The 1,132,201-nt window shown below is 40.0% G+C and overlaps 8 protein-coding genes, 1 non-coding gene and 1 pseudogene across 24 annotated transcripts; 4 read left to right on the top strand and 6 right to left on the bottom strand.

The window, feature by feature from the left end:
- Positions 1 to 3,511: 3,511 nt before the first annotated feature.
- PCNX4 (pecanex 4) lies at positions 3,512 to 43,693 on the bottom strand. 4 transcript variants are annotated; one of them, XM_069596744.1, is made up of 13 exons: positions 43,125 to 43,524; positions 35,201 to 35,480; positions 32,968 to 33,080; positions 30,777 to 31,520; positions 24,752 to 24,931; positions 24,140 to 24,654; positions 23,804 to 23,904; positions 23,566 to 23,688; positions 20,868 to 21,228; positions 16,918 to 17,021; positions 12,926 to 13,962; positions 12,405 to 12,591; positions 3,512 to 4,248 (listed from the first exon to the last, which is right to left on the bottom strand). In XM_069596744.1, exons 4-13 carry the CDS (start codon positions 31,463 to 31,465, stop codon positions 3,997 to 3,999), a joined length of 3,549 nt encoding a protein of 1,182 aa, XP_069452845.1. In that variant the 5' UTR covers positions 31,466 to 31,520; positions 32,968 to 33,080; positions 35,201 to 35,480; positions 43,125 to 43,524; the 3' UTR covers positions 3,512 to 3,996. The 4 variants fall into 4 exon arrangements, with proteins under 4 accessions (XP_069452845.1, XP_069452843.1, XP_069452846.1 ...); XM_069596742.1 differs by lacking the exon at positions 35,201 to 35,480 and having other exon boundaries at positions 43,125 to 43,607; XM_069596745.1 differs by lacking the exons at positions 32,968 to 33,080; positions 35,201 to 35,480 and having other exon boundaries at positions 43,125 to 43,693.
- Positions 43,694 to 79,676: 35,983 nt separating this feature from the next.
- Positions 79,677 to 208,278, bottom strand: LRRC9 (leucine rich repeat containing 9). Its single transcript, XM_069596741.1, has 33 exons — positions 207,976 to 208,278; positions 198,253 to 198,333; positions 197,782 to 198,000; positions 195,882 to 196,022; positions 194,537 to 194,600; positions 194,175 to 194,245; positions 189,236 to 189,418; positions 176,156 to 176,311; positions 173,092 to 173,288; positions 171,969 to 172,100; positions 160,619 to 160,795; positions 160,169 to 160,286; positions 157,687 to 157,819; positions 156,377 to 156,499; positions 155,661 to 155,776; positions 149,320 to 149,532; positions 145,718 to 145,837; positions 132,618 to 132,809; positions 131,316 to 131,441; positions 128,993 to 129,127; positions 126,583 to 126,760; positions 123,154 to 123,374; positions 121,228 to 121,350; positions 112,939 to 113,069; positions 109,785 to 109,893; positions 106,865 to 107,004; positions 103,033 to 103,169; positions 96,130 to 96,347; positions 93,926 to 93,994; positions 88,995 to 89,135; positions 84,141 to 84,285; positions 82,014 to 82,182; positions 79,677 to 80,922 (listed from the first exon to the last, which is right to left on the bottom strand). Exons 2-33 carry the CDS (start codon positions 198,298 to 198,300, stop codon positions 80,883 to 80,885), a joined length of 4,485 nt encoding a protein of 1,494 aa, XP_069452842.1. The 5' UTR covers positions 198,301 to 198,333; positions 207,976 to 208,278; the 3' UTR covers positions 79,677 to 80,882.
- A 42,385-nt stretch (positions 208,279 to 250,663) lies between these two features.
- Positions 250,664 to 497,523, top strand: RTN1 (reticulon 1). Of its 2 annotated transcripts, XM_069596728.1 has the most exons (9): positions 250,664 to 251,107; positions 372,965 to 373,738; positions 383,773 to 384,522; positions 480,948 to 481,155; positions 483,658 to 483,796; positions 485,206 to 485,275; positions 486,008 to 486,054; positions 486,139 to 486,197; positions 496,719 to 497,523. In XM_069596728.1, the coding sequence occupies exons 1-9, from the start codon at positions 250,867 to 250,869 to the stop codon at positions 496,759 to 496,761; spliced, it is 2,331 nt and encodes a 776-aa protein (XP_069452829.1). In that variant the 5' UTR covers positions 250,664 to 250,866; the 3' UTR covers positions 496,762 to 497,523. The 2 variants fall into 2 exon arrangements, with proteins under 2 accessions (XP_069452829.1, XP_069452830.1); XM_069596729.1 differs by lacking the exons at positions 250,664 to 251,107; positions 372,965 to 373,738; positions 383,773 to 384,522 and adding an exon at positions 464,825 to 465,235.
- LOC138444023 (GTP-binding nuclear protein Ran-like) lies at positions 390,605 to 391,368 on the bottom strand (annotated as a pseudogene).
- A 10,524-nt stretch (positions 497,524 to 508,047) lies between the features above and the next one.
- CCDC175 (coiled-coil domain containing 175) lies at positions 508,048 to 586,537 on the top strand. Its single transcript, XM_069597518.1, has 21 exons — positions 508,048 to 508,064; positions 508,927 to 508,996; positions 511,091 to 511,202; positions 515,754 to 515,889; positions 519,438 to 519,666; positions 533,324 to 533,446; positions 536,983 to 537,092; positions 541,633 to 541,714; positions 548,976 to 549,112; positions 551,504 to 551,614; positions 552,776 to 552,847; positions 553,879 to 554,014; positions 554,546 to 554,677; positions 559,840 to 559,978; positions 563,061 to 563,140; positions 568,672 to 568,824; positions 571,636 to 571,738; positions 574,848 to 574,891; positions 576,779 to 576,941; positions 585,505 to 585,625; positions 586,400 to 586,537. Exons 1-20 carry the CDS (start codon positions 508,048 to 508,050, stop codon positions 585,588 to 585,590), a joined length of 2,235 nt encoding a protein of 744 aa, XP_069453619.1. The 3' UTR covers positions 585,591 to 585,625; positions 586,400 to 586,537.
- Positions 586,244 to 605,784, bottom strand: JKAMP (JNK1/MAPK8 associated membrane protein). 4 transcript variants are annotated; one of them, XM_069596737.1, is made up of 7 exons: positions 604,978 to 605,784; positions 602,543 to 602,634; positions 601,850 to 602,004; positions 595,549 to 595,755; positions 593,308 to 593,489; positions 588,207 to 588,283; positions 586,244 to 587,255 (listed from the first exon to the last, which is right to left on the bottom strand). In XM_069596737.1, the coding sequence occupies exons 1-7, from the start codon at positions 604,979 to 604,981 to the stop codon at positions 587,037 to 587,039; spliced, it is 936 nt and encodes a 311-aa protein (XP_069452838.1). In that variant the 5' UTR covers positions 604,982 to 605,784; the 3' UTR covers positions 586,244 to 587,036. The 4 variants fall into 4 exon arrangements, with proteins under 4 accessions (XP_069452838.1, XP_069452839.1, XP_069452841.1 ...); XM_069596738.1 differs by having other exon boundaries at positions 602,543 to 602,616; positions 604,978 to 605,262; XM_069596740.1 differs by having other exon boundaries at positions 602,543 to 602,616; positions 604,830 to 605,059.
- L3HYPDH (trans-L-3-hydroxyproline dehydratase) lies at positions 605,111 to 750,178 on the top strand. 6 transcript variants are annotated; one of them, XM_069596733.1, is made up of 7 exons: positions 605,111 to 605,768; positions 609,471 to 609,640; positions 612,113 to 612,235; positions 612,322 to 612,459; positions 616,385 to 616,448; positions 744,453 to 744,579; positions 748,008 to 750,178. In XM_069596733.1, exons 1-6 carry the CDS (start codon positions 605,261 to 605,263, stop codon positions 744,494 to 744,496), a joined length of 1,047 nt encoding a protein of 348 aa, XP_069452834.1. In that variant the 5' UTR covers positions 605,111 to 605,260; the 3' UTR covers positions 744,497 to 744,579; positions 748,008 to 750,178. The 6 variants fall into 6 exon arrangements, with proteins under 6 accessions (XP_069452834.1, XP_069452832.1, XP_069452835.1 ...); XM_069596731.1 differs by lacking the exons at positions 744,453 to 744,579; positions 748,008 to 750,178 and adding an exon at positions 713,155 to 713,439; XM_069596734.1 differs by lacking the exons at positions 744,453 to 744,579; positions 748,008 to 750,178 and adding an exon at positions 711,362 to 713,439.
- Positions 622,837 to 625,801, top strand: GPR135 (G protein-coupled receptor 135). Its single transcript, XM_069596730.1, has one exon. It carries the CDS (start codon positions 622,925 to 622,927, stop codon positions 624,413 to 624,415), a length of 1,491 nt encoding a protein of 496 aa, XP_069452831.1. The 5' UTR covers positions 622,837 to 622,924; the 3' UTR covers positions 624,416 to 625,801.
- On the bottom strand, positions 695,448 to 695,552 carry LOC138444450 (U6 spliceosomal RNA). The gene has a single exon (XR_011258476.1). It is a non-coding gene; the product is annotated as a U6 spliceosomal RNA (small nuclear RNA).
- On the bottom strand, positions 699,922 to 881,978 carry DAAM1 (dishevelled associated activator of morphogenesis 1). Of its 4 annotated transcripts, none has more exons than XM_069596723.1 (25): positions 881,693 to 881,978; positions 806,112 to 806,330; positions 783,633 to 783,722; positions 757,168 to 757,239; positions 751,513 to 751,607; positions 749,274 to 749,607; positions 748,183 to 748,293; positions 747,962 to 748,065; positions 746,743 to 746,809; positions 746,404 to 746,521; positions 745,658 to 745,796; positions 745,313 to 745,371; positions 742,086 to 742,273; positions 741,309 to 741,608; positions 740,894 to 741,001; positions 733,496 to 733,602; positions 726,185 to 726,269; positions 720,941 to 721,047; positions 719,051 to 719,139; positions 715,054 to 715,222; positions 711,708 to 711,815; positions 709,737 to 709,797; positions 706,800 to 706,931; positions 704,131 to 704,301; positions 699,922 to 702,644 (listed from the first exon to the last, which is right to left on the bottom strand). In XM_069596723.1, exons 2-25 carry the CDS (start codon positions 806,292 to 806,294, stop codon positions 702,435 to 702,437), a joined length of 3,207 nt encoding a protein of 1,068 aa, XP_069452824.1. In that variant the 5' UTR covers positions 806,295 to 806,330; positions 881,693 to 881,978; the 3' UTR covers positions 699,922 to 702,434. The 4 variants fall into 4 exon arrangements, with proteins under 4 accessions (XP_069452824.1, XP_069452825.1, XP_069452827.1 ...); XM_069596724.1 differs by having other exon boundaries at positions 881,546 to 881,769; XM_069596726.1 differs by lacking the exon at positions 881,693 to 881,978 and adding an exon at positions 830,680 to 830,836.
- Positions 881,979 to 1,132,201: the final 250,223 nt, after the last annotated feature.

The following is a 1,132,201-nucleotide window of genomic DNA, read 5'->3' as shown; positions in this document are numbered from 1 at the left end:
AAGGTCAGTTTTCATTCCAGTCCCAAAGGAAGGCAATGCCAAAGAATGCTCAAACTATCGCACAATTGCACTCATCTCACACGCTAGTAAAGTACTGCTCAAAATTCTCCAAGCCAGGCTTCAGCAATACGTGAACCGTGAACTCCCTGATGTTCAAGCTGGTTTTAGAAAAGGCAGAGGAACCAGAGATCAAATTGCCAACATCCGCTGGATCATGGAAAAAGCAAGAGAGTTCCAGAAGAACATCTATTTCTGCTTTATTGACTGTGCCAAAGCCTTTGACTGTGTGGATCACAATAAACAGTGGAAAATTCTGAAAGAGATGGGAATACCAGACCACCTGACCTGCCTCTTGAGAAATCTGTATGCAGGCCAGGAAGCAGCAGTTAGAACTGGACATGGAACAACAGACTGGTTCCAAATAGGAAAAGGAGTACGTCAAGGCTGTACATCATGAGAAATGTTGGACTGGAAGAAACACAAGCTGGAATTAAGATTGCCGGGAGAAATATCAATAACCTCAGATATGCAGATGACACTACCCTTATGGCAGAAAGTGAAGAGGAACTAAAAAGCCTCTTGATGAAAGTGAAAGTGGAGAGTGAAAAAGTTGGCCTAAAGTTCAATATTCATAAAACGAAGATCATGGCATCTGGTCCCATCACTTCATGGGAAATAGATGGGAAACAGTAGAAACAGTGTCAGACTTTATTTTGGGGGGGGGCTCCAAAATCACTGCAGATGGTGATTGCAGCCATGAAATTAAAAGATGCTTACTCCTTGGAAGAAAAGTTATGACCAACCTAGACAGCATATTCAAAAGCAGAGACAATACTTTGCCGACTAAGGTCCGTCTAGTCAAGGCTATGGTTTTTCCAGTGGTCATGTATGGATGTGAGAGTTGGACTGTGAAGAAGGCTGAGTGCTGAAGAATTGATGCTCTTGAACTGTGGTGTTGGAGAAGACTCTTGAGAGTCCCTTGGACTGTAAGGAGATCCAATCTGTCCATTCTGAAGGAGATCAGCCCTTGGATTTCTTTGGAAGGAATGATGCTAAAGCTGAAACTCCAATACTTTGGCCACCTCATGCGAAAAGTTGACTCATTGGAAAAGACTCTGATGCTGGGAGGCATTGGGGGCAGGAGGAGAAGGGGACAACAGAGGATGAGATGGCTGGATGGCATCACTGACTCAATGGACGTGAGTCTGAGTGAACTCTGGGAGTTGGTGATGGACAGGGAGGCCTGGCGGGCTGCGATTCATGGGGTCGCAAAGAGTCGGACACGACTGAGTAACTGAACTGAACTCTAGATGAAAATAATAAAGGACAGAATAAAGGTAGAATAAAGGCACAACAAAGGACAGAAATGGTATGGACCTAACAGAAGCAGAAGATACTAAGAAAAGGTGGCAAGAATACACAGACGAACTAGGCCAAAGATATCTTGATGACCCAGATAACCATGATGGTGTGATCACTCACCTAGAGACAGACATTCTGGAATGCGAAGTCAAGTGGGCCTTAGGAAGCATCACTACAAACAAAGCTAGTAGAGGTGATGGAATTCCAGCTGAGCTATTTATAATCCTAAAAGATTTGTAGCACTGTGAAAGTGCTACACTGAATACACCAGCAAATTTGGAAAACTCAGCAACAGCCACAGGACTGGAAAAGGTCAGTTTTCATTCCAATTCCAAAGAAAGGCAATGCCAAAGAATGTTTAAACTCCTGCACAATTGCAGTCATTTCACACACTAGTAAAGTAATGCTCAAAATTCTCCAACCTAGGCTTCAACAGTATGTGAACCAAGAACTTCCTGATATTCAAGCTGGATTTAGAAAAGGCAGAGGAACCAGAGATCAAATTGCCACATCCAATGGATTATAGAAAAAGCAAGAGAATTTCAGGAAAACATTTGCATCTTTGATTATGCTAAAGCCTCTGACTGTGTGGATCTCAACAAACTGTGGAAAATTCTTAAAGAGATGGGAATACCAGACTGCCTTACTTGCATCCTGAGAAATCTGTATGCAGGTCAAGAAGCAACAGCTAGAACCAGACATGGAACAATGGAATGGTTCTAAATTGGGAAAGGAATAGGTCAAGGCTGTATATTGTCACCCTGCTTATTTAACTTACATGCAGAGTACATCATACAAAATGCTGGGCTGGATGAAGCACAGCTGGAATCAAGATTGCCAGGAGAAATATCAATAACCTCAGAACTGCAGATGACACCACTCTTATGGCAGAAAGTGAAGAGGAACTAAAGAGCCTCTTGATGAGGTGAAAAAGGACAGTGAAAAAGTTGGCTTAAAATTCAACATTCAGAAAACTAAGATTATGGCATCTGGTCCTTTCAGTTCATGGCAAATAGATGGGGAAACAACTGAAATAGTGAGAGACTTTATTTCCTTGGGCTCAAAAATCACTGCAGATGGTGACTGCAGCCATGAAATTAAAAAACGCTTGCTCCTTGGAAGAAAAGCTATGATCACCATATTAAAAATATGACAGCATATTCAAAAGCAGAGATATTACTTTGTCAACAAAGGTCCATATAGTTAAAGCTATGGTTTTTCCAGAGTTGGACCATAAAGAAGGCTGAGTGCCAAAGAATTGATGTTTTTGAACTGTGGTGTTGGAGAAGACTCTTGAGAGTCCCTTGGACTGCAAGAAGATCCAACCAGTCCATCCTAAAGGAAATCAGTCCTGAATATTCATTGGAAGGACTGATGCTGAAGCTGGAGCACCAATACTTTGGCCACCTGATGTGAAGAGCCGACTCGTGAGAAAAGACCCTGATGCTGGGAAAGACTGAAGGCAGGAGAAGGGGATGACAAAGAGTAGATGGTTGGATGGCATCACCAACTCAATGGACATGCGCTTGAGCAAGCTCTGTGAGTTTGTAAAGGACAGGGAAGCCTGGTATGCTGCAGTCCATGGGGTCACAAAGAGTTGGATGTGACTGAGAGACTGAACAACAACAACATAGAGGAAAATAAAGGTGTAGAGAAAATTCATCTCAAATGATGCAGATTCATTATTTATCCTTATAATTTCCTGTAAAAAGTTCCTAAGCAGCAAAAGAATGAAAATAAAACCCTGATCACATTATGAAAATTTTTCTCCTACCTGTTTTTGGCTTGAGTTCAAACAACTTAAGACAATAGTAACTGGTAGTCCTATTGGGCAAGTCATTCTTCAGAATCAGTATATTCAGTGGAAAAGAAATGCACAATGAGCCAGATCTACAGAATGGCCTCTAACAGTCATAATCAGATTACCTTAATGTTGCTAATTCTGCTGAGTATTCACTTGATGAATGGGATGAACCCTTTTCCTTTTAAATATATCAAAAGGATATTTGGGAAAGAAATTTTAAAAATTTTTGGAAGAGATTTTATTCAAAGTTTTCAAGGTTTCTGAATTGAAGTATATGAAAAGAAACTGAATAGATTATATGAAAACATTAAGAGCATGTTAAATGTTAAAATAAATAGCACAAAGTTTGAAAATACTATAAAATTTAATATATTTCAAATAAATATATTTACATTTTGTAACCTTCAGTAGGATCCATTATTATTATGTAAAAAACAATGATATGTATATCTTTTAAGCATGTAAAAATTACATAGTTGTTGACTACACTAAGGCAAGTCACTTATCACACATTAAAGAAAGCATTAAAAAATTCATTTTATAATCTTATACAAATGTTTTATATTTACCAAAGCATACCACAATCCATAGGGCACAAATATTGGCCAACTAATTCTAACTTTTATGTTATACATAAACTTGTTGTTTTATACCACTAAGATATCTTAGAAAATCAACTTTATAGAGCTTAGCTTTTCTCAGGCACCTGACTTGTGCGAGGAGAGAGGGAAGTCCAGTGAAGTTACAAGGAATCACAATGTTAACTTTTCCAGAATGAAAAAATAAACACATCTCATTTGCTCACAATAAATTTACAAGTCAAATGGCCTCTAAACCAAATGTATATGGAGAGGTTTTGAAGAATAAATTGGATATCCCAGGGGAGGATCAGCTGCTTGTACTGTAAGGTTTCTTAAAAGTAGTGGATGAGCTTGTATACTATAACGTTCCTCATCATCGTTTGTGGCATAAAGCAATTCCCATGAAAGATTGGCCCACTGACCTCTAACAGCTTCAGCATTTAACTTCCCAACATGGATCAATAATTCTTGAAGGGTAAGTACTCTCCCAGTGTAAACTCCCTATAAAGAAGAAAGGAGGTTGAAGGGAAAGAAAAAGAAGAGAGATTATATTCAGGCCTTTATTTATAAACTTAGAGAAAAACTCCATTGTAGTTAAGCAAACTTAAACAGAAAGCAGTATATCAAAATGTACACAAGTTGCTTGTCTTCAAAATCAAGAATCACTTCTATCTGGTTGCTCTCCAACTAAGCGTGAAACAAAAAAATTTCCTGACAGACACTGTACTCACTTTTCACTTTCTTCTCTATTCCCTCACTCCATGTGGCCTCAGCAAAACGTAAGTTATAAATATTAGTCAGTGAACAGTCATCCAATTATTGAGATATAATTCATATTCCAAATAATTTAATGACTTTTTAGTTATTCAGGTATGTATAACTATCTCCACAATTTCTGGATATTTTTATGACCTCAAAAAGAAACTCGGTACTTTTTAGCTATCACCCTCCTATCCCTAATTCTCCCAGTCACAGGCAACCACTAATGGTTGATTAGTATTTACGTGTGTGTGTGTGTACATCTTTATCCATTCAGCTGTCAGTGGATATTTAGGTTGCTTCCATATCTTGGCTATTGGTAAAGAGTGCTGCTATGAACACTAGGGTGCATGGATCTTGATTAGAGTTTTTGTCTTCTTTCAGATATTTGTCCAGGACTGGGATTACTGGATCATATGGTAACTATTTTTAGCTCTTTAAGGAACTTTTGTATTGCTTTCCATAATGGCTGTACCTATTTACCTCCCCACCAACAGTATAAGAGGATTCCTTGAACTCTCCACACTCTCTCCAGCATTTATTGTTTGTGGATTTTTTTGATATTAGCTATTTGACTGGTCTGAGGTGATACTCATTGAAGTTTTGATTTGTGTTTCTCTAAGAAACACAAATCAGTATCGACTGAACATACTGTTCAGTATCAGTGTTGATACTGAACATTTTTCATGTTCCTTGATACCATGAGTATGATGTTAGCTGTGGGTGTCATATGTGGCCTTTATTATGTTGAGGTATGTTCCCTCTATACCCCTACCTTCTGGAAAGTATTTATCATAAATGGGTGGTGAATTTTGTCAAAACCCTTTTCTGCATTTATTGAGATTATCATATATTTTAATTTGTTAATGTAGTGTATCACATTTATTTTTTTGTGGATATTAAAGAATCCTTGCATTCCTCAGAAAAATCCCACTTGGTCATGGTATATGATCTTCTAAATGTATTGTTGGGATAAGTGGGCTAGTATTTCAATGAAAATTTTTACATCTATATTCATCATTGATACTGGCCTGTTTTATTTTTTTGGAGGCTAATTACTTTACAACACTGTGGTGGTTTTTGCCATACACTGACATGAATCAGCCATGGGTGTACATGTGTTCCCCATCCTGACCCTCCCTCCCTCCCACTTCCCTTCCCATCCCATCCCTCAGGGTCATCCCAGTGTACCAACCCCGAGCACCCTGCCTCGTGCATCAAACCTGGACTGGTGATCTATTTCATATATGATAATATCCATGTTTCAATGCTTTTCTCTCAAATCATCCCACCCTCACCTTCTCCTACAGAGTCCAACAGTCTGTTCCTTACATCTGTGTCTCGCATATAGGGTCATCGTTACCACCTTTCTAAATTCCATATATATGAGTTAATATTCTGTTTTGGTGCTTTTCTTTCTGACTTACTTCACACTGTATAATAGGTTCCAGTTACATCCACCTTATTAGAACTGATTCAAATGCATTCTTTTTAACAGTTGAGTAATATTCTATTGTGTATATGTACCACAGCTTTCTTTTCTTTTGGTACTACAACTTTCTTATCCATTCATCTGCTGATGGACATTTAGGTTGCTTCCATGTCCTGGCTATTGTAAACAGAACTGCGATAAACACTGGGGTACATGTGTCTCTTTCAATTCTGGTTTCCTTGGTTTGTATGCCCAGCAGTGGGATTGGTGGGTCGTATGGCAGTTCTATTTCCAGTTTTTTAAGGAATCTCCACACTGTTCTCCATAGTGGCTGTACTAGTCTGCATTCCCACCAACAGTGTAAGAGGGTTCTTTTTCTCTGCACCTTCTCCAGCATTTATTGTTTATAGACTTTTTGATAGCTGCCATGCTGTCCGGTGTGAGATGGTACCTCATTGTGGTTTTGATTTGCATTTCTCTGATAATGAGTGATGTTGAGCATCTTCTTTTTATGTGTTTGTTAGCCATTTGTGTCTCTTCTTTGGAGAAATGTCTGTTTAGTTCTTTGGCCCATTTTTGGATTGGGTCACTTATTTTTCTGGAATTGAGCTACAGGAGTTGCTTTTACATTTTTGAGATTAATTCTTTGTCAGTTGCTTCATTTGCTATTATTTTCTCCCAATCTGAAGGCTGTCTTTTCACCTTGCTTATAATTTCCTTTGTTGTGCAAAAGCATTTAAGTTTAATTAGGTCCCGTTTGTTTATTTTTGCTTTTATTTCCATTACTCTGGGAGGTGAGTCATAGAGAATCCTGCTATGATTTATGTCAGAGTGTTTTGCCTATGTTTTCCTCTAGGAGTTTTATAGTTTCTGGTCTTACGTTTAGATCTTTAATCCATTTTGAGTTTATTTTTGTGTATGCTGTTAGAAAGTGTTCTATTTTCATTCTTTTACAAGTGGTTGACCAGTTTTCCCAGCACCACTTGTTAAAAAGATTGTCTTTTCTCCACTGTATATTCTTGCCTCCTTTGTCAAAGATAAGGTGTCCACAGGTGTGGGATTTATCTCTGGGCTTTCTATTTTGTTCCATTGATCTATGTTTGTCTTTGTGCTAGTACCATACTGTCTTGATGACTGCTGCTTTGTAGAATAGCCTGAGGTCAGGCAGATTGATTCCTCCACTTCCATTCTTCTTTCTCAAGATTGCTTTGGCTATTTGAGGTTTTTTGCAATTCCATAGAAATTGTGAAACTATTTGTTCTAATTCTCTGAAAAATCCCATTGGTAGCTTGATAGGGATTGCACTGAATCTATATATTGCTTTGGGTAGTATGCTCATTTTCACTATATTGATTCTTTTGATTCATGAACATGGTATATTTCTCCATCTATTTGTGTCATCTTTGATTTCTTTCAACAGTGTTTTATAGTTTTCTATAGATACATCTTTTGTTTCTTTAGGTAGATTTATTCCTAAGTATTTTATTCTTTTCATTGCAATGGTGAACAGAACTGTTTCCTTAATTTCTCTGTTTTCTCATTGTTAGTGTATAGGAATGCAAGGGATTTCTCTGTGTTAATTTTATATCCTGCAACTTTACTGTATTCATTGATTAGTTCTAGCACTCTTCTGGTGGAGTCTTTAGGGTTTTCTATGTAGAGGATCATGTCATCTGCAAACAGAGTTTTAATTCTTCTTTTCCAATCTGGATTCCTTTTATTTCTTTTTCTGCTCTGATTGCTGTGGCCAAAACTTCCAAAACTATATTGAATAGTAGTGGTGAGAGTGGGCATCCTTGTCTTGTCTCTTACTTTAGGGAAATGTTTGCTGCAGTATCATATATATGGCTTTTATATGTTGAGGTATGTTCCTTCTATGCCTGCTTTCTGGAGTGTTTTTATCAATGGATGTTGAATTTTGTCAAAGGCTTTCTCTGCATCTATTGAGATAATCATATGGTTTTTATCTTTTGTTAATGTGGTGTATCACATTGATTGATTTGTGAATATTGAAGAATCCTTGCATCCCTGGGATAAAGCCCACTTGGTTCATGATGTATGATCTTTTTATTATGTTGTTCGACTCTGTTTGCTAGAATTTTGTTAAGGATTTTTGCATCTATGTTCATCGGTGATATTGGCCTGTAGTTTTCTTTTTTTGTGGCATCTTTGTCTGGTTTTGGTATTAGGGTGATGGTGGCCTCACAGAGTGAGTTTGGAAGTTTACCTTCCTCTGCAATTTTCTGGAAGAGTTTGAGTAGGATAGGTGTTAGCTCTTCTCTAAATTTTTGGTAGGATTCAGCTGTGAAGCCGTGTGGACCTGGACTTTTGTTTGTTGGAAGATTTCTGATTACTGTTTCAATTTCTGTCCTCGTGATGGGTCTGTTAAGATTTTCTATTTCTTCCTGGTTCAGTTTTGAAAAGTTATAGTTTTCTAAGAATTTGTCCATTTCTTGCAAGTTGTCCATTTTATTGGCATATAGTTGCTGACAGTAGTCTCTTATGATCCTTTGTATTTCTGTATTGTTGTGATTTCTCCATTTTCATTTCTAATTTTGTTGATTTGATTCTTCTCCCTTTGTTTCTTGATGAGTCTGGCTAATGGTTTGTCCATTTTATTTATCTTCTCAAAAAACCAGCTTTTAGTTTTGTTGATTTTTGCTATGGTCTCTTTTGTTTCTTTTGCATTTATTTCCGCCCTAATTTTCGTGATTTCTTTCCTTCTACTAACCCTGGGGTTCTTAATTTCTTCCTTTTCTAGTGCTTTAGGTGTAGAGTTAGGTTATTTGTTTTCTCTCCTATACCTTGAGGTAGGCTTGTATTGCTATGTATCTTCCCCTTAGCACTGCTTTTACTGAATCCCACAGGTTTTGGGTTTTTGTGTTTTCATTTTCATTCATTTCTATGCATATTTTGATTTTTTGATTTCTTCTGTGATTTGTTGGTTATTCAGAAGTGTGCTGTTTAGCCTCCATATGTTTGTATTTTTAATAGTTTCTTTCCTGTCAGTCAGTCAGTCAGTCAGTGCAGTCACTCAGTTGTGTCCGACTCTTTGCAACCCCATGAATCACAGAACACCAGGCCTCCCTGTCCATCACCAACTCCCGGAGTTCACTCAAACTCACATCCATAGAGTCAGTGATGCCATCCAGCCATCTCATCCTCTGTCGTCCCCTTCTCCTCCTGCCCCCAATGCCTCCCAATATCAGAGTCTTTTCCAATGAGTCAACTCTTTGTAAGAGGTGGCCAATGTACTAGAGTTTCAGCTTTAACATCATTCCTTCCAAAGAAATCCCAGGGCTGATCTTCTTCAGAATGGACTGGTTGGATCTCCTTACAGTCCAAGGGACTCTCAAGAGTCTTCTCCAACACCACAGTTAAAAAGCATCAATTCTTCGGTGCTCAGCCTTCTTCACAGTCCAACTCTCACATCCATACATGACCACAGGAAAAACCACAGCCTTGACTAGACGGACCTTAGTCAGCAAAGTAATGTCTCTGCTTTTGAATATGCTATCTAGGTTGGTCATAACTTTTCTTCCAAGGAGTAAGCGTCTTTTAATTTCATGGCTGCAGTCACCATCTGCAGTGATTTTTGAGCCCCCCAAAATAAAGTCTGACACTGTTTCCACTGTTTCCCCATCTATTTCCCATGAAGTGATGGGACCGGATGCCATGATCTTCGTTTTCTGAATGTTGAGCTTTTTTCCTGTAGTTGACATCTAATCTTACTGCATTATGATCAGAAAAGATGTTTGAGATGATTTCAATTGTTTTGAATTTACCAAGGCTAGATTTATGGCCCAGGATGTGATCTATCCTGGAGAAGGTTCCGTGTGCACTTGAGAAAAAAGTGAAATTCATTTTTTTGGGGTGATATGTCTTAAGGATATCAATTAGGTCTAACTGGTCCATTGTATCATTTAAAGTTTGTGTTTCCTTGCTAATTTTCTGTTTAGTTGATCTATCCATAGGTGTGAGTGGGGTATTAAAGTCTCCCACTATTATTGTTTTACTGTTAATTTTCCCTTTCATATTTGTTAGCATTTGCCTTACACATTGTGGTGCTCCTATGCTGGGTGCATATATATTTATAATTGTTGTATCTTCTTGGATTGATCCTTAGATCACTATGTAGTGTCCTTCTTTGTCTCTTTTCACAGCCTTTGTTTTAAAGTCTATTTTATCTGATATGAGTATTGCTACTCCTGCTTTCTTTTGGTCTCCATTTGCATGAAATATCTTTTTCTAGCCCTTCACTTTCAGTCTGTATATGTCCCTAGGTTTGAGGTAGGTCTCTTGTAGACAGCATATATAAGGGTCTTGTTTTTGTATTCATTCAGCTAGTCTTTGTCATTTGGTTGGGGCATTCAACCCATTTACATTTAAGGTAATTACTGATAAGTATGATCCTATTGTCATTTACTTTGTTGTTTTGGGTTCCAGTTTATAAACCTTTTCTGTGTTTCCTGTCTAGAGAAGATCCTTTAGCATTTGTTGAAGAGCTGGTTTGGTGGTGATGAATTCTCTGAGTTTTTGCTTGTCTGTAAAGCTTTTGATTTCTCCTTCATATATGAATGAGATCCTTGCTGGGTACAGTAATCTGGGTTGTAAGTTTTTCTCTTTCATCACTTTAAGTATGTCCTGCCATTCCCTTCTGGCTTGAAGAGTTTCTATTGAAAGATCAGCGTTATCCTTATGGGGATCCCCTTGTGGGTTATTTGTTGTTTTTCCCTTGCTGCTTTTAATATTTGTTGTGTTTGATCTTCGTTAACTTGATTAATATGTGTCTTGGGGTGTTTTGCCTTGGGTTTATCCTCTTTGGGACTCTGCGTTTCTTGGACTTGGCTATTTCCTTCCCCACTTTAGGGAAGTTTTCAACTATTATCTCCTCAAGTATTTTCTCATGGCCTTTCTTTTTGTCGTCTTCTTCTGGGACTCCTATGATTCGAATGTTGGGGCATTTAACATTGTGCCAGAGGTCTCTGAGGTTGTCCTTATTTCTTTTAATTCTTTTTCCCTCTCTGCTTCATTTATTTCCACCATTCTATCTCTCACCTCACTTATCCTATCTTCTGCCTCAGTTATTCTACTGTTGGTTCCCTCCAGAGTGCTTTCGATCTCAGTTATTGCATTATTCATTATTGACTATTTTTTATTTCTTCTTCTTCTGCTGCTGCTAAGTCACTTCAGTCGTGTCCAACTCTGTGTGACTCCATAGACGGCAGCCTACCAGGCTCCCCCATCCCTGGGATTCTCCAGGCAAGAACACTGGAGTGGGTTGCCATTTCCTTCTCCAATGCATGAAAGTGAAAAGTGAAACTGAAGTCACTCAGTCGTGTCTGACTCTTTGCAACCCCATGGACTGCAGCCTACCAGGCTCCTCTGCCCATGGGATTTTCCAGGCAAGAGTACTGGAGTGGGGTGCCATTGCCGTCTCCATTATTTCTTCTAAGTCCTTGTTAAACTTTTCTTGCATCTTCTCAATCCTTGTCTCCAGACTATTTATCTGTAAGTCCATTTTGTTTTCAAAATTTTGCATCATTTTTACTATCATTATTCTGAATTCTTTTTCAGTTAGACTCCCTATCTCCTCTTTTGTTTGGTTTGGTGGGATTTGATCATGTTCCTTTACCTGCTGAACATTTCTCTGTCTTTTCATCTTATTTAGGTTGCTGTGTTTGGGGTGGCCTTTCTGTATGCTTTCTGTATGTGGTTCTTCTTTACTGTGGAGGTTCATCCTTGTTAAGGTGTCCCAGTCATTAACCACCGGAAGAGGGAGAATCTTGTTAAAGACACTTGTAGTTTTGAGGTGAGGTCCCGGAGGTTCTGCAGAGATTCCAGCCCTCTCCTTATGGAGTCAGGGTGCCTTATCCTTCCAGTGCATTGATGAGGTCACCAACCAGGAATCTACAGTTTTTATTCTGGCCTTTTTTTTATGGTATCTTTGTCTGGTTTGGGTATCCGGTGGTGACCTCACAGAATTAGCTTAGCCGTGCTCCTTCCTCTGCAATTTTCTGGAAGAGTTTCAGATGGATAGGTGTGACCTCTAAATGTTTGACAGAATTTACCTGTGAAGCTATCCGGTCTTAGACTTTTGTTTCTTGGGCATTTTAAAATCACAGTTTCAATCTCAGTTCATAGTTTGTACTTCTGGTTCAGTCTTGGGAGATTGTACCTTTCTAAGAATCTACCCTTTCTTCTAGGCTGTTGATTTTTATTCTTTTAATTTTTGGCTGTACTGTGTGGCATGTGGGATTTAAGTTCTCAAACCAGAGTCGAACCTGTGCTGCCTGCATTGGGAGCATGGAGTCTCAACCACTTGACCACCAGGGAAGTCCCAATATAATTGATATATTTATACCCAGAATGTTATCTCCATCACTGAGGTTAAATACTTTATAACTGATTTCTATTCTTTAAGGTTTATATACAAAAATGTTTAAGAACACATTTTTAACCTTACCATATTAGGATCATATCCCACAGAAAACAAGTATGGTTTTTCTTGTAAAACTGCTTCCTTCCACTTTTCATCAGACACCAAACCAATGTACCAGTCACTTTCATATTTTTCAAGGCAGTTAATCAACTCTTTAAAGTCTTCTATTGGACCCAGACTTGCTTTATCGATCATTAGTTTCAGAGTGTACCTTAAAAAATGGAGACACAAAGAATTTTAAGTTTGATCAATATTTTTAAGATATTAAATCACAATCATACATACTTCAGAGAAAGAGAGACATGATAAGAGTTAAAGCAAAAACATCCAGAAAGCCATACAAAACATAGATACTCCATATTAAAAAAAGAAGTACATATTTAAGTGTATAATCATAGTACATACCAAGCATTTTTTTTTCATTTTTAGGAAAGTGATCATTTTTTTAAATTAAAAATGGAAGAGCATCTCCTTCTAAGTTATTTATTTTTAAATCAACATTTTCCCACCAATATTAAAACTCGTATGTAATCAAAATAAATTACCTGAAAGCTTTCAGGGCTAGTTGAAACAGGTCTGGTTTTTCTATGAGCCAATCCAAGGCAAGAGACCAAGGCAAAACACCACTGTAAACTCTCAATATATGACCAGGACTAGGAATCATACTGTCTCCCCCCCAAAAACTAAAGTAACAAGTCATTGCTGCACGAACATAAAAGTCTTTTAGAACTCTGTCCTTTGCAATTTCTTCCACTACATTTGAGGCATTTTCTTTTGAAGGAAAACATTTCAACTGCCTTAAAATAAATTGGTACCAGTCTTCTGGAAATAATGAACTCATCTCCTTCATTTTGGAATTAGGCAAACAGTTAGACATCCACTCTTCAGGTAAGCTTAATAAGTGAGAATGAGAACAACTGAATTCCATGAGAGGGATATATGCCATGGTTTCTTGTTTTCCTTTGTCAATGGCAGGGTATCCAAGTGCAACTGCTTGGTAAAGACTCTTTTCGGTAACTGTGTTTGTAGAATGACTATCAACGTTCTGTGATTCTACTGATCCAGGAATAGGCAAATTTATACCTGGCAATACTTTCAACTGATCTTTTTCATCTTTTCCTTTTTTGATAGTTGGCTCTTCACCAAAAACATCATCAGACCAGTCATCCAAATTTTCTGAATTTAAACTATCTGTATCTTCTGGAGATTCAGTTTGTGGTTCAGTATTCAAAGCAGGCAGGATTATTAGAGATGCTTTCCCTTTACTTTCAGTTTTGTGAACATTCTCTAGCATGCTAGACCTTCTAGAACAGTACTGAACAAGTATCCACACAAGTACTTTAACAAGGTCACCTTTAAATTCCTTTAAGTTATCATGAGAATCAATTATGCCAGACAGGACATTCCTGGCATCAGAATAGAGTTTCACAGGCAAAACAGTACAGGGTGTCAAAACATTTCCAAAGTGTTCATTAATGGAACATAGTTTTACATATTCTTCTTGTTCAAAGGCACTTTCAAAAACTTCATCAACTGTTCGAGCTTCAGCAGTGTGACAAGATGTCTCTTGCAATTCTAACCCCTAAAGAGGAAATTAAAAAGTACTTGAGCTTATGATCACTTCTTACAAAAAGAAAAGTAACCAGTTTTGTAACTGTTCATGGATTGCATTCTCATAATAAAAATATGTAAAATGAAAAAAAATTAACTTGATAGCTACATCTTAATTCAAACTTAATGACACATTTTATGTTGGATATGGAAATGAAAAATAATGCTGCATTTTTAAAGACATTATAGAAATTCCAATAGAAATTGGCAAAACAACTTTAATGAGTATGACCATAATTTTAAGACTGTAGCTCAAGACTGAATCACACTTATTAAAAACTTTTTTAAATTATAAAAATTTGGGAAGGAACAAAACTGGAAATATACAGTATGCACATAATTTTGTATCCTTTCCATTCTACTTTATAAAGAGCATTATTCTACTATATAGATAAATCATAATTTATTTAGCCAGTACCCTGTTCAAGTTTTTAAAAATTATAACATAAAAATAATAATATAGATTTATGTATTTGATTATTTTCTATCTCCTCCAACTACAATATAAACTCCATGTATCAGCTCTCTTTTGGTTATTCCTAATTCCTCAGTGCCTAAAGCAGTGTCTGGCACACAGTAGGTATGCAACAAATATATACTGAAAGAATGAATACTTTGAATACATTCCTATATAAATTTTAAACACATTTTGATTACCTCCCTAAAATGAATCACCTGAAGAGGATACATCAGGTCACTGTTTATTATTATTATTATTGTAATTATTGCTTACTTATTTATACATTTTCTCAAAACTACCTGTGTTTTTAATAAAAGGCAATGCTGGTAGTTTGTACTGTGATTCAGGGAAAGAACATGGAATGTGACATTAGAAACTACTTTTAAATAATGGCTCTCTCAGATGCTAGTACACAATCCTGAGTAGGTCACTAACCTTTTGAGATTCCTTTTGCTTTTCTTTCAAAGAAAAATAGCCCTGGCATATAAGACTGTGAAGATTAAATTAAGTAATGAAAGTGCTTTGTCAAATTTTTAAAGTGTTACATGGAGCACAAAAGATTATAAAAGGACCTGCATAATTAGGTATTTTAAAACCATTTAAAAAATAGAACTAAATTAAGCAATGAAAATATCCTCCATATTTTGCATGATTTTTTGCCTTCTCTTACTTGTACGTGTTAGACTAGAACACTAGTTCTCAGACTTTAGGTGAGTCAGAAACACTGGGAGGCTTGTTAAAACAGACTGCTGGGCACTGACTCAGAATTTCTGATTCAGTAGGTCTGGGTTGAGGCCTCAAAATTTCATTTCTAATAAGTTCCAAGGAGATATTAAAATCACTAATCTGAAGAACTGGATTTTGAGAACCACTGGACTAAAGGAACAGCTTTCTAATCACAGAAATTTTATCCAATCTGCGCTAAGACAAAAAAATTCATTCATTCACTATTCATTCAACAAATACTTAGTAAGGGCCTACTATGCGCCAGGCACTCTTCCAGGGGCTTAGGATATAGTCTCCAAATAAAAACAAATATCCTTGCTCTTGTGACTTTTATGTTAGAAAAGTGAGGGGACACAGGTAATCAACAATAAAATTAATAAGTAAATTACACAGTTTGTTAGAAGGTACAAGAGCTATAAAAACAGAGAAAAAGTAAAGCAAGCCAGGAGGATTGGAAGTGCAGTCAGGATGGGAGTGGGTATGCAATTTTAAACAGAATAGTTATAGTAGACCTTACTGAGGTGACATTTGAGCAAAGCCTTGAAGCTGATGAGAGAATTAGCTGTGTGGCTACCTGAAAGAAGGGTGTTCCAGGCAGAAGGAACAGCCAGTATGCTGGAGTGGAGTGAGACAGTTAAAGCAGCAGATGAGACAAAATAGAAAACAGGGAGCTTAACCATTTAGAGCCTTCGCTTTTACTCTGAACAAAAGAAGAAATCCTCTGTAGAATTTTGAGTAGAGAGGTGGCATGATCTGACTTAGATTTTAAAGATCATTCTGGGTGGTAATAGCTAGTTGTGGGACCAGAAGTAGAAGCAGAGACCAATTAGGAAGCAATTGCAGTCACCCATGAAAAGGATGAAAGGGGCTGAGGGCAGGGTGGTGAGAAGTGGTGGGATACAGGATGACAAAGGTGGAGCCAATAAGATTTCTTACTGGATTGGATGTGGGGTATAGAAGTAAACAAGGAATCATATATCACTAGACTAAAGCCCAAATGCATTTGAGCTGAGCTACCAGAAGGATGGAATTGTCAGCAAGAACTGGGCCAGTCTGATATTAAGAAGTCAAGGAAGAGGGAAGGAACCATCAGAGGAGACTGTTAAGGATTAATCTGTGAAACAAGTGAAGAGATCACTTCACTTGACAAATGCTTCACTGTGTCAAGTGCTTCTGACAGGTCAAATAAGACCAGGTGTAAGAATTGATCACTGGATTAAGCAATCGTCAGTCATTGGAGACCCTGATATTAGTGGTTTTTCAGTAGCATAATTGAAAGGGTTAAAAACTAGGGTAATTGAAGAGAAAATGGGAGAAATGAAAATTGGAGATATGATGATAAGCAATTCTAATAAAGCATTTTGCTCTGAAAGGAGAAAAACAGAGTGTTAGCAGGCAAGGGAAGTGGGGTCAAAAGAAGGTTTTTATTAAGTTGAGAATGCTTATATGATACAGGAGTGAAGAAAATATTACTCAGTCACCTTTTCGAGATGCTCAATCAGATAAGGATAAAAAGAGTAAGACTGGATAAAAAAAGGGGCAAGTGTACTTTGTTATTATGCTCTATCATATAGTCAACACTAGTCTATCAATATGTACAAACTGAAATATACTTTAAAAATCCTAGGTGTTTCACAAGTAATTAAAAGACACTGTCTTTCAAAGTGAGCTATTAAGTCTCTGATGTGTGTGTAACAAAAATTTTAACTTGTAAAAGAGAGATTTCAAATGCATAATGACCTTAATGTTAACACAGCAATAAGTATAGCCACATTCTAGAATCATTATCCATATTAAACGATCCTGAAAACGGCCCAAGTAATGAGACCCAGGTAAGAGGAGACCTAAAACAAATTAGAAAAAAAAGTAAGTAATTGTTCAAGCTTGTTTTATTTTGCCATGTGAATCTTTAAAAAAATCAATAAAACACTTGGAACTAATTCATAACTCTTTCTACCCTCTTTTTATGTCAAAAATACAAATGACTATCCATTGCCTATCAGGAGAAATTAAGCTTTTTACAGGAACAGCTGGAAGAAAAAACTATAGGTGATAATTAATAAGAATTTAAGAATATATTTTCCATAAAACAACAAATGAGAACCTCTTACATAAAATTCTAAATACATGCTAAATATATTAGGAAAACAAATATATTTTGGACATTTTTATACATGCCTATAAAAATGATTTTTGCTGTTAAAAACTTACATAAAATGCTACCTACCAGGCTATAATACAAATACTCTTAAAACTTAGTTTTTCTCTTAAGTCTCTGAGATATTTTATTGACTACAAAGCTCATTCACTGTAACCGCACTGAGAATTCACTGTATGAATGTAGCTAAATTTAAATATTCATTTTTTGTTAATAAACATTTCATGTTTTCTAATTTTTCCCCATTATAAATAATGCTGTACAAATTACTTTGTACAAATCTGTTTGTATTGCTATCAAATAAAAGGTCTGCTTACAAAGTTGGCCCTGGAAACTTGTATTTCACTACCCTAACTGATAAACAGTCTCTCTTTGGGCCTAAACTGTGCAAAGAATACAGGTTATACTGAATACTTGCTTTCCTTTTGGGAGGCTGGAATTTTGGCATGTGGTAGGCAGAGGAGCCTACACGACCAGCCTTCAATATAAGGTTTAGGCACTGAGTCTCAAATAAGCTTCCCCAGTAGTCAACATATCACACATACTGTCACAACAAGTTGCTGGGAAATTATAACACGTTCTGTGTAACCCTACTGGGAGAGGATCCCTGGAAGCTTTCACCCTGTCTTCTCACCCCACGTGATTTTCCTTTGCTGTATTTGTTTTGCATCCTTTTGCTATATTAAATCTTAGCTATGAGCACAACTGAATGCTGAGTCCTATGTGTCCTAGAAAATCATCAAACCTGGGACCCCCAAAACACATGTGCAAGAGTGTCTCTAGAACTGGAATCACTGGATCATAAAATCTAAAACTGAAATCCTTAGGTCATGAGATATGTACATCATTATTACAGACTATTAAATTTACTCATCAAGGTAGCTGTATGAATTTACATTTTTACATTTTGCCAATCAGATGTGTGTGAAATGTTACCTCACTGTTGTTTGTTTGCTTTTTCTCCAGGAAATACTTAAAACACACTTACTGGATGAATATAATTGATTTGATAATAAATATAAGGTATTTATTATTTTAGATGTGAGTTTAACCTTCAGTTCAGATAAGTTCAATTCAGTTGCTCAGTTGTGTCCGACTCGGAGACCCCATGAGCTACAGCATGCCAGGCCTCCCTGTCCATCACCAACTCCCAGAGTTCACTCAAACTCACATCCATCAAGTTGGTGATGCCATTCAGCTATCTCATCCTCTGTTGTCCCCTTCTCCTCCTGCCCCTAATCCCTCGCAGCACCAAAGTCTTTTCCAATGAGTCAACTCTTCGCATGAGGTGGCCAAAGTACTGGAGTTTCAGCTTTAGCATCAGTCCTTCAAAAGAACACCCAGGACTGATCTCCTTTAGAATGGACTGGTTGGATCTCCTTGCAGTCCAAGGGACTCTCAAGAGTCTTCTCTAACACCACAGTTCAAAAGCATCAATTCTTCGGTGCTCAGCTTTCTTCACAGTCCAACTCTTACATCCATACATGACTACTGGAAAAACCATAGCCTTGACTAAACGGACCTTTGTTGGCAAAGTAATGTCTCTGTTTTCAATATGCTATCTAGGTTAGTCACAACCCTCCTTCAAAGGAGTAAGCATCTTTTAATTTCATGGCTGCAATCACTACCTGCTGTGATTTTGGAGCCCCAAAAAATAAAGTCTGACACTGTTTCCACTGTTTCTCCATCGATTTCCCATGAAGTATGGGACCGGATGCCATGATCTTCGTTCTCTGAATGTTGAGCTTTAAGCCAACTTTTTCACTCTCCTCTTTCACTTGCATCAAGAGGCTTTTTAGTGCCTCTTCACTTTCTGCCATAAGGGTGGTGTCATCTGCATATCTGAGGTTATTGATATTTCTCCCAGCAATCTTGATTCCAGCTTGTGCTTCTTCCAGTCCAGCATTTCTCATGATGTACTCTGCATAGAAGTTAAATAAGCAGGGTGACAATATACAGCCTTGACGTATTCCTTTTCCTATTTGGAACCAGTCTGTTGTTCCATGTCCAGTTCTAACTGCTGCTTCCTGACCTGCATACAGATTTCTCAAGAGGCAGATCAGGTGGTCTGGTATTCCCATCTCTTTCAGAATTTTCCACAGTTTATTGTGATCCACACAGTCAAAGGCTTTGGCATACTCAATAAAGCACAAATAGATATTTTTCTGGAACTCTCTTGCTTTTTAGATGATCCAGCGGATGTTGGCAATTTGATCTCTGGTTCCTCTGCTTTTCTAAAACCAGCTTGAACGTCAGGGAGTTCATGGTTCATGTATTGCTGAAGCCTGGCTTGGAGAATTTTGAGCATTACTTTACTAGCGTGTGAGATGAGTGCAATTGTGCGGTAGTTTGAGCATTTTTTTGCATTGCCTTTCTTTGGAATTGGAATGAAAACTGACCTTTTCCAGTCCTGTGGCCACTGCTGAGTTTTCCAAATTTGCTGGCATAATGAGTGCAGCACTTTCACAGCATCATCTTTCAGGATTTGAAATAGCTCAACTTATAGGTATTTTAAAAAGTGGCACTGCACTAAATAATAAAATAAATTGGAACTGGATAAAGTATTAAAAGTGTGGAATATTTCCTATAAGAAAGGAAAATGACTATTCATGAAAAATTTGTATTACAAAATGTTTTTACTAAATTATTTCACTTAATAGATAATTTTAAAAACTCAACCCAAGGAAACATTAAAATTCCAATTTTAAATTGCTATTCTCTGCCAGCAGAGTCAGTGTGCTAGGAAGTCACTGGCCATATTTAAACCAAGTATGGGGCCAAAGTATATGGCAGGAGACAACGAACTGTTGTCATCTGTTTGTACCTTCTCTAAAGCCAACCTTGAGAAATAGAAAATAGTTGAATTTACATAGTATATGATGAATTTAGAAAGCTATCACAAAATTATGATTATGATACTAGCCCATTCTCATCAAAAATCTTCCTAATATTCATACAGCACTTCATTTTGGAAGGCTATGCATCATAGACCAAAGCTTTTATGTTACCTTGCCTCTAGCCTTGTCAGACTGCTGAAGTTGGTAGATAGTAACTAAGACACAGCACACTTCTTTAAGTTCTTCAATTTGATATGTAATACTGGTTATAGTAACTAGTAAGACACAAGCACACTTTTCTAAGTTCTTCAATTTGGTATATAAACTGGTTTTCACTCTGTGGGCTTAAGCTGTTACTTCTAACTGACATGAACTCATCATAAATTCATGAAAATTTTGGAAAATAAGGTGTTTTCATGCTTCATGGTGGGACTATAACCTGATTTGAGTCAAGAAAATGTTTCTTAAAAATTGTCAAAATTAAGGTGTTAATGAAATTTTCACTCCATATTTTTATGACTTTATTTACCTCAAAACAAGAAGATATACTTCTTCATATTTAGTCTGTCTGCCTGCAAATCAAAGTATTAGAATCTGTATAACAGTTGGATCAAAACACTGTTTTTCTGTGTGTTCATTTTCCTATACTTCAAAAAAATTACTGAGGATGTCGTAAGCACAACCCATTCACTTACCCAAACTCCCAGCTGCCATTGCAGACTGCAGCGCAGTGGTTAAACCTGGGACCATCTGGTAATAGTACACTGTATCTGCACACACACAGGCTGTGGTGCCCACCACTCCTGGCCAACTCTGAATAGGTCGAGGAAACCCCACCAAGAACAAAGGAAGGGTAAAGAGTGGAACTAAGGGAGAAGAGAGTACTGTAGATAAAACTATGAAGACCAACACGAATGGAGAGAAGACAATGTTGAGTACACCCAAAGTGGTGGCTGATTTTCTACGTTTTTTCTCTGTCCATGATGCCACAAGCACAGTCACAGCAAACTGCAATTTAGCGATGAACTGAATCAGGCGATCACGCATGATACCAACCTGGAGAGACATAAAAACAACTTTTTTATTCTTAAATACTTTTCATGAATTTTCAAGATCATATAAGAAAAACAATATAATTTTATCATTGCCCCAAGATTTTTGAGGAGATTGCCCTTATGTAAGATTCTCTGTTATAATTTTCTCGATTCCCACAATTAGCAAATGAGACTATATTTTTAAAAGTTTAGACTCTCTTAAAAAAAGTAGTACTAAAGAGAAATGACAGAGTGCTACATCTGTCTTATGGTTGATTAAGCTCTGTGTTACATGCTTGTTAAGTCATAAGAACTAGAAGTAGTAAATAGCTAAGCAACTATACTTGATTTATCCTTATTTTAGAGAACACAGATTAAGAAATCTTAATTATACTTCATGCCATAAGACAAATCTCAACTGACTGAAATCATACTAAATATATTTATACAATCATAACAGTATGTTCTTCAATCAAAATGGAATTAAATCAACAACAGAATGAAATGTGGAAATTAAAAGATTATTCCTAAATAACCAACAGGTCAAAGAAGAAACCACAAGATAAAAAAGAAAACATTTCCAGATGAATGAAACACAAATCAAAACTTGTGACATAGCAAAAACAATCCTCAGAGGGAAATTTATAGTTACAACTGTATATATTAAAAGAACAGAAGTATCTTAAACCAGTAACCTGATCTTCCATGTTAGGAAACTACAGAACAAAGAGCAACTAAATCTCAAGTAAGCAGAAGTAGAGAAATAATAAAGACTAGAGTAGAAATTAATAAAATAGAGGATAGAAATATAATAGATAAAATCAATGAAATCAAAAGCTAGTATTTTTTTTGTTTTTGAGGAGATCAACAAAACTGACAAACTTTTAGCCAGACTGACCAAGAAAAATACACAGAAGATGTAAATTACTAAAATCAGGAATGAAACAGATAACATTACCAGCAACCTCACAGAAAAAAACATAAGAGAATATTATGAAAAACCATATGCCAACAAATTAGGTAACTTAGACGAAACTGACAACTTCTAAGAAAAAGACATAAATTACCAAACTGATTCATAAAGTACCAAAACTAATTCAAGAAAAAACAGAAAATCTGAATACACATATAACAAGTAGAGAAACTGAATTAGTAATTTAAAAGCTTCCCAAGAGAAAAGCTGATAGCTTCAATACTACAAAATACTACATAGTACAAAATAAGATACATACTGAATACTATGAACATTTAAGAATTATTAATATAGTCAAATAATCTTGGAAAAAAATAACAAAGTCATAAGATTCACACTTCCCAATTTTAAAACTACTACAAAGCTAGTATTGTAATCAAGACAGTGTTGTACTAGCATGAGGACAGATATATAGACGAATGGAAAAGAGAATGGGTGTCCAGAAATGAACCCTTATTTTTGTTGCTTGACTTTCGACAAGGTGCCAAGAAAAGTCACTGAGGGAAAAATAATAATTTTTTGAATAAATGATACTGAAACCACTGTACATCCATATATAAAAGAATGGATTTGGAAATTTACCTCATAACATGTACAAAAATTAATTCCAAGTAGATCACAGAATCAAGTGTAAGAACTAGAAGACATAGTAAATCTTTATGATCTTGAAAGCAGTGTTTATTAGATATGACACCAAAAAATACAAGCAACAAAAGAAATAAATAGAACTTCATAAAAATTAAAACTTTCTTGCTTCAAAGGACATTATCAAGTAAGCTAAAGAAAACCCACAGAATGGGAGAAAATTTTTCCTGATCATATATTTGTCAAGGAACTTATGCAGAATCTATGAAGAACTCTTATTACACTTAACAGTAAAAAGGCAAATGACCTGGGTAAAACTGGGCAAAGAATTTGAATAGACATTTCCTTCAAAAACATACCCAAATGACCAATAAATATACATATAGATGAACCATTAGCATTCAGAGAAATGCACTATTAAAATCACAAAAAGAGAGTTCACATTCATGAAAATCCTATAGTGAAAAAGTAAGACAACTGTTGGTGTCTTTCGCCAAATGCAAAAGACAACATACTAGATAATTTCGATCATGTGAAATGTCCAGAACTGGAAAGTCCCTGGAGACAGAAAGCAGATTAATAGTTGCTGGGGCTGGAGTAGTAGAATGGATGGAGAGTGGAATGGAAATGACTATTAATGTATAAAAGATTTCTTTCTGGGATGTTGAATATTATCTAAAATTAGATTGTGGTGATGGCTGCAAAGTTCTGAATACATACCACAGAACTTCAGACTTTAAGTGAATGATTTTACGGTACATGAAATACATCTCTTTAAAGATGTTAAAAAGACATATTCACCAGTAAGAGTTTGATTCCTGTATCCAGGCTTCTGCTCCACCACAGGTCTGTATTGGAGATCAGCAAGTGCACTGCTGATACAACGACTGTTTCCAATAAGGCATTTTCTGTATTTTGCCATACCTGCAGTACACAAATTAACCATTTTACTAGGCAGAATTTGATAATTTAAGTAAACTGCTGAACAAAATCTTAATTTGGGAACAGGTACATACTATTAAGTGCATATTAGTATTACCATTCTAAAAGCTCTTGTGAATCCAATGGAGACAGATACAGAGTGAAGCCTTTGTAAGGAACTGTCCAATGAAAGAAATGCTATCATAGCCAAAGGTGACACTAAGACAAAAATGAGACAAATTTAATGAAGGCAAAATAATCTTTTACCATATTTAATTTTGGCCTGTATTTTTATGAGCACATTCAAGCAATTAATTAAAAAAGAATAAGCAAACAAACCAAAACATAAAATAATATCTATATGCAACATAACATTCTACAAATACAGGAATTCTGTAATATTTTGGTATACTTCCTAGATATAATGCAAGTTTATTATGTTTTATCTGCCTACCTAGATTTATTAAAATCCGTCTGACAACACCAATCTTCATGAGCTTTGTCTGCTTCTCTAGGAATAAAGTCACAGTTTGCACATCCTTTGGATAGAAAGGGTTCCGGAAAATTCCAAAGATATAGATACTTTGAATTTCTTTAAGTATCCACAGTATTATAAATAATATCATCAAAGTATAGCCAACAACAGCCTGAGGGCTGTTTTTGGAAATCTGTGAGAAACTAGCAAAGTGATGCAACAAACCAGTTTCTAAGAGGGCCAAGACTAATACAACGCTGTAGAAAAGGTATTCCCTCCAAGTAAACCGGATTTCTGAACCACTGGATAAAGCATTAGATTTGGTTCCAACTCTGTGTCTGGTCACACTGTGTTTGACGACAAGAACCATCTCACTTAGGTTAAGACTCAGCAAGAACCCAAGTCCAGTCATGAAAAGAACCACACCAACAGTGCTGGGAATGAAATAAGATGCTACAGCTGTTCCAGCAGAAATGATGAACATTATTAACAACCTGCAGAGGGGGAAAAAAAAAAAGATCTGCTTGAAAAGAAAAAAAAATGTTCCTTGAGAATAAATTACACTATTGCTTTAATACTGAAAATAATTACCGTAGGTGAGTTGACATAGATGAGCCTCCAAGGCCGAACTCTAAAACCTGCTCCATTGCCCATAAGAAAAGTGCATCAGGTGGGGGTAGGGTCCCGAGTGCCCAAAAAAAGGGTAAAAATATAAACAAGATGTGTAAAATCTGATTCATCTGTTCTAGAGCTGGTATATTTACCATAAACCTACAATAAAAAGAAAGTATTTAAATCATACAAAACAACAAACAGAAGATCTTTCCAGGAAAAACAAAATATATACATTTCCTTCTACACCCTACCTCTGCCCTGAAACAAGAAATACATTTACAAAGAGGTCTAGTACCAAACTGCAAAAGATCAAAAACACAAATTGTGATCACTGTTCTTCTCCTATACCAGCAAGTAGTCAATTGTATACAAGTGTAGTACTTAGAAAATATATGTATTCAAATGTGAAAAGAAGGACTAAGTAATTAACTAAATAAAACTCAGTTTAGGGATTTGTAAAACTAAACTGAGCCCATGGCAAAAATACTTCTCCCTTAAATGTGTAAACATGGCTCCAATTACATTGGCTACAATTCCACTAAGAGTCTTTAGAGTTTAAAATTTTTTAATTTAAAATTGCAGGCAACTCTAGAAAAGCCAAAGACTTCCTAGGGTTCATAAATTAGCAGCTAACAAAGAGGGAAAGCTCTTCTTTTCCTCCTACTCTCTCCTGTACTGACTTGCTCCCAGGTCCTAGAATTTCAAGTCAGTACATTCAGTATCAGAGGTCAGAACCTGAGGTTATGAACACATCTCTGTGGTTTAGCCTGGGAACTTAACCAGCACATACTATTTCTATTTTGAATAAACAGTGGTACAGATTTGGGAACAGAAACTTGTACAGCACAATCTCATTAATAAGTAAAGTCTATCTTAAGTGGAGAAACTGGTTTTTGGTACAGCACTTACCATCAAATTGCTTCAAATAATTTGATAAAATCTTTAAAGCACAGAAGAATAAACATTATCTATATGTTGTTAAGTTTTCTGGAATAAGGTTAACCAAACACCTTGCCTGGAAACCAACAATGCTGTAGTACTTACAGAGTTCCAAAGACAATTTTCAGAAGAGAAAACTAAATCTCAAAACTTATAGCATAGTAATTATACTTGAATATCTGAGCTGCTAGGGATTAAAGTTAAGCAGAAAGGCAACTTCAGTAATTATCCACTTTAGTGTAAATTAACAGCCCAGAAACAAATGCATAGCAACTACAATTATAATAATGGTATAAATGTGCTTCCTCACACAAATACCAGGATGATGCAAGCTAATGTACTCTGCTTCATACTGTATGTCCTTCAAATTTTTATAAGCAGAGAGAATTAATGAACACAATTAATTAACAATGTGATGCTACATTAGAGGATAATACTTGCTGTAGTGTAGTTTTAAAATAAAATTCATTTCATTCTGAGATGAAAACACTCCAGTAACAAAAAAGAAAATCAAACCACACACAATATGCCGTAGGAAAACGTGTAGATTTGTACAGCTATTTTTGTTCTTTTTTAAAAAATACAACAGTTCCCTTGCTAACATATTCAAAGAAAGGATAATTTGTGTAAAAATAATGTATACTCAGGAAATATTTACCCAAGTACTATTCCTGCCCCTCCAATCTGTTTTTGTCCTTAAAGTAAACAAGAAATAGTACAGAAGGTATAAATATATCACAAATAAATAAGAACACATAATTGAAGTAACCAAACATTGTGATTACTTTCCTATGTGTATGATTCAGGATAATCAAACAGATGATTAATGTGGTTCTTTTATACAGAAAAATGTTTAAATCTTAACGTTTCTGATAACGTAACAGGAATTTTCTAGAGCAAAAAAGAAAAAAAAAAAAATCCAAGCCTGCAAGAAAAAAACCTGTTTTTTGTACACTCACTCACAATCCACGAACCTAGAAAAAGATGTTCTTAATACACAGTGAATAAAATGATATAAATATGCATCATTCATTCAAACAGTTCCTGACAGTCTATGAATTAAGAACTGTAGGTTTAACATTTGTCTTTAATAAAAATGTACAGAAAAAATCATTTAGAAATTATTAATATACAACTATGCTAGGTAGAATAAAGGATGAAGAAAGAAATTTACTACACTGTATGGCTTATCTCTTAAACTTCTTCTTTGAAAGGAAATTAAGATACAACTTGACATATCTGACAACTCTCCAAATTTGAATACACATTTCATATAGTATTTATCTGCAGTTATCTCATCTACAGTGAGATAGTAACTCAATAATTTACATTCTGAAAATAATAATCTTATAAACTTAAATCTTTCAAAAAGGGTCAAATGTGTAAATATACATTTAAACTTGATTTTGTTAACTTCCCAAAATCAAGCAATTAACATATTTTATAGTTAGAAATTCTAGTGGTACTAAGAAATCAATTTTAACAGAATTTCCATAAAGTCTCTTTACATATCTGATTAGCTGAATAACTATAAAGCTGTTATAGTGTCCTCTGGTCCATAAATGTAGCACAATTAGAAAAGATTAAGAGCTAAGGAACATCAGACATCTTAAGAATCAGTCAGTTTCAGTACACAAACTGGCTACACATTTTTAAATGCCTTGTTTTCTTTTAGGCTACCATAACAAAGTAGGATAGACTAGATGGCTCAAACACTAGAAACTTATTTCTCACAGTTCTGGTACATAACAAAGTATGCTAAGACAGGTAGCTCAAACAACAGAAATTTATTTCTCACAGTCTGAGATCAGAATGCCATTATGATTGGATTCTAATGAGAACTCTCTTCTGGCATCAGGAAGCCAATTTCTCACTGCATCTTCATGTGGTGGAAAGAGATGAAACTCTCTAGTGTCTCCACAGGGGCACCAATTCCATGAAGGACTAGGACTACCCCAACTAATTACCTCCCAAAGACCCTCAGAAAATATCCCGACACTGGGGGGTTAGGGCTTCAACATACGAGTTTTGAAGAGACATACAGTCAGTCCATAACATTCCACCCCAGTCTCCCAAATTCACGTTCTTCTTATCTGAAAAATACATTCATTCCTTCTCAACAGCCACAAAATTCTTAACTCATTCCAGCATCAACTCTAAAGTCCAAGGTGAGGTGAGGTGAAGTGGCTCAGTCGTGTGTGACTCTTTGCGAACCCGTGGACTGTAACCTACTAGGCTTCTTCGTCCATGGGATTCTCCAGGCAAGAATACTGGAGTGGATTGCCATTTCCTTCTCCAGGGGATCTTCCTGACCCAGGGATCGAACCCAGGTCTCCTGCATTGGAGGCAGACGCTTTAACCTCTGAGCCACCAGGGAAGTCTAAAGTTATATTAAATATCATCTAAATCATATACAGGTAAGACTTGAGGTATGACTTATCCTGAGGCAAAATCCTCTCCAGTGTGAATCTATGAAACCAGACAAGTGATGTTCTTCCAAAACCCAGTGGTGGGACAGGCAAAAGATGGACATTCCCATTCCCAAAGGGAGAAACAGGAAAGGAAAAAAGGGGTGTTTGGCCCTAAAGAAGTCCAACATCTGGCAAGGCAAATTTCATTAGATTTAAAAGTTGGAGAATAATCCTCCTTGGTTTCATACTCTGCTGTCCAGGTCCCGAGTGGCATGTGACCGAAAGAGCTCTAGGTGTGGGTCCTACACACCATAGCTCTACAGAGCAGTACCAGACCCAACGCTTCCAGCAGAAACCTTCTAGCTGAAACCTGATAATCTCAGAATCACTTTTGAGGTCACTTTTCTCTCTTCTTAAAGAAAAACACATGTTCACAGTCAAATAACTCTAATATCCCTGTCCTGTCAAATTTAAGAAGCTGAACAGCCTTCATTCATTATATCTTTATTTCAAACTCGAAGTGTTTCTACTCATATAATCCCAGAAACTCATTAAATTCAATGAGTGACAGTCTGGCCACACCTTTGGTGTTCCCTTCAGAATATGCTTTCTCATTTTTTTACAATATGGACAGGCTGACAGTTTCCTAAACCTTCAACCTCTGGTTCCATTTTGCTTAGCAATTCCTACTTCAGTTCATCTGTCTCCTTTATATTTTACTATAAGCAGTCAGGAGAAATCAAGCTGTTCATTCAACAGTTTGGTTAGAAATCTCCTCAGCTATATGTCCTAATTTATTACTCTCAAGTTCTACCTTTCACAAAACTTCAGAAAATGGTTCAGCTAAGTTCTTTACCACTTTATAAGTTCTTTGCGACTTTCTAACAAGGATTGCTCTTTCCTCTAGTTTCCAATAACCTGTTCTCACTGCTGTCTTAAGAGCTCACCAGAATTGCCTTTAATGTCCATATTTCTAGCACTCACTTCAAAACTCTTCCAGCCTCTACCCATTATCCAGTTCCAAAGCTGCTTCTATACTTCTAGGTATTTGTTATGGGAGTACCCCATCTTCTAAAAGAATCTTTGGTGGCTCAAATGGTAAAGAAACTGCCCACATTCCAGGAAACCCGGGTTCAATCCCTGGGTCAGAAAGGTCGCTGGAGAAGGAAATGACAATTCACTCCAGTATTCTTGCCTGGAGAATTCCACGGACAGAGGAGTCTGTCAGCCTACAGTCCATGAGATCACAGAGTCAGACATGACTGAGCAACTAACACTTGCACTTTCACCCCAGCTTCCTGGTATCAAAATCTTAGCTAGCTCCTAAAGAAATACTATAGTCTGAATGGTTTAAACAACGGAAATTTATTTCTCACAGATCTGAAAGTCTGAGATCAGAATGCCACCATGATTAAGGCACGGTGAGAACTCTTTCTGGCTTGCAGGCAGCTGCCTTCTCCCTTTACCTTCATATGTTAAAGGGAGAAATCAGACTCTCTGGTGTCTCTTCCTATAAGGGTGCTAATCCCATCCCACTAGGGCCCCACCCTTATTGTCCTATCAGCTCCCCAAAACTCCATCTCCAAATACCACCACAATGCAGGTTAGGGATTTAACATAGGAATGTGCGTCACTACTCAGTCACTCAGTAGTGTCCACCTCTTTGCGACCCCATGAACTGTAGCCCACAAGGCTCCTCTGTCCACGGCATTTTCCAGACAAGAATACTGGAGTCAGTTGCCATTTCCTTCTCCAACATATGAATGGAGGGGCACAAACATTCAGTGGTGCTGTAAGTGGCGCCTCTACATTTCTATTGGTGAAAGAGAAAATTGCAAACTATTGAAAGAAATGTCAGATTTAGAAAAGGCAAGCAAAAGAGGTCAAATACTTGTGTTTAAAATTGCTATTTTCTCTTTTTCTTCCACAGTAAATTGATTTTAAAAGATCAGTTATTTTCTATAGTTGCTGCTAAGTCACTTCAGTTGTGTCCAACTCTGTGCAACCCCATAGATGGCAGCCCACCAGGCTCCTCCGTCCCTGGGATTCTCCAGGCAAGAACACTGGAGTGGGTTGCCATTTCTTTCTCCAATGCATGAAAGTGAAAAGTGAAAGTGAAGTCACTCAGTCATGTCCAACTCTTTGCGACCCCATGGACTGCAGTCCACCAGGCTCCTCTGTCCATGGGATTTTCCAGGCAAGAGTACTGGAGTGGGGTGCCATTGCCTTCTCCAATTTTCTATAGTTACTACAACAAAATTAAGTAAGTTATTCAATCCATTTAAAATCCATTCAATCTATGTATAACAATTATCAGTATCAATTTTAAATTTGTTTTCCCCTCCCAGGAAACTTCTGTCTCTTTTCACAGGTTTTAGCCAGGCTATGTTACAGATTCATGGCTCCTTATTTAAAGTAAAATACAGGAATGAAATTTTACTTATAAAAGATTTTCTTTTTATTCTTCAATAAGATCTAACTACTGCTTTAGAATGAATGTTTAACAAGATTAGTCCTAAGAGATTAATTATCAAAACAATTTATCACTCAATGGTTTGGTGACTTAATTCTTAGATTCTTTTTTTTTCTTTAAATACTAAGGATATTGCTTAAAAATAAAGAAAGTTATAAAGTATTTGACAGTTTATTACCTGTGTACAAGATCTACAGAAACGAAGAAAAAAATATAAACAAGTCTCATAAGAGGAGTGATTTCATATGCATCCTGGGTCTGGAAAGCTGCAGACTCTGTAGGTGTGTTTACAATTAATGAATATTCTCCTATACACAGCGTCATCCATCCAAAGACAAAGAGTAGAACAGTGACTCCTGCACTGCCATACAGAAGGGTTATTCTATGTGGGAGCAAATACCATGTTCCAAGGCCACACAGTAATCCAGCAAGAACAGAATGAAAAACTGTGTTGGCTGTATGTTTTTTGCCAGGAATTAGAAATTTGATGGTCTCAGCACCAGCACAACCTGTAAACTCATGCTCATCTTCCTCTGCTAAGATGTCTGTGGTCAGCATTCTCTCCACTGTTACTGATTTGTTTCTGGCATATAAACTTGTGAACTGGATGACAAATGCAGTGAAAAGCATCAGTCCACCTGAAAGTGCTGCTGTGTAATAGTCTTCCAGGATGCCTAATTGGTACAAAAGTGTTCCTATTCCACCTAAAACCCATGGCATCAAAAAAAGGACAATCTGATTAACATATATGTAAGGAGGGGCACAATAGCCCAGTTTGAGTCGAGGGCCTCCAAGAACAGTCTGTGGAAAGCGCTTCAGGAAGAAGTCTTGTTTGTAATTGTTCAGCAGAGGCACATCTGGACTCATCCTTCTCACTCAGATTATTCTGAAAGTCACTTTCTTTTCTGTAACACAGCAGTCACTAAGAAAAAGAAAAAAATCACTATTTGAAAACCTCATACTTAAAACATAAGGGAGAAAAAAATCCACATTTCCATCAGTTAGTTCCTTAGGGCAGGATTTATATCTTCACTTCTCTAGCTCCCTTCCATTGCCTGACACATACTTGGCACAAAACAAATAGTTGCTAAGTGCTTTTTAAGTGAATATGAAAAAAAAATATCCACTATTAATTTACACAGAACTTAGATAAACTTAGAATTTCTTAACTCACATTTTCAGATTCTAAGGTCAAAGGCAAGTTCAAAAAGCCAGTACTCTCAACGCAAATCTGCTAGTGGTTTAACTGATTATTTCCCTGAGTGTTTCTGTTGTTTGTTCTTTTAAACTTTTCTATTACAAGGGTGAGCAAAGTTCTTCTATAAAGGGTCAAATAGTAAATATTTTAGGCTTTGTGGACCTTATGGTCTCTGTTTCAGTGACTCAACCCAGCTGTTGTTGCAGAAAAGCAACCATAGATAATATCTACATAAGTGGATATTAGTAGTCACATTTCAACATAACTTTACAGTCTTTACCCAAACAGGCTGTGGGCCAGATGAGCCTATGGGCCACAGTTTGCCAACCTCTACTATAAGATAAGGATATTCTCTGTAATTCCCTTGAACTGAAATGGAAATAGAGGTGGAAATTAGAGATACTAAGTGTTACTAGTCGCATCTCTTAACAATTATAGTAACTTCAGGTTTTCTGCTAATTTAAAAAGTCAAATTCTGTTAAAATAGTAGCGTTTCAATAAAAAGCCATTGGCAACTCAACATGTAGTAGGAAGAACAACCATAAACCAAAGACTCTAAGGGTCACTTTACATGCTTATTATTAACTAGGTTACCACACGCAAACCACTTCATGACTCAATTCATGCACAACAATGTGACTGTACAAAGTACCACTGAACTGTACACTTAGAAATGGTAAAGATGGTAAATTTTATGTTCTATCTATTTTACCACACACAAAAAACTTAAAGCCATCTTAAAGTAACTTTTCTTCCCATCAGTTTACGACAGTCTTTCTGAAAGTTACTCCTACCCAACCAGTATCAGCCCTGGAGAGAGCTTTTGGGTCACCATTAAGAATTACCACCTTACAGCACATCTTGGGAAGTTGGGAAGTCCTTTATCCTGTAAAAACTTATCGTCTTGTATCTTCCAGCTACTGGTCTTAGTTCTGCACAGAAAGTCATAGCTTTTAATCACATCACAGCCCTGCAAGTACTCACAAAAAAAACAGAACCAGAGGGCCAGATGGAACCTTATTTGCTGATAGTTTAACCTCAGGAAATGCAGACTGCCTCCTCGCTCTCCAAATAAGCGTATCTCCTGCATACTGATGTCAGTGTACTGTGTTCTGATAAGCTTGTTCAGCAGAGCCATGGGTAGGTGGGCAAAGATTCTAATTTCAATTACCTGTGGATGATGCTCTCAGACAGGAAAACGAGCTTGGTTGACCAGCTTAGGCATTTAAAAGCTGACACCTCTTTCTCCACTAAGGCAAGTCAGGAACAATGTGAGATGACTTGCTGGGAAAGGAAGCCAGAAATTGAAAATACCTTATAAACTAGATTATCTAGCTGTTACTGCCCATATTCAATTACCTTTTAGTACTTTTGAGTCTTCTGTAAATATTCTGTGATTATATTCCAAAGAGTGGAATAGTCTAAAGATCTATTGTTGATTTGGAAACTTGAAAAGATGCCTACAATATATTGCAAAGTAAAATAAACACATTGATGATCCCATTTGTATTAGAAAAAAAAAAGTATGCACACTTTCAGGTATACATGGTTATTCCACGTGTGTAAGTGTACAAACACTAGGCTTCGTTTGTATTTCACATATAACATTTTGACACCTCTTCAAATTAGCAAATATCCTATAGGACTCTCAACCCATGCCCTGCAAAAACATCCTGTGGCCTCTAAGTGGCCATGCTCATACCCTCTCCTTTGCGCAGGTTATCTTCCCCTTTCTTTCATAGTAATCTTAGTCAACTTTCAAGATTCAGTCTAATCCTTTCTGAAATTTTGCTGAGCACTTAGACCAAATGGTGTCTCTCTCCTCTGTATACTCAAAACATGGCTTATTTGTAATATACTCATCTTGTAACATGTATCAACTGGGGGCATTTCTTATATTAGTTACCTCTTTACATGGTATCTTTTCAAAATTTTTTTTCTCTACCAATAAATTATTTGTGGGTAAGGGCCAAATCTTGAGATACTTCTGATTCTCTATAATATTTAGTAAAATACCCTGGCACAGAAAGGCATTTAGTACATTAATGGCATAGCTTAACTAAGATTAAAGTTGAAGAAAATTAAATATTGCTCTTTGAAAGGGAAGTTGGATGTTGTTTATTGTTTCTGAAAATTTCTTCCAGCATATCCTGCCCCATTCAAAATAGTAAACCCATAAACTCTTTATTTCCGGTTTTTAAATGTTTGCAAAGTATCTTCATTTACTTCTCTTAGGGACTAAATAATGGCATCTAATGATAGTACTACCAGCTCAGAGAAGATTTTGCCTAGAGCAGTATAGTATCCCAGTAATACTGGAGCAGAATGAGCCTGAAGGAGAAATATGGCTGGGTTTCTTCCATGGAGAAGGGAATGGCCAGAGAATTTTAACATGTCAGAAGTCTAATTTTAATTCGCTACATGTTTAATGATATACTTTAATCTCCTTCATTATCAGGAAAGAGGAGTTAGTTCTTACTGGGAGAGAAAAGTGGAGGAAGAACAGCAGGCACAAGGGACAAAACAAGGCAGGAGTGATGCTGGAGTGAGGACAGACTAAAAAGTCTGAAGAGCACAAGTTCCCTCAAGAGGCCTTAGAAGCATGGGGAGGACACGGGGATGGCGATTTATTTTAAAAGCATATAAAAAGAAAGGCTGAAAGATACAGGGCTGTTTGCCCTACAGAATGTTTCTTAAACAGATATCTATGGTTAAAGAAGTTTGAGAAACTACTATACCAGACTGTCATCTTGAAAAGTCACAATGGATATCAGCAGACCAAAGATTCTGAGACATTTTCAAGTTAAAAACAAAACAAAACACCATTTCAAATCTGCTTAAAATATATCATTTAAGTTTTCTACACTTATTTGACCTTGGAACCTATTTTCCCCTTGATATCTAATAACGGATCATGTGTGCAGTGTTTTGTGGAAATTGCTTTCAGAAATATTGGCCTGGGCTTCAGTTGGAACCTTAAATATTTAGCCAGGTGGAGTTAAAAAAGATATACCATTTAAAGAAGAATGTCATGAATGAAGGTACACAAGAAAAAATAAATAAATAGAAATTTCATAGGCAGCATGTACATCAGGTTGTTTTTTTCTCATACCGTAAGGATAAAAGAGGATTACATGACAAATGCTATAAATTCATTTAGGCAAAAATTATGATAAATTAGTACTGTTTGGCTTTTACTTTATTACAGATCCTGGAATACTTTAAAAACATCTTCTTTGTATGAAAGGACAGTTACATTTATATAGACAGATTTTCTAAATCCTAATCTGGATTACTAGCATGAAAAATAAAATCAGATTAAAACTAACTCCCTAAATGAAAATTCCGCACACTCTGAGAGACTGCTAAAGACAGACTGATGTATTTATATGGCTGCTACTTACAACATGTTGAAATGAAGAATAGCTCAAGGTTTTGGGGGAAAAAATGTAAAAGCTGTGAAAAGAGAAGTTAAGGGATAAAGATGGTTTCCACAGCAATGATTTAAGCCGTATGCTTTCTTCATGGAGAAGGAAATGGCAACCCACTCCAGTGTTCTTGCCTGGAGAATCCCAGGGACGGGGGAGCCTGGTGGGCTGCCGTCTATGGGGTCGCACAGAGTCGGACACGACTGAAGTGACTTAGCAGCAGCAGCAGCAGCAGCAGCTTTCTTCATATGCTACTCTGAAAGCAGGCCAATAAAACAGTCGTAAATAGGCTGCTTTATTTGGAATCCGAGTCGCATTTTTTACCTGTTATCCAATAGGAAACAGAGATCAATTTGGCAGTGATACAGATGGGAGTACTTAGTTACCAAAATCTTAACTTTGGTAATCATGCAAGATATTAGCCTGAAAATCCCTTAAAACAAAGAAAGAGATAAGAAACAGTGGCACTTTGGGGGGATTATTCTGAATTCATAGTTCTCTATATTTGGCAAAAAGAATTCCTAGAAATAGATTTAGCAATTGCCTGATTTGGTTAGCAAACATTACTTAAAAAAAAAAAATCTAGCATACTATTTTTATTGTTGGTTTCATTCACTGAATCCACACATTTATTTTCTATTAGATTAGAATTTTTTTTTTAATGAAAAAGATACTAATGTAAGATCTAACCTCTTAGATTTTTAAGTGTACAATGCAGCATTGTTAACTGGCAAGGTAATGTTTTACAGTAAGTCTCTAGAATTTATTCAGCTTGGGTAACTAAAACTTGCTAAATAGTAACTTTCCATTTATTCTTCCCCCAAGTGCCTGGCACATCATTCTACTCCCTGTTTCTAGGACTTTGACGATTTTAGATACCTATGTAAGTGGAATCATGTAGTATTTGCCTTTCTGTGACTTGCTTATTTAATTTATCATGTCTTCCAGGCTCATCCATGTTGTCACATCTGGCAGGGTTTCTTTTTTAGGCCTTATTAATATTCCACTTTATGTACATACCACATGCTCTCTATCCATTCATCAGATGATGGACACTTGGTTTGCCTCCACTTTTTGGCTATTATGAATAATGCTTCTGCTTATTTAACTTTTATGCAGAGTACATCATGAGAAACGCTGGACTGGAAGAAACACAAGCTAGAACCAAGATTGCCGGGAGAAATATCAATAACCTCAGATATGCAGATGATACCACCCTTATGGCAGAAAGTGAAGAGGAGCTAAAAAGCCTCTTGATGAAAGTGAAAGAGGAGAGTGAAAAAGTTGGCTTAAAGCTCAACATTGAGAAAACGAAGATCATGGCATCTGGTCCCATCACTTCATGGGAAATAGATGGGGAAACAGTAGAAACAGTGTCAGACTTTATTTTTTGGGCTCCAAAATCACTGCAGATGGTGACTGCAGCCATGAAATTAAAAGAAGCTTACTCCTTGGAAGAAAAGTTATGACCAACCTAGATAGTATATTCAAAAACAGAGATTACTTTGCCAACTAAGGTCCGTCTAGTCAAGGCTATGGTTTTTCCTGTGGTCATGTATGGATGTGAGAGTTGGACTGTGAAGAAGGCTGAGAGCCGAAGAATTGATGCGTTTGAACTGTGGTGTTGGAGAAGACTCCTGAGAGTCCCCTGGACTGCAAGGATATCCAACCAGTCCATTCTGAAGGAGATCAACCCTGGGATTTCTTTGGAAGGAATGAAGCTAAAGCTGAAACTCCAGTACTTTGGACACCTCATGTGAAGAGTTGACTCATTGGAAAAGACTCTGATGCTGGGAGGGGTTGGGGGCAGGAGGAGAAGGGGATGACCCAGGATGAGATGGCTGGATGGCATCACGGACTCGATGGACGTGAGTCTGAGTGAACTCCGGGAGATGGTGATGGACAGGGAGGCCTGGCATGCTGCGATTCATGGGGTCGCAAAGAGTCGGACACAACTGAGCGACTGAACTGAACTGAACTGAACTGAAACATGAAAGTGCAAATATATTGAAAGACTCTCCTTTCAATTAATTTGGATAAATACCCAGAAATAAAATTACTGGATCACATGGCAGTTCCATTTTTAATTTTTTGAGGACTCTTCATAATGTTTCCAGTAGCACTGTACTACTTTTGTGCAATGTGCCATTTTGTATTCCCACTAACAGTGGGAAGGTTCCAATTTCTCCACATCCTCCCCAACACTTGTAATCTTTTTTTTTTAACAGCTATCCTAACAGGTATGAGGTGATATCCAAGGAGCACTTGTGCACTGTACCTCTACTAAAGTTTTGTTGTACTTTGAGGAACATCAAGTTTCAGTAAATATTTGCTCTCCCTATTTTTAACTTCTAAAAGCACTTTTTCATCCCTAAATATTGCTTTTTACAGAATACTATTATTATTTTATGAATATGCTCTATCTCTCTGAGAATATTCATTACATATATGTATATGTGTTGTGTGTGTAGATAAATGTCACGTATTTTTTGTAATTGCCTCATGTCCTTGGCCTCTTTTCTACTGAAGTATTCACTTTTCTTATTTTAAAAAACTTTTTATATATGAAGGATATCAATTGTGACTTACGTTACAACCCTTTCCCCCCACTATGTTAACTTGCTCTTGAAGCACTGTTAGAAGATGCTGGCAAGGATTAACCATTACACTTTAATAGTTGTTAAAACAGACTAAATTCTTCCTTTCACAGAGAAACAGCTAAATGATAAATTAGTACTTTCCACGAATGTAAACATTGGAATAACTTTTGATGATCTACAACGTGTTAGGTGATAGTACAAAGACTGCTGTCTGACTCAAAGGAGTTTATAACCAAGTAGAAGAGAGATAATTTTCCTCCCAAATAATTGTTACTGTTAAAAGCAACTTTGGAATTATTTTAATCTTCATTATCAAGAACACAGAGTAAGCAAGGAACAGAAAGTTAGTTTATAAGTTAAAAATATTAAAAAAAATTAAATTTGACAAGAAGAAATTTTCGCTATATTTAAAAATGCCAACACAAACTTTGTCAATAATGAATAGAATGTGCTCATCCATGTTCCAAAAAAGTATTTTTTTTGAAATTTGAAAGGAGGGGCTTCCCTGGTGCCTCAGTGGTGAAGAATCCACCTGCCAGTGAAGGAGACACAGGTTTAACCCCTGGTCTGGAAAGATCCCATATGCTGCGAAGCAACTAAAGCTGTATGCCTCAACCATTCAGTCTGTGCTCCAGAGTCCAGAAGCCACAACTACTAAGCCCATATGTAGCAACTACTAAAACCTGGGCACCCTAGAGCTTGCACTCCACAACAAGCGAAGTCACTGCATGAGAAGCCTGTGCACCACAACTTGAGAGTTGCCCCAGCTCTCTGCAACTAGAGAAAAGCCTGCGCAGCAAGAAAGACCCAGCACAGCCAAAATAAATAAATTATTTTTAAAATATGAAAGGAAATATACAAAAGTTCTACTTTGCTAAGCATAATCACCTTTACTAATTTGGAAAACCAAAAACTTCATGTTAGGAAAAAGAACTGTACACAGAAAATTATAAGACACTAATGAAAAAAATGAAAGAAAACATAAACAGATGGAGAGGTATTTCACGTTCCTAGGTACGAAGAATCAATTTTGTGAAAACGACTATACTACCAAACACAATCTACTGATTCAATGTGATCCCTACCAAATTACCAATGGCATTTTTCACAGAACTAGAACAAAAAATTTCACAATTCACGTGGAAACACAAAAGACCCTGGATAGCCAAAGAAGTCTTGAGAAAGAAGAATGCAGCTGGAGGAATCCACCTTCCTGACTTCAGATTATACTACAAAGCTACAGTCATCAAGACAGTACGGTACTGGCACAAAAACAGAAATATAGACCAATGGAACAAGATAGAAAGCCCAGAAATAAACCCATGCACCTATAGGTACCTTATTTTTGACAAAGGAGGCAAGAAGATACAATGGGGCAGACAGCCTCTTAAATAAATGGTGCTGGGAAAACTGGACAGCTACATGTAAAAGAATGAAATTAAAACACTTCCTAACACCATACACAAAGATAACTCGAAATGGATTAATGACCTAAAGGTAAGGGCAGAAACTATAAAACTCCTAGAGGAAAACATAGGCAGAACACTTGATGACATAAATCAAAGCAAGATCCTCTATAACCCACCTCCTAGAGTAATGGAAATAAAAACAAAAGTAAACAAGTGGGACCTGATTAAACATTAAAAGCTTTTGCACAGTAAAGGAAACTATAAGCAAGGTGAAAAGACAACCCTTGGAATGGGAGACAATAACAGCAAATGAAACAACTGACAAAGGATTAATTTCCAAAATATACAAGCAGCTCATACAACTCAATGCCAGAAAAACAAACAACCCAATCAAAAAGTGAGAAAAAGACCTAAACAGACATTTCTCCAAAGGAGACATACAGATGGCTAACAAACACAGGAAAAGATGCTCAGCACTGCTCATTATTAGAGAAATGCAAATCAAAACCACAATGAGATATCACCTCAAACTGGTCATAATGGCCATCACCAAAAAGTCTACAAACAATAAATGCTGGAGAGGGTGTGGAGAAAAGGGAACACTCTTGCACTGTTGGTTGAAATGTAAACTGATACAGCCACTATGGAAGACGGTATGGAGATTCCTTAAAAACTAGGAATAAAATCACCATATGACCCAGCAATCCCACTCCTAGGCATATACCCTGAGGAAACCAGGATTAAAAAAGACACATGTATCCCATTGTTCACTACAGCACTATTTACAATAGCTAGAATATGGAAGCAACCTAGATGCCCATTGATAGATGAATGAAGAAGTTGTGGTACATATACACAATGGAATATTACTCAGCCATAAAAAGGAATGCATTTGAGTCAGTTCTGATGAGGTGGATGAACCTAGAACCTATTATACAGAGTGAAGTGAGTCAGAAAGAGAAAGATAAATATTGTATTCTAACGCACATATACAGAATCTAGAAAAATGGTTCTGAAGAATTTATTTTCAGGACAGCAATGGAGAAACAGAGAATAGGCTTATGGACATGAGGAGAGAGGAGAGGGTGAGATGTATGGAAAGAATAAGATGGAAACTTACATTACCATATGTAAAACAGATAGCCAACGGGAATTTGCTATATGGCTCAGGAAACTCAAACAGAGGCTCAGGGGCTCTGTATCAACCTAGAGGGGTGAGATGGGGAGGCAGATGGGAGGGAGGTTGAAAAGGGAGGGGATATATGTATACCTATGGCTGATTCATGTTGAGATTTGAATTCTGTAAAGCAATTATCCTTCAATTAAAAAAACAAACAAACTTCATGTTAGGAAAAGAAACAAAATGACCTACATTGAAGAGTTTTTCAATCACACCAAGCTACTGACATATGAAATGGAAGTTCTGGGGGGTTTTTGTGTGTGAATTGAGAAACAGAAGGATAAATTTGGAAAAGGGGTTTTCAGAGAAGGGTGGGCCTGAGAGAAATCTACAAATGTCAATATAGGAAGCTTTTGTTACCTAAGCCAGCATGGCAATGGCAGGTAGGACTACTTGATAAGACAAACACACATAAGAGGGGAAAGTGTCTAAAAGAAAATGTTCTCTCCATCAAGAAAGTGAAAACAAGGCAGGGGTGGGGGCAGGATGAATTGGGAGACTGGGATTCATCTATATACACTACTATATATAAAATAGATAACAAATGAGAACCTACTGTATGGCCCAGGGAACTCTGCTCTGTGCTCTATGGTGACCTAAATAGGAAGGAAATCCAAAAAAGAGGAGACATATGTATATGTATGGATGATGCACTATGCTATACAGCAGAAACTGACACAGCAGTATAAACCAACTATAACCCAATTTAAAAAAAGTAAAATAAAATAAAAAGTAAAAGGTAATGGAAAAAATGCAAAAATCATTCACAGAATGGGAGAAAATTTCTGCAAATTATATATTCGTTATGGGACTTGTAATGACAATCTAGAAAAATGTCTTACAACTTAATGAAAATACAAATAATTTAAAACTGGCCAAAAGATCTGAATAGACATTTCTCCATAGATAATACACAAATGGCCAACATAAGCATATGAAATGATGTTCAACAACACTACTCATTGGAGAAGTGCAAACCAAAACCACAATATCTTCAAATCCACTTGACTGGCTATATAAAAGAGAAACAATAACAAGTACTGCCAAAGTTATAGAGAAATCAGAACACTCAAATGATAATGTAAAATGGTCCAGCTGCTTTGGAAACAGTCTGGCAGTTCCTTAAAAGGCTAAACAGAGTTATCATATTCCACTCCAGTATTCTTGCCTGGAGAATTCCATGGACAGAGAAGCCTGGCAGGCCACAGTCCATGGGGTCTCACGGAGTTGGACACAACTGCGTGACACACACACACACACACACACACACACCCGCACCGCCCCCCCCCCATATAACCTAGCAGTTTCATTCCTAGGTACTTACCCATGAGAAAAGAAAACATTAGCCTATACAAGTATTTGTACATGAACATTCATAGAAGAAATATTATTAATAGCCCCAAATGGAAACAACATAAATGGCCATCAACAGATGAAATAAAACATGATATATCCATAGGTGCATGCCCAGTTGCTTCAGTTGTATCCGACTCCTTGCGACCCCATGGACTGCAGCCTGCCAAGCTCCTCTGTCCATGGGATTCTCCAGGCAAGAACATTGGAGTGGGTTGCCATTTCCTTCTCCAGATATAGCCATACATTGGAATATTAACAAGACTACAAACAACAGTGAAATACTGATGCACGCTATTAATACAACATGAATGAACCCTGAAAACAGAATGCTAAGTGGAAGAAGCCAATCACAAAAGGCCACATACTGTACAATTCCATTTATCTGAAACGTCCAGAGCAAATCTATAAGGACAGAAAACAGATTAGGGTTTGCCTAGGGCTGGTGGGGACAGTGAAGACTGGAGGGCACGGAGAATGGCTGCTAAAGGGTACAGAGCTTTTTGGGGGCGTGATGAAAATGTTTTAAATTTGAATTGTATGGAATGTGAATTTTAATCTCAATAAAGTTCTTACAAAAGAAAAAGAAACAGAAAAGGTCACACCCCCCTCCCCTACTTTCTGCGGCAGCTAATAACTAGTAGCTGCGGCAGCTAATAACTAGTAGGCAGTTCTTTAAGTCGGAAATTAAATAAAGTGATGGTCAGGTGTCCAAACAATTAAACGACTAAAATGGCAACATCTTAACTGGCTTTGGAGGCTATGATAAAGATGTGGAGATTTGGCATGGGTGATGATAGACATCCAATAATATAAAGGATGGGCTCTGCCCTAATTGCGGGAATGAGAAAAAAATCCACCTAAGATTATACAGCTGAATAAGAGAAAAAAATAATTCAGAGGCCTGATAAGTAACTTCTGGTGGAGTAGACTTCACGGAAGTCAATGTTGGTCCTTGATAAACACAGGACTGTGGAGAGACAGTGCAGATCGGTGGGGAAAGAGTTGTTCCTGTTCAGGAGTCCGTGATTTGACTGATTTAGGGCAAAAGTGGAGAAAAGGAGAAAATTAATACAGTAGCAAGGGCCATAGTTCGTAATCTTTATTTGGATAACAAGCCCATTCCTAAACCAAGACTGAAAGGGCCATTTTCCATTTCACAAGTGTCTCTCAGAAATAAAATACTAAAATTCAACAGTCTAAAGAAGCCTTACGAAAGAAAGTTAAAAGCACACCAGATTGATGAACTCGAGACAGAGCTCATCTCACGTCTTAAAAAATGCAATCATCACTCTGCACAGGCTTGGAAATTAAGGCGGCCAAGAACTGCCCAGGTGGGTATCAGGGATCTAACGTACCTGGAGTCACCTGAGGGAAGAGGCGAAGCGAAGGCATTCGGTGACGGCACTTTTGCAGGTATACCCGGGCTGCGCGCTCCCGCCGGAAGGCTGCCTGCGGTCCGAACGCCGAGGCAGAGGAACTGTGGCGGCCACGGCAACCGGCTCACCGCGGTGGCGTGGCGACCGGCACCTCGTTTCCATGGCTAACGTCAACTCCTGCAGGCGCCCCCGGGCGCGGAACGGACCTCGGGGGCGGGCCGCGCGCTCGGCTCGTCCCGCCCCTCGGCCTGCGGTTACATCTGGGCCTCAGCCCGACCAGGCAAGGCCGAGTGCGGGGAGAGGCGCGCTCGGATCGTTCCAGCTCTGGGCCAACGCTCGCCTGACCCGGGACTGTGGGACTTGCGTGGGCTCGGGCCTCGCCTAGGGCCCAGAAGCGGCAGTGGGGGATCGTCACTCTAGCTCTGAACTTTCACCCGCGCCGCGCTTCCACGCAAGAGCGTCGTTGCCCTGGTGACGCAACGTTCCTCCGGAAAGTAGAGCGCTGGGGCTGATAGAGAGATTTTAAGAGCCGGCGCCATTTTGAGAGCGTGTAGCACTCAGTGGTCTGACTGACGAGTCTGGGTGTAGTGAGCCTCTAGCCGCTCAGGTTCCCGCGACCTACGTTAACCACAGCCGCACTTTGGCCGTCGCCACCCAATACATTGACGGTAATAAATGCGTTTAAGTGATACTTCATACATATACGTGTTCGCTGTCGCCCCTTTATTGCATTTTTCGCCCAGGAGTGGATTTGTGACTGCATTTTAAATACTATGAACCAAAATACCCATAAGTGAAACATGCCGCCAAGGTGTTTATTAATAAAGTCAGCCAGAGTTACCGTCTTCCATCTTTTTAAAAAAGCTATTTTTTAAATAATGGCGGACTATTATTAGTGGTAGTAATTTTTGGTCTGGGAGTCTTTACAGGGTGGCCTTGAAGTCCCCAGTTTTGGTAGTTTGAAAGTTAAAACATGCCCATATCGACTGCCTACATATTCCACCAAGTTTCATTGCTTCCCTAAGTTTTGGACACCTCCCAAGATGCAAGAGCTCTTTAAATTGGTCTCTTAAGGATTTAGAGGTGAACTTAAAGCCAATTTGTAGGTATCTAGATAGCCTTGTCTCCTTCCTCCCCCGCCCGCATTGATCATCAGTTTTGCATACACAGAGACTTGATTGGCTTAAGGACTGTCTGTTTGGATCTCCTTATCTCAGAACTATGAATGCATCCTTTTTAGTTTCTTTCTTGGTTTTACTGAAAGTAATGGCTTAGTTCTTAAGTACTTAGGATTTCCGACCATAATGGGGGAAACCTTTTGGTGTTAATTTAAAGAAAGCAACCTGACTCATTGGAAAACACCCTGATGCTGGGAAAGATTGATTGAAGGCAAGAGGAGGAGAGGACAGAAGACGAGATGTTTGGATGGCATCACCAACTCCATGGACATGAGTTTGAACAAGCTCGGGAGTTGGTGATGGATGGGAAAGCCTGGTGTGCCTGCAGTCCATGGAGTGGCAAAGTCGGACAGACTGAGCGACTGAACTGAAAAGAAAGCCAAGGCTAATAAAAAAGAAGATACAAATCTATCCAGAGGAATAGTGTAGTTTATTGAAACCATGTGGAAGAAAACCCTTTGCACCATCCATGGCGATAATGAGGTAGAAATTACTAGGCAGTCAGTGTAGAACTCTGAGACCTCTGGACTTTTTTTCAGTAAACGTCTTGCTACATTGTCCTGAATTTCTGGAATGTGTCTTTGGTCTGATCAATTATCAGCACCCAGATCCAGGGAAAGTGAAAGTAAAAGTCACTCAGTTGTGTTGGACTCTGCAACCCCATGGACTATACCATCCATGGAATTCTCCAGGCCAGAATACTAGAGTGGGTAGCCAGTTTCCTTCTCCAGGGAACCTTCCCAACCCAGGGATCGGAAACCAGGTCTCCCACATTGCAGGCAGATTCTTTAGTAGCTGAGTCACAAGGGAGCGCAGTAATTAGCTTCTGTTCCATATGTCTGAGGCAAAAACAACTGGTGATCCTTATCTTAAACCCATACATCTGGCCCATTGCAAAATGGCCAGGGGGCGTGAAAAAGAGAGGTGACTTAATCCAAGGATCAGTTAAGTTGCTCAGTCCTGTATGACTCTTCGCCACTCCATGGATTGCAGCGCAACAGGCTTCCTGGTCTCTCACAAACTTCCAGAGCTTGCCCAAACTCATGTCTGTTGACTCGGTGATGTCGTCCAACCATCTCATCCTCTGTTTTATCTTTCTCATCCTGCCTTAAATCTTTCCCAGCATTAGGGTCTTTTCCAGTGAGTCAGTTGTTCTCATCAGGTAGCCAAAGTATTGGAGTTTCAGCTTCAGCATCAGTGCTTCCAATGATTATTCAGGACTGATTTCCATTAGGACTAACTGGTTGGATCTCCTTGCAGTCCAAGCAACTCTCAGGAGTCTTCTCCAGCACCACAGCTCAAAAACATCAATTCTTTGGTACTCAGCTTTCTTTATGGTACAACTCTTAACATCCATACATGACTACTGGAAAAACCATAGCTTTGACTATAGGACCTTTGTAAATAAAGTAATATCTCTGCTTTTTAATATGCTGCCTAGGTTGGTCACAGCTTTTCTTCCAAGGAGTAAGTGTCTTTTAATTTCATGGCTGCAGTCATCATCTGCAGTGATTTTGGAGCCCACACCCCCACCCCCCCAAAAAAAAATCTGTCACTGTTTCCATTGTTTCCCCATTGGAGGATAAAGAGAAGTCACAAACTTGTTAAGTATCTTGACCTTTAACTTGATTGGTTAGAAATAACATGATTTAAGGAAGGATATAAAAACTACTGTAAGTCTGGCCTTGTGGGGAACTCTTTACCCCCTCTCAATGTCTATGCTGAGAGCTTTGTACTTTCTTTCTCTTTAAAAAATCCTATTCACTTGCTACTGTGAGTGTTTGTGGATTTCCTTCTTCGGATCTGAGGGCAAGAACTCAGTTCCCATTTGAATAACATACATACATACTTGCTTTCAAGGATATAATTTGAAAATAGAACATTTCCTAGTTTGTTGTGAAGAGGAAGCGTGTATTTGTTTCATCCCTAATCTTTTCCAGTCTTCTGGGAAGATATAACTTCAGTCATCATGGGTCATGGTACCACATTAAGCATCTTTGAAGCATATCAGCTACTCCTAGGAAGTCAGTATAGAGTGGTAAAGAGTAGATGCTCTGTGATCCAGAAACCTGAGTTAAAACTACTTGGACCTTGGGCAAGCCACCTCAAAATATGCCTCAATAATAATATTGATTATTTTGAATTAAAGTTACTAAAGGAATGGTGGGTGCCAGAGGGACCTTTGAAGCTCCTCTCAGTGTCCCTGAAACCAGGAACTAAAGGTCCCATGTGAAAGGTACCCTACCTGTACTAGAAAGTAGAAAGACATCCTTATCACTAAAGACAGGCAGAGAAATCTATATAAACAAAACTTGTTATTTAACTTACTACCTACCTTGAACCCAGAGCTGACTGTGGCTCAGATCATGAACTCCTTATGCCAAATTCAGACTTAAATTGAAGAAAGTAGGGAAAACCACTAGACCATTCAGGTATGACCTAAATCAAATCCCTTATGATTATACAGTGGAAGTGACAAATAGATTCAAGGGATTAGATCTGATAGAGTGCCTGAAGAACTATGGATACAATTCGTGACATTGTACAGAAGGCAGTGATTGAGACCATCCCCCAAGAAAAAGAAATGCAAAAACAGAAAATGGTTGTCTGAGGAGACTTACAAATAGCTGAGAAAAGAAGAGAAGGGAAAGGCAAAGGAGAAAGGGAAAGATACACTTCATGCAAAGATGGGCTTGATAAAACACAGATATGGTATGGACCTAACAGAAGCAGAAGATATTAAGAAGAGGCAAGAATACATGGAAGAACTGTACAAAAAAGATCTTCACAACCAAGATAATCACGATGGTATAATCACTCACCGAGAGCCAGACATCCTGGAATGTGAAGTCAAGTGGGCCTTAGAAAGCATCACTACGAACAAAGCTAGTGGAGGTGATGGAATTCCAGTCGAGCTGTTTCAAATCCTGAAAGATGATGCTGTGAAAGTGCTGCACTCAATATGCCAGCAAATTTGGAAAACTCAGCAGTGGACACAGGACTGGAAAAGGTCAGTTTTCATTCCAATCCCAAAGAAAGGCAATGTCAAAGAATGCTCAAACTGCCACACAATTGCACTCATCTCACATGGCTAGTAAAGTAATGCTCAAAATTCTCCAAGCCAGGCTTTGCAATACGTGAACCATGAACTCCCTGATGTTCAAGCTGGTTTTAGAAAAGGCAGAGGAACCAGAGATCAAATTGCCAATATCCGCTGGATCATGGAAAAAGCAAGAGAGTTCCAGAAAAACATCTATTTGTGCTTTATTGACTATGCCAAAGACTTTGACTGTGTGGATCACAATAAAGTGTGGAAAATTCTGAAAGAGATGGGAATACCAGACCACCTAACCTGCCTCTTGAGAAATCTGAATGCAGGTCAAGAAGCAACAGTTAGAACTGGACATGGAACAACAGACTGGTTCCAAATAGGAGGAGGAGTACATCAAGGCTGTATATTGTCACCCTGTTTATTTAACTTATATGCAGAGTACATCATGAGAAACGCTGGACTGGAAGAAACACAAGCTGGAATCAAGATTGCCAGAAATATCAATAACCTCAGATATACAGATGACACCACCCTTATGGCAGAAAGTGAAGAGGAGCTAAAAAGCCTCTTGATGAAAGTGAAAGAAGAGAATGAAAAAGTTGGCTTAAAACTCAACATTCAGAAAATGAAGATCATGGCTTCCGGTCCCATCACTTCATGGCAAATAGATGGTAAGAGACTTTATTTTGGGGGGCTCCACAATTACTGCAGATGGTAACTGGAGCCATGAAATTAAAAGACACTTGCTCCCTAGAAGAAAAGCTATGACCACCCTAGACAGCATCTTAAAAAGCAGAGACATTACTTTGCCGACTAAGGTCCATCTAGTCAAGGCTATGGATTTTCCTGTGGTCATGTATGGATGTGAGAGTTGGACTGTGAAGAAGGCTGAGCGCCGAAGAATTGATGCTTTTGAACTGTGGTGTTGGAGAAGACTCTTGAGAGTCCCTTGGACTGCAAGGAGATCCAACCAGTCCATTCTGAAGGAGATCAGCCCTGGGATTTCTTTGGAAGGAATGATGCTGAAGCTCCAGTACTTTGGCCACCTCATGCGAAGAGTTGACTCATTGGAAAAGACTCTGATGCTGGGAGGGATTGGGGGCAGGAGGAGAAGGGGACAACAGAGGATGAGATGGCTGGATGGCATCACGGACTCGATGGACGTGAGTCTGAGTGAACTCCTGGAGATTGTGATGGACAGGGAGGCCTGGCGTGCTGCGATTCATGGGGTCGCAAAGAGTCTGACACGACTGAGTGACTGAACTGAACTGAACTGAACTGACCGAAACTTCCTTTGTTATAGAAAAAAATCTCAGACCACATAAGTATAAGTAGAATCATCAAATAGTATGTATTCATAGCTTTGCCATTAATTGGTTTTATACTTTGTTATAAAAGACAATGCATTTTAAATTATAGTTCTGAAAACCTTACAGTAATTCCTGTGAGAAATGTAGAGTGAATAGATAGTTTCTCAGGTTTTGATTTTGATGAAGAATTTTGAATTTTATTATGCAGTTTTTAAATTTAATTATTTCAATCAGTAACTTCAGCTTAGATTTTTAAAATTTTAGAACTTTTCAATTAATATTATTTTTAAAAGTTATCACCACTGGAACTTACTTTCAGTTCAGTTCAGTCGCTCAGTCGTGTCGAACTCTCTGCAACCCCATGAACCGCAGCATGCCAGGCCTCCCTGTCCATCACCAACTCCCAGAATTCACTCAGACTCACATCCATTGAGTCAGTGATGCCATCCAGCCATCTCATCCTCTATTGTCCCCTTCTCCTCCTGCCCCCAATCCCTCCCAGCATCAAAGTCTTTTCCAATGAGTCAACTCTTCCCATGAGGTGGCCAAAGTACTGGAGTTTCAGCTTTAACATCATTCCTTCCAAAGAAATCCCAGGGTTGATCTCCTTCAGAATGGACTGTTTGGATCTCCTTGCAGTCCAAGGGACTCTGAGAAGTCTTCTCCAACACCACAGTTCAAAAGCATCAATTCTTCAGTGCTCAGCTTTTTTCACAGTCCATTTCTCACATCCATACCTGACCACAGGAAAAACCATAGCCTTGACTAGATGGACCTTTGTTGGCAAAGTAGTGTCTCTGCTTTTCAACATGCTATCTAGGTTGGTTGTAACTTTTCTTCCAAGGAGTAAGTGTCTTTTAATTTCATGGCTGCAGTCACCATCTGCAGTGACTTTGGAGACCCAAAAATAAAGTCTGACACTGTTTCCCCTGTTTCCCCATCTATTTCCCATGAAGTGATGGGACCAGATGGCATGATCTTCGTTTTCTCAATGTTGAGCTTTAAGCCAACTTTTTCATTCTCCACTTTCACTTTCATCAAGAGGCTTTTTCACCATCTGCTATAAGGGTGGTGTCATCTGCATATCTGAGGTTATTGATATTTCTCCCAGCAATCTTGATGCCAGCTTATGCTTCTTCCTGCCCAGCGTTTCTCATGATGTACTCTGCATATAAGTTAAATAAGCAGGATGACAATATACAGCCTTGACATACTCCTTTTCCTATTTGGAACCAGTCTGTTGTTCCATGTCCAGTTCTAACTGTTGCTTCCTGACCTGCACACAGATTTCTCAAGAGGCAGGTCAGGTGGTCTGGTATTCCCATCTCTTTCAGAATTTTCCACACTTTATTGTGATCCACACAGTCAAAGGCTTTGGCCTACTCAATAAAGCAGAAATAGATGTTTTTCTGGAACTCTCTTGCTTTTTAGATGATCCAGTAGGTGTTGGCAATTTGATCTCTGGTTCCTCTGCCTTTTCTAAAACCAGCTTGAACATCAGGAAGTTCACGGTTCACGTATTGCTGAAGCCTGGCTTGGAGAATTTTGAGCAGTACTTTACTAGCGTGTGAGATGAGTGCAGTAGTTTGAGCATTCTTTGGTATTGCCTTTCTTTGGGATTGGAATGAAAACTGACCTTTTCCAGTCCTGTGTCCACTGCTGAGTTTTCCAAATTTGCTGGCATATTGAGGGCAGCACTTTCACAGCATCATCTTTCAGAATTTGAAATAGCTCACCTGGTACCTTAGAGTCATTTAAAAAGAGAATAATTTTTGGTAGCCTGAAAAGTCACTAAATTGAAGTATATAAAAGTGTTTTCAAGTTGTTAGTTTTTGTAAAAGTTTGTGAATATAACTTCACTGAAAGATCAAATTTTAAGAGTAACCAAACTCTGTTTAAATATTGATGGGCATATTTATGATTTTACTCTTTATGAAAATTAAATTACATGTCACATGAATTAATAATGATTTTCCTTCAGTTTGACATATATAATTAAGAGTTGACTGTGCAGATTTCAAAATCTTTAGCCCTGGTCTCCTGTATTAAATTTGGAATGTTAACATACTGTTGACAGTTTTACCAGCAATTACAGTGTCTTATTAGTAATATTAATATCTAAAGCTAGAACTGAAGTTGGTAGCCTTGAACAGTGTCCTTTTCCTGGGATTTGCCTGCTAACTTTTTTGCTTATAAGTGAACCAATTGCTTAGAATTTTGTCAACATTATTTTCAGTTTCCTAGAATGAATATTGGAGAAGGCAATGGCACCCCACTCCAGTACTCTTGCCTGGAAAATCCCATGGATGGAGGAGCCTGGTGGGCTGCAGTCCATGGGGTCGCTAAGAGTCGGACACGGCTGAGCGACTTCACTTTCACTTTTCACTTTTACGCATTGGAGAAGGAAATGGCAACCCACTCGTGTTCTTGCCTGGAGAATCCCAGCGATGGGGGAGCCTGGTGGGCTGCTGTCTATGGGTCGCATAGAGTTGGACACGACTGAAGCAACTTAGCAGCAGCAGCAGCAGCAGAATGAATATAGTATAAGGAAATGCAGTAAATAAATTCTCTGATAAAATTTCCATTTGAAGTTGTAATTAAGTAAGAATGTGACAGTGGGGGAGAGTTGGGTATAATTTGTGTAAAGGTAATATACTCTGTCATAGTGTCTCCAGACTCATGATACTATTGCTGTTGAATGGAAATGTCCACTGGTTAGAATTACTTCCTAGAGCTTGCATTGTGATGCCCTCTTCAGGTTTAAAATATGCCCTCTTAATATTTAAAACATGAAAATTGGAGGTTACTCACAGATAAATAATTAAGGGGAAGTAATATCAGCAATAATCAACTTTGGTGGGATGGCATTTAGAGGTACATATGAGACTTTGCTCTATCAAGCAAAATTTTAAATGCAATTCCCTTTGATAGAAGTTTTATCTATAGAAATATCTTACAGATATCTTCCTTTACAGACATCTCACCTAAGTATGTAATGATATTTGTACAAAGATATCCTTAGAACATTTGCAATAGCAAAATGCAAAACATTCTTAAGTAGGAGATAATTTTAAATAAATTTAAAAGAATGTACATTTTTGGCATGTCCAACTTCTACTAAGTAAAAATTTTTTAAATTATTGTGATCTTATATAAAAACTAAATGTATGCATGAGCATGCTTTGTATATACTTACCTTTAATAGACACATTAGGAAACTGATAGAATTCAACCTCTAAAGAGGCTAACTGGTGTTTGATAGGAAAGGGACTTTTACTTTTTACCATTACTCTTGTGCTGGTAATATATTTTTTATCAATATGTATAGCTTTGATAATCTTAATAGCCAGCAAACAAAAATAAATTGACAATCAAAAATACCCACTCTACCCTCCCTCAAACCCATCAACCTGCTATATAACTAGAAAACTGGCACAGTGGATTTTTGTTTTTATAATAACACTTTTATCCAGATAATAATTTAAAAATATAGTTACTAGTTTCTGTGAATAAATTACAACAATGATGCTTTCATAGGGAGAAAAGCTATGTTAGTTTTTAGTGTTATATTACAGTTAAAAGTTACAATAAGTCATTTGGTATACTGGTAAATTTTGAGATCTGATAACCAGAGACAGCCTAGAATATTGACCATTTTGGTGTTATATCAATAGGAATCCTTAGTTAGTTCATTTTATGCTAAATGAGAACATTTACTGAATTTAGGATACATGCTCAAGATTATTAGGATTTCTTTCTAATGTTAGATATAAAATCCTGATTTTAGTATATATATGAAATATACACATATTAATTAGTGTATACATACAGATATATATAAAATACTTATATATCAAAAATATATGTTGTATATAACTTATAAAATAAAATACATGGAAATCCTATTTTATTGAACCAGCAATGACTAGGTATTAATGGAAGAAACTTTCATATGGGTTGTCTTTAGCAATATTATTTTAAACATAACAATTTTTAATAAAATTTATGCTAATCATTAATATATTTTTCAATCTGCTTTTTAGGTTGTTGGTTTAAATGAAAACCAAGTGTATAGAAATGAATATCAAAACAATTATTAAAAAATTCTGCCTATAATTCTCAAGCCAAATACTAGATTCATGTTTTTACATAGAAATTTTTCTCCTAAAAGACTTGGTAATTAGTGAGAAATGTCTACATTAGTAAAGAGCAGCATGCAAGAAAGAGATGCATTTACTTGTGGAAATAACCATTTATTAAGGAACAATCATTTTTATTTGTGGTTTTTATATAAAGCTAGATCATGGATTTTTTTCCTTATAAATTTTTCTCCAGGCAACAATAATGAATAAAATTTTAGAGATAAGCTTTCTTTTAAATGCATATATGGGCTTCCCTGGTGGCTCAGAGGTTAAAGTGTCTGCCTCCAATGCGGGAGACCCGGGTTCGATCCCTGGGTCGGGAAGATTCCCTGGAGAAGGAAATGGCAACCCACTCCAGTATTCTTGCCTGGAGAATCCCATGGACGGAGAAGCCTAGTAGGTTACAGTCCACAGGGTCGCAGAGTCGGACACAACTGAGCAACTTCACCTTCACCTTCACCTTCACCATGCCCTTCTTAACACATGTAGTAAAACCAAGCAAATACTCATACTCTCTATTAAAAAAAATTAAATGAAACTTTTTTTTCCCCTAAATGGCCCAGTTAGTGTAGAGGCATCCACTCTGAATTCCACAATCCAGGATCCCTTGGCCACTTGTTTCTGTATGTTGATATGCCCAAAGTTACATTTACTCTATAAAGACTTCCTTTGTTCATATATGTCTCTTTTCTCCAGTATACATTTTCTTTAAAATTATAGTACATACAAAATACAAACCTGAAGGTAATATGGATTCTTTCAGAAGGAGAATTTATTCCTGTTTCTCCTGATGCATGCAGTGAATAGGTTTGCCTTATTAGACTGAACAGTCTTTAAGAACAATGAGGAGGGTCTTAAGCTGGTTTTCTCCTCCTTTCAATTATAGCACCAATATTCCATCCATTACTGCCTACTACCAGAGTATGACTCCTATTCAGAAATAAAAGCAGCTCTACCTGACAACATTCTGAAATATTTTGCCCTCTTCATAACCTCCATTTACTAAAGCAATATTTTCCTTGCTCCTTACCAAAGCATGAACTCAATATCTGCTTTCTTCTTCCATGTTGGATAAATGGATGTGGGAACTGTATTACAGATTAAAATAGTGGAAAATTAAAAAAACAGTGCTCTTAGTGTGAAGGGCAAGGCCAGTGATTTTCATGAACTATAGAAAGCATATTTAATCAGAAATAATGAGATCTGAATTATAATTCACTCTCTGCGAGAAACTCAATAACTTGACATTGAACAAGTCATATAAACTCTCCAGACTTCACTTTCTTCCTTTTAAGAGATTGGGCTGCATCTCTTAAATTTCCATTTAATTCTGTATTTCTGCTTTTGTGTTATTTATGTGTTAAAAGTCTCATGGTATGGGTGGAAATAAAGACAGGCGATCATAATTTTGTGTGTGCATTTTGTTTTAAGCTATATGAGTTTTGTAGGTAACAATACTTTAACAAAAGAGCAAGTTTTATTTATTGTTAAGCAGACCTAAGCAAACATAGTTATCATTGGAAAACTAAACTAAATTATCATTGGAAAACTTCATTATTGACCACTTTTCCTAAAAGAGAGATTTCTGTCAATGTTAACATCGGGTAACATGTCACCTTTATCAGAGTTCATTAAGTGCCAACAATTTACTTTCTGAGGAATATCTCTTTAAGGTCAATTAAATAAAAATGTGAAAGCCAGTGTTGTTAGGATTTTTGCCACATAATAGTCCAATTATTTTATGTTTAGCCTCTTTGATTAAAAGCAGTGGTCAAAAGATTTGAAATCCTCAGAGGTGATTGTCAAGAAGGAGAAGTGCTGGAGCTACCCAGGCAGCAATCAGAAACAATTAGGAAAAATTTACCAAATGTTTCATTCTTTCTCTAGGTTGTATTGCAAATTACATTAAATATTTCAGGCTTATTGCATTTAAAAATAAAGTCTCCAACTAAGCAATTTTCAAGATAGTCAAAAGATATTGCTTAACATTTTCTTATTGCTATAGAAATGAAAAGGGTGATTGTCTATGTTGATTAGCTTGATGATTGCTTTAGGAAGAATTTGACAGTTCTAGTAACATTCCCATTATAATTTACAGTCTATGAAGAAGAATTGAATACTACCTTGAGCGTCAGGAGAGTTTAAAGCTTCCTTTTCATCTGATAATTTTATTCTACTACTTTAACATAAAGAGGGGATCTTTGTCATGTATTTTTTAATGCATATATAATTTATTTTTATCTTGATTCTTTTAAACTATTCTCAGTTAGATCAAGTAGAAAATATATAGCATAATAAATATACCAGAATATTTATTGATACTTACTATGTGCAGATCCTTTTTTGCTCTAGTCAGTTTTGCAAATAGAAAGATAGAAAGAAGCATCATTTAATGTCAAAGGACTCAACCGTTTACTCAATAGAAAATTCACAAGGCAAAAGAACAAACAAAACTTAGAGCCAGTTACATTTCGGTCATGATAAGTTGAGTGTGGCTGATACTATTTCATTTTCTTATACATAAATGCTGAAATAGAATCTATTTCTACCTAACACCATAAACTGTGGGAAGTTAGGAAAGTGGTCCCACAATAATATTTTATGTTTAGAAAAGAAAGGTTATAATTGAGTGGAATTATATTACATTTAGAAATGTATAGGAAAATGTTTAAATACCAAGAAGACTTACATATTGGAAATGCATAGAAAAATGTTTAAATGCCAAGAAGGCCTACATATTGTCATTTTTTTTATGGACCTCCTGACTTGAAGGCCGAATTTTTAATTGTGTTGCTGCTGCTGCTGCTGCTAAGTCGCTTCAGTCGTGTCCGACTCTGTGCGACCTCACAGACAGCAGCCCACCAGGCTCCCCCGTCCCTGGGATTCTCCAGGCAAGAACACCGGAGTGGGTTGCCATTTCCCTCTCCAATGCATGAAAGTGAAAAGTGAAAGTGAAGTCACTGAATCGTGTCCAACTCTCAGCGACCCCATGGACTGTAGCCTACCAGGCTCCTCCGTCCATGGGATTATCCAGGCAAGAGTACTGGAGTGGGGTGCCATTGTTAAAATAGTTTAAACCAGTCCAAAATGTACTAGTGTAAAGTGAAAGTCGCTCAATCGTGTCCAACTCTTTGCGAGCCCATGGACTATATAGTCCATGGAATTCTCCAGGCCAAAATACTGGAATGGGTAGCCTTTCCCTTCTCCAGGGGATCTTCCCAACCCAGGGAGGGAACCCAGGTTTCCCACATTGCAGGCAGATTCTTTTTTTTTTTTTTTAATATTTTATTTTATTTTATTTATTTATTTTTTTTTTTAGTTTTTTATTTTTTAAATTTTAAAATCTTTAATTCTTACATGCATTCCCAAACATGAACCCCCCTCCCACCTCCCTCCCCATAACATCTTTCTGGGTCATCCCCATGCACCAGCCCCAAGCATGCTGCATCCTGCAGGCAGATTCTTTGCCAGCTGAGCCACAAGGGGTTTCTCTTAAATTACCAAACAACATAAGATTCAGTGATAGGATTCAATTAAATGGCATTCTCATTTATTTATTCATGAAAGCCATTAGTAAACATGTATTATGTGTTTATAAGGTGATAAATCTTAGAGAATTAATGATACAAAGAAGGATAACAATACCACCCATCACAGCTCCTTCTGTTGAGAGTGCTGGTGTAATGAAAAAGTATATAATCCCCTTGTAAAAAAATAATTAGTGATATTTATCAACACTTCTATAAAAAGTACATAACTTTTAGCTGATTAATACCTTCCTATGGAAAATATTCCAGAGAAGGCAATGGCACCCCACTCCAGTACTCTTGCCTGGAAAATCCCATGGACGGGGAGCCTGGTGGGGTCGCACAGAGTCGGACACGACTGAGCGACTTCTCTTTCACTTTTCACCTTCATGTATTGGAGAAGGCAATGGCAACCCACTCCAGTGTTCTTGCCTGGAGAATCCCAGGGATGGGGGAGCCTGGTGGTCTGCCATCTATGGGGTCGCACAGAGTTGGACATGACTGAAGCGACTTAGCAGCAGCAGCAGCATGGAAAATATTCAACAGAAGAAAAAGGATTTATATCTGTATGTGTTTATTGCATATTTCTTGTGATACAAAATTGGAAACAATTTGAATATTCAAAGGTATGATTAACAAAATATTTCTCTTTAGTTTAATATAATTCAAACATTAAAATGCTAATTGTGCTCTAAAATGGAAAATGCTTAGATTTATAATGTGAAAACAAAAGTTATGTAAAGTGTAATTCTGTACAAATATACAAGTGAGAAAACACTTAGATTTTAAAAATGATAGTTATATTAGCATGGTGGTGTTTTAGATGATCATTTCAATGTTTGTTTTGGAAGCACTGTATATTATTTTAAAAATAATTAATATTTTAATGTATAAAAGTATTCCCAAGCTGGAGCCCTTGTGCATTGATGATTGGAATATAAAACGGTGCAGCTGCTGTGAAAAACAATGTGGTGGTTCCTCAGAAAAATTAAATTTGGAATTACCATATGATTCAGAAATTCTGTTTCTGGGTATAGTCCCAAAATAATTGGAGACAGGGACTTGAACAGATACTTTTACAATAGTGTTCATAACAGCATTATTTCACAATAGCCAGAAGGTAGAAACAAACCAAATGTCCATCAATAGATGAATGGATAGGCAAAATATGTTCTATAAGTAAAATGGAATATTATTACAATGGAATATCAGTTTTGCAAGGTGAAAAGAGTTCTAGATGGATGGTTGTGCAACAGTGTAAGTGTACTTAATGCCACTGGCACTGTACAATTAAATATGGTTCAGATGGTAAATTTTATGTATTTTTCACCACAATTAAAAAATTAAAATGGTTAAAATGGTAAATTTCATGTTGTATATTTTACTACAATGAAAACTTTTTAAAAAGTGGTCCCAAGTTATGAATGGATTCCTAGATATGTATCTGAAGTTGAAAAGAGAGTTAGTTTGTAGAGTTAGTAGATTTAAGACTACATGACAATAAAAAAATGAAGTGCATAATGTAGTTGGAAAAATAATTTTTAAAATGAACATCACCAAATTCTACTCAGTATTATTCTCAAATTAATGATTTGAAATCTATCCTGCTTATTTGTCATACTTTTCTAAGTGCATGTATGTTGGTAGTTTACAAAAATGTAATTGTGAGACCAAAATGAGCTTTGAATGCTCAGTCACAATTTTAGAGGTGAAAGAGATGCTTGTGTTAGAGGTGAAAAACCAGGGGTACAGAGAACTTAAGATCCTGTAGATAGATAATGGCTGACATGACTAGAATGGATGCCTTTACTTTTTGTGCTGTGCTAAGTCACTTCAGTTGCGTCTGATTCTTTACTTTTATGACAGTGTTACTTAAACTTTATACTATGTCAAGCAAGCCAGATTCTAATCTTTTTTAAAAAAGTTAATTTTATGAAACATTCAGTTATTTATTTTCTACTAGGAAATTCTTATATCAAACATGAATTTCCTATGTGCTGTGTGCTAAGTCGCTCCAGTCATGTTTGACGCTTTGCAACTCTATGGACTGTAACCCACCAGGCTCCTCTGTCCATGGGATTCTCTAGGCAAGAATACTGGAATGGATTGCCATGCCGTCCTCCAGTGGATCTTCCCAACCCAGGGATTGAACCTGAGTCCCTTTTGTCTCCTGCACTGGCAGGTGGGTTCTTTACCACTAGTGCCACATGGGAGGCCCAGGAAATTCTTATATCAGACATGAATTTCCTATGGTATAGCTTAAATCTAAGTCTTTACTTCTGCTTTTGACTTATTCAAGCAATTGTTAACTTCACAATTTTTCGCAAGCCTAGTTCCTTTGATGCTTAGAGAAGATGCATTTCCTTTACTTTTAAAACTAATCTACTTTTTGAACTTTTTTTTAGTGCTTCATATTTTATGAATTGATGCCCAAATATCCTTTCTACTTCCCTGCTAGGAAGAGAGGGAATTACGTTTTTCCAAATTACTCTTTCTTTGTAGGACTCAAAATAGAGACAGTATTATCTTCTAGATCTTTTGTACTATGCTTGGGACACTTCTGGTTGCAATGAGAGAAACTGAACCCCTAAAAGGATTTATTGGACTTCCCTGATGGTTTAGAAGGTAAAGAATCTGACTTCAATGCAGGGGACCCAGGTTTGATCCCTGGCTTGGGAAGATCCCCTGGAGAAGAGAATGGCTACCCACTCCAGTATTCTTGCCTGGAGAATTCCATGGTGAGAGGAGCCTGGTGGACTGCGGTCCATGGAGTCACAAAGAATCATACATAACTGAATGACTTTCACTTTCACTTACTCACTTTCAAAAAGATTTATTGGCTTATATAATTGAGAAGTCCCAGGGTAGATCTTAAGGAAAGACTGCCACCAGAGACTCAAATACCACTGTCAAGACTTTATCCATCTCTTGGTTTGCTTAATTTTATTCTTCAAATAGATTTTCTCCTAGTGGCAAACAAATACCGAAATCAGAGGCTTCAGACTCACATCCTCGTGGTTAAGCAATTGATGTTGGAGGAAATAAAGAGCTCTCTCTTATTGTCTGTATCTCAATTTCAGGTCCTATGTTCCCACCCCTATGATCAGCAGCCCCAGTAGTAACAGATAGAGTCAAGGAGCAGTTCCCAAAGGAATCTGAAGAAAGGGGTGGGGGGAAGTAATTACCTGGGTAGACAAAAGGAATAATGCTCATAGTCTACTATACCCACTTTAAAGTATGTTCAGTTAGTTCAGTTGCTCATTCATGTCCTACTCTTTGCAACCCATGGATTGAAGCACGCCAGGCTTCCCTGTCCATCACCAACTCCCAGAGCTTGCTCAAAATCATGTCTATCCAACCATCTCATTCTCCGTCGCTCCCTTCTTCTCCTGCCTTCAATCTTTCGCAGCATCAGGGTCTTTTCCAGTGAGTAAGTTCTTCACATCAGGTGGCCAAATTATTGGAGCTTCAGCTTCAGCATCAGTCCTTCCAAAGAATGTTCAGAACTGATTTCCTTTAAGGTTGACTGGTTTGATCTCCTTGCAGTCCAAGGGACTCTCAAGAGTCTTCTCCAACACCACAGTTCAAAAGCATCAATTCTTCAATTCTTCGGTGCTCAGCTTTCTTTATGGTCCACCTCTCATATCCATACATAGGCTGTGCTTAGTTGCTCCGCCATGTCAGACTCTTTGTAACCCCCTGGACTGTAGAGAATTTAAAGTGGTGAATTTAAGTATGGTTCCTTTTTCATCTTAATGTATTTAATAGATTGAAATTCTAGAGATTATTCTTCTATGCTCTCTCCTCCGTTATACTGATACTAAAGGACTTTGCAGTGACCTTCTAATATAACTCATTCAAAATCAGTTCCTGCCTTCATTTTTTATCCTCCATTTTATGCTATTCCCTAAGATCTACATTTCTTCTTTGCTTTCTTTCTCAATTATCACTGAGTCATATTTGTCTGCTAAAATTTGAATATAAAAGTCCTTCGCATCTCTTTTCTGGTAATGTTCCTGAATCAGTTAGGAATAGGTTGAACTTCATATAACAGATAAATCATAATGACAATTGTTTAATAAGGTATAAATTTATTTCTCTGCCATATAGAATAGATCTGGGTTTAGGTGTTCCAGGATTAGTATGGCAGACATTACTTTGCCGACAAATGTCTGTCTAGTCAAAGCTATGGTTTTTCCAGTAGAAATGTGTGGATGTGAAAGTTGGACCATAAAGAAAGCTGAATGCTGAAGAATTGGTGCTTTTGAACTGTGGTGTTGGGAGAAGACCCTTGAAAATCCTCTGGATAGCAAGGAGATCATACCAGTCAATCCTAAAGGAAATCAGTCCTGAATATTCATTGGAAGGACTGATGCTGAAGCTGAAGCTCCAATACTTTGGCCACTTGATGCAAAGACCTGACTCATTGGAAAAGACCCTGATGCTGGGAAAGATTGAAGCGGGGAGGAAAAGGGGATGACAGAGGATGAGAAGGTTGGATGACATTACTGACTCAATGGACATGGTTTTGAGCAAGTTCTGGGAGTTGGTGATGGACAGGGAAGCCTGGTGTGGTGCAATCCATGGGGTCACAGAGTCAGACATGGCTGAGCAATTGAACTGAGCTGCACTGAACATGGGCTGGTGGGTCCATCCATTTTATTATGCCATCCTCCCTATAGTCTTCTCTCTCCTTATCCAACTAGAGCTCTTCCATCATATTCTTATTATATACCACAGGATGGATGAAAGGGATATTGTTTTCCTTTTTAAGGAGACTTTCAGGAAATTTTGATACAATGCTAGCCCATGTATGTCACTGGCCAAAACAAGTGGTCACACTTAACTGCAGGGGAAGCACTATGCCTATCTAATAATGAGTTCTTCTACTAAAGAAGAATGACAGAACAGATGCTGGGTGGTAACTAGCTGTCTCCTCCACAATTACCACTTCTTCTAAGCTATGTCACTAACTAATTTCTCATCTTTGTAGCTAAGACATAGTTTGGTTTTTGTTCTAGTACTACTTTGTACATTTTTAGTTCAATTAATTAGTAGAGTAAAACCTTGAAACAAAAAAACCCCAAAATAGTGCTTCTTTTGTAATAAAAAATTTTTTTTAGTAATTAGAAAGGTTTTAATTGCATAATTATATTTATTTCAGTTCCCTGAATAGAGTGGTTAAATTTCCTTATCAAAAATTGCTAATCAATTTTTTTCAAAATATCATGACTTCATGAGTTAAGTTTTCATGAAAGGAAGGCATATTTTAAAATAAACTGTATTACTTCTTGATTCTGATATGAAAATAAAATTCAGAAGATCCCTAAGACCTTCCTGAACCCCCAAATTCATGAAGAATGTGTGAAATACAGTGGTAATTTGGCTTAATTATAGTTTTACTCCTACACATAAGCATCAATAAAATGATAATTAAGCATTAGTAACATTGTCCAAAATTTACATTTCAAATTTCTAATTATTTTTTTAAGGAATAATTTTAAAAATACAGTAAAGTTGCAGAAATAATGTACTTATTTTCATTCAGCTTCCCCTAATGTTAACATTTTACATAACATTTTATACAACAGAATAATTGAAACTGAGCAGTCAATAATGATACTGTTAACTAACCTACAGACTTTATCAGATTTCACCAGTTTTCCCATTAACGTCATTTTTCTCGTTCAACACCCAATCCAGAACCCACATATTACACTTAGTTGTGTCTCCTTAGTTTCCTTCAATCTGTGACAGTTCTCCAGTTTTTGTCATTCCACACCCTTGACCTTTTTGAAGTTATTGATATAGACTGTTTCTTAGTTTGGGTTTTTCTGATATTTTCTCATGATCAGGTTATGTATTTTTAGCAAGAATATCACAGAACTGATGTACCCTTATTAGTGTACCATATCAGGATACTGACATATCTTATTATTGGTGATGTTAACTCTGACCACTTAAAGTGGTGTTTACGAGGTTTTTCTACAATAAAGGTTCTATTTTTCTATTTGTAATGAAAAAGTATCTTGTGGGGAAATTTAGAGACCATTCAAATATACAAATTTGTTCTGCTATCTACTAATTTTAGTATCCATAGATGATTTTTACCTAGAATAATTATTACTGTGGTATTTGGATAGTCTTCAGTATTCTTCACACGTTTCAATATGTTTTTTTTCCCCATACCACCAAGCATTTCTGTCTGGAGACCCTGACTAGATGTCCTACAAATTGAAATCAATTCTGACACTATCTCTCTGGAGATAGTATCAGGTGCCACAGGGTAAGGGCTCAGTCTCACAAGACTGGCCCCACTTTAAACACCAATTGTTATTTCAGGTTGTTACCTGTGCTTCTGACCCACTGCCTATAAACTGGAGGTTCCTACAACCCTCTTGTCAGGCCTGATCAATTTCCGAGAGTGGCTCACAAAACTCAGAAACATTTATGTTTGCCTGTTTATTATGAGAGACATTATAAAGGATACAGATGAAGAGGTACATGGAGTGGGGTCCAGAAGTGTCCCAAACACAGGAGATTCTGTCCCATGGATCTGGGTGGCATCACCCTCCCACCACATGGAAGAGTTTACTAACCTGGAAGCTCATCAAACCCTCATTGTTAAAGCATTCTTGTAGATCTTTAATCTCCAACCCTCACTTCTCTTTCTCTCCCAGAAGTTGGAGATGGGGTTGAAAGTTCCAACTCTAACTAATTACTTGGTCTTTCTGGTGACCAGTTCCTAGGTCATCACCTTAAGTTATCTCATTAGCATAAACTATCTAGGACTCAGCCCCAAGTAATCTTTTAGTATAAACTCTGGTGTGCTCTAAAGGGGCTCTTTATAAATGACAAAAGACACTCCTATCACTCAGGAAGTTCCAAAGGTTTTAGGAGCTTTATAACAGGAACCAGAGAGAAAGACTAAATATATTTCTTATTATGTCACACAGTCTTTTGAATGCAGGGGAAAATTATATACTCTGATTAGAAACAAACATCTGTAAATATGAACCTGATTGGAAATTCTTTTCATCAGTAGGTTCAAAAAATGATTGAGATGCTTGTTTCTCAAGATACAGGAAAAATTGTGTGCAAATGTTAAATTGTGGCATTTTCTACTTCAGCTGAGAAAAAACAGATATATGATTCAGTTATCTCTATCTGGGGAGTCAGTATGATTCTTGATGGGAGCCAGGGACTTCTGTGTTGACTCTTAGTTCTAATCTCACTTTTCTTTTTGTGCAGAATAAAACTTCTTGGTCCATAGCAATGTAAGAAACAAGGAATTAGAATTCCTTGAATTTCCATATCTTTTTTTCCATCCGTCTGTTGATGGGTACTTAGGTTGTGAAAGCATATTAGCTATTATATGCTAATTAGCTATTTATAATAATAATAATTAGCTATTTGTAATAGCTAATTAGAACATATTAGGTATTATAAATAATGCTGCCTTGAACATTGGGGTGAATATATCCTTTCAAATTAATATTTTTGTTTTCTTCAGATAAATACCCGGTAGTGAAGCTTCTATTTTTAATTCTTTGAGGAAACTCCATACCATTTTCCATAGTGAGTACAATTTACAGTCCCAACAACTGTGTACTAGGGTTTCATTTTCTCCATGTCCTCATCTCATTTTTTATTTGTAGACTTCCTGATAATAGCCATTTTGACAGGTATGAGGTGATATCTTACTGTGATTTTGATCACAAAGAGTCAGACATGACTGAGCGACTGAAGTGAACTGATGATTAGTGATACTGAACATTTTTTCATATGTCTTTGTTGGCCATCCATATATCTTCTTTGGAAAAATGTCTACCTAGGTCTTTGGCCATATTTTAATTATGTTATCATTATTTTTTTAATATTGGAGCTGTTCATGTATTTTGTACATTAACCCCTTATTGGTCATATCATTTGCAAATTCTTTCTCTAATTTCACAAATTTTTAATTTTGTTGTTTCCTGTGCTGTGCAAATCTTTAATTAGGTCCCATTTGTTTATTTTTACCTTTATTTCTTTTGCATTAGGAAACAGTCAAAAAATATTGCTACAATATACATCAGAGTGTTCCACCTTTATTCTCTTCTAGGAGTTTTATGTTTTCACGTCTTACATTTATGTCTCTAATCAATTTTGAGTTTTTTTTTTTTTAATGTGAGGAAATGCCCTAATTTCATTGTTTTACATGTAGCTGTCCAATTGTCCCTGGGCTTCCATCATAGCTTAGTTGGTAAAGAATCTGCCTGCAGTACAGGAGACCTGGGTTTGATCCCTGGGTTGGGAAGATCCCCTGGAAAAGGAAATGGCAACCCACCCAAGTATTCTTGCCTGGAGAATCCCATGATAGAGGAGCCTGGTCAGCTATAGTCCATGGGGTTGCAAGAGTCAGACATGACTTAGCAACTAAAGAGAGTCCAGTTGTCCCAGCACCTTTTACTGAAAAGACTGTCTTTTCTCCATTGTATATTCTTACCTCTTTTGTTGAAGATTAGTAGACCATTGTGTGGGGGTTTATTTCTGGGCTTCTTGTTCTGTTCCACTGATTTATGTGTCTGTCTTTATGTCAGTACCATACTGTTTTGATTACTATAGCTTTGTAGCATAGTGTGATCATCTGAAAATTTGATAAGAGATTGTATGTAACTGATTGGTTTCCAAAATGATGATGTGTCCATCTTTTATAAATATAAAAGAATAATAAAACTATGCTGTTATGAAATAGAAGTCATCCAATGTAGTCAGACAGTTTTTTAATTTATATCATTTTTTTCCTTAGTGTATATCCTCTATTCTCTGCTATAACATTACTCATGTGTTTAATTCTTTAATACATAGGCCATTTAGCTATAGTAAGCTCAATCACATACCCAAACATATAAGTGGATTTTTGGGTTGGCCAGAAAATTAGCTTTTTTATGTAAGATGGCTCTAGTAGTGCTTAGCTGTATAATTCATTCAAAATAATTTTGTTACATTGTACTGTGATAACTGTCATATCATTGTGCATTTAAAAAGGATCTTATCAAAAATTGGTGAATTTTTGTGTAACTATTTTATTATTGAAGATAGAAGAAAAAACTAATTTTTTTGGCCTATTATGCTTCATTATTTCACAAAAGGTAAAAACACAATTGAAACCCTAAAAAAGATTTGTGCAGTGTATGGAGAAAGTACTCTGACTGATCAAATGTGTCAAAAACAAACTTTCATGCCAGAGATTTCTCAGTGGATGATGCTTCATGGTCAGGTAGAACAGCTGAAGTTGATAGTTATCAAGTCAAGATATTGAGAACAGTCAATGTTATACAACTCGGGAGATAGCCAACACACTCAAAATAGCCAAAGCAAGCACTGAAAATCATTTGTGCCAGGTTGGTTATGGGTTTGGGTTTGATGTTTGGGTTCCACATCAGTTCAGTTCAGTTCAGTCGCTCAGTCGTGTCCGACTCTTTGCAACCCCATGAATCGCAACACGCCAGGCCTCCCTGTCCATCACCACTCCCGGAGTTCATTCAGACTCAATTCCATCGAGTCAGTGATGCCATCCAGCCATCTCATCCTCCGTCGTCCCCTTCTCCTCCTGCCCCCAATCTCTCCCAGTATCAGAGTCTTTTCCAATGAGTCAACTCTTCACATGAGGTGGCCAAAGTACTGGAGTTTCAGCTTTAGCTTCATTCCTTCCAAAGAAATCCCAGGGTTGATCTCCTTCAGAATGGACTGGTTGGATCTCCTTGCAGTCCAAGGGACTCTCAAGAGTCTTCTCCAACACCACAGTTCAAAAGCATCAGTTCTTTGGCGCTCAGCCTTCTTTACAGTCCAACTCTCACATCCATACATGACCACAGGAAAAACCATAGCCTTGACTAGACGGACCTTAGTCGGCAAAGTAATGTCTCTGCTTTTGAATATGCTATCTAGGTTGGTCATACTTTTCTTCCAAGGAGTAAGTGTCTTTTAATTTCCTGGCTGCAATCACCATCTGCAGTGATTTTGGAGCCCCCCAAAATAAAGTCTGACACTGTTTCCACTGTCTCGCCATCTATTTCCCATGAAGTGATGGGACCAGATGCCATGATCTTCATTTTCTGAATGTTGAGCTTTAAGCCAACTTTTTCACTCTCCTCTTTTACTTTCATCAAGAGGCTTTTTAGTCCCTCTTCACTTTCTGCCATAAGGGTGGTGTCATCTGCATATCTGAGGTTATTGATATTTCTCTCGGCAATCTTGATTCCAGCTTGTGTTTCTTCCAGTCCAGCGTTTCTCATGATGTACTCTGCATATAAGTTAAATAAGCAGGGTGACAATATACAGCCTTGACGTACTCCTTCTCCTATTTGGAACCGGTCTGTTGTTCCATGTCCAGTTCTAACTGTTGCTTCCTGGCCTGCATACAGATTTCTCAAGAGGCAGGTCAGGTGGTCTGGTATTCCCATCTCTTTCAGAATTTTCCACACTTTATTGTGATCCACATAGTCAAAGGCTTTGGCATAGTCAATAAAGCAGAAATAGATGTTTTTCTGGAACTCTCTTGCTTTTTCCATGATCCAGCAGATGTTGGCAATTTGATCTCTGGTTCCTCTGCCTTTTCTAAAACCAGCTTGAACATCAGGAAGTTCACGGTTCACGTATTGCTGAAGCCTGGCTTGGAGAATTTTGAGCATTACTTTACTAGCATGTGAGATGAGTGCAATTGTGTGGCAGTTTGAGCATTCTTTGGCATTGCCTTTCTTTGGGACTGGAATGAAAACTGACATTTTCCAGTCCTGTGTCCACTGCAGAGTTTTCCAAATTGCTGGCATATTGAGGGCAGCACTTTCACAGCATCTTCTTTCAGGATTAAATAGCTCTACTGGAATTCCATCACCTCCACTAGCTTTGTTTGTAGTGATGCTTTCTAAGGCACACTGACTTCACATTCCAGGATGTCTGGCTCTAGATGAGTGATCACACCATCGTGATTATCCGGGTCGTGAAGATCCTTTTTGTACAGTTCTGTGTATTCTTGCCATCTCTTCTTGATATCTTCTGCTTCTGTTAGGTCCATACCATCTCTGTCCTTTATCGAGCCCAACTTTGCATGAAATATTCCCTTGTTATCTCTAATTTTCTTGAAGAGATCTCTAGTCTTTCCCATTCTGTTCTTTTCCTCTATTTCTTTGCATTGATCGCTGAAGAAGGCTTTCTTATCTCTTCTTGCTATTCTTTGAAACTCTGCATTCAGATGCTTATATCTTTCCTTTTCTCCTTGGCTCCTGAAAGATGATGCTGTGAAAGTGCTGCCCTCAATATGCCAGCAAATTTGGAAAACTCAGCAGTGGACACAGGACTGGAAAAAGTCAGTTTTCATTCCAATCCCAAAGAAAGGCAATGCCAAAGAATGCTCAAACTACCGCACAATTGCACTCATCTCACATGCTAGTAAAGTAATGCTCAAAGTTCTCCAAGCCAGGCTTCAGCAATACATGAACCGTGAACTTCCTGATGTTCAAGCTGGTTTTAGAAAAGGCAGAGGAACCAGAGATCAAATTGCCAACATCCGCTGGATCATGGAAAAATCAAGAGAGTTCCAGAAAAACATCTATTTCTGCTTTATTGAGTATGCCAAAGCCTTTGACTGTGTGGATCACAATAAAGTGTGGAAAATTCTGAAAGAGATGGGAATACCAGACCACCTGACCTGCCTCTTGAGAAACCTATGTGGAGTTCCAGAAGCAACAGTTAGAACTGGACATGGAACAACAGACTGGTTCCAAATAGGAAAAGGAGTACGTCAAGGGTGTATATTGTCACGCTGCTTATTTAATTTATATGCAGAGTACATCATGAGAAATGCTGGGCTGGATGAAGCGCAAGCTGGAATCAAGATTGCTGGGAGAAATTTCAATAACCTTAGATATGCAGGTGACACCACCTTTATGGCAGAAAGTGAAGAAGAACTAAAGAGCGTCTTGATGAAAGTGAAAGAGGAGAGTGAAAAAGTTGGCTTAAAGCTCAACATTCAGAAAATGAAGATCATGGCATCTGGTCCCATCACTTCATGGGAAGTACATGGGGAAACAGTGGAAACAGTGGCTGACTTTATTTTTTTGGGCTCCAAAATCACTGCAGATGGTGATTGCAGCCATGAAATTTAATGACGCTTACTCCTTGGAAGGAAAGTTATGACCAAGCTAGACATCATGCTAAAAGCAGAGACATTACTTTGTCAACAAAGGTCTGTCTAATCAAGTTATGGTTTTTCCAGTGGTCATGTATGGGTGTGAGAGTTGAACTATAAAGAAAGCTGAGTGCCAAAGAATTGAAGCTTTTGAACTGTGGTGTTGGAGAAGACTCTTGAGAGTCCCTTGGACTGCAAGGAGATCCAACCAGTCCAGCCTAAAGGAAATGAGTCCTGGGTGTTCATAAGAAGGACTGATATTGAAGCTGAAACTCCAATACTTTGACCACCTGATGGGAAGAGCTGACTCATTTGAAAAGACCCTGATATTGGGAAAGATTGAAGGCAGGAGGAGAAGGTGACGACAGAGGATGAGATGGTTAGATGGCATCACTGACTCAATGGACATGAGTTTGGGTAAACTCTGGGAGTTGGTGATGGACAGGGAGGCCTGGCATGCTGTGGTTCATTGGGTCGCAAAGAGTCAGACACGACTGAGTGACTGAACTGAACTATACAATTCTCTTGGCTATATTTCTCTAAAATTGTAAATCATGTATAACTATCACCTCAGACACTATAAATCATTGAAAATAAAACTTTTCATTTACTCTGATCACTAAAACAGGAAAGTATGTCAATACATTTAATAATAGTTTTCTCAAAATATAGAAAACAAATCTGATTGTCCTCCAGCTAACTAAAAAAATATATTCCCAAGTATATCCTATGAGTTGTATGTTATCTAGATTAGCTTTCTTTTTCAAGTTTTTGTAATTGTACACTTGCACCTTTGCCACTAACTTTAAGTTCAGTTGAGTTCAGTCGCTCAGTCGTGTCCGACTCTTCGCGACCCCATGAATCACAGCATGCCAGGCCTCCCTGTCCATCACCATCTCCCGGAGTTCACTCAGACTCACGTCTATCGAGTCCGTGATGCCATCCAGCCATCTCATCCTCTGTCGTCCCCCTCTCCTCCTTCCCCAAATCCCTCCCAGCATCAGAGTCTTTTCCAATGAGTCAACTCTTCGCATGAGGTGGCCAAAGTACTGGAGTTTCAGCTTTAGCTTCATTCCTTCCAAAGAAATCCCAGGGTTGATCTCCTTCAGAATGGATTGGTTGGATCTCCTTGCAGTCCAAGGGACTCTGAGGAGTCTTCTCCAACACCACAGTTCAAAAGCATCAATTCTTCAGTGCTCAGCTTTTTTCACAGTCCATTTCTTACATCCATACATGACCACAGGAAAAACCATAGCCTTGACTAGATGGACCTAGTCGGCAAAGTAATGTCTCTGCTTTTGAATATACTATCTAGGTTGGTCATAACTTTTCTTCCAAGGAGTAAGCGTCTTTTAATTTCATGGCTGCAGTCACCATCTGCAGTGATTTTGGAGCCCCCCAAAATAGGCTTTTTGTTTTTGGAGGATAGGAAGTTTGACATAGATAGTGTCCTGAATGCTACAGACCACAGTATTAAATTGCTACAATTATATGAGACCTATATGTTGTAGTTTTACTTGTATATATCTGTGTACGTTTATCTGGTGTTGGGGCCATCCCAAAATATGCTTCAGTGGCATATATACTATTTTGAATTAAAGTTACTTAAAAAAAATGAGCCATGCAAGAGGGACACATTTACCTCTCCTCTGTTTCTCTGAAGGTAGGAAATAAATTTCCCATGTTAAATGTGCCCTCCCTGTACCAGAAGGTAGAAATACAGGGAGTTCAGGGCCTAGAGCTTTTATAAAGAAGCCTTGTTACTTCTTTACTAACTTACTACCCAAGTCTAAACTTTGCTTAAATTCCTTACTAATTAAGAACCTAAGCCTGAGTTTGTCCTGTCAAATCCTCACAAATTTTCTTCATGTAAAAGACATACAAAAACTACCTGCTTTTGGTTACTCTGAGCATCATTTTATGATCTGTGTGCATGAAATTAAGTTGCTTTTTCTACTGTTATCTGTCGTGTGTAAATTTTATTATTAGTCCAGCCATAAGAACTCAGGAGGCGTAGTAGGGGAAATTTTGCCCTTGTCCCCAAAGACAGTTGTATGTATACATTAAATTCACAGATGTACACTATGCTGTTGCTTAAAACACCAGTGTTGGCAATTTAAAGACTATTTTGTTACTAATAATGGCTTAATATCTAAAACTGAACAGAGTTTGTCACAAGGTAAATTAACCAGGGAAATATGCCAATTTTGACTTCATTTCCATCCTATTGAATGACTGCATTCATTCTCTTTAGATTTCAAGCTCTTCATTCTACTGTTCCTCAACACTCTTTATAGAATTCCAGCTTGCTTTCTACCTATCTTTTAACAGTTTAACATAGATGGCTGGATCAAGTCCATTGTTCCAATTGTATGTAGCTTAAAAAGCTCTGCAGTATTTACTCTTTCCATTGTATCTGGCTTCCCTGAGTGCTCTGCTCACTGCATTTTACTCCTGTTCTCTCTGTTTTCTAAACCCATTTATGCCTATTCTTTCTGAAGACATTTGTTCGTCTGGGCACTCAAACTGACTTCTCCCCATTTTGTTTTCTTAACTAAAAATGTACCATTAAGGTTGATTGAAATCATTTAAGGAACTTCATAAAAAAGTGAAAGGCCATAGGAAAGTAGGCTACCAGTGTTTGTAAATATGTTTTCAGCCACACTGATAGGATGAAATAATAAATAATTGGAAACTTTAAAATGTTATTGATATTTTTTACAGATTAGTTTTTTTTTTGGTTATTCTTTGAGAAACATATTTGTAAAACATTTGAGGGCAGGGACGGAATGGGGGGCATTATGTTATAATTAAAGATAAGACAAATAGTAGAGCCAAACTACTAAAATTATTTAAAACATTTTAATGTTTTACAGTAAGCTAGATGTAAAACATACAGGTCCATAATTAAAATCCATAGTTTTAAACCACATGATCTTAATTATTTTCTATTTAAAGGACAGATATTGTTATTTTAAAATAAATGTAACCATAATGGTTTGCAAATCTATAATCTATAAATGATTCATTTAAGATCATCACTGACCTCTTTTCCTATTTGCAACGTTCAAAAATGGAACTCTGTTGGTAAGACGTACTTTAAACATTTGGAAATTCATTAGAATCATAAAATTAAAAACTGGAAGAAAATGTACAATATTATTTGTGAAAAATACTTCACATCCATTTTCATTTTGTTTGATCAAAATGAAATTAATCTTTGAAAATTATCAAAATGTCATTCCAATGGATTTTTATTCAGAGCATTTTAGAAATAAATACTCTTATTTTTAGTGATACAATATAGGGAAAATTATTCTAATTTTAAAATTAGCATTTCAGAATCACTAGCATTTTATATGGAAATGATGCAGATGATTTGCTTTTGTTTTTGAATTTGCTTTTTTATTTACCTAATAATAGATTACATGTGAATAATAAATAATTTGATTTCAGGCAATTAACACTTTCAAAGCGACTTTTAATCTCCTTTGAATGTATTATTCTATTTTTAGGTTACAGGATCTTATGTTTTTGCTATAAAATCATTTATTTTACTTTAAGGAAAAATCATCACTAAAACAAAATTTTGAGTTAAAAAATGCACAAATTGGGCCAGAGAAATATCTTTTCTGTAGTTAACAAAATAATTTTATCCATAAATCAAAGAAAAAGAGGAATAATATAATATTTAAATTCATATTTTTATAAGATTAAAAACTTCAGAAATAAAATAGTAATAAAATAACTATGTACTTTTGCTGCCCTAGTTCCAAAAGGCAACTGAAAACTAAAACTGCAATTTGGTATAGTTTTTTTCTTTAAAATACTTCAATAATGTGGGTGTATCTAGAGGGTATTATGCTAAGTGAAATAAGTCAGGTAGAAACAGAAAAATACCATATAATCTCATTTATATGTAGAATCTAAAAAAAACCAAAATGAAAACAGATTCATATATACAAATAATGGGTAGTTGCTAGAGGGGGAGGCAGATGGGAGAAAAGGGTGAAAAAGGTGAAATAGATTTAAAGGTACAAGCTTCTAGCTGTAAATTAAATAAGCCAAGTGATGTAATATACAGCATAAGGAATATGGTCAATAATATTGTTAATAATTTTGTATGGGACAAATGGTCACAAATCTTATAGTGGCAAACATTTCATAGTGTATGTCAATGTCAGATTGCTATGTAGTACACCCAAAACTAAACATAATATTGTACATCACCTATATTTCAATTTTCTAAAAAAGAAACAAACTTTCAACAATAGAGTAAAGTATAGAGAGATGATGGCTTCCCTTATAGCTCAGTTGGTAAAGAATCTGCCTGCAATGCAGGAGACGCCAGTTCAATTCCTGGGTCAGAAAGATTCACTGGGGAAGGGATAGACTACCTGAGAGGGTAACAAGCAGAAATCCTGGGTCAGAAAGATCCCTGGAGAAGGGGTAGGCAACAGGCAGGAAGGCCAGGCTATAGTTTTTCCTGTGGTCAGCTATGGATGTGAGAGATGGACTGTGAAGAAGGCTGAGCGCCAAAGAATTGATGCTTTTGAACTGTGGTGTTGGAGAAGATTCTTGAGAGTCCCTTGGACTGCAAGGAGATCCAACCAGTCCATTCTGAAGGAGATCAGTCCTGGGATTTCTTTGGAAGGAATGATGCTAAAGCTGAAACTCCAGTACTTTGGACACCTCCTGTGAAGAGTTGACTCATTGGAAAAGACGTTGATGCTGGGAGAGATTGGGGGCAGGAGGAGAAGGGGACGACAGAGGATGAGATGGCTGGATGACATCACTGACTCGATGGATGTGAGTCTGAGTGAATTCTGGGAGTTGGTGATGGACAAGGAGGCCTGGCGTGCTGCGATTCATGGGGTCGCAAAGAGTCGGACACGACTGAGTGACTGAATTGAACTGAATTGATACAAAATTAAAAGGTTTCTCTTAAAATTCTGTGTTGCCATGATGACACTTGAACTTAACTTTTCTCAAACCTTGCGCTAACCAATGCGTTTTTCTTATGGAAATGTTTATCTTAAGCTATGTTAATGAAACTATATATTTGCTTTAGAACTTGCCTTTCTTCAAAATGGTTCCACCTAAGACTAACTTTTTTCTTTTCTCAAACCTTGGGCTGATAATAGTTCAACAAACCAGTATTCATATCAATTGTTTTATGGCTGGGGGATGACACACCTCTTGCCATCCTATCTGAAAAATGCATATTGTGGGAGAGGGGACTGGTGAAACTCCCTCAGCCTTGAGGTGTCCCTCTTATCTGATTAATAGCTTTCTAACAGACACAACAGCCGTGAAATTAAAAGATGCATACTCCTTAGAAGGAAAATTATGACCAAACTAGACAGGATATTAAAAAGCAGACATTACTTTGTCAACAAAGGTCCGTTTAGTCAAGTCTAGTCAAGTTTTTCCAGTAGTCATGTATGGATGTGAAAGTTGGACTATAAAGAAAGCTGAGCGCTGAAGAATTGATGCTTTTGAACTGTGGTGTTGGAGAAGACTCTTGAGAGTCCCTTGGACTGCAAGGAGATCCAACCAGTCCATCCCAAAGGGGATCAGTCCTGAGTGTTCATTGAAAGGACTGATGTTGAAGCTGAAACTCCAATACTTTGGCCACCTGATGGGAAGAGCTGACTCATTGGAAAAGACCCTGATGCTGGGAGAGACTGAGGGCAGGAGGAGAAGGGGATGACAGAGGATGAGATGGCTGGATGGCATCATCGACTTGATGGACATGAGTGTGGGTAAACTCCAGGAGTTGGTGATGGACAGGGAGGCATGGCATGCTGTGGTCCATGGGGTCGCAAAGAGTCAGAAATGACTGAGTGACTGAACTGAACTCAACAGACATAAAACATCTTGTTAAAGAGTAGCAGGGGGGCACCCTTTCTGCCCCCTTCTGATGTCTATGTCAGAAGCTTTGTCTATCTTTTTTATACTTTATTAAAACTTTATTACACAAAAGCTCTGAGTGATCAAGCCTCGTCACTGGCCCCGGATTGAAATCCTCCACTTTGGAGGCCAAGAATCCTGGCGTCTTTCATGGCTCAGCAACAACTTTTCATACCCACTCCATTTATTCTTGGGCTTCCCTTGTGGCTCAGCTGGTAAAGAATCCTGCCTGCAATGTGGAAGACCTGGGTTTGATCCCTGGGTCGGGAAGATCCCCTGAAGAAGGGAAAGGCTACCCACTCCAGTATTCGGGCCTGGAGAATTCCATGGACTGTATAGTCCATGGGGCTGCAAAGAGTTGGATGCAACTGAGCGACTTTCACTTTCACTTCACAGAGATGAACAAGAAAAATAGTTAAAAGGAGGTCATCCAAAAGTCTAAGTTTTATAGCAGAGTAATTTTTAAAAGTCAGCCAGTTTCTATACCAAAACAAACCAATATTAAATTCATTGACTAATTAAGAGAACTCAGACACAAGTGCTTGCTTCTACTCTTATAAAATTATAACTTACTTCTTTTTATGTAACATTTAATTGGAGCTAAGAGCCTACAGCATGACTAAATAGTAAGAGCTAATGTTTTAAAACATTAAACACTTCTCATAGTGTATGATAGCTTATGAGTAAATAGTGAAATGACATGTTACTTAAATATAATGACTATTTTAAAACTAGTCATGCATGCCTGCAAACACACACACACAGAGCCACACTAAATATTCTATGCAAGGGTATGTTCACAACCATAGTTAATTTTGTGTAAGCAGTAGAAAATAAAGTAAATAATAAAGTTCTAATTAACATTTACAGTCAATCTTCATAAAAGTCAGAAGATTACTTCATAAAAATCAGATCACTTCGACATCTATATACTGTTCAGCAATGCAGGTTCCTTGCCTATAGTTAAAAGGCCCTAATTTTTTGCTTTTCAGATTGTTTGTAGAATTGTCCTTTAATGTAAAATGAATAATATAATTATGCATTTGACTGCACTCAAACTTATCAAGACATTTGCTAGGGGGTAAAGAACTAATTTTGGAGTAGCCATCATGGTCAACAAAACAGTCCAAAATGCAATACTTGGATGCAGTCTCAAAAATGACAGAATGATCTCTGTTCTTTTCCAAGGCAAACCATTCAGTATCACAGTAATCCAAGTCTATGCCCCAACCAGTAATGCTGAAGAAGCTGAAGTTGAGTGGTTCTATGAAGACCTACAAGACCTTTTAGAACTAACACCCAAAAAAGATGTCCTTTTCATTATAGGGGACTGGAATGCAAAAGTAGGAAGTCAAGAAACACCTGGAGTAACAGGCAAATTTGGCCTTGGAATGCAGAATGAAGCAGGGCAAAGACTAATAGAGTTTTGCCAAGAAAATGCACTGGTCATAGTAAACACCCTCTTCCAACAACACAAGAGAAGACTCTACACATGGACATCACCAGATGGTCAACACCGAAATCAGATTAATTATATTCTTTGCAGCCAAAGATGGTGAAGCTTTATACAGTCTACAAAAACAAGACCTGGAGCTGACTGTGGCTCAGATCATGAACTCCTTACTACCAAATTCAGACTTACAGTGAAGAAAGTAGGGAAAACCACTAGACCATTGAGGTATGACCTAAATCAAATCCCTTATGATTACACAGTGGAAGTGAGGAATAGATTTAAGGGGCTAGATCTGATAGATAGAGTACCTGATGAACTATGGATTGAAGTTCGTGACATTGTACAGGAGACAGGGATCAAGACCATCCCCATGGAAAAGAAATGCAAAAAAGCAAAATGGCTGTCTGGGGAGGCCTTACAAATAGCTGTGAAAAGAAGAGAAAAGCAAAGGAGAAAAGGAAAGATATGAGCATCTTAATTCAGAGTTCCAAAGAATAGCAAGAAGAGATAAGAAAGCCTTCTTCAGCGATCAGTGCAAAGAAATAGAGGAAAACAACAGAATGGGAAAGACTAGAGATCTCTTCAAGAAAGTTAGAGATACCAAGGGAATATTTCATGCAAAGATGTGCTCGATAAAGGACAGAAATGGTATGGACCTAACAGAAACAGAAGATATTAAGAAGAGGTGGCAAGAATACACAGAAGAACTGTACAAAAAAGATCTTCATGATCCATATAATCACGATGGTGGGATCACTCATCTAGAGCTAGACATCCTGGAATGTGAAGTCAAGTGGGCCTTAGAAAGCATCAATACGAACAAAGCTAGTGGAGGTGATGAATTCCAGTCGAGCTGTTTCAAATCCTGAAAGATGATGCTGTGAAAGTGCTGCCCTCAATATGCCAGCAAATTTGGAAAACTCAGCAGTGGACACAGGACTGGAAAAGGTCAGTTTTCATTTCAATCCCAAAGAAAGGCAATGTCAAAGAATGCTCAAACTGCCACACAATTGCACTCATCTCACATGCTAGTAAAGTAATGCTCAAAATTCTCCAAGCCAGGCTTCAGCAATACATGAACTGTGAACTTCCTGATGTTCAAGCTGGTTTTAGAAAAGGCAGAGGAACCAGAGATCAAATTGCCAACATCTGCTGGATCATGGAAAAAGCAAGAGAGTTCCAGAAAAACATCTATTTCTGCTTTATTGACTATGCCAAAGCCTTTGACTGTGTGGATCACAATAAACTGTGGAAAATTCTTCAAAAGATGAGAATACCAAACCACCTAACCTGCCTCTTGAGAAATCTGTATGCAAGTTATGAAGCAACAGTTAGAACTGGACATGGTACAACAGACTGGTTCCAAATAGGAAAAGGAGTATGTCAAGGCTGTATATTGTCACCCTGCATATTTAACTTCTATGCAGAGTACATCATGAGAAACGCTGTACTAGAAGAAACACAAGCTGGAATCAAGATTTCCAGGAGAAATATCAATAACCTCAGATATGCAGATGACACCACCCTTATGGCAGAAAGTGAAGAGGAGCTAAAAAGCCTCTTGATGAAAGTGAAAGTGGAGAGTGAGAAAGTTGGCTTAAAGTTCAACATTCAGAAAACAAAGATCATGGCATCTGGTCCCATCACTTCATGGCAAATAGATGGGGAGACAGTGGAAACAGTGTCAGACTTTATTTTGGGGGGCTCCAAAATCACTGCAGATGGTGATTGCAGCCATGAAATTAAAAGACGCTTACTCCTTGGAAGAAAAGTTATGACCAGCCTAGATAGCATATTCAAAAGCAGAGACAACGCTTTGCCGACTAAGGTCCGTCTAGTCAAGGCTATGGTTTTTCCTGTGGTCATGTATGGATGTGAGAGTTGGACTGTGAAGAAAGCTGAGCGCCAAAGAATTGATGCTTTTGAACTGTGGTGTTGGAGAAGACTCTTGAGAGTCCCTTGGACTGCAAGGAGATCCAACCAGTCCATTCTGAAGGAGATCAGCCCTGGGATTTCTTTGGAAGGAATGATGCTAAAGCTGAAACTCCAGTACTTGCGCCACCTCATGTGAAGAGCTGAATCATTGAAAAAGACTTTGATGCTGGGAGGGATTGGGTGCAGGAGGAGAAGGGGATGACAGAGGATGAGATGGCTGGATGGCATCACGGACTCGATGGACATGAGTCTGAGTGAACTCCGGGAGTTGGTGATGGACAGGGAGGCCTGGCGTGCTGCAATTCATGGGGTCGCAGAGTCAGATATGACTGAGCGACTGAACTGAACTCAACTACAAGAACTAATTATACTGTAGAATTTAAACATTTTCCCTAAGCTACATACACTGAAAGAAAATGAATAGTTTTCAGTTTCTACACACATTAGGGCTCAACAACAGCTGATTAAACAGCACATTAGGAATGGTTACATGTCAATTCATCTGCAATAATTGAAAAAGCAATGAATTTAGAGTTGAAAGAATATAGAATTTGGTGTGATATCTTTTCCTGTTAAGGCCATGTTTTTAAAAAATCTATGAATGTAGACAGTGCATGTTGTATCTACTTCATAAGCTATTAGGATTGTTGTTATTTGTTGTTTAGTCACTAAACTGCTTTGCAACCCCATGGATTATATAGTCCACCAGGCTCCTTTGTCCATGGGATTTCCTAGGCAAGAATACTGGAGTGGGTTGACATTTCCTTCTCCAGGGGATGTTCCCAACCCAGGGATCAAACCTGAGTCTCCTGCATTGGCAGACAGATTCTTTATCACTGAGCCACTAGGGAAGCCAAAGATATGGACTAATGGTTTATAAAAATAAGTACTACTTGCTTGTTTTAATTGGTGGTGAAGTGTATTATGAATAATGTAAAATTTCACAGTTGATTTACTTAAAAAACATCATTAGAGCAGATCTAAAGCAGATCTGTAAAAACATCTCTCATGTTCAATCATATTTTCATTTTTTTTTGTTGAATAGGAAGGGGATGAAGTTATAAATATTGCTTTAAGAACTTCACATAGCCAACAACTTAACCTGTCTGGGCAATCCTAGGGGAGTATTTTGTATCATCATCTCCTTTCATGGTAGAATAATCTTCAGAACTACTATGCCAATTATCTTAGTAATCATCCCCTCATTGCTTTCATATGAAATTATTTATTTATATTAAAATGTTCTTAAGGTTGAGTCAGTGTCTATTTCTGTACAGCACCCAGAAATGCCTAAATATGTTTGTTATTATTCTCAGTGTTTGTTACTACTAAATTATTACAAATTTACTTTCAGGAAGAAATTCAGATTTAATTAAAATGTTATAATAAAAATATCTCAATTGAACAGTGTGTTCATAAAAAATCAAATGGTAGATCTCAATATATTAGAAATGCATAGAAAAAGTGGCTAAGAAAAAAAAATTTCAAACATTAAGTGGATGCTGAATAAGATATGTTTTTCCTGCTTTATACTTTTCTACTCTTCTAAATTTTTCTCCAGTGAAAACCTGTTTTTCCCATTCAGTTTATTTACAAAGACACTTTTTACTATAAAAGTAGAATATACTGAGCATTTCACTTACACATAATCATGAGAGGAAGAAAAAGCAAATGATGTCAAGTTAGTAGCAAATAGTAATGAGCAGATGCTTATCACAACACTAGTGAAAGCAGTTTTCAAAACCAAAGGGTGACAAAGACATCTTCTGGACATCTTAAGAACTGCATAGTTCCTTTCTAAACAAAGGATCTTATTTGTACCTTAGAGTAATAGTTTAAACACCATGCATTAAGAAGGGTAAAATCAATCTGTATTAGGTTTGAAATTTTAAATATTACATGATTAAGTTACAAACATACAGCATTTAAAGAAGACACAAAATTATTGCATGCACATTGGAATTTCCAAAATATCCTTACAACTATTTCCAGATAGATTATAAAATACAAATATTTCAGTAAAAGTACTTTATTTTCATGTAAGGAACACATAAAATAATAAGAAAATTATATGCAATGTTGAACTGCTACCTGAAAAATTTAAACAGAATACTTCATGAATCATGGAACCTTTTGATATAAAAATATGATTGGCAATTTAATCATTAAAAGAACTGTGTTTAATAAATTCAAAACCACATTTGATTGAGTTGAGATTTGTCCTAGTAGTCTGCAATATAATTATTTTAGAAAAATTATTTCCAGTGAAATATGAGTCCAAATTTTAAATGTGTCCACTCATTTTGAACATCTGTTTACTTAGCCTACAACTTATTTGTAAAATTATATCACTATGGGCACATTTAATGAATTTTATATATGAAATAGTATTCTTTTATTCCTGTAGCATGAGTTGCACTCATAGTTAGCCATCTTCAGGAAGTATTATTGATGCTTATGATTTATATCTCTAAAATAATTCTTAGGACAAACCCCATTTAATGCTATTTAAAAAAATATATAGTCCTAAAAAAACTAATCTGTAGTTCAACTAACAAAACTCAACCTGATTTAAGAATAGTTGTGTTTGGTAAGAAATGTATGCTTTAGTTTTAGATAAGCCTAAATGGATAGATATTCTACAAATGAAAACATACTTATTTCCTAAAATTACCTTTGCTTAGTATCTGTATATATCAAGTCAAAATGAGATTTTACAACTAAATGCTTCCAATAACAGGACTAAATATTTGATTCTTTGGATTTCATTTTATGTCCCTTGTATCTTTTCAAATTGTTGTATATTTCATGATTTTTCTAACATAGAAAATCAAATGAATAAGGTAACTGTAAAGAAAGTTTAAGAGAGGTGATATTAAAGAAAAGTCACCAAGGATGATAGAGATTGTCTTCATATGGAACTGAACTGCTTCAGTAACATAAGTAATGTGATTATCTTATATATATATTTTTTATCACCAACACTGTCTGCTAGTTTTTGCACAACTTCTAAGCGGAAATAGGTTTCTTGGTGTATATTCAGTTCTCTAGGCAGTTACATTCGATTTGATCTTGGAAAGTGGCTGCCAGGAATTCTGTCAGAAACAAAATATTTATGAGTTAAGCAGTGGTGACAATTTCTTAATGGATCAGCTAACTTAAGGTAATTCTGAAGTAAATAATTTTTGTATTTTATATGAGTACAATTACAAAAAGACACCACAAGAGAGAAAAAATATCATGTTTTTGACTAACTGTAAGGTTATCGTGGGGATAACCCATTGATATAAAAATATGATATCAACATAAAGTGAAGTGCAAGTCGCTGTCATGTCCAACTCTTTGCAACCCCATGGACTGTAGCCTGCCAGGCTCCTCTGTACATGGAATTCTTCAGGCCAGAATACTGGAGTGAATTGCCATTCCCTTCTCCAGGGGATCTTCCCAACCAGGAATTGAACTGGGGACTCCTGCACTGCAGATTATCAGCTGAGCTACCAGGGAAGCCCGTGATATCAACATAGTATACTCAGTAAATATATACTTAGTGGGACATGCCTGATTATAGCAGGGAAGTCAGTACAGCAAGAGCCAGGCTTAATAGGTGTTCCAGAGATTGGCTACAAAGAAGCTAGAGGGCAAATATTAACTGGAAATCTGGGTGGATAGGTTTTGAGCAGCAGAGTGAAATCTTAATAAGAATATCAGGTTCTTAGGCCTTCAGCTGGCCTCTAAGGACTAGGATCCAAACTGGAGGAGGGGCAAGTGGGAATTACAAGAAGTCTGAAGAATTTACATAATTCTCAGCCTTTGTGATTTCAGAGTTGAATTTATCTGTTGTTCAAAATATAAGTGAACTGCTTTGCATATTCAGTAAGTAGAAATGACTTGGGAGATAATACCATTGAAAGTGGTTCCCGTAGTTGTTTCAATGTTCCCTCACATAAGTACAAGGCGAGCACTATTCTACCTTGAAAGCCATTTCTGTTTGAATTATGATGTATATGCTGGATTTTGAGAAAGATTCGGTGAATGTGAGAGAATAAGCCTTATGCTGACAGTCTTCCCCCAGCTCACAGAGTAAATACATAATAGTATATAACAATATTTCCTATTTCTATACATGATTAGCAAATTTGGGAGGTTTTATGATGAGAAGTGATATTAAAACACAGAATAGCTTTACCTTCCCTCGTCCTGGTTGCTCTGGTACATCTGTGCACTTGGAGATGCCATATTCTGATGCGATAAAAGAGATGGAGAGAGATTTATCCCTCTGAGTTGCCGAAAAGCTATTTCTGCATGGATGCTCCGAGGATTATTTGTTAGAATCCCTGCATTCTTGTTTTTTTTGTCTGTAATTAGGAATTATGAAACAATTATGAAACAACATTAATAAAATAAATTAATAAGCTATGGTTGTCCTTCAATTGACTGTATGCTATACACATTTCATAGCATGAATTAAAAATTTTAAATAAAAGTTAAAATTGGAATATATTTCTAGTACTTAAATGCTATTTAAAATTTTCTGAGTTAGTGAATCAATTTGATACTTTCTTGGTAATTCTAAAAAATATAAATATCCAGAGCTGTGTGCTGTAAATAAATATATAGATAAAGTGACCATACTTCTCAAGCAAAAATTGGGGTAATATACTCAGAAAAGAGGAAAAAAATAGGACTTTTCCAGAAAATCCTAAAAAGTAGTTGCACAATGAATCTTAAAGATACCTCAGGAAAAAATTATGGAAATGAATCCAGGGTTGAACTAATCCCCAACCTCCCCCCCAAAAAAGAAGATATTGAAGACATTCCTGAGGATGATAGTGATGAAACTGTACTCTTAAGGAGGCTAATAACAATTTGTTATATCCAGTTTTACTGATAGTTATGTCTTCTGGACAAAAGCATTAAAATTCTCACTATGATTAAATCTTAAAGCTATAAGGAAGTAGAAGTATAAAGAATAAGTTAAAAAATAACATCTTAGACTAAATTATATTGGATTTTTAAAAATTGAATTTCTTTTAAGAATAACTCCATAGAGAGATCTACTATTCTTAGTAGGTTTTTAGATCATTTTATCATTATTGTGATACTCAGTTTTAGAATTTTATTGTCTAACAGTAGTCTGAGGCAAAGTGGGATATTAAAAAGAATGGAAGAGGTGAGCCCTCAGGGACTGCAGCACACCAGGTCTCCCTGTGCCTCCTTATCTCCGGGAGTTTCCCCAAGTTCGTGTCCATTGAGTCGGTGATGCTATTTAACCATCTCATCCTCTGCTGACCTCTTCTTTTGCCTTCAGTCTTTCCCAGCATGAGGGTCTTTTCCAATGAGTCAGCTCTTTGCAATCAGGTGGCCAAAGTATTGGAGCTTCAGCTTCACCATCAGTCCTTCCAATGAGTATTCAGGGTTGATTTCCTTTAGGAATGACTGGTTTGATCTCCTTGCAGTCCAAGGGACTCTCAAGAGTCTTCTCCAACATCATAGTTTGAAAGCATCAATTCTTCGGTGCTCAGCCTCCTTTACGGTCCAACTCTCATGTCCATACATGACTACTGTAAAGACCATAACTTTGACTATACAGACCTTTGTTGGCAAAGTGATATCTCTGCTTTTTAATACACTATCTAGTTTTGTCATAGCTTTCCTTCCAAGAAGCAAGATCTAGCTACCCCCAATTTCATAAAAATGATAGCCAGCCAACATCTGGAATTAGGCAAAAGGCTTCATCTAGGCCTGAATGCAAATGTAATAATAGAATGAACCATTTCCATGCCTTGACCTTTTAATATACTCCCTTCCTTTACAGAGCTACCTCTTGAAACACTTCCCTACTACTAGCTTCATGAATATATAAAATAATATTGTGGTGTCAAGGATGAAGTTTGACCTCTTTGTAAGACACACTTTAAGCACCAAGAGTCTGTTATTATGAATATTTTTAAACCTCTACTTTTAGCAGAATGCACTATAGGTTTTAGTAGTCATTTGCTATGAAATACACAAAATAGAATAATAGCTTTGAAAGGAAATCCCAAGAAAAATCCAGTAAGTATCACAAAGTTCAAATTGCAAGCAAATCTTTAACTACAACATATTAGTAGTTGAGTAGAACCAAAAAATACTACAGATTCTTTGAAATCAGAATGATCACATGAAACTTGAACACAAATTCACTTTTAGGAAGTGTAAATCTGTAAATTCAAAATATACAATTTTAAGTAGTATTAGAAATCAAAGTGAGATTTTTGTATCAAATGGAGTATTTTTTTTTTTTTTAACATTCATTCAGAACCTCTCAAAATACCTTCAACTTCAGGAGTTAAAGTGAAGTCAGATCCCAAGTAATGGCTAAATCCACCAGGCAGAATTACATTTGTTATCTTTATGGGAGGAGCTTTCAGTTGGCTAAACGATGCACCATCCACAGGAGAGCTGGTAACAGGAATAAACTACATGATAAAAATAAAAGTTAAGAACACCTTGCCTCTAAAACTCAGATCAATAGGCTTTAGCCTTACCACAAGCCCCATTTGAAATTCAACTTAAAATTTTTTAGGTCAGAAATTGAATGGTTGCCTAAACTCAGAGTTGGTAGAGAGGCAAAAAAGGTGAAACAGACAGACTTTGAGGTCCTTAACCCCCCATCAGAACCTTATTATTTCTTTCAGACTGCACTGTACACATCACTACAATTTAATGTGATGGCGCCTCCCCATTCCAAAGGGTCCTAACATGGTAAGTGTAAAATTAGAAAACTGAGAATTAAGCCTTTCCTCTTTTGTAGTATCTTTTTTCTGAACAGGAGTTTCTGGATGGTAAGAGTTGTATCTTCTACATCTTTGTGCTCCTCACACTACCTCTTCAATTGTCTTGCAGTTAATTAGTTTTTCAAAAACAATTAAATAAAGTGGGGACTAAGAAAAGCATTTGGCCTCCCAGGCGGTGCAGTGGTAAAGAACCTGCCTGTCAATGCAAGAGACATAAGATGTGCGGGTTCGATCCCTGAGTTGGTAAGATCCCCTGGAGGAGGGCATGGCAACCCACTAGGAGTCTTGTCTGAAGAATCCCATGGACCTAGAGGAGCCTGGTGGGCTATAGTCCATGGGGTTGAAAAGAGTCGGACACGAATGAAACGACTTAACACAAGAAAAGCATCTTACAACAATCACTTTTAGTGAGTGCACTAACCCTCTAAACAGTGTTTACATTTTGTTAATTGAGAATTAAAGTGAAAGTGAAAGTGTTAGTTGTTCAGTACAACTCTGCGACTCCATGGACTATAGCCCACCAGCCTCCTCTGCACACCGGATTTCCGAATTAAGAGGTTTGTAAAAGAGCTTCAGGAATCAACAAATGGAAGAGAGGGGTATTATAAACTGGACACTATTGGTTTCCCTAGAAATGTATGCCTACTATGTCTTTAGTAAGACTTACCTTGTTTATACTTTAAAAAAATATGAATTCTGAAATATGATTCAATTTATTTAGAGATATAGGCTTATGCATTTGTGTAAAATTACACATTTCCCTTATATTTCAGTGAAAGTGAAAAGTGAAAGTGAAGTCGCTCAGTCATGTCCGACTCTTTGCAGCCCCATAGACTGTAGCCTACCAGGCTCCTCTGTCCATGGGATTTTCCAGGCAATAGTACTGGAGTGGATTGCCATTTCCTTCTCCAGGGGATCTTCCCAACCCAGGGCTCGAACCCAGGTCTCCTGCATTGTAGACAGACGCTTTACCATCTGAGCCACCATATTTCAGTAAATGTAACCAAAATGCAGCTTTGTAATGAGCACTAAGGTATCAAGCCTTTAGTAAAGCAGATCCCAAATTCCCTAACTAATTCTTTCATTGGAATTTCTTCCCATCACTAATCTAGAAAGCTGTCAAATTTCTTCTGAAACCAAAGCACCAAAATGTTATGGTTTAACGGGCAACTTTACATTTTATTTATTCCCTCTTTATTTGCTGTTAAAAAAAAAGAACAGCAGCAACTAAAACAAAGGAAAATACATTAGAATGAGCTGATAAACTTGAAAAATATTCTATTCTTGTGTCTTCTGAACAGCTAAATGAAATAATAACTCAATTTTGTTCTGGATAGGAAAATAAAAATTATTATTGCATCTTAAAAAATAGATTTATCTGAAATAAAGACTTCAAATGCTCCCTTTATTTTACTAATCATATATAAATGAATATTAAAAAACCTAACTTTTAAATAAAATATATATATAGGATAAATGGAAAGATATTTTTTCCATTCTTACATATGGCACTAATTCAAATAGCAAGAACAGGTATCTAGAATCACTGAAAACAAATCATAGTATGCTGCTGCTGCTAAGTCGCTTCAGTTGTGTCTGAATCTGTGCGACCCCATAGATGGCAGCCCACCAGGCTCCCCCGTCCCTGGGACTCTACAGGCAAGAACACTGGAGTGGGGTGCCACTGCCTTCTTCAATGCATGAAAGTGCAAAGTGAAAGTGAAGTTGCTCAGTTGTGTCCGACTCTTAGCGACCCCATGGACTGCAGCCTACCAGGCTCCTCCACCCATGGGATTTTCCAGGCAAGAGTACTGGAGTGGGGTGCCATTGCCTTCTCCAAAATCATCGTATACACTGGGGGAAATGTTAGTTCACTATATGATAAATAGAAAAGAAGCAAACAAGAAAAACTTTTAGTGAAATACACATCCATCAATGACTAAAATTTGAGTTTATGTCTTTTTTTGCTATATTAAACCAATTACAAATATATATGAAAACTGATATCTTTGAAGTTGCTCTGAGTGATTTCTTCATAAGGAACTTAGTATTTAGGAAGTTATATGGAATTTTTAAAATGTAGCCAGCATTACCTTAAAATAGAATTTATAAAATTTAATGTTACAATTCATATAGATCTCTCACTAGAGGCCTCACATATGTGGTATGGTAGATAGCATAATGCTACCCCCACCAAGATGTCCACATCCCAATCTCCAAAACTTGTGAATGCTTTTTGTGGCATAATGGACTGTACAGATATAATTAAATTAAGGATTTTGAGATGGGGAGATTATGCCGTATTAACTAGGTAGGCCCATTACAATCACAAACATCCTTATAACAATGGAGAGAAGATGTTACAATGGAAACTGAGGCCAAAGTTATGCTATTTGTTGGAAGAGGGCCACGAGCCAAGGGATGCAGATAGCCTCTAGAAGGCTGAAAGGCAAAGACCAAATTCTCTTGAGCTTCCAGAAGATATTGCAGCCCTGCCAATACTTGTGCTTTTAGCTCTACAGGACTAATTTTTGGACTTAGAACCTCTAGAATTTTAAGGTAATAAATTTGTGTTGTCTGAAGATACTAAAATTGAGGTAATTTGTTATAACAGGAAACTAAAGTTTTGTTTAGTTTTTTACTTCTGGAAGCAAGAAGTGACTTGCTTATGGAATATAAAAGAAAGGGAAAGGAAGCTTAAATCTTTGGACTAAATTTTCTTTGTTCTCTTTTTAAAGATTAGAGACTGTGACAATAATTTTGGTAGATGGCATTTAGATGGTGCTCTCAATTGTATCATATAGATTAGTAGCTAACACTGTTTTTCACAAAGCATACTTCATAGAAAAACTTTTGTAGATATAACCTGTATATGAACCAATTTCCTTTGCCTAATATAGATAATCTTTATTAACATTGTACAACGGTAAGTTTCACAGGTCTCTACAGTTATTTCGATCTGTAATAGAATCCCCTTGGTTAATAAAAAAAAGTCCAGGAAATAATAAGAATTAGATCTGTAATCTTTTTATAATCCTTTAAAAGATTTTAAAACATAAAGTACATGTGCCCACCCATCTTTGGATGAAGGGCCAAGGCCTTTTCTGTAAGGAAGTATCCTTTGACTGGTATTTTGTCTGACTGATAAAGCCACAACAATTTCCAGTTTGGTTTCATTAAAGTAACAAGAATTCAACAACATATGGAGAAAATTTGAATACAAGAAACTGCCTAGATTTTTAAAAATTTCCCCACATATTTTATCTGACTTGTTATAATTCTCTCCCTTATTCTGCAGTTTTTTTTTCCTCCCAACCTAATTTGATATTATTTGTGTATGTGTATAGTTCATCTTTATCCAGATTCTGCAGAGGATCTCATTTGGTTTTCAAAGAAACATGGAAATAATAATTTAAAATTTGTACTTGTATATCTATTTATTTAAAATAAAAGATTGGCATAAGTTTTGAAAAAACATAGCCAACTTTTAATAAATCTGATTCTGTTGCTGAAGGCATAGTTAGTTAGAGAGGAGCCTACTAGTATTAAGTGCTAGGAATTGGTTAGTTTGTTTTATAGAGGGAATGGAGAGTATGGGGTAAGCCAGTGAGATAAGTGAAAGCATCTACAGTAGTCTTATCTCTTTCCTCTTCAATTAACTTTTAAAAGTAATCTTTGTTCACTGACTAATGCCCTTGCTCTCTGGCTTTCACTTACATTAGAGGTTTACTTACATTTCATTGACCCACCCTAGTCCAGGTCCTCATAATTTCTCTCTTGGATTATCCTAAAAACCTCTTAGTTGATTTCTCTGCCTCTAGGCTCTTCTTCCTTAAACTTTGCAAAGGCACAGCTCTAATAATATTACTTCTTTGCTCAAAAACCTTAGCTTTTCTGTGTTAAATTTAGTCTTTTAAAGATGGCTATGAAAAATCCTGGTGGTCAATGATAGAATTGCCAAATGATATGCTTCTGTGGCTTCTTTCCTCTCTAACCTCTTCCCTATCAAAAGTCAGATATCCAAACTTTTTCCATTTAGGAGATAGAAAGGGAAAGAGTTTTATTGTTAGTCACAGTTTATAAGAATGCTTTGTTATAGTTTCTTAACTTCTAGCAGCACCTGACATATGGAGCAAGAGGCACACAGTTTTAAATAACTCGCTCTACATTAAAGTATGCTTTTAGAATAAGGAGCTTTCCTAGTTTCTATGTGTGTGTATGTGCTCTATTCACCAAATCAAGCTGCTTTTGATAATAATCATTAAATACATGCTAAAATAGTCTACAGAAGCATCATACACTAGATTTAAACTTTAAGTAAAAATCATGACATAATGTTCATCTACTATTAATTTATATATTTTAAAAGGAAAAGTGTAAATAATTATTACCGAATTTTTCTTTGCTTGTAGTTCAGAGAAGTGAAATTCAGCTTTTGCCCTATCATCTGAATTCACAGGAATTCCATCTAACATCTGTAAGTTAGGCAGTCGAAATATAAGCACGTGGCGATGTAGCATTTTTCTACAAATCTGAATAAAGTTAAAAAATGACAATTCATTCCTTAAAAAAGCTCTTTATTTCAAAGATTAACCTTTATAGAGAAGGATATTTAGCATAGACAGCAAAGATGACAGGTAACAGCTAATATATAGTATTAAATGATACAAACTCCCTTTTTTAAAAATTTCTCAATTTTCTGTTATGCTAAATGAAGATAAGAGCTTTTTTTTTTTTTTAAAAACCAAAGCTACCATGTGGAGGTTTAGTTTCTTTGAAGAGTATATGATATTGTTCATTAACTACAGGCAACCCCAGCTCATGAATGGGATTATATTATAAAAGTTTACTTATAAGTAATTAGTTTGAAACTTAAAATTTCCCATAGGTACTATTCAATTTAATTCAATGCATATCTGTTGAACTGTATGAATCATCACTTCATAGTGTTAACCTACTCTAAAATTACTTGCATATATGCATGAGAAAGTATGTAAAAGAGTTAACATAGTTGGTTTGAGGCTGTTAACTTTAGAAGGATCTGTTTGCAAGGGTAAGTTTTAACAAGTGTTTGGTACTTGCATTTTGGAAGATTTCCCACCATTCCTTAAGTGATAAAGGTAATTCATTATACCTACACTACTTTTACAAACAGTAGGATTCTTGTTCAACCTGCTTTCCTTCTGAGGTCCTGGAATTTTTATATGTGATAGGCAGAGGGTAACTATGTGACAAGCCTCCAAAAACATCCTTGAAATCCATTAAATCTAATGGGATTTCTTGGTCAGAAAATAACATATTTGTTATTGGGTGAAGAGTGTACACTGTGACTCCCTCACGTGAGGAAAAAAGCATAAGGAACCTTGCACATGGATTCCTTGACTCTGCTTATGTTTTTTTTTCTTCATCACCTGGCTTTGTATCCTCATTATGTCACAGTAATAAACCTTTAGCCATGAGTACAACTATATGCTAAGTCCTATGACTTTTAGCAAATCTTCTAGCAAATCTCTGAATATGGATATGATCTGGGGGACTGACAACACAGAAGATGTATGCGGCACTGTTTGTGATTGAAAGGAAGGAAGAAAGAAACATTATCAAAAGGGAATAAATAATCTATTTTTTTAATGTAGTAGATACATATATATTAATGAAGAGTGATGTCTAAGTCATAAACTGAGTTTAAAAAATAACCACATTCTAGGCCACAAAGCAAGTTTCATAAAACCAAAGAATGTATAAACTGTCTCTTCTGATTAAAATATAGCAACACTAGAAATAAATGACAAAGAGATAACTAAAAATATATAATAGGTTTGAAATTATCATACTTCAATAATTCACAGTTAAAAAAAGAAATCTTTTGTAAAGTAGATTCTAAGAAATTATAGGAAAAACACTACATATCAAAACTTTTAGGCTGTTGCTAAAGCAGTATTTTGTATCCCCAAATTTATTAATTTAGAAGAAATATTAAAAGTTAATGAGTAGGCATTCTACTACTTCAGATTTTTTTTAAAAAGTAATTCCAAGAAACTAAAGATAGAGGATAGAAATTAATGAACTAAAAAAAGAAAAATTATACTTAATAAAGCCAAAAAATGGTTATTTGAAGAGATTAGTATGATAGTAAGACTCATCAAATATAAGAGAGAAAAACCAAAAAAAATTTAGCTATAAAATAGGTGACAAAACACAGATATAATCAAGATTTTAAAAATTTATGAAAGTATTATGATGGAAGTACATCTAAAGTTAGATAAAAGGACAATTTTATTGAAAAATTTAAGTTCTCAATATTGAACTTAGTATCTGTTCTTAGTGGAGAAGGAAATGGCAACCCACTCCAGTATTCTTGTCTAGAGAATCCTGTGGATGGAGGGGCCTGGTGGGCTGCTGTCCATAGGGTCACATAGAGTCGGACATGACTGCAGCGACTTAGCATGCATGCATGCATTGGAGAAGGAAATGGAAACCCACTCCAGTATTCTTACCTAGAGAATCCCAGGGACAGAGTAGCTTGGTGGGCTGCTGTCTATCGGGTTGCACAGAGTTGGACACGACTGAAGTGACTTAGCAGCAGCAGCAGTGTATGTTCTTAAGTATATTGTAATATATGTTCTTATCAGTTTAATAGAAAATGACTAGATATACATCCAATTCAGTTAAGTCTCTCAGTCATGTCAGAGAATTTGAATAAGTTGTTCCAAGTCTAACTTCAAGAAAAAATTAAGTTCAGATGGTTTTAGAGATAAGATCTAATTATCCTTCAAGGAACACACAAGTCTTCTTTTATATAAATTAATTCATAGACTAGAAAAAGAGAGGAAGTGGAAGTGAAAGTCATTCAGTCATGTCCGACTCTTTGCGACCCCATGGCCTATATAGTCCATGGAATTCTCCAGGCCAGAATACTGAAGTGGGTAGCCAGTTCCCTTCTCCAAGGGATCTTCCCAACCCAGGGATCAAACCAAGGTCTCCTGCATTGCAGGCAGATTCTTTACTAGCCAAGCCACCATGGAAGCCCAAGAATACTGGAGTGGGTAGCCTATCCCTTTTCCAGGGGATCTTCCCAACCCAGCAATCGACCCAGGGTCTCCTAAATTGCAGGCAGATTCTTTACTAGCCAAGCCACCATGGAAGCCCAAGAATACTGGAGTGGGTAGCCTATCCCTTTTCCAGGGGATCTTCCCAACCCAGCAATCGACCCAGGGTCTCCTACATTGCAGGCAGATTCTTTACCAACTGAACTACCAGGGAAGTTCAACATGTCTCTGTAGAAGTAGAGATAAGTAAAATTATTATGATTTTGTTCTCTTATGCTATTCTTTTCAAGTTGATCAATGCTGTTTTGCCTCATAAAATTAATTGGAGAGTTCTCTCTAGCTCAGCTGGTAAAGAATCTGCCTGGAATGGCAGGAGACCCCAGTTTGATTCCTGGGTCAGGAAGATTCCCCTGGAGAAGGGATAGGCTACCCACTCCAGTATTCTTGGACTTCCCTGGTGGCTCAGCTGGTAAAGAATCTGCCTGCAATGTGGGAGACCTGGGTTCAATCCCTGGGTTGGGAAGATCCCCTGGAGAAGGGAAAGGCTACCCATTCCAGTATTCTGGCCTGGAGAATTCCATGGACTGTATAGTCCCTGGGGTCACAAATATGTTACATGAAATTTTAACAACTTGAATCCAGTAAAGTATAAAAGATGACCAAGTAATATTCATCCCAGGAATTTAAGGATGGTTTAGCACTATATTCTATTAATTTAATTTGTATATTAACAGATTAAAGATAAATACTATATTACCAATTAGTTAAAATCCAGTGTCCATTCCTCATAAGAACAAGTAGCAAACTGGAATTAGAAAGGGACTGCCTTAAAATGCTGAAGGTTATCTACCCATGACCTACAGCAAACATCATATTTAATACTGACAATTTAGAAGTATTCTTTCAAGAATACTCAGTAACTATGAGTGTGTTTATTCAATACTGTACTAGACATCCTAGTCAGTACACTGAGAGATGTAAAGGAAATAAAACCATATGGATTGGAAAGAAAGATTAGAGTCATTGTTTGCAAATATTATGATTGTCTCCAGAGAAAATCCAACAAAATTTACAATCCATTAGAATTTAAGAGAGAGTTCAGAAGCTATTTGGATAAAGAGTAATATGCAAAAAAATCAGAATTTCTATACTCTAGCAGCAAACAACTAGAAAAATATAAAAAAGATATTGTTTAAAACAGCTATTAAAATAACAGAAATGAAAAAAAAAACTAAAACAGGAGGATGATTAAACCAAAGATGACTAAAACTTTTAGGAGAAAATCACAGACCTTTATTGAAGGACATAAAATAAACACAGGGATATTTATGTTTGTGAATGAGAGGATGAAAGCTAAAAATATTGGGGGAGACTGCTTACTGTGTTTCTTTCTTGGCGGAAGTAACTCTGTGATGTGGCACTACTGGCTCTCTCAGTCCCTTCACTCCTCTACTTGGGGGAGCAGTGACTTAACTGATAAATCTGGGAAGATTAAACTGGTCATGTTTAGTTCCTGTCTTTTCTCTTCAGAAATTGCTTATTGCTTTTGCTCCTGCAGGAGAAGGTATATATCCTTCCATCTGAGTCATCAGGATGAATTCTGGCAACTGTTGGCAGGACCATTTAGCTTTGTCAAAATTCTAAACTAAGCAAAACATTCTCACTTCTCTGTCCACCACTGTCATATTTCTCAATTTGTTCAAATGTTAGGTGAGCAAGGGTAGTTGCCTATTTTATCCCTTCAAAGACTCCAACAGTAAAAGTGGCAAATTTTCCGCAAAATTAATTTATAAATACAATGCAATTCCAATTTCCAATTAAATTATCAACAAGATTCTCATATAACTTGAGAAGCTCTTTCCTGAAACTCACATGAAGTGTAAAGGGCCAAGGATAGCTAAGACAGTGAAGAAAAGAGAGAAGGAGGAAGAGGGAAAATTAGAGGTTCCTACTCTACCGGATATCAAGACTTACTATAAAACTTTAGTAATTAACATAGACTGATATTGTTATAGGGACTGACAAATAGGCCAATGAATACAAAGTAGAACCAAGAAGTAGACCCTGTTGTATACGACAATGGCAATTTATATTGTAATCAGTTGGAAGAAGACACTAGTCAATAAATTGTACTTGTCAATAATAAATTGAGTAACTTGCATGTGGAAACAGGTAAAATTAAATATCTTATCACAGTATATAAAATAAATTATATACAACTATAGATTACATTTTAAGTAAATTAACTGATAAATTAGAAAAATAACACTCACCGGATTGCCATAAACTGTAAGTTCTCTGAGGGAAGAGATACCATCAAGTTTTTCCAGTTCTGCCATATCCTATTAAAAATTAAGCAGTAAATTATTATTTGGTTATCCAACATCTTCAAATATATGCTTATCTGAAGTTATTATATGTAGGTGTTGTATTGTAACGAGTTGAATCTTCTGAAATGAGCTTGAGTGACAATATTCTGTATTGTTGATTAAAGATAGATCTGTTTCCTATTGATTTCAAATACATGACTGGGTAAAGATGATGTGCCAACACGGAAAACAGGCCATACAGCAGCCCTTGTTAGGAAAGACCATATTTTTTTCAGAAGAGTTATGATCTATTCTAAAACTCAGATTGTATTTGGTTAATTCCTAAGAGGACTAACCTAGATGTGTGGAAAAGGAGGTGAATCTAGTCTAAACAATTTCAAAGGTATATATCAAGCACAACATTAACCAGGAAGGAGCATGTCATGTTGAATGGACTGAATACTAACATATTTGCTGAGAATATATATGGTTGAAAAACTGTTTCTCTAGTTAAATGAGTTGCTTTTGCTACTGAATGGGATTATTTATCATTATTTAACTTTGGTGAAAGTTTGCAAATACATTTTAGTTTTTGCAAAATTATTTTTTAAATGCTACTGCTGACAAAATTTAGGCAACACAATTAGCTTAAGGTGGTTGCTGCTGCTGCTGCTGCTGTCACTTCAGTAGTGTCCAACTCTGTGCGACCCCATAGATGGCAGCCCACCAGGCTCCCCTGTCCCTGGGATTCTCCAGGCAAGAACACTGGAGTGGGGTGCCATTGCCTTCTCCAATGCATGAAAGTGAAAAGTGAAAGTGAAGTCGCTCAGTCGTGTCCGACCCTCAGCCACCCCATGGACTGCAGCCTTCCAGGCTCCTCTGTCCATGGGATTTTCCAAGCAAGGGTACTGGAGTGGGGTGCCATAGTCTTCTCCGTAAGGTGGTTGCTAGTTCACAGTAATGAAACGGTTCTTGATATGCTCCTACTCTTAACTGGAATGCCAAGTGGGTTTAGCCAATTCATTGAGTAACTATAAAAAAATTTTAGACCTATTTTGGGTCACTTGGAAGTAGAATTTGAGAAGCCACAGGAAGGCCCCAAACCATGTGTATCCTTGAAATTATTAGTAAAGCTTGATACTGGGTAAAGTCTCAGATTCATATAAGTCTGATTTGACAAATCCTTTGTGTTAGCTCAATTTTTATCACTGGAAAGAGTTCCTATAGGAAGCAATTTTCCCAATTTAGATTTCTTCTAGATAAAGCTTTGAAAGAATCATTGCCAGCTTTGGCATTCATCTTCTCAGATGAATGTTGTTTGAACCTTGATATATTAATTGGATGGTATTTTCTCTGTATATATATTTCGTAGTTGCTAGGTAGAAAAGGGTACTGCTCAGGCTTTTATATCACTCCAGAAAATCTTCCTGAACTTCAGCAAGTAGAGCCACAAACGAATATTAATCATGTATCTACTAAGTACCAGGCACAATGCTATATACTAAAACAAATTTGGGCAAGAAAGACTTGGTCCCTGCCCTTGCAGGGCAGTACACAGTTCAGTTTGTCTTCAAGGTTTTCTTAGTGGTATGGGCAGAAATAACAAAATTGGTACAAGGAGGGCTAACCAATCATCAGCAAAATACTAAGAGAAATGTTAGGATTGTGTATGATTATGTGTATACCTCTTATCTGCATACTATCTCAGAAGACAGCTTGGGCAGGGCTGGTTGGGACAGTGGCCTAATGGAAATAGGCTGAATTATGATCAGGTGAAACAAAGGCAGGAAGCCTTTAGTGGGGAAAGATGGAATATTAAAGCCAAGCCAAAGTTCATTATCAGGAGTTGATTCAAATGTCAGGTAGACCAAGTACAAATGTTAAGTTTAAAGGTCCAGAGGCAGTCTGGGGTTGAGATGCACAAACAGCTCGGACCAAGAGCAGTCAGGAACTAAAAAGATCTCTTAGAGGATATCCAGGTGGATGCATATGGCTTGATCAGGTTTATAAGTCTAGAAGTAGGGTGAGCATTTCTGCATCCCAGAGTATTTACATGTCATATAAATGATAAGTAGCTCACTAGCAAAATATTCATTGGTGTGTGTGACAGCTTTCTGTTTAGAGGGGTTAAGTCTTAGAAATCTTATAACAAAACAAAATAATGTTACCTGGATTTTATTATATCCTAGGAAGAGTTTCTCTAGTTTTACCAAAGGTTGTAATTTGCTCAGCTCTCGTAGTCTGTTCTCCTCCAGGTGAAGTGCCAACAGAGAACTTGGTTTGGCAAAGGCACTATCATTAAACGCTCTGATGCGGTTATGGTCCACTACCAATTCTTGAAGGACTTCTAAGTTGTCAAGTCCTTCAATTTGACTAATTTCATTTCCTGAAAAAAGGTAACTCATGATATGTCAAGTGAGCCCAAACTGAATAAGTTAACTAGTTTTGTTTAAATATTTTTATCAAATGATTTTTTAAAAGTGAAGTATTAAAAGAACATGTTTCCAAGGAGAAAAACATTAATTTATAGGAAGGTAGCATCATCATCAAATAATACTAGGTGAATTTCTCCTTTATGTGTGAAAGATCAAGATATGATGTAGGAAATGTAGTGAATTGACCCATTCTGTCTCTTCAACAGTTAAGTGCTAAAATATTTGATACTGATAAAAGTAGATGTGTAAAAGTGCTGCAAAAGATATGCTTCCTAGCTCATACAACTCAATAACAAGAAAAACAAGCAACCCAATTAAAAAATGGGCAGAAAACCTAAATAGACATTTCTCCAAAGAAGAAATACAGATGGCCAAGAGGCACATGAAAAAGATGCTCAATATCACTCATTATTACAGAAAATTCAATTCATACTACAATGAAGTGCCACCTCACACTGATCAGAATGGCCATCATGAAAAAGTCCACAAATAGCAAATTCTGGAGAGGGTGTGGAGAAAAGGAAACCCTCTGTACTACTGTGGGAATATAAATTGGTGCTGCCAATTTAAAAAACTAAAAATAGAGTTGCCATATGATTCACCAACCCCACTCCTAGGAATTTATCTGGAGAAAACAATAAACCAAAAAGATACTTCCACTCCAGTGTTCACTGCAGCACTATTTACAAGAGCCATTTCCATTTACAAGACACGGAAACAACGTAAATGTCCATCAACAGATGAATGGATAAAGATGTACATGTATACAATGGAATATTACTCAGCCATAAAAAAGAGTGAAATAATTTCATTTGCAACCACATGAATGGACCTAGAGATTATCAGGGCTAAGTGAAATAAGTCAAAAAGAGAAAGACAAATACCATATATCACTTATATGAGGAATCCAAAGTGAAAGTGAAAGTCACTCAGTTGTGTCCAACTCTTTGTGACCCCATGGACTATAGAGTCCATGGAATTCTCCAGGCCAGAATACTGGAGTGGATAGTCTATCCCTTCTCCAGGGGATCTTCCCAACCCAGGAATCGAACCAGGGTCTCCTGCATTGCAGGTGGATTCTTTAACAACTGAGCTATGAGAGAAACTCTGCCGAATCTAAAACATGACACAAATGAATCTATATACAAAACAGAAATGACTTGGAGACATATAGAGAACAGACTTGTTGTTGCCAAGGGGGTAGGGGGTGGAGGAAGGATGGATTGGGAGTTTGGGACTAGCATGTGCAAACTATTATATATGGAATGGATAAACAACAAGGACCTACTATACAGTACAGGAAACTATATTTAATATCCTATGCTAAACCATATTGGAAAAGAATATGAAAAAGAATATATATGCATATAAATATATGTATCTATATATATATATATAACTGAATCACTTTGCTGTAAACCAGAAAATAACACAACACTGCAAATCAACTATACTTAAATAAAATGAAAACCAAAAAAACAAACAAAAAAGACCAAAATGTACCAGGAAGTAGTTAAAAAAGAAAAAAAAAAAGATGTGCTTCCTGAGTATACTGGATTATTCTAATAAGTATTCAAATAGATATATTAATTATTTATTTAAATAAACTAATTTGTTGCATTGCTAATTATGCTGTATTATTAATAAAGTAATTTGCTGTATGTTAGTTATACCTTAATCATGCTGTTAATTCCTTCTCAACATATTTTTGAACTGCAATTACATTAAAAAATTAAGAATATATTACATTTTTTAGAACCTCATTATTTCATTACAACCTATGATTTCTCTCTACTGTAGCAATCAATAGTTGTAAGTATAAATAAGAAGAGGAATTTATATAAGAAGAGGAAACTTGAGTTGACCAAATGGTTTCATTTCTATTAGATTCTCAAATTAGGACAGGGAAAATACTATTTTTTACTCATCAGAAAACTGAGGGTCAGAGAAATTGTCTTGCTGAATGACATAAAGACAGCAACACTAGGCCTAACCTGGACCTTTTACAGTGCTGCTACTACTGTGCCATTAGTCTTTCACCCACTATTTATCCTCCTTGTTTATTATGGGACTGAATTGTGTCTCTTCGTATTTATATGTTGAAGTCCTAATCCCTAGTCCCTCAGAATGTGACTGTATTTGGGTCTTTAAAGAGGTAACTAATGTTAAATAAATGAGGTCATTCAATTCAGTTCAGTTCAGGCGCTCAGTCATGTCCGACTCTTTGTGTCCCCATGAATCACAGCACGCCAGGCCTCCCTGTCCATCACCATCTCCTGGAGTTCACTCAGACTCACGTCCATCGAGTCAGTGATGCCATCCAGCCATCTCATCCTCTGTCGTCCCCTTCTCCTGACCCCAATCCCTACCGGCATTAGAGTCTTTTCCAATGAGTCAGTTCTTCGCATGAGGTGGCCAAAGTACTGGAGTTTCAGCTTCAGCATCATTCCTTCCAAAGAAATCCCAGAGCTGATCTCCTTTAGAATGGACTGGTTGGATCTCCTTGCAGTCCAAGGAACTCTCAAGAGTCTTCTCCAACACCACAGTTCAAAAGCATCAATTCTTCGGCGCTCAGCCTTCTTCACAGTCCAACTCTCACATCCATACATGACCACAGGAAAATCCATAGCCTTGACTAGACGGACCTTAATAGGCAATGTAATAATGTCTCTGCTTTTCAATATGCTATGTAAGTTGGTCATACTTTTCTTCCAAGAAGTAAGCGTCTTTTAATTTCATGGCTGCAATCACGATCTGCAGTGATTTTGGAGCCCCCCAAAATAAAGTCTGACACTATTCCCCCATCTATTTCCCATGAAGTGATGGGACCAGATGCCATGATCTTCGTTTTCTGAATGTTGAGCTTTAAGCCAACTTTTTCACTCTCCTCTTTCACTTTAATCAAGAGGCTTTTTAGTTCCTCTTCACTTTCTGCCATAAGGGTGGTGTCATCTGCATATCTGAGGTTATTGATATTTCTACCAGCAGTCTTGATTCCAGCTTGTACTTCTTCCAGCCCAGTATTTCTCATGATGTACTCTGTATATAAGTTAAATAAGCAGGGTGACAATAGACAGCCTTGACGTACTCCTATTCCTGTTTGGAACCAGTCTGTTGTTTCATGTCCAGTTCTAACTGTTGCTTCCTGACCTGCATATAGGTTTCTCAAGAGGCAGGTTAGGTGGTTTGGTATTCCCATCTCTTTCAGAATTTTCCACAGTTTATTGTGATCCACACAGTCAAAGGCTTTGGCATAGTCAATAGTGAGCACTAATTCAGTATCACTGGTGTCTATATGAAGAGGAGATTAGGACATAGACACAAAGGGGAAGACCATGCGAAGATACAGAGTACAATTACAAGTACAGAAGAGAGGCTGCAGAAGAGACCAACCCTGCTGACATCTTAATCTTGGACTCTGGTCAAGAACTGTGAGGAAATAAATTTTTGTTGTTTAAGTCATCCAGTCTGTGGTACTTTGTTATGGCAGTCCTAGAAAACTAATAAATTACTGAATATGTGATCCCACTTTCTTGGAATTCTTCTCTTTGTAATTTAACATATTTCATAGAATTTAAGATGCCAACAATTGTTAAGATACGTCAATATTTTGTGTATACTAAGAAAGGGAAAAAAAGCTCAGCTAGATAAACTATGCCATCAATTAAGGTACCACCTGATTTCAAGATGTTAAAATATTAAAGGGGGTGTTTCAGAATGGATGAAATATGGGAAATTTATCTTATTTTTATTCTTTAGAGAAATTGATAACATCATAACCTTCAATAAAATTGAAAAGAATTAAATCATACAATTAAATTGAAACATTACCAGTGCCTTACTTATAAATGAAAAGAAGTCTATTAAGTCAGATTAAGAAAAATGATTCAGTTGTGTATCACTTTCAAAATATTATGTATTTGAACTGTCACTTTTAATATTTTATATCCAGTGGTATAAAAATGACATGAGATAGCTTAAGTGTTGAATAATATCTATGGTAGCATGTTTTTGGCCATTATTCACTTCAGAGTGCTCATTAAACATATTTAAGAAAGAGAACTCTAAAACAACAATGCTAAATGAGATCAAATTGCCAACATCTGCTGGATCATGGAAAAAGCAAGAGAGTTCCAGAAAAACATCTATTTCTGCTTTATTGACTATGCCAAAGCCTTTGACTGTGTGGATCACAATAAACTGTGGAAAATTCTGAAAGAGATGGGAATACTAGACCACCTGACCTGCCTCTTGAGAAATCTGTATGCAGGCCAGGAAGCAACAGTTAGAACTGGACATGGAACAACAGACTGGTTCCAAATAGGAAAAGGAGTACATCAAGGCTGTATATTGTCACCCTGCTTATTTAACTTATATACAGAGTACATCATGAGAAACGCTGGACTGGAAGAAACACAAGCTGGAATCAAGATTTCCAGGAGAAATATCAATAACCTCAGATATGCAGATGACACTACCCTTATGGCAGAAAGTGAAGAGGAACTAAAAAGCCTCTTGATGAAAGTGAAAGAGGACAGTGAAAAAGTTGGCTTAAAGCTCAACATTCAGAAAACGAAGATCATGGCATCTGGTCCCATCATTTCATGGGAAATCGATGGGGAAACAGTGGAAACAGTGTCAGACTTTATTTTTGGGGGCTCCAAAATCACTGCAGATGGTGACTGCAGCCATGAAATTAAAAGATGCTTACTCCTTGGAAGAAAAGTTATGACCAATCTAGATAGCATATTCAAAAGCAGAGACGTTACTTTGCCCACTAAGGTCCATCTAGTCAAGGCTATGGTTTTTCCTGTGGTCATGTATGGATGTGAGAGTTGGACTGTGAAGAAGGCTGAGTGCCGAAGAATTGATGCTTTTGAACTGTGGTGTTGGAGAAGACTCTTGAGAGTCCCTTGGACTGCAAGGAGATCCAACCAGTCCATTCTAAAGGAGATCAGCTCTGGGATTTCTTTGGAAGGAATGATGCTGAAGCTGAAACTCCAGTACTTTGGCCACCTCATGCGAAGAGTTGACTCATTGGAAAAGACTCTGATGCTGGGAGGGATTGGGGGCAGGAGGAGAAGGGGACGACAGAGGATGAGATGGCTGGATGGCATCACTGACTCGATGGACGTGAGTCTGAGTGAACTCCAAGAGATGGTGATGGACAGGGAGGCCTGGTGTGCTGTGATTCATGGGGTCGCAGAGTCGGACACGACTGAGTGACTGAACTGAACTGAAATGTGATTTCAGGGAACTTAAATTTCTATGACTAACAGAATTTGCCACTCTTTGAAAATTCCCACTTATTTAACTAGATAGTTACATTTTAGATAAATTTGTCTCTTAATCCTTAAGAATCTAACTTGCTTCCCTACAGCCCCACCCTGCTCTTTCCCTAAAGACTTTTCTACCATTTTAGCAAATTTAATCCAGCAGATGAAATGTAGGTTCATTAACTCTGATATATCCTGGCATTACCTTATCTTATTACTGCCCACATTTCTGTACTTTCTACAGCTTTTGCCCTCTTTTCCCTTTAAACTGACCTTAAAATTTTCTGTCTCCTCCTGTTCTGTATCTTTAACCTAACTGACCTCTTTACAAACCTTCAAATATGATCATAATTTCACTAGGTACCATCCCTTACCTATTTTTCAAGGACAAGTTCCTGGAACATGCAGCCTCTAACCTCTATTGTTTTTCCTGCCTATCCAATAATTTTCCACACTTCCAAATCTGATACTCTGAAGGTTACCAGGGGTTTCCTTTTTGTTGAATCCAATTGTCTACATCCAATATTCTTTTCACAGGTCTCATTCTTTTCATCATTTGACTCTGGTCAATCACCCTTTTTTTCCTGACATCGAGAGTTTGTATGTCTTGGTTTTCTTTCAAAATTTCTTGAATGACTCCTCTGCTGGTTCTTCTTTTCCCAGCTTTATTAATGCTGGGAATGGGGTGTGGGAGGGAATTATTGAGAGGTAGTGGGGAGAGTTGTGTCTCTACATGTCTTTTTGGCTTTTCATTCTTTCTCTCTTATCATTATTTTTAAATAAGCATATACACTATGACTTGACCTATCACCTCTACTGGGATAATTCTAAACTATACATCTCCAGTTCTGATCTGTGGTCCAGTACCACTACTTGAAAAAGTTTCCATTTTTATGTCTCAGAGTGGTCACAACACTATCCTCTCCCTAGCTTTAGAAATTTGTTTGCCAATGTCTTAATGAAAGCATGAAAACATCCTGAACTATTTTTCTCTCCTTGTATATTTAGTCACTAAGTCCTAATATTTACGTCTTTTAAACAACCTTTTGGACTCCCCCTTTATTCACCCTTTCCACTGACACCATGACACCATTGTAGTCCCAGCCCTTATTTATGTCATTCATACTGAATAAAAAATGCATGTGCTTTGGTGAGCTAGAATGCAATCTTCTATAGCCCTAGAACATTGCATTTACATTATTTATATAAATAACTCAAGATAAGCCCATTTGTGAATACTCAAATATTTTTGTCAATGAATCTGTTCTAATATTGATGCTTATATCTGCTTTCAAATAGGATGATAATTAAGTCAGTTTTTAATTATAAAGACTTACACATTAACAGTGTTGCTACTCACCCTGAAGAAAAAGGAATTTTAAGTTTCTTAGTCTGTTAAGTTGTAGCTGAATCAAATTACAAATTCCATTGTAGCCCAAATGAAGAACTTCTAAACTGTTCATTATTGGAGGCAAATTTTCACTGCTCATTGTATCTCTGAAACACAAATGTCAGTTTGGCCCATAAACTTAATTTCAAATTAGCTGTTTGTATAAACATAAAAAGGCAGTTTACTATGCTGCTGCTAAGTCGCTTCAGTTGTGTCCAACTCTGTGTGACCCCATAGATGGCAGCCAACCAGGCTCCCGTCCCTGGGATTCTCCAGGCAAGAATACTGGAGTGGGTTGCCATTTCTTTCTCCAGTGCATGAAAGTGAAAAGTGGAAGTGAAGTTGCTCAGTTGTGTCCGACTCTTTGCAACCCCATGGACTGTAGCCTACCAGGCTCCTCCATCCATGGGATTTTCCAGGCAAGAGTAGTGGAGTGGGTTGCCATTGCCTTCTCCGAGTTTATTATGTACTTACTATAAACTGAAAAAAAAAGAATGAATTTACTAATAGAGCAAATTAAGCTATAACATTCTGCCTTTATAATTCATATAATAATCACTTTTTCTTCTTTAAAATCAGTTTTATATGATAAAAACAAAGAAATACAGAGTTACTCAGAATTAAAAGCAACAGCTGGTACAATCAGGCAAGAAAAAGAAAAAAATAGTGACAGACTTTATTTTCTTGGGCTCCAAAATCACTAGAGATGGTGACTGCAGCCATGAAATTAAAAGACACTTGCTCCTTGGAAGAAAAGCTATGACAAACCTTGACAGTGTATTAAAAAGTACAGACATTACTCTGTCAACAAAGGTCCATCTAGTCAAAGCTATGGTTTTTCCAGTACTCATGTACAGATGTAAGAGTTGGACCAGAAAGAAGGACAAGTGCTGAAGAATTGATGCTTTTTGAACTGTAGTGTTAGGAAAGACTCTTGAGAGTCCCTTGGAAAGCAAGGAGATCAACCTGTCAATCCTAAAGGAAATCACTCCTGAATATTCATTGGAAGGGCTGATGCTGAAGCTGAACCTCCAATACTTTGGCCACCTAATGTGAAGAGCCGACTCATTAGAAAAGACCCTGATGCTGGGAAGGATTGAAGGCAGGAGGAGAAGGGGATAACAGAGGATGAGATGGTTGGATGGCATCACTGACTCAATGGATATGAGTTTAAGCAAGCTCTGGTAGATGATGAAGGACAAGGAAGCCTGGTGTGCTGCAGTCTATGGGGCTGCAAAGAGTCTGACATGACTGAGCAACTGAACAGCAACAAATCTAGACTGGAAAGGAATTGGTAAAACTGTCTTTATTCTCAGATGACATGATCATGTATTTAGAAAATCTGAAGGAATACACCAAAAACAAAACAAAACTATCATTGCACCAATAAATTAATTCATGAAGATACAGGGTAAAAGATTAATATACAAAAATCAATTGAATATCTATACATCTGTAATAACTGAGAATGAAATTAAGACTTTGTTCACAATATTATGTAAAATGATAAAATACTTCAGAAAAAATTAACAAAAGGAATGCAAAATGTATACACAGAAGACTACAAAACATTGCTGAGATAAATTAAAGATATAAATGAATAGCGAAAAATCTCATGTTCACACAGGAGAAGACTATTACTTCTACTTCAGTTCAGTAGCTCAGTCCTGTCTGACTCTTTGTGACCCCATGAATCGCAGCACGTCAGGCCTCCCTGTCCATCACCAACTCCCAGAGTGCACCCAAACTCATGTCCATCGAGTCAGTGATGCCATCTAGCCATTTTGTCCTTGGTCGTCCCCTTCTCCTTCTGTCCCCAATCCCTCCCAGCATCAGAGTCTTTTCCAGTGAGTCAACTCTTCACATGAGGTGGCCAAAGTACTGGAGTTTCAGCTTTAGCATCATTCCTTCCAAAGAAATCCCAGAGCTGATCTCCTTTAGAATGGACTGGTTGGATCTCCTTGCAGTCCAAGGGACTCTCAAGAGTCTTCTCCAACACCACAGTTCAAAAGCATCAATTCTTTGGCGCTCAGCCTTCTTCACAGTCCAACTCTCACATCCATACATGACCACAGGAAAAACCATAGCCTTGACTAGACGGACCTTTGTTGGCAAAGTAATGTCTCTGCTTTTGAATATGCTATCTAGATTGGTCATAACTTTCCTTCCAAGGAGTAAGCGTTTTTTTAATTTCATGGCTGCAATCACCATCTGCAGTGATTCTGGAGCCCCCACAAATAAAGTCTGACACTGTTTTCACTGTTTCCCCATCTATTTCCCATGAAGTGATGGGACCAGATGCCATGTTCGTTTTCTGAATGTTGAGCTTTAAGCCAACTTTTCACTCTCCTCTTTCACTTTCATCAAGAGGCTTTTTAGTTCCTCTTCACTTTCTGCCATAAGGGTAGTGTCATCTGCATATCTGAGGTGATTGATATTTCTCCCGGCAATCTTGATTCCAGCAGTAGTTCTCCCAAAATTGATTAATAGAATCAATTCAATCTCTATCATAGTCTAGCAGGTTTTCTCCCTTTTCTTTCTCTCCAAAAAATAACCATCTCATCATAGCATTTATGAGGAAATGCAAACAACCCAGAATATCTAAAATGATCTTTGAAAAGAATAAGGTTGGAGGACTTACATTTCCTGATTTCAAAACTTATAAAGCTGCAATAATCAAACCAAAAAAAAAAAAAAAATCAAACCAGTCTGGAACTTGCAAAAGGACAGACTCACAGATCAATGGAATAGAATTAAGAGTCAGAAATAAACTCAAAATAAACTCAAAATGGATTTAGAGTCCTAAATGTAAGAGAAAAAAAATTTCTTGAAGAAATCATAAGAAAATCTTTGTAACCTTAGGTTAGGCAAAGAGTTCTTAGGTACAACAACATCCTAATCTGTAAGAGAAAAAGTTGATATATTGGACTTTATCAAAATTAAAATTCTTTTAAAAGATATCATTCAAGAAAACATAAAGACAAGCCACACGTTTAGAGAAAAATACTTGTAAATCATTTATTTGATAAAGGTGTTGTCCAGAATATTTGATGAATTTAATAATAAAAACCCAAGCAGCATAACTGAAAAATAAGCAATATATTTAAACAGGCAGTCACCAAATAAGATAAAATAATGGCTAATAAGCATATTAAAAGCTGCTCAACATTAGTCATAAGGGAAATGCAAATTAAAACCACAGTAAGATACTTCTTTAACTCCATTAGGATGGCTGTAATAATAAATGTAGACAAATGTTGGTGAGGATACAGGGAAATTAGAACCCTCAAAACTTTTTTTGGTAATGGAATTTGGTACAACCACTTTGGAAAAGAGTGTGGCAGTTTCTTAAGAAGTTGACTCAGGAATTTCACACTTAGATGTCTACATTTTTTATTACAGCCATTCTAATGGAGTTAAAGAAGTATCATATTGTGGTTTTTATTTGAATTTCCTCATCACTAATGTTGAATTGTACACAAAGGGTAAGTGTTATGGTATGTGAATTGTATCTCAAAAGAAAAAAACAAAAACAACAACAACAACCCACAGTTCTTAAACATACAAGGATTTTTCTTTTACTTCTTCCATTTTTTTACAATATGAGTATGAAATGGAAGCAGCAGGGAAAAACAATAACAAAGGAGTAATTTGGTATCTTTTTATTTACAAAGTTTATTTTTTGCTAGGCAGCTATTAAGTATTAAATAAGCTAAATGTATGTTACTACTGGCATTGGTATGACTAAGTGCTTTTAAAATTCCCACCAAAATTATTTATAGTTGTAAAAAAAGAATAATACCTGTTTATTTTTGAAGTTCCTTGCTGCCCATAGCCACTTGAAGGCACTTTCTGGTAGAGCAGTTGTCTACTGGTCAAGTGAGTCTGAGGTTTTAGTCGGGGTATGATTGATTCAATATGGTTATAGTTTAGGCATAACACCTACAGAAAGAATCCATGATTACTCACCTATTAAAATATGAATGGTGCTGTATATATATCTTTGGTTTGAGGTTATCATCATCATCCTAAAAACTATTAAGATGCTATGGATAAAACTTGGACTATACAACATACTTAATATATTAGTGTTAACAATGACAAATTTTTATGTCCCAAATTGTCTGCATTTGACTTTGAAAGTGTTTTTATTATCTGACATGCTGAGAAATGACACCATTTCTGACAAAGTAATGGAGACCCTAGAAAGCTGCTCAACTTTCTCAATCTGTACTCCTGACTTCTCCAAGCTTTATTTAGATGAAATAACTCTTTAGTTGGACAGATTGTTATTTGCCTAAGTTTAAGAGGCCTCAGGAAATGTCTCAAATCTATAAGACAGGAGGCAATGAGGCTGCTTTGAGAACCACAGTGCCCTCCAACTTCACACATGACAGAGGCAGCTTTCCATCCCATCTCCTATTAGAGAGGAAGATTCACTGCTTATAAGATACTCACATAAAATTGAGGTTATTTGAAATCACTTTGGGAAGTAATACTTTTTTTCTTGCTGAAAAAATGCTTTAGGAAAAATAATTTCTTTTCTTTAATGACATAAATAACATTTTCAGTTCAGTTCAGTCGCTCTGTTGTGTCAGACTCTTAGAGACGCCATGAATTGCAGCAGGCCAGGCCTCCCTGTCCATCACCAGCTCCCAGACTGCACTCAAACTCACATCCATTGAGTCGGTGATGCCATCCAACCATCTCATCCTCTGTCGTACCCTTCTCCTCCTGGCCCCAACCCCTCCTAGCATCAGAGTCTTTTCCAAACTCAACTCTTCGCATGAGGTGGCCAAAATATTGGAGTTTCAGCTTTAGCATCATTCCTTCCAAAGAACACCCAGGACCGATTTCCATTAGTAAGGACTGGTTGGATCTCCTTGCAGTCCAAGGGACCCTCAGGAGTCTTCTCCAACACCACAGTTCAAAAGCATCAGTTCTTCGGTGCTCAGCTTTCTTCAGAGTCCAACTCTCACATCCATACATGATCACTGGAAAAACCATAGCCTTGACTAGACAGACCTTTGTTGGCAAAGTAATGTCTCTGCTTTTGAATATGCTATCTAGGTTTGTCATAACTTTCCTTCCAAGGAGTAAGCGTCTTTTTAATTTCATGGCTGCAATCACCACCTGCAGTGATTTTGGAGCCCCCAAAAATGGTCTGACAATGTTTCCACTGTTTCCCCATCTATTTCCCATGAAGTGATGGGACCAGATGCCATGATCTTCGTTTTCTGAATATTGAGCTTTAAGCCAACTTTCTCACTCTCCTCTCACTTTCATCAAGAGGCTTTTTAGCTCCTCTTCACTTTCTGCCATAAGAATGGTGTTATCTGCCTATCTGAGGTTATTGATATTTCACCCAGCAATCTTGATTCCAGCTTGTGTTTCTTCCGGCCAGCATTTCTCATGATGTACTCTGCATATAAGTTAAATAAGCAGGATGACAATATACAGCCTTGACATACTCCTTTTCCCATTTGGAACCAGTCTGTTGTTCCAGGTCCAGTTCTAACTGTTGCTTCCTGACCTCCACATAGGTTTCTCAAGAGGCAGGTCGGGTGGTCTGGTATTCCCATCTCTTTCAGAATTTTCCACAGTTTATTGTGATCCACACAGTCAAAGGCTTTGGCATAGTCAATAAAGCAGAAATAGATATTTTTCTGGAACTCTCTTGCTTTTTAGATGATCCAGCAGGTGTTGGCAATTTAATCTCTCATTCCTCTGCCTTTTCTAAAACTGGCTTGAACATCTGGAAGTTCATGGTTCACATATTGCTGAAGCCTGGCTTGGAGAATTTTGAGCATTACTTTACTAGTGTGTGAGATGAGTGCAATTGTGTGGTAGTCTGAGCATTCTTTGGCATTGCCTTTCTTTGGGATTGGAATGAAAACTGACCTTTTCCAGTCCTGTGGCCACTGCTGAGTTTTCCAAATTTGCTAGCATATTGAGTGCAGCACTTTCACAGCATCATCTTTCAGGATTTGACATAGCTCAACTGGAATTCCATCACCTCCACTAGCTTTGTTCGTAGTGATGCTTTCTAAGGCCCACTTGACTTCACATTCCAGGATGTCTGGCTCTTGATGAGTGATTATACCATCGTGATTATCTTGGTTGTGAAGATCTTTTTTGTACAGTTCTTCTGTGTATTCTTGCCACCTCTTCTTGATATCTTCTGCTTCTGTTAGGTCCATACCATTTCTGTCCTTTATCGAGCCCATCTTTGCATGAAACTTTCCCTTGGTATCTCTTAATTTTCTTGAAGAGATCTCTAGTCTTTCCCATTCTGTTGTTTTCCTCTATTTCTTTGCATTGATTGCTGAGGAAGGCTTTCTTTATCTCTTCTTGCTATTCTTTGGAACTCTGCATTTGGATGCCTATATCTTTCCTTTTCTCCTTTGCTTTTCACTTCTCTTCTTTTCACAGCTATTTGTAAGGCCTCCCCAGACAGCCATTTTGCTTTTTTGCATTTCTTTTCCATGGGGATGGTCTTGATCCCTGTCTCCTGTACAATGTCAGGAACCTCATTCCATAGTTCATCAGGCACTCTATCTATCAGATCTAGCGCCTTAAATCTATTTCTCACTTCTGCTGTATAATCATAAATTTAATCATATTTAAATGTAATAAAATATACATTTTAGTCCAAAGTAAAGAAGATTACAACCTGCACTGAAAATTTTAAAAGAAAAAAAGAAAATTTGTGAGTGACTCACCTTCACATTAGGCAGATAGATTAATCCACTGAATGAGGTAAGATTATTGTTCTGTAGATTCACATTACACACATTTCTAAATTGGTCAACTGGAATCAAATCCACAGTTCTGAATTGAGACAGAGTAAATACAGTTATAACTTTAATGGGCATATTATATTGGTGAAATCTCTCACATGTAACACCAGAGCCATTTTGAAAAATTTATCTGACAAATTCTATGAAAAATAATTGCCATAATATAAAATGTATGGATCAAATGATCAGATAAATACATTCTTTGTGTAAGAAAAACGACATAGAATTTCATTGACTTGAGAAATATGTCTATTACCACATAAACAGCACTATCATAAAAGAAACATCCAATTTCTTTATAAATTCACATATGTGCTCATGAAAGCATAGTGAAGTTGATACGGTAATCCAAAAGATTTTCAGTTGTAAACTGTAGAGGATATATATGAAAGAGGTTATTTCTGAAATGCCAGGAAGAGGTTTGGGATGGGAAAGAAAAGGAGAAAGGTAAGGTCTTTGAAAACAGTTTCCTGTGTAATCTCCTGAAAACTTTTATGGCATTCCACCTTATAAGGATGGTTGGGTAATTTGTCAGAATGCTTGATTCCTAGTTGATAGCTTTAAAACTGTTTTATGTTCATTTGAGCTGTGAAGAGCATAAAGCTAAATCACCTTGCTCTGATCCCTTCTTTTTAAGACATACCAATTTATTTCATTTATTTCTTTTTTAAATTGAGGTATAGTTGATGTACAAATTTATATAAATTTCAGATGTACAATATAGTGATTCACAATTTTTAAAGATTATACTCCATTCACAGTTATTATAAAATATTGGCTATATTCCCTTTGCTGTATAATATATTCTTGTAGCTTATTTTATACAGACTATATGTAGCTTAGTCTCCTACCGTATCTTGTTCCCCCCTTCCCTTTCCCCAATAACCACAGGTTTATTCTCTGTATCTGCGAGTCTTTTTTGTTGTTGTTGTTTTATTCACTAGTGTTATTTTTTAGATCACGTACAAGTGATATCATACAGTATTTGTCTTTCTCTGTCTGACTTATTTCACTTAGCATGATACCCTCCACCTGTGTTGCTGCAAATGGCACAATTCTGTTATCTTTTGTGGCTGAGTACTATTCCATTGTACAAATATATACTACATCTTATGTATAATCTATTTACGGCCTTTTAGGCTGCTTGCATATCTTGGCAATTGTAAATAATGCTGCTATGAACATAGGGGCACATGTATTTTTTTAATTAGTATTTTTCATTTTTTTTTCCCAGATGAATGCCTGGGAATAGAATTGCTGGGTCATATGTTAGTTCTGTAAAAATGTCAACTCAGATCTTCTGCCCATGTTTAATCAGGGTTTTTTTTTTTTACATAGAATTGTATGAACTGTTTATATATTCTGGATATTAACTCCTTGTTGGTCATATAATTTACAAATAATTTTATGCATTCAGTAGGTTGTCTTTTCATTTTGTTGATGGTTTCCTTTGCTGCACCAAACCCTAACCACATCTTTAAATCCTCAACTCTTAAGTTATAATTATAACATACTTTATCCATTAGTAAGTTGCTTATTCTTTCAACATGTTTTCATTAGTTATTTTCTAAGTGCAGACAATGTATTTAGAAAGTCTACAAATATGAAAGACACTGTCCATGCACTGTCCATGCACTCAAGAAATGGGATACAGAAAAACTATAATAAAAAAAGGAAAACTGCCATAATACGATTAGGCATAACTGCATTTTAGGGAAAGAAAAACCTATTTGGGGAAGTCAGAAATGACTTCACTGGGGAGAAAGATCTTAAAATGAGACTTGGAGAATTTGGGGCATCTGTCAGACAAGAAAGAGTTCCTGGCAGTGAAACAGCTACAAGCAAAGGCAGAAACATGAAACAGCATTTTGTGACTGAGATTAAGGAACAGAATATTTTAGAATTTCTGGAGTATAAAGAGTTATGGTGCAGTAAAGGTAATGATTACAAGAGATAAAAATGGACTAGTAATGAAAGGGCCTCCCATGTCATATAAAGAGATTTAAAATTTTATTCTCTCTACAGTGGAAAGCCACTGAAAGATGTTGAGAAGGCAAGTGATCTAATAAAACTTACATTGTAGTAGGCAGTATGGATAATAGATGGACTTGCAGGTAAGGTTATATGAGACAAAAAGCAATCGTTTCTAAAATAGGTAATTCTCCAGTCTAGGACAATGGCAATGACTATGAAAAGAAGGTAGAGGGAACTATGTATGACACATGCTTAAGACACAGACTCTGGAGAATGTAGTGATTAATTAAAAATGGAGGACAAAGGAGAGAGACGTGGACCCTGGATTTTTGGCTTGGGCAACAACAGGAGAATGTCGTTTCCTAGATGCTATCTAGGGAGCAAATATTCAAATGAGGAGCCCAGGTAAGGCTAAATTAGGGGTTGATCATAAAACTACAGCTAAAGATATCTGCCTATGAAGAGTACAGAATAGAAAAAAGAAGAGAGAAGGATTTATTAACCATTATCATTATCTAACAATGATAACATTCATGAGAACAGCATCAGAGGAATGCTAACAGTGAAAGCCAGATAATGCTGGATTAGAGTGATACAATGTGAGGAGCAAAGATAGTATGTTCCCATTTAAAAAACTTGGTTATAAAATAGAAATATAAAGTCTTAGAAAGAGCTCAATGACATTTTTAATCATAATGTGTGATAATAAAATTTACTAATGCACTTCAAAGACGGTAAAGTTAATATGAGATTGTGAAGTAGGGTAGTTGATTTTCTGAATTACTGGCTATATTTGGATAAGATGTATAAATTATAAACCTTACAAAAATAATAATGACTACACATTTAATTATAATACCAAATTGCTATTGTTTAGTCATGTCTAAAACTTGCAACCTCATTGTCCTTGTGACTGCCAGGCTCCTCTGTGCATGGGACTTCCCAGGCAAGAATACTGGAGTGGGTTGCCATTTCCTACTCCAGGGGATATCCCCGACTCATGGATTGAACCTACATCTCCTGCTTGGCTAATGGATTCTTTACGACTGAGCTGCCAGGGAAGCCCTCACATATCAAATAGCATATAATAAAATGATTGTACCTGATGGATGATGAAGTCCAATTTAGTTCTTGCATTTGGGTGAAGTTTGGGTGTCCTTGTCGTTCAGCAATCATGTCAGAAGTAAGTCTGCCACCAAACAAATCTTTTGCACACTCAGTCTCTGGTGGTTCCTGTATATGAGGATATTTAGAAAGTGATGTCCTCTCTTATGGATGATTGTGCTGTGCTTAGTCACTCAGTTGTGTCCAACTCTTTGTGACCCCCCAGGACTGCAGCCCGTCAGGCTCCTCTGCCCATGCAGTGCTCCAGGCAAGGATGCTGGAGAGGGTTGCCATGCTGTCCTCCAGGTGTACAGAGCACGCACTGGCTTTCTAACTGGAGCCCTGTCTCACTCAGCGAAACTAAGCCACACCCGTGGGGCAACCCAAGACAGGTGGACATGTTGGAATGGTCTGACAGAATGTGGTCCACTGGAGAAGGGAATGGCAAACCACTTCAGTATTCTTGCCTTGAGAACCCCGTGAACAGTATGAAAAGGCAAAATGATAGGATACTGAAAGAGGAACTCCCCAGGTCAGTAGGTGCCCAATATGCTACTGGAGATCAGTGGAGAAATAACTCCAGAAAGAATAAAGGGATGGAGCCAAAGCAAAAACAGTACCCAGTTGTGGATGTGACTGGTGATAGAAGCAAAGTCTGATGCTGTAAAGAGCAATATTGCATAGGAACCTGGAATGTCAGGTCCATGAATCAAGGCAAATTGGAAGTGGTCAAACAGGAGATGGTAAGAGTGAACGTAGACATTCTAGGAATCAGCGAACCAAAATGGACTGGAATGGGTGAATTTAACTCAGATGACCATTATATCTACTACTGCATTTAACTCAGATGACCATTATATCTACTACTGTGGGCAGGAATCCCTTAGAAGAAATGGAGTAGCATCATGGTCAACAAAAGAGTCCAAAAGGCAGTACTTGGATGAAATCTCAAGAACGACAGAATGATCTCTGTTCGTTTCCAAAGCAAACCATTCAATATCACAGTAATCCAAGTCTATGCCCCAACCAGTAATGCTGAAGAAGCTGAAGTTGAACGGTTCTATGAAGACCTACAAGACCTTTTAGAATTAACACCCAAAAGAGATGTCCTTTTCATTATAGGAGACTGGAATGCAAAAGTAGGAAGTCAAGAAACACCTGAAGTAACAGGCAACTTGGCCCTGGAGTACAGAATGAAGCAGGGCAAAGGCTAATAGAGTTTTGCCAAGAAAATGCCCTGGTCATAGCAAACACTCTTCCAACAACACAAAAGAAGATTCTACACATGGACATCACCAGATGGTCAACACCGAAATCAAACTGATTATATTCTTTGCAGCCAAAGATGGAGAAGCTCTATAGAGTCAACAAAAACAAGACCGGGACCTGACTGTGGCTCAGGTCATGAACTCCTTATTGCCAAATTCAGATTTAAATTGAAGAAAGTGGGGAAAACCACTAAACCATTCAGGTATGACCTAATTCAAATCCCTTATGATTGTACAGTGGAAGTGAGAAATAGAAATAGATTTAAGGGCCTAGATCTGATAGATAGAGTGCCTGATGAACTATGGACAGAGGTTCGTGACATTGTACAGGAGATCAGGACCATCCCCATAGAAAAGAGATACAAAAAAGCAAAATGGCTGTCTGAGGAGGCCTTACAAGTAGCTGTGAAGAGAAGCAAAAAGCAAAGGAGAAAGGAAAGATATAAGCATTTGAATGCAGAGTTCCAAAGAATAGCCAGAAGAGATAAGAAAACCTTCTTTAGCGATCAATGCAAAGAAATAGAGGAAAACAACAGAATAGGAAAGACCAGAGATCTCTTCAAGAAAATTAGAGATACCAAGGGAAAGTTTCATGCAAAGATGGGCTCGATAAAGGACAGAAATGGTATGGACCTAACAGAAGCAGAAGATATTAAGAAGAGGTGGCAAGAATACACAGAAGAACTGTACAAAAAAGATCTTCACGACCCGAATAATCACGATGGTATGATCACTCACCTAGAGCTGGACATCCTGGAATGTGAAGTCAAGTGGGCCTTAGAAAGCATCACTATGAACAAAGCTAGTGGAGGTGATGGAATTCCAGTTGAGCTATGTCAAATCCTGAAAGATGATGCTGTGAAAGTGCTGCACTCAATATGCCAGCAAATTTGGAAAACTCAGCAGTGGCCACAGGACTAGAAAATGTAAGTGTTCATTCCAATCCCAAAGAAAGGCAATGCAAAGAATGCTCAGACTACCACACAATTGCACTCATCTCATACACTAGTAAAGTAATGCTCAAAATTCTCCAAGCCAGGCTTCAGCAATACGTGAACCATGAACTTACAGATGTTCAAGCTGGTTTTTGAAAAGGAAGAGGAACCAGAGATCAAATTACCAACATCCACTGGATCATCAAAAAAGCAAGAGAGTTCCAGAAAAACATCTATTTCTGCTTTATTGACTATGCCAAAGCCTTTGACTGTGTGGATCACAATAAACTGTGGAAAATTCTGAAAGAGATGGGAATACCAGACCAGCTGACCTGCCTCTTGAGAAACCTATGTGGAGGTCAGGAAGCAACAGTTAGAACTGGACCTGGAACAACAGACTGGTTCCAAATGGGAAAAGGAGTATGTCAAGGCTATATATTGTCATCCTGCTTATTTAACTTATATGCAGAGTACATCATGAGAAAGGCTGGGCTGAAAGAAGCACAAGCTGGAATCATGACTGCCGGGAGAAATATCAATAACCTCAGATATGCAGATGACACCGCTCTTATGGCAGAAAGTGAAGAGGAGCTAAAAGGCCTCTTGATGAAAGTGAAAGAGGAGAGTGAAATGTTGGCTTAAAGCTCAACATTCATAAAACTAAGATCATGGCATCTGGTCCCATCACTTCATGGGAAATAGATGGGGAAACAGGGGAAACGGTGTCAGACTTTATTTTGGGGGGCTCCAAATTCACTGCAGATGGTGATTGCAGCCATGAAATTAAAAGACACTTACTCCTTGGAAGGAAAGTTTTGACCAACCTAGAGAGCATATTGAAAAGCAGAGACATTACTTTGCCAACAAAGGTCCGTCTAGTCAAGGCTATGGTTTTTCCTGTGGTCATGTATGGATGTGAGAGTTGGGCTGTGAAGAAAGGTGAGCGCCAAAGTATTGATGCTTTTGAACTGTGGTGTTGGAGAAGCCTCTTGAGAGTCCCTTGGACTGCAAGGAGATCCAACCAGTCCTTTCGAAAGGAGATTAGTCCTGAGTGTTCACTGGAAGGACTGATGCTGAAGCTGAAACTCCAATACTTTGGCCACCTCATGCAAAGAGTTGACTCATTGGAAAAGACTCTGATGCTGGGAGGGGTTGGGAGCAGGAGGAGAAGGGGACGACAGAGGATGAGATGGCTGGATGGCATCACCGACTTGATGGACATGAGTTTTAGTGAGCTCCGGGAGATGGTGATGGACAGGGAGGCCTGGCGTGCTGTGATTCATGGGGTTGCAGAGTCAGACAAGACTGAGCGACTGAACTGAACTGAACTGAAATGTCTTTAATTCTTTGCTTCCAGGTCAAAATGGAGTGGACTCATTTTTCCCTATTTCATACTAAGTACAGCCAAACCCTCTGGATATTACATATACAATACACATAGGAGACTGAAAGGTTCAGAGAAGAAGGCAGACCAGCTAGGAACCTTGGGACCTGAGGAATAACACTGTGGTGAGTTCTCTGGTGTTTACTCTGATAAGAATAAGAAACCTTCATCTACTGTTCCTGCTTGGCCATATGGTCAGGCAGGGGAACAATGAAAACCTGACCTGTTAAAATGATGTCCATATGGGGCACAGCCCTATGGAAATTGATGGGTATATATAAAGTAGGGCACATTGATGCCCATCTGAACTTGCTGTCGATTTTGGAAGGTGATTGAAATTGACAAGCAGATAGGCCCATATGTTCACTTAAGGTGGCCACCTGGGTCTATAAAATAGGTGGACATTGGGGGTCTACAGCAGTGCAGAGATAGGATGAATCTAGACATATTCCTCTTGCACCCTCTTAGGTTCAAAATGCCAATAAGCACTGTTCCATCTGCCAGCAAAAGAGAGAGACTGCAGATGGCTGTGTGGCAGATTTCCCTGTGGGAAGGCCCTGAACACAGCTGGCAAGTCAGACTGAGGCTGGTAGCCCTAGGGAGCTACAAATATGTCCTGACAGGAATAGATACTGACCCTGGACTGGGATTTGCTTACCCAGTGTAAATGCAAATGTATACAGTGCTATAAAAGAGCTGGAACTGAAGATATGACACCAATTTAGACAGTTGATGGTTATTTCTTCAGACCAAGGAACACGCTTTACAGCCCATACTGTGCAACAATGGGCAGGAAACTATCCTTTTCAGAGTAATAGTTTGATAGAGCATTGGAGTAGGCATTGGTTGTCCAAAACAGGGGGGGATAGAATCATGACAGTCTGTGACCTGGCTTACACGTCTCTCTGAGTGTGCTCACACTCAGTGAACATGAATGGAGCTAAAAGAGCGTCCCTGATGGATAGACGTCTGTTTTTCTGGTGGATCTGGGGGACAGGGGAAGGATGCTGATATGACCATGCACTTCTTACTAAGGCAGGATGATGCTGGTAAAATCATTATACTTTTTCTTTCCTTCTTCCTCACATCACCTCAACCTTTTTTTTCCTACCTGATGCACTGGTTACAGAACCACACCTGCAATTGTAAGTGCTAGAAACAGGGATCATTTTTAAGCAAGGAACTATGCTTTTAAACATTTTGTCAGAATTCCTAAAGGCCTGATAGGGGTAAATTTTACCTTCACTCCATCTGGCAAAATTGGAATTAACAATGAATGTATCTGTATGTCCTGGTAGCAAAAACAGCCCACTAGTTTTGCACCTATTACCACCTCGCCCTATTTTAAGCGAGGTGGGCTGAGAGGAGGTATGTGGTAGACTAGTATCACTGTCTGCAATCTAGACCAGCACAGTGGCCAAACCTAATGTCCCTTCCAGAGGTGGAAAAATATGGGTATAAATGGAAAGGATGGGGAAGGGAAGCTGTGGGTAAAGCAATTAATGAATACATAATGTAATGAGGGAAATCCAGTATTATTTATATTACCTCAAAAGAGGCTAGAGCAAGAGCTGATATTGTTTCAGTTCAATTATAACAGATGCTTGAAAGGGTGAAGCTATGTTTTCTGAGACTACTCCTGTTTTAGGAAACTGACAAAAGTCTCCAATGGAAAGCTGTAAATCTGAGTAGCCTCACACTGGGAGGCATTTCCATGATTATGGACTGTATAATAACTGAATGGGATTATAGCAATATTCCAAAATCTTTTGAATTTATGATCATTTTGCTGTAAAAAGACAAGGGCATGAGTTATGATATTGTGATTTATAACAAGAAACATACATTTGGTCTTTGTCTACTGTTCCTGGCACATAGCTCCTAAAACCCTTGTAATTTCCTGTATTAGAGCCATGTTGTTGTTCAGCCACTCAGTCATGTCTGGCTCTTTGCAACCCCGTGGACTGCAGCATGCCAGGCTTCCCTGTCCTTCATCATCTTCTGGAGCTTGCTCTAACTCATGTCCATTGACTTAGTGATGCCATCCAACCATCTCATCCTCTCATTTCCTTCTTCTCCTGCCTTCAATCTTTCCCAGCATCAGGGTCTTTTCCAATGAGTCAGTTCTTTGCATCATGTGGCCAAAGCATTGAAGCTTTAGCTTCAGCATCAATCTTTCCATGAATATTCAGGATTGATTTCCTAAAGGATTGACTGGTTTGATCTCCCTTGCTGTCCAAGGGACTCTCAGGAGTCTTCTACAATACCATAGTTCAAAAGCATCAATTCTTTGGTTCTCAACCTTCTTTATGTTCCAACTCTCACATCTGGGAATCTTTTATTATAATATTGTGGTTTTTGTATTCGATTCCTGAAATAGCTCCAGAACCACCAGGTGAAAGGAGCGTGCTGCCATTCCTAACAAGCCTTTCAACCACACCTGAGTTTATTTTAACAAGATGGCTTTTGGAAAGTCCCTGAGAATGGGGACTGGTTGCCAGGAAAATCAACCATGATTAGAAAGTTGGAACTTCCAGTAACATTACCTTACATCCTGGTATGATTATATATCCATGAGCCCTGGAGACAGAGTGAGACTTAGCTGTCCATGCTTTGCCATTAAAAAGTCATGTCACTTGGAATAAGGCATTTAAATTCTCTGGAGTTCTTTGTGTTCATTCACAAAATAAAGCCTTTGGACTATGTTATTTCTAAAGCCAATGTCTATTTACCTTTCAAACACTCTAGAATCATGTTGCTTTCTACCTCCTGCTACATCTACTTTTGGTGGCTTCTTTTCCTTTTTACATTTACTAAATGAAGTTATTAAAAGGCTCACTTAGATTTACTTTCTCTACTCTCTTTCCTTAGTCAATGGTATATGCTTTTGGTTTTAACTAGGCAACTTTCTTTAAATTCCAAATTCCAAATCTAAACAAATGTAAATTAAATGTCCATATCTGAAGTTAGTCCTGTGTTTTCAATCGCCTGTTTGCCATCTCCAATCAGATGATCCACTATCGTATAAAACTTAGTGAGTCCAACACTAATCATCTTATTCCTGAAACTACTTTTCTTCCTATAGTATTTCTGTTATGATATCTCTTACTGGCATGGACTCAAGCCTTGTAGACCTCTTTTATTCTTTCCTTTCCTCATCTTTCAAATGTAATTGGTTGCCAAGTTCTGTCAATTCTTCCTAGTATTTCTACCTTTCAACTCTCCATTTATAATACTATTTCCCCTTGGTTCATTTCAGTTTCTCAGTACTTCATATCTAGATTAAGCTAATAGTCTCCTATTGTTTTTTTTTGTCTATTGCTCTAAACACTGCTGTTAAATTTCCTAATATATAATTTTGAATTATGTTATTCTCCTACTCAAAAACTTCAATGCCTTCCCATTACCTCTCAATTAAAGTCTAGATTATTCAGACTAATCTTCATGTCCCATTATCAATTCATATATTCTCCCTCATCCTACAAAAATTTTGTGGACCTTCCAGGAGGAACACATAATCAAATAGTAAAATGTAAACAATAGCGGAGATTGAGAATGATGTAAGTTAGAAGAGATCAAGTGTTGGGATAGGGAGAGAGACCACAAGTCCTACAGGGTTTCTGTTACTGAACCACAAATTTGGCTCTGAGCTTTAAGGTAGTCAAAGTGAAAAGGAAAATAGTTAAATAATACTCATTGTCAGTGAGGAGAGCATAACTTTCTTCAGGGGGAAATGTTTTTCCTACTCTCACTTCCAAAAGCACTTTCCAAGGTGGCCTTCAGCTGAGGGCACAGAGAGATGGGAAGGATAATATTCTCAACAACACCCTGGCGCACATGCAGTACTAGTTTCATAGGCCTGTTTTAAAAACAACCCTCAGTGAAAACCAACACCTAAACAAAACCCAGTATGCAACATTCTAGAGAACTGTTCATGTTTGGGGGAGAATATTTTTGATTCTTCATTCTGAGGAGGGTCCTGAAAAAAGCAAGGTTAGAATTAGTAATCTTATCAGAGTACCTCAAAGTCCCAAATAATCATAAACTATCTCTCAATTTTCTAGAAACTTGAAGAGTCTTATTGTCTGACAGGTGCTAGGCAATGTTACACGGGGAACTTTCTATTCTCCACACATTTGTTGTGCGTGTATCCTATTACACGGAAATCAGAAGGCTTGAATGAACCTGCTTGTTACAGAATTCAAGTTTCCAAATATTGCTTTCATAGTCAATCCTATGTTCTGTGTTATTTTTTAACACAGTACAAAAAGTTATTTTTACTAGTACAGCTTCCTAGTAATGTTGACATACCATTTGTTGGTTCAAATATGTTTTTCTTAAATCTTAACTGTATTTTTCCAGGTAACAGGAAGCAGTTTTTAGGCCCAAGAAGATGGTAGGGCTCCTGGGCAGTTTTTCTATCCTGTCTCATAAAATTGTGCTCTTTATTTGTTAGGCATTGGATTCAGTGGGTATAAATGTAAGCACCCTTCTGTGCCACCTCATTTAGACAATTAAAAACTGGTCAAAGGAGAAAAAATTAAAACCCACATCTAAAATGTGCTTTGGGGGATCCAGATTTTAATAAGCATAGTAAGTTTACATACTAGTGATAAAGCAACATTCAAAATGACTATGATCTATGGATATATATTAATATGCAGTTTGGACCAAATGCTATGCATCAACAAAAAACTTACAATTGAGATTCCATCCAAAGCTTTCAGTTCTGGAAGATGAAATATTACAAACAACCGGTAGTTTTCTTGATTCCACACAATAATGTTTCCATACATGTCTAGAATAACCAGGTTGCATAAACCCTGCATAATAAAAATACATACATTTAATGTGATATACATACATATTCACTCTAACCAGTTTTTTCCCCTTAAGAGTTTAATCATCCATGAATTTTAATATTTGAATTACTCTATCATTCCATAGTGATTTCAGATCTTTGGAGTGTATTATTTATAGTACACTTTCATACTATTAAAGTATAAGTTTGTGCAGTATTTCAGTGGTCTATACTGTATGATAAGAATCACTTTTTGGATACTGGTGCTAAATGTTATTACCCATGATAAAGACTTGTAAAGAACTTAGCAAAGTTTAAAACATGCTATGTTTATGGAATAACAGTCTATTAAATAGTATGTGGCTATTATGTAGTATATGACTTCCCTGGTGGCTCAGATGGTAAAGTGTCTTGCTTACAATGAGGGAGACCTGGGTTCGATCCCTAGGTCAGGAAGATCCTCTGAAGAAGGAAATGACAACCCACTCCAGTACTCTTGCCTGGAAAAATCCCATGGATGGAGGAGCCTGGTAGGCTACAGTCCACGGGGTCACAAAGAGTCGGATACGACTGAGCAACTTCACTTACTTACTTACTACATAGTACACAAATATGGGCTTCCCAGGTGGCTCAGTGGTAAAAGAATCCACCTGCCAATACAGGAGGCACAGGAGATGCCAGTTCGATCCCTGGGCGGGAAAGATCCCCGGAGGAGGAAATGACAACCCACTCTGGTATTCTTGCTTGGAAAATCCCATGGACAGAGGAGTCTGGTGTGCTACAGTCCATGGGGTCTCAAAGAACTGGACATGACTGAGCACATATGTAAGCACATATACAAATATAATAGTGAAATGAAGCCATGAAAAAAACAGTCTTCTGATGAGGGTTAAAACTGAAGTGCTTCTGCCTGGTAAGGGAGTAGCAGACTTCAATGTGCTTCCTTATTAGATAAGATATTTTGATGCGCCTTTGTTGTGAAGGAAGGGCTCTGACATGAGGGGGTAAAACTACTTACTCTGTGTCGATAATGTAAAATGTTTATTATGTATCTATTGTTTATTAGGTTGACTCTACAGCTCTAGAAGTAGTTGTATTGGGGGAATATGATGAGGATAAGTTTGCAAGCAAGAAAAGATAGGAAATGGATGTAAGTTTTTGGTAGGAGATAAAGCCCTAGCAATGTAGGAGAGAGGCCATTGGGAGTCTCAGTGGTAGGAAATGACCTTTGAACTTTAGAAACTATGAAGTCCCACATTACATTTGAAGTAAATCTCTATTCTTTGTTGCAGTAAACTTCCATTTTATTAAAACCTCCAGTAAAACCTGTCATACAGTAGCCTCAATATAAGAGGTTTACTGGGGAGAATTAAAGAAAGCAAAGCTGGGCAAAGCTGACCAGAGACGGTAGAAGCCATGAGAAAGAACCAGAAAGTAGTGAAAGACAATCAAGAACTGCTCTGAGAAGAGGAATTGTTAATGAATCTTATCCCCCAATCAGGTTAGGTGATCCTTGGAAATACTTAGGGAAGGCACAGTTAGAAGGAATGGAAATTGGGTTATTTTATTTGAGGACTAAAATATATTTCTGTGAAGCTATCAACTTGGGGACACTATCAACTATGGTTACACACTCACATGTTTGTATGTGTACACAAATCGAATGCAGATACATTTTAACAAACCTGTTTTTCCTGATTTTTATTTTCTTCTTTACATTTTTCTGTATTTTCCAAATTCTATATAGTGAGCATGTATTACTTTCATAGTATAAATAAATAAAACTTTTAGAAAAATAAAAGCATTAGTGCCCCCAGATAGTCACCTTTAAATTGTAGATCTCCTGATTGAGAGCAATATAGTTATTGCTTACGTATAATTCAATTAGTGTAAAAGCTTTTTGTAAACCACTCAGTGAAGTGATTCTGTTGTTCTCAAGAGAAAGGGAATGCAGATGAAGCATGTTATCAAAAGTATGCTTTTCCAAACCAGTGAGGAGATTATTATTTATGCTGAGGCGGGTTAATTTAGTCAGCTTGGAAATGCCTAGAAAAATAAGCAAATTCAAAAAAAGATTCAGATAGCACAGAAAGGTTAATTTAAAAAATAAGCTGCTGGTTGTTTTGCTGTTTCTCTTTTTCTAGGTTCAAGTTACTTGACAGATTTTATAGTATTGATCATCACTGTTTTTCCTTTTGTTAAAGAAGAATATAATGTGCATTATGTCCCAACTAATATATTAAATTCTAATTTTGGATTTCTAAGTAGACTCATTTTTCTTAGATGTTAAGGGAAAGCACTGTATAGGAATATTGAATTAAGCTTTCAAATAACCTTTTAATGATGTAATTAATTAAGGTTTTCATCATCACAATATATAAAGCTCTACACAAAGCTTCAAGTATTCACCAATCCGTACTATAAAACATTTAGGATAAGGAACTAGAATACAATGCTCTGGAAAGTATTCCTTACTGTGGCATCATTTGTAATTAAAAAAAAAAAAGAACTCTAATTCTACCTTTCTATGTTTAGAAGTACTTTAAGACAGAAATGTTGCCTCTCATTACAATCTAATCCCTATGTATTAATACAGTATGTACTGTAGATACTTTGTGACTGTGGATAGGATGATGCAGTTGAAAGACAAGAACTCTGGAGTCAGAGTTGATTTCAAATGTAACACTACTAGATTTAGGACCATAGGTAAATTATGTAGAATTATGTAAATTCTGAGCCTAATTTTCCTCATCCATGAAATGAATATACCTAAATCTACTTCTAAGGGCAATGGAAGTAAATAGAGTGATATTTGAAAAGTATCAGTTATAGCTATTGGCATATAAATAATGAATATTCAATAAATTTTATTCATGTTCCTCTCTCACATCAGCCTTTATCATGGGACTATGAAATGCTGAAAGTAAATCAATCTGGGGCCAGTTAGGATGTACTGTCAAAGCAAAAATCCTTAAATTGGATATCAGGTCTATCTGCGTTTGAAAAAAAAAAAATCTGTTAAAGTTTAGTAGGGTAGCTACCTTTGAAAAGTGGGTATAGGGAAAAGACAGGTTGAAGAATTCTTCCTTTCAATGAGCATATGGAGGGGAATAAAAAGGAAATGGGTTCTCCGTTGTATATACAAAGCAAAACTCGCACCCTATTGTATGGGAGTGGAAGACTAGTGATGGTTCTAAATGCAGATGCCTGAGCTAAATCTCTCTACCTACCCTCTTACTCAGCTGAAATCTATAGAAGAGAGGCCTGTGAATCTGTACATATATTTGATTAGTGGTGACTGCAGCCATGAAATTAAAAGACGCTTACTCCTTGGAAGGAAAGTTATGACCAACCTAGATAGCATATTCAATAATATGTAATAGCAGAGACATTACTTTGCCAACAAAGGTCTGTCTAGTCAAGGCTATGGTTTTTCCAGTAGTCATGTATGGATGTGAAAGTTGGACTGTGAAGAAAGCTGAGCACCAAAGTATTGATGCTTTTGAACTGTGGTATTGGAGGAGACTCTTGAGAGTCCCTTGGACTGCAAGGAGATCCAACAAGTCCATTCTAAAGGAGATCAGTCCTGGGTGTTCTTTGGAAGGAACGATGCTAAAGCTGAAACTCCAGTACTTTGGCCACCTCATGCGAAGGGTTGACTCATTGGAAAAGACTCTGATGCTGGGAGGGATTGAGGGCAGGAGGAGAAGGGGATGACAGAGGATGAGATGGCTGGATGGCATCACTGACTCGATGGACATGAGTTTGGGTGAACTCCAGGAGTTGGTGATGGACAGGGAGGCCTGGTGTGCTGCAATTCAGGGGGTTGCAAAGAGTCGGACACAACTCAACGACTGAACTGAACTAAGTGATTCCTATGATCAAGCACTTTTTTATAAACTATTGTTAATCACCATTAAAACAAAGTATAACGAATGTTAAACATTCTGTTTTTAAAGATAATTAACACTTGTTTTGCATATGTAATTTTTTAAAGTAAAAATTTCTATTTTATGAAAAAGGTAGTACAGTTCAGTTGAGTTCAGTTCAGTCGCTCAGTTGTGTCAGACTCTTTGCGACCCTATGAATTGCAGTACTCCAGGCCTCCCTGTCCATCACCAACTCCCGGAGTTCACTCAAACTCACGTCCATCAAGCCGATGATGCCATCCAGCCATCTCATCCTCTGTCATCCCCTTCTCCTCCTGCCCCCAATCCCTCCCAGCATCAGAGTCTTTTCCAATGATTCAGCTCTTCGCATGAGGTGGCCAAAGTACTGGGATTTCAGCTTTAGCATCGTTCCTTCCAAAGAACACCCAGGACTGGTCTCCTTTAGAATGAACTGGTTGGATCTCCTTAAAGTCCAAGGCACTCTCAAGAGTCTTCTCCAACACCACAGTTCAAAAGCATCAATTCTTTGGCGCTCAGCTTTCTTCACAGTCCAAATCTCACATCCATACATGACTACTGGAAAAACCATAGCCTTGAAAAAGGTAGTACACACACATGCTAAAAACAATTCAAAAGCAAATCAATTAAGTCTCTTTCCCAGGCTTTGGTTTTCAATTTTTACCTTCTTTCAATGACAACCCTGTTACCAAAATGCACATCTAGAAATATTCTATACCTAGATAAGTATGCTGATGTGTGTGTTTGTGTGTTTGTGTATGGCTACTTATCTTTTTCAAAAGTATACCTCATTCATTCATTCATTTATTAATATATACTCAATAGTATAGATCTTGACTACTGCCTAGTTTGTTACATAAGTTTGGTAAGAAATGGTAAACACTAGTTCGGAGATGGGAGGGAAGGCATAGGAAATGAAAGTCAGCTAGTTGGGCTCATTATATATAGTAACCAACCACAGATTCCACTAAGAGGTGTTTAGAATACTCTGGGCTTAACAGGTAGCACTAGTGGTAAAGAACTTGCCTGCCAATGCAGGAGACATTAAGAGATACAGGTTCTAGCCTTGGGTCAGGAGAATCCCCTGGAGGAGGGAAGGCATGACAACCCACTCCGGTATTCTTGCCTGGAGAATCCCATGGACAGAGGAGCCTGTCGGGCTACAGTTCATAGGGTCACAAAAGTTGGACACGGCTGAAGTGACTTAGAATATACTACTCCAAACCTTCTTGGGACTTCTTGGAAGATCTTCCTCTTCAGAAATTCCTTCATTAGTGTTACTCACTTTTGACTCTTCTTAATTAGACATTCATATTTTAAGACTCTAGGATTATCTAACATCTTACCTTCTATCTTTGAGATGCAGTTTCCATCTAATGTGAGCTCTTCCAAGTTAACACAAGATTCCAAGCCTTCCATTTTAGTGAGATTATTGTTGCTGAATGAAGCCCATTTCAAATTTTCCAATTTTTCTAAATTTGTGATTTCAAAAAGATGTTGCCCATCTAAATTTAAGGCAGTTATCTGTAGAATGATTCACTTTATATGTTATTTCTGAATCATATCAAAATTCACTGTTATAAGATAAAAAGGCTAATGAAATAATTCAAATGTAGTAAAATTAAAAAAAAAATTCCTTTAGGAACTAAAGACATGGCAAAGCTCTTAATTTACCGAAAAGTAAAATTTTGATTATTTTTTGAGATTATAACTCAAAGAGGGACTTATATGGTTTTGTAGAAACTGAGCTGTGCCAGTCAGCTTCCCAGTAGTGAAGGACTTGTCTCAGCTGCTGGGAGTGCTATTGGCAGAAAGCCTTCAACTGTCAGTCCCCTCAGGGACAGCATCAGCTGCAGAGAGCAGCCTTGCTCAAGGTCATGCCCCTTCCCAGGTTGGCACCTACCCAATGATGAAGGGAAAGAAGGGCCTGGCCTCAGCCCAACTTAGGACAGGTTTAAAGGGCCATTGTAATTCCAGAACTGCCCACAGGGTCAGCTAAGACTATAACTGAGCCAGCATCACAGCTAAATATCTCTGTATCCTGTAATAAAAACAATGGCACTAATATCTTCCATTTTCAAGGGTCAGATTCTCTTAACTCAGTTTTCTACCTTTGGCAAGAGGTTACATGCTGCTTTATGAAGCAAGAAGCTGCGGTGTTCCATAACATTTTTCCTTAGCTTTGGGTGAATTCTGACTAGTTCCCCTATTCCCTTGCCAGGATTCCTGATTCTTTTTACCTTACCATGCAAACTTTTGTCTTGGTCTCTGGCTCTGAGCTTTAAAGTCCTCTTGTTTATTTTGATATATTATCAGAATCTACCCATTGGTTTTGTAGTGTACCTTTATCCTAAATTCCTGTGCTACAGTGACCACTGTTGAGGTCTCAGTTCAGTTCAGTTCAGTCACTCAGTCGTGTCCGACTTTTTGTGACCCCACGGACTGCAGCACGCCAGGCTTCCCTGTCCATCATCAACTCCCAGAGCTTGCTCAAACTCATGTCCATCATGTCGGTGATGCCATCTAACCATCTCACCCTCTGTTATCCCCTTCTTCTCCTGCCTTCAATCTTTCCCAGCTTCAGGGTCTTTTCTAACGAGTCAGTTCTTTGCATTAAGTGGCCAAAGTATTGGAGTTTCAGCTTCAGTATCAGTCCTTCCAATGAATATTCAGGACTGATTTCCTTTAGGACTGACTGGTTGGATCTCCCTGCAGTCCAAGGGACTCTCAAGAGTCTTCTCCAACACCACACTTCAAAAGCATCAATTCTTTGGTGTTCAGCTTTCTTTACAGTCCAACTCTCACATCCATACATGACTACTGGAAAAACCATAGTTTGACTAGATGGACCTTTGTCGGCAGTGATTTCTCTGTTATTTAATATGCTTTCTAGGTTGGTCATAGCTTTTCTTCCAAGGAACAAGTGTCTCTTAATTTCATGGCTGCAATCACCAACTGCAGTGATTTTGGAGCCCCCCAAAATAAAGTCTGACACTGTTTCCACTGTTTCCCCATCTATTTGCCATGAAGTGATGGGACCAGATGCCATGATCTTAGTTTTTATAAGCCATCTTTTTCACTCTCCTCTTTCTCTTTGATCAAGAGGTTCTTTAGTTCCTTCCTCTTTGCTTTCTGCCATAAGGGTGGTGTCATCTACATATCTGAGGTTACTGATATTTCTCCTGGCAATCTTGATTCCAACTTTTTCTTCATTCAGCCCAGCATTTCACATGATGCACTCTGCACACAAGTTAAATTACAGCCTTGACGTACTCCTTTCCCAATTTGGAATCAGTCGGTTGTTCCATATCCAGTTCTAACTGTTGCTTCTTGACCTGCATACGGATTTCTCAGGAGGCAGGTCAGGTGGTCTGGTATTCCCATCTCTTTAAGAATTTTTCACAGTTTGTTGTGATCTACACAGTCAAAGGCTTTGGCATAGTCAATAAAGCAAAAGTAGATGTTTTCCTTGGACTCTGTAGCTTTTTCTATGACCCAATGGATGTTGGCAATTCGATCTCTGGTTCCTCTGCCTTTTCCAAATTCAGTTGAATATCTGGAACATTGAGGTCTAGCCCCGATGTTTAGCCCTGTGACACAGCTAGTCACAACTTGACTTCTCTTTCAATTTTAATTTGTCTCTCCCAGTTTTCTGCCCATTACCTATCTGTACCCTCTTTATGACATAAAGGGCAAAGCTTATTAAAATCAACTGAACTTAAGATTTTACATTAAGTTTAATAGAATTGCTTTTACCTTCAAGTACCAATTTCCACTCATATGTGAATGTGGTCCTAACTTTGAAGTCTGTGTCAGAATTTTGGCAGAAGGCCATATGCTGAGAATCCGTGGTCTCTCTTCTTTAGTACTAGAATGCCGTAAGAGAGAGAACTAATAAAACAAAAAAAACACATGATGAATAAGGAAATATTATGGAAAGGTCCATTTATATATAGTTAAAAGAACTGTCTCTTAGATGGCTGGCCCAATGAATAATTTTAAAATATGACATTTTTTATGTCTTAAAGTGTTTTCAGTAACTTGATATACTTTAAATCATATATCTCATTCATTTTTTATCAGTCATTTAACCATAATAAAATAATATTTATAAAACTGTGAAAGGATTATTATAATACAAATACCGTGTAATTCATCCATGAAACCAGTTTAAGAGCTAGAATATTTCTACTACCCTAGAAGCTCCCTATGTGTCCCATCCTAATCTTTTTTCTCTGCTGCTCAGAAGCCATCACTCATCTCAGGTGAATCAATCAATCCTCTTAAGAAGCAATCAAATAATCTCAAAATCTGTATCTACCATTACTTGTTTTCTTTATAGACCTATGTTTATATCCATAAATAAAATATTAGTTAGTATTACACATATTTGAACTTTGTGAAAATTGAATAATGTTTGTATTCTTCTGTAACTTGCTTTTTTGCTCAACATTGTATCTATGAGATTCATCTACACTTCTGCCTGTAGCTGTACTTTATTCACATGTCATTGTTATATAGTATTTCATTATCAAAGTCAATGAACACTGAGCTGATATCAGGGTTTTTTGCTATTATAAACACTGCTGTTACGAATATTCTTGTGCATGACTCTTGGTACATATATCCAAGAGTATCTTTGGAGTATATAACTTGCTGGGTTTAGGGTATGTATATATTCAGCTTTACTAGATAGGGTCAATTTGTTTTCCAAAGTGGTTACACCAATTGTAATAACTTTTACTTCAAATCTTTGCTAAAACTTGGTATTGTCAAGAGTTTTTCAATAGTGGCCATAAATTGGTAGATTACAGTTTTAATGTTTATTTTCTTGAGTATTAATGTGGTAGACCATCTTTTCCTAAGTTGTTTGGCTGTTCTGATTTCCCCTCCAGTGAAGTGTCTGTTTAAATGTTTTGCTCTTTTTTCTGTTTGATTGGTTGTCTTTTTCCTAATATATTTTGGATATATAAAGAATTTTGTCTAATTTTGTCTAATTTTATCTACTTTTGTCAATTAGATATGTTGCAAATTTCTTTCCCCAGTATATAGCTTGTCTTTTGACTTTCTACCCTTTGAGGATTAGATGTATTAATTTTAAGATAGACAAATCCAATCTTTTATAGTTCATGCTCTTTATTTCTTACATAATAAATTCTTCCCTAATTCAAGGTTATAATGATAATTTCTGATCTTTTCTTGTAAAATATTTTGGTTTTGCTTTTTGCAGTGAAACCTTAATGCACTTATCCCAGTACCTTTTATTGACTAGACTCCCTAATCTATACTGTCAGCTCTGTGATTTATCACTTTTCCATGTAGGTGTGGGTCTACACTGGGTCTTTATATTCTGTTGTGTTGGTCTATTTGTCTAACTCTGCCAAATCCACACTGTCTTACAGGATTTTAGCAAGTTTTGATTTCTGGTAGGGTCAATCCCCAAGTCTTCTTTTAGGAGTCAATGATACTTTGATGAACAAAAAAGTTTCTTTCCTTCACTTTAAACAGATGCAAAATTAAACATTACATTAAGGAATTAACATTCAAATATTCTACAGAAAGTAAATACCTAGATAACTAGAGTGGAGATATTAAGGATATTGAAGCAACTTTAGTTAAAGTAGCATTCTTAATCTGGATAATATAGGTATTTCCCCTTCCCCAAGTTAATAGGTTTTGTTTTTTCAGCCAGACACATATAATATCAATACTAGGTAATAATAAGTCACTAAATGCTTTCTCAAGGTCTCTAGGCTTACCTTATCCACAGAAAGTTGCTTATTTTCATGTAGGCTCTAGAAAGGACTCTGGTGAATTCAAGTTGACTAGGAAAAAAACAGTTACCCTAGAGGCATTTTTGAGGTAGTGTCCAGGGATGAGAATCCATAAAACCACTTGGTATTTAAATAGGATACATTTAAACAGAAAAAAAATTTTCAAGTGATATGATTGTTACAGCTGAACTTTTTTATTAGCATGCTAAAGGAGAATACAAAATCTCAATAGTGAAATAAGAGTATAGGAAATATTATTTGTATATTCCAAATAGAAAAAGAAATATTAAACAGTGAAAGCCAACCTGAGTAATCTTTGTTCCAGAAATAAATTTCATAGCCGCTGTTGCTTCTTCTTCAGAAATGAGGACTCCATCTAAATGAGTAAGAGTCTTTAATCTGCCAATAACACTCAGCCTTAATGTGGCTGGCTTGGGAAAAATAATAAAAGTTAATTTTTACAAAATATTACATAGTGTTATGACATGGAAAGGAGTTTTTCTTCATTCCTTCTCACATAATTCAAATTATGCACCTCCTACTTTATTATATATGTCTAAAAATAAAGGCTTAACTTAATTCTTTAAATAATAGTTGATATTAAATTATATTTAAGAATTAATCTGTTTTGTTTGAAGCTGGATACTTCTACTGTTGTGAAGGGAGGAAATCCCACTAGCTATTGACAAGTGAGAGTGATGAAAAGTGTTCAAAGAACTGCAGTGCCTCCTGTTTATCTAGATCAGCAGTTAGCTACTCAGCCAATTGGGTGAGCCAATACAGCTCTTCAGCTCCTGTCATTTAATTTGGCAGCATGGTTATAGCTCTACTATGATCAATCAGGAAGTCTGATTTGGCAAAAGAAAAATATGCTTCAATTTTATGGAGTGAAAAAGGAGAAATACAACAATATAAACATAGTAACATGGCCAATGTAATAGAAACAATCATGCTTTAGTCCCTTTTTAAAATGTTGAACACGGTCTATATACATTTTTGAAAAGCAAGAAAAGATGCATTCTTGAAATCACAAACTTGGGGCTTATTTTAAATACTTAGAGATACTCTTCAATATAATCATTGAATATTGATATTTCTTAGCACAATATGCTTGTGATGAGAAAAAACAGTGCTCAAATTTCCTTTTATAACAGAACATAAATAAGACTTTATAATTTAGGTTTATTGGAGAATGTGACAAACTTGTTCCCCCTTTATTAGTATGTTTCTCTCACAGTATAGTATTCTATTATTCTTGGTTCCTATGCCTCACTACAGTAGGATTCTAGCACACTGAGCTATATATACTACATTATAAAATTTCTCTAAAGGTTTTCAAATGGCAATGACATCTGATACTCTTAAGACCACAATACTCTCAAACTATTAGAGGCTGCAAAAAAATCTGATGTGAAACTAAAAACTTTTCTATATTAACATTTGATTCACTTGATAGATACATTATATTCAACTTACAAAATACTTCAAGGAATTCTACTGAGACAAAGACAGTTTGCCTGTTTCTGGGTATTACTGAATAATAGTGAGAAAACAGCTTTGAAATAAAAATGATTGTTTGCTTTTTTATAAACATGTCTGTTACCTACCTTTTGCCATGGATTATGTCGAATATCAAGAGTGAGAAGGCTTGTGGTATGCTTGCATAACATATTTATTTCATCGCCAGATTTTTTCAATTGATTCCAGCTCAAGTCTAAGTGCTTAAGTTTCATCAGACCTCTAAATCCTTCAAGGGTTATCACATGGTTATGACTTGCATCCAAATATTCAAGGTTATACTGCAACACATACAGATAGAAGTGATGCTAGAAGGATCATGGTTTGTATTTACACAGTTCTTTTTTTCTCTCTCTGGTTCTTTAAGTACTTTACATGCTTTTTGGTAATCCTTACAGAAAACCTAAACAGTAGCCTATACTGCAGTAATGGCATCAAAGTACCTATTTTCCTATTAATAAACAGCTACATTATATTTTATTTTAGTAATTTTCTCTTAATTCTCTCTTCACCCTTGTAACATAGAGTGGCAGTATGTGTTTTTACAGATGAGACAGAAAAGAAAAACTAACAAGAAAATTTGTCCCTAACGAAGAATTACACTTCTTATACCCAGGCTTCTGGTTTAAACTCATGGCCTAGTTTAAAAGTGTTCATCTTCAGAAGCAGAAACTACACCTGTTACATTCTATAATTTCCTTTTTTAAAAGGACAGGATTTTTCAATAATTAATTTTTTAAAAAATATTAAAGTAACACATTCTTGTTGGAGGTCTGGGAAATACAGTAAATAAATTTTTAAAAAAGAAAGCATATATAATTCTGTTGCTCAGAAAGAACCACTGAAAACATTTTTTATTATATGCTCATATATATTTTTCTTATATGAAACAAATGTATTGCTCTATTATATAGAATTTTATTCCCTTCTAACATGTTCACACCTTATTAAATATTATTCAAAATGATTTTTCATGATTGCATAGTATTCTAATATGTAAGTTATTAGACTTTTAAAAACATTTTGCTATGGACATTTATGTGACTTCCAATTGTTGGCAACACTGCAACAAATGTCCATGTTCATAATACTTTAACCGAGAATATTTTCTCAGGAACGGTTTTTAGAAATAAGATTAATGGTTTTTAAAGATTTCTATATTGTTAAGACTTGATAAATATTGCCAAATAGTTTTAAGGAAGTTTGTATCAGTTTTTTCTTCCAACAGTAGGATCTGAGAATGCTCATTCCTTAAATATCCACCAACCTACCTGCCTTATTTTAATTTACATTATTACCACTGAAGTTGCACACCTTTTCCATGTTTGATATCCCATGGACTGTAGCCCAACAGGCTCCTCTGTCCATGGGATTTCCGAGGCAACAATACTGGAATGGGTGCCATTTCCTTCTCCAGGGGATTTTCCTGACCCAGGAATTGAACCTGGGTCTCTCACATTGCAGGCAGACGCTTTACTGTATGAGCCACCAGGGAAGCCTGTATCTGTACTAGCTATATTTTTGCTTGTTGTCTTTCTCATCTTTGGCCATTTATATATTTAGATCTTTATTTTACTTAACTCATAAGAAATCTTTAAAACAATTTGCTACTTCTACTCAGTGCAAACAAAATTTTCTTTTAAAGTATATACTAACTCAGAACCAGAACCAGAAAGTGATAAAGAAAACATGAAGAAAATATTTTGCAACATATTTATTAAAATAAAATACTATTATTATAAATTAAAAATAAATTTGATTTCTTTATAACTTAATTATTTGAATTCACCATAGAATTAGTTACTGCTATATAATGCATAGCTCATATTGTTGTAATAGCACCTATTACAATGACTCAGGTTTCAAGAGTTGAGTGTTCAGATCATTAAAATCTAAAAAGTTTCTGGAAATTAAATGACTCTTATTGTAAGTAAGCATAGTAAAAAATATCCTATAATTTACTATCATTATAATTTCTTGAACAAAAGGATATTTGGCAGTAGAAAGTATTAAGCATATAATCTTAGAACACTTTTTTTTTTAACTTTATTTTACTTTACAATACTGTATTGGTTTTGCCATACATTGACATGAATCCACCATGGGTGTACATGAGTTCCCAATCATGAACCCCCCCTCCCACCTCCCACCCCATATCATCTCTCTGGATCATCCCCGTGCACGAGCCACAAGCATCCTGTATCCTGTATCGAACATAGACTGGCAATTCGTTTCTTACATGATAGTATACATGTTTCAATGCCATTCTCCCAAATCATCCCACCCTCTCCCTCTCCCTCAGAGTCCAAAAGTCCATTCTACACATCTGTGTTTCTTTTGCTATCTTGCACACAGGGTCATCATTACCATCTTTCTAAATTCCACATATATGTGTTAGTATACTGTATTGGTGTTTTTCTTTCTGGCTGCGATCCAAAAGTCTGCAAGCAATAAATGCTGGAAAGAGTGTGGAGAAAAGGGAACCCTCTTACACTGTTGGTCGGAATGCAAACTAGTACAGCCACTACGGAGAACAGTGTGGAGATTCCTTAAAAAATTGCAAATAGAACTGCCTTATGACACAGCAATCCCACTGCTGGGCATACACACTGAGGAAACTGGAATTGAAAGAGACACGTGTACCCCAATGTTCACTGCAGCACTGTTTATAATAGCCAGGACATGGAAACAACCTAGATGTCCATCAGCAGATGAATGGATAAGAAAGCTGTGGTACATATACACAATGGAGTATTACTCAGCCATTAAAAATAATACATTTGAATCAGTTCTAATAAGATGGATGAAACTGGAGCTGATTAAACAGAGTGAAGTAAGCCAGAAAGAACAGTCTTCTTTTAAATTAAATAAATTTAGATTTATAAAATTTTACTACATGGTCCACCTTTTGCCATTTTTCATCAAAAAATGGTTAAAAACTTGTCCCAAATTCTGACACTTCCATGCTGATTAGCATTTGGGAACAATTCATTATATAAAGATAGCTGTCTTCTTTTCTTGAAAACAGGGGTAGGATCTTTACTTTTTTATATTCCCAGAATATAAAAGAGACTCCATACACTCCATGAATATTCAAGGCATAATATTTTCAGTTTTGCAGGAGAATTTGGCATTTTAGTATTTCTTGCATTTTGGTTTAAATCTTTTGTAAGTTATGGTTCAATTCAGCCCAAATTACAAAGATTAAAACTGACAAGACCTCTTTAAAATATTTTAGGGATAATAGTTCAATCTCTAAATGTAGATTAGCTGTCTTAAGAGGCATTAGAAATATTTTAACACTTAATCTGTCATTGGAAAAGGTAAGACAGAAGTATTATTTCTATAATCTATAAAGTTGCAAATAGCCATACATATTTGTTTCTCTCTCCTTGGCCAACTCTGACTATGGTATAGTTATTTTCAGAAAAAACAAAAAAATCTGTTCCTATTTCTTTGGCTTGGATACTCTCCTTTCCTGATAGTTCAAGTGAATGAATGACAGACATACAGCTTTTGATATTTCAATTTTACCTTATGTGGACATCTTGCTTAGATTTTTAAAAAATCTATAAAAATTATATAATGTATCTCCACCATTTATGAAGCCCAGGTCTTTCATTATATAAACAGTCATAGATTGGAAATCCTGATTCACAAGGCAAAGACAGGGTAATGAACACATAGTAACCATCCGTTTACTTTCTGCAACCTAGTAGAACCTAATGCCTAGCATACAATAAAGTATAGAAACTCTCCATGTTAGAGACATAGTTAAGGAAAATGATAGTAAAAATGAGATAAATAAAAGCGAAAAGTGAAAGTGAAAGTCTCTCAGTCATGTCCAGTTCTTTGCGACCCCATGGACTGTAGTCTTCCAGGCTCCTCTGATCATGGAATTCTCCAGGCCTGAATACTGGAGTGGGTAGCCATTTCCTTCTCTAGGGGATCTTTCCAATCTAGAGATTGAACCCAGGTCTCCTGCATTGCAGGCAGATTCTCTACCGTCTGAGCCCCTCGTGGCTCAGCTGGTAAAAAAAGTGAAGTGAAGTGGCTCAGTTGTGTCCGACTCTTTGCGACCCCACGGACTGTAGCCCACCAGGCTTCTCAGTCCATGGGATTTTCCAGGCATGAATACTGCATGAATACTGGAGTGGGTTACCATTTCCTTCTCCAGGGGATCTTCCCAACCCAGGGATCGAATCCAGGTCTCCTGCACTGTAGGCAGACGCTTTACGGTCTGAGCTACTGATAGAAATAACAGGTGAGTGATTAAATTAGGGCATAGCCTTTTGTGACACAGAGATAAATGATAAATATAATTAATATTAAACACACATACAAAGTTGATTATTGGAAAATACATAGGCAGAGGCAGCACAGGTATTCAATCTCTCTGAATCCCCACATAAAAAGCAAGTAAAAATAAGACCAAAATTCCATGGACAACATTTATAATAAAGCTACATAACAAGGTAGCCCCATAAGTCCCAAAAGAAGTTGGTGGGGATAAACCACCAATAACCACAAGACTACATGGCGTCCATGTCGATGTGAGAGGAAGAAGGAAGCGTCAGGGCATCATCTGACATCTGAGAATAAGAGTGCCCCCAAATAGCCAACCAATATTCAGTGGAATGTCTGAAGGCACACTGAGTGCAGCTGAAAGTGGGAGTTTTGCCTTCTCTGATACGAGATAAGTGCATGAGATCCATAGTAAAACGGTCTGAAGGGGCTGGAACAGTCTAGCACCTATGAATTTTCAAACTGCCCCACCAGGCTCCAGTGAGAACTCAATCCTTCTTGGAGAAGTAACTGCTGGGCTAAGTCAAAATTAAACAGGATAAGGACAAAGGAGGCAAATAAAAGAGAAAGTTCAGACTGAAGTGGAAGCAGGAATAGAGGCAGGAAATCTCAGAAAATAAGTGCTACAACTGTTAACAGTACATATAAACAGCAGAAGAGGGAGATCTGTGAAACTACAAAAGCTTCCCCAACACCCACTTTCATTTTAAAAGGTAAGAAGTAATTTCACTGAAAAATGAGCAGCAGAAAAGTATTGAGGTAAAATCCCAGACAAAGCTAAACAAACTATGCATGCATGAGAGAGACAGACATATTGCTGCCAGCAATGAAAGTGTATCAGAAAGACATGCCCAAGAAACATACCATAACCATAAACCTACTATTTCAAAACAAGCAAAAAGATGTTAAGAGTGATACAAGATACAAAATAACAACAGAAATCTGGATTAGAAAAACTCAGAAGTGAAGTGAAAGGACCCAGAAAAGAATCTAAAATAAAATAATAAAATAATTTCAGAAGTGAATACTAAACTAGTCAAAGACAAAAGAAGTAAACAACAGACAACACCTTAAGAGAAGCAGAAAGTGAAAAAGAAATTTTAAAAAATCGTATCAATTTAAAAATCTAAATGGAGATATAAAAAGGACTCAAGAGAAAGTGACAAATAGTGAAGAAAAGTTTCAACATATGGATAATGTGAGTTCCTAAAGAAGAAAACCAAAGCAAGGAAACAAAAATTGCTAAAAACTTTCAGCTAAAAAAAGTGATTTTAATATTTATTTTGGAAGAGCATACTGTGAATTTGAAATCTTGACCCAGAACAATCAATGTAAGACATACTCTTATAATAAAATTACTAGACTTTAATGAAAACTAAAAAACTTCCTTTGGACATCTAGAAGAAAAAAGCCTGTGACTTATAAGAGAAAAAATTATACATCCTCATCAGACTTTTCTACAGCAACACTTTATGCCACAAGAAAATTAAATAACACTTAAGATGCTCAAGAAACAAAATTGTGAGCCAAAGATTTTATACCTAACAAAACTGCCTTTCAAGTATAAAGGACATAGATAAACTATTCCTGCACTAGAGAACGGAGAAGGCAATGGCACCCCACTCCAGTCCTCTTGCCTGGAAAATCCCATGGACGGAGGAGCCTGGTGGGCTGCAGTCCATGGAGTCGCTAAGAGTCGGACACGACTGAGTGACTTTACTTTCACTTTTTACTTTCATGCATTGGAGAAGGAAATGGCAACCCACTCCAGTGTTCTTGCCTGGAGAATCCCAGGGACGGGGGAGCCTGGTGGGCTGCCATCTATGGGGTCGCACAGAGTCGGACACGACTGAAGCGACTTAGCAGCAGCAGCAGTAACTTAAGGGATATTGTTCCTATAAGCCCTTCTTGAGGAATCTATAATAGAATATTTTTCTGACAATTAAGATGTTTGATACCAATCTAAGGACTGGTGATGAGAATTAAATATACAATTACCAATGAACTAAAAGGTAGAGTGTACAGAGTGTAAGGGCTACATGCTCAAAGTAGATATAGTATGATAATTTTAACTTTTTTAAAATAAGGAAGACTGGAAAGAGCATACACAAAATTAAAAAAAATAGTTATGGTAACATGCTGATGAGGGTATTAGCGCTATCATTCCAAGACTGTTGTGTGTGTAACGGGATAAAACAAATAAATGATTATTAAATATCCTAATTCTCACCTTGTAACCTTGAAAATAAGGATTATTGGTGATGAAAAAAAGATATATAGATGTATGTAACAGAGAAAACTCAATATCCCCTCAAAAGAAGATCATGGCATCCAGTCCCATCACTCCATGGCAAGTAGATGGGGAAAAAATGGAAACAGTGGCAGATTTTATTTTCTTGGGCTCCAAAAGCACTGTGGACAGTGACTGCAATCAGAAATTAAATGACACTTCCTACTTGGAAGAGAAGCTATGACAAATTTAGACACCATATTAAAAAGCAGAAACATCACTTTGCTGACAAAGGTCCATATAGTCAAAGCTGTGGTTTTTCCCGTAGTCATGTAATGGATGTGAGAGGTGGACCATAAAGAAGGTTGAGCATCAAAGAATTGATGCTTTTGAACTGTGTGCTGGTGAAGATTCTTGAGAGTCCCTGGACAAAAAGAAGATCAAACCAGTCAATCCTAAAGGAAATCAACCCTGAATATTCATTGGAAAGACTGATGCTGAAGCTAAAGCTGGCCACCTAATGGGAAGATCCAACTCTTTGGAAAAGATCCTGATGCTGGGCATGATTGAGGGCAGGAGGAGAAGGGGATGACAGAGGATAAGATGGTTGGATGGCATCACCAACTCAATGGACATGAGTTTTAGCAAACTCTGGGAGATAGTGAAGGATAGGGAAGCCTGGTGTCCTGCATTTTATGGGGTTGCAAAGAGTCCGACATGACTTAGCAACTGAACAAAACAACAACAGAATAAAGGTTAAGCTAAATGATTTGCAGTCTTGAATTGGAAATATCAATATAAATTCATAAGGTTAATTTTAGTTACACATATGCACATATACGAGCCCCCCTCCCACACACACCTCCCTCACAAGTCCTGTCCAATGGAAAGACTTATAAACAGTGACTAACCCAGGTTGTGGTCCTGAAATACCACTTCTCTAAAAGAAACCAGGGCTTCTTGAAGAAATAGCTGACTCTGTCTGCAGTAGAAAAACACACAAAATGTGTATGGAAAATCATTCATGCTAGGTGGCAAAGAAGCTGTCACAGACTACTAGAGTCATGGCTAAAGGAGATAACTTTATGATGCTTCCACTGGCTAAGTATGAGAAAATCTGAGCTTCGTCATGACAATAATTGCAATAAATTGAATATCATCAAATATGTTTAAGTCCCTGCATTCCTAATGATATTAAAACAGAAAAAGAATTGCTCATCTTTGGGAAATCATAAGGAACTAATTCATTATCTTCAAAGTTGGTAAATAAGGGCAAATAATCAAATATCTTTTCTGTATTTTCTATATGAATGGTTCTACTAGGTATCCAAATAATAGACAAGGGGAAATGTCTCTATGTAAAATATTCCAATTAATAAATGAAAAAGAAATGAGAATAAGAATATTGCTATTTCATAATTTTCAATAAATTAATGAATATTTAATACTGGGTTGGATGAATCACAAGCTGAAGTCAAGATTGCCAGGAGAAATATCAATAACCTCAGATATGTAGATGACACCAACCTTATGGCAGAAAGCAAAGAGGAACTAAAGAGCTTCTTGATGAAGGTGAGAGAGAAGACTGAAAAACGGGCTTAAAACTCAACATTCAAAAAACTAAGATCATGGCATCCATCCCATCACTTCATGGCATATAGATGGGGAAACAATGGAAACAGTAAAAGACTTTATTTTCTTGGGCTCCAAAATCACTGCAGATGGTGACTGCAGCCATGAACTTAAAAGACACTTGTTCCTTGGAAGAAAAGCTATGCCCAGATAGTGTATTAAAAAGCAGAGACATTACTCTGTTGACAAAGGTCTGTCCAGTCAAAGCTATGGTTTTTCCAGTAGTCTTATTGTACAGAGGTAAAAGCTGGACCATAAAGAAGGCTGAGTGCCAAATAATTGATGCTTTTGAACTGTGGTGTTTTGAGAGTCCCTTGGACTGCAAGGAGAACAAAGGAATCAAACCTGAATATTCATTGGAAGGACTGATGCTGAAGCTGAAGCTCTAATACTTTGGCCACCTGATGGGAGGAGCTGACTCATTGGAAGAGACTGATTCTGGGAAAGAATGAAGGCAGGAGGAGAAGGGGACAACAGAGGACAAGATGGTTGGATAGCATCACTGACTCAATGGAGTTGAGTTTGAGCAAGCTCTGGGAAATGGTGAAGGACAGGGAAGCATGGGGTGCTGTAGCCCATGGGCTGGCAAAGAGTCAAACGACTGAGCAACTGAACAACAATGGATATAGGCTCCTTGAATCAGAAAAGTGACAACTAGACATTATGTGTCTCTTACAGTCTTGCCAGAGGAATGGAATCTGAGTCTGATCCAATCTCTGGATCCAGTTGCCAATTTGGAAAAAAAAACTGGTGGGTGGAGGGCATGTAGGGTTGTATCATAGGTAATATATTGGCAGGGTCTAGACTGTGGGACAGAGAAGGCGATGGCACCCCACCCCAGTACTCTTGCCTGGAAAATCCCATGAACGGAGGAGCCTGGTGCACTGCAGTCCATGGGGTGGCACAGAATCGGACACAACTTTAGCGACTTAGTAGCAGCAGCAGCAGACTGTGGGAAACTCTTTGGGTTGGAAGGTGCAAGTTTTTCTACAACTGTTTTACGACACTGCAACTTCAAGGACTGCAGCCCACTAGACTGCTCTGACCATGGGATTTTCCAGGCAAGAAAACTGGAATGGGTTGCCATTTCCTTCTCTAACAAATAAACAGTGGGGAGTGAAAGGGAATAGAAGGGAAACTTACAAGAGACTTAAAAAAATACAGTACATTAAAAAAATGGGGGAAACCAAACTGCTGTGCTAGGGATGAACATTTGGGTGTTGGAACTATGGGGGGGAACAGCAGGGAGAGGATAACTATAGAAGTTAGGATAATGATTTCTTGAAGGAATGGGGCATATATAAGGATTTATGCTCTGGGTGGCAGAGTTTTATTTCTTGACCTGGATGATACTTACAAGCATGTTCACCTTATAATAATTTATTAAACCACATATTTGTAGTATGTGGTTTTCAGGATCTGTGTTTTATTCTACATATACAGTATCTCCTCTCTTTGAACACCTGAAGATCCTTATAGTCATTTTTAGAGACTTATTTATATATCAGATTCCTGATGTTTGAGGAATTTCTACCTAGTTCTAAAATTAAAAAATAACACTTGGGCATAAAATTTGTCCAGTTCCCTTACATGTAAAATGACCATGGTAATAGTTATTCAATAAGTAGGCTGTGTGGCTGTGGTGATGAAAAGAACAATATAACCACACTGCAAAATACACACTGGGCAGCTGGCTAAACTCATCCTGTGTGACTTAAGAGTTTACTCTTTATATTTGTGCCTTAGCAAAATTATAGTGCTTGTTACAACCTTTGGAACTGCTAGAAAATCATTAGAAAAAAACTAAACCAAAAATGCCACCAATTAATATATATAGTCCTGGGACCTCTATTAAACTATGTTCTTTTCTCAGTTGCATACCAAACCCTACAGGGAATTCTGTTAAAAAGGACTTTGGCCTTACATGTGCCTATCCAGTTTCCTAATACCATTAAAATTCCTAGAAGAAATAAAGGCAGAATGCTCTTTGACATGAGTCTTAGCAATGTGTTTCTAGATATGACTCCTCAAGCAATGTGGACAAAAGCAAAAATAAAGAAATGGGACTACAACAAACTAAAAAGCTCTGCATGGCAAAGGAAACCATCAGCAAAATGAAAAAACATACCAAGCTGGAGAAGATATTTGCAAATCATACATCTGATAAGAGGCTGATATAAAATATATATTAAAAACTCATAAAACTCAACAACAAAAAACCAGACAACCCAATTTAAAAAATAGGCAGAGGAGCTAAATGGTCATTTTCCCAAAGTTATTTTCAGATGGACAACAGGTACATGAAAAGATGTTCATCACTAATTATTAGGGAAATGCAAATCAAAACCACAATGATTTGTTATCAAAAAGGCAAGAAATAACAAGAGAGGATGTAGAGAAAAGTGAACCCTCATGCACTGTTTGTGGGAATGTAAACTGGTGCAGCCAATTTACAGTATGGAAAACAGTATGGAGAGTTCTGTTTTATATTAAGACTAGAACCACCATCTGATCTAGCTATTCAACTTCTGGGTATTTATCCAAAGAATATAAAAACATAAATTCAAAACATTGTACCCCTGAGTTCATAGCTGAATTTACAACTGCCAAGATACGGAAGCAACCTAAGTGCTCATCAATGGATGAATGTATAAAGGAGATGTGGTATATATATATACTATGAAATACTACTGAGACATAAAAGAGATGAAATCTTGCCATTTGCAACAACATGGATGGAGGGTATTATTCTAAGAGAAATAAGTCAAAGAAAGACAAAATACTGTATCATATCACATATGTGGAATTAAAAAAAAACAAAGGAATAAGTCAAACCAAATAAAGATAAACACATAGATAAAAGGAACAGAGTAGTGATTACCAGTGGGGAAGTAGGGTGGAGGGAGGGCAAAATGGGTAAAGGTGGTCAACTGCTTGGTGATGGATAGAAACTAAACTTTTGGTGGTGAGCATGCTGTAGTGTATACGGAAGTTGAAATATAATAATATTGTACACATGAAACTCATGTAGTGTCATAAGCCAATGTTACCCCAATTTAATAAAAAAGACTCTGGTTTACTAAAAGAAAAAAGGAAGGGAGTTTAAATACTAAAATCTAACCTCAGATATGCAGATGACACCACCCTTATGGCAGAAAGTGAAAAGGAACTAAAAAGCATCTTGATGAAAGTGAAAGTGGGGAGTGAAAAAGTTGCCTTAAAGCTCAACATTCAGAAAACAAAGATCATGGCATCTGGTCCCATCAATTCATGGCAAATAGATGGGGAAACAGTGGAAACAGTGTCAGACTTTACTTGGGGGGGCTCCAAAATCACTGCAGATGGTGATTGCAGCCATGAAATTAAAAGACGTTTACTCCTTGGAAGAAAATTTATGACCAACCCAGATAGCATATTGAAAAGCAGAGACATTACTTTGCCAACAAAGGTCCATCTAGTCAAGGCTATGGTTTTTCCAGTGGTCATGTATGGATGTGAGAATTGGACTGTGAAGAAGGCTGAACGCCAAAGAATTGATGCTTTTGAACTGTGGTGATGGAGAAGACTCCTGAGAGTCCCTTGGACAGCAAGGAGATCCAACCAGTCCATTCTAAAGGAGATCAGTTCTGGGTGTTCTTTGGAAGGAATGATGCTGAAGCTGAAACTCCAATACTTTGGCCACCTCATGCGAAGAGCTGACTCATTGGAAAAGACTCTGATGCTGGGAGGGATTGGGGGCAGGAGGAGAAGGGGACGACAGAGGATGAGATGGCTGGATGCCATCACCGACTCGATGGACGTGAGTTTGAATGAACTCTGGGAGTTGGTAATGGACAGGGAGGCCTGGCATGCTGCAATTCATGGGGTTGCAGAGAGTAGGACACCACCAAGCTGAATGAACTGAACTTACTGAAGGCCAATAAACAAAGTAGCAAACTCTCACCACAGTGGGAGAAGTAATGGTGCAAGAGCCTTGAAATGGTTATGAGGAGGTAGAAAACGGGCAAGAGCTGAGATGTATTTTGAATATATCTGATTGGATATATTTGAAAAGGTATGTCGATTACCTGAGACCTATGGAAACAAAGATGCTGGACTGCACTTCTGGAACCCATATGTAATTATTGTTGTTGCTGCTGCTGCTGCTAAGTTGCTTCAGTAGTGTCCGACTCTGTGTGACCCCACAGACAGCAGCCCACCAGGCTCCCCCGTCCCTGGGATTCTCCAGGCAAGAACACTGGAGTGGGTTGCCATTTCCTTCTCCAATGCATGAAAGGGAAAAGTGAAAGTGAAGTCACTCAGTTGTGTCCAACTCTTAGCGACCCCATGGACTGCAGCCCACCAGGCTCCTCCGTCCATGGGATTTTCCAGGCAAGAGTACTGGAGTGGGGTGCCATTGCCTTTTCCAATGTAATTATTGTTATATGACATAAAACAGGGAAAAATATCCAGATAAGATCTGTACCTATGTGTACATGTGTATTACTATATTTGTCCTTTTATTTATAAGAAGGCAAACACAAGTCAAACAAGATCGATATATTTGAAGTTTTGGTAGAAAGGACGAGGCAGAGAGAAAGAGAAATAACCATAAGGATAATGCACAGATGGGAAGAACTGACAACATTAGCTGTGAAGTGGTAAACCAAAAAGTGAAGAAGAAATAAGGACTCACAAGAAGGAAGAAAAAGAGACTGAGAAAAAATAGCAGAAGAAATTGGAAATGACAGTTTATCAATGACATTTAAAAAACAAGTCTGGAGTAGTTTTACTTTTATTTTCAAGTAGCTAGAACTCAGATATGATCACAGGTGTATATGTGGTTTGTAAACAGAATCTAAATCTAAGACCTATTTTAGAAAAAATAACATACTATAACAAACTATAGTTTTATGTATGCTTTGTTCCTGATTTGCGCTATATATCTTTAATATGGTATAGAAGAGGTCATTATTACAAAAATAATTTATCCATTAAACTAATGATTTTATTTTACTTACATAATTTCAAAAAAGTTCTTACCAGGTGGTATACATCATCTAAACAAGTAAATTCATTAAAGCTGATATTAAGTTTTCGAAGTCCTGTTAATTTGGAGAGATCTCTCAACTTACTCAAGCTGTTTCCATGTAGATTCAGACTCTGAAGTAAGATAAAATGTAAATAAAAAGTAAGACAAATTATATTCTAATTATAGCTATTAAATAACAGTAAGAGAGAGCCAATGAGAAAAAAATCTAATTTTAAAAGTATAGTCTGTTTTTATAATCTGATTTTACAAGATGAAGTTTATAATAGCAGCCTTGGACCTGGTACTTGATTAATTTGATTTTCCACTTGCTCTAAGTTTACTAATAATTGGCATGAAATTCTTTTTAGAAGATGATTAAATATTTTGTTGTTATATTCATTAGGGCAGTTCTATTTCTCAGGCTAGCTGGTGAACAATGTAGGCCCTAAAGATTTTGGGTATTGGCTAGGTTGCCTCACAGGAGAGAGGATGGTGAGGATATAACCTGATTACAGGGAACCAAACGAGGGCCTTGGCCTAAGGAAGAAAGGCTGAGGGTGTTAAAGTGGGAGGATACAATGTCAAAGATGATACAATGTCAAAGAAGGAGTTGAGAGACTGTCTAAGTCTCTGCACCACAAATTGACCCAGATTTTCCCTGCCCATTTGATCCTAGGCTATATGAAAATGAATGTTACTATATTTTTATATTTAGGGGAGACTCTGATATCTGCATGGGCTTCCCAGGTGGTACTAGTGGTAAAGAACCCACCTGCCAATGCAGGAGACATAAGAGACGTGAGTTTGATTGCTGGGTGGGGAAGATCCCGTGGAGGAGGGCATGGCAACCCAATCCAGTATTGCCTGGAGAATTCCTTGGACAGAGTAGCCTGGCAGGCTAGTCCATAGGGTCGCAAAGAGTCTTAATGTGGCTATAACCTCTCATTCTTCAGTCACAGTCTCATGTGTCTTTGTATTCTAACCTACACCTATATTCCCACCATCACACACCCTAGATAAGACACTTGGTCTTTCAAAACCATGTGCTTACAGATAAAGTATGCCTCTGCATGGAAGACAAAAGCAATGAAATCTTCCATATCCTTCAGAAATTCACACAAACCCACCTCTTTCTGTGGATCTCTCCCAGCAGCTCTAAATGTCTTGTATTTGTTTGTGTATCTGTCTCCTTCACTAAAATAATATCCTTGGAGCAGGGAAGAAAACTTATTCATTGAACACCTAATACTTGCTTCAATGGCTAAAATATAGCAAATTCTCAGTAAATGCTAGATGAATAAATCAGTGCAAAAGCCAGACTTATAACTAACAACTCTACTTTTTAGTATTTAATTGTGCTATAAGAGAATATAAAATTATATTACTCTGGGCTTTTCATTTCTATATATTTAATTTATTTTTATGGATGTCTTCATAAAACTCAATCTAGTGGGGATAACTGAAAAGAAAATAATACACACACACCTTCACTTTCTCTTACAGTAATGGCACAAATAAAGGAGAATAAAGGATGTGATGTCTAAATATCCTTCTTCTAATATCTAGAATTCTTACTGGAAACTGTAGAAAATTTTCTGGCTTTTATAGACAAATTTAAGATGAATTCTTAAATTCTTATGTTATGAGTATTGACCAAATTAATAGTCAGGTGGAGGTCACACTGGCCAAGATATTCCAAAGTCTTAAATTCTTCTCCTTTCTGGTTCTTATCTTACAAATCAAAGATAATAAAAAAGACCTACCTTCTGGTGCTATTTTTTTACTTTAATTTAATCTCTTTAAATCTATAGGAATACATGTTTCGGAAGCTCAATCCTATCAGAACACTGATTTATTAAACCTTTCTAATTGAGGTTTTATTATAAAAAATGTATTACTCAAATATGAAATCTTGACATTATAGTTCAGAAACAATTTCTCCAAACTGTCAGCTGGAAGATTGTTCCTATATTAAGTATATTGCATATTTATGATAAAGATGGTGATATTGCTATCATGCTATAAAGTTTTACTTCATCTCTAATAATAATTCTCTAAAGTAGACTTAGTCTAGACTTGAAGATTTGGTGGATGATGCTAATACAGTTTTACCATAGCAATTTCATAAACTATCTTAAAAAGATGTTTTGAATATTTTTAGAAGCAGGCTGAAAACTGTATTATTTTAAAATATATGTTTTGCATTCTCTTTCTGCTTCACATAATCATTTGGAAAAAAACTGTCATCATAAACAATGGATTTAAAAATGTCAAAATGGAGCCAAGTAATTGACTTTCAAGATAAAAATAATTTCTGAATTTTTATCTGTACCTCAGTTTTCAGTAAATGCATAGAAAAATATGTCAAGTAAGAATACCTTGTCTTAAGTATTGTAATCATTTATCAATTAATATCAATTGGTTTACTACTTCTTTAGGTTCAAGCAGACAACTCACTTTTTCTGTGAGAACCACTCAGACATTCTGTTTTAGAACAAATACCCAATGAGTATCTCATATGTGCTAAGTATTGTGCTAGATAATGGCAAAGTTGATGCTGGCCCACACAGTATTTATAAGTAAATCATAAAAAGGCATCCTTACCTCAAGACACCTTTATTTCCAGCTTTTAGAAAATTGTCACAATAGACTGATTTTGTTAGTAAAAGAAATTCCACCACCAGTCATCAGAAAGTTGTTGTAGTAAATATACTACTGTATATTTAAAAGTTGCCCCTTAGATGTGGCCCTTCTGTGCAATGCACACTGCACAGTCTTACACTGTTACCCTCATGCTGGGAATATAAATGACTAAGAACAGCCATAGCCTCTGTCCCTGTGGAATTTATAGTTTAGGAAGGATACAGACACATGACAAAGGACTCTTACTTAGATTCTTAATTAGACCTAGAGGTAAGAGAAGGACTAAATGCTTAAGTATAGATCTAAAATGTGTGGGAGCTAAGTAGGAGAAACAGGGTCATGTGAAAGCATTCTGTGCAGATGAAGTAGCTAGTGTGGAGACTCTGTGCGCCTGCAAGGATACATTTAGGAAACAAAAAGGAGGCTGACTACAGATTGCTACAGGGAGGGTAATATGAGAAGAGTCTGAAAAGACAGGCCTGGGACCAGGTCATCTAAAACCTTACAGGCCATATTAAGGACTTTGGTTTTATTTTTAAAAGAATGAAAAGCATCTGTGCATTTCATATAGGAGTGGTAAGGGATGACAAATCAGATTTGCACTTGAAAAGACTACTCTGGCTTCAGTATGGAGAATGGGTTGTGGCCTTGAAGCGGAAGTAGGACAAAGCTGTTGCATAGCTCTAGTAGGCATGCACCCCTACCCCAACACACACACACACACACACACGCACACACCCCTTGCATTGAGTTATACTTAGCTATATACTGAATGGCATGCAAAGAGCACATTAATAGAATATCATGTGCATGGTGCCTTCTGAAATTGTGTTAACAGCCCCGTGGAAGTATCTAGGTTGGCGATAAAGGGAGTCTGGATAGAATGGTAGCAGATTTGAAATGGACAGACTGAGAGTCAAGATATAGAAGGAAGCTTAATATCTCAATAGAATTTCCTCGTAATACTCACCACAATATGACCATAAACACTAGTCTTGGCAAGGGAAAGTATTGTTTTATCATCCAGACTAATAAGTTTTGGTCTGGGCTTGATCCTGGGATCCATTTTTATAACTTCATCATCAAATTTCAAATCCTGAGACAATACTGATCCTTCTGAATTTTTTTTGCTTTCTTCTAGAATAACATTGTTGAATGAAGAAAATAAAGAGTGAGCCTTGACCTAAAAAATTTATTAAAAACATTGAAAATTTGGTTGCTGTATTTATCATTTTGAAAAATAAGCTATGTAGGAAAGATGAATTAAAACTTTTTCCATTATATAGTAATATCTATGATGATCTGTATCACATTAGGAAATCTATGAGAATAGATTAAAATTGTGGACTAAGAATGGGTGTGTTCATCCCCTCCTCCTGAAAATTCCTTAAAAGACATTTTTAAAATATTTTATAACAGTGGAGAGGGCACCAACAAAAGACTTAAAAGTTGTGAGATACAAATTAGAAGGGACTGAACTGACAAATAAGAAGCAGAAATGTAACCTGCAGCCAAAATATATGCAGGAGATGACCACTTCAAAGAGCAGATTCCAAGAAACTTGATGTTTAGAGTGAACAAGTAAAGCAGCAGGAGGAAGCTCTAGGTAATTATTAGGCGATTAAGTTATCATAAGAATTGTGGATGACTGGGCAAAAACAACGTGAACAAACAGAAATGGCTCTACAAAAAACCAAAATGGTCCATAAGAGAATTCTTTTTAAAATCTAGGAGAGCAAAACATCTATAAGAGAATAGACGGCTATAGAAAAAATAGGGTAAATGCTTCAAAGTCACCATAAAAACAATTAGCGAAGTATGAAATATTCAATAAATGTCCTGAGAAACCAAATGGATACTACAGCAAATCAAATTAACACTGTGGAAGCTAATATAGAGAGCATCTTTCACAAGAATTTAAAGACGGAAATGTAAAATACAGAGAAAAAAAATTAAAATACATTGCGGGGGGGAACAGTTCAGAATGTTCAATATTTACCAAATAGGAGTTCGAGAGGGCTTAACAGAGAACAGAAGTAACGATAAAGGAATTAAGAAAAGGAAACTTCCCAGAGTTAAAGCAAACATTTGATCTTCAGATTAAAACAGCTGATAAAGGGGCAAGCAGGATGATGGAGCTCTTGTCTTTGCTGACATCACTTTGTAGTGAAGTCAGCCACAATAGCAGGGACTTGGCCTCTCCACTTCTTGTTATTTCAGTTATTTTGTTTTCTGTTTGTTTGGGTTTCTGTGTCTTTTGCTGAGAGTATATTTGACTGATAGAATACTCTTCATAACAACATAAAATATAAATGCCCAGAACTATACAAGAAATATAAAAAGAAATGTTTAAGACCCATATAAAGGAAAATATGGGAGAGGACTTGAGTAAATGGAATAATGTATCATGTTCCTGGATGAGAGGCCCAATACTACAAAGAAGTCAGTTCACCCCAAATTAAATTTAAATTCAATACACTTACAATCAAATCCTAGTAACAAGCTGTTTGAAAATTTAATTTGAAAGTGAAAATATTCAAGAATGTGTGCGTGCATGCTAAGTCACTTCAGTCATGTCTGACTCTGCAACCCAATGGACCATAGCCCGCCAGGCTCCTCTGTCCATGGGATTTTGCAAGCAAGAATACTGCAGTGGGTTTCCATGCCCTCCTCATGTTCAAGAATAGCCAAGAAATTTTTAAAAAAGTAAGTGGAAGAGAATTTGCCTTGTCACATATCCAAACATATCATCCAGTTGTAATAACCAAAACAAGATGGTAGGGGTCCAAGATTAGACCAAGAGATCAATGGAACAGAATATAAGGATCTATATATATTAAAATAATTTTAATAATAAAGATAATATTTCAAAAGAGTAAAAAAGATTGAAAGCAAACCCACAAAGCTATTAACAGTGGATGCCTTAATGAAAGGGAATGGGATAGGATTGAGGTGAGAGCAGATTTTCATGTGTATTCTATATTCTGCAATAAGTTTGAATCTTTTCTAGTGAGACTACAGCTATATACTACTCATGTAATATATTTTCAAAATAAAAAATTTAGGTGTCATAATGATTTTCTTTGAAAATTATATCCCTCACAGAATAATCATTTTACATTTATATATAGGCAGACCTCATTTTGTTGCATTTTGCTTTATTGGGTTTCTAACAAATTGAAGGCATCAATCAAGTCTATTGGTGCTATTTTCCAACAGCATTTGCTCACTTCATGTCTCTGTCACATCTGGTAATCCTCATAATATTTCAAAGTTTTTCACTAAGATTATATTTGTTATGGTGATCTGTGATGTTACTATTGTAATGGTTTTGGGTTGCCACAAACCATGCTCATATAAGACAGTGAACTGTGTTTGGACTACTCCATTGACCAGCCATTTCCCTGCCTCTCTTCCTCTCTTCGGGCCTCCCTATTCCCTGAGATAGAACAATCTTAAAATTTAGGCAATTAATAACCTTAGAATGGCTTCTCACTGTTCAAGTGAAAGGAAAAGTCACATACCTCTCACTTTAAATCAAAAGCTAGAATGACTGAGTTTAGTGAAGAAGGCATGTTGAACACTGAGACAGGCTGAAAGCTATGCCTCTTGCTCCAGTCAAGTTTTGAATGCCAAGGAGAAGTTTTGAAGAAAATTAAAAGTACTACTCCAGTGAACATATGAGTGTAAAAAAACTGAAACAGTCTTATTACTGATATGGAAAATGATTTTGTGCTCTGGATGGAAGATCAAATCAGTCACAATATTCCCTTAAGTCAAAGCCTAAACCACAGAAAAGTCCTAACTCGCTTCAATTCTATGAAGGCTGAGAGAGGTGGGAAAGTTGCAGAAGAAAAGTTTGAAGCTAGCTGAGCCTGGTTCATGAAGTTTAAGGAAAGAAGAGATCTCCATAACATAGAAGAGCAAAGTGAATCAGCAAGTGCTGATGTAGAAGCTGCAGCAAGATATCCAGAATATCTAGCTAAGGTCACTAATGATGGTAACTACACTAATACATAGATTTTTCAATATAGATTAAACAGCACTCTATTAGAAGATACCATCTAGGATTTTCTATTAAAAGAAGATGCCATCTAGGATTTTCATAGCACTGAAGTCAGTGCTCAGCTTTAGAGATTCAAAGGTGAAGCTGACTCTTGTTAGGGGCTCTTTTAGTTGAAGCTAACGCTCATTTACCATTCTGGACACCCTACGGCACTTAAGAATTACGCTAAATCTACTCTACCTGTGATCTATAAATGGGACCAAAAAAGCCTGGATGACAGCACATTTGTTTACAACATGGTTTGCTGAATATTTTAAGACCCCTGTCTAGACCTACTGCTCAGAGGAAAAAAAAAAAAAGGATTTCTTTTAAAATACTACTGCCTATTGACAATGAACCTCACCCCACTCCAGTACTCTTGCCTGGAAAATCCCATGGACGGAGGAGCCTGGTAGGCTGCAGTCCATGGGGTCGCTACAAGTTGGACATGACTGAGTGACTTCACTTTCACTTTTCACTTTCATGCATTGGAGAAGGAAATGGCAACCCACTCCAGTGTTCTTGCCTTGAAAATCCCAGGGACGGGGGAGCCTGGTGGGCTGCTGTCTATGGGGTCGCACAGAGTCAGACATGACTGAAGCGACCAGCAGCAGCATTGACAATGAACCCGGTTACCCAAGAGCTCTGATGGAGATGTGCAATGAGATTTACATTGCTTTCATGCTTACTAACATAACATTCCTTCTGCAGCCCATGGATCAAGGACTAATTTCTACTTTCAAGTCTTATTATTTAAGAAATGCATTCCATAAGGCTATAGTTGCCAGTTTTTCATTCCAATCCCAAAGAAGGGCAGTGCCAAAGAATGTACAAACTACTGCACAACTGCACTCATTTCACTTGCTAGCAAAGTAATGCTCAATATTCTTCAAGCTAGGCTTCAACAGTACGTGAACTGAGAACTTCCACATGTTCAAATGGACTTAGAAAAGGCAGAGGAACCAGAGATCAAATTCCCAGTATCTACTGGATCATAGAAAAATCAAGAGGATTCCAGAAAAACATCTACTTCTGCTTCATTGACTATGCTAAAGACTTTGACTGTGTGGGTCACAACAAAATGTGGAAAATTCTTCAAGAGATGGGAATTTCAGGCCACCTGACCTGCCTCCTATGATACCTGTATGCAGGTCAAGAAGCAACAGTTAGAACCAGGCACAGAACAACAGACTGGTTCTAAATTGAGTACGTCAAGGCTATATACTGTCACCCTGCTTATTTAACTTATATGAAGAGTGCATCATGAGAAATGCCAGGCTGGATAAAGCACAAGCTGGAATCAAGAGTGCCAGGAGAAATATCAATAACCTCAAATATGCAGATGAAACCACCCTTATGGCAGAAAGCAAAGAGGAACTAAAGAGCCTCTTGATGAAGGTGAAAGAGGACAGTGAAAAAAGCCGGCTTAAAACAACATTCAAAAAACTCATGACATCTGGTCCCATCACTTCATGGCAAAGAGATGTGGAAACAGTGACAGACTTTATTTTTTTGGGCTCCAAAATCACTGCAGATGGTGACTGCAGCCATGAAATTGAAAGATGCTTGCTCCTTGAAAGAAAAGCTATGACAAACCCAGACAGTGTATTAAAAACCAGAGACATCACTTTGATTACAAAGGTCCATCTAATCAAAGCTATGGTTTTCCAATAGTCATGTATGGATGTGAGAGCTGGACTATAAAGAAAGCTGAGCACAGAAGAATTGATGCTTTTGAACTGTGGTGTTGGAGAGTTCCTTGGACTGCAAGACAATCAAACTAGTCTATCCTAAAGGAAATCAGTCCTGAATATTCACTGGAAGGACTGATGCTGAAGCTGAAACTCCAATACTTTGGCCACCTAATGTGAAGAGCTGATTCATTAGAAAAGACCCTGATGCTGAGAAAGATTGAAGGCAGGAGGAGAAGGGGACGACAGAGGACAAGATGGTTGGATGGCTTCACTGACTCAATGGACATGAGGTTGAGCAAGCTCCAGGAGATGGTGAAGGACAGGGAAGCCTGGCACACTACAGTCCATGGAGTTGCAAGAATCGGACACGACTGAACGACTGAACAAAAACAATAGCTGCCATAGATACAGATTTTCCTGAGGTTATCTGAGCAAAGGAAATTGAAAACTTTTTTGAAAGGATTTACCATTCTGTATGTCATTAAGAACATACATGATTCATAGAATGAGTTCAAAATATCAACATTAACAGGAATTTGAAAGAAGTTAAGACTTCCCTGGTGGCTCAGATGGTAAAACATCTGCCTACAATGTGGGAGACCTGGGTTCGATCCCCGGGTCAGGAAGATCCCCTGGAGAAGGAAATAGCAACCCACTCCTGTACTCTTGCCTGGAAAATCCCATGGACGGAGGAGCCTGGTAGGCTATATAGTCCATGGGGTTGCAAAGAGTCAGACACGACTGAGAGACTTCACTTTCTTTCTTTCAAGACGTCAGTGGAGGAAGCATTTGCAGTTATAGTGGAAACAGCAACAGAACTAGACATAGAGCCCAAAGATGTGACTGAAATCCTACAGTCTCACAATAAAACCTTACAGATGAGGAGCTTCTTCTTACAGATGAGCAAAGAAAATGGTTTCCACTCCTGGTGAAGATGCTGTGAAGATTGTTGAAGTGACAACAAAGGATTTAGGATACTTCATAAACTTAGTTGATAAAGCAGTGGAAGGATTTGAGAGGACTGACTCCAATTCTGAAAAAAGTTCTGTGGGTAAAATGCTATCAAACAGCACTGCAATGCTACAGATAGGTCATTCATGAAAGGAAAAGACAATACATGCAGCAAACTTCATTGATACCTTATTTTAAGAAATTGTCATAGCCACCAGTTATCTTCAGCAACTACCACCTGATCAGTCAGCAGCCATCAACATGGAGCCAAGATCCTCTACCAGCTAAAAGGTTATGACTCACTGGGCTCAGATGATGATTCACATTTTTTAGCAATAAAGTCTACTGTTTTATGAAGGTATGTATATTTTTTAGACATTTCATACTTTATAGACTATAGTCAGTATAAAGATAAGTTTTACATGCACTGGGAAACCAAAAATTAGTGTGACTAATTTTATTGCAATATTCACTTTATTGCAGGGTCTGAAACTGAACCCATAATATATGAGGTATGCCTGTACATATAATATAGCATAAACTCGACATAATATTATTAGGCTTCAAATTACTGTTCTGTTCTCATTTAAGGAATTCCAGTTTTAAAAAATGCATTCATACCACTGTAATATACTCAAATTCCACGATGTATTCAGGCAAAACAAGGTCATGATCGAAGACAAACCACTTGCACTGCCGAACACTGCAATCACAGTTTCTTTGTCCCATGATAGAATCTAGGATAAAATAAAAATAAAAACAAGCAAAATAAATAAACACTCTTCAAAGTGAAACATAACATACACTTTTCACCCTTACACAGGTTAATAAACAACTCAAAATATCATGTTATTGAGGTTTTTTTCTATCTTCCTACCATCCTCGATAATTTCTTAATTATATCAAGACTAGTCACCCTTTCACTACACAGACTAGTAGGGTTTAGTTTTATTCATATCCTTTTCTTTTTCTTACTTTTTCACTTTTCTAATCAGAATTTGACCATATAGTTTTTGATAAATATATTACTCTAAAACCTTTGTTGTTAAAAGTTGGGTGGGTTCTATCTTTTGAAATACATACAATATATTACACATATGTGTGTGTATAAAATATAAAAGAAACTTTTACAAAATAAAATATCTATGCACAGAAATATATAACTATCATTGAAGTAGGGAACAGAAATACAGAAGCTCATTAGTGGCTAGGAACATGGTTTTATAGAGAAGCTAATAAACTTTGTTAGACAGAGGTTAAATTATAAGCATCTTTATTAAATGAAAATATTCTATAGTCAGAAAGATGAAAAAAGATTTATTTCATGGCAGACATACTTAGTAAATATTTTCGAGGAATGAACACTGAATTAATCATTGGGTAGTTGGCTTGACTGATGGAGTCCTGATCACGAGCTTGAACACTCTGGCCAAGGAAAACCTTTGTAATCATGAGGATGCCTAGTATGAAAAAACAAAACATTTTAACACGAATTCATCTTAACAATTTTACAATTTTACCTTCCTTACTGGCCCCAGACTTGACTGTATATTCTGTAAAGGTAGGGATCCTAGCTATCCATATACACATAGCACACTGCTTGATCCAAAATAGAGGAGCTCAATAAATATTTGTTGAATAAATAAAATAGTTATAAAAGAGGATTCCTCTGACTATATCAAGCAAAGCTTCACAGACAAGAAAGAAGGAAATAAGGCAATATTTAACAATATTTTCATGAAGTAATTTAAGAAATTTGTTGTTCTTGTTAACTGGGTAAAAATTCATCTCGGTATCATCAGTGTCTAGCACATAGCACTCTACTGAATGGTGAACATTTCTTTTCCCTTAAGTTATTAAGGAACCTTGAAATTCACCAACTTCTAGGAATCTCTAGGAGTCACTGAATCCTGTGAAGTAACTTGTAATTACTATGCATAAAGTATTCACATACTTCTTAAAACTATGTACAAGCTATGAAATGCAAATCAGGAGAACCTAACTGTTCTGTCCCTTGAACTGCAAGATCAAACGAGTCAGTCCTAAAAGAAATCAACTGTGAATACTCATTGGAAGGACTGAAAAGCTGAAGCTCCAATACTTTGGCCACTTGATTGGAAATAAGACCCTGAGACTGGGAAAAGTTCTTTTGCCAATTTTAGATTTACAACCAGGTTTTCTTACCATCTTATATTTTGTTAATTAAGGGCAAATAAGACCTGACTTCCTGAGTGCTTTATATGGTGATTACATAAATGGGTAGAGTTCTCTTTTCTCTTTCCAGTGAATTTGGGGTTTGTATGGTGAGTGTGTATAACATATAGATATTTTTAGGACACATCTTAATGAACAAAAGCAGATTGTGAGAAGTGTTTATTTCATATAAGAGAAATTAAATATGAGTAACAAATGAATCTCATCCTATTGATGTTGCTGATAATAATCATTCAGTAAATATTTGTTGACAGACTGACTCAAGTAGTAGATCAGAAAGTCATGTATTACCTCACTGGTAGACACTAAACAAAGGGGGTTTCAGAAAACTTCCCAGGTTGATCAAACCAAGCATCAAAAATGTTATGAAAGTAATTAATGAATTTGAAGGCTTAGAGCTTAAAAGTTCAGAAACTCTGGATATCTATAATACCATGTCTGAAGAGCTCATGCTCAAGAGAGTTTTTCTTCTCATCCTTGTACTTTTGCTGTAGTAATTCAAGTCTGGGACACTCACATATACTTAGGCTATTAGCAAGAATGACAGCTTCTTTTCTGAGAGGCAGCTATAAAGAAAAAGCAAACTCTGAGAATTTTTATAAAACTGACAATACTTTAACTTTACTACAGATGGTTTATCATTTTATGTTCACGTGCCTGGGCAAGGAACCTTCAGGTCACTCACTGAAAAGAAGTAGATAATCTTCAGGACAACTTCATTCCATGAAACCGTTCATGTGATGTATTTTAAATGTATATGCAAATAGATCTATGAAATGTAATATTCAGTGGATATCACACTGATTATTCTTATTTAAATAAACAGTCTAATAATTGGTCTAATAGTCTACATTATTTTCCAGATATATCTGATTGTACTAATGTATGGAAATTTTAGCTTGCATTGTGACTAGAGTTATTTCTTTAAAAGTATTTTATCAGGAATATTCATATTACTTGCTGTGAAAGCAGCTCTTAAAAAATAGAAACAAAAATCTGTTTTTATCAGTTAAAAACAACTAGAGCTAAGAGAGATTATATAATCTATCTAAGACTGAAGCAGAAATTGTAAAGTCATGAGGTCTGCTCCTCCTTGTCACTATCTCGGAGTTTTGAAATTACTGTTGCTAAGTCACTTCAGTCGTGTCCAACTCTGTGCGACCCCACAGACAGCAGCCCACCAGACTCTGCCATCCTTGGGATTCTCCAGGCAAGAATACTGGAGTGGGTTGCCATTTCCTTCTCCAATGCATGAAAGTGAACAGTGAAAGTGAAGTCACTCAGTCTGACTCTTAGCAACCCCATGGACTGCAGCCTACCAGGCTCCTTCATCCATGGGATTTTCCAGGCAAGAGTACTGGAGTGGGTTGCCATTGCCTTCTCCATTGAAATTACTGGGTTGGCCAAAAAGTTTGTTTGGGTTTTTCTATACTATCTTTATTTTACTGAGGTTAAAAAAAATAAGGTAAAAGCTACCATTTTTAAGTGTACAATTCATTGGCATTAGTACACTCACAATGTTGTACAACTATCACCACTACCTATTTCCAGAATTTCATTCCAAACTAAAGCTGTATACTCATTAAACAATAACTCGCCATCCCTCTATCCTCCCCAACTCCTGGAAACATCTACTTTCTGTCTCTACCAATTTGTCTATTCTAGATATTTTATGTAAGCAGGATCAGACAATATTTGTCCCATAGTGGCTTGTTTCTTTTCCTTAATATAATATTTGCAAGGTTCATCCATGCTATAGCATGTATCAGAATTTCATTTCTTATGACTGAATAATATTCTGTTGTATGTATATACCACATTTTATTTATCCATACAGCCATTAATGGAGATTTGAGTTCTTTCTACTTTTTGGCTATTGTGACTAACGATGCTATGAATAAGTATCCAAGAACTTTATCGTGTATATCTTACTAAATCCTCACCACTCTGTGAAGGATTACCCTCATTTGCCAGAATGGATCAAATGAGCACAGAGAGGTGAAGTCGCCCAGCTGGTGAGTAGGAAAGACAGGATTCAAATGCAGCAATATTTTCAGGTTATGTGTGCCATGATGAGAAAAGGATTAGGAAATACTGCTCTATACCTGTGTACTACAGCTAGCTGTCTCATCAAGTGGGTGGAGGACTGAGAAAAGTTGATTGGATGTTTTGGAGCTCATGAGTGATCAAAGATAAAACAGTATCAAGGTGGGGAAGATGAAATAGAGAATAAAGAAATGGTGGTAGTAAAAGTAAAGAGAAAAACAGAATGACAGAAAGCACAGCAGCATTAAGTGAATGAATTTTTTCAAGATGGAGAAGATCTTGGAGTGTTTAAAACAGATTAAAGAAGTGGATTTCAAGATCATTCACAAAAGGATCACAATATAAAATGTAAGATGCCTAGAAAGATTAAATAGGCAATCATAAAGGTAAAATAATTCATGATTCAACCAACTGTAGATTGAAAATACTTGGGAAAAAAAAAAAAAGAATTTCAGAAAGTTCCAAAAAGCAAAACTTGAGTTTGCCCTGCTTCCACAATTATTTACACAGAATTTATATTGTATTTACAATCCTTTACATAGCATTTATATTATATTAGGTATTATAAGTAATCTAGAGATGATTTAAAATATACAGAAGGAAGTACATAGGCTATGTGCCAACAGAATGCCATTTCATATAAGGGACTTGAGCATCCTTGGATTTCAGTATTTGTGGGAGGTCCTGGAACCAATCCCTCTTGAGTACTGAGGGACTGTACTTTTCAGGATAGCACTAACTTTTTTGTGAAACAGTAGAAGTTTGCTATAAATATAAATGAAAGGATTGAGAATCAAACTATGCTTAATCAGTGGCAGAGCTTTATTCATTAGGAAGAAAGCATTATTTTGAATAACATTTTATGCTACCTTGCTTGTTTCACTGTCTTTGAATCCTTTTTCAAGTATTTGTAGCAGATGCTTTTTCTTCACTGTAATTTCAGGATCAAAAACATAAAAAAGGCATTCCAGCATCTTTCGATAGCTCCTTAAGAATAATTAAGACAAAAAAAGTTTTAGAATTGATTTCAAAAAAGCCTAGCCACGCGTAGGATGACCATATGCCCTAGCCAGGATATTTCCCATTTACGCTGGATGTTCCAGTGTCATTCTTAAATTTCCACTCCTCCTCAGTCTCAAAAAGAGCTTCAGTGTGGATAAACCATGAGGTCATCCGGTCAGGAAGATGCATTAAAGGAACTATTTACTAACAAAGATATTTTCAATACTGTAAACTTTTAGCCAGAAAGACTTTTTGTTGTTGTTACAAAATAAAAGCAGGCTGTTGTAAAATGTTTCTTATGGAAGTTAGTTTCTTACTCTGAATCATGTATATGTTCATTGTCCAAAAACTTTTGGAATTTCTCTTCAAATTTTAGCCTCAGAATACGGTTATTAACCTTGATGACACGTTTTACTTTCACTCCTGTAATACCATATGTTCTGAAGTCCCACGTACAAAAACGTGATAGAATTAATTCATAGCAGGAATTAAACCTATATGGGAATACAGAATATATACAAAGAAAATAACAGACTTTCCTTAAAATGTTGAGAACACAAAGTTACATATGAAAAAAGTAATAGCCCATATTTGACGTTTCTGCTAAAGATACATGCTATTTTGTTTCCTATATAATCAATAAAGGAACTGCTAAACTCTGAAAGTGTTACTCACTCAGTCATGTCAGACTCTGTGAGACACCATGGACTGTTGCCCACCAGCCTCTGTCTGTGGAATTCTCCAGGCAAGAATACTGGAGTGGGTTGCCATTCCCTTCTCCAGAGGCTGCCATTCCCAACCCAGGGATCAAACCCAGGTTTCCTGTACTGCCTGGATTCTTTACCATCTGAGCCACTAGGGAAGAATAACAGCTCTTTTATTAATAATAATATATTTGTTCTGACTAAAAGATATGGAGCAATCCTCCAGTATTGTAATAGTTTCTTTTGGGGACGTCAGTGAAACTACACACTTCTGGCTTGCATCTTATTGGCTACTCTTTCATGATTTTATTTGCAGCTTCTTTTTCCTCTGACAGACTTCTAAATGTTGGATTGCCCCAGAAATCAGTCTCTGGCTCCCCTCTTGTTTCCATAAACCCTATTAATAGGTGATTTCACTTGGTCCTTTGGCAATATATGTTTTAAATATATATGTATATACACACACATACATATACACCTATATTTATTATACTAGTAAACTCCAACATTAAATTTTCAGGCTTTACCTTAACTCCACTTAACTGGATATACCCACACTTGAATATCTAACTACCTGCTTGCTATGTTCACTGGAACACGTAATAGGCCTCTCAAATTTAACTCACCCAACACACCTGCCTTTAAACCTGCCCCTCTTGTTTTCCACCTCAGTGTACGGCACCACCATCTAACTAGTGGCTTAGGTTAAAATCCCAGGAATAAATCATGCCTCCACTCTTCCTTACCAATATCCAACTCTTCAGCAAGTCTGTTTGGCTCTATATCTAAAATATATCCTGATATATGATAAATAGAATATGATTCTATTTAATCACCACTGCTATTATCCTAGTTAAAATCACCATCACCTCTCAGTTGGACTATTGCCATAGCTTCATAACTAGGGATACAGAAGTGAAAAAGGCAGGAATCCTGCTCTCATTGACCCTATAATTCCAAGGGAGTTGGACACAAAAATAAACAATACAAAATAAAATATATAAACTGACAAGTGCTCTGAATAAAGAAAGGTTTGGGGTAAGGAATGGAACATGGGATACTTAAGAGAGGTCTTGCATAAGGCCTTTGGAGAAGATATTTAAGCTAAGAATTGAAGGAGAAGTAGGGGTCTGCTATGTGAAGATCTCAGAAAAAAGTAACTAAGGGCTCATGTGCTCTCTGCTGCCCTTACCTGGTCGTGCTCAAAGTAATTCTGGCCCTGTCTTACAGTAGCACAGGATTTAGATTAATTTGAAATTTAAGATAAGGAGGATCAACTGTATGGTGACTCCAGTGGTAAAAAATCTCCAATGCAGGAGATGCAGGTTTGATCCCTGGGTCAGGAAGGTCTCCCGGAGTAGGAAATGGCAGCCCACTCCAGTATTCCTGCCTGGAAAATTCCATGGACAGAAGGGCTTGGTCAGCTACAGTGCAAGAGGTCACAAAGTCAGATATGACTGAATGACTGAGCATGCGCCTAACAGTATGGTGACAGATGGAAACTACATTTTTGGTGGTGAGCACGCTATAATGTATACAAAAGTAGAAGTATACTGTTGTACACATGAAACATATTATAAGTCAATGTTACTTTAATGAAAAAGAATTAAAAAAAATTTTTTTTTTTTCCCAAAGAGAAACAAAGACAAATCTCAACATCCCAAACACTGGAACACTGGCACCAATGGTGCACACTCCCAGAAAGATCCATCTGACGAAGCAGATGAAAGCCGTCACTGCCTTTTCCCACAACATTGTGGAATGGACATTGACAGTGGGAACTGTTGAGGGAAAGAGCCATTCTGACTCCATGATGGATCTCTTTCTTTGACTTTAACCTTTGTTTTTTTTATTGTTTGCATGTTTGATGAATGGACAATTACTCACTTCTACTCTGGTCTTCCAGGAATGCAAGAACCAGAAATGGCACAGGAAACTCTAAGTAGTATGATCCTTTCATAGAGCTTTTCTTTGTCTGGGAATTAATCAGTTGATCCCTTCTTTATATGAAATTCCTAGAGCCTTGGAGATAGAGAACCCTGGTACTAAGAGGACAAGGGCTCTGCTCTCTGGGGTCACAGAAGTAAAGCAATTCATTCAATCACCTGGCCACACTGTGTGCATGGGGAAACATCATTCCAGCTGGAATACTGCTGGAGGGAGGAGGGAGAACAGAGCTATACTGACAGATTAATGAGACTTACAATATCATCAATACCTCATGGAGGATGGTAACTTCTCACAGCTGAATATATGCTACCTGCACTGGGGAGCATGTCTTCACTGCTTTGAGGTATCTGCATTTTAGTCTGAACCTGAAATCCTGAAATAAAGACTCTCTAGGGCTTTGTATAAAATAATATTGAAATCTGCCACACCTTTGCTTCAAAGAGTCCCATAGATTTAAGGACAAAATTCAAACTACCCAGCCTAGCCTGTAAGACCATTAATGATCAGGCCCTTGTCATGTGAAACTACTGAGTTCTCTAGATATATTATACTACTTACATACCCTTTCACATGCTGCTGTTGCCTCTGCCTGCAAAGTCCTTCCTCTAATTCTTTGTGTAGTTAACGTCTATCTGTCCTTCAAAATTCAGATCAAAGCATCTCCCTTCCTCAAGTGCCCTACTTACCACTAGCACATAGTATAGAAGGTGACTTACGGTAGAAGCTTAATGGATGACTGCTGAGCAAGTGAACAAAATAGAAAAGACTCAAAGATTAAAAAGATACAGTCTCTATATTCACTGAGTTTATAAACCAACAAAGTGAAAAAGTAATAGGTCAAGTATAAGCAAAATTATAGAGTATAAGAGAGATACAACTCAGTGCTATGAAGATTCAAAAAGAAGAAACAATAACAGTGACTACAGCTGATGGGATTGACAAGAAAATCCCTCACAAAGGGCTGGGGATGTAAGGCATTCTGGGGGAAGGAAGCAAAACAAAGAAAACCATCTGTGTGATGGTGTACCAGGTATACTCCAAAAGCAGTGAGGCATGCATAGTTTAGCTGACTCTGAAGCAGTTTGAAAAAGGTTTAAGGTAATTTGGAGACAATACAGTGAAGGACACTGAAAGTCGGTGAAGAGTTAGAATGTAATTTGGAAGATAACAAGTTGGTACAAGAGGCTTTTGTTGTTTTTAACAGAGTGGTTGGCGTAGGAAGGGAGCATATGGGAAAACTAGGTGTCTTCACTGACTGCCTGGTGAATACCGAGTGCCCACTACAGACAGACACTGTACTAGATGTTGCAATAGTCTGAAGTGAAAATGTTAGTCACTCAGTTGTGTCCGACTCTTTGTGATCTCATGGACTAAAGCCTGCCAGGCTCCTCTGTCCATGAAATTTGCAAGGCTAGAATACTGCAATAGTCTTAAGTGGAAGGTTGTAAGGCAGGTGATTTTGTTACAAAGGAGAGAATGAATTCAAGAGACATTATGGAGAGAACCTGAGGGTCTTGCTTAGACTGATTAGATATGAATATTGAGGAAGTGGCTTCAGTGCTTATGGTGCCTCCACGACGAAGACAATGGTAGTACTACAAACAGGAATGGAGGAGGCAGAAGAAAAGGATGGTTTGTAGGCAGGATGAGGAAAACAAAAGCAAAAAGATTAAGGACTAAAGATTTTCACATTAACTTGTCTAATCCTAGCGGTCGCCTTTTGTGATAGACTTTTTCTTACTTTACAGATAACGTTCAGATGGATTAAATGACTGCTTTAAGACTATGCAGATAGAGTGTGAACATAGGCTTTCTGATTTTAACTCCACTTAATATTTTATTACTTTATGGCTGAGTTCCCTTTTAAATGTGTGGAGTTTTCCTTGCTAGTTGGACATTGGGATAGATTCAAGACTGGTGTAAAGGAGAAAAAATTAAGTAATTTTGACAGTGCAGGTGTAGAAGAAATTATCAAGGGAGAGTGTAAAAAGAAAGTAGGAAGTGTCTAAGTACAAAAAACAACTAGAGAAGTGAAGTTATAAGAAAGGAATTGCTAAAGGCATCAAAATCTGCACGGATTAGAAGACTGAAGGCCCCTCATTTCACTGGGTGCCCTCACTCATTCAATGAGACCTGAATGTGTGAGCATCCATAGTGGTGATATGCACATAAACTAAGGTATTCAGTTACACAGAGAGATGCCTACAAATGTTCATTAATACACAAATGATATGCTTGTCTAGCATATGTAGAATATGCATATTTTAAATGACTGAAGCTTAATGAAATATATTAAAATGTACTTCAAAATCCTAAACAAGCATTTAATAAATACTGTTAAATTACTTGCTGATTTACACCATATCAAAAACAAATATAAAACAGTATAAAGCAAAAAGTCTAAGTTTCTGTAGCTGCCTAAAACAGGGCAGCATGAAATGTTTACAAAATAAAAGGATTAATTACTAAGTTATTTTATAGACAAAAGTGGACCTGTTAAGTATCTATAAATTGATACGGAGACTTCAATTAGTAGTTATTGATTGAATTATGAATTCAGCAGCGGCTATGCTTTGCTGGAGCAGCCGTGAAGAGATACCCCCATGTCCAAGGTAAGAGAAACCCAAGTAAGATGGTAGGTGTTGCAAGAGGGCATCAGAGGGCAGACACACTGAAACCATACTCATAGAAAACTAGTCAATCTAATCACACTAGGACCACAGCCTTGTCTAACTCAATGAAACCAAGCCATGCCAGCGGGGCAACCCAAGACGGGTGGGTCAGGTGGACAGGTCTGACAGAATGTGGTCCACTGGAGAAGGGAATGGCAAGCCACTTCAGTATTCTTGCCTTGAGAACCCCATGAACAGTATGAAAAGGCAAAATGATAGGATACCAAAAGAGGAACTCCCCAGGTCATTAGGTGCTCCATATGCTACTGGAGATCAGAGGAGAAATAACTACAGAAAGAACAAAGGGATGGAGCCAAAGCAAAAACAATACCCAGTTGTGGATGTGACTGGTGATAGAAGCAAGATCCGATGCTGTAAAGAGCAATATTGCATAGGAACCTGGAATGTCAGGTTCATGAATCAAGGCAAATTGGAAGTGGTCAAACAAGAGATGGCAAGGGTGAACGTCGACATTCTAGGAATCAGCGAACTAAAACGGACTGGAATGGGTGAATTTAACTCAGATGACCATTATATCTATTACTGCGGGCAGGATTCCCTCAGAAGAAATGGAGTAGCCATCATGGTCAACAAAAGAGTCCAAAATGCAGTACCTGGATGCAATCTCAAAAATAACAGAATGATCTCTGTTCGTCTCCAAGGCAAACCATTCAATATCACAGTTATCCAAGTCTATGCCCCAACCAGTAATGCTGAAGAAGCTGAAGTTGAATGGTGCTATGAAGACCTACAAGACCTTTTAGAACTAACACCCAAAAAAGATGTCCTTTTCATTATAGGGGACTGGAAAGCAAAAGTAGGGAGTCAAGAAACACCTGGAGTAACAGGCAAATTTGGCCTTGGAATGTGGAATGAAGCAGGGCAAATTTTGCCAGGAAAATGCCTGGTCATAGTAAACACCCTCTTCCAACAACACAAGAGAAGACTCTACCCATGGACATCACCAGATGGTCAACACCAAAATCAGATTGATTATAGTCTTTGCAGCCAAAGATGGAGAAGCTCTATACAGTCAACAAAAACAAGACCAGGAGCTGACTGTGGCTCAGATCATGAACTCCTTACTACCAAATTCAGACTTAAATTGAAGAAAGTAGGGAAAACCGCTAGACCATTCAGGTATGACCTAAATCAAATCCCTTATGATTATACAGTGGAACTGAGAAACAGATTTAAGGGCCTAGATCTGATAGATAGAGTACCTGATGAACTATGGATGTAGGTTCGTGACATTATACAGGAGACAGGGATCAAGACCATCCCCATGGAAAAGAAATGCAAAAAAGCAAAATGGCTGTCTTGGGAGGCCTTACAAATAGCTGTGAAGAGAAGAGAGGCGAAAAGCCAAGGAGAAAAGGAAAGATATAGGCATCTAAATGCAGAGTTCCAAAGAATAGCAAGAAGAGATAAGAAAGCCTTCTTCAGCGATCAGTGCAAAGAAATAGAATAAAAGAACAGAATGGGAAAGACTAGAGATCTCTTCAAGAAAATTAGAGATAACAAGGGAACATTTCATGCAAAGATGGGCTCGATAAAGGACAGAAATGGTATGGACCTAACAGAAGCAGAAGATATTAAGAAGAGGTGGCAAGAATACACAGAAGAACTGTACAAAAAAGATCTTTACAACCCAGATAGTAATGATGATGTGATCACTAGTCTAGAACCAGACATCTTGGAATGTGAAGTCAAGTGGGCCTTAGATAGCATCACTACGAACAAAGCTAATGGAGGTGATGGAATTCCAATTGAGCTGTTTCAAATCCTGAAAGATGATGCTGTGAAAGTGCTGCCCTCAATATGCCAGCAAATTTGGAAAACTCAGCAGTGGCCACAGGACTAGAAAAGGTCAGTTTTCATTCCAATCCCAAAGAAAGGCAATGCCAAAGAATGCTGAAACTACCACACAATTGCACTCATCTCACATGCTAGTAAAGTAATGCTCAAAATTCTCCAAGCCAGGCTTCAGCAATATGTGAACCGTGAACTCCCTGATGTTCAAGCTGGATTTAGAAAAGGCAGAGGAACCAGAGATCAAATTGCCAACATCCGCTGGGTCATGGAAAAATCAAGAGAGTTCCAGAAAAACATCTATTTCTCTTTATTGATGATGCCAAAGCCTTTGACTGTGTGGATCACAATAAACTGTGGAAAATTCTGAAAGAGATGGGAATACTAGACCACCTGACCTGCTTCTTGAGAAATCTGTATGCAGGTCAGGAAGCAACAGTTAGAACTGGACATGGAACAACAGACTGGTTCCAAACAGGAAAAGGAGTATGTCAAGGCTGTATATTGTCACCCTGCATATTTAACTTCTATGCAGAGTACATCATGAGAAACGCTGTACTGGAAGAAACACAAGCTGGAATCAAGATTTCCAGGAGAAATATCAATAACCTCAGATATGCAGATGACACCACCCTTATGGCAGAAAGTGAAGAGGAGCTAAAGAGCCTCTTGATGAAAGTGAAAGAGGAGAGCGAAAAAGTTGGCCTAAAGCTCAACATTCAGAAAACGAAGATTATGGCATCCGGTCCCATCACTTCATGGGAAATAGATGGGGAAACAGTGGAAACGGTGTCAGACTTTATTTTTTTGGGCTCCAGAATCACTGCAGATGGTGACTGCAGCCATGAAATTAAAAGACGCTTACTCCTTGGAAGAAAATTTATGACCAACCTAGATAGCATATTCAAAAGCAGAGACATTACTCTGCTGACTAAGGTCCGTCTAGTCAAGGCTATGGTTTTTCCAGGGGTCATGTATGGATGTGAGAGTTGGACTGTGAAGAAGGCTGAGCGCCGAAGAATTGATGCTTTTGAACTGTGATGTTGGAGAAGACTCTTGAGAGTCCCTTGGACTGCAAGGAGATCCAGCCAGTCCATTCTGAAGATCAGCCCTGGGATTTCTTTGGAAGGAATGATGCTAAAGCTGAAACTCCAGTACTTTGGCCACCTCATGCGAAGAGTTGACTCATTGGAAAAGACTCTGATGCTGGGAGGGATTGGGGGCAGGAGAAGGGGACAACCGAGGATGAGATGGCTGGATGGCATCAAGGACTCGATGGACACGAGTCTGAGTGAACTCCAGGAGATGGTGATGAACAGGGAGGCCTGGCGTGCTGTGATTCATGGGGTCACAAAGAGCCGGACATGACTGAGCGACTGAACTGAACTGAACTGATACTAGATGATTTATAAGGCAAGTTCTGTCTGTCCCCAGGGAGCTCACAGAGTCACATATTTTCTTCTATGGTACTTGGAAGTGATTGCTTTACATTGTAATGGCCCTGTATCTACAACTAGATTAAAAGCTTCTCAACTACAAGGACAGTATCTTTGATGCTTTGGAGTCCCCATTTGATAAATGTTGTCTGATGTCAATAGATAACTAAATTGGCAATGCATAGGTAAATAATATGATCTGCAATGAAAATGCCATAGTGGCAACAGTCTACTTTACAGGCAAGTCTCTGTAAAGCTGGGACTTTTTAAAACTGAATAATAAAGCCCTTTAATTTTATAAAAGAAATGAAGCTAAGAAATATTCAGTGATACACAATTAGAAATCTGCAATGCTCTTCTATTATAAAGAAAGGTTTTTTTGGTATAACACTTTATATTTTCTAGTTTATATTTATATTTACATATACATATTAAATATATGTTTATATTAAATATACATATATATTTATATAAACTTTATATTTGTAGTTCTAGCTCTATTCCAGTACTTATTTAAATGGTAAATATTTCTATTTATATTTGCATATACATATTAAATATACATATATATTTATGTATACTTTATGTTTATATGTTTATATTAAATATACATATATATTTATATAAACTTTATATTTATAGTTCTAGCTCTATTCCAGTACTTTTTATTTAAATGGTAAATCATTGGCTTTAAAAATATTACTAATGATAAGTGTTTAAATAAAGTAACTAGTTATGTGCCACACAGAGTAATTTAAAGCATTTGAACAGCAGTTTCTTAATATACTTAAAAGATCAGGGCTAAGGTAGTCGTCAAGCTTGTAGTATGGTAAAAGTAACCAACAGTCCTTAAAATTCTGCCAACATGTATCTGATGGTCTCCTTAAAATGGATCCAGGTTATTCTTATTAAAACCAAGCAAACAATTATTAATGCTTATTAAAAATCCAAAAAGCTATCTAAATTACTATCAGGCTGACACAGTTACCTAAATGGCTTTTTAGTTATCTTGTTTTACATATTTTTGTAAAAGCTAATCTACTTATTTTGTAAAGAGCTTACTTTGTGTTAAGTTAAAAAGAAAGAATGAAAAAACAATTCATGTAGGTTGACTGAATACAAATGAATGACTGAAGAATGATGCATACATCCTGCAAGAGACACTATTCATTTCTTATCCTTGAAAAATCAAGGCCTCCGTGTGTTTACATGGAAAGTGGGGTGAGTAACTTTTATATGAAAAGGTACTTTTTATCTGAAAAGTGAAAGTGATAGTTGCTCAGTCTTGTCTGACTCTTTGTGACCCAAGGACTATAGCCTGTCAGGCTCCTCTGTCCATGGGGTTCTCCAGGCAAGAATACTGGAGTGGGTTGCCTTCCCTTCTCTAGGGGCTCTTCTCCTACCCAGGCATCCAACCCAGGTCTCCTGCATTGTAGGCAGATTCTTTACCATCTGAGCCACCAGGGAAGCCCACCTTTTATGTTTGTACATAAAAAACAAATTATGTGGTTAAACAAACAGTGATAATCACTGGGCAAGTGAGTGTACTGATACAAAAGAAAATATTTTAAAATATTCCCTTTCCCTTGGGCAGAATGTCTTATACTTTTCCACCAGAAGTTCCCCAGGAACTTTAGCTTTTATTCACAGAAGTGAGTTAGAGCCTCATCTAATAAAATCAGGGGGCTTGGCTTAAAGCGCGTGCATGCTTGCTGCAGTGCTAAGTCACTTCAGTTGTGTCCAACTCTTTGCAAAGCTGTGGACTGTAGCCTGCCAGGCTCCTCTGTCTGTGAAATTCTCCAGGCAAGAATACTGGATTCAAGGGGATCTTTCTCACCCAGGGATCGAAACCGTGTCTCCCTGCAGCTGCTGCATTGCAGGCAGATACTTTCACACATGTTTCTTTCTAAAAGTTACTGAAGTTTTGCATTTTAGTCCACGAAAATCGGTGTTTGTTTCAACACTGACTGTGAGTAAAACCATCCTTGGGGGTGAAATACCAAGATCATTCTGTAGCTGTAAACGTTTCCTGGTTTCTCTCCACAATCCAAGTTTGCAGTATGCTTCTAGAGTTTGAGGGAAATCTTCAGCTCATTCATAGGCTTCTTGATTTTGAGAAGACGATTGCAGAAATGTTAAAGTTGTAATTATGACATTTTTGTGCCAAGGTTCTTCTTTAGGATCATTTTTGAGGGTTGTACCCTCTAGTTGGGCTTCCCCAATGGCTCAGCAGGAGACACAGTTTCAATCCCAGGGTCGGGGAAATCCCCTGGAGTAGGAAATGGCAACCCACTCCAGTATTTTTGCCTGGGAAATGCCATGGACAGAGAAACCTGGTGGACTACAGTCTATGGGGTTGCAAAGAGTTGGACCTGACCAAGTGACTGTGCAAACACACACACACATACACACACTCTCTAGCTGAAGCAACACAACCACTTCCTTGTGTCTACCAGTAGGACTTGATTCTGAAGTGTAGATGCCTGCTTCCGGCTTCCGTTTTGGGTGGCTATTCTGTTTTTGTCCAGATACACTTTCCACCTGAATTTTTAGTTTTTAAGTATCTGCCTTATTTTAAAACTCATAAAGTCTATGTGCACCCTGACTCTAGCTAGTTCTAGGCAACTAGTTTGACTCTGGGAACTCCCAGGAAATACGCTGGGCAGCATCCTCCAGTGTTTTTACAACCTGCTGCTGCCAATCCTGCTTTGCCATTCTTTATCTGCTCTAACTTCTCCTCCAGTAGTCAGAAACCAGGGCTATATTCAGTCCATAAATAAGCAGTATAGACATACATAAAATGAATTCTTGACCATAAACTTTTCTAAATTATATTCTGCTCTTGGGCTAAGGGAAATTGAGTAAAAAGTAAAGAATTACTATTAGGATGTTTTCAAGTTAGCTCATGGCAATTGTGTAAACAGAGAAATGTATAGATGTAAAGTAAGTGCCAATTTTCAGTTGGTGAATACTGTATAGAGAAAGTGTGTTGAAATGGGACAATTTAAGATGTTTGTAAGTTGATATTTTGGTCGATGATCCTAAGTACTTAAGATTAGTTTTAAAGCTATAACTAAATTTCAAAAGATTTACCAGTCATCAGATCGAGTGCCTTCTTCAAAGTGGATATTTCCCACCGTCTCCAATTCAATTAACAAAAATGGGATTAATAAACTATGACTTTTCTTCTTTCGCTTTACTTCAATACGATAAATTGCTTCAATTCTATTTAAGAAAAAAACAAACATTAAAATTATCTAAAAATCACAACATTAAAATTCATGATAGCTTCTTCTAAGTTGATGTCAAAATATAAGGCTTTCATCAGTGGATAAAGAAAGCCTGGTGTTAACAGTTACACCAAGTAAAAGACATTCTATTTTTGGCAATTATAATCACCTCAAATTTTGTTAACCTCAGAATAAGTGAAGGTTAGAAGACTCTCCTGGCTTTACCATTTATGATTCTCAGATTTTAGACAAATTGCAACATTTTTCTACTGCAATTTCTCAGAAAATAACATTACTGATAGTACTTATACCGAATAGGTCTTTTTGAGGATTATATGCAAAATATATGTAAAGCTCTTAGAAAAGAATTTGGCACCGAGGAAGAATTCAGTAAGCATTACTTATTATTCTGTTATAAATATTTTTAATAACAAATATAAATAACAAAATATAATATATAAAATATATAATATATAAGCATATAATATAAATAACAAAATAATAACTAACTTATCCACTTAGTGCCCTCTTAAGTAAAAGGAAACTCACAGTACTTACTAAGTCTTCTTGATTTCTGTTTCTAGTTGATGCTCAACCTGAGTTTGTTTCTATATATTTCCAGACAACTTTGTATGTACTTTGCCCAGTCTCATCTATGTTGTGAGTTTCTGCACCAGTAGCAGCTAATGTTAAAAAAAAACTAATTTTTTTAGTTTGCAGATTAATGTTTTTAGGTGTGACAAGAAGCCACTCAAAGGAAATGCACTGTTTCTGGTAAAGTATTGCCTCTGTAAAAAACTAAATCTAGCTTTAAACCAGAGATGCCCATCTCTCCTAAGAACTGGACTGGAAACACATTTTGTGTGGTACTTCATACTGTAATTCTTTCCATTCCTGAAGGAGAGAATTGGGCTCAACTCATGACGTAGAACTTTCTTTTTCTTCATGTTTCAAATTTTAACAACTAGATAATTCATTAAACATACTCATCTAGTTTTTTGTTCCAGAATGTTACCCTTTCATTCAAGGCATTTAGTTTGATCACTATTTTCTGTTGAAGACTTGGTTCTTCTGTGACAGTTTCACAGATTTTTGATTTTTCAAGCTCAGTTACTTTATTGTTATTGGATCTATCATTGTGTCCTTTCCCAGATCCTTTGAGTTCAGTCAGTTCCCGTTCCAACTGTTGAAATCAATGTGCCAGAGAGCAAAATCATTAGTGGAATCTATTAGATATTTAGTTAACTTAAATTAATAAAGTAGAAACCTAGATATAAATTAGTCAAACTTCATAAAACCATGGCAAACACATGATTATAACTTTAGTTCAAGTTCAGTCACCCAGTTTCTCTTGCCCAAATGAAAGACAATATTAACTACTTCAAACATAGCAGTTCTCTCAATTGAAAATAAGAAAAGCAAAGAAGTAAATTTTAAAATATTATTGATGAGTTAGCTTCTATTAAAGTAAAATGATAAGAAATGCTGGTTTTGATACAAAGCAAATATCTAAACTAGAAATAATGTGACTTTTACCACTCCTGCTGCTGCTAAGTCGCTTCAGTTGTGTCCGACTCTGTGCGACCCCATAGATGGCAGCCCACCAGGCTGCCCCGTCCCTGGGATTCTCCAGGCAAGAACACTGGAGTGGGTTGCCATTTCCTTCTCCAATGCATGAAACGGAAAAGTGAAAGTGAAGTCGCTCAGTCGTGTCTGACTCTTAGCGACCCCATGGACTGCAGCCTACCAGGCTCCTCCGTCCATGGGATTTTCCAGGCAAGAGTACTGGAGTGGCTTGCCATTAACCACTCCTACTTTTCAATTTTTCAACTACTTTGGTATTCTGGGAAAATTAACATAAAAATACATAAAAGCATGGGTATAGCAGTGCACATTTTTCTCTTTGCCTCAGTCTCCTATATGACTCTGAACAATAGTTATCAACATAACTATTGAAACTTGGGATTTTTTTTTTGTTCATAAAGGACTTTTTTGCATTCATTGGTATTTTAAAAATGTATTATATTAAAGTATAAGATTTATCTTGATTATGGAGGTTTTGGACCTTCCCTTAAATTTTGAGCCCAGAGTGAGTGCCTCACTGACCTTACCCTAACCTGTCTTGTAAGATGGATTTCAAGATAAATTGTACTGTACACAGAGAGGTGTATACAAATAGACTAATTTGTTAAGTTTCTCTACTCCCTTCTCTGTAATGGCTATATATAGTTGTTAAAAAACTAAGTAAGAACATTTTATAAAACTGTCTGTAGTTTATATAACCTATAGCTATTATTTTTCACATATTAATATACCCATTTGCACATGAAAATGGCAGCTAAAGAGTGATTTCCATATACTGGTTCTCCTGTGATTTTTTTATTCAAATAAATAATTTAAATTATGTTAATGTTTTAACTTCAAGAATATTTTTTTGACTATAATTGAATTTAAACTTGTTCATTTCAGAAAGAGTATTAAATGTATTTAAAAACTTGGTTTTTAATGGCTACATACCATTCTATCTTAAGAATCTTTTTAAATTTAAACATTTAGGTAGTTTCCAGTTTTTATTATTATTAATAGCACAGTGATGAATATTCTTATATATAAGTATTTATCCAAATCTAGTAGTAGATTTACTGGGTCAAAGGCTATGAGCATTTTTAGACTGTTAGTAATATATATGACCCAATTACACTCTCATCAGTGGTGCAATAGTGTCACACCCATCTTCACCAGGTGGGCTTCCCAGGTGGCCCAGAAGTAAAGAATCTGCCTGCCAGTGCAGGAGATGCAGGAGACTCGAGTTCAATCCTTGGGTTGTGAAGAACCCCTGGAGTAGGAAATGACAACCCATTCCAGTATTCTTGCCTGAAAAAATTCCACGGACAGAGGAGCCTAGTGGGCTACAGTCCATGGGGTTGCAAAGAGCCAGAAGCGACCGAGCATGCACACACGCGTCTTCACCAGGCACACTATGACAAATTTATAGGTGAAAATGGTTGCTTGTTGTCTTATTTCATTCCCAGGAATTAACAGTCAGACTGAGGTCTTCTTTCAAATGTTTATTAGTCAGTTTTTACTTCTTCTATTGTAAAATGAAAGTTCATGGAATTTGTTCAATTTTTCTATCTGGATATTTCCTTTTTGTTTTGTTTATGAGTAACTTTATCCTAAACAAAATTTTTCAGATTGTCATTTATTATTTATTTTCATTAATGATGCTTTTTAGTACAAAAGCATTTTTTAAAAATCAAATCTTAATTCTGGTCTTCATGATTTTTAGTGTTTTTCTAGAGTTTATAGTATTTTTCTTATTTGGCAGAGTGAGACCAGTCAAATATATTACTGCTTTTTTATGATTTTATTTTTACATTTAATTCTTTTTCCCCATTATATTAGCTTTTGGTAAAGTATTAAGTAAGGACTCAATCCTCCTACTCCCAAGTAGTGTGACTGTTTTCGTAACACTACTGTTTAAATAAACCATTATTTTCCTATACTTTTTATATACAATAAATTCTGATACATACAAAATTCTGTTTTGAGGTAATTCTTCATTTTTCAGAGTCCACTTTTAGTAAAGGAAATTCAGTTTATTCTAAATAAAAAAGGAACATACAACTGCTAAAGTATAGCTTGTTATAAAGCTCCCACCATGTTGTATACCTCAATAGTGTTAGTGAAGGAATATTTTAGCTCTTTAGACAAAAAATGAATTTTGAGCACAGCCTGCTGGTGTCTAATAAAATTTCAGTGAAATAAGTCTCACAGATCTCTATAACTCAGTGAATCATATTGAATTACCCAGCATTTTAAAAATTTTGTAAATTAATAAGCCTATACCCTTTTTAAATTGCAGACTTCTAAGCACAGAATGAAGCCAATTTAAGTACCCAGAATCAAAACATTTTCAGGGCAAACTTACTTGAAACTTGGTACAAATGTATATGTATAATTCTATATATACATATAAAATTTAAAAGATAATGCCATCTGCCAGTTTTCTTAAGACATGGCTATTGAAATTTTATGATATTATCTTACATTTTTTTTCAAAAAGTTGAATAATTTTATTCGTTCTTCTGGCAACTTCTGTAATTTACATTTTCGATCATTCAGTTTTTCAAGATCTTCATTAAGATGCCTCTGAACAGTTTTTATACGCATATTGTAATACATTATTTTTTTCATTGCTGTGGTCTAAAAGTGAGAAAAAAATCCAGAAGGTTAGCTGAAACACAATATTATAGGTAATTATTAGTGGCATTATATGAGTGTGGTATGTTTATATAACAATTTAAAGTTTTACATGCTCAGTTACTAATAATATTAGTTGAAATGATAATGGTTATACAGAATTCTCTACTCAAATTTAATAAGCAACATATAAAATTTCAAAGATTTTCTCTGTGGGTAATATTTAAAGCGTGGGGCATATTTACATTTACTTTCAGGATGACAACATAAAGAGAATATAGATAGAACTCAATTTACAAATAGTATCATTTAGGTAATGCAGCAGTACTACTAAAGCTAATGTATTATTCCTATTAATTGAAAAAAATAAATTTAAGAGAATAAAACATTATTCATTTTTAAAAATCATGGTTAAGAAATAGCATTTCATGTTTTTTTTTCAAATTTGTAAAATGATGCTCTAAATGAATTTGTTTTAGATTGAGCAAGTCACTAAATTGTCAATCTAATTCAGTTATCTTGAATTTCTCAATATCAATGGATCATGTAGTTATCAATGCTTATCATGATAAACTGATTAAATCCACCAGTAAGAAATACACCAGGTGCCAGGAGCTTTGCAGGCATGACTAGCTTCTCCCCATTTTATGGACTGGAAAGTGGAGGCTCGAGAAGTCTTAGAAAGCACTTCAGGTTTCTTAAGAGAACAGTGGCCAGCCTGCCTCAGAAACTCCTGTTCTTTCCATGGCACCTGGGAGTTTCCTTGACCTTGAGCTTCTTCCTGTTTGGATTTCTCGATGTAGGTGTGGTGGATTCTTTACGAGCTGAGCCACTGGGAGTTATATCACATTTGAATAAGACATCATAGTGGTGAACCAGACACGTTCCCAGTACTGCACGGGATTTACAGTTTAGTGGGAGGATATAGATCAAGACCTGAGCCTTTGGACTGGGAGCACTGACTCCAAGATCCTAGAATACCAGAGAACTAACTCTCAGGTCAGTTCAGTTCAGTCACTCAGTTGTGTCCAACTCTTTGTGACCCCATGGACTGCAGCAGGCCAGGCTTCCCTGTCCATCACCAACTCCTGGAGCTTACTCAAACTCATGTCTATTGAGTAGGTGATGACATCCAACCATCTCATTCTCTGTCGTCCCCTTCTCCTCCTGCCTTCAATCTTTACCAGCATCAGGGTCTTTTCAAATGAGTCAGCTCTTCACATCAGGTGGCCAAACTACTGGAGTTTCAGCTTCAGCATCAGTCCTTCCAATGAATATTCAAGACTGATTTCCTTTAGGATGGACTGGTTGGATCTCCTTGTGGTCCAAGGGACTCTCAAGAGTCTTCTCCAACACCACATTTCAAAAGCATCAATTCTTCAGCACTCAGCTTTCTTTATAGTCCAACTCTCACATCCATACATGACTACTGGAAATACTAAAGCTTTGACTAGACAGACCTTTGTTGCCAAAGTAATGTCTCTGATTCTAATATGCTGTCTAGGTTAGTCATAACTTTTCTTCCAAGGAGCAAGCATCTTTTAATTTCATGGCTGCAATCACCATCTGCAGTGATTTTGGAGCTCCCCAAAATAGTCTGTCACTATTTCCATTGTTTCCCCATCTATTTGCCATGAAGTGGATGGGACCAGATGCCATGATCTTAAGTTTTCTGAATGTTGAGTTTTAAGCCAACTTTTTCACTCTCCTCTTTCACTTTCATCAAGAGGCTCTTCAGTTCTTCTTCACTTTCTGCCATAAGTGTGGTACCATCTACATATCTGACACTATTGATATTTCTCCTGGCAATCTTGATTCCAGCTTGTGCTTCATCCAGTCCAGCATTTCTCATGAAGTACTCTGCACACAAGTTAAATAAACAGGTGACAATATACAGCCTTAACGTACTCCTTTCCCTATTTGGAACCAGTCTATTTTTCCATGTTCAGAATTTTCCACAGTTTGCTGTGATCCACACAGTCAAAGGCTTTGGCATAGTCAATAAAGCAGAAGTAGATGTTTTTCTGGAACTCTCTCACTTTTTCAATGATCCAACAGATGTTGGCAATTTGATTTCTGGTTCCTCTGCCTTTTCTAAATCCAGCTTGAATCTGGAAGTTCATAGTTCGTGTACTATTGAAGCCCGGCTTGGAGAATTTTGAGCATTACTTTGCTAGCGGAACTAACCCTAGGGAGTATCAAATAGTTAGAACTCACACAAAGGAAACCACTTGAATACAAGACCCGGCATCACCCAACCACCAGTAGCACGCTGTGCAGGACACCTCATCTAAACAACAAACAAAACAAAAATACAAATGCAATCATCAGCATTTTATCAGTAGTCATGTATGGATATGAGAGTTGGACTATAAAGAAAGCTGAGCACCAAAGAATTGATGCTTTTGAACTGAGGTGTTAGAGAAGACTCTTGAGAGTCCCTTGGACTGCAAGGAGATCCAACCAGTCCATCCTAAAAGAAATCAGTCCTGAATACTCATTGGAAGGACTGATGCTGAAGCTGAAATTTCAATACTTTGGCCACTTGATGCAAAGAACTGACTCACTAGAAAACACCCTAATGCTGGAAAAGACTGAAGGCAGAAGGAGAAGGGGCTGACAGGATGAGATTGTTGGATGGCATCACTGACTTGATGGACATGAGTTTGAGTAAGCTCCAGGAGTTGGTGATGGACAGGGAGGCCTGGCGTGCTACAGTCCATGGAGTCACAAAGAGTCAGACATGACTGAGCAGCTGAACTGAACTGAATTGAATCCTCAGCAGACAGGATTACCACCTCACTCAGCCTTGCCCAGCAGAGGAAAAACAAACAAACAAAAACTCAGCACAAATCTCACCCTATATGAAGCTTACACAAACCACTGGACCAAGCTTAGGAGGGCAAAAACCAAAAGGAAGAAAGAATTCAACCTTGAAGCCTAGGAAAAGGAGACCTCAAACACAATAAGTTAAAAAAAATAATGAAAAGGCAGAGAAAGACTACACAAATGAAGCAACAAACTAGAAACACAGAAGTCCAAATAAATGAAGAGGAAATAGGCAAACTACCTGAAAAAGAACTCAGAATAATGATAGTGTAGATGATAAAAACCTTGAAAACAGAATGGAGAAAATGCAGGAATCAATTAACAAAGACCTAGAAGAATTAAAGAATAAACATACAGAGACAACACAATCACTGAAATTAAAAATACCCTAGAAGGAATCAATAGCAGAATATCTGAAGCAGAAGAAAGAATCACTGAGCTGGAAGATAAAATGGTGGAAATAACTTCTGAAGAGCAGAAAGTAAGAAGAATGCAAAGAACTGAGGATAGTCTCAGAGATCTCTGGGACAATATAAACACACCAACATTCTAATTATAGGAGTCCCAGAAGAAGAGAAAAAGAAAGGGTATGAGAACATTTTTGAGAAATTATACTTGAAAATTTCCCCAACTTGGAAAAGGAAATAGTCAATCAAGTCCAAGAGGCACAAAGAATTCCATACAGGATAAACCCAAGGAGAAACACGCCAAGACACATACTAATGAAACTAACAAAGACTAAACACAAAGAAAGAATATTAAAAGCAGCAAGGAAAAGCAACAGATAACATACAAGGGAAACCCCATATGCTTAACAGCTGATCTTTCAGCAGAAACTCTGCTAGCCAGAAGGAAATGGCAGGATATATTTAAAGTACTGAAAGGGAAAAATCTACAACCAAGATTACTGTACCTGGCAAGGATCTCATTCAAAATTGATGGAGAAATAAAAAGCTTTTCAGACAAGCAAAAGTTAAGAGAATTCAGTACCACCAAACCAGCTTTACAACAAATGTTAAAGGGATTTATATAGTCAAGAAATACAAGAGAAGAAAAAATATCTACAAAATCATCCCCAAACAATTAAGAAAATGGCAATAGGAACATATATATAAATAATTACTTTAAATGTAAATGAGTTAAATGCTCCGAACAAAAGACACAGACTGGCTGAATGGATACAAAAACAAGACCCAAATATATGCTGTCTACAAGAAACCTACTTCAGACCTAAAGATACATATAGACTGAAAGTGAGAAGATGGAAATATATATTCCATGCATAGGGGAAGCAAAAGAAAGCTGGAGTAGCAATCCTCTTATCAGACAAAATAGACCTTAAAATAAAGATTACAGAGATAAGGAAGGACACTACATAATGATAAGGAATCAACCTAAGAGAAAGACATAATTGTAAATATCTATGCACCCAACATAGGAATACCTCAATACATAAGACAAACACTAACAGACATAAAGGAGAAATTGACAGTAACACAATAATAGTAGGAGACTTTAACACCCCACTCACACCAATGGACAGATCATCAAAACAGAAAATTAATAACAAAATACAAGTCTTAAATAATACATTACATGAAATGGATCTCACTGATATCTTCAGGACATTCCATCCAAATGCAGAAGAATACACCTTCTTCTCAAGTGCACATGGAACATTCTCCAGGATAGACCACATCTTGGGTCACAAATCAAACCTCAGTAAATTCAAGAAAACTGAAATCATATCAAGCATCTTCTCTGACCACAATGCTATGAGACTAGATATCAATTACAAGAAAAAAACAGTAAGAAACACAAACACATGGAGATTAAACAACACATTTCTAAATAACCAACAGGTTACTGAAGAAATCAAAAGGGAAATCAGAATTTCTAGAAACAAATGACAATGAAAAGACAACAATTCAAAACCTATCAGTTCAGTTCAGTTCAGTCACTCAGTCATGTCCAGCTCTTTCTGACCCCATGGACTGCAGCAGGCCAGGCCTCCCTGTTCATCACCAACTCCCAGAGTTTACTCAAACTCAGGTCCATTGGGTCAGTGATGCCAATCAACCATCTCAGTCTCTGTTGTTCCCTTCTCCTCCCGCCTTCAGTCATTACCAGCATCAGGGTCTTTTCTAGTGAGTCAGTTCTTTGCATCAACTGGCCAAAGTATTGGAGTTTCAGCTTCAGAATCAGTCCTTCCAATGAATATTTAGGACTGATTTCCTTTAGGATGGACTGGTTGGATCTCCTTGCTGCCGAAGGGACTCTCAAGAGTCTTCTCCAACACCACAGTTCAAAACCATCAATTATTTGGCACTCAGCTGTATTTATAGTCCAATTCTCACATCCATACATGACTACTGGAAAAACCATAGTTTGACTAGATGGAACTTTGCTGGCAAAGTAATGTCTCTGCTTTTTAATATGCTGTCTAGGTTGGTCATAACTTTTCTTCCAAGGAGCAAGTGTCTTTTAATTTCATGGCTGCAATCACCATCTGCTGTGATTTTGGAGCCCCAAAATAAAGTCAGCCACTGTTTCCCCATCTATTTGCCATGAAGTGATGGGACCAGATGCCATGATCTTAGTTTTCTGAATGTTGAGCTTTAGGCCAACTTTTTTACTCTCCTCTATCCCTTTCATCAAGACGCTCTTTAGTTCTTCACTTTCTGCCATAAGGGTGGTGTCATCTGCATATCTGAGATGATTGATATTTCTCCCGGCAATCTTGATTCCAGCTTGTACTTCTTCCAGCCCAGCGTTTCTCATGATGTACTCTGCATATAAGTTAAATAAGCAGGGTGACAATATACAGCCTTGACATTCTCCTTTCCCAATTTGGAACCAGTCTGTTGTTCCATGTCCAGTTCTAACTGTTGCTTCCTGACCTGCATACAGATTTCTCAAAAGGCAGGTCAAAACCTATGGGATGCAGTAAAAGCAGTTCTAAGAAGGAAGTTTAGAGCAATACCTCAAGAAACAAGGAAAACATCGAATAGACAACCTAACCTTTACACCTAAAACAACTGGAAAAAGAAGGGAAAAAAAAACCAAAAATTAGTAGAAGGAAAGAAACATGAAGATCTGAGCAGAAATAAATGAAAAAGAAATGAAAGAAACAATAGTAAAGATTAATAAAACTAAAAGCTGGTTCTTTGAGAAGATAACCAAAATTCACAAATCTTTAGCCAGACTCATCAAGAAAAGAAGAGAGAAGAGTCAAATCAACAAAATTAGAAATGAAAAAGGAGATGTTACAATAGAAAATGCAGAAATACAAAGGATTATAAGAGACTATTAAGAACAACTATATGGCAATAAAATGGATAACCTGGAAGAAATGGACAGATTCTTAGAAAAGTTCAATCTTCCAAGAGTGAACCAGGAAGAAACAGAAATTATGAACAACCCAATTACAAGCACTGAAATTGAAGCTGTGATCAAAAATCTCCCAAAACACAAAATCCCAGGACCAGATGGCTTCACAGGAGAACTTTGTAAAACATTTAGAGAAGAGCTAATACCTATCCTTCTAAAGTGAAAGTTGCTCAGTTGTGTCTAACTCTTGGAAGAGTCAGATGGAATTCTCCAGTCCATGGAATTCTCCAGGCCAGAATACTGGAGTCGGTAGCTTTTCCCTTCTCCAGGGGACCTTCCCAAGCCAGGGATCGAACCCAGATCTCCCATATTGCAGGCAGATTCTTTACTAGTTGAGCCACAAGGGAAGCCCAAAGTTAATACCACCAATTATCATGTCCAACTCTTTGTGAGCCCATGGACATCCATGGAATTCTCTACGCCAGAATACTGAAGTGGCTAGCCTTTCCCTTCTTCAGGGACCTTCCCAATCCAGGGATCGAACCCAAGCCTCCTGCATTGCAGGTGGAGTCTTTACCAGTTGAGCCACAAGGTAAAACTCTTCCAACATTTTTCAAAAAAAAAAAAAAAACCTCTTTAAAAAAATTGCAGAGGAAGGAACAATTTTAAACTCATTCCACGAGGCTATCATCACCCTGATACCAAAACCAGACAAAGACAACACAAAAAAAGAAAACTACAGGCCAATATCAGTGATAAACACAAATGCAAAAATCCTCAACAAAATCTTAGCAAACAGAATTCAGCAACACATCAAAAAGCTCATACACCATGATCAAGTTGGGTTTATTCCAGGATGCAAGGATTCTTCAATATATGCAAATCAATGTGATATACCACATTAACAAATTGAAAGATAAAACCCATATGATCATCTCAATAGATGCAGAAAAAGCCTTTGACAAAATTCAGCATCCATTTATGATTAAAACTGTTCAAAAAATGTGCATAGAAGAAACCTACCTCAACATAGTAAAGGCCATATACGATAAGCCTACAGCAAACATTATTCTCAATGGTGAAAAACTGAAAGCATTCCCCCTAAGATCAAGAAGACGACAAAGGTGTCCACTTTCACCACTATTATTCAACATAGTTCTGGAAGTCCTAGCTATAGCAATCAGAGAAGAAAAAGAAATAAAAGGAATTCAGATCAGAAAAGAAGAAGTAAAGCTCTCAGTGCTTGCAGATGACGTGATACTGTACACAGAAAACCCTAAAGATAGTGTCAGAAAATTACTAGAGTTAATCAGTGAATTTAGCAAAGTTGCAGGATACAAAATCAATATGCAGAAATCACTTGCATTTCTATATACTAACAATGAAAAATCAAAAAGAGAAATTAAGGAATCAATCCCATTCACCACTGCAACAAAAAGAAATAAATATCTAGGAATAAATTTACCTAAGGAGAGAAAACAACTGAACACAGAAAATTTTAAGACATTGATGAAAGAAATCAAAGATGACATAAACAGATGGGCATGATATTCCATGTTCCTGTAAGAATCAATATTGTGAAAATGACTATACTACCAAATGCAATCTACAGATTCAATGCAATCCCTATCAAATTACCAATGGCATTTTTCACAGAACTACATTAAAAATTTTCAAAATTCATATGGAAACACAAAAGACCCCGAGTAGCCAAAGAAGTCTTGGGAAAGAAGAATGCAGCTGGAGGAATCCACCTTCCTGACTTCAGATTATACTACAAAGCTACAGTCATCAAGACAGTATGGTACTGGCACAAAAACAGAAATATAGACCAATGGAACAGATAGAAAGCCCAGAAATAAACCCATGCACCTATGCGTACCTTATTTTTGACAAAGGAGGCAAGAATATACAATGGGGCAAAGACAGCCTCTTCAATAAATGGTGCCGGGAAAACTGGACAGCTACATGTAAAACGATGAAATTAGAACACTTCCTAACACCATACACAAAGATAAAATCAAAATGGATTAATGATCTAAAGGTAAGGCCAGAAACTATAAAACTCTTAGAGGAAAACATAGGTAGAACACTCAATGACCTAAATCAAAGCAAGATCTTCCATGACCCACCTCCTAGAATAATGGAAATAAAAACAAAAGTAAACAAGTGATTAAATGTAAAAGCTTTTGCACAGCAAAGGAAACTATAAGCAAGACAACCCTCAGAATGGGAGAAAATGACAGCAAATAAAACAACTGACAAAGGATCAATTTCTGAAATATACAGGCAGCTCATACAACTCAATACCGAAAAACAAACAACCCAATCAAAAAGTGGGAAAAAGACCTAAACAACAGACATTTCTCCAAAGAAGACATACAGATGGCTAACAAATACATGAAAAGATAGGTGCTCAACATCGCTGATTTTTAAAGAAATGCAATTCAAAACTAGTGAGATATCGCCTCAAACAGGTCAGAACAGCCATCATCAAAAATTCTACAAACAATAAATCCTGAAGAAGGTGTGGAGAAAAGGGAACACTCTTGCCCTGTTGGTGGGAATGTAAACTGATATAGCCACTATGGAAGACAGTATGGAGATTCCTTTAAAAACTAGGAATAAAAACCACCATATGACTCAGCAATCTCACTCCTAGGCATATACCCTGAGGAAACCAAAACTGAAAAAGACACATGTATCCCATTGTTCATTGCAGCACTATTTACAATAGTTAAGAGATGGAAGCAACCTAGATGTCTGTTGACAGATGAATGGATAAAGAAGTTGTGGTACATATACACAATGGAATATTCAGTTCAGTTCAGTTCAGTTGCTCAGTCGTGTCCGACTCTGTGACCCCGTGAACTGCAGCACGCCAGGCCTCCCTGTCCATCACCAACTCCCGGAGGAGCTCAATGAATATTACTCAGCCATAAAAAGGAACACGTTTGAGTCAGTTCTGATGAGGTGGATGAACATAGAACCTATTGTACAGAATGAAGTGAGTCAGAAAAAGAAAGATAAATATAGTATTCTAACACGTATATACAGAATCTAGAATGGTACTGAAGAACTTATTTACAGGGCAGCAATCGGCAAACAGATAGAAAATAGACTTATGGACATAGGGAGAGGGGAGGAGAGGGTGAGATGAATGGAAAGAGTAATATGGAAACTTACATTACCATATGTAAAATAGATAGCCAATGGGAATTTGCTATATGGCTCAGGAAAGTCTAACAGGGGCTCTGTATCAACCTAGAGGGGTGGGATGGAGAGGGAGATAGGAGGGAGGTTCAGAAAGGAAGGGATATATATATATATCTATGGCTGATTCATGTTGAGATTTGACATAAAACAACAAAATTCTATAAAGCAATTGCCCTTCAATTAAAAATAAATTAAAAAAGAAAAAAATTAAAAATACAAAAAATAAATACACAAAGTAAATGGTGCTTATGAGTTATACTAGTAAAAAGAACTAGCTGAGAAGAAAATAAACAAATCAGGTCATATTATTAATATAATATGACCTGGTTTTAACTGTTTACCTGAAATAATGAAGAGATTTCTTTTTATCAGGAAATCTGTACTCAAATAAGTTGGAAGGCTTGTATACTGTTATCTGATTTACTTAGTAGAGAGCGGATAGTCAAGATCCCAACAGAATTATTTGGCACAAAAGATGGAATGGAAACAAATATATGCATGCTGAAAAAGCAAAATAATTCCTTTTCCCACACATGCTATGAAATTATGAAACTGAAATCATTAAATTCTTGTGCAAAAAATAAGGCATTCATAAAACTGGAGAGTTTAAGAGTGGGGAAAGCTGTTTTGGGTGATGATTAGCAGATAAAAATTCCTGACCAAGAAGAGCTGTTTCTTGGGTGCCACTGAGGAAAAAAAAATCATTAACTAAGGAAATGGCAAATGGTGCTTTTTTTTTTTTTGCCTACAAGTAGCAAGTAAAGTCAGGACCTACCTACCCAAGTGACACACTTCCCCATCGACACCATGCCCTCGGTGATTTATCCAGTCCTCAGCTTGGTACTATCCTTCTGCTTTCAATTCTCATATTTATATCTCCAACCTGGGCGACTCTATTAAATAGACTCATATCTATCTCAGATGTTCAAAAGATTATTCAAACCTTCTGTGCTTAAAATTAAACTGTGATTCTTCCTTCTAAATGTACTCCTCCCATACTCTTCCTTATCTCATCAAATAGCAGCTCCTTTTCCTTCAGTTGCTTGGGCCAGTTGCTTGGAATTATTCTCTACTTTGTTCTTCTACACTTCAAATTCAATCTATCAGCAAATCCAGATGGGTTCCACCTTCTAACTACTACCACAATTTGATTAATTTTTACTACCTTCTCTATAGTGTCCTGTATCAAACCATCAACATCTCTCATCCAAGTTTCTGGAACCTAACTGGTCTCTCTGCTTTCACCTTTTCCCTCGAATCTTCTATTCTTAATTCATTATCCAAAAAAAGATCGCTTTGCTTCTCTGGTGGCTCAGTAAAGAATCTGTAAAGAATCTGTCTGTAGTGTGGGAGACCAGGGTTTGATCCCTGGGTCGGGATGATCCCCTGGAGAAAGGAATGGCTACCCACTCCAGTATTCTTGCCTGGAGAATTTCATGGCGGCCTACAGTCCATGAGGTCACAGAGTCAGACATGACTGAGTGACTAACACTTTAAAACATAAGGCATCGTATTTTACTTCCTCTCAAAATTTTCCAGTGGCCTCATATCACTGAAAGTAAAAGCCAAAGTTCTTACACCATTCTTCAGTCTCACATGGTTTGCCCCCCACCCCCCACCCCGCCACTCCTGTATTCATCTCTTTCTCTCCTCTTCATTTGCTCAGCTCCGGCCAGACTAGCCTCCTTGTTGTTCTTAAAATATGAGAGGCATGCTCCTGCTTAAGGTCTTTGTTCTTGCTGATCCCTGAAGAGCTTGCCCCCTTACTTCCTCAGTTCTCTGCTCAAATGTTGCCTAAAATAAATCATTTCCCAACAATTCTATATAAAAGAGCCAATAGCCCTTCCTCTGCGCCTACCAACAATTTTGTTCCCTTCACCCTGTTGTTCTCCATAGCATTTATCACCATCTGACATACTAGTTTTTTACTCACTTAGTCCTTATTATGGGTGTCTTCTCTCACTAGAATGTAAACTCCATATGGAGGCAGGGGTTTTATCTATTTTGGTAATTTTATTTCTAGTACCTTGAACTGTGTCTCAATGTCTAATAGGCGTTAAATATTTGTTAGATTAATCAGACAAGTAGTTTAGTGAAGCGCATTCACCCTGCTCACCTTTTAGAAAATGTGTAATTAAAAAACACAGAGATGATAATGGAAATTTCAAAAATACGGTGTCACTGCTAAGTTTTGTAATTATTTTTGACTTAACACTGTTAAAGAAGACATTCCTACCTGACCCACCAATGACTCTGAACCTCTGCTGCTGCTGCTGCTGCTGCTAAGTCGCTTCAGTTGTGTCGGACTCTGTGCGACCCCATAGACGGCAGCCCATCAGGCTCTGCCATCCCTGGGATTCTCCAGGCAAGAGTACTGGAGTGGGTTGCCATTTCCTTCTCCAGTGCATGAAAGTGAAAAGTGAAAGTGAAGTCGCTCAGTCGTGTCCGACTCTTCGAAACCCCATGGACTGCAGCCTACCAGGCTCCTCCATCCATGGGGTTTTCCAGGCAAGAGTACTGGAGTGGGTTGCCATTGCCTTCTCCAGAACCTCTGCTAGTAGACAATAACTCTGTAGCCTTTTGCTCAATATTACAAGACAGCTCACTTCTTAGATTGGGATGGGAGAGAGGATAATCTCAGTTTTGAAAAGAAGAGAGGAAAGAAGAGAACTTGACAATAAATCCTCAGGCTAACAAAAGAAGAGAAACAAGATAAATGGGTAAAGACATTCTTCATCTGTGTTGAGATAATGGATGAACCACAAGGAAAGGATGGAAGGGCTTTATGTGGGGGCATCCACATGCTTGGCACATTCTAGATACTCATAAACTGTTTATTGAATGGTTAACTAAGTGAACAAATGGGACTCAATGGACTGGAAAGAGAAGTAGAAATATAATGTGGAAAGAATATTAAGAAACATGGTAAATTCCTATGAACTCTATTCTCAAATTACAAAGCCTTTAGTACCATGTCAAAGTAGCCCCTTTATTGGGAGAGTCACCATCAGTGACAGCCCAGGAAAAGCTCTCTTCTAGATTTCAGTTATCTTCAAATTTTGGACATCTTCAAGATTTTGGCAGTGTGGGTGGATCCACTTATATTTACAGAGAGCCCCAAACCATCTTTAATTAGATTAAAATCTACCTAATCCTGGCATACTACCATTAACCATGGGTATTTTCTAATTTTGATATATAACATTCCAAATGAGAGGAAGTTACTTGTTTCATTTCTACTTTGTCTAGGTTTTATTAATTTTTGTATATTCTTAGCACTGATGATAATTTTTCAGATTTTCTTCTTTAAGCTTTATATGTTATAAATGCTTTTCTATTATTTTACCTTCCAGTATTGTCATCAAAATTGAGGTTCTAGTACTAATATTATTATTATTTATATGCATTTATGTGAAATATCCAGCTCACTGGGCAAAAGTAGAATTGGTGACAACACTGACAAAATAATACTACCTACCACGCACTGACATAGCCAGAAAGAAGCAGTTAATTAAACTTAAGTCACAGATACCTGATTAGGGATACACTTACATCTGCCAGTTCCTTGATCTGCTTTGGTGACACATCAAACGTATCAAGTCTTTGAAGGCAAGGCAAATGATATAACACATGTGTGGAATAATTACACAGCAGACAAACTGGATTGGTTTTATACTGAGGATCATTCAGACATAAATCCTTTAAATGACGTAGCCTGGTTAAGTTAGTAAGGTCCTAGAACAGTAACAAATCAATTAATTTCAACTGTCCATTTCTAAAAAAGGCATTTGAATTCTTAAGATCACCCATAATTTACTTAATGCATTTTAATTATGTACCTTAATAAGTGGAAGTGATTTAGGTGAATAAATGTTATTCTCTAGTGAAAAAGATGCTAAATGCTTGAAAAATGGATCAATAATTAAATAGCAGACTTTGTTTCCATGCATTTTAAATGTAAAAGGCCAAAGAGTATTTACTAAATCACGTATTCCACATGAAATCTTGGAGCCCATCTATTTCTTCAGACTCCATTCCCTCTCTGCACACAGCCCCTTTGCCAACAAATGCCCAGCAGTAACAAGGGTGCAGGTCTCCTACAAGCTTCATCAACTTGCCCACACCGACGACCATTCACTCTTTTCCTCAGCCTCCTCCAGGTCTGCAATTATCACCAAAGACTATGGCACCTCTGTTCTATCATAATTACCACTGAGATCCTGAGTTTTAGGTTTTCTTTTGGTTTGAGGTTTTTTGTTTCTATAAATTCCATTTCTGCCTATTAAGGGCAACTGAAATCTAGCTTTCTCCCAAGGCCCTCATTTTCCTCACAGACTCTGGAAGGGTAGGGGTTGGTAATGTAATTACATCTTTTACCTTGAACTTAAAATCATATGGAATACATGATTTAGTAAATACTCTTTGGCCTTTTACATTTAAAATGCATGGGAACAGAGTCTGTTGTTTAATTATTGATCCATTTTTCAAGTATTTAGCATCTTTTTCACTAGAGAATAACATTTATTCATCTAAATCACTTCAACATATCACTTTCCACCAATCTCAAAGACATCCTCACATCTTTCTCAATAATAATATTACTAGGGGGTCTGGGGTAGGAGGGTATGATGGTAGAGCTCGACTTGATGGAATGCAATGCTAGTCAGGAGACTCAGAATCGGAATTAAAGGAAATCCAAGGCAAGAATCAGGAGTTTCTAATTTAGAAGATAAAGCACAAATGGAATCAGGAAACAAGTATTCAGGCTGCCAGAATCAACAGTAAGGAGGAGGTGGACAATGTGTGTCCCAGCCATCTATGGACAAGTAAGAACTTGGCTCCCTGGCTGGACCTGAGGCTATGGCTGGGCCCATAGCCCAGGAGTGGCACTAAGCAGTGTTTCTCTAGAAAGGAGACTGCTGGATAGACTTGTGCAGAGAATTACTTGGCCAAATTCTGCAGGGCAAGGAAGGTAAACCATTGATAGTTCTGAAGTATGAAGATACTGTTTTCTGCGTGGCTGGATTGCATCTGACCATTAGTCTGAGCTATGGTGGGTGTGAACTTGGAAGTCTTACACAGGAATCCTCCGCCTACACTCTACAGTTAGATGACACTGGAGTCTATGAAAGCACAACATCTCACTGATAATTAGTGGTATGGTGCCTGGTACAGATGGAAAATGCACACAAACTTTTTCGTCACCACAAAGATAGTATCTTTTTAGGGTGACTGGAAAGGTTAGACATAAAAATTCAGAATAGTTGTATTTCAGGAACATTCCTAGTATGAGAATAGTAAAAGTTGCTGTGAGTTATGCTCAATGTTTTTTTTGAGAAGTAGCCGCCATTATGGTAGACAGCCTTTTTAATTTTATGCCATACAGTGAATCTTCACAATAGTCCTATTTAATCCAATTCTTTTGGTGAGGAGACTGAAATAGGTTACCATTACAACAGTGAGAATAATAATAAAAGGGCCTCTCTATTGAGTGATGTTCAGTCTTTATTTTAAGAACCTTATATTGTCACTTCAGCATCACGTTACCATTGTATTGCGCTGCCCCTGGTTTGTGGCACGGCTAGAAATGACAGGTCTTCCTGGCTGTGCAGCCTCTGCTCCTCGCCACAAGGCTGCCATGGCAGGCCAAGGTGAGATAAGCTTCCATATAGCTTCTTGGCAGGGTGATACCTCATCCTCCCAGCATTCTGCACTTATCTTCTTCAACCCCAACTCATACTCTCTCCCTTGCTCTGCTCCAGACAGAGGATTTCTAGTTTTTTTAATTTGCCACTGTCTTTCCACCACCTAGGTCCTGCACACCTTTGCTTGGAATGCTCTTTCCTTAGGTAACTCCTATTCATGTCTCATTTGTTAGCTTAAATACTACCTACAGAGCAAAACATTGAGCATAACTCACAGCAACTTTTACTATTCCCATACTAGGAATGTTCCTGAAATACTACTATTCTGAGTTTTTATGTCTAGCCTTTCCAGTCACCCTTAAAAGATACTATCTTGGTGGTGACGAAAAAATTTGTGTGCCCTTTTCCATCTGTACCAGGTACCATACCACTAATTTTCAGTGAGATGTTGTGCTTTCGTAGACTCCAGAGTCATCTAACATTAGGTAATATTTAAGGTAACAAATCAGTGTAGGTAATATTTAAGTGTAGATAATATTTAAGTGTATACATATATACATTTTGAATATATGTTTCATAGCTCCCTCTTCTGTTGCTGCTGTTACTACAAACAAACCCCTTGATTTCCTACCTCCACTTCTTTCTGCAAATGGTTCTTCTCATCTTTGGAATGCCTACTTCCAACTATGTTGTAGAAGATCCTCCCTACATTGCCTGTTGAAATTCTGTCAGCCCTTCAATGTTCACATCAAATATTTCCTCTTTAATTTTACCAATAAAATTAAATTTTATTTAAATTTCTTTTAAGGTGCTTATAACATTCTGCCTCACGGTAAAGAATCTGCCTGCATTGCAGGAGACCTGGGTTCAATCCCTGGGTTGGGAAGATCCCCTGGAGAAGAGCATGGCAACCCACTCCAGTATTCTTGCCTGGAGAATTCCATGGACAGAACCTTGTGGGCTATAGTCCATGCAGTGGTAAAGAGTCAGACACAACTGAGCAACTTTCACTTCAAACATTCTGCCTCATTCTATAGCTTTTTGGTGTTCTATAATCTTTTTGGAGGAAAAGAATGCCTACGTTAACACTGATCAATTCAGAATTATTTAAATAGTAAATCTGCCCACCTTTCTTCAGCATTACCTAGAGAAAGTGTTTGAATATGTACTTCATTCTGACACTGTCAAAATTATGAATGCTATATAATTTTACCCACACTATATGCCATAAAGATTGTCTTCTTATTTGTTTTTTTCTCTCTCATTTATGTGCCTCACAAATGTTTATTGAGGCTTATTATAAGTCAAATACTGCTTTAAGTATTGTGGATATAGCAGTGAATAAAACAGGTGAATTCCTGTACTCATGGAGCTTGTATTCTAGTAAGCTTTCTGGATAAGTTCCAATAGGAAAAATAGAACAGGGGAAAAATGATGGGAATGCTTCCAGTTGGGAGAGGGTAGTAGGGGATTGTTGCTATTTTATTTAAATTAGGCAAGAAAGGCATAGCTAAGCACATAACATTCGAATAAAGTCTGGAAAGAAATGAGATGAGCTATGAAGATATATGTGAGCACACTGTGTGCTTAGTCGCTCAATCGTGTCCAACTCTTGTGACCCGATATATGGTAGCCTGCCAGGCTCCTCTGTCCATGGGATTCTCCAGGCAAGAATATCAGAGTGGGTTGCCATTTCCTTCTCCAGGGGATCTTCCCAACCCAGGGATTGAACCCAGGTCTCTTGCATGGCAGTCAGACTTTTTACCAACTGAGCTATGAGGGAAGCCCATGAAGATATATGGGGGAAGAATATGCCAGCAAGTGCAAAGGCTCTAAGGTAACTGTCTTAGATATATTTAAGGAACAGTGAAGAGACCAGAGAGGCTAGAATGATGTAAACAAAGGGGAGAGTGATAGAAGCTGTAGCCAGAGACACAGTGGGGAAACTAGATTATATAGAATCTGATGGGCCATTGTAAGAATTGGCTTTTACTATGAAAGAGATGAGAAACCAAGGACGGGTTTTTGAGCAGAAGTGATTTGAGCTGACATATATTTAAAGGGGCAGGATGCTATGTAAAGAACAGACTGAGTATAGGGAAGGGTAAACAGAGGGAGAACTGTTAGGAGGGGTTTTTTTTTCAGTATGCAAGAAAGAGAAGATGGTGTCTTGAATCAGGCTAACAGTGATACAGGAGGTAAAAAATGGTCAGACTCTGGACATATTCTGAAGGTAGAGCCAACAGAATTTGCTGATGGACTGGATATGGGGCATGGAATGACTCTAAGGATTTTGGCTTGAGTTATCAGAAGAATAGAGATGCCTTTTAGAGAAATGGAGAAGGCTGCAGGAGATGAAGCTTTGGTGAAGGGGAAATCAGTTTGAGTTAGGATAGATGTCTACCATTTTTTTAGGCAAAACAGAGATACCAATTTAGGAGTAATTAGTGAATAAAGGTATTTAAAGTTGTAAGATGATTAGAGTGATTAGAGAATGAATGCAGACAGAAATGAGAAAAGATCTTGGACTAACTTGGGACAATCCATTTTGTAGATGCTAGAAGAGAATGAAAATCCAGAAAACTGAAGAGGTATACCCAGAAAGATGGGAGATAAACAGAGAAAGTAGTGTCCTAAAAACCAACTGAATAGTTATTTTTTTGGTTTTAATAGTGTCAGACCATTAGGGCCAATTTATCAGCTCATGTGAAAATTCATGGAAGCATTCGGTAGCCCAAAACAATTAAATTATTCTTTAAGAGGGGAATATTTAGTCCATTTACTGCAATAAGATGGCTCATGATTCAGACTGATAAATAAAAATAAATTATTCCACTTAAACATACCTTGAAAGAACATATTTGGTTACCAGAAAGGTTTAATCTTTCTAGTTGCTCATTGGGATCAAGACATCGACCTTTAATTTAAAAAAACAAGATGAGAAAAAAATTAAATTTCTCATTTTACCTCATTTGTATCTTGTCATGTTTCTGAGTTGTATATGATCATCTTTTCCTAACAGTAATGTTGCACAATTAGTAACCACTGATCAATGGGTAGTATTTCCATATCCTTTAACTATAGATTTAGAAACACTTTGTAAAGATATCATACAAAAAGTCTAAAAGAAAGAAATCTAAGACTGTACTTTTTATAATAACAAAAAATTATTGTAACATTATCATATTTCAAATGAAACTATACATACCAATGCTGCTTATTAGATTCCCAGCAAGGTTGAGATCACTTAAATTCTTCAAAGTTTGCAAGCCCTAAAAATTTAGGCAACATAGAATTTAGAAGAAATCATTAAAATCTATGTTTATAAGTCACCTGAGCAAGCTGGTTAGCTCTCCTGGTGTTTCAAGCACCGGATGCTGTTTACTTTAAAAGCTTAGAACTCAGTGCAGCCTACCTTGTTCTCTGGAAGCTGGAGAGAATTACTGACGGAGAAGGGAACAGGGAGCTGAGTAGAGAGGAAAAGAAGAGGAGGAGGAAAAAGAATACATAGACAGCAAGTTATATATAAAACTTCTGCAAACCTTTTTATTTTTAAACTTCAAAGAAGAATTAACATCTTGCCTCCCAGACATGGTGTAAGGAATAAAGAAAATTATGCATATGAGGTTCTCTGTATGTTATAATATGCTATATATGCATTAGTTCTCAACAATAATTAAATGAGTCATTAATATTTCTTGGACACTGGTTAAGCTCTACAGGAGTCAGTCAGTCACTCAGTTGAGTTGCTCAGTCGTATCCGACTCTTTGCGACCCCATGAATTACAGCACGCCAGGCCTCCCTGTCCATCACCAACTCCCACAGTTCACTCAAACTTATGTCCATCAAGTCAGTGATGCCATCCAGCCATCTCATCCTCAGTCGTCCCCTTCTCCTCCTGCCCCTAATCCCTCCCAGCATCAGGGTCTTTTCCAATGCGTAAACTCTTCGCATGAGGTGTCCAAATTACTGGAGTTTCAGCTTTAGCATCAGTCCTTCCAGTCAACACTCAAGACTGATCTCCTTTAGAATGGACTGGTTGGACCTCCTTGCAGTCCAAGGGACTCTCAAGAATCTTCTCCAACACCACAGTTCAAAAGCATCAATTCTTTAGCGCTCAGCTTTCTTCACAGTCCAACTCTCACATCCATACATGACCCCTGGAAAAACCATAGCCTTGACTAGACAGACCTTTGTTGACAAAGTAATGTCTCTGCTTTTTAATATGCCATCTAGGTTGGTCATAACTTTTCTTCCAAGGAGTAAGCATCTTTTAATTTCATGGCTGCAGTCACCATCTGCAGTGATTTTGGAGCCCAAAAAGATAAAGTCTGACACTGTTTCCACTGTTTCCCCATCTATTTGCCATGAAGTGATGGGACCAGATGCCATGATCTTAGTTTTCTGAATGTTGAGCTTTAAACCAACTTTTTCACTCTCCTCTTTCACTTTCATCACGAGGCCTTTTAGTTCTTCTTCACTTTCTGCCATAAGGGTGGTGTCATCTGCATATCTGACAGACTTTAAACATAAATCACTGAAATTATCTTACCTCAATATATTTAATTGCATTGTGGTTCAGCCAAAGAACCGCCAATCTGGATAATTTCTCTAAGTTTTCTATTTTAGAAATTTTATTATAATATAAGTACAGCTTTTCTAAACTTCTGCATTCTTGAAGACCTCCAATTTTCTGTAAAAAAAAAAAAGAGGAGACTGAATATTTATGTTTTATTCTTTGGGGCTCCAAAATCACTGCAGATGGTGATTGCAGCCATGAAATTAAAAGATGCTTACTCCTTGGAAGAAAAGTTATGACCAACCTAGACAGCATATTCAAAAGCAGAGACATTACTTTGCCGACTAAGGTCTGTCTAGTCAAGGCTATGGTTTTTCCAGTAGTCATGTATGGATGTGAGAGTTGAACTGTGAAGAAGGCTTAGTGCCGAAGAATTGATGCTTTTGAACTGTGGTGTTGGAGAAGACTCTTGAGAGTCCCTTGGACTGCAAGGAGATCCAAGCAGTCCATTCTGAAGGAGATCAACCCTGGGATTTCTTTGGAAGAAATGAAGCTAAGGCTGAAACTCCAATATTTTGGCCACCTCATGCGAAGAGCTGACTCATTGGAAAAGACTTTGATGCTGGGAGGGATTGGGGGCAGGAGGAGAAGGGGACGACAGAGGATGAGATGGCTGGATGGCATCACTGACTCGATGAACGCGAGTCTGAGTGAACTCCGGGAGTTGGTGATGGACAGGGAGGCCTGGCGTGCTGTGATTCATGGGGTCGCAAAGAGTCAGACACGACTGAGCAACTGAACTGAACTGAACTGAATCCTTTCAATAAGGTACATTTTTAAGTACATTTTCCTTTAAAAATCACATTTTCAGAATAGACTGCAAAATCAATACCCAGCAAAATGAACTGAAATTAAAAAATCATATTAATTACTTTACTTAAATACAACTATTTTCAATTTTCATATTCTCTGAACTTTTATCAATTTGATACCTATTTTATATGGTTATAATCATAACACACAATTTTGTGGGATTTTTAAAACTTAAAGCCATCTAAAAAATGTTTTTATAATCTTTCAAATTACAGTATTTACAAAATATTTCATGTTTATAACAATTTTCTTAGAAATAAACTTGTATGATTATTTGTTTCAAAATTCTAACTACTATAAATAATATTACAACAAATAATTTTATGTATAGAGTGTTCTGCTTCTAATTACTTCTCTAGGATAAAATCTTAGAATAGGGATTTCTGAGTCAAAAGGTATATACCTATCTCTGGCTCTTGATTTATTTTGCAATATGGCTTTTCAATACAGATGTTATAATTTTCACACAACCAACAGTGTTAAACCAGTTTTGCTACTGCTGCTGCTGCTAAGTCGCTTCAGTCGTGTCCGACTCAGTGTGACCCCACAGACGGCAGCCCACCAGGCTCCCCCGTCCCTGGGATTCTCCAGGCAAGAACACTGGAGGGGGTTGCCATTTCCTTCTCCAGTGCATAAAAGTGAAAAGTGAAAGTGAAATCGCTCAGTCGTGTCCAACTCTTTGGGACCCCATGGATTGCAGCCCACCAGGCTCCTCCATCCATTGGATTTTCCAGGCAAGCGTACTGGAGTGGGGTGCCATCTCCTTCTCCGAAACCAGTTTTACTATGAAGCAATACTGGGTATTACTTGATCTGATTTGATTATTAAAAAGTAGAATGTGTCTATTTTTCAGTTATTTCTATTTTCTCTTTTGTGTACATCTATTTTTATATTTTGCCCATTTAAATGTTTCTTTTGTTTTACTGGATAAAGGGTTTAATTCATCAAATATGAATTTATCTGTTTTGATCTATGCCTCAAGCATATACTTCAATGAATTATTTACCAAAGCCAAATAATTTAGTACAAATACTTCACATAAGGTTATATTTAGACTTACCTCTATGCAGCATTCGGCAATCCAAAGTTCTTTAAGCTGTAAACAAGTTTCTAGTCCTGAAATTTCTTTTATATCTTGAGCAACAATTGTGAGACTTGTTAAGTTAGGAAATAATGACAATCCAACTATACGAGGATATCCTGAGAAAAACATTTCCAGTTTTGAAGTATCTGATCCTTCTTGTCCAATCATCTCATAAGACAAACCATTGCATAAACACTATTTTCAAAAAAGAAACTGGGTTATTACCTTTTTAAGATAATAAATTATTTTTGATATTAGAAATTATAAACTGTGTTTTACTGATGACATTTTGACTCACAAGGAGAAAAGCTGTACCACATATATGGTTTTTCTCTACTTCCAAAGATCATAGAAGAAATCTTTAGATAAACTCCGGAGAGAAGTGTAAAAACGTTTCATTTAGTATTCTTACAAATATAGTTGAAAAGAAACCTGGTTTTGACTCACCAGTTCTTTAATTATGTCGTGTTGGTCTATGTTTTCACATTCAATCATCTTCCATTAAAAATAAAGGTTATAGTAATATATCTGTTAAGAAAAAAGAAAAGTTGAAGTAAGTACCAGAGTCATGCCATATCATGTAAAGGGACCTTAACATTACTTAGGTGGACTTACTCACCTGTGCTTTAACATTTTCCAACAGTACATTACCAAGAATGTCTGGACCCCAAGACAGTCCATTCCATCTCTGAAATTTTCTCTTGGAAAGTTATTTTTTTATTCTGAATTTAATTCTGTCTCTCCATAACTCCCCCCCCCCCCATTCACTGTCATTTTACCTCCTGCATTCAAATAAAACAAGCATAATTTTTCTTCCACATTTTGAGCCTTTAATACTTGAAGAACATAATCAGCTCTCATCTATACCTTTATCTTGCCCCAAGTTCATGACTTTTAGTTCTCTTACTAGAAAGATTCTTGTTTTTCTTCCTTGAATCAGTTCCAGTTCATTCTTTCTATTATGCTGTGATGTCCCAAACTGAATCCAGTTTTCTAAGTATAGTTAGCAAAGAAAAAGAATCCTCAGGACTTAGTAACATACCATAGGCATGGCAATAAATGTTTATTAAAATGAACTAGTCAACTTCTTAATGGTATGAAATACTAAATAACTATATAGCTTCAATAAAATGTAGGCTACTATTTCATTAATTTTTAATATATTCATTATATTGTTCCAGATATATACTATTTAGAAAAATATAGGAATCCTGGTCTTAATATGTTGTTGTTCAGCCACTCAGATTTGTTTGACTCTTTGCGACCCCATGGACTGCAGGACACCAGGCTTCCCTGTCCTTCACTATCACCCGGAGTTTGCTCAAACTTACGTCCATTGAGTCGGTGATACCATACAACCTCTCATCCTCTGTTGCTTCCTTCTCCTCATGCCCTCAGTATTTCCCAGCATCAGGGTCTTTTCCAATGAGTCGGCTCTTTGCATCAGGTGGCCAAAGTATTGGAGTTTCAGCTTCAGCATCAGTCCTTCCAATGAATATTCAGGACTGATATCCTTTAGGTTTGACTGGTTTGATCTCCTTGCTGTCTAAGGGACTCTCAAGAGTCTTCTCCAGCACCACAGTTCAAAAGCATCAATTCTTTGGTGCTTAGCTTTCTTAATGGTCTAACTCTCACATCCATACATGACCACTGGAAAAACCATAGCTTTGACTAGATGGATCTTTGTCGGCAAAGTGCTGTCTCTGCCTTTTAATACACTGTCTAGGTTTGTCATAGCTTTTTTTCCAAGGAGCAAGCATCTTTTAATTTCATGGCTGCAGTCACCGTCCACAGTGATTTTGGAGCCCAAGAAAAAGTCCACAGTGATTTTGGAGCCCAAGAAAATAAAATCTGTCACTGTTTCCATTGTTTCCCCCATCTGTTTGCCATGAAGTGATGGGACCAGATGCCATGATCTTAGTTTTCTGATTGTTGAGATTTAAGCCAGCTGTTTCACTCTCCTCTTTCATCTTCATCAAGAAGTTCTTTAGTTCCTCTTCACTTTCTGACATTAGGGTGGTGTCATCTGTATTTCTGAGGTTATTGATATTTCTCCCGGCAGTCTTGATTCCAGCTTGAATTTCATCCAACCTGGCATTTCTCATGATGTACTCTGCATATAAGTTAAATAAGCAGAGTGACAATATACAACCTTGACGCACTCCTTTCCTAATTTTGAATCAATTCATTGTTCCATGTCCGGTTCTCACTGTTGCCTCTTGACTTGCATACAGGTTTCTCAGGAGGCAGGTAAGGTAGTCTAGTAATCCCATCTCTTGAAGAATTTTCCAGTTTGTTGTGATCCACACAGTCAAAGACTTCAATGTAGCCAATGAAGCAGAAATAGATTTTTTTGGAATTCCTTGCTTTCTGTGTGATCTAATGGATGTTGGCAATTTGATTTCTGGTTCCTTTGCCCTTTTAAAATCCAGCTTGTTCATCTGGAAGTTCTCAGTTCATGTATTGTTAAATCCTAGCTTGAAGGATTTTGAGCATTACCTTGCTAGCATGTGGAAAACTGGTAGGATGTGAAATCAGAGAAGTACTGTGGGGTGGATTTCTTTTTGAATAAGATGTAAAGCTATATGAGGATTTTGAATGAAAGAATAACACAAGCTGTCTTGGGTTTTGAAAAGGATTGCCCTAGCTACTGTGTTGAAAATAGACCGCAGGGGTTGATGGGAGAAGCAAGGAGATCAGTCAAGGAGCAGTTGTAATAAGGTGAGAAAGGGTGGCAGCTGGAACTGGGTGGTAGTAGTGAAGATGGTGAGCAGTGGTTAGATGATAGATCTATACTGAAAATAATACTGATCATTCCTTCCCTGCTTCCAATTGGCAGCTGTCTCTTTACACTATTCTTGGACTATCCCCAAATATTACACCATAAGAGTGGCCAGACAAGGCAGCATGCAGCAAAGACTACCTGAAGGAGTTTAGATATTCCATCAGAGGCCCACATAGAGATGCAGACTAGTCTTGCCTCCTAGGTTTACTTGGATGGCATCCCAAGTAAAGGAGGGCCCCTACATTCTGGTTTAATGTCTGTGAGCACCAAAGGAAAAGCCTGTCTGCCCACCACCACACAAGGAACAAAGCTTGCCTTTAGCACCCCAGAGTCACCAAACAGTGACTGTTTTCTAGCCTATGGTCTATGCCCAAGATATCTATTAGAGAAGATATTAACTGCTCCCTTCATTATTCACTAAATTATCATATGTAGCTGAGTCTAATTTTGGACTTTCTAATCTGTGCTTTCCGTTAGCTCTATTTATTCCTACAGTATTACCCTGTATTAATAACTGTGATTTATATTGTAAATTTCTACCTCATTTCTTTTTTAAAAAATTTCCTGTTATTCTTTCATATTTATTTTTCCAAATAACATTTATAATTATTTTGCATTTAGTTTCAAAAATTCACTTGGGACTCTGACTGAGATTAGATTGTAAAAATTAATTTAGGGAGAATTTCACCTTTCCAGTATTGAATCTTCCTTTAGAACAAGATATAATTCTCCATTTATTCAAGAAGGCTATTTTTTCTTTCTTTTTTCAAACTTTTTATTTTATGTTGAAGTATAGTTGATTACCAATGTTGTGATAGTTTCAGTTGTACTGCAAAGCGATTCAGTTATACATATATACGAATCTATTCTTTTTCAAAGACTACTTTTTCTTCAGAGAGAAATATGCATATTTGTGATATCAACCTTTCTTTCACTTCACCTTAACTTCTCTTCTCCAGTGCCCTCACTTAGGAAAAACCTTGTTGTAATTCAATAGTTAATTAGTGAAACAAAATTTAACTTAAAACCCTCAAATTATATAATTTTTATAACTACATCTGAATTATGTGATTATACATAATTAATAATACATAATTATGGACCTTCCTGGCATTTACAAACCTCCTATCTTTTCTCCAAACTCAAGTGGTCCCAAGGCTTCCAATTTCTGATTCTATCTAGAGGTGAGTGTCCTGATGGCCAGCTTGTACTCACTCTCCTGCAACTGGGAAAGCTCTTTTTAGGACCTGTCCATCTAAGAAACTGCAGGTCTTCTCCAGTTTCTCCAGGGAGCCAGGAGCCACCAGGAGCATCTATAGCTTTCATCCTTCAAATCTCAAATCTTGGATTGATCCAGTCACCTCTGATCTCTGCTCTGGAGTGCTGCTGAAAGATTTCACTTGACTGGTTGGTCATGTGAGTTGAAATCACTACGAATGCACAGTCTCTAACCTGAGTTGAATCCAAAACCAGATATTTTATATTCAACTTCCTCTCCTAAGGAGTAGGACCAGAGATACAGACCTGAGATTCACAACATCTGGAATATTTTAAACTTTCACCACTCACCTCAAGTTCTCTCTCTCCCTCAGTAGATGATCTTGTTCCTATTTTCACAGAGAACAATGATGGCATGATGCCACGAGATAGACACTTCTTAAATTCCCATACCTCTTAAAATACATAGCTGACCCTTGAGTAACACAGGTTTGAACTGCACAGGCCCACTTATATGCAGATATTTTCCCATAGTAAATACTACAGTACTACATGGTTCATCATGTGAAATGCCAGACTGGATGAAGCACAAGCTGGAATCAAGACTGCAGGGAGAAATATCAATAACCTCAGATATGCAAATGACACCACCGTTATGGCAGAAAGTTAAAAGGAACTAAGAGCCTCTTGATGAAAGGGAAAGAGGAGGGTGAAAAAGCTGGCTTAAAACTCAACATTTAGAAAACTAGGATCATGGCATCTGGTCCCATCACTTCATGGCAAACAGATAGAGAAACAATGGAAACAGTGACAGACTTTATTTTCTTGGGCTCCAAAAATCACTGCAGATGGTGACTGCAGACATGAAATTAAAAGATGCTTGCTCCCTGGAAGAAAAGCTATGAGAAATCTAAACAGTATATTAAAAAGCAGAGACATTACTGACAAAGGTCCATCTAGTCAAAGGTATGGCTTTTCGAGTAGTCATGTATGCTTATGAGAGTTGGACCATTAGAAAAGCTAAGTGCTGAGGAACTCTGATGCTTTTGAACTGTGGTGTTGGAGAAGACACTTGAGAGTCCCTTGGACTGCAAGGAGATCCAACCAGTCCATCCAAAAGGAAGTCAGTCCTGGGTGTTCATTGAAAGGACTGATGTTGAAGCTGAAACTCCAATATTTTGGCCACCTGATGTGAAGAGCTAACTCATTGGAAAAGACCCTGATGCTGGGAAAGACTGAAGGCAAGAGGAAAAGGGGATGACAGAGGGTGAGACGGTTGGATGGCATCACCGACTCAATGGACATGAATTTGAGCAAGCTCCAGGAGTTAGTGATGGACAGGGAAGCCTGGTGCACTGCAGCCCATGGGGTCACAAAGAGTCGGACACAACTGAGCAACTGAAATGACTGACTGACACGGTCCATGCCTTCCTGAATTTGAGGATAAGGAGAAAAGAAGGATAAGCTGGCTGACTATGAGTTACATGTGGATTGTTCAAGAGTCAGCTGTGTTTATTTCATTTTCTGACTCCTCTTAGAAAAAGCATTCTTTCTCCTGTCCCAAGTGAATCCCTTTTCCTGTGTACTTATCCCATTCTCTTCAGACTCTTCAGAACATTGATCTGCCAAATTTTCCTTCTTTTCATTTACTCACATCTTTCCTTCTCTAGGGTCTCTTTTCTCTTGATACACAAATATTAGGTCATTACTATCTTAAAAAATTTTTTTCCTATCCTGTATTCAATGATTAGCTGATTTTAGACCCCTTTACCAAAAAAACTTTTAGATATAAGTCATTAGCACCATATTAGAGCATTAGCAAACATAGGGAGTAATTAGCAACACTTCAGCACCTCTATTCAGTTCTCAATTTACTGCTGTCTCAGTGGGGATACCTCAGGCAAATGCATCTTCTTTTTCCAGGTCAACACTGGTTTAATGCCAAAGATGATGGACAAGTTTTAACTTTTAACTTAATTTGACTCTGAGATGAAATCTGACAATGCTGATGACTCTAAGTTTTCTTCTTTAGTTTGACTTTTTCTCCTTGACTTTTCTCTACTTGTTATTTAATGCCTAATTTTCTGATTAATAGTTTCCTTCTTGGTGAAAAACTACTAATTTTTATCTTGCTTTTTTTCTGTGCAATAACCCAACTAACCACATGGAAAGCTCCATCAGAATGTGTCTCAAACTCAGTATGTTCAAAACTGAATCATTATATTTTCCAGCCAAACTGCTTAGCCATTTACCGAGAGAAAATGCATATTTTCTCTCGGTAAATGATATCATTGTTTTAATTATTCAAGTAAGAAGCCTGGAACTGATGTTCAATCACTCTTTCATTCTTTCCCCCACCTTTGCTCACTCATTAAATCATTCTGCATATATGTATGCCTGAAATATACCTGCTAAATGTCTGTCAAGTTTTTTTTTTCCTCCCCTCTATCCAATTGCTTCTGCTTTGATTCAGGTTTTCATTACTTCAACTTAACTGAAATTTTCCCTATAGTCTCACTTCCTGCCAATCAATCCTCCACACTTCCATGACGCCAATTACTCAGTCATGTCTGACTCTTTGTGACTCCATGGACTGTAGCCTGCCAGGCTCCCCTGTCCATGGGATTCTCCAGGCAAGAATACTGGAGTGGGTTGCCATTATTCTTCTCCAGGTGATCTTCGCGACCCAGAAATAGAACCCACATCTCCTGTGTCTCCTGCATTGCACGCAGATTCTTTACCACTGAGTCACCTGGAAAGCCAGCAACCTCCCAAAAGGGAAATTCGCTCACACTACTCCCCTTGCTCTACACATGGACATCACCAGATGGTCGACACTGAAATCAGATTGATTTCAGCCAAAGATGGAGAAGCTCTATACAGTCAGCAAAAACAAGACCGAGAGCTGACTGTGGCTCGGATCAACTCGGATGAACTCCTTATGACAATTCAGACTGAAATTGAAGACAGTGGAGAAAACCACTAGACAATTCAGGTATGACCTAAATCAAATCCCTTATGATTATACAGTGGAAGTGAGAAATAGATTTAAGGGACTAGATCTGATAGACAGAGTACCTGATGAACTGTGGATGGAGGTTTGTGACATTCTATAGGAAACAGGAATCAAGACCATCCCCAAGAAAAAGAAATGCAAAAAAGCAAAATGGCTGTCTGAGGAGGGCTTACAGATAGCTGTAGAAAGAAGGGAAGTGAAAAGCAAAGGAGAAAAGGAAATATATACCCATTTGAATGCAGAGTTCCAAAAATTAGCAAGGAGAGAAAAGAAAGCCTTCCTTAGCAATCAATGCAAAGAAATAGAGGAAAACAATAGAATGGGAAAGACTAGAGATCTCTTCAAGAAAATTAGAGATGCAAAAGGAACATTTCATGCAAAGATGGGCTCAATAAAGGACAGAAATGGTAGGGACCTAACAGAAGCAGAAGATATTAAGAAGAGGTGGCAAGAGTACACAGAAGAACTGTACAAAAAAGATCTTCATGACCCAGATAATCACGATGGTGTGATCACTCACCTAGAGACAGACATCCTGGAATGTGAAGTCAAGTGGGTCTTAGGAAGCATCACTACGAACAAAGCTAGTGGAGGTGATAGAATTCCAGTTGAGCTATTTCAAATCCTGAAAGATGATGCTGTGAAAGTGCTGCATTCAATATGCCAGCAAATTTGGAAAACTCAGCAGTGGCCACAGGACTGGAAAAGGTGAGTTTTCATTCCAATCCCAAAGAAAGGCAATGCCAAAGAATGCTCAGACTACACCACAGTTGCACTCATCTCACACGCTAGTAAAGTAATGCTTAAAATTCTCCAAGCCAGGCTTCAGCAATACATGAACTGTGAACTTCCTGATGTTCAAGCTGGTTTTAGAAAAGGCAGAAGAACAAGAGATTAAATTGCCAACATCTGATGGATCTTTGAAAAAGCAAGAGAGTTCCAGAAAAACATCTATTTCTGCTTTATTGACTATGCCAAAGCCTTTGACTAAGTGGATCACAACAAACTATGGAAAATTCTGAAAGAGATGTGAATACCAGACCACCTGACCTGCCTCTTGAGAAACCTATATGCAGGTCAGGAAACAACAGTTAGAACTGGACATGGAACAACAGACTGGTTCCAAATAGGAAAAGGAGTACACCAAGGCTGTATATTGTCACCCTGCTTATTTAACTTATATGCAGAGTACCTCATGAGAAATGCTGGATTGAATGAAGCACAAGCTGGAATCAAGATTGCCGGGAGAAATATCAATAACCTCAGACATGCATATGACGCCACCCTTATGGCAGAAAGTGAAAAAGAACTAAAGAGCCTCTTGATGAAAGTGAAAGAGGAGAGTGAAAAAGTTGGCTTAAAGTTCAACATTCAGAAAACTAAGATCATGGCATCTGGTCCCATCACTTCATGGCAAATAGATGGGGAAACAGTGGAAACAGTGGCTGACTTTATTTTTCTGGGCTCCAAAATCACTGCAGATGGTGATTGCAGCAATGAAATTAAAAGATGCTTACTCCTTGGAAGGAAAATTATGACCAACCTACCAGACAGCATATTAAAAAGCAGAGACGTTACTTTGCCAACAAAGGTCCATCTAGTCAAGGATATGGTTTTTCCTGTGGTCATGTATGAATGTGAGAGTTGGACTATAAAGAAAGGTGAGCACAGAAGAATTGATGCTTTTGAACTGTGATGTTGGAAAAGACTCTTGAGAGTCCCTTGGACTGCAAGGAGATCCAGCCAGTCCATTCTAAAGGAGATCAGTCCTGGGTGTTCTATGGAAGGACTGATGTTGAAGCTGAAACTCCAATACTTTGGCCACCTGATGCAAACAGCTGACTCATTTGAAAAGATCCTGATACTGGGAAAGATTGAGGGCAGGAAAAGAAGGGGATGACAGAGGATGAGATGGTTGGATGGCATCACCGACTCGATGGACGTGGGTTTGAGTGGACTCCAGGAGTTGGTGATGGAAAGGAAGGCCTGGTATGCTGTGGTTCATGGGGTCGCAGAGTCAGACACAACTGAGCGATTGAACTGAACTGAACTCCCCTTGGAAGGTATTCATGGTGTCTAAACTCTAACTCCTGCCTACTTTTCAAGCTCATCAACTACAAATTCCTGAGAGCATCCCAGGCTCTGGCCACAACTATAGTTCTCTGAATGGCATGGGATATTTCTGTACTTTGGCATATGCTGTTTCCCCTCCCTAACTTTCCCTTGACTTTATGGCATACTCCATATGCCCTTAAAAATTTAAATCAAGGGTCTTCTGTGTGAAGACTTTAATTCTGTCAGTATTATAATCATTCTCCTGCTCATAGTTCCAATAAAGGCCAGAATATGGCACATATACAACACCTGTCCTACTGTACTGTGATACTTCCAGGTCTTTGTTCCTTACCTGGTTACAACATCACTGAAGGCAGGGACAATTACCCTATCACAGTGCCTGACACATGCTTGGTATTTGATAACAATTTATTGGATGGTTTGAATTAGTTGTCACGCCACAGGGTCCTATATGCTATAAATATTGGGTTGGCTAAAACGTTCATTTGGGTTTTCCACAAGATGATACCAAAAGCATCTGGCCAACCCAATACCTTAAGTTTTACATGACTGGTCAGAGTAGAACAATAATTAGAGTTCAAAGGACCATGTTCCTGTCTGTCATGAGAGCTGGGGAAAGTGTCATTGTGAAAAAATCAAATTTCTTTTCTATAAACTAGAAGACTTGTATGGTCAAATTGTTTCCTGCCTTGGGTATAAAAGGATCAGAATCCATCTATTATTACTGATGCGCCAAACAAGTGCCCTTCCAGTTCTAGATGAGCGGTATCAAGTGTGTCCAAGGAGCACTTCGTTCTCTCAGTAAAGGCTGCACAGATAGCTGTGTACCACCCTCCCTCTCCTTTTCCTCTTCAGCTTTGCTCTGGTAAACCTGACGGCCTCACATAAAGGCACGTCACTGTCTCTCATTATTATCATCTCCACTGCACCATTACAAGGGTCTTTTGACCTCAACGTTGCTTTTCTCTTGTCTTCCTCCGGGTGTGGCCAGAGAGAGAGGAGAGGGGAGCAAAGACTCCTGGGGCTTGCCTAGAGGTGAGGTACTCCCAAAGGCCACCAGGTTATACTCACTCACCTTATTCCAGAGACAGGATGGATTCCGGGGCAATCGGAGACAGAGCAGAGTCCACTCCCGCCTCTTAATCCTGGTCTTGCAGCAGCAGGCTGGACACCCTCCCTTTCCCGGGGCCTGGTGTGTACACAACTGCCCGCTGCGGTTACCTAGGAAACCTGCTCTCCGCCTCCCGCGACCTCCGGGTGGGGAGGGGGTGAGAGGGGCGGGGAAAGTGGTGGCCGACTCGTTTCTGGATCACGTGGCGGCAAGCTACAACCAATCAGCAGAGGTAGGGGTCCATCCGGAAGACCCCGCTGGTGCTCCTGGGAAATGGTGGGGAGGAGCGCCCGTCTCCGCGGGTCTTTTAGACTCTGCATGTGTCTTTTCACCTGCCTTCGCCAGATCAGAGGCCCGGATGGGAAGCAACGACTTACAGCGGGGACCTAGTCGTTGCCTCTTTCAGTCCCGGCTGTTTCCCACTGAAAATCTTTGATCTCCGGGGTTTGGAAGCCCGGAGCCTCACTGAACTTGAACCCCAAAGCATGATGCTGTGATGTCACAAGGCGGCCAGACACCCGTATCAGGCCCTAATATCCCCACGCGCCCCTCGGTCCAAACGCCGGCGACCGCCGCTCTCCAGGAATGTATCTGACCGCAGCCGGAAGCCGCTGAGCACAGAGCGAGCCTAATCGAAGGACAGCGCAGGCCAACCTGACGCCTTAGTGACCTCCAGAGAAGACCTGGACCCTCCAACGGTCTTCTTGTCGTTCGCCGACAGGCTTTTGAGGGTCGTTTAAGCACTCCAAAGTATACTGGTGGCCAAACTTTTACAAAATAAATATTTAAAGAGGGAATGGGAGGAACAGAGGGCTGAGAAATGAATTGTTAGGCGATCAAAGTAACTGCTGATCTCATTTCATTCTCTAGATAAGTGCTGTTCCACATGTTAGCCATTTAGCTACAGCCGCGTGAAAGGTGGGTTGTCTGAACTGAGATGTGCTATGAAACACACATTGTGTTTTGAAGACCTAGCATGAAAAATATATGTATTGATCACATGTTGAAATGATATGTAGTTTTCATATATTGATTTACATGAAAGTACTTTATTAAATCTACTGGTTTGTTTTTTTTTACATTTTAAAAGCGGCAATTAGAAAATTTAAATTACCTATGTTATTTCTGTTATGTTTCTGTTGGACGGCGCTATTATGTTTTTTTGAGGTTATTTGTGTAGAATATTTATGACGTTCAGTTCATGCAAAATAGTGTTTGTAAGTTCTGTTTTCTGTCACCAGGTGGCTGCCTCATTCAATAGACTATATTTTAAAACTGCTTTCTCATGAAAAATATGAGTGCAGATATTTTACTATATTTTCATTTCAAGTATTTTACTGTAATATTGACCGTTTGTAAACATACATAAACATAGAAAAAGAGAAATTTTACTTGCATGGTTTTTATTCCTCAGAAATTTCAGTTTGTCATTAATTAACTAAAATAGATTTGAAGTTTAGGAGTTTTTAAAAAGCATCAGAAAAATCTGGTTCATATTATCATCACTGAAAATCTAATTGAGCAAGATGACCTGACTATAGAGTGCAAAGACTAGATAACAATAGTTTTAATATCTAAAATTTTAGATTAAGAAATTGTATCAGAAATCAATTAGATGAATTCAGTTCCGTTCAATTCAGTCACTCAGTCCTATCCTACTCTTTGTGACCCATAGAATGCAGCATGCCAGCCTTCCCTGTCCATCACCAACTCCCGGAGCCTACTCAGACTCATGTCCATTGAGTCAGTGATGCCATCCAACCATCTCATCCTCTGTCGTCCCCTTCTCCTCCTGCCCTCAATCTTACCCAGCATCAGGGTCTTTTCCAATGACTTGGTTCTTCACATCAGATGGCCAAGTATTGGACCTTCAGCTTTAGCATCAGTCCTTCCAATGAATATTCAGGACTGATTTCCTTTAGGATGAACTGGTTGGTTCTCCTTGCAGTCCAAAAGACTCTCAAGAGTCTTCCCCAGCACGACAGTTTGAAAGCATCAATTCTTTGGCACTCAGCTTTATTTATAGTCCAACTCTCACATCCATACATGACTACTGGAAAAACCATAGCTTTGACTAGACAGACCTTTGTTGATAAAGTATTGTCCCTGGTTTTTAATATGCTGTCTAGGTTGGTCATAGCTTTTCTACCAAGGATCAAGCGTCTTTTAATTTTATGTCTGCAGTCACCATCTGCAGTGATTTTGGAGCCCAAAAAAATAAAGTCAGCCAGTGTTTCCACTGTTTCCCCATCTATTTGCCATGAAGTTCAGTGGCTTACTTTATTTTTTTGGACTCCAAAATCACTGCAGATGGTGATTGCAGCCATGAAATTAAAAGACGCTTACTCCTTGGAAGCAAAGTTATTACCAACCTAGACAGTATATTAAAAAGCAGAGACATTACTTTGTCAACAAAGTTCCATCTAGTCAAGGCTATGGTTTTTCCAGTGGTCATGTATGGATGTGAGAGTTGGACTATAAAGAAAGCTGAATGCCAAAGAATTGATGCTTTTGAACTGTGGTGTTGGAGAAGACTCTTGAGAGTCCCTTGGACTGCAAGGAGATCCAACCAGTCCATCCAAAAGGAAGTCAGTCCTGGGTGTTCATTGAAAGGACTGATGTTGAAGCTGAAACTCCAATATTTTGGCCACCTGATGTGAAGAGCTAACTCATTGGAAAAGACCCTGATGTTGGGAAAGACTGAAGGCAGGAGGAGAAGGGGACAACAGGAGGAGATGGTTGGATGGCATCACTGACTCAATGGACATGAGTTTGGATAAACCCCAGGAGTTGGTGATGGACAGGGAGGCCTGGTATGCTGTGGTTCATGGGGTTGACTGACCTGAACTGAACTGAACTGATGGGACCAGATGTCATGATCTTAGTTTTCTGAATGTTGACTTTTAAGCCTATTTCTTTCCCTCTCCTCTTTCCCTTTCATCAAGAGGCTCTTTAGTTCTTCTTTGCTTTCTGTCATAAGGGTGGTATCATCTGCATATCTAGGTTATTGATATTTCTCCTGGCAATCTTGATTCCAGCTTGTGTTTCATCCACCCAGCATTTCTCTTGATGTACTCTGCATATGAGTTAGATAAGCAGAGTGACAGTATACAGCCTTGATGTACTCCTTTCCTGAATTGGATCCAGTCTCTTGTTCCATGTCCAGTTCTAACTGTTTCTTCTTGACCTGCATACAGATTTCTCAGGAAGCAGGTTGGGTGGTCTGGTATTCCCATTGCTTTAAGAATTTTCCACAGTTTGTTATGATCCACACAGTCAAATGCTTTGGCATAGTCAATAAAGTAGAAATAGATGTTTTTCTGGAACTCTCTTGCTTTTTTGATGATCCAGCAGATGTTGGCAATTTGATCTCTGGTTCCTCTGCCTTTTCTAAATCCAACTTGAACATCTGGGAGTTCACAGTTCATGGACTGTTGTGCCTGGCTGGGAGAATTTTGAACATTACTCTCCAGTGTTCTTGCCTTGAGAATCCCAGGGACGAGGGAGCCTGGTGGGCTGCCGTCTACGGGGTTGTGCAGAGTCGGACACAACTGAAGTGACTTAGCAGTAACAGTTGCTAGCATGAGATATGAGTGCAATTGTGCAGGAGTTTGAACATTTTTTGGCATTGCCTTTCTTTGGGATTGGAATGAAAAATGACCTTTTCCAGTCCTGGGACCACTGCTGAGTTTTCCAGATTTGCTGGCTACTGAGTACAGCACTTTCACAGCAACATCTTTTAGGATTTAAAATAGCTCAACTGGAATTCTATCACCTCCACTAGCTTTGTTCCTAGTGATGCTTTCTAAGGCCCACTTAACTTTGCATTACAGGATGACTGGCTCTAGGTGAGTGATCATACCATCATGGTCATCTGGGTCATGAAGATCTTTTTTGTATAGTTCTTCTGTGTGTTCTTACCACCTCTTCTTTGTATCTTCTGCTTCTGTTAGGTCCATACTATTTCTGTCCTTTATTGTGCTCATAAATGTTCCCTTGGTATCTCCAATTTTCTTGAAGAGATCTCTAGTCTTTCCCATTCTATTGTTTTCCTCTATTTCTTTGCACTGATCACTGAGAAAGGCTTTCTTATCTCTCCTTGCTATTCTTTGGAACTCTGCATTCAGATGAGTTTATCTTTCTTTTCTCCTTTGCCTTTAGCTTCTCTTCTTTTCTCAGCTAAATGTAAGGCCTCCTCAGACAACCGTTTTGCCTTTTTGCATTTCTTTTTCTTGGGGATGGTCTTGATCACTGCCTCCTGTACAATGTCACTAACCTCTGTCCATATTTCTTCAGGCACTCTGTCTATCAGATCTAATGCCTGGAATCTATTTGTCACTTCTACTGTATAACCATAAGAGGTTTTTATTTAGGTCATACCTGAATGGTCTAGTGGTTTTCCCTACTTTCTTCAATTTAAGTCTGAATTTGGGAATAAGGAGTTCATGATCTGAGCCACAGACACCTCCTGGTCTTGTTTTTGCTGACTATGTAGAGTTTCTTCATCTTTGGCTGCAAAGAATATAATCGGTATGATTTCAGTGTTGACCATCTGGTTATGTCCATGTGTAGAGTCTTCTCTTGTGTTGTTGGGAGAGGGTGTTCACTATGACCAATGCATTCTCTTGGCAAAACTCTGTAAGCCTTTGACCTGCTTCGTTTCGTACTCCAAGGCCAAATTTGCCTGTTACTTCATGTATCTCTTGACTTCCTACTTTTGCATTCCAGTCCCCTATAGTGAAGAGGACATCTTTTTTGGGTGTTAGTTCTAGAAGGTCTTGTAGGCCTTCATAGAACAGTTCAACTTCAGCTTCAGCTTCTTCAGGTGAATTATGTACATCAAACTTCTCGTTTTGGGAGATACAACTCTTTTGCATAACATAGGGGTTATCTACTTTGGATTGTTAGAAATCTGTGTAGTTTATCTAACCAGTAAAAGATTGGGAGAGAGCTAACAGTTTTCTTTATATTATATAGATGAGTAATTTTAAGAATGTTATTTCTAGGTGAAGGTCAAGGCTTTGGTCAGCAGTTGAGTCAGAGTTTACCATATGGCTGTAGACAGGTAACCACTGATAAGTTGCCAAGCTAAAGCCTTTGTCCTGAGCAATTCTTAAAGGAAGAATTGCCTGTTGTTAGCATTTTCTCGATGGTATTTGGAGCAAAAGGTGATTACGGTTAAAACCAGAAGAATGCAGAATCAGTAACCATTCTTGTTAATCACCTTTTGTCATTTTAAAGCTTCTTTATGATACAGTTTCATGTGTCTGTACAAGAAACAATAGAAATTGAAGCCATTAAAAGTCAAAATATTCTTCAGTCTGTTCATAACCCTAGACAAGGGCCAAAACATATACGTTTACATCTGTTTATGGATAAAGGAATCTTGAACCTGAAAACAATTGAGAAGATGTAGTACCACTGATTATGGCACACTTATCATGCCACCATTTGAATTAATGAAGAATCATTTAAACAAAATAAAGATGACTTTATAGACCTAAATAGGAAAAGCTTTCTTAACTAAAATCTTTTGAATTGATGGTCAGATTGATCTTCTCCAAAGCCCTATTCTTACTGGTAATAGTGGAGATATCTAATTACAATCTGGCTTTGTAATATCTTCAAGTTTAATGCCAGAAAACAAAAAATCTGGAGATTTCAAATGCTAATTTAATTGTTATATTCTTGTTGACATTTGATCCTTATGCAAATGAGTACTTTACAGTTAATGATTTTTCAGATTATCTGTGAAAATTCGCTGTCACATGTTTGAGCTTGATATATCATGAAAACATGAAGGTAGCACAATTTAAGATTTACTTTAGCAGTGGAAAAGATGATTATGTGGCAACATAAAGTCATCGGTTGGGGCCCTCTTATTACCAATGTCTGGTAATGAATATATATGATTTAATTAAAAGGTAAGAGTTGTCCTGAAATAAAATTTTAATTAGATCAACATAATGCTGTTTCTGATGAGTCTATCTAAAAAAGTCATATAATCTCTGTCCATGATTTGTTGACATATAATTAATGCACAAGCTTTTCTTAAAAGGCAGCTAGAATGGAATTGTAAAAAGGCACTTACTCTGCTTCTGACAACATAACCTCCTTATTTTACCTTCCTTGTTCTGTTTGTATTTAGATTTATGGTAGCAAATTGAAGGAGAGTGAATTTAAGAAGGGACGGTCATCTTAATTCATTAGAAAGCTGATCAGTTCTTTGTGTAGGAGAATTCTTTCCTCTGCCTTCTTTCTTGTGTGTCTTTTACTATACTTCAGGCTCAGAACAGACACGACTGGGTACACACAGGCTCAGAAAGTTGATTGTATTCTTAGCTCACAGCACAGTATTATCATTTGTCCATATAAGGTTCTTATTTAATTTTATATACAGTTCCACCCCCATTCCAATAACAGGCATTAGTTTGACATTTCTTTTAAACCTTGAGTTGTGCTTCTGTCTTCGAAAAACAGGCGGTACTATTTTGTGTGTCTGTATTTTTTACGTGAAAGTTAGTGTGCTATAAATTGTATTTTGTTTCTGTTTCCTTGGTGCTATTTTAAGATTGATCCTTATTTCTGTATATCCATGTAGTTTGTTGCTTCTGTATTACATTATCCCATTATATACATCTACCATGTTTTATCTTTTATTTGCTTCCCTAGTGATGGGCATCTAGGTTGACTGTAGTGAGCAGTATGATATTGAACATCCTTGTAATTGTTTTCTGAAGGACATTTTTTCTGGGATATATGCCAGGAATAGAATTATTGTTTTGCCTTTTGCTTCCAATAATTCTAAATTATTGGACTTCACTAAATACCATCTGAGAACTTTCTAGAATGGCTGGCCTAGATTTCCCTTCCACCAATAGTGCTTGAGAATTCTCATTCTCCTTTATGGGGAAACACAATTAAACCTCAAATTTCTTGGCAGCTCAGAAAACCTCTCCACAGTGGTAGAAAGCAAAGAAAACAGTTTTAATACTAAATAAACATTAAACCAGAATATGATTTGTATCACAGGAAATCCCCTGGAAAGATGGCAGATGGAAATAAACCTAATCCTTTTATATTGCCAGGCAGATACAACCCGCCCCCTACATGCTCTCAAATGATTAACGAGGCCTCCAACAAAAGGACGTGACAGCACCATTTGCCAGTGTTCATCCTACATTCACCTGGTGATTGGAATGACCATCTGTGTTAGCCAGTAGGCTTTATCCAAAGAGGAAAAACTCATGTCTTTATGGAGCAAGGCATCTGCTGGCGTTAGCTCTTACTCTCCCACAGAAACTGGGAGATAGGAGTGCTATGAAGAAAGACTCCGTCTTTAATCAAACTTTAGTAAGACTGCCCTGAATCCTCTCTGAAGAGGCCTCACACTTGAGCTCTGTTCTTGGCCCTGTAAGACCAATTTTAGTAAGAATCCTGCTGGGTCATCCTAGTGGAAAATCTTCTAACCATGATATCTGATTAAATTCCTCCTTCTACCCCACCCCTCCCCCATCCTCAATACCTTACCATCCTGGTCTGCCTTCCTTAATAATTCCATAAAATCTTTTTAGCCAGAAAACCCCTTATCTGTGATGTTTCCTTTAAGTAATTTTTTTAATCCACAAACCCCTCTTCACCTTGCTCCTTGGCTGTAAGTCCCCACTGACCCTTGTTGTATGCAGAATGGAACTCTGTACTCAGGTCTCCCTTCCCCTGTTCCAATAGTTCTGCATAAAATATACCTTCAGCACTTTAACTTCTGTCTGGCTCTTGTTTCCTTTCACACTGTATTCCTTGATTCCATTTCAAAAAGGTGGATCTCAGGTCCTTGAGAAAGATATTCCTGGGTTATAAAGTTGGCAAAAGGCTTAGGTTTTTAAGAGAAACAAAGAATTTGCAATTACAAGTATTCTAAAGAAATGCACTAAAAGAAAAGGCACAGAGAAGAAGCTCTTTACCATTTTTATAATAGGGAAAATTAAAATTTTCTTCTTTCTGGATTTCTATTTACCCTTACATGCATATCTTTGCTGAATGTTTAATGTCTGCCTCCACCACTACACTTTGAGCTCTGTGAGGGCAAGAATCACATCTCTCTCATTTCCCGTTGTGTCCACACCATCTAGCTTAGTGGCTGTCACACAGTGAGTGCCCAAGAAAGATTTGTAGAATGTATGAATACTAAGTAATGTGCCAAGAGCTTTATATAAATAATCACTTATTTTTATCATTTTGGTTTATTAGGCCTAAAATACCCATAGCATCCTATATCTCCTACACTTGGGGAAAATAAGAAGTTAATAATTTTGGTTTTGTCCACAAACTTACAGGAAATTCCAAGTTTCCTCCACTTTAAGCAAACTAAATGCTGTATGAACACTATAAAATCCAAATTTATAATAATAGTTTACTCTAAATGTCTAACTCCTTTCTCTGGAATTGTCCCTCCAAAATTCAAGTCCATGTGGAACTTCACAACGTGAACCTATTTGGATTTAGATTCTTCATAGATGTAATTAAGATGATGTTATACTGGATTTGAGTAACACCTAAATCTGATGACTGTGTTCTTGTAAGGATGTCATGTGAAGACACAGACACACAGAGAGAAAATCATGTGAGACAGAAGCAGAGATTAGAGTTATGTAGCTGCAAGCCAAGGAAAGTATCTTGCCTAAAATTACAAATACAGGAAGGGTTCCAGAACAGGACTTGACCCAAGATCCAGAAATAATATTAGAGTTGAGGGCAGAGCCAAGTTTGAGTCAGACAGAGACAAGAAGGTATAACTGCCTCCATCTCTTGTTTGAAGCAGGTTAAATCATACTAAAGCCCTCTACACACTAGGACCATCTTGTCTTTCCTAATTCCTACCCCAGTTGGTCCAGCTCATTTCCTTCTATCTCTACCACCACTGTCTTAGTTCAAGGTGTAGTTTTGTTTTGTTTTTACTAATAGCCTCTAAATTGTTTTCCAGCCACTCGTTTTTGTCTGGGCTTCACTGGTAGCTCAGTGGTGAAGAATCCACCTGCCAATGCAGGAGGTGTGTGTTCCATCCCTGGTGTAGGAAGATTACCTGGAGTAGGAAATAGCAACCCACTCCAGTATTCTTGCCTGGGAAATCCCATGAACAGAGGAGTCTCACTGGCTACAATCCACAGGATTGCAGAGTCGGATACGACTGAGCAACTGAGCGTGAACAAGCACGAATCTTTGTCCACTAGCCTATCTTCCTCATCCAGGTTTATGGACTTAAAAACAGATCTGATAAAATCATGCTTTAATAGATCTCCCACACATCATCCTTTACACATCTTTTCATTTGTACATTCAAATATTTATTGAACTCTCCTGTGAGTTAAGCACTCTTCTAGACACTGCTGCTGCTGCTAAGTCTCCTCAGTCATGTCTGACTCTGTGTGACCCCATAGATGGCAGCCCACCAGGTTTCCCCATCCTTGGGATTCTCCAGGCAAGAGTATTGGAGTGGGGTGCCATTGCTGTCTCCAAAGCATGAAAATAAAAAGTGAAAGTGAAGTCGCTCAGTCATGTCCGACTCTTAGCGACCCCATGGACGGCAGCACACCAGGCTCCTACGATGGGGATTTTCCAGACAAGAGTACTGGAGTGGGGTGCCATTGCCTTCTCTGCTTCTAGACACTAGAGACACAGTAAACAAAATAAGTTAAAATATCTATCTTTATGTGACTTGCATTCTAATGGAGAAATGACAAATAAAATATATAGCAAGTTAGCTAGAGATAAGTGCTAAGAAGAAAAGTAAAGAAGAGAAAGGAGGTAAGATATGTGTGTGTATGTAATCTCAAATTGGATGTCCAGGGAAGGCCATTATCAGTGGATGATATTTGAGTAATGACTAGAAGGAGGTGAGGCATGAGTCATGATGTCTGGGATACAGTGTTGAAGGTAGGGTTTAAAAGAGGATGATTCTGAGGCTTTGATCTGAGTAATTATAGAAAATACATGGCATTTTATGAAATGAGAAAGTGCAAATGAAACAGGTTTTAAGCGTGGGGTGATATTAAAGCATAGACTTGGATATTTTAGGTTTGAGATTCCTATAAGAAATGCAAGTAGAGAAGCTAACTAGAAAGTTGGGCTTGAGTCTGGAGTTCAGGAGAGAGGTCCAGGCTGGAAATAGAAATATGGGTGTTATCAGCCTAAAGATGGTATTTAGAGTCATTAGACTGAATTAAATTTCCAGAAGAGTAGATATGGGTAGAAAAGATAAGAAGCTGAAGGCCTAAGCTGTGGGACGCTTGAATATTGAAGTTAAAGGAGATGAGAAAGAACCACCAAAGACTAAGAATCTTAGCCAAAAAGTGGGAAGAAATAGATCCGAATGACAGAAACAGTAATGGCAGATCAAGGAAGGGGAAGTCCAAGAATTGAGGTCACTGATGCTACCAAAAAGGACAGTTTCTGCAGAGTGGGTTCAAGGAGAATGGAAGGAAAGAAGTTGGAGATCATCCATATCACAGAAAATTTTTTCAAGGAGTTTTGCTATAAAAGGAAGAAGAGAAATGGGGCATAAGCTAGAGGAAGAGTAGGGTAAATAAAGATTTTTTCAAGATGGGAGAATAACAGCATACTTTTATGCTAATGAGAGTGATACAATGGGAACCAAAAAGTATCCAGAAGATAGAGGGAGATGTTGCAGCAATATCTTTGAGGAGTTGAGAGAAGGTGGGTATGGAGGTAACAGGGTTAGTCCTGGCTAAGAGCCTGGATAGATCGGGTAAAGTGAATTGGTACAGCAGCTGGTAGGTATGTACATATGGTAGAGGAGGTGTGTAGAAGCCCTCTTCTCATGGTTTCAGTCTTCTCAGTGAAGAGAAAGAAGGTCATCTGAGAGTAAGAACTTGGAAAGGTGTTGAGGTTTGATGAAAGGGGAAAAAGTATGATATAACGATCCAGGTGAGTGAGTGGACGAGGACAATGGCATGTGATTGCCTAACAGCATTAGTTTTCATGAGTTTAGTGATCAGCAATGTAAGTGACTTGTCAGTGTGGTTGTGTTTTTCTCCATCCATGGTCAGCTGTGTGTGTGCTAGCACGGAAGATAAGAGTTGAATTTGGCTAAAGGAAAGTGGGCAGATACCTTGAGAGTGTATTCACTGGAAGGTTGATAGTGATTAATCTTGGAATTTAAGCTGGGTGTGGAAGAAAGTGACTTCATGAGGAAGGTAAAGGGACAAACGTGATAGGATCTATGGATTATGTAAACCAGTGGGGTCACACAAGAAAACCCCAAATTTTTAGCACTTCATATAATACAGGTTCAAATTACCTCTTATTTCCTCATCCCCAAACCATATTTGGAAGCAATTTTCCATCTGTATCAAACTTATCATTTCCAGGATGCTGCATGGCCTTGTACCACATTAACCTTCTGTATCCACTAGTTCCTAGGCCTCAAATTTTTTCCCCCTTTCTGCTTGCCTATCTTACAGATCTATTTCAGCACCTTCACTCAATACCCCAGGAGAGTAAGCTGTTCTTTCTTCCCCAACTTGCACCCAGATCTTGGTTAGTGCTTTTATTACAGATGTAGCCCATTTATTTATGGTGAATCTCTTCAACCAGACTGTGATCTTTATGAATCAGAGCTATGTCTCATTTATCCTTGCTTTCCTCTGGACAGGTTTAACAAAGTAGAAACAATGCCTGAATGGATAAATAAGTGAATGTATACCAGCAAAGTAAAGAACTACCACCTCAGTTGAAACCAAAATAGACTGCAAACTTTATTGTTTGCAAACCTGTTTATTACAATCTCTCATAGAATGTTTTTAAGATTCTAAGCATTTATCCCAGAGAATACCATTCAGTAGATTTAGACTGAGATTTACAAGTTTATGTTTTAAAAAGTTCTCCAGATGCTGTTAGTAATTAGTCATGTGAGATGTTGTTGTTTTATTTTTTTTTTATTTTTTTATTTTTTTTTTTTTAGTTTTTTATTTTTTACATTTTAAAATCTTTAATTCTTATCTTTCTTTTTTTTTTTTTTTTTTTTTAGTTTTTTATTTTTTACATTTTAAAATCTTTAATTCTTAGATGTTGTTGTTTTAGTTGCTAAGTCAGGTCTGACTCTTTTGAGACCCCATGGACTGTGTAGCCCACCAGGCTCCTTTGTCCATGGAATTTCCCAGACAAAAATTCTGGAGTGGATTGCCATTTCCTTCTCCAAGGGATCTCCCCAACCTAGGGATTGAACCCACGTCTCCTGCATTGGCAGGCAAATTCATTACCACTGAGCCACTAGGGAAGCACCATGTTGAGATACCTTAGCTAACCACCAAGATCTAAGCAGAAGCTGATTTGATGATGAAGAAACTAGCTTCTTATCTCTTTATTTTCCTTAGAAAGAAAAAAATACAGGAATCCTTGATAAAAATGTCCATCGTCCCCCTTTCTACCCCTCAGATCAGTTCAGTTGCTCAGTCAAGTCCGACTATTTGCAACCCCATAAATCGCAGCACACCAGGCCTTCCTGTCCATCACCAACTCCCAGCGTTCACTCAAACTCATGTCCATCGAGTCAGTGATGCCATCCAGTCATCTCATCCTCTGTCGTCCGCTTCTCCTCCTGCCCCCAATCCCTCCCAGCATCAGAGTCTTTTCCAATGAGTCAACTCTTCGCCTGAGGTGGCCAAAGCATTGGAGTTTCAGCTTCAGCATCATTCCTTCCAAAGAACACCCAGGACTGATCTCCTTTAGAATGGACTGGTTGGATCTCCTTGCAGTCCAAGGGACTCTCAGGAGTCTTCTCCAACACCACAGTTCAAAAGCATCAATTCTTCGGCACTCAGCTTTCTTTACAGTCCAAGTCTCACATCCATACATGACCACAGGAAAAACCATAGCCTTGACTAGACCTTTGTTGGCAAAGTAAGGTCCCTGCTTTTGAATATGCTATCTAGGTTGGTCATAACTTTTCTTCCAAGGAGTAAGCGTCTTTAAATTTCATGGCTACAGTCACCATCTGCAGTGATTTTGGAGCCTCCCAAAATAAAGTCAGCCACTGTTTCCACGGTTTTCCCATCTAAAAACTTAACACTAAGATGATAGTTAATACTAAGAATTGATAGGATAACACTTCTCCCAGGAAAAAATTCTTCTTGTGGCACAATTTTAGGTTTCTGAAAAAATATATATTTTGACAAGAGAGTTTATTAACCTGGAATCTTTTTCATGTTAAATGAAGAAAACCTAATTCAAACCTTTAAGAAAACTAAAAAAAATTGTTGACCTTCACAAGCAACAGGTCAAATGTCCAGGGGTAAGAATAGGTTTAGGCAAAGCTACATGTACAGAATTCATTCAAATGAATATGTGGGCTCAATTTCTCCATCAATCTAATCTATTTTAATCAGCTTCATTTTTGGAGAGGAGCATCTCCACACAGCACCATCTGCCAGCTTATGGACCCTAATAGAAAGATGGTGCCTTTTTCCTACCTGTTTCAACACAAGTTCTGATATTCAAGCTGATTGGTCTGACTTGGATCCCCTGCTCAACTACAGTGCTCTGATTGGCCTGAGCTGAGGGGTGGGGTCAGGTCCTTCAGAATCTCAGGTATGCTATAGGAAGAGTGTTGATATTTTGAAGGAAAATTGAGGTGTTCATACCAGAATGTTGAATGCTGGGAAGGCGAAAACAGATATGCACTGAAGAGAGGGTGGCTGTCCTCACAACCTTTATATCACTACATGTAGATAAATATTACCCCAGATACCCCAAACCGGGTCTCCTTTGACTTTGTCTAGATTTATCCTCATTTCCTGAAAGATGATGCTGTGAAAGTGCTGCCCTCAATATGCCAGCAAATTTGGAAAACTCAGCAGTGGCCACAGGACAGGAAAAGGTGTTTTCATTCCAATTCCAAAGAAAGGCAATGCCAAAGAATGCTCAAACTACTGCACAATTGCACTCATCTCACATGCCAGTAAAGTAATGCTCAAAATTCTCCAAGCCAGCTTCAGCAATACGTGAACTCTGAACTTCCTGATGTTCAAGCTGGTTTCAGAAAAGGCAGAGGAACAAGAGATCAAATTGTCAACATCCGCTGGATCATGGAAAAAGCAAGAGAGTTCCAGAAAAACATCTATTTCTGCTTTATTGACTATGCCAAAGCCTTTGACTGTGTGAATCACAATAAACTGTGGAAAATTCTGAAAGAGATGGGAATACCAGACCACCCGACCTGCCTCTTAAGAAATCTGTATGCAGGTTCGGAAACAACAGTTAGAACTGGACATGGAACAGACTGGTTCCAAATAGGAAAAGGAGTACGTCAAGGTTGTATATTGTCACCCTGCTTATTTAACTTCTATGCAGAGTACATCATGAGAAATGCTGGACTGGAAGAAACACAAGCTGGAATCAAGATTGCTGGGAGAAATATCAATAACCTCAGATATGCAGATGACACCACCCTTATGGCAGAAAGTGAAGAGGAACTAAAAAGCCTCTTGATGAAAGTGAAAGAGGAGAGCGAAAAAGTTGGCTTAAAGCTCAACGTTCAGAAAACAAAGATCATGGCATCCGGTCCCATCACTTCATGGGAAATAGATGGGGAAACAGTGGAAACAGTGTCAGACTTTATTTTTTTAGGCTCCAAAATCACTGCAGATGGTGATTGCAGCCATGAAATTAAAAGACGCTTACTCCTTGGAAGAAAATTTATGACCAACCTAGATAGCATATTCAAAAGCAGAGACGTTACTTTGCCGATTAAGGTCCGTCTAGTCAAGGCTATGGTTTTTCCTGTGGTCATGTATGGATGTGAGAGTTGGACTGTGAAGAAGGCTGAGTGCTGAAGAATTGATGCTTTTGAACTGTGGTGTTGGAGAAGACTCCTGAGAGTCCCTTGGACTGCAAGGAGATCCAACCAGTCCATCCTAAAGGAGATCAGTCCTGGGATTTCTTTGGAAGGAATGATGCTAAAGCTGAAACTCCAGTACTTTGGCCACCTCATGCGAAGAGTTGACTCATTGGAAAAGACTCTGATGCTGGGAGGGATTGGGGGCAGGAGGAGAAGGGGACGACCGAAGATGAGATGGCTGGATGGCATCACTGACTCGATGGACGTGAGTCTGAGTGAACTCCAGGAGATGGTGATGAACAGGGGGGCCTGGAGTGCTGCGATTCATGGGGTCACAAAGAGTCGAACACGACTGAGCGACTGAACTGAACTGAACTGATCCTCATTTCTATTTGAGAAGCTATCCTCTTAACTATTTGAGAAGTTAAGAGAAGAAATGTGAGAATCCACCCCGCTACCTCACTCCCAGTCTCCTGCAGGAGATTTGCTCTGGATTTCATCCATTTGTGCCCCAGACTAGAGGGAGGCAGCAAATTTGCCTAAGTGAATTTCCTGAATAGACTCAAATTTTCCCTTGGGTGGGATCTAGCAAGATCTGTTGGGAACAGGGGATATACAGATAGACAACCATTCTCCTAGTGACTTTCCAGTATTAAAGCTGATATTTTAATCTCCAATTATCTCATGCCTATTTCCCAATTGGTTTCAAGCTTTGGAAGGAAAGAAAGACTTATTATTTATTTCTTTTTTAAAGCATGATTCTGTGGTTTGGGTTAAGTGTTCAGTTCAGTTCAGTTGCTCAGTCATGTCTGACTCTTTGCGGCACCATGAACTGCAGCACGCCAGGCCTCCCTGTCCATCACCAACTCCTGGAGTTCACCCAAACCCCTGTGTCGGTGACGCCATCCAATCATCTCATCCTCCATTGTCCCCTTATCCTCCTGCCCTCAATCTTTCCTAGCATCAAGGTCTTTCCCAATGAGTCAGCTCTTCACATCAGGTGGCCAAAGTATTAGAGTTTCAGCTTCAACTTCAGTCCTTTCAATGAAAACCCAGGACTGATTTCCATCAGGATGGACTGGTTGGATCTCCTTGCAGTCCAAGGGACTCTGAAGAGTCTTCTCCATACTACAGTTCAAAAGCATCATTTCTTCTGCGCTCAGCTTTCTTTATAGTCCAACTCTCACATCCATACATGACCACAGGAAAAACCATAGCCTTGACTAAGCAGATCTTTGTTGACAAAGTAATGCCTCTGCTTTTGAATTGCTGTCTAGGTTGGTCATAACTTTCCTTCCAAGGAGTAAGTGTCTTTTAATTTCATGGCTACAATCACCATCTGCAGTGATTTTGGAGCCCAGAAAAATAAAGTCAGCCACTGTTTCCACTGTTTCCCCATCTATTTCCCATGAAGTGATGGGACCAGATGCCATGATCTTAGTTTTCTGAATGTTGAGCTGTAAGCCAGCTTTTTCATCACCTCTTTCACTTTCATTAAGAGGCTCTTTAGTTCTTCTTCACTTTCTGCCATAACGGTGGTGTCATCTTCATGTCTGAGGTTATTGATATTTCTCCTGGCAATCTTGATTCTAGCTTGTGCTTCATCTAGTCCAGTGTTTCCCATGATGTACTCTGCATAGAAGTTAAATAAGCAGGGTGACAATATACAGCTTTGATGTACTCCTTTTCCTATTTGGAACCAGTCTCTTGTTCCATGTCCAGTTCCAACTGTTGCTTCCTGACCTGCATACAGGCTTCTCAAGAGGCAGGTCAGGTGGTCTGGTATTCCCATCTCTTTAAGAATTTTCCACAGTTTATTGTGATCCACACAGTTAAAGGCATGGCATAGTCAATAAAGCAGAAAGAGATGTTTTTCTGGAACTCTCTTGCTTTTTCCATAATCCAGCGGATGTTGGCAATTTGATCTCTGGTTCCTCTGCCTTTTTTAAAACCATCTTGAACATATGGAAGTTCATGGTTCACATATTGCTGAAGCCTGGCTTGGAGAATTTTAAGCATTACTTTACTAGCATGTGAGATGAGTGCAATTGTGTGGTTGTTTGAGCATTCTTTGGCATTGCCTTTCTTTGGGATTGGAATGAACACTGACCTTTTCCAGTCCTGTGGCCACTACTGAGTTTTCCAAATTTACTGACATAAATAGTGCAGCACTTTCATAGCCTCATCTTTCAGGATTTGAAATAGCTCCACTGGAATTCCATCACCTCCACTAGCTTTGTTCATAGTGATGCTTCCTAAGGCCCACTTGACCTCACATTCCAGGATGTCCGTTTCTAGGTGAGTGTGAGGGATCACACCTTCATGATTATTTGGTCATGAAGATCTTTTTAGTACAGATCTTCCGTGTATTCTTGCCCCCTCTTCCTAATATCTTCTGCTTCTGTTAGGTCCATACCATTTTTGTCCTTTATCGAGCCCATCTTTGCATGAAATGTTCCCTTGTTATCTCTAATTTTCTTACGTACTTTTGTCTAATCCAAATACTGGAAATTTAAAATGAATACTAACAAACACTGATAAAAACAGAGTATTCCATTAGTCAGAATAGAAGATCTTTTTCTTATTATTATTTTGGGAAGGTGTAAGTGCACTGTATTGTTACTACAGGCTTACGTCTTAGCCACATGTACACAAAGATGACAGTATCTATAGAAATTAGGGCCAGGCTATATAGAACTCTTGATTTGCTTCACAAACCATGACTAATGTGCACGTTCGTGCAGACAAAAGGTCTTGGAAAGAGATGTAGCACTGCTATTAAATACAGAGAACTCTAAGGCAATTACTGGTTGTGGCCAGCACCACTTTGCAGACTATGCCAGAATGATCATTATATAAGCCAACCTGCAAACACAACACCTGATAGAAGCAGAATTTCAATCATACAAACACAAGATAAACACCAAGCTGAACATTACGTTGTAATTAACTTTAAATGACCCTCCACCCAGATCTAGGACCTCAAAAATAAACCATTCATGTTCTTGAGAACACTAGTAATATGCAGTAAAAGCTAATAAATATATAATGTTAATGTCTCACATGAGTTTTCATTTGTGTAAGCCTCCTGGTGGCTCAGCGACATAGAATCTGCCTGTCAATGCAAGAGGCAAGGGTTCGATCCCTGGGTTGGGAAGATCTGAAGAAAGAAATGGCAACTCACTCCAGTATTCTTGCTCGGAAAGTCCCATGGACAGAGAAGCCTGGCAGGCTATTGTCCGTGGGGTTGTAAAAGAGTTGGGCACAATTTGGTGACTAAACAACAACATTTATACATATATTGAGGAATTTTACCTAAGATAGTGGATTTTGTATCAGAGTTGTTAAAATTTTTGTGCTTATGAGAACTTGGCCATTTAGCTCACCTTTTATCTTAAAACAGAGTCACGTTAAAACCATCCCAGGGACTTTCCAGGAAGTCTAGTGGTTAAGCCTCTGTACTTCCACTGTAGGAGGCACAGGTTTGAGTCCTGGTCAGGGAACTAGGATCCCACATACTGATGCCAATCCTGCATGCTGTGTGGCATGGCCAAAAAAAAAAAAAAAGTAAAAATAAAAATCATCCTAGATACTTTTTATTTAAAAGATATGCTAGCAATCTTCCAGAACCCCATTTACCCCCAAACCTGGCCTAAATCTAAAATGCTATAAACTCTACCTTTTTTTTGGCCTTTTTTTCAATCTTCAGTGAATATAGCTACTGAACCCTATGTTTAAAAGTTTATATTTTATTATAGATCAATTCTGTTTATTAGAAATAAAATGTGGGTCATATATGTAATTTATTTTTAAAGTTTTTATTTATTTTATTATTAAAATAAAGTTGATTTACAATATTATATTAGTTTCAGTTGTACAACATAGTGACTCAACATTTTTATAGATTATACTCCATTTAAAGTTATTACAAAATAATGACTCTGTTTCCATGTGTTGTACAATATATCCTTGTTGCTTACCTAATTTATAGACAGTTCTTTGTATCTCTTAGTCTCATATGCATATATTTAATTTTAAATGTTCTATTAGCCATAGCAAAAAAGTAAAAAGAAATGGGTAAAATAACATTTACTAAATCAAGTTTATTATCATCAGAAAAATATTTTTTTAATTGAAATATAATTGGCATACAACATTTTATTAGTTTCAGATGTACAATGTAATGATCTGATATTTGTATGTATTATGAAATGATCACCACAGGAAGTCTAGTTGATATCCATCATCATACTTAGCTACAGAATATTTTTCTTTTGATGAAAGCTTTTAAGATTTACCCTCTTAGCCACTTTTAAATGTACAATGCAGCATTATTTACTACAGTTGCCATGCAATGCATTACTTCCTCATTACTTATTTATTTCATAACTAGAAGTTTGTACTTTAGACTCCATTTACCCTTTCACTGTACCTCCCCCCATCCTCCACCTTTGGCAACCACCAATCTGTTCTCTATATCTTTGCTTAGCATGATGCTTGAAGGTTCAATCCATGTCGTTGCAGATGGCAAGACTTTATTCTTTTTCACGGCTCAAAATTTTATGTGTGTGTGTGTGTGTGTGTGTGTGTGTGTGTGTATACTTCCCTGGTGGCTCAGCAGTAAAGAATCTACCTGCCAATGCAGGAGACACAGGTTTGATACCTGAGTCTGGAACATGGATTGACCTTAGAAAATTGAAAATTCTTAGTAAGAATCTACTATATGTGTTGAAAATGATCACCACTTAGTAGATTCTTACTACTATAGAAGAAAAGGAAATGGATAATAAGGAAACTAATAGTCTTTATTTCAAGATCTACTGACATTTAATGTTTCAGAAGATAGAGATGCAAATGGGTTATGTGACCCTAGAATTATAACAGTATGGAGTACTGGAACTATGGTTGTGTAACACTAAGAGAGGCTTCTGCCACAGTAGAAAGGTCCCCTCAATCTAGGCTTATAACCAGATCACTTGACGTGACTTTTCTTATTCCAGTTTCCCAATCTCATATTCTTATGTGCACATATTTAAATGCCTAGTTATTACATTTGAGTTGTCGTGTGTTCAAGAAATGTATTAAATCCAAAATTTCTCTTAATGTGGCCAAATTTCTAGATTTAAAATGGGCTAAATGGAGGGAGAACTCTATTTCTCCTTTTTTGGCTAGTCTACTTTTTTGCCATTTAATCATTTTGTCTTCCTAAATATCTATAAACATCCAGAAGGAAAGGACCTATGTTTTATTGCTTTTATGTTTGCCAGACACAAATTTAGTAGAGTATTTGAATAAGCAGATGTTTGATATTTTAACTAAAATGCACTGCTACTCTAAGGCTATGAAATCTAAGGCAAATATCCAAGGATCAAGATTACAGAAATACAAAATCTTAAAGCCATACTCTTCCTGCTTTTCTTCAAAAAAATTTACCTACTTTCTCAAGATACTTTCTAACAGTTGAAATAAAAATTTTCTCATCCTCCCTCCCACAATCATAGCCTTAACTTCTGTTCCAACAAAAAGCATTGCTGTTTCTAGAAAATTCTTTAAATTGTGTGGAGACTTGAAGCCTGATGATAAGTAAATGGGTTTCCAGTTGAGGTTTTATAGCACCTTGGAGTGACTTCAATAATCTAAACAGTTACAGCAAAATTCTCAAAATGAATTTACTTTAATTTAATAAATGAATGCATTAGTAGACAGTTTAGGTTTGTCTAAGAAAGGGAAGGAGAGAGGTACCAGCCAGGGGAAATAAAATGTCAAGCAATCAAATAAATGGGGAGGAAACACCATGTCAGCCGGAGTCCTACTGTAGTTTTGTCCACTAGACTGGTGGCTCTAAGGGGACAGGGTCTCTCTCAGTCTTCTCCTGCCTTCAGGTCTCAGGAGCACACTTGCCACACAGTGATTATTCAACACGTGTGCTGTGAAATGAAGAACAGTTAAGACTCCTTCTTATTACAGCAGCCCCTGGAAATAATTCCTGAAATGCTGCCAATATTCTTTTACTAACCAAACTGGCTTAGTTAAAATGATATCTGAATAAAAATGATGACTTTAAAGGAATCATAGTTGCTTTTCCCACATCAAACTTTTTAGCCAGCGTAATCATGGTTGCAATTCTCATTTAGAACTATTTCAGCAGCCGCTGGATCAGATTCAATGAGAAAATACATGAGAAAAGATTTCAGCCCCTTATGAAGCTGTAGGCCAGCAAATGGAGAAGAGAGGATAAATGAAATGACTGCAGATGATACCTTCAGTTGTATGCATTGCTCCTTGCCCTTGTTCAGTCACTCAGTCGTGTCCGACTCTTTGTGACACCATGGATTACAGCGTGCCAGGGTTCCCTGTCCTTCACTATCTCCCAGCACTTGCTCAAACTCATGTCCATTGAGTCAATGATGCCTTCCAACCATCTCATCCTCTGTTTCCCCCTTCTCCTTCTGCCTTCCGTGTTTCCTAGCATCAGGGTCTTTTCCAATGACTCTGCTCTTCGCATCAGGTGGCCAAAGTACTGGAGCTTGAGCTTCAGCCTCAGTCCTTCCAAAATCTTTACTTTTTCACTTTTGCTTCTTCCATATTCAGCTGAAGTGATTATTGAGTTTATCTGCCAAATCTTGTTTTGAATACCTCATTTCTTTCAGTTGCCATAAAGAATTTTCCTACTGGATATTCCATTTAAAGAAAAAAGGCTTATTTTTTTTAAGGCTTTAAAAATATTCTCAGATTTTGTTACTAATTTTCTTCCTTTGGGTTTTATTTCTTATTTCAATTTAAATGAGTTGCTAATCAATATGAATGTTACTAGAGCCATAAATGTGGGCATGTGGGCCAAAGTCACTTCAGTTGTGTCCTATTCTTTGTGACCCTAGGGACTGTAGCCCACCAGGCTCCTCCATCCATGGAATTCTCCAGGCGAGAATACTGGAGTATGTTGCCATGCCTTCCTCCAGGGGAATCTTCCTGACCCAGGGATTGAACCCATGCCTCCTTTGTCTTTTATATTGCTGGCAGATTGGTAATGCTGAGCCACCAGGGAAGCCCCAGAGCCATAGAAACAGAGGCTCCCATGAGAGCGAGGCTGGACATTGATGAGCACTCTTAATGAGACAGTTATTTCAAATCACAAGTTTACTGTGTTTCTCTTTTTTTCTGTAATAATAATACACCAGATTAATTTGTAGAATATCCCTAACTTTCCCTGTTTTCTAGAATTTCAAAGCATGTTTACTAGAGAGAGATTTTAATTTAGAACTTTACCACAAAAATATCCTAATTAGAACAGCTATACTCAAACATTTTTGTCTCCTTTATACTGTTAAAAATTATTGAGGACCCCAAAGAACTTTGGACTTCCCTAGTGGCTCAGATAGTAAAGAATCTGCCTGCAATGCAGGAGACCTGGGTTTGATCCCTGGGTTGGGAAGATCCCCTGGAGAAGGAAATGGCAACCCATTCCAGTATTCCTGCCTGGGAAATCCCATGAACAGAGGAGACTGATGGGCTACAGTCTGATGGGACACAACTGGGTGACTAACACACTTTCCAAAGAACTTTTGTTTATGCGCATTATATCAGTTTAATAATTATCGTTTAATTCAAAATTACAGCTCAGAAATTTAAAGCATGTTTATTAAACACAGATCATGGTAACATAAACATACATTTATGAAATATAATGGTATTTTCTGAAAAAAGCTTTAGTGAGAAACAGCATTGTTTTACATTTTTAAAAAACTATTCAGTGTCTGACATAAAGGAAGATATTTGGATTCTCATATCTGCTTTTGCAGTTAGTCTGTTACAGAATCTCAGATCATGTAGCTTCTCATTCTCCACAAGGGAATGAGAATGAAACAATTGAATATTTTATCATTTCAGTTTTGACCTCATAAACCCCAAGCATTACTGGCTACACACTGAGAACCACTGGTTTAGAACAATATTTAGCCCATGAATAGAAAAGGTATAATATCCATGGTTGAAAGTAAATAAACGTACAATTCTAAACCTAGATGCTACTCCATTAGTTATTGGGAAACAAGCTTAAAATACATTTTAAAATAATTTCTTTGCTATTGAAGTTGCAGAGTTAGAAATTAGTTTTATTTATTTTATATTAGTTGTTAGATTATAGTGTTCATTTATTTATCAGTTGTTATCAGGAGAGGTAAGGGATAGACTCTAGACACCAGTCTTAGAACATGGATGAGATAATTTCTTTGCTACTCCATTCTCTCTCTCCTTTGAGTGAGTGAGTGAAAGTTACTCAGTCATTTTGCCAATTCTTTTTGACCCCATAGATTATACAGTTCATGAAATTCTCCAGGCCAGAATACTGGAGTGGGTAGCCACTCCCTTCTCCAGGGGATCTTCCCAACCCAAGGATCGAACCCAGGTCTCCCTCATTGCAGGCCGATTCTTGTCCAGCTGAGCCACCAAGGAAGCCCATTGTTTTAGAATGATAATAAATCAGGTTTCTGGGGATTTTAGATGGCATTTCTGTCATACTGTTTTCTTTCTTTTCTTTTCTCCTGAGTTTGCAAAACTAAAATTGTTACTACTATAAGATGTTATAAAGGAGTGTGGTTTTTTTTTGATGGTTGCTGCTGCTGCTGCTAAGTCACTTCAGTCGTGTCCGACTCTGTGCAACCCCACAGACGGCAGCCAACCAGGCTCCCCCGTCCCAGGGATTCTCCAGGCAAGAACACTGGAGTGGGTTGCCATTTCCTTCTCCAATGCATGAAAGTGAAAAGTGAAAGTGAAGTCGCTCAGTCGTGTCCGACTCTTAGCAACCCCATGGACTGCAGCCCCCCAGGCTCCTCCGTCCATGGGATTTTCCAGGCAAGAGTACTGGAGTGGGGTGCTTAAATTCTGAAAAATTCCACGTAAGTGTTTAACATTGTTGAGTGCCAATAATAAAAGGATAGATATACACATTGAGCAGAACTTTAAAAAATAGTCTTCAGAAGTTGCCGTTTGTGATATTACAACCAGTTTGTGATATTTCAACCAGTTACCACCGTCATATTGCCTAATGGAGTCAGCTTAAAATTTTGAATTCTAACTTCAGAATTGACTTGGTGAGTTTGGGCCAGTTACTTCACTCCTCTAGGTCTAAAGCCTTAGTGTCCTCATTTGTGAAACGGAAATAATAGTGCCTGCACTGTGTGTGTCTAAGTGTGTGTGAAGTCAGAGAGCTTACAGCTGTGACTATAAGGATTAATCTCCTATCTCACAGTTTGGGACTGATTTTGATGGACAGCCATGTTGAATTTCATGTGATAACAGATGGGGCCAGTGGTAAACTGCCTGAGTTGGGAGGCTTTGGTAAACCTTAGCTGCAGATGAACTGCAAAGACTCTCTTGAAAGAACATCAAACCAAATGCAAGCAAGATGCAACAATCACATAAGAGAAGTATGCAAATCAGTTACAAAGACAGAAGCCAGAAAGCAGGGTGAATCTAAGGAAGAGAGCAACAGAGTAAGCTGCCACATCATCAGACAGAAGTCAGATCAAGGCCAGGAACTATGAACAAGTAAGGATCTAGAGAGGGTGCAAATAATCTTGAGAGATAAATGTCAGGTCCTGATAGAGATTAGTGAGGGATGAAACCCTTTCAGGTGATGGCCTGGGCCAGTCTCACAGCCCTAGTTTGATCTGAAAGACAAACTGCCTCACTGTTGCCATAGAGAAGAGGGGCAGATGGGGGCTTTTATCATGCTTTGAACTAGGTACCAAGTGGACCAGGCCTGGGTGAAGCCTCTCTTCCCCCTTCATTTTATAACAGAAGTGCTCTTTCATGTGGAGAACTCATTCCATATAGAAAAAAGGCTGATTCCACCTAGGGTGATCAGTCTTCCAGGTTTGCCTGAAAGTGAGGGGCTTCCCTCGAGCACAAACCCTCAGCTTTAAAACTGGAAGGACTCCAGGCAAACTGGGACAAGTTGGTCATGCTGTCCTGCGTTATAACCAACTTTCTTTCTAAAGGGCTTCCCTTGTGGCTCAGCTGGTAAAGAATCTGCCTGCAATGCGGGAGACCTGGGTTTGATCCCTGGGTTGGGAAGATTCCCTGGAGAAGGGAAAAGCTACCCACTTCAGTATTCTGGCTTGGAGAGTTCCATGGCCTATATAGTCCTTGGGGTCACAAGGAGTCAGACACGACTGAGTGACTTTCACTTTCACTTTCATCCTAAAGGACCTCACTTATCACCCCGAGTCTAGGTAATGGAAGTCCTCTTCAGGGCATTCTCCTCAGAACTATCAGCAAAGAAGGTTCTATTGCTCCTGGCTGAACTGAATAGTCTAGTGGGATGGATATTATGTCCTGCCAATGGTCATTTCACCCACTACAGGGAGAATTTCTGTCTAAGTGATAAAAATGAATCCTGATCCCTGACTGTCACCTCCATCCAGTCAGCCTGAACTTACAAATTCTCTCTTCTGCACCAGGAGAGACTTAGAACCAGTGAATGGATCTTTGTCTTAATTTTTGGACAACCGGATGTTGTTCTTGGTTGGAATAACCTGGTTTTATCCTTATTGGAAACATGGCCCTCTTCCAAATAATACTTTCAGGATTTCTGTCCTTTGGTTGTTAAGGGCTTCCTGTCCCATTTCATGTAACTTTGGGTGGTTGGAAGGGCAAAGGATGGGAGTGGTAAATTTGTGGAATAAATTTTGTGAAAATGCTGAGTCAGGACTGAGTTAGGAAAGATGGTTCTATAGCTGTAATTTTCAAGTTTTAGTGAATATAAGGATAATTTGAGCTGCTTATTTAAATTGCATATTCCTGAGCCTATTTTCAGTGAATCAAACTCAGTAGGTCTGGGGTAGGACCCAGGAGTAAGCCTATTAAGCAATAATGTCAAGTGATTATGATATAGCTGGTATCTAGAACATACTTTGAGAATTATTCTTCCATGGTATATTCAGAACAATATGCTTGAGGTCAGGGGAAGGACCTTGATATTCTGGGTGTACTAGAATAGATGCAAGGTGGACCATCTTTGTGGTTTGTAAATGTCTTTTGGGCCTTTAATGATGCTTGGCTTATTTTTCTTAAGCAGTTCGGTAAGCTTGGAAGTCAGGATGAAGAAATATGGCAGGAAGTATATTTATATATCCCTCCCACGTCTCTCCTGTAATATTCCGCAAACCCCAAAAGTACTACTGACTGTTGGAGCTTGGTGGCCTGCCCCCTGTCATGGAATGTTTTAAGGGAAGATGATTCCGGAGAACTGACATTTATAGTCTCATATTTGGGTTGATTCAGCTCATCAAAGAGCCAGTGTTGCTAGCAGCAATTCCGTGTCATATGAGAGAATGGGCCAGAACTCCCTGGAGTTGTGAAAAAAAATCATCCAGAATATGATTACACTTCAATTCAGCATGTAAAGAGTGATGTTCCTCAGTTGGAGCACTGCCACAGACTGGTTGGGAGGAAGTCTCAGAATACCTGAATTTGTATTCTCAGAGAGATGAACACTCCCATAAGAAGTGGGGCTCCCAGAACCAGTGGTAGCTTCCATGGTACTCTAAGTGTACTGGAACTTCTGATACTTCCTGCATATCTCAGGAACATTTTCCTTGGCTGCTGGCTTTTGGACAGAGTCCAGAAAAACCGCAGACCTTTTTAAGGAAGCAAAATGCCAGCTATGAGGCAGACCACAAATTATGAGACCGAAAGGAAAAAAATGGGATATATATTACACTCAGGTTTATGGTCTTTTAGAGAAACAGAGTACTTATCATGAGTAGATAGTTCTCAAGGTTGGCCTCTTGTAGTTTCAATTCCAGTGGGGGTGTTGAAGTCTGCTGCAGTGTTTGGTTCCTGGGAATGCCATTCTCACAGAATGCAGTGGGCATGGAACTCCAGGGAATGCTTTAAGTATGGGGAAACATTGGGTAGAAGTAGATGTGGTCCTTAGTTATCAAAGTGTATAGTTCCAAAAGCTTCTTAGGTTGGTAGAAGTTGTTGAATTGTAGAATGCTCAAGGCAGGTTCTAGGATTGCTCCCTGATGAAATCAGTCCTTTGTTAGGGGCTCATTGCATGAAGGCTGGATTTTTCCATTCCCTTCCTCCAGTGCTCCGTATGCCTCGTCACTCAGTCATGTCCAGCTCTTCGCTACCCCATGGACTATAGCCCGCCAGGCTCCTCTGTCCATGGGGATTCTCCAAGCAAGAATACTGGAGTGGGTTGCCATGCCCTTCTCCACATTTCTCCAGTGGGAGCTCGTACATGGCATAGTGATTTGTCTGCCCAAATTCAAAGAGGAAGAAAAAGGCTAGAGTCAGTTTAGCCTAAGTGCATCAGTTTAAGATGGTGCCTGAGAAGGCCACCAAGTTTGAGAAAAATTATAGTCACACCTGAGCTGGTATTTAAGGGGCACTGAATCAGCTTCAGTCAGCAGGCACAGTAATCTGGACAGAATCACAACTATATCCTATTAGGTAGCGCAGAAGGACCAACTATTCAGACATTCCTTAAACGCATTATCTAGAGTGGCTTTATTCTAATCCAGACCGACTGAGCTAACTGAAATGAGTAACACAATATATAGGAAGAAGTTCATTATTACAGGACCAAAATAACTGTTAGTCAAATGTATCAGTCTTTACAATGTACTTTCATAGGAGAACTCCTGGCAGTGGGTCCAACTGGTCTACCCACCACTACTGTTTCTTAGCATTTTTGTAACCAAGCAGAGGGGCATCATTGCCTCTGGCTCTGCATCCATTGCTTTTTATAGTGTTTCTTCAGTTTGCAATTATTTCACTTTTTTCTTCATGTCAGAGCTCCTACTTAAAATCTTGCTCTGTTTGTGCTATGTATATGTCCTTCTCAAGAGCAGTGTTAAATATACTTCATTTCTGGATAATTTAGTTTTCAGCAACTCAACTTTCTACAACTGTGTGAAAATGTATCCCATTAGTGGTAGCTGGAACGTGTGTATTGTCAACTAGGCTTTAGGTAAACCACTATTTATAAAGGAATCAAAGTAGTGTTGGGGTTTCACAGGTGGCGCTAGTGGCAAAGAAAGTGAAAAGTGAACGTGAAAGTGGTAAAGAACCGCCTTCTAATGCAGGTTAGACATAAGAGACACAGGTTTGATCACTTGGTTGGGAAGATCCCCTGCAGAAGGGCATGGCAGCCCACTCGAGTATTCTTGCCTGGAGAATGCCATGGACAGAGGAGTCTGACAGGCTACAGTCCACAGGGTCACACAGAGTTGGACATGACTGAAGTGACTTAGCACGCACGCAAAATAGTCTTAAAGAGACACTAAAAGCTTTCCCTTTAGAATAATTTAGAACAATTTATTGAGTGCTGACAATACAATATCAGGCATTGTGTTGAATACCAAACAATAGTATTTATTTTAAAAGTCATTATGCATTAGACACTATGCTAAGCCCTTTATATTTCTTAAGAATTATTTATGGCCGCTCTGGGTCTTTGTTGCTTTGTGAGGGCTTTCCTCTAGTTGCAGCGAGCAGGGGCTCCTCTTCCTTGCCGTGGGCGGGCTTCTCATTGCAGTGGCTTCTTTTGCTGCCGAGCACAGGCTCTAGGCGGTTGGGCTTCAGTGGGCTTCACTTGGGCTCAGTAGGTGTAGCTCATAGGCTCTAGAGCATGGGCTTCGTTGCCCCGTGGCATGTGGAATCTTCCCAGACCTGGGATTGAACCCATGTCGCCTGCACTGGCAGGCAGATTCTTATCCGCTGGGCCACCAGAGAATCCCCTAAGTCCTTTCAATCTTTACAACAGTCCTGTGGAAGACATACTATCTTTCTGATTTTCCAGATGAGGAACCTGAGGCATAGAGAGTAGCTTACCCAAGCTCTCAGAATTAGCCCATGATAGAGCTGGTATCCAAACAGCATGACACAGAGCTCATGTTGTTAGCCCTACATGTATGACCCACCTCATGCAACCTTCACCGTAGTCTTATGTGTCTACATGATGAGTCCGCTTGTATTAGTATCACAGATAACAGAAACTGAGGCTTTGGGGAGTTATTTCCCTGAGTTGAATAGGTCAGAGAGTCAATTTGGACCCAGGAAGTCTGATAGCACAATGCCCTTCTGCTCTTTCTTGCTATGCTGTACTGTTGGTAAGTGATGCAATAGATAATCAAATTCTGCCTGACTTCAGAATCCCTAACCAATCCAATCTGGAAAGTCAGTCTCACGTGGTTTTCTTTGTTTGCTTATCTGTTTGTTTTGGATAGATGTGTACTAAGTGGCATGACTATTGTGGACATTTAACATTTACTCCACTGGAGTTATTGAAGAACTTTTAGAAACAGAACACCTTAAAACACTTTGATGAAAATTCAAGTTGATTATTCATTTGACAATATTGCCTTCCAAAGAGAGAGCATATTAGAATGCCTTTGATAAAGAGCAGTCAGAAAGCTCTTTGATAATTTTGTAATTCTCCATTTGAAGAATCAGAGTCTAGCAGAGCTGAGAAAAATGTACTATAAAATTATTGAGTTGGCCAGAAAGTACATTCTCCTTTTTCCATAATATCTTACAGGAAAATCAGAATGAATTTTTTGCCAGCCCAGTATAATAGCAGTCAATTAGAAAAAGCAATGCAAATTATAAATATTAAGCTTATAAGCAATCTTTCTTCTGAAATCTTACTGTTGCCACCGTCATACTTTGCAGATGACTGCCTTACGCTTAACCATCTGACATGAATCTCCCTCATCTCTAGTTCGAACTTTTCTTCATCTCCCTTGTAGTCTCTTTTTTTCTATCTCTGAAAAAGAATTAGGTTTTCTACATTCTAAGTTTAATCCTTACCCTCAAGGGCCTGTACCTAGTCCTATGGAGGTCCTATGGAGAGACTAGGTTGGGTAGGATTTTTTTCTAGGCTAGATGAAAGCTGACAAAAGTCTAGAAGTGAGTGTGAGTTGTGGACAAAGAGGGAGGCCAATGTATCAGAGGTAAGTATCAAGCATCTGCTGCAAGGAGAGCTTTCCAGGATCCAGAGCAGCAGTCAGGATCCAAGGAAGGCAGGAACAGATCAGAAAGTAATGTTGTTGTGTGTCCAGATAAAATGAATTAGTATTAATACATAGGCAAAGACAAAGAGAGGGGTAGTTGGTTCTTTGGGGCAATAGGTATAGGGGGCAAGGAGAACCAGGTGCTGATTCTGTCTTCATCCACTGGCTTCATCAATTATTTCCTGTCCTTCTTGAATCTACAGTGCCCCCCACCCTCCATTGCATTCTCCCCCTTAGCCTATATGTTTCTCCTGTCTTTTTTCTAAAAGCCCACACTTTCCTTTAATCCCTTTATTTCTTTAAACAAGTATCACCTTTCTTCCCTATCCCTCCTAGTGGCCAAATTCAATAACCAATTTAGTCTCATTATCATCATGCTTTTCGTGGGACTAAACATTGTTGAAAGTGCCCACATTTGAAATTACTCCCTTGAGTGTGCTCCCTCCCTCTGTCTTCTTTCTTCTTCTTTGAACTCAAATAAATATTTCTTAAGGATGCGCTCTTGGCCAGCTTCTCATATCTCTATATACTGTCTCCCCCGTCTCCTGGCAGATTCATCCAATCTTATAACTTGGATCATTCCCCCTACCTAGATGACTCCTAACTTTCAATCATCAACTTTGGTTTTGACCTCCTTTCCTTCTTTAACCTCCTTTTCGTATTCTAGTAGTCAGCTAGATACCTTCACCTAAGCGTCTCATCTATACTTTAGGTTCTGCTTGGCCAAACATTAACTAGCTATTCTTCTACAGCCAGCTTTTCTTCCTGTGTTTAAAAATGTCCATTAATGACATTTATGAATGATCTGTCCCCAAATTCTTTGGATCAATTTTTACTCTTCCTGCATTCAGTCAGGTACCGAGTTCAGTTGACTGAAATATTTCTAGTATTTGTCCCCCCATTTATATTATTATTTCCTCTTTCTCAGTGCCCTGCATCAAAACAACTTTAATAGCCTGCTAGTTGGCCTCCTTACCATTAGTTTTCTTCCTCTCATATCCATTTTAATTGCTGCTGTCTTTTCCTGAATGACATCTATTTATGTCTCATTAAAACTCTTAAAAAAAAAATCCAAAGACAAACCTGGCATCTAGGTCCTTCACAACCTGAGCCCAACCAATTTTTCTATTTTTAATTCCCACTTTACCTACATTTAGCTCTAGAAAAATGTACCTAGTCACTCATCTCTGTAAGTGCTCTATAATTGTACTCTTCCATGCCCTGGCTATTTCTTAGATCAGAATGATCTCTATTCATCAGTCCCCTACATATAAATCCTAGTTTCCAAAGCCTTGCTCAAATACCTTGCTTCCCATGAAGTTTTTTTAAAATATAAATTTATTTATTTTAATTGAAAGTTAATTACTTTACAATATTGTGTTGGTTTTGCCATACATCAACATGAATCCGCCACAGGTATACACGTGTTCCCCATCCTGAACCTCCCACCCTCCTCTCTCCCCGTACCATCCCTCTGGGTCGTCTCAGTGCACCAGCCCCAAGCATCCAGTATCATGCCTCAAACCTGGACTGGCGATTCATTTCATATATGATATTATACATGTTTCAATGCCATTCTCCCAAATCATCCCACCCTCGCCCTCTCCCACAGAGTCCAAAAGACTGTTCTATACATCTGTGTCTCTTTTGCTGTCTCACATACAGTGTTATCGTTACCATCTTTCTAAATTCCATATATATGCATTAGTATACTGTATTGGTGTTTTTCTTTCTGGCTTACTTCAGTCTGTATAATCGGCTCCAGTTTCATCCACTTCATTAGAACTAATTCAAATGTATTCTTTTTAATGGCTGAGTAATACTCCATTGTGTATATGTACCACAGCTTTCTTATCCATTCATCTGCTGATGGACATCTAGGTTGCTTTCATGTCCTGGCTATTATAAACAGTGCTGCAATGAACATTGGGGTACATGTGTCTCTTTCAATCCTGCTTTCCTTGGTGTGTATGCCCAGCAGTAGAATTGCTGGGTCACAAGGCAGTTTTATTTCCAGTTTTTTAAGGAATCTCCACACTGTTCTCCATAGTGGCTGTACTAGTTTGCATTCCCACCAACAGTGTAGGAGGGTTCCCTTTTCTCCACACCCTCTCCAGCATTTATTGCTTACAGACTTTTGGATCGCAGCCATTCTGACTGGTGTGAAATGGCACCTCATTGTGGTTTTGATTTGCATTTCTCTAATAATGAGTGATGTTGAACATCTTTTCATGTGTTTGATAGCCATCTGTATGTCTTTTTGGAGAAATGTCTATTTAGTTCTTTGACCCATTTTTTGATTGGGTTGTTTATTTTTCTGGAATTGAGCTGCAGGAGTTGCTTGTATATTTTTGAGATTAGTTGTTTGTCAGTTGCTTCATTTGCCATTATTTTCTCCCATTCTGAAGGCTGTCTTTTCACCTTGCTTATAGTTTCCTTTGTTGTGCAGAAGCTTTTTATTTTAATTAGGTCCCATTAGTTTATTTTTGCTTTTATTTCCAATATTCTGGGAGGTGGGTCATAGAAGATCCTGCTGTGATGCATGTTAGAGAGTGTTTTGCTTATGTTCTCCTCGAGAAGTTTTATAGTTTCTGGTCTTACATTTAGATCTTTCATCCATTTTGAGTTTATTTTTGTGTATGTTGTTAGAAAGTGTTCTACTTTCATTCTTTTACAAGTGGTTGACCGGTTTTCCCAGCACCACTTGTTAAAGAAATTGTCTTTAATCCATTGTATATTCTTGCCCCCTTTGTCAAAGATAAGGTGTCCATAGGTGCGTGGATTTATCTCTGGATTTATTTTTCTATTTTGTTCCATTGACCTATATGTCTGTCTTTGTGCCAGTACCATACTGCCCTGATGACTGTGGCTTTGTAGTAGAGCCTGAAGTCAGGCAGGTTGATTCCTCCAGTTCCACTCTTCTTTCTCAAGATTACTTTGGCTATTTGAGGTTTTAGGGAAGCCCTTGATATCTGCGCTTGGCAGTAACTTGCCACATCACTGTATCTGAGCCTTTTTCCTCATGCTTATAATCTTCTACCTCAGATTTTGATTTTTCTTGGACACATTTTATTATCGCCATGATCTGATTATAAACATCTTGAAAAATTGATTCATCTTTATATTCTCAAAGTGCCTGAAGTGAATATTTGAACAGTTTGTTAAGACTTACCAAATATCCCCTCTTTATATTTCCCAGTATCCTCTAGACTTGGGGCATATAACCTGTTCTGACCAATATTCTGTAAGAAGTTATATGTGAAACGTTCATTATGAGGTATTTTGGAACAGATGGGAATTTTACACTCTTTCTTCCCTTTTCCCCCTCTATGACAATCTACAGAGCTGTGTGTTCCAAATGGTTTAGTGGTAAGTTGATGGACCATTATAAACATTTTCACAATTGCAGAGATAGTTTCTGCTACACTGTCACGGTTTGCAAGGCTTGTTGAGCATGCCCATAATTTGCTGAACTATATTCAGCCCTGGTAAAGTTGAGAATCTTCCTTTGACTCCAAAGGGGCTGCAGTTGCAATCCTGTGGACTGTTCTCCCTGGGAAGCATGAAGTGCTGGCTCTTCTCTTCCTCTTATCAAAATCTAAGCTTAACTTAGTAGAGCTGTCTGATAACTCACTATAAGATAGTAATACTGTGAATACTGAGTTACCTTTTTGGGGGGATACTACCATTTACTGCAGTCTTGACCTTCCAAATGTATAAAATAAGAACGCTGAATTTCCAACACCAATGACAAATTAGAGTAGGAGCAACATTTGTCTGCAAGATATTTCTAGTCTCCAAAGTAAAGTTGTATAGGAAACCTTGATTCTGTTGAAGAATAACATTATTTCACAGTATCATCTAGATGTTTCTGCAGAGTAATTGATTCTCTATATAAGACAGTTGGCCTATTGTTTTTAAAACAGAGCTAACCCCTTGACTGATATTCTAGGATGTTAGCCTGTTTCAAAGACACAGAGCCCAGTGTTCTCCCTTTTGCTTATTTATTCAAGTAAGTGTTTCTTTTTACTGACTGTGTGTAGGTATCATAAACCATCTCCACGCTAGGGACATCTGTCTGGAACCTTCTACTATCATCAGGAACTTCACTTAGGTTATTTTCCCAGTTATGATAGGCTTATCTTGATTTATCACTCTCTTATATCTGTAACAAAATATGGCTCAGTGATATAGATGATCAACAATAGGACAGTTCATAAAGCATACAAGCCACAGAGTTGGCATGGTCCTTTCTGCTCTGTGACAATAGTGGTCAAGCTATTATAGCATGGTGTATATGGAATTGTAAGTATAGCCTGGCTCTGACCCTTTTGCCTCAATATTCCCCTTAACCCCCTTGGCACTTTCATGTAAACGTAAGCTTCTTGGCAAGTACTATTTCAGGCTCCCACTTAGAGTGAATTTCTTGACTAGTCCCTAAATTTGATGAATAAACTTTTTTATGGATAAAGAGCTTCAAGAAAGAAAAGAAAGAAAACATTTTCTCCTCAGACCAGGATAACCCCCATAGAATCCCCAGGACTGGGATTTCCTAACATATCTTTCGGGCCCAAAGATGAAGGCGTGTCATCTGACAAGACTACAGACCCTTGGAAGATGGGTGATGAAAGATGGTATAACCCTCTTCCCCAAGAGAGGTTGGGGCACATGAGTAAAGCCAGAGCCTCTTAAATTGGAACTAATCCAATAAAGTATGAGTCAACAACTAATCTGGGGTTGCAGTGTTTACAGTCTAAAGTTAGAAGAAAACGAGTTTTTGGCTAATGCTCATATTGAGCTGTCCAGGGTTCTGACTTTGGCACAGGACATTCCAACCCTTGGGCCTGACGCTGGTGATTTTGCTTTAAATTCTGAATACTTTGGATGTAGTTTCTTACCACTAATCTTGACTATCTCTCTAGTTTGCCTTGAGCTATATTGATCTAGGCTATTGTTAATAACATATTGCATTATTGTTGTTAGTCACTAAGTTGTGTCTGATTCTTTTGCAACCTCATGGCATGCAGCCCACCAGGCTCCTCTGTCCATTGGATTTCCCAGGCAAGAATAGTGAAGTGGGTTGCCATTTCCTTCTCCAGAGGGTCTTACCAACCCAGGGATGGAACTCGCATATCCTGTACTGGCAGTCAAATTCTTTTCCACTGAGCCACCAGGGAAGCCCCGCAAACTGAAAACCTGATTATGCTTTGTCAGGACTTTTAAGCTGGAGAGCATGAGTTATAGAATGAAAAGACTTAGACTTTAATAACAACTGCATTAGCCCTGTGATTGTGAAGAAGCCTCTGAAGATTTTTCAGAACCTTGGTATTCTCATCATCCCTGAACAATAAAGTATGAAAAATATCTACAACATGAATGACAAAAATACAATGCAAAGAGCATTTTAAAATAGCTGGGAAAAATTACCTGACTGGAAAAGAAAACATGGGACACAAAAGGCAATTTACAAAATAAGAAAGTCAAATTATCCACTAGATATGTAAAAAATTAACTCAAAGTGGACCAAAGACCAGATTATAAGACCTGGAACTATAAAACACTTAGAAAAATACATAGCTGTAAAGCTTTTGACCTTGGTTTAGGCAATTGTTTCTTAGATATGACATCAAAATCACAAGTGACAAAAGATAACATAGATGAATTGCACTTCATAAACAGTTTTGTCCTGCAAAGTAAAAAATATAATCCATAGAATGAAAGAAAAATATTTGCAAATCATATATCTAATAAAGGACTTTTATCCAGATATTTAAATAAGGTTTACAACTCAATATTAAAAGAAAAATAACCCAATTTTTAAATGGGCACAGGATCTGAATAGACATTTCTCCAAAGAACATATACAAGTGGCTGATAATTACATAAGAAGATGCTGAATACCATTAGCTAGCAGGGAAATGCAAACTAAAGCCACAATGCGCTACTACTTACTTCACACCCACTAGGATGGCTGTAATAAAAAAGATAACAATTGCTGGCAAGGATGTGGAGAAACTGAAGCACTCAAACACTGATGATGAGATTTTTAAATGGGCAGTTCATTTGGAAAACATTATGACAGTTCCTCAAGTAATTAAACACAGAGTTCCCATAAGACCCAGCAATTCTAATGCTAGGTATATACCCAAGATAAAAGAAAGCATACCCACAAAAACTTGTACACAAATATTTATAGAAGAATTATTTATAATAATCAAAAAGTAGAAACAACCTAAATGTCTACCAACTGATGGATGGATGAACAAATTGTGTTATATCCATACAGTGGAGCATTATTCATCAATAAAAAGGAATGGAGTGGAGACTTCCCTGGTGGTGTAGTGGCTGAGACACCATGCTCTCAATGCAGGGGACCTGGGTTTGATCCTTGGTCAGGGAACTAGATCCCACATCCCACTAAGAGTTCCCATGCAGTAACTAAGACTCAGTACAGTCAAAATAAATAAATAAAATATTTTGAAAAAAGAATGAGGTATTGATATATGTTATAACATGGATGGACTTTGAAAATCTTATGCTAAGGGAAGGAAGCCAGTCACAAAAGGGTATTATTCCATTTATATGAAGTGTCCTGAATAGGTGAACTTATGGAGTCAGAAAATAGATGAGTGATTGCCAAGGACTGAACACGAGGTGATGGGGGTAAAGAGTGACTGCTAATGGGTGTGAGGGATTTTTTTTAGAGTGATGAAACTGTTTTAAAGTTGATTGTGGTGATGATTGCATAAGCATATGAAGATACCTAAAATCATTGAAATATATACTTTAAATTGTGTTGTATGCAAATTATATCTACAAAAATCTGTTATTTTAAAAAATACAAATTATCCAGAAAAGCACATGAAAAAACTTTAAATTCACTGGTCATCAAATTAAAAAATCAATTAGGAGATATATATCTTATCAAATTTTGTAAATTAAAAGCATGTATGTGTTAAATGAGCTCTGTAAGCTTCAAAGAAACTATTCAAACAAAATTTACCTTTATCATGTATATATTTGCTTCTCAAGCTCAGAATGTTTAAAAGATGCTTTGTGAGTCCAAAGTATAGAGATTTCTAGTTACATATCTCCCAGTTCATGTTTTTGCCCAAAGATGTTAAAGTCTTTGCAGTTTTACTCAGATGTGCAAATTAAATAAGAAAAAGGAAACTGGGTTCAGTGACAAGTAATCAACTCTCTTTTTCCCACCCCTACTGGAGAACATTAGAAGCATCTATATTTTATCCCTTTGGATACAGATTAAGTAACAGCAGCCACTTCCCTTGGACAGAAGGAGCCTGGTGTGTTCCCAATGTGCTGTGTGACATTTGTGAATGCTATAGTGGTCTTCTGGCGAAAACACAGCTGTCTCGGGCACTAGCCTGTAGCCTCTATAAATTAGTTTCAATATAAACATTCTTTCATCACAGTAGGAATTGGAGAACTCTTCCTTATCAAATTCAAGAGCTTTTAGACATTGTGGAAGAGTGAAAACCATGTTGCAAATGAATGGAATGCTCCACAGACTAATTAATAAGCCCTGAACCAACCCCAGACATCATGATTTCAGAAAAATATGAGGCTCTCAATGGCACCCCACTCCAGTACTCTTGCCTGGAAAATCCCATGGACGGAGGAGCCTGGTAGGCTGCAGTCCGTGGGGTCCCGAAGAGTCAGACATGACTGAGCGACTTCACTTCCACTTTTCATTTTCATGCATTGGAGAAGGAATGGCAACTCACTCCAGTGTTCTTGCCTGGAGAACCCCAGGGATGGGAGAGCCTGGTGGGGTGCTGTTTATGGGGTTGCACAGAGTCGGACGCGACTGAAGCGACTTAGCAGCAGCAGCAGCACTTCAAGTCTCATCTTGAGCCAAACACTTCTCTTACTAAGTCGATGGGAGTGTTTCCACAGTTGCATTCTTCTCTCCTAAAAAGATTCAAAAGTAGAGACTTGGCTTGGGTGCTAACAGCTTTAAAATCAATCAGAGAAGGCAAATACTTGGCATATGTTGCCATGCTGCCTTCACTTGCCTGAGTGTGACTATTGCTGACTTTTCTAGACACTATTTTACCGACTGTGAATGTGATCTAAGAATCTTTCTCAACACAGTGCAGCAAGCATTCATTACTAATCTATCAATGAGTTCTACTTGCCATTCCTGATGTAGAAAGGGCAAATTGAAATATGTGTACATGCCTACATGTGTGTGTTTTACACAACTACTTAGAAGAACCTTTGAAGTATATTTATCTTCATGTAAGATTTGCCTTTCAGAATATAGAAACTACTAGTAGAAAGAGATCAATAGTCATTCAATATCATTCTTTTTCTAATTTGCTTTGAATGCCTGAAGTGGTTACTGTTGACTCTCTGGTCTTTACAAATATAAATACTCAGGCAGAGCTCTAACCATTATAAGCCATTTTCTTTTTTTTTTTTTTTTTAATTTTTAGTTTTTTATTTTTTAAATTTTAAAATCTTTAATTCTTACATGCATTCCCAAACATGAACCCCCCTCCCACCTCCCTCCCCAGAACATCTTTCTGGGTCATCCCCATGCACCAGCCCCAAGCATGCTGCATCCTGCGTCAGACATAGACTGGCGATTCAATTCACATGATAGTATACATGTTAGAATGTCATTCTCCCAAATCATCCCACCCTCTCCCTCTCCCTCTGAGTCCAAAAGTCCATTATACACATCTGTGTCTCTTTCCCTGTCTTGCATACAGGGTCATCATTGCCATCTTCCTAAATTCCATATATATGTGTTAGTATACTGTATTGGTGTTTTTCTTTCTGGCTTACTTCACTCTGTATAATCGGCTCCAGTTTCATCCATCTCATCAGAACTGATTCAAATGAATTCTTTTTAACGGCTGAGTAATACTCCATTGTGTATATGTACCACAGCTTTCTTATCCATTCATCTGCTGATGGACATCTAGGTTGTTTCCATGTCCTGGCTATTATAAACCGCACACAAAAATAAACTCAAAATGGATTAAAGATCTAAATGTAAGATCAGAAACTATAAAACTCCTAGAGGAGAACATAGGCAAAACACTCTCAGACATAAATCACAGCAGGATCCTCTATGATCCACCTCCCAGAATTCTGGAAATAAAAGCAAAAATAAACAAATGGGATCTAATTAAAATTAAAAGCTTCTGCACAACAAAGGAAAATATAAGCAAGGTGAAAAGACAGCCATCTGAATGGGAGAAAATAATAGCAAATGAAGCAACTGACAAACAACTAATCTCAAAAATATACAAGCAACTTCTGCAGCTCAACTCCAGAAAAATAAACGACCCAATCAAAAAATGGGCCAAAGAACTAAATAGACATTTCTCCAAAGAAGACATATGGATGGCTAACAAACACATGAAAAGATGCTCAACATCACTCATTATTAGAGAAATGCAAATCAAAACCACAATGAGGTACCACTTCACACCAGTCAGAATGGCTGCGATCCAAAAATCTGCAAGCAATAAATGCTGGAGAGGGTGTGGAGAAAAGGGAACCCTCCTACACTGTTGGTGGGAATGCAAACTAGTACAGCCACTATGGAGAACAGTGTGGAGATTCCTTAAAAAATTGCAAATAGAACTACCTTATGACCCAGCAATCCCACTTCTGGGCATACACACCGAGGAAACCAGAATTGAAAGAGACACATGTACCCCAATGTTCATCGCAGCACTGTTTATATAAGCCATTTTCTAAAAATAATTTGGCATATGCAATTATATCTTAATAACATGCATTACCTATGTCTACTCATTTAGTGCTCCCCCAAACCCTTTGTGGACTTCCCTCATGGCTCAGACGGTAAAGTGTCTGCCTACAATGCGGGAGACCTGGGTTCAATCCCTGGGTTGGGAAGATCCCCTAGAGAAGGAAATGGCAACCCACTCCAGTATTCTTGCCTGGAAAATCCCATGGACGGAGGAGCTTAGTAGACTGCAGTCTCAGTCTGTGGGGTCGCAAAGAGTCGGACACAACAGAGCGACTTCACTTTCACACCCTTTGTAGAAGGTGCTATTAAAATATCCAGATTATCGTTGAGGAAACTTAGGCACAGAACAACTAAATTTCATTTTGAGGCTGGAAAGGACTTCATTTGGTTAAAGTGTTACTTGTGATGCTATTTCTGCATGTCCCCACACTCCTTTCCCCATAATATAAGCTTTGGTCTAAGTTAAGAAGCTAGTGTTAAGTGCTCTTCACCAGATTCCTTCTTTTGAAACAGTGAACAAAACTTCTCTTCCAAAAAACAATAGCTTAAGACAAAACCTGACAGTTCTTTTGTCTCAACTCTCCTTGCTCTGAATCCTTTAAAAGTGCCAACTCTGTCTTTCTTTGTCTCAAAAGCATTTTGGAAAAACTCATAACTTAGAGCAACTCTGCAAGCCCTGGAATCCCATTGTTACCTAGGTATTATGTCCATACATCTTCAAATGAGTCAAGCTTTGTTAGTTCACAGGGGTGCAAATGTAAAATAAATGAAACTGAGAGACACTGGTAATTTCAAATCATAGCATAAACCTGAAAATTTCTTCACCCAAATAGATAATTATTTGTCCACATCCAGAGGTAGAATGTAATGAATAAAGACAGTTGTGAAAATTGCTAAAACTAAGCATTGTGAACACCTCTTTTCAGCAGAGCAAAACAGAATAATTTATCAAAGCAGAATTTCAATTAAATGGTAAATGGAAATGAAATTTTTCAATCAAAATGGAACATTTCAATTTTCTCTAACAATTAGAATCTGAATATACTTTAACTGGCTATTTCTTCCACACATTCTCAATTAGAGTATTGATCAGTATCTGATGAAATATGAAAAAGATTTGGAATCATATCCCCAAACTCCTTATCAATTTAGTTATAAGGAAGTTTTGAGGCTTGCATAATTTCTTCAGTTTTTCTAAGTGCTGACTTTCACTAATGTTTGTCAGAGAAACAAAATAACATTCTCCATATAATTCTGTATGTAATTCACTTACCATAAAATTCTCAAATATTCAGTACTCATTGATAACCACTTGATATTAAATCATTAGTTTTCTGTATTTTTGGCATGTTGTCAATAATGAAATTGTGAGAAATTTCCATCTGGTATTTCTGATGTTCTAAATAATAGATTTGAAAAAAAACTCACAAATGCCTCCTGATATGTGAAAGGATTAATCTTCATGGAAAGAGAGCAGTGTAATAGCTTTTCACCTTAAAGATTTCTTAAACAGGCTCATTTTTTTCCCCATGAAAAGATTTGGAAAACCCTGATGTTTCAGGATAACCAATTTTTGTTTGTTATTGTTGAAGGGGGTAACTTTAAAAAATAGCTTTATTGAGGTAAAATTGACAAACACTGAATCACACATATTTATAGTAAATGAACTTAGGAATTTCAACATATGTACACATCTGTGAAGCTATCACCACAATTGAGCCAATGGACACGTCTATCATAAGTTTTGAAGATACCAACAATGTAAAATATTGATGATCATCACATTCCCAGGGGTATCTGGCCCTAGGAGGCCAAGTATATTCTCTATTGAGTGAACACATTTTCTCTTAATTAGTCACTGAATAGAACAAAGGGTTGGGCAGAATTCAGGCTTTTAACTTTCAGCCTTTTTGAGGAGTATCTGCATGGTGCTGAAGTTGGCCTTGGAATACATGAAAATTGACATATACGAAATCCTCAGCATGTCTATAGTGGCTTAGCAGTTCCACAAGCCTCAAGGAAGCTTGCCCCGGGCCCCACCTTTTCTAGAGAAGGAGCAGTGCATGGGCTTAGTCCTCCACCCTGTGTGTTATTATTTTTTCCAACCACATCATTTCATAGACAGTTTAGGAACCAATAAAGCACAAGTCTTGTTTGAAAAGATATATCTAAACATAGGAATAATAGATTATAAGCCAAGTCACTTCCTTTCTCTGAGTTTCTGTTTATCTGTCAGGTATCTTCCATCTTATCAGAGAGCTGTAAAGGAAAATGGGGGCGAGGGAAGCAGCAGCAAGCTTCCCGGAATGTCCAGCTTCTCAAAGAAAGCAGGCTGCACAGACAGCTTATAATCTGTATGGCTTTGGCTCAAGGTTTCTGCAAGGAAACATAAGTTGTTTTTGTCCTGCCCATTGCTGTCTTATTCGCCCTCAGTGCTGGTAGTAGTGAAGTCTGGTAAGCTTTTTTTCGGAGGCTATCCTGATAGCTCTTTCCTGTACTCCACTATTTTTGGTTGTCTTGGAAATAGTTTAAGGATGCAAATTTAACCCCAGGGTTGCAGATTCTCTCGTCTCCCATCTGTCAACCCCCACTTCCACCCCTCCCCGCCAAGACCAGTCCCCATCCACAGATGATACTGGTCACCCTCAGAACTGTGGCCTTGATGGCTCCAGTTTCCGTTCTTTGACTCGGGTCCCAGGACACCAGTCCAGGTTTAACTTTATGAGTTGGGTGGCCAGCTTGCCTAATCAGTCACGTTTCAGCTAGGGGCTGCTTCTACCTGCTCATCCTCTGGTTCCTCCCCACCTGAGAGGAAGATTCAAGTGGATTTGGCACAGCTCCTAAATCGAGGCCTGCCATTAGCAGGCCGGGGGCTGACGTGTGCAAAGGAAGACTCGGACCGAGCAGGCCTTTTTCACCTGCGTAATAACAGGCTTGGGAGTAGCGAGGCGGCCGCGGCGGCGGCGCCAGGAGGAGGAGGAGGAGCGCGGGCAGAGGCCGCCGCGGGGCCGGGAGGAAGAGGGGGAGGAGGAGGAGGAGCTGAAGCGCCGAGAGCGATAGGCAGCAGCTCGGCCGGAGTTGCAGCGGCGGCGGCGGCGCTCACACCGCAGCCTCCCCAAGCCCCGAGTCCCGGCGGGGGCAGCAGCAGCGAGCGCCCGCCCGCCCACCCAGTCTCTGCACCTCGGCCCCGCCAAGCCGCTGTCGCCGCGCCCGGGGAACTGCCAGCCATGGCCGCGCCGCCGGATCCCCGAGACGAGCTGCTGCCGCTGGCCGGCCCCGGGTCCCAGTGGTTCGGGGGCCGGGGGGAGGGGGAGGACGAAGCGGTGACGCCGAAAGGAGCCAAGCCCGAGACGCTGGCGGGGGAGCCGGGACCCGGGCTGGGCGCCGGGGTCGCCGAAGCTGCGCCGCGGGAACTGGGCTCGGGCCCCGCCCGGCCGCCGCCCGTTGCCATGGAAACTGCATCCACAGGTAAGGCGGGCGGCGCCGCTGCCCCGCAAATGGCGCCTGGGACTCTGGTCCCCTAGCCGGCCCCCTTCTCTTCAACTCACCTATGCACCTACTTTGCGTTCTCTATCTTCAGGACCAACCTTAATCCGTCCCCGCCCCCACTCCCTTCGCCACAGGCGCCTGTAAATATTAAATGACTGGTAGGAACAGAAATTTTATTTTAGTTTCCAAAGGCTCAGAAGAAAACAAAATACTATTGATCCTTTTATTTCGTTATGGTTATTTTTCTGGCTTTCGAAGTTGTCCTCAGAGACAAACCGCAGCATCCTAGCTGCTGGCGCGCCTGTGTACAAGTTTCTTCCTTGGGACTGGGGGCTGTAGGGCCCGCTTGGCCAGTTGGGACGATTTGGTCGGGGGGCGTGTTTGCTTGCAGGGCTCGCTCCCGCGACAGGGGAAGCTGACGACAAAGCGACCGGCAGGCCCGCTGCCCCTAGACCCGGCTCGATCTAGGGCAGAGATGTGACTTTAACTCTCCCTTTCCTTAACCTCCGAGAGTCGCCACACCCTACTTCCTCCCATTTCCCTTCCCCTCCTCTAGCTCACCGCACACTAAACTGAAACGCCGAGGTGTGTTTAATTCCGGAGGGACTGCGAAGCCAGAAGGTTGGGAGCTGTGCCGGTCCCCCGCCCAGAATCCTTCATTTTCAGCTCCCCAATGCTCCCACCTCGAAGGGAGCTTTGGAACTTGGAACCCTAATTTAGAGCGGCCGCTGGCTGCGGTGCTAGAGATTGTTGAGTCGCGGTGGGTGTAGCTAGGAGGCACAGTTTGCCAGCAGTCTGAACCAGCGAGGGCGTTACGAAATTGCCCTGGGTTTGTCCGCCCTCCACCTTCACCTTCTGAACTGGATCCCAGCGGAGACCTGAGATCTTGAAGCATCCTGCCCAAAGGATGCCTGAAACGAGCTTTGGGGTGGGACTGCCGACTCAGGGAACTCCGTGTTTCCAAGGAGCGGGGAGGGGAGGGTGCTGTGTTGTGTAGTTCTCCGAGAAAGCTTTGCCGGGTGGAATGAGAGTTGTGTAGTTTTGGAGATGTAGCTTTTGAAGGCCGGGTGCTAGGTGATCCTGGGGGAACGGAATGGGGGCGGGACTGGCATTCTTGTTCTTGGCAGCTGATTTAGGGGAACCCTTTTCTTAAGCCACTGCCTCTCTTAAGGGTCACATGGAGTGCTTTAGGTAGTCTTGATTATGCCCTAGTATAAAAGATTTGAGCTGAGGAAAGGAGATTGAGGGAATGTTTTGAATAAAACATTCTGAAGGGAAAAGAAAAAGACCATATACAAACAAAAAAGAAAAAAGACAGACTCAAAAGCAGACAACCCCGTTTGTCCAGTATTAGTTATTATATGGGGGAAGGGAGGATTTCCGACTAAGATCTCAACTTAATCTAAATGAAAAAGAAGATGGCAAACCTAATAGAAAAAGGAAGGTACTTTTTTGGTTGATTTACCATCAGCATTCTTCGTTGAGAGTAGCTCCTAGTACAGAACCTTTATCCACCATCATCAAAATAAATCATTTATAAACATTGCCCACCTCTCATTGGTGTGATCAGGGTCAGGTGAACTAAGGAGGGGAAGCTTAGCTTCCTCTCAATAACATACTATCCACTAAAATAGTTGATCTATATAAAATGCTTTTAACAATTGTGACAAAGTAGGCATTTGCAATATTTAACATTATTACTATTATTATAGAAATAGTTTGTTAAATATATTAGGGATTTCCTATCCTAGGCAACAAATATATTAGTAAAATTAAACATAATGCTGAGTTTGGATGGGAAAAGAATGAAGGAAGGGGGACAAAGCATAAGTTTGCAATTTATACAGAAAATTTAAAGTTTATTTATTGCTGCTTGAAGGAATTTGTCATATATTTATTGATTATTTAGTGTTTTCAGTTTGCATTCAGTATTCAGTATGGGCTGTTATAAGAGGCCTAGATGCCAGAAATGATATCTAAATAAATTACTAGATCTTGAAAAAAAATTAAATAAAATCTGGGCCAGCTTCCTTATCTGTTATTTTAACAGTTCTATTGCAATTAAGTAAAGTTAGCAGGTGTATCCTCAACTTAATCAGGGACAAAATCCAGAGGAAGCCTATTAAGCTCATAATTTTGCTTTTTTAAAAGAATGATGCTCTTTGGGACTCAAACTAAGAAGTAACTTAGAGGTTGAGTGTGATACACTGTAAACAAATTATGTTTCTTTTTCAAATGGAATTCTAAAATGTAAGGCAGATATTGATGTTTTAAAACTTTTTTTTCCCCTGAAAAACACCACTAATCATGCCATCTGGACAGAAATTCTGTGATTCATTTTTATACATTGATGGTAATTAAAGTTTTTGAAGAAACATTTCTAAAAATATTTCTCTGTGATGTCCTGGAATGAATATATGTTTAAATATCATTAGCATTGCACGATAAAACTCCATCAGTACTGTATTTCCAGGTATTCTCATTGCTTCTGTCTCTTTAGTGGGATGAAAATGTTCTCAACAAAAAGTAACGCTTTATTCTAAGGCTACAATTTTTAATGTCAAATTGATAATGGGCGTATGATATGTCTGTTTCCAAGGGAACCTTTAATGCACCATGTGTAGGCTACAACATGTTAGGCTGTTAATCATGAATCAGTGCCATCATCTAGTAACATTATACAAAGGGTGTTAAGAGCAACTGTTTTGTTTTTTCATGATCAGTTATTTTATTCCTGAAAACTATTCAAAAGGAGCATACAATAACACAAGGATAGAAGAATGGCCCTTTGTTTAAAGGAAGAATTTAAAATAGAACATTTGAACAAAATGCAATGGTAAGATGTTAATTCATTGGCCACTTTAGAAATTAACTCATTGACTGATTCATGCATGGAAGGCAAAATGAATAAGAGAATTGAGAATGGCCTGGAGAAATTAGCCCAGTGTGATGATTTGCTTTAGTGATATTGACCTATAGACAATTTACCTTTAATTTCTAGATGATTGCTGAGTTAGGGGTGACAGGGAGAGAGAAAGAAGGGAGGAAGAGGGACAGAGAAAGAGAAATTTTCCTAATTTACTTGGACCACAGTACTCATAATTTTCAAATGCTGAATATGATACTCCATTGGAAAAACTGTTCTTAATCTATCATGATTTAAATACTTTTCAGAAATGTTTATATATGCTGTGTTTATTCTGTTTAATATCATAAATTGTACCACACATATTACCAATCATATTTTAAAATTCACATAGAGGCTAGATTGACGCTTTTCTTGTGGATATGTTTGATAGATGTGTAAGTATTTTTTATTTGGAGTCATTTCCAGCAATCCTCTTCAGAAGGTATAGATTTTAATCTTCTGTTTTCTTTCATCTTTTAAGAAAACTGCAATTCTGTTGAAATGGGAAGGAACACTACACTTACTTTTACAGTATTTTACAGAACCTTTAAGAAAATAAGAGTTTCTAATGCAATTTACTTCTCTGGGCATAGACTCTGGATATAATCAATGACATTTCTGACAGTAACTACTGTGCATATCTTTCATATTGGGAATTCAAATTGGTTAAATTAAAATGTAGAAACACATATGCTAAAAATACATTGATAAATAAACTTTATCAAAGCTTTCAGCATAACTTCCTCTTCATGAACTCACTGTTCCAGAAACCCCATCCTTATCATTGTCCACAAATACAGCATAAACCTTCCTGCTCCCATCTCTTTTTTTAGGCTGTTCATCTACTTCTAACTTTGAGGATTTGGAAAAGAGTAGATTATTTTGTTCACTATACTGTCTATCTTGCATAGCCAGGATTATGGAAAGTGTTTATTATCTATAAAATGAGAGACCATTGTGATTCAACTCAATTTAGTAAACATTTTCTGAATGCCTCCTTTGTGTAAGGATCTGTACGGAACACAAGTTGTGGTTTCCTAGAATGTGTGCATCTTTCTGTTTCACATTAGTATTTAGTTAAATAAGTTTTTTTTTTTTCATTTTCCTTATTCCCAAGTCACTGCTGGAAGCTTGTTTAGAAGGGTATTATAACAATCTAACCACATTAGCACACAGGCGTGAGTTACTTTTCTGAGGTCAACACTGAATAAATAAATACAAGCATAGGTTGCCGAAAGTGCACAGCTGGGGGAAAATAAAATCCATCAACCTACCTATCTAGCTAATTCTATCTTTATGGAAATAGCTGGCTGAATAGTACTCAAAGATCCTTGTATTAGTTAGTTGTGCTTTTATTTTAAAGTTAAAGGAAATTATTTCAGTGGTGACTAAGGAAGATTTGGAAAAGGCACTATAAAATATAGACAGCAGTGAAAATAAAAGACCTATTTCAAGAGACTAATATATCACATAGGAATGCTCTCTGTGAAAGAACATAGTCGAAAGATGTAAGACAACCGATTTTTATTTGTTTAAGTAATATTTGGGGCAAAAAGAACAATGAGAAGAACATGAACTGGAGAGGCTCACTGCTTGGGGAAGATGTTCTTGTGAGAGTAATGAAAAAAGGAGAGGGAAGAGTTTCTCAATTCATATTTAACCTATGTTATTTAAAATGGATAGTGATCATTTTGAACTGTATACAAATATTGAACAACTATGTTATGTAACAGGAACCAACATAGTGTTGTAGGTCAGTTATACTTCGAAAACAAACAAACCCATAGAAAAAGAGATCAGATTTGCAGTTGTCAGAGGCTTGGTGGGTGGAGGGAGAACTGGATGAAGGCACTCAAAAGGTACACACTTCCAGATGAGATAACTAAGTACTCAGGATATAATGTTCAACATGACAGGTATAATTAACAGTGCTGTATGTTATATATGAAAGTTGTTAAGAGAGTTAATCCTTTAATCTTATATCTGTATGAGATAATGGAAGTTCACTATAAGTTATTGTGGTGATCATTTAAAAATAAATAATTAAACTGGGTGTGAGTGAGTGAAAGTCACTCAGTCATGTCCGACTCTTTGCGACCCCATGAATCGCAGCACGCCAGGCCTCCCTGTCCGTCACCAACTCCCGGAGTTCACCCAAACTCATGTCCATCAAGTCGGTGATGCCATCCAGCCATCTCATCCTCTGTCGTCTTTACAGCATCAAACCTTGCTTCTATCACCAGTCACATCCACAACTGGATATTGTTTTTGCTTTGGCTCCATCCCTTCATTCTTTGTGGAGTTATTTCTCCACTGATCTCCAGTAGTATATTGGGCACCTACTGACCTGGGGAGTTCCTCTTTCAATATCCTATCATTTTGCCTTTTCATACTGTTCATGGGGTTCTCAAGGCAAGAATACTGAAGTGGTTTGCCATTCCCTTCTCCAGTGGACCACAGTCTGTCAGTCAGTATTACTCAGCCACAAAAATGACTAAAATTGGATCATTTGTAGAGACCTGGATGTAGAGACTGTCTTACAGAGTGAAGTAAGTCAGAAAGAGAAAAAACAAATGTCATATATTAATGCATATATATGGAATCTAGAAAAATGGTATAGATGGTCTTACCTGCAAAACAGAAATAGAGACACAGAGGCAGAGAACAAACATGGACACCAAGAGGGAAAAGGAGGGGAGTGGGATGAACTGAGAGATTAGGATTGACATATGTACACTATTGATACTATATATAAAAGATAACTAATGAGAACCTACTGTATAGCTCAGAGAACTCTATTCAGTGCTCTGTAATGACCTAAATGGAAAGGAAATCCAAAAAAGAGGGATATGTGTATACGTATAGCTGATTCACTTTGCTGTACAGTAGAAACTAACACACCATTGTAAAACAACTATACTCCAGTAAAAATTAGTTGAAAAGAAAGAAAGCATGCTGTTTAAATTTGCAAATGGCACAAAGTTTCAAAAGATTGTTGATATGGTAGAGAATATCACTGCTATTTAAAAATCTTGATTTTCATGTTAACCCAAAAGTGGATTCTTTTTACTAAAATAATTTTCTACTCTAATTTAAAAAATTCCTTTTTGGAATAGGAAGCATATGCATGTGATATTATATTTTAACTGAGTGAAGTAAGACAGAAAAGGAGAAATAGTGTATGGCATCCCTTACATGTGAAATCTAAAAAGAAGTGATATGAATGAACTTACAAGACAGAGACTCACAGACTTAGAGAATGGACTTATGGTTGCTGAGGGGGTGGGGAAGGATGGGGGAAGGAAGAGTTAGGGAGTTTGGGATGGACATGTACATACTGCTATATTTAAAATGGATAACCAGCAAGTACTGTATAGAACATGGAACTCTGCTCAATGTCATGTGGAAGCCTGGACAGGAGGGGCGTTTGGGGGAGAATGGATACATGTATATGTTGGCTGAATCCCTTTGCTGTTCACTTGAAACTATCACAACATAGTTTGTTAATTGTCTCTACTCCAATACAAAATAAAAAGGTTTTAAAAAAATAAAATTTAAAAGGTACAAAAAGGTATACAGAGAAAAGGAAGTCTTCTTCACATTCAGTCTTTCAACCAGCCTTTGTTCCTCTTCAGCAGCAACCATTTTTATCAAATTCAGCAAGGGAGCACTGTTTAATTCATTCATTATTACACTATTATTGATTGAACTTCCGCTATATTCCAGGCATCGTTCTAAGCACTAAGTATATGGTACAGAAAGGGAAAAATGAAAGTCTATTTCCAGTAAATTATATATCTTTGTGTGTGTGTGTGTGTGTGTGTGTGTGTGTGTGTAAAAGGAAAGGAGAGAAGAGGGAAGGGAAACAGAGAATAAAAAATATATGTCAAGGTATGGTAAGTCCTGTGTGTGTGTGTGTGTGTGTGCGCACGCACGCTCAGTCAGTTGTGTCCGATTCTTTGCCACTCCATGGACTGGAGCTTGCTAAGCTTCTCTGTCCATGGACTTTTCCAGGCAAGAATACTGGAGTGGGTTGCCATTCCCTTCTCCAGTGGATCTTCCCGACCCAGAGGTTGAACCCTGGTCTCCCGCATTGCAGGCAGATTCTTTACCATCTGAGCCAGTGATGTAGAGGGAGAATTAAATAAGGTGGAAGTGAAGTTAGCAGATGCATTCAAGCCAATGAGATTACTGATTGATCTTGGAATCTGGGGAGGAGGAATGAGGACAGAAGGCGATGAAGCACAGAGAAAAGATGATATGAGCAGCATGTTATTTGATATGGAGATTAAGGAGGGGGTACAGTTATTGAGGAGATTGGAAGACTGGGATGGAGTAGAGGACAAGGTCATCAGAAGATTGAGGTCCAGAAGAATGGCAGGCTGGGAGTGGAATGATCACCTACGTGATTACTGAGATTGCAGAGAACTGTGGCGGAGATTGAAGAGTACAGTGAACCAGTGCTGTTGTGTTTAGGAAAGAACATAGTGTCTTGGGCTTCAAAGTTACAGAATTATAGAGACAAGGGAAGAAGAGTAGCCTGTAAAATCATAAATATAAATTTCTGACTATGGGTTCTGCAAATTCTGTTTAATTTGTTCCGAGTATATGAGATGCAACTTAAAATAGTTCATTGTGAAGGATGGGAACTTTGAGGACTATAATTAACTAAATATGAGCTAGTGGTATGGTGAAATTACTAAAATATCTTCTGTAATTTTAGGTAATATTAATAGAAAGTCTTGGGTACACATTATATGAGGTAGCAGTTCTGGATTCTGTTCTAGGCAGGCCAAATATGTAGTGTTATACTGAGTGACAGGTGCCATGGTTTATAGAAACTGTAGTATGGCAAGAGAAAGGTGACTAAATTGGTGTGGCTTCTGGGGAAAAAAACTGCTGTTTGAGAAATGATTGAAAAAATTAAGAATTTTTAGCCCGAATAAAAGAATGAAAGGAGATATGAGTATTATATTCAAATACTAGAAGAAATCTTATGAAGCAAATAAAGACTTGACTGAGGTGATACTACCAAGCAGAATTGGGACTAGCAGGTAAATCAGAGAAACACATTTCAACTTAATGAAGGAGAAAGTTCTGATAATTAGAATTGCTCAGAAAAAGAGATGGATTACCTCTCAGTTACTGATATTTAAGAACAAATGAGATTGCTGTTTACTGGAGGAGACTTAGAATGGAAAGTGTTATACCAAGATCTTTATTCCTTCATAAGAGAAAGCAATACCCCTGACCTTACCTGTGATTGTTAAAGAAGGCATATTGCTTAAGAGTGAATAGCATACAAATGAAATCAGAAATAGTGCTGATTACAAAAACCACAGCTAACTTCAAATTGACTTCCTAAAAAATGTACTCTCCATGGAAGGCCACTCTGTGTGGCCTTTACAGGGAATCTAGAAAAATGGTACTGATAAACCTATTTGTAAGGCAGGAATGGAGACACAGACATAGAGAACCGACTTGTGGACACAGTAGGGGAAGGAGAGGGTGTGACAAATTGAGAGAGTGGTATTGCCATACATGCGCTGCTGCTGCTAAGTCACTGCAGTCGTGTCCAACTCTGTGCGACCCCATAGATGGCAGCCCACCAGGCTCCCTCGTCCCTGGGATTCTCCAGGCAAGAGCACTGGAGTGGGTTGCCATTTCCTTCTCCAATGCATGAAAGTGAAAAGTGAAAGTGAAGTCACTCAGTCATATCTGACTCTTAGCAACCCCATGGACTGCAGCCAACCAGGCTCCTCCATCCATAGGATTTTCCAGGCAAGAGTACTGGAGTAGGGTGCCATTGCCTTCTCTACCATGTATAAATTAGATAGCTGGTGGAAAGCTGCTCTGTAACACAGGAAGCTCAGCTTGGTGCTCTGTGATGACCTAGAGGAATGGGATGAAGGGGTGGAAGGTAAACTCAAGAGGGAGGGGAAACATGTATACTCATGGCTGATTCATGTTGTCATACAGTAGAAACTAACACAGCATTGTAAAGCAATTATCCTCCAATTTAAAAAAGAATTCTATAAAAAAATTCTTCTTTAATTCTCCGTTGTTGAGACAAGCTCCGTAATGTAACATACTTACTTCTTGAAAACTACGCAGTTTTATATAATTGAGTTATTACCTTAAATGCAAAACATGCTATCTGCAAGCATCTGTTTTATTCTTTTTTACTGAACTATACTTTTCATTTTTTACTACAGACTCAAATTCCATAAATATTTAATATATTCTAAAATATTTGGGGAATTCATTAACTAATGTCTTATCGCAAAAAGCATCATATGATTCTGTCCTTAGTCCTCTGTCTCCCTACTGTACATTTATGCCAGATTATTCACTGTAAAACCATGTTTGCTAAGCTGCCTAATGATTTACATTTTTAGCTGGAACATTTTAGTTTAGTTCTGCATTCTAACTTCCATGTCCAATCCCCAAGTGAAATTTTTAACTCATCTACTACATGAGATAAAACCAGCTATAGAACAAATTCTTGCTTCCTGAATATGGGGAATTTGTTGAATATCTCACATTCTTAAAAGTAGCTAGAATTTTGTTTTATGCATAGCAAGTCTTCATTTTTTTATAAACAAGTCTTGGGCAACAGAAAATGTGTATTCAAATGATTGCTGATCTAGTTGTCATGCCTAAGAGTAAACAGCAATGTCCTATCTCCCTTTTGGCATGGATTGTTCAATGAATCCCGAAAAATCAGTGCTTCTTAAAATGTGGTTTGTAGACTTCCTGCTTTCAAAATAACACGAAGTGATTCACAGACTTCACCGTGGGGAAACAAGCCTGCCAAATGCGTGTCAAAACTTTAAGAAACACTGGTACATTGACTCTCCCCTCCTCCTGACTTACTGGCTCAGCATTTTGCTAGGAGCTGTGGGGAATGGAGGAACATGAGCTATGTCCTCTCTATTCCTCCCAGCTTACTATCTAGATGGGAAATGTGACTAATCCACACGAAACAGAGGTAAACAACTCAAGCGAGAGTCAAGTCTGGTCCTTGGATGGATGCTACAAGCTATAAGCGCTGCAGGAATTTCATAATTTTATGAGTTACAGGGGACCTGGTGTCTTGAAAAAGGTAGAGTGTACCATATGCCTAAAGGATGGATAGAATAGAATAAGCAGAAGTGGCAGAAAGGCAGTTTTAGGTGAGGAGAGAGACATGGGTGGTGACATAGAGGTGAGCAATGACTAGGGTATCTTAACCTGTCTGTTTGGGTGCGGGGAGACAGATTCTGGAGGGGAGATGTTATTCAGGACTTCGGACTCCTTTTATATGGATTCTGGGGCATTTGAAGGTTTATATTTGGGTGAGGTAATACATTCAGCCTTCTGCATCCTTTGGTTTCAGAAGGGCCGACTGTACTATACCATATTATATAAGGGACTTGAGCATCCATGGATGTTGATATCTGCACAGGGTCCTGGAACCAATTCCCAGTGAATACTGAGGAATGACTGTAGAAAGCTATGTTAGGAAGATTAAATGTTATGCATAGATGATGAACTCAATGGGGGTGATCTAAAACCTGCACTTTTGCTGAAAGAAGGTTGACCAACAACATCAGTTTCGGAGCCTCGAATAAATAACCATGAGAATAAAGAGGAAGGTACCTGGAAAGAAAGAGGAGGAAAGTTGAGCACTTCATCAGAATATTCAACAGGACTTTGTGACTGACAGGACAAGGAGGATGAAGGGGGCAATGAATCAACTCTTAAGGTTCTGTGCCTATGGCTGGGAGAATGACGGTGCTAAAGAGGGGTGGGAGGGGGAACTGGTCAGAGAGTTGAGGATAATACATTCATTTTTGTCATATGGGGCTCAAAATGAAGAAAAGCCATTTGAATGGAAGTCTGCACTTGGTAATGTATATTAAAGAATGGATTTTGAAGATGATAATAGGATTGTAGATACAGGTTTAGAAAATTGGAAGAGAAGCCATAGAATAATTTTGTTTTTTGAAAGAGATTTTGTAGTATGAGGGCTTCCCTGGTCATTCAGCTGGTAAAGATCCCATCTGCAATGCAGGAGACCTGGGTTTGATTCCTAGTCAAGAAGATTCCCTGGAGAAGGAAATGGCAACCCCCTCCAGGATCCTCACCTGGACAGTCCCATGGACAGAGAAGCCTGGTGGGCTACAGTCCGTGGGGTTGCAAAGAGGCGAACACGCCTGAGCGACTAAAGAACAAAGGGCCAGGAAGAGAGCGTGTGCTCCTTGTCTCATACTAGCTGAGTGGTGTTAAGGCTGCCTCAGCCTCAGGTTCTGTGTGTGTGCTCCTAGGTCTTGGAGAGTGCTTGGCAGTCAGGTGGTAATTACCCTCATTATCATAGTATCAAAGAAGCCGAGATGGATGGTTCAGAACAAGCCTTGACTGAGAAGACACATTTGCCTTGGCTTTGGCCTCTACTGTCGTGTCAGTGTGGGCAAACCTGCTTTATGTCTCAGTTCCTTCTATATAAAGTGGACTTGATACCATTGTCCTGGCTACCTTGTGGTTGTGAAGATAACATGAGATAACCTTAGGAAATACCTGCAAATTGCAAATTACTGTACATCTGAGGGGCTTCCCAGGTGGTGCTAAAGAACCCATCTGCCAATGCAGGAGGCATAGAGATGCAGATTCGATCCCTGGGTCAGGAAGATCCCCTGGAGGAGGAAACGGCAACCCACTCCAGTATTCTTGCCTGGAGAATCCCATGGACAGAGGAGCATGGCAGGCTACAGCCCATAGGGTCGCGAAGAGCTGGACACGACTAAAGTGACTAAGCACGCAGGCATATATCTGTAAGGAAGTACTAACAGGAAGCCTGATCAGTGCTGTCAGATGCAGGAGAGCAGTCTAGGAGAATAAAGATTGAGAAAAAATCCTGTCACCTCAGCCCTAGGCGTTTCAATAGAAAATACCACTGCACGTAGCTGAACCTCAGCCAAGTCTCAGTGGGGAATGGCAGGAGAGCGAGGAAGAACGGTGCTGGCCAGAAGCAGGTTCTGGCATCCACATTGGAAAACATTTTGGCTACAAAGAGTGCACTTGGAGTGGCGGCCCACCCCATTCTTCACGTCCTAAAGAGTGAACTGTGCCTCGAGCAGGGCTGAGAAGTGCTCGTGGGGGCCAGCTGAGTGGAGGATGGAAGCCGGGTCTATTCTGAATCTCCAGCTCAGCGGAAGGGTAGTGAATGCAGGGAGCTACCCCAGGTATGCCTGGGGGCCTGGAAGGTTGCTTCTCTCACAGAGAGGCTATCACAGTGAAAGCCAGCCCCTGTACCTCACCCTCACCTCAGCCCCTGATGTTAAATTAATCAGCCCTGTGGCCAAGTGAAGGTACTTGCAGGCTAATTTACAGCTCTATAGGTTTAAAAGTCTTCCATAAATAGATGAACACTTCTGGAAAGATAGAGTAGACAGTTTTTCCTTATCCCTCTTGCAAAGTACAGCCAAAAACTCTGGACATTATATATGTAGGATAAATATAAAAAGACTCTGTAGTGAAAGTTGCGTTCTTGTAAGACATTAACCTAGATGAAAACCTATCTGTACTAGAGCAAGAGAGAGAAGCTGGGTAAGGGGGATGGTAGCTAAAACTTGCAATGACAGAACTTGGGAATGCAGAGGACCCTCAGCTAAAATAAACACTTAAAAAGTGGAAATTTGACAGGGATAATTATAAAATCTTGTAGTAGGATTCTTTATATGAATAGAATAGGAGGGTCATGGTGAAATTGCAACATATAAATAAAAAATAGAGGAGCTTTATTTAACCATAAGTTAACTCTCAGTTAGCGGGGCAAGCCAGCTTCCCCCCAGGTGAAGAACTGTTAGTCTTGTTAACTCACGGTTTACCCAGAGCCAGGAGCTGAGAGGTGACCATACCTGGGGCTGGGCAGAGTCCTGAATGTACTGAGAGCTCCAGAGCAGAGATGGTGGCAGAAACCTGGACTCTGGTTGAAAGAACTGAGGATTTGCAGTCTGCACAAGAGAAGATAGGGTGGGTTACGATAGCTGTCTAAAAATACATAAAGAGCTGTCAAATGGCATAGGGACTGGGTGTGTCCTATATGATTCTGGAAGATGGAGCTGTGGTCAACCAGAAGTTAGGTGTGAAAAATGAAAATAGCCTGGATTGCCTCATATGGTGGTGAGTTTCCTATCCCTGGAGGTGTGTAAGCAAAGTTGGGCTGGTCATTTATATAGCAGAGGAGGTATAGTAGACAGTATACATTAGATTATTAATTTAATATCTTTTCAGAATCACAGATCCCTGTTGGAGAATCTGATAAAAACTTTGGAATCTCTGCTCAGGAAAGTGCATTTACAAATACCGTTTGGGGCACAAATTCTGGGATTTTCTGGAGACCTTTTATGGATGGAGGAATTAAATAACTTCCTACTCTTAAAAAATCAGTAGTTCCAGATACTCTCATGTAGATCACTGTTTATACAGCAGCAGTAGTTTTATGGTTTAATAAAATCTCATTTAATCATCCATTTATTTATTCAACAAATATTTATTAAGCATTTACTATGTATGTGTGTGTTTGGATACACATACACACACAAAGTATGTAGCTGAATGAAAGTGAAAGTGTTAGTTGCTCAGTTGTGTCCCACTCTTTGAGACCTTATTGACCAGAGCCCTCCAGGCTCCTCTGTGCATGGAATACTCCAGGCAAGAATACTGGAGTGGGTAGCCATTTCTTTCTCTAGGAGATCTTCTCAACCCAGGGATCAAACCCTGGTCTCCTGCTTTGCGGGCAGATTCTTTACCAGCTGAGCCACCAGGAAAGCCCGTGTAGTTGAATAGTGATACCTATGTACGTACCCAGAATATAAAATTAATGCAATAATTACAGCACAGTCTATTATGAAGAGTCTAAAGTAAGAAGTCTGCATTCCATAAACTCTGTTTTGTTAGTTTCAGAAATGTGCTGTAACGGAATTTGTGACTCTCAAAGGGTTACTGAGCCATGCTCTTTCCAGCTGGGCCTGGTGAAGTTGGAAAGAGTGTGGACTTGGAGACACCAAGCTGGATACCCATCTCAGCTCTTCCAATGGCCTATGATAGCTAGTCTCAACCTCTATGGGCAGGGCTAAGCGGTGGGTCTATATGATTCTACAGCATCCAAATAGTGATGTATCATTTGTCTGTTCACTGTTTCTATGTACATGGTACACATCTGTGTATACTTTAGTCATTACTAAAGTTTTTAGAACCAGCTGTTACTTTAGATAACATTCCTTTACTGATTATAGGAGATCCTTGGGGTTGGGGTGGAGAAAGGTGTGAATTCTCTCTCTGATAATCGCCATCAGCCATCTAAATAAACAAACAAACAACACTTTCTCAACTTGATATAAAATGTACATACGTATTTTTAAAAATCTACTGCTGTTGTTATTTACAAATGAACACATCATCAAAGTAAAAACAAGGTGCTCCCTGTACAACTGGAGCTTCAAAACACTGTCAACTAACTTCTACTCCAGCCAGATTATAGCCCCTAAGCATCATCATATATAGAAATTTTGGAGATACTACTATCGATCACACTATTAATTTGTTTAGCAAACCTTTTATTGTAGATAATACAAGGTAAATTGCAACCCAGCAGGTTTACATTATCAGCATTGAATTTGAGTGTTTATTTTTTAAAAAATTGAATCCATGCCCTTAAGAGATGTGTTCCTGTTTTCTTTTTTACCATAAATATGAGAAAGGATAAACACCTAGTATTGTTTCCTAGAAGTTGTATAACATTTTAAAGGTCAAGCAGTTCCTGTTTATAATTTGTATGTTTGCATATCAGAAGTCTCAGAAGTAAGAATTGGTTTCATTTCTATGAATAGTGTAGAGCAGTTTATTTTATTTTATTTTTTTTTGTAGAGCAGTTTAAAAATATTTTATTTAAAGAGAGGTAATGTACCTGTCTTGAAAGTAAACATATATTGAGTAGGGATGATTACCAGTGGCCTGTTAAGGCCATCTGTGTTACTTTTGCTTTTTTTTTTTTTTTTAAGTGTAGTAATCTTCTCTGTGCTCAGCAGTTATCTAACCATTCTAATAACTCTCAAGAACATTGGTTCCTGAAAGGAATTTTTGTCAATCTGTTAAAAACAAAAAAGCTCCTCCATCCTGCCAGATGGGGGGCATCAAGATCAACCTTTAACTGTATCACTTAACACATAATTAACTTAATTAACTGTGATGGTTCATGTGAAGATATCTTTTGGATATTGGATTTAAGTTGACATGCTGCACTGTATAATCACATTATTATGAATCTTTAAAACATAATTTTTAGTTCATAAAAGGCAGGGTTGGTATATCAGTTGATTACAAGAGCCTAGAACTTCTTTTTCTATGAAGGTCTCTGTCTTTCAAGGAAAAAATATAAGTAAAATGGGACCTAATTTAGTTGATTTTCTTAGTTAAATGGGATGGTCAACTCTATAGCCTTGTTTTAAAATTGTAAAAACAATAATAAAACAATGTTTGCAGGAGAAAACATTTATTCCTGATCTCACTTTCTCTCTCTTTTTAAAAAATCTCACCCTCTCTGTACAACTCTTAGTGCCAATTTCATATGGTGGTTTGAGGATTAAATAAGCTAATACTTGTAGTTCTTGACATACAGTAGTGACTATATAAATGTTTGTGGTTCTTATTATTGGTATTAATTCCCTATCGATTTTATGTATTTGTATAATAATCAGCACCCTCCCTTAAGTACTTTAGAATGGATGGAACCCTGATGTTCTTTATGGAGTGACCCTCACTTTATGAACTGGATTCTGAGCAGGGCCAGAGCTGCATCTCTGGCTCCCAAGCCTCATGCTCTCTCTCCTGCTGCCAAGTCGCTTCAGTTGTGTCTGACTCTGTGCAACCCCGTAGACGGCTGCCCACCAGGCGCCCCCGTCCCTGGGACTCTCCAGGCAAGAACATGGGAGTGGGTTGCCATTTCCTTCTCCAGTGCATGAAAGTGAAAAGTGAAAGTGAAGTCTCTCTACTGTACCAAATTTCCTTTCTGCCTTTGAAATATAACTTAAAAAACACTGTTTTACAAGACAGCAAAGCCAGGACATGGAATTCAGCTGTATCTGCAGGGAGAGAAGAAAATAAATAGGAGTCTCAGCTGGATAAACTGAAGAGACAGGAGGAGAGATGGAGGTGGAGAAGAAAGGGGGCATTGGGGTCTGAGGAGGGATGGTGATGGAGGGAGGAAGCTTGACCCCTGGAATGGACACAAATAGACAAAGGGGAGAAGTGCTGAGAAGACATGGAAAGGGAGAGAGGTAACGAACAGAGAAATACATAGAGGGAGGAAGCAAAAAATATATCTATATTTCTATTTCTACCTCTATCTCTTTATAAAGGAATGGATTTGTAAAAAAGGAAAAGAGAAGTGGTAAGAATAGCTTTCCTAAAATCTGGAGTCTGGAGTGAGACCAGGTTCTTGGCTTTACTTCCATTTGAAGTTGTAATTTGCATTTGTAAGATTACTTAGTTTCTTAAACCTCCAGTCAGTTTTTTAACTGGGGTGACCCTGGCAGGCCTCTGTGGCTCGGGGGTGGGAGTTGTTCTCAAGGTGTTCTGTACGGGGCTGCCCAGAGCTTTCTCACCCCAGGCTGGACGAAATCAGGCAGTGGCCTGAGTCAGGCCTGTGGGCCAAATGTTCCTTTCTCTGTCTGGGGATTTTCCACAGGATTCACATTAACTTTATCTAAATGGAGAAGAATTTAGCTCAGGGCTTTCCCTTAGATGAAAGAGATTATTTATAAACTTTTCCACCATCCCCCCACGCTATCATCCCTAGCAAAGGGTCAAGTACATCAGTGTCCGAATTTCATTGTTTGATAGTTTATTTTATTTTTTTCTTTGATTACATAAAATGGGCTTGAGATCATAGTACTGTATTGGGATCATAGCACATTTTCTATAAGCTTTCAGAATTCACAGAATCAATGACTATTCTTAGACATTAGGATATGAATGTCTTAGACATTAGGATATGAAGTAGGATATGAATCTTTTGGGTATAAAAAGATTCATGTGAGTAATATTAAATCAATTACAGTGTAAATTCTTGCTCCTATCTCTATGAGTTATAAGAATAATCAGCAAAAAAATTGTCATATGTTGTTCCATTTTTAATTTCTCTTAAAAACTCTAGGGTGCTAACTTAAAAAATAAAAACAATTCTTGACAGTTATGATTAAAACTATCCGATGATAAATGAATTCTGTTGACATTAAAAAATTAATTGGATGGATGTCCTTGATCAGGTGTCCAGTTATCCTGAGAATTTACATAATAAAATGCAGCAGTTTGCCTTGAGATTAGTTTGACACAATTGCCATTAACAGCTCCTCCTCCTTAGCACCTGGCAACTCACCTGGCATCTCTGGCCCCAAGAAGGGGATGATACACTGAGGGGCAGACCATTACAAGCTGGGTCTTCATTTTTTATTAGTACTAAGAATAATAGTGGCGGATTAATTTTTTATTAGTTTGTGGAGAGCAAGACATTACAGTCTTTCCAGTTCAACTCTAGTCTCTTAAAGTCTGAGCAGTTACTACAGATGAAAGAGGCTCCAGTGAAATGGAACTTAAAAGCAGGTTTGGGCCTGGTGAAAAATTTATTTCAGGAGCTCCCGGTGAAGATGGCCTGGCTAAAAGTCTTCATATGGGATTTGTAAATGAGTTCAGGCACTGAGCCCACTTCCTGACTGCTGGGCTGGATAATCTGTGCCAGCTTCCTCCATCTCTACTCGAACCTGCATGTGTGTGCTTCTGTCTCTTTATATGGCAGGAAAAGTCTGGGTTCAGGAGTTAGAACTCAAAGGGAGTATAGCATGAAGTAGGGTTTTTTCCATCCCTGGGGTTTCAAGAAGAGACTGCGTAATCACTTATCAGAGATGTTTAAAAGTAGGCTTATTTTCAATAAGTGAAAAGTTGAATTATACTACTTCCAATAATATTCTTTGTATTCCTTTTGTCTCAGGATTCCATGGTTTTACAATAAAGTCAGGTAAGTGTTATGTACCAAGTCCTATGAAAGACTTTGTAAGGACATCTATATTTTGAATATTGGGGATCTAGACCTTTAGCTAAAATTTGTATGAGCCCCTATAAGCAAACCAAAACTCTGACAGTCTAAATTAGCAAGTAAATGTAACACAAAAATACTTTTGGCTTATTATTTTTATGGCATACTCAGGTAAAATATCATTAGTTAATAAAATAGAAACATTGATTAATCATTATGTTCTATAAAATACTATTGGCTGGCAAAAATATTTTATAATGTAGTGCTCATGAGTGACAACCCCAAAGAGATAGGAGCTAATTATTCATTATTATACACTTACATGCCAGGTATTATGCTAAGTGCTGTGGGTAGACCATTAAAAAATCTATTTCCTCAAGAAACTTGTAGTCTAATGAAAGAGCTAAACAAAGCATCAATTATATTTTATTGTGAAATATGGTAGAAGGATGTACATGTTGTTTTGCTAAGCATCTTAGATTTTTAGTGGAAGTGGTTCTGGAACTGAGATTTAAAAGATAAATTAGCAAGATGAGGCATGGGGAAGACTATTCAGAGAGAACAACTCTGCTTAAAGCTATGTTTCTCTCTTCTTGCTTTTTCAAAGAGGAATCTTTTGTGCGTGGGTTTTTTTTTTTTTTTTGCCTCTCAGATTCTAGATTTCTAGAACAATGATGAAGGTGTGCAGAGCTGTTTGTTTTTATTAGCATTTGTCTTTAAACCTCTAGATGATTCCTGATTCATAAGCAAAATCAGTCTGTGCAAAGTGGCTGCTTCTCTGAGAGTTCATATGGCTCTCAGAACTGGACAGACTATGCATCTCAAGCAGGTATGCAGACACTTGGCTAAGGGTCAAGGGCACTTAGAGCCAGACTAGACAAAATCAATTTTCTCCAGTGGTAAGCCTTTTAAAACACTGTTTTTTATTAAAAAATAAATGGATGCATTGAGGAGTAAATTCACATGCCATTTTCAAAATTGAGGCTTTAAATAAACTCCCTGCATCATATTCCTAGGCTTTATCAGCAGGCCCTTGGCAGGCACACTTGCTCTTCTTTGTCAGTTGTGCTTACAGTTGGAAATATTTGAGAACTAGTAGGTAGAAAGGTGTCTGGGTAGGTGCTCTGGGGTGAGTACTGAGAACCTCAGAAGCAAGGTAGCAGATGAGTGTTACACGTGTGGGTGTATGTGCGTTTGTGTTGACGTGTGTGTGTGCATGCAATGACTCATCCATATGGGTGCTGAGATGAGAGGAATGCTGTGATAAAGACTGCTGGGACTGGTGAGTGATGTCTGCTGTAGGTGAAAAGTGGGAAGGAAGAGAAGCAAATTTGGGCCAGAATTTAGGCTTTTCGTTTCTCCTTCCTCACAAAAGCACCAGTGAGCTTGGAAGGTTAGGGGGAATGTCATAGTCCTGGTCCTGGTTCTTTCTTTGCACCATCCTTATTATGCACTATCACTGAGCTTCTGTTATGTCCCAGTCTGGCCCATTGTCACCCACCCCAGGGCTGTTACTACAGAGTTCTGTAGATTTTTTCTTTTTTTGCACTTGTTCCAAGATCAGAGTTTTTAATGGATAGCCTTTGTTAATGGTATGTTTATAGTTCCAGCTGCTGTTCCTAATCTCCTATAGTGGAGGTATGTATGATGCTGGAATTTAAAAGATGTTTTTTTCTCCTCCCTTATGTCCTCTTTAGAATTATCCACAGCAGCTGCCTGAACTAGCTTCTTTTTTTTCTGGATCTTGAAGGATGTCATGTACTGGAAAATTGTGCGGGGCGGGGGCTGGTGGGGAGAAGACCCCCCCAGGGAGGAGGTCCAAGGAGTACAAAAGAATAGAGTTGTAAAGCTGTCTTGATGGGTTAATGACAAGTGGTTCCAGGTGTGCCTAGACCCTCTTCGGGAAGGGAAGGGAGAATGGAATGGAGGGTAGGACTGGACTCTGAGAAGCTTGAAGCTATTGGATGGCATACTAAGAACTGTAGACTTTTTTCTCTTGACAGTAGAGTCACTTGAGGTTTTTTCAGTGAGGTAGGAGCTCTCTTAGATCGATGTTGTGAAAACACTCTGGCAATGTGGAAGGTTGGAACGGGAACAGGTGAAGGGTGGGAGGTGAATTGAGAGGCTTCACAGCAGTCCGATGAGACGTGGTGAGGCAGAAACTGGCAGTGGAGAGCAAGAGGGGTTGGGATGGAGAGACTTTATTTGAAGTACAGATAGGACTTAGAGAATTGTTTCTGTTTCTGGCTTGGACATGTCGGTGCATGGTGGTACTGTTAAGTGAAATGTGGATGCAGGAAGAGAAAATCAATGTAAAACAGTTTCAAAGATAATAGCACTCCATTGTAAATGTAATATATTAATATTAAAATCATATATCAATTAAGGTATCACATTAGGAATCACAAAGCAAGTGGTTTTATAAACACTATAAAACTGCAAAGTATGAACACTTAGAATTTTTGATTTCTAATTGATGCAGGGAATCTACAATGTCAAGTTCATGTTTAAGGTGATTACATTTCACTTTGGCTATAGCTTTTACTTTATTAGGGCTTTAAGATGTGGAGAAACATTGACTAGTTTTACTGATTGAATGTAACTGAATTCACAGTTCTTTCTTATAATCTCATTATCTAGTATCCATAAAAAGTAACTGAAACTGCTAAGTCTTAATTAGAGAACAAATTAAAGTTTGACAAGCTCTAATAAGATGCAAAAAGAAAGAGCCTTGATTATATCTTAACCCATTTGATAATTATTAAAACATCAGAAGAGGATTCATTATTTAATTTCCCCCTGTTATTATCATTTTAAAAATATTATTTCCAATTGTGATAAAATGCACATAGTATTTACATCTTGGCCATTTTTAAGTGTACAGTTCAGTGGTATAAGCACATTCACACTGCTGTGCAGCCATCACTACCATCTCTCCCCAGAGCTCACTGTATGCATTAAACACTAACTCCCTATTCCTTCCTACCCCAGTCCCTGGCAACCACCATTTTACTTTCTGTCTCTATAAATTTGACTATTCTAGGAGGACTGATTACTTTTTGAGCAAGAGAAAATAGTTTTTCTATAACCTGTTCTTGGTTGCCTGGGTTGATTCATGATCAGAATAACCTTTGAGAGGTTTTACAACATCACAGTGCATTGGGCTTGGTAAGAAAGTAGCACACTGGTGATCTTTGGACAATGCTGCCCAGTCTCTGTCAGAATTAGCAGTCCCCTGCCAGGTAGGGAGCATATGCCAGACGTTATGCCAGTCTGAGAGCACAGTGTCTGGAATAGCTTCGCGCAAGTTTAAATCCTGGTCTGCCATTTTCTAATTGTTGGACAAGTTGATTGAACCCAGGGAGTCTCAGTTTCCTCATCTATAAATCAGCAAAACATGCCTTATAGTGTTGTTGTGAGGTTTCAGTGAGTTGTTATATATAAAAGCATTTAGGATGGCTAACAAACACATGAAAAGATGCTCAACATCACTCATTATTAGAGAAATGCAAATCAAAACCACAATGAGGTACCACTTCACACCAGTCAGAATGGCTGCGACCCAAAAATCTGCAAGCAATAAATGCTGGAGAGGGTGTGGAGAAAAGGGAACCCTCCTACACTGTTGGTGGGAATGCAAACTAGTACAGCCACTATGGAGAACAGTGTGGAGATTCCTTAAAAAATTGCAAATAGAACTACCTTATGACCCAGCAATCCCACTTCTGGGCATACACACCGAGGAAACCAGAATTGAAAGAGACACATGTACCCCAATGTTCATCGCAGCACTGTTTATAATAGCCAGGACATGGAAACAACCTAGATGTCCATCAGCAGATGAATGGATAAGAAAGCTGTGGTACATATACACAATGGAGTATTACTCAGCCGTTAAAAAGAATTCATTTGAATCAGTTCTGATGAGATGGATGAAACTGGAGCCGATTATACAGAGTGAAGTAAGCCAGAAAGAAAAACACCAATACAGTATACTAACACATATATATGGAATTTAGGAAGATGGCAATGACGACCCTGTATGCAAGACAGGGAAAGAGACACAGATGTGTATAACGGACTTTTGGACTCAGAGGGAGAGGGAGAGGGTGGGATGATTTGGGAGAATGACATTCTAACATGTATACTATCATGTGAATTGAATCGCCAGTCTATGTCTGACGCAGGATGCAGCATGCTTGGGGCTGGTGCATGGGGATGACCCAGAAAGATGTTATGGGGAGGGAGGTGGGAGGGGGGTTCATGTTTGGGAATGAATGTAAGAATTAAAGATTTTAAAATTAAAAAAAATAATAATAAAATAAAAATAAAAATTAAAAAAAAAAATAAAAGCATTTAGAACAGAGCCTGGCACACTGTAAGCATTTAATCAATGTCAACTACTGTAATTTCTCAGGTGAGCTTTTACTCCAAATACCTGTGTTGTCCATCTGAGCTGACCAAGGACATGATTGAACCGTCATCATGGAATATTTCAAAACCTGCAGAATTTCCCTGGTGTTCTAGTACTTAAGACTCTGTGGTTCTAATGCAGGGGTCATGGGTTCCATCCTTGGCTGGGCAACTAAGATCTCAGGTACCCTATGGCCAAAAAGAAAAAAGACCTTACCATGGTGTTTTTAAAATCAGCTACAGCTGGCATGTGAAATAAAGTCATGGTTGGTAAAATTTCTGGGGTTCAACTTTGGGCCCAATGTATGTCTCCAGTGTTGACAATAGAAATATGAAGTGTGAACATAGTGACTCACAATGCTGAATATGCTGTGTATTATTCAAAAAGATTGTAAATCAAAGCTTTGCATACTAGAAGGATCGCTCGGGCTCCTCCATGTCACAACAGAAACTGAGCAGGAGATAGGATTTCCTGTGTAAGGATTTCCTCCTTTACATTAGCTGGAATTGACTGCTCTAGTTGAAAAATCAAGAGTTCCCCATCCCCTCTTCCCACTGCAGCGTGACAGCTTCTTTTTCATTCCACATTCTCAAATGAAAACAGGGTTATTCTTTCCTCAAGAATAGAGGTTTTGACATTTACTTACTCCCAATGTTTCCTGACAGACTTGAGGGAAGCGGGGATTGTATCAGCAGCTCTGTGTTCAGAAACCTGGGCATGACAACTCACTTACAAGTATCTGGTTTATTTTTCATGTGTGGAAACTTTATGTTCCCTGAAATCTCACTGTTACATCTCCATGGACTAGAACAATACTTGGCATATAAGAGTTTTCAAAACATGTATATTGAATGGAAGATTGAATACATGAATGAATGGCTAGATTTCTCTGGTGAAGCCCTGGGGAGGTTACCGGGAGACATCTAGAAGCAAAAGAAGTCTAAGCCCTGAAACTTGCAGGCGCTCCATTTAGTTCTTCCCTGTTGAGAAAGTGTCATGTGCTGCTTCACGGCACCTTGCTTATTTTGCTTTTGTATTTTTCTGCTTTAAAGCATATTTTTCTACATAATAATCACAAACTCTTCTGTGGCTCAGACAGTAAAGAATTTGCCTGCAATGCAGGAGACCCAGGATCAGTCCCTGGGCCAGGAAGATCCCCTGGAGAAGGGCATGACCACCCACTCCAGTATTCTTGCCTGGAGAATCCCATGGACAGAGGAGCCCGGTGGGCTACAGCCCATGGAGTTGCAGAGTCAGACATGACTGAGTGGCTAACACTTTCACTTTTTTTTTTTTTCCAGTAAGAGCACTATTACAATCTCATTTATATTCCCTTTCATTTTGAAAGCTGTTTTTATGAGACCTGTGTAATTGTACCTGTGAGAACACCCACAAGCTTTCCTTGTTCTTCTGCCCAGACAGGACTCTCTCCTCCATTGCTGAACCAGTCTGTGTTCTTGCAGAGGCAGGGAGCAAGGGTATCCCAGGAGGATGCTGGGATTCTCAGAGCAGCTTTTTTCATGGAGCAAATTAAGGACAAACACAAATCATTTTGGGATTTCGACCTAAATCTTAACCCATTTATTTTCTTAAAATAAATCTCTTTTTTTTTCTCCTAGCGCCTTTAAAATATTTGCAAAAAATCACTATTCTCTAATTGTTACTTTTCAAATTGAAGACTTTGAGAATAAATGACACTAGTAGAGAAACTCCAATGGCCATGTAATATATAAACATTTTATGAGGTTTATCTGACCAGTCATAGGGCATAGATTCTACAAGTTTTGTATTATTTCTGTTGTCTTACTTTAGTGAAGTTAAAGTGTTAGTTGCTCAGTCGTGTCTGACTCTTTGCAGCCCTGTGGACTGAAGCCCTCTGGGCTCCTCTGTCCATGGAATTCTCCAGGCAAGAATACTGGAGTTGATTGCCATGCCCTTCTCCAAGTATCTTCCTGACCCAGGAATCGAACCCAGGTCTCCTGCATTGCAGGCAGATTCTTTACTGTCTGAGTTACTGGGAAGTTGCACTCAAAATTTCCTTTCTTTTTTCAATTTGTTTTAGCTTCTCTTTCAAAAGGTATACAGTTACACTTGCTTAGCAGATATTATTAACAGGTATTTAAGTTAAAATAACAATAATAGCTATAGTTTATGAAACATCATCCATGAGTCAGGCTGATTCTGTGATTTAACTTGATACCATTTAATCTTTCAAAAATACTGAGATGTGATTTACATATAGAAAAGCAAACAGATGTTATTTGTACAGTTTGGTGTATGCACATTCATGTAACCATCACCCAAATCAAGAAAGAATATTTCCATCATTCAGGAAGGCTCTTTCATGCCACTTCCCTCAGTCAATCCCCCCATTCTCAGAGGCAGCTATTATTCTGGTTTCTATTACCACAGAATAGTTTTGCCTGTCTTTGAATATTTATTAAGGAAATAATTCTCTGTTGGCCTTTTTTTGCTTAGTAAGACCCCACTCCGGTACTCTTGCCTGGCAAATCCCACGGATGGAGGAGCCTGGTAGGCTGCAGTCCATGGGGTCGCTAAGAGTCAGACACGACTGAGCGACTTCCCTTTCACTTTTCACTTTCATGCATTGGAGAAGGAAATGGCAACCCACTCCAGTGTTCTTGCCTGGAGAATCCCAGGGACGGGGCAGCCTGGTGGGCTGCCATCTATAGGGTCACACAGAGTCGGACATGACTGAAGTGACTTAGCAGCAGCAGCAGCATGCTTTTGAGATTCATCCATGTTATTTTCTGTGTGGAGAGTAATTTTTTTGTATCACTGTGCAACAGCCTGTAATATGAATGTGTTACATTTTTTTACCACTCACTTGTCCATGGTCTTTTGGGTTCTCCCGTTAGTTTTTGGCTACTATGAATAAAGCTGCTGTGAACATTCTTGAAACATCATTTTATGAATCTATGGAAACATTTCTCCTGAGTATGTACCTAGGAGTGCATCCTACCAGGCCTGTGTGCCTCTGTTTAAGTTTTATTAGAAATTCCTAAACAGTTTTCCAAGATAGGTATATCATTTGCATTCCTACTACCAATACATGAAAGTTTCAGTTATTCCGCATCCTCACCACTGCTTGTTATCATCAGATTCTTTAATTTCAGACATTCTAGTGAATGTGTAATGGAATCTCACTGTGGGTTTTTTCCCAGCTGAAATGTATCAAGATATAATTTACATATAAAATGCACTCATTTTAAGTGTATAGCTTGATGAGTATTAAAAAAGTAAGTAAATTGAAAGTGGAGAAGAGAGAGTGTGTTTTACAGCTCTTCTGGACTCTATTTCACGTAAACCTCACAACAACTTCTTGAAGTCAGTAAATACAATTATTATTTTAATGATGGAAAAATGTAGACAGTGGTTAGGTGAGCTCAGCAACATTCAATATTGCTGGCAATAAAGGTCTACTGGGGTCCACGTCTCCTGGTGATAAGGATGGATCCATCCTAAAGTAGAGTCGGAAGGAGCAACCATATCAAATGAGGTGCAATGCAGGTGGAGGGTTCCAAGGCTAAAAGTGGAAGAGTTTGGAAATGATTCTGGATAACTGTCTTGAATAGTTTGAGAGAGAGAAAAAAAAGATGGAAAGAAAGAATAATTACAGAATACTAGGAATTCAGATAATTTTAGAACAGAAAGGAAAGGTTAAGTTTACAAGGCAGGAAAAAGCCAATTAATTTTTTCTGTATGTTTAACAAGAAAAACAGATTCTCAGTTATTCTTTGTAGGAATGAAAATTCTACAAAGGAAATTCATTGCCTAAAATAGAGAGTCCCTTGGGCTGCAAGATCAAACCAGTCAGTGCTAAAGGAAATTGGCCCTCAATATTCATTGGAGGGACTGATGCTGAAGCTGAAGCTCCAATGCTTTGGCCACCTGATGCGAAGAGCTCATTAGTAAAGACCCTAATACTGGGAAAGATTGAGGGCAAAAGGAGAAGAGGGTAGCAGAGGATGAGATGGTTAGATAGCATCACTGAATCAATAGACATGAGTTTGGGCAAACTCCAGGACATAGTGAAGAACAGGGAAGCCTGGCATGCTGCAGTCAATGGGGTCACAAAGAGTTAGCAACCGAACAACAATGTATTAGAAAAAAAGCTGAGTTTTCCCTGTAGGTTAAACTTAATTTGTTAAACTTTTCCACCTTAATTTATGTGTCAGAATTATAAAGGTTGAGTCACTTTGGATATATTTGCGCTGATTTTCTTAAAAGTATATGAAAGTGAAAGTTGCTCAGTCATCTCCAACTCTTTTTGAGCCCATGGACTGTATAGTCCATGAAATTCTCCAGGCCAGAATGTTGGAGTGGGTAGCCTTTCCCTTTTCCAGGGGATCTTCCCAACCCAGGGATTGAACCCAGGTCTCCCACATTGCAGGCGGATTCTTTACCAGCTGAGCCACAACGGAAGCTCATATAAGTAAGTATGTAGAATAATACTTTGGAAAACCACAATACATTTTGCTAACTGTCTGAATGTTTGCTTTTTTTTTTTTATGACTGTAAGACCAAAGTAAAACAATGTTTTAGAAAGTGCCAAAAGATTACAGCCAGTTAATCTGTTTTCCTTAGGAGAGTTGGATATACGTGGAGGGAGGAAGATTATCAACTCTGTGTAGTTCTCTTGGTTGTTTGACAGGTTATAAAAAGTAAGCCGGCCTTACTTTGAAATAGCAATAATTACAGCAAGAGTGAAAGGAACTCATAATGTATTTTATGACCTGGAGCTAAAGACAAACTAATATGTGTTTTAAACATTCTTAGAGGAAGAACAGGTTCCTATAATGAAAGTGTTTTTGTAGTAGTAAATACATAGAGTGGTGATATTTAGTATAAACCTAGTTACATCTGCTTGTATTTGTTAGGAACATGAAAAAAATGATCAAAAGCAAAAAAATATTATCTATTCAAATGAATTCACTTGATAATCTAGTTCTATTGATCATTTTCAGTCTTTCTTTTTGATTCATAATGTGGAATTTCAATGAGAAATCTGGAAGATTTTGCCAGTAAAAAATAGAAGACTTCTCTTAATTTTTTATGTTATCAGATGCTGTTTTCTTATTAAGCTTTAATAATATGTGCTACTGCTTTTAGTCACTAAGTCCTAGCAGACTGCCCTTGGTAATGTAAACTACACTGCAAGTCAGTGGAAAGGGCTAAATAAACAAAACTGGACCACTGGAGAAGGAAATGGCAGTGTTTGAGATAAGCAGAGAGAGATTTATAGGAGATTTTCTAGGTCAGAAGCACAGCTGTACTTTAATGATCTCAATATCCTCAATCATACATGTCTATGATGGCCAAAATACTACATGTGATTTTTTTTTTCCCCTGTGTATGGATCCAGAATGGCTATAAGCATATTGGTTGTTAAGCTTGTGATGGCATTGCTGACGGAGTGCTGTAGCTCACTGTCCTGCCCAGCATCACTAGAGAGGACTGCACATCACTAGCCTGGGAAAAGATCACAATTCAAAATTTTGAAGTATAGTTTCTACTGAATGCATAATGCTTTTGTGTCAGTGTTAGGTCAAAAAATCATAAGTTGAACCATTCTAAATTAGGGACCACTTACACATACAAAAAAAAGTCTGAAAAATTTTGATTGAAATGAGCATCTCTCTATTCAAGTGTCTCTGACGGTTTTTCAGAGGAACTTGACAACTTTCCTTCTTCTGTATGTTCTGTATACTTCTATATATCTCCACTTTTTGCTTCTCTCTTTCCCATTTAGTATACATTTGGGTTAACTTGCCTAATGTTCCCCTATGGTTGTGTCATGCTGGTTTTCTTGTTTCTATGGCCCACCTTTACCCAAGTCCAAATCCTTATCCTCTTCCAAGCCAGCTTCTGCCCCCTCCTTTCCAATTGTATCACCTCCTTCTCCCCAGCACACCCCTCTTGCTCTGGATGTCCTGGACTCCTTGTCTTTCCGCAATGAGGAATTTAACTTTCCTCCCTCCACCCCTTTGTTCATACACTGTTCTGTCTGGGCCCAACTGTTTCCTGCCTTAGGCCCTCCAGGTTTCCCAGGTAACTTCACTCTTGTTCTGTGCTCTGCCCAGAAGTTGAGCATTGGGAGGCACCTGGAAATCCCAAGTCTGGAAAGTGAGGCCTCAGGGAGGAGCTTGATTCTGTGAATCTGGTCTGGTTCAGAGAGGCCTGGCTTCTACCTAGCTGCTACATTTTCTTGCCTTCCTTCAGACTTACAGGCTTCCCTGATAGCTCAGTTGGTAAAGAATCGACCTGCAATGCAGGAGACCCTGGTTTGACTCCTGGGTGGGGAAGATCTACTGGAGAAGGGATAGGCTATCCACTCCAGTATTGTTGGGCTTCCCTTGTGGCCCAGCTGGCACCTGCAATGCAGGTGGAGATCTGGGTTCGATATCTGGGTTGGGAAGATCCCCTGGAGAAGGGGAAGGCTACCCACTCCAGTATTCCGGCCTGGAGAATTCCACACACTGTACAGTCCATAGGGTTGCAAAGAGTCGGACATGACTGAGCGACTTCTACTTCAGGCTTGCAAGGGGCTCAGGAAGGGATGCTCCTTAGATCTAGCTCTTGGGGCTGAGAGAGATTTCGGGCTAGGAGGGAGTACAGCTGGACCTCTTGTTTTTATGTGTTAAACCTGTGCTGTGAACCTCTATTTGCACTCTTGCCCCTGGCTCTGCAGATGTTAGAGAAGGACCTGCTCCTGACTCCAGCAGTTCCTGACCTTGAGCAACTAATTTTATTTATAAAAATGGAGATAATATTTTTTAGAGAGAACAACAGAAGGGATTTTTGTCTACAGGTAACCATTAAACAATGTGAGACATTAAGGGAGCCAAGCCTCTGAGCAGTCATATATCCACGTATAATTTATAAGGGTTCCTCTGAATCGTGGATTACTCCCTGTCCATTATTCCTTAGCAATGGATTCAGCCCACCTCGGATCCATCTAGTACTGTGGTATTTACTATTGAAAAAATCCATCCATAAGTAGACTCTGGTAGTTCAAACCTGTGTTGCTCAAGGGTCAACTGTGGCTTATTACTATTGTATCCTATACTATAATGGGCTTCCCTAATAGCTCACTTGGTAAAGAATCAGCCTGCAATGCAGGAGACCTGGGTTTGATCCCTGGGTTGGGAAGATCCCCTGGAGAGGGGAAAGGCTTCCCACTCCAGTATTCTGGCCTGGAGAATTCCATGGACTGTCTAGTCCATGGGGTTGCAAGAGTTGGACATGACTAAGCGACTTTCACTTTCACTTTCATACTTATAATTGTGCCTGTTACAGAGTAGATGCTCAATAAATATTGAATGAAAGAATAACATTTTTTCTTTTAAAAATAGTTGTGTTGAGGAATAATTGAAATATAATAAACTCTACATCAGCTCAGTTCAGTTGTGTCCGACTCTTTGCGACTCCATGAACTGCAGCACATCAGACCTTCCTGTCCATCACCAGCTTCCGGAGTTTACCCAAACTCATGTCCATTGAGTCGGTGATGCCATCTAACTACCTCATCCTCTGTCGTCCCCTTCTCCTCCTGCCTTCAATCCTTCCCAACATCAGGGTCTTTTCAAATGAGTCAGCTCTTCGCATCAGGTGGCCAAAATATTGGAGTTTCAGCTTCACCATCAGTCCTTCCAATAAACACCCAGGACTGATTTCCTTTAGGATGGACTGGTTTGATCTCCTTGCAGTCCAAGGGACTCTCAAGAGACTTCTCCAGCACCACAGTCAAAAGCATCAATTCTTCTGCACTCAGCTTTCTTCACAGTCCAACTTTCACATCCATACATGACTACTGGAAAAACCATAGCCTTCACTGGATGGACCTTTGTTGACAAAGTAATGTCTGCTTTTTAATATGCTGTCTAGGTTGGTCATAACTTTCCTTCCAAGGAGTAAGCATCTTTTAATTTCATGGCTGCAATCGCCATCTGCAGTGATTTTGGAGCCCCCCAAAATAAAGTCAGCCACTGTTTCCCCATCTATTTGCCGTGAAGTGATGGGACCAAAGGTTTAATGAGTTTGACATATTCATAAGCCTGTATAACCATCAGTACCATCAAAGTAATGAACATTCCCACACCCAAAAGTTTCCTGGGACTTCTTTGTAATCTATGCTTTCTACTCCCACACCTGCTTTCTGTTAGTATACTGTGTCCTATTTCCTAGAACTTTCTATAAATGCAGTCTTATAGAATGTACTTTTTTTGGTAGCTTCTTTCACTTAAAGTAGTTTTAAAATTCGTTCATATTGTTTGTATAAATATTTCATTCCTTTCGACTGCTGAGTCCATGTATGGATGCACAATTTGTTTATCCATTTACTTTTTGGTAGCCTTTTGAATTGTTTCCAGTTTTTGGCTGCTATAAATAAAACTGCTGTGAACATTATGAATAGGTCTTCATATGGATGTAGTAGTAGTAGTGTTAGTCGCTCAGTCGTGTCCCACTCTTTGTGACCCCACGGACTGTGGCCTGCCAGGCTCCTCTGTCAGTGGGATTCTCCAGGCAAGAATACTGGAGTGGATTGCCATTCCTTTCTCTAGAGTATCTTCCCAACCCAGGGACAGAACCTGGCTCTCCTGCACTGCAAGCAGATTCTTTGCTGTTTGAGCTACAAGGAAGATCATATGGATGTAAGCTTTCATTTCTTTTGGGTAAATGCCTGAGAGTAGACTGGCTGACTCATAAAGTAGGTACAGTTTTTAAAGTTTCTGATAAACTGAGAAACTTGTTTTTCCAAGGTGACTGCACTATTTTGCATTCCCACCACACATATATGAGAGTTCCAGTTCCTTCATGTCCTCACTAACACATGGTAGTGTCAGTCTTTTTAATTCTGGCCATTCTAACAGGTATTTCATTATGCTTTTAACATGAATTTTCCAAATGACTCATGATATTGAACATCTTTTCTGTGCTTATTTGCCATCTTTATATCTTCTTTGGTGAAGTACTCAGGGCTTTGCTCAAGTTGTTATTAGATTTCCCCCCTTGTTATTGAGTGTACTTTATATATTCTGTACACAGTTTCTATATCAGATATGGTTTGGTTCTCTCAGTCTGTGGCTTTTTTTTTTTTCATTAACAGTCTTTTTAAAGAGCAGACGTATTTATTTTTATCAACTCTAACTTATCAGTTTGCTCTTTTATGGGTTACTATCTTTTATGGATCTTGTTGTATATAGAAATATTTGCTTAATCCCAGGTGACAAAAGTTTTCTTCTATGTTATCTTCTGGAAGTTTATATAATTTCATGTTTTACCTATAGGTTTGTGATTGATTTTGAGTTCGTTTTTGTATATGGTATAAAGTATAGATAGAGGACTTTCCTCTTTTTTGCACGTGGATATCCAATCTTTCTGGCAATATTTGTTAAAAGACTCTTTTTCTCTGCTGAATTGCTTTTATTGAAAATAAGCTGTTCATATGTGTGTAGAATCTGCTTCTGGGCTCTCTATTCTATGCCATTGACCTGTTTTTCTATCTTTAAGTTAATACTGCAATCTCTTGATTATTATAGATTAATAATGTCTTGAAATTCGCTAGTGTTTGTCCTCCAAGTTGGTTTGTCTTAATGAAATCATTTTTAAAACAATGGAAAATTCTGAAGTATTGTCTAAAAGAATCTTGCAGTGTTTCAGAGCTAGCATTTGCTTTGGAGATAAACGTGTCTGCATGACCTTTCATATTATCTGTGCACTGAATAAATGGAAGTTACCATATTATTTTCCAGCATGCATGTTCTCCAAAACTAATGTATAAATCATGTCATTAAACTTTTCACTATTATTTAATGCATTCCTATAATTAAATTTTTTATAGCACCAATTTAAATATTTGTTAATCACCATGAGATAGTCAATATTTATTATATTTTCTTCATTCTTTCTGTCCCTCTTAGACTCATATTTCCTATATGAATCTATGTGGATATGAATGTCTCATTTTCAGCTAAATCTCAGAGTTATGAGCCGTTTCTGTAGGTTTGTAGATTCTGCTTCTTGGAAAATATTTGTTCAAGCTTCAGTTTGGCAGTTACCCAGATGCGTCTTATCATTCATTCTTCTCCTGAGGCCCTTTGTCATATTCTCCAGAAATGCCCTGTGTGCCTCGACTATGGAGACTCTCCTAGTGTGCCGTCTTTGTAGAGCACATTCTCATTGGCTCTGCATAGTTCCTCTCTCGACTCCCTGTGCTCTAAGAGGAGTGCGAGGAAAAGTGAAGAAGTGCAGTCAATGACCAGGTCTTGACCCTAGGAATTCACAGATAAAAAATGAGAAGAAAGATAAATAAACCATGTATACCTTATTAGAGGTACTTACAAATAATTCATAAATTATTCATAAACCTAAAATTATTCATAAATAAATTGAAGAGTAACTATAATTATCCTTATATAAGCTATCAACCTTTTAAATCTTTATGAAAATATAAATTTAATTATTTATATTTGTGAATAAATATAATGACTTTTCAGATCCTTACAACTCTAATTTCGCATTGTAATTTTCCCATCTCTGCTCTTCAGATGCTTGGCATATACTGTGACTAGAAGCTTGTGGTCTTGAGCTAAGTCAGATTTACCAGGGTATACAGGGATCATCAGTGTTAACATGGGGGAAATACTGCCTCAAAAAGCCTCAACTTAGAGAGGCATCTTCTGTCGGGTCAGGGGTGAATAAGTCAGAGTGTTGGTTAGGTTAAGTTGGTGTGGCCCTTCTTTCAAGTGTAGGGAAAGAAAACTGGATTTTTTCTATTATCAAGAGGGTAGCCAAAATTTGACATTTTTTTCTTTTGATTTATAACCCATACTTTTAGCTTTAAACTGATACTCATTGGGAAATTGATCTAAATATACTTGTATTGTGTGTGTGTGTGTGTGTGTGTGTGTGTGTGTGTGTGTGTGAATTGGTCCAGGACACAGAGCTGAGAGCTCTCAGGGTTGTTTCTATGTCTTCCATTTTTATTAATAATAATAATAACAGATAACAATTATTTAGCCCTTACTACATAGCAGCCTCTGTTCTAAGGGCCTTATATATATGTTAACTCATTTGTTCATTGCAACCATGCTATGAGCTATGGCCATTACTATCTTTATTTTATAGAAAACTGAGATACAGAAAGATTAAGCACTTGCTGAGGTCATGCGGCTAGTTAGGGACAGAGCTGCTGTTCAAACACCAGTGACCTGGCTCTGAATTAGGAAGGCACTCAGAGATGATCTGGCGCAGCCCTCTGACCTTAAAGACACAGAACAGGAGACCGGAGGAGGGTGATTTGCTCAGAGGCACAGGCTCTCCAGCAGGCAGCGCTAGGTTTGTCCTCGGGTTCCTGCCACCCTCTCCTGGGTTCTTTCCCACGATGCTGCCCCTGCTCCCCTCTGTCATCCGGCTATAGTCACTGTCTTTTGGGCTCTGCGAGCCACACTCAGCATTTTACCTTATTGCTGCCTGGGCCAGAGAACTCCCTGAGTTCCTTGGTTCCATGAGCAGACTCCGGGGGTAAAGGAATTGGGTTAGTCTCCTTGCTGCTTACCGTTTGATCCTTTCCTTACAGTATACACCCAGAGAGTCAGCACAAATCATCTTTAATGTTGGCACTAAAGATGTTGGGCCACTTTAAAATTCAGACTCAGATCTGATGTAGCCAGAATTGCTTTCCAGCCTGCATTATCCACATTGATCCAGATTCTCTCTAATGACTTCAGGAAGGCATCGTAACAGCAGAGTGCTTCTGGCAGGCAGACAGCTGAGCCAGCAGAGAGGGCCTCACACTTGCTCATTCTGTGGCTGACCAGATTGGGTGGCTGCATTCCAGTTAAATTCCTTCTAGAATTTACTCTGTTGTTACAAGAAAAATCACACTTAGGGCATGTGCCAAAAATACCTGGGATTATCTGACATAGAAAACTCCTCAAAAACTAATGCCCAGTGATACAGTTTATGTTCTTGGGGACAGAAGTCATTCTTGCTATTTGCCAAATAGTTTTGGTTTTCCTCTGGGCACATCCTTGTCCCCTGGAAGCTAGATGTGGCTGTGTGATTTGTTTTGGTCAATGAAGCAAAAGTGCTGTGTGCCTCTTCAGGGTGGAAATTTTAAGAGCCAAGATGTACTTCACCACATGTTATTCAGGTTATTCATCCTGCTTCCTGGAGGCACAGAGCTGGAGCCTCCCTCTGCCTGTTGGTGGATGAGACTGCAGAGTACAGCCAACCTGCCCAAACAAGCAGCATGAGCAGGGAAAGAAATGTATTGTTCTGTACCCCGCATTCACATGTCTGTTTATCTGCTCTTTTCATATTGCAGTAACTGTAGATTTATGGGCTTCCCTGGTGGCTCAGACATCTGTCACAGTGTAGGAGACCTGGGTTTGATCCCTGAGTCGGGAAGATCCCCTGAAGAAGGGAATGGCTACCCACTCCAGAAGTCTTGCCTGGAGAAGTCCATGGACAGAGGAGCCTGGCGGGCTCCGCAAAGAGTCAGACATGACTGAGCAACTAACACTTTCACCTTCATAGATTTATAGGAAGTTACAAGAACAGTACCAAGAGTTTCCTTGTACCCTTCCCTCAGTTTTCCCTGATGGTTCTATCTTAATGTAACCATGAAGTGTTGCTTTAAGTCACTGAGATTTTATGGTTACATCATCATTGTCTAATCTCATTCAGAGTTTTCTTTCTAATCTCATTAGATAGTTTTCTTTACCTTTTTTTTAAAAAATGCACACCTTAATTGCAAGGACATAAAGATCTTCTCACATCACATTTTGATTTCTTCTCTTTTACCAAATAGAATGTTTTGTTGTGTATTGTAGTTACTCATGTATATTTTTATTCTCCTTCTGCCAGATCACAAGATCTCTAAGAGAACACATCTAATTTATTTTTGAACCCCTCCCAAACAGCACTGTGTCTTTACAAGGCACTCAGATGTTCATTAGTGATTGAATGAGGGATTGCTGTGTGGTTGCTAGCTTCTTGAATAGAAAGAATGGGAAATAAGAAGCTCATTTTAGGGCCAAAAAAAGACCAAATATCCTGAAGTTCATCATTAACTGGCTATGTCAGTACAGAGCTATAAGTTCAAACAGAGATATGGTGAAAGGCAGAGAGGCTGAAAAATATAATATTTGGTAGAAGTGGAGTAAGCAGACATAAGGCATTTACCATCCAGCTTTACTTCATTAACATAGGATTCTGTATTGTACCTTTTATATGCTGTCTTGCTTCCTTATTACTTATAGATGTTCAGTGCTTCAGAAAATTGATTTGTGACTCTACGTCTCTTTAGAGCCAAGATTTTCATACTGAAATAATAATACTTTGCTCTCCTCCACTGTTAGATTTTTATAACCATCTACCTTTGGGCCATGGGGGTGAAAAATCACCTGTCAGTTGCAAGCAGCACTGCATTTACTCTTGTGGTGTAGCAACAAGCAGCTGTCCAGGTGTTTTATGATGAGGACCCTTCTGTAGCTGCATCTGTAGTAAGTCATTGCCTGAGATCTAAACTGGGAGATCATTAGACCACTGACATCTGGTTTTAAGGCAGTTTGCAGTTACTCTGCTGCTGGTATGTAAATGGATATTCTGCAGCCTTCCTTCCAGGCCACATAATAGCTGCTCTTCTTCACCAAACTCTTTCAGGCCTTTATTATCATCTCCCCTCTCTGCTCCCCTTGTCCAGTGCCTGCCACAAGGTGGGCTTTGTCCAGTCCAGAAATCAGCACTTCGGGGAAAGTCAGAACACAACCCTTGCCTTCTGCTTAGGTATTACAGCCAGTCTCTCTCTTCTCATGATACACTTAACCCAGTACTTCAGTATTGAAAAAATGATTAGGTCTTTGGATAAACTTGATCATGTATGTTTAATTCCAGCTACCCACACCAGTATTCTGGCCTGGAGAATTCCATGGACAGAGGAGCCTGAATTGCAAAGAATGGGACACGACTGAGCGACTTTCACTCTTACTTTCTTCTTTCTTTATTTTTATGTGGACCATTTTTAAGGTCTTTATTGAGTTTTTACAGCATTGCTTCTGTTTTATGGTGTTTTCGTGGTGGGTGGTTGGGGGGGGGCGGTGGGGGGCGGTGGGGGGCGGTGGTGGTGGGGGGCGCGGTGGTGGGTGTTTGCCCCAAAGCGTGTGAGATCTTAGCTCCCTGATCAGGGATCAAACCTGCATCCCTTGCATTGGGAACATGGAGTCTTAATCACTGGATCTCCAGGGAAGTCCCTAGCTTTCCTTTTAGAATAAAAACCAGGGGCAAATATTTGAAGATCTTCAGGAAGTGATGGCAGAGATGCATGGGAAGAATTCCCATGTCAGGAGAAATGATTCTGAATTGTTAAAGATGTAAGATTGTATTTGCCAAGCTACATCCCAATGTGAGGCAAGCAAAAGTAAGCAAGTCTTCCCTGAACTCATTTCCTGGGAGGGAAGTGGGGTGGCAGCTTATTTTGGTCCAACATGGCTCATTAAACACAGAAGTCTCCTGTTAATTTGCTTGTATGGGGGAACTTGAATTATATATCACAGATGAGTGGAAGCAACCCGTACATAGGGCGCAACTTCTGGGAATGTGTCTTATATAAAATTCTGAAATGAGAAGACTTGTCTGAAATGCAGATATATTCAGAGTGAAAGTACAGGGAAGTTTAAGTACAGAGGGGTAGAAAAGAACACCATGTGGCATCAGACAGGGCTGTTCTGGGTCACTTGGTTGGCTGATCAGAGCCTTTTGTTGAAAGCAAGGTAGAGGCTGGTTTGAGAAGCCGAGCTTATTATTTTTGAAGGAGGGGCAATGACGGAGGATTTCTCCTGGGACAAGGCTGCCTGATTTATTTTCAGTTACAGCTGAATAGTCCTTGGAGCTGATGTAAAGAGTTATGGAGTCTATTGTTTTCTCAGTAATGTTTCCATGACTAGTTGCTAGGATTGAGTGTGTGCCAAGTGTGGGCTGATGAGTGACTTGGTGGGCAAAATAAAATGGTCTGCCTAGGTTGCTATGGCAGCCAACAGGAGGGCAAGTCCAGTCGAAAATGAACTCAAGTGATGCAAAGGAGAAAACTGCAGTAAGAACCACACACATACATGTTCTTGTTGGCTGTAAACCCACTTATTGCCTCCAAGCCTTTGCTTGGCCGGATGCTTCTTATCAGCCAGGTGCTAGCTGTACCACTACTTCCTCAGAGGGCCCTTCCTGACCACCCACCGTAAATACCACGCCCCACTTCCCAACCCTCCCTGTCAGTCAAGTCCGTTGTATTTTCTCCTTTGGACTCATCGCTAGCTGCTCTTGTGTTTTTGCTTATTTGTTTATTGTCGTTAGTCACTGTGAAACCAGGGGCCTGTCCTTCCCCCATGGTATCCTCAGAGCCAGGCATGGACCCCAGCACAGAGCAGGAGCTCAGTAAACATTTGTTAGATAAAAAACTGCTGCTTGTGTGGAAGCCTTACATTTTATTCATCTCTGTGTTTTGAATTTCTGGCTTAGAAGCATTTCTTGAGCAAGTGTGGGCCACTATAGAGAGATTATCCCTGGACCTTTGTCTTCTTTGTCACTTGTCTCCAGGAGTCGTTAGCCAATGCAAAGTCTGGAAGGGGCTTCCAGTGAGCAGCTCAGAATTACGGTTACATGGCTGGACTGGGATCGGAAACATGGAGGTGAAAAAGACACAGTTTGCTAGAAAACAGAACAAGAATTGCTGACAGTTATGAAATGATTACTGTGTGCCAGCCACTGTGCTCTATATTTTGTATGCATTTAATCTTTTAATCCCACAACTATATAGAGAGGTAGGTTCTATTATTATACCCATTTTACAGGTAAGGAAGCTGAGGCACAGAGAACCTAAGTAACTTACCAAAGGTCACTGGTTGTTTAGTGGTGGAGTCAATATTCAAATGTACATCATAGGATCATGTTGAGAACCTACTGAGACAATTAGTTAAAAGTGTTTCATTTGTGCTCATAAATGTGTGTTCTTTCCTTTTCCACTCTCCTCTCTTCTTTTTGGTGCTTTTCTGATCTCCTGATATTATGGTTTAGTGCTTTTTTTAATCAACTTATTTTTTTTTAAATCTACCTGGTGGGGAAATATAGTAAGTGTACTATGATATGTTTAATAGTATAAAACATACAAATACAAAGAGCAAATCCAGTACTAAACAATGAAATGTATGAACTACGATATTGGAAATGGGCACCATAAACTGTTCCACCATGCCTGGAATGAGTAGCATGTGATGAGATTTATAGGCTTCTGGTCTGAATTCAGTTGCTGAATAGCTTTATGACAGTGGGCATGCTATTTAGCCTCTGCAGACCTCTGGTTTATCTTCTGTAGAACTGAGGGTGAGATGGGGCACAGAGGCAGTAAAACTCTAAAATTCTCTTTACTTTTAAGAGCACATGATAACACTGTTTCAAGGCCTTTTGAGCTTTGTATACACTCCTGGTTTGATGACTGCTGGCCTGAGCTGTGGTGAGCTGTGCTCTTGGAGGCCAGAAGCCCGGATGTGCCATGGCTCTGTTTTTCTCACACTGTGGGCTGCATAGCAGGCAGTGAAATGTTGAAAAATCAGAGAACACATTTTAAACTAATTCATTATTATTTTACAACAACTTTCTCTGTGTTAGAGCATCTTTCTGGATACTCCAGGTTTTTAATAGTAAGGAAAGCTAGGAGGTGTTAGAGCAGTGTTTGTCTAAAATGTATTAGAGCTGGCAAGCAAGGGTCACAGATCAGAGAGCCAGAGGTCGTTTAAGAGGGTTAGCTAACATCCTCAACAGGAGATGTGGGAGCAGTGTTCTCCTCAGGGAGCATTTGGCAATGTCTGGAGACATTTGTTTATTGGAATATAATTGCTTCACAATGTTGTGCCACCCACTGGTCCACAGCAGAGTGAACCAGCCGTGCCATATGTCCCCTCCATCCTGAGCCTCCTTCCCACCCCTCTTCTTGCCACCCATCAGGTCATCACAGAGCACCCAGCTGAGCTCCCTGCACTGTACAGCAGCCTCCCACCAGCATCTATTTTACACGTAGATGTATATGTATGTGTATGTTACATATATGTATGTATGTATGTATGTCAGTGCTCTTCCTTCAGTTTGTTCCAACTTCTCCTACCCTTGCTGTGTCTGTGAGTCTGTTCTCTGTGTCTTTTATTACTGCCCTGCAAATTAGGTTCTTCAGTACCATTTTTCTAGATTCCGTATATATATATGTGTGTTAATATATGAGATTTGTTTTTCTATTTCTGACTTACTTTGTATGACAGACTCTAGGTTCATCCACATCATTACAAATGACCCAATTTCATTCCTTTATATGGCTGAGTAATATTCCATTGTATGTATATACAACATCTTCTTTATCCATTCATCTGTTGATGGACTTAGGAGACATTTTCTATTGACATGACCCAGGGAAGCTTTGGAATCTGGTGGTAGAGACTGGGGATGTTGCTCACCCTTCTATAGTGACACAGGATGGCCCTTCACAACGGAGAATTATCCAGCCCAAAATGTCAATATTGCTGAGATTAAGAAACCCTAAACTAAGACAGAATAGCAGACAAAGAGCACATCTACAAAATCTAAGATCAGATATGAGGATCCAGGCAAGCAAACTGAACAACAGCGGGGCACGCAGCTCAAGGCAGGAGGTCTGGGCCACAAAGTTTTGGGAACCTGGCTAAGGGTTAGGATTTTGGACAGACATCTGGAAATAGGCACAGGGCACCAGCAGAATGAAACTACTAATGTGCCATCTGCTTTCTGAAACAGAAACCTCTTTTAATTATTGTAAGGAACTTCCTGATACTGGCTTCCTTCAGTTCAGTTCAGTCGCTCAGTTGTGTCCGACTCTTTGTGACCCCATGAATCGCAGCACGCCAGGCCTCCCTGTCCATCACCAACTCCCGGAGTTCACTCAGACTCACATCCATCGAGTCAGTGATGCCATCCAGCCATCTCATCCTCTGTTGCACCCTTCTACTCCTGACCCCCAATCCCTCCCAGTATCAGAGTCTTTTCCAATGAGTCAACTCTTCGCATGAGGTGGCCAAAGTACTGGAATTTCAGCTTTAGCATCATTCCTTCCAAAGAAATCCCAGGGATGATCTCCTTCAGAATGGACTGGTTGGATCTCCTTGCAGTGCAAGGGACTCTCAAGAGTCTTCTCCAACACCACAGTTCAAAAGCATCGATTCTTCAGCGCTCAGCCTTCTTCACAGTCCAACTCTCACATCCATACATGACTACTGGAAAAACGATAGCCTTGACTAGACGGACCTAGTTGGCAAAGTAATGTCTCTGCTTTTGAATATGCTATCTAGGTTGGTCATAACTTTTCTTCCAAGGAGTAAGCGTCTTTTAATTTCATGGCTGCAGTCACCATCTGCAGTGATTTTGGAGCCCAAAAAATTAAAGTCTGACACTGTTTCCACTGTTTCCCCATCTATTTCCCATGAAGTGATGGGATCGGATGCCATGATCTTCGTTTTCTGAATGTTGAGCTTTAAGCCAACTTTTTCACTCTCCTCTTTCACTTTCATCAAGAGGCTTTTTAGCTGCTCTTCACTTTCTGCCATAAGGGTGGTATCATCTGCATATCTGAGGTTATTGATATTTCTCCCTGTATTACCAGTAAGTAAATGACAGAGTCTTTAGACTTCAAATCTGGTACTTGTTTGACTGAGGAGGGCAGAGGTCAAAGTTGAATCACGTGGCTGGAGCAGGGAGGCAGAAAGTTAGTTGTGGGTAGTTTTAAGCCCTTCCCCATCTAAGCTGATAGATGGGAAGGAAATGCTCTTAGAAAGACTTGTGTGGCTTAGGCTCAGATTTTAGCACATAGGAATTTTGTCACCTTTTATTGAACAAGTCTCATTAGTGAAATCAGGAATTTTATACATTATGATAATTCTAATAATGCCTTCACTTTGGGGATCTACACTTCTCAGTTGGTGAGTAAAAAAATTAAAGAGTAAAATACAATACAGTTGCTTTTTCAGCGAGTTGCTTGCCAGAACTTCTTATTACTGCAGTTTCTAAAACTGTATTTTGAAAAAAAAAAAAAAAGTCAGCTACTTCAGGTTAAAGGGAAGGACTTCAGCAAGGGAGCTGTCACTGCATCTTTGTGAAGGGGTGTATTTCCCCAATAACAGATTTCAAGAGTCACCACAAATACAGACATCTGCATGGTGAATACTATACAACATCTTACTTTTCTAGAAAATCACATTCTGGGCAATTTTAAGAAGTGGTTTTGAAGTAAGGGGTGAACTCTTCTCCTGCTATAAACTTTTAATTTTTATTGGGATATAGTTGATTTACAATGTTGTGTTAGTTTCAGGTGTACAGCAAAGTGGATCAGTTATATATATATCCTGTCTTTTTAAGATTCCTTTCCTCTATAGGCCATTACAGAGTATTGAGTAAAGTTCCCTGTGTTATCTATACAGTTCAATTCAGTCGCTCAATTGTGTCCAACTCTTTGCGACCCCATGAATTGCAGCACGCCAGGCCTCCCTGTCCATCACCAACTCCCGGAGTTCACTCAGACTCACATCCATCGAGTCAGTGATGCCATCCAGCAATCTCATCCTCTGTTGTCCCCTTCTCCTCCTGCCCCCCAATCCCTCCCAGCATCAGAGTCTTTTCCAATGAGTTAACTCTTCGCATGAGATGGCCAAAGTACTGGAGTTTCAGCCTTAGCATCATTCCTTCCAAAGAAATCCCAGGGCTGATCTCCTTCAGAATGGACTGGTTGGATCTCCTTGCAGTCCAAGGGACTCTCAAGAGTCTTCTCCAACACTGCAGTTCAAAAGCATCAATTTTTTGGCTCTCAGCCTTCTTCACAGTCCAACTCTCACATCCATACATGACTACTGGATCTAGTCTAGCCTTGACTAGATGGACCTTAGTCGGCAAAGCAATGTCTCTGCTTTTGAATATACTATCTAGGTTGGTCATAACTTTTCTTCCAAGGAGTAAGCGTCTTTTAATTTCATGGCTGCAATCATCATCTGCAGTGATTTTGGAGCCCCCCAAAATAAAGTCTGACATTGTTTCTACTTTTTCCCCATCTATTTCCCATGAAGTGATGGAACCAGATGCCATGATCTTCGTTTGCTGAATGTTGAACTTTAAGCCAACTTTTTCACTCTCCACTTTCACTTGCATCAAGAGGCTTTTTAGTGCCTCTTCACTTTCTGCCATAAGGGTGGTGTCATCTGCATATCTGAGGTTATTGATATTTATCCCGGCAATCTTGATTCTAGTTTGTGTTTCTTCCAGTCCAGCGTTTCTCATGATGTACTCTGCATAGAAGTTAAATAAGCAGGGTGACAATATACAGCCTTGACGTATTCCTTTTCCTATTTGGTACCAGTCTGTTGTTCCATGTCCAGTTCTAACTGTTGCTTCCTGACCTGCATACAGATTTCTCAAGAGGCAGGTCAGGTGGTCTGGTATTCCCATCTCTTTCAGAATTTTCCACAGTTTATTGTGATCCACACAGTCAAAGGCTTTGGCATCATCAATAAAGCAGAAATAGATGTTTCTCTGGAACTCTCTTGCTTTTTCCATGATCCAGCGGATATTGGCAATTTGATCTCTGGTTCTTCTGCCTCTTCTAAAAGCAGCTTGAACATCAGGAAGTTCCCAGTTCACATATTGCTGAAGCCTGGCTTGGAGAATTTTGAGCATTACTTTAGTAGCATGTGAGATGAGTGCAATTTTGCGGTAGTTTGAGCATTCTTTGGCATTGCCTTTCTTTGGGATTGGAATGAACACTGACCTTTTCCAGTCCTGTGGCCACTGCTGAGTTTTCCAAATTTGCTGGCATATTGAGTGCAGCACTTTCACAGCATCATCTTTCAAGATTTGAGATAGCTCAGCTGAAATTCCATCACCTCCACTAGCTTTGTTCATAGTGATGCTTCTAAGGCCCACTTGACTTCACATTCCAGGATGTCTGGCTCTAACCCCCCTATAAACTGAAACCATCAATATTGGGGTCACAGAATCCAGAAAATAAAGCTGAAATATCAATAGAAGTCCATGGACCCTCCCTTGAAATGTGTTTATTTTACAAAGGCTTCTCCATTTCCTTCTCCAGGGGGTCTTCCTGATCCAGTGATGGAACCCATGTCTCCCACATTGCAGGCAGATTTGTTCCTCTCTGAGCCACCAGGGAAGTCCCCTCTGTATAAGAAGAACAAGCAAAATTAAGACAATAAAGAAAATCTTAGAATGAAAGAAAATATTTTCAATCATTTTGCCAAGGTTGATGTTTATTACCTCAAACATAATGTGAGTACTCATGAATCTAAAAGAACTAAATTGATAATGAATAAATAAGCATAGTAGTTATCATCTGTTAAATGTTTATTACATCCCAGATATTGGGTTTAGCATTTTAAGAACATTATTTCACTTGATTCTTAAGCAACACTACAGAGATGAGTATTGTCATTATGCCTGTTTGGCATGTATGGAACATTAAGCTTAGAGAAAGTAAATAATTATTCAAAATGACATAAAAGAAAAAGCCCAGCAAACCGTTTTTTGAAAACTGTTTAACTCCCAGTAAAGAGACAGAAATTAGGCACTAGTTTGCATCTATTCAACTTGCAGAAATAGAGGAGATGTTGAAATGTGCTGCTGACAAAGCTATGGGTAGTTAGGTACACACTCCTGCATCAGCATTGGGGGATGAAGCATGGAAATGCTTCTACTATTAAACCAATAGTTCCGCTCTTCAGAAATTTAGAAAAACAAATCAAAGGGAGAATAACCTTGCAGATAGACAGATGTTTTACTGTTAGCAATCATCGATTAATACGGAAGTGGTTGAGGGCATTGAGGCATACTTATTGAGAGGGCAGCATGACTGTCTTTACAAACAATAAACAAGATCGTCTTCTTTAGGGCTCCGCCTTTGTCAGGACCAGGGAATGCACGTCTATTTTGACAGATAGTTGGAGGAGAATATAGGACAACTTGATTTTTTATGTAATTGATCCAAGTACACCTTTTTCCTGCCTTAAAACAAATGGAACCTCTCCCCACCTTGAAGCATCATCTTGGTTAGGTCATCCTGCATATAGTTTCATGATACCTTTTAGTTTTTTCTTCAGAGTTCTTATCACCATGTGCAATTATGTTTTCATTTTTCTTACTACTTGTTTGTTAATGTTTATTTCACTAAACATTAAGTAGAGGTCCTGTGAGGACAGGGACTAACTATCACTTTTGTAACCCCTACTCTTGGCTGAGTGCCTGTCACATATAGGCACTTACTAACAATTTCTTAATTAAGTGGGTACTTATATATTAGGATTTGAGCTCTATGTTTGACTATTGCCTTCAAAGCAGAAACATTTCTTATGATGCCCCCTCCTGTTTTCTAGTAAATTTACCACATATATATATATATATTTTTATCATACTGAGATCTGCCATTAAAACATACATAAAACAACCCTTATTGGGCTTCCCTGGTGGCTCAAATGGAAAAGAATCTGTCTGCAATGCAGAAGGCAGTCCAGGGCGTTGCAAAGAGTTGGACTTGACTGAGTGACTAACACTTTCACTGCTGGTACTGAGTATTTTATAACTTAATCGTTCACAATATCTTTATTATATGACTTCCCTTCCCCCTCCGCTAGATCTTAATCTTATCCTGGGTATTAGTCAAAACCTAGTTTGAATATTCCATCTCAAAGCTCATTTCTGTATGCAGTAAATATTTATTAAGCCCTTAATTTGTCTCAAGCACTATGTGAGATGCTGGAGACAGAGAGCTAAAGATGATTTCATCCTGATTTCCTAGAAGTTCCTTGGGGATTGGCAAGGCAGACAGTGAGCGGCATTACTGTGTGGTCAGCTCTGTAGCAATAGAGAAGTGGACGAGATGCTATTGGAGATGGGTGAGGATGCACAGCAACTTCCTGGGGAACGGCTATTTTGTTCTTTGCAAAAAGTCTGAAACAGCATTAATTAATCATTTGAGAACCTGTTGTATTTACATGCATATTTAGGTGCCTGTGTATTTGCACTCCTTTCTCTAAAATGATCCACATAGCATTAAAGATAATCATGAAAGAAATAGGAGACAAGGATCATACATCAAGCATCAGGGAGAAATTGGGCTTCTGATTTGGGGAGATTGGGTAAAATAAGTGATGTGAGGATTAATCAGGGAAGTACATGGAGGGACTTCATATCTGTCTAAGGACAGGTGGCATAAGTGACTGCACAGTGGTAGGAACAGGGACACTACTCACCTAAGTAGTGCCCCGAGGAGAGGCATGAAGGTGGGAATTGTTAAACAACAGAGAAAATTTAGAACAGGTTACCTGGGTGGCTAGAGAAGGATACAGGTAGACAAAGGTCCTAGGGTCCTTCCATGCCTGAGCATCAGCATTAAGGAAATGAGGAAGAAATGGGGACTCTAAGGAGGAGGTAGGGTACTGAACAATTTGACTGCAGGATGCAGGCCAGGAAAGGAGGAGTATATGAAATCAGTATGGATGGGAGAAGGGCTGAGTGGTGGAGAACTTTGCGAGGAAGGAGAGCCACCACGAAGCACCTTTGTATTCTCTGGAGGACATAGAGATGCTAAGTGTTCATAGGTACCTTCTGCAGAAGTCCTGGCTCAGTAGGCATTGGTTGGTGGACCAGGAGCTAGTGGAGAGAGTGAGACTCAAGGGTGATGACAGTACAGATTCCCATCTAAGAATCTTGGCCTGAAGAGAATGAGATAGAGAGGCCTTGGCAACTTCAGGGATTTGTAAGGTTCAGGAGGGGGTTTTTGAAGTCAGGCAAGAGATTTAAACGTGAGAGGGAGAAGGGATGTGCAATGCAGTGCCGTCCCCAAGGGAGAAGCAAGGACAGCTCCTGTGGAATGGAGGGAGACTTTCACTTGCATTGGGGGACCCCAAGGACTCTTCTTTAGTTATCCCAGAGCTATTGCACTCAGAAAGCAAGATCCAAGAGAGAAAATTCTGTTTCAGTTTGTGGAATGGAACTTTACCCATTGCAGGGTAGAGAATAAATATTTTTAAGAGGAGCATCGGTGCCTGTGACAGTGACCTTAAAGAAAAAAGCTCTCTGAGAAGAAATCATTTTTCAGAGTCAATATGAACTGTCTTGCTTTAAGTGGTTGCATCTCAGCAGTAATTTATTACATGCCCTGTGTGGAGTAAATGAAAAATACACAAGACTTTTGAGCCTTGAGCGATATAAAACAGCTTGGACATCCTATTGTGAGAGATATACAATCTTGGCCTTAAATGTTACTATTTTAACAAAGTAGCTGATTCTGACTATTGCAGAGAAAAAATTTCAAAAGTACTGTATGTGAGAAAATCACACAGAAGATAAATCAGGATAACTTATCTTCTTCAGGATAAAAATCATCCCAGAGAGAACTTGGCTGCCATTCTAAACTGTGGACTTTCTATATTTATTTTGTTGTTTGGGTTGCTTGTTGTTAGCCTAAAATCATTGAGTTTGCTTTACATGGGTAAATGAATAAGACTCTTCAGAGAATAATTTTTTAGCATTTCCAATCAGGGTTTTCCCAAAGAATACTTTGAAGTAGGGCCCAATCTATCTTGCTAGATTGTAACTCCATAGATGCACTGATGTACTATTGTTTGAAAAAATGAGTTAATGGGTCTAAAAGTATGAGATGGAGTGGACTTGTGAGAAGTTCATTTAGCTAGCCCTTTCCGTAGTCTTTCTCTACATTGAACTGATGGCTCTTTCCAGAGAAGTGCTGACTTTATGTCTTTATAGCCCATGCTTTCAGATGTGGGGCAGGTGCCAGGCTGCTGCACAGCGAGGACCCCATGAACACCTGCCCTGGCTCCAGTAGGACAAGGCTTACTCTGGCCCCTCACTGCCAATGTTCAATCAGCTAGAGATCAGGCTTTGTGTTTGCTTCTCTACAGTGGCTCTTGTTGATGCCCAGCTTTTGGGCTCTGGGTCTATTATCTGCCATGATGTGTATATATGTACACGTGTGTGTGTGTGTGTATAATACAGTAAAAGCCTTAATTGACCTCTCTGGATTTTTTCCCCTTAGGTGCCTAGCCCTGGGTTATCTGTGGAGGGCTTCAGCTAATGTGCCTGTTCTGTCTTTTTCCCTTCACTTTTCCCCCTTCATCCTGCCTGGAATGTGGACATGATATCTAAGGGCATAGCAGCTATTATGTGTGCATGAGGGAGAGTCCACATTTTAAAGAGACTTTATAGAAGGAGTCTGGACCTTTTATGAGTCCCAACCTGGGACTGTCCTACACCTAGGGTTCTTTTAAGAAAATTAAACCCAGAAGTAGGATTTCTGATAACTTGCAGTTGAATACGTATAGTTGAATATACATGTAGTTGAATGCTCAGCTGTTTAGTGTCCTCATCAACTCTAGCAGTGGTCTTCAAACCTTTTTTGATTGTGACATCTATCAATAAAATTTTTCAACATGTATATATATATATTTGTATTTTTATTTATTTATAAACTATCTACACGTACTTATATGTTAGACATAGAGAAAAATGGAGATGTTAAAGACAAAATACATGTTTTAAAAATAATTTTGTATTTTATTTTTATTAATGATACTTTTTTTTCACTTTTGATACTGAACAACATGATTGCAATTTAATATGCTTTCAGAGTTTCTGAAAATCTTAGTCTAACACCTTCTGATGGAATGATCTGAAGATCTGTCTTCAAGGCTATTTTAGTTGCATGCTTGGTTTTATTAACTCTCAAGTCTGAAAAAGATACTTTACAAAGGCATGCATATTCTAAAGGAATAAGTAGATCATTGGTTGAACTCAACCAGATACTCAATTTTCAGTTCCATCCCTCAATAATGCAAAGGTTTTTTTTAATATTGAATTCGGCCAATAAACCTCCATCTTTGATAATGGCTTTCCCTGCAAAACTAATTAGAAGTGATGCTATGTGTACTTTTCACAGTTGGCTTCAAAACCTATTGACAGAAAGTCTTCAGGTGGAAGATTTTTAGATGGATTGGAAAATTCAGTTTCCAATTTAATGTGTGCAGGTATGAGAGTTTTTATATATGACACACATCATTTTCAGCAAAAATTACCTGATAATGGAATCATTTCCAATTATTCATTCTCAGTATGCTCCCTTCAGAGGCTGTCTCTTTTGAAAAGCCATTATTTCCTCCCTTGTGGTTAAAATGCCACCTTTATGATGAAGGGAGAGTTTGTGTGTCTACTTAGTACCACATTGCAGAAGGCTTTTGTCATATCAGGAGATGTCAGCAAATTTAGAGACTTGTCTTTTTTGTGAGATAAAAATGGATAACTAAAAGTTCAATAAATCTTTTTTTCTTTTTTTTTTTACAGTGAGATAACGTGCAAACCTTGATGAGATGTAAAAGGTTTTCTTGGTCACCATCCATCTCATTGCAGATTATTGAAAGATTGTGTTGTATTTCATTGCATTGCTTTTGTAATTTTAAGTAGTCAGTTCTGCTATAAAGCTTATATGAAAATGTGAGTTTGTTCCAATGCAATGGATATATTTGGGATTACTTTGAGCATAACAAAGCTTTGTGTTTGCCTATGCACAGTTTCATCCACAAGAAATACTGTGTGAATATGGGTGAATACAGAAAATCGCTGAATCAGGACACACGTACACACATCTACTCTCAAATGTTTATTAGCTGCTTCAGTTTACTGTGTTGTGTGTTATGAGATGAGTCATACCTGTTCACATCTGGTGTTATAACTTTCTATCCAATTTCAGATAACCCTCCTTCACCACTACACAATGACCCACAAGCTGCAACAGAAACCTTCAGGCCTTTTTCAAGGGTCTTAGCCATTTAAGACATGTAAAACTGTGTTTCTGATTTTATTAAAATTTTATCTCCTTTAAAAAAAAAAGGCTCAGTTGGTAAAGAATCCACCTACAATGCAGGAGACCCTGGTTCAATTCCTGGGTCAGAAAGATTTGCTGAAGAACGGATAGGCTACCCACTCCAGTATTCTTGGGCTTCCCTTGTGGCTCAGCTGGTGAAGAATCTGCCTGCAATGCGGGAGACCTGAGTTTGCTCCCTGGGTTGGGAAGATCCCCTGGAGACGGGAGAGGCTGCCCACTCCAGTATTCTGGCCTGGAGAGTTCCATGGACTGTATACTCCATGGCGTTGCAAAGAGTTAGACATGACTGAGCAACTTTCACTTTAACTTAAAAAAAAAAACAACAACTGGTACTGGCCAAGTTTTTAAGCGCTTTGCTTTCCCTCCATTGTTTTCATAAGCCCTATGATTTTTGTTAACAATTTTGCATAGTGTGGTGCTTTGATTTTGAAGATTGCATGTCATTTTATAACAGAACTGACTATACACTGATGAGCTCTAGTAGCAATTTGTGCAATCCTGGTTTTAACTTTTTTGTAGCAATAGTTTGTTTTTGAATGATTCAGGAATGGGTTTCACAGTGAGATGCTATCACTGCAACCTTCCTTCCTTTCCCCTTTCCTAACAAAAGAAGTATTTATAGTGACTCCAATTTAGTAGGTCTAGGATGGTACCTGGCCTTGGGCAGGATTAAAAAAAACACCCAGTTAATTCTATTGAGAGGTTTGAGTTGAGAATCACTGCTTCATACATCACCAAAAGCAACTTTATGTATTTTATCCTTGAAACAGATACTAGTAAATACCATAAGCTTAGACATGTTGAAACCCCAGTACTTTCATCCAACTGTGTAACAAACCTCCCACATTGAGTAATTTGTACTAATACACATCTCTTCAAATATACAGCAATTTCTAAAAATTGCATTTCTTTCTTTTTGTCACATCATAGTTTGTGGGATCTTAGTTCCCAACCAGGGATCACACCCAGGCCCTTGGCAGTGAAAGCCCAAAATACCAACCATTGGACCACCAGGGAAATACCACAGCAATATTTTTAATGCATCTTGCAACAACATTTTCTGAGTTGAAGCACATATAACATTAAGTAACACTGAAAAGACTGAAATGGTTACCTCCATGTTTAGAATGCTCAGATTTTAAAATGTCTTGGGAATTGTGGTGACTTGACACCAGCATTACCTATTATCTCAAGAATTATTACTTATAATGAGGTTCATCTTTACTGATGGTGGATATTGATCCATATTTCAATTAATAAGCAAATGAATTCTTGTGGTTATATCTGATTAAATTGTCATTGATTTTAGCTTATAATGTGGCTGGTTTGTCAGACTACTTTCAGGGCACTTGTTTGTGTATTTGCACCATTGCTGATTACCGTCAGTCTGTGGTTTCTTTGCTGAAACCCTTTCTGGCCAGTTTTCCATACTGTACGTGCATGCTCCGTCGCTTCTGTTGTGTCTGACTCTGTGTGACCCTATGGACTGTAGCCTGCCAGGCTTCTCTGTCTGTGGGACTCTCTAAGGCTAGAATCCTCGAGTGGGTTGCTATGCCCTCCTCCAGCGGATCTTCCCGACCCGAGGATTGAGCCCGCGGCGTCTCCTGTGTCTTCTGCCCCACAAGCAGATTCTTTCCTGCTGAGCCGCTTGGGAAGCCCGTCCGTATTGTGTTAGCTCAATAAAACAAGGTAGCGTAATCTACACATGGTCTTAACCAAGTACTCACAGATTGTAATGTTATAACATTCTAAAAGCCACCAGTGATTGAGGAGCTTAGCCCTCTTCCCTTGGGAATCTCTGTGTTCTGTGTGACATGGAATCACCAAAACTATAGATCAAGTGACGGAGGCAGTGTCAGTCCATATATTATATATTAATGAAGTTAAATTATATTTTCAATAAAGCTTACATGTTTGTATATTCTAATATATTTTTTTGGTGTCACAATGGATTGCCTTGTGCGCCCCTCTTTGTCTCTTGTAGTGGCAGGTGGATTCTTTACCCCTAGTGCCACCAGGGAAGCCCCAGGCAGTTCCTCTCTTTGGAAACCACCGAGTACAACCAAAATTTAGGCTCCTGTAGAGAAATATGGGCTTCCCAGGTGGCGCTAGTAGTAAAGAATCTGTCTGCCAGTGTAGGCGGTGCAAGAGATGGAGGTTTGATCCCTGGGTCAGGAAGATCCCCTGGAGTAGGAAATGGCAACCCACTCCAGTATTCTTGCCTGGAAAAATCCCATGCACAGAGGAGCCTGATGGGGCTACAGTCATGGGATTGCAAAGAGTTGGACATGGCTGAGCACACAGCACACATTTTGAGTTTTGGAGAAATATAAGGGTCTGTCTTCAGGACTCTGCCAGCCGTTCCAGCTGTAGTTTGGATCAATGCCAGGTTCACACTTGACCCTTCAGCATCAGTAAAGTGTTGATTTCTCTATACACACCACGTTTGGCTGCCATGGAAACCTCTCTTGACTCTTCCTCCCCACTGATTTTGCAAAGGGCCCATAAATATATGTCTAATACTCCAGGGAGACGTTTTAAAATATTTTTTTCTACTTCTCCCAGAAACTTGGAGCTCCTTGATGTGAGGAACTGAACGTGGAGAACTGTGAGGAGTTGGAGATTCTATCCTGCTTGCCACCTAACACTCCTGGGTCAGGGACAGAGGACAGAATTACTCACCGTGTTGCAGGCACCATGAGCTTCATGTTTGTGTCAGTTCCTTGCCCGCAAATCCCGAATCCCACTGGAGTGATGCAGAGCAGCCCGGGTGGGTGCTGCACACATGGGGGGCTTGTCACAGTCCAGGAACTCTAGCTTAGGAAATCTTCCAATCTCCTAAGGCAGCAATCCCCAACTTTTTGGCACCAGGAATCAGTTCTATGGAAGACAGTTTTTCCATGGACCAGGGTTAGGGGGGAGGGTATAGTTTCAGGATGATTCAAACACATTACATTTATTGTACACTTTATTTCTATTATTATTATTACATCAGCTGCACCTCAGATCTTTAGGCATTGTTGGGGACCCCTGTTCTAAGGGCCTATCAGCAAACCTGCTCCACAAAAGTCTCCCAAGGGAGACTTCTTCATGTCCTGGATGGGAAACAGACCTGCCCCTACCTGGGAGGGAGACTCTCCCTATTTTCCAAGGCTCTTTGCTACAGACATTCTTGAAAGGATAGTCAAGACCTCATTATAAGACACACGGAATTACAAAGGGACTCATGGAGAATTATCTCCCAATATAAATCTTCTTTTTTCTGGCAGCTAACACAGGGTTGGGAGCATAGTAGGTACTCAATAAATGCTTGTTGTTGAAGAATGAGTGAAAGCAGCTGGAAATTTTTAAACAGTCTTTGAGAGGAAATGAAAAAGCTCCTGTTTGAGAAAGATTCTTTCTAAAATCCTTGGACAGGGACCAATTTCTTTTAAAATTTCAAAAAAAAAAAAAAGGGGGGGGCATGAAAATTAGCCTGAAACACTCTTACTACCTTATGAGGAGCCTCTGGGTCCTCTGCTATGCCCTCTACACTGAGGCAGTCCTCAGCCCTCATTCAGCTACTCTGTGGGGTGGACCCAAAGTAGGGAGGCCTTCATAGGAAAACCTCCAATCCAGCTGCCAGGCAGCTCGAGAAGTTCTGTTCTTTCCTGTCCACTGGATATGTTAGAACTAAGTACTGAATACTGATGCTCACAATAAGGAAAGACAGTTAGCAGATTCATTAGTGAGGCTCCTGTTTACCCTTCTACCCACTAATGTATAATTATCGCCTTTTGCTTTGACTTAGTGATATTGGAATAAGAAAGTGTTTCCTAAACCTGACTCCCTGGTATAAAATGTTGGGACATTCCAACATGCTTATCAAGAGTGAAAACAAACTTTTACTTATTGCACGTAAGAATAATTAATAATGTATTTCAGGGTACATTGAAGTGGCAGGGCTCATAGGCTTCAAATACAACCTTTATTCTTCTTCCTTACCCTTTTCCAATCTGCTTTGTGGGGCTGGTTCTTCCTTGCTGTTTTGGATGAATGCTAGGGTGATTCCATAACTTTTCTGGTCACTCTGGGAAAACAGAATGTCCTCAGCTACCTCAAGTGGCAAAAGCATAGTCACATATTGCCATCAAAATGTCATATGCTTATAAACTTCTTCCTAGTTCATTTAAAGTTAAAACTTTTCTCTACCACAAGGCTATATAGTCAATAGTCAAGGCTATTCTGTGTGGGAGCCTGTAGTGGAAGAGAGGGGGCCAGTTAGCTTTTTTGTTAATTCAGTCAGGTCCAGGCACAGCTCGTGACCTTCCAGGGTAAAAGTGTGGCTGCAGAGAGGAAGGGTCAGGACAGATTTTGCTTGAAGGGCAATGATGTAAAAGCCAGTTGACTTCCTCTGTGTGTGGCAGGCGTTTAAAGCTTTTATGGAGCATTGTGGATGCTTTGTGTAGTCACCCCCATCCCCAAAGATCTCTTATCTGCAGCTCCTTTGCATCTCTAGTGAATTTCCACATCCTAAGGACCAACTCTGGCCTCTTTTTGCCGAAGTCTCCTAGCAGCTCTAGGCTGACCTCTGGGGCTGGATCCAAGACAGCCTTGTGTTAACTTTCCTTTGGCCATAGTAGAAGACTGCATTTACTCCCCAAATTTAGCTCTGCACTCTGCAGACATGTACCTGCTTACTGGCCACCAACCCACAGTGCTTCAGTCACTAGAACATGTATTAAACTTGGATATGTTCTCCAGGAAGACCATCTTATTTGACTTGAGATCACACCTTCAATGAAATATTCCTTCCAGCTGCTAACTCTTTTAGCCTCTCCAGCTTTAACACTTTGTCATGTTGCATGAGTTAGGGACAAAGAGTTACAAAGCTAGTTTTCTCATTTCCTTTGTAATATGGAAGTACTAGCTACCTATTTTGTTCTCAGCCTTTTGGAGCCTCAGCTGAATCTGAGATAAAAAATCCAGTTTAAAAATTTAGTTTTAGAAGAACTTATTTATAGGGCAGCAATGGAAAAACAGGCATAGAGAATAGACTTACGGACATGGGGAGAGGGGAGGAAAGGGTGAGATGTATGGAAAGAGTAACATGGAAACTTGTATAACCATATGTTAAATAGATAGCCAATGGGAATTTGCTGTATGGCTCAGGAAACTCTTTAACAGGGGCTCTGTTTCAACCTAGAGGGGTGGGATGGGGAGGAAGACGGGAGGGAGGTTCAAAAGGGAGGAAAAATAAATAAATTAGACCCTGAAAAAACTATTTAACTTTGAAAGGTAAAATATAAGAATTTACTGCAATTTATGTTAACTCAAGTTTTTTCCTGTTGGATTATAGTCAAATAATAAAATAAAAATGATATCTCCACAGAGCAACTTTGAGGAAAAAATGTTTGATAATGAGAAGAGAAAGAAATGTAATTTTATGGACTATGATTCATAATTCTATTAAATGAAACATATATTTTTTTGTCATTCATATCATCCGTAGAAAACATCCTCTGATATCCATTTTATGAAACCCACTCAAATAAGATTCAGTTCAGTCAGCAAAATGAAAGATGTTATGCATTCTTTATCTTTATTTTGTGCTCTTTTCTTTCAGGGTGTTCTTTCATGTCATTGGGAAGTATCTGATAATGTAGAATTCATAATGTCTCCTTTAATTTTAAAAATTTGGAGGTATCATCTTGCTAATCTAACTGATAAAGAATAAAGACTTTCACAGAAGAAACTTTCTGGACAATATATTTAGGTCAAAATTTTGTTTTGTTGTAATTAAGGTTTATAACACTGTGTAGGCCCTCTAGGAAAAGACTCATTTATAGATGTGATTAATCTGAGCATTCAGTGTTTAGTTCTTAGCTAAAGTAATGATCCTAAGGTTTCATCCTTTGCTGTAAATCAGGGCCTTGTGGTGGAGCAGGTGGGTGGCCACAGTTTAAGCCCAATCAGAATGTTTAGTGAGAGACCTGGTCACTCATAGTGAGGTTCTTAGGTGGTTCTCGCTGCGGACCTCCCTGTTCCCTTCCCTTGCTGAAGCCTGTGAGCTTGTATGCCAGAAACTGTTTTGGAATTTGGGGATAGAGCAGTGAGGAATAAAAATCCTTGCTGTTACGGAGTTTACATTCTAGTGGGGATGGGATAGTACAATAAACGAACAGTATCAGAGTGTGTAAGTATCAGAAAGGAAAATGACCAGAGTAAGGAGATAGAAACTAGGACTTGGGGGTGCTGTTTCAGATGGAGTGATCAAGAAAGGTGTTCCTGTGGAAGGGATCTTTGAATAAATGAGACTATACATGAAGAGATATAGCATGTTTGAAGATAGATCATGACAGATATCTAAAATGCAGATATATAAATATATCTAATATGTGTACTTAGATATTAGACAAAATTCTGTTATCAGTAATTCATGAGTAACACATGAAAAAGTCTCTCATAATTTAATATATTTGAAGTTAGTGTTTAGCAAACTTCTGAGGTATTAACATGCTGTTCTGTCTTATGTAGCATTTCCCAGGTGTATTTGAGTATGGAAACATTTCACAACTCTCTTGTGTTCTAAAGAAATCAATCTGGGAAATGGTGTCTGTACATAATGCATCATGAACAACTGAAGTTTTTGAAGTAACTGGTAATGTTACTAATGTTGAATGAAATCTGAAAAGAAAGGGGGGTATTTTTTCTCTTTGGTCCCATGTATTTACTGGAAATATCAATAACCTCAGATATGCAGATGACACCACCCTTATGGCAGAAAGTGAAGAGAAACAGAAGAACCTCTTGATGAAAGTGAAGGAGGAGAGTGAAAAAGCTGGGTTAAAACTCAACATTCAAAACACTAAGATCATGGCGTCTGGTCCTATCACTTCATGACAAATAGATGGGGAAACAATGGAAACAGTGACAGACTTTATTTTCTTGGACTCTAAAATCACTGCAGATGGTGACTGCAGCCATGAAATTAAAAGACACTTGCTCCTTGGAAGAAAAGCTATGATCAACCTACACAGCATATTAAAATAGAGACATTACTTTGCTGACAAAGGTCCGTCTAGTCAAAGCTATGATTTTTCCAGTAGTCGTGTATGGATGTGGGTTTGATCCCTGGGTTAGGAAGATCCCCTGGAGGAGGGCATGGCAACCTACTCCAGTATTCTTGCCTGCAGAATCCCCATAGACAGAGGAGCCTGGTGGGCTATAGTCCATGCGGTTGCAAAGAGTCAGACATGACTGAGAGACTAAACACAGCACATGTATGGATGTGAGAGTTGGACCATAAAGAAAGTTGAGTGCTGAAGAATTGATGCTTTTGAACTGTGGTGTTGGAGAAGACTCTCGAGAGTCCCTTGGACTGCAAGGAGATCAAACCATTCAATTCTAAAGGAAATCAGCCCTGAATATTCATTGGAAGAACTGATGCTGAAGCTGAAACTCCAATACTTTGGCCACCTGATGCAAAGAACTGACTCACTGGAAAAGACCCTGATGCTGAGAAAGATAGAAGGCGGGAAGAGAAGGGGATGATAGAGGATGATATGGTTGGATGGCATCACCGACTCGATGGACAAGAGTTTGAGTAAACTCTGGGAGTTGGTGATGGACAGGGAAGGCTGGTGTGCTACAGTCCATGGGGTTGCAAAGAGTCGGACCTAACTGAGCGACTGAGCTGAACAGCAAAGAAGGAGACTTCTGGATTTACCTAAGAATTTTCACCACTGGGGGCACTTAACAGGTTTTGCTCTCCCAGCATCTGACCATAAGCTAAACCAAAATCTCACTTGCTAAAATGACAGCTAATTTAAGTTGTATTACCAAATCTTTTTTCTTTGTCCAGAATGATGTCGCCATCTCGCTAAGATAGATTACTTTTGCAAAGAGGAGAAGTGGAGTTGGGAAATTACAGGTGACATTTAATTCTCTCAGCTTTCACTGCTGGAAAAAAAAAAAAAAAAAAGAATCTACACAGCCACCCACCATCCTCTTGTTGAAACTGATAAAGATAACATGCCATTTACTCCGGGATAAACACACAGGCCAGCCAGAAAATAGCTGTCTATCTAAGTGAAATCACAAGGACAGGATGCTCCTATTCTCACTTGACTAAAAACAGCTGGACAGAGGACACCTGTAATCAGAGTCCCCGGGAGCTGTGACTCTGGCAGTTTGCCTGCTGCCCATTGAAGGGAGAGGGAGGTCAGTTCCGTCCAGTTTCTCTGTGCTGTGTGTGACTTGCCTGTACCCTAAAGGATGTTACCAGGGGGTGAACCCCTTTACAAGCTCATAATTCAATCCAGATGGGAAAAGTTTCCAGACCTTTCTGTAAGTTTTCATCCTCTAGGAAGGGAATGTGTATCTCAGGGAATGAATGGCCTATTTCCCTCAAAGGCCAGGTCTCCACAGTCAAAGCAAAGAATTAGGGCAACTATCCAGATAATTCAGGCCACCCAAATCTACTCTGGCCTGAATCATTCAAGTTAAAAAGCAACTTTCTTTGCAGAGGCTGGCCCCTCACATAATTCAGAGGGCTCAAGAGCCCACAGCATTTTCTGCCCTGGGAAATCAGCAACATTGACTTCCTCAGACAAGCAAGAAGTACGAGTATTAATGTGACCCACTTCTGTCTCCTGGTTCTTTCTGCCTGGATACATTATATTTTGCTTTCCATTCTAAATAGCACTTTTCCTTTCCTGAGCTGTACTACCTGTGACCTGAGGGAGAAATAATAGTAAATAACAGGTGAGTTAGTAAGCAGGCAGGTGGTTTGAGCCTCTTGACTTGGAGACTCAGAAATCTGAGGCTCCAGGATTCTATGTTTTGGATATGTCTGTATTGGATAGAGACTGCCATTTTTACACTGACAGTTTTATATATTTATTTATGTATGATTACTCATTTTGTTGTTGTTTAGTTGTAGAGTCACGTCTGTCTCTTTGCAACTCCATGGACTATAGCCCACCAGGCTCCTCTGTCCATGGGATTTCCCAGGCAAGAATACTGGAGTATGTTGCCATTTCCTTCTCCGTGGGATCTTCCTGACCCAGGGATCAAACCTCCATCTCCTGCATTGGAGGGTGGATTCTTAACCTCTGAGCCACTAGGGAAGGCCGATTATTCATTTATTTAAACAATGTTTTGGTGTCACAGAAAGGTGGTCTCACAGGATTCAGATTCCTCTCTCTGTGGGTAACTTATCTTGTGCTTACTGTGGTCATATAGTGCCAAAGAGTATTTTCTCAGTTTTCCTGCTTCACTCTCAGCTTGCAGCAGGCTCTGTGCATCTACTCCATAGAAGGAATCTCGCTTTGCTTTTCCATCTCCCCCACCAATAGACTTTTTTTTTTTCTTATTAATGGAGCAAAGCTTGTAGTAGTACAGGTGGGAATTTTCCTTGTGCAGCTCTAGTTTTAAGCAGGCCCTCTGTGCTTAAAATAAGGCTTTCTTGGTGTTCTTATTTCTGTCCCTCTTCAGCTGTCAAACTCTGCCTCGTATCTCTGGCAGTTCCTGAGAAGAATACAGTCCTCTCCCTCAGCCACCCCTGCCCATGACAGCTGACCTCTGCTTTGTCTTGGTATAGGATTCTGGTCCCCAGTGGTCTTCCTGCCCTTCTAACCAGGGGCAGAGGGCTCTTATTTCTACCCTCCTCCAGAGGCAATAGAGTTTTGCTTGCATCCTGGCAGTGGGAAACCTTCCTGTCCCCTTCCCCAGTGAGGAAAGGTATTTGTTTGTAGGAAAGAAGAATCTGCTGAAGTGGCTGCGTTTCATGTCCGCCCCACACTGGCAGGCAGTCACCATCTGCAAATCTGTGCCACCAACTGAGGCTTCCATGGTTTCCTGCCCTGTTCAAGTCTTTCTTCTGAGCACTCAGTGGAGATCTATGGAGAAGACTGTTAAGCCCCTCCATGTCTGAAGCTCCTAGTTATTGAAAACTTATGCACTAACCTACATTCAGCCTCCACAAATTTGCTAAAACTCTAGCTTATTTATTCTCTTATAGTGTCCATCTCTTCTTCCCATGCTCTGTCAAAAGTAAAAGAGTTCGTGTGTCCTATATCTCCCGGGGAGGACTTGACCCTCTTGAAATTCAATGCAGTTCATTGACTTATAACCTGTGCTTTCTGATGGCCTTGAGAAAATTGATGACTTTGTGAAAGTGAAGTCAGTCATGTCAGACTCTTTGTGACCCCCATGGACTGTAGCCTACCAGGCTCCTCTGTCCATGGGATTTTCCAGGCAATAGTACTGGAGTGGATTGCCATTTCCTTCTCCAGGGGATCTTCCCAAACCAGGGATTGAACCCTGGTCTCCCACATTGTAGACAGACGCTTTACCGTCTGAGCCACCAGGGAAGTCCTGTCAAAATGTCTCAGTGTTAGAATGGTAGGGATGCTCTCCTGAAGCTTTCTTCCTAAGAAGAAGCAGCATTTGCTTCTTGATGATTATTGTGAGTGACATTTGATGAGTCTGGCTCACCAACTTAGTCTCATTCCATAGGCATTTTGTTTTTGTTCAGACTGAATGTGCTGTCCTTGGCCTCTTTCATGAGTGCTATTATGAGAGAACTTTTAATTCTTCTGTGTCATCTCAGATTGTGAAGTAATACCCCAAGTTGCATAAAGCAGATTATGTGTTTAGAGTAATAGTACACTTGTTTATGCTGTCAAGTCATGATTCAGTTGACCTCATTGGAAAGAATTATTACATTTTTAGAAAATTCTGATACACCAGTAGCCTAAAATGTTTGGGAACCGTTTTTCAAGTGATCTTGGCAAATCATTGGCTGTTATTGGGGAGCTAAGAATGCTTTGCTGTTGTCATTTTGAGACACTTTTTAAGCCCTCAGTATTTGAAATGCTTTATCTGTACAGTTATTAATTTCAACGTTGTTGAAGACAGAATAATGACCCCCTCCTTCAAAGCTGTCTATGTCCTAATTCCTAAAATCTGTAAATATGTAGCTCGTATCCCTTGTAGCTCAGTTGGTAAAGAATCTGCCTGCAATGCCGGAGACCTGGGTTCAATTCCGGGGTCAGAAAGATCCCCTGGAGAAGGAAATGGCAACCCACTCCAGTATTCTCATCTGGGAAATCCCATGGACAGAGGAGCCTGGTGGGCTACAGTCCATGGGTTTGCAAGAGTTGGACATGACTTAGTGACTAAACTACCACCTTCAAAGTTGTCTATGTCCTAATTTCTAAAACCTGTAAACATGTTACCTTATATAACAAAAGGGACTTTCAGATGTAATTACGTTAAGGACATTAAAATGGGGAGATTATCCAGGTGGGCCCAGTGTAATCACAAAAGTCCTGGTAAGAGAGAGGCAAGAGGATCAGAGTCAAAGAAGGAGATGTGATGATGGAAACAGGGTCATAATCAGAGAGAGAGATGGAAGATGCTGCCCACTATGAAGACGGAGTATGGGGCCATAGGCTGAGGAAAGTAGGCAGCCCCCTCCTGAAGGCAGAAAAGACGAGGAAGCTGGTTCTTTCCTAGAGCCTCAAGAGAGAACTTTTCCCTGCCAGTATCTTGATTTAGAGACTTTGACCTGCATAACTGTAAGGTAATAAATTCATGTTGTTTAAGCCACTAAGTTTGCAGTAATTTGTTATAGCAGTAATAGAAAGTTCATATACATTTTGAAAAGCTAACATCCAATTTCCCTTCATAGCATGAGAAAAGAAATTACCAGTGGGTGTGACTTCTTTTTTTGGCTATGCCATGCAGCGTGTGGGATCTTAGTTCCCTGACCAGAGATTGATTGAACCCAGGCTCCTTGCAGTGGCTGTGTGGAGCTGTAACCCCTGGACTGCCAGGGAATTCCCCTGGATGTGACCATTTTAAAGACTATTCAGTCAAGTGAACATTTAGCTGGTAATCTTGAAATGGGTCCTTTATAATATCACTTAAAAAGTTGCAATGAATTTTGTTGTATGATTTTAGCAGCTATAAATTACTGATAAATGATCCATTTTAAGGAGGAGAGTCATTTTAAGAGTCATTATTTTTAGTGGCCTCTCCTGGGAAGGTGGATACTAAACCCTTTATGCCAGAGATTTACTATGATGCCCTGTCTTATAATGGATAATAAAAGATGACATCCTGTTTTTACAGTGGAGAACATATTTTTTTTTTTCTGGCTTAATATTTAATACACTGTCTCTTCACTTTAGATGTGATGGCCATGATGAGTTATGTCCTCCCTCAAAGCTGAGTCATTATTATTTGTAGTAGCAACAATAACAACAGCAGCAGCAACAACAATAATGATAATAATAATAGGTTTCCATTTATTATGAGCCATATACTCTGTTAGGCACTTACATTTATCTCATATAATCTTTATAACTTTAACAGGAAGTTTTCTTGTCCCTATTTTACAGGTAATTGAAGCTCAGGAGCCTGATGTAACTTGTCCAATGTCATACTGGATAGTGGAAGAGCTAGATTTGAATTAAAGGATATGTGCTTCCTGAGTCTCATCACTATAAAACCCTGCTCCTCAACAGTGTTATCAGGGATAGCACTGGGCAAAAATACTGAAAAGGCAGAATGTTATCTTTAATAAGGAGTGTCTAATGTCTTAAAGCAAAGAAATGGCTCAGTCATTGGCAGATAGTTGGCAGCATTCAGACCTTATCTCTATGGTTATGCCACATAGGTAGCCACCAGTTTTGCTATGCCGAGAAGTATCCCGGGTTATTCTTCTCACGAAATAGTAGGTTCTGGTTACTGGCTGCACAATGGACTTTTGAATAGCTAAAAAGAAAGGTCTCTTTACAGCTTCATAAGAGGGAAGACTACTGGATGTTGCACAACCTTATCTGAATCAGAACCCACTGGTTCCCACTGTAATGCCTTGCAGTGTTGATGTTTAAATGGCACAGCAGGCTGCATTACCCGTACAAATAGTCCTTTTGAATTAGGGAACCCAAGGTGATTGTTAGGCAAGGGGATTTTCCCCATCGTAGTATATCACTGTCATATATTCTCCGTGCTTGTAGAAGTTGTTCAGAAAATGGTGCAGAGGAGTGGTGATGAAGATTTATTTTATGTTTAGCAATAATTTGTTACACGGAATAAAAATTTCAAATGGTTTGTCCATAATCACTAACTCTTCTGAATAGTTCTTTGTGGAAGCCAAAAGCCAAAAATTATTCCAAAAAATGATGGGCAGGGGGAGATGTTCAAAGAAGTCAAGCAACTGCCTTAGAATGGGAAGGAGTTCTTCATGGATTACAATGATTTTCATTAAGTTCATTTACAAATTTAACACATCTGAAACTTTACTCTTTCATTCAGATGTTATCTTGGACAAGGCACTGTTCTAGTCATAGAAGATATGAGGATGGACAGGATAAAGTCACTGCCCCCCAGGAGCCCACATTCTAGTGCATGAAGGAGGTCAGTAACTTGACAGTGAGAAATAATGTGATGGATGCGACCAGAGAATGATTTCTTCAGAGAGAACTAGGAGTAACTAGTAGTGTTTAAAGATGCTGGGGAAAAATTTCTTTGTAAGGGAGGTAACACCTAAGCTGATTGTTGAAGAATGAGTAGTTAAACAGTGAGACCAGCCTGAGGTGGGGATTTCTATAAAGACATGAAACAGCATAAGATGTTCCCGTGGCTATGAGAACTGATGTAAGGTTAGGGTATAAGGTGATACAGGGACGTGCCAAGTTAGCGAGAGACAGGACATTATTAAACTCCCGTGTGTTTTGCCAAGAAGTATGGGTATTTCCTGTAAGCACTGGGGACACTGAAGATTTAAACAACAATAAAAAAATGACATGAGCAGTGCGTTATTGATCCATAGTATTGCCTATAATATCCAACTGAACACGTCACAGGGTTGTAGGTGTCTTGTCTCATTCTTCTTTATCTGTCCCTCACATAGTATTTGGGACATAGTTTGTGATTCATACATGATTTTTGGATTGATATGGATTATGTAACAATTATATTTATTCAGTTCAGTCACTCAGTCATGTTAGACTCTTTGTGACCCCATGGGCTGTAGCACACCAGGCTTCCCTGTCCAACACCAACTCCTGGAGCCTGCTCAAACTCATGTCCATTGAGTCGGTGAAGCCATCCAACTATCGCATCCTCTGTCATCCCCTTCTCCTTCCACCTTCAATCTTTCCCAGGATCAGGATCTTTTCCAATGAGTCAGTTCTTCGCATAACGTGGCCAAAGTATTGGAGTTTCAGCTTCATCAGCATCAGTCCTTCCAATGAATATTCAGGACTGATTTCCTTTAGGATAGACTGGTTGGATCTCCTTGCAGTCCAAGGGATCTCGAGAGTCTTCTCCAACACCACAGTTCAAAAGCTTCAATTCTTTGGCGCTCAGCTTTCTTTATAGTCCAACTCTCACATCCAAACATGACTACTGGAAAAACCATAGCTTTGACTAAACGGACTTTTGTTGGCCCAGTGATGTCTCTGCTTTTTAATATGTTCTCTAGGTTGTCATAGCTTTTCTTCCAAGGACCAAGTATCTTTTAATTTCATGGCTGCTGTCAACATCTGCAGTGATTTTGGAGCCCCAAAAATAAAGTCTCTCACTATTACATTATTTCCCCATCTATTTGCCATGAAGTGATGAGACCGGATGTCATGATCTTAGTTTTCTGAATGTTGACTTTTAAGCCTACTTTTTCACTCTCCTCTTTCCTTTCATCAAGAGGCTCTTTAGTACTTCTTCAATTTCTGCCATAAGGGTGGTGTCATCTGCAAATCTGAGTTTATTGATATTTCTCTTGGCAATCTTCATTCCAGCTAGTGCTTCATCCAGCCTGGTATTTTGCATGATGTACTCTGCATATAAGTTAAATAAGCAGGGTGACAATATACAGCCTTGACGTACTCCTTTCCTAATTTGGAACCAGTCTGTTGTTCTATGTCCAGTTCTAACTGTTTCTTGATGTGCATACCGATTTCTCAGGATGCAGGTCACATGGTCTGGTCATTCCCATTTCTTTAACAATTTTCCATAGTTTGTTGTGATCCACATAGTCAAAGGCGTTGGTGTAGTCAATAAAGTAGAAGTAGATTTTTTTTGGAACTCTCATGCTTTTTTGATGATCCAGCGGATGTTGGCAATTTGATCTCTGGTTCCTCTGACTTTTCTAAATCCAGCTTGAACATCTGGAAGTTCACGGTTCACGTATTGCTGAAGCCTGGCTTGGAGAATTTTGAGCATTACTTTGCTAGTCTGTGAGATGAGTGCGATTGTGCTGTAGTTTGAACATTCTTTGGCATTGCCTTTCTTATGGATTGAAATGAAAACTGGCTTTTTCTAGTCCTGTGGCCATTGCTGAGTTTTCCAAATTTGCTGGCATATTGAGTGCAGCATCATCTTTGAGGATTTGAAATAGCTCAATTGGAATTCCATCATCTCCACTAGCTTTGTTCATAGTGATGCTTCCTAAGGCCCACTTGACTTCGCATTCCAGGATGTCTGGCTCTAGGTGAGTGATCACACCATCATGGTTATCTGGGTCGTGAAGATCTTTTTTGTATACTTCTGTATATTCTTGGCACCTCCTCTTAATATCTTCTGCTTCTGTTAGGTCCATATCATTTTTGTCCTTAATTGTGCCCATCTTTACATGAAATATTCCCTTGGTATCTCTAATTTTCCTGAAGAGATCTCTAGTCTTTTCCATTCTGTTGTTTTCCTCTATTTCTTTGCATTGATCCCTGAGGGAGGCTTTCTTATCTCTCCTTGCTATTCTTTGGACTCAGCATTCAAATGGGTATATCTTTCCTTTTCTCTTTTGCCTTTCACTTTTCTTTTCTTAGCTGTTTGTAAGGCCTCCTCAGACAACCATCTTGCCTTTTTGCATTTCTTTTTCTTGGGGATGGTCTTGATCACTCCCTCCTGTACAATGTCATGAACCTCTGTCCATGGTTCATCAGGCACTCTGTCTTTCAGATCTAATCCCTTGAATCTATTTCTCACTTCTACTGTATAATCATAAGAGATTTGATTTAGGTTATAGCTGGTCTAGTGGTTTCCCCTACTTTCTTCAATTTCAGTCTGAATTTGGCAATAAGGAGTTTATGATCCGAGCCACAATCACCTCCTGGTCTTGTTTTTGCTGACTGAATAGAGCTTCTCCATGTTTGGCTGCAAAGAATATAATCAATCTGATTTCAGTATTGAACCTCTGGTGATGTCCATGTGTAGAGTCTTCTGTTGTGTTGTTGGAAGAGGGTGTTTGCTATGACCAGTGTGTTCTCTTGGCAAAACTCTGTTAGCCTTTGACCTGTTTCATTTTGTACTCCAAGGCCAAATTTGCCTGTTATTCCAGGTATCTCTTGACTTCCTATTTTTGCATTCTGGTCCCCTATAATGAAAAGGATATCTTTTGGGGGTGTTAGTTCTAGAAGGTCTTGTAGGTCTTCATAGAACCGTTCAACTTCAGCTTCTTCAGCATTACTGGTTGGGGCATAGACTTGGATTACTGTAATATTGAATGGTTTGCCTTGGAATTGAACAGAGATCATTCAATTTTTTTTGAGATTGCATCCAAGTACTGTATTTCAGACTCTTTTGTTGATTATGATGGCTACTCCATTTCTTCTAAGGGATTCTTGCCCATAGTAGTAGATATAATGATCATCTGAGTTAAATTCACCCATTCTAGTCCATTCTAGTTCACTGATTCCTAAAATGTTGATGTTCACTCTTACCATCTCCTGTTTGACCACTTCCAATTTGCCTAAATTCATGGACCTAACATTCCAGGTTCCTATGCAATATTGTTCTTTATATCATCAGACTTTACTTCCATCACCAGTCACATCCACAGCTTGGTGTTGTTTTTGCTTTGGCTCTGTCTCTTCATTCTTTCTGGAGTTATTTCTCCACTGATCTCCAGTAGCATATTGGATACCTACCAACATGGGAAGTTCATCTTCAAATGTCCTATCTGTTTGCCTTTTCATACTGTTCATGGGTTCTTAAGGCAAGAATACTGAAGTGGTTTGCCATTCCCTTCTCCAGTGGACCACATTTTGTCAGAACTCTCCACCATGACCCATCTGTCTTGGGTGGCCCCACACGGCATGGCTCATAGTTCCACTGAGTCAGACCAAGGTTGTGGTCCGTATGGTCTTTTCTTTTTCCCAAGTATATATTACATTCCTGAGTAGAACTCCTACTGGGGCATTGGAATGAAAACAAACACATCTTCAGTAACATTAATTAGCAACAATTACATGTACATGCAACTAAATCTTTCATCCAGGTAAACTATGTGCTGTATATATACCACCAAATATCAGTGTCCTGGTTTGGGCCTTTATCTTTTAGGGAACACTCTAATGAGATGTTTGTTTCAAAACTCTGCAAGTGAGTGCACCTTCTTAAGCATTGGGAAGTTATTCACAGTAGACTGCGTAGATGAACACTTACAGATAATGCAAACAGACAGATTTTATATACTGGAACAAGTTCAGAATTCTGGCTAAGTTTACCATTGTCTATAACAGGGGTCCTCAACCTTTGGGCCATGGACCAGAACCTCCTATTCGATCAGTGGTGGCGTTAGGTTAGAATAAAGTATACAATAAACGTAATGTACTTGAATCATCCTGAAACCAACCCCCCCCCCACCCCCTGGTCCATGAGAAAAATTGTCTGCCATGAAATTGATCCCTAGCGCCAAAAAGGTTAGGGACCACTGATCTATAACATATATTTCTGAATCTGGTTATTTCTAAACAGTTTAAAAAGCAGATCATTCCCTCATTAATTGGACTTAGTATAAACCCCCCACACTGGCTATGCTATGACTTAAAAAAAAAAATTAAATGTTGTTAAATGAAAACAATTTAGTCTAATTCCAGTTTGTCCAATCAAAAATTAAAATTAGTCACTGAATGTTGGAATTAGCCAGAGTTTGAACTTTAGTTGGTATGCACACAAACATATACACAATATGGAATTATTTTCATGTAGAACTCAGCAGATGGGATTGAGGCTGTTAGACTGGGGTCAGTTTAAATGAACAAATAGAAATGATTTCGTAGATCATAGAAGACTGATTATTTTACCCATAGGGACAAACCGTGGTAAAGGTCAGAATGAAAAACTGCTAGGTTTCCCTCAGTAGTCATTCTTTTCTCCCCTTGTAGTGGAAGACATTTTAGCTGGACATATGGCTGCCCAGACAAAGACTACATATCTCAGTCTTTGTTGTGGCTAAATGTGACTGTACAGCCCTCTTCTGGTCAATAGAATGTGACTATGAGTGGTATTTGCTACAGCTACTGACACCCTTGAATCAATTCCTATCAAGAGTCGTTCCCAGCAATAGAAAAAGACAGATCATTTCAGAAGCAAAGGAAAGCTTTGTTCTTTGGTCAAAGAGTAGAGAGGTGGGAGCTGTGCTCTGGAGTCCATGCTCTCACAACAGGCTGCGGATGGGGCCACTTTATAGGGTTCTTGTCAGCAGAAGGGGAATGGAGTTCTTACAGGGGGGCTACAGCTACACTGCTCAAGTTCCAGATTGCCGTGCTGGGCACAGCGTCTCCACAGGAGCTGGAGCTCGTGTCCTGGAGTTAAGGTGTAAGCACAGTCATGTTGCACCAGGAACTCTGGTCTGAAGAACTGGGGGCCCATGGCATCCTGTGAGCAAGGAAAACTAAATGAAGCACAAGGAAAAGAAAATTGAAAAGGTCAGACTTTATTTTATTACTCAGATTCTATTTTTTTTTTCCTAGGACTTGTTAATAGACTTTGCCAGTGGGACTATCTCTGAATTGTGCCCTTAAAAATATTCCCCTTTTTTCCTCTTTATCTCCCTTGCTCATCCTTCATCTAGGAACATGGACTTGGTGGTAAGTCACCTTCACCACACAGATGACACCACATCCAAGGTGGGCTGGGCAACAAGATTAAAAAACCTGGGTCCCAACACCATGGAGCTGCTATATTGATCCTGGACTAAGCCATTGTTATTTTGAATTTTTTTATAACAACCAAAACTTTGTACTAATACATCTGTGAAGCAGTAGGAACATTTATCACTCAAGTGCCTTTGTGTTGCAGATAACAAAGTCAATCTAGACTGTCAGAACAGTAAGGAAGTCTTTTGACTGATGAAACTGGAAGCTAGAGGTAGGCAGGCTTCAGTTCAGTTCAGTTGCTCAGTCATGTCTGACTCTTTGTGATCCCATGGACTGCAGCACACCAGGCTTCCCTGTCCATCACCAACTCCCGGAGCTTGCTCAGACTCATGCCCATCGAGTCGGTGATGCCATCCAAGCATCTCATCCTCTGTCGTCCCCTTTTCCTCCTGCCTTCAATCTTTCCCAGCATCAGAGTCTTTTCCAATGAGTCAGTTCTTTGCATCAGGTGGGCTAAGTACTGGAGTTTCAGCTTCAGCATCAGTCCTTCCAATTCAGTGGTGATTTAATACCATGGCTTATGATACTTTCAGGGCTGTGATGCTTTTGTCCATAATTTTTTCCATCTGTCTTCTTCTGTAAGTCAACAAGATATTGCTAGTGGTTCTTAGGGCTACCTGTATTTGTTAACATCCAAAAGTGGAATGGAATGCAGTGGGATGAGGAGAGCTTCTTGTTACTCCATCATTGAACAAAGAAATGGAGTTTCATTTTGACTGGAAAAGTTTTAGGTTACATGTCTAGACCTGAATCAGTCAGTGTGGCCATGATAATTCTATATACCTATTGACTTGTCTTTGAGTTATCAAGAACTGTGGTATACCATTCTGGGTAGCTTTAGTCCTTGAGCATCCGTGAGCCTGGAGGAAGGGTCAGTCTAACTCAGGGCTCTGGTTGCTGGTCAGTGCTGTTCTGGGGAGGCATCTAGACAATATCCGCTACTAAAGGTGGGCAGACCTAAGGAGAGAGAGCGGGACTTATGTGGCTTGGAGTGGGTGCAAACCTTGTGGTGGTGGTCCGTCACTGAGTCATTTCTGACTCTTTTCAACCCCATGAACTGCAACATGCCATGCCTCCTTGTCCTTCATTATCTTCTGGTGTTTGCTCAAACTCCTGTCCACTGAGTCAGTGATGCCATTCAACTATCTCATCCTCTGTTGCCCCCTTGCCCACTTGTCTTCAATCTTTCCCAGCATCAGAGTCTTTTCCAAGGGTCTTTGCATCAAAGTACTGGAGCTTCAGCTTCAGTGTCATCCTTCCAGTGAATATTCAGGGTTGATTTCCTTTAGGATTGACTGGTTGTATAAAGTTGGGTGGGGCTCCTACAGAATGTGTTTGCAACTTATGATCAGGATTTTGTTTATAACATGGGCATTTGGGCTGAGTCTAAAGCAGGGCTCAAAGAAGGTGATTTTTGAGTGTAGCACACCAGCAGGTGTAAATCAATATAATGACCCCTGAGAAATTCTAAGTGAATGAATGTCTGGATAGATTTTTTATCTTATTACTCTGTGTGGTGTTTGTATAATCCTGAGAAAGTAGTGGTGTTTTTGTGAATTCCCTGTTAAAAGGTCCTGGGCACAGGGAATAAAACTTATGTGATTAAAAACACACCCACACACTTACATACAGTAATCAGTCTACTAGATTTCTAAGGTTAGAAATTGATTTTTGTTGTTGATGTTGCTCTTGCTTTGATTTTGGCCTAAATTATCCAGATAGTTGACACAACCATCTACTTTTTCTTGGCTGAATAGACCTGAAATGGAGCCTGTTGCTTCTGTACTTAAGGAAAAAGGGTTGCATTTATAGTTTAACCCACCTTTGATTCTAAGAGCAGGTGAAAGTAAAGGCAGAGAGATAATTTACATGTCCTGAACCTGTCACTTGGCAGGGTGAGTAAAACTGAGAAGTCAGGTTTCTGTAGGGAAAGAGATCTAGTTTTGTCTAGAACAAGGTAAAATACTACATATTTGTTTTAAAAAATTTGTGTTCTGGGCAAATACTACATTTTGTTTCTCAGTAGAATTACTATGATATGTGTTCTTAAGATGTTGCCAGTTTCAGTAATTTCTCTCAAGCATTGTCATGGTCTGACCTTGGGACCAAAGTGGATCAATTGCTTAAAACAGTATGTTTAGAGCCTTAAAAAAAAATCAGGCTGAAATTGTCACATGATTTCAGGGAGGTGTTATTGTCTTATTACCTTGTTGTTGGCACATGAAGTAATATAGATCCAGCATGACACAGAATGAAAAGGAAACTTTATTATTCATCCTAGAGGCCATAGGAAAAAAAATCTCCTTTTAACAATTCTCCTTACTCATAGAAATGTATTTACTAGAATTCCAAAGAAATCTGGACACTATTATTGACCATTTCATGCTTCCTACTTGTACTTTCTAAAGGATCTTGCCTTTAAATTCTATTTTTTGAGGTCATAATATTCACCCTTAAGTTGGGATTATGTTAGAAATATGTTGACAACACCTTGGAATTTTTGATGAAATCAGAATGACAGTAAATATAAAGAAAGCATGAAATGGGGGATTTTGATTCCTCTTTTCAGAAATGAACCGTAAAGAGTGTTGTTGATTCTAGTTTAAATTTCCTGGTGAAACTAAGGCAGTTGTTATCTTGTCTTCTTTTGTAAATACCTGCATCTTCCCTAATTAAATATGTTCAGTTCTCCATTTGGTTTTCATGTTTACTTACACTGGTACACACATACATGCAAATATATATATGTGTGTGTGTGATATATAGATATGTATAGATAGATGGATCTTACTTCAGAGATCTTTTTTCTCCTCAGGTTTAACTGATAGTCTTTTATGTTTTCACTGTTGAAGAGTAAAACTTACTTAGGGTTAGAACTTGGAGAGGAGAGTCTCCGATCCATATAGCCTTAACTCTACTTCCAGGAGAATATGGTGGAGTGAAGTCAGTCACAAAATCTCCCTCTCCCAAAAGCCAGTGGCATTCAAAAAGATCAAATACAATTAAAAATCAGCGAAAGGTATGACCCCATTGACCATAGCCTGCTAGGCTCCTTCATCCATGGAATTCTCCAGGTAAACATGTTATCCAGTTGCTAAATCATGTCCAACTATTTGAAACCCCATGAGCTGCAGTACACCAGGCTTCCCTGTCCTTCACCATCTCCTGGAGTTTGCTCAGACTCATGCCCATTGGGTCTGATGCCATCCAACCATCTCATCCTCTGTCGTCCCCATCTCCTCCTGCCCTCAGTCTTTCCCAGCATCAGGGTCTTTTCCAAAGAGTCAGCTCTTCATTTCTGGTGGCCAAAGTATTGGAGCTTCAACTTCAGCATTAATTCTTCCATTAATATTCAGGGTTGATTTCCTTTAGGATTGACTGGTTTGATACTGGAGTGGGTAGCCATTCCCTTCTCCAGGGGAGTGAATCCGGGTCTCCTACATTGGCAGGCAGATTCTTTACCCTCTGAGCCACCAGGAAGCCCCCAAAATATGCTGTCTGCCATCATATGAAGGCAGAGGTACAGCTCCCTATGGGGCTTCCCTGATGGCTCAGTGGTAAAGAACACACCTGCCCAATGCAAGAGACACAAGAGATGCGGGCTCAATCCCTGGGTAGGGAAGATTCCCTGGAGAAGGAAATGGCAACCCACTCCAGTATTCTTTCCCAGGAAATCCTATGGACGGGGGACCCTGGCTAGAGTCCATGGGGTCACAAAAGAGTCTGAAACGACTTAGCAACTAAAACAGCTTCCTACAGTGTAACAGCTAGGGAAAAAAAGAAGCGCAAGACTCCAGGAAACTTCATGTCTCTGAATTTCATTCCTTTACTTCCCATTCCCCTTGAGGGAATAGAATGTGAATGGACTAAGTCCTAAGAAGTCTCTCTAATACTCTTCAGTTTACTTAGAAGCCCTGAGAGAAAATTTGAAAAGCCCTCTCTATGCTGTCAGTGTCTCACCAAAGAGAGAAAAAACATCAAGACTAACCTTTATGAAGCCGATCAGGTGGAAGAAAAGCTGAGAGGGAATGAGGAGTGACTGTAATTACCCTGAGCAAATTATCTCCAGTATTAACAGTGATTTAGCCAACTGGAGGATGAAGGGTAAAGTAAATACAGAAAACAGAGGAACAGGTATAGGGAGGGTCCTATGGTAAGACCACAGGAGATATTAATGTGGTCAGAATGCTTTTCTTTGGCCTCTGTTAGCTGGGAAGAGAGTGGGATCCAATACTGGGAAAAAGAAGGTGATGCTGAGCAGGTAGATACTGGGTCTAAATGAAGTTTCCTTGGCTCTGCCTTTTTGGTAAACTGGGAAAAAGTACAATGTCCCTTGGCATAGGGTGAATTAGAAAGTGTACCCCCAGAGGCTAGTTCTTTATTTATTCTGAGCAGAGATTTGAAAGCAGCAGGCAGGTCAACTAGCCAAACTTCCGATATATCCCAGCTGAACTCACTCCTGGATAGAAACTGAACTTCATAACTCTCTGACTGAAAATAAAAGGAGAAGATGAAGAGGAGTCAGATAATATGGAGGAGAGCCAAGATGCAATTATACTTTCTTGACAGAGGAGCGTTCAGGTTCAACAAGAGCAAGGTGAAAGCACATGCAAGGAAACTAGGCAAGGGAAAAGAAGCAGAAAACAAAGGAGAGTTGGATAGAATACCAACATGAGGAGGAGAATTTGTTCTGGAAATACACTAGCTGTGAAATGGAAACGTGATCTAAATGTTGCTTTTTTGTATAAAGAACTTCTAAAAGCTTGAATTCAACAAAAAGGGAAACAGAGACAAGTTGATACAGCTACAGAATGAGATAAGGAAATGTAGAGTCAAAAGGAAATTGAGGGGCTGAAACCTTGCTGTTATCCCAGTGACAAATAATTTAGAAAACAGTTGACAGAAGACAGTCATGGATAAAACCTGCAATAATGACATAGAGGGAAGGTTTGAAATAGTTAGTAGTTGTAAAGGGAAAGATAAAGATTTAAATATTGGTAGGATGATTTAAACACCAAGGAAAATTGATAAACCAAGTTAGAAATAGTACAAAAGGGACAGAAAAAAATACTAAAAGAAATTACCACTTTCCCAATTCTGAAATAACTGGTTCTCTAGATCAAAAGAACATACTGTGTTCCAGTAAAAATTGATACAGAAACAACAATGCCATTACATACATTCTCTGATTAAACTTTGAAGCTAGAGAATGAATTCTGCAAGCGTTTTCTTCATGCATAAAAACAAACCACCTAAAAGTAGGGAAAATCAGACTCATCTCATAATTCTCCAAGGCAGCAATCAAAGCCAAGGGAAAGTGGAGCAAAGTGTACCAAGTTTTGAAGAAAAAGAGTGATTTGAGAATTTAATGTAATTATTAGTTTAAAATTTAATTATAAAAAAGCAAAAAGAAAATCTATTGTAGCCCCTCAGAAATAACTACTTTTCTATTACTATTACTTTCTTATTACTTTTTCACATTCCTATTACTTTTTCCTAAATGTGTATGTATATCAGACAGAATGAATGACTATGTTGTTATAATTTAAAATAATATAACTGGTAAGTTAAATGTTCCAAGATGCATGTCTAAGTTTAGTCTGTGTATCATCCCAGTTTCAGTTTTATAATTTGTGTGTACCTATAAAAACCATACAACCTTTTTGTATTTTCTTTAATGTATATAAATAGTATCACTCTGTATGCATCATTTTCAACTTGATTCATTTTTTAACAATTTTAGATCCATCTTCATTGACACTGTTAATGTTCCTTATTCTTTTTAACTTAATATTTTCTTATATTGTTATAGATACTTAAATTGTTTCTAATTATGTTAGTTTAACAAATAGAGTGGCATTAGACATCCTTAGGTGTCTGTGCACAAATGTGACCGTTTCACTAGAGTAAATATTAGAATATCTGAGTTGGCAGGTTTGGTATATTTTTAGTGTGTTCCAAGCATGTTACCCAGCCAAATTGTTGTTGAAGTATAAGGCCAACAGGGTATTTTCAAACATGCAAGAACTCCAGCATATACTTTCTAGAGAAACATCCATTTCAGCCAGGATATCAAACTTACTTGCATAAAAGTTTCCAAAGTATTCTCTTATAATTCACTTTGTTTTCCTTGGTTAAGTTTTCTTAAAGGATAAAAAGCATATGGTCTTTTAACATATGCCAATATGTACTTGATACAATTCAATTCTTTAAAAAAATGAACAAGCAACTTATAGCAAAATAAGAATAAATAACCATTTTCTTAACATTGGTTTTAAAAAAGGCATACAGCCTTAAAAATTTTTTCTCATTAAAATCACGAACAGATTCTATTTATCCTTATTCCTTAGCATTTCCCTGCTTTAACAAATACATTTAGACCAAAGAAAGAAATAGGGAAAATACTGTATAGCAAGAAAACCAGAGAGAATCAAGCTAAGAAACTCCAAATATTATCAGAATATGGTAAGCTCACTCATTACATAATTTTTAAAGACATAAGTAATAGAAAATATAAAGGATGAAAAGATGCTATTATAATAATGAAATTATAAAAAATACATAGGAAAAATTTAACAATATTACATAATATGCAAAAGCCTGGTATAAAATTAACATCAAAAACCTACCAGAGGACATATGAGAAGACTTATGTAAATTTGTACCTTATTCTTGAACAGGAAAACTCTAAAAGATGCTAATTTTCCTTAAATCTCTAAATAAATACTAGGTATCAAGATATCTATTTTGGAATTTGACAAAATCATAATCAAGTCCACCTGGAAAAATAAATCTGTAAGAAGCCAGATTACAGGCAGAGGGGAATGACAACCAGTCAAAATCAGATGGAGCTCTAATAACCAAAACTCTTTCGAGCTGAAAAATAGAGAAGTGGAAATGTATACAAATTCTAGACATAAACTCAAATTCATATTAACATTTGGTATTAAAAAATGAAGTATTTGAAATTAATATAATAAAATATATTATAAATGGCCAATTTGCTTAGCTAACAAAGAGAAAAAAGGAAACTTTTTCTTTTTTTAAATAGGGAACTAGGGGACTTCCCTGGTGGTCCAGCGGTTGGGACTTTGCCTTCCAAAGCAGGGGGTGCAAGTTCCATCTCTGGTTGGGGAGCTAAAATCCCACATGCCTCCAGCCAGAGAGTAAAACATAAAACAAAAGCAATATTGTGACAAATTCAACAAAGACTTTAAAAATAGTCCACATCAAAAAAAGTATTTTAAAAAACAGAGAACTGGACAAAGAATATAAACAGGAATTTCATAGAAAAATAAATGTGAATGGCAAACAAACATGAAAAGCAAATGCTGTAATTATATCCTTCATAATAAAAATGAGATGCTACTTTTCATGCAATTAATGGCATGCTTTTGGCATTTGCTAACCCTCAGTGTTGGCCAGGGTGAGTGGAAGCAAGAAGTCTTAGGCTGTGGGTAGGTATGCAGGTTAGTGCATTATTTTTAAGGAAATAATTGGCAATATTCTTAACAGAAAAAAAAGTTGCATATACCTTTCACTTTAGCAGCCCCATTGCTAGTAATTTACCCTCTGGATAAATTTGCAAAAATATATGTTTATGTGTACATGGATGTTTATTGAGCATTTATTATCCTTCAATAATATTGAAATGTTGTTACTATAAAATGCTGAGAAAAAATTAAATATTCACTGATAGGGGTCAGGTTAAGAAAATTAGAGTATATTCATTCAGTGGAATACTTGTACATCATTGTAGAGAATGAGGCAGGTCTATAATCACACATGCGAAACAGCTCTGAGATGAATTATTTGATGAAAAAAGGAAGCAGTGGGAAAGATCACATGCAGCATAATCCTTCTGTGCAAATAAAGAGTAAGAGGTTTTGAAACAGGTATAGGGATAGGAAAAGAAATAGAGGTTGTTTAAGCTAATCGAGGTGTATAAGAATTTCCTGAGGGGCACACAAGAATGTACAATGATGGAGTATCAAAAGGGGAGGAAGCGTTTTCTTTCCATCTGATGTCTTTGTCCTGTTTGCATTTTTAACTATGGTCTGGGCTCCCATAGATTAAAGGGTTAAACAAATTACAGGGCCTGCACCTACTCCTCTTCTCCCCGTGAGGGGAGTACATGTCTATGTCTATGACATTCATGGCCTTTTCTTTAGTTCTGACTTCAGTGGCAGGTGAGAGCTGCATAGAAGAAAGAGAGATCAGGCTTTCCTTCTGTTCCTAACGCTCGTGGTTACTGACATTTACTGATTGCTGATTGTTTTGAGCACTTCCCAGACACAGTCTTCAGTTCCTGCACGCATGGACCCATGAGACTGGTACTATCTTCCTGTCCATTTGACAAAAGAATTCTACCATTTAGGACCTCGTGGATGGACCTGGAAGGCATTATGCTGAGTGAAGGAAGTCAGAGGACAAATACCATACAATTTCTCTTATATGAGGCATCTGAGATAGTCAAAGGTGTAGAAGGAGACAATGGAATGATGGTTACCAGGGGTAAGGGGAGGGAGATATGGGGAGTTGTTGTTCAATGGGTATAAAGTTACAATTGTACAAGAAGAGTAAGTTCCAGAGCTCTGCTGTATAAAACAGTTAATGATATGATATTGTGGACTTAAAAATTTGTTAGGAGGATGTGTGCTAAGTCACTTCAGTTGTGTCCTACTCTTTGTAACCCCATGAACTGCGTAGCCTATCAGGCTTCTCTGTCCATAGGATTCTCCAGGCAAGAATACTAGAGTGGGTTGCCATGCCCTCCTCCAGGGGATCTTCCCAACCCATTGACAGGCAGATTCTTTATTACTAGTGTTATGAGGGTAGAGTTCACATTAACTGTTTTTACTGCAAAAACAAAAGCGAATGAAAAAGGAGCACAGGAAACTTGTGGAGGTGACAGATATATTTATTACTTGGATTGTGGTGATGATAATACAAGTATATACATTTGTCCAAACTCTGCAAGTTGTAAACATTAATTATGTACAATGTTTCTTTACAATTATATATAAATAAAGCTGGGGTCCGATTATATATATATAAAGCTGGGGTAGGGGGTGAAAGACAAACCTTAGTCTTCTGAGGATTACAGACATGTAGTTACTTGCCCAGGTGTTCACCTGCCTGACAAACTCAGGTCAAAGGTTCAAACCCTGATGTGCTTAACCTCAGCTAGAGCTTTCGACATTATTACCCTTCCTCTGTTGCGCTCTTCAGAGGACGGCTCAGCTCCAGGGTGAGTCAAACAGAGTTCCCTGGCCCCAGGAAAACCACCATTTATGACTTCTTTTTCTTGATGGGGATGTTTTTCAGGTTCCAAATACTGACTCAGACGGACTTTGGGAAATGCAGACTCAGATGGACTTTGGGAAATGCAGACTCAGATGGACTTTGGGAAATGCAGCTCCTTTATAAGCAGAGGACCATCTGCACTCAATGCTCTTTGCAATAATATATGTACAGCGGGATTTTCTTAGGTGCTTTTCTGTCCCTTGTTTGTTGTCAGGACCATTTTTGGCTCTTCAAATCTATATTTTTGGAATTACTTGTTTTGCTTTAGTTCAGTTACTGAGTTCTGATATAACTCTTGGAGCTAAACACAGTCCCAGGCAAGTTGCTGTTTTTCTCTCACAATGGCTGTGTTGCTCAGACAGCAAAGGTGAAATAATTGGCCAGAGGTTTGTGCTGATGATAGAGTTTTAGCTTACACAGTCATCAAACTCTTTGAACAGAAATTAAAGGGGAATTTTTTACAGGTTATACATTTTTGCCTTGTTGTGTTCTTGCCTCTTCTTTATCTTACAGTCTTACCCTTTCTCATAATTCTTTTCTGCCCTTCCCTAAAATCTAGATGCTGAAAGGGATCTTGACACGACCAGTTGTAATCTTCCCTGTAAATAGTTATAGTGATGATGATGGTGATAATGATAAGAATAATTCCATCTGGGTGCTCATTATGGATCACGCATTGTTGCAAGTAATTTATATCTAGTATCATTTATTTCTGCATAAAAGATAGAGAAGCAGAGGCCTATTCTTCTGCTGCTATAATCCTGATTGTAACTGCCATTTACTGACTACTGTGAGGTGGGTCTATTCACTCCACTTTATAGATAAGTAAAAGCTCTAAAACGTTGTACCCAAAGTCACATAATAGTAAGTAGTGTCACTGGAATTCAAACCTAGGCCTCTCTGAGTATAAACCCTTTTTTCTTTCCATGGACTTCTGTTCAAGATACGATTTCATTTAGACACATGAATTGGTTTCAGGAAAGTCTAGCAGGATGCCGGTCCTTTTCTCTGTTGCCTATGATCCTCATTGGGCCATTGACCTCGGTGAATTATTGATGGAATCTTGCCCCTTCTAGGGGCTTCCCTGATATCTCAGTTGGTTAAGAATCTGCCTGCAATGCAGGAGACTCCATTTCGATTCCCGGGTCAGGAAGATCCGCTGGAGAATGGATAGGCTACCCACTCCAGGACTCTTGGGTTTCCCTTGTGGCTCAGCTGGTAAAGAATCTGCCTGCAGTGCAGGAGACCTGGGTACAATCTCTGGATTGGAAAGATCCTGTGGAGAAGGGAAAGGCTACCCACTCCAGTATTCTGGCTTGGAGAATTCCATGGCCTGTATAGTCCATGGGGTCGCAAAGAATGAGACAGGACAGAGCGACTTTCACTTTCACTGCTCCTCCTAGATAATGAGGCAAAGGGCTTCTTTCTTCATCTTCCTTTTCACGGATTAGAGGGAAAATTTTGGACTTTTATGGCCAATGAAAGAACATTCAGGAAAGATTTTTGAAAGAAAGGTGAAAGGACTGCTTCCGTGGGTGATCCAATGTTGCCCGTACCTGATGGATCTTAAGAACTCACTCTCATGCATGCTTTCCTAAAAGACACCATTAAGAGCTCCTACCTTGGAGTCAAACAACATCAGACTGACCTTCATAGATGAGTGGAAGGGTTGAAGTGTCATGTATTGGAAAAAATACAGGGTGTAAAGACAAGGCCAGTTCAAATTCCAGTTTTACCACTTGAGAACTGTCTGACTTTAAGCAAATTACTTAACTTTTTCTGATTTAGTTTCTTTGTTTGTGTACTGTGAATAGTAATAATTATAGCATAGAGTGTGTGATGGCAACTAAGTAATAAAGTATGCAAAGTTTTCTTCAAATGAAGATATTTGTCATTTGATACGGAAGCCAGATTAATTCTGAGAGACATGTTGATTTACTTAAATAAGTTTCCAAACAGATGGGAGAGAAACAAATGTACTTAGGTAGAGACAAAGCACCAGATGACAAAAATTTATCTTGGCACTTAGATTTTATGTGTTTTACTTTTGTTATAATTTTTCATATGGGTTTTAGCAATGCACTGTGTCATTAGGTACTAAAATAAACTCCTATAATGCAAGATGAGACTGTTTTAAGAAGAAAACTGAATTTAGTTTTGCAGGAAGAATTAAGTGAAACAGCTTGAGCACTGATCAGTTTTATTGATTAGATTAATATAATGGAAAGCACATAATCTATAATGGAAAAGGTGTTCAAGGCAGTACCTGCGGCATTAAGGCTGGTAAAAACTCAGACATCTAGAATATGAGCCAACATATTTTCAATTGTAAGACACAGAAACCTTTCTGTTTGAAGCAGTTACTGCAAGTAAGGTTAACTCTGGATCAAGGTTTCCAGGGTCATTGGATCAGTGAAAATAGGTAAAATTGGAAACAAAAAGTGACAGTCAGTAACCAGAAATATATTTTTTATATTTATTTTCAGTTGGAGGAAAATTACAATATTCTGATGGCTTTTGCAATATAACAGCATAAATTGACGTTAGGTATACATGTGGCCCCTCCCTCTTGAATCCCCCTCCCACCCCTCTCCACATCCCACTCCTCTAGGTTGTCACAGAGCACTGGGCTTTGGGTTCCCTGCGTGATACATTGTATATCGAGCTCCTACTGGCTGTCTAGTTTACATACGGTGATGTTTCTGTTTCAATGCTGTTCTCTCAGATCATCCCACCCTCTCCTTCCCCCATGTGTCCAAAATGTCTGTGTCTCCTTTGGTGGCCTGCAAGTAGGATCATCAATACTATGTTTCTAAATTACATATATGCATTAATTAACAGTATTTGTCTTTCTCTTTCTGACTCACTTTACTCTGTATAATAGGCTCCAGGTTCATCCACTTCATTAGAACTGACTCAAATGCATTTCTTTTTATAGCTGAGTAATATGATTGAGACTCTTCCTGAAACTAAGACTTTCTTTTACTAAATGTATCCATTAAAATAGAATCATAAGTCCAAGAAGTTTACCAGTTCCCATTCCAATTCTGTCCTGTTTTTCTTACATTATATGCCCTAGTGGTTACAGGATCAAAAGTATCACTAATTACTTACTCTTCAGCCACTAAGAGTCACTTAACTACCCCAGAAATATGAATTTGCATTTTGTATACAGTTCTTTTTATGAAAACAAATGAAAAAAGAAGGAATAACATGTTTCACTTCAGTTCGGTCTCTCAGTCGTGTCCGACTCTTTGCAACCCCATGAACTGCAGCACGCTAGGCTTCTCTGTCCATCATCAACTCCCAGAGTTTACCCAAACTCATATCCACTGAGTTGGTGATGCCATCCATCCATCTCATCCTCTGTCGTCACCGTCTCCTCCTGCCCTCAATCTTTCCCAGCATCGAGGTCTTTTCAAATGAGTCAGCTCTTCGTATCAGGTGGCCAAAGTATTGGAGTTTCAGCTTCAATATCAGTCCTTCCAGTGAACATTCAGGACTGATATCCTTTAGGATGGACTGACTGGATCTCCTTGCAGTCCAAGGGACTCTCAAGAGTCTTCTCCAACACCACAGTTCAAAAGCATCAATTCTTTGGTGGTCAGCTTTCTTTATAGTCCAACTCTCACATCCATACATGACTACTGGAAAAACCATAGCCTTGACTAGACAGACTTTTGACAAAGTAATGTCTCTCCTTTTTAATATGCTGTCTAGGTTGATCATAATTTTCCTTCCAAGGAATAAGCATCTTTTAATTTCATGGCTGCAATCACCATCTGCAGAAATTTTGGAGCCCAAACTGTTTCCCCATCTATTTGCCATGAAGTGATGGGACCAAATGCCATGATCTTAGTTTTCTAAATGTTGAGCTTTAAGCCAACTTTTTCACTCTCCTCTTTCACTTTCATCAAGAGGCTCTTTAGTTCTTCTCTTTCTACCATAAGGGTGGTGTCATCTGCATATATAAGGTTATTGATATTTCTCCCAGCAATCTTGATTCCAGCCTGTGCTTCTTCCAGCCCAGCGTTTCTCATGATGTACTCTGCATATAAATTAAATAAGCAAGGTGACAATATACAGCCTTGACGTACTCCTTTTCCTATTTGGAACCAGTCTGTTGAACTGAACCATGTCCAGTTCTAACTGTTGCTTCCTGACCTGCATACAGGTTTCTCAAGAGGCCAGGTCAGATGGTCTGGTATGCCCATCTCTTTCAGAATTTTCCACAGTTTATTGTGATCCACACAGTCAAAGGCTTTGGCATAGTCAATAAAGCAGAAATAGATGTTTTTCTGGAACTCTCTTGCTTTTTTGATGATCCAGCAGATGTTGGCAATTTGATCTCTGGTTCTTCTGCCTTTTCTAAAACCAGCTTGAACATCTGGAAGTTCACGGTTCACGTATTGCTGAAGCCTGGCTTGGAGAATTTTGAGCATTACTTTACTAGCATGTGAGATGAGTGCAATTGTTTCACAAAAGGGAATTTTCAGTATGGAAAAGAGACACTGCTAAAGTGCCTTTCCAAAAGGCTTGAGCAAAGTGTACTTCCAAAATAAATCCTAGTAATATTTTCCCCGCAATACACAAAACCCAAAAGATGTAACAACAAAGATTCACAGGTTTGACCACATGTAAGCTAAAATTTCTGTACAGCCAAAGATACCATAATTAAAATTGAAAACAGTGAGAATGGAGATTTTTGAAACTATATATATAAAAATGAAATCACTAATCAAAACATTAAGAGTGTCAACACAGTAATATAAAAAAGATGAATGATCTAATAAAAATATACAAAGGATATGAAGAGTTATTGCACAGAGGAAGAAATGACAAATAGCCAACAAACATTTGTAAAGATCCATACCTTTGTTGGAAACCAGGAAAATGCACACTCAAACCTTGGAATATATATTTTTTTGGCTACCAGATTGGAAAATTTTAACATTATAGGATTTTATTTTGTTCATTTTTCCATTTATTTGTCTATACCACACTGTGTTTATTGCTGGAGATTTATAATACATTTTGCTAGCTGGTGAGGAAAATGCCCCTTTATAATCTCTTCCCTTGTGTGTTCCTCAAAGGAAGGAACAATATCCTTGGTCGTGGCCCTCAGCAATACTCCTGTGTTATCAGGTGTCACTGGCCACACTCTCTCCCCTCCTTTGTTACAGGGAAAGCAGAAGGTTTTGCCTCATGTTTCCATTGCATCTGTGATTTTGACTCTGGAGACTGTTCCTTCACTGTTCTCAAGAAGAAACCCCAGTGTCCAAACCATTTTCTCAGTTATGTTTTTTTGTTGAAAATTAGCAGGGTGTGAGAGAGGAAGCGAAGCATATCTGACATCACACAGCTTTGACCACCTCACCTCCTGCTCCTTTCTTCCCCCTTTCCACACCGCCAGTTATCTCTCCCTCCACCCCTTGGAAGAGTCAGGCATTAGCATTCCTCAGCACACCCAGCCTCCTGGGGAATGTAATCCAGGCATCACTCTAGCTGCTTCTCCTGTGGGATGTGGCCCCACAGGGTCAGTTTCTTGCCTGATTCCCTCTCTGTGCCCCACTTCATCCAGAATTTCAGTGAGTATATTTGTCTCCATCTTATTGCACATGCAGTGGAAATTTGGACACATATGTGACTGACAGAAACACATTTACATAGGCATGTAGGGTTGGCAACAAAACATAGGGAGCAAGAGATAGATCTGGATTAGAAATTTAACTATTGTGTATTCTTCAACAGTGTTCCTCACCTCTCTCTGTCTTGCTTTCTTCATCTATACAATCAGATGGACAGAGCTTTCCTTATGTGGTTGTTGAGGGGCATAATACAATGGTATATGCAAAGTGTGTCAAATGCTTAGCACAGCACAAGGGGTGATGGTAATTGGGGCCACTGTAGCCATCACTGAACCGTCACTTAACATAGCCCACAGGTAGACTTGGCTCTAACCATCCCCACCTCCCCTTTGTGGATGATGCTCAAACACCCATTCTCCTCAGCAAAAGAGGGAAGCTCACAGATGAGTCAGGAAAGAGAAAAACTGTACCGACAAATAACTTGCAATTTGACAACATTCCATAGCAGCCACTTGAAAAAGGTGTTGGTGAAGTGCATGCCTCTTCTTGCAGTAAAAGGGCAGCTATAAATGAAGGCCTCAGCCTGAAAAACAGACCATTATAGCCTCTTAGGAAATCAGAATTACATATTATTCTGCCTCATCCATTCGGTTGCATTTTGCATCTTAATAATTAATTTAGGTAAGAGATTTGGGATAAAAGGCTGACAATGCCTTTCCATTTCTGCAGTAATGTGCAGTGAAGTTTTATTGGTGCTTTAAGATGGCTCTTGCTCTTTTAACCCAGGGGGGAAATTGCACTCTTTAAACTAACAGAGCTATTTAATCTTTTCAACTTTAATTCTTGCTCCTGGCTACTATTCATTATAAAAGAAGAGTCTAAAACCAGGGGATTATAACACAAATATGCTTTCTCCTTCCCATACATAGATTTATTTGATAGTACTGCTGGGTAACTGTCTTCCAAAAACAGTACCTGTATGACCCACCTTTCTGCACTGAGAATCTATATACACTTATCGTATCTTTCCAAAATGTCTATCTTTACAGAGATATTTCAGAAACTGTCTGTTCTTTTTTGAAGTAATTCTTATGATGAAGGTGAAAGAGGAGAGTGAAAAAGTTGGCTTAAAGCTCAACATTCAGAAAACTAAGATCATGGCATCTGGTCCCATCACTTCATGGCAAATAGATAGGGAAACAGTGGACACAGTGTTAGACTTTATTTTGGGGGGCTCAAAAATCACTTCAGATGGTGACTGCAGCCATGAAATTAAAAGATGCTTGCTCCTTGGAAGGCAAGTTATCACCAACCTAGATAGCATATTAAAAAGCAGAGACATTACTTTGTCAAAAAAGGTCCATCTAGTCAAGGCTATGGTTTTTCCAGTAGTCATATATGGATGTGAGAGTTGAACTGTAAAGAAAGCTGAGCACTGAAGACTCAAGAGAGAGTCCCTTGGGCTGCAAGGAGATTCAACCAGTCCATCCTAAAGGACTGAATATTCATTGTAAGGGCTGATGTTGAAGCTGAAACTCCAGTACTTTGGCCACCTGATGCAAAGAGCTGACTCATTTGAAAAGACCCTGAAGCTGGGAAAGATTGAGGGCAGGAGGAGAAGGGGATGACAGAGGATGAGGTGGTTGGATGGCATCACCACCTCAGTGGACATGAGTTTGGGTAAACTCTGGGAGTTGGTGATAGACAGGGAGGCCTGGCGTGCTGCAGTCCATGGGGTCGCAGAGAGTCAGACATGACTGAGTAACTGAACTGAACTATCTAACCTAATCACTTCAATGTTTTTATAGTTTTAATCAAGTCAGGCATCCAAGGAACTCAATGAAGAAAAAAAAGTAAATTTTAAATGATAGCACATTATAAATTCTTATAATTTGTAAATACCTTAACAGCAACTAATTAAAACAGGAATTTGGGGAAAAGGTACATGAAAAGTATCCATGGTTATTTGGAAGGAAACCAAATAGTGATCAGAATGGAATATTTCGTTCACAACAAGTGATGTGAGCCATGTCAGAAGATGGGCCTGAATTTTGAAATAACATTCAGTAGGAAAAGCAGAGGCTCAAAATTATATCCTGATTATAACTAAGTAAAACCAGCATATATAGTAACAACAATTGGAACATAAGCAGTAACAGGAACATAAACAGTAACAGGAACATAAGCAGTTGATGACTGAAATACTGGAGATTTTTGTTTTGTAAAGATATTAAAGAATACCATCAAGTGATTAAAAAGGAAATAAAATAGTCCAAGAGGTCTATTCTGACTTTTGTCCTGGTCTACTCTGAAAAAGTAGTAAGGAGATGTCTGAGTGATGAAGAACTTGGGCTCTGGTGTCAGTGAGACCCGGATTCCAATGCCCTAAATTGTCCATGTGACCTTGGTCCTAATATTTCCATTTTCCTATCTGCATAGGGAGGATGAGACACCAGTTCCACAGGGTTGTTGTGGGACTGAATGAAATGACAGAAGTAAAAGGAGCTTTGTACATTCTGCTCATTATGATGATGTACTTTGTACTTACTGTATATTATTCTATTAATTCTGCTTCCTTGTACATGCCATGCCTGAGAGTAGCATCCAATAATAGTGCTATAAGGAAAAGGGTACATGAAACCAGAATCTGTGAGGCTTTCATTCTACTTCTGAGTCAAATGCTTCCATCTCTAACACTGTATCTATTGCTGTTACAAGTTGCAAGTAAAGTGAATAAATATTTGTGGAACTGCTGGTTTTGCGACACCTTCCTGTATTTACCTTGCTCTCTATGGTATCATTGGATTTCACTGCTGCCAAAATGAGTTTATGTTGTGTTGATTCACAGTCTCTTCTGTCCTTTACTTGCTAGAAGCAGTGAGAAGAAGCAAATAGAAATGAAAATGCCTTTAAATAGTTAAAAGGGAGTAGGAGAAAAGAAAATCTGGTGCAGAGTATGTGCGGTAGACCTTGGTTCTCTACTTTCCATAGCTTCTTTCCTCAGTTGAAATGGGTTGTGTCCAAATTTTCTCTCAAGTTTGGTAACCACCAGCTTTGATGACCTTCTGGGGGTTGGCACCATTAGGTAACAGTTGCTTCTGTTATGATTTTTCTTCCCCCAGACTTGCTTTTGATTTCATGACATTTGGATATAAATCTAAGATGACATGCAGTTTTATTTGTAGGCGCTTCCTTGGGGGCTCAGACAGTAAAGAATCTACCTGCAGTGCAGGAGACTCAGGTTCAGTCTCTGGATTGGAGAGATCCCCTGGAGAAGGGAATGGTTACCCACTCCAGTATTCTTGCCTGGACAATTCCATTAACAGAGGAGCCTGGCAGGCTGTAGTCCATGGCGTCGCAAAGACTCTCTTCATTAGTAAACTCTCTTAATTTATTGAATTTATTTGTTTTTATGGCTATGTACATGCTAAGGAAGCTAGGTTTCGGGACAGGCATTGCATCTCCTCTCCAGACCTGAGGACAAAATCTGGCACCCCTTGTCCACCATTGATGGCACCTGCAAAGACTTCTTTCACAGCACAAATCACAGTCTCTTCTGTCAATTGGTTCAGCCTCCAGTAGTGTGGAAGCTCCCTGAGGACAAGCTTCACGTGTTTTTACCTTCTATCCCTAGTACTTACACAGTGCATGGCAAAAGACTGGTGAATGAAGGACCAAGGCCAGAATGTACAAGACATACCAATTAGTGCAGGGTTATCCACAAATTCTTTTCTCTCAGACCCTGCCCTGCTATTAACTAGTGATGTAATCCTTGCTGAATCATTTAACATCTTTGCCTTAGTGTCCTCTGAGATTTCAGGGTGGAGGTAGAGGGAAGAAGAAAAACAATGAGGTTGTGAGCAGTCATTAAAGAAGTTGGCATTATATAGACAAGTTAAATATTCATGCACAGAGCTAGACTGGGTTCTCTGAAAGAGGTCAGGAAAATTCTCAGAATCACTAAGCAGGCGGGTAAGAATTTGCCAAGACACCATGAAAATGCCCCCAGGGGAACCTGTCAGGAGGAGGCTCTGATTTTCCTTACATGGTGGAAACCTTTTTCTTTTCTCTGTTGTTCAGAATAAAATTGTGCGGAACTAGTATCTTTTGCTGGCTCCTGTTCTTCAGTCTACACCAGAAATGTAGGTTTGGTTCCTTGGGATTCTGTCTTCCCTCTCTGCAGCCTTCTGTATGACCTCAATCACGACCATGACTCCACCTGGTAATATTAAGTTTTCCTGTATTCATTTCTCTAGCCTAGTGGGCAGCTACACTGAGATGTTTTTCAGGCAATTTAAACTCAGTAGGCCCCAGTAGAATTTAATTTCTGTCTTCCCAAGCCTCTTTCTACCCTTCGTATGTGGGAAAGTTGTAATATAGTCCATCCAATCAGCCACACCCAAAACTCAAGGATCACTCCCAATTCTTCTTAGCTTGCGAACCCAATACATTTCAGATAACTGTTGATTTCTCTTCCTTTAACATCTCCTACCCTCTATTCACACTGCTACTGCCCTAATTCTAGTATTTATTACCACTGACCTGGGCTGCTGCTGTATCTTTTATTCTTTTCCTCCAGTTACCATACTCACCTGTTATTCATCCGTCCGCTTTCTCCACTTCCAGAGTAATTTCCTGAAATCTGGTCAGATCTCTTTTGCTTAAGACCCTTCAGTGACTCCCTATAGCTACAGCATAGTCTCTGAGGTACTTTAAGGCATATGAGGGCCTCCCTAACTTGACCCTGCCCACTCACTCCAATCTCATAACCTGTGTTGCTATACTTCCAATCTGTTGGTGGTGTCTCTGGAGGCCTGCCTCTTATTATCTTTGTGCGTTGCTTCTGGGACTCCCTCCACCCTGATGCCCTTATTACTAGTCTTTTTCGTGAAGAAGTGAAAGTTCCTCTGTTGTGTCTGACTCTTTGTGACCCCATGGACTATATAGTCCATGGAGTTCTCCAGGCCAGAATACTGGAGTTGGTTGCCATTTCCTTCTCCAGGGGATCTTCCCAAGCCAGGGATCGAATCCAGGTCTCCCGCATTGCTGGCTGATTCTTTACCAGCTGAGCCACAAGGGAAGCCCAGGAATACTGGAGTGGGTAGCCTATCCCTTCTCCAGTGAATTTTCCTGACCCAGGAAGTGAACTGGGGTCTCCTGCATTGCAGGCGGATTCTTCACCAACTGAACCATCAAGGAAGTCTTTTTGGTAAGCACATGCTAATATTTCAAGATGCACTGCTCTTCTGATAGAACTGACCATCCTCCTTTGTGTATGCCTGCTGTATGCTGGACAAACAAACCTGTGTAATATTTTATTTGACTTATTTGTTTACAAACTTCCTTGCTCAAATAGACTAGGAGCTCCTGAAAGAATTGTGATATATTTGTTATTTTATTCCACTGTTTGGCACAGAGCAAAGCAGACAGTGGGCAGTCCATAAATACTGAATAAATGCATGAAAAAGTATGGCCTCAGGCTCTCCTAACTTACTGTAACTTGGAAAAATCATTTAGTCCAGCAAACAGTGCTTCTTTATCTTAAAAAAAATTGTGTTTAAAATATCGGTAGCACAAGATTTTCTGATAACATTTTTTTAAAGGCTGCTCATTCATTAATACATGGCTTGAACAACCATCATGAGCAGAAACATACATAGTCCCTGCTGTCATAGAGCATATGATCTAGTTAGAAAATAAAATAATCATAAAAATAAATGCAAAATTACAACTGTGATCAGTGCTTCAAAACAGCCTCGTGGGGATGGAGAGTCTGTGATAAAAAGACTGACCTGGTCAGAGAAATCAGGGAAGACTTCCTGGAGGAAGTGATGAGTTTGCAGAAATCTGGATGAGGAGGAGCTTTCAGGTAAAGAGGGAGGAAAATTTTCCAGGCAGAGAACATTAAAGCATAGCATGTCTGAGGGACTGAAAGGAAGTTGGTGTTTCTGGGATGCAGAGAGTAAGGGGTGAACGTGGAGTGAGAAACAGGCAAGTGGAGGCTGTTGGGCACAAAAACGTTGATTGTCCTAGTCTTGACTTTCTTTCATCTTTGGTTTCTAAAGACTGGGGAAAAAACTGAAGGAAAAAGATCATTCTCTTTTGCTGAAGATATAGTATCAATCTCATTAGACACCCGCGTGTTCCCCATGAAAGGGAGGACATCCTTTTGTCCCTAAGGGTACTCCTGAAAAAGGGCACAAGTCTCTGAGATTCAGAGTCCAGAATTAAAGCATCCTTCAGCAAAAAACGCCATTATTGTCTTTAATCTGAAAAGTGATAGTTAAGTGCCACCAAGTTAATGGCCAAAGGGAAGAAAGAGCCAGTGGTAGGTACCAGTCACAACAGAAGGGCATTTAGATGACAAAGCCACTGGATTGGCACTAACCTAAAAATGACTGAAGTGGGATATGGTCTCATTCTTACAGCTTTAACAAGCTTTCTTTCCAACTAATAAGTAACTAGTGTTAGGAAAACAGGAAACACTGAGGGTAAAAAAACCGGTGGACATGATCAAAGACTAACAAACAGAAAAAGCAAGCTGCCTCCCCATGATTTTAGAGTGTGCCTCCAAACCAGGGGAAGATGCCTGACGCATCATGGTCTCAACGATGATATATAGCGTCTGCTCTCCTCAGATGACGTGGCACCAGACAGAGGGGCTACCAGCTGGAGAGTCCACGTGCTTCCCTATGGCATGGGCAGAATTCTGACACCAAGGTTTCTTTGCTCAGGGACCACATTTGCTGACACCTTCAGTCTTCTTAGATGAAGGGCGTTCCACCCCGAGATGAATGCTGTCAGCCATGGCAGGTGCATTATTTTTAGTTTGGAAGCTATAACTCAGTAAATAATTTAGGATATCTGTGGGAGTTTCTGAGTGCCGATTAATCTCTCTCATTCCCCTGAGTTTTGAACCAATCCAGTCAGATTTGAGCCTACATGGTTACCTTATTTCTGAAAAACCTGGCTTGGAGGGCACAGCCTGGATCTGTGATGATAAAATGGGTTTCTTATCCCTTCGTCCTCTTGAAGTGAATTTTGTATCCAGTCCCCAGCTGAAGTTCCTCCTGGATGGAGGAGAGGAGTCACATGCAGCTCCAAAGGAGTATCAGAGAGGGTGAGAGGCAGGCCCAGGGTCAGCTCTGGATTGAAGATCCCTGGCTCCATGTTGCAGAGGAAGGGTCAGCCTCTTTTCTTGGGCAGGGCAAATGAGGCAGAGAGATGGGTTTTAGGGGGTGTATCTCTCTCCCTCAAACCCCAAACCCCAAACTTCCAAAATGAAGGAAGTCCCAATTTTATGGACATGTCTTGAAATGACAAGAAAGGAAAAACAATGGCTTAGCAATGTTTTTCTTTCAAGTGTTGGTGCAAAGTATTTATTCTTCAAGATACAGTAGCTTTTGACTGCAAACTAAAAAGGAAGGTGACAGAAATGAGCCAAATTTGATGATAATGTGGTATCTTATTGAAACAAATTTTATCTAATTTTTAAATTATTAAATAGTATTTATATTAACTGATCTCTGCAACTTCCAGTTTAAATATTCTTGTCTCTGGTTGTGAGAGGAACATTTTAGACTTCAAATAGCTTCTCTTCTCTATTTCAGTTATTAGAGACAACTTACTGTTCAATGAATGCATGATCTTTTTAATAAACGAGGCTACCAATCCACCATTTTTATTGCCTACTTGTGGGATGTATAAAAATATACACTGATATTTTTCACATAAAATATAGAACACAAAGTGCTTTATTGCTGGTCTGGAGATGCAGCATCTGGTATTTCAGTTCATTTTCTGTTGCAGTGTGTTCTTAACCTCACTGTAAGGCAGAGGAACCAGAGATCAAATTGCCAACATCCGCTGGATCATGGAAAAAGCAAGAGAGTTCCAGAAAAACATCTATATGCTTTATTGACTATGCCAAAGCCTTTGACTGTGTGGATCACAATAAAGTGTGGAAAATTCTGAAAGAGATGGGAATAGCAGACCACCTAACCTGCCTCTTGAGAAATCTGTATGCAGGTCAGGAAGCAACAGTTAGAACTGGACATGGAACAACAGACTGGTTCCAAATAGGAAAAGGAGTACATCAAGGCTGTATATTGTCACCCTGCTTATTTAACTTCTATGCAGAGTACATCATGAGAAATGCTGGACTGGAAGAAACACAAGCTGGAATCAAGACTGCTGGGAGAAATATCAATAACCTTGGATATGCAGATGACACTACCCTTATGGCAGAAAGTGAAGAGGAGCTAAAAAGCCTCTTGATGAAAGTGAAAGAGGAGAGTGAAAAAGTTGGCTTAAAGTTCAACATTCAGAAAACGAAGATCATGGCATCTGTTCCCATCACTTCATGGGAAATAGATGGGGAAACAGTAGAAACAGTATCAGACTCTATTTTTTTGGGCTCCAAAATGACTTCAGATGGTGACTGCAGCCATGAAATTAAAAGACGCTTACTCCTTGGAAGAAAAGTTATGACCAACCTAGATAGCATATTCAAAAGCAGAGACATTACTTTGCCGACTAAGGTCTGTCTAGTCAAGGCTACGGTTTTTCCTGTGGTCGTGTATGGATGTGAGAGTTGGACTGTGAAGACGGCTGAACGCCGAAGAATTGATGCTTTTGAACTGTGGTGTTGGAGAAGACTCTTGAGAGTCCCTTGGACTGCAAGGAGATCCAACCAGTCCATTCTGAAGGAGATTTCTTTGGAAGGAATGATGCTAAAGCTGAAACTCCAGTACTTTGGCCACCTCATGCGAAGAGTTGACTCATTGGAAAAGACTCTGATGCTGGGAGGGATTGGGGGCAGGAGGAGAAGGGGACGACCAGGATGAGATGGCTGGATGGCATCATGGACTCGATGCACGTGAGTCTGAGTGAACTCCAGGAGTTGGTGATGGACAGGGAGGCCTGGCGTGCTGTGATTCATGGGGTCGCAAAGAGTCGGACAAGACTGAGCGACTGAACTGAACTGAACTGAACTGAAAATGGGACTAATGAATAATACCTACCTCTGCTGCTGCTGCTGCTAAGTCGCTTCAGTCGTGTCCGACTCTGTGCGACTCCATAGACGGCAGCCCACCAGGCTCCCCTGTCCCTGGAATTCTCCAGGCAAGAACACTGGAGTGGGTTGCCATTTCCTTCTCCAATGCATGAAAGTGAAAAGTGAAAGTGAAGTCACTCAGTTGTGTCTGACTCTTCGTGACCCCATGGACTGCAGCCTACCAGGCCCCTCCATCCATGGGATTTTCCAGGCAAGAGTCTGGAGTGGGGTGCCATTGCCTTCTCCATACCTACTTCATGGGGTTAATATAATAACGAACAGAAACCTCCTTCAGAGCTACAGCAACAATGGCTGCCTGTCCACCTGCTCATGCTTCCCGTCCACACTGTACAGGTGTTGCTGGGATGTAGTTTCCCAGCCAAGGACTACATTTCCCAGCTCCCTTCCTAGGTGGGACAATATTCTACTTATTTGCGGCTGATCATTGTCCCACCGAGGAAGGGAGCTGGGAAATGTAGTCCCTGGCTGGGCAACTACATCCCAGCAACACCTGTACAGTGTGGACGGGAAGCATGAGCAGGTGGACAGGCAGCCACTGTTGCTGTAGCTCTGAAGGAGGTTTGTATTCGTTATCGCAACATTTCCACCTGAAATGTTCTTTTAGTAAAGTAATAGAGAAGTGGTTACTTGGCCATCCTTTCCTCTTCAAATAATGAGGAAAAGGTAGTGCTTTAATTATCAAGAATACTTTTGGAGAAGTGACTTCCACTCATGTGGTCTCTGTGGGGATGTGAGCTGGGTCTTGGTGGTGGTGAAACATTGTGACCAGATTTATGCACATCAGTTGTAGTTTGTTCATGAAGGGAACATTAAATATATATATGTATTCGGAGAAGGCAATGGCACCCCACTCCAGTACTCTTGCCTAGAAACTCCCATGGACAGAGGAGCCTGGTAGGCTGCAGTCCATGGGGTCGCACAGAGTCGGACGCGACTGAGCAACTGAGCAATTCCAAATGAAAATTACTTGAATGTCATTGACTCTACATGTCTTCATTTGAGGTCTTTGTAGGGAAAAAAGACAAAGTAAAGAATTGGACTAGTTCATAATAGTCCAATTTTGATCAGTGTAGAGAGAGACTGCCAAATAGCTTTTCTCTCAGTCAAATTTTTGGCTTGAATTATGTGTCTAATTACTTCGGCTCTCAAGTTTGCCCATGTTGACACAGCTAAAACAGTAGGTGACATAACTAAAACTGCAGATATTGAAGGAAACCAACCCTTCAGAACCAAATTATAATTATGTGTACAGTGTTTTGTAGGTTATAAATCACTTTCACACTTTATTGAGTTGATTCCACATTCTACCAAGTGGGATGCAGAACGCTTTGGGGGAAAATTCAGCAATTTTTAAAGTCAATTTAGTAAGAAACTCACATTTTTTGTCATAGAACAGTAAAGCGCTGTGCTGTCATTAACTTGGTGGTTGCATTATATTTTAATTCTGCTACTTAAGGCATATAAGCTTTCATATAAGTTTACCTGACAGTTCACTAAAGGTACTCTTACCAATAGTGTAGACACTAGCTCAAGATTCGTAAGTCTGATATTCTAGTTAGCAAAAATGCAGGTTTATCCCAATGTTTTAATAATAAATGAGTAGTTTTCCTTTATTAACACAAAAGAAAGGCATAGGTAGATAAAACCTTCAGATAATCTTAAATCCTTATTTTAGTCACCATGTTCCATCATCCTATTAATGGTTTTTCTTTTTTTTTCTGAAAGTGTCAGGAATGAAGTATTAGAGGATGAACTGAATATTTATGTCTTTTCCTATCTCTTGTCCTTTTCTGTCATTTTCTCTTGGCTAAGATAATGAGGTGGTCTAAGCAGGGTAGAAGGAACAAGAAAGACCTTTAATGAAAAGCCAAGATAAATCAGCCCCTGAATACCTGAGAAATGACAGTGCTCCCACCTACTTTTAACTTTGTGGGTTTGTCTCATTTTGTCTTAGGTACAGAGATAAGAGTTGGCAACTCAGGAGGGGACCCTGCAGTGTCTTCAGGTTACTCTCCACTGAATGGAAAACCTACTTCTGATAGTCTATTATTGAAAAAAAAAATCTTTCATGAGATTTGTATTCAAAGTCTTAATCCAAAATGAGAATATTTCTATCTGTGGTGGTGATGATGGTTTAGTTGCTAAGTCACGTCCAACTCTTGAGACCCTATGGCCTGTAGTCTGCCAGGCACCTCTGTCTATGGAATTTTCCAGGCAAGAATACTGGAGTGGGTAGCCATTTCCTTCTCCAGGAGATATTTCCAACCCATAGATCAAACCCAGGTCTCCTGCATTGCAGGTGGATTCTTTACCAACTGAGCCACCAGGGAAGTCCTATTTTATATCTGTAAATGAATATTATTAGTGGTTTAAAGTGAGTTCTCATTCATTTGTTAGAAATTAACTTTTCACATCAGAAGATGCATAATAGTTATATGATGATTCCTTATTTATTGGAACAACTACAGTAAATTGAAGAAAGTAGGGAAAACCACTAGACCATTCAGGTATGACCTAAATCAAATCCCTTATGATTATACAGTAGAAGTGAGAAATAGATTTAAGGGACTAGATCTGATAGATAGAGTGCCTGATGAACTATGGACAGAGGTTCGTGACATTGTACAGGAGACAGGGATCAAGACCATACCCAAGAAAAAGAAATGCAAAAAAGCAAAATGGCTGTCTGAGGAGGCCTTACTAATAGCTGAGAAAAGAAGGGAAGTGAAAAGCAAAGGAGAAAAGGAAAGATATAAGCATCTGAATGCAAAGTTCCAAAGAATAGCAAGGAGAGATAAAAAAAAAAAGCCTTCCTCAGTGATCAATGCAAAGAAATAGAGGAAAACAATAGAATGGGAAAGACTAGAGATCTCTTCAAGAAAATTAGAGATACCAAGGGAACATTTCATGCAAAGATGGGCTCAATAAAGGACAGAAATGGTCTGGACCTAACAGAAGCAGAAGATATTAAGAAGAGGTAGCAAGAATACACAGAAGAACTGTACAAAAAAGATCTTCATGACCCAGATAATCTCAATGGTGTGATCACTCATCTAGAGCCAGACATCCTGGAATGTGAAGTCAAGTGGGCCTTAGGAAGCATCACTATGAACAAAGCTAGTGGAGGTGATGGAATTCCAGTTGAGCTATTTCAAATCCTGAAAGATGATGCTGTGAAAGTGCTGCACTCAATATGCCAGCAAATTTGGAAAACTCAGCAGTGGCCACAGGACTGGAAAAGGTCAGTTTTCATTCCAATCCCAAAGAAAGGCAATGCCAAAGAATGCTCAAACTACTACTGCACAATTGCGCTCATCTCACAGGCTAGTAAAGTAATGCTCAAAATTCTCCAAGCCAGGCTTCAGCAATACGTGAACTGTGAACTTCCAGATGTTCAAGCTGGTTTTAGAAAAGGCAGAGGAACCAGAGATCAAATTCCAACATCCACTGGATCATGGAAAAAGCAAGAGAGTTCCAGAAAAACATCTATGTCTGCTTTATTGACTATGCCAAAGCCTTTGACTGTGTGGATCACAATAAACTGTGGAAAATTCTGAAAGAGATGGGAATACAGACCACCTGACCTGCCTCTTGAGAAATCTGTATGCAGGTCAGGAAGCAACAGTTAGAACTGGACATGGAACAACAGACTGGTTCCAAACAGGAAAACGAGTACATCAAGGCTGTGTATTGTCACTCTGCTTATTTAAGTTCTATGCAGAGTACATCATGAGAAATGCTGGATTGAATGAAGCACAAGCTGGAATCAAGATTGCCGGGAGAAATATCAATAACCACAGATATGCAGATGACACCACCCTTATGGCAGAAAGTGAAAAGGAACTAAAAGCCTCTTGTTGAAAGTGAAAGAGGAGAGTGAAAAAGTTGGCTTAAAGCTCAACATTCAGAAAACGAAGATCATGGTATCTGGTCCTATCACTTCATGGGAAATAGATGGGGAAACAGTGGAAGCAGTGTCAGACTTTATCTTTTTTTGGGCTCCAAAATCACTTCAGATGGTGACTGCAGCCATGAAATTAAAAGACGCTTACTCCTTGGAGGGGCTTCCCTGGTGGCTCCTCCTTGGAGGGCTTCCCTGGTGGCTCAGAAGTTAAAAGCATCTGCCTGCAATGCGGGAGACCTGGGTTTGATCCTTGGGTAGGGAAGATCCCCTGGAGAAGGAAATGCAACCCATTCCAGTATTCTTGCCTGGAGAATCCCATGGACTGAGGAGCCTGGTGGGCTACAGTCCACGGGGTTGCAAAGAGTCGGATAGGACTGAGCGACTTCACTTTCACTTACTCCTTGGAAGCAAAGTTAACACCAACCTAGATAGCATATTAAAAAGCAGAGATATTACTTAACCAACAAAGGTCCATCTAGTCAAGGCTGTAGTTTTTCCAGTGGTCATGTATGGATGTGAGAGTTGGACTGTGAAGAAAGCTGAGCACCAAACAATTGATGCTTTTGAACTGTGGTGTTGGAGAAGACTCTTGAGAGTCCCTTGGACTGCAAGGAGATCCAACCAGTCCATCCTAAAGGAGATCAGTCCTGGGTGTTCATTGGAAGGACTGATGCTAAAGCTGAAACTCCAATAGTTTTGCCACCTCATGCGAAGAGTTGAACCATTGGAAAGGACCCTGATGCTGGGAGGGATTGGGGGCAGGAGGAGAAGGGGACGACAGGATGAGATGGCTGGATGGCATCACTGACTCAATGGACGTGAGTTTGAGTGAACTCCGGGAGATGGTGATGGACAGGGAGGCCTGGTGTGCTGCAATTCATGGGGTCGCAAAGAGTCGGACATGACTGAGCGACTAAACTGACTGACTGACAGTAAATTACATGATATAGACTATATTTAGTTTTTTCTGAATTATATTTAATAAGATTGTTTTTACTATTACAAGAAATAAATAATGAGAATTTTCTTCTGGTATAACTAGGTATTTTAACAGTTTATAACTAATAATATAGAATACCCATATGTCTCATAGATTTATACTTTATTGTTTTGAGAGTTCTTACCTAAGGAGCCACTTATAATACTTAAGGAAACAATAATGTACTTAAAGCCTAATTTATGAATTCCTGAAAGGTAAGAAATTAATTAACAAATTTGCTATATAGTAATTTACAGCCAACCGTCTGAAATGCATTGCTTTGAAATTTTACAGTAACATAATTCATTAGATACAGAATGCAGTATGAGTTCATCATAATTTGAGCCTTCTCAAAGTGAAAGAAAGTGAAAGGCACTCAGTCATGTCCAACTCTTTGTGACCCCATGGACTATATAGTCCATGGAATTCTCCAGCCCAGAATACTGGATATGGGTAACCTTTCCCTTCTCCAGGGGTTCTTCCTAAGCCAGGGATCAAATCCAGGTCTCCCACATTGCAGGCGGATTTTTTACCAGCCAAGCCACAAGGGAAGCCGAAGAATACTGGAGTGGGTAGCCTATCCCTTCTCCAATGGATTTCCCGACCCAGGAATCAAACTGGGGTCTCCTGCATTGCAGGCGGATTCTACCAGCTGAGCTGTCAGGGAAGCCTAATGAGCCTCCTCTAAGGGAGTGCAATTGCTGATTCACTGAAGAGCTCCATTTATCTAGAGTTTATTCACAGGGGTCCCAGAGACATAACCACAGCATTTCATAATACATCTTTTTGTTTTTTTCTAAGCCCTAAATTTTCCATCTCTAAGATGCCAAAAATCTCCCTTATTGACTAATAAGAATATTATTAGTACGTTATCCAGATTCTTTGAGAACTTGAGATGTTCAGTAATGAATGATAGGCCTGTGTCTCAGTCTCGCTCATCTTGGGGGATGAGTCACAGTCTGGGAGCTTCCTAGAGCAGAAAATTATAACTTAAAAGGTGCACAGTCACAGTTGCGTGATTTAGCATCATATTCTAAGGAATCAGCCAGCAGCAAAGATTTCCTCTTGGTGTACTATTTTTTCCCCTTAAATTTTGGAGAAGAACAGGAAGGAATTAAGACTGTCATGGAACTTAGTTTGGAGAGACATAAATTGTTATTTTGACCTTCTTTTGCTTCTTTGGTAGCACTCAAATTACCTAATAAAGCAATGAGAACATTGAAGGCAGTTATATGTACTTGTTAGTAAGTTGAACAATGGAATTGGCATATAATGAACAAGTTTGTAAATGAAAGTAACTAAAGAGTCAAAGAAAAATCTATGAGTTATAACAACTCATGCAGATTTTAAAACATCTCAGGATTATTCAGGGCTTCCCAGATGGCTCAGTGGTAAAGAATTTGTCTGCTAAGCAGGAGACATGGGTTCAATCCCTGGACTGGAAGATCCCTTGGAGAAAGGAATGGCAACCCACTCCAGTATTTTTCCCTGGGAAACCCCATGGGTGGAGGAACCTGGCAGGCTACAGTCCATGGGCTTGCAGAGTTGGACACTCAGAGAGACTGAGCATGCGTGCATATATGATATAAAACCCAACAGATTTGTTAAATGTCCTGTAGACAAAGCATTAGTTGACCGACTAAAAATTTTATTTTTTTAGCATTCATGTTCTCATCCTCCACATATAAAAAGTAATTTCAGTACTATTGTCTTCAAATATTATATTCATATTTTATGAATTTTTTCAGTCTGTATATTCTCAGAAGTAATTACAAATGGCAATAACAATAAATAATGTGTAGCACACTCTACCCTGAAATAAAATGGTTCTTCAACAATTTAAATGTAGATATTTCTTCTCATTGTGTGTTTTTATTGTCTCGTAATTTTAAAAAGCACAGTGCAAAAATGACATGAATTCACCCATGTATGAGTAATTCTCTGATAATGTCTTGTCATATCCACAAGAAGCATAATTGGAATTGCATATGATCCTTTTTATTTACTGATAAGGATAATTGAACAAGTATTTCAGTGAACATTTCACCAGATGGGAGAAGTTACCCCATTCCACTGCTTATTTGAAATTTACAGTGAGAATATTCACAGTAAAAGAATAATCTTTATAACCTCCAGCAACAGCTTGGCATTTTATTATGAAATATTCTCATGGCTGAATATACAGCATTCTGTTGCTAAAGTGCCTTGCACACTGCCATTTGTATGCAGCATGTGGGTGTTTAATAAATACTAGTTGATGATAAGACTTAATTTAGGCATGACATTTTATGAATACGTATGATTCACATACCTCTGTGGTGCTCACAGATGCACTTGGATTTTAATTGTATAAAAGTTAAGGAGCCACTGGTACCTTAAAAAGCAATGCCTGCACTTCTCGCACAGCTAAGATTGATGGGTTTACCAACAACTCTTACTTATTATTAGTCCACCTGCTGAAGACTCCTATAGATGCCTGTGGGTTTTTTGACTACAGCTGGTTCCCTGCTTCTACCCAACCATTCCTCAAATAATGTACCAAAATATCAGCTGGAGAATAAGAATGTAAATGGGTTGTCACTTGCATCGGCTATTAGAGAAATAATTCACAATATAGATACTGTGATGATGGATGATTTCAGTATAGGAAGGAATTCACGTCACTACACAATGCTTAAAATATTCAAGCCTACAAGCCTTTTGGGAAATAAACCTGATCTGAAATTTTAAATATTTATTTTCATTTCTGAATACCTGCTAATCACTATTAATTTCCATGAATTTCTGATTTATGAAAATAAAGATATATATACACATACAGCTTGACCATAGCATTAATATTTTAGTTGATAAATTCTGGGAAAGAACCATAAAAATGAGTAGAGTTCTGAAACTATTGAACTGGCCTTAATGCAAACTTGATGTTTTTCTGGATCCCAACTATCTAAATAAAAGGAAATCATGCATTAATCATTGAAATTCCAAGTCCTGTGTTGTTTCTGGTTTTTGGTTTATGTGTTCTATTATATTCCCCATATGTGGCATGTACTCCACATGACAATCTTTTTCTGAATACTCAGACTTTCCCATGGCTTTGCTTATTCTGTGTTCTCTGCCTGAGGGTGGGACTGCTATCTCCTCCTGTGGCCATCCTATCCATCCACCTAAACACCAACTCCTCTGGAACACTCCTCCATATTCCCCAAGTCAGAAAGGACCGCTTTGTCCTCTGTGTTCCCACGGCACATTGCCCTTCCTATATCTTTTGGTCATTACCTTTCATCACAGCTGTTTCCAATATACTGTACCAGGCTATGTCTTACCTTGTATCATGAGACCTGCTTACTGATGCAATGTCCTTTGCAAATGGGATTCCAGCGACCACATGACGAATCAAAGCAGAATCTTTTCCCCCCACAAACCAGCTAAGAGGTGCTTAGGCCTTTGATGTTGTCAGAGATTGTGTAGATGGTTATGTGATAAAGCCAAAGAGAAGTAATACTTTTTATTTTAATTCTGTTTATTTTTAATCTTAAGCAAAACAAAATCTGCATGGCCTCTCTATAAGACTGCATCTCAGCATTCTACTTTCTCAGCTTATTGCACAATGGGACAGATTCTGCATGGAGCAGGGCTTGCTCCTTCTGGGTTCCCAGAACAGTTCTCATCAATTATTCTGGAATTCTAGTGGCAAAACAGTCATTGCTGGGGAAAGTAGCCATGAAATTCTTTTTTTCATTTATAATGAGGTTTAGTGGTGAATCTTTTCATATTCATATTCATAAAGAACCTCAGAAACACTGTGTATTGATAACTGACTTTATTTCAGGTGCCAAATCAAAAAGCATCTTTCTTAAAGTGTGTATGTTAATAGTGTCTTGAAAAACACCCTACTGGAAATTGAAGTGCAGAATAACATGATGTCATGTAAAAGACTTTCCGGCTATTACTGTTTCCATTTATCATTTGATAAATACCCATGACTTCCATGGTGGCTCAGTGGTAAAGAATCTGCCTGCCAATGCAGGAGATGTGGGTTCGATCCCTGGGTTGGGAAGATCCCCTGGAGAAGGAAATGGTAACCCACTACAGTATTCTTGCCTGGGAAATCCCATGGACAGAGGAGCCTGGCAGGCTACAGTCCCTGAGGCCACAAGAGAGTTGGACATGGCTTAGTGACTAAACAACAACAACAAAGAGTCTACAGGGAACTTTATTCTTTTTAGTAGTTGTCTGCTGCTGCTGCTGCTGCTGCTAAGACGCTTCAGTGGTGTCTGACTCTGTGCAACCCCATAGACAGCAGCCCACCAGGCTCCCCCGTCCCTGGAATTCTCCAGGCAAGAACACTGGAGTGGGTTGCCATTTCCTTCTCCAATGCATGAAAGTGAAAAGTGAAAGTGAAGTCGCTCAGTCGTGTCTGACCCTCAGCGACCCTATGGACTGCAGCCTACCAGGCTCCTCTGTCCATGGGATTTTCCAGGCAAGAGTACTGGAGTGGGGTGCCATTGCCTTCTCCTATATCAGCTCACACTGCTATAACAAAATACCGCAACATGGGCAGCTTATAAACAACAGAAATTTATTTCTCCCATTTCTGAAGCCTGGAAGTCTAAGACCAGGATGGCAGCTCTGGTGAGGGCTCTCTCCTGGGCTGTAGAATTCCTGCTGGGTTGCCACATGGTGGAGAGCAGAGAGCAGCAAGCAGCAAGCCCTCTGATGACTCTTGCAAGGGCACTGATCCCATTCCTGAGGGCTTCACTCTTATGACCTTGTTTAATCCTAGTTACCTCCCCAAAGCTCTGCTCCCTCATACCATCACATTGAGGGGTAGAATTTCAACGTATAAATTTGGGAGGACATCGTCTATAACAGTAATGAGTACTTACCAAAAAAATTTGAACCACCTAAGTTCCAATAGTGCCTGCCCCACAGGGTTGTTAAAAAGTTAATATATGTCAAGCTATTAGCACAGTGCTTAGCACACAGGAATGTTAAATAAATCCAGCTATCATCATCCTTATGATTAGCTAATATAATGTCTTTGAAACAATGAGACACAGAATTAAATCAGAGGAGGTGAAGAGAACCATATTAACATGTTACTGAAAAAGCTCAAGGCCTTGATACAGTCATTTCACAGGTAAGACTCCCCTGCCTCATCCCTGAGCTGTTGAGTAGAAGTCTGGGTGGGTGATGAGGGTGAGGAGATGTGTAGCCCTCTAAACACAGTCCAGGCCTATGGGCAAAGATGGCAGAAATAGACCAGGTCGATGGCAATGATGCATCCATCATTCTAAGGTAGAGCTGCTGCTGCTAAGTCACTTCAGTTGTGTCCGACTCTGTGCGACCCCATAGACAGCAGCCCACCAGGCTCCCCAGTCCCTGGGATTCTCCAGGCAAGAACACTGGAGTGGGTTGCCATTTCCTTCTCCAATGCATGAAAGTGAAAAGTGAAAGTGAAGTCGCTCAGTCGTGTCCGACTCTTAGCGACCCCATGGACTGCAGCCTACCAGGCTCCTCTGCCCATGAGATTTTCCAGGCAAGAGTACTGGAGTGAGGTGCCATTACCTTCTCCTACACATCAGTTACCTCTAGTGGTCCAGCCTTATGAGGGCAGGACAGGTGATCTAAATCCTGATTGTAGTCATTGGACCATGACCACATTTTTGAAGAGCTATATTAAAAGATAGAGTTGTTTTGAGGCCCTGTTTTTGTGTTGCCAAAGGAAAGATTTCTTTGTTAACCTCATCATTGAGTAAGAGTTACTGAACTCTAACTACTGTGCTAAGGATGCAGAGACAGAAGGACCATTCTTGTCTTCAAATATCTCACAGTCTAGTGTGACTGTAAGTTGGCAGACAGTCATTTGATACAGTTTGTCACTGGCTGGTTTACTGATGTATGTGGCTTTTCACATGAACTTGACAACCATGGCACATCCAGAGAGATCAGGTACTCTGGTAATGGACTTATCCTAGGGTTTTATGCAAGTGTATAGTAGTTGCACATTGGCAAATGTAGTATTAGCCCATGGGCAGGAGTAAGAAGAACAAAGCAGTTGAAATATAGAGAGGACAAATTCAAGGATTCCCTATGTTTCAACAAAAGAAGACAAAAAAATTCATATTGCTTCTTCTCATTCTGTAGGTCTTAGCCTAAATGTCACCGTCTAAGAGTGACCTGAACATCTTTTCTAAAGTCACTTATCCTTCCCCACTGATAACCTTTTATTTTTTCTCTTATCCAGTTGTTTGTTTCCTTCAGAGCACTTATTATAACAGTTATTTTGCTGTCTGCTGTATTAGTTAGGGTATAGGCTGAGTTTCTATAACAAAGAGATACAAAAACAGAGTAACTCAAACAAATTCAAAGTTTATTTCTCTCTTATTTGACAGTCCAGAGGCAGGTGAACAGTCAGGTGAGGGTCTGTTCCAGGGCTCCCAATTCCTTCTGTCTCCTTGCCTATCTTCTCCACATGTGTTGTCTTCATCACTGTTAAAGTCAGCCCAAAGAGACCTTGTTCATGGACTGGGCATGAGAAGGGCAAAGAAAGTGAAGGGCAACCAGCTTTTTTTTAAATTTTTTTGGCTGAGTCAGGTCTTAGTTGAGGCACTCAGGATCTTTCCTTGCTGAGCACAGGCTTCTATCTAGTTGCAATGTGTGGGCTCAGTAGTGTGGCTCCTGGGCTTAGTCGCCCTGCAGCGCATGAGATCTTAGTTCCCTGATGAGGGGTGGAAGTCACATCCCCTGCACTGGAAAGCATATTCTTAACCACTGGACCGCCAGGGAAGTCCCAACCAGCTCCATCTTGAAGCAATCTAGAGACACACACCTCACTTCTGTTCACTTTGTGGTCGACACCTAGTGGGAGGTTGGAAAGTTAGTCTTTAGCTAGGTGGCCATATGCTAAAATTGCTTGAGGGAGTCTATTGCAAAGAGGAGAGGGACAGAATAAACACTGGGGGTCAATTAAAAGTCTTTGCCACTCCAGCATAATTGTGTTGCTTGTTGTTTGTTTCTGTCCCCTGTGGAGCCAGAGACTATATATCTGTCTTATTCACTATTATTTCCCCAGAAACTGGAATAAGTGCCTAGCATATAGTAGGCACTCAGTATATATTGAATGAATGTAGTGAAACAACTAAACACTGAAAAACATCATTTATTATATCATAATTGGGTTTGGTTTTTCATAATTCTCATAGTACTACTAAATAGTGATTTTAGAATGTTCGTGTGGTTATTGATTGGCATGCTCTAACATGGTGACTGGCAGGCATATAACAAGTATTCAACAAATGCTATTTTCTTCCATTATTTTCAGTTAAGAAGAAAGGATTCATGTTGAGAGGACAAATATATTTCAAGAAATAACATTGAAATAATCTTGACATTCAGAGAAGAAATATGAAACATTAAATAATCAACCTTAAAGGATATCTTTTTCAAAAATTAGGTCTCTCTAGGGTTATCTGACAAACAATGACCAACAGCCCACCAGCAATTGGCTAGCCATGTTTTAACTATTGGTTTCTTCTCAAAATGTAAGTGAATCTTATTGGCATCTGACTTATCAACTTCCAGGTAAATAAAAAATATGTTGAATAAAATAATTGAATTTGGAGCAAAAATAATAAAACAAAGATAGACTAGGGGGTATATTGACTCTGGCCTATTCCTATACACCGAGGAAAAGGAAAGCTTGATTCTGTGTTTTCTTTCCAGTAGCTTTTTTCAAGAACCATTTATTTTGAAAACAGCTTTGTATTAAGGGACAGATTAAAATTTCAGCTGATTGTTAATCAAACTAAAAAAATAATTAAATGAGATTGATTTTTGTTTGTGGCCCCATCTGTTAATTTAATCCTTAAATAGAACAAAGTACAGTTCTTAGGAGTCATGATTAGAAGGCTTCAAACAGCAAATGTAGGAGATAATGTCCTGCAGGTTATTTTTAGGAGTTTTTTAAAAACCATGAAAATTTAATGCTCATATTGAATTATTGACATAGTAATTGGCCGCTGGTTCCTCTTCCAGGATACATTTGGTTTTGGCTTATGCTCTCATTTTATGAAATCTTATAGAAAAAAGAAATGTAAGCAGGCTCTGCAAGCTCTTATTTATTTATGATTTTATCCAGACTATTTTAACTGTTCACATACTAGCTTGGTTAGGGAGTCTATTTTTTGGTCCTCAAACCTGACAGATTCATTTCAGACTACTCAGAAAAGATAAATGTAACATAGTGTCCACTGCTACATATTCCAGAATATGTAGAAATTCAAATAGCTATCTGAATATATTTGACTGAACATCGAAGCATCAAAGCTTCTGTCCTTGGAAATATATTACCTATACTTTAGCCTATGCAAATCCCCCACATCCTTCAAGACTGAGCTTAAATCCCTTCATTTCTGTGAAACTTCCCTAGCCAGGCACTTCTGTATTAAAGGACTTTCTTTTGAACTGCACCTTCTCTGGTCTCTTTGAGAGCTGTGTTATCTTGAGCCTAGAACTCCAGGCTATACTTAAATTCTTCTAGTCCTAGTGAATGTTCACTATTTTTTCTTGGCATCTGCTGAAACCACTCTGTCTCTCTCTCTCTCAGTGTTTGTATAATTCTATATTTAAAAAATGTTGTGATCATGTAATATTGCTTTTATAATTTTTTAAAAAATCACAAATTCATTGACATGACTCCCAAACCTGTATGCTGCCGTCGTGGAAGCTATTACTGGACTAATTGTTCTAAAACAATCACTGGATCCTTGTTTCCTACCATCACTATGAAGCCCTCACACTGGCTTCATAATCCTAGCCACCCCTTCTGGCCTGAGTTCCCACCGCTTCCCAAGTGCTCCTGTTGGAGTTGGGATTCTTTCCTACTCATTACTTAATCTTTGCCTTTGCTAGTATTTTTTGCTCCCCAAATAACTTCCTATTGCTTTTCTCTGCCTTTCTAAAATCATATGTGTTTTCAAATCCCCAGTGTAAGTTTCACTTTCCTCACAATAGCCATCCTTCTTCAGATTCCCAAAGCACAGTGCATTTTTGTTGACCATCATGGACGTAGCTTATACTAGAGAAGTATGATATTTTAGTTATCCCCTTCAAAGGTGCAGTTGATTGAAATGTTGCACTGATGTCAGAAATTATGTGTTTTAGAATTATTATTATTTATTGTTCTTTTGCTTCTTGGAGATAGAAAATGGGAAGAAAAGAAATCTTGATGTAATTTTCTGACTGAGCATTCACACCACCTGGATCAATACTCCCAAACTCTGGCACATCAATGGCTGAGTTACTGTCTTGCTTTAAACACAGTTTACTTTGACCCATAGATCGATAGTTCAGAGGAGCAAAATGAATGCTATTGTTGATGAAGGACACTAATCTTTCTTTTCTTTCTCCCTGATTAGTACAGCTACCTCTGGGCTCCATTTTCTGTACACCATAATAGAATAAATGTTCTACATACGTTTTGATTGCGACTGCCTATGAGTGTGTTTGTGAGTGTGTTCAAGTCCAATAATTTGTCTTTAAGTCTGCCAGTTGATACAGCCCGAATTTCAGGTTTATGTTAGTCTCCACACGTCATCACTCCAGTACTCTTGCCTGGAGAATCCCATGGATGGAGGAGCCTGGTGGGTGGCAGTCCATGGGGTCACTAAGAGTCGGACAAGACTGAAGTGACTTAGCAGCAGCAGCAGCAGCCACATGTCATTTACCTGTTTCTATCCTTATAACCTGCTTTCCATATGAGATTATGTTTAAAATTAGGGACGCAAAACCCCAAATTAAATTTCAGATATTCCAGAACATAGGAGCTAGATTTGGAAAACTTGAGGAAGAAGGCATACTGTATAAACACAGAGTGGTAGCTAATGATAATCATGTTATCAGGTCTGACCCCAAAAAAGGTCCTCCTAACCAGTGTTGCTCACGCCAACAGAACAAGACTTGAGTTTTCATTTAGGAAGCTAAGGAAAGCTTTATTTGATAAAGGATGGAGGGATGGGAGCTCCTGCTCTCCTTAACAGGCTATGGGCAGGGCTCTTTTTTATGGCTCTTAACAGCGGGCGAGGGAAAGCGCTGGAGTTCTCACAGCTGGGACGCGCCCAGCATCTCTGCTCGCCCGCTGCCGCCATCTTGAATTACGTGATGTGCGCAGGGCTTCTGCACATCGCACACCTACCTGAGGTGCTGGCACAGACCTGTCGCACTGGGACCTTTGATATGAAGGTCCAGTGTTTAGGCCTCTGCCTGTGGCGCCAATGAGCGAATGAAACTAGACTAAGCATAAAGGTAAAGAAAAAAAGGTTAGACTTTATTACCCAGATTCTATTTTTATTTCCTAGGAATTGTTAGTGGGCTTTGTTGGTGACAAAACCATTCAGTCTCCTTTAATCCTCACATTCTTGTCTGGAGAATCCCATGGACAGAGGAGCCTGGCGGGCTACTGTCCATGCGGTCGCAAAGAGCCTGACACAACTGAGCGTGTACACACACACACACACACACACACAAACAAGCATGCAATTTGAATATTAGTTTTTGTTATCTTCCTTTTGCAAATGGAGAAAGAGGTTTCCTGAGAATTTAATGACTTATTAAAGGTCAGCAACTTGATGGAGATGGAACACCTCTCACACCTGTGAGTTTTCAGTCATAGAATGCCACACTGAAAGCACCCTCACCCAACACACCACACCATATCATGCTCCCCCCAATACAGCCTGCTCTGCCATGTCAGGCCACAATACAGCACAGAGCAGCCTGTGTCGTGCCACACCAGGGCAGGCTGTGCCACACTTCAAAGACACCATGTCATGTCCTGTCCCATGTCGTCTTTCTAACAGAATCATCCATCAGTCATCCTATTTTGTCCTTCCGTATGTGCCTTCCAAGGCATATCACTTTACATAACTTTGTTTTATCTTTTTTATTTTTTTGTGGTTTCTTGGTTTTGTTTTTATTTATATTTTTGTTTTTAATTTTTGTTGGAATATAGTTGATCTTAAATGTTGTGTTAGTTTCAGATAGACAGCAAAGTGAATCATTTATGTATATACATATATCAATTCTTTTTGATTCTTTTCCCATATAGGCTATTACAGAGTATTGAGTAGAGTTCCCTGTACTTTACAGCAGGTCCTTACTAGTTATCTACTTTATACAGTCGTGTGTATATGTGAGGAGGGAATGTCAACATACTCCAGTATTCTTGCCTGGAAAATCCCATGGGCACAGAAGCCTAGTGGGCTACAGTCCGTGGGGTCACAAAGAGTTGGACATGACTGAAGTGACAGAGCATGCATGCATGCGATGTGTATATGTACATGACACTGTTTTAGATTCCAGTGACCTGTGTTCAGTTCTCAACACTGGCACGAAATCCAAGACTTTCAGCAGAGAATGCATGTCTCAGGCATAGGTCTACGTCTACCAGATGAAGGACATCTGTTGTGTTTTTTTAGTCAAGACACAGTATGGTCTGATGGTACCCTTACAAGGTTGTTTGGACATAGATTCCCCTTTATAAAACACATTCTAATGAGATACCCTAATTCTAGCTTTATCTTGATCTTATGGATTATTCCAGACTGAGGTAAATTTGTTTCCTAGTAGCCTCTTCAGTCTGTTTTAAACGCTGGAAGCAGGTCATAGGCAATTATGAAAATTCTTTGCATCTGACTTTAATGTCAGTCAAACTTATGGGATACACTCAGTGCTGTGGCTAAAAGTACAATTTGAAATTATGCATTATTAAAAAAAATTTATATACCCATATGTTTTAATTGGCTACAAATGCTACATGAATAGTACAGGGCAGGAAATGTAAAATTTTGAGAATAAAAATAGAAAGTTTAAGTCAAGAGAATCAAAACTGTGAAGGGAGATTGTCTCTTGTAGTCAGATCTGGGTCAGATTTTTAGAGGGATGGTGACAAACTATTGTTCATCCCCTGGTTGTAACCAGTATGATGAATCTGGAAACATATGCATTGATGTATTCCATAAGTATTTACCAAACAAAACCTATGTGCCAGAAAGTGTGCTTAGCATGAGAGAAACAGTGAGGCACAAGGTACAGTTCATGTCTCTTAGGAGCTTCCAGGGTGAGGAAAACAAAACACGTGAAAGGGGGAATGAAGAAGATTCTGCCCTGAGCCATGAGAACTAAACAGGGGACACATCTGCTTCACATCTGGATGTCTGTCCTGTGGAAGAAGGAAGCTGGGTTGGGGGTTCACATCACAGTTGTGCAACACCACTACCTATCTTCCCACATTGTGTTCTTTTTCTTCATTTTTAAATGAAATTGAAATTTTAAAGAGTAATACATTCATTTGGTTGGAAGAAGAAAATAAATTTTTAAAAGAAGTACATGACTGTTTATAATAGCCAGGACATGGAAGCAACCTAGATGTCCATTAGTAGACAAATGGATAAGAAAGCTGTGTGGTACATATACACAATGGAGTATTACTCAGCCATGAAAGAGAATACATTTGAATTAGTTCTAATGAGGTGGATGAAACTGGAGCCTATTATACAGAGTGAAGTAAGCCAGAAAGGAAAACACCAATACAGTATACTAACACATATATATGGAATTTAGAAAGATGGTAGCGATAACCCTGTATCAGTTCAGTTCAGTCACTCTGATTCTTTTTTTCAGTTCATGTCTGACTCTTTGTGACCCTATGAATTGCAGCACGCCAGGCCTCCCTGTCCATCACCAACTCCCGGAGTTCACTCAAACTCACGTCCATCAAGTTGGTGATGCCATCCATCTCATCCTCTGTCGTCCCTTTTTCCTCATGCCCCCAATCCCTCCCAGCATCAGAGTCTTTTCCAATGAGTCAACTCTTCACATGAGGTGGCCAAAGTACTGGAGTTTCAGCTTTAGCATCATGCAAGACAGCAAAAGAGACACAGATGTGTAGAACAGTCTTATAGACTCTGTGGGAGAGGGCAAGGGTGGGATGATTTGGGAGAATGGCATTGAAACATGTATAATATCATATGTGAAACGAATCACCAGTCCAAGTTCAATGCATGATACAGGATGCTCGGGGGCTGGTGCACTGGGATGACCCAGAGGGATGGTATGGGGAGGGATGTGAGAGGGAGGTTCAGGATGGGGAACATGTGTACACCTGTGGTGGATTTATGTTGACGTATGGCAAAACCAATACAATATTGTAAAGTAATTAGCCTCCAATTAAAATAAATAAATTTATATTAAAAAAAGAAGTGCATGATGAAAAATCTTCCTTCCACTCTGTTACTCTCTATTCTATCCCACTTCCATGGCTAATAATTAGTTTCTTGAGTATTTGCCCAGTGTTTCTTTATGAAGATACAAACAAATACAAACATATGTTCTTGCTTCCCCCATTGCTTACATGAAAGTTAGCATTTTATATGTCTGTGTCCATATAGCTGTATCTATAACACATAGTCTGTATCTTACTTTTTCTCTTAATCATTTTTATCTGAAAATATTTCTATATCAGAACATGGAGATAATTTTCATTCTTTTGTGCAACCACTCAGTATATGTGTTAAAATATATAGTTTGTTTAACCAGGCCATGATAGTGAATATTTGAGCTGATTCTAACTTTTGTTATTTCACGCTATAATGAATAACTATGTTCATATTCATTTTATGCATGTGTAGGTATGTCTACAGAATAATTTCTGTAAGTTAGATTGCCGGTTCAAAGAGTAAATGCATTTGTACTTTGGACAGGCATTGCCAAATTGCCATCTGTAGGGATTATATCATATTCAACTCCTATCAGACTCCTCTCAGTGAGTGAGTGAGTGTTTTCCTTCAGCCCTACCAAATGTGTATTGCCAAACGTTTTTGAATTTTTCCCTATCTGATAAGGGAGAAATGTCATTTTAGGATTGTTTTAATTTGTACTTTTATGCTCCAGGATCATTTGTATTGCTCTTTCTATGCAAAGCGTTTATTTTTACCTTTTGTTCACTGTCTGAACAAATGAACTGATAGTCTTATTCTTCTTGATTTCTAGGAACTGTTTATAGATTAGGAAGGTTATGTGTTGTATTATTTTCTGACTATTTGAGTTGTCTGTTCCCATTAATAGATTCTGAAGACAAACCTTGGACTAAAGGCTGGAAGCAGCAGTGGAGAATAAAGTTCGATTCTAAAAATAATACTGAGCCCTTAATGTGTATCAAGCATGATTCTTAGTGCTTTGATTCCACTGTCTTACTTAGTTTTCACAACAATTCTATGAGGTGATATTATTAACAGATGAGATGGAAGCACAAAGGCATTAGGAAATCTGCCACACAGCTAGTAAATGTTGGGAGTCTGTATTAAAAGTCAGGCATGTGACCCTGGACCTAGGCTCTTAACTAAAAACACTAATTAATAATTTGGTTTTCATAGCAAACAGTGAAACTAAAGTTGGAAGATGGCCAATCCTGAATCTCGTGGATGAGATCCTGGGATTGGGAGGGGATTTACTTTGATAACTTCAAAGAACCCTTCCAAGTCTTCTTTTCTGAAAGTGTCATACCTGACCAGAAAGATGAATCAGGATATATGACATGCCAGGGCTCCATATAGGACCTTCCTCTTCCAATTATTATCATCCATCAGACACTCACTCCCCAGTGTTGCTGCCACAAGCAGCAAGGGGGCCCCAAACTTCCAGTTACAAACAATGTCTTCATAGTGAATTTTTGTGGCACTAGGTTTCTAAGCCTATGTATATAGGGAAATGTCCTCCACTTTGTTCTTTGCATATGGTAAGTGTTCCACAGATTTTTTAAATTGAATTAATGCATGATTGATGGTAAAGCTTATTCCAAAACTCTTGAATGTGACTCAATCCAATAGTAATATGGAGGTAGTCATACCTTCAGTGATTACTGAGCACATACTATGTGCAAAGCACAGTGCTAAGGGACTCAAAGTCGTGAAGAAGTATAAGACATGGGTCTGAACCAGTATAGAGACACCTTTGTCTCTGGTGACAAAGGCAAGAAAGCTGGTGAATCCCAAACAAATGATCATGGCTTTGGAGTGGAGAGGAAGGAGAAAGCACTGGGGAGTGGCGTGGTAGGAGGAAATTGCCTACAGGAGGTTTGGAATCACCAGAAGCTTTATTTGGATTTAAGGAAGAGTGAAGGAGGCTTCCAGTTGAGGAAGGGGGCTTGCACAGAAGCATAGAAGTTGAGTATCTTACTCAACTTCTGGGCTTGAACAGGTGTGTTACTTGAGCAGACTCAGAAATAAAACCACAAAGGCAGACTCACTGATGATGATCCTGAATTCTAAGCCAAAGGATGGGCAAAGAGCTCACCAAAGGCTTTGGAATAGAGACGTGACATGGCGAAAGTGATGTTTTAGGGAGGTGAATGTGTCAGCTGTGTGCAAGGTTGCACAAGGAAGAGGCGGGGCTGGAAGCTGTAGAACACTGAGGAAGCATCACACCGATTCAAGTAGAAGGTGTTAAGGGTCCAGCTGGGAAGGTAGCCATGGATGGGAAGTAAAGGAGAAAGGTCGTGTAGGATCAATTATCAGGATTAACTAGATGAGTCTGTGTTGGTGGGGAGGGAGCAAAAGAACTCACCATTAAAGTGTAAACAGAAATTTATAGTACACATTTTTTTCTTTCACTACTGTCAATATACACATAGTGTTAAGGAAATGTGACCAAGAACAGTTATTTTTCTATTTGGAAATCAGAGAGCACAATTCTTCAACAAATAATATAAAGGTTGGGATAACTCTTTTTTTGTTGTTCCAAAGGTAATTCTTTGCACGGTGAAGTAACTCAGAGCTTTTCCTGTGTTGAAAACATTAAAAGTGGAATATATCTAAATTAGGTGGGTGGATTAGATAATGGTGATGGTTGTATAATTCTGTGGATATACAAAAATTGCTGAGTTGTATATTTTAAGAGTGAATTTTATGGTTTGTGAAGTATAAATCTATTTTTTTTTTAAGGCAATGGGAAGTCTAGGAAGTGTTTTAAGGACTTTTTCTTAAGATCTAGGTAAATTATAAATAAATGTTTCTTCCTTCCCCAGAAAAGATTGTCCCCACCCAAGAAGGCCACAGAATCACATTTACACCTTTGAACACAAAAATGTTCAAAGCAAAAAAAAATGTCCCCATACTTTGAAGCTCATCAGAACTTGCGCTCCATTGCATCTCAGGACTTGGCAGCGTTATGCTGTCTAAGACCCTGCAGAGAACTCAGAGAAACTTAGGCAGTGGTTTGCTGCTGGGCTAGTTTTTTTTCCTCTTTCAGAATTTTCTGCTAAAGGGATAACTCTGCAAGGCAGTGCAAGCCCTGGCTCTTCATAGTGGAGGAAAAACCCAAAACTTGCTGAATCATTTTTTTTATTAAACATTAATTTTGCAGTTCCGACAGCTAAATCTGTTATTCTGGCAGGCAAGCTTTAAATAAGGCAGTGAGTTGGGGAAAGGAAGAGTAGTTACTCATATTCTTAAAATCCAAGCTTGTCATCAGCATTGACTTTGTGTCTTTTGCTAGGGAATGCAAGTTCATGTTCTCCTTTTTACTTGATTAACTAATCACATAGATACATTTTTAAAGAATGGATGTCCCTGAGTTTCTCAGCACCCATTTGTCATGTTAAATCACAGGGTACTTCATTTTAGAAGGAGAATGCTTTCTAGGTGACAGAGGCTCCTGGTGCCTCCTCGGCATATCCACCCCTCAGAGGTGACTCTCTTGTCAGGTGTGTCACAGCCTCCGTCTGGGGGCCTGCTGATTTCGTAGCATTTAGAAAAGATGAATGGGAGTTTCAGGGAAAAAGCCTTACTGCCTGTGCTCTATGCGGGCTACCGCCATCCATCACATGGGCAGTCTAAGGGCAAATGATTCTTGGAAAAGTGAATGCAGATTCACCCTAGGTCACTTGTTTCTGGTCTGTAATTTTTGAATTTTAACATGCATGTCACCCTACTCCCACTGTCACTCCAGGTTTTCATATACCCCCCCCCCAAATATTTCTCAAAGTAATGGGACTGTATACCTATACCTCTTAGTGTTGGCTCTATTTAAACAATAATTAGTGTTTTTGTTTTGTTTTTATTTTTAAAAGATGTTTCTCTAATGGAGCACATCTACCTCTGTGCTCAGAAAACCTTTTCATATAAACTATTCTTTGTTTCTGGCATTGTCTATATTTCCATTTCAGAGCAGTAAGAGGGTCTTTATGAGTTACAGGAGAATCATCTTAAACCACTGTCGACTTGTCTCTACCCTGAGGAATAAGAATGAGCTCAGTCTACAAGAGAGAAACCTCATCTGTAGGCATGGAACATTCTCCCGCTTTTTCCATGTCTGTAAATTTCAGCATTTCATACTTGTTAGGCATTACCAGGCATTACCAGTTCCTCACAGGATCCATCAGTTGCATCACTAGAAAATACTTAACACCCAATCACCTGCTTATGGAGCTCTGCAGACAGCCCTGACCTTGCACTCTTGGGACTTCAGGATCTAAGGCAGACCCCAGAGGGCCACATGAGTGTGGACTGGCTATATTTAACTCATTCTGGCCCAAAAGACCCTGATCACATGTCAATAGATAGGATAAAGTACCAAATGGATGGATGGCATATGTTGCAAATTCTGGTGTCCTTCCTGCAAAACAGAGGTAATTATAAAACCCACAGCTCTCATTTACTGTGTGTACTATGTGCCAGGAAAGGAGCTAAGTGCATTATCTCATTTAATCCCTGTAACAGCCCAGTAACTTTGAAACTATCTGTGCCCCATTTTAAAACGGAATAAACAAGGCTCCATGGAATTCTCCAGGCCAGAATACTGGAGTGTGTAGCTGGTCCCGTCTCCAGGAGATTTTTCCCAAACCTAGGGATCGAACCCAGGTCTCCCGCATTGCAGGCGGATTCTTTACCAGCTGAGTCACCAGGGAAGCCCAAAACAAGGCTTAGAGAGGCTACCTTGCCCAGAGTCTCACAACTGATACTAGTAAAGTCAGAAAACAAACCTAAGCTGTAGGCTAGCAATTGAATGAGCTTGATTCCGTGAGAGTGAGTCAGTCAGGAATGAAGATTTGTGGATAGAAAGTTTCCTCGAGAAAAGTCAAATACTAAATCATTATCCCTTAGTATTGCTAGAGAAATTTTAAAAATAAAATAAAACACCCACCATTTAGGAGACTACTGAATTTATCTAGCTCATGATTCGTGTTTCTGATCTAGGACATCAGTGTATTCAAAAGCCTGATTTTATCAGCACATAACGATTTCATGGCAGCTAATTTAGCTTATTTTCATGCTTTCTTCCACTTAGCTTTTGACTAGAGATAGTGACTTGGGATCCTTCAACTTTTATTATAAGTACTTTCCTTAAAAAATTACTTGTAAGGTGGAAATTTGAAAATCAATCCCGTTTTAAATTTGCTGTGCCCTGCTGTCCACTTCCTGAAGGGGCATGTGTATGTCTACACATTAACTATATGTGCATCTTCCTTCATGCAAATCTGATTTCTTGATGGCCAAGGAAACAGCCAGAGGATGAGGAAGTCAGATGTTCCCAGGAATCCTTGGTTATATAAAGAAAGTAGTAATTTCTAGTCTAGACAAGGAAAGCCTTTTTATTTAGCGGATTTGTATCTAACAATGTAACAATATTGGTTCCTGCCTGGGGCAACTGGCTGATGTGCTCTGCCTCAGTCCACACAGCTGCCAGCTCTGTAGGAAGCGCTGACAAGGATTAACTGGCTTTCCTGAGCCTTGAGGCTCAGCTCTGCTTTCCAGCTCCAAGGCTCCCTCAGGACTCTGCTCTCACATAATTTATTGTCTAGAGGGACTTTCTATTTTCGAGAGTTCTATCTAATAGGCCCTATGTAATGTATGCTGCTAAGCTGCTAAGTCGCTTCAGTTGTGTCCGACTCTGTGTGACTCCATAGACGGCAGCCCACCAGGCTCGCCCGTCCCTGGGATTCTCCAGGCAAGAACACTGGAGTGGGTTGCCATTTCCTTCTCCAGTGCATGAAAGAGAAAAGTGAAAGTGAAGTCGCTCAGTCTTCACGAGCCCATGGACTGCAGCCCACCAGGCTCCTACGTCCATGGGATTTTCCAGGCAAGAGTAATGGAGTGGGGTGCCATCGCCTTCTCCATGTAATATATATACATTTTCAAATTCTTTGAACCTTGAGAATCTTTCAGGATATTTAGCTCAATTTAAATAGGACAAGAGGTAGGACATGACCACATTCAAAGTATTTAGATTATTTGTTGATTTTATGAGGGTTTTGACATGGTCCCATTTAAAATGTATGATTTACACAAGTGATTTTGTCCCTCTTCCTCTATTTGGTAGTATTTGTGACATCCTTTCAGTTTTATGCTGGGTTTTCTGGGCAAGAGGAAGCTAGTAAGATGAGGATTTCGGGAGTGGGAGTTCTTCCCAATTATTGATTCTATCTATAGTCTCTCTAGTAATGTTGATGTGATCCACAGTTTATCCCCTCAATTATTACTATATAGCTGGGAAGCCCCTATTCTCTATGGCATCACCTTCAGGAAAATTATATTGATTCTGCTATACAGGTAAAGAAGAAATAAAGGAAGTTGTGTCCCACTATGGTGAAGCCAATTGCTATAAAAATCATAGACAGTTGGCAGAGTCTTCTGCTGTTGTCCTATCTAACTTTCCATCAAATGCTGGTTCCTGCCTAGATGGAAGCTGGGCCTCTTTCCATCTGCCTGCCACTGGGATCATAATAGTCTTGTTCCTGAGATGCAGCTCCCACCCATTGTTGGATAACTTGAATTCTAGACAGTACTTCCATATAAGAGTTTAAAAACATCCTCTTTGTAACTTCTCATCAATTAGTCTTAGTTTGTTCTGAGTAGTTGCACAGAATGTCTACTCATTGATTGATTGATTGATTGATTGGGCTATTCATTCATTTATTCATTTTGGGGGGTGCCAACTATGTACAATATATTGTCCAAGAACATGAGTCTCAGACTCTAGGAGCTGACAGGTTAGCAGGCGATAACATAGACATATCAAAGTCATGTATTGTACATGTGACACAAGCAGTATAATTAATGGGAAAGGAAGGGGAGAACAATATGAAGGGGTCAGGTCTTGACAGATGTGGTCAGCAGACTCATTTTGGTGATGGTTTAGTAGCTAAGTCATGTTTGACTCTTGCAACCCCGTGCACCTCTATCCATGGGATTTCCCAGACAAGAATACTGGAGTGGGTAGCCATTCCCTTCTCCAGGGGATATTCCTTCCCCAGGGATTGAACCTGGGTCTCCTGCATTGCAGGCGGATTCTTTACTGACTGAGACACCAAGGAAGCGCATGGCTTGAAGTTAAAAGGTGGAGATTTGGATGTGGAGATTGTAAGTATTAGGTGTTGGAGAAGTCGTGGGCGGTTTGTATTGACCAGAGCTCAGTGTTTGAATTGGAGAGTGTAAGACAGGCCTAAAAGGGGTGGTGGAAAGAGTGTGAGATAGTGAAGGGCTTGGTGTGCCTAGAGTGGAGGGTAAGAACAGTGGAGACAGAGCTGTGAGGCCAGGCGGCATTCATATCGTCTCAAATGACAGGCTGCAGGGTTTAAGGATTATCCAGTGAGGCAAAGCAGAGCCCTGGGGCCAGTTGCGAAGCAGGTGACAGTTGTGTTTAGTGTGATGACTGGTGGCAGAAGGCAGTGGGCTGGAGGGTTATGTGACGTGCCAGATACGGGTGATAAGGGCCAGAAGCCATGTGGTGGCCCCTGCAATAGAAGTTCTGACTGAGAGTTGAATGATGACTTTGACAGCCCTGGAAGCTATCTACCGTGTCTTCCCCTGGACAGCATCTTCTCCCCGCTTCCCCACACATCCAGACTCATTTACATCTAGCAGCAAACCCCTCCTTACTTGAACAATTGCTTATTAACACATGAAATCTTTCCAGGTAATTGTGGTAGAGAATCTCAGGATACAAATGTCTGTTGTGAAATAGCTGAGAATTGATTTCCCTGCCTCTAATGTGGTCTACATTATCAGTTCAGTTCAGTTCAGTTCAGTCGCTCAGTTATGTCTGACTCTTTGCAACCACATGGACTGCAGCATGCTAGGCCTCCCAGTCCATCACCAACTCCCGGAGCTTTCTTAAACTCATGTCCATCGAGTTGGTGATGCCATCCAACCATCTCAACCTCTGTCATCCCCTTCTCCTCCTGCCCTCAATCTTTCCCAGCATCAGGGTCTTTTCCAGTGAGTCAGTTCTTTGCATCAGGTGGCCAAAGTATTGGAGTTTCAGCTTCAGCATCAGTGCTTCCAATGAATATTCAGGACTGATTTCCTTTAGGATTGACTGGTTTGACCTCCTTGCAGTCCAAAGGACTCTCAAGAGTCTTCTCCAACACTACAATTCAAAAGCATCAATTCTTCGGCACTCAGCTTTCTTTATGGTCCAACGCTCACATTCATACATGACTACTGGAAAAACCATAGCTTTGACTATATATGGACAGAGTTCTGACAATACTTGGTCCACTGGAGAAGGGAATGGCAAACCACTTCCCCATCTTACCTTCTCAAGGCAAAAATGCTGACGTGTTTTGCCATTCCCTTCTCTAGTAGACCACGTTTTGTCAGAACTCTCCACCATGACCTGTCTGTCTTGGGTGGCCCTACACAGCAGGGCTCATCGTTTCACTGAGTTAGACAATGCTGTGATCCAAGTCTACATATAGGCTAAGCCCATATCACAAAAGAAGCTTTAAATATCCTTTAGGATAAAGGTGTGTGTGTACACACATCGATTTAAATTTAATAGCTTTTTCTTTAGTGTTCTATGTGTGTGGTAGGGAATAAGACCTGTCATTATTACCATTCCTTTTGTAATTGAGTTTGTTTTTATCTAACTGAAAAGCAGGGGTGCCATATATGAGGGAAGTGTATCTAGAAGACTCTCTGAAATGAACAGATTTAAATTGGTCTGTTGCTCACAAAATTAGGCTACTTGTTGAATAAAGTGAATGTTGTTAGCAATTTAGGGAAATGTTCCCATGTGTCTTCTTACACATTCTGTTATTTATGCTTTGTTCTAAACTTTAAAGTTACTTCCTTTAATTTTTCAAATATTTATTAAGTACCGACTATGTGCCAGGACCTGTTCTAGATTTTGGGCTACATTAGTGAACAAAATAGTCAAAGATTCCTGCCCTCCTGGAATATACCTAGCAAAGGAGGGGGGACAATCATTAAATAAGTAATGAATAAATAAGTTAATTATATGATTTATTAGGAGGAGACAAGTGTTAAGGAAAAATAAAGAGAAAAGTAGGGAGGGACAGGGTTGCTAGGGTGTGTAGGGGAGTTGCAACCTGAGACAGAGTGGTCAAATTTGCCTTCCTTAAGAAGGTGACATTTGAGTGAAGACTCGGCAGTGAAGGGTTTAGATACATAGGTATCTAGAGAATTCCAAGGAAAGAAAGCTGCTCTTGCAATGCTATTGAGGCAGGAGAGTGCTGGAAGCGAATAGGCTCTGTGCTTTTCCATTTCCCTTAGACTAACCATGCTCATACAACCAAGAAGATAGCTTGGAAAAGAAAATTGCTAAGTGTATTTGTAATAGAACTGATTCAAAATTACTTAAAAAAGAAAAACTTCACAAACGTTTAAGGAAGTACAAAGGGGACTAGGGGCGCTTTTCTGACTTCTAGACTGCTTGGGTTTGAACCCTGGCTCTGCCACTTCCTGCCTTTGTGGTCTTTGGTGTGTCATTCAGCCCTTCTGTTCCTCAGTTTCCTCATCTGTAAAATGAGGCTAATTATAGTACCTATCCTCTAGGATTGCTTTGATGACTAAAGGAGTCAATATTAATGAAAGCTTGGCACTATGTCTGACACATAGCAAGCAGTCAAGCATTAGCTAGTAATATTACTGTTACTACTAATAGTTACCGTTACTACTTTCATGAGTTGGTGCCCTAATCTGTAATGTTCTTTAAATGTGTCTTAAGGGCTGAGTGCCAAAGAATTGATGCTTTTGAACTGTGGTGTTGGAGAAGACTCTTGAGAGTCCCTTGGACTGCAAGGAGATCCAACCAGTCCATTCTGAAGGAGATCAGCCCTGGGATTTCTTTGGAAGGAATGATGCTGAAGCTGAAACTCTAGTACTTTGGCCACCTCATGTGAAGCATTGACTCATTGGAAAAGACTCTGATGCTGGGAGGGATTGGGGGCAGGAGAAGAAGGGGATGACAGAGGATGAGATGGCTGGATGGCATCACTGACTTGATGGATGTGAGTCTGAGTGAACTCCGGAAGTTGGTGATGGACAGGGAGGCCTGGCGTGCTGCGATTCATGGGGTCGCAAAGAGTCGGACACAGCTGAGCAACTGAACTGAACTGAAGGGTTGAATGTGTGTGTATGTGTGATCTCTGGAGAGTGTGGAGCTTAATTTAGAACATTAAAGAATCAGGTAAAATCCTACTTAGGAGCAAGTGACAAGGTCTCAGTAAATGTTAGTTTCTTCCCTTCTGACAGTATTTTACAGCATAGAAAAATAATAAAGGTTTTCTTTCTTCTCCTTGCTATTAATGAATATTTTGGCTGGTTTATAAATAAAATGAAGGCCAGGTGAAAAAATTCTGTAGACTCAACCTTGGAAACTTGCTTTGCCCTTGGCACCACCAGTCATACCAAGAAATTCTCAGTGGGTCATTTTTTAATATACTGGAAGGCAAATAACCTCAGTTATTGGTGGGTAACTGAGGAGAAAAACAAAATGAGGGGAAAACCAGAGAAGAAGCAAAGCACTCTTTAAGGTGATACCACTTTGGGAAGAGGCCACCAGAAAACTAGGGGTTTCTTTCTCTGAGTACCTTTAACAAGAGAAGAGATGGCATCAGTCCAGGTAGAGCAGGAGTCCCTAAATGAAAGGACTGGACCAGAGAGTTCGTGAGCCTTCTCCAAGCTCACTGAGCAGCCCTTCTCCCCAGTGGACTATCCTATTGTTGTATTTACAAACCTGAATTAACTTATATTTCCACATCTGTTTAAAGGTTCACTGTACTCTTGCCTGGAAAATCCCATGGACGGAGGAGCCTGGTAGGCTGCAGTCCATGGGGTCACTGAGGGTCGGACATGACTGAGTGACTTCAGTTTCACTTTTCACTTTCATGCATTGGAGAAGGAAATGGCAACCCACTCCAGTGTTCTTGTCTGGAGAATCCCAGGGACAGGGGAGCCTGGTGGGCTGCCACCTATGGGGTTGCACAGAGTTGAACACGACTGAAGTGACTTAGCAGCAGCAGCAGTGCCTTAGATACAAAGAAGTGTTCTGTTGACTAATACCAAGTAAGAACCAATCACTGCATATTAAAGTAGTAGATTTTGAGAATCAACTTTCTAGTTATCTGGGGTCTGTCTGCAACTTCTCTGGATGTGGCAGCTCACGCAGTCTGCTGCCAGAAACATACCGGTGCTGGGGGCTATGCTGGAGACAAGGAAAAACAACATGAGAGTGGTCTTAGGGAACTCTGAGGTCTTGAGGAGAAAGGATGCTGTGCCTGCACAGGCCCGGGGTGGGTGGTGGGTTAGACAGGTGGAGAAATGAAGCCAGGCTCCCCCTCACTCTCTACTGCTGTTTTGATTTATAGGTGCATCGGATGTCTCCAGGGCCATGGATCATACCTTTTCAACAGTGGCAAAGGATGGGGAAGGAGTGTGTTATACGTCTCTGATTTCTGACATCTATTACCCACCTCGGGAGGATGCTACATATTTCACTGGAATTCTTCAGAAAGAAAACGGCCACATCACTGCTTCAGAGAGCCCTGAGGAGTTGCGTCCCCCTGGATCCTCCTTACCAGATGTGCCTGGGATGGAGCCTCGTGGCTTATTTAGTTCTGATTCTGGAATAGAAATGACTCCGGCAGAGTCCGCTGAAGTGAACAAGATCTTAGCAGACCCCCTGGACCAGATGAAAGCAGAAGCCTATAAATACATTGACATAACTAGGCCAGAGGAGGTGAAATATCAGGAGCAATGTCACCCCAAGTTGGAAGAGAAAGACTTGGACTTTAAGAATAAGGACACTGAGATCTCACTAAGGTCTGAAGAGACCTGTGAGGCTGAGAAACCAATTCCTGTGGAGGGGAAAATCCTCAAGGACCATTTATTTGAAGAATCAACCTTTGCGCCATATGTAGACAATATCTCTGAAGAACAGCGCAGTGCCCCTCTGATTGCAGCCCCTGTCAAGATCACGCTGACTGAGATCGAGCCTTCTATTGAAACCGCTACCCCAGAGAAGACCCCCGAGAAGCAAGATATCTGCCTGAAACCGAGTCCTGACACCGTCCCCACGGTCACCGTCTCAGAGCCTGAAGATGATAGCCCAGGATCCGTCACTCCTCCATCTTCTGGAACAGGTGAGTGGAAATCTGAACTTTAAGGACTGAAGATTTGCATTCAAAATACTTCCATCTCAATTTAACTGATTTAATTAACGTGTAACTTTTTCAGTCGTGTGCCCATTGTACAATGGTTGACATCTGGGGGTTTTAAAAAAGTCCTATCAGATTTGCTTTGTAAAATATTTCTTTCTTTCTTTGAGGGGAGAAGTAAAAATGACACACTGGCGACATTAAAACTCTCCTGCAGTTCTGCTGTTCAGGGTAGAGAGGGAGGTGCTGCCAGGCTCTAGGGTAGCTCTTTTCCCTACTCCCTGGGCATCTTAGCTGCTCTCTTCAGACCAATTGGACCACCTTGGACAGGGCATTTTGCATCCTTGGCTCCAGCTCCAAGTCTGCACAATGAAGGGTGATAGGGTGCACCTTAGGGTCTGGGGGGGATGGGCAGTGAGAGGAAACCTAAACAAAGGGTACTCCTCCCTTCCCCCTTCAATCTCAACACTGTCCTTTTCATCTTTTCAGTTGATTGAAGTTCTGCTTCCGACTTCATTTTTTAATCCAACAATTCTATCTGGTTAGAAGTTTTAATAGTTCAGAATTCACTAGGCTGTGATCGTTTTCAGCTTGAACCTTCTACTCTGACTCAAGGCAGAGTGTTGTTAGACCACATCAGTACATCTTCTCAAGCACCAAGGGGACCTCTCAGACCTGAGTGAAAGTCCAGAGTGGTAGCCAGAGTTTCCCCACCCCATCTCATGCCACCCCTTCGCAGGAGGTGGGAGCAGGGCCTTTACGTCTCTTCTGCTCTCGAATGTTCGGGGGCATTAGGATGAAGACAGCGAGAGATCTTGAATCTCCCCCTACCTCAGTTGGCTGGGATTCTGACCCTACCCCACAGTAATTTACAAACCTCTTTTATTTACCAAAAGTAACCTTCAGAACCTCAGGTAAAAGAGCTTGTACTGAATTCTTAAAACAGATCTAAACCCTTCTGATTAAAGAGTGATTGCTCTAAATCCTGATGAAGCAGTCAGTCCAAGTGTTAGAACAGAGCGGGTATTTAGCGGAGGTCCCTCCTGTCTTGTTTCCCTAAAGCTTTTGGAATCCATTCCTCCCTTCCCCTGACCTTACCTCAGACTCATTCAACTGTAAACTCTTAAAAGCTTCACTGCACCCAGTTCCTGATTTTCAAATTCATTCATTTGCTTAACACACACTTTCTACACACTTTCTTTTAGTCAGGCACTTGAATAAGCACGGGTGATGTTGGAGTTGAAAAGCAAACAAAAATCAGTCTCTGCCTTCCAGTGGGACAGATGACCAGGGAAATAGTCACATTCCAGTGTGACCTATCCCAGCTGAAAACAGGAGGTAGGGACACAACTGAGTCTCAAAGCCTCCTCATGATCCTTCTGGCCACGCAGGTAAAACCCTTCTATTAATATTATCCCGTGACGTAAAGATACTGACACTCTGAAGATAACTACACTATCAGCTGTGTTTCAGAGCTCTGGGGTTGTCTGGTGATGAGTACAGAAGAACTTTAGCCAGTCTTTGGGAAGGGTGAAGTGCCCCTGCTCCTTCAGGTCTATTTACATGGCCACATGCCTTATGTGAAAATTACAGTTTACAAAGCTGGTGAGAAAGACTTGATGTGTGCATGTGTGCATGCGAAGTCGCTTAAGTCGTGTCCAACTCTGTGCTGTAGCCCACCAAGCTCCTCTGTCCATGGGATTCTCCAGGCAAGAATACTGGAGTGAGTTGCCATGCCCTCCTCCAGGGAATCTTCCCAACCCAGGGACTGAACCAGTGTCTCTTACATCCCCTGCAATGGCAGGTGGATTCATCACTACTGAACCACCTAGGAAGTCCAAAGACTTGATATAGGGTTCATTAATTATGAGGGATTTTTTTTCTTTGGTTGTCATGACTCAGGTTCTGGAGCATCTTGAAGAGAAGACAAAATCAGATATGGCTCTCATGATCTTGGGGTTTTATGATCTATTGGTGCCCATTTGACAGCATGGGATAGGACAGTGGTTTTCTCTGCAGTTACTCCAAGTAAACATTCTAAGTAAGGTTTATTCCAGAAAGAGAAAGTCCCTTGTCCCATTACACAATTGTCTCTGATGGTCAGCTCCCCTCTCCACACATCCACTACACCATAACCCCCGAGTCATAAGATGACACATAAGAATAAAATTAACAAAAGAGATAGGAGGAGTCCACTTGTCTTTGAGGCTTTTCTTATTCTTTTTATCCCAAAGTGAAAATGAAAGTCTCTCAGTCATGTCTGACTCTTTGCAACTCCCTGGACTATACAGTCCGTGGAATTCTCCAGGCCAGAATACTGGAGTGGGTAGCCTTTGACTTCTCCAGGGGATCTTCCCACCCATGGATTGAACCCAGGTCTCCCGCATTGCAAGCGGATTCTTTACCAGCTGAGCCAAGAGGTTACCTTAACCCCCTTCTCATTTTGTGAGCCCCTGGTACTATGAGACCCTATGCCCATAGACACTGGAGGATTTGGGCTTCATTTCATCTCTTGGGTCTCGATTCTCTCTGCCATTTCCAGTGCTAACTGGTAAGACAAACACCAAGAATTACATATAACCCTACATAGAAACTGAGGAAAAGGCAATCATCCTAAACAAAAGGAATTTAGTTTATCACTGTTTAATAAATATGGAAATTGTCAACTAACTCTGGGGAATAATTCTAATTATGTGAATCATGAATCAGGAGAAGTTATAATTTAGAAAAGTTTTAGCTACAGACCCTAAATCTTAATCAAGGAGTCTAATATACTTTCTTCAATCCAATACATTATTCCATTGTGCAGTTTTCTCCAATGTACTTAATTATTTTCATCATATTAAATAACATACCCGGAGGTATGGAGGTAAAAATTCTTACAACTCAAATATTGGAAGTGTCTTCTAAGTAAAGATCAGTCATGAATACAAGCGAAATGTTTTAGGAAAATACAGTAAGTGCCCTGAGGCACCAGAACATTGATCTGTAGCATGCTATTTCTGACACACATACCTAGAAGTATATTATGGTGGTCATGGATGTTCTCTGAGGTGTTATCTTAAGAAAAGATAATCAACAATCAAGAGGCTGTGATAAAACCACCCATGTCCCTTAAGAAGAAATAGCAATACAAAGTAAATCAATTCAAACTCTTTGAAAACTACTGTTGCTGTTTATTTCCTTGCATCGATGAGGTCTGTGATTCTCCTACCCACTTTGCAAATTTATTCTTTTATTCAGAATGCTTATTGAGTGACTTCTATATGTCAGACATTTGCTAGACACCAGACACATTGCAGTAAACAAGGTGAATAAAGTCCCTGCCCTCGTGGAGCTTACTGCTAGTGAGAGACGTCAGTAAAAGGAAGCACATAAATAAACAGTGTAATTTCATGGAGTGTGAACACTAAACAGTGATAGAATGTTGGGTGTGAGAAGGTCAAGGATGGCGTCTGTGACCTGAGATCTGTAATCTATGATCTGAAATCTGAATGAGAAGAAGACCACAGTTCAAAGAAAAGGATTAACAGGGACCCAAGGTTTAGAGGTCAACTAATGCACAGGCCTCAAGGCTCAATAGAGCCTTGGGAACTGAAAGATGATACAAAGGAGCAAGGGAGAAGTATGAGACATAACAGAATTGGAGAAGTAGACAGGGCCTAGAGCATTCAAGGCTTCACATGCAAGAGCAAAAAACTTGAATTTTGTTCCAAATGCATTGGGAAACCATTGGATAATTTTAATCTGGGAAAGAATGCCATTCATTCATTGTTTCACTTAACAAACATGTAATGACCATTTACTCCATGTCAAGTATTGTTTCATCGCTGCTGTGGATATAGTGGTGAAACATAAGATTCCTCCATGTATGGAGTTTGCATTTTAATTGACAAGACTTACATACAAATAGGGCTTCCCTGGTGGCTCAGAGGTTAAAGCGTCTGCTTGCAATGCGGAAGACCTGGGTTCATACAAATAAATAAATGGTATACTATCAGGTTGTTATAATGGTTATGAAGAATGATAAAGCAAGGTAGAGTGTAAGAGAGTGATGGGGGCAGTCATGAGGAAATGCTTTTCCTTGCCAGTGGTTTTCGGCAGAGACCTGAGTGGGGTGAAGGAACAAGCCTTGTAGACACAAGGAAGAGGTGCCAGGCTGAGCTGGCAGCCAGTGCAGAGGCCCAGAGAACGTTCTGAGTGCTCTAGGAGCAGCTGGAAAGTCAGTGTGGCCGCAGTGGGGAGAAGGAAGGGAAGAGTGGCAGGATCAGATTTGTGTTTCTAAAAGATCCTTCTGGATGACAAGTGGAGAATGAGCTGGGAACAAAGGGGAGGGCTGAATGTCACCACTGCTCACGGTTGGACACTGGCATCTGTGACTTGATAGACTGGCCCATATTCACCTTCCTTTTTTTTTCCGTCTAAATTAAAGCATCATAATTAGTAGCAGCAGCAAACATAATCTTCCCATGCTGGATGGTTCTAACTTTCACAGTTTCTATATTCTATTTGATCATCAATGACTCTCTAGCTTTGCTGTGTCAGTCTTGTGCTGTGCTAATTTGTGTCCGGCCCACATTCACTTTCCTTTTTTCCTTCTGAATGAAAGACGGTAAAGTGTCTTGCTTACAATGCGGGAGACCTGGGTTCGATCCATGGGTCGGGAAGATCCTCTGGAGAAGGAAATGGCAACCCACTCCAGTACTCTTGCCTGGAAAATCCCATGGACAGAGGAGCATGGTGGGCTAAGGTCTACGGGGTCGCAAAGAGTCGGACACGACTGAGCGACTTCACTTTAAATTAGCAGCAGCAGCAAACATACCTTCCCATGCTAGGTGGTTCTAACCTTCAGTTTCTATATTCTGTTTAATTATCAATGACTCTCTAGCTTTGCTGTGTCAGTCTTGTGCTGTGCTAAGTTGTGTCTGACTTTTTCCAATCCAATGGGCTGTAGCCCACCAGGCTCCTCTGTCCATGGGATTCTCCAGGCAAGAATACTGGAGTGGGTTGCCATGGCCTCCTCTAGGGAATTTCCCTGACCCAGGGATCGAACCCACATCTCTTAAATCTCTGTGTGTAGCAGGCAGTTCTTTACTACTAGTGCCACCTGGGAAGCCCAGTGTCAGTCTTGACATAAACCCATAAGTTTTTAACAAGGGTAGGAAAACCTCTGTTTTGTTCTAAAATTTCCCCTGATTTCTCCTAGCACTTTGTTAAACTTTTAGTTCACTTTTAGAATGGAGGGTAATGTCTACAATATCTACTCAGTCCCATTTCACTCATAAGAAAGATGATTTTTTTTGAAAGTAGTATTTACTTGCCCAACATGAAACTTACCAGACCTTTTCCTCCCACACGCCACTGGTAACATCCATGTGTGTTAGTGGCTCAGTTGTGTCCAAATCTTTGCGACCCCATGGGCTGTAGCCCTGCCAGGCTCATCTGTTCATGGAATTCTCCAGGTAAGAATCCTGGAGTGGGTAGCCATTCCCCTCTCCAGGGAATCTTCCTGACCCGGGGATCAAAACCGGGTCTCCTGCATTGCAGGCAATTCTTTACTGTCTGAGCCATTAGGGAAGCCCCTACCATTGTTACCTTTGAGTAAATAAACCACATCCTCAAGCCTTATTTTCTGAATGCTCTAACATAGTGGTTTTCAGCTGGAGATAGGGTTGCCAGATAAAAACATCAATATTTCCTAGAACATCAAACAGTCCTAGTTAACTAAGTATCCTGTATCTTTACTTGCTAAATCTGTCAACCCTAACTGGATGTGATCTTTAGAATCACCTTTGGAGTTACAAAACGCTGATGCCTGGGCCCCATCAAGACTTAACTTCTACCAAGTCGAAGTTTCTGAGGGCAGTTTTGAGCCACACACCACTCAGAATCAGTGAGGAGAAGGAAGGGAAGAGCGGCGGGATCAGATTTATGTTTACACAACTCAGAAACAGTTTCACCACTGTTCTGAGACTTCCCCAGCCGTCCAGTAGTTAAAAATCTGCCTTCCAATTCAGGGGATGTGTGTTCAATCCCTAGTCTGGGAACTAAGATCCCACATGCCGTGAGGCTACTAAGCCCATACACTCTACTACTGAGCCTGGATGCTGCAACTAAGACCCGATGCGGTCAAATAAATTAATCAATTAAAAAAACATAAACAAAGCAAGACCAAAGGACCAAAAGTCACCCTTAGAAAAAAAAGAACCATTGTTTTAATGATTTGAGGTCATTCTCACATGAGCTCTGTTTGTTGAGTACATCCTGTGTGCCAGGCACTGTACCTGGTACTGGGGATATGATATGGGTTGTTTCACTTTTTTGACTGTTACAGATAATGCTGTTATGAACACAGTGTATAAGTTTTTGTGTGGACATAGGTTTTCAATTCTCTACTTATGAGTGGAATTTCTGATTTAAATGGAAACTCTAAATAGTTGAGAAACTGCCAGACTAGTTTCCAAAGCAACTGGATCATTTCACATTCACACCAGCAGTGGCTGAGTGTTCCGGTTTCTCCAGATCCTTTTCAACACTTAGCTTCTCTCTGACTTTTTGATTCTAGGAATCCTAGTGGGTACGAAGTAGTAACTCATTGGTTTAGATTTTACTTCTCTGGTGAATTATGATGTTGAGCATATTTCCGTATGTTTTTCTGTCATGTGTAAATACTCCTTGGAGAAATGTCTATTCAAATTATTTGCCTATTTTTAACTGGGTTGTCTTTTTATAATTGAATTGTAATAATTTTTAATAGATTCTAGATATAAGTCCCTTATAAGGTATATGATTTGTAACCCATTCTATGGATTGTCTTTCTACTTTCTTGATGTTTTCCTCTAAAGCACAAAAATGTCTAATATTGATGAATTCCAATTTGTATATTTTTATTTTGTTGCTTGTGTTTTTGATGTCATGTCTAATAATCCACTATCTAATCGAAGGTCATGAAGATTCACTTCTATGTTTTCTTCTAAAGTTTCTGATTTTAGTTCTTACATTTAGACTGAATCCATGTAGAGTTAACTTTTAATATGACATGAGGTAGGGGTTCAGCTTCATTCTTTTGCATGTGGTTATCTAGCTCATTTATCCTCTTCTCATTTTCTGAAATATAATTTGTCCTATCTTAGACCCCCACCCACTTTTTGAACAGATGTGGCCTGATATAGTGAGAGATGCATGAAACATAAAGACCTGAGTTCAAATTTAAGCCAAGTCATTTCTAACCATGTGGCTGTATCATTCAGGGCCCTACAGGAAACAAAAGTGACACACTCAAAAGTTGTAACTGAAGAGGGTTAAAAGAAATGGCTATTTACGAATGTAAAGACATTTAAAGACAGTTAAAAAAAAACAACAAAAAATGGTAAAGCACCCAAGGACTGGCAACATTAAGGATCTGTTAGTACCTTGGACCCAAAGCAGGAAGGGGAAGGAACAGCATTCCCAAAGCCTGGAGCTTCAGAAACAGCAAGAGGTATAAATACCCCAACATCTGCCTCCTTCCACCTCTTCTGTGATTGCTATTGGCTGAAAACAACCAGAAATCAGGGAGGAAGGAATTCCAAGTAATACCTTCTATGTAGGTCAGCCTCTCAGAACAGAGAACAGGGCAAAAAAAGATGGGAATAAGTCCAAGGAGGCAAAGATAGAAAAACCAGTACAGTGATCTTGGACAAGTCACTTTACCTATTGCCACTAGACTCTAAGCCCCATGTATGAAGTGCCTGTAACCCAGAAAATGCTCAACAAGTGGAGCTGTGATGCTGCTGCTAGTGATAGTGCTCTGGAGGTACAGGCTGTTCCTTCATTCACACTGGCCTCTACTTCCTATCTTCTTCCTCCTTCTTCTACCCTATCATTGCAAATTAATGTAACTTTTACACTTTTATGCTGTTTGAAATCACATGTGCACAACTTACTAAGGAACTAACTTCTATAAAAATAGAGTTAAGGATCATGCAGTACATCTTTTTACACATAAACTGTGCTTGAGATAATGAGGTTCTTGTTTTAAGTTATTGAAAAAAACCCAACAACATAAATCATATAACTTCTCTACTCAAAATCCTCCAATGGCTTCTCATTTCACTCAGAATAAAAGCCTGATGAGATCCTACATGATGACCCCACTTCCCTGAATGCATTTTACCTCTTTTCCTATTTACCTGTTTTCCTACCCCCTTACTCACTTTGCCCCAGACATGACTGCCTCCTTTTGATACCTAGATCATTGCAGGTCCCACCTCCAGACCTTTGTACTGTCTGTTCCCTCTGCTTGGCATGCTTTTCCTCTGGGTATCTTCATGAATCACTTGCTCACCTTCTCAAGTGTTGAATATAGATAACCTTCTCAGTGAAACCTATCTTGACTACCCTATTTAAAATGACAAACTCATCCCCGTCCTGTCACAGTCCTCCTGATCCCTTTACTCTACTTTTTTTCCATAGCACTTAACATCTTCTAACACACCATGTACTTTTTTACTACATGCATTATTTGTGTATTGTATTCTTCTCCCACTACAATATAAGCAGAGATTTTGATTCCTGTTTCATTCACTAATACATCCTAAGCGCCTTTAAGGGAGCCTAACACATAGAAGGCTGTCAGTAAATAATAGATGAATGAATGATACATGGATAAAGACTAAAATCATTTTAGCTTTTAGAGAATCAGACAAAGCTAAACTCTTTTATCCACTGGGGTTCACCCATAGTCCTAAAGTGACAAATTACTTAGCCATTGATAGCCTACCCTTTACCCTCCCAGTGACCTCAAAGCTTTGGAGAAATGACAAGTAGTTCTTGCTTACAAAAGGGCCAGAAATCGCTGTCTAGGATATTCTGACATAAGGCCCTGTTGTATTGGCAAGGGGAAAACGAAGCTCTTGAAAACTGTTGTTATGGCCATCCCAAGTAATTTCAGCTAAGAGAGAAATATCAGTAAGATTGCCCATGAGGTTTGGGAGCCATCTGAATATACATCAGACAGAAGGCAGGCACTTACCCAAAAGATGTGACTATTGGGTTTTGTTCTCAAGAGGAGGTGAAGAGATGAAAAAAGAATGACAGCGGACTCTACCATTAGAAGCCCTATGGGATTGTGCAGTATGGTGGTCTGCACAGCCTGCTTAGTGGAACTGGCAAAAAATTATTCCTTATATTGCTCCACTTTGTTACACTTTTCACTAAAACAGAATAAATGTGTTGATTCTTATGGAAAATGTGAAGGTCGGAAAGCATGTTGTACATAAGGATCCAAATTAGCTTTCTTTGTCTTACTGAAGCAGGGAACATGGACAGGAGTTCATGGACAAGGAGCTATTACAGATTTGTTGACACTGGTGGGCCAAATTAGAGAGTTATATATATCAGATTGGGGCATCCCAGGTGGTGCTAGTGGCAAAGAACAGGCCTACCAACTGCAGGAGACATAAGAGATGTGGGCTTGATCCCTGGGTCGGGAAGATCCCCGAAGGAGGGCCTGGCAACCCTCTGCAGTATTCTTGCCTGGAGAATCCCATGGACAGAGGAGCCTGGCAGGTAGGTGACAGTCCATAGGGTCACAAAGACTGGACACGACTGAAGCGACTTAGCACACAAGCATACATTGGATTATCTGGTGAAATCTGTGATACTGGAAAACTTCCCTGAGAGGCGGATTAGAAATTAAAACCATGACTTCTAGAATCTGTCCCATATTGAAACAGAAAAATCAGCCAGGTTCTACTGCTAAGAAATTGCTGCGTTATTTTTAAAAATAGCTAAATTAAGATATAGGTATATGAAACACTGATTAATTGGGCCATAACAGTAATTAGCCTTTTAGTTCAGGTGGCCTTTCTAGCATAGCCCTGGAAACAGACTATTTTGGGGGCTAATAAGATATGTGTTTTTTAAGCAAGGAGAAAATATCTCCCTTAATGGAGTTTTGTTTTATTTCTTCTCTCCCTGTCCATCTGTCTGTCCTTTTGTGTGCTTCTTTGGCGCTTCTTCGTTCTGTGGGACGACAGAACCATCTGCTGCAGAATCCCAGGGGAAATGCGGCATCTCCGAGGATGAGCTGATCACTGCCATTAAGGAAGCAAAGGGGTTATCCTACGAGACAACGGAGAGCCCACGGCCAGCGGGCCAGAGGGCCGAGAGGCCCGAGGCCAAGGCCAGGTCTGGGCTGCCCACCATCCCCAGTCCCCTGGACCACGAGGCCAGCAGCGCGGAGTCGGGGGACTCGGAGATCGAGCTGGTGTCCGAGGACCCGCTGGCCGCTGAGGATGCGCTGCCCTCGGGTTACGTGACCTTTGGTCACGTGGGCGGCCCGCCGCCGTCGCCAGCCTCGCCGTCGATCCAGTACAGCCTCCTGAGAGAGGAGCGTGAGGCCGAGCTGGACAGCGAGCTCATCATCGAGTCGTGCGACGCCTCCTCCGCCTCAGAGGAGAGCCCCAAACGGGAGCAGGACTCACCACCGATGAAGCCAGGTGTCCTAGACGCCATCCGGGAGGAGCCGCGCGCCCGGGCCGAGGAGCGCACCCCCAGCCGGCGGGGCCTGGCAGAGCAGGAGCCCTTCCTCAGTTTCCCCTCGGCTGCCCGGCGAGCCAGCCCGGAGCTGCCCTCCGAAGACCCTGCCCCCGCCCCCGAGGGGCCCACCGCGCCACAGACACCCGTAGAAGCAGCGAGTTCCGACCAAAGCTCCCAGGGCACGAAGGCCCCCGGGCTTTGGGGCCCTGGCGTCATGCCCCCTCTGCTGTTTATCAGTAAGCAAAAAGGTAAAGTGACAGCGTTCTTGATTCAAGTAGGTTGTCTGCTTACAGTTCTCCCCCTGGGTGCGCCAAGATACTCAACAGAGGGGCGTTGGTCTGGCTCAGCCCTGTAGTCAGGTCCTGATTGGTCAAACAGTTGGCCAAGAACAATTCCAAAGAGGGTGGGGAGAAGAGAGGATTCTGATTCTTAGCTGGGACTTCCACGGCAAAACCCTGTGCTGTGAGCTACGCCTGGCTGGCTGAACCCTAGCATCTCCAATAGTAAACAGTTTTGTGGACACTCCAGGATCTCCTGAATGAGTGAATGTGTCCCCCCTTTCCTTCCAGAACTGGAATTCCTCACTTGGGATGGGATGGGGTTTGTTATTGTCTAAGGCTCATTTCCTGCTTCCCACTGCCTCAGTGATGGAGTGGGCTTACAGTCCCTCTAGGTGCTGAAACCCACCATTAGCACTTCCATTTTGCCAACCAAACGTGCTTCTTAAACGGACCAAGAGGATCTCAGTGCCATCCTTTCTCTAACCAAAAACAAAGCAACCACAACAATAGAGTTTCTCTTGTCCCTCGGTGAGACCTAAGGTGACTAATTTTAAAGTCAGCTTTTACTTAGAATGATTTTAATCTGGCCATTATATTTTCCCTATGAGAGATCTTAAGTTGAATGAAGTCTTCAAATTCAGAAAAAATGGAAGTCATTACTTTGTCTTTGGGGCTTTCTTACCCCCAAGTCATCCTCCACGCTGGATTGCAGCTGTGTTATGGAATTCAGGAAGGGAATTAAAGTCAGGTGAACAGTAATAAATTAGGCATTGCACAGTCTAGTTAATGGGGCTACATTGAAGGTATACAATCTCTCTCCAGATCCTGGGGAGAACTTGAAAACAAACCCTGAAAGCACAGCTCTGTTCAAGGTCCTCTTTCCCCCGACTCCTCTGCTTTGTGTGTGTGTGTGTGGTTTTTTTTTAGAAGTATTTTTCTTTTTAGGGATAAATGATTCTGAGGGTGACACCCTCCTTCCTGTTTATATGCTAACTTCAATGTTAGTAGCAATTAAAGTGCCTCATATAAAAATAGAGGACAAAATCTTTCTCATTATAGATTGGAAGCTCGCTTCTAAATTCTTTCAAATGAACACATTGCAAAGGGGGAAACAGGAGGAATGTAATGAAAAGATAACCCTGCTGCGTGGTTACTGGTGGCCTAGACACGTGGCATCACGTGGGGGCTGACATAATTGACTCCTGATATCCCAAATAACTCATCCCTGAGAGTTTAAAGTATATTTAGTGTGTGCAATAGGGAGGCTCTTCTGTGACAGACTTAGCAGTGGAAATGTGTATTTGTTGCATGAATATTAGAACTAATTTGGATTCTTCTGACACCACTCTGACTGTGGTGGGACAGGGCCCTGCAACTTTCAGGGAGCTTGAAGCAGGAGCGCTTGAGTCATTCAGAGTATGGGTTCATATCACTGCACTGTAACAGGCATGTATTTCTATTTTATCCCCTGATTAGCATCCCCATAGTGAAATGGTCACATGTGCACAGCACTGCTCAAATATGTTTATCCTCAAAAGTAAGGAAATCTGAAGTCTAATAAAGAGAGGATGGTATTGTGCAGGCCCATTCCCCTCACTAGTGTATTTGAGAGATAAGTACCGCAGCAGGACTGACTGAGCAACCAAACTCCAATAAAGAGCTAAGGTGATGGAAAAGTACCGCTGTGAATGCAAAGGCTTCAGAGCATATTTTACGGCTGATTCTGGTACCATTCTAATCTCTGTGCAAGTTGCCCCATATGGCATGGACCCTCTGCTGCCACGTTAGACATTAGAAAGGAGAAAGTGGCAGTCTTTTCAAATGATTAAGGCATACCACGGTGAATAGTCTCTGCTCTCCTCCGCACTGAGGGATCCTTTGAAATCCAGTCTCCCACTGAAACTCGGCGCTCTCAGCCTCATTATCTATGAAGAGAGTCTGAAAGGTTGTTCTGAGGCAGCCGAGCGCTGGCGGTGCTGCGCAGATGACTCGGTGCTGCCAGCAGGTTATTGGAGCCCTGGGGTTCTTCTGGTCTCACCTGCTCCACCTCAGCGGGTGGGAGGAGCAGCCTCCCCCAGGCTGTTCTTAATCACTGTCTGTGGACAGGAGGGTTGCACTCAAGTCAAGTGCAGCTCCCCGCAGCAGTGGGGTCAGGTCAGCTTTTGTGGTTTCCTCAAGCCTCTGGCAGTGTAAATGCATTCAAGTTCATATATACACAAGTACTCTCTTCTCCCTGGCTTTGAAGTTATCCTGCTAATGCTGGTGCTGGGCTAAGTTTTGGGAAGGTCCAGAAATATTTAGAATGAGGTTTGGCAAATATCTGACATCATAGCACATACTGTCAAGGAACATTGGGCTTTATTTACTGGCATGTGCTTGTCCTGACAAGGTCTATTTATGGAGCTTCTTACCTTTCGGAGATGTCCGCTGCTGTTGCACTGAAGACCAGATGTGCTCCATCATATTCCAGTTTCCCTTCTCTGTGCACCCCCTGAGCTCCTGCTCTCCTGTTATTTTGTTTCCCCACACCCTCAAGGATGGCCTCTCAAGAACATGACAGGGTAGATAAATTTTCACTGTTGCAAGGTTGACCCTTTTAGGAATGTCTTAGTTGAAAACAAATGAAAAATTCTCAATAAAACACTAATACCCAGTGTGACTCATTAGAGTGGGAGTGCAGTATATTTCCACCTATTTGATTGCAGAATCTTTTATTAAAGTGCAGTGTAGGGTTCATCGTCTACAGAGCATTCTTTGAGAAGTAGTGGTCTCTGGGTACTCACCTCCATTCCCAGCATTCTGATTACTTTTCCTTGTAGTTCAAAAGCATAGTGTTAGACCAGCCACCAGGACATCACATGGGAGCCTGTTAGAAATGTCAAGCTCCTTCCCAGACCTACATACTGATTAGAATCTGCATTTTACCAAGGTGTCCAAGTGATTCCTATTCATGCTAAGGCTTGAGAAGCAATGCTTTAGACCATGGAAGTCAGTATTAACATTCTGACCTGAAACTGTTCCGAAGAAGGTCACCAACAACAACCAAAAGAACTCTTTTCAGTCTCATCTTTCTTGTTTTCCTGGGTACTTCAGTGTTGTACTGCCGAACAGTCCTTGAAACATTAGTGAGAAAATGATATATGTTCAAAATAAATAAATGTAACATAATAAAATGGTGCAAAATAAAAAGTTTAAGTTCTCCTGACCCAACCTTACATTTCTAAGTCTTAGAGATAATTGCAGGCTTCTGTTTTTGTTGTTCTTACTTGCTTTCAGAAAATTTCTGTGTGTATTTTGGTATACACGGGTTTTTATTGAACAAGTGATATCATATTGGACAGACTATTTTAACTTAACTTCTTTTAGCAGTAAAATCAGGGACACCACCAGCTCACATGGAGACTGTTCTCATCTCAAAACTGTCTTCCTTTATCTCCCTGATGTTTCTCCTTCTTGGTTATCCCCTCAGTCTCTGACCTTTCCCCCAGTCTCTTTTGCTACCTTCCTTCCAATTCCTTTGTGTGATCTGAGTCCTTTCCCTGTCTTCCTTCTTCCCTCATTTTCTTGCTCTCATCCACACAGATTTTCAGCCACTGCCTCATGTGTGGCACCTCCTAGGCTTTGGAGAAGTCTTTCATTCTGGGCTCCAAGTCCATTTCCTCACTCTTTAGTGAACATTGTATAAACTACCCCCCTCCACCTCCCATTTAGTACATTGATGTCCTTTGTCAAAATCTGCTCCTTTCCTTCTACTCCCTTCCTGAGTGGATGAAGGGATATCATTCAGGCTTCGCTCTGGTATGGATGTTCGGATCAGGTCTGGATCTGAGTAAAGGCTGAGTAAAGACTCAGTGGCCTGAGACCAAATTAGAAGTAGAACCTGATTGTAAAACTTCATTGGAAGTGTTGCAGGAGTATTTGGCTATACAATTATCCACATTATTCAGGATGCTCTTAATATTTGAAAAGTTATCAAAAACAAAGTGCAAAATGTAAAAAAATAACTATTTGGAACTTTCAATAGGGCATCCAGTGATCCCAGTTTGAGAAATACTGGTTTAAGCCAGTGGTTCGCAAAGCATCTCAAAGCCTCAGCATGGGGTACGTCATAGTCTCCTGGAGTGCTGACTGAAAATGCAGATTCCTGTTCGGCCCCTGCCCTAGAACTGCAACATCAGGATGAGCATAAGCTTGCACTTTTAATAAGCATGCTAAAGAGAATTTTGTCTGTAAGCAGATGAGCTAAGCAGCCCAACCTGTAGTGAAAAACACCTTGGTGAGCATGCCCTGGGCATATGGTGTTTTTTAATGAGAGAGAGTGAGGGGCACTCGGCTGTTTCCATCCCTTCCTGTGCCCTGGGAGGCAGGCCTCTGCATCTTCTCTCTGCAGGCACCAGCTGCAGCAGCTGGAGCTTTCAGGGCTTAGTCCTCTGTAGCAGGGAAAAGCTTATCTCCTTAGGGGAGTGATTTGCAAGAAGACTCCCAGATGGAGGTCTTCTCAAAAAGACCTAGCATTTATGATGTTTATTATTACTTTTCATTATTATTAATATACTAGATATTGCTTCTGTCCTAAAATATTTTGGAGAGAACCAGAATAAGTGTGACCCATTTACTTTTCTTCCTGTAATTCTTTTTAAAAAAAAGTTAGTATACTTTAGTCCCATATTTATTTGCTTCCATGAAACTGAATTAGTAAAATATGCCATAAAGATTCTTGGACAGGATCTTTCTTTCACAATGCAGGTTTCATAATTGGCCCAAGACTTATGTCCCTAATATTACAGCCACTTCCCCCATGCCAGCTTTCAACAAGATGGACCAGAAACTGCTGGATAAAGTGTGGCTTCTGTGAGGATGTATGCAGTGTAAATATTTAGATGGAGACATTGAACCTTCCATTTTAGGAAGGACTATTCAAAGCTATTAAGTTACTTTTATGAGATGCTGCCCAGTGATAGAAGGTATTCTCCTGGTTTAGCAGCACACAGTGAGGCTGCCAATAGGCAGTTCACGTTATTGGGTTTTCCTTCTGAAACAGTCACAAGGTTAGCATTGTCCCAGATTGCATATTGGTCTGCTTTTTAAATAGTGACTTCAGGACCCTGGTAAGGTTTCCTTCTCAACCCTGAAGAGATTTGCTCCAAATCTTGGTGACCCAGCACTTAAACTATTTCTAGGGACAGATACTTTTGACACTTCACCTATAGGATGTATATGTAGATCCAAAATTGTTGTTGTAATATTTTGATGCCAAGTCCTTTGGGCACAATGAACCCAACTCCCTAGTAAATTTTGCCTGGGTACAGAGTGGGGCATCATTTCAGTTCAGTCGCTCAGTCATGTCCAACTCTTTGTGACCCCATGGACTGCAGCACACCAGGCCTCCCTGTCCATCATGAACTCCCGGAGTTTACGCAGACCCATGTTCATTGAGTTGGTGATGCCATCCAACCATCTCATCCTCTGTCATCCCCTTCTCCTCCTGCCTTCAGTCTTTCCCAGCATCAGAGTCTGTTCAAATGAGTCAGTTCTTTGCATCAGGTGGCCAAAGTATTGGAGCTTCAGCTTCAGCATCAGTCCTTCCAATGAAGATTCAGGACTGATTTCCAACCAGGATGGACTGGTTGGATCTCCTTGCAGTCCAAGGGACTCTCAAGAGTTTTCTCTAACACCAGAGTTCAAAAGCATCAATTCTTCGATGCTCAGCTTTCTTTATAGTCCAACTCACATCCATACATGACAACTAGAAAAACCACAACTTTGACTAGAGGGACCTTTGTTGGCAAAATAATGTCTCGCTTTTTTTTAGATATTTGAAATACAGCTTTATTCTGATTCTAAACGAAAAGGAATGGGAATGACAGTAACAAACAAGATCCCACCTCTCATTATTGTCATGTGACTGTAGCAGTCTTATATTTGAAACTCAAGGAGGAAACAACTGTGTCCCAAACCACCTAAATATGCAGGTCCAAAATATGAAAGTAATTTTTTTAAACTGCCACATTCACTCCAAACCCCATCCATCTCCTTCAGCACCCAAAGATTAAGCGCATGCCCTGCTTAGCTGTATAATAAAGTGACAAACACGCTGCCCCACTGACATCACAGGACAGTTGCCTATAAAACTAGACTTCTGACGCTGGGCCCCAGCTTCACTTTCACACAGGTCATCATCTTCATCTGGAAGAGCAATTGTCTGAGCAACCTCTAAATCGTGCTCATACGGTGCTGCCAAGGCTGGGTCCATGACCACCTCTGGCGGGGCAAGAGCAGGCATGGCGACAAACTCCAAGTTAGGGTCTCCAATCAGCTTTCTAGCAAGCCAGAGGAAGGACTTTTCAAAGCTGTAGTTACTTTTGGCAGAAATGTCATATTCTGAAGATTCTTCTTTTGATGGAAGACAGTTGACTTTGCCTTAACCTTTCTGTCCTTAATATCCACTTTGTTGCCACACAACACAATTGGGATGTTCTCACACACTCGTACCAGTTCCCTATGCCAGTTAGGCACATTCTTGTAAGTAACTCTCAATGTTACGTCAAAAATAATAGCACACCGAGCTTGTATATAATAGCCATCTCTCAGTCCACCAAATTTCTCCTGACCAGCTGTATCCCATACATTGAACTTAATAGGTCCTCTGTTGGTATGGAACACAAGAGGATGGACCTCAACACCCAAAGTTACTACATACTTCTCAAATTCACCAGTCAGATGACGCTTCACCAGTCAGATCATTTTTCCAACACCACCATCACCAACCAAAAAAAGTTTGAACTGGACTTGGGGTTCTCCATGGGCAGCCATCGCGATGTTACTTCCAGAAGCATCTCGGAGCCCGTCTGACTGAGCCGTCTCTGCTTTTTAATATGCTGTCTAGGTTGGTCTCAACTTTTCTTCCAAAGAGCAAGTGTCTTTCATTTCATGGCTGCAGTCACCATTTGCAGTGATTTTGGAGCCCCCAAAAATAAAGTCTGTCACTGAGTGGGGCATAGATAAGCCCTTAAGATGGATCCAAGTCCAACTTGCCTGTAGAGATAAGAGTTCACAGATGGCATATGTTCTGGTGCCTCTGAGAAATAATGACCCTATTTAGATGGTGATCCTGATTCTCTATCTAGTCCCTTTACCTTTCACATAAATCATCTTTGCTTACCGATGCAGTCATGGAGATTGGAGGCTACAATCCATGTACCTCTAATTCTCAGCATCAAGACTCCAGAGGATTCTCCACTCCTTTCAAATGCTAACTTCACTTTCCTCTAAATCTGGGTGGGGCACTCACAGCTACGGTCTCTGCTTCTGGATCCTATCTTTGTAACCCCACAAAACACTACTGTAATACAGATAACATAAATTTTACCCAAGGTTCTGCCAGCGCCACCAAAGGAAGACCTTATCAATTCAATTCATTCTTCATTCCTTTGCTTCAGTCAGTATGGTGTACTGCCTGTCTGACCCAGGCAATACAGTGATGGCCAAGGCAGGTATGACTCCACCAATTGGCAGGGCTTCATTTGGGTGGGTGAGGGGTGACGTTAAATAGAAATCAACAGAATGATGTGTTCTCATGAGAGAGTACTTGGTGGTAGTGGAACTTGGTTCAGAAGGTCCGAGAGGAGGAAACTAAGGAATCAACTATGGCAAGACATCATTTTAAAACATTCTGGACAATAGACAATGCAAAAGCTACAGGCAAGAAAGTTCTGGGAGCATTCTAGAAACTGAAAAAAAATGTCCCCGTAGTTAGAGTTGTTTTGTTGTTGTTGGTTTCCCTGGTGGCTCAGTGGTAAAGAATCTGCCTGCAGTGCGGCAATATAGGTTCAGTCCCTAGGTTGGCAAGGTCGGTGGAGAAGGAGATGGCAACCCACTCCGGTATTCTTGCCTAGGAAATCCAGTGAACAAAGGAGCCTGGAGGATATAGCCCAGGGGGTCTCAAAAGAGTTGGACATGATTTAGTGACTAAACAACAGCAACAAGATTGGCAGTGCCATTTCATGCCCAGACTGCAGTGCAGAGTTTGGTCTTTATCACGATATGACAGGGAGAGGGAGGTAGCAATGAAAATGAAGAGGAATGGCTGAATTTGAAGTTTATTTTGAAGATTGGCTTAATTGGACTTACTGATACAGTGGGTTGGTATTTGGGGTGACTTTATTCCCACATCTCTCAAGTTATATTTCAGTTTTTGTCACCATAATGATTATAAATAGATGCAAAAATATTTATAATGGGAAAAATACCCCAAACCTCAATGCGGTTTCTTTACTCACTGAAGCCAATTTTGTTATGTCTACTATGGGAAAATCATCCATTTGGGTAATGCTGGCTCTGAAATATTCTCTCCCAGGTTGAGTTGTATATCTAGTATATTTTTATGGCCAAGCATTGGGGGGTATAATAGTTATTAACGTGTTTTGCTGACAGTGATGTTTGAGTGGCTGAGACCAGAGCTGGAATAAGGGTCAAATATGGTACCTATGGAAGTTAAATAGGACATAGAGTGAGGTAGGCAGGGATGGGGGACAGCAAGTTGGTTCTTTAAAAAGAGTTAGGTATAATTTTGGCGAGGGCCAGAACTCACAAAAGCTTCAGAAAGTCTAATGTGAAATTACAAATATGGATCAAAATTATACTAACAAGCAAAGATGGTAGCCTGCCAGAGAGCAGAGGATAAAGTCAGAGAAAAGGTAGTTTAAGGCAAACACTCAAACTGGGATCTGAAGTGGGAACAAGTATATCACTGGCCCTAGTTAACTTCAGCTCAAGCCTGCAGTTGATTATTGTTATTTGTGATTACTCGGTGCTTCCTGAGTCAGCCTTATCTCTTTAATGGTCCTTTGGGGTTTTAAATGACCTAGGGGTCCTCTTCTGCTAGGGAAAGCCTTGATCCAGCACTCTTTCTCTCTTCTCGTGGAAACTGAGGGCATGTGGCAGGGAGAGTGGATTAGGGACTCAGTGCAGACATTTGTTTTTCTAGACAGTGTTTCTCAAAGTGCAGTTGGGGACCGTTGATATCATAAACTGTTTGATAAAATACAGATTCCTAGGCTCACCTCCAGGATCTCCTAAGAATGGGCTGAGGAATCTGCTTCATTAAGTGGCTCCCCAGTAAATCCTAGGCACACTAGAATTTGAGAACTATTGTTCCAGGGACTATGTTGAGGCTGATCTCTCAAAGCCCTCAGAGTTATCTTTGTTAGGTTTTTTTCTCTAAGTGTCCCATCTTTTTCAGGGCCTGGGCCAGAATCCTGCCAGGCAGGTTTTCTGATTGAGCTTGCTGCTGCTGCTGCTGCTGCTGCTGCTGCTGCTGCTGCTGCTGCTGCTGCTGCTGCTGCTGCTGCTGCTAAGTCGCTTCAGTTGTGTCCAACTCTGTGCGACTCCATAGACGGCACCCCACCAGGCTCCCCCATCCCTGAGATTCTCCAGGCAAGAAGACTGGAATGGGTTGCCATTTCCTTCTCCAGTGCATGAAAGTGAAAAGTGAAAGTGAAGTCGCTCAGTCGTGTCCGACTCTTTGCGACCCCATGAACTGCAGCCTACCAGGCTCCTCCATCCATGGGATTTTCCAGGCAAGAGTACTGGAGTGGGGTGCCATTGCCTTCCCCTGATTGAGCTTAGGTGTTTCTAAATGGTTTATATGTGGGATTTAGAATGAAATTTGTACTGTCAACTCTGAGATTTCCACCTCCTTATAGGAGAAGTGGAAGGGGGATAGTCTGAGCACAACCTGGACTTACAGGCTTATTCTGGAGGTGCTACTGCTATCTCCCCACCCCACAGAAACTCCAGAACAAAGACCTGCAAAGGGTGGGTAGGGACACAGCTAGCTAACCATTCATGTTCCCAGTAGTTTGGGGCCTTCTGGAGATTTTGGAGGGAGAGCAATGAGCAGTCCTGAGAAGAGATCTTAGTTCCCTCCCCAGGAATTAAACCTGGGTGGCCTGGATGAAAACCAACAGTCCTAACCACTAGACCACGAGGGACCAGAGGCTAGAAGCAAAGTGGCCCTGGCTCTTGCCACCATTTGAAAACAAGAATGTTTCAAGGAGGCAAACACTAAACGCAGGTACAACATTTATTATTAGAGACACAGCACAATGTATGAAAGAGCACACAGGAAAACAGTTTATCCAGCTCAGAAGCAGGGCAGAGATACACACCCAGAGAGAAAGAGTACAGACACTGAGGAGCTCAGGAAGTCAGACACTAGGCAGAGACCCACACCTGGAGAGGAGTGTGGGTGTCCTGAGTGAGGAGAACCGCAATACCGAGGGACTTATACAGGAAAGCCCTTCCGCGTCTTTGTTTCCCTTTGGCCCATTATCTTGTTTCTTTCTTCACACTGGTGGCCCATGGACCCTCCCCAAGATGCGTGTGCAACTTTTTGCTAAGATGGATCCCACTGCAGAGGCCTATAAGTGCATGTCCACGTTTATTATGGGGTGGGGTCCCCTCCCTTTTCGACCCCCAAGAAGCCTTCTGCACTTGTGCAGACAGGGAAGTCTTCCTTGACCTCAGGAGTGGGTACGTTTTCTCTTTGCTTTAGCAGAGTTCGGCTTTTACCACTAGCTTTGTCCTTGGAGAGTCTGGGTGAGAACAAAGCTTGAATTTTACTCCACTTGACAGATACCAGGTGTCCAGCCCAGAGGCCCACTGTCTCCCACCTCACTGGGCTAGAGGAGTCCTCCAAATGGCCTCTGTCCATAGCTTAGAAAATTCATGGGAGAGGGAGAAAGCCTGAGGCTGCGGTTGAACTGTATGCTTCCAGTGACAAATGAAGTAGCAAGCTTAATCTTCTTATCCAAGATCAAAAATTTCACTACCACTGATAAATAATTCAGCTCAAACCTGCATACTCTGGTAAATACAGCATTCTGATTTAACTCTTCCCTTCTGGCTGGTATCTCTTTTACAACTCAGCTGAACACTGAAATCATGGGAGATTTCTCTAAATGCAAAGCACTTACAAAAGCAGAATATGTGTTCCAAAGCTATCTTTTTTTATTTTTATTTTTGCTTTCAAATTCACTTTTGTTTACCTCCCCCTAACATCTGTAGGAAATTCGATGCTATATCTAAAAACACAGAAAAAAAAAAAAGTAAAGCAGAGAAGAGTGGCTTTCATATTTTCTCCACTCTCTGTTAATGTCTGTTGCCATCCAGTGGTTGTGATGAAAATATCCAGCCTCTACTTTTTAACCTCATCTGAAGCCACTAGGATTTGAAATTACACATTTCAAATTTACCAAGTTACTGGGTTAGGATGTAAGAAAATGTATCTTTCAGTGATTTTACAGTGTCCATGTGACTGCACCGTTTGTGTAGGGATTGATCATTTAAATTGTCATCCATATTTTCCTTGAAATAAGCACGAGGACAGAGGTCCAAAAAAATTTCTAAAAGGTTTGTACCAGAATTAATTTTAAGTTAGCCATTTTGCCTGTGCCAAAAAATATAATATCACGTAGGATTCATGAATCAAAGTTTCATACTAACTGGAGTTTTTTGATCAACACCCTCCTTTTATATTGAAGTCAGGATTTGAGGTACAATCAGTTGTTCTCGGTGATATTGCAGGGGTAAAAGAACCAAAATTTGAGATAAGGTCTCCTGAGTCTGATCCAGTGCCCTTTTCCAACTAAATTGATTTCTAGGTAGTTGACTTGTTTGTAAGTAAACCTAAATGTGAGGTTTACCACCTTCTCTATGTAGGTGGCTTTATAATTTGGAGATTAAGATTTAATATCTTAAACAGATACTGCTGTAACTAGTTTTATAATGGTGCATGAAGCACAGTTAGATCAAGTGGTAGTGTGTCAATGATGTGGAAATTCAGTCCAATCACCTGGAGAGGATTTAATTTTTTTTTAAATTTTTAAATTTGAGGTTAGCCAAGTGACGGTCAAATCACTTTATATAGAGTCACAGTTTTCTCAAATGTTAGACATAAATAAAATCATAAATAACTTGGTTCTAGATAATTCTGATATAAGTAGAATGGCCTCATTGTTGATATTTCCTTTTTATTTTCTCTCTCTTCCCTTTGTTGGGGTCCACATTTTAAAGCTCTTTCTTATTCTGAAACCAGAATCTTGAAATTTTGAGTAGATTTTATTTATCCCACAAATCTATGCTCTACTTACAAAGCCAGAAATCCTGGCTTCCATTTTGACTTCTAAACCCCTAGTTCCTGTGTAGACCACTTCTTTCCCTCAGACCCTGTTCAGTCCAGTTCAGTTCAGTCGCTCAGTCCTGTCTGACTCTTTGCAACCCCATGAACTGCAGCACGCGAGGCTTCCCTGTCCATCACCATCTCCCAGAGTTTACTCAAACTCATATCCATTGAGTCGGTGATGCCATCCAACCATCTCATCCTCTGTCATCCCCTTCTCCTCACGCCTTCAATCTTTCCCAGCATCAGGGTCTTTTCCAATGAGTTAATTCTTCACATCAGGTGGCCAAAGTATTGGAGTTTCAGCTTCAGCATCAGTACAGCAGAGACTAATGCCCTGGAGACTGATGGCAAAGTCCTCTTTGAAAAAGATACTTTCAGATTTCAGCTATACTATTCATCTGTCAAATCTGGACTGATTTGCCTCTAAGATGAGGCATAAGATTGTTCACTTGAACTGTAAGTTTTATTTCCCTTTTGTATATTTGTTCTTGTGATGTATATAACGCTCATTTTGTAACGGGTAGAGATAGATCACTTTCCACCAAATTGATATTTCCTCTTCAATAGTTTGCTTTCCTGGAGGCTCAGCTGATAAAGAATCCACTTACAACGCAGGAGACACTGGTTCCATTCCTGGGTTGGGACGATCCCCTGAAGAAGGGAACAACCACCCGCTCCAGTGTTCTGGCTTGGAAAATTTCATGGACTGTCCATGGGGTCTCAAGAGTCAGACCCGACTAAGTGACTTTCACTTTCACTTCACTTCCATAGTGTAGCGTCATTGCTGGGTAAGACTGTTTAGTCAGCCACTGCATTTTCTAGCCCTCTTTGCATGTAGATGAAGCTAAACACCTGATTGTTATCAGTGGAATGTAAGTGGAAGTGATGTGGGTCACATCTGGGGCAAGGTGGCCAAGATGTAGTTGTGCCTTTTCTTCCTTCAGGCTGTGAGGAATAACAAAAGGGAAGGAGCCTGGGCCTCTGAATGACTGCTTGGAGGGAAGCTGCCTGCTAACGAACACCATATTGCTCTATTAAGTTAGCCCCAAAACAGATTTCTGCCATGGTAAGGGTTATTTGTTACCAGAGCCCGCCTCATCTTGACTAGTATGGTAACTCATGATGTGAAGGTGAGGTTAAGAAAGAAGATCTACAGTTAGAATGTATGTTGGACCATATGTTCCACAGTTGCATAATTTTTACGTTTTGCCTCTCCTCTCTACCCTTCTCCTTTGTGCTCTCCTTTGCTGATGCTAATGGATCCGACTGTTAGAAATACTGGTAAGGTAACTCTGAGCAAATTAGAAAATGACACTCTTGTCGTCAAGATTTTCTGTTGCTACTTATCTAAATATTGTCATAAAAACTGAACAAATCTTTAATAACCACAAGGTGAATAGTTCATGTTCTCTGGAGTTCTGAAAAGCAAGAAGCAGCCCTGCTGGTGACCCTCAGGTCCACTAGAACCGAAGCATAGAGAGTTTCTGTGAGACAGAACACTGGGAGAACTGAAGAAGTCCCACTGGCAGGACTAGCCCAAGGCAGGATCTTGGGGCCCTCTACCTCCCACATCCGGTGTATGCCTGACCTGCGGCTGCTCAAGACCCCCACTTTGGAACCCAGTGCTCCTGACATCACCTGCTTCCCTTTCAAACATGCATTTTCTGTGTCCTATTTCCCTGGGGTCCCTGATACTCTCCATTTCCTAGAGTGCACTATATAGAGGTAATTTAACAAACCAATTCTTTTTTGTGCGTGTGTTAGCGAGCTACTGTGTGATCCCTTCTATGTAACAGATCTGAAGGAGTGAACCACCCGAGGGTAGAGCTGGTCCACTCCAGAGAGTAGTTTTCTCAGTCCAAGACTCCATTCTCAGTTTACTAAGTGTTCTGAAACACAAATGTATCTGAATCTGATATAAACCGGAATGCCCATTTCCCGTTTACCTGGAGATCAGGAGAATTCCACCCCAATGTGGAGATAAGCTCATTGTTGCCTGGTGAGCATAGAATTGGAGCAAGAAGAGTAGATTGTTTCATTGAAAATTTCCACCATACTTTGGCAGCCTGTGAACTGTTCTGTTCTCTAAGCACCTGGGTCCTTAACTAGAATCAGAGCAACTATTCCCTGAGCCCATGCCTAAAGTGTTTCCCGTCTGGTGGCCCCTTATCTAGAGTACCTTTCTCCAAACTCTGTATTGTTTTGACTGCATATCATGAACCAGCTGGATTTGGATCCTAGTTCTACCATTTGTTACTAGCTGTGTGATTTTCGGCAGTTACCCTGTCTGCACTTAGATTTTTTCACTTGTTCTAGGCGGAGAACAGTACCATCATCACAGGATTCTTGTGATAATTAATTTAGATGATTTAAGTTATTACCCTCTCATTTTATTACTATTTAAATATTTATGTTAATAATAACCATACAGTGAGTGGAGCTTTGGAAGAATCTAGTCCAGCTACTCATTTAGCACAAAAATTCTTTCATAATATTTCAAATATCTTACAGGTTATCTCTATATGCTGCAGTTTGATTGGCTGTTTTCCAATGATTAATATGAAGTTGACTTGATCTCACGAATAAGCTCGTTCCTAAGCATATGGTTGGGTGGGTTGCCCATAGGGAGGTTTCTTAAAGCCAACAGACCCAATTGATCATCTTTTTGAGTAGTTTTTTTTTTTTTCCCAAGATACATATGCTTAGGCCCGACTCTAAATATCCCAGAGTATAATCTTTGAGTGTTACATACGTAGATGAGTACTTTCAATATCCCTTGGGTGATGTAAGATGTCTATCCAGGGTTCACTGCCACTGAGTTAACTCTATCCATGGTGTATGGGCTCCCAGTAGTCTGATTTGTTGTCTCTCCCTAGGCTCCAGTGTTCTCGACTTAGTTTGTTTGAGTTAGACCATACTTCAGTAAGGAACCCTCAAATCTCAATGGCTTATCGCAACAGATGTTTATTTCTAGCTCATATAAAATCTTATGCTCATTGATGGGAGCTCTTTTTTTTATCCGATTACAAAGGGATCCAAGCTGCCTCCCTCCCATGCCACTGAATATCAACATATAGTTTCCCAGGTTTCCACGCCAGGGGAAGAGAGAGCTGGAGGGGCACATTAGCTCTTCAAAGCTTCCTCCTGGAAATGAAACATGTCACTTTTGCTTATGGTCCATTGGCCAGAATTAGTAATGTGACTCTCCCCTGATGCATGGGACACTGTGGAAATTGGATGAGCATCAAGTCTTTATCACAGACCTCTTGTGTAATTATCTCTTACTATAGATCTTCATAGTACTTATCATTACCCAGTATATTAAATATACATTTTTATTGTTTATTTCTTGTTCTTACCAGATAGATCTTAAGCTCTTTGAGATTATATACTTTCTTTCAGTGCTCTATTTCCAGTGCCTACAATGGCACCTGATAAGTTTGTAGAGACTCAATAAACATTTGGTGACTAAATGAGCCGTGACTTTAGACACACAGATGAAGCCCCAGAAGTATATTATGGGATTTTATTGTATGTCAGTGTGTTTTATAGATTGTGCTCTTTTCTAAGAGCTCATTTAAATGTTGTTGAATCCAGTGAAAGATTAAAAAATAATAGGCTAATTAAGAAGAGAACATTGCTTGTGAATCCCCACTGTTACTCATGAAGGGCATCTACCTCTTGGCTGCACTCTCCTAGAGTGATCAGTCCAGGAAAGGGCAAATGGAGTCAGCAAAGAAAGACGCTTTCTGAGGTTCCGCTGACAAAGCCAATAATAGATTTGAGTTGACAAAGCAGAAGGTGACATCACTGTAGGCCACTGTTCAGCTTTTCTTTGCTGAGCCTATGGAATTTGTGCAAGACTAGTCTGTTGAAACTTTATAACCCTCATAAAATAGAAAAACTTTCTGCAGTAAATGCTTCTTGTTGTTTTGAATACAGCACAACCCAATTAAAAATAAGGTTTGTTATTAAAGTTGTATTACATAGTGATTAAAGCATGAGCTCTGGAATCAGACAGCTTTGGGTTTGAACCCTAGTCTACCGCTTGCTGGCTTAAAACTTCTGAGGCTTCATCTGTAAAATATGGCTAGTAATTCCTACTCTCTTGAATTGTAATGAAATGTAAATTGAATACATTTGAAACTGTTTTTAAGGAGCTTAGGCTAGTAGAAGACCTGGCACATTGTAAATGGAAGCAATTATTATCACATTTCATGATTCGATCACGTTTTCTGTACAGGCAGGCTGCCATCGTAATGGTGGTTATGAAGGGTAAGGCAGCACAGATGGGCTCCCCTTGGTAGATCACCCCTGGCCTTCCGAGGCTGGCTGTATGGCAGGCCTCCAGATCATAGCCACAGTAGCCTGGCCATGCACCTGAGCTCCATCAGCATCTTGCCCTCCTTCTGTGCACTCAGCATTTCTGTTATCCAGAACGGGGAAGATCCAAGAGGACTGCTTCATCACCATTCAATGCTCTCCTGTCACACCTCACCTTGTCAGTATTTAGCTTAAGCTCCCAACTCTGGTCCAGTCAGATTTCTCTCAACACAGAATGACCAGGGCAGTAGTAGCTTAAACAGAAATAACCATTAAGACTATTTTCCATTATAGGGCTTCCCTATAGCTCAAATGGTAAAGAATCTGTCTGCAATGCAAGAGACCAGGGTTCAATCCCTGGGTTGGGAAGTTCCTCTGGAGAAAGGAATGGCAATCCACTCCAGTATTCTTGCCTGGAGAATTCCATGGACAGAAAAGCCTGACAGGTTGTAGTCCGTGGGGTTGCAGAGTCAGACACGACTGAGCAAGTAGCACACGCACACATGAACACACATACACTTTCCTTTAAAAGGGACTGAATTCATGGCAGACTTGAAATGCTGCAGATGCCTCTTCCTCATTTCTCAAAGCATTACTCTAAAGGTTCACCCCTCTGATTTGTTTTTATGGGAAACTACCTTCTGAACAATCAGATTCTTTAGGAATATTTGAAGTAACATTGGGGGCAAGGTTTAGCCACCTTCTCACAATTATAAATATGAAATCTCCCCTTTAGAGTTAGACAGACACATCGTTGAGGGTTTCTTATATAAAATGCTCCAGATGATGGCCATTTGTCTCAAAAATCACTTCCATTTTTTTGTTACATGCTTTCAGTTATCCTCAGTGGGGAGGAAACTTTGACATTCTTTGACTCCAGGGCAGTCTTTTGTCTGCCTGGTCCCCTAGAAGCAGGCAGACTGGCATCAGGCAGGGGCAGGATTTGTGCAGTATTTCTGTCCCAATCTAGTGAGGTTTCTTACAATATCTTGCTTACTTGGTAAATTTTGCTTCATCTTCTTTGTCCAACATTTTCATGCTTTCAAAAATAATTGTTCATTAGCCCACTCCAGAAATCCACACGGAGTATATCACAATAATATTTAAGCACTGACAAAGTGTTTAAAGTAGTATGTGTTTTAATCATTCTTTAAAGGAGACAAGATTAGGGTTGACCCTTCAAATACTTAATTCTTACCTATGATTTGAATGAGGACTCATGCTTCTATTTTTTTCAAGATATTTAAAATAGATTATTATAGAAAATTTCATAGATACATTGGAGAGAATAGTATAATGAATTTCCAAATATAGAGCTACAAAATTTAACTACCATTTTTATCATGTTTCACATAATTTTGGGGGGAGCATTTGGAAATTAAGTCACAGCCATCAATAAGTTTCCTCTCCTAAATACTTCAGTGTACTCTCTAAAACTAGGAACGTTTCTTATGTAACCACAGGACCATTGTTACATCTAATACCCAGTTCATATTTAAATTTCTTTTAAAATGCTCTACATTTTTTCAGTTGGTCACTTTTAATTAGCCAATGAACAAATATCCCTCTTCTATTTTTCAACTATACTAACTGTAATAAGAACATGAAACAGTGGAAACTTCCCTTGGTTAGTGTTTTATATGATGATTAGATATATTTTCTTTTTTCCCAATATTTAATATGAAAATTTTCAAGCATACAGACTAATAATACAGAACAGTTGAAAGAATTCTTCAGCGCATACCTGTTTACATGGTCCTATTTTAAATTCTTTGCCTACCTTTTTATTGGGACTTGATAGTCTTTATACCTCAGATTCAGTGAGAAAGTGAGTATCCTATGGCTCCTTTTTAGGTGGAAGCCTTACATAATATTTGTAAAGCAGATGGATAATATGCTGATTACTTTGCATGGTTTATAAATCTTGAGGGTATCTTCTTCTCCAACTGGGTAGCCCGTGCCAATCTATAAATATTCTTAAGCCTGGCTTTCAGTTGGCAGTATTTTTCTGGGGCATCCCCAGAGAGCCAGGTGCTGTGCTGTTTACAGTGGCATCGCCATTGTGGGTTAAGTGAGAAAAGAACAAGCCACCCCATCTAATAAAGAAGCAATTGGAACAGGCAGTGTGTTTACACCTTATGCAGTGTCAGTTGTACTTCAACAGTATCCAAAAATATCACGGAAAGGTACTTAGAAAAGAGGAAAACAAATCTGGTTTTTAAAATGTCTATCTTGAGGGTTGCTGCGGTTGCTATGGAGATCAGAGAAGCAGATTTTCACGGCTTTACCACACTGAGCTTGCTTTTGAACAGATTCATGAGACTTGTGAGCTTTTTTTTCCTCCTATTCTAGGTGGTTTTGTTAGACATAACCTTGCCTGAATAATATTAACATACCGCTTGTGTGAAAGCACATTAGATGCTAATGCTTGGAGTTGTTTTTAGCAGAACAGTTTAACAATACCAGATTCATCTTTCATCTGCATGTTTTTAAATAGACTCATTCTCCTAATCAGCGTTAACATAGAGCTCAGCTTGGAGCATAAGGAAATGTTAGTTTAATATTTTAGTGCCATCTGCTGTAAGTTTCATGGCATTCTACCCCATCTGGTTTATTTGCAGCTATTCGTCCCCTCCTTTTTTTTAGTCTTAGTAGAATACAGCAAATCTTTTCCCAAATCTTTTGTAATATTTGGCCCTGTTCCTTCCTACTGATCACTGGCTGAGGCTTTCGTCAGAGGAATATGTTCCCTTGGCTCTGGGTGTTCATTTCCTGAAGACTTCAGTTTCGATTTAGTGGGATATGTGCATGCATGCTTTCATATATGTGTGATAATTATCAAGCAGTTAACATATTCCTAGACCTCTTTGCTTTATCTCAAATGATAGTCTGTTGATGAGTGAATATTTGTAAATTCAGCAGCATCACTAGGTAAATAATTATTGAAAGCCTATTAACATGCCAGGCTTTTTCCTAGGCACCGTGGGGGTCAGGGGGAGCGTGGCAAACAAAGCAGGTGCCCTGCTCCCGTAGAGGTCAGTTAGTGGAGGAGTCTAACAATATACAAGGAAACACGTATTATGGTACCACATATTATAGTATAGTGGCAAGTGCTGTGAATTAAAAAATAAAGCAGGCTAAGGGGAGCTGCTTCAAATAGGATGGTCAAAGATAGATGATAGAATTAAAATATTGCAATGAACACCTCTGATCTTAAGGTCACTAACAAGGACAACAAATGTGCCCTTCAACCCTGTGCCTTGAGGCTGTTGTTAAAGTCAACTTATTGTTAATCAGTTATCTTTTAACATTAAGCAGAAACATTACACAGATGAAAAATCTGTCCTTTAAGAGCTGTCATACAGTTTGTGCTGTTGCTCTGGAACTTGGTGGACCTAGGATTTGATTTGGGTGAGCTGTAATTCAGCATGTGATTAGAGCTCCCATATGTGTCTAATTCTCTGCAAGGTTCTGTGGGGCCACCTGAGGACTGTAAGTCAGAACCTACTCTCCAGAAGTTGCTTTTAAGTGAATATTCCACTAACCCTCAACCCATCCAGGGGTTAGAATAAATACAAATGGAAATGTAAATAATAGCACCAGGTACCATTATGATTAATCCTCACTACAGATGCTGTCAGTTTTAAGTTCAATCATATTGGGTGTCAGAGGAGGGAAAAGTGTGAAGATGTCCAGTGCATTTCTCTGTACGTACCCTCTTTAAAGATCAGTTTGCACCAAAACATTGAGCACATGGAGATTGCTAATATTCCTGTCATCAGAAACAAAGGGTTTTCTGAATTATGTAATTAGAGCTATGAACAAGCACTGTGGATTCCAGTGTATGTATTCTATGTGTTTGGTCACACATGTTAATCTACTAACACGTTCAAGTGCACATTCATTCATTCAAGAATCAAATCTCTGGCACCTACTGCATGGTTGCGATGAGGCTATGTCTGGAGAAAGACAATAAGATAACAGTCTTTGCCCATGAGGCATTTGTAAGGACAGACAAACACACAAATTAATGCAGCAGTGTTATAGGAGTAATAAAAGCCATACCTTTCCTAGCTCACTCTATGTTACTGATGTACATTGCCATGATTGAGATGTTGTATGAGTACTCTGACCTTACTGGCCTGATTTTGCAATATCTTAAAAAATCTGGGGCACAGAAAAGTATTAGTAGAATAATGATTCCTATCCCTTTCTTACCTTGAGGAGAAAGACTGAATCGTCCCGAAGTGATGACACATTTGTTTTGGCTTACTGTGAAATGAGCCACATAAATAGAGTCATTGATTCAATAGCTTGAATACCATCACTAGATGCTGTAGTGATAGTATACCAGTGGGAGTTGAACAAATGGTAAAAATGTATTTTCTCTCTGTTTTTCTGTTTATACAGTGTACTTGAAGTCACTGGATAACTTCAGAGACTCATTAGCCTTCTGTATAATTAGATAAAAATGCTTACCTCAGTAGAGGCTGATCCCAGGGTAGCTGCAAAGTGAGGTGGGTTGGTGCTGTGTTCATTCCTAAGGATGCACAGCTCCTCTGCCCTATGCCTGGGAGCTTGTGGTAGGCTGCATGAAAGCAAAAGTAAAATTGATTTTGGGAACAGGGGGAAGCTGTTGAATGTCTAATTTATCCTCCACTCTTTGGGATGCTTTTAATAAGCTTTTTTCTGTGTATAAAGGAGAATTTAGAGTCCATTCTGTTACCCTTACTGTATATAAAATTTTCATCCAGTTGAGTACTACTTTTCAAAGCCAAGAAAGTGTTTGTTGGGCTAACTGAAAACTATAAATGCTGCTTTTTTGCTAAGTGTTTATATTGATGGTCCAGCTTTCTGATTACTCACTTCTCCTCCCCTCCCCCAATCCAATATGCTCAGTTGGCATCAAAATGGTATTTTTATGGTCTTTGGTGCAACCTTTGTGAGAGGTGGATTTTCCTCCTGATCTTTGTGTCAGGGAAAGTCAGTAGCAGCAGCAGCTGCAGAAGGTCAAACTCCAGGAATAACACTGGCTCTTTCCAGATGCTTTTCTCTTCTTTCTTCCTTCTCACTAACTGGCAGCTTGATTTTTTCTATAATTTCCTTTTAGCTTCCCAGGTGGTATGGTGATAAAGAATTTGCCTGTTAATGCTGAAGATGTGGAGACCCAGGCTCAATCCCTGGGTCTAGAAGATTCGCTGGAGTAGGAAATGGCAACCCTCTCCTGTATTCTTGCCTGGAAAATTCCATGGGGTTGCAAAAAGTAGCACACAACTCAGCACGCACACATAACTTCCTTTACTTTTGTGCTGTCTACACAGGACAATTCTGAATTCAAAAAAGAAAAACCTGGCCATCACTTTATTCTGTTGTAGGGCCATCGTGTCAATGCAAACAGGACTAGTATGTAGGTGCTATTGACTCGAGGCCTTTGGAGTTCTAAAAGCTGACTTTTAGGTGCCAGCAGGTTTTCAAAGGTCTGACTATTTCTTCCCCTGATGGCAGACCATATTGTGCCCACTGCTTTTTCATTCCATCTTCACAAAGGCATAAGGAGTAGTTTGCTGAGTGGGAACATTGTTAAATATTGGATGGGATTTTTGAGCAATGTTGTTTAATCTCAATAGATCTCTGAACCTCACAGAAATTTGACTGTTCGAGGGTTGTTCATAAAAGGATTAGAATTCTTGAATTTTTATGATGGGACCATGATAAGGTCTGAATATTTGTGTTCCTCTCCAAAATAAATTCTTATGTTGAAATACTAATTCCCAAAGATTATGAGGTGAAGTTTTTGAGAAATGCTTAAGAAACCATTGCCTATCCAAAGTCATGAAGATTTACTCTTGTGTTTTCTTCTAAGAGTTTTATATTTTTGGCTCTTACATTTAAGTCTTTGATGCATTTTGAGTTAATTTTTCATTTAGTGTGAGATAGGCATCTGACTTCATTCTTTTGTATGTGGATATCCAGTGGAGGTGATGAAATTCCAACTGAACTATTTCAAATCCTAAAAGATTATGTGTGAAAGTATTTCAGTCAATATGCAAGCAAATTTGGAAAACTCAGCAGTGGCCACAGAACTGGAGAAGGTCAGATTTTGTTCCAATCCCAAAGAGAGGCCAAAGAATGTTCAAACTGCCATACAGTTGTGCTCATTTCACATGCTAGCAAGGTCATGCTCAAAATCCTTCAAGCTAGACTTAATAGTACATGAACCAAAAACTTCCAGATATACAAGCTAGATTTAGAAAAGGCAGAGGAACCAGAGATCAAATTGCCAACATTCACTGAAGCACAGAAAAAACAAGGGAATTTAAAAAAAATCTACTTTTGCTTCATTGACTATACTAAAGCCTTTTACTATGTGGATCACAGCAAACTGTGGAAAATTCTTCAAGAGATGGGAATACCAGACCACGTTACCTGCCTCCTGAGAAACCTATATACAGGACAAGAAGCAACAGAACTGGACATAGAACAACAGGCTGGTTCAAGATAGGGAAAGGAGTACGTCAAGGCTGTACTGTATATTGTCACCCTGCTTATTTAACTTGTATGCAAAGTACATGCGAAATGCTGGGCTAGATGACTCAGAAGCTGGAATCAAGGTTGCTGGGAGAAATATTAACAACCTCAGATATGCAGGTGATACCACTCTAATGGCAGAAAGTGAAGAAAAACTAAAGAGCCTCTTGATGATGGTGAAAGAGGAGAGTGAAAAAGCTGTCTTAAAGCTCAACATTTAAAAAACGAAAATCATGTCATCCGGTCCCATTACTTCATGACAAATAGATGGGGGAAAAGTGGAAACAGTGATAGATTTTCTTTTAGGGGGCTCCAAAATCACTGTGGATGGTGACTGCAGCCATGATATTAAAAGACACTTGCTCCTTGTAAGAAAAGCTATGACCAACCTAGACAGCATATTAAAAAGCAGAGACATTACTTTGCTGACAAAGATCCTTCTAGTCAAAGCTATGGTTTTTCCAGTAGTCATGTAGTGTTGTGAGAGTTGGACCATAAAGAAGGCTGAGTGCCGAAGAATTGATGTTTTCAAATTGTGCTGGAGAAGACTCTTGAGAGTCCTTTGGACAGCAAGGAGATCAAACTAGTCAATCTTAAAGGAAATCAACTCAATATTCATTGGAAGGACTGATGCTGAAGTGAAAGCTACAATACTTTGGCCACCTGATGCAGAGAGCCAACTCATTGGAAAAGACCCTAATGCTGGGAAAGATTGAGGACAGGAGGAGAAGGGGGCAGCAGAGGATTAAAAAGTTGGGTAGCATCACTGACTTAATCAATAGACATGAGTTTGTGCAAACTCTGGGATAGTGAAAGACAGGGAAGCCTGGCTTGCTACTGTCCATAGGGTTGCAAAGAGTCGGACACAACTTACTGGCTGAACAACAGCATCCAGTTGTTCAGGAATCATTTGTTAAAAAGATAGTTTTCCTTTGAAACATCTTCTTATCCTTGTCAGGAAACAATTGAAAACTTCCCTGGTGGTACAGTGGGTAAGAATCTGCCTGCCAATGCAGAGGACATGGGTTCAATTCCTGGGCCAGGAAACCTGCGTATGCCACGGAGCAACTAAGCCCCTGCACCGCAACCACTGAGGCTGCATGCTGGAACTACTGAAGACCATGTACCTAGGGCTTGGGCTCCGCAGCAAGAGAGGCCACTGCAGTGAGACGCCCAAGCACCGCAACTAAGACTAGCCCCTACTCACCTCGCTAGGTAAAGCCTGCTCACAGCAACAAAGGTCCAGTGCAGCAACGAAGATCCAGCGCAACTAAAAATAAATTTAAAAATTACTTAAAAAGAACAGATGACCATAAATGTGGGATTTTTATTTCTAGATTATCAGTTATATCCCATTGATCTATATTTCTAGCCTTATGCTAGTACCATTACTATTTTGATTAATGTAGCTCCGTATAGGGCTTCCCTGGTGGCTCAGATGGTAAAAAATCTGCCTGCAAAGTAGGAGACCTGGATTTGATCCCTGGGTTGGGAAGATCTCTGGGAGGAGAGCATGGCAACCGACTCCAGTATTCTTGCCCGGAGAATCCCCATGAACAGAGGAGCCTGGTGTGCTACAGTCCATGGGGTCTCAAAGAGTCGGATATGACTGAGCCACAAAGCGTTGCACAGCTCTGTATAAGTGAAATCTAGAGGTGTAAGCCCTCTAACCTTTTCTTTTTCAATATTGGTTTAGCTGTTCTGGGTCCTTTGCATTTCCATACGAGTTTTAGAGTCGACTGAAAAGCAGAAATTTGATAAAGGTTGCTTGGATTTTGATAGGGATCCCTTGATAGGGATTGTGTTGAATTTGTAGTTTGGGGAATATTGCCATGTTAACAGTATTAAGACTTTTAATTCATGAACATGGGCTATCTTTCCATTTTTTTATAATGGAAAATAATTGTTAACAATTTAAGAATTTAATTTCAATAATTGTCAATAATTTAACAATTTAGTTTCAACAATTAAATTCTTTTGTAATTACCTTTGCATTAATCTTGCCCTTATTTTATTAACTTTATCCCTAATTACTTTATTCTTTTGATGCTTAGTATAGCACCACTCATTAGTTTTTAAATATGATTTTATTGAAGCACAGCATACTGAATTGCTTACATATTGTCTTTGGCTTTTTTGCTACAAGGGCAGAGAGGAGAGGTTGCCACTGAGACCATGTGACCCACAAAGTCTAAAGTATGTACTCTTTGGTCCTTTACAGAAGAAGCTTGCTAATCTTTGTCTTAGAATATAATTCAGTTTGGAAAATGCCACTTCTCTTCTTTTTCTCCCTCAGAGATGCTATGTGGTAAAATGGAAGAAAACTCAGAGTTATTTTATTTAATGTTGTGTGTGTGTGCGTGTGCTCAGTCACTCATACAAATTATATTATATGGGATGAGCTGTGGAGTTAGTGAGAGCTGGGTCCAGTACTGAGCCATCTCTTTCTATTTGGTTTCTCTGAAATTCTGTCTCTCCTTGAAATTTTAGTATGCTTTTCTTAAGAGGGCAGAAAGTGACTTACTGATGTCATATGTTATAGCATATGTCAAGCACTGGGCCCAGAACCCTATAAACTGCTACCCTTTTGTCCATTTTCATTTCCAGTGATTGGAAGTTAAATTCTTGTGTGTGTGTCTGTGTGTGTACTCAGTCGCTCAGTTGTGTCCGATTCTTTGCAATTCCATGAACTGTAGCCTGCCAGGCTCCTGTGTCCACAGGATTATCCAGGCAAGTATACTGGGAGAGGTTGCCATTTCCTCCTCCAAGCAATCTTCCCAACGCTGGAATCGAACCTGCCTCTCTTGCATCTCCTGCATTGGCAGGCGGATTCTTTACCACTGTGCCACCCAGGAAGCCCATTAAATTCTTACCAGGAGATATAAACTAAAAGTTGCTTTCTCCTTTTTTCCCTCACTAAATTCTTAATATCAACTTGCTGGATGCACCTTTATTACTTATTAAACCATTTTCTTCTTTTTCATAAAAACTTAAGTGCAGAAAAATATGCTGCTTACTCAATATTTAGGTGATTTTGGAACAAGTTTTGTTTTCCACTTAAGAAAAAGATATTACCTCCATTTCTTAGGTAATGACATTCTAACCTGGTTCATACACATGTAGAACACTTTTATATTAGCCATGATGAGATTGAAAACATAGTTCTTTCAGACGTATCGCCTGTGGTGTCTATTTTGTTGATATCAATGACAACAGGCTTCCAGCTGGAAATGATTCAAATGGGTTATCACTTGCTCCTTTATTTGAATCTACTCTAGAAAAACACTGACTGTACCAAAACGGATAAAAATATTACTCAGCAACTCTGGTTGTACAGGTATTAATAAAATAGACTACCACTCACCACTAAAAGTTTCAGAATACTCTAGAAGCAAGGTTATCTGCAAACAATGTTTATCTGAGAAACACATCTTAAATCTAGTGCTTACAGAAAGATAGAGGACTTTCTCGGTCACAATATATTTTTAGCTTGATTCTTAATGCTTTACAAAAAGTAGGTGTTGTAATCTATAAATAAAATGACAGACTGTTATGACTACTCATTCTTTCAGTGGGATGTAATACTAGAAATTATCACTGTTGAGATGACTTTATCTTTTTCTGGAACCTCCATTTTTTTAAATTCAAATGATCAAAGATCTCAGAATCAAAGAATTTCTGGGTTGGAGGGAATCTAAAAGTTTATGATTCTTAGTGACAAGAAACTCACTGCTTCCAAGCTTACTTTCCATCTTTAGTCAGTTCTTATTAATATATTTATCTCATATGTTGATGATATTTATTGTGGTTGGAACTTTGGGTAGAAGTACTAGACCTTGCATTTTATTCCTGCTTAACATGATCTTGTTAGGTTAACCGCATTTTTTCAGTCTGTCAAGATTTGAGAATATTGTTTCACTCAGTGCCGAAGAATTGATGCTTTTGAACTGTGGTGTTGGAGAAGACTCTTGAGAGTCCCTTGGACTGCAAGGAGATCCAACCAGTCCATCCTAAAGGAAATCAGTCCTGAATATTCATTGGGGGGACTGATGCTGGAGCTGAAACTCCAGTGCTTTGGCCACATGATGCGAAGAACTGTCTCATTGGAAAAGACCCTGATGCTGGAAAAGATTGAAGGTGAGAGAAGGGGGATGACAGAACTAGATGGTTGGATGGCATCACCGACTCAATGGACATGAGTTTGAATAAACTCCAGGAGTTGGTGACAGACAGGGAGCCTGGCAAGCTGCAGTCCATGGGGTCACAAACAGTAAGACATGACTGAGCGACTGAACTGAACTGAACTGAGCTTTCGCTCAGTGCATCTGCCATCTCTGCCAATTTTTACATTATCTGTAGGGATGATCCCTTGCTTCCTACTTAACATGGATGGAAGGTTTGGGAGCCCAAATTCTATGATGGGCTATTAGAATATTTTTCAGATTTAAGTTCAATTCTGCAGGCATTTATTCAGCATTTGCTTGGTAATAAACAGTGCTCTCAGTTGAGAACTCAATGATAAGCAACATAGGATGGTGCATGCCTGTGTACTCTGGCACTCAGTCATGTCCGACTCTTTGTGACCCAGTCGACTGCAGCCCACCAGGCTCTTTTGTCCATGGAAATTTCCAGGCAAGAATGCTGGAATGGGCTGCCATTTCCTTCTCCAGGAAATCTTCCCAATCCAGGGATCAAATTCACGTCTCCTGCATTGGCAGGCAGATTCTTTACCACTGAGCCACCTGGGAAGCATGATAGGATGGTAGTTTCAAGAAAATCATCACTCTGTACAGAGGGAAAGACATCTATACAGATAACCACAGTGTACAGTTATGAATAGAATAACAAAGATATGAACATGGAACACAGAGGAGAAGCCAGTAATTACATGGGGAAATTAATGACGTGTACCAAGATGAGATGATATTTGAGCCAGTCTTGAAAGAGGATGAGGTGTTTTTGAGAGGAAGAAAGGAGTAGAGTCTGATTGCTGTTCATTAGTTAGCATTTATTCACAGCAAAACAAAATGTTGTTTTTCTGAGAACTCTTCCCCTGGGGAACAAATAGAGCAGAAAAAATGAGACTCTACCACGTAACCTAACGTAACCAACGTAACCTAAACTCGAGATTATCCAGTGGTTACTTCACAGCATTACAGCAGTCATATTCTTTGAGAATAAGCAGTTTCATTTAAAAAGTTTCTAGGTCATGTATTTCCTGCTCTTTGCCTATTGAGGTTGAAGAAGGTCTTACTGATGTAATGTTTCTTAGACTTAGGATCTAGGAGCCTGGAATAGGAAATCCTGAAAAATTGTTTCTTCATCATCTATCCTTATTGATCTGAATCTCTGCTTTGTGACAGACCCATCCCTCTTGGAGGAACGACTCTTGTCTAGATTGCATCCTTTGACTGTTAGGTTATAGTAGCTTCCAGCTTCTTCAGTGAGTATTTAGGACCCCTGAGAATCACAGGGGGGATTTCATACCTTTGTAGAAATCCAGAAATTTGTTGCTGAGAGCATGTGAATTTGTCAGTAGGCCTTCTGGCCCTGATCCCAGGATCAGTTCATGTAGTTGTAGTCAACTGCATTTTCCATTAATTCAGCAAGAGATTTTCTCCTTTAAAAAAATGAAACAGAATTACAATAGCCTTTCTTCTTTCACAATAAGACCTAAGAATACACACACACACACACACACATATACAACTTGTCCTTTGATTAAGTTATGCTATTGACCTTTTAAGTGATATCTTGGCCCTGGGAATGAGCCATCTGAAGACACCACGGTAATTCTGCTGTGGGCCAAGTCATTCATTTATTTGGAAGTGACTATGCATTTAGCAATGCTCCTGAAGCTTTAAAAGCAAAGTCATTCTACCTGTGGCCTCAGCATAAAGGCACATGACCTTGTCCTCTGCCAGGCAGGTTAATGCAGTTATTAAATTGCTGTTGACAGTGGAAAAGTCTCGAAGTTTAAAACTTAGCTAAATTGTTGGAAACTTCGCTGAATACCTGCTCTGACATCAACTTCACCGGCTAAATCTGCCTACACCTCCAGGGAAACCAAGAATAAAATGAGAGCCCTAAGAAGTAAAAATTTTAAACCACATTAAATTTCTAGTAGCTTGCTATTCTTTGTAGATTTTATCATCATTTTAAATTGCAGATTTATTCCTGTATTCATTCATTAATGAGTATATCCCTGATAGAGTGAGTGTAAGCTCTCGAAGGGCTTAAACAATGCTTTGTCTGTCATCGTTTATATGTTTTCCACCTAGTACAGTGTCTTCCTTGACCTGAAGGAACTTGAGATCCAGTAGAAGAAAAGTCACAGTACCTAGTTGCTTCTTCTGCCTTTGCCTTCTGAATCCATAGTCTGGCATCCTTGTTGGTTCCGCATACATCAGCCTGGAGCTGAATGTTCCTGGAGAGTAGTACCCCTAGTGAAGGTTGTTAAGACAAAGTGAAAGCTGAGAAGACTCCTCCTTGGTGATCCCTTTCCTCCTTGTCATCTCCTACTCAAAGGCAAAAGGGAAAGCAGCATTTATAGACAACATGTCTAGGATGAGAAACAGTGGACGTAACTCGCATGTATTTTCTATCAAACTCTTCTTTGTCAGTTAAACAATTAATAGGGAATTGCACTATGCATACAATCATTCTTTTTACTCATTCAATAAACATTATTAAATGTCTATTATTTACAAGCCTTGTACTAGGTTCCAAATGAAAATAATGAGTAAATAAAATTATGAAAAACATATTATCATTTCCTTTCGGGGGTTCCTTCCTAGGCTGGGGGATAGTGTATTGGTGGCTATCAAACTGGAAGGTTGACCAGGGCGCCTCAAAGAATTTACCTGCTTGAAGGAAGTGTAAATGGTAGCAACTGAGAGTGCCTCTGGGTTCCGTTTCACCACTATTTGGTCACCCTTTGGTTCTTCCACATAAAGAAAGCTTAAGATTACCACTCCCCTGCCCTACCACCCCCATGTCATCATTCTAATGTGTGGTCAATACATATAAGATTTTGGGCCAAGTCAACATATCATTTGAATATTTTTATAGACTCAATCTGTAAAGTGCTAGAATTTTTCTGTTATTGATAGGTTAGATTCTATACAGTTAAATAGAACCTGTGCTGAAATAATGAAATGTAGGAATCAATAAAGTCAGAAAAGTAAAAGATTATTCTTAATTTATGCGGACAAAGCAGATGGTAAATTCTTTTGTCACTCCCTAAATACATGAATTCTCTAACTTCCTCTAGTTTATAACAAATAAATCCCAGAGCTCAGTGGTTTACAACAAGAAATAGTTTTTCTTCTGCATGTTATATCACAATTTGGCTCTGCTTCAAAGCTATGGTTTCTCCAGTAGTCATGTATGGATGTGAGAGTTGGACTATATAGAAAGCTGAGTGCCGAAGAATTGATGCTTTTAAATTGTGATGTTGAGAAGACTCTTGAGAGTCCCTTGGACTGTAAGGAGATCCAGCCAGTCCATCCTAAAAGAGATCAGTCCTGGGTGTTCATTGGAAGGACTGATGTTGAAGCTGAAACTCAAATACTCTGGCCACCTGATGCGAAGAGCTGACTCATTTGAAAAGACCCTGATGCTGGGAAAGATTGAGGGCAGGAGGAGAAGGGGATGACAGAGGATGAGATGGGTAGATGGCAACACCGACTCAGTGAACATGGGTTTGGGTGAACTCCGGGAGTTGGTGATGGACAGGAAGGCCTGGTGTGCTGCGGTTCTTGGGGTCACAAAGAGTCGGACACGACTGAGTGACTGAACTGAACTGAACTGAACTGAAACTTTGGTGGGCTCAGCTCCATGTGCTTTTCCATTTTGGAACCCAAGTTAAAGGAGACATGCTGTTCTCCTGGTGCAAGGATAAATGAAGCAAGAGGGCCCCAGCCCAGCCACACTTCACATGAAGTTTCTGCTCAGATGTGGAAGATGAATGTTCTCTCATACACCATTAGCTGAAGTATGCCATATTACCAAGTCTGAAGTCAATGGTTGGATAAGCAAGATGAAAGAAAGGAGAAACAAATAAGGTACCGAACAAATAATTACTGATTACTATGAATCAGCATTAAAACTGTAGTCAGACTCCTTGGACTTTCTGGCATTCAGCTACATTGCTATAAAAAATAATGTTCTGTTTTGAAAATAACTGAAATTAAAAACCTTTTAGTTCAATGTATACTGGGAGATTTGTGAGGCTTTAACTTATATATAGTGCTAAACATGAAACCTTAAAAGAAACAACATTACTGTATCAGATCCTTTTGATGCACATGGCAAAACTTTTGGGTTAAGTTCTTTCATAGTTACTAGGACTGATAATTTTGTAACAAAGCAGAACCCTTCTGATGGGCCTTTGGAGAAAAACTAGGATGACCACCAAAGAACCCTCCCAAGATATAACATGCAATTTAAGTAGATACATAAGCTGGATAGTGTCGCTGTTGCCCTAAATGAGTAAAAATGGAAGGATCTAAGAAACCATTTGTGTTTTGAGCATTATATGAATAATGTTAACGTCAGTGACCATTGTTGACATTAGAAAAAAATACTTTCTTAAAATGTATAATTAAGGAATGTAATAAGTTTAAGTCAACATTAATCGAATTTCTGACTATGATGAATATTATCTAGAAAATGCAGAAATGTCCCATTTCAAACTAAACATTACAGAGAAGTCATCTGTAGGTCATTTCAACCAATGCAGCAATATTAATAATACAGTCATTTCAAATGAAGGATTTAATTCAAGGTCTAAGAAAATATATTGCTTCTAATAGTCTAATTAGACTATTCCATATTATTTAAGGTATTTTTAATATACTATTGCTGTGTCAGAGTGACCAAATTAATCTGATCAGGTCTGAAGACATAAGATACTTTCAAATAAACAATGATAATGTTGACTGAGCCTACGACTTTCAAAGAGCATACAAATGGATTTAATATGTCTGTGAGAGTGAACAAGCTAAATCTTTTTTTACTCTGGAAACCTCAGTTTCTGCTTAGGCACATAAAATGATTGGCTATTGGTATATTGCAGTGGTTTTCTATTCATGATAAATGTAGGGAACGCACTCCTCAAATGCAGAAATGCAGATTAATCATGTTCTTTAATATGATTATATGGATACTTATCAATCAATCAATCAAAACACCTCTCTGATTTTGTGTTATTTGATTTTACCTCTTCTTTCTGCTGACTCACTCCCATTCCCTTGTCCTTCTCATCATCCATTCTAGAGGGACTAATAGATATCCTTGGGCTTGTGTGTATAAACTAGATGTTTGGTATAAGTGTTTTGAAATTTTAAAAGTGATGCTGTGCCACAATTCTCATTTTGTTTCTTATATATTCTATTTTAACTGTGTTACATGTGCAACGAGTTAATTTCTTGCATCTATTGCATCATATCTCATTGTGTACTTCTGTCAGAGTTCACTTCTGCATTCATTCCTTGCTCCCTGATGATGGACCCCTAGATGGCTTCCAATCCCCCACTGCCATTCATACACAACACTAATGTAAGTATCCCACATGTGTCTTCTTGTAAACCTATGGCAGAATTTCTGTAGTCTATACATACTATGAAGGGATTGCTACTTCATTAGGTATTTGCATATCTCAGTTCATACTGTTCATGGGGTTCTCAAGGCAAGAATACTGAAATGATTTGCCATTCCCTTCTACAGAAGAACTAAAGAAGCCTCTTGGTGAAAGTGCAAGAGGAGAGTCAAAAAGTTGGCTTAAAACTCAACATTCAAAAAACTAAGATCATGGCATCCAGTCCCATCACTTCATGGCAAATAGATGGGGAAACAGTGCAAACAGTGACAGGCTATTTTCCTTGTGCTCCAAAACCACTGCAGATGATTGCAGCCATGAAATTCAGCTCAGTTGAGGTATCATTGAACTGAAACTCATTGAATTTCACTGAATTCATTCAATTGAATTCCTTGAATTCATTCAGTTGAATTTAATGAGTATCACTGAACTGAAATTCAATTCAGTTCAGATATCAGCCATGATACCTCAGTTCAGTTCAATTCAGTTCAGTCACTCAGTCACGTCCAACTCTTTGTGACCCAATGGATTGCAGCACGCCAGGCTTCCCTGTCCATCACCAACTCCCAGAGCTTGTTCAAACTCATGTCCATTGAGTCAGTGACGCCATCCAACCATCTCATCCTCTGTTGTCCTCTTCTCCTCCTGCCTTCAATCTTTCCCAGCATCAGGGTCTTTTCAAATGAGTTGGCTATCACTTCAGGTGGCCAAAGTATTGGAGCTTCAGCTTCAGCACCAGTCCTTCCAGATGTTCAGGACTCATTTTCTTTAGGATGGACTGGTTTGATCTCCTTGCAGTCCAAGGGACTCTTAAGAGTCTTCTCCAACACCGCAATTCAAAAGCATCAATTGTTTGGCACTCAGTTTTTTTTATGGTCCAATTCTCACATCCATACATGACTACTGGAAAACCATATCTTTGACTACTCAGGCATGGAAAGATTTTATTTCCTCTTCATCTCCCCTCTTCTTGCTAACATTTGGTATTATCTGAATTTCTAATTCTGATGAATCTGGCAGAAATAAAAGGCTCTTTCTTTTTCTTAATTACAGGTGTCCAGGCTTCCTTATATGTGAATTGGCTAGTTATATTTGATTTTCCATCTTTTTCTTATTTATTCTCTTATTGGTTTAGACCTTCCTCTAGTTTATCACCTATTTGTTAACTCTATTGTGTAGTTTGTTGAGCAAAAGTTCTTATTTTAATGTAGTCAAATTTTCAGATTTTTCACCTTGTGATTTCTGCTTTTTGGTTAAAACACATTTTCAAGGCACAGAGTTATTTTATTGCATTATCTTTTACTATCTAGATTTACATTTAATTACTTAATCCGTTTGTAGTTTACCTTTGAATATAGTGTGAGTTAAGAATCTAGCATTCTGTACTTCATGTGTAATGAGTTGATTTTCTCAGCAGAATTTATTGGACAGTTTATCCTGTTCCTCAGAACCCATGCTACTACCTTTATCATATACCAGGTTTAAATCTGTGGTTTTGTTTGTGAGCTCTTGATTCTCTTCCATTGGCTTAATTTTCCATTCTTGTGTCAAAGCATTTGTTTTATGGCTATTATAGTTGACTTAGTTTTGATGGTTCTTTATTCTTACATATAAGTTTTATAATAAATTTTTTAGGTTGTTCTAAAATCATACTGGAATTTTTATTAGAATTGAATTGAACTCATGTATTCAACTAGGAGAAAATTGACACTTTATAATCTTAAGTTTTTCATTCATGCACAGAATATGTACCTCCACTTACTTGAGTCTTTTATTTATTGGATTCTCAATGGAATCTAAAATTTTTCTACATAATTATCTTGTACCTTTTAGGCTAATTCCAGTATTTTCCATTGCTGTCGTAAATTAAACAGTGTATTTTTTGTTGGCTGTTGTTGGTATAGAGGAATGCTCTGTGTGTATACCCGTGTGTGTGTGTGTGTGTGTGTGCATGTGTGCATGTGTGTTGGTTACTCAGTCATGTCCGACTCTTTGCCACCCCATGGACAGCCCACCTGGCTCCTCTGTCCTTGGCGTTCTTCAGGTAAGAATACTGGAGTGGGTTGCCATATATACATATATATTTTATGTCTGACACATTTGCCAAACTCACATGCTAGTTCCATATCATGTCTGTTGAATCTTTTGGAATTTCTATATAGATGATCAAAATTGTCTTATGCTTAATCATACAAGGACTGCATTTAAACTTTCTCCATTAAGTATGATATCTGTAATTTGATTTCTACATACAATTATAATCAAGGAAATTTCCTTTGATTCCTACTTCTTCAATATTTTTTAGTCATAAATAGGAATTTAACTTTAAATTTTTTATCCACATCTACTAAGATAGTCATGTGATTTTTCTCTTTCGGTCAATTAATGTAGTACATTTAAATTGATAGATTTTCTAAAGTTAAACAGTCTTACATTCCTAAAATAAACTCTGGTTTGATTACTGTTTTATATAGCATTTTAATATTTGTTGGTTAGCTAATATTTATAAATTTGATATTCATGTCAATATTAGCAATTGCTAACACTTGCAGGGGTCCCCAATCTCCAGGCTGTGGACTGGTACCTCCTATAAGATCAGTGGTGGCATTAGATTAGAAATAAAATACACTATAAATGCCATGTCATTGAATCATCCTGAAAACGCTGTCCCCACACACTTCCATGGTCCACGGAAAACTCCTCTTCCTTGAAACCAGTTCCTAGTGCCAAAAACGTTGGGGATCTCTGACTTATAGAATATTTACTTTAGGATATTTATAGGATATTTACTTATAGGATTTTTATAGGATATTTATTATATATAGGATATTTACTTATTTATAGTATATTTCATACCAGGCACTGACCAAGGACTTTGACACACTCACAGCTTACGACATATATACTAATTCTCATCATTCTCATTTTACTGATGAAGAGACTAAGACATGAGCAAGTCAAGTAACATTCCCAAGGCCACACAGCTAGTCAGTGGTGAAGCTGCAGTTGGAACTCAGAGAGCCTGACCCTGGAATCCCTGTACCTCCATGCGGTGCTTTACTGCCTCTCATAAATGACTGGAGCCTGCAGTCATTGTTCTTGTACTGCCCTCACTCATCCTATTTTGGAATCAAGATTATACTTGCAACGTAAAATTGTGTGGATAGTTTTCCCTCTTTGTTTCTGGAACAACTTGCATGAAATAAGCATCATCTAATCTTTGAAAGTATGATAGAAATGAAATGTAAAGCCACCTGGAATCTATGAGTTTCTTTTATGGAGGAAGTCTTTGATTACTATTTCAGTTTCTTTGAAGACTATTGTTTAGTGTGAAATTTTGTCTCCTTTTTGTACTAATTTTTACTGTATTTCCCCCAAATATATGCATTTCATTCTAGTTTCCATATAACTGATACATAGTTGCCCGTAGTATTATTTTGTAATCTCTGTTTGTAGCTATTTCTTCTTTGTCATGTTACATTTTATTTATTTTCTTCTTCTTTCTCCTTTTCTTGATCAATCCAGTTTGTCTTACTAATCTTTTCAAATAAGCAGATTTTGGTTTTTCATCTTTTCCATTTTTGTTATTTTCTTCTCTGTTTATTGATTTATTTTCATATTGTTTCCTTCTCACTTATTTCTTTGGATTTCTTTCTATTGCTCTTCTAACACTTGAGTTGAAAAATACAACTCATTTATTTTTAGTGTCTTATTTTCTGACTAATATATTTAAAACTCTCACAAATTTTGACATGTGTTTTTCACTGTCATTCAGATATAATTTTTTATAGTTTCCCTATGATTTTTAATTTTATTACATTTTGGTTAATCTTGAATGTCTATAATGTTGATTCTTTGAGATTTATTAAGGTTTTCATTGTGCCCTGGCAAGTAGTTTATTTTTGCAAATGTTTTATGTATGCTTAAAGAAAACAAAATATCTATTCTGTGTCGCATATAAGTTTGAGCTAAATTGTGATATTTAAATCTTATAAAATTTTGTTAATATTTTGTGTGCTTGATCTATGACCTTCTGTTCAGGGTTCATTATTCTATGCAGCTTTGATTTTCAATTAATCGTTTTACCCCATAGTTTGATCAGTTATGTTTTATTTATTTGGAGATTCTAGCTTGGGCCCCTCATAGTAAGCCTAGAGAGTGGCAAAGAGTGTCCTTCAGAGTAGAAGGTCTCTGCTGTTATGGTCTAGGCTTGATGTTCCCTCCTGCCCCACCAGCTCACCACTGACCGCCTCTACCCATCATTCAACCAAAGCACCCCCAAATGCCTTTCTGGGAGCCTCTCTGTCTCTTCACCCTAGAGGATGGGGGAATGCTCCAGTGCCACCCTGAGAGTGGGTATTGCTGTTTTTCTGCCACCAGTGATCTACCCCAGGGCAGTAAGGGGAGAAGAAAACGAGGATGCTCCATTCCAGTCTTTCCCCTGTGGTTGCCTATCCTCTCACTCTGGACTATTATCTGCTGTGCACACTGGAACCCAAACACTACTCTCCTTGAAAGGATTTCTCAGTCTGTATATGAGTTTCCAAGATCCGTTACTCCTGTTTCTTTCTGTGGCATCTCCAGCATTGGGTTTGGGAGAGAGAAAAGGAGCTAGTATAAGTTCACAGTCTTATTAGGCTTTGTGTTGTGTAACCAGTAATTTGCATATCTAACTATAATTTGGTTCATAATGTTGAGAACTTGGCAGTGAATACTGAATATTGTAGAAGGTAGAAGAATATAACAGATTTTTCTTTTCAACCTGAAGTTTTGAGATTCTAAGTCACCATATGGCAAATTCTCAGTTTTGTAATTGATGTACTTTAATATTTTGCACCATGCAAACCTTCAGAATTATTTTCAGAAGCTTGCAGATAATGTTTCTTGAAAAAGATATTTAGTTATCCTTTGTCATATGAAGTATCTTGTGATTCAATTCCAACTCTCAAGTGTGCTGTATATAAGTTAGTACACACACAGTCACAAATGTTATTTTTCCTTCCGTTCTTATGATGTTTGCTAATCTTTTATGTTCACTGAGAGTGATTTTTCCCACCTTCCCACTTGAGCTATGGCTCTCCATTTCCAGATAGGTAATTTAATTGCCATTCTAGCATTACCTTTGTTGAGAGTTGACTATGATCGATAATTTATTGAAATAAAAAATGAATCCTGATTTAAAAAACAAAATAGTGACTGGCCAAGTGAGGAATAAGAGCTGAATAACAAAACACCTGAATGAAGAATGCAAATGCAGGTGAAGGCCCTATGCTGAAAGATGGTATTTAGAATGAAAGTAACATTTCGTAACCAAATGGACCATTTGCTTTGAGATGCATCTCCTTTAAACCAAACTGAGATATGCACAAAAGTGAAGGAACTAAAAAGTCAGTCTGGTTCTGAGCATCTTCTGAATGCATCCAAAATCATCTTTGGGTGTGTATTGTGAAGCAAACTGATTTCTTCTTTTCGCAGAACTTGCCTATTGTAGTAGACTAGCCTATTGTAGACTAGCCTTGCCTTGGATTCACAGGGATTCTTTTATTCCATGCATTTTTCTATAGTAGCATTGTCTGAATGCATTATAAGCAAAAGTAAGGCACAAGGAGAAAACAGCTTTGGGCAGCAGCATCTGTATCAAATTGGGCTTAGTTAGTTAGTTAGTTAAGTCACTCTGTCGTGTCCGATTCTTTGCAACCCCATGGACTATAGCCCACCAGGCTCCTCCATCCATGGGATTCTCCAAGCAAGAATACTGGAGTGGGTTGCCATTTCCTTCTCCATCAAATTGGGCTACCAGAGTTAAAGCATACTTTGTGCAAAAAGAGTTAAAACCAGGATCCACAGTCAATTAAAAGAACATAGAAATGTGCATTAATAGTCTAGTAAATGGGTATTGCACTAACTGTTCTCTTTACCTAGCATTTTCCTCTGTTCCTGATTTTTCTATGACTGTTTCTATCTTTTTATTCTGTTCTCAGCCTATATGACATCTCCTCGGAGAGGACTTCTGTGACCATTAAATCTAAAGTAGCCACTGGGTTAGTTGCTTGTACATTATTCTATTTTACTTCTTCCTCTAAAGTAGATATACTAAACTCTGGGGAAGCCAGAGTGTCCTAGTTATATAATACATGAAGGTCCTGCCTCTCTTCATTAAAAAAGGTATTTTACACAGGACACACTGATTTTCAGATAGTGGCAGAATCCTAGTCTAAAGACAATTTTATAATCCTTAAATATTAATGATGGGAAGAAATTTAGAAAATCCCTATTAGCCCTCTTCTATTTAAAAATGAGGAGAACCAATACAAAGATGTTAAGTGAGTTTCCAAATAACTCCAACTGAGTTATAGCAAAGGCAGGAACAGTTATGTATTAATAAAACACTGGTTACATTTTCTGAGAAAAGTTTGGTGATGGGGTTAAACTTTTACCAGGCTTTAGAAAACATCCCGGAGAAGGCAATGGCACCCCACTCCAGTACTCTTGCCTGGCAAATCCCAAGGACAGAGGAGCCTGGTAGGCTGCAGTCCATGGGGTCGCTAAGAGTCTGACATGACTGAGCGACTTCACTTTCACTTTTCACTTTCATGCCTTGGAGAAGGAAATGGCAACCCACTCCAGTGTTCTTGCCTGGAGAATCTCAGGGACGGGAGAGCTTGGCGATCTGCCGTCTCTGGGGTCGTATAGAGTTGGACATGACTGAAGCAACTTAGCAGCAGCAGTGGAAGACATCCAGAATGATTTGAGGGACTCTCAGTCTAAGACAACAGAGCAAGCAATTGTGTCCACCTTCTTCCCATTTTTCCACTGAGATGACAGAAAATATTTTTAAAATTATACATTTATATAAGCATTGGAAAATATGAACTAGTAAACTCAGTGGACAAGAAGTTTTGAAGAATTTCTGAAAAACAGAGAGCAGATCAGATTGGATTGGCAAAGAAATTGCAGAGGAAACCATAATCCAGACACCAGCTCTTGGTGCAGTTCATCCCAAGAAAACCCAGAAAAGCCCCCAGCTTAACAGATACTGCAGCGATGGGGGCTGGGGAACCTTTCCGGGTGTGTAAGCATGAGTGAGACAGCAGGGCTCCCAACTGTAGGAGGGCTTGAGACCTTTGGCTAAAGCTAGAGAACACTTTCTGATTTTTTATTGGGAGAATGGCATTAAAATTAATTTATTTCTTTTAATTGGAGGGTAATTACTTTACAATATCGTGGTGGTTTTGGCCATACATTTTCTAAGGAAAGCACTCCTTCCTGCTAGGGAAGGCACCTTAAAAGAGAACTCTGGTTTCCGGGAGAAGAAACTCCAGACCTCCACAAAAGATATAGAGGCAGAAGAAAAGAGGATTGGCATTTCTTTCCAGAAACACTAAACACTTCCTTTCCCAAACGGTAGCCCTCTTGCTCTGGTAATTGAGAGCTCTGGGTGTATGAGCTTGTTTTCCTGCACACATACCTAACAGCAGTGCTTCTTAACCAGACTGCACATTAAAATATCTGAGGAGTTTAAAAAAAATACTAATGCCTAAGCCCCACTGCTAATTTAATTGGCCTGAGACAGGGCCTGGATATCTGCATTGTTAAAAATATCTTTTATGATGCTAAGATGTACTTAAGGTTGAGAATTATTTCCTTACTGGAGAATCTTACTTATTATCAATGGGAAAACATGTCTATCAATAGTGTATAAGTTATCTTATCAATTGTGTCCTTCATTCATAGGTAAGAATCACAATCAAGATCACCAGATTTTGGTGAATTTAAAATTACACCTGTTACACCTCAATAAAGCTGTTTTTAAAAAGATAAAAAGGAAAAGAAGTCACTAGTGAGAGTGTTCAGGACACACCACCCTAACATATGGTATCATGGCATGCTGAATATTTCAAACTGAAAGGATTTGAGAAATGGTGTGTATAGAAAGGACTTTCTGACTTTCCCCTGAAGCCAGTCATAAGACCCTAATGTGAGAGGTACCTTATCCATACCTAGAGGTGAGGAGCATCTTCATCTTCAAAGACAAAGGGACACAGAGAGAAATCTGAATGAACAGGCCTTGCTAAGTGACCCTCAGTTTATACTTACTTCATACTCTTCCCTATCATATCTTTCCATGACTTTCCACTCTTTATCAAACCTAATATAAAAATACTCAGGTTTAACCTTTCTTTGAGTCTTCATTTCCTTATGAAGACTTCCTGTAATGTAAAACTTAGATTAAATAAGTTTGTATGCTTTTCTCCTGTCTTTGTCTGTTTAATTTTCAAGCCCAGCCAGATACTTTAAGAAGGTTGAAGAAATCTTTTTCCTCTCCTCCACCAGAATTTGAGAAAAACCAACAACATGAAAGGAAACCAAGAGGGGAAACAAATTTTAAAAAGACAGTTACTCATTTTAAAAAGACAAATGAGTAACTGGCCAAAAGGAAATAGAGATAAATCAAAGAAAATGGGTGGAAGGGGTGAAAGACTCTTTTAAAAACTCTAATTAGTATCCTTACAGTGATTAGAGAAAAGTACTTTAACCACAAAATGAAAATAATCTCTGTGAGTGAAGGACAAAGGAGAATGTGTTCCTTGAAATTATGAATATGATGTTTAAAAATCCAGTGGATTAACTTGAACAGTAGAATGATAGATAAGGCTAAAGACCCACTTGATGATCTGAATTTGATATCAAAGAACTCTCCCAGAGAGTAAAACGTAACGCTTAAAATCACCAACAATGTAAAAGACCTGGAGCCTACGTAAGGAAGCGCATCATCTAATCAGAGTTTCAGAACAATGGAAAGGAGGAAGTAATAATACCCAAAATACTAATAACAACAGAAAAAGAACATTTCCTTGAGCTTTAGAAAGATATGAATCTTCAAGCTGAAAATCTCTACCTAGTATGGGGAGAATGGAAGGAGAGGCATAGCTAGACATAATCTGATGAAATTTTAGAACTGTAAGATACCTTTTAATATTCCAGAGTGGGGAGTTGAAGGAAGAATAGAGAATGAAGAATAAAGAATGAAGGAATGAAAATCAGTCGGATATTCTGTTTCTCAGCGGCAGCACTGTACACGAGAAGACAGAGGAACGGGAATTTCAGATTTGTGTGGGGGAATGATATGGAGTCTAGACTTCTACACTCACTCACCCAAACTATTATTCATGTAAAACAGCAAAATCAAGATATTTTCTGACTTGCAGACTTTGAAAGTTTTTCCGTTCAAATAACTCAGGTGACCATTATATCTACTACTGTGGGCAAGAATCCCTTAGAGGAAATGGAGTAGCCATCATAGTTAAACAAAAGAGTCGGAAATGCACACTTGGATGTGATCTCAAAAGAGACACAGATGTATAGAACAGTCTTTTGGACCCTGTGGGAAAAGGCGAGGGTGGGATGATTTGAGAGAATAGCATTGAAACGTGTATATTATCATATGTGAAACAGATCGCCAGTTCAGGTTCGATGCATGAGACAGGGTGCTCAGGGCTGGTGCACTGGGATGACCCAGAGGGATGGGATGGGCAGGTAAGTGGGAGAGGGGTTCAGGATGGGGAACACATGTACATCCATGGCTGATTCCTATCAATGTACAGCAAAAACACTACAATATTATAAAGTAATTAGCCTCCAATTAAAATTAAAAAAAATTTTAAAAAAGGAGTGATCTCTTTTTGTTTCCAAGACAAACCATTCAATATCACAGTAATCCAGTCTGTGCCCTGATCAGTAATGCTGAAAAAGCTGAAGTTGAATGGTTCTATGAAGACCTACAAGACCTTCTAGAACTAGCACTCAAAAAAGATGTCCTTTTCATTATAGGGGACTGGAAAGCAAAAGTAGAAAGTCAAGAGATACCTGGAGTAACAGGCAAATTTGGCCTTGGAATACAGAATGAAGCAGGGCAAAGGCTAACAGAGTTTTGCCAAGAGAATGCACTGGTCATAGCAAACACCCTCTTCCAACAACACAAGAGAAGACTACAAATGAACATCACCAGATGGTCAACACCGAAATCAGATTGATTATATTCTTTGCAGCAAAACATGGAGAAGCTCTATAGAGTTAGCAAAAACAAGAGCAGGAGCTAACTGTGGCTCAGATCATGAACTCCTTATTGCCAAATTCAGACTGAAATTGAAAAAAGTAGGGAAAACCACTAGACCATTCAGGTATCACCTAAATGAAATCCCTTACAACTATACAGTGGAAGTGACAACTGGATTCAAGGGATTATATCTGATAGACAGAGTGCCTGAAGAACTATGGATGGAGGTTTGTGACACTGTATAGAAGGCAGTGATCAAGACCATCCCCTAGAAAAAGAAATGCAAAAGGCAACATGGTTGTCTGAGGAGGCCTTACAAGTAGCTGAGAAAAGAAGAGAACAAAAGGAAAAGGAGAACAGAAAAGATATACCCATTTGAATGCAGAGTTCCAAAAAACAGCAAGGTGGGATAAGAAAGCCTTCCTCAGTGATCACTGCAAAGAAATAGAGGAAAACAATAGAATGGGAAAAACTAGAAATCTCTTCAAGAAAATTAGAGATACCAAGGGAACTTTCCATGCAAATATGGCACAATAAAGGACAGAAATGGTATGATTTAACAGAAGCAGAAGATATTAAGAAGAGGTGGCAAGAATACACAGAAGAACTATATTAAAAAGATCTTCACGACCCAGATAATCATGATGGTGTGATCACTCAACCTAGAGCCAGACATCCTGGAATGTGAAGTCAAGTGGGCCTTAGGAAGCATCACAATGAACAAAACTAGTGGAGGTGATGGAATCCCAGTTGAGCTATTTCAAATCCTCAAAGAGGATGCTGTGAAAGTGCTGCACTCAATATGTCAGCAAATTTGGAACACTCAGCAGTGGCCACAGAACTGGAAAAGGTCAGTTTTCATTCCAATCCCAAAGAAAGGCAATGCCAAAGAATGCTCAAACTGCCACACAATTGCAGTCATCTCACACGCTAGCAAAGTAATGCTCAAAGTTCTTCAAGCCAGGCTTCAACAGTACATGAACTGTGAACTTCCAAATGTTCAAGCTGGATTTAGAAAGGACAGAGTAATCAGAGATCAAATTGCCAATATCCACTGAATCATTGAAAAAGCAAGAGTTCCAGAAAAGCATCTACTGCTTTATTGACTGTGCCAAAGCCTTTGACTGTGTGAATCACAACAAACTATGAAAAATTCTTCAAGAGATGGCAATACCAGACCACCTGACCTGCCTTCTGAGAAATCTATATGCAGGTCAAGAAGCAATATTTGGAACTGGACATGGAACAACAGACTGGTTCCAAGTCAGGTAAGGAGTACATCAAGGCTATATATTGTCACCCTGCTTATTTAACATATATGCAGAGTACCTCATGAGAAATGCTGGACTGAATGAAGAACAAGCTGGAATCAAGATTGCTGGGAGAAATATCAATAACCTCAGATATGCAGATGACACCACCCTTATGGCAGAAAGCGAAGAACTAAAGAGCCTCTTGATGAAAGTAAAAGAGAGTGAAGAAGCTGGCTTAAGACTCAACATTCAGAAAACTAAGATCATGGCATCTAGTTCCATCATTTCATGGCAAATACATGGGGAAACAGTGGAAACAGTTACTTTATTTTTGGGGGCTCCAAAATCACTGCAGATGGTGACTGTAACCATGAAATTAAAAGATGCTTGCTCCTAGGAAGAAAAGTTATGACCAACCTAGACAGCATATTAAAAACCAGGGACATTACTTTGCCAACAAAGGTCCATCTAGTCAAAGTTATGGTTTTTCCAGTAGTCATGTATGGATGTGAGAAATAAAGAAAGCCAAACGCTTGAAGAATTGATGCTTTTGAATTGTGGTGTTGGAGAAGACTCTTGAGAGTCTCTTGGACTACAAGGAGATCCAATCAGTCCATCCTAAAGGAGATCAGTCCTGAATATTCACTGGAAGGACTGATGCTGAAGCTGAAACTCCAATACTTTGGCCACCTGGTGCGAAGAACTGACTCATTTGAAAAGACCCTGATGCTGGGAAATATTGAAGGCAGGAGGAGAAGGGGATGACAGAGAATGAGATGGTTGGATAGCATCACTGACTCAATGAACATGCTGCTGCTGCTGCTAAGTCGCTTCAGTCGTTGTCCAACCCTGTGCAACCCCATAGCAGCCCACCAGGCTCTACCATCCCTGGGATTCTCCAGGCAAGAACACTGAAGTGGGTTGCCGTTTCCTTTTCCAATGCATGAAATGAGAAGTGAAATTGAAAATGCTTAGTCATGCCCGACTCTTAGCGACCCCACGGACCGCAGCCTCTGTCCATGGGATTTTCCAGGCAAGATTACTGGAGTGGGTTGCCATTGCCTTCTCACCAGTGGACATGAGTCTGAGTAAATTCCAGGAGTTGGTAGTGTGCAGGGAGGCCTGGTGTCCTGCAGTCCATGCAGTCACAAAGAGTCGGACAGGACTGAGAGACTGAACTGAACTGATCTGAACTGAACCCCATGTTAAAAAAACATTCTCAAAGAGAAAACCTTGACAAAGTAAAAGTAAATTCAAGGAAGTGGATGGTGCAAAATATAGGGAAGAGTGGTAGCTGAATATGAACTATAAAAGCAAAGAAAGTTGAAAAGTTAGTAGAAAATGTACTGAATTCTTACAATTGAAGCTTTTTCCTGTTGAGCAGTGGGAGGTTTCGTGACATGGATCACATGCCCTTTCTTTGAATCTAAATACATCACTTATTTCTATATAAATATTATTTAAATTGTTGTAAAACAATAACTCTATATATATATACCATAAATTTTGTTATCTACTCCATGGATAAGGCAGAGAACTTCCTATTTATAGCTCTTTAAAAGAATGTACATTTTCTAAACCTTGGTATCTGAAATAAGTGAAAAAATCTGTAGCTGGAAAGGAAATGAGTAATAATGAAAGTACATCAAGTTTTTAAATTTTTTGTAACAGATATTTATTTAATTAATAAATCAAGAAATAGTTGCAAAAAATTCATTTAAATAAATCATGGTAATGACTATAAGTAAAAATACCAGAAACTAAGTAAGAAGAACTGGTTGGAATGAGGAAGACTTTAAATTGTTAAAAAAAAAATAAAGCTTTGTTCTAATTAAAACTCAAAGTCTTTCTCAGTTGTATGATTATACAATTACAAACTAAATATTCATGCTATATATCTTAGTTGATTCATTACAAAGCTTTAAATTCAGAAGTTTTGTGAAGGTCAATTACTAAAATTATTACTTTTGAGAAACTAGCTCAAAGCACAGCACTCGATAATAAGGATTACACAAAGGCTATCAAAGCACTAGGGTACTATTCATAGTAAAAGAGTTGGCTCTGAGAAGAATTGAAAATCAAAAAAGAACAAATTAGATGGGTCATCTGTTCTCTTTCATGGTATACAAAAGCCAAAAACACTTTTCTTACTATTAAGGTCAACTACCTGAAACCAAAGAGATTAAGGAAATAAAGAATAATTCTAAAGCAAGAGAAAGGAGCCCTTCAAGGAACCAGTTATTGAGCTAGAGTATCTAATCTTTCAGGAAGTAGAAATGAACAAACAGATTTGAAACTTGGCTCACCTGGTTTGAGGAACAAAAGAAGTTTTCACAAGTTGTGGTTAGACCCATCATTTGCAACATTCAGTCCTACAGTGAATGGGTCTTAGGAGAATTTATCAGTACATCATAGTGTTTGGGACCTGACCAAAGACATCCTCCAACCATGCTTCTTTCAATTTCCAAAAGAAAGTTAAGAAAGAGGGAGAGAAGTCCTAGTCTTAAATGCTTAATAAATTAACAGATAAAGATTTATATTGAATCTGAAAAAAAAAGTGTTAGTCACTCAGTCATGTTTGACTCTGTGACGCCGGACTGTAGCCTGTCAGTTTCCTCTGTCCATGGAATTCTCCAGGCAAGAACACTAGAATGAGTAGCCATTGCCTTCTCCAGGGAAACTTCCCCACCCAAGGATCAAACCCAGGTCTCCTGCACTGCAGGCAGATTCTTTACCATCTGAGCCATCAAGGAAGCCCTATATTGAATCTACATAATTTGAAATCTGAAAGATATATTTTCTATCTCAACCATATTATAAATGTGCAGTTTTTCACTTCCCCTATCCAAGGATAATTTGGAAACACTTTGATTAAAAAAAGTTATAGTGTTAACTTATGAAAATTAATACCATCTTGTACATTTTAAAACTGATTAATGTATTTATTCAGTGAAAGAAAGCAAAAGATGGATGCCAATTAGCAATTTTTAATAGAAATAGAACATAGGATTGAGTTTGGAATAAGCCTCAGTGTAAAACCCAGAGAATGCCTTTGTAAGAGAGAATGGAGTTGACAGATTCATACATCAACCACAGAGTGAATGTCAGATATTTTGTTTGACTTTTTAAATATTAATCAAGAACCAAAATGTTGCTTCTCTAGCTATAAAGCTATAAATCAAATTTCTACTCTTTTCTCTTGCCTGTATCTCTAAACGCTGAATAAAACCACAAGATTTCTATCAGGCAAATTAGTGCAGCATGGATTATAAATCACAGTTTCTAGAAGTGGACTTCAGTGGGACTGAATGTGCCCTCCTATGTCACTTTAATTATGGACTATGAACTCAGAATTATCCACTCATATCTCAAAGCATCTTTAAAGACTCTTGAGCTGTGTACTGTCTGAATGCAGTTGACTTTGCTCTGTGGAAACATAGAGTTGTGTTTTTCTCTAATGTAGAGTATCAAGCACTACTCATTGGAAACTATGAGTTACTTTAACAATTGTAAAATTTCATCATTCAAAACACTGTAGTCAAAACACTGCTATTTCAGTTGGTTTGAAAGTGAAAGTGAAAAGTGAAGTCACTCAGTTGTGTCTGACTCTTTGCGACCCAGGGACTGTAACCCACCAAGCTCCTCCATCCATGGGATTCTCCAGGCAAGGATACTGGAGTGGGTTGCCATTATACACACTTACTAAGTACTACCTTTGCCAAGTTCTGAGAATACAAAGATGATTATGATCCATTCCATACCATCCAGCAGTTCAGGGCAGAGGAGGTACAAATAAGCAAAGCGGTAAAAATGTTGGGAGTCCCTCTATAGAAATATCTATACATGTCTGTACATCAGCAACAGAACAGTGAATGGCATACTATTGGATGCATAGTAGATTTTGGTTGAATAAATAAAATATCATGAGAATATACAAAGAAATTGTGATGCCTCAGAAGAAGGGAAACAAGAAGCACTGAACCGTAAGCTAAGTTTTGGAAAATGTGTAACTTGCATAGAGATGAAATAGATGAAAGGATCCTAGTTGAAAAGAAGGGTATGTGGAAAGTCCCAAAGGGAGGAAATAGCATGTGGGTTCAAAGAACCAGATTAGCAGTTTTGCTGGATTGCTGGATGTCAGTGGTGAAGGCATGAGAGATGAAGTTGGGCAGGTGGGAAGGTGCCTGAAAAGGCAGGGCATGCTAAGCAGACTTCTGTCTTCTTAAAGAGAAATGCCATGATCCAATTTACATTTTAGAAAGATTTCTCCATGAGGATAGATTGGTAACCAAGAGCAGAGTTAGATCATAACAAAAATCCCAGAGGGATGAGGGTTTAAAACAAGCGGATGGACTTGAGGGATTTGGAAAGTAGAAATAAAGGCGTGAGAGTGGACACAAAGAGGAAAAGAACAAGGAATCTGAGGCGATCCTTGTGTTCTGATTTGACTGATTGTGTGAACAGGAGTGCTGGTTACCAGAACACAGTCTGAGGAGAAGGTGATACAGGGAGGATGGGTTCATAGATGCTTATGAGACCTTCATATGTACAAATTAAGAATTGTTCCTTGCCCATAGTTAGTATTTGACGAATGGGTACATGTAGAATTCAGCAAAGTGATTCATGTGTGTGTGTGTGTTCTTTTTCAGATTCTTTTCCATTATAAGTTATTACAAGATACTGAATATAGTTCGCTGTGTTATATAGTAGGTCCTTATTATTTATCTGTTGTATGCTGAGTAGTGTTTATCTGTTAATCCCAGACTTCTAATTTATCCTTTATTGTCCCTTTTCTTGGGCTTCCTTTGTGGCTCAGATGGTGAAGAAACTGCTTGCAATGCAGGAGACAAGTTCTATCCCTGGGTATGGAAGATCCCTGGAGAAGGGAATGGCAACCCACTCCAGTATTGTTGCCTGGAGAATTCCATGGACTGAGAAGCCTGGCAGGCTACAATCCATGAGGTCACAAAGAATCAGACACAACTGAGCTACTAACACAACAACAATATCCCTTTTCTCAACCTTTATGCAAAAGAATCTTAAAATGCAGTTCAAAGCACAAAACAGTCTGTATGTTTTGCTTGGTCTTGAAGCTTGGAAATGTTTCTCTAAATGAAAAAAAAGAAAGAAATGTTTCTTTAACTCGTATGGAGGGGTAGAGGGTTTATTTTTATGAAATTAATAAGTGTTTAGCAAGAGTTAATTTGTTTTAGAGGGGTTTAGGGCTTCTTTTGAAAAAGAGAAAAAAACAAAATGGAAAGTCTCCCATTTATTTATTCAGGAGCAAAGCTTTTAGGATGCAGTAGCCAAAAGCTATATTACTAACTTGATTGTTCCAAGAGGAGTGCTGCTCAGCTGCCATGGTGATAGGTACCATGGAAATAGACACACTTTGTCAGATGTATTGTAAATGCTTTGGGGTATGAGGGCAGCGGTTGCAGCAAACATGTTATTGTGTTACATTTTGGAGGTTGTACAATGTAAGAGGCTTATGTAGAGTCTGCTGGTAAGTGTGACCTGGATTTAAAAGAAGCATTCTTTAAAAAAAAAAATGAACAAAAACAAATTGCAACCTATTAGACCTAAAATGAAATGAGAGCAATTTGCAAGGCTCACAGCCATCTTTTATGAGTAAAACCAGGTCGGTGTGGAAGCTTCAGAAAATTATATGATATTCCAAAGAGCTGTAAACTTTGAAGTGTCTGTGGCAGTAGGTGATAGGCAGCATGTGGATAATGTAAATCCATAAATATTCCTCAGACTTTAGCTAAGCAGTTCAGCTTTTCCTCATTGGCCAGTGCAACATTAGTTTTCATTAACAATAATGTGACGTTATTAACAGTGATTACTAGTATTAATATCCATTTTGTGTCCTGCTTTTTTTTTTTTTTTTTTTTTTGCTTTTCAGCCTCCTTTAACAATCCTAAAGGTACAAGTGACTGGTACCATAAGCACATCCATTCCATAATGGGGGAAATTAAGGCATAGAGAAGAAATAAAGACTTCCTAGTCTCAAGTGACAGAGTTGGAGTTTAAACTGAGGAAAGCTAGAGTCCCAACCATCAACTTATTTACAAACATCTCAAGAGTGGTAAACAAAACCTAAGTCAAAGGGTGTATGGGCTATCATCATGGCCATTTAATAGGTAATGTGTCTTAGCAGCGAGCACTGTACTGCTGTTTCATTTTGGAGCAGCTACACAACCCTCACACTTAAGAGGGAAATCCAGGATACTTCCCCGATTCATACCCAGGCCACACTTACAATTATACTAGCTTGTGTTACTCAATACACAAGTGACTGAGGGATGCTGTTGGCCTTTTTCTACTAGGTTCTTCCCTGTCCTCAGTCCTTCCCAAATACATTATAACTCACAATCCAGTCTCTCACTTTCCAAATCCTAGGACACAGGATCCAAATGCTGTTCTTTACTTTTCAAACGCATTATTAGACTCAAGAACAAATAGATTTAGAAATTAAAACTTTAGATCCATGGTTATGGTTCTTAAACCTATACTTTCAGAAGAAGAACCTGGGGAGCATGTTAAAAAAAAGTGCAGATTCCCTGACCCCCATTCTGACTCAGGAGGCCATATTTTAATAAGCATTTTGTGATGCTTCTGAAGCAGGTGGTTTGCATATTGCCCTTTGAGACACCAAGAAGCAGCTTGTCAGTCTGGTAGAGCCTCATCCATACCTGTGGTCCTAAGCCTAATGGAAGCAGTGGGGAGGTTATGGAGGTGGCGGTAGTGAGAAGGGAGTTCTGGGCCTCTGCACCTGGGAGCCCAGCAAGGAGTCTTCTGCCCTTGAGGTCCCAGCATACACAGTGGCCCAGACTAGATTCATCTACGTGTGAGAAAAAAAACAACAAACTTTGGGTCTTCACAGAGGAAGAAGCATGGGAAAGAAAAACAGACGCCACATGGTGATCTATAATCTGAGTAATTGGTTCCTGAGTCGGTGAGAGGATAAGAGTTGAAATCAATTTTCTTCTCTCAGATATTGAACACCCGAAGATAAATTAAACAAAGACCAGGCCCCAGCCTTTTAGAGAAATGAAACGTTTTTTAACGTGTTGATGCTTCTTTGTTATTGTTAGGAAGGCCTGGCCAGGGTAGCTGAAATAATGGAGCTGGGCAACTTGAACATTAGAATGCAGTCCTTGAATAAAACTTTGGAGAAAAGACCCCTTTTCTCATCCGCTGTGTACCCCCACCACAGTCCTTAAGCTTTGGCAGCCTTTCAAATCCTCTCCCAGCCCACAGCAGGACTTGTAGCCTTGGCTTGTTTTCTGGGACTTATATGATACCCTTGTTTTCTACTTGGGAATTCAAGCAAAGCTCTCTGTCTCTGGCTGAAGCAGTGGTAGTCGTTGTAAATAGCTTGGACTAATTTATCTTTCTAAAATGCTTAGAATAGCATTCAGATGCCAAGATATGTGGAGTGGGGAAAAGAATGTTATTTTTATAAGAAATACTATTTTAGGGAATTGTTCTAACATTAAAAGACAGAAATGGGCCATATGGTTTGTCAGGAAATATCCTTGCAAAGCTAAAATCCGTGTTACTGCCCACATGAGTAGGGTAGTTAGCCATTTTCCCACTTTCTCTTAAATCAGATCATGATTCCTGAGTTATAGCCATCTCTCAAAACTAGAAGGATGCATGAACCTGGCCAAGTGCTTTGAACTGAGTCAAGGGCCTCATTTGTTTCCATCTACCTGTGGAAGCCAGGTCTATATCTTCCTTGGGCTGAGTAATTATGACCATTTGTATCTCCTTCCACAGGGCCAGATTGTTTGATAGTTTCATTTTAGTGATTAAAAACTCCAGAGATAATGTCAGCCAGTTGTTTCATTTTCTTTCACATCATGCTCTAGCCACTTAATGAAGTATTTGACCCCTTGAGCTACATTTCAAACTATAAATCTCTCCTCATGCCTCCTAAAAAAAATAATGAGTTTTTTTAGTTTCTTTATTTACTGTTTTTATCCCCAAATGATAACCACCATTTCCTCCATGACCAGAGTGATGTACTATCAACCCTGGAAAAAGATATCTTGAATAACCTTCAAGGAAAATCAAATGAAGAGAGCCTTTGGCTCCTTAGATGTTCAAAATATGAGAAAAATCAACCTGATGTTTTTTAAATTCAGAAACGTGGCAACTATGAGTACGTCAAATCAGCATAACTTAAATATTGGCATCTCTAGGTGTGTTCTTTATAGAAGGACTCAAAAGACTGGGACTCTGGGGAAAGGGGCCAAGAAGCACAATAGAAGAAAGAAAGACCAAGACCTAAAGACAAGCTGGAGGTATCAGCCAGCCCCTCCCCTCAGAGACACACGCATGAGGGCAGTGGGGTGAGGACCATGTGACAACCTGGAGGTAACAGCCAGCCCCTCCCCTCAGAGACACACGGATGAGGGCAGTGGGGTGAGGAACATGTGTAGATTGGTGGGGTCTGCCTTCCTAAATAAGGTTCGATGAATATGGTGAGTCTGTTCCTGTCATCTGAATTCATAATGCCTTTTCAATGCTCATCTTACTTCTTAGAGAATAAGCATTTCTGAATTGCATTGCTTTTTAGCCTATGTTTCATGCATTTAAGAGCTTGCAGTCCACTGGGTATTTTTAGTGCTTAAAAATGATCTGAGAAACCTGTTAAAATGCAAATTTGTGGGTTACATCCCTATCAGTTCTGATTTGGTTAATCAGGGATGGATCTAGAAATTTTCAATTTTAGTGAATATACTAGTTGATTTTAAAGCTAGTCAACAGGGCTACACTGCCATACCATTTGCTACTTTTTATCTTCCTCTTTCACAGTCCTGCCTCCTTTCTTATGTTCTTCCAACACACACCATACTTGTGCATGTGTCCTTTGCCCTCAGAATTATTTTTCAGTCATCGATTATCTAGATACCCACTTAAGCTTCAGCTTCTCTCGGGTTTCTCACAGAATCTCATTGTTTCTTTGCATCAAACTGTGACTTCTTTCTCAGGCCATAAAACTGCTGATAATTGATTGAAGTTGTTTCCTTATTGCTGCCACTGCATTATAAATGACGATGATATTCTCAAGGTCATTTATATACCACAAAAAATAAACAGTGTTTGCTTTATGCACAGAATTTTCTGAGGACCTGGTGTATAATGCATTGACTCATTAATCTGTACAGTCCATGTGCAAAAACTAGATAGAACTGCTCCTTCCACTTTACAGTTGAAGGCAACAGGTCAGAAGTACACATTCCAGTGTCAATTTTTTCTATTAATCTTGACTTAGAAAATTCATGTAGTGGATATTTATAGACTACCATACATCAAGCATTATGCTAGGTGCTAATGATACAGTGATGATCCTGCCCTCATGAATCTTACAGTCTAGTTGAGAAGCAGAGAGGAAGACAAAGGGAATTATGAGCACATATATGGTGGCACCTAATGCAGTATTAAGGGCTTCCCAGAAGAAGGCGATGGCACCCCACTCCAGTGTTCTTGCCTGGAGAATCCCAGGGATGGGGGAGCCTGGTAGGCTGCTGTCTCTGGGGACGCACAGAGTCGGACACAACTGAAGCGATTCAGCAGCAGCAGCAGGTGGTGCTAGTGGTACAGAACCCACTTGCCTGTGCAGGAGATGTAAGACACACAGGTTCAATCCCTGAATCAGGAAGATATCCTGGAGAGGGGCTTGGCAACCCAGGTGTGTGTATCTGGAGAATCCTACGGACAGAGGAGCCTGGAGGGCTACAAGTCCATAGGGTCACAAAGAGTAGGACATGACTGAAGCAACTTAGTATGGATGCATGGAACCCAATATTGAATAGAGGGGCAGGGCTATCAAGGAGACTAGAAGTTAAACTGGACTAAAGGTTGAATATGTTGACACTAGATCATGTCCTTGATGGTTGGTTTCATTTAAAACAAAATTCTAAAATTTATTTTCCTATGGTTTTATCTTAATTATAAAATTTCAGTAGAAAATAGGTTATAAAAATAAACCAGGATGTTGGAATTGGACCCTTCTGACTTTAAATCTGAGCTCCACCCCTTATATGTTATATGACTCTGGACAAATTAGTTTATCTTTTCAAATCTTAGAGTTCTAATTATGAAGTAGAATTAATGATCCCTAAACCACACGCTAGCAAAGTAATGCTCAAAATTCTCCAAGGCAGGCTTCAACAATACATGAACCAAGAACTTCCAGATGTTCAAGCTGGATTTAGAAAGGGCAGAGGAACCAGAGATCAAATTGCCAACATCCATTGAACCATAGAAACAGCAAGAGAGTTCTGGCAAAACATCTACTTCTGCTTTATTGACTATGCCAAAGCCTTTGACTATGTGGATCACAACAAACTGTGGAAAATTCTTAAAGAGATGGGAATACCAGAGCACCTGACCTGCCTCCTGAGAAATCTGAATGCAGGTCAAGAAGCAACAGTTACAACTGGACATGGAACAGCAGACTGGTTCCAAATAGGAAAAGGAGTATGTCAAGGCTGTATTTTATCACCCTGCTTATTTAACTTCTATGCAGAGTACATCATGCAAAATGCCTGGCTGGATGAAGCACAAGCTGGAATCAGGATTGCCGGGAGAAGTATCAATAACCTCAGATATGCAGATGACACCACCCTCATGGAAGAAAGTGAAGAAGAACTAAAGAGCCTCTTGATGAAAGTGAACGAGGAGAGTGAAAGAGTTGGCTTAAAACTCAACATTCAGAAAACTAAGATCATGGCATCTGGTTCCATCACTTCATGGCAAATAGATGGGGAAACAATGGAAACAGTGACAGACTTTATTTTGGGGGGCTCCAAAATCACTGCAGATGGTCACTGCAGCCATGAAATTAAAAGACACTTGCTCCTTGGAAGAAAAGCTATGACCAACCTAGACAGCATATTAAAAAGCAGAGATATTACTTTGCTAACAAAGGTCCATCTAGTCAAAGTTATGGTTTTTCCAGGAGTCATATATGGATGTGAGAGTTGGACTATAAAGAAAGCTGACCACTGAAGAACTGATGCTTTTGAAGTGTGATGTTGGAGAAAACTCTTGAGAGTCCCTTGAACTGCAGGGAGATCAAACCAGTCAATCCTAAATGAAATCAGTCCTGAATGTTCATTGGAAGGACTGATGCTGAAGCTGAAACTCCAATACTTTGGCCACCTGATGTGAAGAACTGACTCATTTGAAAAGACCCTGATGCTGGAAAGGATTGAAGGCAGGAGAAGAAGGGTACAACAGAGGATGAAATGGCTGGATGGTATTACTGATTCAATGAACATGAGTTTCAGCAAGCTCTAGGAGTTCGTTATGGACAGGGAAACCTGGTATGCTGCAGTCCATGGGGTCACAAAGAGTTAGACATGACTGAGCAACTGAACTGAACTGAACTGATAGACTTCTTTCAGCATGGAAAGAACTTTTTTCTGTATGAAAGATGAAAATCTTTCAATATGTTGAATACTACACAAACATATGTACATACTCTCACACACTCCCTATATGCTTGGGTTTTCTTTGATGTGGTTTGTTAAATCATTTGGTAGTAATCCCCCTGTAAAAAGAATTTTTTAGGGACTGGCAATTTTTAGCTGTCATTAAAGTATCTCTTCATCTCTCCTGGTCTATGCTCCTTAGTCTATAACTAGAAACCAACCATTTGAAAGAAACTGTGATCTCACCTGCATTGCAGTTACTTCATTACATTTCCGTCTTCTAAGTTTTGATGACCCATCTGTGCCTTACTCGTCGTCATTTTCCAGCACTTATATGTGACTGGAACACTGAGCACTCAAAATCTATGGCTCAGACAGTAAAGAATCTGCCTGCAATGCAGGAGATCTGGGTTTGATCCCTGGTTCAGGTAGATCCCCTAGAGAAGCAAATGGCTACTCACTTCAGTATTCTTGCCTGGAGAATTCCTTGGACAGAGGAGCCTGGTGGGCTACAGTCCATGGGGTCACAAAGAGTGAGACATAACTGAGCGAGTAACTCTTTCACTTTGGCTTTGAACTTCCTGGTTGGGCAAAAAGGTCAAAGCAAAAATATACTCTTTGTATTAATTCATTCAGCAAATTATCTGTTAGATAATTATCACTACCTAATATAATATAGTTTATTGGAGAAGTATTACACACACCATGATATTAATTTGGAAAATAATTTGTCACATAGTGTGTCCTCTTTGTGGATTATATGAAGCTCAAAACATCATAGCAGGAAGAAAATAATTCTTGGAGTACAGCAGTGTTTTAAAGTAACATCCTTTAAGGTCCTGCACTTGCTTTATTCAAGCCAAGGCAACTTGTTAGCACTTTGCTTTCCTCTAAGGAATGACTTTGTGTTGAGGTGCTCTGAAAGTGAAAGTGTTAGTTGCTCAGTCATGTCCAACTCTTTGCGACCCCATGGACTCAGGGGTTCTAATTTCACCCTCTTCCGAATTCCCCCTATCTGCTGGCAGTTGACCACCATAGGCACTGGCCTATTTACATATGTGTGGCAAGGAGTGGTATCCTCCTTCTGCTGATGAAGCTGAGCTCAGGAAAGTCAAACAGGCTGAAGTAGTCAGACTAGTAAATGGCAGAGACAGAACTCTTTCCACTGCCATTGCTGCATCTTGACCAGAGTAGATTCATATCCTGAAGCCCAGAGAGAAAATGAGCCTGACTTTAGAGACTGTGAAAGTCGGTCAGTCGTGTTCTACTCTTCATGACCCCACGGAGTATACAGTCCATGAAATTCTCCAGGCCAATGTTCTGGAATGGGTAGCCTTTCCCTTCTCCAGGGGGTCTTCCCAACCCAGGGATCAAACCCAGGTCTCCCGCGTTGCAAGTGGATTCTTTACCAGCTGAGCCACAAAATTAGAGATTGCCAAGATTCATGCCTCCAGCTAATCCCTGCAGCATCAGGCTGTGTGGTATCCACTTCAGGAAGGAGAAAGGCAGGAGCTAGATGTCAATATCTGAGCTTTCTTGGTTTCATTTTGTGGGCAGAACAAAATGTTAAACACATATTATCCTCCCCTTTCACTGAATTCTGAGCCAAAGTCCAGCTCCAGACACACTGGGGAAGCTCAAAACTGCCCCTTACCTTGAGATTGGCCTTTTCAACTTCAGAACTTTAGACCCATTGTTTTGCCCAGCCCCTGGCCTCTCCGGTGCAGACAGTATGTGGCTGTTAGGAAATGTCAGTATGTAGTACAATATCCTGAATCACAGCTGGCATTTTGAAGCCAGGCAGACCTGGGTGTGTACCTGACTGCTGTGTATGGCTTCTGGGGATGGAGTCAAGTTCCCTAATCTGAGTCATACTTCCCCTCTGGTGGAATGGATGTATGAGCAGCCCTTCTTCATAAATCTGTGGTGAGGGTTAAATGAGACAATCCGTGTGAAACACTTAGCCCAGTGTCTGTCACTTGTATATATTAATAAATGTGTGCTCTGGTATGGCTTTTATTCCTGTAAGTGTGCAGTGTTTTTCTCTACTCTTTGATTCATGTCTGAGTCACATATAATCTTCGTTCCATGTTATCTGACAATTGCAAATGAAGGAATAAGGAGGACTTTTTTCATAAATTCCTGGTGGTTTATCTTAAACTAATGGAATTTTGAAATGGGAAGTTAAGAATCCTTCTCCACAAATCTGGTAAAACTATATGAAGAAGGATGTTTAAATAGGGAAGACTTTGACATTTTCTCCTTTCCTTCTCACAAGTTTGATTCTACGACATGTATCTTTGCAAGACAAACATTTCTTTAAAAACTTAAATAACAACCTTCCCTCCCTCCTATGTACTCTTCTGTCAACTCCCAGCCATCGTACACTTCTGTAGAGTCCACCACCTTGAAGACAATAGGATGGAGTGGTGTGTGCTCATTGTCATAGTAATGAAGGCACTGCTATTCACTCTGTGTTGTGGTCTGGGTTAGAAAGTACTCAAGGAATGGTGTGCAAGCATAACCTGCTCAGTTTGTCTTTATTTTCATGATAATTGCTTAAGAAGACTTGATTAATAATCTCATTAATAGGAACATTCTAAGGAAACCACTACTTGATTATATAGCAAAACATCTTCTGAAATGTCTTAAAATACACATGCAAAATGTGCTAGACACTTATGATAATGGGATGTTGTTTACCTTTTCTTGTGTATGATAGCTTAGTATGTAAACACTTGTTTAGGAATATTGTTACTGTTTAGTCGCTAGATTGTGTCTAAGTCTTTTGTGACCCCATGGACTGTAGGCTCCTCTGACCATAGGATTTTCGAGGCTAGAATACTGGAGTGGGTTGCTATTTCCTCCTCCAGGGGATCTTCCTGACCCAGGGATCAAACCCACATCTCCTTCATTGGCAGGTGAGCCACCCAGGAAGCATATACTAGCACATATCTTTTTTATCTTCTAGCAAATGAACAGGCTGAAAGATGGCTGTACGCCTACTCTTACGGAGGTATTGAAACACATTGCTGAAGGAGATTGGGCCAAACACGCCAGAGTTCTTTTCACTTCAAGTTTAACATCAGATGTCAGTTTTGCTGAATTATCTTTAAGTAACTGTCTCTAACCTTTAAGACTTTTAAAAACCATCCATACCTGGAACACCAGAGTAAAAGAAAAATAAGAATATAATTTGAGCACAGCTCTATCATTATTTTATACCCAAAGAGTAAGTCTGTGCTAAGAACACTGAAGTTGAATCAAGAAGTGGCCCTAACTCTGTTGCTGAGACCAGGAGTCCTGTGAGCAGACACATCTGTCTAGATCTCCAGTTAACCAACTTCAAAAGCATTCCTACAGGGTCAATGGACAACAATGAGTCGTTCTAAGTGTCTTTTAATACTCACCTCACATGAGTTTTTAGCCTGGGACTTGCTATCACCACTATTATGAAGGAATGAATGTCTTTCTGGTCTCTGAGACTTCTAGAGTCACTATAACACAGACAATATCTTACACATTAAGAAAAAAAAAGAGATTACTTTCTCCATTTGTCCTACCCGCTCCTTCCCTCACCTGTCTGTTCTCTACTGTCTGCATCTCCACCACTGCCCTCTCACTACCATCATAACCAGGAATGTTCTAATTCATTCTCTTTATTGTGCATGATAAGTTGCTTCCGTTATGTCCAACTCTTTGTGACCTTATGTACTGTAGCCCGCCAGGCTCCTCTGTCTACAGGATTCTCCAGGCAAGAATCCTGGAGTAGGTTGCCATGTCCTCTTCCAGGGGATCTTCTCAACTCAGGGATCAAACCCTTGTATCTACATCTCCTGCATTGCCAGGCAGGTTCTTTACCACTAGCACCGCCTGGGAAGCCCTTTCTCTTTATTCCTGTTGACTAATTCAATACAGGCTGGTGCTGAGGTTTAGTTTGGGCATGTAGAATTTGAATCTGTGCTGAGACGTGAACTGGCAATCTTACATACACAGGGAAAGAAATGGCTGAGGTGAAAGATCTAACATAACAACATCTTTGCTTTATTTTGTTTTTGTAAAGGAACATTCTGATTTTTCCAGGCACATACTGATGCCCAAATTTACTCTAAGGAAACTGTCAAGGCCTGAAAGGGAAATCTGGAGCATGCTAGATGAGGTTGTGACAGAGAAGAGTGCACGTGCTGACCACTCTAAAATGTGGTTGGCCCGCTGTGGTAGATGCCAGTCATTTTAAACTCTCTTGTCTCATATTCTCCTACTACTATGAAGCCTATAAAAACACCTAGTGACATATAGCTATATGACATGCACATATACTCTTTCCAGAATGCCTTGCACATAGAGGAAAATACACAAGCTGTTTGAATGCCTGGCTCTTTTTTCTTTTCTTTTTTTTTTGGTCAATATAGCTATTACTACCTTCCTGCTATTTTATCTCCCCCTCTTAGACTTCATAGCATGAACTAAATGCAGTTGATTTCACAAAGCAATTGAAGGGGTGAAGAGAAATGTACCAGACATGGGGTGGGAGGGAGGTTCAAGGGTGGAGGACCTGTGTGTACCTATGGCTGATTCATGTTGATGTATGGCAGAAGGCAACACAATATTGTAAAGCAATTATCCTTTAATTAAAAATAAATTTTAAAAAGAAGTTAATTACTAAGTTAGCTAAGAGTGGAGAGGTGTTCATATTCTAAGAAGCATATTCTTCCAGTCTCAGTGTTTTTATTCCTTTGAGTTCCTATGGTTGTGTCCTTAGAATTTTGCTGTTTCTGTCCTAACACATTTCTCCACAAGAACTGACTATTCTTCTCCTTTGTGTGCTTACTTTTTTCCTAATACAAGGCCTCCTCTGAAATTCCAAACCTAAATAGTGAGACCGGTTTTGTGAATTCAGTTTGCTTCTTGCTGAGGAAAAAAATTTAGTGCTGCTTCAGCAGCTTCCTTCAATACACTTTCAGATTAGTATTTTTTTTTAAATTTTTTTCTAGGTATGTTAGGAGTGGTTTACAAAATTGCAACCGTTTGCACAAATGTAGTCCTGTGCTGTAAATGTTTAATGAGATCATTATTTTAAATCCAATTTCTGGTCCTTGTTCATTGTTGCATGTTCAGCAGAGGAATTTTTTTTTTTTTTTTGGTCAGTGGTGGGGACTTTGGGCTTTCCTGGTGGCTTAGTGCAAAAGAATCTACCTGCAATGCAGGAGACACAGGAGAGCTGGGTTTGATCCCTGGGTCAGGAAGCTCCCCCAAAGAAGGAAATGGCAACCCACTCCAGTATTCTGGCTTGGAAAATCCCATGGACAGAGAGCCTAATGGGCTATATTCAATAGGGTCGCAAAGAGTCAAACATGACTGAGCATGCACGGGGGACTTTATGTTGCTCCTGCTACTGCTGCTAAGTCACTTCAGTCGTGTCCGACTCTGTGCCACCCCATAGACGGCAGCCCACCAGGGCTCCCCCATCACTGGGATTCTCCAGGCAAGAACACTGGAGTGGGTTGCTATTTACTTCTCCAGTGCATGACAGTGAAAAGTGAAAGTGAAATCGCTCAGTTGTCCAACTCTTTGTGACCCCATGGACTGCAGCCTACCAGGCTCCTCTGCCCATGGGATTTTCCAGGCAAGGGTACTGGAGTGGGGTGCCATTGCCGTCTCTGGGACTTTATGTTAGTAAGGCACTATTGCAGAATCATCAATAGGTCCCTTTTGTGATGATTTATTGAGAATGTTTCTTTTTACCTTGAATGTATAAGGCAGATTTTTGCAATACCAAACCATTCATTTAGTTATTCTATTTGCTGTGGCTTTCTGTCAAAGTGGTCAAAGAAAATGACCTTCAAAGAAAATATCTAAGTCATTAATGGTGAGAGGAATAAGCAGAAAATGGAAACATAATGTAGTGTTGCTCTTCACTGATACAAAGAATCTGTAAAATGAAGAAGGGAGCCAGGAAAAAGTACAACAGCGCTAACCCTGTCAGTGAGTGTACCCATAGGAATGCTTTGGGCTGCAGTGACAGAAAATCCACCTAGCATCAGTGTGAACTGTAAGGACATTGACTGCTTACTTAATAGAAAGTTTAGAGGTAGGAGATTCCAGAGACACAAGTGGCTCAACGGCCTACAATGTCAGGGCACCGGGCTCACTACAGTTATCGTGGCCTTCTCATGACCTCAGGATGGCTTCAGTAGTTCCAAGCTTCATGGCCTCACAGTAAGTGGGGGCAGTCAGAGTGACAAAAGAGTTTACTCTGCTTTTCATCAAGGGAAAAAACCTTTCACAGAAGCTCTCCAGTAGACTTCTCTTTATATCTCATTGGCTAAAACCTGACTACATTGCCACCCCTATGGGCAAGGCAGTCTGGAAAGAGTATATGTGCATGTCATATAGCTATATGCCACTAGATGTTTTTATAGGCTCCATAGTAATGGGAGAACATGAGAGACGAGGGTTTAAAATGACTAAGGCATCTACCAGGGTGGGCCAACCACATTTTAGAGTGGTCAGTACGTGCACTCTTCTCTGTCACAACCTCATCTAGCATGCTCCAGCTTTCCCTATCAGGCCTTGTTCGTTTCCTTAGAGTAAATTTGGGCATCAGAATTTGCCTGGAAAAATCAAAATGTTCCTTTACAAAAACAAAATAAAGGAAAGATGCTATTATATTAGATCCTCAGCCATTTCTTTCACTGTATTTGCAAGATTACCAGTTCATGTCGCAGCACAGATTCAAAGTCCACAGGCCAAAACTAAACCTCAGCACCAGCCTGTATTGATTAATCAGCAGAATAAAAGGGAATAGGCTTCCCAGGTGGTGCTAGTGGTAAAGAACCCACCTGGCAGTGCAGGAGATATAGAAACTAGGATTTAGTCCCTAAGTAGAGAGGATCCCCTGGAAGAGGACATGGCAACCTACTCCAGGATTCTTGCCTAGAGAATCCCATAGACAGAGGAGCCTGGTGGTCTACAGTCCATAAGGTTGCAAAGATTAGGACATGACTGAAGCAACTTGAAGAGATCTCTAGTCTTTCCCATTCTGTTCTTTTCCTCTATTTCTTTGCATTGATCGCTGAAGAAGGCTTTCTTATCTCTTTTTGCTATTCGCTGGAACTCTGCATTCAGATGCTTATATCTTTCCTTTTCTCCTTTGCTTTTCGCCTCTCTTCTTTTCACAGCTATTTGTAAGGCCTCCACAGACAGCCATTTTGCTTTTTTGCATTTCTTTTCCATGGGGATGGTCTTGATCCCTGTCTCCTATACAGTGTCATGAACCTCATTCCATAGTTCATGAGGCACTCTATCTATCAGATCTAGGCCCTTAAATCTATTTCTCACTTCCACTATATAATCACAAGGGATTTGGTTTTTCTTCAAGAAAATTAGAGATACCAAGGGAACATTTCATGTAAAGATGGGCTTGATAAAGGACAGAAATGGTATGGACATAACAGAAGCAGAAGATATTAAGAAGAGGTGGCAAGAATACACAGAAGAACTGTACAAAAAAGATCTTCATAACCCAGATAACCATGATGGTGTGATCACTAATCTAGAGCCAGACATCCTGGAATGTGAAGTCAAGTGGGCCTTGGAAAGCATCGCTACGAACAAAGCTAGTGGAGGTGATGGAATTCCAGTTGAGCTGTTTCAAATCCTGAAAGATGATGCTGTGAAAGTGCTGCCCTCAATATGCCAGCAAATTTGGAAAACTCAGCAGTGGCCGCAGGACTGGAAAAGGTCAGTTTTCATTCCAATCCCAAAGAAAGGCAATGCCAAAGAATGCTCAAACTACCACACAATTGCACTCATCTCAAATGCTAGTAAAGTAATGCTCAAAATTCTCCAAGCCAGGCTTCAGCAATACATGAACTGTGAACTCCCTGATGTTCAAGCTGGTTTTAGAAAAGGAAGAGGAACCAGAAATCAAATTGCCAACATCCGCTGGATCATGGAAAAAGCAAGAGAGTTCCAGAGAAACATCTATTTCTGCTTTATTGACTATGCCAAAGCCTTTGACTGTGTGGATCACAATAAACTGTGGAAAATTCTGAAAGAGATGGGAATACCAGACCACCTGACCTGTTCTTGAGAAATCTGCATGCAGGTCAGGAAGCAACAGTTAGAACTGGACATGGAACAACAGACTGTCCAAATAGGAAAAGGAGTACATCAAGGCTGTATATTGTCACCCTATTTATTTAACTTCTATGCAGAGTACAGCATGAGAAATGCTGGACTGGAAGAAACACAAGCTGGAATCAAGATTGCCGCAAGAAATATCAATCACCTCAGATATGCAGATGACACCACCATTATGGCAGAAAGTGAAGAGGAGCTGAAAAGCCTCTTGATGAAAGTGAAAGAGGAGAGTGAAAAAGTCGGCTTAAAGCTCAACAATCAGAAAACGAAGATCATGGCATCCAGTCCCATCACTTCATGGGAAACAGATGGGGAAACAGTGGAAACAGTGTCAGACTTTATTTTGGGGGGCTCCAAAATCACTGCAGATGGTGATTGCAGCCATGAAATTAAAAGACTCTTACTCCTTGGAAGGAAAGTTATGACCTACCTAGATAGTATATTCAAAAGCAGAGATATTACTTTGCCGACTAAGTCCATCTAGTCAAGGCTATGGTTTTTCCTGTGGTCATGTATGGATGTAAGAGTTGGACTGTGAAGAAGGCAGAGTGCCAAAAAATTGATGCTTTCAAACTGTGGTGTTGGAGAAGACTCTTGAGAGTCCCTTGGACTGCAAGGAGTTCCAACCAGTCCATTCTGAAGGAAATCAGCCCTGGGATTTCTTTGGAAGGAATGATGCTAAAGCTGAAACTGCAGTACTTTGGCCACCTCATGCAAAGAGTTGACTCATTGGAAAAGACTCTGATGCTGGGAGGGATTGGGGGCAGCAGGAGAAGGGGACGACCGAGGATGAGATGGCTGGATGGCATCACGGATTCGATGGACGTGAGTCTGAGTGAACTCTGGGAATTGGTGATGGACAGGGAGGCCTGGCATACTGTGATTCATGGGGTCGCAAAGAGTTGGACACGACTGAGTGACTGAACTGAACTGAAGCAACTTATCATGCACAATAAAGAGAATAAATTAGGACACTCCTGGTTATGATGGTAGTGAGAAGAAGAAGGTTGTGGAAGACCCTAATATCTGTGATTGGCAGTTTTATTTAAAAAATAATTAATGGAACTTCTGGCATAGATCTGTTTCTGCCCACTCACTTCCTCTAAGCACAATTAAAAACACTGGAAATAATGCAAGAGACCACCAAAGAAGAATTCTAAAGGGTGGTAAGGGGGCAAGCTAGTTTGGAACCCTAGGACTGGAAGAACAGTACAGAGGCAGAGCATCTTATATTCCCCCCTTAACAGAAGACCATGCATACCTAGTGTTATCTGATCCTCAACTTGGCAATAGAAGGAAGCTCAGGTAGGTTCATTTCTCCCTCAGGTCCAGCGGGACTTTTTCTGAAAACACCAGGCTAGTCTAGCAAAGCTTGCACAGTAAGGTCAATCAGGAGCTCTGCCAATAATAAGCATCTAGGGGAAACACTCTCCTTCCCTTCCAAGCCAGAAGCTCCCCATCTCTACCAAGAGAAACTGAGGCAGGTAGGCAGAGCCGGCAAGAGGTGTCCAACTGCAGCAAGTGGCCTAGTTCTTGAAGCCTCATTGCAGTGTGGGATTGAGATTTTTCTCCCATGCCAGCAGATACCAGGGCAGCTGGGAGGCACCATTTGGGGGATCCCATCAGACCACTTCCCTACTGAGAGACACTGGTTTGCACAGTCTGGTAAAACCTCCTCTGCTGTCTTTGGCAGGACCAGCAGATACCAGTGGGAGCCCCAGCGGCAGCAGAAAAACAAAATAGACCAAAACAGTCTGCACAGGTTCTAAAAGTTAAACTGCCTTTAGAGCTATAGTTAACAAAACTTGATCAAGGCTCAAGACCCATATGCTAAACCTAAATAAGAGTACCTGCCTACTAAAATAAAAGACTTAAATAGGAAACAAAGTCTCCTGACATAAATATACCAAATGCTTGGGATACAATAGAATATCATCCATCATACCAAGAATGAAGATAATCACAGTTTAAGAAAAAACAAGTAACTGATGCCAATGCCAATATAAATCATATGCTGGAATTGTCTGGAAAGGATTTTAAAGCAAACATCATAAAAATGCTTCAACAATCAATTACAAATGCTCTTGAAACAAAACAAAAATAGAAAATCTTAGCAAAGAAATAGAATTCATAAAATAACCAAATAGAAGTGCTAGTACTAAAAAAATTATAGAAAATTTTCAGAAATTACTGGATAGCTCAATGCTAGAATGGAGATGACCTCGAATAGAATCAGTGACTCTGAAGACAGAACAATTAGAGTTCACCTTGTCTGAACAATAAAAAGAAAATATACTAGAAAAAATCATATGAACAGAAACTTAGGGACCAGTTGAGAAATAACAAAAGATCCATGGTTTGTATTATCAGAGTCCCAAAAAGAGAGGAAAAGGAGGGAGGCTGAAAGAACATTTGAAAAACTCATGGCTGAAAACTAACCGTACTTAAAATACCAGCCTCGAGATTCAAGAAGCTGAGCAATCTTCCAAAAGGATAAACCCTCCAAATCTATGTCAACACATCATAATTAAACTTTTGAAAACTGAATACAAAATCTTGAAAACAATTAGAGCGAAATGGCATATCAATATGGGAACAGCAATTCAAAAGACAGCAAATTTCTCACCTGAAATTGTGGAAGTCATAAGAAGTGGTACAATATTTTATTTTAAACTGCTGCAAGAAAATTGTCAACTATAAATTCTGTATCCAGTTAAACTATGCTTCAGAAATAAAGGGAAAATAAAGACATTCCACCCTGGAGAAGGGAATGGCAACTGACTCTAATATTCTTGCATGGAGAATTCCTTGGACAGAGGAGCCTGGCAGGCTGTGTGGTCCATGGGGTCACAAAGAGTCTGACACAACTGACCAACTAACACACACACACACACACACACACACACACACACACACACACGCATTCCAGATAAAGAAGAAGGCCCTAAATCCTCTGTGCTCTGCAGATTCATCTCTCTTACCTCACCCCTGGCAACCACATTGTCTCCATGGTTTCGCTTTTTCCGGAATGTCATCGGTGTGCAGGCATGCTAAGTCATTTCAGTTGTGTCTGACTCCTTGCAACCCTATGGATTGTAGCCCACCAGGCTGCCCTGTTCATGGGGATTCTCCAGGCAAGAATACTGGAGTGGGTTGCCATGCCCTTCTCCAGGGGATCTTCCTGATCCAGGGATCAAACCCGCATCTCTTATGTCTCCTACTTTGGCAGGCAGGTTCTTTACCATTAGCGCCACTTGGGAAGTCCAGAATGTCATATACTTGGACTCATATAGCACGTAGCCTTTTCAGATCACCTTCTTTCCCTTAGTGGTGTGCATTCAAGTCTCCCCTTCATCTTTTTGTGCCTTGATAGCTTTTTAGTACTGAATAATATTTTGTTTTCTGAACGTACCACAGTTTATATTTATCCATTCACCTACTGAAGGTCATCTTGGTTACTTTCAAGTTTTGGCAACTTGCTACAAACATCTGTGTGCTGGTTTTTGTATGGAGACAAGTTTTAAATTCCTTTGGGTAAATACCAAGAAGCACCATTGCTGTATCATATGGAAAGAATGTGTTTCATTTTGTAAGAAACTGCCAAACTGTCTTAAAAGTAGCTGCAGCATTTTGTATTCCCACTAGCATTGAACAAGAGTTCCATGGTTTCACATCCTTCCCAGCATTTGATATTGTCATTGTTCTGGATTTTGGCTATTCTATTAGGTATACAGTGATGACATAAAAGTTTGATATTCTATGTTACTGGTTTCTTAATCAGGTTATTATTTCTCAAGTTACAATCAACATAAAAGTGAATGTCAGTCTCCTCAGCTGCATTTAATTTTATTGTTGGGGGTTGATTTTGTGACTTTCATGTGTTTGTTATTTAAAAACGTCCCTCTTTCAAATTACGTGTGTTCTTTCACTGATGCTTTCTTCTAGTTTGTGGCTTTTCTTTTTGCTTTGTTTACATGTGGATTAGGTGTCTTGTTTTGCTCTAAGCATAAAATGTTTTATATGTGCTAAGAAAAAATAAAACTGAGAATCATGCTAATTCTTGTGAGTCAGCCATTGACTGACCTTCATCTTTGGCAAATTTGTTCAGTTTCATAATTGGTTTTGGGAAGGATAATTTGCCAGCTTCTTTACTCCACAGTTGCCAGAAATTATGTGGTATATATCCTTTTTCAATTTGCATTTTTTAACTCAGTATTCTATTTTCAGAGTTATGTGTGCTAATTCATGAAATCCTCATTCATTACTTTTAACTGCTATATAGGCTTCTGTTGTATGAATAAAGCACAGTTCATACAGCGAAATTCAGTCAGTTGCACCGCTAGTATTACAGGCATCACTGTAGTAAACAACTTTTTTCATATCTTCCTGTGCACAAGTTTGAGATTTTTTTCCCAGAGTAGGCACCTGGAAGTGGAATTGTTAGATCATAAGGAATGGATATCAACTTTGCTAAAAGTAGCCAAATTGTTCTAATGATCTAGCATTATGTGTGTTGCTTCTTCCACATCTTTACCAACACTTAGTAAGATCAAACATTTGGGTTTTTTTTAGTATCATAAATGTAAATATTTCACAGGGGTCTTTATTTTTAGTTCCCTAATTAGTAGAAATCCACACTCGTACTGTGTTTGTTGAGTCAAAAGTATTTCCAGTTATACAAATTGCTTATTGTACTTTTTCCTATCTTCCTGTTAAATTTCTCTTAGGATGAATTTGGAGAAGTTCTTTCACTGATGCCTTCTTCTAGCTTGTGGCTTTTCTTTTCGCTTTGTTTATATTTTCAACTGCCGTACTTGAGTGCTTTAAAGGTGATCACAGTTTTCCTTTTAAATTTGTAACATTTCTACCTTATGCTGATTTGGTAAAGCTATATTCTTTTTATTTTTTCTTAAAAATATTTTCAAAATAAGTCTTTAAATCATGTTTTTTAAATATATAGTGAGTTAGGAATTTCATTTTGTCTTTTTCCAGATGGCTAGCCAATTAGTCCACTACCTTTTATTGAATAACTATTCCTTTACCCCTGAATTAAATCACCATATAAAATGAATTAATATCTATAAAGTACTGAAAAAAATTTCAAACTATTTTATAGGTAGCAGTGACAATAGTAGTAATACTTATACTGCTCTATCAAAATTTTACATATAATGGGTACATGTCTAGGTTTTCTAGTTAGTTCCATGGGTCTGTTTAACTATTGCTTGCCAATATTTTTAATTATAATATTTATACAAGTCTTGATACCTAGAAGAGGATAATTTTTTTTCCTTTTTGTCTTCTTTCTCTTCCCCTTTTTCCTTTCTCCTTTTCTCTTCAAAATTGTGCTGTTTCAGGCCTTTCCTTCTTCCACATGCATTTTAGGATTTGTTTGTTCAGCACTATGAAAAAATTTATTGGAGTTTTGATTGAAATTGTTTTGAATTTACAAAATCATTTTAAGAAGTTCTATCTCTGCAACAGTGGGTCTTCCTAACATGGAATATCTTTGTATTTAAGATTCCTTTATATCCTTAAAAGTTTTTTTCTAATATTTTTCTTTTTATGTTTCTATAGAACTATATGTATACCTAATAACCTTTTACATTTGTTACTTTTATGATAGGTAACCTAAATATGTAATTTTCCAAGTGACTGCTATTTTATAGGGACACAATTTTTGTATATTGAACTTTTGTTCAGCAGTACACTATGACAGCTCATTTCCTGATTGAAATGATGTGGTAAACCTAGCTTCTTAAAAAGACGATAATGCCTTTTTATGGGAAAGCAACATCAGCTGTCAGTCTTTATGGTTCGTGTGTACACAGTATCCATTATACTATAAAAAATTGCTAGACATGTAAGACGGAGAAGGCAATGGCACCCCACTCCAGTACTCTTGCCTGGAAAATCCATGGACGGAGGAGCCTGGTAGGCTGCAGTCCATGGGGTCGCTAGGAGTTGGACACGACTGAGCGACTTCACTTTCACTTTTCTCTTTCATACATTGGAGAAGGAAATGGCAACCCACTCCAGTATTCTTGCCTGGAGAATCCCAGAGACGGCGGAGCCTGGTGGGCTGCTGTCTTTGGGGTCACACAGAGTTGGACACGACTGAAGCGACTTAGCAGCAGCAGCAGCAGCAGCAGCAGACATGTAAGAACTAAGAATATGTAACTGATAATCAAACAAAAAAGAAGATAATAGAAGCAGACCCCCTGGTGATCTGGATATCGGAGTTAAAGTTTTTAATGACTATTATGAATATATGAAACAAGATGAAGACTTTAAATAGAGAAATGGAATTTATAAAAACAAAACCAAGTAAATTTCCTAGAACTGGAAATTAAAATTCTGAAATTAAAACTTAATTGGCTACATTTTATAGGTCTTTGGACGTAGAAGAAGACAATTAGTGAACTCGGAGAGCTCAATAAGAAATAGTCAAAATGTATCACAACAAACTGTGGAAAATTCTTCAAGAGACGGGAATACCAGACCACCTGACCTGCCTCTTGAGAAATCAGTATGCATGTCAAGAAGCAACAGTTAGAACTGGACATGGAACAACAGACTGATTACAAATCAGGAAAGGAGTACGTCAAGGCTCCATATTGTCACCCTGTTTATTTAACTTATATGCAGAGTACATCATGCGAAATGCCAGGCTGGATGAAGCACAACCTGAAATCAAGATTGCCAGGAGAAATATCAGTAACCTCAGACATGCAGATGACACCACCCTTATGGTAGAAAGTGAAGAAGAGCCTCTTGATGAAAGTGAAAGAGAAGAGTGAAAAAGCTGACTTAAAACTCAGCATTCAGAAAACTAAGATCATAGCATCTGGTCCCATCACTTCATGGCAATTAAATGGGGAAACAATGGAAAGAGTGAGAAACTTTATTTTGGGAGGCTCCAAAATCACTGCATATGATGACTGCAGCCATGAAATTGAAAAGATGCTTGCTCCTTGGTAGAAAAGCTGTGACTAATCTAGACAACATATTAATAAGCAGAGGCATTGCTGACAAAGGTCCATCTAGTCAAAGCTATGGTTTTTCCATTAGTCATGTGTGGATGTAAGAGTTGGAGCATAAAAAAAGTTGAGCGCTGAAGAATTGATGCTTTTGAAGTGTGGTGTTGGAGAAAACTCTAGAGAGTCCCTTGGACTGCAAGATCAAATCAGTCAATCCTAAAGGAAATCAGTCCTGAATGTTCATTTGAAGCTGAAACTGAAACTCCAGTACTTTGGCCACCTGATGCAAAGAACTAACTCATTGGCAAAGACTCTAATGCTGGGAAAGATTAAAAGCAAGAGGAGAAGGGGTCGACAGAGGATAAGATGGTTGGATGGCAGCACTGACTTGATGGACCTGAGTTTGAGCAAGCTCCAGGAGTTAGTGATGGACAGGGAATCCTGGTGTGCTGCCGTCCATGGGGTTGCAGAGTTGGACACGACTGAGTGACTGAACTGAACTGAACACAACTACCAGTGTGAAAATAAACAATAAGGATATTTAGAACAATCCTCAAAATCCTCAAAATTACAATAATTACAATCAGTGGACCAAAGAAAAAAAACTCTCAGTCCCAATTGGAAAACATTTTGAACAATAATATTGACATAATGTATCAAAAGTTGCAGGATGCAACTGTAGTGTTTAGAGGGTATTTAATACTTTTCAATGAAGTATTAGAAAAGAAGAAAGACTGACAATAATCTAAGCTTTCATTTTTTTTAAATTTTTTTTATTTTTTAAATTTTAATATCTTTAATTCTTACATGCGTTCCCAAACATGAACCCCCCCTCCCACCTCCCTCCCCATAACATCTCTCTGGGTCATCCCCATGCACCAGCCCCAAGCATGCTGCATCCTGCGTCAGACATAGACTGGCGATTCAATTTTCATTTTAAGGAGCTAATAAAGGAAGTCAAAGTCAAAGGAAGTCAAAGTCAAAGGAAGTCAAAGCTGTGGTTTTTCCAGTAGTCACACACAGATGTAGGGGTTGAACCATAAAGAAGACTGAGTGCCAAAGAATGCTTTCAAACTCTGGTCTGAAGAAGACTCTTGAGAGTCCCTTAGACAGCAAAGAGATCAAACCAGTCAATCCTAAAGGAAATCAACCCTGAATATTCATCAGAAGGACTGATGCTGAAGCTGAGGATACAATCCTTTGGCCACCTGATGAGGAGAACCAGCTCATTGGAAAAGACCCTGTTGTTGGAAAAGATTGAAAGCAAAAGGAGAAGGAGATGACAGAGGATTAGATGGTTGGATGGAATTACTGACTTGGTGGACATGAGTTGAGCAAACTCCAGGAGATAGTAAAGGACCAGGATGCTTGGCATGTTGCAGTCCATGGGGTTGGTCACAAAGTTGGACATAGTTTAATGAATGAACAACAATAAAGAAGAGCAAATGAAAGTAAAGTAAGATAATGATTATAATAAGAGAATAAGAGAGAGAGTATATATACAACAGAGAAAAGGCAATAGAGTAAAATTTTATTCTTTAAAACTAATTCATTATATTGAAAAATCTCCAACAAAATGATCAAGAAAGAGAGAAAAAGCTTAAAATATCATAAATGAGAAAGGAAACATGACTCTGACTCCTCCAGATTATTAAAAAATTTAAAAATGATATTATGAGCAACATGCCAATAAATTTGACAATATATTTTAAATGGATAAATTAATCTGGAAAAAACTGACCAAAATTGTTATAAGCAGAAATTTAAAAATCAGAATAATCCTACACTATTAAAGAAATCTGTAATTAAAGATCATCTCACAAATAAAACTCCAGGTCCAAATGGGTTCCCTGGTGAATTCTTACAAACATTCCGAAATGAAATAATGCCATCTTACATAAACTCCTTTGGAAAATATTAGAGGGATTAACACTTTCCAACTCTTTCATGTCACCAGTTTAACCCTGATGCAAAAACTTAAGAAAATATTATAAGAGAAGAAAGAAGAGGATAATATCCCTCATGAATATAGATAATAAAATTCTGCACAAAATATTAACAAATTGAATCCAAATTAGAGCAACAATATATAAAAAGAATGTCACATCAGGGCTACATGAAGTTTATTCTAGGAATGCAAGTTTGCTCTAACACTCAAAATTCAATCCATGTACTGTATATATTAATAAAATTAAGGGAAAGCCCATGTGATCATCTCACTAGGCTCAGTAAAAGCATTTGATAAAATTCAGTATCTATTCATGACAAAAATTCTCAGAAAATTGGTACCAGAGGGAATTTTCTTATTCTAATAATGGATAGCTAAAAAGTTCACAGCTTGCATCATGCTTAATGGTGGAATTTTGAGCACATTTTCCCCCTTAATTCAAAAAAAAGGACAGGATAGTCCCTGTTAACCACCTCTACCAAACATTATACTAGAAGTCCTAGCCAATGCAGTAAGTTAAGGTAAAGAAATGAAATATAAAGATTGGAAAGGAAGAGATAAAGCCATCTTTATTCAGAGAAGATATTCTTATGTATGGATAAAATTCAAAAGAATCTACAAATAAAATTAATAAGTAAATCTAGCACAGTCACTATTATAAAAGTTAATTAATCTGGTATAGCTTTTCTTCTTTCTACTTAGAACATTTCTGTGTCAGTATGTTTTAGGACTTTTTTTTTGAAAACATCCTTTGCTAGATCTTTTTCATCCATCATGAGAACTTTCATCTTTTTTTAGTTGGCATTATTTAGATATATTTAGAAGCATTTTAATACTTTATTTTGTGCTCTCAATTTACTAGTTATTTTCTTTGCTTCTCATTTTTCCTTTGCCTAATTTCTGTTTGATTGTATTAATTACCTTGCTTGTAAAATTTATTCTTGTAGATGTATTCTAATTATTTTCTTTTAGTGGAGACCATTAAATATTTAGCATATAAATATGACATTTTCATAGTCTAAATATCTCTATCCTCCTCCGGAACAATACTAGGATCTTAGAATGCACTTGCTCTTATCACTGCTTTCTACCTATGTTCTATTTTGTCTACTGTTTTACTTTCATCTTTCATTTATAACCCTTTCATTAAGTTAGCCATTCCTGATCTTTATGCTCAGCATTCTTTCATGCATGTCACTTTTACCTTTTAACTGAATTTAGATTCAGTTTTATTCTTTCTGGAGTACTGTTTTTGGTATATTTTTCTGCAGAGTCTGCCATTAGGAAATTCTCTCATTTTTTATTTTTTTGAAAATATCTGTATTAGTCTTTCTGTGTATATAATTCTAGATGATGGTTATTCTCCTTCACCACTTTGAGAATATTATTTCATTGTCTTCTAGCTTATATTAATGAAAAGATTGCTGTTCATCTCATTTGTCTGTTATTTATATCTGCTTTTAAAATTTCTCCTTTGTTTTGATGCCCTGCAATTTCACTGTGATGTGAGTCAAGGTATGGATTTCTTACTTGTCTTGCTTAGGGCTAGAATTTATGTCTTTTGTCAATTCTGGATAACTGGATAACCATGAGGGTGTGGCCACTCATCTAGAGCCAGACCTCCTGGACTGTGAAGTCAAGTGGGCCTTAGGAAACACTACTACGAACAAAGCTAGTGGAGGTGATGGAATTCCAGCTGAGCTATTTCAGATCCCAAAACATGATGCTGTTAAAGTGCTGCACTCAATGTGCCAGCAAATTTGGAAAACTCAGTAAGTAGCCAAAGGACTGGAAAAGGTCAGTTTTCATTCCAATCCCAAAGAAGGACAATGCCAAAGAATGTTCTAACTACCACACAATTGTGGTAATTTCATATGCTAGCTAGATTATCAGAGAGGGCAATGTCAACCCACTCTAATATTCCTGCATGGCAAATCCCTTGGACGGAGGAGCCTGGTAGGCTGCAGTCCATGGGTCGCGAAGAGTCAGATATGACTGAGCAACTTCCCTGTCACTTTTCACTTTCATGCATTGGAGAAGGAAATGGCAACCCACTTCAGTATTCTTGCCTGGAGAATCCCAGGGACAGGGGAGCCTGGTGGGCTGCTGTCTGTGGGGTTGCACAGAGTCGGACATGACTGAAGCAACTTAGCAGCAGCAAGATTTTACTAAAAATCCTTCAAGCTAGGCTTCAGCAATATGTGAACCAAGAACTTCCAGATGTACAAGCTAGATTTAGAAAAGGAAGAGGAACCATAGATCAAATTGCCAACATCCATTGGATCATAGAAAAAGCAAGAGAATTCCAGAAAAACATCTGCTTCGATGACTATGCTAAAGCCTTTGACTGTGTGAATCAACAAACTATGGACAAAAGAGATGGGAATAACAGGTCACTTTACCTGCCTCCTGAGAAACCTGTATGCAGGTCAAGAAGCAACAGAACTGGACATGGAACAATGGACTGGTTCAAAATTGGGAAAGGAGTATGACAAGGCTATATATTGTCACCCTGCTTATTAAACTGCTGTACAGAGTACATCTTGTGAAATGCCAGACTGGATGAATCACAAGCTGAAATCAAGATTGCTGAAAGAAATATCAACAACCTCAGATATGCAGATGATACCACCCTAATGGCAGAGGTGAAAAGGAACTTAAGAGCCTCTTAAAGAGAGTGAAAGAAGAGAGTGAGAAGTCTGGCTTGAAAATCAACATTCAAAAAACTAAGATCATGGCATCTGGTCCCATCACTTCATGGCAAATAGAACAGGAAAAAGTGGAAACAGTGACAGACTATTTTCTTGGGCTCCAAAATCACTGCAGACAGTGACTGCAGCCATTAAATTAAAAGACACTTGCTCCTTGGAAGGAAAGCTATGACAAACCTGAGCAGGATATTTAAACGCAAAGACATCACATTGCCAACAAAGGTCCATATAGTCAAAGGTATGATTTTTCCAGTAGTCATGTATGGATGTGAGAATTGGACCATAAAAAAAGTTGAGTGCCAAACAATTGATGCTTTTGAATTGTAGTGTTGGAGACTCTTGAGAGTCCCTTGGACCACAAGGAGATCAAACCAATTCTAAAGGAAACCAACCCTGAATACCCTAAATATTCACTGGAAGGACTGATGCTGACATTAAAGCTCCAGTATGTTGGCCACCTAATGAGAAGGGCTGACTCATTGGAAAAGACCTTGATGCTGGAAATGATTGAAGGCAAAAGGAACAGGAGGCAACAGAGGATAAGATAGTTAGATAGCATCACTGATTCAATGGACATGAATTTGAGCAAACTCCAGGAGATAGTAAAGGACAAGAAGTCTAGTGTGCTGCAGTTCATGATGTTGCAAAGAGTCAGACATGACTTAATGACTGCACAGCAACAGTCGATTCTGGAAACTTGTCAGCCAAATTTGGATAAATTATGCCACTTCCCATGTTACTCCTCTGCTTAAAATCCTGCTGGGTCTCCCTCATCTATTGACAGTATTACTACTCAGGGCTGTCACAGTCTGGCCTCTACACATTTCTGAAATTAAGTTTCCACTTCTGTCTTCCAGGAAAGCCCATCACTCAAACTGCTGATACATTTCTTACTCATAACTTAGCTTAATTGTCACCTATTCTCTGAAGCCTTTCCTGAAACCTCTGCCCCTAAGAACTCTTGTGTACCCCTGGTTTCCTGTTCACACAATCCACTGATTGCATTTATCTATTTATATGTAAATTTTCCCCCAATAAACTCAAGTCCCAGTGGGTAGTTCCCTTTGTATTTACAGAGACAGGCACTTAGTGTGGGCTCGATAAACAGTTGTAGATTGAATGAATGAATGAATAAAGAAAATGAAAGTAAATACTGTCTACCTCATAGGGATCTTGTAGCAACTAAATATCAGTGCATACCACAAGATAAAGCACCTGGAAAATAACAACTGCTAATCTCTTGTTTGAATTGAAGACAATTCATGCAGTGTTTTGGTACAGTGGGTTATGTACCAAATTGGTTTTTCCTTTAAATTTCTTTATTCCATATGGCATAGAACAGAGTTCTTAGTGTTCTTTGATTATAATGAAGTATTTTTTTCATTTTGTGCCTTTTCTTCCAATTGCTGTACTTCTGAGCCTAAAAAAACCAGAGAGTTCTATGAGAATGCTTGATATAGTTTACTAGCTGTTACATTCTGTTCTGAAAATTGAGTTCATCTGTGAATACTCTTCTCCCATACAGGTTAGTGGCTTTCTCCTTTCTTCCGTTAGGTGTCTTACTCTAATTTTACCACGAGTTAGGCCTTCACAGACTCTCATTATAAAATAGCAAATGTCCACCCACATCCTTTTCTATCCTCTTTTACCTGCTTTATTTTCCCCAGTACACTCCTCCACAAGTGAAATATATACAGTATTTACCTCTTTTATTATTTTCTGCTCCTCCCATACACCCTGGCATGTAACTTCTTAAGGGCAGGAACTTTGCTTTATGCTTAGAGCAGTATCTGGAATATAGTAGGTGCTTGGTATGTATTCCTTAAATAAGTGTATCAATGCAGGTGCCATTGAGTCTCATCAGGATTTATACTGTTTATAGTAGACAAACACCATACGACCACTCTGGACATGGTAGCCTTCAACATTCATCTAGATCTGGGATGAGATTACAAAACTTGGCTCCTTTGCTTTTCCATATAACAGACTAATGCACGATTTCATCCTGAAAACTAAAGAAATCACTTCCCTTCCTGGCAGTACCTAAAGCGAGCTCTAAGCTGGCTGCATACAAAGCCCGTCTGTTCTCTCCTGGTTTAAAGACAGAGGCAGTTCCTGCCCACTTTCAGCAAGCTTTATTTTGCTTTCTGTTTTCTTTCACTGCTAAAGGACAATTTACATATCTTTTCTACCCATTCTATCGTTTTGACCTTGCCAAGAGCTTTCAATTAATACTTTGTGTGCACTTGTGCAAAGAAAGCACCCATTTGCAATGTCTATGGGAAACAAATTCTTATTACTTCATAGAAACAAACGTCTAAATGTGTAATTCATGTGTATATTATGAGAAAGGTTCAGAGATGATACATGACTGGTTGAAAGCCACAGAACTAAAGTTTGTAACACAAGTAGATCCAACACCCACATCCCTTGTCAAGTTTGTGCTCTTCTGCCTGATTTTCCTTTAATATGATCATTTATGCTTCTCCTAAGCACCTGGGCATTAATAGAAAACCCTCAATTCTTACTAGTGTGTATCTCTTTCTGTGACATCAGACATCTTACCTCCTCAATCTTCAGCTGTCAAACTGTTGTATTGATTTTTCAGGTGCCATCAAGCTTCTCTTTCCAGATTTAGCATGACTGAAAAGAATGTGGTCTTTCAGCTAAGCTGACATTCCAAGGTCAGCTTTGTGGCCAGTGAAAACTCATGGCCTAAGGATTCTGACACAGCTACCCGACACCTGAGGGAGAGCTTGCCTCTGCCTACTCGTCCTTGCTAGGGACATATTGCCCCCACCTTGCTGCTCAGTACTGACTGTCAGAGCCCACACTGGCTCCAGTAATATGACTGTGAACACTCACCGCTCAAGATACCTGGGGCACCTTTTGTGTTAAGGCTAATGCCTGGGACTATCATTGGACAGGCAGTGCCTCCTAGCGGCCAAGGCTCCAAAGGTTTCCAGCTGAAAAGTGGCCAGGACACCCACCTGGTGACCCTTTCTCTCTCCTTCTGAGTCTTGTCCCTACCTTTTTGCAGTGTGTCCATCTCCACATCATGCAATGAGAATTCATCATCAGGTCCCAGTCTTTTCAGTATTTTGCTGACTGAATTCCCAATCATGACCATGATGATGAAAACATTGTGGGAGGACAGTAGGAAGTATAAATATAACAAAGTCACTAACACCTCCAGAGCAAGTCAGTTTGAAAAGTGCTTTGTAATCATGTGGTCACTGTTCCTCCTTCTCATCAGCCAAATGGGAGCTCTGACAGCCCCACTCTTATAGGAGACTTATGATGCCCAGAAGTGCCAAATCATCCTGCTGAAGTCATTCTTCTTAAACTTCCTTAAGAATAATTCCAGATGTGTTACAGAGATATGCAGAGGCTTAGCTGGTTTCTCTGGAAGCTTTTATTCTAAAAGGAACATGCATGATTCTAAGGATCATATTTTAAAGTGTATATGCTTCATAAAATGAAAGGTAAATCATTTCCAGAAGCGTAACCTTGAGATTAGGTCCTTAGGCTCTTGCTGGCACAGCATGTACAAATGCATATTTGGGTCTGGGAAGGAATGTATCTGGAAGCTGCAGAGGAATTATGGAGGCTCCACTTCTCCATGAGGGAGAGAAATTCCATACAATGGATAAGGCCATGCTATAACAAATGGAAGTGGGAACTCTTCCTTCTATAAACCCCTTTGGTCTCCAAAGCATCTTTGTCCTCATGCTATGTCTTGTCTCCTCGAGGGTCCCTTCTACCAAGACTTTCCCCAGAAAATGCCTAAATTCCAGTCATTTCTCTGTGCTATTTCTACCTTTTCCTTATCAAAACATACCTATCCCCTGTCCATTCTCTCAACTGCCTTGGAAAGTAACCTGATAAAGCATTTCATGCTAAAATTTGAATAGTAGGTCACCACCCATTGCTGACAAAAGTCTGTATGGTCAAAGCTATGGGTTTTCCAGTATTCATGTACAGATGTGAGAGTTGGACCATGAAGAAGGCTGAGCAAAAACAATTGATGCTTTTGAACTGTGGAGTTGGAGAAGACTCATGAGAGTCTCTTGGACAGCAAGAAGATCAAAGCAGTCAATCCTAAAGGAAATCAGTCCTGAATATTCATTGGAAGGACTGGTGCTGAAGCTGAAGCTTGACTACTTTGGCCACCTGATGCAAAGAGCTGACTCACTGGAAAAGACCCTGATGCTGGTAAAGACTGAAGGCAGGAGGAGAAGGGGGTAACAGAAGATGAGATCGTGGAATGGCATCACTGATTCATTGGCCATAAGTTTGAGCAAACACTGGGAGATAGTGAAGGACAGGGAAGCCTGGTGTGCAGCAGTCCATGGGGTCACAAAGAGTCAGACAAAACTGAGTGACTGAACAACAACACATTGTTCTGCTCCTCCCACTGACATTCACATTGTAAGTGGGGACACCTGAAGCCCTTGAATCACTGGGCTTGGAAATCAACTTTATCTCCTGAATTAAACACACCACTCACATCCATCATCCCCTAACATTCAATCCCAAATATGATGTTGTTGAGGAACAGGCCCTTTGCCTCCTGAGCTCTCTTTGGATGTCCCCACAACTGACCACTCTTGGTGTGTCTCTATAGTGACTACTCCGTGTGCCAGAGTCCAGAGGCTTTGATCCCGACCTACTGGCACCACATTCAGATACTGTCGAAAATTCATTCAACCCACAAACAGAGCTGAGAAGAGACACTACACCTTCAGGGTTTCTTTGCAATGATTGCGGCTTGCCAGGGAAAGTTTCGGAGAGCCATGGGCTGTTCCAAAAGAGGGAAAGACTCTGGCAATTGTCTGGAAGATGTCAAGCAATTAGTGTGGCCAGAATGTAAAGAACTGGAGGCTGGGTGGGGGGAGGTGAATGAGCGTTGGACACTAAGGGGATATGATGCTGAAAGCCTGAGGTTTGTACTGCCATCATCAAGTTCTTGGGTTTCTAAGACATTTCTAGAAAATGCACCATGCCAGTAAGACCCAAAAACAGCCCGCGTGTTCTGCTGTCATTCCTACCCTTGGCTCTTTCTCCTCCTTCTCTCAAACCTCCCACCCCTGGTCAGCTTTTCCGCCTCCCGGGTGCGACTGGTTTTAAACATCTCCAGGGCAGCGAGCCTCTGCTCTGAAGTCTAGCGGCACCCGCATCATCCGCATCACCGGGCGCGCAGGCTGATCCGCACCGGGCGCGCAGGCTGATCCGCACCGCGCGGCGCTGATTCGCTGCCGCGGAGACTGCGGCGCCCGCGACGCGCCCGCCCCTCGCGGTGCACGCCGGCTGGTGCAGCCTCAGTCTGTCTGCAGCCGCGGCCACCGGGAGCAGCGCTGCAGCCGGGGCACCGACGCCTGATTGCCCGCTCAGCGCCCCCGAGGATAGCAACGGCGAGCCCTCAAAGCGCGCACGATGCAGGCCACCGCCGATTCCACCAAGATGGATTGTGTTTGGAGCAACTGGAAAAGTCAGGGTATTCTCTTTATTTCAGTAGTGCATGCCTGCGGCGCTCACGGGAACCCGGGACCCGGAATCAGCCATTGTGCATCATTTCACCTGTGGGACCTATGCATGCTTTATACCCAAGAGCTTTCTGTTGGGGGGAGTAAACTTGTTATGTCAAAAATCAGAGTGGACGGTGTTTGGTTTTTTGTTTTTGTTTTTTTTACCTTTCCCATCTTAAAAAAAAAAAAAAAGAATCCCCCACCCCCACCCCTTTGTTTTCTTGTTGTCAGGCTACTGTTTTAAATGCATCTTTTGCCTCCTCCTGGAGCTCTTTTGGGTTCCGCTCAACGTCAAGTACTTGTTTAAGCTCTTCTTATTCCCGGAGTTAAAATGCTTTCTTATTGTTCCATGTATCCCAGTGCATTTAATTTGTGCCTGAAGATTGAAATCTAGTAGAACCGTTAACTGAGTGGGTTCTAGTGCATCCTTTTAAGAGGGACACACCCATTTTAGGGTTATTATTTGTGGTCACACAAAGGGAACTGGAAATGCAGAATAGCTCTCAGAATCCTGAAAATATGATGGCGTAGACACATATTAGGATGATTCACTTTGAAATATTTCGGGTTTTTTGTCTGTCATTGGGGTAACTTGTAACTACTGTTCATTAATAATGGGTATATCTGGAACAAATGGAGGGAAATTAAAAAACAGTGCCAGTTGCTCTCTGATATAACAGATTTATTTTGAAACAGTCCATATTAGCACTGGGTGTGGCCACCCTCCAGCCTCGCTTGGATTGCTTTTCAGCCATTTTTATTCAGCCTCATACTTCACACATCTCCATCTCGCCTTTGTTACATTAAGATTCTCTCCTTCACCTTGCTCAGTTTGAGATTACTAGGAGAAAGGGAGACTTTGCAAGGATGAATTATGTGTTGCAAACTTGGATGTTTGTTATATGAAGTGTCTTTTAATGTTTAACAAATGGTTCTGAAGAAGGTGCGTCTGACTTAACCTGCAGGGTTGTAGCGTCCCTCAGGGGACCAAGAATACTCTGGAGCAGAAACTGATTTTTTTTTTTTTAAAGGCACCTTTCTCTTGTAATATTGTATCACAAAAAGAATGGGATGTCTTAATACCCCATAGAGTTTTTCTTTGGTAAATTTTTTAAGCAAAGAAAAAGTAAACCGGAACCTCAGAATTAAGAGCATAGTTTCTCTGCCTCTTATTTGTTAGTTGGGTGGCAGAGACATAAAATGCAATAGTCTAGTTCAAATTATTTGGATCTATTGGAAATACAACTGTCAAAAGTGAATAAATGGACCTAATAAATTTAAAAGCCAGGAAATAAATGTATGGCCATCCAGGGGCATCATTTTAGAGAATGATGATAACTACGTGGCCTAGCATATGTTTTATACAGAAGACAGCTGTGAAAATTCTTGGTAACATTTCATTCTTGCTACATGTTTAGACTCATCCAGTTTATTCCAAATACACACTCAATGGATATCTATGGCTTGATAGATTACCAAGTTTAGGTGGATATAAAGTTGGTTTTTAAGATTATTCTTACAGATTTCCTCTATTCTTATCAAAAGTAGGTAGCAGAAGTGTCAAATTTTCTAATATGTGTAAGATCTAAGACACTGTTTCATCATAATCCTATGTGTTTGCCTCTGTTGACATTTTCACTGGGGGGTTAAAAATATGGACATTTATAATCAGAAAACAACACAAAATGCTTTACTTTGTCCATTAAAGACTGTCATTTTCATTTGCAGTGTACAGCTGTTTATGAAGATTAATGCAGGATCGTTGAGGGTCTTTTATACTCTGTGACCTTTGGTAATCTTCAGTACCATTGATTTCCTTTTGTCAGATAGAACAAAGCCATTATCCTGAAAATTGACTGATAACTGGGTGGGTGGGTTTATAGGCATAAAGGAGAAATTATAAGTAAATTATTCCTGTTTCTCCCCACTAGGAGAACTTTCATCTAAATTAAAATCTACAATAAGATTCTTGTTTAGTATTTTAAGTGTATCTTTTAGTTCTCTTAATTATAAAAAAAAAAAGCTGTTCTTAACACTGGCTGCATGTTAATATCACCTGGGAAGCTTTAGAAAACACAAAAGATGCCTGTGCCCCACCCCTAAAGGTTCCGATTCCATTGAGCCAAGCATCAGTATTTTTCAAAAGCTCTCAAATGAGTTTAACACATAATCGGGGTTGAAACCACTCAGGTGCAATAATTCGTAGCCCAATCCATAGCCCAGCAGAACAAGGTCTAGTATACAAATGATGAAATGGGTTTGATACAAGAGCAGCTATGAATGTAGTTAAAAGAAGTCAGTATAACATTGGGGATAATGTCCTCCAGAAATAGTGAGAAGTGAAGGTTTTGCTTGGAAAAGGGAATAAAGGGAGCCCCCAGACTTCCTCCATATTATTAAACAATTCCACAGAGAAATTGTAGTTCCTTAGGTATGTCAGAAAGACTCTACTGAAACTAATATAATGTGTCCTAAAAACTATAGTATACATGCAAAAGGAAGCTTATATTTATTTTATTAATATATATGATTTTAGCTGTAGACAAGAATATTTAAAGAGAGACTAAAGTCCACATTATACTACATTACACAGATTCTGCTTCCATTAAAAAAATGATACTCATACCCAATTTGTTGATAAACCAAAGCCCAATCTGCTCAGTGAAGATGAAATAAGAAAATAACCTAATAAAACTTGGCAATATACCTGGGATTCTTCAGATTACTAGTTATTACTGTTAAATATTAACATTTACTGGGCACTTTTACTACTTTACTTGTATCATTGCAGTTAATCTTCATGAATCCTATGATGTGTGAGTTTTATTATTATCCCATTTTAGAAGTGATGAACTGAGGCTTCTTGCCAACGCACACAGCTGGTAATGCCAGAGGCCAGATTCAAGCCGAGGCTGTCTGACTCCAAAGCCCTTTGATTCTTCTACTCTACCATCTGCCTCCAAAGTAGATGGCTTCTTCCTCAATGGTTTTTCTAAAAATGTTAAGAATTATCTAGGTAGTAGGGGGGTGTTAAAAACCCCTCCCATTTATATACCTTTCATTTTGCCAAACGTCTTCTCATTTGAGCTTTTCAGTTTACTCTTGAACAACATGAGGCTCAAAGAGGTTATGTGACTTGCCCAAAGTTTTTCATTAAGTGGCAAGTGGGGTAGTGAAAAGGTGACTGTAGCCGAAAATCCTGAACTCTTCCCATCTCACATACTGCCTCTTTCACTAATGCTGAGTTTCAGAAAGTAAACTCTCCTTTACCCCTTCCAAGATATTTTCACACAGCTTATCTCTTTAAAGACAAAGCAATATTGAGCAGTTGAGTCAGTGATTTTGATCAATTTACACCATTGTTGTCATCATCATCGTCATGAGCTCATCATTAAAAATTCTCCATCATTATTATCCATGTGTTGGTCATTGTCCTAAACTCTTGTTACAGATCTTAATCTCATATCTTTCTGAGATTATTGTTTTACTCTCACTTCCCTGGTGGCTCAAACAGTAAAGAATCTGCCTGCAATGCAGAAAACCCGGGTTTGATCCCTGGGTCGGGAAGATCCTCTAGAGAAAGGAATGGCTACCCACTCCAGTATTCTTGCCTGGAGAATTCCATGGACAAAAGAGCCTGGCAGGCTACAGTCCGTGGGGTCGCAGAGTCGGACACGACTGAGCAACTAACGCAACAACATTTTATAGAGGAGGAAATGGGATTTTAAGGTTGAAATGGCTAGTAATTTGTCCTAGGACTTAATGAGTCCCAAATGCAGAGCAGTCTGCTCTTTGACCACTCTACTATACTACCTGAATCCAAATGTTACTGTGGCGGGGGACCACTCATTCATATCATTTCACTTGTACTCTAAAGATTGCTTTTTTTTTGTTTCCCAAGTATCACTGCTTTTGACAGTTTCATGGGCAGGACACTTGGCAATGTGGGAAGTTGAGACTAATAGCTCCCACTTACTGTATGTAGCAGCATTTTGTACTTACAGATCCCCCTAAAATATTGTAAAATATTGAAGGGTGAAATACCTTCCAGAGAATATAATCTCACATATTTCTCATTTTGTTAGACAATAAAGTATTTTGAAAACTGTATGCTGACCTATAGTTCTCTGTGAAAACAGTGTTGAGGGTAGTCTGTTCTCAAAGGTGCTACTTCAGAATGACCACGCCTCCCCAAATACAGAAGAAATGTCTGTTTTAGCCATAGGAATTGAATTGTATGTTTGTATTTTGAAAATGGCATTTAATAAAGCCAATTTTACATACAGACATAAAGATAGACCAGTCCCGTCATTCAGCATTTTATTTAGGTTCGGTATTATTAGAACACTTGTGCAAACCTTACAGCATAAATAATTTCATCTACAAACTCCCTCTCTCAGATTCTAAAGAGATCTAATGGGAAAACTTTCTTAGCTGATGATCTAGGGATTTGTTTTTAATGAAAGAAAACTCATTATACAGGTAATATACCAAACATAGGTAGTTATTACTTCACTGAAAAATAAAATTCTCCTTTTTCACAATGTATTATCATTTTCAAGAGAATTTTTTAAAGGACTATTTCAAAATTTGGGGAGAAAATAGTGGCTTTTTTGGTTTTCTAAAAATAATACATGTGCATTATGAAAATTTCCATTTCAACAAAGAGAGTTTCAAATGAAAGCCACAAATCACCCAAAGTCCTTCCATCTAGAGTTGATTGATGTTAATATTTGTTGAATATCTTCCAATATCTGTGTACTATATAAAATGAATCTAGAGATAGAGAACAAAAGCAGTTTTTAGTAAACAAGATTATACATATCTTAAAAGAATCTGAAATAATTTAATGGAAGAAACCGACATGAAAGAATTGCTCAACTTCAAATACATGTTTCTTTGTGTTATGAGCTATTCCTTACTAAAATTAAGAAAAAAACTATGATAAGCATCAATGGGGTAGACTCATTTTTTAATTACATGTTTGGGCTTTAGACTGTATAGATGGACTCTGCAGTGATTTTTTTTTTAAAGGAAGATCCACCATGGGTAAGAAAGGTTGACAAAAATTCCAGTCTAAATCTACATCTTCAAATCTATGGTTTTTCTCATATTTCCATGAATTGATATTTCTTTCATTAAAAAATAATAATATTCCTGATACTTCATCACTAAAGCATTATGATTAGTATACATCAATAGGGGTTGTTGATGAAATCTTCTGTCATAATCAGCAGGCCCTTCCTTCATTTTTAAAAAGTTTCTCTCCTTGCCTCCTTCTCTCCTACTTTTTTCTTATAGTATTTGAAATGATGCTCTTTACTCAGTTCTTTTTCATCTTTAGAAAAATTATTACATTCAGGAACAGAAATCTGTGAAGTAATTGACCTATTTTAAGTTCACTTAAAATATAATTCTAAAATCCACAGAAAGCTAATTAAATTTGCATCACCACTAAGTTTCCCATCCTTCTCAACCTGTTCCCTAAGTTGTGTGCATACTTGACCATGTGTTAATATTTACATTAAGCTCACAATTTGAAAACTAAGAACTTGACATTAATAATTTTTAAAAACCCATCTTTTGCCTATATTCTGGATAATAATAATAACTATATTAAAACATGAAATTATAATTGTATTCTAACTTCATAGAATATATTTCAAATAAAATAAGATTGTTAGGAGTTTTAGAACATAGAAGTATAGAGTTCTATTTCCCCCAAATGTTTGAGCTATGAAGTTAAATCTGAGCAATTATCTTACTGTTTCACAAGAGAAAATCCTCAAGTTCTTTCTTATTTCTTATATTGACAAAGGCAGAAAATAATTCAAGCCCTACTTACAGGTTCTTTGACCAAACTGGTGTTTAATATTTAGAATGTATTACATGCATGTTTCGTTGTTCAGTCGTATCCAGCTCTGCTTCCCTGTGGACTGTAGGCTGCTAGGGTGCTCTGCCCATGGAATTTCCAGGCAAGAATAGTAGAATGAGTTACCATTTCTCCCTCCAGGAGATCTTCCCAACCCAGGGACTGAACCCAGGTCTCCTGCGTGTCCTACAGTGGCAGGTGGATTCTTTACCACTGAGCCACCTGGGAAGCCCCAGAATTTATTACAGTTAAACCCATTTCACAGTGGGCATAGTTCAAATGTAGTCATGTCTTAAGTTCAGCCTTCAGAATCATGTCACCAAACTGCAGACCAAATCTAGTGGTAATGGGGGTCAGGAACACATAATGTTTTATTGAATAGAACAAAAGTACAGTGAGAGATTATTCCTTTCCCTTGTCGTATCTTTTCAGTTCAAGAAGTATTTTAGCCATTATAGTCTTTGTCAAGTTTTTAAAATATATTCTTTTTTAAAAAAAAAGAACCAACAGCAGTCTTCCTCCATGGTTCTCTTCTATTCTGATACAATGATGGATTTTAATAAAGGTATGGCTCAGACTAAAGATTTTGTGACTAATTATGACTGATGACAAACCAACCAATGAACCGTTTTGTATTTTGATCAAGTCAGGAAGCTTATTAAAGAAAGAAAAAGCACACAAAGACATTCCTTATTCAATCTCCTGAGAATTTTTCTGTGTGCCTCCCTCTACCACCATGTCCCCAAGGCCTATCGTTCTCTCCACCTGACCATAAATCTTCCTTTCATCCCAAATGAGCCCATTTGCTGGAGGTTTAGCATGAGGGGCTTACCCCCTCATCTTAAATACTGAGCCCTCCTGTTTCGTTTCCTGGCCAGGCCTGCTCTACCAGGGTGGCAATGGCCTAAGCAGCACTGTGTTAACTTCACAGCGTGGAATGCAACCCTCGTGGCTAGAACTTGCAAACAGGAGCCACATTCAGCTGCTAAGTCCAGGGAAATGATAAATCTTACATGAACATCAAAGTAGTTTACATTATCAGTCTAATCTGAAGGGTAGTTGTTAGAAGAATGTGTTTGCTTTTGTGTCACATAGAAGAAACATCCCAGAGATTGTTGCTAGCTGTGCCTTGGCAGTAAAATCCTTCACTTCCCATTGTTCTGCCAAAGCTGATTAGAGTAGGTCACCCATGTGGGTTAAATGCTGTGCTCTTTTACTGTCTGTATGGAGCACCAGGCTTAATGTATCTTTCCTTTCAAAACATCCACTGAATTACTTAACTGTCTACAGATAATGTTGGCATTTTTCTCTTGACAGTCATTTTAACTGCATTTAAAAGATGTGAAGGAAGGACCTAGACAATGAAATCACTGCAGGAATCTTATCTGCAAAAATCTTTTAGCAATTTCCCCTCTGAATGCAGGGCTCCTGCATTACCTTTTTAAATTTTACCTTATGTAGAAGACTGTTTCATGGCAAATGAAACTAATAGATTAGCTGACCAGACAGTGTCATCTTTGAGCCTCTCTGTGTATGTTTAAAGTATTTTCTTCCATCTATTTCCATTATGTTTCTCTAGTTTAATGGCAAAATTAGGGAATAAAGTAGGAAAAGTTACTAATGTTTCTTCTTGTTAACTTAACAAAAATCAGAGTAATGGGCTTTTTTAAAGATATTTTTATTATTATCATTAGGTTTTTTTTTGGTCACTTCATATGACCTTCAGGATCTTAGTTCCCCAACAAAGGTTCAAACATCATGCCCGCTGCAGTGCATGTGTGGAGTCCCAACCACAGGACCACCAAGGAAGTCCCATAATCACTGCTTTAGACACTGAGTTATAAAGAACTGAGACTTTTTTTAGCCTTGTAATCCTTTCTACAAGGTAGTCAATTATTGGAAGCGTGCTAAAAAGTAAATATAAAAGTCAGGTGAAAGTGAAAGTTAGTCGCATAGTTGTATCCAACTCTGTGATCCAGTGGACTGTAGCCTGCCCAGCTCCTCTGTCAATGGGATTCTCCAGGCAAGAGTACTGGAGTGGGTTGCCATTGCCTTCTTGGGGGGATCTTCCTGACCCAGGGATCGAACCTGGGTCTCCTGCATTGCAGGCAGATTCTTTACCAACTGAGCCACTATATCATTTTTCAACAGTTCTTTTCTTGAAATGCTGATGTCATTTGTGAACAGGAATCTCACACATTTTCTGACCTTGCCTTTTAAAAAGTAGCACTAACTTGTTACATAGCAAGTGGTACAGTGCTACCTGAAATCTTTTCTAGACCAAGATGAAATATAAATAAATACATTTGAGAATATGGTACAATAATACAGATAATTGTGCACAATTTATTGCCATTTATATTATCTACATTTTGCCTTATAAATAGAATATGAATAGCTGCACCACTGTCTTTTCAGTTCATACATTTTTAATATACTTTCTGAATACTGGCATCACTATTAGATCATTTAATTTTACATTTAAATGTTTTACATTTAAAATAAGGTACCAATCCAAAAAACTTAGGACTGCTGCAAAAAGGCTTTCTCCCTAGAAATTTGACATTGAATTTTATTTCCATTTAGCTATTAATTCAAACCTTGGCTCACTTCTGTTTTATTGTTCTTTTCTTGCCCAGATTATGGAAATGAAGGTAGCACTGATTTCAGCATTTGAGATTAGGATTCTTCAAATCCTCCAGTCTACCCCTGACTGAATTAGTTCTAAGTCAGCTTCAGGCAGGCTGCAGTGTGAGCTCCCACCTGTGGTTTGGGGACCAAGATGAATTCACTGAGCCCTGTCTGTTTATTAGATTGATAGAAGGCACTGATCTCCCATTTCCTTTCATTGCTCCTAGGTATTTAGCAAAGTGATTTTTATAATTGGCAAAGCAGTACAATAATTTACCTGTCTTAGTGAATGTACACTTAGCTATTTAAACTCTCACCTAGCCTTCCTGTATTAGGAGGATATTGAAGAAAGAGACAAACTATTTATTACGGTATCCAAAGGCTACGTGTGATCATTTGCTGCAATTACAGAGATGCTTATTTTTTTTCTTACTTGGACTCTAAGGAAACTTTATTCAAATACTGATTTTTCTGGACCAGGTACTATAAAGCTTCCTACACAAGTTTGCATAACTCTAAGCAAAATTAAAATGTGAAAAATTGGCATTTATACAGCAACTTTGGAACACAAAAATTCTCTTCTGTGATCACACTTCATCACTTCCTACCCTTCCCACTGAATCCTCAGAACTTCAGAAGTTCTGGCTTTCCCAGCACACACAGCCCTTGTTGCTCTCCCAGCCCATAAGTTCCCAAAGATCTTCACTGCTCGTCATTCCCAGCCTGAGCCCAAGGTGGTTCATTTCACTTCTGTCCTCTTGGATCTTCGACTCCTCCAGCCATGCCCCTGTGCCAGCTCACAAATCTGGTCCAGCCCCATCATCCACAGATCAGAGTGCTCAGCCTCTAACCCTGTTGACTGGATCTACAGAGATCCTTTACTCTAACCAAACCCTCTTACTTCCTGGAAGTTCTTTATTAATTTGTTTTTGAGTCCTCACTGTATTTTTCTAGGTCAGTTCTGTCCGATAGAAATATAATGTGAGCCACACATGTTGTTAAAAATTTTCTAGTAGTCACATTAAAAAGCAAAAAGGAACAGGAAAAATCAATTTTGATAATACACTGTATTTAATCCGGCATACCTAGAGGATAAACTTTTCAACAACAGAAGATCACTATAAAAATGATTAATGAGATATTTTTATGTCTCTTTTTATACTGTCTGAAACCTGACATGCACTTCACACTTGCAATGTATCTGAATTGAGACTAGCCACATTTCAAGTATTCAGTAACTACTACGGCTCATCAATTCTGTATTGAACAGTGCAGGTCTGGACCTCTCCCAATCGCTTTAAGCCCTGCTTCTATCCTCCTCAGCCTCAAGAGGACCTCAGGACTCATTTTCCAGAGAAGAGTTGAGTAAATCTACCTTGAGCCACTTGATGATGTTCTCTTTCCTCCTCAGTATATCTGTAGCCACGCCCATCCTTCAACAAAATGTTCCTCCATCTTTATCCAGCCTTTCATGCTTCTTCCTTCTTTGAGAAAAAAATGCTGTGACAGAGCCCATCCTTTCCCTGCCTTTTCTTTCGCTTTGCTCAAACAAATATCTCCTCATTCCAGGATCTCATCTCTCCCCTTTCCGCTAACATTCCCAAGTTTACTTAACCTTGAAATTTGCTTATTGCTGCTCCCTGAACTACCATTCTCTTCACCATCTTCTTTACTACTTTGAACTTCCCTCCACTGACTCAACCCTTTGTGACAGAGCTTCCATCCTCACTCTGTGCCAGTTATGGGTGACTTCCTAGTCTCTAAAACCAGGGGTCCTTTCTCATTTCCTTCATTGCATCTATAACGTCCCACACTGTAGCCTACCCCTTTCTTCTGGGAGTTTCCTTGTTCTTGACTGCCATAACCAACACTCTTGAGGGACCCTTTCTAATACCTAGACAGGACTTCTTTTACAGCTTTATTCAATCCTTTGAGTAAAGAATGAAGTATAGGTCATCCTCTATTGTACCCCTTAGTCTCTCCTCTCTTGGAGGTTTCCTCTACTCTCATGGCTTGAGTCATCATTTCCACTCAGAATACATCCAAATGTAAATATTCAGCCTTCTTATCTAAGAAGGACTTCCCTGGGGGCTCAGACAGCAAAGCGTCTGCCTACAACACAGGAGACCCAGGTTCGAGCACTGGGTCGGGGAGATCCCCTGGAGAAGAAAATGGCACCCCACTCCAGTACTCTTGCCTGGAAAATCCCATGCACAGAGGAGCCTGGCAGACTACAGTCCATGGAGTCACAGAGTCGGACATGACTGAGCAACTTCACTTTCTTTCTTCTTTCTTATCTAAATGTCAGCGCAGCACTTCCACTTGTCTGCTCTGCATATCCATCTGAATATCACATGGATATTAATGTCCATTTTAGCTCAGGGCTACTGTGACAAACCTATAAAAAGAAATCATTTAATTTCCAAGCCTCTAAAAAATTACCGTGTTGTGTGTAATTGTCAGCATCATCTCATTTGTGATCCCTGTCCCATCTCTGCCCCAGGCTGTGCCAAAATGCCCTGCTTGATGTCATCACAGTGGAACCTGGAGATAAAAAAACAAGTGTCAGCTTTTTGCCAAACCAGTTTTCCCTAAGATTTCCTATTTTTGTCACTGATACTAATCATACTATCACCCAGCTTTGAAATGTTGCTTTCCCCCTTAATTAGTTCTGCCTCCTTTCTCCCACAGCTAGTCAGTCACCATTCCTGTCAACTAATCCTTCATAATATTTCCCTTTATTCACCCCATCTCCTTAACAAACTGTTCACCACATTCCCAAACTATCCCCCATCCTCTTTCATCAATCCCAGTACTGTCCCTTTCTTGAACTCGGCTTTTGCCACTGCTGACATCACAGGATATATTGGCACTGATGCAGCATTTTTAAAAAACGTTCCGTCTTCCCAGCTAGATCTTAAGTTCCTTAAAAGCAGGAACAGAATGTTATGATCTCTTCATGCCTGTGCTTACTAAATAACAGATGGCCAGTGACTGCGTACTGTTGACAATGACTTTATTTCCCTTAAAGAGAAAAATCACTATAAATATCTAGTTCTGGAAGCAGATTTAAATGTAATCAAGTGCTCTCAAATTAATTTAGCATACTTTGGGGGACAGTTAACTTCCAACCACATAACAGAACAGAGGCAACTGTTCTGAGAAACACATCGAACTTAGGGTTTGATCTTGCTTCTCCTATTAACTAGTTAGTATGTTGTTGCTGTTTAGTTCTAAGTCGTGTCCTATTCTTTGTGACTCAGTGGACTGTAATCTGCCAGGTCCCTCTGTCCAGGCAAGAATACTGGTGTGAGTTGCTATTTCCTTCCCCAGGAGATTTTCACCACTCAGGGACTGAACCTGAGTCTCCTGTACCAGCAGGCAGACTCTACTGCTGAGACACCAGGGAAGCCCCAGCTAGTCAGTATATGAGTTTCTTCAGTTCCCTCACCTGTTGTACGCCTGTTTAATGGAGTTTATCGTGAGGTTTAAATGAAGTAATATGTGAAAGTGCTTTGAATATTTCAGAATCTGTGTAAATAGAGAATCATGTCACAAAGTACCCAGAATCAACTTCCCACAGATGTTTTAAGAGAAACTTTTGTTAACCTCCCAGTTAGAAACCTCCAGCAATTCTAAAAGTTGGTTGAAGGACCTGTTGTGTAATTACCCTACACCAAACTAATGTTACTTCATGCTAAGTCACTTCAGTAGTGTCCGACTCTGCGACCCTATGGACTGTAGCCTGCTGGGCTCCTCTGTCCATGGGATTCTCCAAGCAAGAATACTGAAATGGGTTGCCATTTATTCCTACAGGGGATCTTCCCCACTCAGGGATCGAACTGGGTCTCTTATGTCTCCTGCACTGGCCCGCGGATTCTTTATCCATAGCACCACCTGGGAAGCCCAGTTATTTAGTTAACAGTTAGTGTTCTCTGCCACGGCTGCTTCTAGTACGTCCCTACCTGGTGCCTGCCATTCTCAGGCTGTTTGAACAGGGGTCCAGAGAATTGGAAGGCTTTTCTAGAGGCCACCATCATTTTTAGCAGGTGTTATGCAATTCATTAAGTGGAAATTCACTTGAAAAAGCAAATTCTATCTCCTCTTTGCCCAAAACTACCTGCAGGGTCCCCAGTGCCCCTTTACATCATCTCAGGTGATGAGCCTACCACCCCTAGCACTGTGTGCTCCCATAGCACAGATCATGCTGTCTTATAATGTGTTTGCCTCTAAATCTGTCTGTCATGGAAATCGGTGGGCATCGTAAACAGATTACCATTTATTTATTTACACGTAAGTTTTCTTTTTCAAAACAGTTTATTTATTTTGATACCCCTGCACCTAGCACAAAGCATGGCACTTAGTTCTTAATAAATACTGAATAAATGAACAAACGTGGAAGTGGTAACACTGCTGGTAATGGTGATGTGTTAGTCTCCTTTTTGGTCTCCTTCCCCTTTCCTGAACTTAGCATGTAAACAATAGGAGCTCCTAGCTCCCTGGGGGCTAGACTTAGACTCCTAGGCTTATCTCAGCCACTCAAACAGGGGGAGCTGGGCTTCTTTGGAGATTTCCTTCTCCCATTTTTGTCATCTACCCTCAGGGGTGCAGGGGTTTCTTGTGTCATAGCTTCAAAAAGATCCTTCTTCTCTGCCCAAAAAGGATTATTATTTCGGTGTCTGTTCTCAACAGCTGTTCTGAAATGAAAATCATTTAGTGAACTCATTCAGATTTTTTTGTTAATGACATATCCCCTTCTAGATCTTTGTATTAAAAAAAAAAAGAAGACAACAAATACTTTGAAGATTAAAAGGATTACTCCAAATAAATGAATTTCTAATAGTGAAATGTCAGTGTCAATGTGACTGGGGCTGGGGATTGGGGCTGGGGAAAAAGAGACTTTGGAGCAGCAGTGCTTTCACTTTGTCCAAGAAAATGATCTGTAGAGCCGGCACCACTCAAAATAGAGGGGGAAATAATCTTTGTTTCACCCCAAAACATGCTTGTGATCTTCTTTCCTTCCTACACTGCAGAAGTGTTCTAGGTGGAAGGGAACATATTTTTTCCCTAACAAAATGGCTGACTATTGTAATCTTTGTGAGTTAATGTCATTGGTAGACCAAGCAGTGGTGAGTGGGGGATAGATAGGGGTGAGTGACAGATCGGTTCAGAAGTAAATTCTCTCTCCAGCTTCAGACTGCTGGAGTGTCCTCAGCCTGTTATAAAAGATCCCCCCTCCCACTTTAAGCCCTTGATCTGATGTGCTCTCCATCCAGCCTGAGTTAGTCTGGTGCAAGGGTTGATACTTTGCAGCTTTCCTTGTATCCTCTCCACAGCATGGGGTTGTCACTAGGCTGTGTGACCTTTCCAGTACTGTCTCTCAGCTAGCTATGTACCGGAGTATGATGGGAGCAGTTCCCTGCTTCCTTCAATCTAGTCACCTTCGTTTTCCATTGAGCTGATGACTAGTGCCTTAGACCTGGTGCCTCAAACCTGGTGCCTCCACTTACGCTGCAAATGAAGCTGGTAGTGTAAGCAATGGCCACTTTCATTTGGTTGTAAGATGGGAATTTCATGTCTTATTTTCTTTTTCTGAGAATTTGTGTGATATTCTATAAAAACCATTTTTGTGTGTGTGTGACAACACAGAGAGACCTTGAGGGCCTTATGCTAAAAGAGATAAGTCACACAAAGACAAACACTGCAGGGTCCCACTTACATGCGGAATCTGAAGAAGCTGCATTCATAGAAACTGAATAGAATGGTGGTTACTGGAGTTAGGGGGAAGGGGAATTAGGGAGATGTTGACCAAAGGGTATAAACCTGCAACTAGTAGATACAGGAGTCTGATGGATCTAATGCACAGAAAAGTAAATATAGTCAACAATACTGCATTACATACTTCAAAGATGCTGGGTCTTACATGTTCTTACCAGAAGAAAAGAAATAACTATGTGATGTGACAGAGGTGTTAACTGATGCTATGTCGTTGTTGTTCAGTTGCTCAGTGACTTTGCTACCTCGTGGACTGTCGCACGCCAGGCTTCCCTATCCTTCACTATCTCTCAGAGTTTGCTCAAACTCATGTTCATTGAGTCAATGATGCCATCCAACCATCTCATCCTCTGTTGCCCCCTTCTCCTCCTGCCTTCAGTTGCTATACTGCAATATATAAATATATCCAATAAGCATGTTGTACACCTTAAACTCACACAATGTTATGTCAATTGTATCTCCCCAAAAAAAGAAACCGTATGTTACTTGCCTAATTAGAGGACAAATTTGCATACATTCTTGAGCAAGTCTTCTATGCTTTTTTCATATTCTAGTGACTGAAATATTCAAAATATTTCCATTTTGCATCATATTTGAAGCACCATGGCTTTATTCTTTTGAATTAATTTTTTGTTTCTAAGTTGAAAGAGAGAAATAACTGAATGATAGGTACAATGTAGATTTTAAAATTTATATTCCAGGTTTGTAAGTCACAAGAATGTCATGAACAAATCATACGAAACAAAACCGTTTGACCCAAATGTCAGCTCCAGGGATTCTTGAGATAGCTACTAACTACTAATGTTTAGTTTTACTCATTTTAGAGGTAGACCATATCTCTATTCAGAAGCCTTTGGCATTGCCTGCAGTCTCCCAGACCAGCTGACAGGCTTCTGAGGCTCCACTTCTGTTTTCATTCTTAGCGCCCCTTCTCAGCAGCAGGGACATGTCTATGACTGATGTGCTCATCTCCGGGCCACTATTGAGACACTGAGTTGTAAGCAGGGCATCAAGATGCATGCCATCGATGCCATCCAAAGAAAGAGAACAGATACTTCAGAGTGCTCTGAATTTTCAGTCTTGTTTCAAAGGCACATAACTGATGCCCACAGTTGCAACCCACTGAGATTTGCTCATGGAGATACTGTCACTGGAGGTGCAACAGCCTTTTCTCATCTGTGAATTTACTAATTGACCTCAGGGATGGAAAGATGCTTCCAAAGCCAAACAGGAGGATGGGAAGTGCCCTAGGAGTGATGCTCTGTGTGCTCACCTGTGTTTAGGAATCCAAGAGCTGGGGAGAACCTGTAGCGACCGCGGCTCTGTGGAACGAGCCGGGCAGCTCCCTGAAGGCGCTGCCGATGTTGGGTGCTCTGTGTGAATGTGCGTGTCTCCTCCCACAGCTATTGACCTGCTGTACTGGAGGGACATCAAGCAGACGGGGATAGTGTTTGGGAGCTTCCTGCTGCTGCTCTTCTCCCTGACGCAGTTCAGCGTTGTGAGCGTCGTGGCCTACCTGGCCCTCGCTGCGCTCTCAGCCACCATCAGTTTCCGCATCTACAAGTCTGTTTTACAAGCTGTGCAGAAAACCGACGAGGGTCACCCTTTCAAGTGAGTGCCCAACCCGACCAGCCCTTGCCCCACCTCTCACGTGGCTCTTTCCTCGGCCTCTGTTTCACCGCCTGTGCACTTTGGGTCCTGCTTCTTTTGACCTTTAACAGGCCTCTTAGAATCTCCTTTAACGCTGTCTTTTAATATCAAATATTTCTGTTAAATTTCTAAAGCAGACTCATCCCTAGTCTAATGCTTACTGCTTTATTGAGCTTTTTAAAACTTTAATCACTTCTAATTAAATGTTAAATATTATCTTTAATATACATTTCTATAATTTATATAATATAAATCCTTGTGGGTGAATTTATGAAATGTGAAAACATTTAATTTATATTTGATATTATTTTTGTATTTAATTACTTCTCATAGTAATCATAATTCACTTATATGCAAACAGTGTTTTATGATTTAAAGTGTTTCAACAATTATTCTCCTAACTCTGTGATGAAGGCAGAACATTATAATCCCTTTTCACAGATGGGAAAAACAGAGGTTCTAAGAAGTAAAGTGACTTGCTTAAAGTAAATAGCACAGAACCAGGACCAAGGTGTTTGGATTTTTATTTCTGTGCTCTTTTCGGAAGTTTAATGTCAAAGGGCCAAGTTCTGTGGGATGTAAAGTTCATTCCTCAGAATCTGTATAGTATTATGTACTCACAATTGAATAGTATTATGTACCCTCTTCTGTATTTTAATACAGGGGAAATCTGACTCGAATGAGCACTGAGGAGGAGGATTTGTTTAAGGCAGTGTATTAACAGGCTATATGAAATGTGGCAGAGGGAGATATTAGCACTGCCGGCTGCATGCTCCCCAACTCCACCCCAGTATACTCGAGATTCTAGCTTGTAAGCCCTGGGCATTTTAGCACTGACCGTCAGAGTCATACCATCACCTGCTGCAGGCCCCGCACCTCCTATAAGCGAGGGATATTTCTGCATCCTGGATGAGACCTATAGATACTGTTGCATAATGGCTTCTGAGCCAACCTCAGTGATTCCCTGGGGATGCCTCTGAATCCTCCCTGGCTCAGCCTCATCAGCCAGCTGAATCAAGGTCTCAGGGCACCAGGCTCTTAAAAGAAGGAAAAGATGCCAGGGCCTTGTCGACAAAAGGCAAAATGCCGTGTTTCACACGTCACTTTCTAGCCTCGGGTCCTGTGCTCATTGTCAAACAGAGTTACAGTCTGATCATCCTCACCCTTGGGATGTATTTGGCCTTCTTCTAATGGGTTAGAAGAGTTAATGGGTCTCTGAGCTATAACTTGGTTGCCTTCCCAAAGGAGGGAAGAATAGAGAAGTGGAGCGTCATCTTAACCAGGGTGAATACTATGCCTACTTCAGTGACCCTCGCCTGTGACCAGTATCCACACCTTTAGAGTCCTGTCCTGCTCCAGCCTCTGCCCTTAGCCATACAAGAGAGGTTGGCTTCTCCCACCTTCTTAGATCCAGGACTGTCAAGTTACACTGGGGATTTACCTCTCACTTGACTTATTTCTTCTGTAACTACCCAGTCGTAGGACCAAGAGTCAAACTGTTATTAGCTCAACTACTTTATCTTCCATTAGGAGACACATTTAAAGCCTTTGGCTTAGTTGTTTCTATCAATAAAAGGAATATGTAACTCAGAGTACATTTTGAATCAAAACATATCAGCTAGACAAATCCACTTTTCTGATTATTTTTCTAAAAAGCCAAACATAAAAATTCTCAATCCTCAGAGTTAGGTGAGCACTGTTAGAACTCTAGAAGTAGACAACATGACAGAGAGAAGGAAGGAAGAGAGGATAGGTCTCGTTGGTGGCCGGGGGTGGGGGAGCAGGTCGGGAGCATGATGGGTATGGTCAAAGCAGGAGGATCAATCGATTTTTATAGATTTGTAGAGCCTGGTTTATCTACCCAAGAGTTCAAAGTAACCCTTTGAACAAATGGAAAATGCAGTTACTAAAAATACCACTCTTACTAGAACCAGTGAGCATTTTAATATGTCCCAGGTCACTTGTGTTCTCAGAGCTCTCTAGAATAAAACCTAAAAGTACTTTCCAGAATCTAAATATGAAATCTTAGAGATCTGATGAGAGATAATAATTGGCAGCTAAGATTTTGAGATCTCTCAATTATTTAAAAAGACAATTCATCTTCATGCAGCCGAGAAGAAATAAGAACTTTTCATAATTGCCCAGTGAGCCAGATATACCGAGAATTCAGCAAGTGAACTGATTTGGGACTGACTTTTCTCTGCTCCTAGGCTCTGAATTATCAGCTCACACTATCGTGTTGCCTACGAGAGACAGAAACAGCCACATTGCCCCACTGGGTGCCGTGATTCCTGTGTTCCCCAGTGTACTAACTGTGGGTGTGTGTGTGGTGCCCTGCAGCCTTCTGACTGGCGTAAATCCTTCAGGATGACCTGAATGTGGTCCTCAGGGTTGGAGAAGGGAAACTTAGCTGTTTCAAGATTCCCTCTGATGGAGTTCTCTGTGGGGATGCTCTGTTGACAGGGCCTACTTGGAGCTCGAGATCACCCTGTCTCAGGAGCAGATTCAGAAGTACACAGACTGCCTGCAGTTCTACGTGAACAACACACTCAAAGAACTGAGGAGGCTCTTCCTTGTCCAGGACCTGGTGGATTCCTTAAAAGTATGAGTGCTTAAGCCATTTCATTTGACAGTCTTGATTTTTGTTTTCCCTAAAGGTACACATAATGTTATAAACTTCCACATGACGGAGAATAAAATAAGTGCTAATTATATTTTAGGGAATGTCCAGCTGTACAGTACCATGGAGCTCATCCAGTTTAATGTCCTCATTTTACAGATGCTGAAACTGGTTCAAAGAGGTTAAGACACTTGCCTGAGGTTGCCCAGTGAGTCACTGACAGAGCTGAGATCAAACCCAGGTTACATAGCTTCTGGTTTTGTACTACTTACAGTACCCCAGGCTGCTTCTTGTTCCCATTTTCAATTCCTCAATTTCCTACAATTATTTTAAAAATAAACATCTAGTTTAGGGAATGTGAAAAATACACATGCTTTTTCTTAGAAAGAAACACTGTGCTTTGCTAATAATAAGACCTGTGGACTGTGAGAATGAGCCCCTGAAGTGTAGGGGAGGGGCACCTGGGTGTTATTCCTGGTTCCATCATTGAACTCACTGGGCTTCTTGGAACAAACTGCTAGGACCACCACATGGCTTATAGGGAAAACCAAAGTCAATCAGTCATGACTCAACAGGGCCATGAGCAGAGGGGTGGGAGCCCAGGCAAGGATTCTGTCAGTTCTCCATTCTCCCAGAGCACCGGGAGGGATCTGTACCATGGGCTGCTCCTTAATGAGGAAGAAAGAGCAGAAGGAAGGTGAGTCCTTAATGCTCAAGGTGCTTTACTGGAATAACATCTTGGCAAATAATGACTAAAAAAAGAGAGCAGGGAGATTAAAATTACTTAACCTTAGCGGTTTTAAGGTAACGTGTCTACTTAAATTTGTAATGTGAAAGCTGTGGGCTAGAATAGGGATCAGCAAACCTTATCTATTATATAAAAGAGCCACGTGGTAAATATTTTAGGCTTTGTGGGCTACAGTCTTTGTTGTAGCTACTCAACTTTGTCACTATAGCAGAAGAGCAGCCGAAGACAATACATAAATGAATAACTGTGGCTGTGGGCTAACATTGTTTATGAACACTGAATTTCGTATCATTTTCACGTTATACAAAATGTTATTTTTGTTTTAACTTTATTCAACCATGCGAAATTCATTCTTAACTTGTGGGCCTATACGAAAACAGGTCAAGGCCAGTTTGCTGACCCCTGCCCTAGTTTATTATTTCACTGAGTCCCTCAAATCTTACAAGGAGATCCACAGGGTTCTGAGACAAGTAAAGCCTGGATCCTCTTTCAGTAATTCTGTGGCAAACTTTAAATGCTCTTATACTTCCTATTGAAACCATGATGTCCTTTGCCTCAAATTTTAATGTAAACAAATCAATGAAATGAGACTCTTTTCTGTCATAATGGGTTTAGAAGCTCTGATCATCATTTCATTTGTTAGTTTGCAGTCCTGATGTGGCTCCTGACTTACGTTGGCGCTCTCTTCAATGGCCTGACCCTGCTGCTCATGGGTAAGGGCAGACAAGTGTATTCTGTCTCCCTTCACATACTCCGTGTGAGCATCTCCCTAGGCTGTGAGCTTGCTTAGATGGGTTCCTAGCAACAAATTCCAGATTTTCTGAGTGCAGAGCATTTCCCTGACCATCATAGTTCAATTATAGAGCACAATATATCAATATATTACACAGTAAAAATGAATTTCTTAAAGTTTTTTCTTTTTCTTCAACCACAACTGGTTTTATCTGGCTTCAAATATATATCTGCTTCAATGGTGTTATGTATAGAAGATCATTTTTATCTTAGGAGGTCATTCTCTCTTTCCAGAATTAATGACTTAATATTTGTGGAGGTCTCAGCATTTTTTGGTTTTCCTTATGAACTAGCCCTGCAGTCTTTTAGCTAGAATGCTGGCTACTGCAAATAATGTCATTATATCGCATAAAGTGAAAGTGAAGTCGCTCAGTCGTGTCCGGCTCTTTGCGACCCTGTGGACTGTAACCCACCAGGCTCCTCTGTCCATGGGATTCTGCAGGCAAGAATACTGGAGTGGGTTGCCATTTCCTTCTCCAGGGGATCTTCCCAACCCAGGGATCGAACCCAGGTCTCCTGCATTGCAGGCAGACGCTTTAACCTCTGAGCCACCAGGGCAGCATTATATCACATAACTATATAAAAAATGTATCTATGAGATTGTTCCTACTTATAACTCTCAATTTTAATACTATATTTGTTTTTCATCCCAGCTGTGGTTTCAATGTTTACTCTACCTGTAGTGTATGTTAAGCACCAGGTAAGTTCTATGTGATGTCAAACATTCATGTTAAGTTTTGACCTTGTGAACTGTGGATGTGCTCATGATTTCTTCTCTTTGTAGGCACAGATTGACCAATATCTGGGACTTGTGAGGACTCACATAAATGCTGTTGTGGCAAAGTAAGTTACATAGTGCAATTTATAAAAAGGAGAGACTGCCTTAGGTAGGCATTTGACTGGATTAGATAGGAGTAACAAAAGGATAATAAAGTAATAGACTGATTTTTGATCATTCACTTCTTTGAGTCATGTATTCTTACCCCTACCAAATATATTATTTCAGAAATAAAGTATAAATTTTAAAATTTCCAGTTAAATAAAACTTTCAGTGGTTTATTTCAGGTATCATGAAATGAATTTTAATAAATGGATGATATTAATGTCTGTCTGGAGACTGGCTTATGTCCAAGAATAAGATGGATTGGAGGAAGGAAAGAAGCCTGATTCAGAAAAGTAAAATTAAATGTTAGTAGATTAATCAAAATAAAAGTGTTAGCATTTTCAGTTTTTAAATAATAAATATCACTAAGTTTTAAACCATTGAAATTATTTTTAAAACAAAACACTTTTTAATCTTGAGAACTTTTATTACCTTTTAGATTACACCATTTAAATTCAATAAGTATGTGTGTTTGCCTATTTTATTAATACCATTGCTTTTTAAACCTGAGTCTTAAATAGACTCTACTTTATGGCTACTTTATATATTAGGAGATAATGATTCCAGTTATAAAAGTATTTACAGTTAATATAGTCATTAACTTAGTAGTTTTCCCTAATTCTTAAATTAGTGTTTTTAGATATATCTTCATCTAAAATGAAGTTTTTCTGTTGTTATTATTACTCAAGATTTTGTTTTAATCAAAAGCTGACCTCAGCTTTGACTACAAATACACATCCGAAAAATACTAGAGTTTCTTTCCAGGAATCCTAGAATCATGTGGCTAGACCTAGATGATAGTAAGAATTAAATGCAAGTATTTTAGATAGTCAAAGATATACAGAGCAAAACAAATTTTAAAAAGGCAAACACTTTAAAGTTCCTCTGCTATTTGATTTGTATGTCATCAGTTACAGTTCTCTCCTGAAGTTTATAAAGATTTTTGTTTTTCTTATGTATGTTTATATTCTTCCTCTTCAATTTGTGGTGAATTTGGATTCAGACATTTCAAAATGCCTGAAATTATCAGCTTAACACATATGCAATGAATACCTAGTGAAAATCAGCATATTGAAGACAAATATTTATTACTTTCTATTAGGAAATGACAGCATGGTATAACATGAGATTTGGTATTTGCAAGCCTGGGAAACCTGTTAAAAATATGAATTCCCAAATCTACAAGAAACTTATGGAAATAAAATTCCTGGGATAAGGGACCCATAATCTATATTTTAATGAACTTCCTAGGTGTATTTAACTTCTGGTAGTTAGAACTATGTTCAGGAATGACAGCAAAGAACACCAGAATAGGAGCTTGGAAACTGGAAGACAGAAGTTCTAGGCCTCAGCTGTTCAGCACTTAGTTTGAGGATCTTGAACAAATCACATCTCTTAATTTTTTATTGATTAGTTGCTTGCTTAAAAAAGACATTATTTTCCAGGCATTTCATTAACAGGTACAGAGAGTATAAAGATGAATAAGATGATCCCACATAGCAGAGCTCTTAGCCTATGGGTACAGACAAAACTGTAAAGAAATAACCATAAGACAATATAAGAATAACAGTAGAATTGTGTAAAATATTAAGGTGAGAGAGATACGGAAACTACTGTTCTTACCTGGGGGATAATGGAAAGCCACTAAAAAAAAGAGCCCTTGCTAGCATGGCTGGGTTCTGTGGAGGACTTCTATCTGTGTCCTCACATGGCAGAAGTAGATGGAAACTCTCTGGGTTCTCTTTTATAGGGCACTAATCCCCATGAACGCTCCATTCTCATGACCTAATCACCTTCCAAAAGCCCCGCCTCCTAATACTAACATATTGGGGGTTAGGTTTCAGTATATAAATTTGGTGGTGTCGGGTGATGGGGTGCAGCAGGACATAAACATTCAGTCTATAGCAGCCCTGAAGGATGGTAAACTCTCATCAGGGGGATGCTGAGGGGAAAAACACTGCAAAAAGAAATAACACGGCTAGAGGCAGAAGCATGAAAAGGTAGGTCAGGGTCAGGGAGCAGTGAGTCAACCAGTGTGTCTAAAGCTTAAATGAATGAAAAGATGAGCTAGAAAGGGCCTAGAAAGAGAAGCTAGGGCCAAGTATACAATGCTCTAAGGAGTTAGGACTCAACAGGACATAGCATGCCCTTGATGTTCCTATGCAGGAGATTTGTATTTTGCACAGATTACTATGGCAGTCTAGTGGGAGGAGAATTGGAAAGTGAGATGTGGTAATTAGCAAGGAAGCTATTTGAATTCAAACAAAAGTGGTAGAGATGTAAGCCTGTTAAAATAGAAGCGAAGGAGAGATGGCAGAAACTAAAATGTATGAACATATGTATACAATATGGTTGGCTAAATTAAAATTGGAAATCAGTGCTCTGAACAGGAATAGAAAGGAAGCTAAGGACAAAAAGAGAAACTGAGTGGGGCTTCCCTGGTGGTCCAGTAGCTAAGGCTTCATGCTTGCAATGCAGGGATCTAGGTTCAATTCCTGGTCAGGGAACTAGATCCCACATGCTACAGCTAAAGATCCCCTGTGCTATAATGAAGATTGAAGATCATGCATGCCACAACCAAGACCTAGTGTAGCCAAATAAATAAATAGGAATAAAATATTTTAAAAAAATTAAAAAAGAGAGAAACTGGATAAGTTACGTAGTTAAACAGCAGTTCTCCAACAGAATCTGTTTGGCCTGACACTAAATTTTGAAGAATATTTCTTAGTGGAGTCTTACGTCTAAGATTTCTTCAACCTCTGAAATTCTGACTACGTGTTAGAATAATTCCACCAAAAGAACTCACACCATTTTAGTGAAACTGTTAAAAACAGGAACTTTGGAATCAGATAGACTAGCTTGAGTCCATTTCTGGCATTTTTTAGCTATATGAATTCATTATAAATGTTATTTGACTCCCTGAGTTTGTTTCTTTATCTATGCATTGGAAAGATAATGTCTGTAAAGTATTCGTACTTGGACATAGGGAGGACTCAATAAATATTCAGCGATCATAATCATGATCATCCTACTCCCACTGCTTAGAGATCAGTTCATGGTGAGTGTGGAGGACAGTCCCAGACTAGGCAGGAAACCTTGGTGCCCCTCCCATGCCTATACTGAATGAATGATACCAGGTCATTTAACCTCCCTGTGTCTCAGTTTTCCAGCTCTAAAATGGGGGTGCGTGCATGCTAAGTCACTTCATTCGTGCCCAATTCCTTGCAACCCCATGGACTGTATAGCCCACCAGGCTCCTTTGTCCATGGGATTCTCTTGGCAACAATACTGGAATGGATTGCCGTGACCTCCTCCAGGGGATCTTCCTGACCCAGGGATCAAACCCAAGTCTCTTACATCTCCTGCATTGGCAAGTGGGTTCTTTACCACTAGTGCCACCTGGGGAGCCCCTAACTGGGGATAATAACACCTAACAACACTTAGTATTTCATTGAGGTACTTGAAAAGTCTTCCTGGTGTCCTTGAGGAGAAAGTGGAGATGTACAGTCCAGATTATAGCACAATTGGTAGAGTTCCAGAATGTTGAAATAGTAGACCCTATGGATGTCCACCGAAAATCCATCCAGGGCGAGGTGCAGTAATGTGACACAGGGCTCTGCCCTTGACTCCATGACTTTCCATACCAGTGCTTCACATGACTATGTGAAGACAAATCAGATATGCTCATCAGAGTTCTAGGTGACACATAGCTTGGAGAAAAAGCACATTCAGAAGACAGCAAGCTCAAGATTCAGAATGAATTAAGTGACCTTGAGTAATGTAGAATGCGGAACTGAAGTTAATAAAATCAAATTGACAGGGAAAGCAAAGTCTTATATTTAGATTTTTTTGAAGTCAACTTTTGCAAATATCGAATGGGAAGAGGGGCAGATGTGATAGAGTACAACAGTTCAGTTCAGTTCAGTCGCTCAGTCGTGTCCGACTCTTTGCGACCCCATGAATCGCAGCACGACAGGCCTCCCTGTCCATCACGATCTCTCGGAGTTCACTCAGACTCACGTCCATCGAATCCATGATGCCATCCAGCCATCTCATCCTTGGTCGTCCCCTTCTTCTCCTGCCCCCAATCCCTCCCAGCGTCAGAGTCTTTTCCAACGAGTCAACTCTTCGCATGAGGTGGCCAAAGTACTGGAGTTTCAGCTTTAGCATCATTCCTTCCAAAGAAATCCCAGGGTTGATCTCCTTCAGAATGGACTGGTTGGAACTCCTTGCAGTCCAAGGGACCCTCAAGAGTCTTCTCCAACACCACAGTTCGAAAGCATCAATTCTTCGGCACTCAGCCTTCTTCACAGTCCAACTCTCACATCCATACATGACCACAGGAGAAACCATAACCTTGACTAGACAGACCTTAGTCGGCTAAGTAATGTCTCTGCTTTTGAATATACTGTCTAGGTTGGTCATAACTTTTCTTCCAAGGAGTAAGCGTCTTTTAATTTCGTGGCTGCAGTCACCATCTGCAGTGATTTTGGAGCCCCAAAAAATGAAGTCTGACACTGTTTCCACTGTTTCCCCATCTATTTCCTTTGAAGTGATGGGACAAAATGCCATGATTTTCGTGTTCTGAATGTTGAGCTTTAAGCCAACTTTTTCACTATCATCTTTCACTTTCATCAAGAGGCTTTTTAGGTCCTCTTCACTTTCTGCCATAAGGGTGGTGTCATCTGCATATCTGAGGTGACTGATATTTCTCCCGGCAATCTTGATTCCAGCTTGTGCTTCTTTCAGTCCAGCGTTTCTCATGATGTACTCTGCATATAAGTTAAATAAGCAGGGTGACAATATACAGCCTTGACGTACTCCTTTTCCCATTTGGAACCAGTCTGTTGTTCCATGTCCAGTTCTAACTGTTGCTTCCTGACCTGCATACAGATTTCTCAAGAGGCAGGTCAGGTGCTCTGGTATTCCCATCTCTTTCAGAATTTTCCACAGTTTATTGTGATCCACACAGTCAAAGGCTTTGGCATAGTCAATAAAGCAGAAATAGATGTTTTTCTGGAACTCTCTTGCTTTTTCCATGATCCAGTGGATGTTGGCAATTTGATCTCTGGTTCCTCTGCCTTTTCTAAAACCAGCTTGAACATCAGGAAGTTCACAGTTCACGTATTGCTGAAGCCTGGCTTGGAGAATTTTAAGCATTACTTTACTGGCATGTGAGATGAGTGCAATTGTGCGGTAGTTTCAGCATTCTTTGGCATTGCCTTTCTTTGGAATTGGAATGAACACTGACCTTATCCAGTCCTGTGGCCACTGCTGAGTTTTCCAAATTTGCTGGCATATTGAGTGCAGCACTGTCACAGCATCATCTTTCAGGATTTGAAACAGCTCAACTGGAATTCCATCACCTCCACTAGCTTTGTTTGTAGTGATGGTTTCTAAGGCCCATTGACTTCACTTTCCAAGATGTCTGGCTCTAGATTAGTGATCACATCATCATGATTATCTGGGTCTTGAAGATGTTTTTTGTACAGTTCTTCTGTGTTTTCTTGCCACCTCTTCTTAATATCTTCTGCTTCTGTTAGGTCCATACCATTTCTGTCCTTTATCGAGCCCATCTTTGCATGAAACATTCCCTTGGTATCTCTAATTTTCTTGAAGAGATCTCTAGTCTTTCCAATTCTGTTGTTTTCCTCTATTTCTTTGCATTGATCGCTGAAGAAGGCTTTCTTATCTCTTCTTGCTATTCTTTGGAACTCTGCATTCAGATGCTTATATCTTTCCTTTTCTCCTTTGCTTTTCACCTCTCGTCTTTTCACAGCTCAGTAGTGTGTGTAAAAAATCCCTGGGGGGGTGAGTGATAAATAGATTAATTGATCATAGGAAAATGTGAATCAGTAATGTACTTAGGCATATTTTTTTAAGTCTATGCAAGTTTAGATGTTATTAATAGAAGTATATGTCAAAATCAAAAGAGACTATAGTTGTTTCATATCCCATATTGTCGTTCCATAGATGTGTTAAATTTCAGAGTTGAACGCTTTAAGAGCTGCAATTATACACTGAAGTCATGTCCGAAAGATGGCTGGGTATTGAAGTATTGGAAATATGACAGTAATGTGAGTGACAACCAAACTTTACTGGAGATGATTATTCTGGAAAAGAGATGACTTTAAAAGAACACACTGGAGGTCTAACATTGCGAGAGAAGTAATCATTCTCTTTTTCTCTAAAGAGCTATGAATGGAAAGGCCAGAAGTTCTGAGATTTGAATGAAACATGAGAGGAAACAGTAGCAATTAGAGTTGTTCAACAATGAAGCCATTTGCCCTGTGAAACAGTAAGCTCACTGACACCCATTCAAGTATTCACATAAAAAAAGTTAGTTGACCACTGTCACAGATATGGTTTAAAGGACTTCTGCAATGGGAGAAAAGTAGAATTAGTTAACACTTAGTCTACTGTGATATTCTAAAAACATTTCAAAACAAATACATATATGTTATACTTTGGAGAAGACCAGACCTAAGGTGTCTCTATTGAAATGTTTCACATTCTCTGCTGCGTTATCAGTTTCTGCCTCTTCTGGCTCGTTTCCACAATCATAATCTCTCCAGTCTTTCTGTCCTTGCTGTCTCTATTGCTTCTCTCCCCACCTCACTGCAGTCAGGCCTGCACCCTGAGCACTTAAGTTGCTCTTAGTCAGGGTCCTAGTGACCTTCATATTGCTAAATCCTACAGTCATCACTCCATCCTCAACCTTCTCAACCTCTCAGACACTCTTTATGATTACTGCCATCTTTGTTGAGCACTCTCCTTGACTCTTGGCACTGCTTGAGTCTCAGCTGCTTTCTCGAAGTGTCTTCTCTTGGCTCTTCCTTCTCTGGTTCACCCTTCATCCCTAGTGGCCTCAAAGATAATCTCTATGTCAAGGACTCCAAAATGTGTGTCTCCACAAGCTTAGGCTTTTAAAAATTCCACTTTACAAATATAGAATATGAGGAGGAGGAGGAGTTAGAGATGAGATAGGATACAACAGTAGTATGTATAAAAAATACTTGGAGGTTTTCATAGGTTAATTTGTCACAGCCAAATATGAGTCAGTTATGTGCTTGAGACATTTTTAAAAAAAATCGATGCAAGTCTCAGTCAGTTCAGTTGCTCAGTTGTGTCCGACTATTTGCAACCCCATGAACCGCAGCATGCCAGGCCTCCCTGTCCATCACCAACTACCAGAATCTACCCAAACCCATGTCCATCGAGTCAGTGATGCCATGCAACCATCTCATCCTCTATCATCCCCTTCTCCTCCTGCCCTCAATCTTTCCCAGCATCAGGGTCTTTTCAAATGAGTCAGCTCTTCGTATCAGGTGGCCAAAGTATTGGAGTTTCAGCTTCAGCATCAGTCCTTCCAATAAATATTAAGGACTGATTTCCTTTAGGATGGACTGGTTGGATCTCCTTGAAATCCAAGGAACTCTCAAGAGTCTTCAACACCACAGTTCAAAAGTATCAATTCCTCAGTGCTCAGCCTTTATGGTCCCAACTCTCACATCCATACATGACTACTGGAAAAACCATAGCTTTGAGTAGATGGACCTTTGTTGGCAAAATAATATCTCTGCTTTTTAATATGCTGTCTAGGTTTGTCATAGCTTTTCTTCCAAGGAGCAAGCGTCTTTTAATTCCATGGCTGCAGTCACCATCTACAGTGATTTTGGAGCCCCCAAAAATAAAGTCTGTCACTCTTTCTATTGTTTCCCCATCTATTTGCCATGAAGTGATGGGACCAGATGCCATAATCTTAGTTTTCTGAATGTTGAGCTTTAAGCCAGCTTTTTCACTCTCCTCTTTCACATTTATCAAGATGCTCCTTAGTTCCTCTTTTCATTCTGTCATAAGGTGGTGAGGTTATTGATATTTCTCCTGACAATCTTGATTCCAGTTTGTGCTTCATCCAGCCTGGCATTTTGCATGATATACTCTGCATATAAGTTAAATAAACAGGGTGACAATATACAGCCTTGACGTACACCTTTCCCAATTTGGAACCAGTCCATTGTTCCATGTCCAGTTCTAATTGTTGCTTCTTGACCTGCATACAGATTTCTCAGGAGGCAGGTCGGTGGTCTGGTATTCCCATCTCATGAAGAATTTTCCACAGTTTGTTGTGATCCACATAGTCAAAGGCTTTGGTATAGTCAATAACGCAGATGGAGATGTTTTTCTGGAACTCTCTTGCTTTTTCAATGATCCAGAGAATGTTGGCAATTTGATCTCTGGTTCCTCTGCACTTTCTAAATCCAGCTTGAACATTTGGAAGTTCTTGATTCACGTACCGTTAAAGCCTTACTTGGAGAATTTTGAGCATTACTTTGCTAATGTGTGAGATAAGTGTAATTGTACAGTAGTTTGAACATTCTTTGGCATTGCCTTTGGGATTGAAATGAAAACTGACCTTTTCCAGTCGTGTGGCCACTGCTGAGTTTTCCAAATTTGCTGGCTGATTGAGGGCAGCATTTTAACTGCATCATCTTTTAGGATTTGAAATAACTCAACTAGAATTCCATCACCTCCACTAGCTTTGTTCATAGTTATGCTTCCTAAGGCCCAGTTAACTTCACATTCATCTGCTTCCCTGAAGTTATCTCTCGAATGTCCCATAGGCATTTCGGACTCAGCATGGCCAAACAGATCTTGCAGTTTCAGCCTAGAATTTATTTTTACTTCAGTTGTCATACCATCTTTGTGAATGGCATTATTATTCACCTGGTTGCTCAGGCCCCAAACCAAAGCATCTTCCTTAATTACTGTCAGTCTTTCCCCTGCCCACACATTCAACCCATCAGCTTGGCAGGTGGGTCCTGTCTGCCCCATCCCCTCACTGGATACCCAGAGTGTGCACTTTACTCCACTGGCAAGGCTTCATTCCATATAACCCAGGCCATTGCCATTCAGCCCCTAGATTGCTACAGTTGTCCTCCATCCATTATTGCTCTGTTTCCCCACTTTTTTCACATAACCACCATCATGATCTTCTTTGATCACATCATTCCTTTGCCTACAATTCATCAGTGGCTTCCCAGCCACAGAATAGAATCTAAATGCCTTTTACCACCTGCAAGTTTCAACACCATCTGGTTACCTCCTGCCTCTCAGACCTTCCCGCCTCACCCCCCAAGCACACTGGTCTCATCCTTGCCTCCTAAGCCTGTCCTCACTTTTTGGCCTCTGTACTCTGTACTGCTTCCTCTTCCTGCAACACTTCAACCCAGTGGCCCCTTCTTATCCTGCAGACATCTGTTTCTCACATCAGGGGACTTGAAGTAAGCGTCTCCCACCTAATGGAAATCAACCCTGAATATTCATTGGAAGGACTGATGCTGAAGCTGAAGCTCCAGTAGTCTGGCCATCTGACGTGAAGAACCGACTCATTGGAAGAGACCCCGATGCTGGGAAAGATTGAAGGCAGCCGGAGAAGGGGGCAACAGAGGATGAGATGGTTGGATGGCATCACCAACTCAATGGTCATGAGTTTAAGCAAACTCTGGGAGATGGTGAAACAGAGGGAAGCCTGGTGTCCTGCAGTCCATGGGGTTGCAAAGAGTCAGACATGACTGAGTGACTGAACAACATCTCTCAGCTATCACCACTGCCCCCTCATTGCCTATCATTCCATCTTGTTTGGTTTTTTTAAATAGCATTTGTCACAATATGTACTTCTCTTGTTTGTCTACTTGTTTATTTCTGGGTCCTCAACCCCTAGGAGAATGAAAGCTCCATGAGAGCAGGGCCTTCTCCCTTCTGTTCACTGAATTCCAGCATCTGGAAGGGTGCCTGGCACACAGGAAGGTCTCAGTCAAACTCTGCATGGGGAGTTCATTAAGCTTTGATTTAATGATACAAAATGATTCCAGTATAAACCTACCTAAAATAATACTGCCATTCTGCGAGATTCACAGAATTTTAGGGGCATTAAAAATATCTAATTTGCACCCGGTAAATGCTCTAGGACCAGGAAGGCTCATTAGCTGCCAGATGGCACACAGCTAATTAGTAGAGAGCTGAAACTAGGACTCAGTTTTCTTCATTCCAGTTCTAGCAGTTTATGCTGAGGGTGACCATATGTTTCTTCACCTGGAACCATCTCTGTTCATGCATGTTGTCCTGGTATAGTTAATAACAGCACTGTCTTTCTCTTTCAGAAGTGTCCCAGACTGAGTGATAACTGATCACCTACGTATATCACAGCTTCTATAATTCTGAAATAAATCAACATCTTTGTCTACCTAAAAAGTTATAATTTAAGAAATATGGCTTCCTGGGGTCATTCATTATCTAATTATACTTCCTTATTGCATAGAAATGCATTTATAGACACTCATACATAAAAATTATGCTTTTTTTTTAATATTAAGCTATTTGGTCACTTAGCTAATTAAAGCAACAACACATAGTGATATCATAAGATTATTTCATTAATAATACTTGTGATTTACCACCATCTGATATTGTCTTTTTAGGATTCAGGCTAAAATCCCAGGCGCTAAAAGGCACACTGAGTAAGTGGATACCCCACCGGGGACTGAACACCAAGAGGAATGTCTGAAGTGGTAACAGCTCTGTCTTACATGTTACTGCAAATTGATTGTTTCTCCCCCCCCCCAGTACCATAATCTTAGAGACAAACTTTAAAACAGCTGTTTTTAGGCTGTTTCTGTACCCTTAGGATATTTGAGTCACTTGTGTCAAGCACTAAAGTATAGCGAAAAGTGTATCTAGATGTGGTTTTTAATTTTGTGTTGCTAAAAAAAAGCGCATGATGGTGAGAACCCAAGTTATCTTTCCTTCGTCGGTGTTCTTCTCTCTGCAATGCTTCTGTAGCTTCTCATGTTCCCTGTGGCTAGGCCTTTCCTGCCCAGTGCACTGATGCAATAGTGGAAATCGCTTCTATGTCCTTGGGTTGTTGGTTGGATTAATCTTTAATAACAATATATAGACTTGTAAACCGATGTTTAAGTGTTTTTCCAACACACACACACAACATAAAAATAAAAACAAGTCGACCGTACTTAGAGTAATCAGTTTTGTATAACTTAAAATAATTAAATAAATGAATAAACCCAAAACAAACACGCAGTACTTTTGTTGTGTGAGACTGATGGGCTGATTTACATGTATGGTAACTAAAAAGTACCAGCATGTTAACTTTATTACAATTTGTATTACTTTCTCTGTAGTTCCTAATGGACTTAACTATGGATTCTGGATATTTGCACTTATGTACTTGATACTGAATGCATAAATAAATGTTACTAAATGTAGAAACTTCTCCCTCTCTTCTCGTGATCGCACCAGAAAACTCAGTGCTCTAAGAAATAGCATCTGTGGATGTGCCGGATAGGCTGAGACCAAATACTCACTTTGCTCCTGTTTCCAGAATCCACATAGTCCAACTCCAGCCTAGTATATGGCTCATTTGGGTTATTGATAGAATTCACTGGAGACTGGTAAAGCTGGAAAACATTCTTCATATTGTACTTGGTGGGACTTATGTAGATAATTTAAAATAGTTTTTTTTTAAAACTTGAATGTGATATAAATCCTCCCATAAACTTCTTATAATAACATGCAACACAATACTGGGATAAAACAGTTATAATTGCTGTGAACTCACTGTTTTGGTGATTATTTATTGAGCATCTACTGTACTTGATACTGAGTGCCTAGCGCTCAGAACAGGGTGGTGAATGAGAGAGACAATGAGTCCTGCCCTCACCAAGCTGAGTCTTTGGGGTTATTTACTACTCTTTGCAGAAGTCCAGTCGCCTGTGATATGTCACCGTTAAAGTCAATGTCAAAGATGCTGGGGGGTAGAAGAGGGGATGAAAGTAGTAGTAGTGGAAGAAATAAAAATGGGGGAAAAAAGGATCGTTACTTACAAAAAGCTGCCCTTAAGCAGTTTTGGACTTGCGTTCAATAAGCACTCGTGGAGTTACCCTTCTGTGCAAAATATTGTGACAACCACACAGTCAATTAACTGGACACTGCCATCAACCAAGACTGGGGGAGATGGGAGGAGGTTATGTGGAAATGATCACTAAGAAAAAAGCAGCTGAAATAACAGCTGCAATATAAAACTAGAGCAAACAGAGAAGGATTCTCAGAGGTGGACTTTGGGGCTGGGTTCTGATCTGGCTTTTTCCAGAGGGAGACGGTTCATCACAGAACGAAGAAAGAACATGGACTAAGGTGCTGAGACATGGGGGCACATGCAGAAAACAGTGAGTAATACGCTGTAAGGTGCTTGAGTGGGCATGTAGGGCCAGGTAAGGCTGAAAGGGTGGGCTGAACCCATGCTAAAAAGAAACTTGAATGTTAAGGAGTTTGTGTTCTGTTTCTTAGATCTCAGAGAGTCAGATAGACACAGTGAGGGTGCATGATACTGGAGATTAGAAGAATATAGGAGATAATTGTGATATAACTGACAGACAGGTGATGAAAGGCAAAGCTTCTACTAAGGCAATGACAATAACAATAGAAAGGATATATTCACCTGTCTCTGATCGTCTGTATCAGCCCAACATGCCTAGCACCCACTGTGCACAGAGGAGCCACTCAGAGAGATGCTATGGAGGGGGATGGGATTGGAGATGGTGACTGATTACATGTGGAAGTTCAAGACCAAGGCTAACCCTGAAAGTAAGTGCCTCCTTAAATTCTGCACCCTAGGCAGCTTGCCTGCATCACCCTAGCCCCAGCTCTGTTAAAGACTAGCTGATCAGGAGAGTGCAATACCACTTATCAGGTTAGAAAGCCCAGAAGAGCTCATCTGGGGAAGGAAAATAATAAACTTGGTTTGAGGCCTGCTTTTTTATGGTTTCTAGATATAAGAGAGGAGTGTGTGTGCGTGCGTGCGTGCGTGTGTGTGTGTGTGCGTGTGTGTGTGTGTGTTTCAGTGTCCAACCTCCCGGATAAAGTTTCTTCTAAACAGCTTTATTGTGTCAAATTAACCTTCAGAATCTGCTTTTGCAGTATTTTCCTCCCTCCTGAGAGCCCAGAATTCCTTTCATAAGCAGCTGCTTATTCAGAGGATCGAATGAGGAATTCTGTTTGCTAGCAGTGGTGAAGAAAGTTTCCTGAGGAAACTCCAGGCTGACAAAATGATAGGTATGGACGTAGAAGTTAACAGATGGACAACACAGGACACAATGATCCTGCTTTATAAATATCAGTACCAAATGATATTGGAGATGATGGAAATAATGTGAGGACCCAATGACCAGGTAACAAGCAGACCAAGAATAGAGCCCTCAGGGGCCCAGAGTGAGTGAGGTTATCCTGAAAGCTGTGAACAATAGAAAATTCTTAGAGCCTACACACAAGTTAAGCAAGAATTGGGTGAGTAGGTGAAGAAGCCGTGGTGTTTTATAGATCATTTCAGGAAAAAAGGAAGTAGGATAGCTCATATTTTTCCTGCTCTTTCCCCACCTATATCAGTTTCCTAGTATTACCCTAACAAAGTACCAATGCCTGGGTGGCTTAAAATGACAGAAATGTACTGCGTCACAGTTTTGAAGGCTACAGGTCCAAAACCGTGGTGCTGGCAGGGCCGCACTCTTCTCTGATGGCTCTGGGAGAGGATTCTCCCTTGCCTCGTCTAGCTGCTGGTGGCTGCCAACAGTCCACGGCATTTCCTGGCTTGCAGGTGCATCGCCCCAGACCCAAGGCCACCTTCTCACTGAGTATCTTCACACCACCTTCCCTCTGTGCCCAAATCCCCCCTTTCTATTAGGATACCCAGTCACATGGATTAGGGCCCCCTCGTGACCTCATTTTAACTTCATTGCTCTGTAAAGATCCTATTTGCAAATAAACTAACATTTTGAGATATTGGGGTTTGGTACTTCAACATAGGTTTTGTTGGGGACACAATTCAACTCATAGGCCTCCCTGAGCATGATAGTGGCCCTTAGAACACTGTGAAGGCTTTTCCTTCTGGGCAGAGCCCAGACCTGTTTCCCCAGTTGATTCTCACTATAGGGCATTACTACTGAGAAGTAGTGGAACAGCTCCTCCCTTACCTGGGTGTCCCTGAGTGTAGCTGGGTGCTGAGCCTTACTTCACTACCATGGAGTTCCAGCAGCTGTCCCATTGTCACTGACTAGGGCAACTTCAGGCACCCGTACTTTAGCACTCTCTTCTGGAGAAGGGAATGGCTACCCACTCCAGTATTCCTGCCTGGAAAATTCCATGGACAGAGGAGCCTGGTGGGCTACAGACCACAGGGTTGCAAAGAGTCAGACACGACCAAGCAACTAACACTTTCACTATTTTTTTTTCTTTTCTAAGTATGGGAAGTAGCTGGGGGATACAGGAGCTCCCACTGCAGTTTGGTATCAGCTAGTGTGGTTGTGGTTAAGGTGCAATAAACAAGCTCTGTAGATCTGGGCAAAGAGTCAGTTTGCCTTCACACTCCAGCTTTCTTATCTAGTGCTTTATATTGGCAGCAATCTCAAGCTGCTCACTATGGTTTTTTCTTTAGTTCAGTACATTCGACATTACAGAATTAATTTGGCGGGCCACATTTTCTTTGGTGAGTAAATTGAGATGAATTATTTTGTATCCTGTGTGTACCAGTTACCTTTTAAAAGAATTCTGCTGGAATTAGTTCTCTCTGTTTGCTCCCCAATATGCTGAAGGGAGTTTTTCAAGTAGAAATGCAAGGACACTATATGACAACATGAGAAAAGTGTATAAAAATCTAAATAAGCATGAACAGTCCTCTGCTGCTACCTTTCTAAAAGAGGATACCACCTGAAACATCAGTGACTTAAGTTAATAATAGTAATTTAAAAAATAAGACATTCTTGCTAAATATGGCATTGGTTGTTTCTGGCCCAATTTCATTTCTGACTACTCTGCAGATGCTCACTTGAAAAACACTGAGTGCCATAACTGATAATGATATGCTGCTGCTGCTCCTGCTAAGTCACTCAGTCATGTCAAACTCTCTGTGACCCCATGGGCTGTAGCCCGCCAGGCTCCTTTGTCCATGGGATTACTGGGGCAAGAATACTGGAGTGGGCTGCCATTTCCTTCGCCACAGAATCTTCCCAATCTAGGGATCGAACCTGCATATCCTGCTTGGCAAGCATGTTCTTTACCAGTGAGCCACCTGGGAAGCCCTTACCCTAGCCCCAACCCCCTGCCCTGGCTACAGAGCCACAGCACAACTCTAGCACAGCAAATAGTGCCCTAGCTCTGGAGTCAGAAGGATGGCTTTGCTATTGTTCAACTTTAAGTGCCTAACCCAAGGTTATCCCCAAGGTCACTGAAGCTTTCATCTTAGTGTGATTTCCTGAAAAATAGGGTAATCATTATAATCACCCCAAAGAGTTATGATAAAGATTAAATAAGGCACAGAAACAGTTACAAAATGTTCATTTTCTCAAACTACATACTGCTTTGCAGGTGTGCTTCAAAACCTACTCTTCTTTCTCTACCTTCAAGGCCATTTTCTTAAAAACAGGGGCCATATCTTGTGCATGAAAGTGAAAAAGTGAATGTTGCTCAGTCGTGTCTGACTCTTGGTGACCCCATGGACTATACATCCATGGAATTCTCCAGGCCAGAATATTGGAGTGGGTAGCCCTTCCCTTCTCCAGGGTATCTTCCCAACCCGGGGATCGAACCCAAGTCTCCTGCATTGCAGGCAGATTGTTTACCAGCTGAGCCACAAGGGAAGCTCAAGAATCCTGGAGTGGGTAGCCTATCCCTTCTCCAGCGGCTCTTCCCGACCCAGAAATTGAACTGGGGTCTCCTGCATTGCAGGTGAATTCTTTACCAATTTAGTCAAAGCACTAATTAGAGTGTTTGGTATAAACGCTCATTACATGCTGGCTGGAGTCATCAGAGAAACTGAACTTTTAGGGAAAACAGAGAAAAAGGAAGATCTCAGGAAAGTAGACAGCTGACTTCTCTGGATTCCTACCCCTTTCTCCCCTTCCTCCTTTTATTTCTCTTCCCTCTTTTGCCTTGTCTCTCTCTGACCTCTTTTTTCTTCCACTAAGAGACTAATTAAAGAAGCCTGGTTCCTTCTCACCACTCGTGTCTCCCTTCCCCAAAGAGGCCTTCCCTGGTGCCACCTACGGGTTTCTTTATATAAGTTCAGTGCCCAGCTCGATGCCCAGAACACAGCATGCACATCCCAAACATGTAAACCAATGAGTCTGATGCCAACACGTGCAGCCACACCTTTCTCTGGTAACCTGACAGGCATCTTTCTCTGCAGAGCCTCAGAATCCTCCCTAACTGAGCACTCCAGGCAGTCACTCATATCAAGCAGAAATAACATGGATATAAAGTCAATTCCCCATCTCTGGGACAGCAATTGTTGATTTAATTGCAGTAATTGTCACTAAAGGTTGAATGACCAAGAGGTTTAAGGAAGGCAAGGGTTGTGAAAGGACATTAACATTTGTATTTCAGAAGAAATGTTTCTTATCTTGCATTTAGTAGAAATAAGAGATGGGAAATAGCATGTACTCTGTGCTAAGCACATTGTTATTTACTTAAGCTTCATAATCCCAGGATGTAAAATTCAATTTTACAGATGAAGAATGGAGATTAAGAGGTAAACTACCTAAACCAATCTAAAACCACCAGCAAATGACGCAATGAGTATTTGACTCAAATCTATTTAGCCCCAAGAAATTGCTGATGATGGATAAAAACAAATATTCAAGAGACAAAGTTGAAAAGGAGGGCCCTTATAAAGTGTTGTTACAAACAGTGACATGGTCTGCCCTTCCTTGGAGATGCTCTGCTATCCTTGTTTGGCATAACTTCATCAGGGACACTAATCCCATCTGTTCGCTTCTCTAACCATCTGGCATTACCTAGGGGACATGGTCTTCCTGCCATTTCACCACAAATGACTGTGTGATAGAATTGCTGTAGCTGAGAATTGCAGCCTGATCACAAGACAGGTACTTTAGAAGCTATGCGAAGCCCAAGGGTTATGGAATCTTTGCCTAACATGCAAGTGTCTTGCAGACTAGGCATAAAGCCAATACAAAGCCAATATGAAGGCTTAAATGGGGGAAATCCTACTGGTACCAATAAGCAAAGATCAAGCCCCACTTTCTATTCAATGCTAAAATCTTCACTGATTCCTTTACCACCCCTAGGAAAGGCCCACCCAGCCAGCTGTTTGGACCTAATGTTGGGGTTAGTTTGGAGAATGTATGTGTGTCTAACATTCCTTGGGTAACTGTCCAGCTGTTCTGAAGCCTCTTCTCTCCTGCCACCTCCACAGAAGCTGGAAATTCAGATACCCCTTGTCCTAACCTCCCTTTGATGGGCAGCCTTGTGATCTAGTGTTGGCCATTGAGACATAAAAGGAAGTATGTAGGACTCTGGCCAGATTTCCTTCCCTGATGGAAGAGGAGAGGGGCTTCCACAGGTGGACCCTTTCCACTCCTTCCCACTTTGTACAAGGGCATGACGTCTGGAGTTGCAGTAGCCATCTGTGACCATAACGCAATAAGCCTGAAGGTGAAACACAACATGCAAAACGGTGGCAGGACATTAAGATAAATCCTACTGATCAACCATGATGGGCAGACAGGGCCATGTGCCTATATTGTTGTTATTCAGTCGCTAAGTTGTGTCCGGCTCTTTGCAACCCCATGGACTGCAGCATGCCAGGCTTCCCTGACCTTCACGATCTCCTGGAGCTTGCTCAAACTCATGTCCATCGAGTTGGTGATACCATCCAATCATCTCATCCTCTGTTGTCCCTTTCTCCTGCCTTCAATCTTTGCCAGCATCAGGCTTTTTCCATTGAGTTAATTCTTCACATCAGGTAGCCAAAGTATTGGAGTTTCAGCTTTAGCATCAGTCCTTTCAATGAATATTCAGGACTGATTTCCTTTAGGATGGACTGGTTTGATCTCCTCGATGTCCAAGGGACTCTCGAGAGTCTTCTGCAGCACCACAGATCACAAGCATCACTTCTTTGGCACTGAGTCCTTTTTATGGCCCAACTCTCACAACTGTCCATGACTACTGGGAAAACCATAACTTTGACTATATGGACCTAATATGGGCACATACCCTTTCATGGATCACAGCCTTATCGTGGCAAAGGGCTTGCATAATTCAGTGAAGCTATGAGCCATGCTGTGCAGGGCCATCCAAAATGGACAAGTCATAGTGAAGAGTTCTGACAAAACATGGCCCATGGGAGGAGGGACTGCAAACCACTCCAGTATTCTTGCCACAAGAACCCCATGGACTGTATGTACCCACATTAGTCCCTGTATTTGTTATCATTAGGGTCAGAGTGAGGAAGACAGACTCTATTTTCTTGAATCTTTACTCCTCAAGAGGATTTGAACATAGTCCAGTATTGAACCATCAGAGATCCTTAAATTCTGAGCAGAGCAAAGCATTGAAACATGCAACCACTTCCTATACATGAGATGTTTAACCAAGACTGGGACCTTGACCTGGTTTAACCCAGGGTCTAGAAACACAACAAAGAAGTTGAGGTTTTCCCTAGAGGTACCAGATTTATGCAGAGGCAGGAACAAGAACGTGTCATCATCAAATACCATATAAACCTCAAATACTGTAGGAACTGCAAATATACCTGAATACAGGATCATCAACACTCCTGTGCAAGTTAGGGGTCAAACTCATGCAGCAGTTGGATTCTCCTCCTGACCCTGTCAGCAACAGGGGAAGCAGAAGCAAACCTGCTTAACATAACTAAAAAAATAAATGTCAGCATGAGACTGGGGTATTCTAATGTGCTCTTCTGCTCCTGAGTTAAAGTCTGCCTGAAAAATACTGACTGGAAGAAAGAAGTATCTGTTTATGTCACTGGAGGAAAATAGGAGAGAAGTAGGGCCTGACTTCTGGCCCGGTGAACACCATCTATGGCTACTGAAGGATAAGAATGCTTCTTTATGCTCTCAACTATTTTAAGCTTGTGTATTTTCTTTTAAAAAAAGTTTAGAAAAAAAAAATAAAACACTTGACTGTCTTTTGTAATTACAAAAGTATGCAATGCCCCCTCAGGGATTGGCCTCACTCATAGACAATGGAGAACAATGTGATCCAAATGAAGTGATGAGTAGGGAGAACATTCTGGTGACAGCAAAAAGGTTGGCTTAGGGTGGTCTGGTCAGGATAGTTCCAGCAGAGGAATTTACCACAGGAAATTTGCCACAAGGGCTATAGAAACCAAAGGGAAGGAACATAAAGGAGATCCCAGAGACCAGAAAGCTGCCACAAATCTGGTCCACGCCCACATGCCTGCACTGACTGATAAGCAGCTGGAGACTGCTGGAGGCACTGATTCCCACTCTTGCCACCTCGGGAGCCACCAAGGCTGCTGGGACACACTCGATTGCGGTGGCCTGAAACTGCCACTCCAGGGGATGAATAGAGTGGCTTCTCTGCCAGCTAATCTCCCAGCAGTGTCTGCAAGCAGCCAACAAGTGTGTTTGAGGAATGTGGTTTCTAGACACCGCCCCCCCCAACCCCCCGCCAACCTCGACACACAGAGAAAAACACAGAAGGGCAGGGATAGATCTGAATGTCAAATCTTGCAGAAGGGAGGCCAGGATGTGGCTCTCCATGGAGGAAGGAGGCCTGGATTCTGGAGCTAGCTCTGCTGTTGATGTGCTGTGCCCTCTCCAAGGCAGTATAGCACAATGATTCAGGACATACATATACTCTGTGACCTCATATGCAAAGTGGGGAATAACACCCACCCCAAAGGATGGTTATGAGGGTTAAATAGGATACTCTAAGTAAAGTAGGACAAGGCCTTCAAGATAGTTCCATTCAACAAGATGGCTGTTGTCATGTTGTTTTCACTATGATTTCAATTTCAGTCTGTAAAGAAAAGTGAAGAAGGAGGGGCTTAAATCATCTTTGCTACTCTCTAACCAGCCAGAGGAAAGAGGAACCAATAGTTACTCTCTCTCTGAGCCTGATGCAGGGCTGGATTTTAGAGACACAGAGAAAAATTAATAATATCCCTGCTCACAGTTTGATGAGAAAGCAGAAGAAATTCACTGATTCAAGGTAAAATATGCTCAAGGTAGAAGGGTCTCCAGGGACAGGTCTTGAAGAATACAGTGGCGGGTTTTGTAGCATAATGGAAAGATTTACACAGGCTCCACTTTAAACTCAAAATGATTCTCTTGTGACCCTGGGCAATTCACTTAGTCATCCCTGCCTCAGTTTCTTTGTCTGTTTAAGTGGAGATTATAAAAGAACTCACCTTACCTAGCCCTTGTGAACATTAAGGCAGCTGAACATAAAGCTCCTCCCTTTAGAACCTAGCACTGAAACGCGCTCAAACATGATCAGATTTCCCCTGGTCCATGAGAAGCGCACAAGTGTTCAGCTACAAGGCCTGAACCAGAGAAATGGAAATGCAAAGAGGAAATGACGGCTAAAGAGGGTCTCATAGCTACAAGATCCCTTAATTATTGCGGATAAAGTTAGAGAAATTGGCTAGGCACCCACCCTAGGTGTGAGCCACGAGCTGGCGCACTGCCTCAGCGTCCTCGTTGCCCGTGGCAACCGGCAGTCCTTGCCTCTGGCCTGGTCGAAAATGCGCAAGAGCAGTAAGATGGCTCTGAGCTCCTGGTCCCGGGAGCTGGGGTTAGGCAGCCAGAAGGCGCTGCCGGTGGCCGCCGTCTCCACTGGCCCCTCCCTGGAATTATGCACCTTCCCCTCCACGCTGGGCTCCTCGGTCGCGACCGACGCTCTTGAGCAGCTCCTTGTTGTGGGTGAGCGGCCCGTGGGCTCCCGGAGGGATATCTTCTCGGAAGTGGTGCTTAGCATGAAGCGGAAACCCTAGAGGGAACCTTCTCCAGCTCGTTGTGGGAGAGATGGGCGACAGAGTGGGACCCAAGGCTCAGCTCACACTAGTAGCTGGTGACAAATCCCAGACAAATCCTGAACTCCCAGGCTATTGCCATTTCCTTATAATTAAATGCCCAGCTGCATTTAGGCTGTGTATTTAATTTCAGTTTGTCTCTTTCTTGCTTTTTCTTGGCAAGTTAACTTTCTCCAACACTTAGTCATGGCAAACTGGAGAATTTAACAGGTTAACTCAGAAAGCGAGTGTTCAAGAAGCCCCTGTTGCCTTAGGCAAGGAACTGTGCATTAGGCACAAATACTTTTTCTGCTAACAATTTCTGGACCGTCAGAAAATTTGTCAGAGGAGAAAGCTTCATTATGCTTTCTTGCCCTAAGTGTGTTATAAAATATGTAGCTATCCAGTCCATTTACAAGTGGGAACATGCTTGTACTCATTCATTCCATAGAAGAATTGAAAGGAGATAATGAAGGACAGGAAGTCTGGCGTGCTGCAGTCCATGGGATCACAAAGATTCAGACATGACTTAGCAACTGAACAGCAACAGCAAGCCAAGCATGCCTGTCCCTCCCTATCACACACTTGCTTGGAACCTCAGGAACTGATTTTCACTCAGTTTGAGAACTTAGTCCATTAAGAGAATCCAAGTTCCCTGGAACGGAGGGCAGAAAATAGCATTTCTTCTGGGAGGTGAGGATGGCCACTCAGGGCATGGACTCACACCCCTTGTGTCTGAATCCAGACTCAATCAGTGATAGGCTCTGTCACCTAAAGCACATCGCATAACCTCAAGTCTTAGGTCTCTCACTTGTGAAATGGGAAGCATCATGGAGTTATAACAATCAATTTAGATTAGACAAACGTGAAAAATTAAGCTTATCAAACTCATGCTGCACATGAGGATGCAGCCCTGGAATCTGTTTAGACAGAATCTGTATAATGCAATGGTGACAGAACCAAGGTGAGTGGAGTTTCCTCTGTTGTCTCTCCTCTTCCTTTTTTTCTTTTCCTTCTTCTCTGCATGTATCTGGTCTTCCTTACTTCTGCAAACATTTTCCAAACCTCTCTTCTCATGTGTTTTCATCTTACAGTATGTGAGAGAAAGGTGATATCTTTTATATGGCAATGAATGAAAGGGGTTAAAAACTCTTATCTAACTCACACCTACCAGTTTCACAAATATTTACTCTCACCCCATGATCAAAATACTGGCACAGAAGTGCAAATGACATGATGGATTTTTAAAGAATTAAGTGTTTTTTTGTAAAATATTACATTTAGGATATATATGTATGTGTGTGTGTATATATATATATACAACCCACTCCAGTACTCCTGCCTGGAGAATCCCCATGGATGGAGGAGCCTGGCGGGCTACAGTCCATGGAGTCACAAAGAGTGACTGAAGCGACTCCGTAGCATCAGCAGCATATATATACATACAAATATATATGAAGACTTTCTTAAGCCCGCATTTTGGGCATGTTATATTTATCCCTTTTGTAAAATATTTATTAAATTATCGAATTTTTTGTCCTATACTATACAGATTCCTTCTTTCTACCATGAATTATACAAAGGTGGAAACTTAAGAGGTTGGCCTCAAGAAACATGAAGTGTATCCCTAAATTTGTACACTGTAAAATAAGAAATAATAAGTACCAAAGAGATTCATATTATTTACTATAAAAATTAAAGAGTTAGAAGATGTAATTTTCAACTGATTAAGCATTTGAGCTAGACCTTTAAGGGTTAAATAGGATTTGGATAGATAAGTAAGAGATCTTAATTTTCTGATTTTTTTTAGAACAATCACTGCAAAGTGACTATTTTAAATGCAATGAAGAAGCTAAGAACTTTCTTAAGGACGTTGCTATCGCTGTTAAGAAATTGGTATTGTATTACCTATAAGAGCTACTTTTTCAGTTTTCCACTTATTTCTTCATCAAACTTTAATTTAGCACCAACTCTGTTCAACGTACTTCAGTAGATGAATAAGGAAAATATTTGCCCTGAATGAAAATTTCTCTCAGTTTACTAACATTTGCACCAGTGTGGATCAGCCGTGGATTGCTACCCGGTTTCCCAGGCAGAGCACTGAGTTAAGGACCTGTGCTATGTAGGAGGGCAAGACTGCTCAAGAGAAGAGACCCTGGTGATAACAGAGCTCAGTTAAGAGTGAGTCACGTGCCATCAATATGGGAACATTGCTTAAAACCAGCAAACAACCTCTGGGATAAACTGCATGCATAGTGCCAATTATCCCAAGTCTCTATAAGCAATTCCTCACAAAACTGGTGAAGGATTATTCGGGACTTACTCCATTAACAAAGACAGTGCTTTTCAATGAAAGCAAACAGGTTCTCTTTCAGTTACGCTAACTGGGCCCCATCAAAGTAATATTTAAAGACTTTCCTTTCGAAGCATCACAACCATGTCTCTCTATTGGCTCTGGCCCTGAATGATATTTCAGAAAGGCGACATCCCGTAAGAATCTCCTACATATCAAATATCTAAAAATGTAGAAATATGGCTGTAAAATAAATGAGTTGAGTCTACAGATTGCTGAAAAAAGTTAATCTCGTTACTTTGTATTTTTATGAAATTATATGTAGTTGTACATGTATACTACAGAATTAGATTTTATAATCCCAGTAAATTAAGTACATGTAAACATACATATGTACATGTACATGTACATATATGTAAACACTGAGAGTTTGTGTGTGTGGTACTGCATTGTGATCCTGTGGAAATCTTTTCCTCATTTTGTTCTTTTACTAAAAAGTTATGTCTTTCTCCAGGATTTGAAAGGTTCAAAGTATTTATTTTAGCTTATTAAAGTATTTATCATGTTTCCATATACCATATGGAAAAGGCAATGGCACCCCATTCCACTACTCTTGCCTGGAAAATCCCATGGATGGAGGAGCTTGGTAGGCTGCAGTCTATGGGGTTGCGAAGAGTCAGACACGACTGAGCGACTTCACCTTGACTTTTCACTTTCATGCATTGGAGAAGGAAATGGCAACCCACTCCAATGTTCTTTCCTTGAGAATCCCAGGGACGGGGGAGCCTGGTGGGCTGCCGTCTATGGGGTAGCACAGAGTCGGACACGACTGAAGCGACTTAGCAGCAGCAGCCGTGTACCATATGAGCTGTGAAATCCCTTAAATAGAGATAAATCCTCTCATTTTTTGCGGTAACATTTTCACTATTATAAAAGCATTGTGTTTACTCTGGAAAAGTTAGGGAAAAATAGACAAGCAAAAGGAAGAAAGTGTAATAAAACATCATGATCCCACCCTAAAATAATCATAATTAACTCTTTGATGGATGTCTTTCCTACTTTCAGGATATAGATGATGCCTGTATTGAATTTTATTTTTTACCAGAAAAACGATCATACTAAATACACGGTTAGACAACCTGCTTTTTATTATTTATAAAATATAGTGGCAGTTTTTCAGATCATGAAGAACTATATCCGCTACCACCATTTATTTGAAACAGTTTATCTGTTTTTTTCACTGTCAGATTATCAGGTTTTTTTTTAATGTTTTTCCTTTTTTAAAAATAGTCCCACATATATATCCCCATCTGACTATTTGTTTGGATTTTTAGGTAGATATAAGAAAACTATCATTCTTTTTATACCTAAGCATGCTTTTATAGTCATGTTCCAGTTTATTAAGGAGATTTTTCTCAATGTCACTCTTTTTTAGGAGTCTTTCCTAAAAAAGAACACACATATAGCAAAAAATAATTTCTGAGTAGAAGAAATTAAAAGATAAATGAAGAAAGATACCTTAAAATCTGATTGGAAAACAATTATTTCCCACGTTCTATTCCAAATAAAAATGACAGCAAAAGATGTTTACTGAAAAGCAAATTTTGATGTCTGAAAACATTTGTGGGCATTGTTTAGGAAATCAATCTCATTATTTTAATATCTTAACTTTTTAAATATGTAATTTACATTTTCAGGAAGAAATGAGAAAGTCCACAATAGATCTTCTGGAAATTGAAAGCATGGAACTCAGCAGATTATATTTTGTATTGGAAACTCTTCCCACTAGTGTTAGCAGAGAACTGGAAGGTACTTTGACTTTATTAGAAATTTAGTTTATCTTATAAGGCAATAATCTAGTACTTGTAACAAGATGAGTGGAATAGTTATTCCATATCAGAAAATAGCCAGAAATAGTATACAAGACACATACAGTGAGATCCATAATATGTTTCCCTTTTAAGTGGAATAACATATATGACTTGAATTTATATAATTATTATAAATAGACTAAAGACAATATTTGTCCTTTTGTGACTGGCTTATTTCACTTGGCATATCTTTAAGGGTAATTCATGTTGTAGCATATGCCAGAATTTCTTTTACAGATGAACAATATTCCATTGTACGTATATACTGTGGTTTGTTTATCCATTCATCCATCAACAGACCCTGCATTATTTCCATGTTTTTAGCTATTGAAAATTATGTAGTTACAAAATAATAACAATTATAATAGTAAATAACAGTGCTGTTACAAACGGGTGTTTATATCCATTGTATCAGGGGTGCAAATATCTATTCAAGTCTCTCCTTCCAACTCTTTGGATAGAAATGTAGAGGGGAATTGCTGGATTGTGTGGTAATACAGTAATTTTGTGTTTAGTTTTCCAAGAAGCTGCCATATTGTTTTCCACAGTGACTGCATCATTTTACCTTCATTTGCACAATGCAAAAGCATTCCAATTTTTCTACATTCTTGCCAGCACTTGCTATTTTCTGTTTTTGTTTTGTTTTAAATAACAGCCACCCTACTGGATAAGAATTGCTGTCTCTTGTGGTTTTGATTTGCACTTCCCTAATGATTAGTGCGGAGAAGGCAGTGGCACCCCACTCTAGTACTTTTGCCTGGAAAATCCCATGTACGGAGGAGCCTGGGAGGCTGCAGTCCATGGGGTCTCTGAGAGTCGGACACGACTGAGCAGCTTCACTTTCACTCTTCACTTTCATGCATTGGAGAAGGAAATGGCAACCCACTCCAGTGTTCTTGCCTTGAGAATCCCAGGGACGGGGGAGCCTGTTGGGCTGTCGTCTATGGGATCGCACAGAGTCGGACATGACTGAAGCGACTTAGCAGCAGCAATGATTAGTGATGCTGAGCATCTTTTCATGGGCTTATTGGCCATTGGTATATCTTCTTTGGAAAAATGTCTGTTCATTTCCTTTGCCCATTTCTTAATTAGGTTATTTGCTTCATTATTGCTGAGCTGTGGGAATTCTTTATACATTCAGGATGTTAACCCCTTTTCAGATGTATAATTTGCAAGGATTTTGTCCCACTCAATGGACTACTTTATCACTCTTGTTGATAATGACTTTTGATACACAAATGTTTTTAATTTTGGCATAGTCCAGTTTATATTTTCACATGTTGCCTGTGCTTTTGGTGTCATATCCAAGAAATCATGGCTAAATCCAATGTTATGAAGATTTTACCTATGTTTTCTTTTAAGTGTTTTATAGTTTTAGCTCTTATATTTAGGCCTTTAATCCATAGTGAGTTAAATTTTGTATTTGTTGTAAGATCAGACTCCAATTTTATTTTTCCAGCTGCCAGGAGTGTTGGCTGAAGCTCATAGCTCAGTTCCTCTGCAGGAATTGTCCTTGACAAAAGAGAAAGGCTTCACTCCAGTTACCGCCCTCCCCTAGGGCTGCCCACATTCAGTGACTGGTCACCAAGGGAGCACAAAGGTCTGCCTCCCTCCATCACTGTAGAATAACTCTGAAGTGTCACTGCAGCTTTAAAACTCCTTATCATTTAAACCCTCCACCCTTCTGCAACTCTTAGCTCCTCAGAGGAGATGTTCCCCAGCTCTATACAAATTTAAAAATTTGTTTTCTAGGGAGCCCAACCTAAAACAGTGGTCTAAATAAACTGGAAAAAAAAAAAAAAGATTTTTAAAGTAGCTGTTCCAGTTATCCATTTATTGCCTTGCAGCTCCGAATCTACCTTCATAAGAGAGTTGGGTCCTGTAAGTTTCTCCCTTTGCCAGCAGGCCCAGTGTTAAGCTTTGTTAGTACAGGGCACTGGAGGGACACTGGAGGAAGAGGGGGTTCTCTCCGTGTTCCGGTGTGCTCAGCTTGGCCAGCTTTTGCAGTGCAGGTAACTTCTCCCAGCAGCGTGCAGCAGCCCTCAGAGCCCGGAAGCTCCCACCCATAGGCCTTGGGCAGATTCCTGGTGGATTGCTACCAGTGCAGCACCTCCCTGTGAAGCTTCTCTGGCACTGTTTGCAGTGAGTTCTGAAGTATAGCAATTCCCTGTGGACAGGTCTCCCCAGTGCCCCCAGAAGCCATATTTCTAGTAAGTTCTGCCAACCCAGCATTTCATGAAGCTCTTTGCCATCCAATGATCCACAGCCCTCTTCAGTGGGGTTTGGATCTTGGGACTGGAGGTGCTGTTTCCTAGAAGGCGCTCTATCTCAGCCTTCGGGGTAGTGCTGCTCCTTGTGCTGGGTATTGCTGAATTCTTTAGAGTCCTCTGTGCATGCTGTGCTAAATTGCTTCAGTCGTGTCTGACTCTTTGCGACCCCATGGACTGTAGCCCACTTGGCTACCCTGTCCATGGGATTCTCCAGGCAAGAATACTGGAGTGGGTTGCCATGCCCTGCTCCAGGAGGTCTTTCTGATCCAGGGATCGAACCTACACTCTACATTGGCAGATGGGTTCTTTACCACTAGCACCACCTTACGTTCTTACTATTCATTCTCTCATTACTCTAATTCTCTGAAATGAAGTGAAAGTCACTCAGTTGTGTCCTACTCTTTGCGACCCCATGGACTGTAGTCTATGGAATTCTCCAGGCCAGAATGCTGGAGTGGGTAGCCTTTCCCTTCTCCAGGGGATCTTCCCAACCCAGGGATCAAACCCAGGTCTCCTGGATTGCAGGCAGATTCTTTACCAACTGAGCTAATTCTCTGATATAGTTAATAATTTCCTGCTGTTAAAACTTCCTTATTCAATGTGAGATTTCTATCTCCCAATTAGACTCTGAAAGATATAGTCAGTTATAAAACAGTATGCTCAGTTAGTTGACAGGGAAAATCCAGCAAACTCCTACATGCAGATAAAAAATAAAACTTAGAAGAATCTGTGCTCAAGACAGAATTAAGAATGTTTCTGTTTTATTTTCTTTGGTTTCTTTTTTCTTTTTTTTTTTACTTTCCAGTTACTTTTATAAGCAAGACAAATATTTTAGAAGGGAAAAGAAATACTGTGCTAGTTTATAAGTTCTTTGATACACATAAAATACTTAACCAAATAAATTTAATTGGCCTTGTATTATAAAGCTTTTCAACTCAAAGTATGGTCCTTGGATCAGTAGCATCAACCTCACCTGGGAGCTTGTTACAAAATGCAGAGTCTCTAGGTCTTCCTCAGACCTACTATATCAAATTCTATATTTCAACAATACCCCCCAGGTGATACATATGCATATTCAAGACATAAAGTTTGAGAAGCCCTGCTACAATGGGCAATTTAACCTATGGGCAATTTAACCAATGGGCAATTTATAACCTATGAAAGAAATAATTTAGTTCTCTCAGGGGAGCTACCAGTTTCCAGGGAATTTGTTGCATAGAAATGGATAGCCCAATACTCATTTTTAAACAACAGTTCAAAAATTCATGTATTTTCACCATTTATCTCTCAAGCACAGAGGTGATCCTTTGAAATCTTCTGTGATTTAAGCCTTATGTGATTACACAGATATGTTATTTATCAATGGATAATTTAGTTTTTTAACACACTGGCTTCCCCAGAAAGCAGAGCCGAAAGCAGTGGCTTTTGCACTATTATTTATTTATTTTAAATTTCAATACTCTATTTATTTGGCTGCTCCAGGTCTTAGTTGTGGCACTCAGGATCTTCAATCTTCATTGCAGCATTGAGAATCTTTTTTACTTTCTACATGCGGGATCTAGTTCCCTGACCATGATGGAACTCAGGCCCCCTGCATTAGGAGCATGGAGTCTTAGCCACTAGACCACCAGGGAAGTCCCTGCACTATTATTTTATTAGGACATACAGTCCAGGTGGATGAGAGTGGGATAAGGAACCAAAGCAGGAAGAAGGGAGAGCTAATATGGAGGCAGTATGATGCTGACTACTGGTGACAGCAACTAGTTAAGTATGAGAATATGCCCCCAGGACACAGTGGTACCCCCTTCTCGGGAACATCCAGGCAGTCCACTGGTGCATGCTTGCCACATCTCCCAAATTTTGCGTTACACGTACATGGGGGGTGTGAGTATCTGAAGATGTCCCATAGTAGAGGTGACAGGGAAGTCCTAGATAGCCGAGAAGTGGATAGGACAGGCAGGAATCAGGAGCTGTCAGATTGCACCAGTCTAAAGTTGTGCAGAGCTCATAGAAAGCTGGTCACTGACCATAGCAGCAGCTGAAATTAGGGATATAATTGATAGGTGAGATTGAGAGGGTCCGAAGGGGTGAGGGAGAGGTTTCTGATCCAGAACATACTTAGAAGAATATTTCAAAGAAACACATACTTGAAAGGTCAGTATCTACAATTATGCAGTTTCTGGAATAAATGAGTAACATTTCTTCCACTTACTTTTAAGAATGTGTCAGGGATGCTCGCAGAGTGAATCTTGTTGAGATAACTGAACTACACACAAAAATTACAAAGATAAATGATGAAATGGAGTTTCTGAAGAAGAAAATACTCCATCTGCAAACAGATAATACAGCTCTAGGGTAGGTATTTTTGTTTGTTTGTTTGAAGGAGTCAGGGTCTGGGGATAAAGTGGGAAATTTTTCCTAAGGGATTTGTCCTCTGGTCTGATCTTCCCTGTAGCTCAGTTGATAAAAGAATCTGCTTGCAAGGCAGGAGACTTGGATTCATTTCCTGGATCAGGAGGAAACAGCAACCCACTCTAGTATTCTTGCCTTGGAAAATCAAAGAGGCTGGCAGGCTGGAGTCCATGGGGTCACACAGAATCGGACATGAATTATTGACTGAACCACCTCTGAACTGGTGCAGGGCAAGTTAAGAGGCGGAGATAACTTGTAGAAGATGACTGGGCTGATAAGGGATGTGTGATAGCTTCAGAGAGCTGGGAAGAGAGCAGAAAATCTTCTACCACCATAGCCAGGAGACTGTAGGATTTCAGAAGGAATTCAGCTTCCCACAGCAACTACACACAACTTACTGTGTGTAAGTCACACACTACCTCGCACCCACCTCCAAAGGTAGAAACACAGTGACTTTCATTTCATTTTTAGGAAAAGTAAGTTTACAAACCTCAAACGCCAAAGCAAGAAATCTTGCTGGGTATTGTGTTGCAAGTATAATATCAAACCAGGTATACTGTAGCTAGATTAGTTCTTTAAAGACATTCAGGTATAGTCTACTGGAGGGCTGAGGATATGCTTAGTCCTAGATATTTATTACCTGCAATTAAATGGAAGCTGACACCTGTTAGTTTCGTTTGTTTACTCTTCAGCTGTGTTATTAGCACTTCCCCCTCTGTGGGCTTCATCTTTTCCATCTGTAAAATGGAGATTACAAAGCTCCATGAAGGAAAAGATATTCTGAAAGAAAAAACAATAAAATCCAGAAGAATATCTCAGCTCTATGAGTAAATTTGCAGGAGCCATGTATAAATGTCAGACTTCCTGTTTGTGAGAGTGAAAAATACTAAAAGAGCCCTCATTATAGTGAAAAAATCTTCTTGGGAAAGTAGAATATTCAGAAGGTTGCTTTGGTGCAAAAGATATCAAAGCATCAGGAATTAGGCGGGAGCTCAAGGCCCAGGGACAGTTTTCTCAGAACACCTGTTTTGGAAGATGCTCCATGAAAAAGAAAGGGCATGACCACAAGTCTGAGAAGGACTGCAGACACTAACCCCTCTTGGAGATATACAGTGCACATTTATGCATGGTGCATGCTAGCCACAATCACCGGAAACCACAGACTATCAATTTCTAAACTACTAACAAGGAAGCGAATGCCCAGGCTGGAATACTCATATCAATTGGCCAGCACCGTCACACCCCTATGGACCAATGACTCTCAAACTTGAGTGTACATTAGCATCACCTGGAGTGCTGGTTAAAACACAAATTACTGGGACCTCCGCTGCAGATTTCTGATTCAGTAGGTCTAGGGAATGAGGGCAAGAATTTCCATTTTTAACAAGTTCCTAGATGCTGCTGCTGGTCCTGACCACATTTTGAGAATCACTGCCCTAGAGAAATCTTCATGGAAAGCCAATTACAAGTGAACATAACGTGGGTTGCCTGATGAGCCAGCATCACCAAGCTACAGTCAATTATTTCATCCATTTTGGGAAGAAAGAGGTACATCAAGGTGCCTGCACTCTCTGACAGGCTGGCCCTTCCCTGGACAATCCTCAAAACCTGGGCACATGCAAGCTCTTCAGGGGCGGGGGAAGGGGATTTCCTTAGGTCCTGAGAATTTGGGAGACCAACCCATCTCAATATACCTAGTCAGGTGTATTGATTTGATATGTTTTGCTTTGCTTCCTTAAGGCTACTCAATCCTTAGTTTGCTTCATTCTTAGCAGGCTTCCTCTACTAAGCCTACAAAATACCCATTATTTGACACCATCTAGCCTGGGATTCTTTCAGTTGCCTTTCTGTGGTGGAGTTAACTTCTGGAAAATAAACTTACCAACAACCTGTTTCCATTTTCCTGAGCCTTTGCACACAATCCCCCTGAACTGAAGAGTTTAGCTTTGGAGATTAGAAGAAAGTCTTTACATTGCAGGAGATTTGAAAAAGGGAAAATAGAGAAATGGCATCACTGTTCTTCCCCCAAATCTTTGATTGTCATTCCTGAGGCAGATGTTTCTCACAATCTTAGCGTCTTCTTCAGGTGGGAGTGACCAGCAATGAATATGTAAGGTTAACCTCTCCTCTTAAACTCATTTGGCTATGGCTATGAGAAGATAGGGCTTCCCAGGTGACTCAGTGGTAAAGAATTCGTCTGAGATGCAGAAGACACAAGAGACGCCACGGGTTCAATCCTTGGGTCAGGAAGATCCCCTGGAGGAGGGCATGGCAACCCACTCCAGTGTTCTTGCCTTGGAGAATCCCATGGACAGAGGAGCCTGGCAGGCTACAGTCCATAGGGTCACACAGAGTCGGACACGACTGAAGCGACCGAGTACACACAAATGTGAGGAGTTAAGAGAGTTTAAATAAGATTTTAAGCTCCCTCTGAACCGTGAAGACAGACTCAGATCCCTCTTCCCTAATTCCCGTCCTTAGAGGGGGATTAGGTTTCTCCTGGACGTTCTATGCAGGACAATGGCATCAGAAGGTGACTGGAAGAGTGGTGGGATGTTTATCTATCTTTGGCTTAACTATGTATCTCACGATGATAAGGTAGTTACGGCAAAGTTACATATCAAACCTTTTGTCCAGTGAGATTCCACTTGCCTGTTCAAAAGGGTTTTTGAATCATACTCCAGTACTTTGGCCACCTCATGTGAAGAGTTGACTCATTGGAAAAGACTCTGATGCTGGGAGGGATTGGGAGCAGGAGGAGAAGGGGACGACCAAGGATGAGATGGCTGGATGGCATCACGGACTCGATGGACGTGAGTCTGAGTGAACTCTGGGAGTTGATGATAGACAGGGAGGCCTGGCGTGCTGTGATTCATGGGGTCACAAAGAGTCGGACATAACTGAGCGATTGAACTGAACTGAACTGAACTGAAGCTGTAAACCAAAATATCCCATAGTAACTACCTGGTATATGAAGATGGCTGGGGTGAGGCAGGACCTGAAGACACTTTGGCGGTGATAAACAGTTGCAAGATGGATACTGTGTTTCCTTCTGTCCTTTATCTCAACCAAGTTTGCTGCTTCTGCTGATGCTGCTAAGTCACTTCAGTCGTGTCTGACTCTGTGCGACCCCATAGATGGCAGCCCACCAGGCTCCCCCATCCCTAGGATTCTCCAGGCAAGAACACTGGAGTAGGTTGCCATTTCCTTCTCCAATGCATGGAAGTGAAAAGTGAAAGTGAAGTCGCTCAGTGGTGTCAGACTCTTAGCGACCCCATGGACTGTAGCCCACCAGACTCCCCCATCCATGGGATTTTCCAGGCAAGAGTACTGGAGTGGGGTGGCATTAAGTTTAGGCCATTACAAATATAACTCTAAAATAAATGTCCCTTAAGTTTCCCTCTCTATGGTGGTTCACCTCATTAAACAGACTTTAAATTTCCCTCTGGAAAAAGCCATTCTTTTTGTCAAGAAGGATTCTTTTTCTCTAGTGAAAGGCAAGAGGAGTTAGTGAAACTTTATGGAAAGATTGTCCTGTCACTCAACCAAGCAATGAAAGAAAGAGCCTCTATCACTATTTACATCAATGAGACTTATACCAAAATTAACTCGGAGAAGAAAGAACTCGAATTGCAAAAAACATATATTCGAGAAATAGAGGAGCAAATAGAAAGAGAAAGAGCAGAATATTTGAAGAAAAAAGAAAAATTGAATCAAGAGGTAAGTGGTATTATTCTTTTAAAAAATAGAGAATTGTACAGAATTGAAGCAGGATATGAGAAATAATGTATTTGCTCTTGACGATAGCAAGCGTTCCCATGGTACCTTCTGCAGGAATAGAGCAGAGGCTCCAGGACACTGGAGCCCATGGGGGAGATGTTTGATTTGTACCACCATCTCAGTTCATGGGAAAGAACACGAGTGATAATGATGGCAACACTTGGGTGCCCCCTTGCTCATATGCAGCCCTATAGGAAGTAGGAATTTGGTTCTGTGTCATTTGGCTGTCTTTGACAGTTCTGAGGTCCTGTTTCTGTGGATAGGATCAGTGAGTTCAGCTCTGCTGGAACTGATGCCAAAACCTGGCCTCTATGCGCTGTCACTGGATTGAATCTTGGAAACAGAGTTTTGGGTGAAGTAGAAAAGAGCAGCTTTATTGCTTTGCCAACAAAAGGTAACCACAGTGGGCTAATATCCTCAAAATTATGTATCCTAAGCCACTGAGGGGGGAGTCTTATAGTCAAAGGAAGGATTACAGACAAGGATCAGGGTGCACATGGGGGTCTGCATTCCTTCAATCCAGAGGTCATCTGACCTGGCATCAGGTGATCTTGTGATGGCTTCTATGATTCTCAAGGTTATTGAACTGTGACCTTCTCTCTGAAAGGAAAAATGCTTCAACAAGTAGTTAATTAACATCTTTACTTGATGAGGACTCCAGTTCTGTGTAAGAGCTCAAAGATATTGTTATGTTTATCCCTTGAGGAGGAATCCCATCCTTGCCTCAAGGCTGCACTATTGTTTCCTGACTGCTCCTCCCTTGTTGCTGCATCTCCTCCCTTCCTTGATACAGCAACCCTTTGAACTGCCCTTTGGAACCCAGGGAAGGTCATGGAAGCTGCTGAGTTGAGTTCAGTTCAGTTCAGTTGCTCAGTCATGTCCGACTCTTTGTGACCCCTTGGACTGCAGCATGCCAGGCCTCCCTGTCCGTCACCAACTCCCGGAGTTTACTCAAACTCATGTCGATTGAGCCAGTGATGCCATCCAACCATCTCATCCCCTGTCCTTCCCTTTTCCTCCCACCTTTGATCTTTCTCAGCATCAAGGTCTTTTCAAATAAGTCAGTTCTTCACATCAGGTGGCCAAAATATTGGAGTTTCAGCTTCAGCATCAGTCCTTCCAATGAATGTTCAGGACAGAGTTTCTTTAGGATGGACTGGATAGATCTCTTTACAGTCTAAGGGACTCTCAAGAGTCTTCTCCAATACCACAGTCCAAAAGCATCAATTCTTCATTGCTCAGCTTTCTTTATAGTCCAACTCTCATATCCGTACATGACTACTGGAAAAACCATAGCTTTGACTAGATGGACCTTTGTTGGCAAAGTAATGTCTCTGCTTTTTAATATGCTGTCTAGGTTGGTCATAACTTTCCTTCCAAGGAGTAAGTGTCTTTTAATTTCATGGCTGCAGTCACCATCTGCAGTGATATTGGAGCCAAAAAAAATAAAGTCTCTCACTGTTTCCACTGTTTCACCATCTATTTCCCATGAAGTGGTGGGACTGGATGCCATGATCTTAGATTTCTGAATGTTGAGTCTTAAGCCAACTTTTTCACTCTCCTCTTTCACTTTCATCAAGAGGCTCTTTAGTTCTTCTTCACTTTCTTCCATGAGGATGGTGGCATCTGCGTATCTGAGGTTATTGACATTTCTCACTGCAATCTTGAGTCCCGCTTGTGCTTCATCCAGCCCAGTGTTTCTCATGATGTACTCTGCATATAAGTTAAACAAGCAGGGTGACAATATACAGCCTTGACGCACTCATTTCCCAATCTGGAACCAGCCCCTTGTTCCATATTTGGTTCTGTCAGGCGAGTGTATGCGCCTCGCTTCTTTGTCTCATCACAATGATTTGGAGCAAGGGACATTAAAGCCCTCGGCGCATCACAGCTCTCAGGTTTTGAACAAACTATGTCATAGCTCTTAGACAAATCAGTGTTACAGCTCTATTTTATTTAGAAGATAGCAGGAGAATCAATTCTCAAAGAGAAGAGAGTGGAGGAGCATGCCAGCGGGCACAGGGGTGGAGGTTGGGGCTGTGGTGGAGAGAGACAGAGAGAGAGAGAGAAAGCACTTGGGCTCCTCCTTTTATGTTTTTTTCCTCCCCCTGGACCTACCCTATGCAAATTGGGCTTAGCCAGGAGTGCTGTTTGTTCTTCCTGAGGTCTTCACTCCAGCCCTCAGACCTTCCTTTGACCTTCCTTTGTTCTGTTTTCCCAGGCTTTTCCCTTCCTTGTCTTTTAGCCACCGCCATTTTGGACCCCTTTTCTCTATTCGAACTACCTAACAGTTCTAACTGTTGCTTCTTGACCTGCATACAGATTTCTCAGGAGGCAGGTCAGGTGGCCTGGTATTCTCATCTCTTTAAGAATTTTCCACGGTTTATTGTGATCCACACAGTCAAAGGCCTTTGGCATAGCCAATAAAGAAGAAATAGATGTTTTTCTAGAACTCTCTTATGAGAGTTCTGTGATCCAACAGACATTGGATCAGTATGAAAAGGCAAAAAGATAGGACACTGAAAGATGAACTCCCCAGGTCCATAGGTGCCAAATGTGCTACTGGAAATCAGTGGAGAAATAACTCCAGAAAGAATGAAGAGATGAAGCCAAAGCAAAAAAATACCCAGTTGTGGATGTGACTGGTGATAGAAGTAAAGCCTGATGCTGTAAAGAACAATATTGCATAGGAACCTGGAATGTTAGGTCTGTGAATACAAAATAAAGACACAACCTAGAAGCTGTGAGTTATATTTTATTTGAGGACTTTACTGGAGAATGCAGGCTGGAAAGGTGGCCTCTCAAATAGTTCTGAGGAAGTGTCCCAAAGAGGTAATAGAGGAGCCAGGATATATAGAGCTGAGAAAAACCACATAGTCCAAATTGAAACATTATTGCTAATCACACACAAAAAACAGATATCTCATGTTAATGATTTTAGTGCTTTTCTCTATATGGGAAGATGCAAGAGTATGGGCTCATTGAAATAATTCCTTTTGGAACAGGAGGGAAATGATAGGGCACAACTTTTGAAAGAATGACATAGCCCAAGGACACAACATAAACAGATTAGAGTCAAATGGATCCAAGATGGCAGACAAGTTAACTGTGACTAGACCTTGATCCTCAAGCAAGCTAAATGACACACCAGAGGTGTCATGACAGTTGCAAGCCTCTATCAAAAGACCAAGGAGTGGATGGTGGCCCAATTCCTGGAAATCTCCACACCTTCCCCCAAATAGTTAGAATAATCCTCCCACTTATTAGCATATGAAATTACCCAGTCCATAAAAACTAACCACATCTCATTTCACAGCCTCACTCACCCTCTCCCATGGCCTACACTCTGTCTGGGGAGTGTGCTTCTCTCTGAATCTAAATAAATCCATTTCTTGCCTCTTTGTCTCTCATTGAATTCTTTCTGTGATGAGACATCAGGAACCTGAGCTTCATTAGGTCTTGAAACCTAGTACCTTTCATTTAGGCTGGGCTCAAGTCCCAGCCATGTGGATTAGCATCCCAATCTGAGGTAAACAGTTTCACTTTGTTATGAATCTTAACTCAAGGGCCAGTATCTTGTTTCACTCCATCCTGAATTCCCTCAGGACACACCATCCAGGCTTAGGCTGCACAGTAGCTGATACTTGACTGTGAGCAACATTCATTGTTTACTGAAATGGCAGGCCACATGTTTTTTGTGCACAGCCCCAAAGCTGGTATTTTGAGACCAGCAATATTATGAGGCTCAGCAGAGATAACTACTGCCTCCTGACTTGTTAAGAATTCATCCTTAGAATGGCTTCTGATCGGTTCCTCTTTGTTCTTCTTCAGGTTGCCCCAGGAAAAGCAGGTTTATCTCCATTTTAGGTGTTCCCAGCAGCAACCTTCTTTTCCTCCATGTAGTGAGGGTCCAGCCCAGGATGACAATTGCTGTTGAGCCCCTGGTGCTTCCCTCTCCATCATGAGAATATTTATAGTTATGAACTGGCATAACTGGAATGCAGAAAATGAGACCTGGGCTTGCAACCTGCTATGTTAAATACACATATACATGTATATGTATAAAGAAAGAAAAAAACATTTATTATATTGCATTTCTTGTGTCTTAATTAAAATTTAGTGGAATACAGTCTCTCAGTGATCAAGATTTTGATGCACAAAAGAAAAATATCACTTCCTGGAAAAGAAGTGAACCTCTGGGACAGACTGCCAAGTGAACATCCTTGGTTTTGATAAAGAAAGAATTCAAGAGTGAGCCAAAATAAAGCGAAAGCAAGTTTATTTATAGACACACATATTCCACAAGCAGAATTTGGGCCTGTCTTAGAAAGTAGGAGCGGCCTCAGGATATGGAGGTTCTTATGGTTTGGGTAATTTCATATAACTGGTGAGAGAAATACTCTGTTTTGGGTAGTCAAGTCAGTCAGTTCAGTAGCTCAGTCATGTCTGACTCTTTGTGACCCCATTGACTGCAGCATGCCAGGCCTCCCTGTCCATCACCAATTCTCAAGGTTTACTCAAACTCATGTCCATCGAGTTGGTGATGCCATGCAACCATCTCATCCTCTGTTGTCCACTTCTCCTCCCACCTTCAATCTTTCCCAGCATCAGGGTCTTTTCAAATGAGTCAGCTCTTCACATCAGGTAGCCAATAAGTATTGGAGTTTCAGCTTCAGCATCAGTACTTCCAATGAATATTCAGAACAGAGTTCTTTTAGGATGGACTGGTTGGATCTCTTTACAGTCCAAGGGACTCTCAAGAGTCTTCTCCAATACCACAGTCCAAAAGCATCAATTCATGAGAGCTCAGCTTTCTTTGTAGTCCAACTCTCATATCCGTACATGATTACTGGAAAAACCATAGCTTTGACTAGATGGACCTTTGTTGGCAAAGTAATGTCTCTGCTTTTTAATATGCTGTCTAGGTTGGTCATAACTTTCCTTCCAAGGAGTAAGCGTCTTTTAATGTCATGGCTACAGTCACCATCTGAAGTGATTTTGGAGCCCCCAAAAATAAAGTCTCTCACTGTTTCCACTGTTTCACCATCTATTTCCCATGAAGTGATGGGACCGGATGCCATGATCTTCGTTTTCTGAATGTTGAGCTTTAAGCCAATTTTTTCACTCTCCTCTTTCACTTTCATCAAGAGGCTCTTTAGTTCTTCTTCGCTTTCTTCCATGAGGGTGGTGGCATCTGCATATCTGAGGTTATTGATCTTTCTCCCGGCAATCTTGATTCCCGCTTGTGCTTCCTCCAGCCCAGCGTTTCTCATGATGTACTCTGCATATAAGTTAAATAAGCAGGGTGACAATATACAGCCTTGACATACCCTTTTCCTATTTGGAACCAGTCTGTTGTTCCTTGTCTAGTTCTGACTCTTGCTTCCTGACGTGCATACAGATTTCTCAAGAGACAGGTCAGGTGGTCTGGTATTTTCATCTCTTTAAGAATTTTCCACAGTTTATTGTGATCCACACAGTCAAAGGCTTTGGCATAGTCAATAAAGCAGAAATAGATGTTTTTCTGGAACTCTCTTGCTTTTTTGATGATCCAATGGATGTTGTCAATTTGATCTCTGTTTCCTCTGCCTTTTCTAAATCCACCTTGAACATCTGGAAATTCAGAGTTTACATACTGTTGAAACCTGCCTTGGAGAGTTTTCAGCATTACTTTACTAGCGTGTGAGATGAGTGCAATTGTATGCTACTTTGAGAATTCTTTGGTGTTGCCTTTCTTTGGGATTGGAATGAAAACTAACCTTTTTTCCAGTCCTGTGGCCATTGCTGAGTTTTCCAAATTCGCTGGCATATTGAGTGCAGCACTTTCACAGCATCATCTTTTAGAATTTGAAACAATTCAACTGAAATTCCATCACCTCCACTAGTTTTGTTCATAGTGATGCTTACTAAGACCCACTTGACTTTGCATTCCAGAGTGTCTGGCTCTAGGTGAGTGATCATACCATCGTGATTATCTGGGTCATGAAGATCTTTTTTGTATGGTTCTTCTGTGTATTCTTGCCACCTCTTTTTAATATCTTCTGCTTCTGTTAGGTCCATACCATTTCTGTCCTTTATTGTGCCCATCTTTGCATGAAATGTTCCCTTTGTATCTCTGATTTTCTTGAAGAGATCTCTAGTCTTTCCATTCTGTTGTTTTCCTCTATTGTTTGCGTTGATCCTTGAGGAAGTCTTTCTTACCTCTCCTTTCTGTTCTTTGGAACTCTGCATTCAAATGGGTATATCCTTCCTTTTCTCCTTTGCCTTTCACTTCTCTTCATTTCTCAGCCTCCTCAGACAACCATTTTGTCTTTTGCGTTTCTTTTTCTTGGGGATGGTCTTGATCATTGCCTCCTGTACAATGTCATGAACCTCCATCCACTGTTCTTCTGGTACTCTGTTTATCAGATCTAATCCCTTGAATCTATTTGTTACCTCCACTGTATAATTGTAAGTGATTTGATTTAGGTCATACCTGAAAATGGTCTAGTGGTTTTCCCTACTTTCTTCAATATAAGTCTGAACTTGGCAATAAGGAGTTCATGATCTGAGCCACAGTCAGCTCCCCATCTTGTTTTTTCTGACTGTATAGAGTGTCTCCATCTTTGGCTGCAAATAATATAATCAACCTGATTTCAGTACTGACCGTCTGGTGATGTCCACGTGTAGAGTTTTCTCTTGCATTGTTGAAAGAAGGTGTTTGCTATGACCAATGCATTCTCTTGACAAAACTCTTTTAGCCTTTGACCTGATTCATTCTGTACTCCAAGGCCAAGTTTGCCTTGTTACTCCAGGTATTTCTTGACTTCCTACTTTTGCATTCCAGTCCCCTATAATGAAAAGAACATCTTTTTGGGGTGTTAGTTCTAGAAGGTCATGTAGGTCTTCATAGAACCATTCAGCTTCAGCTTCTTCAGCATTACTGGTCAGGGCATAGACTTGGATTACTGTGATATTGATTGGTTTGCCTTGGAAATAAACAGAAATCATTCTGTCGTTTTTGAGACTGCATCCAAGTACTGCATTTCAGACTCTTGTTGAATATGATGGCTACTCCATTTCTTCTAAGGGATTCTTGCCTACAATAGTAGATATAATGGTCATCTTAGTGAAATTCACCCATTCCAGTGCATTTTAGTTTGCTGATTCCTAAAATGTCAATGTTCACTCTTGCCATCTCCTGTTTGACCACTTCCAATTTGCCTTGATTCATGGAGCTAACATTACAAGTTCCTATGCAATATTGCTCTTTACAGCATCGGACTTTACTTCTATCACCAGTCACATCCACAACTGGGTGGTGTTGTTGCTTTGGCTCTGTCTCTTCATTATTTCTGGGTTCATTTCTCCACTGTTCTCCAGTAGCACATTGGGCACCTACCAACCTGGGTAGTTCATCTTTCAGTGTCCTATCTTTTTGCCTTTTCATACTGTTCATGGGATTCTCAAGGCAAGAATACTGAAGTGGTTTGCCATTCCCTTCTCCAGTGAACCACATTTTGTCAGAACTCTTCACTGTGACCTGTCTGTCTTGGGTGGCCCTACACGGCATGGCTCCTAGTTTCACTGAGTTAGACAAGGCTGTGGTCCATGTGATCAGATTGGTTAGATTTCTGTGATTGTGGTTTTCAGTCTGTCTGCCCTCTGATGGAGAAGGATAAGAGGCTTATGGAAGCTTCCTGATGGGAGAGACTGACTGAGGGGGAAACTAAGTCTTGTTCTCATGGGCGGGGCCATGCTCAGTAAATCTTTAATCCAATTTTCTGTTGATGGGTGGAGCTGTGTTCCCTACCTGTTATTTACCTGGGTCCAAACTATTGTGCCATTAGTGAAGATAATGGCCTTCAAAAGGTCCCATGCACACACTGGTACACTCAGTGCCCCCAACCCTGCAGCAGGCAACCGCCAACCCACGCCTCCGCAGGAGACTCCTGGACACTCCCGGGCAAGTCTCAGTTAGTCTCTTGTGGGGTCTCTGCTCCTTTCTCCTGGGTAGTGGTGCACACAAGGTTCTGTTTGTGCCCTCCAAGAGTCTATTTCCTCAGTCTTATGTAAGTTCTGGCAGCTCTATGGTGGGGTTAATAAGCAACCTCTTTCGAGAAGGCTTATGCCATACTCAAGTCTGCTGCACCCAGAGCCCCTGCCTCTGCAGCATTCCACTGCTGACCCATACCTCCATAGGAGACCCTCAAACACAGTTCTGTCTCAGTCTCTGTGGGGTCTCTGGATCCTGGTGCACACAAGGTTTGTTTGAGCCCTCTGAGCGTCTCCGGTGGGTATGTGGTTTGATTCTAAATGTGATTTCGCCCCTCCTACTGTCTTGCTGGGGCTTCTCCTATGCCCTTGGATGTGGGCTATCTCCTCAAAGTCACTCCAGAGCTGCACGGCTGTTTTGGGTAAGGGGTGGGGATTTTCAGAAATTTGGTCACTGCCCACTTTCTGGCTTTTTATGGTCAGCTTTCAAATTGTCATGGCACTTGTAGGTGTTTCATTTAGCATATGCTAATATATTACAATGAGCATATAAAGAGGCTCGAGGTCAACTGAAAGTCAAATTTTCTGCCATCCTGCGCCTATCTACGGTTTAACCAGTTTTCGTAGTATCTTGTTTTTCTCCATGGCTTTGTCCCCTGCCCTCTTCGTTCTTGTCTCAGTTTGGTTCTTGTGATTGTTTCCATGATGCGTGCAAAGTTGCTTCAGTTGTGTCTGACTCTTTGTGACCCTATGGACCATAGCCTGCCAGGCTCCTCTGTCCTTGGGATACTCTAGTTATGAGTACTGGAGTGGGTTGCCATGCCCTCCTCCAGGGGATCTTCCTAACTCACAACTTTACACCTCCTGCATTAGCAGGCAAGTTCTTTACCACTAGCACCACCTTTTTTCATGATAAAACTATTCATAAGTTCCAGTTAGGTCTGAGAGTTTTTATCCTTTAAAGCACCTATGTCTTCATAAACAGTTTTACACTAAAACCATGGATTTTTTAAAAAAGTGTAAATATCTCAGCCTTAGTCATCCTCAGAACAGGTGCTTTGTGAAGTCATTGGCAAGGGGTCCTTTGGGCAGTCTGCAACCACCAACCAGAATTTGTAAAAGTCGAGCTCCATGGACCTTTTCAGAGGAAGAAACCATTGTTACCCTGCACTGCAGTTCTGGAGTCAACTGAAATCCGTGGCTCCTGTCACTGGGCTAGATCTTGCTTGGATTTATTATTATTTCAGTGAAATGGTATCAGAATAATAAGAACCAAAATGGGTTTTTCCTCTTTTCTTTCTCTACCCTCAACAATGCTGAGAGGACTTAATTTCACCCACTGTTTCCAGCCCTCTGCTTGACTTTCTCTCTGAGTAGTCCAGAACTCCCACACTGGAGGGGCTCACTGAAGTTACAGGGGTAAAAAGGTCGCTTTTTTTTTTTACTTCTGCTGGGGCTGAAACAATGGTCAATGGTGGCCTGAGTATTACCAACATTTGCCCACCAGAAGGAAGACTCCACCAGGCAGGGATTTTGTCTGTCTTTTTGTTGCTGGATTCTAGCACCATGATGGGTGCCTGGCATACCTTGCATGTATACTATTACTGTATTGAGAGATTGAGTTTCTAACTTCATTTTAAGCCCTAGAGAGAAGTTTCCACCCTCTCCCATCCCTCCCTATTATTTAATATAAAGAATATAATATATATATATATTATAATATATAATAAATATTATATAAAACATAATATATATTTTACATAAAATTTTTAAAAGGAAGCCCAGAGGGACTTCAGATTGAGGATTTGAGAATATGATAGGTTCTCCTTCCTTTTGTGGATAGTGTTTCTCAGTCAAAAGCACTAATTCAATGAATAAGTGTGGCTTTACAAAAACAGGTAGTGGCTGGATTTGGCCCACAGGTAGTAGTTTGCCTACCCTTGGTCTAGTGCCCTGGGAGAAAAGGAAAAGCCTTAGAGTACTCAGATGCAAATAGCAAAAGCCTTGACTCAAACTTGCTTAAATAGTAAGGGCATTTATCATCTTACACAGTAGGAATTCCCAAGGTAGGGCAGACTCCAGGACTAATTCAGTGACTCATCCCTCTTCCATCTTGCATTTTAAGGCTGGTTTCCCTCATCATCACAAGATGCCTGCCAGTGACAACTCGACTGTATGCTTCCATATTCACATAGAAGAAGAAAACCTTTCCCAACCAGGGGCATACGTCTTCTTGCCAGGTTAAGATAGTGCCCACCTCAGAATACTAATGGATCCTAAGGGAATGCATGTACTAGTGGGCTAGACCAGCTAGGGTGGATATTAAGGAGTCAACCATTGATGCTCACTAAATGCACACCATATGCCATGGTGTTAAGCTTGTTAATGCCCTTTATTTCAAATGAGAAAGGAAAACCTGTTTATAGCTGTCAAGAGTCTTCAAACACACAGTCTCCTCTAACACAAAACAGAATTGTTTTTGTTAATATTATTTCTATAATTACAAGACTTTGGGAGAAGTTTTAAGCCAAAGAATGAGGACAGAATATCAATTTTCAATAAAATTTATTATCACCAATTTCATTTAAATGCACCTGTGCCCTAGTGCAGAGATAATTGATAATGATTACATTCATTCAGAGTAGCCACTTGGAGTGAATTGGCTGATGACTGATGGAAAACCACACCACTATATATTTTCATTAATTCTTTAATATAAAGTTAAATATGCTTTCTCAGGCCTTACTGCTCACTTGCCTTGCTCTTGATAATTCACCTTGCCAACAAATCCATGATGTGTTTGATTTTGATAAGAAGGTGACTCATTTAAGTAGGATCTGACAGGTAATCACAATATGTTTGATCTTAGTAAAATTGTTATTTATCCTGTTAACGAAAATAGTCGATAAACAATCTATAATAAGAACAGAAAAGAGTTTTATTTGAGTCAAACTAAGAACTAGTTCAGAAGCCACCTTCCCAGATTACTCCAAGGAGCTGTTCTGGAAAAGCAGGGTTTTCAGCACAGTTTTATATCTTGTCAGAACAAAGACTACTGAACAAGTCAGAGTAACATTTCTTCAACGTTCTGAAAAAGAAAAAAAAAAAAAAAGAACAGACCAGCACCTGGGAAGGGAGTCTTATCATCAAAGGAGTAACAACATACTTAGCATCCCTGGAAGAGGGACATTTAATCTTTATTTTTAACATGAATTTTCTTATTAATGTTTCCTTTTCTTAAATAGTTACAGCTGATGTAGAATGCAGATATGATAGACCAAGAAAAGGCTATTTTAGTTAGCATAAAATTCAGGTTAGCTGATGTATAAGCCAGAGTGACTTCCTTATATCTCAATATGTGAAAATTTATCAGTTTCCAACAGGTTGGTGACCCCCTTCTATGGGTCCTTTGCCCAGTGTCGCAAATGCCAGTCAAACGAAACAGGGTTCGGTATAGCAAATCAGGAACTCAATTCATTGATTAAGGAACAGAGAAGAGAGAGCTTCTGCTCTAAATACACCATCTTCCTGAAGGAAGGAGAGTAAACGAATTCTCAGGAGTAGGAGGCAGCAGTCATCAGGGCTCTAGGAAAGGGGTGGAGATTTATAGAACCAGGGCAACTGGAGCATGCGCGGTCTTTCATGCTTCCTTGCACAGGGCGTGAGTTGCGCCTCCTGCTGCTGCTGCTGCTGCTGCTGCTGCTGCTGCTGCTGCTGCTGCTGCTGCTGCTGCTGCTGCTGCTGCTGCTGCTGCTGCTGCTAAATCGCTTCAGTCATGTCGGACTCTGCGACCCCATAGACGGTAGCCCACCAGGCTTCCCCGTCCCTGGGATTCACCAAGCAAGAACACTGGAGTGGTTTGCCTAGTAGAGTACAAATACCCTGTTTGAGGAGAGATCTTAACATGGTAAAGAAGCAAAGTTAACTTTCCAACACCTCAGGTCTTATGTGCACAGGAAGGGCATTCCTGTGGTCAAGTCACACAGCCAGTTCAGGGCATTTGACCACCTAATATCTCTTACGGCATAGCCACAAAGCATTTCTGCCAAATACCGGGTGCTTTTGAAACAGAGATAAATCAAAGCAAGGATCCATTATTTCTCAGAGCTGGTATGGGTGACACAATGGTAAGTTGTTCAAGGCTGTGAGCTGCCCTACCTTCAATAATTTTGGTTTTGGTCTGTTTTATTCCTCATTAAATAATGTGAATTTAAATTTCTGAACAATTCTTAATTCCTTCCTTTGACTCTCCTCTGTTCAGTTCAGTTCAGTCGTTCAGTCGTGTCCGACTCTTTGCGACCCCATGAATCACAGCACGCCAGGCCTCCCTGTCCATCACCAACTCCCAGAGTTCACTCAGACTCACGTCCATCGAGTCCGTGATGCCCCCCAGCCATCTCATCCTCGGTCGTCCCCTTTTCCTCCTGCCCCCAATCCCTCCCAGCATCAGAGTCTTTTCCAGTGAGTCAACTCTTCGCATGAGGTGGCCAAAGTACTGGAATTTCAGCTTTAGCATCATTCCTTCCAAAGAAATCCCAGGGCTGATCTCTTCAGAATGGACTTGTTGGATCTCCTTGCAGTTCAGGGGACTCTCAAGAGTCTTCTCCAACACCACAGTTCAAAAGCATCAATTCTTCTGTGCTCAGCCTTCTTCACAGTCCAACTCTCACATCCATACATGACCACAGGAAAAACCATAGCCTTGACTAGATGGACCTTAGTTGGCAAAGTAATGTCTCTGCTTTTGAATATGCTATCTAGGTTGACCATAACTTTTCTTCCAAGGAGTAAGCATCTTTTAATTTCATGGCTGCAATCACCATCTGCAGTGATTTTGGAGCCCCAAAAAATAAAGCCTGACACTGTTTCCACTGTTTCCCCATCTATTTCCCATGAAGTGATGGGACTGGATGCCATGATCTTCGTTTTCTGAATGTTGAGCTTTAAGCCAACTTTTTCACTCTCCTCTTTCACTTTCATCAAGAGGCTTTTTAGTTCCTCTTCACTTTCTGCCATAAGGATGGTGTCATCTGCATATCTGAGGTGATCGATATTTCTCCCGCCAATCTTGATTCCAGCTTGTGTTTCTTCCATTCCAGCGTTTCTCATGATGTACTCTGCATAGAAGTTAAATAAGCAGGGTGACAATATATAGCCTTGAAGTACTCCTTTTCCTATTTGGAACCAGTCTGTTGTTCCATGTTCAGTTCTAACTGTTGCTTCCTGACCTGCATACAGATTTCTCAAGAGGCTCCTAATGTGCTGTAAATCTTTTTTTTAATTTTATATATTATTGTATTTTACCAGTAATTTTTTTTGTTTTACTAGTAAATTTTAGAACAAAAGCTACTTTTATAATTTGCTTTTAATGATCATTGTTTTATTGTGACTCTAAATTTACTAGTTCAACATTTCGTAATTACAGTTCAGTCTTTGTGACTTATTATTTTCCTTTGATGCCTCAAAATAAGCCCAAACCTGCTTGTTTTAATTTGATAAAATACTTAGGTTAAATATGGTATATGTAAATATGAATTAGGTTGGCAAAAATTTTTTAAAGGATTTCCTAAGCTTTGTTGTCATCTTAAGCTTTAGGTTTGGTTTATTATGTTTATTAATACAGATTGAAGAATATAAAAAACTCTGTGAACTTAAGAGAGAAGAAACTTATGCAAAGAAGAAAGAATTGGATAAATTAAGGCTTACAATGACAAAAATGAGAGAAACTGTTACTACGAGCACAGTGGTAAGAAAAAATAAAAACTAGTTTTTCATGTCTGACCCCAGGCTTCTCAATATACACTGCCTTAAACATAGCAGGAGGTTTTTTAAAAAAGGAGTTGATTTTAATTCATCTTCATGCCATTCTGGGGAGAATGTTTTGAGCATGTTAACGTTTTCTGACATATTATTTAAAGTGTCATAGTGCAGTTATGTTTTCTTCAGGAATATGACGAAAAGAAGTAAGTTTGGAATGCCTTAGGTATAAATTGCATTTAATGGACTGCCCAACCAAGAAATTGAACCCAGGCCTCCCTCAGTGCAGGCAGATGCTTTACTGCCTGAGCTACACATGAAGTCCCTTTAATGGGCCAAAGTACTATAAAACTGGTTTTAAAAAACACATATAGAACTGACCAAATGCATACAGAACCTTATGTAATGTTTCTGTGAGATTGCTTTATTCTGTATAACCAAGTGAATAACCATGGACAGGTTCCTTATTTCTGAATATGTGATAATCAAACAGAATTTGGGCTCTCCATTTATACTGGGTATAAGAACATTAATATGCACTTTTACTTTTAAAAATTGGTAACATTGATTGAAAAAGCCAGTACTGTGATAGTCAGTACTTTAAAATAAGGTTACCTCATTTTAAAGATGAGAAAACTGAGCTTATGGAGGTGACTATAGTTGAAGAGGTCAATGCTAATACTACTTCTATGTTAATTAAAATAGAAACACCTGTAATCTATCATAATTAGTTGAATTAATGAGTCTTTAGTGATTTCTTCTATCTGTTTTGAATTGTTATTTAGTCACTAAGTCATGTCTGATTCTTTGTGACCTCATGGACTGTGGCCCACCTGGTTCCTCTGTCCATGGGACTTTCCAGGCAAGAATACTGGAGTGAGTTGCCATTTACTGCTCTAGGGGATCTTTCCCATCCAGGGATCGAACCCACATCTCCTGCATTGGCAGGTGGATCCTTACTGCTGTGCCACCAGGGAAGTCCTCCATCTGTATTGAGAATTACATGTAAAACTATATGGGGCAATAGTAATACTAATATATATGTAACAGTTCTTATTAGAATGTCCAGTTAATTCCATTTATAGGGTAGTTCTGACCATTCTGGGCTTTCCTGGTGGCTCAGTGGTGAAGAATCCACCTGCCAATGCAGGAGATATGGGTTTGATCCCTGGGTTGGGAAGATCGCCTGAAGGAGGAAATGGCGACCCATTCCCAATATTCTTGCCTGGAGAATACCTTAGACAGAGGAGCCTGGTGGGCTTCAGTCCATGGGGTCATGAAGAGTCAGACGCAACTGAGTACCCATGCTTTTTTCCTTGGCCATTATAGTTACAATGCATCTATTATGACATCCAATTACAAAACACTAGTAAAACAAAAAAATTTCTCTGCATACAAGATCATTATCTGTTTTTTTCAAATATCAATGGAGTACGGAAGCATAAATCTAGCTAGGTTCAAAGAAGAATATGGGTTGGATAAAACAGATTTTATCTGCATGCCTAAGCATAAATTTAGGGCCTCATAAATTATGTCACACTTACCAGTTAGCTTGGAAAAATGAAGTATATGTTCCTTAACCTGTGCTCCAGAGATCTCTAAGGCCAGATAAGACAAGGCTTGAGGTATCAGGGATACTCACCTCAAGTGTCTCTCTCTCTTTGGTTACTAAGTCATATCCAACTCTTGCGACCTCATGGACTATAGCCCACCAGACTCCTCTGTCCATTGGAGTCTCCAAGCAAGAATCCTTGAGTGGGTTGCCATTTCCTTCTCCAGGGGATCTTCCCAACCCAGGGATTGAACCCGGGTCTCCTCCTCTGCAGGCAGATTCTTTACCGACTGAGCTATGAGGAAAACCCAGTGTCTCTCTACCTCCCCCAATCCAACACTCCATCCCACCTTACCGGTGGAGAATAGTGTTTAAAGCACAATGGCAGTATCACAGAGGCTTCCCAGGTGGCTCAGTGGTAAAGAACCAGCTTGCTAATTCAGGATAGGCAGGTTCGATCCCTGGGTCAGTTAGATGCCCTGGAGTAAAAAATGGCAACCCCCTCCAGTATTCATGCCTGGAAAATTCCACGGACAGAGGAGCCTGGAAGGCTACAGTTCATGGGGTCTTGAAAGAGTCAGACATGACTGAGCATGAGCTTCACATACATATCAGAGAAGCCTGCATCTGAATCTCAGCTTCACTAACCCAGAGTTTCCTTGTCTATAGTACGGAGGTCGTAGGACTGCCTACTTCAAAGGACTTTTGTGGAGAAGGAATGAGGTCATGTCTATAAGGCTTTTAGCTGAGTGCTTTGTATTTGGTAAAGTTTGTTGTGGTTGATGTTGTTATTTCCTGAGATTAGAAAACAACATTTTGGCCATGAACTTGAGACTACTGGGAGTTTCAGGTTCACCTTCATGCGGCGCTTTTGGTTTAGAAAACTTTGCAACCAGATCAAGCTAATGTGATTCTGGGCAGAAAAGAACAGTGTATGATTGATTCTCAAGGTGCCCTACAGTCCAGGGCGGGGAGGTTAGAGGGCTAGAGGCAACGAATATCAGGCTGGACAGGCCTTGAGCATATAGTCACTAATCTTGATGATCAGTCAGAGTCCCTTGGACAGTCTACTGACTTTTGATGGCAGTTCTAGGATTTCAAACTCCTGTTAACACTGGAACTATGGTCCACAAGTTCAGTCATATGAGTGCTTTAGAGAAAAAAAGTTTGGGGAGCTTTCCCTCACCTGTCTCACCTGACATGACTGAGAGTGCCTCTATACCTCTGACATATGTTCTCTGACCCCACATTGGTGTGCAGGATTGGGGGAAGTTAAATAATCTGCCCAGGGTAACTCTATGCAGAGAGCAAAGGAATCTGTTTGATTAGCTTTCCTCTCAGCTCCACTTTCCCTCACAAGTGGAAATGCAGATCTAAGCTCCAATAAATTTGCCTTCCCTTTTCCTTTACTAAAACTGTGTTATAAAATTATCTGCTTCACTATGAATTTTCTTCATTCATAGTTCTTTCTTTTAATTATGATAACATTTTTTCATCATACCCAATTTTTCCGTTTCCAAAATGCTGATTAAGTATTAAGAAAAAATCTTCAGCATGAACATAGCTATCAAATAAGGCAAAATACCTGATTTGTTTTGACTTTTAAAATAATACTCATTCCAGTATTCTGGAATAACATTTTGAAAATGATTATTAAAATGTATATTTAATTTTTAAAATGGTATTCAAGATGAATTCATGTCTTTAAAGTTTTTTTTATATAGTTTTTACATTCCTATTGCTGTAATTCATTTCTCTTCCTCCCAAATTTTGTTTTTTGGTTTTTTTTTTTCTGATGATTTCAGGATTACTTCTGTCTCAGTTTGTTTTATAAAGAAACAAGTAATATAATGATTGATTTTTATTTTAACTAAAGGCACTCCCAGTATAAAAGATGAATGGATGATACGTGAATATTTAATGAATTGAACTGCTGTCATGAGTCATTTGATGATTTATTGAATTTTCAACAGGTTCTTAGTGATCACAATTTAGAAATAGCAAGACTACAGGAATCAATAAGAGAGTGGGAACAGAAGGTTGAAGACATGAAGAAATCTTGTAAGATCCTGGAGGATAAAATGTAAGGATAATACTTTCTTTTCACTGAAGCATTTCTAGATGTGATGTTGCTTTCATTAGAAAATTTTTTCTAATATTAGATGAAAATTATATTCTCTTAGTTTACTAAAGTTTCTGTGATTTTCAGCTTTATAGAACCACATCTTCATTTTGAAATTAACCAGTTTTTCAAATGATTAGGAGAAACAATTGAGGATGATGTGTTTAATTTAGGAAGAGGGATGGATTTGGGGGTATGGATTATCCTCATTTCAGTTCCTTACTCCCTGTAAACAAATATGCCCCTGGAGGAAGGCATTGCTGTAATGCTACAAACTCACCTAACCATGCTGTTACAATTGTTGCTCATAGTCAAAGAGGACTTGCAGAACTTGAGAAAATACAGGGAAGCCTCAAGGCAAAAACTTTTACCCAAGGAACGGAAACCAGAAACATAAGAAAATATTCCTTCCATTTCAAAGGTCACAGTCTTTGCTTCCTTTTATGATTCTCTTTATCTACATGCTGTGTTGTCTTCTCGGTGAGCCCGTGGCTAAGCATGGCTATTCTAAACACTCCGAGTTTACCTGGCACAGGTTCATCTACTTTAGAGACTGACTAACAGATTCTCCCAGGAGAATTCCCAGATTTCCCAACAAATACTGTTTAGCTCAGCTCTGGACAGGAAGGTGGGGTCTTTCAATATAAATATGGCTTCTGGGCTTACCCCTAGGGTTTGCCGACAGTTTAAAAGACAAATTGTGGTCTGAACAGTTTCCAAAAAAGACATGTAATTTCACATATAGAATCCTATTATAATATGACTCTTTTCTACATAGATTTGAATGTATTGCACTTAAAGTTACATCTCTAAAATAACAATTGCACCACAGTGCTACTCTACCATCAACTGTCCATAAAATATGCAATAATCTCTATACTCAGTACTAGATTTAAAAACAAAAAGCTCAAGTAACACAACAATTAAAAATCAGAATAAAAAAATCTTTTTCTTTGACAAAGTTAGTTTGAGTTGATATCTATTTCTTAAATACCAGGCAGAGAATCATCATGGAATTTACAGATTAACTCTTGAAATTATTTCTAGGGGTTATCATTAAAAGCCTTGCTGTTACACTGATGAAAAATTTTAAATTTATAAGCAGTCTTCATGTTAGCTGATACTGATAAGTCGTTTCAGTCATGTCCGACTCTGTGCAACCCCATAGATGGCAGCCCACCAGGCTCTTCTATCCCTGGGATTCTCCAGGCAAGAATACTGAAGTGGGTTGTCATTTCCTCCTCCAACGCATGCATGCATGCTAAGTCGCTTCAGTCATGTCTGACTCCATGTGACCCTATGGACAGCAGCCCACCAGGCTCCTCTGTCCACAGGATTCTCTAGGCAAGAATACTGGAGTGGGTTGCCATTTCCTTCTCCATGTTAGCTAACTAGTTTTAAAAGCGTGTTCCAGAAGGAAATGGGGAGCGTCCCTGGTTGGCTCAATGGTAAAGAATCCACCTGCCAGTGCAAGAGACACAGGTTCGATCTCTGGTCTGGGAAGATCCCACAGGCCGTGGAGTAGCTAAGCCCACGCACCACAGCTGTTGAGCCTGTGCTCTAGAGCTGGGGATCTGTAACTACTGAACTCAGATGCTGCAGTTCCTGAAGTATGTGTGTCCGGGAGCCCATGTTCTGAAGCAGAAGAAGCCACCACGGTGAGAAGCCTGCGTATCACAGCCAGAGGGGCCCCTGTTCACTGTAACTGGAGAAAAGCCCATGCAGCAAAGACCCAGCTCGGTCAAAGATAAAATAAATAAAAATAAATAAAATAAATAGAAATTTTTTAAAAAAGAAGGAAATGGGGATTCATTGATCTTTCATTTTGAATGGCTCAACTTTTTTTTTTTAATTCCAGTTTTTTAAGAGTTTTCATGTAGAATCTCACTGAGAAAAAGTGCTTTTGACTAATTTGGTGATTGAGGATATTTACCTCCCCCCTTTTTATTAATAAAACTTTACTTTTTCCTCTTTATTACTTCCAAATTAAAAGAAAATTCTCTGTATTTTTATTTTCTCACTTAGTTCCTTTTTTCTAACTTTGGTGGTGGAGGGAAGCAGCTCAGTTCTTGTTTGGTGAATTTAAAGAATCAAAATGTTATTTTTATAATATCTATAAGATTCTTTAAATTAAACAAGAAACTAAATAATTTGCATAAGGTTATCTTCTTAATGATCTATAAGTCTTAATTCCCCGTGTCCCGCCCACCATGAATTCTTTAACTTGCAAGTTCATCATCTATTCTGAGGTCAAAATATTGAGAGAAAACAAAAATTACTCAATTCCAAGTTTAAATTAAATATGTGGAAATTTAATTAAATGTAAATTAATTAAATTATGTGGACAGTTAAGAGTACCTAAAATTTACTACAAGTCCATGAGAGGCACTGCTAGTTTAATCTTTCTTCTTTGTTATTATTAATATCCATAATGATGTATTTGCATAATAAAAGGCAAATCAGTACCTATCTTTCTAAATTGCTATGACCTTTCTTTGTCATTGACCTGGTTATCAGCATATGGGAACTGAGAGATTAGAAACTAAATATTGTATGTAAATGACATCCAATTTGTGACCCAAAGTATAGACTTGCCATTATAGTGCAGGAGGCTGTAACAATTATAGATGCTTTTTTTCCTTTAAAGTGCTGAAGTGGTTTCAAAATTGTCAAGGTCACCAATGACTTTCATCCTGCCAAATTTCAGTGATCTGGTCTAAAGTTTTTGAATTCTTAATAAAATTTGACACAGATGCTTACTTTCATCTTCTTGAAATGGTTTCTTCATCTGGCTTCCCAAACATCACCTTCTCTCATTTCACTTACCACACTGCTCCTTCTCAGGACCCTATACTTGAACCATTTCTTCTTTCTGTCTCTAAATTTTGGACTTCTCAGCCATTCACTATCCTCTATTCTGTACTCATACTCCCCGTACATGTCTTCATTCAGTCTCATTCTTTCTGTACCTCCAATGACTTCCATATTTATATATTCAGCCCTGACCTCTACAGGCATACAGTCTGCAGCTTATTTGACCTTAGCACTTGGAGAATTGAAGTGATAGTTTCTCAGCTGTGTCTGACTTTTTGCAATCCCATGGACTATAGCCCATCAGGATCCTCCATCCATGGAATTCTCCAGGCAAGCATACTGGAGTGAGTTGCCATTTCTACTCCAGGGATCTTCCTGACTTAGGGATCAAACCCAGTTCTCCCACATTGAGGGCAGATTCTTTGCCATCTGAGCCACCACACTTAAAGGATATCTCAAATATACATGTCCCAAACAGAATTCTTAATTTCCCATCTTCCTTTAGTCTTCCATATCACTGTTTACCTAATTACTCCAGCCAAAAAACTAGAAGTCATCCACCATTCTAGTTTTCCTCACTACCTAACCCTAACTCAACTAGGTAACTAACCTAACCTAACCCTAATCCAACTCTGCTGCTGCTGCTGCTAAGTCACTTCAGTCGTGTCCGACTCTGTGTGACCCCATAGATGGCAGCCCACCAGGCTCCTCCATCCCTGGGATTTTCCAGGCAAGAGTATTGGAGTGGGGTGCCATTGCCTTCTCTGAATCCAACTCTAACTCAAGCCAAATCCAAAAGCTTGTCCTATTGCCTTAATCTTCAAAATATGTCCTGAGTCCAACTACTTCTCACCAGCTCCAGCACTACAGCCTCAGTCTGAGCCACCATTATCTCTTCTAGACCTTTGCCATAGACTTCTACATAGTCTGTCTTCCTGTACTATTGTCTTTCTCTACCAAGTAGCCAGTCATCTTTACAAGATGTGAATCAGTTCCTGTCATTCCTTTCCTTAAAAAGTCCTCCCCTGATTTCCTTCAAAATAAAATCTGAACTTCTACCTTGTTCTCAAGACCCTATGTGATCTGGGCTGTGTCTGTCTCTTCAGCCTTTTCAAACTCCTGTCTTCATCTAATACACCAAGCATGTTCCTGTCCAGGTTATTATCACCTGCTGGTCTTTCTATATGAAAACTCTTCCTTAAGGTCTTCACCTATCTGGGCTCCTTCTCATCCTTCAGGTCTTTCACAAATTATTCCAAGAGATGTTCCCTAATCACCTGTCTACACTACCATCATCATTCTCAGGACTTCGCTATACTTTACCCTACTTTGCAGTCTTTTGATCATTTAACATTATCTGAAATATATATTTTTTGATAACTTACTTCTATTCTGCCTACTTCACTAGAGTATAATTTCCATGATGGTAGAGACTTTGCCTGTGCTGTATCTCCAGTATCTATATCATGTTCAGAGGGTAGGTATTCAAAAATTGCTTCTTAAATTAATATATAAATAAATATTAATACATCATATCAAAAGAGTAAAATTTTTGTTTATTTTAATGAATAGTAAATAAATATGTTGCATAGGGAGATGGACTGGAAGTTTCTGATATCATAAGTAAATGTGGTTTTTCTGGAAAACATGTCTTAATAGGAATTTATTTGGTTTCCTTTGTTCATAGGCTTTTTTTTAAGAATAACAAGAAAAAACTGGATGATTCATCAGATTTTGAAAAAAATGAATTACTGATGAAGATAAAACAGGTAGGAAGATAGAAATGATGGCTTTAAGTATAATTAATTTTTAGTTAACATTTTAAGTATGTGTGAAAATGTGAAATTTTCTCAAGATAGTATTATTTTCATTAACTAATAATAATTATGATCATGATCATTCACAGTAACTGATTTAAAGATCTTATCAAAAATCTGGAAGAAAATAGTGAAAATCACCTAAGCTGAGCATAAAAAAAAAATTTTGATTTTTTAAAAATGAGGATAGTTTAAAAGACCTCTGGGACAGCATCAGTGTGCTCTAATATTCAGATTATAGGGGGTCCCAGAAAGAGGAGAGAGAGAAAGGGGCAGAGAACATAATTAAATAAATAATAGCTGAAAATTATCCTAACCTGAGAAAGAAAATAGATATCTAAGTCCAGGAAGCACAAAAATTCCCAAACAAGATGAACCCAAAGAGGACTACACCAAGACACATTGTAATGAAAATGGAAAAAAAATAAAGATAAAGAGAGACTCTTAAAAGCTGCAAAAGAAAAACAACTGGCTGTATACAAGGGAACTCTGAGAAAACTATCAGCTGATGTTTTAGCAGAAGCTTTCTAGGCCAGAAAAAAAGTGGCATGATAAATTTAAAGTGATGAAAGGATAAAACATACACCCAGTTCACTACCTGGCAAGGCTGTCATTCAGATTTTAATGAAAGATGGAGTTTTATAGATATGCGAAAGCTGAAAGAGTTCAGCAGTACTAAACCTACTTTACAAGAGTTGTTAAAGGGACCTCTCTAAATAGAAAAGACCATAGCTAGAAATATGAAAATTACAAAAGGAAAAATTTCACTGGTAAAGGCAAGCATAAAGTTCAACCACTTATAAAGCTAGTGGGAAGGTCAAAATATAAATGCAGTAAAATCATCTATCCGCAATAAATAGTTAAGTTATACAAAAGCCAAAAAGATGGACAATATGACGTCAAACATACTAAATGTGTAGGGGTAGTAAAAATGCAGAGTTGTTAGAATGTGTTCAAACTTAAGATCATTAACTTCAGTTCAGTTCAGTTCAGTTGCTCAGTCGTGTCTGACTCTTTACCACCCCACGAACTGCAGCATGCCATGACTTCCTGTCCATCACCAACTCCTGGAGCCTACCCAAACTCATGTCCATTGAGTCAGTGATGCCATCCAACCATCTCATCTTCTGTCATCCCCTTCTCCTCCTGCCCCCAATCCCTCCCAGCATCAGGGTCTTTTCAAATGAGTCATTTCTTTGCATCAGGTGGCCAAAGTATTAGAGTTTCAGCTTTAGCATCAGTCCTTCCAGTGAATATTCAGGAGTGATTTCCTTTAGGAAGGACTGGTTGGATCTCCTTGCAGCCCAAGGAAAGCTCAAGAGTCTTCTCCAACACCACAGTTCAAAAGCATCAATTCTTCAGCACTCAGCTTTCTTTATAGTCCAACTCTCACATCCATACATGACCACTGGAAAAACTATAGCCTTGACTAGACAGACCTTAGTCAGCAAAGTAATGTCTCTGCTTTTGAATATGCTATCTAGGTTGGTCATAACTTTCCTTCCAAGGAGTAAGCATCTTTTAATTTCATGGCTGCAGTCACCATCTGCAGTGATTTTGGAGCCCCCCAAAATAAAGTCTGACACTGCTTCCACTGTTTCCCCATCTATTTCCCTTGAAGTGATGAGACCGGATGCCATGATCTTCGTTTTCTGAATGTTGAACTTTAAGCCAACTTGTTCACTCTCCACTTTCACTTTCATCAAGAGGCTCTTTAGTTCTTCTTCACTTTCTGCCATAAGGATGGCATCATCTGCATATCTGAGGTTATTGATACTTCTCCTGGCAATCCTGATTCCAGCTTGTGCTTCATCCAGCCCAGTGTTTCTCATGATGTACCCTGCATATAAGTTAAATAAGCAGGGTGACAATATACAGCCTTGACATACTCCTTTTCCATTTGGAACCAGTCTGTTGTTCCATGTCCTAGTCTAACTGTTGCTTACTAACCTGCATTCAGGTTTCTCAAGAGGCAGGTCAGGTGGTCTGGTATTCCCATCTCTGTCAGAATTTTCCACAGTATATTGTGATCCACACAGTCAAAGGCTTTGGCATCGTCAATAAAGCAGAAATAGATGTTTTTCTGGAACTCTCTTGCTTTTTCGATGATCCAGCAGATGTTGGCAATTTGATCTCTGGTTCCTCTGCCTTTTCTAAAACCAGCTTGAACATCTGGAAGTTCATGGCTCACGTATTGCTGAAGCCTGGCTTGGAGAATTTTGAGCGTTACTTCACTAGTGTGTGCTGCTGCTGCTGCTGCTAAGTCATTTCAGTTGTGTCCAACTCTGTGCAACCCCAAAGACGGCAGCCCACCAGGCTCCCCTGTCCCTGGGATTCTCCAGGCAAGAACACTGGAGTGGGTTGCCATTTCCTTCTCCAATACTAGGGTGTGAGATGAGTGCAATTGTGCGGTAGTTTGAGCATTCTTTGGCATTTCCTTCCTGTGGGATTGGAATGAAAACTGACCTTTTTCAGTCCTGTGGCCACTGCTGAGTTAACTTAATCACATGTATATAAACATTGTTATGTGTATGAAGTGAAAGTGCTCATTGCTTCGTCATGTCTGACTCTTTATGACCCATGGGCTATATATAGCCTGCCAGGCTCCTCTGTCCATGGAATTCTCCAGGCAAAAATACTGCAGTAGGTGACCATTCCCTTCTCCAGGGGCTCTTCCTGACTCAGGGACTGAACTCCTGCATTGCAGGCAGATTCTTGAACCATCTGAGCCACCAGAGCAGCCCTGCTATGTGTATATGTCATGGTAACCATAGACAGAAAATTTGTAATAGACGCACACAGAAAAGAGAGAAAGGAATCTAAACATCACACTAAAGATAGTAATCACATCACAAGGGGAGAGAACAAAAGATGAAGCATGAACAAAAACTACCAAAGCAACCAGAAAATAAACAACAAAATGTTGATAAGTACATGTTGTTGTTTTAGCTGCAAAGCTGTGTCTGACTCTTTTGCAGCTCCTGGACTGTAGCCCACCAAACTTCTCTGTCCATGGGATTTCCCAGACTGGAGTGGGTTGCCATTTCCTTCTCCAGGGGATCTTCCCAACCTAGACCCAGGGATTGAACTGCATCTCCTGCATTGGCAGGAAGATTCTTTACCACTGAGCCACCAAGGAAGCATCAATAAATACATATCTATCAGTAACTGCTTTAAAGGTAAATGGGAAAATACTCCAATCAAAGATATGGAGTGGCTGATGGATTTTTTTTTTTAATGTCTATATATGCTGCTTACAAGAGACTAGCTTCATATCCAGAGAAGGCAATGGCAACTCACTCAAGTACTCTTGCCTCGAAAATCCCATGGATGGAGGGGCCTGGTAGGCTGCAGTTCATGGGGTCGCGAAGAGTCAGACATGACTGAGTGACTTCACTTTCACTTTTCACTTTCGTGCATTGGAGAAGGAAATGGCAACCCACTCCAGTGTTCTTGCCTGGAGAATCCCAGGGACAGAGGAGCTTGGTAAGCTGCCGTCTACGGGGTCGCACAGAGTTGGACACTACTGAATCGACTTAGCAGCAGCAGCAGCAGCAGCAGCAGCTTCATATCTAAAGACACACTGAGACTGAAAGTGAGGGTGTGGAATAATGTGTTCAATACAAATAGAAGCAAAAAGAATGCTACCCAAAAGACCTGTTTGGATTTTGATTGGGGTTGAATGAAATCTGTAGGTCAATTTGGGGAGGATTTTGCACTTTTACAATACTAAAGTTTCTAGTCCACGAATACAGCATATCTTTCATTTATCTTAGGTCTTTTTTGTTCTCTTTGACTTAATTATTTAATTTCACTATGATATGTCCAAGTTTTTCTTTTTGTTTATCCTGCTTGGGATTTATTGGATATCTTAAAATCTGTGAATAGCTGTATTTTATAAGTTCTGCAAAATTTTCAGCTGTTATCTGTTCATGTATTTCTTTTATCCCATGCTTTTTCCACTACTCCAATTCTGTGTACACAATTATGTGTACTAATAAAATATCCTGTCTGTTTCTTACTTGCTCTTCTCTGTTTTCTAGTTTTTATCTCCCTTAGCTGCATTCTGGGGAGAATGGTCTCATTTCAATTCTTAATTTGGTTTTTGTATTTTTGAGTTGGTAAATTTTCAGCTCTGCTTTGTCACTCTTCATTGTTTCCGAATCCATGCCATATTTTTCAAGCATGTCTAGGATTTCTTTGATCATAATAAGTACAGTACTTGTGTATTTCAGTGTCTATTTCCAATGTCTGGTATTTTTGTAGGACTATTTCTTTTTATCTATAGTTTCTGCTAGTTTTTGTTCATGCTGTCTTGTTCCCTTCTGTTCCTGGTAGGAAACTGGATAGTGTTCTTCAAAAAAGGTGTTTGTAGAAACAATTTGAGGTCTAGGATGACAGTATGTTTCTCAGAAACAGATTTCATTCACTTTTGTCAGATTCCTGGGATGTTACCAGTTCCAAACTTTCTTAATCTACCTTTAGGTTCCCTGGTGACTGAAGTCACACTTAACCATACTTCAGTCCAGTTCTGTTCAGTCACTCAGTCCATAGACTGCAGCATGCCAGGCTTCCCTGTCCATCACCAACTCCTGCAGCTTGCTCAAACTTATGTCCAAGTCAGTGATGCCATCCAACCACCTCATCCTCTGTCGTCCCCTTCTCCTCCTGCCTTCAGTCTTTCCCCGAGTCTTTTCCAGTGAGTCAGTTCTTTACATCACATGGCCAAAGTATTGGAGTTTCAGCTTCAGCATCAGTCCTTCCAGTGAATCTTCAGGACTGAGTTCCTTTAAGATGGACTAGTTTGATCTCCTTGCAGTCCAAGGGACTCTCAAGACTCTTCTCCAACACTACAGTTCAAAAGCATCAATTCTTCAGCATTCAGCTTTCTTTATAGTCCAACTCTCACATCCATACATGACTACTGGAAAAAGGGAATGGTTACCCACTTCAGTATTCTTGCCTGGAGAATTCCATGGATGAGGAACTTAGAAGGCTACAATCCATTGCATGAGTGAATGACTAACCATGCTTGTTAGCTTTTAATTCACTTTTTTTCAGACAGTGAAGCTCTTTGGAATCCCAGACTAAAGTGGTGGAAGGTTTTATCAGGCTTAATACCTGGATGAGCTCTAAGTGTTTACTTTTGTCCCCTGTGTCAAGTAAGAGAACCAAACCTCAGTTTCCAAATGATTTTTTCTATATTAATAAATGTCCTCAGACTAAAAGGACTTTCCTGCTGGCTCAGTCGTAAAGAATCTGCCTGAGTGCTGGAGACCACCTGCAGTGCAGGAGACGTGGGTTCAGTCCCTGGGTCAGGAAGATCCCCTGGAGAAGGAAATAGTAACCCACTCCAGTATTCTTGCCTGGGAAGTCCAATGGACAGAGGAGCCTGGTGGCCTGCAGGCCATGGGGTCACAAAAGGTGGACATGACTTAGTGACTTAACTACAACCACCAATATCAGAATGAAAGTTTTCAGTGCTAGGTTTACCAGTCTGGACTTTTGCTTTTTTATAGAATTAGGCCTACTAACTTCATGACTATGCCAAAGCCTTTGACTGTGTGGATCACAATAAACTGTGGAAAATTCTGACAGAGATGGGAATACCAGATCACCTGACCTGCCTCTTGAGAAATCTGTATGCAGGTCAGGAGGCAGCAGTTAGAACTGGACATGGAACAACAGACTGGTTCCAAATAGGAAAAGGAGTACGTCAAGGCTGTATATTGTCACCCTGCTTATTTAACTTCTATGCAGAGTACATCACGAGAAATGCTGGAATGGAAGAAACACAAGCTGGAATCAAGATTGCCGGAAGAAATATCAATAACCTCAGATATACAGATGACACCACCCTTATGGCAGAAAGTGAAGAGGAACTCAAAAGCCTCTTGATGCAAGTGAAAGAGGAGAGTGAAAAAGTTGGCTTAAAGCTCAACATTCAGAAAACGAAGATTATGGCATCCGGTCCCATCACTTCATGGGAAATAGATGGGGAAACAGTGGAAACAGTGTCAGACTTCATTTTTTTGGGCTCCAAAATCACTGCAGATGGTGATTGCAGCCAGGAAATTAAAAGATGCTTACTCCTTGGAAGAAAAGTTATGATCAACCTAGATAGTATATTCAAAAGCAGAGACATTACTTTGCCGACTAAGGTCTGTCTAGTCAAGGCTATGGTTTTTCCAGTGGTCATGTGTGGATGTGAGAGTTGGACTGTGCAGAAGGCTGAGCGTCAAAGAATTGATGCTTTTGAACTGTGGTGTTGGAGAAGACTCTTGAGAATCCCTTGGACTACAAGGAGATCCAACCAGTCCATTCTGAAGGAGATCAGCCCTGGGATTTCTTTGGAAGGAATGATGCTAAAGCTGAAACTCCAGTACTCTGGCCACCTCATGCGAAGAGTTGACTGATTGGAAAAGACTCTGATGCTGGGAGGGATTGGGGGCAGGAGGAGAAGGGGACAACAGAGGATGAAATGGCTGGATGGCATCACTGACTCAATGGACCTGAGTCTGAGTGAACTCCGGGAATTGGTGATGGACAGGGAGGCCTGGCGTGCTGCGATTCATGGGGTCGCAAAGAGTCGGACACGACTGAGCGACTGAACTGAACTGAATTGAACCTCATTATTTTATTCTGCAACACATTTAAGATCCCTTTTCATCCTGCTATTTCAGCGATCCTTAGCCCACCATTCCTTCCTTTTTTACCTCATTTGAAGCCATTTAGTAGAGATATCCGAGCACCAAGTTCTTACCTCATTCAGAAAACTAATGGTTACTGTCTTTTGTCTTTGAATAGAAATATGTAAGAAAGGGTAAGCATAATATCTAAACAAAGAGGTTTTGAGCAAGAATTCCTACTGATGTTATTCCCGCCCCGCCCCCCCCCCCCCCCCCCCGGTATAGTTTATCTTCTGGGAAAAGGACCTACATATCTTGCTGAATGATCCTACTTTATTAATTCTTATTTCAATATGAATTATTACTTTATGATTTCTCATCAGTGTTTATTACTTTTCTACACATTTGTCATATTTGAGGCCCCAAGTGTACAATTAATATCTGATGTAGAATTAAATCACTCAACATTTTAAGGCATAGTCTTATATTAGTGTTAAGTCATATGCCCAGTGCTCTAAGTGAGTTGCCCATCAAAGAAACCATCTCACAAATCCTCTACTTCAATTTCTTTTATTTTCCCCTAGATGACTGAAAAGTTACACAAATGTCGTTTAGAGAACAAAGCTCTACGAGAGAAATTGCAAACAGTTTCCAGACAATATAAGATTGTCTTAAATGAAGAGGATAAAGTTTTCATGCAGAAACGGAAAATGTATTCTGAGTATGTTTCTATCCATGAGCTATACACAACTCGACATACTATAGTTATGGGTTGCGTCTCCATTTAAGCTTATCCTAGTTTTAAAATCTATTGACAACAGTGAAATATTCTTTATCCAGTCATAAATATGCCCTGAATTTGCCTCTATACATACTGAATAATGCTTTCCTCATATGGGTCAAATCAAATCTATAAACAGCAAGCCTATTATTTTTACTTCTACGTCAGATTCTTGAAAGAATAACCGTGTTTTTACTCCATAAGACGGCCTAGAGAAACTGAAATCTACTGTCATCAGAAACTGGCTCTGCACTTAAATTTCCTGTCTCAGAAAAAGGTTTGGTCATTGACATAATCCCCTAACCCAGAGACTAGGAAATTATTCAAGGAAACTCCTGTATTTTACCAGGAAGCACCAATGTTTGTCAGTTCCACCTCCCAAATATTTCTCAAATATATCCTGTCCTCCTATCCAGCTCCACTGTTTTCACCCCCTTTTAGCCTCTTTGCTTTGGCTTGCCTCTCAGAAGTTCTTCCCACTTTCTGTTTTACCACCCCTAACTTGTCTATCTCCTTCTCACCAGAATGATCCCTGTGAAACATCCCTCTGAGGTCACTCCTTTTCATTAGTCATCGCATTGTTATCACCTGCGTACACGCCACTTTGTCCCACTGAACTATGACAGATCAGCGCAGTTGCTCCATCTTAGCACTGTGTCCTCAGGATCTTGTCCATTGCTTAGCAGGTAATGGGCATTCACCAGTGTTTTCCTAATGAATTGTATAAGTAATAATCCGGAGAAGGCAATGGCAACCCACTCCAGTACTCTTGCCTGGAGAATCCCGTGGACGGAGGAGCCTGGTAGGCTGCAGTCCATGGGGTCGTGAAGAGTCGGAAATGACCGAGAGACTTCACTTTCACTTTTCACTTTCATGCATTGGAGAAGGAAACGGCAACCCACTCCAGTGTTCTTGCCTGGAGAATCCCAGGGACAGCGGAGCCTGGTGGGCTGCCATCTTTGGGGTCGCAAAGAGTCAGACACGACTCAAGCGACTTAGCAGCAGCAGCACACTTAAAATTAAGTCACATGGAAGTGTAATTATGGTGTACAGACCCACTTATGTGAAGCTGAATTTATGGTCATTGTTGTAGCATTTACAATACAGAGTTACTACAATCATCATTTCTCATCCAATTGAATAGCCTACTAAGAATGATACAGTTAGTATTCTTCAGACAATAACTTCCTTAGATCGATACGAAGTAATCAGTTTGAATCATAAAATGTTCTGGTGACAAATAATTGCAGTCCTGAAACATTTACTACTGTTTTTGGTATTTGTCCTCTTCAGCTTGGGCTGCCATAACTAATTACCATAGACAGAGAGATTTAAACGACAGAAATTTATTTCTCATAGTTCTGGAGGCTGGACATCTGACATCTGGGTGCCAGCATGGCCAGATTCTGGTGAGAACTCTCTTCCTAACTTGCATAAAGAAGATGGTCAACCATCTTCTCACGGAAGGGAGATAGAGAGAGCTGTCTGGTATCTCTGCTTACGAGGGCGCTAATCTCACCATGAGGACTTTACCCTCATGACCTCATATAGATCTAATCTCTTCCCAAAGGCCCCGTCTTCAAATACCATTTCACTGGGACCTAGGGCTTCAACAAATGAATTTGCAGAACACAATTCAGTTCATAGATGTTTTGAAGAAGATGAGATGCTTAGATAAAGTACTTCCTGTTATAGGCATGTGCCTCCTATCAATGTCTGGAAATTTGAACAAAATCATAAACTTTCCATTATTCACTCTGTAAGTTAGGGACAAAAAAAATAATCACTTTTCATAGAATTTCTCATGGGTGCTGCTCACTGGCTTCAGCACTTTACATTTCATTTAAATTCTTATAACCAGTGAGATAGCTATTATGGTCCCCATTTTATGGATGGCAAAACTGAGGCTCATCCATAGGTGAAGTCTCTTTTCAAGATCGCACTGCTAGGAAGAGGTAGACCATTATCTAAAGTTAGTCTGATTGATTCCTTCACATTTTCCAAAATAAAATACCAGAATTGATAAATTCATCAAAAGAGACACACTCACTCAGCAAGGCAAAGTGCTATTGAACCATTCTCATGCTTTTATGGTTCCTTTTACAATTAATATTCTTTTCATGGCTCGAAGATTTTCATAAATTTAGAGTTAGCCACTAATAGGAAAAAACTTTGTTTCTATTTTTTACTAATTTATCTGGTAAATAGTTCCTGAACTGAAATTTTCAAACTACTTTTTGAATCCTTGTTTATTATTGCATATTTTCTTATGCTAAGGAGTTAAAAATGATTTCAATGTTCAACATATGATAACTATTTTTTTTGTGGTAGAAATAAAAAACAACTGGCATTTATAGCTCAGAAAGAAAACTTCCTATCAAAAAGAAAAGTAGACATCAAAAATATGGAAGAAGGACTTATTACTCTCGGCGAGCTCCATCGGTATGTTTATTTATTACTCTCAGCGAGCTTCATCGGTATGTTTATTTATTACTCTCAGCGAGCTCCATCGGTATGTTTATTGCCTTTGAACATTTTAATCTTCATTCTTCTGCATTTATTTTTTAATAAATGGTAACAAACATAAAATTTGGAATATACTATAGAATACTATACTATACATAATTGGCTATCTCTGTTTTATAGTCCAGAAAGGTCATTATCATTGAATCTTTCAATGAAAGGATAGACAGGTGCTGAGTTCTACATAAGCTGCTTCTAATACCTACGTTAGAGTCTCCACATTCCCCTCTCCCCCAGATCCACAAGCACACCTTCCATTCTTAATTACTACTTATCCCTAATTCCAGAATCTATATTGGCTTTCTAAGTTATGGGAGAAAGTGAAATTTACAGTAGCTCAGTCATGTCTGACCCTTTTGAGATCCTATGGACCGTAGCCCACCAGGCTCCTCTGTCCATGGGATTTCCCAGTCAAGAATACTGGAGTGGGTTGCCATTTCCTTCTCCAGGGGATCTTCCCCAACCCAGGGATTGAACCTGAGTCTCCGCATTGCAGGCAGGTTCTTTATCATCTGAGCTACGAGGGAAGGCCCCTATACCCGTGTATAATGTCTAAATTATACATTGCAGCAAATCAGAACTCAGTCCAAAATCCAGAGTTCCTCAACAATTTGTTGACCTAAACCCTTCCTATGTCATAGGATTATTTCCCTTCATGTCCTCTGTATGCAATGTTTGTCTTAGTCCCAAGTGTCCTTACTAGCTGCTCCTTTCCTCTGTGTGTTTGCAAATGATGATGTCTTTTCCTTGGTGAGATATCACCTCCATGTTCCTCCCTCTATTAAATATTATTCTTTAATAACCTGTCCTCAACTGCCTCACCAAAATCTGTTCTTCCTTATTCTTGGCTTCAAAACTTGCAAAATCAGTTTGCATTGGCCAAAAAGTTGTAATTGTTTTTCCATTAGTCTGGCACTAAAATCTTCAGTTGTGCTGGTTTGTTTTGTCTCCCAATTAGACGGTAGCCTTATTGTGCTACCACAATAAGTTTGCATTATTGTGAAGAATTATACATTAAGTCTATCATACATTTAACAGCTCCCATAAATGCAAAATCCAATATGTTTTTCTTATTTTTAGAGCAACAAAGGAAGTATATCGGAAACAAATAAAAATCTTGAATGAGAACATGGAAAGAGAAACTCAGAGATGGTAAAAAAAAAACTTATTTATATCATAAGTACTGTATGTTATCTTAATTAATAGTGCCCCAAAGTTGGAAAAAATAAGAGTGCTTGTTGGTTCCTAGAGTCCATGGAAGTTATTTCCCACAAAATTAAATTATGTGAGTTCTCTTGGCTCTAGATGTGTTTGTTAGTTTGATATTTTGTTCATTGAACAGAAACAAAGTTTTTCATGCCAATCATGTGAAGTCACCAGAGTATAATTGTCAAGATTTGTGACAATGAGTCTTACTTAGCCAGGTGCCTATGTGGACCAGTAAGGAAGGTGATGTGAAGGGACAGAGGAGAGTGGTTAAGCACACAGTCTCAGCAGATGGACTATGTTGGGTGTTTGGCCTCTTGTTACTGTGACCAGGGCTGAGTTATTTAATATCTCTCTGCTCCCATCCCTATAAAGTGAGGAATGATAGGAGTACCCACCTTGTAAGATTGCATGAATGATAAATGAGATGATCTATGTGAAGTATATAGCCCAGTGCCCAGCACCTAGAAAACACCCACAGAAACTTAGATATATTTTATTGTTGTTGTCATTGTTGTTATACTATTTATAAGACTCTAGTTGCACGTTTTTACTCTTCTCTAGTTATCTTTTTTATGTTGTGGTGGAGAGAAAAATTTGAGAATTCAGAAGCTTGAGACTTCTTACTAGCACTTTGAGTAATTTAGGTAATTCCTTTACCATTTCTGTCTGGGACTCCTCTTTTTTCACCAAGCCCTGAGCCTTCCCCATTTCTATCCTTTTCTAGAGGAGGTGAGTTATCAAGTGTGGTTTGTCCACTGTCCTGCTGGATACACTGACACAACTTCATGTGAAACAGCTTGCAGAGATGCCATTTGGGCAGTTAATGTTTTGTCTTATTTTTTCAGCTAATGTGCCTAGTCTGCATCATCAATAGCACAGATAATTTTGTATGATTTCTTTTGTTTTGAATTTTTCATCTTTTCAACGAACTGCGATGTCAATTTGACGATAATTCTTTTTGTTCTCATCTCCAGTATTATAACTCAGTGGAAAATAGCTTGTTTGCGAAAAAAACACGCACGTTGGGTCAAAAATATAAGAAATGAAATACAAGAACTTATAGATAAAATTCAAGAAGCTGAAAGTAGGCGCAGTGAATTAATGGAAGAGGTAAAGGAACCCAAGGAGCTTGTGTTCGCTCCCTATATTGATTGCATATCAGTAATTCTTCAGTATTTCATTACACTTTACCTTATCGCTGATTTATGTCTAGAGTAAATTATGTAACTTTCTTAAGAAATGTATCCATTTGCTATGTATTAACTGCAGGAATTTAGCAAAGTAGCAATTCTCTCCAGAATATGATTTTGAAGTATGTAACTAAAACTTGAGGACAGTGTTTAGGGAAACTATCTCTAAAAATAAAGGGACTAAACATCATTTATTTAGCTCCTATATTTATCCTCTGCCTACCCTCCAGCCCCTACTAGTTCCATGCCTAATTTCCTAATGTCATTTACACATGTTGTTTGGTGACGAAATTAATCTCGGAAGGGAAAAAACATCCCTCCCTCTCCAGTAGTTACTGAGACAAATTAGCCAAATGTCATGCAGAAAGGTATTAATTTATCTGACAATTTGAAAATATTAATACTGACTACTACAAGACATTTGATAAATTCTCATTTTCCCCCTAATTAGACCAGTATTAGAGAAAACGATATCAAAGAATTTTTGGCACAGATTGAACAACTTACATTAGAATTAAAACAAGAGGAAGATGCATTTGTTATCAAAGAACAAAAGTTAATTCAAGAATTAAGCAAGTTTGAAGTAAGTTTTATTTTATCTCTAAGAACAATTTTATGTGGCTGTATGAAGGGGAGGGTATATTTCATGCCATTCAGTTAGTGAAAGTGAAAGTCGATCAGTTGTGTCCGACTCTTTGCAGCCCTATGGACTATACAGTCCATGGAATTCTCCAGGCCAGAATACTGGAGTGGGTAGCCTTTCCCTTCTCCAAGGTATCTCCCCAACCATTCAGTTAAATGTAAAGTAAATCTTCTAGTTTGAACAAGACTACAATTAAATTCTGAATATTTCTTCTTTTCCTAAAAAAGAAATAGAACAACAAGAAATATTTTTTTAGTTAAAAAAAAATCACACACTCCAAGTTATGTAGAAGTCCTGGCAAAAATCCATGGAGGTAAGGTGGAGTGTTGGAGAAAATCATGCAGAGCTGAAAGAGGAGACAGTGGGGGAGAGGAATGAAGGGTGAGGGAGACCAAGAAGGACAATCTCAGAGGTTCTCCTTAAAGAGGGGGCATGGTATTGACCTGGAAACTGCCAGGGGCTGCCCTTGGATAGAATAGAACATGGATGCTGGAGAGGAAGAGTCACAGGGCAGAGAGTGGAAACACAACAGAAAACAAAAAGCTTTTCAAGGTGCTGGTGTTACCTTGACAGGCAAGGGCATGTTTCTTGGAGACCACCGTTAATAAAGTAGCTGAGAAGTAAAGAGATGGTAATAGAAGACTTCCTGAACTTAATGCAGTTTGAAGAGAGGGAAAAAGGCCTGGCTACCCCAAAGAGGAGCTTTATTTGAAGGCAGCAGTCCCTTGCTGTAGCAAGGGAACAGGCAGTCCTTACATTTCAAAGTTTAGATCTCCCCCTGATCCAAGCCCACTCCCCGCCCTCCACCACAGCCACACACACTCTGCCATGTCCTGTAGAAACCCTCTGTAGATAACTGGTCCCAGAAAAAGTCAATTCTAGAAGCAGATAAATCTTCTGCACAAAAATACTATGAGAAAAACAGGTGAAGGGGGAATGAAACTTTCATAAAATCGTTCTGGAACAGTTGAAAACTATGATGATTCAACATTCATCTGTGAATTCAGAAAAAAGTTCATAGAGTTGCCAAGGAAGATTAGCAGTATGGAAATACAGGAACTCAGGGAAGAGACGTCAGAAGGGGATGGCCAGAAATAGCAAGAGGGGAAATGGAAACTGGCACAGCTCAGGGAACAAACAAGGGAAAAAAAGCATTGCACAAATGCACACAAAATTAGAAGGGACAGAAGGGAGAAGCTGCAAGGTGGAGGGCATTTCTCCACTGGTCGCAGCATGTCAAGGTGCTCAGTATCCTTCTAAATCTTGAAAAACAGAAATTTGTAAAAGAGAGGGATGGGAAACAGATAAAGAGCTTTGTCCTTATGAGACATTCCACTGGGGTGGGGGGTGACTGAAAATAAACAATAGAACATGTGATATTTTCAATGGCAATAAATGCTATAGAGAAAATAAAAATAGGGAAGTACACTGGGGTGAGTGTATATAATGCAGTCTATGTGCCCTTTTAAACAGGGAGTCAGAGAAGCCCTGAAGGATATGAGGAAGTGTGATGTGCAGACATCTGGAGAAGGTGGCTCCAGGCAGAGGACGTGCTGAGCCTGAAGGTTCTGAGACAAGACTTTCTATTTGAGGGATGACAGGGAGGCAGCGTGGCTGCAGCAGAATAGGGGAGAGTGCCAGCTGGGCGGGGACTCATCTTCCAGAAGCAGATGCTGACATGGAGTTAGGAGTTCAAAGGTTTATTAGGGTGTGATGCCTGTGAAAGGACTAGGGGCCACTATGTAGGCTGCAAACTCTCTAGGGAGCTCCAAAGCCAGGATTGTCCATAGGAAGAGGCCCGCCTTGGGCAGAAATGGCCTCACCCTTGTTCCATCTCCTTGCTCACACAATTAGTTGGAGGCCACTGAAGAGCATGGTCTTGGCTAGATAGCCAAGGTCACTCTGAAGGAGCCAACCACCCTGGAGGCTCTCAGCTAGCCACTTTCCTTGTCATAGGCCAGTGGATTCTTCCTTGAAGGGAGATCTAAAAGGGGCAACTCCAGGCCTGCCTCTCCTTATAGGTCCTCGTGAATACATTGTCTTTTGCTCTGCATGGGCTGGGAAGCCATTGGAAGGTTCTGAGTGAAGATTATTTATTCTGAAATAATATGGCTTTCCCTTAAATAGGATCACTCTAGTTGCTATATTCAACAGAATTTAGGAAAGCAGTGGTGGATACAGGAAGACCAATTAGGAAGTGAGATCAATGTGCCAAGTAGTTTGACTTAGAATGGTAACTGAGGGGTGGTCAGAGGTAGTCATCATCTCAGATGATTTTTGAAACAGAGATGACAGAGTTTACCCATCACACTTAATGATAAACCAATAAGGACAGTCAGGAGTAAGACGAGGACACCATTTAACATTGCATTCAAGCTTATAGAATGAAATAAGGCAAAATAAGTAAATTAGAAGTGTAAGACTGCAGATGAGAAAATTTCTGCAGATAGTCTGTTTGCCAGGCTATGTGCCCCCTGCAGGGCTGTGGCCACCTGTGCCTCATTTACACAAAGACATGGACAGATGGCAGCCTGGGTGCTACTATTATAAATCGCTTTTCCTCTTGAAAATCATCATCAATAACCCCAGGCACATTGGAATCCCATTCTGCCTTTAGTTCAATTGGCATGGGGAGCCCAAAATTGAGAGGCAGTAACCTCAGATTTCAGAGAAGGCAATGGCACCCCACTCCAGTACTCTTCTGCCTGGAGAATCCCAGGGACGGAGGAGCCTGTTGGGCTGCCGTCTATGCGGTCGCACAGAATCAGACACGACTGAAGCAACTTAGCAGCAGCAGCAGTAGCAACCTCAGATTTTGGTTTATGGGAGTATTCTTGTACCCTTGGTGGGGTCATTCTCACTGGTAGTAAGACCTCTGGATGGACAGAGCCCAAATTCACAGGGAGGGAACGTGAAATCAGTAGGTTTCATAGTGAGCCTTTCATCACTGGGCTACATATGCACGTGGCTCAGGACACAGGGAGGCTGAGGGAGGATTTGAATGATCTGAAGAAGCTGCCCACCTCCAAGAAGCCGAGCCAGCAGGCAAACACCCCCTTGCCTGAGCGGCAGCAGCACCTGGTACCCAGTCCTCTCTCCAAGCATAAAACAAGAGCATGGTTTCTTGTTAGGGTGGTGCTGGCAGCCTAACCCTTGTGCAGGCATGGGAATGAATTAAAGTATGCACATACTTCCTTATGTGAGGAAGGCAGCCATTGTTAGGCCATCCTTTTTTTTAGAGAGCATAGTATAGGTAATACATGATTGAGTTTCTGAACAGTGCAGTCTGGAGAAATTTACTCCTGATTCTACATTGTAATAATTTTATATTATGGTGTTTTATGTTGTTTTTGTCTTTCTGTGTTGTTCATAAGGATTCTAATGACAATATGGAAGGGGACCTATCAGGCCATTAAATCGCTGTATTATTGTAATTAGGGCAAGCAAGGTGCTCTATCAAAAAGAGGCCAAAATACAGTGAACATAAGCAAGATGTGCACTGAAGGGTTAACAATCCTCTGTCTCTTATTGGGAAATTGATTTTGGCTTAACTTTCTGGCTCCTTCCCCTGGTAACCTGATAAAGATGGATTCTCAGTGTTATCAGGCAACATTGCTTGTGCAGAACAACACTTTATTGGTGTGCTGCATCTTGACCAGGAGAATAACTAATGGGAAACCAGAGCATTGGGCTTTCCCGGATTTGGTGCCTCTTTTAAAAGGGCATGTCCCTGGTATGGACCTGGAAGGTATGCCCAAGAGATGTTGGCTCCAATTTGAACATGAGGCTTCTAAGCCAGGGAGGACTTCACATCCACCCCTGTGGGACTCTTTCTCTTAGGCTATCACCTTGGAGGGGTCAATGGACATTAGCCTCAGGTTGGCTGTGTTAAAAGGGCACCTCCTGTTGGGGAGACAGGCCTGATGTTGCTGGCATTTAGGTTTCTTTTAAATTATATGTGTGTTCAGCTTAGATAAAAATAAAAAATAAAAGTAAACTGGATCAGGTGTGGCCTGTTTAAATCTTAAGAGTCTTAGTATCTAGTTAAGGAGCCCCTAACATGGTCATTACAGAAGAGAGATTTTTATTTCTCTTCCCTGGTACAGGCTGAAGGGAGGGGGCTGAGGGCTGGAAAGGCAGCTCTGCCATCCTCAGCATGAGGCTAACATCTGCAGGTCCAAGAGTCAGCTTCCATTCTCAGCCTCTTCCAGCAAGGGGAAAGAGGAAGGACCCAAGAGGCATATACTTCTTCCTGTTTTAGGGGCAGGACCCAGAAATGGCATACCCCACTTCTGCTCACAGACTCACGGTCACACCCGCCTGGTAGGAAGGCTGAGAAATCACTCTCGTTGGCAGCCATCTGCTCAGCTAAAACTCAGGGGTCCTGACAGGACAGGAGAGTGGATAGGACATGTCAGTTGGCTGTTTTTGCCTTAGTCATTAGTTTAAGTCCACCCTGACTTTCTAGGAGAGACTCAACTATATTCCATTTGAAACTAAATAAGACCTGAGCTTGAATAAGTAAGCAGGCATGTTCACTTATTGAAGTATCATATCCATTTATTTCTACCCCCTCCCCATTTCTTACTTACATCCTCATTTCTTAGAGCTGGCATGTATTTTGTTTTACTGCGCTTGTGCTTAGTCACTCAGTTGTGTCTGACTCTTTGCGACCCCGTGGATTGTAGCACCCCAGGCTTCTCAGTCCATGGGATTCTCCAGGCAAGAATACTGGAGTGGGTTGCCATGCCCTCCTCCAGGTTTCATAATGTATGATCGATCAAAAGAAAGCTTCTCAAATATGTTTTAGGGCACATATAAGGTAACGGCAATAGAACCATAGCAGTCAAGCTATAGAACTGAAAGGATCTTTGGAGAGCCCAGCAAATTTATCTCCTAACATGATAGATTGCCAGAGAGTCAGTGAGTCAGCCAACAAATATTTATTAAATATCTAGTGTGTGCCAGATATCTTTCTATGCAACTTAGGATAAGAAGTGTCCAAGACAGAAGTTTCCACATCAATGAACTTACCTTCTACTCTAGAATATTGTGTGAATTCTCCATAATCATACCTCACAATCAGCTTTCTGTCTTTCAAGCAAAGATTCGCTGAAGAAGCACAAATTAGCAAAGAAAAGAAAGTTGAGTTAGACGAGTGTCTTCCACAGCTTCATGTGGCAGAAGAGGAATTCACAGACAAAAACAGAAAATTTCACAATCTCATTGAAACTGTTACAGGTAGATATGAAGTACTTAGTAATTGACTTCAAGCCCAGGTACGGATTTCACTGTTGTCTGCTAACACAAGGTGGGCCATTCATCACAAGCCAATAGTGAAATTCTCTCAAGCTTTTTCTATTGTCTTTAATTCTCCATTCTCTAGTTTTTGCCTCTTCTAGTTTCCTCTTCTCCACACCACAATCTTACTGTTAACTCTTGTTAAATTTTTTTCTCTTTTAAAGACTATTTAGAACTAAGAGTTAGTAACAACTATATTATATAGTTTCTGTCTGTTCTTGGTAAAAGTAGAACCAATTTCTTTACCTTCTACCATGTGGAAAATTTTTTATGTTTCTTAATATAAGTTTACAAATTGTATCTTTTCCAGCTGTGACTTTAACCATTTATCGAGTGGTACTCCTTAGATTTTTTTTGCTAATCTAACCCTAAGGCAGAGATAGATAAGAACTTGTCTCAGATTTGGGGGCTTCAAACAGGATATGAAATGTGTCTGAACACATGTTTTGTGTTTTAGTGCATGGCACAACCATGTGTGTGTTTTTATGAAAAACAATTATTCTCCCCAAAAAGTTGTGGTCATCTAAACCTGAACCCAAAAGTTCAGATCTGGAACCATCCTAGAGGTGTGACTCTTGTCTTGAATCTGGGGAGTGAAGGGTCATTATCCAAGAATTTAGGTTCTTAAGCAGGACAACTTCCAGCATTTCTATCTTCTAGATGATAGCAGAAATGCTGTTGGAATCAGGAGGCCAGGACCAAAATTACAGAAAGTACTGGAATGGGAGTAAAAAATGTGCACTCTGGTGGGACTGACCAGCTGGCAAAGATGACTATGGGGATAGCAATTAAAACTGTGTGCCAAAACAGGGCAGTCACATGGAAGCCCATATGCTGAAATGTGAAACAGATACTCAAAGCGAATAGTGATAATTGTCAAAGAGGGTGGATTTTTAAGAATATAAGAATAAGAATAAATGCCTAGGTAACTGGTCTGGTTCCCAGTCCTCAGGTGGGAACTTTTGCCAGGTTTTCATTTGGTTAACCCAGTTAAGTTTTCTTCATCTTTTACCACTTTTAGCAAGACATACAATGTGTATATATTCTGTTGCCAGATATCTACTTCTCCAACTTTCTTCCATCCCTTCTTGCACTGGGTGGGGGATATAAGAAACACTATGAGTATAAAAGTAAGCAATATATTGCAGTATACTGCAAGAAATGATTCTCTTAAGTCAAAACAAAGGGGTAAAACACTGAAGAAAGTAGAAGGGAAGGCAGGAGAAAAGAAGGAAAGGGGACATAAGAGCAATGTGCTTCAGATCGTGGGAACTAAACCTTTTAGTCCCTTACTCATAAATAGGATTAGATAGTCAAAAATCACCAGACATCTCAGGAAAACACTCCAACATGAATGACAGAAACTAAAGCAGACAGAAAAAGAGAATATGCTAGAAACATGGACAACACAAAGAACATAATATGGATTCTCAGGGAGTACATAGTCTCTCTATATTATTATATGTAATGCATATGTATTCTCCATTTATTGCAGAGAATATATATTCTTTCTATTATAGAGAATATATCTTAAAGGTACATTCTTAGAGAAATAAAATAAGATATTGTGTTTATGAAAAAACAAGATGCTTAAAAGAACAGAGAACATGAAAGAGTTAGTAGAAATAAAAAATGTAACAACTAAAATTTTAGAATTCGATGAGGATTATAAAAAAGTTAAGAAGATTTCTCCAAAAATAGAAACAGAAAACAAGGAGATAACAGGATAAAGGGTAAGGAAATTATAAAACTATTCTGAGATGTCAAATATCTAACAGGAAAGACAGAGAAAAATGGAAAGTATAAAGTTATCAATAAAATATTACAAAAATATTTCTCAGAATTGGACAATATGAATTTCCTATTTGAAAGGGCCTACCAGATTCCCAATACAATATATGAAAGAAAAGACATTAACTAAGCCACATCACTGGATTTCAGGAGGGAAAAAAAAAGATTGTAAAGGCTTCTAGAAAGAAAAAGAGATTTTACACAAGAGATTAGGTACCAGAATGGTTTCAGACTTCTTAGCATCAATATAACAGTAGAATTTAGAAAGCATTGCCTTCGAAATTTTTAGAGAAAAAAATTTCCTATGTTGGATACCCATCTGAACTATCAGTCAACTAGAGATGTAAAATAGAGATGTATTTAGATATATAAGACCTCATCTACTGTGTCTCAGGAAGCTACACAAAATTTGCTTCAACAAATAGAAGAAATAAGAGAAAGAAGAGGGTATGAGTTTCAAAAAGCAGGAGGTCTAACATGAGAGAGATGCAAGGGGAAGTCTCAGGAGGTCAGCTTTGCAGTAGGACTAAAGAAAAATGCACAGAAGACAGTGGGGGAGGGCAGAAGAATGAAACTGATGCACTACCTGACGTGTCTGACCACATGGGAAGTACTTTTCAGAAAGCTTTTACAATTCTATTATAGATTTTGGTGTGAATCAATGATATATACATGGAAAACTAAGCATTTTAAGTGAGGCAATTTTTAACTCCAGGAAAAACAAACAAACAAAAACTATGCAAGAAAAGAAACATAGTCATACTGTACCATTTGTCTCATCAGTGAATAAACTTTGCATTATCGTAATGATCCGAACAGTTGGAATTCATTTAAACAAAATCTGTAATTAATGAGGAGGTTGGAGGAAGCCAACATGGAGGCTGTGAGTATCCACAGGAAATGTGGCAATAGGAGTAAGTGTCTATGTCCTCCTTCACTATCTCAGGAAGTAAGTAGGAGAACATTTAAGAAAGAAAAGGAAAAAATTGTTATAAAGAAAAGGTTTTTCAGAAAGAAAGTTTTAAAGGAAGAGGAAAAAGTAAAACTGAGTTTAAAATGGTTGATTCTGAAGAGTCAAACACAGGGATGGAAGCAGCATTGGAGAGCACCTGACTCCTGATTTTGATCATAAGCTTTAAGATAGTATTTGGCTTTTAAAACCAGGTATATGTCTTATTTTCTTTTATTTAATAGCATTGTGAGTAGTTATTTTTTCTCTCCTTCTTTATAGCACAAAAAAATGAACAAACTTTACTGAATAACAATATTTCCCAACTTACAAGAGATTTTATAAGATATATTAACAACACGGTAAAGTATCAATATATTCATTCTTTTTTCCTTTCATTAGAATATTGGTATATATAGACAATAGTACTTACCTAGCGTCACTAGAGTTTTCAAGAAAGTCGCATTGTTTAAAGTTACCCTATTAAACCAATGTTTTGAAATTTTTAGTCACAGCATACACACTTGTATATAGATACGCACGTGTGTGTATATATATGTGTGTATATATATATATGTTCAGTTCAGTTCAGTAGCTCAGTGGAGTCTGACTCTTTGTGACCCCATGGACTGCAGCACACCAGGCTTCCCTGTCCATCACCAACTCCCGAAGCCTGCTCAAACTCATGTCCATTGAGTCGGTAATGCCAACGAATGATCTCACCCTCTGTCATCCCCTTCTCCTCCTGCCTTCAATCTTTCCCAGCATCAGGGTATTTTCCAATGAGTCAGTTCTTCACATCATGTGGCCAAAGTATTAGAGTTTCAGCTTCAGCATCAGTCCTTCCAATGAATATTCAGGACTGATTTCCTTTAGGATTGACTTATTTTGATCTCCTTGTAGTCCAAGGGACTCTCGAGAGTCTTCTCCAACACCACAGTTCAAAATAATCAGTTCTTCGGCGCTCAACTTTCTTTATAGTCCAACTCTCACATCCATACATGACCACTGGAAAAGCCATAGCTTTGACCGGATGGAACTTTGTTGGCAAAGTAATGTCTCCGCTTTTTAATATGGTCATAACTTTTCTTACAAGGAGCAAATGTCCTTTAATTTCATGGCTGCACTCACCATCTGCAGTGATTTTGGAGCCCCCCAAAATTAACTCTCTCACTATTTCCATTGTTTCCCCATCTATTTGCTATGAAGTGATAGAACCGGATGCCATGATCTTAGGTGTTTGAATGTTGAGCTTTAAGCTGAGTTTTTCACTCTCCTCTTTCACTTTCATCAAGAGGCTCTTTAGTTCTTCTTTGCTTTATGCCATAAGTGTGCTGTCTTCAGCATATCTGAGGTTATTGATATTTCTCTCAGCAATCTTGAAACCAGCTTGCTTCATCCAGCCCAGTATATCACATGATGTACTCTGCATATAAGTTAAATAAGCAGGGTGACAATGTACAGCCTTGATGTACTCCTTTCCCAATTTGGAACCAGCCCCTTGTTCCATGTCCAGTTTTAACTTCTACTTCTTGACCTGCGTACATATTTCTCAGGAGGCATGTAAGGTGGTCTGATACTACCATCTCCTTAAGAATTTTCCAGTTTGTTGTGATCCACACAAAGGCTTAGCATAATCAATAGAGCAGAAGGAGATCTTTTTCTGGAACTCTCTTCCTTTTTCTATGATCCAATGGTTGTTAGCAATTTGATCTCTGGTCCCGCTGCCTTTTCTAAATCCAGCCTGAACATCTGGAAATTCATGGTTCATGTACTGTTGAAGCCTGGCTTGGAGAATTTTGAGCATTACTTTGCTAGTGTGTGAGATGAGTTCAATTGTGCGGTAGTTTGAACATTCTTTGGCATTGTCTTTCTTAGGGATTGGAATGAAAACTGACCTTTTCCAGTCCTGCGGCCACTGCTGAGTTTTCCAAATTCGCTGGCATATTGAGTGCAGCACTTTCACAGCATCCTCTTTGAGGATTTGAAATAGCTCAACTGGAATTGCATCACCTCCACTAGCTTTGTTCATAGTGATACTTCCTAAGGCTCACGTGACTTCACATTCCAAGATGTCTGGCTCTAGGTGAGTGATCACACCATCGTGGTCATCTGGGTCATGTATAGTTCTTCTGTGTATTCTTGCCACCTCTTTATATCTTCTGCTTCTGTTAGGTCCATATCATTTCTGTCCTTTATTGTGCCCATCTTTGCATGAAATGTTCCCTTGGTATCTCTAATTTTCTTGAAGAGATCTCTAGTCTTTCCCATTCTATTGTTTTCCTCTATTTTTTTGCGTTGATTGCTGAGGAAGGCTTTCTTATCTCTCCTTGCTGTTCTTTGGAACTTTGCATTCAAATGGATATATCTTTCCTTTTCTCCTTTGCCTTTCATTTTTTTCTTCTTTTCTCAGCTATTTGTAAGGCCTCCTCAGACAACCATTTTGCCTTTTTGCATTTCTTTTTCTTGGGGATGGTCTTGATCACTGCCTCCTGTACAATGTCATGAACCTCCATCTATAGTTCATCAGTCACTCTATCAGATCTAATCCCTTGAATTTGTTTTTACCACTGTATAATCGTAATGGATTTGATTTAGGTCACACCTGAATTGTCTAGTGGTTTTCCCTGCTTTCTTCAATTTAAGTCTGAATTTGGCAATAAGGAGTTCATGATCTGTGCCACAGTCAGCTCCCCACCTTGTTTTTGCTCACTGTATTGAGCTTCTCCATCTTTGGCTGCAAATAATATAATCAACCTGATTTAAGTATTGACCACTTGGTGATGTCCATGTGTAGAGTCTTCTCTTGTGTTGTTGGAAGAGGGTGTTTGCTATGACCAGTGTGTTCTCTTGGCCAAACTCTGTTAGCCTTTGCCCTCTTCATTTTGTACTGCAAGGCCAAATTTTCCTGTTACTCCAGGTATCTCTTGACTTCCTACTTTTGCATTCCAGTCCCCTATGATGAAAAGGACATCCTCTTTGGCTGTTAATTCTAGAAGGTCTTATAGGTCTTCAAAAAATGGTTCAGCTTTGGCTTCTTCAGCATTATTGGTTGGGGCATAGACTTGGATTACTGTGATATTGAATGGTATGCCTTGGAAACAGGGATCATTCTGTCATTTTTGAGAATGCACCCAAGTACTGCATTTCAGACTTTTTTGTTGACTATAATGGCTACTCCATTTCTTCTAAGGGATTATTGCTCACAGTATTAGATACAATGGTCATATGAATTAAATTCACCCATTCCAGTCCATTTTAGTTCAGTTCTGTTCAGTTCAGTCACTCAGTCATGTCCGTCTCTTTGCGACCCCTTGGACTGCAGCGTGCCAGGCTTCCCTGTCCATCACGAACTCTTGGAGCCGTCTCAAACTCATGTCATCAAGTTGGTGATGCCATACAACCATCTCATCCTCTGTCATCCCCTTCTCCTCTTGCCTTCAATCTTTCCCAGCATCAGGGTCTTTTCCAGTGAGCCAGTTCACTGATTCCTAAAATGTCTATGTTCACTCTTGCCATCTCCTGTTTGACCACTTCCAATTTACCTTGATTCATGGACCTGACATTCCAGGTTCCTATGCAATATTGTTCTCTACAACTTTGGACTTTACTGCCATCACCAGCCACATCCACAACCGGGCATTTTGACTTTGGCTCCATCTCTTCATTCTTTCTGGAGTTATTTCTCCATTCGCTTACAGTAGCATATTTGGCACCTACCAACCTGGGGAGTTCATCTTTCAGTGTCATATCTTTTTGCCTTTTCATACTGTTCATGGAGTTGTCAGAGCAAGAATACTGAAGTGGTTTGCCATTGTCTTCTCCAGTGGACCATGTTTTGTTGGTATTCTCCACCATGACCCGTCCATCTTGGGTGGCCCTACATGGCATGACTCATAGTTTCATTGAGTTAGACAAGGCTGTGGTCCATGTGATCAGTTTGATTAGCTTTCTGTGATTGTCGTTTTCATTTTGTCTGTCCTCTGAAGGATAAGGATAAGAGGCTTCCTGATGGGAGAGACTGACTGTGGGGGAAACTGGGTCTTATTCTGATGGGTAGGGCCATGCTCAGTACAACTTTAATTCAATTTTCTGTTGATGGGCAGGACTGTGTTCCCTCCCTGTTGTTTGACCTGAAACCAAACAATGGCACTGGTAGTGAAGATAATGGCAACATCCTTCAAAAGGTCCTGTGCCCACACTGCCACACTCAGTGCCCCCAACCCTGAAGCAGACCATAGCCTATCCACACCTCTGCTAGAGACATTTATATATACATATATATATGTATGTATACATATATACACATGTGTGTGTGTGTGTGTGTGTGTGTGTGTAGAGGGAGAGAGATCAGCTTTAGAAGCGATTAACATGTAACCTGTTATCACTGGAAAATCACTCACTGGGGGAGGGTTCATTTTCCTTACTTAAAAGGTGCCATGCATGCTAAATTGCAATAGTTGTGTCCGACAATTTTGTGACCCAAAGACCGTAGCCCGCCAGACTCCTCTGTCCATGGAGATTCTCCAGAAAGAATACTGGAGTGGGTTGCCATGCCCTTCTCCAGGGGATCTTCCTGACCCAGGGATTGAACCCACATCTCCTGTGCCTCCTGCATTGCAGGCAGATTCTTTGTCACTGAGCACCTGGGAAGCCCTATTTAAAAAATAGAGATTGGATTATGCTTTGTAAGCTTCTTTTCATATCTGTTATTCTGATAAATTCCTATGAAGACAAGGATAATGGGCAAAGGTTGTAGGGGTTAGGAGAGTGAATGAAACAGGAGCAGGTAAATGAATGTTTACTACCTTTTAACATTTTATAATCAATAGTTAGTGATAAACATATGTATGTGCAGTTGATTAAACATAAAATGTATTCTTTGAGATTCACTGATATCAAAGTAACTTTTAATGTGTTATGGAAATAGAAAAGTATGAAGGGGAAAATGACAAATATACTATATATATGAGCTTCTCCATTGGCTCAGCAGTAAAGAATCTGCCTGCCAATGCAGGAGACACAGGAGATTCAGGTTCAGTCCCTGGGTTGGGAAGATCCCCTGCAGAAGGAAATGGCAACCTACTCCAGTAGATGGTGTGGGAAATTCCATGGACAGAGGAGCCTGGTGGGCTATAGTCCATGGGATTGCAAAAAAGTCGGACACCACTTAGTGACTAAACAACCAACAAAACAGCATATTATATATATATTTATGTTTTCCTAATAGGATGCTGCTAGGGGCAATTATGCAATATACAAAGATTATGTGATTTATAACAGTATAATAATTTAAAACTGACTAGAGAATTCAGAAAAATCCATAAAGTAATATTCTTGAGAAATAGCAAATATCAAATCCTCCCTGATAAAACCTCAATAAATTCTACTCCCTTCTTCCTCATTTTGCCAGGCAGTTGTCTATATATCAAGATATATTCTATTTTGTGAGGTTGTCTCAATAGTTTGACTTTGGCTCTTAACTTGGGATCCGTAGACTTGCTTCCCAGAGTCCATTAGCTTTGGGGTTGAAAATTCCTCAAGGGAAGATGTTCATAGCCTCTGCTGACGGTCATGGAACTACAGTCGGCCCTTTAACAATATAAGTTTGAGTTGCATGTGTCCGTATATTTGTGAATTATTTTTTTTCAATGAATGCACTACATGGTCTGTGGTTGCTTCAGTCAGGAGATGTGAAACTGGTAGTAAAGAACCAATTATAAAGTTATACCCAGATTTTTGACTGGGCGGGGGTTGGTGTCCTTCACTCCTGCATTGTTCAAGGGTCAGCTCTAATTAGAACCCTTCTCTGAATGTGGTACAGGCAGCTTAATACACTGGTGCCCTGCTAGTTGAACTCTATAAGGTAATTGTGGATTTTATGTTTGAGCAGAAGAAAGTGAAGCAGGAGTTGAAACAGTTAAGAGAGCATGAAAGCTATAAAACCAAAGCTCATTTTGAAATTTTAAAAAGCTTAGAAAATGAAATCTATTTTTATGACCTAAAAACAGATGCTTTGATCCTGGAAAATAAAAGATTAAAAGAGGTAAGTTCAAGAGCACTTTACTTTGTACGATGGTCATGGTTGATTTCCATATCTGTGCTAGTTATGAGAGAAAAGGAGAGAATAACTCTTGAAACTTTCTAAGTGAAACTTAAAGTACACGGAGAGAAGTGCCCACATCATACACAGCTTAATGAACACACTGAATAACCAACACCTAGATCAAGAAACAAAGCATCCATCGACAGAATCCAGATACTGTCTTCTGTATCTTCTATGGGCTTCCTGTCATTGACCTTCCCACAATATACTATATCATATAGTATACTCTCCCACAATATGCTATACTGACTTTTAACACTATATACGAGTTCTACCTGTTTTTGAACACTATATGTATGGAATGATACAACACATATTCTTTTGCCCAAAATTATGCTTCCCAGGTTTCTTATTATTATTGAGTGAAGTTACAGTTCATTCATTCTCAGTTCTGTATTGTATTTTACTGTTTGTATGTATTGTATTCCGTTGTATGACTATACTATAGTTTATACACTCTGCTCTTGATGGGGGTTTGGAGAGTTTCTAATTTGGGCTACTACCATGAAAAGTCTATTGCGTGTGTTTTGATGAATGTAGTTACATATTTCTTTTGGGTAAACAGCTCAAGTGGCATTCTAGAGCCATAGAGGGTCGCATGGTGCACCTTAGTGCACAGGGGCAGGCTCCCAAGGACATAGCACTAACTGCCACTCCTGTCTGTAGTGTAAGAGAGCATAGTTATTCCTGATTCTAGGCGAAATTCAGCCTTTTTCTATTTAATCATTCTGGAGGGTGTGTAGAGGTGACCCACTGTGGTTTTAATTTGTATTTTCCTGATGATTCAGGAAATGATTTGTATGTTGTTCGCCACTTGGAGACCCTCTTTGTGAAGTATCTGTTGAGTCTTTAAAAGTTAGATTGTTTCAGATTGATGGTAGTTCTTTTTATAGCAAAGGAATTTGTTCATCCAACCCCTAAAATGAAAGTCTCAATCTCAAAAGATTAAGTTTTGCTTATTAATACTTAAGATTTACTTATTTGAGTCTGTCCCTCAGTAGTAACCCTGTAGTGTGACTTTGGGCAGTCCTGCAGCTCTAAGACTCTAAATGGCAACAATTATCTGTCTAATATCATGTGTTTTTCAGCATAATTAAATGCCATAAGAGATATGAGTCTACTTTGAAAAGGCAGATGTGCTCCACAGAGCCCAGGTGCCACTGGTAGTAACCCACACACATCCAACATCTTCATCCTTCTAGCCTTGAAACAACCTTGTAAGGAATTTCATCCACCTATGAAACATTCCACAAGACTGTCTTCCTATCAAGATGATGTAGAGTATTTATTGATTTAGTTGGAATTTTCATTGCTATTTTGGTAATGGGTGAGCAAATGGATGACTATGTGAAACATTGATTCTAAAAGTTCTGTTTTGGACTCAAGATCCCTCTACTAGGCCCTGGATGACCCTATGCTTATATCTTATTCATTCATCACTCTTTGTTTTGATGATCTCATTCCTTCATTCAACAAACATTTTAAGCATCACTGGGTCCCAAGTTCTAGGGAAGAAACAGTGAATACAAAGATGGGCAAGACACTGTCCCAAACCCTTAAAAAGTTCACAGTCTGGCTGGGGAGACAGGTATACAAATGTATAATTACAATTTGGTGTGACAATCCACCCAGGACGCATATCCGTAGTCACCCAGAGCACGAGCATTTAATCACACCAGGTGAGGAGCTCCAGGAAAAAATGTGACCTGGTGCTGTTAGCATAGAGGTAGATTTAACACGTGGGAGATAGTGAGATTCCTTGAGGATAGTTAATGAGAACAGTGAGGTGTGAACAGAGTTGGGAAGAAAGATAGTTTTGAAAGAAGAAACAGTAGAAGTGGAGACCAAAAGGGGACTAAAAGACTGAAAAGGGGACTAATAGAGAGTTACAGGAAGCCGCCTGAACTAGACAAGTCTATAAACATGATCCATGTTCAAAGAGAGCAGGAATGATGAGTTGGATTTGGCTTATGACAGCTTTCACTTAGATTTACTATAAAACCTGCCAGCAAGCTGTGCAAAGACTGACACAGGGTAAGGCTGCAGCAGAGCCCCTCTGGCACATCCTCATGAACAGTCCTATGGAACAGGTCCATGTCTTCTGGGGCACTGGGACCACTTCTAAGATTTTTATCAGTAGTTTCTAGAGTTTGACAATTTCTCTCTTGGAACTGAGCCAGTGCCTACTTTATATCCCAAAGCCCACATTTTCAGAGTTCCCAGACTTTAGAGTTCCTGAGCACTGGGTGGTTAGAACAGAAAGCCATGTCTCTGATATCCAAACCACTGCTGTCACTGCCAGCCAACCCAATGAAACATCCAACTAGAGTGAGCAATTCCATAGGGTCTCCTGACTTGATAATTCATCTCTCTGAGGCCCTATGAATACCTCCAGTGAGGCAACGTTGCTGCCTTATAGCATATACTGAACACACATTTTGCCAAAAGGAAAATTTTTTTCCTGTGGACACAGTGCATTTAGGGAGCATACCTTTTAGTTCATTTGTGTGGCAAATTCAGAATATCATGTTTATTTGGGTGAAGTTGAAATGCTTACTAGGAAACAAGGTCCTTTATTTCCCTCACCAGAACGTTAACTTAGCAAGGGCTGTGCTTACCACTGTCACCTTGGCAGGTAGAATGACAGGACACACAGAGGAGGGATCAATAAATGTTTGCTAAGTGACTACACAGATAATTAACCTACTATAATTCAACAGCTTAAAGCAACCATACACCTTTAATTTCCAGTATATTGCATACCTAAAGGACAGCATAGAGCAATATGAAAGGGGAGAAGAAGACCTCATGTGCTCCTCAAGTGACCTGCCTTGTCAGCTGACAAAACTTCAGAGTAAGTAATGTGTCATGAGTGACCTTTTACATATAAAAAAATAAAGTTCTGTTTTGTTGAAATCAATGTTACTGGTTTGATATAATAAAATGTACCCATCTTAAGTTCAATGAGTTTTGACACGTGTACATACCACCAGAAAGATACAGAACATTTTTGTCATTGAAAAGCATCCCTTATGTCTCTTTATGGTTGATTTCCCAGTCTGCTTCCAGTTCCTAGAAACCACTGAAGGACAGTGCCTTCTGTCCTTAAGGATTGGATAGAACGGGCTGATAGAACATGTACTGATTTGTACCTGGCTCCTTTTACTCAGAAGACTTTTTAAAGATCCATCTATGTTGCTGCATATATCCTTGTTTGCTTTTTTATAGCTGTATAGTGAAAGTGTGTTAGTTGCTCAGTCTTGTATGACTCTTTGAGACCCCAGGGACTGTAGCCTGCCAGGCTCCTCTATCCATGGAATTCTCCATGCAAGAATATTGGAGTGGGTTGCCATTCCCAAGGGATCTACCTGACTCAGAGATCAAACCTGGCTCTCCTACATTGCAAGGCAGATTCTTTACTGTCTGAGCCACCAGGGAAGGAGCTGTATGGTAGTGGTCCTTTAAAGGGATGTACCATATTTTGTTTATCCCTTCACTAGCTGAGGAACATTTGAATTGTTTCCATTTGGGGGTTACTATTTGTGTTTTTGAGAATATTTATCTGAGTTTCTATTGGGTAAATACGAAGGAGGGGAATCACTGGATTTATAAGAAATAGCCTGTTTGCCAAAGTAGTTGTACAGACTTATTATCCTAATAGCAATGGGATACTCCACATCCTCTCCAGCACTTAAAATTGTCAAAGCACTTAAAATTGTTGTCATTTTAACCATTTAGTAGCTATGAAATGGCATTTCCTCTTGATTAGGATTTTCTATCGACTAAGGTTGTTAAGTATCTTCTAGTGTTTTTTGGCCACTTACATATCATTTTTTATGTTGTATTGCTGACAAATTATCTGTTACAACATAACAATCATTACAGATTGCTTTGCTTACAAATTGTCAGTTTGGTTAGAACTTAGTGGAGGCAACTCCTGCCTGTTCTACTTCACATCAGCTGGGGCAACTTGATGGCTGAGGGGTAATTCAGCAGCTGGGCACTGGAGTCATCTGAAGACCCGCTCACTCATGTGTCTGGTGTCGATGCTGGCTCTCAGCTGAACTCAGGGGGGACTGTTAACCAGAACACCTCTATGTGGCCTCTGCATATGTGTAGTTGCTTGACCTGCTGTGTTTCAAAAGCTAACATTCCAAGAAAACAAAGCAGGAGTTCATGGCATTGTGACTTGACCTTAAAAGTCAGTGCCACATGTCTTTCCAAATCTTTGCCCATTGCTTTGTGTTATTTGTGTTTCTTATTGAGTTAAAATATTTATCTAGTCTGGAAATTAGTCCTTCTTCAGTCTAAGGCTTGATTTTTCATTTTGTTAATGGTGCCCTAGAAAAAAGTTTAAAATTGTCTTTTGAACAAAGCCTGCTTTATCTAGTTTGTCTTTTTTAGCATGAGTATGTTTTGTGTCCTTTTTTGCCTAAGCCTAGTTCGCAGAGTTTTTCCTATGTTTTCTCTATTAGTTTTTCAGTTCAGTTCAGTTCAGTCGCTCAGGCATGTCCAGCTCTTTGTGACCCCACAGACTGCAGCATGTCAGGCTTCCCTATCCATCACCAACTAGTTTTTTAGCTTTAATGTCTAGATCCCTGGTTCAAGTTAACTCTTTCACATGGTATGAGGTAAGGGTTAAAATACAACGGTTTTCTCTTATGCATATTCAGTTGTTCCAGCATCATCTTTGAAAAGACTTTCCTTTTAGCATTGTATTACTCAATGACTTTTTAAAAAATCAGTTTTATGAATCTGTTCCTTTATTCTAAGTATCTGAATTTATACCAGCATCACACTGTCCTGATTGCTATAGTTTCATATTCAATCCGGAAATCATGTAATGCAAGTTCTTCTCATTTTGCTTCTCTGTTAGAATCATTTTGGCTATTTTAGATATTTTGATTTCCGTATAAGCTTTAGAATTAGCTAGTTAATCTACACAGACACATACCTCTGCTGGGATCTTAATTGAGTTTGTGTTGAATCTATAAATCAATCTGAAGAGAATATACATCTTAACAAAGTGAAGACTTCCAATACAAGAATACAGTGTATACCTCCATTTATTTAGAACTTACTTAATTTTTCTCGGTAGATTTCACAGCTGTTAGTAAAGTTTCAGAGGTCCTCAAGAACATCCTCAGTCCCAGTGATTAGCTGGAAGGATTCACAGGACTCAGACATTGTTATACTTGATGGTTATTGTCTGTTACGGTGAAGGATACCGACTAAAATCAGGGAAGGGAAAAGGGCTTGGTGGAAAGTAGGTGCAAGCCTGCAGGCGGCCTCTCCCAGTGGAGTTACGGTCGAGTTGCATCCCAGTGCATGCATTTGATTCCCCCAGCAGCGGTGTGTGACACAGGTAGGGGAGCTCATAGGGGTGGGTGTCCAGGGTATTAGGAGGGGGTCCGTCACATCGGCATGCAGTGCCATTGTGAATGACCTCAGCGACTCAAGCAGCTACTGAAACGCTCAGGTGGTGTTTCTCCTTTACAAGGTTAGTGCGGAAAATGGCACTGATTGATTTTGGAATGTCAAACCAATCTTTCACTCCTGCGATAAGATCCACTTATTCAAAAGCTGTTACTGTTTTCATATATTGCTGGATTTGATTTGTTAATCTTTGAACAGATTTCCGTGTCTGTGTGCAAGCCTGCCTTGCTCAGCTTGCATCCCGCCAGGAGAGCCCAGTGACTGGAGGAGGGCTCCCTTCTTTTGGTGTCACCGTTCTGGGTTGTCCATCCTCCAGTATCTGAAAACTGGATATTGCAGCAAATTTATTTGTTTTATATATTTAGTCCCATTTTCTCCTTTTTTATAGTGGGAGGGCAAGTGTTAGTCTGACATTTCAGAAGTAGAAACTTATAGATAAAAATGGTTTTTGAGAAACAAATAGCATTACTTTAATAAAATGTTCAAATTATTTCAGTAACCTTTGCATTTAAAAATCTTTAATTTAGCACAATATTCGGATTTGTGGGCTGAATTTTGGACTGCACTTAAGGTGAGCTTTTTTATGTTGCCTTCATAAGTATCATATTTTTGAGATATCTACCTACCTAATAAGTGTGTGTGTAAGGAAGGAAGACAGAGCTCATGTGATCATCACATCCTAAAATGTGTTCTTTGTGTTGTTATAAAACAAATCTCAACTGAATCAGTTTTAAAGATTTTATTGGCTTTGTGCCACACCTCATAAATCAGGCAGCATTTTAGCTAGCAGACAGGAAGAAGCTCTGGGGATCTGTACAAAATGAAAGACTTTTATAGGCAGAGGGAGCAAGGGCAAGGAAGTCATTCCAGGAAAAAATGGCAGGTTCCATATTGTAAGGCCACTTCCCTTTCAGGGATGGCAGGAATCAACCAGGCAGATTACCTATTTTGTGCTGATCAGGTAATTCCTGACGGACTGGTTAAGATTCCATTTCTAAGAGAACTGAAACTAATTAAGTCTCTCAGTTTGGTGACGTGGGATTTAGTGTAAGTGACTCCATTTTGGGCCTGTTGTCTTATTCTTAAGAATATAAAATGTCATTATGAAATCTTAATCCTTTGGGAAGCTATCTTCCCACTCTACCACTTCAACTAAAGTGGGAATGACATTTTTATTTCCAAGCATAAACGGAAGACAGATTATTTTAGGACAAATTTGTCAGTTCTGAACTCTCTCTTTCCTCCACATTTTACCAGCTATGCACCATCTCCATCTCTCCCTGCTTTAGAAGCAGGTAGACTAGAATATAGATCCTGGTTCTGCTACTTTCTAAGTAACTAAAGATTACCTATGATCCTTGTTTAACCCTTAAACAGAGGCTAGGAGAAGTGCTGCTGCTGCTGCTGCTGCTGCTGCTGCTGCTAAGTCGCTTCAGTCGTGTCCGACTCTTGGGACCCCATAGACGGCAGCCCACCAGGCTCCCCCGTCCCTGGGATTCTTTAGGCAAGAACACTGGAGTGGGTTGCCATTTCCTTCTCCAATGCATGAAAGTGGAAAGTGAAAGTGAAGTCGCTTAGTCGTGTCCGACACTTCACGACCCCATAGACGGCAGCCCACCAGGCTCTCCCGTCCCTGGGATTCTCTAGGCAAGACCACTGAGTGGGTTGCCATTTCCTTCTCCAATGCATGAAAGTGAAAAGTCAAAGTGAAGTCGCTCAGTCGTGTCCGACTCTTCGCCACCCCTTGCACTGCAGCCCACCAGGCTCTTCTGTCCATGGGATTTTCCAGGCAAGAGTACTGGAGTGGGTGCCATTGCCTTCTCCGAGAGAAGTGCTAGTAATGCCTTTTTTAGAAGAAGCTACTGGGTGAGATTCAGACAATTGAAAGACCAGACCAGACCAGACTATAGACCAGACTATAGCCCTCCAGGCTCCTCTGTCCATGGAATTCTCCAGGCAAGAATACAGAGTGGGTGGCCATTCCCTTCCCCAGGAGATCTTCCCAATGCGTGGACTGAACTCAGGTCTTCTGCATTGCAGGACCATGTGAGCCACCAGGGAAGCCCACTGATGAATTTGCGGGGATTTAAAGCTCAGATCTCCCTGATTGCAAAGTTCCTTCTCTTAAGCTGCAAGCCGCACTGAGTCTCCTCTGCAGTTCTGTGGTGCTCCTAAGATGAGCTGGCTTTTTTATGCCGCTGCCGCCACCACCACTACTACTCTACCCAGTTGAAATTTTGAGTTTAGTGAGCATTCTATTAAATCTCATTTGTTAATCCACTTTTCTAACATCCTGTACAGAACTTTGTGAATTTTCTATGTACAGACACTTACTTTACACAACTAGTACCAATATTGTGTATGTATTTTTGTCTTGTGCATGACTCACTTATACAAGATATTTTAATTATTTTGTTGCTATTTACATTCACATACCCCCAAATGCTGTTTTTTTAAGGAACTGACAGAAAGTGGTAATGAGACCTTGAGAGAAATAAAAAATCTGATAGACAAGCTGGGTGAAAGAGATGAAAAAATCGAGCAAATCAGTACTTGGCTTCAATCAGACCTTGAAGAGATACGTAGTCTTATGGAACAGGAATCGGAGACAGACTTTCTTAGTAAGTAACATCTCAAGAATTTTCTGCTATTTTACTGTCACTGGTGACATCAAAAATAGCCCCCCAAATGAATGCCAACCAATAATTTAGTTATCTGCAATAATCTATTCCCAGTAATATCACATATGTTCACTGAATGTGGGATTGAATATGGCAATGTAGCAGTGTTGCGCAAACCTCCCTTTTATCTTGGTGAGTCTCCTAAATAACTGAATCTCAACTTCTTTATGATTTTTAAAAATATTCCTCCCCCCAAATCTTTTTAAACTCTTTTACATGCTTCCTTGTCTTCTTAAAAGAAAATATTGAACATCATTTTGCCCTTTCTTCCTGAGCTGAGTTTAGCATTAGAAACAGGAACTGTTGCCTTCTCTGAAAGTCTAACAATGCTTTCTGGGTCTTCTGAGATGTTAACACATCAATTATAACACAACTGACTCAAGAGCAAGCAACCCAGTCTTTTCAGAGGAAGATCAACCTTCATCCTCAGTCCCTACTCTAGAGTCGTGTTAGACACCAGGGCCACAGAACTGTCCATACCAGGACTGCAGTGAGAAGCAGAGGTGAATCCTCGGCCAAGCACAGCCCAGGGTCCCAGGGCTGCAATCTCTTGAAAAGGTGGGATGGTGGAGGTAGAGGGCGCTGTCAGAAGGAAGGAGAATAGAGCATAGGGGAGAGATGGAGAGGTGAAATGAAAATGGTATCATCTGACAAGTGTACAGATCTTTTAGAGGTTATTAAGATTTAAGAGCATCATCATTAGATAAGCCATACTAAAGGTGAGTTGTAAAAAATAAGTGAAATAAAAGTAAAATGAAAGAAAGTGGCACAATTAAAAACATCTAGATATTTGGTGGAGAAGGCAATGGCAACCCACTCCAGTACTCCTGCCTGGAAAATCCCATGGACGAAGGAGCCTGGTAGGCTGCAGTCCATGGGGTCGCTAAGAGTTGGGCATGACTGAGTGACTTCCCTTTCACTTTTCACTTTCATGTATTGGAGAAGGACGTGGCAACCCACTCCAGTGTTCTTGCCTGGAGAATCCCAGGGACGAGGGAGCCTGGTGGGCTGCCGTCTATGGGGTCGCACAGGGTTGGACACGACTGAAGTGACTTAGCAGCAGATATTTGGTAAAAAAACAAAAGAAACACAAAAAAACAGTGTTCTGAGGGTGTTGCTTGATAAAAGAAATAATGTTTTAGCAGCCACTAAGGAACTTTGTGGGTGAATCTTCTTATCAAACAAAAAGCTGTGTTTGTCATCGTGTTCCACCTTGATGATACTTATTATGTATGCATGCTCAGTGGCTTCAATCATGTCAGACTCTTTGTGATCCAATGGACTGAAGCCCGCCAGGCTGCTCTGTCTGTGGGATTTCTCAGGCAAGAATACTGGTATGGGTTGCCATTTCCTCCTCCAGGGGATCTTCATGACCCAGAGACTGAACCCGAGTCTCCTGCACTGCAGGCAGATTCTTTACCCCTGAGCCACCAGGGAAGCCCCTATACTCATGATATCTTATTGCATAAAGAGTCTTTGTGCATCCTGCTTAACTCTGAGTTTTCTTTATTAGGTCAGGCCATCCCTAGTAACTGTAGATCAAGTAGACACTTAAGAGCTAAATAGTTTCTTCAGTTGCGCTGTTTTCACAAGGGGAAATCTTCCCTTTTTGTCTGAAACCTGATGGAATCTTTACATTGGAGCAAATGTACTATATTGAAAAGCTAAACCCACTGAAAAACTGAGGCCGTATTCCCCTTTTCTTGTACTTTGAGAACTGATAACCTATTGAAAGTGGAGGACCGCAGCATGGAAATAATGGAAGGCCCCCCAGATGAGAACACGCTGAGGCAAAAAGCTTGGTAGACCAAGGGAGTCCGTGTCACCATCACTTGTGTTGGGCAGAGATTCAGAGGCAGGCAGGGGAGGGGGAGAGGTTTAGTGTTGGGGGCGGGGAGAAGGAAAGCTTCAGGTTGTCGGCATTGCTGGCAACAGGCTGACTGGAAGCTGGATGGCCTATGTGATAGGTTAGTGAGCACATTTGGCTCTTCTCTGGTTGGTCCTGAGTTAGAAGAAGGGTTATAGAGGAGGGAAGTTGGCAGTCATTGATCACATTATGACTATTCTGGGCTAACTGTGTATATGGTCAATTCATCGGTCTATTGTCATGTATGGTCTGGCCATTGTCAGTTTGTATATTCCATTTTCAGCATGGATTTTAATTTTTACTTCCATTTCAATTTACGATATTGTGTCCAGAAGAGAGTAATATTAATAGTTGATTTGTGTGAAAATCAACCCAAATAAAATATAAATAATGGGCTTCCCTGGTGGCTTAGCTGGTAAAGACCCTGCCTGCCAGTGCAGGAGATGCAAGAGACATGGGTTCAGTCCCTGGGTGGAAAGATCCCCTGGAGAAGGAAATGACAACCCACTCCAGTAATCTTGCCTGGAAAATTCCCTAGACAGAAGAGCCTGGCAGGCTACAGTCCATGGGGTCTCAGAGTCGGACGCAACTGCACGCACATGCACAATGGGTCAATCCAGTATGTGGCATTCATTTTTATATCATCCAAATGGTACAATCATTTAATTAAAATTTAAGTTCATTTGATAGGCAATCAGTATACATGACTCTTAAGCTGTGCTTATTCTAGGCAACTGGAACAAGTTCCAGTTAATATTAATTATGAAACATCACAAGTATGAAAGACATAAAAGTCACACACACACATATACACACCATCAGGCAAAAATTTTAACATTTTTGGCATGTGATGGTATTCCCGCCAGACAGAACAAGAACATAATCATCATTATTGTGCAGTTGTTCAGTCATGTCTGACTCTGCGACCCCAGGGAATGCAGCATGCCAGGCTTCCCTGTCCACCACCACCAGAGCTCGCCCAAACTCATGTCTATCAAGTTGGCAATGCCATGCAATGATCTCATCCTCTTTTGTCCCCTTCTTCTTCTGCCTCCAACCTTTCCCAGCATCGGGGTCTTTTCCAATGAGTCAGTTTTTCGGATCAGGTGGCCAAAGTATTGGAGTCTCAGCTTCAACCCAATGAATATTCAGGACTGATCTCATTTAGGATGGACTGGTTTGATTTCCTTGCAGTCAAAGGGACTCTCAAGAGTCTTCTCCAGCACCACAGTTCAAAATCATCAATTCTTCAGCACTCAACTTTCTTTATGGTCCAACTCTTACATCCATACATGACTACTGGAAAAATTTTGTTATATTTTAAAATTTCTGTCTGATATTATACACATCATTATATATATTTATAGTATAAATAAACTGGGGCACATGATACAAACTCAAGAGAGTTTGGAGAGCACTCACCTCGGTTTCCGATGATCACAGTTTTTGCTCAGGTTGTCATTATAACCAAACCACAAACTGTAAGGAAAGTTTGTTGTAGTCTGATGAAAACTTTAGAGAAGTTGAAGCTTGGAGGCTGTTAGTTTTAAACTCCTCCCCTATTCTCAGTTGCTGCCTGTGTTCCTAGATAGCAACAATGTTGTGGAGATTCCTGAGCAAGTCTTATTGTCTACAACAAGGGTCACTAAACTACAACCAAGGGGCCAAACCTGCTTCCCTCCTATATTTGTAGGGCTCAGAGCTAAGAATGGTTTTTTAATTTACAAATGGTTAGAAAAAATCAAAAGGATAATATTGGCCAATACCAGATTCAATAACCTTAGATATGTAGATGACACCACGCCTTGGCAAAAAGCAAAGAAGAACTAAAGAGCCTCTTGATGAAGGTGAAAGAGGAGAGTGAAAAACCTGGGTTAAAATTCAACATTCAAAAAACTAAGATCATACCATCTGGTCCCATCACTTCATACCATATAGATGAGGAAACAGTGGAAACAGTGACAAACTTTACTTTCTTGGGTTCCAAAATCACTGCAGATGGTGACTGCAGCCATGAAATTCCACTCCTTGGAAGAAAAGTTATGACCAACCTAGATAGCATATTAAAAAGCAAAGACATTGCTTTGCCAACAAAGGTCCATCTAGTCAAAGCTATGGTTTCCCCAGTAGTCATGTATGGATGTGAGAGTTGGACCATGGCTGATTCATGTCAATGTATAGCAAAAACCATTACAATATTGTAAAGTAATTAGCCTCCAATTAAAGTAAATTAATTAAAAAAAGAAGACTGAGCACCTAAGAACTGTTACTTTCAAACTGTGATGCTGGTGAAGACTCTTGAGAGTTCCTTGGACAGAAAGGAGATCAAACCTGTCAATCCTAAAGGAAATCAACCCTAAATATTCACTGAAAGGAGTAAAGTTGAAGCTGAAGCTCCAATACTTTGGCCACCTGATGCAAAGAGCTGACTCATTGGAAAAGACCCTGATGCTTGAAAAGATAGAAGGCAGGAGGAGCAGGAGATTACAGAGAATGAGATAGTTGGATGGCCTCACTGACTCAATGGACAAGCTCCAAGGGTTGGTGATGGACAGGGAAGCCTGGCATGCTGCAGTCCAAGGGGTTGCAAAGAGTCAGACATGACTGAATGACTGAACACCACCACCAACTAGAAAATTATATGAAATTCAAATTTCTATATGCGGAGATAAAGTTTTATTCAGTCCCAGCCGTGCTCATACATTCACACATTAAATTTGGCTGCATTTGTGCTACAGTGACAGACACTGTGACAGGGACTCCATGACTCACCCCACCTGAAGTATTTACTGTTTAGGCGAACAGTAGATAAACAGTAGATGTTTGCCAAACTCTGTAAGGTACCTTTTCCTTTGATCACGCATGGAGTGGGTGTACTTTCTTGGCAACATAGCAAACCCTAAGGATCATATCCACTGAGACGAGAATAGGGATGTGATGATTTCTTTGTTCTAGACCATTCAGTGATGAACAAGCTCTATTATGTGATGCCTATTCTGGAAAAATTAAAATGTTCTCCTTTTGTGGTTGGAAATGAAAAGAATATCACTAAATTTTATGAGAAAAAAACATATTTATATTGAATATATTTTCAGTCAATAGATTTTTGAATAGAGGAATTTCAGTGTAAAAAGCCAGTGCTGTTTGCAGCCACTGAAATGTTCCTAATTGGCCATACTGATACTTGAAATTCCTCCTGTTTTTAGGGTAGCATCCACATTTCACTACTAACTCTACACTGAATTCCAGAAGTATTTACTGAAGCCTATTTTGTGCCAAGTACCATGTTAGGCTCTAGGGTTATAGTGGTCAATGAAAACAGATATAATCCCCACCAAATGGAACTCATAATCTAGCACAAAAGTGTGCAAATACTAAAGGGCCATAGTATTTTTTTGGCTTTGTCACACATGAGGTCTCTGTAGCATCTACTCAGGTCCACCATCATTAGCGGAATTGTGCCTGCAGTTTGCCAACCCCTGACAGTGGGAGAGCCAAGAATTTATTAAGCAAATGTGTGTAAAGTCTCATGTCATATGGATTTTATAGGTGGGGCATAGAACCATGAGAGAACCTGAGAGGGAGAGAGGTCTCTAGAGACTGGAAATGGAGATGAGCTGTAAAAGAGGATCTCTGGATTTTCCAGCTCCACTTGTTTCTGCTCCTGGAGGAGTGGTACCTCGTGGGCTTTGGAGGAAGGGGGACCTGGGATCAAATTTCAACTCTGCTTTTTAACACGTTATTTAACCTCCATCCTTTAGTTGCTCCAAGTGGCTCAGTGGTAAAAAGAATCCGCCTGCAATGCAGGGGACACAGGTTCAATCCCTAGGGAAGGGAGATTTGGAGAAGGAAATGGCAACCCACTTCAGTATTCTTGCCTGGGAAATCCCATGCACAGAGGAGCCTGGCAGGCTATAGTCCACGGGGTCTGAAAGAGTTGGACACAGCTTAGTGACTAAACAATGCAACAGGAGTAATGAATGATGCCTCAGACACAAATTAGGCACTAATATTTCTGAAGTCTTCTTACCTCCTGAGGAGGTAATTCAGTTCAGTTCAGTTCAGTCGCTCAGTCGTGCCCGACTCTTTGCGATCCCATGAATCGCAGCACGCCAGTCCTCCCTGTTCATCACCATCTCCCGGAGTTCACTCAGACTCATGTCCATCGAGTCCATGATGCCATTCAGCCATCTCATCCTCTGTTGTCCCCTTCTTCTCCTGCCCCCAATCCCTCCCAGCATCAGAGTCTTTTCCAATGAGTCAACTCTTTGCATGAGGTGGCCAAAGTACTGGAGCTTCAGCTTTAGCATTATTCCTTCCAAAGAAATCCCAGGGATGATCTCCTTCAGAATGGACTGGTTGCATCTCCTTGCAGTCCAAGGGACTCTCAAGAGTCTTCTCCAACACCACAGTTCAAAAGCATCCATTCTTCGGCGCTCAGCCTTCTTCACAGTCCAACTCTCACATCCATACATGACCACAGGAAAAACCATAGCCTTGACTAGACGGAACTTAGTCGGCAAAGCAATGTCTCTGCTTTTGAATATACTATCTAGGTTGGTCATAACTTTTCTTCCAAGGAGTAAGTGTCTTTTAATTTCATGGCTGCAGTCACCATCTGCAGTGATTTTGGAGGCCCCCAAAATAAAGTCTGACACTGTTTCCATATGCAGAGTACATCATGAGGAGATAATAGGCCCTTTGAATTACTCTGAGCTACCAGCGCTTGGATATTTCCTATCGAATGGCTTCTGTCACTGGTGGACTTCTAGAGAAGCCCTTGATCTCTTCCAGCTTAACAGCCCTCTCGTGCACCCTCTTCTGGACACAGTGTATCACTGCAGGCCTGTTGGGTCTGGTGTGCTCCTAGTTACAGCACTAGCTGTATTAGCATACTGAGTACCTTTGAGCCTGGCACTAGACCACGCCTGCAAGCTTAGTCGCTCAGTTATGTCCCACTCTTTGCAACCCTATGGACTGTCCTCTGTCCATGGGATTCTCCAGGCAAGAATACTGGAGTGGGTTGCCATGCCCTCCTCCAGAAGATCTTCCCAACCCAGGGATGGAACTCCTGTCTCCTGCGTTGGCAGGCAGATTCTTTTACCACTGAGCCACCTGGGAAACCCACTACAGCATGTGGCTAGTTACTACCTTGAACACGACTCAGTCCCTGAACCTCAAAGCATATACATTGTGAGAAACAGACAAGTGAAGAGATGATTAGACTGGAGTGGATTCTTCCAAGTCAGTAGCAATGGAGGGTGAAGAGGCACCTCTGTTCTCTGGGGTGTTGAGAGTACATGGGATGTCTCCCTGAAGGAGCAGTAGACATAGACTGGCCAGGGAACAGTACTGATGTGGCTGATTAGAGATCTGCGGGAGGTCCTGGTTGGCAAGCATGAGGGATAGGCTTGGCAGAATGTGAAATGCCAGGCTTCATCCTGAAAATTAAAATCATTACTTTTTGCTTTAATACTCTTTCTTATAAATTAAATAAATTTTTGGTGTATAGCAAACCTAATTAACCTGAAAAGATTACTTTTAAAGAAGTATTAAAAATAATTTTGTTTTAAAATTCAAAAAACCCCTGAATATTATGGTATAATTTAGATAACAGATAAACAATTTGTGTACTAATCAAATGTCTTAACTTGATATGTGCTCTACAGAAGACTTTTTTAGGCCAAGAGATATTTTTAGAGAAAGATTTAAAAATTTGTGCTGTTAAAGTTATCTCTTTGTGATTATGATCAAAAGGACTTGATGTAATTATCTATATTTTGATCTCTTAGTTCTGGAAAAGAACTGGTAATTGAAGCAGAATCAAATTTTCAGTAAGAAATACTTAAAAATGTACTTCACTCAGAAATTTTCTAAAGGTCTCTTGGAAAAATTAAGATCTGAGCTAAGAATAGTTTAGATCCTAGTTTTCAAACATTAGCGTCACCTAGAGGAAGTTTTAAAATTTCCTCTGCTCAGCAGACCAATTCACCACAAATCTCTGGGGTGAGACCCACGAGTATTTTTAGAATTCTCTCTAGCTGGCTCCATTGTGTAGCCAAGTATGGAAAACCATCAGTTTTAGACAAATGCATTAACAGTGTAATTGTTAAATTTATCAACTGACCCAAATTAAGAAAATTTTAGCTTTTAAATTGCCTGTCTGGTGATGAGCAAAGTAACTACCATACACTGCAGCAGCGAGGTCTAAGACAAAACTGTGTACTTTCAATGACTTATAACAAATTATTTAGTAACCTGAGCAACCATAGCTGCTATAAATTATTCTAGTCTTGTTCTTAAGGAAGCAAATTAAAAATGCAAATATGTATTATTTCTGAAATTCTTTGCATTTGAGGACTTTATTACTTGCATGATTTCTCCTTTTGCATGCACATTTTTCTGCCAGAAGAGGACATTGGAGGGGAAGATAATTATTTAAATGACTCCAAATGTAGTGAGACAAAAAGACAGCCCTGGTAATCAATTGCATGATCCCCCAGCACCCCTCCACACCCCACCCTCTGCTCATTATACAATTGTCCAATTGAGGATTCTTGGGGCAATTTAAAGTTGTAACTACCTAAACTTATGTAAGATACACGCAGAGTTTTCACATTTGATTTATTCCTATAGAAAAGAAGAAAGAGAGCCCTGTTAAAGTAATCCGCTTCCCAGCAGTTGAATGTACTATGAAAAAAACATCAGTGAAGAAAAGCTAACAAAATACTGGATACAACTGCCATGAATTCAAAAGGTACAAAACTACAGAAAAAGCGAGTGCCTGTTCTTTCATATTTTACAACTGTCAATGGGAGCCTTAAGTTTGAGATTTAACAACTCTCACCAAGGAGGAGAATCAGGAAATAACCTTCTAAATAATATAAATGGATAAACTAGGTCAGGTTATTAAATGCAAAAATCTTATCTGGCTTCCATGGTTGCAACCATGAGCCTCCTGAAGGCTTTCGAGCATAAACATCACAGCACACAGGAAAACCACTGGCTTCCTAGGTGGCGCTGGTGGTAAAGAACCTGCCTGACAGTGCGGTAGAGCAAGAGACTAAGAGACACGGATCCCACCCTTGGGTTGGGAAGATCCCCTGGAGAAGGAAGTGGAAGCTCATTCCAGTATTCTTACCTGGAGAATCCCATGGACAGAGGAGCCTGGCAGGTTATAACAGGGTTACACCAAGGGGGACACAACTGAAGCGACTTAGCACAGGAAAACTACGTGCTGTATATACTCCTCTGTATTTTGTTAAACCATCAATTGAGATGTCGCAGTGTGACAAAAATTATGTCTTGAGATTTATAAAATATGGTATGTGTATTTATCCTTCAAAAATGAGATAAATGAAATATACTCTTCAAATATGAGGAAGTATATAAATATTCATGTTTATTCATTTAGGAAAGAGACACTTAACATTTTGAATTATTTCCACAACTAGTGTGGCAAATACAACTAGATGACAGACATTTGAGATTTTTTTGTAATTAAGCTTTTTATTATTGTTTTTCTTTACAGGAACAGGAATAACCTGAGGATATCTTCAACCAGACTACCTAAAAACAAAAGACCTGTTATATAAATTATGCTCTATTTTTATAATAGATCAAAATACTGTATTGGTGAAAATAAATAGATAGCAAACATAGAAATAAAGTATGTTGTGTTTGTTATCTGACCCCACAAATACGCTTGACTTTATAATTCAGTATATTTGAAAAACAAAGTGAAACACAACAGGCATGCACAATTATGCCAATGTTAAGGACTTCAGATTATACTTGTTAATAGATTTTCTTAATAAAAATAGGAACATCACACATTGCTAGGTACACAGAAACATGATTTTGCTCTAATGAAGAGCTAAATTGTTGCAAGAGGTAAGTGCTTCCTAATAGGCCTCCAGTGGAATATAACGGAGTTCTGTAAGTATACAGTGTGTTATACTACATAATGGAGAATTATGGTATTTTGCATTTTCCTTGAAATGATAAATTCTGTTAAATTGAAAAAAGAAAACAAACAACAAACTTCCCAAAACATCAGCTGTACTGACAATCATATTCCCTTGTATGACAGAAGAGTACTAATACATTTTTTTTACTTTTTTTTTTAAATTAAGAACACTTCTTAGGTTTTTTTTGGCATTTTACATTCAGTGTCCATTGGCTCCTTCTGAGAGTATCCGCGAAGGCTCGGTAAATTTTGCAGTGAACAAGTAAAAAAGGGCTGGCGTGGGTACCAGTGCCAAAAGGGGTAAATCTTGCTCGAGTTTATCCACTCTGGAAATGGAGATGATCCCATAGGCATGGAGCAGCCAGTGGCTGAACAGAACAATGAGTCTTTTCTTTCTGACCAGAAGATCATAGCAGTTCTACAAAATTTTGTAAAAGAAAGAAGAGAGAGATACAGATTATTGGGCTGAATCAACTAGGTAATTTATTATCTTAATTTGAAACATATTATTTTCACATAAAATCATAACCTCAGAATCACAGGGACATAGGAAATCACCCAGTCTTGCTACTATAGTTTACAGATGAGGCAACTCAGGCCTCCTACGTTCAGCACGCCAGTGGCCCCAACGAGACAGGAGCCCACATTTCTAGGTTCTGGTCTGCAACCCCATTCGACCCTGGAAATACCACAGCTGCTTCTGAAAAATCTGAACTGGAAGGGAACTCCACATTTTGTGCCTTCTTCCTGCCCTGGTCCACAGCATCTGAGCCTACAGATGGGAAGCGGGCGGTATATACACCCAATCTCCAGCATTCCTAGAGTCAGCTGCCTGGATACTTAGAAGGGAGCAGAAATGACAGGTGACTACTCTGACTTCCCTTTAACCTTTAATATCACTCTATAATATACAGAAATTGGAAGGCCCAAATTATTATAAAAGTAATATCTAAATGTGCTAATAAACACACTAAAATATAATTTGCAACGGGCTAGTCAACTTTCCCTCATTAAATGGCTCATCAGCTTGGTTCTACGTAAAATAAAGAATTTATGTTTCACTTAAAATACTGTTAATAAGGTTCAACATTTCAATAATCAAATATTTTCTATGTAGATAAATGATATGAAATGATTTTTTTCTCTAACATGCTGGAGAGTTAAGCCTGATTAATTTCCCAAGCAAATACAGTCTAGGATAAAACTTTTTACAAACTGATGAGCCAAAAGCTACTGAGTGACCCTGTTTAGCCAAGGATTACTAAAGCAATCAGCTGTAACATGTATCATATATGCTATCCTATTCAATAGTCAAATCTATTAAAAAAAAAAAATAAACCTCTTTAACAAAAGAAAAAAGACATCCTACCTCTATTTCAGAAGCCGACATGTACACAGCCAGAGTGACCAGAGATAATACTAATATAATGTATGGGAAGGCATAGTCTGAAAGACAAACATTGGTATTATGCTGAAAATTAAAATTTCTGAATAAACCATCAAAAAATTCAAACAGTATAATTCTTTTCCTAGACAAAAACCTCAACCAATCCTGGGAGAGATGGAAGCCCTACTGCTCTAAGACAGGGGTCTGCAAACTTTTTCTGTAAAGGGCCAGACAGTGGCTTTGTGGGTCATACAGTCTCCGTCTCAGTCACCCAACTCCACAGTTGCAGTGGGAAAGCAGCCAGGTCATACGTAATGAATAGACGTGTCTGTGTTCAGTAAAATTAACTTTACAAGTTTGAGAGTTATGACATATAAGTTATTCAGACAATAAAATTCAAATTTTATCTAATTGTCACACGTCAAGAAATACTACTACTCTTTTGATCCCCCCCCCCCCCCCAACAATTAAAAGATGTAAAACTATCCTTGGCCTACCTTTGAAGACCCCTGCCTTAAGGCTTCCACTGATGTAAAAAATTAACCTCTCTCCTATGCATACTAGCTATGTATCAAACTTGGGAGAATTGGGAAATTAATCACTCAATTTTTGATGTTTTGTGGTCCAGATTAGGGAACTTCAGTTGAGAAAGGCTATTATATATAAGGGTAATTCGGCTTTAATTAAAAGGTCATATGTCAATAAGCCTCAAAGGCTAAATGGATCATTCAGTGCTCTTAATGACAAACTTCTAAACATTTCTACTTCAAATATAGTACAGTAAAATAATACTTTAAGTAAAATTTTTACTTTAAAATGCCACTTTTCTTTTAAAATGTTTTAAACATATACAGCTCACTAAAACAAATGGACAGATTGAAAAAAATCGAGTTATTTTTATGCAATTATTTAAAAACAATTCAGTTACTGTTAGGTTGGTGCAAAAGTAATCACAGTTTTGCACTGTTGAACTTTGTTGTTTGATATTAGAATACCTTCTTAAATAAATGTAGTTATGTCATACATCATTTTAATGTGCATTTCTCACTTTTTCTTGCGAATAACTTATTACTTGCTGTGTATTTTGTATTTATTACAAAAGCTTATGGAAACAATGTCAGACAAAAAGCAAATTCGAGTGATTTTCTTATTTGAGTTCAAAATGGGTCATAAGGCAGTGGAGACAACTCACAACATCAACAATGCATCTGGCCCAGGAACTGCTAACAAACATTCAGTACAGTGGTCAGTTCAAGGTTTGCAAAGGAGACGAGTCTTGAAGAGGAGGAGCAGAGTGGCCAGCCATCGGAAGTTGACAACAATTGAGAGCCATCTTCAAAGCTGATCCTCTTACAACTACATGAGAAGTTGCCTAAGAACTCAGTGTCAACCATTCTATGGTTGTTTCACATTTGAAACAAACTGGAAAGGTGAAAAAGCTTGATAAGTGGGTGCCTCGAGGGCTGACAGCAAATCAAAAAAATCATCATTTTGAAGTGTCATCTTCTCTTATTCTACACAACAACAACAAACCATTTCTTGATCAGACTGTGACATGCAACGGAAAGTGGATTTTATACAACAGCCTGTGACAATCAGCTCAGTGGCTGGCCCGAGAAGCAGCTCCAAAGCACTTCCCAAAGCCAAACTTGCACCAAAAAAAGGTCATAGTCACTGTTTGGTGGTCTGCTGCCCATCTGATCCACTACAGCTTTCTGAATCCTGGTGAAACCATCACATCCGAGAAGCATGCTCAGCAAACTGATGAGATGCACTGAAAACTGCAACGCCTGCAGCCAGTGTTGGTCAATATAATGGGCCCAGTTCTTCGTGACAATGCCTGACCACAGGTCTGACAAACAGTGCTTCAAAAGTTTAATGAATTGGGCTACAAAGTTTCGCCTCATCTACCATATTCACCTGAACTCTCACCAACCACCTACCACTTCAAGCATCTCAAGAACTTTTTGCAGAGAAAATGCTTACAGAGCCAGGAGGCAGAAAATGCTTTCCAAGAGTTCATTGAGTCCTGAAGCATGGATTTTTACGCTGCAGAAATAAACAAACCTATTTCTTCTTGGAAAAAATGTGTTGGGTGTAATGGTTCCTATTTTGATTAATAAAGATGTATCTGAGCCTAGTTATAATGATTTAAAATTCAGGGTCCAAAGCTACAATTACATTTGTAAAAAACTAATAAAACTATTCATTTCTCTGTAACGCAATAGAACCCATTTGGAACACTGTCAGAAACTCTGAATTATCTATACAAGCCTGATTCCAACTTACTAAATAAATGAATGACTTGTTTGACATTTAGAACCTTTTACTGCCTAAACAGGTTAGGTCCTAACCAACCATTCAAAAAAATCCCAATTAACTTATAAATAGCTAAACAATGTTACTGATGATACAAATTTAAGACCTAGTAGTAAAAAGGATAAAGAGGAAATTTCCAATATGGCCCAAACTTTTGGGGAGCAGAGGGAGGTTCTGGGCTCAGAGTAGGATTTAGAATTGTTCTTATTCTAGGGTTGAAGACAATATAAGATTTTAAGCAACCCTAGGTCTGAGGGTAGTGCCTAAAAATCTGCATTTTAGTTCTGCAGGTGGTTCAGAGGCAGATCACACTTCAAAATGGGCTTCAATAATACTTCCAATCAAGTAAAAGTTTGTCACTGACATCTTCCTAATTACTCCCAGTGTCTCTTTCCCTAGACCCTGGTATCCTGAGCTACCAGAAGCCTCTTGCTGCTCTACTTTGCTCAAGCTTGCTATATTCTCTTGTCATGGACTAAATGTCTGTGTCCCCCTCAAATTCTTATGTTGAAATCCTAACCCTCAAAGTGATGGTATAAGTAGGTAGAGGGCCTTTGGGATGATTGGGTCATGTGGGTGAAGCTCTCAAGAATGGGATTAGTGCTCTTATAAAAAAAGACCTCAGAGAACTCTCCCCTTTTCTGCCATGTGAGGACTCTGAAAGAAGACAGCCACTGATGAACCAAGAGACAAGTCCTCATCAGACTCCAAATCTGCTGGTGCCTTGCTCTTGGACCTCACAGTCTCCAGAACTGCAAGAAGTCAGTCACTGTTGTTTGTAAGCCACCCAGTCTATGGTATTCTTTTATAGCAGCCTGAACTAGGACACCCCTACAAACCAAAAATTATCTCTCTTTTTCAGCATCATAAAATTGAGTTGTTATGATACCCTCTAGGACTGATCTCAGCAGACTGCGTAAGTTTATAGTTAGTACAAATAAACAATAACTCCTTGATCCTCCCTTGATGAATGTGCTCTGGGCATTATCTAAACACATTCAGTGTGGGAAAAGACATTTTTCAATATAGGTAGCTACAACATAGAAAGCAATGCTATCTGGCAGTCTCCTTAGGTTAACTTCCCAACCTCTCCCTGCTTTCCATGACTTTCCTCTCTCTCCCATTTCACAACCAAGAAGTTCTCTACAATAGAAGCACCTGCTGTCCAGGACACACGGATCTGAGGGCTGACAATTCTTAAATCTTTACAGCCTAGTCAGCTCTCCCAGGTTTGTCCAGTATAAATAACTACCTGTGCTCTTTTGGATATTCCATGAATACCAACCTATTTGCTTCTTCTAACATTCATAATTCATGCTATCACTGCTGCTGCTGCTGAGTCGCTTCAGCAGTGTCCGACTCTGTCCAACTCTGTGCGACCCCAGAGATGGCAGCCCACCAGGCTCCCCCGTCCCTGGGATTCTCCAGGCAAGAACACTGGAATGGGTTGCCATTTCCTTCTCCATTGTACGAAAGTGAAAAGTAAAAGTGAAGTCGCTCAGTCGTGTCCGACCCTTAGTGACCCCATGGACTGCAGCCTTCCAGGCTCCTCCATCCATGGGATTTTCCAGGCAAGAGTACTGGAGTGGGGTGCCATTGCCTTCTCCGCATGCAATCACTAGTTACTACGTTAGAAATTTCCTTTATTGTTTTCTCCTCCCAATCCCTCAACCCCTGTACTAGATTCCTAGCTTAGTTAACTCTGTCTTTGAAACTGTTCTTCATTCCTGGTGTCTCTCTGCTAGGTCACACAGTCAGTTTACGGCAGTAATCTCTTTACTGATGCCCCAGGGTCTCTTCCCAGCCAATCATCTTCCACACTGCTACCAAGTTATCTTTCTTCAGTGCAAACCTAGTCATGTCACTCTTTCTCCAGAAACCCTTTTAAGAGCAGGTCCCAAGAATAGCAACTTCAAATGCTTACACAGGACAGTTAGAAGAATAAAATTATAGGTTCTCAAACACCATGCAGGCCAAAGGAAACAATGTATCAGTCAAATCAGAATATGAGGGTTAAAGACCCTAACTAGCCTCCAATTTCCTCTTCCCTTGGCCTTACTCTCAGCTCCACCCTCACTTTGAACCAAATGCATTACTAAGCTACAGTACTTGCCCAGTGATGTCATCTTGCCCAGTTCCTTCAGGTCAGAAGCTTGTCCCCTGTACCCTGGCAAGCTCCATATACAGATGGTGTCCAACATCCTTGCAATGTTCAATGTCACATGTTCAAAAAGTACCACTCTATGTTTTCAGCTACTTAGTATAGCTTTCCTAGTAGTATGTGAGCTCTTTAACACCAACTTTCATTCTTTTGAGTCACAGATCAGTCTAAATGGTTGCTGAATAAATGAATGAATGGATACATTAAAATTAAAAAATATATTGAGGATTTTTTTTACTGTTTTTAAAAGTTTTTTGATAAAGAAAAACTTAGAAAACTAAGACCGAACTTGATGGTAAACAACATACGATATTAAGAGTTATTTCCATTTGTTATATGTAAAAACCAGTTTTTGTGTCATTTACACTCAGATTTTAAAAAACCTTCCTATGAGGTTGTGAGCTTCAAATACAAAGTATTTTCTAAACAAGCTAGTTTTGATTAAGAATGATGATGTGTTTTAGCAAAAACGTATAGTATGGCTTATTTTCAAGGATAAAAACAAAACTACTTTAAAGAACAAGGTCCAATATTATACTCAGGGAAAAAATTGTTTATCACATATAATAAATATATTTCATTGATGTTACCCATCAAACTTACATAAAAGGCCTCCACCAACTGCCTGAAGCACAGTTAAAATTGGGAAGAAGTAAAGTGCAGCATAAATACTTTTAAATCGATCCGACTTCCCTAATCCACAGGCAATCTTTTTCACCAGAAGAGGTCGGAGCAGCATCATTAATACCAAGCAGAATGCATAATAGATAAATACAATGGTGTATCTGGAAAATAAAATAGAAAATTGTTACATCACAAACATGTTTTAAAATGTCCTTTTATCATTGATCATTTTAAAATCAAAGATCCTGAAAAAGGTTTAAAAAGTCTACTGGTCAAATATTCAGATTGGTAAAGGGTTGGCCAGAAAGACTCTCATATATTGCTGTAAAGAGCATGGTTCCCTTCTGGTAGGCAGTTTGGAAATGTGTATCAAAAATCGCAAAATGTTTATATCAACTTTAATCCAGAAAGATTACTTGTAGAAATTAATCAAAGGGAAACAATCAGATATACACAAAGACCCAATGAACAAGCATTTTTACTGAATCGCATGATAAAGAAAACCCAGGAAGAAAATATTCAACAATAGGAAAGTGGTTAAATTTTAGAATATATTTTTGCTGGACTACTATGCAGACATTAAAAAATCCAATTATGAAAGAAACATTAACAACAAAACTGTGCCTCATACATTAAATGACAACAGATTATAAATGGCATGTGAATAATATATATTTAACACTTAAAAAAAATACATATATACATACAGAAATGCAACTGGAAAGACATTTTTAGCAGTGATCATCTTAAGAAATGGAATTATAGATTTTTTATCTGGGGTATGCTTTTTCTGTTTTCCAAATGTCCTATAATGTAATTTTTTAAAATCACAAAAAAGTTGTAAGAAGATACTCTCTCTCTGTATTAGCAGATTATAGTTTCTAGCTCTTTATGTTGACTAATGGAATTTCTGTGTATATATTTCTAACTTCCTTTTCATGAGGATTTAAATATATTTTTACTAACTTACATTTAAACCCTCTCCTGTGCAGAGGAAAGTCGAGGGAAGCACAAGAGCTGTCCCAAATCACTGACCACTTGCCTGTTCACACAGCTCAGTGATCCAGGATCCCTGTGCTCTCATGATGCTTTCAGGTCCAGCCCTGTACTGTACTGCATTATTTCAAGCCTGACTTCCTGGAGAATGAGTTTTTTTCTCTTGTTAGGCCTCCTTCTACCAACATCAAAACAAAGTAAAATCTGTCTATTCCTGCCTGTTCCTTAAGAGCTCCAAAAAGACTACTATTTTAATCAGTTTATATGTATAAATTATATGTCTGGTTGTCTCTATATATAAAAGGAATAAATAATTTACAGGACTTAAAAGGTAGGCAGGCAGTTAGAAAAGGTTCTCATATCTCTATATCTGGATCTTATTTTTAGATCTCATTTTTTGAAAACTATCTTTTTACATACGTACATTTTTTTGGACATTCAGTATTACTAAGACTTGCACAAAAAGGTCTGTTTTGTTCAGCATATTACATAACGGTAAATTTCTTTAAGTATGAGAATATAAATACCAGACTCTACTATTTTACCTTTACTGAGAAAAACACATCAAAATGAACACCAACAATTCACAGGAATTCTAAAAATGTAGTCTGGGATAGTATTATACAAAATCTGATTAATTTGATATTTTTAAAACAAAATCCACTGGTGAAAGTTACATTTACTGGGGGGTGGGGTGGGGAGAAAGAACATTAACCCAAGTACTCTAGTAATAATGCCAGCTACTTGGAAGTGCTTCCTGTATGTAAGGCGCGCTTATTTAATCCTCACAGTCACCTTAAAGGGTATCGTTTTTCCCATTTTTACCAATGGGAAGGTCGAGGTTACAAGAGGTTCTTAACATGTTCAAATTAACAGCTAACAGGCTTGCGATTCAAACTCCACAGCCCATATTATTTCCTATAAGTCAGATATTGCTTCTCTGTTGTATATCAAAAAGGTTTTCCTTATAATTCCCTTTCTAAGAAACATATAGTTTATTTTATAAGTGTTTAGATACTTCAACATCAACACTAAAATACTTTCACTTCTATTATACTAAGATGTACTTCTATTTCCTCTTATCAGACTATCACTTTAGAAAAGAAAATAATTTCTGTTTATCTTCCCTAGTGCCTAGGAGCCATTTCACAAGGCTCAATCTGCTGAAATGAATGAAATCTACAATCACAATTTTTAAAAAAAATGATCTTAATGAATACTTACAATGGGTAGACAGCTTCATGAGTGCAGTGCACTGTGGTCACGTAATCTGGACTTGGGTTGTAAAGCATGGTGTACCAATCAGAAAGCATCAATACTCGACAGGAACGGATATAAAGCACACCAACTGGCTCGCTCACAAGTAAGGTGATGATAGCTGCCATAGTGCATTCAAACAGTGCAGTAATGTGCTGGAAAAGGGCACTGGAACTGAGAAAAGAAAGGAAGGACAACCACCAGAGAATTCTCAGCATGTAACTGGCTTTTAATAAAACCTGTACACGCTCCAAAATATGGATTCTGAAAAGAAGTTGTAACTGATCAATCCTGAAACAAAAAAATCTTCTACATAGGTAAGAAGAGCAAAGAACATACAAAAACTACACGGGAAGAATTTAACCTTGGTTACTAAAAAGGGATAAATACTTATCCCAGACAGCAATGTGCCTGTATTGTCTAAATGTGTAGAAGAACAGAAATTGGATCTACTTTTATATTCAGTATCTCTCCAAACTATTAAAAATGTCTTAGAAGTTTATCTATGCATCATTTTAAATTATTTTAAACATTAAAAGTACATAAAAGATTATATATAATATACATTAATTAAAAATATAAGAAACAATGTAAGCTCACCAATATTAACAACTTATATCTATCTGTTTCTCCCCATTCCATATTCCTGTCTCTCCCCTAGAAATAACCATTATATTAAATTGCCTTTATTGGTTTTGCTAAACAGTTTTTATTCCATCTGTATTTATACTTCAAAATTACTATTTAGTTTTGCTTATTTTTCAACATGATAAAGAGATATAACCTTTCTCAGATTTTTGTTCCCACTCAGACAGAATTACATTTCTAAGATTCATTTATAGCCCTGCTTATAGCTGAAGTTCAGTCATGTTCATTGCTTTATAATATTCTACTTGTGATCTATTATTTATCTATCCTGCTTTGTTAGTAAAGTATGTTGCAAATGTCTTCCTATCAGTTCATGGGCTGAAATGTCATTTTTCTTTGTGATGTCATTTTATGAACAAATGTTCTGAATTTTAACATAGTTGGCTTTATCAAATTTTAAATTTCTGGTTAACAGATTCTCACCCTAAGAAAAATATTATCTTGTATTTTCGTCTAAAAGTTTTAAGGTTTTGCTTTTCATGTTTCGATCTTTAATACATTTAGAAGAGATTTCTGTGTATAAGTGAAAAGAGATTTCTGTGTTTAAGTTAGAATATAACTTTAGCTTTTCCCATTTGAATGTCCAACTGTGCAGGAGCAGCCTTCTAACTGAAGAGTTAACTCCTTCCCTCACCAAGCTGCCATGCCACCCCTGCCATAAAAAGTTCCCTGTATAACTAGGCTCCTTTTAGGTTCTCGGTTTCGTTCCTGGGGTTCATTTATCTATCCCTGAGACAACAGAACGATAGTAATTTCCTGATATTACATATATTCTTCTACTTTTTCAGTGGTTTTGGTCACTCTTGGGTCACTCTTGGTCCACTTTTGCTTGCTGGAATGAATGTGCTAATTTATCATCAGTTATTTACTTGGGTATTCATTGATTATTCTATTAAAATGGGAGGTGGGTACAGAAGTGGAGAATGTGACTCAGGAGTCTAGATGGGCCTTTGCACTTCCATATAAGTTATAGAACTAGCTTGTCAAGTTCCACTGTATAAATCCAATGTAGCTTAGCTACCTTGGTCTTGGCTACCTCACAGAACTGTGATTCTATAAATGAAGGAAGGAAGGAACTGATTTTGTATACTTATAGCCAGCCTCTTAAACTCTCATTTATAATATCTAGTCTATAGATGCTCTTGAGTTTTCTCCTTGAACAATGTTTCAGTTATCTACCACTGCATAGCAAACTACCCTAAAACTTAATGGCTTAAAGCAACCACCACTGATTATATTTTACTATTCTGTGGTTTGACTGGGCTCAACTGAAATAATGAAGAGCAAGTTCACAGAATTCTTCCTAGGAATCAAAACACATTCCAAGCAGAATAAATAAAAAGAAATTCACACCAATACACATTATACTCAAGCTTCAGAACACCAAAGATAAAAGAGCTGCGGGTGAGCAGCGCCTGTGTGCTGACAGCCAGCACCTATTCCACACGAGATACTCACTTTGCACACCACAGCCAAGCAAGCCCAGCCACGAGATGAGTGCATCCCAACTCAACATCATGTGGAACAGAAAGAAAGGACTACCCAGCTGCTGTTGGCAATTAGCCTTAGGCAACCCAACCCTACTGCCAGCTGTGGCTCCAGCTCAGGGTGGGTTTGCTTGTTTCTGAAAGAGAAGAGTTCTCAAAGATCCACCTCACCCCACCCCATTCCTGTGAGACCAGCAATGTCTTCCATAGCACGTCTCTCCCAGACTTCAGGTATTCCACGCAAGAAGATCACCGAAGCTCCTAATGAGCCCAAGGTGCTGGAAGCAGAACTCCTAAGCCATTTTACACAGATGAAGATCGAGTATGTAAGTAAGCGTGTACACTTTCATATTATAGAACCCAATCTTTTGCTTCTTTATAGAATTCATATTTTTGGAGGCAAAATCCGAACCTTATTGATTCTTGACATGACTTTAGTAACATTCTTACTGGCTTTCTACTCATCATACTCTCTTTCAACCCATCTTCAGTCAACTATGTAATCTTTCACAAAATGGAGTCTGCTTATAAAACTCCCCTTATTAATCAGTGAGTCCCATCTGCCTTTCAGGAGAAGTACTTCCTGCCAGCCTTATCTCCCATACTACCTGGCCTTACGAAACTGCTTGCTTCCTCACTCATCTCAGCATGCGCCATGCTCCACCTCAAGACACATGTCGCCCACCAGGCAAATGGTGTATCCTTTAAGATCAGATCTGGGGTTATTCCCGGGTCCTAGGAATATTTCCTAAGACTCTCCCAGCCCCAGATCGCTTTATATCTTGGTCTTATTCAGTCCCTATTTCTCACAGCACCCTCAGCTCTCATTTCTTGGTTACACTGTGCTCTCCCTTCACTCTAGATTTTTGCGCGTTTTTCCTGCTGATAAACTCTCCCTTCAATTTCTCTCAAAAACAACTCATTTTTTTCAAAGTTCAGCTTAAAATCAGTTTTTTCTCCTGTGACATCACCCTATTCCCTCTCTAAGCTAGCCTTAAAACTATGTCCATACCTCTACCAGAGACCCTCACATACTCCGGGACGGTTTCTTTACCTCATCCACTGGACTGTGAGCATCCACACTTTAGTCATTTCTGAATCCCACAACCTAGTATAGTACCTGGCACACTGCAAACATCCCTAAAGATTGTTGCATGAATACATCTGGAAAACAAATCACAGAAGAAGCACAACTTCTGGCTTCATTACATAAAATATGCATTTTCTGCCTATCTCTGCTCTGGCCTCAAAGAAAAACAAATACTAAACTCTGGGAAAAGCAAACAGGCCAGAAAGGGAAGTTTTGATTAGTGTCTAGCCTATCTTTTTGAACTGTGGTGCTGGAAAAGACTCTTCAGAGTCCCTTGGACAGCAAGGAGACCAAACTAGTCCATCCTAAAGGAAATCAGTCCTGAATATTCATTGGAAGGACTGATGCTGAAGCTGAAGCTCCAATACTTTGGCCACCTGATGCAAAGAACTGACTCACTGGAAAAGATTCCGATGCTGGGAAAGATTGAAGGCAGGAGAAGTGGATGACAAATAATGAGATGGTTGGATGGCATCACCAATTCAATGGACATGAGTCTGAGCAAGCTGCGGGAGTTGGTGATGGAGAGGGAAGCCTGGCGCGCTGCAATCTATGGGGTCGCAAAAGAATCAGACACAACTGAGCGACTGAACTGAACTATGCATTCTCAGTGGGCACTAGGACTCCCAAGGAGAAAAGAATTGATCCTTGAGTATAAAATAATATTACACTTCTGATATATAAAGTCCATATATACATACACTATATAAATCAATAAACAGTATATCTGTGACACTAAAATTTCATGGAATTTTATGGAAATGGAAAAAGACCCTGATGCTGGGAGGGATTGGGGGCAGGAGGAGAAGGGGACGACAGAGGATGAGATGGCTGGATGGCATCACCAACTTGAAGCACATGAGTTTGGGTGAACTCTGGGAGTTGGTGATGGACAGGGAGGCCTAGCATGCTGCGATTCATGGGATTGCAAAGAGTCGGACACGACTGAGCAACTGAACTGAACTGAGGTGAAATTAGGGGGAAAAAGTATCTTAAAAGGCTTTTTACGGAGGAAAGAATGAAAAAGTTTGAGAAACATGAGTCTAGCCTGCTTCCTTGATTCTAAGTACAATGTCTCAGGAAAGAGATGGGCCTTGTATTTCTTGCTACCAACTTCTTAAGTAAAACATAGTTATGCAAACTCCTTTTTAAGCCCACCTCCTTTCCTGTCTAAGCACTGATCATATCCCTGCTTTATCCCCAAGCCAAGGCTCTACCTTCTGCTCTAACATTCTCTCAAACCATATCTGATGTTTTAGTTCAAATGTATTTGGTGAGGTACATTCATTAACCCCACCTCTTCTCCATTCCAAGCTATAAAGTTCCAAATGAGCAATTATTTCACTTGAGCTCTGTTTATCACATTTCTTTTCTCACCTTCATCTCTCATCATTCTACAACAGAAACTAAAAGCAGGATGCGAGCTGCTTTAAAAAAAAATTTAATGGCTTCTTTTCTGAGAAATAATGAATGCTTTTCCAATGTAAATAATCAATGTGGACTTATCTGGTAGGTCCAGAAAAGTACTGATTCTACTTCCATCTGACCATCCTCTCCACTTCCGTTCCTATTACTGGAGTCTAGCCATCACTACTTTTTGGACAACAGCTTTCTAGTATGTCTTACCTCTAATCCGCCCTCCACAGAAGGGCAGATTAGAATTGCATTGTCTTCTTAAAACATATACCCACGATACTCTTTTTCCAAACAAAAACCTTCACCAATAAATCATTCATTGGCAAATACCTAGTATCTATCATGTGCCAGCAACTGTGCTGGTCTCTGGAGAGTCCACAGATAACAGTGGGGACAACCCCCTCATGGAGCCTATAATCAGGGGTGGGAGAGAACATGAAATGAGGAGACAAACATGACTACAAATTGTGTTGAGTGCTAACTACAAAGCAACAACAACAAAATAACAGTGCTTCTGAAAAAGAAAAATAATGAGGACAGGCCTACTTTAGATTGGTCAGTGAAGGCTTCTCTAAGCAGGCGTAATTTAAACTGAGATTGAAAGGGGAAAAGCTGCTAAGTAAAAAAGGTGCAGGGAGAAGAGAGTATTTCAGGCAGAGAAGAGTTTGGGGAAAGGGACAGGACCTAAAGCAGGAAAGATGCTGAGATGTTAAGAGGAACCAACAGTCAGGATGGCTGAAATGTACTACGGTAGAATTTGGTTCCTCACTCCCAGTGGAATAAGGTTCACATCATTACCAAGAACTTTCACGTTCTGGCCTCGGCCCCTTTCTCACCCTCTTTTTTATTACCTTTCTCTCATATGCTATCCATACTTTGAACACCCAACTACTCCCATTCCCACCCGTAAGAGATCACATGTTTCATACTTCTATGCCAGTGTTCACACTGTTGCCTCTGCCTGAAATGTTCCTTTTTTGATGTGTTTCAGGCAACACCAGGCACGATCTCATCTCTTCCATTCTCTGCGACTCCAGACCATTTAGTTTATAAAGCTTTCATACACTTTTTGATTCTATACTTTCAAGACTGATATGTATTATAATTAGTTGTGTATCTATTTGTCTTCTCTATAAGATTAGGGCTATCAACCACATCAATTATTTTTGTATCTCTTCTCCTGATCTTCTAAACATCAAACACAATGCTCAGTAAGTTTTTGCGGATTTTAGTATGCGTTTTCATAATTAGGTTGCAGCCCTAACACTTAAACTACATTATACTCGATTACTAGTATTAAACTGCAAAGATTTTTGTCTCAGAACAATAAACAGTTTGTAATCACAGCCAATTCTTTGCAAAAAACCAATAAAGATAATTAAGAAATAAAAATTAAATAAAATATTCCTCCAGTTTCACTCAGAGTAAAACAAAGGACATCTCCCTTAATATTTACGGAGGCATCCTCTAGCAGTTTTCTGGCCACAGTCAAAAGTAATCAGAAGATAAAAGAAAAACGAGCCTGCCACTTGTAAAATAACAGAGGCATAATTACTTGATAAGGTCTTCTAAATGACAACTATTCCAACATCAGTGCATTCAGATATATTTAGAGAACAGTGCTGACCTCTTTTTCCCTGAGTACCATTCAATGAAGAACCAATGTAAAACGAGAGGAAGCATAGCCATAAAGCCAAGATAGAGCCAATCATAAAGTTCTGGAGACTCTGTGCAAGGCTGACAGTATTTCTGTGCATTTGTTCTCTGCCCTCTTGGACACACCTACAATATATAAGAACAGTATTTTATGTACAGATATTATTTTAGAACATGAACACCCTCCCAAAATTGTTCACTAAGATGTCACATTTCAGTTTAAACATCTGTTTACATGTGCATCTTTTAAAGATAAAAGAGAAAACATAAATTTAAAAAGTCTGAATTGTATTTGTTATACCTGCATAATAGTTACTAAAAATAGTTGACTAAGTTACATGAAAATCTAGTCATTAACACCATATAAAAACTGCAGAGAAATGCTCTGGAGTGGTAATGTTAGATTTTTGTCCAAGTCACTTTTCTATATTAATAAAAAGTAATCAGAAATTATTAAATTATCCATTAAAAAATACTTAGTAACTGTGACTGTCACAAAGATGTATTCTAGACAATACGACAACACAAATGAGAATTTTATTAACGCCTCCATATTCTTTTTTGGGTTGAAATACACTAAAGAAAAAAGTTATTCTACATGTCCCAACATTTCAGAAGGAAACAGATTTTACAAATGAAATAAACATACAAAGTTAAGACTTACCCCACATTCTCCATATATTTCAGTTGAGCCATTTTTAAATAACAGGGTCTTCCCACAGTAAAGTCCAAGGCATGCTGGTTGAATATCGACAGCTTTTTAAAAACAAATGCCAGTACAGTAACATCTTTTGTGATTATAAAAAATTAGGTAATAACAGCTGAAACAGTTGGCACAAAGTCTCAACACAGTTTCAAGGAAAAAAATATGTAATAGACAAAAGTCTTGATGCATGTATTTAGTTTTCCTTTTACACTGTGACTACTGAGGGTTACATGGCACCTTGTTGCTAATACCGTTCCTTAAGATCAAGGTCTTCAGCCAGCAAGACAGACTCTGCCCAGGACTCAAAGCCTAGCCTGGAATGTCTCCAATGGCTCCAGCCAGTCACTCACCTTGACTGGAAGGTCTAGACTTTTGAATTTCCCTTTTTTTTTTTAAACTAGAGGATTAATAGAGGATTTTTGCCCCGAAAGAACATTAAGTCATGCCTTAAAACACAGGAAAATTATCATCACCTCCCTTCATGACAGAACACCATTTTAATACCAGAAAAGCAGAAAGGACGAAATTTCAGAATAAAAGGACTTTAAGGCAAATAAATTCACTTTATAAGAAGCCTAGTAAGTTATCCTAACTTTTGTCATTTTTGTGGAGGACAGGTGAAAATTTCATCAAGGCTGTCACTGGGCCTCTGACCAGTACTTAGGAAGCACTGCCTTAGAATCAACCCTCTGATCTCAAGCCTTAGACAACATACAAAGCAGCTCTTTTTAACCAAAAAACTCAGGGCCTACAGATTGTCTTTGACCTCAGCTACAGGGAAAAGTTATCATCAAAGGAATTTTTTCATCAGTGACATCTGATTCCCCTCAATCATTGATTTGTTCACTCAGTAAACATGCATTAAGTGTGATTCCACTGGTGAGAGACCCGGATAGATCCACAGGGGAACATGACAGAGGCCATACCCTCAAAGAACCTACACCCTACTGTGGAATAAGTCCTGGTCAAATGGGAATTTGGGAAATTAAGCTTTTCCTGAAAAATCATTTCCCAAATTCTTTATGAATTCACAATCTAGAGACTGCCTGATCCACAATACTTTCTCCTTTCAAATTGGAGTAGACTCTTTTCTTTCTCCTTGTGCTGTTAAGAAAAACAGAAACAGCACAGACTAAAATGCCTCAAGTTTAATATGTTCACCTTTGTCAAATTTCTGACTTAAAAAAAAAAAGAAACCATAGGCTTCTTTACCTTGGCATTTAAAAAATTTTTTCACTATCGCAGTTGCTTCTTTTCATTTATTATTTATGTATTTATATTTATTATTTTTGGCTGCCCTGGGTCTTCGCTGCTGCTCTCTGGCTTGGAGCGAGCTTCTTCCTTGTTGCGGCCTCCCCTTGCCAAGCACTGGGCTCTAGAGTCCTGGCTCAGTAGTTGTGGTGCTGGGGCTTAGTTGCTCTGGGGCATGTAGGATATTCTCAGACCAGGGACTGAACCCCTGTGCCCTGAATTGGCCGGCAGATTCTTAACCACTGGACCACTAGGAAAGTTCAGCACTTATTTTTAAATCAACTGTAATCACAAACTAATAGACCAAAGCGAGTTGTTTCAGATTTTTTGAGAACGCATAAGTTAAAAATTGGAAACTTCTATACCAATTTTGCATCTAACAGCTGCTTAATAAATACATCTGACTGTAAATAATCCACAATTTCTCAAAACCAAAGACCTGAAAATCAGCAATGATAAATTGAAAGCAAAAGCTTATTGTTTAGTTGCTCAGTCGTGTCCGACTGTTTTGCGACCCCAAAGACTGTAACCAGCCAGGATCCTCTGTCCATGGGATTGCCCAGACAAGAATACTGGAGTGGGTTGCCATTTCCTTCTCCAATAAGCAAAAGCTTATTGTCCACTAAAACAACAACCACCACCCTAGCTCCCACTGTCCGCTCACCCGTTCCCCTTGGAGATATGAATTTTCAATTGTTTTGAAACCGTCATGGTCCTTTGGGAACGGACCCCAAAACTTAAGTTTGATGCTGAAGCAAGACACAACAGTAAAGCAGCATTAATTTCTGCTTTCTTTACTGTTTTCCTGCACTTAATGCCTGCGTTTTAAATTGTCAAGTTAACCCTCCGGACTATTAAAGAGACTGAAAAAAGGTATTGAGGTTACAGTCTGAATAAACAAAGGCCTGGCCTTTCCCGCGTACGCAGCCGGCCTTCTCTTTGCAGTCAGTTCCCCAGTTCGCTTTGCCTGGGACAGAGACTATCCCCATCCCACCTTGGTCCGGCCAAAAACGCGTGGGAACAAAGGACAAGGACTCGCCGCTATCCGGAGGCCACCCGCTGGAGCCAAGCGCAGAGATGGCAGCGTAGGGTAGAAGCAAGGACTAAGATAAACGCGTCCCAGGACCTTGACGACCACTCACCCATCAGCAGCTTGTAGGTTTCCTTGGAGAGGCTCGCGGATTAGCAGACCAAGCCACCTCGCCCGGACATCCGGGCCAAAGTGCCCTCGACGGCTCCGCCTCCTGGTAACCCGGGCGACCGCTCCGAAGCCCCGCCCCTCCCCTCGCTTCCGGGTCGCGGCTCGGAGGCCCCGCCCCCTGAGCCGCCGACAAGGCCTGCCTCTCTAGCGTGGGGGGAGCGGGTGGGTTCGCAGCGTGAAGCGCGTGTCTGCGTGGCGGTGGAGTTCTCTCCCGGAGGCAGACTATGGCGGGCCCGCTGACTGTGCCCTGGACGCCTCCACATGACCCGGGGACGCCGGCGCTGTCGGTGGTGGACATGCACACAGGCGGCGAGCCCCTGCGCATTGTGCTGGCGGGGTGTCCGGAGGTGGTCGGCCCCACGCTGCTGGCCAAGCGGCGCTACATGCGCCAGCACCTTGACCATGTGCGGCGACGGCTCATGTTCGAACCCCGGGGGCACCGGGACATGTACGGAGCTGTGCTGGTGCCGAGCGAGCTGCCCGACGCGCACCTGGGCGTCCTGTTCCTGAACAACGAGGGCTACAGTTCTATGTGCGGCCACGCTGTGCTGGCGCTGGGCCGCTTTGCGCTCGACTTCGGGCTGGTGCCGGCGCCTCCATCCGACGCCCAAGAGGCACTGGTCAACATCCATTGCCCGTGCGGGCTGGTGGCCGCCTTCGTGGAGTGCGAGGGCGGCCGCAGTCGTGGCCCGGTGCGCTTCCACAGTGTCCCGGCCTTCGTGCTGGCCACAGGTAACCTGCAGGACCCTTCCGGCCCTGCTGTCGGGGACCCAACTAATTACACTAACTGTCTCTGTGGCCTGGAGCCCACGAGCGCAACTAACCCACCCCACAAGCTTTTACAATCAAACAGAAGGTAATTGTAAATGCCTGCAAGTGTATGTCAACATCTTAGCCTTGTGAATTTGTGTGGTGCATGCTATTTGATTGGGGCTTCTCTAGTGGCTCAGCAGCAGAGACTCCACCTGCCAGTGCGGAAGACAGGAAGCTAGGTTGGGAAGATCCCCTGGAGAAGGTAACAGCAGCTCACGCCGGCATTCTTGTCTGGGAAACCCCATGGACAGAGAAGCCTGGCAGGCTGCAGTCCATGGAGTCGCAAAGAATGGGGCACGACTTAGCCATTCAACAACAATACTCATATTGATTATCTCGCAGACCGTGTCCATTTGTGATTAAGGGAGAGCCTCGAGGAGTACAGAATTACGTGTTTCCCTTACTCAACGCTTCGTGCCCCTCTCTCAGGCATTCCAGAAGATTTTGCAGTTGGATAAACCAGGGTCCACTAGGGTCAAGGAAAGTGCAAAGAGCAACCACGTACTGGACTCCAGGATGGCTCAGAATATGCTTGCTGAGCACGTTATCGACCCCTGACAAGTTAGTAAACACAGGTTGCTGGAGCTCATCTGTAAAAAGTGTCTTCCCCATTTCTTGGAGGAAGAATTAAATCTTTTCAAGAATATACAGCTGTTGCTGCTCTTACTTTTTAATAACAGGAAAAAGTGTCTGGGTCCAAATCCTGACTCCTCTTTAAAGCTATGCAGCCTCATTCGCTTTCCATTCCTACTGTGTCTTCATTTTTATCTCAGTTGAGTTTTTTTGAGGATTTTGTATACACGAATGCAAGGTTAAAAAATGACTTAGCAGCAGCAGCAGCAGAAATACAAAGACTGCGGTATATATCAGGTTGGTAGTTCTCTAGGAATGCATAGCCTTGAAAAGGTTTTGGTGGGTTCTCTAGTACAGAGCCTGTATGTGATGCTAAACAATGTAATTATCATCCTTACAAAGAGGGAGATCCTTAAAAATCCTATCAGTGAAGGCTGAATTCTATCAGAGGAGGTTTTAGTAGTCTGACTAGAACTGAGCTGGGTGCTAATTTAGTCAGTACAGGTATAGGGTTATCACTCCTTTTCTTCAAAGACTTCAAGCCATGCAAATCATTCTGTTAATTTAATCTTGAGCCTCGGGATGGATTGGGGTTCCCAATTAACCTGTTTATGAATGTTATGAACGATGCAGTAATAGCAAATAGGTGTTTGAGAGTCTTAGAACAGCCTCAGACAGCTGAAACACACAAGTTAGTAAAAACTGATACCATTTGCCCAGAAGAAATGGTGTCACATCAAATTGGGAGGGCACATAAGGGAGATGAGAATTTATGTTAGGATTGCATCTTAAAAAACCTCAACTGTTAACTGGCTTGGTTACCTGACTCCCCCGCCTCCCACCAACCGCCAGGCCACCCCAGCAGCAGATTAGAAGCACTCTAGATTTTGTGGAAAATGACAGCTGGCAGCAGGATCACCAGCTGTGTACAGTATAGTTTGGAGCAGCCAACACGACAAGCACAGTAGTTCCTGAAAGCATCCTCGTGTGACCATAAAATAATCAGTGGGCATTTATGGTCACTTTGAATCATTAAGAAAATGAAATCCTTAAATTCTCTACTTTGAAAGTTGCTTGAAAGGCAGACCGATAGTGTTGAAGACCGTTGCTTTGCCCCTTCCCATCTCTGTAACCTTGTGGAAGGGATTCCATGCCTCAGTGTCATCTATAAAGAGAAGATAACAATAGTCCCCACCTCAGAGTTGCTGAGTTCATTGCTATGCCACCCAGCTAGAGTGAAAACTAATTTTCATCACTGTGTTTAAGTATTAGAACAGTATGCCGTCAGTGAATGTTTTTGAGTAAATAAATGAAACTCAGAGCAGAATATGTTCATTGGTCCTTGTAAGAGCCCTATTCCTGCTGGAAGTTAAACTTTGGGCTTTCATATTGATATTTATTACATTCCTAATCTGCCAAGCATTCCCCACACACTATCACATGAAATTCTCTAAACAATCCTCTTCGGAAGGAAACAATTCCATTTTTTACGTGAGGACTCCAAGGCCACACTTAGCTTTCCCCATTCTGGTAGTCCCTCATCTCCATCTATTTCCTCAGTCTCCTCTCATTAAACCTGCTTTGCATGTTGTATCAACATCAAGATAAAACATTTTTCTCTTTTGCTGTTAAGTTCCACTGGCATATTTGACTCTTGATTATAAATTTGCTCTGACACATTATGTGTTAAAAGGATTCTGTGATTCTGCTCTGAAACTGATAGCTCCCTGATGTCTTTCTATGACTCACTGTGCAAACCAAGGAGTATAAGACCTATTTTACTTTTCACAACTTAATTTCTAAATTGAGACCCCTTTACCCTGTTGGTTGACTTTGCCTCATCCTTCCATGGGCCCTTTTCTGATATATGTTTGAGCAAAGGTTTCTTAAAAGTTCCATTTTGGAGACAAGGGCCTTAACCACTTGCATAGTTAACCAGGGAAACATCATCTACCCCATCCAGTGGCCCCTGCCCCTGTCTCCTCCTCCCTCTTCCTGTTGCTATCTCTGCCACATCCCTTAGCCTCCTCACTGTGCTGTGGGAAAGACCACACAGGTCTGCAGTCAGAACCTTCAGTCTCTTTTCTTGGCCTAGAGGAAATTTCTCTACTGACCAGGAGGACTATTCTCCCTTTGGGACACTCCTTTGCCAACAAATCTTCCCCTGATAACTTAGGTCTCTATGAACCAAAAACAGAAAGACCTGCTTTCTGTCCTGCTGTATGCCTACCCTAGAGGCACTGATCCTTAAGCCTATTTGACTTAGGGAGGAGGAAAGAGGAGAAAATGCAAAGAAAGGTCAACAGTTTTAATGTCCCCAAATATTACCAGCCCCATTCCTTTGGAAATACAAATTCAGGATTTCAAACAACTGCAGTTCAGGTGAAATTTGGGGTATGTCAGGGACTTAAAATACCCAAATAAAAACCCTGATGCGAAATGATACTGTAAAGGCCAGTGATTCTATAATGGCTTTATTCTGGATATTTGCCTGCAGGATACTTCCTTGAGATGAAAATTTCTAGATAAATAAGTACCTGAAACTTGGATAGAAAAAAATTTTTTTTTCATTTTGTTTTGACGTTATAGCTGAAGAAAACCAGTTTGTGAATAGGATTCCAAATCCTCATTGTTTTAAACCATTCCCAATAGTATGAGAGGGACCTACATTTTCCTTTATAGTTTTCACACATTCATAGCCCAGAGTTTCCTCTCTCTGTCTGCTTCAATGATGTTTTCTAGAAAAGATCTTCAGAATAGTTAACAAAATATGTAACTATGATTTAGGAAAAACATTTAGAACATTCAGATGTTGTAAAACTTACGTGAACCTCGTTGAAGTTAAAAATAGATGTACTTAGCTAAAGTTCTGTTATTATTTACTTGATGCACATTCATTTTCAAAATTGATTTTTGCTGCATTCCTAAGACAGGAAAAAGTACTCTTCGCCTCCCCCACCCCCCAAAAATACACATGAATTTAAAATGATGTGAATCTTATTGCTGAAATACTAAAAATAAACTTATTTTCAAACACATCTCTTTTAGATTTCCTGGTGGATGTTCCTGGTCATGGAAAGGTGGTGGTGGACGTCGCATATGGTGGTGCATTTTATGCATTTGTTAGTGCTGAAAAGTTAGGACTCGATGTTTGTTCTGCAAAGACAAGGGACCTCGTGGCTGCAGCAAGTGCAGTGACAGAAGCAGTGAAGGCTCAGGTCGGTACCGATGCTGCTGCCATAGCTGAGAGCCTCCTCTGTGACATGAAGGAAATATAAATGACATGTCTACAGAAGTTAAACATCTCTACATTTAGATTGCTAGTCGTACTAAGAATAGGGTGCTGGTTGTAATCTTACACTCTAGAGCAAGACTACCTGGGTGTTGTAGATTTGCCATTTGTAACTTTTGTAACCTTGAACCAGTTACATTGCCTCCATGTGCCTCAGTTTTCCTGTCTGTAAATGGAAAGTATGAAATTGGTGCTTCATAGGGAGTTGTAAGAGTAAGTCAGTATGTGTAAAGGACTTAGAATAGTGCCTTCGCCATAGTAAATGTTCAACAAATGACAACTGTTAACTTTAAGAATAAGTAATAATGTAATTTGTGGTTATTTAAACAAATAGAGAATAGATAATATTACACTTGGAAATGCTTTTGATATATGTGGTCATTCTGCAAAACTTGAAAATAATGAATGTCAAATATAGCTTACAAAATAGATTTCATTAAATCTGATCAGAATTTCTCTTATTTCACAGAGAATATTAATTCCTAGGTAGTGAATTTTTTTCTATATTGCTGAGAAGTAATGACTCCAAGTAATAACTCAAGTAACTCCAGTTTGACTTGGGAAAATTGTTGTTATAAAATCAGTTTAGATAATAAATTCTAGAATATTCTTTCACTTCTAGCACAAGTCTGACATTTAACCTAATTGGGTCCGATATATAAAACTCATATACATACTTGAATGTTTTAGCATATGAAAATTTAATTGTCATTCTAAGTAAAAAATAACTTAGGAAAGACAGAATCTAGAATACTACTACTAATAATTATTTAAGGCCTATTTAACATATCTGAGGCTTTAATTTAACATAATAACCTATAACTTTATAACCTAAATAGCAAAATGAAAATATATACTATAACTCTGTTCTAAATTATCATTTTTCCAGGACTTCCAATACAAATATGTAGAATTATTTTATCATAAAAACTTCTAAAACTCTGGACTTAACATCTGTTTTCTGTTCCAGTTAGAAGGCAGCTAATAGTTTGAGTTAACAATTTGACGCAAAATAATTTAACCTTATTTTTTAATAAAATCAAGAGGAAAAGGCATTGTTTTCTTAATAGAAGGAGGAAGTTTGAACTTCTCATTAAAGCTGGAACGTCTCACTAAGGTGGTGAGGGGTGGACTTTGAGGGAGGAAGGGTTCTGAGGAAAATATGAGAGGTTCTGTCAGTGATGAAGCAGCCAGTAGGTCTACTTTGTGAATTGCTGACCACTCATGCTGCTTATGCAGATGTAGGCAAAGGCCATTTGGGAGGGAAGGGGGCTAAAGTAGATGTAATATCAATTTGTCCCTATCCTTTTAACAAACGTCTACCAAGGACTTATTGTATGTCAGATACTATGTTAGATGCTGGAGACCAGAGGAAGGACAAACCCCAGCACCTTCAAGGAGCTCAGTCTAGTGGGGGCAGCATCCCTGTGTGCAGTGTGATGTACTGGAGCCGGGCACGGGGGCTTTAAGGGGATGGAGAACAAAGGTCCAATATGCAGGCTTCTTTAACTGGGTTATAGATGGACTCCTTGGATTTTAAGACTCCATATCTCTTCAGCTGCTTTAAATGATAGGTAAGTGGTAGGGGAATGTACTAACCATCGGGATACAATAGAAGTAAGATTATAGTCATTTTGGCCAGGCTAACAGACGTTACAGAAATCCAGAAGTTAAACCACCAGACCTCCCAAGAAGAATAGGAAGCATTGCACATTTGAGCCTGACCAAGCTTTACTGCTCATGTGACTTAGCTTCCCTGCCATTGCCTGCTTCTGTGTGTACCTGCTGTTTTTTAATGATACTGACTTCAGTCCTTTATAATAAGCCTTTTTTGCCCCCATCCAATTGCTTCTCTTAACCTAATAGCTTCTGCAACCTTATACTTTTTGCTTGCTCATGGCCTCTTACAGTTCTTGTGTTTATCTGTGTTATTAATGTCAGCTCTAGATACTCATTGCTTGACTTTTCTGCATTATTCTCTTCAAGTTCCTTAGGGTGAGATAAGGATTGCCTTTCTCTTCCTGTTTGATCAGCCATGGCTGGCCTGTGAATTGACTGTCCTGGGGTCAATGCTGAGGTCAGTGCTTCAAAGAGTGCATATGTTTGGGGGTTAAGTGTATAAAATACAGCTATTCCTTTAGTAGAGGAAATGTACAGGATGACTTCCTTAGAAAGGGCTCAGAGTGTAAGAATCATAACTTCCAACAAAAGTATCTTTATTCATCTAGAAAAATGTGTAATTTCTAATATCAATGTAGTGTTGTGACCCAAAAAATATTTTTTAAAATGATAAAGATGGAAAAATTATATCTAAGAGTACCCCTTATCTGCTATTTAAAAGATAAATTTGAATGAAAATATTTGTTTTACATGTGGTTGTTAATTATTTTATTTACAGTTTAAAATTAATCATCCTGACAGTGAAGACCTTGCTTTTCTATATGGAACTATATTAACAGATGGAAAAGACACTTACAATGAGGAACCAACCACCAATATCTGTGTGTTTGCAGATGAACAGGTATTAAAGCTGGGATTTTTAGGCACACAGCCAGGTAACATGGAACTAGAACACTGTGAACACTATCTTCATTTATTCTGAAACAGGTTGACAGAAGTCCGACCGGCTCAGGAGTGACAGCCCGAATTGCCCTTCAGTATCACAAAGGGCTTCTAGAACTGAACCAGACCAGAGCCTTTAAAAGCAGTGCAACTGGCTCAGTATTCACAGGGAAGGCTGTGAGGGTGAGTGGTCCCTGTAGCTTCTTGTCTGTAAATATCTTTTGATTCTGGAGACCTGAGTTGGATGTTAGATAGGTTTCTTCATTAAGCTCTTAGAAGAGGACTGAAAAAGGACTGACAAAGGACACAAGACTGAAAAAACTTCTGTTCAACTAGGATATTGGTTTTCAAAGTATGGAAAGGACCTTGGGGTCCTATCCATGGGTCCACAAGGTCAAAGCTATATTCATAATAATACTGAGATGCTGCTTGCTCTTCACTTTCATCATTTCACAAACGTACAGTGGAATTTTCCAGGAGCTACATGGTATGTGGTATCTTCACTGATTGAATGCAGAAGCAACAATGAGAATCTAGCTGCCTTTAGTTAAGCCAGACATTAAAGAGGTTTGTTAAAATGTAAAAAATGCTGTTTCTCATTACATTTTTTTTTGTTGGAAGAGGTAGCTATTTTCACAAAAATTTGTTTATTACAACATACAACAGATTTATTATTTATAAATGAATTAATGAACAAATATGTTTAATTTCCAATATAGAAAATATTAATTGATATAACCTAAAAAACTCTTTGAGGTCCATATTCATTTTAGCATTGTTTGTTCTGGTTCTGTAAAAAATGGCCTAGTATTTTGATAGAGATTGCATTAAATCTGTAAATTGCTTTGGGTAATATGGCCATTTTAATAATATTATGTTTTCCAGTCCAAGAGCATGGAATATCTTTTTGTTTCTTTACATCATCTTCAGTTTCTTTAATCCGTGTGTTATAGTTTTCAGTATATAGGTCTTTCACCTCCTTGGTTAAGTTTATTCCTAGGTATTTTTTGACCCAGTTTTAAATGAGATTTTTTTTTTTTTACTTTTTCTGATATTTCAGTATTAGTGTATAGAAATGTGACAGATTTCTGTATATTAATCTTATATCCTGCAACTTAGAACTTTATTAGTGCCAATAGTTTTAGAGTGGAGACTTTAGGGTTCTCTAAATAGAGTATCATGTCATCTGCAAATAGGGACAGCTTACCTCTTCCTTCCGAATTTGGATATATTTTTTTTCATATCTGATTGCTATGGCTAGGATTTCTGATACTAGGCTAAACAGAAGTAGCATAAATGGGCAACCTTGTCTTGTTTCTGAATTTACCGGGAAGGCTTTCAGCTTTTCACCATGGAGTATTATATTGGCTGCAGGTTTGTCATAAATGGTCCTTATTATGTTGAGATATGTTCTCACTATACTCACTTTGATAACATTTTAAATTATGAATGGATGTTTAATATTCTGGGATGCTTTTTCTGCATCTATTGAGATGATTATGTGGTTTTTGTCTTTCCTTTTGTTAATGTAGTATATCACATTGATTGATTTTTGTATGTTAAACCATCCTTGTGACCCTGGTATAAATCCAGCATTATCATGGTATATGATCTTTTTTTTTTTTGTATTGTTGGATTGGTTTGTTGAGGTTTTCGGCCACTATATTCATCAAAGATACCCAGATTTTCTACTCTTTTAGTGTCTTTATCTGGTTTTTGTATTAAGGTAATGGCTGGTGATGTCCTCAAATCTTAGGGTATAATGGGATCCTGAGACCAAAATGTTTGAGAACCATTAAACTAGGTTTTGGATATTTTTTGTTTTTATTCTATAGGAATATTCCATTTTATATAGCAAGATGTGAAATTGCTGAAAAGTTGTGGAAAGTAGAATTCTTATTAACATAGTGCTAAGTATCTTCAGTCATGTCCAACCCTTTGAGACCCCATGGACTTTAGCCCACCAGAGTCCTCTGTCCATAGGATTCTCCAGGCAAGAATACTGGGGTGGGTTGCCATTTCCTTCTCCAGAGGATCTTCCCAACCCAGGGATCCAACCCAGGTCTCTTAAGTCTCCTGCATTGGCAACCGAGTTTTTACCACTAGTGCCACCTGGGCACCCCTTATTAATATAATGTAATCAAATTTTAAATGTGCTAGCAGAGCTAATTAATGAATTTACTCATAGTAGTAAGTGAAATCTACTATAGTATGATTAAATTGCATCTGGTAAATTACTATACTCACAAAGAGTCCTTTAATATAGCAAATAATTTATCCTCATAAAGATTTAAAATCTAATATAGCGGTTTTAAAGTTTTGTTTTTCTGAATACTGAATTTTTTTGAAGTTAGGGATTTCTACACAATACAGTAATCTTAATGGAATACCACGTTATATGCAGAAGTTTGAAATACATTGTCTTCAAGTCTGAGATTTTAGATAAAATTATAATTGTCAACATTTATTGGGTGCTTCACTACGTGTTAATTTCTAAGCTCAGCACTTCATGTATACCATCTCATGTAATTCTCACAAGAATCCAATGAAAATTTAGAGTTTAGATACTTTGCAGAGGTCAAACAGACAGCAGAGCCAGGCTATGAAGATGGGTCTCTCTGAGCAGACCCTGTACTGTTAAATACCATATTTTCTTGATCTTAGGCAAAACATTTGATGCAAATGGGCAGTTTCACCCATGTGAGAATGAACTCTATTCTCAACCACCCAGATCTTCATCCCTACCATGCTTATCTGTGCCTCTCTCCCGAGTCTTAACACTGTCCACTAAACTTATTTCAAGATGATTGTCTCAGAGATACCTCAACTCATTAAAAAGTTCTTCCTTCCTAAATATGTTCTTTCCTATCTCATTCCCCATCTTGGTGGTGTAGCTGCACTTCCAGGCTAGACACTATGGTCATATTTAACTCATCTCTATTCTCACCACCTGTGTACATCAGCCCCCAGGTCTATCAGTTCTGCCTCCAAAGTATCTCTATATTTTGTTCTGCATTCTCACTAAAAACTGTCCTCCTGTCTCTAGATTTAATTGATGAATTAAAGTTGCCTCTTAACAGGTTGCTGAGTTTCTAGTCTCTCTTTTCCCCAATTAGTTCCCCACTTTACAGCTAAACTTAATCTAAAAACATGGATACAGGGAATTAAAGATTTTAAAATTTAAAAAAAAAAATAAAATTAATAAAAAATAAAAATAAAAACATGGATACAGTCACTTACCTTAAAAGCCTCCCAGTTGCCTATATGATCGCTGTACTCAGTTGCGTCCAACTCTTTTCGACCCTATGAACTATAGCCCACCAGGCTCCTCTGTTCATGGGATGCTCCAGGCGAGAATACTGGAGTGGGTTGCCATGCCCTCCTCCAGGGGGTCTTCCTGACCCGGGGATCGAACCCACGTCTCGACCCTGTATGCAAGTCAGGAAAAAAGACACAGATGGGTATAACGGACTTTTGGTCTCAGAGGGAGAGGGAGAGGGTGGGATGATTTGGGAGAATGGGAATTCTAACATGTATACTATCATGTAAGAATTGAATCGCCAGTCCATGTCTGACGTAGGGTGCAGCATGCTTGGGGCTAGTACATGGGGATGACCCAGAGAGATGTTGTGGGGAGGGAGGTGGGAGGGGGGGTCATGTTTGGGAACGCATGTAAGAATTAAAGATTTTAAAATTTAAAAAAAAAAATAAAATTAATAAAAAAAAAAAAAAAAAAAAAACATGGATACAGTCACTTACCTTAAAAGCCTCCCAGTTGCCTATATGATCGCTGTACTCAGTTGCGTCCAACTCTTTTCGACCCTATGAACTATAGCCCACCAGGCTCCTCTGTTCATGGGATGCTCCAGGCGAGAATACTGGAGTGGGTTGCCATGCCCTCCTCCAGGGGGTCTTCCTGACCCGGGGATCGAACCCACGTCTCCTGTGTCTCTGTACTGCAGGTGGGTTCTTTACCACTGAGCCACTGGGGAGGCCCACTTAACTCTGGGATTTTCTTTAAAATGATAAAATTTGAGAATACAACTTTTAGGCTAGGTAAACTATGCGGGCAATACCTTGATATTCTCCTTTCATCATCTTTTTTCAGGAAGCAAAATGTGGTGATTTTAAAGCTGTCATAGTGGAAGTGGCCGGACAAGCGCATTACACAGGTACTGCAAATTTTATAGTAGAAGATGATGACCCACTGAGGGATGGATTTCTTCTCAAATAACTTCTATGGCTTGTAAGGGCTTTCTTTTCCTAGAAATTGTTATCATTAGTTATTTTTCTCTGAATTATGTGGAAAACTATATCCACATTGTACATGTAAACCAACTGAGATTCTAAAATACTGTGGCAAAATATAAAGTCATTATTCCTCAGTTTGTACATGTATATTGGTATAACTATCACTTACAGAATATAAAGTATCCAAAATGCAGAATGCTTTTCTAATTATTAACACATCAGGTAACATTAAAACCTTAGTTCTTCTTATTTACTTAGTTCTTATTACTCTGTGGTAGTCACTGTGATATTTTGTTTTAAATGCTCTAAGCTTGAATTGTAGCCCCCACAACAGTGGGTCTTACAAGTTCATTATTTTAGTCTTCCAGTTTTTGAGTACAATCATATCCTCTCTCTGGAGAAGGAAATGGCAATCCACTCCAGTATGCTTGCCTGGAAAATTCCATGGACTGGTGGGCTTCAGACTACAGGGTCGCAAAGAGTCAGACATGACTGAGCACACAGTACCTGCCCTCTCTCTAAGCATGACGTAAGGGAGATATATTATTATAAAGTCCTCAACACTTAGCAGTCATAAACTGGGAAGGAGGGGCGTGGTCAGCTTCTTTGGGTGGAAGTTGTTGTAGCTGCTGCTGGGATGTCCTCTAAGCTGCAAAGACCAGCTCCTATCCCCATGAACTTGAGAGAAGACCAAGAATTAGGCTTCTGATATATCATTAAGGCTCTAATAAAAGGGTTGTTTATTGCATTATTTAAGTATAGGTATACAGTCGGAGTCAATCAGTGAATCTCTATAGTGGGGCAAATCTCATACTCTACCAACTACATGCTGCTGCTGCTGCTAAGTCACTTCAGTTGTGTCTGACTCTGTGCGACCCCATAGACGGCAGCCCAGCAGGCTCCCACGTCCCTGGGATTCTCCAGGCAAGAACACTGGAGTGGGTTGCCATTTCCTTCTCCAGTGCATGAAAGTGAAAAGTGAAAGGGAAGTCACTCAGTCGTGTCCGACTCTTTGCAACCCCTTGGACTGCAGCCTTCCAGGCTCCTTTGTCCATGGCATTTTCCAGGCAAGAGTACTAGAGTGGGGTGCCATCGCCTTCTCCGAACTACATGCTAGGTAATTTAAAACATGAAAGAAATGTTAACTGTTAGCATTCTGGCTAGTTAATTATCTGTGAGTCTGTTAAAAAATTAAAGTTTGATTATTATAAAATGAAATACTAAAAATTAATCAACATGTGATTCTGCTAATATTCAGTAAACTTTTATAAAATGAAATAAAAATGAAATTTTTATTATAAAATGAAGTACTTTATAAAATGAAATACTAAAAATTAGTCAACATGTGATTCTCTTAATATTCAGTAAACTTTTTTTGAGGTAAGTAGTAGTATTTCTCTTTCTTAGCATACAGTGAAGTAATTAATTCATTTCAACTGGCTCTGTCATCCAGCAAGTCTGTACACATCCTGTTATTAGGTCTGTGATTGAATTACCTATCCAAAATGAAGACTATAAAGTTAGTGTTCTTGATTTCCTTATTAAATACACAAAAACTACTGTTTTCCACTCATTATCTCTTATAATTTGTAGTAAAGAATTCATTTACCTCCAAAAAAACACTAAATATGACCAAGAAATTTTCTACAGATTAAAGAGATTTTCTTTACAGTTTTTGTTTTTTTTTTTGGCCAGAGAAACATTTTTTTCTTTTTTAAAAAGTATTTATTTTTTAATTGAAGAATAATTGCTTTACAGAATTGTGTTGGTTTCTGCCAAACATAAGTATGAATCAGCCAAAGGCATACACATGTCCCCTCCCTCGCCTGTTACACTTTTGAAAAATAGAAACAGAACTACTGTTTTCTCTCTAAATTTCACAAGTCACATTAATTTTTTAAAAAACGCAGACTGATATTTAGTAGGTTTTACTGTTGTTTCAAAAGTCTCTACAGACAGTGCACCTTCTGATCAGCCGCACCCTGGCTAGCACTCCCTCTGCCCGCCCGTGGTACGCCACTGTGTTTATCTCATTTACGGATATGAGAGAAATGGGAGTCAGATGTGTTAAATTGCTCTCCTAAGGTCACATTTGGGGCTTCTCTGGTGGCTCCCTAGTAAAGAACCTGCCTTCCAATGCAGGAGACACTGGTTTTATCCCTGGGTCAGGAAGATCCCCTGGAGAGCGAAATGGCAACCCACTCCAGTATTCTTGCCTGGGTGGCAAAAGAGTCAGGCATGACTTAGCAACTAAACAACAACAGGTCACATTTGGGGCTATCATTCTAGCTCTGCTGGCTCCAGGTCCAGTGTTTTCCTGCTGCACTTCCTCCACTTCTGAGACAGGACAGCCAGAACTTGTTTTATGATATAGTACTTCAACAAAAATATTGTTTCCTAAACATTGAAAAATAAAGTATTTTTATGCCTACGTGTTCCTAAATTCTAATCCAAACCAGAGCCAAACCCTTGCAATAATATTCATTCCTTCTGTATTTCACCGTGCCTTCCACAGAGTCAAACCACTAGGGAAATCAACAGCTGTTCCTCTTGCTTCCACTTGTCTAATCAGTCATGAAGCCTTATTGATTCTGCCTTCTAAATACTGTTCACTTCTCCCCCGTCCCATCCTTGCTAAGGGGCCTGCCTCATCACTAAGCTCTTTCAAGCAACCTCCTTCCTGTCAGTGGTTCCTCCCTCTAAGCTATTACCAAGTATCATCATAACAAAATGAAACAAACACCCCTTGTCCACCTTCTCTCTTCAGCCTCCTGTCACCCTTTGCCCTTCCTTTTGTAGTCAAGCTTCTAGATTCCTTACTGTCTTCTCATTAGTATATTTTTTCATCTTCCATTTGCTACTCAACTATTACAGTCTGATTTTGACTTGATTACTCATTGGAAGCTGTGCTTGATCTAACCTAGATTTAATGATCACTCACGGGTTTATATGTTAAAAAGCAGATTCATTACTTTGCCTACAAAGGTCCATGTAGTCAAAGCTATGATTTTTCCAGTAATCATGTACAGATGTGACAGCTGAACAATAAAAAAGGCTGAGCACCAAAGAATTGATACTTTTGAACTGTGATGCTGGAGAAGACTCTTGAGTCCCTTGGACAGCAAGGAGATCAAACCAGTCTATCCTAAAGGAAATTGTCCTGAATATTCATTGGAAGGACTGATGCTGAAGCTGAAGCTCCAATACTTTGGCCACGTGATGCAAAGAGCTGACTCATTGGTAAAGACCCTAATACTGGGGAAGATTGAAGGCAGAAGGAGAAAGGGATGACAGAGGATGAGATGGATGGACCACTGACCTAATGGACATGATTTTGAGCAAACGCTGGGAGATGGTGAAGGACAGGGAAGCCTGGTATCCTGTAGTCCATGGAGTCGCAAAGAGTCAGACACGACTGAGCGACTGAACAACAACAAGAGTTTACTTAATCCATGGTGGATGCTGGCGCTTGCTTCCAGCAGGCAAGTGTGATACATTTTGGAGCAGGAACCTCTATACCCTCGGTGTAGAGCTCCAGGGAATAGGAGTCAGGGACTTGGGTTCTATCCTCGGCTTCTTGTTTGTGTTCTTTCGACCCATCTGCTGATGCTCTGAGGTGGATGTCTGTGGATTTGGTCAGCACCATTCCTTTCCCCTTCTTTTATCAACAACACTCTCCTTTTCCTTTGGGAAACTATCCATCCCCCGCATGTCGCCTTGCTGAGGCCCCCAGGTAAAGGGTACTCCAGTCAGACTCTCCCCACTAAGACCTGGGATCTTACGAGAAATGACATAAGGTCTGAAAAATGGTTGTAGCAGACTTATTCCTGCAGATCCTAAAGAGATCGCTCTCAGTTCCTCTACCTGTGGAGTTGCCCTGACTTCTCTTGCTCTTGGGGTTAGCTATTAATTAAGACTGTCCTTTTGAACTCCCCCTATCCTTCTAGCCAGTTCTGTTTTTGCTTAAATGAGACAGTAACCTCATTGTATTGCTTATATCCAAAGACCCCAATCCAGACACTAATCCTTAAAATCTCTTCCCCTCCTTTACTGTAAATGCTTAGTTCAGACTCTTGTCATTTCTCTCCTGGGCTATTACAATGCCTTTTCTTAACTGGTCTCCCAGTTGCCAGACTCTTCCTATAGTCATTATATGTTTAAACATCTATGACATTGTAATATACTTGTGTTTGCCTAAAACTGTAAGGTTCTTTGGGCTGGGATCCTTGTTTCTGAAAACCTAGTACAGAGAAGGTTTTCAAAAGAAAACAAAAGTAATCTATTATATGTTTTTGTCTTAGTGGTTTTCAGCTGAGGTTGGCCCCCCTCTCACCCTCTTCTTTAACATTTTGCAATGTCTCAAGACATTTTTAGTTATCACTACTGCCATCTCATGGGTAGCGACTAGCGATACTGTTAAACATCCTACAATGCATAGGGTAGCCTCCACAAGAAAGAATTATCTGGCTCAAAATGTCAGTAATGCTGAGACCAAGACAGCGAGTCTTATTTTACCACCCTGCTGTGCTGTGTTTAGTTGCTCAGTTGTGTCCGATTCTTTGCGATCCCATGGGCTGTAGCCTGTCAGGCCTCTCTGTCTGCGGGGATTCTCCAGGCAAGAATACTGGAGTGGGTTGCCATGTCCTCCTCCAGAGGATCTTCCCCACTCAGGGATCAAACCCAAGTCTACCACATTGCAGGCAGATTCTTTAACATTGGAGCCACCAGAGAAGCCCTTTTATCACCTTAAATGAACTTTATCTATACTGTAAATTTCCAGTAGAATATTTTTCCCCACCCAAATGAGCACCCAAAACACTAATATTGTTGATTCTGAGACCTGAAAGTATACTAATCATTCTTTAGATCAGTGTTTCTCAAACTTGCATCAGAATCACTTGCAGGGCTGGTAGCTGGGCTCCATCTACAGAGTCTCAGATTCAGTAGATTTGTGGTAGGGCCTGAGAATCTGCATTTCTAACAAGTTCCCAGGTCATGCCAATGCTGCTGGTCCAGGGTCCACACTTTGCACACCACTGCTTTAGAGAACCTAAGGGTTTATTAATTACACTTTCCCCCGTACGATGCCATGCCCAGAAACTTGAGATGCAAGCTTCCCTGAGCAGGCAGACCCTTCCTGTTCCTGAAATCTTCCTGCCAGATACCTGGAGCTGCATCTGTGGTGACTCCAGCATCTTAAACTCAAAACATACCACCTTCCAGAGAACTGACAAAGACTGAAAGCAGGGCAAGGAAGCAGTGACTCTCCCCTCTTCCCTGACACATGTGAGACAGTCACAGTCCTGAGGGCCAGGCCCTTGAAAACAAGGTGACATCCCTTCTCCAGGATCCGTATCCTAGCTCCTCAGAGCACCTGTATCAGAGTCACATTGAGGATTTAGTAATCCTCAGTAATCCTGGGAGTCAGCCAGTGGCTGCATTTTAATAAGCTTACTACATCAGTGGTTCTCAAAGCCTGGTCCTTGGACCAGCAATATCATACACCCAGTAACTTGTTAGAAATGCAAATTTTCAGACAGGACCCCATACCTATTGAATCTGAACCCCTGAAGGTGGACCCAGTCACTTGTGTTTTAACAAGCCTTCCAAGTCAGCAGTCCCCAACCTTTTTGGCACCAGGGACTGGTTTCCTGGAAGACAATTTTCTCACAGACAGAGCTGGGTGAGGCATGGTTTAGCTGTCACCCCCTGCTCACCTCCTGCTGTGCAGTCTGGTTCGAACAGGCCAGGGACCTCTACTGGTCTGTTGCCTGGGGGTTGGAGACCCCTGCTGTAGGTGACTCTTGCCTGCTCATGTTTGAGAATACCTGGTTTAAGTCCTGCTCCCTCCTGTTTTCATGCTCCCTCCTAAGATCTCCAAATTTAGACTTTTCCACTTCAGGTTCTAGATTCCTTTCCTACTTGTAGATGTCAGAAGCACCCACAGGAAGCAACCACCCCCTCTCCCCTCCCTACCTCTCTGTAGAACATGTATATGGAACCAGAGAGTGTGAGAGTGAAACCCCTATTGAATCTGGCCATCTATATGAGGGCCACTCCCCTTTTAATCTGGCCGGCAGTGGTCCCCAGGAGCTCCACCTGGCACTTTCTGAAGCCTACCCACCCTGGCCGGGAAACAGGGAGAAGTAATGTCCTGGACATGCTTTTCCAAGGGTTCTCGGCCCACGGCCCGCCCCGCGCTCCTGCGTAAACACGCGGTTCCCTTGACAACGCCTGGAACGCACGCCAAAGGCTCCGAGAGTCTCGGGGGACGGTCACCCCTCCGGCCGAGCGCGACCCCCGGCAGAGGCCTCTCGGCCCGGCCCCGAGCCACCTCGGGCTTGCGGCCTCCTCCGCTGGTGCGGGATGAGCAGACCTGCGGCCGCCGCGGGGCCCCATGGAGGAGCAGCCGCCGCCGCCGCTGGTCCGCCCGCCAGTGAGCACGGCCTTATCGGGCAGCCCACACCCCGGCGCCCCCTCCCCGGCCGGCACGCCTGGCGGGACTTCCTCCGCGGCGACGGCGGCGGCGGCGCTTTCCTTCAGCACCGCGGCGGCCGCGGCGCTGGGGAACCGGAGCGACGTGAGCGGGGCCGACAGCACTGGCGCCGCGGCTGGCGGCGGCCTCGGCGGGCGCGGGGCGGCGGGGGCGGCGGGGAGGCCGCCGCTGGGCCCCGAGGCGGCGCCGCTGCTGTCGCACGGGGCGGCGGTGGCGGCGCAGGCGCTGGTCCTCCTGCTCATCTTCCTGCTGTCTAGCCTGGGCAACTGCGCGGTGATGGGGGCCATCGTGAAGCACCGGCAGCTCCGCACTGTCACCAACGCCTTCATCCTGTCCTTGTCCCTGTCGGATCTGCTCACGGCGCTGCTCTGCCTGCCCGCCGCCTTCCTGGACCTCTTCACGCCGCCGGGGGGCCCGGCGCCCGCCTCCGCCGCCGCCGCGGGGCCCTGGAGCGGCTTCTGCGCCGCCAGCCGCTTCTTCAGCTCGTGCTTCGGCATCGTGTCCACGCTCAGCGTGGCCCTCATCTCTCTGGACCGCTACTGCGCCATCGTGCGGCCGCCGCGGGAGAAGATCGGGCGCCGCCGGGCGCTGCAGCTGCTGGCCGGCGCCTGGCTGGCGGCTCTGGGCTTCTCCTTGCCCTGGGAGCTGCTCCTCGAGCCCCGGGAGGCCCCGGCGGCGGCGCAGAGCTTCCACCTCTGCCTTTACCGGACGTCTCCGGACCCCGCGCAGCTGGGCGCGGCCTACAGCGTGGGGTTGGTGGTGGCCTGTTACCTGTTGCCCTTCCTACTCATGTGCTTCTGCCACTACCACATCTGCAAGACCGTGCGCCTGTCGGACGTGCGCGTGCGGCCCCTGACCACCTATGCGCGCGTGCTGCGCTTCTTCAGCGACGTGCGCACGGCCACCACCGTGCTCATCATGATCGTCTCCGTCATCTGCTGCTGGGGGCCCTACTGCTTCTTGGTGCTGCTGGCCGCCACCCGACGGGCCCAGGCCGCGCAGTCTCCCTCCCTCCTCAACGTGGTGGCCGTCTGGCTGACCTGGGCCAACGGGGCCATCAACCCTGTCATCTATGCCGTTCGCAACCCCAACATTTCGATGCTCCTAGGGCGCAACCGGGAAGAGGGTTACAGGACTAGGAACGTGGACGCTCTCCTGCCCAACCAGGGCCGGGCTCTGCAGGCTGGAAGCCTCAATCCCCTTCGAAACCGATATACCAACCGCCTGGGGGCCTGGAGCACGATGTCCTCTTCCAACCCGACCAGCGGGGTGGCAGGGGATATGGCCATGTGGGCTCGCAAAAATCCAGTTGTGCTTTTCTGCCGGGAGGGACCACCAGATCCTGTGACAGCAGTGGCTAAACAATCTGAATCCGGGGATACCAGCCTCTAAGGAGGGTTGGGATTCACAGCTTATGAAGGCAGATTTCCACCCACTTCGATTAACTAACGGGGAGAATCGTGCATTTCATAAAGCCAAACGTTTAAAAAAAAGAGGGGAAGGCTTACCCCTTCCCTCCAAACAACATAACAAGACAATGTCCTTTCCTTCAGAAGTGCCAAAAGGAATGTAAAATGCAAAAATTAAAACGATCTTACACCGCACAACCAAGCATTGTGAACTGTCAGTGCCCAAAATGACAAAAATAAAATTCACAATTACTGAAAAGCTCATATTACAGGAATCACACTGTGAAACAAACCAAAAAACTCATTGCGACTGGTATTCATATACATAGAGTTCCAGGAAAGAATGAAGACTTTAAGACTGCTTGAAGGCCCCTCTAAATCACCAGCATTCAACGGAACTTCAGATTTCTAGAACCTGCACCTCTGACACATGCCTAGGGTGCTTAAGTTAGGAGTAGAAAATTTTATCTGGCTTTACACACTTTGGTGCATTTCCTTCCCACCCCCACCCCATAATCTTTGTAGGAAATTTTAAATTCATATCCCATTTAAAACCATTTTAGGATTTTGAAGGTGGTTTATTACTATAAAATTCAACCGTTTCAGGGGCAAACAGAAGTATGAACATAAAGAAATGTGGCTAATTTTTAAAGTATTTTGAGATTATATTTAGAAATTAGCGTGCAGCATCAACCCTCCTCCCCCAAAATATTTGCCTTGGAAGCTTTGAGACTTTGACCTTTACTCTAACCTGCTATTTTTGTTTCTAATCATTTAGAGGTGCCACTCTCAGAAAGTTTTCACATTCTTAAATGATTTTCATAGTAGAAAGTCTTTGCATTTGAAGTAAATTTGATTTTTGTGTGCAGCCAAAAATGTAACTTGACGTCAAGTTGATTGAATCATGCATATATACATAATAGGAGAACTCTATGAAGTTATCGGCTTAGCTATCCTACGTAGCTTTCAGCTAATCAAAAATGATTCCAAAGAGGAATTCAAAAAACATTTTGAGAAGTGGATGCATTCTTGGAATGAGCATAAGCCTCTCCAAGAAGATCGACATGTTCTCCTACATTTGGAAGCTTGGGTATGTTTGTTTAAAAAAAAAGTTCCTTTATAGACATGACATCTAAAATAATGTGATCTTTATTCAAAAGGAGAATGGCTGTGAGATTATTATATGTAATAGAGTATTCATAACTTAAGCATAAAGTCAGAGGGGTACTTGAATCACATTGGAAATACCTTCAGAAAGGTGCAAAACAAAGATGCTTTTTTTAAAAAAAATTCAAAGCACGATTCAGAATTTGTATGGGTGAAATTTCTCTTATTAAATGCCACTGTACATAGAATCATTTGCTCAGAATTTTGAAAGATGTTTTTTGTGTTTTCACCCTTTCTTCCATCTTACTCCTCTTTTCTTCAGTGTTTCACAGCCTTAATTGAATAAGTACTTTAAACTAGATAAGAAACTACAGCTTTCCCAAAAAGATTTTAATGTGAAATGGTCATCTTTTTTTCCCTTGTAAAGTCTTTAAACATCTTTGTTAGTATTTAATTTTGTGTGTGTGACCGATGGGTATATGTCATTATTTTGTAATCAAAGATGGAAATATATGATTCTTGTCAGAGCTAAAGATGTTTTAATGTTTTTCCCTTTCTCAAGGCATAGCGCAACCAGAAGTTTATGAATTATCTGTATATATCTTCCCACACTAAGTGTAGTACAGAGTAGATGAGATCACCTCTCCTCTTTAGTGCTTACTATAACAGCAAGTGCAGCTGAACTCACGTTTAACAGGTATATCCTGTTAAAGGCAGAAAAAAAAAAACCAGTCATGTATTTTTTACACTGTGAGAAAATGGAAGTCATGTCTGGTATTTAGAGGAAAAAGATAAAGTCATCCAATGAGGAGATTGAAATTCAACAACTGTGAATAGTAGCAGAAAAAGAGAAATCTTAGGGGAAGGAGCAAACATGTTGCAAAATAAGGTATTGCCTAGGAAGAAGAATCTGAGAAGTCAATGGCACCCCACTCCAGTCCTCTTGCCTGGAAAATCCCATACCTGGAGGAGCCTGGTAGGCTGCAGTCCATGGTATCTGGAAGAGTCGGACATGACTGAGCGACTTCACTTTCACTTTTCACTTTCATGCATTGGAGAAGGAAGTGGCAACCCACTCCAGTGTTCTTGCCTGGAGAATCCCAGGGACAGGGGAGCCTGGTGGGCTGCCGTCTATGGGGTCACACAGAGTCGGACACGACTGAAGCGACTTAGCAGCAGCAGCAGCAGGAAGAATTGAAGGAAGGCATTTAAAAATAAACATAACATGAGATAAACCTGCTTCATGAGTGAGGGCGGAAATTCCATGAGACTGGGCACTCTAGGGTGGTGGCATGAAGGACTGTAAGCAGAGAAGGAATTCCCAACCTAACTCTTGGTAGGCAGGCGTAGGAAGTTTTAGGAAGGGGATGGCTTGGGAAGGAGATTGTTCTGTTAGTGGTTCTAAGAGGAATGGTGGGTAAGAATGGAGAGAGAAAATTGCTAATATGTTCCTGGGCTATTTACAGTGGTATGTTTGTTTTTAAATTTGAGGTTATTCAACTGGTCAGTGATAGAACTAGGACCTGAACCTCAGAGCTCCGTGTTCCCTCCTCTATTCTCTATTGCCCCCACAAGATCCATGAGTGGAGCCACTGAGGAAGAGAAGTTGCGGTCCTGTCATCATCAGCAACACCATGACCAGCATCACCATCCACTGGTTTTATTTTGCATGTCATGTAGAATAGCTTCCTGGAGTGCTAAGGAAACTAAAGGGTAGAAATCACATTACCTGCCTTAAGAAGGCATACAGCCTAATCGAGGACTTTGTGCTTTATAAAAATTGCCCATAATCAGTACTCTTTAGTTTATCTGTGAGAAAGAAAGGGTGCAGCATTTTCAAAAGTGGTAATCAAAGAGAGGAGATGGATTTGGAAGCAAAAGACATATCGATAAAGTCCAAGAGCCATCTGGTCCAGTCGTAAATACTTGGAGACAAAAATTAGTGCCTTGAATAAAAGATGTGAAAGAATGACCTGAATATTTAAGACTTAGACCTTTCCTCATGACTCTGTGGAAAAAGGAGAAAGAGAAGCTTTGCAATATTGTCATGTATTAAATATTGCTTAGACATAAGGCCAGAATATAATTCTTCATATCTCATTCTGCTCCCAGCTCAAGTATTTCATTTAAATTGCAATAACAAGTCATACTTAGCATAGTACAGGCGTTAGCTCATTTAATCCTCAAAACAACCTTCTAAGTGGGGGAGAGGGTGTTGTTATTATCACACAACCCATTTTGCGGATGAAAATACTGAGGCACACATGGGCTTTGTCTAAGATCACACAGGAAGTAATTGCTAGATTTGTCCCTAGCAGACAGGTGCCAGAAGTCTCATCTTAACCACTAAACCGTACTGCTTCTCTAATTTGTAAAAGATAATGGGAAACCTGGGAAAGAGCCCAGGAAGATAAAAACAGGACTTCCCAGATGGCGCTAGTGGTAAAGAATCTGCCTGTCAATGTAGGAGACATAAGAGACTTGGGTTCGATCCCTGAGTTGGGAAAGTCCCCTGGAGGAGAGCATGGCAACCCATTCCAGTATTCTTGCCTGGAGACTTCCCCGGACACAGGAGCCTGGTGGGCTACAGTTCATAGGGCTGCAAAGAACTGTACACAACTGAAGAGACTTAGCACAGTACAGATAAAGACAATTATCAAAGCAATGGGAAATATAAGATTTAAAAGAAAGTATCTGTTTAATTTGGGGAATGGCTATATAAGATGTGTGTTTTAAAAATATATGGAGAGATTTTGAGCAGTTATTTTCTCATATAAACCCCAGTCCTGGATGACCCCAGTCACTGGCCTTCTCCATTCCCACTCCAGGGTGACTGAGCACAGCTGGAGAAAATTAAGAGATCGGTTAGTTCCCTCTGCACCTAGAACCCATAGTCTTGCCTGACCCTTCTACCCTACCCAGCAATCTGAATTTCTTCTCATCAGCACTCTTTCTGCCCACTTTAGTGACCCTTCAAACTTTCTCTGCTCAAACTTTTAACCAGTTCTTTCTTTTTGGAAGATCAGTTTTGGTCCTACTTCTTGAAGAAAATAGAAGCCATCAGATACAGATACCTTCATATTTTAGCCATCAAAGGAAACACACTAAACTGAATTGGCACCAGTTCTCAGCTCTGTCTTTCTAATAGTAAATATTCTGGTCTCCTCACCAGCCTCAGGAACCTCATGCTGTTCATCAGCTCCTTTTTGTGGCATCCTTTTGTGGTAGCCTCTCCTGCTGAACAAAACCCTTCCCATGAGTTCTTAAGCATTCTCACTTAAAAGAAAAAACAAAACCTCTCCAGTTTATCCACCCCATTTCTCTTGTTCCGCTCCTGCCCTTCAACTAAACTTGTCAAAAGAATTGCCTACACTTCTACAGATCTAGATCCTAGTCCATAATGTTCACGGTGCAAGAAAGTCAGTTTTATGCAACTCAGTTTTCCCAAATCCCCTATTCTGCCAGGTGGCAGAAACTTAAGATGGGTTTAAATAAGCCCAGGCCCTATGGAATTTTCTAGCACCAAGGCCCAGTGAATGTCAGTCTTCAGAGGCCATCTGTATTGCATCCGCTGAAGTACCCATCTATGTGTCTCTGATCACATCCATAGAAGGTTGTGTGAATTATCCCTGCTCAATCTGAGAGATTAACAAAGGTCCGTCTAGTCAAAGCTATGGTTTTTCCAGTAGTCATGTATGGATGTGAGAGTTGGACTATAAAGAAAGCTGAGCGCCAAAGAATTGATGCTTTTGAACCATGGTTTTGGAGAAGATTCTTGAGAGTCCCTTGGACTGCAACAAAGATCCAACCAGTCCATCCTAAAGGAAATCAGTCCTGAATATTCATTGGAAGGACTGATGCTGAAGCTGGAACTCCAATACTTCGGCCACCTGATGCGAAGAACTGACTCATTTGAAAAGACCTGATGCTGGGAAAGATTGAGGGCAGGAGGAGAAGGGATGACAGAGGATGATTTGGTTGGATGGCATCACCAACTCAGTGGACATGAGTCTGAGTAAACTCCAGGAGTTGGTGATGGACAGGGAGGCCTGGCGTGCAGTCCAGGGAGTCGCAAAGAGTCGAACACGACTGAGCGACTGAACTGAACTGAATATGAGAGAACACAACTCTCAACTTAGCCAAATTTAGAGCCCTTCTTTGGGCACAAAGATTATTACTCCATCTCAGCACCAACAGAGGGCTGTGACAACCCCTATAATGCTATCTCAGGCTGGTTTTTTTAAATTGAATTTTAATATTTTTGAGGAGCCCTGTGACTCAAAACTTTTTAGTATCATTGGGTCAATAAATCAAAATGATAAAGTATATGTTGGAGGTTCTACTTATGAAATGGCAGTGGAGTCCTGTGACCAGCTCTTCAGTGAAACAAGTGCAGCTGGTGAAAATTATTTAAAAAGCAACCATTTGAAGTCTTTGGATTGTCATAAGAGCAAAACGATGGGTAATGGTTAGTCAGATTCATTTCATCTGCCTTCACTAATTAAATTCATTTTAAGACTTGCATGTCCTCCAAGCAGCATATCGCCTAAGATGTTGGCCCAAGTTATTTTCTAGGAACTTGCAGTCAGCTGCATCTAGTTTGAGCTTAGCTGATTAAGACTGGATAGGACCCCCAGGCCTCCAACTGGGCATGCTCCAGTGTCCTCTCTGTAACCTTTTCATGTCAGATGATGCTAAGCACCTACACGTTTGAACTGCAGATGCCTGTAGCTTAGTTACACCTGTCTTAGTTACAGACAGTTACTGCGCATTTTCCCAGTGACCTTTCCCACTCTCCCCACAACTCAGACTGCCCAGCTTCTTTATTCCTTATCCCATGAGCACCCGCGCCCTTGCCTTTGGGGAGGCGGATTTCAGATTCCTTCATCCATCTCGCTTGACAGCCATGCGAATAAACCTTCTCTTTGCTACACAACTCAGTGTCTCAGCATTTCACTTGCTGTAAGTTGGGCAAGATGAACCTGGTTCAGTAACAAGAGCATGTAGCAAATGAAGCAACATTTATGCAAGAAAGTCCACTATAACTCAGTAAGAACAACAACAGTGGGTAGAACTTGAATTATAACCCACTCCTCCCAGCTCACTGCAACAGAAACTCCATTTCAGGTGAGTACAGCCAAGACCCCCGGGCTCCTGCTTTCCCCAGTTCCCAGTCCAGCACTGCGGTAGCTTCTTGGGAGGAGCAGGTGACAAGAACTTCTCATCTTTTCAGCTACATGTTGCAGAGACTAAATCCCAAGTGCTGCAGCCTTAGTGATTGGTCCAGCTGGTCCCATTCACAGGGTGGTGCTTAGCCTCAGGGCAGCGTACTGGGAATATTGGCGCGTGATTGTCCTCACCCAGGTTGTTGGTAGAGCAGAGGCTCTGTGCTGGAAAAGACTGGGAAGCTGAGAAGATTAGAGGCTACTGTCTCCACAGCTGCCCTGCTCCTATAGGGGCAGGTACCCCCAAAGAAGTAACCCACTCTTCCTCAGCTTCAGAGCAGTGGTCAGTGTTCTGATCAGTGGTATGGACAGGCCTTTAAGCAGAGAGTTCTGAAGCTCTCGCTAAGGAACCAACTTTACTTGAAACAGAGTGTGAGGAAGTTCAAGTTTAAGAGCATTCTCAGAAACAGTGCATTTTTGTGTAAACAAAATTTGGGGGCCTGGTATCTTCTTGAGCATTACAAACTAAGCCTTAGGTCAGCTAGTTTGCCAGAGAGAATCAGGGAAAGATATGTAAAAAATATGTCATTTGAGCAATTCCACTGCTCAATTTATAAAAATATTCACAAATATGGCCAGAGATTTTTCTCACTGTGTTATCACTGAGAATAACCAAAATACCCAATAATAACTGGTTAAAAAAATGATATGTTTATAGAAAGAAATATAGTGATTATGAATTGTTTTATACACATTTAATAAGTTGGGAAAATCCTCATAATTTTAAGTGAAGCAAAATTCAAAACTGAATGCTCAGCGTAACCCTACTTTTTTAATGAATGCACACACAGGAAAAGACTAGATGTAAATATATTGTAGTGTTAACAGTGGTGGTATTACTGTTCCAAGGGCTTCCCAGCTGGTGCTAGTGGTAAAGAACCCACCTGCTAATGCAGGAGACTTAAGAGATGTGGGGTTCGATTCCTGGGTCGGAAAGATCCCCTGGAGTAGGGCATGGCAACCCACCCCAGTATTCTTGCCTGGAGAATCTCACGGACAGAAGACCCTGGCAGGCTTAGTCCATAGAGTTGCAAAGAGTCAGCCACAACTGAAGTGACTTAGCATACATGGGCTGTAGCCCACCAGGCTCCTCCATCCATGGAATTTCCCAGGCAAGGATATTGGAGTATGTTATCATATCCTTTTCCAGGGGACCTTCCCAACCCAGGGATTGAACCCATGCCTCTTAGTCTCCTGCACTGGCAAGTGGATTCTTTACTGCTGAGCCACCAGGGAAGCCCATGTGCTCCAGTTATCCCCTTCTTAAAAGAAGAACAATCGTATTGCATTAGGGTCCACAGAAATGGGAGGGACCTAACAGAAGCAGAAGATATTAAGAAGAGGTGGGAGGAATACACAGAAGAACTGTGCAAAAAAGATCTTCATGCCCCAGATAATCAGATGGTGTGATCACTCACCTAGAGCCAGACATCCTGGAATGGACTTAGTAGGCCTTAGGAAGCATCACTATGAACAAAGCTAGTGGAGGTGATGGAATTCCAGTTGAGCTATTTCAAATCCTGAAAGATGATGCTGTGAAAGTGCTGCACTCAGTATGCCAGCAAATTTGGAAAACTCAGCAGTGGCCACAGGACTGGAAAAGGTCAGTTTTCATTCCAATCCCAAAGAAACGCAATGCCAAAGAATGCTCAAACTACCACACAATTGCACTCATCTCACACGCTAGTAAAGTAATGCTCAAAATTCTCCAAGCCAGGCTTCAGCAATATGTGAACTGTGAACTTCCAGATGCTCAAGCTGGTTTTCGAAAAGGCAGAGGAACCACAGATCAAATTGCCAACATTTGCTGGATCATGGAAAAAGCAAGAGAGTTCCAGAAAAACATCTATTTCTATCTTATTGACTATGCCAAAGCCTTTGACTGTGTGTATCACAATAAACTGTGGAAAATTCTGAAAGAGATGGGAATACCAGACCACCTAACCTGCCTCTTGAGAAATCTGTATGCAGGTCAGGAAGCAACAGTTAGAACTGGATGTGGAACAACAGACTGGTTCCAAATAGGAAAAGGAGTACATCAAGGCTGTATATTGTCACCCTGCTTATTTAACTTCTATGCAGAGTACATCATGAGAAACGCTGGACTGGAAGAAACACAAGTTGGAATCAAGATTGCCGGGAGAAATATCAATCACCTCAGATATGCAGATGACACCACCCTTATGGCAGAAAGTGAAGAGGAACTAAAAAATCTCTTGATGAAAGTGAAAGAGGAGAGTGAAAAAGTTGGCTTAAAGCTCAACATTCAGAAAACGAAGATCATGGCATTTGGTCCCATCACTCCATGGGAAATAGATGGGGAAACAGTGGAAACAGTGTCAGACTTTATTCTTTTGGGCTCCAAAATCACTGCAGATGGTGACTGCAGCCATGAAATTAAAAGACGCTTACTCCTTGGAAGAAAAGTTATGACCAACCTAGATAACATATTCAAAAGCAGAGACATTACTTTGCCGACTAAGATCCGCCTAGTCAAGGCTATGGTTTTTCCTGTGGTCATGTATGGATGTGAGAGTTGGACTGTGAAGAAGGCTGAGTGCTGAAGGATTGATGCGTTTGAACTGTGGTGTTGGAGAAGACTCTTGAGAGTCCCTTGGACTGCAAGGAGATCCAACCAGTCCATTCTGAAGGAGATCAGCCCTGGGATTTCTATGGAAGGAATGATGCTAAAGCTGAAACTCCAGTACTTTGGCCACCTCATGCGAAGAGTTGACTCATTGGAAAAGACTCTGATGTCGGGAGGGATTGAGGGCAGGAGGAGAAGGGGACGGCCGAGGATGAGATGGCTGGATGGCATCACGGACTCGATGGACGTGAGTCTGAGTGAACTCGGGGAGATGGTGATGGACAGGGAGGCCTGGCGTGCTGCGATTCATGGGATCGCAAAGAGTCGGACACGACTGAGTGACTGAACTGAACTGAACTGACCTGTCTCTTGAGAAATCTTAATGCAGGTCAGGAAGCAACAGTTAGAACTAGACATCCAACCATCTCATCCTCTGTCATCCCCTTCTCCTGCCCTCAATCTTTCCCAGCATCAGGTCTTTTCAAATGAGTCAGTTCTTTGCATCAGGTGGCCAAAGTATTGGAGTTTCAGCTTCAGCATCAGTCCTTCCAATGAATATTCAGGACTGATTTCCTTTAGGATAGACTGGTTGGATCTTTGTTGCAGTCCAAGGGACTCTCAAGAGTCTTCTCCAAAACCACAGTTCAAAATCATCAATTCTTCAGTGCTCAGCTTTCTTTATAGTCCATACATGACAACTGGAAAAACCATAGCCTTGACTAGATGGACCTTTGTTGGCAAAGTAATGTCTCTGCTTATTAATGTGCTGTCTAGGTTGGTCATAACTTTTCTTCCAAGGAGCAAGCATTTTAATTTCATGGCTGCAGTCACCATCTGCAGTGATTTTGGAGCCCCCTAAAATAAAGTCTGACACTGTTTCCACTGTTTCCCCATCTATTTGCCATGAAGCGGTGGGACCGGATGCCGTGATCTTCGTTTTCTGAATGTTGAGCTTTAAGCCAACTTTTTCACTCTGCTCTTTCACTTGCATCAAGAGGCTCTTTAGTTCTTCATTTTCTGCCATAAGGGTGATGTCATCTGCATATCTGAGGTTATTAATATTTCTCCCAGAAATCTTTATTCCAGACTGTGCTTCCTCCAACCTGGCATTTTGCATGATGTACTCTGCATATAAGTTAAATAAGCAGGGTGACAATGTACAGCCATGATATACTCCCTTCCCAATTTGGAACCAGTCTGTTGTTCCATGTCCAGTTCTAACCACTGCTTCTTGACCTACATATAGATTTCTCAGGAGGCAGGTAAGATGGTCTGGTACTCCCATCTCTTTAAGAATTTTCCACAGTTTATTGTGATCCACACAGTCACAAGCTTTGGCGTAGTCAATAAGGCAGAAGTAGATTTTTTTTCTGGAATTCTCTTGTTTTTTCTATGATCCAGCAGATGTTGGCAATTTGATCTCTGGTTCCTCTGCCTTTTCTAAATTCAGCTTGAACATTTGGAAGTTCATGGTTCATGTACTGTTGAAGCCTGACTTGGAGAATTTTGAGCATTACTTTGCTAGCATGTGAGATGAGTGCAATTGTGTGGTAGTTTGAGCATTCTTTGGCATTGCCTTTCTTTGGGATTGGAATGAAAACTGACATTATCTTGTCCTATGGCCACTGCTGAATTTTCCAAATTTGCTGGCATATTGAGTGCAGCACTTTCACAGCATCATCTTTTAGGATTTGAAATAGCTCCACTGGAATTCCATCACCTCCACTAGCTTTGTTCATAGTGATATTTCCTAAGGCCCACTTGACTTCAAATTCCAGGATGTCTGGCTCTAGATGAGTGATTCTGCCATAAGGAAGAAAGCTGCTCGAATCATCCCTGACCAATTTTTTATGTGCACATATTTTTCCAGCTTATTTGGGTAAATACTAAGGAGCATGAATCCTGAATTGTATGATGAGAGTATGTTTAGTAAGAGCCTGTCAAACTCTCTTCCAAAAAGGCTCTATCCTTTTGCATTCCCACCAGCAATGGATGAGCATTCCTGTTGCTCCACAGGCTTGCCAGTGTTTGGTGTTGTCATCCTTCTCACAGGTATGTGCTTATCTCATTGTTTTAGCTTGCTTTTTCCTGATGACCAGTGATGAATAGTGTCTTCTCGTGCTAATTTGCCATCTGGATATCTTCTTTGTGTCTGTTCAGATCTTTGGTCCAGTTTTTAAAAAGTGATTTATCCATTTTTCTTATTGACTTTTAAGTCCTTTGTGTTTGGATAATAGTCCTTAATCATGTCTTTTGCAAATATTTTCTCCTCATTTATGGTTCGTCTTTTACCTTGGTCTTTTCAACATTTTAAAGAAGCGTGTTAATCTGATGGTTTTAAGACTATGGTGTAAAGATAGAATTGCTGTTATTATTAGGAATATTACCCATTTCTAAGGGGACATTTTGGAAATTGGGTGGGGGGATTTGGGGTGTCACAATGTCACTAACACTTATTGAGCGGTGTCCAGGAATGCTAACTGTCCCGCAAAACATAAGAATACTGCCTTGGGAAGAGTTATCCCACATCCCACATAATTATCAAATATTCTATCAAACATTGAAATAGCTGACAAATCTATGAATCATTGTGTAATTGTATAACTTTAATCCACTCTTCATAGTTTTTAAACATGGTTTCACGTATTCTAAAAAGTTTTTTATATATAAAAGCGTATGTTCATTTTAGATTTTTATTGAGCAGTATTCACCAATTTTAAAAGTTTCATCACAATTTGCTATACTTCTTGAGGTAATGAGTTGTGAAGAAAACATGAGTGTATCTGCCTACACCTGTCACTATGATAGTTCCTGATTCTGCATTTGGCTGTAAGCATGTAACTACTTCACTGATTATTTTTTAATAAACTACTTGCCACACAATAACATAGATGAATGCTTGACATTTTGCCAAAAGAAAAAATCTGATATCAAAGAGTACATACTAGAGGACTCCATATAAAGTTCTAAAATAGAAACAATAAATTGTAGCAATAAATAGAATTTTTAGTTCTTAGAGTCTCCACACGTTCATTCACTATGTCCACCTTTTAAGTCCTGAATCATATTTATAATAGGTGCTTTTTAAAGTTCTTATCTGCTGTTTCAAACAGCTAGGCTACACAAAAGTCTGTGTAGTTTGGTTTAATATGTCCTGAATTATGGTTGGTATTTCTCTCTCTCTTTTTTTCCCCTTGTCTAGTTATCTTAAATTATATGTCTGACATTGAGATAGTACGTTGTAAACAATGAAAACTTTGTTTTCCTTTGAAGGACATTTTACTTAAATTATCAGTGGTCCTTTAGATTCTTTCAGACTTGGTTTTTAATGTTTGAGCTAGTCTTCTTTAGTTGTGGCCTTAGTCCTAGGATATGACTCTTATTTGGGGACCTGATTTTCATTGGCAAGTTATAGTCTCTCTGTTGTCTTAAATGAATGCCCAATATGCTCCATGAAATCTCTTCATCTCTGGTTTGCCTATAGCTCCAACATCATCCAGTCTAGTGTGATTTCAAATATCTGCATTCATTCATCTCCAGTTTTACCATAGTCACCCTCTCCTAGGGCTCATGGCAATTTTTTTCTACATATTTACACCCCAGTTCTATAACAAAGATCTATGGATGAATCCCTGTGCTGACTTCTGTCTCCCTATATCACGTCCTTTTTTGCTATACTCTGACTTGCTAATTCCAGTTATTCCACCTGTTTTTCACTGCAGTGGACCCTTGGGTGTTGGGGACTGTCAGCTGAAGGTACTTTCTTTTCTACCCCGTACCTCTGAGTGAGGTCTGGGCTACTGGCCTGAAAGTATAACACCATAGCAGGAGTTCTAAGTTGTGTGTCTGAGTAGTGCAACTAAATTTTCCTCAGTTTTTTTTTTTTAAACTGTATGTCAGTCTTACCTTTTAATCATAGTTATTTTAGCATTTGCTCTCTTGGATTCAGATAATTTTTTTATATCCTTATCTGTTTATCCTCTCCACATGAGTGAAGGAGTAGAGGATAAATCTTTATCATAACACTCTTGTCCCTGAATGTTCCTCCTTCAGCTAAATCTCCCTGTATACTGGTGAAGAAAGCACAAGCCACCAGAATCTGACAGTTGTTAATCACGTTTGTTCACGAAGTTGAGCTGGCTGATCCGGATGGCTCGAACCTCTCCCTCAAAGCATGTGTGTTTGCTAAGTCACTTCAGTTGTGTCCGACTCTTTGTGACCCTATGGACTTGTAGCCCTCTAGGCTCCTCTGTCCATGGGATTCTCCAGGCAAGAATACTGGAGTGGGTTGCCATGCCCTCCTTCAGGGGATCTTCCCACCCCAGGGGCTGAACCCATGTCTCATGTTTCCTACATTGGCAGGGTTCCCACTAAGTGGTCCAGTTTAAAAGTCAACAGTTGTCAGTCACCTTGTTTTCTTGCCAAAGAATCTAAGTCAGTTTAACTTAAAAAAAAATGCTGTTAACCCTTGTTAACTCTGCTTTACCTTTAGCTACAAGGTCTATAGACAAGCCAAAGGGGAGATAGCAGAGGTCACCATTCCCTGTTAGTCGTTCAGTGCCTGCTGACCTCTGCATGTCAGGGGCTCACCAGAAATACATAGATTCTTGCAAGCACTACTATAGGTGCTCCCACTGTGAATGAGGAAAAAACTAAGACAACATTTTACCTGTGATTTGAATGACTGAAGTACTATTAACTCCCCACAAGGAGGCTCCATCATCAAGTACAATTCTCAAAAAGGGAAAGGATCAACCATTTTAAAAGTGTCACAATGTGGTACATTTAAGTGCTTTAACATTCTTGTTCACAATTTGGTTCTCATAAAAATACAGTAGCATCTTAGTGCTATTTAAGTTAGTGCAAAGTTAAGGCAAATGGATCAGGTGTTAGTTAATGTTAGTTATTTCCAACTCTTTGCAACCCCATGGACTGTAGCCTGCCAGGATCCTTTGGCATGGAATTCTCCAGGCAAGAATACTGGAGTGAGTAGCCATTCCCTTCTCCAGATCTTCCCAACCCAGGGATCGAACTCAGGTCTTTTGTATTGCAGGCAGGTTCTTTACTGTCTGAGCCACCAGAAAAGCCCTGGTTATGTTAATGTATTACACCCATAATTTAAATTAAGCTGAGGGCATAGAGTAAAACTGAGTGTGGGATAGAGAAGGTTAAAGGGTGGTAATTATTTTTTAAAACTATATAAAAATTTAAAACGATTTCCTTATGCTTCGGTTATTACATTTTCTCCAGCAGTTGTCACACAGGTTCAACTTTGGCTTTCTAAGTCAAGTAAGAATGTTTATTAATCTTTGGCTAAAATTCTTTCCCTTTATAAGGCAACACTATTACCTGTTTGGTAGCACACAGGGCTGTGGCATTATTTCACTCTTTAAAACTGAAGCAGTGAATACTTCTTATTGGATGATGTAATCTCTTAAAATATTGGTAATAATATTTCTAAATGGTCAAAAAGTTAGTTGATGTATTTAATCAGAAATGTAGACTAAATGATTATTTATACAATTAATATCTGTGTCAACATAGGATGTTAAAACTAGATGTGTGGTTTAACATTATACAGTGTTGCAACATTTTTTGCCTCCTAATTCTCTGAAAAAAAGAACTTATAAGTAAGACTAATGCTATGCATGTTCAAATCATTCATTTAATAAATTATTAAATCATTTATTTCATAACATGTGTTGATAAAGTGTCAGGGCAACTGAAAGACAGGTTTCTTTATGTGGAAAATAGAATGAGGCTTCTAATTTGGGAGGTCTAGTCTTCTAAGACTTTATCCTTTCGAGTGAGATTTTGGATTCAGTTAGAATTTACTAGAGCCTCTGCTGGGTCCTCTGCTTACATCGCTTATTTCATATCTGTGGGCCAGATATTGCTATTCCCATTCCACAGATGAAGAGGAAACAACTTATTCAGGATCACATAGGCAGCTAAACAACAGCTAGAATTGGAAGTACTGGAAATCCCAGCAGGAGTGGGGGTGGGTAGGGATGAGGTATGGGAGGCAGGATGATGTGAAATGAGCCTACTCTCTCATCTGAGAGCTCTGAAAGCTGTGGTTTATCTCTGTTAGCATGTCTCCCTCGTCTTCATCAGGCTCTCTGCTGCCAGATGGAGCTTGACTTTTTTTTTTTTCCAGTTTGACTTTCAGCATCAATATTATATTTGAAATTGAAAAGTAAAATTGACATCTGTGATAACTTGTTAAACGATGACCGGGTGCCCAGGCAACCAGCTCCTGAACATCCGTCCTCTCTTCCTAAGGGTCAGGACTGTGCGTGGCCCCTCTGATGATAGGGTTAACCTCGTGGCCATGTCTCAGGGCAGCCTGAGCCAGGTGGTCAGGGACTGACAGACTCACGCATGTCCCTGTGCGCCTGGAGGAACCTGGTTTCCTTGGAGATGCTCAGGCTGCCTGATGAGCTCCACCCCTTCCCTCGTTGAGCACACGCAGCCTGACTAGAATGGAGTAAGCCTGCGTGGCTGGGGAGCCCCTCCAGTCGTCCCAGCAGGAAGGATAGGAGACTGCATTAAAGCTTGCTTCTATTGCTTTTACCTTGTAGGCAGACCCACCTCTTGAGAGGAAAGCAATTCTCTTAGTTCTTTGGAAATGGAAAGGGAATCTTACGGTCTTAAGGCTAAGACAGATTGACCTCAGATTATCCATACAGACTGCCTCTGGGAACGGGGTTTGGTCAGTTTCTCTTACAAGTAATGCACAATCAGACAAGGGCTGGATGGGAATGCTTTTCGGTTGTGGATTCTTTCTCTTGACTTTGTGAGACCTACAAGAGAACAACAGACATTAATCCCCCACTCCCAGACATTAATAAATATTTAAGTCAGGTCAATTCAGGGCTTCCTGACTAAAAATGTAAAACATGAGAGGTGGAATAGCAAATATGGTCATGTGTAAAGGTTCTATTGTCTTTTACTGAAATTCTCTGAGTATCTCCTAAACTTCTTCCTGTGACATACTTTGAAGGGAGAAGGTAAGGAGGGGTAAGAAATCTCTTCCTAAAGGAAGATAAAGGGAAGAAAGAAGAGGGGCCTGACAAGGGGATAACAAGTTCTTGAAAAAAGAAAGAGAGAAAGAAGTTGGCTGCAATTACAGGGTGTCAGATGAGCAACAAAAATATTAGTCTGAAATATTTACTGAGCACCTACTATGTGCACACTCTCAGTTAGACTGCAGGTGAAAGCAGGGGAACAAACAATTGTTTTGTCTTACAGAGCGTGTAGGTTGAGAGAAGCACAAAATCTGTTTAAAGTAGGATGCTAATAAATCCTTAGCTCATTCTGTTTTACTCTATTACTCTCATCCCCCGTAGCTTTATCCATGTTGTACATTTTGCTCAGTTGCGTCTGACTCTTTGCAACCCCATGGACTGTAGCCGTGACAGACTCCTCTGTCCTCCACTGTTTGCTGGAGTTTGCTCAAATTCATGTCCACTGAGTCAGTGATGCTATCTAACCATCTCATCCTCTACAACCCCCTTCTCCTGTTACCTTTAATCTTTCCCAGCATCAGGGTCTTTTTCATAAACCTAAGTAAATAGAAATGAATTTACTCTGGACTATTAGGACATAACATTGCATACATTTTTTTTTTCCAATTTAACTTTCTTTTTGCTTTCCTAGTTGATGTAATGTTTTTGTATTCCTGCATGTCTACATATTTTAAAAGAGCTGATAAAAAATGTATTTGTTCCCAGTTAAGCTAGTTAATCAGCCTCTTTGCAAAAATTTTCCTGAGCAACAGTTCAGTTCAGTTCAGTCGCTCAGTCGTGTCCGACTCTTTGCGACCCCATGAATCGCAGCACGCCAGGCCTCCCTGTTCATCACCAACTCCTGGAGTTCTCTCAGACTCACATCCATCGAGTCCGTGATGCCATCCAGCCATCTCATCCTCGGTCGTCCCCTTCTCCTCCTGCCCCCAATCTCTCCCAACATCAGAGTCTTTTCCAATGAGTCAACTCTTCACATGAGGTGGCCCAAGTACTGGAGCTTCAGCTTTAGCATCATTCCTTCCAAAGAAATCCCAGGGTTGATCTCCTTCAGAATAGGCTGGTTGCATCTCCTTTCAGTCCAAGGGACTCTCAAGAGTCTTCTCTAACACCACAGTTCAAACGCATCAATTCTTCAGCACTCAGCCTTCTTCACAGTCCAACTCTCACATCCATACATGACCACAGGAAAAACCATAGCCTTGACTAGACGGACCTTAGTCGGCAAAGTAATGTCTCTGCTTTTGAATATGCTGTCTAGGTTGGTCATAACTTTTCTTCCAAGGAGTAAGCATCTTTTAATTTCATGGCTGCAGTCACCATCTGCAGTGATTTTGGAGCCCCAAAAAATAAAGTTTGATACTGTTTCCACTGTTTCCCCATCTATTTCCCATGAAGTGATGAGACCAGATGCCATGATCTTCGTTTTCTGAATGTTGAGCTTTAGGCAAACTTTTTCACTCTCCTCTTTCACTTTCATCAAGAGGCTTTTTAGCTCCTCTTCACTTTCTGCCATAAGGGTGGTGTCATCTGCAACATGTAGAGTAAAAAAAGTCAGTCAGGAGTGGATTTTGTTTTATATCAGTAATTGGAATAGATGTCAGACAAAACCTGAAATTAAACATAGTGTTGGATTTAGCATGAAGCAGATAACACTCTATCAAATAAATAAGAAATCAAGTGCTTGTGTACCAAAGCGTGTAAGTCAATAACAGAGGTAAGCTTGAGGTCAGTGCTGTCATAAGTTCTATATTATAGAGTCCAGATTGCTCTTTGCTTTGGAGCCAAAAACACTGATGAACTTTGAATCTACAACTTACCTTTTAAATGATCAAACTGTAGGTGCGATAGACAAATATTTAACAACCAGTATGGTTTTCCTGGTAGCTCGGGTGGTAAAGGATCAGCCTGTAATGAAGGAGACCCCAGTTCAATTCCTGGGTCAGGAAGATCCCCTGGAGAAGGGATAGGCTACCCACTCTTGCATTCTTGGGCTTCCCTGGTGGTTCAGATGGTAAAGAATCCGCCTGCAATGTGGGAGACTGGGTTTGATCCCTGGGTTGGAAAGATACCCTGGAGGAGGGCATGGCAACCCACTCCAGTATTCTTGCCTGGAGAAGCCCCATGGACAGAGGATCCTGGCCGGCTATAGTCCATGGGGTCTCAGAGTCAGACAGGACTGAGGGACTAAGCACATGGATGGACACAGATGCCATGCTGGCTATCTTAAAATGCATTTTGGGGTGCTTCTTGCTTATTTAACTTATATGCAGAGTACATCATGTGAAATGCTGGGCTGGATGAAGCACAAGCTGGAATCAAGATTGCCAGGAGAAATATCAATAACCTCAGATATGCAGATGACACCACCCTCATGGAAGAAAGTGAAGAAGAACTGAAGAGCCTCTTGATGAAAGTGAAAGTGGAGGGTGAAAAGTTGTCTTAAAATTTCAGCGTTCACAAAACTAAGATCATGGCATCCAGTCCCGCCACTTCATGGCAAATAGATGGGGAAACAATGGAAAGAGTGAGAGACTTTATTTTTGGGGGCTCCGAAATCACTGCAGATGGTGACTGCAGCCATGATATCAAAAGATGCTTGCTCCTTGGAAGAAAAGCTATGACCAACCTAGACAGCATATTAAAAAGCAGAGACATTACCAACAAAGGTCCATCTAGTCAAAGCTATGGTTTTTCCAGTAGTCATGTATGGATGTGAGAGTTGGACTATAAAGAAAGCTGAGCACTGAAGAATTGATGCTTTTGAACTATGGTGTTGGAGAAGACTCTTGAGAGTCCCTTGGACTGCAAGGAGATCCAACCACTCTATCCTAAAGGAAATCAGTCCTGAATATTCATTGGAAGGACTGATGCTGAAGCTGAAACTCCAATACTTTGGCCACCTGATGTGAAGAACTGACTCATTAGAAAAGACCCTGATGCTGGGAAAGATTGAAGGTCGGAGGAGAAGGGGACAACAGAGGATGAGATGGTTGGATGGCATCACTGATGCAATAGACATGAGTTTGAGTAAGCTCTGGCAATTGGTGATGGACAGGGAAGCCTGGCGTGCTGCAGTCCATGGGGTCGCAAAGAGTCAGACACGACTGACTGACTGAACCAAACTGAACCTGGCTGAATAAATATCCATCCTAATAATGCGGAAACTGACAGATAGTTCACATGGAATGAAATTCCCTCCTTGGCCTGTTTGAAAAGGAAGCTACTCCTTTGGAACAAAGTTAATGTGACTGACTTGCTCCTCAAACAGCATAGCTGACATGAAAAGAGAGGATGTTGCTCCTGAAGAGATTCTCTGTTTTTGGAGAACTTTTAAAATATGTTGGCATTCTGATTGTTAACACTATGTAGAAAAGATGTGGAGACTGCAATTTGAAAGTACCTGTCTGCTTAGTGTACCTTGACACATCAACAGCCATAACATGAGACTCGTGGAGAAAGTACGGAGACTTTTTAAGTGCTGGCTTCCCTGACTGATGAACCTAGCTTTGCTTTTCAAGTGTATTGCAGACGCCACCAGTCCAGCAGGAGGCAGCATTGCTGTTACACAGTAGAGAGGGAAAGAATAAACTTTGTTTCACCTGGTCCCCTGGGCATCTTTTAGTATTCTCCTGCCTAACTTGACAGTAAAGAGTAAGTGCTCTGAGGAAAGCATAGTGGGCAGGGATTTCGCTTACCCAGTAATGAAAGTCTAGGTCACCTGAGTAGGTAAGCCATCTAGACTAGCAGAAGTTCTAGCCGAGGGAGAGGGGAATTTGAGATGTTTGAGAGGAAGAAGATGCTGAATATTCACTGCAGCTCTGAGATCAACTGCGATAGTGGGATCATCCCACTAATGTTTATCCCATAAGTTTCCCAAGGGAAAGAGACCAACCAGAATCACGTGGAAGCTGTACCCCTATGGAACAAATGCTTTATACAAACCAACTGATTCCACTCTGTGGTGGGGGTGAACTGTGGTGGATGCTGTGACACCATGTCCAGATACCCACTTCTAGACCAAATCACTCATTTCTTCAGCTGGCAGATGTGTTACCTATTGATGGTTCATAGCTAATCCCTCCCCAAGATGAAAGGAATTGTTTTACCCAGAATATGCCCACTCCCAGGGGTAGCCTATATCCAACTCCTGGTCAGTTTTGTTGTTCAGTGCTAAGTCGTGCCCGACTCTGCGACCTGGTGGGCTATAGCACGCCAGGCTCCTCTGTCCTTCACTATCTCCCGGCAGTGTCTATTGAGTCGGTGATGCTATCATGTCTCAAATTCATACCTGTTGAGTTGGTGATGCTGTCTAACCATCTCATCCTCTGACACCCCTTTCTTGTTTTGCCTTCAGTCTTTCCCAGCATCTGGTCAATATAAGGGTGCAAAAATCCAGGCTTCTTACCTTAATTTGGGACAGCTCTGAAGGACCATCCCAGCTCTCAAGCTTCTGTGGGTTCTGCTGAGGCCATTCCTGAAATTTCATCACAGTTCAGTTTCTTTCATCCATCCTGCTTCCTTAATGCCTCACAATTCTTACTTCTGAAAATAAAAATGTACTCATGCTATACTATACAGTAAACTTCCTACATAACGAATTTCTTTCCTGAGAAATATGATGTAAGCTTTCCCTAATAACTATTTTTCTTATTTTGGACTTCTTTTCCATTGTGAGTTTTTCCTTATTGGAATAGACACTTATTATGGATTTGACTTCTCTGCTTGTCATGTTTTGCCAAGAACACCATCTGCTCATTTACCGAATGTCCAGTTATCAAGTTAAACCAAACAACATTACTTCTAAGAAAATTCAACTTACAATGAAAGAAGTAAGACAGTTGACTAATATTCATGGAATTTGCTAGTCTTGTGACCACCCCAAACAATTGGCTTTATGAAATATTGGAGTTATTTTTTTTGCTGTTCATTTGTTATTGAAGTACCAATGGTTTGCAATGTTGTGTTAATTTAAGGTGTTCAACAAAGTGATTCAATTATGCCTATGTGTATATACATAATATATTTCAAATTCTTTTCCCTTATAGGCTATTAAAAATATTGAGTATAGTTCCCTGGGTTATACAATAGGTCCTTGTTAATTATCTATCTTATATATAGCAGTGCGTATATGTCAATCCAAACTGCTAACTTATCCCCCTTACTTGCCTGGTAACAATAAGTTTGGTTCTATGTTTGTGGGTCTAATTATGCCTTGTAAATATTTGTTTGTATCACTTTTTTTAGATTCCACATGTAAGCAATATCATATTCAGCAATATCATACTTCACTTAGTATGATCTCTAGGTCTATCCATGTTGCTACCAATGGCATCACCTTATACTTTTTGTGACTGAGTCATATTCCGTTGTATGGATATGGTACCACACCTTCTTTCTTCATCTGTCAATGGATATTTAGGTTGTTTCCATGTCTTAGCTGTTGTAAAGAGTGCTGCAATGACCCTAATAACTATTTTAAACATTTGTGGAAAACTATGTTTGTGACAGATTTTTATCAAAAATATGCTAGAAATATGCTATGGTTGAGTTTATCTAGTTTAGCAAACCTTAGTAAAACAAATGTTAGGATTTAACGAAAGAACGATATTTGGTAATTAGTTCTAAATCACTAGGAACGCACTCTAAACATCGCTATTTTAAAGTTGTGTTTTGATAAGTATCAATGTATGTTCAGTCAAATCAAATAAACTGCTTTAGTTCTTTTCATAACATTTGAAACTAATAAACACCAATATGATAATGATTTCACTTTTCAAAATTTTTAATTTATCAAAAATTGTAGCTAAGCTTTGTAGTCATGAAACACATTTTTAGGCCTAAGGTTATGCTTTTCAACCTCCTACTTGCAGTCTGTATGCTGTGCTAAGTTGCTTCAGTCCTGTCCAACCCTTTGCAACCCTGTGGACTGTAGCCCACAAGGCTCCTCCATCCATGGGATTCTCCAGGCAGGAACACTGAAGTGGGTTGCCATGCCCTCCTCCAGGGGATCTTCCCGACCCAGGGAAGAACCAGGGTCTCTCACATCTCCCTCGTTGTCAGGCAGGTTCTTTACTACTAGCGCCACCTGGCTTCCCTGGTGGCTCAGATGCTTTCAGTAGTTGGTTTAATTTGTCCAACCTTAAAAATGTTGTTGAAACTTTATTTCTCTAAATGAAAGATTTTATGTTAGATGACTTAAGCATTTCACAACCACTTTGAAATTAACAAGGCCTGAGATATAGTAAATAATAAAGTAACATTGTAAAAGCTTTATAGCATCTTTAATAGTTTGATATATCGTTTATACACCATATGAGTCACTCTTTGTACAATTTAGCAGGTTATGGTATATTCATAAACTTGTGCAACCATTATCACTAGCTGACTTTAGAACTTTTCATCACCTTAAAAAGAAACCCCACACCCATTAGCAGTCACTCCTCGCGTCTCTCTCCCAGCTTTTGGCAACCACTAACCTCCTTTGTCTGTGGATTGGCCTATCATGGACATTCCATTTTTATGCAATCATACAACACGAGTTTTGTTGTTTTTATTTGGTGATTGGGTTTTTCACTTAGCATATCTTCAAAAAAATTATTTTATTGAAGTATAGTTGATTCACTGTGATTTTCTCCTATAGAGCAAGGTGATTCAGTTATACATATATAAACATTCTTTTTCATATTCTTTTCCATTACAATTTATCACAGGATGTTGAACCTAGTTCCCTGTACTACATGGTAGGACCTTGCTGTTTATCCATTCTATATGTAATAACTTGCAGCTGCTGATCCCCAGCTCCCTGTCCATCCCTCCCCTACCACCCTCTTCCTTGGCCACCACAAGCCTGTTCTCTATGTCTGTGAGTCTGTTTCTGTTTCATTGATAAGTTCATTTGTGTCAGATTTTAATATTTGTCTTTAGTGTTTGTCTTTCTCTTTCTGACTTCACTTACTCTGATAATCTCTAGGTTCATCCATGTTGCTGCAAAAGACATTATTTCACACTCTTTTATGGCTGAGTAGTATTCCACTGTACTCACGTCCAGTACCTTCTTTATCCATTCATCTGTCTATAGACATTTAGATTCTTTCCATGTCTTGGCTGTTGTAAATAGTGCTGCAGCGAATATTGGGGTGAATGCATCTTTCTGAATTTGAATGACAGTTTTGTTTGGATATATGCCCAGGGTGTGCAGGATCATATGAAGCTCTACTTTTAGTTTTTTGAGGAACCTCCATATGGTTTTCCATAGTGCCTGCACCAATTTACATTCCCACAGTGGTATAGGAGGGTTCCCTTTTCTCTACACCCTCTCCAGAACTTGTTCTTTGTAGTTGTTTTTTAAATGATGGTTATTCTGACTGGTGTGAGGTAGTACCTCTTGGTAGTTCTGATTTACATTTTTGTAATGATTAGCAATGTTGAACATCTTTTTATATGCTTGTTGGCCATTTGTATGTCTTCTTTGGAGAAACATATATTCAGGTCGCCTGCCTGTTTTTGTTTTTTTTTTTCGTTTGGGTTGTTTGCTTTCTTCTTGAGTTCTATGAACTGTTTGTTTTAGAAACTGAGCCTTTGTCGGTCCCATCATTTGCAAGTATTTTCTCCCAGTCTGAAGGGTGTCTTTTGACTTTACCCATGTTTTCCTTTGTTGTTCAACAGCTTGTATTTCACTTAGCATTTGTTGTTCAGTTGCTAAGCCGTGTACAACCCTTTGTGACCCCATGGGCTGTAGCGCCCCAGGCTTCCCTGTCATCCACTATCTCCGAGAGTCTGTCCATTGAGTTGGTGATGCTATCTAACTGTCTCGTCCTCTGCCACTCCCTTCTCCTTTTGCCTTCAATCTTTCCCAGCATCAGGGTCTTTTCCAATGAACTGGCTTTTTGTATCAGGTGGCTGAAGTATCAGAACTTCACCTTATTTTCAAGCTTTATCCATGTTATAATGTGTCAGTACTTCATTCTTTTTACTGCTTTCCCCTTTTATTGCTGAATAACATTCCATTGTGTGGATATTCCATGTTTTGTTCATCCATCAGCTAATGAATGGGTTGTGTTGTTTTGTTCCCACTTTTTAGCTATTATGAACAATGCTATTATTAATGTTATGAGTTTTATGTGGATATATGTTTTAGTTTCTCTTAAGTGTATACCTTGGAGTGAAATGTTGGGTTATACAGTAACTGTTTAGTATTTTGAAGAACTGCTAAATTTTTCCAAAGTGGCTGTACCATTTTCTATTTTCATCAGCAGTGTGTGAGGGTTTTGATTTCTCCATGTTCTCCCCTCCACTTGTTATGGATTATTATTTTGAATATCAGCCACCTAGTCAGCATGAAGTGGTATCTCAGCGTGGTTTTGATTAGCATTTCCCTGGTGGCTAATAACGGTCCTGTGAAGGATAATGAAGGAAAAAAAATGGATGTTTAACTTGGAAAAAGGAAGATTTTGGCAGGAGAGCCTAATATTAGCTGTCTTTAAGTGTTGGAATAGAGAGGCAGATTTTATTTATTTACAGATGTACAGAGAGGTGATGTAAAATGGTGAAATTTAGCTCTGTGTAAATGCAAAGTCTAATGAACAGATTGAACAGGGAAACAGTAGGTCCCCATTCCCTAGGGATGTTCAAGCAAATGGTGTAGAAGGATTCTGTAAGGGCTAATCGAATATGCTGTGGTTTGTAAACCTGTGTGGCAAATTTACAAAGTGTATTGTGGTTTTTTTTAAAACCATACATAGATAATCTTGGCAAGAGCATTGTTTCAAGTCAAGTTGTTGTTGTTCAGTTGCCCAGTCGTGTCCAGCTCTTTGCAACCCCATGGACTGCAGCACGCCAGACCTCCCTGCCCCTCACCAACTCCTGAAGTTTGCCCAAATTCATGTCCATTGCATCAGTGATGCCATCCAGCCACCTCATCCTCTGTCGCCCTCTTCTTCTTTCCTCCATCCTTCCCAGCATCAGGGACTTTCCCAATGAGTCGGTTATTTGCATCAGATGACCAAAATACTGGAGCTTCAGCTTCAGCATCAGTCCTCCCAGTGAGTATTCAGGGTTGATTTCTCTAAAGATTGACTGGCTTGATCTCCTTAGTGTCCAAGGGACTTTCAGGAGTCTTCTCCAGCACCACAGTTTGAAGGCATCAATTCTTTGGTGCTCTGCCTTCTTTCAGTACAGCTCTCACAACTATACGTGGCTACTGGGAAAACAGCAGTGCTGACTATGCACACATTTGTTGGCAAAGTGATATCTTTGCTTTTTAACACACTGTCTAGGCTTATCATAGCTTTCCTTTCAAGGAGCGAGGATCTTTTGATTTCGTGGCTGCAGTCACTGTCCACAATGATTTTGGAGCCAAAGAAAATAGAACCTGTCATTGCTTCTATTTTTTTCCCCAGCCATTTACTGTGAAGTGATAGGATCATATGCCATGATCTTAGATTTTTGAATGTTGAATTTTAAGCCAGCTTTTTCACTCTCCTCTTTCACCCTCATGAAAAGGCTCTTCAGTTCCTCTTCACTTTTTGCCATTAGAGTGGTATGATCTTCATAGCTAAGATTGTTGATATCTCTCCTGGCAGTCTTGATTCCAGCTTGTGCTTCATACAGCCTGGCATTTTGCATGATGTATCCTGCATACTAAGTTAAATAAGCAGGGTGATGATATACAGCCTTGAAGTACTTCTTTCCCAGTTTTGAACCAATCCATTGTTCCATGTCAGGTTCTAACTACTGCTTGTTGACCTCATACAGGTTTTGCAGGAGGCAGGTCAGGTGGTCTGGTATTCCCATCTCTTGAAGAATTTTCCACAGTTTATTGTGATCCACACAGTCAAAGGCTTTGGCATAGTATATGAAGCCGAAGTAGATGTTTTTCTGGAATTCCCTTGTTTTTCTGTGATCCAGTGAATGTTGACAATTTGATCTCTGGTTCTTCTGCCTTTTCTAAATCCATCTTGTACATCTGGAAGTTCTTGGTTCACGTACTGTTGAAGCCTTGCTTGAAGGATTTTGAGCGTCACCTTACTAGCATGGAAAGTGAGTGCAACTGTCTCATAGTTTGAACATTCTTCAGCACTGCCTTTCTTTGGAATTGAGATGAAAACTGACATTTTCCTGTCCTGTGGTCATTGCTGAGTTTTCCAAATTTGCTGACATATTGAGTGCAACACTTTGATAGTATTATCTGTTTGAAATAGTTCAGCTGAAATTCCATCACCTCCACTAGCCTTGTTTATAGTAATGCTTCCTAAGGCCCACTTGACTTCAGACTCCAGGATGTCAGATTCTAGGTGAGTGACCACACCATCATGGTATCTGGGTCACTGAGACTTTTTTGTATAGTTCTGTGTATCCTTGGCCACCTCTTTTTAATCTCTTCTGCTTCTGTTAGGTCCTTGCTATTTCTGTCCTTTATCGCGCTCTTCCTTGCATGAAGTGTTCCCTTGATATCTCCAATTCTCATGAAATCTCTAGTCTTTCCCATCCTATTGTTTTCCTCTCCTCCTTTGCACTGTTCATTTAAGGCCTTCTTATCTCTCCTTGCTATTCTCTGGAACTCTCCGTTCACTTGGGTGTATCTTTCCCTTTCTCCCTTCCTTTTTGCTTTTCTTTTTTCCTTAGCTATCTGTAAAGCCTCCTCAGACAACCACCTTGCCCTACTGCATTTATTTTTCTTTGAGGATAGATTTTTGTCACTGACTCCTGAATAGTGTTATGAACCCTTCCATAGTTCTTCAGGCACTCTGTTTACCAGATCTAATCCCTGAATCTACTCATCACCTCCACTGTATAATCATAAGGAATTTGATTTAGGTCATATCTGAATATCCTAGTGGTTTTCCCTACTTTCATCGATTTAATCCTGAATTTTGCAATAAGGAGCTCATGATCTGAGCCACAGTCAGCTCAAAGTCTTGTTTTCACTGACTGTATAGAGTTTCTTCATCCTTGGCTGCAAAGAATGTAATCAATCTGATTACAGTATTGACCATTTGGTGTAGTCCGTGTGTAGATGTCTCTTATGTTGTTGGAAAATGGTGTTTGCTATGACTAGTGTGTTCTTTTGACATGGTATGTGGTATGCGTATCTGTGTGTGTGTGTATACATGTGTGTGTATATATATATATATCTCAGTAACTACTTGTTACTGAAGCTGCATTACTTTGGCTATCTGATGTGACAAGCCGACTGGAAAAGCCCCTGATGCTGGGAAAGACTGAAGCAAGAGGAGAAGGGGACGACAGAGGATGAGATGGTTGGATGGCCTCACTGACTCAATGGACATGAGTTTGAGCAAACTCTGGGAGATGGTGGACAAGGAAGCCTGGCATGCCGTAGTCCATGGGGTCACAAAGAGTCAGACTTGACTGCTGCTGCTGCTAAGTCACTTCAGTCATGTCTGACTCTGTGTGATCCCATAGATGGCAGCCTACCAGGCTCCCCTGTCCCTGGGATTCTCCAGGCAAGAACACTGGAGTGGGTTGCCATGTCCTTCTCCAATGCATGAAAGTGAAAAGTGAAAGTGAAGTCGCTCAGTCGTGTCTGACTCTTAGCGACCCCATGGACTGCAGCGCACCAGGCCCCTCCGTGCATGGGATTTTCCAGGCAAGAGTACTGGAGTGGGGTGCCATTGCCTTCTCCTATCCCTCTTGCTAAGTACAGCCAAAAACTCTGGACATTATATATGCAGGATAAATATAAAAAGACTCTGTAGTGAAAGTAGCATTCTTGTAAGACATTAACCTAGATGAAAACCTATCTGTACTAGAGCGAGAGAGAGAAGCTGGGTAAGGGGGATGGTAGCTAAAACTTGGAATGACAGAACTTGAGAATGCAGAGGACCCTCACCTAAAATAGACACTTAAGAAGTGGAAATTTGACAGGGATAATTATAAAATCTTGTGGTAGGATTCTTTATATGAATAGAATAGGAGGGTCATGGTGAAATTTTAACACATATGAATTAAAAAGTAGAGGAGCTTTATTTAACCATACTTTAACTCTCAGTTGCGGGACAAGCCACCTTCCCCCCAGGTGAAGAACTGTTAGTCTTGTTAACTCAAGGTTTACCCAGAGCCAGGAGCTGAGAGTTGACCATACCTGGGGCTGGGCAGAGTCTTGAATGTACTGACAGCTCCAGAGCAGAGATGGTGGCAGAAACCTGGACTCTGGTTGAAAGAACCGAGGATTTGCAGTCTGCACAAGAGAAGATAGGGTGAGTTATGATAGCTGTCTAAAAATACATAAAGAGCTGTCAAGTGGTATAGGGACTGGGTGTGTCCTATATGACTCTGGAGGATGGAGCTGTGGTCAACCAGAAGTTAGGTGTGAAAAATGAAAATAGCCTGGATTGCCTCATATGGTGGTGAGTTTCCTGTCCCTGGAGGTGTGTAAGCAAAGTTGGGCTGGTCATTTATATAGCAGAGGAGGTATAGTAGACAGTATACATTAGATTATTAATTTTGTATCTTCTCAGAATCACAGATCCCTGTTGGAGAATCTGATAAAAACTTTGGAATCTCTGCTCAGGAAAATGCACTTACAAATACTGTTTAGGGCACAAATTCTGGGATTTTTCTGGAGACCTTTTATGGATGGAGGAATTAAATAACTTCCTACTCTTAAAAAATCGGTAATTTCAGATACTCTCATGTAGATCACTGTTTATACAGCAGCAATAGTTTCATAGTGTAATAAAATCTTATTTAATCATCTATTTATTCAACAAATATTTATTAAGCATTTACTATGTGTGTGTGTGTTTGGATACACATACACACACAAATACACACACAAAGTATGTAGTTGAGTGAAAGTGAAAGTATTAGTTGCTCAGTTGTGTCCCACTCTTTGAGACCTTATAGACCAGAGCCCTCCAGGCTGCTCTGTGCATGGAATACTCCAGGCAAGAATACTGGAGTGGTAGCCATTTCCTTTTCTAGGAGATCTTCTCGACCCAGGGATCAAACCCTGGTCTCCTGCTTTGCGGGCAGATTCTTTACCATCTGAGCCACCAGGAAAGCCCATGTAGTTGAATGGTGATACCTATGTATGTACCCAGAATATAAAATTAATGCAATAATTACAGCACAGTCTATTATGAAGAGTCTAAAGTAAGAAGTCTGCATTCCATAAACTCTGTTTTGTTAGTTTCAGAAATGTGCTGTAACGGAATTTGTGACTCTCAACTGGCCCTGGTGAAGTTGGAGAGAGTATGGACTTGGAGACACCAAGCTGGATACCCATCTCAGCTCTTCCAGTGGCCTATGATAGCTAGTCTCAACCTATATGGGAAGGGCTAAGCAGTGGGTCTATATGATTCTACAGCATCCAGATAGTGATGTATCATTTGTCTGTTCACTGTTTCTATGTACATGGTACACATCTGTGTATACTTTAGTCATTACTAAAGTTTTTAGAACCAGCTGTTACTTTAGATAACATTCCTTGACTGATTATAGGAGATCCTTGTGGTTGGGGTAGAGAAAGGTGTGAATTCTCTCTCTGATAATCTCCATCAGCCATCTAAATAAACAAACAAACAATATTTTCTCAATTTGATATAAAATGTACATATATATTTTAAAAAATCTACTACTTTTGTTATTTACAAATGAGCACATCATCAAAGTAAAAACAAGGTTCTCCTTGGACAAATGGAACTTCAAAATACTGTCAACTGACTTCTACTCCAGCCAGACTATAGCCCCTAGGCATCATCATATATAGAAATTTTGGAGATACTACTATGGATCACACTATTAATTTGTTTCAGTTCAGTCGCTCAGTTGTGTCCAACTCTTTGCAATCCCATGAATCACAGCACGCCAGGCCTCCCTGTCCATCACCATCTCCCCGAGTTCACTCAGACTCACGTCCATCGAGTCCGTGATGCCATCCAGCCATCTCATCCTCTGTCATCCCCTTTTCCTCCTGCCCCCAATCCCTCCCAGCATCACAGTCTTTTCCAATGAGTCAACTCTTCGCATGAGGTGGCCAAAATACTGGAGTTTCAGCTTCAGCATCATTCCTTCCAAAGAACACCCAGGGCTAATCTCCTTCAGAATGGACTAGTTGGATCTCCTTGCTGTTCAGTGGACTCTCAAGAGTCTTCTCCATCACCACAGTTCAAAAGAATCAATTCTTCGGCGCTCAGCTTTCTTCACAGTCCAACTCTCACATCCATACATGACCACTGGAAAAACCATAGCCTTGACTAGACAGACCTTTGTTGGCAAAGTAATGTCTCTACTTTTGAATATGCTATCTAGGTTGGTCATAACTTTTCTTCCAAGGAGTAAGTGTCTTTTAATTTCATGGCTGCAATCACCATCTGCAGTGATTTTGGAGCCCAGAAAATAAAGCCTGACACTGTTTCTACTGTTTCCCCATCTATTTCCCATGAAATGATGGGATCAGATGCCATGATCTTTGTTTTCTGAATGTTGAGCTTTAAGCCAATTCTTTCACTCTCCTCTTTCACTTTTATCAAGAGGCTTTTTAGTTCCTCTTCACTTTATGCCATAAGGGTGGTGTCATCTGCATATCTGAGGTTATTGATATTTCTCCTGGCAATCTGGATTCCAGCCTGTGCTTCTTCCAGTCCAGCGTTTCTCATGAGGTACTCTGCCTATAAGTTCAATAAGCAGGGTGACAATATACAGCCTTGACGTACTCCTTTTCCTATATGAAACCAGTCTGTTGTTCCATGTCCAGTTCTAACTGTTGCTTCCTGACCTGCATACAGATTTCTCAAGAGGCAGGTCAGGTGGTCTGGTATTCCCATCTCTTGAAGAATTTTCCACAGTTTATTGTGATCCATACAGTCAAAGGCTTTGGCATAGTCAAGAAAGCAGAAATAGATGTTTTTCTGGAACTCTCTTGCTTTTTCCATGATCTAGCAGATGTTGGCAATTTGATCTGTGGTTCCTCTGCCTTTTCTAAAACCATCTTGAACATCTGGAAGTTCACGGCTCACATATTGCTGAAGCCTGACTTGGAGAATTTTGAGCATTATTAGCAAACCTTTTATTGTAGATAATACAAGCTAAATTGCAAACCAGCAGGTTTACATGATCAACTTTGAGTGGGTTTTTTTTTTTTCATTGAATCCATGGCCTTAAGAGATGTGTTCCTGTTTTCTTTTTTACCATAAATATGAGAAAGGATTAACACCTAGTATTGTTTCCTGGAAGTTGTATAACATTTTAAAAATCAAGCAGTTCCTGTCTATAATTTGTATGTTTGCATATCAGAAGTCTCAGAAGTAAGAATTGGTTTCATTTCTATGAATAGTGTAGGAGCAGTTTTAAAACGTTTTCTTTAAAGAGAGGTAATGTACCTATCTTTAAGGTAAACATATATTGAGTAGGGACGATTACCAGTGGCCTGTCAAGGCCATCTGTGTTACTTTTACTTTTTTTTTTTAAGTGTAGTAATCTTCTCTGTGCTCAGCAGTTATCTAACCATTGCGATAACTTCAAGAACACTGGTTCCTGAAAGGAATCTTTGTCAATCTGTTAAAAACAAAAAAGCTCCTCCATCCATCCAGATGGAGGGCATCAAGGCCAACCTTTAACTGTACCACTTAACACATAATTAACTTAATTAACTGTGCTTGCACTGTGATGGTTCATGTGAAGATGTCTTTTGGATATTGGATTTAAGTTGACATGCTGCATTGAATAATCACATTATTATGAATCTTTCATCAGATTCCATATATATGCGTTAGTGTACAGTATTTGTTTTTCTCTTTCTGACTTACTGCACTCTGTATATTAGGCTCTAGGTTCATCCACGTCAGTAGAACTGACTCAAAATGGGTTCCTTTTTATGGCTGAGTAATATTCCATTGTATATATGCACCATACCTTCATTATCCATTCATCTGTCTGTGGACATCTAGGTTGCTGCCATGTAGCTCTTATAAATAGTACTGCAACGAATATTGGGGTACCTGTATCTTTTTCAGTTTTGGTTTCTTAAAGGTATATGCCTAGTAGTGGGATTGCTGGGCCATATAGTGGTTTTAGTCCCAGTTTTTTAAGGAATCTCTATACTGTCTTCCATAGTGACTGTATCAATTTACATTCCCACCAACAGTGCAAGAGAGTTACCTTTCCTCCATACCCTCTCCAGCATTTATTGTTTCTACATTTTTTTTTTAAATGATGGCCATTCTGACCAGTGTGAGGTGACTATTATCTCATGGTTTTGTTTTGCATTTCTCTAATAACGAGTGATGTTGAGCATCTTTTCACGTGTTTCTTGGCCATCTGTATGTCTTCTTTGGAGAAATGTCTGTTTAGGTCTTTTTCCCACTCTTTGATTGGGTTGTTTGTTTTGTCTACTATTGACTTATATGAGCTGCTTGTATATTTTGGAAATTAATCCTTTGTCAGTTGTTTCATTTGCTATTATTTTCTCCCATTCTGAGTGTTGCCTTTTCACCTTTTTATAGTTTCCTTTGCTGTGAAAAAGCTTTTAAGTTTAATTAGGTCCCAATTGTTTATTTTCATTTTTATTTCCATTACTCTAGAAGGTGGATCATGGAGGATCTTGCTGTGATTTATGTCATAGTGTTCTGCCTATGTTTTCCTCGAAGAGTTTAGGAATTGTTCTAATTTCATTCTTTTACATGTAGCTGTCCAGTTTTCCCAGCACCATTTATTGAAGAGGCAATCTTTGCCCCCATTGTATATTCTTGCCTCCTTCATAAAAATTAAGGTGCAAAGGTGCATGGGTTTATCTCTGGGCTTTCTATCTTGTTTTACTGGTCTATATTTCTGTTTTTGTGACAGTACCATACTGTCTTGATGGAGAAGGAAATGGCAACCCACTCCAGTATTCTTGCCTGGATAATCCTATGGACCAAGAAGCCTGGCAGGCTATAGTTTATGGGGTCACAAGAGTCAGGCACCACTTAGTGACTAAAGAGAGAGAGACAGATACTGTCTTGATGACTCTAGCTTTGTAGTATAGTCTGAAGCCAGGAAGGTTGATTTCCCTCAGCTCCATTATTCTTAAGATTTCTTTGGCTATTTGGGGTCTTTTGTGTTTCCATGTGAATTGTGAAATTTTCATTCTAGTTCTATGGAAAATGTCATTGGTAATTTGATAGGGATTGCATTGAATCTGTAGATTGCATTTGGTAGTGTAGTCATTTTCACAATATTGATTCTTCCAACCTAGGAATGGAATATCTCTCCATCTTTTTATGTCATCTTTGATTTCTTTCATCAGTGTCTTATAGTTTCCTATATACAGTTCTTTTGTCTCCTTAAGTAGATTTATTCCTAAATATTTTATTCTTTTTGTTGCAATGGTGAATGGGATTGATTCCTTTATTTCTCTATCTGGTTTTTCATTGTTTGTATATAGGAATGCAAGTGATTTCTATGTATTGATTTTGTATCCTGCAACTTTGCTAAATTCACTGATTAGCTCTAGTAATTTTCTGATAGTATCTCTAGGTTTTCTTTTTTTTTTTCTTTTTTTAATTTTAAAATCTTTAATATGATAGTATCTCTAGGTTTTCTATGTATAGTATCATGTCATCTGCAGTGAGTTTTACTTCTTCTTGTCCGACCTGGATTCCTTTTATTTTTCTTCTCTGCTGTAGCTAGGACTTCCAAAACTATATTGAATAATAATGCTGAGAGTGGGAATCCTTGTCTTGTTCCTGATCTTAGAGGGAATGCTTTTAGTTTTTCACCATTGAGAATAATGCTTGCTCTGTGTTTATCATATTTGGCCTTTGCTATGTTGAGGTAGTTTTCTTCTATGCCCATTTTTTGAAGAATTTTTATAATAAATGGGTGCTGAATTTTGTCAAAGGCTTTTCCTACATCTATTGAGATTATCATATGGTTTTTATCTTTCAATTTGTTAATATGGTGTATCACATATACACAAATCAATATGCACATTGATTTGTGTATATTGACAATGAATCCTTGCATCCCTGGGATAAACCCAATTGATTGTGGTGATCTTTTTAATGTGTTGTTGAATTCTGTTTGCTAGAATTTTGCTTAGGGTTTTTGCATCTATGTTCATCAGTGATATTGGCCTCTGATTTTCTTTTTTTGTGTGTTATTTTTGTCTGGTTTTAATATCAGGGTGATGGTGGCCTCATAGAATGAGTTTGGAAGTGCTCCTTCCTCTGAAATTTTTTGAAAGCATTTTAGAAGGATAGGAATTAGCTCTCCTCTAAATGTTTGATAAAATTCACCTGTGAAGACATCTGGCCCTGGGCTTTTCTTTTTTGGCAAATTTTTATCAGTTTTGATTTCAGTGCTTGTAACTGGGTTGTTCATGATTTCTATTTCTTCCTGGTTTAGTCTTGGAAGATTGAACTTTTCTAAGAATCTGTCCATTTCTTGCAGGCTATCCATTTTATTGCCATATAAAATGTAAAAGTCTCTCAGTTGTGTCCCAAATCTTTGTGACTCCATGGACTGTATTCTCCAGGTCAGAATACTGGAGTGGGTAGCCTTTCCCTTCTCCAGGGGATCTTCCCAACCCAGGGGTTGAACCTAGGTCTCCTGCATTGCAGGCGGATTCTTTACCAGCTGAGTCATAAGGGAATAGTTGCTCATAATAGTCTCTTATAATCCTTTGTATTTCTGTGTTGTCTGTTGTAACATCTCCTTTTTCATTTCCAGTTTTGTTGATTTGATTCTTCTCTCTCTTTATCTTGATGAGTCTGGCTAAACGTTTATCAATTTTGTTTATCTTCTCAAAGAACCAGCTTTTAGTTTTATTAAACTTTACTATTATTTCTTTCATTTCTTTTTCATTTATTTCTGCTCTGATCTTTATGATTTCTTTCCTTCTGCTAACTTTGGGGGTTTTATGTTATCCTTTTTCCAGTTGTTTTAGGTGTCTAGTCAATGTTTTTCTTTCCTACCTTTTGATGAGGTAGAGTTGTATTGCTGTAAACTTCCCTTGTAGAACTGCTTGTGCTGCATCCCATAGGTTTTGAGTTGTGGTTTCATTGTCATTTGTCTCTAGGAATTTTTAAATTTCCCTTTCGATTTCTTCAGTAACCCATTCATTATTTGGAAACATCATTTAATCTCCATGTGTTTGTGTTTTTTATAGTTTTTTCTTCTTCTAATTGATATCTAGTCTCATAGTCTTGTGGTCAGAAAAGATGCTTCATACAACTTCAATTTTCTTAAGTTTACTGAGGTTTGATTTGTGACCCAAAATGTGCTCTATCCTAGAGAATGTTCCATGTGCACTTGAGAAAAAAGTGTATTCTTCTGCAGTTGGATGGAATGTCCTGAAGATATCAAGGGGATCCATCTGGTCTAATGTGTCATTTAAGGCTTCTCTTTCCTTATTAATTTCCTGTTTTGATGATCTGTCCATTGGTGTAAGTGGGGTGTCAAAGCCCCCTACTATTATTGTGTTACTGTCAGTTTCTCCTTTTATGTCTGTTAGTGTTTGTCTTATGTATTGAGGAGCTCCTGTGTTGGGTGTATAAATGTTTACAACTCTTATGTCTTCTTCTTGAATTTATCCCTTGATCATTATGTAGTGTCCTTCCTTATCTCTTGTAATATTCTTTACGGTCATTTTGTCTGATATGAGGATTGCTGCTCTGGCCTCCTTTTGATTCCTATTTGCATAGAATTTATTTTTCCATCCTCTCACTTTCAGTTTATATGTGTCTTTAGTGGCTCTCTTGTAGACAGTGTATGTATGGGTCTTGTTTTTGTATCCATTCAGACAGTTTGTGTCTTTTGGTTGGAGCATTTAATCCATTTGCATTTAAAGTAATTATTGATATATATGTTCCTAGTGCCATTTTCTTAATTGCATGGGGTTTGTTTATATATGTCTTTTTCTTCTCTTGTATTTACTGTCTATATAGGTCCTTTTAACATTTGTTGTAAAGCTGGTTTGGTGGTACTGAAGTCTCTTAACTTTTACTTGTCTGTAGAGCTTTTGATTTCTCCATCAATTTTGAATGAGATCTTTGCTGGGTAGAGTAATCTTGGTTGTAGATTTTCCCCTTTCTGTACTTTGAATATATCCTGCCATTGCCTTCTGGCCTGCAGAGTTTCTGCTGAAAGATCAGCCATTAAATGTACAGGGTTTCCTATGTATGTTACTTGTTGCTTTTCCCTTGCTGCTTTTAATATTCTTTCTTTGTGTTTAATTTTTGTTAGTTTGATTAGTATGTGTCTTGGCATGTTTCTCCTTGGGTTTATCCTGTATAGTACTCTCTGAACTTCTTGGGCTTTATTGACTATTTCCTTTCCTATGTTGGAAAAATTTTCTACTATGAGCGCTTCAAAAAATTTCTCATACTGTTTCTTTTTCTCTTCTTCTAGGACCCCTATAATTTGAATGTTTGTGTTTAATATTGTCCCAGAGGTCTCTGAGATTGTCCTCGGTTCTTTTCATTCTTTTTACTTTATACTGCTCTTCAGTGGTTATTTCCACCATTCTATCTTCCAGCTCACTTATCCATTCTTCTGCCTTGGATATTCTGCTATTGATTCCCTCTAGAGTATTTAAAATTTCAGTAATTGTGTTGTTTGTCTCTATTTATTTATTCCAGGTCTTTGTTAAATGTGTTTATTGATTCTTGCATTTTCTCCATTCTATTTTTGAGGTCTTTGGATCATTTGTACTATCATTACTTTGAATTCTTTTACAGGTAGTTTGCCTATCAGTTCAGTTCAGTTCAGTCGCTCAGTTGTGTCTGACCCTTTGCAACCCCATGAATCGCAGCACACCAAGCCTCCCTGTCCATCACCAACTCCTGGAATTCACTCAGACTCACGTTCGTCGAGTCCATGATGCCATCCAGCCATCTCATCCTCTGTCGTCCCCTTCTCCTCCTGCCCCCAATCCCTCCCAGCATCAGAGTCTTTTCCAATGAGTCAACTCTTCACATGAGGTGGCCAAAATACTGGAGTTTCAGCTTTAGCATCATTCCTTCCAAAGAAATCCCAGGGTTGATCTCCTTCAGAATGGACTGGTTGCATCTCCTTGCAGTCCAGGGGACTCTCAAGAGTCTTCTCCAACACCACAGTTCAAAAGCCTCAATTCTTCGGCGCTCAGCTTTCTTCACAGTCCAACTCTCACATCCATACATGACTACTGGAAAAACCATAGCCTTGACTAGATGGACCTTAGTCGGCAGAGTAATGTCTCTGCTTTTGAATATGCTGTCTAGGTTGGTCATAACTTTTCTTCCAAGGAGTAAGCGTCTTTTAATTTCATGGCTGCAGTCACCATCTGCAGTGATTTTGGAGCCCCAAAAAATAAAGTCTGACACTGTTTCTGCTGCTTCCCCATCTATTTCCCATGAAGTGATGGGACTGGATGCCATGATCTTCGTTTTCTGAATGTTGAGCTTTAAGCCAACTTTTTCATTCTCCTCTTTCACTTTTATCAAGAGGCTTTTTAGTTCCTCTTCACTTTCTGCTATTAGGGTGGTGTCATCTGCATATCTGAAGAAAGCCTTCTTCAGCGGTCAATGCAAAGAAATAGAGGAAAAGAACAGAATGGGAAAGACTAGAGATCTCTTCAAGAAAATTAGAGATACCAAGGGAACATTTCATGCAAAGATGGGCTTGATAAAGGACAGAAATGGTATGGACCTAACAGAAGCAGAAGATATTAAGAAGAGGTGGCAAGAATACACAGAAGAACTGTACAAAAAGTATCTTCATGACCCAGATAATCACGATGGTGTGATCACTCATCTAGAGCCAGACATCTTGGAATGTGAAGTCAAGTGGGGGGCCTTAGAAAGCATCACTACGAACAAAGCTAGTGGAGGTGATGGAATTCCAGTTGAGCTATTTCAAATCCTGAAAGTTGATGCTGTGAAAGTGCTGCACTCAATATGCCAGCAAATTTGGAAAACTCAGCAGTGGCCACAGGACTGAAAAAGGTCAGTTTTCATTCCAATCCCAAAGAAAGGTCATACCAAAGAATGCTCAAACTACCACACAATTGCACTCATCTCACACACTAGTAAAGTAATGCTTAAAATTCTCCAAGCCAGGCTTCAGCAATATGTGAACCATGAACTTCCTGATGTTCAAGCTGGTTTTAGAAAAGGCAGAGGAACCACAGATCAAATTGCCAACATCCACTGGATCATTGAAAAAGCAAGAGAGTTCCAGAAAAACATCTATTTCTGCTTTATTGATTATGCCAAAGCCTTTGACAGTGTGGATCACAATAAACTGTGGAAAATTCTTCAAGAGATGGGAATACCAGGCCACCTAACCTGCCTCTTGAGAAATCTGTATGCAGGTCAGGAATCAACAGTTAAAACTGGATGTGGAACAACAGACTGGTTTCAAATAGGAAAAGGAGTACGTCAAGGCTGTATATTGTCACCCTGCTTATTTAACTTCTATGCAGAGTACATCATGAGATACGCTGGACTGGAAGAAACACAAGCTGGAGTCAAGATTGCCGGGAGAAATATCAATAACCTCAGTTTGCCTATATCCTTCATTTATTTGGACTTGTGTGTTTCTAGGTTGTTCCTTCATTTACACAATATTTCTCTGCCTTTTCTTTCTTTCTTTCTTTCTTTCTTTTTTTTAATGTACTGTGTTTGAGGTCTCCTTTTCTTAGGCTTCAAGGTTGAATTCTTTCTTCCTTTTGGTTTCTGCCCTCAGCGGGTATGGTTGGTCCAGTTTTGTGGTTGGACCAGTTTTGTGGTCCAGCTTTTTTTGTGGTCCAGTTTTGTGTAGGATGTGACTTGTGTTTGCATTCTGGTGGGAGGAAGTGAGTTTTTCTCTGATGTGCATGTCTGTGTGACGTTGTAGTCCTGTCTGCTGATGATTTGGTTTGTATTTTTATCTTGTTTGTTGTTTGGATGAGGCATCCTGCACAGGATGCTGCTGGCAATTGGGTGATGCCAAGTCTTGTATATAGATGGTTGCCTGTGTGGGAGTTCTCACTAATTAATACTTCTAGGGTTAGGAATTCTCTGGTCGTCTAGGGTCTTGGCATCAGCGCTCCCACTCCACAGGCTCAGAGTTTGATCTCGAGTTTCGCATGGTTCTGTGTATTCTTTTCCAGTGCTCAGGTATTCCTGCCTGCTCTCAGCTGGTGTTCTGCAAGATCTTCTGTGTCTGACGGTGTATTCCTGATGTACCCATGGAGAGAGATGTACTCCATGTTCACCTACTCCCCCGCCATCCTGTTCTCCATTATTTCTCTTTTCTTCCTTTGACAGCTGTATGGTATTTGAAGCTACGATATAGCAAGTCAAGGTGCTGATTTGCTGTTGCTGCTGTAACAAATCACCATGAATGCTGCGCCTTAAGATAGCATCCATTTATTCTTGAAATTTAGAGATCGAAAGTCTGAAATGAGTCTTGATGCACTGAAATAAAGGTGTCGACGAGGCTGATCCTTCTAGAGGTTTCACAGAAGAATCCATTTCTTACCTCTTCCAGCTCTAGAGGCTTCCAGTATTTCTTGGTTTACAGCCACCCCATTCCAATCTTTGCTTCCATCATCACATTGTCTTTTCTCTCTGACCTCTTTCCTCTCTTGTGTAAAAACTCTTGTGATGACATTGGGTCCACCTGGACAATCTAGAATTACCTCATCTTAAAATCATTGTTAATCATATCTGCAAATTCCCTTTTTCCACGTAAGGTTAACATTCAAGGGATTAGGACATGAACCTCTTTGGGGAATCATAATTCAGCCTACCATGGTATATAGTATGTATTTGTAAAATAATATAGCTTAATTCATATTTGTAATTAGGTAAGTACATGCCACACCAACCAACCAGAAAATTAATCATCTCTTGTTGATATTATTCATCTACTGCTTACTTTCACTGTCTTAGCACCTGAATACTTAGCAGTTAAGAGAAGATGTGAACCTAAAAGCAAGAGGTCAATTTCCAGTACAGAATCCTGTGTTGATTAATGATATCTGCTCAAGTAAGTGCTTTTGACTCCATTGGAAAGGAGGAAAGTTGAGTGTAACCTGGTATCTGGCATTTTTCTGAGAGGCATCATGACCACTTCTTGAGTAATAATGTGGATCAGCTCTAAACAGGGTAAAACCACTGGCAAGGAACATCCAAGTCATAGCTGTGGGGTTATGTCTAAAAACTGTAGACTGTCATGCAGTTCTATGAAATAAAAGAACCTGTGCCTTTTACCCAATTTCTACCAATAGTAACATTTTACAGAACAATATTACAACAAGCATATTGATACTGATACAGTTAAGATAGGAGACATTTCCATCACCCTCAGAATCCTTCCTGTTGCCCTTGTGATGCCACATGCTTAATCCCTGGCAAATGGTTATATGTTCTCCATTTCTGGAAGCCTGTCATTGTAAGAGTGCTACACAAATGGAATCATACAGAATGTAACCTTTTGGGACTGGCTTTCTTCTCACAGCATAATTCTCTGGAGATTGATCTAGGTTGTTCTATATATTTAAAATATGTTCCTTTTTGAGTGCTGAGGAGTATTCTCTAGTATGATTCCAAATTTGGCTTGGTTAACCATTCATCTGTTAATATCTTGGTTGTTTCCATTTGAGAACTATTACAAATGGAGCTCATGTGAACTGAACACTTGTGTACAACCTTGTGTGTAAATTTAAGTTGTCACTTAAATTCAGGAGTGCAATTATTGAATTGTTTAGTAGTTGCACGTTTAGTTTTTGCCAAGTTAGTTTCCAGAGTAGGTGCACCATTTTTTGTTCCCATGAGGAGGGTATGAGTGATCTTGTTTCTTGCTCTACTTGCCAGTATTTGGGGTTCTGATAGGTGTTCAGTGATACCTCATGGTTTTCACCTGAATTTCCTTAATGGTTAGTGATGGTGAGCATCTTTGAATATGCTTATTTTAGCAGCTGTCTTCAGAGCATACTTGGTGTCACTATGGGGTGGACATGACAGATAAGAGAGCTAGGCGCAGGCCCCCCTCCTCTGCTTCTGCCAAAGCTGCTCCATTTTTAAAAAAACTCATTTTATTTATAGGGCTTTTAAGCAAGATTTTATTTAAATAAGGTTTCCTTTGTTAGAGAAAAAAAGTGTGAAATCAACTTCAGTTCAGTTCAGTTCAGTCACTCAGTCGTGTCCGACTCTTTGTGACCGCACGAATTGCAGCATGCCAGGCCTCCCTGTCCATCACCAACTCCTGGAATTCACTCAGACTCACGTCCATTGAGTCCGTGATGCCATCCAGCCATCTCATCCTCTGTCGTCCCCTTCTTCTCCTGCCCCCAATCCCTCCCAGCATCAAAGTCTTTTCCAATGAGTCAACTCTTCACATGAGGTGGCCAAAGTACTGGAGTTTCAGCTTTAGCATCATTCCTTCCAAAGAAATCCCAGGGCTGATCTCCTTCAGAATGGACTGGTTGCATCTCCTTGCAGTCCAAGGGACTCTCAAGAGTCTTCTCCAACACCACAGTTCAAAAGCATCAATTCTTCAGCACTCAGCCTTCTTCACAGTCCAAATCTCACAGCCATACATGACTACTGAAAAAACCATAGCCTTGACTAGATGGACCTTAGTCAGCAGAGTAATGTCTCTGCTTTTGAATATACTATCTAGGATGGTCATAACTTTTCTTCCAAGGAGTAAGCATCTTTTAATTTCATGGCTGCCTTCATCGATTTTACTGATTATTTTGTAGAAAATAACTTGACTTCCCACTATCCTAGGCAAAAATTAAATTCAGAATTAGAAATAAATTTGTTCAAATACATAAAATATATTCAGAAGCCAACCATTTAAGCCAATATGTACTCTTTTTGAACTTTCTAGTGAATCATTGCAAGCTGACACTAATTTTTTTAAATGAAAATTGTGTCTTTCACTAATTTAAAAAAGGCTAAAACATCTCTCATTAATAGTTTGGAAGACAATTTCCTTTCCTGCAGGACCAGCATATTAATTATCTTTCTACACGTCAGGCAGGAAGGGCACTAGTATGGAAGAATGAAAAGTGAAGGCTCTCATAACTTGGTTGTAATATCTTAGATAAAATATACTTATAACACCTAACGATGATGGCAAATGCATGCAAAATGCTTGCATGTGGTCTGATTTTGTGATCCTATAGATTTGTTCTTAGAAAATAAAACATCCCAGAGAGTGTGAGTCATGCTCACTGTATTCTTCTGGAGGAAAGTTTCTCTGGACATAGTATATTTTAGCCTGCCTTTGCATATTCAGGTCCTCTTGCTTTTTCCTCAAGGGGAGATCTCTTTTGAGCAAGGCCAAAAAACTTGTCACATTAAAGCAAACAAAAAGCACAAAAACAGCGCTCTCCCTGCCCCACTTTTCCTAGTAATTTCACAGCCCTGTCGTGGGAGTGTCAAGAGTTGGCCTTCTTGGAAGGAGGCACAAGAGGGCATTATGTAGCCGGCTGATGCTAATTGGCAGGAACTTGGCTGGCCTCAGTGAGGCCATGTGAGGTGACAGGCTGCACTGGACAGAGGCCAGAATGAGCTGCATCCTCCTGGAGGATGGAGACACAGAGGTCACTCCATCCCCACTCCTGGGGAGCAGCACGACCTCCCCAGCCACTGTGGGAGGCAACTGAGTCTCTTGGCTGCCTGTCCATGTGCATGTGAATGGCTCTCCGGAGGAACAGGAACTGGCCACAGTGGAGCATTTTTCTCTCATGTCATCATCCACCCTGATCTTCTGCTGGGAAATCTGTGAAAAGTCAAGGATAGGCCTGGTGAAAAGAAAATTGAAACAAAACACATTCATGCATCTTTCTTCTGCGCCCGTACCTTCCCCAAATACTGAGGTCCCCATGGCTCTATTTGAGGCCTGCACACATGGTGGTCAGAAGGCTCTCTGGAGAAGTTCCATGCTGTTGGCTTGATTTTCCTTGCCTCTGTGTGTGGTAGAAGGAATTAGTTGAGGGGTGGGAATAATCTCTTTTGGAATAATGTTTTATGACCCCATTGGACCTTGCATTCTCTAGCACAAGTTAAATGTTGAGTGCTTGCATCAAGGTAGAACAGAGGCCTGTTGGCTACTACACTTTGGGGAAAAACTGCAACCTCAGCTCATGCCTCATTGGATTCTCCTGCCCAGGCCCAGTCAGAACCCCAGCAAAACTGGGAGGTAGAAACTGGGTGCTGGCCAATTCCACCTTTCCCATTAAGAAGTTAATGGTGTTCCCACCAAACTGACTTTAGCACCAGCCAGAGGACCCAGGACTGGCAACTGGCAAAGCATTCATTCTCTTTCCTAGAGAAAGTAGAAGGCCCTAGTGCCTAAGAGAATGTGAAACTTGAGCCCATCCCTATATTTAGGAATCAAGGCAGTTACAGTACCTGTCTGGTCCTGGCCTTTCCAAGTAAATGTGGTTGTAAGTTTTAGCATAAGAGCATTGTTATTCTTTAGTAGTACACTATCAGTTTCTGTCTTGGTTTCAAAATAATCTACATGTATCAACAGTCAGAAGTGAGATACTTTGAAAAGAATGATTGAAAACTAAGAATGAGCTTTTATAAATATTATCTCATTTAATCTTCATAACCATCTGTCAGGAAGGTACTATTACAGGCTCCAGTTTACATACGTGGGAACTGAGGGCTATTAAGCTTGAATGATTTTTCCCAGAGTCACAGACAGCAAGATGAAGTGATAGAAACTGAATATGGAGTTGGCTCCAGCGGGCTCAAGTTTAACCTTTCCGTAACACCACCAAGAAGCATGCTGGGAAGGGTTACGAGGACTCATGGGAGAGACAGCAACAGACTAGGGGGGTGAGCGTGGGGGCTGAGACTGGGAGAATTCTCCTAGGACTCAGCACCTTGCTTAGTCCTGAAGGATGGAAAGAAGTTAGAAAGGCAAGAAGGGTCAGAGGTGGGAAATATGATTAACCAGAAAGGGGAAGGGGATGTTCAAGTGCTCAAAGGCCAGAGGGATCACAGCCGGGCATAGGAATGCAGAGTGGTACTGTACATGCGGATCCTTGAATTCTGGTTGGACTGAGGGGTAAGGTGGTGGGCAGAAGTCGAGATGAGAATTAAAACAGGAGAGCTTTCTAATGCATGCCAGAGAGCATTTCATTTAGAAGGTTAAGGGTAGCCAGTAAAGGATTTTAAGCAGAGGTCAGGGTGGTAAGCTGTGCATTTCAGAAAGACCACTGTTTATTTAGGGAATCTGCAGCGAATGAGAGCCCAGGGTGTGGCAACAGGGTCAAATGTGAGACATAGGACTAGTTCTGTGAAAAGGGAAACTGTTAGTCACTCAATCCTGTCAGACTCTTTGAAAGCCCATGGACTGCAGCCCGCCAGGCTCCTCTGTCCATGGAATGCTCCAGGCAAGAACACTGGAGTGGGTAGCCATTCCCTTCTCCAAGGGATCTTCCCAATTCAAAGATCAAATCTGGGTCTCCTGCATTGCAGGTGAATTCTTTACCATCTGAGCCACGAGACTAGTTAGGAGACAGTGCTTGATAATCCAGTAAGAAACGAGGGTACAGGTGAAAAATGGCCAATGAGGGTGGAGAGGAGGGAATGGATGTGAGAGCTGTTACAGTGAGTGGAAGACTGACTGAGTCGGGGGAGTGAAGGACAGGGAGTGTAGGGAGTGCTCATGGTGAAATTATACTTACACGTATCATTATGATGTGGTGGGGCAGGGGAAAAGGGGGCGGGGCTGGGAAGGAGAGGGAGAAGGGTAATGAGAGCAACTTAGAACATCATAGAGTTTGAAGTAACAATGGGCCATCCAGATAAACGTTCCAGTAGGGAGAGAGGATTGGCTAAATGAGTCTATGGCTCTAGAGAGAGGCTTGGGATGGGGAAATAGGTTTTATATTTTAATCCCCCTGTGGTATTTGAGGCTCTGGGGTCGTGCCAGTTTTCCTCTCTTGATCCAAATTCACTCTCTCTGCCCATTTTCAGATGCTGAAGTTGGGACTCTGCAAACCACGTTTCTGCTTTGCCAGTTACCTTTTCTGCAGACTTTGCCACCAGAGGGCAGCTGTGGGGCCGAGAAGGGAGAGCTGACGCTCCCTTCCTCACTCCAGCAGTTGCAGTTCATGCCAGGAGTTGTCGGGCCAGTATACAGTTTTTCTAACACTTGCGGAACCAGCTTCCTGTCGCTTGCCTTTGAGGCGTTCCAGCCCCCAGCTCTGACCCTTTCCCCATAGTCCAAGTCCCACCTCATGGGGCCTCTTCTCTAAATGCTACTTCTTCCTTTTGTACTTTCAGTCCTGGAGGCAGAATTTCTTCCTGCTATACCGTTAGAGTTCTCTTTTTACCCTTTCAGTTAACTAGTTAACAACTTTATGCCTAGTTAACAACTCTATATATTAATGTATCTCAGTTAAAGTAACTGATGTGGTTCTGTCTCCTCACCAGACCCTGACTTTGTAGGTGAATATGGGGAAACCCTAGGAAAGTGTGGAGGGTAATGAAGAGAGCTTTGCAAAGGACCCTGGGGCCACCTATATGTAAGGGCTGCCAGCCCTTAAGGAGTGGACCAGGGAGATGCTAGAGAACCCAGAAGATTCTGTGTCTAATGGGAAAAAATCAACCAAGGAAAGAGAGAACATTCAGACTAGAGAGAGAATTATTAATGGGGCAAGGTTCCTGAGAAGGTGGAGGGAGTAGGCTTTTTCCTGGAAGGGAAAGGAAAGGAATGAAGGCGAGTGAAGGGCAGATGGGGAGGTCATGGACTGAGGGTGCAGGATGTGGAGAGGAGGTTTGCAATGGCCTCTGAAGAGGATGGAAAAGAGGGCCAGGGGTTTCCTGGGGGACAGCGCCGAGGGTCGGTGGGAGGGGGTAGTCAGAGAACAGGAAGTTGACACGATTCTAATCCACATCACTGTGTGTGTGTGTGTGTGCTGTTAGGACAGAGCAGCCTTTTGTAGGGTGTTGACAGTGAGATTACCTCAAGGGAAGGAGTTTGCGCCCGGTGCTCAAGAGATGTGGGTACGAGCATGAGGGGGATCGCGTGAAAGACCCTGGGCCGCTGGCTGGAAAACAGAGTGAAGCTCACGGGGGCTGATGCACAAAACCACAACTGTGTTTGAGCTTGTGAGCGTGTGCATAGGGTTGAACTCTCTTTAAAGCCATAAAAGGAAAAGTTTCCAAATATACTCTGGCCAGGCAGAAGAAAATCCCCCACAGAGACGGGACACTAGTTTTAATAAAACGTGGTGGTTCATTTTTAGTTCCAACCTAATTTACAAATTACCCAAGTCAAACAGCTTATAAATCTGTATATTTAAAGTCCTTATTTATTTAGGAAAGGAGCTGTTTTTGAGAAGCAGTGTAATAAAAAGCTTAGAAAACTTTAGAACACCTCAAATATGAAGAACCAGGGATATTGTTGGAAGGAACACTACTTTTTCTTTTACTATTTAAACTTTCTTGTGGCTGAGATCAAGTCTGATAAGCACTTTAACTCGGGCAAATAACGACAGTAATAAAATACTATGTCACTGCAAAATATACTAAATGCCTAGGCTTCCGAACTTTTCCAATAATTTTCTTGTAAATGCATTTGTATGGGGATAGTTTCCCCCTAGGACAGACTATAATTTAAAAAGCTTGAATTCACTACAGCCCAATAAATTACTATTTCCCCTTAATGTTGGCAACTAGTGATTTATTTTAGTCAAATTGCAGACCTCACTAGGCATGCTTTACTGTATCTGTACTTATGGAAGTACATATAAAAGGAAGACTTTTTAGTGTATTATTTGGAGGAAACATAAAAGCTATTAAATTCATAAATTAATTTGCACTTGAATTCCTAGTTGCTCTGATTTGTAGAATGTTTTGTTCAAAATGGCTGTTATACTTGCATTATCCACAAGCAACTAAAATATACAACTATTAGTAACTCTTACATTCTTGGAACTTTGTCATTGCTAAATATTTTCAAACGTGTCTTTTTCATTTTTGCAATCCTGATTATGGAAAGCTATTTATATAATTTATATCTGAGACTCACTTTTTCATTGACACAAAATCTATTTTAATGCTTCTCTTATCACAGGTTTATCTAAGAAGGGCGTAGGAAAAACATTTAAGCTGAAAAAGGTGTAGTTTTCTTTCATTCAGTCATAGAGGCACTTGAGAATAAAATGTATCCAGAAAAATGTATGAAAAGGTGAATGTAGTTTAAAATGATGGAATACCAAATGGTTTAGGGTAGGGAGGATCCAATGCCTTGAAGCACAGTTATGCCTTCACCTAGACAGTATGAGTATTACTGCTTTGGGGACCATGGTGGTGAATAGTGTAGGGATCTTCACACACCTGGCAGAAAAGAAATTACTTACTAGAAAAAACATGAGTTCAACAAATATATGTTCAGCTTATAGCTCAGCCACTAAGTAGCCTTTGACTTTGGTCAGCTTTAACTTAGTCACCATTTGTTTGTCTGAAAATTGGAGACAAAGGATCTCACAAGGATCTCTCAAGGTCCTTGTGAAAAACCATTGTGATTACAGGAGTTGAGTGCTAGCAGCTGGAAAACTGGAGGGCACAGTGGCCTCCTGTCTTTCTGGGCCCTACCCCCCTCTAGCCTCAGGTTCTGACCAAATGAATCTGGGGAGACATGGAGAAAGATTTTGCTAGAAATTAAAAGGCAGATGGTGATTGCAGCCATGAAATTAAAAGACGCTTACTCCTTGGAAGGAAAGTTATGACCAACCTAGATAGCATATTCAAAAGCAGAGACATTACTTTGCCGACTAAGGTCCGTCTAGTCAAGGCTATGGTTTTTCCTGTGGTCATGTATGGATGTGAGAGTTGGACTGTGAAGAAGGCTGAGCGCTGAAGAATTGATGCTTTTGAACTGTGGTGTTGGAGAAGACTCTTGAGAGTCTCTTGGACTGCAAGGAGATCCAACCAATCCATTCTGAAGGAGATCATCCCTGGGATTTCTTTGGAAGGAACGATGCTAAAGCTGAAGCTCCAGTACTTTGGCCACCTCATGAGAAGAGTTGACTCATTGGAAAAGACTCTGATGCTGGGAGGGATTGGGGGCAGGAGGAGAAGGGGACGACAGAGGATGAGATGGCTGGATGGCATCACAGATTCGACGAACGTGAGTTTGAGTGAACTCCGGGAATTGGTGTTGGACAGGGAGGCCTGGCGTGCTGTGATTCATGGGGTCGCAAAGAGTCGGTCGCGACTGAGTGACTGAACTGAACTGAAAAGGCAGATGTCACCAACAGACCACCATCCTTTGACTGACTGCAAATTTTCAAATGTGGAACTATTTATATTTTGAAGACGTGATGCAAAATGTGTGATGGAGAAAAGTTTGTTCTAGAAATTGTCTCCTTCAAAGGGACAGTGGATGGCACTCTCGATTCCTCCACCAGTGCCTTGTCATAGAAGCCCCCCCCCCCCCCCCCCCGCCCAAGAATCGTCACTCTAATTTGGAAGCATGACTGAAAATGCAGACTTAAAATGCAGTTGGAATAATCAGGAAAGTTGGACCGATCAACCTGGTTATTTGAGGCATAGAGGAGAAAATCTCCTGTCAAAAATAGTTTGGCTTAATGGCTCCTTTGTTACCGTATCCTTTCCAAGGACTAGCAGTGTGATTATTTCATTTGACTGTTTCTCAGAACCATCAAAAACTCAATCCCACTTGCACCACTGGTTGACCTTCTCCACAGCAGCTGTTCGTTCTTCTGTTTCTCATCAATTTGAGTCTTTGCAGAACTTGACAGCTGGAAAGGATTTCCCTGTTAGTAACCTCCTTAGGCATGTGAGACAGGTTTCATCCATCTCTCCTCAGTTCTTGTCCTTCGCTTCTTGATGGCAATTTCAACCCTCCCATGAAGGTCTGTCACCTACCGAGCCCCCCACATTCTTGCCAGGTACTGATACCTCCAGAACCTCTCGCCTGGACCCTTTCATGGTTAGTCCCCATTTCTACTTGTCCGCTCAACACCTTCACACTCGTGTCTCACAGGTGCCTCTGACCCCTCTGAGCCAAAGATGAACTGATCTTTTCTCTTAACCGTTTTTCCTTGTTAATGACATCACTATTCTCTTGGATATAGGCTTAAAAGCTTCAGCTTCTCTTTTGCCTTCAAAATTTAAGCAGTCTCCGTGTTCTATATAGGCTGCCTTTATAGAAAGACTTCCAAATAGGCTCCTCACTTAAATGTTTATGCTTTCTGCTTTATCTCAGACCCTTATTACCTTCTCCCAGGACTCCTGCAATAGCCTTCTGAAGAGCAGCCCAACTTTATCCCCTTCTACAGGCTCTTGCCAACACTCAGCTCTAATGCTGGTGCTCCCCTACACCAGCATCTTTGTGATTCCTTACTGCTTAGAGATCTAACATTCAACTTCTCATTGCCCACATGACGTCTCTATGCATTATGAGTCCAACTTACTTTCTGCTCCCTATCTCTACTTGTATTCCAGCCAAACCACTTGAAAGCAGCTTTTTATTGATCACTTACTATGTTTTAGATACAATGATAAATGTTTGAAAATACTTCATTTAATCCATGTACTGTATGGTGATATTATTTTGTCCATGCTACAAATGAGGAAATTGAGAATGCCTAAAGTGTTATGGTTAGTAGGGAGCATTGAGAAAATTTAAATCTGAACTCCCCAAATAGACCCTATCCTTTCCTGTCTTTCTATAAGTCAGAGATGAGTTATTACTCAGTTCTTATCTTGGCCAGAGAATTATGTACTGATATTGGTAACAAAGTGGACTCTTTCCTGTGTGCATGGACACAGCATTAACCAGTATCTTCCCCTCTGTTAATTAGTTATGAAATCTGAGGGTGTTCAACATGGAAAAGCACTCAAAATGATAGAACCTAGCAATTGGACTCCATAGAAAATGTATGAAAACACATGTTCATACAAAACCTTGTGCAGTATTATTCATAACAGCCAAAATGTGGAAACAGTTCAATGTCTGTCAACCAGTGAATGGATAAGCAAAATAGGTGTATAAATACCTATGCAATTGAGTTCCTCAGAAATAGGAATGAAATTCTGATGCATACGATAACATGGATGGACTCTGAAAATATGCTAAGTAAAAGAAGCCAGTCATGGAGGACTGTATATTGTATAATTCCATTGATAGAAAACGTCAAGAACAGGCAAATCCATAAACACAGAGTTGATTACTGGTTGCCTAGGGCTGGAGGGAAGAGAATGAGGGGAAATAGGGAGTGACAGTTAAAGGGTGTGGGGTTTCTTTTTGGAATCATGAAAATATTCTAAAATTGATTGTGGTGATGGTTACACAATCTAGTAAATATGCTAAAAGCCATTGAATTGTACACTTCAACTGAGTGGATTATGTTGTGTGAATTACATTTCAAGAATGATATTATTTTAAAAGGCTGCTGCTGCTGCTACTAAGTCGCTTCAGTCACGTCCGACTATGTGGGACCCCATAGACGGCAGCCCACCAGGCTCCCCCGTCCCTGGGGTTCTCCAGGCAAGAACACGGGAGTGGGTTGCCATTTCCTTCTCCAATGCATGAAAGTGAAAACTGAAAGTGAAGTCGCTCAGTCGTGTCCGACTCTTTGCGACCCCATGGACTGCAGCCCACCAGGCTCCTCCATCCATGGGATCTTCCAGGCAAGAGTACTGGAGTGGGGTGCCATTGTCTTCTCCTTAAAAGGCTGCTAAATGATATCAAAGATTATTATGGAATTAAGAGATATGCTAGTCAATTTTTAAATAAGGTATTAAAAATTCTGTATGGAAAAGAAATTCAACATTTGAATAGGCAACTACTAAACTTCCTTATTCTTGAAGTAGATTATAAGGAAGCAGAAGAGATGAAAGGGAAAAGGTATTTGGTTCTTTGCACAGAACCCTAGGATATTTTACTTTGAGCAAAGATTATGTTTTGGTTTAGCTCAGACAGGAAATACATTTTCAGAAATACTTTTTACTCTTCTATACTTGAAAAGGCAAAAATGAATATTTTACCATTTGGATAATTATGAACTTTTATTTTTAGCTTTGGTATTTTAATTTTAAAAGGCGCTTAACACAAATGAGCATTTTTACCCAGCTAGATATGTGTTTTAACACAGTTTTAAACTTATCTAAGAATATTTAACAACTGAGCTATACATGGAAGCTATTAAAAAGAAAAAAAAACCAGCTGTGGTGTTAATGACTATTGCGTACTCCTAGCCAACTGAGATTTGACAGAACATTGGACTCCAGAAGCTCTATAAGTGAATAACATGGGAAATAGTTATAAATAGGAAGAGTATCAGATATTCGCCAAAACACACAGATTCTGGTGTGACCACACAGAAAGGAGTAGGAACAGCATCAGGGTTTCTGACAAGCTGACTGAACCTTGGACACACAGACAGCAATAAAGATATTATGTTCTCCTGAGCAGATGTTAGGGGCTAGCTCAGTCCTCCTCTCGTACTTGGCTCCTTTCCAGCTCCCCAGAAGGGAAAGCCAAGCGTGGGAAGATGAAATGGGGGACTTGGGTTCTGATGCTGGCCTCCCTGTATTCTTAAAAGCCCAAGCACTAGAGCTGGAATCGCAGGGCCCATCCGCGTGCTGCAGACATGCTGAAAGGGTCTGGGGGCCTGCTCATAGCCGAGTGGTTTTGTCCTGCCCACCATCCTGGCGATGGTGCCTGTGGCCCTTTGAGTTTCTCCCAACAATCTTATTTATACTCCAGCTCTGCTGAGGTTCTCATCATTTCTAAACACACTTGATCTGATACTGCTGCGTCTGGGCACATACCATTCCATTTAGTCAGAATTTCCCTCTTCTTCGTCTGCAAACCTCCTACTCATCCTTTCAAACTCACCTCTTTGGAGCCTCCTCAGCTCCCTCAAGCAAAATTCGTCATCTCCACCTCTGTCCTCCCAAAGCTCGTTCCATCACAGCCCTTAGATCGAGCATCATTCTCCCTCCCCAGACAGTCAGTGTCTCAAATACCAGGGTCACATCTATATTTTACAGTATTTATCACTTAGCTTGTCTGGCATATAGTTAGTACTTAATAAATGTTTTTTTGAATTCCACTAGATTGAGACTCTGATATGCAGTCTGAGAATAGAGATGAGTAAACCAGCTGCCTGGCTCAGAAGGAGCTACAAGTGTGTGTGTTTAATGTTGAGAGATTACTAAACTGAATAGCCAAAGCCAGAGAACCAACTGCCTCTCATAGTAATATTCTGGGTATCAAGAGGAGAGAGAGTTGTTCAAATCATACTATAGTGAGCGTATCAGTTTGCCAGGATTGCCCCAACCAAGTACTACAGACTACAGTCACTTAAACAACAGAACCAGTTTTTTCTTCTGATTTTAGAGGTCAGGAGTCCAAGACCCCAGCCTCCGCAGGGTTCATTTCATTCTGAGGCCTCTTCTAGGCAGCTGTCTTCTCTCTCCGTCTTCACAGGGCCTTTCCTCCATGCGCACCTGTGTCCTAATTGCCTCTTCTTACCAATCATATTGGATTAGGGCCCACCCTAGTGACGTCATCTAACCTCAGTTACCTCTTACTCTTTAAAGATCGTATTTCCAAAGGCAGTCATACTCTGAGGTGCCAGGGATGGGGTCTCCCACATACGAATTTTGTTGTTCAGTCCCTCAGTCGTATCCGAATCTTTGTGACCTCATGGACTGCAGCACGCCAGGCTTCCCTGTCCATCACCATCTCCCGGAGCTTGCGCAAACTCATGTCCATTGAGTCGTGATGCCATCTAGCCATCTCATCCTCTGTCATCCCCTTGTCCTCCTGCCTTCAATCTTTCCCAGCAGCAGTGTCTTCTCCAATGAGTTGGCTCTTTGCATCAAGTGGTCAAAGTATTGGAGCTTCAGCTTCAGCATCAGTCCTTCCAATGTATATTCAGGGTTGATTACCTTTAGGATTGACTGGTTTGATCTCCTTGTTGTCCAAGGGACTCCTGTGAATTTTGAAGGGATGCAATTCAGCAAACTCTTTTTATCTCCCTTGAACTTGAATTCAGATCTAAGCAGTGTTGACAGAGACCCTTCAAGCACACATTGAGATGGTAACTGGAACTGGCAAATGGGAGGCCTGGATGCTAATGCAGATTTTCTCCTCAGTGTTGTCCAGGCTGAGGTGCTTTGCCTCAGAGCCCTTTCCTGGGATGGCGGGAGGTACCTGGGCTATGACTCTATTACAGCCTTTATTTCACAAGCTGCTTTTACGCCACAGAGGGTTGTGCCATCACAAGTGTTTGCCTGCATTTGCTCTCATTTCTTTCTGGTGAGCACTACTCAGCACCAAACCAGCTTTAGTTCAGTTCAGTTCAGTCGCTCAGTCGTGTCTGACTCTTTGCGACCCCATGAATCGCAGCACATCAGGCCTCCCTGTCCATCACCAACTCCCAGAGTTCGCTCAGACTCACATCCATCGAGTCAGTGATGCCATTCAACCATCTCATCCTGGGTCGTCCCCTTCTCCTCCTGCCCCCAATCCCTCCCAGCATCAGAGTCTTTTCCAATGAGTCAACTCTTCGCATGAGGTGGCCAAAGTACTGGAGTTTCAGCTTTAGCAAACCAGCTTAGTCTCAGGAATGAGGCTGGAGGAGGAAAGATGACCTGATAAGCTACCTCTGTAATAGTTAAAGACACTGAGCCCTGGGGGTGGACCGAAAGCTAGGTGAGTTGGAGTAGCACATCATTTAAGGATAGGTGTCTCTTTTAATGTAGAGCAGGGGTCCCCAGCGCCCAGGCCACAGTGCACCACGTAGCAGGAGGTAAGTGGCAGGTGAGCAAGTGAAGCTTCATCTGTATTTACAGCTGCTCATCACTTACATTACCAGCTGGGCTGCGCCTCCTGTCAGTTCAGCGGCCACAGAGTATGTGCAATGCACTTGAATCATCCCCAAGCCCTCTACCCCTGCCCTCCACCTTTGGTCGATGGGAAAATTGCCTTCTGTGAAACTGGTCCCTGGTACCAAAAACACTGGGGCCCTCTGATACAGAGCAAAAGAATTATTATAATATTGTGAAGCTGCTCGGAATGGATTCCTCTTGGAAAGAGCAATACTGGAATGATTTCCTGAGATAAGTTTGTGTTTATATGGTTGGCCCTCCAGAGATGATCTTCCCCTCCTTTAGTTAAATATTTCTCCAAGTGAGGTGCCAGGCCCACTGATGGTAGACTCACATCGGGATCGTAACAAAACAGTTTCCTCTGTACCTCGTGATGACTGAATTGGGATCTCTGGGTGGATGTAGGAAATTCTAATTTTGCCAGTGTTATTCTTACCCAAACATGTGCGGACCACTGATTAACTGGCTGGAAATGTAGGAGAGGCACTGCCAGGTGAGTGGTTCTGCTTGGCTTGTGGCCTTATGATCTATTCAGCCTTCCTGTGGGTGTGGTTCACAGAGAGACTCAGACCGACTGACAGTCGCAAAGTCCAGGTTCCAAGGCCCCAGCTCCTGAATCATACTCTGGGACTCTGCCCACAGCTCCAATTGATCTCTCTTCCTTATCCCCTTATTCTTTGAAGTCACAGCTTAGATCATCCCTCATTAAAAAAAAGAAAAGTGCCTGAAAGTTTCCTAATCCTGAAATGACTCAATATTGGTGGTGGTGCAGTCAGTAGAAGGGAACTATAACACCCAGCCTCTGGGAACGTTAACTGGTACGATTTCTTCCAGAGGGCATTTTGGCAGTGTGCAGTGAGAAACTCTGAATTCTATTTCCAGAAATGAATCCCAAGGGCAAGCAGAGAGATTCTGTCAAAGACTATATACAAGAATATTCACCACAGCCTTATTTGTGATGGTGACACTTGTTCAACAGATAGGAAACTTGTCAAAAAACTTGTCATAAAATTAAAATATTAAGTAATCACTTAAAATTCTATTGTCAAAAAATACTTAGCAGGTTGGAAAATACATTTGATTACGTTTTTTAAAGTAGGGCAAAAATCTCTCCACGTATATAATTCCAATTCTCCCGCCCTCTGCCATAGACACACACACACAAAATTGTCTAGCTCCACCTGAAAAGAAATATACATAGTTGTTAAAAATGATTATCAGGGGCTTTCACAGGTAGATAAGAGGGCAGGAACCCTGAGGATTCCATCACCCAAGTATTCCATAAACTTACATTAATCTTTTGCTGTCATCTACACTTGAGCTGAGAGCAGTGAGCTGGAGTGAACAGAAACTTGGATTTGGGGTGGAGGTGAAAGTAGGCAGTTGGAAAGCAAAACACTCAGGACAGCAGCTCTCAAACCTCAGTGTGCAAAATGATCAGCTGGGGAGCCAGTTAAAATGCAGAGACCTTCTAGGAATTCACTCATAGACATTTCTGTGTAAGAGATAGGGCTTAGTAATTTTCATTTTAATAAGCCTCTGGTGTAATTTTGCTGCAGGTGACCTGAGGGTAGTAGCACCTGGAGGAAGTATAAAGCCAGAGAGAGGGCCCCAGAGGAGATTTAGGGAAGCAAAGGGTGCTGGGAAGCTAGGGTGAGGGGTAAAGAAAGAGGTATCAGGTTCAGCAAGTTCCTTTCTGTACCATGTGAACCAGGACTATTTACTGTAGTGTCAGGACTCAGGATAGTCTGAAAGCCCTTTGTAGGATAACTTTTAGGCTACAGTTGTCATTTTAAATATGATTTCCAATGGAAAATATGTTTCAAGTTTTAAAAACAAACTTCCATCTGAACTTTTGGAATTCAATTTGTTCCTGTCCTGAGGACTATGTATTCCAACCACCATTGCCATAAACCTCCCAACCCTGATATAGCTCTTTAGATGCCCTTCAATTGTTCACATTGCTTTTTAGCTCATTTATAAAAATAGAAAAGAGGAGAAATCTATTTTTGACCAAAAAACCCCAGATATTCACTGTTAAACATAAGATTGCATTTCATCTCAAGCCAAAAAAACTGAATTAGGTTTGAGCCTCTGTTTTTCTCTTTTCACAAGGAGCTTTAGATTTTTGCCTTTTTGGAAAGTGATAGCATGAAGAATAGGGAGAAACGTAGCTTAAAAATTCTGATCAACTTCTTTAGATTTGGTCTTGAATTTGGAAGGTCCCTTAAAATTTTATAAATTTCAGATTCAATAGCTCTAAAGAAGAAATTATTGAGCAAATCTCTTTTGACAGGCATGGAGTAGGAAATAAGAAAAACTGCCAACATTGAATGTGTATACAAAGAATGTGCTGTCGTACAGTTTGCTGGTTATAATAAGCTGTTTAAAGGAAAGTTCAGACGTGATTTGGAAGCAAGTTTGAAAGTGTTGGCAGCGGGGTGTGTTGGGCGGCAGTTGTTCCCGTCGGTCTTGACTGTGTACAGATGATGGTGAGATTAAAGGAGCTCCTAAGGTGCCACCCTCTCCTCATGTATTTTTTCTTTTTGCAGTTTATTTTTTAATTTTAATATAAATTTATTTATTTTAATTGGAGGCTAATTACAATACTGCATTGATTTTGCCATACATCAACATGAATCCGCCTTGGGTGTACATGTGTTCCCCATCCTGAACCCCCTTCCCACCTCCCTCCCTATACCGTCCCTCCGGGTCATCCCAGTGCACCAGCCCCGAGCATCCTGTATCCTGCATCGAACCTGGACTGGCGATTCGTTTCACATATGATATTCATTTGTAAAATGTGCTGTGTTCAGTCACTCAGTCCTGTTCCCATATTTTTGGCCCCGTGAACTGTATCCCACCAGGCTCCTCTGCCCACGGAATTTCCCAGGCAAGAATACTGGAGCGGGTTGCTATTTCCTACTCCAGGGGATATCCCAGGGATAGACCCCTGGTCTCTTGCATTGGCAGGTAAATCTTTTATCACTAGGGCCGCCTGGGAAGCCCCCATTTGCAAAATAAAACTTATAGGCCCCAAGAACTGAGCTAGACGGTCACAGTTTAAACTGTCAAGGACAAAGGGTACAGAAGCAGAGTCTGGCCCCTCAGTCCTTTGAACACCCCAGATTAGACATTTGTAGGATCCTTCAGTTCCAAGCAGCAGAATCTGACTCTGGCCCATTCTCAGAATTGCTGGGAAAGCTGAAGAGCTAAGCTTCAGAAAGGACTAGAAGCTCCTGAGTTCTGGACAGCAAGAGCTAATGGCAGTCTCTTCAGGGCCTGTCACTGGAACCAGATTTGGCATCCCTCAGCTCTGTGTGCCTTGCTTGGATCACTTGTCCGTTCTTTGATTTAGGAGTGTGGGAACCTTCTGATTGACCCCACACTGATGGAAGAGGACGGTTAGCAGAGGAAAGAGGAGGTGATAGGAAACGGAACCTTGTGTGTTTGCTACAGTAGCCCTTTGATGTCTCCCCAGCCTCCAGATTCCAGGATTACTATTCTACCATCAGAAAATGCCCACTTGCAACAGTGAGTCAAAATGGCCTCAAGCTCTGTTCTAGTTTCAATTTTTAATCTCAGAGAATAGCATCATCAACATAGAAGTGAAAAGAAGTATTAGGTGGGCAATTCAGTGTCTTTTGCAAATTTTTAAGATTGAATATTTGTAAGGGCTCAGACTTTTTGGTCAGATTATGTTTGAATTTTGTGTGCCCTTGGGTAAATTTTTCTTACTTTTCCTGAGCCTCAGTTTCCTCTTCTGCAAAATATGAGTCACTGGGTTTTTATTGGGTTGTTTTATGACAAATGCTTATTGTAGTGCCTAGCCTTATTAAATGATACTTATTATTCTAAAATGAAATTGCCTCTGAAATGTTAAGCATGCAAATTTATACAGCCATATTTTAATGAGTTCATTTTCATAAATTCATTAAAACTTGGAGATAGGGTAAACAGATAGTTCTTGATTCTCAACTACCAAGCCCAAAGGGATTAAGGAAGTGAATGGTAGCAATTCACTGATTCACTAAAGCTGCAGATCTGAGGTCTATGAGCACAGACATGCCAGAGGGATTATGTCCAGGTACACAGCTGGTATTTATATTTGACAGCAACTGAGGCAACATGATGGAAATATTACAAATCCTCACCCAAAAGACTCACCTGGCTTTTCCTGAAAAGGTTTCCTCCCCAGTGCCTTCCACATAGTGGCATGGATACCATATTTCTATAGAATATTATAGAATCAAAATCCCAAACATCCTCTGTCCTTTGGCAAATGGGAGAGGTTGCTGTGACTCTTTGAAACATCATTGTGATGACTAAACTACAGATGTGTTCCAGGCCAACACTGCATCTTGGGAGTTATGAAACCACACACTTCCGGCAGCAGCTCACTAAAGGATTTTAAAACAAAGAGGGGCTGGAGTCTGGGGAGAGAATTCCACTCACTTAGTTCATCACAAGCACCTTATTAGGAATGGGAAATGGGGAAAGGAACTGCTTCTAATGCAGATTTACAAATTATCCTGGTGTGACCAGAATTATGTCAGAGAAAGAGAGAGGGATTCCGGCCCCTCCACTGAACACACTTCCTTCCCGTGGAGAGTGTGAGTTGGAAAGTTACCCCTTCCCTCTCACAAACGCTCATGTTCAAAAGTTCAGTGTTAACCCTCCACACTGCCTTCTTGAGCTCTCAGAAGAAACAGGTGATTCAGCACCTCTAGTCTCCTTCGAGGGCCATGGAAACCCAAGAAATACTAAGACCAAGCAGGAATCGGTATGAGATAAAAACTCATTTCTGCAGCTTGCAGGCCCATGGGGATGGACAGCTTTGTGAACTTTCTGCACATGTGGCCAAACCCCTTGCTCAGCTAGAGGAGATTTCAATCAACAAGCTTATCTGCACTTAATGGAACTGTGTCCAAATTTGTCACCAGGCCATGTTCGAAGGAACAAGCAATTGGTTGAAGTCATTTCGGATGCAGGAAATCCTGTGTTTACTACCTAGGAAATGCTACATAAAGGTTGGGATTTTTTTCCCGTTGTAATGCTCTTTCGAACTGAAATTTTACAGCAGGGCCACCACTGATAAGAAGAATATGGCTTGGGAAATGACCATATGGTGATAACCAATCATACACAATAGGCCTTACTTCTTTGTCCCCATCCTGGTTCTCAAAGTTGGTTGATACAATTGTTTCCTTCAGGGAATCCAGTCACTTACAGGTGCATGTCTTGAGTGCCCATGCCTTCAGGGAGGTGTTGCCATCTCCCTGTTGTTGTTCAGTCACTAAGTCGTGTCCGACTCTTTGCAATCCTGTGGACTGCACTGCACCGGGCTTCTCTGTCCCTCACTATTTCCTGGAGTTTGCTCAGACTCATGTCCATAGAGTTGATGGTGCTATCTAACCATCTCATCCTGAATGTGTCTAAAAGGATGTAGGAGAGAAATGCCTTGAAAATACTGAACTCATCTGTAGAGATAATGATGGAGAGAGACAATGAGAATCACTCAATCTCAGTTAATCCAACTGAATCAACTAAATGGACACAAAGTAGGCCTTTTCTGAAGTCACCAGGTTATGCAATGATGTCCATACTTGTGACTAAAGAGCTTCCTCTAGTCAAAAGATCAAATGCTGCAGACAAAATCTTATGGACATTACATAGCACAGCAAAGACATGTGGTTGTATATCTAAAGAAAAAAGATACCAACAGAAGACAGAAATAGGGCACCCAGAAAGGGGCTGAGTAGATGTAGTGTCCATCAGAATGTATTCAGCACTCCCCAAGAATCCAGTGTCTCCAAGTATTACAGTCTTACCGTCAAGGCTGTAACTGGAGTGGGCAAGAGTTCCTCTTTCAATTAACTTAGCTGTGAGACATTCCTTTATATTACTAATTTTATTTTCTTTCAGTTTATTTTGCACTTTTCTCATTGTTTAAACTTTTAGTTAATTTTTAGTCATTTCTCTTGTTAAGAAATGAAAGCATCAACATACGTAACTTTGCCTTTGAATTTGGGCTGTATTCTATATATTGTAGCTGTATTTTTTAGGTAACAATGTATATACTCATTAGTTTATAGAGTTGCCACATTTAGCAAGTAACATATCAAACTCTGCAGTTAAATTTCAATTTCAGATAAACAACAGATAAATTTTTTGGTGTAAATGTGTCTGAAATATTGCATGGGACATACTTACACTCAAAAATTATTATCTGAAATTAGAATTTAATTGGGTATCCTGTATTTTATCTGGCAACCCTATTTTAAACAGATCTTAGATGTAGTTTTGGTTAACTTTTGACCCAGTATTTCTTGGAAAATCTTCTTCCTAAATGATGGTGATAATTTTTGTTTAAACTTTTATTAGTAAGTTTTGCTCTTTTTGTGCATGTATGGCTTAATTTTAGGAACATAAGCATAGATGGATGGGTGTCAACTGGGAGAGATACTACTCCCCAGGGGACACTTAGCAGTGTCTGGAGACATTTTTGGTTGTTACAACTTGGGAAGGTAGAGACCAGAGCCACTGCTAAATATCCTACGATGCACACAATAGTCCCTACAACAAAGATTTATTTTGTAGAAAATGTATTGGTAATTGCCTCATAAAATCACAAAATCATCTCTGTTTTTTGCATATTTGATCTATCAAAGAGAATGGTATATTGAAGTCAGTCACTCAATTTAACACACACTGTGAGATCCTCTAGTATGTCAGACCTTGTTGCAGGTGCTGGGAATCCTCAGTGAACAAAGCAGAGTAATATCACTGACTTCATGGAGCTTTTATTTTAATGGGTGGGGTTGGAGCAGGAGACATAATAAAAAAAATAGTATGTAAAATATGTGATAAGTGTTATGAAGGAGAGCAGAGAGCAGGGATGGTTGCTGGGATATGTGTGGATTGTAATTGTAAATTGAGTGGCAAGAAGGTTATATTAGAAGGAAAACCTCAGGGAATTCCATGGCGGTCCAGTGGTTAGCACTCCACATCGTTATTGCCTGGGGCCTGGATTCAATCCCTGGTCAGGGAACTAAGATCCTGCAAGCCATATGACATAGCCAAAAAAAGAGAAAATTACTCTCAAGAAGATGACAGAGAAAGTGATGTGGTAGCTTAGGAAAGTGGGTTTTAGGCAAAGGAAACAGAAGTGCAAAGACTCTGATGTAGGTCAGCATTTGGTATGATCAAGAAAGAAGAGGAAGCAAAGGAAGAAAGAGGGAAAGTAACAGGGACAGATGAAGTCAGAGGGGTGATGGAGCCAGGCTGGCATCCAGACCGTTTAGGACCAAAGATACTGTTGTGAGAACTGCTGCCTTTATTCTAAGTGAGATAGCTAGGCAGGGCTTCAGCAGACTGCAGCAATTTTATATACACCTTGAAAATATCACTTTGTCTGTTGTGTTGGGAATAGATTATGGAGGGAAAAGGCTGAAACAGAGAGACTACTTAGGAGGCCATTGCCATAGTCCAGAGGAGAGATGACGGTGCTTTGTTACTGGCGAGGGTGGGTAACAGTAGAAATTGTAAGAACTGATTGAATCCATTAGGCTCACCAACACATTGCTGGAAGGCAAGCAATGTGGTACAACCCCTCTGAGGGGAATTTAATGATCTTTAATAAGATGACCTAGGTGTTTACTCTTCAACCTAGTGATCCCATTTCTAGGAATTTATACTGGAAATAAACCTCTAACAATAATTAATAGAGAAGCACAAGGTTATTTATTGCAATGATATATGTAACTGGAAAATTTTGGAGATTGGTTGAATAAACTATGTTTAATCAGGGGCTTCCCAGGTGGTGCTAAGGAATTGACCTGCCAAGGCAGGAGACATAAGAGATGTGGGTTTGATCCCTGGCTCAGGAAGATCCCCTGTAGGAGGGCATGGCAACCACCTCCGGTATTCTTGCTTGAAGAATCCCATGGACAGAGGAGTCTGGGAGGGTACAGTTCATACAGTCGCTGAGTCAGACATGACTAAAGCAACTTAATACACACACACACACACACACACATTCAGTATACACAATGGGATACAATGCAGCTGCAAACATTAATGAAGTTGAAGATCTATGTGAATCAATATGGAGTAATTTCCAGCAGATTTTAAGTGTAAAAGGCTCACTGCAAAAGAGCATACTACCTTTTGTGCAAAAAAGAAGGAAAAATAAGTGAACACTTACATTTATCATTATAAAACAAAGTGTTCAAGTTGAGTACCTACAGCTTTGTTGTTGTTGTTCAGTCACTCAGTCATGTCTGACATTTGCAACCCCAAGGACTGCAACATGCAGGCTTCCCTGTCCTCCACCATCTCCTAGAGTTTGCTCAAACTCATGTCCACTGAGTCAATGATGTCATTCAACCATCTCATTCAATGTCATTCTCTTCTCCTCCTGCCTTCAATCTTTCCCAGCACGAGGGTCTTTTCCAATGAGTCAGCTCTTTGCATCAGATGGCCAAAGTACTGGAATTTCAGCTTTAGTATCAGTCCTTCTGATGAGTATTCTGGGTTGATTTCCTTTAGGATTGACTGGTTTGATCTCCTTGCAGTCCAGTGACTCTCAAGAGTCTTCTCCCGCACCACAGTTCAAAAGCATCAATTATTTGGCACTCGGCCTTCTTTATAGTCCAACTCTCCTGTCCGTACATGACTACTAGAAAAACCATAGCTTTGACTAATCGGACATCAGCAAAGTGATGTCTCTGCTTTTTATTATGCTGTCTAGGTTCGTCATAGCTTTTCTTCCAAGGAGCAAGCGTCTTTTAATTTCATGGCTGCAGTCACTGTCTGCAATGATTTTGGAGCCCAAAAAATAAAGTCTCTCACTGTTTCCATTGTTTCCCCATATATTTGTCATGAAGTGATGGGACTGGATGGCATGATCTTAGTTTTTTAAGCCAGCTTCTTTTTCACTCTCCTCTTTCACTTTCATCAAGAGGCTCTTTAATTCCTCTTTGTTTTCTGCCATTATGGTGGTATCATCTGCAGATCTGAGGTTATTGATACTTCTCCCAAAAAACTTGATTTCAGCTTGTGCTTCATCCAGCCCTATGTTTTGCATGATGTACTCTGCATATAAATTAAATGAGCAGGGTGACAGCATATAGCCTCGATGTACACATTACCCAATTTTGAAACCAGTCTTTTGTTCCATGTCTGATTCCAACTGCTGCTTCTTGACTTGCATACAGGTTTCTCAGAAGGCAGGTAAGGTGGTCTGGTATTCCTATCTCTTTTAGAATTTTCTACAGTTTGTTGTGATCCACATAGTCAAAGGCTTTACCATACTCAATAAAGCAGAAGTTTTTCTGGAACTCTCTTGCTTTTTTGATGATCCAGTGGATGTTGGCAATTTGCTCTCTGGCTCCCCCCTTTTCTAAATCCAGCTTGTATATCTAGAAGTTCTCTGTTCACATCCTACTGAAGCCTAACTTGAAGGATTGTGAGCATTACCTTGCTACCATGTGAAAAACTGAAGTTGTGCGGTAGTATAAACATTCTTTGTCATTACCCTTCTTTGGGATTGGAATGAAAACTGACCTTTTCTAGTCCTGTGGCTACTGCTGACTTTTCCAAATTTGCTGGCATATTGAGGGCAGCACTTTAACAGATTCATCTTTTAGGATTTCAAAACTCAGCTGGAATTCCATTGTCTCCACTAGCTTTGTTTATAGAAATGCTTCTAACACTCACTTGACACTCCAGGATGTCTGGCTCTAGGTGAGTGACCACACCATCATGGTTAACTGGGTCATTAAGATCCTTTTTGTGTAGTTCTTCTGTGTATTCTTGCCACCTCTTCTTAATCTCTTCTGCTTCTGTTAAGTCCTTAGCGCTTCTGACCTTTATTGCGCCCATCTTTGAATGAAATGTTGCCTTGGTTTCTCTGATTTTCTTGAAGAGATCTCTAGTCTTTCCCATTCTATCGTTTTTCTCTATTTCTTTGCATTGTTCACTTAAGTCTTATCTCTTTTTGCTATTCTTTGGAACTCTGCATTCAGATGGGTATATCTTTCCTTTTCTCCTGTGCCTTTCACTTCTCTTCTTTTCTCAGCTATTTGTAAGACCTCCTCAGACAACCATTTTGCCTTGTTGCGTTTCTTTTTCTTGGGGTTGGTTTTGGTCACTGCTTCCTACAATGTTAGGAACTTCCGTCCATAGTTGTTCAGGTACTCTCTCAGATCTAATCTTTAATCCATTTCTCACTTCCACTGTATAATCATAAGGGATTTGATTCAGGTCATGCTTGAATGGCCTAGTAGTTTTCCCTACTTTCTTCAATTTAAGTCTGAATTTGGCAATAAGGAGCTGATGATCTGAGCCACAGTCAGCTCCTGGTCTTGTCTTTGCTGGCTGTATAGAGCTTCTCCATCTTCGGCTGCAAAGAATATAGTCAATCTGATTTCAGTGTTGACCATCTGGTTATGTCCATGTGTAGAGTCATCTCTTGTGTTGTTGGAAGAGTGTGTTTCCTATGACCAGTTCGTTCTCTTGGCAAATCTCTGTTTGCCTTTGCCCTGCTTCAGTTTGTACTCTAAGGCCAGACTTGCCTGTTACTCCAGGTATCTCTGACTTCCTACTTTTGCATTCCAGTCCCCTATGATGAAAAGTGAAAAGTGAAGGTGAAGTCGCTCAGTCGTGTCCGACTCTTTATGACCCTGTGGACTGTAGCCTACCAGGCTCCTCCCGCCATGGGATTCTGCAGGCAAGAATACTGGAGTGGGTCACCATTTCCTTCTCCAGGGAATCTTCGCGATCCAGGGATCAAACCCGGGTCTTGCACATTGCAGGCAGATGCTTTAACCTCTGAGCCACCAAGAGCATCTTTTTTTTGTTTGTTTGTTTTAGTTCTAGAAGGTCTTGTAGGTCTTAGAACCATTCAGCTTCTTTGGCATTAGCGGTTGGGACATACACTTGGATTACTGTGATGCTGAACCGTTTCCTGTGTCAGTGAATCGAGATCACTCTGTCGTTTTTGAGACTGCACCCAAGTGCTGCATTTCAGACTCTTTTGTAGACTGTGAGAATTATTCCATTTCTTTTAAGAGATTCTTTCCCACAATAGTAGATATAATGGTCATCTGAACTAAGTTCATCCATTCCTCTTCATTTTAGTTCACTGATTCCTAAAATGTCGATGTTCACTCTTGCTGTCTCCTGTTTGACCACATCCCATTTGTCTTTAATCATGGACCAAACATTCCAGGTCCCTATGCAATATTGTTCTTTGTAGCATTGGACTTTACTTTCACTACCAGACACGTCCACAACCAGGCATCATTTCCACTGAATGTTAGTGTTGAGTACCTACAACTTCAGAGTTGAGTGAAAGGGACATAGGAGAGTCTATGTATATCTTTTTCATAGAGTTTTGCTTTGAAAGGATGTTAGTTGACTGCATATTTAAAACATAAAATTAGTAAGATTAAGAAGGGGACAAAACCTAACCAAAACTGAAAGAAAATGGAAACAAAAAAAGGAGTGTATTTCACGGAGAAGGAAAGGGCAACCCACTCCAGTATGCTTGCCTGGAAAATCCCATGGACGGAGGAGCCTATCTACAGTCCACGGGGTCGCCAAGAGTCAGACACGACTTTCATGCATTGGAGAAGGAAACGGCAGCCCACTCCAGTGCTCTTGCCTGGAGAATCCCAGGGACAGCGGAGCCTGGTGGGCTGCCGTCTATGTGGTCGCACAGTGTCGGACACGACTGAAGCAACTTAGCAGCAGCAGCAGCAGCGTATTTCAAAACATTACTATAACCTGGTGGCTCACATAGTAAAGAATCTGCCTGCAATGCAGAGACCCGAGTTCAATTCCTGGGTCAGGAAGATCACCTGGAGAAGGGAAGGCTACGGTCCATGGAGTTGCAAAGAGTCGGACAGGACTGAGTGACTAACATGTAACACTTACAAAAGGGGGAGGAAAAAAGAGCCAATCCAAGTAATTTTATGCACACATTTTTCGATTATCCTTCTTAGTCTGGAAGAGAGTGGAATGTGGGGAGGGGAAGTAGAGAAAACTGTATACAAATTCTGAGCTCTTAAGTAGATTAATTTTCAGTAGTGTTGTGTAAGAAGCAATTCAGAAGCTCTTTTATATTCAGTATAGGAGTGAGCAAATGAGTAAATGTGTCGATGTGATTAGGACTTGGAGTTTTCAGTCTGGAAGGAGAGACATACAAATACAGAAGAGGAGACAAGAAGGACCCTGTGGGGATAGAGTAGAATTTGAGGAATTGGCGTGAGTTATCATTCCTAAAACATCTTATGGGTATGTTTGTGTTGGTGCACATGTATATTTCTGTGCTTCTCTGGTGGCTCAGACAGTGAAGAATCTGCCTGCAATGCAGGAGTCCTGGGTTCAATCCCTGGGTTAGGAAGATCCCCTGGAGGAGAGTATGGCAGCCCACTCCAGTATTCTTGCCTGGAGAATCCCCATGGACAGAGGAGCCTGGCAGACTACAGTCCATGGGGTCGCACAGAGTCAGACACGACTGAGTGACTAAGCATGCACAGATTTCTGTGTATGTGTGTTATATGGATATATACATGTATATGTTTCCTCACTATGTGGAAAGGGTCAAGAAGCAAAATAAATCTTGATCTCTAATAATATGCCCGCTGAAAGGCATCAGAAGTCCTTGGAGAAATGTCTCACTCCAAGGCTGAGGCAGGGTAGGTACAAGGTAAACCTGGAAACTTTAGTTTTGTTAGAAAATCACAATGCTTTTTAAAAATATGATATGTTACAAGGACACAGGAGCAAGCTTGAGAGGGCTCATCCTGGTCAAATCTAGAACACTCTGAGCATAAAAAAATCACTGAGAAAACAAGACTTTATGAGCCCATATTAATCATAGATAATTAACAATGGAAGAGGTAGGTGGAATCTTGCTTACAGTAGAACGTTGAGACCAACTGGTAAATGCAGAGAGAATGTTGGAACTGAACTATATCATTACTTTGTAATTATTATAAAGATTGTTTCAGCCAAAAACCACTGATGAATGCTAAACCTATGGGGATATTTTGGTGAGGAGCAGACTGCTTATTAATTTCGAAAAAGAACAAAACCCTGTAATTAATTACACAGAGAAGAAATTGGGTGACCCCTTGACTGGGTGATCAGAACTTATGTCACCTATGAGGGATGGACAAAAGTGTGTTGAGATGTGATTTCTTGATACCATGTGTGGTGTCTTCCAGCTGAGAATATATTACCTAATTCTAAAAAAAAAAAAAACAAAAAACAAAAAACAAAAAAAAGTAAAAACCATGAAAGAAGTAGGTGGGGGTGGTAGTGGTACTTGTTTCCCTTGGCCCCCTTCCCTTTCCTTACGGCCCCCTTCCATCTTTCAAAGGTAAAAGTCACACTACCTCTGCTTCTGTTCTCACATCTTCTCTGATCCTCCTGCATCTTTCTTGTAAGGACCCTTATAAGATTACACTGGGTCCACCTGGATAATGCTGGACAGACTTTCTATCTCAGGATCCGTAATCATATCTGCACAGCCCTCTTTGCCATGTAAGGTAACATATTACATATTCACAGGTTCTGGGGACTAAACACGGTCATCTTTGTGGTGGCCATTCTCCATCCACAGGACTAGTGTTAAAAAATGTCAATGTCATGAAAGACAAAGGCCGATAAGAGGCTAAAGAGATATGACAACTAAATGCAGTATCTGAATCTTGGACTAGATCCTTTTCTGGAGGGGTGAAATGATGTAAAGGGCATTCATTCTTATGTCAGCTGACAAAATTGGAACATGGATGGTTGATCAGACACACATACCAGTATAAATTTATAAAGCTGATAAATGTGAAATAATTTATGAATGTAGCCCTGTTCTTAGGAAATGCATACTGTGGTATTCAGGAATTAAGGGCCATGATACATGCAATTGGGATTTCCTTGGTGACTCAGACAGTAAAGCATCTGTTTATAATGCAGGAGAACTGGGTTCGATCCCTGCGTTGGGAAGATCCTCTGGAGGAGGGCATGGCAACCCACTCCAGCATTCTTGCCTGGAGAATCCCCGTGGACAGAGGAGCCTGGCTGGCTAGTCCATGGGGTTGCAAAGAGTCTAAGCACAGCACACATACATGCGATTTACCCTCAAATCATTCAGGGAAAAAAAAAACACATGTGCACACATACATACAAGAACAAGAGAAAAAATGAGGCAAATGGGGTGAGATGTTAATAGTAAGTGAATCTGGGAAATGGGGATAGGATGCTCATGATATTTTTGCAGTTTTTAAGTTTGAAATTATTTCCCAAAAAAAGTTTTAAAAAATCCTTTATCCAACCTGCCATTTAGTCCTAATCTGCTGACTCCATCCCTGATGGGATGGATGGCCATTTTCTAGAGGTTTGAATGCCTCTAAGGATGTGTGGACTCAGTGTCTTATGAGGCAGCTTGTCTAGTTGCTGTTAGTTTAAGGAGCTGGGAGCATCTCTACAGGTTAGGGTGGCTCAGTGGTAAAGAACCCATCTGCCAACTCAAAAGCCTCAGGAGACGCCGCTTCGATCCCTGGGGTCTGGAAGATCCCCTGAAGGAGGACATGTCAACCCACTCATGTATTCTTGCCTGGAGAATCCTATGGACAGAGGAGCATGGTCTACAGTCCATGGGATCACAAAGAGTTGTACATGACTGAGCGACTTAGGTTAGGAGAAGTGAAATCAGTGTGCAGGTGATTTTAACCCATGGTTGCAGCCCTGCCTTCTAGGGAAATAGAGGATAAATCTTCTCCCTCTTCAAATGTGTGAGGCCCACTGCTGTGTCTCCTTCATAATTTGTGAGCTAAAAGGTTCTTGTCAGTGGATGCCTCTGAGAGTTTTGAAGCCTCCTCATTGGGAAGCATTTTTGTTGCATCTAAAATGCAGTGTCCGCTCAAACAGCGCCTCCAGCTGTGGCCACCCCCTGATGAGAGCAGGAGGCCCATCCAGTGAGTTAGATTTGTTCCTTCCTCCTCTTCCAATTTCGCTCTGCCCAGGTCACTGAAATCTGTACAGGGAAAAGCTGTGTCAGTGGTATACGTCGATTTTTTGACTAAATCAATGCATGCGTTTTCAGTGCAGCTCCCACTGGGCTCTGAGGATCCGTGTTACCACGGTTGTCTGGAAAACAAAAGGAAACCCAGGAATGAGCCTCTTTGCTCCTGAAACGTAATCTGCTCTAAGAAATTGTGTGACTGCTGGACAATGCCATCAGGACAGTGTGTTTAATGCAAGTTAGTCAGTGGGCTGCAGTGACTCCCTGGTACCCAGAGACCTCTGAGGCAGAACCATGACATCCTTTGATGGAAAGTGATAGAACTGCTCTGCCCAGCTCCCAAAAAGGGAAGTGAAAATACTATGGAAGCCTGCGTGGGTCCCAATTCATGTACGCCAGAAACAGACAACTCAAGGATGAGCAGGTTCCAGTGTGCCGCATGGAAATCAGGACAAGGCAGCTTGGGAACAGTCGTCTGTGGGGAGGATTTTAATGTTTTGGTTTTCATGGGGATAGTTCCAGGACTGGTCAGGGTCACCTGTGCCACATGCTCATGAGGGCAAGTCTATGCCAGTTGCCCTGGAAGCACCATTTCTCCAGATTGCGTGGTAGAGACTCCTTCCCCTTTGCGTTAATCCTTCAGCAGCACCCCAGTGAAACAGGGCCAGCCTGACCTCTCCTAGCAGTGCTGCTAGCCGACTCGGAAGGCCAAGTTCTTGGTGTGAACTCACCAGCCATAAAAATGTCAGGTCACTAAACAGCTGGTGCATTTCAGGGTCAAATATCTCACATTCAAGGTGATAGGAGAGGACTGTTTTTCTGCAAAAGGCTTTTAAGACAATTCCAAATAATGAGGTCTTTATGATGGTGGAGTAACTAATGAGGGAAGGAAGAGAGCAGGAGGGAGGGAGCGATGGGGAAACGCAGGCCCTTCCTGTGTGCCTTCCAATGACAGTCAACCTGCAGAAACTCTCAGTCTGGAAACCCTAAAAGTTTGTCATCTGAACTGCCTAAGTGTGACTAGCTCACTAGTGACCAATGTTGCCTTTGTTTCTGCTTCCTCTCCTCCAGTGTCACCCCCCAGATGAAGTAAAGAGCTGAGACATGGACAGCAAGGTCCTACTGGTATTAGAGTTAATCCTGAGCTTTTAGAGGCTGGGCTGAAGTCTCAAAGGGTGTTGTTGTTTTTTAATACGCCCAGATGTGAATAAACTGAGAAAGTCAAAGGGCACCCTTAGTTAACAAAGAGAGTTTTAGTCAAGTGGGTGTGTGCGAGAAAGGAGGGCAGCCTCGGCCGGTTTGGTAGGGAAGTGTCTGGCCAGGAGCACACGAGCTTTTCTCTTTTAATTTTTATTGGAGTATAGCTGCTTTACAATATTGTTAGTTTCTGCTCTACAGCAAAATGAGTCAGCCATACATATCCTTAAATCCCCACCCTTTTGGACTTCCTTCCTGTTCCTGTCACCACAGAGCACTGAGTAGAGTTCCCTGTGCTATACAGCAGGTTCTCACTAGTTACCTCTTTTATACATAGTGACGTATATGTGTCAGTCTCAAATCTCTCAGCTCATCCCACCACCCTCCCCTTTTCCCTCTTCGTATCCATGTTTGTTCTCTACATCTGTGTCTGTATTTCTGCTTTGCAAATAAGAGCCACGAAATTAAAAGATGCTTACTCCTTGGAAGAAAAGTTATGACCAACCTAGATAGCATATTCAAAAGCAGAGACATTACTTTGCCAACAAAGGTCCATCTATTCAAGGCTATGGTTTTTCCAGTGGTCATATATGGATGTGAGAGTTGGACTGTGAAGAAAGCTGAGCACTGAAGAATTGATGCTTTTGAACTATGGTGTTGGAGAAGACTCTTGAGAGTCCATTGGACTGCAAGGAGACCCAACCAGTCCATTCTAAAGGAGATCAGCCCTGGGATTACTTTGGAAAGAATGATGCTAAAGCTGAAACTCCAGTACTTTGGCCACCTCATGCGAAGAGTTGACTCATTGGAAAAGACTCTGATGCTGGGAGAGATTGGAGCAAGGAGGAAGAGGGAATGACAGAGGATGAGATGGCTGGATGGCATCACCGACTCAATGGGCGTGAGTTTGAGTGAATTCCAGGAGTTGATGGACAGGGAGGCCTGATGTGCTGCGATTCATGGGGTTGCAAAGAGCTGGACATGACTGAGCAACTGAACTGAACTGGTATCATTTTATTAGATTCCAAAAATATAAGATGCTTCATGAATTTGTGTTATCATCCTTTCACAGGTCCATGATAATCTTCTCTTTATCACTCCTATTTTAGTACATGTACTGCTGAAGGAAACAGGACTTTTCTCTCTTTAAGCATCTGGTAGACACCTTCTTCTCCCTGCTACTGTCTTCCTGCATCATTGCTTGGCACTACAATCACCTCCTCTCTTGGCACTCTTCCTATCCCTGAGTCAGGGTGGCCCCTCAATCTCACTTGACTTAGGAAAGTATTTTTACATTGGAAGCGAGATGGGAGGATGGGGGTAAGGATGCTAAGAGATGCTTACCATTGATGGGGGAATTAATTGCAGCTTCCTTTGCCACAGGAATGTCCACACATGACCATAAAGGGTGTAAATTAAGTGGGAGATGGTAAGATCAATACAGAACTCTTGCCTTTCTTCTTCCTCCCAATGAAAGAAACCACAGGCAGAGAAGCAGAGAGAACACATGCTTTATTTAAATGGCATGGGAAAATTTTCTTTTTCCCATAAAAAACACAAACATAACCAGGTTTGATTAAAATAACGATCTCCATTGTCAAAACCCCTTAGTGTACAATCTCCTGTTCGTGCTGTTTGTTTGATACCATGGAAACACACAGCTGATTGCAGTAGACAAAAGCATGTCAGAGAAGAGGCCAAAGGTTAGATCTGATATTTTCCCTAGAAGACAAAGTAATTGGTCTTTGCTATGGAAAATATACCATTTCTCTCCTTTATTGTGCTCATTTTGCATTAAATGTTCCCTTGGTATCTCTACTTTTCTTGAAGAGATCTCTAGTCTTTCCCATTTTGTTGCTTTCCTCTATATCTTTGCATTGATCGCTGAGGAAGGCTTTCTTATCTCTCCTTGCTATTCTTTGGAACTCTGCATTCAGATGTTTATATCTTTCCTTTTCTCCTTTGCTTTTCGCTTCTCTTCTTTTCACAGCTATTTGTAAGGCCTCCCCAGACAGCCATTTTGCTTTTTTGCATTTCTTTCCATGGGGATGGTCTTGATCTCTGTCTCCTGTACAATGTCATGAACCTCCGTCCATAGTTCATCAGGCACTCTATCTATCAGATCTAGTCCCTTAAGTCTATTTCTCACTTCCACTGTATAATCATAAGGGATTTGATTTAGGTCATACCTGAATGGTCTAGTGGTTTTCCCTGCTTTCTTCAATTTAAGTCTGAATTTGGCAATAAGGAGTTCATGATCTGAGCCACAATCAGCTCCTGGTCTTATTTGTGCTGACTGCATAGAGCTTCTCCATTTTTAGCTGCAAAGAATATAATCAATCTGATTTCGGTGTTGACCATTTGGTGATGTCCATGTGTAGAGTCTTCTCTTGTGTTGTTGGAAGAGGGTGTTTTCTATGACCAGTGCATTCTCTTGGCAAAACTCTATTAGTCTTTGCACTGCTTCACTCTGTATTCCTAGGCCAAATTTGCCTGTTACCCCAGGTGTTTCTTGACTTCCTACTTTTGCATTCCAGTCCCCTATAATGAAAAGGACATCTTTTGGGGGTGTTAGTTCTAAAAGGTCTTCTTGTAGGTCTTCATAGAACCGTTCAACTTCAGCTTCTTCAGCGTTACTGGTTGGGGCCTAGACTTGGATTACTGTGATATTGAATGGTTTGCCTTGGAAATGAACAGAGGTCATTCTGTCGTTTTTGAGATTGCATTCAAGTACTGCATTTCAGATGCTTGTTGACCATGATGGCTACTCCATTTCTTCTGAGGGATTCGTGTCCACAGTAGTAGATATAATGGTCATCTGAGTTAAATCCACACATTCCAGTCCATTTTAGTTCACTGATTCCTATAATGTCGACGTTCACTCTTGCCATCTGCTGTTTGACCACTTCCAATTTGCCTTGATTTGTGGACCTAACATTCCAGGTTCCTATGCAGTACTGGTCTTTACAGCATCGGACCTTGCTTCTATCACCAGTCACATCCACAACTGGGTATTGTTTTTGCTTTGGCTCCATCCCTTCATTCTTTCTGGAGTTATTTCTCCACTGATCTCCAATAGCATATTGGGCATGTACCGACCTGGGGAGTTCCTCTTTCAATATCCTATTTTGCCTTTTCATACTGTTCATGGGGTTCCCAAGGCAAGAATACTGAAGTGGTTTGCCATTCCCTTCTCCAGTGGACCACACTCCATCAGACCTCTCCACCACGACCCACCCATCTTGGGTGGCCCCATGGGCATGGCTTAGTTTCATTGAGTTAGACAAGGCTGTGGTCCTAGTGTGATTAGATTGACTAGTTTTCTGTGATTATGGTTTCAGTGTATCTGCCCTCTGATGCCCTCTCGCAACACCTACTGTCTTACTTGGGTTTCTCTTACCTTGGACGTGGGTTATCTCTTCACAGCTGCTTCAGCAAAGCGCAGCCACTGCTCCTTACATTGGACAAGGGGTATCTCCTCATGGCCGCCCCTCCTGATCTTAACTGTGGAGTAGCTCCTCTCGGCCCTCCTGGGCCCACGCAGTTGCTCCTTGGATGTGGGGTTGCTTCTCTCAACCGCCACTCCTGACCTCGGACATGGTAATTAGAGATACCAAGGAAACATTTCATGCAAAGATGGGCTTGATAAAGGACAGAAATGGTATGGACCTAACAGAAGCAGAAGATATTAAGAAGAGATGGCAAGAATACACAGAAGAACTGTACAAAAAAGATCTTCATGACCCAGATAATCACAATGGTGTGATCACTCACCTAGAGCCAGACATCCTGGAATGTGAAATCAAGTGGGCCTTAGGAAGCATCACTACAGACAAAGCTAGTGGAGGTGATGGAATTCCAGTTGAGCTATTTCAAATCCTGAAAAATGGTGCTGTGAAAGTGCTGCACTCAATATGCCAGCAAATTTGGAAAACTCAGCAGTGGCCACAGGACTAAAAAAGGTCAGTTTTCATTCCAATTCCAAAGAAAGGCAATGCCAAAGAATGCTCAAACTACCACACAATTGCACTCATCTCACACGCTAGTAAAGTAATGCTCAAAATTCTCCAAGCCAGGCTTCAGCAATACGTGAACTGTGAACTTCCAGATGTTCAAGCTGGTTTTAGAAAAGGCAGAGGAACCAGAGATCAAATTGCCAACATCTGCTGGACCATCGAAAAAGCGAGAGAGTTCCAGAAAAACATCTATTTCTGCTTTATTGGCTATGCCAAAGCCTTTGTGTGGATCACAATAAACTGTGGAAAATTCTTCAAGAGATGGGAATACCAGACTACCTGACCTGCCTCTTGAGAAACCTATATGCAGGTCAGGAAGCAAATTCCCTTTTAGAACTTAATCTATTAAATAATTGTGTCTAAACTAGTTTATTAAAGATTATCCATGTTATGTTATAGAAAAAGGGCATAATCCTGGAGGGTTTGAATAGCTTCATTCCCTGACAGAAGCACATTTTCCCTAGTGATGATTTTATGGGGAAAACTGAAGACATACAAGTAGGCATAATGATCTCAAAGTTTCAGGCTCTCCCCTGTTTCTTTCAATACCCCAGGGCAGCTGAGGTTCTAGGTGGTTCTGTATGTAGCTCCACACTCAAATGTGTAAAGAGGAAATGGTATATTCTATTTGTAGGGAGGAATATAAAATTTCCCTACCATGGAGAAGGATCTCTCCCATCTGAATGCCAGTGCAAAAGAACAAAAAACTTTTGGATATTATGCAGTATCCAGGAGCTAAATACAAAGATAGTAATTATAAGAATATCATGAGTCCATTCCCAAGATCAGATGTGCTTGAATTCTCAAGCAACCACTACTAGGATAATTTGTTTTCAGCTTGATTTTACATTGGGTAGAGGATGGCCAGGAAGCCAAAGTGACATGGGGCCAAGAGAGAGTCCCAGTTTTCAGAGGATATAATGCACATTCCTTCTTCTGTACAAGTGATACTTTCCATATTGACCAATATCATAAATTAATTTTTTAAAGGAAATGCTTCAAAATGAAAAAGATTGATTAGAGATTCTTTTGTATACCTCCAGTTAAATAATTTTACCAGTAGTTAAGACAGTAAAGCATCTGCCTACAATGAAGGAGACCCGGGTTAGATCCCTGGGAGGGGAAGATTCTCTGGAGAAGGAAATGGCAACCCACTCCAGTACTCTTGCCTGGAAAATCCCATGGATGGAGGAGCCTGGAAGGCTGTAGTCCATGGGGTCGCAAAGAGTCGGACACGACTGAGCGACTTCACTTTCACTATCAAACTATTTAACTCATACAGAGTTACACAAACAGGTTAATTTCAGAAAGAGGTAGTATCTGGCGGTCTGTGGATGTGCTGAATGCTGCCACAGCAGAAAACTATAGTTTTCCAGGTCCAGTATGAACAAGTTTGTATTATTCCTAATTAACCAACAAATTGCAATATTTAAATTTAATGGTGCAAAGAAGTTTGTTTTAATAACTCAAAGAAAGCATATACATACATGTAATGAATTCATTTCTTTATTGCATATTGCTATTTAAAAAAAATGTACAGTCTCATAACACATACAACATTTTTTTCTTGGTACTATAACAACAGTCTTGCACCTAAAGACTAAGTGGTTCCAACTACTAAACTAATAAGATACAAGACATATAATTAAGTTTACAAATTATAATGCTTTGTCTTTTTGGCATTAATTTAAAAAAACAAACAAAAACTTTAAAAATACACACCCAAGAGAGAAAAAGTGGCTACTTACACCAGCACCAATCTAAAAAGTAGGTGTTTTTTTTTTCTTTTTTCCAACAATGGCACATGGAATGACCTGCACACAGCTTTCGGGGAAAGAAACAAAAAACGGAAATGGCAAAGGAGGCCTACCAGGATGGCCATATCAAAACGAGAATGATTACAAAGGGCGAGAGGAACATGCTACACAAACTTGCTCCTTTATGTGACTCCCTCCACTTGCCCATTCCTTAAATTGGAAAACAAAGCCATTTTCAAAAGTCAGTCCCAAACTCAAGCCAGATCAAATTTCTCCTGCTCTAAATAGAAAAGAATATATATAGAGGCACTTTAGTTAAGGAATAGACAAACCCCACTAGCGTACCCCACGTCTCCTCACCTCCATGCTTTTCTGAGCGAAGTCTCAGTCTGCATCTTCGACACAGTATACTTGCAGACTTTGATACCTAGGAGCTGGGGGAGCGCGACGTCTGCTATATATTTGTGACTTTTATCTGCTAGTCATTTACTTCTGTGTAATATGTAGAAAGTTGCTAAGTTTGCAATGAGGGGGAAGAACGTAAAACCACGGCTCTTGCCAACTCTTAGAGCACTATTTCACAGCTTTCACGTAGTGCAGAGACCTTGCCCTCTGCACTAAGCATTATAGTTTATACAAATTATTTTTAAATAGCACGATTCCTATACAGCACACACATTGGTATTCTGTTTGCCCCTTAACTGTCCCCGTTACAGCATAAGCTCCCTGGGGGCAGGGGCTCTGTCTTGCTTACCACTGTAGCCCTACAATGCCTGGCACATAGTAGGTGTTTCAATAAATATTCGTTAATTGACTGAAACTCAATTTAGTGCGTAAATAATGTTCTAGTGCAATAGGACAAACTACTCTCCACAGGAAACCCAACCACAACAGGATTGATGGAAAGAAAATAGAGAACCTTAGCCCCCCCTCCCCTACTACAAATAAATAAAGCAAAGCAAAAAAAAAAAAAAAAAGTAACAGTCCTCTGTATATATCATATAACTTAAGGATATTAAGAGTTGGTAGGTTAATGGTAAGCATCTATATTTTATTTTCTAATGTTCATTGTTTTTATTCATTTCTCCCTGAGAGCTTTATCTTTTGGACTGAAATTTTACAGGTAGTGTTACTGACACACAATTTAAAATGACAACATATAAACAGCAAACCACTTCAAACATACTTAGAGATAAATAGATCTTGGCATCTCTGTTGGTGGTGGTGATGTTTTGTGCAGTCACTAAGTGTTCTTTAGTTCAGAAACATTTACAGAAGATGCAGCTTGTCCTACAGAACAGAAAATACCAAAAAAAAAAAAAAAGGCACCCCATAAATTTTTTTTTTTAATCATTTTTATCCTTTCAGAGAATTCTTTCTTTTAGGTCTTGGGTGGGAAATTTGAAAGTTTATAGTTCTATACTGTTAGGAAAACAAGCACAATATGGTAATTTTGTTCTTTAACAAGAGCATGGATTGCATTTAGATAAAGTAGTGTTCTTTCCAAAAGCAATGTAAAGAAATCATCATGAGTGCTTGGCAGAGAACTGGATGAAATTAAGGAGGGAAACTGATGTCCAGGTTTTAAACATATAAAAGAACTCTGACTGACATTCTATAAAATTCAGATTGTGTGCAAGATGTTCTCCATAAACATTTACAGACTGCATCCCCACACCAACGTCAGAAATTCTAAGCTGGTCCTGTCAATTACTGATGCAATGCACCAGCATCATACTTGTCAACTATCAAAAACCATTTGAAATCTATATTTTTCCAATACCAGTTTCACCAGTGAAAATAATTTCAAAGTATATCAAGCTTGGAAACCATAAAATATTTCTCAAGCTATATTTATTTATTTTTTGTTTTTCTTTTTACTCTAGGGAATGTCTCCGTATCTCTTTCAGGAGACAGTATTGTGCTTCTGAACAGTCATGGTGTTCGGGGAAAGAAGATGAGCCACACTCAGTACGAATGCATACACAAAGGGGTTCTGAGCACATACATAGACATAGACTTTTTTTCTTTTTTAACCAAACATAGGTCTCTAGACAACACTCAGACTTCTATATACACTTCTTAATATATACACACACGTACATACACACATGTTCACACATTCACCCACAGATGAAAGGAGAAATTGCCACTGTTTGGATTGCAAGGCAGTGTAATGAAAAGTTCTAGTCACTTCAAAGGGCTGCTAATGAGCTTTCTAAAAAAGTATTCAAGGGAAATTAGAAGTTAAGTTTTGTGACCGGTCTCTCCCGGCTGCCGTCCGTCATCTGGTTGGTGATGCGCTTGCGGTTCCGTTTCAGTTTGGAAAGGTCTTTGTCAAACACTTCTCCTGAGCGTAAAGCGGAAACCAGGTCATCAAACTCTCCGCCTTCTTCACTGTTCTCTTTTGCTTTCCTCATTTTCCGTTCCCTTTCACGTTGTTCTTTGAGCTGCAAGATGGAAAGCAACCGCTTAGAGAAGTGTCGAGACAATACTGCATTTTGTATTCAGTGGAGATGAACACTGTGGATAGGGCAGTGCTGCAGTCACGCCATGTCTGTCAATAGCTGCCAATCCCTTGCCTGTCACAAGTGACTGGGATGTGAGGGGAATCAGGAGCAATGAAAAAATGACCACCACTTTGTAATTAGACTCTCACTGTCTAGAATCTGGGTAAACCTCATGATATTCTAATTTAAAATATTGGTTTCTTTGATGGTATAGACAGATGAAAGCAAATGCTCATCAGGCCACATTCCTGACATCAAAGGCTTATTAGCCTCTCTCTACCATGGATGCCTAGAACCCACTATGCAAGAGTTACAATTATTAAGATCCAAATAATATGCATACATTATATAAAATGTATATATTCAGATAAAAAGGGAAAAATAATCCTAATTCTACCAAGAGATAACCATTATGAACCTTCTGGGGGTATATCTCACCACTATCAACACTTACTTTACACAAAAATGTTTCATGTGGAAACCACTCAGTAAGCTTTCTCACATGAGAAAGACATGATTTTGAGGACTGCATAAATAGTCCATTATGTAGCTATTACATCATTTAGGTTACTTTGCCAACAAAGGTCTGTTTAGTCAAAGCTTTGGTTTTTCCAGTGGTCATGTATGGATGTGAGAGTTGGACTATAAAGAAAGCTGAGTGCTGAAGAATTGATGCTTTTGAACTGTGGTGTTGGATCAGACTCTTGACTGTAAGGAGACTGGACTGTAGGAGATCCCTTACAGTCTTGGACTGTAAGGAGATCCAACCAGTCCATCCTAAAGGAAATCAGTCCTGAATATTCACTGGAAGGACTGATGCTGAAGCTGAAACTCCAATACTTTGGTCACCTGATGTGAAGAACTGATTCATTTGAAAAGACCTTGATGCTGGGAAAGATTGAAGATGGGAGGAGAAGGGGACAACAGAGGATGAGATGGTTGGATGGCATCACTAACTCAATGGACATGAGTCTGAGTAAACTCTGGGAGTTGGTGATGGACAGGGAGGCCTGGTGAGCTGCGGTTCATGGGGTCACAAAGAGTCAGACATGACTGACTGAACCATACTGAACTGAACATCATTTAGAACCAGTGCCCAGTTGGTAAACATTTAGGCTGTCCCAGGTTGAGGCTTTATTGTAAAGAGTGCTGTTCTCTTTGTGGAAATGTAGAATTATTTCTTTAGAAAGACTTCTAAGAGGTGGAACTCCAGATCAAAGGATGTGAATATATTTTTTTAGGCTTTGCATATAGACTGCCACATTGCTGAAGAGAAACTTTCTACTGACTAAACTCCCAGTAGCATTCTAGAGAGGGCTTTGATGCCCTCCTCCCTGCCAGCACATCGGAGTGCTTCCTAAACACCAAGGAGATGTAGCAGGAGCACTTCCGGGAGGTGGGACTGGCCCATCACCTGCCCTCTTACCTGAGCCTCCATACGAGCTCGGCGCTCCTCCTCCTCCTTCTTCTTTCTCATGTTCTCATTCTCTTGTTTGGCTTCTGACACAGCCTGAAGAAACTGATCAAAAATGCCAAAGAACTCATCCGGTTGTATTTTTCCAGCCTCTTCCCCAAAGTGTTTCACTGCTTTAGTAAACTGGGAAAAAGAAGGTTTTAAGAAGTTCAGTGTTTCAAGAGAATGTCATGATCATATAAACATCAATCTCTCTTGAGGGGCTGAAGCTCCAACTGAGTCAAATATAACTCGTTGGATTTACCTTTAGCTGCTAAACATATCTAATCGTTTCTAAAGGAAAAAATTTAATACTCCAGCATCTTAGGAAACCATTTATTCTTGTCCACCTCATTTCAGCTTAACATCTATGATTACATCCTATGACTTCTTATTAACTAAACAGTAGTAAAAAACAAGAAAGCAGAATACCAGAGGACAGAGAGCTCAGGATATAAAGCTAATAGCAAACTCAGCAGGGGTAAGGAAACTCACCCCTTTTAACTTTTCTTTGAAGTAGTTTAATATTTATTGATGCCATATGGTTAATATCAAAATCAGCTGCTTTTCCTAATCATAAATAATGCTGGTATTACTCTATTTCCTGGGCCTCAATTAGAAAACAATCACCGATTACGGAATCATTGAGGCAACCCAAAATTCATGACTGAGAATACAATTTTACTCCAAAACCTTGGTTTTAGTGCCCTCTTCAAGGCAAATCTTTTAGAAACAGCTAAAATGCAAAATATTAAGGGATAATTTTTTAAAAATTAAATGAAAAAATATATACAGTAACGAAACAGCACAGCCAGTGTTTAACATTTCCATTTTTAGCTCTTTTGGCACTTATCTTCGTAATTCGAGATAGTATGCTTTCAAGTGTCTTAGCATTATTTTGGCCATCCAAATACTGTTCAGTGCCAGTCAAGTTGTTTTATAAGAACCATACCTCCTTCTCTAAGGATCTCATGCTATTAAGCCTAAGCTACAAAGGATGGTGTTTCTAGCTTCAAGGTCAAATGAATTCTCACTCCTTATGCCTTATCAACTACTAAAAAATTTCCAGCTCTTTCATTTTCTTCATAGTGAGAAACTCAGGTTGGGGAGGACTACATAAATACTTCACGGTCTAATTGCTTTTATTTTTCTTGCATTGCTTGCCTTTAATATATAAGTTTCTCTGATGTTTTGGCGATACTATCTACATAAAGGAAATATTTTCAACATTTATGCTTAAGACAATTTTCAATTATACATATATTTTGTATCTTTAAATTTATAATAATATTCACTTTTCACTGAGGCATCCTCAATCTTTTACTTATTTGGAGCTATTGTATTAGAAACTAAGCTCTTTAGGGAAAAACACAACATTCTTCACACACCACACACAGTGCTTTAGCTTGCTCCATGATTTTTACAAGCTAATTTCTTAAAGTTCTGGTATGAACAAAACAGCAATAGATAGCCTACAATTGCATTTCAAAAGCACTCAAGTTCATGCACTTCAAGCCATCCTGAATGATCTTTTTATCTAGGAATTCTAGTGATGATGAAGTCATGTATATTTTGGTCTTGGAAATCTGAAGAAAACTCGTCCCAGACTAAAGTTCCCACACTAAAATTTAAAAAAAAGTAGGGTGTGTGTAAATAAAAAATTAACTATTCACTGGATTCTTAGGAAAATGTCTGAGCCCTTGATGAAGTAGGTACTGTACTGTCTGGTTTGGGGTGGGGGCCATCACAGTGGAGGCTGCTAACACCAGTTCACTGGTTTCAGTCAGGGGTATCAGGTAACAGCAGTCATTCAAACATATATCTTGTCATCTGTTTATTATTTAATAACATTGGAGGTGGGGTTTCATGCTGAAATGAGCCAGTGTATCTTAACACAGTCTGCTTCTGAACTTTAGCCAGTGTGTATGTATACTTAAAAACAAAATCATCCATATCTACAACTGAAAAATGAGAATCATTACTAAAGTTTCAAGGGCAAGAGTCAAGTTTCAAGCAAAGAATGTTGTCACAGCTGAAAAATGGGCATTGTGGACAAACTCAATACGGTAGGTGGGTAGCTGCTTGCTGTCATTTATTAACAAGAAGAGGATGAGAGAATGTGCACGTGAATATGAATGTGTGTGAATTCTGGAAAAGGAAATAACGAGAGAGAGACTGTGAGATGGGGTAGTGGGATTTTAAGGTGTTGGGTATTTGTCAATGAAAACTTTTCCTTTATAGGAAAACAAGATTTTGTAATAGCAAAATTCATTTAAAAAGTCCTATTTATACTTTTGCGATGAGGCTATGAATTAAAGTGCCTATCATTTAGTAAGTTTTCTAGAGATTTAAAGAGGGAACACCCTGTTCTCCTAAGTCTCTTATCTCTCTTGTAAGGAGAGCATCTTACACGTTTCTGAAGCACAAGGCCTTGGCCCAATAATAACCAAGAAAAAGCTATCACAGTATTCACTGGTTTAACACCGTTCAGATACTCCAAGGTCTTACTAACCTAAAGACACGTAGGCCAGTTAGAAAGTGTGTGTTTCAACTGATCACAGTCCTAGAAATGAAAGAGTAATTGTCATACCTGAAAGTACCAGCCCTGTCAAGCAATACTCAGTGCGCAAGGGAAAACTTACCAAGTCTTTAGCTTCTGCTAGAAGATCTTCAACGTCAGAGAAGCTGAAGCTGGCTACAGTGATGAACTGACTGACAACAGACACAAACTTATCTCCGGGCTGTGAGGGCTGAGACTTCTGATATTCCAGCTCCTTAAACACAGGGAATGGATAATGTCAACGCAGGCTTCAGATGCAGACGCACCTTGTTTCATTTCCCTTATGCCTCAAATTTAATAAAAGTCAGAATGGCAAACACATCAAAACTACTGCAGCAACATCTTATGATAATTCATGTCCTGCTCTGCTTCTGCCCACCCTGCCCGAGTCATGCCCATGTGTGCAAACACATTTGCAAAATGCAATTTAACCAATCATCTGAGTACTTTATTGGTGTGGTTTTTGTATACTGGCTTTAGAATGTAAGTAGATTAACATTTGGATAAAACTCATAGAAGTTAAATAATGGAGAGCAAGTTGGATTAAAAGGGTTTGTGACTGAAAGCAAGAGAATCTGTAGATATTCTGTGCTCAGAACTCTGGTGTCTTGATTTTTTCCCTTTTTTCTGTATCTGCCAAGTCTACTTATTTCCTAAGCTATGCTATCTAGGTCAGTAGAATTTCAGCTGTAGCGTTTGGCACCATAATGTCATTTTTCTTCTCATCCATACCATTCGGGTTTTATGAACAGGCAGGTAGAGGTATTAGTGTCGTGTTAATTAGCCATCCTCTCCATTACCATGGTGATGGACACAGCTTATTCAAATTTCATTTCAATAGTAACTTAAACCATTGCCAGATGCATTTTCCTATTTCATTCCGCTAAACCTCTATGAGTGTTCAATTATTATGCCAATTGTATTGACACATAAATTGAGGTTCGGAGGCATTCTTTGCTCAAAGTCAAGTAGCTGATAAGTGATACAGCCAAAATTTGAACTCAACATCTGTCTAATTCCAGGGTCTCAGTAACAACTTTTCTGTGTATCTACTGACTTATTCTGGATCTCTATTTTCTTCCATACCTTCTATGGCAGAGAGTCTAACAAGCAGGAGAGTAGAGGTCACAAGCGGTTTCAGCTCAACCACTGACTTGATTTTTATCTATGTCAAGTAGCCTGGGCCTTAGTTTCTTTACTCATAAAAGGAGGGCAATATACATATAACCAGGGGAATCAAGTGAAATGAAAGTGGAAACTTTTATGGAACTTGCTCTGATGAAAAGAAACTGCCACAATTCTAGTACTTGGGCTGGTAAGGGAGTTATGTGTGTGAGGTGCAGAGATGTGAAAGCAATTTTAACGTGTTTCATGAATGTATAATTTCATGAGAATTCCACCTTTGATACCTTTCCAACAGTACGACTGACTTGTGCAAAGCACAGTTGGGACACATGAATATTTGGACAGGTTAAAGTCTGTCCCCAGTATTTCCTCCCTCTTGACATTTAAGCTGCCGGGGGTAGGGGGAAGCTGCTCTAGGCCCTTCCTATGAAGAGTGTGTTACAGTGTACATGACCCAAGGGCTAGAGAGATTTCAGCAAAATGACCTTTAATAAATCCCTCAAACACACAACTTCCTTGGGACTCCTGTCTTATGCCTTGTTCTGAGCTAGCTCAGATTCAGGGCTCAGAGCATCCATTATCAGACTTTAGGGCTGTCATAGCTGCCATGCTAGTCTCAAGAAAGCTTTCCACTGGGAGGAAATACAGCAGAGTGAAGGCTATAAACAAGCTTTGTCCCAAACCGCCCTTGTCCTGTTCGGCCTGTGAAAGCCGAGGACCATGTGCCACGTTCCTTCATAGCCTCTCAGCTGCAGGGGCTGGGAAAACAATGCACTCAGTTCATCTCCTGCACTTTTTAAACAGTGGCCTACCCACCACGTCTTTCTTCTCCCTCCCCCCAAAAAAGGGAAAAAACATGCTCCTTAATTTATTAAAAACAGAAAAGATTAGCATCGTGACTTTAATTTGTATTACAGCTTCTTTAATGATGCCAACTACTTTCTATGGCAGTTTTACAAGCAGGAGGAGGGTCCCTTTGGTGTTATGCGTAAGTTGATCTGTGGGGAACCTTCCCGAGCTGCCTGTAAACCAGCCTCCTGCACCAAGGGCCAGGCCAGAGCCCTGTCTGCTCTTGGGAGCGAGGCTTCCACCCTAATCTGTCTCCATCTTGGTGACAGTCCCTGTGTGGTACCCATGGGGCACTGCGCCCTCAAATCAGGGTTAAGGCCAGGGGCTCCTCTTCCTCCAGCACTCTGACCTGCTTTCCTTCCATGGAGCCTGGGCTCAGGTCATCTCGTAGACTTGGGACGGCTTCCCTCCTCTGTACCTAAGCTCACTCTCTCTCCTAAGCCACAGCTCGAAGTTCATCTCATCTAGAAGAGATACTTCCTCTCACACACGCCAGCTATTCCCTAAGGCCCAGGCTAACCTAAATCACCACCTTCCTTCGAAAGGCACCTTTGTCATCACTTTACAGGAGATAAACTGGGATGATTGCTCCTGGCCACTGTAACATGTGGAGGGCAAGCATTCTGAGTCATTGTGATCCCCTCACCTTGAGAATGGACTGTATCCTCAAAGTGCTCAATGCATACTCCCCAAAGAGCCAACGCAAAGATGACAAAGTTCCATTGCTCTACTGAGAGTGAACATTTACCAAGAGAACAGGAGCACTGAGTAGACCCTGAGGAGTCTCTAGCCCAATCCACTGTCACAAGTCCTACGTCACAGACAGGAAAGTGGTAGAACTCTGGTCCAGTGTCCCAGCTCCCGTGATGCCCGCTGCTGGGTCGCCAGGCTGAACACAGTCTGCCTTTGCTTCTCTGTTTTTGCATTCTATTTTTAATAGTAAACGTTTATCCCGAGCATACCAGCATGCCAAGCAACTGGCAACTCCTCTGCTGGACACCAGTAGTGACAAGACTGGGAATTAGAACAAGAAACAGATACTCACCATCTCTACTGCTTTCAGGCCACTTCTCAATGTGCTTATTTCTTTGTCCAGCTCAGTCATGCTGTTGTAAATGGCAGCATTTTAGTAACTAACATGGGACTTATACTTGTGAATTAACTGTACGATGAGTTTAAATATTTCATTCTTGGTCATCCACACTATTTTAAGTGTTTTAAAATTCATTTTAAATGCTTAAAATTCTCTTCAGCATTCGGATCTCACAGAAAGACAGCAACACTTTAAACTTGTATGCAATTATGTTTCTTGTTTTCCATAGCCAGTAGGTATGAGATATATATACATATATATGTATGTGTATATATATATATATACACATGTATATATATGTATATACACATATGTATATATATGTATATGTATATATCGGTTAAAAAGGACAGAATAGAAATATGATGTTTTAATCTCACAAAAATCTCACTTAAGCAAATTACTGTATGTAGAAATAAATTTGCCATGTGTGACTTCCTTTAGACAAGGGAAAGAAAGAGCTGAGGCACAATCATGTGTGTGCTGTGCTCATCATTACTGTATTGCTTTTCATGAAAACTCTGATAGTATGAGGGCTTCCCATGTGGCTCAGCTGGTAAAGAATCTGCCTGCAATGCAGGAGACCTGGATTTGATCCCTGGGTTGGGAAGGTCTCCTGGAGAAGGGAAAGACTACCCACTCCAGTATTCTGCCTGGAGAATTCCATGGACTGTATAGTCCAAGGGGTCGCAAAGAGTCAGACATGACTGAGTGACTTTCACTTTCACTGATAGTATGAATATTACAAGGTGATAGCCTACATTTCAATAAAAAATGATTTTTCTTAAAGTTTCACTAACTAGTTTTCATTTTTGTTGACTTTTTTTTTTAAAACAAAGTTTCCTAGACTTTTCTCATAATGCTTTTTATTTGATGGCTTTAAACATGAGAGATTATTACCATTCTCACAGAGAATTCACATGTAAACAAATTCACCAATACTTCATTTACCTTCACATTTTAATTTCATGTCTTACATCATGGTACATTTTTCCCAAACTCTAAATTAGGCTGCTCATCAGATTTTTCAAAATGTCTGCATAAAGATGCAGTTTAAAGTATTTTCTTTTAAAGTGGGGAGGGGAGCCGGGTGCAATAGGAAGAGCAGCAAGGAAAAGCACATGCCCCTCCGGAGGTCTCTGAAAAGCGTGAAGTTTATGGGGAGAACCTGGCGACTTTCCACTTTATTTGTATTCCTTCATTTGCATAAAGACTGCTTTCCATTAAAAGGCTGCTTGGTTTCTGGGAGTGTATGCACCTGGGAAAATTGATACTAGCAACGCCCTGACCTGTAGCACTTCTATTTGCTTAACGACATATCCTCATTTAACTAAGGGTGCTCCCACCTGTATTTTAAGAGAATCACCCCTTCCAACTAGTAGTGAAACCACATTTCTTCCCTGTTTCTTCATAACTCAGAAAATTAGGTTTTGCAGAAGTTAAAAATTGTATCCAGGAGTATTCCAAAACAGCTACAACAAGTATATACAACATTTGCTCACAGTATATGTTCAACAATACCCTGAACAACACAGGTGTGAACTGTGAGGGTCGCTTATACATAATTTTTTTTCCAGTGATTATGGACGAAGCGATTTGTGGCTGACTGATTCCTCAGATGTGGAACCATGGATATGGAGGACCTCGTATAGGAAGGATCAACTATAAAGTTATATCTTGTATTTTCAAAGTGTGCAGTGGGACTTAGGGAATGTGTTGACACCCTTAACTCCCTTCAAGAGTTAATCATATATTCAAAATTATGTAATACGTCTGGGTGACTTGGAAATGATTCAAACTACTTCATATACTATTCAGGGGAAAGAAGGACAGGACCCTCTTAAGGTAACACTAACTATCTCAACGGCTAAAGCACAGACCAAGGGATTTGAAAAGCTGAAACAATTCACTGTTAGTACTTACTTTACTTTTGCTGCTTGAGGAATGTCCCGCAGCTCCTCGTTTAGATTGAGAACCCTGGGGTATTTATTTTCCACAATAGTGATGAGATAGTGCAAAAGTGTAATGTTCCTACAGTTAGAGGAGAGAGTATTAAACATGGTTGATATCGGCACATGATTTGCATAGTCAAGTGTCTGATTCCAAAAGAAAGCTACATCCTGCATTACTTTCAAATTTTGGAGGTTCCTGTAAAGCAGGAATTCAAGAGAAAGGGATAAGAGGAGAGTCTTCATGGGATTTACATAAATAGATGTCAAGAGAGGCACACATCTTCTGAAACAGAAGGGCAGGGGATGAGAATTACATTTTTGGCCCATAATGAGGACCCTTCCAAATCTGGGTAATGCAATGAGTGATGAAAATGAGTCTGAACCATTGCCAGTAGGGACATCCCTTCACAGTGCATCCACCCAAAGACGAGACCTGTCCTGCCAACTCAGAACAAAGCAGGGTTGGGTGGGGAGTGAGGATGTCTATATAATGCACCAAAGAAGACAGTTAATTTTCAAGTCTGAAAGTACAGAGCAGCGACCCACTGACGGGAATTACTGAGAATTCTCATTTAAAGTTTCTTTGTTCTGGGGGATAACATTTTCGCCTTTCGACTCATTTGTTTTTCTCTTTCCCACTCTGACCTCATCTGTTTTGCTGCTGCAGCAAAAGGTGGCTGGAAAGTTAGGAAGCGCCCCCCCCCCCCCCCCCCCGCATTTCAGGGCAGGGCCTGGAACTGGGCCAGGACTGTGCCATCATGGGTATGATATACTCGCAGCCTAATTTTAGCAACACTTCAGCTCCTAACTGCATAACTGGCTCCCTCTTCAGTGTTGACAGGGCTGAACCCTGACTGACCTGGGCTGAAAAGGCAGGCATCTGATAACTGTATCCATGAGGCCACGCCATAGGAGTCTGGTCCCCTTGTCCCCGACTCCAATGCACATTACAATCACGTGAACCCCAGATGCCCAGGCCAACCTGGGATTCATCAGTTGAAATGAAGCGGGAAGCCAGGCTGAGTATTTTTAAAAACTTCCCATTGAGTCTAACAGCCAAGATCAGGAACCACTCAGTCTGTTGAAAGTTACCATAATTAGGAGGACACAAATACATTACTTAAAAACTATTTCCATAATTTTTAGGCAGTTTGCTAATTCACAAGGCTAAGTCACAACAGTCTCCCCAGCAACTAAAGTGAAGCAAAGTTGGCAAACAATTTTTTTTTTCCCCATCAATGCAAATCATTTCTGGTTAACCTTGTAGCTTCCTAGAAGTCAATGCAATCCTATTCCTCTGAGATAACTGGGTCACATGGAAAAAAATTTCCCCTTATTTTTCTTGCTCTCAATAATTAGAGAACCATTGTTCAGCAAAGTAAAACAGTAGCTAATAGTTCTGGTCACTTATTTTGCAGATGTTCAGCTGTATTGTTCCATTTCAATCTGGCCATTCACAGAATCTATGTGTCTGCCATGCGCTGGTTGTGTGAGGGGCAAATTCCAGGGCCCATCATGAGAAAGACTAACGCTGTTTTCCTTCATTATTTCAGAGAAATAAATGTATTTAATTAATCATATATACCTTTTTGTGTGGAGAAAGACTTAAAACTAGATCAATTTCTGTATTTGTCTGTTATCCAAATAACACCTGATTTGAATGAATATAAATTCCTGAATAAAAACAATAACTAGACATCGCACATTGGATTATTCTTATTCTCTGCTCATTACCATAAACAAGCCTATAATGCAGAGTGAAGAGGGAAAAGAAAAAGATCAGAAATGGTTTTGTGTTTTAATATTTTGGAAAGGCTAATTGTGTACTGGAGGAATTTTTACATTAACTAGTAGATAACCATGTAGTAAGTGCCAGGTTATCAGTAAGCTGGAAGGGTGGGGTGCAAAGGGCATTAAGGGCATGTTATGTGTGCACACCTGTGTGTGGAGAGGTCCTCCACCTGTGACTGGTGGTGAGGGTTTTCTTCTGCCCCAACCTATAAGCTCAGAGGAAGAGAACTCCCTTCCTTAAAAGATGGCTGCTCTTCACATGCAAGTAAGATGCTGCAGTTATCTACTACAACCTTCAAATAAGATCTGCCTATTGGTAGAGGAAAGCTGTGGGCAGACCACTAGAACAGTTGTCAAATACCTGTAAGGCCAAACACCTTGCTGGCTGTGACCTCAGACAAGCTACATGAGACACCTGACCCTGACCCTTGCCTCCGTTTCTTTATCTGACAACAGGCGATACAGCACTTGCTCTGGCGATTTCACAGGCTGTTGTGACAACCAAATGTGAAAGGGCTCTGAAAGGATCGAGTGCTTACATTAAAAATAAGGTGGTGGTGATAGAATATATCAGCTGCCCTTTGTTAATCTATTTCTACACAATGCAAAAATAAGGCTTAGCTGTACAACTAAACACATTGCTTATTTCTTACAGGATGGATTCAAGGTTGCCATTATGCTATGCTTCACTAACCCTATAGAAAATACAGAGTGAAAAGCTCATTGGTTGGGAATAATTAGGGTGAAGAGCCGTATTTCTAAAAAGAATTCAGATTACAGAGAAGTTTACCTTAGAAACAATTCCTTCAAGACAGTGAGAACTTTAGAGAACCACAGTTCTCAGGGAAGCTAGAGTTAATATGCCTAATGCCCTTGCCGGTAAATGACACCAGTGCATTTTCATATCCTGGTGTCTCTAACAAGAATCTGTTCACTTAAAACACACTTTCTAGGAAGCATTTTAATGAGTCTTGGGATGAGCAGCTGAACACCAACAGCCAGAACGCATATATACACTCATCTTTTCATATATCTGCTCGCTTCCAGGTACCAAGGAAAACACAATCTAAAAAGCAGCAAGCTTCACATTATATCCTCAGCTGTTAGTTTATCTTTGTGGAGGAGTAGCAATTAGGAGAGGTCACGAGGAGACTATTAGGATGCTAGTAATGTTCTGTTTCTTGATCTGGGCACTACTTACACAGATGTGTCCAATTTGTGAAACCTCATCTAGCTATATATTTCCAGTGTGTGAACTTGCCTTTCACATATTACACGATACAAAATGTTTACCTGAGAAAACCCCAAACACAAAAAACTTGGACTAGATGATATACTTGTGGAATGAAAATGAAGGATAACTGGCCCAGTGGGAACTTGGGATTTGCGTGGTCCTGAGGTAAGGGAGGATCAGTGTTGGAGGAGGACGAGAAGGAGAAAGTGCAGACCAGACACTTGAGTGTCAGGAGGCCCAGAGGTACAAAGCTGAGCCCCGACCCAAGTGCTCACAGGTCCTCCATACTTACTTGTCAATACTGGATTTGGTGTCAGCAATCTTATTTAGGCTGGATATCTTGAATCCATATGCATTGCCTCTTTGGCCTTTATTCATGTAATTTCCAAATGCCAAAACCACTTCCAGCAACTGCTTCAGGGCACCACTCCTAAACACCTCTTCTGAGCCAGAACGAATTGCTTCAAAACAAAATACACAAAACTATTACAACCAAGACTTTTCAGTGATACTCATCCTAAATCCACACACCCGATAACAGATACCAAAGATGTAAGATGGGGTCATTAGATTATCTGGGAGCACTTTCTGAACACCTATACCAGAAGCAAGACACAAGGGGGCCAGGAGAGTCAGCTCAGGTTGTTCAAGAGACCCAGAGACAGCTGCACAATCCCAGCCTTTCTTTTTCTTGGTTGACTCACCAACCGTAAGCAGTTAGGAATACATAGAGCGTCAACTGCATTTTCCATATTCATTTGCAGACCCTTTCTTGCCTGGTGTGAGTCAGATCACAGGACTATTGATCAATTTCACCAGTAGAAAAACTGGGCAAATGTGTGACATGTCACAGCTGGCAGATGTCATTAGGGCCCCAAGGCCAGCCTGCACTCTGTGCTGTGCTCATAAGTTGCCCACATTTCAAACAGCTAAAAATTGAACAGCCTCAAAATCAAACCAACTACCAGCCTCAAATCTTCCTTTAGAAAAATCCAGTAAGAATCAAATCAACAAAATTAGAAATGAAAATGGAGAGATCACAACAGACAACACAGAAATACAAAGGATCATAAGAGACTACTATCAGCAACTGTATGCCAATAAAATGGACAACTTGGAAGAAATGGACAAATTCTTAGAAAAGTACAACTTTCCAAAACTGAACCAGGAAGAAATGGAAAATCTTAACAGACCCATCACAAACACGGAAATTGAAACTGTAATCAGAAATCATCCAGCAAAAAAAAAAAGCCTAGGACCAGACGGCTTCACAGCTGAATTCTACCAAAAATTTCGAGAGGAGCTAACACCTATCCTACTCAAACTCTTCCAGAAAATTGCAGAGGAAGGTAAACTTCCAAACCCATTCTATGAGGCCATCGTTACCCTAATACCAAAACCTGACAAAGATGCCACAAAAAAGAGAAAACTGCAGGCCAATCTCACTGATGAACATAGATGCAAAAATCCTTAACAAAATTCTAGCACACAGAATCCAACAACATACTAAAAAGATCATACATCAGGACCAAGGGGGCTTTATCCCAGGGATGCAAGGATTCTTCAATATCCGCAAATCAATCAATGTAATACACCACATTAACAAATTGAAAAATAAAAACCATATGATTATCTCAACAGATGCAGAAAAAGCCTTTGAAAATATTCAACATCCATTTATGATAAAAACCCTCCAGAAAGCAGGAATAGAAGGAACATACCTCAACATAATAAAAGCTATATATGACAAAACCACAGCAAACATTATCCTCAATGGTGAAAAATTGAAAGCATTTCCCCTAAAGTCAGGAACAAGACAAGGGTGCCCACTTTCACCACTACTATTCAACAGAGTTTTGGAAGTTTTGGCCACAGCAATCAGAGCAGAAAAAGAAATAAAAGGAATCCAGATAGGAAAAGAAGAAGTAAAACTCTCACTGTTTGCAGATGACATGATCCTCTACATAGAAAACCCTAAAGATTCCACCAGAAATTACTAGAGCTAATTAATGAATATAGTAAAGTTGCATGATATAAAATAAACACACAGAAATCCTTTCCATTCTTATACACTAACAATGAGAAAACAGAAAGAGAAATTAAGGAAACAATTCCATTCACCATTGCAATGAAAAGAATAAAATACTTAGGAATATATCTACCTAAAGAAACAAAAGAACTATATATATAAAACTATAAAGCACTGGTGAAAGAAATCAAAGAGGACACAAATAGATGGAGAAATATACCATGTTCACAGATCAGAAGATTCAATATAGTGAAAATGAGTATACTACCCAAAGAATCTATAGATTCAATGCAATCCCTATCAAGCTATGAACGGTATTTTTCACAGATCAAATAATTTCATGATTTGTATGGAAATACAAAAAACCTCGAATAGCCAAAGCAATCTTGAGAAAGAAGAATGGAACTGGAGGAATCAACCTGCCTGACTTTAGGCTCTACTACAAAGCCACAGTCATCAAGACAGTATGGTACTGGCACAAAGACAGAAATATAGATCAATGGAACAAAACAGAAAGCCCAGAGATAAATCCACACACCTATGGTCACCTTATCTTTGACAAAGGAGGGGAGAATATACAATGGAGAAAAGACAATCTCTTTAACAAGTGGTGCTGGGAAAACTGGTCAACCACTTGTAAAAAAATGAAATTGGAACACTTTCTAACACCATGCAGAAAAATAAACTCAAAATGGATTGAAGATCTAAACATAAGACCAGAAACTATTAAACTCGTAGAGGAGAACATAAGCAAAACACTCTCCGACATAAATCACAGCAGGATCCTCTACGACTCACCTCCCAGAATATTGGAAAAATAAACAAATGGGACCTAATTAAACTTAAAAGCTTTTGCACAACAAAGGAGACTATAAGCAAGGTGAAAAGACAGCCTTCAGAATGGGAGAAAATAATAGCAAATGAAGCAACTGACAAAGGATTAATCTCAAAAATATACAAGCAACTCCCGCAGCTCAATTCCAGAAAAATAAACCATCCAATCAAAAAATGGGCCAAAGAACTAAACAGACATTTCTCCAAAGAAGACATACAGATGGCTAACAAACACATAAAAAGATGCTCAACATCACTCATTATTAGAGAAATGCAAATCAAAACCACGATGAGGTACCATTTCACGCCAGTCAGAATGGCTGCTATCCAAAAGTCTACAAGCAATAAATGCTGGAGAAGGTGTGGAGAAAAGGGAACCCTCCTACACTGTTGGTGGGAATGCAAACTAATACAGCCACTATGGAGAACAGTGTGGAGATTCCTTAAAAAACTGGAAATAGAACTGCCTTATGACCCAGCAATCCCACTGCTGGGCATACACACCAAGGAAGCAGAATTGAAAGACACATGTACCCCAATGTTCATTGCAGTTCATTGTTTATAATAGCCAGGACATGGAAGCAACCTAGATGTCCATCAGCAGACGAATGGATAAGAAAGCTGTGGTACATGTACACAATGGAGTATTACTCAGCCATTAAAAAGAATATATTTGAATCAGTTCTAATGAGGTGGATGAAACTGGAGCCTATTATACAGAGTGAAGTAAGCCAGAAAGAAAGACACCAATACAGTATACTAATGCATATATATGGAATTTAAAAACATGGTAATGATAACCCTGTATGTAAGACAGCAAAAGAGACACAGATGTATAGAAGAGTCTTTTGGACTCTGTGGGAGAGGGTGAGGGTGAGATGATTTGGGAGAATGGCATTGAAACACATATAATATCATATGTGAAACAGATTGCCAGTCCAGGTTCGATGCATGATACAGGATGCTTGGGGCTGGTGCACTGGGATGACCCAGGAGGTGGGAGGGGGGTTCAGGATGGGGAACACATGTACACCCATGGGGGATTCATGTCAATGTATGGCAAAACCAATACAATATTGTAAAATAATTAGCCTCCAAAAAATAAATTAATTAATTAAAAAAAAAGAAAAATCCAGTAAGGCCCCATTGTAAGAAAGATAACTGTAGGTTTGGTGTCAGTAGCAAGCAAATTCCTCACCAATACCCAGATAGCAAAAGCCCAGGGGTTGTGTGTGAGCTCCAGAACTCAGGCTAGGCCAGCAAGCTGAATGTAGACCTTAAATAATTATCTGCCAGAATTCCAACAGATTTCAAGGGGAAAAAAAAAATCGCCAAAGGGATTCTATTGACTATATGCACTTGCATTGCACTTGTACATGAGCACTTGGGATGAATAGCATTTTCATTCTGAGGGACTTGACTTTACCTTCTACTTTGGGTTTCACTTCTGCTACACGCTCTGCAAACTTCTTTTTGAAGTACAGCGATTGCAGTCTTTGTTGATAATGATTAATTCTGCAAGAGCAAGCATCAACTAATAAACACTTAAGACACCTATATTCCCTCAAAGGTGATGGTACCTTGGAGCACCTGTGCTGCCTTCCCCCCTTCTCCTCCCTCCCACCCTCCTCCCCAGAGAGTTCCTCTCCTGGACAGAAGCACAGGGCCTGAGCACAACTATGTCTACAGAACCCACTTCCCACTGCCCTACAGGGTGTGTTCCAGCATCCAGAAAGGGCAGCAGGTCCTCAGCTCCAATCAGCTTAGGCAGTTGCTAAAAGAAACTGAGAGCTAACTGCTGTTGACTAAAGCCCCTTTCTCTTCCTCAGAGTCCCAGCAGCTCTTGAGAGCAGAAAAGAGATAAAAAGGAATGAAAATGTAAAGACTCCCCTCTGCTGCTGCAGATAAGAGGCTGTTGCCTGCCCTTCTCCTGTGCTGCCTCACTTTCTACAAAGTTTGCCTTTGGCAGAACTGTAGGGTAAAACTTGTCTCCAGGCTTCTTTCCTTACACTGTCTCTCCCCACACCTTCCTCTTTCTTCACAGCTGGCTCCCTATCTGTGCCCCTCAGAACTGGAAAGCTCTGCCTTCCAGGAGAGCAACTAGCACCTAGAGATAACGGGGAACTGGCCTCCGACCGCCACCAGGACAGGCCGCCTGGTTATTTCTGAGTGGGTGAGCATGGGCACTTCTGCCAGACCTTCTGAAATCACTGCTTGATCTGCTCTTCAGTGGAAACTTCAGTTTAGGAGGACCAGGGATCAACTCTCATCCAAAACTATGCCATATAATCAGACAGATGCAGCCCAGGTTCTGTTCTTATTCAGTGAGCTTGAGCAGGAACCTTAACTCCTCCATTAGCTGGCAGAAAATATTTCCCTGCCTGACAGCCCTCCTGGCAGTGCTGATAGAAGGATTAAGATGCATGCAAAGACCTAGACAGTTACTAAGTGGCAGCTACTGCGGTCATGTATTTGTCCACACAAAAGGACAAATGCACACCTGTCAAAATTTCAAAACCATCCTTTATTCTGCAGTAGTATATGAAATGGCAAGTTGAGATGACACAAAAGTAAGTTCAGACACAGCAGAAACATAGAGTGAGAGGCACGTTCACCTTGGCCACCACGTAGGCCATCGGCACTCAGGGGAGGCACTCTGTCCTGAGGTTGACTGAGAGTTTCAGGACCACTGGTTCTTGCCTAATGCAGAATCAATTTGCTAGGTCTGGGATGGCAAAACGACTCAGCTCACATGCCAAATTCAATTACAGAGCAGAGGCTGCTGCGGGGCTTTCTGGAGAAGGGCTGAGAAAGCTTGCCAAGGCTCCGTGGGAACAGTGCCATGATTGATTAGTGATGTCTGCATGTGTCATGATTTGACATCTAGGCCCTGGCTATTTTGTTATGTGGGCTCCAGGCTGTTACCTTTGAGTCTGTCCACTGTTTTCTATTTTACAACAACCTTGAGATGTTGAAGTACAAGGAAGAGTGAGCTAGAATCCCAGGAGATCAAAATGGTGAGAAGAATGATGCTGACTGGAACCAGGAAAAGTTATGACTTGATTAGGTCAAAGTCAGAGGCCCAGAGATAGAGATAATTGTGAAGAAACCCTGACCCTGCCTTACCCATGGGCAACAATGCACAAAAACAGAACAGTCAAGTTCCACACAACTCAGATTTGAGGAGGTGTGGGGGATTTAAAAAGACTTCAAGTTAATCCAGGTTAATTGGCCAGATAATTCAACAGGAATCAAAAGTTTCACTTCCTTAGAAAGGCCAGGGGCGTCTTTGCTTTTGAAACATTTTCAAACTCACCTGCTCATCTCAAAAAGGAATCTGTCAGCCTTGGCCATCCGATCCAGTTCATGCTTATGTTCCTCCAACAGGTCAATATCACTTTTTTCAGGAACAAATTTCAAGAGCTAGAAAGTACACACAAATATTAAAACTGAGGTTTATAATTTAAATTATTGTCCTAATTCACCCTTTCAGTTAAGTTTGTCCCACGATGAAATTTTAATTTTTATTTTATAAGCTCTCCTCATAGGTGACTGTTATGATACAATAGAAGTGATAAAATCTTTCCATTTAGGTGGCCAAAAGGTACAAACTTCCAGTTACAAGATAAACCGGTACTGGGGGTGTAATGTACAACCTGATGGTTATAATTAACACTGCTTCTTGATATGTATGAAAGCTGTTAACAGAGTAAATCCTGAAAGTTCTCATCACAAAGGAAGAAAAACTTTTGCTTTAAAAAAATTTTGTCTATATGAAATGACAGGTGCTAACTTAACATTATGGAAACCATTTCAAATTTGTTAGTCAAACCATTATGCCATACACGTTAAATTTATAGTGATGTATATTTCAATCAAAATGAGGGGGAAAAACCTTTCTATTTTTACTTAAAAGTAGTTACACTGGTGTAAGATTCACTTCTGGTACCTATCTGTTCTTTAATGCCTCTCAGTCAGAATTGAGAAGTTCTTTCCCAGACCTACTTTACAGAGACCATTAGAGGGACCTTGGAGATTCAATACTCTCATGAGAAGATGATACATCAGTTTTCCAGAGAGATTAGGCCACTTCTCCAGCATTATAAAACAAGGGCATATGATCTTCAGAAATAGAACCTGGGTCTCGACTTCCAGCTGTCTTTTTTTCTTCTATACATCATGCTGGAATGAGTAATTCTATGTGTATTTTCCAATCAATTTACTTATTTCTTTGGCTCATCTAATTCCATCTCCTTGTTTGCTCTATGTAGAGCTGGGTGAGAGGGACACAGAGGGACTTGAAGTTTTTGATTCCATATTTCATTTTGGAGGAAGAAATGAGCATGGAATGTAGAAGAGAGAGTGATAATACTTCAAGTTGAAAAAGCACTTCTGTATGTGTCTAATTTCCTTTAAAAGCACAAACATGTATGTCAATGCCCAGGCCTGTGTGTAGTGTGTGCTATTTTCTAGATCAAATATTCTCAGACTTTAAAAGAAAAAATTTACACTGAGCCTCTGGGCCCCAAGGTCCTCCCTGTAACTCAGTGCTGGCACTGGGTGGTCCACTTAGCAGACTTTCAAATGTTTGTTCGGTTTAACTAAGGGACCTCAGAAAAGGCAGTCAGTCTGGGTACTGCCAGCAGAGAAAGAGAAGTGGAACTACAGGGAAGAAGATGAATGACGTGAGGTTGGAAATATATTCCCAGCAGAGTGCTTATCTGGGGTCTGGAATGGGCTGAGGTCTGGAATGGGCAGTGTAACATTTATAAAGGAGGAGGAGCAGCTGTCATGGCAGTGGGGGAGGGCAGGGGGGAGCAAGGGCTTCATAGGAAATTCAGTCTTTATTTTGAAGGCATGGGATGTAACATAAAATCTTAAGCAGGGGAATGAGTTTGTACTTTAAAAAGATCACTCTGCCTGCAGAATGGAGAAAATCAGACAGGATCCAGAAGTATTGGGGCTTGTTATTAGACTGTTGATGCAGTAATCTAGTGGTGTCCTGGAATAGGTGGTGGACAGGTTCTAGAGCTATTGGGGGTTGGGGGGTGGGGTTTGAACTGGCCTGACTTGTTGACTGTGGTAAATGAGGGTCAAAAGGATGTGATCCAGGCAAGGAGATACATAGAGTGGAACAGGGAGAAGGTTGGAGGAGGGTGGGTGAGGAGAAGATGAATTTAGTGTTTGAAATACTGACAAGGCAACAAAGCAATGATTTCTAGTAGTGTGTAGGCTCAGTCGCTAAGTCGTGCCTGACTCTTCGCAATCCCATGGACTGTAGCCCACCAGGCTCCTCTGTCCACAGGATTTTCCAGGCAAGAATACTGGATGGAAGGAAATGGGCTGCCATTTCCTTCTCCAGGGCACCCTCCAGACACCAGGATCGAACCTGCACCTCCTGCATTGGCAAGAGGATTCTTTACCACTGAGCCATCTGGGAAGCCCATGATTTTTAGTAGGCAGGTGGATAGATGGTCTGAAATTCCAAAGAAATGTGGAAGACAAAGCTCTGGTGTGGGTTACAACATGCACAGATGTGAGTAAGGTAGCCAGGGGTTCCATCAAGTGAAGAAAAGCAGGCCTTGAGAGAAGCCAGCATCGATGGGATGAGGACGAGAAAAAGAGTGACCTTCACAAGAGGCAGTGGAGGGACCCATGTGGAGTTACAGGGCCAATGAACGAGGCGTTTCACATGGGCCAAGCGGCCATCGCTGTGACACCCACCAGTATATCAAGGAAGATAAGGACTGCAAAGTGTCCCCTGGCTCTGGCAACAAGGAAGTACAAATCCTCAGTGAGAACAGCTTTAGGGAGGCGAGGAAAAGTGAACAGGCTTTCAAGAACTGACTGTGTCAAAAGAGAGAGAGCACAGTAGCAAATGGGGATGGGCAGTCTTAAGAGGTCTGTGCATGTGAAGGGCTGGGACTTGAACAAGTTACATGTTGAGAGGGCGAGGTGGAAGACCTCGAGGAGAGGGGCAGGGTCCTCTGACTGGAAGGAAAGGATGGGCCAGAGCAGAGGCCAGGGGTCCCCTCTCCCCTCACAGGATGGAGGGAGGAGAGGTGGAAGCGGACGCCAGGGAGTCCATAGGTTTGGCAGCCTTAGAGCGTATAGGCATGGGTGTCCCCTTGTTCCAGTGGTGACACTGGATGGGACACACGTCTTCTTGTGCTTCCTCCATGCAGGAGGGAAGGTGGTAGGGCAAAGGAAGGAAGGAGCAAGGGGGAGCACAAGGCTTGCTTTTTCCCCTGAGTTTGAATTTTTACCTTTTGGAATTCAGTTCTAGTATCAGGGATACCCCATACCTGCCTGCTGAGTCCACACACCCCTGTTCAGGATAACACAAGCATTCTCTCTCTCTCTCTCTTGTTATTCACAAGGGCAACAGTGAGAGGCTGAGACTAAAGGCCTGGGCCTTCTCAAGGGAGGGTTGAGAACAGACAGTGTATGGACAGTTTTGAAAAGAATGAAGAGTCAGACAAACATCTGGTGATGAGGAGAAAGGTGTGCATCCCAAGAAAGAGGAGTGACCTCATCTGAGATCTGATCTCAGCGACTAAAAGCAGCAGGAGAGGAGGGGATGAACTTGGCTCAGATGCAGACCATATTGAGTCGTAAAGGATGCTGTGTTCAGGCACAGGAAGGAGGGTTAGAGTAAGCAGGAAAAGAAAGAGCCTGGGAGATGAGCAGAGAGCATGACACTAAGAGCTCTCAGGAGAGCCGGGTCAGAAGTATCCCACTTGGCCAGAGTCTGCTTCAGTAGACTTCTTTTTCCCCTTGTATTTATCTGAAGTACATTCTATTTGCACTACAAGCTCTTTTGGCAAGCTTTAGAAATCCTTTCCCTCAAGGAGGAATTTTGCTGGATGCAATTTCACAGTAAACAGATCTGGTAGAATATTAAACATACAACCTTGTCGACAGAGGCTGAAGACCTAACGACCAAAGTGCCTTCTGCCTAGTTCTTCATGCTGGGTGAAGCAGTTTCTCGTGCCAGCATTTGCAAAGCAGGGTCACCTGGGGGCCAGGGAGGGACAGAGGGCAGTGGAGCTCCACTCTCAGGGGCAGAGGCTCTGTTTTGAGTGTTCTGAGAGGGAGAGGAGAGTGAGGAGAGGAGCTGCAAAATGCTCGAAAAAGGAATTTTCAGTTTAGGAATAGTTTGAAACTATTTATGCACAGAGCATCCTAACAGACTTGGAAACATAGTCATTAACTATTTTGGGAACTAAATCAAACCTTAAAAGGACAGCAGAAAAAGTTTTTCCACTGCTGAGTGTGAGGGTTTTCACCCCGGATGACTGCAGCTGCAGAGGTTTCAGGGAGGGGCAGGCCCACGGAGGTGTGGTGACACCACACACGTCACTCCTCCCACCTCGTGGCTGAGGCCTTGGGGAAAACCAGTGAAAACAGGAGAGAAGGCACATGCAAACAGGCGCTCCAGCTGGAGCAGCCCACCGCCACCGGATCCCTGTCAGTGGAGCAAAACAGCCTTTTCCCTTGCTCCTGGGAGCTGAGGTGACACCTCAGGCTCAGCCTGGAATCGTGATCACCTGTGTCCACCCATGACCTCAGGTGGACCTGGCTCTAAGAAACAGGTGGCGCCTTGTGACCAAACCCTCTTAAAACGTGATTCTGCGGCAGGACAAGGAGACAAGGAGCCAGAACAGGATTAGATCACACAGAGACATTCCCACCAAGCACAGGAAAATTTAGGCGCAGACCAAGAGATAGGTAACAATCCCTGGGGTTATCTACCAGCACAATATTACCAACAGTATCACTTGGAAGATGAATGAACCAAGCTGCTGACAACACACAACACGGCTGGAGTGGCTGCACAGAGTGTGTTATGGAAATACTGCATGAAGAGAGGCAAGGGCACCACATCTGACTTGTTGCTTGGCCATAAAAAATTACAAATTATCTCCAGATCTCATGGACAAGGATGATTACTGACTGTGTTTAAGTCTACCCTACACTTGCTAGCCCTGGCATTTGAATTTACTGCCATTTACAACACAAGAAGAGTCTGATCCAATTTACAAAGACAGGACCCAGCCCCAAGAAGTGCACACCCTGCCTTATGACACATACGAGTGCCGATGACAGCGCCAGGGGGTTGACCGTGGCTTTTGTGGTTGTGGGAATGGTGAGCCAAGACCAAGACACAAGTGTGTCAGGGATTAGCAGTGATTCAGTTTCTGCAGTGCAGGCCGTGATCTCACAGTGCTGAGATTCTCAGTATTCCGGTGAAACAGACACTTCCTACTAAAGCCAGCGGATTTACGTGACCTGCTGAGTAACAACTTGGTGGCAGCAGCGTGAGCGACAGACTCTGGCATTGAGGGTCCTAGGCATTTAACGCTCAGGACCGTAATTCTCACCCATCATTTTGAGGAGCAAGTCCTAGAGCCTCCTAACAGAGCCACGTGGAACCTTGACCTAACCTCCTCCCCTGAGAGGTGAGGAAACTGTGTACTAACAACAACCAGGTCTCCTTGGTATCCCTCCCCGCCGAGTCTGGCATGACCTGAGCTCTGAGTGTTCCCCAGCAGCTCACCTGTTCCAACATGTCCTTGGGCAGATCCTCCTGCTCATCCATGGTTAGAATTGCTCGTTTGATTTCATCATTGGATAATTTCAACCTGGAGAAAGAATGTTTTAATTTGTTGTGACTACTCAAGCTGATATTGTTAACAATTTAATACCAGGTAACTCATTTTGCTACGCCAGTTGCCAACCTTCAGGTACCATTTTTCTCAAAATCTCTCAGTGAGAAAAATTTTTATTTCCTGACCGTGTTGCACCTAAAAGTAGTATTTTGAAATGGCTTTAACAGTCTTTCTGGGCTTTGTAATGCTCTGCTGACACCAAGAACAAAGCTGTTAATGTTCTACCATTTAGCTTCCTTAAGCAAGGGATTGGAATATGGGAAGTAGGGAAAACACCCATGTACAACTATTTAATACATAATATTTATGAATTGCAGGTCAAAGAGGAAAATTAACCCTTTAACTTGATTATGTGTCAGGAGTGTTTAAGGTTTGCTCTCAAATTAAAAATGCATGTTGAGAATGTTATTGTTAAAAAATTGAATAGTTGATATACAAAATAACACAGAGGCGTGTTCATATATGTTAGTTCGTTTTGGATTCAAAATAACTGTGAAGATTTTTTTTTTAATAGAGGGAGAAACTGAGGCTCATAATGGCTGAGTGATTTGCCCAAGGTCAAACGCATACAAAGGCACAGTATCTAACACAAACCCAACACTGTTGATTCCTAATCCCAAATTTTTTTTAACAAATAATGCTTATCTAGTTAATATCTCATAGGGAAGGATTTAAGCAAAAACTCAAATCCGATTTCTGTTTTCCTGTCTACCATTAATTCCTATGATTTACTGATTTATATGAAGGATTTATGTCTTGATTACGGCGGGACAACTAAGTGTTGAATGTGGAAAAAAGATGAAATTAAAACGTGCTTGTAAAAATATGTTTTTATTAGATATAACCAAAAGTCTTAACTGGGGCAAAAAATCTTAATCAGATTATTAGCTGATACAATAGGGTCATTCTTTTGTCCTGCTTATAAGCATCAGACCCAGACATATTTAAAAATTCTTACTTCCTTATAAGCTACCACTAAGGTTTCATATTAACATTATTTGATTCATTCTTGTTTATGATCTTCAAGAAGAATCACATTTAGGACAGAGGATAAAGACATAAACACACAAATATAGAGTAAGGCATATAGCCTTCATGTGTAACATTTGAAGGAAGGGGCTCTGGCATCAGACAGGTTGTAATCATGTCTTGGCTCTGACACTTCCTGGCCAGTGTGACCTTAGAAAATTTTTTTTCTTTAGCCCCAGTTGCTTCATCTATACAACAGAGATAATAACAACTATATATTTTTTTAAAGGATATTTTTGTGTGTATAAAGTGAAATAGCACATGCAAAATGGTTAGCAGTGTCTCACTACAGAAAGAGCACAATGAACTATGTATATTCTGCAAGGCAGATTTTTCTACCCAGGAAAAAAAAAAGCAGCAATACTTATATAACATTATTATTCAAGTGCAGCTATTTGATCAATAAGTAGGCTTATCATGAAACTTCCCAAAGTGCTCTCAGAGCCATTATTTCACTAGAGTTTTCCTCTCTGTCTATAGCACCCATTAGGCCCAGGAGTATTAAAAAAAAGTCATGGTGCTTATTTTAAAGGTGCTTATGTTTGAGATGTTTGGATGGCATCACTGACTCAATGGACACAAGTTTGAGCAAACTCCAGGAGAAGGTGAAGGACAGGGAAGCCTGGCTTGTTGCAGTCCATGGGGTGGCAAAGAGTTGGACATGATTGAGCAACTGAAACAAATGTTTGGGAGAATCAGATGACAGGCAGAAACACTCCACACAAAGGCTACCTATGCTCTCCCAAAAGGGCTGGATAAGTGCATGGGTGGCCACAGAGCCCATGAGGAGGAAAGGACCTGGGCGAGACACAGCTCATTCTGGACATTTCTAGTCTGTCCTTTGCTCTAGATTTTGACATGATCTTGTTAAAGATCCATCCTGCCATTGATACTGCATGTTGTTTCATGTACCAATAAAGGCCAATAGGAAGGAACAGATTGGGGAATCCTATTGTATAAATACTACTCTATTTCGTGCTTTCAAACCCAACTAGAGCACCTAGGCAACACGCCGATTTGTTCATGTTCTAGAATGAGACCTGTTCTCTTCCCTAGTCCAAGTTGTAGGACCATCATAACTCCTGGGCTATGGACACAGACTCTGGACCAGACAGACTTCTCCAAGTTGATTTGGTCTGGAGACAATCATTTGCCAGGAACATGGTCACTAGAACATCATGATGTAAAACCATCCAACTTAAATGGCACAAATAAGTTACTTTGGCATGGGTGAAACATACAACAGGGGAAAACTCTATCCTGGCTCAAGATCTCCATCACATGGGCCCTGGGTAGGCCTAGATTTCAGGACACTAAAGACTCTTGAGTCAAGTGAGGGCAAAGACCATGGTGTAGCCAGCAAGGCCAAAGAAGCGGGATGAGGTAAGGTTGAAACTGCCATGAATGAAAACCAGCGGGCTGTGGAAACATCTAAAATTATGAGAAAACCTCCACTTATTTAAAAAAAAGATTAGTTCTGCGTCCTTTTCACACCAACTGGGAGAACCACTTTATGGTGTCTTTCTGCTGAGTCCTTCCGTTTTCCATGTAAGAGAAAAGGAGTTGAACATCAAAGTGAGAACAATACTCGACATATCAGATTTGCATTTCATTAGCTCCCCGCATGGAGTGCAGAACTTCTTGCTTTTGAAATTGTATATATTTATGCTTTTCAACCCCCTGAGGCTGTCTGGACTAAACACTGGCACTAATTCATAACAATTTTGGTTTCTCTTAATGTGGCCCACAAAGAGACTTGAGACTTTAATGGCTAGTACTTAAGAAAATCTGCCTGTCAACATCCTGCCTTGCACGTGGCCTGTGGGAGCTGACAAAGCAGCTGTACCTTTGGGGAAAGAAGAGAGGGGTCCGGGGCCCTCTGGGAGGCTTCTCTAGGTTGCCAAAAAGTTCTTAGTATCGTCTATCATCCACCGAATGAGCCACTAATCTCTGTAATTGAAGGACCCTACCAATCCTAAACTTTTAATGGCTTTGAGAGCTTGGCAGTGCTCTGGCATGCAGGAGGGTGGCAACTTGTGAGACACCCACTTCAACTTGCTCTGCAAGGCAGGAAACAAACTGGCCATTTAAAACTGGTATTTAACTCCACCTTGCTCCACTCAAGTATTTCAAAAATTCGCCAAGAGACCTGGAACATCCAGGTGCAATTAAACTAAGTTAAGGATGGGTGGCGAGATCAGTCTGAGCTCTGTTTCAGTGGATTTACGCCAAATCCCTCCACTTTAAAGTAGCTTTTTGTGGTTTACTACACCCTAGCTGTCATGTTACATGAGCATCTGGGGGAAAAAAAAAAAAAAAGAATGGCAGAACACGTCATAAAAGTGTATTTTAGGTGGGTTCATTTTGCAATATAAGCCAGCTTCCGAGATTTTTTGTTTTTCTTTTTGAAAGGAGAGGAGAGGTATGTTTAGGGAATAAGGGCGAGGGAACTGTAAGTTGCCACATGTCACCTATACACACACAGCAGAGCAGTTGGCTGACTCTGCCAGGGGCCTGAGGAACAGTTCTCCGGCATACCACGTCTATTCCACTCACTTCTCAGGTTTATGACAGGTGGGATTTGCGGTGGCCTGAAGCACTCCACCTTCCAGACAGCCTCTTTCTGGGTGATGAGAGACCTTGGCCTCTCATGGTAAGAGCACGTGCACTTTCTCCCCTGCTTGGACCCTGAGATGAGGTGGGCTTTCCTTCCTGTTACCTTTTTGGCTCCAGCTGAGGGCGTGGAACCTATGCCTGGCCAAATGGTCCATCAACTTGTGCAGTGTGTGGGTAAGGAAGAGTTTTTAAAGATAACCAAACACTGCAGACATGTGCACATTACAATACTGCCCACAGAATATGCCATGGGCTTTCGCTGTGGTGGAATCTGGTACAATGACTGCATTGCTGGAAATTAAATTCCCAGTCAGCAAGAAAAGACACAGAGAGAGGGTCGCCAGACTTTGGGAATGCAATAAGCAGAAAAGAAGAAAGGCAGTACGTGTGGAAAGGAGATCTTGACATCAGCTTGGAAACACTCCTACTCGTCCCCAGGCACAAAGTCAGTCTCCAAATGCTAGTGACAGTTTTTCTCTCCAGTCCGTTCCTCATCAGGTCTTAGCTGAGCAACAAAAAGAGCTTCCTGTCTGATGGCAGCCTGTGCCTTCGGCTCTTGACCCCTTCCAACCTATCCTGCAAACCCATGAGATCGAACTCAAAACCTTACTGAGACAGTGCTCTTCTCTGGAGCAAAAGGCTCTGGATCCCCTGGGAGTATAATCGGGCCAGTGACTGAGGAGCTGCCACGTGCAGGCACTCTGTTAGTGCTTCTTGCACGCTGGGTTCTCATTTTTACAAACCTACTACTTTCATTACCTCCATTCTATAGACTGGCTCTGGGTGGATTCAGGTTGTTACAAAAGCACCAGACCTGGATCTCAGATGCTCCTGCCTGACCTAGTTTAATCCAAGTGAGAGACTGCAACCACAGAGCTCTCTCTACAGCTCTGCTTGAATGCGCGCCACCTCCCCGCCCCGCTGCCTCTGCTCCTGCGTACCCTTGGAACTGCCTCCCACCGGCCCCCCCACCCAAGGCCCACTTTCTCAGGAAAACCCTGCTGCTGTCCCCTCTCTCCCTTGGCTGGGCTCCCCATCTCCTTCCTGCCAGACCAGTCTAAGGCCTGCATTGTTCACAAGTCATCTTGCCTGTGGCATTTTTCTTCTCCAATTAGCCATGTGCTGCCAAAGGCAACAGTGCAATCCTAAGTCTTGGGACATCCTATGGCATCCAGCACAGTGCCAGGCAATTAAACACTCCAAAGTGACAACTCTAAGACAAAAAGCATCAAAGTATCAAAAGCATCTTTCCCATCCTTGAAGCCCCTTGCTCCTTTTGTGTGTAGTCATGCATCGCCGATGAAAAGGAAGAGTGAAAGCTAGGTAAACTGCTGAGTGGTTAAACAACTAAATAAAAAACAAATTAGTTCTGCTTTATTTCTTTTACCTTTAGCTGTCCTGTGCTTTCCTGAAGAGGGAGTAAAACTACTGAGCACTGAGCAGAAAAGCATGCGGTCCTGACTCCTCTGTGGCATAGAAGGTTTTAGACCCTGATCAATAAGGCCCAATTATCATAAGGGTAACTTGGTCTCACAATCAGCTTGTCACACATAATACATTTTCAATGTTATGTGCTCATTGTAATATTTATTCATTAAATTGGATATTAACAGATAATTTAATAGACATAAGTTCTTAGAATAGTCTACTAGAGAGTTTAGGCATATTCACATTATAAGTCACCTTAGCCTTTGACATTTTTGATGTAACAAGGGAATGCTATACCACAAATATGAAACAATCCCTCCAATAATGGGATGGGAAATTTGCCAGAAAGAGTTGTAACCTTATCTATAACTAGTGTAATTAACCTCAGTGGCATCTTGTACTGAGAATGATCTGTTTACGAGGAACTGAGTCACAGTTAGAGCTCTTAAATACTATAAAAATTCAGAGTGATGGCTCTCTTTGCCAAGTTGTTTTTAAAGGGCTCTTCTATACTGCAAAAGCACAAAATAGAGGGGAAAGTTCTAGGGTTTAAAAAAAAACTCTAAATTTTCATTTAATTTTGCTATTAAGTAAAAATGTTACTTGTAAAAAGAAGTTGTAACAAAACAAATTGTACAGTCTATAGAAAAAAAGTATGTAGACCTTCAAAACTATCTTCAATAGTGTCTTCCTGAATACAAGTGGGGATAAACACAGAGCCTGGCCATTTACACAGCTTCTAGCCAGAGGCAGAAAAGTAAGAGCTAATAGGATGTTTCATATTACCTTACTAGTTGTATTAAAACTCAGGGGGGTCTTGCTGCTGCTGCTGCTGCTAAGTCGCTTCAGTCGTGTCCGACTCTGTGCGACCCCAGAGACGGCAGCCCATCAGGCCACTCTGTCCCTGGGATTCTCCAGGCAAGAACACTGGAGTGGGTTGCCATTTCCTTCTCCAATGCATGAAAGTGAAAAGTCAAAGTGAAGTCGCTCAGTCGTGTCCGACTCTTTGCGAACCCATGGATTTGCAGTCTACCAGGCTCCTCCCTCCGTGGGATTTTCCAGGCAACAGTACTGGAGTGGGGTGCCATTGCCTTCTCCGAAAGTAATATACATCTACCAAGCTTCAATTTCTCTTTCTCTAAAAGAAACATTTTCTCCCTAAAGTAATATACATCTGGCTATTAATCAAGCTTCTATGCTGCAAACCAAGCAGCAGTGCTTTGTGTTAAATTTACTCTGAAGACTATGTGAAAAATAAGAGCTACTACTTCCCATCTTCACTCTTCCTGAAAGAGAAGTCACCTTGCACCAGCCTCGATACAGATTTAACCTTCTTTCCAGAGTGTAACCAATATGACTTAGATTGTACAGAATGCCCCAAACTTCAGGGTTCTTTACATTTTCCTTCGCCTCGTTAATATTAGGTATCTCTGCCTAATGTGAAAGTCCTTTTTAGAGAAAAGATTCAGAAAAGCTACTTGAAATGCCCAAGACCAGCTGACACATTCCCTGAAGCTATTTATAGTTGGATTCCAGGCTCCCAAATTTCTTTTTTTCAAGCTCTAGGACCATGATGGTTCATCAATTATGAAAAATACTTTTGAACAGGGCTGAACTGGATAAATTAGCATTTTACTGAAGTTTATTGACATATTTTTAGTCATAAAAATGTTCACAAAGAACATGAAATAATATAAACTGAAGTATAAAAGGGTGACTTAAGAAGCAAAATGAAACAAAGAGGCTTCATGGTGGGTACTGAGTCTGTGAGAGTGTTACTTCAATGCCCAAAGTATTAATAACTCTAAAGCCAAGAAGTATAAATAACATTAAAGTCCATTTTACAGGCTCACTGGAATAACCAAGCAAAACATTGATTTGAGATGGTCTGCTTTTTAAACTTTAGGAATCTGTGGAAATTAAACCCCAAGAAAGTAGGCCCCAACTCTGACATATCCCATGAGGGAAAGTAAACACTAAGAGCCCTCTTCACCTTGGACAGAAGAAACTTGGAGAGCTGACCCTCAGTAGAGTCCAGGTAAAAGAACGAGTCCAATCACGTGGTTTGGGGCCACATGATAGAAAAGCTGGTCCTACCAGAAATGTTGAGACAACATCAACAATACCTCGAGAGAAGGATGTTGCAATTCTGAGCTCTCCGACCATCGATCACCGAAAGCTCTCTGACTTTAAGTTTGGAGCCCAGTGTGTCATCAATGGCATCTGCTTCTTTCTATAAAGAGCAGGAAAGAAATCCATCAAAGTCAAACCGGGACATTCCGACTTCAGACACACAGTTTTCCTTTATATTTGCTGTTTACACATACACACGCACAGCTGAGATGGTGAGGGGAATGAAGGGGGGTGGTGGGACTGAAACAAAGGCTAAAATCTAGTTGACAAAGGAAAATAACAAGAAAAGCTGACCACCCACATTTGAAAAAGCATTATTTGGAAGAACAAAGTGCTTCTAAGTTGAAGATGCATAAATTATCAATGAGCGCTACCCTCCTTTTGTCCCCCAAATCCCAGTGGAGAGCAGACAGAAGGACTGTCACTATGAATCAAGCTCAGCTGAGGCGTGCCACTGCCGTTCCAGCCATTTGCAGGGCCCATTCACCCCAGAACCATTTGCATCCCGAATACTCAGAAAGCTGAACAATAAAACCTCCCAAACATCTTCATGTGCAATAGGAAGCTCCCAGGCCCAGATGGTACCTTTCATTACCCTGGAGCCTGATGGACAACAGGGAGTGCGCAGTTCAAGGCATTAGTTCAATTTACTTCAATTAACAATAAAACACTACTTGCACACTCTGCTGCTGTACAGAAAGCTGTGAGCAAGGAAGGCCATAATTTATGGCGGAAGAGGCATAAGGCAATTATACATACAATATCTTTTGAGTAAACAGAGCATCAAGGTAAAAACAGACTGATTTGATATATGGCGAGTCTGATTTTGTGAAAGGTCAGGATCAATTTAAAAAATAGATCATGACATTTAAAAAACATAAGGAAACCAAACAGTTCTGGAACTGGATAATAGTTTAGGAAACAAAGGCAATATGGAGTCTATATTAAGAGGCAACATGTGACCAAACTATTTCATATTGTGCAGAGATTTCAGGCATACTTCTAAATATTCAGTGAAGAGTTGAAACACAATGTGGAATTAACTAGACATTGCATTACCCTATCAGAAAAAAACCCAGGAAAACCAAGACATTTTGAGCTATAGTGAACCAAGGAGTTATATTAAGCCAGGTGGAGGTTTTAGCTCACTTACCTGCTTGGAGTTACTGTTCACAAAGAAATCCTACAGCCATGGCAGAGGCATGGAAAAAGCAAATAAGATACAAGCAGTTCAGAAATCACAGCAACACACAGGAAAGTCAAGGAAATGAGTGACACCGGGTAAGAGGTAATTTATGCCCCAGGAGCAGCAATGAGAGTTGATGAAGACGAGAGTCTGGCTGAAGATACACTGACAAGCAGGGTACTAATAAGCATTCAGGTTCAAAAGAGAAGACAGCAGGTGCTACACACAATTTTCAATGGTGGCAAATCAAATTCAGATACGAAAGGACTTAAAACACCCCCACAAGAGTTCAAGTTGGGGAAGGAAAAACAATCCTCTTTGAAAGTACCATTGGGCTCTATGTATTTAACATGACAACTGAAGCAGAAAATATGGATCAATTCCATCAACTTGAGGAAACTATTTCCAGCAAAAATTTTTTTTTTGAGTGGATAGAATAATCTTCTGTCTTCTTGTGTCATGAGGAAGAATGAAGAAAAGAAAAAAGACAAGTTCAACAACATAGGTCAGTAAAACCAACCCTCAGTATAGCTTGAAAGTCCAAACAATGCCTGTGCATGCTCTGGGAGGTATGAGGAAAAAGAGAATTTCCAATTAAGAGACAATAAGTAATTCATGGGCTACAGAGTCATTGGTGGTCCTGTCCCCATTGCCTCAGGACTGTTGTTCATGAGACAAGGGCAACAGTCTTTGTTTAAAATAGTTCATAGAAAAGATTTGGAGTGAAGAAGAGGAAGAGGTAGTTGACATGTTATGAGAAAGTCACAGCTTTCTTTGCATATTTTTGCCATGATGGCATGAATAAAGCTTCGGTGTGCAAAATACACCCAGCTTTCGGGCCAACTACTTGCACAACCAGCATTTACTCAGCAGATTCCTGAAGGCCTCATTGGTCCCGGCAGCACTGCCAAGGCCAGTTTCACACAGATGAGCCGTTTCACATCGTTCTTCGAATGGGAAACAACACGTATCCTCCCCTGGCTCCACCCATACAAGGAGGGATTACTCTTATGGAATGGCATTTAAAAAAATAAATTGATAACCACACGAAACCTTTCTTTCCTCTGATGTCACAGTTTTATTTTGTCCCTGTTGTAACTGTCAAGTTTTTTACCCTGAAACTCCTCAGGACTCTTTCCCTGTAAAAGGAGTTTCTCTGTTCAAGAGCGGAAAAAACTAGTGTAGTGAACTCCATGAGGTCATCTTACCCTACTTTTCATTCTTAAAGAGACAGGTTGCAAGCTGGATTTATACACCACTCTCCCTGTCTGGCCTTCAAAGAAGAAACTTGTATGAAGCCCTCTGTAACTCATTCTCCCCAAGTTCCCAATGTCAAGAAATTAAGACCTCTGACTCTACTGAAGTGGGCTACAGAACCAGGCCTCTAGCATTTGCTGGGGATGTGACTTGGGGCTCAGTTTCACTATCTATACAATGAAGTAAACAACTGGATTACTATTGCGAGGATTAAATGTGATAATGAAGATATGGTATTTTGTATAGTACCTGTCACATATTTATGAGCTCCACACTTGGAAGCTGTCATACATTACAATTATTTTACCTTTCAAGACAAATGATCAAGTCCATGTCTTTGCCTATTGCTCTGCTTCTCAGTTGAGCTGAAGCAGTTGGTCAAGATCTCCTGTTTATAACCAGCAGCAGCACTAAGTGTAACAGTTAACAGTGAAGTAATTTATCTTATCTTTTGCAAGGTGAGGATGAGGAATGCCATGGGAGAGTTTGGCTAATTGGAGGTCTTGAGATTCCCCCTTTTTAAGAGTCCTTTAATCATCACATTGTAAATAAAATCACAAAGTTGGAAAATGTTAAAAATAATTATGTTTCCCGGCTTATTTCAGGTAAGTTGATATTCTCTTTGAAACTAAATGATTCACTAATTGGTTTGGGCCAAACATGACAGGACTGTCTACATTTGGCTCCACCTAACAGGATGCCTGACTTTTCCAAATGATTTTTGGTAGAGGGATTAGGATTTGGAAAATAAATAGGAAATCGGAGCTTGTATTTTCAGGAACCAGTGCTGATAAATTCCTAGAGATAGGGTTTCACCATGGAATAATGACTCACCATTTTATAGACAAGGACAACTTTTACATGAATGGTTCTTAATATTTCTGAGGCTGAGATCCCTTTGTAATTCTGATAAAAGCTACAGGATCCCTCTCCAGAGAAATGCATGCACTAATATTTAAATAAAACCCTGTATTTGATGAACTCTTACCATGTTGTCCAGCTATAGAACTTCTACCTTCTACTGAGGAACTAAAAAAAACCACTATTTATAGTTTTTACCTTCTGCCTTCATGTGCCATGGCTAAAGATCAAGCTTACTGAATTGATGTCCTAAACCATATAATTGTTCAATGTTAGAAACTAGATATACAGAATAACAAAAAACATAAAAAGAATAAAAAAGGAAATTTTTTTGCCCATCCATAAGATACATCAGAAGATACCACGGAATATTCCAAATGGGACCCCAAGAATGACCCCAACAACTTGTATATTACACGTTAGGGGGAGAGTCAGATTCTAAGCCTAGGAGAGTGGTTATCTTTTGTTCTCTGTCAGAGCAAAAGGCTTTGAAATATTATGTGCTAATAATAGAACTATGAAGAAGGGGTGTCCCCAGGCAGAGTGAAGAAGAGGAATGGAGACAGCAGTTGCTCATTTGTTGTGACAGAAATACGTCTTCCTTTAGACGTAGTAACTTCAGTTTATTTTCACTCTACCAACTGCATAGATAGGGAGAATGAATTTATAACATCTCAAGATGAAATTTCCTACAAAACGAAGATAAATAGTTCAAATGTATCTGAAATAGTGCAAATATGCCATGTGCTACATTATGTGTTAAAATAAGTCTTTTGTGGCTGGCTTAGAAATCATGTGTAATACAGTTTCAGTGAGGAAAAGAGGTTCTGAGAGTTAGGACATTGACTTTTAAATGAACTTCTGGAATGTGAGCAGGGAAGTAACTGCATGCTATTAAATTTCATTTCGTGTGGCACATAAGCTTACATATTCAGTTCTGCACACCTTTGATATCCACACTGGAAAAAAAAAATCCTGAATAGAAATGGTCTTGTTCTTAAAATTGGAGTTAAAGACAGTATAAATATCTGTTCAGTTTTTAATGACTCAATATTTCTCATATCAACAGGGCATATCGTGTGTGTGTGTACATTTATATATATAAAATCTCTCCTAAATGCCATTAATCAGTGTTCACCTAAATTATAATAAACTGAAGCTTAAATTTTTTTTTCAAAATCTTACTCTGTATAGTGTTCCTGTTACATGCACACAGACAATGGTATTCATGTACTCTTTGCCTCTCTGAGAAATTTACTTGGTCACACAACTGGCTGAAATCCTGAGAGCTTAGTCAGGGTTATATAACTCTGGAAGGAAGAAAGAGAAGATATTACAGGAAAAAAAAAAAAAAAAAGGTTCCCAGTATTCATTTGGGAGTAGAAAAGAGAGCAGTTCCAGTGTGATAACAATTATACAGAGCATTGCCAAGATTAAAATGAAAATGCATAGGTTTTTGACTCTGCCATTAGTTACAAGATTAGGGGACATAATGACAGAAACCCTGTTTCCTTTATCCCGTGTGCTCCTAACTAGACTGCTTTCATCTTTCAATTTTCTGTCTTTCAACATTCAATAAATTCAATGGAATGGTTGAAATTACCTTCACTTGGGAAACACATTTATGGTTTAAAAATTCCCATCTCATATTCTTATACCAAGAGGAGAAACATAACTTGAATCAGCTGAGCAAGTGTGCTGAAAATTTTCTCTGGGAAGCACTCTTGGAAATGTCACAAATGATTCTACTTACCAGTCTATGACTTAGTGTTAACTGCAACTGAAATGTTCTGGTCTAGCCTGACTGGCATGACTACTGATTACTTAAACAGCAATTGGTTGCTAGGAAACAATTACCCAGTTGCTAGGCTTTCTGCAACCCCGTCTCTTGGAGCTCTTGAGAGCTGTCCACATATTTGTCCCAGAGCATTTTGGCAGCATCCTTCTGCACCTTCTGCTTAAAAGCAGTTAATTATGAGTCTTGTAAACTTGGGTCTTTCAACCACCTGCCTTCACAGTAAATGCGATCCACAAGCTCAGACTTGAATAGCATCATTTGAAATAGATGCTGTTTTCTCTTCCTTTTATTTACTTCTCTAAGTTCCCAAACCTTCATCTTAGGCAACCAGAATGGACCAGTATTAATGACTGAAACTGAAGTAGGGAATCAATGGAATGCACGATGAAGTCAGAAGATTTTTTGAATCTACTGGAAACTGGCTAAAATGTCCTGAAGAGCCCAGAATAAACCTTCCTGGGATAGCAGAGAGAGAGAGTGTGTGTGTGAGAGGGCGGAAGAGGCCTGTTGTGACCATTCTGCAGTGAGTCTGGTCCAAGTACCTGCCATGCAAGAGCTCTCGACACATCCTTTGTTTGGCCCTTGAAAGAAAAGGTTGCTTTCAGCTGGACAATGTCCTAGCTTCTTTTTCTTCATTTTCCTTCATTTGGCCTGTATGACATTGCACAAGTTTGCCTTCATACTTTGGTGGAGGCCAGGTTGAGAGCTCCTGTTTTGGAGTCATGCGGTCATGGCAGGCAACCGCCTGCATTTCTATACTTTATTAAAATAGCATAAAGGGTACCACAAGGAAGTGTTCCCTCACCTAAGGGAAAATATTCTAGCTAAAAGACATACTACTTTTCCTTCTCAATTTTAGTTTCATCAAAGGCCATTTTGAAAAAGAAAACCCTCAGATGTTGTTTCTCTCCAGCCTCAGTCCCTGTTCTCCCTCAGGGCTTGGCAGTTCTGTTCTGAGACACTCTTTCTTGGGAACCAGGCCAAGCCTCAGCAGACTAGGAAGTCTGCTGCTTGTCTAAGGATGCTCCACCCTGGGCGTGATTCACGCAGGAGGTAAGGGCCCCCTGGTAAAGCCTGAGGAAAGCCCCTGCACAGACTCCTGGCCTCTGCCTCTTCCTGTTCAAGATGCAGTCTGTGCTCCTCCTCAGCCTTTCTCTCCCCCACTCATTCTTAGAGCTTTTTTCCTTATGCTCTGGAACTCACTTTTCCCCTTCCCAGATCTCCCATTGACTAAGACCCCACTCCACATATTCCTTGTTTTTCTGAGACTCTTGCCACCAAGCCACTTGGCTGTGAACTCTACTAAGATGCCCTCTCGAGGAGTGAGAGGTACCACACAGATGTGACCAGGGCTCACGAAGTGACGCTGCCTACTCGGCCACATCAAATCGCACGTTCTCACGACCATCACATCTCTCACTTTTCAGAAGCGCCTCAGGTCCTGTTTGTCCCATTGCCATCTCCACAGTTGCTCAGCCTTCACGGCCCCGCTTCTGAACTGATCATGCTCCTGACAGAGTAAAAACTTCCCCCTAGGTTCTATCAAGCTGCCAACTTACAGTCACTTCCCATCTCCCAGACTTTTGAAGATTCCTTCTACTCAACAGCTCTATCACAATGTCCTACTGTATAGCACAGGGAGCATAGTCAATACCCTGTTGCAAACCATAATGGAAAGGAATATGAAAAGGAATAAATACATGCATAACTGAGTCACTCTGCTGTACAGTAGAAATAAAACACAACATTGTTAAAAAAAACAAAAAGAAAACTAAAATGTCCTAGAAATAAACAATAAAAATAAACAAAAAATATCAGATGTCCAACATCTGATAATAACCCCTTGAGATATATATGTATAACTAAAACAGCTTCAGAAATGAACACTGGGAGGTAACACTACAAGTTAGGTGATTTTTCTACTAATATCTTCACCTGGCGACCCCTTTGACTAAGCACAAGTGACAAGAAGATCCAGACTCCTTCCACCAGTGGAGACAAGGTTTAGACACACATCAGAGTATGATTCTCTCCAACAAGGAGCTTGTATGCCTTCAACATGTACACACATGCACACGTGCATGCACACACACACACACACACACAGAGGCACCTAGTCACACATGCAGCCCCAAGTGTTATGCTATTTGCAGGAACATTTCAGGGTAGACCAAACTGCCTAGACTTAAGATGCCCATCACAGTATGGTTAAGGCAGATGGCCCAGGGATCATGCACAAGAACACGAACTTCTTAACTATTTTAGCATCTGGAGGGCACAAGCTCTTACCTGTTGTCTTTGATAAGCAGAGAAAGTTCTTTCCAGGTCTTCAAGATCTAGAACTTTGAAGACTTTTGTATCGTCAATTTCGGTCCACACTGTTCCTTCCAGTTTGTTCTGCAAACATCAAGTTAATAAGTGCTGGGGTTTATAGTTAGACACAAAAAGAACAGATGCAGTTATTTTTTTTAAAAGTGCTGCTCTCCTAAATTTTTCGCTTACCAGATGCTCAGAATGAGCTGGCTTTAAATAACATGTCATTTATTTCAGAAACTTTCTCACTTAAACATCTGAGCTAGTAAGAACCCCAAGTCTGTGTGAGAAAATGAAAGCATTGGACAGCCAAGGCTGTCTTCCTGTCAGGGACAACATGGTAGGCTGCTCATGCTGTCCATTAGACGGCAAATGTGAACAAATGGCTTACCTCAGGCAGCTTTGACCAATTGAAGGATTTCAGGGCATTTGTGGGCTGAGGAATGTTCTTCTTCTTGAGTGCCAGACCCAGGGGGGCACCAGGAGGTGGCATGATTCCCCCCAAAGGAGGAGGCCCTGGGGGAGGAGGGGGGCCTCCTGGGGGGAGGGGAGGAGGCGGAGGAGGAACCATTCCACCTGGCAGAGGTGGGGGTGGTGGGGGAGGGAGGAGAGACCCTGGCACAGAGGAAGGAAAGGGTCCCCCGGGGGCTCCAGGTGAGGATACACCGGGGAGTGAAGCGCAGACAGCCCTCTGAAAAATAAAAGTAGGAAAAGGCAAGATCAATGGGAGAAGTAAATTCACTGGACGATTCTGAGAGTCTGAAACTCTGCCTAACATGTATGTTATAGGGAAATTCACACATCCGAGATTGTGGGCTTTAAGGGGCAGTTGAGTCGAATGGACTTGTACGTGGTGCTCTACGTCTCTCACTACTGGTACCATCTTCCAGTTTGGTTTTCATGATAACAAGTTTTCATTTTAAGAAGCTACCATGATTTTCTTACTCTTGTGAGAGGATCTGCATGGGTGAACGAACACCCCCAACCATCTCTGCTAATGTGCAGGGTGAGCAGAGGCAGCAGGTTGTACAACCACTGTGATGGGTCATGAGAAGGTTCAGGCTGTCTTCCTGCCCACAGAGCTGACTGCCTAAGGATGGGGCTCCGGGCGGAGTGAGGCACAGCCACCGCCCAGCCAGGGAGACCTGGCCCTGGGCCTGGGCCTTACCCTGCTGAGCTCGTGCAGCTGGGCCGTGAGGTCCGCCACCTGCTGCTTCACTTGCTTGTGCTCGGTGGTCTCCTTCTCCAGTTTCTCTTTCATTTTATTTAAGGTCTGCATCATCTCTTCCTTCTCCTGGGTCTTAGCATCACATTCTCGCTCTTTCTTCTCCAACTTCTGTTGTAACTCATTGTGCTCTACACAGGAAAACAATTGGACATGAAAATGGTATACTCCTCAAAGCTGAAGCATTTTTCTCCAAACAGAAAATTGACTGAGGTTGACTGGGAGGCTCTTTATTAGGCAAATATCATTCCTCTTCTCCATCGAAGGGAGCAACTCATGGGCTCAATGGTGCTCGTGCTTGGAGGGGCCTTTGCATGAACAACTTTTATCAACTGCATCTGTAAAAGGCGGAAGAGGCCCTCCAGTCACAATGTCAAAGAGGGGACACAAGCATGGGCAACTATCGGTGGAGGTGAACACGGCCTGCTTGGTATTTAATTCAGAATTCTGTCCTAGAAATGGCCCTTTAGTCACCTTATGGAAAGTGACTATTAATAGGACTTCTTTTCACAACTTAAAAATGGGAACGAGAGAAGGCCAGTGTTCATTAGCTAGGTTTGCTGGCTCAGGTCCAACTAGTGGAGGGGCTGAAAGGGAGGATCCTGCTCTGGGAGGAAGTGTGGTTGCAGGGTTTGTCCCAATGTGAAGCCATTGCTCCCACTCCCCTTGAGGGCCCGTTGGACTTGAAGTGCCATATGCTCTGGCATAACAATTATTAAAATTTGGGAGGGCAAATTTTATCATCTCAGCATTAAACACCTTCAGGGCAGGATTACCTGCTGAGCATGAGAAAAGTAACAGAAGAAAAATTTTAGCTCTTAGCTGTGGTTCCACTGACTTCCCCAGTCCTGCTATCATGGAACAATGCATCCCATTCCGCATAATGTTTGCTTATGCTGCCAGCACACCTGCTGACTCTAGCACTGACAAGAGTGACGCTCTTTGGAAAAGAGGACTAGTGAGGTTTAGGCTGCACATTTTTATTTCAAATACTTGGTCCCAATCCCTAGTATTTTTATATCAATAAACCCACTAGAGAGAGAACCCACTGCGACAGAGCTATACAGAGTTGGGCTCTGTTTCTGAATTTGATAACACATTTAAATGCTTGCTTTCTCTGTCTCTTACTTTCTCTCTTCTGAGTCCTCCAAAGTCAGAGTTTGCAGAGAAGGGTTCAAGTCACAAAACTCCTTGGATTTTACCAGCCTTGGAGTTAAGATAACCGTCAACCTACGTCTACCTCTCTATGCATGCTTCCCTGACTTCTTCAGCAACATCTAAACACTACCCCACTGTATCTCCCTTTCCTCCTCCTATCTCCAGTTCATTCCTCGTTGACAACTGTTTAAGACCTGACTTCCTATCACTGGTCACTAGCCTTTGACAAATCTGACCAAGCCTCAGAACCACTTGAGAAACTAACATTTCAGAACCCCCGGATTCCATTCCAGGAGTCTATTCTATAGATCAGGGACAGGGCTTAGGAACTTTTCTATGACTGACTTCGGCCATTTCCCCTAGTACCACCTAGACTGCCTAAATCCTACAAAATTTTCTACCATTTATTGGTGGTGGTTTAATTGCTTAGTCATGTCCAAGTCTTCAGATGCCATGGACAGTAGTCAGCCATGCTCCTTTGTCCATAGAATTTCCCAGGCAAGAACCCTGGAATTAGTTGTCATTTCCTTCTCCAGGGGATCTTCCTGACCCAGAAATCAAACCCACGTCTCTTGCATTGTAGATGGTCTTCTGCATTGCAAGTATATGCTTTACTACAGAGCCATCAGGGAAGCCCTCTACCATTCATTAGGCAAGTAATAAATGCCAAGCTCTATGCTAAAGTCCTTGCATTTTTCATTTAATCTTCACAACAACCCTATTAGGTTCAAGCTTGACTTTGCAGAGACAGACTGGAGGAGTAAAGGACTTAGCCTACTCACATACCAGTCGGGCAGTCTGAGACTTAGACCCAGAGCCCAGTATAGCACCTGACCTGGCAGCCATTCAGGACATTCCTGCCACTTGAGTGACTCCCAAGCTTATGTCCTAAGTACTCTCTTCAACTCACACACCTGAGTCTCCAGGCTTCAGGGTATATCCCCAAAACTTCACTCATTCATTGACCATCTTCTCTGCTGTAACTCTCTCTTTACCCTACAAGTTAGGATAAACCAGTGCCTCTATTCTTTCGGTAGAAGTTTCTGGAATTAACTTATAAAAATGTATGTGCAACCCCACTTATTTAAGACCAATCTGAATTCATATGAGGAACCCATAATAAAACAGAACTTCCTCTTCTGTATTTTCCAGCACCAGTGGTGAGACTGCTTTTCTGCTCAATGGACAAAATGTGATATGAGGAAAGGAAATGCTTTAGCATCTGTGGACTAGCTTCTCAACACACTGAATATCGGGGCGAGTGCTATGTATGTCACAGGTATGAATGCATCACTTGGATAGGGAAAAGGAAGTCAATTGCCAGCATAATGAAAGAGTAGTGGCCAGGAGTATGACTGTTTTCTCAAAAGGTCCAATTTTAACTTGCTAATTTTGAAGGAGGAGAAAAGTTCCATCCATTCTGTGAGTTGTTGTCATGGTGATGGGCATGCCCCCCAAGCTACTTGATGCTAAGTGTTGATATCAAAGACATATTGAGGCACTCATCAATAGCTGGCCTGTTAACATTTCACAACATGTACGTCTACAATGGTCAGTGATTTTCTGCATGATTTCTCTTTTTATAACTGGTGCCAAATTAAGGTCAAATGGAGAATTGGACTGAGACCAAGTGGCTTGAACTTTGCTTTTAAAATTCTGGGTAATCCCTGGGTGTGCCTTATTATATTTCTTAAAATCCAGTGTGCTTTAAAGAGCAGTTATGAGGAAGGTTGGCATGAACGGTAGTTAAGAAAATCTGAATTAATGAATACTGAACAGCACATGCTTAAAAAAATGCAGATGATTATAATAAAAGGATAAAATATTGAGGAATCAACATGACAACTAAGATAGTCTGATTCAAGAAAAACTAGGCATTGCCCTTAAGACGTGATGGTGGGGAAAGGCTGTTTATGCACCAATGTCAATAAGAAGCATCAATGCAAATTTCTAAAATATACAGTAAGGAGAGCTAGCTGTCCATTAACCAGTAACACAACCTCATCATTTACCTTTTCTCATTTTTTCTGCTTGTTCTTTCCACTGCTTAACTTCATTTTCATTAACCAACCTGTATAATAGTTAAAGGAGCATTCATTACAAAAAGCTCAAAAGACCGACTGCTAAATGCGTGCTCTCTAGGTACAAAAACTGTTTAACACAAAGCAAGTCCTCAGCATGCTTGAGACCCATTTTAAATCCAGAAGTTACACACATATATTACATGTATACATATAGGAACTCATATCTGACCTCCAGAACACTTTAGTTCTCCCAACTGCTATTTTGGAGTAAGATAAAACAAATATCTTACATTGTTGCTGTTATCTCAAGGGCAACAAAAAGAAGCAACTTACATCCTGACGACATTCTTGATATTAAAGTTTTCCAAAGGTGTGGAGTCAGGGTCTTGACCTTTGTCATTCTGAATAACTATCTGCTGTATAATTCTATCTAGCAGTAGCCAGTACTGAACTGTGTTGCCACTTCTCTTGTCTAAAAAAGAAAAGAACAGTGGAAATACTTCAAGTGGTTCAAAACTTTAATGAATATTTTTCAACAGGGGCACCCACCAGAGTCACAGAACCAGACAGATGTTTACTACCCTTCCCAAATATCTGGAATCTGACACTCAGTGATCATTGATCATTTACATGATTGAGAGGTATTTTTATCCCCTTCTACATGTGTTGTAAGGCATATATTTATTTTTAAAATCAAAGTGAGGTATAATTCATTTTATTCTGAGAGCTTTACAACACCCCTTAAACTGTGCAACAACTTTGCTGCTGTTCTTTAGTCACTAAGTCATGTCTGACTCTGAGACCCAATGGACTGCAGCCCACCAGGCTGCTCGTCCATGAGAATTCCCAGGCAAGAATACTGGAATGGGTTGCCGTTTCCCTCTTCAGGGATCTTCTGATCCAGGAATCGAACCTGTGTCTCCTGCATTGGTAGGCCAGTTCTTTACCACTGAACTGTCACAAAACCAAGGTTTGGAAACCCTGGTGTGCACCCAACCTAAGCCCCACTGTTCAGATGACAGAGACCTCTGAATGATGTCCCAACATTCACAAACAATGTAAATCACAAACACACTCACAAGGCATTTGGAGGCAGTGGTGCAAGATGGACATGAAGTGAGGGTAAGCTTCACTGTGGGTGAGCCTCTTCCTGGTCAGCTCAAACATCTGAGTAGCACTTTTTGTGTCTATGTGAACCTGTTTCATATAAAAAAGAAATCTAAATCAAGCATTCAAGTTCTTCAATTCCTACAGGGTAAGGTAAGCAAATCCAAGGCAAACAGAACCTAATCCTGCCACTTAGGTAGCAAAACAGAAATGAGATTTTGCTCTTACATTACACAACTCTATGACACACATTACAACAGGGAAACTTGTGAGCTGCTGAGTCAAAACAGAATAATTGTATGTATACGTACCAGTTCAAATCTTTTGGCAAATTCTAGCTCATCTTCATTTCGGAGCATTTCAAAAAAATCTAAATGCCTGAAAGACAAAGACAATTTACTAAAAGTAGAACATCCTAAACACAAACACATAGGAATCAGGACATAAATACTAAGACCTTTCCTTAAATTTCGGAGATATATCTAAAAGAAGTATCACAACAGAATTAGAATGCCTTCCCTTAACTGTGTGCTAAGGAAAAACGACATCATGTATCTGAAATGAGATCATTCCAAGAGACAAATCTAAAAGCCTAGGAGGCCTGGCATGTAGAAGACAATTCATAAAAATTTACAATCCAAAAGCAACCAAGTCCAGATTCTACTCACAGAATCTCTTCATGGGAAAATAGGTCCATATAAGTAACTTGCTTGACCACTGAATTAAAGATTACAAAGCAATGGTCATGCCTTTCACTTACTCATACAAATATTTACTGAGCCCCTAACTATTGATACTGGGGATGATTAGTTCTGTGGAGACATATACATGCAGGTAAAGGGAGTGGAGAATACTGGAGGTGCAGTAAGGTAAAGAATGTGAGCACAGCGACTGGAAAAGATCTCGCTGCACAGAAACAAGCAATTTGGACATCTGTGGGACAATGTTTTGATGCTGAGGAAACAGCAGGTGCAAATGCCCTGCGGCAAGTCTACATGAGCGTAGACTATTAAGCAAAGAAGCATGGTGCCGTGCACGAATGAGGGAGAAGAGTGGTAGCAGGAAAGATCTGAAAACGTGTAGGGTATGTTAGAAATCGTAAAATTTGCAGACAAGCAAATGAACAGGGAAGCGGATATTAACATTCACAGATTGTCTATCAAAGATGCCATGTGGTTCCACATGTTTTACAGGAATATTTCAGAAGAGCCCTTAAAGATAATGTCATCATCATCATCACTGTTTCTTCAGATATAGAAACAGTAAGGTTCACAAAAATTAAGTACCTTGATCAGAACACACAGCAAGCAGGCAGCAGCACTAGGATATGGATTCCCATTTAATCTCAAAACCTGCACTAAGTTCTCTACACAATCCGCTGCTTCTTTCATGCAGAAAGTCTTACTAATAAAAACATCATTACCTGGTCTAACATTCTGGTTCAGCTTCCTTAGGTCACAAGTAGTTCAGACTGGCACTACACAGATGGAAAACACATGAACTGTCTCCTGTCGAAACAGTGTGACTTACCTATCTAATGTTGAATTTTCATGTTCCCTTAATTTATCTATTACAGGCTGAATTCCCAACATCAGAAATTCATAGCGAAGATGAAGTCTAAAGTCCAAACTTTCCTGAAAGTAGAAGGGTGATGGAACACATTTTTAAGCTCTTTAGAGAACATACTTGTAAGTTTTTTTTTAATTGTTCTTTAATAATATGTTTTAGATTGTGACACAGAAGGCTCTTACCACTCCTGCGCCTTGGCTTAGCACTGCATTAATGAAGGACATGATGGCAGTCTTCAGACTCACTTCATCTCGATACCGCCCCGTGCTCTTGTCCAAGTCATTAATTAATGTCTACCAAGGATACAAATGTGGAAACAAAGGACTGAACAGTTACTACCTTGCACTCACTTTATTTTTTAATACTCAGAAATTAATTTTTAAAATCTTGTGTTGAGTCAAAATTACATCGATCCATAGAAAGCTACCTTTTTTTCTTAAGATTAGTCCTAAAAACTTTACTTTCAAAATTCTTACATCATATATGTTTATACATACATGTATACAAAGTATTAACACAAAAGGTTGTGCTTCGTTAATTTAACTTGCTTTTTCTGAGTATAAAAAAACGTGGTGACATAATTTCACTGTTTATATTGATCCTAAATCAAGACTGGTAATCTGTTAAATTTTCAGAGAACACCCATTTAGTGGATTGAAAAGTGTATTATATAATGTGTAGAAAGGAGGGAGGGCTACATTTTTAAATTCAGTGCAACATTCTTCCCTTCTCCACAAGGGATGTGTTCTAACATCCCCATTGGATGTCTGAAGCCGTGGGTAGTACTGAACCCTACATATATTCCTATATAGACTTTGTTTTTTTCCTCCATTAACAGCTGGGTGGTGTATAAATTGTGCGAATTCTAGACAAACGGATGATTCACATCCTGGAAGGGACGGAACAGGATGGCATGAGATTTCATCACATTACTCACAACAGCTGCACAATTTAAAACTTATGAATTGTTTATTTCTAGAAGTTTCCATTTAATACTTTCAAACAGCAGTTGATCACGGGTCATTAGCACTGTGGAAAGTAAAACTGCAGGTAAGAGGGGAGGACTACTGGAAATCCACAACCCCATATGACCAACTACAGAAAGAATATTCTACTCTTTACCCAAGAGGAGGGAAATACTTGAAGCCACATATGAATGCTCACTACAGGGGGAAATTTCAAGTTAGGCACCCTCCCCTCCCCCCAACACCCACAGGCCAGGAAAGGCACTTGTCATGAGGCAGGAATGAAGATGTGGCATGGCAGCACCCACCTGAAAGCGGGTTCTCTCGCTGGCATACTTCTGGTAGTGCAGCATGGCCTGCAGAACCTTCTTGTGGCCCCCGGGAACCAGGCACACAGCGCCCAAGATTTCCAGCACGGCCACCTTCGTCTTAATGTTCTCTGTGCTCAGACTCTGAGCAATAACATTAATACTCTCAGAATGCGCCAGGACATGAGCCCGACCTTGAGAGTTGTTCATTAGCGCCTTTATACATCCAATGAGAGAGGTATGTATTCGAGACTCTGAGGTCTCGTAGTCCATGGTCTTTAGAAAGTTGAGAATACAAGACAGGCCATCCAAGTCAATGAATCTGGTTACAAACCTGTCATGAGAAGAAGGTTAAAGTGCATCAGACTTAAGTCTCTTTGGAATTCTTTAATAGCCCTTAAGAGAAAAGTTTAGGGGGGTGGTGGTCAGGAGAAAGTAAGAAGATGTAGTTCCTAAAGCAACAGAAGGCTTACATTGATGAAGTCTTCTTAATTGGAGGCCTCTTCCTTGGCACAGACCCAATGGTCAGGTCTAACCAGAAGTGTGAAAAAAATCTCCATTTGAGTTAGAAAAGATCTTAATTGATATAAACAACCAATTAACAGACCTTATAACCATAGGAAATGAGGAACAAGACACTCAGATATCTGCCTTAGGTTAAAGTCACCTGCTGATCCTGTGTTAGGATAGCATCCAGTCTCCAGGCACGTTTAAGGATTGACCACTGACTCGACCATGCTCCACACCAATGAAAGTCAAAAAGCATCCCTAAACTCCAGGATATTTACTTGCCAAATGATAATCTATTTTCCTAAGGTTTCACAGCGAAGCCCTCCTTTTGTATGACATGCTATATGGAATCCCAATATATAAAACAAATAAAAGCAATACTTGATTACTATATACTAACATTTTTATATTTATAACACTTGTTTAAAGTCAGTCAATGAGAATAATTCACAATGTACATCTGCAGGTTAAGCCTTTTGAAAAGTTCAAAGTAACAAAACCTAGATTACTCCAGAAATTTCCAAACTTATTTAGCCTTGGGCATACACTAACATTCAGAACACATATACAGAGGAAAACAGTTAGGGTAGGCTAGAGAACAACTGTCATACAACTGTATATAACTTTTGAGAAATCAGAAGATTTTTCTTATCATTTTATAGTCAAATATAGGGAATCTTTATTTTCCAGTCATTTCATCCAACCATGTGACCAAGATCTAGCCAAGAACTAGATCTTATTCTAATGAAACGCACCTGTAGCACCCCATATCCTACCAAACCTTAACAGTGTTAAAAAAGGTGTGGGAGGCATACAGTAGATGATAATCCATCTTTTATAACAGTTTTACTAAACAATAACTCACACGCCATAAAATCCATACTTTTAAAATTATAATTCAGTGATTTTTAATATATTCACAGGGTTGTACAATCATGTTCATTATCTGATTTTGGAACATTTTAATTACCCCAAGAAAACCATTACCCCTTCCTAATCAACCCTAGAAGAACATTTCCCTGTCTCCCTAACCCTAGGCAACCATTTATCTTTTTGTCTCTATGGATTGGCCTTTTTGGGATATTTCATGTGAATGGAATTATACAATATGTGGTCTTTTGTGTCTGGCTTCTTTCACATTGCATAAATATTTTCAAGGCCCATCCATGTTGTAGGATGCATCAGTACTCCACTACTTTTTATGGCTGAAAAGTATTCCATTACACAGATATATCACATTTTACTCATGAATTCATCAGCTGATAGAATTTGGATAGCTTCCATTTCTAGCTATTATAAACAATGCTGAAATTCACATATAAGGTTTTAGGGGACATATTTTTACTTCCCTTGGCTATATATCAAGAAGGAGCAATGCTGTTTGGTTCATATGGCAACATAATGTTTAATATTCCGAGGAACTGTCTAGCTGTTTTCTAACGTGGTTGCACCATTCTATATCACTTGTCAGTCTGCCACTTTTACCTTTAGCCATCTTCATGCCTGTCTACATCCTTTTTAGTTGAAGAAAAATAATTTAGTGAATGTTCAATGTGTAAGGTCTTTCATCCATGGTTTAATTACATGGTTTTATTTTAAGACTACCCCCAAAAGTTTGGCTATTACAGAAAAATTAAGAAAAAGGAAGGGAAAAAAGAAAAGAGGAAGAAAGTAGAAAAGAAGAAAAAGAAAAGAGACAAGTAGTACATGCTGGCTAGTAAAACATTACCTCATTGGTTTCGTCCTTAGTGCTGTCTTCAAACTCTCTATCGTTTTACTTCTCTCTTCCTCCTCTTCTTTCTCTAGAGCCAGCAGAGATTTTCTCTATGCAAAGAAAATTATAAAGTAACTTCTTTAAATTATATGTTTTAATTATGGCACAAGCAAAACAAGCCCACAGAGTACATGCTACTATCATTTTTAATACAATCAAATGAGACTATAACTAAGATTTACTATAAGCCAGCAGGTAGAGCAAAAGCACCAAGAATTCCACAAAATCATTCTCTCTATTACAAGTTAGTTCTTTTGAATTTTTAAATAAAGTTTTAAGAAACTGTTGAGAAATCTTAGTAGAGATTAAGCTTTCCAAACACGTATATAACTAACTATTCTATAACTATACTGTGATGAAGATATTACTATTTATACTCGATAGAAAGATTAGACTTGTAGTTAAATATAACATTCTGACAATGAAATGATACTATCACACTATCAAACAGAGGCAGGCAGTAATCTTCCCATGCTATCTCTCATTCCTCAGCCAAACAGTGTAATCTTTTACACTTTCTGTTACATCAAATTATTTTTAAGAAGAATGATTAAATTCGACATGACACAAACATAGACAATTCCTTCAGAGTAAATGCTTAAGTTTTAGAAATGATTCAACATCATTTGGAAATCAGGGGGGGGAGAGAGAGAGAGAGTGAGTGAGTGAGTGTGTGTGTGTGTGTGTGTGTGTGTGTGTGTGTGTGTGTGTGTGTTCTCTTCCTACCCAGGACTAGAGCAGTACTTTTCAAACTTTAACAAGGATACAAATTTCCTGGGGGAGCTAAATGTGGGTCCCGATTTGGCATATCTGAGGTGAAGCCAAAGATGCTGAGCTCCTGACGAAGCTGATGCTGCAGTCTGTAGACCTCACTTCAAAGAGGAAGACCCTAGGACGCAGATCTCGGTTGGTATCACAAAGTCATGAATGCTAGTAAGATTCACAGACTTGTTAAAAAGTTGTTTTCATTCCTTTTACCTCATGGTCACCTACGTGAACTAAAAGTCATTGTTGTTGAGTCACTAAGTGGTGTCCAATTCTTTGCAACCCTATGGACTGTAGCCCAGCAGGCTCCTCTGTCCATGGAATTCTCCAGGCACGAATACTGGAGTGAGATGCCATTTCCTCCTCCAGGGGATCTTCCTGACCCAGGTATTGAACCCGCACCTTCTGCACTGGCAGGTGAATTCTTTATCACTGAGCCACCAGGGAAGCCTGGTATTATAAGTATCCCAAGGCTTAAGGCCCTAGGTACCTCCAGACACAGAACCACAGGTCCCTTGCCTTCTTCCTACTTTTAACATGTGCTTGTCCAGTCTCAGTGTTTTTACCTGTTACCTATTCTGATAAAATGCATGGTTGGGAAACAGACTGGGATATTGAAGAAAACATTTGGCTCTTATTCATATGTCTCAATGGTACAGTCTCTCCCTTTCTTTTAGGACCACACATCATCAAGGGGTGACTTTACTTAATTTTTTCATGTTAACAGTACAAGCATTAAGTAACTGTTAACCAAAACCTAAATTTGACTTCACACTTAGGAGGGTAAAGCTCAAAGCAAACATATATCAGTATCATTCATAGCAACTGAAATAAAAATCAGTAAAGTCTTGTTTTGTATACTTGAATTATTTCTGCTAAAGCTGTTCCCTTGTTAGAGATGTGCCCTGACAGCTGTCACCAGAGGATGGCAGGGGAAGAGGCTGTGTGTGCAAAGAGCCAATGGATTTCTTCATGGCTCTGTGAGACCCATATCCTGGAAAATTTAGCACAAATCTAGCCAAGTATGTTTAATCTCCTGTGGCACAGCTGAATTTGTTTAGACTCTCAAGCAATCACTTTGAATCCACAATCCAGGATCAAGACTTTTATGAACATCATTTCTTGTTCCTAAGCTTAGTCACCCAAACCTCCCAAATTAAAGACTAAATACATTTCTTATTGTGGTTCATTAATACCATATAATGATGCACATATTTATCCTTTTAACAATCTTAGGGAAGGGGGAACTTCCAAATAAAGGCAGACTACATTAAGTCTCTCCCTAGAGGAGTTGGGAGTTTCATGAAAAGAAATTTAAATTAGAATTTCCTTTCCCAATATAAGAACTATTACTTTCCTCTCAAAACAGAAGACATTATCCTCTTTTCTGTGCGTAGTACAATTAGAGTTGAATCTAAGATTGTTTATTGTATTGAGAAAATCGATTCTATGTAGATGAACCTGATACTCCAAAGTGACTTTTCAAAATAAAATAATTTATATGAAGTCTCAAGTTTTCAAGCTTCACATTATGGAGAAGTCCAAATTTGCAGTTTTCCATAGAAAAGGGGGATATGCTTACATTTCCTAAGATGACTGCTATGCCAAACAGCCAGGGTGCACCTTGGCATACATTGGACAGGGCTGTGGTGGCCTCCTTGGGTGCGCAAGCCACTTACTAAATCACTGCTCATTTGAGGAGTTGGGCAAAGGACAGAGTGTGTCCTAGCAGACACTCCTCCGGTCAAAGCAGCTGAGGTTTACACTGGAACATGCAAGGCAGAGAGAGATGTACAAACCAGGCACAGAAACCATCCCTGGCTGGGAAAGTCTGGAAGTAAGCTTCTTTTTGAAACATTTCACTGGTGTGAAATCAATAAGCCAACCTGCTAAGCACATAGAACTTCATCACCTCACATCCTTGCTCCCTGAGAGTGCACACAGAAGCCACACACCAAGAAAGTCCAGGCCCTTCTGGAACACGCTCTCCTTTTATTAAACTGTTTTTCACTCTTTAAAAGCCAACAGATCACTCAGGGGTCCTTTAAAGAACAAAGAATTCTTGTTACGAGGCTTCCATAAAGTAACTGCGTTTGTTCCACAAAGGGCTTCACAGACCAGTAAGTGCTGCGGTTCTCAACTTGGACTGTTTATCAGACTCTGCAGATGCCTGTCCCACCTCAGAAAAGCTGGGAGGTGGGGCGTGGGATTTCCACAGTGATAAAGGATTTTAAAAACCTAGCTAGTGAGAGGCAAGCTGGAATGGAGTCTTTGAGCTGACAGGCTTGACTGATAGGCTTAAATTCCAGCTCTACCACTTCCAAATGAGATGACCTTGGGCAAGGCAACCTTTCTGAGTCTCAGACTCCTTATCTATAAGTAGCACTTAGAGCAGAGGGTGCTTGTAAGGATTTAAAACAGCATGTAAAGTGCCTGTTAGTCTGCCTGTCACACGGCACACACTAAATAGCAACAGCCGCTGCTGGTGCTGAAGACAATGGACGATGAAGATGTGCATAAACACCCCTTCAACAATTCCCAAAGCAGAGCCAGAGAGCTTAGCTGCCAAGCCAGGAAAGGACCAGGAAGAGTCATGTGCCTTTCCAAGTCCCCAGGGATGATGTCTCAGAATTTCCGTTGTCAGGAATTCTCCAGAGAGGTTAGTAAGACCTCTAAGGAGGCGGTGGCCACTTAATAGGGTGAGAAAAACAGAAAACTCAGCAAAGGGTTTCTGGTCTCATCAGACCTCCTTGTTCCTTTATAGATGCAGAAGTGTTAAGGCCTGATTATTTCATCAGTTGTTATAATGCCTTTACCCTTATCCCTGAGAAGATGCTAGCTTTGTCCTTCAAGGAGCAGAAGAAAGCTTTGCTTGGTGTTTAATGCATTTGTCGTTGTATAGTCGCTAAGTCTGACTCTTTGCAACCCCCCATGGAGCCTGCCAGGCTCTTCTGTCCTTTACTGTCTCTCAGAGTTTGTTCACACTCATGTCCATAAAGAAGAGCAAAGTCACTAATATTTAAGGGCCTGGAGATACTCTTGGAGAGGGCTTTAGACTAGGAAGCAAGTATAATTGAAATGTAGATGATGTGTGAATGTAGCAAAAGGTAGTCCAAGGATTTGGATGAAGGAAAAGCGAGGCTCTTGAAGAAGTGCTACAAACTGGCACATCGGGGACCTTCTAGTACAGGAAATAAGCCAGGCCAACTCAAGACAAGGCATGGAGTAAGTCACTAAAGGACAGATTAACTGAACTGCCCTAAAATTTGAAGAAAGGAAAAAACCCAGTTATCTCATACTTCTCCGCTCATAGAAGTGAATACATTAACAAAGGAGCAACTTTCCATGTTAGACATCAAATAAGGCTGACTTAATTAGAAAGAGAGACAGCCTGCCTGACAGCTCTTTTTCCCCCCCTAACAGCTAAGAACAAGATTTCAGAAATAACCTTTACGTGCAGGAAATGCAAATGGCTCTGTATTATTATTGCTCAGGCGGATGGAGAGAAAATCCCCCAAGGCCCTCACAAGCCTCATGTTCTGTTAACACATTCATATGAAAGCTGAGATCACCCTTTTCTCATCATTGTGTCGGATGCCTGGTAGAAGGATTTCGTGGTTACTTTCTGTTCTTTTCTGCTGTGCTTTTAGAGAAACCCTTGGGGCAAAAAGCTTATGCAGTTTCTTCTATAATTTATACAGCTCTGTCCACATGTGCCAGGCTGTTCATTTTATTCACGGTGTGACAGCAGAAGAGGCCTCATCAAAAGAAAAGCTAGAGAAGAGGAAGTTACAAGAAGTCAAGGCCTCTGAAAGTTTAGCAGAAGTGTGAATGAGTCACATATTCTAGTCAGTTTTTAACTTTTTTAGCAGCAGCAAAATATTAGACAATCTAGAATGTTTGCTCTAAATGATAAGAAATGAATTCTTCCCAAGGACCCTGGGGACAGGAGGAAAGGGAGCGAGAGAGAAAGTACCATGGAAGTTGTCAGCTGCTTGAATGGAGTAAACTCAGAGTTGAACCTGACAGATACAGAAGTGTGCCCACAGAGGCAAAGACTGCTCTGCTGTGGGAAACCTCCAACTTTTATCCACATGGATAGGATTCAAGCTATTAAGACTCAAATGCTGATGATGTGCTTTCTGCTGTGTATCTTTGCTGGATCCCTCAAGCAGCGCAAGACTCTGACATCGCAGAGATATCCATGTGACTGGAATGTGCATTTTAGACATTGAGAACACCTTTTTAGCAATTACTAAATCAAAAATCCACCTACCAAGGATCTCCCAAGGACATCTCAGCATTATTACTATTATGCCTTTTCATTAAACCACCTATTTCATGAATTTTTTTTATTATTTATATGAGTAAAAGAATATTTTGGTACCCTATAAGACCAAGAACCCAAGAAAGCCCTCAGTTTAAAAAAAAAAAAAAACAGGGGAGGGGGAAGAGAACAGTGAAGGGACAGTTTCATTGTACTATTTCTAAATGGTATTAGCATTTAGAATAGTGTTGCCCTATCCAAGTTCCACATGATTGATAAGACCAGTTGCAAGTTAAAGCTGAACAGAAGCCAGATTTATGATTACATTTCCTCCAATAACATTAAACTCACTTATATTTTAGTATGTGCTGATTTTACATAAAACATACTGAAAAATAATCATTTTGCCAAGTATCACTCCTGCCTCCCCTTTCTCCCCCAACGCTGAACATTTGGAATGGACTTTGGAGAGATAATGATATTTGGTAGTTCTTACTTAAGTGAATTTATTATGCAACTTCATGCTTTGTACTAAACTTGCATTTTAAACTGCGTCAGAGAACAGAAAGGATACCTACAGCAGCCATGGAATTGAGCTGATCAATGTAGAACTCAGGCCAACTTGTTGCTCCCTTGTTTTCTTCCTGGTCCTAAAGAGACAGGGAAAAAAAAAAAAAAAGTGATATACCACCAGATATACACAATGGTCACAAAAACATCTGACTTCCAGAGCCTCCAGACAATGGCCCACACAAACCATTAGAAGACATGGAGATGTAAGATATCTGTCTTTTAATGTTGGCTTTAGATCACCAGACTGTCCCTTTGACCAAGGTGGTACTCCTGATCCAATCTCCACAGATAGTGCTGAAGTCAGAATTAGGTGTGACAAAGGTACGTTTTCTGAACCAGGGAGCAAGGGGAGATGAAATGAGAACTTAGCCACACGCAGTTAAGATGATGCTGTTTTCCTTCAGGGGAGCAGGAACGTTGGGAAGGGGACTGTGTTTGTTGCAAGGACAAAGGACCTCTAGGTTCTGTGTGGCACTAAAGACACTACTGCCAGATTACATGTCTGGATGAAACTCACAAAAGAGGGGAAGTTGTCTTTAAAAATGACCGTGGGATTGGCCAGTTGTTAACTAGACTTTTGCAGTTGGTTTATTCAGGCTCCAGTAGACAGTAAATATTTTGAAGAAGGGTCTCATTTGAGGTGACCAAAACTAGGTACTGCTTCAGATGAGGAGGTAAAATAAAGCCCAACATCGGATGGAAAGCAACAAAATGAACACACGTTTGTCCCAGGTCCAGCCCTTATGCCATGACAGCTTGTGAGTTTGAGAAAATGTAATGGAAGAAAATATCTGAGCTGAAGAGAACTGAAACCCAAGGAATTCAGGAACTGATTCCTAAATCGTTGCATCTTACAAACCAGGGTGACTTGAAGTCAGCACCAGAGTCCCTAGGGCTTCTGCGGATGGAAGATCTTTGTCAACCTGAGCCCACACCTTCCCCCCAAATCAGGTGACTGAAGCTTCTGTCCCTTCAGAGCCTCAAGTCCACTTGAAGATGGCCTTGTGGTGACAGATTTCCATGCAAACCTGTATGAGTTTAAGTCATTTGTGTGACAAAACAAACCTGAAGGGGAAAATTCCAGCTCTTCTCTAGCCTCACATTCAGAGAGCACCTTAGTACACCTGATACCTCTTGTGTCCATGGAGAAGTGCTGTTCTAGGCACACAGAGCTGTACCGGACAATGAAGTAGCTACTACTGCTTACTGTGTCTGGATCCCCATCCTTGGAATAATGGCTTCAAGGTAGGGCTATTAATTTCAGTCCTATACTTTACTTAAAAGAAAAGAAACAAACTTTCTCTAAACAAATCTTTGTAGGCAGGTCTACTCTGGTGAGATAAAAGAAACAATTTCAAAACTCTTCTTTAGGTAGTCACAAGAAAGGGGTAAAGTAACTGTTGCTCACAGTGCCTTAAAGGCTGGTAGTAACTGATATCCAAACTCGGGGAGTTGCATGAATTTCATCTGGAGATTGAACAAGCCAGATGACGGGGACAAAGGCTATAGCAGAGGCTTTGAAGTTGGACTGGATTTCACTTTCATGGCTTTTAAAAGCTAAGGAAATTTGATGAGTTTTTAGAACAGCCCCTGATTATTATTTAACATGTTAATAAAATAGCTACAATGGGAGTATAAATGCTGAACCCTTCTCTCCTCTTAAAATCATGTATTAAAGTTAGCAAAACCCTACTGCTACCAAGGTATTCAGCAAGCCAAAACCCACAGTGATATTCAATGGTATTTGAACCTATAAAATGAAATAGAAGGCGCCAGATCTTTCTATTGCCTAAAACTAGGGCAAATTTCCAAAACTACAACAAAATCACGTCCCACGTCTGGGGCCCCATGACAGACTGTTGTAGGTTTAACATTCATGGTTACAGAAGAGAGATCATTTTAGAAGCTTAAGATTAATACACAGAGAAAACTCTCTATACTTTGAAAATGCTTTTAAAATAATGTAAATGGATTAAGAGCAGATCTAGATTCTGCAGTCAAAATTAGGGGAAGAAGGCTTCATTTTATTTTATATGCCTCAGTGCTGAGAAAATCAAATGAGCTAATGTATGTGAAAGCTTCTCGTAAAAATACAAAGTGTTATCACTATATCCCCAGCAGGGTGATCCTCAGAGTCCTTCATTTTAGCAATGCATCTTCAGTTTCCCCTGTGTAATTTCCTGGTGCTCTACAGACGTGTGTGTGCTACAGTAGCCAAGACAAACTCATACCTGTGAACCAAATCTCCCCCTCCTTTGTGTGGCTGCTGGAATCTCCAGTGATACAGAGACACTGGCCAGAAGGAGCTGAATTTAATTTTTCTCCGAGGTCTCCTAAAGAGCACTGGATGTGAAGACTTGCCAAGGAGGGGACTTTCCCCTAAGAAGTCCAGGAAAGGGATCACTGATGGAAAGGTAACTTGTATAATATTCCTGGAAGGAAACTGAGTCTTATGCATTACCAACCTCTAACACATATTATTCTTTGAGCCATCTGTTTTGGTTCTATATACTTGTTCTAGAGAAACAAGTGGAAAAATACACAAGCCTGTACAAACTGTATCACTGTATTTGTAACGGAAGCAGCAACAATATCCTAACACATACAGAGCTTCTTCCCATGCATCAAACACTGTGCTAAGCACTGCGATCTTCATTTAATCTACCCCGTGAGGTAGCTGTCATCACACTCATTTTGCTGAAGAGAAAACAGAGGCAAAGGGAGTAGAGATGAGTTGCTAAAGGTCTTCCTGCTGGAAATTCAGAGGCAGTGAGAAGAATCGTGACAACCTCTTTTCCTAAAATGAGACTTCAGATTAATCGCAAGCAATACACATTGAGTGCAAAGCTGCTCTCCACTCTTCACCACTTCACTGTAAGAGACTCAAATATGATTAGTGGATGAAAATGAGTTCACCTTTCCCTAAACCTTAGTGCTACTTTTTGCTACATTCAACATTTCTGATATTATTCTAAGGTCTGATGTTTTAACCGGGCTACCTCTGAACCTTCTCTCCAGGCTTTCTGTGGGAACTCCTTTGCTCCTCTGTCAACACCTCATCTGTCTTTATATCTGTGCATGCAGACAACACTAAGAAGCTTTTCCCTAACCTGTTATCCTGTCTGTTATACACTGCATGTTATAGTCTGTCTTCATGGAGACTTCTCAAGAGCTGCTGAAGATGAGCCCATGGCACTGACCACCTGTAGACACTGAAATTATAAACAAACCATCCCTAAATGATATACATGTAACCCTACTTTTGGCTACCTACTTCACTGATTCCATTAGAAGTTTTCTAATGGAAAATAAGCAAAAATATTGCCTTCATTCTATTATTTAAAAACACTGCTTTCCCCCTCTCTTTTAAAACAGATAGTAGGTAACTCTTAAAGACACTTAGAGAAGATTGTCCTATGTGAATACAAGTTGTAGCAATCACATTAAATGTTCTTTTTATTCCACATACAGAATGGATAATTCATATTAATATCCAGTTTTGTTTCCTCTTGAAAACATAATAAGCATTTAAGTTACATGTCTATCTTTAGAAGGTCTATTAGATAATCTATCAGATATTAAATTGGTATAAACATTTTATGTTCTTAAATTGTACACTGATAATTGGTTTCTGAGATTATCTGCAAATATCACTTATATTCAGAGAGAAGGTATGGTGGAAAAATGACCAGATAGGCTGGCCATGCAAAGATGAGATTCAAGAACTTACTTGTTGGTTTATTCAATTAGCACCTACCGCTAAGTTTGAAGACCTTCGAGTCTTATTTTTCTTCTGTTCAAATTAAGAGGTGAGACTAGACTTTTCAAAGCACCTACAAGCTCTAAGATTCTACATGACTCTAATAGTGAGATGTTATGTGAAACATCATTTGTTACTATTAATATATTTAGAGTGCTCAATTTCTAAAGTCAATAATTTAAAAAATTATGTTGTTCAGTGACTCAGTTAACCTTTAACTTGCAACAGCTACTTCCTTTCTAAGGTAATTTGAGGGGGAAAATCTCAACATTAATTATTTTATTATCTCTCTAATCCAGCGCATCCTATTTCCTTAGTAGCTTGATAGGCATCAATAAGAGTGTATTCATGGACAAAATTTCCTGCTGGATGGACAGTCTGCCTTTGCTTTCAACCTGCACTGAATGCAGCTTTAACCTCTTTTCTTGGTTTTCCACTTTGCTCCGACAATCTCAGTTTCTAAACAAACAAACTCTTCGCTAGGAAAGGGGAACTTGTACAGTGCAAAGGACCTTCAAGAACATTGGATTTTTTCTTTTTTCTTCTTTTTCTAAATAAATCAGGCTCTAATTAACCAACTCATTTAAAAAGTAAAGAAATACATAGTCTATTTCTAACCTCACTTCATTTCCAACTGGCACATTTTTCACTCCATATCGCTGGTCAGTGGCTACTAAAAATTAAAAAAAATTTCAAGAGATCCTCCCATCCTCTTTAAATGCTCAACAGTGCATTTGCTTTTTGCAGTATCATTTTACCCATAAGAATAAAATCTGCATTATTTATTTGATGACACGTCTGTCTCTCACTTCACTATCATCTCTTTCTCAATCCAAGCTGATTGTACTCTACTTCTACGAGCATCAACAGACAGGCATTTGAATCCTCAAACACTACTACCTTAAATGACTTTTGGCAGGAAAGGTAAGTAATTTCTCTGTGTGACTCAGCTTTAGTTTCCTTTTCTGTAAAAGTGGTGCCTACCTCATAGGGTCATTTTAAGGATTTAATAAGTTAATGAAAAAGTAAAAATGAAAGTCGCTCTTTGCCACCACAAGGACTGTACAGTTCATGGAATTCTCCAGGCCAGAATACTGGAGTGGGCAGCTGTTCTCCAGGAAGCTCTTCTCCAGGACATCTTCTCCAGGGGAAGATCTTCCCTAGGGGATCTTCCCAACCCAGGGATTGAACCCCAGTCTCCCACACTGCAGATGGATTCTTTACCAGCTGAGACACCAGGGAAGCCCAAGAATACTGGAGTGGGTAGCCTATCCCTTCTCCAGGGGATCTTCCCAACCCAAGAATTGAACAAGGGTCTCCTGCATTGCAAGCGGGTTCTTTAGCAGCTAAGCTACCAGGGAAGAGCTCTGGGAACCAGACAAACAGAAATGTTCAACATATGTTAGCTAGGATGATAATGATACTGTTTCAGGATCTCTAGCTATGGCAATTCTAAGTCCCTGTTACTAGAGCTACAAAAATTTTTAGCAGTTTGAACATAAACTTTGACAGTAATTGTTCATATTTAAAACACACATAGTCTTTGACTCTGTAAGTCTATCAGGAATTTAGCCTATGATTACACTCGCACAGATACATATTACAAAGATTTGTTTCACTGCAGAACTATTTGAATTAGCAAATAAAGTTAACAAGTATACGAAAGGGGAGTGGTTGAATAAACTACTTTGTAGCAGTAGCAAAGAATGAAGTAGAGTTGACCAAGTAGTGACTTCCCTGATGGTCCAGCAGTTAAAACTTCACTTTCCAATACATGAGGGTGTGGGTTCAATCCCTGGTCAGAGAGCTAAGATCCCACACACCTTGTGGACAAAAATATAAAACAAAAACATAAAATATAAACAATATTGTAACAAATTCCATAAAGACTTTAAAAATGAGTCCCCATCAAAAAAAAAAAAAAGACCAAGTATATTATGGAGGGAAAAGTGATTCAAAATATGATCTCCAATCTATAGAAAAAATATATATACTACACACAAACATTTCTGGAAACAGACAAAATATAACAACAGCTACCCCTGGCTAGCAGGGTAGTAGAAAAAGTCTCTTATTTATAAACTTCTGTACAATTCATATTTTCATTTTACTAAGAACAAGGGCTATTTTCTCAATTAAAATAGGAGTTTGAAAGTATCAGTTTGAAAGTTCTGTTAGGACAAGAGCTCTGCTTTTTCTAATGTTCTGTATTACATGAACTATATCCAGTCAAGACTGTGCAACATTTGGGGTGTGTCTGTTCTCCATCACCAGGGCACCCTTCTGCTCCCTACAGAAAATTATTTTATAACATTTCTCTAATTATTTCTTCTTACTGGATTCTCTATTTCTATTAACCCTAATATCAGCTACAGACAAAGAAACTGTGTAATCTGGGATAAGGTTTGCATACCTGAAGCACGCTAACACATTCTAAAATTTCCACACTTATTATGTTGCAATTTCTTGGTAGCATCAGAAGTTTTTAGTAATTTAAGTGGGTCTCAAAGTGCAATTTAAGTATTAAGTCTTAATGTAAAGAATACTTCTTTTGAAATTACCACAGGACAAATTTTTAATAGGATCAAGTAACAATATGTAAGAACTGGTATTGTTTTTTCTCTAAGATGCTCTTAGAAGGCCCAAAACAGGCTGTGCAAAGGTCAATCAATTGTAAAGGACACACTCTGTGGTTGTTCCCTAGACCACAAATCACAGACTGGAGCAACATGCTCGTGGCCAACTAAAGCCATTAATCTCCATTCAGTTACAAACCCATGAGGTTCTTGGATAATACTTGGTAGGAAAGAAAGACACTCACCATTTAGATTGGCTAAAAATCTTCTAGTGATACACAATAGTACCATCAACTGAAAAACAGTAGGCTATATTAAGGGTTAACTAAATGAATCTCAGTAGCAGAAAGGTACTGCGTCATATGATGCAAAGTAAACTTCATTCTGACAATGTTCATTACAGGACAAAGGCAAGTACATACTAATAAAACCTGTTCCACTTTTAAAGAAAATGCTATTAGAAAACATGTTCACTATGATCGTACAGGTTCAAGAAATTCTATCCCTTGTTAAGGATCAGAATAGTCACCTGTTGCATTGAATTGTGATTCCTATTCTGGATTTAATGGGCTCAGCCCCATAGACTAATCAATACAACAGCTGTTAAATAAATTCACTCTATACCTAGAATTTTTATAGAAATCTAGGCAGAAAGGGACAGACAGGTCAAAATTTTATTCTTTAGGTGTGTCTCCATGGTGTGTGGCATCTATTAAACTCAAATGAATGATAGGAAACAGATACCAACATGGGTGAGAGGAAGAGCAGGTAGGATGGAAGAGGGGGAAATATTTTGTGGACAGCCTTGCTAATAACTTCTGCTATCTGGATGAAACACAAGCTGGAATCAAGATTGTCGGGAGAAATATCAATAACCTCAGATATGCAGATGACAGCACCCTGATGGCAGAAAACGAAGAGGAACTAAAGAGACTCTCGATGAAGGTGAAACAGGAGAGTGAAAAAGCTGGCTTAAAACTCAACATTCAAAAAACTAAGATCATGGCATCCTGTCCTATCACTTCATGGCAAATAGATGGGGAAACAATGACAGACTTTATTTTCTTGGGCTCCAAAATCACTGCAGATGGTGACTGCAGCCATGAAATTAAAAGACGCTTGCTCCTTGGAAGAAAAGCTATGACAAATCTAGACAGCATATTAAAAAGCAGGGACACTACCTTGCTGATAAAGGTCCATCTAGTCAAAGCTATGTTTTTTCCAGTAGTCATGTACAGATGTGAGAGCTGGACCATACAGAAGGCTAAGTGCCAAATAATCGATCCTTTTGAGCTGTGGTGTTGGAGAAAACTCTTGAGAGTCCCTTGAACTGCAAGATCAAACCAGTCAATCCTAAAGGAAATCAGTCTTGAATATTCATTGTAGGGACTGATACTGAGGCTGAAGCTCCAATACTTTGGCCATCTGATACAAAGAGCCAACTCACTGGAAAAGACCCTGATGCTGGGAAAGTTTGAAGGCAGGAAGAAAAGGGACAGAGGATGAGATGGTTGAATGGCATCACCGACTCAATGGATGAGTTTGAGCAAGCTCTGGGAGATGGTGAAGGACAGAAAAGCTTGGTGTACTGCAGTCCATAGGGTTGCAAAGATTCGGACACAATTGAGTGACTGAACAACAACAATCTTTCCCTTCTAGCTCAACAGTACTAGTATAATTAAGTTAAGTTAAGTCGCTTGCTCAGTCATGTCTGACTCTTTGCGACCCCATGGACTGTAGCCCACCAGGCCCCTGCATCCATGGGATTCTCCAGGCAAGAATACTGGAGTGGGTTGCCGTTTCCTTCTCCAGGGACTAGTATAATTAGTATCTTCTTAAAAGATGGCCATGATGAAGTATGGAACAGCCAGCCTTTTCTGTAAGGGGCCAGATCATACACAGTTTAGGCTTTTTAGACCATACAGTCTGTTGCAACTACTCGATTCAACTCTGCCTTTGTACTTGCAAAAGCAGCGATGGTGGTAGTGGTTTGGTCACTAAGTCATGTCCAACTCTTTGTGACCCCATGGACTGTAGCCTGCCAGGCTCCTCTGTCCATGGGATTTCCCAGGCAAGAATACTGGATTGGGTTGCCATTTCCCTCTCCAGGGAATCTTCCTGACACAGGGATTGAACTCATGTCTCCTGCTTGGCAGGCATCCCAGGTGGCTCAGTGGTAAAGAAAGCAGCTATAGATAACACTTAAAGAGAGTGGGCCCTGCCATGTCTCAGTAACACTTCATTTACAAAAACAAGCTATTGGCCAGATCTGACCCATGGTCCACGGTTTTCCAACCACTGTGCTAGGTTAAGCTCGACTCTCAAGAGGGTGGGAGTACATCAAAATCCTCAAAATTCTTACTTGATCACCAACCGTTTGCCATGCTTTCTTCTCTCCTCGAAGCCACTCTATGTCCAGTAAACCCCAGTTTAAGTTCGGACGAGCACATAAACTGTGTGGGATTTGCCCAGTAATGTGCACTTTTGCAAGAGATGAAACAGACCCTGAAAAATCTACCTTCTTAGTAAGCTTGCTGCTTCCTGAAATCTCATTTTTTAAAAATAGCACAGAATCATTGGGTCTTTTAAATCCTGATATTTGCCTCCAACTCCTCCCCTCTTGCTCTTCTTTCATCAGGAAAAGAAAATCCAGTAGGTCCACAAACTTGCATTCCTGAGACAGTTGCTTTACTCAGTCCTTCCAACCCTCACCTCTGACCCCTAGCAGTGGGCTGAAACTATATCCTACGTCTGAAGTTTGCCAAACTCAGGCAGCTGGTTTCAAAAAGTAATTCCCATGTTGTCACAGTTCAAGAGAGTCATGTGGTTCCTGGGACTGCCAACCCTGGTTACATTTTTTGCCCATGGCCACAATTACACATCAAATGTAACTGCTGCCAAAATCCGGTTGGGCCCACACAAGAACGATTACAGAACAGCAGCTTCTTCATCCGCCAGGAAATCCAACACCTCCTCCTGAGCCTCAGAATGTCAGTCATTTTCTAGAAAGACTGGAGGGTGACTAGCCATAGCAGGAGCTTTCATATTTCGCATTTAGAATCACAGGAGAAGAGCAAACATTCTTCTTCACTTCTCCTCATGCTATAAAACATCTGCATGTTTGTAAGGCAAGCCATCACGTAATTATATCGCTATGTCTTTGACCCTGGAGACACTCTAGTTTGAGTTTCTCCTCACAGGGATTCCTTTCAGAAGGTCACCGGCAGGTGATCGATCATGTGTTCTCTGAGAGTAGGCTTCAAGGGCCCAGAGTTGTTTGGAACCAGCATTCTCACTGACTGTCAGAAAATTCACCTCATTCTGAACTGGCAGATGTCTCCTTGTAACTCCAAGAACTTGTTGGCCTTAGTTTTGCCCTTGGGAACTATACGGACTAAGTCTAATTTCTCCTATGAGCAATAACCCAGCAAATATTTAACTGATTCGAAAAAAAGCTATTATGTCCTCCCAGAGTCATCTCCTAACCAGGCCAAAAGTTCTCCAGTGACTGAACAGCAAACGTTTATCTTCCTCAATTCATTAAAAAAAAAAAAAATCTCAAAATTTCCATACGCTCATCACACTCTCATATCTGCTACTTGGAAAAATAACTCCGATATAAGCCATCTGAATTCCTATGAAAGGAATGTGCTTGCCAGTGATGCTCAACTCTACACAGTCTCTACTGAGAGGGCTTCTGAGATAGATATCTGAGAATGTCTCTGCAAGAGGAAAGAGAACAAGTTCTTGCTTTCCTGATGGACCACAACAAGTGACCTTTTTGACTTAGAATAAAAGATACATGAAACAAAGGTAAACATGGACAGTGTGTATTTTATCAAGCACACATACTTTAACAAAGTTTGCCATAAACCCAATAGTAAAATTAGTTTTCTTCTCATAAGATTGAGAACATGTCATCTCTAAAACGTAACTTGACAGAAATGAAGTAGGACCCAGGCTCACTGATTATACATACGCTCCTTTCCTGTACATCCACCTCTTCAAACATCACAGGAACTTCTTCCATGTATGAAGCCTGACACCTCTTCTGACCTCCTGAGTTCTGCTTCTTCCCTTGCTCTAGTGGATGCAGGTATAAAGTTTAGTAAAACTGATAAGACAAGGCATGTTTTCCCAGACAGGGCTAGACACTATCATATCATATACTCATTTAAAATATGATTAAAGATCTCAAATTACTTAAAGTAAGGTAGCCCCCTATCAATTCTAAGTTTAAAATTCTGCATTGACAAAGGATGATTTTTTTAAAGTAAAATGGCATGATTTTGGCATGACTCAAGTCAAAGATTTTGTTGAACTCATGAGTAAATGAGAGAGAAACAGTAAGATGTTACAACAGGTTCAAAAGAAAATTTGTTAGCAAAGATATATAGACATTAATTTACAAATAGATGCAAAACTAGACAATAGGGCAATAAGCAACTGCATTAGACACAAGACATTTCAATGGACAAGAACATTTGACTGTGATCAGTTTTTTTTTTTATTAAAAACAATCTGCAGATTTGTTAAATAGCTCAAAAATAGTGAAAAGTAGAAATTACTCTGAAGAGTGCTATAGATAGAACATTCAGTATTTTTTTTTCTGGCATTTCAATGAAACCACAATTTAGCAAAATAAAAGATGACTAGTACTTCCTGGTTGAAGAGCACACAGTCTACAAAGGTGTAATGTAGAAACCAAGCTGTATGACTAACACCTTGCACCAGACTCATCACATCTAAATTACACAAATGCTTGTGTGTGCATGCCCAGTCACACCCTATGGACTGTAACCTGCCAGGCTCCTCTGTCCATGGGATTCTCCAGGCAAGAATACTCGAGTGGGTTGCCATTTCCTTCTCCAGGGGATCTTCCTGACCCAGGGCTTGAACCTGCATCCCTTATATCTCCTGGATTGGCAGGGAAGTTCTTTACCACTCGTGCTACCTGGGAAGTCCAAAGTTTTTGCTGAAGAACATCTACCCCATCCTTACCACTTCACTTCAGTTCTGCCTGCTTCCACTGCCTTGCCTAGTCTGTGTGGTATGGTTTCTATTTATGAATCTCTGAGACTGATTTGAAACCACTGAGACTATTCTACTTTACCCCTCCCCCATTACCTCATTATATCCACAGATGCACCTGGTTCTCTATCCTCCCCAGAAATTTGCTGGTCAAATAGCAGGGACACTTCTTTTGTATACACACACACACACACACACACACACACACATGCGCGCGCGCGCACGCACACACGCACGCACACGCACACACACACACACACTTAATCATTTGGCTGCACTGGTCTTAGCAGCGCATGGCATCTTCAGTTGCAGCATGTGCAATCTAGTCCTCTGACTAGGGATTGAACCAGGGACCTGGTCACTGGGAGCACAGAGTCTTGGCCACTGGACCACCAGTGAAGTCCCCTGGAATACATCTAGGAAATTTCTTTCACTCCTCACCAAAAACAAGTGGTCAACTCAGTGAGTTTAGACCCACTCCCCAACTCCACAACTCCCACCCCCAGCCAGAAAGAAAACGACACTTGACCGCTATTTAAAAAAAAAAAAAATCAGGTTTGTGCTACTTCTCAGCCAGCTATCACTTTTATTCTCTCCAAAATTAAGAGTGCCGCTTTAAAGACGTCTAGTCTCTCTGTGGGAACAGCAGCAATGAAACAAAGAGTAACAGTGTGACTTCAACAGTAAGGAGACCAGCTGCATTTCTTAAACAGCTCAGGGGCCCAATCTGTTCCAACACCCTCTTCTTTCCTGAAAAAGTCTTGGCTGACCTTACAGAACTGAAATCTTACAAGTCACATGCTGCAGGATCCTTAGGGAAAATGCATTTCATGTGCTAATATAGCTGAGAAAATAGCCACAATCTTCACCTAGAACTAAAAGCTGAGACTTTACAGCCCATTTCCCAAACTACGAGATATTTATTTCATTTATTTTAACAAGTCACTTTTTTGGCAAAGTGCTTCATGGCATGGAAAATGACTGGAGCCTAAACATCTCAATCAGTGTAAATCCAACATCTGAAGCCAATTTTAGATGACAATTTCCCTTCATTTTCATGGCATAGAAAAAGAAAAAGGCTCCGATTATTATTTTCAGAAATGACACCAGCCCACATTTCCCTGCTGTCTATGACACAAAGGTGTGCAATGACTTAAAACAAATTACTTCTGTGTAGCTTGTTAAGAGCAGAGTCTTTGACCCACATTTCATCTGGGAGTGCTATAGACCCAAGTACGATTTAGTCCAGCTGGTTGGTAAATTAACATGTTTGGACACACACCACTAAGCCCTCATGCAGTGTGGAAATCCAATCAGTGGTGTCAGTGGCCTTTGTTGCCTCACATCTTGCTACCAGATTTGCTACCAGACCAGCCTTTCAGAAAGCTGTAAAGCAGGTTTTGATGTTCTGTAACCTGCTCTTGGGAAAACAATCAAAGTGTGTTTATGATTTGTAGTATAACACTTAACACGAGACCATAAAGAGAGGACTTTGGAAAATAGTAATTAAACTATGAAGAGAATTGGGGGAAACAGTGAGCCCATAAAGGCATGTTCCATTCAGCGAAGCATTCTCAGGATGCCTGTGAGAAATGCTACGGCAGGGTTAACTGTCTCCTGGAAGGAGAGTCATAACTGTATTTCTGGATTTAAGTCATCACTGACTCTTTAATTCAGAATACAACTGTATTAATAACAGCAATTTTGGCAAAGAAAGAGAAAAGCATCCATTGGAAGATGTCACTGTCTCAGAAATGTCTAAATGTGAGGATGTAGGCAAACAGAGCTTAGAAACTGAGGAAACATAAACCGCCTTTCCTTACATATGGGGACAGATGAAAGGATGGCATCCTAAGACTGCTCCAGTCAATGTTGATCCACAGTACACTGAAGAATAACAAGAGAGTTTCAGACACTAACTTAAAGTTGGTATTCTTCAGTAGACTTTCTACTGCAACCCGTTTCTTGTTCCACACATTACTCAGTTTCTGGAGTGTAAGAATCTGGAGAACCTCACACAGAAGTTATTAGCGGCACATTCTTACACTGGGAGCTCAAAGCTTATTCCTACTTCTCAAGGGGAAGAAGCTCTGAAATGCACCAACCATAACATGGATTTAATAACATTAGGTGAGCTAGAGCTATTAGTGAAAAGAATGAAATCTATAAGAAACTCAAGTAAAGGGCTTTTTTCCCTTCTTTGATCTCTCATCCAAAGTTCATACTTTCTTCTACTGATGTCTTTCCTAATCCTGTCTCCTGGAGCTGGTGAAGTCAGGCTGACTTGGGGTGGTGTTTTATGAAAGTAAGTGTCATAGGACCTAGAGAATCTGAAGAGAACCAGGGAGAGACCCAAGGGACAGAAGCATGGTAGGTGACACTTATGTACAACCATAATCTAGGCACAATAGGAACCTTCAAGAGCAAGGAGGGTATATAACTATTACACGTGCTACATTCTCCTATCATGTGTGATGGCAGACAATGCTAATCAATTACCACACTATTTGTATTGAGGTTATTTATAACCTCCAAATGCTTCTCAAAGCCCTATGGGCTTCAATCCCTCGTTGTTTATACAGTTGGTAATTAAGATAAATCTTTTTGCCATCTCTGCTTGGAGTTATTCACAGTGAACTCCATTAACCAAGGAAGGAAGCCACAGTCCAAAGAAAAACTGACACAGAGGAGGTATGTTGGTCTGGACTGTCTCATGAGCTACATGTCCCTGGGCTGGTGATAACCAGAACAGGAGGCTAGTTCTGGATTCTCATGTGTAAGATATAGTGATACTCCTTTCCAGAGATGCAGTGATTGCTGAGAACACTCGTTCAGTGTGCAATTCTATACTTGCAGATTGCAGAATTTTGGAAATGCAATGGACCAATACCTATGTGCTTCAACACAGAGGCAAGGGGCTCAAAGGGTCTCACATAGTTGCATTTAGAACCCTGGTTCCATAATGGTACTGTTGACAAGTATTCTATGACAAAGAGTGAGAGCTCCAAGACTGTCATGTATTCCAAACTCTGCAATCAACACATGATGGAATTTGTCCTGCAGCTGAGCTGTCAAAAGGAATCTGCTTAACAATTAAGATTTGGAAGCCAAAGATAGCTGCTCTCTGGTAGCTGAGAACAACTGCTCTCCCAAGATCTCCATTCAAACCCACAGCTCCAAGTCTCTTCCAGAGACTGGAGCAGAAGCAAGAGTGTTCTTCCCACAGCACAGCACAGATGCAGGCATGAGGGACAAGAACAGAGTGAAAGCTGTGGGGCTTGCTTCTTTAGCCCCCATTCCAGAGGGGAAAATAGAGCTCCACAGGACACACAACCCCCACACCCCCCATGACTCCATGTTAATTGGTTTGTCCAGCCAAGATACCTTACTTTGTCTCAGCTATATGTTGCCTATTCATTTTCACTGTTGTTTGAAAGGCGGTAAGTGAGTGCAAAACACAGGGTCATTCTCTCCCTCTGTCCACCACCCTGGTGTTCTCTAATTAGAGGGGAAGCAAGGCCTTGGATGAAGGGTGTTCCTCACTGAAGAAATACAAGTACGAGGAAGCACAAAAGAGAGATGCTATCCACAGAGCAGATACATATTCACCATTTTCACAAGGCTGCAAAGAACAAAGCAGAGTGAAGAATCATAGATTGAAGAACCAGCAATCTCCAAACCCGTGAACTGACTTACTTGTACGTGGAAACCACCTCCGACTGTAGGCAGGGAGGACAGACAAACATAGAGTTACCCATCTCACTTTCTCAGTATCTGAAGGAACTGTGGAGTACAAGAAAGGGGAGAGGCTTTCATAATTTGTATGGAGAGATGTCCCAGAAAAGGGTGCTTTGGTTAGAAGAAAAGAGAGAGACCAGTTGTGTGCTTTTCCAGCCACTGAGCCTGTTTGTGCAGACATGCTGGTTTTGCACCTGCACTTCAGTCACCCTCCAGGGAATTGGCAGAGGCCTCAGAGGAACTTCCTGTGCTTGATGATGGCATATATCAGTCAAGAGCTGGCTAAAGATGGAAACACAGCTTCCCCGGGTCTGGACCTGAGGGTGCAGAGAGGTCTAGAGGAGAGGAAGAGTGAGCCACACACAGAGCGGTTTCCTTTGTAGTCAAACCAAATAAACAGAATGCTGAGGGAATTGTCCATTTTTAGGTACTTGTAACATTTTGTACTTTGGTCCAGCTTTATGGATATTTGAATGGAATGCTTTCATTCTCTAAACTTTGGGTTTTTCTTTTTTAAATGAAATGTTTACTTTCTACTCCAGGAATTTGTACTTTAATTTGATTTGCTAAGCTATACGAGAGAAAACTGAAGAACTTTAATGACAGTATCTTGTACCCAAAACATTCAAACTTATGTAAAGTGATTGATCAGGGCATACAAACACTAGTTCCACCCCCTCCAACAATACCAAGCCCTTGGATGGTTGACGACTAATTTGCTTCAGGTAGAAACTATTACAAGCACTTTGGAGAGCAATTAAAGGTAAAAATGTTCAAACCAGGCAACGCAGTAATTACATGTCTAGGTGCCTACCCTAGAGAAATTTTTGAACATATACATAAGGATGTTTGTTGCAATTTTCTTTTTAAATAATGAAAACTTGGAAACAGCTATTATTCAAAGAGGGATAAAAATAATTAAGCTGTGCCATGTTCATATAATGAAACATTATATGGCAGTTAAAATGAAGACATACCATATATTGTCAATGGATACATACATTCAGAGAAAGAAATATATATGGGCAAGGGAAAACATATCACCTTCAGAATAGAGGTCACCTTTGGGTTTCAACAATGTTTATCACATTTTATTTCTTTCTTAAAAATCCACAGTATTAAAAAAGTTAGCATTTGTTAAATGCAGGTGCTTATTATATTTTATATGTTTTTGCATATAAAAACATTTCACACACACACAAGAATAATCAACCAGGATAAACTAGTTTATCACACGACTGAGGAGAAAGTTATTAGAAGTTTGCTAGTTTTCATTTTTTAGAAATTTTAGAGAACATCAATATATTGGAAGCCAGAAAGTCCACCCTGGTAATTAAGTTTAAGACTTCTAACAGGAGGGAGGTGGGAAGGGGGGTTCATGTTTGGGAATGCATATACACCCGTGCTGGATTCATGTCAATGTATGGCAAAACCAATACAGTATTGTAAAGTAAAATAAAGTAAAAATAAAAATTTTAAAAAAGAAAAAAAAAAGACTTCTAACAATAACAGCCACTGTGGAAAACAGTATGGAGTCTTCTCAAAACACTAAAAATAGAACTACAGTATCACCAGCAACTCCATTCTTGGGGATATATCCAAAAGAACCAAACACACTAATTCGAAAAGATACATGCACCTCAATGTTCATGGCAACGTTATTTATAACTTCTAAGGTATGGAAACAACTCAAGTGTCCATCAACAGAGGAGCAGATAAAGAAGATGTGGTATACACAGCAGAATACTACTCATTCATAAAAAATAATGAAAATCTGCCATTTGCAACAACATGGATAGAACTTGCAGGGCATTACGCTAAAGTGAAATAGGTCAGACAGAGAAAGACAAATACGGTATGGTATCACTTACATGTGGAATCTAAAAAATACAACAAACTAGTAAATATAACAAAAAAGAAGCAGACTCATAGATGTACAGAACAAACTAGTGGTTACCAGTGGGGAGAGGGAAGGGAGAGGGACCAGGCTGGGTAGGAGATTTAGAGGTACAAACTACTATGCATAAAATAAATTATAAGGATATATTGTATATCCCAGGGAATACAGCCAATATTTTATAATAACTATAAATGGAGTATAACCTTTAAGAATTCTGAATCACTACATTGTACACTTGTAACTTCTGTAGTAATACACATCAACTATACTTCAATAAAGACTCCTAATAGTAACAGTATCTGCTACTTTGTTGAAACATTCTTTTATTATTTCCTCAACACTGACATTTTATTAGCTTAGTTTCAGAAATCATACAGCTAGAATGCACTATTAGATTATAATGCTGCAACTTTGAACAAATTTTGCTGCTGAGCAGAGAACTTGTGAATCCAGTTAATTTTGACCTAATAAGTTACTCATTTGTGAATACTGACTCGTTTAATGGAACCTCTTGATGTTGTGTACTACAAAGGGACTTTTCCCCACTGCAAAAATAACAGTTGCAATGTTGTCATCTAAAAATATTCTTTAATTGTTTTATGTTGAAAACTGAAAATATTTACTAACCACTTGCCTTTCCTAGGCCACAAAGAAGGAAGCTTAATTTAACAACACAGCTTGACCCGCATACATGTCCACTCCCCAGAGTTTAAGTAGTGTTCACAACTGCTTGCCAGGCAAGCCCAATGATGAGAGCATCTCCACTGGTTACCCAAGGTCAGCAGGGACTGAGTGCTGCAGTGACATGTGGGTGAAAGTAAGAAGGAAGTGGAGTGGAATTTGACTTCCTTTTCGCCTCCATTATCCAAGACATAAATTAAGGATGCTCCAGAAATCAGATCCAAGGTTCTACTCAGAAGTTAAGGGACAGCCCCATTGATCAGTAAGGCAAAAAATCCCTAGAACTTCTTAATTAAACGGGGACCCTCTTTAACAATTTCTGACACTCACAACAAAGACTTTCTTGGTCTCTTCCTTTATCTTCACAATGCACCCTCCTACCTTACTATCTCCACCTTGAGATGTCCTGTAAGAAACTAAGGGAGAGGTGCTGTTCTAAGAAACCCAGGTATCATTATTTATGAATATGGACCTGAATCTCTGGCTAGCATGAGTGTGAACGAACAGAAACTCAGTCCATACCAGTATTTCAATTACTGTCACCATCACTGACATTATCAGCGATAACATTAAGATCGCCATGCCCCAAGTTCTCTGACAACTTCAAAATTGTATTTTCTCAATTTTCACAACAATTTTATGAATTTGACCTCACTGTATAGAGAAGAGAGAAATGAGCTGTTAAGAAATATGCCCCAAGTCACACAGCTAGCTAATAAGTGGGGTACCCTGCCTTCTCAGATTACCCTTTAGATGGACTTTAACTATGCAAAGTCTTTCTTACAGTTATGACTTTGCTTCTTAAAAACAGAGTCAGTCACACTATGCTGAAGTTTAGAACAACTGCGAGGGGCAAAATTTAGGAAACCTTCAGGCAGATCCATTAATAGAAAAACTGTTGGAGCCAATCCACCCCAAGGGAGGTGGGGAGTCCTCTCACTGGTAGTATCTCTAGACTGAAAAACAGAGAACTCTACAGAACTGGAGGGCTACATCCCAACAGAAGAACCCAGAAACTGTTCACTCACTTCACCAAGTACCAAAGAAGAAAGACAGATATGCTTCGGTTCATTCTATGGGCAAGTTTGTCCTCCACTTCTTCGTTGAGCTGAGTCAATGTTAATGACAACACAAGCTATGAGTTCAGGACCATCTGGCCACCCCCCAGCAGGAGTGGTAGTAGGCACAGCTGGGATGGTAGAACTGGTGACACTGGAGGAAAAACTGCACCCCGAATGATATTATTAGACAAAGAGATTACAGGAAGAGGAGATAAGTAAATCCTCAGGAACCACCTGCCTTTGACAGGGATACAACTTTGGTTTAAGGGCTGCCAGACAGAGAGAATCCATGAATTTTGGATTCCACTTCTGAAAACTGGTGCTCATTTTGATAGCACTGGCTTTTGAAACAAAAAGAAAATAAAGACAGAAAACGGGGCATTGGCTATGAGATTATGCTCCTTAGGGAGAAAGGGCCATGAGAAACAGCTTCCCTTCAGCGGACTTCTCAGCAAAAAGCTGAGGCCATTTCATCTGGACCAAGAATCATCACGCTTTCAGTCACTGCTTAAAGAGATAAATGGTATCGAGAAATTCTGGGTGGTTTACAGATTCACCTTTGTTTTAATCCTCCCAAGGAGGAATAAATAAATAAAGGGCCCCTGAGCTAAAGAAAAAAAGAAAAAAAAAAATTTCCAGAGTTGTCCTGACAACACAAGCACTGGTTATATTTTAAATGATATCTATTTTTCCTCCTAATTTCAAAGAGAAATATGAAGTGGCTTTGCAATGTTCAAGTTGTCTAGGCTGAGCCAATTGCTTACAGGTTTCAGGGAGGGCAAGCCACAAGAGACTCTTATGGGGAAGATGTGCAGGGTGGCAGTGAAGCCGCAGCCATTTTGCAGTTTATAGGCACTGCCCTTTATCAGCTGGCTCACCTCATTGGTGTGACTCAGTAGGCAGGTATACAACTGCTCCACCTTCCCCTGGATCCTCCTCCAGCTTCTCCTTTGCCGGGGGCGGGGGAGGGGGGGTGGGGTGGGCGTGCATGCCCATGTGGGTGTTGACCTCCATGACTAATGGCTCAGGCTTCTGCAGGACACCCAGTCCAGGGTCAGCCAGTGGGACCTGCCACATGAGTAAGTCTGTCCCCGTGGACTCCAGCCTGTCCTTGTTCCCCTCTCTTTACATCCACCCTCCCTCCCAATTGCCTGCTCCAAGGACACAAAGCTCCAGCATTAGAAGCAAAGACAGCAGCTTTACAGGGAGTGCTTAGCTAGTTTCTGTGATTACATAAGGGTTAATCTCTTTGCATGTGATTTCCCCCAGCATGTGTTTCTCTTAGTAGCCTCGCTTTTCTGACTGAAACCTGACAAACTATATTATACATATTTTTTTAAAAGAGCAATTTTATTTTTACTATTAAAAAAAAAAACTTATCCTAAGGTAGAAGTGAGAATAATGACTATTGGTACATTTGGGAAATATTTGTACAAAGAAAAAATAAATCAAAATAAACCCCACCCACAATACAACCAAACAACAGTTTCTGTCTACTTCTATAGATACAGAAAGTTTCTTTTGCATATTTTTGATGGTACCAATTACAGTTTTATTTCTCTTGTTAAACCTTCATTTCATCCTGAGCAATTTCCCAGGTCTTCAAAATTTCTTTGAAAGCATGACTTTTCAATGGCAGCAGCAACCATACTGTTATGGTTGCATCCTATAATATAATCATCCCCCTCTAAGTTGTTGACCATCACTGGCTTTCAGAGACAACACTGCAAAGAACACCCCACACGTAGTTCTTGGCCTGTATCTTTTATCACTACCATGAGATCAACTCCTGGAAAATGCATGTTCCAGGCTCTGGATACATATTATCAAATTATTTTGGTCACCATCTTTAGATCTATCAGCATCTCATACTTAGGCCAATGTTCAAAACATTTATTAACAGTATAACCTGGGTATCAGTGAATTGGAACTAATAATACAATGTGGGAACAGAGTCCTGCTGTCCCCTACCTGTCTTGCCAGGAGTTAGCCCTTGAGTCCCTAAATCATAAAGGAAGACTGGTTGGCCCTTGCAGGGAAGGTCAGATTGTCAGGAGAGTTTTTATTGGGAGGGCTTGAGGCAGCTGCTCTTTACCAACTAGAATTGGCCATATTGTGACCGACTCCACAGTTTCACTGCTATGGACACTGGGTGAATAGCCTGAGTTGGTGTTTTCACCTGACCTCTCTGGGTTGAATAAACCTCAGTTATTTCAATCTTCCCCTCAGCATCTTCATTTTAAGCCTCTCCATTGATTTCCTAACAAGCTCTAGAAACTGTGTTTAGTAAAGATCAGATTACCCAACAGTCTAAACTCGCCTTTTAGGCACTGGCAGAAGGGATGAAGAACAAAGTACAAGAGGGAGACTGGACAGTGTGTGTGAACACAGCTCGGCTGCTGGAAGAGGAGCCCGTTCGAGACGACGGGATGAAAGCATGACATCAGCTCCCTTGCCGGCACAGCCCTGGAAGTGGTCACGGTGATGAAGGAACTGTGTCTCCGTCACACACGAACACCCCAAGGCTTGGAGGCTCCTTCCTCTGTGCCCTAGGGTCTGCTTACCTTAGAATGGGGCTTATGGAAAGACCTGGCAGTTATTTGATGTCGTCTGCTTCTACCTGGACCATCCACTCCAGGAAATCCAACTTGTCTAATCACCTTCAGAATCAAGCTAATATTCTGCCCCAGATACTCAGTACACATCAGGGTGACACACAAACCAACTAGCCCTTTGCCAACGGCACTGCTTCATTGGCTGAAACACCAGATCTGCAAAGCTTGTTGTTTTTTCACTGCTTCAGTCTGGGATTAAACACGCATCCTCACTTCTCACAGCCGGGGAATATGTAAACAAGGCAGGGAGTTTCAGAACCTAGGGATACCCACTCTCCTCCAGTTACTGTGCTTCCCTCATGTATTCGCAGAGAAGCAGAGTCAGAAAGAGAGGCCAGTCTTATTTCTGATCATTTTTAAGTCTGTCACATTCTGTAACCTCTTAGCACTTTAGGAGCACAAAGCCCAACTGGAATCCATTATCAGGGTGAAAACTCAATGGTAGGAGACCAAACCAGGTACTTCTAAAGAAGTCCAGAAACAGTTACAGATACCTAGTTTTCTCTCTCTCCCAAATCTCCAACATCTAGCAAAGTGGGCACCTGAAAACCTAAGGCTCATTCTACTGAATATTCAAATAATTACGGTAAAGAAGGACCATGCTAGTCGCTCAGCTGTGTCCAACTTTGGGACCCCATGGACTGTAGTCTGTCAGGCTCCTCTGTCCATGGGATTCTCCAGGCAAGAATACTGGAGTGGGTTACCATTTTCTTCTCCAGGGAAGAGGAGACCTAACTTATCCCTCTTTGCTTTCCACCAGGAGACTGGGAACAACCAGACCATTAACGTATCAACATTCCACTTCCTTGCTGTACAGCTGGTTTGTTTGACAGTCCTGTAGAAGACCGATGGTTCCTTTGTCTTTAATTCCACTACTAGCATATGTTCCCTTAAATCCCTGTTTTGATCAAACTGCTTCCTCCTTGTGCTCTGAATGCATCTGAAAGATCTTATGACCATTCACAATGCATTGCTTTTTTGTATGTGGTAAAGGAGAATTCCTTCTTGTGGAATAGACTGGGGAAGTGATCCAATAAGGATATGCAAACCAAATAAAGGAAGTGAATGAAAGGTACCAGGAGAATTCTCAGCCAGTTTTCCTTGATGTCTTCTGAACATGCCTAGCACCAGATCAGCACTTCCCACAAAGCTGAAAGGCTCAACTGCAGCCAAGACAAGGTTCTTGAGTGATTTAACTAAACTAGAGTCAAACAAACTCAGCAACACAGCAAAAACTCACCTTCTCCAAAGCTGACTTCAAAAGATACAGAAATGTAATATGGAGAATCCAGAGCCATTTACTTAAGCCTTGGCTTACGGATCAGACATACGTGGAGGAAACATTAGGTGCAGTCATCAAATTCTGATCTTTGCCTCAAATATCCGATGTTACTACAGCTCACAGCTTCTAATTCCATCCACTGACTTTGTGAACTCTGAAGCTCATGGAGAGGGGAAAAAGCATTTTCTGGACACTTTTAAGGACTGGTTAAGTGACACAACCACTGCAACTGCTCCTGTGAAGAAGTGTGACTAAAGATTTCTGCCTGGGCTGGTAAGACTGTTGTTGCCATAATACAGTGTGTATCATCTTAGTTTCTCCTCTCTGAAGACCTACTCCTTACTTTTCCCAGGGTTTAACAATCATGTTAACAATAAGCAAATACAGCATGGCCAGATGCCTTTCGTGGTCAGATGGTTCATTGTTTAAAAAGCTTCAGTTTAAAATCCAAAAGATTGTTAACAGATGCAGTTTCTGGCCGAAGACTGGGAAAAACCTCACTTAAACAAAAGAGCATGTTGTGATTGGAACTAAAAAGGGAATTACCTTTAAAGATAAGAACCACAAACATTTCCTATTTGAAAATACCCCCAGTTCCTACAGAGCCTTTCCTTGGACCTTTCGTAAAAGTTAAAAAAATTTGACAGTGGACTGCTGCATACGACAAACCATGGCTGACCAAACCACTCTAGTCATTTTTACAGATTTGTTTGGACTTTCAACAAGGCCGCAACATCCATCTCTTGCTCTCCCCCCAGATTACTTAATTAGGCAAAATTCCAATTAATTTCTTTCCAATTCTTTTAGCCCCAGGAACACTTCTGCAGCTTTTGTTTTGGCTTTGGAAATGGGTTTTCAATCAGAGGACTCGGATAAAGCTGTTTGAGAAATGAACACAGAGCTTGATAAGCAGATAGCCACTGCTGGGACTCAAGTCTCTATTGTATGGAAAAGAGCCACTTGGCCAAGGAAGGCCAGGCCCCATCTTCAGTTCCCAGTGCCGTTTGTCTCCACAACTGCTGTGCACTTTTATGCAGAAAGTCTGCTTTTCCCTAGCTCTGTTTCTGTTGGCGCTCATGGACCCTTACTCTATGGCTTCACTATGTGTGAGAACATCTATGATGCTCTGAGTTCTAATCTTGAAAGATGGAAAGTCTGAAGGGGCCATGGGGGTGTAGCTTTCCCTTGGCCTGAGAAATGGATGTGGTCAGGCTTGCTGGTGACAAGTCTGATTTGAAAAGGCTATACCCAAGAGACGGTCCAAGGAAAACAGTCTGTTCTTGGTGGTAAGGATGGCCACCGTGGGCTCCCTTCTAAGAACGGGCAACCCATCCTGAAGGAGGCCAGGTTCTCTGAAGAGGGCCAAGCATCAGGCCCTTTTCATGCAAAGGGTTTTGTGTTCTCTTATTGTGTTATTTCTCTATTTATTACAGGGTCCCAAAAGGTCAGTTGTAGACCCAAAGCACAGCATAGTTTTAACAGTCTGAGAAGCTCTAATCAATAAAATCCTCAGTCAAGCCATTTTAAAGTGAGGCAGATCTATAAACTCCCAGGATTCCCCAAAGAGTTAAGATGGCTTTTCCACTCAGTCACACTATTGCTAAGTCATAAAGGGAATCCACGCTGCTGGAATGAAGCTAGCCGGAAAACTGCTTTCCCAAAGATCTGCACAATTGGGCCAGGTACTCGCAGGAATAACCCATCTGTCAGGAAATGGGATTCCGAGGCCAGTGGCCACATCTACATCCACTCGCCTACAAAAAGCCAACCCCACCACGCACTTAGGAGACAAGCTCTGAAAGAGGATTTGATAGGCCAGGAAATTGAAAAATGAGCAGCAGCTGTGAGGCCAAGGTCGTTTCTATCCTCCAGGGCTTGCCGTCTCTAATCTAAGGGGCAGTAGTTTCCATGATTAACTTTCAATTGCCGTCAAGGGTGTAATAAAATCTGGGAAAGAAGAAAACTTTCCCTTCGGTGAGCTGCTCCCATTCTCCTGCCCCTTCCTCTCCTCTAATGCATATTCTCAATCTCCACTCCACGTTGCTTCCTAATTTTGAGAAAAAATATCTGCGCTCGTTTGAGCCAAAATAGACAATGTCCTCTGTGTACTCAGGCACTTAAGGATTTTTCTTTCTCAGTTGTAGGGGCCAGGTCTTGAAGGCAGCTGCCTGAAAAGTTCTCTTGTTTTCAAGACCATTCAACACTATTACTATCAGAACAGAGCACATTTTAATTTTCATTTTAAAATTATTTCCATTTAAAATCTCTTTCCTGAGCGATGACCCATCAGTTTGACAGAAGAGAGGTCTTCCCATTGGTAAGATGTTCACAGAAAGAAGAGGACATACTCATTCACAAACACATCTTACTGGTTACCACTGCATTAGGAACCCTTAATGCCTGATATGATCTTAGTGGCTCAGAAGTCATCTTAAGAGGCTACAGTTGGACACATCTCTCAGCAAAGACCCCTGGAACAAAATCCCACATGTAGTTTTATCAATTACAATAGCTCACATGGAAAATTAAATGTGCTTTAGTTTGTTTGAGAGGTAGGTATAACCAAACAACTCAGTGGTTCATTCATTATAAATTCACTTCCAGGTATCAGATGCTGGTGTTACAAGGGTTATAAAGCCTGGCAGGAGAGGAATACAGGAAGGTTCCCTGCTGTAGAGATGCTTCCAGGAGGGGGCATGCCAATTACACAAGGCAGTGTGGTGGGGTGGAGGGGTGTCGGGGGGTGGGAACCATGGGGGCAAATGGAGGTCCCCAAATGCATCCTAATCCACTAAGGAAAGGTTTCCCTGGCTGATACCGTATCTTCTCAAGATACTGGATTGTTATAGTTTGTTCCAGTTTCTTTGCTTCCAGAGGTGAATAATCCAGCACCCACTCTGGTTGGAGAGGTAGCGTTTCCCTTAGGAACCAACCCTGCCCTTCCTGCTTCCCTGTCTTGATGTAAGTCTCCCCTAGAACAGATAGGAAAGTGGCAAAAGCTGGCCATGAACACAAATGGTTCCAAAAATGGGTGAGAGAACAGCTGCAGAATCTGCCACCGGGTTTGAAAGATGGCAGAGTGAGCTTTACTGCGGGAGATATAGTCCATGGGTGGTGCCTAGTGCCACGGAGGCTAGGGAAGAGAGTTAAGTACTTTCTCTACCCCATGAATTCCTTTCTCTCCTCCTCCAAAGGTACCAGAATCCCCAGCTTTTGTGTGTAGATGACCACTCAGAATAAGACAGCATTCCTGGCAGGGGGGTGTGCCCATGCAGCTAACAGTGGGATGTGAGGGAACTCAGGTCTGGGACTCCCGATGTGGCCCTCAGAGCGGGGGTAGGGAGCTGCGCCTTCCCCTTTACTCCAGCCCCAGTTTGGAACGTGAAATGGATGGAGAGCCACTTCACACCACAAGGACAAGGCCACATCTTAGAGATGGCCAAATGGAAAGTTGTTAGAAGGTAGTCACAGAGAGCAGGGAAAACTACAGCTGTGAAACCACAATGCTGGTCCTCACCTACCTACATACAAACTTTCATGTAAAGGGCAAGTTTTGGAAAAACACTTCAACCTTCTGTAAGCGGATGTTATTTAGGGGTCTCATACACAAGGTTATGAATAATGGTGTGAGGTGAGGGGGTTGCAGTGAGTGTTGATACAGAGCTAGCCCTTTACCACATGTAGTGTTAAGGCCACAACTGGGCACATTCGATCCGGTTTTTACATTATAAAGAACTGCCCAAAGTCTGGTGGTAAAATGGGAGAGCAAAGAGCATCAAAACAATGATAACTTTCCAGTTAACCATAATCATCATGAATATCTTACCTTTTTCTTGCTACAGTATATCTGCCATTTTTTCTCTGCTGGAAGTGCAAACATGGCTTCCCTGTGTTTGTCTGTGAGGTCAAGTTCATCCTGAGAAGACAAATAATAATAATTATTTTACAAATTAATTGTTATTCCTATAAGGGAAGTTTTATCAGCATCACCGGAGTGAGAAAACGAAGCCAACACATATTCAAATGAACTTAGGAAAGACCAAGAAGCTCTAAGTGCCAGTGTCTGTCACCAGCATTAGGAAAGCAGGTCCCTGGCCTTGGGCTGGGCACCCAACGCAGCCCTACACTTACCAAAGGGTGGGGAAAGCAGGCTGGGCATGGACAGAGTTGTCCTGGGCCAACGTGTACTGCTGCAGAGGGTCCACCGAACATTAAAGGTCTTTAAAGCTCCAGAGTTTGGAAGGATTTACTCATTTTACAGATGAAGGACTGGTCAGGATGGCTCTACAAACACTGACAACTGGGATGGGCCCTGAGGGACATGATGAGACGGGTGGAAGAAGAAAACCAAGGGTTGGGATGTGGTAGTGAATTAGAGCATCTAGGGGACACTGACCAGCTTAGCTGAAGCACTAGGTTTATGCAAAGAACCATCAGATAAAAGGTTGGGGAGGTAAGCTTCAAGGCCAGATTAAGGAGTTCATTTTCTTGACCAAGAAGAGCCAGTGAAGGTTCTGAGAAAGGGAGTGACATCTGTATCACCAATGTTTATTCAGTACTTCAAATGTCAAGCACTGTGCAATAATTTTCTTGTTTAGCTCTCACAATAACCCTGAGAGTTCCACTCATGATCACACCCACCTTGTATTAATAATACTTGTTGTAATACAGCTGGGGGAAGTTTTGGCAGAAGGTTGGGTAAGTAACCTGCTCAAAGACCACATATGCCTGGTAGATGATGGGGCTTAGAGTTTAAGCCTAGAGCTGTCTGACTCCTCAGCCCAGACTCTTAGTCTCTCAGATCAGTGTCTGGAAACATTAATTTTATAGTGGTGTGCAGCTTAGATTGAACACTGAGGGAAGGCAATTTATGAACATCTATAACTAATGAACAACAATGAGATAATGACTATAAAGTGCATAGGGAACAGTTCTTGGCATTTAATAACTTACTCCATGGTCAACATTATTATTTGTATTGAGCATCTGGTACAATTTTATTCCTACAGGGAAGCTGAATCTAGTTAAGAGCGGCAGATTGATGGGTGTGAGACATATTAAATTACTATAAATTAAGGCACAATAATAAGGTTCAGCCAACTGAGGCATATAATGCAGCTCTATCACTCGTGGGCCTCCCATCTTACAGTTCTGCCTCTGCTGGGTCATCAAGTGCTATCAATTCTTCCTTGAAAAAAAGCTCACATTTTCCTTTTGTTTTGTTTCCAGTGAAGGACCCAAACTTATGCCCTAATCACCTCTGCCTTGGCTCTGGCACCAGCCTCCCCCAGTTCCTTCTCGCCTTTCTGATACTTTCTACATCATGGCCACTGACGCGTTACACCAGTGGTCCTCAGACGAGTGAGCAATGGAATCACCTGGAAGGTTCCTTACATCACTGACTGCCCAGTGTTGAGGACTGAGAAAGTGGCAGGAAGTACAAAATGTCATTAGTTCCACACTACCTGCAAAATTAATTATACATCCCTCAGCCAGTCTTTTGAGGTCTTCCATTTATAACCCCAACTTAACTGCCAGGCTTATTTCTCGTTATCCCTTATGCCCTGATCTTGTGAACCCCTGCACCTCCAGGGCCTAGACACACAAGGTCTGATACATGCCAGCTGCCTAGGAAAATTTTTCATCTCATTAAGCCTTTGTTTCCTCATCTCCAGGATGGGCCTGTAATTTCAGGGCTCTGTGAGGATTTGCAACATCAACTCAGCAGGCAGTAATGTCTGGCACAGGGAGGGGCAAAGGTACTGTGGTTAGTTCTCTCATCTTTTAATATAAACCAGGAGCTATTTTAAGAGCAAGGTAAGCAGTTAAGTCACTAAAACACACACTCAGACACTAACCACTAGAAACTAGTTAAGAATTTCAACAATGTAAAACCAAGGAAGGAATAAAAAATATTTACAGGAAATTCCATTATAAGGGAACATGTTAAAAATGTTAAAATTTTGTTATGCAACTGTTACATACGTGAAATTATTATTTTTTCCCTTTCTTCCTTTTTAAATTTCCTGTAAGTTATACCTGTTCTCATCTCCTGATGAATAGGGGGATATGGCAACATAAAGCACTTCCCAATTAGGGTTTTCTTGGGGTGGGATTGTGGAGTCAGGTCAGTTATTCAAATAGCTCAATAATATGGTGGTTAGTTTGGGGAAAAGGGTTGTGATTTGTGAGAGAAAAGTGAAACTTGCTCAGTCATGTCCGACTCTTTGAGACTCCATACAGTCCATGGAATTCAGCAGGTCAGAATACAAGAGTGGGTAGCCATTCTCTTCTCCAGGGGATCTTCCCAAACCAGGGATTGAACCCAGGTCTCCCACACTGGAGGCGGATACTTTACCAGCTGAGCCACAACAGAAACTCAAAAATACTGGGGTGGGTAGCCTATCCCTTTTCCAGGGGATCTGCCCGACCTAGGAATCAAACTGGGGTCTCCTACATTGCAGGTGGATTCTTTACCAGCTGAGCTACATGGGAAGCCCTGATTTGTGAGAGAACAGTGCTATTAATATTGTATCCTTTACTACACTGCATTACTGTTTTTCCTAACTGAGCAGAGGTGTGAAGAAACATGTGAATCTTAAAAATCTCAAAATTCACAGCAAAAAGTACTAGTATTACTATGTTTTACTGTTAAGAGTTAAAAAACTGCTTCTGCTGAGACACAAATGACCGATTTTGAATTGAGAGGACATGGTTGAATTCGAACTTTAGAGTAGATGGCTTCATGCAAGGAGAGAATTTCCATAAAATAATTAAAAATCGCCATAGGCCCTCTAGGCTTCCCAGGTGACTCACCAGGTAAAGAATTTGCCTGCCAATGCAGGAGATGCGGGTTTGATCCTTGGGTCGGGTGGATCCCCTAGAGGAGGAAATGGCAACCCACTCCACTATTCTTGCCTGGGAAATCCCATGGACAGAGGAACCTGGCAGGCTACAGTCCATGGGGTCACAGAGTAAGACCCAACTGAGCATGCACACACATAGGTCCTCTGGATGTAATTTGGGATTAGAGTAAGACCATAGGAATACATGGACAGTGGTTAATGGTAACAGCTAACAATTACTGAGCACTTTCTGTGTGCTTAGTAGCAATGTTTTTTTATGGATTAATTTAGTTTATCCTCACAATAATCCTATAAACTGGGTAGTATTATCCCACTTACCAGGAAACTGAATCAAACAGATTCAATAGCCTGTTCAAGGTAAGACAGCTAGTAAATGGTGGAGCAGGAACTTGAGGCTAGACTGTCTGGTTCCAGATCCCATGTCCTTAACCACTAGCCTGCTCATTCTGTTGATTACTCAACAGGTGGGCAGAACCATGACACTGACGTCAGTAGGAAAAACGCACCCTTGAGCTGCACTGGCGGCCCCCTGGGCCTGCTGAGTGTCTATTTGCACAAAGAGGGAGACTTTGTTGTCAGATACCCCTGAGTTCCAGGTCTGGTTGTTATGGATTACGTAAAATTCAAGCATTCACTAAATTTAGGCATTGTAGGTGCAGGGAATAGAAAGGTATCACAGAGCTCATACGCTTGAAGAGGCAGAATAGAAATCAAATAATCACAGGATCCCAGGGACGAGCACACAGAGTTGAGCTGCCAGAGCCCATTTGCTACGGGGAGTCATGGGGCAGGGAAGGCTGGGATTGAGGTGAGACCTGAGAAATGAATAGAAATTAAATAGGTCAAAAGCACCACAGACAGTGAACAGCAGCCTTGTAGACAGGCCACTGTAAACTTTGGTCTTTATCATAAGAGCAATCAGAGGTCACTGGCAAATCTGAGCGAGGAGGGGTGACATGGATTAAATAATAATTGGGAGTGCCTAGGCACAATGCCCAGAGTGTAATGAGACCCCCACCCCTCCATTCCAAAAGTTTCTTTGCTCTGACTCACTCCGGTTTAATAATACAGCTTGAAACAAGCCTGCAAGACTGGAACAGACTATCACACAGCCTTACAGATCAATCAACACCTACTCCATGTCCTATCCATTCTAGGACCATGGCCAGACATTACAAAGGATGCAAAGATGAATAACAGACCCCAATCGCATGGAATTTAGATTCCAGTTAGGAAGACAAGATGATAGAAGGCTTCAACAATTCCTCTTCTTCTCAGGATACAGTCCAAATTCCTTAGCTGGTAGGTAGGGCCCTTCATGATATGGCCTTTGCTGACTTGCCCCACCTCACCTCCACCTCCACCTCCACCTCCACCTCCTCCTCCTCCTTCCTCCTCCTCCTCCTCCCCCAGCAGCCAACTTTCAGCACTTGGGATCACAAGTTGCCCATTTCTGAAACCTTTTTCCAAAAAGCCCTTCCCCCCCATGTCTAAGAATGAGTCTCATTTACCTAAGCTTTGGGGGCTTCCCTGATAGCTCAGTTGGTAAAGAATCCGCCTGCAATGCAGGAGACCCCAGCTAGATTCCTGGGTCGGAAGATCCTCTGGAGAAGCGAAAGGCTGCCCTACAGTATTCTTGAGCTTCCCTTGTGGCTCAGCTGGTAAAGAATCCGCCTGCAATGTGGGAGACCTGGGTTCGATCCCTGGATTGGGTAGATCCCCTAGAGAAGGGAAAGGTTACCTACTCCAGTATTCTGGCTTTTACAAGGTATCTAAGCTTTTACAAGGGATCAGCTGTCCCCCAGGCAGCCTACCTGACTTACCCTGGGGGGTGGGAGTACCCTTCTCTGCTCTCCTAACCTTTTGGCATTAATCACATTGCCACAGTTATCACACTTGCATTAATCACAATCACATTGGCATGTCTGACTCCCTTCCTAGACTCATCTCCAGATGCAGGAATGAAATTTGCTCTATTTATCTCTGCATTAGTTGCCAGGATCCAAAACAATATCTGATATATAGTTGGACTGAAGAAAAAACTAAGGTCCTCACCTTAGTGGTGAGGTATCTGAAAAAGAGGGAGAGGGGTTATTATGGGACATAGCGAAGATCAATGCATTTCAATAATTCAAACTCATCCTCCCTTTTTTTTTTTTTTTTGCATAAGATAGTGGCACTAATGGTAAAGAGCTCGCCTGCCACTGCAGGAGACGTAAGAGACTGTAGCCTGGTGTGCTACAGTCCATAGGGTCGCAAAGAGCCAGAAGCGACTTAGCAGGCACGTACGCAGAGTAAGGGTACACTCTTAAGTAAGCAATTTTCGTGTTTTGGCAAATGTATATGTTGAAGTTTTTTGCACTTAAAGCTTCAGAAACTGGTTGTACCATTTTACTCTCCCACCAGCAACATATAGCAGTTTTGGTTACTCTACACCCTCACAAACATTTGGTACTATATCTTTAAAATTTTAGTCATCCTAGGGCTTTCCACAGAGAAGGCAATGGCACCCCACTCCAGTACTCTTGCCTGGAAAATCCCATGGACGGAGGAGCCTGGTGGGCTGCAGCCCATGGGACTGCTAAGAGTCGGACACGACTGAGCAACTTCACTTTCACTTTTCACTTTCATGCACTGGAGAAGGAAATGGCAATGCACTCCAGTATTCTTGCCTGGAGAATCCCAGGGATGGGGGAGCCTGGTGGGCTGCTGTCTATGGGGTCGCACAGAGTTGGACACGACTGAAGTGACTTAGCAGCAGCAGCAGCAGCAGGGCTCTCCAGGTAGTGCAAGTGGTAAAGAACCTGCTTGCAAACGCAGGAGACATAAGAGATGCAGGTTAGATTCCTGAGTCAGGAAGATCCCCTGAAGAAGGGAATGGTTACTCACTCCAGTATTCTTGCCTGGAGAATCCCATGGACAGAGGAGCCTGGTGGGCTATAGTCCATGGGGTCACATAGAGTCAGATGCCACTGAAGTGACAGCACAGCTTATGTGAAGTGGTACCTCAATGCAGTTGTAATTTGCATTTTCCTGATGACATCTGATGCTGAGTATGCCTTTTCACAAGTTCACATGACATTCACACATATTCTTTTTTGAGATATCTATTCAAATCTTTTGCCCACTTATGAATTGTGTCTTACTGTTGTAAAACATGTCCTTTGGCAGAGGTATGTACGGCTAGTATTTTGCTTCACCTGTGCCTTTTCATTTTGTTAAGTCTATTTTGATCACTAAGTGTTTTTTATGAAATATAACTTCGTAATATTTTTTCTTTTATTAAAGTTAGTGTTTTTTTATTTTCTGTAAGAAATTTTTGCAAGCTGCAGATAAAACAAAACAAAATGAAACAAAACTCTATGGTTTCTTATGGAAGCTGCTAGCTTTAGCTTTACCTCCTATGTTTGAATCTATACCCTATTCCACAGACACTACTCCTGAGGTCGTTCTTTGGTTACAAAATGCATGGGCTGCTTTTGGCAACTGTCTTTTTCAGCTACCTGCACTCATTTAGATACACTGCTGGGCAAGCTGGGGAATGAAAGCACAATTGACGAAAGGAGGAAAAAGAACAGAGTATAAACTAATTTGAAATCATCTCATACATTAGTTTCTTCAAAGCTATAAAATTACTTCAAAGTAATATTATAAAAGATTTTTCACTTTGATAATTCAAATACTGAAAGAGGCAATCATGGAAAACAAAACAATTAGGATCACAGCATCTCAGATAGTGTCTCTTTACATGAATTTTTAAAGAAAAAAAAAAGTCAATCTATAGAAGCAGAAAGCAGATCAGTGGTTGCTTGGGGCTAGAGGTAGCAACAGAGATTAACTGCAAATGGACCCAAGAGGAGATAAGGTGATGGAATTATTCTAGAGCTGGATTGTGGTGATGACTGCAAAACTATATAAATTTACTAAAATGCATTGAACTTTACACTTCCAAGGGGTCAATTCTACAGCATGTAAGTTATATCTCAATAAAGTTTTTTTTTTTTTAATCAAGCCTGGTTGATGGAGCCCCAGGAAAACAAAAAATTTCAGAATAGAGAAAATAGGGTACGTACTGTGTGCACACAGTAAGGAAAGATCCTTCTGGTTGAACAGTGAACTAAAACAAGGAATCTATTTAGAAAAGAAACATTGGGGGAAAATGTATGAAGAGGTGGGAAAGGGAAAAAGTGAGCCTCCATTTAGAGTAAGTGGTTCAGTCTGAGAAATGTTACAACTTTAGATACAATTTCTGTTCGAAACCATGAGCACTTCCAGGAAACATTCTTGTCCTTCCCTTGAAAATTATGTAGACTCCCAATAGTATGCATTCCATTTAGACCAAGAGGATGGGCAATGTTTCCCCCAATGTCCCTTAAGATTAAATTAGGTGATAGGTTAATATAACAATTTAAGTCCTGAAGAAACTTTTCAGTGTTTTTTGTTTCTCCTGAGTAGTGATCTAGGGAAGAGTACTGGCCTTCTGTGGGTTAACAGTCAAGTTTTTCACTTCTTCAATTGCTAAGTCCTATCCAACTATTTGTGACCCCATGGACTACGGCACTCCAGACTTCCCCCCCTTCACGATCTCCCAGAGTTTGCTCAAACTCAAGTCCATTGAGTCAGTGATGCCATCCAACCATCTCATCCTTTGTCGCCCCCCTTTTTCATTTCCTCTTGCCCTCAATCTTTTTCACTAAGATTAACAAACAAATGTATTTAGCACAACCCCCAGAAGCCTCCTGGTTGCTTCTAGATCACCTTCTAACCTCTCACCTTACTTCCCCCACCCCCAGTTTTTGCAGTCTGGCTATGTTAGATATTGTTTTGAGGGCTGGCAATTAATCCAAAGATAAACAGAATACATTTAGTTCCTGTTACTATACCTTAGATTGAGATGGCCTGGCTCCCTTCATTGGCCAAAGAATTTTTTTTTTTTCCATATCATTCTTTCTTGGATAGGGCTTTAAAAGTTAAAGGAAAATGATTTAGCAAATGGTAAAGAAAGAAACATCTGCACCAAGCATCATTTTTCTCCACAGAAAGTGCAAGTTCTTAAAAATGGAAACCAACAAAGGCTTTTCTTCTGTGGGAAGATACCAATTATGTTTTTCATATCTTTATAAAACACTTATTTCATATATTTTTTATTATCTTGGAGAAAACATAATAATTAGACATTTTTTTATTAAGAAGAAAAGAGCGCTGAAGGAGGTCCAGCTGTGGGAACTAAAATTCTGGCTTCATCTCTCACAGAGCATGTTATAAACTCCACTTGGAAAGATTCTGCACAAAGAAACCCCACCAGTACTACACTCTAGAGTAAGCAGGCAACTCTATAGAGAAATCTATATAAATCAGAAAACAATTGGCACAGCGCAAATAAATCTAAGGAAATGGATTGATTCACTAGATAAAGCAAAGAAAGGAATTTTGAAATAATATACAATAAGGGTTTTGAATGAGTTGAAAAGCTCTTTTCAGAGATGTGAGTGAGGCTAAAATATGGAATTATTTATAATACCTTCAATGCGATATTTAAAGGACCTATTTTTTGAACATCTACCAAGTCAATAGATTTCAGTGAGCCAACAACAAGTGAGTTTTCAGCTAACAAGAGAAACCTCTAATGAAGGAATTCAGGATTTCTATTTCTAATGAGTTAAGCTAACTCTTTATCACACAGAAGTAGGAAGACACATGTTGAATGCTGGGGGAAACAGAGATTAAAAACACGAAGAGCGGGAGAGCGAAGACAGACAGGTCCTTGGGGTTACCCTGCCTATCAACCCATGTTCTGTGTATCTTTCTGTTTTGGGGTTGTTTGGCTTTGGTTTTTAAATGGTCCTTGACAAGGTAATCATCCATTTGACTCAATGCACAGAGCTCACAGTATTTTTTAACATTATATTATTCACACAAGGGTAACTTTTCTTCTTCAAATTAAAAACACCAGGTATTTACCCATAGTAAATAGGCCCAAGTTACCCATCCTGATCCCACCCACCAAAAGTCTCCCACATGTCCAGGAGGCAGCAAGCCCCCGGTTCACCTCACATAAACCCAACAGCAGTGGTGCCTTCTCTGGGTTTAGCCCTCTCCCTCATCCACCATCATCTCCCACGTCTAACCTCATCTCCCACCCCACAACTCAACACTACCATATACAAGATAAACCCTCTTGGAGGGACAAATGGTCAGGCCTTAAGTCACATGACACAGTGCTAAGAACCACACAAAGCAGATAGGGCCAGACAAAGCAGACAGAGGACTGAAGGGTGGCACTTTAACAGCAGCAAAATTAGACTTCTATAAATGTATGGAGAACATGTACCTTTCAGCTGCAATAATTCATTAAATTTATGAACATCCATCCTTCCCACAGCAAACAGCCACCACATCCACGAGTCATGAAATGCCAACACAGCTCTTAAAATTTAACCACCATGACCTTGAGAACAGTATTTTATTTTCATAGGGGTGGTTGGAAACCTTAAAGTTAGATAAGCCCTTTGTTGGTTTAAATAGAGGAGTGTTCAGTGAATTATTACCCGTCCCTAACCAGTCAAGACAGACATAAATGGAAAACAACAGCGAGTGTTAAGTCCCCGAAGAGATGTGTACACATGGAGAACAAGCCTTAAAGGTTTTCAGCCTGTAAGATTTCTGCCAACGTTCTTAGTCATTATACAAAATACCACAATATGACTCACCACCACCTACACAATAATGTTCTCTGTGTCTGACAGATGTGTTTTCATTCGACATATAAAAATAATAACTGAGAAACCCCACAAGCAAAGGCTGACTAATAGAAATAATTTTTAGTTTCTTACTACCCACGGTTAATTGTTTCACACTATTTCCTTTCCTACTCTGAATAGCAGGCAATGCAAACTATAGCCAGTTTGCTAGAAAAAAGTCTGCTGCGAAACCTGTAGGCTTCTTACTTGGCTTCTTGGTGTTATTTCGACTAGAAACTCATGAGACTAACTAACTTTTAATTAGTCTGCATCACCAGCAGTTTTCCAATAACCTAAAGGAAACCATCCTGTTCGAAATATATGCTGAAATCAACTCGCAACAGTAATCCAGCCACCCACATTTCCAGTTTTTATATTTATAATCTAGTACAACTTCTGTTGACAAGGCTTAATTGAGAGGATTTCTAAGCAGTGTTTTCGTGATTGAATGGAGGGACTCTGTCTCCTGAGACACAGAGTCGGCTTGTGGAGTAAGAGATAAGAAAGGTCCTGTGGGCAAGTGTGAAGCCAAGTTACACACACATCCCTCTTCCACAGTGACACCAGCACTGCTCTCCCCCAAGCCTCTCCCCACCTGCTTAGACTTGCTAAGCAGCTCAGCTGGCACTTCTAAGTTTTAGCAGGGTCAAAAGATATCTAGCACAATGAGTCTCCTCCCACACTGCAGCTATTTACTTATTCTACCATGTAATATAGGGTGGAGAGACTGCCGAGGACGGAAAATATTTCTTAGACCTGAATGCTGAAGCTCCAATACTTTGGCCACCTGATGCGAAGAATCGACTCACTGGAAAAGACCCTGATGCTGGGAAAGATTGAGGGCAGGAGGAGAAGGGGATGACAGAGGATGAGATGGTTGGAAGGCATCACTGACTCAATGGACATGAGTTTGAGCAAACTCAGCAAGATAGTGAAGGACAGGGAGGCCTGGAGTGCTGCAGTTCATGGGGTCACAAAGAGTCAGACACGACTGAATAACAACACCACCCCCCTCACCCTTTTAACCTGCTACCCTTAGTGCTCCCATGGTAACTGACATCCAAATGAAGAAGAAGAGTAGAGAGACTGACAAAAGGTGGACATGGATGCAGGAAGGGTACAGGAACCAGCCCAAACCTATCACGACTACTTCAAGAATAATTCAGAATAGGAATCCAACTGTTGGATGATCCAGCCATCATTAATTCATGCATGTACACATTCATGCAAATCTTCCTGAGCATATCATGTATAAACCTTCACTAGTGAATTATTCATCCAGGCCACAAGCATTTACTGACCATGGACTCAGGACCAGGCACTGCTCGAGGCCCTGGGGATCTTCAGTGAAAATGCCAGATTCGATGCCTGTGCCCTTCCGCTCTCTGACGTTGTAAAGGTGCATGCTCACAGTGGATTTAACATGCGTGTCCATAGGTGAATAAACTAAACTGATTGTTTAAAAGATGGCAAAGGACTTGCTTTTTTCTTCTATACCTAAGAAATGTCCATCTTTCCTGAAAACAATGCAAGTATATATTCTAAGTGACCTTCATTTGGTTTAGTTCTTAAATATTACATTGTATAATGAAATAAACAGCTAGCAGCTGTAGGATGTTTCCAGTGGATTTATTTAACACTAGACAAGACGTGGAAAATTCCAACTTTTTTAGGAATTTGGTTTTTTAAAATATATGTTTTATATATATATATATATATATATACATATATTTTTTTTTTACTCCCTTCATCCATGAGCCAGAAAATCCTGACTAAAAGATGTAACTGGTACTGAGCTCCTAAAACACAAATCAAGAAACACTTTGAAATTCCAGAGGAACTGCATGTGGAAAAGGGTGGGGGGGCGGGGACTTCAAGCCTAGCAGATAAAAAGAGTTAAGGACAGTTTAGAATTGCAATTCATGATCCATGTATTGGGCATTCACCTCGAGCAGGCTGTGTGACATATGTTTTAAAAGAGCAAATGGTATTTAAATGACTCCCAGTGCATCAATATATATACTTGAGTACATTTATTTGTACAAACTACCAGATTGTTCTAGCCATTACTGAAACACATTTTCAAAATTGCACTTGAAAGCTTACCTAAACCATACCACTTATGGAGATCAAATTATCCTCTCTGTCTTTAAAACCTATACTGGTCTGGATGGGGACATGTAAAGAGTTGGCAAGTAGTGCAATTTGCTGACTGTGTAATTCGCACATGGCAGCCTGAGGATTAAGTTAAATAATCAGATTTTAAATTGAAGCCAAAAGCTAAGTAGATACATACCTCTCAACATCTCTTTAGGACTCAGGGTAATGAAAATCATCAAGGCCAAGGGGACTCATAACCATTTTCTCAATAACATTATTAGTTCAGAGATGGTTTTGCAGAATTTGTATTAAAATAAAATAAAGTTTTCATGATTTTTTCCTCCATCTCTCCCTGAGCCCCCATCCCCATTTCAGTCCCTGCTCTAAATTAAGAAGCACCCAGAAATAAATGGTTCGATAACAAAGTACCTCCAAAATCACTGCAGATGGTGACTGCAGCCATGAAATTAAAAGACGCTTACTCCTTGCAAGAAAAGTTATGATCAACCTAGATAACATATTCAAAAGCAGAGACATTACTTTGTCGACTAAGGTCTGTCTAGTCAAGGCTATGGTTTTTCCTGTGGTCATGTATGGATGTGAGAGTCGGACTGTGAAGAAGGCTGAGCGCCGAAGAATTGATGCTTTTGAACTGTGGTGTTGGAGAAGACTCTTGAGAGTCCCTTGGACTGCAAGAAGATCCAACCAGTCCATTCTGAAGGAGATCAGCCCTGGGATTTCTTTGGAAGGAATGATGCTAAAGCTGAAACTCCAGTACTTTGGCCACCTGATGTGAAGAGTTGACTCATTGGAAAAGACTCTGATGCTGGAAGGGATTGGGGGCAGGAGGAGAAGGGGACGACAGAAGATGAGATGGCTGGATGGCATCACTTACTCAATGGACGTGAGTCTGAGTGAACTCCGGGAGCTGGTGATGGACAGGGAGGCCTGGCATGCTGCAATTCATGGGGTCGCAAAGAGTCGGACACGACTGAGTGACTGAACTGAACTGAACTGAACATGGAGTAAAAAATGTAAATTTAACAACTTGAATAAAAGGACATTTGGAATGGTCTTGATGAGATAAAATATACATTTAGGACTAGAAGGAATAAAATGGCTTACGGTTTTATCTTAAGCTTTTCTGTATTTGTTCAGTGAATCAGAAGACGAGATGAAAACTTTGAAGACCATCTTGACCATCTCACTATCTCTAAGCAGACAGGACCTCAAAGAAATGTATCCTGTCCATTGAAATGAAGATCTACTGCCAATCCCACTAGATTTCTGGATGTATTGCAAAGTTCAATTCAAAAACACAGCATATATAAGCAAGCAAAACCCCCTATATCAACATCCCTTGGATCACAAACCATCAGTTCTTCTCAGGCCCTAAATAATTTGTTTATCAAGTTCTAGATTTAGGATCATTTTTTGCTCATCTTTAAACTGACTATATACTGGCAATAGTTCACATCTATCCCACAGCAATTTTAGCACTGAACCCATTTAGGCCCATATCTACATTCCCACTTCCTTTTGTGATATACTGCACATTATCATACTGTTCCAACATTTCTTTATGAACTCATCAAGTTAATTTCTTCAAAAATACCACAGTATCAAGGGAATATCTACTCAATATTTTTTTTTCTTCTCTGTCAATTAACCATGTCCTTTACATGAACAGAATTTTCTTTTTTGAGTTTTATAAGTTGGTCAATTGAAAAGAATTTTTAAACTCATGGCAATTGAACAATTTTGATATCAATTCCTTCATTAGACTATGATTTTTGGCTTTCAGACAACTGAACACTTTAAGACTATTCTAGATATATCTTTGAAGTCTTTGTGCAGTCTGAGTTCCTCTGCTTAATTACTAAGCAATCCTTTACACCGGAGATCCCCAATCTCCAGGATCTAATGTTTGATGATCTGAAGTAGAGCTCATGCAATAATAATAAAGTGCACAATATATGTAATGTACTTGAATCATCCCAAAACCATCCCACCCTCCACCCCCCAACCCAATCTGTGGAAAAATTGTCTTCCCTGAGATTGGTCCCTGGTGCCAAAAAAGTTGGTGACTCCAATTAACGTATAAAGTTCAGACTCCAGTTAAGAAACAACAGATGACTTCCCAAACTGGCTTAAATCTCAACATTCAAAAAACTAAGATCATGGCATCTGGTCCCATCACTTCATGGCAAATAGACGGGGGAACAATGGAAACAACGAGAGACTTTATTTTTTTGGACTCCAAAATCACTGCAGATGGTGACGTCATCCATGAAATTAAAAGACACTTGCTTCTTGGAAGAAAAGCTATGACCAACCTAAAAAGCAGAGACAGTACTTTGCCAACAAAGGTCCATATAGTCAAAGCTATGGTTTTCCCAGTAGTCATGTATGGAGTTGGACCATAAAGAAAGCTGAGCGCTAAAGAATTGATGCTTTTGAACTGTGGTGTTGGAGAAGACTCTTGAGAGTCCCTTGGACTGCAAGGAGATCCAACCAGTCAATCCTGAAGGAAATCAGTCCTGAATATTCATTGGAAGGACTGATGCTGAAGTTGAAGCTCCAATACTTTGGCCACCTCATGCGAGGAACTGACTCACTGGAAAAGGCCCTGATGCTGGGAAAGACTGAAGGCAGGAGAAGCGGGCAACAGAGGATAAGATGGTTGGATGGCACCATCAACTCAATAGAAATGAGTTTAAGCGAACTCCAGGAGATAGTGAAGGACAGGGAAGCCTGGTGTGCTGCAGTCCATGGGTCATAAAGAGTTGGACATGACTGAGCAACTGAACAACAACAAAAAGAACAAAATCTGTACACTGGTATATCATAAGACTAACTTGGATTCCTGTAGCTCTTTTCATACCAAAGTGACTTCAGAACATAATGAAAAATGAAGAGTTTACTGATGTGTGTTCCCAAGGGAATTCATCTGGCACAGTTTGCCTCAACTGTGAATTCATCTAATTCTGATATGTCAACTAAATCCTCTCAGTAACTCTTTAGTAACTAAATCTTACTATCTTCATTTCTCAAAGTCTATGCTGGTTACTAATGCTGAGAGTGTCCTCAAGACCTAATAACAATAAAACTGACCTATAGTAAGTGATTATATTTATGAGCATACAAATCTTCTCATCATCCACCAACACTATCTTCCCCATTGAGGTATTAACTTTTGTTGACAATCTTCAATTATATAAATGGTGATCATTAATGAATTTCTTAATTAGTTTCTTTCAAATGTTTTTTATATTTCCTGGAAGGCATAACACTTAAATGATGCTACACAACTAAACTTTTTTAATAGCACTTTTGGAAATCCACTTTTGGAAATCCGTTCTTAAAAAAAAAAGCAACTGTATATTGGTCTTCTAAAGACAATTTTCCACTTGTATCCAACATAACCTTTTCTATCTACAGATCTAAAGATAAAATGTAAATATGCCAAAATGGGAATTCCAAAAAGTGACTTTTGGCAAACTAAAAGTAGAGTTATTTAAGTCAGATTGCCACGCCACCCACCCCCAACCCACGGATAGAGTTGGGATTGGAAATGAGTTACACAGGAAGACCCTCACCCTGACAATGGATCACCCAGTAACTCCCAATGGGGAGAGGGAACAGTGCCACTTGGGATGGGCCACAAACACCAGCAGCACCATTCAGTAACTGCAGCACCTAGAAACACCCCCTCACATTTCCACCACCTCCAAGTGGTGGAGTATTAAGCTGAGAGCAACACTTGCACCATTTTTATTGAGAATGGTGAAATGCACAGGTGTTAGGATAGATGGCTCTAGTGGTAAAGAATCCACCTGCCAATGCAGGGGATGCAAGAGACACGGTTCAATCCCTGGGTTGGAAAGATCCCCTAGAGTAGGAAATGGCAACCCAATCTAGTATTCTTGCCTGAAAAATTCTGTGGACAGAGGAGCCTGGAGGGCTACAGTTCATGGGGTTGCAGAGTCGGATTTGACTGAGCACTCACCCACAAGCACATAGAACTGTATAACAAATTATCTCAGAATATTAGACACATTGGTCAAATAAATGGAAGACTAAATATTGAATCTGAAAGAAGGCAGGTTAATAGAAAACAGTATAAATAGAATTGGTAACATGTCAGGCTTAGGAAAACTTGGGTCTATATTGCTTATTATTTCCAACTATCTATAAATTCACAGTGATGTACTCTCTTAGAAAGGAAAGTTTTCCTCTGGTCAGTTAACCGATTCCAAGGATACTTTGAAAATCATGACCAGACTTATCATAAACCTGGTTTCTCACCTACTAATAAAACCTCACCCAGGAAAAGCAGATGTATATTCCGATGTTTCACAAGGCAGGAGAACTGAGGGAATCTGCGAGGGGATGCCATTTCTAATATAACCGCTGCTGTGAAATATTCTGTGGGATACCCTCAGCCCATCAACTCTTGGTATATTCAGGAATCACGTATTTGACCAGAAAACCAGAAGGGGGCTATAGTCAATTCTCTTTCCATTTCACAAGTCAAGTAGCCACAGGAGATATACATTGAAACAAGCCATCTCACCTCAACAGTTGGACTCAAAGGAAAACATATTCAAAATCTACCCAAGGAGGCATGACACATTTTGCTAAAACTTACTGACACCTCACAGAGACCGCAATGAACAAGGGTTATTTTTGTAAATATAACCAGATAGCAAAATGTTTTGATGTACTTTAGCATATTTCACTGAGAAAACGTGTAAGAAAGCAGGGGTACTGTCCTTTAGTTCAAATAAGAATCTGAGAATATATAATAAAACACTATCTCTCTCCATCCCTTTTTCCTGGCTCTCAGAACCCCAATCCACCCAGGCTCTTATTTCACACACCATCTACGCTGAACTTTCAATTTCTTGAGTCTTCCACATTTTCTCTCTCACCTCATAGCCCTTTACATGCTATTTTCACTGTCTGTAACACACTTTCCTCTCCTCGTTGCCTGCATAATTCCTTCTTTTCAAGTCTTACATTAAATATCACTTCCTCTAGGAACGCTTCCAAGATCCTTCCATGCTAGGTACCTGTGAGGCTTGGGGGTAGGTGTCAGTAAGCAGCATCCTCGTTCCCCAACAAGAATGGAATTAAGTAACAGGTTAAGAGCTCAAGCAGATGGGAGACCAAAAAACACCTCCCTTTTTGCTCCTGAAAGCTGGGTTGGAGAGCCCAACTTTCATCTGCAGACATGAGCTTGCTGAGATTTCAATGCTGAGTTAGACACATAGCCACCAGTCATGGAGATAACTGGACAATTTCAGAACTCCCCAAGGGGGTTCAATCCTATGAAATTTATAGCACCAAGGGTCACAGAATGTGTGCTTTCTGAAAGCAGGTTGAGCTGCAGAGAATTCGAATAAGGGAGAGAGATGAAGCTATGAATTTTCCAAAGAACAGTTGGAAGGAAAGCCGAGAATGTTACTTCCCAGCAAGAAAGCCAAGGGTGATGGAATTGGAACCTGTGAGTTAACTCTCACCTTGTGAAAAAAGGGGGAATAAAGATTCTTCTTCAAGAAAATGTCCTGCTGGAGCAGTCCCTCTCAGAGCTCTCAGTCACAATGGATAAGAGAGTGTCTTCTGTTGCCTGTTTCCCCTGCTGGACCTTCAGCCCCACAAAGTCAAGAAGGACCAGTGGCCTCAGGCCCTGGCACAGAGCAGGCAATTAACATACACGTGCGCACACACCAAAGAAATTAATCTGTCAACTAATAACACATTCTTCTGTTTATCCCAAAGGAAACCTTCCACTGCTAATGCTAAGACGGAAAAAGTTACATGGACAAGGACTGCATACAGTGCTATGCCCCCTAGCACTCTTCAAACATGCTGGTGGGGATAATCTAAGACCTAAAAACCCTGTTGAAAAGACAAGACTTAGCTGAATCTTATTTTCTGGGAAGAGTGCTGAGTCTCAGATTGGTTACATTCTTGATTTGTGACTGAGATACAGGATGAAGCAGAAGTGGAGAAGTGGGTGGGGGGGAATGCGGGCAGTACGGAAAAAGGATTGATCTCAAAGGCATAAAATATATGGTAGCAGAGACAGCACTGATTCTCAATATTTTATTTTTAAATATCCCAAATCATTTAAAAATTGTTGGCAGGAAGACTATTTCTATTTGGCAGTTCATGCAAATGCACACACACATTCCCAGGCTACCTGTTCTCAGCTCTCCAGGAGCAACAGAACAGCTTCAAAAGCAGCTGGTCAATCGGAAGGGAGTAGAAAACAGCAAGAATTGGTGAAGGTGTAGAGAACTCTCATAACTGCTGGTGGAAATGCAAAATAGCGCAGTGCAGGCAAGCTGGAAGTTCCTCAAAAGTTATACACAGTGTTATACATGACTCAGAAATCTCACTCTCAGGTATACACCTACAAGAACTGAAACTATATTTCCACACCAAAAAAACTTGCAAATTAAAGTTTAGAGCAGTAATACTCATAAAAGCTGAAGACTGGCAACAACCCAACTGTTCATCAACGAGTGGATAAACAAAATGTGGTATGTCCATAAAACAGAATATTGTTCAACAATAAGAAATGAAGCATTGATACATGTTACAACTTGGATAAAGCTTGAAAAGATTATGCTAAGTGAAAGAAACCAGTCACAAAGGACCACACAGTATATGATTCTATTTACAGAAAATGACCAGAACAGGCAAAGTCATAGAAACAGAGTAGATTAGTGGCTCCCTGGGGAGAAGGCAATGGCAACCCACTCCAGTACTCTTGCCTGGAAAATCCCATGGACGGAGGAGCCTGGTGGGCAGCAGTCCATGGGGTCGCTAGGAGTCGGACACGACTGAGCGACTTCACTTTCACTTTTCACTTTCATGCATTGGAGAAGGAAATGGCAACCCACTCCAGTGTTCTTGCCTGGAGAATCCCAGGGACGGGGGAGCCTGGTGGGCTGCCGTCTATGGGGTCGCACAGAGTTGGATACGACTGAAGTGACTTAGCAGTAGCAGGGGATAGTACGGTTGAGGGGAAGTGAAGCGACTTAGCAGTAGCAGGGGATAGTACGGTTGAGGGGAAGTGACAAGTGATGACTAATGGGTAAAGGAGTTGCTTTAGGGGTGAGAAAAATGTTCTAAAATGTACTGACGGGGACATCATTTTGTGAATATACCAAAAGTCAGTGAATTATACACTTTACACAGGTGAATTACCGGGCTCGCCAAAAAGTTCATTCAGGTTTTTCTCTAGGATCTTACGGAAAAACCCAAACGAACTTTTTGGCCAACCCAATATATGGTATGTCAATTTTATCTCCACAAAGCTGTTACTAAAAATGGGGTGGGAGGTGGGGAATGTGTGCAGAGAGTACGGGCCTGGGACCTCCAGAAACCACTACACCCTGAAATTGGAATGCTCTTGCAGCTCGACTATACACTATTAAGAGTATGAGGCACTGCTCAGGGCCCACATTCTTTAAAGATTCACGTGGTCGATCTCCCATCCAGGCTTGCTTTATTTATGAGATGATAAGGTTGCTGTAAGCAATTCTGAAAGCAACCTATTTGGTATCACTTTTAAATACATCAAATGAGTGACTCATCAGAAGATGCAAAGGAAACTAGCTCACAATGATAGGCTCTGATGCGATGCTTTCCATCAGATACAGGCAGAATGGCCTGCAAGTCAGGATCAACACTGGTGCACTCACAGCAGGCAGATCAGCTTTCAAAAAAAAAGGAAAAACCTGGGATATTTGCCTGGGATGATGTGCCCAAAACACACCTGAATTATCTTCCATCCTTCTTGCTATACTAGGATGTGGGGTATGAAGCACCCATGAATAGGCAGCAGTCTTTAAAAAAAAAAGTTGTCTTCTTTAATCTGTGTGTAACAACACATCAGAAAGATGGCATTATCCCCATCTACGGCATTTTACAGGCAAGGAAATAAGCCCAAATTCCAGCAGAAAGCATCTCAAAGGAAGTTACCCTACATTGCAGCATGCTCCGCCTCCCCACGTGGCCATCCTCTTCTGTGCATGGGCATAGGCAGAACTGCTCCTGCGACTACTCAAGAGAACCCTGGGCAGAGGTTCCCAATGGCTCTGAGCCCACCTCCCTTGCCCCAGGACACCTTTGGCAGTTGGATGGATTTGTGGGCTAAGTCCCTGAAGTCAAGAGTAGACAAAAATCCATCCATCACTCGCCAGGACAGATACAAACCTCAAGATAATTTGTTTTCCAATGGTTTTGGCTTAAAGTTCTGGTTTGGCATTGGTTTTTTAACAACTAACAGCTGTAGGCAATTTTCACACAGAATAAAGACATCAATAAGGCTGAGAGTGGAATTTTCTCCCTTATGAATACAGAACAATGAGCTGTCTTCAAGATGAACATGGAGCTGCCACCACACAGGCTCTGGCTTGGGTCTCATTTGGGGAGGCTGACAGAATATAATTGAAGGACCACAGAGGTGGGTGCTCTGAGGGGACTAGCTCTCCACCAGCTTCTCTACCACTGAAGAGGCCTTTGTCTATCAGCAACATCTGTCTCCTTTGGTTGACTTTGGTTTTAAAATACTTCAACTGGGAAATAATGCCAAGCCCATCAATGCATCATTATTGCCTTTCATGACAGCCATCATGATACATGATTCACTGCCCAACCCTGGGAAAGGACGGTGTCCCTCCACCCATCCCAATGACCTCAGGCTCGGCCATGTGATTTGTGGTGCCAGTCCCTACAGAAGGATGACACGTCCTTGCCCCTGTGAATTCGGGAGGGGTAATGTGATCTGTGTAGGCCAAAGGAACACGTGCTGAAGTGACACGTGTCATTTCCAAGCATAAGCTTAGAGCCTGAGAAGTTCACCATGGCTCTCTTTCCTCTGCCACCAGGCCTGGGCCTTGATCTTGAGTAGATGATGGCACAGTGCAGAACCACAGCTGATCCACAGCAGACATGCAGCATCAATAACAGAGAGGCCACTGAGGTTTTGCTATCAGAGGATAAACTAGCTGCAGATGACCAAGACAGCTGAACCCTTCCACTTCTCTTTTCACTTTCAGTCCCTCCTGACCACTCACCTCTGCCAAGAGGTCTTCGCTGACCACCCTCCTCATCCATCATATATCCCACAACAGTCACACACAACCTATGCAGAGGTGTGTGTGGTTCTTGCCTTGGTGCATTAAACCTCTCAATTAAACTATGGAAACTGGCAGCAATTTGGGAGCAGGTTCTAATTTTCCATTTTGAACCTCCTCACTAACATCTAGAACAGAGTTCTGCATGCGGTGAAAATGGGAGAGGGTAGAGATTCCTGAAACACTGCAAAATATTCAACATCCTCAACTGTAAACATGCTGCCAGGCATCACCTCTTTCTTTTCCCAACCAAGTTTCATTGGTAATCAACTCATTAATCCACTCAGGAGGCCAGAACTCCAACATCAGTTTCATAGTATTAACACTCGCCCTTCTTGGTTTATCTCATAAGAGAAGCTTATAGGTGAATTTTGGTTCATCAAAGCTGGAGTGATGCAAGAGTTCAGGTACTATCCCTGGAGGGCAGTGACACAGCCTACAATGTAAAACACGTAAAATGATAGCAGTCCCTAGTATCTGCTGAACAATATAAATGGTCTGATTGGAACTAACTCCATTACAAAATGTCAGATGAGATCAAAGAAGGATAGAGTCTCATGTAATATTCATTGAGTACCTAGGAAGGGGCAGGCACTGGGCCATTTCCACTTTGCGTGAGTCTCATTTAAACATTATATCAAACTTAGCAAGTGTTTTTCCCTTCCACTTTCCAGAATATAGGCTCAGAAAAGTCATAAGCTTTTTCCCTGCTGATACAGATAATAAAGTAATATGAACCAAAGTCTTCCTGATGTCCACGCCAGTGCCCTTGACCATACCATAATATCCTCTGAAACGCAGACTGGAAAGAAACACTACTTTGCAGATGCTTGCGAAGCTAAGTTGCAGAGAGCACCTATATCTCTTGATGAGTGGGCCCTACATAGATAGGTCTCTCACTTCAGTATAGTGGATTTTAAAATATGATAGCATCTATAAAAAGTTTCCCACAACAGTTATTATTGCAATCCTATCATTAGGCTAAATAATGATACTCTACTTAAGTAATAATGTCTTTCATCCAAGGATCAAGGACATGAGAGACACTGTGACTAATTTTTTAAGACACTAATACTACACACTGGGAGTGGTAGGAAGCATGAGGGAATCCCAGGAGGTGTCAGATGAAGGAAATATTTGTGCACACAAGCATCTCAGGCTGGGACAGGAGGAACTAGAAAGGGCAACTCAGGATGCAGTAGGGCTGCATATTTGAAGAATTAAAGATCTAAATCTCTCCATTTAAGCACCAGCAAACCCTCTGAGGTAGTGATGCTACCCTTTTCTTTCTCCTCTACAGACTCAGTGCTGACAGTAGAGGTGCAGATGGGGGCCCTTTCACCAAAGATAAGGCAAGACTGTGTCTAACCAAACCGTTCACATCCTCTCCCCTTCCTCCGGCTCCCAACCACCCCCCATCCCTGGGATGAAGTCTGAGACTCACCACGAGTTCACTGAACATGACGTCCAGCTCCTCCACAGGGGGCATGGGTAACGCAGGCTCCATGGTCTGAAGCGCAAAGTTGCTATCATTTCGCAGCCGATACGTGATTTCTGGGTGATCATTGTTTCGGAAACAGCAGAAGATGAATGAAATCCCCCGTCCACCTCTCTTCCTTGGGGCCATAGCTGAATTCTGTTTTATTTCTTGACTGATTAAACTCTGTGAAAAGAGGACATAACAGAGTTAAGAATACAAAACTGGATTTTATATATATATATATACATTTCAAGACAGACCAATTCACCAAAGTGCCGCAGGTACTGAAGGCAGTGTCAAAAGGAGCTGATAGCTGGAGACAACATCCGCAAGACATAGAGGACAAGCCCAAGAGGGTCTGGGGGCCAGCTGAGCAGGGAGCGCATGTCCTTCTGGTCATATGTTGAATGTTTCCTATGACCCACTGCTGAGCAAAGAGTACCACCCCAGACACCCTACGCCCCAGCACTTGCTCCAATCACACTGGGTCCTGACCACGCTTTGTACATCACCCACTCTTTCTTGCCAACCCATACTGGTATTGTTAACCCCTTCAGGAATGACCTTCTCTTCCTTGCCACCTAGAAGATTTCTTACTCATCCTCTAGGCTTTGATTGCAATTTCTCCTTTACCATCCTCAAGTAGAATTAATACTATATATGCTAAGGCACATCTATCTATTCCAACTCTTGTCACAGTCTAAGTTCCTCAGCAGTGTGTCTTCATGTTAGGCCAGGATAACTAAAAGCAGGAGGGAGGGACTCTGTATCAAGCAAGCTGGGGGCCCTAGTGCTCCATGCAGCACCAGGAAGACAGAAGGCACTTGGTTAATGTTTATTGTGTTGAATAAATTCACAACAAATGGGGAGTGACTTAACATGAGCTAGGAGGGTCAGAGATTTCCAAACAGAAAAGATCAAATAAGTTCATAGAATGAGAGATGGCTGACTAAATAATAGCATACTCACATAAGAGAATCTAACACACTCACTAAAAAGAACGAGGCACCTGTGCACATAGGTAAGGGAAAAAAAATGCTCAAGATGCTGTGTGATGTGTATACTATATACTACAGGACTGCATATTTTAAAGCACTTATAAATACATGTAAGAAACGTTATCAGCAGTAACCTCCAAAATAAAAAGAGGGGATTGGAGAACTACTTTTCACTTCATATCCTTTCAAATTTGAATTTTTACCATAAAAACACTGCAGAATTTTAATCACTGCACCGTCTTTTTTAAGTCACAATTATGTGTATGATCCTAGAAAAATTTCCAAGTTATATTGTTAAGTGAAAAAAAGCAACTCAAAGAATAATGTGTAAAACACGTCCCATAATGTCTTTTTAAAACGATCTTACACAAAAACCTAAATAATTTACATGTAAATACATAGCAAAGGCCTGGAAAAATACACAGTAATTTCCTAACTCTGAGAGATGAGAGGGATGGGGAATAAGCAAGAATGGAAACATACTTTCTGTGAGATATATATACATATATATATGTGTGTGTGTATATATATACACATTTATGATGAGAGCATATTCATGTTTAACTCCTGTAGATTTTTAATTTTTAAAGAGAGATGGGGTTGAAAGGGGAAAAAAAAGGTGGACTATGAATTGACCCTTGGTGAGCTGGAAGGGCAGAGGAGGAGAGCTACATCTGTGCTGGGAAGATGTGGGCAACACAGGCATGGAGTCCAGGGAGGAGCCACAGGGAGTGAGAGCACAGAGGAGGGCTGGTGTGGAGAAGCTGCAGCCCAGGCTGAGAGTCTGGATTTACCCCATGAGCAATTTCAAGTCATACTTAAATGCCCCACCTGCCCTACTCTACCTTCGTGTAAAAAAAAAAAAAAAAAGTAGAGAGAGCAGATGTGGTTGGGTCTTGATGACTCTCATAGTTCAGAGCTGTGGGCAGGTGACCTTGCTGGAGAAGCTACAGTGACCGCTGAGCACCAGAGAGTGCACTGCAGATCATCAGACAATGTACTCACGTCCCCGACCAGAAAGAAATTCAGCATTGCTGAGACACAGAGCAGGCACTTCTCGAGATGGAAGAGAAAACCTGAGGGTGAGACAGAGGCCAGCAACTATCCTCTCAAATGATTTCTAGGGGCAGCTCCATAGCAACAGGATCAGAGCTGTGTCACGACGCCCCCCACTCCAGACTGAATTTAAAACCAATGGGAAGAAGCTATAAGGAGACATAAGGAAGAATTTTCCAAAGTCTATGGTTGCAGTAGGATGGAAGTGAGGAGTCCCTGGCTCCACTGTCTTCAGACTAGAGTTCAGTTCAGTTCAGTCACTCAGTCGTGTCCGACTCTATGCGACCCCATGAACAGCAGCACGACAGGCCTTCTTGTCCATCACCAACTCCCGGAGTCCACCCAAACCCATGTCCATTGAGTCCATGATGCCATCCAACCATCTCATCCTCTATCATCCCCTTCTCCTCCTGCCCTCAATCTTTCCCAGCATCAGGGTCTTTGCAAATGAGTCAGCTCTTCACATCAGGTGGCCAAAATATTGGAGTTTCAGCTTTAAAATCAGTCCTGCCAATGAACACCCAGGACTGATCTCCTTTACGATGGACTGGTTGGATCTCCCTGCAGTCCAAGGGACTCTCAAGAATCTTCTCCAACACCACAGTTCAAAAGCATCAATTCTTCGGTGCTCAGCCTTCTTTATAGTCCAACTCTCACATCCATACATGACCACTAGAAAAACCATAGCCTTGACTAAACGGACCTTTGTTGGCAAAGTAATGTCTCTGCTTTTTAATACGCTATCTATGTTGGTCCTAACTTTCCTTCCAAGGAGGAAGCGTCTTTTAATTTCATGGCTGCAATCACTATCTGCAGTGATTTTTGGTGTCCAGAAAAATAAAGTCAGCCACTGTTTCTACCATTTCCCCATCTATTTCCCATGGAGTGATGGGACCAGATGCCATGATCTTCGTTTTCTGAATGTTGAGCTTTAGGCCAACTTTTTCACTCTCCTCTTTCACTTTCATCAAGAGGCTTTTTAGTTCCTCTTCAGTTTCTGCCATCACAGTGGTATCATCTGCATATCTGAGATTATTGATATCTCTCCTGGCAATCTTGATTCCAGCTTGTGCTTCTTCCAGCCCAGCGTTTCTCATGATGTACTCTGCATATAAGTTAAATAAGCAGGGTGATAATATACAGCCTTGACGTACTCCTTTTCCTGTTTGGACTAGAGTTACCTGTTAGAAATGCCTAAAGGTAAGGTATCCCAACTCTCAGATGGGAGAGGGGAGCAAAATCAGAGATTTTCAGTAGGTATTGATTTGAGCTTCTCACTCCAGCTTCAGTTTCAGCAGTTCTGCTTTTATCCTTTTGGATATTGACATATTATCTTATAAAAAAATCCTGTGGCTACTCACTGCAATTATAAGAACATGCAAAGGCCACACAGCAGCCTCCAAGGGGCATTACAATCTGGCGTCTGACTACCCCTACCCCCACCCCATCTTGTAGAGCTTTTCGCAGGAGTCATTGCCCTTCAACTATACTGGCCATGCTGACTCCTGCCTCAGGGCCTTTGCATCAGCCACGCCCTTGATCCACATCCTTGACAAGCATGTTCTGGCCACACCTGTGCATGGCTGATTCTTCTCATCATTAAGGCCTCAGAGTGAATTTCACTTTCGCAGGAAGCCAACCCAACCACTGTATCTGCCACAGTCCTGTGCAATGCTCCCATCACTCTCTATCTCTTTAGCCTGTCTGAAGATCTTCAGGGCAAGTATCACCATTTTAAATTATCCTATGTGGTTATTTCATGGGGCAGGGGCCTTGCACATATTGTTCACTGCTGTGCCCTCAGTACATAATACTACATGGGACACATGTATATGTCTCACATATTTAACTAGAAGAACAGTCAACTTTTACATAAAATTTCATTTAAACAAAGGATATTATTTTTTTTTTAATGTTTAAACTATGAGACATGGGGATGCAAGTCAAGGAGTCCTGAAGCTTTATCTGTAAGATTTAAATTAAAAAAAAAAACAACAATGTATCCATAATTTGCACAATTAAAAGTATACACACAAAGACCAGAAGCAAGTGTGCTGACATTTAACAATGGTTAATTTTGCATAATGAAGAAAGGGATGAACTTTGAACTTTGTTCTTATCCAACTTATGGACTTATGGTGTCTCTTCTAAATTACAGAATCCAATTTCAGAATCTGTCACCAGTGTATCTTGATTGCATAATTAACACAATGAGGCAAACTTGGGTGAAAATTCTCATCAATAACTATGATTTGTAAACACTTCTAGAGAAAAACCCTCCACTCACTTTAAGGGATAGTGGCACCCAAAAGCTAACTAACAACTGGAAGTCTCTGAGTTCGGAAGGGAGAAAAGAGCAAAGACTCTGTCACAGAGGCTATATGATGACTTAATAAAGTCTTCACCAAGATACCTAATATTTCATTCTGTTGAAGCAGACATCTCCTGGCTTAGGGAGTACCTGTACAAGGTCCTATGAGCCATGCGTAGTACCTTGGATTCCCTTGGTAAACGTGTATTCAGTTCAGTTCAGTTGCTCAGTCGTGTCCGGCTCTTTGCGACCCCAATGAAAGGCAGAACGTCAGACCTCCCTGTCCATCACCAACTCCCTGGGTTCACTCAAACTCACATCCATCGAGTCGGTGATGCCATCCAGCCATCTCATCTTCTGTCATCCCCTTTTCCTCCTGTCCCCAATCCCTCCCAGCATCAGAGTCTTTTCCAATGAGTCAACTCTTCGCATGAGGTAGCCAAAGTATTGGAGTTTCAGCTTTAGCATGAATCCTTCCAAAGAATATCCAAGGTTGATCTCCTTTAGAATGGACTGGTTGGATCTCCTTGCAGTCCAAGGGACTCTCAAGACTCTTCTCTAACACCACAGTTCAAAAGCATCAATTCTTCGGCACTCAGCTTTCCTCACAGTCCAACTCTCACATTCATACACGATTCCTGGAAAAACCATAGCCTTGACTAGATGGACCTTTGTTGGCAAAGTAATGTCTCTGCTTTTCAATATGCCTTCAAGGTTGGTCATAACCTTTATTCCAAAGAGTAAGCGTCTTTTAATTTCATGGCTGCAGTCACCATCTGCAGTGATTTGGGAGCCCAGAAAAATAAAGTCTGACACTGTTTCCACTGTTTCCCCATCTATTTCCCATGGAGTGATGGGACCAGATGCCATGATCTTCATTTTCTGAATGTTGAGCTTTAGGCCAACTTTTCCATTCTCCTCTTTCACTTTCATCAAGAGGCTTTTTAGTTCCTCTTCACTTTCTGCCATATGGGTGCTGTCATCTGCATATCTGAGGTTAGTGATATTTCTCCCAACAATCTTGATTCCAGCTTGTGCTTCTTCCAGTCCAGCGTTTCTCATGATGTACTCTGCATAGAAGTTAAATGAGCAGGGTGACAATATACAGCCTTGATGTACTCCTTTTCCTATTTGGAACCAGTCTGTTGTTCCATGTCCAGTTCTAACTGTTGCTTCCTGACGTGCATATAGGTTTCTCAAGAGGCAGGTCAGGTGGTTTGGTATTCCCATCTCTTTCAGAATTTTCCACAGTTTATTGTGATCCACACAGTCAAAGGCTTTGGCATAGTCAATAAAGCAGAAATAGATGTTTCTCTGGAACTCTCTTGCTTTTTCCATGATCCATCGGATGTTGGCAATTTGATCTGTGGTTCCTCTGCCTTTTCTAAAACCAGCTTGAACATCTGGAAATTCATGGTTCACGTATTGCTGAAGCCTGGCTTGGAGAATTAATTGGAGTGCAATTAATTGTGAGTTTAATTAATTGAGTGAGTGGAATTGTGAGGTAGTTTGAGCATTCTTTGGCATTGCCTTTCTTTGGGATTGGAATGAACACTGACCTTTTCCAGTCCTGTGGCCACTGCTGAGTTTTCCAAATTTGCTGGCATACTGAGTGCAGCACTTTCACAGCATCATCTTTCAGGATCTGAAGTAGCTCAACTGGAATGCCATCACCTCCACTAGCTTTGTCTGTAGTGATGCTTTCTAAGGCCCACCTTGACTTCACATTCCAGGATGTCTGGCTCTAGGTGAATGATCATACCATCGTGATTATCTTGGTCATGAAGATCTTTTTTGTACAGTTCTTCTGTGTATTCTTGCCACCTCTTCTTAATATCTTCTGCTTCTGTTAGATCCATACCATTTCTTTCCTTTATTGAGCCCATCTTTGCATGAAATATTCCCTTGGTATCTCTAATTTTCTTAAAGAGATCTCTAGTCTTCCCCATTCTGTTGTTTTCCTCTATTTCTTTGCATTGATCACTGAGGAAGGCTTTCTTATCTCTTCTTGCTATTCTTTGGAACTCTGCATTCAGATGGTTATTTCTTTCCTTTTCTCTTTTGCTTTTCACTTCTCTTCTTTTCACAGCTATTTGTAAGGCCTCTCCAGACAGCCATTTTGCTTTTTTGCATTTCTTTTCCATGGGGATGGTCTCGATCCCTGTCTCCTGTACAATGTCACAATCCTCCATCCATAGTTCATCAGGCACTCTATCTATCAGATCTAGTCCCTTAAAGCTGTTTCTCACTTCCACTGTATAATCATAAGGGATTTGATTTAGGTCATACCTGAATGGTCTAGTGGTTTTCCACTAGTACTAATGTGTATTAGTATCTACTATATACCAGGCATGACAGTAGGTACCTAAGGATACAGAAAGGAAGTGGTGATTAGGAGCTTCTAATCTGGTGGGAGAGAGAGCTTGAGGGTGCTTAGCTGCTCAGTCATGTACAACTCTTTGCAACCCATGGACTACAGCCCACTAGGCTTCTCTGTCCATGGGATTCTCCCGGCAAGAATAGTAGAGTAGGTTGCCATGCCCTCCTCCAGGGGATCTTCCTGACACAGGGATTGAGCCCACATGTCCTGGGTCTCCTGCACTGCAGGAGGATTCTTTACCCATTGAGGAAGCCCCAAGAGACAGTAGTGCGCCAATTAATTATAACAAAATTAATACAACATATCATATAGTACGTGCTATATAATAAAACAGGAATACTGTAGGGGAGAAATTGGTCCCTGATGCTTATGGGGCATTTTGACAGATATTAGAAAGCAAGGCATGAGTTGGAAAGGGGCAAGAAGAACACAGGAAGTGAGGGGTGGTGCACACAGCACAGGTGTAACATCTTCTGAGAGCTGAGCCCTGGAGGGTCTCGTCTCTTTACTCAAAACCTGCCAATGGCTCCCCAACACCATTCCAAATTGCCTTTCAGTGCACCAGCAAATCCAATTCCAACTCACTGCTTCTGTTTTTCGTATGTGCTTAAAAGTATCCTAGGGACTTTCCTGGTGATCCACTGATTAAGACTCCATGCTTCCAACACAGGGGGTGTGGATTTGATCCCTGGTCAGGTGGGCTGCTATCTATGGGGTCACACAGAGTCAGACATGACTGAAGTGACTTAGCAGCAACAGGGAACTAAGATCCCACATGCTAAAAAAAAAAAAAAAAATTAAAACCATAAAAAAATAAGATAAAAAGTATCCTGCAGTTAGCCAACAGACAGCTTTCCATGCCCCATAAATATCTCGCCCTCCCACTGTCTTCTATCCAGGTGGTCCACTCACTTCCTCTGCCCTTCTCTTTGTCAACTGTGTCCCCAGGCTGACAGTACCAGTCCTGAGAGCACTCAATGCAGTAAGCCTCATCCACTGCTGGTGGTAGATGAAATCTGGTTCAACATTTCCAAAGGGCAATTTACCAAGGACTTAAAATGGTCACAATTTTTGACCGAGAGTTTCTACTTCTGGAAATATATCAAGGATATATTTAAAGATACAGTCAAAGGTGTTTTCACAAAAATTATCAAATCATGATCTTTAAGAGCAAATAAACAAGGGCATAGAATAGATGCTAGTGACAGAGAACTATGTAAAGAGTAAATAAGTTATGGTACAACTAGTTGGTAGACCACAGTCCAGTCCTTTGAAACAGAATATTTAATACAAGGATATATCATACAGCACAGGGGATATAGCCAATATTTTATAAAAACTATGAAAGGAATATAATCTATAAAAATTCTGAATCACTGTTATATACCACAACTAATACTGCAAATCTACTATAACTTTAAAAATTAAAAAGTATATTTAATGACATGCAAATACTTAGAATATATGAAATAAAGAATTAGGTAGGCATACACTGTCTCATTTATGTACAAAAAAGAAATATATATATTTAATTATATATATATTCATAAATATATATATTCATAAATATATATATTCATAAATATATATATTCATAAATATATATATATTCACAAATATATATTCATATATATATATATATATATATAAGCACAGGGCAAGGACAAGAGAAATACACCAAAATATGAGCTGCAGTTAGCTCATGTCAGCTGTATGGATTACTTTTAAAAAACCCAAAAAGTCTTGTATTCTCCAGTTGTTCTCACAATTAAGATATACTACTTTCATAACTGATAAAACAGGATAAGATTTTTTTTAAACCACTTTATATGACCATTTATGTGACAGAGGAGGGGAATATGTGAATACAAAAATGTTTCTATCAAAAACTTCTAAGTTATGGTGATCTACATACCAGCTTCTCAAACTATCTGTGGTGAAGGATGGTTTTCTCACCAAACTGTTACAAACATATTTTTGTAAAATATGGTACAATATTTCAGCAATGTCAAATTGCTCTAAGGCTCCCTCAAAGACTCCTTGGAAGGAAAGTTATGACCAACCTAGATAGCATATTCAAAAGCAGAGACATTACTTTGCCAACAAAGGTGCATCTAGTCAAGGCTATGGTTTTTCCTGTGGTCATGTATGGATGTGAGAGTTGGACTGTGAAGAAAGCTGAGTGCTAACGAATTGATGCTTTTGAACTGTGGTGTTGGAGAAGACTCTTGAGGGTCCCTTGGACTGCAAGGAGATCCAACCAGTCCATTCTAAAGGAGATCAGCCCTGGGTGTTCTTTGGAAGGAATGATGCTACAGCTGAAATTCCAATACTTTGGCCACCTGATGCGAAGAGTTGACTCATTGGAAAAGACTCTGATGCTGGGAGGGAATGGGGGCAGGAGGAGAAGGGGACAACAGAGGATGAGACGGCTAGATGGCATCACCGACTCGATGGGTACAAATTTGAGTGAACTCCGGGAGTTGGTGATGGACAGGGAGGCCTGGCATGCTGCAATTCATGGGGTTGCAAAGAGTCGGACACAACTAGCGACTCAACTGAACTCCCTCAAAGTGTGCAATTCTTGCACTTTGTTAACCAGCACGGGTAGGCAGCAATGGCACTGATGTACACCAGGAGATGGGAAATAAGACTTATTAAACTGTTAGTGTTCATGTTTGTCTCTTGTGTGTATCTTCAGGGTAGGAATCACATCCCATTCAAGTGTCCTACATACCCTACCACTCCCAGTCCATAAACTGAAGACTGTTCGGAGGCTCCTGTCCAGGTCTGACTATACACACGTGTGTGTATGAGGGACTGTGGGAGGCAGTGTTCAGGCTATTCAGAGACAAGGTTAAGAAACAAAAGCAGGTGAAGACCAACTCATGAAGGGCCACAGGACCAGGCTCAGCCCTCAAGTTCACTGGCAGGCAGTCTTGCTAACCTACCCATTTGAACACAATCTTGGCCCTGTTAGCATTTTGAGATCTCCATGATGGACAGTCAACAGGTAAGGTAATTTGTGGTCTGGGTCGGTCTTTCTTTCCCCACTGAAAAGTCAACTCCATAGGGGATAGTGCCCATGGTGTGTGCTGCGCCTCACATGGGTAGGAGGGCAACCACTGTATTTGAGAAATGAATACAGAGGGCAGTTACTTTACTTGAGCATTTTACAAGTTGTTTCACTTAAACCTAAATTATGTCAATAATACATTCTGGCGATATTGAAGAGGGGCGCAGAGGAAACATTAAGATCTAAAGAAAAGTCTGTCCAAAGCATTTTTCAAGTAAAAAAAAAAAATGCCAACAGTTCTATAAACAAAAGAATATTAAGGAGTCTTGGCTAGTTTCTAAGATGAGTAATAAGATATAGAGCCTATTACATCTAAGGACTTAGTTGAAGTCATTTTAATAAGGACAAATACTGCCTTTGATAGGTGATTTGTGTTTAAAAGTCTCAGTAAAGCCCAAAGACCAAGTTTTAATGCTGGCTCCTCTGTGGAAAGAAAAAGGGATGAAAGTTAAAAAAAAAATGCCTTTAGGGAGCTTATTTGATTTGAAGAAAGCAGGGGGGAAAAAATCAAGTGAAGTAAAACATAATTACTAATTTTGATTAGTATTATAGGGGATGCCAGAAGAAAATGAAAGAAAATGGTGGTGATGGTGTTGGTGGGAGGGGACAGCTACTTTAGCAACTGTGATCTGAGAGGGGGCATTTAAACTGAGGCCTGATGGATAAATGGGACCAGCTCTGTAATGTGTCAGGGAAGAGGACTCCAGGCTGCAAGAGTGTGAGCAGATACCCAAGGCAGGTGGGACCTTGGCACATTTGAGTCAGGAAGGAAGATAAGTGGGGTGGAGCACAGTGGGTAACAGGAGTGCCGTTGAGAGAGACTAGGCTGCAGGGGGCAGGGGCCCAGACCCTAGGGCTTCGCACAGCGGAGTCAGGGGTCTGGGATTTATTCTCAGCACATCATAAATCCGACTTGTCATTTAGCTCTGCAGTGTCTCCTGGATGTGGTCCAACCTCCTGGGCTGGCCCACAGGACCCTCCATGGCCTGCCATTGCCTCCTCTATTTCTCCCTCTCCTCCCACACTCTGAATGCTGTGCACCCCACGCCCAGCCCACTGTCCACAGCAGCAGTTTCACCTCCAAGCCCATCTCTCCACAGTCCCATTAGCCTAGCTGTTCTCTTCCTTCTTTACCTATTCTCCACTTAACAGTCACGACCTAATCCAGTACTGCTACTTTTATGAGTCTTAAATGTCCCAGAGGCGATCACACATTTCTTTACATACCCCCAGCATCATATACATAGTTGAGTCTTTTTCTGTTGTTGCTTTTTAAAAAAATTCACGTCTGTTTCCCCCATGAAACTATGAGATTCTGAAGACAGGGACCAAGTTTCATTCAGTCCCTGGCACACAGTATATTCGCAATGTTTGTCAAATGCAAAAGCACAAATGCCTAAGTGAACAGATGGTCTCATCTCTGAACTTCAGTAGGGTGCGACTGGGTGTTCTTCCCACAGTTGCCTCTAGATCTGCTTTTCACCACTGCCGAAGTATTGGAAGGCAATCAGATCACCAAGTGCTTTTTAGCTACTTGTCAAGATTTTTTATGCTGACAGTAGCCCCACAAACAGACTTCCTCCTCGTGGGGAGGTGTTTACAGCTTCCTTCGGGTGAGAAATTTCTCTCTGGCTGAACTAGCTGGTACTTGGTTTTTCTCCCCATCCTCAAGTAAGCTCCACTGGAAACAGACCTGCTGATAGAATCTTACAGACATTTTCCACACGCCTTACTTTCAGTGAACTCTTCACCAAAGATGTATGCACTTACTTAGCTCTCATACATGAACCTCCTCAACAGGCTCATCGTGAAGTGTTCAAGAAACAGATGAAATACCCTCAGAGATCAGGGAGGTCACACCTAGTTGGGACATATAGAGAGCGGTGAAGTCGGTCTTTCTGTCTACTGAAGAGAAAATGTGTAGTTAATGAAACCAGGGATCTGTGTTTGTACATCTTGGCCCCCTTTTAATCAGATCAGCCTGAGGGAAAGGACTAATTCCACCATTTCAGCTGGGCCCTCAACCAGAACACATCTTCTCATCTTAGCTTCTGGCACTGCTGCAGAGGGGAAGAGAGCACTTCTGGGACATCCAATGTATAATCCATCGATAACATTACAGATGACTATTGCTATGCCATGCACAAGGAAGCAATTAAAAAGCTACTTAAGATTCTGGAGCAGGTGCATTTTGCTTAGCAAAGAATCAGAAATGCAATCCATCTGTGGCCTAGCTCAGAGTCATTTGTACTGTTCTTTACCAAAACAAACAAAACTCTCCATGTGATAACAGGCAAAAAATGAGGGCCAAATTTTCAGGAATGTTGATGATGATTATGATGACTGAAAAAAACAAAACCACTGGAGAACAAAGACAGTCCACAAGAAAACCTCCTTCAGTAGTTTTCCTTTGATAATGCCAAGTCACAATACACACGTAACATGGAAAGTGTTTTCCACAAAGCTGCGCATAAATAGTACCCAACATATGGGGGAAACTGGAAGGTCATGTTGACAAATAGATTTACACTGTTACACACATCATTCTGGGCTTCCCCGGTAGCTCAGGTGGTAAAGAATCTGCCTGCAATGTGGGAGACGTGGGTTCAATCTCTGGGTTAGGAAGATCCCCTGGAGAAGGGAATGGCAACCCACTGCAGTATTTTTGCCTAAAGAGTTCCGTGGACAAAGGAGCATGGTGAACGAGGTGCAGTCTACGAGGTCACAAACAGTCAGACATGACTGAGCAACTAATACTTTCACACGTTCATACATCATTCTAACTGGCTCATCAGGACACGTGCCACACATTTATAAGATGGCTGAGGTTACCACTAGCTAAGTTACCAACATTTTCCTCTAATCAAAGTGGTCACAAGGGAAATAGCTTACCTGCTCAAGGAAGGGAAAAAAAGGAGATGGTGAGCTCCTGTCTTCCATCAACTTGGTTAAACAGTTGAGAGTGTCTGCATGCACACATGAAGAGACTATGTGGAGACTATGTATTTGAGCCCCATGTCTATTATTTTAATCAAGAGGGACAGTATTTCACATTTAATTCTCCAATTAGTCTTTCCCCAATAAAATATTGTCATTGTTTATTACAAATGGTTTCTGGAATTTCAGAAACAATGTCACAGGCATAAAAAAAAAAAGGACAAGACAAAATGAAATTATGCCCCAAGAGCATTTTAAAGAGAAAAGTTAAGAAAACCCTCAGTTTTAAACATCGAACCTATTATTTTCAGAGCTGCAGTTTACCTCACATTTTGCAGAGGGCCCTAACATATGACTTGGGTTTCAGCAACATGTTAATGTTAACCCAGATTCTCTTATCAACAAGAATGTGAAAGGGAAAAATGGCTTTGCTTCTTCCCTTGGCCATCTCTCTCCTCTCTCACATTCCTCATGTCTGGTTTCATTTCCCAAGAACACCAGATGCCAAGTACTATTTGGAGCTTTAAAAAATAATGAGAGGCAGTCTAAAGGTTGTAGGAGAAACCTTTGAGAGAGAATGTGTTTTCCCTGTAAGTTTCAACATCCTCTGCACCAGGAAACGGAAAGGGTGTTTCTAGTGTGTCCAGTGGAGGGACAGCCCTTCCCACACACTTGGTCCCAAAAGGATGTTCTAATAGGCCACTTCTTGGATGGCTCCTGGAAATTCACCCAGCAGTCAGTCCTCCCAGTGACTTTTCTGAGACAAGAGAAGAGCAATGAGGGCACCCCACCATGGATGGAGAAACCAAAATCCAAACATTCAAATACGGCACAGGGAAAATCCTTCCCGTCCACTGGGTAAGCAGGGCAGCAGAAGCCAGCACATTCCCTCCTCTGTTTGCCTGCATCAGCATAGGTGTTGGGGTGGGGGTGGTGGGGGGCGGTAGTAATTGCAAAGTGGAAGCCAGAACCAGTCCCCTTCCTTCCCTACTTCCTCCCGAGATAAGGGAGGAAGGAACCCAAGTGAAGTCCATGCACACCCTCAAGCCAGACCAAGCTTCAACCAGCACATAATTAACAGCCTTATTCCAGGCCCAAGCCATGGACTCCTGCCAGAAAACCACCCCTCCTCGTGTAAAGAGCAAAGGGAAGGACCTCCAGGTCTTCACCCTGAAAAGCTGGCAGTAACTACTCTGTCATGACTCAATACTTTAACCATGGGTTAGAGCATAAATCCCTAAAGCCCATATAACACATATCTCAAGCTAGGAAGTTTGTGCTGGTCACGTGACAGAAACTAGTCTGGAAGCCAGGACATCTCGTCTAGATCATCTGGGAGAAGAGCCAAACCAAGTGTCATAAGAGCTCCCCATCAAACAAAGCACAGCCTCGGTGGAGGGCCTGTGCCCGTGGGCCTGCTGACCTGTCGCTAGTCTGTGAGTGGAGTCAATAAACAAATTTAAATCCAAGCTGTAAGAAATGCAAATCATTTTCCACCCATGAGTTTCTATCTCCCTGCCTCTCAGGGACCCACTTAGAGTCTATAAAGACAAATTTAAATGTAGGGGGTTATACACAAGAAGCTACAACTCAACAGCCAGCTTTATCACATCAAAGCTCTCTACTATTCCATGAGGCCAAGTTTTGCTTTCAGCGAATATGTAAAAGAATGCAACTTTCCTAAATCACCTAGCAGCTCTTTCAGCAACAGGATGACAGGAAGTTATCACTGTCACCAGAAAGAGTACTTGCGCATTTCAGGACACCAGCAATCACCTGCTGTCTATATGCTCTGCTGATCCAACTGAAATAACCCCAAAGGCCAGAGTCCTCACCACTACAGGTCAATCTTGTTATTTAGTTGCTCAGTCATGCCCACCTCTTTGGGACCCCATGGCCTATAGCCCGCCAGGCTCCTCTGTTCATGGAATTTCCCAGGCAAGAATACTGGAGTCGGTTGCCATTTCCTTCTCCAGGGGATCTTTCTGACCTAAGGACTGAACTACTTTTATGCCAAGATCACAAGTGCAACAAGAGGGAATAAAACAAAACACCATGCAGAACAAAAGTTCTTGGATCTTTCTGACCTAAGGATTGAACCAGCATTGGCAGGTGGTTTCTTTACTGCTGAGCCACCAGGGAAGCCCCACAGGTCAGCAAAGAACCTCTTAATGTGTCTCCCCACTGAAATGATCATACTTTAGGTAGTTATGGTTTCAGACTTTCTCAAACAAGTAGCCAACCCTTTGGTGCCATCTACCCAGAAAATGCAAATGACATTAAAAAGACACCGTCCTAAAAGAACAACAATACTAGGCATTTTTGGAAACAATTGAAATAATTCCAGTAAATTTTGAGAGAGAAAAGGGTGGATAGATATATACAGTTGACTCTTGGACAACAAAGGGGTGAGGGGCTCTGATCCTCCACTCTGTCGAAATTCCAAGTGTTATTTACAGTCGGCCCTCTGTATACTCGGCTCCCCCTGCATCCACAGTTCTGCACACGAGCATCCAACTAACTGTAGATCATCTTAACACTGTAGTATTTACTGCTTAAACAACTCCATGGACAAGTAGACCTGCGCAGTTCAAACCTGTGTTGCTTGAGGGTCAACTGCACTTGGTTTGAACAATTATGTTTTCCAAATCTTCAAGCAAAGTTTCATGTGATTTAGAGAGGATAAACTAGGGGTACTCTAAGCCAAGAATTCATGACACATCCTCCCAGTAATGTTAAGTCCTTTTCCCCAGTGAAGCTATAAGATGTGGTCCTCTGGAAAAGTGACTATTGCTACCGACCCTCATAGCCCCAAACCAGATGCTGTTCAATCTCACTCCTTCTCAAACTACATTTTACCATCAAGGCCAAGTATGGGTATAATTTTTATTTCTATATAAACCTCCATGGAAAATAACGTCTCTTGGCATAGTAGGGAAACTACAGGTCTCTGGACTAAAAATTAAGAAATAAAAACTCGCCTAAAGGGTTTACATGTTTTCATGTTTCCTGAAAGCAAATTTGAAAACTCACTGATTACATTTCGTCTTTTCATGTTCTTCTAACTACTTTTATGCCAAGATCACAAGTGCAACAAGGGGAAATAAAACAGAACACCATGCAGAACAAAAGTTCTTGGTTAAAATTAGCCTCACTCTCTGTTAACTATTAAGAAACTCTCATCTTTTTCATGGTAAACGTAGCTTTTGAGTTAGGGGAAAACAGATGAGCAGATACAATATGACAGGCAGCCGTGGAGTCATGACCTGGGTTCAGATACCAGCTCAAACACTTTTTTTGGTGAGTGACTTTAAAAAAGACTTCAGCATCCTGAAGCCCTCTATAAATGTTTGATGGATTTTAAAAGGACATCACAAAAGGAAGTGAGAACTACATTAAAAAGTTGGAAAGTGGGTTTATATTTGTTAGCTACTGTTTGGTGGGAATATGTTAACCAGATTCCTCTCCCTGACATTCCTGTGTGTATCAGCAGAACAAATTCCTGGAATGAGATGGATTTAATCTCTATAGGGTAGTTGTCACCACTAAATCAAGCGCTCTGCAGGTTAGTCAGCTTATCTGCAAATTGTGGGAAAGTCTCTGAGGGTTTGGGGGCTGCATAGAAAAGGCATTAAAAAAATTAGCCCTCTTGTATATTTTGAAGCACTCAACAGGTTTAATATTTCAATCTAACCACATACACAAAAGTTACCACACAGCACACCCAGCTGAGTCACTGCAACGATGCTGACATTTACAACACTGACCTGATTCCTCTTCACATTTTCTTCAGTCACTGATCTCATCTATTTATTATTCTACTTGCGACATCTGAAGGCAGCCTGTCTGCCCAGGTAAGTCATTGTGAACCGGTCACCAAGGTAGAAAATCTACTGCAAGCACCTGGGGCCATTGGCTTTCCCAGTGTTGTCTCAGAAAGAACATTCTGAACAAGCGTGAACACAGCCACAGTTTGCCACTATAGGTGTGAAAAATGTTTATGGAAAGCTAAGTACACGGTGATTCTTGGGTTCCCGATTACAGTGTTGTGAGCTGTTTACTAGACAGATGTTGAGTCTCTCCACACCCCTGCTGCTCTGAGGGGCTCATTCTGGGCCAGGCCAGCACCACACCTATGCTCCGGCTGTTCCTAATGAGTCCTGTTCATGATGAGGAAACAGCAGCCACCCAGAAACAACGAATCAGATGACGGAATCACATTATGAAAACTGAAACTCCCTTCAAAAGAAGTACCCTACCCTTCATAAAAATTCTACCTATAAATTTTACATAATAATTCTTCAAGAGAGGTTTATGGAAAGATGATCATAAAAGCTTCCATGGAAGGCAAGTTCAGGTGTAGAAAGAAGGTAGTAAAGAGGCACTCTGGCCTCCAAGTGTTCAGGTCTTGTGTGGTTCTGGGCTGTGTGTGTGCATGTGTGTGTTAGTCACTCAATCATGTCCAATTGTTTGAAACCCCCTGGGCTGTATGTAGTCCGCCAGGCTCCTCCATCCATGGGATTTCCCAGGCAAGAACACTGGAGTGGGTTGCCATTTCCTTTTCCAGGGGATCTTCCCAACCCAGGGAACGAACCTGGGTCTCCTGCACTGCAGGCAGATTCTTTACCATCTGAGCTACCAGGGAAGCCTGGCTCTGGTGAGTGTTGTTCTTAAATCAGAATTGCCCAGCCCTTTGAGAGACACGCATGCTTCTAACAGTGAGAAGTAAAGGCAGGAATTTCATGTCAGCCTATGAAACTAATGTCCAAAGACACAGTACTCAAAACACCTAGAGAAAAGAAGCTTTGACACAGATTTCCCCAGTCTCCCTTCATGATAGGAACCTCCAAAAGCACTTAGATGTACAACCTTCCAAAATCAGAACAAACATTTTTTATAACTGGGGTGGGAACAAGGCAGGTGAGGGAGAAGACCAGGTTAAAAAAAAAAGGGGGGGGGGCGGGCAACAAAAAACCCTCTGCCCAACAATGGGCCATCTAATAATCAGAGAAGGGGGAAATCAATTGTATCATGATCTGGCGATATCTACTGTTGTTTCAAATGCACTTGCCCATTGATCCACAACTAAGAAATCCTAGATTCCATCCCTTCATTTCAGTTCAGTCGCTCAGTCATGCCCAACTCTTGGCGACCCCATGGACTGCAGCACTGCACCTAGATTCCACATGTAGGAATTAACCTACCGACATACTTACACACAACACAGAGAAATATTAACAAGAATGTTCACTGTAACATTATGACAGAAAGAAAACAGGGTTCATTACTTGTAATAGAGAATATCTAATGTCCTTCAAAGGGGGATTATTTCAATAAATGTTGGAGCATCCACAGTATAAATCACTGGTTCTTATACTCTGATACCCAGGCTTTATACTACACCAATCATATGAAACTCTCCAGCACTGGGAGCTTGGGTAATTTTTCAAATTTCACAGGTGATTCCAACACGCAGGCGATTTTGAGAACTAGTATTATAGAATCTGGCTTCCCTTGTAGCTCAGACAGTGAAGAATCTGCCTGCAATGCAGGAGACCTGGGTTTGGTCCCTGGGTAAGGAAGGGTCCCTGGGTAAGGAAGAGCCCCTGGAGAAGGAAATGGCAACCCACACCAGTATTCTTGCCTAGAGAATTCCATGGACAGACCATGGGGTCACAAAGAGTCGGACATGACTGAGCAACTAACACACACATTATAGAATCCTATGCCTGGTTTCAAAGAATTTGCTAGGTCCACAGATACTGACAGGGAAATATCTAACTTATTCAGAGTGGGGAAAAAAGAAATTAAGTTGAATAATACACATACATCACCATTTATGTCAAAACTGCGTTTGTGGCTACACATAAGCACATATACACACACACATACCCCTCTAACCCTACATATTTGAATGCATAGAAATGCTTCCAGAATTGGAAGTATTAATCTTAAAGTAGCTGAAGTATTTAGCCAAATGCTTGGCATATAGAAGATGCTCAATAAATGGTGGCTATTACTTTCACATGTGTCCAAGTTTGGGGGAGCCTACTGGAATAGTTTCATGTGGATAATGAACTCATAAATGCATCAAGCAAATTCAAGTTTTCTATTAAAAGTAGAAAGTCTGCAAGACTTCTCAATAAAACTCCATCAAAATTTTAAGTATATACCTGAATAACTTGTTAACAGTTATACCTATTCTTTTACTAAAAATTACAGCTTGCTTTCTGCATACCTTCAACCCATGCCCCAAAATGAGACAGCTTCATTGTCAACATTATATTGATTTGGAGTCTATGTCAGCCAACAAATCTGAAAATGTCAATGTAATGCTAGATGCAACTTTGATGAACACATAGGAGAAGAATATTCCCAAGCCTGCAAGCACCAGCTATAGGAATGACAACGTTACAAATAAAAAAAAAAAAAAAAGTTCTGCTATCAATTCTGCAGACTGCAAGAGGAAATTGGAGAATTTCTGGTTCACTAAAGTCATTATGTTGAAACTTCATTTGGTCACAGGGCTGGTTAGAAGAGAGGGTGGGAAGTTCTATTATTTGTTCCTTTTATTTGCCTCTGTTTCAATTATACTTCTATTGTACATTGGAAATCACAAGGCATCACAAATACAGCCAGAAGACTTCAGAAGGAAGAAAACTTAGTACTTGGTATGTTTTTAAGATGCAATCAAATATACTTTAAATTTTTTTTAAGGTAATAAATTCAGTACAATTTTCAAAATTCTTTTCTACTTTTAGGTACTTTGAAAAGGTATACATATTCCATATTTACTTGGGTGCTGAATATTTGGCTACAACAACTTTAAAGTTGGTTTCTAGAAATATTCTCTCAAGGACATGTTTCTGAGGTTCCACTTTTAAAAAGTGAAATGGCTGGGGTCCTCCTTATCGATCAATAAAAAAATGGAATCACATTGCTTGTAGAACCAAATGAAAACATGGTGACCGTATGAATGTATAAGGCAAGAGATGGTCTTTCCAGGACCACATTAAGATTTTATCAAGGAATGTTATGAAACTGAGGTCTGTATGCTGACAACAGTCCTATAAGATAAGATTCTATTTCCTGATCACACTTTCCAAAAGTTTATGTCATTGAAACCTGAGTTCTTCAAATATCACTAAATATTATTCATTGCAAACAGCTGGGAAGAAAATAAATCATTCTCAAGAACAGCAAAATGATTACCAGTATACTAGTATCATTCCCAGGGAAATAAAGTTACCATTACTTTGGAAGCAAATGCCTACTGTAAAAGTGAAAGTAAAATGGATTTTTCTGAGGTCATTAGAAGACACTAAAATGTAAGCATGCACAGCTCACAGACAATGATGACAAGGTCTGAACAAATCAGCATCTGTCAATATGACATGCCTATCAAGCTTTGGGAAAATAGCAAAGACAAGAGACACTTATTCTGATATCTGTTAATAGGCTGCTCTGGCAATTGAGTTCCAGGTCACTTCCAGAAGTCTCAGCTGGCCTGGGAGAACTGGATAATGATGCCATTTCTGGGTGCTAAGAAGCCATCCAAAAGCAGAGCCTTGAAGAAGTACAAAGACAAGGAACACGCTCTCAGAAAAACAGTGTTTTCCTTTCAATACGCACTTCAGAACAGTCTAACCTGTACACAAAGCAATGAAAAGAGACCTTGAGGATGAGGGAAAAGGTAAAGCGAGAGCTAAGTAGGAATATACCAAGGACATAAGAGCACATGTGCTGGTGAGTGAACTGATGAATACATATCACTTCTTTTCATTAAAACAAAGCTAAAAGTCAACCCAAATAGAAATTACCAGCAGCTACAATAGAGTGTGTCTTCTTCTTGGTGATTTCTCTCTGTGTGATAAATATCCTTGGGAAGTTATGCACATAGTCAAATAAACAATTCTGAAACTGTAGGAGTCAAGCAAATAGTGAGGAAAGTTCCTTATTAAATTTTCATCATTAGTTACTATACATGGATGACCACACTCCTGATTTAAACCCAGGACAAAAAGACAGTTCTCCTACCATCATCAAAAGGAAAGTGTGAAGGAAGTTGATACCATCCAATATGCCCCCGCCACCCAACTCTGTAATTTTCTGCATAATTAGGTGAAAGTAGTAACTGTTTTATTGGGTAATTTAAGAAGACTAGACACTAGAGACTGCTTCTCTTGCAAAATTTGTTCTCAATTAAATAACAAGAAGAGCTCTGTTTTAAATTGTTACTTCTTCTCAAGTACCAAGCCTGGAGTAGTTGGACTGAGGTTAATATTTGGACTTCATATTCTGTAAAACAATACTAAACAGCCAAAAGATATCATATGGTTAAATATGGGAAGCTATCACTAAAAGACTGGTTAAAAGATTTAGAGTACCTCTGAATGTAATGAAATACATTTCAGCCATTAAAAAGAATGAGCCATCTTTCTGATGTTCAGAGGTATAAAATATATTAAATTAAAAGTCCAATTTGCATAATAACTATAGTGAGTGAGAGTGAAGTCACTCAGTCGTGTCCGACTCTATGCGACCCCATGGACACCAGGCTCCTCCGTCCATGGGATTTTCTAGGCAAGAGTACTAGAGTGGGTTGCCATTTCCTTCTCCAGGGAACTTCCCGACCCAGGGATAGAACCCAGTTCTCCCACATTGTAGACAGACGCTTTACCGTCTGAGCCACCAGGGAAGTCTTATAATAACTATGGTATATCATAAACATAGGAAGGCTATGCTTATTTAAACATGCACATGATAAAATAGCAGATACAAAAGCCCAAATGAAGAGTAGCTCTTTGGAGAATAAAATGAAGACTGGAGAAGAAGAGGGCTTGCTTGTATTTGAAAAGTGAAAGTGAAAGTCACTCAGTCGTGTCTGACTCTTTGTGACCCCATGGACTAGGGGTCCATTCTCCAGGCCAGAATACTGGAGTGGGCAGCCGTTTGCTCCTCCAGGGGATCTTCCCAACCCAGGGATCGAACCCAGGTCTCCCGCATTGCAGGCAGACATGACTAGAGTCATGTCCTACTCTGCAACCCCATAGACTGCAGACCACCAGACTATCCTGTCCAGCACCAACTCCCTGAGTTCACTCAAACTCATATCCATCGAGTCAGTGATGCCATCCAACCATCTCATCCTCTGTTGTCCCCTTCTCCTGACTTCAATCTTGTCCAGCATCAGGGTCTTTTCAAACGAGTCAGTTCTTTGCATCAGGTGGCCGAAATACTGGAGTTTCAGCTTCAGCATTAGTCCTTCCAATGAGTATTCAGGACTGATTTCCTTCAGGATGGACTCATTGGATCTCCTTGCCATTCAAGGGACTCCCAAGAGACTTCTGCAACACCACAGTTCAAAAGCATCAGTGCTTCAGTGCTTCTTTATAGTCCAACTCTCACACACATACATGACTACTGGAAAAACCATAGCTTTCACTAGATAGACCTTTGTTGGCAAAGTAATGTCTCTGCTTTCTAATATGCTATCTAGGTCGGTCATAATTTTTCTTCCAAGGAGCAGGTGTCTTTTAATTTCATGGCTGCAGTCACCATCTGCAGTGACTTTGGAGCCCAGAAAAATAAAATTTGTCACTCTTGCCACTGTTTCTCTATCTATTTCCCATGAAGTGATGGGACCAGATGCCATGATCTTCCTTTTCTGAATGTTGAGCTTTAAGCCAACTTTTTCAATCTCCTCTTTCACTTTCATCAAGAGGCTCTTTAGTTCTTCACTTTCTGCCATCAGGGTGATGTCATCTGCATATCTGAGATTATTGGTATTTCTCCCGGCAATCTTGATTCCAGCCTGTGCTTCATCCAGCCCAGCATTTCTCATGATGTACTCTGCATAGAAGTTAAATAAGCAGGGTGACAATATACAGCCTTGACATACTCCGTTTCCTATTTGGAACCAGTCTGTTGTTCCATGTCCAGTTCTGTTGCTTCCTGACCTGCATATAGGTTTCTCAAGAGGCAGGTCAGGTGGTCTGGTATTCCCATCTCTTTCAGAATCTTCCACAGTTGATTGTGATCCATACAGTCAAAGGCTTTGGCATAGTCAATAAAGCAGAAATAGATGTTTTTCTGGAGCTCTCTCTCTTTTTCAATGATCCCACGTTTGTTGGCAATTTGATCTCTGGTTCCTCTGCCTTTTCTAAAACCAGCTTGAACATCTGGAAGTTCACTGTTCACGTACTGTTGAAGCCTGGCTTGGAGAATTTTGAGCATTACTTCACTAGCGTGTGAGATGAGTGCAACTGTGCAGTAATTTGAACATTCTTTGGCGTTGCCTTTCTTTGGGATTGGAATGAAAACTGACCTTTTCCAGTCCTGTGGCCACTGCTGAGTTTTCCAAATTTGCTGGCATATTGAGTGAAGTACTTTCATAGCATCATCTTTTAGGATTTGAGATAGCTCAACTGGAATTCCATCACATCTGCCAGCTTTGTTCATAGTGATGCTTCCTAAGGCCCACTTGACTTTGCATCCCAGGATGTCTGGCTCTGGGTGAGTGACCACACCATCGTGGTTATCTGGGTCATGACGATCTTTTTTGTATAGTTCTGTGTATTCTTGCCACCTCTTCTTAATATCTTCTGCTTCTGTTACGTCCATATCATTTCTGTCCTTTTTTGTGCCCATCTTTGCATGAAATGTTCCCTTGGTATCTCCAATTTTCTTGAAGAGATCTCTAGTCTTTCCCATTCTATTGTTTGGGACCACAGCCCATTGTCAATGAATATCTATGCTCTGGCCCTGGCTCACAGAATGCTTTCATTTCTGCACTTTTTCACTTTACCACACCCACCCCTACAATTGTTAGTTCTCCAAATGAAAACAATCTGTTCAACTGTAAAACATCAATATGAACAATGGCTTTTTTCCTTTAAACTTATAATTAATTTAGAATGGTGGGGGGAGTGAAGGGGAAACTATCAAAGAGAAGACTGTATCTCATCACCATAGCAACAGAATGCATAGCTATTCACTTTTACCAAAATTGTATAATTGAGAATCTTCTTTAAGATTTTTTTATAATCTTCAGGATTTTCTGTATTTTTTTTTTTTTTGCTACAAAAATAAATGTTGCTACCTTTATCTTTAGAACATATACTCCCTAGACAGCAGGTCCAGAAACATTATATAAAAAACTAAAAGTGTCTAATTAAGGAATTTTTTGTTAGGTATTTATTGGCAAGTTTGACCCAAACGGAAAGAATTTGCTTAGTAATACAAAACCCCACCTCCTAAAGCTCAGCTCTAAAACTATCGAAAGAGCAGTACAGTGTATCCTGTTACATTCATGGCTTCTGACCAAACTTAAATAAGCAAGCAAATACAGTAATGGAAAGAATAAACTACAAAAGGCCACCAATGGAAGCATAATAGCCAATCCCCAAAAAATGAAGGCAAACATTGGTAAGTTTTTAAAGAAAGATGAGAAAATTAATGCCAAAACAAGAGGTTGTTGGTATTTTGTGCTAAGCCGAGTCCAGTTCCCTTGAGACCCCATGGACTGTAAGCCCGCCAGGTCCCTCTGTCCATTGGACTTCCCAGGCAAGGAAACAGGAGGCAGTACAACACCAAAAGAGATCTAAAAATAGTCCAGAAAGCTAGGCTTCACATTTCAAGGGAGCATTCAATATACTCGAAGACATAACAGAAAAACGTTCAACCCTTACTTACACATGACTGCTACATATATGCCATCACCTTTCCCCTACACTCAGTGTCTTTTTTTTTTTCCTCCTAAAATCATCACTTACCTTACCTTACACTCTCCATTCCGTGAAAATAATCCACCAAGACAGTCTGTTTTTGTTAGATCTCCCTCCTCCTCATCAGCAGTAACCAGAGCTGTGGCCAGTGTTCTTGCTAACCTGGCTACTGGCTCCTCCGTGGTTCCTCCCCTTCCACCACCCCACCTCACTGGGTGGTGGCAAGTGTAAGGGAAGAGCCAACTCATTTGTGGAAAAACATGCTGGTTAACAACCATACTTGCTCATACTGGAAAAGTCATAGGACAGAGATGCCCATAGATAATCAACCTACACACACACACACACACGTTAAACTGGTTTTGCCTCACAGACAATTCACAAGCAGTCAAGACTCACCCCCTCCCCACATAGGTACACACCAACCCCAAATTCACAATTCTGCATGTGTGATCACTTATACATTTTCATCCATTCATTCATGGGCCAATGGTATGCCCAATTCCTTGTTGTGGGTTGGGATATGAGCGTGAACAAAGCAGATGTGGACCTTGCCCTCGCAGAGCTGGTCCACTGGCACCTGTCCCCTGGCTGTTCAAGCCATTGCCACATTTCAGACTCTGGCTCAGAGAAGACAGATGGGGAGTGAGTGGAGGGAGGGGTCAGTTTGTCAGCCTATCTTCAGGACAAATATTTTGCTTGCTTCAAATAGCAATTCACTTTTACTGGAAACTTTCATGTTTCCTGAAATATGGAGCACCCAGGAGAGGAGGGAGTAGGAAGTAGAGGGTGATGTGTATGTTCCTGAGGAACAGGGGACAAAGAGCTACCCCTGGAGGGCTAATGTTCAGAACTTCTAATAAGACCCTGGACTCCCACTTCCCCCATGAAAGATTAACTGCTATGGAAATCACACTACCCACAACTACAAAAATATATCAAACTGAGAAAATGAAATTCCTGGTGAGGTGAGCCCTACTAACCACCCCACCTTGTTCCAGATAGTAGTGCAGGAAGAGGAAACCCAAGCCACGTTCAGGGGTCTTGCTGAGATGCAGAGTCAAAGTTGGGGGAGGTCGAGACAACTAGAACTTTGGAAATCTGCCAAGGGGTCCTCTCAAAGCTTCAGCTGAGGACTGCTTTGCACATGGACCTAGGATCCACACAGGGCTGCGAATGATTTCCATTCCCATCAGCCTCACAAGACAGAGCTCAGACTACCTAAAACAACATTTTGGGGGAGTCACCAAAATGGTCCTAGGTTCAGGCTGCTCTGGAAAAAGCTTGACAGCAACCTTAAAAGGGTCATTGAGGAACTTAACTGTGTGCCAGAACAAAGGCCAACACTCTTCAAAGGAAACCCTTCAGGCAGGGAGAAATTGATATCAGACAGAAATGTGGATCCGCACAGAGCATCGAAGAATGCCGGAAATGGACAGCCTGGGGGCAAACAGAAAACCAGACGCTGCCTCAGAGTTTCCAGAGCTACTGACCAGGAGGATGTGCTTTTGTATAAATCGACTGATGATACCAATGGGGTCAGAAGGTCAGGATCAAAGCAGTTCCCAAGTTGCTGCTTATTGCTATTGTTCAGTCACTAGGTCATGTCTGACCCTTTGTAACCCTATGGATTATAGCACATCAGGCTCCTCTGTTCTTCACTATCTCCTGGAGTTTGCTCAAACTCATGCCATTGAGTCAGTGATCCTTCTCATCCTCTGCCTTCAATCTTACTCAGCATCAAGGTCTTTTCCAATGAGTCAGTTCTTCAAGTCAGATGGCCAAAGTATTGGAGCTTCAGCATCAGTCCTTCTAATGAATATTCAGGACTGATTTCCTGTAGGATTGACTGGTTTGATCTTGCTGTCCAATGGACTCTCAAGAGACTTCTCTAGCACAGTTTGAAAGCATCAGCTCTTCAGTGCTCAGCCTTCTTTATGGTCCAATGCTCATATCCATACATGACAAGAGTACTACTCACTATTTCTAACCTCAGTCATGCTCCTGATGCTCTCAGGCCACGACGTCCTAAGGATGAAACTCCACCTTGAACCATCCTCACAGTAGATAATGACCGATTATCTAATGACTGTGCTTTGGAAACTTTAAGGATTCATCAAATAATTACTGAGTGCTTTCTATGTACATTTCTAAGCCAAACCCTATATGTCTGGGCCTCAGTTTGCTCACCGTAAAATAAAGATAATAATAGTAGCCAGGCTGCAGGGTAGATGCTTGAATTAAATAGGTAACTATATATGTAAGTACAAAGAATAATGTCTGGCCATAGAAAGTCCTTATAGATGTATTTTTATTATCATTATTATTACTGATATTATACTATACTGCTACTACTAATTAACTATTAGTCATATGATGATGAAAGGGATCAATTCGGTTCTTGACCTCCAAGTTTATATTTGAGCTGTGTCCTAAGGAAAACAATGTTCTGGAGAAAATATGTTAAAAATTTTGCCTGAAAAAAACTATGAACATAGCTGAGGTGTGGTGGCGGTGGGGGTGAGGGGGCAGATACTAGTAAGAAGGGAGACCTAGGCCTAATCCCAGCACTGCCCCTTAAGTAACTGTGACTCTGGTTATTTAGCCTGTTAGAGCCTTAGTCAATCCTTAAAGAGGTAGGATGACAATCTTTAAGATGACTTCCGGTTTCAGCATCTGAGGAAGTAAACCAGAGGATCCACTTTAGACGCACATTTTTCCTGCCTTTTGAGCAATTTAAGGTCTTTATATGGATGGATGCTGTAGATGAGAAGACTGCTCTTTCCTAGAATCACAAGATAAAAGGACCACATACACCTGGAATTTACACTAGCTGCTTTTTCCACCAGGTGTTAGAAAGTACCTAAGAACAAAGGCAGCATAGACAAAAGCAGAAATGAGAGAACAGGATGAAGGGCCTAGGGAGAGAAGGAGGGTTTAATGACATCACTGAACTGCTAGATCCAGCTGAGCCTCAAGTCAAATATCCCTTGACCTTTTGCATGATTCAGTGAAGCTCCCCGCCCCATTCCCTGAGGCCAATTTAAGTGGGATTTCTGTCCCTTAACAATGCAAAGAACACCGATTCCTGCTCCACTTGACTAAATAAAATGGAAACTGCCAATTACTAAGTGCCCCCAAAGTGTGAGAGATCACATGATACTTCAACATGCATCATTTCAGCTCATTTTTATGGCCACGCTAGGAAGCAGGTATCACACTTTTAGATACCAAGAACATAGAAAACTAGGAGACATCAGAAAGGGTTTAAACCCTGTCTCACGTCAGCCTATTCTCTTTCTACATACAACACCCCCTCAAACCACAAACTCTTTCAAGCATTACTATTTTCCAAGAATCAACCTAATAGTCAACCTAACAATCAAGTCACAAATCCAAACACAAATGTCTCATTTTAGAAAAGGCTCCAAAGAATTTGCTGCTCACAAATCAGTATGACTGATGTAACACCTCTTTTCTCAAAGGGCTCCTATTTTAGAAACAAATTTTGCAAGAATGACTTTCTAGGAATCTTAAATAAGTCTATGAGGGACTTGTTCCTTGAAGCTGGAAAAGTATATAGTGCTGAAAAGACACAGTTACTAGAATATAAAAGTCATCATCATTGCCAGGTAGGGAACATTCAGAAGTCAACACCACTATTTCCCTTTCTCAAATAGGCCACAATCCCATTTCAGCCATTCATCTCTAGCTAGCAGTAGAGTCTGAGAGAAAAGCTGCATGCCAGAGAAGGAATATAACAAGGGCAAGGAGAGAAGAAAAAAAAAAGCATGAGGCAAAATTTAAGAAAAGTGTAACGAATATGAAAAGTTCACCGTCGAGCCTGCAAAAGAAAATGTCACAGGGAAAGGTATCAAAGCAGTTGCACACAGTGAGAAAGAAGAGACGACAGAAACTGGAAAAGGCCAGGGGTGTAAGTGAAATATAGTGTCCTGCACTGGGTAGAAAGTTCATTTAGTTATCTCTTTCTACCTAGAAAAAGAACTATCAAGGCAATAAAGAAACTGTGTTTAACTATTAGGCATCACTACATGATATTTTACTTATATTATTAAGATACTCTTGATTGTATTCATCTGTAATACATAATACACTTACATGTTACTGTATATGAATTATTTTTCTTGTCCTAATTACACATGCAGTATCGAATTTTCAGAGTTAGTTGCACTGACCCTCTTGTCTTTTCCTCCCAGTCTCTCTAGATTCATTATTTAATCTATTAACAACTTACATTTTCCAATATTTTATTCTTATATCTAAACTATCCCTCGTGATATAATGAATGCATTTTCACTTTATTAGGCTTTATCATTACAGGGTAATAATCCTTATTATTAATGTAATAATGTAATAATGTCTTAACATTTGGAAATTTCTATTATTAAATTAGTGGTGATTTGAGGAACACTTTTTCTGGATGGGGGAAGAGTTGCTTTGTATTTTGTTTCTTGTTTTGGGGAGGTTTCTTGATCTTCAACACTACATTCTTGACAAATGGACATATTCATACTTATGATGAATAAAGTGAATTAAAATTTAAAAAAAAAAACAACCTAGTAGGCTTACTTTTTGCAGGATTTGGGCGGAACAGGTAAGACCTTGAGGCCCTTACTTGGGTAATAGTCAATGGTCCTAATTATAGGTTGGATTACTTATTTCATAGAGCCACAAAAAATCTTAAGTGTTAAAACCATAGGGTGCAATCCTCCTTTATAACATGTAATACATTCCCTTAGTAATTTACAGTCTTCTAAGTATGTGAATATGCACAGTATCATTTGATTTTCCCAACAAATTCTTCCTGAAAGAGGAAGAGAGAGGCATAGGCAATCATATATTATCTTTATATCTACTTTACAGCTGAGAAACTTCTTTGAGCATTAACGGGACCTCCACAAAGTCAAGAGTCTTAAGCAGCAGAGCAGGGACTGGAATTCGGGCTTCCTTCCCCCCAACACTCTGCACTGCCATCCTGCCCATCCTACAATCATCTCAGAAAGAGTCACCTGAGGCTTTCACTGAAAGGCTCTGACGGAAAAAACATCATTTAAAATTATGTGTGAAATAGATGATGACTATGTGTCATCAAAACATTTGATGTTTTAGAGGGTAATACATTGTATACCCAGGAGGTGTCTAGATCAGCAAAAATCAAACAAATGTAAATATTCCAGTGTTTTCTTGGGTCAACTACAGCTTTACTCCCTCTTCCATTAAGAAGCTATCTGTCAGGGGATATATGAAAAGGATTAGGAATACAACATTGAACAAACCATCCTCTGTGCCTTTTAGAAGTCAAGTAGATAAAAATGAGCGGCTGCCCTGCAGATGTGCATGGAGAACACAGGGGAAGGATAAACTATACCCATGACTGTCTGCATAGGATAGGAGACAATGAGAGAAACCACACTTGGTTCCAGGCATTCCAAAGCTTCTAGTCTGACAGAAGAGAGCCTCATGAACACAGCAAAATACACAGCACTAGATATAACTGCCACAAAAGAGATATTAAGTATTTCAGAGATTCCGAGGACCTTAGGGCACTTCCAATTAGGATGACCTCAGAAATTTTTGAAACAGATGAAATATGAATGGGCCTTCAGAGAACTGTTACATCTTAGCAGAACAGAAGGAAAGGGCCTCAAACACCAGCTGCCTGCTCCCTGTAGAGAGGCATCCTGAGAAGCTCTGGATTCTATGTGGGGCTATGACAGCCATCTAGCTGTGGACACAGGTGCTGCTGGGCTTCTTGGAGCTTTCTCTCATTCACAAGGTCATAAAGGCCTCTCATAAGACAGATGGACAAAATTGATAAAAGACAACACCCAAGACACTCATCTTATGGACCTAATGAACTTGAGCCATTAGGTAAGAACACGCATGAATTACTTGTGCTTCCACTATTTCTCTCTACGTAGCCTTCGTGCTTACTGATGGAAAGATCTCAACATAAAAAACAAATATCCTACTCTGCAAAACTGTCAACTATATCCTCACAAATCATTCCAAATAAATCATTTAGTTCTGAAGGAGAAGCAAGTTGTAAATATATCATCTAAAAGCACTCTAACAGCTTCAAAGGGATATATAAGCTTCACTAATACTTCCAGTTTCAGCAACACTGGAGCCAGCGTATGTGCTCAACTAAAAATCACCCCAAATTATCAAAGAGACTTGAGAGATCATCTTCATTATATAGATACTGAGGCTTTAGGAGATTTATGATTTATGATTTATGATTTCCTCAAGGCCACAGTCATTTAAGACATAGCAATTAACTACACTCAATGAGTGATTCTAAATAGACTCTTGATAAACAGACAGCCTGACCTAGCAAATGAATCTCAAAATCCTGTATGATTGTTTTGTTTGGTTACCAAAATTAAAAGCAAACTAAAAATCTATATGAATATTCCTGGTTTATAACGATGCTGTTTTAAACAGTTTGAAATTTCATCAAGATCTGTATACTCTAATTAGTAGAATGAGTCAACTTTGGTTGCATTCTTGCAAACATTTTCAGTCAAAGAAGAAAACTAGAAACCTAGCTCCAGAGGCAAAGTATGTGGCATATCATTTGTGAATCTGTGATCCTTCAAATAACTGAAAAAACCTGTTCAGAGACACTTCCCACTGACCAGCTGGTTCCTGCTCTGGGGAGCCATGTGGGAAGAAGGGACTAAGAGCTCAGCCACGTGGTGGTGTCTTATTAGAGACTGTGCCAATCCTAATACAAAATGTTTGATAGATGCAAGTTTTCTAAAGTATGCTTGATGGCATTTAGGTATCTTGGAGTTTATTCCTCCTTCAGAAGAGAAGTACATAAAGTGCTCCATAATTTCAGATCAATCCATTCCCTAAATCTGCTGCATTAGCCTAAACTAAATCCTATATTGGCTAAGCTTGGCCAAGGGTAGTCAAAACAAACTTTTTCAACTTCTAATTCCTATCAATATATCTCCTGGTATTTCCACTGCCAATGCTAGATCAGTAGCTACCTTTTCTGTTACAACACTCTCTAACATGTATTCCACCACATACATATGGGATGTCTCTGATAATGTTCTTCTCATGCTTTGGATAATTTTCACTACACATTCCCTTCTAACATAACATTCCTGTTCCATGTGAACAGGAATAGATGTTCACATGTTCCTAGTTGTAACTAGGAACTCAGATGAACTGAGCTTCTGATTAAAATAGCTACTCTTTAAATCCCACACTCTTTCACATAACATTGCAGAATGTGTAGGTTAAAACCAATGGACTCTACATGTATGAAGGGCAAACTGCAGCCCGTAGATCACTGTGGTACCCCTCCCCTCAACAACTTTTTGTAAATAAAGTTTTATTGGGTCACAGTCACAACCATGTCTACAGACTCGCTATGGCTGCTTTCTGAGTAGTTGTCAAGCGAGGTATTTTCGTCCCCCAAATCTAGGACATTTACTATCTAACACCTTATAGAAAAAGTCTGCTGACCTCTGGTCTACACTAAGCACAAGAAACAGAATTTGGGGAAGGTTTTCAAAAACATTTATATTAAAAATAAATTAATTCATTCATTTACAAAGCATATGGTGACCACCTCTGGGAACTCTTCTAGGTGCTAGAGACCCATCAATGAACCAAGAAGATGTGGCTCCCATGTTCATGGACATCATACTCTAGTAAGAAGGCACAAACATAACTCCTCTAATTTCAGATAGGTAAAATAAGATATTTCGAGAGAGTGGCCAAGGATTCTGAAGGAGGAGTGATTCTTTAGAAGATGCAAAGTCATGAAGATGACAGCTGAGAAGATGTCACTGGAACTGACATCTGAATGATGAAAATAAACCAGCCATCCAAGAATCTAAAGAAAGACTGTCCCAAGCTGAGAGAACAGCTGGAGGGGAGGACACACTAAGCTGCTTGAGAAACAAAAAGGTGGCTGATGTACCTGCGGCATGGTAGACTAGAGGAAGAAGCACAAGGCAGGGTCAAAGTGTTCAGCAGGTGCCAGACCACGTGTGAGGAGTAAGGAGTAGAATCACGTTTCTAACACATGCCCACCTTCAGATCCTTAGCTACTAAAAAGCACGACTAGACAGAAAGCTAATCATGGTGTAAGGATCACTTTGGCAACTCCATTTTGCCATAACGTCTTTCTTCTGATCTGCCGAAAATTACCTGAAGTTTCAAATGTCGAGCAACTCAAGAAAGAACACTTTGTTAGAGGCAGTTTCTGCTAAGGAAGTGATTATTCACTCCCTGTGGGAAAAGTCAAAACTGCCTTCCTCATTGTAAAGATCATTTTATGTCATTTAAAATGGGATTTTTTTTTTTTAAAGAAAGGGAATTTCCCATTATTAAGCATAATTAAGCCTATTTCCCCCAAGTCTAACAGGGTATTCACTGGATGAAATGAATTCTGTCCCCTTGACACCTCTGCATACCAACTGTGTGCATGTCCCAACAGAAAGCTTTCAAAGCAGTTGGCTGGTCTGGACAAAATGCAATATTCCTCAAAACCCTGCAAAGATGTACCATGTTGGTTTACCATCTCCAGACTAAATGGAGGGCTGTTTCAAAGGCAGAGAACCTCAATATGTTGCTGATGCTGCTGCTGTCACTTCAGTCATGTCCAACTCAGTGTGACCCTATGGACTGCTGCCTGCCAGGCTCCTTTGTCAAGGGGATTCTCTAGGCAAGAGTACTGGGGTGGGTTGCCATGCTCTGCTCAATATGTTGGTGAACAGTCACCAAATCAGTCTACTTTGCAAATGGCTTTTCCTTTCCAATTTTGTAGAGTTATTTATGAATCTGAAAAGACAACTTTCTACTTTTAGATCCAAAAATAAAAGAAATCAAGGGCATTCGGAAGAAAGGTCAAGTCAGGTGCTCTGATAAAACCGTGACTTTCAACCAACAATGTAAATTTAGAAAGAATGAGTAGTTATGAAATATTCTAGGAGTATGACATCCAACTTGTTTTCTTAAGACTTGACAATGCACAGATCTGCAGTACAGGCTCTCCTCATGGTGAACGCAATGAAGTGACAGGTATGGATGTTTATGAGCACACATGAACAGGCTATCAAAGAACACAGTGAAACGTATGCAGAAGCATGGGCTTTCCTGCTGGCTTAGCAGTCAAGAATCTGCCCACAGTGCAGGAAACCTAGGTTCAGTCCCTGGGTTGGGAAGATCCCCTGGAGAAGAAAATGGCAACCCACTCCAGTATTCTTGTCTGGGAAATCCCATGGACAGAGGAGCCTCATGGGTTACAGTCCACGGGGTTGCAAGAGTCAGACACAACTTCGTGACTAAACCATACCACACACACAGAGAGCAGAGCGTAAACCTTCCAGCAGCACTGCTGAGAGCAGCCAGTGCACAGCTTCCCAAAGGAATTAACTTGCAATCAGTTTCCTCCCCTGTGAAGTGGGGATAAAACAGTACTAACCTTCAGTCTGGTGCAGTCTTTACCAAATGCTCAATAAACAGTATATTTATCAAATATGCCAATCACTTCACATGCCTTATCTCACTGAATACTCATTAAGCCCAGAAGTTGATCCTATTGTGCCACTTTTACAAGTGATTAGAAACAAAGGCTCAGACGAGTCACATAAGTTGCCCAGAGATAATCAGCTAGTGAACGGTAGCACCTAGACTCAAAGCTGGCTAGCTCTAAAGTCTGTGCTATTAAACCCATGTTGCATATTGGTGGTTTGTTCACACACTTTCTTAGACCCACTTGCTGCTGACTGATAATATAGCAGTAGCTAAGGTTTGTTAAGCACTTAGCTACATGTCAGTCACTGAGTTCTTCTAATGGACTCTCATCAAGTTCTAACTACAAGCCTATGACGGGGTTTTATTATAGGCATTGTTTTTCAGCGAGGATCTGGGGCTCAGGGATTAAGTATACTGCTCAAGGTCACACAGCTAATAAACAGCACAACTGGCCATTTGAACTCTGGCTGTCTGGCTCCAGAGCCAAATTTTTAACCACTGGACCAAACAGCATCCTTAAAAATTAATGTTTTAAAATGTAGTTTTATTAATTGCCAAATAGCTGGGCATTCTATTAACACAGTACTTTCATTCCCAAGCAGCAATAACCTGATGCAGTTTGCCATGATCCCACCAAACCTACTCTTTCTCCAACACCAAGGCCAGGAGTCAGTTGCCATTTTTCATCATTTTCACTTGCACATAAATAAGAAGATGGTAAAATAACTCCTGAGCTTACATTTCCATCAAAAGTGGGAAAACAGAGTACAGTGTGCCACATGTCCAAAGACAAATGAGAGACAAGTGGAAAGGAATATTCTTGTGTTTAATATGCAAAATGGATGACGTGTTTTCCTTCCTGCGCTGAGTTACATCACCCACCTGCTAGAAACATTTGAATTTGATCCATCTTACGCCTCAGCAGTAAAGAATCTGTCTGCCAATGCAGGAGATGCAGGTTCCAACCCTGGGTCAGGAAGATCCCCTGGAGAAGGAAATGGCAACCCACTCCAGTCTTTCTGCCTGGGAAATCCCATGAACAGAGGAGCCTGGCTACAACCCAGGGGGTCTCAAAGAGCCAGACATGACTTTGCAACTAAACAACAACAAACAACAATCTCTACATCACTGCAAGCAGCAGAAGACATGCTGATAGTGTGCAGCTGTTCAAAAGAGAAATCTTTAATTCTGACAACAGGATGATGAAAGGAGTCCCACATGCCATGGAATTCAAATGGTCAATTTGTTTCAGATCTTTCTTGTTTTTTAAGTGTTTAATTTGCTTGGATAGAAAGACATTTCAGGCACAGGCAGTTACCCTGTGGAAGACTACTGCCTCCCTGGGTAAGGACCCCTGTTTGTAACAAAAGGCCTCTAAGCATCTTTGTTCCCCAAACCACCACAACCATGATCACGACCACAACCACCACCACCACCACCACCACCACCACCAGCCTGCTTGCTCAGCTGCAATGTCTGCACCCAGTTACACCAGTCTCTGCGCCACCTAGTCAGACTTCCAGTTGGCAAAGGCTCCAAGAGTCAAGTCCCATTATGGCCACCTCTGGGGACCATTTCTAAGTAAGCAGCAAAAGGCCCACCCAGATACCATTATTCCACAAAGAAACAGTGGACGCGTCATGTGGCTTGCCTCCATCTGCATCATAGCTGAATTCCCTTTGTAAGGGGAAGAGAGCTAATAACAGGCCTTAAATTTAAAATCAACTAAGGTTTACACCAGTAAGTAGACAGTGCTAAATTTACCCCATCACTGTCCCATTCTTTCAAACATTCTACTAGTAAAATGGGTGTTAGTGGGAAAAACTTACTTGACATTCTTTGCAGCCCACTGAACTATTTATAGGAAGGACAATAGCCCAGGCCACCCACCAAGATGGAAACACTATCCAGAATGATGGTTTCACTAAAGGGCCTTCTGAGAGCTTGCTAAGAAGAAAAGCTGACCACAAGGCAGCAGGAGTCTCCTTCCTTTGAATTTCAATCAAGAAGCATATCAAGCAAGTTTTATGCAACCTATTTAGTTTTTTTTTCTTTTTTCTTTTTTTTTAACTTTTTATTTTTACTTTATTTTACTTTATAATACTGTATTGGTTTTGCCATACATTGACATGAATCCATCAAGGGTGTACATGCGATCCCAAACATGAACCCCCCTCCCACCTCCCTCCCCACAATATCCCTCTGGGTCATCCCCATGCACCAGCCCCAAGCATGCTGTATCCTGCATTGGACATAGACTGGTGAGTTGTTAGGACTACACTGTTGACCACCCGTTACATGGTAAGTGAATAGAGAAACATTTCAACTGTATTTACTTCAAAACTGAGAGCAGAACGAAACACAAAGGGCCCAGGGAGATTACAAATAAATCAGGGTCTTCCTTTTAATCTTATTTGGATATTTTAAACCTTGGTTTTATGTCTCTTTAAAAACCATGTGAAGTGAGTTTTTAAATCAAACTCAAAAAAACCCAAATGGTAAGTGATACTCTGGTGTCAGGAAGATCTCCTTCAAACAATATACAAAAAGCATCCCCTGCTCAGTGAAAACCAGGAGTGTCTTTGGCAAACATGCTAAATCAATACCTTCTTCTGCTGGTGTGTAAGGCTGGGCAAAGTGACCTACACAGAAGACACCTTCCAATTTGGTCCACTAAGCTTCTTAGCTTCAATGAAATGAAGTGAAGTCGCTCAGTCGTGTCCAACTCTTTGTGACCCCATGGACTGTATTGGAGTGATTTGCCATTTTCTTCTCCAGGGGATCTTCCCAACCCAGGGATTGAACCCAGGTCTCCCGCATTGCAAGCAGACGCTTTACTGTGTGAGCCACCAGGGAAGCTTGCTGGCTAATCAGAACTACAAATATTCAGTCAAACCTTTAAAAAAGTAATTCATTAGACTACTTCTCTACATTTTCTAAATATCATATCAGTGTGAAAGAAAATCAGTGGAAAAATCGAGGTGTTTGAGAACTCAAGGGGAAAAGAGAAAACATTCATCCTATCCATGGATGGCCCCTGGAGAAATAAATTACTTGAAACTAGAGGTAAATCTGAAACAAAGTAACCTTTTGATCTACAAGGCTTGGGGGACTGTAGAAGGGAAGAGGCAGGCAAGGGAGGACACACGTTTATTCATACTGCAGACTGACATGCGTACAGAGTGTGCTGGCCTCCAGGTGGTTCTGGGCAAAGAAGAATAAGGAAAAGCCATCAAGCACAGTACACATGAATATGAACTCGGCCCTCGGGGAAAAAATCTGAGTAATGAAGCCCAAATATAGGCGTAAAGTCTAAAAATAACTCTTCTGCTTCTACAGAGCTATTTCCCTTTTAGCATCCATTCGAAATGTGTGGGAAGACAAAACAGCTTGAGTTAAGTGAATTTCCAGATATCATCAAGTGATGCTCTAAACCATTTTCAGCCAATAGTAAAAATGCAATTTCCCCTTCCTTTAGTTTTCTCTTCTTAAGTAGAGGAGGCAGACAAAGAACAATAGTGGGCAAGAATGTCATTTCTAAAGGCTATGAGAAGCTGATTATCTCTAGGTAAAATATCTTAAAATTCAACTTATGTCATGGGAAACCATTAGATCCTTGGAACTGTGTCAGAACCACTGTAATTTTTTTTTTTCTCCATAAAGAATGATGAATGGAGGATGACAGAATGTTGACACTGTAATTACATTTTCCTATCATGCCACAAATTTAAAAGACTTCAGTATCACTGCCAGGGTGTTTTCTCTCCCTCAAGATTAAAATAAAATGAAGAATACGGTAAGAAAGACCAATGTATGGGCCAAAATATGTTGTAATCCTAGCATTTCTTCAAAAAAATATTTAAGGGGTATCTATGAGTAACCAGGCTCTAGGCTTCATGCTGCTCCCAGATGATGTAAACCTTTTCCCCAATGGAAGTAGAAACAGTCTTACTTCTTTTTCCATACTGCTTAAAATTCTATAACTACAATGGCAATGCAAAAGAGAAAAATAAACAGAGTACCAAAGGATCCCACTACAGTATATAAGAGGGCCTCCCTCAGGAACAGTGAGGAACACTTAGTCTATATCCTGAGTGTGCAGTGGTGTCCAGCAGTGAAGATCCTTTCCTCTTTAATCTTTCTCAACTTCTGCTTCTCTGGTTAATAAAAGCAGGGAGGTGTAACCCATGCTGGTAGATACACAGACAGAGCATGTTAAGTGGCCCCTCTAATTTCAGAGAACTGAGAATCCTGCTGAAATCTACTGTTCTTTTTGCCGGTCTAGCATATTGATTTTACAGGGAATGATCCACCCCTATTCCTTAAACCCTTGGTGTCTTGCCTCCACCCTGCCAACCCTGCCAAAAATGTGCCAATGCTGAGCAAAGATTTAAAGGAGGCCAAGTAGACTTTCTCTCTGGAACTCTAAATCTCCAGAGCCATCTGTGCTTTCCAGCTTTCATTAGGGCTACCCCATATTCTTCTGGCAAATTCTTTTTGCTTAAGTTTAGCTTCTCTTGCTTGCAATCAAAATAATTCTGATGCATAGCCTAAAAGGAAAAGAACAAAGAAATAGCCACTTTGGTACCTACTTGATGCCTCCCCTCTATGATCTTGTGGTGCTGTAGTAGTGCTTAGTCACTCAGCTGTGTCCAGCTCTTTGTGACCCCATGGACTGAGGTCTGCCCAGGCTCCTCTGTCCATGGAATTCTCCAGGCAAGAGTACTGGAGTGGGTAGCCATTCCCTTCTCCAGGGGAATCTTCCCAACCCAGGGATCAAACCCAGTTCCCCTGCAATGCAGGCAGATTCTTTACCATCTGAGCCACCAGGGAAGCCTCTCTATGATCAGAGATACAAACCAAGTCAGCCAAGAAAATAACACACAAGGAAGCTGACATCAGTTCAATCCTCCTCCACTTAGTTGAATGTTCTAGAAAACAGTAGTCTACACCCATTTTAAAATAAGTGGTACCAAGTTGACCTTTCAAATGCAAAAAGAAAAAAATAAATCATCCTCACACAACAAAAACATATTTTGAGCATATATTCCATTAGATTCTCAGCAGTTGTTCTTAGTTGCCCCAATGTCTTAAGATTTGAGTTTCTTGACACATAAACAAGAGGACTCGATGAGTATAAACATCAATCCACAGATATACATGGGCTATGTATCACTCTTTTAGAAGCAAAATCTTACACTTTATAACACTGTGAAAAATGATTCTGTGTACTCTTTCTCTTTGATCTTCATAAGCCCCTCTAAGTAGACAGGGAAGCCAGGCATCAAAATACTCATTTCATTCAAAGGGAAATTAAATCAGAACTCCCCAGATTTGGAGCTAATGGTGGCAAAGCCGACCCAAGAACAGACTCAAATCAAGATTTCTGCTCAACAAACCCAGCATTCTGCTGCATCCAGAATCCTACAACCATACTGCACTTAGTTCCAGGGGTCCTCACTGCCTAATGGAATAAATGGGGCCACATAAACAGAGCCCAAGACCTATTCTGTGTTAGAGGCAAGAACATTGTTTCATCAGTGATGCCTCACTAACCACATTCATTCTTTGGCTTCACCAAGAGAACTATTAATTATCACTAATAGAGTCATAGTAAGTACTGTTGGAAGCAATGATGAGTGTGGTGCATGAGGAAAGCATGTATCAATAATAAGCCAGTTCATTGTTCAAAACTAGACAAACTTATTTTCATTGCAGAATGTTCAATTTCAGCAGATTTAAATATTAACAAAAATTAAAACAAAAAACCACATTGAGCAAGTCTGCTCCAGAGTTAATCAATCAGCCAATCACTGTTTAAGTATTAATACTCTAAGTACTTACAGGTAAAGTACAGGTGAGAAAATATATTGCCTTTGCCTTTAAGAGCTTTAAATTTAGTTATGTTCCATGACATTTAGAGAAGAGAGCAACCAATTCTCTGACTTCCTCAGATCATTCTGTCTCCTGCCAGCAGCTTCTGGGAAAACAAAATCTCAGGAGGAGAAGCCTGTGAAACTCAAGCCAGACGCTTAAAACAAGAAATGAAGTCAAGACAATACTCTTCGTTGTGGTTCAGTGATTGGCAATGGATGTTATTCTGGAAAATCTGTGTTTTCAAAACAAATAACTACATCCATAGCAGGAACCACTCTTGAGTCCAACATAATCCATGGCTGACACCCAGGCAAGGTAACTGTATACATTTGGAGCAAGGTAGTTAACAACAAATTAAGGCATGGCTAAATGCAGTTATCATAGTTCCTGAGGCAGAGGAGCAGGCACCAAAGGAATACTAGAAAGGAAGGATTCTGAGAACAAGAAGTCAGGGTAAGTAAGGACTGGATGAATCAGAATGCATGACGGGCAAGTTCATGTTCAAAACAAATCTTATATTTATATGTACGTGAACCTATAACTGGTCATAGCAAACACCCTCTTCCAACAACACACTAGAAGACTCTACACATGGACATCACCAGATGGTCAACACCGAAATCAGATTGATTATATTCTTTGCAGCCAAAGATGGAGAAGCTCCAATCAGGCAGCAAAAACAAGACCGGGAGCTGACTGTGGCTGACCTCCTTATTGTATGACCTCCTTATTGCAAAATTCAGACTTAAATTGAAGAGAGAAAGAAAAACCACTAGACCATTCAGGTGTGACCTGAATCAAATCCCTTATGATTATACAGTGGAAGTGAGAAATAGATTTAAGGGACTAGATCTAATAGATAGAGTGCCTGATGAACTATGGACTGAGGTTCGTGACATTGTGCAGAAGACAGAGATCAAGACCATCCCCATGGAAAAGAAATACCAAAAAGCAAAATGGCTGTCTGGGGAGGCCTTACAAATAGCTGTGAAAAGAAGAGAAGTGAAAAGCAAAGGAGGAAAGGAAAGATATAAGCATCTGAATGCAGAGTTCCAAAGAATAGCAAGAAGAGATAAGAAAGCCTTCCTCAGTGATCAATGCAAAGAAATAGAGGAAAACAACAGAATGGGAAAGACTAGAGATCTCTTCAAGAAAATTAGAGATACCAAGGGAACATTTCATGCAAAGATGGGCTCAATAAAGGAAAGAAATGGTATGGACCTAACAGAAGCAGAAGATATTCAGAAGAGGGGGCAAGAATACACAGAAGAACTGTACAAAAAAGATCTTCACGACCAAGATAATCACGATGGTATGATCACTCACCTAGAGCCAGACATCCTGGAATGCAAAGTCAAGTGGGCCTTAGAAAGCATCACTACAGACAAAGCTAGTGGAGGTGATGGCATTCCAGTTGAGCTATTTCAAATCCTGAAAGATGATGCTGTGAAAGTGCTGTACTCAATATGCCAGCAAATTTGGAAAACTCAGCAGTGGCCACAGGACTGGAAAAGGTCAGTTTTCATTCCAATCCCAAAGAAAGGCAATGCCAAAGAATGCTCAAACTACCACACAATTGCACTCATCTCACATGCTAGTAAAATAATGCTCAAAATTCTCCAAGCCAGGCTTTAGCAATATGTGAACCATGAACTTCCAGATGTTCAAGCTACTTTTAGAAAAGGCAGAGGAACCAGAGATCAAATTGCAAATGTCTACTGGATCATGGAAAAAGCAAGAGAGTTCCAGAGAAACATCTATTTCTGTTTTATTGACTATGCCAAAGCCTTTGACTGCGTGGATCACAATAAACTGTGGAAAATTCTGAAAGAGATGGGAATACCAGACCACCTGACCTGCCTCTTGAGAAACCTATATGCACGTCAGGAAGCAACAGTTAGAACTGGACATGGAACAACCGACTGGTTCCAAACAGGAAAAGGAGTACGTCAAGGCTGTATACTGTCACCCTGCTTATTTAACTTCTATGCAGAGTACATCATGAGAAACGCTGGACTGGAAGAAGCACAAGCTGGAATCAAGATTGCCGGGAGAAATATCAATCACGTCAGATATGCAGATGACACCATCCTTATGGCAGAAGTGAAGAGGAGCTAAAAAGCCTCTTGATGAAAGCGAAAGAGGAGATTGAAAAAGTTGGCTTAAAGCTCAACATTCAGAAAACGAAGATCATGGCATCTGGTCCCATCACTTCATGGGAAACAGATGGGGAGACAGTGGAAACAGTGTCAGACTTTATGTTTTGGGGCTCCAAAATCACTGCAGATGGTGACTGCAGCCATGAAATTAAAAGACACTTACTCCTTGGAAGAAAAGTTATGACCAACCTAGAAGGCATATTGAAAAGCAGAGACATTACTTTGCCAACAAAGGTCCGTCTAGTCAAGGCTATGGTTTTTCCAGTGGTCATGTATGGATGTGAGAGTTGGGCTGTGAAGAAGGCTGAGCGCCGAAGAATTGATGCTTTTGAACTGTGGTGTTGGAGAAGACTCTTGAGAGTCCCTTGGACGGCAAGGAGATCCAACCAGTCCATTCTAAAGGAGATCAGCCCTGGGATTTCTTTGGAAGGAATGATGCTAAAGCTGAAACTCCAGTACTTTGGCCACCTCATGCAAAGAGTTGACTCATTGGAAAAGACTCTGATGCTGGGAGGGATTGGGAGCAGGAGGAGAAGGGGACGACAGAGGATGAGATGGCTGGATGGCATCACCAACTCGATGGACGTGAGTTTGAGTGAACTTCAGGAGTTGGTGATGGACAGCGAGGCCTGGCATGCAGTATTCATGGGGTTGCAAAGAGTCGGACATGACTGAGTGACTGAACTGAACCGAACCTATAAAATACACTGGCATTAAGTCTTAGGTAGATCTAAGAGCCAGTTCTGGGGAGCAGAAAATCCAATTCCCTAGACTTTAGTTTTACTCTTGGAGGAAATATTACACAGCAGTCTGCATACAAACTTACTGCAGGCTAAAAAAAAAGCCAATGAACAGCCATCCTGCTATGACAATGGATATGTTATCTCTACAATGTCTAACAGAGCAGCCATTAGCCACATGTGGCTAACGAGGATCTGAAATGTGGTAGTGATGGTGCCTACATCCAAATTATAACTAAATTCCTCTCCAAACTTAGGCCAAGTGTGTGACGCTGAAGAGAAATTTAACACACTCCACTACCACCCCAATCACCAGCCTATCTTCAGAAACTTTCTGGGTGAAGTTGTGTGAGTTTGGTGGGGTGTTTTGTTCTAGTTGCTGTTTTAAATAATCTTTTCCTGCAAGCTGGAAAAACTTACTCCATAACACTCTCCAGTTTCTGGCATGAGTCCCGGTGGAAACCACCAACATGCTGGGAGCACCCTGGTCCTTGTTCTCTGCTGTCCTCTGGAACAACCAAGAGCGCAAAGAATGCTTCTCACAGCATATCAAGAAGCAGCTTTCTATTTTCTCCTTTGTGGAGGGTCACTCATTCTTCGTCTTTTGTTATGTTTCACACCTGTTTATAAACAGCCACATACAGCTGGTCGCTACCCTACTGGACATCATACAACATGCTTATTTAGAAGAAAATCAGATCTCAGACTTCCACTGGTAACTCCAGTTATAAGCCACAATGATACAGTCAGAATCCCATAAAGGTGAAAAATGTCACAAAGAGATAAAAGGATGATGTTTTGTGGATAAGTTGTAAGGCAGATAAATCCACTACCCTGCTAAAGATGAAAGTAACTGTATGAAGTGTTATGGTGGCTGATGGTTGATCAATCCTTACTGCCTTAAAAATTGGTCAGATACAATCACAGGGAGCTCGTCCTGAGGCCTGGCATGTCACACAGGCTGCCTCTCTGGGTCTACTGTGTTTAGTAACAAAAAAAGGCATATATATGGATTAAGAAGAACTCAGTTCTCCACCCCTACCTGCATGAGAAACAGCGTTTTTCAGATAGTTCTCTTTATCCCAAGACCAGGTCAAACACAATGTCAGATGAACAAATGTATAGCAAAGGTCTGTTTTAAAAATTCTTTTAACTGCTGGGAAACTGATTTGGGAAAGGCATTATGAACTCTCAGTCTAGTCAAAGTATGGGCTGGTCAAAAAAAAAGTCAAAAGAAATATATATATATATATATATATAGTATATATTTAGAATTCAACTCTTTATAGCTCCAGTTGAAGCCATTAAGCCAGATACATTAATTACTACAGAAATTACAAAATGGGCTAGCCAACAGATAATACATCAACAGTTATTTTTACATTAAAATATTCTAAGGCTTCATGGAGATGTGAAATTGACCCTTGAAATGAATGTAGTTTAAAACAACATTTTTTGCCCATCAATGACATATAGGCTTAATAAAATGGGTAGACAGTTTGCATGGGTACAGTCAATAGAAAGAAAGATAGCACTAAGTCATGTCTGACTCTTGCGACCCCATGAACTCTAGCCCAACAGGCTCCTCTGTCTATGGGATTTTCCAGGCAAGAATACTGGAGTGGGTAGCCATTTCCTTCTCCAGGGGAACTTCCCACCCCAGGAATTGAACCCAGGTCTCCCACATTGCAGGCAGATGCTTTAGCGACTGAGCTATGCAGAAAGCCCATAATCAATAGACAGCTGTTCAAAATCATATACCCACACATATACATAGACACATACAACCCAATCTCATTTTAATGGAAACAAGATACTGATTTGACAGAGGTAATACAGGTCGTTGGAAGAACGTGCCTGAGATGGACAATTTTTACTGGAGAGGAGAAAGGAACATGGGGTCCTGTCCTGATGTGAGCAAGGCATTTCAGGGAGGGACTCTGGGAAGTCAAAGGAGGTTTGGCTAGAGAGTGAACGATCAAGGAGGAGAGGCCTTAGAGACAACACTTACCTGCTAGACACTACCTATGTGAAGTGACCCCCACCCACAAGGAGAGTGAAAGGTACACAGTTAGGGTGTCAATGAAAACCTGGAGGGAATCTACCCTTGTAACCATCATGCATAAGTTCTGCTCTGCAAGAAGATAAATGTGGGAGATGGGATGGGTAGCTATTATTTGAAGCCTGTGCCCCCCCTCAACTAGATTCCTATTTGACTTACTTGAATAAAGGAAATACATCCTTTTCTGGGGGAAAAAAATAGGGGGAATGTGAGAAAGGTAGTCATAAGGGGCGAGTCTTCTCTGTTACAGTTTGGTTTCAGCAGGCAAAATAATCTGGTTGCTTCCTATCAATATATGACCAAAAGTAACCAACAGTGGCCAGAAGACCATGGGAGCTGTCAGATCTATGTACCAGAATTTAGAGATAGTATTCCTTGGTATTCCCTTGCCTGCCTACTCCCCAAGTCTGCCACATGGGGCAAAGGAGCTGGGATCCTGTCTTTGGCTGGTGTACTGGGCCATTTTCAAGATCTTCAGACTTACCTGTTCACTGCCCTGGTGGATTATGGAAGGTCTTGTTATCCTGAGCTCAGACAAGGCAAATGCAAACACCACTGCCTGGTGCAGGCCAGTAACAACCCGGAGAGGCTGCAGCTGACAGAAAGCACAGTCGGGGGGAGGCCTTCCAGGGGCCCAGGCCAGTGGACTAGCATCCAGTCATCACTTCTTTTCCAAATATTGATTCAACAAACCTTGACTCAGCTCTTGTGTGACACTCTGGTGGAGAACAGTACAGAGGAAGCACCAAGATCAAACATTTTATAGACTATTCTGGGCACAGACCAAGTACATGTTCTCGTGGAATTGTTAATAACTCAGGGGTCCTTTATGTTCGTTTGAACCTTCCATGTCTGGTGAGGAAAAGACATATTTCTTTTCTTCTCCTCAGGGAGAATAAAAGCAGCAAAGTAAAATTCCTGGTAATGTCATATCCAGTCAAACAGGAAGGTTTGTAGGCTCTGGGCAGAAAGGTTTCCAGAACTACACTCCGCCAATCTGAAATTAATTTATTTGATTTTTATTGGTTTCATTTCCTCCAATGTTACTAGTCAGCTCCCTACTCCCAGGGCCCCCAAGACAAGAGGAAACATTTAGTAAACACAACAAAAACACAGTGTTTAAGAAACACCTGAGGTATGAAAAACTGGAATCTTCATTCACTGCTGGTGGGAATATAAAATGGCATAGCCACTCGGAAAATAGTTTGGCAGTTCCTCAAAATACAAGCATAGACTCTCCATATGACCCAGCGATTCCATACTTAGGTATTTACCCAAGAGAACTAAAAACATATGTTCACACAAAACTGTGTACATGAATGCTGACAGAAACATTATTCGTAACAACCACAGAATGAAAACAGTCTAAATGGCCACGAATAAACAAAATGTGGTGTATCCATAAAATGGACTATTATTTGGTAACAAAAAAGGAGTAATGATATAGGCTATGACGTGAATGAAGTCTTAAAAAACATTAAAATGAAAGATGCCAGTCACACAAAGTCAGATACTGTATGACCTCATTTAAATGTCCAGAACAAGACAATCCATACAGACAGAAAGCAAATCCATGGCTTTCTGGGATGAAGATGGCCGGGACGGGGCAAGGGCTAGAGAGGGTACACAAATAACTGCTGATGCCTCTGGAGTCCCTTTTTGGAGAGTTGAAAATTTTCTAAACTAGGATTAGATTGTGGTGATGGTTATACTACTCTGTGGATAAATAATGAACTGTGGAAAAAACCAATTAACTGTACTCTAGAAGAGATGGTGTAAATATGTGAAATGTATCTCAGTAAAACCGAGGAAAGAAAGGAGGGAGGGAGGCAAGGAAGGAATGAAAGATATTAGATCTGAAATGAAATGTCTTACCTGGAATGGTAATTCTTCCTCTCAGGGTATTTTTAACTTTTGACTCTTGCCATAACCTTAGTCTCCTAAGGAAGGAGAAGGAGCAGGAAGAGGAGGACGAGAAGGAGAGGAAGAGAGAGGCAGAGGGGGAATAGAATGGGAGGAGAGGAGAAGAGAAAAAAATCTCCTGCTTCCCCCATCAGTAATACCTTACAAAACTATGACACATTATCAAACCCAGGAAATTGACACTGACACAGTGCATTCACAGATAGTACTCATTTCTAGGGATGCCTTTAAAAAACAGCTCCTGGATAACAATCCTTGACGTTTCATTCCTACTCGAAACAGCAGTCACTCTGTTGTGATTACAACAAGCTAATCAATAATTCCAGTGACGCAGATACGCGCAGTGGATATCTTAACACTTCTGAGATTCCAATTTGCCTTGGGAAGAAAATGAAGTTACCATTAGTGAACTGTCTCCACCAAAGCACATTAACTTTGTATAAATCTCGAGGGCCCTTCAAATCCATCATGTTGCTCATCAAACTCCTTCCCACCTCACAAAGGAAACTGGTAAGCTTCTAGAACATTGCTGATGAGCTATGATAACTAAAGTTCCTCTACACAGTCTTCCCTTAGGCAGTTCAAGAACTTGCAGTTAGCCATCCTAACTTATTCTGAAAGAAAACAGACTTGCTAAATGGCTGATAGATGAGAAGGACATATCTCCTGTTAAAGACAGCAGATAGCTTCAGTTTTCTGACCTACGAGGCTTTCACTGTTTGTTTCCTTCCTCCTTCCTTTTATTTCCTAACTCTGAACTTTACTGTCGTTCTTTAGTCACTCAGTGACGTCTGACTCTTTGCAACCCCAAGGACTATAGCCCACCAGGCTCCTCTGTCCATGGATTTTCCAGGCAAGAACACTGGAGTGAAGTCCCATTTCCTTTTCCAGTGCATCTTCCCAACCCAGGAATCAAACCCACATCTCCTGCACTGCAGGCGGATTCTTTACCACAGAGTCACCGTGAGAGGGTCCGGAGAGAGCCATTTCAGTTTCTCAGTATCAGATCTGTTTAAACATATGGGAAGAGAGGAGGGTGAAACTACTAACTGAAGTGAAATGGTCGGCTTTGCCACAGTTACCAGAAAAGCAACTCTGCTCAGGAGATGACCTTCCCAAGGAGGGCGAGGCAGCGAGCTGCCCATCAGGAGTCTGCGGGAGCAGCCAAGCTACAAGAGTCTGAAGGCAAACAGTGAACACCCCCCACAGGCATGGGACTAGGATTCACTCAGTGCCCTCTACAAAGTGTCACCAGACACGTGTTCCAGAAATTCTAGATCACCTGCAGCCTCAAATGGGTAAGGTAAACTGAGTTAGTTGCCAAATTCAGACTTAAATAGAAGAAAGTAGGGAAAGCCACTAGACCATTCAGGTATGACCTAAGTCAAATCCCTTACGATTGATTATACAGTGGAAGTGAGAAATAGATTTAAGGGCCTAGATCTGATAGGCAGAATGCCTGATGAACTATGGATGGAGGTTCGTGACACAGTACAGGAGACAGGGATCAAGACCATCCCCAAGAAAAAGAAATGCAAAGAAGCTAAATGACTGCCTGAGAAGGCCTTACAAATAGCTGTAAAAAGAAGAGAAGCAAAAAGCAAAGGAGAAAAGGAAAGATATACCCATACGAATGCAGAGTTCCAAAGAAGAGCAAGGAGAGATAAGAAAGCCTTCCTCAGCGATCAATGCAAAGAAATAGAGGAAAACAACAGAATGGGAAAGACTAGAGATCTCTTCAAGAAAATTAGAGATACCAAGGGAACATTTCATGCAAAGATGGGCTCGATAAAGGACAGAAATGGTATGGACCTAACAGAAGCAGAAGATATTCAGAAGAGGGGGCAAGAATACACAAAAGAACTGTACAAAAAAGATCTTCACAACCCAGATAATCATGATGGTTTGATCACTCACCTAGTGCCAGACATCCTGGAATGCAAAATCAAGTGGGCCTTAGGAAGCATCACTACAAACAAAGCTAGTGGAGGTGATGGCATTCCAGTTGAGCTATTTCAAATCCTGAAAGATGATGCTGTGAAAGTGCTGTACTCAATATGCCAGCAAATTTGGAAAACTCAGCAGTGGCCACAGGACTGGAAAAGGTCAGTTTTCATTTCAGTCCCAAAGAAAGGCCATGCCAAAGAATGCTCAAACTACCGCACAATTGCATTCATCTCACATGCTAGTAAAGTAATGCTCAAAATTCTCCAAGCTAAGCTTCAGCAATATGAGAACCATGAACTTCCAGATGTTCAAGCTACTTTTAGAAAAGGCAGAGGAACCAGAGATCAAATTGCCAACATCCGCTGGATCATGGAAAAAGCAAGAGAGTTCAAAAAAACATCTGCTTTATTGACTACGCCAAAGCCTTACTGTGTGGATCACAATAAACTGTGGAAAATTCTGAAAGAAATGGGAATACCAGATCACCTAACCTGCCTCTTGAGAAACCTGTATGCACGTCAGGAAGCAACAGTTAGAACTGGACATGGAACAACAGACTCGTTCCAAATCGGGAAAGGAGTACGTCAAGGCGGTATACTGTCACCCTGCATATTTAACTTCTATGCAGAGTACATAATGAGAAACGCTAAGCTGGAAGAAGCACAAGCTGGAATCAAGATTGCCGGGAGAAATATCAATAACCTCAGATATGCAGAAGACACTATGCTTATGGCAGAAAGTAAAGAGGAGCTAAAGAGCCTCTTGATGAAAATGAAAGACGAGAGTGAAAAAGTTGGCTTAAAGCTCAACATTCAGAAAACTAAGATCACGGCATCCAGTCCCATGACTTCATGGCAAATGGAGAAACAGTGAAAACAGTGGCGGACTTTATTCTTTGGGTCTCCAAAGTCACTGCAAATGGTGATTGCAGCCATGAAATTAAAAGACACTTACTCCTTGGAATGAAAGCTATGACCAACCTAAAATGCAGAGATATTACTTTGCCAACAAAGGTCCGTCTAGTCAAAGCTATGGTTTTTCCAATAGTCATGTATGGATGTGACAGCTGGACCATAATGAAAGCTGAGCGCCAAAGAATTGATGCATTTGAACTGTGGTGTTGGAGAAGACTCTTGAGAGTCCCTTGGACTGCAAGGAGATCCAACCAGTCCATTCTAAAGGAGATCTGTCCTGGGTGTTCACTGGAAGGACTGATGTTGAAGCTGAAACTCCAATACTTTGGCCACCTCATGAGAAGTGTTGACTCATTGGAAAAGACTGATGCTGGGAGAGATTGGGGGCAGGAGGAAAAGGGGACGACAGAGGATGAGGTGGCTGGATGGCATCACCAACTCAAAGGACATGAGTTTGAGTAAACTCCGGGAGTTGGTGATGGGACATGAAGGCCTGGTGTGCTGCAGTCCATGGGGTTGCAAAGAGTCAGACATGACTGAGCAGCTGAACTGAACTGAAACTGAGGTAAGCAAGTCCTAAAAACCAAGGAGTTTTACAGGGACATTTGAGGCAAAAAGAAAAAGATAGCCCAAACAAGGTATGTTAAGTATCCTTTTGGCCAATATCTTGATGGCATGTTGATTTGTCCTGATAGACAGGAAATTTAGGAAAGCGACAAGAGAGTCTGCTTAGACAACAGTTAAATTCAGGACAAGGTAAATCATGCCACATGGGGAAGGGGCACAACACAGGGAAAAAGAGAAGAGAAACTGTCTTCTACCTAGAGCATCACTTGTTACTGTTTCAAATAAAATTAAGCTTTAAAAAAAGCTTCACCATCCCTCCACCCACCCCAAACTAACAAATACATACACCACATAACCTTTTATTCAGGGTGGAAACAGATTTCAGGCCCCTGGTAACACGGTAAACAATTTTTCTTTCCACTTAAGTATGTGCACTCAGAGCTGGCAGTGGTGTCCGTTTACCTCCTCCACCGCCTCCTTCACAGGACAAGGGGATGAAGAAAGAGTGGCCTGGCTCCAGTTTTAACCAACAGGATAACCTCGAAATACTGTGTGAAATGGGCATGTAGGATTATCAGTCCTTTTCAATTCTAAAAAGATGTGAAACCCATTATCTGAATGATATCTCATGGAGAATCCCAATATCCAGAAGAGTTTGAAGCAGACAGGCTGGTTACGGCTGGAAGGGGTGTAAGGCAGTAGGGTGGGGGTGGAGGGTATCTCTTGAGGCACCTCCTGGAAATGGGACTCCACAGCATACAGAATGGAAACCACTGAAGAGGTCACTTAAAACAAAAATTAAATCCTATTTAACTTAAACTAAAACTAAGAAAAAAAGACAAAATAGTATAGAATAATGATTTTTAATGCCTAACTCTTGGGGGTAGGGATTGTGGGCAGTAGGTGGAGGGTGGGAATTACCACAAGGAGCCTTTCATTCATAAGCATGTAAATGTTTTGTATATATATGCATGTCCATTTCTCCAAATGGATTTATATATTGTGATTAATGAAACTGAAATTCATTGATGGTGTCATTGAACTGTCATGTGGTAATCTATAATTATCTTAATTAAAAAGAAATCATCATATTGGAAACCACTGCTAAAAAGAAAGCAACAACATTCCACTTGAATTAAACAATACAAGTAAATTTCCTTTAAAAATTTTACAGTGGCCCTTTTTTAAAGATTCAGCTGCGTACAATGCCAAACTCGTTAGAATTTCTTGCCTGTTAGCTGTAGCTATTAGAATGTTGCTTTGAGATGGATTCTGAAGCCATGTCCAGGCTGCGTAGGAAAGAAATGTCACATTAGATAAGCACTGGATAAACACTCTCCGCCATAATTGTGGACAGTGAGGAAGTGGGGGAAGGGATGTGTATTTGACATCTGGGGCTGTCAGATAACCATCTAGGATGTGATGGTAGTGGAGACTTGAGTTCTAACCCTGATTCTGTCATTACACTAAATTTATTAGTATGCAAATTACTCATTCCGGGGTTCAGTTTTGCCAGATCCTGACTTGTGGTGCAGGACACTCAGGGTCAACTCAGATAGTGAATGTTGCACGCCTTTCAAAGCCACTGGAGACAAATCTGTCACAGAAATGGTGAGCTAACCCAAACCTCTGCGTTTCATATATCTGAAATCGAAGGATACTGAAACCCAAGAGACTGTCAGCCAAAGTGACAGAGTGGATAGCAGGCTAAAGAACTGCATTCCCTCACTAGAGAGTTTTGTACAACGTGAGCCATAATGTATGGTTTGAAATTTTGACTTAAGATTTGTATTAGTTCTCTTTGGGACAGTTGATAATTTCAAGGTTTTCTGTCTGAGATTATTTTTAAAACTTCTCACTTCAAAAAAGTTCATGCCACCAACTAGATGATTATACCTAAAAAAAAAAAAAAATTACAGCATTACTGTTATAACATGGACCTACACTTTGTCACTTAGGTACTAAACACTAGGAATTAAAACTTTCTTCAACAGAGCAAGACAGTAAATATATTTGAAAATCTAAGTAAACACAAACCAAATAACAACTGTTTGCCAATCTCAGTAGAAAATTAATGACAGTATCTGTTAAAGTTTGACCCACTTAGGAGTAGCCTCTTTTAAAAAATGAAACCTACATAGAAAGTTACAAAATGTGAGTCCATCAATTATACAGTCCATCCAAAAATCTTATAAGAGGAATTAACAGGAAATGGCTGAATCAGAAGATAACAGAGTAATCTTTTATATTTTAAATCATTTTTTGTGAATTCATAAAATATGGAACTCTTTATCATTAACTAGAAAAATATATTTGAATAATTTTAGCCTAGGATTTTACCAGGCAAAGACTAAAAGACTATAAACTCTATTCTGTTTCATATTAAAGATTTTTCACAAGATTTTACCATTGCAAATCAATGAAATATTATAGAAAATTAAAGCAAAACATCTCAAGGTCCATTTACATTAGAGGTGCCATTTGTCCACAGAACGTGGGAATGCAGTGTCTGATTCTTTACTCAGAAAGGCATTTGGTACTCTCGGAAATTCTGTTCATCAGTCAATTTATAATGAATCAAGTGAAAGTGAAAGTCGCTGTCGTGTCTGACTCTTTACAACCCATGGACTATACACAGTCCATGGAATTCTTCATGCCAGGATACTGGAGTGGGTAGCCTTTCCCTTCACCAGAGGATCTTCCCAACCCAGGGATCAGAACCCAAGTCTCCCACATTGCAAGTGGATTCTTTACCAGCAGAGCCACAAAGGAAGTCCAAGAATACTGGAGTGGGTAGCTGAGCCCTTCTCCAAGGGATCTTCCCCACCCAGGAATCAAACTGGGGTTTCCTATATAGAAGGCGGATTCTTTACCAACGGAGATATCAGGGAAGGCCTCACCACTTGTGATCTGAATGGTGCCTGCTGCTGCTAAGTCGCTTCAGTCGTGTCCGAATCTGTGCGACCCCATAGATGGCAGCCCACCAGGCTCCCCCGTCCCTGGGACTCTGCAGGCAAGAACACTGGAGTAGGTTGCCATTTCCTTCTCCAATACATGAAAGTGAAAAGTCAAAGTGAAGTCACTCAGTCGTGTCTGACTCTTCTCGACCCCATGGACTGCAGCCTGCCAGGCTCCTCCGCCCATGGGATTTTCCAGGCAAGACTACTGGAATGGTGCCTAGGAACTAATAGATCAGCTGGGGAGAAATATCTTTTTCTAGGCTAGGAAGACATGAATTGATGACTCAGAAAGAAGAATGCAGAAGTGACCTTCTCCCCTGGATCGTGGTCCTTATTCCAGAGAATACTTTCATAATAACCTCTCCACCCGGCTTCCCACGTGGCACTAGCAGCAAAGAACCCACCTGCCAATGAAGAGATGCAGGTTTGATTCCTGCGTCAGGAAGATCCCCCAGAGTAGGAAATGGCAACCCATTCCAGTATTCTAGCCTGGAGAATCCCATGGACAGAGGAGCTGGGTGGGCTATTGTGGTCCATAGGGTCACAGTCGGACATGACTGAAGCAACCTCTCCACCACTGGATCAAACTATGTCCCCCAAACACACAAGGACTATCTGCCAATGCCTTACCAGAAAGTTCCACATTTTGCATTTTGTTTGTTACTTCTTGAACAAGGACAGCCAGCCATAGTGTCTCAAAGTAGAGTTCCAGAAAAAATGTCAACAGAAACATGATAATTCTGAATGAAGTGGTCTTCTCTAAAGCATGCTGGAATACACTGCCTTATATTCTATTATGGGTTGCCATAACTATCTAAAATTAATTTCAAAACACAAACCTCTCTCTCAATGCTTGGAAGATTTGTTGGTTTTTGTTCTTTCTGTTTAAATTAGAACAAACCTGAAGTGCTTAAAGTAGGAGAAAAGTTACATCCCCACAATATTGATTTATGATATATTGACACAAAGACAATCAGGCTGTGATGAGTACAGCATTATCATAGTATTAGTACTGCATAGGCAATGCCTTAAAAGTTTTAGCTAAGTACTTGAGTATCTGCTTTGAGATACCATTTATAAACAAAAAGAACTGGGTATAACATTTCCTTTATCATATAAACCATTCTAATATAAACTTCTGCCTCTTTCTTCATAATATTTGGATTATTTCATTGTTCTACCTCCTATTTTTCCAAACATCTTCAGTCCAATGGAAAAAACCACTTATCATCTCCCTGTTCTCTCTGCCTCCAGAAAAACCTGTAGCAGTCTCGCTATCAGCAGAAAAATCACTTAAAGTAAGAAACCACTGAGCCAAAAGTTCCAGGAAATGCAAATTGGCCATAAGATGGCAGGAGTTGACCTAAGGTTTCCCTCCAGATAATGAGGAAAAGGCTCGTTAACATAATTAATTATGCAAATCTGTAGCCAGAGACCCTTAAAGTCATTTTAAAATGTGCCTGCAGACCTCATAACTTTTCCGCTAAGAGGTTCCATGACTATTTATACATTTGTGAAAAGTCTGGTAACTTCATATTTGCATTGCTAATTAATCTCTTTTATGATCCATTCAAAACACTGGGATTCAAATAAATAAACGGGCAAATAACCATTTGAGAAAGGAAAAATACAAATAGCCTAGAGAAACGGTTCTATTTTAACAAATTTTGGGGCTTCCCTGGTGGCTCAGACAGTAAAGAATCTGCCTGCAAAGCAGGAGACCTGGGTTCAATCTCTGGGTCAGGAAAATCCCCTGGAGAAGGGAACAGCTACCTACTCCAGTTATTCTTGCCTGGAGAATTCCACGGAAAGAGGAGCCTGACAGGTTACAGTCCATGGAGTAGCAAAAGAGTCGGACACAACTGAGCGACTAATAAATTTTGAAATATAAATTAAAACACAATGTGATAGCATTTATCAGTTGTTGAATCACAGATAATTGTAAGATAATAACATTTACACCACAGACATGAAATGAAAGAAGTTTTAGTGTCAACTGATTCAGTGTCAACTGGCAAAACATTTCTTGAGAACAATTTTGCAGTACTTAACAAAAAATTTTAAAATTATACACATTTTGATCCATTTATTTCATTTCTAATAAATATATTCAAAGAAAATAGTGTGAAAAAGAAAAAAGATGTTCATAACAGCTTTTAGTGGGAAATATTAGGAAAATGATTACCCTATACTGCACATAAAATGGAAATAAATCCTGTCATCTAAGTTTATTAGATGAATAAATTCATTCATTTGAATATTCATTGGAAGGACTGATGCTGAAGCTCTAATACTTTGGCCACCTGATGCGAAGAGCTGACTCATTGGAAAAGATCCTGATGCTGGGAAAGATCAAAGGCAGGAGGAGAAGGGGACGACAGAGGATGAGATGTCTGGACGGCATCACCGACTCAATGGACATGAGTTTGAGCAAGCTCCAGGAGACAGTGATAGAGAAGTCTGGTGTGCTGCAGTCCATGGGGCTGCAAAGAATTGTACAGAACTGAGTGACTGAACAATAACAAAGTTTATTAAAAGTTTTAATAATCTCTCATTTTTTAGGATGGCTATGCAAAAAACCAAATATTGCAAAGATGTGCACTTTTGTTGGTGGGAATGTAAAATGGTAGAGCTGCTACAGAAGAGAATATGACAGTTTCTCAAAACACTAAAAACAGAACGACCATATGATTCAGGCTCTGGTTATATCCCACCTTTCGGTATATATTCAAAAAAACTGAAAGCATGGTTTCAAACTGATACTTGCACACCATGTTCACAGCAACGTTATTTACAACAGCCAAAAGTTGGAAGCAACCCAAATGTCCACCAATGGGACAAATGGATAAACAAAATGTGGTATATAGATGCTCTGAAGTATCACACAGCTTTAAAGGAGGACATCTGGCCAGATGCTACAAAATGGGAGAAGCTTGAGGACCTTATGTTAAATGAAGTAAGTCAGCCATAAGAAAACAAATACTGTGATCCCACTTATACAAGGCATCTAAAGTAGTCAACTCATAGACAAAAGAGTATAGAATGATGGTTACCAGGGGCTAGGGGAGAGGCAAGGCAGAATTGTTTAATTGGTATAGAGTTGCAGTTCTACAAGATGAAAAAGTTCTGGAGATCTGTTCCATAACAATGTAAATATACTGTAAATATACTGAACACTACTAAACTGTGGGTTTTTAAAATGGTTAAGATCGCTTCTTGGCCTTTTGGCTAAGAGCAAGTGTAAAAATGGTTAAGAAGGTAAATTTCATATGTGTTTTCTACCACAATAAAAAATAAAAAATGAGAAATGCTTTGACAACATTTAGTTGGAAGAAGAATGCAAAACAGGACATATAATATATAATCAAAAATATTTTTAAAACTACATAAAAATACTTTCCCATAATGTTAACATTACTTGCCTTTATAAGATTTTTCTTTTTTTATTACTTTCCTATATTTTCTCATTTTTCACATGGTAACCTATATTAAAATTTTTAACCTGTATTAATTTTACAATCAAAAAATAACCTTTGACTTAATAGTTTGGAATAGCCTTGAAAATTCCCCCTGCTGTGAAGGACATTTGTCAAAGAAGGGACTCCTGTTCAGAAAAAAAATCAAAATTCAGAAATGGTCAAAAGAGATTACTGCATTATCTTTTCAGTGGAGTGTCATTTGTGGTCTAGCAGATCCTCCAGGGATTATCTTTGATTTTTTTTTTTTTTTTCCTTCTAAATAGGCCAATGATTCTCAAAAGGGTGGCTTGGGAAGCCGGGAGAGCATTGAGATCTTGTCAGGATGTTTATAAGTTCAAAAATATTTTCATGATAATATTAAGATGTTATTTGCCATTTTGTCTCTCATTCTCTCAACAAGTATACCATGGAATTTTTCAAAAGTTTCAGCACCCAAGATGAAGTCATCAGTTAGATAATATGAATTAGGTTTCATTGTTGCTTTTTTTTTAATGAAAGAACAAAGCGTTTCACTTCTGATTTCCAATTTAATTTGTATATTAAACAAATTTTCTTAGAGTCTTCAATATTTAATAGGATCAAAGTGTTCTGAAATGAAAAGTCTGAGAATGCGCTGGGTCAGACAATTTCACAACTCTGTAGAGGTAGGAATTAACTTGTAAAAAACACACAACAATGTAATGACTTTTATCTATAAGGAAGCAAATGGATTTTGTCTGGCAGAGATACAACTGATTTACGTAAATATACAAAGGAAAACATTACATTGTATAGCCCTTTAGAATATCAGTAAGTTTTGCATCCACAAGCAAATTCATTTCAGCATTTCTGATTGTGGCTAGATAAATAGACATATATATGTTCTTAAAATTCTCCTTTGAACTGGTCTTGACAGCTTACTGATTCCTTCACTGATTAATAAGCTAAATAAAAATTGTTGACATGTTTATTTTATAACTGAGAATCTTCTTTTTAAACTAATTATTCTTTAACATCAACTATCTACAAATACATCAGTTTCTGAATTTACAGGCCTTAAGACTAACAAAACCAGAGAGTTTAATAACCTTCTAAAACAGAAAGCACCAGATTCAGATGGATTCACAGGTGAATTCTACCAAATATTTAGGGGAAAAATCATACATATTCTCTGCAATCTCTTTCGGAAGATATACAAAGAGGGAATACTTTCTAACTCTTTTTATGAGACCAGCATTACGCTAACAGCAAAACTAGACAAAAACATTACGAGGAAACTATAAGCCAATGCTGCTTAGGAACGTAACAAAATCCTCAACAACATATTAGCAAACTGAATCCAACACAAATGTACAATTATACACCGAAAGAAAGCGAGATTTATCTCAGGTAAGCAAATCACATGATAATATCAACAGATGCAGAAAAAGTATTTGGTAAAGTTCAATACCCATTTATGATTAAAAACTCCCAGTGAACAAGGCATAGAGAACTTTCTCGACTTAATTAAAAAAAAAAAAAACACTACAAAAAATCTCCAAGATACAAGGTTAAGAGTAAAAGTCAATTGCTTTCTTGTATATCAACAATAAATGAGTGGAAGATGAAATTAAGAACACGACACAACTTAGCACTCCAGAAATGAAATACTTAGGTATAAAACTAACAAAACACGTACAAGATCTATAGGCAGAAACTGCAAAAGCCTAGCGAATGAAATGAGAGAAGTAAATGGAGAGCTATTCCATGTCCACGGGTAAGACGGTATCGTCAAGACGTCAGTTCTTCCTAACTTGCCACCCCCATGTGTTTACATACTGTCTGCAGCTGCTTTTCCGACAACAATGAGTCGAATAGTTGTTAGGACCAGCATGACCTACCAAGACTAAAATATTTAATATCTAGCCCTTTACAGAAAAAGTTTTATATCCCCCATGCTAACTTGCTATGCTCTCAATCAAGCTTTTATCAATACTTCTCTCAAGCTAATTCTATTTTTTCCTTCAAAATAAAATTTAAATTGGAAAGCCTCTTCTACTTTCCTTCAATGGTAGTCATATAAAGTTATTCTCTCAAAGCAATATTAAGTATTGCAGTTTTTAAAATAGAATATTCCAATGGTTAGGATTTAAAATATATATCACCTTCTTTGAGGCCACAGGACACACCTCTGGAGAGCCTACAGATATGGAATAACTAGCAAAGTCCTATTATAGAAAACCAATTATTTTGTGATCAGCACAATTTTAATAATCTGGTTATTTTCCAAAACTGAAACATCTTCCTCCTCAAAAAAAATTTTTTTTTCTTTTATGGAAGATAAACTCTATTTAGCAAAAAACACTTAAGCTAAAGGACTACTAAATAAATCTAAGTATCACTTAGTGCATCTGCATGTGATATATTTTTCACAAGAATTTAAACACTAATTCACTGAGTAGGTAACTCTTAGACTGCTCTCAATAATAAGAATTTGAAAAACCTAACATATTTGCTTTACTCTCAGATATATCTCTAAATACCTGTACATACATGGACAGTAAACCATATGGATGCATTGTGTTTACCAACTGAGCTTTTACCAAATAGTTTACATTCTAGTAAACAACATGTATGCATCCTGTTTATCAAATGAGCTTTTCTGCCTCTAGGAACAAGAGACGTAAGTGCATGGTATCGATTATTTTCATCTTAACTAACTTGAAGGAAACAGGGGAAATAGAGGTATTTTGCCATGAGGTCCAGACTGTAGAAAATGCTATAGGACAAATAATCCAGTTCTTCTCACAAGTAAATGGCAAGGAAAAACACTACCTGAGATTTAAAGAGGCTTAAGGGACATTTTTTTTAAAAATTGCAGTGTATGAACCTTACTGGAATCCTGAGTTCAATCAACTTTTTAAAAAGTTAACAGTAAATTTGAAAACTGATGAAATGTTTTGTAACTTTAAAGGTATAATATAAATTATTTTAGATATAAGAGATTTTAGTTATGTTTTTAAAAGAGAGTCCCAATTTTTTTGGACATAAACTAAATACTAAATATTTACAGATAAGATTATAAAATGTCCAGAATTTACTTTAAAATAATCCCAGAGCTGATAAAAAGTAATTGGAGATAGAAATGAAAGATTAAACATGAACTGATAACTGATGTAACAGCTCCATATAAATATACTTAGAAATATACAGGTTTAATATATTAAACCTATATTAATCATTCTTTGCATTTGTGTTTTTGTGTAGGAAATTTTAATAACAAAATTTTTTTGATCGTCATTTTCATTCTACTTGAAACAAGAAAAGTAGCAATGGAAAGCAATAAGTTTGAGGGGGAGATATTTTTAAAAGATGGGGTAGGTAGGAGGGGGGCAGTGGGAGAGGTCCTAAAGCATACCTTGTGAAACATCATTCATTTTGGGATTTTGGATTTTTCACCTTAACAATCATCAGCAATACAATAGCATAATTTCTGTTATCCGGTATGAAAGGCAGAACTTGAAATGATGCCCCATAATCTTTAGAGGGTGAGTGGAACCTATAAATATGATGAGCTATCAATCCTATGATTATGTTACATTATATGGTCAAAGAGAGATTATATTGGGTGGGCCTGACCAATTCAGGTGAGACCACAAAATCAGCCCTTTCTCTGGCTGATGGCAGAAAAGAAGTGACCTAGAAGAAGAAACTAAATATCCTCTTGTGAACTTCCGATGTAGGCCATGGAAATGTAGGTTTCTAGCTAGGAGCTAAAAGCAGGCAGTTCCTGGCCAGCAGTTAGTTTTCAGTCCTTGCGTGCTTAGTCATGTCTGATTCTTTGTGACCCCACAGACTGTAGCCCTCCATGCTCCTCTGTCCATGGGTTTCTCCAGGCAAGAATACTGGAGTGGGTTGCCATTCCCTACTCCAGGGGATCTTCCCAACCCAGGGAGTGAACCTGCATCTCCTGTGTCTCCTGCACTGGCAGGCAGATTCTTTACCACTAGCACCACCTGGGAAGCCCTCAGTCCTACAGACACAAGGTAATAAATTCTGCATCCTGAATATTCATTCGAAGGACTGATGCTGAAGCTGAAGCTCCAATACTGTGGCCACCTGATACAAAAAGCCAACTCATTGGAAAAGACCCTGATATTGGGAAAGACTGATGGCAAGAGGAGAAGGGGTGGCAGAAGATAAGATGGTTGGATGTCATCACTGACTCAATGGACATGAGTTTGAGCAAACTCCGGAAGAGAGAGGACAGGGAAGCCTGGCATGCTGCAGTTCATGGGGTCTCAAAGATTCAGATCCGACTTAGCAACTGACCAACAACTACCACCAGACAGCTTGGAGGAATCCCCTGAGCCCCAGATGAGAACTGTGGCTTTGGCTGACACATTTGTTTTAGCCTGATGAGACTGTGAGCAGAGAATCCTAGCCACAGCATGCCTAGACTTCTGACCTGGTGGGGTTTTAAGCCACTAAATTTGTGGTAGTTCATTATGCAGCAACAGAATTAATATGTCTGGAAAACCATCTTATACCCAAATAGAACCTCAAAGTCTACCTGTACTCAAGTTTTTGATCCCAATGGCATCAAATGAGTACCTCAACATTCAGCAATTTAACTTTTAATGCAGTGTTTCTCAAATGATCATGAATCCAAATCTGAGAAACCCCAAGTTACATAATACCTTATAAATGAAATATTCCTTTCCAACATAAACAGTATTACAGACAAGATTATAAACTTGAGTACTTTTTACAGTGTGACAGCTTCTACAGCAGAAATATTCTGCAAAATAATCAAACAGAACAAGTTTAAAGCAAATTGCAACTAAGCCAAAATCTTAGCTTATCATCACACCAGGTATAAAATTTTGCAAACCTGTCTAACCTTTCATGCCCTAGCTCACAATTAACAGGGATGAGAAAAATATGAGCCATATTTCATTACAATAAAAATGTCATTGTAACAAAGTTTCCCATGATTCAGGTGGTCCTGAGGAATAATAATTATTCTTTGTCCATGTTATCTATTTAGAGAAAAAATTGAGGTGTACATGAAGAAAAGAGATAGAAAAGTAAGGCCAAGATATTATCCCTAAGGTCTAAATTCTAAGGTTTTACTTAGTCTGATTCTTTTTAGTCTTTTTTATATATATATAACATCTTTATTTTGATATAATTCACACACCATAAAACTCATTCATTTAAAGTGTACAGTTTAGAGGGTTTTTGTATAATTATAGACTGTGTAACCATTATAAGTAATTTTAGAACATTTTCATCAACCCTAAAAAAAAAATCTGTATTCTGCCTTTTGCCATTCTTTCTTTAATATCATGTCATGCTAACAAATTTTTTTCTAATACAAAACATGGTCATCTGAGACTCAAGATTGGCATTTAGGAGAGAAAAGAGCTGAGGATAAAAGATTTGATCTACAGGAATAACATACTGGAAAAACTGATTTGAGATTGTAGAGCATTGCTTCCTATAACTGATGCTGGTTACATTCCTTTGAAAATGTGGACATGATCCAAATAAGCAAAACATGAAATTACTTGCCAGTGGAAGCAAAGAATCTTTCATTGGGGAGAGTCTTCACCTATTGCACAATGCAATTTTTTTATTTCAGAAGCTGAAGACAGACGATAATCTAAGCTTTATTTAGTAAGAGTTCTGCATTCCAAAGGGGGAAAGCTGGGATATAAAACAGCATTCTGATATGTTCACATCCACTATCAAAACATTCTTTACCTGCCAAATGAATAAACAAATGATGCTTTAAGGGGACACTTCCATAGCTTACGAGATAGGCCATACAAGGCTCAGGTACAATATTTTCTCCTTAAACTTATTTACTTGCCTCTGCTATGCTTGATAGATATTTGGATCTAATCTGATTATTCTAAGTAAAATGAGCCACGATTTTACTGTATTTCCCACCTTTGATAGTTTACAATGCAGGACTTTAAAGTCCTGAATAATGGCCCATGGCATAGGCCGAGGAAGGAAACTTGCAACAAATAAATCTGCCTCAATTTTATGAAGTCAGAGACGAGTCTGACAGAAACCTGAGTTTAACTTTGCTGTGAAATACCTAGATGCCGCCTGGAATCTAGATTTTTCTAGAACAGAGGCTAATAAGAGCTTTTACTCCCACTCTCCCACCCAGTTTATCCAAGGGCACTCACGGTATTGGGCATTGGGTGCTTTTTGTCTCCTTTGCTTTAAAAAAAAAAAAAAAGATTAATATGCATATTCAATCACCCCAGGGAGGCATCTTGAAAAGGAGAGAATAACTTTCACAAGTTATCTCAGTACAGTCTACCAAAATATAAAAACTCTCTACATTATGAGAATTCAGTTCAGTTGCTCAGTCGTGTCCAACTCTTTGCAACCCCATGAATTGCAGCATGCCAGGCTTCCCTGTTCATCACCAACTCCTGGAGTTCATCCAAACTCATGTGCATCGAGTCGGTGATACCATCCAGCCACCTCATCCTCTGTTGTCTCCTTCTCCTCCTGCCCCCAATTACTCCCAGCATCAGTCTTTTCCAATGAGTCAACTCTCTGCACGAGGTGGCAAAAGTATTGGAGTTTCAGCTTCAACATCAGTCCTTCCAATGAACACCCAGGACTGGTCTCCTTTAGAATGGACTGGTTGGATCTCCTTGCAGTCCAAGGGACTCTCAAAAGTCTTCTCCAACACCACAGTTCAAAAGCATCAATTCTTCTGCACTCAGCTTTCTTCACAGTCCAACTCTCACATCCATACATGACCACTGGAAAAACCATAGCCTTGACTAGACAGACCTTTGCTGGCAAAGTAATGTCTCTGCTTTTCAGTATGCTATCTAGGTTGGTCATAACTTTCCTTCCAAGGAAATTTCTTAATTTCATGGCTGCAATCACCATCTGCAGTGATTTTGGAGCCCAGAAAAATAAAGTCTAACACTGTTTCCCCATCTATTTGCCATGAAGTAATGGGACCAGATGCCATGATCTTTGTTTTCTGAATGTTGAGCTTTAAGCCAACTTTTTCACTCTCCTCTTTCACTTTCACTAGGTTCCATGTATTAAGTAATGCACACTATACCATATATAAAAGAGTTATCCTTTTCACAAATTCAAAGTTCTAGAAAACAAAATATTCATATCAAAATGGATACTCACAAAAAAATGAAAAAAGAGCAGTGCATTTAACTACCCAGCCATCCAGGCCAGCACACCTTTGCAACTATAACCACATTTCCCAAACACAAGGATCTTGTGTTCCTAGTGGTTTTCAGTCCTGGCTAAATATCAGAATTACCATGGGAGCTTTAAGAATCCTGAAGATTAGGCCCAAATCTTAAATCTACTGAATGAGAATCACTGGGCATCTCACTTTTTTAAAAAATACAGTTTTAAAGGTTACATTCCATTTACAGTTATTACAAAATACTGGCTATATTCCCCATGTTGGACATACATCCTTGCAGCCTATCTTACACCCAATAGTTTGTACCTAATACCCACCCCCCACCTTTACATTGCCCCTCTATCCCTCTCCCCACTGGCAATCACTTGTTTGTTCTCTACGAGTCTTGCTTCTTTTTTGTTATATTCAGTAGTTTGTTGTATTTTTTACAGTCCACAAATAAGTGATATCACAGAATATCTTTCTCTGACTTAGCATACTACTATCTTCCAAGTCATCCATGTTGCTGCAAATGGCCAGTTTTCTTTTTTATAGCTGAGTAGTATTCCATTATATATATATATATACACATCTTCTTTATCCATGTCCATCTGTTGATGGACACTTAGTTGCTTCTCTATATCGGCAGTTCTGAACAATGCTGCTACAAACACTGGGGTACATGTATCTTTTCAAATCAGTGTTTTTGATTTTTTCAGATATATACCTAGGGGTAGAATTTCTGGGTCATATGGTAGTTCTCTTTGTTTGTTTTTGAGAAACTTCCATATAGTTTTCCACAGTGGCTGCATCAATTCACATTCCCACTAACAGTGTACGAGAGTTCCTTTTTCTCCATATCCTCACCAACATTTGTTTTTGTGGTCTTTTTGATGACAGCCATTCTGAAGGATGAGAGGTGATACCAAGGCATTTCTTTAAACCACCGTGGAGAATTATGATTCCCAACCAGGATACAGAACCAACAGTGTTTAGGAAGAGGCATGGATCCCTTTAGAGGTCCCAACTACCCCTCTAAGAAGAGACTTGATGGTTTATGTTTTTATGAAACTGTGTGCTTCCCTAAGCATTATCGCTGGATTAGTTGCTCAAGGATTGTGCTTGGATTGGTTAATTAAAACTTCACAACACTCTCCCTCTGTACACTGAAACTTGGCCAATGTTTTTCTGGGAGGCAAGGCAAGTTTTAAGTGTTGCCAAAGCCCATTTTTGAGTCAAGTTTTACAAACATTCTTTTTTGAGGGAGAGGGAAAAAAGAGGGGTGGGGGGCATCAGTCTGCCGCTAGTTCTTTTCAGAGCTCTTTCCTCACTGCTTGTTTGAGATACACTGTTATTTTTTAAAAGCTTTTTTTTTTTTTTAAAGCATTTTGGTCTCTGACTCTTTCTTTCCCCAAAGCCTCATCGTCTTCACACACAGATCACTTTACTGATCCACCAACACAAGCTATGTATTTCAGAGTTGTTTGCATGCTACCTCTTGTGGGCTTGCCCCAACCCAGCATGAGCGCCTCAGAGCCCCCTGTTGTGACCAAGGACATGTCCTTAAACTATGGCTGGCCTCCCAGGCAGTGGTCATGGAAGAATGAAGAAGCGACCTCGAAGGGTCTAATTCACTGACCTTTACCCTGTTCTAACCAACTACCCCCACTTCTGAAAAAAACAAAACAAAACAAAACACGGTAGCTCAGTTTCCCAGATGAATTCTAATTTATCCTTAAATATCCAAGCCTCGTCCAATGTTTAAACTTCCCAGGCCATCCAATATCTGTCAACTGGCTCTCAACTGGACCCAGTTTTGCCTCCCAGGGGACATTTGGCAACATCTGAAGACATTTTTGGTGTCATAACTGGGCGGAAGGTTGCTACTAGTGAGTAGAGGCCCAGGACACTAATGAACATCCTTCACACACAGTACAGCCCCCAACAACAAAGAAGGATCCTGCCTAAAATGCCAATAGTGCTGAGATTAAGAAACCCTGGATTGGGTCGTTAGCCAGCCCACTGCTGGGTAAATGGTCGAAGAGCCTCTTACTGCAGTTTAATTTGGTTTAAAATGGGGATTGAAAACTCAAATGCCTTCAGGGTCCAAGGAGGTTAAGAAGAATCACATAAACAAAGTGGTTGTGTATGAGGCACTAAGGTTTGGTGAGGTCAGTGACAAATCACAATATAAATGTTAACTAAAGTTAACGTTGTGCTGGCCAAATAAAATAAGACTGTTGGCTGCATCCATCCTGTGTGCCAACAGTGGTAATCAAATTCTAGTTCAGAGAGATGATCGACTTAAAGAAAACTTGATGGTCACTCCAAGATACCACAGTCTGGCCTCATCCCTTATTATGGAATTTTCTAAGCCTCCAGCCTAGGGAAGACTAGAAGCTGCTCAGTTAAGGAGATTAGACTAGAGATCAGACCTTGAGGGTTTAGCTTCCAGCCAAGAAAGAAGAGGGTTTCAGAAACATTGTGCTAAGGACAGGGACCAAGGTTGGAAACTCTGAAAGTAAGAAAACAGAGGTTCCCCTCACTGATCTCCATTCTAGGGGAACCCAGTGGACATTATACCAACACCACACAACACCATGTGAGGTCACTGTGTTAGGATGAAATCGTTCTCATAAGATTTTAGAATTTTCACATTGTTTCACAGATGAGGAAACAGGGGCCCAGGAAAGTTTAAAGGAACTACCAAGATTACCCAAACCTGAACCTAAAATCAAATGGTGTTTCTTTTTCCTCTGTGCAATTGCCAAGCAACAACCAAAAGAAGAAAAGATTTCATTCAAGGTGTCAAACATGTGTTTCTAAACTGGCAACCAACATAAAGAAGTTACACATAGGTGTTAAACTTTCTCAGCATCATCTCCTTTCCCCATTAGAAAAATCATTAATCCTTTCACCCGCAAGCCATCATTTTAAGATCTCTTTTCCCTGTAATGGAAGAATTTAAAGCAGGTTAAATCATTCCAGCCCTCCTTTCAGATCAAATTGGAGAGAGGACAGCCAAGTCAGCAACTCGAGCACAAGAAGGAAGCCCCAATCTCAACAACCCCGTGTGGATGCATGCTTTCTGCCGGAGGAATTCCTGACCTGAGGAGACAGTATAAACAAAGGCAATCCAGAGGGAAACAAATGATAAGATAAGTGAAGCCCAATAACTCCCTCTATCCTCCCTTCCACCTACTTCCCCCAGCTTGTTCCATCAGAAAAACAATCTGAGCTTGGGAGAATTACAACATAAGCCATCTCCTCTCTGCCCCACAGCTCCCTATTCTAAGTAGGAGGCTAACGGGCAAGACCCTTTATGAGGTCGGTGAATGTGTCTCCCCCTGAGCCCACAGGGAAGCTGGGAGAGAAAAACTGGCAAGGAAGTAGGTCACTGGTCCCTCAGACTCAAATTACAATCCAAGGAGTATAGTGGAAAAAGGTGGCGTACGGAAGAAAGGTAGCTTTAGTCACAGTCTGAAAAGAAACTGGGTCAAACTAAAAAAAAGAAAAAAAAATACATGCACACACACATATATTCCTTAGCAGAAAATGTGAACCAAGGCAGTCTCACGCCACAGTTCCCGTAACTGTAGTTGCAAATGTCACCTCCTCAATGAGGGTCAAGCCCTAAATGGGTCAGAGGTTTTCTGCTGCTGCTGCTGCTAACTCGCTTTAGTCATGTCTGACTCAGTGCGATCCCATAGACGGCAGTCCACCAGGCTCCCCTGTTCCTGGGATTCTCCAGGCAAGAACACTGGACCAATCCAATTTTTATTCTTGATTTTAAAATACAAAAACATAATAAAAGGCCTTTGATTCAACATTCTGAGGATACAATGCAGCCTTAGCTACTGGCTTCAATTCCAGCAAGATTCATTCCAGACTCTCTCTGACTTTAAGTCTGAATGACCATTGAGTGCTGAGCAGGGAAAAGAGCACCTCTAATGCAAACAAGGTTGCCACACACAAATGGGATGGAAGCAGAAATGTTGTTGTTTCTTTTCCCACCATCATCCTAAATCAAACAGCCACCACTAATACAGAGTAACTGTAGCAGCATTTATTTTTTAATTCCTAAATTCTTTACCTTGACCCAAACCATATATTACATTTTCTATATCCACAATTTCACCAACTTTCAAGAATAAGAGAATGCACCAATGACCTTTAAATGGTCTAATTTGTCCATTTCGTTTCCTTTTTACAATAAGTTTTGTAGTAAACTCTCAAGATTTAGAAGAGTCCCTAGCCTAACCCTTTGTCACAGAACTAGGTTCTAACTTAACTTGTGTCTAGACATCTCACTGCTCAATTTTACCAAAACTCTATGCAACAAATATAAATTTGAGCCTAGACGCATGTGAACAATCTAGTTCACCAGGTGAACGATTCTGGCCATGATCCTTCACTCTTCTTTCAGGGTACAAATCTGCAAAAGCTTTATGGGAGAAGAGCGAAGCCCAGAAAGGGCACCAAAGCACGCACTAATGACTGTGGGCACACCCCTAAGAAAGGGAAAAGATGATGGCTGTGTTTTAGAAAGCAGCCCCTATTCCTGACCCACTCTTCACAGGAGGACACCTGTCAGAAGCAGAAACATAGTTCCTTGGCAAACTGCCAGTGAAGCCCTGCCTCTAACTTATCGGGTCTGGAAAAAAACTAAAACCCTCATCAGTTCATTTTCTGATATGGCACCATCTTCGCCCTTAGTGATCAGGGCTATATGCTGATATATCCACAGGGTCTATCCACTGTCTAGTCTCCTTTGTGATCAGGAGCACAAAGAATTTAAAAAAAAAAAAAAGTTACTAGGATTCGAGGTGCAGTTGGTGGCTCCAAGACCAGGCAAAATTAACTCATGCCCTTGACCTGGCTTGTACGTCACTAACAAAACGAGCTTAGCCAGTAAGCCAGAATATGAGAACTTATTTCAGAAAAACAGAAGATGGGCATCTGCATCGCCCAGATAATACGCAAAGCTCAGATCTAGACTATCTACACTTGGAAATCTAAATTCAGACACTCCATCAGATGGGCAATGTTTGCCAATCATACAGGAGGTTTGTTTCCCACCCCCCCCCCCCGAAATAAAGATGACAAAGACCAGTTTAATAGGTGACCCTAACTGTGTGCCTGGCAGAAACACGGGAACCTTTAATTCTGATCCTGGTGCAATTTATGGAACAGAAAGAGCTCAGGCTATTAGTAAAGGTGAATGACATACTTAGGAAACCTAACAAGACGAATTTTAAAAATTCTCCTGAAATTAATGTCTGTTGAATGAAAATTATGTTTGAGCAGCTTAAGGGCTAACAAGTCTTTTGTTTTCATTTTCCTTTCCTGGCAATATGCTGTTAGGGCATAACTTTCCTATTATTTCCCTAAATGACACAATTTGTATTTTATTCAATAGTCTTCATTAAATATTGTCAATGTGGCAAAATATCCAGTGTTAAGCCAGAAGTAAAAGATCTATTGTAATTCAGGAAATCACACCAACATTGGAAATTGAACTTACTTCCCTAGTTTTTCCACATTTAATTCACAATAGTGGCTACGGTTTAAAAGAACTGCAATTGTGTATTTGGCACCAAATTTGCTCCACTGTAAAAATAAGCCTCTTTTCTAAGGTGAGGGTTCAGAAAAAGGCTTATTTTAATATCTAAGCATGTGTGCTAAGTTGCTTCAGTCATGCCTGACTCTGTGACTCCATGGGCTGTAGCCCGCCAGGCTCCTCTGTCCACGGGATTCTCCAGGCAAGAACACTGGACTGGGTTGCCATGCCCTCCAGGGGATCTTCCCGACCCAGGGAATGAACCCACGTCTCTTATGTCTCCTGCACTAGCCGGCAGGTTCTTTACCACTAGCACCACCTGGGAAACCCATCTAAGGACAACCAACATTAGATGACATGTTTGACTACTGCTCAAGTTTTCATTATTTTCCAAAAGAGCTTTCACCATAAATATTAAAAGACAACAGGGAGTTGGGAAGCTAAGAAATTATGGGAGTCTTAAATCTCAAAACAGGTTCATGTGGCCCTGCTCTGAGTGAGAAGGGCTTTCTTCAGATAAAAGATTCAACCCACTGAAAAGTTATCTCAGTTAACAAGAGGATTTAACGCAAATAGATTCAGAGATGGCAGGTAAAAGCATTTCCTTTTTCAAGTAATTTGCCTATCATTCACAAAGTAAAAAGGAGAGAGTTCAAAAATTCTTATCATTCAAATACACAAATGCAACATTCCTAATCTCATGCAACTTTTTTTGTTCCAGAAAATCAGACTCTAAGAAACTTTTAAGTCAATAAGCAGTTTTAGTCTCAGTCGACTTTATTTACTGTCATTGACCCCACACTGTTTCTAAATCAAAAGACACAAAGGAAGTTGTGATTCCTCCGACTCAGTGGAGAGAAGACAGGAGGCAAGGCAATCATGTGTTTGTGTGCGTGTGTGGGTGCATAGGGGGAGGGGAGGAGGTGAAGAATTAGAAGCCTGGGTCCCTAATCGGGTCTGGCAGCTACCAGCTGTGTGAGTTCAGTGAGTTTGTTAACTTCTTCATGCCTCAGTTTCCTCAACTATAACATGGTGATAACAGTACCTACCCCCTCCAGCTGTGAAAGAGGCCATGGTAAAGCTCAAGAAAAGTATGAGCAAAGGCCTGACCCCAGCTTAGCACCTCACATTGCTTGACTATTAGTATCACATGAGCTGTGAGTATTTGGCTGTGTGGTCAGGTTGAGGGCTCTTGAGGAAGGTGCCACACATGGTTGTGAAAATGGAAGGAGAGGCAGGGAAGGCTTCCCAGAACCTGGAACTGAGAGGGCAAGGAGAATTTAGATGCTCAGATGAGGAGAGCTGTCATTGCAGAAAGTCATAGATGGGATAAAAGCCAGGAGTACTTAAATATCCACAGGGACAATAAGCTCACCAAGGCTGAGGATGTATTTGGTGACCTCAGATTACCGTGAATGCAAACTCATTCCAAAATGCTTATTTCTCTGTTTTTGGAACAGTGGAGATGCCAGAAAATACAAAGGTAAACACTTTTTTTTTTTTGCTGTGGAAATAGTCTGCTAGAGTGGAATGTAGGTCACCCAGATCCACTTGCATCTCATCTTCATCTGTCCCTCTTTCAGTGGGGCCACGGAGTGGCAGCTTGAAGGGAGGGAGAAGAGGGGCACTTCAGATCCATCCTTCAACTCCAATTTCTATCAGCCCCTCAACCACTCCAAGCACATCCTTCAAGAGAGGTATCCTGGGACAGCCAGCCCCAGCTTGCCCCACCAACCTACAGACACAGTCCTCCTTACAAGTTCTGAAATATTATCTAATCAGCAGTTGCCTCTAAACTGTGCCCTCAAATAGACGAAACCACTATGATCTGATGCTCTAAGTGTTTAAGATACATATATTCACTTAAAAGATTCCCTCTATTACCAAGTTAGAAATTTTGACACCAAAATAAGTGACAGTAGCCACATTCCTTATCCAAAGAAGAAAAAAACCCACAAAACAGAAGAATTTTTGTTTTGACTGAGGCCACCTCTAGAGATTAAACAAGTTTGCTATCCTAAATGGGCAAAGTTGCTTTGTTTCCTGCAATACTAGAATAGATTTAACACTTAGAAATGCCAGGGGCAGGACACGAAGGCAGGGAGGGCCCCCACAGAAGTTACCACCTCTGTGATTATTTCCTAAACCAAACACCTAAGGCTATCAGTGGTACCACGTTTTGTTGGAAAAGCTTGTTTCCCCTGATCCAACAGCTGTAAGTTTTTAAGTAATTTCACAGCAGATCTCAAGATTCTCAAGCCAAAGCCACTCTTTATACAATCCCCCAAATATTTACAAAAAAACACTTTCAGTCTTAACTATGTTCTATTTGTAAACACCTTATTTGTTCTGATGACCACAGTATCAACACTAAAAGCAGCCTTTTAAGCAAAGTAGCTCAAATAAAACCACACACAGAGACATACCAATTCTTAACACCCAGAGGCGTGTCCACAAAGCAAGAAAGTCAGGATTCAAATTCCTTGGCACCTATTCACTGAGCTCCTGTAAGCACCACCCAAGCACATGACCCACTGCAACCTCTTTACTATCACGTCTCCTCACTCATTTGCACTTCTGAAAACTCACAGAATGCAAATTACTGGACGATAACTGAATACTACAAATATTGGGCAAATGTCTTTACCCTGTTCTCCTCTCATATCAGCAGTCTGAATAACTTACCCTGTTTATAGAATAACCCCACCCCAGATGAGAGTGCTGTTGTCCACCTTTCTACCCAATGGTGCTTCTGGGGGGCCACTCATGGCCTGGTCGAAGTCTCTCGGTATCTGCCTTGGTCTCTCCCCCTATTCTCCTGTTGAACACCTCCTGGGAAAGTTATCTGGGCCAAGGACAGTACAACAGAGAGAAATTGAGAAATGTCTAGTTTGGGGTAATAAGAAGTGTATTAAGAACTATGGGCATGGGGGGGGGGCGGGTAGGCTGTGAGAGAATCTATTTCAAAAGCAAACAGTTACAATTCGATTATTTCAAACACTGCGGAAGGCCTTTTATGCCTCAAGTTGCATGCTGCACAGGAGTTCTGGTTTATGCTGAGATGAAACTGCTTGACAGAAAACTAAGGACTGTTACAACTGATGACAAAACTATCAGTGGAAAGAATACAGATCTTGGATCTCCAATCATGTTTCTACTAGTTAATAGTGATTCTACAAATACTTACAAAACACCTGCGAATGGCCAAACACTGCTTTAATTGCTGGATAGGCAGGGATAGATTAGACAAAAACTCTGCTCTCAAAAGACCCTCCGAGTGGGAAAAACCCACAAACGGTGGGATTGTTAACAGCATTACAGGGAATCAAGAAGTGAGATAATTGAAGGCAATTCTAGTTTGCAGTCAAATATCAGTGCAGTGAAATTTCTGATACTCTTTCCTCATGGGGATGTAACCACCTACTTAAAACAAGATGATGAACGTCAACCGCCGGGGAACACAGCATCCCCAAGCATTTACCTGCACATGATGCACTGATGCTAACAGACATACACTTACCCCTTAATTGCAATATCTGTGATAATACACTTCGGTATGAAATGAAAGCAGAAGGTAAGCAAAATGTATAGCTCAATTACTCAATGCAATTACCAATAACTGCATTCCACAAGAATCTAAAAAGTCAAAACCTAAACAACCCTACAATAAAAAGATAAACAGATGTCCAGGTACTGGGATAATAGTAGTAAGGATAGAACTAATATCATAAATACTAATATAGCTGCTTTGCCCACTTTGAAGGATTACCATGAGACTCAGGCTATTTTGCCATACAAGTAGGGCTCAGATACTAATCCGATGTCACAGTGTCAAAAGCTGGGCTTAAACTCTCATCTTCAGATTTCTTTGAGAAAAATAAAAGACGACGAACAACTCCTTCTTAGAGCCACAAGATTTTATATTGAAATCAACTTTAGGAAACACTCTATGCTGCTTTCCCCAGGTCACCAATGACTGAGGTCCCAGAGGCAGAGGGTTCACCCCAGAAGGGGAAGCCAGTAATGCCAGAGCAGGACCCAGGCTTCCCAGATCCCAACCCTCTCAAGGATCTGAATCCTCTAGGCAGGCTTTTGGATTTCATTAGAAACACATGGGATAGCAGTGACTTCCTGAACTCAATTTCAGTCATTACTTGTCCCTAGAATTGCACTTAGGGCAAATTGAGGACCTTTACTGGTAGCCAGAGAGCTCTCTTCAAGCATGACAGAGAACTCCCTCCTTGAGAAAGAAAGCTGTTTCCAACACTATTACATATGTTATTAGGAAAATGGAGCAGCTAGGTGGCTCAGAGGTTAACGTGTCTGCCTGCAATGTGGGAGACCTGGGTTTGATCCCTGGGTCGGGAAGATCCCCTGGAGAAGGAAATGGCAACCCACTCCAGTATTCTTGCCTCGAGAATCCCATGGACGGAGGAGCCTGGTGGGCTACAGTCCACGGGGTCGCAAAGAGTCGGACACGACTGAGCGACTTCACATAACATACATAACATAAGCGTGAAAGAGGAAAGAGATCTTTTGGTTCTAATTTTCGGAGTCTGCCTCAGGACAAAGGCTCTTAACAGCTTTTTCTGGGGATGGAGCTGGGGAGACCAGGTATGAGCTTGACAGAGGGAAAGGGGTCTAAAAATTGTATTCAAGCTATTTACAGGGAATGGAGAGAGCCCGGCACTGTGAAACCGGTGACCAGGAGGGAGCAGCTGGGCCCAGGGCGAGCATCTGACCACACCTACTGGCCACGCCCTCCCAGCTGCCCGCAGGGCCACGACGAATTGAAACAGCAGTGGGAGCAGTTAAGATTCCAACGACAGGAGTCGCCATGGCAACAGGATTCATCTTGCAGGCAAACTCCGCTTCAATTCACTAGGTCCTTCCCGAGCCTGGGGAAACTACTAGCTCAACGGGAGCAAAACGGTCATGGGTGGCATTTACTCTTAATACTCTCCTTGAGCATCCTGGAGATAGGGGGCGAAGGGTGAGGGGCTCGGTAGTGAACGACGGTTGAAGTGTATTCGATTCCTGGGTCCACTAAAATATTTTATAGGAACGAGAGGCAGAATACCCCAATCGCAGGCTGAGAGCAACTTGAGAACAGAGCCTTTAGCAAAGGTTTGATGAATGAGTAAGAGAAAGGATAAGGGTGCTAGGGAAAGGATATCCAGAGGACTTTATTATATAGAGTTCATGGGCCTCGCACACGTCTCAATGCGGATCACAAGCAGTTGGATTTTCACCACTAGCTGTGAAAACCGATTACCCAGCCCTTCTGTTCCACTGCGACTGGTATCATTAGATTATTCAACTCTCCCCACCGCTTTACCACCGCCCAGCCAGCGCTCCGGGCAGAGGCTTCGTCCTAGCTCAAGTGCTCCTGGTCAAGTGAGCCATCAGTGCAAGGGGCACCAAGGTGTGCCCTACCCAAAGGGACGGGAGGCTGGATCGCCCTGTGGCGCCTCGAACCCGGTCCGCAGGCTGCGCAGCCTCCCCTCACCGATGTCCGCAAACAACCCCTCGCTCTTTCCGCAACGTGGGTTTCCCTCCTCTTTCTCATTTGAGACCTTGAGCTTCCAACTTCGCCTAAATTACAGTCACCCCATCCCTGTCGAATGAGTCTTGAGGCGAGGGTCCCCGGGATAGCGGGGATTCTGCTGGGACGCGAACGAGTAAATGAGTCCCGCCTCTTCGGTTACCACTCTAACAAGCCTACCTCGGGATTCTCCCTTCCAGAGCCTCCCGGGCCAGCAACTCCCGACAGTAGCAGTGCCCGCAGCACCCAGCAGAGGCCAAGAGCCCCAGAGCCCCAGCGTGTCATCAGCAAGGCGGCGAGTGGTACCCTGCTGGCTCTCTTGGCGTCCAAGCGCCTCAGAAAGAAAGAAGGGAGGCAACTCTGTCCTCGGGGCGCCTTCCCCCGGACTCGCCTTGCTTTGAGCCGCGCTTGCAGCCATTTTCCCAAACCCAGCTTGGCAGCTGGGAGCTGTCTAGGTCCTGTTCCCACCCAGACCCAACCTGAAGGACGGGTTTAATATTTACCTACTGGCCCGGGAGCTCCGGGAAGACAGCGGGAGGGCGTGCTGCGAACCCAGCACCGGGCCGCGAAGAAGCGCGCCCACCCCCGCGCCACCGCGCGGTACCTCTTAATGAATGAGTGCGGCGGGCGACGCGGCACGTCCCCCTTACCTGACCAGCCCCTGCATGCTGAAAAGGCGGCTCTGCGCTCCGGGTACAATGGGATCCGGTTAAACAGTTTCCTTCACAGCCGCTCGTAGGTTACCAACTCGCAGGTGACATCACCCTCTCCTCGCCTGATAGGATACAATGTGGCGCCCACTGCGCATGGACTCCCGGGCTGGGCCCGTGTACTCCTGGGAATCGTAGTTAACACTCCACAAGCAGAGCCTGGATAGCTACGCTTCTGAGGTTCTGAAAACTACACTTCCCAACAAACTTCAGAGCCTCTTCGTCCCCGCCCCTATTCCCGCCCCCTCCGCGACCCGCCCCCTCCCCGCCCTCCAGCCTTGCAGTAGTAGCGGTGGTCGTTCAGGAGCCGAGTTGCGGAGTGCGCGGGCAAGAGTTGGGGGGGAAGCTCCCTGAGGTCGTGCCCTTTGACTTGACCTCCTCTAGGCCCCGTGCGGTCTCTGAGGGACCAGCAGGGTCCAGGCTACTGCACATCAGCCAGGCAACTCTGACCAACCCAGCTCTATTGGCCCCAGCTGGGAAGAGATTAAGCCTTTCACTGTCTTCCCTCTGCGCAGCAACTAACGAATAGGACACTCTGGTTTCTGGGTTAAATGTGATCCTGGAATTCCCCAAGTCCCGGACGATGAAGGACGCTGACCCCGAAGGAAAGAAATCTCCCCGTGCCCCAGTTGGTACAAATCACCTGCCTTCTCTTTCCTTCTCCCATTTAACGGAGTCAGGGTGACCAGCCAGAACTCGGGGAACAGCTTAGTCGGCTGAGCTGACAGAATAACGCAGGGTGTCAGTAATAAAAATGCAGTGTAACAGACTAGATAGTCGCCGCAGCCCTTCGTCAGGGAGCCTGCTGCTGCTGCAGAGATAATACTATCGCGCAGCCATGCTTTTGTTCTTCTCTGCAGCAGACTTCCCGCTCTCAGGGCTCTGAATTTGCAGGAAGACAACATCCTTGCCTGAAGTTTTAATAAATAACACATATGTATACATGTACTCTTAAATGCACACACTTTCCGCTCAATGTATATACCATACTCTTCAAATTTTTGTATGACTTCAGCCAAACAACACATCATGCTGTTCAGGAATTACTGTGATATTAATAACTTATATGTTTAATTAAAAGTAAGCAAAAGGTATGTGGAATTCCAAACCTTCAGGAAAATTTTATTTTTAATATGTATATTTTTCCCATGGCACTTTATATTACTCAATGATCACCAAACGTTATGAAAAAGTAACATTGAGAGTAAATCTTTAGGTGTCTTTTTAAATGAAAAATAAATCAATACATCCAGTTATTCCAGTTGTAAAGGTAAATTGTAATGGCATTCAATATCTTAGTCACATTTAAGGATTAGTTCACACCCCTGTTTCCACTAGCAGAATGTCTAGAAGACCACGGTTTGTGGGGAGGGGGCGGGGAATCACAAAATTTCAAACAATTCTCCACCTAATTGTTGGTGAAAGTCTTATCACTCTTATTTTCTCATATCATTGTGCAAGAATAATGGGGTTCAAGAGAAAAATATTCATGGAACTAACTGAGGCTCTCAGGAAAGAGAGAAATGTTTTGTTTTTCTGAGGGAGAGATTTTAGCACTAAATTCTGATTTTCTTTTAACAAGCCAGTTTCTTACAGCCAGACACATTTTTCTCCACTGAAGGAAGATGACTTTGAGTATTGCTCTCCTATTCTGAGCTATTCCACCCATTCCAAATATTGTTTTAAAAGGAACCTAGACAATACAAATGTTCCACTGGCCAACAGATCAAGAGTACAATCAGTGATATTCTAGCTAATGGGTAGACTTAATGTATTGAAGTTCATTGTGGGGAAATATTCAGAAAGAAACTTGACCTGGGATGATTCTTAAAGCTCTTCCAATCTTGTCACTGTGTAAAGCTTTTAGATGGAAATATAATCATTAAGCCTGAAATTTATTGAGTCAAATTGGATGTGGAGATTCTTTAAAAGGCAAGACTTAGCCTTACAGATAAGAGTCTATTACAGTATTGAGATATACTCTGAGGAGTAACTCTACAGGGTAAATCACCCTTCAGCAAGTTCTCTTTCGTCTTCAGTAATGAAGGGGAGGATGAAAGAAAAAATTCCATTCTCTATAGCAATTAATATTATAGGGATGTGCTGTATTACATATATCATTTTTCTATATAGAGGACATCATACACACTAGATTATAAGTACAGAAATGTGTGGATATACACATGAGCTGCCCTTACTATTAAACAGATATAAATATAGATAATAAATACTGAAAGTAAGCCATTGTGTTTAGAAGCATTTTGCTATGCGTGATGAATTTGAACTGATTCCTGCACACTATTTCATTGGTAACCAGGGGAAACAAAGATGGCTCTTCAGCATCAGAAATGCAATCTCTAGATCTGGAACCAGAGGAAGCTTAACAGCATCTATGCAGTCAGAAAGGAACCACCCCTGCCCCCCAACACACACAAACACACATTCACATAAACTCATTGTGTGTGTTTGTATTTCTTTCTAGACCATTAAACACTCATCAGCCATCAGAAACACCCACTCTGTATAGCTTAATTTATACTCTCAAATGAGTTTTTTAAACTTTTTTCTTTTCTTTTTAAAGGACTGCTATTATTCCAGAATGATCTTACGAAAGGCCGCGTCTTGTCCAATAATCATTACCTATTAATTAAGAACCCACAGGACCACTGAGAATAGATTTAATTGACCATCTACAGAAGAAGGTAAGGGAAAGGCACCATGGTATGTTTTGCTCATCATTCAAAATATTTTCTCTCAGTAATGGTTACAAGGTTTTATTCTAGATGCTGGGTTTTAGATAAGGGAGGAAGTGAGATATCAACAGAGAAAGAATTTGAAGTTTGTAGCCCTGCAATGTGTTTTCACACAATAGCTTGGTGTTTTGCAACAATTGAGGTTGTGTACTAAGTCCAGGTTTGGGATCTTGCCATTTTGCCAGTTTTGAGCCATGTGACTTTATTTCATGTTGCTATTTTCTCTGACTTTCAGTTTCCTTATTTTTCAAATGGAGCTAACGGTAAATTTACTTCACAAGGTTTTTCTTTAGGGATTAGGATTTTTCACCAAGAGCCATGAGAAGTTCCTGGCAGTGACTCTGGTTTATGTTGTAAAGATCACCGGCAGCTGTGCACAGGATAAATTTGAAAAGGATTAGAGTGGAAGCAAGGAGGTGACTGGAGAAGGCAATGGCACCCTACTCCAGTACTCTTGCCTGGCAAATCCCATGGACGGAGAAGCCTGGTGGGCTGCAGTCCATGGGGTTGCTAAGAGTCGGACACGACTGAGCGACTTCCCTTTCACTTTTCACTTTCATGCATCGGAGAAGGAAATGGCAACCGACTCCAGTGTTCTTGCCTGGAGAATCCCAGGGACGGGGGAGCCTGGTGGGCTGCCATCTATGGGGTCACACAGACTCAGACACAACTGAAGTGACTTAGCAGCAGCAGCAAGACAGATAAAAACACTTTTCAAATTGAAAAGAACTATACAAATGCCAGTTCTTGTTATTATTTGCAGTTTTCTCCTGAAGATTATCTCAGTAATGTCAGCCCTAATTATGGAACAAGTTAATAAGAACCTAGTTAAATTATTAGAAATTATACAGTGTGCACATATTATTTCAGTAATTTGCAAGTTGGCAAAATGTTCTTTGAGTAAAAAAATGAGAAATCCACATTAAACAGTGCTAGCCCTCAGCTTGCTTACTTACACACACCTTGTTCTTACACAGCATCCAGCTAACTTCAGTATCCCAGGTCGTCTTCCCCGAACTTCCCAGCCAGGAGAAGCACTGCTGGGAGACGGAAGGTAGGAGGAAGGGAGAAGACAGGGTGTTTCGTTACCATCACAAAGTTGCATTTGAGTGATGTTTCTGGCAGCTGCAGCAGCATTTTCCACTTTGGACTGGTTCACCGTGGTTCCAGCTTCTTCCAGGTCACTGTGGCCTTTGTTAATGCCATCTTCTCCAATTGTACCTCCAGCCTACTGGTGGGGGTAGCTTCCTGCTGTTGCTAATCCTGTTGCCTGTTTGTCTTCTCAGACCTTCTATCACCAGTGTGGCCAATTCCCTGTACTGTATTATCTGTTTTAAATGCTTAGAATGGTTTTTGTTTTTGTGGTGGGACACAACTCATATGCTCATGTCTTAGTTTAAGTTCTTTTAGGGGCAGGCAACAGAAACTTGCAAACAGGCCAGTTTGCAAAATAATGAAGGTATTAAGATGTATTCAAAGGATTGAACAACCAAGGCTCCACCGAAGAGCAGGAGCCAGACCAGCTCTGGGAACCCGAACAGTGGTGGTTTTGGACCTTCTTTCCAGAGCACTGCTCTAATAACCCTCAGTCTCTGTGTCTCTTTGTTCCAATTTTCAAATTGCTGAGAAAAACTGGTTGCCCTGTCTCAGAGCAACTATCCCAGACTTAATTATCTACAGCAGTAATTCTTCAAGGAGGGCCCCAGATCAGCAGCATTAATGTCACCCAAGCACTTGTTAGAAATGCAAATATTACCGCCCCACCCACAGACCTACTGGAAAAGAAACTTTAGGGCTGGGCCCCACAGTCTGTGTTTTGATAAGTCCTCAAGCTTATTCTGACACTCTGACAGTTTTCAAACCATTTGTCTATAGCAAAGGTTACAAGATTGTGCGGCTCAGATGTGATTACTCAGGACCTATCCCTGTGTGTCTGGGAGTCTTCCAGAGAGGAAGAAGTGTTGTGAACTTGGCCACCACCCCTAAGAGGTGTCAGGGGAAGCTGGTAAATCTGTCAAGATCTTAAGGGTAAATTTTGGTTCTTCCTGAGGGAGAGGTCTTTGTAGCATTCTGAACCAACTTAAATCAATTTAGTCACTGCAGAGGCATTTGAAAAAGATTCGTTTCACTCTAAGAATTCAGAAAAGCTGAAAAACCAGCACTGGGGCAGGACAAGGGGGATGGAATCTTATAAAAAATCTAAGAATACTAACAATAATGTCAGGCCACAGTAACAGAAGCTATGAAAATAGTTCCAGTCGCTCAAATTCTCTCCACTCCAGTCTCATCTGAACAGTTACTGAGAACTTAGAAACAAAACCTGTTGTTTGACTATCTTAGCTGCAATCCCTATATCACCTTCTTTATAACTGGTTAACCCTTAGTCCACCTACGAGACCTGCACTCTTCAATTCTGTACCACTGGCCCCATGTGGCTATTTAAATTTATAGTAATTAAAAGTAAATAAAATGTAAACGATCAGTTCCTCAGTCACAATAGTCACATTTCAAGCAATGAAGTCACACATGGCTAATGGATATCATATTGGACACTTTGGAAACAGAGCATTCTCATCATTTCAAAAAGTCCTGTTGGACATCACTGCCCTAGACTTTTACCTCATGGATTTTCAGATCATGCTGAAATCTACCCTTCCCCCCATCTTTTCCAGGTCAAATTCCAGGGAGAAAGAAAGAATGAAAAAGTGAAAGAGAAGGGGAAAAAAATCTGATTGTTCCAGTTCACCATTATAAGCCACATCACAGTATAAATCACTGGCCACCATGAAAAAGGTATTTGGCAGAACAGAAAAATGGCCAAAAATCTTGAATAGGCACCACACACAACTGCCCCCTTCCCAACATCCAAATGATCAATAAACATATGAAAAGATACTCAAATTATTTACCCACCAGGGAAATATAAAGACCACAATGGGATGCTACTACAGATTCATCAGATGGGTTAAAATTAAAAGCACTAATTATATTAAGGATTGGCAAAGATGAGAAGCAATTTAAATCTCACTTAGCCAGTGAAAGTATAAATTTGTATAACTGCTTTGGAAAACTCTTTGTTAGTATTCACCATGAGTGAACACTCACATATTTATATAGCCCAGCAATCCACTCCTAGAAATATACCCAACAGAATTGCATATGTACATATGTTCACAAAAAGACACATATTTCAATATTCACAGCTATGCTATTCAGCCCATGGTTGCTATGCAATTGGGATATACTTATATTAAAAATATTCTTCATTGTTTGCCTGAAATTGAAATTTAACTGAGAGTTCTGCATTTTTATTTGCTAAATCTGGCAATCCTATTATATAATCTCAAACTAGAAACAGCACAATTGTTCATCAAAAGTAGAATACATAAATACATTGTGGCACAGACACATAATTAATACTATGTAACCGGAGTCAGCAAACTTTTTCTGTAAACGGCTACATAGTAAACACTTTTTAGGCTTTGTGGGCTATATGATCTCTGTTACAACTATCCAACTCTGCCACTGTAGCTTGAAAGCGGCCATAGATGTAAATTAAAGAGCACAGCTGTATTTCAATAAAACTTTATTTACAACGGTCAGGTAGCCTGTAAGAAATAGTTTTACAGGCTATCCAGAAATGATAGTGAATGAGTCCTGTCTCCATGTAAGAATATGAATGAACATCACAAAACTAACACTGAGTCAAAGAGCATATATTGTATGATTATATTTATATAAAATTCAAAAGCAGATATAACTAATAGTGGTGTTAGAGACGAAATACTGATACCTTCAGGAGATAGTAAGAGGAAAGAATATGAAGAAAGCCTCTGGGATGTTGGTAGTGTTCAAAATTTTTCTGAGTTACACGAGTATTTCACTTTGTGAAAATTCACCATACTGTACACATACAATTTGTGTGCGTTTTTTTATGTGTATTATATGAAAATAAAATATTAATACTTATATAAATTAAAAACTAGGCCAAATTATCTCAACATCATGCCCATAAGAAATTATTTTATGAATTCTGGTACCCATGTTTTTTGCTTGTCCCTAATTATAACAGGAATTCATGTTTTTTGTAGAGAATTTTTAAAATATTGCTACTTAAGGTGATAAAATCTCCCATAGGCCTACAAACTAGTGAGAAAGATTAACATTTCTTTCCCTTGCCCTTCTCATTCATAGTCAAGGTCATTTTATTTTACAATTGGCTTACTTCACTTAAAAAATTATACCTTGGGGATTCTTATGTCATTGATTTTTGATGTTTTATCATGTGAAAGTAACCATGTTTTATTTAATTAATCATCTGTTATAGAATAAATCATTTCCAATTTTTTTTATATTATCAGTAACTGTGATGTACCTAATAGTTCAGTTGTACCCATCCATGATTAAATCTTTAGGAGTAGATACACAGCATCAGTTCAGTTCAGTCGCTCAGTCGTATCTGACTCTTTGCGACCCCATGAATCGCAGCACCCCAGGCCTCCCTGTCCATCACCAACTCCCGGAGTTCACTCAGACTCACGTCCATCGAGTAAGTGATGCCATCCAGCCATCTCATCCTCTGTCGTCCCCTTCTCCTCCTGCCCCCAATCCCTTCCAGCATCATAGTCTTTTCCAATGAGTCAACTCTTCACATCAGGTGGCCAAAGTACTGGAGTTTCAGCTTTAGCATCATTCCTTCCAAAGAAATCCCAGGGCTGATCTCCTTCAGAATGGACTGGTTGGATCTCCTTGCAGTCCAAGGGACTCTCAAGAGTCTTCTCCAACACCACAGTTCAAAAGCATCAATTCTTCAGCGCTCTGCCTTCTTCACAGTCCAACTCTCACATCCGTACCTGACCACAGGAAAAACCATAGCCTTGACTAGAGGGACCTTAGTCGGCAAAGTAATGTCTCTGCTTTTGAATATACTATCTAGGTTGGTCGTAACTTTTCTTCCAAGGAGTAAGTGTCTTTTAATTTCATGGCTGCAGTCACCATCTGCAGTGATTTTGGCGCCCCCAAAAATAAAGTCTGACACTGTTTCCCCATCTATTTCCCATGAAGTGATGGGACCGGATGCCATGATCTTCGTTTTCTGAATGTTGAGCTTTAAGCCAACTTTTTTCACTCTCCTCTTTCATTTTCATCAAGAGGCTTTTTAGTTCCTCTTCACTTTCTGCCATAAGTGTGGTGTCATCTTCATATCTGAGGTTATTGATATAAAGACTTTTCATGCTTTTGATGCATATTGCCAAACTGACCAGATACATCTTTTTATTATTTGTTGATATTATGGTTGATGTATCCTATGAACCCACATAGTTCTGGTAAACTCTCTGAAAGACCTCAATCATATCCTGAAAGCAATTTAAACTCTTTGAGACAAAGTCTAATCATGCTAATTGGGTGGTTGAAGGAACTTCCATAGGAATGAATGTCCAAGGGAAAGGGAAGTACTTCTGTGTTCACAGTTAACTGACCTCTAGGATTTGCTAGGTGTATTAATTTGCTCAAGATACATAAGTGAATACCACAGAGTGGGTGGCTTAAACAACAAAAATGTATTGTCCCAGTTCTAGAGGCTAGAAGTTTAAAATCAACGTGTGAGAGGTTTAGCTCCCTCTGAGAACCTTGGGCTCCAAAATCACTGCAGACAGTGATTGCAGCCATGAAATTAAAAGATGCTTACTCCTTGGAAGGAAAGTTATGACCAATCTAGACAGCATATTAAAAAGCAAAGACATTACTTTGCCTTCAAAGGTCTGTCTAGTCAAGGCTATGGTTTTTCCAGTGGTCATGTATGGATGTGAGAGTTGGACTATAAAGAAAGCTGAATGCCGAAGAATTGATGCTTTTGAACTGTGGTGTTGGAGAAGACTCTTGAGAGTCCCTTGGACTGCAAGGAGATCCAACCAGTCCATCCTAAACAAGATCAGTCCTGGGTGTTCATCAGAAGGATTGATGTTGAAGCTGAAACTCCAGTACTTTGGCCACCTGATGTGAAGAGCTGACTCATTTGAAAAGACCCTGATGCTGGGAAAGACTGAGGGCAGGAGGAGAAGGGGATGACAGAGGATGAGATGGTTGGATGGCATCACCGACTCAATGGACATGGGTTTGGGTGGACTGCGGGAGTTGGTGATGGACAGGGAGGCCTGGCGTGCTGAGGTTCATGGGGTCGCAAAGAGCTGGACACAACTGAGCAACTGAACTGAACTGAACTGAGAACTGTCGGGGGGTAGGGGGGAGGATCTATTCCAGGCCTCTCTCCTAGGCTTGTAGATGGCCATCTTCTCCCCATGCTTCTTCATTTCATCTTTTTCTATGTGTGTCTGTCCCTGTGTCCAAATTTCTCCTTTTCCTAAAGACACCAGTCATATTGGATTATGGGATCACTCTGATAAACTCCCTTTAGCTTGATTACTTCTGTAAAGACCTTACTTATACCCAAGGCCACATGCTAAGGTGCTGGGAGTTAGGATTTCAGTGCAAGAACTTTTTTTTTCCCTTTGAGGTGGGGAATGGGAGAACACAATTCAACCCTTAACACTAGATAAACCCAAATAAGAGAAAACTGGCATTATCAATCTCAACTCTAATGTTATACCCCAGTGTGCTTCCCAGATGGTACTAGTGGTAAAGAAACCCCCTGCCAGTGCAGGAGACGTGAGACGCAGGTTCAATCGCTGAGTGAGGAAGATCCCCTGGAGGAGGAAATGGTAACTTACTCCAGTATTCTTGTCTGGAGAATCTCATGGACAGAGGAGCCTGGCAGACTATGGTTCATAGGGTTGCAAAGAGTTGGAATGACTGAAGTGACTTAGCACCTAGCACACACATGTTATAGTCACATAAATTTTAAAACAGTTGAACACTTGATTAGGCAATACAGATAGAATCAAAACCCTGAAGACAGCAAACTGAAATTCCTCAAGAATAATAGAAACAGAAAATGCAGAGTGGTTCTTGCATCACATGTGGAAGCCTTGATATTGACTCTTTCTAGTTTTGAAGGCTGACATCTTGCCTCCAGGTACCCAGTCCTGTCAGTTTTGATCAAGAATTCTCAGATGAAAATTCACGGACTTTCCATTGGTAAAAATTATCTGGCCATACACTTTAGACAAACCAGCCCAAGTTAGCTTTCAAAATATCCCCTACTGAGTGTGTCATACAATTTTCATTTTCTTTTTCTCTTTAAACATCAAATCTCTGCATGGGCTCTTAAATGGGCAGTTCATGTGTGGCAAATTCTGATCTAAAAGATGGGCTGGGTGTTCCTCGGAGAGAAAGAATTCTGTTTACTTTTATTGGTTTTGTAACTTTCCTCATTGGGAATTATCCTGGCAGATACATTCTTCTTTGTAGCTGAAATATTACAGCTTGCAGGATTTATGTAAGAGCCTTGTTTCACAGCAGGTTGTGCTGGCACTTAGGCACTGGATTTGGAGATTAGGGACGACTTTAGTCCTGCATTACATGAGAACCTTGTGATGTGGAATTTCTCATGGAAAGCCACACTTCAATACAATATGTCACGGCATATTATCTTTGTGAGAGTATTTTCTCTTCACCAAACTGTGATTGTAACCTTTTCTCTCGGGTTGTCTGTGCCCTCTCCCTGTGTCTCAAGCTCCTAAGATAATATTTGGGGTTTTCAGAAGACCAGCCACCCAGTTAAAGGGAGGAAAGGAGATATTGGAATGCTTTATTCTGGCTTTGCTTTCCTGCAAGTGACAGGTTTTCTTCTCTGGGATTTATGTTCTTGTTTCAGAAAATTATACTGATTTGAACCTAAACATAGTTAAAGCAAGTAAAATATGACCCTGTTACTTTTCAGTTGTAGGACAGTGGTTCTGAATAACCATATATTCTCTGTCATGTGCATGTTAACTATGTTGGAAACTCTTTCACCTCTGACTGCAAACCCACTAGTTTTGCAAGCCGAGTAGCTTTGAGTAAGGTCAATGCAAGGATGGGAACTTCCAAAGAAAATACAGATGTCTCAGAGATGAATGCAGGATTTAAACTAAGGTTTTTTGTGCCACTAATACACTAGTCCAAGATACCCCACTAGATACCCCATGTCCAAGGTAAGGGAAACCCAAGTAAGACGGTAGGTGTTGTGAGAGGGCATCAGAGGGCAGACACACTGAAACCATAATCACAGAAAACTAGTCAATCTGATCACATGGACCACAGCCTTGTCTAACTCATTGAAACTAAGCCATGCCGTGCAGGGCCACCCAAGACGGACCGGTCATGGTGGAGAGGTCTGACAGAATGTGGTCCACCAGAGAAGAGAATGGCAAACCACTTCAGTATTCTTGCCTTGAGAACCCCATGAACAGTATGAAAAGGTAAAATGATAGGATACTGAAAGAGGAACTCCCCAGGTCGGTAGGTGCCCAATATGCTACTGGACATCAGTGGAGAAATAACTCCAGTAAGAATGAAGGGATGGAGCCAAAGCAAAAACAATACCCAGCTGTGGATGTGACTGGTGAGAGAAGCAAGGTCCAATGCTGTAAAGAGCAATATTGCATAGGAACCTGTAATGTTAGGTCCATAAATGAAGGCAAATTGGAAGTGGTTAAACAGGAGATGGCAAGAGTGAACGTCAACATTCTAGGAATCAGTGAACTAAAATGGACTGGAATGGGTGGATTTAACTCAGATGACCATTATATCTACTACTATGGGCAGGAATCCCTTAGAAGAAATGGAGTAGCCATCAAGGTCAACAAAAGAGTCCAAAATGCAGTACTTGGATGCAATCTCAAAAATGACAGAATGATCTCTGTTCATTTCCAAGGCAAACCATTGAATATCACAGTAATCCAAGCCTATGCCCCAAACAGTAACGCTGAAGAAACTGAAGTTGAACGTTTCTATGAAGACTTACAAGACCTTTTAGAACTAACACCCAAAAAAGATGTCCTTTTCATTATAGGGGACTGGAATGCAAAAGTAGGAAGTCAAGAAACACCTGGGGTAACAGGCAAATTTGACCTTGAAGTACGGAATGAAGCAGGGTAAAGGCTAATAGAGTTTTGCCAAGAAAATGCACTGGTCATAGCAAACACCCTCTTCCAGCAACACAAGAGAAGACTCTACACATGGACATCACCAAATGGTCAACATCAAAATCACATTAATTATATTCTTTGCAGCCAAAGTTGGAGAAGCTCTATACAGTCAGCAGAAACAAGACCAGTAGCTGACTGTGGCTCAGATCATGAACTCCTTATTGCCAAATTCAGACTTAAATTGAAGAAAGTAGGGAAAACCACTAGACCATTCAGGTATGACCTAAATCAAATCCTTTATGATTGTACAGTGGAAGTGAGAAATAGATTTAAGGGCCTAGATTTGATAGATAGAGTGCCTGATGAACTATGGACTGAGGTTCATGACATTGTACAGGAGACAGGGATCAAGACCATCCCCATGGAAAAGAAATGCAAAAAAGCAAAATGGCTGCCTGAGAAGGCCTTACAAATAGCTGTGAAAAGAAGAGAAGCAAAAAGCAAAGGAGAAAAGGAAAGATATACCCATATGAATGCAGAGTTCCAAAGAATAGCAAGAAGAGATAAGAAAGCCTTCTTCAGAGATCAATGCAAAGAAATAGAGGAAAACAACAGAATGGGAAAGACTAGAGATCTCTTCAAAAAAATTAGAGATACCAAGGGAACATTTCATACAAAGATGGGCTCGATAAAGGATAGAAATGGTAGGGACCTAACAGAAGCAGAAGATATTAAGAAGAGGGGGCAAGAATACACGGAAGAACTGTACAAAAAAGATCTTCACGACCCAGATAATCATGATGGTGTGATCACTCACCTAGAGCCAGACATCCTGGAGTGTGAAGTCAAGTGGACCTTAGAAAGCATCACTACGAACAAAGCTAGTGGAGGTGATGGAATTCCAGTGGAGCTGTTTCAAATCCTGAAAGATGATGCTGTGAAAGTGCTGCACTCAATATCCCAGCAAATTTGGAAAACTCAGCAGTGGCCACAGGACTGGAAAAGGTCAGTTCTCCTTCCAATCTCAAAGAAAGGCAACGCCAAAGAATATTCAAATTACTGCACAATTGCACTCATCTCACATGCTAGTAAAGTAATGTTCAAAATTCTCCAAGCCAGGGGTCAGCAATACGTGAACTGTGAACTTCCAGATGTTCAAGCTGGTTTTAGAAAAGGCAGAGGAACCACAGATCAAATTGCCAACATCCGCTGCATCATCGAAAAAGCAAGAGATTTCCAGAGAAACATCTATTTCTGCTTTATTGACTATGCTAAAGCCTTTGACTGTGTGGATCACAATCAACTGTGGAAAATTCTTCAAGAGATGGGAATACCAGACCACCTGACCTGCCTCTTGAGAAACCTATATGCAGGTCAGGAAGTAACAGTTAGAACTGGACATGGAACAACAGACTGGTTCCAAATAGGAAAAGGAGTATGTCAAGGCTGTATACTGTCACCCTGCTTATTTAACTTATATGCAGAGAAATATATATCATGAGAAATGTTGGGCTGGAAGAAGCACAAGCTGGAATCAAGATTGCCGGGAGAAATATCATTAACCTCAGATATGCAGATGACACCACCCTTATGGCAGAAAGTGAAGAGGAGCTAGAGAGCCTCTTGATGAAAGTGAAAGAGGAGAGTGAAAAGGTTGGCTTAAGCTCAACATTCAAAAAACAAAGATCATGGTATCTGGTCCCATCACTTCATGGGAAATAGATGGGGAAACGGTGAAAGCACTGTCAGACTTTATTTTTTGGGGCTCCAAAAATCACTGCAGATAGTGACTGCAGCCATGAAATTAAAAGACGCTTACTCTTTGAAAGGAAAGTTATGACCAACCTAGACAGCATATTAAAAAGCAGAGACATTACTTTGCCTTCAAATGTCCGTCTAGTCAAGGCTATGGTTTTTCCAGTGGTCATGTATGGATGTGAGAGTTGGACTGTGAAGAAAGCTGAGCACTGAAGAATTAATGCTTTTGAACTGTGGTGTTGGAGAAGACTCTTGAGAGTCCCTTGGACTGCAAGGAGATTCAGCCAGCCCATTCTAAGGAAATCAGTCCTGGGTGTTCAATGGAAGGACTGATGCTGAAGCGAAACTCCAATACTTTGGCCACCTCATGCGAATAGTTGACTCATTGGAAAAGACTCTGATGCTGGGAGGTATTGGGGGCAAGAGGAGGAGGGGACAACAGAGGATGAGATGGCTGGAGATGGCATCACCAAGTTGATGGACATGAGTTTGAGTGAACTCCAGGAGTTGGTGATGGACAGGAGGGCTGGTGTGCTGCAATTCATGGGGTCGCAGAGAGTCGGACATGACTGAGCAACTGAACTGAACTGAATAGACTAGTCTCAGATCCCTGTAACGCTCATATCATTTCAGGAAGCCTTTTCACTAGCACAGCCCAATTTTAAATGTGCAGGTGAAGAATCCCTGCTCCACGCAGAATCTACATTAGTGGTGCAGAGGAGTCCATGGCACTGCCTCACAAAAACCCATTGTGAAATTTCAGGAATTTTGTGAGGCAGTTGTTAAGCATAATTAATATTAAAAGTTGAAGTACATAAAATTACAGTTACATAAATTATATTGATAACCCATTACTGAGTAATTGTTATATTTTATTATTATCTGATCTTGAGGTTCCACCTGAATCTGATTGCTGAAATACTACATCATGGTTTACTTCTGCAGGTCTTTTCCAAACTCCATGTTCAGTGACTTCATACTGGGGGCTTGAAGTCAGTCATGATGGAGTAGTTACATCATGGAAACCTGCAAATGCTACAAAGTGGGGCTTACCCTGCCCATCCAGCTGGCATCTTCCTCCCCCTGCATTCATCGTAGAAGAACCATCCTCTAACTCCTATGCAGTTCCATATTTTTCTCTCCTCACTTCATTCCACTGTTGGGTCCTAGAAGTGGAATACATGGGTCATCACACTCAACTTGGACAGAAGTGTGGCATCAGATCCTGAGTTGAGAAGAGCCCAATTCCTGATTGGCTGAGCGGGGAGCTGAGCAGTTTTGCTCCAACAGGAAAGAGGAACTTGGTGATAGGTTTAGTAGCGGGGTAGTGGTTTTAAACCAGGAAGAGAAGGAAGTCAACTTGGCATTATTGTAGGTATCAAAGCAAATGCAGAGAAAACTCTAGAATAACGACATCAGCACTGATGCTGCGTCACTGTGCAGCAGCTTAGCACAAAGTCCAAATACTGTCTTTAAAAAAATTCTCACAAGTCTACAAGATAACAATAAAAATAATCTTAGAAAAACAACTTGGAGAATTTTTTATAAAATGAAATTTTTCATGAAAGAACAGTTCTTTATTCAGGGATCATAGGTTAATATATCAAGAATAATAAAAAGAACTCTATTAGAAGCATGAGGCTCTTATATATATACAACATATATATAAACATATATAGTATTTATCTTATGAATTATTTTGTCCCCAAAGTCCATTCTGTACCCATTTTTACCTGCTTGTATTAGAAAGTACTTTTAAAAAAATAATAAATTAATGTTATAAATGGTGATCAGGTTTCCAGGCTAGACCGAAAAAGTATATATTTCCCAGTATTCTGGTAGTTGAGTCATAGCATTCATCTTGAAAGCCTGAAGTCTGAATGGTAGGGAAAAGGGTAGTCTTAGCAGGGTTAAAGAAGGACAAAAGAGAAGAAAAAAGCATGTCTTTTCCTTCTCCAAAGCCAATGGATGGTGCACTAGGAAAATCGAAACCAGTTAAGTTTGTCCCCTCACCCCTCTTCATGCCTTGCTCTCATAGAATCTGATATCCCTTCTCACTGGTTCCCTTTCCCATATATTCTGCATTCGCCACCATGGTACATCCAAAGGTCTGTCTGAACTGCTAAAATGCTCCAACTGTCAAACACAACTTGCTCCTTCCTTCCCAGTCATAGCCCATCATCCATTTTCCAGCACAGCTGGTCTCAAGTGTCATTGGACAAGTTTATACAAATGTGTAAATGGTTGACAGTCCCTAATTTTCCAGAACCATGTGAATTTTTACGAGTGGATTTTGAAAACATAAGTTACCTCTAATTGGCAGTATATTGTGAAATATAAAAAACAAACACAAACTATAAAAAAACCAACAGAGTAAGAGTCAGTGGAAGAGTGTTGGAGTGGGCAGGAACAGAGCGCAGAGCACACTGCAAGCTAGTTGCTTAATCCTTTAAAATGTGTTTGTGATTTTCACAAATTCCTCCCTTTGACCTACAGATTTTCCAGAACTGGCCAAACTTGGATTTGAACTAATCCTTGTTCTGGTAATTACCCACTGGTACAAGCAGCCCCAGAATAACAAATGTTCCAAGATTAAATGTTACAATTCTCTACATTTTTTTTCAGATTCATACTTGAAAAACTTCACATTCCCCACAAGGGTTTTTTATGGAAACTATGGCGTGTTCAGCCATAGAAGGGGGATGGTATGAGTTTTTGTGTGATGCACACACATGTGCTGGAGTAGGCTGCAGATGTATGGATGCATACACAAACTGTTTATCATTTTGCAAGAAGACTTAATATATATTGATAATTAAACATGCAACAACTTCTAGCCTTGCTCAGTTTAGGAGACATCTTCATCAGCTCTAACATCCAAACTCACATCTATAATCCCCTCTGTCGAGCTATTCCCTTCTCAGACCACAATCTTCTTGCTGTGCTTACTATGTATATTCTATTTACAATTATAATCTCATTGCTGTTTTTTCCTAGTTAAAAGTATACCTAACCCCCATGCTCTGCAAAAAACAGGTGTCTTCTGGTCTTGAATTGCCTTTCAATCTAATATTCAGAGTTAACCTTCCCAATCGATTCCCATGTCTAAATCAGCCATATTGATTAGCAATAAATGCTCACCAATTAGCTAATGTTGTTCATCTACTGATATAACCCTAAACACGAATGAACCACCACAAACGATAAACAACCACCGGGTGTAAACAGCAGAAGGGAGCTTGCACAGACCGTGGGCACTGTGGGTCAGATCTTTGTCCTGCCTCCACAGTGGGCAAGGAGCCACACAAAACACAAAGCAACGTGGCCTCTGCCCTGAAGTGAAGTGAAGTCACTCAGTCGTGTCTGACTCTTTGCGACCCCGTGGACTGTAGCCTGCCAGGCTTCTCCGTCCATGGGATTCTCCAGGCAAGAATACTGGAGTGGGTTGCCATTTCCTTCTCCAGGGGATCTTCCCGATCCAGGGATTGAACCCGGGTCTCCTGCATTGCAGGCAGATGCTTTAACCTCTGAGCCACCAGGGAAGCCTCTGCCCTGAGAAACTGAGAAATAAAATAATAAGAGCACTTCTCTCATTTCACAACAGGGAACCTCACCAGAGAAAGGGGGAAAACCTCAGTCATTTGAGCAAAAGTCAGAGATGAGCGTTTTTGAAATGGAAATTATGCTTCTGTTTGGGATGGGTCAAAAGGTTACAGAATAACTACTTGTCATTTTTATTTTCATCTAGGCTGCACCTGCTTACTTTTTCAATCTAGAAAACGGTTGTCTGATAGAATTATTTACATGAGCCACATATGTACTTTAAGATGTTCTAGTATCCACATTAAAAAAGTACAAAGAAACAGGTGAAGCAAATATTAATGATGTATTTTTAACCAAATGTATTAGAAATATTGAGCTTCTCCAATGTCTCAGTGGGTAAAGAATCTGCTTGCAATGCAGGAAACACATGAGATATTTGTTCCACTCCTGGGTTGGGAAGATCCCCTGGAGAAGGAAATGGCAAGCCACTCCAGTATTCTTGCCTGAAAAATCCCATGGACAGAGGAGCCTGGCAGGCTGTAGTCAAAAGGGTCGCAAACAGTCAGACATGACTAAATGACTGAGCACAAGCACGATTCAAAAGATCTTTTCAACAGATAATCGAAGAAAAAGTATTATTGATTGGATAGCTTACATCCTTTTTTTTCACACTAAGTCTACAAAACCACTGTGTTTTACATAGACAACACACCCCAACTCAGGACAGCCACATTTCAAGTGCTCGATAGCACACGTGTCCAGTGGCTACCTACCAGACAATGTAGGACTAGAACATTCTACTTCAGAGGAAGGGACACTTCACTTCCTGGTTCTATTTCCACCTCCTACAGTCGAACTTGGTTGGAGGCAGGAAAGGAATAGAGCAAATCATTTCTGAAGTTTTTCGTGGAGCAGTTTAGCAATGCTTGTTATCATCCCAAGGTATTTAGGGATTGAAAAGCGTCCTTAGTTAAAAGCAGACTCTCTTTGTGATGTATTAGAAGAATTCCCTGCATTCTAGGGAGTCTGATTTATGACTGCAGGCTTACCACCCAGAGGCCTGGCCCTGCCTTTTTGCTCAGTCTCCTCTGTGGTTTGGGTTGAGAGGAATTCCCCGATCCATATTATCTTTCCTATCTGGGACTACCCAAAGATAATTCACCCTGGAAGCATTTCCTTTTGTCTCTGGTCTTCTTTAAAATGCCAAGGCTTTGCCTCCAAGGGACTGTGACAGATATCAACAGCTTCCATCTCTCTGATGTTTGGACCATTCAAAGCAATCTCAAAGATGCTGTGGTGCCTTATCCTCACCTACCTTTGTTGGGACTGACACTTCGAATCCACATTTCTGAAAAAAAAATCACACTGGCTTTGTGATTCGTCTCTGGCAAATGTTTTCAAATTTTAAGGTGCATGGGAAGCTTTGAGGGTGTTTGTTTCTGTTGATGCCAGGGCTCCTTGTCTTGAGGGTCAGGTCTGTGCAGAGCTCCATTTTATCAACCAGAAGCACTACAAGTAATTCTGAATCATGTGGCTTGGTGCTCCAAAGTTTTGAAACACTGGATGGTATTTGAGCCCAGGTTGGCTCAGACGGTAAAAGCATCTGCCTACAATGCGGGAGACCCAAGTTCAATCCCTGGGTCAGGTAGATCCCCTGGAGAAGGAAATGGCAACCCACTCCAGTACCCTTGCCTGGAAAATCCCATGGACGGAGGAGCCTGGTAGGCTACAGTCCATGGGGTTGCAAAGAGTCAGACACGACTGAGCAACTTCACTTCACTTTGCTGTACATGGAGGTCACTGCTCTGTGTACTTAGTTGTACCACGTCAAGAGGTAAGGCAATAAATCACTTGCATTTACATATGAAATTATATTGCAAATCCTTTTTGCCCATCGGGTTTCCCTGGCAGCATAAAATTCTGTGTCCTGGGGAAAGGAGCTGCTTGACAGGTTTTTTTTTCTTCCCTAAGACAATAAAAGGGATGTACAGAAGCTAAATAAAAATTGAATATAACCTAAGGTGATACTAGGTTTGCTACTGACTTACTTTTCTTCCCCATCCTTGCTAGGCTTTTTTCTTTTATTAATTTCATTACTTGATTAGTAAGGCTTTCTTTAGATACATGTGAAAATGCATATTAAAATGAAAGGAAAGTTACCCACAGATCCATCATTCAAAAATGTTTGCTTCTTTTCCAGAAAACAAATTCCTAAATAAATATGAATTCTGTTTGTATCTGCCTAACCTTATAATTCATTTTAAGTTTTAAAATGTCTTCATCCATATTGTTTTTAATGATCGTTTCTTCTCTAGTATGCCCTAATTTCATCAACCCTCTACACTGGAAGTTTCACTTTTTTTTTTTTTCTTAATAGAGTTTATTGTTTAGAACAGTTTTAGATTCACAGCTAAATTCAGAGGAAGGATTCCCAAATACCCCCACGCCCACACATGCATAGCCTCGGCCATTATCAACATTCCTCCCAGTGGTGCATTTGTTACAACTGATGAAACTACTTTGACACATAGTGACCACTCAAAGCCCGCATTAGGCTTCACACTTGCAACTGTATACTCTTTAGGTTTGGGCACATGTATAATAACATGTATTCACTATTACAGGCATCATACAGAGTGGTTTCACTGCCCTAAAAATCCTCTATGCCCTCCCATTCATCCTTCTCTCACCCAGTCTCTAGCAACACCTGATCTTTTTTACTGTCTCCACAGTTTTGATTTTTCCAAATGTCATGTAATTGGAGTCATACATTATGTAGCCTTTCAGGTTTTTCTTTCTCTTCCTCCTCCTTCCTCCCCTTTTTTTCTTTCACAAAACTGTGGTAAAAATTCTTCATATCCTTCTTTTGGGGAGAAGGGCTTGAACTGTTAATAAATGAAAACATAGAAGGTGAAACTAATACCCATTTTCCACTATCCAGAATTCACTATTATTTAATGTTTCAATACATTATTTCCCAGCCTTTCTGCCTATATAAATATCTGGAAGATATACAAACATTCTTCTTTTTTGTAAAAAAAGATGAGACTGTTCTAAGTAAAATGAAAAGCCCCCCTGGCTATCCCTTTCTAATCTGGTCCCTTCCTTCCTTTGCAGATGAAATAACCACGGTGAGTTTGGTGCATATTGTAATCCATTTTTGTGCATAACTTATCTATCTAAAAGGGCTTCCTGGTGGCTCAGTGGTAAAGAATCCACCTGCCAGCGCAGGAGATATGGATGCGATCCCTGGGTCAGGAAGATGCCCTGGAGGTGGAAATGGCAACCCGCTCCAGTACTCTTGCCTGGAAAATTCCACGGACAGAGGAACCTGGAGGGCTACAGTTCATGGGGTTGCAAAAGAGTCAGACATAACACAGTAACTAAACAATAACTATTTATCTAAAACAATCTAGTAACATCTTGTTGTGCACTTATACATAAATAATATTGCCCTGCATGCATTGTCCTGCAGTTTATTTTTCTCAGGCAGAAATATATACTTGATATCTGTTCCCATGTTGTTGTTTAGTTGCTAAGTAAATTGTGTCAGACTCTTTTGCGACCCCATGGATTGTAGCGCACCAGGCTCCTCTGTCCGTGGAACTTCCCAGGCAAGAATATTGGGAAAAGGTCTTAATGACCCAGATAATCACAATGGTGTGGTCACTTACCTAGAGCCAGACACCCTGGAATGTGAAGTCAAGTGGGCCTTAGAAAGCCTTGTCATGAACAAAGCTAGTGGAGGTGACTGAATTTCAGATGAGCTACTTAAAATCCTAAGAGATGATGCTGTTAAAGTGCTGCACTCAATATGCTAGCAAATTTGGAAAACTCAGCAGTGGCCACAGGACTGGAAAAGGTCAGTTTTCATTCCAATCCCAAAGAAGGGCAATGCCAAAGAATGTTCAAACTACAATGCAATTGTGCTTAATTCACATATTAGCAAGGTAATGCTCAAAATCCTTCAAGCCAGGCTTCAACAGTATGTGAACTAAGAACTTCCAGATGTACAAGCTGGATTTAGAAAAGGCAGAGAGGAAGCAGAGATCGAATTGCTAGTATCCATTGGATCATAGGCAAGAGAATTCCAGAAAAACTTCTACTTCTGCTCTATTTACTATGCTAAAGCCTTTGACTGTGTGGATCACAACAAACTGTGGAAAATTCTTAAAGAGATGGGAATACAAGACCACATGGATCACAACAAACCTTACCTGCCTCCTGAGTAACCTGTATGTAGGTTAAGAAGCAACAGTTCAAAGCAGACAGGGAATGACTAGTTCAAAATTGGGAAAGGAGTATGTCAAGGCTGTGTATTGTCACCCTGCTTATTTAACTTATATGCAGAGTACATCATGCAAAATGCCGGCTGCATAAATCACAATCTGCAATCAAGATTGCTGGGAGCAATATCAACAACCTCAGATATGTAGATGATACCACCCTAATAGCAGAAAGCGAACAGGAACTAAAGAGCCTCTTGATGAAGGTGAAAGAGAAGAGTGAAAAGGCTAGGTTAAAACTCAACATTCAAAAAACTAAGATCATAACATCCAGTCCCGTCACTTCATGGCAAGTAGATGGGGAAAAAATGGAAACAGTGAGACTTTATTTTCTTGGGCTCCGAAATCACTGCAGAGGGTGACTGCAACCGTGAAATCGAAAGATTCTTGCTCCATGGAAGAATAGCTATAACCTAGACAGCTTATTAAAAAAGCAGAGACATCTTTGCTGTCTAGTCAAAGCTATGGTTTTTCCAGTAGTCATGTACGGATGTGAGAATTGGATCATAAAGAAAAACTGATGGAGTGCGAAAAACTGATGCTTTCCAAGTGTGGTGCTAGAGAAGACTCTTGACAGTCAGTCCCTTGGACTGTAAGGAGATCCAACCAGTCCATCCTAAAGAAAATCAACCCTGAATATTCATTGGAAGGACTGATGCTGAAGCTCCAATACTGTGGTCACCTGATGCGAAGAGCTGACTCATTGGAAAAGACCCTGATAATGGAAAAGACTGAAGGCAGAGGGGAAGTGGGCGACAGAAGATGAAATGGTTGATGGCATCACTGACTCAATGGACATGAGTTTGAGCCAACTACGAGAGATAATGAAGGACAGGGAAGCCTGGTGTGCTGCAGCCCATGGGGTCTCCAAGAGTCAGACGTGACTTAGTAAATGAATAACACAACAATCATAACTCACTGTCTCTTATCTGTTCCCTATGTATGGAAATTTAGACTCGTCCCACTTCTTTCTTTTGGTTTACCTGTTTCTCTTGGTGGATGTGTATCTTTTTTCTCTAGGTTAAACCCTGAAAAGGAGAATCATTGGGTCATGGTATAAACATAGTATATTTTTTAAAGAGACAGTGTCAAATTTGTCTTCCAAAGTGGGTATACCAAGTTAGCTTCCTATCAGCAACACATATCTGTATTTTCAGAAACTTGACAACACATAACATTAGAAAAATTTTTTAATTTTGGGTTTCATGAATGAAAACCAGTACACAGTTTTGAATTCTCAGGGAAGTAGTGAGCTTAAGTATCTTTTCAATTTTATTAGCTAAACATGCACTTATGTTTGACTATTTGATTATATTCTCAGGAAAAATTCCTATCTGGTCAAAGACTATATTTTAAAGCTTTTGGAACATATTTTCAAATAAAATTTTTATAACTATATTATTGTCAAAACCATGATAAAATATCCATTTTACACACTGACAAAACTGGATTATTCATTTTAATCTTTGCCAGTCAAACAAAAAGTATACCTTGTTTTAATTTTTCTTTTTTTACTGGCAAAGTTGAATATTTTTTCTTTTTAAAAAATAAAATCATATTTACTTTATAGATCAGAGTTTATTATTTTAGCCAACTTTTATACTGAATTTTGTTTTTTCTATTAACCCACCAGTATATAATTTACAGAAATCTCCTCATTTTTATATCTCTTTTAACTTTATGGTAATTTATTTATATTCACATATTTTTAATATTTTCAGTATTTAAATATGAAAATATTTTCATTATATTTTCTGCTTTCTCTTTTAAGTAAGAGCTTTAATTTCTAATCTCAAAATTCATGTCAGTATGGAAAATTGTTAAAGTGGAAATAAATTAAAAGAAGAAAGTAAAATCCATGTAATTTTACCACCTAGAGATAAGAATTATTATTTGAAGTATAGCCCTCCAGATTATCTCTATGTGTACATAAATAACATTAGCATAATTTTTTAAAAGAATAATTTAGAACACACCATTGCCATTTTAAAAATTTAAATGAAATTAAATATTCTTAATAATTATAAATTATAATGCTGTAAGGTATTACATTTGAGATGTACCCTCAGAAGGAAATGGCAACCCACTGCAGTGCTCTTGCCTGGAGAATCCCATGGACAGAAGAGCCTGATGGGCTACAGTCCATGGGGTCACAAAGAGCCAGACACGACTGAAGCAACTTAGCATGCACGCACCCTCAGCTATTTAGCCAGTCTTCTACCTTTCAATATTTAGATTGTTTCCAAATTACTTGCAAAAGAGATTCTCTCTGTTTCCTTCATAGGATAAGCAATCTTTCACATATAGTCCCTTTTCAAGGGGAGAAGTCACATTCTTTCCACAAGCATCAGTTTATTCTAGGACTGAAGATGTATATTACTCTGCTACACAGGATTATTATACTTTCTTCCCTGTAGGCTCACACTTGCTCCCGGAAATCCTAATCAGTAAGGTAAGCGTGAGGGCTGCCCCACATGCTCTCCAGACCTCGGTTAGCAGGGTCCTGGCCATCTACCTGAATGGTGGCTCTAGATAGGCACACTACCAACCAATCTGCACAGTCATAAGTGCTTGTCCAGCATAGATATGGCTTGTCCATTGGACCATTAGGCCTAGGGATCGAAGCACATGGGATCTGCACCTTTCCATAAACCTGCTGAACATGTGATTCAGGGATAATGTTCTAGACCCGTGGTCCCCCAACTTCATACACATCAGGATCGCCTGAAGGCACTTGTTAAAACAGAGGTGGTTGGACACTACTCCCACAGTTTCTTGCTCAGTAGGTCTGTGAGAGGACCTGAGAATTTGCATCTCTGACAAGTTCCCTCTCAGGTGATGTGGATGCTGCTGGCCTGGGGACCACACTTTGAGAAGCAACGTTAGGCTCTCTCTCTCTCCAAACCATCACACTGCAGGCACTTCCCTACTTAAACCCCTTTTATGGTTTCCTTCTGTCTACCGGACAAAGTCCAGACTGCTTGCAGGGCACATGCCTCCGTTATGATCTGGCCCTGAGCTGTTCCCTCTCCAGGTTCTCACTTCATATGTGGCCCGGCTCTCCACCCCAGGAAGCTGACCGGGGTGGATGCTATCAGAAGGTCTGTGCTCTGTTTGGCCTAACAGGAGACTGGAAGGTGGAAAGAGAAGGTCTCAGCGCTCTCTCCCTGAGTTTCTTCCCTCCAAGGTTTGTCAGTGACTCCATTCCTCCACCCAAAGTCCACACCGACTGTGCTCCTTCCTACAGCGGCAGTTCTCACTGAGTTCTGGTTACTTTTCCCTCCAGCAGACTGATAGGCCCAGGGGTCATAATGAATTCCAGCTGTGGTCGGTCCCAGGGGAGCTTTGCCTTCCCTTGGGGTTCCTTTAACTTCGCACACACTCCTGCGGACAATTTCTCTGTCACGTTCTCTTTCGTTACCCTCTTTTGATTACTCCTTCTCTTTTCTGCTGAGACTCTGGCTGATTCAGACCCGCGTTTTACTTTCCAGTCTCATTTCCCACTAACCTCCTTCGAGGTATGCACTGACCACACATTCCCCAAATACCATGCCGTTCACAAATCCTTGCTTGTCCCTCTGGCTGGTAAGTCTCTTTACCTTTCTCTATGTAGAAAACTCATCCTTTAATCCATAAATTAAATGTCATTTTCTTCATAAAGCTGTTCCCTTCTCATTCAAACCTACCCCATGTTTCTGAGACTTTTAAAATATATACAGATATATCGAGAGATAAACATTACATACCATAACATTCATTCACTTAAAGTGTGTAGTTCAGTGGCTTTTAGAATATTCCTAGAGTTATGCACCCATCACCACAACCTGATCTCAGGACATTACAACATCCCTGAACGAACCCCTGTGCACATAAGCAGTCACCCCTCACTCCTCTCAGCCCACTACTTTCTTTCTCTATGGCTTTTCCTATTCTGGACATTTCATATAAATGGAATCATACAGTAAATGATCTTGGGTGGATATCAAAGGGGAGAGGGAAAGGGGGAGAGACAAATAGAGATATGGAGTTAATATACACAAACTACTGCATATAAACTAAGCAGTGAAGATACACTGTATACCATAAGAAATTATACCCACTATTTTGTAATAACCAATAAGGAGTATAAGCTGCAAAGATACTGAATCACTGTGCTATACACCTGAAACTAACATAGTATTATAAATCAGCTATACTTCAATAAAATAAATTTTTAAAATATGTAGAAAATAACACAAAAAGAACCACATCTCTATCATAAATGAGGAATCCTTTTTTTTTTTTTCTTTTTTGGCCTTCAATAACAAAGGATAAAATAAAGTCAACATGAAGCAAAAAAAATTTTCTGGTAAGGCACAGGATTTTTATTATCTAGGCGGATTACACTTAAAGAATGATCCTTCATGTTTTAGGTAAAGGTATTAATTATTTTTAAAAAAATAAGAAAGAGCAAGACCATCAAAATTGAACAGTTATTACTAAGAAGTTTTTTTAACACAGTTCATAGCTTATTTTTAGACCCAAGTATTAAAAAATAAAGCAAATAAAATTCAGTTTCTAGGTTTTGGCCTTCAAATTCATTCCAGCATTCATTTTCTTGCTATAAATGTGTGGTGCTTTGAGTTCTCTTCTGAATGAATTACAGTATCTTACTGATTCCCTCATCATTAGTGACTTAAGTAAAACTTGTGATATGTGTTTATATTTGTATGAGTTATTATTTAATTCTCTTGTAAAAATAATTCTTTAACAGATGAGACTTTAGGATCAGAGTCTCAAAACTTTTTGCCACATGATTTTCTGACCAACACCTCTTACAGGATGGAGATAGTAATCTGCCTTTCTAGACTGAAGAATAGGAATTAAACGTTTTCACTCTGAGAACAGCAACCCCTTCACCTTTAGGGTATCATCATCTATCTCCAAGTCAGCTGTTTTGGGTATTAGACACAATTCCAGTACAGACTTTTATGAAGTAAGTTACTCTGCTTTGTCCATATTAAAAGTCAGATTGTTTTATTTTTTCTCTGCATCTCAGCTACCTTGATCTTGCTTTCAAGATTTTCACTTCTAACGGCTTTTTCTGCTTTTGTTGTTATTTTTTTTTAAAGTAGCATTCTGTTCTTGTTTTATGGATATGATATCTCCCCTCATCTTGATGAAGATATTAATATTGATTTTTAAAAGAGTTCTCCTTATCTTATTTTCATTTACTCAAAGCATTGTCTTGTGGTTTTTGGTTGGTTGTTTTTAGTTCTGGGTTCAGTCTTTCATCTTCATGTTAGGAGTTTTCCTCAGAGAGTGGCACTCCCTGACTACACAGGTCTGAAATTAGGAACTAGCAAAGTGCCCTTCTTCCTTCCTTTTTTTTCCCTTCTTCCTTCCTCATCTCCCCCTTTCTAACACACCCTCTTCCCTCTCCCCTACTCCCAAACCCTCTTTCTTTCAAGATTCAGCTTAAGCATTGCCTCCTTTTGGAAATGGTTTTGGTGGCCCGTTCTGCCCCATTACTACTTTCCCATACTCCTAGACCACCCCACATAGATTGGGGGCAATTTGGCTCCCAATCTTAGTGAGGTTGTGCATGGCAAGCAATTGTAGAAAGAATAAATGTATGAATCTCATCTCCAATACATACTTTATAGGCATTACTTCTTTTTGAGATGAGATTTGTTGTTGTTTAGTAGCTAAGTTGTATCCAACTCTTTTGTGATCCCATGGGCTGTAGCCCACCAGGGTCCATCACCATGGGATTTCCTAGGCAAGAATACTAGAGTGGGTTGCCAGTTCCTCCTCCAGGGGATCTTCCTGACCCAGGGATTGAACCTGCATCTCTTGCATTGGCAGGTGGATTCTTTACCACTGAGCCACCAGGGAAGCCCATGGCTTCTTTCACTCTTCATGATAACTCTGTGCTATTCTTCTCTTTTCATGATTCTTTAAAATTGTGGGAAAATTAGGGGACTGACAACAGATAAGATGTTGAGCAAATGAACATATTTGCAAGCAAAAAGAATAGCCTTCATATTGCCACGTAGGTTTAAAGCAGAGAAGTAAGTCGCAGTGGAGTAAGATTAACAAGGAAGAAGGAAGGCCTAATATGTACCTGGAACTGTGCTAAGCAAGCATTTGTATACTTTAAACTATTTCTCAAAACAAAACAGTGATTTATAGACAGGAAGCTGGGGCTCAGAGAGACTAAGTAATTTGCCCCAAATCAAACATCTACTATTTAAAATCAGGCCTCTCTGGTCCCTCTCAGCGTAGCTCCAGGGTGTCTCTGGGGGAATCCAGACAGGAAGGATGCTGGCTTTGGTGGAGCTTTTGGTACGCTGATGGACGTGCCCTGCCCCAGCCCACTCAACTCCCTGGTGTCCGCCCTCAGTGTGCTTATATACTCTTTATTTAGAAGGTTGCTGTGATTTTGGACTGAAGTTTTCAACAGAGCCAGCCGAGCAGCCTTACTAAGTCACTTGTAACCGAAACCCTTGATTGGGTTTCCTGTGTCCAGCTTCATGAATCCCTGAACTGCTCAGGGCATAATGCCTTATAAATGTCAACTCTGTGTTTATCAACACAATTCTTAGTTATAGCAATCAATAGGACATACCCTTCTTTTACTAATGGCTACATTAAATGGCATCTGTCCCTTTGGTTAAGAAATCACAGTTTGTCTGCCAATGGACCGAAATGAAAAAGAGCATTCCCAGCAGCTTTTTAACTGCTGCTGCTTTTCTTTGAGGCTTAGTGCTAAAAAGATGAGATGAACAGAATGGGACTCCTGGTTTCCTCGCATTTTCCACCCTTACATAGGCACTGACCACATAACTAATAAAGGAGCTTTTCAGGCCTAAATGACGTATGTAGTACTTCAGACATACATGAAAGTTCCAGGACTCTTCCACAAGCCATTTCTCCACTTAGTAGGGTCAGATAACTCGCCCAACAGAAGTGACTGAGCCCAGGGGGCTGACAAAATGGAGCATTTGTGTTATGGGTCATCATTTTTTTGTATTTTTTTATTTCCAGATCACTGGACTTAGGTCCAATCTAGTTTGGGTAGGTCCAGGGCCAGATGACACAGTGATAATCTTCATTAGCAAAGCAATATTGTGTATTTTTCCCACATCTGATTAATGGATTATTTCCTTATGCACATTGTAACTTTCTCCATGTTTTTTTTAAGCCATTAATCATTTAATCTTTCCTTCAGGCATGCAACCAGACCTTATTTTTGTGCTTCTTAAGAGTGTTCTTTCAACAAAGTAAGTCATAAAAGATAAGATGCATCCATTCTCTTTTCAATTTGTGGATATAAGCCACCATAAAGCATTCTGACTGCATAAAGAAAGGAACTGTGTACAAAGCAAGAGTTATTAATGTATTACTTCCCCTGGGCACATTTGCCAACCAAAATACTAAGCTCTCTTTAAAGAAATGCTTGGGAATTATTAGTTTACCACTCAGTTAAAGGTTTATGTGTGTAAAAATATTCCAACCAAACTTAATGTGCTCGGTAATGTAATGTCATGTGTAGTCTTTCAAAAGGGATATTTTGGGGACTGCAGTTTCTCCTGTGGGGTTGTGACCTAATTTTTCTTGATCACTGGAATGCCAGAAAAGCGAGCTTTTAGTGTATAGGCCAGACTTGAATACAACTGTCAGTGTCTCTTTATGTTGAAATTGTAAGTGCCCAAATGGAGTAATTTCTATTTATCACTTTTCTGTTTAAACATGTTGTCCATGTCTGCTACAAAAATAGATGAAATAAACCAAAATGCTTATTTAAATCCAAATAAGAAGGAAATGGCAACCCACTCCAGTACTCTTGCCTGGAAAATCCCATGGGTGGAGGAACCTGGTAGGCTACAGTCCATGGGGTCGCAAAGAATCCGACACGACTGAGTGACTTCGCTTGCTTTCTTTCTAAAAATCATTGGCCCAGTTTGTTCACCATAAGTGATCAGAGTGTTCATTCTAGCTTCGCTTCTTTCTTCTGCTGCCTTCCTTTTTGCTTTGAACGCAACACTTGAAAAATCAACTGTTCTTTTTTGGTGAATTGGAAGCCACGCCCCCATCCCACCCCCTGCACCAGCAAGGTTCCGGAGAGCTTGTGGCTGAGCAAGTGGGGCCTGACCCCATCTGTGCTCCTGGAGGAGCTGGACAAACACCGCTCACAACAATGTAGCAGCTGTCGCAGACCAACCCCTTTCCTTCCCAGCTGAGCGAGCAGGGCGCTGAGTCTCACTAACTGCACTGGACATTGACTTTATTTTTCTCTAAAAGGGCAGGTGGCCGTAATGGAGCCTGTCTCCAGCCCACCCTTTCCCCCTTCGCTTGCCCATTTGCAAGCAGTAAGGTAGTTACTTGAGGCTTTGGAGGTGAAATCTGATACAAGGGCAGGCAGGGAAATCTTAGACAAGAAACAAAGCCGTTTGAGAAGGGCATCAGCCCAGCACTCTGATTTTGTGTTTGCCTCTTAAATGCTAGTTACTATAGCAACCATGAGCAACAGATAGGAAGGTGATAATGGAACCAGTCAGTGGCTTTTCAGGAGCAGTGTGTATCACACTTTCTTTTTGAGCTTTGCTTGCATTGAATGTTAAGTCAAGGATACCTACTTTAATTAATGGTTAAATTGGAATAGAAAATGAATCATAATTAGCCACTTGACACTGATCATCTGAAGCCTCAGATTAAGACTTCCAGTATTCCAATTTTCTGCCAGATATAGAAGTATGCATGTTATAGAGCTAATCAGGAAGAAAGTCTCAGAAGCCCACTTTAAGGCTTATTAATACTGTTATTTATTCTGTTTCAAAGGCCCAGTGTCAGATTTATCCGGTTAACTTTAAATTATAGAAACAGGGGCTTCCCTGGTGGCTCAGTGGTAAAGAATTTGCCTGCCAATGCAGGAGATACAGGTTTGATCCCTGGCCAGGGAACATCCCACATACCGCGGGTCCACTAGGCACATGCTTCACAACTACTGAGCTTGTGCCCTAGAGCTTGAGAACAGCAACTACTGAGCTATGTGCCACAACTACTGAAGCCTGATTGCTCTAGAGCCTGGGTTCTGCAACAAAAGAAGCCACTGCAGTGAGAAGCCCATGCATTGCAACTAGAGAGTAGCCCCTGCTCACTGCAGCTAAAGAAAAGCCTGGTCAGAAATGAAGTCCCAGCATAGCCAAATACATAAAATTATTTAAAGATAAATTATAGAAGAATTGATAGCAATTTCCCTTCTCTGACTTAAATTATTAGATGAGCATTTTCCGAGGTCATTAGATATGGCAAAGATTTATGCATATGAACCTCAGAGTCTCACACAGAAGTAAGAAAGACACTATAAAAGCTGAAGACCAAGCTGCACAACTTTATGGAAATATTTCTCCATTTTATAATCTATTTTCTCTTCAGTAGGCTCCATGTTGTCTAAACAGCCATTACAAATTCTCTGCTCCCCTTATACTGAATTACCAGCTTTATAGTCAGATGTGAAAGTTTGCTTTGGTAAAGCCTGTACTGCAAAACCAAACAACACAGAGGCTTACAAAAGATCTCCTTGAACTTAGCAGAAAAGCAAAAAAGTAAAACCACTTCTCTGCTCCTGATGGAAATGATTATCAATTCAAGATTACCCACAGAGAAGCCTCTCTCCAAGATGCATGGTGAAGTTTCCAGAGCATAATCTAATAACAGCAAAATAAATAGAAATACTAAATAAATAGTCCGACAAGCCCATGGCTCACATCACTGATGGAAATTCAGAGTGCTGACAATGTGCAGGTTTTTCCTGTAACCCAGAACCTGATAAGAGTACATACCTAACCTAGGTGATATCATATGGAGGTGTGGAATGTCACTGTGCTTTTCCATGCAGAAAAAGTGATGTACAGAAAAGGGATATGGCTCACCCAAGGTTTACGTTGCACAGGGGTGAGTTTATTAGGGACTCAAGCATCCTGCTGTTCAGCTGAGGCTTGGCCTTCTAATTTGTTGCCTTTTCTAGCACCTAAGCTCTCTTTTCACCATGAAGCCTTATTACGTGTTCCTTAAATCTCATGGAGTGGCAACCTACTCCAGTATTCTTGCCTGGAAAATCTCATGGACAGAGGAGCCTGGCAGGCTAAAATCCATGGGGTGGCAAAGAATTGGACATGACTGAGCACACACACACATAAATCTCATGGAGCCTTGTGTGGTGATCAGAAAATAATTATTTTAACAATAACTTTTAAAATGCATGCCAATAATGCATGTTCATTCATTATGGGAAAACTGAAACTACAGTCAGGAGAAATGAAGGAAGTAAAACCAACTGTAATTCTATCACTTGCATTTTAGACACTTGTACATTATCCTTTTAGACATTTTCCTTGGCATATCGTATACATATAATAAATATATATAATATACATATAATAAATATCTAGTTTCAATTTTATCAAAATAAGACTGTATAGTACATAGTTTTATAATTTGCCCACATGTAGATTGCTAACATATAAATCTGTTAATAAATATTTTTCTACAACTTCATTTTTAATGGCTAAATAGTGTTCTATTACAGAGTTCCATAATTGTGAACTTTATGGGTTGGGCATTTATTTTTTTTCCTCCCTTTAAATGAATTTTTTAATGAGAAATTTTATTAAGTAGAAACACTGAAAAATATGGGAGTGAACATTTTTATAATTAATATTTGTACACATTCTTAATTACACATGCATAATTATTAGTTGATCAGTATTAGTCTAATGGAGCTTTCAAACCCAGCAACTGAGAGATCACATGTACCATAAAAGCATGATTCCTCCTGAAGAATTCACATCCTACCTCCCTAAGTCACCACACAAATAGTAATCGGTGAAAGTGACCTTAAACTTTATAGTCATTTTTACCTTGGCTATATAGGTAGGTAGGATTTTAGCATTGGGGAGAGAGGAGAGATGATGAAGTTGAAAACTCTGATTAAAAACAGATTCTTCATTAGTAGAAGAGCTCAGTGTCATCCCATATGGCAAATCTTGAACAGAAATGTTCTCTGAATGCCAGAGTGATAGAAACTATTAATACTACCCATGCAAAGGGACAAATTGTGGAAAATAAACTGTGAAGGTCAGATTATCTTCTAAGAAGCCACATGGAGAAAGAAAGCTCCTGATGACAGAATCCCATCAGCCAGCAGATCAGCCTTGAAATATGAACTTTCATGGGATATCATGAATCTTTCTAGGAACTGCAAATCTCCTTGATTTTTCTGCCTGCAGTGTTTTGGAGATGTTTACAGTAAAACTGTAACCTAAGACTTGCCTTTCAGGAAAAGAATAACTGGTAATCCGATCCTAGAAAGCTTTCTGCACATTTTTTTTTTAATAGTCAGCAAGTGGAAGTATTTCTCTCCCACCATGGTGCACAAAGGGAAAGGGAATGGGAACCTAAAAAGTTCTCAGTTGTTTCTATGAGCCAGGTGCTATGCTAAATACTCAATGTGCATCATCTCATTAATCCTCCCAACAACTTCAATAGTGACTCATTATTATTCCATTTCATATATGATTCAGAGTTGGCTAGTGGCAAAGACTAAATTTGTGCATACTTCTGCCAAACTCCAAATCATATGCCTTTTCTACCACAGTTGCATATTTTTTTAAAGTATTTACCATGTCTCACCCAGATCTTTGCAATAAAGCTCAGGGAGTTTGATGAGGGTGGTCTTGGAAGTTAAAGTCTGACTGGAGCCAGTGTCCTGAATCTTTGCTTAGATAGATCTCTTCTTAGATATACTGAAAATAGAACTTAATCCAACATGTCCCTTTGGAAGAGAAATAAGATTTGTATATAAAGAACACCAGTTCACAGTTTTAAAACTTATAAAATCTGCAACTATTAAAAAAAGCCCACTATGTTGACTTTTTAAAACTCAACTTTATGTTTGTCCCAGTGAGTTCTTTTATAGCTGCAAGTTAAAAACAAATGGTAACAACAGGCTCTGGGGCTGGTTTTGAATTGTGTTCAACAAGAAACTGACACGCGTTTTCAAAGCTGCCTCCTGCTTTCCTTAAAAGTCTTTTAAGGAAGTAATTTATATATAACTGAAGCTTAGAGAAGGTTGTAGATATTTATACAGTTTTGGATTCCCAAATTACCAACAATACCTAAAGACAGAAAGATTATTCTCTGTAAAGAGAAGACAAAATGAAATAAAAATCAAAGCTTCCTTCTTATAGTCTGTTTGGGTTTTTGAGGGAATACTTCATGGTGGTAGGTGAAAGAGTAATTCTTTCTGAGGTCTACATAAGCTTATCTAAGCATACTCATATTTGAAAGGCTGAGACTAACCAGTCAGAGAAACGTGGTTTAGAAGTTATATGAGAAGATGGCGAAGATGGGGTATGCAGGTGTCCCTCCTGGCCACCTGTCACAGAGAAGTAGACAGCCATGGAAAGGGCCAGTGAGAACTCTATTTCATTCTCTTTCTTTTCATACTGAATTTAACATGTTCCTCTTTTATAATGTAACATTAATATGAGCTATTTAACCAGCTATGTTTTCATCATCTGTAGTTAAGGAAAAATTTTGAAATGGAATGGGGAAATAAGAATGGTAGTATTTTATATCTTTTACTTTATAAGGTACTTGGTGAGGGTGCCAGGGTGTGAAACCTAAGAGGGATTTTAATAAGACTTTGTGCAATAGAAGACAGCTTGGAGAAGCTCAATATAGAGAGTGTGGTGGAGACGGCAGGCCCAGGGCTAAAAAGGAGGCAAAAGGGCAGTGAAAAGAAGCTTCCACTTACTCATGTAAAATGTGCTAGGTCTCTAGGGCCAGAGGTCCAGCAACCCCCCACTTTGCCTGTTGCTATAAAATACTTCACCCTAGCATCAACTCTTTAAAGAATATACCTGTAAAAAAGGTAGAAAAAAATCATGAAGAGTATTTATTTTTGAAGCATGAAAGCAAGATGAACAAGACATAGCAAATGCTGGTTACATACAAGGTGTTGTCGTTGATGTCAGAACTGCAAGGTAACTGGATTTTAAAAAATTAAATGGAAGCACATTTTCCTTTAAGTGTAAATATGTAAATATTTAGTGTAAATTTGCTGGGTTCATTTTTATAAAAAGAGGAAATGGAATGAAGGACATCCCAATTTGACTGAAATATCCAGGAAATATAATTGAGACCCAAATCAGTTTATATAGACCTAATCTATTTAAATAATTATTTTAATTCTTCTTTTACTTTAAATGTTAGATCAGGCCCATGCATTATTTTGGAGTTTCTTAACCCTAGTCTACATATGGTTTTACTTACAAATACCTAGTAGGCATCTGTGCTTAGAAAACTCCTCTATCCTTCTAATGTACAATGTTATTAACAAGTAAAAGTCTGATACGAGTTGTATGTATAAATGAGATCAAACTGCTTGAGGGATGATCATCTGTTCCTCTGTTGGTGACAATCCCTCAGCCTGGGGCAAGAATATGATCAACATCATCAAATATTTATTTGATACCTTTAGGAGTGTTGTTTCTGCATGGGGCTCCATGTTTGCTCTCTTCTGGTGGTGAAAGAGAGTTGAAACTTCAATTCCCCAAAGAAAATTCTAAGAATTCACTTGTGCACTGAGCTCTAGAAATGAGTATTTTTACATATCTACATCAATTAGTAAGTAAGTATAAGTCACTTACACTGGAGCCAAACCATAAGAGTCTAAATCCTTAAAAGCACCAAGAGAAGGTAGACTTGTTCTTTTAAACTTTAGTTTCTCATGTGATTGAGAGCTTTTAGACTATGATTTTTTTTTTTTAAGTAGAATGGAGATGAGTGTTTGTGCTTAAGGGAAGCAATCAGGACTTTGGATAGCCTACTTGTACTTTCAATTTGATAAAGATATACATACATTTGAGTCTTCCCTGGTGGTTCAGCAGGTAAAGAATCCACCTGCAACTCAGGAGTCATAAGAGACTCAGGTTTGATCCTTGGGTTGGGAAGATCTCCTGGAGGAGGGCATGGCAACCAACTCCAGTATTTGTGCCTAGAGAATCCCACGGACAGAGGAGACTGGAGGGCTACAGTCCATAGCGTCACAAAAACTTAGACATGACTGAGCATGCACGCATACATACACATTTGAACATACATAAATATATGTAAGCTTCTGCCTGCAATGTGGGAGACCTGGGTTCGATCCCTGGGTCGGGAAGATTCCCTGGAGAAGGAAATGGCAACCCACCCCAGTACTCTTGCCTGGAAAATCCCATGGACGGAGGAGCCTGGTGCAGGCTACTGACCATGGGGTCGTAAAGAGTCGGGCACAACTGAGCGACTTCACTTTCACTTTAAATATATGTAATATATTTTACCTTTAGCTGGTTCTGTTGTAATTATCAGGATTTTAATTTGGGGGGATATTCTTAGAGTCATTAAAAAAATAGTGTTATTCTCATTTTCATCAGCAATATACAATGGTACATCTTCACTAGGTTAAGTGAAATCCCGATACTTGGGTCCTTTCTTCATAAGAATAGTTTATTTTAGTATGTTTGTCTCCCTCTGGTTGTGAGATAGAAATTGGTGGCTTGGAATTGTTTAACCATGGTAGCGTGGGACCAGATGAGAAGGGAGGAGAGCCTAGAAGGAGACGTTCCTTCAGAAAGAGTGCCAACACTGAGAGGTAGACCTTGCAGCAGGGCCTGGCAGGAAATCCAGAAATCATAACCTAGAGTAGCAGTCTTCAAACAGGAGTGTTCATGAAAACCACTAGGACAGTTCAGTTCAGTTCAGTTCAGTTCAGTCGTTCAGTCATGTCTGACTCTTTGTGACCCCATGAATCGCAGCACGCCAGGCCTCCCTGTCCAGCACCAGACAGCTAGTTATAAATATGGAATTTTGGACCCCATAGCTAGAAGTTCTGATGCAGTGGGGTTTGTTGTTCCTGTTGCTGTTCAGTCACTCAGTTGTGTCTGGCTCTTTATGACCCCTTGGACTACAGCATGCCAGGCTTCCCTGTCCTTCATTATCTCCCTGAGTTTGCTCAAACTCATGCCCATTGAGCTGATGATGCCATCCAACCATCTCACCCTCTGTCACTCCCTTCTCTTCCTGCTCTTACTCTTTCCCAGCATCAGAGCCTTTTTCAAAGAATCAGCTCTTCGTATCAGGTGGCCAAAGTATTGGAGCTTCAGCTTCAGCATCAGTCCTTCCAATGAATATTCAGGGTTGATTTCCTTTAGGATGGACTAGTTTGATCTCCTTGCTGTCCAAGAGACTCTGAAGAGTCTTCTTCAGCACTACAGTTTGAAAGCATTAATTCTTTGGTTCTCAGCCTCCTTTATGGTCCAACTCTCACTTCAGTTCACGACTACTGGAAAAACCATAGCTTTGACAATATGGACCTTTGTCAGCAAAGTGATGTCTCTGCTTTTTAATATCCTGTCTAGGTTTGTCATAGCTTCCAAGGAGCAAGCATCTTTTAATTTCTTGGCTTTTAATTTCAGTGGGGTTAGGTGTGTTAAAATAAATGATATTTTAAAATAATACTCCTGTATAATTCTGCTTCAGATGACCTGTGGATCATACTTTGAGAAACACTGCTCTTGGTGGGGGAGAGGGGTTGAAAAATGGGTAACAGGTGACAGTCAGGGATAGTAACTGGCAGCAGGAATGTTGCATCCTGGGAGTGGGCTGCCATGGAAGATGAATAGAGACTCGGCTGAGGAATTCAGACACAGAAAGTATTCTGAAAGTGAAATGGCAAGCGGTGGTAGTAGGAAAGTCCCAAAGATTCCATTTCCCAACTGAGACGAGTCTCTAGCTTTTGGAAGGAGGCCTATTAACGATAAGGCTTTACTGTATCCTGGAGGGCAGGTGCGCAGGCCAAGGGAACAAGACTCCCATCTGACCTAGGGCAACAGGAGGAGACTGGGACTTAGTATAAAAAAAAACTCTAATGAGTTGAATGTGTCCCTCAAAAAAGATATGTTGAAAGTCTCAGTCTCCAGTGCCTCTGAACATGACCTTTCTTGGAAACAGGGCTTTTACAGAGGTAATCATGTTAAAATGAGGTCATTAGGGTGGGCTTTAATCCAATATAACTGGTGTTATAAAAAGGGGAAATTTGAACAGAGAGACAGAAACTCACATAAGGAGGATGATGTGAAGGCCAGTGACTGGGGTAGTGCCTCTGCAAGCTAGGACTGTTGGCAAATGTCAGAAGCTACAAGAGTCAGGGGGGATTCCCTGCTAGAGGTGTCAGAGGAGCCAGCACCCTGACCTCGAACTTCTAGCCCCCTCAAACTTCGAGAGAATAAATATCTGTCATTTTAAGCCACCCAGTTTATGGTACTTTGTTGCGGCAGCCCTGGAACGTAACACAACCCTCATACACCTTCCCATCCCCATCGCCACCACCCTGGCTGCAGCCACATGGCCACCTGCAGCCTGGATGCCTCCAGCAGCGTCCTGATGAAGCCCTCCTCTCCAACTTCGCTTCTCTTTCCTTGGCTCTGGCCAGAGCAGTCTTTCTAAACACAAACCTATCAGTTCATTTGCTTGCTTCAAACATATTGGCTTCCCTTTTAGGATAGAGTTCCAACCTCACATCATGTCTTATAGCCTTCTTTGTCTGGCCCTGGCCATTTCCCCATCATCAAATCTTGTGATTGACTCTGTTTTTCTTACCCTTCGCCCACTCTAAGCTCCAAAACTAACACTTAGTTCTTAGGATATGTTGTCATTTCTTTCCTTTTAGGCTCTGCAGATACTGAATCCTCTGCTTTGGACTCTTTTCCCTGCCTCTTTTGTCATGCTCCAGGACCTATTTTCTTGGATATCATTCCTGTGACACTTAGGTTTGATGTTCTTCTCAGTATTCATAGCACCAATTGGTGCCCTCATCAGAGCACTTATAGTACTTGGATGTCACTGACTTCTTACTTGTTAATGCTTGACCCACTAAATGCACGTTCTATGAGGGCAGGGAAAAGACCAGTGGTGGCTTCATAATTTCCATTATGAGAGGATTTGAATGGCAATCTGGTTTTAAGAAGGGCTAGTAATTTATTTGGGGTGGGGTAGAAGGGCTAATTTAGGATGTCGACTGTCTAAAGTCTTCCCAAACTATTTACTGTATTGCCTTTGGCAGGCATTATGCTTATCTGGTTCACTAATGCGCCTGGCACATAATAGATACTCAAATATGTTGAATAAATGAACAACTGACTGAATATGTGGGAAGACCCATAATTATTTCTTGTGCTCAAGGTCAGAGCCAGATGTACTGAATCTCAAATGGAACTAAAACATCTTAAAATCCTTCCTATCTAAGGTCAGGATTGGTTGACAGTGGCTTAAGCTGTTGGAAGAGGAAAAATGCTGGAAAAGGCTGCCTGGTCATTCCATCCTCAGTTCCTGTGGGAAAGGCTGCCTAGTCATTCCATTCTCAGTTCCTCTGGCTTGCTGCTCATCAAAAGTGCAGCTCTCATTATCAACTCTTCACCAGCTGCTTCCTTCTTTTACAGCAAAATTAAAGGGCACCCTTTCTCCAAGATCAATGATGTATGTCAGAATCATTTTGCTAATCTCTAAAAATACCACTTAGCAGCCATCCTTTTATATTTTTATTGAATGGGCATGGCCATTCAAGATCCCATACAATTTTGTCCCTTTAGGGACTGGTAACAGCTGTATTTAAAAGTGACGTTAAAATAGAAAGAGATAACACAAAAACTACTAGAAATGATAAATGAATTCTACAAGGTAGTAGGATACAAGATTAACATATAGAAATAAGTTGCATTTCTTACACTAACAATAAACTTTCAGAAAGGGAATGTAAACAACCAGTCTCTTTTAAAATCATATCAAAAAATACTTGGGAATAAAACTGACCAAGGAAGGGAAAAACTTATATGCTGAGAATTATAAAACACTAATAAAGGAAATTGAAGATGATTCAAAGAACTGGAAAGATAGCCATGCTCTTGGATTGGAAGAATTAATATTGTTAAAATGGCCATACTACCCAAAGCAATCTATAGATTTAATGTGATCCCTATCAAACTACCCATGACTTTTTCCCCAAGGACAGAACGGGAACAAATAATCCTAAAATCTACACAGAACCATAAAAAACCCAGAATTGCTAAAGAAATCCTGAGGGAAAAGAACAAAGCAGGAATAACCCACCTAGACTTCAGACAATACTACAAAGCTACAGTAATCAAAACAGCATGATATTGGCACAAAATCAGACTTATGGGAATATAAACTGGTGCAGCCATTATGGAAAACGGTATGGAGACTCCTCAAAAAACTAAAAATAGAGTTGCCATGCTGCTGCTGCTGCTGCTGCTAAGTCGCTTCAGCTGTGTCCAACTCTCTGCAACCCCGTAGATGGCAGCCCACCAGGCTCCCCCGTCCCTGAGATTGTCCAGGCAAGAACACTGGAGTGGGTTGCCATTTCCTTCCCCAATGCATGAAAGTGAAAATTGAAAGTGAAGTTGCTCAGTCGTGTCCGACTCTTCACGACCCCATGGACTGCAGTACACCAGACTCCTCCATCCATGGGATTTTCCAGGCAAGAGTACTGAAGTGGGGTGGAGTTGCCATATGATCTAGCAATTCCACTCTTGGGTATGTATCTGGAGAAAGCTATAATTCAAAAAGATCCATGCACCCCTATGTTCTATTCACAATAGCTAAGACATAGAAACAACCTAAATGTCTACCAACAGATAAGTGGATAAAAAAGATGTGGTATACAATTGAATATTACTCAGCCATAAAAAAGAATGAGATAATGCCATCTACATCAACATGGATGGACCTAGAGATGACTGTACTAAGTGAAGTCAGTCAGAAAAAGAAAGACAAATTTCGCGTAATATCACTTATATGTGGAATCTAAAATATGACACAAATGATCTTATCTACAAAACAGACTCACAGATACAGAGAAAAGACATGTGATTGCCAAGAGGGTGGGGGAGGGATGGCTTGGGAGTTTGGGATTAGCAGATGCAAAATATTATGTATTGGAAGGATAAATAATAAGGTTCTACTGTATAGCACAGAGAACTGTATTCAATATTCGGTGATAAATCATAATGGAACAGAGTATGAAAAAGGATGTACATATATGTATAACTGAATCACTCTGCTGTACAGCAGAAACTAACGCAACATTGTAAATCAACTATGCTTCGATAAAATAGAAAAAACAGAAATGGATAGGGAGAAGAAACGTAACTAAATGTTGGGCAGTGGAGGCAAACTTTGGAGGAAGACTATATACGGAGCTTGAGGAGACCTTGTAAGAATCCCGATAATCACATTGTTAGACAGCCAACAGTTATTTAATTACTGAGTATCTTCAGGGAGTACTGTTCTAGAAGCTAAAGAGACATAGAAAAGGGGCCAGAACTTCCACGTGTGCACTGTATGAATTCTATGTATGGACAATAGAACGTTCATGTGCAGCTAACGCTTCATTTCCGTGATACATACATTTGCTAGAGGACTAGAATGGAGGAAGAATCCAGCAGTCATGCAATGTAGGTTTTCTACCTTTATCTTTTCTAGGTTACACTCTGAGCCAAAAAAGGCAACTTGGCTTCACTTCAAGTAGGAACCAAGAAGGATAATAGCTCAGAATAAGAGTGGTTGGGGTTGAGAAGAATTCTGAGAGTATCTAGGCCCTATGAGAAGAAAACCATGATCAGTTAGTGATGTTTGCCAATGAATGTGGTGGGGGGAGAACAGAGACACCAAATATTTACATAAAATTTCCATCCCTGTTCTAGGTTATTGGCAGATATCTGAGTATCCTCGAGAGTTTTCAGTTCCAACTTCCTAACTGTAAGCTGGAAGTTTGCCCTTCTAGACATTCTTTTAATAAGATGGTAGATTTTGACTTCTAGGTTGAAAAATAAGAGATTCAATTAAAATTGCCCACAGATACTTAACCTGCTTCAATAGGATTGCTCATTAATAATCAAAGAAAATAAAACAAGCTAAAAGTACTCTTTTAAAAACCTATTGAATTATAAAGATTAAAGAAAAAATAAAATTCAGGAAAATATGCACTCTTATACAACACTGAACAGAATGCAGTTTGATGTAACCTTTCTGAAAAGTCATTAGAGAATATATAATCAAGAGCCCAAGATGTTCAGATCCCTATACTCGGTGATTTTAACGCCCCAAATTTGTCTTAATCAATTAGCTACAAGTGTCTCTTTAAAGCTTAATGCTAGTGATTGCAGCCATGAAATTAAAAGATGCTTACTCCTTGGAAGGAAAGTTATGACCAACCTAGATAGCATATTAAAAAAGCAGAGACATTACTTTGCCAAGAAAGTTCCATCTAGTCAAGGCTATGGTTTTTCCAGTAGTCAAGTATGGATGTGAGAGTTGGACTATAAAGAAAGCTGAGTGCCGAGGAATTGATGCTTTTGAACTGTGGTGTTGGAGAAAACTGTGAGAGTCCCTTGGACTGCAAGGAGATCCAACCAGTCCATCCTAAAGGAGATCAGTCCTGGATGTTCTTTGGAAGGACTGATATTGAAGCTGAAACTCCAGTACTTTGGCCACCTGATAGGAAGAACTGACTCATTTGAAAAGACTGTGATGCTGGGAAAGATTGAGGGCAGGAGGAGAAGGGGACGACAGAGGATGAGATGGTTGGATGGCATCACCGACTCAATGGCATCACCAAACCCATGATTTTGGGTAGGCTGCGGGAGTTGGTGATGGACAGGAAGGCCTGGTGTGCTGTAGTTCTGCTGCTGCTAAGTCGCTTCAGTCATGTCCGACTCTGTGCGACTGCATAAATGGCAGCCCACCAGGCTCCCCCATCCCTGGGATTCTTTAGGCAAGAACACTGGAGTAGGTTGCCATTTCCGTCTCCAATGCATGAAAGTGAAAAGTGAAAGTGAAGTCGCTCAGTTGAGTCTGACTCTTAGCGACCCCATGGACTGCAGCCCACCAGGCTCTTCCATCCATGGCATTTTCCAGGCAAGAGTACCGGAGTGGGGTGCCATTGCCTTCATAGGGTGCTGCAGTTCATAGGGTCGCAAAGAGTCGGACACAACTGAGCGACTGAACTGAACTAAATCAGCATGGTTTTAAACAGCAAAAAGTTAAAAATAACCTAAATATCTAACAAGGTGGGATTGATTAAATAAATAATGTTAAGTACATTAAATGTAATAAAACTGGAGCCACCCCAAATCCTCACTGATTACTAAATGCATGCTACAAACCACTATATATAGTATAATTATAAATCACTGAAAACATTTTTTCCTCCTCATTGTTGTTATTCAGTTGGTAAGTCATGTCCGACTCTGCGACCCCATGGATTGCAGCATGCCAGGATTCCCTGTCCTTCACTATCTCCCTTAATATTGTGTATTAATACAATTAATAATTTGTCACAAACGCACATACACATAAGACTGAAAGGTAATACACCAAATGTCAAGAGTGATGATTTTTGGACTTATGGGTGAATTTCAATTATTTTTATTTTTCTGTGCTTTCCAAACCTTTTTCACACTGAAATGTAAAACAGAGAAAGAAGAGAATTGCTTCTTAAAAATTTACTATCTAAGTTACCTCTGGGTGGTCTTGGTCTAGCCAATCTAATCTTCAGCCAGAACCCAATAGAATTCTCTATCATAGTTTGTTACTTTGGCATGTATCATACAAAGCACGATACAAATTATCCCCCCACCCTTCCCTGTAGACAAAGAGACTGAAACATTTGTGTGAAAGAGAGGACATAAATAATTAGGGTAAAGTCAGGCTGCAAGTCATTGGTAAGACCTTAAAGAAAATTCAAGACTCCAGTTTCCCAGCCTCACACTTAAATCTCTCCCAAACACTCTGTGCCATTGTTCAGATCCATTTGGCTGTCGCATGCTTGCTAATGAGTTAGAATTCAGTCTTTACCGAATTGGATCATGAATTAAACTTCTGGTTTTTTTTCCTTTTGTCTCAGCTGCTGTTGAAGTCTTCTCTGAGGCCTCCAAACTAAATGGCTTTCTAACCTCAAAGAGCCTTTCTGTTTTTGTGACTACAGGATGTTTGCAGCTGGAAGTATTTCATGTAGCCATTCTTTCCCAGGCAGCGTCAATGTTAACTTTATTAACATGTAAATAGATACCGATTTATTATGTAATATTTATCATTGGCATTTGTAATTTTAAGATAATAGACACTTCTAGTTCTAGATATTGTAAGATTGTTATCTCACTCGTTACTATAAATGAAAATGACAGAACTTTTTTTTTTTAATCCAAGCAACACAATTAATTCTATCAAATTGGTAGCATTCTTTAAGGGGTATAGACGGACTCTATTTGTGATGTAACACAGAAGGATAAAGTAGGCCTGGAAGCACAAAGAAATCTGTCCATTCTTTGTCTGATTTAATCTCCAACTTGCTCATAACTCAAATTATTTTTTTCACTTTCTCAGAGACCAAGTGTCTCAACTGTAAAACAGAATAATTTATGGCCTTCACTTGAAACACAGGGTTGAGGTAGGCGGCCCACTCAAAGTGAAGATTAGTTCAAAGTGATACAATTACCCTACAAGTTCCACCTGCTTCTTAAAGAAGCATTTCAAATAATAAGATTTTATTAAACTACTTTAATATTTGATTAAAAGTAATACTAACATACCTTATATTTACATGGAATGTTTTTTATGAAATAATATGGTAAAGTAAAAATGAATTCTCAGGTAATGTGTCAAATATAAGCTTCTAAAAAGCCTTTTTTAGGTATTTAATATATAAAATAACTAATATAAACAATGCAGGTGTATTTTATATGAACTTGAATTATCTGCATTAAAATAGCATAAAATAAAAATAAAGTTTTCTTTAATGCACAGAACTTGAGGTAAGAGTCCTTAATTGAAAATATAGTACAAATCAGATGACTTCAAAACTGGAGGGCCCATTGGGTTATTGATACTTCATGCTAACCATTTTGGAAAACAGAAATATAATGCTCTCTCTCAGAACTAACCCTGAAAACAGAGGTCTTGAAACAAATATGAGACCTGAATTAATCAAAGTGTCTGGGTCTCTATTTTTTGCATAACACACTCCTGTTTTTCACATTAAAACAATTATGGGATGTTAGGAGAAGGCAATGGCACCCCACTCCAGTACTCTTGCCTGGAAAATCCCATGGATAGAGGAGCCTGGAAGGCTGCAGTCCATGGGGTCACTGAGTGTCGGACACGACTGAGCGACTTCACTTTCACTTTTCACTTTCATGCACTGGAGAAGGAAATGGCAACCTACTCCAGTGTTCTTGCCTGGAGAATCCCAGGGACAGGGGGAGCCTGGGGGGCTGCCATCTATGGGGTCGCACAGAGTCGGACATGACTGAAGCGACTTAGCAGCAGCAGCAGCATTTACTACCTTGAATGTCTTTCATTTTGATTTTGTATTTGGATAAAAAAGTTAGATCAGACAATGTCAGCATTTTGAAGCCAGTTAGAAACACTGTTTGTATTTGCGGGGACACCAAACACCTTGCCTTTAGTGTTCAAAGCCATAGTGAGACTCCTATAGCTTCCATCAAGGAAGTAGTTGATCCCTAATTCCAAACAGGCTCCTATGCAAAATGACATTGGCTTCCCTGCTTGATTTACACTGTGCTGGGAGGGATTGGGGGCAGGAGGAGAAGGGGATGACAGGGGATGAGATGGCTGGATGGCATCACTGACTCGATGGACATGAATCTGAGTGAACTCCGGGAGTTGGTGATGGACAGGGAGGCCTGGCGTGCTGCGATTCATGGGGTCGCAGAGTTGGACACAACTGAGAGACTGAACTGAACAGAACTGAATAGCTTTTTAATGGCTAAATCCAAAGATCTATATTTGGACCTCTTTTGCTTGGTTTCCCTGTATTATTTGTTTCTTGAAACCCTTCCCTTTGCTTCCGTAATACAACAGTCTACAGTTCATTTACCACTCAGCACTCTGCTTCTGTCTTTTGCTTGTTCCTCCTTTTCTGCACATAAATGCTGGTATCTCACAGGGTTTTAGCTGTTGGTCTTTTTCTCTTCTAACTCTATATAAACTCCCTGAGTGACTGCACCTGTTCTCTTGACTTTAGCCTCCATCCACAGAGTCATGACGCCTACCTAAGACTATCTTTAGCTCTGCACACCTAATTAAGTAGCTCAAGCATCCGAGTTGAATTCATTATCTCCACTGTCCTCATCAGCTTGGTCTTGGCCATTTTATCTTCCTGTATTCCATCTTTCATCAGGGTCATCACCCAGGCTTCAAGCTAGAAGACAAAACCAACCCAATAACTCCTTCTCCCTCATCTCTTACTATCCTGTTTGTCATTCACCATCAATAATTCTATTACAAAACTATAGTTTAAATTTGATTCCTCTTCTCCATTTTCATTCAGTTCACTTCAGTTCAGTTCAGTCGCTCAGTCGTGTCTGACCCTTTGCGACACCATGAATTGCAGCACGCCAGGCCTCCCTGTCCATCACCATCTCCTGGAGTTCACTCAGACTCACGTCCATCGAGTCCGTGATGCCATCCAGCCATCTCATCCTCGGTCGTCCCCTTCTCCTCCTGCCCCCAATCTCTCCCAGCATCAGAGTCTTTTCCAATGAGTCAACTCTTCGCATGAGGTGGCCAAAGTACTGGAGCTTCAGCTTTAGCATCATTCCTTCCAAAGAAATCCCAGGGTTGATCTCCTTCAGAATGGACTGGTTGCATCTCCTTGCAGTCCAAGGGACCCTCAAGAGTCTTCTCCAACACCACAGTTCAGCAGCATCAATTCTTCGGCGCTCAGCCTTCTTCACAGTCCAACTCTCACATCCATATATGACTACTAGAAAAACCATAGCCTTGACTAGATGGACCTTAGTCGGCAAAGTAATGTCCTTGCTTTTGAATATACCATCTAGGTTGGTCATAAGTTTTCTTCCAAGGAGTAAGCGTCTTTTATTTTCATGGCTGCAGTCACCATCTGCAGTGATTTTGGAGCCCCAAAAAATAAAGTCGGACACTGTTTCTAGTGTTTCCCCATCTATTTCCCATGAAGTGATGGGACCAGATGCCATGATCTTTGTTTTTTGAATGTTGAGCTTTAAGCCAACTTTTTCACTCTCCTCTTTCACTTTCATCAAGAGGCTTTTTAGCTCCTCTTCACTTTCTGCCATAAGGGTGGTGTCATCTGCATATCTGAGGTTATTGATATTTCTCCCGGCAATCTTGATTCCAGCTTGTGTTTCTTCCAGTCCAGCATTTCTCATGATGTACTCTGCATATAAGTTAAATAAGCAGGGTGACAATATACAGCCTTAACGTACTCCTTTTCCTATTTGGAACCAGTCTGTTGTTCCATATCCAGTTCTAACTGTTACTTCCTGACCTGCATATAGATTTCTCAAGAGGCAGGTCAGGTGGTCTGGTATTCCCATCTCTTTCATAATTTTCCACAGTTTACTGTTGTCCACAGAGTCAAAGGCTTTGGCATAGTCAATAAAGCAGAAATAGATGTTTTTCTGGAACTCTCTTGCTTTTTCCATGATCCAGCTGATGCTGGCAATTTGATCTCTGGTTCCTCTGCCTTTTCTAAAACCAGCTTGAACAGTAGGAAAAGGCAAAATGATAGGATACCAAAAGACGAACTCCCCAGGTCAGTAGGTGCCCAATATGCTACTGGAGATCAGTGGAGAAATAACTCCAGAAAGAATGAAGGGATGGAGCCAAGGCAAAAACAATACCCAGTTGTGCATGTGACTGGTGATAGAAGCAAGATCCGATGCTGTAAAGAGCAATATTGCATAGGAACCTGGAATGTCAGGTCCATGAATCAAGGCAAATTCGATGTGGTCAACAAGAGATGGCAAGGATCATATGACCCAGCAATCTCACTGCTGGGCATACACACCGAGGAAACCAGAATTGAAAGTGACACATGTACCCCAATGTTCATCGCAGCACTGTGTATAATAGCCAGGACATGGAAACAACCTAGATGTCTATCAGCAGATGAATGGATAAGAAAGCTGTGGTACATATACACAATGGAGTATTACTCAGCTGTTAAAAAGAATACATTTGAATCAGTTCTGTTGAGATGGATGAAACTGGAGCCGATTATACAGAGTAAGCCAGAAAGAAAAACATCAATACAGTATACTAACACATATATATGGAATTTAGAAAGATGGCAATGATGACCCTGTATGCAAGACAGCAAAAAAGATACAGATGTGTATAGCGGACTTTTGGACTCAGAGGGAGAGGGAGAGGGTGGGATGATTTGGGAGAATGGCATTGAAACATGTATACTATCATGTAAGAATCGAATCACCAGTCTATGTCTGATGCAGGATACAGCATGCTTGGGGCTGGTGCATGGGGATGACCCAGAGGGATGTTGTGGGGAGGGAGGTGGGAGGGGGGTTCATGTTGGGATCGCATGTACACCCATGGTGGATTCAGGTCAATGTATGTCAAAACCAATACAGTTTTGTAAAGTAAAATAAAGTAAAAAAAAAAAAAAGAGAGAGAGAGAGAGAGATGGCAAGGGTGAACGTCGACATTCTAGGAATCAGCGAACTAAAATGGACTGGAATGGGTGGATTTAACTCAGATGACCATTACATCTACTACTGCAGGCAGGAATCCCTCAGAAGAAATGGAGTAGCCATCATGGTCAACAAAAGAGTCCGAAATGCAGTACTTGGATGCAATCTCAAAAATGACAGAATGATCTCTGTTCGTCTCCAAGGCAAACCATTCAATATCACAGTTATCCAAGTCTATGCCCCAACCAGTAACACTGAAGAAACTGAAGTTGAATGGTTTTATGAAGACCTATAAGATCTTTTAGAACTAACACCCAAAAAAAGATGTCCTTTTCATTATAGGGGACTGGAATGCAAAAGTAGGAAGTCAAGAAACACCTGGAGTAACAGACAAATTTGACCTTGGAATGCAGAATGAAGCAGGGCAAAGACTAATAGAGTTTTGCCAAGAGAACACACTGGTCATAGCAAACACCCTCTTCCAACAACACAAGAGAAGACTCTACACATGGACATCACAGATGGTCAACACCGAAATCAGATTGATTATATTCTTTGTAGCCAAAGATGGAGAAGCTCTATACAGTCAACAAAAACATGACTGGGAGCTGACTGTGGCTCAGATCATGAACTCCTTATTGCCAAACTCAGACTTAAATTGAAGAAAGTAGGGAAAACCACTAGACCGTTCAGGTATGACCTAAATCAAATCCCTTATGATTATACAGTGGAAGTGAGTAATAGATTTAAGGGACTAGGTCTGATAGATAGAGTGCCTGATGAACTATGGAATGAGGTTTGTGACATTGTACAGGAGACAGGGATCAAGATCATCCCCATGGAAAAGAAATGCAAAAAAACAAAATGGCTGTGGAAGGAGGCCTTACAAATAGCTGCAAAAAGAAGAGAGGCGAAAAGCAAAGGAGAAAAGGAAAGATAAAGGCATCTGAATGCAAAGTTCCAAAGACTAGCAAGAAGAGGTAAGAAAGCCTTCTTCAGTGATCAATGCAAAGAAATAGAGGAAAACAACAGAATGGGAAAGACCAGAGATCTCTTCAAGAAAATTAGAGATACCCAGAGAACATTTCGTGCAAAGATGGGCTCGATAAAGGACAGAAATGGTCTGGACCTAACAGAAGCAGAAGATATTAACAAGAGGTGGCAAGAATACATGGAAGAACTGTACAAAAAAGATCTCCACGACCCAGATAATCATGATGATGTGATCACTAATCTAGAGCCAGACATCTTGGAATGTGAATGGGCCTTAGAAAGCATCAGTACGAACAAAGCTAGTGGAGGTGATGGAATTCCAGTGGAGCTGTTTCAGATCCTGAAAGATGATGCTGTGAATGTGCTGCACTCAATATGCCAGCAAGTTTGGAAAACTCAGCAGTGGCCACAGGACTGGAAAAAGTCAGTTTTCATTCCAATCCCAAAGAAAGGCAATGCCAAAGAATGCTCAGACTACCATTTTCATTGCTACCATATTAACCAGGTTTCCTTTGTCTTTCTCAGCCTGCTGCCGTAGTAACTTAAACTCTATCCTTGCCACTAGTCTCTACATAGGTCACACCCCACGCCACTGCCAGAGTGAGTTTTCTAAAAAACACGGGTGCTCATGCTTTAAAACTTCCATTGGCTCTTTGATCAATAGAAGTATTTGAATAACAGGTTTCTTTAATAGAGAGTTAATATTGCATAATGATTGAGAGTCCAGATTCAGGAGTCAGGCATAGTTTGACTCAGGAGTTTAATATCTGAGTGTCTTGGGCACTGTCTCTAAGCTTTAGTTTTGGCACTGCCTAACCAAATGAGTTTCAGAAGTAAAAGATGATTTCCAAATGAATGAAATTAACTGAAAGCTGCAGTGATTTTTCTTGCATGAGTACCTACCCTTTTCAGTCACAATATGTACTTATTTCCGAAAGGCTGATCAAGATTAGAAATGTTCATATATTTGGTTATAACCTTTACAAGGGCTTAGCTATTTCTCAGAGGTTTGCAAGTACTTATTGAGACTCTAGCTCATCTTTCTTTACTTCACTCCCCCCTAAATTTCTTGCACATAGCTCTGTAGTCATAAATCATTTGGAATATCCCAGACCTGGAATCTCCAGTGCTGGAGATCATCATCTGAACATAATTCTCAAATCTCCGGTGCCACTCTGCATATTCCAATCCTGTGTTACTTTGGCCTCTTCTTTGATGTTCAAAAGTTGGTGTCCTCACATGTACATTCTCAATGACCTCTTGTTTCGTTTTTGGAGAGAGATTTCTTAATGTAGACCATTTTTTTTTTCAGCACTTTTTATTCCTAAAATATTCTGAGGCATCCACAGTTCTGGCATAATCTTTCAATGAACTTAAATTAGAATCGTAAAACAGCAGAGCTAGCAGGGGTCTTAAGAGACCATCTGATCTAGCCCTTTGCCCTTTAGGAGCTATCTTAGCCTTTTCTCTTTGGGGCGAATTGGATGATTGATTTATTTTTGTCACACCTGAGCGGCATGAATTTAGTGTGTGAAAGGGTTTAAACTAGTTTAAGATGGGATGAGTTTGGTCAAAGAAAAGGCCATACTCTTTTTGTCAAAGGAAATGGATGTTGGGAGGAGGTGAGCATATATCACTGAGTCTGAACAACAAGTCTCCCCAGGGTGGACTGGAATTCCAGTGGTTCATGATCCTGTCAAGATCAAGTGGTAGAAAGAAATGGGCTCCAGATTTCCTCCACTGCAACTGAAATTTACAGACACTCGTCAGTGCTAAAATGAGAAATATTAGGACCTTCGTTTTCTCTCGTATAAATTATTATACAGGAAGGAAAATAAAGATTATTGATCATTGGGTTACAACTTCAAAAGGAACAGGTGTTCTGGGGAGAAATCAGTTTGGTTTTGTGTGGGAAAACAGGCTATCCTGGGAGCAATGGTGATAATACCTGCTAAGCCACAGGGTAACAGAAAGCAAACTCGTTAGCCATATGGGATCATTCAAGGGAATCTGATTGTTTTGTAAAGGTCCTGGTGTCAGTCCAGGACTATTTGATAGGGTCTCTGGTACCTGAGGTCTTTTATGTGTTTCTTGCACATTTACCATCTGCTTGAGCCTGTGTTTTTGGAGTTAATTTATTTCACATGTTATTAGACCTGGAAGAACCCTTACAGATTACCAGGTTTCTTGGTGGCCAACTCATGAGCACTCAGGGGCCAGGTACTAATGTACATGTTTGTGCTGCTAGGCATCGGTGAGAGAGGGTGGCGGGGACTAGGGTGAATTGGAGAGCAGAATACATAAAAACCCTCCCCTCAACACACAAACACTATGCCTGTCAAAGAATATATGGGGCCAGACCTGACCCATGGACCACAACTTTGCAACTGCTAAGTCTCTAATCTCCTCATTTTGTGGAAGAGGACACTGAGGCTCCCTGGATGATTGATGGCAAAGCTATGTACAGAATCTGAGTCTCTGTTTCCTGATCCAAAGATTTGGGGGCAATATGTTCCTAGTCATGCAAGAAATGCCATATCACCAAGAAAAGCCATTACCTGATGTGGCTGGAGTGCGGGCTTCAGAGTGAGAGGAAGGAAAGTGATAGGAGGTGGGGCTGGACCATGAGAAACATCCTCTGCCATTCCAATTAAATGAGACTCAATCTTGCAAAAATAGAAATCAAAAGCCAAATTTTGGGGAGCTGCAAAGTTATAGTATAACAACTTGTTCTTGAGAAAATGTTCTAAGGAGGAGCCACACCTTCCATGTGGGAGAACCCCAGAGAACGTGGTGGGCAAAGTCACAGGAGGCGATGTTTGGAGATGTTTTCTGCTCTTCAAAGACACTGCTCAGCCCTCCAGGCCAGTACCCAGCTCAGTTACATCGGAGGAACTGAGTCAGACACAGCCATTGCATAAGTAGTCTCCCTTGTTATGGAGTTGGGCAGAAATGTTGCTGGGGGATGAGAGGATCAGTGATCACATTCTTGAAATTCGAAGCAAATAACTTTAAAGCTACTGGTCTTTAGGAGGTGATCTGTCTAAATAACTTACCGACCAGAGATAAAAATTCTCCTAAATTCGTTTCCTAAGACCCTTATTATCTGAAGTCTTTCTGTTGCCATCCTAAAGTCATGTTCTCTTTTTAGCAATCACTTTACTCCAAAAAGTTATAAAATACGGAGATGCGTGAATTGCATAAAGCACAACTTTTCCTCTTAGTGTTCCTGTTTTACAGTTTCGAAGGGAAGAAAGCATGAAGGCTCATGGTGAACTGACTGAAGAGTCTCATTAGGTCCAGTGCTTGGTGTAGGGACAGCCTTCTCAGCACTAGATTCCTCCTTCAATGCTTCAAGTGTGTCTTCTCTTTGTTCTTTATCCCCCATAGGAAGACATCTCTGAGGCATGGGGGGAGATGCTCATCACCCCTATAGGCAGCATCACAAGACATAATATATGTTTGGAAACTTCAGTGTTTAATTAGCTTCAAAGAAATGATAAGCATTTCTGGGCCATCACATACCAAAAAATGCAGCTTACTGGGAGATTACAGGTTATTTTTTCTCCTCTACAAAAAGTTATGATGAGAATAAAAATATACTCTAAATTTGCTTAATTTAAACCTGCTATCAGCACTCTTTCTACACAGGACATGTTATTTGACTTTTGGGGGACCTCCTATATATTGATCTGTGTATAGACAGTACTCAACTTATGATGGTTCAACTTATGATCTTTCAATTTTATGATGGTGCAAAAGCAATATGCATTCAGGAGAAACTGCTCTTCGAATTTTAAACTTTGATCTTTTCCCGGGCTAGTGATATGCAGTACAATTCTGTCTCTTGACGCTGGGCAGTGGCAGCTCCCAAGGAGTTGCGCCAACCTGGGGGTAAACAATGTACAACCATTCTGTATTTCACTTTCTGTACAGTATTCAATAAATTACATGAGGTATTCAACACTTTAATCTGTAGTAAGTTTTTTTCAGATGACTTTGCTCAACTATAGGCTCATTTAATTGTTCTGAGCGTGTTTAAGGTAAGCAAATCTGTGCTATGATATTCAGTAGGCTAGATGTATTAATATAAAGGCATTTTCAACTTAAGATTTTTCAACTTACAATGGGCTTATTGGGACATAACCTCATTGTAGTTCGAGGAAGAGCCATATAAAGCCAATGTGTGAGATTCTGTGTCTTTACTTCTTTCTCTAATCTGGTTTAGACTTTACTGCCCATCATTTTAAGCTCTCCCTTGCTAATTCACTGGCCAGTCTGTCTGTAGTTGCACCAAGCGAATGAATGCCTGCTAACTGGAGGCTACACACCATGGAAGAACTTCCTATAAACTAGAGGGATATACAGACCAACCATCAGGATTACCAAGCCAGAACCCTGAGATACAGTCTATGCATGGATATGAGTGCTTCTAAAAAAATCTCAGTGCGATTCTGACACAAACTCTGATGAAGAACCTCTGCTCCTACCAAAGCCTCATGCTGGCTGATCTAGCGATCTGTCTTTTCTGTGATTGCATCAGGCAGCTGAGAAGTGCAGGGGAAGTATCACATAACATGCTGATGATTATCACTACAGTTTCGTGATCGCTGGCCTCAACTGGGAGCTCAACACTGCTCATGCATCCTGCCAAGTTTCCCTTGACTGATCCACCTGCTCTCCGTGGTTACCACTTCAAAGCTTCCAGACTCTTTGGCTTCTCTTCTCAGTTTTAGCAGATTATTTTGCCTCTGATGTGGGAAATTCACAATATATTTGCAATGAATTTACAAACCTACCTAAATCAGTACCCATTCTTCTGTTGCAGAGGAGAAGGAATCTTTTCTCTTGCCCAAAGCTAATCCTTTTCCACGTCTTCTGGGTCTTATCCCTTCCCACCTGTGCTAATAGACAGGAGGTGGAATTCAACTGGCAAATTTTTTCATTATCCCCTTGACTTCTTGGAGGGCTTCACACAGGTGGCCACTCTGTCCTTCTTGACCTATGCTTTCCCTTAGCCTTTGGAATACTACACACTCTCAGTTTCTTCTGTACCTCACTCTCTCTCCCCCATGTCATCTTTACTGGCTTTTCCTATCTGACTTTTAAATGTTGAAGGTCCTCAGGGATATACCATACCATTTTGTGTTCCACTCACCATTTCCTTCAAGTCTCCATCTTTGTATTGTAGTGTGTGTTCACCCATAGGAGCTCAAGTATGCAAAAGTGTAATACAACTTTTCAAAGACATTTCTCATATTTTTCTTCTTGCTGGTGGTGGTAACTCAGACACTTTGGCTCAGGGTTTCTCACCCTCAATACTACTCACATTTGGAGCAGGATAATTCCTTATTGGGAGAGCTATTCTGTGTATTATAGGATAGGATGTTTAGCAGCATCCCTGGCCTCTGCCAACTGGATGCCAGTAGGTGCATCCCTCCTGCTCTGTACCAATCAGAAAACAACTCCAGACATCTTCAAATGTCTCTTGAACAAATTAACTTTTGATTGAAAAGCACAGCATTGAGGGGTCCGTAACCATTTCCTAATTCATCTCTTTTCCCCTTCTCCTTCTGATCTCCACAGAAGCCATCAGAGGGGATTTATATATAATCTTGGCATTGAGAGAGAAATATTGGGCTATAATCACCTTTTTGCTCACATCCACTGTTGATGTAACTCAAAGACTCATCTCAACACTGAGCTTTGGAAATTTGGCAACATTTTTTATCTCATCTCTGACTCCGGCCACCTACCGCATAACCTCTAGTGTGAGAATCCACCCGCCTCTCCCTCCCTGCAGTCCTGTGCTTCAGTTCTCTCTGAGCTCACTCGGTCCCTCCTTCAGGGGCTGCCGCTACAAAAGGAGACTGCAGGTGCCATGTGCGTGGCGAGTCTGCCTCACATCACTTTTCTCCTGAACCTGCCCTGTCCTTCCCCTTCTACTGGGGCTACTCCACAGGGGTCCCAGGAAGGCTGCTTCCTGCCAGCACTCCAGACAGGACACAGGGCACAAGTCCCCTCCTGTCTTGTCTTCCCACATCTTTTCGGGGTTAGCAGCATTAAGCGGCTCTTTTACAAAGACCTTCATCGTTCACTTCCTCTAAATCTTTTCATCCCCCACATCTCTCTAGCCTCCTCCCTCAAATGTTCTTATTTTTTCTTTGTGTTTCTCACACAAACACATGTTCTGAGCACTTCATGAACTTTTCCTTCTGGAGCTCAAGAAAACTTTTTGTTTTCTGCTTTTGAATTTGCCTCTGTCAAAGGTTGAAGAAACTATTTTTAAAATTCAATACAGGCTTTTGAGCCTACAACTTGATTCTTTTGTTCTTCCGATATTTTTGGTGCTGGGGCAATGGGTTTCAACATTAATGCTCAGCAGGGCTTCCCTGGTGACTCAGTTGGTAAAGAATCTGCCTGCAGTGCAGGAGATCTGGGTCAATCCCTGGGTTGGGAAGATCCCCTGGAGATGGGAAGGTTACCCAGTCCAGTATCCTGGAGAATTCCATGGACAGAGGAGCCTGGTGGGCTACAGTCCATGGGATCACAAAGAGTTGGACAAGACTGAGCAACTTTCACTAACATTCAGTGTAAGTGATAGAAGGATTGGAGAATAAAAAGAAACGACCAAGAAAAGAGATAAAAAAACATTATTCCCACTACACGTCAGCTTTTTTAACCTTTGCACTTCACTTGTAGAAGCCTTTTGCAGGGCTCATCTCCTTGGAGGTGGAGGATTCTGCTACCTATCGCTGGCCTTGAATGGGACATGCAGGGCTATAAAGACCTGACTACCATCCCCTTTCTCCAAACTTTGCAGTGGATCAGCTGTAAGATAGTTTGAGTCATCAGGAATCAGCTTTGCTTGGTATCACTGGTATAGACATGTCAGTCTACGTGGACATAAGCAACAAAAACTTTGAAGGGAGTGTAACGTGTGTATGTGTGCTTGAGAAGTTACTGGCAATGCCTGGTTGTTTCACTGCCAGTAATGGTCATTCATGTTTTCCCCTATAATTCTATTCAGCTTCATTCTGGACTCATTCGAATAGGAAGCCGACGCGATGTCTACCAAAAAATCATTTTAATCTCCAAGTCCCATAAAACAATATCAGACACTCGTATAACTCATTTTCCTGGAATGAAGATTGTAGCAACTAAAGGGCTTCCAATTTTATTTTTAGAAACTAATTCATGCATTTTACATCAAATGAGATCTTGTTCCTTTCTGTGACAGTTGGGGAGCTGTTTCAAATCTCAGCCAGTGGGTAAAGGACAATTTGTTTCTGATCTAGATTTTCGCTTTGACGAGCCCATCGGCTCAATTAGTAAGACAAATTCTGTTTTTGTTTCCTTGAGAAGCCATAATCTATACAGTCTCTGCCCAACGATCTGACAGAAAATGAATTGTGATAAAATAGATTTTATGTTACGAGTCAGCCTGACATGGAGCCAAGAGACTAGTCCTGAAGAGTGACAATCACTTTTACTTCATTGCAGAACCAAAAGTGCTTTGCGGCCCCTGCTCACAAGTGCTTCTTTATGGAATCCCCAAGCCTTAGCAGATCCATATGCAACCTTTCAAGATAATCTATACCTCAGCTGGTTCCTAAACCTCAAAATTACTGCCCACAGACAAAAGCGTAATTTAGAAAAGAAACTCTCATAAAAATACACAGATGAAATATAGGTTGAAAATGGTGTATAATTACTGGTATGTTACTTATCATTACTGATACATTAGGAGTTTGCTCTGATTAAAGAGGTAATAAATCTTCAAGGAATTATATAATTTCTAAAAGGCAGAGTGACAGTTAATGATGGATTTCTGTGTCCCACTGGAAAAAACTAAAAAGTACATTTATGTGGGAGGTACATTTTTTTTTTAGTTTCTCAAAAGACAGGATAAACATCAACTATCATTTTTGGTTTGAATGTGGAGATTGAATAACAAGTAAATCTTTGGTAAACCCCTTGCAATCTGGAATTGGCTCAGAAAAAACAGACAGGAGAATTCAGAGAAGCCACAAGATGAGGGCCATTGGCTGATAGATGACAACCCCCAAAGTATAACTGCTGAAGAGGTTTATGTGCAAACCTCTAACCACTTGAATTAACTGATTGGCCTTCAGCATATGCTACCGATTGATCCTTTGTACCCTGCCTGGTGACTGCTTCTAAAATTAACATTGTTTTTAGGTTTATGTTTATTATTTCTCTCAGCATTTTATTTTGAAAACTTCAAACCTACAGAAATGTTGAAAGAATAGTAGGATACCATTCACCCAGATTCATTAATTGCTAACATTTTACCACATTAGTGATAGATTTGTGTTCTTTGTGCACATCTCCCCCAATTATTTGCAACCCTATATATGTCTTTAACAACAAGGACATTCTTCCACATAAACAACCATAATACCCAGATCACACTAGGAAATTTAACATGGTTACAAAAATATTATCTGGGACCTCTCTGGGCCAAATCCTGCTACCTTTTTACACGTGGGCTATGAATCTGCCTGCCAGTGCAGGGGACATCGGTTCAGTTCCTGGCTGGGAAGATTCCACATGCTGCAGGGCAGCTAAGCCTGTGCATGCCACAACTACTGAAGCCCGAGTGCCCTTGAACCTGCTCCCTTCAATGAGAGCAGCCACCACAATGAGAAACCTGTGCCCAGCAACTAGAGAGCAGTTGGCTCACCACAACTAGAGAAACCCAAGCACACTGACATAGACCTGGCGCAGCCGAAAATAAGTAAGTAAACAAACATATTATCTGATTACACGGAACGTACTAACATCTTCCAAATTTTTCCTAAATGTCCTTTATAGCATTTTTTCCTGATCTAGGTCCAATTAAGAATAATATCTCACATCCAGTTGTCTAATGTTTTTTGTTGTCTTAAATCTAGAATGAGGGTCAGCATTTTCTATAAAAGATCATTTATAAATACAAATATTTATGTGTAAGTAACATGTGATAATAAAATAATAATACAAACATAAATATAAATATTTTAGGCTTTACAGGTCATACAGTTTCTTTCCCACTAGTCGATTAGTTGTAGAACTAAAATAGCCATAGGCAATATGTAAAGGAAAGGATGTGGCTGTTTCCTTAAGACCTATTTGTGGGTGCCAAAATTTTAAATTCATATAATACTCACATGAACAAATTATTATTTTCTTTCTTTTTTTTTTTCCAACCATTTAAAAGTATACAAGCCATTCATAGCTCACATGTAAAAAGGTAGCAGGATTTGGCCAAGGGACCATAATTTGCTGACCCCCATATTCAGAACAATCCTCTACCTTTATTTTTTAACCAAACATTTTATTGAAGCATGTGGAAATCTATACAATTTTAAGTGTATTGCTTCATAATTTTTCACAAAATGAACACACTCAATAAAACTCAGAGTAATGGATGGCATCACTGACTCGATGGACGTGAATCTGAATGGACGTGAATCTGAGTGAACTCCGGGAGTTGGTGATGGACAGGGAGGCCTGGCGTGCTGTGACTCATGGGGTCGCAAAGAGTTGGACACGACTGAGCGACTGAACTGAACTGACTGAATGAATACCTGTGACTTTTTAAAAATTAATTTTATTGGCATATTGTTATTTTTCAATGTGGTCTTAGTTTATACTGTAAAGCAAAATGAATCAGCCAACACATACATATATCCTTTCCCTTTTGGACTTCCTTCCCATTCAGGTCATCACAGTGCATTAAGCAGAGTTCCCCGTGCTATACAGCATGTTCTCATTAGTTATTTTATACATGGCATCAATAGTGTATGTGTGTTAATTCCAGTCTCCCAATTGCTCCCATCTCCTCTTTCTACCTTGGTATCCATCCATTTGTTCTCTACATTTGTGTCTCTATTTTTGCTTTGCAAATAAGATCATCTATACCATTTTCCTGTGAAATCTGTTTTCAACCCACAGAATGGGAGAAAATACTTGCAAATGAAGCAACTGACAAAGGATTAATCTCCAAAATATACAAGTAGCTCAATATCAGAAAAACAAATGAACCAATGGAAAAATTGACTGAAGATCTAAACAGACATTTCTCCAAAGAAGACTGACAGAAGGCCGACAAACACGTGAAAAGATGCTCAACATCCCTGATTAGCAGAGAAATGCAAATCCAAACTACAATGAGATATTACCTCACACTGGTCAGAATGGCCATCACCAAAAAATCTACAAACAATAAATGCTGGAGAGGACGTGGAAAAGAAGAAATCCTCTCGAACTGTTGGTGAGAGTGTAAACTGATATGGCCTCTATGGAGAAGAGTTTGGAGATTCCTTAAAAAACTAAAAATAGATCTACCACATGACCCAGCAATCCCACTTCTGGGCATGTACCCAGAGAAAAACATAATTCAAAAAGATCCATACACCTCAATGTTCATAGCAATACTATTTACAATAGCTAGGATATGGAAGCAGCCTAAATGACCTGTGACTTCACTGGTGCCACATAAATTGACCTAGGGGTGGTTACTATCAAGACTATGTGCCCAACTATACATTCCTCCTAAAAATGTATTTGACTGTTATCAGAGTCTTTACCCTGTGTCTACACAGCAAGAAGGCTTGCAGTGAACCTCATGTTTCAGTTTTGACAATGAGTCTGCCTGCTGGGCCAGCTAATTGTCCCATTTGGAGCCATTTCAGTAGGCACGATAGCTCCTCTAATTTCCATTGACTGCTTCACCCTCTCTTCCCTGGCTCTCTTCCAGCTAGCTCTATGTCTCACCTCAGAAGGTACCCAGGCAGGAAGGTACTATTTTAAGCATGAGTTCAACAAAGGGTAGAGATCGGATGAGCATAACCCACAGTCTGTCAGGTCTGGGCTAAGTGAAGCTCACCTTTGTCAGCCAACCTCCTGTGAAGATTTAGGAGCATGTCACAGTCTGGCTGGAGGGAAATCATCATTTGTGACAGTTAACTAAGCAGTTATTGTGTCCTGTTTGCTACATCTTATTTACCATGGGTTGCAAAAGTCTCTCGGCTTCTTAAAAACAGAATTTGAAAAGGCTCCTTTAGACATGGGAATGGTCATGAGTGGCTCACAGGATCACCTTCTAAAACACAAATAAGCTGCCTCACAAGTTCCCTCTGGTGGGTCCCAGATTTCCTATTTACTCCAGGCATTTGAAGTCTGTTTACAATATTTCTAGGGATTATTCTCAGTGTGAAGTGGGGATTAATGCATTCTTTTAGGACACAGAGCCTAGGTCAGTTTTCAGCTTCTCTGAAGACAGCAGAATTGCCTGGATGGCTGTTTAGGAAACGTGTCTTAATTTGAGACTTGTACAAATACGTGATGGTCCAGCCTTGAGCCTCAGCACGTGGGCTCAGTTACCCAGTTTTACAGGAGCAAATCTCTTTGCAGAAGCTTAATCCCAGGGCTACATCCACTGCAGAACTTTAATAATCTCCTAGGGAATCTCACACTCACATTCCAAAATAAAGACTGCATTTGAGAGGCCCGACATCAACACTAAAGAACTGAATAGGCTCGGGGGCCAGTTTCACTCTTGAGGTTCTCAAGTTCTCCCTTGTTTTCTACTCTAAGACCTAATTTTATGTTAATCTCTAGCACCCCACCCCCACCACCTCTGTCAGCCATTTTCATCTGGCTGAAGGCATTTAATTATTAAGCTCTTCAATTTCATTAAAATGTTTTCTTTCACATTGCAAATAATAAAATGGCACAATTAAACTAAGCACCATGGCAGACAATCTGTAACAAAGAAAAGAAACCCGTCAGATACTATCTATTAGGGAATTCCAGGTTGGGAAGAAAAAAAAAAAAGATGTGATGAATCCTGGTAGCTTTTTTTGTCTTAGGTTTATTTATCACAAAGCAACTTGAAGAGATGATCAGCTTTCTTCTTTTTATTTATGAAAGGACAGGGTTGTGGTTGTTAAGTAAATCCCATTCTCTGGCTTTCCCACTTAGCTCATGTTTCCAGCTCAAAGCGTCATAAATAACCAATGAAGAAAAAAAAAATACTGCCTAAACGTTAGGAGACAATTTCCATAAACGTTCCCATTAAAAATGCATGATTGGTATGAAGACTTAATTTAGTCAGCGCAGTGTTTTGCTGTGGTCATTTTTTTTTTTTTTTGGCATTGTCTGTCTTAGCTATTTAACTTTGAAGCCCACTAAAGATGAAAAATGGGCATTTATGGAGCAGGCACATATGGCTTTAGCGGTTCAGTTGCTGACCTGGCATTTCCCCCTGTGTAGCATTAGCCATTGTGTTCTCAGCAATGAGCTTTAACCAGCAAAAGAATCTCAAACCTGAGAGGTGGTGGAGAGCAGAGGAACAGCAGATGTTCAGTGATGGTACAGACATTGACTGTATTATTTCTTTTGCCTGTAAATAAACTAACACACAGGCTTCCCAGGTGGCGATAGTGGTAAGAGACTCTGGTTCGATCTCTGGGTTGGGAAAATCCCCTAGAGGAGGACATGGCAACCCACTCCAGTATTTTTGCCTAGAGAATCCCGTGAACACAGGAGACTGGCGGGCTCCATAAAGTCCATAGGGTCGCAAAGAGTTGGACATGATTGAAGCCACTTGGCATGTGTGCACGAACTAACACACAACTAACTGCTCCTTCTGCCCTGCCTATGTGAGTTCTAGAGTTGCGCAACATTTTGCCAGAGATGCTCACTGAGATTACTGAGCTTTCTGAGTCAGAGTCTAGTAAACTAGATTTTCATTTCATGGAAACCAAATAAGAGCCTTCGCATGATGCACAGAAGGACCTAGAACAGGCTACTCATTACTGTCATTGCTGTTTAAGCCAGCTAAGGAGCTTCTGGTTAAGTAGCATTTTTTTTTGTCATAACATGCTAGTAAATATCCTGAAATGCAGATTGTGAAAAGTTAAAGTTGGGAATATAAGCAATATAAGTCCCCTTTTTTTTTCTTGGCTGTCAAACTTTTGTTAAGTGTGGGTAGGCTGCTGAGGTTTCTGTGGGAAATGTCATGTTGGCCTGGGGAGGATTGCAAGGCTCAAGTTGGGCGTAATCCGGGATCTTGGAGTCTGGAGCTGTTTGGCTGCCTGGGAAGAAGTGTTGAGAAAAGTCCCCTTTATTTCCACTGGGATGGGGCCATGCCAAGACTTATTTTCTTTGCCTTCCAGCACCAAAAGTGTAAGGGCTTGAGATATTTCAAGCCAAACAAGTAAATGTGGTGAAGAAAATGGCCATGAAAGGCTAAGGATAAAGAAAGACCCCACAGTTAGATAGGAAGCAGTAAGTTTAGTGTCTCTGAGGAGAAAAGATCCAGGAGAATCTAGGTAGATTGGGGCCAGAATTTTAAAACAAATTCTGATCAGTTTATGAATAAAGTTCTTCTTCCAGAGTATATTCCAAATTTTTTAAGGGTTGAGGTTCTTTGCTTCTCTGTGTCTTCCACATGAAACTTTCAGCAAGGAACCGTCCTCATTGTAATGGTTCAATACATCTATGGACTCATATGCTACTTACAAAATATTCTTTTTGTGTTTTGCCTCTGTGTAATTTTGAATACAGGCTTCTTTGGTGGCTTAGTTGTAAAACCTGCCTGCTAATGCAGGAGACATGGGTTTGATTCCTGAGTTGTGAAGATCCCCTGGAGAAGGACATGGCAACCCACTCCAGTCTTCTTGCCTGGGAAATCCCATGGACAGAGGAGCCTGGTGGGCTATAGTCCATGGGATCGAAGAGTCAGACACAGCTTAGTGACTAATCAACAAGATATTTTGATTGCGATGACAAACTTAGAAGCTTAGCTAAGTCACTTTCTGTTCTGTAAAGGATTCCTATGAATTAAATGTAAAATGAGTTTAGAAATAACCACACCTAGTCTGTCCTCAGAGAAGGCAATGGCATCCCACTCCAGTACTCTTGCCTGGAAAATCCCATGGATGGAGGAGCCTGGTAGGCTGCAGTCCATGGGGTCGCCAAGAGTTGGACACGACTGAGCGACTTCACTTTCACTTTTCACTTTCATGCACTGGAGAAGGAAATAGCAACCCACTCCAGTGTTCTTGCCTGGAGAATCCCAGGGACAGGGGAGCCTGGTGGGCTGCCGTCTATGGGGTAGCACAGAGTCAGACACGACTGAAGTGACTTAGCAGCAGCAACAGCAGCAGCAGTTTCTGTCCTGCCAGGAACCTTTCGGATCTGAAAAGTTTGGAGAAGCAACATTGCCACCTTCTGGTAGATATGTATCATATTTCTTTCCCACTGATGGCACTCCTGCCCCTTCATAGTTTGTATTTATGTCAGTAAAGGTTTAATTTGCTTTGAAGTTTTGCCAACTTAAAATCAAGTCTAAATAATATCTTAGATAAGACAGATGACTATTAAAGCCCTGTAAATGAGGCCCTTGACTAGGAGAAGGTTATGATTTTGATACTAAAGAAAATCTTACTCCAGGCCCACTGTGATGTCAGTTTTAAGACCTACTATATTACTAGGGTATTCTCATAGACCTTTAGCATGACCAAGAATGTTCTGGCATTAGGGCTAGGGATTATGGGAGTGGGTAAAGTAAGATTATGATGAAAAATTCACATACAAGTTTAGTAGTTACGAAAAAAAAGGTGGTCATCCTGCCTAAAGTGGTGAAGAAGTGAACAAGACTTAGCACACTGTGTTTTCGGATTTTCCGCAGCTGTGTTTACAGCTCATCTTACTTGGGGTTAAATATTTTCCGATACAGGAGTAATTGTGACCATAACTATAAATTCCAGGAGATAGTTCCCTGGAACCTTATGTGGACTCAAAGCTTCCATTGGAGTTAGGCATATAGCTGGTATAAACAAGTTTCAGTTTCCTGAATGAATGACTGAAAATATCTTTTCTTCTATGATTCATCTCTAAAATACTCTGCTGGTACTCTGAAATATTGCTGGAAGAGAAAATAGCTAATTTTTCTAATCTTTCTTATCGATTCTCCAATCCAAACCCAACGGCAATTCATAAGGACAAAGTGCTTCTAAATGGATCCTATTCATTTATCTTCTTCTTGATCCATTTAAGGAAATACTGAAGATATTGGAATAAGCATATGAGACTAATATCTTTTCAAGGAAATGCTGCAACCATTGGGGATTATTTGCCTATAGAAATATATGCACCTTTGACTAGGTTGTTTCATAATTCTGCAGAGATGAAAGTTACCTTGTAGAAAACTAAGAGCAATGCAAATATGTCAATAAACATACACATAAGTTTTGTGCAGGGGAGGGTTAATTGACTTTCTTCCTCTCTCCCTAAAAAATTCACCAGTTTTTTGTTTCCATTTGCAAATTATTTTCAATATTCCTAGATTACCTTCCAGTGTTATCAATGTTTAACTTCTAAAATCCAATAGAAAGCTGAGGGCTGAAGAATTGATGCTTTCAAACTGTGGTGCTGGAGAAGACTCTTGAGAGTCCCTTGGACCGCAAGGAGATCCAACCAGTCCATCCTAATGGAAATCAACCCTGAATATTCATTGGAGGGACTGATGTTGAAGCTGAAGCTCCAATACTTTGGCCACCTGATGCGAAGAGCTGACTCATTGGAAAAGACCCTGATGCTGGAAACGATTGAAGGCAAAAGGAGAAAGGGGAGGGGGCAGAGGATGAGATGGTTAGATAGCATCACCAACTCAATGAACATGAGTTTGAGCAAACTCTGGGAGATAGTGAACGACAGGAGAGCCTGATGTGCTGCAGTCCATGGGGTCACAAAGAGCCAGATGACTTAGTGACTGAACAACAATATCCAGTAGAGGGCATGAAAGGAATTGTTTGGCTTACTATTTGAAGACAGAATTTAAATAGTGAAATGGAAAAGCACATGGATTATATATTGCAATTTTCACACAGGGCCATCTTTAAATACCAACCTGAACTATATTGCAACCTTTACTTTTTCTTATTTCCTATCTATATCCTTCATTTAACATAAATACTTGTCTCATGGCTCTAGAATTAGATCTACTATATTTATAAAGCACAGATGAAATCATTAAGTAAAATATCAATGATTTAGAATGGATAAACAACAAAGTCCTACTGTATAGCTAAGGCAAATATATTCATATCCTGTGATAAACTATAATGAAAATGATATGAAAAAGAATATATAGACAAATAAATGAATCACTTTGCTATAAGCTGAAATTAACACAACATTGTAAATCAACTATACTTTAATAAAATTAAAATGTATAAATCAGTCATTTGTATTCAGATCTATTAGAGACATACAAGAAGAATATACAAAACTGTAGTCCATGATGACACGGTATTCACAAGAAGCAAAGTACCATCTTCTGGCGGAAACTGTCCTTTAGAATACTGCACTATGCCCAGGGTCCCTAAACTCAGAACCCCTGTCCTGAAATGCAACCAATGGTGCACAGGCTTCCTTCTGTGTCCATCTGTGCCGGACCTATGCAACCTGGGAGCAAGGAGAACTGATGCAAACGTGCTGATGCTCTTGCTGCTTGCTAGGTCATAATAATAAAGCCCTTGGTCTCTGATCCAGGAATATCATGTTGTTTTTTTAACAGCACCCACAAAATCGTGACAGGCTAACTTGTTATATTTTAAGTAAGCTACACTCTCAGAATCTTCACAGTTCTTGACACTATATAAAAGCATCTTTACCACAGGTTCAATAATTTTTTTTTTTCCTTAGCCCAAGTGCTTGCCTGGTGAAATCAACAATGACCAAGGAAAGAAGTAGGTGGCTTGATCAGGATCACTGAGCTAGTTCCAAGCTGAGTCTAGAACCCTGCACTCATGACTTCTAGCCCTCTGCTCTTTTTGTCAGGCTTTGGCACTTGGCTAAACATTCCAGGAAAAGAATGTACAAAGAGAACATAATTTTATCAGAATAGTTAGACAATCCACCTTGCAAAAGAAACGCTTTCTATTGGGCCATTGGATCTTGAACCAAGTCATCCTTAAGCCAACTTCTCTAGTAGTTTTCCCATGTAAAGATTTACAGACTGCATCATTTTCACAGACAATTTGAGCTTATGGACTGTCTAACGATACACAGCATGTATGAAGGAAACAGAGTAGAAACTACATTGCCAACAAGCCCTGGGACAGATGGACGTGCTAAGCTGGTGCATAAGTGAGGAATTCTGCACAGGAATATCAGGTCATGGTACTCACTGGTAGCCACTGGTTGGACTGTGTGAGACAGGCTAGATTATATTTGGGGCAGATGGTAGCAATGGGGCAAAACTGGGAGAGAAATACGAGAAGTAACTTCATTCAAAATATCATTGCCTTATAAGTTGTTCAGTGCCTCTTGGTCAGTGAAAGAAAACCTTAAAATCTTGGACGTAAAAACAGCTGGAAAGCATTAGGCAATCATCATGAGTTACCGGACAAAGGAAGCAAGAGGTTGGGATAGAGTCTCAAAAACAAAGAACACTTGATTGAAAGTCCTATTTGGAAACTTGGCTTGGTTTTGGACATTGTTCCCACTTAGGCGGGGCTTCCCAGGTGGCTCAGTAGTAAAGAATCTATCTGCCAATGCAGGAGACACAGGTTCAATCCCCGGGTCGGAAAGATCCCCTGGAGAAGAAAATGGCAACCCACTCCAATATTCTTGCCTGGGAAATCCCATGGACAGAAGAGCCTGGAAGCCTACAATAACAGGGTCATGAAGAATCAGACACAACTTAGCAACTGAACACACATGTCTACTTAAATATCAGAGTTCCAGTCAATAAAATACATGCATATTCTTTATTTTGGCTTAGAGTGCTGCTGTACCAGTAACAACTCTGGGAGAACACAGAGTCCTTTCTTAGTTTACAATAGTTAATTCAACAGGCAGCTTTAGGGTAGAGCCTGAGCAGACAGAGAGGACAAGTGGTGCAAAGTAATTTCTGTCCTTAAATAGCTTACAATTCAGTAGGAGAGACAGGCAAGTAACTAAAGTAGAGTGAGCTATGTGTAATAATACGAATATGCAGGAGAAGGTCATAGGAGCATTAATTCTGTCCTGAGGTAGAGAGTAATGAAAAGGTTCCCAGAAAGATGACATCTACATCATTGATAGACTCTTTGGTTCATTCTTTTAATATGATATAAGACGATCTGGTTCCCCTATTAAAGTGCATCCTTCTTACATAAACAAATAAAATGGGTGGTGTGTTTCTTCATCCCAATACATGGAGAACTAATTTAGAGGCCATCATAAGTTGTCTACCCCTTGGAAATGTTTTCCAGCTAGACAGAGATATAGATCAGATCCCTTATGCCGCTGGTGTCAGAATTACTGAATGATTGTGCAATAAGAGATTACTGATTTTGTCATAACTATGCTGAGGACCAGTTCACTTATTCACTCCAGGTCTGAGCTGAGCTGAATAGACTAGCCCCTGAAGATCTGGTGACAGCGAAGAAGCGCAACATCTTTTGGACCTAAAGGCTCACATCATGACCACCTCTCAGCCTGAGGCCAAATACCAGCTTGGAGCATTTAACACAGGAATGTAGCAGTTGCTTGCTTTTCTTGTCATTTTAGTCAGCCCAATTTCATCTACTAGGTTCTTTGTGGCAAAGTTTAGTATTTTCATGACAACCTCCCTCTGGTTTTTAGGAGGGTCAAAATGCTGGACAAAATGCTCAGACACTTGGACTTCATGTCTTCAAAGTTCTTTTAATTTTTCCTATGGAGTTTAAACATAGCAGGGACCTATTTTTCCCCTCTTGAATATCTTTCATCATTTTTTGGTCCAAAAGAGAGGATTTGTCTATTTAGTGTTAAAGGTTGGGAGCGGGATCCATTCTGAGGCTGAGAAAGCCTAGCGAGAAAAAGACCAGCTGGATCAATCACGAATCTTTCCTTCAGGAGCTAGTGTTGATAAATATGGAGGAAATGTGGTAATTGACAGTGGTTGCTGATGCTGAAAAAGTGTTACAAGATAGAGAAAGAAAAATGATGGCCTGTGAGAAAAAGTTACAAGATAAAGAAAAATGATGGCCTGTGTGCAAACTGTACCTTGTGAGGAAGCAGAAATCTTAATGTATCATAAGTGATGTGGTGGAGGAAACGAGAGCACACCCTGTTCTTTCATTCCATTCAGAGACCTTGGCCCTTTATTTCCCCGTACATGCGTATCATTGAATAACCCTACCCTGTCTGAATCTGCTTGTGTGAATCTCTCTCTCTTCTAATTGAAAAGGTTCAATCAAGACACCCAGAAGAGCAGGTAAAGAGAGAAGAGGACAGGGTTCACTATTTTATCCTTTGAGGCCCTATCAGCAAGTTACTTGTACAAATTAGTATTGTAGCACTTAAGTATAGATTAGATTATACTTGCCTATTTGTATGCCTCTCTTGTTATTTGCATGTCTTATTCATCTTTGCAAGTACAGCACTGATCATTACACCTCATGCATTAGTGGGTACCCCCAAAACCTTGTTGAATTGAACTGAGGAAGGAACCTTGAAAAATAGTTGAAGGTTGAACTCAGTTGGAGGGAGGGTGGGATAAGTCCACAGAACAGATTTAGAAAAAGGACCTATAGCAGTAGACGGGGGACTAGAAAAATGTGGTGTCTGGAAGGACAATGGGGGTATCATAAACAGGTGTGATCAAGTGACCCAGGGCTTTGTAGAGTAATAATGAAGGGACAGGGCCTTCCTGGTAGTCCAGTGCTCAAGAACCCACTTGCAAAGGAGGGGATGCAGGTTCGATCCCTGATTTGGGAACTAAGATTCCACAGGTTCTCGAGCCATGTACCACAGCTATTGAGCTGTGTGCTGTAATGCATGACACAATGAAGATCCTGCGTGCTGAGACTAAGGCCTAATGCAATGAAATAAATAAACAAATATTTTTAAAAGTGAGGGTGCAAATAAGCACCAAATGGGTTTACCAACAGTTTTATCACAAAGATAGAAGTGAAGATCATACTGTTATCTGCTGAGGAGGCTAAGTCAGCTTGAGTGGATGAGGTTCAATACATCATCACAGCATATACTGATCTGGTTGATTTCCTACACTCAGATATTATAAACTTTCATTCCTCTATCACGGTGAACCAAAGGATAAATCCTTGGTCATTGAAAAGAGATGAATAATATTTTCTATCCTAAACAAATAAAACATTAAAGCTTCAACACACTCCAGTTGAAATATATACTCATAATTTTTGTAAAAAGTAAGAACAGTAATTTGGCCTCTCACTTCATAAAATAGAAATCTGAAGTTTCTCCTGACAGTAGGAAGACATCAACCTGTTAAGTGCAAAGTGTTACACCTGAAGTTTCATTTAGAGGGTTGTGTAAATGACTCACCTCTCATCAGAAGGGAATTCATAAAATATGCAAATCAAAGTGTTTAGTCATGTATGGTTCAAATAGAAGGCGGCCTCAGATTTTCATATTAAGTAGGGTTTGCACTATTTTTCACGGACACGACTGAAGTGACTTAGCAGCAGCAGCAGATTAATATTACATATAGTATACTTCGATTAAACTTTATAATTCTAAAGTGGACTAGAGGCAAATGATAGCTACTTAAAATAGTTTTTCCAGGTGACTTAACCTTCATTAGAAGAGATTAAACTAGGAGATTAGTCTGCTAGTTAATTTGAGTCGCTTAGTCCTGTGTGTTTTAGATGTCACAGTGACTGTCTTCTAATCCTGGCGACCCCTCTCAGCCCAGAGAGCCATTTGATGATAGCTCTGTCCGATCACACAGGTTTGTGTTTTAAAAATATCTTTTGTCTCTTCCTCCCCTCACTTTTCTGTGCTGTCTGAATCTACTCGGTTTCCTTTTTAACTATTCATAGTTTCCTTTTGAATGCCATCAGAGTTGTGGGGGAGAAAGTTCTGGAGATGGACAGTCTTTGGGCAGAAGACTAAACTCTGGACGCTGAAAAACATCGAGACTGCCTTTCTGTGTTTGCTGCAGATTTCCACCTCCACCTTAAGGCATGTGTGGCTGTGTTTGAATGCGGGGGGCTCTGTAGCTGTGATCTCACTCCAGAATCACCACCTATCACCTGGGTCTCTTCTCTTGGACCATATTGGAGTCTGACTTTTCAGCTTTTAGTTGTCTGCTTGCCTTGCTTTCTCTTCTCCTTCAGCATCAGTCTCCACAGCCTCTGCAGAACTGCAGTTTGGGGTACCCTTTCTTCTCTTTTATTGCTTCGCTATCTTTGGGGGCTTTGCATCCCAAACATGATTCTGTCGAATTTTTCTTTTTCTAATGTTAGAACGCTCAAGCACTTGGGTTCCTGTTAAGGACACCCTGAACTTATGACAGGTGCTTTTTTTCCCCTGAGGGTTATGCTGTGAGACAAATGGCCCTCAGCCATCAGCATCCTTTGCAGAAGGTTCAGGTCTGTCCTATTTGTGTTCTGCTTGGCCCTTGGTGTTTTTCCTACATTGCTCTATCTCACATCCTGTGGATAAGTAGAAGTGCTCTATCTTGCCTCATTTGGATAAGAAGTAGTAGTCTCCCATGGCTACCTTTTGTTACTAGATAGATAAGGTGCCCAACTTCACACCTTCTGAAAGTTTTCCCCTTCCTTTTTGCAACAAGAAGACTAAGTCTTTCTTAGATTTTTTTTTTTTTTTGGTCTCTTTTCATAAGCCAGGCTAAAAGACAAAGAATCTTCCACTATTTCAGCGGACCCCTATAGCCTGGTTTAGGAGTGGGAGTTGAATGAGAGTGATGGAGGTGACCTTTGCAGTCAACTTCCTTCTCCTGTCCCCACAGAAAGATCTGACACCATGGTCCACCGCTATTAGTATTTCAGTAATATTTGCCATGAAAAGCACTTTGTTGCCAGGGTGCATGCAGTGTTAAGGCGAATATTACCATGAGGAAGATTCAAACTGACCTGCAGTTTGAAAGATCTCAATAGAGAGGAAGAACAGAAGACGGCAGAGTCCTACCAAAGGGTCCCTTCCCCAGGCATCAGCTTGATCTAGCAGTTAACAACTTCCTACACACCACACAGCAATGATCTTTTGTGCATGCAGATATTTTTCCTACCCTACTACTACTACTACTATTTGGATGACTTTGGGAGGTTTAATGGAGATTGTGGAGTGGGAAATACTTTAATTTCTCCAGGCACTCCTTAGTACCATGATTGAAACTTTTAACCATCTGCCAAGATTTTGGCACCTATCCCGTCTTTGAGTGGGCTCCCGCAATCATCATTGTTCACATGGATGTCCATACAGCTCCTTGATGTCTGCGTTCCTTGACACCCTCATCTCCAGTGACCCTATTCACTCTCCCCAGCCACCCCGCCCATGCACTTGCCTACAAGATTCTGATGAGGTGCTAGAGCCCCTGAACACCCCTTATCACCCCCTAAACACTCCCTCATTCTCTTTGTCTTTCCCCCTTCACTCTCCAGTCTTCTTTCAAATCTTGCTTCAATTCCTCTACACTGCGTTTCTTGCCAGCTCAAGGCAACACTTGAGAGAACAGATACATTTTCTCCTCCTGAAATATTTCCTCCCTCCAAGCTGGATCCTAGCTATTTCTCTAGCTTCTGCTTACTCATCCACTAAGTTTCAGCTTCAGCAATTCTCTCTCTCAGGAAAACCTTCACTGAAACAAATGACAGAGTGAGGTCTCCCTGTTTTACGTTGTGAAGGCACTGGACATTGTCCACTGTAACGTATCTCACACCTTTGATGAATTAGTTCTACAGCAGAGTGGCTGGCAGACAGCACATGCAGCAAATTGTTGTTGAATGAGCAAATGTATGAATGCAGAGTCTGAAAGAGGGAATTCAACTTTTTTTTTTTAAAACATTAATACAGCCTATCACCTTTATTCAAATTTCACTAGTTTTATATGCACATTGTATGCATGTTTAGTTCTATTCAACTTTATCTCATTTAGATTTGTGTGGCTGCTGCTGCAATAGAGATAATGAACAGTTTCACCACAAGGATCCCTCATGCCATCTTTCAAGGCCAAAGTCATTCTCCTTGCTCCCTTACTCCTTTCTAACCATTGGTAACTGCTAATCTATTTTCGATTATCTACTTTTGTCATTTCAAGAATGGCTATACAAATGCAAACTTTTGAGACTGGCAATTTTTTTTCCCACAAAGCTTGATTGTTTTTCATTCCATCCAAGTTGTTATGCTTACCAATAGGTTTTTTTAATTGCTTAGTAGTATTCTGTGGTATCGATGCCCTACATTTTGTTTAATTATTTACCTGTTGGAGAAATATAGTTTGTTTCTGGGTTTTGGCTATTACAAATAAAGGTGCAATGAACATTCATGCATAAGATTAAAAAGTTAAAACCTAACTTTTAATTTATCTAGGATAATTGCCTAAAAGTGAAATTGCTGAATCAGATGGTAAACACATATTTAGTTGATTTTTCTTTAAGAAACTGCTTGGTTACCAGCATATATATATATATATATATGTATATACATATATATATACATATATATAGTTGATATTTTGCTTAATCTTGCTAGTGGTAGTGTGGTGGTGGTACTGGTTTAGTCACTAAGTCATGTCCAACTCTTGAGAATTCATGGTGTGTAGCCTGCCAGGCTCCTCTGTCCATGGGATTTCCCAGGCAAGAATACTGGAGTGAATTGCAATTTCCTTCTCCAGGGTATCTTCCCAAATGAGGGATCAAACCCAGGTTTCCTGCATTGTAGGCAGATTCTTTAACAACTGAGCCACCAGGGAAATTAGTATTCTATAAAAATAACATTGTACCATATGCAGTCCCCTGGGACTTACTTTTTTCACTCAACATTAAATTACCGAGGTTTCTCCACATTCCAAATAGGAAAAGGAGTAATGTCAAGGCTGTATATTGTCACCCTGCTTATTTAACTTATATGCAGAGTACATCATGAGAAACGCTGGGCTGGAGGAAGCACAAGCTGGAATCAAGATTGCCAGGAGAAATATCAATAACCTCAGATATGCAGATGACACCACCCTTATGGCAGAAAGTGAAGAAGAACTAAAGGGCCTCTTTAGTGAAAGAGGCAAGTGAAAAAGTTGACTTAGCTCAATATTTAGAAAACAAAGATCATAGCATCTGGTCCCATCACTTCATGGGAAATAGATGGGGAAACAGTGGCTATCTTTATTTTTCTGGGCTCCAAAATCACTGCAGATGGTGACTGCAGCCATGAAATTAAAAGACGCTTACTCTCTGGAAGGAAAGTTATGACCAACCTAGATAGCATATTGAAAAGCAGAGATATTACTTTGCCAACAAAGGTCCGTCTAGTCAAGGCTATGGTTTTTCCAGTGGTCATGTATGGATGTGAGAGTTGGACTATAAAGAAAGCTGAATGCTGAAGAATTGATGCTTTTGAACTATGGTGTTGGAGAAGACTCTTGAGAGTCCCTTGGACTGCAAGGAGATCCAACCAGTCCATCCTAAAGGAAATCAGTCCTGGGTGTTCATTGGAAGGACTGATGTTGAAGCTGAAACCCCAATACTTTGGCCACCTGATGTGAAGAGTTGACTCATTGGAAAAGACCCTAATGCTGGGAAAGACTGAGGGCAGGAGGAGACGGGGATGACAGAGGATGAGATGGCTGGATGGCATCACCGACTCAATGGACATAGGTTTGGGTGGACTCTGGGAGTTGGTGATGAAGAGGGAGGCCTCACGTGCTGCAGTTCATGGAGTCACAAAGAGTCGGACACGACTGAGCAACTGAACTAAACTCCATGTTTTTACACATAGCCATAATTCATTCATTTTCATTGCTGTATAAATATTTCCCTCTTTGACTATATTACATTATCTAATCAATTGTGGAACATGTTACACCATTTTGTGGACAAATTGCACCATTTTTGAATAAGGTGTTTATATGCAAAATTTCTTTGGGCATATTCCTAGGAATGGGGTTGCTGAGTGCTAAGCCATTTGAATGTTTAAATTTTAGAAAAGATGAAAAACCATATTAGTTTTCTAGGGCTGCTTTAACAAGTAATCACAGGTTTACTGGCTTGAAAAAATAGTTCTGACCTCTGACATTTTGGAGGCCAGAAGTCTAAAATCAAGGCCTCATCAGTGTTAGTTTCTTCTAGAGGATAAGATGGAAAAATCTGTTTCATGCCTCTCTGCCAACGTCTGGTGGTTGCCAGCAATCAGCATTCCTTGGCTGGTAGAGACATCACTCCAATCTCTGTCTCCACCTTTACTTGGCATTATCCTCTATGTGTGCTGGGGACTCTTTATGGAACAAAAATCTAGAGGTGGTAGAAGCAATACAACTTAGAAACAGGTCAGTGGGGCTGGAGGACACACCATGCAGTGTGCCATGGCTTCCAAAAGTGTTCACATTGTCGCAAATGGTCCTCAAACCAACCCTGTACAATGTATGTTAACTTCATTTCTATGGCTAAAAGCTGGAAATTTTCTAGAGCCGCGGGTGGAACCTAGGTTGTCAGAGCCCAGATCTGAGCTTTTTCTAAGTTGGATAATATTCTTGAAACTTAGATCTGCCCTGCTGAATTGCCATCTGGATATTTTGATGTGTGAAATATTGGGCGATAACTGTTTAAAATAGATTTTGCCCATTTCCCACCTTTGATTAGAAACTTAACACTCCTTTGACTCTATTTGCTGACAATTCTGACTCTATCTGCTGGCATACTATGCATGCTTTAAGTTAATGAAGGGACTTGAAAATGACATGGTACCAGGGAGAGGATAGACCTTTAGAGAGCTGAGTTTTCCTGCTGGAAGGCCTTGTGTTCTCAGATTTTCCATGGATGGTACTTCTAAATTTTCTCACCAAGGACTTGATTTATCTCATAGCTTTTGCCAAATGTATGATTCATCTGGCACTTCCTGAATTTTGTTGCCAGCTAAGTGAGGAGCAAACCCAATTGCCAACCTTGAAGAATTACTCAAGTTTTGTACAGCACCAGCTTTTAGATGACCAGGTTTCATTGGTTCCATGAATTTCTGCCATTGTTAGTTAAAATATATCACTTAAACATATTTTTCAAATTACTGTAGATTGCAGCATACAGTTTCAAATTGTTAAACAAGGCTAACAAAATATTCAAACACTTCAGAAGTCTGCAGGAAATACCTCTGGTTTCCTCCACTTTAGAGATGGTGACAAATTAGTGTGATGATGCAACACTAGGGTAGTAGAAGGAGCCCCTGGTTAGTTGTTTCCTATCTGGCTTTGCGTTTAGGCATTTATTGCTTCAAAAAGAAATCAATGGAAAGGACACTCTGTTCACTTACTTGCTTTCACTTAACAGAAAGCAGAGAAACTTCTATTAATAGAATTTATATGATGTTCCCTCAGGAACAACTGAAATTTTTATATGGTTAACCATGGCATCAAGTGGTTTGAAATCCAAGGAGAGAGCCCTTGCCTCCCTCTTTGGTTCTCTGCTGTTTTGTTCTGATTTTCTTCATCCTAGTACTTCTGTTCTGGGATTTCACTGGGACTCCAGGAAACCAAAGCTTTGCCTAGTTTATCTTAAACCTGACATTTATCTTTTTCTAAAAGAAATTTATATTTATTGCTTTTGGCTGTGCTGGGTCTTTGTTGCTGCATGCAAGCTTTTGTCAGTTGCAGTGAGTGGGGGGCTACTCTCTATTGTGGTGCGTGGCTTCTCAATATGGTGGCTTCTCTTGTTGCAGAGCACAGGTTCTAGGGTACACGGGTTTAGTTGCCCCAAGGTATGTGGAATCTTCCCAGACCAGAGACTGAACCCGTGTTCTCTGCATTGACAGGCGGATTCTTAACCATTGGCCCACCAGGGAAGTCCAAAGACATTTAACTTTAAAATAACTTTAAATAACATATTGATACTTTTATTTTGAGTCCCATTGATTTACCCTATATTTCAAGCCTTCTCTGTATAAATAGGACGTTAACAACGTCTATCATCCTTGACATTTCCTCCCCACTTTCCTCTTTCAACTGTTGGAAGTGATGCCTTTTAATTGATAACATATAGGTTTAAATTTTGAATTTTATGTTAAAAGTCTCCACAGATGTTCACATCATTTGGAAAGGAAACATAAAGAAGCAAATGATTGGTGAAATGAGGAGACTAGATTGTTTGTCAGTTACCTTGAGCTGTTTGTTTTTTTTTTCCCCTCACTTGTTTCTACTTGCTGCTTCTTTTTCCCATTGCCTGGTTATTTTCTTTTTATCTTTCTGGTCTGAGCTGAACTATATTTCTTCAAGATAGCCATATCTAACAGCAAATTTTAATTTTGATCCCTGCTTTAATAGTAACTATTCTCCCTTAGGGCACCCACCATGTGTTGTCATTATATGTCTGCTTGTGAAGAAAGCTGAGCACTGAAGAACTGATACTTTTGAACTGTGGTGTTGGAAAAGACTCTTGAGAGTCCCTTGGACTGCAAGGAGATCCAACCAGTCCATTCTAAAGGAGATCAGTCCTGGGTGTTCTTTGGAAGGACTGATGCTGAAGCTGAAACTCCAGTACTTTGGCCACCTCATGCGCAGAGTTGACTCATTGGAAAAGACCCTAATGCTGGGAAAGACTGAGGGCAGGAGGAGAAGGGGACGACAGAGGATGAGATGGCTGGATGGCATCACTGACTCAATGGACATGAATTTGAGTGAACTCTGGGAGTTGGTGATGTACAGGGAGGCCTGGCATGCTGCAATTCATGGGGTCGCAAAGAGTTGGACATGACTGAGCCACTGAACTGAACTGAACTGAGTTCAGTTTTCTCTGTCCCTCCCCCTAGACTGTAAGCTCCACAAGACACAAATCCTGGGTCTGTTCACCATTGTAAACCTAGTGCCCAGCTTAGTGTCTGGCATCCAAAAAGTATGTTGAATGAATGACTTGAAACTGAGACCTGAAATACTAATGGCACTAAGCTGGTTTGGGGTTGATGTTGAGAATATTACGATGGATGCAACAATGTCTACTCCATCCCCTTGGTCATCATGTCACAGCAATACAGTCTGGGGAATTGGCCTCTACTTCCAGGATACATACAAATTAGTCTAAGCTGCACTATTAATCCCACATCCCTTGTCACAGATGGCATGCCTTCAGTGCCAGTCACTTGTTCAGCAGCAGAGAGGCCCTGACCTTAATTGGCCCAAACAAATTGAGAGGAAGAAATGTTGCTTCCTAGCTGGTGAAAACATTTACTCTCCCATCAGCCAGAAGAGAAAAAGGAAGCATGTTGTCACATTATATTCATACTAGCAGCCATTTTATACTTATGATGATTTATATAATTTTTTCATTTATAACATATATTTACTCTGTGACTATTTCCTCATTGAAAATAATTTTAAATAGATTTAAATGTGTCAATATTTTATGAAAAATAAATACCTAGTAGAAGAATTTATATAATACTTATAATATGCATGATTTGATACTGAATATCTGCTCTTCTTCCCTTCAAACGTCATTTTTTGAAAAGTAACTCAGCAGTGGCCACAGGACTGGAAAAGGTCAGTTTTCATTCCAATCCCAAAGAAACGCAATGCCAAAGAATGCTCAAACTACCACACAATTGCACACATCTCACACGCTAGTAAAGTAATGCTCAAAATTCTCCAAGCCAGGCTTCAGCAATATGTGAACCGTGAAATCCTAGATGTTCAAGCTGGTTTTAGGAAAGGCAGAGGAACCAGAGATCAAATTGCCAACATCTGCTGGATCATGGAAAAAGCAAGAGGGTTCCAGAAAAACATGTATTTCTGCTTTATTGACTATGCCAAAGCCTTTGACTGTGTGGATCACAGTAAACTGTAGAAAATTATGAAAGAGATGGGAATACCAGACCACCTGAGCTGCCTCTTGAGAAACCTGTATGCAGATCAGGAAGCAACAATTAGAACTGGACATGGAACAACAGACTGGTTCCAAATAGGAAAAGGAGTACGTTAAGGCTGTATATTGTCACCCTGCTTATTTAACTTCTATGCAGAGTACATCATGAGAAACGCTGGGCTGGAAGAAGCACAAGCTAGAATCAAGATTGCTGGGAGAAATCTCAATAACCTCAGATATGCAGATGATACCACCCTTATGGCAGAAAGTGAAGAGGAACTAAAAAGCCTCTTGATGAAAGTGAAAGAGGAGAGTGAAAGAGTTGGCTTAAAGCTCAACACTCAGAAAACGAAGATCATGGCATCTGGTCCTATCATTTCATGGGAAATAGATGGGGAAACAGTGGAAATAGTGTCAGACTTTAATTTTTTGGGCTGCAAAATCACTGCAGATGGTGATTGCAGCCATGAAATTAAAAGACGCTTACTCCTTGGAAGGAAAGCTATGAGCAACCCAGATAGCATATTCAAAAGCAGAGACATTACTTTGCCAACAAAGGTCCGTCTAGTCAAGGCTATGGTTTTTCCAGTGGTCATGTATAGATGTGAGAATTGGACTGTGAAGAAAGCTGAGCACCAAAGAATTGATGCTTTTGAACTGTGGTGTTGGAGGAGACTCTTGAGAGTCCTTTGGGCTGCAAGGAAATCCAACCAGTCCATTCTAAAGGAGATCAGTCCTGGGTGTTCTTTGGAGGGACTGATGCTAAAGCTGAAACACCAATACTTTGGCCACCTGATGCGAAGAGTTGACTCATTGAAAAGACTCTGATGTTGGGAGGGATTGGGGGCAGGAGGAGAAGGGGACGACAGAGGATGAGATGGCTGGATGGATCACTGACTTGATAGACATGAGTTTGGGTGAACTCCGGGAGTTGGTGATGGACAGGGAGGCCTGGCCTGCTGCAGTTCATGGGGTCACAAAGAGTCGGACATGACTGAGTGATGGAACTGAACTGAACAGAACAGAAAAATAAAGATTGCTGCATTATTCACATATCCTGTGTTTTACAAATTTTAATTCCATTTGTTCTTTTCTCAGTCATACATGGAAGTGGTATTTGCTGCTGTTTGGATGAGTAGAGTATCCATTTTCTATTTTTTAACACTGATATTTAGGCCTTCTTTCTCTGATTCTTTAAGAAAATCCTTGATGCAAAGTTTAAATAGTCATTGAGGATCCGGTCCAGAAAACTGGTGAGAATTATAGATCTCTCTAATTTTGAAAGCCTGAGGGATGAGTCTATCCAAGTGCTTATCATGATTTCCATGAGAAGGGTGTGTGAATAACCATCCTGGCAACTCGAGATGACCATGGAGGCTATCTGTGAATTCCACCTGCTGCCAAAACACTGAACTGGCTCTCAGGTACAGAAGGGTTTTTACAGCAGGCTGTGGTCCAATTTTGTCAGCTTCAGCCTCTAATGTTCTACTGTATGGTCTACCAAAAATATACTTCTATACTTTAAACTATATCTACTGGCCCCATAGTGCCAAACTATTCCAAGAACAAATGGCCCAAATCATGGTAAGAAAAATCAGACCTAGGAAATCTAAGTGAGCCAAGCTAGCCTTTTCTGCAGCATCCCTAAGTATTGCACATGCTAGTTCAGGGCCAAGAGGGATGAAAAGAGGCTGTGAATGTCATAGCAGAGAGCACAAAGAACCTGGGTCTTTGATGATATCATGAGACACCACATCAGCAAGTTCTGATACCTGATCCATCTCAGAGAAGCAGGGAGAGAAAGAATGTTCCCAAAAGAGGGAACTGGTGGAGAAGGGCCACATATCTGAGAAACAGAAAGAAGACGGTTGTGTCTGGATTATTAACCTGTGGAAGAGTTTCCTGAGATAAATCTAGAAGGATGAGGAGGGATCAAGTCATACATAAGCTTGTAGTCAAACTAAGTACCAGTTAAGAACTCGGTCACTGGAATTGAGCAAATCCCAACTCTCCAATTTCCAGCTAGGTAACCTTGGGAAAGCAGCTTAATCTCCTCTTTAAACCTCAGTTTCCTCTCTTGTAAGTGAATGGCAACATACAAGGTTTTCCATAGTGTTCTTAGGAAGAGTAAATAAAATATTGCCAAAAATTTAGGAGCTCAATAAATGAGCCAAATAAATGAAATTAAAAACAACTATGGTTATTGCTTTGGGGCAGAATTTATGTGTTAGTCACTTAGTCATGTCCAACTCTCTGTGGCCCCATACTGTAGCCTGCCAGGCTCCTCTGTTCATGGAATTCTCCAGACAAGAATACTGGAGTGGGTTTCCATTCCTTTCTTCAGGGGATCTTTCTGACCCAGGGATCAAACCCAGGTCTCCTGCAATGCAGGCATATTTATTACCATCTGAGCCACTAGGGAAGCCCATAAAATTTATGTGAGATTATGATATTAACTATCATAATTTGGGGCACTAAGTATAAACAGATAAAATCATAATAAATTTCTATTTTACAAAGTTCCTTTAAATGGTTACTAGCGCCATGGGGCTGGATGAAAGTTAGAAAGAGAAAAAACAACCAGATACTGGACGAAATCTAAAGATCAAAGGCCAGTCACTTTGCTCCCACTTCTGGGTGCTGCCTTGTGTGGTGTTAGCTTTCTTCCAAGGCTAAATCTTTTTGCAGCCTCAGAATAGCCCCCAATAGTTTCTGAGGCTACATGATTCTTTTCCACGATGAAAAAGGAGGGTAGGTCTGTAATTTTCTCAGGGAAAGGGGAGGCTTTTCCCTCTGAAGTCCTTGGTAAAAGCTCTTCTTTCATTGTCTGGTGTTAGGCCACATGCCTATGTCTCAGTTAAAATCTGGTAAACCTCGTTTGAGTAAACTCCAGGAGTTGGCAATGGACAGCGAGGTCTGGCGTGCTGCAGTCCATGGGGTCACAAAGGGTCGGACACAACTGAGTGACTGAACTGAACTGAAACCTCAGTTTTTTCAGTTGTCATGTTTGGATGTGAGAATTGAACCATAAAGAAAGCTGAGCACCGAAGAATTGATACTTTTGATCTGTGGTGTTGGAGAAGACTCTTGAGAGCCTCGTGCACAATGAGGAGATCAAACTGGTCAATCCTAAAGGAAATCAATCCTGAATATTCATTAGAAGGACTGATGCTGAAGCTGAAGCTCCAGTACTTTGGCCACCTGATGCAAAGAGCTGATTCACTGTAAAAGACCCTAATGCTGGGAAAGATTGAAGGCAGGAGGAGAAGAGGATGACAGAGACAAGATGGTTGGATGCTGCCGAGGTCCAGTCTCAGCAGAGTCCAGGGATATCCTCAGGATGGACGATGTCGGCGAATCAAGAAAGATAGATAAAGAGATAAAGAAAGAGACACGGGGTGACCAAGCTTCTTCAAGCGAGGCCCATTTACTTTATGCTTCTCAGGGCTTTTATACCCTGAGTTATACATACAGCAAGGTGAAAAATGCAGTCAACTCAACATTCCATCAGTAATAACTTTTATTGATATCAGGTTCCTTTTTGCAAAAGTCTTATTTTCTGTACATCATCTTCTATTCTGGAGTCCTGTTGATATTCCATAACCTCCTTTTGATAAAGGTTGGTCAGCCAGGACACCAGAACAATGATTTTCCCTTAAAGTGTTTCTTCTTAAATTCTTAGCCTGCGTCACCCTTAAAGTACAGAGTTACATTTTTATGGAGCAAAGATTCAGCGGGTTATAGCAAAGAAAGAACTTATTAACTCAAAGTCTAATGTTGCTAATGCTAAGGCTATTACTTGCTTCTTCTACATCCTGACTATATGCACTTCCAGGAACACAATGGATAAGGGATGTGAGAACTTGGCAGCAAGCATTGCATAGGCTCAACAATGTTGTAAGAGTCTGGATAAAGCCGCCAAGTAAGCTAGAATGCTAACAGGGGGTTTGGAACACTCCTTTCATGGCCAGGAGATTTAGAAACTAAAGCCCAGTGTTAACTCTTTTGGTCAGGGACAGACCCCTGCTAATGTCAGAAGAGCTGGTGAAAGACATAAAATAATAAGACAGACAGATTCTGGTTTGGGGGTAGATGCTCGATCAAGTTCAGGGGGTCCCTTGAGTCCTGATCTCGCCTTTGCCCGTCAGGCCTCTTCCTCATGACCTTTGCCATGGGTGGGATTCTCCACGCTGGCTCCCAGCAGGATGCCATCACCAACTCAGTGGACATGTGTTTGAGCAAGCTCTGGGAGATGGTGAAGGACAGAGAAGCCTGGCGTGCTGCAGTCCATGGTGTTTCAAAGAGTCAGACAGGACTGAGTGACTGAACAACAACAGAATGGGATTATGGTGCTTAATCTGAACCATGTACAATGCACATGAATGTTAAGAATGAAATCCAGTTCTCCATCGCACATTAGTTGTGAGCCTGAAGCTTGAATATCTTGACTCAGTACTGATTGAGTTATCAAAACAAAGGAGTCTTAAACTTTCCTGGTGGTCCAGTGGTTAAGAATCCACCTGCCAATTCATGGGACATGGGTGTGATCCCTGGTTCGGGAAGATTCCACATGTCTCAGGGCAACAATGTCCATGCATTCCAACTACTGAGGCTACAAGTCCTAGAGCCCAGGTGTGTGAAGGGTTCCAGAATCCCATGTGTGCTGTGGCATGCTATGAGAGAGACCACTGTGTAGGCTATTTAGGAGGTGAGGTGGGGAGGGGGGTGTCCTAGCATGGGTGAAGAACTTGACTTTGGAAAGGAGGCATGCTTCCTCCATTGTGATGGGAAGAGAAGAAAATGAAGTTGGTCATGTAAAGTCGAGGAGTTATCTCCTGGTGATTTATATTTTATCTAAACACGGCGGTAACTGCTGTTGAGAGATGAGGGAGAAAGTGATTTGGAGGTTTGAGGAGCTTGGACAAGGTTTGAGAAGATGAGAATGAGATGATCAGAGAAACTGAGTAGGATTCTTGGGCAATGGTGCCTTTGCATGAGAAACTAGAGATCTTGAATTTATAGAGGGGCAGATTTTCCTGGTTATATGATTTTATTCAGCAATATTCATTTGCCCATGTTCAGGAATGGGGAAGTCGAAGAGTTAGTCATCCCAGGTCATTTAGTTAAGGTCTAATGAAAGGATGAAGGGTCAGTAGGATTAGGGGAATAAATAAGAAGGATTGAAATGAAGGACCCTGGAATCTAAGCTTGAAACTCGGAAAGTGAAAACAAGGAGGAGAAACTAGAGAGCTAATTGATGGAGGTCTCAGCAGTTAAAAAACATTTGCAATGGTAGTGATTTGTGAGCAAGCAGAAAGGATGTGCAAGAGGATAAGAAGAAAGCAAAAATACTTAAGTTACTGGTTTTGGTGGCACAGAAGTTCCAGCTATTGACTGCACTCTGTGCATCGCTCTTACAGTGACTGGCTCAAGTGAGATGGTGGCAAAGGTTCATTGGACATGTGGAAAGTCAGAAAACATCTGCTTGCTCCAGGGGCATCTTTGGATGCTGAAGTCCCTCAAGAGGATGGGAGGAGACAGAGACAAAGACTTCAGGTGCCCGTGACTGAGGCTGACTCTGAACAGCATAACAGTAAAGGAAAGAGCACGGACTCCAAACTCCAGAGAACTGAGTTTTCATCCCATCACGGTCATTGACTATCTGAGTAACTTTGGGCAAGGAGCTTAATGCCTCCAGGTGTTCATTTGCTCATAGAACGCTAAGGAGTGATGATCTCTAAAGTTCCTTCCAGATGGAAATATATTACTGTTCCAAGATTTCATTGTAACAGTCTGCTGGGATTGAGTAAATCACACTCTTCTCTCAAGTTCTGAGCAGATTAAGATATCGATATAGGAATAAGAAACCAAAATAACAGCATGATTACTGGTAAAGCCAGACGGGAGAATGTAGCTTGGACCAGGAGCCAAGAGATCATTTTTACCTAGTCCCTTGGATTGCATTTTCCCACCTGGTCCTGGCAGAGCAACTGGGCAAGCATTGGCCTTTGCCTGTAAGGACAGGTCCTTTCTTCCCCAGTGGGCTCACAGCATGGAGGGGAGGTGGGCACCAGCAGAGCAACCAAGAGACCACACGTGAAACAATGGTTGCTGCCCAACAGGGGCCAGGTCTGTCATTAGTTTTGATCACTTCCCTCCCTGGAAAGCATGAGTAGAGGAAACGACGGTGAAAGGTTTCTTTCCAATACCACCCATTTAGCGCAACTGTCTCTTTTATCATCTGAGATAGGAACCAGGGGGAAAGAAGAAAACATTTCCCCCTTTACAACACATGGATTAACAACCAAAATGACAGTTTTAAGTTTCATCTATGCAGTTGTACATATGTATAATAAATATGCAGAGTTAACATGGAAAAAAGTTCCTTGAATGATGCTAGGGTTCCAAGAACATTCTTCTATAGTTTTCCAAATGTTCCATGTGGAACTTGGAGTCAAGTCAGACTTATGAGGTTTCTAAGCAACGTAACCAGAGACAGTAAACAGGGCTTGAGTCACTATAAAATAAATAGCTCTCTTGTCTTCCTAGCCTTACCCAGGTCAGCTGAAGCATGGATTTCATATCTGTGACCCACTCTGGTGATATTAACAACTGCAACAAGCCTGATAAAAAGCAGGCTGCAAGCCAGTGAGAAAAATACAATGAACGTTCAGTCACAGCTCTTGGCCCACCACTTCCCTTACATGGTATTCTGTTGAGCTGACATCCTTGCTACTCCTGATTCTGAGATTTTAGTAGGGGGATGCTGGAAAACAACTAGCTGAATGGACCACAAATCCCAGAACAATGGCAGCTACCTCTATACAATGTGGGGTGCTGCCCAGGCCCTGCCTTGCTCTTAGAAGTCAGCAGGCTCTTTCAAGGTGACCACAGAGGGATGTCAGGAAAGTTCTATTTTTCCTTCAAACTTCTTCCCTATTGATATTTCTAGAAGTCCACCATCAGATGCTTATATGGGGGTGTTGACGGGAGGTTAAAACACTGTTGTTGGAAGAATACTAGTTTCAATTTGAGTTTGTTATGTGGAGGAAGTTGCATACTAAGTTGTTAATTTCTAAAACTTTAGTGTGAATTCACCTTGGCAATTCAAATGGGTATATCTTTCCTTTTCTCCTTTGCCTTTCACTTTTCTTCTTTTCTCATCTGTTTGTAAGGCCTCCTCAGAAAACCACTTTGCCTTTTTGCATTTCTTTTCCTTGGAGATGGTCTTGATCACTGCCTCCTGTACAATGTCATGATCCTCCATCCATAGTTCTTCAGGCACTCTGTCTATCAGATTTAATCCCTTGAATCTATGTGTCACTTCCACTGTATAATCTTAAGGGATTTGATTTAGGTCATATCTGAACGGTCTAGTGGTTTTCCCTACTTTCTTCAATTTCAGTCTGAATTTGGAAGTAAGGAGCTCATGATTTGAGCCACAGTCAGCTCCTGGTCTTGTTTTTGCTGACTGTTTAGAGCTTCTCCATCTTAGGTTGCAAAGAATATAATCAATCTGATTTCAGTGTTGACCATCTGGTGATATCCATGTGTAGAGTCTATTCTTGCGTTGTTGGAAGAGGGTGTATGCTATTACCAGTGTGTTCTCTTGGCAAAACTCTGTTAGCCTTTGTCCTGTTTCATTCTGTACTCCAAGGCCAAGCTTGCCTGTTACTTCAGGCATTTCATGACTTCCTACTTTTGTATTCCAGTCCCCTATAATGAAAAGGACATCTTTTTGGGGGTGTTAGTTCTAGAAGATCTTGTAGGTCTTCATAGACACCTTCAACTTCTTCAGCATTACTGGTAGGGTCATAGACTTGGATTACTGTGATGTTGAATGGTTTACCTTGGAAATGAACAGAGATCATTCTGTTGTTTTTGAGATTGCACCCAAGTACTACATTTCAAACTCTTTTGTTGACTGTGATGGCTACTCCATTTCTTTTAAGGGATTCTTGCCCACAGTAGTAGATATAATGGTCATCTGAGTTAAATTCACCCATTCCAGTCCATTTTAGTTAACTGACTCCTAAACTGTCGATGTTCACTCTTGCCATCTCTTATTTGACAACTTCCAATTTGCCTTGATACGTGGACCTAACATTCTAGGTTCCTATGCAATATTGCTCTTTACAACATCGGACTTTACTTCTATCACCAGTCTCATCCACAACTGGGTGTTGTTCTTATTTTGGCTCCATCTCTTCATTCTTACTGGACTTATTTCTCCACTGATCTCCAGTAGCAATAGTGACTCAAGCCCTGTTTACTGTCTCTGCTTATGTTGCTTAGAAACCTCATAAAACAGCAAGGAGAGATAAGAAAGCCTTCCTCAGCAATCAATGCAAAGAAATAGAGGAAAACAAGAGAATGGGAAAGACTAGAGATCTCTTCAAGAATATTAGAAATACCAAGGGAATATTTCATGCAAAGGTGGGCACAATTAAGGATAGAAATGGTATGTACCTAACAGAAGCAGAAGACATTAAGAAGAGGTGGCAAGAATACACAGAAGAACTACACAAAAAAGATTTTCATGACACAGATAATCATGATGGTGCGATCACTCAGAGTCAGACATCCTGGAATGTGAAGTCAAGTGGGCCTTAGGAAGCATTACTATGAACAAAGCTAGTGGAGGTGATGGAATTCCAGTTGAGCTATTTCAAATCCTAAAAGATGATGCTGTAGAAGTGCTGCACTCAATATGCCAGCAAATTTGGAAAACTCAGCAGTGGCCACAGGACTGGAAAGGGTCAGTTTTCATTCCAATCCCAAAGAAAAGCAATGCCAAAGAATGTTCAAATTACCGCAGAATTGCATTCATCTCACATGATAGCAAAGTAATGCTCAAAATTCTCCAAGCCAGGCTTCAACAGAAGTAAACTGTGAACTTCCAGATGTTCAAGCTGGATTTAGAAAAGGCAGAGGAACAAGAGATCAAATTGCCAACATCCATTGGATCATTGAAAAAGCAAGAGAGTTCCAGAAAAACATCTACTTCTGCTTTATTGACTATGTCAAAGCCAATGACATCCAAGACAAACTGTGGAAAATTCTTCAAGAGATGGAAATACCAGACCACCTGTCCTGCCTCCTGAAAAGTCTGTATGTAGGTCAAGAAGCAACAGTTAGAACTGGACATGGAACAATAGACTGGTTCCAAATTGGGAAAGGAGTACGTCAAGGCTGTATACTGTCACCCTGCTTATTTAACTTATATGCAGAGTACATCATGTGAAATATTGGGCTGGATGAAGCACAAGCTGGAATCAAGATTGCTGGGAGAAATATCAATAACCTCAGATATGCAGATGACACCACCCTGACAGCAGAAAGTGAAGAACTAAAAAGCCTCTTGATGAAAGTGAAAGAGGAGAGTGAAAAAGTTGGCTTAAAACTTAACATTCAGGAAATGAAGATCACAGCATCTGGTCCCATCACTTCATGGCTAATGGATGGGGAAACAATGGGAACCGTGACAAATCTTATTTTTTGGGGCTCCAAAATCACTGCAGATGGTGACTGCAGTCATGAAATTAAAAGATGCTTGCTCCTTGGAAGTAAAGTTATGACCAACCTAGACAGCTTATTAAAAAGCAGAGACATTACTTTGCCAACAAAGGTGTGTCTAGTCAAAGCTTTGGTTTTTCTAGTAGTCATGTATGGACGTGAGAGTTGTACTATAAAGAAAGCCGAGCACCGAAGAATTGATGCTTTTGAACTGTGGTGTTTGAGAAGCCTCTTGAGAGTCCGTTGGACAGCAAGGAGACCCAACCAGTTCATCCTAAAGGAAATCAGTCCTGAATATTCATGGAAGGACTGATGCTGAAGCTGAAACTCCATTACTTTGGCCACCCGTTGTGAAGAACTGACTCATTTGAAAAGACCCTGATGCTGGGAAAGACTGAAGCCAGAATAGAAGGGGATGACAGAGGATGAGATGGTTGGATGGCATCACTGATTCAATGGACATGAGTTTGAGTAAACTCCGGGAGTTGGAGATGGACAGGGAAGCCTGGCATACTGCCGTTAATGGGGTCGCAAAGAGTTGGACATGACTGAGCAACTGGACTGAACTGATCCTTGGCAAACCCTATCCCATAGGATAACTAGCTAAGAGCAGACTCCCTAAGAAAGGGGGAGGAAAACATTATTTTGAGTGGCTGGGGCATGGGAATGGTTGAGGGTAATGAGGTGCAGTGCTAAGGAATGACAGCCCTGAGGGACGAGGCCCCAGGGAAACCAGGAGATGGGTGCTGTGCAGTCCAAGTCGCTTCAGTAGTGTCTGACTCTTTGCGACCCCATGGATTGTAGCTCACCAGGGTCCTCTGTCCATAGGACTCTCCAGGCAAGAATACTGAAGTGGATTATCATGCCCTCCTCCAGGGGATCTTCCCGACCCAGGGATAGAATCCATGTCTCTTATGTCTTCTGCATTGGAAAGTGGGTTCTTTAACACTAGGGCCACCTGGGAAGTCCCGGAAGATGAGTACCAACCAGATAAGGGAAGTGGTGCCGGTTGAGCAGACTGGAGGACATCAGTGATTGCGTCTACTTTTCTCAGTCTCTGTGTAAAGTCAGCAGAGCTCACTGCAAAGGCCCAGAAGAGCACCAGGCCCACCTGTGTCAGGGATGGATGGTTGGCAACTTTGCTCTGTCTTCCAGCAGCTGACCCTGCCTCTGCATCAGTGCTGGCCTCAGTACTGTTCAGGGGCTCAGATTAAACACACACACACAGACTCACAAAGCAATGTCCATGAGAAAAGTGAAATAGAAATAACAATGATCCCAACTTAAGTCTTATTGTAAACTAGAAGCTACCTCAGATACCAGGTGGCAGATATGCCAACAGACGTTGATTGAGTGATTCCAGAACCTAAGAATGCATTGTTCTTTTTCACTGAAATCAATGCATGGCCCTTCTTAGGACTCCCTTCTGATCACAACTTGGGGAACTTCCCCTTTGATCTTGTTCTACAAAGTCAAGTGCTGCCACATGGAGAGAACAGAGAGGCCTGGGATGCTGGAAAACTCCAGTTAAATGGAGCTCAAGAAATTAGAATTCTCAAGGAATTATCCAAAAAATTGGATAAATTTTTTGGTAGTTTTCAAAGAAACTACAAAGGAACCCTGATACACAGATTTGAACATTTCAAAAAATGATCCCAGGGCAAGTAAATATCTGGTGTGAATGAGTAGTTGACTGTGCAACAGAATTTCTGTGGAGTTGGAGGCACGAACCCCATTTTCCCTCAACACTCCTCTCCAGGCAGTGTTCTTGGCTCTGCAGAGAGACTGAGGCAGCAGCAGGGCCAGGCCAGTCCTGCTGGCCTGGGTGCAGTGGGACATGACTCAGAGGCCATGTGAGATTTAGAATGATTGTTAATTTTATGAAATTCCTTGACATATTGTATAGCACATATAATATTAAATTTCTTAAAATGAAAAGGAATTTTAAAAAGTCATCATGCTCTGCTTACTGAGGAAGGGAAGTGGCTCACTGGGTCAAATGATTTTATATTCTCCAGCTCTTTATATAAAGTCATGAGAGACAGAGAGGGAGAGAGAAAGAGAATTCACTATCATTTTCTTTTTCTTTTTTTTTTTTTAACAAATCAGTTCTTTTAAAAAAAGTAGTTTTATTTATTTATTTAGTTTTGGCTGTGCTGCGTCTCTTCATTCTGGGACAGGGCTTGTCTCTAGTTGTGGCGAGCAGGGGCTACTCAAGTTGTGCGTGAGCTTCTCACTGCGGTGGCTTCTGTTGCAAAGCACAGGCTCTAGGGCTTCAGTAGCTGTGGTTTGTGGTACAGGGGCTTACTTGCTCTGTGGCACGTGGACTCCTCCAGGACCAGGGACTGAACCCATATCTTGTGAATTGAAAATCAGATTCTGTATCACTGAGCCACAAGCGAAGCCTCCGCTAGTATTTTCTAAAACTTCCTTCAGTTAACCCTGGAATAACCATGATATTCTATTCTCCAAGCACTTCAGCTAATTGTGGTTTTACTGTACAAATCAAACACAACTTATTTTGTTCAACTTAGCCTGGCTGCCTCACATGCAGGATGTATTCATTTCTAGAACACTAGGAAGTCTCAGGAGACTACGTGGGCGGGCTGCAGAGAGAAAACTGGTGGTGTTGAATTTCGATGTTACTAAATTTTCTGAGTTATTTAATCTCATCTCTGAAATAGGCAAATCATCACTCTCTTTGGATGACTCATACAGGAAATCAAACCACTTTGCTTCAGCTCAGTTTGTATTTTCCTCAATTTAATTATCTTAGTCACATGGAGTCCTACTCCCAGACCAGTCTCTGTTGTGTGTGGTAGTTGTTCAGTCGTGTCTGATTCTTTGCAACCCCATGGACTATAGCTTGCCAGACTCCTCTGCCCATAGGATTCTCCAGGCAAGAATACTAAAGTGGGTAGCCATTCCCTTCTCCGGGGGATCCTCCTGACCCAGGGATCAAACCCACGTCTCCAGCATTGCAGGAGGATTCTTTACCATCTGAGCCACCAGGGAAGCCCAGCCTCTGTCGTAGTATTTAATTAACATGATCATTGACAAAAAAGTTCCCGGATGTGCTGCAGAGTTTTCTGTTAGATTCCAGGTTTCCCGGAGGACACAGATGAGTTTGAACCAAGTATTTGGGTTGATTTCCATTTCTTTTTATTTTGACAACTTTGTACACTTATTTATACATACTTAAAGTTTATTAGGGAAGTAGGAAGAGGACCTTCAGATACTGATAGAAATTGCAGTAGCTTAATTAGGTGAAATATTTATTTATGCTTCTCCCCCTGAATTGTTTCTCTTCCAGATTCGGTATTACTTAGACCTACTGGAAGTCCAGCCTAGGAATCTTTGTAGTGTAGAAAGCACAAACACCAAAAACTTTTCCTATTTTTCACAAAACTTCAAGTCCATTAATAAGATGGTGCTGGGTGTCTAGAAAGAAAGAGAGAAGAGAGAGAATGTTCTTGAAAGAGCATGGGGAGACTACTGGGGATTGGGAAGGAGCAGGAAAGAGTCCTTGGGACTGGCAAGGATGAAAAACTGGGTATCCTGCACATTCTTCTCTGCCCATCTGTGGTGGAGCTGCAAGGGGACTGGTATGTGACTTCCAAAAAGGGGTACAGGGGAAGCAGCCTCAACTGGGTATGGCTGTGCACCCAGGGGAGGCAGGCCCTGGAGGGCAGACCAAGATTTAAGGCCCTACCATATGGCCCAGCCATCCCATTCCTGGGCATATATCCTAAAGTGGAAGTGAAGTCGCTCAGTTGTGTCTGACTCTTTGCGACCCGTGAACTGTAGCCCACCAAACTCCTCCGTGCATGGGATTCTCCAGACAAGAATACTGGAGTGGGTTGCCATTTCCTTCTCCAAAAGGAGAGTCACTGCGTTGGCTGGGAATTGAATCCGGGTCAACTGCTTGAAAGGCAGCTATGCTTACCACTATTCCACCAATGCACACACATCCTAAGGAAACTGTAATTCAAAAAGACACATGCACCCCAATGCTCACTGAAACACTATTTACAATAGCCAGGACATGGAGGCAACCTAAATGTCCATCAACAGATGGATGGATAAAGATGTGGAGCATATAAACAATGGAGTATTATTCAGTCATAAAAAAGCACGGACTTAGGTCATTTGTAGAGACATGGATGGACCTAGAGACCGTTACACAGAGTGGAGTAAGTCAGAAAAACAAATATCAAATATTAACACATGTATGTGGAATCTGGAAAAATGGTATAGATGAAGCTATTTGCAGGGCAGGAATAGAGATGCAGACATAGAGAATGAATGTGTGGACGTGTCGGGGGAGGGGGCCGGGGGAGGGGAGACGGAGGGTGGGATGAATTGGGAGATTGGGACTGACATATATACCCTACCTTGTGTAAAATAGATAACTAGCGGGAACCTGCTAGACTATACACTCTGCACTCACCTCGGTGCTCTGTGACGACCAAGAGCGGTAGGATGTGGGAGGAGGAAGGGTGGTTCAAGAGGGAGGAGATATATACCTACGTATAACTGATTCACTGCATTGTAGAGCAGAAACCAATACAACACGGTAAAGGAACTGAACCCCGTTTAAAAAAGCAAAACAAAATTAAAGACTTTGCATTGTTGAGACAGGTTGTGGAGCAGGTAAAGAGCGAAGGGATCTCCCTGCTCGTCCCCCTTTCACTCCTGGGCCCTGCCTCTTATAGCCCCCCTCAGCCCTTCTCTATGGAGAGCCTTCTACTTACAGGGATCTTCCTCTGCCTCAATGGCCAGCTCAAGTCTTATCTCCTCTGCTAAGTCTGTTCCGTCCACTTATTCTGCTCCTCCTCAGAACTGCTTCCACACTTACAGATTGCCCCACAGAGAAGCATGATGATCAGTGCTTCAGTCAGTGACTGAAACACTGATTCAATGGTCAATCAGTCCTAAAGTCTTCTCTCATTCCTTCATTGAACGGGTACTGAACTCCGGGTGTGCGTGCCTGTTCTAGGTACTAGGGAGACCACTGTGTCCACCAGGATCAGGAGTCTGCCCTCATGGTACTCCCACTCCAGAGGGGAAGAGACAGAATGACCACTCCTGCTCTTGAGTGTGTGTCAGGCTCTTGCCTCGATCTAATGAAAAGTCACAAGGAGAAAAGAGTTACAGACACTCAGGTGGGCACAGTTCTCAGACCATTCTTCAAGAAGTGGTACATTGCAAGCCCTTCGGAACACACTGGAATATCTGGGCATTCTTGGTAATTAAGGAAGATGGTCCACAGATGTCAGGCAGGATCTCTAAGCCCTGAATCTCAGGCACAGTGAGATCTCAGACATATTTTTTTTTTCTGTCTTAAAACCTGTATTTTCTTATTGTCATTAAAGACATATGCATGTAAATATTGACTTTTGATATATTTCTGGTGACCTTAGAGTTGAGTTTAGAATTCTCCTACAACTCAGTAAAAAGGCTGGTAGTATTTCCAAGGTGCTCATAGAGCAGACACCTCACAAGGAGTGTCTTTATTTCTCCAACCTGAATGTATCCAGTGGCTAAAGGACTCTTTTTTCACTCAGGAGTCAGGAGTTGGCCTATCCATTATGGTTAAATATTTTCCCAGGCCTTAGTAAGATACTTGTTTGAAAATTTGGCTTTCCTGCCAATAGAGAGAGAAAACATAGAAGTAAATTAAGAGTGGGTGGTCTTTTTCCAAATTAATTGCATTGTCAAAAAAAAAAAAATTCCCCACAATATTGAAAGCCAAGCATGTCCCTGGAGAGAGGAGTCTTGGATCCACAAGGAAAAGTGAAGAGAGAGCAGCAAATTGATGGTTCCTAAGAAAAGCAATTATCCTACATTCTGTTTTAGAATCACTAGTTCAGACTACTACTTAGGAACCAGTGTTCCTGCTGATTATCATTTTGTGAGGCAGAGACATCAGCTGTGGAATTGGCAATTATCTTACTCATTTTCTTACAATGATGTGCCAATAGTAAAGAAAAGTCTGGAAGAAGCAGGGTATTTGGAAAGAGATATTTGTAATCATTTACATGGAAAAAAAAATTACGGGTCTCAAATAGACCCCTGAGGGATACCAGATGTTACCAGCAATTGAGAGGAAACCTGGCTGGCTGTGTATGTGAAATAGATCTCTCCTTGTCAATGCCATTCTTGGCAACTGAGGATTCAGAAAGGAAAATTAGGGCTTTCAGAGCTTTGCCTACAAGTTGGCATGCAGTATTTTGTTTTTAAAAAGGGAGAGGGAACTAAAGTGTAAAAAAACTCTCTTTTCCACTGTGCCAGCATTTTCTATGGCAGAAAGTTTCCTACTAAGGGAATAAAGCTAAGATGGACATCCCAGTCCAAAAAAAGAAAAAATCAACTGCGTAAGTCTAACTGCAAAAAAACCCAAAAAATGAAAAAAGATTTTTATCCTTTCTTGAAAAGCTGAACCCAAACAAACTGCATTCTTCAGTCATTGTCAGACACCAGATGAAAAGATGGTAGTAGAATGGCAAGATGATTGTATGATGCCAACTTTATTCCAACTTTACAAAATATGCGATGTTTTACAACCACATTTGGGGATCTTCATGCTTCCTTTGACTTGATGTAAATGAAACCATATTAGAGAATTCATGGGACCCTCATTTTTAGAGTGTTATCCTGTCATATGTTTTTAGGTTTTCTCTGTGACAGGAACATTTGACTTGAAGGGGTACACTTTTCAGAATTTTGTTTCTCCAATTATATATACAATAAATATATATTTATTAATATAAATCTTAATTTAATTTATTTATTAATATAAATCTTAATTTATTCATATAAATCTTAATTTAACATAAACTTTACTAGATTTAATATAACCTGTCTATATAATATAAAATTGTTATATTATAAAAATAGATTCAGTTCAGTTCACTCAGTCATGTCCAACTCTTTGCGACTCCATGAATCGCAGCACGCCAGGCCTCCCTGTCCATCACCAACTCCCTGGGTTTACTCAAACTCATATCCATTGAGTCGGTGATGCCATCCAGCCATCTCATCCTCTGTCGTCCCTTTCTCCTCCTGCCCCCAATACCTCCCAGCATCAGGGTCTTTTCCAATGAGTCAACTCTGCACATGAGGTAGCCAAAGTATTGGAGTTTCAGCTTTAGCATCAGTTCTTCCAATGAACACCCAGGACTGATCTCCTTTAGGATGGACTGGTTGGATCTCCTTGCAGTCCAAGAGACTCTAGGGAGTCTTCTCCAACACCACAGTTCAAAAGCATCAATCTTCAGCACTCAGCTTTCTTCACAGTCCAACTCTCACATCCATACATGACCACTGGAAAAATCATAGCCTTGATTAGATGGACCTTTGTTGGCAAAGTAATGTCTCTACTTTTTAATATGCTATCTAGGTTGGTCATAACTTTCCTTCCAAGGAGTAAGCATCTTTTAATGTCATGGCTGCAGTCACCATCTGCAGTGATTTTGGAGCCCCCCAAAATAAAGTCTGACATTGTTCCCACTGTTTCCCCATCTATTTCCCATGAAGTGATGGGACCAGATGCCATGATCTTCGTTTTCCGAATGTTGAGCTTTAAGCCAACATTTTCACTCTCCTCTTTCACTTTCATCAAGAGGCTTTTTAGTTCCTCTTCACTTTCTGCCATAAGGGTGGTGTCATCTGCATATCTGAGGTTATTGAGATTTCTCCCAGCAATCTTGATTCCAGCTTGTGCTTCATCCAGCCCAGCGTCTCACATGATGTACTCTGCATAGGAGTTAAATAAGCAGGGTGACAATATACAGCCTTGATGTACTCCTTTTCCTATTTGGAACCAGTCTGTTGTTCCATGTCCAGTTCTAACTGTTGCTTCCTGACCTGCATATAGGTTTCTCAAGAGGCACTTCAAGTGGTCTCCTATTCCCATCTCTTTCAGAATTTTCCACAGTTTATTGTAATCCACACGGTCAAAGGCTTTGCGGCCAAGAGGAGCTACCCCAAGTCCGAGGAGGAGCGGCTATGTGGACGCAGGAGGCCAAGAGGAGCTACTCCATATTCAAGTTCAGGAGGGGCAGCCGTGAGGAGATACCCCTCGTCCAAGGTAAGGAGCAGCGGCTGCACTTTGCTGGAGCAGCTGTGAAGATATACCCCATATTCAAGGTAAGAGAAACCCAAGTAAGACGGTAGGTGTTGTGAGAGGTCATCCGAGGGCAGACACACTGAAACCATAATCACAGAAAACTAGCCAATCTGATCACATGGACCACAGCCTTGTCTAACGCAATGAAACTAAGCCATGCCGTGTGGGGCCACCCAAGACGGACGAGTCATGGTGGAGAGGTCTGACAGAATGTGGTCCACTGGAGAAGGGAATGGCAAACTGCTTCAGTATTCTTGCCTTGAGAACCCCATGAACAGTATGAAAAGGCAAAATGATAGGATACTAAAAGCGGAACTCCCTGGGTTGGTAGGTGCCCAATATGCTACTGGAGATCAGTGGAGAAATAACTCCAGAAAGAATGAAGGGATGAAGCCCAAGCAAAAACAATACCCAGTTGTGGACTGGTGATAGAAGCAAGGTCTGATGTTGTAAAGAGCAATTTTTGCATAGGAAACTGGAATGTTAGGTCCATGAATCAAGGCAAATTGGAAGTGGTCAAACAAGAGATGGCAAGAGTGAATGTTGACATTCTGGGAATCAGCGCACAAAAATGGACTGGAATGGGTGAATTTAACTCAGATGACCATTATATCTACTACTGTGGGCAGGAATCCCTTAGAAGAGATGGAGCAGCCATCATGGTCAACACAACAGTCCGAAATGCAGTACTTGGACGCAATCTCAAAAATGACAGAATGATCTCTGTTCGTTTCCAAGGCAAACCATTCAGTATCATGGTAATCCAAGTCTATGCCCCAACCAGTAACACTGAAGAAGCTGAAGTTGAACGGTTTTATGAAGACTTACAAGACCTTTTGGAACTAACACCCAAAAGAGATGTCATTTATATTATAGGGGACTGGAATGCAAAAGTAGGAAGTCAAGAAACACCTGGAGTAACAGGCAAATTTGGCCTTGGAGTACAGAATGAAGCAGGTCAAAGGCTAATAGAGTTTTGCCAAGAGAACACACTGGTTATAGCAAACACCCTCTTCTAACAACACAGGAAAAATAGACTATATATAATCGATTTAATATAATCTATTTTAATAGATTTAACATAAGTCTAATTAAATTAGTTAATATAAATCTTAATTTAAATTATTTATTAATATAAATCATAATTTATTAATATAAATCTTTAAGGATATGTAAGATTTCATTCCTTGATAGACACAGAAATGGAGGTATTATAGGTTTCTGTTTAAGCAGGATGAATGATAGGGTTGATGCAGTGGAGTCCAAGAAAGGCCAGCCCTTCTGGAATATGCCACCCCTGTCCCAGCAAAATAATTTCTTGGGAGAGCTTGTCACGCTTCTGTCTCTGTTGGACGGCATGACTCTGTCAGAATCTTAGCAGATTCCCCACAGATGCTCCTCTTTTTTCAGCCAAAAGCCATCATTTCATTTTGCTCTGTTAATGACTGAGAACTAATTTCCAAAAACTGAACTAGACAATAATAAAAGCTAGAACAAGACCAGATGATATTAACTGAAAACAGTATGAGTCACAGAGTACAGAGGTGATCTAAGTTTTGTGAATTCACAGACACCCAAAGAGAAAACAAAAACATCATTTTCTTGGGGAAAAGGAGGCAGGAGAAAATTTTGCATTGTTGTAATTATTTACTACTATGAAGCAGTGGTTTTCAATTATTTGGGGATTGCTGCTGCTGCTGCTGCTGCTGCTGCTAAGTAGCTTCAGTTGTGTCCGACTCTGTGCGACCCCATAGACGGCAGCCCACCAGGCTCCTCCGTCCCTGGGATTCTCCAGGCAAGAACACTGGAGTGGGTTGCCATGTCCTTCTCCAATGCATGAAAGTGAAAAGTGAAGAGTGAAAGTGAAGTCACTCAGTCGTGTCCGACTCTTAGCGACCCCATGGACTGCAGCTTTCCAGGCTCCTCCATCCATGGGATTTTCCAGGCAAGAATACTGGAGTGGGTCGCCATTGCCTTCTCCTTGGGGAATGCTAACATCCCACAAATAAGGCAACATCCAAGACAGTCTGGTTAACAGCAGAACTTACTGTCTCCAAAACATAATATAAACCATTTATTTCTATATGCTGCTCAATACATGTTCACAGCAGCTAATAAAATAACCATCTGAGCAAACAATAAAATGCTTGTGTATGACAAAGTTTTCTCCAGGGACTTGTTTGGTCATTTGAAGTTTGTCCCTACCTGACACTGCTAATAAGTCTTCCATCCCTGTATTGTGTTTTTGTGGGTCAAGGCGGATGCTCACCTGGTTATTAAGGCCAAGTGTCACCATAGTTCATACTAAATTAAGAAATTATATTTTATTTGTAATCTTTCCTTCAAATCACTATTTGTGACCAACATGAGAAAATCTGTGATTCTCCCCCACCAATTTCAAATCTTTTTTCCTTTTTAAAAAATCTATTTATTTTTAATTGAAGGATAATTGCTTTACAGAATTTTGTTGTTTTCTGTCAAACCTCAACATGAATCTGCCATAGTATACCTGTACAGCCTCCCTCTTGATCCTCTCTCCCATCTTGCTTCTAAGCAATTGGTCAAAAGTAAACTGTATACATTTATAAAAGCATTAAACTATTCTTCCTCTATCATTTGTGGTCTCTTTTTATGAAGTGTTGCTTTTATGAATAGGTTGTAAAACAGGCACAGGGCAGACTCTGAACCAGATTCCATTGTTCATTATATACAGGGCTAGAAGACATGCCAAAATTAAATAAATAATTAAATAAAACAATGACCATCTCCAAACCAGTTGGCAAGACATTAACTTATGGAATCTATACAATAAGTTTCACTATCCTAAAAACAAGTCAGGTGAGAGCATCTGTCTCCTTCTACACTTGCTGGTTACCATTTTTAAAATCTTAAAAGCCATTTTATCCCATCTGCCTGATCAGGTTGCAGGACTAAACTGATGGGCTGGAAGTTGGGCCTGTGAAGGAAAGCTGTGCCTGGGAAACTGACCTCTTATCTCCTCATCTCACAGCGAACACTGAAAAACATGCTGGGGTTGTTTGCGTCTGTTACTTGCTCCTGGTGAACAGGTTGTGTTCAGAGCAGTTGGAAGCAGGTACAGAATGGTGGGAGTAGGGGTGAGCAGAGGGATGAAGAGAAATTTCCGAGGCCTGGAGGAATCCTCTCTCAGTGCTGATGCTAATCCTCATGGGAATCTGGGAAGCTGTACATTTGTTTGCGAGCAGGCTATATTGGCTTTGTGTAACCACCTCCACACATTTCTGTATGCTTTACCATTAAAACACTTTGCATGTTTTAATTGGGTTAGTTGGAATTTTCAGTTGGATGAAGAAGCCATAGGTACCATCCTAGTTCCCAAAGAAAAAATCTCAAAGCATTACAGTTTGTATGAGATAATCTACATAGTTGTACATTAGCCTCCATATCCTGTGGTTTGACCCTAAGTTCTAAAGTGTAATTGAACTGGCTTATACCTGTATGTTGGAGAAGGAAATGGCAACACACTCCAGGACTCTTGCCTGGAAAATCCCATGGATGGAGGATCCTGGTAGGCTACAGTCCATGGGGTCGCAAAGAGTTGGACACGACTGTGCAACTTCACTTTCATACCTGTATGTACCATGTGAATAATTTCTCAACTAGAGAAAGACCGCATGCAGCACCAAAGATCCAGCACAGCAAACGATAAAGAACTAAATGAATAAAATTAGGTTTAAAAATTAAAACAAAGTTTGTAGAGAGTATTATGCTAAAAGAACAAAAAAACCTATGCAGTTAAAGTAAACCACCAAAAAAAATAAATAAATAAAATTAAAAAAATAAAATAAAATAAAGTAAACCACCATAAAATGCATTTTTATAAAGGGAGGTAATACTATATTTTTTAAGGCCCATGGAGATGAGCCAAAGTTAGTAAAGTGTATAACCAAAGGACACAAAACTGAGAAGATTTGAATGATGTAGGCAGTGAAAGTATTTGCAAAAGCAGGTAGGAGAACCTTCTCTGCCACGTGTGGAAAATCCACAGGGAGGTCTTTGTTAACTCTAGATCACTTCTAAACATTGGCACTTCTAAACAAGGTGGCTTGAATGCCGCCTCTAAAGATGTTTCACTTAAAAAGAAAAAAAGATGCTTCACGTGAAATCAGCTAAAATATAGAGTCCGAAGCAATCCTTATGGATAAGTGCACCATTAGATTTATACTGGAGTCCAATTTATTTGACCTGTTGATTATAACTCAGGGATTATTGCTTTTGAGGAAGGTCTTATCTTAATGAAAGAAAATATCAATTTGTATGTTTTGTAATCTCAGATTTAAAGGGAGTGCATTTGGGATTGAAAAAGACACTTAAAGAACAGATTTCTAGCTATAAATGGATTATCCTAGGGCAAACTTTAGGCCACACATTTTTTTAAAAAGTCAAAACCAAAGAAACATCTCTGTTTATTGGGTGATAAAAAGCTACATCCCCCTTTGATCTGTTCCTACAAGAAAGACTGTCAAATTGTTTTACAAATAGACTTGCTCAGTTCAGTTCAGTCGCTCACTCGTGTCCGACTCTTTGCGACCCCATGAATCACAGCACACCAGGCCTCCCTGTCCATCACCAGCTCCTGGAGTTCACTCAGATTCACGTCCATCGAGTCAGTGATGTCATCCAGCCATCTCATCCTCTGTTGTCCCCTTCTCCTCCTGCTCCCAATCCCTCCCAGCATCAGAGTCTTTTCCAATGAGTCAACTCTTCGCATGAGGTGGCCAAAGTACTGGAGCTTCAGCTTTAGCATCATTCCTTCCAAAGAAATCCCAGGGTTGACCTCCTTCAGAATGGACTGGTTGGATCTCCTTGCAGTCCAAGGGACTCTCAAGAGTCTTCTCCAACACCACAGTTCAAAAGCATCAATTCTTTAGTACTCAGCCTTCTTCACAGTCCAACTCTCACATCCATACATGACTACTGGAAAAACTATAGCCTTGACTAGATGGACCTTAGTCAGCAAAGTAATGTCTCTGCTTTTGAATATGCTATCTAGGTTGGTCATAAGTTTTCTTCCAAGGAGTAAGTGTCTTTTAATTTCATGGCTGCAGTCACCATCTGCAGTTATTTTGGAGCCCAGAAAAATAAAGTCAGCCACTGTTCCCACTGTTTCCCCATCTATTTGCCATGAAGTGATGGGACCAGATGCCATGATCTTCGTTTTCTGAATGTTGAGCTTTAAGCCAACTTTTTCGCTCTCTTCTTTCACTTTCATCAAGAGGCTTTTTAGCAGATTACTATATGGGAATACATCCTAAGAAATAGATAAATCATCACATGGAGAGAAAGGGGTAGTATGAAATGATTGCCAAGGAAAACTGTTGTGTTGGGTCTTGTGGAGTGAAGACAGGAACCCATCTTGCCCCATAGCATAGTTTCCAGCTCTGGTCTGATGCCTTAGACCAGAAAGTGGATCCCAGGTACATATGATGTCATCAAAGGGTCTCTCTGCCAAGGGAAGATGGAGACTCAAATCATTGAGCTGAAGCCTTAGAAGGAAAAGTGAACTTATTTTGTACCTCCAAATTGGCAAAATGGGACCTAACAGTTGTCAATTTTTACAAATAAGGGGATGAAATTTGCTAAGTACACATACAAAGAAGATGCTGAGATAAAATGCTATAAAATGAGATGGAATGGTGTAATAAAAGTCAAGAATGATTAAGATTAGGAAAAAACCCTCAATAATTATAAAAATAAAACAATAAGATTAAAAATACAGAGACTATAAATTGCAATAAAAACAATTAGCTTAAGGAATATTCCAGATAGTTAGTATTTTATCATATATCCTTCTAGATTCTCTATAAGAAACAGGGTAACACCATATTATTGTTGCTTACAAGTTGTTTAACTTAAAATTTTACCTGGTGTATATTTTTACATCAATACATATAGATCTATATCATCTCTTTTAAAGGCTGTAGAGGATTCTACGGAGAAGGCGATGGCACCCCACTCCAGCACTCTTGCCTGTAAAATCCCATGAACAGAGGAGCCTAGTGGGCTGCCATCTGTGGGGTCGCACAGAGTTGGACATGACTGAAGCGACTTAGCAGCAGCAGTGCTTACTTAAATATATATTTATTTTTATATACAAATAGATATATAAGTGGAGAAGGCAATGGCACCCCACTCCAGTACTCTTGCCTGGAAAATCCCATGGACAGAGGAGCCTGGAAGGCTGCAGTCCATGGGGTGGCTGAGGGTCGGACACGACTGAGCGACTTCGCTTTCACTTTTCACTTTCATGCATTGGAGAAGGAAATGGCAACCCACTCCAGTGTTCTTGCCTTGAGAATCCCAGGGACAGGGGAGCCTGGTGGGCTGCCATCTATAGGGTCACACAGAGTCGGACAAGACTGAACCGACTTAGCAGCAGCAGCAGCAGAGGATTCTATAGTATGCTGAAGTGATATATTTCATGTTCTGATTGTGGGGGTCTAATGTGACAGCTCGGAGAAGGCAATGGCACCCCACTCCAGTACTCTTGCCTGGAAAGTCCCATGGATGGAGGAGCCTGGTAGGCTTTAGTCCATGGGGTCGCTAAGAGTCGGCATGACTGAGCAACTTTGCTTTCGCTTTTCACTTTCATGCATTGGAGAAGGCAATGGCACCCCACTCCAGTATTCTTGCCTGGAGAATCCCAGAGACAAAGGAGCCTAATGGGCTTCTGTCTATGGTTGCACAGAGTCGGACATGACTGAAGCGGCTTAGCAGTAGCAATGTGACAGCTGAGATAGTGAACTGTTCATGATGGTGAACAGGAGTCTGGGAAATTTCCCTAACAGATGCTTTCTTCTCTTACTGTAAAAAAAAAAAAAAAAAAAGCAACCAAAGCCATGTACATATTCAGAGTTAAGATAATGAGGATTTTCATGAATTAAAAGATAGTTTTGTGATTCAGGTCATCAGAAACCTGGCAGAAGAATATTCTAATTTATTAGACTTGTCTTCCTGTGTTAGAGAAACAGTTGAGCCAATGTTAGTTTGAACAACTCCTCTCCTCCTGAGTCTTAAAATGAAATATATATGGAAGAGAGATAATGCCCCTACTTCTTCTGATATAATAGCTTTGAACTAGGATAGAAAGCTATCAATTTTGGTGGACAGAAACCTGGGGAGACACTATAAATGATGCAAGCTCCAGATACACTGGGGCTGTTGCAGTCAATATTACTTTTATCTTACTTGAATGAAATTCTGAGCCAACTTTTCCTTCTAGATCATTCTCAGTTGAAAAGCTTGTGGACTTCTGTAGGTGACCTATGACCCACGAGGTGAAAAACACATTCATTCTGAAGGGAAACATCTGAATCCATGAGTCTTTCTCTGAGACAAGAGTGAGAGGGTTTGGAGGGGTGGGGAATGTTACTGGAAATGGCTTGTAGCTTTCATTTTGTTCTAAAAAGAACAAAAATAGAATTATTTCCCTTCTTAAATGTTGATGGTAGAAAGACCTTAAAACAGTTGAATTATTCAGTGGGTCTAAAGAAAATTAAAACAGGCTGGATGCATCATAATTCACACAGCCAGTTCTTTATAGATAGACATGTAGTTTATTTCTGGCTCTTTTTAGTTTCTTGGTCTGCAAACACCCTTGTACATATATCTTGTCACATTTATTTGATTACACCATTATGGTAATTGGGCTTCCCTTGTGGCTTAGCTGGTAAAGAATCCATCTGCAATGCAGGAGACCTGGGTTCGATCCCTGCGTTGGGAAGATCCCCTGGAGAAGGGAACGGTTACCCACTCCAGTGTTCTGGCCTTGAGAATTCCATGGACTGTGTAGTCCATGGGATTGCAAAGAGTTGGACATGGCTGAGTGACTTTCACTTCTACTTTATGGTAATTGCCTTAAAATGCAATTGTTGAGTATGAGTTTATACAACTAAGGTTTTTGATAAGTTGTCTGCCAAAAGATAATAACTGATTCCTCCACAAAAGCATATGAGGATAGTTATTTTCTTAATAATACTGTCACCAATATTACATATTACCATTATAATGAAAAATAGTTTAAAAATTTGTCTAATCTGAAATGTGAAAAATGATATATCCCTTTATTAAGATTAGTTCTGAGAACAAAGATCATTATTATATTAGCATTTATTTAGGACTTACTGTGTGGTCAACCACTGTGATAATCTAGCATCTTATTTTCTCAGAATAGTGCAATGAAGTAGGTGCTATTAATTCATAAATCTCTGTTTGTGTCTTTTGCCTATTTGGGAAAGGGTGTAGAAATATGCTATAAACAGTAAGGAAATCAACCCTTTCCTTATAATCTCCTTTTCTGAGGGATGTGTCTTCACTGGTATTTCTATTGGCCAAAATAACTGATAAATCAGAAAGCATGGGAAAAGCCTGAAATCAAATACAAACAGAAACAAATGGACCTCAGCATGTGTCAAAATGATAACCACACAGAACAGAAATAATCCAAGCACTTTTGAATATATTGCTTTGACATATACCCTCAGTGGAATATATTCCAAGGACAAAAAGGACTATAAAGAAATATTAAACATTACTTAATAGTAGTAGAGGTAGTGAGGTAGTCATTCTGAAATTATTTGTACATACTTTAGAATTGAGCAAATGAGGATAGATAGATAAACAGGCTGATATTGATATTATTGGGAATCAGGCTCTTACTGAAAGATTAAGGTGGTACAAACATAGAGTGGGCCACGGAGATGTAGGATCTTGTGGTATTTAATTGGAATTGGAAATGTGAGTATGATTCATATGTAGTACCTGCCTCTCTAAGCAACCTCCAGACTTGTAAACATGCTCTAACAGGAATCTGGCTGCACAAATAGATTGCACGGTCCCCAAGAAATGCCTATTCTTCCATGCCTTTCAGATGTGGCTGCAGGGGTTGGTGGGCAAGAAATTGCACCTCCCTGAACTAGAAGTCTTAGACACCAGGGAGTTCCTCTTGGAGCCAAATCAGGGACTTCATTCATCACCAGGACAGGTATCTTCAGGATCCCCAACCAAAAGGACTTGATTACTTCTGTGGAAATGATGATCATGCTGTGTTGCCTCTATCTTCCTTTTCTGTTCCAAATCTATCACTGTGGGTAGGAATAGAACTTTTCTTAGACTCTCGGTGATCAGACGAAAATGAGGCACATAATGGAGAGAACTTCCTATTGCTGGTGGCTCAGGGGGTAAAGCATCTGCCTGTAATGCAGAAGACCTGGGTTCAATCCCTTGGTTGGGAAGGTCCTCTGGAGAAGGAAATGGCAACCCACTTCAGTACTGTTTGGAAAATCCCATGGACGGAGAAGCCTTGTAGGCTATAGTCCCTGGGGTCTCAAAGAGTCAGACAAGACTTCGTGATATGGCTGAACGACTTCACTTTCACTTTCCCATTGCCAAGATATCCTGGACTATGAACTTGATGATATCTTGGATGGGACTTTGGATATCTTGGGTGGGGATTTGGATAAACTGAGTGTAGCAGTGCATGTATGGATTTTTTGAAGGAGGTGGCCATTATCTTCATTACCTCCACCATAGTTTGGGCTCAGAACAGGGAGGGAACACAGCCCCACTCATCAACAGAAAATTGGATTAAAGAGTTATCCAGCATGGCCCCACCCATGAGAACAAGACCCAGTTTCCCCCTCAGTCAGTCTCTCCCAGCAGAAAGCTTCCATAAGCCTCTTATCCTTCTCCATCAGAGGGCAGACAGACTGAAAATTACAATCACAGAAAACTCACTGTCTGATCACATGGACCACAGCCTTGTTTAACTCAGTGAAACTATGAGCCATGCCATGGAGTGCCACCCAAGACGATCGGGTCAAGGTGGAGATTTCTGACAAAATCTGCTCCACAGGAGAAAAGAATGACAAACCACTTCAGCATTCTTGCCTTGAGAACACCATGACAGTGTGAAAAGGCAAAAAGATAGGACACTGAAAGATGAACTCCTCAGGTCGGTAGGTGCCTGTTACTCCAGGTATTTGCTACTGGAGGTCAGAGGAGAACTAACTCCAGGAAGAATGAACAAACAGAGACAAAGCAAAAACAACACCCAGTTATGGATGTGACTGGTGATGGAAGGTAAAGTCCAATGCTGTAAAGAGCAATATCGCATAGGAACCAGGAATGTTAGGTCCATGTATCAACACAAATTGGAAGTGGTCAAGCAGGAGATGGAAAGAGTGAACATCAACGTTTTAGGAGTCAGTGAACTAAAATGGACTGAAATGGGTGAATTTAACTCAGATGACCATTATATCTACTACTGTGGGCAAGAATTCCTTAGAAGAAATGGAGTAGTCATCATAGTCAACAAGAGTCCGAAATGCAGTACTTGGATGCAATCTCAAAAATGACAGAATGATCTCTGTTCAATTCCAAGGCAAGCCATTCAATATCACAGTAATCCAAGTCTATGCTCTGACTAATAATACTGAAGAAGCTGAAGTTTAGCTGTTCTATGAAGACCTACAAGACCTTCTAGAACTAACACCAAAAAAAAGATGTCCTTTTCCTTATAGTGGACTGGAATACAAAAGTAGGAAGTCAAGAAATACCTGGAGTAACAGGCAAGTTAGGCCTTGGTGTACAAAATGAAGCAGGTCAAAGGCTAATAGAGTTTTGCCAAGAGAATGCATTGGTCCGAGCAAACACCTCTTCCAACAACACAAGAGAAGACTCTACACATGGACATCACCAGATGGTCAACACCGAAACAGGTTGATTATATTCTTTGCAGCCAAAATTGGAGAAGCTCTCTGCAGTCAGAAAAAACAAGACCAGGAGTTGACTGTGGCTCAGATGATGAACTTCTTACTGCCAAATTCAGACTTAAATTAAAGAAAGTAGGGAAAACCACTAGACCATTCAGCTATGACCTAAATCAAATCCTTATGATTATACAGTGGAAGTGACAAATATTTTAAAGGAATTAGATCTGATTAGAGTGCCTGAAGAACTATGGACAGAGGTTTGTTACATTGTACAGGAGGCAGTGATCAAGACCATCCCCAATAAAAAGAAATGCAAAAAGGCAAAATGGTTGTCTGAGGAGGCCTTACAAACAGCTGAGAAAAGAAGAGAAGCAAAAGGCAAAGGAGAAAAGGAAAGATATACCCACTTGAACGCAAAGTTTCAAAGAATAGCAAGGAGAGATAAGAAAGCCTTCCTCAGCAATCAATGCAAAGAAATAGAGGAAAACAATAGAATGGGAAAGACTAGAGATCTCTTCAAGAATATTAGGGATACCAAGGGAATATTTCACGCAAAGATGGGCACAATAATGGACAGAAATGGTATGGACCTAACAAAAGCAGAAGATATTTAGAATGGCAAGAACACAAAGAAGAACTATACAAAAAAGATCTTTACGACCCAGATAATCACAATGGTGTGATCACTCACCTAGAGCCAGACATCCTGGAATGTGAAGTCAAGTGAGCCTTAGGAAGCACCACTACAAACAAAGCTGGTAGAGTTGATGGAATTCCAGTTGAGTTATTTAAAATCCTAAAAGATGATGCTGTGAAAGTGCTGCACTCAATATGCCAGCAAACTTGGAAAACTCAGCAGTGGCCCCAGAACTGGAAAAGGTCATTTCATTCCAATCCCAAAGAAAGGCAATGCCAAAGAATTCTCAAACTACCACACAATTGCACTCACCTCATATGCTAGTAAAGTAATGCTCAAGATTCTTCAGGCCAGGCTTCAACAGAAAGTGAACCATGAACTTCCTGATGTTCAAGCTGGTTTTAGAAAAGGCAGAGGAACAAGAGATCAAATTGCCAACATCCGCTGGATCATGGAAAAAGCAAGAGAGTTCCAGAAAAACATCTACTTCTGCTTTATTGACTGTGCCAAAGCCTTTGACTGTGTGGATCACAACAAACTGGAAAGTTCTTCAAGAAAAAGGAATACCAGACCACCTGACCTGCCTCCTGGGAAATCTATATGCAGGTAGGTCAAGAAGCAACAGTTAGAACTGGACATGGAACAACAGACTGGTTCCAACTCAGGAAAGGAGTACATCAAAGCTGTATATTGCCACCCTGCTTATTTAACTTATATGCAGAGCACATCATGAGAAACACTGGGCTGGAAACCCAGTGGTTTACATTTAGTTCAGTTCAGTTCAGTTCAGACACCATGGACTGCAGCATGCCAGGCTTCTCTGTCCATCACCAACTCCAGGAGTTTACTCAGACTCATGTCCATTGAGTTGGTGATGCCTTCCAACCATCTCATCCTCTGTTGTCCCCTTCTCCTCCTGCCTTCAATCTTTCCCAGCAGCTGGGTCTTTTCAAATGAGTCAGTTCTTCCCATCAGGTGGCCAAAGTACTGGAGTTCCAGCTTCAGCATCAGTCCTTCCAATGAACACCCAGGACTGATTTCCTTTAGAATGGACTGGTTGGATCTCCTTGCAGTCCAAGGGATTCTCAAGAGTCTTCTCCAACACCACAGTTCAAAAGCATCAATCTTTTGGTGCTCAGCTTTCTTTATAGTCCAACTCTCACATCCATACATGACTACTTGAAAAACCATAGCTTTGACCAGATGGACTTCTGTGGGCAAAGTAATGTCTCTTCTTTTTAATAAGCTGTCTAGGTAAGTGCTGCACTCACTATGCCAGCAAATTTGGAAAACTCAGCAGTGGCCACAGGACTGGAAAAGGTCAGTTTTCATTCCAATCCCAAAGAAAGGCAATGCCAAAGAATGCTCAAACTACTGCACAATTGCACTCATCTCACATGCTAGTAAAGTAATGCTCAAAATTCTCCAAGCCAGGCTTCAGCAATATGTGAACTGTGAACTTCCAGATGTTCAACCTGGTTTTAGAAAAGGCAGAGGAACCAGAGATCAAATTGCCAACATCCGCTGGATCATCAAAAAAGCAAGAGGGTTCCAGGAAAACATCTATTTCTGCTTGATTGACTATGCCAAAGCCTTTGACTGTGTGGATCACAATAAACTGTGGAAAATTCTGAAAGAATTTCTGACTGGTTTCTTGCAAAACCTATATGCAGGTCAGGAAGCTACAGTTAGAACTGGACATGGAACAACAGACTGGTTCCAAATAAGAAAAGGAGTACGTCAAGTCTGTATATTGTCACCCTGCTTATTTAAGTTCTATGCAGAATACATCATGAGAAACCCTGGGCTGGAGGAAGCGCAAGCTGGAATCAAGATCGATGGGAGAAATCTCAATAACCTCAGATATGCAGATGACACCACCCTTATGGCAGAAAGTGAAGAGGAACTAAAAAGCCTCTTGATGAAAGTGAAAGAGGAGAGTGAAGAAGTTGGCTTAAAGCTCAACATTCAGAAAACGAAGATCATGGCATCTGGTCCCATCACTTCATGGAAAATAGATGGGGAAACAGTGGAAACAGTGTCAGACCTTATTTTTTTGGCCTCCAAAATCACTGCTGATAGTGACTGCAGCCATGAAAATAAAAGACGCTTACTCCTTGGAAGAAAAGTTATGATCAACCTAGATAGAATGTTGAAAAGCAGGGACATTACTTTGCCAACAAAAGTCCATCTAGTCAATGCTATGCTTTTTCCAGTGGTCATGTATGGATGTGAGAGTTTGACTGTGAAGAAAGCTGAGTGCCGAAGAATTGATGCTTTTTTTTTTTAATTGATGCTTTTGAACTGTGGTGTTGAAAAGACTCTTGAGAGTCCTTTGGACTGCAAGGAGATTCAACTAGTCCATTCTGAAGGAGATTAGCCCTGGGTGTCCTTTGGAAGGAATGATGCTAAAGCTGAAGCTCCAGTACTTTGGCCACCTCATGCGAAGAACTGACTCATTGGAAAAGACTCTGATGCTGGGAGGGATTGGGGGCAGGAGGAGAAGGGGACGACAGAGGATTAGATGGCTAGATGATATCACCGACTCGATGTATGTGAGTCTGAGTGAACTCCAGGAGATGGTGATGGACAGGGAGGCCTGGCGTGCTGCAATTCATGTGGGTGCAAAGAGTTGGACATGACTGAGCAACTGAACTGAACTGAACTGAGGTTGGTCATAACTTTTCTTTCAAGCAGCCAGCATCTTTTAATTTCATGGCTTTAGTCACCATCTGCAGTGATTCTGGAGCCCCCCAAAATAAAGTCTCTCACTATTTCCATTATTTCCCCATATATTTGCTATGAAGTGATTAGACCAGATGCCATGATCTTAGTTTTCTGAATGTTGAGCTTTAAACCAACTTTTTCACTCTCCTCTTTCACTTTCATCAAGAGGCTCTTTATTTCTTCTTCACTTTCTACCATTAGGGTGGTGTCATTTGCATATCTGAGGTTATTGATATTTCTCCCAGCGATCTTGATTACAGCTTGTGCTTTGTCCACATATTCAGAGTTACAAGTTTAGCATTCTTTTAGAAAGCTCAGGAACTTAGTTTTAAAAGCAAAGAAACAACATTAGAATACACATATTAAATATGAATAATTAAACATGATAGCATACATGTAACTAATTGAACTGGAACTTCTCTGCTTTATTGTTGTTTCATTGCTAAATCATGCCCAGTTCTTTTGCTACCCCATGGACTGTAGCCCACCAGATGCCTCTGTTCATGGCATTTCCCAGGCAAGAATACTGGAGTGGATTGCTAATTCCTTCTCCAGAGGATCTTCCCAACCCAGGAATTAAACCTGTCTTCTAAATTGCAGGTGGATTCTTTACTACTCAGCCACCAGGGAAGCCCATTTCCCTCTCAGTCTTGAGATTTAAAAATCAACCTTTTCTGCCATATCTTGAACAAACTGATATTATTCTAACTATATATATAGAGCAGCTATTTAGCATCAGGTTGGGTCCGCTTCACTTTTTTGTCAAAGAACTTTGGACAATCTTTTAGTTTCAACTGAGAATTCTTGCAACTTCTTAGCTAGACTTTTTTTTCAAGAGCTTTGCTATTTTCTCAAATAGCAAAAATAAATCCATCTAATTCCAATTAATTTATTTCCTTGGGTCTCAAGTTCCTGCCTAAAAAAGAACAACCAAAATTATCACTGGAACATCAGTTTTTGAGGATCCATAATCTTTACAATCACATCAAATATACTGAAGTATGAGTGCATACTTCCCATTCACAAAGGAGTAGAAAAATATAGTCAGACAGATGATTCAAACTAAACACAAGGCTTTCTTGGCCAAGGGTAGGGTGCAGTGTGCATGTGTGTGTGTCTATGATCAATTCAAACGCAGAAAGAAGACTATCAAATTGGGAGTCTTGTCAATGATTCCATCGTGTACCGACGAAAGGTATGATTTCTAACCATTAGGTCCATTTAAGAAGTTGAGTCAGAACTGGCAGACAGGTACACTGATCTAGAGAGTTCAGAACTTGGGCACCAGTTATCACGCAGATGTGATCCTAATTCCTAGCTGACTTCACAGAGCAAGATTGGCCGTCATGTGGCAAAATAACACTCAACGTTGTACATTTACATTTAATCTTCACCCTATTCATCTTTTTTCCCTAAGACTATGTCTAGCAGCTCTAGTTATTAAAACTTGGGTGGCATGATCCTGGACCTGAGTTACATAGATGACAGGAAGCTTCACTGAAAGCCTACATAAAACTATCTAAGGGCCCCTTATCCTGGAGATTGGCATCAGGAGACATAGCAGTGAGGATTCTATCCTAGGGCCCATTACATTAGTCACAGCCCCTTTGAGGCAATACCAAAACATAGGGATGCATTTAAATACAAATGTAAATATAAAATAAGCACAATTCTTATACCCTTCCTTTTTTATCTTTCATATGCATATACCTTTCCATGTCATATAGATTTAGCACATTTTAAAAACTCTGCCAGATCCCATTTACTAATCAATGCTTTATGGATTAGGCTGTTTTAATTTTTTACCATTATTAGCAATGTTCCTTGTAAGAGCACCCCTTTCTAAGCTTTAATTCTTTGATCAAAATATGAGAGGTAGCCACAGATAGGGTCTCTCTATATGGACTCAGATGTGACATGGCACAGCTCCAGGGGCTGCCATTCACGCTAGACTAGTGTCTTTGTAGATGGTTGGCAAAGTTGCCAGACTTATTCACCAGCTCCCCATATATCATTGTTTCCTGACCGCTTTCAGAGACATTAATACTTTGAAACTTCTGCCTTGCCATGCTTGATGGCTGGGCCTGCTCCCAAAGCTAGACAAAAGTCCTCAGGATTTTACTAGAGAGAGATACATGTTTGGCGAAATCGTAATATCTGCCCCATGGGTCATCCAGGCCTAGATTTTTCAGCTATGTGATCTAATAAATCTCCTATTTTTGTTTGAGAAAATCTGAGTTTGGTTTCTGTCACTTTTAAACAAATGAATCCTGACTAATCCATATAGCAGATATATACTGCTTACTTGAATATAATATACATAATGATAAATAATCACTAAGTATCACCATAAATTATTAAGAGAAATATCAAGACAAGTTACAAGACTAATTAGTAATAATTACCACTTATTAATAGTTAAATTCAACAGTCATCTACTGTATATCAGTCCCTAATACCAATTACATGGTATTAAAAATAGTTATTTATTGATTCCTTAATTTGAGGCAACATTTTTTAAAATATTAATAGACCTTATTTTTAAAGCGGTTTTATGCTAGCAGAAATACTGAGCAGCAAGTACAGAGAGTTTCCATATACCTCTTTCCCACCATTGGCCACATATATGGTTTTCCCTATTATTAACATCTTACACTTGGTGTGGTAAATTTTGTTAAGAGTTGATGAGCCAATAGTGATGGATAATTATTATTAACTACAGTTCATAGTTTACATTAGGGTTCACTCTGTGTTATACATGGCATGGGTTTTGATCAATGTAAAATGACATATATCCACTAATACAGTATCATAGAGAATAGTTTCACTGCTCTAAAAAATCTCCTGTGCTCCTATTAATCCCTTTCTCCCTTCAACCAAACCTCTGGCAACGATTGATGTTTTTAAAATTTTTAAATTAACCAATGGTTATTTTTTTTAAACCTTCATAACATGAAGTTTACTATTTTAACCATTTTTAAGTGTAAAATTCAGTAGCATTAAAGACTGGATGAAGCACAAGCTGGAATTGATTGATGGGAGAAGTATCAATAGCCTCAGATATGCAGATGACACCACCCTTATGGCAGAAAGTGAAGAAGAACTAAAGAGCCTCTTGATGAAAGTGAAAGAGGAGAGTGAAAAAGTTGGCTTAAAGCTCAACATTCAGAAAACAAAGATCATGGCATCTGGTCCCATCACTTCATGGGAAATAGATGGGGAAACAGTGGAAACAGTGGCCGACTTTATTTTTCTGGGCTCCAAAATCACTGCAGATGGTGACTGCAGCCATGAAATTAAAAAATGCTTACTCCTTGGAAGGAAAGCTATGACCAACCTAGGCAGCATATTAGAAAGCAGAGACATTACTTTGCCAACAAAGGTCCATCTAGTCAAGGCTATGGTTTTTCCAGTGGTCATGTATGGATGTGAGAGTTGAACTATAAAGAAAGCTGAGCACTGAAGAACTGATGCTTTTGAACTGTGGTGTGGGAGAAGACTCTTGAGAGTCCCTTGGACTGCAAGGAGATCCAATCAGTCCATCCTAAAGGAGATCAGTCCTGAGTGTTTATTGGAAGGACTGACGCTGAAGCTGAAACTCCAATACTTTGGCCACCTGATGCAAAGAGTTGACTCATGGGAAAAGACCCTGATGCTGGGAAGGATTGAAGGCAAGAGGAGAAGGGGATGACAGAGGATGAGATGGCTGGATGGCATCACCGACTCAATGGACATAAGTTTGGGTAAATTCCAGGGGTTTGGTGATGGACAGGGAGGCCTGGTGTGCTGAGGTTCATGGGGTCGCAAAGAGCTGGACACCACTGAGCAACTGAACTGAACTGAAGGACATTCACAATGTTGTATAATCACCATCACTCTCAATTTCCAAAAATTTTTCGTCAACCCAAATAGAAACTTTATACCCATTAAACAATAATACTCCATTTCTCCGACCCTATCCCTGCACCTGGTAACTTCTATTCTATTAATATTTTCTGTCTTTATCAATTTCTCTATTTTAGATAGTCCATATAAGTAGAATCATACAATATTTTTCCTTTTGTACCTGGCTTGTTTTACTTGGCGTCTTCATTCAAAATTCAGCCATGTGGTAGCATGTACCAGAAATTTTTTTATAACTGTGTAATATTCCATTGTATGTGTATATCACATTTTGTTTTTCCATTCATTTGTTGATATAGCCATCAGTTGTTTCTCCTTTTTGACAATTTCAAAAAAAAATGCTGTTTCTGAACACTGATGTGCAAGTATCTGTTTGAGTTGTTGCTATTTAGTTGTGTCTGACTTTTTTGTGACCCCATCGACTGTAGCCCGCCAGGCTCCTTTACCCATGGAATTTCCCTGGCAAGAATACTGGAGTGGGTTGGCATTTCCTTCTCCAGGGGATATTCCTGGCCCAAGGATTGAAGCCGTGTCTCCTGCATTAGCAGGGAGATTCCTTACCACTGAGCCACCTGGGAAACCCCATCTGTTTGAGTCCCTGCTTTCAATTCCTTTGGGTTTTCACCTAGGAGTGAAATTGTTGGATCATATGGTAATTCTATTTTTAAATTACTTTCCACAGTAGCTGTACCATTTCACATTCCCACCAGCAATGCACAAGAGATCTAATTTTTCTACATCCTCACCAACACTTATCTTTCATTTTTCTTTGAATAATAGCCATTCTAATGGATATGGAATGGTATCTCATTGTAATTTTGATTTGCACTTCTCTGATGATTAATGATGTTGAATATCTTTTTATGTGCTTTGTAGCCATTTGTATACCTTATTTGGAGAAGCATCAAATTCATTGTCCATTTTTAAATTAGAGTTTTTGTTTTTTGGTTGTTGAACATTGGTCTTTTGTTGTTTCTATTGTTTTGTATTTTCCAGAATGTCATGCAGTTGGAATTATATAGTATGTAGTCTTTTCAGGCTTCTTTCACTTAGCAATATATGAATATATTTCCCCTATGTCTTAAATGGCTTGATAACTAATTTCTTTGTACCCCATGGGCTATGCAGTTCATGAAATTCTCCAGGCTAGAATACTGGAGTGGGTAGCCATTCCCTTCTTCAGTGAACCTTCCTCACCTAGGAATCGAACCAGGGTCTCCTGCATTGCAGGTGGAATCTTTAACAGCTGAGCTACCAGGGAAGCCCAGTAAATCTGTAATAAACACTTGTGTGCAGGTTTTTGTATGGACACAAGTTTTCAATAAACTTAGTTAAACAGCAAAGAACATAACTGCTGGATCATATGGTAAGAGTGTTTATATGTATATGAAAATGCCAAATTGTCTTCGAAAGTGGTAATCATTTTGCATTCCCATCAGTAATGCATGAGAGTTCCTATTGCTCCACATCCTTACCAGCATTTGGTATTGTCAGTGACCATTCTAATGGGTATGTAAGTGGTATCTCATCATTGTTTTAATTTTCAATTCTCTAATGACACATGATGAAAATTCTTTGATATGCTTACTTGATATCTGTATAGTTTTGGTGAGGTGTTTGGGTCTTTGGCTTGTTTTAAATTGTTTTAAACTGAGTTGTTCATTGTCTTATTTTTGAATTTTAAGAATTCTTTATATATTTTGGGTACTAGCACTTTAACAGATATGTGTTTTGCAAAGATTTTCTCTAAATGTAGCTTGCCTTTTCATTCTCTTAACAGTGTCTTTTGGAGAACACAAGTTTTTCATTATACTGAAGTCCAACTTAATTTTTTTCATGGGTTGTATATAAAAAGTCATCACCAAACCCAAGGTCAAATAGATTTTCTCACAATCTCTTGTTTTAAATTTGAGGTAATATTGCTTTATAACATTAGGTAAGTTTCATCCATAATTATATTTTGACTTCTGTATATACTGTTGTGTGTTTATTACCAGAAATTCAGTTTCCACTTGCTACCATACAGTTAACCCTCTTTACCTCTTTCACTCTGCTTCTCCTTCCCTCTGGTAACCACTACTCTGTTCTCTGTATCTATTGTTTTTTGTTTTTGCTGTGTCGCATGGCTTGCAGGGTCTTAGTTTCCCAATCAGAGATCGAACCTGGGTCCATAGCACTGAAAGAAACCTCTAAGTCCTAGTCACTGGCTGCTGCTAAGTCACTTCAGTCGTGTCCAACTCTTAGCGACCCCATAGACGACAGCCCACCAGGCTCCCTCATCCTTGGGATTCTCCAGGCAAGAACACTGGAGTGGGTTGCCATGTCCTTCTCCAATGCATGAAAGTGAAAAGTGAAAGTGAAGTCGCTCAGTCGTGTCCGACTCTTAGCGATCCCATGGACTGCAGCCCACCAGGCTCCTCCGTCCAGGGGATTTTCCAGGCAAGAGTACTGGAGTGGGGTGCCATCGCCTTCTCCTCCTAGTCACTGGACCACCAGGGAATTTCCTCTATGTGTTGTTTCTGTTCCTTTAGCTTGTGTTTATATCTATACGTGAATGAAACCACACAGTATTTGTCTTTCTGTATCTTACTTTACTTGGCAAAATACCCTTAAAGTCCATCCATGTTTTTTCAAATGGCAAGATTTCATTTTTTTTTTTTTATGGCCGAGTAGTATTATATTGTGTGTGTGTATGTTTGTGCTATGCTTAGTTGCTCAGTTGTGTCCAGCTCTGTGCAACCCCATGGACTGCAGCCAGCCAGTCTCCTCTGTTCATGGGGATTCTCCAGGCAAGAATACTGGAGTGGGTTGCCATGCCCTTCTCCAGGGGGAGCTTCCCAACCAAGGCATCATACCAGATCTCCTGTATTGCAGGTGGATTCTTTACCGACTGAGTCACCAGAGAAGCCGTGTGTGTGTGTGTGTGTGTGTGTATACAAATGGAACATCAGTTCAGTTCAGTCCTCAGTCGTGTCCAACTCTTTGTGACCCCATGAACCGCAGCATGCCAGGCCTCTCTGTCCATCACCAACTCCCAGAGTCCACCCAAACCCATGTCCATTGAGTCCGTGATGCCATCCAACCATCTCACCCTCTGTCGTCACCTTCTCCTCCTGCCCTCAATCTTTCCCAGCATCAGGGTCTTTCCCAATGAGTCAGCTCTTTGCATCAGGTGGCCAAAGTGTTCAAGTTTCAGCTTCAGTATCAGTCCTTCCAATGAACACTCAGGATTGATCTCCTTTAGGATGGACTGATTGAGTCCAAGAGACTCTCCAACACCACAGTTCAACAGCATCAATTCTTCTGCACTCAGCTTTCTTCACAGTCCAACTCTCACATCCATACATGACCACTGGAAAAACCGTAGCCCTGACTAGACGGACCTTTGTTGGCAAAGTAATGTATCTGCTTTTGAATAAGCTGCCTATGTTGGTCATAACTTTCCTTCCAAGGAGTAAGCGTCTTTTAATTTCATGGCTGCAGTCATCATCTGCAGTGATTTTGGAGCCCAGAAAAATAAAGTCAGCCACTGTTTCCCCATCTACTTGCCATGAAGTGATGGGACCGGATGCCATGATCTTCTTTTTCTGAATGTAGAGCTTTAAGCCAACTTTTTCACTCTCCTCTTTCACTTTCATCAAGAGGCTCTTTAGTTCTTCTTCACTTTCTGCCATAAGGGTGGTGTCATCTGCATATCTGAGGTTATTGATATTTCTCCCAGCAATCTTGATTCCAGCTTGTGCTTCTTCCAGTCCAGCGTTTCTCATGATGTACTCTGCATAGAAGTTAAATAAGCAGGGTGACAATATACAGCCTTGACGTACTCCTTTTCCGATTTGAAACCAGTCTGTTGTTCCATGTCCAGTTCTAACTGTTGCTTCCTGACATGCATACAGGTTTCTCAAGAGGCAGGTCAGGTAGTCTGGTATTCCCATCACTTTCAGAATTTTCCACAGTTTATTGTGATCCACACAGTCAAAGGCTTTGGCATAGTCAATGGGATATATATATATATATATATGTCTTTGAGACATATATGACTGTACATATTTATCCATCCATCTGTTGGTGGGCATTTAGGTAGTGTCCATGTCTTGTGAGTCAATATTTCTAACTGTATCATTTATTTAATATATATAGCATTTTACTTGGCAAGAGAGAGATTAAGGTTGTCAATTCACTGAACTTGAGACAGGGAGATGACTCTGGATGGTGAGAGTAGGCAAAATTTCACAAGGGTTCTTATATGTGAAAGACAGAGGCAGTAAAGTTACTATCAGAGGGAAATTCAAAGATGCTATACTGCTCACTTTCAGGATGGAGGAAGAGGCATGAGCCAAGGAATGCAGACAACCTCCATAAATTGGAAAGGCAAGGAAACAGATTTTCCCCCAGTAATGTAGTCCTGCCAAAACATTGACTTCACCTCATGAGGCCCAGTTTGAATTTATGACCTCCAAACTTGTAATCATATATTTGTGCTAATTAAACCACTGAGGCTGAGGTAGATTGTCCCAGTGGCCATGGGAAACTAGTACACTGTGATTGAAAGGAGGGGGACTATTTATAAAGCTAGCCCCTCCTCAAGGTTCCAGAGAGAATTATGATGTTGACATGAGATTACTCAAAGGATTCTAAATCACCACTCCAGTGCTGAAGGAGTATTGTCTAAACACACCATGAAAAACGAAGATAAAGAAAAAATTTCAAAAGGTAGGACTGCTTTAAGATATTCTATTTGAGTGGAGGACTTTCCGGGTGGTGTTAGTGGTAAAAGAACAGGCCTGCCAATTCAGGAGACATAAATGGGTTCAGTCCTTGGGCTGGGAAGATCCCCTGGAGGAGGGCATGGCCACCCATTCCAGCATTCCTGTCTGGAGAATCCCAAGGGCAGAGGAGCCTGGCAGGCTACAGTCAATAGGGGCACACAGAGTCGGACATGACTGAAGCAACTTAGCACGTGCGCACACACGTTTGAGTCGAAGCTTAGCCTGACAAGCTCTAGCCTACTCTTGGTGAAGACTTCCTGGGGGGTTGTTTTCTCTAATGGTGTAATAAGTGATTTTTGACATTCAGTTCAGTTCCTCAGTCATGTCCAACTCTTTGCCACCCCATGGACTGCAGCACGCCAGGCTTCCCTGTCCATCACCAACTCCCAGAGCTTACTCAAACTCATGTCCATTGAGTTGGTGATGCCATCCAACCATCTCACCTTCTGTTGTCCCCTTCTTCTCCTGCCTTCAATCTTTCCCAGTATCAGGGTCTTTTCAAATGAGTCAGTTCTTTGCTGACCTACGTATTGGATTTTCAGCTTCAGCATCAGTCCTTCCAATGAGTAATCAGGACTCATTTCCTTTAGGATGGACTAGTTGGACCTCCTTGCAGTCTCAAGAGTCTTTTCCAACACGACAGTTGAAAATCAATTCTTTGGTTTTCAGCTTCCTTATAGTGCAACTCTATAGCTTCCTTATAGTCCATAAATGACTACTGGAAAAAATCATAGCTTTGACTAGATGGACCTTTGTTGGCAAAGTGATGTCTCTGCTTTTTAATATGCTGGCTAAATTGGTCATAGCTTTTCTTCCAAGGAGCAAACATCATTTAATTTCATGGCTGCAGTCACCATCTGCAGTGATTTTGAAGTCCCTGAAAATAAAGTCTCTATTTCCATTCTTTCCCCGTTTGTTTGCTATGAAGTGATGGGACCAGATGCCATAATCTTAGTTTTCTGAATGTTAAGTTTAAGCCAATGTTTTCACTCTGCTCTTTCACTTTCATGAAGAGGCTCTTTAGTTCTTCGCTTTCTGCCATCAGTGTGGTGTCACCTGCGTATCTGAGGTTACTGATATTTCTCCTGGCAATCTTGATTCAGCTTGTGCTTCATTCAGCCTGGCATTTTGCATGATGTACTCTGCATATAAGTTAAATGTGACAATATACAGCCTTGATGTACTCCTTTCCCGATTTGGAACCAGTTTGCTGTTCCATGTCCAGTTCTAACTTCTGCTTCTTGACCGCATACAGATTTTTCAGGTGGCAGGTAAGGTGGTCTGGTCCCGTCTCCTGAAGAACTTTCCACTGTTTGTTGTGATCCATAGAGCCAAAGGCTTTGGCATAGTCTACAAAGCATTGTTTTTCTGGAACTCTCTTGCTTTTTCAATGATCCAGTGGATGTTGGCAATTTGGTCTCTTATTCCTCTGCCTTTTCTAAATCCAGCTTGAACATCTGAAAGTTCAGGGTTCACGTACTGTTGAGGACTGGCTTGGAGGATTTTGAGCATTAATTTCCTAGCATACGAGATGCGTGCCATTGTGTGGTAGTTTGAGCATTCTTTGGCATTGCCTTTCTTTGGGATTGGAAAGAAAACTGACATTTCAAATTCCTGGGGCCACTGCTGAGTTTTCCAAATTTGCTGGCATATTGAGTGCAGCACTTTCACAGCATCATCTTTCAGGATTTGAAATAGTTCAACTGGAATTCCATCACCTCCACTAGCTTTGTTCATAGTGACGCTTCCAAAGGCCCAGTTGACTTTGCATTTCAGGACATCTGGCTCTAGACGAGTGATCACACTATTGTGATTTTTTGGATTGTAAAAAATCTTTTTTGTATAGTTTTTCTGTGTATTCTTGCCATCTCTTCTTAATATCTTCTGTTTCTGTTAGGTCCATACCATTTCTGTCCTTTATCGTGCCCATCTTTGCATGAAATATTCCCGTGGTATCTCTAATTTTCTTGAAGAGATCTCTGGTCTTTCCCATTCTATTGTTTTCCTCTATTTCTTTGCATTGATCACTGAGGAAGGCTTTTTTTTTTTATCTCTCCTTGCTATTCTTTGAAACTCTTCATTCAAATGGGTATATCTTTCCTTTTCTCCTTTGCCTTTCGCTTCTCTTCTTTTCTCAGCTCTTTTTAAGGCCTCGTCAGACACCCATTTTGCCTTTTTGCATTCCTTTTTCATGGGGACGATCTTGATCAATGCCTCCTGTAGAATGTCAGGAACCTCAATCCATAGTTTTTCGGGCACTCTGTTTTTCAGATCTAAACCCTTGAATCTGTTTCTCACTTCCACTGTATAATCATAAGGGATTTGGTTTAGGTCATACCTGAATGGTCTAGTGGTTTTCCCTACTTTCTTCAATTTAATTCTGAATTTGGCAGTAAGGAGTTCATCATCTGAGTCACAGTCAGCTCCTGGTCTTGTTTTTGCTGACTGTGTAGAAATTCTCCATCTTTGACTGCAAAGAATATAATCAATCTGATTTTGGTATCCTTCTGGTGATGTCCATGGGTAGAGTCTTCTCTTGTTTTGTTGGAAGAGGGTTTTGCTATGACCAGTGTGTTCTCTTGCTAAAACTCTGTTAGCCTTTGATGTGCTTCATTTTGTACTCCAAGGCCAAATTTGAGTGTTACCCCAGGTATCTCTTGACTTCCTACTTTTGCATTCCAGTCCCCTATGATGTAAAGGACATCTTTTTTTGGTGTTAGTTCTAGAAGGTCTTGTAGGTCTTCACAGAACAGTTAGACTTCAGCTTCTTAACCATTACTGGTCGGGGCATAGACTTGGACATTACTGAATCCATTTTCATTTTTCATACTCTCATGGTAAACCTTGTAATTAATTTATAATATAAAATATGAACAAAAATGAATCTGATAGATGGTACTTAGCATAGGTCCCTTTCTTTTGAAATCTAATAATATTCTTTAGTTTAAACATAGACCAGTATACAATAACATCATGCCAAAATCTGGAAGAACATTAAAGTTCCCACTTTTATTGTTTTAACATAAGTTGAACTATCTGTACACAGTGAGATTAAATTTACTGTCCTTTGAAGAATATTTATCTATGTATCTATCATCTATTTCTACAGTAGAACACTTAATATTTTAAAATATTTACTCCAATTGGTATACTGACTTCATATTTAATACTTAAGGAAGTATTTTTAACTGTTACAACTATGACATTTTGGTAATATGAGGCTAATTTTTAGTTTGTAAATCAAACAATAATAAAATTATCCCAAAGTTCTGGGGGCTTATACTATTGAGATCTGATTCATTTTCTGATGGAAGAGATTGGTAGGGAGGTAGGTTTAATCAGATGGGACTACTAAATAAAAATGAAGGATATCTACAAGGAATTTCCCTGGTGGCTCAGATGGTAAAGTGTCTGCCTACAATGTGGGAGACCTGGGTTCGATCCCTGGGTTGGGAAGATCTCCTGGAGAAGGAAATGGCAACCCACTCCAGTACTCTTGCCTGGAAAATCCTATGGACAGAGGAGCCTGGTAGGCTACCGTCCATGGGGTCACAAAGAGTCGGACACGACTGAGTGACTTCACTCACTCACTCTCTGAGAAGCAAGACAGTCATTTGGCTGAATTGTTTTAATATTAAGAGCCAGAACTCATCAAGATAATGGTTATCTTTCTACTTAAGAGATAGTTTTTATTTCTTCCTACTGAGTAGCACAGAGGAACAGAATATGAGGATTAGAAAAAGAGACCTCTGGGTAAATAATCCACCCAAATCCACCTGGATTGGGCAAACTAAGTAATAATACATAGTTTCAAGCATATAATAATTATTTCCCTAAGAACAAGCTGTATTGGACTTATCTGCCTCTAACCACCAGCATATGAGTGATTAAATTGTGGTACTGGAAAAACTCCCCTCCCTTACTCTTGTTAACTAATATCTTCAGAAACAGAAATTTTCCCATGATTTTTCACAGTCCAGGATATTTAATGTCAGGATAAAACCAGAGTTCCAATTTCATTTTGCTGTGATTATTTTGGGATTGTTTACTTTTGTATGTTCGTTTCAATATAAGATTGCTGTCTTTCTTTATTGGGAAAAGACCTTTTTTGTTTGTTTGGTTTTGTTTTGTGGAGAAGACATTTTTTATTAAAGCAATCTTACCTCCCATGTTTCTCATTACACTGGTCTTTAGCTTTTTAATAGAGCTGGTTGCTTCTTAAGCCTCTAGGTATATACTGCTCATTGGTTTTATATGCTACTGCTTGATGGGAGCAAAGATATTTCAAGCTTTGGAGACAGACATTCAGGAAGAGTTGAAACTTTCCTTTTTGGATGCTGAAACAAATTTAATGGAGACCTATGTCAACATAACTTCAGAAGAACTTGAGATCTTTTTGCAGGTAAGAGATAAATGGAGAGTCATACATTCACCAATTGTGTTTAAGAGAGATGTCGATAGAAGATTTTAAAGAAAGCCTTCCTCTGTGTTTTATTTAAATAGCACTAGTTTTCTGTCATCCGGAGATGAAAAAACAAGACAAGCATTTTTAGTAATAAGAAATATAAAGAAAATAGAACAGTATAAGAATGTAAAGGGGTAAGACCAATACAGATAAGAGGAAAAATTACAGAGCAGATATCACAAGGCTGTAGGAACTATATTGACTATGCCAAAACCTTTGACTGTGTGGATCAAAATAAACTGTGGAAAATTCTGAAAGAGATGGGAATACCAGACCACCTGACCTGCCTCTTGAGAAACCTATATGCAGGTCATGAAGCAACAGTTAGAACTGGATGTGGAACAACAGACTGGTTCCAAATAGGAAAAGGAGTATGTCAGACTGTATATTGTCACCCTACTTATTCAACTTATATGCAGAGTACATCATGAGAAACACTGGGCTGGAAGAAGCACAAGCTGGAATCAAGATTGATGGGAGAAATATCAATAACCTCAGATATGCAGATGACACCACCCTTATAGCAGGAAGTGAAGAAGAACTAAAAAGCCTCTTGATGAAAGTGAAAGAGGAGAGTGAAAAAGTTGGCTTAGCTCAATATTCAGAAAACAAAGATCATGGCATCCGGTCCCATCACTTCATGGCAAATAGACATAGAAACAGTGGAAACAGTGGCCGACTTTATTTTTCTGGGCTCCAAATTCACTGCAGATGGTGATTGCAGCCATGAAATTAAAGGATGCTTACTCCTTGGAAGGAAAGTTATGACCAACCTAGACAGCATATTAAAAAGCAGAGACATTACTTTGCCAATAAAAGTCCGTCTAGTCAGGGCTATGGTTTTTCCAGTGGTCATGTATGGATGTGAGAGTTGGACTATAAAGAAAGTTGAGCGCCAAAGAATTGATGCTTTTGAACTGTGGTGTTGGAGAAGACTCTTGAGAGTCCCTTGGACTGCAAGGAGATCCAGCCAGTCCATCCTAAAGGAGATCAGTCCTGGGTGATCATTGGAAGAACTGATGCTGAAGCTGAAACTCCAATACTTTGGCCACCTGATGCGAAGAGCTGACTCATTTGCAAAGTCCCTGATGCTGGGAAAGATTGAGGGCAGGAGGAGAAGGTGACGACAGAGGATGAGATGGTTGGATGGCATCATGGACTCAATGGACATGGGTTTGGGTAGACTCTGGGAGTTGGTGATGGACAGAGAGGCCTGGCATGCTGCAGTTCATGGGGTCGCAAAGAGTCGGACATGACTGAGCAACTGAACTGACTGATATAGGGACTATATAAGATATGCTGAAATGCTGAAAATCAGGAGAGAAAAACTAGTGTTGGACTAACTCTACCACTGATAACAATGATAAAACAAAGCACAAATTACAGAGAGAACAGAAAACAGTGGTGTAAGCAAAGGAGGCAGAACCCAAAAGGACATGGCCATTCAAAGAAAGTGCATGAGGGACTTTCCTGGTGGTCCAATGGTTGAGACTTCATCTTCCAATACAGAAGGTGTGGGTTCCATCCCTGGTTGGGGAGCTAAGCTGCTACATGCCTTGTGGCTGACAAACCAGAACATGAACAACAGAAACAATACTGTAACAAATTCAATAGAAACTTTTAAATGGTCCACATTAAAAAAGTCCTTTAAAAAATAAAATAAAGCACGTGAGCTGAGTTCCACGGTTACTTGTCCTTTCCTTTGTGGGCACTCCCCTGTTAACCCAGCATGGCGAGGGGCAACAAGCCCTAGCAGAAAGCTGTAAATTTACAGGGTTGAAGCATCGAGAAGTCAGAGCTCGAGGATGCTTAACAGTAGTTGGAATTTGAGGAGAAAATCACAAAGCGGAGATATCTTCAGAGTGAGAAAGCCCCCAAATTCTAAATCTGCTATGAGTTCCTCTCATACCATTGGTCCACTTCTAAATTGTGCATGTTCAGACAAAGACCTCAGCAAAGCAAATGAAAGCAGCATCTGTGATTCTAAAGAGCCATGCAGAGACTTTAGCAGGGGTCTGATGCTGGAGAGACAGAAATTAGAATTCAAGGCTCAGCAAGTTAGAGGGATTCAGTAAATGCCCAGGCCCATTGAGACACCAGAAACAACACACCTTAGAAGTCACCTTGAAACCAGAGCAAGCCTTAACAAAGTTTGAAAATAGCTCTCAGCAGGGCAAGGGTGATCTGCTGGTACTCTATCTGCCTGCAAAATAAAACCCAGAACCATCTATTCGGCAACATAGCAACTCCAGAGTCTCTACAAGTTTTCATGTACAATGGCCAGAATCCAATTAAAAATTAGGAAGTATAATTAAATGTAGAAACAACTGACTGGAAACTAAGTGAAACTACAGTCATTAGAAAGAGACTCATCTATAATTTGATATGAAGTTGTGATCTAAAGACTTTAAAATGTGCGGTTAATAATTTAAGAAAATCAAGGAAAGGATAGAGGATTTCAGGAAATGTCTGGAATTCTTAAAAGAGCATCAAAACAATATTAGAGAGATGGAAAACAGATCGGTGGTTACCAGAGGTTAGGGATAGGAGGCGGCAGTGGTACATGCAACTGAACACAGGGAGCATGAGGAAGACCTTTGTGTTTTGTTGACAGAATAGCTCTAAGTGTTGATTGTGGTGGCGACTTATATAAGTCATTACGTGCTTTTTAACAACAGCAGCTTTAATGAGATTTTACACAGTTCGCTTATTTAAAGTTTACAATTCAATGGTTTCTAGTATATTCAGAGTTGTGTAAGCATTGTTTTATGCCATTTTTTTTCTGTGCTGTCAGAGTTATGTAGATTTTTTATAGAACACTGAAAGAAACCAACCTTTCTTCCCTCTTCTCCTATCCTCTTTTTCCCTCTCTCCCTCCTCTTTCCTTCCCTCCCTCCTTCCCTTTTTATTTTCTTCTTCCCTTTGCTCCTCCCCAATCCTGCCTCCTCCTTTCCTCCCTTTCTTCCTTTGATAACTATTATATATGTCTGTCTGCTGCTGCTGCTGCTAAGTCGCTTCAGTAGTGTCCGACTCTGTGCGACCCATAGACGGCACCATCTGTCTAGCTGATGTTTAAAGAATGATGCTGAGTTTGAAGTACCTTTGGGATTTTTGTGTGAAAAGCAGCATTCATCGCCACGTAGATTGCCCTGATTTTTCTTTTGACCTTTTAGCGTGTGTGTGTGTGTGTGTGTGTGTGTGTGTATTTTTTTTCAGTTTCTTCTCCCTTATAGGTTATTATAAAACATTGAGTATCGTTTCCTGTGCTATATTGCTTCTTTAGCAATCAATATAACTTTTAAATGTCTTTTAGAAATTCTCCACAAATCAGATTTCCCTGTGCTTCTTGCTTTTAAATGTTATGTTTCATTATTTTGTTTTGTATAATTTTGTTGCTGTTGTTCAGTCACTAAGTCATGTCCAACTCCTTGTGACCCCATGGACTGCAGCACACCAGTGTATAATTTTAGTGTTATTTTAATGGAATTTTAGGTGAACAGGCAAGAATAAAGAGTCCATTCCAGTACTTTAATTCACAGATAGCCCTAAATGTGGTCTTGATGCCTTTCTTTGTATGTGTATGTGTGTTAGTCTTTCAGTCGTGTCTGACTCTTTGTGATCCCATGGACTCTAGCCCACCAGGCTCCTCTGTCCATTACGATTTTCCAGGCAAAAATACTAGAGTGCATTGCCATTTCCTTCTCCAGGGGATCTTCCCGACACAGGGATTGAACCCAGGTCTCCTGCGTATCAGGAAGATTTTTTACCATCTAAGCCACCAGGGAAGATATATACTGTGTACAAATTATTATGGTGCCTGCCTAAATTTCTGAAATAATCAGAAATCCATACATTCCTTCCTATAGATTCACTCAAGGATGTGGCCATAATTAAAATTTGACAATCTGTCCTCACCTGACAACCACTTGCCACGGTTGATTGATTCTCCCTCTTGGTAACTATCTTCACATGGCTTCCAAGATCTCACATTCTAATTTTGATTTTCCACCTAATTTTTATTAGTTGTTGCTAGTTGTCTTTGTTGGTTCCTTTGAAGGACTCCTGGGCTCAGTCCTCAGACCTTTCCTGTTTTCTATTTCAACTCATTTCCTTTAAATTCCAGTAACTCATAAATTTATATTTTCAGCTTAGGCCTTTCTCACAAACTCCCTATTGTATAACCATTTGCCTATTTGAAATCGCTTGCATATTTGAAATATATATACACACAGACGGCGGAGTAGAAGAATGTATGCTCATCATCTCCTGTGAGCACTCCAAATTTACAACACACCGCTGAACAACCATCAAAAGGAGAATGTTGGATCCCACCAAAAAAAGATACTCCACATCCAAGGACAAAGGAGAAGCCCCATCAAGATGGTAGAAGGGGCGAAATCTCATTTAGACTCAAACCCCATACCCTCCAGAGAGGTTCGGAGGGCTCAAACAAAATCTTGTGTGCACCAGGACCCAGAGACCCCACAGAGACTGAGCCAGAACTGCCTTTGATTGTTTGAGTGTCTCCTGTGGAGGTACAGGTCAGCAGTGGCCTGCCACAGGGGCTCTGGGCACAGCAGACTTGGGTCACACAGCATGTGGCATAAGCCTTCTTGGAGGAGGTTGCCATAAACCCCACCATAGAGCCACGAAGCAGATGAACCACAAACTGTAGGACAATTATACCAAATAAATTCTTGCACTGTTAAGAAATTCTAGGACCCACAACAGATTTCCCAACCTGGGGATCTGGCAAAGGGATCCCAGGGAATTTGACTTTGGAGGCCAGTGGGATTTTATTACAGAACATACACAAGATTGGGGAAACAGACTCTTGGAGGGCATAAACAAAACCTTGTGTGCACCAGGACCCAGGAGAAAGGAGCAGTGACCCCACAAGAGACTGACCCAGACTTGCCTGTGAGTGTCCAGGAGTCTCTGGCACAGGTGTGGGTCAGGGAAGGCCTTGGCAGTGCATGCATGGGACCTTTTGAATTAGGTCACCATTATCTTCATTACCTCCACTGTAGTTTGGTCTCAGGTCAAACAACAGGGAGGGAACACAGCCCTGCCCATCAACAGAAAATTGGATTAAAGATTTACAGAGTATGGCCTTGCCCATTAAAACAAGACTCAGTCCCCCCCACCCCACATCCCCAAGTCAGTCTCTCCCATCGGAAAGCTTCCATAAGCCTCTTATCCTTATTCCTCAGAGGGCAGACAAAATGAAAAGTACAATCACGGAAAACTAATCAAACTGATCACATGGACCACAGCCTTGTTTAACTCAATGAAACTATGAGCCATGCCATGTAGGGCCACCCAAGACGATCAGATCATGGTGGAGAGTTCTGACAAAATCTGCTCCACTGGAGAAAGGAATTGCAAACCATTTCAGCATTCTTGCCTTGAGAACACCATGAATAGTATGAAAAGGAAAAAAAGATAGGAGACTGAAAGATGAATTCCCCAGGTCAGTAGGTGCCCAATATGCTACTGGAGAAGGGTGGAGAAATAACTTCAGAAAGAATGAAGACATGGAGCCAGAGCGAAACAACGCCGAGTTGTGTATGTGACTGGTGACGGAAGGAAAACTGGATGCTGTAAAGAACAATATTGCATGGGAACCTGGAATGTTAGGGCCATGAATCAAGGTAAATTGAAAGTGGTCAAACAGGAGATGGCAAGAGTGAACACTGACATTTTAGGAGTCAGTGAACTAAAATGGACTGGAATGGGTGAATTTAACTCAGATGACCATTATACCTACTACTGTGGGCAAGAATCCCTTAGAAGAAAAGCAGTAGCCATCATAGTCAAAAAAAGAGACTGAAATGCAGTACTTGGATGCAATCTCAAAAATGACAGAATGATCTCTGTTCGGTTCCAAGGCAAGCCATTCAATATGACAGTAATCCAAAACTATGCCCCAAACAGTAATGTTGAAGAAGCTGAAGTTGAAATGTTCTGTGAAGACCTATAAGACCTTCTAGAACTAACACCCAAAAAAGATGTCCTTTTCATCATAGGGGACTGGAATGCGAAAGTAGGAAGTCAAAAAACACCTGGAGTAACAGGCAATTTGGCCTTGAAGTACAGAATGAAGCAGGGCAAAGGCTAATAGGGTTTTGCCAAGAAAACACACTGATCATAGCAAACACCCTCTTCCAACAACACAAGAGACGACTCTACATATGGACATCACCAGATGGTCAATACCGAAATCAGAAGATGATATTCTTTTCAGTTGAAGATGGAGAAGCTCTATACAATCAGCAAAAACAAGACCAGGAGCTGACTGAGACTCAGGTGATGGACTCCTTATTGCCAAATTGCAGAAAGTAGGGAAAACCACTAGACCATTCAAGTATGACCTAAATCAAATCCCTTATGATTATATGGTGGAAGTGACAAATAGATTCAAGGGTTTAGATCTGAAAGACAGAGTTGTCTGAAGAACTATGAATGGAGGTTCATGACATTGCACAGGAGGCATTGATCAAGACCATCCCCCAGAAAAAGAAATGCAAAAGGCAAAATGGTTGTCTGAGGAGGTGTTACAAATAGCTGAGAAAAGAAGAGAGGCTAAAGGCAAAGGAGAGAAGGAAAGCCATACCCATTTGAATGCAGAGTTCCAAAGAATAGCAAGGAGATAAGAAAAGCCTTCCTCAGTGATCAATGCAAAGAAATAGAGGAAAGCAATAGAATGGGAAGACTAGAAATCTCTTCCAGAGATACCAAGGGAATATTTCATGCAAAGATGGGCACAATAAAGGACAGAATGGTATGTACCTAGCACAGGCAGAGGATATTAAGAAGAGGTAGTAAGAATACAAAGAAGAACTATACAAAAAAGATCGTTATGACCCAGATAACCACGATGATGTGATCACTCACCTAGAGCCAGACATCCTGGAATGCAAAGTCAAGTAGGCCTTAGGAAGCATCACTATGAACAAAGCTAGTGGAGGTGATGGAATTCCAGTTGAGCTATTTCAAATCCTAAAAGATGATGCTGTGAAAGTGCTGCACTCAATATGCTAGCAAATTTGGAAAACTCAGCAGTGGTTTCAGGAATGGAAAAGGTCATTTTTCATTCCAATCCCAAAGAAAGGCAATGCCATAGAATGTTCAGACTACTTCACAACTGTACTCATCTCACGTGCTAACCAAGAAGTGCTCAAAATTCTCCAAGCCAGGCTTCAACAGAAAGTGAACTGTGAACTTCCAGATGTTTAAGTTGGATTTAGAAAAGGCAGAGGAACAAGAGATCAAATTGCCAACATCTGCTGGATCATAGAAAAAGCAAGAGAGTTCCAGAAAAACATCTACTTCTGCTTTACTGACTATGCCAAAGCCTTTGACTGTGTGGATCACAACAAACTGTGCTGAATTCTTCAAGAGATGGGCATACCAGACCACTTGACCTGCCTCTTGAGAAATCTGTATGCAGGTCAGGAAGTAACAGTTAGAACTGGACATGGAACAACAGACTGGTTCCAAATAGGAAAAGGAGTACAAAGCCTGTATACTGTCACCCTGCTTATTTAACTTATATGCAGAGTACATCATGAGAAACACTGGGCTGGAGGAAGCACAAGCTGGAATCAAGATTGCCGGGAGAAATATCAGTAACCTCAGATACGCAGACGACACCACCTTGATGGCAGAAAGTGAAGAAGAACTAATGAGCTTCTTGATCAAAGTGAAAGAGGAGAGTGAAAAAGTTGGCTTAAAACTCAACATTCAGAAAACTAAGATCATGGCATCTGGTCCCATCACTTCATAGAAAATAGATGGGGAAACTATGGAAATAGTGAGAGACTTTATTTTCTTGGGCTCCCAAATCACTGCAGATGGTGATTGCAGCCATGAAATTAAAAGATGCTTGTTCCTTGGAAGAAAAGCTATGACCAACCTAGACAAGCATATTAAAAAGCAGAGACATTATTTTGCCAACCAAGGTCTATCTAGTCAATGCTGTGGTTTTTCCAGTAGTCACGTATGGATGTGATAGTTGGATTATAAGGAAAGCTGAGCTCCGAAGAATTGATGCTGTTGAACTGTGGTGTTGGAGAAGACCCTTGAGTCCCTTGGACTGCAAGGAGATCCAACCAGTCCATTCTAAAGGAAATTAGTCCTGAATATTCATTCATTGGAAGGACTGATGCTGAAGCTGAAACTCCAATACTTTGGCCACCTGATGAGAAGAACTGACTCATTCGAAAAGACCCTGGTGCTGGAAAAGATTGAAGGCAGGAGGAGAGAGGACAACAGAGGATGAAAGGGTTGGATGGCATCACTGACTCAATGGACATGAGTTTGAGCAAGCTCTGGGAATTGGTGATTGACAGGGAAGCCTGGCCTGCTGCAGTCCATGGGGTTGCAAAGAGTTGGACACCACTGAGCCACTGAACTGAACTAATTTGAAATCTCCACTTGAACGTATAGCAAATTACTTAGATTCATCGTTTCCAAAAATGATCACCATCTTTTTCCTTTCAAAAGAAAAATCTGCCACCACCCCTCAACCATCACGTGAGAGCTCTCAGAGTCATCTTTGTCTATGCTCTTTCTAGACTCAGCTTTAGTTTCTCAGAAAATCCTGCTGGCTGGGGCTTCAGAAACATGCTTCCCATCACCACTGTTGTTGCTGGTATCACTAAGCCAAAATCTGGTTGGACTTTTCTGGAGCATCCTGAGTTCTGCAGTATTCTCCTAATAGATCTCTTGGCTTCAACTTTGCTCTCTACATCCCCTTTTAAATACAGCAGCCAAAGTAATCCTTTTGGTGTCTTTCTGGTATCTAAGTCACTTTCTCTGCTCATTGTCTTCCAGCGATCCTTTCCATTGCATTCAGATGAAAACTAAACTTCTTTGAGCTTACAGAATCCAGTGCTCCTCCTTTGCTTCCTCCCTTACTTCCTCTTCTATTTTTCTGTCCTCAACCTTTCTCTAGCTTGATGTTTCTAGAATATTCCAGGGTCTTACCTTAAGGCTTTTACCCTTGATCTGGTTATTTCCCCTGCTGGGAATACTCTTTCCTCCAATACTTTTTTGGCTAACTTTTTCACTGCCTTGTTCTATCGTATATTCTTGATGAGATTTTCCCTGACTATACCCCTCCAACACATCCATTCCACTTTGTTCTCCTTATTTCTTATCACTTTTCAACATGTTATAGAATGATTGTGTTTGTCTCCCCCTGCTAGAGTCTAAATTCCACAACAGTAGATTTTTTTTGTACACTGTTTCAAGGGAAAGGTCAGGTCATACATTTCATCAAATTAATGCTTGTCTTTTTTGTTTGAACTTGTAGATGCTGAGTTTGTCTATAAAACATGGAATAATCCCCATAAAAAATGGAGCTATTTATTTTAGTTGGGATTTTAGGAACTCTTTTTCATTTGTGACATCCACGTTAAGCACAATAGGTGAGTAAGGTGCTTTATTTTTAGTTTAATTTGGTCTTATTTTTTAAATTTAGGAGGTCAGTAATTTAAATTTTTATCATAGCATGGGACTTTGTCTACATGAGTCATAACCCTTCAACCTGCAAACTCAGAGCCTGCTTTTATTTCTAAGATGATGTTTCATCAGTACACATAGCTTCCCCTTTATTTTCTATCTGTAAATCATTTGTCCCTTCCATAACAAGTTCTATGTTCCCATTCTCTTTAAAGGGTGGTCTTGGCAATGGCATTTCCATCTAGTCTTCCAATACTACTGGTGAGATAAAAAACAAAGCCAGATCCAGCCAGATTTTCCAGGATTCCTGATAAACTATGATGTCCACAATTTCTCTGGAATTCAGTTATACTGTAGCTAGAGAACTTTGTAACTTAAAAACAAAATGTTACAAAGTCAACATAGATTTCTGCTGAAATTTAGACAATTCTAAGATAGTTTATTATCAACCAAGAGCCATTAGGATTTACAATAAATAAATAAATAAGCATAGCCTAAGATAGCTGTAGCCAAAGACCCTCAGGAGATTCCTGGAAAATACCAGCTTAGACTGCAAAGATCTTGGGCACTGTCATGGAATTTTCCTTCTCATGGGAACAGAGAAGATTAATAAGTGATGACCATTATCCTCAAGTATGGCATACTCAGATCTATTTTCCCTTACTAAAAATAGGATGTGTATTTGCAGTTATGGAGACAAATGCCTGCAAATCTCCAGCAAAATGATATTTGTTTTGAAAGTCTTAGTTGCATATTATATTTCAATAAAAGAATTGAGATCTTGCATTTTAGGGGTCCACATGAGGTCAGAGTGTTGGGACTAGATGTTACCATGACCTCTGGTTTCTGTCCTGAGGGGAAAATCCATACTTCTCATTTTTCTGGTCATTTCCTTAGGAAAAATTCCTGGATGTAAAATGACTGCATAATATGCTTTCTCTTAAAAGCTGTGTGTGCTGCTGGGCGTATCTCTTATAAGAAAACATCAATAACAAAACATCAAAAGTGCATCAAAAGTAATACTGAGCAGATATTAAATTTGTCTCTTATCATCCATCAGGTTATGGGTCAATTGCGCCCAGAACTCCTATGGGCCAGATGTTCTGTGTCTTCTATTCTTTACTGGGGATCCCTCTAACTATCATATTCCTGCAATCTGTGAGTAATGCGTTATTACAAACACTTTCAGAATTTGAGAAATATCTTCAGAATATGGAAATGAAAGAGGTAAAGTCTACCAAATGATTTTTTTACGTGTGCTTAGGTTCATAACCTTAAGTAGAATAAACACACAACACACTACATTCTTGTTAAACACATGCTAAAAGTATATATACACACACACACATATATGTAGTTATACGTCTGGCATGTGCTTGCTCTATGTTTTTTTGGAATTCCTAGATCAATAAATGGTATTCAGACCAATATAACTATATAGTGCTTTATTTTTCTTCAGAAAAAAGGAGTAATATTCCAAAGAACATTGTAGAATAATATAGTATAAATGCAACTTCACAACCATGATCTTATTTAATTCCCTAAAGTGCCTTCTGAAGTAAGTATGGTATAAAACCTAACATCTGGGTTTTCTAGAGGAAAGTATCAACTTAAATTTTTCTGATATTAGGTTCTGAGCTCTTTTCTGCCCACAATACATTTGTCAGCACTGCTATGGGCAAGGAATTAATATTATTTTATTTAAATTTATTTAATGTAAATTTATTTATAAGGGCTTTAATTTATTTATATATGTTATATAAACAAATATGCCTATAATTAAAGGAGGCTGTTTGGAAAACTGCTGGTCAAATTTGTGTTGAGTTGGGACATATGAAACAAAGAGAGATGACATGGGTGGATAGTCCATTCCTGATATTCCAGGTGTCCCAGAAAAAGAGATGCTGAGAGGATAAGGACAGGTAAATTGTTTGCTCTTATTGCCTTGAGGAATTCCTGTGACCCAGGCTGCACTTTAGCAGTGATCCCTAACACCTAACTTACCCAATTTAAGGGGACAACTGAGGCAGCATGCTCTTTTCTCTTCCTCTCAGGACTCACATCCACTGGCTTAAGAGTAATAACTAAAAGGTCAGTTTGTTGCCTAAACAGGCCTGGTCAAAGCCAGCTACTCCAGGCCTTCTTAGCAAAGAGCAGTGTCACTAAGAGCAGGCCCTGGCTGGCGTTTCTCCCACTAGGCTCAAGGAGTGGAGTCCAGAGAAAGAAACTCCTGGAAAATCCTTCAACCACCTATCCCAGAGTGGTAGTCATGACTGTTCTTGGACTTAACCCCTTCCTACCAGTAACTCTTTCTTGGAGGTGAATTCTGGGAGAAATGGACAAAGAGGCAAGAGCTTTGAGCATTCCTTAGGGACCAAAAATCTTATGTGGAATAGTTCAACCAGAGAAGTTTCTTTCCCCTTCAAGGAAGAAGATCAGACGGCATCTGGAAAGATTTTGCCCATTTTCTTTTTCCTGGAGCCATGTTATCAATCCTTGTAATTTTATCTGAGATGAAGGATTTGGCCATTTCAGAGATTTGAGATTACTTGAAAATTGTTTTTCAAAACCTACATAGAGCTAAAGTTGGACCTTGTTATATGCTTACAGACATGTCTAAACAAACTCATCAGACAGTTACTCAAATGCACCAAATAATAGATAAAATTATATCAGTGATATAGAATGCTCTGAGTTTATTATTACTGTACAAAGTTAAACAAAAGGAGCTAATAACATAATTCCACAGAAAATGAAACCTTCAATATCAATCTCCCCCTTTTCTGAAAGCTCTTTAAACGGTTCCAAAATACACATTAAAAGTCAACTATCTATTTCTTCCACTTTCCTCTAATTCTGCTGTATTCTGCTATGGGTACCTTACACAGGTTAGAGTATCTCCAAAGTTGATAACGAGTGTCTGTTTCCAAATTTTTAGAGAAACAAGACATGCAAAAATTTTACAACATCAGCTTTATATCCTACCAAATTTAGAAAGTACTACAAATCCCACAATTTATAAAATTAGTGTAATCATTGCAGTATCATATACTATGTGCTAAAATTTAAGGAAATATTTACAAAGTGTTCCAGGAACATAATAATAAAAATACACAAAGTTCTTAACACAGGGTCTGTCCAGTATGAGGTACTTTATAAGTAAGTTTAAAACATATTATTTCTAATATTGTTTTACTTGTCTGTCTCTCTCCTCTCCCTCCCAAAACTATAACCTCTGTGTGTACCAACTGTCTAATTTTTACCTGTATCTTGAGTATCTCCCATGGTACTAATAGGAAACACTGAAAAAAGGCTTGTTGAATGAATTTTAATTATACCATAAAAGATATTTAATCAATTAATATGATGTAGAACTATAAATGGATTATCCAGTTTTTAGATGGGAAAATATTTTCTCTAACAATTTAAGGTATTGGAATGTCTCTTATCAGAATAAGATTATTTTATTTGCTTAAAAAACTTAATGTCCCGAGCTTCCATTTGGTGATTGTCCATCCTACCCTCTTGCAGAGCCATTTTGCACTTAGGACCCAGAGCTAGAGGTGAGAGTAAGCAGGTTGCAAAGCAAAAGAACATTTTAGTCTAAGACCTAGGGAGGGCAGGAAGACAGGGATTGTTTTACATTAAAGTCACAAAAAGTGCAATGCATGAAGAGAGAAAACAGAAGAAATAAAAGATTAGCAACAGAGACTCATGAGAAAGATGATTCAGTTGAAGGAGCTGGGATGTACTGCTGGATGCAAAGGAAACCTGCAAGCCAGAGTACAGTAGAACATGCTGGGTCAGGAAAGGATTTGTGAGAGGAAATGGCAATTGAATCGACTATAGCTCTCTGATTGCTATTAGGTTGATGTTAACATCTTCCTTCCTTCCTTCCTCCCTCTTCTCCCTTCCACCCCTTTCTTCTTCTTTCCTTCTTAATTTGTTCTCCCTCTTTTCTTTAGACACAAATTAGAACTTGTGAGGTCCTCTTTTTCTTGGTAACTGGACTTTCCATTTTCATCCTGCTACCACCATTACTTTTCATGAAAATGGAGGGCTGGACTTACGAGGAAGGATTATATTTTGCGTTCATCTCTTTAAGTACCATTGGCTTTGGTGACTACATAATAGGTAAGTCAATTGATATTAATCTTAGAATTGTATTATCATTCATAGCCACAGAATCAATAAAATTTGAAGTAAATGTATAGCCAGAAAGATAGCATATATCTTACAGGAGTTAGAGGCCAAAGATGTTTTAAAATTTTCAACCACCTGACAATCCACAAAAAAGTCCCAAATAATTGCTTTCCATCAAACTTTCTCCTTTGTTTGGGCCACAGAGTACACTAATTATGGGAAAATGGAACAGAAGAATTCTTACAAAGTATGTTACCACTTACACAAGCATTTAAAGCTCATGTGTGATGGAAACAGTAGGTACAAAGGATGAATTCTATGCAACATGCATTTAGTATATTTTCCAGTAGGTAAGTTCATTTTCAAATTGCATATGGAAGAAACGATGACCCTCCCAGATATTAAATAATCACGTACATACCTAAATTTCAACTGTAAAATATCCAAGAAGTCTTTTGTACAAAGGCTTATTCTATATAGCCTTTTCATGTTTGTAACTTCCTTAAAGGAGCAAAGCAAATCTTCAGGCTATATATTTTGGGAAACTTTTTCACTGTTCTTGGCTCACTTCTGCCCCAAATTAGCATCATCATATCAGGCATCATTCTTATTATTAACATATTTTTTAAACTTAGCCCAAAGAACACAGGTATAGCACCCCATTATGCATGGATGTCAGAGAAGGCAATGGCACCCCACTCCAGTAAAATCCTGGAAAATCCCATGGATGGAGGAGCCTGGTGGGCTGCAGTCCATAGGGTCGCTAAGAGTCAAGACACGACTGAGTGACTTCACTTTCACTTTTCACTTTCACACATTGGAGAAGGAAATGGCAACCCACTTCAGTGTTCTTGCCTGGAGAATCCCAGGGATGGGGGAGCCTGGTGGGCTGCCGTCTATGGGGTCACACAGAGTCAGACACCACTGAAGCGACTTAGCAGTAGTGGCAGCAGCAGCAAGCATGTGGGGCTTCCCCTGTGGCTCAGCAGTAAAGAATCTGCCTGTAACACAGGAGTCGCAAGAGATGTGGATTCGAACCCTGGGTTGGGAAGATTCCCTGGAGGAGGGCATGGCTACCCACTCCAGTATTCTTGCCTGGAGAATTCCATGGACAGAGGACCCTGGTGGGCTGCAGTTCATAGAGTCACAAAGAGTCAGACGTGACTGAGCAACTAACATAAGGAGAGAAATAAATTTAGCAGTCACGGAATGAAAAATAACTAACAGTTCAGGAAGAATACTTACAAATCTTTCAGCTCTAATGTTTACCTATTTCTGATTAAGTTACCAAAAAGGACATATATAGACATTTGGGGGTTTTGTATTTTAATCATTAGGTCACAGAAGTGAAATAATCTGTAGCAGTCACTTTATTTAGAAAGGAACATAGTATGTGTGGTATATATGGTATTGGATCAGAAATAGAAGCAATTATGCTGAAGAATGCATTGTGCTAGCCCTCCTACAATGCCAGTATTTTGGAAAAATTTGGAACAGTGGGGAGTGGGATAATTATTTGGCTGAGTGGTCTTTTTTGAGGGGTTGGCACATTTGGATCCAATTCCATCCTGCGAACCCACCCTGCCATTTACGGAATGAATAATTTCACTTTGTGTCTGCAATTCCCCACCTTCTCTGGCAGGCCTGCCATGCCCATATACAGCCAGCTCCGGTACGGAAGATGCCACATCTCTCCACTCACTTATGAAAAGTTTATTGCTGTCTAGAATTTAGCTAATCAAGGTTTCTTGCAGCCATTCCTTTTCTTTGGGACCATTGAAAATGATTTTCATTTTGTTTGTTCTCTTTTTCACTATGGAATAGGAAAACTTTTGTATCCTCTCATTACCTAGCTGGGGGGCTTCTCTGGTAGCTCACTGGTAAAGAATTCACCTGCTAATGCAGGAGACGTGGATTCAATTCCTGGGTCATGAAGATCCCCTGGAGGAGGAAATGGCAACCCACTCCAGTATTCTTGTCTGGGAAATCACATGGACACCTGGTGGGCTATAGTCCATGGGGTCATAAAAGAGTTGGACATGATTTAATGACTAAACAATAATTACCTAGCTGGAATGGGGACTTCATAGATGTTTGAGTATAAATTTGAGGGAGTTGGGTAAGGGACTCCAATTAATGGGCCATTAAACTGGAAAACAAAGTCTTTTTAACATTCATCTTGGTCAGTGAAATTATGCTGTCTTTCATAAAGTTAAGTTTGCTAAATGTATGCCACAGGTTTACATTTTATTCTCTTCCTCATCCTAAAATAATCTTAAGTGCAGTTAAAATTTGTTCTTTTGCTCAATAGCCATACTTCATCATGTGCTCCTTGGCAGTTTTTATTGAAGGACAGATTTTCTTCATTAGCAAAACCCAGAATGCCACCAAAGTTCATATGATTATTTATATTTTGATATAAAATATTAATTTAAAGGATATTGAGAAAAAATAGCTCAGAGATTAGGGGCATACTGCCAATGTTTATTGAGGCTCAATATAGTGTGAGATGCTGGGAATGATTGAAGGCAGGAGGAGAAGGGGACGACAGAGGCTGAGATGGTTGGATGGCATCACTGACCCAATGGACATGAGTTTGAATAAACTCTGGGAGTTGGTGATGGACAGAGAGGCCTGGCATGTTGCTGTCCATGGTGTTGCAAAGAGCCAGACATGACTGATAGTGCGAGATGGTTGTTGGGATTATGCATATTCTTTCTTTGTGTTTCTAATTATTTCAAATCGATTTTCACAATAAAAAGTTACAAAATATCTGGCATATTTGTAGCCATAAAGAATAAACCAATGGCAGAGTAGGAATATATATTTGTGGGTGATACTGTAAACAATTTGAGTTTCTAAAAGTTTTTTTTTTATATCTTATGCTTATTTTTAGAAATTTCCTACAGCAAGTAAAAGAAATGATTTGATTAATATACATGTATCCCAAACTCTTATGCACATCTGTATTTGTATTCTAATCCATCCTGTAACATGCTCAGAATTCAGCTTAATATACTTCCACACTTTTCAAACCATACATAGAAGTAGAGCATTTTTTTAATGTTCATGTGATAGATGTGTTACATTTATTGTAAATTAAAATGTGTAACTATAATTCCACATTCTGTTGAATACGATATTCATTTCAGAAATTCTACTGTTTAGTTTCCAGTTGGTCTTTAATAATTGGTGGTTAGAATTTAAAAGTTGACTTTTTAGGGGTTTACACTACTGTGATGTAATTTACAAGGAGAAGATTGGAAGCAAAAGTTGTGCCCAAATAATTTAAATGTAATTTCCTTTTGCCTTTAGGTGTAAATCCTTCTAAGAATTATTCAAATATTTATGTGGCAATGGTAACACTTTGGTGTACCTTTGGTCTTACTTGGATGGCTCTTTTTTTTGATTTGCTTTCAAAAAGTTTGGAAAAAACTAAAATAAAACTTACTTGCAATACGTTATGGCAAAGAGAAAGAAAGTTTTCTGGAAAAAGATCATATTTCTGGCCTTCTCTGCGAAGATAATCAGAGTATCTCAAACTTTTTTTTTTTTAAATAGTGGGACAAGATGATAAAAGAGAATAAACATTTTTTCCCATTAACCTGCCATATGAATTATATTCACAGTGAAGCTTTGTAATTCATATTTTACTTTGAATTGTATTAAATAACTAATTGAAAACACATAATTTTAACTGTTCTCATTGAACCTTTCATTTTCAAACGCTTTCATTATGTAACATTTGATATATACAAAATGACTTACATAATCATGCAAGTTAAAAAGTATAATAAATTTCCATGAGTCTACCATATGACTTGTGAAGTAGAATTAATGACAATACAATTGAAACTACTTGTGTGAACCTCCCCAATACCATCCTCTTGGCTCCTCAGAGGCAACAATTATTTCAACCCATGTTAGTACATAATTACCAAGTTATTTTTTTAAAGTAGTTACTCAGTTTAGGCTCACATCAGAAATGTATGTGAGTTTTCATTATTCTGTATTTTCACTTAAACTTGATATTGTCAGATTTAAAATTGTTACCCACATAATGGGTAAAGAATGTGATCTCATTGTAGCTTTAATTTGTTTATTGCTGATTACCCTAGAGGCTGAGTACTTTATATTTCTGGCTATTGTTTTTTTCTTTTGTAAATTGCCTCTTCATGAATTTTGCTCACTTTTTTTTTTACTGGGTTATTTGTCTTCTATTTAGCAATTTGCATGAGTTACTTTATTTTTAGTAAATTCTGAATACTAATCTGTTTTCAGTTATATGTATTTTAGACATCATATCCACTTTGTTCATCTTTCCACTTTTTATGGCATATTTTGATCAACAGAAGTTCTTAATTAAAATGTAGTTTATCTTTTCTAATACTATTTTCCATTTTGTTTAAAGATATTTTCTGATTAATATATTTAACCAAATTAATTGAGAAGCTAACCCATGTAAATGACTGCCCTGTAAATGACTGTGAGAAATATGATGTAGTCACTGTCTTAATGGAAATTAAACATCAGCTAACATAAGGTGCAGGATAATGAAAGCCTGTTGTGTGCCATTCACTGTGGCGAATGTTTTGAATAACTAAAACATATTGAGAATTTATATGCAAATTCTTTGCATTCCTCATTTTATCTAATCCTGACAAAATCTTAGAAGTGGGTAAGTAATAACATTTCACAAATGAAGCAATAATCTATGATAATTTACCCAAGTCACTCAGCAACTAAGATGCTGAACATAGTTCATTTAAGCATTGTAATATCCCAAGTCATTTTTCATATATTATAAGAAAAACATAAAATAATCCAAATCTAGCATTTACATTTTGAAGACTTGTTAAGTACAGACCATTGGTTTATATCTTCTGGTGTTCATGCATTATTTATACAGATAAATGAGTACCATAATTAGGATCAAATACTTGGAGATCAAAGAAGGAAAAGCCTAGGTTATAACTGAAGAAAACTGGAATCAGCATCCACAAGAAGGTAGCTGTGATATGAGTCTGAATCACCTGAAGACTCTTGTAGGTGAATCAAGCTGGGATTGGTGGGGTAAAGAGATAGGACTTGACAGTGCCCAGACAATGGAGGGCTGAAAAGATACTAGTAGGGCAAGAGATTAGGTTGAGGACACAAGCGGTTTTTGTGTCTACAAAATGGAGCTATATTGTGGGTGGAAGGAGGATACATTTGGGACTTAAGACAGTAGATGGATAATGCTGAATTGAAAGAGATTAGGAGAGGAGAAACTTTGAAAGTTTTGTGATGCTTAGAGTCTGTTAAACACAAGGACAAAGTTTCTTGGTGTTTTCTAATGAATGGATGCAGTTATAATGGGGAATAGGAACTTCATTTACACAGGCTCAAAATGTGTACTCAGGTGTGAAAGTCTTAAAAGATGAGTTACTGCCCAATATTGTGCAAACAATGAGTCACTGTCCAGTATTGTGCCAAGAGAAGAAATCAAGACCTTAATTTTTTGGTACAACTACTTGAGTGAGGGATCTGGCCAGAAAAGATCAACTACAGTTTTGGGATTTCTCCCCCTTGGGTAGGGAGTAGCTTTGGCATAGTGTTATAAATACTTTAGGTAAAGTCCTTATACACCTGTGAAGATTGGGAGTGGTGGCTGTCTTGTCTAATACACAGATACCAACACAAAGAATCAGGGAAAGTTAAAAAAAAAAAAAACAAGGAAATATTTCCCAAACAAAATTACAAGGTCAATAATCAGAAACTAATGAAATAGGCATATATGACTTATCTGACAGAAAATTCAAGATAGCTATTACAAAGGTGTGTTCTACAAGATCAGGAGAACAAACTGACAAAGTGAAAACTTCAACAGAAATAGAAATATAAACAAGTACCAAACAGAAATAATGGAGCTAAATAAATTAATAGAAATGAAAAAATTCACTGGAGTTCAACAACAGATTCAACAATAAGCAGAATTAAGTATTAAAAAACTTGAAGGCCAGTCACTGGAACTTATCCAGTCAAAGAAGAAAAAGAAAAAAAATAATGAAAAATAATGTAGAAAGCTTAAGGAGAATATGGGACACCACCAAACAGATGAATAGATACACTATGGGAGTTCTAGAGGCAGAAGAGAGAGAGAAAAAGAGGCAGAAATCTTATTCAAAGAAATAACAGCTGATGATTTCTTAAACCTGGGAAGGAAATGTACATCCAGATTCATGAAACCCCACAGAGTTTGAATATGGTGAATCCAAACAAATCTACATCTAGACATTTAATAATCAAATTGTCAAAAGTCAAAGGCAAAAAAGTTTCTTTGTTGCTTTTTTGAGGCAGTTATCTAATAAAAACATTACCACTGACATACATCTTAGAACTATGTGGAAGAAATTTGTGAATGTTTTTTGAAAGGATGGGCAAGAGAGATTCAAGAGCAGGACTGTATATAAAGAAAAGTGTATTCCAATTTATCCCATTGTTTTGAATTTAGAAAAAGTCATCCTTAATAGATATATAATCATTTTTTGTGTGTAATGAGAATGCCTAAGTGTGTATGTGTTAGTTGCTCAGTTGTGTTCAACTCTTTGCGACCCCATGGACTGCAAACTGCCAGGCCCTCCATCCATGGGATTCTCCAGGCAAGAACACTGGAGTGAACTGCCATTCCGTTCTCCAGGGGATCCTCCTGACCCAGTGATCAAACCCACATCTCCCACATTGCAGGCAGACTCTTTACTGTCTGAGCCACAAGACCTACTCTCAAAGAGAGAATTTTGGAAGCAGCAAGAAAAAAGCAATTTGTCACATACAAGGGAACCTCCATAAGATCATCAGCAGTTTTCTCAGCAGAAACGTTACAGAAAGGACTGAGATGTATATTCAAAGTGCTGAAAGAAAAAAAAAAAAGCTGTAAACCAAGAATATTATATATATCTGGCAAAAATGTCCTTCAAAAGTAAATGAGAAATAAAATCTTTCTCAGAACAAAAAAAGCTGAGGGAGTTCATCCCCCCTCAATCTGCTTTAGCTCAACAGCAAGTTAAAAACATCCTATTTTCAAAAATGAGCCAAGGACTTGAATAAATATTTCCCTGAAGAAGACATGCAAATTACCAAAATTGCACATGAAAACATGCTCAAAATTACTAAATGTAAATTAAAAATCCATACCTGTTAGGATGGTTATTATAAAAAATATAATGTTGGCAAAGATATGGAGAAACTGGAACTTTTTTATACTCTTGGTACGAAAGTGAAATATTGTAGCCTCTGTGCAAACTAAAAAGTTTCCTCAAGAAACTGAAAAGATAAACATATGATTCAGTAATCCCACCTCTGGAGATTTATCCAAAAGAATTGAAATCAGGATCTCAAAGAGATTTTTTACTCCCAAGTTCACAGCAGCGTTAGTCACAGCAGCTAAGATGCAGAAATAACCTAAATGTCAATAATGGATGGATGTATAAAGAAAATGTGATATGTATAATAGAACATTTTTCAGCCTTAAAAAAAATTCTGCCATATGTGACAATATGAACAAACCTTAATGGCATCGTGCTAAGTGAAATAAGTCAGTTACTGAAGGACATGCACTGCATGATTCCACTCCTGTGAGATATCTAAAGTAGTCAAACACAGGAAGCAGAGAGTAGAATGGTGATCGCCCAAGGCTGGAGGGGGAAATGGTGAGTTGTTATTCAATGGGTATATAACGATTTAGTTATAGAACATGATTTAATTCTAGACATCTACTGAGCAACATTGAGCCTTTGGTTAACAATATTGCACTTTACACTTAAATTTCTGTTGAGAGTAGATCTCAAATATTTTTACCAGCATGATTCCCTAACTAAGTTACATATATCATTAGAGGCATTTATTTGGGAACCAGAAACTATACCTCTCTCTCTTTAGTCACTAAGTCGTGTCCGACTCTTGCAACCCCATGGACTGTAGCTTGCCAGGCTCCTCCGTCCATGGGATTCTCCAGGTAAGAGTACTGAAGTGGGTTGCCATTTCCTCTTCCAGGGGATAATCCTGACCCAGGGATCAAATCTGGTCTCCTGTACTGCAGGCAGAGTTTTTACCAAAGCTACATAAAGCAATAGAGTTACAAATCAAGCAAATTTTACAGAATGAAAAATGGAATAATTAACACACAGAATAAAGGAAAGAGAGCAAGGTTGAAGAAGACAATACCAATAAATAAAAATGTATTTCTATATGTTAACAATGAAAAATCTCAAAATGAAGTTAAGAAAACAATTTCCTTTACAATTTCAGGAAAGAATAAAATAATTAGGACCAAATTTAATCGAGAAAGTTCAAGATTTGCACACTGAAAGCTACAAAACATTAATGAAAAAAAATAAGACCTAAATAAGTAGAGAGATTTATATTTATATATTGAAGACAATGTTGTATGATTAAAAAGTCTTAAAATTGATCTACAGATTCAATGAATAAATTTTCTTATGAAAATTTAAACTACTTTTTTTTGAAGAAATTAACCAGCTAATAGTAAAATTTATGTGGAAATTTAAGGAACTCAGAGTAATAAAAACAATTTTGAAAAAGTGTTTGAGGACTCACTATACCTGGATTAAAAAATTACAAAGTTACAGCAATGGTACTCACATAGGATAGATACAAGATAAACAGAAGTGAGAATGGAGAAATAAATTGCCCACAGATGAATGGGTTTATTTTTTAAAGTTTTGATACACATTTTCTAGAGTAGTTTTAAGTTTACAGAAAAATTGCACAGAGACTATAGTACAGAGAGTTTCCAGATATCACTTATCTCACTGCACAGGTTTTCCCTATTATTAACATCTTGCGTTAGTGTGGTACAATTGTTAAGATCAATGAACCTGTACTTATACCTTTTACTAATTAACATCTGTGGTTTACACTAGGGTTCATTCTTTGAACTGTACCATCTTCAGTCATCAATTTTAAGTGATTTGTTATTTTCTATATATTCCAAACATTTTACATGATTATTTTTGCAGTCTAATACCAAAGACAATTTCCAAGTTAGTATAAAATGATTTAGGACATTTAAAGTATAAATTCTAAAGAGGTGGTTTTGAAAGACTATGACTACCATAATGAATAAGTTTGCAAACAAAAATGTGAGCAATTTCCAGTGAATATCTCCTTCACATCCAGGCAGATTCCTTAATTAATATACAAAATCAAATTCTTTTAGTTGGTTTTACAACTTCTTCACCTCTTTCAATAAACAGCCAAAAATTAATGTCTACATGTCTTTCTTTTGACATGAGACCTAGTAAATTATGCTTAGAAATGTTAATTCATTTGAAATGGATCATTAACTATAAACATTTCAGAATATTTTATACAATTTATCATAGCTTCTAGCTTAGTTTCCATATTAGGAAGAAATATATGAAGAAATATATATATTTATAAAGAAAGTATTAATATAAAGAGATTTATTATAAGGAATTGGCTTACAAGACTCTGGAGCCTGATAAGTCCCATGATCTGCTGTCAGCAAGCTAAAGACCCATCAGAGCCAGTGGCATAGTTTCAGTCTGAGTCAGAAGGTCTAAGAACCTGGAGAGTCAATATCCCAGTTCAAAAACAGTCAAAGAGAAAGAACAAACTCCTCCCCACCCTGCATTTTATTCTCTTCAGGCCTGCAACAGATTGGATCAGGTCCATTCACATTGGGGAAAGCAGGTTGCTTTACTCAGTCTACTCACTCAAACATTAATCTCATTCAGGAACTCCTTCACAGGCACGCTTAGAATAATGTCCAGCTAGGTAAACACTGATATATAGGTACCCATGTGTCAGCCAAGTTGACACATACAATATTACCCACCACTGTTTCCATCTGAAAATGACCTATTAAAAGATCAGTTCATTTCTATAAACCCTTAATATTTCAATGAAGTTGCGTAGAAGTCTCTATTAGTCATTTATAGGAATGTATTGATGCACTTTATGAGGTAAATATAATTATTTTCCTCATTTTACTGACATGGAAATCAAGGGTAAGTAGCTTTCCCAGTCAGAGAAGGCAATGGCACCCCACTCCAGTACTCTTTCCAGTACTCTGGAAAATCCCATGGGCGGAGGAGCCTGGTAGACTGCAGTCCACGGGGTTGCAAAGTCAGACACGACTGAGTGACTTCACTTTCACTTTTCACTTTCATGCATTGGAGAAGGAAATGGCAACCCACTCCAGTGTTCTTGCCTGGAGGATCCCAGGGACGGGGGAGCCTGGTGGGCTGCCATCTATGGGGTCACACAGAGTCAGACATGACTGAAGCGACTTAGCAGCAGCAGCAGCTTTCCCAGTTGGGCTTCCCTGGTGGCTCAGGTGGTAAAGAATCAGCCTGCAATGCAAACCAGAGTTTGATCCCTGGATGGGGGAGATCCCCTGGAGAAGGGAATGGCTACCCACTCCAGTATTCTGGCCTGGAGAATTCCATGGACAGAGGAGCCTAGCAGACTACAGTCCATGGGGTCAGAACAGAGTCAGAGATGATTAAGCATCACACACACACACACACACACACACACCCCTACACCCCTACACCTACACACATACCTACACACACACACACACACACACACCTTTCCCAGTTAGTAAATGATAGGATTGTGGTTCAAATTCTGATCTATTTAACATAAGAGATATCACCCTTAATCAAACCAGCCTAACTGCAGTATGGAAGGCATATTTGAGGGCTGTGTATTAGAGGCCAGAAGAGAGTTACAAGACTGTGGCAGTGTAGATGAAGTTCTTAGAATTATTCTAGTGCTTTTATGAAGGAAAACCAAAAGACTAGGTGACATTTATCTATTTATCTGTCTCTGGTGGCAGAGGTTGGAGTGGTATGAATAAAGAATGCAAGGAGTCAAGAATGACTGAGGTCTACTCCAACTACCCATGTGACCACAGCTGAGTCTCGTTAAGCAATACCAAGAACAGATTGCATCTGCACAGGATAGGAGGCAAAAAGGGATTTGAAATGAGTGTCTTTTATCGGTTCATAGAAACTACCCATAGCGCAACTGAGAAGTGGACAGTCTTGGTCGTAACAAATTTTCCTTTCTCTCCCAAGGTGGTAGACAAATCACTGGGTCTTGCCAGGATGCTATCATCAACATACTGAGTTGAGTTTGTAACAGAGGAAACTATGGGAGGGATCAGTGTTAAGAAGTACTTCCCCTGGGACTTCCCTGGTGGTCCAGTGGTTAGGAATCTGCCTGCCAATGTAGGAAACATGGGTTTGAGTCCTGGTCTGGGAAGATTCCACATGCCACAGGGCAGCTAAGCCCCCAAGCCGCAACTACTATAGCATGTGCTCTGGAGCCCTTGCTCTTCAACGAGAGAAGCCACTGCAATGAGAAGCCTGTGTGCTGCACTTAGGGAGTAGCCCCCACAAGCAGAAAATAGAGAAAGCCTGTAGGCAGCAACAAAGGCCCAGCGTAGCCAAAAATAAATACAAATTTAACAAAAGAAGCGCTTCCCTGTTTTATTATCTCTGTCCATATGGCTGGGAACAGGAGAAGAGACATGGTGCCTACCGACATTTGCCAGTCCTATAATTAATTCTGATTGAAAAATTTATTGACTTTCTTTTGAGATATTCATTAATTGTTACTATGTTAATACAACAAAAAACCTTTTTTTTTTCTTTCTAAAAAAAGCATATCCTCATTATTGGGAGTATGAAATCATTGAGATACATTGAAGTTGGCTAAGGCCCTTTAGCTAAGTACAAGAAGCCCACACTGGCCAAGATGCTCTGGATAAAGTTCATTGCTTAACTAACCAGCTTACAAAGGCAAAGCACCTCCTTCTACTTTATTAAATATTATCTGCAATGATGCCTTTCGCTTTTGAGGTATTTTGACTTATCAGTGAAGGCCTTCCAATACCTTAGAGAAAGTACTTGACAAGAAGGCTGAGCTTAGAAGGGCATCCTTAAGTAAAAATTTAGATCTTTCTTGGCTAAATGTTCCAGTACATTGTAAATTTAGCTATAGAGCTACGCATCTAGGGCATTTTTTAATGGGCTTTAGAGACATGGGCCCCTTCTATTTTTGGAGGCTCTTAATTTATTAAAGAAATTAAAAATGCCAAAACAGTTATAATACTTGAAGAATAATGTGTCTACAGTTAATAACAATACTTTTAATACAGAAATATAGTGCAACATAATTATGCTATTTAAAAGATAATTAAATTTCCCAAAGTTATATATTCATAATTCATGATGGAGTCGGACTCTCGTTTATGGGACACAGCATTAAAATGTAGGATGAAAGTCACTGTCTTTCTATGTGTTCAGTGTACCCCATTTGGACACCAATATTTGAGGCCCTTCACAAATGTGGATCTCAAATAAATGGTCCGAGATCCTCATTTGGACAGAGCTGGGCCAACTTACTTGACCCAAGAAAATACTTTGCAAATAGACCTCAGACTAAGTTGGCAAGTGATGATACTATTTGTGAGACATTCCTGTCCCCTCTCATCAATTATCCTTCTGAGAAACATTTTTAGTAGCATATTTTCAGTGTTTATCAAACCAGTTCAGTCAGTTCAGTCACTCAGTCATGTCTGACTCTTTGCGACCCCATGGACTGCAGCACGCCAGGCTTCCCTATCCATCACCAACTCCTGGAACTTGCTTAGACTCACGCCCATTGAGTTGGTGATGCCATCCAACCATCTCATCCTCTGTTGCCCCCTTCTCCTCCTGCCTTCAATCTTTCCCAGCATCAGGATCTTTTCCAATAAGTTAGTTCTATGCATCAGATGGCCAAAGTATTAGAGTTTCAGCTTCAGCATCAGTCCTTCCAATGAATATTCAGAACTGATTTCCTGGTTGGATCTCTTTGCAGTCCAAGGGACTCTCAAGAGTCTTCTCAAACACCACAGTTCAAAAGCATCAATTCTTTGGCACTAAGCTTTCTTTATATAGTCCAATTCTCACATCCATACATGACTACTGGAAAAACCATAACTTTGACTTAGATGGACATTTGTCAGCAAAGTAATGTCTCTGCTTTTTAATATGCTATATCTGGGTTGGTCATAACTTTTCTTCCAAGGAGCAAGCGTCTTATAATTTCATGACTGTACTCACCATCTGCAGTGATTGTGGAGCCCCCAAAATAAAGTTTGTCACTGTTTCCATTGTTTCTCCATCTACTTGCCATGAAGTAATGGGACCAGATGCCATGATCTTAGCTTTCTGAATGTTGAGTGAAGCCAGCTTTTTCACTCTCCTCTTTCACTTTCATCAAGAGGCTTTTTAGTTCTTCATTTTCTGCCACAAGGGTGGTGTCATCTGCTTATCTGAGGTTACTGATATTTCCCCGGGCAATCTTGATTCCAGATTGTACTTCATCCAGCCCAGCGTTTCTCATGCTGTACTCTGCATATAAGTTAAATAAGCAGGGTGACAATATACCGCCTTGATGTATTCTTTTCCCAATTTGGAACCAGTCTGTTGTTCCATGTCCAATTCTAACTGTTGCTTCTTGACTGCATACAAATCTCTCGGGAGGCAGGTCGGGTGATCTGGTATTCCCATCTCTTTCAGAATTTTCCACAATTTGTTGTGATCCACACAGTCAAAGGCTTTGGCATAGTCAATAAAGCAGAAATAGACGTGCTTCTGGAACTATCTTGTTTTTTCAATGATCCAATGGCTGTTGGCAATTTGATCTCTGGTTCCTCTACCTTTTCTAAATCCAGAACATCTGGAAGTTTGCGGTTCGCATACTGTTGAAGCCTGGCCTGGAGAATTTTGAGCATTACTTTGCTAGTGTGTGAGATGAGTGCAATTGTAGAAAAAAACATTCTTTGGCATTGCCTTTCTTTGGAATTGGAATGAAAACTGACCTTTTCCAGTCCAGTGGCCACTGCTGAGTTCTCCAAATTTGCTGGCATATTGAGTGCAGCACTTCCACAGCATCATCTTTCAGGATTTGAAATAGCTCCACTGGAATTCCATCACCTCCACTAGCTTTGTTTGTAGTAAGGCCCACTTGACTTCACATTCCAGGATGTCTGGCTCTAGGTGAGTGATCACACCATCATGGTTATCCAGGTCATTGAGATCTTTTTTGTATAGGAAGTCAAGAGATACTTGCAGTAACCTTTTATATATTCTTGCCACCTCTTCTTAACATCTTCTGCCTCTCTTAGGTCCATACCATTTCTGTCCTTTATTGTGCCCACCTTTGCATGAAATGTTCCCTTGTATCTCTAATTTTCTTGAAGAGATTGAAAAAACTAGAAGTCTTTTCCATTCTATTGCTTTCCTCTATTTCTTTGTATTGATCACTGAGGAAGTCTTTCTTATCCCTCCTGGCTGTTCTTTGGAACTCTGCATTCAAATGGGTATATCTTTCCTTTTCTCCTTTGCCTTTCACTTCTCTTCCTTTCTCAGCTATTTGTAACACCTCCTCCGACAACCATTTTGCCTTTTTCATTTCTTTTTCTTGGGGGTGGTCTTGATCATTGCCTCCTATACAACGTCTCGAGCCTCCATCCATAGTTTTTCAGGGACTCTGTCTATCAGATATAATCCCCTGAATCTATTTGTCACTTCTACTGTATTCCCTGGTGGCTCAGATGGTAAAGCATCTGCCCAGTGTGGGAGACCCAGGTTTGATCCCTGGGTTGGGAAGATGCCCTAAGGAAGGAAATGGCAACCCAGTCTAGTACTCTTGCCTGGAAAATTCCATGACTGAGAGGCTCCTGAGAGCCTGGTAGGCTACAGTCCATGGGGTTGCAAAGAGTTGGACACAACTGAGCAACTTCACTTTCACTTCCACTGTATAATCATAAGGAATTTGATTTAGGTCATACCTGAATGGTCTAATGGTTTTCCCTACTTTCTTCAATTTAAGTCTGAATTTGGCAGTAAGGAGTTCATCATCTGAGCCACGGTCAGCTCCTGGTCTTGCTTTTGCTGACTGTATAGAGCTTCTCCCCGTCTTTGACTGCAAAGAATGTAGTCAATCTGATTTCGGTATTGACCATCTCATGATGTCCATGTATAGAGTCTTCTCTTGTGTTGTTGGAAGAGGGTGTTTTCTATGACCAGTGTGTTCTCTTGGCAAAACTCTGTTAACCTTTGATTTGCTTCATTTTGTACTCCAAGGCCAAATTTGCCTGTTACTCAAGGTAGCTCTTGACTTCCTATTTTTGCATTCCAGTCCCCTATCATGAAAATGACATCTTTTTGGGGTGTAAGTTCTAGAAGGTCTTGTAGGTCTTCACAGAACAGTTCAACTTCAGCTTCTTCAGCTTTACTGTTTGGGGCATAGACTTGGATTACTGTGATATTGAATGGCTTGCCTTGGAAACAAGCAGAGATAATTCTGTAATTTTTGAGATTGCACCCAAGTACTGCATTTTGGACTCTTGTTGACTATGAGGGCTACGCCATTTCTTCTAAGGGATTCTTGCCCATAGGAGTAGATATAATGGTCATCAGAGTTAAATTTACCCATTCCAGTCCATTTTAGTTCACTGATTCCTAAAATGTTCATTCTTGCTATTTGACCACTTCCAATTTACCTTGATTCATGGACCTAACTGGAGAAGGCAGTGGCACCCCACTCCAGTCCTCTTGCCTGGAAAATCCCATGGATGGAGGTGCCTGGAAGGCTGCAGTCCATGCTAAGGGTCGGACATGACTGAGCGACTTCCCTTTCACTTTTCACTTTCCTGCATTGGAGAAGGAAATGGCAACCCACTCCAGTGTTCTTGCCTGGAGAATCCCAGAGATGGGTGAGCCTGGTGGGCTGCTGTCTATGGGGTCGCACAGAGTCAGACACGACTGAAGTGACTTAGCAGTAGCATGGACCTAACATTCCAGGTTCCCATGCAATATTGCTTTTTACAGCATTGGACTTTACTTCCATCACCAGTCACATCCACAACTGGGCATTGTTTCTGCTTTGGCTCCATGTCTTCATTCTTTCTGGAGTTATTTCTCCACTCTTCTCCAGTAGTATATGGGCACCTACTGACCTGGGGAGTTCATCTTTCAGTTCATATCTTTTTGCCTTTTCATACTGGTCATGGTGTTCTTAAGGCAAGAATGCTGAAGTGGTTTGCCATTCCTTTCTCCAATGGAACAGATTTTGTCAGAATTCTCCACCATGACCCATTCTTCTTGGGTGGCCCTACATGGCATGGCTCATAGTTTCATTGAGTTAGACAAGGCTGTGGTCCATGTGATCAGTTTGATTAGTTTTCTGTGACCGTGATTTTCATTCTTTCTGCCCTCTGAGGGATAAGGATAGAGGCTTATGAAAGCTTCCTGATGGGGAAGACTGACTTTGGGGATACTGGGTCTTTTTCTGATGGGTGGGCCCATGCTGGGTAAATCTTTAATCCAATTTTCTGTCGATGGGTGGGGCTGTGTTCTCTCCCTGTTGTTTGACCTGAAACCAAACTATGGTGGAGGTAATGAAGAAAATGGCAACCTCCTTCAAAAGGTCCCATGCACACACTGCCATACTCAGTACCCCCGACCCTGCAGCAGGTCATCACCGACCCATGCTTCCACCAGGGACTCCTGTACACTCACAGGGAAGTCTGAGTCAGTTTCTTATGGGGTCACTGTTCCTTTCTCCTGTGTTCTGGTGTGCACAAGGTTTTGTTTGTGTCCTCCAAGAGTCTGCTTCCCCAGGACGATTAAGTTCTGGAGACTTGATGGTGGGGTTAATGGTGACCTCTTCCAAGAGGGCTTATGCAACAACCAGGTCTGCTGCATCCAGAGCCCCTGCCCCTGCGCAGGCCACTGCTGACCCACACCTCTGCAGGAAACACTCAAACACTCAAGGGCAGGTCTGGCTCAGTCTCTGCGGGGTCTCCTGGTGCACACAAGGTTTTGTTTGAGCCCTTTGAGCATCTCTGGCAGGTATGGGGTTTGATTCTAAATGCAATTGTGCCCCTCCTACCATCTTGCTGGGGCTTCTCCTTTGCCCTTGGACATGGGGTATCTTTTTTTGATGGGATCCAACATTCTCCTTTGATGGTTGTTCAGCAGCAAGTTGTAAATCTGGAGTTCTCACAGGAGATGAGCACATGTCCTTCTACTCTGCCGTCTTGTAGGTTTATCAAACCAGTCCATCCTAAAGGAAATCAGTCCTGAATATTCATTGGAAGGACTGACGATGAAGCTGAAACTCCAATACTTTGGCCACCTGATGCGAAGAACTGACTCATTGGAAAAGACCCTGACACTGGGAAAGATTGAAGGCAGGAGGAGAAAGGGGCAACAGAGGATGAGATGGTTGGATGGCATCACCAGCTCAATGGGCATGAGTTTGAGCCAGCTCCGGCAGTTGGTGATGGACAGGAAGCCTGGCGTGCTGCAGTACATGGAGTGGCAAAGAGTCGGACACAACTGAGCGATTGAACTGAACTTTCAGTATTTGTAACTAAGGAAGTTGTATAATTCAGCTCTTTGTGGGAATGACCCAGAGAACTTTATTTTTCACAGGAATTTCTTTTGATTCATAACAGAATCCCAGCTGCAGAACCTCTGCAACAGGGTCACCTGGGTTCTGGAGTCACATAGTTGTGGGGTCAAGTTCAGCTCTGCCATGACTCATTAAGTGATCTTAAGAAATTACCAACCTCCTTGAACCTGGATGTCAACTGTAAAATGGGGATAGTAATAGTCCTATTTCACAGGATGGTCTGAAGATGAAATAATGACTTGTTGCAAGTAAAGGACATTCCCTAACATCTAACCGGTACTCAAGAAATGTTAGCCACAGTTAGTTATTCATTTTCCAAGTAACAGAGCTCCATATAGAATACACCAAAAAACATTCAAAACAAACGTTTTTTCATTAGTTTTTGATATTTTAAATATTTCAGGTATTTTAGTTATTTAAAAAATTTTAATATTTGTATCCATTATCATTTTGTGTCTGTAAATTCATCTCCAAATTATTTATTTATTTAAACTTACTTTAAAGAGGACCAGAGATACTAAGTCAGAGAAGGCAATGGCACCCCACTCCAGTACTCTTGCCTGGAAAATCCCATGGATGGAGGAGCCTGGAAGGCTGTAGTCTATGGGGTTGCTGAGGGTCGGACACGACTGAGCAACTTCACTTTCACTTTTCACTTTCATGCATTGGAGAAGGAAATGGCAACGCACTCCAGTGTTCTTGCCTGGAGAATCCCAGGGACGGGGGAGCCTGGTGGGCTGCCGTCTATGGGGTCACACAGAGTCGCACACGACTGAAGTGACTTAGCAGATAGCAGAGATCCTAAGTGCTCTGATGAAATCTGTAATTTTGGCACCCTCATGTAATACCAAATTTGGTCTCCAGATGTCAGTATGAACTCAACTGATTGAGGCAGTTACTCTCAAAGATGGTTACAGGCTCCTGAACTCTTAGGCATTAAATAGTATTGCAAATATACAATAACCATTTTTCAATTTTAGAAGTAGAATGGACAGATCAGCTTCTTTGAATTCAGAATACACTGTATCATAAAACTAGTAATTAAAAATATGCATCAAGTACATGAATCTGAAGTACTATTATAAGAAAGTTGTACACAGCTCAGACAGTAAAGAATCCACCTGCAATGCAGAAGACCTGGGTTCGACCCCTGGGTTGGAAAGATTCCCTGGAGGAGGAATCCAGTATTCTTGCCTGGAGAATCCCATGGACAGAGGAGCCTGGCAGGCTATGGTCCCTGGGGTCGCAAAGAGTTCGACATGACTGAAGCAACTTGGCACAGATGGATATACTAAGGGATGGGCTCTTTGCCCATGGGAAGTGGCAGCTACTACAACCCTAAAGGAAGCTGAAAAATAAATGTTTGGCCAGCCAGTCACTAAATGGACTTCACACCAGGGTCAGGCTTTAGTAAGTTCTAAGGGAACAGAATGGCTATCTCCTCGAAGGTTATTCAAGTTCAGGCTATGCTTTTAGAAAACCCAGTGGTTACTATAAAGCTAGTTGCACACTAAATCCTTCCACTCTGCTACCCACAGAAATGGAGCCCCTGGCATGTGATTGTACAGAAATCATATATGCAATCTAGTCCAGTAGTCCTGATCTGAAAAGTGAGCTTCTCCCAAATGCCAGAGAGAAATGGTTCACAGACTGGAGCAGTTTTTATCAGAGAAGGGGAGAGGCTGGCAGGATACACAGTAACCTCACAGACCCATGTCATAGAAACAAGAAATCTACCCCCAGGGACCTTTGCCCAAAGGGCAAAGCTGATGGCCTTCACCCGAGCCTTAAAAATCAGGACAGGGAAGATCTTAAATGTTTACACAAGACTTCCAGCAGGCGTATGCCATTCTACACACACATGGGGCTATTTGAAAGAAAAGAGATAAGTGTACTATAGAGAATAAACAGATGACACATGGCTTAAGCATACTGATGCTCTTAGAAGCAGTACAGCTCCAAAAACCTGTTTTTGTAATGGCAGTGATTCATTACAGGGGTCACCAAAAGGGGGATGGGGAAGTAAGAAAGGGAAACAACAGGCTTCCCAGGTGGCGCTGGTAGTCAAGAACCCGCTTGCAAATGCACAAAGGGAAACAGCAAGGTGTACAAAACTGCCAAAAAGTTGGCCCTAGAACTAGGAAATTGGCCACTACTACTCACCTCAAAAGCCAGATCCATCCAATTATTCCCCAGTCCACACAAAGGAAGGATTAGACAAAGCCCAAAGAGGGGGCTTCTGCAGAGACCGAGGAGGCCAGATGTGGCTAGTTAATGAACATGGGGAATACTGATCTCCCCAAACTGCAGTTTGTCAAGCTATCAGGGAGGCTCATCAGGGAGCTCACCATGGGAGGGAAGCCCTGTGCAACTGGTTAGTTGAGGTCATGGTAACTCCTGGCATGAAAAGTACAGTCAGATATTTGAGACATGCCCATCTATACAGTGAACAACCCCAACACCAGACCCCCCGTAGGCCCTCAGAGAATTCTCATTCAGACCAGAGGGACATACGCTGGGGAAGCCTGGCAGATGGATTGCCAAGGATACCAGGCAATTTCAGTTATCTCTTGGTACTAGTAGACACATTTACATGGACAGAAGCATTCCCTGCTAGAACTGGAGTGGCAGCTGAAGTGGCTAAGGTTTTACTAAGACATATTTCTCAGTCCGGGGTTCCCAGTTCCCTTCAAGCAGGAATGGTCCACCAATGGTTCATTGGTGTCTCAAGTGAAGAGGGGATAATGAGTGCCCTGAGCATAAAACAGACATGGTGCTCAGCCTGGAGACCCCAGTCACTGGGGAAAGTAGAGATCTAGTCAGACCTTGAAATGGGCCATCACCAAGCAAAGTCAGGAAACTCTATAAAATTGAATTCAGTTGCTTCCCATTGCCCTGTTCTGCATGCGGTTAGCCCCAAGGGATAAGTGAAGTGCACTTGAATTCCTTACGGTAGACCCATTCCCTGCACCTGAGAAAAAGGACACTTTAATCCCCTTGAAACAGAACAACTCAAATATGCCCTTCAGTTAGGAGCACCATGAAAGCCCTCATGGAATATGGTAAGCAGGTATGGCCCACACCCTCTGACCTGGCCATGCACCCATTCCAGCCTCGAGACTGGGTGAACCTGAAAACCTGGAAAACCAGCAGCCCACGAGATCAGCTCTCTCCTAAGAGGGTGAACCCTACTTGGTGACCCCAACCACCCGTTCTACCCTGGAATTGCAGGGGTCACTCTGTGGGTGCAACATGCTTGAGTGAAAAGACCCTTGAGTCCCAACCCCCAGAAAGACAACCAGGGGCAACCCCTCCCACCCACCACCACCGACTACTGGTGTGAACTCTCTGATCTGAAGCTTCTCTTCTGAAAACAACAAAAATGTGACCAGGGCCATTGAGGCCAGGGCAGCAATCCTCGACAACAGGGCACACTGGTGCCTTCAGGCAAAAGATGCCTTCATTTTTAGGAGGAATTTGACAACGTGACCATTATTTTCTTGCTAATACATGGGCCAAGCATCTAAACTTGTCTGGGGTCCTTCGTCTTCAGAAAGTTAACCAGTGGTGGTCACTCAGGGATAAAACAGCTGGGGCTGAGGCCCGGTGACCATCACACACATCTAAAGGCAGCTGGAGAGGAGCTCTGCTCCTCCCCTCGGGGTCCTGACGTCGCCCAAATACAGCAGGAAGTCAGACCTGCGCCCCACAGCTCCCTCAAGAATGAGGAGCAGGACAAGAGGCAGGGGAGGGGCTTCTCACCGGCAAAGCCCATTGACAATTATCAGAAAGTAAAGAGTCTGGAAAATAACATGAAATCTAACCTTTTTTTCTCTTTTCCTTGGTGCTACCTCTAGTTTCACTTCCTCATGGGGTCCTGTGTGTGCAGAGGCCTCGTACCCGTCCCTTCAGACCAGAGCTCTTGCTCTGCTCCCGGCCAGAGCTGAAGCTCTGTGCACCACACTGCAAGCTGGAGTCTGGACAGCACCGCTGTGCTCACCTGTGGGAACTCCGCCCCCTTTCTCCTGCTGATGAGACCCCTATGAAGCCGCCCCTCCCATCACCAGGGCAAGCACATGCTCTAGGGAAGAAAACTTTCTTTTGCTTCCGAACCGAACTCCCCAAGGAGAAATGCTAGGCTGGCTGGGCATTACTTGTCAGTCATAGATCTATGAATAGATAGGTCTGGGGACACCTACCACCCACCACTGCTCTCCATTCTCAGAAGCTAAATATACAGACAGTGACCAAATCACTTAGGGCAATAGAACTCTGACCCACAACCTCTGCAGCAACCAGCCCAGAGTGGTCAGGCTCTGACCAATGACTGCTAACCACCCTAATGTTCCACCCTACTTTCAACTCAGGATCAATCAGAGTAAGCCAAACATGTTCTCCCCAAAGCAATCACAGGAGATGCCTTGCTTCTAATTAGGCTGCCTCCACCTCATGCCTACAGTCTTCAAACAGAGCACACCTGAAGTCTTCACCTCTTTTTTTCAGTCTAAAGCTTCTCCACTTCACTTGCCTGCCTTTGAGACTCTGCCAAACACAAGTAATGTTGGATGAGTCCCTTGCTCTAGTAAACTCTAGATAAACCACTCTTGTTTGTTCTGTCGTTGTGTTAGTCGCTCAGTCTTTGCGACCCCATGGACTGTAGCCCACAAGGCTCCTCTGTCCATGGAATTCTTCAGGCAAGAATACTGGAGTGGATTGCTGTTCCCTTCACCAGGGGATCTTCCCAATCCAGGGATCGAACCTGGGTCTCCCACATTGCAGACAGATTCTTTACCATCTGAACCACTAGGGGAGCATCCCTGTTTGTTCTGAGTGGTCTTTATTTATTTCCACAATTCTTATTGGCTAGGCAAGAGATTGATTTTTTGAGTAGAAACAAACAAGCGTGTTTAGGTGCCAGGCATTCTGGCAGCCATTTAAGGAGCTGTCTGGAAAACATAGCAGCCCAGCCCCTGGGGATGCGGTGGAAAGTTGCAGCCCCTCCCAAAGATGCGGGGGAGGGATAGGAGAGGGAAGCTCTGGTGGAAGAGGAGATCCTTTATTCCCTCTCATCGTAGTATCCATGCTACCTGGGCATCCATTCCCTGGCTCACTCCCAGACAAATTTGCTTGCTGTATCATAATTGCATTCTTGTTATGACCAAGTAGGCAGGAGAACAATAGGCCTTTATAAACGTTTCTGAAACCAGAAGACAGAAGTTTGTTGTCCTCTCTCCCTCCATATCTTATCTGTAAAAAGCTTCCTAAACAAAAAGGAGAGGGCTGCAGGGCTCCTCTCTGTCCTTTCGCCCCCTGATCCTGGGAATCTGCTTGAGCAATGAGGCCTCCCGTAGGCATGCTGGTCAGATCTGATGCGTGTGCCTCAGTCCACTTGGTTGCTATAACAAAATACCACAGATGGAGGGGAGGCGGCTTTATAAACAAAACACCAGAGATTTACATCTCACAGTTCTGGAGGCTGGAAGGCTGAGCCAGGGTGGCAGCACGGTCAGGTGAGGGCCTTCCTCCTGATTTGTAGCGGGCACCTTCTTGCTGTGTCCTCAAGGCCGAAGTATTCCTGACCCTTTTGAATTGATCCCCAACAAGGCTTCTCCTGGCTAGCGTTACTCAAGCCAATAGAATAAGACCAGATTTGGTTTCAGAAGTAAAGGAAGGCTTCTTGGATCAAAGAATGGAGAGGTGCCAGATTGCTAAGCTCTAGAAAGGGAAGCCTACTTTCAGAGCACAGGCTCAGCAGCTCAGCTCTACAGCACAGGCCCACCTGGACAGGCTGTGGGCAGGGCTGCTTGATAGGGATTGGCAGTGGGGAGGGGGAGGGGGCGGAGTTCTCCTGGGGTCTGCGCAGCTGTGAGGCTCAGGCTCCAGCTTGAAGTGCCCAGAGCAGCGCATCTTTGCCCACAGCTCATGGAGCTAAGGTTTTGGTGCAGCTGTTTTGCGCTAGGAACTCTGGTCTGAAGTGCTAGGTGCAAGGCCTCTGCACCCAGCACCCTGTAGGGACATGAAACTAGGCTAAGCACAAAAGAAAAGATTAGAGCTTATCCCCTACATTGCATTTTATTTTCCCCAGGGTTCCCAGGGGGTTCCCAGAATCCCAGAAAGGGCTGAGATTCTCTTCTATAAGAGCACTAATCCCAAAGTAATCACCTCCTCAAGGCCTCCCTTACTAATACCCTCACCTTTGGAGATTAGGAACTTCAACATGTGAATTTGGGGGAGGGCACAAATATTCAGACCACAGTATCATGATTACAAAGGTCATGTTTGGTTTTTTTTTTTTCCCCCCAAAGGTCATGGTTTTTAAGCAAGGCCAACGACCATGGTTGTGATTCTGCACCAAGCCCTAAATAGTACATTAGGCACAACGTGGGCCAAGAAACCCAAATAAAATCCTACTGGACTCTGGAGTGTTTGGGATACCCACTGGTAGCTCAGCTGGTAAAGAATCCACCTGCAATAGGAGACCCTGGTTCAATTCTTGGGTTGGGAAGTTCCCCTGGAGAAGGGATAGGGTACCCACTCCAGTATTCTTGGGCTTCCCTGGTGGCTCAGATGGAAAAGACTCTGCCTCCAATGTGGGAGACCTGGGTTTGATCCCTGGGTTGGGAAGATCCGCTGGAGAAGGGCATGGCAACCCACTCCAGTATTCTTGCCTGGAGAATCCCATGGACAGAGGTGCTTTGTGGCTGCATTCCATAGGGTCACAAAGAGTCGGACACGACTGAGCAACTAAGCACAGCACTGCCTCTTTCATCCTCAGCCATTCCTTTGGGGTGGCAGGGGTGGACTGACTCTAATCTAAGTTCTCTTCTGGGCAAAAGCAGCCCAGATCCCAGTAGAGGGGCTTCTGAGACCTATATGAGAACCAGCCTTGCAGGAAGCACAGGAGGCCTTGAGGAGTTTCTTCAAACAATTCTGAAATGCAGTTTTCAGTCATTCTGTTTTTGACTCAGAGGACTTGTAGGCTCTGGGCCATAGGACTAAGATGAATAGCTCTAATCTCTAAATATGATTGTATTTCCTTCTTCCCAGGACCTCTGTCCAATGTCTTTTGGGTGGCTTTCTCATCCTCTTCAGATGATTTCCAAATGTCTTCTATCCTTAAACTTATTCTGGCTCTTCTATCTTTTAAGAATTTTTATAGGTCCAATGCTCATCTATACATTAGATTTTTTATGTCTTTGACCCACAAAGTCAGGGATGGATGCCCTGGAAAATATGATCCATAGCCAGAAACTCATTTTCCCAAGAGCTTCTGTGTTCCCTGCAGAGCAAGCTGTCTGTGAACAGCTACACTCTCACTATGCTTATTTTATTTTACTTTTGATTCAGAGTCTTAAAGAAGTCATCTTTGCCCCCATGCATCAAGTTCAATAGTGTGTCAGGCAGGTCTGCGTCTTTTTGATTAGCTTCTATAACAATGTAGACTACAATGAGGAACCTAATATTAACTGTATCACTCCAATCACTGCTTTCCATTCAGCTTCACGGACGTCACCCTTCATTATATAAATAGAGAATCTAGTTCTTTTATACCAGTGTCAGGGTCAACTCTAGGGGAGCAAAACTCCCTTTCCCTAAAAGACCACTTTTGTTATCTGTATGAGATCCCTCCCTCCCCAAATTCTCAGGGGGTATCTGTGCAATTAGAGCATTCCATGGAAATCTGTATAAGGCCAACTCCTCTCCTGGGGTGCCAACTGGTAGGGTAGCAGTTTTAAATAATTTATACCTTACCTGGAGGGACCATGTCAGCTACCTAGTGGTAGGTTAATACATTCCATTACAGAGTAAGGAGCAACTTGTTTGCACAGACATAAACACCCTGAATTTTGACTTGCTTTGTTGTCCTTTCTCTGTTATGCCACTGTCAATACTTAGTACTTTATACTCCATAAAAGTGTCACACATCACCCCCTCTGCCAAAGGAACCAACTTCCCAGTTAAAGAAATAAATCAAAGGACTCACTTCTATGGGATGAGCTTATATCTCACATATCCTTGTCAAGAGCAGCTGATCTGTTGAATGTGTGACCGCGCATGGACCTGAAGATTCTAGCTGGAAATAAGTATTTTCCAAAGTTGTCCTGTCCATGCAATGTGTGTTCTGAACTCAAAACCTAATGCTCATTAAAAAACAATCCAATTAAAACTGAGCATAAGACTTAGACATTTTTCCAAAGAAGACATAATAGGCACATAAAAAGATGCTCAACGTCATTAAGCATCAGAGAAATGCAAACTAAAACCACAAGGTATCACCTCATGCCTGTCAGAATGGCTATCATAAAAAAAGACCCCACAAATAACAAACGTTGGAGAAGAGGAAACCCTTGTAAAATGACAGTAAGAATGTAAATTGGAGCAGCCACTATTGAAAACAGTAGGCCTATCAGAAAACTGAAAATAGAATTATCCCATGACCCAGCAATTCTCCTGAGCATATATCCCCCAAAAGCCAAAAACACTGATTCATAAAGATACAGGCACCCCAGCAGCATTGTTTACAGTTGCCAAGTATGGAAGAACTGAAGTGTCCATAACAAGACTAATGGGTAAAGAAGATGTGCTCTTTCTCTCTCTCTATATATATATATTTTTATAAACATATTTATATTATACATATATTTTACTACCCAGTCATAAAAATGAATGAAATTTTTCCTTTTACAATATGTATGGACTTGGAGGGTATGATGCTAAATGAGGTAAGTCAGACAGACACATATAATGGAATCTAAAAATGACAACAAACTAGTGAATGTATTAATAACAAAAAAGGAATTCAGATATAGAGAACAAACTAATGGTGACCAGTGGTTACCAGTATAGGGAACAAACTAGTGGTTACTAATGGGGAGAGGGAAGGTGGAAGGGGCCAGAGATGGCTAAGGGATTAGGAAGCACAAACTATTATGTATGCTATTATGTATTAAGTATGCTACAAGGATATATTGTACAACACAAGGAATATGGCCAATATTTTATATAAATGGAATATAACCTTTACAATTGTGAATTACTATATTGTACTCCTAAAACTTGGGCTTTCCCAGTGGCTCAGCAGTAAAGAATCCGCTTGCAGTGCAGGCAACACAGGAGATGTGAGTTTGATCCCTGGGTCAGGAAGATCCCTGGAGAAGGGAATGGCAACCTACTCCAGTATTCTTGCCTGGAGAATTCCAAGGACACAGGTCTACAGTCCATCGGGGTCACAAAGAGTTGGACACGACTGAGGTGACTCAGCATGCATGCACGCATGCACACCTGAAACTTATTCTCAGCCAACTCATGCATTTTTCCCTTTTCACTCAGTACCTGCCATCTATGTCTACACTGATATCTATATCTATATTCATATCTATGTCTATATAGAGAAAATTCATACTTTGTTTTTTTATAAAAGGTCATAATAAGCAATATTTTATGATGTCAGTCTAAATTTCTTTTATTTTCCATGAAAAGATATCACTATAATATACAGATCTTACCTTTGAACAAAATAAATCTCTCAAGCCATTCTTTGGGGTTAATGTACTTTTTGTTTGATGGGGCTAAAAGATGCACAAAATATTAAGAAACTCTGGGTTGATAATCAGAAGTAATGTATACAAGAGTCAGAGCCCAATGAAAATAGCTCTATATACATGCACATTTTGTACATGCCCACTTCTTTTATAAAATACATGGTAGGAGAAGAAAGGAAACACAACTTTCAGAATAAGCCTCTACTGTATACAAATGCCAACTTGAATCCAAACATGGGATGAGACTGGTATAGGGAAGGATAAATAAATTTGAGATGTGCATTACATTTTAAAATCATTTTTTAATGACAATACAAAATTAAAATCAATAAATTTCAGTGTGGAAATAGAACTCACACAAGAGATTTATGCAAAAACACCTGATTGTTTTTCTTTTTCTCCTTCCTATTCTGATACTTTTGAAAGGGCTTTGTGGATATTCTCTGCAGTTCAGTTGGAGGAAAGCAGTATACCAAGAGAATTGCTATCCAGAGCGTGACAACTCCTTTTCTTCTTCAACTTCTGTTTCAGATGTGTCTTTACTTAGCCTTGATCCCATTTCTTGAAAACACCTGGCTATCAAGTTAAATAGAAGAGCAATCCAGGCAAGACCATAAAGATTCCAAATTAATAACAAGATTGAATAAGTGATGTCCTGGTTGTCTTTTGTAGGATTTGAAACTAAAGACAGGAAGCAAATGACATGCAAAAAATCAGATGATGATTTTTCCCCATAACATTTTCTTTCATTCATTAATACCTAGGAAAATGCCTTCTTTTAGAGTCTAATCCTGAGAACAAATTAGAAATTAAAATAAAGCATATCTAAAATTATCACTTCTTTCAAGGAAAGAGTATAATTTAAATTACAAATATTGAGATTCTATTCATTTTTAGAACACAGCTGGAGGCTGAAAAATTCTCTTTCCCTTTGAACATTATCCTTTTTAAATACCATAGTAAGTGTAATATTTTATAGTGAGGTAATTTATCATCGCTCCAGGTAGGAAACTTTTAAAATGAGAGAAGGAAAAGATAAATATATTACACAAAATAATTTAAAATAGGATTCAGATTTTGTTAACAAAGACACAGTGTGTTTCCTTGTACCAGGTATCTGTATTTCTGAGTTTAAAATTCTATGAATTAATTGCCTTTGTCATTAGAAATCTTGAGAGAACTCTTTTAAGAAGGAAAAGAAAATCACTAATGATTAGAATCACCCTAACATTGTAATACTGTAACTTTTACACTCCTTTCAGGTCTTGTCATTTATTTTTCATGACTGCAATCTACTTGTATGAAGAGGTACAGCTGAAAGAGCACAAACATTGCAATCAAAAAGGAGTAAGCGGAGACAACACAATAAACACACTGTGATTTATCACAAGAATGCAATTTAACTGTGCTTATTAGAGCATGAAATAACAAAAATATTTAACATTATCAGACATTAAATGATTTGATATTTATCTAATATAAATTAACCAGCAAACATTTTTGAAGCATAGCAATCAGAGAATAAACTGAATAAGTGTAACTGGAGGGCTACACTCACTTTGGGTTTAAGATGACATTTGGTTAACTGGCTCTGATGCAGCTTCTTCCAAAACCGCCTCCCAAAATACATGAGTACATGCACACACACACACCCAATAAAAGCAAAATATCGAAGATGAGATTCTAGTCTACTGACATAAACTGAGTGTGTATTTTACTATAAAAGTCAAAGTATGTATGGAACTTCTGTATTAGCATGTAGAAAAACACAAGAGATGCTCATATCCATACTAATAAAGAAAAAAAAAACGAGATGCACTGCAAAATCATAGTTTTATTACAGAGAGAGAGCGAGAGCTGAGGACACGAAAAAGACTCCTAACAAACTACATTTTTCAAAGTGACAAGTTCCTCCTAGGAGAGAGGAAGCCATATTTATGGCTTACTACCTGTAGAGTGATGATTACCACGGGTGTCCCAAGTGTAAGATAGGTTGTCTACTGAAGTGGGCAGGGGAATTGAGTGACCCTGCCTACAGCACACTGGGCCTTCACTGAGTGAAGGCAGCAGCTGGCAAAGAGGAGAAGCTAGGGACTGATAGAACACCCAGGAACCCAAATAGCCATAACCAGGCTGTAGACTAGTGGGAGATCTCCCATGATTACCTACAGTTTCACTGGTGGTACTCAGCTCCTAAGCCTTGCTGAAGGGTATAACTTCACTTAGTCCTCAAAATATTCCAAGTCAGTGATGGGTTCAAACTAAAGCAGCAACAAAGCCCAGATCTAGAGTCAATAGCTTCACCCTATCCCCACACTGCCAGCCTATACTAGTAACTCGGAAAACTCAAATTATTTTATATCCAGTTGTTTCAAAAATAGCTCAAATGAACAGATTTTTAACCATTTACAGCCTGCCTGCTTTGCACATCCTATGAAACTGTGCCTAACATCTTGGAGCCATGGATAAGATAAACCCTAAAGCTGTCAAGGACTCCAAGCCTTGCTGCTCTTTGGAGCTCTCTGACCCAGAGACTCCCTATCAGGTTGCTGAGAGATACCCGCTAGACCCCAAAGCCCCTCTGATTCTCCTCTGCCTCCAAAAGTTCTCTAACCCTCCACTCCTTCTGGTGAGTGTCCCCCATGCTATAACCTCTGTGTGGTCTCATGCTGTGAGGTAATTATCCCACATGCAAACATGTCAAAGTGTGACTCAAATAAAACTCATTCATTCTTCTGCAACCTTATGGCCATATCCTTTTGCTTAATCAGCTCTGAGATCTCCTGAACTCACTACAGGAAATTGATTGTAAGGGATCATAATCGTACTTTTGAAGTGGTGGCATGTAATCAAGTCTAATTTTATTTTTGGTATTTGACTGTGGACAGTTTCCAACCAAGCCTCACCACTCCTTTCCCTCGTTCCATTCCAGAAAACCTACAAGGAAGCTCACACACTCCCTCCCTCAGTGACTGTGGGAAATTCAACCATACAAGTTTTGGTTCAATAATGGGAGCTCTCATATCTTTCCCATAGCCTAAGAGATCCAACCAGTCCATCCTGAAGGAGATCAGGCCTGGGATTTCTTTGGAAGGAATGATGCTGAAGCTGAAACTCCAGTACTTTGGACACTTCATGCGAAGAGTTGACTCATTGGAAAAGACTCTGATGCTGGGAGGGATTGGGGGCGGGAGGAGAAGGGGACGACCGAGGATGAGATGGCTGGATGGCATCACTGACTCGATGGACGTGAGTCTGAGTGACCTCTGGGAGTTGGTGATGGACAGGGAGGCCTGGCGTGCTGCGATTCATGGGGTCGGAAAGGGTTGGACACGACTAAGCGACTGAACTGACCTGAACTGAACTGAATCACAATGAAAGTCAAAGCCAGTCACTCCTCTGGCTCTCTTAAGAAATTTTCAGGCCTGCTTGAAGGCCACCCTGCTCTACATGTCACACTACACCACTACTACACAGATGCACTCTTGGTATGTGTGTGTCTATGTGTGAGAGAGAGAGAGAGACCATCTCAACATCCAAGCCAGTTTTGGTTGCAATCTATCCTGCCTCTGTAGGTTGGTCACAACATGGACATATTCTGCTTTTGAGTGCTTGCACTGAGACAAACATTAATCAAATCTCATCAAAGTGAATACTTATGATCCATGTATTACACTATGAATAAAGTAAATCTCAGTTTCAGAAGAGCACTTATTTATAAAATCCCATTTATGGTCCTGGAAGTCAAGGATATTTGGACAAACTTTCCTTGCAGAAAACAAATACATTTGATTAAATGCGTTAAAATTATGTTAAAGTCATCAGAAAAAATAAACATTTGGGAAACTACCAGACCAAGAGTATCTAAGCCACTTTTTTCCTTAAAGGTATCTTCCTATTCTAAAACACTATGACATTGGTTTTGGTAGCCTTCTGTGGTGTGGTGAAAGTAACATAAAACAATCTCCAGCATGAAACACTCCTCATATTAAGCTGGGATTCCAATTGGCTATAACTTAGGAGAATATTTAACTCAGAAATAGTCTCACCAGACATGCAAAAAATTTTTAGAAAGCATGGCTAGGTGTAAATAAACAGGAAAAAAGTAACTATAATCTTAGCAACTTCTGATATCATGTTATCTGAATTCTATGCTTTTTAAAAAATTTCACGGACTTCCCTCCAGTGATTAAGATTATACTACCAATGCAGGGGGCATCAGTTCGATCCCTGGTCAGGGGACTAAGATCCTGCATGCCACTTGGTGCAGCCAAAAAAAAATTTTTATTTTTGCTTACTTGACATCATTAGTATACATAATTTTGTATCATTTTATGTGGTTTAATATTATCAAGCTTTCCCTAAGTCATGAGATGTTCTTCGTAAATTGAAATGTCATGCTTTCGAAGATGTCTTCAACGAGCAAGGGAAGATTCTTTCTTTAAAAATATTTTCAGTTTTAATTATCATTCCTTTTACTAATAACAGAATGTGATTTTTAAAAGGATGAGTAGTAAGTTTCATAATAAAAGAAGAAATTTTCTACTGTAAAAGTGGAAGCAAATTTCTATGAGAATGCCAAGGAAGTAGTATCTCTACTTTGGGAATCCAGAAAAATGTAACAGAGACTCTTTGGAGTGATATTTAAATATGGTTCTTAGACTTCTAGGTATGTATTTTCAAAATATATTTATTAATATGAAATCATCCATCTAAACATTGAATATTAATTATTTAATTTTAGTCCTATTTAGATTAAAAATAAATATAATAAGGACACTGCTATTTCTGGGTAGGATGGAGTGTCTTGTGATTGAAGAATCTTCCAGCCAAGAACAACCAGAACAATCAGATAAATTGAAAGCAAAACAGAGCAAAGTCATGTTTAAAGGCACAAGAGAGCTGCTAAAGCAATCAAGAGTGGAAGGACTAAGATTCCAGGCGGGAGAGGCAGACGTGAAGTCTTTAGTTGCTTTCTCCCTTGAGTTTGTTGTTGTGATTCTTTTCACAGAGTCTGGGCATAGACAAAAGGCTGTGCATCTGGGCTAAGCAGGAGGGCACTCTGAGGAGCAGAGAAAATGACAGAGCTTCTGGTAGTCCTTCTGGGTTGGGTTGACACAATTAGAGATCTGAAGGATTTAAAACCTATAGCTTGTTCCGCCCTTCGATAAATTGCCAAATTCTGAAGGCACATGAAGTTGAAGGCTAAAAAAGGAAAGCTGAAGACTTTTTTAAAAGGAGAGTTTCCAATAGATTCAAGCGCAAGAAAACAAACTAAGAGTGTGGTCTTGTGAATATACCAGGCTTTCATCATTTGAAGTTTGTAAAGAACTATAATTTAGGAACAGGAAGAAACCAAAGGGAAATTAAGGCTTTACCAAATCTGTAGTCTAGTCTCAAATCATACCATTCCCTGACCAGATTACATATTCAGTTACCCTCTCCACACTCCTATATCTCTATAAGCCTAGCAGAGGAAAGAGTAAAACATCTCTGGAGGAAGATGACATTCCCTGGAGTATCTATAACTTTTAAAATACACAACATCCAGCATGTAATCCCAAATTATCAGGCATGCCAAGAGACAGAACTACATTACTAAAAACCAACGGGAAGAACTATAAAAGAAACCCACAGATGTTTCCAATATGGAAATAAGTTAATAAGAGCTTTAAAATAACTAAGAATATTATACTTTTCAAAATATGATATAGAAAAATAAGTGAAAATACGAAGGATTTCAGCAGACAACTCGAATCTACCAGAAAGAGGTGATTAAATGGACATTTTAGAGCTTAAAATATAATATTTAGTGAAAGTGAAAGCCACTCAGTCGTGTCTGACTCTGTGACCCTATGGACTATACAGTCTATGGAATTCTTCAGGCCAGAATACTGGAGTGGGTAGCCTTTCCCTTCTCCAGGAGATCTTCCCAACCTAAGGACAGAACCCAGGTTTCCCACATTGCATGCAATTTCCTGATAGGGGATTCTATGATAGCTCAGTTGGTAAAAAATCCATCTGCAATGCAGGAGACCCCAGCTTGATCCCTGGGTCGGGAAGATCCACTGGAGAAGGGAAAGGCTACCCACTCGAGGATTCTTGGGCTCCCCTTGTGGCTCAACTGGTAAAGAATATTAAAGTTAAAAACTCATTAAATGTGTTTGAAAACACATTACATACAGCAGAAATTAGAATTAGTAAACTAGAAGATGGGTTCGTAAGAAATATACTCAGTGAAGTTCAAAAAAAAAAGGGGGGGATAATACAGAAAGTCATTAGAACATTTGAAACCAAGTAAGGTGGTCTTACATCCATGTAATTGGAGTCCCAGAAGTAGAAGAGAAAATAAGGAATAATTCATATTCGAACAGATAGTAGCTGAGATTTTTTTCAAGACACTTGAAGGATTTTAATTCACTTCAATAATTTCTGTGATCCCCAAGCAAAATCAATACAAAGCAAACCACACTGAAGTAGATAATAGTTAAATTGCTGAAAAAGTTTAAAAACAAGTGGAGCAGGGTTTGGGGGGAGTTCAGGGGGAAGGTTCCTTACCTCAAAAGACCAACAATAAACTTACAGCTGACTTATCATTAAAAATGATGGAAGCTAGAGACAATGGAATAGCATTTTAAAGTACTGTAAGAAAACAACTACCAATTTAGAATTCTGTACCCTCAATAACATAGGAGTTATTTTATTCTTGACTCACAGGTATTAAAAAAAAATGCCTAGTGTCTATACAATTCTATCCCTCTTCATTTTTCACCTTTATTTTAGGGAGAAATTTAAAATACATTTGGAAAAGTTACCTACAAAGTATAGGATGTTTTATCGTTTAAGTCTAGTGTTTAGAAACACTAGACGGAGAAGGCAATGGCGACCCACTCCAGTACTCTTGCCTGGAAAATCCCATGGACAGAGGAGCCTGGTAGGCTGCAGTCCATGGGGTCATTAAGAGTTGGGCACGACTGAGCGACTTCACTTTCACTTTTCACTTTCATGCATTGGAGAAGGAAATGGCAACCCACTCCAGTATTCTTGCCTGGAGAATCCAGGGACAGAGGAGCCTAGTGGGCTGCCATCTATGGGGTAGCACAGAGTCAGACACGACTGAAGTGACTCAGCAGCAGCAGACTAAGAAACTAGGTCTAGTGTTTAGAAACACAAAAAGCATATGCCTCTTGTTTTCCACATGTGGTCAAGCAGAGATATTTCATTTAAGAGGAATTGCTCTATATCTTATTCCTATAGTCAGTGATAACTGTGGGGTGAGGAGACAGGGAGGTGAAGGGAGTAGTTTGCATTTAAAAGGGCTTGACCTTTATCTTCTCTCTCAAAGAAATCTAATATTTCCATTTGATTCTTTATTTTACATCCTGCTTCAATCTGTTGCTCTGATAGCAAATCTTATTTCAGGATTATTAAGACTCACCTACTGTATAGTCTCCAAAACCAATAGCACTTATGGTGTTGAATGAATAATAAATTCCTTCAATATAACTCCAATTCTCTAATGACATGAAAAGAAATGGTGGTAATACAAGAAAAAAAAGTGATCCGGTTGCAGCAAAAAATAAGTTCTTCCAGAGATATACATTTTTCTAAAATATATTAGAAAAAAAGATACAATGTTAGCAGTTATATCATAAACAAGCAACATTAAAAAAACTACTGTGTGCTCCAGTAGTTCAGTTTTTTATCTATTCCTTCATTTCTCAAAGATTTGGATCCCAATAAAAAGATCATTCTTAGGAATAATCCTGTCCCTGGGAGTATGTCCAGGCTCTACTGCTCTACCTCCTGTCATCAGTTGTCCTGCCATCTTGCTTTCTCACTTTCCTATCATCTACATCTAGATCATGATTTAAGATTAATTTCCTTGTGACACTTTACCTCCAAAGCCTTCTAAGATTACTCTTGCCTAGATACCAGGCTACAGTTCCTTCTTGCTCTGGGCTCTGCCCACATAGCCCCAGTTTAGCTCAGATTCCCCATCTGGACACAGCTCCAAGCCTTCTGACCTGCTTGCAAAATAAGGTAAATGAGATAGTTGTGGCCCACAGCATGTTGGATCCTAGTTCCCCCACCAGGGATCGAACCCACAGCCTCTACATTGGAAGGCAGATTCTTAACCACCTGACCATCAGGAAAGTCCCCCATGTACAAGTCTTTGTAGACAGATGCTTTTGTTTGAGTAAATACCAAACTATTTACTATTTCACTAACAGTGAAATAACAATCATAAATTTGATGTATGTTTAGTTTTTTAGAAAATTGCTAAAAATTGTTTTTCAAGATGATTGTACCATTTAAGAGTCCTACTGACAGCGTATGAGAGTTCCAGCTCCTCCATATTCTTACCAACACTTGGTGTGATCATCCTTTTTATTTTGAGACATTATATTAGACATATATTGGTTTCTCATTGTGGTATTACCTTGCAATCTCCTAATAAGTAAAACTTATTTTAATCTTCTGCATACGTCTTTTAATATTTTAACCTTTTGCATATATCTTTACTGGTAAAGGGTATGCTTAAACCTTTTGCCCATTAAAAATATTGAGTTATCTTGTTTTTGAGTTATAAGTATTCTGGATGCAAGTCTTTTTATAGAATATATAATTAGCATATATTTTCTCCCAGTCTGTAGCTCATCTTGACACTCTTTTAACTGATTCTTTTCAAGAGTAGAACTTTTAAATATTTAAATCTTGGTGAAGTATTAGTTCGGAGAAGGCAATGGCACCCTACTCCAGTACTCTTGCCTGGAAAATCCCATGGAGGGAGGAGCCTGGAAGTCTGCAGTCCATGGGGTTGCTGAGGGTTGGACACGACTAGGCTTTAGGTCAGTGTTTCTCCAACTTTAGCATTCATCTTAATCTCTTGCAGGGTTTGTTAAAATAGACTGATGGGCCCCATCTGCAGAGTTCATGATTCAGTACTCAGGGATGGGGGCTGAAAATTTGTATTCCTAATGATTCCCAGGTAACACTGATACTGCTATTCCTTGAACCATACTTTGAGAACTGATGGTCTAGATCAGTTTATCAACTTTGATACTGACATTTTGGACCCAATAATTCTTTGTTGTGAATGCCTGTCTTATGCATTGTAGGATGTTTAGGAGCATTACTGGCCTCTACACACTGGATGCCAGTAGCACTCCCTTCCTGAGGTTTGTACAACCCAGTATGCATCTGCTGCTGCTAAGTCGCTTCAGTCGTGTCCGACTCTGTGCGACCCCATAGACGGCAGCCCACCAGGCCCCCCTGTCCCTGGGATTCTCCAGGCAAGAACACTGGAGTGGGTTGCCATTTCCTTCTCCAATGCATGAAAGTGAAAAGTGAAAGTGAAGTCGCTCAGTCATGTCCGACTCTGCGACCCCATGGACTGCAGCCCACCAAGTCTAGACATTGCCAAATGTCCTTTTTGAAGGCAAAATCACTCCAGTTGAGAAACATTGGTCTAAATCCATTGTTCTCAACGTAGTTGCACATTGAAATCACTTAGGGAGTTTTAAAAACCACTGAAGGCCCCATCCTCAAAGAGTCAGATCAAATTGGTCTGGAGTGGGGTCTGGGCACCAGGATCCAAGTGATTCTAATATGCAAGTGAGGCTGAGAACCACAGGACTGAACTCTAATTAGAGCAGAAGAACAGATCCTACTGTAACCAGAGACCTCTCTGGGTAATCTTGGGCAAGTCACACAGCCTTTAAGAAATGTTCTCCTAAAAAAAAAAAAAGAAATGTTCTCCTGTTCTACAAAATAAATGAGTTGGCCAACTGACTTAGGAGAACAAATACCTATGAGAATTGTTTATACAGAATTCACCACTGCTTAACTTCTAAATTAAATGATTAGAGGCAAAATATTTTAAAGGAAATAGATGGTCCCTTAAACAATGGCTTTTCTCATGTCTGTTTCAGAACACAGATGACTTGCTTTTTCTGCTCATATAATTCAATGCGAATTCAGTAAGTATAAAGTGTTATATGTCTAGTTAACCTAAAGTTGTGAGTACATATAATTAAAAAAAAAACAAAACCGAACTTTTCTACCAAATGTATGTGTGTGATTGTGCGGAAGGAGAAAGAAAATTTACCTCATTTAATCCCTTATGTTGAAGGTATATTCCAAATTTTTCAAATGGCAGATAAACTAATATAAAAATATATTTAAATAACATGATAGTTAGAGGGATTCCAATTGTAGCAAAGACAACACAGAACATCTGTCCACCAGAAGTTTTAGGAAAAATTGTTCCATAACCTGTTAAGAGGGGAAAAAAATAAATGCAACACCCCTCAATACAGCAACTTGGTACAATTTGACATTTGACATTGGTCTTTGAGAGCAAATTTTTAGTCGTTGGTATTCTAAGAGCCCTAGTGCATACAGTTCTTAACAAAAATAAAAAATAAAAATACGATGAGTCAGCTGATCTTATCCTAAGAAAATGATTTTAAAAAATGTGAGTTAAATAGTTCTTTTACAGAATCACTATTTCAAATTTTGAAAAATTGTAAACAGCATAAACAAACAATTAAAGAGACTGGCCATGCATGATATGGTATATAATAAAATACTGCAAAATCATTAAGAATTACATTAAAATATATATGACATAGAAAATGCTAATGACATATTGGTCTGACAAAGCAGTCTAAAACTATATACTGACATATATATCAAGAACTTTCTATGACTAAAACTTAAAACAGTTATTGTGTGCAGAGCAGTGAGATGTTAATTGTTTAAAAATAAAAAATTTCAGATTCTCTGCATTCTACTCCTGCAATTACATAAGTTAAGAGCATATACTTTGAATTGACTAATTTTAAGAATGCATGCTATAGTTCCTAGAGGAAATCAACCCTAAATATTCATTGGAAGGACTGATGCTGAAGCTGAAGCTCCAATACTTTGGCCACCTGATGTGAAGAGCTGACTCACTGGAAAAGACCCTGATGCTGGGAAAGATTGCATGCAGGAGGAGCAGGGGATGACAGAGGATGAGATGGTTGGATGGCATCACTGACTTGATGGACATGAGTTTGAGCAAACTCAGGGAGATAGTGAAGTTCAGGGAAGCTTGGCATGCTGCAGTCCATTGGGTTGCAAAGAGTTGGATACAACTGAAGCAACTTAGGACACACAGCACATATGGTTATATAACCATGTGTTGATTTATCAATTTTATATTTTTGATATGAGAGAGAGGAATTTCAGCTCCTATACCCACTTTCTTCTTCATCTTTTCCATCTCTGACATTTATATTGCCCCACTATTCTCCTATATTTGCCTTTGTATTTTAAACAATATTCTTAAACCTGTGTTTAAATGTTTATAAATACTTGATTCCTGATACTATAGGATAAGAGTATTATATCCTTCATTATTTTCCTCCTCTGTCCTCCTCGTCATCATTCTATATTTTTGTTTCTTTTTCATATCATTTATATGAAAACATTTACACTCTGCTCTGCAACTACAAGACTTCTTATTTTAGGAAATTTTTTTCTTTACTCATTCCTATTTTGCCCAAGAGTTGGTAATGCAGCTTTTTGGGAAAGAGCAGAAGAGAATAAGTCTCCTTTGACTTATTTGGGAACAATTTTCTATATTTGAAATACTTTTCATAAGGGGAAATGAAATGAAATCAAGGGGAAATGAAATGGAGTAAGGGGACAGCTTTTCTTATGCTCCATACTTCCTGGTTTAAAGAAAATAGTCTAAAGCCAAGATTTTAATGGATCCAAAGTGTAGAGAAGAAAAATTGTCCTTTTCAGAGAGCCAAGAATATTGCCAGCTTCTTTTATCTTAGCAGATCTTGTTCTGAATGGCCTAATGCCCCTTAAATAAATCACTTTATTTCACTAAATTTAAGACATCATATAAATGTGTAGAGAGTACCTCATGCAAAACATTTATAAAATATTCAGCATTCTAACTGTAAAAAAAAGCACAAACTTACCTATTGTGGATAAGGTGATTATACAAGTTATAAAAGAGTTTGTAAAAGTCCAAAAGAAAACAGTAGTCCTATTTCCTGTGGGAGGTATTCCTGACAATATTAAAGACGTCATCATCTACAAATTAAAACAAAACAAGAGATAAAACAAAATCAAAGTTTGGGTTATATAAATTATATTTCTTCAAATAGAACACTAAATAAAATTAGTTCCATTTCAGTCCAGTTCAGTTCAGTTCAGTCGCTCAGTCATGTCTGACTCTTTGCGACCCCATGAATCACAGCACGCCAGGCCTCCCTGTTCTCCATTTAGTTGGATTAAAACCAAAACCCATCTAATTGGATCAAATTGAAATTCTTCCTTAAGATCAAGTGAAATAGAAATGCTTATGATAATAACTTCTTAGGGAGAACCTTATTTGTTTTAGTGGTGTCAACCCCTCTGGAAGTTGTATATGGGGTAGATATACGAGTATAACAATATTTTTAAGGAAATTTGTGACATTGTTGTGTATAGATTAAGCATAGTGACTAATTATTTTCAATTATTTTCAAACAATTAGCAAATATGAGTTGAAGATAGTTGCAGGGAAACTTCTCATTTAGGCAAATGGAAATCATGAGATATATGAGGAAAACGATGTAAGAATACAGTAATTGTATCATATCATGAGAAAATAAGAAAGAAGTTAATGAGAGGGCCTTCAATTTCTGCAAAGTCTAAAATACATACAATTCTTTTCATGAAAGAACCTCAGCTAACAACTTCACAATCTACACAGTAATAGTAATAATATGCTCAAGATACTAATGTCTTTATTTTCTGAACATCCCCCCTTTGCCCCAAGAAACTTCAAATACAGAGTCAGGAGGAAAAGAATATGGGAATGGAAAGGGTATAATGGGCAGAATAAATTAAAAGATATTCTTCTATGTTTCTTGATTCTTTACAGAATTCTGGAATTAATCTGACACAAATACATCAAAACCATACATGAAAGCACAGGGATAAGATAGGAAGAGGAAGGAAGGGAGGAAATGACTATATAGAGTTCCTATAAAATATAGAATTCCCAATTCTAAATAAAACATTTATCAAATTCAGCAGAGTTATAAAAGAATATATTATGACTAAAGTAATGCAATGTTTGTAGGAAATATAACAAAAATAATAAAGATGTAAACTCATATGTTGAGTTTACATCTTTATTTAGTACTTCAATAAGTACTAAAACAGGTAAAATGAAATAATTTTAGGGAAATATTTTATGTTATAAATAGGAACAAAATGTTTCAATTTTATATAGGAAAACCATAATAAATACCAGAAGCTTCAAGTTTAATAGTGAAACATTAGAGGCATTCTAATTAAAGTCAAAAACAAGATAGAAATGCTACTACAACAGTCACAGAAAAATCTTGCAACAGAATGAAAATCCTAAGGACTTCAAATATTGAGTCACTGGACACATAATATAAAATTTGTTTAAAATGTTCATAAACCATACGCAATTAAAAGGATAAAGAAAACTTTTAGAAACAAAAAATAAAACCATTAAAATTAAAAAGTCAGGCAAAGTGGAGTCAAAGAGAAAATAAGTAAATGAAAGTTATATCTTCATGAATTAATAAAAATATACCAAAAAGGTTAAAATAGTGGAGAATAGCAAAAGGAATGGTTAAGAGATACAGAAGATATAAATAATAAAAGATCAACCATATTTGCCATTTTAAAGGAATTAATAGCCCAGTATTTCCTAGAATTGATATGAGAAATAAATATGAACATTCAGGAAGCAAACCCCAAGGAAAATAAAAAGTCACATCTGCCTATGGCTGATTCATGTTGAGGTTTGACAGAAAACAACAAAATTCTGTGGAGCAATTATCCTTCGATAAAAAAAAATAAATGGAAAAAGTCATATCTAGATTGCTGAATTAAAAGAGTAAAATAAATGAGATGAAGAGAAGGCCTCGGATACCGGAGAAAAAGGTAAATTATGTATAAAGGGGAGGCAATTAGACTGATAGAAGACTTCTTAGAGGTAGCGGAAGGAAGCCACAATATAGTGGAATAATGTTTTCCATGTTCTAAAAGAAAATAATTGTCAATCCAATAGTGCATACCCTAACATATCTTTCAAGAAAGAAGATGAACATATTTTTGGAATATGTTCTAAAACCAAGCAAAAAAAGAAGAGTGCTTTCAGAAGCAGACTGTCATGAGATAAATGTATCACAGATATATTTTGCAAGAAAGAAAATTATCTCCAAGAGATAATTTGAGATGACAGAAAGAAAGAATAAAGAAATAGATAAAATGTGGGCAAATAAAAACAAAGGCCAAACACACAATAATATAATACTATATAGAGGAGTTTTAAAAATGAGATTGAACAGAAACACTCTTGGATGACATGTTAAATGAGGACAAGGTGGTGTAATTAAAGATAAGATACTTCAAGAGACAGATTGCTGCTTCCATCATGGTGGGGTAACACAGTCCAAAACTATCCTCTCACAGTAACTAGAAACTGGACAAAACATGAGAAAAAACTATTTCTAGACATTGGATAAGAGAAAATGCAGAACTGTAATTACTGAGAGAAGGAAAACAAATGAGGTGAGTACTGTCATTGCCCAGACTGGCAATTTCTGGCAGTTTCTATAGGATGTGCTCTATAGGACGAAGGACCCCAAAGAGAGCATAGGGATTTTGCTGAGCTGAGGAAACAGAGATTGGAAGTCAATAAAGCTATTCAGTTCAGTTTAGCCGCTCAGTCATGTCCAACTCTTTGAGACCCCATGAATTGCAGCACACCAGGCCTCCCTGTCCATCACCAACTCCTGGAGTTTACCCAAACCCATGTCCATTGAGTTGGTGATGCCATCCAACCAAATCATCCTCTGTCATCCCCTTCTCCTCCTGCCCTCAATCTCTCCCAGCATCAGGGTCTTTTCTCATGAGTCAGTTCTTCGCATCAGGTGGCCAAAGTATTGGAGTTTCAGCTTCAGCATCAGTCCTTCCAATGATCACCCAGGACTGATCTCCTTGCAGTCCAAGGGACTCTCAAGAGTCTTCTCAAACACCACAGTTCAAAAGCATCAATTCTTCGGTGCTCAGCTTTCCTTACAGTCCAATTCTCACATCCATAAATGACTACTGGAAAAACCATAGCCTCGACTAGATGGACCTTTGTTGACAAAGTAATGTCTCTGCTTTTGAATATGCTGTCTAGGTTGATCGTAACTTTCGTTCCAAGGAGTGTCTTTTAATTTCATGGCTGCAGTCACAATCTGCAGTGATTTTGGAGCCCCCCAAAATAAAGTCTGACACTGTTTCCACTGTTTCCCCATCTATTTCCCATGGAGTGATGGGACCAGATGCCATGATCTTCATTTTCTGAATGTTGAGCCTTAAGCCAACTTTTTCACTCAACTCTTTCACTTTCATCAAGAGGCTCTTTAGTTCTTCTTCACTTTCTGCCATAAGGGTGGTGTCATCTGTGTATCTGAGGTTATTGATATTTCTCCTGGCAGTCTTGATTCCAGCTTGTGCTTCTTCCAGTCTAGCATTTCTCATGATGTACTCTGCATAGAAGTTAAATAAGCAGGGTAACAGTATACAGCCTTGACGTACTCCTTTTCCTATTTGGAACCAGTCTGTTGTTCCATGTCCAGTTCTAACTGTTACTTCCTGACCTGCATATAGGTTTCTCAAGAGGCAGGTTAGGTGGTCTGGTATTCCCATCTCTTTCAGAATTTTCCACAGTTTATTGTGATCCACATAGTCAAAGGCTTTGGCATAGTCAAGAAAGCAGAAATAGATGTTTTTCTGGAACTCTCTTGCTTTTTCCATGATCCAGCGGATGTTGGCAATTTGATCTCTGGTTCCTCTCCCTTTTCTAAAACCAGCTTGAACTTCTGAAAGTTCATGGTTCACGTATTGCTAAAGCCTGGCTTGGAGAATTTTGACCATTACTTTACTAGCATGTGAGAGGAGTGCAATTGTGCGGTAGTTTGAGCATTCTTTGGCATTGCCTTTCTTTGGGATTGGAATGAAAACTGGCCTTTTCCAGTCCTATGGCCACGGCTGAGTTTTCCAAATTTGCTGGCATATTGAGTGCAGCACTTTCACAGCATCATCTTTTAGGATTTGAAATAGCTCAACTGGGTTTCTATCACCTTCACTAGCTTTGTTCGCAGTGATGCTTTCTAAGGCCCACTTGACTTCACATTCCAGGATGTCTGGCTCTAGGTGAGTGATCACACCATCATGATTATCTGCGTCGTGATCTTTTTTGTACAGTTTTCTTGTATTCTCACCACCTCTTCTCAATATTTTCTGCTTCTGTTAGGTCCATACCATTTCTGGCCTTTATTGTGCCCATCTTTGCATGAAATGTTCCCTTGGTATCTCTAATTTTCTTGAAGAGATCTCTGCTGCTGCTACTGCTAAGTCGCTTCAGTCATGTCTGACTCTGTGCAACCCCATAAACGGCAGCCCACTAGGCTTCTCTGTCTTTGGGATTCTCCAGGCAAGAATACTGGAGTGGGCTGCCATTTCCTTCTCCAATGCATGAAAGTGAAAAGTGAAAGTGAAGTCACTCAGTCGTGCTGGACTCTTAGCAACCTCATGGACTGCAGCCTACCAGGCTCCTCCGTCAATGGGATTTTCCAGGCAAGAGTACTGGAGTGGGGTGCCATTGCCTTCTCCAAAGAGATCTCTAGTCTTTCCCATTCTATTGTTTTCCTCCATTTCTTGCATTGATCACTAAGGAAGGCTTTCTTATCTCTCCTTGCTATTCTTTGGAACTCTGCATTTGAACTCTGCATTCAAATGGGTATATGTTTTTTTTTCTCCTTTGCTTTTCACTTCTCTTCTTTTTCTCTTTTTCTTTTCACTTTCTCTTCTTTTGTCTGAGGCTATTTGTAAGGCCTCAGACAGCCATTTTGCTTTTTGGCATTTCTTTTTCTCGGGGATTGTCTTGATCCCTGTCTTCTGTATAATGTCACAAACCTCTGCCCATAGTTTATCAGGCACTCTGTCTACCAGATCTAGTCCCTTAAATCTATTTCTCACTTCCACTGTATAATCATACGGGATTTGATTTAGGTTATACCTGAATGGTCTAATGGTTTTCTCCACTTTCTTCAATTTTAGTCTGAATTTGGAAAAAAGGAGTTCATGATCTGAGCCATAGTCAGCTTCAGTCTTGCTTTTGCTGACTGTATAGAGCTCCATCTTTGGCTGCAAAGAATATAACCCATCTGATTTTGGTGGCTCTAATAAAATAATCAATAAAGCTGAGGTGGCTACAATTTGTGGGCAGTGTTCCACAGAGGACAAAGCTACCCAGGGAAAGAATGATAGAAATCTGCACAGAGGTATCTTTTGGCTCAATGACATTGTGCACATGGAAAGAGTAAAAGTTTATGAGGCTGGTGAAAAACCATTACCTGAGTGTGGCAGGGAGTCACTGCAAGTGGCCCCCATGCTCTGGAGTTCATGCACTTGTGTGACTCCTTCTCTCTGAGTGTGGGTGGCGCCTGTGACTTCTCTCCAGCCACATATGTGCCTGTGAGTATATCAAAGGTGACAGGATGTACATGCCTCCAATGTATGTGATTAGGCTATATAAGACTCAGTGCTGATCTTGCTAGAGTCTCTTTCTCCGTTGCTGGCTCTGAAGAAGGAGGCGGCCATGCTATATCCTATGAAAACGGCCAGGTGCCAGAAACATGAATGTAGCCTCTGGCCAACAGCCAATGTGAAGCTGAGGTCCTTGGTCGGACACCTCGAAGGAACTGAATGCTGCCAGAAAGCCAGATGAGTTTGCAAGCCGATTTTCCCTCAATTGAACCTCAGAGGAGACCAGACTCCTGTGATACCTTGATTACAATCTTGCAAAGGACCCAGCTAAGCTGTGCTCAGACTCTCAGCCTATAGAAACTGAGAAAATAAATGTTTTCAGCTACTATGTTTGTGGAATGCTGTTATGGAGCAACAACTAACTAATATATTGGGAGAAAAATAATAACTGTGGCCTGTAAGCTGAACAATTCCTGCAGCTCACACCAGGCTAGAAACTATTTGAGTTTTTAGCTAGAGAGCAGAGGCCCCATTATATGTCCATGACATCCAGTGGAGAACCCAGAAAGGTCACAACTGAGAAGCACAGCAGAATCAGCTCTACCAAAAGGGCTACTTTAAGCCTGGAAGGAGTTTAAAATGGATCTTAGGATGATTAAAGTAATGTTTAAGTAACTTACTTAATTGCCTGTCAGGGAATGTCCAAGGAATTTAAAGGACCACAATTAAACAAAACACAATCAAATAATTCATAATGTCCATTATCCAATTTTTAAAACTTAACAGACATATAGAGAATCAAGAAAATGTAACCCATTACCAGGAGACAAATCAGTCAAGAGAAACAAACTCATAAATAACAATTCCATCAAAAGGGTGAAATTAGCAGAATATGATCTTAAAAAGGCTATTGAAAATATGTTCAAAGATGTAAGGAAGCATTAATAAAATGAGAGAGAAATGGAATGTATAAGACATAAGAAGGTGGAAATGCTAGAAATGAAAAATAAAATATCCAAAAAGGAATAGATGAGATTATCAACAGAAGAAAATATTAATAAATTTAATGATACAGCAGTAGATAATATCCAGACTGAACCACATACAGGGAAAAAAGTGAAAAAAAAAATCAGATATCAAGTGTGTGCTTTGGGAAAAAGGAGCCAGAGGAAGGGCAGAATAATGACTGAAAAATTTCAAAGGATGAAAATGGGACACACAGAGTTACAAGAAACTCAATGAATCATAAGCAGGATAAACACACATACACATGAAACATAAGCATCATAATCACATTACTAGAAACTAGCCATCTAAAATGTAACCAGAGGGGAGAAAAAGACACCATATGTAAACAGCAACAAACCTAAGAATAACAGCAGGCTTCCCATCATAAGCAATGCAAACCAGAGCCTACGGAACAACGTTTCTAAAGTGCCAGACTAGATTTATATATCCAATGAGAATGTCCTTTTAAAAAGGCAAAACAAGAAGAAAAGAAAAAAAGAGAGAGAAAAAGGAAAAACACTTTTTTTCCAGACAAAATCTGAGAGGATTCATCACTGGATTTCTGCAGTTCTTCCTATGCTGAGTAATTTTGGACTGTATCCTCTACGTTTTGCACACTAACTAATCTACGAGACTCTTGAGTCTTATTTAAATCCTACAGAGACTTATTTTCAGTTTAGAGGCAATTTCTCTGTTTAGGCTTCCCTGATCGCCCAGCAGGTAAAGAATCTGCCTGCAATGCAGGAGTCACAGGAGATACGGGTTCGATCCCTGGGTTGGGAGATCCCCTGGAGAAGGAAATGGCAACCCACTCTAGTATTCTTGCCTGGTTGCTGGTATTTACTTTTCAGGTTCCTCAAGTATCTGATCCACATATTCTTTCCAGCTTTGTAGTTACATTCAGTGGGAGAGAAAAAGTGGAGTGTGCTTACCCCACCTTACCCATATCTGGTCAGTTGGCTTTGGACAAAGTTGCCATGGTAATTCCATGAAAAAAAAAAAAAAGACAGTCTTTTCAACAAATGACTCTGAAAAAACTGAAGATCTGTATTAAAAATAACAACAAATCTTGATGCTTTCTTCTCATTTCATCAAAATTTATTTGAAATGTACCAAATAAATAAATAAAAAAGCAAAACTAGAAAATGTCTAGAAATCTTTGTGACTTTGGTTTAGCAGAAGATGTCTTAGAACACAGAAAGTACAACCCATAAAAATTTATAAACTAGAATTTATAGGAAACAAACTTCTCTTCAAGAGAAACTGAATAAAATGAGAATCAATCCACCATCAAGGAGAAACTACTGGCAACACATATGAATGATAAGTACTTTTCTCCAAGTACATGAAAAATAATTATAACTGCATTAACTAGACAAATGAAAAAATATGCAAATATTTGAACAGATAATACACAACAGATAATACAAAGATAGCCAATAAACTCATAAAAATGCTCAACATGATTAGTCATCAGAAGAACACAAGCAGACTGGCTAAAATAAAAACACCTTACAACATCCAATTCCAGCGGGGATGTATAGCAGCTAGAACTCTAACGTAGTTGATGGGTTTGTAAAATGATATAACCACTCTGGAGAACTCTGTTGGGTAGTTTCTTATAGAGTTATACAGATTTACTAGTTCTCATAGCAATTCCACTTCTAGGCATTTACCAAAATGAAGTAAAAACATGTTTCCCCACAAAGCAAATATTTGTAGCAATTTCACTTATGATAGATATAAACCTGAAAACAACTCAAAGCTCATCAATGTGAACAGATAAGCCAATTTTGGTATAGATATACCGTAGAATACTATTCAGCAATGAAAAGAATTTGCCTAGTGATAAATGAAACAATAGAGCTGAATGTCAAAAACATCATGCTAAGTGGAAGAAGCCACTCACAAAAGACTACGTATTATAAGATTCCAAACACTAGCTGATTCTGTGTTTAAGAATGTTCAATATTATCATATAATAATTCTCCCCAAATTCAAAGAAATTCAATCAAAACTTCAGCAGAGTATATTATGAAACATGACAATCTGATCTTGAAATTCATGCAAAAGGATAGGAAAGTTCATTTCAGGACTTATTGCAATGGTATTGTCACTCAGACAAAATGGAACAGAATCAAAAACCCAGAAACAAATTTATGGACATAAGAGAATCTGCAGTATGATAGAGATAACACTAAAAATTAATGGGGAAATAAAAATCAATCAATAAACTGTTCTGGAACAATGGGCTGTCTATATGGAAAAAATATATAAAATTAGAATTTACTTTACGGGGACACATAAGGTGCACATATGTGTACATAAGGCACACACACACACACGCAATCCAAGACGAAATGATTTTTTTTGGTGAAAAAGCAAATCTGAAAAATGTCTAGAAGAAAGTTTAAGAAAATATCTCTATGACCTCAAAGATGGGAATGACTGGCAAAAGTTGTATAAACCCTAAAGGAAAAGAATAATAACAATGACTACATTAAAATTAACTTTTCTCAACTACAAAAGATATTACAAGGGAATATTTAAGGACAATATGTCCAGAGCTTAGAGCATGACAATATTTGGAAAAAGTGGAAGGGAAATAAGCCAATTTTCCTGCCAGATTCTTATCTCCTTTGCAGAACGTATTTCTGAACTTCATATGGAATAATGGAAAAGATCAATTCAGTCAGAACGGTTTCAGCTTTTATCCTCGCCTAGCAATTGGGCTGTAATTTGTCCCTTCTGTCACGTTTATCTCCTTCTGCCTTGTTATCATCTGCTGCCTTCCTTTTTCTTCCAAGTCTGCATGATTTTCTCCTGCCTGTTCCATAGCTAACCTGAAATATCCTGCTTGGAAAACTAATTTAGTCCCAATGAAGGAAAGTATACCATAGAATTTTCACACTGAAGGCTTCTCTGCATAGATAGCAGTAGTATGACTCTGAAGATACACACTTCTTCATCTCTTACCTGCACAAATCTTCTGACATCTTCCTTAGTCATATTGGAACGATTTTTTAGAAAATCAGCTTTTGCCTTAACCGCCAAATGTCGCTGCTGTACCTCAAAGTCTCTCTCCAAGGCTCCAAATATTAATGCCCCAAACATGATGTATGATATATAGACAAGCAGGACGATGCCCTTCCGGACTTTGGTGACTGTCTCATCTTTATATAGTGGAACCAAAGAGAAATCAGAAGACTGTAATGTAGACTATAATGTCCTTTCCCAACACAGCACAGCAACCCCAAATTCCCAGATACAGAATATGACCTATTTTCTTCTTAACCTACCTTTAAAGAAAAAACTGTAAAATTTCCTAAATAGTCAGAGAAGTAGAAAAGTAATTCTACTTCTCTCCTAACTATAAACTTACTTATTATTATTATTATTTTTTTTTTAAAAAGAGAATTGTGCTATTTGGGAGATAGGGAAATGTTGCAAGGGCAAAGTTAGCCAAGCGATTTAGTTGTTCACTCAATTTTCTTAGCGCAAATTTTATTGCTGAATTACACTTTGGAGTACCTTCAGTGAATATTTTTAAGAGTACAATGTTAACATTTTAATCAGCTGATAAAAACAAGTTAATTAGACCATTCACACCCTCCAGTTACTAGTGGTATGAATTTAGGCCAGTCAGGTGTCTGGCTGTGTTTCAGATTCTTCATCTACCTTCTATAAAACGAGGATAATAAGAGCTACTTGATAAGGTTGTTACAAAGATTAAATGAGTCATATATTTAAATACTTAGAACGAGGCCTAGCAAACAGGAAATGCCCAACAAATCCTAGCCAGTAGTCAAAGCAGCAGTCAGTTTGCAGCAGTAGTGATAATCACAGCAGCAGTACATGGTGGAGGAGGAACAACTCTTCTTTCTCCCTGTTCCTCTCTGCCTTTGTCCAATAAGCATGGGGCAGAAACAAAGAACATGGCAGCTGGCGTGATGCAAGAGATTTAGCTGGATGATGTCAGATTCTAAGGTAAAGTCCTGTGTGTTTCACAGGACCCTGGGACAATGCTTGAAGAAGGCATCTAACTAAGGTCGCAGCACTCTCCACGTGAGCCTGCCTTCTCACAGCCTCTTCTACTTTAGGGCACAAGGCAAATCTCTGTAGCACAGACCCTCATTGCTTGGGTGAACTTTCCCAATGGGATATAAACAAATGAAAGCACATGGTTATAGGTTTTGTATGTAACATTCTGAACTATAAGAAACAGTTACAATAACTGTTACAAGCACATTTTGAAGTCAACAGGGTTGAAGTATCTAAAATCCACCTTAATGAAATACTATATAATTAAATATGTCATAGTCACAGTTGATAATGTACATTTCCAGTGTTAAGTTATAAATTTAATCATACTACATGTAAATAATTTAGAATAACAATAAAACAGTACAGTCCCACCTAAGGAACCATTTTACTTTGAATTTGTAGCAGGATAATAATATGCTTTTATTATCTTCTATTTCCATGTTTAAACTAGCAATAAATATCATAACTTTAAAAAAAAGATATTTGAGTTAAACCTCCATAGAGTCTTTCTTGGGTTTCCCTGGCTTCAATAAAACACTGAATAGGGAGCAATCAAACCATTATATTGTATGCCTAAAAACAATACGATGTTCTATGTCAATTATATCTTAATGAAAAATACTTTCAGCAAACATTTGCTATCAATGTATGGCAAAACCAATACAGTATTGTAAAGTAAAATAAAGTAAAAATAAAAATTTAATAAAAGAAAAAAATAAAAAATAAAAATAAAAATATATCTGATCTGGTCGCATTTTACAAAAAGGTCTTCTTTGATATGTTGGGATAAGACCTTACACTTGGAAGATTTTAAATTTCTCACAAATACGTCAACATTTGGGGGTACATTTTGCAGTCATACCACCAAGCCAAGACTGCTCTTCACCACCACTGTCACCAAAGACCAGACCCCACTCAAGGAAGCCATTTGGAAGCAATCCTACCTCTTAAACAAAGGCTTGACAAATCAAAACTATAGGAGAGTTGCCTGGAAAGGGACATTTTGAGCCTGTCTAAATGATCTCATCACCACCCCAAGTTCCATCTGGAACCTTGGGGGTGGCTAGTTCTACACGCAATTATCTCCACATTATTACCACATCTCTCAGTGTGTATGCCTCAGTCATTCTGCACCCAAACCCCTCCAACCTGCTACCTTTCTGCTGTGATATCCTTCAGTTCCACCTTCCTGTCCTATCATTCTCCTGCTGATCCCTTTCCTGGCAATGACATGACTCCCAGCCTGTGGTCAGTGGACCTCTTTATGTTTGCTGTTTCAGTTCATCTGCCCCTTCAGTTTACTTGCCCCTTCAGCTCTTGTCCCTTCTGACTCATGCTCAATACTACATGAGGCCTCTATGACTTACCTATGTTCTTCCCACGCTTCTCCACTTGCCAAAATGCTCCTTAGCCTTCCAGACCTGATACCTGACATCAACTGTGAGTCCCTCTCTGGTTCTCTCTAATCAGAAACATGACTGACATCAAAGAACATTTCTAGCCACATCTCAAATAGAAGATCTCTGTTGTTAATTCAGTTACAGTATTTATTTGTTAATTCAGTTACAGTATTTACCTGTACTATATTCAAGCACAATCCCTCAGTTCAGTTCAGTTCAGTCGCTCAGTCGTGTCCGACTCTTTGCAACCCCATGAATCACAGCACACCAGGCCTCCCTGTCCATCACCATCACCCGGAGTTCACTCAAACTCATATCCATTGAGTCGGTGATGCCATCTAGCCATCTCATCCTCTGTCGTCCCCTTTTCCTCCTGCCCCCAATCCCTCCCAGCATCAAAGTCTTTTCCAATGAGTCAACTCTTCACATGAGGTGACCAAAGTATTGGAATCTCAGCTCTAGCATCATTCCTTCCAAAGAAATCCCAGGACTGATCTCCTTTAGAGTGGACTGGCTGGATCTCCTTGTAGTCCAAGGGACTCTCAAGAGTCTTCTCCAACACCACAGTTCAAAAGCATCAATTCTTCAGTGCTCAGCTTTCTTCACAGTCCAAGTCTCGCAACCATACATGACCACTGGAAAAACCATAGCCTTGACTAGATGGACCTTTGTTGGCAAAGTAATGTCTCTGCTTTTGAATATGCTATCTAGGCTGATCATAACTTTCTTCCCAAGGAGTAAGCGTCTTTTAATTTCATGGCTGCAATCACCATCTGCAGTGATTTTGGAGCCCCCCAAAATAGGGAGATATAAACAGACTCTATGTTATTTGATTTGTTATATCTCCTTTGAACACCTAACAGGGTTTTACCTTCTCAATAAATGCTTCTTGGATGGAACTCAATAATTTCCATGTAACTTATATTGTTGACAACCTATATTTTCCCCTCTGGACACTATAATGTCCAGAGATAATAAAATCTCCTACAAAAATCATAGGTTTCAGGGTTCTGCGGCATTGGGTTTGAGTCCTGGATAAGACACTATCTAATGTGTGACCTTGGATAGCTAACCTCATTTCTTATTTGTAATGTAGATTTCATCATCTCCTTGCATTGTTATCATTTTGGATTTGAGTTCCTATGTAGATTGTCTGACACTAGATGAATTCTCAATAAGCAGTTATAACTTTTACAACTAGTTGTAATCACTGTATTTAGGCTGAACGAATCTTCATGGCATATTTTATGGTGACTTCTCTCTAGTTTTCCTTTTTTTAAAAAATGTTTCTTGAATGAATGGAAAATGTGGCAATGAACAAATGGAAACTTGGCAAGAAGAAATTCCTGGGAATTAGTCTGTGAGAAGCATGAATGGGTCATTTTCTCTTCTCCTCAATTCCAAGGAACCAAATGGGATTCTTCCTTGGCCACCATGAACTAGGAATGAGAAAGCTATTTTGAGCGTATGAACCAAGAATGTGGCCCCCCAAAAGTGAAGGAAACATTGGTGCTATCCCAAGTTTTTGTAAATGTGAGTGCCTCTACACTTGGACCACCCCTAGGGCTGTCCCATATTGTAGAAGGAGGTCACAGTGTCTCTATATTCACACAACCGCCCTAGTGCCACATGACGGACCCTAGTGGAGCAGAGCAATTCAGTGTTTGCTGAGTTGGGGTGTAACTTGCATTGCAGTACCAGGCTACCTGAGCTAAGATGAGTCAGTTTGTTGCACATGGAGGCTCCCCGATGCTTTGTATGCTAAGCAGCAAGTTGGAACACTAGGAAAGGAAAATAACAAGGTTATGGTTTTTGCTCCAAAATAGCAGCAAGAAGAGGAAGAAATGGGAGAAGGGGAGGGGAAGATGGAGAGAGAAGAAAAAGAAGCTTTGTTAGGTGCTTCCTATGTACCAGCTACTGTCCTAAACACTTAATCATGAGAGAACCACTCTGAGTTCACCCTACAAAGCAATTATTTTTAATTCTTCTCTTCTATAGATGAAGAAACTCAGGCCTAAATTTTAAAAATTGTCCAAGATCACAGAACTATTGTGACCGCAATAAGCTGAGATTCAAACCAGTGTCTAATTAGCCCCAAACTTATTCATGCTCTTCCCTGCTATTCATTAATTTTCAAAAAAATATTAATGTAGCACTTATTTATTCTATGTTAAAAACTGATATTCACTGTAAACATAACAGTAGACAAAATATACAAAAATTCTTGCTCTTATAGAGCTTACTTTCTAGTGGGGAATTCAAATAATAAATAAACAAATGAGTAAGATAAAGAATGTTAGGTGATGGTGAATGCTCTAGAAGAGAGTAGAACCAAGAAGGGAGATGGGGCTGCAATTTTAAATGGAGCAATTAGGGAATACTTCATTGACAAGACAAAAGTTGGGCCAAGACATAAAGGATTAAGGGAGGGAGCTATGGGAACCCACGGGGAAGTTTTCCAGGCAGAGGCAACAGCAAATGCAAAGGTCCTGTGGCTGGAATACTTTTAATTCAGTTTAACCTGTGTGAGGAACAAGGGAGTCAGAGTAGTTGGAGCAGTTTTACTGGTAGAAGAGTGAGACGCCTAAAACTCAGGGTCCCACTGAAGCAGAGACAGCATGGACGCTGTGGATGAAAAACGTGGAGCGTACATGAGCTGCAGAAGAAATTCATAACAGAAATAAATGCACAGAGAATGTGTGCTTTTTACCTCCCAAGAGTGAACTGGGGGTAGGAAAAAAGAATAGAGTAGAATTTATACTTTTCATTTAATACACTTCTCTACTTATTTTTCAACCAAGCACGCTATTCAATTTTAAATCTAATTAAATGCATTAATATTCTATAAATGTGCTTAAGTATTAATACATGCATAAGAATGTTCATAGCTTTTCTGCTCCTAAACAACCAATAGGGAGCTGCTTTTAAATACTGGGCTATCTATATAAGGATACATAGAGGTACTTATAGAGTAGATCTACACACTGACTTAGAAAGAGGTCTAAGGTTTAGGACTCAAAGCACTGGAGTAGGAAGTGTACCTTATGGACATAATCGAACACATGTGCTCATTTATTTATATGCTGTTGTACAAAGTTCCTCTAAATAATTGTTTATACAGTAATAGCAAAAAAAATTGGAAACTATCTGTTTACAATTATGGAACTGAAAAAAATTATGGTGCATTCAATTGCTAAACTATTAGTCATTTAAAGTTATTACATATGTCTATATTTAGCATGAAAATACATGCTATGTATATTTAAAATTAATTTTAGAAAGCAAGCTTTTAAAATTTAAATTGCAGATGTGGAATGATCTCATTTTTTTTTTTCTTTTGGTAAAAGATACTAGAAAGTAATTCCATGAAAGGAGGGATTTATTGTTTTCAGTGCTTTATTTCCTGAAAAACACCTGGTTCCTAGGGCATGGCCCACACAGTTGATGTCTGTTGAATATTAAAACAATGAATAAAAGTGTATATCCACATGCAAACACACAAAACCCAAAGGACCGATTACAATATGTTAACAGAATTTATATTTAGGCATACCATTTAAATGGTTTTTATTTTTCTTGATACTTATTTATATTTCCTAGTTTTTAACAAAAATAATAGTTTCACTTAAGGCTTATTTAAAGTATTAAAAGTTTCAGAATATTTCAAGGCTAAGAGTTCAGAAAATATCTGTTTCCAGGAATGAGTATAACTAATCATTACCTAGCTGAGGACTCAGGGTTGAAGTACAGGCAGTTGGACAAGCAGTTTTTACTGTGTGGAAATGGTAGTTCTTGCAGGAGGCTGATAAGGAGAGACTGACAAAATCAATGTGAACAGAGCAGTTTTAAGTCTAAAGAGTTTGGAGAGGGGAGCTGCTGTATCCTAGAAGGTAATGATCCCTAATCATTAGGGAATTTGACTTGTACCAACTCATAATTTATTTTTGGGTTGCTCCTCTTGAGATTTGGGTAGCTGCCCTTATAAACTACACAGTTCAGAATCCCCAGGAGTGTGCGTGATTTGCATGTGATTCAGTCAATTATGCATTTTCTCTTGAAAATAGTGCCTTCATTAAAAGTAAGAACAAATATGGACTTGTAGCTCTGCCTGAGCAGGACTAAGGCAGAAGTTTTGCATTTCCCCTGGGGCCAGGAAGGAAGAACAATTGGAGTTGGGCCAAAGCTAGCTGGCAGTTTCTTTCTTTGATAGAAGGTTAAAAGGAAAAGTTTGGAGATGCCTGCGGAGAAGGCCATGGCACCCCACTCCAGTACTTTTGCCTGGAAAATCCCATGGATGGAGGAGCCTGGTAGGCTGCAGTCCATGGGGTTGTGAAGAATCGGACACAACTGAGTGACTTCACTTTCACTTTTCACTTTCATGCACTGGAGAAGGAAATGGCAACCCACTCCAGTGTTCTTGCCTGGAGAATCCCAGGGACGGGGGAGCCTGGCGGGCTGCCATCTATGGGGTCGCACAGAGTTGGACAGGACTGAAGCAACTTAGCAGCAGCATCTTTAGCATGAGGCTATAGAGACACCCTTTCTAACATTTTAGAATTATGTAAGAAATTTAAGATACTTACTGGCCTTCTATATCTACCACAACCTAAAGAACTATAAATTAAAGTCATAGAAACCCCAAGGTTTTTGAAGCTGTTTCTTCTACTTTTGTTTTTACCTTGTTTTAAGTATGTGCATTTAATTGAATTTATTATATCACTATATTTGACCTTTTTTCTTCTGTTACTTCCTTTTATTCCTTACTCATGTACATGCTGGTAGTGTTTATTTTTCCCTTTATCTTTTATTGCCTTATTTACCTATTATACTTACTCTTTATATGATCTTATTTTTAAAAAATATTTTACCCTATCATATCATCTTAACACATCCCCTTAGATAATTTTATTCTTCTATTTTGTAAAAAGTAATCACCACATCCCATTTTATCAGCATGCTGTCTGGTCACATTTCTCTTAAAAGTTTTCATTAAATCACTTGAATCTCACTTAGGCCTTCTCTCCAGTGATACCTGAAGTGATAGGAACACGTTATCTCATCCAGGAGGTCAATTGCCCACCCTCACCGTGACTCATTGCTGTATTCACCCTGGGTACTCCCTGCCAATCTGGCTAGGATTCCCAATTTACAATGTTACAGCTCTTTGAATATATACTTGCGCCACCCGAAGGACCAGGTCAACTTCTACTATTTACTACATCACCCACAAGCACTTGTGCAGACAGTATTCACTGCCTAACAAAGGCCATTCCCCTTTCCCCACTCTCTTGCTGTTATACAGACCTGACCAATAAAGACAAATGGGAACTATATCCAGAGTAAGAAGAAGTGCCTATGGGGGAACAACTTCTCATATATGGTGAATGTTATTAAGTCTACATGTGATTCCTGGAACTACTGCAGCCCTCATGAGACAACGAGGGGAGATATTGTCAACAAACAGAATATTTGTGAAGGGAAGATAGGAAAATACCAGAATTCATCACTGCATTGGATTAATGAACCAAACCTGGAACCACTTTGCCTCTAGACTTCTTATGGAAGATGATAAGTATCCTTATTACTTTTAGTCAAGCATTGTGCCACTTATAGCCCAAAGCATCCTAACAGACATACTGGCCTTCTGTGAAGGTCCACAAGTGCAGGAGTCACCATGCTGATCTCATCTCTTTTCTGCTCTCACAGTGATTGTCTTTTTCAGACATCAGTTGCATTTCACTGTTACTTAATTAAAGCCACCACAGTCCTCCCCAACAGTTCCACAAATCACTGGTAGAAGGAGTCAGATTCTTCTTCACCTCCCACCAAATGTTTGGGCTCCTTATGCAAATTTGCCTACAAATTCCTAAGCAACTGTCAAGTTCATTATATCAGATTTTTCTCATAGAATAATATTGTAAAGTCTTCACTGTACACCTGCTATATAATAATTTTCTTCATAGAAACAAATTATGTTCATGCAAAGAACTGGAAAATGACAGAAAAAAAGTTTTTAAAGAAAATTTCAATCTACTAACCAGAAATATGTTAGCATTTTGGTGTATTTTTTTGGAATCTTATACAATTGAGGTCATACTGCATGTGTAATTTGGTAACCTGGCTTACTCACTTAATATACTGTTTCTAATCTTGCATTACTATTCTTCAAAAGCAGGATGTTTAAAGGTTTGAAAATATCCTATCATGGGGAAGTACCAAAATGTATTTAATCATTCCATTATGGAGAAAGAAACTATAAAACATAATGTTAAAGCTATGGATTTTAGGTAAAAAAAAAAATCTCAATTCTACTCTTTATTGAACAAATTGATTAACTTTTTGTAGCTTTGGTTTCCTTTTCCAGGCAAGAGTACTGGAGTGGGGTGCCATTGCCTTCTCTGATATATAAAGTAGGTATAATCATAACAGCAATCTCCTAAGCTTATTGTGAGAAAGTATAAAAGCTTAAAACAGGATCTGGCACAAAGTTAATACTCAATAAAGGCTTATTATTATGATTAAAATATTGGGTTATTTTTAATTTTTCTCAAATATACATATAGAACTCATGACCATCAATGGCCATAAATTACTTTTTGCATCTTGATTATTTGGGAGAATTATTTCCTAGGAAGGGAATTCTGGTTAATGCCTATTTGGTTTTGATACTTTACCAGAGTTTTATAAAAATAAGAAAGCAGGGAATTCAGACCTCCAGAGACAACAGTGAGAAGAATATATACATTTGCTGAACTCAATAAGTATTTCCCATTTTAGTTAGTTTTCCAGTAACTCTCCTAACATCAGAAGGTAGATGAACCCATTTTCTCCAAAGTTGAGCCTTTTGTCCTTAAATTGAAGCAATCCAGTCCATTCACAGGGCACTAAAATAACAACAGGTCTGTTCTGCAGACTACTCAGATGACCTAGAGGATGGTATCATCTTTTACAGTTACGAATTCTCATTTTCCTTTTTGAAGAGAAATGTGATTTAAACAAAAATCTAGGGTTTTTCCAACATATAGTTTCTGACAACTCACGGGAGTACAAAGAATGAGTAAAGTACAAAGAGTCCTTTCTGAAGGAAGCCTCATTGTAGACTCCAAGTATAATTTTAATTAAGTAGTACAATTAACTACTTAATTGCCTAATTATGTAGTTTCATCAACCAATTATCAATTTCCTCAGATACATTTTCATCCATCCTATGTTCTGCTTGCCACCCTTTCAAAGAAAGGCCACAGCTTCTGTCCTGAACTCTTAGTTACTAGTCTTAGAATTCTCTATCTATCATGGCAAAGAGAAAGTAATGAAAGGAAGAAGGCATCTTCTGTTTTTAATCCCACTCAGAAAATCCTTTCACCAGACTCCCTTGTCCTACTTATTCTTTGAATCTTTTAAATTGAATGTAAAAGTTCTTTTGGATTAAATTATATATGAATTATTAAGAGTTCACTGGCTCACAGCAGTTTTAAGTCCGAATTCTGTGGGAGATTCTTTAAACAGATAAGAATCCTTTCCCAGCATGTTTGCGGGTCAGGAATAGAGACACAGAGGTGGAGAATAAGCCTTGTGGACATAGACGGGGAAGGAGAGAGTGGGATGCGCTGAGAGAGTGGCACTGACATCCATACACTATCACTTGTAAAGCGGACAGTGGGAAGCTGCTGCGCAGCACAAGGAGCTCAGCTCCGCGCTGTGATAACCCGGAGGGGCGGGATGGGAGCTGGGAGTGCGAGGGAGGCGTAAGAGGAGGGGATACATGTATCCATGTAGGTGATTCACTTTGTGGTACAGTAGAAACTATCACAATATCGCAAAGCAATTATATTCCAATAAAAAGTAAAAATAAAATAAAACCATGGGGAAAAAAAGAAATTCAACAAACTGAAAAAACCATTTGTTGTTCATTAAGGGATGCTACAGAATTAAATGATGCCTTTGCTGCCCTCCAGTGGCTGTCCTGGATCCTAACAACTTGTACTGCCTTTTGTCCTGCAGCCTGGTCTCATCCTGTCTTCTGCTTTCTCTGCTTTTTCAGTTAGTTCATTTCAGTGGCTCAGTCGTGTCCGACTCTTTGCAAACCCACGGACTGCAGCACTCCCTGTCAGGCTCCCCTGTCCATCACAAACTCCCAGAGCTTGCTCAAACTCATGTCCATCGAGTCGGTGATGCCCTCCGATCATCTCATCCTCTGTTGTCCCCTTCTCCTCCTGTCTTCAATCTTTTCCAGTATCAGGTCTTTCCCAATGAGTCAGTTCTTCGAATCCGGTGGCCAAAGTACCGGAGCTTCAGCTTCAGCATCAGTCCGTCCAATGAATATTCAGTGTTGATCTCCTTTAGGATTGACTGGTTTGATCTCCTTGCAGTCCAAGGGACTCTCAAGAGTCTTCTCCAACACCACAGTTCACAAGTATCAGTTCTTTAGCACTCAACTTTCTTTATGGTCCAACTCTCACATCCATACATGACTACTGGAAAAACCATAACTTTGACTAGATGGACCTTTGTCGGCAAAGTAATGTCTCTGCTTTTTGACCATTAGATCTACCTAATGTCTAGGTTGGTCATAGCTTTTCTTCCAAGGAGCAAGTGTCTTTTAATTTCATGGCTGTAGTCACTAACTGCAGTGATTTTGGAGCTGAAGAAAATAAAGTCTGTCACTGTTTCCATTGTTTTCCCATCTATTTGCCATGAAATGATAGGACCAGATGCCATGATCTTAGTTTTGAATGTTGAGCTTTAAGCCAGCTTTTTTACTCTCTTCTTTCACTTTTCATCAAGAGGCTCTTTAGCTCCTCTTTGCTTTCTACCATAAGGGCGGTTTCATCTCCATATCTGAGGTTATTGATATTTCTCCCAGCAATCTTGATTCTCTGCACTTTAGCATCCTTGTTCTCATCTTTAGTATCTGAAGGAACTGAGCCCCTCAATGGCTCATCCAGATTCATGGCTCCGTTTTGACCCCGAGATCACAGTGTTATCCTCTGCTAGACTCCATCTCCCTTTCTCCCATGTGTGGCTGAACACTCCCTTCCTCTTGGACTGGGAGGGTACATTCTCAGTAATGGTGCATTCAGTTAAGTGGTCCTTTGTTTAAAAATTATATTCTTAATTCTTGCCTATACTATGGCTCTTCATCAGCCAGATGAGCAGGTTGGGCACATCTTTTGCAAAGCTTGGCTTGTTCACTGAGCATTCTATAAGCATTTCTAGGTATACTCATTCTAGGGGACCCCTTTTCCTATGTTTTGGTCTCTCCTCATTATCCTTTTTGTGGTTCAGAGAACCTCACAAAGATTTTATCTCCAGTACAAGGTAGATTTCTAATTCATAATCATTTGCCAAAATGAAATGCCTGATGCACTTTATGGGAAATTAATCATTTAGCTTTTCCTGGCACTTTCTCAAGTTTTTGGAAAAGATTTCCTCTCTTCTCCCAATGGAAACAGACTTTAAAATTTACCTCCAGAATGGGAGAAAATAATGGCAAAGGAAACAAATGACAAAGAATTAATTTCCAAAATATAAAAGCAGCTCATACAACTCAATACCAGAAAAGCAAACAACCAAATCAAAAAGTGGAAAAGGGACCTGAAGAGACATTTCTCCAAAGAAGACATAAAGATGGCTAACAAGCACACAAAAACATTCTCAACATCACTCATTATTAGAGAAATGCAAATCAAAACTACAATGACATACCACCTCACACCAGTCAGAATGGCCATCATCAAAAAGCCTACAAACAATAAATGCTGAGAGGGTGTGGAGAAAAGGGAACCCTCTTGCACTGTTGGTGGGAATGTAAACTGATACAGCCACTATGGAAGGTAGTATGGAGATTCCTTGAAAAGCTAGGAATAAAACCACCATATGACCTAGCAGTCCCACCTCTAGGCATATGCCCTGTGGAAACCAAGATTGAAAAGGACAAGTGTACCCCAATGTTCATCACAGCACTATTTACAATAGCTAGAACATGGAGGCAACCTAGATGTCCATCAAAAGATGAATGGATAAACATGTTGTGGTATATATATATATATATATATATATATATATATATATATACACACACACACACACACACACACACACACACAATGGAATACTATTCAGCCATAAAAGGGATGAATTTGAATCCATTCTAATGTGGTAGACAAAACTAGAGCTGATATACAGAGTGAAGTAAGTCAGAAAGAAAAATATAAATATTGTATACTGACGCACATATATGGAATATAAAGAGATGGCACAGATGAATTTATTTTCAGGGCAGTGATGGAGAAACAAACATAGAGAACAGACCTGTGGACATGGTGGGAGGAGACGAGAAAACGTGTGGAGAGAGTAACATAGAAATTTATAACACCATATGTAAAATAGACAGCCAATGGGAATTTTCTGTACAACTCAGGGAATTCAAACAGGGGCACTGTGACAGGCTGAAGGGTGGGGTAGGCAAGGAGATGGGAGGGAGGTCCAGGAGGGAGGGGACATGGGTGTACCTATGGCTGATTCTTGTTGATATGTAACAGAAAACCACAAAATTCTGTAAAGCAATTACCCTTCAATTAAAAAAAAGTAAAATTTAAAACTATTTCCAATCGAAAATGCTAAATTTCATTAAAAGATAAAACCAACATTAAAAGTGAGCTAATAAATGGAGTGACATCAAGATATTGCATTAAGAACAATTGCTTAATTCACTGTCTCTCAGCTAAACACACTAGTACTAAAAGCACAGGTGAACAATGCAAGCTACTGGATAAATGACACTGTACAGTGATCTAGTGATTAAAATGAGTATTCTCTATCTCTGTGAGTAGGTCACTTGACTCATCACTGCCTCAGTTTACTCTTCTTTAAAATGGAGGTAATAACATACTTTTCTGGATTGTTATAACAAACCAATGTGTTATTTTTATAACATTTAAATCAAGATACAAATATAAAGCACTATTATTTGTATTCTATCTTCTTTTAGAATCAAATTAAAAGGAAAACAACATTAACACAGCCAACCAACAAAGATGCCTTCAAATGGGTCCTTTATAATTATTAAGCACACATAAGCATCTGGGAACTGATAAGTCATAAAAATAAATTTTATTCTAAAGATAGCTTCCCCTATTTATCTATCATAAATGATAACATTTGTACTATATACAATGGATGGTTTATTCCATTAAGTCAAAACAAACCTCCAAACACAGAAAGACATTAGGTTGAAATTCATAAAGCAATGATTCTGGACTTTTAGGGAGAAAACAGGACAATGCCTTTTTAGATATCATCACAAGTGACTCTGGCCAGTCTCTGAGTCCAGCTGATTTTAAGGCACAAGGCTGACCTTAAGCAGTCAAAACAGTCACCCTACAAGAGAGAGCATGGTCTGAAATGGAAGAGCCTCATTCTGGAATCAAGGAACTCCTCTACACAATCTGGAAAGAGTGGTCAGGAAAGGCTGCCCACTGAGGCGCTGCCCCTGTGGGCCAGCTTCACCCCGGGGCCAGCGTGTTTCTTCAGCCTTCATTCTGCACAACTGGTGACTTTTGCTTTCTCCCTTGGGTCTTATGAAGTCTTAACTGTCATGTTGAGAGTTAGATTCCATAATGGTTTGATTTAAACACTACAGTTATTTTTGGCACAGCAGCCTATGCCAGATCATTTTTTGTGAACAAGCAGAACTCCCTTTACAACTAGTCCTCACATGGAATTCCAATTTGTGAAAAAATTCAGAGAAGCTGTTCCAGCTGAAATAGGAGTTGGGGAAATGTCCAGATCTCTTTGAGAGCTCCTTTAGCCCACCCTCCAATCTTCTGATAAGTGGCTCCCAGGCCACCTTCACGGATCTTCAAGGCTCTAGAAAATAGAGTGGAAAAACAATGGCCTATGCCAATCTGACAATTGGCTTTCTAAGTTAAAAACTAGGATAAACTGAATCAGTCACTAGGGAGGAGAATGCCTGAGAGGGGGAACAGGGAAATTTTTAGAGTAATAATGATGCTCTGTAACTTGACAAACGTGTGAGTTTTACAGGTGTAAGCATGTGTCACAACCAAACTGTACCCTTAGGATCTGTGATCCCACATATATGCCTCCATAAAGCAACTGAAGGCTAGACCAGGTTGAATCTGATAAACAGATTAATTCCCAGGTAAATATTGATTCACATTCACTTAACTAAAAAGATGCCCTGCAATTTCAATGGGTTTCATATGTAAACATCAGGCTCATGTTTATGGAGCACCATCTACTTTGGGCCAGTTAATACTGTAATTCCAAATCAAATAACACAGTCCAGTGGCATCAGCTTGATGGTTGCAATATGTGCCGCCGTTGAATCTGTAGTCCTAATTTATCTTTGATCAAGATAAAAATGATGTAACTACCCTTATTAAATTGATTAAGACTTTGTATCACAATTATGGCTAGGACTAATATTGTAGTATTATTCCTAGAAAAAATTATTCCATAAAAACATCCTAGTTTCAGGTCAAATTGAAATGTTAATTCTCAAGTGATACTAAGGGTTAAGAAAGAGTCTTATTTCAAAACAGTGGTTCTTGTACATTTAAGTTCTTAGATACGTTTGTGAATCTGCTGAAATATAAACCTTCCCCTTCAGATATAAGCACATGGACACACATGCACGTACATACATGAACTCGCACACGCACGCACACACACACACCAAATATTGGATGCATTACAGAAACTTACTTTCCCTGAGGCCTATCCATGAATTTCCGGTAAACAATCCATTCGCTGAATATTTCTCAGCTTCAGAAAGACGCTGAGAGTAGTCTTAGAGTAACCAAGGGGGCAAGGTCAAGAGGGCAGGGCAGAAGGATGTGCGCTCATCTTTTTCTGTGAGAACACCAAAGTCACAACTAGCTGCTGAATAACCATTGACCGGAGGACACTGGAACCCAGCAAAAAAAGATACCCCATGTCCAAGGACAAAGGGGAAGCTGTAACTTGATAGTAGGAGGGGTGCAAAAATCACACTTAAAATTAAATCCCATTCCCAGCAGGTGGGTGACCCACAAACTGGAGAACAATAATACCAAAGAAGAAGTTCTCATACTCTTGCGAAGGCTCTAGGCCCCCATCAGGCTTCCCAACCCGGGGAAAGGGACTGGGCAAAGGGACTGGGAATCCCCAGGGAAATTGACTTTGGAGGACAGCAGGATTTGATTACAGAACTTCCACAGGCCTGGGGGAAACAGAGACTATTCGAGGGCAAAAACAAAATGTTGTGTGCACCAGAACCCAGAGGAAAGGAGCAGTGACCCAACAAGAGACTGAGCCAGACCCGCCTGTGAGTGATTGAAGGTCTCCTGCAGAGGCATGGGTTGGCATAAGTCCTCTTGGAGGCCTCCAGTAGCCCTACCACAGAGCCTGCAGATACTAGAACTGGGTTGTCTCTGGCCAAACAACTAATGGGGGGAGGGGGAGGCAGGGGGGAGCACAGCCCTGCTCATAAGCAGACAATTGGATTAAAGATTTATTGAGCATGGGTCTGTCCACTAAAGCAAGACTCAGTTTTCCCCATAGCCAGTTCTTCCCATCAGGAAGCTTGCACAAGCCTCTTATCCTCATTCATCAGAAGGCAGACAGAATAAGCAAGAACTAGAATCTCTCAGCCTCCAGAATGAAAACCACAATCACAGAAAGCTAACCAAAATGATCACATGGATCACAGCCTTGTGTAATACAATGAAGCTATGAGCCATGGCCTGCAGGCCCATCCAAGACAGACAAGTCATGTTGGAGAGTTCTGTCAAAACATGGTCCAATGGAGAAGGGAAAGGAAAATCACTCCAGTATTCTTCCCTCAAAAACCTCATGAACTATATGAAAAGGCAAAAAGATGTGACACCAGAAGATGAGCCCCCCAGGTCGGTAGATATCTAACATGCTTCTGGGGAAGAGTGGAGAAATAGCTGGGCCAAAGTGGAAATGATGTTTAACTGTGGATGTGTCCGGTGGTGAACATAAAGTCCAGTGCTGTAAAGAACCTTACTGCACAGGAGCCTGGAATGTTAGGCCCAAGAATCAAGGCAAATTGGATGTGGTCAAGCAGGAGATGCCAAGAGTTAACATTGATATTCTAGAAATCAATGAACTAAAATGGATGAGAATGGGCAAATTTAATTCAGATGACCATTATATCTACTACTGTGGGCAAGAATCCCTTCAGTTCAGTTCAGTCACTCAGTCATGTCCAACTCTTTGCAACCCCATGAATCGCAGCATGCCAGGCCTCCCTGTCCATCACCAATTCCCAGAGTTCACTCAAACTCACGTCCATCGAGTCGGTGATGCCATCCAGCCATCTCATCCTCTGTCATCCCCTTCTCCTCCTGCCCCCAGTCCCTCCCAATATGAGAGTCTTTTCCAATGAGTCAACTCTTTGCATGAGGTGGCCAAAGTACTGGAGTTTCAGCTTTAGCATCATTCCTTCCAAAGAACACCCAGGGCTGATCTCCTTTAGAATGGACTGGTTGGATCTCCTTGCAGTCCAAGGGACTTTCAAGAGTCTTCTCCAACACCACAGTTCAAAAGGATCAATTCTTCGGTGCTCAGCTTTCTTTACAGTCCAACTCTTACATCTATACATGACCACTGGAAAAACCATCCCTTAGGAGAAATCAAATGTTATTCCCTGAAATTTAGTTTCAGAGAAAAGCAAGGAAAGATAAGAAAGCCTTCTTAAGTGAACAATGCAAAGAAATAGAGGAAAATAATAGAATGGGAAAGACCAGAGATCTATTCAAGAAAATTGGAGATACCAAGGGAATATATCTTACAAAGATGGGCACAACAAAGGGACAGAAATGGCAAGGACTTAACAGAAGCAGAAGAAATAAGGAAGAGGTGGACAGAATACACAAAAGAACTATACAAAAAAGTTCTTAATGACCTGGATAACCATGGGTGTGGTCACTCACCTAGATCCAGACATCTTAGAATGTGAAGTCAAGTGGACCTTAGGAAGCATCACTATGAACAAAGCTAGTGGAGGTGGTGGAATTTGATGAATTTGAACTATTTCACATCCTGAAAAAAAAAAAAAAAGATGCTGTGAAAGTGCTGCACTCCATACACCAGCAAATTTGGGAAACTCAGCAATGGCCACAGGACTGGAAAAGGTCAGTCTTCATCCCAATCCCAAAGAAAGACAATGCCAAAGAACATTCAAACTACTGTACAATTACACTCATTTCACATGCCAGGAAGGTAATGCTCAAAATCCTTCAAGCTAGTCTTCAACAGTATGTGAACCAAGAACTTCCAGATGTTGTTGTTGTTCAGTTGCTCAGTTGTGTCCAACTCTTTGTTACTCCATGGACTGCATCATGCCAGGCTTCCCTATCATTCACTATCTCCTGAAGTTTGCTCAAGCTCATGTCCATTGATATACAAGCTGGAGTTAGAAAAGGCAGAAGAACCAGAGATCAAATTGCCAAAATCTGTTGGATCATAGAGAAAGCAAGAGAATTCCAGAAAAAATCTACTTTTGCTTCATTGACTATGCCATAAATCCTTTGACTGTGTGGATCACAACAAACTGTGGAAAATTCTTAAAGAGATGGGAATACCAGACCACCTACCTGTCTCATGAGAAACCTGTTTGCAGGACAAGAAGCAACAGTTAGAACTGGACATGGAACAACAGACTGGCTCAAAATTGGGAAAGGAGTACGTCAGGCTGTATATTGTCACCCTGTTTATTTAACTTACATGCAGAGTGAACCATGTGAAATGCCAGGATGGATGAAGCACTACCTGAAATCAAGGATGGTGAGAGAAATATCAACAATCTCAGGCATGCATATGATACCACTCTAATGGCAGAAAGCAAAGAGGACCAAAGAGTCTCTTGATGAAGGTGAGAGAGCGAAAAAGCTGGCTTAAAACTCAACATTCAAAAAACTAAGATAGCATCCAGTCCTATCTCTTCAAGGAAAATATATGGGAAAACAATGGAAACAGTGAGAGACTTTCTTTTCATGGGCTCCAAAATCACTGCAGATGGTGACCACAGGCATGAAATTAAAAGACTGCTCTTTAGAAGAAAAGCTATGACCAACATAGACAGTGAATTTAAAAGCAGAGACATCACTTTGCTGACAAAGGTCTGTATGGTCAAGGCTATGGTTTTTCCAGTAGTCATGTATGAATGTGAGGGCTGGACCATAAAGAAGGCTGACCACTGAAGAACTGATGCTTTCAAAATATGGTACTAGAGAAGACTCTTGAGAGTCTTTGGACAGGATGGAGATCAAACCAGTCCATCCTAAAGGAAATCAGTCTTGAATAATCACTGGAAGGACTGATGCTGAGGCTGAAGCTCCAATAATTTGGCCACCTGATGCAAAGGGCTAACTCATTGTAAAAGACCCTGATGCTGGGAAAGATTGAGGGCAAGAGGAGAAGGAGGCTACAGAGGATGAGATTGTTGGATGGCATCACTGTCTCAGTGAACATGAGTTTGAGCAAATTGTGGGAGACAGTGAAGGACAGGGATGCCTGGCTTTCTAGTCTTTTAGATTGCAGAGTCGAACATGACTTGGCCCCTGAACAACAAGAAGAGCCGGGGCAATGATAGGCTGCTCTCTTCTTTAGAATTTTTCCTTTTTCTGTTGAGAAATTTATTTTCTCCAAATTGGCTCATTTCTATTGAAAGAATATCTAAGATGCATTCAGCACTGTTTGATTTTCAGAGCACTGGCATATAATGCCATATGACTTACCTTGGGGCTTATGCATAATATATATCAGTTGAATTAAATTTTAAACTCATGTGATCTTCCCAACAATTCTAGAAAGTTTCAACTTCATTAATGGATAGGAAACTTCAAATACAGAGATATCCATGATGAGTTGGCTAGTCAGTGTGGGAATGAAAAAGACTCAGAATCATTGTTCTGGTGTCAGTCCCTTTTCTTTGGGCTATGTTGCCAACCAATGTTTTAAACAAATAATCAGCAACACCAATAGTAAAATGGTTATGATTTGTTTATCAGTTCTAAGCATTAAGCTAAAATTTGCCAAAAAAAAGAAAAACACATTCAGTCTGAACCATGAATTTCAAACCAGAATTTTAAATGTGAATTTACTCTGAATGATGACTTAAAAAAATAATATGAACATATTCTTCATCATCTGGTGATTGTCCTAACACTGAGTACTGCTACTTCATTTTAGTGTTCAAGCTTGCATTAATGCCTGCCTTTGTGAAAGCCAAATAATTCCGTGGCATCTCACAGTGAGAGAGATTTCTGGCAGTTCAAATAGAGAAATGAAATGACAGATCTCTGTTCATAGGGCTCATAGTAGTTTGAGAAATCTGCTCAGTAAATCCTTGTTGTTGAATAAATACTTAGTTTTGAAAATAATATTTAACTTTTCTCCAGAATACTACTTTTGCAAGAGATGTTATAATAAGTATAAAGAAATTGTTTCCTATTCCAGAAATAAATGGATCAAATTCCCATTTATTGAATATTTTAATTCCCTTAAAATATTAACCTTAGTGCTAATCTTTAGCAGTTAATTAAGACTGGCATGTAAGAATTTCTTGCTGGAAAAATTTTGATAAATTATGAGGTCTGACTAACTTGAACTATCAAACAAATTCTTGGAATTTTAATTTTCATTTAAAATTTAAATTTTAAATTTCATCTTGTATAGCATATTTATGCAAGTAAATCTCTTCTACATAGAAAACAGTGAAGCCAAAATGCTGAAAGTTATGGAGGCTGACATGAAGCCTCATTGTGTTAATTTAAATTCAACATCAGTGATTTACTGTTGGCAAATGACATTATCCGTCATGTTAAATGAATACTGCTAACTTACACTGTGTTTTTATTTGATTTGTGTATTCATCTTGATTTTTAAATATTTATGATTGAATAAGGCCTGCAAGTGTGAACAACTTATTTCTAGATTCAGGTTTATATGTTTAAATAATATCATAATAAAAATTTAAATCCATATTGTGGAGGTCTATGAGCATATATTTCCCTTAAAAGGGATCTATGTGTTACTCAAGATCGAGAAATGCTGGTCCAGATTAGCATTGATTAATTTATCAGTATTCTTGAGATGTATTTTTGCCACTTAATTATCCAACTTTCTGGGCTTATTTACATGGATGTCATGACAAAATTCATCAAATACCTTGATGAAGTCAGTACATTTTTGGTGCCTTTTTGACATTTTTCAGTTCAGTTCAGTTCAGTTGCTCAGTCACATCCGACTCTTTGTAACCCCATGAATTGCAGCACGCCAGGTCTCCCTGTCCATCACCAACTCCCAGAGTTCACTCAAACTCATGTCCATCGAGTCAGTGATGCCATCCAGCCATCTCATCCTCTGTCGTCCCCTTCTCCTTCTGCTCCTAATCCATTGACATTCTCAGTGTCTTTTAAACATTTTTGACATTCCCATGGTCCATTCATTTAGTGATACAATAAAAAAATGTAATGAATTTTTGAATAAAATTTCAGGATCACTTCATCTATCTGGAGACTCAGTGAAAGCTCTATTTGTTCTATGTGATCCACTCTGAAGCCCATTCTTCACTGAGAGAAAACAGAAGCCAAAAGAAGATTTAAGTAGCTTTGGTATTACATGGTAAGATTAGGGACTATGGGAGCATAGTACTCCACTTTGGATAAGAAAGGGCTAGTAGGGAGAGAAGATTCAAACATTGGGGTGCAGTTTCCATCTCTCAAGAACCTTGCTTCTTTTGTTCATCTTTCTGTTTTGAGCATCAAGCTTGGTACTCAGCATATAGTTTGCTTTTAATAACTATTTAGCAAGTGAATGGATGAGTAAATAAGTGTAAGCCTTGAAACACGGCCTATTCTACTGATTAAACAGAGACCTGAAGAATTTCTTCCCAATTCAGAAATACAGCTGATTTTTTAAAAAAAAATCCCAGGTTACTTCATTTGTGTAGTCTCCAAATTCAGCACCTTTGCTCCTTGTGGTCATTCTAACTTTTAAAAAACTCAAATAGAAGGCTCTCCTCACATGTTTCTCAATCTTGGAGTGGGAGGAGACGCAAGATTTCCAGGGACTAGGGGTTGTCACCCCTTCTCTTCCGGGAGATTAAGGAGAGAAGACTCCAGCTGTCCAAACAGTGGAGGCAGAGACCTCTCCTTTATCTCAAGAACGAGAAGAATTCCTCTTTACTCTGCTCAGAAGTCTAGAAGTTCAATATGAATACAAAACAAGATTTTTTAAAAATCAGCTTCAGGAAATTTCTGTAGTTACAGTCATTATACTGTTCACTCAAACACCCTGCTTTGACAAAGTACTCCCCGGTCACAGCTCAGCAACCTATATCCATCTTACTTTTGCCTTTGCTTGGGAGGGAGACCTAAACAGACATTTCTCCAAAGAAGACACACAGATGATCAACAAATACAGGAAAAGATGCTCATTAATAGAGAAATGCAAATCAAAACTATAATGAGGTGTCACCTCACACCAGGTAGAATGGCAGTCATCAAAACATCTACAAACCAAAAATGCTGGAGAGGGTGTGGAAAAAAGGAACCCTCTTGCACTTTGGTGGGAGAACACTATGGAGAACAGTATGGAGATTCCTTTAAAAACTAGGAATAAAAATACGTACAACCCAGCAATCCCAATAGTGGGCATATACCCTGAGAAAACCATGACTCAAAAAGACACATGTACCCCAACGTCCATTGCAGCACCATTTACAGTAGCTAGGACATGGAAGCAACCTAGATGTCCAGTAACAGATGAATGGATAAAGAAGCTGTGGTACATATATACAATGGAATATTACTCAGCCACAAAAGGAATGCATTTGAGTCTGTTCTAATGAGGTGGGGGAACCTAGAGCCTGTTACATAGAGTGAAGCAAGTCAGAAAGAGAAAAACAAATTTTGTATATTAATGCATATATATGGAGTCTAGAAAAATGGTACTGATGAATCTATTTGCAGGGCAGGAATAAACATGGAGACAAAGAGAACAGACTGTGGACACAGCAGGGGAAGGAGAGGTTGGGACAAATTGAGAGAGAAGCGTTGAAACATATACATGATCATATGTAAAATAAATAGCCAGTGGGAATTTGCTGTATGACACAGGGAGCTCAACCCAGTGCTCTGTGACAATCTAGAGGCATGGGGTGGGGTGAGAGGTGGGGGTGGGGGTTCAAGAGGAAGGGGATCTATGTATAACTATGGCTGATTCACATTGTTGTATGGCAGAAGCCAGCACAATATTGTAAAGCAATTATCCTCCAATTAATACATTTTCAAAAAGTATCAATAGCATTGTTCATTTTAATTCTAGATAAATGTTCTAGAATGAAGAGCTGTGATTATGATCAAACTCTCAAATTTCTACTTGAATTTCATATTACTCTCCAGAAATCAAGGACCTTTTCACAACAGAAAGAACTTGTTTTTTGCTACAAAAGGCCACACTCATCAAATAATGGTATATTTGAGGAGAAATGGCATAACTAGAAATAGAATGGTTAATAATGCCTAGCCAACATCTACTCTTAGAATAAAAATTGTCACATTTTCAGCATCCCATCATGTGCTCATATGGCAGCAATGCTTATGGCTCCATGTCACTCTTCATCAAGCAGTATTTCTTTCTCCCCTTGACACTGAGTTGAACTTTGCGACTAACTGCAAAAACAAATAGAATATGGTGGAAAAAACACTGCATGCTTCCAATGCAAAGCCATAAGAGTTCCACCCAGCTTTCTCTCCAAAGATGACGTCATGAGGAAGTCCAGGTCACACGGACAGGCCACATAAGGGTGTTTCTGTCTTCAGCAAAAATCTCAATTGTCAGCAGCATCCCCACTAGACCTATGAGTAAGCAAGCCTTCAGATCATTCCAGGCTCCACCTTCAAGCTACCCTGAATGAAGCTGTGTGGAACAGGAATAACTATTCCCACCATGACCTGCCTGAACTGTAACTGAGTGAGTAAAATAATTGTGGTTACTTTAGGCGACGAGGTTTGGGGTTGTTTGTTATGTAGCAATAGACAACAACCAGCAAGCAAATATTGTTATTTCATTCAATCTTCATAATCACAGAAAGGTAGATATAATTACCTTCATGTTGCTGATGAATAAACAGGCCCTGTGCTGAACCATGGAAATCCATTAGTGAGTAAGGCAGACATGATTCCCGTCTTCAGCAAGCTTTAGGGTAGTTCAGTTCAGTCACTCAGTCAAGCCCAACTCTTTGCGACCCTATGGACTGCAGCACACCAGGCCTCCCTGTCCATCACCAACTCCTGGAGTTTATTCAAACTCATATCCATCGAGTCGGTGATACCATCCAACCATCTCATCCTCTGTCGTCCCCTTCTCCTCCTACCTTCAATCTTTCCCAGCATCAGGGTCTTTTCAAATGAGTCAGTTCTTCACATCAGGTGGCCAAAGTAATGGAGCTTCAGCTTCAGCATCAGTCCTTCCCATCAATATTCAGGACTGATTTCCTTTAGGATGGACTGGTTGGATCTCCTTGCTGTTCAAGGGACTCTCAAGAGTCCTCTCCAACACTACAGTTCAAAAGCATCAATTCTTGGCACTCCACTTTGTTTATAGTCCAACTCTCACATCCATACATGACTGCTGGAAAAACTATAGCTTTGACTAGATGGACCTTTCCCTTCCCAGTAGTCCCTGTATTCCTTCCCTATAGAACTATAAGGCATAAAGCCACCTGAGGCACTGCTGACCCTTCACTACACATATGAGAACAAAAATCATGTCTTTCCCTAGACATTGTCTTAGTTGTAATAGTCCCCAGCAGAACTAAATCAATCATATGTTCCCTTTGGCTTCAGATGCAGTGTGTGTGTGCATGCGTGTGTATGTGACAATTTTGTTGTTGCACTAGCATTTTAGACTATGAATCTTAAACTATGATGGTTGGCTTTCTTTCTTTCATTTGAGTCTTTCAAATATTTTTTCTGAACTTTCTTATTATTCAAGTACTATAGGTTTAATGGAGGGAAATCAGAAAATGTAATGAATAGAAAGTAAATTATCCAAAAATGTCTGTATAGACAGATACCTCTATTAAATATTTTAGCAAGTAGGCTTCCAGGAATTTGCTATGCCGGTATATATATATATATATATATATATATATATATATATATATATATATATCTCCTTTCACTCCTACTCTTGCTGCCCCACCCTTAAATTTTAGTTGCTGCCTCATTTCCATACTAGTATGCTTTCTTTTAAACAATCACACTCATAGCGCTCCAGGCTTCACATCAAAGCAAGCCTCACTGCATCCTTAATTAACACACTAGCACCTAAATCAACTAACTTTATTAACATCCTGCATCCTGTCTTGCTTCCTGGGATGAGCATTTTTGGATAATAATGCTGTTAATTTCTCTATGTCACTTCTCAGTTTTAATGTATGTCCTTCAATCTTCTGGTTATGGCCTCAGCCCCTACCTACTGCTTCTGTCCTTGCAATCCACATGTAACTAACCCTGTCAGCTTGACCTGACCTAAGATTCATTCCACCTAGAGAATGCACATACTTAACATATCTGCGCCCTGCGGGAACATTCCAGGCATCAGATTCATTCCGCCAACCTTCAGCACTAAGGAAGAAGGCAAAGTAACACATGTTAATCAGATGGCAGAATTTTGCTGAATGTACGCTAGACTAAACTTCATGATTTCTTACAAATTCAAAAAGATTAATGGACTCCTACGTTTATTGTAGCATTGTTTACAATAACCAAGATATCAGTTCAGTTCAGTCGCTCAGTTATATCCGACTCTTTGCAATCCCATGATATAGAAGCAGTCAATGTGCCCACAGATAGATGAATTGATAAAGAACAATGGAGCATTACTCAGCCATAAAATAATGACATCTTGCCATTTGTGACAACATGGATGGACCTAGAGGGTATTATGCTAAGTGAAATAAATCAGAGAAACACAAATACCATAGGATTTTGCTTATACATGGGATCTAAAAAAAAAACAACAACAAATGAACTAATATAACAAAACAGAAACAGATTAATAGATACAGACAACAAACAGGTGATTGCTAGGAGCGGGGTATAAGGGGAGGAGTGAAATAGGTGAGAGAAATTAATAGGTACAAACTCCCAGCTACAAAATAAATGAGTCATGGGGATGAATGTACAGTGCAGAAAATACAGTCAATTGTATTGTGATAACTTCGTATGGTGACAGAAGATAACTAGATTTTTGTGGTGATCATTTTTGTAATGTATAAAAAGATCAAATCACTATGTCATACACCTGGAATTAACACAGTGCTACAGGGAAATTATACTTCAACAGAAAACTTTTTCAAATAAAAATTTTTTAAACTTTTATAATTTCTTACATTTTTACCTTATTCACATTGGTACTAGAAGTGAAATGACCACTTGTTATGCTTTTCAAAGCCAAGTTGATTTACTCTCTTAAAGTCAATGTTAGTAAAATCAACTTGGCTTTGAAAAGCACAATGAGTTTAGAGAGGACTCCTTTCAATTTTTTAAAATATTCTTTTACTTTAGTAAAGAAAGGTCATTTAACTAAACATAGAGTAACTTCAGTGTTTAAGGACTGCTCAGCCTTTGGGCTCACATATGTTCCTGTGTATTTACAATGATCTCAGATATCCAGGGTCATTAACACATTGGCTGTGACTTTGAAGCATAGGTTATGAAGTTGTACTGCTCCCATTAGCAACATCCCACATTCTTGAATGGCTACCTCTGAATCCTGGTTTTAGCTGATTGTGGCAATCTGGGTTTCATTATTTAAGAGAGATAAGACGACATATTGGGTTGTTCCCACTATCTCAGGATAGCAGCCTTAAGTATTTGGAAAATGTAAACACAGAAATATTTAGGGATTTGAAGAGAGTAGGTTATTTGCTGACTGGAAGAGAAAGAGCAGAAGATTATCACCCAAACAATGTTGATATTGGGTTTTATCTTCCTGCAACAAGCAGACCATAGTTGAAAGAGTCTTTTGCCATTTACCATGAAACTGTGGATTTACTCATATCTCTAGCATCTCTCATTTATTTTTAGCCTCCTGTTTAGTCAGTAACAGTGGAATCTGTGTGCCAACATGTTTTTAGCAAATATTGTCCAGATCTGCCTGTGATATTAGCTGCTCATGGCCATGTCGAGACACAAACCAGGCAAAGTGATAAAGAGAAAAGGAGCTTTCAGTGAGGGAATGTTCAGAAAGATTTCATAAGTTATAGTTCAACTGCATTTATGAATTTCAGTTTATTGCCCCTTTTCTTTTACCTCTTACAGTACTCATGTCTGAAGAAATGATCCTGGAAAATAAAGTCATTTGGATTATCTTATTCATCACATGGAGAGATTTTATAGCCATTGGGCTATATTTTGCAATCTTTATTTCCAAAAAGACAGACTTCTATTTGCAACTACTAAACACTGCTCTGCTCCTTAAGAGACAGTCTTCCCTCAGGAATGAATAGCGATCACACATATCAGAACTTAGAGTTTAGATCAGTCCTCAGGAAGGCTGGATAAGCTGGGTTTCCCAGGCTGAGGTTTTCAGAGCAATTAAAACTGCATTGCTGAATGTACCTTCCACTTGAGGTACTCATTCTTTCTATCCCTCATATGATATTCTCAGTTCGGTCACTCAGGCATGTCCGACTCCTCGCAACCCCGTGAATCGCAGCACCCCAGGCCTCCCTGTGCATCACCAACTCCAGGAGTTCACTCAGATTCACGTCCACTGAGTCAGTGATCCCATCCAGCCATCTCATCCTCGGTCATCCCCTTCTCCTTCTGCCCCCAATCCCTCCCAGCATCAAAGTCTTTTCCAATTAGTCAACTCTTCTCATGAGGTGGCCAAAGTACTGGAGTTTCAGCTTTAGCATCATTCCTTCCAAAGAAATCCCAGGGTTGATCTCCTTCAGAATGGACTGGTTGGATCTCCTTGCAGTCCAAGGGACTCTCAAGAGTCTTCTCCAACACCACAGTTTAAAAGCATCAATTCTTCGGTGCTCAGCCTTCTTCACAGTCCAACTCTCACATCCATACATGACCACTGGAAAAACTATAGCCTTGACTAGATGGACCTTAGTCAGCAAAGTATTGTCTCTGCTTTTGAATATGCTATCTAGGTTGGTCATAACTTTTCTTCCAAGGAGTAAGTGTCTTTTAATTTCATGGCTGCAGTCACCATCTGCAGTGATTTTGGAGCCCAGAAAAATAAAGTCAGCCACTGTTTCCACTGTTTCCCCATCTATTTCCCATGAAGTGATGGGACCAGATGCCGTGATCTTCGTTTTCTGAATGTTGAGCTTTAAGCCAACTTTTTCACTTTCCTCTTTCACTTTCATCAAGAGGCTTTTTAGTTCCTCTTCACTTTCTGCCATAAGGGTGGTGTCATCTGCATATCTGAGGTTATTGATATTTCTCCCAGCAATCTTGATTCCAGCTTGTGTTGCTTCCAGCCCAGCGTTTCTCATGATGTACTCTGCATAGAAGTTAAATAAGCAGGGTGACAATATACAGCCTTAACATACTCCTTTTCCCATTTGGAACCAGTCTGTTGTTCTATGTCCAGTTCTAACTGTTACTTCCTGACCTGCATACAGATTTATCAAGAGGCAGGTCAGGTGGTCTGGTATTCCCATCTCTTTCAGAATTTTCCACAGTTTATTGTGATCCACACAGTCAAAGGCTTTGGCATAGTCAAGAAAGCAGAAATAGATGTTTTTCTGGAACTCTCTTGCTTTTTCCATGATCCAGCAGATGTTGGCAATTTGATCTGTGGTTCCTCTGCCTTTTCTAAAACCAGCTTGAACATCTGGAAGTTCACAGTTCATGTATTGCTGAAGGCTGGCTTGGAGAATTTTGAGCATTACTTTACTAGCATGTGAGATGAGTGCAATTGTGCGGTAGTTTGAGCATTCTTTGGCATTGCCTTTCTTTGGGATTGGAATGAACACTGACCTTTTCCAGTTCTGTGGCCACTGCTGAGTTTTCCAAATTTGCTGGCATGTTGAGTGCAGTACTTTCACAGCATCATCTTTTAGGATCTGAAATAGCTCAACTGGAATTCCATCACCTCCACTAGCTCTGTTCGTAGTGATGCTTTCCAAGGCCCACTTGACTTCACATTCCAGGATGTCTGGCTCTAGATGAGTAATCAAACTACCATGATTATCCAGGTCGTGACGATCTTTTTTGTACAGTTCTTCCGTGTATTCTTGCCACCTCTTCTTAATATCTTCTGCTTCTGTTAGGTCCATATCATTTCTGTCCTTTATCGAGCCCATCTTTGCATGAAATGTTCCCTTGGTATCTCTAATTTTCTTGAAGAGATCTCTAGTCTTTCCCATTCTGTTCTTTTCCTCTATTTCTTTGCATTTATCACTAAAGAAGGCTTTCTTTTTTTTTTTAATTTATTTATTTTTTTAATTTTAGAATCTTTAATTCTTACATACGTTCCCAAACATGACCCCCCCTCCCACCTCCCTCCCCACAACATCTCTCTGGGTCATCCCCATGCACCCGCCCCAAGCATGCTGCATCCTGCGTCAGACATGGACTGGCGATTCAATTCTTACATGATAGTATACATGTTAGAATTCCCATTCTCCCAAATCATCCCACCCTCTCCCTCTCCCTCTGAGTCCAAAAGTCCGTTATACCCATCTGTGTCTTTTTTCCTGTCTTGCATACAGGGTCATCATTGCCATCTTCCTGAATTCCATATATATGTGTTAGTATACTGTATTGGTGTTTTTCTTTCTGGCTCACTTCACTCTGTATAATCGGCTCCAGTTTCATCCATCTCATCAGAACTGATTCAAATGTATTCTTTTTAACGGCTGAGTAATACTCCACTGTGTATATGTACCACAGCTTTCTTATCCATTCATCTGCTGATGGACATCTAGGTTGTTTCCATGTCCTGGCTATTATAAACAGTGCTGCGATGAACATTGGGGTACATGTGTCTCTTTCCATTCTGGTTTCCTCGGTGTGTATGCCCAGCAGTGGGCTTTCTTATCTCTTCTTGCTATTCTTTGGAACTCTGCATTCAGATGCTTATTTCTTTCCTTTCCTCCTTTGCTTTTGGCTTCTCTTCTTTTCACAGCTATTTGTAAGGCCTCCCCAGACAGCCATTTTGCTTTTTTGCATTTCTTTTCCATGGGGATGGTCTTGATCTCTGTCTCCTGTACTATGTCACGAACCTCATTCCATAGTTCATCAGGCACTCTATCCATCAGATCTAGTCCTTTAAATCTATTTCTCATAGTTCAGTTCAGTTCAGTTCAGTCGCTCAGTCGTGTCCGACTCTTTGCGACCCCATGAATCGCAGCACCCCAGGCCTCCCTGTTCATCACCATCTCCCAGAGTTCACTCAGATTCATGTCCATTGAGTCAGTGATCCCATCCAGCCATCTCATCCTCGGTCATCCCCTTCTCCTTCTGCCCCCAATCCCTCACAGCATCAGAGTCTTCGCCAATGAGTCAACTCTTCTCATGAGGTGGCCAAAGTACTGGAGTTTCAGCTTTAGCATCATTCCTTCCAAAGAAATCCCAGGGTTGATCTCCTTCAGAATGGACTGGTTGGATCTCCTTGCAGTCCAAGGGACTCTCAAGAGTCTTCTCCAACACCACAGTTTAAAAGCATCAATTCTTCGGCACTCAGCCTTCTTCACAGTCCAACTCTCACATCCATACATGACCACTGGAAAAACCATAGCCTTGACTAGATGGACCTTAGTCAGCAGAGTCATGTCTCTGGTTTTGAATATACTATCTAGGTTGGTCATAACTTTTCTTCCAAGGAGTAAGTGTCTTTTAATTTCATGGCTGCAGTCACCATCTGCAGTGATTCTGGAGCCCCAAAAAATAAAGTCTGACACCGTTTCCACTGTTTCCCCATCTATTTCCCATGACATGATGGGACCGGATGCCATGATCTTCGTTTTCTGAATGTTGCACTCACTTCCACTGTATAATCATAAGGGATATTCTACATTGATTTAAATGAGACCACCCAAATGGAAAAGAAATGTGACCAGCATTTATCAGCATAGTTGAAAATATAAAGCCAAAATCGAATGGTCTGAGTGATATTTGCTATTTATATTATCTGTTTCCTCATGTGCATAAATAAAAGTACCAAAGAGAGGAACAGAAGGCCAAATCAAACAGCTCAAAAACTATAGGGCAAATCTACAGTCCATTCACCTTCTAATTTCATTCCAGTTCTTTGCACCAACCAATTCCAGTTCTATAGCACTATACAGACTTACGGAAGATAGTCATTATTTTGCTCTGTGACACTAACTCACATGGGGTGAATAGGCAGTGAGATTGCAGGAGGTTACAGCAGTTGAACAAAGGGAAGCCAGTCCAATATATTTTTTTCTTATCTGAAAGGGCATTTTAATGTCACTGAGAACAAAAGAATTATCTTACTCTCTCTTTTTCTTACCTCTGACCATCAAGGAAGACTTAGAAATGCTATTGTAATTGTGACTTACATTTCATCATTTCTTGACACTCTGGAGTACATCGAAAATGAAAAGATAATGTTTTACCTTGAATGACTGAAATGGAAAAACCTTCTGTTCATGGGATATCTCTGGAATGTAGTGATTTGTGTGATTGCAATCACAGAATCAGCTAAAATAGCATATGAATTCTCCAATGTCTTCTTTCTGTCAAAAGGAACATTTCTATAAAACAACCTTTACAGCCTAGAATGGCTGCCTGCTTTCCAGAAAGAGCTCTAAATAGGTATTAAGCAACCAGTAACTTTGTCTAAATAGAGAACAATTAGACCCATTCTCAAAGTTTTGAAAGGTTATTCTAACCTCTCCCCTTCCTTTGCCAAGATTAGATGGAATCAAGAAAATGAGGAGCTTGGAGATGAGGCATTTGGTGGAAGTTTCCTTAGAGACATAAACGAGTCAGCTTTATGTTTAAAAGTGAAATGCACTGGCGCCTTTAGAGCAATTTTTGAATTTTTAATTATTATGATTAACTAGGAGGAATGGGACGCCATAATCACAGAAAATCTCCCTATTCAAAACAAACAAATGAATAAACGTCTCAGATTCAGAGTTGAACTAATCCTATTAGTTTAGGCAGGGCACATCATTATGCATCCATGCAATGTTCATCATTTTTTTGGTTATTTTTCTCCACTTGATTTCTTATTCCCACTCACATAAGTTACACTGCAGCCCCCTCTCCAAAGTACCTCACATATGTCCATATATATGAATAAATACTTATAAATATACATTGTGTGTGTGTGTGTGTGTGTTAACTCACGTGATGGTACTGTGGTACAGATACTGTTTTGTTTCTTACCTTTGGGACAATACTATGCTTTTTAGATCGACCCCTCTTGCTATATGGGTACCAAATGTATCCTTTTCGACTACTGCAGAGTCTGGAGTGTGCTTCTGTCACTTTGTTTTTATCATTCCCCAATACAGACACTTAAGTGACCTATAACTCCCCAACCCAACAAGCAACACTATAATAAATATTATTTTATTGTCCTTCGTGGATCTGCAAGAGTGTTTCCCTAGGGTATGAATCTAGGAGTAAGACTTCATGGTCAAATATGCATACAACTTTACTAAGCACTATATTCACTGGAAGAACTGATACTGAAGCTAAAACTCCAATACTTTGGCCACCTGATGTGAAGAACTGACTCATTGGAAAAGACTCTGATGCTGGGAAAGATTGAAGGCAGGAGGAGAAGGGGAAGACAGAGGATAAGATGGTTGGATGGCATCACTGAGTCGATGGACATGAATTTGAGCAAGCTCTGGGAGTTGGTGATGGACAGGGAAGCCTGGCGTGCTGCAGTCCATGGGGTTGCAGAGTTGGACACAACTGAGTGACTGAACTGAACTAGGACATACTCAGTTCTCTAGGGCAGCCAGGCCAGTTTGTTCTTCCATCAACAAAAATGGAAACTTTCATCTCTCTGCAATCTCGCTAAAATTTGATTTCTTTCTAAGTTTTGATAATTTAATGGCTACCAAGTACCTTGTTACTTTAACAATGCTGAGATATTGGCATATCCTTGGGGGGCAGGTTGAATACATTTTGCTTGTATGATGGTAGTCATACTAGGTAGGAACATGCAGTTGCTTCAGAATTTGAGAATGGGAAAGAGAATGTGAATGGACGCCAAGCTGAAGCGGGTATCGGAGGCAGACATAAATGCTCAGCGTAGTCTGTTTTGTCAGCCCTGCCAAGGCTTCGTGAACTACACATTTAATAAAATCCTTTTCTGCTGAAAATAGAGAATGTTCTGTTGCTGACAACCAAGAAGGCTGGTCTATGTAGTAATTGGTACCGTGTCCTGTGCTTAGTCACTCAGTCATATCTGACTCTTTGTGACCCTATGGACTGCAGCCCACTAGACTCTTCTGTCCATGGGATTCTCCAGGCAAGAACACTGGAGTCAGCTGCCATGCCCTTCACCAGATGATCTGCCCAACCCAGGGATTGAACGCAGGTGTCCCTCATTACAGGCGGATTCTTTATTGTCTGAGCCACCAGGGAAGCCCAACTGGTACCATAAATGGTTGTAAACTCTCAAGGAATAAAATGAGAATTTAGGATTGGTTATTCACATAGATCAAGTCTGAAAACAGTGACAATCTGGTTTCTATTATAAGATAGGTCATACAGGATTTTTTCTGCAGACTTCTATTTTTCTATATACATTCTGGAATCGATTTTATGAGAGGCTCAAAAATACTCTAGGATTTTTATTAAAACAAAACTGAAGTTATAGAATAAGTTTGAGATAACTAATATCATTATAACATTGTTATCCACTGGTGAATATGGTGTGGCTTTCTAGTATTTCCTTATTTTATATCCTACAATAGTATTTTTAAAATTTCTCCAAAAAAGTTATGTACATTTTTTGTTTGATTATTTCCAATTCTGGGGGATATTTATTTCTCCTCTAGTTCAGTAGCAATCCAGTCTTGATATCCAGGAAATTATGGACTACACTTGAATGTTAACCATTATAACCACATTACATTACCACTATAAAATAGAAAGGGAATGGCAAAAAAAATAATAAAATTGCCTATTAAGTATAAATATATATTTTACAGGTTTTTAAATGCTCTTGTGAATGATGCCTGGATTTCTAGAATGCATTTTCCAGTTGGTTGTGCTGATATAGAGTTTGGGTGAAGGAAACTTGCTACACTTTCTTATTAGTTATCAATTTCTCAGTTGATACAGCTTTTTTAAAAATGTTAATTATCTTATTTCCAATGATGATTGTTAGTTTCTCCCCTTCCAACATTTACCCTGTTATTTATTTTATTGCCATATTTTGCTGATCAGGCAAAGCACTATATTAAATAGAATCAACGTTAGAGAAAGTCTATTCTTAATCCAGTGTTAAAGTGAAAGCATGAAACGAGAAAGATGACACTTTGCCATCTGGCTTCCCAATTTTCCACCAATCCCCTCACTGCCACCTGCCCATCCCTGTACTCCACTGTTCTCCTTTTCTGAAAACTGTCTTGCTCAGTTACAACTAATAGTTTTGGGGATGTGTAGTGGGAGAGAGGTTGGGGAGGTGGCAAAGCCCAGGGCCTGCTCACTTGCCTACATTTATTTTATTCCTCCCTATCTTTTCCTGGGCTCAAAGATTATGGCTGTGTTACTAATCTGGGCTTCTCTTTTCATGCCTCAAGTTGCAACAGAGAACAAGATTCATTCAGGGCTCCCCTTTACACCTATGCTATCTTCCATCTGTGGCTCCTCGCCTCTTTCTGTCTAGGATCTCATTTCAGAGGAAACCTGAAACCCAGCCAACTTTTATCTCTCTAGAGACGTCTCAGTCTTTTCAGGATTTAAAAAAAAAAAAATCATCATTTTCTCTCTCCTTTCTGTGGCATCTTTAGGATTGGATTTAGTGTACAGTTCCAGAAATTCCTTCAAATAGCATCCTACATTTTTGCTATTCTGGGACTTTTGTCTAAAAATGAAAACAATGGAGATGAAACTTGACTGATACTGAAATAAAGAGGTAGTCCCATGGCCTCCTGCAGCCTCCTGCATGGCCAACTGTGAAACATCATGTATGAAATATGGTGGAAGTTAGCCAAAGACTATAAAAAGGAAGCTGAATGCTAGTCCATACCTATGCAAATCTTGAGCTAAATATAGATTTCTCTAAAAGCTGGTGTCATAATCCTGAAAGGTATATCCCAGTTCTTAAAGAAAGACTAGCAGGGGAGCTGGTTGGAGCTGAAGAGGAAGATGTACTCATATTCTATTTCCACATTCCTAAAACCTAACTTTTAGTCTATAGAACTAGAGGTTGTGAAATTGGGTAAGAGAAGAAGAGAAGATCAGCAGATCATAGTACAGAAAAAGGGTGGCCAGACATCTTTGCTTTTGAACACCAAAAGGTGAGACATACCTCCTGGGCAAAGAAAACACACGACGAGATGGCACATAAGATAAACCTCCAACAAAGCTCTGGTCTGCCTGTCCCATGCCTCCTGCTTCTTCCTCATATTACTCTCTAACAGGAAATTAGTACTTCTCAAAGATAAGCATGAATCAAAAAAGTGCTGACACTGGTACACAGATATTAGATGTAAGTGGAGGAGAGGAGCATAAACTAAAGATAAAAACCTACCTCACAAACTGGAACTTTTAAAAATAAAAAAGATGTGCTTGAGAGAATAGTTCATTATCTCAAAGCAGTTATAAATAATGGGCCAGTCCTCACAGACTTCTGCTGTGGAGCCCCCTATTTTATGAAACTCCAGGTCAGCTCTCCCTTGCTGGATGCTCAGTTACTCCAGGGGGAGCACCCTTCTGGCCCAGTTCATGGTGGGAGCCCTGTTACCTCCTGTTCTCAGCCTTTCTGCCCCTTGCTGGGTATGAACCCACCACTCGTCCAATGTGTTCCCCCACTGCAGGGCACATTTCAGACATGTGGAAAGTCCAAATGATGCTCACCTCCTACCTCTCCCATCAAATTCTCTTTTAGGAGTAAAAGAATTACCAAGTAAGTATTCAGTATGAAAAGAAAAGATTACATTTTGTATGAATTAAAAAACCAGAAGGATACTTGTACATCTATAGGCAAATATATTTTTCCACATAGCATTTAGCTTTCTTTTTTTAAATTGTGGTAAAGTATTCATAGCATAAATTTTACCATTTTAACCATTTTTAGCTGTACAGTTCAGTGGCATTAGGTACATCCTCTTTCCCATGCTTCCGTCACCACCGTCCATCTCCAGGACTCTTTCTTCTTCCCAAACTTCTAGCCATTAAATAATAACTCTCAATTTCCTTTTCCCTCCAACCCCTGGAAATCATTACTCTACTTCTGTCTCAATGAATTTGAGTTCTTTGGGCACTTCATATAATCAGCCTTCAACATTCTTTTAAGTGTTCATTCAGTATTCTTAAAATCAAATAAATCACGTTTTATAGAAGTCTTATAGTAGTCTCTACTTTGCACATTCTTATTTTCCAAACTGATTCAAGCAAGATTCATTTTAAGCCATAACTTGTTTGGATGTAACAATGTTACCTCTTTTTATTTTTCCTGGGATGAATAAAAAAGTCTCTCTGGACTTTAAAAATTTATTCTATATAGAGAAATAAAACTGAAGGAGAAAGTGAGAAAACAGGGTTACAGAGAAAAACATTCCAGAAAAGATCCAACTGAATTCAGTGACTCGGTTGTGTAAGTTTAATTCAATCAATAAGTAAGTTTACCAGTCGGTTTGAAACCACAGGGCTGAATATATATATCCTAGACTGAAATAGAAGGCAAATTATTTGGCTTTGGTTCACCACATAAGCACATTCATAATTCAGAAAAAGAAAACATAGTCAGGCATTTGTTCTGATTCTTGGTTTGGAAACTTTCAAATGCTGAAACTGTTAAGAGACTGTAAGATAATTCCTGAGATTTGAAATGGATTCACTGGCTCTTTATAATAGATAATGTCTTCATATTTATTATTCCAGGGTTGCCTTGAACTTTGCATAGATAAAATCCTGAAAGACATCATTCACTAATTGTCAATCCTTTAATGAATTTATACCTTGTTTCAGATTTTGCATGGAGCACTGGGGAATAAAGATACTATATTCAAATGGTTCGTGAGGGAATAGATGATAGGAAGGTAGTAGGTAGGTGAGTAGTTAGCTGATTAGCTAGTGGGAATGGAGAGGAAAAGAGGGAGAGATATAGGAAGAAAGGGAGAAAAAATGAAAATATAATGTGGTAAACTAAGAAATCTAAGTAAAAGGTAAACAGGAGTTCTTTGTACTCTTCTTACAATTTTTCTATAAGTACAAAGTTATTTTTTTAATTGTTACAAAAAGCATAAGAAAATAGGATATGTAAATGACTAGTTCATTTAGAAAGTTATGTTATAAAAGAATCTTCCAACATTATGAAAGAATCTTCCAACCTTATTTTTTAAATAAATGATTCCTCATCATGTTAACGGATATTTTGAGAAAAATTGTGTTCCATGGTAGTAAGTTTGCAAAATATCTACTATTCACCTCTTGTAGAAGGTCTAGTATACATCCCCACATATTCAAGGATCAGAGAAGTCCCCCAGGAAAGAAAGCCAACTACTTTATTCTGTATAACACAGGATATCCCAATGTATTTGACCATAGAATTCTTTTTCTTTTTACAGTAGCATTTATTAATTAGAGATTTCATAAACACCCCTGTAATATAAGAAACATTAACTCAACTTGGGTGCTTTCAAATTCACTTACAAGAAGGAAGCTACTTGTAATGTTGTTGTGTTGCTGGGTTTATGTAGATACAATTGCATTTGGTTCTCAAGTACCTTCATGTGTAGTTAGAGACATGTGGCCCCCTCTTTAATTGGAAACTCTTATTCTTAATATGGTATTTATTGAATCTCATGCTGAGATAAATAGTTTTGGTTTATGTGATTTCCCAGGACTAATTGCCGAGTTTTTAAAACAGGCAACTTAATGAGTACAATTAAATGAACCACTAAGATAAAATAAGTCATCAGTTCAGCCACCTATTGTGAATCAGTTGATCTTAGAGTAGATAAAGTAAATGCAAGCTCATTGCATTTTTCCTGAGATTGCTAAAGGCACATTACCAGATAATTTCTTCTTGTTCCCTTTAAGTCTTTCCTCAGGATTCCACAAGAGGAGAGGATGGCTTCAGAAATGTAACATCAGGCTTTTCTCTTTACCAACAGTGAAACCCTGGTTACACAAACTGTATGCTTCTTTAGTAGAAAAAGGTTGCATTTGGATACTTTGAAAAGTTCTAGGAAGCAGTTAAAAGTAGTTTTTCTTTCACTGAAAAAAAAATCAATAAAAATCTTGCATAAGATTTATTTCTTAAGTGAGAAAAAGACTTCATAGAAGTGAAATTAGAGAATGCTAATTCTTAAAGTACATAAAATAAATGTGTATTCAGGTGTTATTGATTAACTCCAATATTCTGCTTTCTTCTATATGTACATTTAGGACAAATACTCAATACCATATCAAAATTAGAAAATACTAATTCAGTTTTGTAAGGGTATAGTGAATTGTCTCCATAATACTATGCAATTTCTAGTAATCATAAAAATATTTCCTAAGTTTTCTCTATAATTATACATGTAAATTCATAGAACAGAATACAGTGATTCTTGAAGGGCAGGTATCATCTAATAATGCATGAATTTTTATTCAATTAATTGACTATGTTGCTAAAAAAAAAGAAGTGCCTTAATATAAAACATTAAGTAGATAAAATTAGAAAAATGCCAAAGAGACAAGGCTTCAAAATGTCAAACTGTCATTTTTCAATGATATTCCTAACAAGCGTATTTCTTCATTGTTCTTTATACCTATGATCAGCACATGATGTAAATTGTCATTTAACCATGTTAATTAGTTACCTTGAATTCTTTGACTAACGTTGTGCCTTAGATTGTATGAAATAATGAAAAGTAAGAAAGGAAAGGGGGCTTCTCTGGTGGTTTAGTGGTAAACAACCCGCTTGCCAATGCAAGAGACACGGCTTCAGTCTCTGATTGGGAAGATCCCCTGGAGAAGGAAACGGCAACCCACTCCAGTATTCTTGCCTGGAAAATCCCATGGACAGAAAAGCCTTGTGGGCTACAGTCCATGGGGTTGCAAAAGAGTAGGTCACAACTTAGTGACTAAACGACAACAAAGAAAAGAAAGACAGAAGAACTAGCTGAAGATACAAAAAGAAGAACCCAACATCCCCTACTGACTCCAGAGGCAGTTTTTGCATTGAAGTATAAAATGACATAATTTTCATTTATGATGACAGGTTGCTATATGAAAAATGCTTATTACGTTTTTTCTTGGTTGGACCAAAGGAAGAGAAGATAAGTTTAAATTATTTACAAAAGAACTACAAGTCAGAGTTTAGTTCAAATCATTGAAACATTTCCTAATTACCTACTACTCACTCATTCACTCATACATTTCATCCTAGAATTTATAAACTGTAGCCCCTGGCCAGCCACCAGGCTTTACTAATGAAGTTTTAGTGGAACAAAGCCTCTGCCTGTTCCTTTTATCTTCTATGGCTGCGTTCACACTAAAACAGCAGAATTGAGTGGTTATAACTGAGACTTTATGGTCAACAAAGCCTAAAATATTTACTATTGGACTATTTACAGAAAAAGTTTGCTCATTTCTGATTTAATCAGGCATTTAGTCATTTTTTGTGTGTTTATGTGTTTTTCAGAGTCTAACAGTCACTAGTCTCACTGTTAAGAATAAATCAGTGAACATTCATCAGTAGTCTCTGCATCCATGGAGTCTAACGAAGGAAACGAGTAAAGCAATGACATCAAGAGTGTGACCCAGTCCAGAAAAGGATAGGAACAGCAAACTATGGGAATACAGATCAAAGGCACCAAGACCTAGAAGGCAGAGGACTAAAGGAAGGGTGATTCTGGAAGGAAATGATATCTAAGCTGAAATCTGAAGGATGAATAGGAGTCAGTTAGGAAAATTAGACCCAGGGCTGTGAGAAGGAAAGAGTCAGAGGTGGCTTCACATGCTGGGTGTAGGGATAAAACAAAGTGTGGCATGGGTGATATCCAGTCTGGTCTGAGCACAGACTTCTAGGGAAAAAGTGGTCAAATGAAAGCTAGAAAAGCAAGCAGGACCCGCATCATGCTGACTCTTGTAAGGAGATTATTCTAAGGGAAACAGAAAGCCATGGAAGCCTTTAAACTATGGACAGATACCACTAGATTTGCATTTTAGAATGACCACCTAGGTTTCAGCATGAAGTTTGGAGGGAAAAAGGCTACCACTGTAGAGACAGAATTCCTGGCTATAGCCAAGTGAAGAGATTGGCAAATCCTTTCCCCTTCAAAGCAACTATAAATCTGGACAAAATTGACCCAAAAAGGGGGAAAAAATCATTTCCCAGAACAATCTGAGAAGCATTTAAGAATCTGAGAAGTATTTATATGTAAAAAAATATTTAACTTCTCAGGTAGGAACACTGGGAACCTATAGTGCTCTGACTGTGAGCTGCTCCCGCGCCTCGCCCTTCCCCTGCCACCCCACCCCCCCCTCACCACCACCACCAAGCCCAGCTGACAAGAAGGTTTTCCAGGGCCAGGCAGGTTTTAAGGACCAGGACCTTCTCTCTGACTGTCAAAACAGCTCCCTCAAGTTGGTCTGGTGAGAGAAGTCCGCACCCAGCAGTGTTATCAGTGGAAGTGATCACAGCAATCCTGGTTTGAGTAAGGAATATTCATAATTTCACTAGCCTGAGGTTGTGGTCACTGTGGGAGAAGGTCTATTTCTTGCTAGACTAGGCCAATGTGCAGCAGACCCTGGAGAAAAACCAAACTAGTTACAGATGCCTGGCCAACCCTGGAGCAAAACACGTGCAGAGGAGACCCAAAAGGGCCCAGGAGAAACTAAAAGCCTGGGCACACTTGAAAATGGCATGAACTTTGACCACCACCCCCCTTACCCACACACATGTCTATTGGCAGAAGACAGATGCCTTACTGGTCTGGAGTGGTTGAGCACCATCTCTGTTCCACCTAGGTCTGACCCAAGTGATGCAAACAAGGGAGTGATGTCAAGGAATAAGCATAAGACTATTTTTAAAAAGCAAAAGACCATAAGCAGAGACAGCAGCAATCACAAACCACAGAGGACATAGATTCCCCAGATCTAGTTGAGGAAATTCCTAAACAGAAAAATAAACAAATTAACAAAACTGCAATAATAATCCTCAAAGGTGAGAATGCTGCTTTAATATGTCACCTATAATGTCCAGATTTCAACAAAAACCACTAGACACATGAAGAAACAAGAAAATGTTGCCGATACTCAGGAAATAATAGTCAAGAAAAACTTGCCCCATGTCACCGAGGTACATATTTTGGCAGTTCACAGGCCCTGAGAAGCAGACCAAGATGAGGTCAGATGTGCCAAGAGATTCACTGGGAGAAATGCTTGTGAAGGATGAAGGAAGAAGGGAGCCTTCAGATTGCAGTGCAGATCTGAGATCTATGATGTATGGAGGCACTGGAGGATTTGGGTAGGAAGATCCCAAACTGCAGTGAGGTTCTAAGCAAGTCTTGGCTATAACAAAAGGCTGACTAGCAGAGGTGGCCAGCATTGGACAGGCTCAGCTCTGGTACCCATACTACATATGCTTCATTATTGGCAGAAGTAAGGGAGGGAAGTGTGGGCTCAGTGTGAACAAAGACACCTGAAGATGCAGCACTCAAACATAAAATCTTCCACGTCCCCATAATACATCCATTCCTGTGCACTCACCTCCATCAGCCTCTTCATTCTGTTTCATTCTCCTCTTTGACTTGCCAGGATCATTCAGGCCTTCCCACTGTACTTGGCCATCCTTTTCTCTAGCCTTCTAAGAGCCACCTTGACAAGTGGGTCTTCCTGACCTTCTGGGGACGCACCAGGGTGTTAAATGATGTGTCATGAGAGAGAGCCCCAAAGTTAATGAATTCTTTCTTAACCTTTCTTTGGTTCCAACCCTATTGATCAAGCACTCTCCGAATCCAGTTCAGGGATAATCCTCCATTCTTCATGGTCCATGCTAGCTAATTCTGAAAACTCCTACAGTGTCATTTCTTCCTTATCAGCCCCAGGACATCCCCAGCCAGGTCCTGGGTGGGGTCCAGGATGGAGATTTAACCCTTGTTTTCCCCCCAGCAGCCAGGAAAGGAAGTGGGATCAGCTCCTGAGGGAACCCCTGCTGCCTTGCAGGTGAAAGGTCTCTTCCTTGCTTGCAGCAGGGAGTGACAGCTGTCTCTTAGGGAAGGGTGGGAAATCTCTGCAAGTTCTAAGCATTTAGGATTCCAGATTTTTCCAACTGGGGCCTTGACTTCAGCTTGAAAGACCTGCCTTATCTATTTAAAAATCTCTTGACTCTATCATACTAATAGTTCCTCTTTGCAGCTCAGCTGTTTTTACACTTCCAATTTAGAAGACATAAAACCCTTCTTAAGCTGGCAAAGAGGCCCTCTGGCTCTCACACTTAGCCTTTAATGGTTTGTTAACCGCTCTCAATTTCTCATTATTCCATCACTGGACATCAATATAGTTTGTTAATAATAAGGCAACTCCACTCGTCATAGACGTTAATCCCTGCTATCTTTCACATACCAGAATCATTGTACTGTGGAGGGCACTGACAATCATTGCAAATATCAAGGGCATTTTTCACCTTGGGACATATTCCCAGGTCACCACTGTGGGGATCTTCAGCAAGTGGGCCTTGTGCCAGAGACTTGTTATGCCATCCCCACTCCACTCATGAAAGGGTCCCTTGTGTCAGCTAGACAGTGAGTGACGAGACCCAAGCCCCATGTGATCATCAGTCCCTACTCTTGATACCACTTATCTCCATTTAGGACTTACAAGAAACAGACAGTAAGGTGTACTGGACATTTGGGGGCAAGGGTGAAGGGAAGGGAATGGGAGAAGGCAGGGAGAACCTTTAGACTGCAATGCAGGTGCAGGTGTGACTCTTGTAAAAGGAGAGAGGAAAGGAAGGATTGGGTAGGAAGAGGTTTAGACCTCAGTGCAGTTCACAGAAAGTCTCAGCAAGACTGATGAAGAGCTTCTGAGAAAAGGGTACCATTAGAAGATTCTTGCATCAGGCTGGCATGACCTGACTCCAGTACCCACACAGTTCAGTCATTGGCTCAGTCAGTGGCTGTGAGCAACCAGGGAGGGAAGGTTTGGATGTGAAGGTCATGTAAGCTCTCAGCTGGAAGTCAACTGTGACCCACAACAGTTCCTTTTGAATGATGATGTGGGCAGTCCAACTCCATCCACCTCGACTTGTGTCCTTTGCCAGGGTTTCTGAGGCTCCCTAGACTAGACTGCTTATATTCAAAGGCCTCCTTTGGTTTGAATTTCTGCTCCTACTTAAGCACTCTGCCTCCTACAGTGATCTCACCACCGCTTCCAGCTTCCTCAGTGTTCTCTCAGCATCTATACCCCAAATTTGAAGACCTCCACTTCATTTCCCAAAGTAGTCACCCTATCCCAGGGCTATGATAGGTATCTGACATGTGAAAGACCTGATCGTAATGGATAAAATTTCAAAAAAGAGAAAGAGCTTAAATTTTAATTTTAGATGTCATCATGTTTAAAGTCCACTGGCCCTTCTCTGCCACAAGGAATTTCTTACTTTTTTTCCCCATCCACTTCTTATGTTAGTGTTAGTTCTCAAAATTCACCCTCTCTTGAGTTGTCAGGAAGGAAAAAAATAGTCACTATTCCTCTCTTTTGGATCCCTATATATCGTATGCAGACAGTCTTTTATCTCTACTGTTATCTTAGTAAGATTCTGGAGTCTAATCAGGCATTAACTGAAAATGGGTTAATTAGGTATTTATATTAAATATTATGGCAATCCTGGATTCCTGGTACTTTCTTATATCTTAGTTTTGACTACTTCTGACTTTTTTATTTGTTAACAAATTATTAAAAAACTCAATCTCAGATTAAACAGAACGTTATGATAAACCTGATGCAAAGATACAAGAAAACAAATAGCTATAAGCCACAGCCTTTTCTATGCAATTTCTTATCTCAAGTTCATTTTCCAATCTATTGACATTTTTATCTTTGAAAATGTTCAGTAATGTCAAATGTACATTAAAAGACTACATATCAATTTATGAACAGATGTAGGCCTGTAGCCAACATGTATAAAGGAAAATGGTTTAAGGAGCTGATTCTTTGATGTGAAGGTTCTTTTACAAGAATTTTCTTTATCTCCCTCATAATAAAAAAAAAAAAAAAGTAAGAGTCTGGTTCAAAGCACAATCAGTCTTTCATGGTAAAGACAATGGATGGAAGCAATTTGAAGCAAATGCCCTTGATTAAATAGATGACTATTTGACTTTTTAATAAATAATCAACATGAAAATAAAAGCTAGATCTTTTCAAGTTCACATGGGTCTGGTTTATTTTAGCAGAACTGAAATGGTATATGTACTTTGAATTCTGTAGCTTAAATATTTAAAAAAGACTCCTTGGAAATCTTAAAATAACCCAATTTCATTCATGCACCAAAGCATGGAAAACTGAAGGCAAATCAAGATCCCTAGAATATATATTTGCCTTACAGCATCACCTTGTACCTGTAGCTTTGATTCCAAAAATGCCCTTGCATGTGTTTGTTTTGAAGTCACTTTTGATGGAGGAGGTACGTTCTGCAATACACAGATAAGCAGGAAATGAACCACAGAAGAAAAATCTATTAGTTCCAAAACTCAAAGAGAGTAATTACCCCAGCACTGCACGTTTTTCCCTTTTCCAATTTAACATTTTCTCTCTTCCCAATAATGCCATATATGATTGCCCCAAAGTTCAACCAGCCTATTCTGCACTTATACTAGTTTATGGGTACAAAAAATTTCTTCTCTTACCTATAAGTTTCAAAGAAAATTGTCCTTGTTCACAGATGTTCTCTGTTGAGATGCCTCAGCAGTGGTACCTCTGTTCCTGCTGCAGGAAGACCGTTTGCTCTTCTATTGACAATGCGTGCTGGCCCTTAAAAGTCAAGCTGTGTTTTCTGCCCAAGGGTCAAGATAAGGTGTTCTCAGTGAGTTGGAGAGCCTTTCTTCTTAAACACACACAAAGCATAAAAATACAAAACAGTAGCTGTGCCCGGCCACACCCAAGCTTAATTCTCATTATGTAGTTCTCTAAGTAAATGTTGAAAGTGAAAGTGAAGTCGCTCAGTTGTGGCTGACTCTCTGCGGCCCCATGGACTGTAGCCCACCAGGCTCCTCCATCCATGGGACTCTCCAGGCAAGAGTACTGGAGTGGGTTGCTGTTTCCTTCTCCAGGAAGGATCCAGGAGACCTTCCCGAGATCTTCCCGATGCAGGGATTGAACCCGAGTCTCCCGCACTGCAGGCAGATGCTTTACCATCTGAGCCACCAGGGAAGTTCAAATAGGTGTTAGCTGATTAAAAAACAACAACAACAACAAAAAACAACTTAACACCTACTTTTTACGTAGGTGTTAGCTGAGTTAAAAGAAAAAAAGGTTCCCTGTGCTCCCAGTCTACTTGTCCTTTGCTTACAACAATGAGAGTTTTCTTAAATGATGAAAACTACTCAACTTGCACTATTCACATCCACCTGGAACCTCAGAATGTGACCCTATTTGGAACAAGGACTTTGCAGATGTGATTACGGTAAGGAGCTTGAGATGAGATCATCCTGGAAGAGGGGAGGGCCCTAAATTCAATGATGAGTTCCCTTATAAGAGATAGAAAAGAAGACCCAGACACACAGAGAGAAAGCCATGTGAAGACAAGGGCAGAAACAAGAATGAGGCATCTATAAGGCAAAGAACACTAAGCACTACCTGCAGCCGCCAGACCCTGAAGTTGTTCAGTTGCTCAGTCATGTCCGACTCTTGTGACCCCATGGACTACAGCACGCCAGGGTTCCCTGTCCTTAATCATCTCCTGGCGCTTCCTCAAACTCGGGTCCATTGACGCGGTGATGCCATCTACCCATCTCATCTTCTATTGTCCCCTTCTCCTGCCTCAGTCTTTCCTAGAATCAGGGTCTTTTCCAATGAGTTAGCTCTTCACATCAGGTGACCAAAGTATTAGAGCTTAAGCTTCAGCATACGTCTTTCCAATGAATAATTAGGATTGAGTTCCTTTAAGACTGACTGGTTTGATCTCCTTGCAGTCCAAGGGACTCTCAAGAGTCTTCTCCAATACCACAATTCAAAAGCCCCAATTCTTTGGCTCTCAGCCCCTTGGAAGAAAAGCTATGACAAATCTATACAGTGTATTACAAAGCAGAGACAGTACTTTGTCAACAAAGGTCCATACAGTCAAAGCTATGGTTTTCCAGTAGTCAGTCATGTATGGATATGAGAGTTGGACCCTAAAGAGAGGCGTGGAACAGACTCCCACTCAGAGCCTCTGCAGGCAACCAACCTTGCTGACACCTTGATCTGAGACTTCTGGCCTCTAGAACAGTGAGAGAAGAAATATCCGTTGATTTAAGTTTGTATAATTTGTTATGGCAGCCCTAGGGAACAGATACCATGCATGCAAGTGCGCTAAGTTGCTTCAGTTCTGTTCTACTCTTTGCAGCCCTTGGACTATAGCCTGCCAAGTTCCTCAGTCCATGGGATTCTCCAGGCAAGAATACTGGAATGGGTTGCCATGCCCCTCTCCAGGGGATCTTCTGAATCCAGGGATTGAACCCAGGTCTCCCGCATTGTAGCAGGATTCTTTATTGACTGAGCCACTAGGGAAATTCATGCAACAGATATAGTGCATAATTATTTTTACACACATCTATGCACATGCACCCACAATTATTACCTTGGAAAGTTTCCGTAAGGATCAGTGGTTCTCACTGAAGGCTGTACTCTCCATATAGAAATATATGACACTGATTTGGGTTTCAAATGATCGGAGGATGCTACATTCATACTGATTCCACACAATAAAACACTATTCAGTCATTTGCATGGCTTTTGAATATCAAGAGTCATGTATGTGGGCTTTCCTGGTGGCTCAGGTGGTAAAAAAAAAATCCTCCTGCAATGTGGGAGACCTGGGTTCAATCCCTGGGAAGATCCCCTGGAGGAGGGCATGGCAACCTACTCTAGTGTTCTTGCCTGGAGAATTCCACGGACAGAGGAGCCTGGTGGGCTATAGTCATGGGGTCACAAAGAGTCAGACACAATTGAATGACTTTCACTTTTAGTCATTTATATAGATGAAAAATTGATTTATATGTATTCGAGGCAAGAACCATATGTTGGTGAACAGAAAGTATTTTTGCATAGTTTCAATACACATGCATTACCTGAAGTTTTTAGGAAATACAATTACTGTAAAGTTAGGGAAGACTGCCTTTTTTTTCGAATCATACCAGCACAATTGTGTTGGTCTGCATTTGTAGATGTTGCCTCAAAGCATTAACATGGCATGGTGAAACATAATTTCACCATGCCTGAAGATTTACATAATGAAATAGATATTGTATTAATCAGGCTTTTCCTGAATAATACAAAGAGATTTATTATAAGGGACTGACTCACATGATGGAAGCTGACAAGGCCCAAGATCAGCAGAATGAGTTGGTAAGTAGGAGACCAAGAAGAGGCAATGCTGCAGTTTCAACCTGAAGGTCAAGCAGAGCTGAGGTTTCAGTTCAATTCTGAAGGAAGGAAAACAACCATGTCCCAATTTAAAAGCAGCCAGGAAGAAAGAATTGTTCCTTGCCCAGAGGAAGGTCATACTTTTTGATGTATTCAAGCCTTCAACTGATTGGATGAGGCCTACCCACATCAGGCAATGGCACCCCACTCCAGTACTCTCGCCTGGAGAATCCCAGGGACAGGGGAACCTGGTGGGCTGCAGTCCACAGGGTTGCACAGAGTCAGACACAACTGAAGCAACTTAGCAGCAGCAGCAGCCCACATCAGAGAGCACAATTTACATCACTCAGTCTACTGATTTGTATGTTAATCTCACCTAAAGACACACGCACAGTCACATCCAGAGCAATGTAATGTTTGACCAAACATCTGGGCACATGTGACCCAGTCAAAGTGACTCATAACATCAACTACCATAGACATTAATATACAAGCTGTTTTTCTTCCATTTCTACCTCATATTTTACTCGAAAGATTATATTGGTTTCTAAAAATATGGTTGCATAAGAAGGTTATATTATTTCTGAATTTCATTTTCAATAGTTAAGAAATCATTAAACATATTCATTATAAGGAAGAGTCACTGACTGTTACAGGGTTGAGCAGAGCTAATCTAGACGTGCTACATTCTACTGTGATGGCTTCATAATTCTCCACATGTGGACACGCCATGAGGCATTTAATTAATTAACACTTCGGTAGTTCCTTTTTTTCTTTTTTTACTATTACTAAAAATATCATGGACAATACCCTCATACATATATCTTTGCACATTTTACAATATTTCTGTCTAATAGATTCCTCAAGAAAGATTTCTTCAGAAGAGTATGCACATTTAAAATGTTGATAGACACTTCAGCAATAGGTTCTAAGACATGAACCATTTCTTCAAAGGAAATTATATACGGGGTGGTTGAAAAATGTTGCTTCCCATACTGGTAAACAAAAGATGTAGCCATCAAGCTATAACAGCCACTGTAGTTACCCCCAACTGTGTATCCTTAGGGGATTCAGGACGGAGAAAAGCAGGATACTGCCCCTAGAGAGTTAAAAGTGTGTATTAGTTGCTCAATTGTGTCCAACTCATTGCAGGACCATGGGCTGTAGCCTGCCAGGCTCCTCTGTCCATGGAATTCTGGCAAGAATACTGGACTGGGTAGCCATTTCCTTCTCCAGGGGATATTCCTGACCCAGGGATCGAACCTGGGTCTCCTGAATTGCAGGCAGATTCAGAGAGTCAAGGTGAACATTTAAAAAAAAAAAAAGATTTCAATGAGCCCAGACTCTTGCATCTTCCCATACATAGAAAAACTCACTAAATTCATTAATCCGAGATGTCTGGTTTTCTTTAATTAACAGTAACCCTTTGATGTTCCTACCACCTGGTTTTTGTTGCAAAACTCTTACATACCCTGGCTCCTCCATCACTTCTTCAGAGCAGTCCCTCAGAGCTACCTGGGAAACTGTCTTCTGGACTTAAGTCTTCAGTCTTTCCCACCAGATAAAACATAATTCTCAACTTTTAGGCTGTGCTTTTTTTTTCTTTTTTTTCCAATCAACAATACCAGTAACTATAAAACAGATATAAGTAGAGCTGCTTTTGGAAAAGGATGAAAATCCAGAAGACCCACCCATTCCTTTCTTGGCCAAGGCAATCCCTGGGCGTCTTGCCAGAGCTCCTCAGGCTTCAAGAGCATAGCTTGAAAACACTGGCCCTGAGATGAAATCTGCCCCTTTCTTGGTGGTTTAGGCTTTACAAGGCTGACCTCCCCTATGAGACACCTTGATAGCTTCCTTCTCACTCCCTCTGACATCTAGCTTATCATCATCAGGTTAAATCATGGTCCGTGTATCAACTGTATAGGCCAACCCACTAGAATCCCATGCTATCTTCATTATTATTATTTACTTTCTTGAAATGTTCTAAATACATGTTCTGAAAAGTCCATAACATGTAAACATACAGCTTAATAAAATAGTGTAATGCACATATTGACAGAGCCACTACAATGATAAAGAAATAAAATAGCACCTCAGACACAACCACTTCACTCCTTGCCAAAGGTAATCACCATACTGATATTTATGGTTGTCATTTCATTGTTTCTCTTTGCACTTTCACTCCAGTGTATACTGTATATAAGTTAATACACCAGAGTTTATTTTTTGCCTGTTCAGGGACTTTGTATCAAGGGGCTAATATAGCGTGCATTTTCTGTTCTTTGGTACAATATTATTTTTGTGAAGTTTGTACATGCTGGTACATATGGCTGCAGCTTTAAAACTTTTTTTATTGCTATGCTGCATTTAATTCTATGACTATATCACAATTTATTTATCCATTCCATTGCTAATGAACATTTGGTTGTTTTTCAGTTTAAGGCTATTAAATAATGCTGCTAAGAACTCTCTTATACATGTCTTTTGGTTCCCATAGTCCTGCATTTCTATTTCACACATTACTGGAGACACAATTGTTGGAATATATGATATGAACCTGAGCTTTCCATTCTAGGTTACTCTACTAAATAAACAACTCTACTGATTGGTTTGAAAAAGTATTTGTCCTGTAGATTACTTGATAACCATGTGTAATTGCAATCATCATTTTCTCAGATATCCCCCATAATATTTTATAAAATGGAGGATTGTATGGAGTGTCTTTTGGGTTGATGAAATGTTCTAAAATTACACAGTAGTTATGGTTGCACAACTTTAATAAACACCAAACCCCTCTGAACTCTACACTCTGGAAGGATGGATTTTATGGCATGGGAATTATATGTCAATTAGGTTGTTATAAATAAACAAGTTTTAAAACATGATGATAAGAATTCAGGATTGTTGATGACAGAAGCAGTTTAATAGGGGGCTTTTTCGACCTCCAACCATCCTACCAGGAATTATTGTGGGGGAGGGGAGAGGCAAGGAGCAGAAGAATGTGACGGGGAAGTAAAGAAGGAGAGAAGGCAGTAAGAAACTGGTAGATTTAGACAGCAGCTTAGGAAAATATTATGGCCATTTGTATTATCTGATTATGGTAAATAAAGACAAGAAAATAGAACAGAATTGATGGGCTACTTTAAGTTTATGCATTTAAATATAATTTAACATACAGCACCTCTCTATATGCCAAAGAGTGTTGATATGTTCATGGAGTACACAAGGGAAAGTGAGTTGCAAGGATGAACTCAGGGTCACAGGGCTAATATATAGAGATAACAATAGCAACACTGTAGCTAACACTACTAATTCACATTTACTTTTGTATCATAAAGTTTTCAATCCTGGCTGTACCACTTACTATCTGTGTAACACTGTGCAAGTTACTTAGCTTTTATTGACCTTACTTCTTTCATCCAATAAGCTACTATTGTGCATTTCAGTTCCAGAAATGCTGTCACAGGAATTGCCACTGTCTCCCCACTTTAGTGGAGGATGTGCAGTCATAGATGCATCAGTTAGAAGGCTTGCACACCTACCCTTCACCCCACACCCCTGACACAATCACCTTAATGGAGTAAGACTGTTGGCACCAGATAGGAATATCCCTGTGTCAAGAGAACACAGAAAACTGCTGTTCTGCCTGAAATTAAAGAAAAGGGAAAATACTGTCTCAACAAATCATCCTATCACACAAGCATCCTACTAGCTGAAGAATTCTAAAGCATAACTACAAAAGCCCTTGCTTGAACTGTGTGCTATTCTGTGCCTCTTAAAGATAGGGGGTGAAAAACAATGTTTTAAAATCCACAAATGATTCTTTGAAATAATACCTTTTTATTTATTTATTTTTGGATGCAGTGGTGAATAAGTTAATTTTTGTTAACACACACGTAACACAATTTATACATCCATTTTGTTCATTGAGAAGATTTGGGACATGTAGAAGTGCCCAGAAAATTCCAACAGTCTGTTATTATCAATCGCATCAGGGTGACCACTTCAGCAGTTGAATGTCACTCTCTATAACGCTTTTCCTCTATAAATGAAAGCCTTGTTTTATAACTGGCCTGGATGCTTCTGATTTTATTGGAACTATACTAAGAAGTTGGTTTGCTGTGAATTCCTTCCTTGTGGCTAAAGGTGCATGAATTCAATACAGTGTCTGAGCCGCCACTAGGTCTCACACCACCCATGTCCCAGGTGGAATTAAATGTCCTCGAGTAGGCTGCTTTGAAATTCTAGTTTTAAAAGCATGCTTTTTAGAGCAGCAAAGCACAAATGACTGTGTATATATTTACTGCACTTTATGCATCCTGTGTATAAAAGATGTATTGAACATTTATGAGGGTTCTCCTCTGAAAATTTACAGATCATAATAGAAAGTATGTTTTTGCATTTTTACCAAAACCTCAGACTCCAATAGACTGAGGGCTTGATGGAGCCAAGAAATAAAAAGAGAGAGCTGATTACCACAATATATAGCTTTCTTGGCACAAATAGATCTTTTTCACTCACCCAGGCCTCGAGGCAAAGGAACAAAAGAAGCTGGGCAGTTTCAGCACCCTTTGCCCACATCTGCCCATGTTCTGCCCTTTTTCTCCTCAAAGAGAGGGAGGGGAGTAGAGGCAGGCAGTGCCCATGAGTTCTGAAAACTAACATAAAGGGAGATCTTGGGGACCCTTTTTATCTTTTCCCATCACATATCTAGTACATTTCTCTTGACTTTCAAATTTTTAAATTACCATACATCATTCAAACAGCAGAGGTCTAATTATAACAGCCTCCAAATGTTTGCATTAAGTAAGCTGACTTATTGCCAAGGTGATCTAGAAACAAACATTCACTGCATTTATTGTTTGAAAAGTATTTAAATATGCTTGACTTCCTCCCAGCTGCCTACAGGGAACAGTCAGGGTCCAACAGGGAAACGACTTTATCATTTCTTAATAAAGGGAAATCAATGCAGGGAATTAGGTACAAGGGTGAAAGAAGAGCTGAGAGCCAAACAAGAGAGCAAGGCAAATCAGAGATGAGCAATGGCAGAGAAAGCCAAAGGGAGGCAGCGGGGTTTCCAGAGCCCAGAGCCAAAGTCACAGGACAGTAGCTGGCTCCAGGGGAGCGGAGTCACGGGGCACACGCAGCCATGCTGAAGACAGCATTCACAGCGGAGAGCTGTCCTGCGTGCTCCCTTCCCCCTGAAACCCCCAGCCTCCTCCTGTTCTCACATTGTCCAAAGCCAGAAGCCAGCTGACACAGGAAGCTGGGAGTCATCCCGTAGGCAGGTGTCAGCCCCACTGCCTTAGAGAGTAGAGCCGGGGGAGAGAAATGGGCCTGAGGGCACACTGAGATCACATCTTCCTTCACCATGCTCTGACTTCTTAAACTAAAGAAAAAAATGTATCTGAAGTGAATTCTCCAGCTTATTGGACAGTGGGAAAGACTAGGTTCTGAAGGCTGCAGCGGCCAGAGAAACGCTGCCTTAGCTCAGTTCCCCTCCCCTAGGGCAGCATCCATCGTCACAGGTCTTCAGCAGAAGGTCTGTCCAATGGGACCCGTCACAGACTCAGGCAGGGGACCGGTTGCCTTTTTCCTGACTGTCTTACACTGTCTCAGTATTTTCTCATATTTACTCACACAGGAATGCTTGTGCAGCATTTTATGAGCTGTCATGAGGGAGAATGGCTGTAGCATAAGTCCAAGGCTGACAGGGTGCTTTCACCTCACGTCTTCCAGAGCTTGGACATACAAGGAGAGAAGAGAAGAGAAAATGTAATGTGAGCAAGTGGTGAGTTACAGCTCCTGTACTTTTGGGGAAGTGGCTAGAATAGAATCACCTTCCTTTTCTTATTCTTCTCTTTTTTAAGGAGAAATAAATACACCTAAGAGAAATATTCTGGCTATCTAAGGGTGGGGAACAAGAGTGGTTAGAAGGAAACAGCTGGAATGTGTCTGTAGTGGGAGAGGACAAAAAGGCTCTTTCTGTGCCATCAGTGAATCGTTGCTGCGAGAAAGCCGAAACAGCAACCTCTTTGCGGCCAAAACAATTCTCCCCGAGGCCAGTTCCCAGCTTCCCATGCACACCCGGGACACTCCCAGCTGTCTGGCAACGCTGAGTGCTTCTTGACTGACCAGTGCCTCAGATCACAATGGAAGTTGCCATGTCTAAGGGACCTTGGCATCACACATGATGGAGGGGCAAGGGGGGTCTGGGCAAGCCCTGGAGACAGGACACTGGCTGACGTGAGGAAAGAGAGGAAACTGCTTCCTTCAATATAAGTGGCATCAGTCAGTCAGTTCAGTGGCTCAGTCATGTCCGACTCTGTGACCCCATAGACTGCAACACGCCAGGCCTACCTGTCCATCCCCAACTCCCAGAGCTCGCTCAAACTCATTTCCATCAAGGTGGTGATGTGGCATCTATTGAGCAATTGTGTACGCCAGGTTCTCTGTTGTCTTGTTGAATCTTCCCTGAAGCCCTCTGTGGTCACCATTCTCAATTTTCTCCTTTCACAGATGAGGATCCTGAGGCTTGAGGTTGGGTTATTTGTCCAGTGTCATGCAGCTAGTAAACTGAGATTTGAGACTCTAACCGAGGTCTGTCTCTCTCCTCATATCCAAAGCTCTTCATCACTGTGCTATTCTATATATCAGCTCTGAAGGAAACTCCGTGGACAGTTTCCATGCTCAGTGCAAACAGTCACTGACCTCTTCACCCATGATTTATGGAAGAGATAGTAATGCAGAATCATTGCTTGTTTGCTCTGTGTAATGTCTGAATGCAAATAATCAGTGAACTCTTGCTATCTATTTAGTCTAAATGATAGTCATATGGTATCTGCTGATGTTCTAGAAGCTACTATGTTCTGAATCTCTCCAGCAACACAAACCCTAGAGAAGAAATGCTCTATTCCTGCAAATTTTCTTTCCCATACCTTCTCTCGGCTGAAATCACCCAAGACTGGACTCTTTAGGTTCAGATCCTGGTCAATTCTGGAGTGACTCCTAACTTCACCATCAGGGTAATTACTTATTATAACAGTGTTTTGCCCAGGATCCAACATACTTGTAAAGAAGGATAGTTAATTCAGGTGCCCACTCCATCCTCCTCTCTGCCAGCCCATATACACAGACCCATATACATGCAGCTCTCATCTCGGCTGCATTGCTGGAGTCCAAGAAGCTCATCTCTATTGTGGAGACACTTCTCCCTGGATTCTTACAACATTTATAGAACTGAGACAGCATGGGTGGCAAATACATTGCACATATACTGCCAGTTTCCTTTCCTGCGCCCACAGAGTTAGGGTGATCATTCAGCATTGAGAATGTACAGGACTAAATTACATGAAGACAACAGGTATGAGCCCCGGCAGTCTCATAGGAGCATTGCTCGTTGATCCTATCCTTCGCATCAGTGATCCTGGCAGCCCTTCAGAGATGAAAACTAGGCATAATCATATAATTGGCACTTTAGGACACTTAATGCTCATGTTTACGTGCACGCTACTTATTTCACTTTCTCAGTGTGAAAAAGTGGAGTGTCTACTCTGCAAATTTCCAAGGCAAGGAGCAATGAACTCTTCAAAGAAAAGGAAGCCATAATCTCTGCCCACAAATAGATTATAGTCTAGTTTTGAAGGAAAGACAATATAAATAAATGTATAAATAAGTGCATTTTATGAGTGCAAGCATTCTGTTCCATGAATGTTCTGTGAATTTCCCAGGGCAAATGAGAAGACCAGCTAGCAATCTGTAAGGCAACCTAGGCTAGAAGGTAAACATAAAAGAATATAGCTCAGATTTTAGATTCAAAAAGTCCTGGATTCAAGTCCTAAAACTGTATTTTCTAGATGGGTAAAAAGGTGGAAAACAGAAAATAAGTTGGGGGGAGGGGATAGTCTTGTAGAACTGAGCCCTTAACCTGTGGACTCTGATGCCCTCTCTCACTCCAGGCACCCCCACAAGGAGAGCATCAGAACCGAGTTCAGCTGTAGGACACTCGGCTGCATCAGAGGATTGCCTGATGGTGTGGCGAAACCAACCACGAATACCCCGCCACCACCACCACACTGGAATCTGGGTGAGAGAGTCACGGGCACTTGAACCTCACCAAGTGCCCCAGTCACCAGAATGGGAATTCAACAGGAAGATTTCCTAGAATGAGATTCCAGGTGGCCCTTAAAGGATGAGCTGGATTTTAAAAGACAGAACAAAGTCCTCAGGGGAGGATAAATTTTTTCAGATACTTTGGAACACATGACTCTACAGAAGGCAGGTATTCTGTGAAAAGTAACTAGTTTAGCAAGATTCCTCTAAGTACCACATTAGTACCTGGAGGCCAGTTTAATGTGAATTGCAATGAATATTTTCAAGCCAGACAAACCGTCTGCAAGATTACTGAGGACGCACAGAGTGCTATAATGACCTAGAAGCAGAGGACCATAGGCATTGGAAAAGAACTTGTGTAGAGCCAGTCTCTTGGGAAGATTCAGATACAGGGTTTAAATTTTATGAAGCATTATGATTCTCAGTGATGAATGAAGAAAGCTAAAGCAAAAGTACTCTGCCAAAAATGAAAGAGGGTCTGAAAGACTTGACAACAGTGGCAATTCTGCCTGCCAATGCTGTGGAATAATTCATGAACCACATAGCAATTGAGTGGTTTAGCAACAATTACGAGATGATGAATGCATACTTGGAAATGGTACTCTTTCTGCAATAATAGAATAATAACAAGTTAACAAATTCTAGGTTACTCCTATTTCTGAGAGTTTGAGGAGACAATTAAAAATGCATAGGTATAACCCTGACTTGTTGAAGACCCCGATGATCCATAAAGACTTTATGAGTAAGAGCTTTCTACATTTGGAAAAATGTAGAATCTACATAACTCAAGGATACATTGGTCTGGTTTTATATTTACTTAGTGTGGTAGAAAGAATAATGGCCCCCTAAAGACATCCAAGTCCAAATCCCCAGGACCCATGAAATGTTACCTTATGTGGCTTAAGGGATATTGTAGATTTAATTAAATTAAAGGCCTTCCGATGGGGAGAGTGTCTTGGATTATCTCAGTGGGCCCAATGGAATCACAAGGGTCCTTTATAAGCGAAAGAATGAAGTAACAGAGTCAGAGTCAGGAAGGAAATGCGATGGCAACAGAAGCAGAGGTTACAGTGATTTGAATAAGGGACCACGAGCCAAGGGATGCAGATGGTTTTAGAAGCTGGAAGAAGGCAAGGAAGTGGATTTTCCCCTAGAGTCTCAAGTAGGACTCAATTCTGCCAACTTCTTGATTTCAGTCCAGTGAAACCCATTTTGGACTCCTGCCCTCTAGAGTTATACCAAAATAAATGTCTTAAGACACTAAATTTGTGGTAATTGTTATAGCAGCAATAAAAAACTAAGACACCTAATATCTTTCATTATTGTTTTCTTCATTTCTTTACTTCATAAATTTCGAACCCAGTAAGCCAAGTCCAATACTGGAGAAAATTTCAACAAACCTATTCAACAAAGCGTGAGAAAGATGTAGCTCCAAATAAAAATCATAGATTCAAATAAAAGCAAGAGAAATATGGATTAATACCATAAGTTTTATGCTATACTAGCTTAGAACCCAGAGAAGGCAATGGCATCCCACTCCAGTACTCTTGCCTGGAAAATCCCATGGATGAAGGAGCCTGGTAGGCTGCAGTCCAAGGGGTCACTAAGAGTCAGATACAACTGAGCAACTTCACTTTCACTTTTCACTTTCACGCATTGGAGAAAGAAATGGCAACCCACTCCAGTGTTCTTGCCTGGAGAATCCCAGGGACAGGGGAGCCTGGTGGGCTGCCGTCTATGGAGTTGCACAGAGTTGGACGTGACTGAAGCAACTTAGCAGTAGCAGCAGCAGCCTAAAACCATCTTTTGTTAGTTGGTAATTCAATTTATTTATATATTTTCAACGTCTCTTATAGACTATGTTAAATCTACCACACTCCCCCTAGCAAGGCTCTCTTCACAGAAATTTCTTCCACATATTACATGGAGGCCTGAACATTTTAAAGGCAATAAATTTAAAAGGTAAGGATTTCAAAAACTTTTATTTAGAAGTCATGATAGATCCCTTTGGGAATTCTCCTCTAATTTCCCTGATAATTTCCATCTATTTGGGAACTGCCCCTTGATCCACAGGGCCTAAATACAATCCTCCCTTCTAGCTGGTGTGACATGGAATAAGGAAGGGCCAAGAAGAACTTTGGGCCCAAACTAGGCCAATTATTTCCCCTGGGAATCTAGAATTTGAACTGTAAGATTCAGAATCTGGGAATTGGAAACAGATTCCAATTCCAGTTCCTTTCATTTCAGAAATTTAGGAAGACTGTGATTAATATTCACAGCTGAATGTTAAAATTTCTTAGGCCGGGTTGTTAAACTCTTCCTTGGATTCTGTAAGATACTCTACATAGCAAAATATTTGTGTAAATAGCCCCTGTTCTCACCCCTCTCTGGACCAGTGTGATCTTTAGTTCTTCCAGTGGTGATGTTCCCTATCTCATGAATCTGGGATGACCTTATGACCTGCATTGAATAATGGGATGTGGTCAAAATGACGTATAAGTTTCCCTTCTATCTGTCTCTCTCTCCCTGTCTGTGTCTCTTTTCTCTTCTCTGCTTCCTATGAGAACAAGTTCAGTGTAGCCTTTACGATAATCAGACATGCTGCTGCTGCCGCCAAGTCGCTTCAGTTGTGTCCGACTCTGTGCGACCCCATAGACGGCAGCCCACCAGGCTCCCCCGTCCCTGGGATTCTCCAGGCAAGAACACTGGAGTGGGCTGCCATTTCCTCCTCCAGTGCATGAAAGTGAAAAGAGAAAGTGAAGTCACTCAGTTGTGCCCGACTCTCAGCGACCCCATGGACCGCAGCCTCCCAGGCTCCTCCACCCATGGGATTTTCCAGGCATGAGTACTGGAGTGGGGTGCCATTGCCTTCTCCGAGAGACATGCTACCTACCCATTTATCACCTTAGTCCCAGAGAAGAAGCAGTCAGTCACATGTGGGTGAGGCACTGAAACTATTCCAGTTCCGCCAGCCTCTACTGGATCTGCCATCTGATCACAATGCATAAGCAAACCTAGACAAATCAGCCAAGCCTGGCCCAGAGCAGCAGATCCATCCATAGGACTCACAGGTGCACAAGCAATAATATGTTCATGCTTTAATTTAATTTATCATGAAGCAATGTCTAATGGATATATCCTAATTTTCTTGCATGTTCTTGTATTTATTTCAAGAAATATTGAGTTTCTAATAAATACCAGATAAGTTCTTATGTTAAGAATACGAGGTTACTGTAAAACAAAGCCCCCACTTTCAAAAAGCTAGTACTCAAGTGAGCATTGTATAGGAGATGAGAAGACAGACAATAAATAACCAGAGAGTAAAACTATGGCATAACAAATGGAAAAGAATAAAACAGGATTAGGAAAACAGGGGATGTGTTCTTGGGAGAAGAAACTGGATTCTTATAAAGAATACAGAGGGAAGGTATCTCTCCAAGATGACGTTTGAGCAGACACCTGAGTGTACTGAGCGTGTATGTTAGTCACTCAGTAGTGTCCAACTCTTTGTGATACCATGAACTGCAGTCCATCAGACTCTTCTGCTTATGAACTTCTCCAGGCAAGGATACAATAGTGGGTTGCCATTTCCTCCTCCAGAGGATCTTTCCGAACCAGGGATCAAAGCCAAGTTTCTTGCATTGCAGGCAGATTCTTTACCATCTGAGCCACCAGAGGGGACAGCAAACGCACAGGCTCTAAGGAGGAGAGAGAAACAGGATTTGTGTTTCCCGAGCAGAGAGGTGAGGGAAAGAAGGGCCAGAGGAGAGGTCACAGCAGTGACTAAGGTCAGACCTTGGGAAGCTCGAGTACAATGACAGGGACCTTGGCTTTTACTTTGAGCAAGATAGGAAACAAAGACCTTTGATCCAAGTAGTTAAGGGAAAGGGATCACATTTTAGAATGCTCACCCTGGATATAGTGTGAACAAACTCTACAGGGATAAGTCGGGAGTCACCCGTCTGATAACTGGAGGGACAGGCAACAGAAATGGGGGGAAGGGGAAGTTTTAGAGAATTTGGCGTTTGGTTTTGGATGTGCTAAGCTGGATAGTGTTTTCAGACAGCCTTAAAAATAACATCAAGTAGATAGTTGGCCGTATAAACATGGAGCTGCAGTCAGAGACATGAATTTAGGAGAGGTTTGTGTATAGCTGGACTTGAATGATTGTGAGTCTCCGAGAAATCCTCTAGGGAGCATAGATAGAAAAGAGAAGAGGTCTGGGGCTCTCTAATGATTAATCCAGGGAGATAGGAAGAACTAGTAAGAGCTGAGAAGGGAGACCAGCCAGGTACAAAGAGAACCAAGTGGGGTTTCTACCAATCAGCTCCTTTCTTTTCTCTTCAACCTAGCTTAAGCTGGTTTCTGTTTTTTAATGTAATAGGATAATATACGGAGATTTTAAGCAGAGGTTTTCCTTTCTGAAAAGGACCCGTGTTGCCTCTCAGCTCTCCAAGGCCTGGATCCACGGCATTCACAGCTGCATGAGGAGGGCAGACACAGAGACAAAGACTTCCACTGACGTACTGTTTTTATTTTTTTTAAGTCGTGGCAGGCATAAAACCAAAACCATAAAACACTTTTTATTTTTGAAAGCTAAGAGTATAAGAGGGAGGGGGTTGGGTTTTGATTTCCAAAGGGCTGAATGGAAGAGTGAGCCAGAGCCTGAAATAGAGCACAGAGCCATGGAGGAAGTCATGCAGGATAGGGGATAACTACAATTTCTCACCCCACAGGAGGGAGATAAGATCCTTCCTGGGCAGCAGGGGAGCTGGAGGGAGAAATCAGGAGCATCTAGATGCTGGTGAGAAGCTTTCCTGCCTGCTCTTCATCTGCATCTCCACCCCACCCCTCGACCAGGGTGGAAAGCCCTGCTGGGTGTGGGGCCAGGACATCAGGTTGGAAAATCCTCTGCTAAAGGGCTTGTCTCCCCACTTCCCATCCTGAGTGCTAAAGGCACTAACTCACAATGCATCTCACACTAACTTGGGAGAGTGACGGTTGAGTGCACCTGGTGGGTCTGAGTATTTAGGCAGAGAGAGCCCGGTCCAGTAGACACCTTCCCTCTGAATTCTGCAAAGCCCAGAACAAGGCACAGATAAAGTCAAGGTTTCCTCATGAGCCAAGAGGGGATGTAGAAGGTGCCTGCAGGTTGAGGGCCTGCAGTCCTTCCAAGGAGTTGCCAAGGCCATAGGCAAGGTCCCAAAGGTAGAGGGCTCAATATTCTGATCTAGTTAGAAGCCTCTGCTAAAGTTCAAGAAGTGGAAGCAACTGTGAGACCCACAGGAGGCCACTGTGCATTGACCCTGTGGGTTACAGAGAAATTCCGTTATATCTGAGCTGTGGCAACAACCTTTTTTTTTTTTTAAAAAAAAAAAAAGCAGTTATATTTGCAATGGAGAGATCTCTGCTTAATCTAGACATCAGACTTTTAGATGAACATGCCGTATTACTTAGTCAACAACTGTAAATTCTATTGAAAACATTTGGGTGACATTTTTATCACTATTAATACGGGCAGTCCCCAACTGGTCATTTGAAATTTATTCTATCATATAAGTGGTGTTATAAATAGTGGCTAGCTTCCCATATTAGCTCAGTAAGTGTAGGTAATCTATAATTGAGTTACGACAGTCTAGTTGGCGCCAGAGTAGTACAGTGAAGTGTTTTCAATCCCTAGCATAGCCTACTCACAATAGATCTTCAACTACATGCTTAGCTTTTCTAGGCATCAGTTTCCTTATATGCAAAACGGGGATAATATCTTTCCTCGTAGGTTTGTTGTAAGAATTAGTAACAATTTCCAGAAGGCACCCAAATTTTCAGTGTAACTGATCTTGGCTCAGGGTTAGAAATGGATCACAAGCTGAAATCAAGATTGCCAGGAGAAATATAAACAACCTCAGATATGCAGATGATACCACTCTAATAGCAGAAAGTGAAGAGGTATTAAAGAGCCTCTTGATGAGGATGAAAGAGGAGAGTGAAAAAAAGCTAGTTTAATACTCAACATGCCAAAAACTAAGATCATGGCATCCGGTTCTATCACTTCATGGCAAGGCAAATGGATGGGGAAAAAATGTAAACAGTGACAGATTTTATTTTCTTGGGCTCCACAATCATTGTGGACTGTGACCACAGACATGAAATTAAAAGACACTTGTTCCTTGGAAGAATCGCTATGACAAAACTAGACAGCATATTAAAAAGCAGAGACATCACTTTACTGACAAAGGTCCAGAAAGTCAGTGCTATGGTTTTTCCAGCAGTCATGTATGGATGTGAGAGTTGGACCATAAAGAAGGCTGAGCACCAAAGAATTGATGCTTTTGAACTGTGGTGTTGGAGAAGACTTTTGAGAGTCCTTTGGACAGCAAGGAGATAAAACCAGTCAATCCAAAAGGAAATCAACCCTGAATATTAATTGGAAGGACTGATGCTGAAGCTCCAGTACTTTGGCCACCTGATGTGAAGAACTGACTCATTGGAAAAGACCCTGATGCTGGGAAAGAGTGAAGGCAGGAGGAGAAGGGGACAACAGAGGATGAGATGTTGATGGCATCACTGACTCAATGGACATGAGTTTGAGCAAACTGCAGGAGATAGTGAAGGACAGGGAAACCTGGCCTGCTGCAGTCCATCTGGTTGCAGAGTGAGACATGACTTAGTGATTGAACAACAACAAAAGTTAAATGCAGTCATAAAGTGAAGTGAAAGTTGCTCAGTTGTGTCCGACTCTTTGCAACCCCATGGACTCATTCATGGAATTCTCCAGGCAAGAATACTGGAGTGGATAGCCTTTCCCTTCTCCAGGGGATCTTCCCAACCCAGGGATCAAACCCAAGTCTGCCGCATTGCAGGCGGATTCTCTACCAGCTGAGCCACAAGGGAAGCACAGTCATAAAGGTGGGACCCTAATTTGAGTCTCTTTCTCTCTGGACTTGTGCCCACTCAGGAAAAGCCATGTGAGCACACAGCAAGAAGGTGGCTAACTGCAAGCCAGAAAGAGAGCTCTTGTCAGAAACTGACCATGCTGTCCCCTTGATCTTAAACTCCTATCTCCAGAACACTGTGTCTAAGTCACGGATAATTTTTCATAACAGCCTGAGCAGACTAACACAGTTCCCTCCTCTGAGATCTGAGCTTCCAGCCCTATGGGGCCCCTTCTTTACTTTCTCCAGACTCAGAAACAGTCGCTATTTTCATCAGTTGCCAGCTTTCTGATAATTTGTGTTCTATTTTTACCTTTTCAGTTCTTCAATATTTAGCCAATTCTTCATGATAAGGTATTTTGTTTGGTTGGTTTGGATTTTGGTTTTTTGGTTTCTTTTAAAATTCATAAGTGGTGGTGGTTTCTGATGGTCGACTAGACCTTGGTACAACACGAGCAGGTGTGGGATTCTCCTGGGTGTGGCTATAGATTTGTTAGCAGAAGTGTCCATCTATGTACTTTTCTCCACTCTCATCTACCCCCAAACATTCTACCAAACTCCACCTGCCACTTCACACCTCTGCTCACTGCTGGCCTGCACTTTTACTTCTGAAAGGTCCTGGGTCTATACTCTTCCTCCCTCTTTATCCAGCTGGAGGATGTACCTGGGTTTTGGTTCCCTTCCTTCACAGAACACCATTTTTTACATTCTTATCTTAGAATTGGGCTGCACCACTTCCCTAAACCTAGGCCCAGCATTCCATGTTTTTCGGGATGGGATAAGGGTCATAACCTAAAATTACACACCCAAACCAACTCCCTTAATCGAGCTGTTATTTTTTTTTTCAAAGTTTTAGAACTTTCTAATTTTATAGCCTACAAGTTCTCCAAGTAGTTCCAGCTTGTTTTCCTGATGGCAGCAAAGGGAATTCCACAGAGTAGGTGAGGCACTTAAGTGAAAAAAATAATTACTTTGTTAGTGAGGCAGGCATTTTAGTTTGGGGGCAAACTGAAATAACGTTGCACTTAGCTGTGCTTTTAAAGAATAATATGCAAGCTATACCTCAGTTTCACACATCTTCAGGTTGCTTTTGCATACTCAAGATTTGTTTTTCTGTAACATATTTTTAATGTTATATTTAAATTGCTTGTATGTTTTCATTTATTGGATGCACTGGAACAATACAGACTTTTTGGAGAGTTTATCTTTCCTTTCACAGCAATATCCTTCTTTCTATTATCTCTGTTTCTGTCCTTAGGCTATCTGGTTTAGTTTAACAGACTTTCCTTTACCTAGCACCATAAATCCCACAAGCACTGAAAAATGCTAGGGAACAAATATAAAGCACTCTCTTAAAGTACCCTCTTATCAAGTTATCTTGTAGAAGATAATAACATTTTTAGGTCCTATTCATGTCAAGAATCTTGTTTGCCAGAAAAATACTTCTTGTAAACCTGTTTTCATAGCCTTAGGCATGGGGGAGGAGGAAGGCTGGAGAACCATTCTCGGATATAAATTCCCTTGCTTTCTATTTGGCTGAAGAAAATGAAAATTCTCACCTACGTTCTAACATGAAAAGCTAAACTCCAATAAGCAGACATTTTCAAAATACCTAGGAAGCCTCAGGACAAATAATGATCACAAGGATTCAACGCAGTGATCATTGTAGCCTCTGCTAATTTCTGCTCTTCCATGCTTCTTGGGATACCTGGCATTTATACCACTGGGGTGGGGGCTGTAATTTTTAAACCAAAGTACAAAACATACTATCAAATCAGTCTAAAATGTTCTCATGTATATATCTGGGGACAATAGGGAAATAACAATAGACAGGCTGTCGCAAGAAACTGCAGTATGGCTGCTCTGTCCACACCAGATGTGCAAAACCTACCAGGCAAACCAACAGAGGATTTGTGGAAGTGTTGTCCTGTCTTAAATGCACAAGGTTGGCATACTTCTTCTATAAGAGGCTAGAGAGCAAATATCTTAGGCTTCGTGGACCACATGGTCTCTGTTTCAACCACTCAATTCAGTTGTTGTATGACAAAAGGAGTCACAGATAGTGTGTAAACAAACCAGCCTGACCACGGCTGATATCACTTTTTTTTTTTTAACAGAACAGGAAGAGGGTCATTTTGGCCCATGGATCATAGTTTGCCAATTCCTGTTTGAGAGTGTCCAACAAAACTCTTTTCTATAAAAATAAACATGCCACGAAAAATCTCTACTCCACTTTCTTAGTATTCCATGAAAGAACCTACACAAACATGTAAAGGTAGCTCAGTGGTAAATAATCTGCCTGCCAATGCAGGAGATGCAAGAGACACAGGTTCGATTCCTGGGTTGGGATGATCCTCTGGAGGAGGGCATGGCACACCACTCCAGTATTCTTGCCTGGAAAATTTCACAGACAGAGGAGCTTGGCTGGCTGCAGCTCCTGGGGTCTCAAAAAGTCAGACACAAGTGAGTGACAACATGCACATGTACCTGTAAAAACACACAAAAATGTTGTCCTTTTTCTCTCACCTTTCTGAAAGGGGGCAGTGAATTTTCACTCTCATAGAAAAAGGCATTTAGTACCATTTTGTCATTTCCTGTTTGCTACATGCAAGACATTGTAACTAACAGAATCATTTATGGGCAAAGCCTGGGTTCTAAGTTAACCTCTTCCAAAAGGATAAGTGTAAGAGCATTCCAGGCCATTATAAACCAAATAACCCAGTAAGGACAGGTGAAGGCTAATGCCTTTAATGGCACTCAGGAAAATCATTCAGCCAAGACAAACAGAGATGGCTGTCAGTGCTATGTTGACGAACTGGTGGGTGGTGTATTAGACAGGAAGTGAGTGAGAGGAATATTTGGAAGAGCAATAGAGGATGAAATTCTTTCCAGAACCTTGAGGCAAAGGTTCAAGTTCAGGGTTGAGGCCAGTGGGGTCATGCAAAAGAGGTTTCATCTACTAAAGTTTAATGATCCAGTTCTTATGGGATTCTTCTTTTTTTCTTTTTGATAAATCACCAAAGTTTTAAAAACCCAACCTTTAAAGAATTGTTTTTAAAGTCCTCAGAGTAAGGAAAATAATATTAGTAGCTAATATTTGAGCATTTATTATATTCTAGTTTTTTTGTTTTATTTTTATTTATTTTTTGATTGAAGGATAATTGCTTTACAGAATCGTGTTTGTTGCTGCCAAACATTAACATGAATCTGTGCTCTAGTTTTATATATCACCATATTTAGTATTTTTT

The sequence above is a fragment of the Ovis canadensis genome, chromosome 7 (assembly GCF_042477335.2).
Source record: "Ovis canadensis isolate MfBH-ARS-UI-01 breed Bighorn chromosome 7, ARS-UI_OviCan_v2, whole genome shotgun sequence".
NCBI lineage: Eukaryota > Metazoa > Chordata > Mammalia > Artiodactyla > Bovidae > Ovis > Ovis canadensis.
Note: the sequence above shows the minus strand (reverse complement) of the source record. Positions and strands in the feature narration are given on the sequence as shown.

Excerpts from the sequence above, each read along its gene's own strand:
- CCDC175 (XM_069597518.1), top strand. Across the intron at positions 551,615-552,775 it reads ACTCTCGGCGAGCTCCATCG|AGCAACAAAGGAAGTATATC; the intron begins GTATGTTTATTT and ends TCTTATTTTTAG. Across the intron at positions 552,848-553,878 it reads GAAAGAGAAACTCAGAGATG|TATTATAACTCAGTGGAAAA; the intron begins GTAAAAAAAAAA and ends TCTCATCTCCAG.
- DAAM1 (XM_069596723.1), bottom strand. The coding sequence starts at position 806,294 with ATGGCCCCAAGGAAGAGAGGTGGACGGGGGATTTCATTCATCTTCTGC. Across the intron at positions 749,608-751,512 it reads CTAAGGACGAAACCAATGAG|GTTTGTAACCAGATTCATTG; the intron begins GTAATGTTTTAC and ends TTCTCATGACAG. Across the intron at positions 748,294-749,273 it reads GCGAGAGAACCCGCTTTCAG|ACATTAATTAATGACTTGGA; the intron begins GTGGGTGCTGCC and ends TATCCTTGGTAG.
- RTN1 (XM_069596728.1), top strand. The coding sequence starts at position 250,867 with ATGGCCGCGCCGCCGGATCCCCGAGACGAGCTGCTGCCGCTGGCCGGC. Across the intron at positions 373,739-383,772 it reads TCCTCCATCTTCTGGAACAG|AACCATCTGCTGCAGAATCC; the intron begins GTGAGTGGAAAT and ends GTGGGACGACAG. Across the intron at positions 485,276-486,007 it reads CCTGACCCTGCTGCTCATGG|CTGTGGTTTCAATGTTTACT; the intron begins GTAAGGGCAGAC and ends TTTTCATCCCAG.
- GPR135 (XM_069596730.1), top strand. The coding sequence starts at position 622,925 with ATGGAGGAGCAGCCGCCGCCGCCGCTGGTCCGCCCGCCAGTGAGCACG.
- JKAMP (XM_069596737.1), bottom strand. Across the intron at positions 595,756-601,849 it reads TGGTACTCAGGGAAAAAGAG|TTCCAGTGCCCTTTTCCAGC; the intron begins GTCAGCACTGTT and ends TTCTTTTCTCAG. Across the intron at positions 593,490-595,548 it reads CATGAAGCTGTCTACCCATT|ATACACCATTGTATTTATCT; the intron begins GTAAGTATTCAT and ends TTTATTTTCCAG.
- PCNX4 (XM_069596745.1), bottom strand. The coding sequence starts at position 31,465 with ATGAGTCCAGATGTGCCTCTGCTGAACAATTACAAACAAGACTTCTTC. Across the intron at positions 23,689-23,803 it reads TCACAAGAGCTTTTAGAATG|GTATGGCAAAATACAGAAAA; the intron begins GTAATACTAATA and ends TGTGTACTGCAG. Across the intron at positions 12,592-12,925 it reads CTAGCCCTGAAAGCTTTCAG|GTACACTCTGAAACTAATGA; the intron begins GTAATTTATTTT and ends CCATTTTTTAAG.
- LRRC9 (XM_069596741.1), bottom strand. The coding sequence starts at position 198,300 with ATGATTGAATGTGAAAACATAGACCAACACGACATAATTAAAGAACTG. Across the intron at positions 194,246-194,536 it reads GAATCTAATAAGCAGCATTG|GTCGATGTCTTGATCCCAAT; the intron begins GTATGTATAGTT and ends TTTAAATTAAAG. Across the intron at positions 160,287-160,618 it reads GAACATATACATGATTCAGA|GAGCTATCGAAAGATGCTGG; the intron begins GTAAGAAACTAA and ends ATTATTCTTAAG.
- L3HYPDH (XM_069596731.1), top strand. The coding sequence starts at position 605,261 with ATGGCGGGCCCGCTGACTGTGCCCTGGACGCCTCCACATGACCCGGGG. Across the intron at positions 609,641-612,112 it reads CAGAAGCAGTGAAGGCTCAG|TTTAAAATTAATCATCCTGA; the intron begins GTCGGTACCGAT and ends TTTTATTTACAG. Across the intron at positions 616,449-713,154 it reads CGGACAAGCGCATTACACAG|ATGTTCAGCTGTATTGTTCC; the intron begins GTACTGCAAATT and ends CTTATTTTGCAG.